General features: G+C 42.6%; 12 protein-coding genes and 6 long non-coding RNA genes across 90 annotated transcripts; 9 read left to right on the forward strand and 9 right to left on the reverse strand.

Moving 5' to 3' along the window:
• Positions 1-769: 769 nt before the first annotated feature.
• LIMS1 (LIM zinc finger domain containing 1) lies at positions 770-67450 on the forward strand. 14 transcript variants are annotated; one of them, XM_040551816.1, is made up of 10 exons: positions 770-889; positions 49945-50104; positions 55442-55508; positions 58168-58288; positions 59136-59285; positions 60364-60514; positions 61261-61353; positions 62787-62835; positions 65048-65123; positions 65952-67450. In XM_040551816.1, the coding sequence occupies exons 1-10, from the start codon at positions 855-857 to the stop codon at positions 66064-66066; spliced, it is 1017 nt and encodes a 338-aa protein (XP_040407750.1). In that variant the 5' UTR covers positions 770-854; the 3' UTR covers positions 66067-67450. The 14 variants fall into 14 exon arrangements, with proteins under 14 accessions (XP_040407750.1, XP_040407839.1, XP_040407998.1 ...); XM_040551905.1 differs by lacking the exon at positions 770-889 and adding an exon at positions 1045-1489; XM_040552064.1 differs by lacking the exon at positions 770-889 and adding an exon at positions 1080-1098.
• Positions 67451-70145: 2695 nt separating this feature from the next.
• Positions 70146-171111, forward strand: LOC121065896 (E3 SUMO-protein ligase RanBP2-like). 30 transcript variants are annotated; one of them, XM_040550551.1, is made up of 50 exons: positions 70148-70477; positions 72677-72744; positions 73255-73366; positions 74343-74495; positions 75376-75606; positions 75981-76126; positions 77440-77632; positions 78176-78266; positions 79130-79339; positions 80644-80822; positions 80922-81097; positions 81381-81504; positions 81852-82013; positions 82409-82546; positions 82643-82789; positions 83238-83420; positions 83507-83590; positions 84100-84238; positions 84400-84497; positions 85043-87509; positions 89004-89597; positions 94053-94220; positions 95074-95178; positions 96092-96156; positions 108419-108536; positions 108770-108841; positions 110068-110252; positions 111209-111367; positions 113590-113709; positions 115040-115117; positions 116451-116570; positions 117903-117980; positions 123796-123906; positions 127669-127788; positions 129120-129197; positions 129277-129387; positions 133154-133273; positions 134605-134682; positions 136022-136141; positions 137474-137551; positions 137631-137741; positions 141503-141622; positions 142954-143031; positions 143111-143221; positions 158436-158591; positions 159400-159516; positions 160457-160649; positions 162624-162806; positions 169503-169641; positions 170854-171104. In XM_040550551.1, the coding sequence occupies exons 1-50, from the start codon at positions 70403-70405 to the stop codon at positions 171020-171022; spliced, it is 9231 nt and encodes a 3076-aa protein (XP_040406485.1). In that variant the 5' UTR covers positions 70148-70402; the 3' UTR covers positions 171023-171104. The 30 variants fall into 30 exon arrangements, 28 of the variants coding, with proteins under 28 accessions (XP_040405008.1, XP_040405079.1, XP_040405207.1 ...); XR_005817449.1 differs by lacking the exon at positions 170854-171104 and adding an exon at positions 166773-167487 and having other exon boundaries at positions 70146-70477; positions 85043-89597; XM_040549074.1 differs by having other exon boundaries at positions 70146-70477; positions 85043-89597; positions 170854-171111.
• Positions 171112-184436: 13325 nt separating this feature from the next.
• EDAR (ectodysplasin A receptor) lies at positions 184437-255695 on the reverse strand. Of its 4 annotated transcripts, XM_040551386.1 has the most exons (13): positions 255383-255695; positions 245883-246052; positions 211543-211611; positions 210655-210777; positions 209276-209457; positions 204202-204287; positions 194081-194167; positions 192814-192942; positions 192652-192726; positions 192342-192414; positions 191443-191602; positions 188389-188449; positions 184437-186985 (listed from the first exon to the last, which is right to left on the reverse strand). In XM_040551386.1, the coding sequence occupies exons 2-13, from the start codon at positions 245913-245915 to the stop codon at positions 186666-186668; spliced, it is 1398 nt and encodes a 465-aa protein (XP_040407320.1). In that variant the 5' UTR covers positions 245916-246052; positions 255383-255695; the 3' UTR covers positions 184437-186665. The 4 variants fall into 4 exon arrangements, with proteins under 4 accessions (XP_040407320.1, XP_040407389.1, XP_040407241.1 ...); XM_040551455.1 differs by lacking the exon at positions 245883-246052; XM_040551307.1 differs by lacking the exons at positions 245883-246052; positions 255383-255695 and adding an exon at positions 216677-217332 and having other exon boundaries at positions 192814-192939.
• Positions 222558-226788, reverse strand: LOC121067823. The gene is made up of 2 exons (XR_005818485.1): positions 224657-226788; positions 222558-223897 (listed from the first exon to the last, which is right to left on the reverse strand). It is a non-coding gene; the product is annotated as an uncharacterized LOC121067823 (long non-coding RNA).
• A 25970-nt stretch (positions 255696-281665) lies between the features above and the next one.
• Positions 281666-290559, forward strand: LOC121067874. Its single transcript, XR_005818502.1, has 6 exons — positions 281666-282748; positions 283740-283810; positions 285208-285380; positions 285784-285869; positions 286720-286839; positions 290199-290559. It is a non-coding gene; the product is annotated as an uncharacterized LOC121067874 (long non-coding RNA).
• A 4129-nt stretch (positions 290560-294688) lies between these two features.
• Positions 294689-535830, forward strand: SH3RF3 (SH3 domain containing ring finger 3). Its single transcript, XM_040567357.1, is given in 11 exon segments — positions 294689-295084; positions 447157-447432; positions 454146-454241; positions 477864-478127; positions 478129-478212; positions 490810-490904; positions 494627-494797; positions 497885-498138; positions 502092-502396; positions 524045-524382; positions 532555-535830. Coding segments are annotated over 11 exon segments (2448 nt in total). The 3' UTR covers positions 532724-535830.
• LOC121067915 lies at positions 512561-515809 on the forward strand. The gene is made up of 2 exons (XR_005818513.1): positions 512561-515658; positions 515746-515809. It is a non-coding gene; the product is annotated as an uncharacterized LOC121067915 (long non-coding RNA).
• Positions 535831-550121: 14291 nt separating the features above from the next.
• Positions 550122-579610, reverse strand: SEPTIN10 (septin 10). 5 transcript variants are annotated; one of them, XM_040553104.1, is made up of 11 exons: positions 579438-579591; positions 572751-572868; positions 571815-572010; positions 570118-570304; positions 566195-566356; positions 564541-564637; positions 563807-563975; positions 558565-558630; positions 555576-555708; positions 552570-552760; positions 550122-550988 (listed from the first exon to the last, which is right to left on the reverse strand). In XM_040553104.1, the coding sequence occupies exons 1-11, from the start codon at positions 579465-579467 to the stop codon at positions 550973-550975; spliced, it is 1365 nt and encodes a 454-aa protein (XP_040409038.1). In that variant the 5' UTR covers positions 579468-579591; the 3' UTR covers positions 550122-550972. The 5 variants fall into 5 exon arrangements, with proteins under 5 accessions (XP_040409038.1, XP_040409120.1, XP_040408905.1 ...); XM_040552971.1 differs by lacking the exon at positions 550122-550988 and adding an exon at positions 551876-552340; XM_040553231.1 differs by lacking the exons at positions 550122-550988; positions 579438-579591 and adding exons at positions 551879-552340; positions 577500-577523.
• Positions 579611-579649: 39 nt separating this feature from the next.
• SOWAHC (sosondowah ankyrin repeat domain family member C) lies at positions 579650-584409 on the forward strand. Its single transcript, XM_040553318.1, has one exon. The coding sequence runs from the start codon at positions 579775-579777 to the stop codon at positions 581131-581133; it is 1359 nt and encodes a 452-aa protein (XP_040409252.1). The 5' UTR covers positions 579650-579774; the 3' UTR covers positions 581134-584409.
• Positions 584410-606120: 21711 nt separating this feature from the next.
• LOC121068288 lies at positions 606121-619265 on the reverse strand. The gene is made up of 3 exons (XR_005818800.1): positions 619205-619265; positions 612498-612620; positions 606121-606819 (listed from the first exon to the last, which is right to left on the reverse strand). It is a non-coding gene; the product is annotated as an uncharacterized LOC121068288 (long non-coding RNA).
• Positions 619266-623346: 4081 nt separating this feature from the next.
• On the reverse strand, positions 623347-639339 carry CHAMP1 (chromosome alignment maintaining phosphoprotein 1). 6 transcript variants are annotated; one of them, XM_040553766.1, is made up of 5 exons: positions 639329-639339; positions 629966-630466; positions 629474-629548; positions 625559-627055; positions 623356-624772 (listed from the first exon to the last, which is right to left on the reverse strand). In XM_040553766.1, the coding sequence occupies exons 4-5, from the start codon at positions 626990-626992 to the stop codon at positions 624128-624130; spliced, it is 2079 nt and encodes a 692-aa protein (XP_040409700.1). In that variant the 5' UTR covers positions 626993-627055; positions 629474-629548; positions 629966-630466; positions 639329-639339; the 3' UTR covers positions 623356-624127. The 6 variants fall into 6 exon arrangements, with proteins under 6 accessions (XP_040409623.1, XP_040409700.1, XP_040409409.1 ...); XM_040553475.1 differs by having other exon boundaries at positions 623356-627055; XM_040553554.1 differs by lacking the exon at positions 639329-639339 and adding an exon at positions 632929-632978 and having other exon boundaries at positions 623356-627055; positions 629966-630149.
• On the forward strand, positions 635178-639624 carry LOC121068614. The gene is made up of 3 exons (XR_005818991.1): positions 635178-637073; positions 638761-638920; positions 639513-639624. It is a non-coding gene; the product is annotated as an uncharacterized LOC121068614 (long non-coding RNA).
• Positions 639625-642928: 3304 nt separating this feature from the next.
• Positions 642929-668168, reverse strand: UPF3A (UPF3A regulator of nonsense mediated mRNA decay). 5 transcript variants are annotated; one of them, XM_040554095.1, is made up of 10 exons: positions 667982-668112; positions 666611-666717; positions 659145-659251; positions 656843-656941; positions 656637-656747; positions 652759-652814; positions 652508-652666; positions 650469-650629; positions 648186-648424; positions 642929-645605 (listed from the first exon to the last, which is right to left on the reverse strand). In XM_040554095.1, exons 1-10 carry the CDS (start codon positions 668102-668104, stop codon positions 645538-645540), a joined length of 1230 nt encoding a protein of 409 aa, XP_040410029.1. In that variant the 5' UTR covers positions 668105-668112; the 3' UTR covers positions 642929-645537. The 5 variants fall into 5 exon arrangements, with proteins under 5 accessions (XP_040410029.1, XP_040409972.1, XP_040410113.1 ...); XM_040554038.1 differs by having other exon boundaries at positions 644141-645605; positions 648130-648424; positions 667982-668168; XM_040554179.1 differs by having other exon boundaries at positions 644141-645605; positions 648350-648424.
• Positions 668169-675206: 7038 nt separating this feature from the next.
• On the reverse strand, positions 675207-694982 carry CDC16 (cell division cycle 16). Of its 3 annotated transcripts, none has more exons than XM_040555277.1 (18): positions 694765-694982; positions 693474-693528; positions 692464-692561; positions 691722-691760; positions 690759-690899; positions 688824-688983; positions 688071-688165; positions 687369-687502; positions 686578-686657; positions 684926-684975; positions 684156-684229; positions 682517-682642; positions 681644-681796; positions 680969-681032; positions 679989-680050; positions 677839-677974; positions 676859-676949; positions 675207-675711 (listed from the first exon to the last, which is right to left on the reverse strand). In XM_040555277.1, exons 1-18 carry the CDS (start codon positions 694810-694812, stop codon positions 675452-675454), a joined length of 1866 nt encoding a protein of 621 aa, XP_040411211.1. In that variant the 5' UTR covers positions 694813-694982; the 3' UTR covers positions 675207-675451. The 3 variants fall into 3 exon arrangements, with proteins under 3 accessions (XP_040411211.1, XP_040411044.1, XP_040411122.1); XM_040555110.1 differs by having other exon boundaries at positions 675207-675717; positions 694765-694981; XM_040555188.1 differs by having other exon boundaries at positions 675207-675717; positions 693474-693525; positions 694765-694966.
• A 1252-nt stretch (positions 694983-696234) lies between these two features.
• Positions 696235-860815, forward strand: RASA3 (RAS p21 protein activator 3). 8 transcript variants are annotated; one of them, XM_040554438.1, is made up of 25 exons: positions 696237-696337; positions 730488-730541; positions 772719-772836; positions 784083-784186; positions 796587-796681; positions 808143-808219; positions 828942-829022; positions 831862-831934; positions 835716-835795; positions 839167-839271; positions 839788-839944; positions 840806-840954; positions 842845-842959; positions 843854-843928; positions 844485-844608; positions 845334-845440; positions 846070-846147; positions 847085-847162; positions 847710-847783; positions 851441-851547; positions 852491-852573; positions 855322-855533; positions 856302-856405; positions 858184-858367; positions 858948-860815. In XM_040554438.1, exons 1-25 carry the CDS (start codon positions 696292-696294, stop codon positions 859021-859023), a joined length of 2556 nt encoding a protein of 851 aa, XP_040410372.1. In that variant the 5' UTR covers positions 696237-696291; the 3' UTR covers positions 859024-860815. The 8 variants fall into 8 exon arrangements, with proteins under 8 accessions (XP_040410512.1, XP_040410372.1, XP_040410754.1 ...); XM_040554578.1 differs by lacking the exon at positions 730488-730541 and having other exon boundaries at positions 696235-696337; XM_040554820.1 differs by lacking the exons at positions 696237-696337; positions 730488-730541 and adding an exon at positions 700644-700779.
• A 38532-nt stretch (positions 860816-899347) lies between these two features.
• Positions 899348-906501, reverse strand: LOC121069565. Of its 2 annotated transcripts, none has more exons than XR_005819507.1 (3): positions 906427-906501; positions 901323-901427; positions 899348-899508 (listed from the first exon to the last, which is right to left on the reverse strand). It is a non-coding gene; the product is annotated as an uncharacterized LOC121069565 (long non-coding RNA). The 2 variants fall into 2 exon arrangements; XR_005819528.1 differs by lacking the exon at positions 906427-906501 and adding an exon at positions 905205-905237.
• On the forward strand, positions 906083-946709 carry GAS6 (growth arrest specific 6). The gene is made up of 15 exons (XM_040555395.1): positions 906083-906349; positions 906474-906640; positions 920677-920701; positions 921486-921548; positions 926514-926636; positions 928141-928260; positions 930251-930376; positions 931468-931589; positions 932254-932372; positions 932769-932958; positions 938103-938267; positions 939441-939609; positions 941294-941466; positions 942273-942501; positions 946135-946709. The coding sequence occupies exons 1-15, from the start codon at positions 906280-906282 to the stop codon at positions 946284-946286; spliced, it is 2013 nt and encodes a 670-aa protein (XP_040411329.1). The 5' UTR covers positions 906083-906279; the 3' UTR covers positions 946287-946709.
• A 3366-nt stretch (positions 946710-950075) lies between these two features.
• On the reverse strand, positions 950076-1022082 carry TMEM255B (transmembrane protein 255B). Of its 5 annotated transcripts, XR_005819436.1 has the most exons (10): positions 1021970-1022082; positions 1013023-1013165; positions 1008812-1008874; positions 991347-991436; positions 968639-968719; positions 964769-964854; positions 961561-961720; positions 955855-955998; positions 951629-953951; positions 950840-951537 (listed from the first exon to the last, which is right to left on the reverse strand). XR_005819436.1 is itself a non-coding variant. In XM_040555518.1 (9 exons), the coding sequence occupies exons 1-9, from the start codon at positions 1022028-1022030 to the stop codon at positions 950623-950625; spliced, it is 996 nt and encodes a 331-aa protein (XP_040411452.1). In that variant the 5' UTR covers positions 1022031-1022082; the 3' UTR covers positions 950076-950622. The 5 variants fall into 5 exon arrangements, 4 of the variants coding, with proteins under 4 accessions (XP_040411452.1, XP_040411528.1, XP_040411724.1 ...); XM_040555518.1 differs by lacking the exons at positions 950840-951537; positions 951629-953951 and adding an exon at positions 950076-950790; XM_040555594.1 differs by lacking the exons at positions 950840-951537; positions 951629-953951; positions 1021970-1022082 and adding exons at positions 950076-950790; positions 1021431-1021534.
• Positions 1022083-1052440: the final 30358 nt, after the last annotated feature.

The raw sequence follows: 1052440 nt of genomic DNA on the forward strand, positions 1-1052440 counted from the left end.
CCAGGTGGCTTTTGAAGGCCTCCAAGGAGGAGACCCCACAGCCTCTCTGGGCAGCCTGTGCCAGGGCTCCTCACCCGCACAGCACAGAAGTGCTCCTGGTGCTCAGAGGGAGCCTCCTGGGGGCCAGTTTGTGCCCAGGGCCTCTGGTCCTGGCCCTGGGCACCTCTGACAAGAGCCTGGCTCCGTCCTCTCTGCACCCTCCCCTCGGGTATTTACAGACATGGATGAGATCCCCCTGAGCCTCCTCTTCTCCAGGTTGGGCAGTCCCAGCTCTCAGCTTCTCCTCACAGGAGAGGTGCTCCAGGCCCTCCATCATCTTGGTGGACTCTATGCAGTATGTCCAGGTCTCCTGTGTACTGGGGGCTCAGAAGTGGGCCCAGTGCTCCAGGTGTGTCCCCACCAGTGCTGAGTACAGGGGAAGGATCCCTTCCCTTTTGCATGTAATTTACTTCACTCTGCGTAAAGAAACATATTCCCTGTGATACTCCAATTTTGCTGTGCTTGTATCCCTAACCTTGGCAAGCAAAACTGAACCATGCCAAGAAGCAAGCAAGCAAACAAAAGCCCGCAGCCTGGTGTGTCTGTGTTTTCGCACTTGCAGCGCTGCCCTGAAGCACGCTGGCAGGGACCTCCGGCACCCCAACACATGGCACCGGGTAGCACCGACCCGGCTTCCCTCCGGCCCCCGGGGCGAGGCGGGCTCTGCCCGCGGGGGGCCGGGGCCGGAGCCGGGAGCGGGGCCGGGGGCGGTGCGGGCCACGGGCGCCCCCCGGCGGCGGCAGCGGCGGCGGCGCGGGGCTGCGGGGGGGCGGCGGGCGCCCAGCGCCATTACAGCGCCGCCCGGCCGCGGCGGGATGCTGGGGGTGGCGGCGGCGGGGATGACCAACAGGTAGGAGATGGCGGCCCGGACCCCGCTCCCCGGGGGACTCCGAGAGCTTAGAGACGGCAGATTCCGCCCCTCTGCCGTGCGGGCTGGAGGCGATGCCGAGGACCCGTGGGTGTCTGGCGTGGTTTGGTGCCTGCCCCGCGCTTACCGGGCGGGGGGACGTCGAGGGAAAGCTTGAGAGTCCTTAAGGAGCCGTACCTGCAGGGAAAAAGGTTACTGGGGATGGGTTAGGGGAAGCAAAGTCTGCTCTGTTAATTGCCCGGCACTTCGGAGCCTCACCCATTGTAAACGTTTCTCGGGAAGAACTAGCCCGAATCAAAGCCCTCGGCAAGGGCTGCACGGACATGGGGAAGGCTGGGGCCGGGGGAAGGGGAAGAAGGAGCCGTTCCGGGACGACCTGAGCCTGCCTCGTCCTTTTGCTGCTCGTTGCCGAGCCCCGTTGCTGCTTGCACTCTTCCTGCGCTCCTCGGGGACGAGCAGCAGCGAGCCCCGGGGTGCATCCGCGGCACCCCGCGTCCCCGCCACGTGGCGTGGGGCTGGGGGCGGCCCCGGGGACAGCGAGCCCCCAAATCTGGCTCTCGCTGCCATGCACGCTTGGAAAAGGTAAGGTGGCTCCGTGCTTACGAAGGTAACTGCTTTTGTTTCAGCCGCTTGCTTTCTTAGGGGGTTACAGGAGCTCCCCAGCTGGGCTTCTTTATGCATTTGGTGTTATTCCCCTGTTCCTGGAAGCAGCCAAGGTGACAGCATTTGTGCTGTGGGTATTCAGCCCCGCGCAGGTGCTTCGCCTCTTCAGGTGAGCGCAGCCATCGCCTGCTTGGCCGCTGCCCCGCTGAAGCTGTCGGTGTCGGGCCAGCGGCACTGCTGCTACACGCTCCCCAGGATGTGAGCTCAGCTACACCCCTGGCACCGCCAGAAATTTTGGGACAACGTCAGGCTGGGGCCTCTGCGTGTAGAAACTTGCCGCGGTGAAGTAGGCAGAGCGTGCCGGCGTGGAGCCCACCTCCCTCTTGGCTGCACAGGGAGGAAGTTTCTGCAGCAGAAAGCAAGTGTGGTTCCTCCTGCGCTTCTCTTCTCGTTATTTTTCGTATTATTTTGGTCATGTTGTCATATGAAGGACCAGGGGGGTGGAAGGAGGTAAAGACTCTGGATGGTAGCAGGGCTGTGCCAGGGCAGAAGGTGCTGGTCCTTGGGGGTGCGAGGCTGGGGAGCTGCCTACGGGTCACTCTGCTGCGCTAGGTTCAATGTAAAACTAAAGCCAAGGTCCGCATAAAATGCATTGTGAATTATGAGAGGAGGGGATTCAAAATCAGTGTGTTTTTTTGTTTTGACTCTTTGGGTGGAAAAAACAGCAAAAATACAAGTGTTCCATTCAAAGCAACCTTTTAACAAAATGTAAGGTGGTCTCAAAAGCTTCTGCATGTTGAAACTACTAAGGGATTCCAGATCTTGACTTTTTGTTCCGATATAGCTAGGTAAAATAATGTATGTTTTGGGGAAGAAAACCAAAAAGGGAAAGAATGACTTGAGGTCTCCCTCCAGACCTATGTACGGAGGTGGAGCAGACATCTGGCCAGTATGTTCTCTGAAATTCTGTTCTTTCTAACTTAATATATTTATCTTTTAAACTTTATGGATGCTTTATGGATGCTTTTTGAGCTCCAGTTGCTGCCACTAGTTTTGTTTTTTCAATGTGAGGAACCTGCAGGCTGTAACCTGAATGCCTGTAACCCCAGGGCACTGCTGTGGGAGCTCAGTGTCAGACAGAGGAAGGTCTTCCACGGGGGAGAGGGGTTTTTTGGGTGGTGTGGGATGTGGAGTTGGAATGATGCTCGGCAGCAGTTTGTCGCTCCGGATTGCTGAGTGTGCATCCTGGTGCCGAGAGCTACTTGCTGTAATGCATGCTTGATTTATAGTTGTCCTCAGGTTATAGATCAATCAAAAATGCACCCAGCATTCAACATCTTAATGTAAGATGTAAGAAGTGTGATGCTTAGATTGAGAGTGCATGAGTTGTTGGGCCTTTTTTTTTGGCGGGGGCACAGGAGGGGGACCACAGGCTGAGTTTTGTGGGCAGCTTTTCCAGCTGGTTGTGTTGAATTCATCTTGATGTGTTATTGTCGGAATAAGTTTCTTACGGGATTCAGAGAAAAATATTAGCTTGCAGCTCAGAGCCTTTATTATCTTAAACATTTGTAGTTTCCTAATGCAAACTTAAGTTTTTCTTTGTAGTAATAAATCAAGGCCAGTGTGCAGTCAAATACTGAACAAAGCAAGCTCCTCTTTAATCGCAGAATACTTGTGTTTGAGAAACTATTGTAGACTCATTGGATTTACAGCTTGTTTGTGTGAAGCTGAAAACTGTGGGCACTTTATAGTGCTACTGGCTTTGGAAGGCATTGATAAGGGAAACGCGAAGCTATAGGTGATCCTGGAGTTAAATCTCAGCGGTAATGCAGCTGTCTTTTTCTTAGAACTGGCTCTGGATGGCTTCCGCAGGGGAACCATTTAATGGCTGATAATGCACGGAGCATCATCACTTGCATAGTTAACAAATTCTTTTTCAAGTTACAATAAAATATTTATTATCAAAGCACTTAAGGCAAGCTATTCCGCTCTTGCAATTGTGGTTTTGTACTGTGTTGGGCTAGACATCCCGATTCATCTGTATTTTGTTCATCCCAAATCCAAGTTTAAAGGTTTTTTGCTGTGTAGTTCGATGCAGTCTCTTACTGCATTCCAGTGTGGGGACACTTTAACTATTATTTGTGCTCAAAGCAGCCTGACAGTTGGTGGGAAAATTACTTACGTAAGGTCTTTCCATGATGGCAGGTGCTGATGAGGAGGAAAATCAAAACGACAGTTGTGTTTTGACAGCTGAAGTTGTACATTGTCTAAGCCATCCACGGCGTGAATCGGGCATATGTATGTGCTCTGTTGTTTTTGTCATTGTGGAGATGTGCTACGGAGCACATCCCCGATACGGCTTGTGCACAGGCTCTGGTGTTGAGGCAGAAGCATGCTTTAAAAGAGTGAAAGAAGGATGGGAATGTCCTAATTCAGCTTGACAATTGGAGAAAGCAGAACAGAAGACTGTGCCCTGGGGGAAATACTTTTCTGCAAATTAGGACACTCCTTTGCAATTACTTCAGCGCTTCCCATTCCTGAAGTGTCAAAATCTTTATGGAAATGCTTACTTAAGTTCTTTTGAGCAGATAAAAGAAAATCAAGATACTGCAATTTGCATGGCTGGTTATCTGTGCCATGGTTATCTATCTCAACAACCTCTTATGTGGGACAGTTTAATTGATTTGTCTCAGTGCGTAGAGACCCTTGGTGAATTCTGCGGGGCAGAAGCTGGTTGTCTGTCTATGGGCAAGCTGTCTACAAGCCACGTGGACCTTGTCTCTACCTGAAACCACCTTCCTCCTGCACTGGGAAGTATGTAAATGGTCTGGAGCACCTCCCCTAGGATGCATGAAGAAGAGTGTCATTACCCAGGATGAGCTTTTATGCTCTGTGTTTGTCAACCCCTGTTTGCATTAAATAGTTTGAAGACCTAAGCATGCACCAGTGGATGGACTTTTGATGGATCAAAACCTAAACTGGTGGGAAGAGTTGAGTTGAAATCTTGGGGAGTATTACTCAGGTCATGGGTGGGGTTAACTGGAGAAACTAAGACTGTAATGACTTGATGCATGGCCTGGCCAGTCAGGGGAGGCGGCTGAGCTTAGAATTAAAAGGGTTTTCCATATTAATGTGGTGTTTTACTGTGGTGGTGGGGCACTGGGAAAGACAGCAGTGAAGCAATAGGGTAACACCAGCAAGTATTTGGGAGGCAGCGACATGGCAGGGTGGCTCCCGTCCAGACCTTGTGCTGGCACGCAGCAGCAGTGGGGTTGGTGTGGGAGGAGAAGACTGCACGCAGAGATGGGTTCAGAGATGGCTCTGAGGAGAAAAGGGGGCTCTGTGAGGGTGCTGGGGAGTGGGTGGGCAGGGAGCACTCCCCTACTGCTCCCTCTCTCCCGTCCCTGGCACGCTCAGCTGCTGGCTCGGGAGGGAGAAACGCGGCTTGGCAGAGCCTGGATGCGGCCCCAGCAGGCTGAGGGCTGAATCAGCAAAGCAGCCTCCACTCACAAAACCCTCCGGCGTCGGGAAGTGCTCCGTCGTGAGGAAACGCTCACGAACTGGAGCGTATTTCGGTTCGCAGATGAAAACCATGCGCTTCCGAACTGCGTCGGTAGCAGGGCAGGCCAGCCTTTTGCGGCGGGGAGGCCGACATGTGTGCTAGATTAAGTCCCTTATTTTAGCCAGGCCCTGCTGGTGAGCGGGGTGAGGCTCTCCTTGTGGTGATCGCTTCCCAGCCCCGGGCCTGGCCGGCTCCCAAAAGCAGGGGGCACCGTCCTGGGCCAGGCTGGGGCCCTGCTCCCTCCGAGGGAGATTTTAATCAAGTCCAGGGAACTGACACGGCTGGAAACTGGGGGCCAGATAGGTGGGCAGGCGTATGGATTGGAAACTAGGTTTGGCTCGATCTGGGTTGATTCCTCTCAATCTTGTGAACAGTGGTGATGTTGGGGTGGAAGGGAGATAGGCGCTTTGTCTGACTGGACCATGTAGCCACAGCTCTGGGGAGCGATGCTAAAGGTGGGGCTCCTGTGGGGAGCGTCTGGGGACTTGCAGAAGGACCGAGCCATGCTCTTTGGGGTCCTGGACCTGCAGTGGATGCAGAGCAGGAAAGGGGGCGCTTCCACACCCTGTTGGACCGACCAGGGTCGGTCAAGGAGGCCTGCCCAAGGGAAACCACTCCTGGAGTGTTGTCACAGCACTAGGGTGCAGAAATTCAGCTTCAGAGGGAGCTTCCCCTCCCTGTGACAAGTAGGTTGTACCTAGGGCATGGAGAACAGCGATGCCTCGACACCAGTTTAAGTCTATGTAACGTTTGTCAGCATGGCTGACTTCAGCAGAATCTGGTTTGAATTCAGGTTTGAATGTGCTGGGGGTGTCTTCACCCACTGCTTTCAGGCCCTGGAGGAACCATTGAACTGTTGAAATAAATGGAGCAGCAGTCTCTGAAGTGGGACATGCCTGCGGCACTTTTACACACCCCAGAAAACAATGGTGTTTTCTTCTCTCCCGTGCTTCCTTTTGTAAGTGTATGCAGTTGCAAGAGAGAGGCAATACTCCGGTTATATTAAGAAGGAATCGAAGTGGATAATTTTAAAGCTGCTGTTACCGAGAAAAAGCTGACTTCCGAAATCTTTGTTCCTTAATTCACATTTTTTCCTTTTTGTTAGCCAGCCTCAGGAAATGAGAACATTCTTTTGGCTTTCCATGCCTGAGTCACATCTTATATATATCTCCATATATATAAAAGAATATGTTAAAACATCTGGAGATGTTTGTTTCGAAGAGGTATTTGTTTTGTATTAGGGTCTCTGAGCTTTAAATGTTTGCACAGAGTTGGATGTTCCCAGAGTTTCCCATACTTCTTTGGTTACAAGGCTATGGATACTGCTGTCAGAAAAGCCTAGGGAAATACACTGGTGACTTAGGGAACATACAAACAAGTAAAACCTTTAAAGAAAGTGAGAATTTTCTATTTTTTCTCAAAAATGTTAACTGTCAAAGAGGTTGTTTAATATCACTTGCATCCAAATCTGTAACTGTTTGATGTCTGCCAAGCGTACTTCAAAAAAAAAATAGGTGTGAGGAGGAATATTCCAGTAGCTATTCTCCTGTTTGTAAAAAATAAATAATCTTTTAATTACTTCCTTCCTTTTTTTTTCCCTCTTTTAAAAAAAGCTACTACACCCATCTCTGCCGTTGGGTGAGCTGACCCTCGCTTGGCCCCTGCAGCGCTGCGAGTGGGCGGCGGGGTCTCGCCGCCTTGCGCCACGCTCTCAGCTCCTGCCTCCCACCGGGGTCAAATGGAGATCGTGAGACTTGGTTTTAAAAAAAAAAAAAAAAGAAGAAGAAAGAAAAATCTGTTAGTCAAAGCCAAGGCCAAATGTTTAACTTTGGGGGGGTGGATAAGGAGAATAAAGAACATTTCCACCCGTAGATGTTTACTGTCACTGCACTCAGGATGGGAGAGCGGTGATGGAGGATGCTGCTGGTGACCCATGTGGCAAGCACTGGTGGAGGGGTAAAACAGGACAAACCACAGCACAACCAAGTTTATGGTTCAGATAAGGAACCTCTCACTGATTAAGTATTTTCATTATACCCTGTGTTTTCCTGTAGGTTTCTTTCATCTTTTATTGTCAATGGATTATAGTGGACTTAAAAAGGACTTGCTTGTTGAAATGGTTGTATAAGTACGATCCTTGGGGTATGTGTTATTTAGAAAAGTACTTATCTTCCTGAAAAAAGAACTACCTCCTTTTGCCCCTTCAAGGAGCTTGTTTGCCATCGTGTATCAAAGCAGTGCGATTTCTGTAACTGTATCAAAGAATAGTGGCTTATTGTTAATTGTTTAAAATAATCTCAGAGCCTGTGGGCTTGTTCTTTTGGCTGATTTCCTGTTCATTGAGAGACTGAAGAACTGTTTCAGGTTCTCATTTAAAAAAGAAAAAGGAGGGAAAAAAAAGAAGGAAAAGAAAATTATAAAAGAACTCCTGGAACCAAGACAATCCCTGGAGTAAACTCACAGATTTGCAGCCCTGTAATGAATCCCCTCTGTTGTCATCTCTAACCAGCTACACAGTTTCTCTTTTTCAAAGAGAAAAGCCCCTCTCTTTTCCCCCTGGCATCCAGCTCCTGTGACATCATCCCCCGTTAAATTATGTCACCTAACGCCATCCGATGCCATGCTGGGAACTTGATGTCTTGGGACGCTGGTGCCGAGCTGCTGGTTTGCCAGGCTGAGGTGAGCTCTGGAGCATGGACATCTGTGGGACAGCTTTGCTGTCAGGGGAAGCAACAGGGGAACGATAAAATATTCCCGGTGGCTCTCTTTCCCAACAGGAAGCCCGGGCTGCATTAAATCTATTGACATTCAAGAAGTTTAAAGCTGCTAATGATGTCTTTTTATAGAAGTTTTAGCACAAATGTATTCTCAAGGTAGGGCAGAACAGTGAAATAAGCATTTTGTGTCATCTGAGGTAAAGTTCATGTAGTTATTTTTACCGGACAGATTTTGGTAATGTATGGCTGAGTAGCTGTTCAGTGGTTTGATTTGCAGAAATGGACTTGCTGCTAAGTCCATGAGTGCACAGGTAAAAAGATGTAGCACTGTGGTTTCCATGCATGTACAAAAATAAGCACTGGACTCTGCAGAAGCAAAATGATGGGGAAGATGCTGGGTTGTAAGCCACAGTGTGGCCAGCAGAGCCGCTGCGGCTGTCGTAGTGATCATTTGGGTGGTGGCAGCATGGTGCTGGGAAATCATAGAATCATCTAGGTTGGAAAAAGCCTTCAAGATCACCAAGTCCAACCATCAACCTGACCTGCTAAGTCCCACCACTAAGCCATGTCCCTTAGTACCGCATCCACGCATCTCTTAAATGCCACCAGGGATGGGGACTCCATTGCCTCCCTGGACAGCCTGCTCCAATGCCTGAAGAAATACTTCTCCATGAAGAAATATTGCCTAATGTCCAATCTAAAGCTCCCTTGGTGCAACTTGAGATTGTTTCTTCACGTCCTATCGCATCCTGCCTGAGAAAAGAAGCTGACACCCAAAATGTGCTCTATCCTCCAAGAGGATGACCCACACCAATTAAAATTGTCTTCTGGTGTCACACCTGGGTAGGCATGAAGGATGCTGATGGTACTCAGGTCAAGCAGAGGATTTTTCTTTTCTGTGTTGAGTAATGCTCCTTGTTTGGTGTTTGCGTTACAGATACTTATCAGTTCTCCCCACCATGGCAGGGGGAGAATAAAATGAAAAATGCCTGAGTCCAGATTTTCTAACACAGCATGAATCCCTTTTAGCATAAGTGTTTGTAAAATGATCGGGGCTGTAGTTCCAGACCACAAGATTTTCCAACAGACTTTGAAATAATACGTTGTACACCCTGTGCACATGCTTTAAATAGTGATGTTCTTGTAGTTGGCCTTGAGGGTAGAGGAGAGACAGAGTCTACCTGAATTAGCTGGAAGGGGATTCATAGTTTGACACACTAAAAATATGTTCTGCATACCACGGAAATGTCTAAAGTTCGTCTAAAGTTCGTGTTGGATCTAAAGTGCAACAAACCAAAAGTATTTGTGCCATTGGTGTCTAACAGTTCGGACTGCAGTGCTGAATGTTTCCCTAGTGCTTGAGTGGTAATGTTGCAAGGATGTTAACATATTGCATCGACCGAAAACCTTTATTTCATTTGCCTTTTTCCTTATAATATTGGTAGAAAACAGGGAAGGCAAGTAGCTCATAATACCCGTCTCAAATATTCTTATCTTAAAGCAAACGTTAAAAAATTACAAAAAGGACATATTTTGGTTTTGGAAATTCATAAACAGAGTATATCTAAGTAAAAATAATTGGATTAATTTATTTTAGTCTGAACACTGTATAGTCCCAGTCATGCAGAGCACTTGAGTTCAATTCCCAAGTTCGCTCAGGTCAAGTTGTGAGTTCAAATTTTCATTTCCTTGGAGTCCAGAGTTCAAGTGCAAGGAGCTGGCACGTCATGCCGCCTGAGGGACAGCACCTACAGTCACTCTTGGTGTCCCTGACTCCAAGAGGAGTATATTAGCTTTCCTATGAGATATATAGATACGCATCTATATATGTACTTATATATATTAGTACACGAAGCATTTAAACCAACCAAACAGGTAAAAGTTGCAGGAAAAAAATGTAGATTTTTTTTTAAGCAATTCTGCTCTAAATTATTGAATAACTTTCCTCATTGTTGTATACAAGCAGCTGTTGCAATAGGATATTGTCTCCAAAATATTCTTAGAAATTGCCTAGTCAGGTATATAAATAAACACAGGATGCCTCTACTGAAGTCTTTCTTCTGAAGCAAAAAATGTGTCAGAAAGAATGATTAGCATTTTAAAACCTGAGTAGATGGTGGTACTGCATCAAAAGCGCTGTGGTAAGCGGTACTTTGCTCCTGCCTCTTGCCGTCACATGTTGCCACTGCTGGCATTTTTCTTTTTTTTCTGTTGGAGCCTTGCAGCTGCCCCTTGGCTGGGCAGTTTGCTTGGACCGTAGCAGAAGCCCGTGGCATTGCTCCCCTGAGCTGGGTTTCTTAGTACGTGACAGCAGTTTCAGCCCTGATCTCCAGAACCTCCCACCAGCCGTATCCCGATGGGCTCGGCACGCTGCGATGCACCATCTGCTCTGTATAAATGACAGAGGAGCAGCGAGAAGCAGTGACAGCTTCTGGGGATGTCCACATGTGAGGCAGCGGTCGGGAGGCTGACAAGGTGACATGGATATGGTTGCTGTCCTGGGAAACTTGCCGGGCGGTGGTACCACATTTGCTGTTTTTTTCAGTAACGCTGCTTTTTTATTTTATTTTTTTTCCTTATATATCACATTATCTTATATTACCTTATCATGGCATGCTAGGATGTTCAATTTTCTAATGGCTCGGGTGTATCCAGTTGCTTTTCTTCTGTAAATATGAATTTACTGTGCTAACAAGTGTGTGTTTTTACAGGGGACACCTTCAATACTTAATCAGTCTGAACCACAACAGCGACTTGTTCTTGCTCTCCAGCTTATGGCCACGCTATTAACCAGTTGCACTAATCGATATGTGTGGGGGCAGAGGAGAGGAAACGGCAGCTGAAGTCAGAAATTGTTAGCTTATTCATTAGCTTTTAAAGAGCCAAGCTGAGGTCATCTCTAGCTAACTGGCTGGCATGCTGCTGCTTGCTTCTCGAGCTCTCCTTTCCGAGTCGCTTTCTGCATCGCCCCTCTGGCTGTATCTTTTGGAAGGTGAGGCCAGGAACCCAGTGACAGTGAAGACTAAATTGACCCACGTTTTTCCAGGAATACAGGGGTGTTTTCTAAGAACACAGAACTGATTTCTGTACTGGAGGAAATGTGTCCACTTTTGAAAATAAAAATTGGAGTATTGTCGTTCAGAAGGCTTTGTCTGCACTTCCATGTGAAGAGGGAAATGAGCTGGACCACCATCTGCATCTAGCATCTCTTTAAATAGAGCAGCTTTTGCAGAGGGATTTTAGAATGTGGGGGTTCCTTATCTTTTGCTGCTTGACAGTGATGTGGAAATACCTGAGGATCAAGTTTTAAGAATATTCTCCCTCCACGCCTCCCTTTTTTTTTTTTGCCCTTTTTAACTCTAAGAATGTCAGTTTTGTTCTCCCTGCCTCCTGTATCTGGAAAATCTGGGCCATGCTTGTTGGGAATGGATATAGGTTTGTCCACCCTAAGGTTTTACTGTGTCATCCCTTTTGCTATTGCTGTTGTCATGTTCACAGCCTTTAAGTAAAGGGAGAGGTTTTTTTAGTCTGGATGCGATCTTTGTAAAAATAACCACCACCACCACCACCCCAAAAAAAAGAAAGTTTTGCTAACAAAAATAGTTGTTCTATCTTTTTTTTGCCAGCTTCTGTGATAAGAGTTGAAATGATTACCCATCAGAAATACAGGTGATTTTTCCCTTCCTCAGAATCAAGTTCCTTTCAAATCCTTGACAGTGGGGTGTGTTGCTTACTTCGGAGAAAATAGATTAGTGGAGCTTTGTGGCAATTCCACAGGACTGCGTGCATACAAATAGAGAAGCCTGCACCAGTTTAAGGTAATATTTGATTATCTTCTGCGTGTTGTTAGGAACACAGAAATACTTCAAGCCATATGTTTGAACACTTGTTGCTTAACCTTTCTGATAACACGTGCAAGTGCTGGAGTGATTAACTGATTCCATGCTGGCGGATGGCAGCAAGTCTTTCCCATTCCCATGGAAGCCAACTGAAATTTTGCTGCAGTCAGTGGTACTTGCTTAGACATAGGGGTCCATAAATGGCCAAATGAGACGAAATACGTACTAATACGTGGAAAATAATTGTCAGTTTTGAAACTGTTTTTCTGTGTGTCAGGTATAGATCGGAAACTATCCCTTTTCTGAGTTAGTTTTGTCAGGATGGTACATTAAGGTCAATCTTTTAACAGTTACAGCTCAAGAAGGTAGTTTCCTAGTCTGTTCTTTCTTGTATTTGAAGAAGAGCAGCTGCTTACTAGATAAGTGGGCGCAGCATGTTTGTCCATTTCTGTGCCCGTAGATAAATGCCTTCAGTTGAGGATGTGTAGGTTGGCGTTTACGCCTGGCAAAGTGCATCTACTGTAGTTTTTGTCTCTATAATTAGTAGGGCTGTTTCAGTTTTTTTCATGCAAAAATCTAAATTTTAATTTAAAAAAATGATTGTTGCATTATGTGACCCTGTAGCTTCACTTATGCCATTTTTAAACAGATCCTGGCAACACCCTCTTGCTACCATAAATGAGTTTGCATAGCTTGGCAAACCGTCATGCAGGTTTACGGGTGAGGAAGAAAGTGAAACCCTGGATCCGCAGGCAGTGAAAAGCGAGCCCGTGCAGGTCTGCTCACTCAGGAGCTCACCACCTGGGTGGCAGCCGGGTTTCAGCCTCACCCGGCGGGGCATGAAAAAGCTGGGGAGGAATTAAGGCAGCATAGCGCTGTTAGCACGCGTGGCGAAAGGCACCGTTGTGTTTGCACCGAGGGGTGGCACAGCCGTGGCTTCTGCTTGCACCCACGTGCAGGGCTCTGCAGCGTCTGTGGCAGGACACTTTGGTGCAGGGAAGAAAGGAAGATAAGACTCAGAGTTTTAATGTCTGTCACTGTGGTTTTTAAGGTGCCTGGCTTATCTGGGCTGCTTGCTCAACATTTCTTGTGTTACTTTGCATTATAACAGTACTTTTCCAATGACATTAAGAGCAGCACATTAGGATTTAATGGTACAAACATGATTCAGTATCTTCTCCCAGTCCATCATTAACCTGATTTGATTCTATACAACTGTAATGATTTATCCATTAAGCTGCTGAAATCATAGTCTGCGCAGGTTGTGTTCTGTTTGTGTCCCTAATTAATTTACATAAGGCTGCTGATTTCTGCTGAACGCTGAGCACCGCCACATCAGGTTACTGTGAGCTACCTGTTGCCTTCTCCTCTGTAACTACCTCTGTGACAGCCAGCTTCTGGAGGGAGAGGTTGGGAGGCAGTGTGAGAACACAAGGGCCTTGGTCCATCCTGGGCTCTGCTCTCAGCTGGGTCCTGCTGCCATCAAGCAGCAGCAGGGGAAGAAGAGGAGACGGTCTTCCAAAATATGTCCAATATATAATTTTTTTTAAAATGGTCTGGATAGGAGAGTTTGTACTGAATGGGTGTTCAGCATCACACTGCTGGAGCAATTTTGGTCCAGCTAGAGAAGCTGTAAAATGGGCTACACATAAACCACAATTTCAAGGACAATGTAGCTTACTGAAGGTCAGAGAGCAGGGCCAGGAATGGTATACAGAATATTTTTTTTTTTTTTCTGTTTGGGAAAGAGAGCTTAAAAGCAAACAAACGCAAGCAGCAAACAAAGGAAGCCTTTGCTTTGCCAAATGTCTTGCTTATAAGAACAAGAGCAATGAGATGCTCTTGAATTGGCGTCCGTCTCCTGCCTGAGGGGGCAAAGAAGAGTCTCAGTTGTTCCTTAGTGGTGTCTCTTTTCAAACCCTTTCGGTTTTTATATCCTGTTATAGGTTGCTTGGACTGGTTGTTCTGTATTTGGGAAGGTGCCTTTGAGCACTCAAAGCATGTATTAGTGTTGGCCGGATTATAAAGCATCCTCTTCCCCTTAAGTAGAGGATGTTGCTCTGAATAAAGAAGTGCAGCGCGTTCCTCTGGCTTTCCGTTCAGAGGGCGAAGGCAGCCTCACGCAGTCCCGGCGGTGATATTCGCGCCTCCCTTTGAGTAGGTATGTGCTTTTTGGCATGGCTGGCCTGTGTGCATTCCCTAAGATTTTATTTAAAATATATATTTCTATTGTACTTTATCCAAGTACAAATAATGTATTAATGAAGGTCTCTGTAACTGAAAGGAATTCAGCTGGAAATCCTGTGGCTTATCTGACCACAAGGAAAGTTTTATTTTCATTTCTTTTTCTTCCCTTTTGCCTCTTGCTTCCAGTATTTAATTGCTGCTCCATTGTTCCTGGCACTGACGGTTAAAGCTGAGGGCTGCTTTCTGTTTGTTATTATTATTATTACTGACATCTTCTTGTATCCATAGGCTGAAAGTTGGGACGCGCAGAGACCAGAATTTAAAGAAACTCTGGGCTACTTTGAGTTCATTCTTCATGGAAATCAGATGTAATTTCAAGTTTCAGGCGCAGGATAGTTTAAGATAATTTAAACCTGGATTTAAAAACTTCTCTTCTATAGTGATCCCAGGAATATAAAGCATGGAGGTCCATTTCTGAACATTGTGCATGTGAAGCTGTTCTCCTTCATCCCAGCAGCAGTTCAGATGTATTTCCCCAACTGGCTTTTTGAAGGTGCTCCCATTGGGTTTGCTTCCATTTCACGTAGTATATTTCACATGACATTGGTGTATATCATCTCCTCTGGCTGTATCTCTGTCTTAAATCCATTTACTGGGATTCCTGTGCTTTCTTTCCAAGCATTCACTGCTAACCACTAGTAAATCTGGAACATATTGGGACTTGGTGGGATGTTGTGTTTTCAAGGATTCATTGTTCCCCTTTATTAGCTGTGGCTGGCTATTGCCTTCCCCATCCTACCTCCCACCCTCAGCTTTCTCAACTCCTTTCTTGCTGCACCAGCTTTTTCTACCCGAACTGTCCCTGTTCATTGTTGTCTTTGTCTCCCCCCTCATGCAAATCCCATTTGAGCCATTTTGTCTGCAGTAACAGCAAGAAGTTTAAGTAATTTGAAATGGCTCAGAAGAGCAGCCAGAGGCCTGGCATGAAGGATAAGATCTGAAATAAATTAGAAGAGATGCGCGACATCGCATCTTCTGCTTAATTCTCTTTTTCACCATTCTTTTTGTTTTGAACATTGAGGATGAGGAAGTGTCTTATGTTTCTGTCACTGCCCAGTGTATTTTGAATCTCTTACATAAAGAAAAACTAATCTGAAATGTCTCTTCAGTCCCTGGTTGTAGCAAAAACAGGCACTGTGGCATTAAGTAGCGGGTTTCGTTGCAGCAGGCTGGCCTCCACTAGCACTTCAAGCTACTGCGGGGCACTTTTCCTTCCCCATTTCTAGGTTCACAGTCAGGTGGGAACGAAAAGTGATGAAGTGCCTCCGCCTCCAGGTCATCGCTGCACCACAGGTTATGAACTGCAGCATGGGGGCTCTCCTGTGGAGCCACCGAGCCAGGCACGACCACTGCTGCTGCCCCTGTGCACATAGGAGCAAGACTGGGGCCCACAGATACTGCTGAGGGGATCCCACAGCTGAGCTTCCTCTGCCCAGTGCTGCATTGGGATTTTTATGCTTTTAAAAATAAATAAATAAAAACTTCCTCTGAGCTTTTTTCCCCCCTAACGTTGAGGCAAGCCAAATTATTTTTCCATGTGTGGTTTCAGATGAAAATACTTTTCTTCCTCTTTTTCTTTCTGTCAAAAGAAATAGTGGAAAAATTGTTGAGTATTATTCAAAAACTTTATTTTTTCTTCCTAGGCTTGCTCTTTACTTTGGACTGATGCTTCGTTTTTCAGTAGCAGATGATAGCTACTGAAATAGGCATCCACAAGAGAAGCAAAGTAACTTTTTAAAAATTAATTTAGTACTCTTTTTATACCTTAACAAAGGAGAAACACCTCATGCATAAATACGGGATCAGTGGTTGCATGTTATTGACATTGTCATGATCTAGAAATGTTAATGAAATAGAGATACTGTGAGCTGGTGCTTTTTTGCTGTCCCAGTGGAATTTTGTTATGCAGTGTGTTCAAAATAACTTGGCATCCTTGCAGCTCTGTATTACTTAGAAAGCAGGAAAATAAATTTCGGAACTCCTTTCTTTCATTGGAATACCCCATACACAAAACTAGTGTTTCCTTTTTGTCACACACAACATCTGGGGATTTTGATGTCTTCTGTTCAAATAAGGTTGGTGATAGCTATTTTGAAAGAAGTACATCAGGGATTTTTTGGATCTGTATGGTTGTGGTATTTTCAAATAACTTCTTTGTAAGTTTTGAGTATTTATGGAAGTCCCAGGTAAAGCACATTTCTTTCTAGGGCATATGCATTTTTCATTTATTCCTGTCATTATTATAAGCATGTAACTTGAATTAAAGGAAAAATAAGCATATCATTCCAGGATGAGTTCTAGTGCTACTCTTCTACATTTTCACAATTTTTCCCACAAATAAAATTGGGCAAATGACCTCACACGATAGCTTAAGTTGTGGGAAAAGAAAAGCTAGTATGTACGTGCTGTTCTGAGCTCCTGACATGCAGCTGAACTTCATGACTGGCTGCTTTTATGGCAATGAAAGTAAATGGAAGTAGAAGCTGGAATGTCCATCGTCAGAGGAAGTTCAAATGATTTACCTAAAACCCACTGTGGATTAGCCCTGAATTTAGACCTTAGTTTCTAACTGCTTGTTAAGGATACACCATGACAATAATTCTTTATCTTCACATGATCATTTATATACATTACACACTTCATAGGGGATTTATTATTAAAACCATATTTAGATTGGTTTTAAGGTCCTTGTGAATACTACTTTCTCACATTCTTTCATGAAGGGTGTGTGTCTGGAGAGGTACTTAAAAGTACTTTTAATGGAAAAAAATCTGAGAAATACCACACCCTGTTACTCCAAAGAGATCTTGTGCTGTTTTTCTTTTGCTTGTATTTCTTTTTATTCTTTTTTTGTTTCCTGAGATACATGCTACCTGAAAGTTGCACTGGAATATTTTATGGTGGTACTGGTATAAGAGCCTGTAATGGTGGGCCAGAGATGGATACCAGAGAGCAGATAAGTATTGATGTATCCATATTCCTTAAATTAGTGTTGAGTTGTGCATGGGATCATCTTTAAACCCAAAAAATCATCTCCCTTAAATCTAAACAAGGATGGCTATCAGAGTGTATGCAAGTCAATTTGAAACGGCTCGTAAACCACTGCAGTCTTCACGTGTGAACAAATAACACTTCCTCTGTTCATCTGGTTGTTCATCTACCCATAATTTTTGCCATTAACTTTCCCCCAGCAGAGCCCACAAGCAACCTTTTGTGCTTGTGGTGGTGCCCTGAGGAGGTAGAACTGCAGAAAGGTGAATCCTTATTTTAGTCCCTACCAAGGAAAACAGGCTGTGGAGGAGCTGCCTTGGGGCAGTGGAAGTGGATTTTGGTAAAGACTGGGAGAAATAGAAGGGGGAATAAGGGACACGTAAGTATATGACCTTCCATTACCCCACTCTAGTTTTCATTTCCTGTCTCTTTCATAATTTGTCTGTAAATCATTTCTGCTGGCCTCAGATTGAAGCGATTGGGTTTCAGCAGTTGTCTGCTCGTTGTCTGTAGGCGTCCTGCTTCTGTCACACAGCAGCCACTGTCCTCATGTTATATCTAGCACAGAGGTCTCCAAAGTGGGATACATGACAATGCATTGAGATATGGGAAAAAAATACCAAAACTTCAGTAGTATATGTACATGATTTATAAATAACCATACATAAATTGGGGGTGTGTGCTCAGTATTTTTATTGATAGGGGTATGTGATCAAAATAGTTTGGAGACCACTGCTGTAGCAGACAGTTAGTTCTTTTTTTTTTTTTTTTTTTCCTTATTTGCCACTTCACGATGTCTCTGCTAAATTCAGCCTTCTGCAAATACAGCCTTGCCCCAGCTTGCAGGCGCTATGTAACAAAACTAATCCCACAAGTAATTCCTCTGAATACCACCCCTTCTCCAACGGAAGACGTGTCCTAAGTGCGCGGGCCGGGCTAAAAGCAAAGCGTGTTTGGAGCCTGCCAACTAATTTCAATGCGTTCGCGTGAGTGTGGTTTGTTTATTAATTTATTTTGAACGGAGGCTGGCGGTTACAGGGTGCCGCGCCGGGCCCAGGGGCGCTGGTGGGAGGGATGGAGGCGGAGGGGCCGCGGCCTAGCGCCAAGGAAAGGACGCGGCGCCCCTGGGGCGGGCGGGAGGGCGGCGGCAGGGGCGCGGGCCCGGCGGGCGGGCTCGGGCGGGACCCGTCAGCCCCTCCCGGCCCGGCCGCGCCTCCGGGCCCGGATTCCTTCGGCTGCTTCTTCGCTCTCTGAAAAACACTTCCCCGCCCTCTCCAAAAAAAAAAAAAAAAAAAAGTGGTGTAAGAAATGAGTGAGCCGCCGGATGTCCCCTGCCCAGCTGTGCCTCCACCCGGTGCTTTGAGAGACGGTTTTTGAATGCCAGCCCTGCTGGCAGCTGAGGTTGGAGCTTACCACTAATGAATGCTTTGCGCAGGAGTTCAAGCCCTGAAACCCTTCCCTCTTGCTTGAGTTAAACTGTTGTGATTTTTTTTTTCCTTTTTAACTCCTGCTGGAGCGTGCTTCCAGGCTCCAGGTGGCCTGAAGTGAGTATGCAAGCTCAGAGCCCTGCACTGCACCCTCTCCTTTTTGACCCATGATAAGTGATGCTGCCTGTCTTAAATTCCCAGGCTGAGCTGCGTAGCATTTCCTAAGTTTGCAGGAGCGCTCGAGGGAAAATAGTTTAAGGACCATGAGATGCTCAAACATAAGAGTCAGGTCTGTACATAGCAGAGGGAAGCAGACAGTGGAGGACTGTAATATGTAAAGACATTAGTCATTTGGAGAATGTGTCTGCTTTGACACCCCCTTCCAACCTAAAATAAGGGGAAAAAAAACTGCCAGAGGAATAAAATTCTAGGGTTACAGTACATTTAAAGTTCCACAGGTGAAAAGAAAAAAAAAAGGGCAGTGTTCTTTGTTACAGCCAGCAGGATGGAGCTCATCCTGTAGCTGTGACTGCTCTGCTTTGCTGTAAGGTGTCCCCATCTTTCAGGGGAAAAAAGAATCAGATGATAGCGGCAGCTTAGAAAGTTTGTGGATAGCTATTGTCACATAAAGCAGAATTAATTGTCAGAGCTTTAAAATATGTGCAGTGTGTTTACTGGCTTTCTGCAAATTGGCACCCTTAGCATTTTCTGGTAGTAATTGCACCAAAGCTTTGTGCTTCTAAAGTCCAACGTAAGACTTTAATGGTGAATGATTACATATTTTTTTGGTTTTGTCTTCTGAAGAATACCCTTTTGCTTCTTACCAGCTTAAACATTCAACACACAATCCTGCCTCTTTGTTATGGTATGTAATCCTGCACCTTCCAACTGTACTGCTATAAAAGCACTGATCCAGAAAATAAGTCCCTGGATAAGCCTCTTGGTGAGGGGAGGAGGGTGATGGGCATGGACTGCAAATCTTCTTGGGTGATGAAGCTGGACGAGGTGCTGGTATGATTTCTGCAGATGTAAGACCCTAGTGCTGCTGGCCTGAAGGGGTGGAGGAGTTCCTGAGCATTAAAGCCCTGACGTGCAACAAAGACATGCGGATTGGAATGGGCTGGCCTGTGAAGAGACAATTTTCAGGCTGCTGTGACTTCAGAAAGCATGTTGTATGTATTTCCAGTTAGTTAGAAAGTCCCTCTGCCTGGAGAAGATGAATCCTTACACATCTTTGCACTTTTCATTTTCTCATCTCCGTAACTAAGATGGGAAAATGGCAAGAGGAGAAAGCAGTGTGGTGGGTAAGGTGGAAGGATAAGCACAGAAATCTTTTGTTACACACATGGTAATGATTTCTGTTGCTAGTATGCAAATATTCTAAACAGCGTGCAACAAAAAGCTTCAAGGAAGTTTGATGTTGACACAGATTTATTCAAAAATCAAAACCTGGCTAATAACGTGAATGATGTTCAGTAGTCATAAGAGTTATTTGTAGGTAGGTCATCTGAATCAGAGAGCCTACAGCCCCTTTCTGAATCTTTAAAGTACTTTACAGTCTTGTCAGAGGTTGTGTTGGGAACGCTTTAAATTTTAAAGAGTGACTCACTGTATTTTCCCCTCCAAACAATTAAGCTGAGTTCATCTTCACTGGTCTGATATGTAATAACTTGTTTTTCCCATTTCTGCTGCCTAAATTTATTCCTCTAGTCTTGTTAAATGTAAATCTTTTTAATGAATTTTAATGGTGCAGTCAATCAGTAACTGAGAAGTTCACATCTGCAAGTAGGATTGCCACAGATATCTGAATTACACCATAATTCTGTGCAGTTTCTTAATCTAGGCATCGAGCAAATCCTTCTTGAAAGAAATCCAGGCTTTGCAGTCAGTAAGTTTTCTGGCTTGTTGCTGTTTTGCCAGGCAGGCGTTCATGCCCTAGCTCTCTTTTCTGTTCTGTAGTGCAGCCCGGGCTGGGTAGTCAGGTCCAGAGAGATGTTGTCTTGACTGATGCTTCAGCAAGAAACCTGTTAGATGCAGTGAGATTCACATAAATGATAAATGTCACCTGGTAGCGTCCATGCTCTGGCTTTCTTCACCAGCCAAGCTGCTGTCCTTTTTGCAAAAGTATAATGGGACAACTCTAGCAGGGCCTGGTGAGAAACTTCCAAGCTCTGGGGCCAGAGAGCTTGGGAGGAAAGTGGTTAACGATAGCGTTAGCCAGGGTATGAGTGCTGGATGCTCTGTAAGAGCCATGGATTCAGCGCTATCTCATTTCCTCTTCCAAGTCTCACTGGGGACAGGGGAGCCCATTAATGACATTTTCCATCATGGGCTTCAGTTTCACAGCATGAGGCTGGTTGTGCAGCCTGCTTCCAGCTTCACACAGCTGGCAGTGAGTGCAGCTAGGATCAGTATGAAATGTGTAAATAAGTTCCTAAAGGGGATTTATCTTCTGCTCTTTCCATACCATTCCACCGACATAGCCTTTCCTTTTGCATTGAATTTTGTTTATTTTCCCCTGGCTGTCACTGTTACCGTTTAATCCTTAAAGATAATAGCAATGTGCAGCAATAATGTTCAGGAAGAATGCTTTTCTCAACATTAATGTCAAACAGTGAGATACAATTTCTGTAATATTTTGGCTTAATCATGTGCCTGTGGTGCCAGCAGTAGTACAGAGACCACTGTAATGCTTGTTAGTGATGCTTTTTGAGAGCCCATATAAAAGGCCCCAGAGGGCTAGCAGAAGAGTGAATGCATGATTTATACTTGAAAAAGGTGGCAAAAATAGACTGCTGGAGGATTTAAGACCAGTAAGCCTAACTTTGATCCCTAGCAATGTATGGCTATGGTTAATGCTCAGTATATAAATACTAAGAGAATAGTACAGTATTTAAAAAGAAGCGTGGATTTCTAAGAACAGATGAATTCAAAGCAGTCAGTATTCCAGCTCTGACAGGTGACCTTGCATAGGGAGTAGAGGGGAGGGAATGAATGAGGTCTGTCAGTGGATGCTGGCTTGCACAAAATTGCACCAGCAGGCAAGAGAGAAGTATTCCAGAGCCGTCGTGGTTAGCTTTGTTGGAGCACAAGCCTTGCAGCTTCTCCTGCTTCTTGTATATACCCATCCTTTCCTGCCACTGCTTTGTCACTGTCCTGTGCCATTTGCCGAAGTTCCACTGCTACCACCTCACCTTCCTTCATCTTCCCCTTCCGAGATGTGTCGGTTTGGACTCCAGGCTGGGCCTCACCGCTGCGGGCTGCATTTTGTAGGGAAGCACTTTTCATTTAGGAAATGATCGTCTAGGTGAAGTTGCCAGAAGGAAGTCGTACATATGCTAGAAAAAAGATAATAGCATTTGATCAGGAATTCTTGTTATGACACAAAGCCACCAGCAGACCCTACCCAACAGGACCTTACAGGAGTTCCTCCTTTCCCACTGGCATTCAATAACTCGATCAGCGACCCGGACACAGCCTGTGAAGTCTGCAGGTGCCCTTGACTTGGAGGGGTAGCAGCAGCCTCGGGGGGCACAGGAGAGGCATTCAGAGTGGTCGTGGCAGGCTGGAGAGAGGTTCACAACGAAGAGGCTGAAGTGTCACAAAGAGAAGTGCTAAGAGAAGCACTCGTGAAGGAGAATTCAAACGGCCGTGGCATGCTGAAAAGGGATCTGGAGGGTGTATTGAAAGGACCTAGCATTATGATGTACTTGCACTGAAAAGCAGATCGTCTTTTGGAAATGTTGTGTGTAAAAAACAAAGGGTGGTCGACCTAGATTTGTTTGAAAGGGCTCTGTATTCATTACTGAGACAGCCTGAGAGCAGTCGTGCCAGAGGAGGACAACAGAGAGGCCTTGTTAAAGCCTAGAAAGCACTCGGGAAAGACCGGAGAGAGCGCAGCACCCGCTAGTTGGTGCACTCTGCTTTACTGAAACCCGGGAATAGGGCTGCTTCCACGGACGGCAGATCTATTTTGGTTATGAGTTAATGTGTCTGCAGTCTCCGTGAGCGAATTAGGAGGAACGTGATAGGCCTACCCGGGAGTTAGAGTCGCTCTTCTCACCGAACAGCGTTGCCTCCTCCTGTGTGCCCGTCCACCAGAAAGGAGATGGTGCGGCCGGGTGGGGAGGTGCAGTCAGAGGAGGCGAAGTGGGACGCTGCCCCGACGTGCCCCTGCTGCGTGCATCGGTGCGGGATGGTAAGTGCCCACGGCCGTGCTGCCTGCATGCGACAGGTACGTGTGCCTCCCCATGTGTCAGGATCACGAGGAACAATCCAGCCATGCCGGGCAGCTATAGCCCCGCTGTTTGTCTTCCCCCATCACATACTGCAGAGGAGGCAGGAGGTAAGAAAAGCAGTGATGATCTCTTCCCTTTCTGGCCCTGAGGATCCTGGCCTTTTAGGGTCTGGTTGATGCAGCCCTGGGCACTGTAAGGGGAATTATAACAGTAAGCAGGACCACGGGCAGATTCAAAGTAGGCAGCTGGATGAACATGCCTTCGGGGATTCAAAACCGGTGAGTAGCATTCATTAGCTTTGGGGCAAATTCTGTGGTTTCACTGCCCTGCTCAACAGGGGAAATGCCGCTTTCACATCTTCCAGGAGTATGCTGGTGGAAAGGTCAAGCTTCTCTCCTGTTATTCCCATTCATGTTAGAGAAGAGGAAGCTTTTGACAGCTCCCAACACCGAATACTTGCTCAGCGTCATGATGTGATGGGAAAGCAGCGGGCAGGGCAGGGCAGGGCAGGACTGAGGAGAAGGGGAGTGCAGCCCGCAGCGGTGCGCAGCTCTCCAGCTCCATCTGCGGGGAGTTCTGCGGGGTGCAGGGATGGGGTCACCCCCCACCTCAGGGGAGATGCCTTAAAGCTGCCGGGCAGGGACCTGGTTGGGACGAAGCCAAAGCTGTCAGGAAGCACAGGGTGGGTTTGGTGCGAAGCACACGAGGGAGGTGACAAGCTGTGGTTCAGCTCTGTGGCAGATCTTGTCATCGCAGTGGGTGCAGGGACAGCTCTGTGACTTCTTGTGAGCCCCGGGTTTCAACTGCCTCGTGTTGGCAGGGGGAGGGGTGCAGCTCACGTTCAGATGACTTCGGAAATGCGTGGAAGACATCTTCTAATGGCAAGGGGAAGCACGTCACTGATTAATGGGGAAGGATGATTGCAAACCTTGAGAGGACTGGGATCAGAAGGTCCTGAAAAGGTGCAAAATACTGTTTTTACAGAGTTGCCCTTGGTTCCAGGATTCCCGTGGCTGTGGCGTACCGTCCGAGGAGGGGTCACCTCCTGCCAGCACCCCAGCTGAGGGAGCTTCTCACTTTAGATGAAATGGAGAGGTGCTTCTTGCCTGCTCCCTCTTCTGTCCCTTTTGCTGAGAGTGGCACATATCCCTCCCTTGCTCTGCACCAGCTGAATTCACTAACCACCTCCCCCCACAACAAAAAGGTCATCTTCTGGTCGGTTGCATCAGCTCGGAGAGAGCTCTGGTGAGAGCAAGAGATGGCCCGAAGGAGGGCACTGCTCCCTGCAGCTGGGGTTGGAGGTGAGGAAGGAGCATTGTGGTTGCGGGAGGAAGAGCGGGGGAACCTAAGAAAAGGAACCAGACTTTGCCCTTTCAGTGGTGAGCTCCTAGATCAGCCCAGTCATCTCATGTCTACACCCTCCGCAGACTGGAACAGCTGAGACGTGAGTAAGTGCTTCCTTCTGCCTTGCTCGGTGAGCGGTGACCCCTCGGGGTGGCAGGCCAGGCAGCTGCAGGGTGCGACTGTCTGCCTTCTCCGCCAGCCCCTGGCAATGCCAGCACCTCCGAGAGCTCCTGGTGGGGAGCTGCCCAAACTGCCCGCAGCAGGGAGGAGGGCACAGACCTGTCCTGGAGCTGCAGGGCATTCCGGAGCAGCCGTGAGGACCTGCTGCTGCTCTGGTTCAAAGAGCAAAGGGAAATCCCATGGGAAACGTGGGACTGAAGCAGTTCCCTCCCATAGGCAACCGTTGCTTTACAACGCCGGCCTAATTCCAGGCCTAGCCCGTGCTCAGCCCATGTCCTCTCCCTTGGGGGCTGCCACCCCATCTTCTGCTGGTGCTGGAAGCTCAGTGCCAGGACCTCACGAGGTTGTCTGGGGTGGTTGGAGTGGCTCCGTGCTGCACTTCCCCATTATGGCTCGTCTGCGCAAGCGGAGACCGCAGAGACAGGGCAGTGCACGTTAGCAAGGGCTGGCCTTGTCCCGCTCTCTGCTGTAACGTCGTTTGCAAGTTTTCTTTCAGCACAGCGTTTTGGCTTGGTTATACAATAGGACCACCTACTCTGAAGTAAACAAAACTGAAAAATCGTGTTTACCCAGGCCTAATTCCTTAATAAATGACTCAGACTCGTTTTTTTTTTTTTTAAAGTGTTAATTTAAAAGTTAACGCGTGTTTTCCTAGTTCCCTTTTAACAGATGCTTATTGGCATTTTCCATGTAGTCACGCAGCTTTTACAGTCACCATGAATCAACCAACTGTCCTTGGCTTCCTTTGAAAGTGGGCCTGCTGGCATACGAGCGATATATGAAATAATACGCACTGGAATAGCAAGTGGCCTCTCTTTCATTCCGCACTGCAGCAGCTTTATTGTGATTTTTTTTTGTATCCTCAGGAACAAACCGCGCTTACCTTGACATTTGCCGTGCTGCTTTTGAGAGACAAAGCTGCGGTGCATTCTTTCTCCTAGTCTGGTAAACTGTCTGGTGATAAATTTAATACAACTTCGCTGCTGTTTCTGTGCTTGCGGGACTTCACAGGAAGAGATAAGAAGTTCAAATGAGGAAGCACTATGCGGCGTTATAGGAAACATCAGCTTGGAAAGATAACTTACATTGTTAATTTGTCCAGAGAAAAGGGTTACTGATAAGGTTAAGTGGCCTAAAGACAGAAATAGCAAGAAGGAGAGTGTAGAGAAACATAGTGGAGAAGAAAAAGCAAATTTAGTATCTGTTGTTATGGAATAGTATTATTTGGTGCATACAATCAAAATAATCGGGAAAGGTTAATGAGATAAATGCATTTTCTGACAAAAAGCTTGCAAGAAGGCCCTAAAAGGCAAGGCATTGTGCAACAGACTTCAGAGATGCATTGAATATTGCAGATAAATACATTACAGATAAATAAACTAAGTACAGTTTTAAATATCCAAATAGATCTGATTTCTGCAGTACCCTTAGTGGCACTGTCAAATCCCAGCACAAATGTTGTGTCTCAGAGCAGCACATCAGTTTCTCCATTAAATGCTGCTGAAAATCAGAAGCTGGCCCTGCTGAGTTTCTCTGCTTTCAAGAATCAAGGGCAAGTATTCATGTTTTCCCATGCTGTATTTGCTTTTAACTTCTGTTTTGTAAAACAAGCACTAATCTGAAAAGGACAGGAATGTTAGAGGTCTTCTCCATAAACACACAAATTGATAAATACCCTTCTGAGCGGTCAAGAAAAGAACAGCAATTTTCTTGAATTCCTTTATAAACTCTACAAGAATATTTTGCAACCCCTATTGTCAGTATGTGGTTGAATAGTGTGAGGAGGGTTAGATACTTGTGGTTAGAAGATATGAAACCTTTAGAAACTGTTTGACTTGCTCTGTCCAATCCACTGTTAAATGGAAGAAAGCTACCTTAAGCAGATTGTATAATATATGAAAACTGCATCTTCATAGTTTGTTCTCTGTAAGCAGGCCACAAGTCACTTCATTAAGAGCATGCAGTGGAAAATGCTGCTCGGTAGATCTCCTCTTGCATATGTCCTGAAGCCATACTGCTGTGTGAGTCAAGCTCGGGGGAAGTTCTGCGCAGATGCATGTCCTGCGTGTCCCCTGTGGAGGCTGTGGCCTCGTGAACCTTCCCCGTACGCAGTTTTTGCCACCTCGCTTCTCCATCCCCATCACTGGCAGCTGCACTTGACAGAGCTCTGGTTGTACAGCAGGTGGCAGGGGAATGTTGTGTGTCTTGGGGGTACTGCTACTTTGACCTGTAAAAGATTGCCTGGGGTCTCTGAAGTGGTGTCAGCAAGATTCAGGTTGCTTTAGGAAAACTGAATTTGGGCTTGTGTCAGCACAACAGAGATGCAGCTCAGCTACTGTTCAGCCATGTAGGTTGATGACAGTAAGCTGCTCTAGGAGGCGGTGGTTGTTTTCCATTCTCGGTTAGTCCTTGCCCGGTGCTGAGGCTGGCAGAGAAGGTGGTCTTCCAAGAGATGGAGAGTGAAGCTGTCTGCCTTCATCTCAGAAAAGAAGAAGGTCAAAGGGTTTTCCCCATTTTGAAGCAGGTGGGAGGGTGGGGAGAGAAGGTCTCTCCTTCCCTTTGACGTTAGTAGAGGTGTTTGTGGTGTAGGGTGCCTCTGTGCTGCTGTTCAGTGCTCACCTGTGACCTCAGGTGTTGCTCTTCCCAACTGGGGACCTGTGGCTCTCTCATATTCCTTGAGATTTCTGGATTTTTGCACAGTGTTGTTGCCTGTTCCTTTGCTTTTTGACTCCTGAGTGAGGAGACCCTTGAAGACAACCATGCAGCAGACGTGGGCCCCTTCTGAAACCCTGTGCTGGAATCAGCCACAGTTCACCCTCTAAGCATGAGCTGATCAACCTGAGGACTGCTGTGAGGGCATAAAAAACCACAAGTTAAGGTAAACCACAGAAGGGACGGAAGTTATCGCATTCATGTTCAGTCCCTGGAGCATCAGGAAACATAGAAGATGAGAACACCTCAATGATCCCAAGAAGTGGACCTACAGCTGTTGGCTGTTCCCTCTCCAGGCTTTAGTACTTTTGTCATTTTAAAAATACAGGTGATAAAATTAAAGCTATACTTTTTCTTTCAGGGAGATGATTTGCTTCCTTCTCTCTCCTTGGTTGTTTTCAGATGGACAATTTGCGCGATGGATTTTGTGGAGCCTAAACTGTGAACTTTGATGTATTTGTTGTCCTCTTCGCTGCATCACATTTTTTTTACAGGGTGAAAGAAGGAAGTGGTTTGCTAAGTCACTTTTTTTTATCACAACTACCAGTAATAACCACAGGGAAAATGTGCAAACAGTGAGTATTCACTGTAAAGCTATATATGGGAAAGGCTGCTTATTGTGAACCTGCTGCCGGCGAGGATACACCCTGTTAGTAAGTGTCCACCTGTACGTACTTGGGTCTGTCTCTGCTTTTTGCTGGAACGCAAGCCACGCTGTTTTTAGAGCCAAAAGTTTGGCTTTTGTTGCTTGTGGGGAAATTCTGAGCAGGAGCCATGTATGGGAACAGTGATAAATGAAATTAGGAAGAGGATAAGTAATAGTTTAGCTTGCTGGGTTGCCCTTCTACTAAAAGCGAGTGGCACTGTTAATAGAGGTTTGGACAGAGTCCTTTGGCGTTCTTGAAATGTAGGGAGGTGTCGTGGTGTCCCCAGTACACTTTTTGCTGTTGCTCATCTGGAAGGTTTTTAGGGAAACCGTTTTGTCCTCATGCAGGCTCGCAGAAAGAGGATTCAGGGTTGGTTTGCAGATATACGCCATCCCTAACCGTGCTGAGCAGTGGGGTGCTTGGTAGTGCCGATCGGGATGGTGGAGGGGACGTGTTTTGGGAAGACAGCACAGACTAGCTGAACCCGAAAGTGTAATTTCAGTGGAAAGAATGGATTTGTCCCACCTGGTACCGAAATTTTTCCCTCTGGTGCAATTTGAGGGAGTTCTTTATGTTCAAAAGTCAGTCACTTTGCCAGTGAAGCAAACCTCAGGTTTGGTGCTTTTTAGGTTTAAGACATTTGCTCTAATATAGAAGTCTTAAGGATGTTTTTCATGTGCTTTAAAATGCTTTGAAAAGTCTGTATGAGGTTATATTTTTATTTTCTCTGCTGAATCTAAAAGTGATTTTCGCAGTATTAAAGGGCAAGTTTTTCATAATTTTCAGGATTAATTAGTTTTGTTTCTTTCACGCTGTGAATTTATTTTTCTGTATGGAATTTTTTGCATGGATACAGGTTACAAGTTTTAATAACCTTGAAACCAAAATGTATATAGTTAAAAATTAAGATTTTCATGAGTGACTGAAAATTGCACCTTACCTATCTATGTTTCTTAAGTCTTTACATACATTCAACTTTATTTTTCTAGACACGAGCTATGTTGTATGTTCCGCCTTAAAGAGTATATTATTTTTTATTTCTGAAATTATTGTACTATTTATCTCTGACCTTTTAAAGGTGACGTGGTTGGTTCATTAGTGCAGTAATAATCTGTAAGGAACCTCTGCTTTCTGCCTTTCTTGGAAATGCCAGAGTAGAAGACTGCTTCCTGGTATGCCTGATCTGCTGTGCTGCCTAGAGGGTTTCTCCGTGCTCCTTGCCTTGTTTTTTGGGAAATAACGCTCTCTCTGTGAAATGGCCTTGTAATATGTTTACAAACATACCACAACGAATATCCTAGCTTCTTCTGAGCTGCTAAATCGACAAGCCCTGCTTTGTACAGCAGTACTGCGTAATTTCACCTTCTCATCCTTCTTCTGACCCCGGTTCCTCCCAGGAGCCCAGGGATGGATTGTCTCTTGAAAACCCCATTGCTCGCGGCCATGACGAAGCTTCAGCTCTCTTTGTTGCTTTGGTGGTCATCATCTGGTCGTGTGCCGTGTGGTGGTAGTGGTGTCTTCAAGCATGTCCGTGTTGTGAGGGCCACCAGGAGCTCTTCTGTCCTTCTCAAAGGGAGCATGCAATCTTCCGCCTTTGCCAGTTTCCTTTCATTTCAGTGTAAAAGTTACGAAATCTTGATGAGAACTTTGTCTTTCTCTGCTTTCAATGCAGCATTAGTCATCTGAAAATAATTTGTTAGACGGAAATCAAAGGGGCGAGGAGAATTCATTACTGGGCAATCAAAAGAGGAAGCAGTTTTTAGGCAGCTGTCTTTTTGTTCACATTTATTTAACCTCGGTTGGTGGTATTTTGGAGAAAAATTAAGAAATCCTAACGCTCCCATTCTTTCAGCGAAGGGGAAAAGTCAGCCTGGGGCCTGCTTTGAGATCTCCCCCTCACTGTCCCACAAAACCAGGTCTTGTTAGATGCCCTCCTGGAGCAGATCAACTGACCCTTCTGTGGCTCTCAAGGGTCTCGCTGGCTTTTGGGGCACAAAACCAGCCATCAGCAAAGTGCTGAAACACGGAGTGCTTCCTTCACTTGCCACCCATTTTATGGTTCTACTTTTGCTGTCTTTTTTTTGTTGTTGTTGAGGCTTTCTTGGCCTTTTGTAGTGTGTACCTGGGGAACCAGCTGGCTCCAGGGGCTTTAAACCCCATTTTCGGGGGTGTTTTATCTCATTACAATTCATGAGACGTTCTGGATAGATCTACAGTAGTAGGGTGCTGGTGGAAGACAACTTGTTTAAAAATATGACTTCTCAGGTTGTCCTCCTGAGAAGGTTTGAAAATCTCTTTTGGGAAGAGGCTTCTAATACTGAGACTGTAAAATATTTCTGAAGGGAAGGTTCTCTTTCTAGAAATGTAGATTCGGAATTGCTTGTGTGCCTTACCTGTGTTTTTCCACATATCTCAGGCTATTAAAATGGATTAAAATCCTGAATTTGCTGGCTTTGTCACCCTCACCTCCCTATCTTTTGGGGTTTTGTCTTTTTTTAAGATGTTTATCCCATGGGGTTCAGGGTCCATGTGAGTATTTATATCCATCTGAACCCTTCAACCGCTTTCCGGTTTGTTTATCACTCTTCTTTGAGAGGCTTATTTACAAACAGCAGGGAAGACTGATTCATGCTGTGTCGCATGTTTTCCGTGCACTGTTACTCATGCATTGATCACCAACTGATTAATAGCATACATTTCTGGTTATAATACTAACCTGCATCTTAAGCTGCTGGTCTGTCATTCCCTTCTGTTCTCAACTTGGCCCCAGTGTGAATTACTAAAGTGAATTTGGGTTAATAAACAGATCCCTCTGGCTGGAGAGAGAAATGCTGGAACTGAGCAAGAAGGCAGCGTTTTCCCAGCAGAGGGAGTTATTGTTAAGCACATCCTCAAGCAGATTTCCACTTGCTGGAGAAAAATAAGTGTTTTGCAGCTGAATGTTATGCATTCTTTGGGCAGAAGGTCAGGGGGTGGCAGAGCTCGGAGGAGGCAGCCGAAAGAACTTGATTCGCATCCAGATGGAGAAAAGGTTTTTCCCACGCTTGCCCTTACACCACGCTTGCACATCACCATGTAGTTCTTTATGTTACTCAGACGTAGAAGAGGTTAAGGTAAGCCAGCAGCTGTTGGCAAATCGTGGCAGTAGCACTTGATCACTGGACATAAATCCATAGCAGTGCTTTGCAGTGTATGTGGTAAAGCACCTCAGCTCCTAGTGCCATCCACAGATTAAATATGGATGCTTTGGGATTGATTGATTGCTAAGTGGAGCAGGGCAAGAGACATCAAAACAGATGTGGGAGTCCCATTAGGCACGAGGAAGGAAACATGTAATTAGTTAATTATTTAGCTCCTTGAATCAACCATTTAGGCTCCTGTGAAGCTTTGAAATTTTCCTTTCAAGGTTCACGTACATAGATCTGTGGCTTGATTTCTCTCTGCTCCTTTCCTTTTATCTTCATCTGCTCCAGCAGTGACCCAAGGCATTCTTTGTCGCCTGAGGCTCACCACCCCGGTGTCATTCAACACCTCACTTGCTGCTGGCGCATCACAAAATTTGCTGCCTCCTACAAACCTACCAGAAGAGTTGTCTCCATCTTCCTTCGCTTGCTGCCAGGATGCTTCCCGCTGACCTGCAAAGTGGGGCCTGATGCTGGCTTTGCCACTGGCACCGTTCTCTCCATGGACAGCAAACCGTGAGCAGAGCCGCCTCTTCTGTCTGTGGGAAGGCTCTCCAAGGAAAAGCATGGGAGGGAGAGTAGTTTTTAATTTATTTTTTTTTAATTTTGGCTTTAAAGAGTGTTTTTCTTCCAGACCTAGTGAGAAATAGTTGAAAGCCAACACTCTGGACATGTTACTTTTGAGAGACTCACCTCAGCGATAAGCTGGGCCAGCAATGGGGATGGAGAAATGATAAGAGGTGGAAAAATGTGCCCTTTCTCCTGTCCCCACTGCTGGCACCTTTTAACTGTGGGTGCTCTACAGGCATCTGTGTGCCCTTCTCCTGATGCTCTTTGGATTTATTTTTTTGACCTTTCGTGCTGCCTTGTAAACAGCTTTTTCTATCACTTCGAAAATCTTCAAACTAAATTTAATTGAAGTCGGGTCGTCTGTTCAGAGTTAAAAAAAAAAAAAAAAAAAACAAGACTGTGCCACTGGAGCGGAAAAAAGAAGATCAATAACGTTAATAAAGGCTTCTCTGTGTGAAATGAGAATGCTAAGACCTTGCCTTTCCTAATCTCTGTAGTTAACGTGTGTTCTCTGCAAATGAGAATTCACGAGGAAATGCACTGAATTAGAAGTACGTTTGAAAAAATTGTTATTATTCCTAAATCCACAATATGGGTTTTACCATCATAGATTGTCCCTATGAACATAGTGAAAAGTGACGAGTCATAGTCTGTCTTAAATGATTTTTAATTTGCAGAATTCTGCTGAATACCCACAGTCCCCAAAGCAATAGCACTTGCTTGGAATTTTGAGCGATGTTTCAAAACACTTGCAAGCAAAAACACTTGCAAAACACTTTTCAGGCATGAGATATCAGTGAAATTCAGGCTTGACATATCAAGATAAATGCCTTGTAGGACTGAAGTGAAAACTCAAGTGTGACCCTTGTAACACATAACAAAAAGTCATTCATAGCTTGGGATGGATGAAGGACTTGCGTATAGTTTCAGTTTAGGTTCTGTCTTTTGGTACTTAGACGCAGATGAATATTTTCCTCTAACAAAACATTGACAGCATTGTGCTTATCAACCAGATTGCAGCAGCGACATAAGCAGAACTTTTTCTTTGGGGGAGGGAGGAAGGCCGGTTGCATGAGTGAAGAGGCATACACTCAGAAATGAAGGATGAATCTTCAAAGTGCAGAACATGAAAGGAGGCTGTGTGTTGCTGGTAACAAGAGGAGCTGTGGCAACTTGGCTGGTCCTCAAAAATTCTCCTGGAATGTGAAAGATCCAAGTAGCCCCATCCTATGCAGGAGGAATGTAAGAATGTAATCTCTTAAAACTGAATTATAAACAGGAGATAGAGGCTAGAAGGTAAGAGAAGGCTGGGGGAGCAGGAGGCACTCGCCTGGGAAATTCTTCCTGCAGAGCTAGCTCCGTCTGAGTCGCTTTCGGGAAACCTTTCAGCAAGTTACTGGAGAAAAGTCATTTGCATTCTCCAGCACCTCTTTGACAACCACCCTTACAACATGTATTTGATATTCAGAACTTAACAGTTGAGTAATTTAAGATCTGAAATCTTGTCTCTCGTGAGAATTGGTGTAGGATCCCATGGGGCAGAAAAGGAATTCTGCTTGGATTTCTTCTTGCAGACAGCTAGTAGCTTATCTTCAAGTCTTCCAAAAAGAAAGTCTTTTCTAAAGCAGCTTAGACCCCTGTCGAGGCTTGCTGAAGAAGCCAGTTAAAAATGCATGCTGTGGAGTTGCCTACCACATCTGTTTTAAAAAATAACAATCTTGCCCTCCTTTAGATTGAGGCGGATTTGATATCAAGCAGCTCTGTAACAAACAATTCAGTTTTGTGCCTGGACTTCTTGTATTCCTTTAATATATATGCTCTCTCTGCTGGTATAGATTTTAAATTTTAATAATATCAGTTTGGTGCAAGTGAGGTTTCAAAGCACATTTTGGTAAAAGCTGATGTCCTGTAGGCTATGCAGCCTCAGTGGCTGTCCACGCAGATAAACACGAATTTTAACACTGCTTCACACTAATGCAACTTGCAGCAAAGCCAGGGAAGATTTTTCTGTTAATTTTTGATGGACTCATATCATGATTAATACGAAAGTACACTGAAGAAACTGCTACTGTAGTCAATAAAATGTTATGAAGAAATTTAGGTAATAGTTGAATTTTATTAGTTTATGAAGAGCTCTTCCATAGCAAAAACCTACTCTGTCTTCACTTTTTAGGTTGTTATTATCTAAAATTGTTTGGACAAAGATCTATCTTTGCTACACTGGTATTTAAAGCACAGTAAAAACTGTTGATAACGTGTAAATGTTGCTGTGCCACGGGCATCTGTCATCCGCCGTCCTGAACATCCGCCTGTAACAGCATTAACTTTTCACTGAGTCACTGACTGACTGCAGGGAACTGTCATTTAATTATGTTTAAGCTCATCCTATTGTGCATTGAGAAGTAATTTTAAGTGCTTTGTTCGAAACTGGAATGCGGCGTGTTTAGGCAAATATTGTGACCGTTCCTTCTCATTTTCTGAGGACAAGAGTATGGATATATAGCTCTTGTTGACACTTCAATGTGTGCAGCCTTCTAACATCATATAAATCACTTGGGATCTCTCTAACTATCATCTATTTGGCATGTTATATGATTCCAGAGTAATTTCTATTATTTTTCCATTGTGTGATGTTTTATATTATATTTTGATGACATTCCAGACTGACATTGAAAATATTATATAAAATTCCTGGGCTGGCGTTCTGTCTGGTAATCTTGACAAAACTGATAACAAGTGACATACTCATTAGTACACACTTTGCACTTCTCCGTTACATGAATTACAGTAATGCTTTCTTGTGTGTATTCCGCTACAAAATAAGCACTTTAACAATAAACTATGAGATTCACACCATATAGATCTTGTTTCCTGTCCTGGTCAAAACACTCATTGCGAATTGTTAGGTTTCTCTGCTTTTATTAAATGGGAGTTGATTTGAAAAACCCAACCCTTCTCCTCCCCCACACTCATCACAGAAGTGAATACGGTGAATTCAGGGTTTATATGTGCCAAGAATAAAGTCAAAGAAGCTTCGATTTTTTTTTTTAAATAGGAGTAAGGTTCTTTGAAACCTCCTTCTCAGTCAAATGAAGACTTTTATTACTAACCGAGATGAGGCACGCAGCTTGCAAATCTCTGCTAGTCACCTTCCTGTCTCACAGGAAACCTTCAACATTTTCATTCCTGCTTTGCAAGCGACACAGGACGCTCCATCACTGCAAAATGTGACAAATAGCTGTCGGTTACGTTCTGGTAGCTAGGAGTAGGGGAGAAAAACGAAAAAAAAAGCTATTGTCTGACAAGCACAGTGTTGCTGTGTTTCCAAAAGAGTATTTTAGTGCTGATTTCTGAAGTTTCCTTGCCGCACAGTTTTTGCTGGATTAATCTCTGTGCTGGGGTTTGCTGGCATGCTTGAGTAGCTCCGCACTTTTATAGCACTAATGAGTTCCTTTGTGTCGTAAATTACAGTGGGGAAGACTTTTTAGCTCATTACAGCCCGGTGGATTTTCTTTTTTGGCTAATTCCAGCCAGGTCTGGAAGGGCTGCGCCGTTCGCACGGCGCACACCGGAGTCGCTCCTGTCCGGGTCGGAGCAAAGCAAAGCCCCTTGGGGCGCCCGGTGAGCTTGTCACGGCCATCCCCGAGGTGTGATAAAGTGATCAAGGAAACGTGGTGCCCTGCAGGAGGGTGTGTACCTATGAGGAACAGGAAGCCGAGCGGCGGCTGCCTGCCTGCGGAGGTTCACGGCTCCGGCGGGCGCAGGTGTGCAGGCGCCGAGCCTCTTCTCTCCGGGCATCTTGGCAGCGACATCTGGAAGGGGGGGAATCCAACCCGAAGCCAACCCCCCACCCTTACCGCCACCACCAAAAGGAAGAAAAAGCAACAAACCTCCAGGTAGAGGAATATGACGGCCTTGCAGCTGAAAGAGCTGTCACAGTCGGGTCTGTACAGGAGGAGACGGGATCGTCCGGATAGCGTGGGGCAGCCCGCCTGGCAGGAGGAGAAGCTGAGGTGAGTGTGGGCCCATGGGCAGAGCCAGCTGGCGACGGCGTCGGGGCTTCCAGAGAGCAAAATGCCAGCGCTGCTCTGCACATGTGCTGAGAAACAGCCCCGAAGCACTCGGGGAAAAGGCACAGGAGGGACGAGAGGGGACACGCAGGGTCCTGGTGATGGAGTGCCTCCTGTCCGGGCACGGGGCGGGCGGCTGCGGGATGGCGTCGGCTGGCAGGAGGGAGCCAGAAGTTGTCACCTCACGGCCTGGCCCGGTGTGGTGTGAAGCCCATTTTGGCACCATGCTGGGGAGAACAGAGGGGTTGGGCAGCTCCCCAGGGCTTGGGGAGGTTGGGGTCCTTGGTTGTGGAGGTGAAGAAGGCGGCCTGGGCCTGACCTCGGGGCAGGAAGGGCAACAGAAAATCGGAAAGCCGCTCGGTCGGTCGTTGGCTGGGCTTATCGCACGGTGCTACCCGCCTCGTGAACCAGCGCGGGGAATTTTCACAAAGCCTCTGCTCGGAGCAGAAAGGGTGAGGGGTTGTATATAACGTGAGCAAGTGAAAATGTGAGGTTGATTTTCTTTTTAATTCCACCCCCCCCCCCCCCCCCCCCGCAAAAGCCGTCTGCTACCACTTCAGGCTCCCCGGAAAAGGATTCTTGTGTAAATGCTAACAAAAGCATCGTTGGAGAGGAAGCACTTCCTATCCCCTAATGCCTTTTCTTTGGGTTTATTTATAGATTATTTTTCGTTGTTGATACTCATGCATCACATTGGAAGGGTTTGTAACTTATATGGGTTTTGGTACTGCACTCTCATTACCCCAATTAGCAGTTCCAGAAGGACAGGTAGTCAGGTTTGGGGGATTTGCTAAGCACCTTCCTTAAAAATTATTGTGGCAAAATATATTATGGTAGCCTATTGAGATTATTTGCCACAATATACCAGAAATATTGAGTCATTTCTAGGAGTGTGGTATCTTGTGGCTGTGATATGTGTACTTGGCATCTATTTAGAATATTAATTCTGAGTTGATTGCTTAGATGGACTTTCACTAGCATTAATAGTATCTTGTTCGTATGATCATAGACTGAACAATACTCATCCGTGCTAAAGAAAGATGCGCAGAGACTCTTGACTATTTGTGCTTAGTTTCCTTTATGCAAAACTAGCTATGAGGAAGACTCTAGTTACGGAAGCGAAAGCTGCTTTTTAAAGCTTACATATGAAAATAAGCCCTGGTGTTTCTCTTGCCTACAGCCGCCTGCTGTGTGCATGGCCAAGGTGGGAATGGGGCCCTTCATGGGCAGGGGGAGGTTGCCTTACACCGGCATAAATCTGGGTGTTTTGATCCTTTCCTGAGCTTCTTCCTGTTTAAGACAAATACGAGACAAGGATCAGTCTTACGAAATAAAATGCAAGCAGAGGAAATGCCAAATCGAGGCCCTTACAACCCAGCTCGGGTGCAGGAGGTGCAGGAGGTGAGCAGAGCGTGGCCGGAGGATGCTGCCAGCGCGGCGGCAGCCGGTGCCGCGGAGGACAGGGCTCCTCTGGTACTGCTGGCAGCTCAGCGGGTACATGGTCAAACTGGACCTTGCTTCTTCCTAGCCCATTTTGTTATATTTCAGCCTGTGTTGCCAGGCAGCCTTGTTTTATGATTTCTGCTGCATTCTCCGCGACAAAAGGATGAGGCATTGTAAATAGAAAATACTGACATAACAACAGGGCAAGGAGCAAACGGAGTGGAGAGGAAAAATCCTTTAATTTTCTAAAACTGGAAACGTCTGGCTTTTTTCATGTGTGCCCCCCCACCCAGTGACACTTAGATGCCTGTCCTTAGCACATACTTTCGGAGTATCTAGAGTCCGCAAGAAAGACAAGAGGTTTCTTTCATGTCTGCTGAATACAGCTTGCCATCCTCCCTGGCTTTGCCTGCCCTCCTGTAGTTTCTCTCCCCAGCTCTTTGTTCTAGCTTCTTTTTTTATGTCCTGGAAGGTGCACATGAATCCAAATGTGCTACGTAACATCAGCCCCCTGAGGAGCAGTTCACCCTAAGCTTCTTTCCCCGGTTAAACTATCCTGTTTTTCTAATATTGGGTCAGAATGTGCTTTAGTTGTGCTCATCTTCTTAGGGCATCCTCTGAGAATTTCTGTATTAAAAAAATAGTAGTTAAAATCACCGTCTGCTGAAGTCATACATGATGTCTGCTGGTTTTCTCTTTACAGCCTTTTACGTCTCAGCCCAGTATGGGATTTCTCCCTCCTTCCTTTTCTGCCTTTTGCATCATCTTCGGTGTCTGTGTTTTGGGAGCTGGGTGCAGGTGAGCAGGAGCAGTGCCAATTGACCCGGTGGGCAGCACTTCGCACCCCTTCGCTCTGGGTGCTGGGTGTCTCGGACAGCCTCTCCATGCTGCAAGTACAGTTGTAATTGCAGCTCTGGATCCTATGCGGTATAAAACTAATGTCTTACGTTGACATAACTTTGTGATAGGTCGTGTGCTGTGGGATTCTGAGCTCCGTAACAGGAAGCCAATCTTCAGCTTCTGCATCTGCGTCCATTCGTGTCGCTTCAGCCAAAGGTTTGACCCCCATCATTGTCTTTCAGGTCTGCTACTCAGTTTATGATGAGTCAGTCTCTAAGCACGTTCCCCTCAGAGTTTTCCAGGAAGGACCATAGCAATACAGTTTGGCTCTTGCCGTTAAGTTTCCTAGTTTGTCAGATTGCAGCTTAGAGTAAAAGCTGATAAACGCATTTTTACACCTCATGGAGTCTCTCCAGCAGAGTCCTGCTTTAGCAAGTAGGTGCCAGATCATCTTGAGAGGAACTCATCTCGCACAGCTCTGGCAACCTACAGGGCCTAATTCGCAAGCAGCAGAGCTCGCTTTAATGCATGGTTTCGCTCCTTCCCACCCAGTCACTGCCCCAGCTGCTTTGACGGCGTGGTGACCCAGCAGCTGAGCTGTCCCACCAGCAGTGGTGAGGACACGAGGGGGCTGGGGAGCACCAGCACATCCGATTGAGGAAACTGAGGTCACCCACAGCCATAAATAGCAAGCCCCCGCACTCATCACCCCTGTTGTAGAAAGCTTGTATGGAGGAATTGCCCTCTGAGGGCATGTCTCCTCCTCGTGGCAGCTTTACCAACTTTATAGGGAGCTGGAGCCTGGCCACCCCATGTCGAAGCTGGTCTGATAGCTCACCTTTTCCTTGAACGTACACAGTGCAAGAAAGTGCTTGGTTTACACCTCCACTAGGGCAGGGATCCTCTATTCCCTGCCTGGTGGAGGCTCAGCAGTGCCCGAACCGTGGCTGTCCAGGATGTTCCCTGGGCACAGAGCTGGAAGCGCACTGAGCGCCATTACTGCCCTGCCTGGAGCACAGGTGGCTCTCATCGAACTGCATGCCAGCTGAGAAATCAGCTGCTTCATTATTGCTATTATTATTATTATTATGTTTTCAGCACAGAGGGAAAGACTTGTTCTTTTCCAGCGATATTGATCTGGTGCAAACATCACTGATAAATCTTGTCTTGCCCTGTCTTTAGAAATGGTGTTTTGGAAGAAAACTAACTCTGTGCTGAGCTACTCTTTTTCACTTTTCTCAGTGAACAGGATGCAAAGGAAATTGTAAGCAAACATTTATGATTAATCATTAGGAGTCACTTAGCAGTGGCAGCATGCTCGCTGATTTTGCACTTTTCCCTTCTCTTCTCATGCACTTTGTAAGAATTATGATAATTCCTCTGAAAAATTGATAATATTGATTTCCAAGCTCAGTACAAGGCATTGGGAAAAGCAGGGGCAATTCTCTTTCTAATAACTACACTTAAAATGGATTTGATCAAAGAGTTGTCCATACCTCTCTTTTCAAGTTCATATACATTCAAATGCAATTTAAAATGTAAATGACTTTTGAAGAGATTGGTCTCTCTCTTACATTTATTTATTTTTTTAACCAAAAAGTAAACTCAGCATTTGCAACAAATGATCACGGGCAAGGTTCATGCGGTGGCTGTCAGTTACCCAGGCAGTTCACTGCTCCGTTCTCCTGTGCAGAAAGCACCGCGGATGTTTTCTACGTTAGCAGAAACCCTTTTGGCCCTTTTGTGCTCTGCTGCCGAAGCTGATGGGTACGTCTGCGTGGGTAGGTGCAGGCAGTCTTCTGCTGGGTCCATTCAGGCTCCCGCCTGCCTGCGCACACCGGCTCCGGGCTGGAAGGCATGTGGATGTGCCCCAAAATTTCAGGCACAAAGACTCCCTCGCAGATGAAACAGGAGACATAAGCACATTCCTACGGCCCACTGAGCCTTGGGGGGATAGGCTCTGCGCAGCAAAGCTCGTAGGTGAGTATAAGAAGAAATACATGAAAAAACAACAACAAAACAACGGCAGTGCGGTAGGGCTGAGCGCCTGCCTTGCCTTTTGAGGTGCCGCGTTTAGGAGCTGTGCAACGCCATGGGTCTCCTCCAGTTTCTGGAGCCAGGAACCCCACTGGGCTTTCGGACCCCTCATGGCACTGGGGAAGGTGGAAAGAAAAGCTCTGTAACTGGAAGCAACCTTAGAGTTGATTTCCACTGGCAGCATTTCTTAATAGCATCACAAACGATAACGTTTACTTAACCTCTTTCTGTAGGTAGATGTTCTGCTTCCTCGTGGTGCCAGTATCAGCAAGTCCAGCAGGAATTTTCAATATATTGGTTAAAAAAAAAAAAAAAAAAAAAGAAACCAATTTATTAAATCAGCAAGAGCTTGAAAATAAATGTTCAGCCACAAAAAAAAAGTACAGTTCATCACTGTTGTGGTTAGAAACTCTGCTGGAGTAATAAAGAGTTGGGACCTCGAAATATTTATTTGAATCAGACGCTTTGTAACTCCCAATTAAAAAACACTTTGGCTCATCTGCTAGGTGCTCTAATTGAAGAGAGGATTTGTCCATGTAAATGTAGCATTCAGTTATTAACATTATTAATTATAGTAACTTCCAGCCAGCAAAAATATGCTTCATGCTTATATTTTAATACTCCGATACTTAGAATTTGTGTTGCACCCTAGTTTGAGATATCCAAATGACTGGAGGCCTCGCCTTTCGTTTGTGCTGTACTTTTCATTGCTTTAGGGGTTAAAATAGCTCACAACGAACACACCTTTTTTTTTTTTCTTGCCTTCTCGCTCACCCCTTGTCTTTGAGATTGCATAATAACTCCAGAGCAATTTGACTTGCTCGCTCTGACTATCGCCTCCTGTGACTCCAAATGACCGGAGGTAACTGCCTGCATGACGGAAAACCGAGCCATTACTGGTGTTCCTCTTACGCTTGCCTCATTGTCATAATCTGTGATTTCAATGAATTGGTTAAGCTTCGATGATTACAGCAATTAGTATTTTTGTTGCTCTGGCAGCATCGGTTGGGTAAATAGAAGTTGTGGATTGATTTTTGCTTTTGATTTCACGTGTTTTGATAACATCTTATCAAAGGTGTTCTTTACAGAAAACGTAATGCGATTGCTCGTTATTCCTCGTTCTAATTAAGTTCTCCTTTGAATGCAGTCTGTCACGCTGGGCTGAATTTACGCATGGAAATATTTCTGCAGAGGAGAGAAAGCTAAATCCCGCGTGAATGCCACCACTTGCTACAAATTGCCAACGTGCAGGCATCGGGGAGAACAAGTTTACAGGGTGCAAGACCAGGTTGCCCTCCTGTTTCTCTCCTCCTGTGGTCTCCCTGCTGCTCCACGAAACGCAACGCTAGCAGGCACGGTGACCTCCGGAGACCCGTGCGCCTTTTGCTCTCTGGGCACGGGAGCAGCTCCAGCTTGCCAAGCATGTTGCCTCTGACAGGGGCAGAAAGAGCAGGCAGGCCTTTTAGAGGGTTTTAGGTAGTTCTTGGTGGCATTCCGAAGTGATGGTTTCATATATAACGCCCCGTGTGCAGTGTTTTTGGATGGCACTGCTCAGGTGTGCCAGAAGATTGTAAGGCATCCTGGGATGCATCTTTATGTATCAACAAGATGAAGCTTCGTGATTAATCTGAGTGGAGCTTTTTTCCAAACAAGAGGGACTTGTTTTATGACTTTCATGGCATTTCCCTGTAGCTTTTCTGCTTTTTCAGTCTGTTCTAACGGCCAGAATAGAGCTAGAAGAAAATTAAGTGAAAGCTATTAGCCATCAGCCTCATCAAAATAAAAAGTAGGTAACATATTGGCACAAAGCCAGTGATACCTGACAGCATTTGTCAGCTGTGCCTTTTTACATGAAAGATCCAAAAGATTCAAGCTCTTCCAGCAGGGAATGAATGGATGAAGGTGAAAACGTCTCTTCCAGCATGTAGAATCCATGCATGCCACGCTCTTCATAGCGCATAAAGTTCTTGATGCCAAGCTCAGTATTCCTGTTGAACTCTGTTCCTATGCAGCTATTAGAAAAATGTTACCCACTCAGAGTTATGACTCAAAACTGCCCTGGCTGGTCTAGTTCTTGTTCCGTATGGAAAGTTTGCATTGCAAGCTCTTCGTCTGGATTGATATTTGGCTTTTCATTACATTGTTTTGTACGTTCCTCCTTGCTGATTTCAAAGACTGAAGCGTACACTGTATTTCTGATATATTTTAAAAGCTGTTCCTTACCTATTTTCTTCTTTTCCCAAAGCACATGCCAGCACTGCAGCCTTGGGATAGCTCCAAGAGCGACCAGGCTGTGGGTAGTGAATTTTGCCCGAAGTGTACAAGCAGTTGCTTACTTCTAAACTACATTCCTTTCTTTAGCTAATCCTCACATTATACCCACACACTCAGTGTCATGTAACAACAGGAGGGAGGTTTGGCAGGGCTCGAGCCCATCTGATCCAAAGCAGAAAGCTCTGCCTTCGCTCACCCTTCCCTTCACTTCCAAATAACCTGGGCGATCCCCAGCTCCGCTCCCTCAGATACTCCCGGCAATATTCTGTTGCAAGTGTGAATTTTTCCATCTTTCCTCACAAGCTTGCTTGTGGCCTCATATGCATGTGTTGGATTCATTCACTCCTGCTTTACTCACTTAGGATTGGACAGCTATTGGGGTGAAAACTGTGGGGGTGAAAACTTTAAAAGAAAAAAAAAAGCTTACCATAGCCTTTGGTATGGAAAATGCTTGCCAAGTAATGCTTTTCAGTAACTGGTACTGGAATTCTTTGTGCTTCCTTCCTTGAAATGGCTGCTACAAGACGAAGATCCTCCCTCTGTATTACCCAAAATTTTATGGCCGTAGTAATGGAGTCTAAAGGTGCTGTTATTCTGCATTAGCTTTATTTGTCAATATATGAGTCACGCTCGACTCTTAGGAGTGAAAATCACTTCTGGTTATTCTCTTTCAGCTGTTGAATATTAGTGGCGGTGTTTAATTTTTGCTGTAATAACTGCAGATGGCTCAGCTGCCTTCCCTTCTGCTGGTTTTAAAGCCAGGTGATGCTGCAGTGAGCATGTGAAGAAAAAAAATGGGAAACCAAACCCCAGAATGACGCACAATTACGGTTTAATTTGTATATGAGAGAATTAAAAGAGCAGCAGCTGAAAAGATGTTTCCTTTACCACATGCTACCTTCTACCCCAAACAAATTGTTTAATTCGGGCCGTGAAAAACGTCATCACTGGAAGCCTGAGTTCTGGAAAAACAAACTTAATGAAGGTGAAAAATGTCCAGAGAGGCTACGCTGCTGAAGGTGCAGGTTGGCAGCAGCATTGAAGAGGACTTGGGAGAGAAGTGAGGGCTGCCCCTCGGCAGCTTGGCTGAAGGTCACTCCTCGGCACGGTGTTTCCAGTGGAGACGCTGCTATAATAAGAGCGTTGTTTAGAGCCAGAAAGCCTGCTGTTGACAGTTATCTCAGCCCTATAAGGAGCTTCGTGGACGTTCTGGACGTCTTTCCTGGTAGCCTGGGTGTTATGTTTAGTCAAGGTATTAATTATAGCTCCTGGGCGAACTGTTCAGGTCAGAGGGCTCGCCTTGTAAAAACGTCGGTTCCAGCTAGGGGAGGCTGACACTTGCCTTTACGTTCAGGAAAGCATTTCTGGTGAATTACAGTGAGAGATGACATGAACTGAGTATTGGAGCTAGCAAACGGGTATTCTGGAGAGACGTACGGCAGTGAAGCATTTTCCTAGGATTTCAAATGTCAGAAGATGCAAAAATCAACCTCATACATTTTTATGTGTTTGGGTTTTAAATTTGTTCCTTAAGCAATGGATGAGGAGCACACATACACTTAGTTGTAATTTGCTTGCAATTGCCTGACCACAATCTATTCTCTTCTTCACTTGACTTTCCAGTGTTTGGATTCCCACAGGTATAAATTTTATTCCTGCCCGAATGCTTTCAAATTTTAGGACTGAATGAAATTGGTGTGGTGAAGTTCACTGTGCTATATCCAAACAGAAAGACGCCTTTGAGCTTCATGGGCCTGATTTTGTCTCATTGTTCTCAAAAAGATTTTTTTTCTAGAGGGAGTCTCTTCGAGACGTTGGATGTGCAGTCCCTAGCACTGAGTAGCTGACCTTTTTTATTGGTCTTAAATTAGGCACGGGAATAGAAATGATGTTATATGAAATGCATTAGTGTAATTACATCTTTAAAGGCTTTAAAATGGATTGAGTTGGAAGAGTTTGAATACAGTACATTTAGCATGGGGAAGTACACATACAGCTAACCACACAGGGAGAGGTTTTTAAAGAATAACTGATGGGATGCCGTATCTCATGTAACGCAGGTATACTAGAGCACTGGTGAGCTTTTCCTGTGTGCCGCTGTGCCTTTCTGTTTTGATTTTCATGTCTGTGTAGGCTGCAAAAATAGTAGTGGGGGAGGAAGAGATGGCCTTTTTAAAGAGGATCAAGTATCTGTACACACAAGAAGTCATCTCTTGTTTGACGCAAAACATGGCTTCATTTGGTAACGTTTGCAATTAGCAGGAAGAAAATACGATATATTTTTTTAATATTGCGTACAACAGAAAAGTCCTAGAGCTAACTATCACACTAGGTTTCTGTGAATCCTGCTAGAGACTGATTTTTCACTGTGCTCCTCTGACCAATGAAAACTGTTGTGTGGGAAGGTGCTGCGTACCTGTTTATTGCAGTCGTATTCATTTCCTTATGAAGTGATGGAATGTGAACCTTCGCTGCTTGCAGAGACCAAAGCATTTTTTGGACATGTTTATACTAGAATACGTTTATATTGAAGTATCTGAAACAGCCAGAGTTGTCTTTTTGTTTGCCCTGCTTAAACTCCCACCGCAGAAGCTTAATCATATTTCTTATGGCTAAAGCTAAAGGTTGAAACTTTTAGGAGCACTCGGAATTCACCTGTTTTTTTTTATTGCAGTGGTTTCGAGATGGTTTTCCATCCTTTTCAGCAGAATCAGGGTAGTGCTGAGCACACATGAAAATCGCACCTACAACGTACATCTTTATTACGGAAAAGATTTATATCTTCCTTCCAGTTGCCTTAAGAGACCAGTTTAACGCAGAAGGTATTTTGTTGCTTAAGAGATGAGTGATCGCAGCAACCAGAACCCAAGAGTGTTTTCAATTTCAGTGAAAAAAAAGACACGAAAAACCAATTAGCACTTCAAAAGGTTGGTGCAGAAATCAGCACAAGGCGCTCCAGGTTCACGCCTATTTCGCAGCAGAGCTCCCACTCTAGTTGTTCCGTGTTTTGCGTGCGAGGATCGCTGCGTGCCATCCCTGTTAAGTACAACGAACATGAAATCATCCCTACCTCTGTGGGAAGGGGAGGGCTGCACCGTGATTGTTCATGAATCCCCCGCACATCCCAGTGGGGTGCGTGGCCTCCGAAACCGGCGGTGATGCAGCAGGTTTGCACTGGGCGGGCAGCGTTATTTCGGGGGCGCGGGGGCAGGCTGCCAAGCGGCAGCTGCCTTTGCCAAGCACCTTGTTTGGAGCTGTGACCGCTCGGCTCATCTATTTGGGGAATGAAGCGAGGCGCTCGGCAGGGCTCGCCAGCCACCGAGCCGTCTCGGTAAGAGTCCCCGTGGGCTGCCACCGGGGTGGGCAGCCAGGCTGGAAGGCTCTCCGGAGAAAGCAGTTCAGTTTTTCCTGGAGGGAGACAGGAGGCAGTTTTCCCTCTGAGACAATAAAGCAGCGCGTTTGTTTTGCTGCTGGTTTTCACGACAGCAGCAGGACGCTTCCCCTCCTCTCCCTGTGCCGTTTCCTTTGTCACCTCCCCAGCAGTCACCTTTGGCTGCTGAGCAGATCCCCGTGTGCCAGGAGGAGCCGCTCTGTCATCTTCCTTCCTGCCTACCTTTTCTCCCCTGCTGCACCCTGGGGAGACTTAAGATCTCCTAGTGAAAATACAAAGTGTTTTTAACAGCCTGGTTCAGATCTTGGCAGCAAGTCCAGCAAAACGACAGAAAGAAGAGAAAGATGGCCAGCTGCTCTGCATTTGTGGATTACCAGACCATCCCCGTAGAAGATGTGTTTTGTTTCAGTAGCAGGAAGGCCCTTTTTAAACTCCTGTCACGCTCCTTTCTTCCCTAATGGGAAATGAGTCGGGAATAACTCTGCTGGCAGCAGTGGCCAGAGGCCTGGAGAACAAGGCTGCTTCTGCTTACTGCATGTATGGAGTCGCCGTGCCTCACGGGGCTGCCCCTTGGAAAAAGCTAGGGCGGTGAAATCAGGCTTTTTGGATGGACATCTTATTGCTCCACCTGGAGCAGACAAAAACAGGGCTTGAGCTCCGGCCAAGCCCTGCAACTGGTGAGGGCGCAGCCTCCTCGGCCTGTTACAGCCTGTGGCTGCCGGTGGCTCTGGTACAAGACGGGCAGTCAGACCCACAGGCAGGTGAATACGCTGGGCCACGCCGTCTCAGCCCCACCTGCCGCCATGTCCTGTGGCACGTGGGGGGCTACCAAGAGGAGTGAAAAGGAAGACACCTGACCAAACCCATTCCCAAAATCTGGCCTGTTTGCTTTTCAGCGGAAGAATTGTGGTGTTGTGTTGGCTAGGTGATGGGAAGATGGCGATGTGTGAGCCCTGAGGGGTCTCGGACTTGTCCTCTGCTGGGTGCTTATCGGCCACCTCAGCCAGTGCTGAGAGGTGTGGTGCAATGTGGTCATAACACAGACCCTCTGCGAGAGGCTCGAGGATGATTTTTATTTAGATGCTGAAGGCATATGAACAAGCAGTAGCCTTGACTGGGATTTCTGTCATGTCCTTTGTCATCTATTTCTCATTTCTCTGCGTGTTCCCTCTGGTCTTCTTCCTGCCCTCCTCCGCTTTCTCTGCTCCCTCTCAGACCGGCAAATTCCTTGGCTGCCAAGATACTGTGTGTCACCAGCACAAAGTGCTTGTGGCTTTGTTGTCTAACAGATTGCTAATGAGGTTGAGTCAGTTCCACGCAAGAGGTAGTTACCCAGGACCGCTTCCCAAAACCCCTTTTCATTTTGGCTTGGCGTTACACGTTCCTGGAAGCTGCCTGCCCCAAGCATTGCGGGAGTGCAGGCCCGTGGCTGCCGGTGCCTCCCCTAGTAAGCGGCACACCATAGGTTTTTGAAGAGAGTGCAACCATAAAATGATTGCCACATTAGTAGGGCATTCTGTGGTTAAGGAATGATGAATTTTTATGATTTCTTCTTTTTTTCCCAGTCTTGCTCTCTCCGTTCCCTAACGACCACTATAAATTACTTTCGGTGTTCAACTCTATGGAGCATTCTTGCATTGGGTAATTGCTCTAAACCCAGCACTGAAAACCAAGCTCCATTTTAACTCCTTCATCAGTTGCCCATTATAATGCACTTGGCAGTTCAGCTAATGGCCTGCGAGGCAAAACAGAAAACAAACTGTCCCCCTGTATCTACGCCTTCGCTGAAGTGCTGACAAGAAGAAAGATGCCTAGAGATATATTCAGCACATACGACTTAGAAGATGGAAGTGGAGCATTAAAGGCCATTTTTGCAGTGTAATTACTATGCCGTGGTATTAAAACAATATTTACCTAATGACAGCAGTCTCCTCCTTGTGCTTTACCTTGCTGTTTTGCCTATGATAAAGTGTTGTTGGAATCCACCCCTCAGCAGACAGGAGCTGCGGACACGTTTGCCGGGGAACATGTTTGCTCACATAGGTTGCTCGTAAAACGGCTCTCCCAGGCCCGAAAAGATTTCTTCTATCATCAGCCAGCAGCGAAGCCCCTTTCCAGCATCCAGGCTGCATGACAGCCTGGCGCTGGAATGTGCTCCTCCGCAGCCCAGCTTTTAACTTGAAGCTCTGGCAGGGCGCTGGGTAGGTCTGGCTCAGTGACACGGAGCTGTGAAAGTCAATCGCTTCGTTTGGGAACAAGGGGAAGCCCAGCATATTCTTTAGCCGCCTTTGCCTCCAGCTCCTTTGCAGTCTAAGCACAGAATATACACGCCCGTGAAAGCAATTAGAGAGACATGGACTTCCAGCGCAGAGCTCACTCCTACGCGATCCCGGAGGACGAAGAGATCGCCCACGAGGTCGCTCGCGATGGCCACAACTCTGCGGGAAACGAAGGCGAGAAACCAGTGTCAAAACTGCAGCGTAGGCACAGTGACATAAAACTCTACAAAGAGTTTTGTGACTTTTATGCAAGATTGTAAGTTGGCTCTGTTCACCTTCGGGGCGTGACCGCGGTGATGCCGTTGGCATACGGTACCCAGGGCTTTTACCGTCTGAGCTCTGGGCAGGCTGCAGGAGCTGTTCTCTAACGCAGCCTCTGCCGCTGCTCTGTGTTTGATACGGTGCCAGTTGTAATCATCGGCGAAAATTTGAGCTGTTGCTGTGAACTTAATCTGTAATTGCGTCAGAAATTTTTATCAGCAGTTGAAACTGGGTTGGCGTTTGCCAAGTAGTCTCAGATTTTAGGCTGTTGCTTGTTTGGGGCAAACGTATAGACCATTTCACTAATGCAGAACTGTTGCGTGCATCGCTGTTTTCACACAACATGTGTTTCAAATCAAAGCATACAAGTGCTTTTGCATATCGAGGAGGAAAACTTTATGCTTTCATTAGCTTTCAAAGTTTGTTTCATGTTTTTGCTTGCATTTTGTCTCTGACAGCACTTAACATCAAGTAACTTCGCAGCATAACGTCCTTAGTACTCAAACTGTTGAGGTGATGACGAAGGATCACAGTTTTTATTATGATTACCGCTCATTTAAATTAATAAAGAGGATGGCTTAAGTGACTTTCTTCCCCCACCAACTTAGTGTGGCTAACTTTATACTTAACCACATTTTGTAGCATAATCACTGCACTTTTTCAGTGTGCTTGTCTCTTGCATATGAAATAGACCATTCCCCGGTCTGACCTCCTCTGTGAAATCTGCCCAGTCATTGTTTCACTGTGAGGACAGCAAATATTTTGATAGCAGTCACTGTTGTCCTCTTCTGCAGACAGCTCCAGCGAGGAAAAAAAAGCCAGCTAATAATAACTGGTCAGATGTGACCTTGCGTAGGGTTCTTCCGTGGCACAGCGTAAGAAATAGATAAAGCACATTTTCCTTTTTGAACCATGTGATAGGTGTAAGCAGTGCTGTGCAAGGAAAGGGTTTGATTCTTGTTGAACCTGGTGGGAGCCAAGAGGTGTTAACCCCTTGGGGGGAAAAGCTTGGCATCTTGCACAGGACTGAGTGCTCCGCGCTTACAGATGCAGCAGATTTCTTTTCTGTATCAAAATGTGTGCCTGTGTGCACGTACATGTAAAATAACGTCTTAATAAGCTTCCACATAGATGTTAGGGTCAGTCTGTTCGTCAGCTGTGTTACGATTGTGTGAAACTAAACCACTGCCGTTTATTTGCTTTCTGCTATCAGATGATATCGGGGCAGAGAGGTGATCCTGAAAGGCGTAGTTCTGGTAGTCCAGGCATAAGTAAGAAAATGCTTGCAAAGGAAAAATTGAACGAGCCTTTTTCTGGTACTAAAGCCTTAATGAATTGTACCGCAGTTGTCCCGGCTGTTGCAGATGTGGACACGATCCCAGTGAAGCTGCTAATTCCTCTGCTATTTTGCAGCTAGCACACTGTCATGTTATGGTCTTTGAGAAGCAGCCAAGGTTGCTATTTGAGTATTTTTTCCCTGGTGTTGACCTATGCCTGAGTCACGGTGGAGCATCCCAGCACTGCGGCCAGAGCAGTTCCACCTTGTCCCTTGTCCCTTTTCCATGGCCTGATGCTGGGGTGCTGTGAGCTGCTCTAACCCAGACGAGCCATAACAAACCAAGCCAAAATCCCTTGACTATAAACTAAATTTCTAAAACGACTTCAAGCAATGTAAAGATGATGTAAGGAAAGACTGTCTGCTCTGGTTTTCAGTAATCTGCCAGACTAAACACATTATAATCTTCCATATTGCTTGCTTAGAGCTTTTGAATCAGTGTTGTTTTATATATTTTAGAACTATGGATTATTTCAGAATTATCGTATTTTCCTATGTGATGCCAGTCTTCAATTGTTGTTAACATTTGCCCGTGCTGTCTGTTATTCTAATGTATTTTACCATTTTTACAATACTTCTTTGAATTACCTGCCTTTTCGTATCATAAAAAGACGGTAAATGTATCTGTGACACTGCATCTATTTGGTTTTTTTAATTAATTGTTATTAGAGTGGGTTGTAGGGTTTTTGTTTCTAAAGAGTTTAGGGACAGGGGGAAGTGGCAGTTTTACTGCTAAGGGAACACCACAAGACATTAAGTCCATGGAAAATCTTACTCTGAGTCACAGTCAGCGGCGTTACCTTTTGGGGCTAATTTTCTTTCCGTTTCCTCTGTTTTTTTATGGCAGCAACATGGCGAATGCGCTCGCGAATGCCATCTGTGAGCGCTGTAGAGGTGGCTTTGCACCAGCAGAGAAAATTGTCAACAGCAACGGTGAGCTGTACCACGAGCAGTGCTTCGTGTGCGCCCAGTGCTTCCAGCAGTTTCCTGAAGGGCTCTTCTACGAGGTAAGCTGGGAGAAGTAACTCCGGGCAGATCAGTAGCTTAGGAAGTGCTGTGGAAGAAATTGGGAGAGAGGGAGAAAAAGTAGAGGGAGAAAAAAGGGGAAATGTTTCTGTGCCCATTTGGAGGACATCTGTTATAAGTTATAACCTTATTTAAATGTGTAGCCTAATGTTATCACAGTTGAGAAAAGAACTACTGGAGATTTCCCTCCCACTGCATTTTTTTTCCTTGAAATCTGTAAGCACTGTGTCAGAAACGTAGGGAAAGCATCCTTCTTGGAGGAGAGCCCTCGTATAGAGGGAACTCCCAGCATTCTGCAGTCCTCAGGAGGTATATTGCTGAGGGAGTGAGGCCTGCACAGCATCTGAATATTGCTGGTAGAGATGACCTGTAAGCCAGCGTACTGAGGTCAAGGTGGGTTGACAGCCCAAATCAGATGTGGCCCAAGTCAGGTCAACCCTAGAATCAGGTAAACCTGGAGTTTAATGTGCTTTCAAGGGAAAAAACCCACTCCCACTCAGTTTTCTTATCCCCAGCTGGATTGCCCTTAAGCTTAAGGTGTGTTTTGGTATCAGAATTGTTTTCTTCTGCCTTCCCTTACTGTGGGGATTCAGAGGTGGCAAGTGCAAAATGGCTTTAGTGAAAGCTGTAGACTAGTTCATAAAACATGAAGCGATCAGTGTAAGGAAGGGTAGATCATTACCTTTTACTCCCATAAGTCAGGGAATTATTACCTGAAGTTTGTGGATGGGGAGCAGAAGCTCAAGCAGATAAGACAGAGTTCTCAAAAGTATCAAATTTCTTCAGTTGCATCTGAAAATCCTATTCTAATCCACTTTCACACAGAGCGTGCCAGCGTGTCAAGAGCACAACAGTTCATCTTCCACAGTAGTATTTTTGTTTCTACAGAGCCATGCTATATGGTGAGGAGGAGGAGGCTGGGGGAGGAGTGTTGATTGGAAAAGAGAATGGCAAAAGGGATTCCTGGGTTTGCTTTCTCTTACCTTGCTTGAGGATCAAAAGATTTTTCAGTGCAGTAGGGATAGTGTTGCACAATTTGTGGCAGATGAGCCACTAGTGGTCCATAAAACATCAAAAGGTGAGCTGCAAAACGGTAGCAATTAAGAAAAGACAATACAAACAAAACACCCCCTAGATGCTTACACATTGCATTATAATTGTTAATATACACTGAGTTACTGCCCACCGGCAGGCATGGTAAAGGGTCTGCCCTAAGTGTTGAGACCCGAGGCAGATGTAAAGTGATACAAATACTTTAGAACTAAAACATTTGTTAATAAAATTGTCTTAAAGGAATAAAATGTATTTTCTCTAAATAACGAGGGCTTTATTCATAAAACCTCTTTCAGAAAATGGAACGGCCCTTTGTTTGAGATAACAGTTTGAGAAATACTGCTCCAGGCAGCCTGTATCTCCTAGAGGATGGAGGAGGACTGCAATGGAAAGAAAGTCCTATGTTTGCACCTAGTTCAGGAATATTACAACCTCCCTGTTGCTCACATGTTGCCGTACCTGAACCTCCTTGGCAGGGGAAAGCATCCTGATGGTGTTTAAATATATTGGATATGAGCATTTTGCCTCCTATTGCTACTTTCTTCTTGAGAAATGTTGCAGAGAAAGTGGAAGGTTTCAGTTAAGAAAAGTTACCTTTTGCCACAGCTACTGTAGGGATAAAGTTATGATTGGGATTAAGAGAATATCCAAAGACTTGTGTGTGCCTTGAACTTCAGGCCATTGTTCTGCCTCTAGTCCTCCTACTGTCTACCACAAGATCTTGCAGTTCCTCTCCATACCAGCAAGCCTGCCTGCTGCTGTTGAAGAGATGATGGTTCAGATGATGGCTCAGAAATCTCACCCAGCCTTCCTCCCCCATCTATATTGGCCTGTACTTGGCATCTTCTGAAGAAAGTGAAGGTCCATATTGTGCCAGCCCTTGTGCCTTTGGGGCTGTTTCAACTTGGAAATCTTCGGCAGGGCCCTCTCCTCTGTCTCTGCACCCTTTAGGGTGTCCACACGTGTCCTGTGCTGCCAGCACAGCTCTCACCTAGCACTTGAGAGGTCAGTGAGATGATGGCAGTGGAAACCCTGCCACGGTTCCTGGTGGTGCTCCTTAGGGAGAAGGAGGGACAAGGGCAGAGCTTGCTCTTCTTTCACATGAGTTGGTGTAGCACTTTGGCATGCAAGTCAGGAATGTAATGGGTGACAGCATTTTGGGGGAGAGGGAGGAACAGGAACAGCCCTAAACAGGTAGGGGGTGGGCTTAGGTTTGCCAGTGCTCGGGAGATGGCTGACAGTGCTCTGAGATGATCTGCGTCACTGTGAGGAAACAGTGACCGGAGAAGAAGGGCAGAAAGGTTATCTTCTTCCGACTGGTTTAATGCACCCTTGAACAAGATGCATGTGGAGGTGCGGCCAGGCAACGTGTTTTTCTGAGCAGGTTCCCTGTGGGTAAACGGAGGCATTGTTGGTAGACCTGCATCACTTTGTGTTTGTTCTGTGTCCCGTTTAGCTAAGCCAGTGTTTCTTGGAAATGATTTCGGGAAGTCAAATATTCTCCCCCTGCCTATCACGAGCGTTGCAGAGTTCCTCCAGTTAGTCATTAAGCTGCTTATCGCATCTGCACTCAAACGCTGCTGTGATAAGCTTTCATGCTGTGTGCTCCACCGTGGTGGGGTGGAACTGGTCGGGCTGCACTGGAAGAAATGCAGGTGTAGGTGGGTCTGCTGCGCTGCAGGACGCGTCTGCAGTCTGCGTTCCCTACAGCTGCTGTCACACAGTTTTGTAACCCAGCAGAGCGTGCAGTCCTGTACTTACAGCAGAACAGCCTGCTTGCATGGGCAGCTTTGGTGGCACCGTGCCCAGAGGGACAGGTTGTCCCTCTTCCCCTTGTAATTACTCAGTGGCTTTTTCTCAAGACCATGTTATTCCTGGGTTCAGCAACTGTCCTTCCCTAGAGGTCTGTCCCACTGGGGACCGCGGGCACTTCACCTTCAGACAGCAGAAGTCAGGAGAGATGAAGCCTACCTGGAGTGCAGCTGTTTGTTTAAAGCCCTTTTGGGGCAGTAAGAGCCCTTTGAGGGCAGTAAGAGCCTCTTTCTATGCCCTTCCAGAAAAAGGCCAGCCTGCTCTGTGCTGAGGGGCAGGGAGATGAAAGGGTTTAGAGAGGTGCATCCCACGGGGGAAGAAATACAGCAAAATCCTTATGAAGGACTCCCAAGAGTACTCCTATAATTGGGGAATCTGTATTGCTTTGTTATTATAATTATCACTGAAATAGAAAGATGCATGACTTTTGCTTTATGAGGCCTAAATGAGAGGAGAGTTCCTTTTAGTTTTTATTTATTTTTTTTAAGTTGTTTCTAACAACCTATAGCGAGATAAAAGGAAAGTGCAGCTGCAGTGAGCTTCTCAGATTTATTTCTATTCCATTTGCACCTGGAGTGTTTTCTTAAATTGGGCTCTACCAAAAACTACCTTAGACGAAGTGTCTTTACAGAAGCAGGTTTTGGGCATGTCTTCCCGTGTCCTAAGTTAGTAAAGATGCGGAGATCAGCTGGAGATAATGTTGTGGTGAAATGTTCTGAAAAGAAATGCAGAGCTATGCAACTAACCCATGGACCTCCACCAGTTCAATGACCTTGCTTTTAAAATACATGCTGTGGGATTTGTTACGGAAGCTTAAGGCTTTCTCTAAGGGGGGAGCTGCTGGGTCATCCACAAATGCAGCACAAATGAGCCAAGAAGGTTGAAAATACAAACAACACGGAATAGTAACCAACCTGCTCGACACAAACCTGTTTGGTCTGCCCAGATCAACATGCGGTGGCTCTGAAATCCAAGCTAACCTGTGCATCTTCCATTGTACCAACTGTTTACACAAAGCTGGAAGCTTTCTGCTTTTCTTCAGTTTAAAAAGGATTATATTTGGCAGGAAGCAAGCACAGTTCTGAACTAACCAATAATTTCCATTAATTTTCATTAGTCAGTCCTCTGTCTCTCAATTTAAAAACAACAACAACAACAACAACAAACTCCAATTAGAAGTTCATCTGTTTTAGAGTATTACATTGAAAAAAGCCTCGATAAATTGCTAGGGTAGACTTCTGGAAGAGTCTGTATATATCTCATATGTCTTTCTGATCCTTGTAGGTGCAGTTCAGGTTGGGCACAGGAATTAAGTTTCTGCTCTCAAGTTTCCAGTGACTTCTAGAGTATTTCATTAAATCACCACCCTGCCAATGGCTCTGTATATTGCACAAGTAATTACTATCTTGTATTTGATCCTTGAAATTTCATAGTGTAAAAGGTTATTGCTGTATTCGCTATCCATGCACCAAAACTTAATTTGTGGGTAGCATTTTATGCTATTTGCTTTGTTTTGTGTTAGACTCAGTACAAAGAAGGAACTGGGGTTTTCCTGCTATCCCTCTTTCCAGTGTTTTAAACTGAGACATTGAAATCCAAACATACCTAATATTGTCTGTCTGGTTTTAACATGCTAGTTGGCATTTGTGTCTACTAATGATGTGCCTGAAGGTATCTAAACATTTCCCTTCACTTCAGGACATACTCGTCTACATGTTTTTACATATTCCTTGGTTAGGTTGCTAATGCAGTGCTGTAGAACTTCTTTTTTCCATAGTTTTTTTCTCTATGAGCTTGAACTACAACTGAACTTCTTTAAGCTTTGAAAAAATTCAGCTCCAAATCCCTTTAGATCAGCTCACAATTTCATTTAGTCAATTTAGAGAGTTTTGTTTCTTAAAATTTCCTCAAACAACCATCGTGAAGGAAAATTTCTCTGTATGTTTGGCTGTACTGCTCCATAAATTGTGAGGATTTCTGTCCCTGGGGGTTCTTCCTCCCCCCAGACTTACTTCCTCCAGGGTGCTGGGCCATTCTTACAGGAAATGCAGAGTGGGGAAGGGATCAAACGGGTTCAGAGAAAATGCTTCCCCCCAGGAAAGGTTTTCGAAAGCTAATTTCCTGCCCAGAATCCTATCGGTTGCATCAGATGGTGGTCAGTCTGTCAAAATTCAGGCATCCGTTGTGAGGTAAAGGGATGACAGAAAAATGCCACATGCTCTAAACAGTATTAAAGGACTAGTGTTCTATTAATGCCGTGTGCTGCCTAGTAGCTGACTTAAGGTGGGTGAATTTGGTGCCTGTTTTTCTAGCAGATGGTCAGGTTTGTTTTTTGTGCAACTCCTCATCTTCTACTACCCAGTTGCATCTGGAAACATCCTGGTATGTTACAGTATTTACGTCAAGGGCATGCTCCTAATCCCTCTAACTCTCGGCTTGTTTTCCATTTGCAGTTTGAAGGGAGGAAGTACTGTGAACATGATTTTCAAATGCTTTTCGCCCCTTGCTGCCATCAGTGTGGTAAGTTTTACGTTGAGGCAAAGTGCTTCACACTGATCACAAATGGGAAGTCAGCGTATTGCTGGGGGAAGATGTGCAACCCTTCTGTATCTCCTCTGGGAGGTGGCCCCACACATCTGAACTTCCAGAATGAGCTAGGCTTCAGAGAACTTGTGGAGCTGCTTTTCCTACAGGTCATCAAACAGTAGGTTTTTTAAAAAAGGTTTGCGTTATTTGAGTGAACAGCTAAGCTGTTGGTCCAGTGACCCAATGAACAGACCATTCATGGTTATCTGTACCTACATGCATGTGCTTATATTCAGCCCTTCTCATGCAGCTGAAACCCTCCAGCGAGTCTGTCATCTCTTTTGACAGTTAAAACCCATCCACGTTGTCCTCCTCCATGGAAGCAGGGATGGTCTTTATCATCTACTCTTACCATCAGCTGATGAGTCAGCTGGTCCCCTTTCATATTTCTGAAACAAATTCCTTCAGCATCTGATGTCTAACCTGTGTAACACTGAGGGCTGCCTTTTGTCAATTTGTCTGATGATGTAAATGCTTGCGTATCTGCTACGCTGTAATCAATTGCCAGGTTTTTTATCCTCTGTGTTCTCTGTGTGTGACACGTTTGCTTGGGCAGGGCTGAGAAGTCATCACTGTACCATTGCTTGAGCTGGTCGGGAAGCTCTTGTTTTTCCGCGGTACCTTGGCAAGCCGCTACAACTTTTGCTTATCTTAGTAAGGCCTTTCCCTTGTGCAGAGGGAGGGGCTGGGTGCTGGGAAAGGGGGAAGCAGATGTTCTGGAGCTTTGAATTTAAAGCTGCAGATTTGAACAAGGAGGGGAAGGGGAAGAGGAAGAAAGGGCTTAATGGTGATATCTGAGCAAACCTGAAGTGTGCGGCAAACCAGAAAGTGTCTCACTTCATTCCGTCTACAGGCAGGCCAGTCACTTCCCAAGCGTGAAGACCTGTTGAATTCCTCCAGTCACTCTGCAGCCCCCTTCCTTTGTCCCCTTCCTGCTCCTCTGTGCCAGGGCTTCCCCTTCTGCATCCCTGCTTCTGGCCTGCAAAGGATTTTTGCAAACCCTCCTCTCTAACCTCTTCAAACAGAAAGTGCTGCTCTTCCTGCACGCCAGCATTGTTCACACACGGCTCCTCTCTGTTAGCACTGTTACTCACCTTTGGTGAGCTGGGCAGAGGAGGCTTTACCTCTTCAGCACCCAGGAGCCTTTTGCAGGATACCAGAAGCTGTTCTGGTCCAGGCAGAGGGGTATGGAGGAGCTACACCATGTATCTCCAGGGTTTCTCCTGCCCAGCTCCACATCTAGAACAGCTTCAACTGCTCCTACCCTGGCTCCTCATAGCACCGGCTCTGTTAAAACCTCATCAGTTTTACGGACTGACTTGTTCTGACAGATGGGTTAAAAGTAAGTGACTTTGCTGGAGGGTGTGACTGGCTGGCTGGGCTGCCTCCCAGGTCACTCTGCTCTTTTACCTACAGCGCCTTATGGGTCCTAACTGAAACTGGGCTTTTCCAGTGTTTGGATTTACTAAGGGTGGCCAAAATCAACAGGGCTGTTGTCAGCAGTGATGCCTCAAGCTTTCCTGACATTTTTAGAGTCCATCAGGTTTTATTCTTGAAAAGCTATGACTTCATGGGAATGCCACAGAGTTGCATGCTAGACTTCCTTTCATTCACATCTGTTATCTGACTGATCGCTCCTCTTTGACAGCTGTTTGATTTGTAGGCTCTTTGGAGCCACGATTCAGCCTTCCTCAGCACCAGGAAGCTGAGCTCCCAGCACGTTTTAGGCAGAGTGTTCTGGGGCACTGCTCAGGGGCCTTGGCTACAACGTCCATGGAGGAAACAACTAAACACGTGTACCGTGTGTGGTGGACATGGCTCCACTGCCTGTGCAGTGGAGTCACACAGTGCATGCACAACAGTAATTTTAACACTTTTTCAATGCCTTGCAGGACAAGACTCCTTGTGGTAGGTTAGAAGTTGTTGTGTGTGTTGGATTTACTGTTTAGTAAGTGCATTCTCTCACTGCATCTTTGCACTTTGACTTCATAGTTGTTGTTTTTTTTTTCTTTTCTGTTTTTTCCAGTAGGTCCAACGCCACCCGAGCTCAGTTCAGTTGTGCTTTGAGTATAGAGCCCCTTCAAGGCTTGATTACAGACCTAGTGAAGTAGAAGCCACTACTGTGTAAATGACAATTTAAAATTGTCCTCTTCTGTAAGAGGAGAAAGGCAAAGATGATAAGGAGACAAGAATGCCATATTATATAAAGAACTCTGTATATTTTGCAAGAGTTTGAGATCAGATGAGAAAAAAACAGATAAGGGACTGAAAAAGGATAATTGCAGAGAGAAGGTGGAGAAAGGCTTATATATAAAGAACAGAAGGTTGTCCACCAGCAAGGACATCTGCTTCTGACCCACAGCACAAAAAAAAAAAAAAAAACACAAAACAACACAAACAAAAACAACCCAAATTCCAGAGTTTAGAACCAGAACTGCAATACTGAAATTATTAATATATCCTACCAGATTTGGGGGGAGGTGGGCAGTATATGAGGAGAAGATGATGATGCAATTGTAGTGATTCATTTGTGGGTTTCTTTTAACTTTGTCTAGCATGGTATTGTAAATTCTTGTCATTGTGTTTCTTACAGGTGAGTTCATTATTGGTCGTGTTATTAAGGCTATGAACAATAGTTGGCATCCAGAATGCTTCTGCTGTGACATCTGCCAACAAGTATTGGCAGATATTGGATTTGTCAAGAATGCTGGGAGGTAGGTCTTCATCCTTCTGTTACTGCTCATGAATAAAATGAAATGAGAGGTGGGACTTAGAAGTTATGGCCCTTAAAACTTTCCAGTTGAGATGGAGTAACTGAAGTGGCTTTTATGAGAAAAAGGTCTAAGGGTGCATCACAAAATTAAGAATGAATAGCTTAAAATATGCACATAAAATCTTAACCATTTATCTACCTCAACACCAGATTACTTGTCAACACCAGGTCTCATCTGTACCCGGTGACATTTCAGGATTGGTAGGGTACATTCTGATCAGAGAGACAACATTCAGATGCAGAAGTATTGTGTTTTTTTAAATCAATTTTTGTTTTTCCAACATTGGTTTCCAATTTGGGTCCAGTTCAGTACCTTATTCATTAATAAATGTTTTCAGTTCATTGGGATCCTTCACTTTTATACCAGCTGTGATCACAAGGATGTTTTGCAAGTGGATTATATGGCCATGGACTTCGTAAGTTTAATATGACATACATAGTTGTTTTTATAGAATCGGGACCTGTGTGGCCATCCAGCTTCCAAGCTAAATTTTTAAGAGTTTGAGAGTAAAATATTCAGCAGTGAGAATCTGTAGTGAACATTGTTTTCTGTGTTTTGACACAGCTTAAATTCAAAGAAGTTGAAGAAATGATAGTTCTGTGGTGATTGGAAATACAGTGACAGCCCTCCTTCTTCTGCACTTGGTTTACCTACCAAAGAAATTGTTTTAAAGATTTTTTCTTCCAAAAAAGGCTGATTGAAATGAAGTTCTAATAGATGTTTGATTTATATTTTTCACTGTACTAACTGGTGCTGGTACTTACCTATGTTTTTTATGTTGTTTCAGACATCTCTGCCGTCCTTGCCATAACAGGGAAAAGGCCAGAGGCTTGGGAAAGTACATTTGCCAGAAGTGTCATGCCATTATTGACGAACAGCCTCTCATATTCAAAAATGATCCTTATCACCCTGATCACTTCAACTGTGCAAACTGCGGGTAACTTGAGTTCTGCAAAGGAAGACAAGAAAATGCTGTTTTTATTTGCTTCTTCCATTTACATTTTAAAGTGAAATCCAGTACTGTTAAACAGTCAAAAGGGAGAGCTTTGGGTTGCATTGTAGCCAGATGTGTGTCTGGTTATCGCTTTTGGGACGGTGGAGTTAGATCTTTAGTTCAAACAACAGCCGATATGTTGGGGAGTAATGAAAGATTGTAATCTGCAGTGATCTGTAAATCTGTAAATCTGTAATTTTCTTAGGAAATATGAAGTCTGGGCACAGGTAAATGGTTCTGTAGCAGCAAAATGATTGATAGCTTCTTTTTCTGCAACAAAGGGTAGAAAAGTGATCCTCTTTAGCTGCTTGAGTTACTATCTTGCCCATGTTACTTCTTTTTAGCTGAGTTGCATGAAAAATTTTGTTCTTTCCTTTTAAAGACATTTTCTTAGAAGCTGTCCCTTACCTCATTTTATCAGCTTCTGCAACTGTAGTCTACATAGCTTCATGTTTCTACATCCTCCCCAGATGCACAGATCACGGGACATTGTAGGATATAGCACACATTATTAGTTGTTTATTTTTGGTACAAAGGAAGCTATCGTTTCAGTGCCGTAGCAAAGGCTGATTTGAAAATCAACCTGTAGTATTGCATCAGTGCCAGTGTCAGCTCATATTTTTCTTTCTCTGATGTTTTATACCACAGGGAAAATGCAAAGAATTGCCTTTTCCTTTCAGTTACATTTATGTAAACCTAAAATAAACAGGTGATAAGAGGACCAGAATAGAAGCCAAGCATGACTACAGCTTTCAAACATGTTTGAAAACAGCTCAGTAGCTATTTTCAGAGAGACTTAATGCATTGTACTTAGTAGGGTTTTCTCAGTTTACTATGGAATCAGTCTTGTTTCAAAAAAAAAATAATGAATTGCCATATTTGATGCTGCTAGATCCATTATTGTAGTATAAATCCAATTTCTAAAACAAATGCTAAAAATTAGATTATCTCCAGAAACTCTCAAGAGTTGAAATCATTCAGTTCCTTTATTCATGCTCTCAATTAATTAACTTTTGAACAGGAAGGAGCTTACTGCTGATGCTCGTGAGTTGAAGGGAGAATTATATTGTTTACCCTGCCATGACAAAATGGGTGTCCCCATCTGTGGAGCATGTAGAAGACCAATTGAAGGACGAGTGGTGAATGCTATGGGCAAACAGTGGCATGTGGAGGTAAACAATAGCTGATATATTGTCTTTCACAAATGTAAATATTAACATACCTGGAATATTGCTGATCAGTCTACATGAAAGGATTAGAAAAGTATGCAGGAATAATGAGTATATGCATTCTCCTAATCCTATTTTCAACCTTCTCGTGTCTGGTCTTTCACTGTGAAATGAGAGTAATTTCCAACCTTGCAGAGACCTTTGACTGTGAAGCTATAAAATCATTAATTAGAGGAAGCACTGCCAGGCCCTTATAGAAGAAAATTTCACAAAGTGAAGAGCAGGATATATGGAAAGGCGGTAAAGTTCTGTGACAACTGTAATATTACTGGGCACCATAATATTCTTAAGTCTTTCACAGTTACCTGCTACAGGTAAAGCACTTCATGGGAGGGTTTCATATTTCAAGGGCATGTACAAGACTTAGTTCCATATCTTCGTTTTAAATTAGGAAGATAAGCGGTCTATTCCTTTTGTTTAGAAAATCTCCTCCAGCAAGAGCTTTCTTCACAATAGTGTAATGATGGTGCTTATTATTTAATCTCTCTTCATTCTATTCGTTGATAACACATCACTTTGCTTCCTTTTTTTGTAACTTTTGGATTGAAATGTTGAAGACAAGTTTTAATTCTCCTTTTCAAGAGAATCAGTGGCTCACTAGACATGACATTCACATTGTTTGATTTGCTTTCCAGAAAAAATACAATTACTTCCAAGTAATCCAAAACTGTATATAATTTTCTTCATAGCATTTTGTTTGTGCGAAATGTGAAAAGCCATTCCTGGGTCATCGTCATTATGAGAGAAAAGGCTTGGCATATTGTGAAACCCACTACAATCAGGTAAGGTGGCATATTTTTAGAAATTGTATTGTTAAACTCATGAATTGATTTTATTAAAGGAGATGGAAGACCATAGACATTCTTCTGTTTTCTCATAATCACCTGTGGTTATAAAGCTAATTAGCAGATGTTCTGTTGCAGTTAATTTATATCGGTTTCTCTAATTATAAATCTGGCATTGAAAAACAAAACTTCAGGGATTTCACAAAGACTAGATGGGCTAATCAGTATCGAGTTGTTCTTCAAGCTTAGTGGCGCTTATGTAGAGCTGTTTCAAGCTTTTGCATATCTGCGAGATGAGAGCAGCTAATAACACCAAATCTTTCCCAAGAAATATAAGAAGATTTGCCATTCAGGAGCTGTGGTTTGACACGAAGCCTTTGTGAGTAGCGTGTTTTTTTTCTGCTACTCTAAGATGATCCTGTTAGGATACACAGCATCACCCAGCTCATTCATTCAGCTGCCTAAGACTACAAAGACTTAATTTGTCAGAGGACACCACCTAGTGACCGCTTGCATTTAAATAAGAGCTATATACAGTTCCCTGCAGACTCCCTTAATTGTGCAGTCCAGCACTGTAAGGTATAAACCATTATTATTTGGAAGCCAACCACAAGGTGTCACGTACACACCTTTGCTTGGCTGAAGTAGGCATTATCTCTGGGAGTTGTAAGGCATCTGCTAATTACAGATGGATTCTTAAATTGTCAGCGATGAAGGGCAGATGATTGAAATGTTCCTGGCACACTTGTAGGCAATAAATGCCGTGACATTAGTAGAAATAGCTGCATCCATGATAGGGCAAGAACGTACACCAGGCAAGAGTTGTATGTTGAAGGAATGTCATTCACTACATCAGCTCCTACAGTTAGAAAAAAAACACATGAAATTTTGGGCATACAAAACCATTCATAGATTGTTACATCGTGGACAGATGTTAAGTATGGAAATGGAATGAAGGATTTCCGGCCTTTTATTTATTGACTGATTGATTGATTGTAAGAAAAATAAATAAACATAGCATTTCCTTACAGCTTTTGCCAGAAAAAGTAGCATGTTGTTCTAGTCATGCTTGTAAGTCCAAATGTTAAATTGGATGATTACTAAAGATCTGTATGTGACTTTGCTGTATTTTAAATGCTCAGGATTAGAGAAATAGTAAAACAAAACAACACAACATTTTTAGAGTGTCAAGCAGATGTAAACAGATGTTTTCATCTTCAACATTACAGAGACTTTTTCTGATAAGATGATGCAAAACTTAATTGGAAAACAAAAGCAGACCTGCTAATTTTCTCTTTTTTTTTTTTTTACTGAAATAAACAGTAAAGCTACTGTGCCCATCAGCCAAAATAGAGCATTTTGTTATTTTGAGAAGCTACTCTTGATAAAATCATTCAATTAAAAATTCATTACTTCTCCTTCCTCTTCAGCTGTTTGGTGATGTTTGTTTCCATTGCAATCGTGTGATTGAAGGAGATGGTAAGCACTTTTCTGACTGTTTTCTTAACGTTATATTTTGATGGAAGTTCTCTCTAACAGTGGAAGTAAGGCCCTTGTTGAATCCCTGGCTGTTCTCATTAAACCAAAACAGGCCATTATCTTGATCAGAAATTAGGATAGATCTGATTAGTCAAGAGGCCAAATAGTAAGAAGACCTTGTAGTGAATGTTTTGTGATAGTGGAAGATCACGCAGTGTCTAAAGAGAGCTGTGGTCAGCTGGAAACCCTTTAGTAACAAGCAAAGACCAGGGATGCTGGGAGATGCACTGGTGGCTTCCTGCCCCACCTACCTTAAAAATGAACACATGCAACTGTGAGAATGACTACATTGGCATCTTCTCAAATGAATTTAGGGATCATGATCTGGATTTGAAAAAGAATTAAGATATTTAAAGATTTAGGTGGGCTTTCTAATGGATTTTTTTAAGTGCCTAACTTTCATCATTTCAATCCACTTCCTGGAGGTATTTGCCTATCTATCTCAGGCACCTGTCTTTTGAAAATCTAGGCTGATGATAATTTCACAAAACCAGGAAGGAATTGTAAAGATCTGTCCTGTGAAGGCATAAGTGGAAATGAGTGTTTCAATTTTGGGGGGCAGGGGGAGGGATTATTTTGGATGCTTTTTGGCATTTTATCATAGCTGGTTGTCCAAAGGCAAATCATTCTACCTGCAATAATGCCACATTACTTTGTTCCTGGTTACACCTGCCTGAAGTAAACACTGTAATACCAATGTTAGCCTCACCTAAACCAAAGCTATTAGCAAAGTGGGCGGAAGCCTCTAGCTTTTAAAAGGAGCCATAAGGTAGTTCATAGTCATGTAAATATAGGGTGAGACCCACATTCCGGGGATGTGCTTTCCCCACATTTTTGGGACTGGACTGTACCTGCAGAACAACAATCCAGAAGGCTTTGGAGGAAGCTGTATCTTCCCCTTCGCTGAAATCCTGAATGAAGAGAACTGGGGCTTGAAGCGAATGAATAACGCAGCCTTGTCTGATCACCACATCTCTGTGTGTTTCTTACATTACACTGTGTAATCTGACTCCCATATTGTATGTGTCAGCCACTGAACTGAACAGATTGTGATGTCGTCATTTCTTTATTTTCATGGTGTGTCTTCAATTATTCTACGTTTCTTCTTTCACTTCTGCACAGAAATTTGACACTGCTGTCACAAATGATGAGTATCCAGTACTTTATTTTCTCTCTCTCTGGTGAAACAGACATCTGTGGCAACAGTTTTTCAAGAGAGTGTCTATGACTGTATTGGAGAGGTTGCTTATAAGCGAAGACTTTCATCTGCTTAGTATTATTTTGGCAAGCAGGTGAATAACTATCTTCTGTGGATGTGCTTGGCCCAATAGTGTAGGAAAAAAAAGTTTTGCATGACAATGTTCTGATTCTGTTTGCTGCTGACAAAATGTTGCATTTTAGGAGAAAAGCATTGCATTGCCCTGGATCCTCTACATTTGGTTAAAAAGAGAAGCAAGTTTTGGCAAGGAACGTTGGGAAGGTATACTGTGAAAGAGAGGAGGAACAGAAAAGAGAGATAAAGAACAAAGAGAAAAAGCTTTCTCTCCAAAACAAAGAATAAAAATATATTCATGTTTATCATGATAAAGTGATTTATCTCGTTAGTCCATAACCTTTTTTCACTTTGGTAGCCCTGATTTACCAGCAGCGTCCTGATTCCTGGCTTCATGTTAGTTTCTTCAACCAGGCAAGTGCTACAGTTGATGGCACTGCGGTCTGAGCAGGGTCTGGGGAATGAAACAGAATAAAAACATAAACACCCTTTTGCTGGATTGCTTTTCAGCTGAAAAAGTCTCCTGGTCATGTTTGAAACATGGCCTCATAAAACAGTTGCCTGAGGTCAGCGTGCTATGAGATGAGGTAGAAGCAAGCAACGTGAGTCAGAAATTTGTTAAAATGGTCTTGCTGGTGACCATAGCATTGTATGTGCCCTCAGAGACAGCTTTATCAACACTTCATGGTCCCACTGTGCAGCATTCACATGTGCCTATATGTCTTCCTAGTCTTGCCATGTTACTGTTATGGTCCTCAATACTTGATATAAGAATCAAATGATTGTGCTTCATGTCTCGTGAACATTACAGCTTTTTCTTTATATATATATTTTTTGTAATGCTAATGATTTCCTTTCTTTTTTTTTCCCTCGCTCTAGTTGTGTCTGCTCTGAATAAGGCATGGTGTGTGAACTGTTTCGCTTGTTCAACCTGCAACACTAAGTTAACACTCAAGTAAGTTTATTGATAGGTGTGATGCCTTCAAAACGGATCGGTGGTTATCTTTACAGTGTAGATGTTGCTGTAGTTTAACTGTTATGGTACAAAAACCATACGATCAGCACTGAGAAAATTGCGCCTGTTTCTTCCTCTTCCTCCATTTACTAATCTACATCTTTTTCAGCTGTCTGTTCAGTTCTTCCTTCAGTTAAGTCTTCTTAACTCTCCTCCTTTTCTGTCCCTTTATTTTTTCTGTTTAACTCTAAAGGGATAAGTTTGTTGAAATTGATCTAAAACCTGTCTGCAAACATTGTTATGAGAAAATGCCAGATGAATTTAAGCGACGCCTTGCCAAACGGGAACGTGAAGCAAAGGATAAAGAGAAGCAGAAAAAGAAAAAGCCAATCTGTCTGTAAACTTTTTTTCCTTCTCACCACCACCTCTGCTCCTTTCTTCTTTGGTTAGTGCTAAGGATGCTTCTATTTAAAATTTTTGCATGCATTCATGGCAATCAAAACCAAAATATTTTTCATACAACTGCAACTCAAAATAATGTTATTTCATTATCTTATGTTTAGTCTGCCTTGCTCTACAATGAGATTTGAAAGGCCTTTTAAGTGACACAGCTACTAAATATGGACACTTGGGAGAAGACTGCATAACTCGCATGCAGTACTGTAATTACTGTCTACAATGTATATAACCTTGTGGCAGTAACTTCATAGATATGTATAAATTGGAGCTGTATTTTTTTGTCTGTGCACATGTGCTATGATACTTTCTTTTTTCAATATCCTTGCATTAAAAATGGGACTTTTTTTTTTCTTTGCCTTGTCACTTTAGGAATAAATTTGTTGAATTTGATATGAAGCCTGTCTGCAAAAAGTGCTATGAGAAGTTTCCTCTAGAGCTGAAGAAAAGACTGAAGAAACTAGCTGAAACTTTGGGAAGGAAGTGAAGACTTATCTGCTCTCCCTGTTCTTTATGAAAATGTTATACATATTGCGTGTTGGGGGGGGGACTTTGAGGCTGCAATCAGACAACAGATTGTGACGCATGCCTTTCAATCAAATCGAGATATTTTGAAATTTTCCATTCTCTATACATGTACATGTATACTGATTTGTTGATAAATAGGCCACACTTACAGACTAAATTAAATATCAACTCACCTGAAAGGTTTCTGACCCTGATAATGCAGTTGAACTGGTACAAGTGCGCCATTGCGCACAGTAATCTCTGTGGAATTTTAGATAGAAAATACGCTTGTGAATACCTGCAAAGACACACTTTGCAAATGTGTCTAACATTACGGACACGTAGTGTCATTTATATTACTGAAAGTATCGATGTGCAAATTAAGCATGAGTATAAAACTTCAAGTGTCTAGGGCAAGAAACCAAACATACCTCACTTTGTGGAAAAAAAAGATGCCTAGATTTCAGGTCAGATAGTCTCATTAAGGAGCCTGGTTTCAGATGGTTTGAAAAGTATCGTATTTCTAAATACAGTCACTGTACAAATGACCTGCTTCTGATAGTTTGTGCTTACATGATGAATCTTTGTACATCAGACTTAGCATGAAATATCTATATGAAGTCTATATTCCTACTGCAAGAAATGAGCATACTCAGAACTACTTGAATTTTGCTATATTCCATTCAGAGTAACACATTAACTTTTATATATGCTTTTGCATTGTATTTACTTTTTGTGCCTTATTCTGCTGGACCATACATAACAGTGTTCCATTAAATATATATATATAGTTTTATTTTTATTTCATATTTTTATGCAGAAACTATATACAAGGTATTTTCAAAAGATAACATACTTTGCCTTAATTATTCAGGATGCAAGAGGAATTTTGTTACAAATGTGAACACCTGAGGTTTAAATTTAGCTTCTTGGCTTCTTTAACTTCTAGAACAGTAATGGAAATGCATATTTCAATTAACTGGCAATATTACTTTTACACTGTGAGTGTAAATATATGTGGTTTGATCCTGCTAGGATCTATTTCTTTAGTCATCCTCAAGAACTGAGCTCACAAGTCATCAGAATTCCTTATAACATACACCTGATTGTTTTATACCATTGACTTCTGTTCTTGCACACCTGTTTTATTTTTCCCTTTTCTATTGAAAATACAGTTACTTAGGAATTCTTGATGGTACTGTGTTATCAAGTACATGTGTTTTTTTTTCTTTTTCATACTAGTGACTTACACGGATTTTGTGTAATTGCATCATAGCAAGCAAAATTTCCTTTTCTGTTTATGGAAAACTAGTTGCTTGAAAACATCTTTCCAGTGTCATCAATAAAGGCTATGTTATTAAAACTCGTATCACGTCTCTTAAATGAGTGTTTGAGATGGGTGGAAAAGCAGCGAGGCAGCCTTTCTTCCCTATGCTTCTACCTGTGACTATGTAAATACTTCCTTATCCTGATTTAAAGGAGACATACGCCTAACCTACGTATGCACTTTAGTTTTTAGGTTTAAGAAAGAAACTGCAGTTTGTTTCATAATGAACAACTTGGTTTTTCTGGCTCTTTTCTGAATTGGCACAGTCACTAGGTTTTCCTAAAGAAAATACCTTGTCCGAGTTTAAAATGTATACCTTCCTACCACATTTTTTCTCTCCTGTTTTCAATGTAATGCGGCTTTCACCTCAAACCTGCAGTTTAGTGCTAGGTAAGGTATTTTTGATTGTTATTATTGTATATATTTATTCAGTGCAGTAACAGTTCAGTAGCTGAATGCAGTCCATACTGTATTCATGACGAGAAGTTCCTCCCCCCCAAAAAAAGTTTAAATAACTAGCCTGATAACACCGTTGTGATTTTGGACTGTGCCATGTATTCAGGAGACCACTCTCAGCAATACGTCCTTTAAATTGTAATTCAGTTCTTCTAGTTTTTTCACGCTTCACTGACAGTATGCACAGCCCTACTGCTCAAAGAGTTGGGTGGAAACAGTCCCTGACCCGGAGAGGCATGGCCTGCCTTGCGTGGGTATATCCACCCAGAACATGGCAGCCTCGTTTGCGCCTCCTGCAGGCTCTGCGGTAACCCTGTGACCTGAAGTCAATGTTTTTTGCTGTTTCCAAGTTCTTGATCATGAAGACTGCACTATGGTGCAGTAGCACCAAGGTCGTGGCCTCTTGTCATTAACACCAGTGTATGTGTTTCAGACCCCACTACGTAGCACTAAGAGCATGCAAGGGTTCAGGGGTTCAAAGCCTGCTGCATCACAGAAATATTTCAGAAGGTTGGGGCTGCTAGAGGCCAGGTAGTCCAAACCTCTGCTCAAAGCAGGTCTAACTTCAAAGCTGCACCAACACCGAAAGTCTTACCCAGCCAAGTTTTGAGTATCTCCAAGGAAGATCTCACAAGCCTCTGTAGGCAGTATGTCACAGTGTTTAATCACCCTCCAGGTGTTGGTGTTTTTTTTCTCTATTCTTATTATTGGAGTCCTCTCTCCAGTGGAGGGTTGCCCAAATTCACACTGCTCCCTCGGGAGCTGTCTTTGGAGTGAACTATCATTGAAATAATACCCATGGATTTTGTCATGAAGAGCATTATTAAAAGCAGTGCAAAACAGGGAGGGAGCTAGCAATTAGACAATTAACCTGGACAATTACAGGTCTAGTGTTGAAGCTTACTTCCTGGTCTGTCAGTATTATAAATATTTCACATAGCTGGACGTGCTTTCTTTAAAGAGGCTGAGTTTATTACTGTTTTTTTGAACCTTGACCCCTACTAGGTCTCTCAAAGGAGGCTGTGGGCCTGGGATTTGGGAACGGACGCCTCAGCTTTGCCCCCTTTTTACTGCATGGGATCAATCATGCATGAGCAAGAGAGATTCCTTTTGAAGCTCCTGCTTAGAATAACAGTAGGGAGCGCTTCAGAAAGCCCAATGGATGTAGCTGTAGGGGGAAGGAGCTGAGCCTAAAGCCTTTCTGCCTCCAGCAGTGGTAAATCCTGAGCTCAGTTCCTACCAAGGTATCAAGATGTGTAGTGAGCCAAGCTGAGTATGGTCTGGTTGCAAGGTTAGCACTAGAGCCGGTCAACTGCTGGCCTGTCTGGTGGGCTACCTTCCTGGTGTTGCAACCACTGGGGACAACGTGGTGCTAATTCCACAGAGATGCTGACCAGCATCAAGGCACTCGACCTTGTCTGTATGAAGGCAATTTCACATGCAATTTCACATTATGAAAAGCAAAAATTTCCTCCAGTGACTCCGAGCCAGCTCTCGGATTCTCCTCTGCACCAGCACTAAGACTTCTAATCCTCAGCCTGGCAGGTGTTGACAAACTGCTTGTAACCCCAGTCATTTAAAAAGCAGAGGGGAAAAAAACGCTCTTTCTTCTTACGGAATTAAAGCCAATGTGTAAAGAAATCACCACTAATAGAGCAAATAATTAAAGATAGGGTTAACTCTGGGTAACCAGGGTTAGGGGGTTAGGTGGCTGCTGCTGATCTCCTTACAGAAACAAGGTGGATACTTTATTTTTCCTGAAAAGATGGTAGGAGTTGTGGAGACGTCGGTAGTGCTTAGGTGTAGCAGGAAACTTGTGTATGTCAATGGGTCGCTAGAGACTGAGAAGGGGATGAATTTTTAATGAAGAGATATTCACAGAGGTATCACACGACTCGGGGACAGCCCAGTGGCCTCATTTTGACCAAAGTGACTGGAACTTGCAGAAAAGCGAGCCGGGCACCTCCAGCAAGCAGGCTCCTGGTGGGAATTAAGCCACAGGGCAACTGTCTTACGGCTTAAAAAAAATAAAAATAAAAATAGTTTAAACCTCCTGTCTCAAGCTTTGCAGCCTGCTCATCTTAAGGGCTGCTCCCAGCTGATTTCTGAAAGGCCATTTGCAAACTCATTTCCTAACGCCCCGTAAGGGAGCCCCAACGGCCGCCCCCAACGGCCGCCCCCAACGGCCGGCCGCCGGCCCCGCGCATGCGTCACGGGCGGGCTGGCCCCACCCAGCGCCCCGCCCCCTCACTGTAGCGACAGCTCCTGCGCATTCACCGGGGGCGAGCGCCGTTGGGCGCGCGGGGGGAGATTTGCGTAACGCGCGGCGGCTCCTGCGCACCCTCCGCAGGGCGGGCGCCGCAGGGGCGCGCGGGAACGTGCGTAGCGTGCGTAGCGTGCGTAGCGTGCGTAGCGTGCGCAGCGTTCCTAAGGTGGGGCGGAGACGCTGCGCGGCTGTTGCCCCGCCAGGAGCGGTGTGGCGCGGCGCGGAGCGGAGCAGAGCCCGGCTGGGCTCGGTGTGGCCGCGATCGCCATGTTGAGGCGCAGCAAGGCCGAGGTGGAGCGCTATGTCGCCGCCGTGCAGGCCGCTGCGCCTTCCCTGAGAGAGGTGAGCGAGGCCTCGCCGTTTCCTTTGGCCCGGGGGGGAGAGGCGGCCGGGGCCCCGGTTGGCTTGGCTGAGGGTTGGGGTTGGGGTGGCCGGCTTCGTGCGGGGGGGGTGGGTTGGGGTTGGGGTGGCCGGCTTCGTGCGGGGGGGGGTTGGGGTTGGGGTTGGGGTTGGGGTAGCCGGCTTCGTGCGGGGGGGGGGGGGGGGGGGGCGTTGGGGTTGGGGCTGCTCCGCGGCGCTTCACGGACGGGAGGGTGTTTTTAGCAGCGTTTTCCTTGAGGCCGGTGCGAGGGAAAAGTAAGGGGTTTCCTCACGGGAAACGCCGCGAGCCTCTCCTCCAGCCGGTGAGCCCTGGGGTTGCTGTAGGAGGGGCCCGCCGGCAGTTACAGAGCTGTTCGGGTTTGTGGGCCCCTGGTTCCTAACTTCCCGGCGTTACTTCCCTTCAGAAACTGAGCTCAAATAGGCAGCACGCCGCCTTAAACTTTCAGTTTCCTTTACGTGCGGTGCGGTGAATATTTCTGGCCGGCCGCTTCGTGAAGCGATAGCGTCGAGGGAGGGAGAGCTGGGAGAAAACGGTTCTGCTCTCTGTCACTAGCCGGGCACAGGGGTGAAAAACTCCAAGCGTTCCTGTTATAGCTGGAAAATGCTACGCAGGTCTCAGCCAACTGATGCAATTCACGGGGCCCTAATCCTGAAAGATGCCGTTCTGCCGCTCTGAATTGGTTTTATTGCAGAGGCAGAATATTTAGCAACCTGAATGTGCCCGAGCTAACCATTATACGTTAGGGACTGCATGCAGGGCCTGTGTACACCATCATTTGTGCCTTTCCCAACAGCAACAAAGTTGTCCTGTGACTTTGTTTATTCGACTTGGGTGCTGTTTAGATTAGACAGTGTCAAGTGCATCCCTGCCAGACTCACAGATACTTTTCCACAGTTTTGATATTCCTGGTGGACTCGACAAAAAACATTTCCTCTCCTTTTCTTGTGCTCAAGGCCACTGGATGCATTTAGTTTTGACTTTTGAGCGATGCTTACAACTGACTGTGTAGCACAGTCCACGGTGGAAATAGTTACTGGTTTCCTTGTGTTGATTTCGGAGGGAAGGGTCTTACAAGGCTGCAAGCGTTTATTTTGAGGTTTCTTTTCATCTCTGTATATAAGGTGTCAAGGTTGACTCCACTCTGGCATGTCAGTGCGTCTTTGTGATACCTGAAAATATGGACTGAAAACTAGGAGGCCTGCTTTCATTCACATTTCACTTTTTAAAGTTTTACGTAGATAACTTGAGGGTGGGAGGGGGTGAAGACTGGCAGTTTGAGTGTATTTAGAATGTAGACAGTTGTCTAACGTTTTGTATCATAGACCTAACTGCCTCCAGTATTTTGGAGTTCACAAACAAAACCTGCTTTTGATCTGATGTTGGGAGCTCAGATTTTAAATACATATTATCTAGCTTCTACCTTGAAGTTTTTGCTTGTGACTTTGTAGTTCCCTAGCTCATTCCTTTGACTCATTTCCTCCTGCCCATGTTTCTGCCATCTTGCCCTCTTGCTTGCTCAGTCTTCTGTTTTGCCTTTTTTTTCACTTTCGTTTCCTTGTTTTATTCCTCCATAAATACCTTCCACGTTTCATCCCCAGAACAAGTGTGTTCAAGTTATCTCAGACTGATAACATCAGAAATAAATTATTGTATCAATGCATTTTGTATATAAACTGAGAGTAGGTGGGATTTCTTAGTTGAGGAGACAGCATTTTCTAGCTATATTTAAACAGTTGTATGTGACATGTACTAGAGCAGGACTAAATAGCAGCTTCTTGTTTAGTCTGTCAGATTTAGGTATTCTTTTTGCAACATTGTTACATTGGGGGAAAAAACACTGTACTTTAAACGTAGCTGACTCCATTCTTCTACACTTTTTAGTCAGAAGTGTTTATGAACTGTTACAAGTATTAAGGCTTGTTGCTTGCTTCACCAGTAACCTCAATTTCACATTAGTAGCCTTTGCCCGTTACTGGAAAAACGTTGTTTTCCAAATCCCACATCTTTCAAAAACAAAGCTTTGGATATGAGGAGCGGACTGGAGCTGATAACTAGTTATCAAATTCAGCCTCTCAAAAGTATTAGAAGGGCCTTCCTATTCAATTACTTTAAAAGTGTTGTACGTCTAAAATGTGCTTGTTGTGTGTTTTCCCCTTCAGAAATCGTTGAAAGGATTCCTTTTTGCTAAGCTGTATTTTGAAGTAAAAGAGTATGAACTTGCTAAAAGGTAACACACGTTGATGTATGTTGTTATTCTGTTCTCTAAAGTATAATAGAAAAGCTAAATGAATATGAAGTAGACTGGAGAAATCAAGATCGCTATCATGCTGCTTTAAGGTAGCAGTAGACGTGGGTATCAGATGCTGTTTAAATCTTTATAAAACAGCAACTTAGATAATTAGTTATGTGATATTGAAAAACTTACCGTTTGAAATGGCTTTTATTCCATTGTATTATGAAGTTATTAAAGTTTCTGTGAAGTTATTAAAGTTAGTTTCTTTTTTTAATAAACACCAATACTTGCTGGCAAATAAGTAGCATCTGTACATGTAAAAAATAATGTTGTTCTGTACTGTAAGGTCCAGACCAGGTATCTAGAACCAACCATGACTGCGTTTCCTGTATCACATGTTAAATTCCTGCTTCAGTTCCATGGAGGCTGGGGGGGAGGACAGAGAGACTCATATTATTGAGGAATATTGGGAATATTGATCCTTTTTTTTTTCCTGTTCCATAGGTACATATGTACATACCTCAGTGTGCAAGAGAGAGATCCGAAAGCACACAGATTTCTTGGACAAATTTATGAAGCTGAGGACAACACAGAAAAAGCTTTTGGATGTTACAAGGTAAGTACTCAGCTGACCTCCGATGTCCTGCTGTAATCCATTGCAAAGGGACTTTTAAAATCATTCAGTTCTGGACACTTCTTAAATGCATAAAAGAAAACATGTTTGTGGAAAAAGTGTAATATGTATGCTTTCCGTTGCCAAATGTGTATGTATATGATGTACTGCAGAGGGGATTCTTCATTTGACGTGATTTGCTTCAGCAGTGTTTTTTTTAAGTTGATTCTTTTGTGACCTAGACTGGGTCTTTGTGCTACCTGCTATTAAATTCTTTCCATATCGTACATTGCCCTTTGGACTAAGGATCTGTGACTGCTGTCGAATTCCCTAGTAGGGGCTCTGATGACAGCAGTAATCTAGTTGCTACTGGAAGACTAGACCTAGGGTGTTTTCTAGTTGTTTGTATTTATTGCTTTTTTTTTGGTTTTGTTTGGGTTTGGGGGGGTGAGATGGGGCAGGGCAAACATAATTTACATTTATATGCTTGCCCAATGAGAAATTCACCATCAGAATGCCTTTGTTCAGGTTTTGGGGAGGGAGAGGATGTGCTCAAAAGTTTTGCTGCCAATACATCCCGGCTTGTCTTAGTGTGTGACTTAATTATATCTTTCTTCAAAAGTGTCCATATGGAGTTAGACTAAAGGTACTTAAGAGTCCAGCTGCCAGCGTATAGCTGGTGGTAGGGGCAGAGTAGCTGGCTTTTGCATTTTTGCTCTTCTAAACTGTTTCTTTTCTGAATTTTTGCTCTTTTGAGTTGCAGCAGATGTATCTGGATGCTGTAAACTAGTGATACGTTTAGAAACTGAGGTCTTTCTTAATGTATTCAGAAAGTATTTACTAATAGATCTGTCTAATTTGAATACCTGTGTCTTTTCAACGAGTGGTGTAATTCTTTCCTGTTCTGTGTGGATTGCAAGATCAAGTTACCTTTTTTTTCCTGACTTTTTTTTCTGTGTGTGTGCATGGGGAAAACTAGCGTTCTGTGGAGTTGAACCCAGCGCAGAAAGATCTAATACTGAAGATAGCTGAGTTACTGTGCAATAATGACGTCACTGATGAAAGAGCAAAATACTGGGTTGAAAAATCTGCTAAGTTGTTTCCTGGAAGCCCTGCTGTTTACAAGTTGAAGGTAAATGCCAATTTCCAACCTCTGTTCTGTGACTTAAAGAAGCTTCTAGTATCTGACTGGGGCACTTTTCCCATGTCATCTCATGTAAAACTTCCTGGCGAAATTATTTTAGAATCTTGAGCATTAAATCTAATGGAATTAATATTCTTTAGATTTAATTATTCTAGAATTTATTCTTCTAGATTTAATATTCTTCTATTTAAAGAAATGTTAATTTCTTTGCTGTTTGACGCTTCTGTCTAGCTTTCAAGAAAACTGCAGCTGCAGACTTTCATACACTTCTCAAGGTTTCAGGGTTGACAGTCTTCAAAAATGCAGGGAAATCATGTTAGTAGTCACATCCAAAAAGTTAAGACTAGGTAGGCAGTTCTCTATTTATTGTGTGACTGGCAGGAAGGTAGCAGGCCTGAGAACTCAGACTTCCTTGCTCTCTATGCTGCTTTTTTTGTTTTTTAAATTTGGATTAAAACAGCATAAAGTAAGGAATGCTCTAATTCTCAATTACTGTGTAAATGCCTTCAGTCACACAATCTCGCTTTTGCACAAGTATTAGTTTTGTGTAGCGCAGCAGCAATGACACTTAAAGTCTTAAGATGCTTGTTTCAGACAGGCTATTCTGCATCAGGGTATGCTGTCTTTGAACCAAATGGTTTCACAAGCTGAACATACCATCCATAAGAGGCAAATTGTTTTGGTTTTTTTTGTATTTTAAATGTTTGAGTATTTCATCAAACTTCGTAATAACTGGAAGCTTTTCAGCTTTAATAGTTTAAGTAATGTAGTCTGTGTGATGGAGGCAAGAGAATTGTCTCTTAATGCAGTTGTTGAAAAGGCCCACATGCAAGATGAAATATTAATGTGTTGCCTTCATGTTCAATAGGAGCAGTTGCTGGATTGTAAAGGTGAAGATGGATGGAATCAACTTTTTGACTTGATTCAAGCAGAGCTCTATGCAAGACCAGATGATATCTACATTAACATCAGACTAGTTGCACTCTACCGGTCAAATAATAGGCTGAGAGATGCTGTTCTCCATTGTCAGGAGGCAAAGAAGAAAATACCTTTGCAGTCAAGCTTGGAATGGTGCTCCTGTGTCATAGAGACATTTGAGGTGTGTAATCGTATTTTGATATTGTGATAATCTTCTGTATCCTTTAAACTAGCTTGTGTCTCTTAGTTCATTACACTGACAGCTATTTCTCAAGTGATTTAACTCCTTCAAATGCAAGTTAGTGAAACCACTCAAATTACAAAGTACTTCTTTGGAGTTTCCTTCCTAGACTTAAATGTTACGGAGTTGTTTAGTTTCTAATTTCAGGGACCAAACTGTTCAGGCAAATAGTTCCCTGGAATTTTGCTGTTGGTAAATGTCTCAGTAGTGGAAATAGATTATGCAGTAAATGATAGTGATTTGTTTTGGAGAAGTAGTGTCTTTGCCTTTATGGAAGGATGACTGTTCCTTATCCTCTGAACCTTCTTCTTTAGGAATACCTGGAATCTGTACAAGACTTGGAGTCTGATAAAAGTAATTGGAGAACTATCAAGAAAGATCAACTGCTGGCCTATTGCAGCTTTCTTAAAGTGACGCTATCTTCTAGAGATGCTCAAGAATGCAGAGGCGCACTCAAAAAGTATTGTTTTACCTTTTCTGTATTTAAAGCAAAACAAAAAACCTCTATGAACTACATGGATTTTTCTAGGTCACAGAACATCTACCAGGCTTCAATTTCACTGTGTAACCAGTTTGTGGATGGGAGACGAGACTCTGTTTTAGAATAAAGAAAGGTTCCTAATAGGCTTGAGCCCCAAGCTATAAGCCTTGTTTGAGTAGTCAGCACATAACCATGGGGAAGACCCAATATTATCTTGGGTCAATTACCTTTTTGCCCTTCAGTAAGAGAATGTTCTGTACTTCAGCAACTATCTCATTAAAATTTCCCAGGTGCTTGTGCATCAGCTTTGTCCTGGTCAAGTTAACACAACACGTGTTGAAATAATTAAGAATTTTAGGCATATAATATAATTGGAAGGGAGGAAGCTGCCTGCAGTAAGAACATTCACCTTCAGAGAAAACTGGATAGTGTTTCAGGGCTAGCTGGTTTCAAGGCGTACCATTTGTGTCACAGCTGAAGTAGTACAAAACAACGTTTGTAGCCAATTTGTTGGTGAAGAGCTATGTTCCCTTAGATCTACCTTCTCTTCTTTCTGTTACCTTCTCTGGAGATATTCAAGACCCATCTGGATGCCTACCTGTGCAATTTGCTCTAGGGAACCTGCTTTGGCAGGGGGGTTGGACCCAATGATCTCTCGAGGTCCCTTCCAACCCCTACAATTCTGTGATTCCCTTTCTCGCTAACTTCTATTGACATAGCTTTGTTTCTCGCTTAAGTGATGATTGTTACCTTTTTTAAAACAATGTTCTTCAGTCTGCTCTTCTTGAATGAGTATATGAAGCAATACAGGCAATGGTTGAGGAATAGGTGATGTCCAAATATGTTTTCTCCCCCCCCCCCCCGAACATTGACCATAACATTGACCATAAACGTGTGGTTGTCCTTCAGGGTACCTAGATCTGAAGCACTTCTAGATCATGGCAATGCTAACAGCTATTATAGTGTTGTCAGGTTACTGAAAGAGTGTGTTGACTGTTTATTGGAAAGCCACTCCTGAGTGGAGACTATTTACTGGCCTGCAGCTATTCAGATTGCTGCGGTATCTCTTATTTGGAAGAACCAGTCTAACTGTATTTTGGTCTGTCCTTTTGGTAAGTGAAGTGAATTTTACTTCAATAAACAAAGTTGAGAGCTTTGGGAGTTTGAGACAGTTATTCTGCCTTCTAGTTGACTCATCAAGTTACTTGATTCACAGTTAAATAACATTGACCCCAAACGTGCTATAGCTTTTACCAGGACTTTGCTCAGAATGAGTCTTTTCTACATTTTAGTCTTGATCGTGTGCTTCACTCAGTGAAAACCTATGTGAGTGGGACTGACGAGTTGTCTCGTACCTTCATCGAAATGAAAGGACAGTTATACATGCATGCTGGAACTTTGCTACTGAAATTGGCTCAGCAGAACGAGGCACAGTGGAAAGAGGCTTGTGAACTGGCAGCATTGTGTTACTTGATAAGTTTCCAGGTAAGTTGTTTTTCAGTGTACGCCTTTAGTTGATGCAGTTCTTGGAATGCTCCGTTAAACACTTGTATTCTGAAAATTAACTAGTGTTTGTAAGACTCCCTCCTCACCAAATCTTATTATTCCACGATTCTTTAAAAGATTTCAAATGGCATCACTAGAATAAAAGTGTATCATCAACTGCTTTTCTTGTCAAAAGTAAATTGACTCTTAAAGGCTAATGAGTGTATTTCCCACAGTCTGTTCTTTTCTGCAATACAGCTGAAAACATAATGAATAGTAAGCTTATTGGTGTAGGGAGGGAAGAGGATGAACTGAGTAACTCCCATATTATTGCGTAGACAGCAGAACTAAAAAAGTGTGCTATTGTGTGCTATTTGCAATAGATACAGTTGCCCACTTCATATTTTTCAAGGGATGTGTTATATAGTACCTTCAGAATTGGTGCTTTTTTCTTAAGTTTTCTTGTGCTTGTTTCCTAATTTTTGAGACTAATTTAAGTGATCTGCTTTGTATACTAAAGAAGCTATAACAATTCTTCACCAGGTTCCTAAACCAAAGTCAAAACTAATAAAAGGGGAGCATACTGGACAAGATACGCTGGAAATGTTGGCCTGTGATCGGAAAAGCCAGTCTGGTAATGAAAAATAATTAAAATCCCTTAGTTCCATTTCAGTCTTATGAATAGCTACTTTAAGAATCAAGTGACTCTTGTTAACGAATACACTTTGTGTCTTGAAATATGCAATAATACTCTCTGGATTCTGACTACATATGAAATGCAAAACAGTAGTTTGATCCTGACATCTAATGTTTTCTTCCTCCTCTTCAGCATGGTGGTAGACTTCATTCTTTCTTTTCAAGTGAGCTTTTTCTTCTTTTTATCTCAAGGACGCTAAGGTAGAATTGAACTTTTTAGCATTTCCTATTCTGAAAATGCTTTCTGCCTGCTGATTCTATTTTACAAGTATTGTTAGCCCAAGCATAAAATACTACTGTTTCTCCATCCTTTCCATCCCCTTATTTGTTCATCAGGTTTGGTGTTTCTGTTGCTAAGCTTAGGCAGGCTTTCAATCTACATGCGCTATAGCCCCTAGATGAAAACAAACAAGAAAAAAAAAAACAGAACAGTAGACATCAGCTTGAAATGTTCCAGAATGGATTTTGATAAGATCAGCTCCTACTTGTATTACAGCTACTTATTTTTGAATACAGTTGCAGTGCCCCTAAAACAATAATTTAAAAAAAAAAAGTCGTCGTAAATCCAGTTCTCCAGGAAAACAAATGCCCTGGGACTGGTGTCACTAAAGGCTTAGAAAGCCTATGTGTTGAAACACTGACCTAATTACAGGGAGAATATAACTTACCAATTTGTGGGTTTCATAAGGGGAAATCTCGATTCTCAGCCTTCCGTAGCAAGAACAGCCTGCTGTATCAAATACTACTTTCCTTGACTAAGTTCACTGTTTATTTATGTGAAGTGATATTTTTGTTTTCTAGGTCATATGCTGCTAAAATTGAGCCATGGCAAGGAAGACTTCCTGAAAGAGGTTGTGGAATCTTTGGCAAACAAAAGCGGTTCATCTACGCTGTTTGGTAGTCTCTTTGAGAATGGAGCTTCCAGAGAGAGGTCTTTCCTTGGTACAGATGATATTGGAAATGTCAGTATGCAAGCACCAGTGCAAGCGGAACTTCATAAATATGATCTTGGTAAGAGGTGTTACGTTCTGAAACTCAGCATAAACATGACTGTCTGTACCAGAGAGTTTTCTAGAAATACTTCATATTGCAGTAAGAGACAGCCATTCTAGCTGTTCAGTGTTGCCCTAATTACTCCAAAAGAGTGATATGTAAGGAGTTTCAATTTATGCTGTAACATGTTGCTGAGAAGCAGTATTATTATGCCTGGTTCTTAAGAATTTGTCACATACTTCCCTACTTCTATCCTTTCTGTGTTTTCTAGTCTGTTCTGATCCATTTTCATTTGCTGCTGCCTGTTTAGCTATTTGTGTTTGTACATCGGTAAGTGTCAATGGGAAGGCAGTTCTCTCTTCCTATGTAACCTATGAATACAGGTTACGAGTACAAAAATCAAGTAACTTTAGGAAGAATTGCAAACTACTAAAAACTTCTCAGTTTTTGAACTTGACTTGATGATGAAGTCTGGCTTTGAATTTTGGTGTAACAAGGTTAGAGTACTAGTAGTTTTTTCACCTAGCTGATAATTTTTAGAAACTTTTAGGCTGTTAAATCTATTCTGTGTACTACCTAACTCTCTGTTAAGTAATTTTAGACAATAAGGCTTACAGTCCTTTATCTTAAATAACTAAAATAAAGCTTATACTACCACAACCTCTCATAAGCAGTTTATTTGTAGTGTTTTTTGTTATGTATTTTAAAACAACGAGGGTCTGTGCATATTGCATGCAGGCTAAAGATTTTCCCTGTTAAAGAAATAAGTGCAAAAACATAATTGCAAAAAAAAGTCTGGCTTTAAGTTAGAAATTAAGCGTTCAAGCTATTTTAACATTTAACATTGCTGAAGATAGAGATTTCACGAGCATTACAGAACTAGAAAAACTGCAATACTTCTGTTTAATACATTAGTTTAACAGTTTAACCTGCTGCCTCAAAATGAAGAGGTTAAAATTTAAAATCCTTATGTACTTCAGTGGAAATGTTATCTCCATTCTTTGCTTTGACAGAAAAGCTAAAGTATTAATACATTTGGCTTGTGCACTCCTGTGAAGTGGATGCTGCTTCTTCAAAAGCTATTTATATTAATATAAATAGATGCCGAAATCACTTCAAGAATGCTACATCTTATTTTTAAAATGCTTATTTCCAGCTTAGATGAAGGCAAAAAGATGAGAAGAGATTGCTAGGAAGCTCCTTCAGTGTGATATATATACTAAAACTCTTCTTTTCATATAACGAAACCCGGCTTTGATCAGATGTTAGTCTTCCTAACTAGGATGCAGATATTAACTTCCTACAACTTTGTTTTTGCATAGGTGCCGTTCGAATGCACAATGGTAGTCTCCAGCACCTCGTGTGGCTTTGTTTGCAGTGGTTCTTGATGTCAGTGTTACCCCCAGTGCACAGATGGCTAAAACAACTTTTTCACTTGCCCCAAGAAACATCAAGACTAGAGACAGATGCTCCTGAATCCATTTGCCTGTTAGACCTTGAAGTAAGTAAATTTTCCAAGTTCTTAAATGTACTGTACAATTTAAGAGTTTTTGGTATCTAATACTTTTTATTTATTTATCTTTTATTTTTACAAAAACAGGTATTTCTGCTTGGAGTGGTATTCACTAGCAACTTACAATTGCAAGAGAAGTTTAACGCTCACTACAGTGCACATCAGCCTCAGTTCTTACCATTGCTAGTGTGCAAACAGCTCTATACTGAAAAGCAAAGAGCCTGGTGGGATGCCGTTCGTACTCTTATGCAGAGAAAAACAATGTAAGGCTTTTTAAGTTCGGAAATATTCGAAACAAGTTTTTAGTAGCTTCTGCAAGGGTGTCATGAATTGATCCCCATAGATTGTGTGTAAAATTCATTTTTCTTGATGTATTTTGGACATTGAAGTCTTACTGCTGGAGGGGCTTGAGACACTTAAGAACTTTCTAAAAATGGGGTTTTCATTTCTAATAATGCATTTTTAAAGTAGATGTAGGTTAGGACTAAAACAGATTTAAAAAAAAAAAAAGAATACTAATTGTGGAATATTTCTTCTGATATGTAGACCAGAAACAGCACTAAAACTGAGGCTTGTAGTACAGCATGGAATAAGTACTCTGCGAGCACTGGAAAAACATGGCCTTCAACCTGCCTTAATTATACACTGGGCAAAAACACTGCAAAAAACCGTAAGCTAAAATTATTTTAAAATATGTATAATCTGATGTGTTTTTTCTCTATTTTGCGAACTAAACAGTAAATAAAATCAGACGAGAGAACTGTGGTTAATTTTGCCAGATAAGTTACTTGCTATAGTCACCCTAGTGAGTTCTCTCTCCCTCACTACTCTCTTAATGCTACTTTTAACTGCAGTGGTATTTTCTACCTGTATGTTACGTAGCTCTGTAGAGAGGTCCCCTGAGGTTTATCACAAGTATTAGAGAAGATACTAATTGCTTTAGAGAACAATATGTATGAATAGCATTGGGTTTGAATTTGTTGAGATGACCTGCTTTTATTCCCTTTTCTTCAACAGGGCATTAGTCTTAACTCCTTTTATGACCAGAAGGAATACGTTGGACGAAGTGTTTACTACTGGAAGAGAGTCTTGATTATGTTGGAAATAGTCAAAAAGAAGAGAAGTATTCCTGAACCTACTGATCCTCTCTTCAAACATTTCCGTAGTGTTGACATCCAGGTACAGATTGATTAATCTAAAATTGAAGTAAGGTGGATTATATCACAAAAATTTATAGTGCGTGTGTATGTTGGTTGGGGTTTTCTTGCATTCTACAGCTCTATGGTGTTATTAATATAATATCATTAACAGTGATATTTGGTAGTAACTGCGTGCCTGATTAAAGGCAGGGGAATCTCTCCTTATAACTTTATTTTTAGTTTTAAAACTCTATTTGATTGGAAGACGCTGAACTCCCTTACTACCAACTTTCTTTAAAAAGTGTTTTCCTTGTATTACAGGAATAAAAAATTAGTAATATCATTAACCTCCGCCTGCCCAATTACTTAGTGGCGTTCACATGCACTTTCTGTTCCAAGTATCGAGTTAAGTGTGACTCGGCTTTTGCTTTGTAGGTCTCGCAGGTTACAGTCTATGAAGAAGAGGCACGTATAGCATTTGCAACGTTGGATGCAGTTGATGGCAGAACTGATGATGCTTTGTTAGCATTTGAAGCTATTAAGAATGTCGTTTCATACTGGAATCTTGCTATAGTAAGTTCATAAATTTCATTACCCGCAAATGCTTTTTCTTCACTTGTTTTCTTCACTTGCATTCTGACTGATTCTAATTAATGTGCATACTGTTAGATCTTCCAAAGAAAGGCAGAGGAGATTGAGAATGATGCCATGTTGCCAGAAGAACAAGAAGAACACAAAGCCTATCTTTTTAAAAGCAAGCATTATCTAATGAAGATCTTAGACGAAAGCTCCTCAGATGTGTCAGTAACTGAGAAAGTAAGTAATTCTTGCTTAAAAGCTTGTTTCAAGAGATGCATTGGTTTATCTTACTATTTTAAAATGAAACCATTTGCATTCAAGTCAGATTTTTTAGACCAGACTTTACTTAAAGGCAAGCTAAACTTATTTTTTCCCACATGACAAATAACCCGCATAACACTAGTGGGCTAGTACATTCTGGGAAACTTCTGTAAGATACCAGATCGTGCAGTGTTCTGACTACTCTGTGGTTGACAGTTTCTTTGCCAACAAATAGCTTTTCCCCATTATTTTCTTACAGAGGTTAACAGTTTCCAAATAAAATTAAAGCTTACGTGAATTGTTCTCCTACATTAACTTTAATAAATTTGGAGCTTTGCTGAAAAAACAGTATTTCTGATCAGAGTGTAGTCTCCTTCTCTGAGGAGGAATGCAATCATGACTTGCATTTCAAATAACTTTCTAGCTGCCGGTATCTGTTGAAACTGTGAGGGAAATGTTGGACACAGTGATTCAGGAACTTGGAGAGAACGATGAAGAGGGAAGTCTCGCCTTCGGAAATGATCTGTCACCAGCTGTGGATTCAGAAGTGAAACATTCCACTCCATTGTCTAATAACTTCTCTGTCTCACCATCTAAGAGCTACAAGGTACATTAGCCAGATATTATTTTAGGGAAGTGTTATGTCTGAATAAAAATTCAATAGGTTAAATGAACTTTTCTTCTGCTCCCCAGTTTTCTCCTAAAAATCCCCCTCAGTGGGCAGAAGATCACAGATCTATACTTCAAATGATCTGTCAGCAAGTGGAAGCTTTAAAGGTAAACAACTTTGTAAAGTTAAACGATTTTGTCACCATGTTCAATGCAGATCAGCTCATCTTTTTGTTATAGTAAGGACTCAGTGATCTTAGCATGAACTAATGTTAGCTTGCTAGGCTACCACATAACTCAGTGAAAATATCTTCTGTAAACATCTACCTAAAATGAGTGCAAGAGTAAAATTTGTTGCCTAAAAACCCTGATTCAGGACTCAGGCAGGGGTATGGAGGCAACCCTTCCAAGGACTGTGTGTGCAGAAAGAGTTCTGCTATCATTAGCTTGGGTATCATCCAGTTGGTTCTGGGATTTTTATTTCTGGCTTTAGAAAACACTCCCAGCATGCTGTATAGCATGAACAGATCTTGGATTATTCCAGCAGCCACCTCTTGATTTTTTTTTTTCAGTTTGAACATGATTGTAATTAGGGTAGGTATTGCTCCTTATGCTTTCTTCTGCAAATACCAGTGTTATACACTTACATTCTCTTAATTGAAACACTGTCTTAATAGAATGAGATGCAAAAAATGAAACACAACAATTCCAACTCGAATGTATCATCTCATCGGTGGCCTGGTGAAAGCTATGGAACAGATACTATGTCAGATACCTATCAGAGAGCACAAAATCTTCATGAAGCTCCATTAACAGGTAAGTCGTTTCTGAAATCTTAATTAAACACCTAGCTAAACTGAGGTAGAGTCGTTAAAATATTGCAGAAATGTTTTAAGGTTCACAACTAAAACTGATCTCGGGAAAATCCATTCAAAACTACAAAAAAGGATATAAACTCTTCTGGTGTTCATTTTCAGTTGCTACTACTGGCCCATCTGTTTACTATAGCCAGTCACCTGCCTATAACTCTCAGTATCTTCTCAGAACTGCTGCGACCAATGTAACACCAACAAAGGTAAGGATGAATGTATCTGTTCGAGCTGTTCCTACTGGTCTATAGAAAAGAGTGATTTTGATTCTTGTCTTGAATGACTGCTTGTAGTTGAATGTTACTGCATTCCACAGATAGCATTTGTTAAAACGGAGGTAGCTGATGATTGATCTTTCTGCTTTTTCTTTGTAATGTGGGGATCAGGCAGAGCGGCCAGCAAAACAGGTCTGTAAATGTGCTAGTACGTGTCCCCTACTGGGTATGTGTGATGGCACTTAATTTTTTTCCCAAAAGTAGTATAGGAAAGGAGAATTTTGCTTATCAAAAAAAAAAAGCCTCAAAAACACCAAAGAGCCCATTCATCTTTTGCTCCTCTTCAGTGCTTGTTTTCAGATGCCATTCAAGATTTAAAATAATCAGTTTAAAGTAAGCTCATAAATTAAAATCTAAACTAATTTTAAAACGCACACTGTTTTTAAGAGTGCATGTCTACGTGGGCTCTAGCGTAGTAATACCTTGTTCTCTGTCACCATAACAAAAAAAGCAATCGTCTTCTGCTATTTCTTTAGGCACCTGTCTATGGCATGAACAGACTTGCACCTCAGCAACATATATATGCTTATCAACAAACAATCCATACACCACCTCTGCAAAACACTTCTGCTTGTGTGTTTCCCCAAGACCTATATGGCACGTCTTTGCGTTTTGATGCTCCTGGGATCATTTCCCCTCGTGGGACTGGTGATTACTACAATTACAGTGTTCCACAGGCAAGCACAAATCCACAGCTACCTGGACCTGGCTATTTCACAAAGCCTTCAGTCACACCAACAACTTTAAAACCTGCAGAATCAAAAATGATAGAATTTCCAAAATCTAAATTTGGACAGCCAGGAACAGTAGAAGGGTCAAAAACACGTCTGCCAATACCAGCACAGTCAAGTCAACCAACAACTTTTAAATTCAACACTAACTTCAAGTCTAATGATGGAGACTTTACCTTTTCTTCTCCTCAAGCTACAACACAGCCTGCTAATGCAGTTTTTAACAGCAGTGAAAGCCTTTTGGGTCTTCTGACATCTGATAAACCTTTACAAGATGACAGATATGCTGAGCAAAAAGCAGTTAACAACCACACAACTGGTCAAAGAAATGTATTCAGTTTTGGTAATAAACATATTTCAGGCATCCCTTTTACCGAAGGCATGGCACAGAATGCACATAAAAACTTGGCTTTTGAGAGGAGTGATATGTTTAGTTTCCAAGAACCAAGCAAGTCTTTATTTATGACTTCAACTTCTGATTTGGCCAATAGAAGTCATGAAACAGAGGGAGGAAGCACCCTTGGAGATGAGAATGATGATGGTCCTCATTTTGATCCTGTGGTGCCCCTCCCTGACAAGATTGAAGTAAAGACAGGTGAGGAAGATGAAGAAGAATTCTTCTGTAACAGAGCCAAACTGTTTCGTTTTGATGCAGAATCTAAGGAATGGAAAGAAAGGGGTATTGGAAATGTGAAAATACTGAAGCATAAAGTATCTGGCAAATTCCGTCTCTTAATGAGACGGGACCAAGTACTGAAAATCTGTGCAAATCACTACATAAATACTGATATGAAATTAACTCCAAATGCTGGATCAGATAGGTCATTTGTATGGCATGCTTTGGATTATGCAGACGAGTTGCCAAAACCAGAACAGCTTGCAATTCGGTTTAAAACACCAGAGGAAGCAATGCTTTTCAAAAGTAAGTTTGAGGAGTCACAGAACATTTTAAAAACCCTAGGATCAAATGTTGACACATCTGTGACTCAGAGTAGTGGGACTGCAAGAGAAATGACAAGTCAGGATATCAAGAAGTCTAATGGATCGACCTCAGGGACCCTGAACTCTGTATTTCAGTTTCCAAAAGATGGAGTGACCAGTGAATCTGGTAACAAAGTCAGTCTTAAATCTGTTCCAAGTGCATCTGCCCTTCCAACTTTCTCATTCAGAAAGGAAGCTCAGGAAACCCTTTCTTCTGGTGGGTTTGGACAGTCACTCTTGAAGAAAGATCAATGGGAATGTAAGGTGTGTTCAGTTCCAAATGAAGCAACTGCAAAGAATTGTGTATCGTGCCAAAGCCCAAATGCAGATACGTGGCAAACATATGGCACCCCATCAACTGAATCCACTCCAAGTTTCAAAGCCACCGGTAACACTGTGCAGGACAAATTTGGATCTGCCTTTGCTAAAAAGGAAGGTCAGTTGGATGGCAGCATCCGTTCTGTGAGAAACGAACCTGTTGCCTCCCAGAATCCAAGCAAAATGAATACAGAAATATCTCCTCAAGTTTCTTTTAAATTTGTATTAGATGCTCCAAAAACCATTCAAAATGACTTGGGAACTCCTTTTTCTAAAAAAGCAGGTCAGTGGGACTGCTCTGTAGGCCTAGCCCAAAATGAAGCCAATGATGAAAACTGTCATTCTTGCCAGAATCCTAAATCACAAAGTCAACCAAATGTGCCTGTGTCTACTGCTCAGGCACTTCCAGCTCCCAGCTTCAGTTCCGTTGCTGACGCAACTGCAACTAAGCCACAGGAGAATACATTTGCGGAGCTTTTTGCTAAAAAGGAAGGTCAGTGGGATTGTAATACTTGTCTTGTAAGGAATGAAGGTTCTTCACCAGCCTGTGTAGCTTGTCAAACACCAAATCCATCTGGTAATTCTGTTAATGATGCTTCATCAACATCTACTTCTGATTTGAAAAGTAAACTATCTGAACCTGCCAAAGGACAACTAGGAACAGGTTTTAAGTGTGATTTCTTAGGAAAGGGCTTTAAGTTAGGTCATGCTGAGCAAGGCAAGACACCAGCATTTACATTTCAAATTCCTGCTGATTCTGAAGTGAAGTCTGCAAAGGAAGGATTTAACTTTTCAATGTCAGTGCCTCCAGGTGGATTTAAATTTAGCATACAGGAACCTAGCAAAAATGCTACTAAGAAAGATGATCCATCCAAAGAGTGTACAGCTGGCAGCTTAAAAAATGTTGATGAAAAAGACAAAAAAGAACTGCCTTCAGATAGTGGAATTTCCCTCCAATCTCAAGAAACTGCAAGCAAGGAGAAGGTTGACTTTGTTTTTGGCCAAAATAGCAGCACTTTTACTTTTGCCGAGCTTGCAAAAAGTACCCCTGGGGAAGGCTTTCAATTTGGCAAAAAGGACCCTGACTTCAAAGGCTTCTCAGGTGCAGGCGAAAAGCTGTTTTCTTCACAGGTTTCTACTAAAACGGATCACAAAGCAAGCACCTCTGCTGACCTTGGTGAGAAGGATGATGATGTGTATAAGACTGAGGATAGCGATGATATCCATTTTGATCCTATAGTTCAGATGCCTGAAAAGGTAGAACCGTTCACTGGAGAGGAAGATGAGAAAGTGCTATACTCACAAAGAGTGAAGTTATTCAGGTTTGATCCAGAAACAAGCCAGTGGAAAGAACGTGGGGTGGGCAACCTGAAGATTCTTAAAAACGAAGTTAATGGCAAAGTAAGAATACTAATGCGACGTGAGCAAGTACTGAAGGTGTGTGCGAATCACTGGATAACGACAACAATGAACTTGAAACAGCTCTCTGGCTCAGACAAAGCGTGGATGTGGATGGCCAGTGACTTCTCTGATGGTGATGCGAAGCTGGAACAGCTGGCAGCAAAATTCAAAACACCAGAGCAAGCTGAGGAATTCAAACAGAAGTTTGAAGAATGTCAGAGGCTACTGCTAGATATACCGTTGCAGACACCTCACAAACTTGTCGATACAGGTAGGACAGCTGAACTTATACAGAAAGCAGAAGAAATGAAGAGTGGCTTAAAAGACCTCAAAACATTTCTGACAGATGACAAAACTAAACTGACAGAAGAGGAAAATGTAAACTCTGCTTCTGCCAGTAGTACTTCTGATTTGGTTGTAAAGCCCCCCGCTGAAAGTACCGGGCCCGCTCTGGAATGGGATAACTGTGATTTGCGTGAGGAAGCTTTGGATGACAGCGTAAGTAGCTCCGTGTACGCATCACCTCTTGCAAGTAGCCCTGTACGGAAAAATCTGTTTAGATTTGGAGAGTCTACTACAGGCTTTAATTTCAGCTTTAAATCTGCCTTGAGCCCATCCAAATCTCCTTCCAAGCAGAACCAGAGTAGAACATCTGTAGGCACAGATGAAGATTCTGATGTTACTCAAGACGAGGAGAGAGATGGGCAGTACTTTGAACCTGTGGTACCTCTGCCTGACCTCGTGGAAGTGACCAGTGGTGAGGAAGACGAGCAAGTTGTCTTCAGTCACAGAGCTAAACTCTACAGATATGACAAAGACACTAATCAGTGGAAAGAGAGAGGTATTGGGGAGATCAAGATACTGCAGAACTATGACAACAAACAAGTGCGTATAGTAATGAGAAGGGACCAGGTACTAAAACTCTGCGCCAATCATAGAATAACACCAGATATGAATATGCAACAAATGAAAGGATCTGATAGAGTGTGGGTATGGACCGCGTGTGACTTTGCAGATGGAGAACGGAAAGTCGAGCTTCTAGCTGTGCGATTCAAACAGCAAGATGTGGCAGACTCATTTAAGCAGATTTTTGATGAAGCAAAGAATGCCCAAGAGAAAGGAACACTGATAACGCCTCTTTATTCTCGTGCCAATACACCAAAAGAATCTCCATGTGGTAAAAATGCTGTAGCTGTACTGGAAGAAACTACTAGAGAAAGAACCGACCTCAGCCAGGGCGATGATACTTCTGAGGTAACTGTAGAGGCCTCAGAGGTGTCGAGCACATCTGAAACGCCAACAAAAACAGTGGTTTCTCCTCCGAAGTTCGTATTCGGATCTGAATCTGTCAAGAGCATTTTCAGTAATGAAAAGTCAAAGACATTCACATTTGGAAATACTTCGGCCACTGGTTCTCTCTTTGGGTTCAGCTTTAATTCTCCAAGAAAAGGCGAAGGCAGTATTCCAGCGTCGGAGAAGGAAGTAGCTGGACCAAGAAGCTCCAGTGCACTGCAGAAGCCTCAAGACAGCAAGGCATGCAACTTGGCTACTTCGACACATGATGGGCCTGCCAACTTCTCATTTAGAATTGTGGAAAAAGGTGAGTGTCTTTTGAACTAATATTTTTTTTCAGGTATGCAACTTATTAAGCAGTCATCTCTTAATGCTACTCACATAACTTTTTTTGTCTCAATAATACATCTCTTTTTCTTTCCAGCATACTTTCTCCCCTCCCCTTCTTTTGAGGAGGGGGGAGTGAGGGAGGGGTTGCGGTGGGTTAGCTGCCCAGCAAGGTAAAACCACCGCACTAGCATTTTAATGGTACGGTACTTCTCTTTGATGATTTCGTGCACTGCTTCCTACCATTGCAAGACTGTTTAACCAGATGATAGTATATAATTTGCATACTAGCCTCAGATTGATGAAGACAAACTGTTTCTTAACTAAAGTATAATAAAGTGTGGTGGCAGAGATGATAGCTGCAGTTTATTCAGGTGGGTAGAGTAAGCTAGTATAGCATTAAACATGAATTTTCCTACTGTGACACGTCACTACAGAATGCTTCCAAAGCATAGATAAGTGTTTTCCCCCCTTTAAAAGTACAGTTAAACACTTATATCCAAACAATTTATTTTTTAGGATTTAATTTTAGCCTTTTTAAGTCTAATCCAATGGCCTTTTGGACAAGCACACCTTCCTTGCAACCTGACAGTAAAGGTATTTACACGCTGCACTGAATGTGTGATAAAAACACTTTAGCAGGCATGGACAGTAACCCAACTGTAGCACAGCAGTTGGCTTAGTAATCTTTACAATTAACATGCATGCTGGAAGAGAGTACTTAAAATTCTGTGTCTGACTACTGTATTTGTCAGGTAAGAGAATGTCTTTGATGTGTGAGCACGATGGATGGTCTTTTTTTATGCTTTTGGCTGTTGTTTGTCTTACTTTTTAAGGGTATTTAGAAACCTGCCTTGCACTTCAGTTTTACTGAACACACACACACTGCATCTATAAAATTCTCTTTTACTAAAGGAATTATATTCTTTTTTTTATTTTTAAAGTGTGACTCTCTTCCTACCTGAGGTCTTCCACTTCAGTGAAATATGCTTGAAGATTTCTAGACATGTTAACTAGTAAAACTTAAATATATTCAAGTTATGTGCTGGAAATGCTTAATTCAGTTTCCTTATTATCAATGTTAACTTCTGCAATTTTAAAAACAAGGTGTAGGCAGAGATGAGAGAGCCAAATTTAGCTACCGTTTACATGTATGTGCTTCATGTATAATACGAAGTCCACCTTAGCTAGCCAAAAAACTTTTGCTGATTTTAACCATCTTGTTTACATCCAGAACCCTTAACCAAAATTACACCTTACAGCTTGATTGTGTCATCATAAGATGTTAAAAACAGTACTTCTTGTAAGTTAGGCTTGCTGGAAGCATACTCAAGCTAATGCAGTTATGCAAGAGCAGTTTAATTTTCAAAAACAAATTTTTATTGTAGCTTGCACAAGATAGTCTTCTAAAGTTAGTGTCTTAGACTGTTAAAAACTGTCAGAAAGTCATTTCAAACACCGTTTTTCCAGCTTAGTATTTCTAGAGAAGCTATTCTTATTCAAACGCTGAACTCCTGTCCACCTTCTGCATATCTCATTGAGAGTCAAATGTTCTGTGTTTTTAGGCATCCACGAGTCTATTAATAATTTGATTTCATTTTCATCATTGAATGTCTATAAAATAAAGTGAATTAGCATTCTGAGCTAATGCATAAATGCAAGAACTCATGCTGCCTTGAATTCATTTTGTTTTTATATTGGGAAGAGGGAAGGTGTTTTAAAGAAATAAAATAAAAAATCATATGCCTTTCTGGTACTTCAGACAGTTCTTCATTTCTGCTTTCCTCATAACTAGGGTATGGTTATATACCTTGCTTTATTTACAGTTAGTGTTACCTTCAGTGTAGGTTTTGGCTTTGTTTTGAGCTCTGACTAGCTTAATAGCAAATGACTTTAAGAAGTCCTGTCCGAATTAGCTTTTCAAGTCGACATAAATATAATTTGAGTTTCTCATGGGGAACATCTTTCAGGGAATGGTTTCTGAGTTTTGCTAGGGCAACATTCAAAAGAAATTTAACCTCATAAGTCATTTTCCATTGAGGTGCAAAACAACTAGTTTTTTCTTAGCTTTTTCTTTGGCTCTTCTCATGAGCTTTTCTCAAGTATTTTAACAATTTTAATTTATAGTTAAGTCAATTGCATGTGTTAAGTTTTAAACTTCAGTGTTTTTATATTTAGCAGATACTTGCTGATATGTATGGGGGGACAAAACAAAATTATTGTGACTAGCTAGATATTTATGTCTACATGATCTTTATATCAAAGCTGAAATAAAAGCAAAAATGTAATACATCAGTGAAACCGCTTCCAACTGTTGTGCGTGGTATTGCTCTTTCTGTTCCTTCCATATACTAACAACTGTGTGGATTTTTTTCCCCGAGTAGAAAGTTGTATCATCCCAAAATCAACAGCCTTTTAAGAATATACTGTATGCGTGCATGGCACTGTTTTCATCGCAGCCTGTGAAAATACATTTAATCTGTTTGCAGCATTTTTAAATAAGCAAAGTTAACTTTCTTGTGGAGAGGCTGAGTAGAAACTGATTTAAGTGATCCCATGAACATCTTGCTCAGTCTTCATATTCTGAGGGCAAATGCACGTTGTAATCCTTTCTATTGCTCAAGTGTTCTGTCACTTCAAGTGGATGTTTGGATTGCTGGGATCGTAATCAGTGTTTGATCAACGTGTGAAGAACTTTACCTGTGTATTGATCTGAACTGACTTCTTGACGTTTGTTTTATTCAGTTTTTATATTTTCTCAACCAAAGTGAGACACTTGCTTAACTAATCTGAATGAATAAAGCATGTGCTAGCAGGCAGCATACCTGCCTACCTTTGTAACACAGTACTGCATTTACTTTATACAGGCTCAGAAGAGCTATTGAGATAAGACTTTATAAGACTGCTGGCTATGGGTTTGAGCTTCTCTCTATGCTATATTAGGAACCTGAAGTGATTGACTCCCTTTGATTAGAAGTTAATCAGCTGGGACAAATGTGGAGCAGGCAACACTGCAAAAGCACTTATAATTGAACTGGGGCTTAGAACTTCAAATGCTGCTTTTATTCTAGTACTACTTAGGTTGCTTTTACTCTGTTGGAAGATACAAATGGGAAAGCTACTTTTAAAAAGCAGCTTTATTTTAATATGTCAGTTGTGCCAGAGTATCGGGGCGTGTCTATGAACACTAAATTTATCTTCTCTCCCTGTCTTTTTTTGCAGAAATGAATGTCAAAATGCTTGAGCAGGAAAATCAGTGTTCCTCAGGAACTGATTAGTTCCTAGCTGAAGCTTTAGGTTCCACCTTGACTACGTTGTGCCACAAAGCTGGCAAATATTTTATTATGAAAAGAACAGTGAGCTTTTGAGAGCCCACTTCAAATTCTGCTATCTTAATGCAGACCTCTACTGCAGTATGTTATTGTGTTATCAAGTGGGCTGACTTATTAAAGCAATCAAATGATTCTTGGAAACAGATGATATATGGATAGTGATGTGCTTAATTCTTATTAATAGTTAAGCAATGTGTTTCTCTTAAGCCTTTACTTTGTAAATTACCCCTCTAAACAAAAACAAGTGAAAGGAACTCCACATGTGACCCTTAAACTGATGCATCCTTCCTCTTTGCTTCCATTCTATTATGCATAAAGATGCGAGATTATTAGCTTTAACCTTCGATTATTAGTGTTTATTCAGTGAAAGTGGAATAGGCAATTTGATGTTGAAGGAATGAGCAGAAGAAATTGTATAATAAAATCAGCAATAGTATTTGTCCTTGCTGGGAAAGCTAGTTAAACTTCAGGCTGATAGCGGTATTTTGTTATTCCAGTAACATGAAGCTATAAGATTACTCTTAAAACACTTAAAAGTTTCAGTAGCAGCTGCTATGGTAATAAGTTGAGATTACTTATGAGAAATTTGAGCTTTTTACTAACTAATTTGAAATAAGTCCTGCTCAGTTGCTATTTAATATTTTCTGGAACTTCAAACACTTGAAGCAATTCACTAGTATATGTTGCTGTAGGTGGCTTTACGTTTTCTTTTTCAGTCCTGCATTTTTCTTCTCCACCTCTGTGGATGACACCTGTATGGCTCTTTTTCCATAATCTTATTTTGTTTGGTGTAAGGACACAAATAATCCTTGTAACAATATAAAAATGCAGGTTTGTTACTGATCTGAGGCTTGAATTTCAAAGGCAATAGAACAGGTTGTAGTTTGGCATGCAGTTCAGAAATTAAGTTCTAGCATGCTTTGTCCTAGCATTCTGTAACTTTAACTGTTTCCTGTGGATGAATAAAATATGTAGGCTCCAAATACATGTTTCTAACCACCTAAGAATTAAGTCAGCTCTGTAATAATGGCAGTGTTGGACTAATGTTGCTGCCTGTTCTAAACTAATTTAGTTTTAATGCTTTGTTCATTTTCTGTACAAAGCTGAGGAGAAGACAGTGCCAGAAGATGATCTTCCAACTGATGAGGTTATAATTGTTTACGAGTTAACACCTACCCCTGAGCAGAGAGCTCTTGCTGGCTTTCTTAAACTACCTTCAACATTCTTCTGCTATAAGAATAAGCCTGGATATGTGAGTGAGGAGGACGATGGTAAGGACTGTCAAAATTGATCTTTGTGTTGCCCTTTTTGTTGGGAAAGGGTATAATACTATTAGAACCAATAGACGCTCTAATACTAGTTTGGACTGATGGGCAGTAATGTGTTTGTTATCTTTGTGCCAAAGATGTACACTTGGGTCTTCAAGACGGAACAAGGGAGGGCCAGGAATGACAAAAAGGAATTTGCATTGGTGCTATATGGGTGCTCAGACTCATTGCTAATGTAGTCAGTTAGGTAAGACTAAATAAATATTCGAGCAAGAGGCGTATCTGTAAGTATTTTGAGAGTCAAGTGTGAGGCAGCCTTTATCAAAAATGAAAATGCTCAGGTTCCATAAATGGTAGACTGGTTTCTCTTTATTCTAAAGCAAATTCTTAACAGAGAAACTGTGAATATTTTACATCAACTCTCGTTGTATACAACTAAATTCCTCTTAACTTGCTCAGTAGCAATTTGTTAAATCGCAGTTCTGAAGCGTTTCACTCAACAGGAAATAGGAGATGATGAGCAGCCTCCTACAAAGATCCAGGCTTGCTTGATTTTATACAAAAGATCTTCCATCTCCCTTCCCAATTCTGTTTAGTGGTACTCTTAATAAAATTAAAAAGAAATAGATTTTCTGAAAGCATGAAACCCATGCCACACATCTAGACTGAAAAAGAATCGAGTGCACCAAAGCGCACACATGCAAAATAGGAAGTGAAGGCTTACTTGCTGGTGAGTAAAACTTAAATGTTAGCAGAAGTTGTGTGTGCTTGCTAGGCTTGTGAGTCTGAAGGGCTTAACAGACTTCTCTGTACTTGGAGGATGCCTGAGAACTTACATTTGTTTCCTATACTTAAGATGAAGACTATGAAACAGCTGTTAAGAACCTTAATGGAAGACTCTATCAAGAAAAGAAAAGGAAATTACAAGGTTCTGCAAAAGATATGCCTGAAAACACAACAGGTAACTTTTTTTATACTGAGATTTAAGCTCTAAATCTGGAGGACACCCAGGCTCTGAGGTTAATTTGATTTTTCCTGAGATAGTTTTAGGAAAACTTGCACTGGAATCAGAAAAGCTGCAGCTTAAAATGCATCTTTAACCTCAGTATGTTGAATTGTTAGCAGTAAGTGGTACCTGAATGAAAAGAAAAAAGTTCATTTTAGAGTGCCTTTAAACAAGAACATCAAACTGTCTTCTTACCTGGAAACTCCTGCCTTTCTTCTGAATACGAAGAGCTGAGCTTTGCAAGATGCCTTTGAAAGACCAAAAGAAAAAAAAAACTTGTCTAGAGCTGTGAATATTTGTTAATTCTGCGGATAGTAGACTTAGATAATAAGCATGTGAGTTAATGCTGTTCAATAAGGAAAAAAGTACTTGGAATCTGTAGTAATAATACAAGTGCAGAAGACAATTTGCTTGCTTTCATGCTAATGGTTATTTTGGAAGTGCCTCTAACTTTAGTGTTGCATAAGTGGGTATCTGGATAGATACTGTAACAAAGGAGGTCTGTTTTTTGAGGATGTGTGTTTCTATGTGCTAGAAAGAGGTGGTAGAAATTGGGCTACCAGAAATATAAGTAAATGTTGAAGGAAGTCAGTAGTAGTGGCAGTTGCAAGATCGAACTTCTCATCGTTGCATGGAAACTCTCTGATAGCAATAGAAAACCAGGTATTGCAAAATGACAATTCTTTAGCCACCCTGAGTGGAATTACCCTTCCACTCTTTCAATAATGATGCTATTTGAAAAGTTCTTGAAGTTGTACTTTATGTTGTCCCGTGTATCACGGTGTTATTTGATAACATAGTTGTCCAAAATTACCTCAGTAGTCAGCTGTCTTACCAGCTCTTTTCTATTAATTTTTATTCTTTGCAGGAGACATCACAGGCAAAACTGACTTGAAAACTGAAGGAGAATGTGTTACTGCTGAAAACACTGAAGTATGAACTAAATCTCTATAAAACTTTTTGTCATTGAATTTGTAGAAGTATTTTCACACTCGTAAGACTTGATACTTTTCACTTTGTGAGGAATAAAACATGTATTAGGGGAAAAGTTATTTGACTCTTCTGACTGTGCCTCAAGTCTTTGACACTGGAACTGAGGTTCAGATCTGAAGTTTCTTGGGGAGAGAAAGGAGGTGCAGCTGTTTACCGAATATAAACAGCTTTGGTTAGTAATATCCCTCTGAACATGTATGCAAGAGTTAATTGATTTCAGAGAGATTTCAAAGAGAAATTGCATCTTTGTGGAAGCATACTGCTTCAGAGGTACTTGGGTCTCTTGTAAAGTTAGTGTCCAATGTGTGGTAAGCGTCAGGAAAGAAATTAAGAAAACTGTCAGAAAGCTTCCAATAACAATATTTTTTTCCCTAGCTGTTTACAACTTTTACTTTTTTTAATGCGAATTGAGGTGGCCATCTTTAATTTCATCTAGTGTGGGCTCCTGGTTTCTAGTTGTTTCCAGATTGAACCCACTTTAATTTCAGTAGAATTTGTTGCCACCTGTGTTGACTCTAGGAGGCATAGTTGCATAGATGCACAGCTTGTTTTTGTCCAGAGTTTCCTGAAAATATCCGTTGAATGGAGTAATGAGCAGTTCTGAAGCATTAGAAGGACTGTAGCGGAGTGGGAGTCAGGGAACTGAATATGGTGCCTATTTCTTGGCATCTTCAGTACTGCTGTTGCAGTTAAAGAAACTGATAGCACAGCGGGGGGGGAAAGTTCTTCGTTATGACTGTCCTTACTGTCCTGACTTAAAGTGGTTTGAATATTAGGCTCCTTCTTGCTTATTTTTTTTATTGCTTTACTCCCTATTAGTCTCAGGAGAATGATGTTACCAGCTCTACTGATATAGTGTCTACAACTAAAGAACTACCAGCTCAATCAGCTGATGAGGCGATAGCACATGTGCAGTCAGCTGAAGAGCCAGATTCCAGCACAGGTAATGTTAATGTATTGCAGGCTTTATCTGTAGGTGATGACAAACCTGTAAACCTGACAACTAAAAAAGAAAGTAATTCAGATTCTTCAGAGTCAACACAAGGTAAAGTCAGGGGTAGGTATATTGTTGGTTTTTTAGGAGCTTAAGTATGCTTTTCTGTAGAACAGTTTATCTAATCTAGCTGTTGCATTGAACAGATGTAGTACCGATATTGCCTTTGAAATGTGAGTACCAATCTAGTGAAAACATGAAGGGGAATGAAAGTACTTCAGTGTTTCAAATTCTGATATGGTCAAATGAGACTGCTCCAGAGCAATGCTGTTGGTTTATTGTTAAATGCCATGTGAGTACTTATTAAAGCTCTGTGGATCTGCACAGAAGTGGCATGCTGAACCGAACTAGGTCTTGAGATCTCTTCTTTTTAAATATAATTGCACATCACTTCTCAGAATGACAGTAAACTTTAAATTTATGGGAAGGGAAGAATATTGTAGAGACTTCTCCAGTTTATTCTTGTTGACTACATGACATTAGAAATGTTTTCCCTAAAGGATTAGAAAAGCATTTGACTTTCCCATCTCGTTTGATAGAAGACAAAATCATCTCATTTGGATTCAGCAATACCTCAGAATTGTCATTTGCAGATCTGGCTTCCAGAAACTCTGGAGACTTTGCTTTTGGGTCAAAAGGTGAGTTAAGCCTCTGAGACAGATACTGAACAGGACTTCTGCTTCATACAAAATACCTTTGTGCACCAAGCTTCCGCATATTGTCAAGTTACGTAAATTTGTGTAACTTTACTTCTCAGCAAAATGTTTAAAATGCAAGTCTCTTAACTGTAGATAAAGATTTCAAATGGGCAAATACTGGAGCAACCGTATTTGGAGCACAGACAACCAGCAAAGCAGATGAAGATGATAGCGGTGATGAAGTCGTACATAATGATGATATCCACTTTGAGCCCATCGTTTCCTTACCAGAGGTAAAGAAACTTCCAGAATATAAAAGAACATTAAGATAAGCATATCTGCTAACAAAGAAAATTTTTATAAATGCTTTCCTTGACTACTTATGCTTTCTGTCTGTTGTGCTTCGGTCCTTTTTTCTTGTGCTGCCTGTGTAGAATCTCCTGCTGTTTGAAATCCTGGTGGTACAACTTCTGGCTGGGGGAAAGTATCTGGTGCATCAGTTAATGATACAAAATTTCAGGTTATTATATCTTGACTCAGTGTAGATCATGAAAATTTGTACAAGTAACTTCTAAAAGGTAAATTTGATTTATTATAGCATATTTGAAAAACAAGGTGTGTTGCGGGGGGCTTGAACAATTGTCACTGCTAATGTAACTCAGGATTTTCTATTGATGACTTGTAGATTCAGTTCTCTGAAAGCTACCCAATTTGAAATTTTTGCGCTAAGCTAGGTGAGAGGCTTCTAGAATCACTGGGCATTAAAGGTCTAGCACAATTAACTTCACAAGGCGAAGGAAACTATTTTTAATTTGAAAAGAAATAGTTTTTCAAGAAGTAAAGGCTTAAACTTCAGTAAAGCTTAACTTAAGGTAGCCTTCTGTAACTTTCTGAGGCTTAATGCAGTTGCTTGTGTCTGGATTTGGTATTTAGCCTTAGTGTGTATAACAAGATGTAAAAAGTTCGAGATGGTTATAGCCTGTCTTTCTATAAATAATAAAATTTAATTCCAGATCGGTGTAATTATTAAAGAAGACTGCCACAGCACAAATAAACAATATGTAGTATCCTATAATTTGAACAGCTAATCTGATGTAGTTTGTAACGTGCCTTCCTTCTTTCTTAAAAAAATTGTGTGCCTTTCCTCATCTGTTTGTCATATTAGGATTCCTGTTGTTTTCTTTCTTGCCTTACTTGATGTTTCATTTCTCCTTCAATGTCACTTCTACCTTCAGAAAAGCTTCTTTGTCGCTTATTTCTCCAGTTCTCTCAGGTCTTCCATATCTTTGGAAGATGTCTTAACTAAAGGATGTTAGAGACCAGTAATATGCATACGTAAAGTGACAAGGAGATACAGCTGTCCGCCCTCAATTTACTATTCACAGTTGATATTTATTCTGTTCAGATGCAAATGTTAAGTTTTTTAACAATCTTGAAAAGGTAACACCTGGAATGCCAATAGCACTATATTCTCACTTCTCAGTGTGCACATCAGTCGGCACATATGAAATTTTCCGGGGGAACATGCCAGAACACTTGGTAGCTTTCTTAAAAAAAGAAGAATGCACACAAAAAGTAAAACCTCATGCAGCACAGGGAAGTAGTGTTGCAGTGCTAGAGTTCATTTCAAACACTGGGGCTCATTGGGCTCCTAAATTCTGAAAAGCTCAGGCATTCTATTTCAGCGCATGATGAAGGTCTGTAGAGCTGTCGGCAGAAAACCATTCAAGAAAGGAAAACATGGAATAATTTCCCATTGTAATATGTCAGAATCATAATAAGTGTGTAATATGTAATCCTGCTGGTGGCAGCAGTTCTGGGAAATCATAGGTACTCTACTGTGCTGTGTTCTAGGTGGAAGTAAAATCAGGAGAAGAAGATGAAGAAATTCTTTTCAAAGAGAGAGCCAAACTTTATAGATGGGATAGAGATGCTACTCAGTGGAAGGAGCGTGGTGTTGGAGAGATAAAGATCCTCTTCCATACACAGAAGAAATGTTACAGAGTCCTAATGAGAAGGGAACAAGTTCTTAAAGTGTGTGCAAACCATGTTATCACCAAAGAAATGAATTTAGTACCTTCAGATACATCAAACAATGCTTTAATTTGGACGGCCACAGATTATGCAGGTGGGTTGTTCGGTGTTTTTCACTTTTTTTAAAGATCTTTGTATGGCTTTTTTCTGAAGAGACTATACCAAACAAAAGCTACTTGTATCTGACTATTCTGAATTAGAGCTAAAGAAACCTGTTCTTGGATTTATTTTCAGATGGAGAAATAAAAGTAGAACAACTTGCAGTGAGGTTTAAAAGTCAAGAAATGGCTGCTACTTTCAAGAAGATATTTGAGGACTGCCAGCAAAGCTTGTCAAAACTGAAGAAGGGACTGCCAGCAGGACTGTCAAAGGACACCAACCCCGTTGTTTATTTTGAAGTTTCTGCTGATGACAAACCTTTAGGACGTGTAACCATGGAGCTGTTTTCAAATATTGTCCCTCAAACAGCTGAAAATTTCAGGGCCCTGTGCACAGGAGAGAAAGGATTTGGATTTAAGAACACCAAATTTCACAGAATAGTTTCTGACTTTGTGTGTCAGGTAAGCATAATGTGAAGACTTCTTGAGGGAACGAAACCCGTCTGGTCTAACAGTGCCACTACAAAAATCACAGGATAGCACATGCTCGGTGGCAGCACAAATGTAGAGTCCAAGATACTCTTACTTCTCCTTTCCCTACAAGGAGATGAGCAATGGTGTAAACAGCATGTACTGCCCTAAGCTGAATGCTCTTTAACTGGGTTTGCCAGCTGCCTGATGCTTTAGTGTTGGTTAGTGCTGCAATTTTAGTGTAGAAGAAATAACGGAGATAGAGATTTCTTCTTCCCACAGACAAGGGGCCTGTTGCTGAACAGAAGCAGCAAGGAAAGTAAGGCTTCCCAAAATGAACATTCAGAGCCGTCTCTTTCCAAAGAGAGGAGCTTCCATATGCTCACCTGTTAAGAACACTTACTTTCCACCTTTTGAAGAACACTTTATATTTCAGATGACCTGCACTGCAAAATCAATATTCCTTATATTTTAGATACTCCAATTTCAGTCTAAAAAGGTCTTCTATTTCTCATATCATGCAGTGGCTTTGTCCTAAACATACTCAGTTTTCATTGAGAGTATCCTCCTGCATTGCTCGTGAATCCCGATGTGAGCAGCATTGCTGTTAAACCTTTGCGTCCATTTAGTAGCACTAGCAAGTTCTCCATAATTTCTGAAGGTTTAGGAGATTGATATCTGCTCAACGTATACCTTCCCTTCATTCCAAAAATTCTTCCGAATATTCAATATGAGGTATAATGGCTTAAAACAGGTAAAATAATCCAAATTCCTTACATGCTACAATAGTGCTTTTGCATAATGCTACATCCTTCAAGACAGGGCACAATCTTTTCCACATTCAGAAATTGATAGTAATGTACGAATGGCTTGTCATCAGAGTAAAAAAACTCTCCAGTCTTGATTGGGTATTAACTGAATCTGAAGTATGACCTTTACTGTTCTTTTCTTTAAACTTTCTGCACAGAATCAGGAAAGTACTGATCAGTGGTAACGTGACCTTTTTTGGGTGGTCAGTTTCGTGCCTGCAGGGACTGAGAATAGAGAGAATTGTGGTTGCCAGTTGTAAAGGCCGAGTGAAGCAGGAAGCAGACAGTGGAAATGACCAGCTTAGAGTAGTTGCCGTGTGGAACAGGAAGATAAAATGCTGTGTTCAGAATAAATGAGAAACATTCCAGTAATGCTGTGTTACCATGAGCAAAGCTGCTGAAGCTGGAAAGCCTTATATCCAAGTAAATATGGTACTTGTGATAACTAAGAATGAGGTTTTACCTGTGTTTTTCGAATGGAAACTCTTCTATTTTGGAAGAGAATGTAACTGTGCTATTGGTTGGTGTTTTGGGATTTGAATAAATGCTGTGCCTTTTTTTTTAAGGGAGGTGATATAACTAACCATGATGGAACAGGTGGACGGTCAATTTATGGAGATGCATTTGAAGATGAGAACTTTGAGGTGAAGCACACTGGTCCTGGATTGCTGTCAATGGCAAATAGGGGTCGGGATACAAATAACTCTCAGTTCTTCATAACTCTCAAAAAAGCAGAACACTTGGACTTTAAACATGTGGTGTTTGGTTTTGTGAAAGATGGAATGGATGTTGTGAAAAAGATCGAATCCTTTGGTTCTCCCAAAGGGTTAGTAAGTGGAAGAGTTGTCATTACAGACTGTGGGCAAATATAGAATTCTGGCTTTTGAGTATACAGATGTTCTAGCAGTATAAATCAGTATTTAGATGTTATTGATTAATTATTTCAACTTCTCTAAAAAGGATACTTCTGATGTATAAATGTAAAATTACAGCTTATGGTTGTTTTTTGTGTTCTAATTGATTTCTTTGCATGTTAAATAAGTTCAGACACTGGCATATTTTGGGTGTATTTGTGTTATCATGACATATTTGTATTGAATGTCAAATTTTAAAAATTAAATCTTAGTCTTGTTAAAATAACTGTATTGTCTTCACTATGGCTTGTTGAAAAGCAATTTGCATAATGTGTTGCATACTTATTTTGAACATGCTAATTGCATGCTAATTGATGTTGATAATCTATCTGTGCTAATTGATGGTCAGTAAACTGAAGGCCTTCGAAACTTTGTGAGCAGTGAGCTCATGAAGCTCACTGCAGCATGTTCATGAAGTATGCTCGTTCTGATGAGCAGTGAGCAAGCTGAGGCAGCTGGTCAGGTGCTGGTCAGGTGGATGCTATTTGTGCTGTCTGCAGGCTCTTTGGCACTTGAGTATTTTGAAAGGTAAAGAGCAGTTCTTATGCGCAGTCTTGGATGCAGGATTTAGTTCATACTCGCTTGGGAAATTACCTTCCAGACTCTCACTTTTTTTTTGTATCTGGTATGTTAAAGTGGCTGGTAACATTTAGTGACAGCTGTCTACTTGAGTGTTATCTGGAAAGCTGTGGTATAGAGGGGTGAATGTGCATGGGTAAGTTAAAAAAATAACTTCCACCTTACATCTCAGCGCCAGGACTATCAGTATTTTTTCAAAATAACCATTTGTATGTAAGTTAGAGATGATAACAGACATTACATATTTCTGTCGTGCTTTTTTTCTGAGGAAAGCGAGAGTAACCCTTCCCTCAGCCTCTCGAGGGAATGCTGCTTATATAAGCATTACACTGTAAGCCCCTAGCGCACAAACTTGACCCGTGTTTCCGTTATATTGAGCTGTAACCCAACAGTAAGCCGCTCCCGTGCTCTGCCGTGTTTCAGCTCCACAAAACGGGAGGAGGAGTCGGCGTTGTTCCCCTTAACCACTCTCCGCCCGCCGCGGCCCCTCAGCCCAGCGGCCCCGGCCCCAACGGGCGCCGCCAGCGCCGCCTCCTGCGCCTGCGCGCAGGGCCGCGGTGGGGGCGGGCGCAGCAATGGCGAGGCCCGGTGCGAGCCGCTCGGGGTGTTCAGGGCGGGCGCTGAGAGGGCCGGGGGAAAAGGCAGCGGGAAGCCGGTCCTCTGCCTGTCCCGAGGGGCTGCGGCCGCCGTGGAGCCGCGTGGTGGAAGGGACGGGTGGGATCCAGAACCTGGGGTCTCATCCTGGTCTGAACTTGTTTTTTCCCCAGCAATCTGCCGTCCCAGGTTGTAAGCATCCCCAAAATGCAGCCTGAGCGGCTTGGTGCTTCGTTTTTGCTTAAAACTCATAAAACTCATCTGCTGGTTGGGTGTAGTAACACTTGGGTGGTCTTAGAAGTTTTAAGTCATGTATGAAGCATATGCGTAACTCATTTCTTTCCTATCTCCTGCTCCTACAGCAATTGCTGCTGTTAAAACGTGCTGGCAGTGTTTGTGAGTTTTCCTGAAGCCTAGTGATCAGGCTTTTTCAAGGAGCAGGAAACTTTCATATCTAGCCAAGCAAAGAATCAAGCCCGTAGTTCGTAAGAGACTGCCACAGGGACCAGACTAACTCACAATGGCTATCATTTCCCTTGTAATGTTACATGTTAATGTAAAGCACCAGAGAATGCAAGGTCCATTGCACCAGTATGAATAAATGAAGTGGATTATGATTCTGCAGTTTCCATTAATACTGACACAAGCATTTATGGCTCTGCATGGTGGATTAGGAAATTGATCTGTCCATAGTCTAGCAACAAAGACCCCTCCCATGTTTGTGTTTCAAAAGCCTTTGACACTCTATAGGAAGACACTTTAATTTTGTCTTTTATCTGAGACAAGTTTTATAGTTCTCTTCTACTGGTGTTCCATGGGTCAAATGCTTGCAGTGTGCTCAGAGGATAGACAGACAGTAAGCATCCAAACTCGTGCTGCGAGGGAAGCTGTATCTTGTAAAAAAACACCCACAAGCAATCAGAGATTGAGAGAGACAGCAAGCTGGATTTGGGCTAGACACATAATTGGGTTGCGGGTTCAGATGTGTCCTGGGAATCATTAAATGAATTCAGATTTTTTTCTGAAAAGTCGAACCTCCTCAGTATCTTGCCATTTTAATGATTGCTGTCTAGGATCGGGAGCCCTCCCAAATGTGAGGTGAAGATTTCTGTTCTTTAGCAGCTAAAATCTGGATGTATCTGGCCTTACTTCCTCCAGAACAACTTGACCTGTTTCCTTTTAATAGAACTCAGGTAGCATTTGATGGTGCTGTTGATGCTGTGTTCTTCCTGAGAAACATTCTCCTTTAAGTTACAGAATTGTCCTTCTGGAACAAGAAGTAATTTTCAAAACTGATCTTTAGAAAGCTATTGCTGAGACTTTAAAGTGTAAGGCTTGCATGAGAGAAAATGCTAGATTGGTTTCTCCAAAGCTTTTTGTTACTTTGTTATAATGCAGTATTTAAGAAAATATTGTAGTTAATTGCTTTTAAAGGATAGCAGAGAGAGGCAGTGAAACACAACTAAGATGATGAAAACTGCTTCAAGTCTGATCTCTTCTAATGTACGCTTAACTGATTTTGCATATAATCTAACCCTTCTGTCATTCTTTTTTTTTCACTATGTGACAACAAGTTAAAAGGAAAAAGAGCTAGAAACATTGATATGAAAAGCCTAGGTGTGAGGATAGATGGAGCTGTTTACGTGATTATCTAATTCTATTTTTATGCCCTTATTTTGTGTCACCCTCATCACTGTATCTGATGGTATCTCAAATATTTTTACATGTAACGCTATCAGTATTGCCTTATCAGTCTGTGAGGAATACGTTTGCTTCTTTAGAAGTTGGACTCGATGATCCTTCTTGGTCCCTACCAACTCGGATATTCTATAATGTTTATATGAATGGTTGTCATTGACATGTATATGCTGCAGAAAAAAAAAAAACACTTCCATTTTCAATGGTACAATTTGTAATAAGAGTTCTGTAACAAGGCATTTTAGCTGCTAAATAAGCAAGTTGTGACATACGTTGTCACTGAAAATCCTGGTTATGCTAAACGTCTTTGTGCTTTCTTGTACGATAACCTTTCAGGACCAACGCAAAAGAAATATCAAGGTGAAGGCTCCAAAATATACGATGGTAATACCAAACAATGGCGCTTGGATGTCTTTTTCGGGATAAATGCGCACTAAAACTGTATTATTCCTAAGTTTATTTTAAGTACTTTTATTTTTTCATTTTGAATAAGTAGACACTCTTGAACGGGGGTTTGTGATATTTGGCAGCCAGCTTGGGAATATTAACTACTGCATGAAGAACACAAAGAATGCTTGAGGAAATGTCTCCTGGCCTTTCTGTGTTTAAGTCTCGCTTGAAGTAGTTGGTAGTAGTCCTTCTCATATTGCATACATTTGACTTTAAATTAAAGATATATATCTAAAATTTAGAATGTCTTTGGGTTTCTTGGGAAATGCGTGTTGCTACTGCATATGGACAGAAGGGAAAAACAATGTATTATTAGACTTCACTTACAGATAAATTAGTATATGAAGGCAAGCTGTGAAACTTCAGAAAGACAGATTTGGTCTGAAAACTAGATAATACTTCATTGGTTCGAGCTATTACAATTCTTTATTCATTTGTCAGATCATTTCAGCATTTTTTGATTCCTGTAATATACGTGACTACGTGACAAGCATTTCTAATAAGTAGTCCTTGATGATTTCTCAATGTCAGCTTCTCAAATGCAAAATATAATTATTGTTATTTTATATATTCTGCAGATGACATAGACAGCTTACTAGAAAAGACAGCTATGTCTTTACCCAAATGTTTTGATTATTCAAAGTCAGAATTTACTGGAGGTGGAAGAGGTCTAGGAATAGAAGACAAGACCATTAATTGTTCTGGAACTGATGCATTTCAAAATACAGGTATGTGTGTGGAAACAGGTAATAAATACTGAGTTTCAAATATTGTGCAAAGTACAACACACAATTTTGTAAGTTTCTATTAAATGTATTTCTGTTCAGTTTAGAAATACAATAATCAGTTAAAATATACTTTTAACATAGAGATTGAACCTTTCCTTTAATATGCTTTGTTCCTTTAGAATGTTTAGGAGGTCCAGACATACTCAATGCAATTACAACAAGTTTTAAAAATAAATATCAAACATTTATGCAATTGATTGCCAGATGATTCTATAATATAAATGAATAAGCTGGTTTGTTTTTTTTAAGTAGCTAGCTGCGTTAACAGGTATTATAAGTCTGTAAATCAGATGTCATTTGTCAGTTTAAGTATTGAAAACTGGCTGCAGGTGGAGAGAAGGGGTGAGCTGTTGTTCAGATAACTCAGGAAAGTCTAAACATCGTGAAGATGACCAGCTACCATTAATTCACTGCAAATGTTTGAAAGTGCTGCCACGACTGGAGCAGACTGTGAATCAGTGTAGCTGTGTCTCTTATGGAAAGTTTTAGCCTTAGAAGAATACTTGCTGAATTCCCTTGAAAGTGGGCATGGAAGTGGAGACAGACAGCCAACTAACCCTAATAATAATAATAATACAAGTGCAGAAGACAATTTGCTTGCTTTCATGCTAATGGTTATTTTGGAAGTGCCTCTAACTTTAGTGTTGCATAAGTGGGTATCTGGATAGATACTGTAACAAAGGAGGTCTGTTTTTTGAGGATGTGTGTTTCTATGTGCTAGAAAGAGGTGGTAGAAATTGGGCTACCAGAAATATAAGTAAATGTTGAAGGAAGTCAGTAGTAGTGGCAGTTGCAAGATCGAACTTCTCATCGTTGCATGGAAACTCTCTGATAGCAATAGAAAACCAGGTATTGCAAAATGACAATTCTTTAGCCACCCTGAGTGGAATTACCCTTCCACTCTTTCAATAATGATGCTATTTGAAAAGTTCTTGAAGTCGTACTTTATGTTGTCCCGTGTATCACGGTGTTATTTGATAACATAGTTGTCCAAAATTACCTCAGTAGTCAGCTGTCTTACCAGCTCTTTTCTATTAATTTTTATTCTTTGCAGGAGACATCACAGGCAAAACTGACTTGAAAACTGAAGGAGAATGTGTTACTGCTCGGGAAAAGAAAACAGCTCCTGAGGAGAAGGCTAAAGGAGAAACTCTGATGGTTCCTTCTCCATCTGTGTCTGGTGTTAGTGGTAATACTAAGGGTGATAATCCAGAAGACTCTCAGACAGAAGTTAAAATTGAAAACACTAAAGTATGAACTAAATCTCTATAAAACTTTTTGTCATTGAATTTGCAGAAGTATTTTCACACTCGTAAGACTTGATACTTTTCACTTTGTGAGGAATAAAACATGTATTAGGGGAAAAGTTATTTGACTCTTCTGACTGTGCCTCAAGTCTTTGACACTGGAACTGAGGTTCAGATCTGAAGTTTCTTGGGGAGAGAAAGGAGGTGCAGCTGTTTACCAAATATAAACAGCTTTGGCTAGTAATATCCCTCTGAACATGTATGCAAGAGTTAATTGATTTCAGAGAGATTTCAAAGAGAAATTGCATCTTTGTGGAAGCATACTGCTTCAGAGGTACTTGGGTCTCTTGTAAAGTTAGTGTCCAATGTGTGGTAAGCGTCAGGAAAGAAATTAAGAAAACTGTCAGAAAGCTTCCAATAACAATTTTTTTTCCCTAGCTGTTTACAACTTTTACTTTTTTTAATGCGAATTGAGGTGGCCATCTTTAATTTCATCTAGTGTGGGCTCCTGGTTTCTAGTTGTTTCCAGATTGAACCCACCTTAATTTCAGTAGAATTTGTTGCCACCTGTGTTGACTCTAGGAGGCATAGTTGCATAGATGCACAGCTTGTTTTTGTCCAGAGTTTCCTGAAAATATCCGTTGAATGGAGTAATGAGCAGTTCTGAAGCATTAGAAGGACTGTAGCGGAGTGGGAGTCAGGGAACTGAATATGGTGCCTATTTCTTGGCATCTTCAGTACTGCTGTTGCAGTTAAAGAGACTGATAGCACTGCGGGGGGGGAAAGTTCTTCATTATGACTGTCCTTACTGTCCTGACTTAAAGTGGTTTGAATATTAGGCTCCTTCTTGCTTATTTTTTTTATTGCTTTACTCCCTATTAGTCTCAGGAGAATGATGTTACCAGCTCTACTGATTTAGTCTCTACAACTAAAGAAGAACCAACTGAATCAGCTGATGAGGCGATAGCACACGTGCAGTCAGCTGAAGAGCCAGATTCCAGCACAGGCAATGTTCATGTATTGCAGGCTTGAGATGTCTTTTTTTCAATATAATTACTGTCATTCTGAGAAGTGATGTGCAAACTTTAAATATGTGGGAAGGGAAGAATATTGTAGAGACTTCGGCAGTTTATTCTTGTTGACTACATGACATTAGAAATGTTTTCCCTAAAGGACTAGAAAACCATTTGACTTTCCCATCCTGTTTGATAGAAAACCAAATCTTTTCACTTTGTTTAGGCAATACTTCAGACATCTCACTTGCGTATCAGGCTTCCAAAAACTCTGGATACCTGGCTTTCAACTCAGTCGGTAAGTTAAGCCTCTGAGACAGATATTGAACAGGACTTCTGCTTCATACAAAATACCTTTGTGCACCAAACTTCTGCATATTGTTTAGATATGTAAATTTGTGCATATTATGTTAATTAGTGTAATTTTTCTTGGGCCATAAACCATAGGACTGCCTCTTGTGGTGGTGTACCACCCCTTAGCCCTGATTACATCACTTCTTATCTGTTAACCTTTTTCCTTTTTCTTGATGCTGCTTCTGGTTGTCTGCCCTTCTTTTCTCTTCCCCAGTTGCCTGCCATCAACAACCTATCCTTAACTACTTTTTCCCCATTGCCCTGAGTTTTCACAGAATCACAGAAAGGTTGAGATTGAAAGGGACCTCAAGAGGTCATCTTGTCCAAACTGCTCAAGCATCCTAGACACAGTTGCCCAGGATCATGTCTGGATGTTTCTGGTTTTTTTTGTACCCAAATTTCTCTTTCTGCTATCATCACCGAAGTAATCTTTGCCTTATGTGGTACCAGCGTGCAGTTGGGCTTGCAACATTTAATTCCCTAGAAGATCCCAATACTTCCCTTCAGTTATCTGACAATTTTGGTTAACTGTTTGTGAAATCTAGGGGAATGGCTTTAAACTGTAAGAGGGTAGGTTTAGATTAGACATACAGAAGAAATTCTTGACTCAGAGGATGGTGAGGCACTGGCATAGGTTGCTCAGAGAAGCTGTGGATGCCCCATCCCTGGAAGTGTTTAAGGCCAGGCTGGGTGGGGCTTTGAGCAACCTGGTCTGGTGGGAGGTGTCCCTGCCCATGGCAGGGGAGTTGGAACTGGGTGGTGGTTAAGGTCCCTTTCAACCCAAACCATTTTGTGATTCTTTGTCTAGCAATCTCTCATGCCACGTCCAGTAGTTTAAGTCCCATTCAGTTAGCTTAAATCAATTGACTGGCCTAATTGGCTTAGGTCAGGGTCTAGTCAGCAGTTAATCACTTTCCTGAAGCCATAACAAAAAGGAAACTTTGGCTACGTCATGTTTCAGTCTCTGCATAGATTGAGTCAAAAAAAGTCATGGAACAAAACTTTGAGCATTTCTCCTTAATTCTTTAGGAGATTACTTTTTCATTTCAATATCTCTTGCTCTATACTGGTCACTGTAAATGCTTAAAATACATGTTCACTGTTTTGGATCAGCAGTCTTTATTTATTTAAGACGATACTTTTAATGTAAAGTGTGTTCTTTCTCTGTAGATAACACCTTACCATCCTGTTTGGCTGAAAGTGCACAAGAAAATGGTGAACAGAATATTACTGGTGGTTTGGTAGGGAAGACTGAGAGTGGAACTGAAGCTCAAGAATTCAATAGGCAAGGCCTAATACTACCTCACATCAGTCAGATTTATAACGAGTTGCATGTCACCTATCAGGAGCTCCAGGTAGGAACTGTAATGGCCTCAGGCATTTTGTAATGTTCAGTAATGTTACAAAGATTCTCACTTTTGACAGAGAATTCAGAAATTACTAGCTATATCACTGTCATCATCCACCTCTTCCCCTAAATTAGTTCACTGATTTGATGATGATGGTCTGACTTGGGCAGTGGTTAGATCAGATGAGATATTTGCTCTGCTTCAGGGAGTTTGAACGCAGTGCTATTACTCCAAGAGTTGTGTTTTGTGATGCAGTGTGGGCATGGAGAGAAACATCTGCAACCACTGCTTCTCCTGACAGCACCTGAAATATTCTCTTCACTCTGGGCTTGCCCTCTTGACCTTCTGTGAAGACCATCCCTTCTGCCTTTCCTTTTCTGCAGCTGATGACTCCCAATAGTTTATCTACCAGCAGGCTTGGGCCACTAACTGAAGAGTTCCCAAGCCTGCATTGGTTTTATTCTGTAACAGCTTCTGTGTTTCTGCTAGATTTCCTGCTGGGACTGTATTTTGTACCATACGAGATCAAAACAATTGTGTGTATCTTTTTTCTCATCGCTTTCCTGGGGGTGCTTCCCACTAACTGAAGAAACAGTATAGTAATCTAGTGTTTAGGGCACTGGACTATTTTTTGTCTTACAGATAATAGCGTTATCCAAAAGTTTTGGAAGCAAAATCCTACTTTTAATTGTCTAAGCTATTATTTGAACAGCCATGCAGAGTTGAATTTTGTATTTTGGAAGGCCAAGCAGTCCTGCCACAAATCAAAGTAGTTTGTGTTAGCGTGTGAGGAAGCTGAATGTAGATGGCCATTAGGATACTTTTAATTAGTCAGCTATTATGTAACACTACAATTAAAAACAAAACCTAAGCATATCTGCGGAGGAAAGAATTCTAGTTCACTATAAATCGATAATTTCATGTGTTTTGAAGCCGTTTCAACATTTTTTTCCTTGGTATAGAGAGAGCGTTCAGCACGGGAACAATATGCACTGGAACTTCAGAGACTAGAATGTTTTCTAGTTCAGCGAGAAACATTGCTTTACAGACGTGAAGCAGCTTTGGCTGAAATGAAACGTGCTGAGGAAGAAGTTCAGGCAAGATTTGGAATTATAAAAAAGGTACAATAAATTATTAAATGATTCTTATTGCTCCCCATACATTTTAACTTGCTTGTAGTTTTCTTAAGTCATCAGATGTTTGCTGGATATAATGCTTATTTCTTTAAAGTGTTAGAAACCCCAAAATGAAAGACTGAGAATAAAAAGTACCAAACTGTTGTTAGGGTGTTTGGTGTGGTATCCAGTTCAAAATGGTGCATTTAATTGTGGGATGTGTAGGTACATATTCCTGTTAAAATCTGGAAATTAAGATAATTTGTTTCTAAATCTACAAAAAATATGACTTTTATTAGAGAAAAAAACTGTGATGAATCTCTAGTTGTATGTAACTTGAATGATTATGTTTGCATCAGCTCTTTCTGAAGTAGATTTTCTTGGGAAGGCTTTAAGAAACATCGAGATTTTATGACATAATAACTTGCGAAGAGTATTTCTGGAAAAAAAAAAAACACTCAAAGTTCAACTGAATGTGGGGGCTGTGGCAAGAAATGAAATGGTATGATTTTGGTGTAAGGAGGTAATTATTGACACTATTCTTGCAGGGACTTGGTATTGAATGTAGCTCTTGTAAAAAGTTTTGGTTATTATCGTGAAGGTTGCCAAGAGAAGTGCTTAAATATATGTACTCTGCGTCTAAACCATAAGATCAGAAAACAAATTTCTTTGAGGTGTGCAGATAAACCTTTCCCACAAGCCATTGAGGGAGTGTGCAGATACAGGAAAAAAAGGGAGGAAGGTGTCAGGGGAGCAGGACCTCAACTTTCAATAGGGAAGGAATGTGTTAAGATAGATGGTTCAAATCCGGAAAAGTGATTTTAAAGATGTGTCTTTAAAAAAAACCACAAAAGTGGCTTTAAAAGTGTCACACAGGTTAGAGAAGTGTTGAAAATCCAGGAGCAATTAGTGGTTATCTGTAAAAACTTGTGGAGGTGGAGTGGAGTCAACTAGAAAAATCTGATGCCATTCTTTTCAAATGGGAAAGAGTTACACAGCCATCAACATAATGTTGGTTCTCAGCAAAATAAATAAATAAATAAATGTCCTGGCAAGCTATGAACAAACCATGCGAAGTGCCATGCCAAAAACACTGCAGTAAATAGCAACGAGCTTGTGTTAATCCTAAATTGTCAAATCAGTCTGATTTCCATTAGGACAAGGTAACAGGCATGGCTAGTAGAGGAGTAGTAGTTATATGTATGTCTAGACTTTGTTGTATTGTTTCTGGTACAGTTTTACATGGCGTTTTCATAATCATATTAGAAAAGTATGACAGCTGAAATAAGGTTGGTGGTAAGGTGTAGTGAGACAGTATTTCACAGTTGAAGGAATGTACATAGTAGATTCTGGAATAGTCTCTTTTGAGTCCAGTATTGGGTGTTTTCAATGAGAAGCGTGATGGTGAGAAAGAGCACACTTGTTAAACTTGAAGCGAATAGCAAGTGAGGGAGAATTTCAAGCATGCTGAAAAAGAAGGTTAGGATTAAAATTGATCTTGACCAATTGAAGAGGTAGTAGGTCTGAGAAAAGTGCAATGCTTCAGAGGCAAGAGTGTGCAGTATTGCATTTGAACAGAAATATCAGCTGTACACGTACAGGGTGATGAACAAACGCAGGGATATGTGAACATGCCAATCTTCGGCTACAGGAAAGGCTGCCACAAAAAGAAAGAAACTAATCTTTTTTTTTTCCACGTCTGTGATAGAAGTAGTAGCAGGGTAAGTATGAGGAAAAACTAGATTAAAAGAAAAGCAGTTAACCACTGGGTCAGAGAGGTCAGTAAGACTGGTGCTTCCAGTATTTGCAGGTCTTCAGAACAGACTAGACAAACATTTGGCAGGAATGAAATGATACAGTTGATTATGATATGGATGGTACCCGATTTGGTAATGGAATTGGATGGTTTAGACATCCTGGCACCACCTACAACAACCCAGTGGCCTGTGAAATTATTGCCAAATCCCTGAAGCACTGTGAAATTATTGTCAAAACCCTGAATATGCAAGCCTTATGGCTCCCCTTTTTCTTTATATTTCTTCTTAATACGTGGTGTGGATGTTGCTTTCTTCACTACTGGTTTTATGTGCAGATTGGACCATGCAGAATTACAAATTTGATCTTTGGAAGTTTGTCCTATTATTTTAACAGTAAAATGGAACTTAGTTGAGAATTATTTCTAAAATGCACTCTTGTTAATCATGCTTTAACGTTTGGTATTTCTATAGCAACATGAGACAGAAGTGAACCGAATGAGGGAAACCTTGAGACGAGTGACTGAGGAAAATAGTAAACTGAAGTCATCATTTAATAGTGTGATGGAAGAGGATGACTCCCTAAGAAAACAGGCAAGATGAATTATTTCCTGTTATTAGTAGCTTTGCAAGTTACAGTCAACAATTTTAAACGTTTGAACAAGTTGTTTGCAAAATTGCTGATTTTGTTTCTGTAAGACAAGAATTGTGTGAATGGTTGTAATTACTTTCTGCTTCATTTTCTAGCACGTGAAATTTAGTCTCTCAGATCTTTTCCAGTATTAAAGAAATTAGAGTTAGTCCTTTGACCCTGTAGCAACAGCTGATTTTAGGAAAGACTAACCATATCCTCTGAAGCAAACTGAGATTGGATAGAGATAAAGTATTTTATAATAGAAGCCACCCTGTGCTGAATTGCTCTGCTGATTCTATTAAATAAAAAGTAGTATGTGTATTTCTAATTCCATGATTACTCAGTATCTTCAGTTATTTTAAAAAGTGTTAATTAAGGAATATTTTCTCTGTTCTTGAAGACACGCTGAGACAGTGCTTCACAATAGTACAGAGTTTAAAGTTTTCTTCTCACTTGACTTAAATCTGACCTAAATGCTGACAAGCAAATTGCTGCGTAAACTCTTTGACCATTGCTCCTTCAGTGAATTGCGGTTCTGATGCTCTTGAGTATGATGAAAGTCATCTGCTCCCTAGTCTCAGTAAAATCTTTGTCTTTCTCTTTTGTGCAAACTGAAGTATTCATAGAGGACTTACGTGATGATCGGGATGTTTGTTGTATCCCTAGAGTACGTTACTTGTATTTAAATGGAGGTTGTAGTTTGCCTCGTATTCTTTTCTCACAGAGCATGGTCAGTAACAGTGTCATTCTTTAGAGAAGAAAACTTTCACCCTCTCTATTTCCAAGGCCATTAGACCATTCTTGAAACATGCACTGCATTTTTTGTGTCACTTCTTTATGAGAAGTAATCAAATACGTAGTGCGTATATACCTAAAGAGGTATTGTGCTTATTCTTCCCCTGTAAGCGGAAAGGTTGGGCCGCAAGTCAACAAAGAGCCACGACTGTTTTATTTATGCAGGCAGAGGTTGCCTGGAGAGGTTGAGGAGTCCCCGTCCTTGAAGATCTTCACAAGCTGCCTGGACGGGGTCCTGGGCAGGCTGCTCTGGGTGGCCCTGTTAAACAAGATGTTTGGACCAGATGGTCTCCAGAGGTCCCTTCCCACCTCGGCCATCCCGTGATTTGTTGAGGAAGTGGACAGTGATTTTGTTTCTATCACTGTCCATGCTGAGAAGAAAAAAAATTGAACTTTTAATCATTTAGCAATCACATCAAATGATTTCAATGTGACGGTTAAGTCAAAAGTGAGTTTTGAATCTACAGCTATTTGAACGTTTTTTGATTCTTTCAGTTAAGTGACGCGAACGAACAGAACAAGATGTTAGAAGATCGAGCAAGAAGCATGCAAGCTCAGTTAGACAATTTACAGGTAAGGTTTCTTCTTACAGGTACCTTCTTCCTTTATAGTTATGCAAAACTTATAAAGCATTGTGTAATGTAGTTTGGAGAAACTGAGAATCTTCATTCAAATTTTTTCTCGCAAAACCTTTCACTTGTAATTCTGCTGTCCCTGACTGTTTTGAAAGTTTATGGTCAGTTTCAAGCCACCTTGCTCCTGCTCCATCCCAAGCTGAGCAAGCTTTTCCTAGGCTTGGTTAACTCTAAAGGTTTGGCCTTTTCAATGGAAGTAGTTGAGCACTCCGCTTGGAGCCTATCTGTAGCATTTTTCTTTGTCGATGAGATCGTTTCTATATTTACCACTGAAGTCCTTTTTGCAGCATGATAACAGTCTGAGAGCGAGGCTTAAGAAAATGTAGTGGATGGTTGAATTCTTAGCGCAAAAGACAGCACTTCTGAACAAAGCGCTATTTTCACGTAGAAGATTCTCACAGTTTCTGAGAAAAGGAACGTTGTTTTCTGAAAACATTTGTTTTATACTCGGCTTGAAAGCCTCAGTGTTGTGTTTTTTTCAGAATGTGCTGGCATATATTTAATTATATTACAAATTTCCAGTGAGGGGGGGAAAAAAGACACATTCCTTGGTTTCTTTTTCAAGACGCACAGGTTTTTGACTGTTACAAGTAATTGTCATTTCAGTTTTCCTTTGTTGCTGTTTTTTGTCTGTTTTTGCTTATAATTTAACGGTATGTACTGGTATTAAGTTATATTATTAAATTATATTATAAAATATTATATTAAAAGATAACTATGTTGAGTTTCACAAGGGTTTTTTTTTCCAATTCAATGAAATGTAACAAGTATTGGATACATTCCTGGACATTGCAGGACAGGTGTTTAAGTACAGGTGAACTAAAGCGTCTTAACTATCAGCAGTGAATGGTTAGAATATTTGAAAGATTCAAGAACGAGAGAATTGGGCATATTTGTGGTTAAAATGGATGCTAAGATAAAAAGCTAAGTGTAAACAAAAGCTTTGACATTTGTTTTCATTCACAGTTCTGTCCCACATGTGACTTAACTGAGGAATGTACAATTGAGAAGATCTAGGTATTTTCTGGAAAAAAATAAGATCCATAGGCTGTACACCATGGCTCCCATTTTCTTTATATTTCTTCTTAATACGTGGTGTGGATGTTGCTTTCTTCACTACTGGTTTTATGTGCAGATTGGACCATGCAGAATTACAAATTTGATCTTTGGAAGTTTGTCCTATTATTTTAACAGTAAAATGGAACTTAGTTGAGAATTATTTCTAAAATGCACTCTTGTTAATCATGCTTTAACATTTGGTATTTCTATAGCAACATGAGGCAGAAATGAACCAAATGAGAGAAACCTTGAGACAAGTGACTGAGGAAAATAGTAAACTGAAGTTATCATTTAACAGTGTGATGGAAGAGGATGACTCCCTAAGAAAACAGGCAAGATGAATTATTTCCTGTTATTAGTAGCTTTGCAAGTTACAGTCAACAATTTTAAACGTTTGAACAAATTGTTTGCAAAATTGCTGATTTTGTTTCTGTAAGACAAGAATTGTGTGAATGGTTGTAATTACTTTCTGCTTCATTTTCTAGCACGTGAAATTTAGTCTCTCAGATCTTTTCCAGTATTAAAGAAATTAGAGTTAGTCCTCTGACCCTGTAGCAACAGCTGATTTTAGGAAAGACTAACCATATCCTCTGAAGCAAACTGAGATTGGATAGAGATAAAGTATTTTATAATAGAAGCCACCCTGTGCTGAATTGCTCTGCTGATTCTATTAAATAAAAAGTAGTATGTGTATTTCTAATTCCATGATTACTCAGTATCTTCAGTTATTTTAAAAAGTGTTAATTAAGGAATATTTTCTCTGTTCTTGAAGACACGCTGAGACAGTGCTTCACAATAATACAGAGTTAAAGTTTTCTTCTCACTTGACTTAAATCTGACCTAAATGCTGACAAGCAAATTGCTGCGTAAACTCTTTTGACCATTGCTCCTTCAGTGAATTGCGGTTCTGATGCTCTTGAGTATGATGAAAGTCATCTGCTTCCTAGTCTCAGTAAAATCTTTGTCTTTCTCTTTTGTGCAAACTGAAGTATTCATAGAGGACTTACATGATGATCGGGATGTTTGTTGTATCCCTAGAGTACATTACTTGTATTTAAATGGAGGTTGTAGTTTGCCTCGTATTCTTTTCTCACAGAGCATGGTCAGTAACAGTGTCATTCTTTAGAGAAGAAAACTTTCACCCTCTCTATTTCCAAGGCCATTAGACCATTCTTGAAACATGCACTGCATTTTTTGTGTCACTTCTTTATGAGAAGTAATCAAATACGTAGTGCGTATATACCTAAAGAGGTATTGTGCTTATTCTTCCCCTGTAAGCGGAAAGGTTGGGCCGCAAGTCAACAAAGAGCCACGACTGTTTTATTTATGCAGGCAGAGGTTGCCTGGAGAGGTTGAGGAGTCCCCGTCCTTGAAGATCTTCACAAGCTGCCTGGACGGGGTCCTGGGCAGGCTGCTCTGGGTGGCCCTGTTTAAACAAGATGTTTGGACCAGATGGTCTCCAGAGGTCCCTTCCCACCTCGGCCATCCCGTGATTTGTTGAGGAAGTGGACAGTGATTTTGTTTCTATCACTGTCCATGCTGAGAAGAAAAAAAATTGAACTTTTAATCATTTAGCAATCACATCAAATGATTTCAATGTGACGGTTAAGTCAAAAAGTGAGTTTTGAATCTACAGCTATTTGAACGTTTTTTGATTCTTTCAGTTAAGTGACGCGAACGAACAGAACAAGATGTTAGAAGATCAAGCAAGAAGCATGCAAGCTCAGTTAGACAATTTACAGGTAAGGTTTCTTCTTACAGGTACCTTCTTCCTTTATAGTTATGCAAAACTTATAAAGCATTGTGTAATGTAGTTTGGAGAAACTGAGAATCTTCATTCAAATTTTTTCTCGCAAAACCTTTCACTTGTAATTCTGCTGTCCCTGACTGTTTTGAAAGTTTATGGTCAGTTTCAAGCCACCTTGCTCCTGCTCCATCCCAAGCTGAGCAAGCTTTTCCTAGGCTTGGTTAACTCTAAAGGTTTGGCCTTTTCAATGGAAGTAGTTGAGCACTCCGCTTGGAGCCTATCTGTAGCATTTTTCTTTGTCGATGAGATCGTTTCTATATTTACCACTGAAGTCCTTTTTGCAGCATGATAACAGTCTGAGAGCGAGGCTTAAGAAAATGTAGTGGATGGTTGAATTCTTAGCGCAAAAGACAGCACTTCTGAACAAAGCTCTATTTTCACGTAGAAGATTCTCACAGTTTCTGAGAAAAGGAACGTTGTTTTCTGAAAACATTTGTTTTATACTCGGCTTGAAAGCCTCAGTGTTGTGTTTTTTTCAGAATGTGCTGGCATATATTTAATTATATTACAAATTTCCAGTGAGGGGGGGAAAAAAGACACATTCCTTGGTTTCTTTTTCAAGACGCACAGGTTTTTGACTGTTACAAGTAATTGTCATTTCAGTTTTCCTTTGTTGCTGTTTTTTGTCTGTTTTTGCTTATAATTTAACGGTATGTACTGGTATTAAGTTATATTATTAAATTATATTATAATATAAAATATTATATTAAAAGATAACTATGTTGAGTTTCACAAGGGTTTTTTTTCCAATTCAATGAAATGTAACAAGTATTGGATACATTCCTGGACATTGCAGGACAGGTGTTTAAGTACAGGTGAACTAAAGCGTCTTAACTATCAGCAGTGAATGGTTAGAATATTTGAAAGATTCAAGAACGAGAGAATTGGGCATATTTGTGGTTAAAATGGATGCTAAGATAAAAAGCTAAGTGTAAACAAAAGCTTTGACATTTGTTTTCATTCACAGTTCTGTCCCACATGTGACTTAACTGAGGAATGTACAATTGAGAAGATCTAGGTATTTTCTGGAAAAAAATAAGATCCATAGGCTGTACACCATGGCTCCCATTTTCTTTATATTTCTTCTTAATACGTGGTGTGGATGTTGCTTTCTTCACTACTGGTTTTATGTGCAGATTGGACCATGCAGAATTACAAATTTGATCTTTGGAAGTTTGTCCTATTATTTTAACAGTAAAATGGAACTTAGTTGAGAATTATTTCTAAAATGCACTCTTGTTAATCATGCTTTAACATTTGGTATTTCTATAGCAACACGAGAAAGAAATGAACCAAATGAGAGAGACCTTGAGACAAGTGGCTGAGGAAAATAGTAAACTGAAGTCATCATTTAATAGTGTGATGGAAGAGGATGACTCCCTAAGAAAACAGGCAAGATGAATTATTTCCTGTTATTAGTAGCTTTACAAGTTACAGTCAACAATTTTAAACGTTTGAACAAATTGTTTGCAAAATTGCTGATTTTGTTTCTGTAAGACAAGAATTGTGTGAATGGTTGTAATTACTTTCTGCTTCATTTTCTAGCACGTGAAATTTAGTCTCTCAGATCTTTTCCAGTATTAAAGAAATTAGAGTTAGTCCTCTGACCCTGTAGCAACAGCTGATTTTAGGAAAGACTAACCATATCCTCTGAAGCAAACTGAGATTGGATAGAGATAAAGTATTTTATAATAGAAGCCACCCTGTGCTGAATTGCTCTGCTGATTCTATTAAATAAAAAGTAGTATGTGTATTTCTAATTCCATGATTACTCAGTATCTTCAGTTATTTGTAAAAGTGTTAATTAAGGAATATTTTCTCTGTTCTTGAAGACACGCTGAGACAGTGCTTCACAATAATACAGAGTTAAAGTTTTCTTCTCACTTGACTTAAATCTGACCTAAATGCTGACAAGCAAATTGCTGCGTAAACTCTTTTGACCATTGCTCCTTCAGTGAATTGCGGTTCTGATGCTCTTGAGTATGATGAAAGTCATCTGCTCCCTAGTCTCAGTAAAATCTTTGTCTTTCTCTTTTGTGCAAACTGAAGTATTCATAGAGGACTTACGTGATGATCGGGATGTTTGTTGTATCCCTAGAGTACGTTACTTGTATTTAAATGGAGGTTGTAGTTTGCCTCGTATTCTTTTCTCACAGAGCATGGTCAGTAACAGTGTCATTCTTTAGAGAAGAAAACTTTCACCCTCTCTATTTCCAAGGCCATTAGACCATTCTTGAAACATGCACTGCATTTTTTGTGTCACTTCTTTATGAGAAGTAATCAAATATGTAGTGCGTATATACCTAAAGAGGTATTGTGCTTATTCTTCCCCTGTAAGCGGAAAGGTTGGGCCGCAAGTCAACAAAGAGCCACGACTGTTTTATTTATGCAGGCAGAGGTTGCCTGGAGAGGTTGAGGAGTCCCCGTCCTTGAAGATCTTCACAAGCTGCCTGGACGGGGTCCTGGGCAGGCTGCTCTGGGTGGCCCTGTTTAAACAAGATGTTTGGACCAGATGGTCTCCAGAGGTCCCTTCCCACCTCGGCCATCCCGTGATTTGTTGAGGAAGTGGACAGTGATTTTGTTTCTATCACTGTCCATGCTGAGAAGAAAAAAAATTGAACTTTTAATCATTTAGCAATCACATCAAATGATTTCAATGTGACGGTTAAGTCAAAAAGTGAGTTTTGAATCTACAGCTATTTGAACGTTTTTTGATTCTTTCAGTTAAGTGACGCGAACGAACAGAACAAGGTGTTAGAAGATCGAGCAAGAAGCATGCAAGCTCAGTTAGACAATTTACAGGTAAGGTTTCTTCTTACAGGTACCTTCTTCCTTTATAGTTATGCAAAACTTATAAAGCATTGTGTAATGTAGTTTGGAGAAACTGAGAATCTTCATTCAAATTTTTTCTCGCAAAACCTTTCACTTGTAATTCTGCTGTCCCTGACTGTTTTGAAAGTTTATGGTCAGTTTCAAGCCACCTTGCTCCTGCTCCATCCCAAGCTGAGCAAGCTTTTCCTAGGCTTGGTTAACTCTAAAGGTTTGGCCTTTTCAATGGAAATAGTTGAGCACTCCGCTTGGAGCCTATCTGTAGCATTTTTCTTTGTCGATGAGATCGTTTCTATATTTACCACTAAAGTCCTTTTTGCAGCATGATAACAGTCTGAGAGCGAGGCTTAAGAAAATGTAGTGGATGGTTGAATTCTTAGCGCAAAAGACAGCACTTCTGAACAAAGCGCTATTTTCACGTAGAAGATTCTCACAGTTTCTGAGAAAAGGAACGTTGTTTTCTGAAAACATTTGTTTTATACTCGGCTTGAAAGCCTCAGTGTTGTGTTTTTTTCAGAATGTGCTGGCATATATTTAATTATATTACAAATTTCCAGTGAGGGGGGGAAAAAAGACACATTCCTTGGTTTCTTTTTCAAGACGCACAGGTTTTTGACTGTTACAAGTAATTGTCATTTCAGTTTTCCTTTGTTGCTGTTTTTTGTCTGTTTTTGCTTATAATTTAACGGTATGTACTGGTATTAAGTTATATTATTAAATTATATTATAATATAAAATATTATATTAAAAGATAACTATGTTGAGTTTCACAAGGGTTTTTTTTTTCCAATTCAATGAAATGTAACAAGTATTGGATACATTCCTGGACATTGCAGGACAGGTGTTTAAGTACAGGTGAACTAAAGCGTCTTAACTATCAGCAGTGAATGGTTAGAATATTTGAAAGATTCAAGAACGAGAGAATTGGGCATATTTGTGGTTAAAATGGATGCTAAGATAAAAAGCTAAGTGTAAACAAAAGCTTTGACATTTGTTTTCATTCACAGTTCTGTCCCACATGTGACTTAACTGAGGAATGTACAATTGAGAAGATCTAGGTATTTTCTGGAAAAAAATAAGATCCATAGGCTGTACACCATGGCTCCCATTTTCTTTATATTTCTTCTTAATACGTGGTGTGGATGTTGCTTTCTTCACTACTGGTTTTATGTGCAGATTGGACCATGCAGAATTACAAATTTGATCTTTGGAAGTTTGTCCTATTATTTTAACAGTAAAATGGAACTTAGTTGAGAATTATTTCTAAAATGCACTCTTGTTAATCATGCTTTAACATTTGGTATTTCTATAGCAACACGAGAAAGAAATGAACCAAATGAGAGAGACCTTGAGACAAGTGGCTGAGGAAAATAGTAAACTGAAGTCATCATTTAACAGTGTGATGGGGGAGAATGACTCCCTAAGAAAACAGGCAAGATGAATTATTTCCTGTTATTAGTAGCTTTACAAGTTACAGTCAACAATTTTAAACGTTTGAACAAGTTGTTTGCAAAATTGCTGATTTTGTTTCTGTAAGACAAGAATTGTGTGAATGGTTGTAATTACTTTCTGCTTCATTTTCTAGCACGTGAAATTTAGTCTCTCAGATCTTTTCCAGTATTAAAGAAATTAGAGTTAGTCCTCTGACCCTGTAGCAACAGCTGATTTTAGGAAAGACTAACCATATCCTCTGAAGCAAACTGAGATTGGATAGAGATAAAGTATTTTATAATAGAAGCCACCCTGTGCTGAATTGCTCTGCTGATTCTATTAAATAAAAAGTAGTATGTGTATTTCTAATTCCATGATTACTCAGTATCTTCAGTTATTTGTAAAAGTGTTAATTAAGGAATATTTTCTCTGTTCTTGAAGACACGCTGAGACAGTGCTTCACAATAATACAGAGTTAAAGTTTTCTTCTCACTTGACTTAAATCTGACCTAAATGCTGACAAGCAAATTGCTGCGTAAACTCTTTTGACCATTGCTCCTTCAGTGAATTGCGGTTCTGATGCTCTTGAGTATGATGAAAATCATCTGCTCCCTAGTCTCAGTAAAATCTTTGTCTTTCTCTTTTGTGCAAACTGAAGTATTCATAGAGGACTTACGTGATGATCGGGATGTTTGTTGTATCCCTAGAGTACGTTACTTGTATTTAAATGGAGGTTGTAGTTTGCCTCGTATTCTTTTCTCACAGAGCATGGTCAGTAACAGTGTCGTTCTTTAGAGAAGAAAACTTTCACCCTCTCTATTTCCAAGGCCATTAGACCATTCTTGAAACATGCACTGCATTTTTTGTGTCACTTCTTTATGAGAAGTAATCAAATACGTAGTGCGTATATACCTAAAGAGGTATTGTGCTTATTCTTCCCCTGTAAGCGGAAAGGTTGGGCCGCAAGTCAACAAAGAGCCACGACTGTTTTATTTATGCAGGCAGAGGTTGCCTGGAGAGGTTGAGGAGTCCCCGTCCTTGAAGATCTTCACAAGCTGCCTGGACGGGGTCCTGGGCAGGCTGCTCTGGGTGGCCCTGTTTAAACAAGATGTTTGGACCAGATGGTCTCCAGAGGTCCCTTCCCACCTCGGCCATCCCGTGATTTGTTGAGGAAGTGGACAGTGATTTTGTTTCTATCGCTGTCCGTGCTGAGAAGAAAAAAAATTGAACTTTTAATCATTTAGCAATCACATCAAATGATTTCAATGTGACGGTTAAGTCAAAAAGTGAGTTTTGAATCTACAGCTATTTGAACGTTTTTTGATTCTTTCAGTTAAGTGACGCGAACGAACAGAACAAGGTGTTAGAAGATCGAGCAAGAAGCATGCAAGCTCAGTTAGACAATTTACAGGTAAGGTTTCTTCTTACAGGTACCTTCTTCCTTTATAGTTAACAAGTGAAATACAATTCATTGTTACATGTTATTGTAGCAGAAGAATGCATCTTTAATGGCACAGAAGTCCAAGGATTCAGGAGAAGTGGTGCGCCCATGTCAACCTGTTAAGGAGGGAAAAGAGACAGGAGCATCAAAAAGTGTTAAGGTAAGGATTGGGCAAGGTGAAAGATCTGTTTGAAAGACTTTAGGCAGTAGAATGTTATGTATCTGCTAGAAATTAGAAAATGCTAGAAATTAGAAAAATAAAATAACTTTTATTGATTTTTTTTAGTGAGTTAATTACAGTAGGAATAGGTAGACACTATATTGGGAGAAACAGATAGTCAACTGAAAGAATAAAGTATGTTGCTAAAATTCAAAAGACATTTTTATATTGTGTATGTATATGTTTTTTACTTACTTAGCTCTGTTTTCTTCTTCCTCTCATGTTATCTCTGAACTATGAATTAAAATTATATTCTGCCTGCACTATAACTGTTTTCTTCTGCTGTGTCAGAGCAAATCTTAAACTTATTCTGGTTACTGCTACAGTACAACACTGTCCTTATGAATAACACCAGCTGAAATGTAGTTAGAGAAGTCAGATAACAAATTTTAATTTTATAAGCCAGAGATGATTGTGCTGCTGTTATGCTTTGGAGGAATGGTCTTTAATGTGGGAAAGAATAAATGCAGTGTTCATATATAGTTCCAAAAGGATCACCTTGTTTTCCTTAAAATACCTTCTTACATCACTTAATGAAATACTTTCTGTCTCCATGTTATTCCAGTCAGTAGCAAGTCCTCTGCTAGTACTCTGCCAACATTTCCCGACTGGTAATGACTTTCTCCCGCTAGAGGCTAAACTGAAATGAGAGAGAGATATTCACGCCATTCTACTTGATCTATATCAGATGCCTTAAAACTGTACTGTCTCTATATAGCCAACATATTTCTCTGTGTACGTAGGTTTTAGTGTACTTTAGTCGCAAGTGATATATGAGCAGTATCAGTAGTTATAATTCTGAGTGAAGAGAAGAACAGTTGTCTGAAGGTAGATACAAGAAAACCTGTGAAGGTTTTAGAGAGCTGTTCGTGCAGCCTGTCTTCAGGAACCTCTGGATACCTTTCACAGAGTTTTTCTGTACGGTTGTAGTAGAGGGACAGAATGACAATTTCATGAAGTCTTTATTCTTCTAACAGTGCTAGTTACACAGTTAAAATTTAGCATAAGCAGATTGTATGAAATAAAGCAAAGGAGTGTATCACATGCATCAAAATGAGGATTTCCACATGCACAGATCATTAAGCCATTGAGGGAGGATGCACAAGCCAGTGAGGGAGTGTGCAGATACAGGAAAAAAAGGGAGGAAGGTGTCAGGGGAGCAGGACCTCAACTTTCAATAGGGAAGGAATGTGTTAAGATAGATGGTTCAAATCCGGAAAAGTGATTTTAAAGATGCGTCTTTAAAAAAAACCACAAAAGTGGCTTTAAAAGTGTCACACAGGTTAGAGAAGTGTTGAAAATCCAGGAGCAATTAGTGGTTATCTGTAAAAACTTGTGGAGGTGGAGTGGAGTCAACTAGAAAAATCTGATGCCATTCTTTTCAAATGGGAAAGAGTTACACAGCCATCAACATAATGTTGGTTCTCAGCAAAATAAATAAATAAATAAATGTCCTGGCAAGCTATGAACAAACCATGCGAAGTGCCATGCCAAAAACACTGCAGTAAATAGCAACGAGCTTGTGTTAATCCTAAATTGTCAAATCAGTCTGATTTCCATTAGGACAAGGTAACAGGCATGGCTAGTAGAGGAGTAGTAGTTATATGTATGTCTAGACTTTGTTGTATTGTTTCTGGTACAGTTTTACATGGCGTTTTCATAATCATATTAGAAAAGTATGACAGCTGAAATAAGGTTGGTGGTAAGGTGTAGTGAGACAGTATTTCACAGTTGAAGGAATGTACATAGTAGATTCTGGAATAGTCTCTTTTGAGTCCAGTATTGGGTGTTTTCAATGAGAAGCGTGATGGTGAGAAAGAGCACACTTGTTAAACTTGAAGCGAATAGCAAGTGAGGGAGAATTTCAAGCATGCTGAAAAAGAAGGTTAGGATTAAAATTGATCTTGACCAATTGAAGAGGTAGTAGGTCTGAGAAAAGTGCAATGCTTCAGAGGCAAGAGTGTGCAGTATTGCATTTGAACAGAAATATCAGCTGTACACGTACAGGGTGATGAACAAACGCAGGGATATGTGAACATGCCAATCTTCGGCTACAGGAAAGGCTGCCACAAAAAGAAAGAAACTAATCTTTTTTTTTTTCCACGTCTGTGATAGAAGTAGTAGCAGGGTAAGTATGAGGAAAAACTAGATTAAAAGAAAAGCAGTTAACCACTGGGTCAGAGAGGTCAGTAAGACTGGTGCTTCCAGTATTTGCAGATCTTCAGAACAGACTAGACAAACATTTGGCAGGAATGAAATGATACAGTTGATTATGATATGGATGGTACCCGATTTGGTAATGGAATTGGATGGTTTAGACATCCTGGCACCACCTACAACAACGCAGTGGCCTGTGAAATTATTGCCAAATCCCTGAAGCACTGTGAAATTATTGTCAAAACCCCGAATATGCAAGCCTTATAAAGCATTGTGTAATGTAGTTTGGAGAAACTGAGAATCTTCATTCAAATTTTTTCTCGCAAAACCTTTCACTTGTAATTCTGCTGTCCCTGACTGTTTTGAAAGTTTATGGTCAGTTTCAAGCCACCTTGCTCCTGCTCCATCCCAAGCTGAGCAAGCTTTTCCTAGGCTTGGTTAACTCTAAAGGTTTGGCCTTTTCAATGGAAGTAGTTGAGCACTCCGCTTGGAGCCTATCTGTAGCATTTTTCTTTGTCGATGAGATCGTTTCTATATTTACCACTAAAGTCCTTTTTGCAGCATGATAACAGTCTGAGAGCGAGGCTCAAGAAAATGTAGTGGATGGTTGAATTCTTAGCGCAAAAGACAGCACTTCTGAACAAAGCGCTATTTTCACGTAGAAGATTCTCACAGTTTCTGAGAAAAGGAACGTTGTTTTCTGAAAACATTTGTTTTATACTCGGCTTGAAAGCCTCAGTGTTGTGTTTTTTTCAGAATGTGCTGGCATATATTTAATTATATTACAAATTTCCAGTGAGGGGGGGAAAAAAGACACATTCCTTGGTTTCTTTTTCAAGACACACAGGTTTTTGACTGTTACAAGTAATTGTCATTTCAGTTTTCCTTTGTTGCTGTTTTTTGTCTGTTTTTGCTTATAATTTAACGGTATGTACTGGTATTAAGTTATATTATTAAATTATAATATAAAATATTATATTAAAAGATAACTATGTTGAGTTTCACAAGGGTTTTTTTTTCCAATTCAATGAAATGTAACAAGTATTGGATACATTCCTGGACATTGCAGGACAGGTGTTTAAGTACAGGTGAACTAAAGCGTCTTAACTATCAGCAGTGAATGGTTAGAATGTTTGAAAGATTCAAGAACGAGAGAATTGGGCATATTTGTGGTTAAAATGGATGCTAAGATAAAAAGCTAAGTGTAAACAAAAGCTTTGGCATTTGTTTTCATTCACAGTTCTGTCCCACATGTGACTTAACTGAGGAATGTACAATTGAGAAGATCTAGGTATTTTCTGGAAAAAAATAAGATCCATAGGCTGTACACCATGGCTCCCATTTTCTTTATATTTCTTCTTAATACGTGGTGTGGATGTTGCTTTCTTCACTACTGGTTGTATGTGCAGATTGGACCATGCAGAATTACAAATTTGATCTTTGGAAGTTTGTCCTATTATTTTAACAGTAAAATGGAACTTAGTTGAGAATTATTTCTAAAATGCACTCTTGTTAATCATGCTTTAACATTTGGTATTTCTATAGCAACATGAGGCAGAAATGAACCAAATGAGAGAAACCTTGAGACAAGTGACTGAGGAAAATAGTAAACTGAAGTTATCATTTAACAGCGTGATGGGGGAGAATGACTCCCTAAGAAAACAGGCAAGATGAATTATTTCCTGTTATTAGTAGCTTTGCAAGTTACAGTCAACAATTTTAAACGTTTGAACAAATTGTTTGCAAAATTGCTGATTTTGTTTCTGTAAGACAAGAATTGTGTGAATGGTTGTAATTACTTTCTGCTTCATTTTCTAGCACGTGAAATTTAGTCTCTCAGATCTTTTCCAGTATTAAAGAAATTAGAGTTAGTCCTCTGACCCTGTAGCAACAGCTGATTTTAGGAAAGACTAACCATATCCTCTGAAGCAAACTGAGATTGGATAGAGATAAAGTATTTTATAATAGAAGCCACCCTGTGCTGAATTGCTCTGCTGATTCTATTAAATAAAAAGTAGTATGTGTATTTCTAATTCCATGATTACTCAGTATCTTCAGTTATTTGTAAAAGTGTTAATTAAGGAATATTTTCTCTGTTCTTGAAGACACGCTGAGACAGTGCTTCACAATAATACAGAGTTAAAGTTTTCTTCTCACTTGACTTAAATCTGACCTAAATGCTGACAAGCAAATTGCTGCGTAAACTCTTTTGACCATTGCTCCTTCAGTGAATTGCGGTTCTGATGCTCTTGAGTATGATGAAAGTCATCTGCTTCCTAGTCTCAGTAAAATCTTTGTCTTTCTCTTTTGTGCAAACTGAAGTATTCATAGAGGACTTACATGATGATCGGGATGTTTGTTGTATCCCTAGAGTACGTTACTTGTATTTAAATGGAGGTTGTAGTTTGCCTCGTATTCTTTTCTCACAGAGCATGGTCAGTAACAGTGTCATTCTTTAGAGAAGAAAACTTTCACCCTCTCTATTTCCAAGGCCATTAGACCATTCTTGAAACATGCACTGCATTTTTTGTGTCACTTCTTTATGAGAAGTAATCAAATACGTAGTGCGTATATACCTAAAGAGGTATTGTGCTTATTCTTCCCCTGTAAGCGGAAAGGTTGGGCCGCAAGTCAACAAAGAGCCACGACTGTTTTATTTATGCAGGCAGAGGTTGCCTGGAGAGGTTGAGGAGTCCCCGTCCTTGAAGATCTTCACAAGCTGCCTGGACGGGGTCCTGGGCAGGCTGCTCTGGGTGGCCCTGTTTAAACAAGATGTTTGGACCAGATGGTCTCCAGAGGTCCCTTCCCACCTCGGCCATCCCGTGATTTGTTGAGGAAGTGGACAGTGATTTTGTTTCTATCACTGTCCATGCTGAGAAGAAAAAAATTGAACTTTTAATCATTTAGCAATCACATCAAATGATTTCAATGTGACGGTTAAGTCAAAAAGTGAGTTTTGAATCTACAGCTATTTGAACGTTTTTTGATTCTTTCAGTTAAGTGACGCGAACGAACAGAACAAGATGTTTGAAGGTCGAGCAAGAAGCATGCAAGCTCAGTTAGACAATTTACAGGTAAGGTTTCTTCTTACAGGTACCTTCTTCCTTTATAGTTAACAAGTGAAATACAATTCATTGTTACATTTTATTGTAGCAGAAGAATGCATCTTTAATGGCACAGATGTCCAAGAATTCAGGAGAAGTGGTGTGCCCACGTAAACGTGTTAAGGTGGATAATGAGACAGGAGCATCAAAAAGTGTTAAGGTAAGGATTGGGCAAGGTGAAAGATCTGTTTGAAAGACTTTAGGCAGTAGAATGTTATGTATCTGCTAGAAATTAGAAAATGCTAGAAATTAGGAAAATAAAATAACTTTTATTGATTTTTTTTAGTGAGTTAATTACAGTAGGAATAGGTAGACACTATATTGGGAGAAACAGATAGTCAACTGAAAGAATAAAGTATGTTGCTAAAATTCAAAAGACATTTTTATATTGTGTATGTATATGTTTTTTACTTACTTAGCTCTGTTTTCTTCTTCCTCTCATGTTATCTCTGAACTATGAATTAAAATTATATTCTGCCTGCACTATAACTGTTTTCTTCTGCTGTGTCAGAGCAAATCTTAAACTTATTCTGGTTACTGCTACAGTACAACACTGTCCTTATGAATAACACCAGCTGAAATGTAGTTAGAGAAGTCAGATAACAAATTTTAATTTTATAAGCCAGAGATGATTGTGCTGCTGTTATACTTTGGAGGAATGGTCTTTAATGTGGGAAAGAATAAATGCAGTGTTCATATATAGTTCCAAAAGGATCACCTTGTTTTCCTTAAAATACCTTCTTACATCACTTAATGAAATACTTTCTGTCTCCATGTTATTCCAGTCAGTAGCAAGTCCTCTGCTAGTACTCTGCCAACATTTCCCGACTGGTAATGACTTTCTCCCGCTAGAGGCTAAACTGAAATGAGAGAGAGATATTCACGCCATTCTACTTGATCTATATCAGATGCCTTAAAACTGTACTGTCTCTATATAGCCAACATATTTCTCTGTGTACGTAGGTTTTAGTGTACTTTAGTCGCAAGTGATATATGAGCAGTATCAGTAGTTATAATTCTGAGTGAAGAGAAGAACAGTTGTCTGAAGGTAGATACAAGAAAACCTGTGAAGGTTTTAGAGAGCTGTTCGTGCAGCCTGTCTTCAGGAACCTCTGGATACCTTTCACAGAGTTTTTCTGTACGGTTGTAGTAGAGGGACAGAATGACAATTTCATGAAGTCTTTATTCTTCTAACAGTGCTAGTTACACAGTTAAAATTTAGCATAAGCAGATTGTATGAAATAAAGCAAAGGAGTGTATCACATGCATCAAAATGAGGATTTCCACATGCACAGATCATTAAGCCATTGAGGGAGGATGCACAAGCCAGTGAGGGAGTGTGCAGATACAGGAAAAAAAGGGAGGAAGGTGTCAGGGGAGCAGGACCTCAACTTTCAATAGGGAAGGAATGTGTTAAGATAGATGGTTCAAATCCGGAAAAGTGATTTTAAAGATGTGTCTTTAAAAAAAAACCACAAAAGTGGCTTTAAAAGTGTCACACAGGTTAGAGAAGTGTTGAAAATCCAGGAGCAATTAGTGGTTATCTGTAAAAACTTGTGGAGGTGGAGTGGAGTCAACTAGAAAAATCTGATGCCATTCTTTTCAAATGGGAAAGAGTTACACAGCCATCAACATAATGTTGGTTCTCAGCAAAATAAATAAATAAATAAATGTCCTGGCAAGCTATGAACAAACCATGCGAAGTGCCATGCCAAAAACACTGCAGTAAATAGCAACGAGCTTGTGTTAATCCTAAATTGTCAAATCAGTCTGATTTCCATTAGGACAAGGTAACAGGCATGGCTAGTAGAGGAGTAGTAGTTATATGTATGTCTAGACTTTGTTGTATTGTTTCTGGTACAGTTTTACATGGCGTTTTCATAATCATATTAGAAAAGTATGACAGCTGAAATAAGGTTGGTGGTAAGGTGTAGTGAGACAGTATTTCACAGTTGAAGGAATGTACATAGTAGATTCTGGAATAGTCTCTTTTGAGTCCAGTATTGGGTGTTTTCAATGAGAAGCGTGATGGTGAGAAAGAGCACACTTGTTAAACTTGAAGCGAATAGCAAGTGAGGGAGAATTTCAAGCATGCTGAAAAAGAAGGTTAGGATTAAAATTGATCTTGACCAATTGAAGAGGTAGTAGGTCTGAGAAAAGTGCAATGCTTCAGAGGCAAGAGTGTGCAGTATTGCATTTGAACAGAAATATCAGCTGTACACGTACAGGGTGATGAACAAATGCAGGGATATGTGAACATGCCAATCTTCGGCTACATGAAAGGCTGCCACAAAAAGAAAGAAACTAATCTTTTTTTTTTCCACGTCTGTGATAGAAGTAGTAGCAGGGTAAGTATGAGGAAAAACTAGATTAAAAGAAAAGCAGTTAACCACTGGGTCAGAGAGGTCAGTAAGACTGGTGCTTCCAGTATTTGCAGATCTTCAGAACAGACTAGACAAACATTTGGCAGGAATGAAATGATACAGTTGATTATGATATGGATGGTACCCGATTTGGTAATGGAATTGGATGGTTTAGACATCCTGGCACCACCTACAACAACTCAGTGGCCTGTGAAATTATTGCCAAATCCCTGAAGCACTGTGAAATTATTGTCAAAACCCCGAATATGCAAGCCTTATAAAGCATTGTGTAATGTAGTTTGGAGAAACTGAGAATCTTCATTCAAATTTTTTCTCGCAAAACCTTTCACTTGTAATTCTGCTGTCCCTGACTGTTTTGAAAGTTTATGGTCAGTTTCAAGCCACCTTGCTCCTGCTCCATCCCAAGCTGAGCAAGCTTTTCCTAGGCTTGGTTAACTCTAAAGGTTTGGCCTTTTCAATGGAAGTAGTTGAGCACTCCGCTTGGAGCCTATCTGTAGCATTTTTCTTTGTCGATGAGATCGTTTCTATATTTACCACTAAAGTCCTTTTTGCAGCATGATAACAGTCTGAGAGCGAGGCTTAAGAAAATGTAGTGGATGGTTGAATTCTTAGCGCAAAAGACAGCACTTCTGAACAAAGCTCTATTTTCACGTAGAAGATTCTCACAGTTTCTGAGAAAAGGAACGTTGTTTTCTGAAACATTTGTTTTATACTCGGCTTGAAAGCCTCAGTGTTGTGTTTTTTTCAGAATGTGCTGGCATATATTTAATTATATTACAAATTTCCTAGTGAGGGGGGGAAAAAAGACACATTCCTTGGTTTCTTTTTCAAGACGCACAGGTTTTTGACTGTTACAAGTAATTGTCATTTCAGTTTTCCTTTGTTGCTGTTTTTTGTCTGTTTTTGCTTATAATTTAACGGTATGTACTGGTATTAAGTTATATTATTAAATTATATTATAATATAAAATATTATATTAAAAGATAACTATGTTGAGTTTCACAAGGGTTTTTTTTCCAATTCAATGAAATGTAACAAGTATTGGATACATTCCTGGACATTGCAGGACAGGTGTTTAAGTACAGGTGAACTAAAGCGTCTTAACTATCAGCAGTGAATGGTTAGAATATTTGAAAGATTCAAGAACGAGAGAATTGGGCATATTTGTGGTTAAAATGGATGCTAAGATAAAAAGCTAAGTGTAAACAAAAGCTTTGACATTTGTTTTCATTCACAGTTCTGTCCCACATGTGACTTAACTGAGGAATGTACAATTGAGAAGATCTAGGTATTTTCTGGAAAAAAATAAGATCCATAGGCTGTACACCATGGCTCCCATTTTCTTTATATTTCTTCTTAATACGTGGTGTGGATGTTGCTTTCTTCACTACTGGTTTTATGTGCAGATTGGACCATGCAGAATTACAAATTTGATCTTTGGAAGTTTGTCCTATTATTTTAACAGTAAAATGGAACTTAGTTGAGAATTATTTCTAAAATGCACTCTTGTTAATCATGCTTTAACATTTGGTATTTCTATAGCAACACGAGAAAGAAATGAACCAAATGAGAGAGACCTTGAGACAAGTGGCTGAGGAAAATAGTAAACTGAAGTCATCATTTAATAGTGTGATGGAAGAGGATGACTCCCTAAGAAAACAGGCAAGATGAATTATTTCCTGTTATTAGTAGCTTTACAAGTTACAGTCAACAATTTTAAACGTTTGAACAAGTTGTTTGCAAAATTGCTGATTTTGTTTCTGTAAGACAAGAATTGTGTGAATGGTTGTAATTACTTTCTGCTTCATTTTCTAGCACGTGAAATTTAGTCTCTCAGATCTTTTCCAGTATTAAAGAAATTAGAGTTAGTCCTCTGACCCTGTAGCAACAGCTGATTTAGGAAAGACTAACCATATCCTCTGAAGCAAACTGAGATTGGATAGAGATAAAGTATTTTATAATAGAAGCCACCCTGTGCTGAATTGCTCTGCTGATTCTATTAAATAAAAAGTAGTATGTGTATTTCTAATTCCATGATTACTCAGTATCTTCAGTTATTTGTAAAAGTGTTAATTAAGGAATATTTTCTCTGTTCTTGAAGACACGCTGAGACAGTGCTTCACAATAATACAGAGTTAAAGTTTTCTTCTCACTTGACTTAAATCTGACCTAAATGCTGACAAGCAAATTGCTGCGTAAACTCTTTTGACCATTGCTCCTTCAGTGAATTGCGGTTCTGATGCTCTTGAGTATGATGAAAGTCATCTGCTCCCTAGTCTCAGTAAAATCTTTGTCTTTCTCTTTTGTGCAAACTGAAGTATTCATAGAGGACTTACGTGATGATCGGGATGTTTGTTGTATCCCTAGAGTACGTTACTTGTATTTAAATGGAGGTTGTAGTTTGCCTCGTATTCTTTTCTCACAGAGCATGGTCAGTAACAGTGTCATTCTTTAGAGAAGAAAACTTTCACCCTCTCTATTTCCAAGGCCATTAGACCATTCTTGAAACATGCACTGCATTTTTTGTGTCACTTCTTTATGAGAAGTAATCAAATATGTAGTGCGTATATACCTAAAGAGGTATTGTGCTTATTCTTCCCCTGTAAGCGGAAAGGTTGGGCCGCAAGTCAACAAAGAGCCACGACTGTTTTATTTATGCAGGCAGAGGTTGCCTGGAGAGGTTGAGGAGTCCCCGTCCTTGAAGATCTTCACAAGCTGCCTGGACGGGGTCCTGGGCAGGCTGCTCTGGGTGGCCCTGTTTAAACAAGATGTTTGGACCAGATGGTCTCCAGAGGTCCCTTCCCACCTCGGCCATCCCGTGATTTGTTGAGGAAGTGGACAGTGATTTTGTTTCTATCACTGTCCATGCTGAGAAGAAAAAAAATTGAACTTTTAATCATTTAGCAATCACATCAAATGATTTCAATGTGACGGTTAAGTCAAAAAGTGAGTTTTGAATCTACAGCTATTTGAACGTTTTTTGATTCTTTCAGTTAAGTGACGCGAACGAACAGAACAAGGTGTTAGAAGATCGAGCAAGAAGCATGCAAGCTCAGTTAGACAATTTACAGGTAAGGTTTCTTCTTACAGGTACCTTCTTCCTTTATAGTTATGCAAAACTTATAAAGCATTGTGTAATGTAGTTTGGAGAAACTGAGAATCTTCATTCAAATTTTTTCTCGCAAAACCTTTCACTTGTAATTCTGCTGTCCCTGACTGTTTTGAAAGTTTATGGTCAGTTTCAAGCCACCTTGCTCCTGCTCCATCCCAAGCTGAGCAAGCTTTTCCTAGGCTTGGTTAACTCTAAAGGTTTGGCCTTTTCAATGGAAGTAGTTGAGCACTCCGCTTGGAGCCTATCTGTAGCATTTTTCTTTGTCGATGAGATCGTTTCTATATTTACCACTAAAGTCCTTTTTGCAGCATGATAACAGTCTGAGAGCGAGGCTTAAGAAAATGTAGTGGATGGTTGAATTCTTAGCGCAAAAGACAGCACTTCTGAACAAAGCGCTATTTTCACGTAGAAGATTCTCACAGTTTCTGAGAAAAGGAACGTTGTTTTCTGAAAACATTTGTTTTATACTCGGCTTGAAAGCCTCAGTGTTGTGTTTTTTTCAGAATGTGCTGGCATATATTTAATTATATTACAAATTTCCAGTGAGGGGGGGAAAAAAGACACATTCCTTGGTTTCTTTTTCAAGACGCACAGGTTTTTGACTGTTACAAGTAATTGTCATTTCAGTTTTCCTTTGTTGCTGTTTTTTGTCTGTTTTTGCTTATAATTTAACGGTATGTACTGGTATTAAGTTATATTATTAAATTATATTATAATATAAAATATTATATTAAAAGATAACTATGTTGAGTTTCACAAGGGTTTTTTTTTTCCAATTCAATGAAATGTAACAAGTATTGGATACATTCCTGGACATTGCAGGACAGGTGTTTAAGTACAGGTGAACTAAAGCGTCTTAACTATCAGCAGTGAATGGTTAGAATATTTGAAAGATTCAAGAACGAGAGAATTGGGCATATTTGTGGTTAAAATGGATGCTAAGATAAAAAGCTAAGTGTAAACAAAAGCTTTGACATTTGTTTTCATTCACAGTTCTGTCCCACATGTGACTTAACTGAGGAATGTACAATTGAGAAGATCTAGGTATTTTCTGGAAAAAAATAAGATCCATAGGCTGTACACCATGGCTCCCATTTTCTTTATATTTCTTCTTAATACGTGGTGTGGATGTTGCTTTCTTCACTACTGGTTTTATGTGCAGATTGGACCATGCAGAATTACAAATTTGATCTTTGGAAGTTTGTCCTATTATTTTAACAGTAAAATGGAACTTAGTTGAGAATTATTTCTAAAATGCACTCTTGTTAATCATGCTTTAACATTTGGTATTTCTATAGCAACATGAGACAGAAATGAACCAAATGAGAGAGACCTTGAGACAAGTGGCTGAGGAAAATAGTAAACTGAAGTCATCATTTAACAGTGTGATGGGGGAGAATGACTCCCTAAGAAAACAGGCAAGATGAATTATTTCCTGTTATTAGTAGCTTTACAAGTTACAGTCAACAATTTTAAACGTTTGAACAAATTGTTTGCAAAATTGCTGATTTTGTTTCTGTAAGACAAGAATTGTGTGAATGGTTGTAATTACTTTCTGCTTCATTTTCTAGCACGTGAAATTTAGTCTCTCAGATCTTTTCCAGTATTAAAGAAATTAGAGTTAGTCCTTTGACCCTGTAGCAACAGCTGATTTTAGGAAAGACTAACCATATCCTCTGAAGCAAACTGAGATTGGATAGAGATAAAGTATTTTATAATAGAAGCCACCCTGTGCTGAATTGCTCTGCTGATTCTATTAAATAAAAAGTAGTATGTGTATTTCTAATTCCATGATTACTCAGTATCTTCAGTTATTTGTAAAAGTGTTAATTAAGGAATATTTTCTCTGTTCTTGAAGACACGCTGAGACAGTGCTTCACAATAATACAGAGTTAAAGTTTTCTTCTCACTTGACTTAAATCTGACCTAAATGCTGACAAGCAAATTGCTGCGTAAACTCTTTTGACCATTGCTCCTTCAGTGAATTGCGGTTCTGATGCTCTTGAGTATGATGAAAATCATCTGCTCCCTAGTCTCAGTAAAATCTTTGTCTTTCTCTTTTGTGCAAACTGAAGTATTCATAGAGGACTTACGTGATGATCGGGATGTTTGTTGTATCCCTAGAGTACGTTACTTGTATTTAAATGGAGGTTGTAGTTTGCCTCGTATTCTTTTCTCACAGAGCATGGTCAGTAACAGTGTCATTCTTTAGAGAAGAAAACTTTCACCCTCTCTATTTCCAAGGCCATTAGACCATTCTTGAAACATGCACTGCATTTTTTGTGTCACTTCTTTATGAGAAGTAATCAAATACGTAGTGCGTATATACCTAAAGAGGTATTGTGCTTATTCTTCCCCTGTAAGCGGAAAGGTTGGGCCGCAAGTCAACAAAGAGCCACGACTGTTTTATTTATGCAGGCAGAGGTTGCCTGGAGAGGTTGAGGAGTCCCCGTCCTTGAAGATCTTCACAAGCTGCCTGGACGGGGTCCTGGGCAGGCTGCTCTGGGTGGCCCTGTTTAAACAAGATGTTTGGACCAGATGGTCTCCAGAGGTCCCTTCCCACCTCGGCCATCCCGTGATTTGTTGAGGAAGTGGACAGTGATTTTGTTTCTATCACTGTCCGTGCTGAGAAGAAAAAAAATTGAACTTTTAATCATTTAGCAATCACATCAAATGATTTCAATGTGACGGTTAAGTCAAAAAGTGAGTTTTGAATCTACAGCTATTTGAACGTTTTTTGATTCTTTCAGTTAAGTGACGCGAACGAACAGAACAAGGTGTTAGAAGATCGAGCAAGAAGCATGCAAGCTCAGTTAGACAATTTACAGGTAAGGTTTCTTCTTACAGGTACCTTCTTCCTTTATAGTTAACAAGTGAAATACAATTCATTGTTACATGTTATTGTAGCAGAAGAATGCATCTTTAATGGCACAGAAGTCCAAGGATTCAGGAGAAGTGGTGCGCCCATGTCAACCTGTTAAGGAGGGAAAAGAGACAGGAGCATCAAAAAGTGTTAAGGTAAGGATTGGGCAAGGTGAAAGATCTGTTTGAAAGACTTTAGGCAGTAGAATGTTATGTATCTGCTAGAAATTAGAAAATGCTAGAAATTAGAAAAATAAAATAACTTTTATTGATTTTTTTAGTGAGTTAATTACAGTAGGAATAGGTAGACACTATATTGGGAGAAACAGATAGTCAACTGAAAGAATAAAGTATGTTGCTAAAATTCAAAAGACATTTTTATATTGTGTATGTATATGTTTTTTACTTACTTAGCTCTGTTTTCTTCTTCCTCTCATGTTATCTCTGAACTATGAATTAAAATTATATTCTGCCTGCACTATAACTGTTTTCTTCTGCTGTGTCAGAGCAAATCTTAAACTTATTCTGGTTACTGCTACAGTACAACACTGTCCTTATGAATAACACCAGCTGAAATGTAGTTAGAGAAGTCAGATAACAAATTTTAATTTTATAAGCCAGAGATGATTGTGCTGCTGTTATGCTTTGGAGGAATGGTCTTTAATGTGGGAAAGAATAAATGCAGTGTTCATATATAGTTCCAAAAGGATCACCTTGTTTTCCTTAAAATACCTTCTTACATCACTTAATGAAATACTTTCTGTCTCCATGTTATTCCAGTCAGTAGCAAGTCCTCTGCTAGTACTCTGCCAACATTTCCCGACTGGTAATGACTTTCTCCCGCTAGAGGCTAAACTGAAATGAGAGAGAGATATTCACGCCATTCTACTTGATCTATATCAGATGCCTTAAAACTGTACTGTCTCTATATAGCCAACATATTTCTCTGTGTACGTAGGTTTTAGTGTACTTTAGTCGCAAGTGATATATGAGCAGTATCAGTAGTTATAATTCTGAGTGAAGAGAAGAACAGTTGTCTGAAGGTAGATACAAGAAAACCTGTGAAGGTTTTAGAGAGCTGTTCGTGCAGCCTGTCTTCAGGAACCTCTGGATACCTTTCACAGAGTTTTTCTGTACGGTTGTAGTAGAGGGACAGAATGACAATTTCATGAAGTCTTTATTCTTCTAACAGTGCTAGTTACACAGTTAAAATTTAGCATAAGCAGATTGTATGAAATAAAGCAAAGGAGTGTATCACATGCATCAAAATGAGGATTTCCACATGCACAGATCATTAAGCCATTGAGGGAGGATGCACAAGCCAGTGAGGGAGTGTGCAGATACAGGAAAAAAAGGGAGGAAGGTGTCAGGGGAGCAGGACCTCAACTTTCAATAGGGAAGGAATGTGTTAAGATAGATGGTTCAAATCCGGAAAAGTGATTTTAAAGATGTGTCTTTAAAAAAAACCACAAAAGTGGCTTTAAAAGTGTCACACAGGTTAGAGAAGTGTTGAAAATCCAGGAGCAATTAGTGGTTATCTGTAAAAACTTGTGGAGGTGGAGTGGAGTCAACTAGAAAAATCTGATGCCATTCTTTTCAAATGGGAAAGAGTTACACAGCCATCAACATAATGTTGGTTCTCAGCAAAATAAATAAATAAATAAATGTCCTGGCAAGCTATGAACAAACCATGCGAAGTGCCATGCCAAAAACACTGCAGTAAATAGCAACGAGCTTGTGTTAATCCTAAATTGTCAAATCAGTCTGATTTCCATTAGGACAAGGTAACAGGCATGGCTAGTAGAGGAGTAGTAGTTATATGTATGTCTAGACTTTGTTGTATTGTTTCTGGTACAGTTTTACATGGCGTTTTCATAATCATATTAGAAAAGTATGACAGCTGAAATAAGGTTGGTGGTAAGGTGTAGTGAGACAGTATTTCACAGTTGAAGGAATGTACATAGTAGATTCTGGAATAGTCTCTTTTGAGTCCAGTATTGGGTGTTTTCAATGAGAAGCGTGATGGTGAGAAAGAGCACACTTGTTAAACTTGAAGCGAATAGCAAGTGAGGGAGAATTTCAAGCATGCTGAAAAAGAAGGTTAGGATTAAAATTGATCTTGACCAATTGAAGAGGTAGTAGGTCTGAGAAAAGTGCAATGCTTCAGAGGCAAGAGTGTGCAGTATTGCATTTGAACAGAAATATCAGCTGTACACGTACAGGGTGATGAACAAATGCAGGGATATGTGAACATGCCAATCTTCGGCTACAGGAAAGGCTGCCACAAAAAGAAAGAAACTAATCTTTTTTTTTTCCACGTCTGTGATAGAAGTAGTAGCAGGGTAAGTATGAGGAAAAACTAGATTAAAAGAAAAGCAGTTAACCACTGGGTCAGAGAGGTCAGTAAGACTGGTGCTTCCAGTATTTGCAGATCTTCAGAACAGACTAGACAAACATTTGGCAGGAATGAAATGATACAGTTGATTATGATATGGATGGTACCCGATTTGGTAATGGAATTGGATGGTTTAGACATCCTGGCACCACCTACAACAACGCAGTGGCCTGTGAAATTATTGCCAAATCCCTGAAGCACTGTGAAATTATTGTCAAAACCCCGAATATGCAAGCCTTATAAAGCATTGTGTAATGTAGTTTGGAGAAACTGAGAATCTTCATTCAAATTTTTTCTCGCAAAACCTTTCACTTGTAATTCTGCTGTCCCTGACTGTTTTGAAAGTTTATGGTCAGTTTCAAGCCACCTTGCTCCTGCTCCATCCCAAGCTGAGCAAGCTTTTCCTAGGCTTGGTTAACTCTAAAGGTTTGGCCTTTTCAATGGAAGTAGTTGAGCACTCCGCTTGGAGCCTATCTGTAGCATTTTTCTTTGTCGATGAGATTGTTTCTATATTTACCACTAAAGTCCTTTTTGCAGCATGATAACAGTCTGAGAGCGAGGCTTAAGAAAATGTAGTGGATGGTTGAATTCTTAGCGCAAAAGACAGCACTTCTGAACAAAGCGCTATTTTCACGTAGAAGATTCTCACAGTTTCTGAGAAAAGGAACGTTGTTTTCTGAAAACATTTGTTTTATACTCGGCTTGAAAGCCTCAGTGTTGTGTTTTTTTCAGAATGTGCTGGCATATATTTAATTATATTACAAATTTCCAGTGAGGGGGGGAAAAAAGACACATTCCTTGGTTTCTTTTTCAAGACACACAGGTTTTTGACTGTTACAAGTAATTGTCATTTCAGTTTTCCTTTGTTGCTGTTTTTTGTCTGTTTTTGCTTATAATTTAACGGTATGTACTGGTATTAAGTTATATTATTAAATTATAATATAAAATATTATATTAAAAGATAACTATGTTGAGTTTCACAAGGGTTTTTTTTTTCCAATTCAATGAAATGTAACAAGTATTGGATACATTCCTGGACATTGCAGGACAGGTGTTTAAGTACAGGTGAACTAAAGCGTCTTAACTATCAGCAGTGAATGGTTAGAATGTTTGAAAGATTCAAGAACGAGAGAATTGGGCATATTTGTGGTTAAAATGGATGCTAAGATAAAAAGCTAAGTGTAAACAAAAGCTTTGGCATTTGTTTTCATTCACAGTTCTGTCCCACATGTGACTTAACTGAGGAATGTACAATTGAGAAGATCTAGGTATTTTCTGGAAAAAAATAAGATCCATAGGCTGTACACCATGGCTCCCATTTTCTTTATATTTCTTCTTAATACGTGGTGTGGATGTTGCTTTCTTCACTACTGGTTGTATGTGCAGATTGGACCATGCAGAATTACAAATTTGATCTTTGGAAGTTTGTCCTATTATTTTAACAGTAAAATGGAACTTAGTTGAGAATTATTTCTAAAATGCACTCTTGTTAATCATGCTTTAACGTTTGGTATTTCTATAGCAACATGAGGCAGAAATGAACCAAATGAGAGAAACCTTGAGACAAGTGACTGAGGAAAATAGTAAACTGAAGTTATCATTTAACAGCGTGATGGGGGAGAATGACTCCCTAAGAAAACAGGCAAGATGAATTATTTCCTGTTATTAGTAGCTTTGCAAGTTACAGTCAACAATTTTAAACGTTTGAACAAATTGTTTGCAAAATTGCTGATTTTGTTTCTGTAAGACAAGAATTGTGTGAATGGTTGTAATTACTTTCTGCTTCATTTTCTAGCACGTGAAATTTAGTCTCTCAGATCTTTTCCAGTATTAAAGAAATTAGAGTTAGTCCTCTGACCCTGTAGCAACAGCTGATTTTAGGAAAGACTAACCATATCCTCTGAAGCAAACTGAGATTGGATAGAGATAAAGTATTTTATAATAGAAGCCACCCTGTGCTGAATTGCTCTGCTGATTCTATTAAATAAAAAGTAGTATGTGTATTTCTAATTCCATGATTACTCAGTATCTTCAGTTATTTGTAAAAGTGTTAATTAAGGAATATTTTCTCTGTTCTTGAAGACACGCTGAGACAGTGCTTCACAATAGTACAGAGTTAAAGTTTTCTTCTCACTTGACTTAAATCTGACCTAAATGCTGACAAGCAAATTGCTGCGTAAACTCTTTTGACCATTGCTCCTTCAGTGAATTGCGGTTCTGATGCTCTTGAGTATGATGAAAGTCATCTGCTTCCTAGTCTCAGTAAAATCTTTGTCTTTCTCTTTTGTGCAAACTGAAGTATTCATAGAGGACTTACATGATGATCGGGATGTTTGTTGTATCCCTAGAGTACGTTACTTGTATTTAAATGGAGGTTGTAGTTTGCCTCGTATTCTTTTCTCACAGAGCATGGTCAGTAACAGTGTCATTCTTTAGAGAAGAAAACTTTCACCCTCTCTATTTCCAAGGCCATTAGACCATTCTTGAAACATGCACTGCATTTTTTGTGTCACTTCTTTATGAGAAGTAATCAAATACGTAGTGCGTATATACCTAAAGAGGTATTGTGCTTATTCTTCCCCTGTAAGCGGAAAGGTTGGGCCGCAAGTCAACAAAGAGCCACGACTGTTTTATTTATGCAGGCAGAGGTTGCCTGGAGAGGTTGAGGAGTCCCCGTCCTTGAAGATCTTCACAAGCTGCCTGGACGGGGTCCTGGGCAGGCTGCTCTGGGTGGCCCTGTTTAAACAAGATGTTTGGACCAGATGGTCTCCAGAGGTCCCTTCCCACCTCGGCCATCCCGTGATTTGTTGAGGAAGTGGACAGTGATTTTGTTTCTATCACTGTCCATGCTGAGAAGAAAAAAATTGAACTTTTAATCATTTAGCAATCACATCAAATGATTTCAATGTGACGGTTAAGTCAAAAAGTGAGTTTTGAATCTACAGCTATTTGAACGTTTTTTGATTCTTTCAGTTAAGTGACGCGAACGAACAGAACAAGATGTTTGAAGGTCGAGCAAGAAGCATGCAAGCTCAGTTAGACAATTTACAGGTAAGGTTTCTTCTTACAGGTACCTTCTTCCTTTATAGTTAACAAGTGAAATACAATTCATTGTTACATTTTATTGTAGCAGAAGAATGCATCTTTAATGGCACAGATGTCCAAGAATTCAGGAGAAGTGGTGTGCCCACGTAAACGTGTTAAGGTGGATAATGAGACAGGAGCATCAAAAAGTGTTAAGGTAAGGATTGGGCAAGGTGAAAGATCTGTTTGAAAGACTTTAGGCAGTAGAATGTTATGTATCTGCTAGAAATTAGAAAATGCTAGAAATTAGGAAAATAAAATAACTTTTATTGATTTTTTTTAGTGAGTTAATTACAGTAGGAATAGGTAGACACTATATTGGGAGAAACAGATAGTCAACTGAAAGAATAAAGTATGTTGCTAAAATTCAAAAGACATTTTTATATTGTGTATGTATATGTTTTTTACTTACTTAGCTCTGTTTTCTTCTTCCTCTCATGTTATCTCTGAACTATGAATTAAAATTATATTCTGCCTGCACTATAACTGTTTTCTTCTGCTGTGTCAGAGCAAATCTTAAACTTATTCTGGTTACTGCTACAGTACAACACTGTCCTTATGAATAACACCAGCTGAAATGTAGTTAGAGAAGTCAGATAACAAATTTTAATTTTATAAGCCAGAGATGATTGTGCTGCTGTTATACTTTGGAGGAATGGTCTTTAATGTGGGAAAGAATAAATGCAGTGTTCATATATAGTTCCAAAAGGATCACCTTGTTTTCCTTAAAATACCTTCTTACATCACTTAATGAAATACTTTCTGTCTCCATGTTATTCCAGTCAGTAGCAAGTCCTCTGCTAGTACTCTGCCAACATTTCCCGACTGGTAATGACTTTCTCCCGCTAGAGGCTAAACTGAAATGAGAGAGAGATATTCACGCCATTCTACTTGATCTATATCAGATGCCTTAAAACTGTACTGTCTCTATATAGCCAACATATTTCTCTGTGTACGTAGGTTTTAGTGTACTTTAGTCGCAAGTGATATATGAGCAGTATCAGTAGTTATAATTCTGAGTGAAGAGAAGAACAGTTGTCTGAAGGTAGATACAAGAAAACCTGTGAAGGTTTTAGAGAGCTGTTCGTGCAGCCTGTCTTCAGGAACCTCTGGATACCTTTCACAGAGTTTTTCTGTACGGTTGTAGTAGAGGGACAGAATGACAATTTCATGAAGTCTTTATTCTTCTAACAGTGCTAGTTACACAGTTAAAATTTAGCATAAGCAGATTGTATGAAATAAAGCAAAGGAGTGTATCACATGCATCAAAATGAGGATTTCCACATGCACAGATCATTAAGCCATTGAGGGAGGATGCACAAGCCAGTGAGGGAGTGTGCAGATACAGGAAAAAAAGGGAGGAAGGTGTCAGGGGAGCAGGACCTCAACTTTCAATAGGGAAGGAATGTGTTAAGATAGATGGTTCAAATCCGGAAAAGTGATTTTAAAGATGTGTCTTTAAAAAAAACCACAAAAGTGGCTTTAAAAGTGTCACACAGGTTAGAGAAGTGTTGAAAATCCAGGAGCAATTAGTGGTTATCTGTAAAAACTTGTGGAGGTGGAGTGGAGTCAACTAGAAAAATCTGATGCCATTCTTTTCAAATGGGAAAGAGTTACACAGCCATCAACATAATGTTGGTTCTCAGCAAAATAAATAAATAAATAAATGTCCTGGCAAGCTATGAACAAACCATGCGAAGTGCCATGCCAAAAACACTGCAGTAAATAGCAACGAGCTTGTGTTAATCCTAAATTGTCAAATCAGTCTGATTTCCATTAGGACAAGGTAACAGGCATGGCTAGTAGAGGAGTAGTAGTTATATGTATGTCTAGACTTTGTTGTATTGTTTCTGGTACAGTTTTACATGGCGTTTTCATAATCATATTAGAAAAGTATGACAGCTGAAATAAGGTTGGTGGTAAGGTGTAGTGAGACAGTATTTCACAGTTGAAGGAATGTACATAGTAGATTCTGGAATAGTCTCTTTTGAGTCCAGTATTGGGTGTTTTCAATGAGAAGCGTGATGGTGAGAAAGAGCACACTTGTTAAACTTGAAGCGAATAGCAAGTGAGGGAGAATTTCAAGCATGCTGAAAAAGAAGGTTAGGATTAAAATTGATCTTGACCAATTGAAGAGGTAGTAGGTCTGAGAAAAGTGCAATGCTTCAGAGGCAAGAGTGTGCAGTATTGCATTTGAACAGAAATATCAGCTGTACACGTACAGGGTGATGAACAAATGCAGGGATATGTGAACATGCCAATCTTCGGCTACATGAAAGGCTGCCACAAAAAGAAAGAAACTAATCTTTTTTTTTCCCACGTCTGTGATAGAAGTAGTAGCAGGGTAAGTATGAGGAAAAACTAGATTAAAAGAAAAGCAGTTAACCACTGGGTCAGAGAGGTCAGTAAGACTGGTGCTTCCAGTATTTGCAGATCTTCAGAACAGACTAGACAAACATTTGGCAGGAATGAAATGATACAGTTGATTATGATATGGATGGTACCCGATTTGGTAATGGAATTGGATGGTTTAGACATCCTGGCACCACCTACAACAACGCAGTGGCCTGTGAAATTATTGCCAAATCCCTGAAGCACTGTGAAATTATTGTCAAAACCCCGAATATGCAAGCCTTATAAAGCATTGTGTAATGTAGTTTGGAGAAACTGAGAATCTTCATTCAAATTTTTTCTCGCAAAACCTTTCACTTGTAATTCTGCTGTCCCTGACTGTTTTGAAAGTTTATGGTCAGTTTCAAGCCACCTTGCTCCTGCTCCATCCCAAGCTGAGCAAGCTTTTCCTAGGCTTGGTTAACTCTAAAGGTTTGGCCTTTTCAATGGAAGTAGTTGAGCACTCCGCTTGGAGCCTATCTGTAGCATTTTTCTTTGTCGATGAGATTGTTTCTATATTTACCACTAAAGTCCTTTTTGCAGCATGATAACAGTCTGAGAGCGAGGCTTAAGAAAATGTAGTGGATGGTTGAATTCTTAGCGCAAAAGACAGCACTTCTGAACAAAGCTCTATTTTCACGTAGAAGATTCTCACAGTTTCTGAGAAAAGGAACGTTGTTTTCTGAAAACATTTGTTTTATACTCGGCTTGAAAGCCTCAGTGTTGTGTTTTTTTCAGAATGTGCTGGCATATATTTAATTATATTACAAATTTCTAGTGAGGGGGGGAAAAAAGACACATTCCTTGGTTTCTTTTTCAAGACGCACAGGTTTTTGACTGTTACAAGTAATTGTCATTTCAGTTTTCCTTTGTTGCTGTTTTTTGTCTGTTTTTGCTTATAATTTAACGGTATGTACTGGTATTAAGTTATATTATTAAATTATATTATAATATAAAATATTATATTAAAAGATAACTGTTGAGTTTCACAAGGGTTTTTTTTTCCAATTCAATGAAATGTAACAAGTATTGGATACATTCCTGGACATTGCAGGACAGGTGTTTAAGTACAGGTGAACTAAAGCGTCTTAACTATCAGCAGTGAATGGTTAGAATGTTTGAAAGATTCAAGAACGAGAGAATTGGGCATATTTGTGGTTAAAATGGATGCTAAGATAAAAAGCTAAGTGTAAACAAAAGCTTTGGCATTTGTTTTCATTCACAGTTCTGTCCCACATGTGACTTAACTGAGGAATGTACAATTGAGAAGATCTAGGTATTTTCTGGAAAAAAATAAGATCCATAGGCTGTACACCATGGCTCCCATTTTCTTTATATTTCTTCTTAATACGTGGTGTGGATGTTGCTTTCTTCACTACTGGTTGTATGTGCAGATTGGACCATGCAGAATTACAAATTTGATCTTTGGAAGTTTGTCCTATTATTTTAACAGTAAAATGGAACTTAGTTGAGAATTATTTCTAAAATGCACTCTTGTTAATCATGCTTTAACGTTTGGTATTTCTATAGCAACATGAGGCAGAAATGAACCAAATGAGAGAAACCTTGAGACAAGTGACTGAGGAAAATAGTAAACTGAAGTTATCATTTAACAGCGTGATGGGGGAGAATGACTCCCTAAGAAAACAGGCAAGATGAATTATTTCCTGTTATTAGTAGCTTTGCAAGTTACAGTCAACAATTTTAAACGTTTGAACAAATTGTTTGCAAAATTGCTGATTTTGTTTCTGTAAGACAAGAATTGTGTGAATGGTTGTAATTACTTTCTGCTTCATTTTCTAGCACGTGAAATTTAGTCTCTCAGATCTTTTCCAGTATTAAAGAAATTAGAGTTAGTCCTCTGACCCTGTAGCAACAGCTGATTTTAGGAAAGACTAACCATATCCTCTGAAGCAAACTGAGATTGGATAGAGATAAAGTATTTTATAATAGAAGCCACCCTGTGCTGAATTGCTCTGCTGATTCTATTAAATAAAAAGTAGTATGTGTATTTCTAATTCCATGATTACTCAGTATCTTCAGTTATTTGTAAAAGTGTTAATTAAGGAATATTTTCTCTGTTCTTGAAGACACGCTGAGACAGTGCTTCACAATAGTACAGAGTTAAAGTTTTCTTCTCACTTGACTTAAATCTGACCTAAATGCTGACAAGCAAATTGCTGCGTAAACTCTTTTGACCATTGCTCCTTCAGTGAATTGCGGTTCTGATGCTCTTGAGTATGATGAAAGTCATCTGCTCCCTAGTCTCAGTAAAATCTTTGTCTTTCTCTTTTGTGCAAACTGAAGTATTCATAGAGGACTTACATGATGATCGGGATGTTTGTTGTATCCCTAGAGTACATTACTTGTATTTAAATGGAGGTTGTAGTTTGCCTCGTATTCTTTTCTCACAGAGCATGGTCAGTAACAGTGTCATTCTTTAGAGAAGAAAACTTTCACCCTCTCTATTTCCAAGGCCATTAGACCATTCTTGAAACATGCACTGCATTTTTTGTGTCACTTCTTTATGAGAAGTAATCAAATACGTAGTGCGTATATACCTAAAGAGGTATTGTGCTTATTCTTCCCCTGTAAGCGGAAAGGTTGGGCCGCAAGTCAACAAAGAGCCACGACTGTTTTATTTATGCAGGCAGAGGTTGCCTGGAGAGGTTGAGGAGTCCCCGTCCTTGAAGATCTTCACAAGCTGCCTGGACGGGGTCCTGGGCAGGCTGCTCTGGGTGGCCCTGTTTAAACAAGATGTTTGGACCAGATGGTCTCCAGAGGTCCCTTCCCACCTCGGCCATCCCATGATTTGTTGAGGAAGTGGACAGTGATTTTGTTTCTATCACTGTCCGTGCTGAGAAGAAAAAAATTGAACTTTTAATCATTTAGCAATCACATCAAATGATTTCAATGTGACGGTTAAGTCAAAAAGTGAGTTTTGAATCTACAGCTATTTGAACGTTTTTTGATTCTTTCAGTTAAGTGGCGCGAACGAACAGAACAAGATGTTTGAAGGTCGAGCAAGAAGCATGCAAGCTCAGTTAGACAATTTACAGGTAAGGTTTCTTCTTACAGGTACCTTCTTCCTTTATAGTTAACAAGTGAAATACAATTCATTGTTACATTTTATTGTAGCAGAAGAATGCATCTTTAATGGCACAGATGCCCAAGGATTCAGGAGAAGTGGTGTGCCCACGTAAACGTGTTAAGGTGTATAATGAGAAAAGAGCATCAAAAAGTGTTAAGGTAAGGATTGGGCAAGGTGAAAGATCTGTTTGAAAGACTTTAGGCAGTAGAATGTTATGTATCTGCTAGAAATTAGAAAATGCTAGAAATTAGAAAAATAAAATAACTTTTATTGATTTTTTTTAGTGAGTTAATTACAGTAGGAATAGGTAGACACTATATTGGGAGAAACAGACAGTCAACTGAAAGAATAAAGTATGTTGCTGAAATTCAAAAGACATTTTTATATTGTGTATGTATATGTTTTTTACTTACTTAGCCAAGTTTTCTTCTTCCTCTCATGTTATCTCTGAACTATGAATTAAAATTATATTCTGCCTGCACTATAACTGTTTTCTTCTGCTGTGTCAGAGCAAATCTTAAACTTATTCTGGTTACTGCTACAGTACAACACTGTCCTTATGAATAACACCAGCTGAAATGTAGTTAGAGAAGTCAGATAACAAATTTTAATTTTATAAGCCAGAGATGATTGTGCTGCTGTTATACTTTGGAGGAATGGTCTTTAATGTGGGAAAGAATAAATGCAGTGTTCATATATAGTTCCAAAAGGATCACCTTGTTTTCCTTAAAATACCTTCTTACATCACTTAATGAAATACTTTCTGTCTCCATGTTATTCCAGTCAGTAGCAAGTCCTCTGCCAGTACTCTGCCAACATTTCCCGACTGGTAATGACTTTCTCCCGCTAGAGGCTAAACTGAAATGAGAGAGAGATATTCACGCCATTCTACTTGATCTATATCAGATGCCTTAAAACTGTACTGTCTCTATATAGCCAACATATTTCTCTGTGTACGTAGGTTTTAGTGTACTTTAGTCGCAAGTGATATATGAGCAGTATCAGTAGTTATAATTCTGAGTGAAGAGAAGAACAGTTGTCTGAAGGTAGATACAAGAAAACCTGTGAAGGTTTTAGAGAGCTGTTCGTGCAGCCTGTCTTCAGGAACCTCTGGATACCTTTCACAGAGTTTTTCTGTACGGTTGTAGTAGAGGGACAGAATGACAATTTCATGAAGTCTTTATTCTTCTAACAGTGCTAGTTACACAGTTAAAATTTAGCATAAGCAGATTGTATGAAATAAAGCAAAGGAGTGTATCACATGCATCAAAATGAGGATTTCCACATGCACAGATCATTAAGCCATTGAGGGAGGATGCACAAGCCAGTGAGGGAGTGTGCAGATACAGGAAAAAAAGGGAGGAAGGTGTCAGGGGAGCAGGACCTCAACTTTCAATAGGGAAGGAATGTGTTAAGATAGATGGTTCAAATCCGGAAAAGTGATTTTAAAGATGTGTCTTTAAAAAAAACCACAAAAGTGGCTTTAAAAGTGTCACACAGGTTAGAGAAGTGTTGAAAATCCAGGAGCAATTAGTGGTTATCTGTAAAAACTTGTGGAGGTGGAGTGGAGTCAACTAGAAAAATCTGATGCCATTCTTTTCAAATGGGAAAGAGTTACACAGCCATCAACATAATGTTGGTTCTCAGCAAAATAAATAAATAAATAAATGTCCTGGCAAGCTATGAACAAACCATGCGAAGTGCCATGCCAAAAACACTGCAGTAAATAGCAACGAGCTTGTGTTAATCCTAAATTGTCAAATCAGTCTGATTTCCATTAGGACAAGGTAACAGGCATGGCTAGTAGAGGAGTAGTAGTTATATGTATGTCTAGACTTTGTTGTATTGTTTCTGGTACAGTTTTACATGGCGTTTTCATAATCATATTAGAAAAGTATGACAGCTGAAATAAGGTTGGTGGTAAGGTGTAGTGAGACAGTATTTCACAGTTGAAGGAATGTACATAGTAGATTCTGGAATAGTCTCTTTTGAGTCCAGTATTGGGTGTTTTCAATGAGAAGCGTGATGGTGAGAAAGAGCACACTTGTTAAACTTGAAGCGAATAGCAAGTGAGGGAGAATTTCAAGCATGCTGAAAAAGAAGGTTAGGATTAAAATTGATCTTGACCAATTGAAGAGGTAGTAGGTCTGAGAAAAGTGCAATGCTTCAGAGGCAAGAGTGTGCAGTATTGCATTTGAACAGAAATATCAGCTGTACACGTACAGGGTGATGAACAAACGCAGGGATATGTGAACATGCCAATCTTCGGCTACAGGAAAGGCTGCCACAAAAAGAAAGAAACTAATCTTTTTTTTTTCCACGTCTGTGATAGAAGTAGTAGCAGGGTAAGTATGAGGAAAAACTAGATTAAAAGAAAAGCAGTTAACCACTGGGTCAGAGAGGTCAGTAAGACTGGTGCTTCCAGTATTTGCAGGTCTTCAGAACAGACTAGACAAACATTTGGCAGGAATGAAATGAAACAGTTGATTATGATATGGATGGTACCCGATTTGGTAATGGAATTGGATGGTTTAGACATCCTGGCACCACCTACAACAACTCAGTGGCCTGTGAAATTATTGCCAAATCCCTGAAGCACTGTGAAATTATTGTCAAAACCCCGAATATGCAAGCCTTATAAAGCATTGTGTAATGTAGTTTGGAGAAACTGAGAATCTTCATTCAAATTTTTTCTCGCAAAACCTTTCACTTGTAATTCTGCTGTCCCTGACTGTTTTGAAAGTTTATGGTCAGTTTCAAGCCACCTTGCTCCTGCTCCATCCCAAGCTGAGCAAGCTTTTCCTAGGCTTGGTTAACTCTAAAGGTTTGGCCTTTTCAATGGAAGTAGTTGAGCACTCCGCTTGGAGCCTATCTGTAGCATTTTTCTATGTCGATGAGATCGTTTCTATATTTACCACTAAAGTCCTTTTTGCAGCATGATAACAGTCTGAGAGCGAGGCTTAAGAAAATGTAGTGGATGGTTGAATTCTTAGCGCAAAAGACAGCACTTCTGAACAAAGCTCTATTTTCACGTAGAAGATTCTCACAGTTTCTGAGAAAAGGAACGTTGTTTTCTGAAAACATTTGTTTTATACTCGGCTTGAAAGCCTCAGTGTTGTGTTTTTTTCAGAATGTGCTGGCATATATTTAATTATATTACAAATTTCCAGTGAGGGGGGGAAAAAAGACACATTCCTTGGTTTCTTTTTCAAGACGCACAGGTTTTTGACTGTTACAAGTAATTGTCATTTCAGTTTTCCTTTGTTGCTGTTTTTTGTCTGTTTTTGCTTATAATTTAACGGTATGTACTGGTATTAAGTTATATTATTAAATTATATTATAATATAAAATATTATATTAAAAGATAACTATGTTGAGTTTCACAAGGGTTTTTTTTTCCAATTCAATGAAATGTAACAAGTATTGGATACATTCCTGGACATTGCAGGACAGGTGTTTAAGTACAGGTGAACTAAAGCGTCTTAACTATCAGCAGTGAATGGTTAGAATATTTGAAAGATTCAAGAACGAGAGAATTGGGCATATTTGTGGTTAAAATGGATGCTAAGATAAAAAGCTAAGTGTAAACAAAAGCTTTGACATTTGTTTTCATTCACAGTTCTGTCCCACATGTGACTTAACTGAGGAATGTACAATTGAGAAGATCTAGGTATTTTCTGGAAAAAAATAAGATCCATAGGCTGTACACCATGGCTCCCATTTTCTTTATATTTCTTCTTAATACGTGGTGTGGATGTTGCTTTCTTCACTACTGGTTGTATGTGCAGATTGGACCATGCAGAATTACAAATTTGATCTTTGGAAGTTTGTCCTATTATTTTAACAGTAAAATGGAACTTAGTTGAGAATTATTTCTAAAATGCACTCTTGTTAATCATGCTTTAACATTTGGTATTTCTATAGCAACATGAGACAGAAATGAACCAAATGAGAGAGACCTTGAGACAAGTGGCTGAGGAAAATAGTAAACTGAAGTCATCATTTAACAGTGTGATGGGGGAGAATGACTCCCTAAGAAAACAGGCAAGATGAATTATTTCCTGTTATTAGTAGCTTTACAAGTTACAGTCAACAATTTTAAACGTTTGAACAAATTGTTTGCAAAATTGCTGATTTTGTTTCTGTAAGACAAGAATTGTGTGAATGGTTGTAATTACTTTCTGCTTCATTTTCTAGCACGTGAAATTTAGTCTCTCAGATCTTTTCCAGTATTAAAGAAATTAGAGTTAGTCCTTTGACCCTGTAGCAACAGCTGATTTTAGGAAAGACTAACCATATCCTCTGAAGCAAACTGAGATTGAATAGAGATAAAGTATTTTATAATAGAAGCCACCCTGTGCTGAATTGCTCTGCTGATTCTATTAAATAAAAAGTAGTATGTGTATTTCTAATTCCATGATTACTCAGTATCTTCAGTTATTTGTAAAAGTGTTAATTAAGGAATATTTTCTCTGTTCTTGAAGACACGCTGAGACAGTGCTTCACAATAGTACAGAGTTAAAGTTTTCTTCTCACTTGACTTAAATCTGACCTAAATGCTGACAAGCAAATTGCTGCGTAAACTCTTTTGACCATTGCTCCTTCAGTGAATTGCGGTTCTGATGCTCTTGAGTATGATGAAAGTCATCTGCTCCCTAGTCTCAGTAAAATCTTTGTCTTTCTCTTTTGTGCAAACTGAAGTATTCATAGAGGACTTACATGATGATCGGGATGTTTGTTGTATCCCTAGAGTACGTTACTTGTATTTAAATGGAGGTTGTAGTTTGCCTCGTATTCTTTTCTCACAGAGCATGGTCAGTAACAGTGTCATTCTTTAGAGAAGAAAACTTTCACCCTCTCTATTTCCAAGGCCATTAGACCATTCTTGAAACATGCACTGCATTTTTTGTGTCACTTCTTTATGAGAAGTAATCAAATACGTAGTGCGTATATACCTAAAGAGGTATTGTGCTTATTCTTCCCCTGTAAGCGGAAAAGTTGGGCCGCAAGTCAACAAAGAGCCACGACTGTTTTATTTATGCAGGCAGAGGTTGCCTGGAGAGGTTGAGGAGTCCCCGTCCTTGAAGATCTTCACAAGCTGCCTGGACGGGGTCCTGGGCAGGCTGCTCTGGGTGGCCCTGTTTAAACAAGATGTTTGGACCAGATGGTCTCCAGAGGTCCCTTCCCACCTCGGCCATCCCGTGATTTGTTGAGGAAGTGGACAGTGATTTTGTTTCTATCACTGTCCATGCTGAGAAGAAAAAAAATTGAACTTTTAATCATTTAGCAATCACATCAAATGATTTCAATGTGACGGTTAAGTCAAAAAGTGAGTTTTGAATCTACAGCTATTTGAATGTTTTTTGATTCTTTCAGTTAAGTGACGCGAACGAACAGAACAAGGTGTTAGAAGATCGAGCAAGAAGCATGCAAGCTCAGTTAGACAATTTACAGGTAAGGTTTCTTCTTACAGGTACCTTCTTCCTTTATAGTTATGCAAAACTTATAAAGCATTGTGTAATGTAGTTTGGAGAAACTGAGAATCTTCATTCAAATTTTTTCTCGCAAAACCTTTCACTTGTAATTCTGCTGTCCCTGACTGTTTTGAAAGTTTATGGTCAGTTTCAAGCCACCTTGCTCCTGCTCCATCCCAAGCTGAGCAAGCTTTTCCTAGGCTTGGTTAACTCTAAAGGTTTGGCCTTTTCAATGGAAATAGTTGAGCACTCCGCTTGGAGCCTATCTGTAGCATTTTTCTTTGTCGATGAGATCGTTTCTATATTTACCACTAAAGTCCTTTTTGCAGCATGATAACAGTCTGAGAGCGAGGCTTAAGAAAATGTAGTGGATGGTTGAATTCTTAGCGCAAAAGACAGCACTTCTGAACAAAGCGCTATTTTCACGTAGAAGATTCTCACAGTTTCTGAGAAAAGGAACGTTGTTTTCTGAAAACATTTGTTTTATACTCAGCTTGAAAGCCTCAGTGTTGTGTTTTTTTTCAGAATGTGCTGGCATATATTTAATTATATTACAAATTTCCAGTGAGGGGGGGGAAAAAAGACACATTCCTTGGTTTCTTTTTCAAGACGCACAGGTTTTTGACTGTTACAAGTAATTGTCATTTCAGTTTTCCTTTGTTGCTGTTTTTTGTCTGTTTTTGCTTATAATTTAACGGTATGTACTGGTATTAAGTTATATTATTAAATTATATTATAATATAAAATATTATATTAAAAGATAACTATGTTGAGTTTCACAAGGGTTTTTTTTTCCAATTCAATGAAATGTAACAAGTATTGGATACATTCCTGGACATTGCAGGACAGGTGTTTAAGTACAGGTGAACTAAAGCGTCTTAACTATCAGCAGTGAATGGTTAGAATATTTGAAAGATTCAAGAACGAGAGAATTGGGCATATTTGTGGTTAAAATGGATGCTAAGATAAAAAGCTAAGTGTAAACAAAAGCTTTGACATTTGTTTTCATTCACAGTTCTGTCCCACATGTGACTTAACTGAGGAATGTACAATTGAGAAGATCTAGGTATTTTCTGGAAAAAAATAAGATCCATAGGCTGTACACCATGGCTCCCATTTTCTTTATATTTCTTCTTAATACGTGGTGTGGATGTTGCTTTCTTCACTACTGGTTGTATGTGCAGATTGGACCATGCAGAATTACAAATTTGATCTTTGGAAGTTTGTCCTATTATTTTAACAGTAAAATGGAACTTAGTTGAGAATTATTTCTAAAATGCACTCTTGTTAATCATGCCTTAACGTTTGGTATTTCTATAGCAACACGAGAAAGAAATGAACCAAATGAGAGAGACCTTGAGACAAGTGGCTGAGGAAAATAGTAAACTGAAGTCATCATTTAACAGTGTGATGGGGGAGAATGACTCCCTAAGAAAACAGGCAAGATGAATTATTTCCTGTTATTAGTAGCTTTGCAAGTTACAGTCAACAATTTTAAACGTTTGAACAAGTTGTTTGCAAAATTGCTGATTTTGTTTCTGTAAGACAAGAATTGTGTGAATGGTTGTAATTACTTTCTGCTTCATTTTCTAGCACGTGAAATTTAGTCTCTCAGATCTTTTCCAGTATTAAAGAAATTAGAGTTAGTCCTCTGACCCTGTAGCAACAGCTGATTTTAGGAAAGACTAACCATATCCTCTGAAGCAAACTGAGATTGGATAGAGATAAAGTATTTTATAATAGAAGCCACCCTGTGCTGAATTGCTCTGCTGATTCTATTAAATAAAAAGTAGTATGTGTATTTCTAATTCCATGATTACTCAGTATCTTCAGTTATTTGTAAAAGTGTTAATTAAGGAATATTTTCTCTGTTCTTGAAGACACGCTGAGACAGTGCTTCACAATAATACAGAGTTAAAGTTTTCTTCTCACTTGACTTAAATCTGACCTAAATGCTGACAAGCAAATTGCTGCGTAAACTCTTTTGACCATTGCTCCTTCAGTGAATTGCGGTTCTGATGCTCTTGAGTATGATGAAAGTCATCTGCTCCCTAGTCTCAGTAAAATCTTTGTCTTTCTCTTTTGTGCAAACTGAAGTATTCATAGAGGACTTACGTGATGATCGGGATGTTTGTTGTATCCCTAGAGTACGTTACTTGTATTTAAATGGAGGTTGTAGTTTGCCTCGTATTCTTTTCTCACAGAGCATGGTCAGTAACAGTGTCATTCTTTAGAGAAGAAAACTTTCACCCTCTCTATTTCCAAGGCCATTAGACCATTCTTGAAACATGCACTGCATTTTTTGTGTCACTTCTTTATGAGAAGTAATCAAATACGTAGTGCGTATATACCTAAAGAGGTATTGTGCTTATTCTTCCCCTGTAAGCGGAAAGGTTGGGCCGCAAGTCAACAAAGAGCCACGACTGTTTTATTTATGCAGGCAGAGGTTGCCTGGAGAGGTTGAGGAGTCCCCGTCCTTGAAGATCTTCACAAGCTGCCTGGACGGGGTCCTGGGCAGGCTGCTCTGGGTGGCCCTGTTTAAACAAGATGTTTGGACCAGATGGTCTCCAGAGGTCCCTTCCCACCTCGGCCATCCCGTGATTTGTTGAGGAAGTGGACAGTGATTTTGTTTCTATCACTGTCCATGCTGAGAAGAAAAAAATTGAACTTTTAATCATTTAGCAATCACATCAAATGATTTCAATGTGACGGTTAAGTCAAAAAGTGAGTTTTGAATCTACAGCTATTTGAACGTTTTTTGATTCTTTCAGTTAAGTGACGCGAACGAACAGAACAAGATGTTTGAAGATCGAGCAAGAAGCATGCAAGCTCAGTTAGACAATTTACAGGTAAGGTTTCTTCTTACAGGTACCTTCTTCCTTTATAGTTAACAAGTGAAATACAATTCATTGTTACATTTTATTGTAGCAGAAGAATGCATCTTTAATGGCACAGATGCCCAAGGATTCAGGAGAAGTGGTGTGCCCACGTAAACCTGTTACGGAGGAAGAAGAGACAGAAGCATCAAAAAGTGTTAAGGTAAGGATTGGGCAAGGTGAAAGATCTGTTTGAAAGACTTTAGGCAGTAGAATGTTATGTATCTGCTAGAAATTAGAAAATGCTAGAAATTAGAAAAATAAAATAACTTTTATTGATTTTTTTTTAGTGAGTTAATTACAGTAGGAATAGGTAGACACTATATTGGGAGAAACAGACAGTCAACTGAAAGAATAAAGTATGTTGCTGAAATTCAAAAGACATTTTTATATTGTGTATGTATATGTTTTTTACTTACTTAGCCAAGTTTTCTTCTTCCTCTCATGTTATCTCTGAACTATGAATTAAAATTATATTCTGCCTGCACTATAACTGTTTTCTTCTGCTGTGTCAGAGCAAATCTTAAACTTATTCTGGTTACTGCTACAGTACAACACTGTCCTTATGAATAACACCAGCTGAAATGTAGTTAGAGAAGTCAGATAACAAATTTTAATTTTATAAGCCAGAGATGATTGTGCTGCTGTTATACTTTGGAGGAATGGTCTTTAATGTGGGAAAGAATAAATGCAGTGTTCATATATAGTTCCAAAAGGATCACCTTGTTTTCCTTAAAATACCTTCTTACATCACTTAATGAAATACTTTCTGTCTCCATGTTATTCCAGTCAGTAGCAAGTCCTCTGCCAGTACTCTGCCAACATTTCCCGACTGGTAATGACTTTCTCCCGCTAGAGGCTAAACTGAAATGAGAGAGAGATATTCACGCCATTCTACTTGATCTATATCAGATGCCTTAAAACTGTACTGTCTCTATATAGCCAACATATTTCTCTGTGTACGTAGGTTTTAGTGTACTTTAGTCGCAAGTGATATATGAGCAGTATCAGTAGTTATAATTCTGAGTGAAGAGAAGAACAGTTGTCTGAAGGTAGATACAAGAAAACCTGTGAAGGTTTTAGAGAGCTGTTCGTGCAGCCTGTCTTCAGGAACCTCTGGATACCTTTCACAGAGTTTTTCTGTACGGTTGTAGTAGAGGGACAGAATGACAATTTCATGAAGTCTTTATTCTTCTAACAGTGCTAGTTACACAGTTAAAATTTAGCATAAGCAGATTGTATGAAATAAAGCAAAGGAGTGTATCACATGCATCAAAATGAGGATTTCCACATGCACAGATCATTAAAGATTTGCTTTTTCCTCTTTAATTCATTTAGTTAGAATTATAAAATAGAGTGATTTTGTATGTGAAAATCTCTTCCCAATTCTTCCCAAGCCTTTCATAAACATTTGTCTAAGCACAAAATAAAGCATTTGCGTATTACTAATATACTCATATATTTCAGTCTATTGGTGTTGTGGTTTAGAAAATCATAAACTTGAAAGCTGAAATAACTGATGATGTGGATGTATTACAGGTACTACTGAATTCAAAAGTTTACGACCTCTTAACTATTCTTATGGACTGGATCTCAAACCAACACCTTAGCAAAATAGAAATACAAGGAGAGAGAGAGGGCAATGATAAACCTCAGTGTGCTAAAGAAAACTACACTCCAGAAAATTGTATGAAGGTAAAGGCATTTGAATTTGTTCAGGCTATAATGTTAAGATTCTTTTTATTATTTTTGAGAGTGTAACAGGTCAGCCTGTTTTATACATGCTTTGAATACATTAATTAAAAGAAAATGACAGTTAATCCATCAGTATTAATTCCAACAGTGAGATATAATAGATAATTTGTCATTCATGAAACATACAGAGCATTTTTAAGGAAATGTGTACTGTTCAGTCTGAACTTGAGATTCCACCTGTCTTTCTCTTTTAAGTCATTTTTATCAGCTGATAATTTGTCTCGTGTTTTATCTGTAATACTGTATGTAATTCCTTTTTTCTAAGGAGATATACACATCTAATTTAAAGTATTTTAGTGCTGATATTAGGTATTAGAAGTTCAATTTATGTCTTATAAAAGATGATACCGTGCTATACTTGCAACGCTGTCTTTCTTGGGATACCAAGGCTTGGAAATCAGTGAGGTGTTCAGGAAATCTGCTTTTACTGTGTTTTTTCATTATATTTAAAATTTGTAGCCATTGGTATTAGACTTCAGAGTTTGAGCTCACACAGTATCTTTCCACTTTTTGTGTAAACCTGTGTAAAATGTAAATTCAGTATATGTATATAATTCTGTTACCTGTACCAGATCTGCCCAGTGAGTATTTGCACATGTAGTAGTAACATGTAGTCTGTTAAACTCTGGTAATAAGTTTATTTTAGTTTAGTTTTGCTTTGTTTTTCTTTGTTTGCTTTTTACTTGTGGTTAGCTTATACTCTAAGTTCGTATACTGCATATAACTTTGCCATTCTGTATTTTTACAGCTTTTGCATATGGTCACTGGACAGCTCCAGTGGATGCCATTTGTGGATCCTAAACTACATATGCCTGTGATTCAATTTATCTACTGGTCTCTAAGGCAGATAAATACTGGTAGTAAGGTAAATTCCCAAGAGTTATTTTGTATTATAAATGAGTATGAAAAGTAGATGTTTTCAGGGAGTATATATAAAAGAAACTTTGCTGTCTTTGCAAAGCATAAGTTCCTACCACAGATACGTAGCAAATGAAAAAATAATTCTCATCAAATTAACTTTCTCACATTCATTGTTATATTTTGCGCCATGTATGTAAACATATTTTTGCATACATATGTGATCTTTGTTGTAGTAGTGTCTAGCATCTCAGGAATGATATTTTACATATGTGCTTACAAAACTTGTGAACTAGGAAAAAGAAATATATTTTTGTTCACTTTATGCATGAGATTTGTTGAAATTGATGGCAATGTGGGGCAAAGTAGCAAAGGAATTTTGATTTCTTTGTTCTCTACTTGGTGTCTAACTGAATAGAACTGTAAGCTGGTGCTTCTAGTGCTAATGAGAAAATATTCTAAATGAGCATGTTATTAAGTTTGATTCCAAAGTAATATTTCTGTACAGTTTGAGAAGTCCAATACATCTTACCTGTACAGTATTCTTAAGGTTCATGTTTAGACCTTAATTCTGTAAATGCTTTTGCAGGATCTAGCTTCAGGCATCTTCAGAAAAGAGCATAGTGTAGTAGGCAGCGTTGATTAAAGCTGAGTTTGAACTGACTTTATTCTGGAACCAGAGGCAAATTAAATAACGTCAGCATATCAGGGGTCCTGACTACCTTGTCTCTTTGTGAAGTGTGTGTTGACAGGGCCCTGTGCTAATGTTGTTCAACTGCTTGTGGAACGCAAAGTAGTATCCAATGTACAGATTATATTGCAATACGTGGTCAAGGCATTTGCTATTTAATATTTAATCCTTAGGGGAACATACATATCTATACATAGTAGACAGGATTTTCTTGTATTTTAATGTTTACGCTAAATGTGCACGTTGTTTGAAACAGCATGCAAGCATGACATCAACAATGGAGAGACTTGGAGAAGTTATTTTCAAAGGCGTAGTACATAAGGGATACCTGCAAAAATGGTCTGAAAAGTCTACACAGAGTAAACCAAAAACTGCACTTTTCTTTAAAAGCTCCTTTATGCCTTTGAGGTTTCTGTCAACTTTAATTTTGCTTGAAACAGCGAAACGAGGTAAGTTCTGGTTTTTATGATGTCTTTTTTTTTATCTTTTTATTTTTATCCTTTTTTTAAAAATCTTATTTCCAGGAATGTGCCTGGATGAAAAACAAATGTACAAAATGCAGCAGTTCAATGATACTGTAGCATCTGTAATGCTTTATTAGTGAAGGATGTTTTATTTGAATTTTACCACCTGATAAAGCATAATATAGGGAAGGAAGTATGAACCTTGCTATTATTCATGTCATAATTTGCGTGGTCATTTTAATATGCATTATTGTTGTCAGTGAGATCAACATTTTTTGTGACGAAGGGGAAAAGAGACGTTGGTAATTCTCTCAAGCAATCACTCTAGCAGTGATTTGTTTGTCAAGATCTTCACTGCATATAATGGTACAGCTAATTGCTCTTCAGTAAACCGAAATCAGTAGCAAATTTCAAAGAGTTCTAGAATTTCATTGCTTTGTCCAAGTTTAATGTAAAGCTCATAGTCTATCTAGCTCTTACCTCTCTGCTGTCTCCCCTCTTCTACCAAGTCTGTCGCTGCAAGTGGCTACCCATAGACATTATCAACATTGAAAAACATTGAAAAATGCTACTATATGCTGATGCAGTATAGTAATGTATTTTGTTAACAGGCAAAGCAAACAAGGTCATACTTATCTGGAGATATCACAGTTCTTAGTGACTTTTGCTTCAGTTCATGACAGTTACTCCACTTGTGCAATCTCCAGGATGCCGTAGCATCTCTTCTCAGCAGGAGTTTCTTTAAAAACAAACAGGGCCTGAAAAGACAAAAAATTTTCTTTGAAGTGATGACAAAAATACTGACCTGTGCAGTATTTATACTGGTAGTGCTTAGAATAAACAGGATTTAAACATTCTGGAAGACCATCCTGACACCATTAATAAACAAGTACAGTATTTCAGCTGTTGGAGGGAAGAATCAGTATATTTTCACTTTCAGTATCATATAGTTTCAGTCAGTATATTTTGGTGAAGCATGATGATTACCCTGAAATTGAAACTCACATTTCTAGAAATGATTGATAAAAATGATGAAAATGAATTACAATACAAAAAAAAAAGTACTTATTGCAGTGATTAACTGTAAGCAGATGAAAGCTGTTGTTCAGAATGAGTCAGTTAGCTTCTCATGGTTGGTTTTTACTGCAAGCTTATAGAACATGGAAAAAAATTATCTGTTAAATGTATGTTGAAACTTACTGTGTATGAATTTTCATCACTGAACACGTCTAATGATCTAGTGATGATAAAGCAGCACGTTCAGTTTAAATATATATCCTGTTTCCTTCAAGATGCTAATATCCAGCAGATGGCACTGTAATTAAACTTTTGCTGTGTGATAAATTTTTGCCTTACTCTTAATTTTCTGTGCTCCGGATGATCAATGCTATTCCAAGATATTGAGGAAGATTTGACATCATGAAATTAAGAAAATTGAATTGATTCACTTAATCTAAATTCTCTGAATAATTTAGTGCTCTCCAAAATGGATGCATATATAACATAGATGCACTGAAACTTAAACTACAGCTTTTTATGGAAAGGAATGTGAATAGTTGCTGTCATGAAAGTAATTGCACTTATTCAGATCAATTAGCCTTTTACTCCTTTATTAGAGGCTTCCCAGATGTTGAAACCAATATAGTCCCAAACTATCCAGCTTGTGATTTCTTTTCTCTCTTAAGGAAGATATTAGAAAGGTTTTATGTTTGTAAATATATTTTGCTCAATTTGTGAGTTGTAGCTTGTCTTTTTTCCACTCACAACAATTTTAAGGAATAAAAATAGGCAGAGGATGCCTTTAAATAAATAAATAAAATTAATATTTTCAGCCATCTAACTTTTTTATTAGTATATACCTGCAACAGTAACTCTTAGGATAAATATTCACATATTTGTGATCATCTAATGGAACTGTGATTATAGAATTTTTATTCCCTGTTTTCTATTATCTTTCAGTGAGTTACCTGACTCGGGCATTTCATTCCCTTTGCGTGGACTTGAAGACAGATGAAGGAAAGATGTTATTTTTGCAATACCAATGTGTGCCTGTCATACTAAGCCACTTAACTATATCAAGAAAATGTCTCCTTTCTGGTGCTCTTGATGCATTAATTGAGATGGCCAGGAGCTCTGATAAAAGTGAGTAATTGAAAAAAAAAAAAAAAAAATGATGATGAAAATAGGTGAGATAAGCATAAATACCAAATAAAAAATAACATGATGCTTGTCTATAAATAACCTAATCTAGCATTAGCTTTTATTTGTGTCATTTAAATTCATTAGAGATATAAAGTATGTTTCTGAATTGTCCGTCTCTTCTCACTGTCATCATCCATGCTTTACATATTGTCCTGGTTGCTTTCTTACTGGTGTGATTTTTTTGTTATTATATTTGGTTTAGCTTTTCTGTTTATTGCACTGGTTTACCTTGCTGATGTTTTGCCAATGAGTATTTTTCTTTTGAAGTAAGACTGTGCCAGGGCAGCCATTTCATGAAATCCTGTTAGCAGGTGGAGATAAAAAAACCAAATAAATAAATAAATAATAAACGTTTCTCCCCCCCCCCAATATGAACAGCTCTCCCCTAGCCATTTTTCACTTTCAAATAATTGGAAATGGCACATCTGTAAGAGATGGTTATGTTTCGCTGAATCGTACTGTGGTGTGGTCCTATAAAAGGGTTAATAATCTCATTATTCACAGTGCTTTTCCAGGTGATACAGGTAAAGAATCAGTTGATAACAGTCTGGATGAACACAAAACTAGTGAGCCATTCCAGTGTCATGTGGAATAATCCTTGTTACTGTTCTTAAAATAAAAATCATTCACTGTTTTTTTAGAACAGAAAAGGCGAGGAGAAGGGACTGCTGCTATTTGTGAAATATATATTGTTGGCTTGGGGTATTTTGTTACCATGTACTATAGTGGTGAAAATAGAAAGCCTGTTTAACTTGGGATGGAAAAACATTGAGTTAGAAGCCATTTTGTAGTGAGATTAGTGGCAGAAAGATTTACCTGATGTTGTTTTCTTCCTTTCAGACCGTGTGGTTAGTTTAGTTTTTTTTACACCAAAGTATTTCTAATCATCGTAATTTTGATTGGTAAAGTAACTGGGAGAGAAAAACCTAAGCAGGGTTGATGGTATCTGACATGACTTTGAAGAAAAATTCCACTAACAGTACATGTTCTGTTACCTAGCAGTAGTCATTTTGATATGCTAGATGCCTAGATTTAGAAGAATAATGGAGATAAATTGTGAGAAGTTCACATTTTGCCATGTTGCTTCTCAGAGAAGATATATATGCAAAACCAGGGAAGGAGGACTAATGCTTAATTGGACTGACATATGATTGAGAATTTATTTTTCAGCAACTGGATATAAAGTCTTATGCAGAGCCTTTCTCTTTGGTATAAGGAATTGCCCATATACATGCTATAGTCAGATTCTGTTCTTTTCCAATATATAGTTAATGTTTTCCAAGAAATTGTTAATGATGACAAGTAGTATTGTTGACTGGAAATCATAATTTCATACCTTTGTATGTTTCTTATGAACAAGTTATTAAAAGCAAACTGGAAACAAGTTATTAAAAGCAAACTGGAAGGTGGCTGTGAATATTCAGAGGTCTCTGTGTTAGACTAAAACAGGACTTTATGCACAATTTTAAAACTGCATTGTTATGCAGCCTTAAATATGAAGTCATAAGTAGCTGATCTTGTACTAAAATATGGAAACGTGTTACCCAACGAAACAGCCTCTGACCAACAGGAGTCAGTCTATATTTTTTTCTCTATGATAAGCAATTCCTAAGCGTTCTTTCGGTTTGCTGGAATAATCTTCTGAGTCTATATGATGATTCCAGTATTTTTGTTTAAAAAATATTACCGTTACAGCTTACATGATTAGAAACTGAGTGAGAAAAAAAAAAGCACTGATTTTTTTCAGATGTTCTTTTTCATAACTTAATTTTTTAATTTTTTGTGAAGTATTTTTATGGATTCAAATTTTAATTGTCCAGGCTGAAAGATGAGTCAGATGTGAAATACCAAATGCTTTGCACTGCCTCTTCCTGTAACTGCATGTACCTGTTGTTACAGTAAGCAATATATGCTAATGGTTCTATACATATCAGACCTATCTGAAGCCCTCTTGTAGGTTTTTTCCTGTAAAAAAAAAAAAAATAAAAATAAAAAAATTCTCATCCTCATATTCCAGACATAAGACCTAGACTCCCTCATATATTGAAGGAAATTACTTAAGCTGCATGAGAAGAAAGCACCTATTGGCCTAAGATGGACATTTCTGTGCTTTGATAGAAATTATAATAAGAGATTCTGCGGTATTGCGTAAGCCCATTGACCGACTTGGTTTCAGTACTCATTTTTTCAGATTTTAGAGCAGTATCATTCCTTTTGGCTTCGTAGTATTTCTGATCCAGTGGGTGTCCAAGTTTCCCTTGCTAGTTCACACATCAACAATGCTAATAAGGCATCCAGTTACTGAAAACATAATGTCAAATGTAACAGTTGAGGTATTGGTATCATCTGTTTCCTATCAATATGCAGTATCTTAATGGCAAATTAGAATTAATAATCTTACTTGCTCTTCATCTTTACTGGCACACAGCTTTTTATGTACCCCATCCCCATTTTCGTTCAGGTGTTTCACATCCAGAATCCTGTCAGGGGAGAGTCCTGACACCACTGTTTCAATTGGAAATGGTGGAGGTCTGAAAGATAACAACATTGTTTGGTACTTTTTCTCTTTCTGTCAGTTTGTTATTGTATGTTCTTTGGTACTTTCCAGCTCAGGTTACGTGTTCATATGCAATATCTTCTACTTTTCTGATTGTTACTTTCTTCTGTTAGTTCTTTTTTACAAGGAAGAGAGGAATCAGCAGGCAGAGGTAGAGGAATAATTAATTCTTGAGTGATCTTTAAACTATGAACCTGCCTGAAGATGGGTGTGATAACAAAACCTTATCTGATAACGTTGTCACAGAAAGTAGATTTAATGCTTTGATAAACTTTGAATGCACCTCAAACACTGTGTTCAGTTGTACAAAACCAAATTTTAATGCACTTTTTTTTTTAATTTGACTTGTAGAACAATTGTACTTATTAGCCAACTTTTCTCTGTAACATTCGAGGAAAATTGAGACCAATGCTATAGCTGAAGTAATTTTATAAAGAAGGTTATTTTCCTTGGGGCTTTTTTTGGAAGTAGGTAGTATAATTTGTGCAGTTTGAATAACACCTGTGTATTGTAAGAGTTCAGACTTTATTTATATGCTTGCTTATGACATGATGTTCCAGAATTACATGAGTTGCATCTCAGGTTAGGTTTAATTATGTTAAGACTTTATTTGAGTTTGTCATCTTGTTTGAAATATTGTGCTTAGTTCTGAGCTGGTTATTGCAGGAGCGGAACAGAGGAAATAAGGCAGGCAAGGACAGAAGAATTGTTGGAACAAAGCTCTTTTAGGTTTCCACCTGGAAGAGAGAGTTGTGATTCCTTTAGTGATTCTAGTAGGTCGTTAGGCTTTTTCTGGTTTCCTGAACAAAGTAACCCCGAATAGTGTATAGCTGCGATTTACAGGCTATCTAGGTTATTTGTGGAATGGTGTTTTTCTCTCTAAGGCCTCATTAGAATCACTCTTCAATGGTCAGACCGTATTGGTTGCTGTTTAAAACTAGACTGTTTAAAACTAGAAGTTCACTTTTCAAAGCCAGATGGTTTGCTTTCTTTTTAGCCAACTCCTTACACACCTTCCAGTTCTTTTTCTAATCCCCATCTTCTCCAATACAATGATATTGCATGTGATGCTGCATAAACCTATAGCACACTTCTGTCGTCTTTAGTTTCTGAAAATGTCTTGGGAGTTTTATTGAAGGGCATGAATATGTTCAGATTGGTTTGGTTTTTTTGTACATGTCCTACATACGTGTATTGCATTGGCTGTTCCCTCTTCACAAAGTGCCACTTCCCAACTTGTTAGCAACAACTGTCTAACTTTCCTTGTCATAAAATCCAGCTAATGTTTCTTTCAGATTCCTGAGGTCTGCTGTGGTGTCCCTGCCTAAAGGGCTCTTTTGGAATTACAGGTTTGGGGGACTTGTCCTTCCTTGTCCTTTCCATCAAGATAGATTTCCTGCAAACCAGCAAACTAGCCAAGGTGTGCACCCAAAAGACTAAAATGCCTTTAGCTTCTGTCGCATCTTTCTTGTGCGGGCCTTACTGGTTATTTTTTGATATTTTTACTTCTGTGGCTGGCAGACCTTCTGCTCTTATGGGGGGGGTGAGGGGTTGTTAGACCTCATTAAAAAAGAACAACTTTTCATACAATCTGTCTTGTTATAATCGTAGTTCCTGGCCTCCAAGGTGTAGGTTTTTGTTCTGGTCTTTTCTGTTCCTTGTAAACTTCTGTTCAGTCCAACTGACTTCTGTGACATAAGGAATCCTGTTCTATTTTTAACCTTTTTTATTGCTTTTTTTTGTGTGTGTGTGTGATTGTCATTTGAGAATGGCGCTGGTCTCCCGTACATCCCGTGTCACAGCTGCGTGAAGGTCTTGCACATCTAGGAAGCTGAAGAGCAATTCATACCATCCTGAGGTCAACACGTATTGGGTGATGGGCTGAAGCTGTCCTTGGGGTCTCTTAACTCGGGGTCACCCACGAAGGCATCCACACTCGAGGGGCCTTGCGCTCACTGTTATCTCGCCTGCCCTCCGTTGTGCTATAACCACTGGCTCTTACCAGGCCCAGCTGTTGATGACAAGAGAATCAGTTAAACTCAGCAAATGGTTCCAATCTTGCAGGTGACTGTGTTAGAGACAACAGCTCATTAGCAAGCTGTTCGGTGTTGTTACTGTTTCTTTCAAGTGTTTTCTGTTTCTGTGGTCCTTATGTAACTTTTCCATGAGCTAACTTTCCATCACTCCGTTGGGTTGGTCCAGTCTCCTGGCAGATCCACATGCAATTAGAAATGAAGCAAAACTGTAATGGTTAATTTGTGAAAACATGAACTTCAAGCTGGTGTTCCTGACAGTCTTCATTTTCTGAGGTGACAGAGCTTTAGCTATAAAACAGAATTTTCTGAATAACTATAGCTGGTGAGATTTGATGCTGTGAGTGACTGATTACTTTGAGGGTAAATTTCAGATGAATTCTGTCAACAGTGATAAATTGCTCATTGTTCATTGCAGTCTACCAATCAAGTTAAGTTAATGTAACTACAAAATGCTGCATTTTTTATGGTTACAATGGGAGGCTTTTGCAGATTATTTAAAATTGTGTCAAATCCTGACAGGATAGATTCCAATTTAGTTTTTCTACAGTAGTTAATAAAAACAAAATCTGTGCAGAGATGAAACAGGAAAATATTTAAAAATATACAGTTTTTATTCTTCCAGTTCATCAGATAGACAGGCATTTAAATTATATGCTTACTTTGTACATTTTTGATTATTTAAAATATATTCTGCAAAAGCTTATTTGAAATGAATATATAAACAATGTATGAAAAATCTCTTTAAATGCATGTCTTTATCAGTTTGCTTTCATGTAATTGAACTTTGTAAGACTTGAGATATTATTTCCACCTTGGCTCTTCTGTTTTATAGCAAAAATCTCTCAGCATATTTTTTATATAGTTTTATAAACCTCACAGTTAAAACATTCTTACAGTGTATATGTGTGTATATATATATTAATAAAGTATTTTTAAGATACCTTAAGACCAGTATTTTTAATAATAAAATAATACAGTATTTTTAAGACCAGTAAGAACAAGCCAGCAAAGAAATGCCCAAGTAAGCTGAATATGGTATTTGTTTACACCTACAAAAAGGAATTTAAGGCATTCTGTGGATATTTAAGGATATTTATAGGAATAAATTGTAGGACCTCCTTCTACAGTAAAAGTAGAATAATATTACAATAACTATTAATTTAATGGCATATTCTAAGTAACTATATCGTGGGGCATACCAAGTGTGTTTATACGCTAAGGGCAGAGTGCAGTGAATAGTGACTTGTTTTGTTGGATTCCTAACAAATTTGTTCAGTTCTGTTACCTATTAAATCATTACTCATGTTCTTTATCGTGTTGCTATAAATCAGTCTGTACTATTAGAATCAAGAGTGAAACAACACAAGGGAACAGATTTTACTTTATTCTAAATTGACTGAGTTTGGGGGAGCAGGATAAATGGAAAAGATTATACAATATGGCCATGTTAAAAAATTATCCAGCATTTTACAGGAATTGTTTTGATATTCAGGAGTTCTTATCCAACTCTGACCTCTCAATTACTATTCTGCCTGTCTTGAAACAGTACAGTGACAGTATTTTGATAATGAAAGGCTGTCTAGTATCACATCAGTGTCTACATGTACTATTTCTGTACATCATTTTGCAGCAGCTTAAAATATTTCCTTTTGAGTCTTTTTAGTACAGCTTAGTGTTCTCCTCACGTAATCATAAGAAAAGGAGCATGATCAACAAGCATTGAATAAACATGTTGAAGATAAGATTTTTTAATTTGAGTTTAAAATTGCTCAGTGTCCTGTTTTCCTCTATTCTTAGGGGAATAGGCCTTGTTTTAATACCACAAGTGCTGGTGACATCAGAACTCTTAGGAACTTGGGTGGTTTTTAGTTCTTAGTTTTACCTGATTTTTGCGTCACATGCCTGGAATATACCCAGTTATTACATTGTTCTCATGGTTGCACAACATGAGGCATATAAAACCCTCAAAAGCTATAAATCAATGATTTATTTTTCCCTGCACCAAGTTCTGTGATGAAACTTTTTAATTATTTTCTTTTACAGGTCACTTACAGCTTTTCCTGGAATACTGCAGTACTGAATCCGTTTTCCGTGCTTGTTCTGCATTGCTTCAGAATCCCAGACTAGACATTTGTTTTTCGAAAAAGATTTGTTCTATGCTACGGAAACTCTCCGAAATAAAGTAATCCTTTATTACCATTTTTCTGTTAATTACCATTAGATCACTGAACTTGGGGACATTTCTCTTTTTTTAAAAAGCTCATCTCTGTTTTGACGTTCATTTGCTCCAATACAAATAATGCTGGACTTTCATTGTTAGCAATTATGTTTAAAATGTTTGTCACAGATATGTAAGATGAGTCTCTCAATTTGCCTATAAATCTGTGTAGTTCAGAATATGAACTAAAAAATAACTAGCCTAAAGAACATATATTCCTTATTTATTTAGATGACAAGAATGCTTTTCTTCCCCCCGACCTTCAATTTTACTGAGTTACTTGGTAAAAATGTCCTCTGAAAATTGTTTTGTATGTGACTTATATTTAAGTTTTCTCAATTTTCATCTCTATCAAAAAAACCCAGAGTTTAAGGTCTTGAGCCATTTAAGACTTTGGGGGAATGTTAACCTTCACAAAATAGGTTTCCGTTGCTTACTGGTTACTAATTTATTGTAACAAAGATCTTCAGCATGTCAGTGGTAGAATGCTGCTGAGTTCCATTGATGTGCATTATTTAATGGGATTGTTTCATTTATAAAAGCAGGTATTTACACTAAACCGTTGCTTACATTAGAGTTAGTTATTTACAAAACTGAGGGGTTTGTTTGATTTTTCTTAGGAACAAAATTGAACTCTGGGGAAAAAAAGTTTTCCTGTAAAATACTCTAATTTAAATCATATTTTTCATTGGAAATAAACTAAAAGTGTACTCAGAAATCCAGATTTTTTAATTTTTTAATTAAAAGACAACCTCACAGGTGGTGCCATGAATCTTAAAAAATGAACTTTGAAATATTCTTTAAAGTAAATTTTTTACCCTTGGTTTTGTAGTAGTTCATTACTATATTTGCCTTGATGTTATTGTGGATTTTCTGTACATGTCCTATTTCTGAAATCTTGCTTCTAATTGGGGAAACCTTTTTACAGGTTTTCCTTGATCTTCCACTGTACTACATGTAAATACCATTTAGTCAAGAGAAAGCATAGCTCTTGATGATTTTTGTCAAGATTTTTCTTACAATGCATTGATAACTTTCTGCTTAGAGACAGAGTTATGTGAAGCTCCCAATATAGTTTTTTTTAACTGAAAGATAATAGATCTGTAAAATCTTTACTGTTAAGTTGAAACTTGTCAATTATCTTATGTCAATTATTCTATGTTAAATCTTTTGCAGAAGCAATAAGAAGATGTTTGAATTGTTTGCACTTCCTAAGGTGATCAAAGAACTGCTCAGGACAACACATCCAGATCACCATCACTTCTGCGTAGACCTCAAAGTAATTCTGTGTAATTTGGGAGTGGCAAAGAGCAACAGTGCTAAACTCCAGTCTAAGGACAAGTGACTAGCACTATCTTTTGATCAAATTGTTGTTCTGTGTAATGTATGCCAACTCTCTATTGTACTTCAAAAAGTATTTATTTATTGTTTTTAGTGTTTTCAATAAAATTGTTCATCAAAACCTCTGTATTCTGTAAGTTACTTCGTATCATGTAGAATCGTAATGATATTTCCCTCATTCATGAATAGGAAAGTGAAAAAATGTAATATGCTAAATTTGTTTCTTTCATACTTTGTGACATAATGCTGCTGTCCTGAGTGACTCATACAGTCTAAGAAATTGGATCCATTCAGCTAAAGTTGCATGTCCTGAGTAAGCAGATCACTAATACCAACCTTTCCATACAGGCAGAAATTTTACTTCCTTTTTACTCTTCAGAGAGTTTTATGAATTCATTGATTAATTCCTATGGTTGATAAGTAACAGGCAAGTATTTTATCAAATTATCTTTCAGATAATTAGAGTTTTTTAGTGATTAAAACCAAATTTTGATTGCAGTAAACTTGAGGTATCAAATGAGAATTTTTTAGTTACTTTAATTTTGTAATTTCTTGGCATTTGCTCTTTACCTGTGTTTTTGTAATATCTAGTATTTTGTCCTGCTTTATGTGAACTTCTCATGTAACTTTGCATTGTAATGTCCCTGAAAACGTAAACTAAAAACATTTCTTAAAATGACTGGCTATAGCAATCCCTGATTATATTTATATATAATCTTATATATAATATATAATTATATATATATATATATATATTTATATATATTTATATATATATTTATATATATATATATATATATAATATCTATATATAATATTATACTTTAATGCTACTAATGTATTTTATATTAATTTCCAATTCAGTTCCAATTTGGTCTCTTAGTACCCATATTTCCTTTCCGAATGTGCTGAATATATTCTTAGTCTGTCACAATTCAGTGTTCGGAATTTTGTATATGTAGGAAACGGGATACTTTCTAAAATTTCAACTTAGTCTTCCATTTCTAATTTCTGATTCATCTTTTGTACTGTAACTACAGAAACTTTAATTGTAAAATTGAAACTGCAATTAAAATGTAAAGATCTGTTGTATGTTAGTCTTTGACTAACACTGGCAGTCAGTATAAAACTTCAAACAGGTTTACTTCTCATTTTCTTACATTTTTTCTTGTTTTTCCTGTGTCTTTTACCAAAAGTCTTTAAGTCTTTGAAAGTGGATTGAAATTGAAAGCAATATTTTTTTTCAAGCAATCTGACTTTCATTTATGATAAACTTTTCTATGAAAAGATTCTACATCAGATTTGGCACCAAGTACCAGACGTAGTACTGTCTCTTCTGTCTGGAAGAGAGAGCGAGCAGCATGAACTCTGTTGGTGGGAAAACAATTTAGGTAAATTTAAATAATACTAATAGTAGATAAAAGCTTTTGCCAACAATGGATTATGTTTTGGAATAAGTATTTCTTTATCAGTAATTTCACATTTGTCAGATTTACCAGCAGTGCAAAAGCATCCATATACTTGCAGCTGGAGACAAAAATCCTCGTATTTAGGAAGTGTATTTCTAGTCCTCATGTGCTGCTTTGCCTGCTTAGTCATTATAATGCTAGAAAATAAACGAGCAAAAAAAACAAAACTATAGAAAATTGTTGGCTTTTCTATATCCACAGGAATGTTCTGTTCTTGGCTTTCAGTCTTCATTACTGTTGTTTGATAACCTACTACTCTTCCTTATGGTGCCAACTTAAGAAACTAAATGTATTTTTTAATAATGGCAAAGATAATGTGGTGAAAAGGCACACAGAGTATGTGCCAAAGACCAATGTCTCTTGTGGTTTATATATAGTAGTGTCCTGGTTTTGGCTAGGATACGGTTAATTTTCTTCATAGTGGCTGTTATTGTTAATGCTGATAACAAACCGATGTTTTAGTTGTTGCGGAGCAGTGCTCACACAGAGCCAAGGACTGTTCAGCTCCTTGTGCTGCCCTGCTGGGAGGGGACACAGCCAGGACAGGTGACATAAGATGGCCAAAGGGATGTCTCACACCATGTGGTGTCATGCTGAGCAATAAACTGGGGGGGCTGGCTGGGGGGCAGGTGCTGCTGCTCGGGGACTGGCTGGGCATCAGTCGGCAGGTGGTGAGCAGTTGTGTTATGCATCACTTGCTTTGTGTATATGTATGTATATATGTATACAATTATTATTTCCTCTTTATTTTTTGTCCTATTAAACTGTCTTAACCTCAACCCATGAGTTTGACTTTTTTTCTGATTCTCTCCCCCCATCCCACAGTGGGGAGTGAGCAAACAGCTGTGTGGTGCTCAGCTGCTTGCTGGGTTAAACCACAACAAGTAGAATCATAGAATCATAGAATATCCCGAGTTGGAAGGGACCCATAAGGATCATCAAGTCCAACTCCTGGCACCACACACAGCATGTGACTAAGTGCACAGTCCAATCGCTTCTTAAATTCAGACAGGCTTGGTGCAGTGACTACTTCACTGGGGAGCCTGTCCCAGTGTGTGACCACCCTCTTGGTGAAGAACCTCTTCCTGATGTCCAGCCTAAACTTCCCCTGCCTCAGCTTAACACCGTTCCCGCGAGTCCTATCACTGGTGATTACAGAGAATAGGTTGGCGCCTGCCCCTCCCCTCCCCCTCACAAGGAATCTGTAGACTGTGATGAGGTCTCCCCTCAGCCTCCTCTTCTCCAGGCTGAACAGGCCCAGTGACCTCAGCTGCTCCTCATGTGTCTTCCCCTCTAGGCCCTTCACCATCTTCGTCGCCCTCCTCTGGACACTCTCCAACAGTTTAATGTCCTTTTTGTACTGTGGTGCCCAGAACTGCACACAGTACTCGAGGTGAGGCCGCACCAGCGCAGAGCAGAGCGGGACAATCACTTCCCTCGACCGACTAGCGATGCCGTGCTTGATGCACAGGGTTGCCCTGTCCCAGGTGCAGGACCCAGCACTTGCTTTTGTTAAACTTCATGTGGTTGGTGATCGCCCAGCTCTCCAATCTGTCCAGATCTCTCTGCAAGGCCTTTCCACTTTCAGCAGAGTCTACAACTCCTCCAATTTTGGTGTCATTGGCAAATTTGCTCAAAACACCTTCTAGTCCTACATCCAAATAATTCATAAAAACACTGAAGAGGACTGGCCCTAAAATGGAGCCTTGAGGGACCCCACTAGTGACCATCCGCCAGCCTGATGTGGCCCCATTTACCACAACCCTTTGAGCCCTGCCTGTCAGCCAATTGCTCACCCATCGTATGATGGTTTTGTTAAGTTGTATGCTGGACATTTTGTCCAGTAGGATCCTATGAGAAACCGTGTCAAAAGTTTTGCTGAAGATCACATCATCTGGTTTCCCTTTGATCGACTAGATGGGTGATCTTATCATAAAAGGAAATCAAATTTATTAGGTAGGACCTACCCCTTGTGAACCCATGTTGGCTGGGACCAATGACTGCATTGTCCCCCAGGTGCGCTTCAATAACTTCAAGGATCATCCTCTCCATAATTTTACCAGGCACTGACGTGAGACTGACAGGCCTGTAATTGCTAGGGTCTTCTTTCTTATCCTTCTTGAAAATTGGCACAACATTTGCTAGCTTCCAGTCTACTGGGACCTCTCCAGATTCCCAAGACCATTGAAAAATAATTGAGAGAGGTCCCACAATGACATCAGCCAGCTCTTTAAGCACCGTGGGATGAATCCCAACCGGACCCATGGACTTGTATGGATCCAGGTGGAGCAGCAAATCCCGCACACGTTCAGGGTCGGTTGGGAGTTTGTCATTCCCACCATCATGGTCCTCCAGCTCAGGGCACCCTGGGTCCCGAAGCCCATCATCAGCGTTGAAGACGGAGGCGAAGAAAGCATTGAACGTCTCTGCTTTGCCTATGTCATTGTCTGTGAGTAGACCTTCCCCATCAAGTAGCGGACCTATGTTTTCTTTGGTCCTCCTTTTTCTGTTCACATATCTAAAAAAAAAACTTTTTGTTGTCTCCCACAGACTTGGCCAGCTTTAACTCTAGTTGGGCTTTGGCTACATGAATTTTCTCCCTACAAACGCAAACAGTGTCCCTGTATTCCTTCCATGTTGTCTGACCCTCCTTCCAGCAACCGTACATTTTCTTTTTTCACCTAGGCTCCAGTAGAAGATCCCTGGTCAGCCAGGCCAGCCTTCTGCCCCGCTTGCCTGACTTCTGATATTTTGGAATCGCCTGATCTTATGCTTTTAGGAGGCAGTGCTTAAAGACTGACCAGCACTGATGGATGCCAATGCCTTCAAAAGCACCTTCCCAGGGGACCTTGCTGACTAGTTCCCTGAGCAGCCTGCAGTCTGCTTTCCCCATATCCAGGGCTGAAGTTTTGGTGGCAGTTTTCCTTCTGTCGCCATAAATTTTAAACTCAACCACTTCATGGTCACTATGGCCGAGAAGGCTGCCAGTTGCCACATCCCCCACAAGACCCTCTCTGTTCTCCAGCAACAGATCTAGGAGGGCACCTTTCCTAGTTGGCTCCCTTAGCACCTGCACCAAGAAGTTATTATCTAGGTGCTTTATGAACCTCCTGGACTTGCTCGTGTCAGCCGTGTGGTGATTCCAGTTGATGTCTAGCAAGTTGAAGTCCCCCATAAGGACAAAGGGAGTTAGCTGGAAGCATCTCTTAGTTCCGCAAAGAATAATTCATCAGTGTTGTCTTCCTGGCTGGGTGGTCTGTAATAGATTCCCACAATGACATCCCCTTTATTTGTTCGTCCCTTAATCCTTACCCAGAGGCTCTCAACTTTGCCATTGCCAACTTGAAGTTCCACACAGTCCAGCCCATGCTTCACATACATCGCCACCCCACCACCTCGCCTACCCTGCCTGTCCCTCCTGAAGAGCCTGTAACCATCTAGTAAGTGTTCACTGTTAGAAGAAGTGAATCACTGTTAATTTTCAATTTTTGTTATATTGAGTGTTTATGTTAAAATTAAATTTAAAAAGTGAACCTGTTAAATATTAATGTAATTAAATTAATGAAGGATTTGACTAAGGATGAGACTGAAGATTTTGATCTTAAGTAAATTTTAACAGAGCTGCAAAGAAAAATAGCAGTGCTCAATTTCCATTCATATTAAAGTAAACCTTAAATGTACTAGAAATCGAGAAATGAATTATACAAATGAATTTGGAGTGTCTTATGAAGAATAGATAGTTCTATAAATATAGCAACTATTGTTAAGTTCCAGAATGCACATGTGATTTTTGACTCAGTGTAACAATTTTTGGGTGTGCAGACAGTTAGTGGTCATTTGATTCTTTTATGTAAAAAAAATGAAAGTCAGACTTCAGTAGAATTATATGGAAGCTAGACTTGTCATTTCAGAACTAATTTTTTAAACCAGTTGTGAGAGACAATTTATACTATTCCTTTATTAAGTGTCATAATAATATTCTGTGAAAATCTTAAAAATGTAAACTGTCATATTTGTTCCTGAATTTATCACTAATCAATTCTGTTAATGCAGGAATATTTGTGAATCCTACTAGATATGGGTAGAAAAAAAAAAAAGATGAATTTTGAATTGTTTTTATTTGCTATCTCTTTTATAGTTTGTGTTGGATTGCACTGGTAAATATGCTTTTATTTATGGGACATGCAGACTATAAAAGCAAATGAGACTCTTAGAACAATGTGATTTCAGGATCAGAGACTTTAAGGAAAATAAAATAGTCTAGGAATAAATGGAACTAGCATGATCAGAAATGAATGGAAATTTTTGAGCTATTCTGGTTCAATTTTTCATTGATAATCTACAGTAACTAAGCTAACTAATAATGGTGTGTAACTTAGAAGCATAGATAACCTCTCTTACCTTTGTCATTAGGAGGCAGAAGTAGATACCAGCAAACTATCATGCCAAAATCACTGTATTTCTATATTTGCATTTCAAAATGTTTGCTACATTGAGTTTTGTACACACCTGCTTGTTGCAGTGTCCTGAATACCAACCTTGTGGGGCAGCCCGGCCCGGCTGTCCATGCCGGTCCGTGTTGAGGCCTTGCTCGAACATCCCCATTTTGCTGTCATTCCCCCAAGGTTCCAGCAATGAGCAGGAGGTTGTGGGGAAGGGGAAGGAGCTTCGGCCTAGGGGCATGTCTCCCTCTCTCCAGTAACATGCCAGAGCAATACGATTGCATGCATGGGATCAACAGGTCTGTAAGAGAAAGTGGATGAGAGAGGAGGTTGGGCTGATGCTGTACATCAATCTCAGGGGGAGGAAGATGAGGAGGTCCCAGAAGTGCTTTCCTCTGCAGCCTCCAACAATGGGCAGTTTGTTCCTAGTTCACCCAGTGAACTCGGAACAGGTTAGGAGCTGGGGCAGGAGGAAACCTAAAGATGGGAGATAGCCCTCAGTGGCAATATCAAGCACTATTGCACCATTTTAAAAGGTTTTGCTTTGCCCGTTTGCCTAACTAAAAATTAAACATAAGGCCCTGTTTCCAGGTTTCTGATGTGTCCCTCTGTGGATCTTTTGTCCTGTGTGATATACTTCTACTGGATAAATGCTGAAGTCAGATGAAGAATAAATTTCTGTCAGATTGGTCATGCTTGGGGGATCTCTTTGTAGTCTTTCCTTTTCAGATGGAACCTAGAACTGCCTGCTTTTTGCTGCTTTTGCAGCATTTGGGTACTGTAATGTGAGCGTGAGTTTCTACTACTTTATCCTTCTGTTGGAAGATTATCTGCAACAAGAGACATTTAACAGAGGTAACCAACTAGCTATTCCCCCTGGTTCCTGATTTCCTAAAGAAACACGGTTTATGGGATCATTGTCCGTCTGCATCTCCCGAAAGTGTCATGCTATTTTGAATATGCAAGCTGCTTCCAGCCAGATTTGGTAGCAGGCAAGAGAATATTAGTTATCAACTAATTGTGAGAAAATTTGTTTGAGAAGAGAGAAACCTTATGAATGCTCTCACTTGAAAGAGAGACGGGGACTCCTACGCTTGCTGGCAGCAGACAGCTGATCAGTCAGAACATGTAGCTTTGAGCCAGCTGCAGTCTGCTCTGTCTTGCTGCATGTAGGTCCCCAGAAGCAATTACCTTCATTTCATGCTGATGATGGTAGCAAGTTTCTGGTAGTCACACCTTGTCACTTTAAAGGGTGATAAAGAACTGACCCCAAATTTTATGTTGCTGCTTTTTAGAACAGCTGTGAGAGCCTTCATTAGGAAAGTTGAAGTGAGTATTGCTTCTGCTCGTATTAGGATAGTTCTCATCCCAGAAAAGTCTTCCAAACAGGGAGAAAAATACCTTTTTTTTTCCCAAACCTATATATTGCGTAATTTGTGTTGTAATCCCCCTTGCTGTTTATTGAAGGCTTCCTGTCAAAACAGTCAAGACAGTCTTTCAGACAAGATTTGCAAAGTCTAAATTGGGCAAATCTGTAAGAAAGACAGCTCCCTGGACAGCAGACAGTGGTATTTACAGAAGCATGGCAGATCTAAATGAACTAGGCTGGCAGTGCCCAGCCTGGGCACTTGTAGTTGTGCTTCCTTCCTTCATATTTGTAACCTTCCACCTGATGAAAGGTCTGTCCTTTAAAGCAGTATTTCGTAGTTCCCTTCCTTGTTCCCCTGAACATGACTGGCTTACATCCTTTTTTTTTTTTTTTTAATTTTATTTTAAATTTTGCATAACTGAATTTAATCTATCTTGGCAAAAAGTATCTTCTAGCAGATAAATGAACCAGAAAGGTGAAAGTATGCTGAAGGCAACATTTTTTTCGAAGAACTTTATTCATGATCAGCATAAATGTCTTAAATATATCATTTTACTTATCAGACCAGATTTAAAAGAGACTGTAAGCAGAGCTCATAATTCAGAGGTATGACAATGGATCCTTTAATTATGTACTGAATTTTTCACCCAAAAGTTAAATGACTTCAGGGATTGATGTCCTGGTAGAAAGCATTTATCTTCATGATAACGTATTTAAATTTAGTCCAGAAAGTGTGAAAATTTGGTCTATGAAATTGGTAAACCTTCACTTTGTAAATGGCTAGAGGAATTACCATGATAAAGTAGTGCCCCTCTGTGCTCCTAGTAATAACATAGCACTCACATTTTTAAAACTCGCAAAAGTTACTCTGAAAGGAATGGTGCTGTGCTGTGGTGTGTTCCTACCTTCCTTCAGCATCCCTGGAAAAATGCTGTGATGGGCAAAGGCATCTTTGTGTTACGCTGACTCTTGTAATGTGCTGTGTCCAAACCACCACTATCCATTGTCAAAACTAGAAACATTTGGGGCTGATGAAAGTCTGTAATGCAGTCTTCTGACCATGGTTCTCCTCAATTAGACTTTCTTTTTTTTTCTTTTTTTTTTTTTTTTTCCATAATTTTGAAAGCATCTTGGATATTTCTGACTACCTAATCACTACTACAAGAGATCATTTTGAACATAGGCACTTACTGTTTGCTAGCTTGTGGCTACTTTCTTTTTCTTTTGTTTCTTTTGGTTTTGAGTGGATGGTCCTGAAAAAAAAAAAAAAAAAAAAAGAAGACGACATAACATAACAAGACATTCTGGTCAATGTCACAGTCAATTACCTGAGAAAAAGAGATCCAAGAAGCCATATATCTCTAATAAATGACATCTCTGATCAGTGCAACTTAATGGAAAGTAACTGCTCTGGTAGATGTGCACAAGCTAGGGCTGTAGGCTTGGTGGCTGGGATACTGCTAACAGTAGCTGTGAAAGCTCAGCACAAGACAACATCCCTACTAATTAGATATCTTTAAGGTCATCTTCAGCTCCATACAATGGCATCCTCGATGTGGTTAATTATGGAGAAAAGAAATAAAAATATGTGATCCAGCTTACAGGAAAAAGGTATCATGTGGTAAAAGTTTCAGAAAGGAGCATAATATTCCACCCACACATCAGCTTTTTGGAAAAGTAATATGCCTTTGAAGAAGGTCAGAAATAATTAATGCTGCCAGACTGGTTTTGTCCTTTGGAAGAAATATTATTCTAGTATGTGGATTCAGGAGCTATTTATATAAGAAATGCAAATAAACAGAACTTTGTCATTCCCTGGTCCTTCCCAAAATGTAACAGCTTGATGTCCTCCTAGTTTCCACTGAAGCACGACTAACTTTTTTCAGAGCAGCCTTGCACACCAAGGCCAAATTTCAGAAACACAGCCTAACTCCACTTCCTTCCCGTTTTCAGTTTCAGCCTTTCTACTTATATGTCCTTAGTGTTACTTGTTCCTGATTTACTTCTATGTGGTGGATTAAGTTGGAAAGTCATTGTGTATTCCTGGGCTGTTTCTCGCAATACTAACCTGAATGCCATTGTAGACTTGTGTTTAGAACAGCCCCTTTTACCAACAAGAAAAATGGATTCTTTATTTTTTTTTTTTCTTTTAAATGTGATGGACAAATGAGATGCCTAGGTATGACCTGTATAACAACTAATCACTGATGTCTTCTGCTGCAGAGCATGCAAAGGCTCCTTATCATTATTCCATAATATAAGTATTCAGACAGTCTAGTTTCACAGAACACTACCAAAAAGGAATCAACATTTTTCTGTCCTTGAAGAATGGTTGATAATGATAAATTAGTGCCTGAGGTAACAGGTGCTATGCTTTATAAATCATATCACAATAAATAATCAGAAGAACTCATTTGGATGCAGGGGAATAGAATATATATGCAACTAGATATAGGCTGATAGAGCCAGTGCATTTTTACCTTGTTTATATGAATATACTTACTGGAATATCCACTAGGAAGCCTATCCAGTACATAACAGGGGCACGAGCTCTCTTTGTTTTTCATTATCACAGAGAAGTATAGACGTTGCTTGCAGTGGAATGACTTCTGCATGCAGGAGGTTCTTGTTTTACCTCCGGGTCATGATTTTCACTTGGAACGCTATTTTTTTTTCTCCCCCACCTCTTCAATATACCTTCCTAATAACAAAGCAAGACTTCTAAACCATGTGAGGTCTTGAGTTCATGATGGAGAGCTTAGCATACAGATGGTAGGCTTCTCCTGTTTAAATCAGTATGCCTTTTTCAGGTCATCCTTCAACCTCTCTCACTGAGCATGTAACCACTTTACCTTTTTGTTCACGAAGAAGGGATTAATGACCCCAAATTACAGAATATGGAGGCAGCCCACTGTTATTGCTTTGTGCTCCAAAACACACCTATCCTTTTTTGTTCACCTTGCTTCTGTTCACACCAGGACCACCAGATAGTAGATGCTATACAGAAGCCAGTTCCCCACTGCAACCTAATATAATAGAGAGTCTGCAAAGCCAAGTGAGTTTCTCTAAGGAAAGAATGAGATGATACCAGGCAGGCTAAGAAAATAGGATTAGGTGGGAAAGGTCTTGCTGGGTGATAATCATTTTTCTTTTCTGGGAGGAACTTTCCACAAAGTCATCCAGAAGGCTGGTGATGGATTTCAAAATACAAGGTCAGTCTGCAGATATGCAGTTAAGTGCCTTTTCTATTGGGCCCTGCTGATATTAAAAAAAAAAAAAAAAAAAAAGAAAAGAAAAAAAAAAAAGCACTATTTTTAGAGTGTTTATGACATGGGCTGTAGAAAGTATTTGTGGCAAAACCTTGAGTTGACTAGGGCTTTATATGAATCTTTTGTGTGTTTTAAATAAACATTTCCAAGGACATAAAGGGTCTTTTCAACCTCAAAGCTGGGTTTTACCACAGAATACAGAAGAACAATTACCTTTTATGAAAAATGCATATGAAAAAGGAAATAAAAGTACTCCTTGATAACCTTCTCCTGACCTCTCATTTCCTTGAGAGGGTGGGTCTTAAATTTTATTCCAACTCTAACAACTATGTTTGCAGCAAACTCTGCGCATCTCCTTTGACTCCCAGAAAAATTCACCTATACATAACTATCTGAGGCCTTGTTGTCTATCTGCCCCTGCCCTTATCAGTTTTCTCCCATTCCCTGCTGTGCAGTAGAGTCCCTGCTTTCTCACTTTTCCTCCCAGCCTTTCCCACCTTGCATTCCTGAAGCCTCTCTTGCTGCTGATATGCTCCTTTGCTCTGAAAGACGACATATTTTTTCCCTCTGTAAATAGGGAGAGCTTGAGACAGTATGTGGCAATCAGGACAAGGTAAAACAGCAGATTTTCCACTGTGTAGTGAAAATGCATCATTTTAAAGGAACATAAGATCATACAGTAACTACGAATTAAATATTGTTCTAGAGTTAACTTAGACTTATTCAAGGGCATTCCTTATGAAGTATTTCTTACAAAGACAAGACCATGCTCAGGTTTCCTGATCATCAGGATTCTGGTAAGAACCACTTTAAATGCTATAATGTAATTAACCAACCTTTTTTCCTTCAGTCTGTTCTTTGAGCATTAGGTTAAAAAGCTCAGGCTAAGATAATGAGTGTTTCATAAAGAAGTGGTGCCAGGAGCTGGGGACAAAAAAATATCCTCCCCCTCTCCCCCAAATTAATAAAAAAAAAATGGCAATTGGCTTCTCTACACCAAAATCAGGATTGATATTTGGCATTGAAGATGGTCTGTACTTGATCAAATACTGCTGGACTGGTAAAGAGCCACTTCTAAGCAAAGGTGGTTATGCTTTCTTTAGGTTTTGGATCATTGAAGTAAGTTCGGTTTCAGATTCTGTCATAAGAAATGTATTTATGTTTGAGGTAAAGTCTACAGTAATAGATTGAAATCTGTAATGTTCTCATGTATAAATTCAGAAACTTCAAACTTCTTCTTGCTTGTTAAGTCTTGTTAATTTTTTATCATATTTAGGATAGCAGAGTCAATCATAGCTTTACTCTAACCTTTTATCAGCCAAATTGTAAATACCAAGAACATTATTACGCAATGCCAGAGAAGCATTCATCTGATTCAATAATTCAAAAACAGAACACTAATTAACATCACTAATAATAGGTTGAGGTTCATCTTCATTCTGTGTTTGCTGGCTGCAGGTATTTCAGAGACATTACTGAGCCAAAATAGTCACAAACCTGAAATACGTTACTTACTTGGTAAGATTCAACTCATCTAACCTTTGACATCCATAGAATAAATGTTTACATCATCTGGCTTGCCACACCAGATTCTCTTTATCGTTGAGAGACACTGTAGCCTATAGTTAGAAGATGCAATTCGTCTTGATTATCTTAGATGTCTGGTTTAGTACAAGATTAATCTCAGTGCAGACACCTGCATTTGCACAGGTATATCCCAGTGAGCTGGAAGTGCCACACAGGAAGGAAAAAATGAAGCAAAATGGAAAAATTGAAACAAAGATGACATCCCACTGGAGCTCTTGTGGTTTGGATTTTGTTTTCCTCTTTTGTTTTATTATTTTGCACAATGGAAGGGCGTGGGTATTTTACTCAGATTTGAGTTTGTGCTCTGTCAAGTTAAACCTAAGAAGCCAAAGTTTTTCCTTTGGATCATTGTCCATAAGCATGTTAAAGCAAAGAGTGGTCGAGCCCTTCAGACAGCGATGTGTTTTGATAGAGCAGCACCTGTTGCAGTGTGCCTTCACGCTACGTTAACTCCTGCTTACATAGTGCAGGGAGTGAAAAGACAGTAAAGTGAAACTCCAAACATCCTATCTTCCCAACCAGCTGGCAAACTCAAAGCCTTTGTTGCACTTTCTGGAGCTTTTCTCTCCTTTAATTGTTGACAGAACAAGAATGTGTTCATCATGCTGAAAACAGAAATGAATCTGAATAAACAATATCCCAAATTGTTTTTTAAGCAGGACAGTGTTTATTCCTTTTAGCAAATGTTTAATCTTTATGAAATACTTCGAAAGCCTTAGCTTAGTCCCCAGCTCTTGGGGGAAATGAAGCTTGGTGCTGTCTTCTGTAGATGTTGCAGTTCTGTTAGCAGTCTGCACAGTGCGGCATAGGCTCGGATGAATATAATTCTTCTATCATGCAGCAAAAGCTTCCAAATAACGTCTTTGATAATGCTGTGTAGTACTGCTCGTTTAGGAACACAAAATGAAAATGCCGGTGAGAGAGTGTTGCTGTTGTGAGATTACTCGCTGGTCTCACAGTCTGTACCACCTCTCAGGACATAGATAATAACTTTCAAACAGTTTCTCTAAGAAGTTGGGCATTTTTATAGTAGCTAGGAGGTGAAATATTGAACCAAAACCGAATTGTGAAAGGAAGAATGGTTTCTGCTTTGAAAGTTTCCGAAGTGCGAGGCAGACAGGCAGTATACTATGGGAGCATAAAGATTCCTTCGTGTATGTTACCTAGCCGCTCCCATACCACAGGAATGTGCCTGCTCGCCCCTGGCTAACTTTTTAATTACACCTTTATAAGACAATATATGAAATAATAATAATAAGAAAGATAGTACAACTGCGTTTGACCTCTTTCTTTTATTAGCATATTTTATGTTCATATTTTACAATATAATAAGTTATATATACAGCATTAAACAAAATTATTAGAAAGTAAGCTTTGGCAAGATCTACAAGATTTTTTTTCATTCCTGTACATCTTTTGTGTAACAATAAAAATACTGGATACTAAATAAAATAATGTTAAATAGTCTGTGTTCACATTGGCACCAATGATTTCAAGACCCTAGATTTTCAAGGCCCAATAAGCATAGAAACACGGATTCCTGTGTCATCTTTTAAGCATACAAATGGTGTGTACTATTAAATGAAACGTGAAGTATAGGAGACAGTCCCTTGACTAACACTGTTGTTACACACTGGCACAAGAGAACCTGAATCTTCCCATTTTCTTTTTTTCCTTTTTTTCTTATTTTAGTAGTAACAGACCTAATCTGCAAACTCAAGGTCTTGAAAATCTTGAAGTTTGCAGAGTTGTCAGCAAATCTACAGATCTTTCTGAAGCCTGTTGATGTCTGTATGAATTTGTCATTGATTTCAAGATAGCAAGAATTAGACCCATAAATTAAACATCAGTTAGCTAGTTAAATATTCAAATAAATGCAGCTTTCTTCTTCCATTAAAATCAAAATTCTCATCAAATTTGGCGTATGCAAATGAAAGAAGAGTGAGTTATGATACCAAAGAGGTGGTGGAAGAATAGTGAGAAGGATAGGTTTTTTGTTGCAGTACGTACTTCCTCTATGATACAGATCAAGTGCTGAAAAGATCGGTAAATATAGATGTCAAAGTGGGATACTAAATGTTCAGCACAATTACCATACTATCATAGATAATATCTAGTTATTAAGTGATGGAATACTGGTTGTTAACTTCAGGGTTATAGTTAATAGTTTTTTATAACATTTTGTTCAGCCAAGCACTTTGGAATTTATATACGATAGCTTTGCAAGTGCCAGTTCTCTTAATTCAGTGGTGACACTTGTTGAAACCTGTCATCGCTCCTTTTAGCTATAAATTAAGTGTGTACATTTGGTAACAGCTCCTGCCGTGTGGTCTGTACAGGTTTTACAGAACTTGTAAACAGCAAAATCAGAGTAGCTAATGGGAAAAAACTAAGGTACGATTCTGTTGTGCACAAACTCATGATAGTGCCTTACCCTCCAGAGGAGTGAGTTTTCACCTGTGGGGCCTGCACTCGTGTTCTGCATTGACTACAGTACAGCATTTCAAAAACACATGTTCCTGTACATTTCAGCTGTCAAAGAAATCTACTCTATTTGCTGTCAGTGTCAAACGTTGTCTGTCCACTGTTGTCTGAAATTCCTCTGCTTGAAACATTATTTGATATATAGATGTCACTACTGGAAAAAAATTGTAGTCGTAGTAGTGGACAAGCTGTTTAGCAGTTTGCTTTGCCTTTTTTTTTTTTTTTTTTAACAGCAAGAAAGAGAAAATCTTGTTGCTCTCCTCTCCACTTGCAAGGGGTGACTGCCAACGTCACTGCCTTCTTGCTAACCAGCTTGCCCTAAGCAGACTTGCAGTTTGAATTTACAATTTTTGAAATGTTAGTATGGACCAAGAGTGCATTTACAAGCATTATATACGGAGTTTTGAAGCACTTCCATCTGTAAATTATGTTGGGGCTTTTTTCGTATAGTATAATTATTTTATCTGGAGACTGTGTATATATACCTATGCACGTACTTCTAGATCCAACAAATCCATAGGAAATACAGAAAATGAAACTGGTTACATATTAAATGCGTTAGAGCTGATAGAAATGTAGGTGCCTAATGTGTATTAATTGATACTGTAGCAGTGGTGCTGTTGACTGCAACAATTAAATGGTTGAACAAAGCCCTAAGAGATAGGAATATCTTCAGATAGCAATTCAGTGGCTTGAAAGCCAGGTGGGAAGGGTACTGACAGGATTATCTGCACATATACTCAAACACAGACTGGAAAATGGATCCTTTTCTGTCCACTTATTACCAGTAACTGATTAACTTAATCATTTTGTTTAATGACGTGTTTTATACCAAGCTTCTTGGGAGATTTCTGCTCTCGTTTTGGTAGATGTGTAACTTCACTTTTTAGAAGTAAAAGAGAAAAGCTTCCCATCGGTATGGGGAGTGATTACACAGAAGAAACGTCAAGGGTCTCTTGTCCAAAGTCTTTGGTGTGCTGCTTGCTGGAATCATTGCTCTCGCAGGTGATGTGGGAGCACAGCCACGTCAGGATGTCACTGCTGGTTCAGGAGCAGGCATTGCTTGTGCCCACTCCAGAATATCTGCACACAAGGACTCGACAGCATCCAGCCGCTCGATTTGCACCAGTTTGGTTAGCAGTTCTGGGATGCTGTAACCCGCTGTGCTGATGCGATCAAACAGCTGCATGCCGTCTGTCATGCCACCTATTTCGTCTCGCTTCAGTCCAAAGCTCTCGGCGAGGTGGCGCCACGTTTTCACTATGGCTTTCTCTGTGTTGTATGTCGAGCTGAGCATGCGGCTTGTCTTCTCCAGGCAGTCAAATGGCAGCTCTGTGGGGCTCAGACCTGCAAAGGGAGGTGTTTATGGTCAGATGTCTCTGCGAGCAAGTCTTGGCTATTCAAGACATTTATTAAAATGCTGCAGTGTATGCTGTTAGCAATAAGCACAGCTAAAAACTTCAAGTGAGAGTCCATGACAGGTATGTCTAGCTTCAAAGTTATTGCCATATTTTACCTAGTAACAGTAGGGTAAAATAGCCATGGAATAATTGAGATAAAAAGTTGGATGGAAAAGAAATACTGGATGGGTTTTATGCATTCCTATGGTACTACCCCTTCCTGCAACGATTTACTTGCTATTAGAAGTGTATTGGAAACATATCCCTAGTGAGCAGCTCCATTAATACACCTCTGCACGTCCAGCATAGTGTTTGAGCTCAAAAGACAGCTCTGACCCTTCCCTGAGTCTGTCAGCAGCAGCTGCTGTAACATCGCTGTAATTGAAAGTTGCCCTTGTAGGAATGTGAGGAGTGAGGTGAAGCAATGATGCTAGATGCTTGCAAGCATAAAAGACCCTGCAAATGTTCAATTGTCATTGCTATCACTGAGTCTCTACAGAGGATTTAACATTCATCCCATGGGGAAAAAGCTATTTTTTTCCTGGACTTTTTTTTTCTATGTACTACTGGTCACAGAATAGAGGAGAGAATCAGCTACTGTGTTTTTTTTCTGAAAACAGTCTTTTGCTTCTGTAGTTACCCTGCTTCATACCCCACAGCAGCAATTTGGTGGGAAATGGAGCTCCCTGAACCATAGAAAACTCACACAGGTATGTGCACACCAAGCGTGCGGGGAAAAAAAAAAAAAAAAAAGGTAAATTCAGTCTTGTCCTTTGTTCTGCAGGAAAATTAATTCATGTCCCTTCTGCCGAAACACTTCAGCTAGTCAAGTGCTGAAGACACTTAAAACACTGACCTACTTGGAAACCCCACTTGTTGTGAGAAGTAGGACACAATTAAAGAAGCAGAGCAGGTCAAGACTTTTGTCTGAAACACAGTTCTGATCCTTCACAAATCACACTTTCGTACCTGGAACTAATTTATACCTGTTATCCACCTCACTAAAGAGACCAAGCAAGCAGGTTTCCTCTAGATGAAGAACGTGAGAGTGCTTCTCCGCCACTTCGATGTCCAAGCATGACCCAGCACTACCCTTGCTGCTCTCCAGAGGAAGGAAGCCCATGCACACATCTGGCGAGAAGCTGTGGTGTGCAAACCCAGCCTGGACATCTCTGAAATCGGGGCACCATGATGCTTCCTAGCAGGTGAGTACAAATCTGCTTCCAGATTTGCACTTCCTTTCCATGAAGCTCTCCTTTCCACAGGAACACAGAGGGATTTCTATTTTACAGCAAACAGCTCTGATCCAGTTTTGTGCTGCTAGTATAGGTGCAAGTTTTGTGCACTCACCTTCTGCAACGTCGCATACGTTAGCATACACATCAAGTATCTTTTTCCTTCGACTTTGAATCTGAAAGAGAAGAGCGTTATTGAATTATTTTTTTTTTCAGTCACATGAGTAAACAATTGGCAGAGAGCAGTACAAAACCTCTGGGAGATCCTAATTTCATGGCTCAAGGGGTTGCCGCATAACATCCTGAAGGGTCTCTTTTGAAGCCTTGTACAGCAGGACACAGCAATTCAGAGAAGAGTAAACATATTTCTGCTTTTGCTTTCCACTGTTAGAGATCTTTTTTTCCATCTTTTTATCTTCTTTTTAGATCATTGACTTTTCTGCTCTAAACATTTTTGTATTTTATTTCTTTTTCAGACTGAAGCGAACTCCTGACAATGACAAAAATCAATACCACACATGCAAGCAATTAATGCAGGGATTCCCAGGTAAACCAGGACAGGACTGGCCATGGGGAATTAAATTCAGACTGGAATTGCCTTCTTCCAATAATGTAAGAGGGCTGTAGAGGAGGGATCTTCTTTTCTGTCACTTGACACAGAGCTGCTTGCTGCATTACAGATTAATTATATATTTTCTTCCATGATGTATTGCCTGGATGAATCCAAAGGATTTTACAGATAGATAAAAAAATCAGTGACACTTTAGACAGGGAAAATCTGAGGTCCAGGGTGCTGCTGTCATTTTTGACGAGAAAGAGGCTCAGACTGAAAACCCTGACATTTTCCAAGCTGAAAATGGACATTTTGATGTGGTTTCACATAGCAAATATATTCTCAAGGTTTGGCCTTGGATTCAATGCGGATTGAAAACAAATGTCAAAATGTCATGAGTTCTCAAGGACTGGAATTGTCATCTCTCTGCCAGCTCTCATTAGGACTGAGCTTTCTGAAAAGCTGTCATTTTGGTAGGACTCTAGTATTATCTCCACAAATTCACCACTTTTCACTGCAAAACAGAATGAAGAAAGCTCACTCTTGGTTTTCATTTTTTTATTATTTTTATTTTTGAATTACTTTCCTAATTTTATTTGGTCTCTAAAGGACAGGGCACATCAATTACTTGGATTAATAGACTTGCAGCTGGAGACAGCAAACTGGCTGCTCCACCCGACGCCTGTCTCACAGCATGCTGTATTGCAGGGAAGTGCAATGCAGACACTGGCTGTTGTTCACATATTCTTGGTATAATTTACATTAATCTTTGGGATGCTACTATACACTTGGATTAGCTGTTTCAGAACCTTACAGATCTTTTTTTTTTCCCATGGGATTTATTAAAATTCCTCTTAAGACAACAATTAGATACCTATTTTCATTCTCCCCTCATTTTTAGGACAAAGAGGGAGGTTAAAGAATTATAAGCCCAAAAAGAATTACACAGAATTACTCATCTTCTGAGCCAGAAGATGGAAATTTGTAAAGCTTATGCTGGAAGAAGCAGGTAAATGTGGGTCTGATGGTTCTCTGTGTGGTAGCTCATTCCATAATGGTTTTTGTTTTAACCAGGAAAGAGCAGCCTTGGAAAAGAACAGGCCTTTAACTTTCTCCACCCCTCTCCAGTAACTCCTTGATACTCTTTCTAGTACTAGAACTGTTATTTAATCTCTAGCCTCAAGCAAAGTACTGTTTTTCTAACTTCTGGCAACTGGCTTAGTTGTGAAATCTTAGGTACAGAGTGGGGGATCTTGATGCAATCTGCACTTTCATTGAAAACTTTGTCTTCAGCCTTGTCAGCAGGCTTCAGTCCATTAGCAGTATGTTAGGACAGCAGGTCTGGGAGAAATAGCTCATGCTTCAGATGTGCTTATGAACTATCTAAACTACTCAGGAGAATGTATCTACTATATATTGTCTTTAGAGACAATTATTTTCTTATTAAAAGTTCTAATTTCATGCTTACCCAACTTGTGTTATCCAATTTCAAGCAAGTGCATGCAGAAGTGTGATAAAGTTGGATATATACAGAGACCTCAGACAACTGAATTTTAAAATATGAACATTGGAGTAGTAAGTTATTTTCAGATAGTCATAACTGGTTACAAGCAGAAAAACATCTTTCTTGGACTGAGACTTTGAGTGTCTTGTCTCAGCTGAAAAACGAGCGATTTTAGAAAGTTTAGGCTGAACCATCCCCGCAAAGTAAAACATGCAAACATGAAAAGCTGCATTTTCAAATCTTTTTTATTCTTAAAAAAAAGAAAAGGATGGTATTAATGATGCATTTTTGTCCTAGCTATTGCCAATTTTAATTATTTTTGAAGTTCTATAACATAAAAAATATCTGAGCAGACACTTTCTTTTTAAGGAAACATTCATTTTAACATACACTAAATAGTTGTGTGGGTGAGGGAGTGCCTTAGCGATGCCTTGAAATAGTCTAAGTGAGATAAAATGCCCTGAGCAATACAGATTCAGCAGGAAGAAATGAAGGCCTTCCACAGCAAAACAGTGCATTTATGTTGTCCGTCAGAGCACAGGAATGACCTTCAAAACACATAGGTATTTTTGAAATGTAAAAAAAACCTGACAACAAGCACAACACTGGATATCGTTGAAAATTCAATGGCATAGAAATACCAATGCTTCTGAGTTAAGACAGGCAGATGTTGTGCTATAGTATGAATCCATCTGTGCTGTTACATTATTTTATTTTCCTGAAGTAAATGTAGCTTTGGGGTTAATTATATTAGCATTAGCTATATTGGTGAGTTGCAGTTTGTTTTTTGTTTCTTCAGACTATAAAACATAATTCTCTAAAAAAGCAAAGCTATTACTCTTGTAGAAATCTGCTTTTCAACACTGGGCAGTATAGACACATGCACAGACACTCTTAAATACTGAAGGAATATTATATGCAAATCATATGCAGATGAGACTGTAATAAAATTAAATGTAGAAACTATCTTGTAACTTGTAAACTAGTCCTGTCTGCATTACAACGCATTTTTGCGGTGATAGTTTGTAAATTGTTTTCTTAAAAAAATCAAACAAAACAATAAAACAATACAGAAAACAACTGTCAATTTTTAAATCTCGAAGTAGCCTTACCCCAGTCGATTTATTGTTTGTAGAAGATTTATCTCTGGCCAAATGCACTAAAGATAACAAGCATCTCTCTGGAGTCCCTTGCTTGTCAACTGCAGCTTCTTCATCACTATCCATGCTACGACTTAAAAGTCGTTCATTCTCAGAAGATGCATCGTTTTCACTGTAAAATGAAGGATAAGGTTATCTTAGTGATGCCTCTTGTGGTTTGACTCCAATTATTTCCTTTTTGCTATCCCAGAGTAATGGAATAAAAATATTTTCAATTTTTTAAAATGCCTTTCCCCTGAAATCCTGTGAATGTAACTACATCCACCTACAGAGGATATATGTTCAATGCTCACCAAGCTGCACAATCACGCTCATCTTGCAAGAATCCCTTCATAGCAGGATTTTCCACTGGGGACAGTGTTTACCTCACTGGAGTTGTGTTATCCAGCCAGGTTTGGCTTCCAGGAAAGGAAAACTATCATGTGGTGCCACCCAGATGATGCTATAGACAAGGGGTTCCCTTAAGGCCTGGAGCAGTTATTTCTGCTCCTCCTGGCTGAAAGTGAGTGGGGACCTTACCAAGGCATGTGTGTGTAAGTGACACTCAAGCCCCCTGAATGGACCTCACAAAAGAGGAGACAGCCCTGAGAACTGATAAACCGGTCACAGGTACTGACGAACGGCTCAAGGTAATGTTTTAACACATGGTGGCTGTGATCACCTCTTCCAGAAACTCTATTACCTGTGGCTGTCCCATTGACACGTTATTCCTTGGTCTACTAGACTTGAAATTTTGGTGCAAATTATTTCTACTTTGTTCTCAATGGATTCCTCTGTACCAGGATGAGTGGTGACTATGTCCCTTCTCCACTTCAGTCAAAGGTATGGAAGTATGTTTATTTTTTGCTTACCTTTTAGCAGCCTTAGCTGGAGTTGCTGTAAGCTTTTCAAACTCTTCTTTCTCAGAGAATATCACAACATTATCTGCAGATAAACAGAAATTTAAATTTGCAATGAGTATCCAAACTGATGTTTTGTCTCTGCTTTAGCTATTGCTATCAGAGGATGAAGTGGCATTCTGGAAGTACAACAGCTATTATACACAATCATTTTGTAAATGGACAAGGAATGGGGGAATTGTAATTAAGAGGAATGTACTAATTGCACTTAAGCTCAACGTTAGAAAAAGGATAGAAAAAGCAAAATTAAAGCAACTTATACCTTGCACTTCTTTCTTCTCTTCTTGTGTATTAGCCTGAGCTTCGACATTTTTTACTGAGTGGCTCTTGCAACAGGCTAGAATGTAAAGATACAACAGTAATTATTCTCAGAAGCTATCTAAAAATAGCATTTGCTGCTAAAATTTGTTATGCTGAAAATTACCTTGAGCAGAAGGTTTTGTTTTCACAATGTAAAACATGATGATGAGGACAATAGCAATAGCCATTATGAATATAGTAGACATTGCAATTATAAGAGCTGTAGCCAGATGTCCTTGTCCTGAAAGGTCTGCTGGAAAAGCAAAGAAATATTTTGTAAAGAAGCAACTCTTCAGATCAGAGAATAGTTAATAGTTTAGTCTGCTCTACACTTATATTTTACATACTCATTTATTTGATCTGAGTCCTGGTTACTTGTTAACCATTGCAAAACTAAGTGCTACTTCTCAAATGCAAACTAATGAATAGGCTTTCAAAATGGTGACATTTATGCTGCAAGAACTAGCTATCAGTATTCATAAAAAATACCTGATTGCATGACCATCCAAAGATGTATGAAATTGTATTATCTGCTAATAATATAAGAAGCTATATGTACGCAGGAGTAGCAGCCTTCAAAAAAGTGAATTCTTGGAAACAGCATCAAAAAGAAAGAAAAACAAACAAATAAACAAAAAATAAATGGGACAAGAACTAAAAGTACTTGATAACTATGGCTGCCTCAAAAGCTTTGCAGTAAGAAGCAGAACACTGCACATGCGGAATAAGTGTTTTTTTTTTTCTAACAGACTTAAAACACAGCATGGATGCCGGGTGAATTTAAAATAAGGTATGTGAAAAGTAGAAGCAGAATTTCGGTGAACAGCTATTAGAATTGAAAAGTCATGAAAGGATGCAGAAAATGACAGATATGTTAAAATGCATGAAAACTAGCTTTTCTGAAAACACAATCCTCAAGATCTTGTTTACAGACAAAATCAGGTCAGTACCTCAGTAACTGTGTCCTTCCTGTTGTGTGTTCTGTTCTCATGTTCAAATATTTTAAAAAACTAATAATTATACTGGAGAACGGTTTATGTTAGCTCAATGAGAGACTGACTACATTTGTGTATTAAATTATTTTCACCAGTCTAAGCTAGGCTTTGCTGAGGCATAATGTGGTATCTGTATGGCTGCACATAATCAGCTAATTCATTGCTGGCATTACCCAGTACAGTCCAAGACTATTTTAAGTCCATCCTTCTGAAACAGGAGTGTTGATTAACCAAGGACTAAAAAATCATTCTGAAATGTTTTTAATAGCAGTTTTAGAAATCCGTAAAAAGAGTGGTAATGAAATTCACGACAGATATTATCAGTTCAGTTGCACTTTCTTGATGGTATTTTTAAGACCACCAGTGGCTACATTAAATTTATGGATGCCTTCTTACCTTTGTGAGCATGCTGGTAAGGTGAAAAAGTACTTGTGCCAGATGTGCTCGGGAAAATGGCCGAAATGCCAGAGGTAGCCCCTGCACCTGCAATATAAACAGAAATGCCCTAAACTTCCACAGTCATTTCATCTCCTCACAGCGGTATCTTGGCCCAGGTAAACAGCCTTGCCTTAGCTTGATTGCATTTCCTGTTCATTAGCAAAGAACCCATGAATTCACTGTGGCTTTTTGAAATGTCACTAATCCCAGTGTGTGTGGCTGGCATGTTGAAAATTGTGTTTAGAATACATTTTTGCATAGCATCTAGAGGGAGGGGAAGAAATCAAAGCTCGTGAACTGTTATGAACTTAGAAGAAACTCATCAAATTAGTGCTTCTGACAGGTATCCTTCACTATAGCAAGGCCACCATGAAAATCTGATGTTAAACAAACCTTCATGACCCCAGAGGAAAACCTAGGAAAGGTGACAAACAAGAATGTTGAATGCCTTTCTGTTTCACGGAGCTGTACCATAGAAGGAAATAATATAATTTCTGCAGTCTAGCTGGATAACATGTTTCTTTTGATTTCTTCTGTCAGTCCAGTCCAAATCTATATCCTGAGTTAGAGGAGGGTATCTACAAAAACAGTGAAAAGAAGAACGTAAAGGACTTCTTCATGCTAACAGAGTGAGATTGTCCAGTAGGGATTTTCCATGTCTAAATTCTACAGCTAAGTTTAAAAGTAGTTTATATTTTTATTAATCTTTCAGGTGGTGTCTTACACCAAATTTTCAAAGCAGTAAACCAAGTCATAAACTAATGTCTTTTCACAGTACTAGACAATACTGAATGTTATTGGAAATAAGGTTGTTGATCTGAGTGCTGTATTAAAATACAGATGGTGCTGAAATAGAGTTCCAAAAGAGGCATAAAAACATTGGGGTTGGAAGAAAACCTTCTCTTGAGTCTCAAGTCATTTTTCACATGTAAGCAGGTTGTGCAAACAGCTACCATTGACAGCAACTGAAAATCATCTTCTAGCTGGGAGGGGGGTAAGAAATCCCTCCTGCTTTACATTAGCTGTGCATGGAAAAAGTCCAGTGATGATAATTAAATTCAGCAGACCCAAGGCCAGAAGACTGTCCCAATCACCTGGTGAGGTACACAGAGCACATGGCTCGACAAGCTGGTGAGGCAACTAGAGCTGGGAACTCACCAAGCCATTATTTTGACCTAGTAAAGAAATTCAACCCACTAGGTAAAGTTGACAGGAAATTAAGTGGCCTGGAATGGTCTGAGAAATGTTCCGTGGTTAAGAACAAAGAAATAGACATGCTCTTCAAATTAAGACAAATGTTTTCTAAAAAAAAAAAAAAAAAAGTATTACCTAACATAAAACATGGCTGCATGTAGTGAATGAGAAATGTACGCTCCTTAAGTGGCCACAAAGTATGAGTTGCAGATGTTTTCAAAAGAGATTTTCTTTAACAATGGTAAAATTTCTTTCAAACTTCATTTCTTGGAAGGAAACGGACTCATTTATTATAATTGCTTTTTTGAAACTGAAGAAGTGTTTTCATGAAATTTTAAATATACTAATTTGTTAATTCAGATGCTTTTAGTATTATTCAAATGACAGGCAGATTATGTAAATCATGACTCTGGGTTCTTCTCTGTGACAGACTTAGTTCTAGGAAGAATTACTCACAAGCTCCAGAACCTGCAATGTAGCAGTGGAGCATCTACGTATCAGTGGGTGAAGAGGTCATCTGCATATAGTGGAGTTAGCAACAGATAATTTTTCAGTAATTCTTCATAAAACTGAAATGAATCACCCTTGGTCTCAACCCATCTATTTACTCATCCCAGCTGGACAATGGAAGAAATCTAGGAAATGGCCAATGTTGTAGCCAGAGACATGTCTGTACTTTCATGTCCCCAGCTACCAGGCTTTTGCCTCTTCTTGCCACCTCCCCCAGCAAACCTAATTACAGACAATTGCAATTCTGTGCAATTCTTGCAAGCTGCAACAAGTCAACAATAGCTTTTCTTCCACTGCCTTTCAATTAACCCAGGCAAACTGCTCTGCTTTGTCTGCTTGCAGTTTATCTAACAAGCTTGAGCTCGTCTCCTTTATAAACTAGTTTTATCGCACTCTCTTTTCCTTCACTTCAAACATGTATTAATTGTATTTCTGTCTAATCAATCCTGTAGTCACTTGGTATTTTTAGCTTATTAGGTATCGTTAGCAATGTTTTTCATCTGTGAAAGGAAGGAGAGCCAAGGCGGGAAGTCATGCAGCAGAACATAACAGGAGAGGTAATGGGGAAGGTCATCTGGTCCTCATTCGGCATCATTGCCACACTTCACCCAGTTCTACCCCACATCAGGATACAGCCTCTTTCCCACCCCAAACACAAGCTGGAGCCTCTCCAGTGCACAAGGGTGAACACCTTCAGCTTCGGAAGAGCTTATGTGCAGAATTTTCCTTCGCTTACATGGGAATGGGACTACGCTGTTAACTCTGTGCTACGTATCATGGCAAGATCTGGGTTGATGCTACAACGCGATGGCCTTTTACATATGCCTATGTGGGAGTTAGTCATTATGCATATTTTAAGCCTATTATCAAATTTAATAATTTGGCTTATTCATTATGAGCCAAGATAGTTCTTTAGATGTGGCTTAGAAGCAAGCGCCAATTAATGCACCTGCACTACAAGGGGAACCATATATGCCAGCTTCTGCAGAATTTCAGTTCATGGCATTTATATAGGCAAAAAGAAGCAAAACTTGTAGTTGTTCCTTTTTCCCGGTCCGGCAGCATACCATGACTCCAATGTCAGTTGTTCCTATGTGTATCCAGTTTTGCATCTAGATCACATTATTAATTCTGGGTCCAATATAGATGACACTTACATAATCTACAAACACTTAGATACAGCTCAGAAAGAGACATCCTAAAGTGCTAGAGTGCAACATATGGAAACAACTCTGTTTTAAGCACAAAAAAAAAAAAAGAAAAAAGACTGATGGCTGTAATATAGCTGTGCAAAAGAGTGGTTTATATTCCTAGACACCTGTAAGTAATATTGTAGGAATGTGATAAAGACATTAAGAAAGATGGTTATCACTGAAGCTTTGTCAGTTTTTGCATTAGAAATATTTTTATTAAAAAAATAAAAAATGGCAGCCGTTTTGTTTTGTTTTTAACTCAAAAGATAGCTTTAACTTAAATTGCCATGCAGCCAGCCTTTTGTCCCCATAGTGAAGAAATGCAGGGCAGTAAAATAACATTTTCATTTTAAAGATCCGTTCTGCTGTGTGTGACAGGACCGTTGCAGTTGTTTGTGTATCTCAAGGCAGATTTACAGTACGAAGTGATGAACGAAACTGCCAGATCTGTGGGAGGAGGAGGGCGCAGGGAGGGGAGGTTTTGCCAACATGCCCTCTCACAAGTGTTTGCGCCTGAATGAAATCCGGTGCAGTAGGAGACCATATGTGCGTCTGACTTACACTGCTGTAGGTGTCAGCTTACTGGTCCCAGCAAAGGAGTGCTGCTCATAGCTAGCAACAGCTTTTTTTTTTTTTTGTGAAGTTTATTTAATACTTAATGACAGATTATAAAAATACACAAAGTGTGTACGCAACAGACTACCAGAGTGATCCCAAAATAAGAAGTGTTTTAAAAATGTCTTTATGCATGTATGTGTTTGCTTCTTGCTACTGAGAGCAGCTGGCTTTCTCCTGATGAATCCCTCTCCTCACAGCCACGGTCCATTTATGAATGGCAATCCATACTCGTTACTGCCAGCCGAGCTGTGCCTGCAGCCACTGTGACCATTTTGAAGGAGTGAAGTAAGATAAAGCACACACTGAAATAAGTAACTAGCAGCCTGAAATATGAGTTGAAAAATATATTATATTTAGTCGAAATTCGATAAAGGTAGAAAGTTTATGCCTGACAAAATAATTGGAAACTAGATTATAACGGAACCTAGTTATAAATAAAGACCTAGATGTTTTGAAAGTGCCGGTCAGAATGTTCAAATTAATGTAAATCTCTATTCAGATATGTACATGAAAGGTTTACTTTCAAACCTAAGCTAACAACACTTCATATTGAAGCCCTATATACTTGGAAAGTCATGGAAGCTGAAGCAGCTGTCAAAATCAAGCTACTTTTTAAGGCATCTACATAAGAATTTAGCAATCAAACATCAGCCAACTCTAAAAATATTGCAAATCACTAATAATGGAGAATATCCCAGACAGTGGAAGACTTTTTGACCGCTTCTGATTTTACTGTCTGTTATTTTCAGGAGACATACAGAACACTATAAGGCAGGTCACTCTAATATTTACTGTAGCTGCAGGTACATATTTCAGCAAGTTTAGGTATTTTTTAAATCAGGAAGAATGAGAAGCAAATCAACTCTCTAGTGTGAGCCCTCTACAAATTTGGATAGCAAAATTCCTCCAGTCCTAAATTTTAGATCTGGTCATTCTCACTGCAAGTAACCACTGCTGCTCAGACACCTGAAAATAAATACTTTATGCTGCCATGCTCTCTGTAATGTCTTTAACTGTTTCATTTCTCTCTCCTTTTATTTTGCTGGGAAGTGGTGTGATTGTAGGCTGTGTGGCCTTAGCCTGACAATTTATTTACATCTATTGCAGTTTTGTTTAGAATTCACTGAGAGCTTTAATTGCATGGTACCGGTATGTCATAAATACATGCAGCACAAATTAAATTGAGCTCTGGGAATTAAGTGTTGCCATCTCCTTCTCTGTGCAACACGAAGGGAATAACAGCAGTATAGACCCTGCTGAAATGTCCCTGAGCAGGGACCCCGAGGAGTTTTTCTCTCATATGCCCCTGTGCATTGGTGGCCAGTTTGTGCGGGCGGTGAAATGCTGTGGCCCAGCAGGTTTGCAGCAGGCTTGTGAGGCAGGACAGAGCAATGCTACAGGCACCTGCAGCTTCCCCCAGGGTTTGTGGTCCTCCAAAGTCCTCAGAGCTTTCAGGTGAGCTGCAGTGTGACCAGTTACCTCCCGCGTGATACGTGGGCCCAGCTTTCCCAGCAGTTCGAGAGAGCAAACCCCGTGCTTGATCCTCAGATCCCTCCCCTTTAAGGTTTATGGCTGAGGCTGGCCAATTTTGTCCTAATATTAGGTTCCTCTCCTAATATAGACAAGCCCTGAGGGGATGAGAATAAGGCCATACCACCAGTGAACAATAAAGCACTGCCTTCAACATTTCTCCCATTCCACATGTGAAGAGGAATGGGGTGTTCAGAGATCAAACAACTCAAAAAAAAAAAAAAAAGTTTGTTAGCTCCAGCTAACAAGCTTATTCATTTGTAAGCATAATTTGAAACAGAAGGAAAATGTCCTGATGTTGATCATATTACAAAAGGACAAAACTGGCAAGGAAAGAAAATTAGTGATATTAAAAAGAATGGGGAGTTAAAATGAAAACCTATGAAATAATTATTTTTCACTAACACAAGTGCTTTTGGCATTAGGCTCATTTGTGTTAAACATTTCAGTTAAGGAGTCTGATCTCTCAGTCTTGAGCACATGGGTATAGCAGTGACCACTGATTAGAGCTTGTCTGAGATGTCAGCCTGTTAGTAAATTGTTCTCTCTCATCTGTTTGGTTGTTTTTGAAGTTCAAATGAGACAACAATAAAAATAATCTTTTATGTTTCCAGATGCCATTCACTCTTTGGTAATTCAAAAATAACTTGACTACCATTGTTTTCCTTTGTTGTTGTTCTTTTTTTTTTTTTAATTTTGACAAGCCATCATTGGCATATATTAGATTTAAAAACTTACACAGGTTAATTATTGCAACCATTTTCACGTCTATAGCCAGGAAAAAAGAAAAGGGGAATTAGCAATATTTTGCATCCATGCACACATAAGAACGCATAGAGGAAGAAAACCCTCAATCCATTGCTGAAATTCCCTAGACTGATAATTTGTGAGTGGAAAAGTATTTGCATATTTGATGTAATTGTGTAAATACAACTTCAAAATACAATGTTCTTCAAGTTTTTGTAATGAGGTTTGATTTTGTTTTCCTCTATCAGTTTTGAGCTGGAATGGCAAATATCAAAGTTTGAGCAGAGGAGCAGAGTTATAAAATGGTTGAGAACTGCAGCTGTGCAAAGATAAAATCTCTTCCTGCAGTGGCTGTACCTGTGTGCCAGATAAATTCCGTGTAGCTTAAATCTTCTGTCTTTTGCATATACTTTTACACTGGATAAAAGAAAACAAAACAAAACAAAGAAACAACCCTACATATTCAGAGGCCTCAACTGACTCCAATGCCAGAGCTGTTGACAGCAAAGCCAGCACCATTAACTGTGGGAAGCCACATCTTAAAGTGGTTCGGTGCTCACTACCTGCAGTGCATCATCCCCCAATTTGCATAGGAAACCTGCATCCAGTAGCTGCCTCCCTTACTCTCTGCAATGCCGCTAGTTGTCACAGAGGTATCATATCCCAGTTTAGCGCTGGCAAGGGTCACTGGTGGCTCATGATCTCCTTCACAGGCAGCTGAAGGTCTCATATCTTTGATGTTTTGGCATTGTGCCCCTCTGGCCTTAGCAAGCCAGGCCTGAGGCTTCTACACATTAGAAATGAGGGTCCCAAAGTCTTACACATAGGCATTTCACAGTGCCCAGGAGATGAATAATCACAATCTTTATGGTGATGTTGACTCCTTTCAAGAGACAAACTCTTTTCCAAGAAAGAAAAAGCTTTCCTCTCAAATAACTAGTGATAGGACTAGAGGGAATGGCCTCAAGTTGCACCAGGGGAGGTTCAGGTTGGAAATGAGGAGACATTTCTTCTCAGAAAAAGCAGTCAGGCACTGGGACGGGTTGCCCAGGGAGGTGGTGGAGTCACCGTCCTTGGGGGTATTTAAAGAAAGGTTGGATGTGGTGCTTAGGGACATGGTTTAGTGGGGGACATTGGTGGTAGGGGGATGGTTGGACCAGATGATCTTGCAGGTCTTTTCCAACCTTAATAATTCTGTGATTCTGTAGCACACATCCTCATGCCTATGTAAGCACACTCCCTGCCCTCTACAAGCACTTTTCCCACAAGCCACCACTGAATACTGACATCTCTCAAAGACCACGGAGAATTATTGCTTTTATCCTTCACTCCGGGGAGAGATTTTCAACACTGCAATCTGGTGACATGTTTATCTCAATTAAATATCTGACCTATACACAAAATCTCCCTCTCCTCCCCCTGTGATCCATGGTACTTGTGCTATTTATATCTATGTCACCTGAGAAAAAACATAAAGGTGACACAGGCTCCTCGGGGAATCTCTTTCTCACTTTCCATACTCTTTACACTACTGTTTCCAGATGCTGGGACACAGGGCGTTCATCTTGTTTCCTCAGCCATTTCAAGGTTTATTGACTGTTTAGGAGATGAAAGTTGCACAGCAGGCTCTTGGAGTTGAAAGTTATTTGTTTACCCTTTGATCAAAACCAAATACTTCTCTGCCAGATAAAATGTACAGTCAGGCAAAGTCTTTGAGTAGGTTTCCCTGCAGCAGCGCACATACCCAGCTTAGTTTGTGCTCTGTGGCCCCGTGTAACACGGAGGCCAGGCGAGGTATGTATACCCCAGCAAGGTATTTTCGCAGCTAAGGAAAACACCACTGTCCTTCAGTCCCGGCTCAAACCTGAAATGAAGGCCTAAAATGGGATTTGTCTGCCCTACTTTTTTTTCTTAATCTAGAAGAGAAGTATTAAAGCCAGAACTTGTCACACCCAGCTTCCTTCTTTGAAGTAATTTGCTACCCTTGTTTCCTTGCCATCTTTTGGGTCAACTCTCTGCAGTTATGTGCCGTACAGAGGAGTATTTGGATAAAAGGCAGCTCTGGGGAGCAGCACCCTGGCAAGATTTTAGACATCATGAACCAAATTATCTGAGATAAGTGATTTGAGGGATTTGGATTTTCAGAACCTTTCTGACCCATTGAACAATTGTAATCAAATGTTTGGTTTCACAGACCTGATTAAAATGGTTATGTTTACTCTTTGTATGGCTAACATTTTCTACATTAATATTCAGTCAGTTTGTAGGTTGCCTAAATTCCTCCCAAAGATAGTATACTTATTCTTGTGTTTATGAAGTTAAAAATGCATGTGGTTAATCCCTTGTGTAATTGACACTTTCCTCGCAAAAGTAAGCACATTATATGTAGTATCTGCCAGATATCCTGCAAAAGACAAAGATTTGTTTTTGGAATTGAGAAGTAGCTGTAACATCTTGCAGTAGTTCCTTGCCAGATGAGTAAGCTACAATATGTTTGATACTACTAAAAATCCATTTCAGCATGTGTTTAAGGCAGACCATTGCAGCTGAAGAAGCTATTCATCTCCTATTAATCCTGCTATCTCATGCCATCTTTTATTTTGGAAATGAGGCATGTTGGGGGTGTTTGTATCTATACTGGCTGGTGGCATCTGAAGGAACTGGTGAGATGAATACCCCGCACCTTGAAGCAAGACATGGCATGCTAACAGGGTAGTTTGTCTGTTTGCCAGGTACGACCGATCAGCCGCTAATCAAGTCAGGCTCTAGGGCCTAGCTGGCTTGGGTGTCCTCAGCAGCAGTGGGCTATTGGCTAGCAGCAGGCATGGCTATATACCCATCAACAGGGCAGCCAGCCTGCACATGCATGCAGGAGAAGGTGTGTCCCACACCGCATGCCCTCATCTCCCACCAAGCCTCCTAACCTCGTGTTTTCACCTACCCCTCCACCTCCTTCCCACATCTCGCAGTGGGGCTCTCCCTCGCACCCTTGCCTCGCCTCCTAGTACAGACCCAACCTCACCAGAATTGTGCTTACCCTGCCCTCACCCACTCCTGCTTTCTGGGGTAGAAGCACACATTTTGGGACCGGCTGGGGTCCTGCAGCCAGGCAGGGTGAGCTGACCAGCCAGGCTGCACACACACGGGTCAGGGGAGTACCTCCGTACGGGCTGTCACCGCTCACCAGGAGCTCTGCAGGGTGGTATTTATCCCTGGCTAAGCAGAGCTCCTCTGCTTTAAGAAAAGTAGTAGCTGTTAATAACCAATCCTCCTCCTTTGAAGTGGCTTGCAGGGTACCAACCACACATGGTTCAGCAGCATCTGAATTAGGTAATTGCTATTTGTATACATAAATAAATGCTCAGGGAGCTTTGTATCAACCACTGCTTTCAAATCAAGCAGGCAAAGTACTCCAATTCTTTTTCATGGTACGGACTTTTAAAAGAGCAGAACATGGAGGGGACTTTGTTTTTACATGCATCAGGTTTCTCTAGGGGACTGGCTGCTTTCGTCTTTTTTTTTTCTTTTTTTTTCTCCTGGTCTGCTCCAGATTCTGAGCGAGCATCCAAGTCATTTGCTCATTCAGAGGGAGCCTCAGTTTTGCTTTTCACTTTCTCACTTTCTTTATGCTTTAAAGGAGAATGCAGTCTTCTTGGGGGGATTACGTCTGCTTTAGGGTGCTACTGCAGGGCTGTCCCTGCTCTCCACAGCCTGAGAGTGACTATTGCACACACGAATGTGTACTGCCAACATGTTGCACACACTTGCATATATTTTTTTTTTCAACCAGCAAACTACAGGCATTCCCCTTTTGTCAATGAAATATACAGTTATACCTCTAATAATTGCTGGCTATCACGCTCCAACATTAACAGCTGTATCACTTTGAAACCAAAGGATGTAAAAAGGTGTGATGTACTTTTACGAGGATCTATAAAGTGTCCCATGTTTTCTTCATAGCTGAACTGAATAAAAAATTATAGAGATTTGTGGTGTCTTGCACCTACTTGGTTAAATAAAGATAACTACTGCATGGGACGTCTTAACAGATGAAAACTGGAGTATAACAGAACAATAGCAGGTCCTAAAATCGAAGGTTCTGATCTCTCCCCAAATGTTCAGCATTTGCTTCCTTTGTTGGCAAGGCTATTTGGAAGCAGAAATTGTTCTACTGGAGACTGACTTATTGTTTGAACATCATAATCATTGCTAAAAAACTTCATATTGAGTTTCCAGATGATCTGAGTCAAAACCAGATGAAATGCACAGAAATTGTTGAGCACTTACATTCTTTGGTGTTAGGAGGCGCCAACAAGCATGAGTAGCAAACCATCCCGTATATGTTTCGAGGTCTGTTTTCCAGCATGTAGTAACTGAAACGAAGGGCAAGATGAGGCAAAACAGTGTAAATTAATATACTGCAACTGAGCATGGTTCAGCAGCAACCAATTACACTGAGATAAAATCATTTAAAAAAAATACACCAACTTTTATAAGCAATTTGATGCAAAGATTATTCTTTTTTTTTTTTTTTTAACTGCCTGAATAGAGACAGTGTTTCTCTTCTTCCTTTTACCCCTAAAAGACAATTAATCAACCATCAAGCCTACATGACAAGAAGTAGTATCATTGCCTAAAACAACATGATTCTCCCTATTGAGTTCAAGCTGCAGTTTACGGCATGCCCTGAAATAAGACCTTTCAAAATAAGAGAGCATTATTTTCTGAAACAGCAGTCTTTCAGGCAAGACCACCAGCTGGATATGGTTGGCTAATTCTCTTCACAAGCACTGTAAGAATAATCTTAGTAACAACAGAGCCAAATCTGAATAACAAATGCAGGAAAACACCACCCTTACAGGGGAAGCCAGATTAGGCTTCACAGTTTTTTTTCTCTAAGTTCATTGCTGTATAGTTTATAAGAAAGCCCTTGATCGTAGAGTTACAGCATGAAGGAAAACTTTCCATAATTTGAACTTCTGGGCTGCCAATAAAGTTAGTCTTGAAATAAGGTAATTGGTTATGCAAGAATAGGATCCACAGACAATATAATGAGTAAATTACATCCAAATCATACACAGTTGATGTTATGGATATGCCTTTACAAATCACTTGCTAAATTTTAATGAAGAAATGAACAGTCCTAATCTATTCTATGTAGATGAGTACTCAACATAATAAACATTTTAAGCAACAATTAATCCATTCTCTGCTCTTACATACCTGTCTATGTATGTGCAGAATATTTTTTTCTGGAAAATGTATACATTAGAAAATTACTGCTGAAACTGTCCGTCAAAATCAGTTGCTCTCTAATGAATGGCCCAGCCTTCAAACAAACTATAAATGTCCAGGAAATGGACACTGAGATGCAAGGTGGAAGGTGGTGCTTGGAGGTACCTCAGAGAGCATGCAAACTGAACATAGTTCCCCTTTTTTTTCTTACTGGTATTAAAAGATTCACCCTCACTCTTCCCTTTGGCTCCTGTGACCCATGCCCCTTCTGACACCCTGCCCTTCTCTCAAGAGCAAGACTTCATCTTTTGTCTCTTGTAGGGGCCTGCAGAATACTAGGTTGCAAAGCAGTTAATAAAAAAGCTAAATGACTGCCAAACCACAAAAAAAAAAAAAAAAAAAAAAGAGAGAGAGAAAGAGAGAGTGGCAGGCCAAAGATACACATAAAACTATGAAGAAAAATACAGGACAGCTAGGATTCACAATGTAATAGCCGCAGTGGTTTAGGGAAGATAAACAGCCCTTCCAACAGACTGTTGGAATTACCAACATGTAATTAATTCACACTGGTGGAATATTTCTTGGTTTTCACCACAATGCAGAATGCTGGAGGATGGGTAAATAAGACTGAAGACGAGACGATGTTCATTGGTAAGCAACTGTTCACCCAGGTGAGTAGGAAGTTCTGCAGTTTCAGACATTGATGGTTCACCCCTATGAAGTACTGGCAACAGACTGATGTTTCTGGCTATTTTGCAATGCACCAAGTATTAAAAGCAATGTTGGAAGTATCTGATATCTTTATATCACTAACTATAGAGAAGAAGTAGCCATTAAAAAAATCATGAATTTTCATGGTTCTACTCTTCCACTTATTATTTCTGTTTCCTTAGCACTCCCAGGCTTTGGATTTTGAAGGAAAAACACAAGAGCGGAGCCTAGACTGAAACGTGGATGTGCTTCCCAAAAGGTTGGACCTGGTGCTTAGGGACCTGGTTTAGTGGGCAACATTGGTGGTAGGGTGATGGTTGGACCAGATGACCTTGGAGGGCTTTTCCAACCTTAATGATTCTATGATTCCTTCTTAACACCATGATGGTTTATCCTGGGCTAACCTTGGTGGTACCATGTCACATTCAGGGACTTGGTCCCAGAAGCAGAATCTGGAGCCCCAGGTTTAGGTCTGCCTCCTACAGGGACCAGGACACCTGGGACCGGGGGAATCTGTGTTTTCAGCAGGTGACAGTCTGCAGAGAGGTAACAGGGAGGTGGTGAGCACAGAAGTGAAAGCATCTGCTGCCTTACCCAGAACTGCAGGGGGGGGCTTTATCTCGTAAAAAACACACTGCTAAACCTTGTCATTCTGAAAACGGAGAAAAAAGCTTGTTTTAAAACACCTCAGAGAGGAGAATTGGACCTGGCGTAACCATGGACAAACACATTAAAAGGGGAAGAGTTGGTAGCTGAGGCATTTCTGACTACATTTTACAGAAATATTATCCCTTTGCATTCTGTCTTGTGAGAAGGCCAGTGCTTCAAGCTGAAAGTAGCTGCTGGGACAGCATTAGGGGAAGATATCATATATGTCTGCCTTGTTCTTAGTCATCTGTAGGTATCCACTCATGGCTGCTGCTGGCCTAAAAAGACCTTTGCTTTGACCCGCTGTGGCTGCTCCTCGTGGGTTATGATCTCCAACATACTCCAAGAACACCTAACGGGTCATCCCATTGAGGGAGGGGACTCTGAGTTGTACCTAATTTCCCCATTATTGACCTATCCTATTCACCATGATGGAAGTGCTTCTGCATAGGAGCAGAGGGTAAAGCCTGCAGCGCCCCAGGCTATTAGGTCTAGGTACCTCCAGAGATCACTGGCAGACTAACTTTGATTTTGAAAACCACAGCTTTCGAGATAAGCCTTTAAATTCTTCCCAGGTCACAGTCTTGCAACATTCTTGTAAGCCTGACCAATAGTGTTATTCTTATCTTACATGAAAGGGAACCTGAACACAGAGAAACAATGGATGCTCTTGTACCAAAGGTCTCCTTCCTTAAAAGAGAACATCAGTAATACTATAAAAAAAATGAAGGAAAAATACCTAATTATCTGCTGTCAACTTTAAAGCAAATGATAGAGGAAGACATTTGCAGCCACTGGTAAAGGTCGCTAGTTCAGTGGTGTTTTGTCTAAAAACTTTTGGTCAGAATGTGCCATTCTCATCTTTTCTTCAGGCTGCTTTGCTGAGCTGGTGGGAAGTATCAAAAAGACGAGATGCCCCCAGACAGAGACTGCAACATGCGGGCTGTTACCTGGGGAAGGTCTGCAACATGTTACTGAAGCACAGTCCTCTGAAAATGTAGACCTTAATTTTTCACTTCCACTCTCAGAGGTTCCTTGAGTTCCCTGGGCAAGGGAGTGCTGTCAGATGCCACTCATACAGGCACCTGGATGTCCCTGTGCCACTGGGGCAATGGCAAAGGGTGTCCAGTCAGCATTGCCCACCAGCTCTCTTGCTCTGATGTAGGGCTTCTGTGTCCCGCCCCCCCCCCCCCAATAGAAGAAACCTCTGGGCTCTCCAAGTTGCATCAAGAGGGCTTCAGAGCTTGTTTCAGCCCAGATGTAATTTATCCCGAGACTTTAATCTCTTCAAGCTCAGAGTAAGTGCATGTTTCTCCTTAGCTGCTGGCCTTGCCAAAGCGACCCAGGAGCTGCACAGAGTCAGCCTACAGCAGGCCAATTTCTGCTGCAGGTTACACCTGTGCAAACAGGATGTTTTCAGATTACTCCCCAAGCACCAGCTGTGCAAGCTGATTATTTTCAGCCAGCACCCCACTCCCACCTGGGTGACCTCATTAGTCCTGACAAAATTGCAAAACGGCGACTGTGGCCACTATTTAACTTTCTTGCTCTTTATGATGTATGAGGGGAAGTCAAGAGGGAGTTCTTTTCAAATCACATCATCAGTTTGCTTGGCTGGCAGTTAGACAAGTCCTCCTTTTTATTTGTAAACTGTGAAAATTTCACACAGACTAGCTGATATAATAAACCTGGAGCCTTGCAGAGTCTCTTTAGCAGTTATAAGCAGAGTTTCCTGCGTTATAAGCTGTGTGGGCTATGCTGCGTCTGCAAATTGCACAAAAGCCAAATGTCGGGAGGAGGTAAACATCTAAACCAACAAGCCACAGTGGCAGAAATTGAAAATGTAGGTAAAGTGCGGTTGTGTTATAGAGTATTTGCTTATGCTACACACACACACCAATAAAAAATAAAATAAAAAAATATGAAAGCAAATGCATGCTTGGATTTTCAGGCTTCCAAAGGTAACTTAGTGAAGAATATATTACTAATATATTCAGCGTAGCAACTGCTTTCTCATCGTTACTATCAGAATTACACTGAGCTTAACAGGCATTAAAAAGATGGACAATAAAACAGCTTATATTTTAGCCCCTTCAACAAGCTCTGGAACTTGTTTTTACTCTGAATGAGAGCACACACACTACATTAGCAGCCCCTTACACCCCTTTCTCTGTTGACTAAACACAAACCATCTCCTAACAGCTCTGTTAGCTAATACTGTCAGCTACTGACAAATTTGCCAGCTGGTCACATTTGGAGAAGAGAGATTATGTGTTCGTGGGCACAGACTTCCAGTGCCAGCACAGACCCTACAGGGAATCCAGGACATCTTCATGAAGCTTATTCATAGGATGCAGGACCTATGAATAAGCTATGAATGAGGACAATGGGGACTTCTGATGTTGTAGCTAGAGGCCAAGATGCATTTCTTAGAGCATCTACATCACTGCACACCTATGCTACATGAACTACTTCCTTTCTGTTTCTATGAACAGGAAAAATTTCAATTTTTCTAGTTTGTTCCCAACAGTTGTTTCTTCAGTCACTGAGATTTCAGTATGATTGATGAGGTCTTCTGATTTACTAAATTCACCAATACTTTTGAAATATTTAAACTTACTGTTTTATCAGGGACTAAAAGGTGTAAGTCACCAATATTGTACTACAACCAGCTAGGACATGAAGAGAAGCTGTCAGAGATTTTGACATTAAAAAAAGTATTCTGCTGTGCCTTGGGTAAAGCAAAGGTCTGTAGTTGAATCCTTACCCTGGGAGACAAGGTCCACACTCTGCATCGTTCTCCTGATCGCCTGGTGTCAGGACTGTGGCTCGAAAAAATCCCTCACAGTCTTTGTGCCGTCTGCATATCTGGTAACCTCCTCTGGAAAACTTCTCTGACGGGCAGGGGATGCAGCCATAGTCTTCGTCTTTGGTGCCATATCCACAGGTCTGCAACAACACAAAGTCGTTGGAAAGCAGGCCTGTGTTGCACACTGGCTTCTAGAAAAAGGGAATGCAATACCTGGCACAGTGTAGTACCAAGTCCCTTAACATCTGTCCTAAAAAGGCCAGGGAAGGACATAAGAACAAAACACACTCTGCCCTGGAGAGGAAAAGGGGAGCTGGGATGTCATACTCCTTGACAGTGACCCTTCAGGGCTATTTAAATCATGTTGCAGCCTTGGAAGTAAATTTCAGCTGCTGCTCAGATAAAAAATGAACTGAAAATTGGAGAATTGAGAAGAAAATTGCAGTGGAAACGGAGTTCCAGCAGGGATATCGGTGATCTTGTTTTCATGACAGGAGAGGCCACAAGGACCATTAGAAAAAGCAAGGTTTGCATGAGGTTTGGCAACCCCTGAACTCACGTGTCGCAGATGAATGTCACGTTTAGATTAAATAAAACTAATATGAAGTGGTTATTATTCAAACATCCTCATTCAGGACTACCAACTGTGTGAAATTCTTGCAATGGGATGTTTATCCCATTAAAACCAAACAGGATTTCAGTAATTTATTTTTTAATATGCAACAATTATCTGCTGTAAATCAAATGGTTACTTAGGAACTGTAATTTAAAATGTGGCAGAAGCTTCCAAGTTCCTTTAGTGCCAAAATATCTTAGCGGGAGAGAGAAATTAAATTCTCTGTGTGGGGGGCCAGCGAGCATGCCAGACTAACCTATTTATCACACAATACTGGAATGGCACTGTCAGGTTTTAAATAGCTGTTGAGACGAGAACGCACTGGCAGAGAATGTGTGTGAAGCTTTTACCTTACAACTTTTGACATACTACTTTTAACAGGCTGCTCCTGGCACGCAGCATATGGGTGTGTGGGTGCATGGTGCCTGCCCCCACAGCACCCTCGTGCATGCGTGCGCTCCCATCCGAGGGATGCGTGGCCTAAAATTGCTCACGCAACCCTTTCTTTCCCTATTTTCTCTCATATCAATGCATTACCACCTTGTAACACAGCATTTGTTTTTAGGCAAGGCATTTTCCATCCTAGAATTGCCCGCCGGCTCACTAGGCATGGGAGAGCCTCGTGTTGCAGACCGAGTGCGGACCCCTTGGCCACCTCTCAGACGTTGTGTCGGGAGCTCAAGACACGTGTCCCCCAGCCAGAGGAGGATGCTGAAGTTACCATGTACGGCTCTTCACCCGGCTCACACTTGGGGCAGTCGTGGCACATGCCGGTGGTTTGGTTGTAGTATTCGTTCTCGCCGCAGTTGGAGTATTCAGCGCTGGCGGAGTACACCAGGGAAACCTGCACCACAGACACCAGAGCATCACTGCCACCGCCTCCCTCCAACACACCTTGTCCCCTCCCCTTGCCCAGCCATTACAGTGGGTCTGACCTTGTGCCATGAGGCATCCCCAAAGCTACCATTCAGGTGCTGAAGAAGTGCCGCTGCATGGGATGGAGGCGGTCATGGATTTCAGCAATTTGGTCCTGTTAAGAGTTTCTCAGAGCACCGACCTTTGTGCTTGTTGTCACGGCTGCTCCCCAAAATATTGAAGGCCGTGGTTCCTGACCTGTTATTTCTCCTTCTCTCTGGTGCAGTAAATGCCCGAGTTTACTCTCTCCCTGCTCCCAACTCTAATGAGCCTTCACAAATGTGACTGTAAGGGACAACTCTAACAACCTGAGATAACGAGTTGCCTCGGGCCTCAACCGTGATACGGCTGAGTTTCATGTGACATCCACGCTAATCAGCTCCTCCAGAGCCTGGTGGGCTGGAGCAGATGTCTTTTCCGCTTCTGCTCCATTTTGGGTCCTTCTCCCCCCTCCTCCTCCCTATTAACTTCTCCCACACACTGCGAAATACAGATTTAAACAGATGTTCCAGTCTAAGTGGCACTGAAGGAGATGCTTAAGTGTTTTATTGAATGGAAAGTGATCCCTGCACCAGTGTCCAGTGCTCAGCTGTCTGTAGGTGTGTCTTAGCAATTCATAGATGTTTGCAAAGACTCGAGCAGAACCCATTGATCTTTGCGTGCTGGAAATGCCTGCATGCATGTAGATACCTACCACCAGAAAAGGGAACACGTGAGTCCATTTACATTCACCCAGGTGAGCCATGTTCTCTTGATATTTTACCTGAAACGATAGAATTGGTGATTGTTTATGAACATCAGTAAATATTTGTGTGTGTTGCCAAAACAAGAACAGAAGGGCTCATCATCAGAACAAAGGTAAACGGGAGTGATGCCTGGAGCTATACAGAGGTCTAAACAAAGAGAGGGGAGATGTGCACGTGCACTCACACTCACACACACTGCTGCACATCTCCTGCCTCTCTGAGAAAGCTCATTGCATGAGGCAGCCTGGCCTTGCAATCTTCATACAAATTTGTCAGAGATGAGGCTACGAACCCTGGCATTTTCTGGCTTATGGAGAAGTCCTCCTATGGAGGTACCGAGAGCTACATCATGATCACTAGATAAAAGAGGGCTGGGGGTCAGTAGCCCAGCCCGGCTTGTGTCCTCGACCCCGCCACATCAGATTTGTCAAGGAAAGATCTAGATGAAGCATCTAAAAGCTGAGCCAGGGAGTGACCTGATAGTGAGTGGCACAGGCAGTCACCTTCCTCGCTGGCTCCCACAGACCTGCTGGGAAAGCCCAGAGCTGCCTTTGCTAACAAGCCTTGGCTTCTTTGCGTAGGCAAAGCTGCAGATTTAAGAGCTTAAACTCAATGAGGAAGCTGAACTTTGTATTTTAAGTGCTATTACAATGGCTGGGGGGAAATAAAGGCTGTGATCTCTGTTGTAAACACACGTGCTAATTTATTTCATTTTTTTTTCAAATTCAGTTCTATGAATAACTTTGAATAAGAGCTAATGTTGCATATTCATGTACTGGATTTCTTTCTAAGGGATAAAAAGAGACAGAGAAAAGCAACACAAATTGTTTCTCTAGCATGATACAATATATTTAATGGTATTGTCACAGCACATAGTATGCCCTAGGGATCTTACAGCTTCAAACTGCAAATGTTTGAGATACATTTGCAACACTTTGGTCCTAGTAGATGTAAACTGCTTTTTAAATTTTCCACATCTCAGATACTGCAAGGTTTTTTGGCTCCCAGAAGAGTACAATTGCTGCTTTGTGCCACTTTCAAGCACAGAATCTACACTAGAGCAGCACTGTAGAATTTGAGATAGCCACTAACATTTACATTTTTAAACACTAAATGGATTAAGCAAAGATTATATCACGTCGGCATCAAGCTAGGAACTTGCTTTATATGTTCCTTCTAGCAACTGGGCTAGCTGAGACAGGTAACTGGGTGGGTGGGTGGGTGGACAAGCTGAATTATAAGTATATTCTTTTCTGCAGGAAATTGCACTTTGAAACCTAGAAACAAAAGAGAATCAGAGATAAATTGTCCTAAAGCTGGAGGTGAGAGATGGAAAATAATCTTGCAATTGCATAAACTGTCAAACATTTAAGTTGGACAAAGGCTTTGGCTATGACAGTATAGTTACTTGGAAAAGTTCCAGGAATATAATCTTCACACATGTCTGTTAAACTGAATCCTAATTATAAGAGAGCTTGTTAGACTTCATAAATGAATATTATCAAGGCTGTTTCCACACCAGTATTGCAAAGTCATCACATTTATTATAAATTGGGTCTGGACACAGAATTTCAGTGGTGAAGTTTGAATCTGTAACTTTACAGTAAAAGCATGTCTTACAGTAAAAACATGCTTCAGTTGCTTTCAAGCCACCCAGATGTTTACTGTTTGAGGTACTTACATGCAGTCATAGCCAGATTTGAAAAATGGAAACAAAGTATAAGCCTATTAATGTATAATACAATCTTCTCTATCCATTTGGTATTTATTTACATAAAATGTTGAAAGTGTCAAGTTATACATACATACATAAAATATTTTTCTATCTCAATATAAATATACATGTGGGGGTATGTTTTGTGTGTAAACATACATTTTTTCCCCCTGCATTCTGTCATTACACATGGCAATATGTCAAGCATATGGCAAATATTAACTGGAAAAAGCCAGTTCAAAGTGCTGAATATGACCAGATTAGAACACTAGGGGAGATTTTTTTTTCCCAGATTGGAAAACCAAAACGTTAAAATTAATTATTCTCCCTCCCTCCCTCCCCCCGCTGCATCCATTCAAGTATGTTGCTATAGACTGACAATGTTATTTTCTGTTTGTGTGTTTTATCTGTTTCTTTTTTTTCCTGTTTTTATTTTTTTGTTTCCTTTAGAGTTAAAAACCAAAATGTTTACTTTATTTTTGTAATGGAGGAGGGGGGAAAGTGATGCAGGAGGTTTCTGGCAGTAGGGCCATAGGTAGCCCCTCAGCTGGGATGATACCTGCTGGTATCTACCAAGATATGCTAGGCTGCTCTTGGGCTTGATGTCAATTTTCAAGCATTTTAATTTACACCCACACCATATCAGCTACCACATATTAATCCCATGTGCACAACAAGGGATTTTCTAGTGCTAAGATCACTTTTGTGCCTAGCTGACATACGTAGAAACACGCAAAGCTTGGACAATCTGCCTGCATCTGCCAAGAAGCAGGAAAAACAACAACAACAACAAAAAAGCACAACCAACAAACCAAACAAAAAAACTCCAGTTATTATGGTCCCTAACCATTAAAAGTAATTAGCTCTGGGGAATTCTTGAACAAATTTACAGGAGGTGCCTCTTTCCTTCTTATTCCCAGGTACACAGTGCTGCTGGGGGCCTCCAGGAGTAAAATGAGGAGCCCCGGACCCTGGGAAGAGGTAGAGGGAAACACTGCTTTACACAAATTTGGCATCCATGCATCCACTCGGGACATGTCTGCTGTCTCACACTGACTGCCATGATGCTGGCATTGGATGCTGCCTCAGTAGTCCCAAAGGGCAGAAATCGAGCTCCAGATTTGAAGCAATCCAGGGGCTGTCCCCTGTGGACGCAGGGCATACTAAGCAACTTCTTAATTCAGGAGATGAGGAGCAGATCATGCATCTGTGTAGAGCTTTGCTGCTCCACTAAAACCCTTTTTTTTATGAATGTTTGGCAGGCAAAGCTGAAGTCTTGGTCTACTGCTGATCTTTTTGATTACTGGTACTAAAGCATGTGTAGGAAATCCAGATTTAAATGTGTACCGGTGCACAGAAACAATTTTGTAAATCCTTCTTTGCGCCTCCACCATACAGGATTTTTGGGAAAGCCTCGCTTTGTGCTGGTTTTGTCCTACAGATTCAGTCCTTCTTCATGTGCATGTAAATATCTGCTGCAGAATATGTCAGCCGATTGCTGTTGAGCTTATGGCACTGAAGATTTGACCAGAGTGGAGTAATGTCAGTCTGCACGTTTCAACTAAAACAAATGACCCTGTCCCATAGGATGGTGGGCAGTGGTCAGCAGGAAGAAGCTGGAAGTACATTTTTGGAGGGTCCACGTAATGGCCCCCATGCAATATGGGATTTCCAGCTGCTCATCTGCAGAGCCCTCCGCACATCCTGACTCAATGCTTCAGCTGAGGACAAGTGGGTGTCAGGAGAGGAGGTGTAAAACAAAGCTTGGGTCTTTGTGGATCAGGTGTGCGACACACAGCAAGTCTCGGCATGACTAGAGGGGGTTGCTAATTACAGCCATATTTGCCTTTCAGGGCATATTCATTAATAACTTAGGAATACACACAGAAGTTGACAGGAAAAGGAAGACTATTTTCCCGGTGGCAACCACAGCAAGAATTGCTAGAGACTCGCTGTCTCAGCTTCTCTCCAGGAGACTGCGAGGCACAGGTTTGGCCCGGGGCAATACGAAAAGAGACGCCTGAGACCCTGTTACTCAAATATTTCTCTTCCCAGATGAAAGGTCCTTCTGTGCAGTCTTTGCGGCATGTTACCATGGCCTGGCAGGTACACACAAATAAATAAATAAATATATACATCCCCAGGCAGAAAATGCTTCGTTTGTGCTGTCTGAAGGATAAAGAGCAGCATTTGCTGTAGTCAGCTTTTGAATTTAATTTACTTAGATAATTAAGTAGTGCTGCCACTAGGTTTACAGTATCCATGAGTAAATGGAATAAATATACAGAATACACAAACACTGAGGTTACCGTAGTTGGTGGTCTAAGCTAAAACTCATAACTTCTGATAGACAGCCTTAACTGTTATTTTAGTTCCGAGTCTTCATTATTAACACAGTGTAAAAGCTAATTTCCTATCATAGATATTTTTTGTCTTTTAAAAAAAGTCTGTAAAAAAAATGAGAAGGAACACAAGGATCAAAGATATCTGTGCTTCTTAATGTTGCAGACAGGATTTTTTTTAGTGTCTCTGCATTTCTTTAGTTTCATCACTGATGTAGATACACTTCAAGGATGCAAATCTTGACTTCGTGAGAGGAAAGGCACAACAGCTGTCTCTGAGAGCTTTGCTATTTTGATATTTCTGTACACACACAGACATATCTGTCTGGGAAGCAGAACGCTAGACAAAAGGACTTGTATAAATAAACGTGGGTAGACCATACGAACTTCACAGGTGCCACCAGCAAATCCAGTGCCTACCCTGAGTTCCCAAGGTTTATGAGAGGAACCTCGTGAACTGCCGTTTCCACAGATTATCACAGTTTCTCACATGCACTTGGTAGATAATCTTTGTATGCTCCCGATGCTGCTAAATCCTTCTTAACGGAGATAAGCATATAATCCTCACTGCAGGGCCTCATAAGTTTCAGAGTTCAGCAGCAGAGTTTAGTTTGGCTCCAGCCTCGCAAAAAAAAGATGCGGTTTGAATTTTCTTTTCAAGAGGAGAGAGGCATCTCTGAGCCCGTCATTGAATGACAATGATGGCAGCACAAGCCTGGCAGGAGAATAAACTTAGAAAACTATAAGCAAATGAAAACATGGAGATTATGAAGAAAACTATTGTGTAGTCTTGGTTACAGTTTGTATTGTTGTGAGCACCAGAATATTGCACAGAACAATATAGCATTTGCAGGACAAGATGAACTACACAGTTTCTCATATCTGCTTTATATCACTTTGACCTTGCAAATACATGTTAAAAACAACCCCAGAGAAAGATGTAAAAAGCGTTACAATGCTACAACTCTATTCTTCCTTTTACCTGAAACATCAAAAGGAAGCTACAAGAGCTCAAGCTACACATACCTCTTTAATTGCCTCTGTGATCTGGCACCTCCACCAGAAAAATAATTCATTGCTCAGGTGTAGGAATGAGATTTTTTTTCCAGTGGTAGTTGTATTGACTAGAGGAGACATAGAAGATTGCTTGATTTGTTAATGGGGGCACCACATGCTGAAGACGTGGGGGCAATGAAGACTAATAAAGAGCTGTGTGTTTCCTCACAGACTGGCTTATCTGGAAACTACATCTGGAAGTCTGTATCGAAAGCTGTTTTCTCATCTTACACAAAGACACATGTTGGTTCTCGTGTAGACAGGCCATCAGCTTTCTGAAAAATGTTTTAAGGGGAAAAAAAAAAAGAAGAAAGAAATGATGTGATGCAGGAAGAAAAGCAAAAGAGAGAGGGAAAGAAAGGCCCTTTTAAGTTTGCTTTGTGCATCCAGCTCACCTGCCTGTGGAAGTGAGGGCAGAAACTGTGTGCGAGTACCCACAGTTCACTTTAGTGGTGTTCCTGCTTGGAAGGAGGGTGTTTTGTGGGGAAGTGATGGAGCAATAAGAAGGTCCTCATGACCTCTGGATGTTCAGGCTGCCGCCATGGCTCTCCTGTCAGTGTTATTTTATGCAAGCAAATGCTCATGAGGGCAAAAAATGTGAGCAGGGGCCTGTACCTTCCTCAAGCCAAAAGGTTGCTCTGACCCCTAGGCTAAGTAATGTGATCTCTTTTGTTTTCTATAATTAAAAAAAATAACAATAATAATCTGGGATTTGTTCTAACACACAATTAAAAAAATAAAATCAGAAACCTCACGTCTGTAATGAGGAAAAAAAATCTTGAGGTTTTTTGGCCAGCCCCCATGAGGATTTTCCTCAGTGGGAGAGGCTCACTTTCAACCTCTCTGAAAGCAAAATTTTTTGAAGATGATTTACATGAAGACATCCCTTTTATTTTGAGCCCCTCCTGCTGGGAAGTGCTATAACATATTCCTCCTGGCTCGCACACTTCTTGTCAGAGGGCCTGGGCTGCTCTTGTAGGAAAGGCCAGCAGCGGGCAGGTGGGAGAGGCTGTGCCATGCACTCCTGGGGGGTTCTGGAGTTTTCCATGGAGAGGGATGCAGGCCAGATCTGACACCACTGGGACAGACTGTAAATGAGCACGTATGCTTCGGGATTGAACAACTCCAGCGCAAGAAGTAATGAGGAACTGCGGTCATATGCTATCTGCTGGGTAATCCCAGGGCCGCGTCAGCACTGTGCTTCTCACAGGGCCTGACGCCTCACCGCCTGCCCCTGCCTGAGGGACAGGACTCTCACTTTTGGCATCGTGCTTTCAGGGGTGAGCTGAAATTGCTGGGATGAAAACAACTCACTTTAGATTCAGAAGCTCTCCCTAATTCCTAAGACATGTATTACTTCCACTTTGGAGCAAAAAATTAAAAGCCTATTAGGAAAATACAAACCACTGATGCAGTGATGATGTTTTCCTAACATCTTTTCCTTTTTACAGGGCTTTATGCTTTCTAGATGACAGATAGCATAATGAGAACAGCCTGAGCCTTGGCTTGCATTACAAAGATCGATAAGGATTTGAGCTCACACTTTGCTTCCGTTCCTCAGGGTCCCATCCTGTGAGCTGCTGAGCACCTCAGAACATGATGATATTTGGGAAGCAGGGGATTTTTAGCACGCTGCAGAGACTGACATCCTTTCTATACTATAATTGTTGATAGACAGGACGGAAGAGAAGAAATTTAGAAATACTTTACTGGAAGAAATTGAGCTGAAGTCCTACGGTGACCATCAACAGAAGTTACAGAAATTGTAAATAGAATAGAAACCCTATGGTGGCCATCAATAAATAATGTCTGTTCTTAGCTCTGCAGCACATCTGCATTCTTAGCTAAAAAACAGAATATTTGTTAGAATGGTCAAAACAGAGTTCTGTTTTTATTTTCCATGGTTTACATGAAAACATGAATTGCTGCATCTCAGGCAGACAATGAGTAGCAGTGGTGGGCTTTTCGTAGGGTGAGCCTTTCAGGAGCAGGTCACCACATGAAGGAGAATGTCACTGGGATGGTCCCAGCCATGAAATTCAAGTACAAGTGCATTAAGCAACATTGGAGCCAATTCACTGTGTTCGGCAAACATAACAAACTCAGTATTAGGTGGTGGTCTTTTATACTTTGGTACTTGATTTCTGAGTCCCAGAAAAGCCTCTTGTTTGTCAACAGGCCTCTGTCTTGCAGACAAAAGGATACATACACTGCCAACAAACATTATTTTTTGTATTATTCTACTTTTTACATAACTATGTTTGAAGGGAATTTATTGCTTTTGCAAACCAAAGGCTGGCTGCATTTAAATTCAGAGCTATATCCCAAGCTGCCCAAGCCACCATTGTCACTGAGGAGAGCAGGGAGAGGGGTGGGGGAGCCCTCGGCCAGGAAAATTGGCCACACAGGCAGCTGGGGCCACAAGGTGCCCGAGGGCGAGGTGGCAGGGGGTTACTGCCCTGGGATAAGCTGGTGGAGCAACCCCCATGAACCTCCTCCATCCACACAGCTCATAGGTGTGGGTCCCACCTGCGGGGACAGTGAGGGGATGGGGCCTAAAGGCCAAAACGCAAGACGAGGCCCAGTGCAAGACAAGGAGGGGGAACATGCTGGAGCAGCCAAATCCTCAGTGTTTGGGGGTAGTTAGGAGCTACAACCTGCTGAGGCATACAGGAGGAGCGAGCACGGCCATGTCTAACAGCAGCCCAAGTCACAGCCCCACTCTACACACATGCCTACATAAACTGCATGTTTACAGGCATGCACGTGTATGCAAATGCTTCTATTTATACTCACATGCCCCCAAAGGTGCTGGCTGCCCCTCAAATCTCTGCTTCAGGCTGGAACCCTCAAATCTCAGATGTCCTGGTGAAGGCAAAATCCCTCTGCTTCAGAGAAGCAGTTAGAAAGTGAAGAAGATTTGGCTTTCTCTTCTGCGATACTTTCTCTTTCGAGTTGATAATCATAAAATCTCTTCAGAATTTCTCTGAGGCCTTTTTTTTTTCTCTTTTTTTTTTTCTAATGAAGGTGTTTACATTCCTAATTAAGGAGCACATTAAGCCTAGTGGTACCTTATCTGATAAACCTGTTACTAGGCTATGTCAAGCTGAAGCTTCCAAGGGAGCAAGCTGGTTTTATAAAGCGGTTATCCTCTGGGCTGGAAATGCGCATCCAAGAGCTTGCAATTAACTTGGGTTAATTACAAAATACCAGAAATGTAATAACATATTTAAAAATATATCACAGGTGCTAATGACCTCTTTTTTTTTTTTTTTTTTTCTCTGCCCCCACCCCACCTCCCTGTTCTTCCCCCCCTCTGCAGGAGCTGACAGGCTGTCACTGCCCTCCCAGTTAGCAACCCCCAACTCCACAGGTGTTAACCATCATTCTCTCTCATGTGGTGGAATTGATTAGCATAATAAGATTGATCTGAGAGTGATTGCTTCTAATTTGCAGCTATCGTGGCTTATACTGCTGGTTTTTGGACCTGCTGAAGGAGCTAGGCCTGAGAGCTGTTTACTTAGTCTAGATATATCAACTGGTCTAACAAAAGGGATCACTTTCTTTGCAAACCTATTCCCCCCACCCCACTGCCCCCATCCCACACAAATCCTGAGAACTTTGTGACAACACCAGCAGCAGTGCTATGCAAAATACACGCTTATTTGAGTAAACGCATAACCTCCTTCCCATGGAGGAGCAACATTGCATCTGTACCCTGTCTGTTTCAGCAGGAAAATTGCCTTATGGCTTGGAATACTAGCAAATTTTTAGTGCAGTTTGCAGCTTCTTACACCCTTATATATTTTGGAGAGTAGGCAGGATCCTTCGGTTCAGTAATTCCTCTCCTGACGTGACCCATCCATAGCTTCCTGCTTGCTTGTTTTTTACCTAGTGGACCTACTCCATGTTCTTTATGTGTAACAGTGTCAAATGCTTTATTGAAGTCCAGACTGCCCATGGCACCTGCCTCCATATAGAAATTAAAGCCACCGTGTCAAGGACTACTTAGGAGACTGCTTTTACCTACTAGGTTATATTGCATTGCACATCTAAAGGATCTTTATTTTTTTATGATTTTACAGAAGACATAGGTGTATTTTTTTTGAAAAGAAAAAAAAAGAAAAGAAAAGAAAAGAAAAGAAAAGAAAAGAAAAGAAAAGAAAAGACAACAAAATACCATCCACTAATAAAACAACCGGAGCTATTAACCCCCAGCACAGATGGGGAGAGAATACCTTCAGAATTAGGGTACCACCATCCAAAACTTTTATAAAAACAACCTCTCTCTGCAAGCCCCACAGCAGACTGCTGAAACCATGCTAGGTAATGAGCAAGGCAGAGCATGGGAGGATGAATGACCGTGTGTCCCACCAGCCCACATCTGCACTGGCTGGAAGAGGTGTCCAGCTGGAGAAGAAGAGCTGAAAAGGGAAAATGTGTGCTGCTAGAGACTGAGTTGGAAGATTTGTGGTGTCACAACTCCACTATGCTGAGAGCAGAAAAAGAGTTTTTTATCATCCATATGCACATTTATTTCCTCATCTCATTCCAGTGATATGAGCACAAGAAAACAAGAAGATGTGGTTTTAAAAGCACTGCATTGTCCTGATGCAGAGGCAGTGTGATGGAAACAGGGCAAAGCATTATGGAGAAAATGAAGAGGGTAATACCCAAAGAAAACTGAAGCAATGGTGAACATCATGGTCTTGTGGTCTTGAGTTCTACAATGTTAACTTTTAGTTGTGCCCATTTTTTAAATTTTTATTCATCTGAAGCTACTCTTTGATAAAAGTGTCTTTAGGCAAGCTAAGATTGTGAATGTAACTTTGAACCAATTGTAGATTTTACAATATGTAGGAAAAATGAAATGAGGACAAGAAGGGGACCTCTGGGAAGCGATGACTGTCCTAAAATGTCTGGAAGAAAAAGAGCCAGTGAGAGAAGAAAAAAAAAAAAGTGGTTTAAAGTTATTCCCAGAAATATTGAATATGCTCAAATAAACATAATCATTTCTGGTACAAACCAGAAGGTGCCACATTTTCATACCAGATGATGAGGGATGTTGTAGTGAATAAATACAGCTCCTTCCAGCTGCCTTAATAGTTACATGTAACATCTGGTCGGTTTTGAAACATTTTGGATTTGGCTATTCTTTAAAAATGAGAACTTCCTATAGTTACCCTCAGAAGCTCTGAAATGTGAAGTGTCATCCACAAGCAGCTGACGACCTTCTGCTCCCTCTGACTGCAGTACTTGCAGAGAAAGGAGGTGCTCTGGGACAGCATTGTTTTGCACTGCACAATTAAAGCCAGATGCAAACTATCCTCTCCATAAAACACGCTTGAACAGATTTAACACTGTCCCTCCGGTGGTTAATTTAATGTTGTGACTTCATATTTGCCATATGAGTGTTTTCTTTAAACATGCTGCAAGTGAAGGTTTGCAGAACTCAACCTCCTAAACCAGATCCCGACTCCACTGGAGGGCAGCACATTAGCACTTATATTAATGCCGCGCTCACTGCTTGCAGAATTGAAGGCAGATTTTTGTAAAGAAATATTCAGCTATCGTGTGAGGTTCTGCTTAATGGAACAAATACACACAGACAGATATATACAGTGAATATCTCTTCTTAGAGGCTCTGTTAGATCACTGAATTGTTAGCTAAATGATCAACACTAACCTGAGAATGAAACCAAGCCTGAAAGTATAGAGGTAGTTTAAAGATAAACTATTTATTGGCACCAAGATCAACAGATTCTAAATTAGCTACAAAGCTGCAGGGAATAATGACATGTGAAGTCAGATTTTTCTTTTATTTTTTTTCTTTTCTTCTTCATTTTTTTAAAAATTCTTAGCCCCTCAGGAGATTTGGGATGGTTTGATGTTCCTCTGGAGACTTGTCAAAATTCTGTAGAAACTTAATAGCCTGCCAACATGGGTGGTTGCTGCTGGAAGGCATTTCAACATGGCAAGGGTCCTGTCTGTGCACTGCAGACCTGCATCACTCACAGGCTACTTGGAATGACATGAAAACAGGAGCTGTGCAGTGTCAGGACCCCGCACGCAGCTTCGCAGGGGTAACGTGCGCGTATCCCTGCTCTCCTGGGGTAGCCAAGGTGTGGGAGGAATCCATTTGGCCTCGAATCATTCTGAGCACCGCCTCAGTGTTAAATCCCACATGGTGCTACCACACCCATATACCAGGGCTTGGGTGGGACAGGGCTCTTACCTCCTGAATAGAGCAGAAATGAAGGCCGGAGGGTGAGATGAAGCTGTGTGGAAGCAGGAATCAGGGCAAAAGTTGAGGCCCAAGGCTGGAGGAGGCATGGAGGGCAGGCATCCAGGCTGGGAGGCTTAGGCCAGAGCAGGACACCAAGGCCGGGGACAGGAGAGGAGAAAATGGAAGGCTGCAGAGCCAAGCACAGGCTGTGGTTGCCCGTTGGTAGAGTCCCACCTGCTGGCCACCCCACAGCCTGCTGTGGAGATTGCTGCCTGGTAGAACTTGGGTTATGTGACCCCACAGAATGGCACAGGGCCTGTGGGGTTGGAGGCAACCTCAGTCTCCTGTGAGCGAACCATGCAGGTCGCCAAGGCTTCAGGAAGCAGAACTGGGGCCATCCTGTGCAGAGAGGTGGGATGGAGAAAAGGATGAGTCTTAAACCATCCTTGTGATGATGTTCAAGTTCCTACTTGAAGGCACGGGAGAAGATTGCTTCATGCAGTGATGTCTGCCCTGTGGCAGCACACAAAGAGCTGCTCACGCTTCCCCCGGCAAAGCTCTGCGGCACTGTGCCAACCTCCTTGGGACGGTGACAAGAATTAAAGCGAAGAATTTACTTGAATTTACCTGGTTGCATGCCATCTCGAAGGGAGAAATACAGATACTCTGGCCTGAAGCGAGAAGCTGTGTAGCTGAGGTATACCAGCACACAGAGCAGGCACCGTAGGTGAAACACAGAAATTGCAGCGGAGCAGAGGAGGGCCTTGGGCACGTTTCATGGCAGTGTGCCTTTCTGAGCAAAGCGCTGAGCTGTACTCAGGGAGAACTGTTTGGCTGAGAGGGGCCTGCTCTGGAATATTGACTGGGGCTGCCCATGGATCTCACTGGGGCCTTCAGAGCATCTTTGCAGTGGCATGGTTGTACCTTCTGAGAGGAGACAGGTGCTTTTGGTTAATTGTTTCAGGCTGTAGAGAAATGTAAAGTACATATCAGACACCTTTGCTGGGACTGTAGCCCTGCCTGATGGCCTGAGCTACTTCTTGTCCCTGCCTGGGTACACTCAAACAGGTTTTGGAAAAGAGCTGAGCAGGAATAGCAGAGCTATTTAGGAACCCTCTAAGCTAGGAAGAGGCAGAACTTGCTGGAAGGTTGTGCTGACTCATCAGTCCTTGGATTGCGGAGCTTGTAGAAGAGGAGGTTCTCATTGTGCTTTGTGGGTTTTTGTTTTGGTTTGGTTTGGTTTTTTCATGGCTGGACATGCAATGGATGGCTTTCTCTGAGAGCCTTGCGGCCAAGAACGGAGATTTACCTCACCACTGGTTGGACGAGCATGTCTGGGCTTTATAAGGAAGAGACTTCCGAAGCAAGAGGAAGCTGGGATGACCCTCAAAGAAATGGCCTAAATAGGTGCCACATAACAGATAAACTCTGTGGCCATGGCAGGCTCTGGGCAGAGGAGACAGGCGGCTGGGAAGCAGTGCAGCAGGTCACAGAGAGGAGAAACAGTGCCTGGTTGGAGGTACGTCACTCCACTCCCCTTGCAGGCAGAAGAGAAGTGCAAGGCAGAAAACAGAGCTGGCTAAAATTAAGATAACTCTAAGAAGATTAAAAATATTTTCTTGTAATTAATGGATAATTCATGGCTATCGGGATTATAAGAAAGAAGAAGAATAGCTTACAGCTGTAAATTCAAGTATTTACTATTTTGGCATTTAAGAACTTACCATAATTGCAGCAATGAGAGGCTGAATGCTCTCCTTGGATTAAACTTGCCTGGATTCAGATGATACTGCAAACACTCCTTCAGTTCGTATGGACCTTTATTGGAAAACTTGGATCATAGACGCTTACTGTTTTGGATGTTGCATCCATATCTTATGCCTTCATACATTTTATTACTAAACATGGAAAAAGCATAATTCTCACTGTATTTCATTTCTATCACATCTGACAGCTGCCTAGTTTGTGTTTATGTGCATGGTATTTGTGGCCAAGTATTTTAACATGGAAATTCCTTTTCAAAGCCAGCATGGATACTTTTCCTCTGCTTCATCCCCTTATTTTTGAAGGAGTGACTGTGATGGTGAGGTAACATTATGATGATGAGTTATGTTAAAATAGCCTAGTTAAAATTATGTCCTTTCATCTTCTCGACAGTAATTTCTTTAAAACTCTATGTATCTCTAAGACACACCTAGTATCAAAAGCACTGCAGTATAAAGCCATTAGATTTTACAAAGAATTAAACTGATGATTCTATGTATCAGTACAGTAAAATGCATCCTGTCAGAAAACAAACAAACAAGCTAATGAAATGGTGATTCTGAGATCTGTGCTTATTACAGACTTGACAGTTATCAAATAATCCAAACATCGAAAGAAAAAAAAAGAAAAGGACCAGATGGGACCTCAAAAAAGTTATCTAATCTACCCTTCTGTTTCATGCTAAGACAAAATCATTCTCTGCCACACCAACAAAGGTGTATCTAACCAGGTCTCAGGAACCTCCAGTGATAGAGATTCCAGTTTGTCCTCAGCCATTTATTCCACTAGTTTCCCATTCTTGGTCTGAGGCAGCTTCTCTTCATCTCTAATCCACATCTCTCTTCTTTCACTTGAAGCTGCTGCTGTTCGTCTTATCCACCACAAAGAACACATTATTTCCTTCTGCTCTGCAGTAGTCCCCGAGGTATTTGAGTCTGGTATCACATATCAGGTTGGTCACATTTTATGGAAAACAGTCCTAAGACTGCATAGTCTTGCATCATTAAGCCAAGATTTCTAGAGTACTGGTTGTTATTGCTTCTACCTAGATTTTATCCATCTTGTCCCCATTTTTCTTGAGATGAATGTCTAAAACCAAACACAGTGTTTAATGAAGGCCTTGGCCATCCTGGATGAAGCATTTCATAGGAGGGTTTATAAGGTCTTATTTACACATCCCAGGACAAGGTTATAATGAGAATAAAGAGCCTGCAGTCAGGTAGGGATCTAGAAACTGTAAATTCTCATCTGTTAAGCTACTAGATCTTTGAGGCTGGTGAGCTCTTTGACTCGTTCTTCTCCCTCCTTCCCTGAAATTGTGTTAGCATTTCTACCAAGATGTGAGAAAATAACTTGCATTTATTTGTAAGAAATACATCAGTTTTGCAGTGCCGCTATTTATGCACCAGCAAATATATTCCTTTTGTGCCTAACAACTGCTCTGGGTTTTTTATCTTCTGGAGTAAACTCTACCAAATTTGTTGTTTGCCAATGATGCCATAGCAACATGTTCCCATTCTCCGCGTGCTCCTTGCTTTGCCAGGTTGGTGAAGGGGATGTTGAGACTGACATGGTAAGAGTGTTTTCATCTGGAGAACAAAAGCAATCTGCACCCTTAGGAAGCTGTCATCGTACCTCCTGCAGACTGCTGAGCCATGCCAGCTCAAAGCTTTTCACTGTGGTGCTGGATGAAAGCAGTGACTCCAACATCATGAGCTGCTATTTTGAGTTGGATGCTCAAGTTGCTAAAAAAGATTTTCTTCTGGCAGAACATCTTTGCAATATTTCCACTACAAAAACCTGCTTTCATCCTCAAATTCTAATGTCTCGTTTTGAGGACTGAATGTATTATGGGCAAACACACTTGCCTGGCCAAGAGAGAATCCAGTTGTGAGGGCTGGCAAAAACAGTTCTGCTTTAAACAGAGCGAAGAAACCACTCTCCTTTATCCACTGGCCTCTCTAAGTACTGTGTATGCCACCTGATGGCCAACCCTGAGCTCAAAGTACTGCAGGAAGCCCTCATATACAACTTCTATTTCAGAAAAGAAAAAGAAAAAAAAAGAAAAGAAAAGAAAAAAGAAGAGAAGAGAAGAGAAGAGAAGAGAAGAGAAGAGAAGAGAAGAGAAGAGAAGAGAAGAGAAGAGAAAAAAGAGAAGAGAAGAGAAGAGAAGAGAAGAGAAGAGAAGAGAAGAGAAGAGAAGAGAAGAGAAGAGAAGAGAAGAAAAGAAAAGAAAAGAAAAGAAAAGAAAAGAAAAGAAAAGAAAAGAAAAGAAAAGAAAAGAAAAAAGAAAAGAAAAAAGAAAAGAAAAAAGAATAGAGTGGAGTGGAGTGGAGTATAGAGTAGAGTAGAGTCGAACAGAACAGAATAGTTCAGTTGGAAGGCACCTTCAAATATCTTCTAGTCCAACTGCCCAACCACTTCAGGGCTAACCAAAAGTTAAAGCATGTTATTTGAGGGCACTGTCTCCCCTGGTGCAGCTTTGTGTTGTTCCCATGCATTCAGTTACAAGTTGCCAGCGATTACTCCTGAAGGAAGGTATGGCTCCTCTGTACTTTGAAGACCAATAACAGAAGAAACATATGCGAAGCTTTAATTTGATACAAATCCTAAAATTTTTCTGTTATCAAAACAGTGTGACCCCTACTCAATGGAAAGGTAAGGCATTCAGAGAGAGAAATCTCTGACTTGCTGCAGATGGTGAAGCTTTAAAGGACCTCATTTTACAGGTTCCAGGGATAACAAGCCCTGAAGAGAAAAGAGGTTGATGATGAAAATACTTGGTTTTAGCTTTTTATGTGCAGTGCATTAAAAATGGATTGGAGTGTCTTTCAGGTGTATTATTGCTTGAGTTCACTCCCAGAGAAAACAATTGCTGGAGTCAAGCATCTGCTTTGAAAGGAGTCTTTACAAACAGGTCAAAGCTTTGCTTACGCCATCACATGAACAAGCCAGAGCTAACTGGATGCTTTTGGAGAAATACAGAGGAAAAAGACTGCCTGCCCAATCTGTCAGCTATTCACAGTCATAGCTGTTGGAATGGGATGACATTGTTTTGAGTTTATCCTAAATAGAAAGCTAGCACATACTGCAAAGCCAGCTTTACTGCGTTGAATTCATCTGAAATGGAGGAAGGCTACACTTCGGCTGGATCAGCTCATATCAAACTACCTTATACTTGTGACACCTCCTTCAGTACCTTCTGGAGGACCTTGAGGTGTTGCTTAGAGTTAGTTATTAGGGTGATCTCCTTTCCTGAACAAGACAGATTGGGAGACCTGTCTCACAAATCAGCCTGATATATTTTACTTAGTTACATTCTAGGTTGAAAGCATGTGTGTGCTGCTTTTGCAGTGCAAGCTGGAAAAAAAATTATGTCCAGCAAAATAATGCCTCCACACCTGGTGTATAACCTACAAAGGGACAAACATTTAGAGCACTGGTGTGGAGAGTGTGGGGAAGCAGAAAGGGAGCACAGATAGGGTACAAAAAGACCAGCAGCCCGAATGGGACATGACACTAACACTGGCAGCTCTGGTGCTCCCAGGCCCTATGAGGCTCAGGAGGAGCTGGCGTTGCTGCAGGCACATAGCTCAGCATCCAGGCACCAGGAGGAGGCTAGAGGCGAGGCACTAGGGCATGCAGTAATCCCACAGCCCTAGAGCCAAGAAAGGTAAATCAAATGGCTTTTTGAAGCACCAAGGGAAAACAAAACAAAATAAACAAATAAAAAACAACAAACCACATTGTTTATTCCTTAAAGCCTAAAATGTTGCACAAATCGGAAACAGGATAGAAAAGATTTTGCAGAATTACACTTTTTTTCACTCTTTTTTCCCCCCCCCCTTCCTTTTCTTTCCAAAACAGCCTTCTCTAGCTATTTATTTTGCTTGCTGTAAAGCTGGGTGGGATATCAGTGGTGACCTTGCTTTAAATTCTTCTTTACCTAAATAAACATGTTTGTAGGATGCAGGACTCAGCTCCCTTTTTATGAAGAGATCCCTTGACCACCCTGAAATCTTCGTTGCTGCTGCTGGATTACCATGTCTTCTCACTTCCTCATACCTTATCTACCCTGCAGACTACAAATCACACAGATTTTTACCAACTGGAAATATTGTTTTGCAGCTCTATAGACATCTAACAGCAAGAGCTATGAGACCTTGCAAACCAGCTCATGGTTATCTGAAGGCCAGAGGCATACAGCATAAAAAAATTTATGGTGCTAGTGAATCTTCCCAACCAAACTTTTGTGGGAGGTATTTATAAGCTAAAAACTTCAGGGGGTTGGTTACTTTTGTTTGGTCACAAACAGAATTTAAAGTAGTCTACCCATCCTCCGGCTTAAAATGTCTGCAGGTATCGATATACCAACACGGAAATAACCCAGACACAGACAGTATTGGATCACACAGGTGACTGTGGTGTTAAGGGCATATAAATTACAAGGGACTACCCCCTCTTGGAGAAGCTGTTTTGGTAAATTCAAGTCTAAGCATGAAACGAGCAAAACATAAATTTTAGGTCTTTCCTGTCAAACATGATGTCTCGTTCCACTGGTTTGGAAAAGATCTTAGCTGTTGTTTCTCTTAGAACAATGTGAAGGCCTTGGGGAAAATTAAACTGGGGAGGGATGCAGCATGTAAAATGTACAGCACTGAATGCAGAAGAAATCTCAGTTTCAGCCTGAAGAATCACTCTCGTCACGAGTTGGCAGAATGTTTATCTCCCATTTACACAGAGTCAGATTTTGGAAATTGATTAGCGTGTCCGTGATTCCTAGGTGAGCCTTTAACTGGCTGTGTGCTTCTGTGCGCACACAAGAAGAAGTGTAGTCCCCAAACCCAGGTGGGACTGCATGGAGAAAATTTCATGCAGGAGGATGTGTGCGCCTCCACGAAGGAAGATGTTGTCAATTAGGCTGTTGCTGGAGAATATCATTCGAAGAATTCTTGGAAGAGGAAATGCCAAGTTTCTAGTTAAACTTGTTGAGTATTCTCTGGCAAATTCGAATAAGAAACTTTCTCTAGAGAGACTATAAAAATAACTGGTTGAGCCAAGTAAACAATGTATTCAATGTGACAACTTTTGTCATCATGTCAGCTCTGATTTTCACAGATTATGATGAAGGCAAGAGCGAGAAGCTAAAATAACACTGAAGGCTTGTAAACACAGGGGTAGCCTGGGAGGGGAGTCGGAGTGGGGCAATGCAGTAAACCCACGAAGTTAAGGCACGTTGAACCTGTAAGGCTTCTCCTGAACACATCTGTTAGAGCACTCTCAAGTCAGCTGATGTAACTTAAATGTCCAGCACTAAAACACCTGAAACGGTCTACGAACTGTGCAGTTACGGACATGGTCTGAGGGAGGAAATGCAACTGTTCTCTCTTGCTTCGCTTATCTGCTACTAACATCTTGTGCTGAAGTCCTCCGTATGAAGCCTCATGCCGAAACAGGAGCTGAAGCACGGCCTGCAGAGATAAGTATTCCAGCAGATGATGTTTGTTGTGCCGTGTCGTAGAAGAAAGATTTAAAGCAAGCGGCTGAAGCATGTAAGAATAGTACCCATGGTAGACTGATGGCTGTAGAGAAGTTTGGAAGCAGCAAATATGGGAAACATTTGCTCTCTTATGTAAACATGCTTATTTTTGTAAAGCCTTGGACAAGCCTCAGAAGGGTGAGCTCATGTGCAGCTGAGTAGACTTCAGTTATCTTACCACGGATCACCCTGACAAGTTGCCATAGATGCTTCAAATAACTTACAAAACCTGTAACCATCCCTATACCCTGCCCATGCTCCTCAGTGGTCCGCCGGAGCCATTAAAGCTGGATACAAGCTAAAGCAGCCCTCAGGCTGCTTGAATATGTGTTGGGGCTGTGCCAGGGCAGGCAAAGCACGAGGCGTACTTCAGCCTCTGTGCCGGGGCCAGCGTTAACACACAAATATATTTCTTCTGCCGTGCTTACTCCACCATGTGCAGGCAGTAGCTGCTATCACACCTTGCACGGTGCTTGGCTGTTGTAAGTAAAACAGTAAAACAGTCACTGTCAGCTCTTTCTTGTTTCCTATGCAGATCTTTTCCACTGTGATTCAGAGATTTTGTATTGTACTAGAGATCTAAAACCGCCGTCATCTCCACAAGTGTTTGCTGGAAGGAGTGGCATGGCCGTGTCTCAGCCCCCAGACCCATGGGTGACAGTCACCTGTGATCCCTGCCTCTGCACTGCAGCCCTGTTCCCCTCAATGCGTCAGACCCTAAGCCATGAGGTGCTGAGGAGCCCGGGTGCTTCAAAGGAAGGAGATGAGACTCGGTAGGAGCGAGGCGGCTCCCTCCCCGAGGTGCGATATCAGGCACAGCTGCGCAGGTGAAACCCCGCTGAAGTCAGCAGTGAAGTTCTCGGCGATCCTGGCGGCATCTGGATACGAGCCACGGCACAGAAAGAGAGCCCTCAATATGGTAGCTGACAATTAATAAAAGAGGATCAAGCACATAAAAACGGTGTGTTCATCCTGCTTAAAGGAAGCAGTCGTATAAGTTGCCTATCAGAACAATACCACTGCAAGCACCACAGACCTACCCTAATGTAAACCTGTGTTTAGCAGACTGATCAGAAACCTTTAAGTTCTCTTTAAAATAGGCGAATCCAAGCTCAGAGCCCGAAATGCAGCCCTCAATATATTCCAAGTAGCGGAACAGTCACTAGCACATTAGCAAGTAAATAATAGTTCACAATTAGTGGAAAGATGAAAACGGCTGTAGCAAGCGTCACAGCACCAAAGAGCTTATTTGTAGTCCGTTGCTTGCATCCGAATAACACGTTACAGAAAGATGAAGGGAACCTGTCACAGCCCATTTGAAAAGTCACTTCTTCTAGACGAGCCTGTCTGCTTTCATCCCTCCTTGCATTATCAGCTGAACCGCTGGCACCAGGTATTCAAGGAATTTCAGAGGGAAGGAGGAGAGCACAATATTTCCCTGTCACCGTGATAGATTTGACAGACCATTTGGGCAATACATCGAGCATCCTGTCACACAAATCGAAATCTTTGGAAAGCCAACAGGCTTTGAGAACAATACTCAGCTACTCCAGGCCTGGGTTATTAGGTTATGACTAGATCCCTCTTTTGCTCATGAATCACTCACTTTCATCCTTTAAATGTGCTCAGAGAACTGGGGGTTGGGACGATTCTGCAACAGCCTACCTGGCTTGTTAATTAAAGAAATTCATTCTTGTTTGTTCCCATAGACTTGCCTCTCAGGGAACGGGTTTTCTCTGCTGAAGATGGAGCGGCTCCCCAAGCTGCCACACATCTCAGAGACAATTATTGCCGCTTTCCAAGGCTATTGTATGTGCGGTGTGCGGTCAGAGGGCACGGCGCTGGGAGAGGTGCCGAGCTGCACCGAGGGGGTAGGCAGGCTTGGCGCTGATGTCTGGAGGCGAGGCGAAGAGAAAGGCTGGCTGCCGTGCCAAATGATGTGGGCACCCTGCCTTCAGGGCGCTGGCACCCAACCAGCGAATTAGCAAGATCTTTGAAGTAGCAAGCTGCTGACGGTGCTGTTTGAGATCGGTAAACAGGCATCCTATTTCAGCCGCGGTTGTGGAAGGATCCTCGGTGCCCAGAAATGGGCTGTTATCAGACTGGAGTCTGGGGAGCGCAGGACTGTGAAGGACCCCCTGCAGAGCAGCCATGTGAAGTCCTACTGATCTTTCGGGATTAAGTGCCTGAACTGCCTCCGTGTTGCACAACCCAGAGCCCATTTTTCTCACTACGTGTCTCCAGCCTGTATTTTCCCATAACACCTGAAACATTACCCGTCCGTTCACATACTCCAAATAGGAATGGAAACTATTGCGGAGGGTAGTGCTGTAACTTCTACCTTGTGCCATGAAGAGAGTGGCATGCTGGTATGAACAAGCCTGTTCTTATGTACAGTTTGTAAATCCTTTTGTAAAATCCTTCCAAGTGCCTTTTTTTTTTTTTTTTGGATTGAAGTTTTCACACAAACAAGACTGAAAATATGATCCTATCTACTGTCTCCCCTCAGTTTTAATGACCTTCCACCATTCAGCCACATGCAGTTTCTCAGTAGTACAGCACAATGCGTTGGACACGTACAAGCTTTGGCACTCTGCACTTCAGTGACACCCCAAGTAAATTCAAAGGATTCTCTAAGCAGTACCCTCACTTTCACAAAACCGCAGCTAGATGCTTCAGTAAACAAGTAAGGGCATGGTCCTCAGGTCTGATGGGTTAATTTTTCATGCCTTCCAAAGTGTATTCCCAAGGCACAGCTTGCAAATGCTCCTAACCCTATCATACTCTGCCCATTTTTATTTTCAGGTGTGAGGAGTGTGCACTCCTCAGGGTGGAATACTTACATGCCATCTTTAAACTTTCAAACATCATCCATCTTTCTGTCACTTTGCCCAAGGAAGTGATACTTTAGAGAGGACAAAATGGCTTCCCATCTACTTGGAAGCCTGAGGGCTCATTTTTTTTCTAATCCTTTCCTCATATGATTTTATTATTTTTTTTTTTTTACGGGGAGAGATAAGTTGTGGAGAACTTTTGGAAATCTTTGTCTTGACCATTATTAGGAAGTGTACAAACAGCTGTATTGCAATATCTTACCTTAAAGTGGCTAGGTGCAGCTAGCTTTGTATATCTAGGCTCTGTTTAGGAACAAAGGAGAGCTCTGAAGTGTTTCAAGAACTTGTTCTCCTATGTGGCATTATTTTCCCTTGGATGGTTTGGAGGAGTACTGGATAGCAAAGGGCTTGTTTGTTTGTTTGTTTGTATACAGGTTCAGGCTTTCTGCTGATTTTAAAGATGCTATCCAAGCTTGCACAATGAAGCTTGCAAGGCTGTACCTGCTCAGGTCCTCCATCATGCACGGTGCAAAGATTCAAACTAGAGACGTTCCTGGCTTTACAAGGAGGAAGCAGAACATGAAGTCTAAGTGACAGAGTCTAAGTGACTTCTTGATAAGAAGATTAGTTTAAAACTGTACACTTTGCTCATTTAACTTTTTTTGGTGAGCCAACATAAAATACCGCTGTAATTTACTTTGGCCTGTGGGAATAATATCCCAGAAATAACATCTCTACTTAAATTCTAGTAGCTTAAGATCTCTGTAGGGCTGCTGCTTTCACTACAAGACCTATAATTAGCCATCCATTATGACATTGAGCAGTAATATTGAGGAAGCCCATATTCCCCCTGGAGCACTGTATCCCAAATGTGCCAGTGAGCACGTAAGGGATGTGCTGAGTTCCCCACTCCTGCTAGACCCAAGCAGTGCAGGAGGTCTGAATTCCTCCCCAGGGCTCCTTGCAGAGATACCCCGTATAACACCTTGCTTTTCTCAGGTGTCTCACATTGCGAGCATTGGGATTGCTGCACTGTACGTCCTAAGGCTGCAGTGGTGTGATCTGGGCTGCTTTCCCCCTTTCTTGAAAGGGATTATTGCTGCCATTGGGGGCTCTGCTGGGCTCTTCTTCCCACCCACCCTGCAGGTGGACACAGCTCCCAAAACCTTCTGTCATTGTCTGTTGAGAAAAGAAAGAAGCTTTGCATTTGGGAAGGATGGAAAGCTGCTAAGCCAAGCACTCCTTTCCTCAGGAAGAGGAAAAACTTCCCCAGCCTTTGGATGGAGCATGGCTGCTACGGGGACTGGAATAGCTCACTGGAGCTGCTCCAGGTCTGGCAGTCACCCCTGGGACAGCTAACGTTTTCCTGACATGAGTGGAGGGAACACTTCCAGCTAGCTGGTTTTCTGGTCCAACCAAAGACTTAGTTCAGATGGAGGGAAACAGCACATACTAAGAATACCTGAATAAAGGGGTGTCCCATGGTTTGGGGAAAGATTTTAACTTCCTTTCTAACAAAAAACAACAACAATTTTCTCATGTAAAATAACATAAACATATCCCCCACTAAGAAAATCCCACATTTGAATGAGGTCGTATCTTCCAAAGCCTCTTCCTATTTTATTTTCGAAAACTATTTTCTGAATTAGAACTGAATTTACAGATGGTTTCAGTTGCTTGGAAACAGCATTGGCAGGGTCTGTCTGTGTGTGTGAACAAATTACCACTGAAAAGACTGCTCCTTTCCATGTGCAACCTTATTATCACCAATACCAACTCCCTTGTGAAAGTGGCATGGTGGCAAATACGGAGCTGATGAGACCAGTCCTCATCTCGACACACTTAGGCACTGAGACTGATGTATAGGTTTTCCTCAAGTGTGTCAGACCTCAGGCCTTTTACAACCTCTTCTGAACGACCAGTCAACCTAAACTTATACTTAAAAAAGGCATTGAAACCTTGATGTTGCAGCTCAGCTCTAACTTCTGATGGCAGTTGTCAAGAACGCCTGCTCTCCAAGGCTCAGTGACATCAGGAATATGATTTCAAGATAGCTCTTGCTTTAGACCCTCTAGCTTCAAGTGCAAGGCACTGTAAGTAAGCAACATTTTTAGCAAACACTTCATTACTACAGATCAGTGCTACCACACACTCAAATTTGCTTTTCCCAGGTTCCGCATAATGGGGACAAAGAACATTTGTATAAAGCACTGGAAAGTTGAGGTCAAGGGCATGAAAGCATGCAGGAGGTGTCATTTACTGCTAGTCTTTTAAATGTCATTATTCCTCACAAGCAATACTGTGGCTTGATCCTAGCCAGTCTACTCCAACTGGAAAAGACACGTCTCTGACCTACCTCAGATACAAACATACTTTAACTTCTCTTTGTCATGCATCTTTATTGAAGAAAATGGCTACAGAGAGAAGAAAATCTTGACTAAAGGAGGAGGCCAAGAAATTCTAAAATTCCCAATGATCTTCTTCTCCATGCTGACACTGAGCTGAAGGTTTGGGCAAAATTTTAGTTTAGACCTCTAATCACTACAATTGGTCAGGTCTGAGGAAAGCATTTTGTATTACCAGTTAGGTGCAAAGTGAAGTAAATCTCACATTACTTGTTCAGTATTGTCACAGGCCTGATCTTTTTCCAGGCTTCTTCAGAAATGCAAGGGTAAGAAGCATAAAGCATGGAAAATGTGTAAGAATAAGAATAAGAACAAGTAATTCTTATTAGAATAAGTAATTCTTATAAGAATAGGTAATATAGGTAATATATAATATAGGTAAAATATAGGTAATATAATAGATAATTTTTACCTATACTTTAAATGAATGTGTAGGGAAGATGTGGTATAATAAATAAAGTGAGGGAAGCCACTCTCGCTTAGAAGTAGACCTGCATTTTAAGAGGAGGGTGAAAAATCTGGGGCCTCACACAGCAGTTCTGTGGGGTATATGGGGACAGGCTGGAGATGCAAAGACGCCTGAAAATGCCTATCTTCCCTCAGCATATGGAGCCTGTTAATTGCCAGCACTGTGACCAGAGCTTCTCAAACCTCTTCCAGTCTTTCTTAAAACTTCCTTATCAAGAGAAAAACTGCCATTGTAAAGGCAACTTAAACTGTGCCCTGAATAGTGGGGTACAGACTGAAATCTTCATGTGGCTACATGTTCTACCATTTCATTTGGAAGTATAGTATCTTCTACTCCCTCCCTTCTTAATAATGCATGTTTTTCCCTCCCTTCTTAATAATTAGAAATTAATGTCCTTGACACCATCTTAGAACACAGTGTTTGGCAACTATTTACAGTGCAGACAAATGTTTCAGCTTGCTGTTAAATATGCTCAACGTTGTACAGTACACAAATAAAGGCTGTCTCTTCCTCAAAGACCTTGGAGTCTGGGAGATAACATGAAAGAGTGCTTAGGAAGATGAGTAACCTGGGGACTGCAGGAGGGGCTCACCTAAGTTACGACATGAAAACTTCTCATCTCCTGGAGCCACTTAAAGAACCTGTACATTTTTGCTGGGTGTGTGTTTTTGGCATTTAACAGTTCTGCAATTATGAAAAAAACAGTGAAGCTGTTGACATTTGTTTGTGCCTAGTTTTGTTAAGACTCAAGTAAGGTGTAGGGGCTAATCCCCTGACACCCCCAAGCCTGCTACAGCCAAATGCTCTCAAACTGCTGGTCCTGCTCTGAGGGATGTGCTTTTCTTCCCACAAACACCTCGGTGGTTTTCTGACCTTGAGAGGGATTCAAGGGAGAGCTGTAGAGACCCAACGTCGCTCGTACGTGACAGAAGACTTTTAATTTAAATGCATGAAATTGTTAGACCTTTTTTTTTCTTTTTCTTTCCTATACTTAGGAAAGATATGAGTCATGAATAAAACAGAAATAAATATGATGTAATCATCATGTGCAGCTTTCTGTGATGCAGTTTTGCAAACATTTCTCCAAAACAAATGTCTCTCTTCAGCCCCCAAGCATGGGTTATGTGCAAGGACCTCATTCATGGGGGTGCCAGGCTGCTCTCTCCCTGGGCAGGCACTGCCGGGGCACAGCAGCCTGTTGCTCAGAGCTGCCCTATATCCCTTGCCCATTTTTGTCTCCAAATTTCTGGAAGCAGAGTTTATTGTTACTGAAGGCACAGGGACTCGGCACAGACATCCCCAGGTTGTAATGCCTTCTTTGTACATCACCTCCCAGATGGTGACACTTGCATCCCACAAAGAAAGGACGAAGATTAATTCTTCTTTCCCTCTTAACATGGACCAGGCCATATCAGAGGGGGTCCTGTTGGTTTTCAGATCACACCAGGATAGCTTGTTCATCAAACAATGCTTGAGATCAGGTTTATCCTAGATCTCACAGATGACACGGTCAATTTTACCTTACCAACACCAGAAGAGTCCTCATACTAAGAGGAATAACATAGCTGCACCTTTTCTTTGCGAAATAGTGTCAAAATACCACATGCATATGAAACGAGTGATCCCCGGTGTGATGAAGTCATGTTCCTGTTACTTGTATGTAAATGCAAAGTGTGCAGTTACTTTGTGCATCTGAGTGACACACTTGGAGCCAAGCATGTTTTGATTTCAGGCCAGTGAAAACCAGATTTTCCTTTTGCTGGAGGAGCTGAAGGGTTGGTGGAGCGGGAGGCAGCTAATGCCAAGGTAAAACTATGCACGTTTCTCGTCATATGTCTTCGAGTGATACATTCCAGAGGTGTTCTTTATTTAATCACGTAGAGATAAATAAGCTACTACTTATTACAAACTAATTGTTTTTAAGCAGCACAGCTCAAAGATAATCTATGCTATAGAGTTCCTGGTGCCAAAGACATCCAGGATTTTTTACATGTAAAATCATGAAACTGCTGTGATGCTTTTGAAGTTTTAACACACACAGACACACACACTTGCCTAAAAACTTCTATGCAAGCAATAAAAAACTCTAGTTTGGGTCCAGTCCTTCAAGGTGCAACATGGGTAGTTCTGTATTCAGCTTCACAGGTTCAGTCCATGCAAGTCTGACCTATCTGATAATAGGTTTTTGAACAATGTATTTATCTCTCACTGCAATAAAAAAGCCTACGTTTCGAGTATTGATTAGTCTCCTCACCAAAAATTATTTTCACGGCTAGAGCAGTAAAGAGTTCTGCGCAGGAAAGAGGCCTAGCAAGCACACTTCGAAGGGAAAAAAAAAAGACACACTGCTTTTTTCTTTGATTTCTCTAATAGCTGCAGATGTTGTGTAGTCGCACCTATGAAAAGTTAAATATTGTGTCTCTGTAACATTTTTGATCTTCATTAATTATAGCTCAGAAAACGTACAAAAAGCAGCCTGCCTCTTTAATACAAATAAGATTAATTGCATGGTTGTTCAGAAAATGAACCACCAGTAGTTAAACAAAAAATGTTTGTCTTTAAGCAGCCCTTGGATGATTTTTTTAAAAACTGTTACAGGAAGTGAAGAGGCTGCCAAATTACCATGCCCGTGAGCCTCACTCTCATTATCAGCCTAAACGAACGCACACACCCCGACACTTTCATCCTCTTCCAGGCCCAAGAAAAAGGAGGCATAAAAAAAAAATAAAAATGAAAAACACAACCACCCTTCCACACAAAGAGGTGTCTCTGAAGTCTGGAATGCACCCTGGCTGTTTGAAGAGGAGATTTATACCTGACACCCTCCTTGAAGCTCATTGTCGAGACTCGCCTGCGTTCAAATCAACCGCAGACTGGCTGCTGCAGGTACTTCATCTTACAACGACCGCATAATCTGAGATAAATGCACCGGGAATTGCTCTCACTTTGAGGTAGAAAAAATATATATATATAAGAAAAGAGTCAAACTCCTAACGCAGGTAGTGGGTGGAGGGAGAAGCAGACGGGCACGGGCGGCAGCGGCCACCCGAAGGGCTGGGCTGGGATGCCCAAGCCGCCATCACTGCCTGGGAAGCGATGGTGAGCCAGCTGCTGAGGCAGGACAGCAAATAAATATGTTTATTGTCCATTTTGCAGTATCACTCAAAGGCCCGATAAAAGTCGGGGCATTAGGGTGCCGCTCGTGGTGCAGAACCGGTTGTGGTGCATTTCCCAGGGTGAAGAATTACCACGTCATTTGGAATAAGGCTGTATTGATTCATGGCACTCAAAAACGTTTATGAGGAGATATTCTAAAATAGCACTGATAAAAGACAAGAATACAGAAAAATGACAGTATAGGAAACATCTTGGTTAATATTAAAACAAAAGTCAGAAAATCTTGTCTTTCTCTAGCATTTCCTAACGTCTTTCTTTGATCCTGGGACCAGAAAGTAATACAGGATGAACAGCAAAACCAAGGACCCTTAAGGGCTGTTCTAGCACCACAGAGTGACCCTGCCTTTGAGGTGGACTCCTCAGTGTCTTCCAGATTTAACTGCTCTAGGTTTGGTTTTCTGATTCTCCTTTTCAAGTAGTTCAGAGCCAGGCCTGTAAGGGGCTTCTTCCAACATTTCCAGGCTCACAGGGATATTTGGGATATGGAGATCTGGGAAGAACGAGCTGTTTTATTCCATTTCAGTTATAGAGCACTTTCTATATTTAGGATTTTAAATTATGGTTTATTAAGGATGCAAATTATGAGCATTCCTAGGACTCCAGCTACTTGCATGCCCCAGCTAGCACATAACCATCATGCTATTACAAATCTGAATAAAGCAGGTTAAATTTGCAGCAGATTTAAAATAGGGCAAAAGGGAGGGCGGGAAGAGAGATTGTACAACACGTTAAACATCTAGCCACTAGGATGGGAGGAGAAACATCTCCTGAACTGAACTGACACAACTGCTTGTGAAGTTGCAGCATCAATCTCACCTTGGCCACAGGTATGCCCTTCTATTTTCGCAGTTGAAAGATTTACCATCTATACATTTTTTTTCTTTCTGATTTTTTTTTCTTTTTTTTTTTTTCCTTGAGGGATAATGTTTTCTATCTGGTGCTAGCAGCAGGAGGTTCTCAAAGAAATCAGTTTCATCAGCCCATGACCAATGTATTGAAAAATGGAGCATGGCTCCATGGCAGCAATCGTGGCAATCCGCTGCGGACACTTAGCCTGGAGCCTTCATAATTTCCGACACAGAGTATCTGAGGAAATAGCATTCAGTATTTCATTCTGACATTTCAGTTCATGACAGCAAGCTAGAGAGTGCTGCTTGAACCCAAAGTCAAACACAATAAAAGGAGCACAGCTTTCCAAAAAGAAAAAAATATTGTGTAAGCAAAGCAGGTTCGGCTTGTGCCGCAAGAGAGGGAAGCAGAAATACGTGGCTCTAGGCAGTCACTCCATTGCTGTGCCTGTTAAAAATAGCTTACTTGCAAATTTCAAGAAACCATATCAAGAGCCTCTTAGCCTAATGAGGGCACCACCAAACCAATTAGGCAGCAAACGCCCTGGATTCCCCAGCTCCAGCCACTGGAGAGACACCACCACTCTTGTGCCTGCTGCTCTTCATAAACCCCAGAGCAGGATCTGGGCATCCTTTCCTCTCTCCCTCCTGTGTGCTGCAATCCTCACCCTCTGCTCTGCCTGCTCCCCTGGTGCAGAGCCCTTCTCTGCAGCCTTCCAGCTTTCTCATAAATTCAAGTTGGCAAAGACATGCTGGGTACATGCTGCCTCTACATCAAAATAATCCCACCTGGAGTGCAGTCTCATACAGCTCACCCTCACCTGCCTGGAGCCCATTGCCACCAGGGCAATGCAGCATCAGCCTCTGCCCACAAAGGGGTGGATAACGGGAAGATCGTCGTGCAAAGTGAAATGTAAGCACTCGTGTTTCTAACTTGTGAATAGCCACGTCCCGCACTGTGCCACATGGGCTCCCCTCCCAGAGCCGAGGACAGGCTGCCCAGTGCAGGCGGTCCCCTGGAGTCATCCAGGCTCCAGTCAGGGCCAGCTCATAGCAGGGGGCTTGGCCTGACTCAGTGCTGTGCCCCCTGTAAGCAGCAGAAAAATCACATGTGTAACTCTAGCAAAACCCTATAATAAAAAGTGATTTAGCACCGTGACTATTTTCTTGAAGTAAATAAAGGGTTATAGAAACAGCATTTGCGGAAGATACACCTAGCAAGTGCACAGCAGCAACCAAGGAACTACATTTCTTTTACAGCTTGTCTGAAATGTCACGCTGTGCAGAGACCTGGGGGCATGTTTTAGTGATGTGCTTTAAATGGTGAAAAGGAAAAACTAATTCTTCACGAAAAAGGATGCAAGTAGGAAAGTTGTTTAAAAGACAAAGCCCTGTATGGATAGCAAGTGCTTGTGTGCTCAGGTCGCTTTCAGAATCAGTTTCTGGCCATCTTGGCTTTGCCCTCTAGGACATCTACACAAACTCATGTATGCTCCTAAGTGCCAAATGTGTATACTGCATCTCAGCTTCGAGAGCAAGTGACAGTTAATTAAAACCATGCAGCACAGAGGGCTTATCCTTTCATGATAAATGATGGCATTGACAGATGCATCATTTTTATGTTATGCTTAATTATGTCAAAGCGAGACCCACCAGTGTGCAAAGGAGAGGGTAGCATTTTTGTTTATTACTAATATGCTCTGTTGGTTACTTTTTTTCTACACTATTGACATGTAATGGAAAGTGACTAAAACCACATAAGTTACATGTCAGTTAAAACCATCTCATTTTTGTTGCCATGTCATGACATACTCTGTATACAAATCTTTAAAAAAACAGCCATAATATCACCCTGTCTCTTGGTGCCTCATGGAGATGTGAGTTTAAGGCTTTAAAGCAACAATGACCAAGTCTCCCTGTTCACCAGTTCTGTCTGTTTTCCTTGCTCAGACTATTACAAATATAAAGCTCTTCACCTGAATCCCTGAGGTCCTGTTTATCTCTTGCTCATTTATTCTCATTGTAGGAAAAAGCAAAAGCTGGATACAGAGCTACAAAATAGCTCTCCCTAATTTATGTGCCTAATAAAACAAACTTCTCCTAAAGGGACTAACATCAGTCTTCAAAACATTAAGACCAGATTTTGCTGCCCCCACTCAGAGAGCTGCATCGGCAGCTGAAATCAGTGGGCCTGCTATGAGGTAAAAGTATAAGCACAGTTAGCAAAGTCTCCCAAATAAAAACCAAACAATCTGCAATGAAAGTGTTTTTTTGAAATCTACCTTCAGTGTTCAGAAAATATTATGATTCATGTAGACTATTTTTACTTCAAAGCCATACAAAAGCCTGGAAATGAAAACCTAAGACTACCACACTCATGCCACCTATTACTCCTTCACTGAAGTTTGCCCCTGTAACATCTTGCTCCTAAATCTCAGCTGTGCTCTCCACTTGCACTCTAAGGAACTGTTCTTGAACAGATTAAAAAGTACTGTGACTTGGTAAGAGCTAAAGTCTTGCATACGGGATATGGTTAGCACATTTCAGAGGCGTATATGGTTTCCACATATCAATTTATTAGTGGAGAAGTAAGACATACTTTGAGTGAAACGGGACAACATCAAATACTCCCTCTGTTTAATTTGGAACAGGGCGCTCCCGTCTCTCAAGAGAGTGCCAAAACCACGGGGTTATTGGATATTTGCAGGAGGGATTTTTTTTTTTCTTCATCTGGGTGTATTTCCCCAGCTCTGACTGGATCCCAAAGCAAACGGGGCTTATGTAGTCATTTTTCTTTCCCCCTGCTTACTTGTGTGCCCCCAGTCCACCTCCCCCACAGTCCTGCCCACCCGGACGATGCAGGGGGAAATGCTTCATGGTGCAGGTGGCATGCCCCAGCTCGGGAGGAGGCTGCCCTGTGAGCCACTGACAACTGCACATGGTAGGAAAATCTTCACAAGTGTCCCAGGGGAGAGAGCTTCAGCCACAGCTGGCAGTCAGCTGCAAGACACTGATCCACCAGAAATCAACTCCCATCCATGCTGGTGCCCCTGGAGCTGCTTGCCTTGTAGCCCTCCCTAATTCAAACTATCCTGGGCTAATCTGTAGCACATTTTCACTAAGAAAGCTCCCTGTTTTGGCAGGGATCAGATCTGGGGACCAGATTTGGGACAGGAGCAGTGCCACGATAGACTTGAGCACCACCTGTTGAAGCCACATGAGGTGGCAGCATCCTTGCTACTGCCAGAGGCTGGGGAGAGCAAGACGCCTCAAAATGGAAGCCCTCAAAAACCAGCACATGTGCTTTGGCCATGACTCCAGCAAGGCTCTTGGGAGCATTCTGCACAAGAGGCTCCCTCTGAGCCCCAGGCAGCCCTTTTGTGCTGTGCGGGTGAGGAGTCCCGGCACAGGCTGCCCAGAGAGGCTGTGGGGTCTCCTCCTTGGAGGCCTTCCAAAGCCACCTGGAGATGGGCCTGGGCAGCCTGCGCTGGGTGGCCCTGCTGGGGCAGGCCTTGGGCCTGGTGGCCTCCAGAGGGCCCTGACAGCCTCAGCCATCCTGTGGTGCTGTGATTCTATGAACTGGCTGGGGGCTCAGCTTTGCAGTCCAGTCCTCCAGGCTCCCCACAAAGCACACACTGTGGATTCCCTCCTGCAGGCCACTTTCCTCCCACAAAACACAGCACTAGTGCTGCTCCATCTCTTTGTACTTAAGACCCCCATTGGCGTGACACAAGGCCAGATACCTCTGTCTGCCTGCAGAAAGCATCCCCCTTTGTTTGAACATCAGTTCGAAACTCTTCTCCCTTGACTGCGGGCAAGCTGGGAAGGCATCACGGAGACTGGGCAGCCCCGAGTCCCCACCTGGCAGCGTGGCCACAAGGGCTGTCCTGCTCCTCCCTCTTGAAGCCTTTCTGCTTTGCATCAGACAGTTTTTTTTTTCTCTTTCTGACTCAGGTGACTCCCAAACCCAGCAACTGGGGCACCACCTGGGACAGGGTTTTGGAAACTAGGGTCCAGTTCTTACTCTAATAAAAATTTAAATATTTTAGATTGAGTGTTCCTCAGAGCCCATATCCCCATACACCCTGGCAAGTACCCTAGCCAACAGGCAACAGCATTACCTCCTTTTTTTTTTTTTTTTTAGCGACTCCAAAGAGTTACTTATGCCTAGAGGGATGGAAAGACACCTGCTCCAGAAAACACAAGACCTGGGAGGGGGGCACTATGGTGAGAGAAACACCTGAAGTCTCCCAGGCAGAGGAGGACACTGAGGCCAAATCTCCCACATCCCACCTGAACTCTCAGAACATGGGCTAAATGTAAAACTGCATCCATTGTCAGTGGCAGGACTCAAGTGTGCTGTGAGGATCTGCTCCTCCAGCACAGCCCAGGCCAGGTATAAAGCATGTCCAGAAGCACAGGTTCAGGCATGCAAGGAACTCGGTGGATGCGAGTGTGGGTGTTAAGGAATGTAGGCACCTCTGGGGTGAAGGGGCAGGTGAGCAAGGTTTCCAGGGATCTAAAATTTAGACCTCAGCATGTGAAGTGATGGGTCTGCGAGGCACCCAAGTTCCTCAGTGGGATTAAGTCTATAAAGATGACCTAAAAGAAAGTATCTGCTTCCCACCCCAGCATGTTCCTGAATCAAAGTTTCAGAGAGTGCCTGTTATTCTATGCACTTTTCACACACCCATCTCTAATTGCTCTTCTGTGATTAAGGAAAAGTGTTTCATCTGTATATATGAAAAAGGGTGAAAACTCTAGATGAAAAACATTGCGAAGTTCAAGACAACTGTTTATGAACTTTCATCTGTTCGGCAAAAGCGGACATGTCTATGCAGCTAAGCAAAGGTCTGAGCACAACACTTGTTAAATTAATGCAGCTAGCATCAGTAACGATAGGGAAAATACCACAGATAGCAGCTTTGCTTTTGTATGTATTTCTGGAGAACAAGGACTTGAGCTGCTAGTACTGCTTTTGCACTTGTCTGTGCAAGGGGAAAAGCAGATGTCCTTCTCTTTCACTCATTTTGATTTAACTAATATGTTTTTTGCAGCCTGTGCTGCAATTTTAACTTTTTAAAAGAATTTTGTCCAACTCAGACATGGACTCAGGCAACAGCAAAGGAAAGCACAACATCAGCAGTCTGCTAAAAGAAATGGCAAAAACATCCATGACATCAAGACTCAGGAAGCATCCCAAGTCTTTGCACTTAAGTCTTTCCACCAAACTTGTTTCAAAAGGGATGAGGAGAAAGTTCTGAAGGAATAAAACAACTCCAAACACCACACTTCCCACTCATTTTCTTTGCTTCTGTTTTAGAATTCCAGAAGGAAAAACCATACATGCTTACAAGAAACTACTTACCTGATGTGGTAAGCACAGATATTATTCTACCACTTTTTTCTTATTGTCTTTTTTTTTTTTTAAGAAAAAACTTTGCCATTACTTATATGCATCTCTGAAATTCTTCAGGGATGCTTGTATAATTAAGAAGAACTTACTGAATTAATAAGGCAGAGTACTTTGTAAAGGTATTAAAATAATTTGAGAGGCACACCCAGGCTACGCTGTGAACAATGTGTGGAATTGAGCTAGGCTGTAACATTTTGCTGAGAGTAAGCGTTCGCTTCCAGAGCAGACAGTAGTTTTTACCAGGTATAAGCCCATCACTTTTCAGTCCCAGCCTCAGACAATGATGCTAAGCCCTTTTAGCCACTACAAACCACAACAAGTTCAAAACCTGACTCATGTCTAGAACTTCGACTGGCTTGCTGTTACCAGCTTAGTCACTGCCAGCAGCCCTACATGAAACTGCTAATCCTGTGGCATCCTCAGCACAGTTCCCTTCTATGGGAAAGCCCTGGTTAGTCAGCCTCGCAGAAAGGTAGGGTATTGTGATATTTCTCTTACCATTGTGCTGCTTTGTTCTTCCTGCATTCCCATCTTAATGACTGCACGAGCTGTTGGCCTTCCACACTTTCTTTGTGTCTATGTAAATTCACGGTTTGATGCTGCAGAGGCGGAGACGATTTCTAAGTCAAGGGGCAGGTGTGAGTGAAGGGAGCAACCCAACAGCCAAACTATTTGAAAAAGAAACCTTTAATGTCTCATCAGCTCAGCACTTGAAAAAAAAAAAGCCTTCATAACTTGCCTTGAAAACTGGAAAAACAGGGTGTCTGGCTATAATTTAAGACATTAATAACAAGACGATATTGCAGTTCCCTGACACATTTTGACTTCAGCACAGCAAAATGCTATCTTAAAACTAGGTCTGGTTATTATTATGTGAAACACTGTCAGTGACAGAGAAATTACAGAAAGTTTGATTTGTTTCTCATTCAGTTCAAATTTTGATGTTTTCATTCACATTCAAAATTTTGAGAAAAGGGCATTGGGTTAAATTTTATGGTGCATCTGAAAAAAAGTTGTTCTTTTGCTTTGTTGAACAGATGTACCGACAAGTATTTTGGCATGACCAGAAATTGGAGAGTACTTACAGTACAGTACTGTGATGACTTACATTTACAGACTGACCACTTACAGATTTACAGACTGACCATGGGCTTCAGAAGTATTCAGTTACTACTGCGAGCACATCTAAAACTGCACCCTCAGGACCTGACACCCTGATTAGCCAACAAAGTTTCAGCAAGAAGTATTTTTCACCTTCAGGCTTGGTGTCTCCTTTCCAGCATATAAAGCATACACAGCGAAGCAAGAACAAATCTGTGCTATGATGGAACACAGGGCAATATGAACTATGTGAATTCCCACAATCTTATTTTTATTTCTATGGTCCAGAATAGACTTTCAACCATTGAGCTAAAGCTTAAGAAGATGAGTACTTGCTTATTTGGCACCACTCATCTATCTGAAGTTACATGGGTGCTTATAAGCTCTGCCATGTAAGTCATGATACATAGAAAACAGTCGTAAAGCCTCTGCACATGCATCTTTACATCCATCACAGAGATCACAACAAGAAACCAGAAGTCAAAATGTATTTCTTATTTCCTATTGGACTCGTTCTTTCTGCTGAAATAATCATCTTTTGAGACTGTTGCCTCATCTAGAACATTTTACGATGCTAGTAGATAGATGGGCAAATGCAGGCATCCTGCTCTTTATGCCTTCAAAGCTATCACGTAAAGACAACAGTGTTTTCTTTTAATCTTTTTTTCATTACTGAATATTATGCTTACAACAATCCTGCTTTGCTACAGATGGTTTCCTGTTGTTTCTGCCAAATGTGAAATAGCTATAAAACTTGAAAAGGTTTTGATGCTGTCACTGCATGAAAAATTGCATCTACGAGGGAAAATTAAATATGAGCCCTAGCCTTTAATTGCTTTAATCTTACTTGGTAAGTGAACTTTTTTACCCCCACCCCCAACTCAAAGCTTCCGATAACATGACCTGAAGGGAAAAATATAGCTATGTATTTTAGTCAGGTAGAAAGCCTTCATTAACAAAAACAAAAAAGAGGAAGGGGAAGTAGATAATTCTCATGTCCAGACCAACCAAACAGCCACCAACACCAGCTAACAAGAGCAATGCCTTTGGCTCTGCGTCATAAAATATGTAAAGTCATTTCTGTTAGAAGACAGCAAAGTTCCTGTTTACAGTGCTATAATAAGGAGATCTATCATCTTAGCAGACAAATTACTAGAAAATGGCTTACATACTCCCAAGGGAACAGAGCCTTTGCTCCTTGCGTGGGCAAATCTCAGTGAACTCAGTGACAGCTTTACTTGAATGCAAAAGGAGTAGTAAGAAGCACTTCAAAGAAAAATTGAATTTTATACATTTCTTATACTATAGGGAAAACTTTTAGTGCTCTTTATAGGCATAGATTCAGTGTTGTATGGGAAAAGGACTAGAGCAAAGTCTTTTATCAGCAAAGGCGTAGGACAGGCACATTACTTGCACGAGTGGAACATCACCAACAAATGGGTGAGCTACATGGGTGCTCTCAAATATCTGCCAATATTTGACTGGCACCCCATCAACACTCTCATGTTCGAGAAAAAAAGAAAAAATAAAGCCAAAACCTGCAAGCATTTAACCACATCCTTCTACCAACAAGGTAAGGCTGTCTTCATTGCCATGGATCTGTCTGTACAAGCACTGAGGGCAGAGGCAAGAAGAGTAAATATAAGAAACTGCTGTCATTTTGAGTGCATTTGTCTGTCTGTTGCTGTGCCTGATATCTTAGGGCTCTGCAGCACAAGAAACAAGTGCTCTGTATTGGAGACTTGGCAGGCACCCATTTCTGCAGGAAGAAAGCATGCAACTGTAGTCTCACCCGACCAAGACACCAGGCTTGAGCTTCACAGCTGCTCAGCCCTCTCCTGTTCCTTCCTGGGGAGGGATCTGATACCTGTTCACCACAAGAATAGTTTCGCTCACAGTGGAAAGGGAAACTGGGGGAACCGTCGTTTCTTTTAACCTGTGTTGACTTTCCCTGCTCTGCAGGCTGGAATTGAAAAGCTGAGACAGAGGTGACACTGTGTGCAGGAGTGAGTGGAAAATGTGTGCAGTCATCAAGCTGCAGCAAAATGTCTCACCTCCACATGGACGTGCCTCACCCACATGCTTTATCCCCAAGGGCACCTCTTCAAAGTGCCCCTGGCATTTCCCCACACGGAGGTACTGGCACCAGAGTTATCTGCCTGGTTGTTTAGTTTGACTTCCACTTACGCTAAATTAAAAGCAACTTTATACAAGCTCTGAGCGACCTGCACCCCACAGCTATGGACAAACCTGCAGCTCAGTCCAGCTGTGGTCACTGAGAGGATCGGTGGGCTGGGGGCTGCCCAGGTGTGGGGGCTGCCAGGATCTGTGTGGCCAACATGCTGGACCTGCTGCCTTCCCTGAGGGATGGAGCCGTCTCTGATGGCTGTGCTTCCTTGGGCCAGGGAAACATCCGTGGGCAAGAGCCTGCTCTTTCTCTTTCGTAGTGTAGCCTGTGTACATCTGGGCCTTGGATGACCATCAGATACGGGCACGTAGATCCCAGCTGAAGGGCTACTGATGCTGTTGGAAAGTCTCCTGTTGGCTTCACTGGGAAGTGGATCAAGCCCCTGCATGTTTGCTTATTTCTTTATTTATTACCAATTTTTGCCATTTGGTCACCAGCTGAATTATTTTCACCTTTCACATTCAATTAAATACCACAAAATGTTAGTGCAGGACTTTTCTCACAACCAGCTAGAAACCATGATAGAAAACACAACCCTGCCACATCAGAGACGTTCTTCATATACCGTACGGTATTTGCATCTAGGTTTCCTTGTTGCTAGCCAATGCCATCTGTTATCTGTTTTGGTCTGCTTATGAGAACTGGTAATTTCTGAAAATTGAGAGCAAGGAAAGAACAATGGCTTTTTCCTTTGTATTTTATGTCCCAAAGAAATGAACTGGATCTACACATGCACACAAAAATATACCCCTCCAATTGGCAATATGCTAGCGTATGCTTTTTCTGTATGGAAAATTTAAAGAGACAAGGCCCATCACGGGGAAATATTTGAGCGTAATGAAATAAATGTGCGCCCCACAATGCTTGGATACTCAGTTCTGCTTTTGTCTCTCTTGGAGGGTGCTGACGCTCAGACTCGCTGATGGATTAGGCAGTGACAGCTGAGATAGTTACTGCCCTCAGCTGCGCGCTCTGCCCCTCGCTTGGAAATTACTGCCCTCCTGCCGCCGGCACAACTGAACGCTTCGTGAATCTGATTTCAGACTGCCAGACTTCACGAGAACCTCGGCTCACGCCAGTTCGCCAGCCCGTAAACTCCTGCGGCTGGGAGGCGAGCTCACGAAGCGTCGAGCCATGCCAGCCACGCAGGTGGAAGACCGAGAAAAGCAAAGGGGGTGCCTGGGCCAGCCAGCGGGCAGCAGCCCATGGAGCATTCCCTCCTATTTTTGGAAACACAAACGTGTCGAGCTCAGGGGACCCATTGTCACATGCCGCCCCCTGAGCAAAGAAATGGCAAAATGTCAAGTGACAAAAACAAGAACGCGGCCCCAGCCTTTTCTCGGGGTTTTTGGTTTTTCGGTTGATTGGTTTTTTCTCTCTTTTGCAACTGCATTTCAGGGACAGTATTAAAATGCGCTCAGCACTGACTAAACTCTGTTCCTTTGAGGTCTATTGCATATTTTTGTTAACTCTAAGAGGAGAAACTTCACTTTAGCATGGTAATTTCACAATCCTTTTGGTTATAGATGGTAACTTTCAGTCCCATGTCTGAGGATGCCGCCTATTTCACAATTCCTAACTATAGCAGCCTATAAACCAGCATCAGATAGTTTAACACAGTCTGACATTTTTAGCCTTTCATCTAGTCTGTTCCTCATATTTTTGCAGTCCCAGTTTTTGTCGTCCACGATGTATGATCTGGATGCAAAGGGTCTTTTTGTCTCCTTCTTTTCAGTGACAGAAGCCAATTCTGTAATACCTCAATTTACCAGCTATTAATATGCAGGCATCCTTCCCTTACAGGTCCTTCTGTCAAGCAGTGGAGTGTGTATACAGTTGTGAAAGAAAGAAGGAATATCTCACAGATATGCGTTCTTCTTTTCTGGACAATTCTAAATATTGAATCCTGAACTATTAAAACTGTTCTTGCTTAAGATTAAAAGAAAAATCCTGGTAGTCAATCTGCAGATAATTGTATGCTGCCTAACTGGCACTTCAGTAGTTTTTCTTTGTGATATATCTGAAGGAAGAGATAGATGCACTGTCAGAATTAAAAGCTCTTTCAGTACTTGGCCATATGTTTCTGCTTTGGTCCCCAGCCCGTTATATTGCTGAACACAGGATAGAGGCTGGTCTAACAGAGCTTCATATTCAACACAACCTCTAGGGGAGGTGGGAAAAAAAAAGTGAATCTTTCCAGGGCTTCTTCTTACCATAGAGCTGGCTTGGACTTGGATTCAGACAAGTTTTGCAGCACCGTGTCCTGGCCATAAAACCTAAAGAACCAGAGGCTCATTAACACAATCTGCAGGGGATGTACATCCAACAGTGTTTGCACAGCAAAGACAAAGGCAGTGAGAAACTGGAGCTCGTATATCTTCACATGCCAGGTTCCAGCAGGGAAGCAAAGCTCTCATTGAAGATTGGTGGGGAAGGGCTGGATGTTGTAGATTTGCAGCTAGGCTGATTTTGGCCTTGAAGATCAAAAGGGTCTCAGGTCTACCAGCATTTCAGGATGCCACAAGTGTAGTCAAGCTAAGCATTATAAACTCTTTTATTTTTCCTCCCCGTCTCTCCAGTGGCCACAAACCATATCCAACTAACATTCCCAAACAACTGTTTATGCCACACGTTTATTATCAGAGCAGCTCTTGAGGACCCTGGATAGTTGTTTCATCAAGAAACCTCCTAACCTTGCGTGCACAGCAAGTCAAGCAAGGCTAAGCACAGACACCACCAACCGCTGGAGAAGTTTTTTGTGGTGCAGGGAACAGGGCAACATCAACCTTCCGAAAAACCCTTTTCACTACAAAACTGACACTGCTCTGACAGTCTCTTCTGCTGTGCAAAATCTTACCAAGCCTCCCCTCCCAAAAAGGAAATGAGCAGAATTTAAGGCAGCAAATCCAAAAAAAAGCTCAGCTCTGCAGAACTGAGACTGAAAAAGAATAAATGCCAGAAACTCTATGAAATCCACCAGGGACTTGGCTATTGGTTTTGCAGTGCAGATGGTCAGACGTTAGGGTAATGTGGTAATGTAAAACCTGTTGCTAGATTCATGGTGGATGATTCAGCTCAAGCATTGTGGATTAACTTCATAGAACACCACTTCTGACAGCTCAAAACCAGCACTTACGGACGTCAGATCAGGAGGATGTGGCCCTGACTCTGTCTCCACAGAGATTTGAAAATCCACTGGCAAAGCTTTAACTTCTTTAAAAGACAATAGCAGATAATGCTTTAAAATACTCTTTGTTTATCTTTTATTCTTTTGTTTCTAATGGACTCCTTCTGAATTTGAGAATAACATCCTCTCTACTTTTGTTCTGATTTCCATGGTGGGAGGAAACAGAAAGATCTGAGCTACATCAAGTCAAAACAAATGTGTGCAATGTCAGCATGGCTCAAGAAGCAGTGTTTGATCACTAAATGCTGCCATGAAGCCAGCAAGAGTTGGGCACACCAGCCTTGTGGGAGCTTTGCCATTGACTGAGTGGGCCCAGAACCTCAGTTTGTTTGTGTTTTATAGAATAGGATAAGTGATAAATCAAACAAAAGAACAACAAGTTCCTTGGCCTCCAAGTAGTACTTGGATGTCCTAGTTTTCTGCTGTGTGAACACAGGTTCTTGGCTTTCTGGAAAAAATATGGCCAAGTACTGTACATACAGTACATATGGTGACCACACAGTCAGGCCAATAACACTTGTAGAGGTGGACAGTCATAAATGTTGCAATTCCATTATTTTTTATCTACTATCTAATCCTTTAAAGGGACTTATCTCATTGGAATGCACATGACAGGAAAGTGTCTCTGTTTTTGCAAATGTCTCACTGCCCTAACAACTCACTGGCCAGAAAAAATTGTGTATTAGGAAGGAATTGTTTTCCTCACCAACAGCTGCTGCTCCAGAAGGTGAAAAGGGACACTCGTCATCTTTTGAAAGCATCATAAAAAAAAAAATACTGGCCTTTGAGGGTCAGGAGGACAGCAGAAGGCAACAAAGCCGTGGTTTGGAGAGCAACACAGAGGAAGAAAATGGATACCTTTAACATGAGCGAACTGAAAGGCTGATATACCCCAGCTCCTCACAAACAACTGATGGGAGGTATGGTCATGCTGGGACCTTGGTTTATTCTGCTATGGGCAGAAGCTCATGTTGCAATTTATCTACCTTTTAGCTGAGAAGAAAAGCGGCATAGATACGATCTGAAACCCAGTTCCATCCTAGCATAGTTAAAGGAAACAACTCTGTTAAGGATATTGGAGGGGAATTCCTCTACTGATGACAAAATAAGAAAAACATTATCTTAATATTCATCTTATCTTCAAAAGCTTATGCTGCTATTTTTTGAAAACTGAGACTTGGACCATTTATCTAGAGTGGCTATATGGGTTCAATTAGAAACTGTAGTCAATGTCGAAATATTCCAGTCCTCCAAGAAATGTCACCCTTACACATAAAGTTGCCATGTTTCATGTGAAGCCATTTTCAGAGGAATTCTAAACACCGTTACGGTACAATCACATTCAGCTCAACATTTTCAGTGAGGTGATTTCCACTGCATATGATTCAGTACGATCCCTTGAAAATGACCATTTCACAGTTTGACATGAAAAATTAAACATCACATGTTTTCCATCTAGGTGTAATAGTGAAAAAAATGCCTATTTGTGGCAGCAGTTTTCTCTAAAAGCCACCTGTAAGAGAAAGAGAAGAAAAAGAAAAAGAGAAAGAGAAAGAGAAAGGAGAAGGAGAAGGAGAAGGAGAAGGAGAAGGAGAAGGAGAAGGAGAAGGAGAAGGAGAAGGAGAAGGAGAAGGAGAAGGAGAAGGAGAAGGAGAAGGAGAAGGAGAAGGAAAAGGAGAAGGAAAAGGAGAAGGAAAAGGAAAAGGAAAAGGAAAAGGAAAAGGAAAAGGAAAAGGAAAAGGAAAAGGAAAAGGAAAAGGAAAAAGAGAAAAAAAAGAAAGAAAGAAAAAAACACGTCTTTTTCTGTGCACATTCTCATTCTCATCTGAGCTCTTTGATGAATTCAGACTACATTTTTATGAACACCAACACAATCGTGTCATACCATGCAAGCCAAAAGTGCTGGGCCAAGTTTTGGTAACAGTTTTTCTTGTCAGTTATCTCCAATGGGATTGGGTTCATGGGGGCTTACCTGAAGGAGAAATTGTTCCCACCAAGTGGTGTGGAGCCAACCTGGCTACTGCTGAAAACAATATATTTCCTTCATTTGTTTGGTTTTGTTTCATTTCATTTCAAAATTGCTTTCTTATTGGTGTTGCTCTTCAGTAGAGCATACTGACACTTTATATTCTTTTCACTTTCCACTTCTTAGACATTTATGACAGAAAAGAAAGAAGGACTGAGTAATCGTGAACACAGTCATAGGTTTTGACACCATTCTGCATAATGACATTGATTGGCTTTTAAAATTCACGATCTCCCATGATTTTTCTCATAGAGATGCCATAGAATTCAAACATTTGCCCAAAATGTTTCGAGATCCATCACACAAAATTGCAGTGTACAACATTGTCTCTCTCCTCTTCTGTAGAGGAGCAGCAGCAGTAGCCGTAGGCCTCACCTATTCCAACAAACAGCAGCCGTGGGTGTGAAAGCTTTCCTTGTAGCTGGAGGCGTATAAAGTGGTTTTGGGTGGCACCCCAAGCAGCCACTGATCACTAAGCTCCTTGATACCATGGCACTAGATGATGAGCTCAGCCTTCATCCCATGGGGAACACACCTGAAGTGCAACCTAATGCCCCTCTGTGTATTGTCTAAAGCATCACAGGTTGTAAAAATGAAAACACACTTTCTCCTGGGCATACAAGCTGCCTTTTTGCTAATCTACTGCATCAATGCTGTAGTCACGGCAGCAGCAGCTGAAAAAAAGCTCGGTACCAGTAGTGGTCGTAGTCACACAAGGCTCAGGCAGGCCGCTTGGCTCTGCTGCTGGGGTAGGTTTTGCAGCCCAGGCTGAGCTCTCTGACCCCGCAGAGGTAGCTGAGATGGGCATTTCAATGCTGCTCGGGTACCACGAGTACAGTGCACAGTGCTCGGAGCACACGGCAATGGCACTGCCACCCAGGCACTCCTGGGAACCCGCTTTCCTCTCCAGACCTCACCTCCACAGCACTCTTACAGCAAGGCCGAGGAAGCAGGGAAAATAAAAATCAGCATGCTACAAACATGTATTCACATGTATATGCAGTCAGCCTCAACGCTGCCAATGCTGTGGTAGCTGGTTGTAATTTCCAACGTGCAGTAACAGTCTGAACTGCACAGGCAAATTAGTTCGTAGTGTTAACAGGAAACCCCAAACAGCAGCCCCCCTATCCTCTGGAGAAATGCATACTTCCACTCAAGTAAAAAGATCTGCTGGACCCACTGGTGTTTGTGAACTGTCAGAATATCAAAACTTCTCACAACAGATAAATCTAAAGCACATTCAAAGTGAGGAAACTTTTAACGAAAGGCACTACCACGACCTCCAGCTATTAACCGAAGATGCTACCAAGACCTCCAGCTACTTTCTGGCACTCACAGAAAAACGCAGCTCTTCAGTTTAATGCTGGGAGCAGAAAAACTCACAGAACAGTAGATCTTGTTCAAACAAAACCTAAACCCAACACGATTTCCAGCAACAGCCCCCAGTGACAGAGCAGCTCCCACCCCAGAGCCAAATGTGCTCGACGCCAGCCTACCTCGCACAGATGGGGTCACCACCGCCGAATCCTGAAGAGGTCCTCCTGCAGGCACAGGGCTTGAGGTGACCACTTGGATGGGCTCTCACAGGTGCCAAGGCTCGGGCACAGCCAGCGCGCACGTCCTCTCCTCGCAGAGCTTGTCATGAATGTCCCCAGCTCGATCCCAGGGATCTCCAAACCACCGAAGCCCTCAGCTCTGTCGGCCCGGCGCTGCCTTCGCAGGCTCGGAGGGCTTCCCAAGAACTTCTCCTTTCCTGCTTGCTCTCTGCTGAGGAAGTTTTGCAAACTGCAAGCAGCGGGAGAGGGCTCCGCTCTCTGAGGAAACTCGCCTACCCCACCTAGAGGTGCAGGACGAGGAGGCGCCCAGCATCCCCTGCCTGCCTGCCTACCCTCTCTGGCTGTATTTATATTTCACTTGTGAGTAGCCAAGAAATAGGATAGGAAAGGAAAGGAAAGGAAAGGAAAGGAAAGGAAAGGAAAGGAAAGGAAAGGAAAGGAAAGGAAAGGAAAGGAAAGGAAAGGAAAGGAAAGGAAAGGAAAGGAAAGGAAAGGAAAGGAAAGGAAAGGAAAGGAAAGGAAAGGAAAGGAAAGGAAAGGAAAGGAAAGGAAAGGAAAAGGAAAGGAAAGGAAAGGAAAGAAAACTTCTGCCAGCCTGGACTTGGAAAAGCGAGTGCAGAGCCTGGGACGTGGAACAGAGGAACATTTCTGGGAAAGTGCAGGGAATGGAACGACGGGGAAATGTGCTGATCGAACTGCTTTCCATCTGCAAATACTGGCCTGGCAAAATCAAACTATTCTGCACAAACACCTTGATTTTGAGGGAATTTGGAGTGACTCCCAGAGGTTTCCCTTCCTCACTTTCCTGCCCCGCAGCAACAGGTTTGGGACCCCCAGACTTCCCACAGGACTCCATCACAGGACAGCCTGGGAGACCCCAGGAATCACTGGGTCCCTCGGAGCTGTGTGCAGCTCACAGCACACACAGCTCCCCGTTGCTTTTATAAACTTCTAAAATAATGACTTTGATTGAAAATGTCACATCTACCTTTCTGGACTACTGATTAATTTCTTCCAAAGAAAACCAGAAATATTCTCACAACGTTGAAATTTTCTGCAGATTGCAAATTCAGGCTGTCAACTATCTGTGTTTAAGGGAATGCCAGTTACTTCTGCAGAGATGGTGTTCCCTACAATTAGAAATTGTGAAATAGCCTAGTTAGATAACATTATTTAACACTGAAGTGAAAATAAGCTTAAAACAACAAGAACCAACCAACCAAAAAACACCTGCAAATGACTTGAGTGCAACTACTGCAGTTAACTCAGAGGTTGTAAAGGAGAAACACATCAATATTGCAACTATTTTTGTGAGCACCCAATACCTACTTTGGAAAGCTGATAGTGTTTGGTAGACCAATGAAAAATATTTCTCAAAGGAAACCTTTCAACAATGTGGGGATACAAGATTCATAAAATCTGGATTATAGTATATGCTGTTCTTATAACTACACAGCTGACCTGACTGCCACCATTCTGGTGGGCATCGAAAATAGGTGCACTTGTTCTTCTCTAACACATACCAAACCCTATGTTATGAATCAATAAGCATTAAATTATAATTGGGCATCTTTTCATTTTATTAATTAATGTTATTAATTATTGCATTCAATTTAATGGTTCCAGTTGTCAAAGAATGACCCCAGAGCTGCATTGCAGGTGGCTTTCTTCTTACCTGCAGGGAATAAAATCTTATGGATGATATCGTGATGACACAGACAGAACATGGCTAAGGCTGGCTGATCTTCCAAGGGGGTTGTTTCTCTGAGCAGCAGGTGAATTGTTCCTGGATTTAGTTCCTTGTTAAGATGAGCTTAGATGAGAGGCAAAGACGAATGCAGGAATACCTGAGCAGGGCAGGTTAACTGGAAATGATGCAAAATTAGGAAAAAGGTTGCCTCCCTACAGTCCGCAGGGTACATCCTTTCCTGAGAAGAAACAAAAATAGCAGGACCATGAAAATCAGAAGAAGATGTGGAGCAAAAAACAGAAGGAACATGATAGGTTTTTAGCCCTGTTTCCTCTGGAAATAAGGTTCATGTTCTCAGCATGTGTGTCCTCCTAAAAACTTTTGAAACTACTGACCAATAAAAATACGTCCTCAGAAGTCTGTAACAATAAGCAGCTGGTTAAAGACAGTTGTCCCCAGTTTGTTGCCCAGACTGGGGGAAAGCAGCATGTGAGCACACCTTATGAGAAAGCAGCAAATCCACGTGGAGCAAGACCTCACATATTCCCCAGCCACCCAAAAAGCATACAACTTAGACCACACAAGCCAGTCAACCCACAGGACACAAATCTGTAGGAAATCAGGATTCATTAGTTACAGTACTTCTGTAGCAATATGTTTTCTGTGGATGGTTCATCACATTGGAGTCTGAGAGGCACTGGAGGATTTTATGTTTTATACTTTTAGCCTAAATTATGTTAATTTTCATTCCTCAGTTTCTCACAGGCTTCTAAGCAGAAGGAAATCAAAAACCACAACCACAATGTGCTCTCAGCTGCTTAACAGCCCTGCTGATCTCAGGGCAAGAAGGGCATGCCCAGGGTAAAATTCCAGTGCAATACAGGTGCCCGAGGTCCTGCCTCTGAGCAGACTCCCTGTGGCTTGGTCTGGAAGTCCACATCCCACCGGGACCCAAAGCCAGCCCAGTGGGCATGCTCAGCAGGGGTGTTGAGTGTGTACCTTTTGCAGTGATGAAGAGCTGTGTGTAAAAAAACCTCATCTTCTGCTGATCCACTCACAACTGAAAAGTATGTATGAAAGAAAAAGAGCTAGCTTTGTTAAAAGGCCTCCAAAATGAGAGCATTTTTTAGAGTTGTCACACTGATGCCTGGCATCAGGCACTGGGTATCAGGCTGAGAGGATTAAATCCCCCTTTCAGCCCCTGTGACATCCACATATATTCTCTTTCTCTGACACATCTGAGATCCTCACCCTGAGCACCCAGCTGGAACAGGGAGGACTTGCAAGCATCAGTGCCAAATAAGTGTATGAGGCCACAAGGAGGGAAGGAAGGGAGGGCTGGGCTGTGATAACCTAAGGGCTCAGCCATCTGGACTGGTGAAGCTTCTTACTGCTTACATTTTCTATCATGCTGAAGGGCTCTGTGGGACACAGGTATCTGTTGTCACATAACTGCCCTTCCACCCTACCCTCAGTCGTGTCAGAGGCAGCACAAGGGAAGAGCATGTCACTATAATATTCCTTAGGTTCATTCAAAGGGCCCATATCTTCCTACAAGTCATAGGAGAGGAAAGGAGGGCATGAAAAGTGCCTGAACTACATGTCTAAAACAGACAATATTATTGCGTTGTGTCTTGGGCTCCCCAGTACAAGAGCGACGTAAAACTTCTAGAAAAGGTCGAGCACAGAGCCATGAAGATGATTAAGGGATTGGAGTATCTGTCTTATGAGGAAAGAAAAAGTGAGCTGGGCCTGTTTAGCCTAGAGAAGAGGAGATTGAGAGGGGATTTTATCAACCTCTGCAAATAACTGAGGGGACAATGTAAAGAGGATGGGGCCAAATTCTTCTCAGTGGTGGCCAGTCAAGGTGTAATGGGTATAAATTGAACCACAGGAGGTTTCATTGCCATATGAGGAAGAAGTTTACAGTTCGGGTGACAGAGCACTGGAAAAGGCTGCCCAGAGAGGTTGTGGAGTCTCCTTCTTTGGAGATATTCAAAACCCACCTGAATGCCATCCTGTGTAACATGCTCTAGGTGACCCTGCTTGAGGAGGGGGGTTGGACTAGATGATCTCTGGAGGTCCCTTTCAACCTCAACCATTCTGTGATTCTGTGTTTTTCCTGCTGTCATCAACTAAGTAAGGCTGATGGGACTCTCCCTTTTTGTTGCTCCCTCTCCTTTTTCTGCAGGGGCTGGAATTCTCCAGCGTCATGGTCCTGGAAGATCCTTCCTCCTTTTGTAGTAGAATAACATAACTAAAGATGAGCAGTCTAAAAACGGTATCTAAGGACACAGAAGTTGTGATGTTCACCTTGAGGCAAAATACTGTAAGAAGGAAAAGTAACATAACTGAAGAGAACATCCTAGGAATGAAAAGGCAACACTTCTAGGGATGTACTCGATAAAAGGCCCCCTTCCCAGAACTTACAGTTATTTCCTCAAAACATACAGTTGCTTGCACACATCCACAAAGGGCTTCCATTTTCCATTAATAGCCCACCTGCTGCAAAAGCCGATCCCACTGTTGTTAAACTGATGACTACATGTGAAACTGCTCAAGCAAAGCTTCTAACCCTCTTTTTTTTTTTTTTTTTCTCCTTCAAAATCCACCTGGTCACCTCAGTCACTCTTGTTGCAATACTCAGCTCCACTCTCAGCCCTTCTCCCCCAAATTTCCTAACTCTGTGTAGTTGGCAAATAGGTTCTGCCCTTCAGCAGTTCTCTTTTCTGTCCACGAACCATGGTATTCCCTTTTAGCTGCTGCATTTTTTTTTAATTAGGTCTGAGAAAATACATGTGGGTTTCAGTTTGTGTAGAGGCTGTCCTGGAAAAGGTTTCTTACAGCCAGACAGGGCTTGGTTTATCCCAAACAACATCTCTCAGACCCTCTTCAAATTTTATGGACTCCTTTTTTCACTTGACTTATTACAAGATCTCAGCCTTACAGGTATCAGGGAACTGGAGCTGATGACTAATAGTCACAAAATTCTAGGAAACATTTGGAGACCTTCTTCCAAATAATTAGGCAGACTCTTCCAGCCTTAAACAAGCTTAACACTTTTGTAACTTTCAGAGTTGCATCATTCTACAAGGAAGGCAACAAGCATCCGAAAATTATGAAGCAATTAGCTTAGCTCCAACACCAACAGTAACTGTGCTGTTGTGTTTGTAATAAATATTTGAAATCATTTACATCATATTTCTATGCCTTCTAGAATGTATATAATTAACAAATGTATTAATCGTGACTACTTTCCTAGAATGAAGACCTCATGGCAACTACTGTAGAAATAGTTAAACAGAAAACAAATACAAAGTGGCCTTTGCACTGTCGCTGAGAGAGAACACTTTATATGCCACAGGAGATTTTCTGCACCTTCTTTCAAAAACTCATATGGCTTTGGAGAAAACAGAAGAATGGGTCCAAGGACAACCCTTTCTCAAATGTAAAAAAAAAGACAAGAGAAGAGAGGGAAGAAGATAGAGAAGAGTCAAGTTGAGAAGTTAGAATCACAGAATCACAGAATTGTAAGGGTTGGAAGGGACCTCAAGAGATCATCAGGTCCAACCCCCCTGCCAAAGCAGGTTCCTTAGAGTAGGCTGCCCAGGTAGGCGTCCAGACGGGCCTTGAATATCTCCAGAGAAGGAGATTCCACAGCCTCCCTGGGCAGTCTGTTCCAGTGCTCCGTCACCCCCACTGTGAAGAAGTTCTTTCCCATGTTGGTGCGGGGCTCAGAGAGAGCCGCTGCCATCTTTGCCCTGGGTGCTGCCGCTGTTGCTGTCACCGCTGCCGCCATGTGCCGGGGCACTGCCACTGGGCTTTACCAGCCGGCACAGGGCCAAGTCAGTAATATGGAAAAAAAAATAATTGGAGCAGAATGTGGCCCTCATAATCCATGAGGAAATGGTTGGCGACTTGCTACAGCACTTAGATATATGCAAGTCGATGGGGCCGGATGGGATCCACCCGAGGGTACTGAAAAAAATGGCGGAAGAGCTGACCAAGCCACTTTCCATCATTTATCAGCAGTCCTGGCTATCAGGGGAGGTCCCAGTCGACTGGTGGCTAGCAAATGTGACGCCCATCTACAAGAAGAGCCGGAAGGTAGACCTGGGAAACTATAGGCCTGTTAGTTAGACCTCAGTTCCAGGGAAGCTCATGGAGCAGATTATCTTGAGTGTCATCATGCGGCACTTCCAGGGCAAGCAGGCGATCGGGCCCAGTCAGCATGGGTTTATGAGAGGCAGGTCCTGCTTGACGAACCTGATCTCCTTCTATGACAAAGTGAAGTGATTAGTGGATGAGGGAAAGGCTGTGGATGTGATCTACCTTGACTTCAGTAAGGCTTTTGACACCGTTTCCCACAGCATTCTCCTGAAGAAACTGGCTGCTCATGGCTTGGACTGGCGTACGCTTTGTTGGGTTAAAAACTGGCTGGGTAGCCAGGCTCAAAGAGTCGTGTTGAATGGAGTTGAATCCAGATGGAGGCTGGTCACTAGTGGTGTCCCCCAGGGCTCAGTATTAGGGCCAGTTCTCTTTAATATCTTTATCGATGATCTGGATGAGGGGATTGAGTGCACTCTCAGTAAATTTGCGGACAACACCAAGTTAGATGCATGTGTTGATCAGCTCGAGGGCAGGAAGGCTCTGCAGGATGATCTGGATAGGCTGGACCAATGGGCTGAGGCCAACTGTCTGAAGTTCAACAAGGCCAAGTGCCGGGTCCTGCACCTGGGGCACAACAACCCCAAGCAGCGCTACAGGCTGGGAGATGAGTGGTTAGAAAGCTGCCTGGCAGAGAAGGACCTGGGAGTACTGGTTGACAGTCGACTGAATATGAGCCAGCAGTGTGCTCAGGTGGCCAAGAAGGCCAACAGCATCCTGGCTTGTATAAGAAGCAGTGTGGCCAGCAGGACTAGGGAAGTGATTGTGCCCCTGTACTCAGCTCTGGTGAGGCTGCACCTCGAGTACTGTGTTCAGTTTTGGGCCCCTCGCTAAAAGAAGGACATTGAGGTGCTCTAATGTGTCCAGAGAAGGGCAATTAAACTGGTGAGGGGTCTGGAGAACGAGTCTTACAAGGAGCAGCTGAAGGAGCTGGGGTTGTTTAGCCTGGAGAAGAGGAGGCTCAGGGGCGACCTTACCGCACTCTATAGATACCTTAAAGGAGGCTGTAGCGAGGTGAGGGTTGGTCTGTTCTCCCATGTGCCCGGTGATAGGATGAGGGGAATGGGCTAAAGTTGCGCCAGGGGAGGTTTAGATCGGATATTAGGAAAAACTTCTTTACCGCAAGGGTTGTTAGGCATTGGAATGGGCTGCCCAGGGAAGTGGTTGAGTCACCATCCCTGGAGGTCTTTAAAAGACGTTTAGATGTAGAGCTTAGTGATGTGGTTTAGTGGAGGACTTGTTAGTGTTAGGTCAGAAGTTGATCTTGGAGGTCTCTTCCAACCTAGATGATTCTGTGATTCTGTTCTGTGATTCTGGAACTTCCTGTGATCTAGTTTGTGGCCATTGCCCCTTGTCCTGTCCCCACAAACCACTGAAAAGAGGTTCGCCAAATTCCTCTGTCTCCCACACTTAAGATATTTGTAAATGTTAATAAGATCCCCTCTCAGTCTTCTTTTCTCAAGGCTGAACAGACCCAGGTCTCTCAGTCTTTCCTCATAGGGAAGATGCTCCAGGCCCCGTATCATCCACTGGACTCTTTCAAGGAGATCCCTGTCTTTTTTGTCTTCAGCTTCAAATGGAGTACAGAACAGCTGAAATATGGTGCTGTAGGAGTTTGTATTAATTAAAAATACACTCAAGAGGCCTCTTACTGCATGACAGATGTCTATTAGAGTTTTGTTATTGATTTAAATAAAAAATTGGACACTAGGATAGTCAGTAGTTATATCTCTTTAAGCTAGGCTTTGGCTATAAAATTTTAAAGTAGGGATCAGTGGATATTTACTGGATTTGTAGATTCATTGTCTATGGCATCTTTTTTTTTCACATGCATTGTTTTGTCTTGCAGTTTTTCACCTCTGCCTATGTATCCTCTCTTTCTACGTATTGACATTGACTATATATTTACTGATGTAAACTTATTTGCTTTACCAATGCCTTTCTATATTGTTTCATTTAGTTTTGTTACTTGATACACATTCTATACATGTGCCAAACCATTGGTTTCTTTTTCTTTTCACATTTATATTTCTAAAACTTTGTTGTGTTCTGTGAGTTTTTATCATTTTGGGAGAAGAGAGAACTATGTGTATTAAATAACATAAATCTCTGATGCTTTTGAATTTGTTATTTGTTGTTCCAAATTTTCAGAGTACTATGAGATTTCTTCCATTTTTATCTTTGACATTCTTGCCTATCTTATTAAATTTCAGATTTTCTCTGCTGAAATTGTCCAACACAGAAGACGCCAATGTCAGACAGTTCCCTTATCACCCTATCCTTTATGAGAGCCTCTGGGATATGTATATACTCTGTGTAAGTTATGCACCCTTACAAACATGCTGACACTCTGTCCAAAATCAATGAGCCAATGTGACCTGACCTTGTACTTTACCTTTTCAAAACTGTCCAATTTTATCAGTATGTCTATCTTCAATATCAAATTGTCAGAGACAATAACAGTCCTGAAAAGTCAAACTGTACTTTCCTTATCTAAATGAGAAGACAGAATAATTTTGCCTGTGCTAGTATTTAGTTAAATCTTTCATAAGGAAACCTTAGCATAACCCAAATTTTGACTTTAGGACTTAAATTTTGGAGGAAAGAAAATTTGTAGTTTGCTTTTTGCTACAGTCCACACCAATCTGAGAGAGCTGAGTCTCTGAAAATTACTGTTTTCATTTACACAATGAAAAGGGAATTATTCAATACTCCAAACAGTGAATGTGCTCCAACACTGGAAATTGGACAAACTTTTTTGCCTATAATTATTTCTTTTAAGTGCTATTGGCACTGTAGTAGCAATCTGAAAGGAAGAGAAATCTTCTTATTATGCTTTTAATGGCCTGTCTCTGGTACATAGAAGGATACAAGAGCTAGGAAGAAACTTGAATGGGAGTGGAGGGAGAAGAGGAAAGAAGGAAAAAAAAAAGAGCAATAATTATGTTGGAGGGAACAAAGAACAGAAGGGAACAATGACATGCTAAAAGAATGGGACCATTCGCACAAAAAGGGGAGAAGGTGATATGAATTAGCAAGAAGAACAAAGTGAGGTAAATATTGCAGAGGGAGAGAAAACTGGGACTGACCAAAGGTTAATAGAATTTCAGATGATGGATGTTTACCTTTTCTTTTTTTTTTTTCTTTTTGATATCTGAAATTAAAAATTGAAAGTTTCTTGGGTCTGTATGTATATCCATGGATGGACACACAGGTACCCAGATACAGGCTTATGAAGGAAAGAAGGGACATACATGCTAAGAGACCAGAATTAAATTTCCAAAGACAGAATTTTAGGAATGCCTACAATGTAGGTTGCCTCTGCAACCTTAATCCCCAGACACTGGATGTGCACCTGCCTCAAGCAGTGCGCATTGAATAGGTAGCTCTTTCAGCAGTCCTTTTTTTCTTCCATATTCAATGTGTAAGCACAAACATTATTAATGACACAACAGCAAGCCCTGCTACACATGTATTAACTTTCTTATGGATGTTGCCAAGATATTATGGATGTCTCTTGTAAAACACTCAGTATGCTACAGCTTTACAAGGAATATTGATTTTATCTTCAGCTGTTGTCTGAAAAGGGTGGTGTTAGCCTGATTTAATAGAAAAGGGAGGGAGACAGAGGAGAAATGATGATCAGATATGCCCAATAATTTCAGATGTCTGATTTCAAATGTCTCAGGCCTGATTTTTCGGGCCACATCACAGTATACAGAACTTGACATATTCCAGTATAGCTTGCACTGGCTTCAGTAGCAGCAAGCACAAACACTAAGTGCTCTGTCAGGCCTATATTGCATATGTCATAGGACGTGGAATAGCAAGGCAGTGAGTCCTAGGACAAGGTTGAACCAGAGTCAGAGAGTCCAGGACAGAGTCCAGCTGCCCGAAGGATGAAAATGTTCCTTATCCCACTGGATCCCTTTGCCTCTGCCACTGACAGTTCTTGTGACTAGGAGTTTCACTCCTCCATACATTTTGGCAGATGAAACAAAGTCTAGTAGAAAACACAGTACATTGCTAAATAATTAAGCAGAATACTGTAGTTGGTACTTGAAAAATAATTTGAGTAACTCTTTAAATTGAGTCCTGGACACCTAATTCCACTTTATCTGCCAGTCAGGCAGACTTAGTCTCCAGGACTGACACACTCCTCTGCTGACTTCCTACACTCAACTCACACATACAAAAGAATCAATAAGAGTCTAACAACCAAGTTATTCAAAAATGCTTTACTCTTTCTGATTATCTCAGCAAGAACAAGTTTTCCTGTACAAACAGGTAACCAAAACCCTGGAGGACATCTGGGAATACTGCAGCTTCACACTTGATTGCTAGAGGAGTACTTACACTGAGCTCTCAACATTGAGCCAGCAACATCCGCTTGCGGCCCAGAAAGCCAACCATATCCTGGGATGCATCAAAAAAGAAGCATGGCCAGCAGTTCGAGGGAGGTGATTCTTCCCCTCTACTTTACTCTCGTGAGACCCCACTTGGAGTGCCACATTCAGCTCTGGTGAACCCAGAACAAGAAGGACTTGGGCCTGTTGTAGTGTGTCTGAGGAGGTCCACGAGGATGATCACAGGGCTGGAGCCCCTCTCCTGTGAAGACAAGCTGAGAGAGTTGGGGTTGTTCAGCCTGGAGAAGAGAAGGCTCCGGGGATATATAGTGGCCTTCCAGTACCTAAAGAGGGCCTACAGGAAAAATGGGAAGGGACTTTTTACAAGGGCGTGTAGTGATAGAACAAGGGGAAATGGCTTTATACTGAAAGGAAGTAGATTTAGATTAGATATGAGGAAGAAATTCTTCACTCAGAAGGTGGTCAGTCCCAAGTGGAACAGGTTGCCCAGAGAAGCTGTGAATGTCCCATCCCTGGAAGTGCTCAAGGCCAGGTTGGATGGGGCTTTGGACAACCTGGTTTAGTGGAAGTGTCCCTGCCTATGGCAGGGGTATAATTAGATGATCTTTAAGGTTCCTTCCAACCCAATCCATTCTATGATTATCTGTTGTTTTTAAGTAGCACAAATAATACATTTATTTTATCGTGATAATTTCCAACATCAAGACACAAAGCCAAGAAGTAGTAAGGACTGGAGATGCCTAAATGATGAAGTGACCTGTCTGGTAGCCTCCACTTTTGATGGATCAGGCTGCAACCCTCAGAAGTTATCTGAAACTTGAATTGACCATAGCAAACCCTGCCACCAGGCAAGAACAGTACTCACCAGTGTAATGAAGAGTGTTTTCCACTGTTATACTTAAGGGGAATTATGTGAAGGGAAGTCATTAGTAAACATTTATCGCTTCAAATAGCTATAGTATACTAAGGTCATTTAGCCACTTAAAAAAGGGAATTAACCTGTGAGATTTACTTGTAGATATTACAAGCATGCACTGAGCCTGTAAACAGCTTGCATTTGGAATAAACCTGGAGGCTCTCAGCTTGGAGTAAGCATTGAATAAAATACTGGAGCAATCTGCCTTTGAGGAATTGCTTAAAGGGGTAACTGTAACCATTTCAAAAACATTTTCTATAATTTGGATGCTCAGAGTTTTTGAATATATAATAAATATATACATGAGTTTTCAAGTATTGAGTTTTCAATCATTACTCGAGTTTTACTTAATAAAATAGTAAAAACAATGCAATGAAGAGCTTTGACCTATTACGTGTCTTTTAAACTGAGGTTTCTAAATTGGTGGTGATTTGAGCCATTGGTTCAAACCCAAAGTCTAATTGAAATTTGGATCATAAAATTATGGGTAAAACTGACCACAATGATATGGCAATTTGTCACTTAAATGGTGGAAAAAAAAAAAAAAAAAAAAAAAACCCACAAAGAGGCTTAGGTCATAAGCCTGGCAAAACAAATGTCTAGGTCTGATAGAAAATCACATTGCATTCAATACCCAGCTAGTGTCCATGCCCTTTCTTCACAGTGATGGAGTTTAAATTCACATCCCTGAAAATCAATTACACCTTCATTACTCTTCATACATGTAATACATCTTTAATCTAGGAAGGTTGTATTAAGAGGAAGTATTCAGGATGCTTTTCCAAATATCAGTATATTTTGGCTTGTAGCACATTTTTCAAAGATATTGCAATGAATTTCCATTTTGTTTATAATTTCTTCCTTGGCAGATTATTTGCCTTCATGTATGTAGACGGATTGCAGATTTGATTAATATTTGAATACGGTGTTATATCACCTGTAATGTATGACTGTGCTATATTACTAACCCTTGAAATGCATAATAAATTCAAACTGTCAGCTCGTTAAAAAGAACAATTCCAGCCTTGTAATAATACTTTTGTATTAGTTCAGATGATTTAAGGCTAGCATGCAGTCAGGAGGCCCAGGTGGTTCCATCATCTGCATGTGAGCAATGTTACTCTCTGGCAGTCTCATCTCCAAATACTCTTCTTGTTTCCATTTTTATGGTGAACTGTAAGGCCATGTACCAGCTCAGAGGCAGATCTCAGTTCTGTTTGTCCTGAAAGAGTTGATTACCTCTCCAGCTTGCTTTTAGGTCTTACAACAAACATATCACCCAAACTGCTTGGGATTCTCTTGCAAAAGGAATCCAAAGCTTTTTCCAAGATTTTTACAATGCTAATTCCTGAGAAAATATCCTCAGGATAGAAGGTGTATGTAGGTGTGTGAGAGTCATGTGTGTTTGTTTCCCTTTCCAGCACATCTAACAACAGTGTTCAAAATACGGTATGTATTAAACTGGGGGCTTACACTGAGAGCTCTTCCAAGCATTTTTACTGCTTGCTGGTTAAAGGCTTTTATCTTTTTTTTTTTTTTTTTTGAACAAAAGGGTGGAGACAGAGAAAACTGGATTGAGGTGTTGGCAGCAGTGAAAGATTTTGTTATAAACTCCTGTATTTTTCTATTCTTGATTGCTTTGGGCAAGTCTGCTCCTTAACATTAGTGAGAATGTAAATGGAATCCATGAACTCAACATACTACTGCTGAAGCAATTATTGTTAAAGGACAGTGGAAAACATCTATGTGCAGGCAGCCTGCACAGATTTCTTAATACCTTGTGCCTAAAGAGAAAGATTTGTGAGCTAGTCTGGACCTTTGTTTCTGTCTTGAACTGACTTGGAAAACACATTGATATACTTGTTAAATGTGGGAAAAGAGAATGAAGAGGTCATGAGGTCATATCTGGTGCATGGTAACATATGCTGGACCTGTAGATCTCACTTGTTCCAGTCACTGTAGCATTCATGCTGGCTGATTTACTTTCACAGAATCACAGAATCCTAAAAACAAAGAATGGTTTGGGTGGAAGGGACCTTAAGCCCATCCAGCTCCACCCCCCTGCCATGGGCAGGGGCACCTCCCACCAGACCAGGCTGCCCAAAGCCCCATCCAGCCTGGCCTTGAACACCTCCAGGGATGGGGCATCCACAGCCTCTCTGGGAAACCCATCCCACTTGTTGCTTTCAAATCCTTCAAAGGTAGAAAGCCGTTCTGTTAATCTTGCTCAGAAATGAAATCCCTTGGCTACAATACGCTCCTTTCTCTCTTTCCTCCCACTCTTTTTAGAATGCTCCTGTGTTCATCAACTTCTTGTTGCAATACCATCCAGCTGTTTTATTCTATTAACCAAAAAAGCCATCAGTACAAACGAATTGTTTGCTGGCCATATATGACGCAGGTGTAGTCTAGAGGTTCAGAATATCTGGATTCTGTTATGGTAGTTGCTGGATGAATAAAAGTGTTTTCCAAATGGCTGTACCTATACTGCCATATTTACTTGAGGATCAAGCTTGTATTTAAGCCCAAACTTCCCCCTTATCATAATGCTTTATATACTGGTCTGTAGCCTGGCTCACATCTGGAACAAGACCTGCTTGCCAGGCAGCCAGGTGCTCAGAAAGACAGGAAGGCAGAGGGCTATCTTAATCATCAACAAATAATGGAGACACAAGAGGCTTAAGCCCTGGCAAAATCACTCCAGCACTTCAGTGCACCTAACTGAGCTGAAGAGGCTATGCAAAGAAGAGGGAGAGCAGCAGGAACAGGGGTGGTGGCCAAGACATACTGCAGAGATGCCTCACACTACACACCCACAGCAATGGTACAGCCTGGTCTGCAAAAAAACGCAATCTTGTCTGTAAAACTATGAATAATTGAAGACTTGGTAACCTTTTTGTTCCTTCCCCCTTGCTAATACCACCTTTGCTTCAAAATACATCCAGATGATCTTAATTTGTAATTTAGCAGAGACTTAATTACTGTAATTGTTAAGAAAAGTTAATTTAAATGCTTAGCAGAGTCAGTGACCTAACATGCTTTATGAACTGCTAAGGCTGGGCACAGAAGAATGCAGTCTTTCTTTCCTTCGGGCAAATACAGGGCCAACTGCTCAAAGCTGCTTCTTAAATTGCACATACAACATCTGAGCAGGCTTCTGCCTACGTGTAAGAAAAGTGATTTGCCTGCACAAATACAACATGTAGTTTAAACATATTCACAAACTATTTTCACACTGAGAGAGCATGAAAAAGGATACCCAGGTAAGCACTGCAGGCAATTTTCTATGCTTCTTTCACATTAGTAAGAACATTAATATTGTGCCATAATTCTTCTGAGCTAGTCCTTCAGAGTACCCCCTGAAATCAGACCTCTGGGTTCAGTACCCAGCTCTGTAGCTTCTCTTCTGTTGGTCTGATGGAGCTTCTGCTTTCCGTGCCATAGCGCTTTAGTTAAGGACTGGCATATTTTGAGATTCTTGATGGAAAGCCATTCTAAGAATATGTCTAATATTACTGTTCTTTTCAATACTTTTAGAAATCTCTCCCAGGCTGTTCATTTTCTAAAAATCTTAGAAACATTCATTGATCTTGGGCTTTGAGTCATCCTGCACGTTTTCCTACTTCTTGCTTTAGACTGAAGTAGCATTTCCAACCCCTCTAGGGCACCGCACTTCAAATTCTCTTCTCCAGGTACAAAATAAGAGTGCTCCAGCTCTGAAGGAGCACACCTGGCAATTTCAACAGCCTTGCTGGTGCTGAGGAAGCCTAGAAAAGGATGACTTGAATCCAGAGTGGGCAAGGAGTAAGTGGTGGGCATGCAAAGCAGATTGGAAGAAAACACTAGTAAAGAGGCAGTGGAGACTGAGGAGGGGAGGAATGGGAAACTTGTACTGGGAGCTGGGCAGCGAAACTGGGAATGGGAGTTAAGATGAGATGGAGACTGGGTGAGACATTAGTGGATGGGACTTGGAGGGCTGGAGGTTCTCACTAGAATGAGAGGTGATGGGGGACTGGAGAGAGTCAGGGAGCAGTGCAAAGGCTCTGCAGAAGTGAGGTGAAGTGTGTCATTAGGATAATGACTGCAGACAGTGTTGGGGAGGGAGAACTGAGGTCACCCTGGGAACCCCAGTGCTGGCCCAGTCTGACTGAGGAGCCTGAGTTCACAGCACAATGGGTTTTTCTGCATAGGTTTTATCCCTGCAGTCCCAGTGGGAAAAGGGGTGTTCTGAGACAAAACAATCAAACAGAAGTCCTAGCTTGTAATGCAAGTGGTTTGAACTGCCCTTAACATTTCTACTTTATCAGAATTGTATTGTAGTACAACAGGCTGAAATGTAAACAGGCTGGGTATAACTAGCAATGACTAATTAGTTGTTTTCTCAGAAACGCCTCATCCAAGCAGCACCAGCTGTACTCCAGTTAAATCCACAAACGAATATACACTTCATCACAAAAGCTGCATTTTCTGAAAGGCTTCTTGAAATCTCCCCAGTGCTCTAAACACCGGCCTCTCCCCTAATGCCACAAATGTAGCATGCACAGCTACTCCGTGCAAATCATGAACTGGCAGAGGGTTGTCTGAGGACTGTCCATTTGCTGAAAGCAAGTCTGATCACGGCTGCAAAGGGCCTGGGCCGGGCTGCATAGTCATACATGGGCTCCCACAACCTGGGGCTGGGCCACAGACCCTACAGCCCAGCAGTAAATATGCTCCTGGGTGGTAAGATCTGGGCGCACACGCATATCCATCTTGAGCAGCATCCTGAACACCCACACAGGAGCCACTGTTGGTCTGTCAAGTACAGTATCCTGCCTGGGAAGTGGTTGACATCTGATGTTTCAGAGTTGGCTTAAAGAACTCAGTATTGCAGCCCGAAATTCTCTAATACAAGGATTTCCCCATTTCGGCCTTTCATTGACATCAACAGGATCCTTATCTTCAAACAGTCATAGAGGATGGCTAGCATAATTCCACATTTCCCTCCAACCACCGATGGGTTGGTCTTGCATGTTCCTCCACGTCCTCATCATCTCTTGGCTGCTACTCCTGTCACATTTATTCAAGGCGAGGTTAACACAGTCAGCACTATTAAATATATTCACTTACCACACAAAAGCTACAGACTGATAAATGGACAGTCCTAGCTTAAACCCCTACCCCACAAAGGCCGATGATTAACATTGTCTCAGGACCTACCCCAGTGACCAAAACACCTGGGTCTTTTGACAGGCAGTAGATCAAATTCTACAGCCAACATGCCCTCAGGAAAAATTAATGTGCTAAAATATAATGACATCTACAGCCACTTCAGATCCCATCATTCCCCTCTCCTCACCCCATTCAGCTGCTATTTCACAAGGGAACAGACCTTTCACAAGCCTCATTCGTACACCCTAGATACCTGGGACGTGTCAGATGGCATCTGGCACCTGTGGTTAGACAATATAACCCCACTAGCCATGTCTTTTTTTTTTCTTTTCTTTTTTTTTTCTTGTGAATGTAGTGTGAAGTTAAATATACATAAATCTTGTACACTTGCAATTCCACAATGAGTGCTGGAGGCAAAATCTGGCCCACACATGCAATATTAAGCCACTATGACCCATCTGTATTTGTAGAGAAGACAAAAACATCAGTCAGCGTGGATAGATTTTGTATCTAGAGGAACAGAGATATTTTATTGGCAAGTGGTTAAAAGTCAAAGTTCTGTAAAACACCCGCAAATCCACAGTTCTTTAAATTGGTCTTTTCATCATATGACATTAACTTCAACCATAAATGTGCTGGTCTGTTGGTAGATATGTTGCCCCTTCTAGCTTAGCACGATTTATTTATTCACTCCCCAGAGTCTAATTATATCTTTGCTATTACATAATAGGTTTGAACTCTTTCCCTGTAGACATAACCTGCAAGATCTGGGGGCATAAAATTTAATCATCTTTGATAATTGTATGATGGCACCCCTGAAAATTAAGTTAGAGCAGCTGCAAAACATGTGAAATAATGAGACTTATCTATATTATAGTCCTGATGAAATCTAGTGGAGACCTTCCAATACACTTTATTGACCTTCTCTGGGGTACTATAATAATACATCCTATGTCAGATCTACATCACTGTAATTGAATTTTAGAGAATTTCTGTGATGGCTCAAAAATTGAATCTGCTCTCTGGTGCCTTCTTCTTTCAATACAGTCTAAATCCTTTTTTCATTTCTCCTTTTAATTATGAAGGTGGGGAGACTAGAGAGAAGCGTTATCAGTCTTCCTTGGCTTAGAGCCCTTTGCTTATGCTAACATTTTCCCAGCATCCATCAGAGACCAGATAGTGGCTATGTTTTGTGCAGGATGGGCTTGGGAAGTCTTCTACTGCCTTACATGTTGTAGGCAAGAGCCTTGTACCACCACAAGCTTCATTTCAGCATTCAGGCTCTGCTGCTCACTGCCCTACAGTATCCTATCACCTGTCCCCAGTTGGACTCCACTCTCCATACCTCTGTTCCATCTATAGCATTCCAGCAGGGGGATGTTGATGGTCATCTTCCCTGTGCAATGGCCAGCTGGGTGGGGTAGGCTCACGGGAAGATGAATCTGATTTCCACAGTGCGGACAACGCTCTCCTGGCATGGCTTACCCAAGGAGGTCCATCTCCATGTATTAACTTTTGGGGTACCTACAACACTTGAACAACTCAAAGGTCTGGGGACAGTCTGTAATATACCTTCAGTTTTGGCCACTACCTAAAGGCATGTCTGTGCCAACTTCGAAAAATTTAGCCATGATGTTTGAATTTGGTGTTGTTCTACAAGTGGTTGTTGTTACAGCTCTCTTGTCCTTCATCCTAGGATATTTAGTCATGTATTTTGTTAATGAGTAGAGACACAAAGAAATCAAGGGGAAGTTATGATACACTTTTTAGAGAGCCTGCTTCAAGAATCCACTAGACTGGAATTACTCTACTGTGAAAGATGCAGCCAAACCACTTTCTCTCTCGGGGTTAATAATGGCTTTCAATAATAGACAGTGAGAGAATGTGCATTAAGTACACAGTGTTTCCCCTGCTGGGACATCAGCTTAGATAGCTTTCTATGGGAAGCTGTGGCAGATCCCATCTTTCCTTCTGTCTCCACCTATGCTGGATTTCCTTACAGCTGTACTTAAAATAAAGAGTCTCAGTGTATTTATAAAATGTCTTTTCTTGATAGGAAGAAATTGTCTCAGCAGGGTGAGGAGAAAATGTATGTTACTCATTATCAGTCACCTGTGTGGTGAAATTTTTCAAAGGCACAACCTCCCCCTATTTTCCTCTGTGTGAAATTTTCCTTAAGGGATATTGCCACCTCCAGGGATGTGGAATTTCCTAGCAGAGTGCAAGCTATTTACTTGCAGGTATCTCTACAAAAATCAATTTACTTCTGGTATCTAACACGACAGACCTATAGAGAGTAAAGTACAAGGAACAGAGTCCCTTAATATAGTAGAGTACTAGGCCTCGATTTACACTGTTGTATCCTGGTGCAGTTGTTCCACGGAGTTTATTTTGTACCTGTCTGTGTCAAATCAATGTCTGACAGCCTCATGAATTCCCGTAAGTGCTCAGGAGCTAACTGGCTGCAAGTGAGTTTGCTCCCTTATCTCTCCTCTCTCAAAACAGTGACAGAACCGTTTAATGAAACCTTTAAGACTGGATCTGCTTAAAATCATTTGCAGCCATACTTAGGTGAACCGAGACAGTTCTCCTCTTGCTGCCTCTCAGAGTTTTTTCCTTTCTTCTGGAACTGTCAAGACTAATAATATTACTAAATTCTCCCACCTTATGCAAAGTTTCTACTTGATATAGAGCTATAATTACGAAGTTGGGGAAAAAAGGATCTCAGTAGAAGAATCCTGTCTTCGCACTTTTGGGCACTTCTGGTCTTCTCCTCTTTAGCCTTCCCCTCCCCTTTTTTTGCTGTTAAAATGCAAAGCATAGATGCATTTGTCACCTTTGTATTTGAGACAATTTCCCTATTAGCCTTCTGAGAACACAAGCTGTTTTTGCGGTGCTCCGAGCGAAGCACGGTTATTCCTAGGCCAGAGCAGAAAGCAGTAGCTAGCAAATAAAATCAGAAAATCCATGGCAGGTTTATAGCAAATGCAGTAAATACAGGTCCCAAATGCACAGGATATGTTGCTATAATGGTAAATATTTTTATAAGAAACCGTATCATCCATTCATTCTCATCTTGAACAGCTTGTGATATACATAAGCATGCTGTGAATGTAGCAACTGTAACTACAACCTTAAACACTATGCCTATCTGTATGGCTTAAATAGATGTTCAGTGCACTTGATGAAATCAAGTACTTAGTGGATCTGCTGGTTTTCCACACTGTGGAGCTCACATTTTTGCCTGCTCCAGAGATGAAGTAAATATCTCATTCCATAAATACTTCAGTGAGTCTCAGACTGACGTTTGCCCACAGGACAACTGGCTTTGCCTCTAGTGCTAAAATGACTGATAAAGACCTTCAAATAAATAATCATTGATGAACGTTGCACAATCAATCTTCAAACTCAAGTGAAATAATTATTTGTAAACCAGTTCTCTCTACTGTCATATCAGTAGAGCGGTAATTATAACTCTGTAGCTTCTTTTCATTTTCTGGGCCCTTTAACCAATACAAATCAAGAGAAGTTGACGTTTTGGAATCCAATGTTGAATAGTCTGGTTTTTTTGGGGGGGGGTTTAATTGGTTGGTTAATATTTTATACAGGCTATGGATTCCGATGGTATAAAATATGCACTTTGTGCACTTTGAATCTGAGTTTTGTTAAGATGTAGACCTGAAAATGTAGTGGATTTAGAAATGAAAAAAAAACACTAAAGAATAATGCATTCATGTGGCATAAAGCATATTAATATGATTAAATAGGACTGCAGTGTGGGGTAATGTGTTGCATTATGTTGAACAGTGACAATTCTGTGACATCTGCACTGGATGACTTCTGGAAGCTCGCTGCTCTTTCATGCCATGCAAAGCATGTGCAAAATGGGCTGAGATGTGGGATCGAGAGCTGCCCCTCTCCCGCATGAAATGAGCTGTTGTGGTGGTTCTACTTGGGTGGGCAGCCGAGCTCCACCACAACTGCTCTCCCACTCCCACTCCTCAAAGAGGAATGGGGAGAAAATATGATGAAAAGGGCTCAAGGGTTGAGATAAGGACGGGGAGATCACTCAACAATTATCGTGATGGGCAAAACAGACTCAGCATAGGGAGATAGTAAGATTTATTGCCTATTACTAACTAGCTAGAGAAGTGAGAAACAAAGGAAAGAAACCAAAAACGCCTTCCCCCCCATCCACCCCCTTCCACCTCCTCCCTCCGAGCAGTGCAGGGGAACTGGGGAATGGTGGTTATGGTCAGTCTATAGCACCTCACCTCTGCCGCTCCTTCACGGTCACTCTCTGCCCCTGCTCCCCGCGGGGTCCCTCCCACGGGATGCCGTCCTTCCCGAACTGAGCCTGCGGGGGCTGCCCACAGGCAGCAGCTCTTCAAGGACTGCTCCCACATGGCTCCGTACCACGGGGTCCATCCCCCAGCAGCAACTGCTCCAGCACGGGTCCCCCACAGGTGGGCGGCAGCTCCCCCCAGCCCCCTGCTCCTGCGTGGGCTCCTCTCCACGGGCTGCAGCTCCGGCCCGGGGCCTGCTCCTGCGGGGGCTCTCCATGGGCCGCAGCCTCCTCCAGGCCACATCCACCTGCTCCACCGGGGGCTCCTCCACGGGCTGCAGCGTGGAGATCTGCTCCATGTGGGACCCATGGGCTGCAGGGGGACAGCCTGCTCCACCAGGGGCCTCTCCACAGGCTGCAGGGGAACTGCTGCTGCGTGCCTGGAGCACCTCCTGCCCTCCTGCTGCACTCACCTTGGCGCCTGCAGGGCTGGTTCTCTCTCTCTCCCAGCTACTGTGTAGTAGCATTTTTTTTTTTCCCTTTCTTAAATCTGCTCTCACAGAGGCGCAAACAACATCTCTTATTGGCTCGGCTCTGGTCAGCAGCAGGGCCCTTACCTAACATGGGGCAGCTTCTAGATTCTTCTCACAGAAGCCACCCCTATGGCCCCCTGCTACCAAAACCTTGCCACGTAAACCCACTACAGCTGCATGTCCCAGACAGTTGTCTAGACACTTCCATGCACAAAAGGTAATACGTGAATATGAATTGTGGCCGGTGTTCAGATGCAGCTTCTTTCCCTACTGTTTAGGACATTTTTAATGTCCCTCCAGCTATTTTCTTCAACCAGACAGCATAAGAAACAAAATAATACCACAGCCTATGTAATGTTGCATCTGAGCTGCAAGAAAGCCAAACCTTGGTCTAGCTCTGAAATTCATCCTTCAGGCCATGACCCTTATTAACCAAAGGAAGGAGAAGGCAGCGTTACCATGCTACTTCCTTCAATAATAAGGTGCAAAGTAGGTTTGTAGCTCTTCCAAACATTTTTCATGGCCCCAAGGAGGGAATACTCGGCTGCCATTGCAACGTTCACCAGTGGCAGCAGGACTGGACCACCTGGGACACATCACAAGTCTGGCCTTGCTGAAATGCAACATTTGGGCGTCAACCACAGGCTTGGCACTTGCTTCTGGTTCCTTCCCAGTATCTCCTTTGAGAGGGAAATGGGCTCATCACCATTTTGTTTTATTTTAGTATGAGAGGTGGGCGTGGAAACACACAAGTCGTGTTTCTTAGTAGCATTTAACTTGTTTTTGTGATGGTTGGCTAAAATACTAGCTAATAACCTATTTCTGTAAATCATTTAGAGCTTGACTTTAGTAGATTCAGTACAGGATGAAAAAAATATCTGTAGGAATATGCCCTGGAAGTAAATTTTTTTCTCCAGGTTAACCTTTTTTTTTTTTTTTTCTTTAATAAATAGCTGTATTACCTACGTTACTGCCGTTCTGCTCCTGCCTGTGTTAAACCAGTTATAATAACGATTTTGCATTTCATAATGATTTTCTCCCTGGTACAGTGTTATTAAAAGGCAGATAAAGTCCATTACAAGTCTCATTACATTTCCTGTAAAGCTAGCATTATATATCAGATACAGAGAGATAGATGGCAATATAATTTGCTAAGGGTAACCTCAGTAAGGATTTGTTAGATCTGGCCCTCTCTCTGGGAAGGTGCTTTGCCTGCACAGCAGTAGCCAGACACTAGGGACCCTTCCATTCAGAAGCAAGCTCCTTGTGTGATTGGATTTTTTCAGCTGCCGATTTCTGCTCTTACAATACTAATTGGAAAAGCATTCATTATGCATAATAAGGTACAATTAGTTCTCTTAAATAAATCTGCGTTGTCTCCCATTGTCTCCCATAAATCCAAGCCTTTTGAAACCATTATTATTTTTTTTTTCAAAAAGAGGTCAATATGTTTATTAATTTGGTCTATGTGAGCATGTGAATGATAAAATAGAAAACCAGATGTACAAATTCTACATTCTTCAGGTGATGTTATGATTCTTCTGTTCTTTATGAATTCTAGGGATTTAGAGTAACAAGTAGGTATGGAAAGGAAAGTGGCAGGTGTTTGAACTAAAAAGTACAGAGATCTCCAGATTCTTATAAACGGCATACCTTTCATCAAGATTTTATGCTTATCAGTAACTTTCAAGAATTAGGCTTTTTATTACCTCATCCAACCATGGAAAGATTTCTTGTTAAATTAAATAATCTCCTTGTGTAGATGTTAATTTACAAAATGAAATACCCAGTTATAGAAAAAAGACAGACCATAATTTGAATAGTTAAAATGTATTAATATTACTAATTCTAGTTCAGGAGATACCAAAGTCATAATGAATTACTGAAAGAAATAACTTTACAAAAAAGAAGACATTCTAATTTAAATTGTGAAATATTCTTAATGTCACTAATTCTCCCTCCATCAGCTTTTGTGTAACAAGCCATTTATCATTAGGATCACTTCAGTCAGTTGTAGTGATAAATGGATGATGATTTAATGAATGGATAAAGCAAATTTTCTCATACTGGAGGTAAGAACAGCACTAAAAACTGTACATATGTGTTCATTTTGAATTTTGGGGGAAAATGTCCTTTTTCTTTCTTAAATGTTAGTTCCTTCAACACTTGTCAATCTGGAGTCTCCTGAGAGACACAGGTCTCACACGCAAACTCAACAACCCTTCATCAGCAGCAAACTTTTCTGTCTGCACTTCTAGATGACATGTAAATTCATTGCTGCATATATATATATATATATACACATCTATCTGTAAATGTTGCAGGAGATGTGTGTATATCTATCTATCTATCTATATATACATATATACATATATTCCTGATATATATCCATATATATATCAGGAATAATTTGAGCACTGACTCCTACTTAAGAGGAGTTGGTAAGGTTCATTATTTTCTATTGTATGTATCATACAAAGTGTGACAGCATTTTTTTTTTTTCATAAAGGCTTGGAGAGGAGAGGGTATCCCCATTTCCATGTTCCAATCTGTTATGGCTGGGTGTGAGTTCCCTCAGCCTAAAGCACATCCCCTTCATGAGGCTGATGTCTCAGTAAGTGACAGGCACTCTGAGAACATCTGAAAGATGCTTGGCCTATTTCTTTTCTCTAAAAATGAAGTGAAGGAGACCTGCACACGCTCATTTTCCTGAAATTCAACGTCTGAAGGAGTCCTCTGAGTCTGGAAGGAAAGGGGCTTGTCAAGGCTCAGCTCTCACGAGCAGTGAGAGCTTTTTTGAACTACTCTGAGCTCTCAGGTTTGTTCTTCATCAAAGAGCTCCACGTCCCTCCTAGCCACTTTTCACAGCAAGAACTGCAAAAAGAAAGGGAGGTTTACTGGAGGCAAAAGAGGTCTCTGATGTGCTGACACCTGCAAGAGGAGCTGATGCTATTCTGCTGCTCCTTCGCACCATGCTTTTATCTAATATTATTCCGTTGTGGGTGTCCACTGATCACCAGTAAGGGACAAAGAGGAAGTCCTTTTTAACACTTTAATGTATAATTTGGCATGAATTTTTATTTCTGAGGGTGGAAAAGAGGGACAAGACCACTGCTCTTGACTGCATGATGCCCCCAGGTAAGCTGCGGGTACATCTACATCAGCATTTTAACCCAGATCAGGAACACTGGTTTGAAGTGACCCTCCTGATAGTCCCTGATCACTGTACACCCCATGGACTGTGTGAATGGGATTCCCTGGAGAAGGCCAAGCATGCAGATGTGCCCCAGATATGCACACCTAACATGCCCCACGTAGGCTTGGGGTCCAGACTAGCAGTAATCAACAACTTTTGCTGTATTGATGACAGTTTCTCCTTTTTTTTTTTTTTTTTTTTTCCTCTGCTACATTGGAGGCAATGTTATTGGTCTTTTCCTACAGGTCTCATGTTTATAGAGGGACATTTGTATGTGGAGGGCATGGGAAATGCCCCTTTGAACAAAGCCTGTGTTACAGTTAATGGATGTAACCCAGAAATTCCCTTCCAGCCCTATGCCCTACTGCCTTCACCTGCATAAATGTGAGAGACAAGTGGATGAAAACATTCTTGGAGTCAGGGGTGTAGATCAAGAACTAATATTAGTATAGGGTGCTGGGCTCCCGATTCATTTGGTTCCCTTTTCCATCAGCTTGTTTGTGTGGTGGTCTTCAGCTACTTTAGAAAGCATGCCCTGCTGACAGGAAACACTGATTTGCTGGCATTGTAAGAAAGTCTGAACTGGTCTTCAGGAATAGGCTGTGTCCATGTCCCAGGTCCTCTGGGCATTGACAGCTTAGGGGTTTGTGATTTCCAGAGCAATTTCCATAAATTTTGTCTGAGAGCCTGTAAAAAATGTCACTCCGACTCAGTGCTGCCAGGTTGCTACCCAAGGGAAAAGGCCTGTGTTCAGCCTCACTGTGTTCACCAGCACCATACCATCTATTAGAGAGAGGCTCTTTTCCCAGAAAAGGTACCTCTGGAATGTAACTCCCCTGACTCAAAATGACGCCCAAAGCAAGTAGCATTTGCTGGGGCTGTGAACTCTTTTTGTCCCCACACTTTTCAAATGTGGAAAAGACAGTCCTGTCTCTATCAACTGGATACCACAAAAGCCATAATTCCCCATCAAAACACAGTTGGGCTTTTACGCAACAGGACAAGAGGCGTTGATGAATCTTAAGTGACAACATGACACGGCTAGAAACTGTCTAAGATGTTCTGTAGTTACTGGACTTTGGAGAAAACACACTTAACTCACAAAAGCGTATTTTTTTCTATCCCTTTGAGCCTCCTCAATGCATTAGAGGTGTTCCTCAAACCACCTCCAGCTGTGAAAGTGCCAAAGAACTGCAGGATGTCCCCATGAGCCCCTGGCAGTACTCGGCCGTGCTCTGAGCAGCCCTGGAGGTGCCTGGTGGCTCAGGAGACACCCAGCTGCTGCCCATGCACAGCCCCACTCAGACTCTGCTTGCTCCAGTGCCATCCGGATTGGGATGTACCCAGCCTGGCAGGCTCAATCCCTCTTCACAAACCCACCTTGCAGCTCAGAAAATCGAGAGGAACAAGTCCAGCCATCGGGCTTCCTGGCAGTGGCTTTGACAGTCCAGGGATATTTTTACAGCTATCAATTCTTCCCACAGCTTCTGGAGTGTGCATGCATTGGTCTAGCCCTAAGATGTGGGTCTTGGAGATGTCTTTGCCAAATTCAGGTGTGCTCTTGTTTTTCATCCAATAGTTGCTTGTTGCACTGCCTGTTCTGCAGGGGGTTACTCTCCAGTTTGGCCACAAACCAATTCCTTTCATTTACTCACATGGAAAACAGGTCTCTTAAATCACAGAATCATAGAATCATTAAGGTTGGAAAAGCCCTGCAAGATCACCTGGTCCAGCCATCCCCCTACCACCAATGTCACCCACTGAACCATGTCCCTAAGCACCAGGTCCAACCTCTCCTTGAACACCCCCAGGGACGGTGACTCCACCACCTCCCTGGGCAACCCGTCCCAATGCCTGACTGCTCTTTCTGAGAAGAAATGGCTCCTCATTTCTGACCTGAGCCTCCCCTGGCGCAACTTGAGGCCATTCCCTCTAGTCCTATCACTGGTTACCTGTGAGAAGAGGCCGACCCCCAGCTCCCCACTCCTTCCTTTCAGGAATGCAGTGCAATGGCAGAACATTGTCCTCTTGTTTCCATTTGCCTTTTTCTCTAACAGTGCAAAACCACCCGTTTCCTTAGTATTTATCTAGGAAATAATTCTTTGTAAAACCTCCATCAACTTCCCTTGTGGTCTCCACAGAGCTGTGGATGCTATAAACTATGTTAACCAAATTCTACTATTTCATTATTTAGCTGTGTATTAACCCAGAAGCCACAGAAAAGAAGGCCAAAGTAGGCCCTGGGGGCTGACCTAGTGCATCTCGAGGTGAGATGACCTGTACTTATGTCACTCCTGGCAGGTATTTCCCCAACCTAGCCTGAAAGGAGACTTTGAGCCCTCGAGTCCTCGCTATATGGGGAGTGCCAGCAGGGAAGGGTTGGGGCTGTCTGTGTAGAGCTCTGTGGTGTGCTGACAAATGCACTCATTTCCCCTTCCTCTGGGCCACCAGCCCCTGCAGCCCAGGTGTAGCTAAGACATGCAATAGCTCAGTCGCCTGATGGTTTTTGCACTGTTTTTTTGCATTGGGCATTGTACTGGGATGTGGTGCCACTGGGCTTATGCTTCCCCACCCACCCCACTTTTTGTATCGAGGCTTACAAATGAAAAACTGCTTTTGACAAAGCGTTGTCTCTAACTATGTCCCTGCCTTTTTCATTTGGGCTGTGGAAAGAGATCCCACCTGGGCTGGGCTGGGCTCATCTCCTCCCCGGCAGATGCTCCTCTCCTGTTGTCTGCCATTTAAAAATCTTGGCAAGCGTTTCTTTGAGGAGTCAAATAATAAAGCTGCTTCGGTCTCTCCCTGTGATAGCAGTTCCTTTTTATGCAAAGTTTTCAAAAGGTTCACTTCTCTTTTTCTACAGTGTGGTTTACCCTAAAACCTGGTTGATCTCCGAGAGCTCCTTTCAGCAAGCCACAGACAGCTCTTGCAAGCCTGCAAAAGCCTCCTACTTGTTTTCTGAGGCACAATGCAACTCATTCTGTTAAAAGAAAAAAAGAGGGTGAGTATATAATGTCTTTTTTCAGAAGGTCTATTACATTGTTATCTTTATGTGCCGCTTCATTAGATATTATGAAAACACAGAGAAAAGCACTGATAAAGTGCTTTTCTGCCAGCCATTGGTACTCAAATCTCTTCACGTGGCTCTGTAGACCTACCTAGGTGGAGAGACCTCTGTACTGACAGTTTCTCCTTGCAGATGGTTTCTCCAGAGCAGCCTGTGGGTCAGTGTGTGTGGAGAAGATGAAGCCATAGGACTGCTATGGTCATTTGTTCTGGAGCATGCCCTTGGGGTCTTCCCCTGGAGGGTGATGGCAGAGGAGGACACACAGCTAGTGTGAAGGGTTGGGGGTGCTTAGGAGGGTGATGGCGAATGAGCTGACAGCAGGCACAAACGTGTGTGTGTGTTGTGGGGGAGGCCTGTCTGGGAGCCAGGCAGCTGCTTCTGCCAGCACCAGGCAGGGTACCAGCTGCTCAGAGACACCACGCACACCGAGCTGTGGGCCCTCTCCTCCATAGCTGGGCATTTATTCAAGTTGCTGAGCACATGTTGCAAAATATCCCTCTCTTCCTTTATTATGGGAACTGGTTGCACTACCATAGGTGTCCACGGCATCTTTGGCAGGGATATGCCTCGGAAAGAGTGTTAGGCAGTGATGCTTAAGCTGTTCATTTAGCCAAAGCGGATTGACTCACCACTGGCCTCAGCTCTCTTTACTTTTTCTTGGCATCCATTCTTCTTAGAACTTTTTCTCTGTTGCATTTTTACCACACGAGGTAGTTTAAAAGCAAAAGTACTACTTTATGTTCTTGTGGAAGCAGAGATGCTTCCTTCATCAATCTGTAATAAAAAAATAGAAAAAGCCAAACTGAGCCCCACTTCTCATATAATGTGCCTGGAGGTGCTAGACCTCGTTTTTCCTTTGCCAGGAAAGAGTTCAACTCTTCATATATATATATATATATATATTATTTTTTCTTTTTACCCCAAGATACGTGGAGGCTGCTTTGCCAGAGTCCACCAAAAGGGACCTGACCCCACGGACAGGAGCTGACAGCACAGGTTTGTATCTCAGGCACTTTCAAGGTACTGATGCATCAGCACATGCTGCTATTCAGTGCTTTTCCACAGCTGGGAAAATGCCTTGCTGGTGTGCCCAGCCAACACTTTACAGATGTATAGTGATCTCTGTGTGAGCCCAAACAAGGCTGGAATAGCTGAGTGCTTGAAACGTCTCCTTTTTGTCAGTGCTTCAAAAGCCAGCAGCTCCTGAGATCTGTTTTGCCCACTGCCTCCAGCGTCCTGCCTCTGCAGTGACGAAGGATGTGGTTGCCCCTTCTGCATCTTCCCTCATACACCTGGAGATCATCAGCATCTTAATATACATGTATCTGGGCAGCACATCTTGAAGAGTCGCAGTCTTTGATGGGAAACTGTCCTCCTGTCTGTTACGAAGCTGGGGGAACACCTTTATACCCCAAGTGCTGCATTTTAGCATATTATTAGTATTTGTGAACACACTGAAGTTGAAGTAAAAGCAGGAAGCAGTAAAGCTTTATCACTTTTCCCAGCTCATTTTGTCAGAAATATTTTTAGCAGTTTGGCACACGATGTTAATATCACAGGACTTGGCTGATCCATTTGCATAAACAGGCAGCTTGACTCATTATAAATCAATTAAGCCAGTACAGACCCACTGCCACAGAGGTCCACATTGCATTGCCTTTGCACATTTTTGTTGTGTGACTTGGTAAAAAAACACGGGATGGTGTGGTTCCTGAATAGCAACCTGACTTCTGACCAAAACGTATCATTTTTTAGTCATATTTATAATTGCTGCTACTTGCATACTTATTGTAAATCACTGTTAGGCTATAAATACCCCTATCACATTCTACATTCATTCAGTAGAGGTGAGTTCCCAGCTTGAATTTTGGAGCACAGTTTATGATATGCTTTTGTTGAGGGAAAGAAGATCCTCTCTCACATTTATTTTCTTACACCAGCATTTCCTGCTTGTGCAGGTTTTTACAACACACAGTAGCACCAACAACATGCAAATGTGGTCTGCGATGTTACAGAGTCCGTAATTTTATTGATTATGTTCAGTTTTAAATTATGGGGTGGAAAACCTAATCCGCAGCACTCAGGACAGTATAATATATGGTCTGCAAATGAGGTATAAATGCTGCTCTGCTGCTCCCCATTAATGTTTTTTGCACAAGGGTGAATTATTACAGAAGGGGTAAGGCAATGTGAACTGGCCTTCCAGTTATAAACTATTATAATCTGGCTTCTCAGTGGGAAATAAAAATAGGAAAAATTAACGTGGTTGAAAGAAACACTTTTTTTTTTCTTTTTTTCTGGTAAATAGCTGTGTGCATAGCGAATATTTCTGCAAATCAAAGAAAATGCGCTTTGATTGCATTCAAGACCTTTTTGTGTTTTCTTTCTGTAAGTGAACTAGCAAATAAGTGCTCTGATTGTAATGCTCATGAGGAAGGTAAATCCCAGAGAAGCGTATGAGGAGTGAATGCTGATTTGTGAAGGGGATACGCACACAGAAAACCCAGGGCCAGTGATCACTCTGCTCTACCCAGAAATTGTGAATGCCTCCATGTAAACATCATAGGTAAGAAAATCACCTCGAATGGTGGGCACAGAACACTTGACTTCTTACTGTGTTACAGACAATACATTTTATACATAATTTCTGCTTTAAATATTTCTGATAAAACAGAAACAGAATTTTAAAGGTTTTGCTGTTAATGTTTTCATCAACATAATGCAAGAAATTTTAACACTTTAACTTGGGGAGTCACTTGAAGGTTAACAGTGATATCTAAATGCGTATTAAAACATATAACTTTATAAAAATAAGCACAAGGACACTTGAACAGCAGTGGCAGATTTCATCAGATTTTTGCTGAATCCCACAGCTCTCAGGATCTGGCAGGTGTGTTTCCTGTAGAAGCCAAAGCTAACGCTACCAGATCTGAAGTACTTCCTAATGGGATTTCTCTCCACACCGACAGATGCACAGCACTCCTATTTACTGAGGAGGGAGAAGGTTTGGAGCTGCCACCATCAAGCACCTCCTCTTCTGATATCTCGTCATGAGGTAAGAAGCGGGGGCTGCTCAGAAACTTCCCTTCAGCGTTGTCTTTGGCTTCTTGCCCTCTGCAAAATGCGTAGGCAGCATCTCGCTATGGCTGAGGGTGATTTTCTATTCAGGGCTTAAGTGCAGAATAGGGGGTAACTATTGATCCACGGGGACTTGCATTGCAACGGTGTCTGCTAGGGAAAAACCTTCTTCTTTCATGTTATTAAGATGGTATATACAGGCAGCTGAATTAACTATTTCCGAGAGAGAAACTGTGGCTTTTCACCATGTGATTCATTTCCTTTGCTATTTTGATGGGGCTTGTTGACGTGTATAACCTCGTTCACAAAGGCAGGCAGCAGCCATCAGTTTTAGTTGACCTCAGCAAAAGCTACAAAGTGTTCAGCTCTTCTAAAAAATAAGGTAATTAGAGCACAGTATGAGGAACGTTTATGCCTTGCCACTAGCTTTTTGCCTGAAAAGGGAGGTGTCGAGCTGGGTTATCATATTATGCTGAGTTATCATACTGATTATTTCTGAATAGATTGTTTGCTTCTTTCCTTTAAAGAGCCAATCAGCCCGTTAATTTTATATGAATCCAGAGAAGCTGATAATTAGTGAAATATAAGTAAATAAGTCATTTTCTGCCAGGACTGCATTTGGAAAAGGTATTTCTTCAGAAAACTTGGCAAACTAAAGAGGATCTTCCTTTTCTTTTCTTCTTCCCTCTTCTCCTAGTTCCACCTGGTGTTTCTGCATGGTACTGTTTTCTTCAGCTATCTTCAATGTTACATAACTCAGAAGTTACGTCAAGGGTGCTAGATACTTATGTGCCTCCCCACAAATCAGTTTTCTTTGAATATTTCAGACTGCTTTTTCAGCTCACATTGCTGGGAAACACCAGTTCGTCTGTTAAGTGCCTAACACAGGAAAAATGAAGTATAAAATCATCACAGAGAGGACTGGGAGCAGAAGGTTCCTTGGTAAGGTAAGTTGTAGTGTGAACTGGAGGTACTGTGGTCTCAGGTATTCCCAAGCTGTTGGAAGATGTGGCACCATATATCCCATTTCATTTTCTCTCTTGTGCTGCATTAAATAAAAAGGCAGCACATTTTTGTATAGTAAATGTTGTCATTTCCACCCTTCTAACACTTGTCTACTGAAAATGCAGCGTTCGTGCTCTGGAGCTGTTATTACCAGGCACTTAGAGAACACGAGTACTGCAGAGTTTTTCTAGAGATGAGCAACTTCTGAATTTTAAAGACAAACGTATACAGGAGAAGGATAAAAAGAGAGGAAGAAGATAAATACCACATCTCTCCCACTCCTCTTTGTAGGCATTGTGTAAGTAATTATGCCAAATGACCGAGGGAAAGAGCCATAGCTGTGGTGAGTGAAATTTTGCAAGTTACTCTGTAGGGCATGTTTCTCTAGGTGCCTTTGGGGACCTGTCTGGCTCCTCCTCTTCCTTGGCTTGACATTAAAGTCAAGAAAACACAAAACTGTTTTTGATCACATCAAGTCAGTCAATTGGGGGGCTCAGAAAATACTGAGCCGAGCCTACTATTCCTCCAAGAAATAAGTACTGTACAAATCCTTCTAGCCCTGGATTGGAGGCTGGCAGATACTCATTCTAGAAATTAAGTCCTTGCAAGATGCCCAAAAGCTGCCCATGAATCAAACATCAAAAGATCTCTTCCTATGTAACAGGCCACACTGTAATCCTGGCAAGTGTGCCCTTATCAGAACAGAACTTGTCCCTTTATTTATTGTTCATGAAAATATTACAGTGTCTTCAAAAACATATTCTGCAGCAGGTAATCTAGCATAGGAAAACAAAAATGCATATGTCTAATTATAAGAGACACTGTAAAGCTGCTGTAGTGGCACACCTCTTTAGCAATGGCAAAGTACTGCATTATAGATTAAAACAACACAAACATTACAGTTTGTATAGTGTTTCACTTTTATTGGATGTATGTTGCTAAGAAACAAAATTGAAATATCTCTTTTGAACCTGAAGCCTCTTAGGAGCGTGGTATTGCATACGTAGTAAATGTTTTTCACTTTAGGAAGGATTAAATGGTGGGCCAGGAGAAGCAGGAGGGTTCATTAGTATTGCATGTTTTCCAATCTACTGCCAGTGAACCCAACTATTACGGTAGTAAAAGCTATGTAAGGAGCTTCAGCTTGTTCTGGGATGAAGTGTTGACAGCTGCTTGTTTGAATATTAATACAGTCTATTGAGTTATTCTCTGCCTGTATTGTCTGTAGCTCGAAAGAGCGAAGACTTCTCTGTGTATTGCGTCTTTATGTTTCTAAGTACATGCCTATCTGCAGAGATGGTACCCGTTTTGTTCCTAGAGATGGTATGCCTCATTATAGAGAAAATTACAGCCTTGTGCTCCATTAAACATTTATTTTGGCAGCATTGTTGGTTGCTGTTTTCCCTCTTTGATTTAAATAAGTCAATGCTGATTGAAAGAGCACGTGTTTTCTCTTATGCATGGTAATTAATCATTATTCTTCCCAACTTTTACAAATAGAAGTCAAAGTTATTCCTGAACCACATGAAAGAAAATAAAAGTTAATTCTCCTTTCAAAAAAAACACATTTGTTAGGTCAAAAGCATGATACAGAAATGAAAGATTTTGTAGTCCGTAGTATTCTTCCAATTCATAATTTAGCTGCAGATGGCTTGTTAATTTGATGATGCATTGATTAATTTTCAGTGAAGTAGCAGTTTCTGTGGGCTGATTGTGCTGGTTGAAGTTTGAGGAAAGCTCTGATAGTTTAACCATTCAGAACAGCAGCACCCAGCCCTTCTGGTGATGGGCAGTCTGGAGTTTTTGTCTTGCCACACGTGGGAACCACCACCGGGGCACCTGCACTGCTTCGTGAACACGAGCAGAGCTGCTGTGCTCTACAGCGTTGGCCAGGTACATGCAGAAGGGGCCTCCAGGAAAAACAGGGCTCCTTGGCTGGCTGCTGCATGCTGAGTAGCTGAGAAACCCTGATGGAAACTGGAAATATTAATCATCCCCAAGTGAAATGTGAGGGCCTGCAAATCTGAGAAATCAGGATGTTGAGTTTAAGTTACTAGCGACTTTAATCTGGGCCTTTAAAAACAACTGCAGCGCAAGAAGATTAAACAACTAATTCTAAACTCTAAAAAAACACAAATAATTGGGAATATATAGATTAACCATAGCAATCTCTTCCTATTCCCTGCTGTGGAATTCTGTAGAGCATCTGGCCTGGCACTTCGTTAGTGGTAGGACAGTGATGGAGTAATCTACCTTCTCCCAGTTGTGACAAGAAAAATCATAACAGAGGAATAACTTTGATGCCATACCTGGCCTCTGCTGTCTAGGTGGTCTTGCTGTGACGGCACGACATCCAGCTTTGCCAGCTGAGATGCCTTCACCCTGCTGCTGCAGTATATTGGTAGTCTCGCTAAGTATCCCAGGAAGGCACTTTGTCAGATATCCTCCAAGATCCTGTTAATTTTACATGTGAGTTGGTGGGAAGTATTAGTGTAAAGGAATAACACAAAGAAACCAATGAGCTGGAAAAATATCTTGATGAATGGGCTAAATGAATTCATCACTGACAGAAGTATCTTTCCATTTTTAAGAAAAATACGAGTGTCTAAGTGAAGGGAATTTAATGAAATTTATGATCCATGAAGAAGAGAGAAGAAATAGAATGTATTTTTTATCAGTTTACAGATCTGTAACTGGTTCCTAGACAGGGCAAAGGCCTAACAGGTGTCACTGTCCTTGTGACCTGAAAAAGTTATTCGGGTCTAGAATAATATTCCTCTTCAGCCTTTGATACCATCAGGCTGATTTCTACTTGCATAATTTATGCATAAGTTACTGCACAGAATTTAATCTCATAAATGTTTGAAGCTTTTTTTTCAGCTTAAAAAAAAAGTTATAGTTAGAAGCTGAAGTTTTAATTTTATAAAAGTCCAAAACGCACCTTGAAACCCATGTAAAACAAATGGGTGTTGTATAACCACATTGGAGATGTGGTGCTTTATCAGGAGGGCTGGACATGCAGGGAAAACTGCACAAAAGATGACATCTGGCCTGCCAGCATCCACATCTTTAAAATACCCAGTCTACACAGAATGTGATAAAAATTGCATCAAAACCACGGTGGTTTGATAGGCTGAGGTACCAAAGCTGGCAGTGGGCACAGTATATTTTTTGGTGGAAGAACCATTTTAATTCCCAAGTTTATTGAATCAAAACCACAATATCATGCAGAATGTATGGAGTTTTAACATTGATCTGTCATTTTTATGGTCAAAATTCTTTGGATTTTTTTTCATTTCAGAGTTGTTTTTTCATGAAGATATGTTGAATGCGTTGGCGAGGTGCAACGGAAGGGGCAGGACATCCAGCCAGGGCTGTTGGGGAGGATGAGGCAGGGCTGATGTAGGGCTACCTAAACATCTGCTGCCATTCAACTGTGCCATTAGGCACACATTTTTCTGACCTGAGGCCAACATGATGAACATACCTGTAAGGACACTGTGGAGGTATATGGATGTCCTTCTTTCCTTCCTCATTTCAGTGTTGTTAAACACAAAGCAAGCACAGATTTGTTTTCAGTGTTAAGATAGTGTCAAGAGAAATGTAAAGAACATGCCCTCCTCCAGTGGTCATTTAAGTTGGCACTGAAAAAACATCCGGAGTCCGCCTAAATTGATTTTCTATGACTGTTTTATATGAAGGAAGTCAAATACGTGCTCCAGAATGATGCTGGGTAGGCTGTCAGGACTACACCCATGTGTTGCCAGGACGGGTATAATCACAGCCTATGTACTTTGCGGGCAGTGGTCCTGCTATAGTTTCAATATGGATTTTCAGCCACTGATTCTGTATAATCTCTCTTTTGACAGACAACAGAGAACTTACTCTTCCCATGTACAGAGCTATTGCAAGGCTTCTACGGTGGAAGAGAACATACATGTAGATAGATAGATCTAAATCAAAAATCTCATCTCTAGCCAAAGGAACAGACAGAAGATCCCATCATCAAACTTGTCCATTTTGCAGAAATGTTACCGTGGCCTGAAATCAGTTTGGTAACTACGTTATTTAAATCCAAATCCAATCCACCACTTTATTTAAATCCAAAACCAGGAAAAAAAGGACAGAATTGACAGCTCCCAGCCTTCCCTCCACTGAGTGTTAATATTATTCAGTTCAAATATCCAAGAACACCTTTTTTTTTGACTCTAAATGTAAATCGCTCAAATAATGTAAGCATAACCGAACGATCATTTAGACATCGAGAGAAAATGTAATAGTGAAAGTGGACTGCTGTGCCTTCTGCCACGAGTTTAATTACATCGACTCATTCTGAAATAATAACAGTGCCTAGCATTCCTATAATGCCTTACAGGTTTTTGAAGAATCATACAAACAAGAGCTACCCATTGCTTGTTATTTAGTAGGCAAGTGTTCCCAAGCTGTGTAAACTGAATAGTTTTTGTGCTGTACAGCCTTACAAACAGATCAAGAATACAAACAAGAAATGAGAATAATTTCTGTATAATCAAATCACATTTAGTGGAAGACTGGTAAAAAGTTAGCCGTTTTCAATACTAGCATGTAAATGCATGAAGGCAAAGCTGAAGGTGTAACATCCACACACTGTCACCAGAAAATGCCTTTGAAATCAACTTAGATACAGCCACAGACAGCAAAATCTCTCAGTAAATTGTAAAATTATTATAATTAAGGACAACAAATCAATACTTTGGAATGCTTTGATAGCCTTTGCTCTCCTGTAAGAGCATTTTACCTCTTTGAGTCTCTTCTTGTCTGCAGGTTCTCTTCAAAATTAATGCATCAAGAAGGATTTTTTTTTTTGTCCACCATGGGAGTGAGGTCTCTTCCAAAGCCTGAAACAGGAACTGTTTTCCAGCTGTCTCCTCAAATACTCAAACCAAGGAATGCATGGCAAAATGGGCCACTCCATCACTGTGTGTAAAGCAGCACCTCTGCTTAAGAACCGTGCTAATCACATTACTTAATGAGTTCACAAATAGTCACTTTACAGTTATAATCTGAAGCTAGATGTTTTGGCAGCCGAGACAGGAAATTAATAAAACCTACATTTCTTTAAAGTAAACCAAAACTTGTTACATCTTCTGTATCTCTTACCATTCCTTTTTATGTGTTTTATCCCAGGCTTCTGAAGGTTTCATCTTTTTTTCTGTTTCCAAAATTCTTAACAATCAGAGTATTTCGTTACATAATATTTAATGTAATATTTCCCATGGTCTCTTTGGCAAACAGATGAAGTGTGTGTGATAATTCTTTTCCTTTCATTTCCATCAGGCCTTGCCTAACTCTCATTTAGGCTGAGGCAGAGAGCGTATAAACATGTGCTAAATTTTTAAGTGTGAAAATGCTTCTCTTGATATCAGAGGCGATGCAAACACTCAGGAGGTGTTTTTTCTAGTTGGAGCCCAACTGGTAAGTCCCTCCCTCCTCTCCACAGAAGTGCACTTTTACGCATCTCTAGTCCCTCATGTAATTTCGTGACAAATCTTTCCTTCTTTTAATCCTTTCCTCCCTTCCTTTTCCCTCTTTTTCACTCACCTCCTTTTCTCCCCATCCCTCATGGGCTCCCCATGTCCTCCATCCTCCCCTGTGTCCCGCGGTGAGGCAGCCCTCCAGGAGGGAGCTCCCTCACCTCCTTCCCCTCGCAGTGGCTCTCCATAACATTGCCTCAGGTTTAGCTTCTGCTTCTCCACGATGGCAACCCTCTCCTGTTCCAGGTGGATTGCAGCAGAGGCTCGTCGTAAGTGTGTCAGTGCTTTCTTCTATTGAATAATAAATGTTTTGCACATCTGCACCTTTTTAAAGCTGCACCGGTGTCAAGGGAGCCTCTCGTCATCCTTGGGTGCTCGTTCTCCCAGGTATTTTCCCTGGTTTGGGGATATGTAACTGGGAAACTCTGGGAGGCTTGGTGACAGGTCGGTTTGGCTGCAAGCCCTGCGTGACCAGAAGCAAGGATTGATGGGCTGCGCCTGTCTAGTCACGGCGGGTCCTCTGGGTTTACACTGATGTGAAGAGAGCGCTTTCTGCTTACAAGTTTTGACAGTGATAAGGCAAACTCTTCACTTCTGAAAGGAGGAACCTGAGATGCCGAAATGCTTCTCATTACAGATTTACCAGCACTTCCCTCTCCTTGATGAAGCCTTTTATCCTTAAGGTTCTCTGTTACCTCGTTCCTTAAATTAACAGTACTACTCTGGAGAAAGCCCAAGACCTTGATACTGTATTTCACATGCCTCTAAGCATCAGTATTATTTAGAGTTTAAAACTGGTGAGTTCGGATTTTCTCTCCACAAGGACATGGGTTAGATTACTGGACGTTGCTCAATAATGACCTGACCGTATCAAGAGCTTGCCTTCAGCTTTACACTTGCTCCTTCTATCCTTCAGCAAGACAAGAGATCCAAGGCTTTTCTCATACTGAAATTTAGTGATTTTTGCTGTACGGTGGCTAGATTAACCTTACCACAACAGGGCCCTCATCTTGCTGTGTATGTCAGGAGTTATTTGTAGGGTCGTAAAGCCGACAGCAGGATCGCGTGCAGCCCTCCTGACACAACTCACAGAAATTCAATTCTGAAGGTGTCACCTGAGAGAGGAATAGGAGGGCTTTGGTAAGCCCAGGAATAGAGGTTGTGAAAAGCAAACGTGCTGTGTTACACCATGGGCACAGGAAAGCTGGGATCTGGTGGTGGACCACAAATGCAAATTCTCTTTGGTAAGACTCCCATTTACTTCAACAGTAGCTTCTGGCTTGAGCAGGGCCGTTTCATCGCACATTAGTTAAATGTTAATTAAATAGGGATCTTTCCAAAGAAATACTTTGAAGAAGCGAAGCTGAAGAGTGGGGCTTCTCCCGCAGCTTCTGAGCAGGAGATCTGTTCATACCCCGCACATCCAAGCGGCAGTACCTTATTTTGTAACACTTTCGTGTTGTTACTACACGACGGGGGGCACAAACTCCAAAACCCAGGGTCCGAGAGGACGCCGGCTCACGATCGCTTTCACCCCTTTGGGACGGGGAGGGGGAGCGGGGCGGGCGACAAGCGACACCCCGTCGCCCTGGCAGCCCCCTGCGGGGCTCGGTGCGGGGATGCGGGGCACAATTCCAGCGGGATGCGCTGAAGCACCGGGGCTTGCGCCGGGCACCGGGGCTCCCCCGGCCCCACCAGGGGGCGCCGCGCCGCCAGGGATGGCGGGGTCCGCCCGCGGCCCCGGCCCCGGCCCCCGAGCTGGGGTGGCCCGACCCGCACAGCCGTGCCCCGCCGACCCCCGCCCCGAGGACCCCGTCGGGGCTCCCGGGCCGGCCTTCGGGGACCCCCCCCCTGCCCCCAGCTTTCCCCCGAGGGGACCGAGCCCCGGCAGGGGGGCGGGGGGGGGGGAGGCGGCCAGGCGGGCGCCCCCCTCCCGCTCCGCTCCGCCGGCATCGCCGCGGCTCCGCACGGCGCTGGGTGCCGCCACCGGGGCCGCCCCCCCCGGGGTCTCCGCCGCTGCTGGGGGCAGCCCCGCCGCCGTCTCGCCGCGCCCCCCCCCCCCCCCCGGCGCCCCGATGGCCCTCGCAGCGCCTCCGCCGGGGCCCCCCCGGCGGCGGTGGCGGTGCTGGCGGCCCTAGGGGCGTCGGGGCCCGGCGCTGCCCCGCGGAGGGGAGGCGGAGGCGGCGGCGGGGCGGGGGCGGAGGCGGAGGCGAGGGGGCGGCGGAGCGGCGGCGGAGCGGGAGCCGGCGGCGGCGGCGGCGGCGGCGGGGAGGAGGCGATGGACGAGTCGTCGCTGCTGGACCTGCTGGAGTGCTCCGTGTGCCTGGAGCGGCTGGACACCACGGCCAAGGTGCTGCCGTGCCAGCACACCTTCTGCCGCCGCTGCCTGGAGAGCATCGTCAGCTCCCGGCACGAGCTGCGCTGCCCCGAGTGCCGCATCCTGGTGGGCTGCGGCGTGGACGAGCTGCCCGCCAACATCCTCCTCGTCCGCCTCCTGGACGGCATCCGACAGCGGCCCCGCGCCGCCGGGGGCGCCAGCGGCAGCCCCAACGCCGCGGCCCCCGCGTACCCCCAGCCCGCCGCCGCCCCCAGCGCCGTCGCCGCCGCCGCCGCCTCGGCCGCCGCCAGCCTGCGGGAGCTGGCGGCCGCCAGCCGCAGCGCCCTGCTGGGAAAGGTGGGTGCCGGGGACGGGGAGGGGGCAGAGGGACCCCCGGTGCCCGCCCGGGCTCGGGCCGTCCCGTCGGGGATGGCCCCGGGGGCGGCCGCCGCGCACCGCGGGCATCGGTCCCCCGGCGGCCGGGAGCCCCCGGAGGGATGGGGGGGACCGGGGCGGCTCCGCGGAGCCGGTCCGGGTGTTGCGGGGTCCCGCCGGTGCTGTCCGGCCCCGCTAGGTGCAGCGGGACGCGGCCGTCGGGGGGCGGCTTTGCCCTGCCCGGGGGGCTCGGTGCGGTGCCGGTGTGCGGTGCGGGAACGGGCAGAGCGTTGCGGGGCGTGCGGTTGTGTCCTTCAGACCTGCCCGCAAAAACCCAGCTGCTTTTAAAATCGATGCCCAGGGTCGCATTGACACGGCGGGGCCGGGATCAGTGCCTCCTCGTGAACCGTGTTGTGTCGGCCCGTAGGGTGACGTTGGCCACCAGACCCCTTTGGGAGACTTGGGCAGGGAGACTCTGAGCACTGTCAACTTTATCTGCTCCCTGATGCCATATATATATAGCAGATACATTGAATTATCTTTGATATCTTCCGTGGGATCTGCTTGAGCCGTACTTTAGCGTACAGGCTTTTGACTTGGAAAGGTCAACGCAGAGATTCCTCCCGAAGTTATATCACTACGGTGGATGTTTCAATTAATTAATTTCCTTTTATTTTTTTCCTGAGAGAAATGACTAGACCTGTGCTGGTGTTTTGAAGTTTCGCCTACAGGAAATGATGGCAAATGCCATACATTGTTCCGTAAAATTCAATTTTGGAGGCTGAAGTGAAATATGCTCGGTAATATTTCTGGAAGGGTAGATCCTTTATTAGGTTGCTTGGAGTGCAGTGATGTTCAGGTATTTCATAATGATTTGTCAAGTTTAGAGAAGAAGCAAGGCGGTGGGACACCACCCTCTGCTTTTTTACCCGTTTGTTTTTAGGGACACGCGTTGCAACTCGACTTAGGCTCGCTGCTTTGTCATAGCAGACAGCTCTTGTCATCTTGAGTTTTGTCCGGTTTGATTTCCAGGTAGTCCTCTCGGTGGGAAGTAGGGTCTGCGTGGGGACTTACTGCACCTGCACGATTCCTGTTGCAGAGGCAGGTTTTCTTGGCACCCTGACCAAGCTTTTGTGAACATCCCACAAGACAGCCTCTGGTTTTTATGCCTTCAAGACCTCGTTACCACAGGGGGTGCACCTATAAGGAAATGCTTTGGGGGAGAACTTGAGAGTAATTTTATACTGTTGTGCAATTTGTCACAGAAGTTGAGTTGTTATTATTTTACCATAAACAGGGAAGGCTTTGAGAAGTCGCTTCCCTAACCACTGCTGCAGATATCCTACAGCAAATAAAACCCCATCAATGTTCTATCGCTTTCTGACTTTGATTGAGTGGCACTTCACTTCTGTCGCGTGTTCCCGTGTGGGTTGCCATCCATCTGAATTTGATAGAAAGCAAAGCTACACGTGACCTTAGAATCACATTTTGGCTTTTATGGTTAACAACTGCTGCCTTCGCTTGCTGGGGCTAATGGGTGATTGTGGGGCAGTGGGTCTGCTGGGGCAGGGTGGCTCTGAGGCACCGTTTGCTTAGCCTTTTGACTGACCGCGCAATTTTATCCCGGAAATCAATGCAACGTGCTTGATCCTTACAAGGTTCATTACAGTGAAAGAAAGTCTGAACTAATCTGCTTTTAAAAAAAGCAGCAGGGGAGAATAATCCTCCTTGGAGCTGCTGATACAGCTGATTGCTGAGCTATGCTGGAGGCAGAGTACAGCACCTCTCTTTACCGAGCAATAGATGGTACAAACCTGCCCAGAATTTGGCTTTTTGGGGCTGGTACTGAAAGGCAGGACTGTATCCCTTTCAATCTTATATTGGTCTTTGACAGCTTAGGTTTCTCAAAGAGAGCTGAAGTGATTCTTTCTGTGTGTTTTTTTTTTTCTTCTTTTTTTTTTATTAATTTCAAAAATTGCCGTAGATTTGCTGCCTGGGGCTTAAATGCAAATCACAACTATTTTACTAATTAATACCTTTCATTGTAGGTTGCTCAGTGTATAAAATGGGACATGCCATCATGGGCTTTTTGGTTAGGAAGGAAACTGCTAGTCGTGAAAGGCAGTGGCACGGAGCCAAGGTCACTTCTATCAGACTTCAGTCTTGCACAGATCCTCAGACCGATATGTTACAATCACACCAGGGATATGTTTCAATGAGAATTTTAATTAACCTTAGAAGACAGAGCAGAGCCAGCTTGTGCATTGCTATTATGTCTGTGTTTTGCCACTGCACATCTTACACTTCAGGGAAGTCTTCTTTGCATAGATGGCATTTTCTAAAATCAATGAACGTTGTTTAACACGTTCATTTGGCAAAACTCTGGGGGGGTTGTATTTCTTTCTCTGGACTTGGGTGGTTCTTTACTGGTAGTTTAACATGGACTCAGTCTCTCCAGAGTGCTGAAACGTGGCGTGAGAGGGATCGGGGATGAACTGCAACTGGGGCTGTTTGGATAGTTGACTGAGACCATTCTTCAGCAATACTTCAGAAGTACTGCAGGTGCTTTAAGATATGTGGTATGCATCTCCAGCATGAGAGGCCTGGAAATGTTGTTTCCCTACAAATGCAGGCTTCAAAGATATTTGTGATTCTGCCGACATGCAGCAATGTGTGCCCTTGATAAGCCAGCTAGTCTCTTAATTTCAGCCTGCAAAAACAATTGCTTCTCCACTGTATAAAGCATTTTGGGGAGTTCACCTTAAAGACTCTGTGTAAATGCAGAGTATGATTATAGACTTTATAAAAGGGTCTGAAAGCTGAAAGAACACACTAGAAGAACGAGAGTAAGGAAATCCAGAAGCTGAGTGACCACCCCAGGGGATAAAACGGGAGGCTAAGAGTGGTTTATAATGGTAGTCGCATTACACACAAGGTTATAATTTATTGGCTCCTCTGTTTCCATTACCACTGTAGAACTGCTGGGGGAATTCAGGTTCTGTCAAAGTAAATGGCTCCCTTAGACTGGTGAGGCATTATGGTAAATCTGGGTTCTTTGCTGAACAAGGGTTGGTTGTTTTTTTTTATTTTTTTTAATTTTTTTTTAAGAATTGTTGGAATTTACCACTTAGAATCTTCTCAGGAGTTCTCAAGATCTGATAGACAGCTAAATGAATGCAAGTCTTTGGCAATTTCCTCCCAAACCAGTCCTCTTCCACTCCAGGTGCAAAGCTTATTGCCTGCTTACTCTAAATACAAACTGAGAGCAACATCTGTATAAAAACAAAGCAACCTATAAAAGATGTCTCTCGGTTTTCCCAGAAGAGAGAGCATGGCCACAGTGACAGATACACATGTGGTGCATTACCAGAAGGTGGGATAGGTAACAGCAGGCTAAGATGTGCACATAAGGAAAATGATATGTCAGCGTGCTTCAGCCAAGTGACGGATGGGCTGCGCTCCCCTGCCATTCACAGGGTGCTTCTCCCACGTACGACATCCGCAGAGCTATTTCACGGGTCCGGGCAGAAGACTGACTGCAATTTGCTAACCCAGGAGGGAAGTCACTAACCTTTGGCTTCACAAGCAGAGCGAGCAGCGGTGGTTTGTTACCTGCTCTTTTCAGTTGCTCCATTTGCAGAAATTGTCTAAAAGAGAGATTGAGTCATTACTTTTTATGAGAGCTCTGTCTCATCCTACACCATCTGTATGTTTTTGAGGTTATAGTGGATCAACTGTGGAGTAGAAGTTGTAGTTTTCCACTGCTGTGTTTCCTTATTGTATACACCTTCTGATATATGTATATCCCACACTGTTAGGCAAGAGAAAGCAGATAAGTCCTGCTTTTATATGCATCTATATCCATTGTAAGCACCAGTGGGTTGAGTAGGACACATTGTCTTGGGCAGAAGAGAATCTTGGACTCAATCTGCAGGACTGTTTCTTCTTAACAGTGCACAGTATACATGGTCCAATAGACTTACCTTTATTTTGTTCTTTTTCTCAGATTTATTTTCTTCTGGTACTACAGTTTCACTGGCCAATGATTGAGCTTTCTCATCAAGTCATCCAAATAGGACTCATACTCGTGGTATCAAGGACTCTGATCTTGGTGTTTTTTGGTTTTTGTTTTTTTTTTTGTGTGTTGTCTTGCAGATGGTTAAAAAATGTGTTTCAGTGCAGGAGATTAGTAAGGCCTCTAAAGGGTGTTGTAATGAATATAACCAAGAGTTTTACAATCCCAGCAATTCAGGCAGTCATCACAGAAGTGAGTGAGCAGAGGAGAGGGGACTGCTGAGAAGCTAAATCAGATACATTCATCATGATTCACTGAGCTCTTACGTTTTTCAGAAATACTGCCATTTGCAAGCATCACCTTTATGCCCACAGTATTTTTACACAAATGGAAACATTCAACCAGATGCTGGACATTGTTGTTAACTTCTTGCAAGCTAGAAAAATGCGTGGTGGACCTGATGTGACCAAAAGGGTGACAGCGTCACCAGTGGGCTTTTCCTTCTTCTTTTGGGTGGCCAGCAGCAACTCAGTCACATCTGGAAGAGTCAGGGGGTTGTGGGGGGGACTTTGTGCCACTAGCCTGAGGCCCTCCCTATTAATCCATGTCATTGTGGCATGCCTTTGGATGCCTCCCCTTGCCATCAAACGTGGATGCTAAGTTTAATCCCTGCACGTCACCCCTTTGAATGATTCATGGATGGTGGTAATGCATAGCGTGTGACAGCATTCGGAGTTCAGCAGCTGGTTGCTCCGAGAGAAAATGTACAGACTGGCAAGTCTGAGATCCTGTGCACATTTTAATTCTGGCAGTTTTTGCCCAGCTCCCCTAACCTCCTGCTGTTTGCTCTCTGGGGAGACGTGTTTTTAAGGCTGAGGCTTGAGCAGGAGGAGGGAGTGTGGTTCTGGGCCTGGCCCTCAAGCAAGGCCGCGTGAGATGCCGAGCTTCAGAGGTCCCAGCTGAAAACCTGCAGCAGCAGCGCTCACCTACCTGCGTGTGCTTTCTGATCCTCGTATGCAAGCTGCTGTACAAAGGCAGAGTTATTCCCGAAGGGGCTGGGATTGTAAGAAACTAAAAAGCACTGACTGCGTACACCGAAGCTCTTAGGGCTCTTCTCTGCCGCTGAATGGAGGTTGGCAGAGATGGTGAGCTCGGTGCACGTGCTGTAAGAGTGCGGGGTGTTCCTCGCTTCTCATCTGATGGGTTCGGGATCAGGAGGGCTCCTCTTGTTGGCCAGGTGCCCAGCAGGTCCACCTGGCTGAAGCTGCTGGCTGCTAACGCAGTCGTGCCTGCACTCATGGGCCGGGGTGAAGCTGTGTGTGTGAGATGCAGACCTTGCTAGGCGATGCTGTGTCCCTGTAGGCCATAAAATCCTACAGCAATACGCTATTTATGCTGGGGAGGATTTTATGGGCTAGGGAGGTCTCTAGGAGTTATTTTAGCTTGCTGTCTCAAAACTTTAGGTTAATAATCTGACTACTGTTTTAACAGTGGGTCTGGGTACTTCATGGGTTTTACACTGCTGTATTTAGAATTTCCTCTCTACTTTCACTATTTTTTCCAACATTTCATGCTCTTTTAAATCTCTGTCTCTGTCATTGCTTAAGTTTCAGATAAACCCGTAATTCCCTCTTGCACTCCAGCAACCCACCTGTAATATCCATGGTGATGGGAAGCTGCTTCCTTTTGAACTCATAGATCGCTCTTCCTTAGAAGCCTCTCCTTAAGCTGTGAAAGGCTGGTTATAACTAATATTTCACTCTGATTAATATCTCTAAGCATTGCAATTGCTGACCTCTACTCCACTGAATTCATTCTGTTTTCAGGGGCTTGGTGACTTCTGTGGACCAAAGCTCTTTGGGATGCTCCCAGTTTCAGCTTTCCAGCGGTCACTCATCACATACCGAGCTGAATTTTAGCTAGTGTTTGCTATTCAGTCCTGTTAAAATCTGATATTTTACAACAGGTTTTCCCAGTCTGGGGCAAGCTGTCATGGGAAGAACCCGAGATTAGTCCTAATAGGACATGAGAGCCTGGATGAAGATAAACTAGGGGATTTGAGAAAGCTGCATGACCTTGGACTTGCCCCAGCTCCCACAGCAGCTGTGCTTCTGCAGCTGGGGGAGAGAGGAATGGGAAGAGCTGTGCTGACTGTGAGCCCCTGGTTTGTCCTCAGCCTCACACAGCAGCAGCCTCTTGCCTGGAACAGTCGTGGCCTTCAGCTGCAAGCTTCCTGACTGGACCTCTTAGCAAAAGGGAAAGTAAAAATCAAAAAAAAAATAAAGGGGAGTGGAAAGCAATTAGAAAAATGTCTTACTAGTGCATCGCAGATCTGCGCCTGGGAATTGTTCCTTCCCATTTACCAGCCCTGGATCCTCTTTCTTCTGCCGGTTCAGATTTGGTTCTTACAGCCCCAGCCTTATGCTGATGGCTCGGGGCAGCGAGGAGGGTGCTGCTGTGCTCGCTGTACTTGTTTGTCTCTGCTACTGTGCGCTTTCAGCAGCAATGTTAAACTCGTCCCCTCCTCTTTGTGGGAAGTATTGCTTCTGCTGATAGAGAATTGATGACAAAGCTTCGAAATTGTTTGAATAGCTTTAAGAAAAACACAACCACAGTGTATGCCCAATGCTTTAATTTAATTGTCTTTGCATGTAATTTGATCGTTTTTATTCTGTTGTAAAACAAGCAAACATTAATTTAAAGATACATGTACACAGGATGCCTCTCAGTCCAGAGGAAAGAAAGAAGGAGGGGATATTACTTTTGGTCTTAAGAAGACATTCTGTTTTTAAAAGTCAAGGGAAAAATGCGAAACATCTGGAATGAAGAACACTTTCTGCCTAGTTTTTTGAGTATAATTGGGACAGGCTCTGCAGCACATGGTGATGCACAGCCATGGGGAGCTGCCCACAACAGCCACTGCCTATTTCCCTGTGCCCAACCCTGGCTATGTTTTCTCCTTGTGCATTGCACCCTGTGTATAGATGACACAAGTGTTTGCACAGCCAGGCACTGAAAAATCACCCGGGGGGGACAATATCTGCCAAAAGTGGGGCTGTGCCTGTGCTCCTCCGCTCCTCTGCCGGGGGTCACTGTCTCAGTGTGCGGGATGCTTGGTGTCAGGCCGCAGGCCCACCTCGTCACATCTGTAGGCCAGCTGCATATGGGTTAAGTAGCTAAAGCCGTAGTCAGTTGGCCTCATCACTGGTTTCTGGCACTTTCAAAGCGTGGGTTGGCCCCTTCTGAAGGCTGGCCTCTTGTTCTGTCCAAGCGGTTTGGGTTTTTGGTGTGATTGCATTGGTTTCAGTTGGTCTTTAGGAGTTTCTGAAGAGCACGTGCCCCCGCGAAAGCTGTGAAGTTGTTTTTGCCGTGTCCTGTCTTGTCCTGTCTTAGAAAATGGAAGATGTAGCAGTCTCCCTCGCTGGATTCCGGGTAGGGGGAGGCTGTAGGATGCACTGGTAAAAAGAGAGTTGGATGGGACTGTTTGCTTTCACTGTGGCAGTAGCCTAACACAGCGTGACACAGAGGTGCGCAGGGACATTCAGCTGCACGCTGAGACAACGGGACGAAGGTCCAAAGCTTGGTCCCGTGGTCTGGAGTACCTTAAGGATTTGTGTCAGCGAAGACTTTGTCCCTCGTGTTGGCTGTCATTTGGAATATAATTTATCAGACAAGTGACTCTAATGCTGTATATGGTGAATGAGTGCCTTTCTGTGTACAAAAGTGGTAATTATGGCAAGAGGTTGCTTCTGCCTCGATGCTTGTAGTGCCTCTCCACTGCTACAGCAACAGGCAGGAGAGTCTGATTATTCAGTCAAGTTATCATTAATTTTTTTCCCAAGATTTTTTTTTTTAAATCAGATCCAAGCCAATGTGAATTTGCCATTGCTAATTTTAGAATGGTCTGCTTGCACAAGATAACAAATCTCAGCTTCGGTATAAAGAAAAAATATTTTAACAGGAGGCTGGCTAGATTGTTATCAAAATGCTAATGATCATTTCTCCTACAGTCTCAGTTATTTTCAGAGGGAGGACTAGAATAGACACATCATCTGAATAAGATTGATTTTAATATGTATTACTATCTCATTAAGCTGTTAAAGTCTTTCCCCTTCTGGACAGAAGTTCATTAATTGCTGCAGCTGATGTATCATTAACGTGGGCTTAGGTGCAGGATGGGCAGGGGGGAAGAGAGATCTGAAGTTTTCAGTATGCAGTTGTGGATGTACTGTGGGTTAAGATACCACAAAGAAAGGGACACTGCTGTGTCTGGTGTACTGCCTCCTTATTGCCTTCTGTCTGACAGCCAAAAAGTCAGCCATACCCAGGCCCTATTGTATTTACTTTACTAAATGATGCATTCGGTAAATGTTGTTGAACATGTTTACTTGTGGATTAATTTCAGACTAATCCAAATCAAAAGCTCCTCAGTGAGTTACTGTAAAAAGATACGGTTTTATGAATTTACTTTTTAATTTCTAATTTCATTTTGAAATAGCTTTTAGCAGGCTGCCTGCTTTATGGGCTCCCTTCTTACATGCCTTGAAATGCTTTCCTTGCAACTTGTTTCAAGTTCACTGTATTGTCATCTCTATAAGTAAATCAATATGTTTTCATTTCCGATGATAGTAGTAATTTATGAATTTTTAATTATTTTAACCCAGTAAAGTGGAGGGAAGCAGAAGGTTGACTTAGCTGACATTTATTTATCTGTAAATAAGACACACACACACACAAAAATGTAAATATGCATGTGTGTGTGTAGTATATATATGTATCTTCTGGTATTTGTAGCTGTTGGACAGAAAAGCCTCTTGCATTCTTTTTGCATCCAGCTACAGCTGAGTAAGTCGGGCAGTGTTGTCCCCACGTGATGGGCATGGGCGTGTGTTGTGTCATGGCATGGTGGCTGCTGGCTGCTCCTGATACATCTCTGGCCATGTGCCCACTGTGCCCCGTGAAGGATCGTGCCTGCTGGAGGGATGCTGGGTGTTCATGTAGGCAGCCTCCTCCCGCACACCATAAATACAGATCTGTGCTTGTCGTGAGACTGGGAACCTGTCCCTCCTGGGATGCTAAGCTGTCCAAATCCATGGACATGCATGTGCATGGATGGCTCCTGCTGCTGTTGCACCCCTCTTTCAGGGATGGGGTCCCACTTGTACGGGAAAAAAAATGAGAATCAGAGGCTGAAGCCCCCAGTAGCACTGGGGGTGGGCACTGGTCTATCTGCTGTCCCTTGCAGAGACCTTCGTGTTCAGTGGAGACTATCCCACTGTTCATTCAACAGCTTTCCTGTGAAGAGTCCCCCTTCTTTTGCACGCTTCCCTTCTAACACAAATAATAGCAAGGCCCTTGGAGAATACAGTCATACGTATGCGTCATAAAACACAGTAAAATAATAGGTGACAACCATGAGAAGGATTTTTTTCTTGCTTATTGTCTTCTGCTGGGTAGGTAATTGTGCCGTTAGATCACAGTGGAATTACATTGTTTACATTTCACAGTCATGCATTGACGTACAGTCGGAGCCAATCATACCTTTTTAATAATGAAAAATCGGTACATTATTTTCTAAAATGAAAGTTTGATACTTTCGGGCTATGCTGCAGAGGAGAAACTATTTTTTTGCAAGCTTGAATTTTATCTGTTCTGATAAACACAGGACTTCCTCCTGTATGTGGTCAGTCTTGCTTTTATCTGAGTATATATTTTAGTGGCGAGGCTGTCACTGTAGTCATTGCTATTAACATAATTTAGCACACCTGACTGAAGGGGCTAAGCTGGCTTCAGCATCTGTAATAATTGTACAGTCAGGGAGAGGTCATTTTGTGCTTATTAACAAACAACTCAGCAGACAGAGCTGAACGGACATCTCCCACTCATCACAAGCCTTGAAAACCAGGAAATCAGTAGTTAAAGGGGAAGGTTTGTGTCTTCCTCCCTTTGTCTCCCCAGCAGCACACTGAGATGCAGAGGTACAGAGAGCCACAAGTCCTTTTCTTTCCAGTTTCTCTGCTTCTAATGTTTTTTTTGTATGGATTTTGTACTGCCTGAGTCTCTGTTGCTAAGCATTGTTTTGGCCTATACCATTTTTTTAAAAACTACAAAAGATTGCATCAAATTTGCTGCCTTCTGCTGCATGTAGGGCTGAGAAGAGGCCTGTGGCTGAATGAGAGCAGGAAATGGGCTGGGTGCACCGGCTCACAGCGCTCCTCCGGGGAGCTCGGGCCTTGTGATGCTCATTGATGGCTATCCTCTCCAAAATGTTTTGTCCTCTTTTAAGAAGTTACTAAAAACAGGAGCCGCAGAAGCAACCTGCAGAGTCAGTGGTGCAGACAGGAGATCCCATAAGGGATCTGTGTCATCGTCCCCTTCCTGCAGCACTCTGTCACTTGTTGAAGACATCCACAGGGCTGCCTGTCCCCCTTTCCTCTCAGCATGCATCCTTAAAAATGGAGGCATGGGCAGGGGATGTTGTGGCGTTGTTAATCTCCAAACCAGAGTCATAAAACCATAGAGATGTCTGTGTTGGAAAAGAGCACCAAGTCCGACCATCAACCTGTTGGTAGGTCAGGTTGTCCCACCACTAAACCAGGCCCCTTACTGCCATGTCCACACATCTGAATCCTTCAAACACATTTCTAGCCTGTAGCGCAGAGCCCAGCTTTCAGGCAGGCATCGTCACGCTTCCCCGTGCAGTGGGCTCACCGTGGGACGGAGAAGAGACGCTTCTTGCATGTGGGTGATGAAATGCTGCCCGTGCTGTTGGTGGTCGAGGACTGCCGGGGTGGGCTATGCTGGGCAGTGGCTGTTGACGATGTGACTGTATGGCGCTTAGTCACGCCGAGAGGCAGCACGAGGCCGGGCAAGAGACGAGGGAGGAGTGTTCTGGATGCTTGGCTTCCCGTGGGAGTAGGTCTCGTGTGATTGCTTCATCTTGAAGGCATGAGGGGAGCTGTTTGCGGAGGAGTTACCCTGGCAGCGCTGCAGGTTGGAGCTGGTGAGTGTAGTCAGTAGGATTTGGGGAGTGCCTTGGACGCCGGTTTGGGGTGGTGTTGCCCCTCTGCGAGCTGGGCAAGCCCTGTGTGCTTGTGCTGGGGTCTGTCTGTCGTTGAATTAAAACTCCCCATGCTGTGAGCACTCTTCACACAGGCCACCACCTGCAGGGTGCCAGAAGGTGACAAGGAAGGGACAGGGCAGGAGGGGGGAAGGTTCCCAAGGGGAAATGCTTTCCAACTGCTCTTTGTGTTTCATCAAACCGGGATTAAAAATTCCAGGAGTCACTCCAGTTTTTCAAGCCTTTTTGATGTGGCTTGGCTTTTTTGTTCATTTAGTTAGATTTTTACAAAGCAGAAATTTAAATTCCCTCAGCAGTGGCACTCGTGTAGTGCTGGGACACTGCCCTGTCAGAGGGGTCCTTTCCTGTACAATTTGGTCACTTGAGAATAAATTGCTCTGATTATGAAAACTGTGATGTGAGTTGTTTTTTTTTTTTTTTTTTAGTATCAGTCTTGGTTGTCTTTGATGTAGGAAAGCTGATTTCATTTAGTCCTAGCTATCAGAGGAAAACTTTTTGTTACTTCAGGGCTGGGGTGAGAAGAGTCAGAGCTCACCTGCAAAATCAGAGATTGTGGGGAACCAGATGGAGTTTGGGTTCCTCAGCTGCTCAGGTGGTTTCGGTGAACACTTGCTTCCTTTGCATGTCAACTCATGACTGAAAAGGAAACAGTTTCAAGCAGCAATGCCAGCTCATTGAATCAGCCGCTCCTTCCTAATGCTGGTAGAATATACAGAAGGCAAATGCACAGCAAAGGCTGTGGCCAGCCTGAAATTGCCTCGTTAGTCTGGGAACCCAGAGTGACTGGTGGTGAGTAGGCAGAGACCAGTGAATCTCAGTCAAGATGGTGAAGGTTACTTCTTCTTCTTCTTCTTCTTCTTCTTCTTCTTAATAATAATAATAATAATGATAATAATAATTTTTTCCAGAAGAGCGTCCTTGGCTGATGAAGAGCCTTGGAAGATGTTTCTATTAACAATATTTCACTTTTTAAAGTTGTATGATTGCAGACCCAAGAAAGCAATCATATGGGGATATGTTGACCTTTGTAATGTTCGGTGTCCTAGCTGTTCAGTAGCTTTGCCTGAATGAACTTCAGATAAACACCGTTTTGTTTTTCAGTACTTTTTTTTTTTTTTCCAGTGATTAGTGAAGAAAAGTGAGTAATCTGCTACTTGGCAGTGCTGCCAGGCACATAGTAAGAGAGCAAAAGCCTCTCTCTGTAGTAGGAAGGATGAATTGATTTCATTTTTTTAACTTTATTTTATTTCCACCTCTTCTTCCCCTTCAGTCCCTGCAGCCCAAGGGACTGCAGATTTTGAAGATCAGCGTGAAGGAGCTGCGATGCCAAAGCTGTTCACAGGGTCACAGGAGAGCCTCGGGGGCCAGGTACTCCTGAGGACTGTGACTGGGTTGCTGTGGGAGGTGTGAGAAATCACTGCTGCAGCAAGCAGCGATATCGTGCCACCTCCACAGACCCATTTTGCTGGAGAAGAAGAGTCTCCTTCCTAGTGAGACAGACTGGAGGAACAGCATTTAGATAGCTTTGCTTCATTGCCCTGGCACAAATATTATTCAGGATAATGGTTTGCGCTGATGGAGTTACTCTCTTGCTTCGCTGTGGCTCTGCCAGGTGTACCTGGTTTTGGCTCTGCATGCAATGAGCAGGTTTGCCTTTTCTCTCTTGTTTATTGCCAACCTGCTCTCTCCATGCCCTCATGAGCCCCCAGTGGCCACTCAGCATTGTCCCTCTGCCTGTCCCCAGCCCCCTGGGTGCCAAGAGCCCCGTGCAGGGCTGTGCCGCAGGGCTGCTCCTCAGCCATCCCAGCCCCTTCCTGCCCGTTTTGCACCTGAGCAGTGTTTCAGGGCAGAGACAGACCAGAGAAATGGGCACAGGAAACAGAACCTGGCAGGCACAGCGACAGACAGGGAACGGGGAAAAGTAAATCTTGCAAAACACACAAATGTGTGTTTTGGGAGGCTACAGTAGCTGATGAGGAGCTCTGCTGTTGATTCCTCAGCTGTGATGCAGTGAGGATGCTGTAAGGAAAATTGCATTTTTGTGTTGGAGGGTTTCCTTGGTTATACTGCTTCCAGATTGAATATGGAATTGAATAAATATGGAGTCATTCTTGTGTCTTTATTTCATCACAGCCTTGCTGGAGGAATTCCTTTGATTTGCAGAAAGGTTTAGAGTGGAAAAATTGTTCAACAGCCAAAGCCAGTGTAGTTTCATACTTAATGGATTGTTTAAATTTCCCAACAGGGATATTCAGTTTCTGAACAGTGATAGTAAAATCTTGACCTTATGTTACAGCTTCAGTTCTTTAATAAGTAGAGGTATCTTTATTTAATGTCTCTTAACACCACAGAAAGCTTTATAGAAAATAGTGAATATTAGTGCCGCCTCTTTAGATGAGAAACACAGAGCGGCCTCCTAGCAGTAGGGTAGAGCTGGACAGAGGCTTGAGGGCTCTTCTGCTGTGGCCCTTGATGTTCTCAATCTCTTGTCATCATACGTGTGTTTGGAAAGAGCGTAACAGACATTTCACAACAGGTTTTGCTCTGGTTGAAAGTGCTGTGACGAGCTTCACCTACTTCACTGTGTATGTACTACAGCTTCATTTGGCCTATATCCAAGTTTAGTTACTTCAGTTACTGAAGTTGTTTCCCTCTTCTATTTCCTACTACTAAATTGCTGTAAAATTAACTGGAAAACTACTATTGTGTACCCAGTTTCTTTCTTTTGTCTTCATATTCTGGGTCTTTTTTGTTCGCATGTGTTTATTTTTCCTTTACTTATTTTCTCTTTTATTGCATCTCTGAAGCTTTTGTTCTCAATTTTCATGTCACTTGATATATCAGAGAAGCCAAATAAAATATTTCGCATTGCTGTTTCAAGTTAAAAACCAGTTTTTATGCTGAACAATAATTGTATTACAAGGAAGCCTGATGTGCCCTCAATGCCATTACAATATGTTGAATAAAAGGTAATTTAATGGAAACAGTGGAGTATTTGAAAGTTCACTGCATGAAAATTGGATTTTTGCCTTTTGTTATTTACATTGCACCTTATTCATATTTAAGGCCACAGGGATTATCATCCTCCTTAATGGCTTTATTTAATAAAGACTTTAGGATCTAGCATAGGCTTCAATCTGTTATCAGGATTTCAATTAACTAGCTTTGCCTTCGGTAGCCTTACAAATCCTATAAATATATCTAAATAATTAATTTGCTTTCCCTGGATGGTAGTGGCTACTCTTAAATACAGCAACTGCATACATAGCTGCCTAATGGTAACAACTGTGCTCATAGCTTGCTTTTATTACTGTTTTGCCAGAAGATGACTTTTGGCTATTAAGGTGACTGGCTGGATCAGGACGAGTGTCCCAAGATAAAAGACCTTGTGGGGAAGCTTGAGTTATGGCTGAGGACCACTGGAGCTGGGATGCAGCTGCACCTTGAGTTCTGGGAGGAGAGGATGGGGGCAGGTGGATGCCACACATCAACGTACTGCTGTCAGTGGGCAGATGGACTTCAGGTCCTTGGGTTGTTCCTGGGTGTGATGGTGCAAATTCACCTGTGCAAAATCACACACTTGCAGCAGCTTCGTAGTCAAGGCTGTTCCCAGCTTTTCTTTTGAGGTGATGTTTCAATCGCTTTGCAAACTGTGACAAACGGTGAGGCAAACAACTTTTGCTGCACCCTTTTGGGTACTGAGAGAGCCTGAGGTTTGATTCAAAGCGAGCCCAATTCACAGTCAGACTTGAAAGGGGATGCCTCAAAAATACAGGGGCAGGGCCTGCTACTTTCTGTATTTTCACTTGCAAATTTTCCTCCCCCATGCTCACCAAAATATCAGCTCTGAAATATCAGCCATGCACTGAACTGTGGGGTCACAGCAAATAATGAACTGATGCTGATTCAGTGAGAATCATGTAGTGTGTTCCCTAAGCCGGCCCAGACACTCAGGAAAAATGCCTCCCACGCCCCAAAACAGAACACAAACGAGTACCAGAGAGCCTGGATGAAGGCTGGGTTACAGCCCAGGTGGCACAGGTGAGCCCGGACTTCACCCATTTGCAGCAGGCTGCGTCCCCTCCCCAGTGTGTCTGTCCCCATGCCATGGGGCACACGACTCTGCAAAATAGTCAGTGGTTGCCCTAAAAGATGCAGAGCAGGATAGAAGTTGGCAGCTGTGTAAAAGCACTGTTGATCCGAGATCTCTTCCAAGTGACTCCTGCTGGCTCGCATCCCGAGGAAGGAACATTTCAGACCTTCACAGAGATCACAGCGCCAGTCAGATTGAAAACTGTTGGGATCTTTAAAGCTTTAAAAATATTTTTCACCTATCACTGCGTGATTAACTAAGTGTATGAATTCGAAGGAAAACATAATATTTATTAAACATTGTTCACTTAGTCATTTTGGCACTTACTAGGCAAAGACTATGCATTTTTCCCAGGAGTTATGTTAATAATTTCAGCATGATAACTTTAATTTTAAAAAGGTCTTCTCTTTGTTTAGGGAGGGTTATTTGTGCCCATGTACAAGTAAAGCTTTAATTAAAACTTCTGTTCTCCAGTATTACAGAAGTTTAAAATGCACTTTCTCCCCCATGAGACAAAAAGACGAGTTATATTTACAGGGCTAAAAGGGTTAATGTGTGAAAATGAAGACATTCAAGGCTGTGTTACTGACAGCTCCATTGTCTTGGCAAAGGAAAAAGATGAAGCACAGCTTCAATTTACTTTTCTTGCTAAACAGTGCTTTGTTTTATAATGTTATGAGAAATCATTCCATATCTGGAGAAGATGGAGAACATGGAAATCATGATACTGCGTCCGTTGAGTACACATTTGGGTGATCCTTGAGGAGTTTTGAATGCTGTTCATTGCCTTTTGGGAGGCTTCCAGTACAGGATGCTGCTCTTCGGTTTTACCATTTCTTCCTTAGCCCTCATGGAAGGCTTGAAAGAGAAAATATCTCTTTTCTTCCGAGGAAGGTCTGAGGACTTAAAATGGAATCCTTGTTTTTGGTGCCTACTGCAGCAGATAAAAATATGGGGGAATTTCCCATACATTTGTCCAATTTGGGAAATGGATGCTCTTAGATACATCTGCCATGGGAAAACAGGATGTGTTTAGTGAGTTCACAAAATATTAACTATTTAGTACCTTTTGTTTATCCATGGTAGCAGAGGTTATTGCCAATGCCAGAGAACTGATGAGTAAAGTAAAAAAAAGGCCCAGGTAAGAATTCACATCAAAACTCTATTTCCCAGACTCCTGCAGTTTTCCCTAAAACCTTTTTTTTTCTGCAAATATGAGTGGGAAAAGAAAAACACTAAAAAAAAAAAAAAGAGATAAATATGTTTCTTTCCTCTAACAGATGTCAGTGTTTACAGTAAAAGTATAACTTTGGTGTAAATCAGTACTTGCCCGGAGTAAACTCCACCCATGGAGTACACAGTCCTTCAGAAAAGCCAGAAGAAGGGGCACCAAGGTAGTGTCTCTTGCTGAAACCTATGTTTAAGGATACTATAATTATTTCTTGGGAGATGTTCATTTGTGCCTGCACCGCCCTCTCCTGTTGAAATCCTCCCAGAAAAGGAGGGAATAAAACTATTCTGCTGCTTTCTCAGGTTTCCTATGGTAGTGCTCCTGATGAGATTGCCACCTATCCCTCTAAAAGGGCTAGGATTTGCCACCCAGAAGTACCATGCTGAACCAGTAGCCTTTAAATACCATGTCCGTCAGTAGTGCTGGTCCAAAGGAGCCACATCATCATCTGCGAGCCACCAGACAGCAAAGTGGCTCCCACAACAAGAGGGAGAGCAAACAAGGAAGAATATAAATGTTTTGATGCAAGACCTGTATTTTTCTTTGAAAATTGGTAGCAAGTGGTCAGTCTATAAAGAAAGAAATGTCGCTGTTGCCTGAACTCATTTTTAAGTTTCTGTGGATGGGAATTTTGAAATGTTCATGACAAGTTCATTGCTAGAGGAATGCTGCCTCAGAGTGAAGCTTTCCTTTTGTTTTTGTATTTATTTCAATTTAAAACAATTTATTTCAATATAACGCATTGTTATTTTACCCTTACAAAACAACCCATGTCACTGATAGGGAATTGTTTGTCTGTTAAGATAAACAAATTCCTCTGTAGCTCATGTGAACGGTCTATTGCTTCTTCTTTACAAGGCATGCAAATCTCTCTCTTGTCTGTTTGTGATCAATCTGTTTTTCTCATCTTTGCCCATGGAAAGGCCCTGGCTCGTGTTCTTGTTCTGAATCATATTTTGATTGTCTCATTTCCTACTGAAGTGATTAAAGCTGAGCTGGGCATACACAGATTGTAACTTTTATACATAACTATGCTAAGCTGCAATGTATATTATTAAAATTTCTAAAATTATCTTCTACTGACTGCTTATTTAAAGCACCAAAGCCTGCTGGATGGGTTATGAACAAATGATACCACTACCACATTCAATACCTCTTATCGGGTTCATTTTTACGAAGGATCAGGAGGAGGAGGTGATGTGCCCTGGGTTTTCAGCCCAGCCAGGTTGTACCTGGGGGACCAGGATTCCTGGATGCAATGAGGAACAAGCACACTTTGTAGTATGTGAACAGCCAGAGATACTGAACAGCACGTCAGTGCAACATTGGCTGTGCCTGGTCATGGCAGTGAAGCCATGGAATCACATTCCTGGCCATGGAATAACTTTAGAAGAAAGCAGTCCTTAAAACTATAGACCCATTGCTCTTTCATAATTGGGAATTGCATCCCTCTGCTAAACTTTAAAGGATGTTATCAGGTAGTTTCTTGGTTGGGTGTGCTTTTTAATGTTCACATCTGTGCTTTCTGTGACTGAAAGCAGAGCTGGAAAGTGCAGCCATCCCTCCCGTCATTTAGCTGAGAGACTCTTTCTTCAGACTCGGGAAATTGTCACCTGTCCTGAAAATTTATAGCTCGTCTTTGCTTTGGGGCTACTGCGAGTTAATCTGAAGTATTTATAGCTATTATAGTTGTTTGACAAACAGGTTCAGCCAAATAAGAGACCTCAGTAGAGCTGATGAATAGCAGGGAGTCCTTTATTTAACTTGGCAAGGCTCATCACAAACCACTGAAGAAAGCAGTCACTGTCAGTAGTATTGAATGGTGGAGTATGATAAACAGAGAGGTCACAAAGCCCAGTTTTCCTCAGAAACAGAAACACAAAGGGCTTGCCAAACAGCTTTAGACTCAAATATAGGTGTTTTATGTATTCAAAGCATATGGGGTTCATAACTATTGTTCCCATAGGTATTTATGAGCTTTCTCAAAATGTAAGCAGGAAACAGATCTTGAAGGAACACAGAAGTGACACTCAGCCAATCCATTTTGCTGAAGTGCTTCCCTAAATTAAATCCATTGCTTCCAAAGTGAAGTTGATAATAGGATGTTGGAAACAGAGTATTTCAGGAGCGGTTTGGAAAGCAGCTACCACCAGCCCATTGCAAGCACAGGTACTCTGACAAGAATTCCCCGTTCCCAAATGTGGTGCTCACCTAGGGCCTCAACTCAGCAGAGGCTTTAAATGCCTGCTCGTGTTAAACTCTGTTAAAGCATTTTTGCCTGTGGTTAACTATCACAGCATGTTCTCAGCTAAGCATGTGTCTGATGTGTCCTCTGCAGAAAGAAACAGCTGACTTGAGGTTAATTTTCTCTGTGCAGCTACTGGACTCTCTTCTGGCTGTACCTGTCTGCATCTATTTAGAAGAAGGCAACAAGTGCTGCAGCGGCCTGGGTCCTCATGTCAGGAACTGTTTAAGAACATGGCTGAAGTCCTTCACTAATTCATAGGAGAGCAGCTGAAGGGGCTGGAAAGAAGCGGGTTGATAAAATGTAATTTCAGGGTTACTGCTTTTTGTCAGCTGTTGCAGGGAGGATGAGCATTGCAAGTGTCACAGGTGTCTTTAATTTTATATGGTCTACTTACTGAAGTATTCATAAGGAAGGGATATATAATGTGAAAGCTCTGGTTGGAAGGAATAAAGGTTATTCTTAAATATCGGCACAGTGATTCCTGCACCAAGTTCTTCAATTGGCAAAATGATTGGATCGCTGTGTTTACGGAAAAAAATAATCGAAGCTACCTCTCACTGATGTGCCTTCTCTTTTTTTTTTTTCTTTTTGTAACCCATCCCACAATAACATTTGCTGTAGATGTGTCTTAAAGTCGTAAGTGCTGCAAGTGTGAAAAAATCCTGGCTTTCGATGAGCAGCTGGGGAGCCGAGGCTGTGATTTATAGGAAAACATAAGTGTTGCAGAATTCAAAAGCAAGTATTCTCTTCAGTTTTAGGTTTGATGAGTCCTGTGAGCCCTCCAGGACTGGTAAGTCCCATAAAGCATATGGTTAGCAAATTGTGTGAATTCCAGTCTGAAACAAATGTAAAAATAGAGGAACTGGTTTTAGCACTGTGTTTTTTACTGTCTGCTCTTACGTTACAATTGTGTTAGAAATAGGAACACTAAACTTTTACAGCTGGCAACAGGTGGAGGGCGATGAACAGAGGGATTGTTCTGGATGTGCCGGGGAAAGGCAAGATGCAAACAGCGTGACTTGGAGGGTCTGATGTTTTAATAACCTAGCTCATTTAGGTGCAGCCCAGCAGCAGCCCCCTGAGGCCAGTCATCATTCATTTCTGTACACTTGAGGCTGTTGTCAGCTCAGCATGTGTCCTGGTGCCAGCCCCGTGCCGTGGTGCTGTCACACCAGGGTGCTGGAAGGGGAGGAAGGGCGGCACTATCTTGATGAACCACGCATCTGCAGCATCATCCCTAGTCCCCTCCTCTCTGTGTGGTGCCTGAATTTCAGTTTTTGCCTCCTGTGCAAGCAGGGAACAGCCCCTCCATGACACTATCCTGCGCCAGACACCAGCCTTTGGAGAGTGCCAGCATTTGCTTGACCGCTGCTGCCATCTTCCTTGCCCCGTTCTCAGGACGCTGATGAGTGTCCCCCCGAGGCTGGCTGGGTGATGAGTGACCAGCCGTGCTGCCTCCTCCTCCCTCCACCCAGCTGTGGTGCTCATGGCAGGTCCTTTCTTGTGCCTCCTGCAGATTCACATGTCCCTCTTCTTGCTCTTGAAAGTTGGGTAAGTCAGTGGAGTGCTCTTGGCCTCTGGTGCCCAACCGAAGACCCCCACGTGTGCCATGGTTAAGGCCAGGAGCCAGTTGCCTCCATGCACCCCAATTCAGCAGAGGCTGCAAGCTACTCACCAGCATTTCTTTATCAATATAGGGCCTAAACTCAAAGGTTACAGAGCAGGAAGGGCTCTGCTAGCGTTTATAGGTCCCTAGAACAGCATGGAAAGCTGTCATTAAAATTTCCAGGATACCTTAGGAAACACATCATACCCAGACACACAGGAGAGCATCTCTCCCAGCTGGGAATCTGACGTGAATGTGGGAACAGAGGATGACAGTCCGACACACCATGGGGTTTAGCACGGGTGTGTGCAGGCTGCATCCTGACCAGCTTCAGCGGTGGGAAGCTGGACACTGCCAAACCCGTATTTTAAAACTGCCACAGAACTGGCATTTTATGAGCTGCCTCCTCCCACGACCTTGCAGCAAGCCTCAGCATGTGACCAGGCAAATTGCTGCTTTCTTATCCTCTTGCAGCCCATGGAGGTGCATTTGAGGGCTAATTGCTTAACCAGCCCCTACCCCTTTCAGGTAGGTCTTGCTGGCACGAGAAGCTCCAGAAGTTGCCTCAGGAGATGAGCTGTCCTGAACACAGATTCAGCCAGTCTGTGCTGGCTGCATGTGGTGTAAATATGTGGTTGAAGCTCTTAAAAAAACCCTGCACGGTGATGGGTCATGAAGGGGTTTTACCAGGCCCTTCGGGACTTTTTTTTTTTTTTTAATAAGGACAATGGGAAATAATTGCCAGTAGTCTGCAACAACAAGGTCTGGAGTTGATAGGGAGAGGCTGTTAGGTATATAGCTTGTCCTTGATCACAGCAGTGCTCCAGGTGCCTGATAACGAAGGAGTCAACATATTAGGTAGTGTTTGACCAGCAAAAATTGCAAGAATGCTGGCAGCTCATCCCAAATATCATTCCTCTGCTTCTCTGTGGGGCAGTAAGTATATATACATATGGAGCCAGTGTGGTTAAAGATTTGCAAAATGTGTGAACTCTCCCTCTGCCTTCTCATGGAAAGTGCCACCTGAAGTCTGGCCCTCTCAGTCATGCAGATCTATGTAGGACAAAGGAGGCTGACTTTACTTTCAAGTACCGGGACTGTTCTTCTACTGCCAGCACAATGTAATTTGATAAGGGATAGGCAAATTTGGGTTTGTGACCATAGTTATTCTTCAGAGAGCAGTTGGGATGAGTTGTGGAGCCAGAAAAGGTTTTCATCCTTTTACGTGCTGGTTCCGTGACGCGTGTGTAACATTTATGTTGGTAAATAAATCTCTCTTATGAAGAGGAGGCTTTAAAGGATAAAGAAAGTCTTTCTGTTCATAGCCCCAGATCCTGCAGCACTTTGGTTTTCAGCATTATTTATAAGCAGGCATCCTTATCTGTAAGAAATCCTGGTTTATGTCTCTGTTTCACACTTGGCGAAGCATTGCTCCGTCAGGAGTCTGTAGGATATGTGTGTTTTATACACATCGCAAGGTATATTTAGATATACCAACCTAAGGCAAAACACTAAAAAGAAGGAAGGAAGAAGAAATTACCCCAGAGCTGAATAATTTTTATTTTTGATTGTTTTACAGTAAAATGTAGTAAAGCAAGTATGTGTAATTTACCTCTTCTTGTTGACTGCCTTTGCAGAACTATATCTGAATCATTTCCTGTTAGTGAATAAAATCAAGAGGTTTTCAGGGTTGTTTAGTCTGGGCAACTGGGAGTTGGTGTAGCTAATGTGTTCCAGGAGGTTAACCACTGCGAACTCTCTTGTCTGAGCCATTTCCCTTTTTCAGAGGCTTTGCAGCCCGTACGGTTGCCTTTCAGGTAGCAAGTGATCAGCTGTCTCACACGTAATGTGAAAGAGATCAATCTGTGGCAACTTGAAATCTCAACAACAGGCAGTGCCTGTCTCTGCTGTGGCCTGGGAGGGGGTAAAGGAGAGTGACTCTTCCACAGCAACAATTTCCTCTTCCCAGAATAAAGACATTCATATTTTATGTGCAGTAGTTCTTGAAAACCTTCTTTTGCATTCACAGAAAATCACGTTAATAGGCAGGGTATTTATCTGTAATTCACATCTTCAACGAGGGGAATGGTGCTTCCTCCAAGGCATTTTAATGGAAATTTTTATTTACCGATAGAATCCAAAAACCATTAGCAATTTTAGGTGATGCTGACAAAGGGGAGTAATGAATGCAGGCTCCTTCTGACCGGCGTGGTGCCATTGCTCTGGAAAAGCTGGGAGCAGGCAGTGGAGCTTTGTGCTACAGAGCCATCTGGAACGGGCGATTACACGGTTTGCAATTAGCTCCTGGTGTCAAGATGCTCAGGTCACAGGGTTTCTTCATCATAGCGGTTTCTGTGGCACTAAGTCACTAATCACGCCTGGGATGCCTGCGGGCGATTGCTGCTGGCAGTGCTTTCTTCAGCATTTAACCTGCGCATTTTTGAACAGCAGTCCTTCTTGTACTTTTTTTTATTAACGTCATTTTGGAGCTTTTCATTGATTTTTTTTCCCCCGTTCTTTTTTTTTTCTTTTCTTTTAACAGTGGCTGATGTATTTGTAATTAATTATTTAGTGAGCATGGTACGACATAAAAGGGAATATTTTACAAACGATTATATTTTTCTCCTTTGCGTGGCTTTTTGCCCTGCTCTCCTGTGATCTCCTGACAGCTGATCTCATGGATGATGAAAGTAACCACTAATGGGCTTCTATTTCTGCATGGTTATAGGTGTGCTGCATTTCAGCCCCTGCGTGGAGGATAAATTCTCAGGTTCCTTAATGGAAATTTGAAGAGTATTTTTCACATGCAACACAAGCATGCTAATGGATGGCTAAAGCCAATTCCATTCTTGGGTTTCAAATTCATTTTTATAAAAGCTCTGCGCTTAATTCAGTTCAGAATGTGCTCTTAATTCAGCAAAAGAGGAATGGTGATTACGGTGAATACTGGAAATCTGATGGCCATTGTGTTAATTTTTAGAAAAGAAATGCATTCTTATTTGTCATGCTGTTCACATTAACAAGAGGGCTACAAACTACGGAAGCCCATTGTAATTGATACTCTACAAACAATTTCCGTACATATTTCTGTTTGATTCACAACAGTAGTCAACATTCAAGAAGCAATTTGAGAGGCTACAAAAAAGCAATATTTTTGTGGTATTTTTGAGCAATATTAGGTTTATAGTAGACCCTGGATATAGAGAATTAAGTGAAGGTAAATGTCTGTTAACAGTATTTTTATATGTATATTTAACTAATATTCTACTGAGTTTTTCTAGCATGAAAGTCCAAAAGAAGCACTGACTGAATGATTTTGTTTGTAAATACACACACCTTGACAATTGTCAGTTTTTAAAAAGAGAGTCTTGCTCTTCCTGTACATGGTTATAAAGTAAGAGTGCTCGAGGTAGTTCAACAAAAGTTAATCAAGATATGCTGACGCCGATCTATTTGCGGTGTTTACAGGATACATTCAGCTAGCCTCCGTCCTAAATTTCGCCCTATAACGGCAGAGAAGTTATTGCACTCTAAAAACACATGGTTCTTAAGGTTTTTACTCTTTTCTAACGTCATGAACCATTGCTTCATAGGTGCAGAGAGGTTTCATATGCATGGGACAGGCAGGAGAAGGCCCAGGAAGTCGGGTGGCCTAGCGGCTGCTTCTCAGCACACAGTCTTGGTGGGTGGTTCCCTGCTGCTTATGTTTAGCTTGGGAAAAAGAGGTCAATAGTGTTGCTTCTGCTTTGAGTATCCTACCTAACAGGTTCCTATAATACTGTCTGTTTGCTCCAGCAGGCCCTCGGACAACAGCAAGGGAGATGCATCTTCACTAGAAGTTGTGTTGATTTCTGTGCAGTTTTTCCAGCAATTGGGTTTAGCCACCTGGCTTGGGCTCTCTCAATAAAAGACCAAATAAAGAGTGTGTCAGCTGTGTGAAATCCATTTCTGAGAAAAGCTTAAAACTCACCCATTTGAAAGAGTAAGGAAGGCATCCAGTGATGGTTCTCCAGAGCCCTCACACGGTGTGTCTTCAACTCGCTGTACTGCTGCCTCTGCTCACCTGCTTTCTAGCATTCACAGCATACGTACCTGTTATCACTGCTATTTTTGTCGTGTAACTTAGACCATAAACACCTGAAAGCCAGGGTCCTCGTTTTATCTGCAAAGTCCCATGTGAGTAGGATATTCTGTAAAGGAATATTAATAGTAACAATGACCAGATGTAGTGCAGTAGCGAAGTCGAGCAAATTCCCAGCTGTGCCACGCCAGTGGGCTTCTCTTTATCTCAATTCCTCTGACTGTGAAGTTATTTTGCTTTCTTCTCAAGAGGAGATTCTGTGAAGATTCCTTCAGGTTTGGAACTTTCAGCCTAATGCTCTTCTATGGATTTGCTGGTCGTGCATCAGACTATTGAAAAGTGAAGTACAGGGAAAACTGAAAAAAAAAGTAGTCATTCTGCTCAAAATTAGCTTTCTCTGCACTAGTCTTTTTTCTTTTTTTTTTTTTTCTTTTTTTTTTTTCTTTTTCCCTCTAAGTAAATTTGCCTTTCAGAAATAGGTTCAAAAAGCAAGGAAACATGATGGGTATGCTTTTTCTCCTTGTTTATGCAACCACTGCTTTCCTACGATCTGCCACAGGACATTTTTAGGAAGCAGTGAGGACTTCAGATCATCACCTCTGCTGCCATGCATCTTGTCTAAGGGTTGCACAGGGCTCCGTGGGCTCAGCTACAAATTCAGGTGCAAAGTGAGATATATAGCTGGCAATACGTGCATTCCCTGGGGAGTAGGCCTGCCTGATCTGTTTGCAGTGCACAGCCTGAATTTTGCAGCAAATTGATGACACTTTGGTTAAGGCTAATGGGATTGTCACTGTGTGAAACACAGCAAGTGCTGCAGGCACACAGGGGGGTCGCGGAATAAGGTGTTTTGCAAGGGTACATCAACAGGATTATGCTGGCAAACAGAGAACATGAAGGAGGACTTTTCAAATGCTAATTCTTAGGTTTGTAAGGTGAGAGTTTACTCTTGCAGCTGTGACATATTCTGTGAATTCCTGCAGTCCTACAAAGGGTTTGAGAAGTAGAGCTGTACTGAATGGTACAAATCCTATGCTTGTTTTTGGCAGCTTGTTCTCTAGTCCTTGTCTCTTGCTCTGATACTCTAATAAAGCCTTTAATTTCTGCTACCCATGGATCTGAGAGCTGGTGGAGCTTGAATCAGGGCTTGAAAGGAGAACAACAGCAGTATTTTGCTGTTTACTGTAAGCTGCTTCCACTGCAGTTAGTGAGAAGTTCACTGCAATATAAAAGACAAGGACGGGAGAGTGGGAATTGAGAAATGATGAAACCCTTTGCTTATATTGGTATTTATTTCTGCTGAAAAGCAAAAGACAGGGCAATTTTCTGTTATTTAAATTCACTAAAATAATTGGCACTGTGGCAGGTGACTGCTAGGGCATTGCCTTCAGCCTTTCACGTGAGTTACACAAGCTCATTCAGTCTATTTGTAGGGCATGGCACCAGATTTTCCCAATTTAGTGATGGGAATGGTTCCCCTCCAGGACTTGTGCGTGTGCTGCAGTTACCTTATTTGACGTAAATCCTCTTGTCGTCCTCCTCTAGGGAAAGCACTTAATGTAGATAAATCTCAAGGAGCCTGGCATGCTTACATTAGCCGTGCAGGGGAGCTCAGTGCTCAGCGTGCTAACAGGCTGGGATCAGAAACTACAGGTTGCTGCTGTCTCTATATCACTGGCTTCTGCTCTGGCCCCACATTCCCCACCTTTTAGCATGCTTTGGCAACTTCACAAGCTTCTGTAAACAAGATTAGTGACAAGGTTCTTTTAACACATTAGAAGTAACTGGAAGGTAATTTTTGCTGCTGGAGGAAAGAGCATCTTCCTTTTGCAAGGACAACTAAGCCCCCATACTTTTTCCATGGGTCTGCCATTGACACTCCTTCTGTTGTTCTCAGCATGAAATGGAAACAGGCACTGATGTTGCTGGGCCTAAATTTGTGTACATTTTTATAGCTCTAACAACAAAAAAGTATGTATAAGATGTCATTGGTTTCAGTCGGTGTTTTAAAAATGGAGGTGTATTGGCAGAGAGATATCTGACCAGTCTTTTTTTCTGATCGGGGTTAATGAAGCCATGATTTTAATGCCAAGTCAAAGGTGTAGGATTTTTTTTTTTTTTTAATGTCGTCAGTGGAGATTTGCAGCTACCTTAGTACCATATGTGAAAGGAACTCTCTCCTGGTGGCAGGTTGCATTTTATTTTTTTTACCATCTGGTCTGCTGCTGCTGTGGACCTGTAAAGCTTTGCAAAGGTTTAATTTGGTGTACATTGAAGTATCCTCCATTTCAAACTGTATTTTTGAAACTTGAAAGAGTAAGATAATTGAATGCTTAATGAAAGGTACACTCAAACCCTTTCAGCAGTTGCATATTGAGAGTGGAGTGGTTGAGGGGCTGCCATGTCAGCAGGAGCAAACACGGACAAGATGTTATTCTGGTTCTGGAAACTTGCATTGCTGGGTTTTGTGCACTGCAGACTGGGTTAAATTGTAGAAGTTTACTCAAAGAGCCAGATGGGAAAAATCCTGGTAATGTTACATGACTGTGGAAAGTCATTTGAGGGTTAGATGGAATTGTCCTATGGTCTTGCAGGCTGCAAGAAGTATGGAAAAATGAAGTAAAGAAAATGAAATCTGATACAATTTTTGTGCATTTAATGTAGAAGTGATTTTTAGTGCAAGGTGAAGTATCTTAGCATTTGTCTTTTCAAGGGTAAAATAAAACTTTTGCTGGGGCAAAAAACAGAGAAGATAATGTTAATGCCAACATCGCGTACATCTGCAAAAGTCCGTACAATGGTGCTCATTAAAGGCGCCCGAGGAACAGTGTGAATGCTTCTATTCAGAAGTGGATTGCATTTTTCCCTCAACTGTTTTGTTTTCTCTGGAACCCACAGTTGGGCTGAGTAGCGTAATGTGGTTATCAGTATCACTGTGCTGCCAGTACAAGAAATTAGCCTTGTGGTGTGCTTTAAATAGGACTTAATTCAAGTTGGAGGCAAGCTGTTTGTCTGTGTTTGCTTATGGTGTGAAAGTTAAGGATGTCGCATGTTTTTGTTTTTAAATAAATCAAAGCAAATAAAAGGAAGAATTATGTAAACAATTTATATATCTTTGTGTTCATAGTCGGTATTACAAAGACTACTGTGATTTGAGAATAAAGCCAAATAGAAAGCAAATGTATGATCAACTTTAGTTAAACTTATTTATGTTTTCCAAGTAGAGTAGGCAATATAATAGAAGGAGTACTTATCATGAAATTTGTGATACATTCAAGGTTCATTGAAATGCTTTTTCTTTGGAAAGAATTTTAAAAAACAACAATGGAAGAGCACAGTCTAAATACACCTTATCTGCAACCCGCTCCCATAGGCTGGCTGTTAGAAGTCTGTGCTTTTAATGGCAATAGTTCTTATAAATAGCTTGGTCTACTTTGTCCCATTGAAAAAGCCTCAGTTTTTGGTACACAGTCTTTATTTCTTATCTCCCTTACTATGGGATGTGTTTCTTCTGTTTGCTGCCCTTGACTCATGTGCTCAGGGTTCCTCTCCCCCAGCCTGAGTATTCACACGTCTGGAAGAAGTTTCCATCTGCAAACTCCCACCTGTTTCACACAGAAGCTGCCTTGAGAAGACGGTTTATTTATCAACAGGGCATGTGGAACAGCTTGAAGTCAGCGGTTGTGTCTACGCCACTGGGCGTGAGCGGCCGTGAGGGCGCTGGTGGGAGTGTTACAGGTGACATGGACATAGCGTGGTGCTCCCTGCCCAGCCTAGCTGCCTCCTCGTCTCTCACCCACCTCGTATCAGCACCGCCAGACCAAGTTTTAGGAGACAGAACAGCGCGGGATGCTCCCCAGGAGGGCCCTCGTCTGGCAAAGACAGATGGGAGTTGTGATTGTCCTGAACAAAAGCTAAATTGTGTTCGTATTGTCAAGGCAGAGCAACGTGAACCTGTGGCACCGTTGGGTTTAGATGCTGTCATTGAGACTGATGAAATGGCACAGCTCCGCGCTGTATTAAACAAAACTGTCTTGAGATACTCACCAGAACCACTGATGTGGAAATAGAGAGTTAAGAGAGATGCGCCTCGGAGGCTTGTGTACTTCCAAGGGAAGGCAGGCAGCGTGCAGCTTTGGAGAAATGCAATTGCCAGCCCCATTGCTGCTCTCCATGCTTTCTGACTGGTATGGCAGTGTGCCATGCTGGCACCTCCACATCTGGGTGCAGCATGAGCAGCAGCACTGCCAAAATAAGTGGTAGGACTGAAGTCCCACCACGTAAGGCAACAGCATGACAGAAATCAAGTTGTAAGCCATTGCTGTCCAGAGCAGAAATATGTACGGCCACCGTTAAGAGAGTGCATTATAGTGTTTTATCAATGGAAGTTCACAGTACAGGATGATTTGTAAATGTTGGATTGAGTCCTGCTTGTGTAGCAATGGGCTTAGAGACACTTCTGCATCTACTCTGACTGTTCTGTAGGTAGGACACTGCCATGAAACTTTCCAGAGAAGCAGCCTCTACCATTGTATTTTGAGGCTCACGGTTTTCCCTCAGTACTGCAGGTCCTTGTGTTTTAACAATAATACACTTCAAAAATAAACTTCAAATTTAATGGAGTTTTTTTCTTGCCTAAAAGAACACAGGGCTTTTGGTGCTAATTTCAGGTTGTGATCATGTAGTGGCTGCTTAAACTTCTGTCCACATGTAGATGATGCTCTCTACCACGTTAATTATGCTGATCTCCCTGTCAGTTTACCATGCTGTGATTTACCACGAATCTGGGAGAGGGTGCATGTAAAAACAATTCCAAAGGAAATTTCCAAAGGACATTTGGCTCCTGGCTGTTAGTCCTTAAACACCACCCTTTGAGAGCCACCCATACGCTGTCTGAATGGCCAGGTTAGATTTAACGAAGTTGAAATGTTGCTGAAGTGGGTATCTATGTAATGAAGCTAAGTGTGTCCCTTGCTTATTGATACGTCTTATTGGGGTAAAGAGCAAGACAATATGTGGGTTTATCCTTTCATTGTTTGGTCCGTTTCATAGATTAAAATCAAAAATAATTCAGAAGCCTTATTTTGAGTAAATTCTCTCCAGAATAAATAGCGGTTCCTTGTACTTCAAAAGCCTCTTCTCGCAAAACCTTGGAATTCATGTAAAGACCATCTTTCTGTGTGCAGGACTTCCTACACTGGAACTGTGTCCCTTTTACAGGTAGTACAAGTCTTCAGCTTTTACGTGTACCACCTGTGAAGGGGAAAAGATCAAACAGTTGTGATGCCTTCAACCACAGAACTATGAAAGAAGCACTGCTATGATAACAAGCCTGACGTTGTTCAGTTAAAGAGGCCACAGCACTTCTCTGTTGTCCATTACACCTGTTTTTCCACTTCTCTGTAGGAATGTCATCATATGTGAAAGGTGTAAAGAGACCAGCTTTGGGCTCTCAGGTTAGGTCTCATCATTATTCTTTTGCTGTGCTACGTATTTCATTTGTAAAGGGATCAAAAGTTTTCTTTCTTTTTTTATCCGCTGGCATTTTAGAGACATTTGACAGGAATATTTGTGAGATAAATGTTCCTCCTGCAGATAGGGATAAATGTAGGTGTGCTTTGGAAATAACTAATAGTGAACATTGTAAAACAGCAGGGAAGGAGTGAGGACAGATGGGTTTGTTTTTCCTTAGGGAATCTAAAATAAACTTGATTTGTCTTCTTTAAATCCTTACACTCAGTAGACGAAAAATATAGGAAGTGATGTTTACTCATGTAATAGAAATATCTTAAAAAACAGTTTACATCAGCTAAGGAAATTTGGCAGGTCAGGGATTTATTTATGTATGTATGTATGCATCTGGGTTTATGGGAGGGTTGATGCTTCACCGTACTCTCTCTGATAGTAACATAATCTGTTTTGTTTTCATGGATGAATCCAAAATCTGTGTTTGGCATTCTGTATGTTATGTAAAAAACATTCCTTTCTCAGTTTAGGTCAGAGATTTTCAAAGGCACACACAGCATCTAGGCACTTAATTTTCACTCATGCTAATAGAGTTTGACCAGCCACCTCTTTCTTGCTTTTTGACATCTTTCATTTCACTGTTTTTGTTTCAGCTATGCATGTCTAATGCAAAGATGTAGGCAAAACAGGCACCTGTATGTCAGCTCTACTACTTCTTGTATTCTTGGTGGACTATTGCATTACCTGTTAATTACTGCTGTGGGTTTTTATTTGGTTATTTGTCACATTTCTGTATGCCCAGCAAGCAGGGTGAGCAGTAGCTCAGACTGGACTGCTGGAAGTCCAGAATCCTGGAACAAATAGCTCCTAAGCTCTGTGCCAGACTGACGTGCTCAAGTCACACCAGAGGCACTAGGTCTGCAGAGTCAATTGATCCTGACCTGTGTGCTAAATGCAACATGTGCCATGCATGACAGAATTGCTGTCTACAGGTGGATCGAGTGTGCAGAATCCCCAAGATATAGCTATGGGTTTAAATTTATGGTTGAGCATAGAACAACTATCATCAGAATCTTCCTTGCTCTCTGTGGTACATTTGTTGTACACATGTGAGTATTAATATGTAAAATTACCATAAAAGTCTGTGCTCTGGCTAAATCTTTCTATCTGCCGTTTTAATAAAGTGTGCAACCTGCAGAGCTACCAAATTGCTCACAGTCTTTTTTTTTTTTTTTTTTCCTATTTTAGTTCAAAAAATAATTTTGGTAGCTGTGATGCCCAGATTTTGCTTAGCCATCACATCTCCTGGTAGTCTGTTACGGTGATCAGCATTATGCCTGGCTTGAGGGAGCATTCGTTTGGAAATGGACCTTCTTCAGCTGTGAAGCATGCTGAGGCAGGATGCAAGTGCCTAGCCCTAAGGCCACAGCAGATGTCTCAATTTCTTTTCAGACTCTTTGTCTGAAATGGGTTCGTTTTTCCGGTGCCCTATTTAAACTGTTTAAAAATGAGCAGCAAAAGAGTAAATTGCTTGAAACTCCATCAGAGAGGGTACGTGAAGTTTTGCAAACGTTTGTGTTAGTAATACTGTTTAATAATTAATAATTTTGAGGAAGTAGACATTGTGTGTCTGTAATTAATTGTAAGAATTATTGCTAATAATTAATTGCTGTAATTGATTAAACGCTTGTCAGCTGAGGTGGTCAAGGGATGTGTCCTTCACATCACTGTGCTCCTCTGACTGCCTCACCTCCCTAACGGTTCCTGAGAACTACTGCACGTCAAAGGCTTGGACTTAATTGCTATTTGCAGATGTAGCAGGTACTTGCTTTACTAAATACTCACACTTCTTTTATATGACCAAATAGCCTGTGTCATTGTTATTAGGATGCTAATCATATATTAGCCTACATAATAATATACAGTATTTTCAGGCAGAACCAGAGCTTTCTATCTAGCCGGATGCTGTATCTATATATTTACGGTATAGTTTTTCAGTAGTTCTTATGTATCAGGAATGTAAGAAGCTCTCAAGCCAAACTGGTAAACTAGTTTGCTGCAAATACATCTGTAGCGTCTTAAGAAATAATATGAGCAAAGGCAAGCTAAGAAGTCCACAGGAACTGCCGTTTGCCCTTAAACGTTTTCAGAAAACAAGGGGATAGGCACATTTTAAAGACTGATAAAAGTTGCATGAAATATATGCAGATACTTACTGCAGTTAACATAGTGTCTTGCTGCACTCCTAGCCACAAGAAGCCAAAGGAGCTGCACGGCTGTGTCTCGCTCCCAAATGAGCGAGCTTGTTGACTGCAGACACAGTGTAATGCATGCTGCTGAGCTGGTTGGTTTCTGGCAGTGCCTGAAAGGCTGAATGCCACCTGACAGTTCACAAAGTATTTGGGAGGAAATTCCTATTCCTACGTACTGAAACTAGCTGACCATCTGTTAGCCTTTCTGCGAGGCTGATACAGCGGCAATGTGACGCACTGATTTTCTGTATGAGCGCTTTGCAGGACTCTTTCCCAGGGCTGGAACGCCTTTCGTTCCTACTTCCTTTCTGGTATAATCACACACACACACACACACACACACACACAAAATCCCAGAAATGCTAGCTCATGTTTTGGCTCAGTTCATGGAAACCTACAATAAGTTCCTGGTGTTTGCCATATGAGCGTTTTGAACTCATCTTCTCCACGAATTAATCTGAGCATTCATTAGAAATAAAGCAGCACTGCTTTATTTAAAGTCTGAGGCACTTTGTTGATTAGATCAACACCCACAAATTTATTTCAAACGGTGATGCTGCACTCAGGTCACATGGAAGCTTCCCCCAAAACCCAGTTGGCTGGTGGTCGCCCCTCGATGCCACCACCTTGCATGGCACCAGCCTGCTCCATTTACATGGATGATGTGAGCCTGGAGAACATCAAACTGGGACATTAGTGCTGGGCGTTGTTTATTTTTGTGTCAGCAAAACCCAGCTGGGCACCCCAACACCCATTAACCACCAAGGGAGAGGACATGCTGTGTTGTTTCTAGGTGGCCAAAGCCCACCGCCTGATTTTTACAATTAATGCCATATAGCAGCTGTGATGCACAGTCATGCCTATTATAGTGAGATTTTTGTAAACTTGATCTTAAGTTAATGATTTAAAATAGTTTTGGTGCTTGAACAAAGAAGTAGGAATGAGAAAGCCTCTCAAGCCTCATTGATAGCTGTAGATTTTAATTAACAGAAATAAACAAACACCAAAGCAGAAGCAAACAGCTCTCGTGTTAGCAGGAATAGATTAAAAACCTGAAAGAAATGTGATGGCAAAGTTTGCTGTGAGGCTGTGCTGATACACTGTGAGGTGTGAACCATGTTGTCTACCCCCACGTGCACGGGGACACAGGCAATGACTCTTCTGATGGGAACACAGTTCGGGACGAGGTTTTGTTGGCTCATTGTGGGGTGCAGTTGATTTCCTTTTCCTGAGGTGGGGCCTCGCTTTCAAAAGCTGGCAAAACATTGTTTGTAAGATGGATAGAAACCCTCTCCAAATGGTTGTTGGCCATTTCCCGTTATCATGGCCATCGCTATGCAGAGGAAGGCAGAGCAGCTCCTCTCTGCACCCGATGTTTGCTGGAAACTGTCCCTCGTTGCCAGAACTGCTGTTACCCTCCTGAAAACTGCAATTCCCTTAATTTTGGCTGGTCCCAGAAAGTTTGGAAGTTTGGCTGGAACAATTTCCAGCACATGCTTATTATTTTTCTATGAACTTTTTATAAGGTCACCCTCCTTCTTTGAGTTATTAAAATGTACAGTCTGCAATTGAAATAAAATGATACAAAAATAGCCCTCTCATATTCTAGTGTTGTATTTCTGCTTCAAATTAAGCACAATATTAGGATTTACAATGCAAAGGGACATGGTTGCCTATTAAAATATAGCTAACAAACAAAGCAGTAAACTACATTTGCTTACAATATTGTTTAATATACAAAGGTTCAATTTTCTGTGTCCTTACTCTAAAACCCAATAATAGGCTAAATCTTATTTGAACTGAACATGTTGTCTCCAGTTTATTTGTACATTAAGGTTTACTGATAAATTGATGTTTCTGTAACAGTTTTAATGTAAGGAGTACTCCATAAATCATTGTTTTAATAGAAACAAATACAATATTGAAACTAACTTTTTAATAGCAAAACAACAGAACCAAATTATCATGATTTATTAATAAACCCAAATAAACCAGGATCTTCTATACCATCCAATAAATTGCCTATTTTTTGTTTAGTTGGAGGTAGTAAATATTGTTTCATCATTATTTTATAATGAGGTTTTGCATTTCTGAAATAACTTTCACCTTTGATATATTAATGAAACTATCCATTTTAAGGATTGACTCTTAATGCGGCATGTTTCATTTTTGTGTTTACTGTCCCCATGTATAGAAAATTACATTACTTTCTGTAAACTTCATTTGTGCCAGATGTAGTAATGTGGTTTACCTGGAGCAGTCTGTGCTTGGCATGTGAGGGAGCCCTCCCCTGCCCATCACCTGGAGAGGTCCCTCTCCATGCTCCCTCAGAGGTCAGGGTTGCTTCCCACCCCAAGTGAGCCTGGAGGAATAAGAAGGAGCAAGATGACCTAAATGTGTGGCCGCACAGGGCCTCATTCCTCTTCCTCACCTGGAGGCTGGAAGACACCTCTGGAGGCCACATGGTCCAGCCTCTGCTCAAGCTGGGCCACCCCAATCCACTTGCCCAGGACCATCTCCAGGAGGCTTTCAAATATCTCCAAGGAGGGAAGGAGACTCCACAAACTCCCTGGGCAATGGAATCATTGTCACCGTGTTTCTCAAACACGCGTGAATCTCAGATATATGATATGCATAATAGCTGAGTCCTAATAAAAGACCACATTCAGTCAATCAATTTTGTTTTATTTCTGTCATACCAATATTTATTCTTTGGTTTCCAGCTCTGCTGTTCTGTTTGACAGATGCTCTGTATGTAACACCCCACTCTCTTTAAATATCAGGAATTTTCTTGTGATTTGTCATGCTACCCAAAGGGTCCAAAAATGGCCTGCCCTCTCTCAGAAATAGGTGAAAGTATAAAAATCATATGTGCCTCCCTATAAGGAATGTAGGAGCCCTTTCATAATTATTTTAAGTTGCTGTTTTCTGAAATAGCCCCTTTATGTTCACATGTAAAAAGCTTCTAATACATTTTCTAAGAAGTCTGCATAAGGGAAAAATGTTTAATAATTTCCACCTTAACACAATAACAGTTCAATAAAACTATGTTCAACCTTTATGGAAGTTACTTAGGATTTTTATTTTGGTAAGTGCGATTCAAAAATCCCATTTGTCTTGACCGCATAGCCAGAAACGTTATACTTTCACCAGCCTAGACCAGTGTGTTGTGAAATATGTGAATGATGAAAGACGTGTTTTATGCTCACTGACACACAAAAACATGTACAGAATTCAGAAACTAACATTACACGTCCTGTTTCTTCTGTACTTAAGCACATAGCATCCCCTGTTAATTGAAATTACTGTTTTGTTGTTCACACGTGTTTCCTGGAACACTTCAGAGTGAGCATGGCTTTCAGCCTAACATTTACAGATGTGCTGCATGTGGAGGGAAAGAGATACATGCTTAACACTATTAAACCTTAACAAAAGCTGCTAATGCCTAAAAGGAGAGATTCAGCGAAGACCGTGGATGGGCAGCAGGATCCTAAAAGTTCTCACCGTAGCCATAAATGAGCAAAAAGATGGGTCTTAAAGGTCATGAAAGCAGATAGTAAAATGTCCAGAGAAAGTAACCGGTGCAATTAAAGATGCCTGGGGCTGATGGCCTTCCCTCCAGCAGCTGTCTCAAATGGCTGGCGATGCTGCCAGGGATGCTGAAGTCAGGGTGACAGAGGGGTGACTGATCCCTCATGGTGGCATAACCTGTGCTCCACATCATCCCAGCACAGCGTCATCCCAGGTGGCAGAGGGATTTGCAAGCTTAAGTTTCTAGGCTGCTGAAGTGCCAGGGAAAACCCATAAGACCATAGGTACGGTTCCAATACATGCATGTAGCAAATATGTAATTGCATTTCTGTCACTGTAGGTTCCTTACAAATATTTTGTAAAAGTAAATTATGGAAGATCTCACTTTTTTCAAATCACTACAGAAGGAAGACCCTTAGTAACATTTACAGGCTTATTCACAGCTTTTTTTTTAAGGAAACAGGACAACAAAATTATTATTTTTATTAAAGAGTTTTGCTTTGATAAAAACAAAAACAAAAACATGAAGACCAAAACTATTTGCCAAATTGAACACAAACTCTTCTTGCTGAAAATTTAGCCTCGTATACTGTAGTAACTTTAAAGACCATTTATGAATTATTGCTCGTTACTTTAGATGAATATAGTTTGCCAGAGTGAGAAGTCTTTTTCCTTTGTTGATGTGCTGTGTTATTCCTCTTGAAGTTAGCGTACATCTTGCATCCTCATGATTTCTACAGGAAGTCTGGAGTGCTGCCTATAGTACTACTCATGCTCTTTTTTTCTTTAGTTTAGTGCATCAGGATGCTGGTGATTACTTCTGCTTTTTGTATGAAGGTGTGCTATGGCAAGGACTTAGTCACCCAGCTTAACACAGCCAACACAGCCAAGTTTCAGTGTGATGCAGATACTTAGCTGTTTTTAAACAATATAATTTCATTGTAATAATTGTTGACAGGGAAAGGAAATCTGTGTCTTTGATATTTGGGTGCTTGTGGGTTTTAATGCTGTGAAGCAGAACAAATGGTTTGTATTCTTCTGGCATTCTGGAAGTGAGTTTGAAGATTTGGACACCAGGGAAGGGCATATCCTTGCCTTTTTACCTCCATAGTAGGAGTGAAGTTTTTAATTTTTTTATTAGTGTAGGACTTCTAATTTCCAAACTCAGCAGCTCTTTAACAGTGTTCAGTTACCCTATGAGAGCCACATTTCTGATTTACAGCTTTTTTCAGTGGCATTAATACATCAACAGGGCCTAGCAAAGCTATCTAGCGAGGGTGAGACACTATCTTTGTACCTGCTACTCTCATAGTACAAATAGTTTATGATGTCTGTTGTAGGTCACCTGAAAATGAAAAGCTTTTGAGAAATGTTGAGATGTCTGTTCCCTTCTATTTTGCCCTGCACACAAATCACCTACCGTAAGATAAAACTGGAGTCTGAGGAATCATAATTTAATCCTCTCTCAAGCTGGCAATCTGCTACAGCAGTTCTTTGTATGGCTCTTGAAGGAGCCTACTGACCTTTTCCCAATGACACAAGAAAACAAAAAGCAGCCAGCCACGATGCCTTTGGAGCTGCTTCAGCTCTGAGGTCAATTAATTGTCACTTAGGATGATACATCTGAGCTCCCCATTAGTTTCTCATTCTGCAGAGGACTCAAGGCTAACACTGAAGCAAAGATGGAGGGCAGTACCATGCAATCAGCTTCACAAGCAGAGTTTCCTATTGATTTCATGTACCTCTGTGCTTCTACCTTGATGGTGAAAAACCTTTGCAAGAGCCTGGGCATGGAGCCATTTGGACAAGTGGCCACCTGCTGTCCAGAGCTGCCAGCCAGGTGCCAGGCTGCCAGTTGTTAATTCAGGATCCTGCTGAAGACCAGGCATTTACCTGCTTCTTTTCTTAGCAAGGGTTGAAAAACTCAGAACACAACTATCCAGCCCAAGCTAGGTGGTTCTCAGGGATTTCTTGATGCAGGCGAATGCCTGAAGGTAGTAGAAAAGCTCCTATTGAAGACACTATGTCATAGTAAGTAGATTTTTTAACTGTTTATTTTCCACGAGAGGAAAAGCATTTATTAGCTCTGTAGAGCAAATGGGTGAACCTGCTCTGTTCAATAGTTAATCTCCCTGGTTTGCCCCTAGGTCCTGTCCCTGGACAGACAGTGGCTGCTGCATATGTACTGTTCTCCTTCCAAACCTCCTTTTTGAGTGCCCCAGCCGAGCAAAAAGACAAGTGTGGCTGAGGGACAGTCAGCCCCAGAGGCGGTTGCCCATGGGCAGCTGTACGGTGGGCTCCCTCCCACCTGCATGGTGCCATGAGGTCTCCTTCCCTGCAGCTCCAGGTTGCATATTTCTGTCTTTCCTGATCAATGCTGCGGGGGAAAACATGCATTACTGCCATTTCAAAGCCTCCATCCATGCAGTTTCATTAGGGAAGATTGAATTTGGAAAGATGGGATGCAGCATCCAGACAGCTGTGTCTCCTGAAGGTTTAGCCTCCTCAGTTCCTACTCTGCAGAAGGGCCCCCAGAGAAGTTTTAATCTGGCTTTGCTGTTCAATTTCTGGGCAATGCTGTGCCATTGACACCTGAGTAACAGCCCTGACATAGTTTCAATGCCAAATGTTAACTTTATTTCTGAGGCTATATTGAATCCTAGCAGCTTTCTAACCACTGTAATTTCAAGTATTTCTAATGTCTTCATATCACAGCATATATATGTTGAAGAGATAAGCCTCAGTTTTACGAGATACAGAAAAACAGAGAAGGATTTAGTAGCCATCTGCCTGCCTGAAGTAAATCAGTTATTTTTAACATTGTTTTGGAGTAGATGCTGAATATGTAATACAGAAGAGTAGTGCCATGGTGATTCACTGGAGTGTGACTTACAAAAGACATCGCGGAGGAATTTACAGCTTGTCCTCTACAGCTCTGCTGCAGTGGGTACTTCAGCCTGGGGAGGCTGCCAGAGATCAGCAGCAGCAGCAGCAGATCAGCCATCCTTTGGACTTCCCTCTCCCTTTTTCTCCTCCCCAGAGGCAGGCAGCTCAGCCAGCTCTCCCTGCCACGGAAATGTTTCCAGGCTTTGCTTCAACGCAGTTGTCTCCTTCCTCGGTTGGGCCCTGGGAACGTGTTTGGTTTCTGGGCAGGAGAGGCAGCGGGTGGATGGGGAAGGAGAAAGGAGCATTTGCAGCTGCTCCTACAGGCCTCAAGGGTGGGCTAGCCTGGGAAGAGCCAGAAGGAAAATGAGAGTATTTGTCTTCTGCTTCACTAGCTAGTGAGTGGCTCACTGAGGAGCTCTGCCAGATGCATCTATTTTTCCTTCTGCTTCCAGAGGTGCTGGGGCCACTCAATTATTTGCCTTGAGAAGGGAGAGAAAAAACAATCCCTTGTCACCACAGGCAAGGCCGCACCTCCAGGGACGCCACCCATTAGGCAGGAGGTGGTGCTTGCATCCTGTCAGCCAACACTAGAAAACCATCTCTGGCTGTGAGACTTGTTCAGGTCTCACATGGACACCACTGGTCCAAGTGGCAATGCCAGTGATGGAAAATGATCTTTTGAGACCTTTGACCAGAGCTAAGCTTCATTCCTGAAAAGTCTGTCAAAATGAAAGATGAGAAATATTTTATTTAAAAAGAAATTAAAAGTGGAGAAAGAGAGCGCTTGGAGGTCTCTGAAATACTTAGCTATTTAATACATATCAAATATTTATCAGATTATTTTCTAAATTCAAGTGAAGGTTGTGAATCCTGCTAATGATTCTGAAACTGCATTGTTTGACAAATAAACACTTCATCCAAAAACTTGGTTTGGCCATATTGTTATCACTGCACTCCATTTGCACTGCTAACAAAAGCATACCATTCACTAATCCTGATGCTTGCACGCTGCCATTTCACAGGGTGGCAGCTCAGCTTAAGAGGGTAGCATAAGTGCAGATAATTCAAGTTAAGTCTGCAGCAAAGACAGAGCTGCAGGAAGCCAGATCCAGGCCAGAGCTGTGCAAAAATTGCTGTCCTACTGGCTTGTTATTCTCCAGAAATACACTTTTAGGGCATCTGAATCTGCTTGCTGAATCATTCTGGCTAAGCGTAAAACAAAAGTAATAATTTGGGATAGTTATAAACATTTCCTTTTGTCATTTTCAACACAAAGTGCATGTAAATGTCATTCCAAGCTTCCACTTGATTCAGTATGAGAAGGAGCAGAAGATGTTTTAAACTGAAGAAAAGGTTTTCATCTAACCTCCAAATAAATAAGCGTATCTGGAAGTCACCCATGCTTGGTCCCTGGTTGGGTCCTTCTGAAGGATGACCCCTCCATGCCACAGAGCCTGCTGCTCCACTGGGAGGGCTTGTGGCTCCTCTGTGTCATTATTGTCACCATGGGCCCTCTGAAGATAGTGTGACACTGGGGAGGCTGCAACCACCGTGCCTTTATTGGGGTGAGCATGTCCAAAATAGACGTGTGGAGGAGATATCGCTTGTGGGCCCTAGGGGAAGGATGAAAGAAAACATAAACCACCAACTGAAACAAAGTCTGTTTTCAACTACCACATTATGCAAAGGGAGCTTTCAGGTTCTTCTGGAGGCACAAGTCTTGAGAATGCCCGTAAGACCAGGGCAGAGCTCTGTGTGTGTGGATGAGACCCATGTGCCCCAGCAGAGGTGGTTTGCAAGGGTTCCACCATGAAAGTTGTCATATAATATCCTTAGTAGGGAGAGATCCATGAAGATCATCAAGTCCAACTCCTGAAGGAATCCTCAGGAGAAACCCCAACTTAGAAACCCTCTCCTCTCTCCACAGCAAGGTCTGGCAGCCAGGATATCATCCAGCATCTTATCTTTTTTCGAAGTGAGAAACAAAGGGGCACTGCTGCCTGTCAGCCACCCACGGACTTTCCTGTCCGTCACATGGAGCAGTGCAGGTGCTCTCCCTGACTGTGACCGTGGCCATGAATCACATTTTTATAAGCCATGTTCCTTCACTAATCACAGAATCACAGAATCGTCTAGGTTGGAAGAGACCTCCAAGATCATCTATTCCAACCTCTGTCCTAACACTAACAAGACCTCCACTAAACCATATCACTAAGGACTACATCTAAATGTCTTTTAAAGACCTCCAGGGATGGCAACTCAACCACTTCCCTGGTCAGCCCATTCCAATGCCTAACAACCCTTTCAGTAAAGAAGTTCTTCCTAATATCCAACCTAAACCTCCCCTGGCGCAACTTTAGCCCATTCCTCCTCGTCCTGCCACCAGGCACGTGGGAGAATAGACCAACCCCCACCTCTCTACAGCCTCCTTTAAGGTGCCTATAGAGAGCGATGAGGTCTCTCTCCCCTGAGCCTCCTCTTCTCCAGGCTAAACAACCCCAGCTCCCTCAGCTGCTCCTCGTAAGACTTGTTCTCCAGACCCCACACCAGCCTCGTCACCCTTCTCTGGACTCTCTCGAGCACCTCCATGTCCTTCTTGTAGCGAGGGGCCCAAAACTGAACACAGTACTCAAGGTGTGGCCTCACCAGAGCCGAGTACAGGGGGACAATCACTTCCCTAGACCTGCTGGCCACACTGCTTCTTATACAGGCCAGGATGCTGTTGGCCTTCTTGGCCACCTGAGCACACTGCTGGCTCATATTCAGCTGCCTATCAACCAGTACTCCCAGGTCCTTCTCTGCCAGGCAGCTTTCCAGCCACTCATCTCCCAGCCTGTAGCGCTGCTTGGGGTTGTTGCGCCCCAGGTGCAGGACCCGGCACTTGGCCTTCTTGAACTTCATACAGTTGACCTCAGCCCATCGCTCCAGCCTATCCAGATCCTCCTGCAGAGCCTTCCTGCCCTCGAGCAGATCGACACACGCACTTAGCTTGGTGTCATCTGCAAACTTACTGAGAGTGCACTGGACGCCCTCATCCAGATCATCGATAAAGATATTAAAGAGGACCGGCCCCAGTACCAAGCCCTGAGGGACACCACTAGTGACCAGCCTCCAACCAGATTTGACTCCATTCACCACAACTCTCTGGGCCCGGCTATCCAGCCAGTTTCTCACCCAGCGAAGCGTACGCCAGTCCAAGCCCCGAGCAGCCAGTTTCTTGAGGAGAATGTTGTGGGAAACGGTGTCAAAAGCCTTACTGAAGTCAAGGTAGATCACATCCACAGCCTTTCCCTCATCCACCAGGCGCGTCACTTGGTCATAGAAGGAGATCAGGTTCGTCAAGCATGACCTGCCTTTCATAAACCCATGCTGACTGGGCCTGATCGCCTGGTTGCCCTTCAAGTGCCACGTGACGACATTCAAGATAATCTGCGCCATGAGCTTCCCTGGCACTGAGGTCAAACTAACAGGCCTATAGTTCCCTGGGTCTACCCTCTGGCCCTTCTTGTAGATGGGCGTCACGTTTGCTAGCCGCCAGTCGACTGGGACCTCTCCTGATCGCTAGGACTGCCAATAAATGATGGAAAGCGGCTTGGCCAGCTCCTCCGCCAGTTCGCTCAGTACCCTCGGGTGGATCCCATCTGGCCCCATCGACTTGCGTACATCCAAGTGCTGTAGCAGGTTGCCAACCATTTCCTCGTGGATAGTGAGGGCCACATCCTGCTCCCCATCCCCTTCCACCAGCTCAGGGTACCGGGTATCCAGAGAACAACTGGTCTTGCCACTAAAGACTGAGGCAAAGAAGGCATTGAGTACCTCAGCCTTTTCCTCATCTTTTGTACCTAAGTTTCCCCCCACATCCAGTAAAGGATGGAGATTCTCCTTAGTCCTCCTTTTTGTGTTGATGTATTTGTAAAAACTTTTTTTGTTATCTTTAACGGCATTCTTCTTGCAGATGCTACTCCATGTTTTCCTCTATATGGTTCAGCCAGGCATTAGCACAGAGAAGAGTCAGAAAATGTGGCTGTTCTTGCTCAAAAATGTCCATTTTTGAGTAATAGCGCAACTGATCAACTTTGGAGAGAAATGGCACATTTAAAATTCAAATGAGAATGGAGATGACGGGGGCTTACTTTTTTGGTGCCACACCACAATGAAATTTTGGTGGTGTTTGTCCAAATGTGGCCATAATTCAAGGAAACAGATGGGAACTGCAGTTATTGAAGGAGTGTCTCCAGCTGGAGAAACTGCTACTGATGACTGACTGGTCTCCACGTGCGCTCAAGCTGCAAGCAGGTAGAAGTCTTTACCTGCAGACCTTTTTCTTGGGAGTAAGGAAAATTTCTAGGGAGCTTAACAATTTTCCCCCAGTGTCTATGTTAGGCATAATGGGAATGCCATGGTAACAGGTTTCCCTTGCAAGTAGTAAGTATTATTGTGATCGTGGCTCCTATACGGGATTGAAATAAAGCTGATCCAAATGCTGTGATTTTGAAATTAATTTACTAAATTAAAGATAAATATTCTCTGGAATATATCTTATAGTTATCTCTCCTCGGGCTATTGTGTCCTTCTACAGATTTTTATAAAAGTAATTTAAAAAACAGAGGACATGGGACAAATAACTCTAAACAGAAAAAAGAATGATAAACATAACTGTTGATAGTTTGCCATCTACAGAAGGACAAGATTTAAGAATTCTGGAAAAGATACCAGAGGTTGGTACAAGAAAATGAAGAACCACCCAACCTTGCTCTAATCCTTAGCTATGGTAGATCTCTTTCAATTTGAGAAAATAGACAATAAAGGCTCTTCACAGATAAGAAAAGATTATTTGAAAACAGAGAAAAAAAAACAAAACTACAAAACATACAAATCCTGGACATTGAAGAATTTTAATTATTCTGATAATGATTGAAAAAATAACTGACAAAAAATAAAAGGAGATTTATTTTGTGTAGAAATAATGCAGAACTGCTTTCTTACATAATTTGAATAAAAATCCCGCAGAGGCTAGTTGAGACATCATTCTTAAACATAACATTACTGCAGTTGTTAATGATTCTTTGCAGTTCTGGCACAAAATTCTCACTTTCATTCAGGGCTATCGAGCTGTTTTACCCACCTTAATTCTTCCCACGGAGTTGTGCATATAGGCTTGTCCATTTTGTAGTTGGAGCAGAGACACGATGACACTGGATTATACAGTGACAGCACTGGGAACTTGAAGCCAGGCTTGGAAATTTGTGTTGTGTTTCAATATGAGCAGCAAATGGGTTCTCCTTGTAAGATATGAAACTGGACAAGATACAGATGTTTTTATCCTCGAAATCTTTGTAAGGAAGTATTATTAACACAATAGCTGTGTGTTTGTTTTTTTATGGATTTTTCCACATAAGGAACTGAGGCCCAGACAGGCTTTTGCACAGCCTGAAAGTTGGCTTGCTGTGCTAACCAATACGTCCTCCCTGGAGGAAAGGATTTTACAGCTGCTTTGTAGAATTTGGTATTGTTAAAGTTTCAATGTTAGCGACAAAGGAGTACTAGAAGAGGTCAAGTAAGAAAGGCAATTCAGCCCTGAGTTGCTGAGGGGTTCCCGATAAGCACTGAGGAGCAATGCTTACTTAACATGAATCAGTAAGTATGGTTGGAACTACTAGCTGGGAAATATACTTCGAATTACTGAATGTCTTTCTCATTGGCAGACTAAACAAAGGAGTCTTTTAATTCCTGGACCCACTGGAATAAAATAAAAGCAAGCCAGGACAAACGCTGGGCCCTGAGGCCAGGTGCCATGGTTTGCATCTGCCATGGTTTTCATCTGCATCGCCTTGGACTAGCTCCCTCTGGAGCAGGCTAGGCACATCCACCTTACGCACTTAACTCTCAGTCTCCTCTGGGCCCTATAGGATGCTCCAGTAGCCTTAAGGTATAATTATTAATTTTGTGTGCTTTTTGTTTGCTATTCAGAGTTTGTCGCCATCATTAGATGGGTGCTTTAACTCCATGAGGCTGAAGATGCATGTTACATGCCCGTACCACCGACACGTACCTTAGCTACCCTCTCTCACCGTTGGTCTGCATTTCATTGTGATTTGAGAAAGGAAACGTCTGGAAGGCTGCCATGTGCCACACAGGATCATCCTGGTGGGCTGTTTCTAGGTGGCATGGAAGGCAATGTAAGGTCTGACCTCTCTGCCCTCCTGCTTCCACACATCACCCAAGTTAGTCTTCAAGGTCAGAGAGGTTGCAGGATGCTAGAAATAAAATTTCTGATGGAATGTGAGTTATTTGTGCATTTTTATACAGCTCTTAAATTTATACTTGCTCTGTTTTGGCCTGGGATGCAATGCAATGGGAAGGGATAATGTCCAGTAAGGGATAATGTCCAATAATGACTTTTGTGATATTCTCTTCACGTACCAAAAGACCAGAAGTAAAGCAAAAATACTACTTTAAGAATTAGAAAAAAAAATATATGTTGGTTTGTAGGGATTAATAAATGATGGTAAACGTTCTTAAGGCAGATTTGTAGTAGGCAGATGGTAAGAGAGTTTTTGTCACTCAGAATGATAGTGGTTAATTGAACACAAAAGATAAGGAAATAACAGATGTATTCATCAGTTAATTTGCTTTTCTATTCAAAGGCAAGAAAAATGATAGTGACTTTAAGTAGGAGTTGTGTCCCTAGTATAATAGGAAAGCACTTATTCTGAAGACAGCAAGGATACAGGGAGGTACTGAAGACATCCCTATGAGGATGACAGAAAGCAGTAAGACATTTGTCTATTGAAGTTTTCCATGTTAGTTTTTCTATTATGGAGAGTCAGATCTCTGTTGATGTAAGTATGAAATGTGTTTTTTAATTATGTTTGAATAAAATAACAAACTGTGATCTCAAAGCCATCTGTAAATGAAAAACCTGGTGGCTGAGCAGCAGAATGAGGATTGTGAATAGAGTATCATAAAAATTTGGTGTGTAAGAACCACTTGCAAATCTAGTCTCTGAAAAAATGCAGTAACCACTTTCTATATTACTAGGCCTTACCTTGAGCACAGTATCACTGAGGATCCTCATTTGCTTCTTTGTCCGTATGTTTACTGAGAAAAATAATTTTTTTTGCAGGATCTGTCATGAGTGAATTCTCCCAGAAGGGAGCTCTCTTCAGTATAGTCAGGTGTGTTATTACCCTGATGCGATATCTCATGCTTCATTGAACATGTCCCTTGAGCTCCCTTTGTTTAACATTCCTGTCATTCCCTCTCCTGCCTTCCTTGGCTCTGCTGTGATGCAGTTAGTCACATATGCACAAGTGTGGAAGGAGATGAGACTTTCACACAATCAATTGTGAGGCTAATGAAAAAGGATGTATCGTATTTGATTAGCTTCTTCCTCTGACCTAGATTTTATACTCTAACACCCTTCCACCCCCCCCACCAGTTTTGGTTTGTTGCACTTATTCCTGGAAATATGCTGTGATGATCTGTGTTATGAGGGAGTGCTCGTCCTTCCAAATTTTAAGTCAGAGTTTGGTTTCTGCACTGAGCCTGATTTCTCAGTCTCTACCCTTCTCTCCACTTAAATGCACCAAAATTAAGTAATTAACATGAGATTTCACACACCATAACTTTTCATAATACAGAATTGTTTTTTCTGGAACAAGTGGGTGAATCGTGTAGACTGTTAAGAGGTACTTAGAAAAGTTCAAAAGATTTTGTTTTTCAGAAAAATTTGTGCATTTTTTTTTTCTTACAGATGCGAAGTAGAGATTTATGTATAAAATACAAAAGTCTTACTTCCAGATACTCTTAGCAGGCAGAAGTCCTCTCCGTAAGCTTGGAGAGCATACACACAGTTGATATGTAGGTCTTCAAATATGCAAGGTATAAGAATGCATCCAAGGCCTGTGTGCACGTTCCCTTTGTGAATATAGAATCATACAATGGCTTGGGTTGGAAAGGACCTTTTAAGACCATCTAGTTCCAACCCCACTGCCATGGCCAGGGATGCCACCCACTCGATCAGGTTGCCCAGGGCCTCATCCAGCCTGATCTTTCAACAACTTATCTGGGCAACCTGTCCCAGTGCCTCACCACCCTCATAGTAAAGAATTACCTCCTAACCTCTAATCTAATTCTCTGCTCTTTTAGTTTAAAACCATTCCCCCCTGTCCTATCATCATCTGCCTGAGCAGAAAGTTGTACTCCTTTTTTATAAGCCCCCTTTAAGTATTGAAATAAGGTCTCCCTGGAGCCTTCTCTTCTTTAGGCTGAACATCCCCATCTCTCTTAGCCTTTCATATAGGAGAATGATGTGCATAGCTGTTAAAGACAGTACCTTCGTTAAGTGAAGGATGTTATTGCAGACCTTTCCTCATTTAGGCTTGTAACTTTAACTGCAAAAGAGCTGAAAACAACTCATATCACACTGCAAGTTCCTTAGAGTAGAATAACATAGAATTCTGCGTCTTTTAACATAATTTCTTGCTTCCAAACAAAATACGTTCATTTGCAGCATTTCAACACATGCTTTGGAAAATATACATGTTTCACGAATGCTGAGAGGCAATGATATCCAGGCATAACTTGCAAAAGTCTTGCTCTATGTGTTGCAAGCATCTGCAAAGCTTTATGTTATTGCATCCCCTCCCTGAAATGAGCATTGAAGACTGTATATATTCATGGTTAATGTTAAATAAACTGTGCTGGAAAGCAGCTTTTAGAGTCAGCGCTGGAGTTTGATATAGAGCTGCTGTAGCTCTGCTGGTAGCTCCAGGTTGTTTCTAATACAGCATTCACTATACTCTTAACCACAGTAGGAGCTGGTAACACAGGACACTGAATAGCTTTAAGTCTGCACCAAAAGCAACCAGAAAATTGGAGCTAATTACATCATCATGTGAAAGGGTTACTGGAAAAGTGTTAAGGTTTTTTGATAGAGTAAATTCTGCAACTTTGAAGGAATTTAATTTTAGCTTCATTTGGGGAATTCTAGGCTTTCCAACATTTGTCATATTTTCTTGGTGTTATATAAGGTGTTTTTCCCTTCTGAAATGTAAGATTGAATTATCAATGAGAATTTCAGTTTAATTAAGCTTTTCCCTGCAACTTTTTCTTTGATGTGTGTAAATATATTCTGTATAGTGCCAGCTTTTTTTTTTTCCATACAGATTTTGAAATACTTTAAAAGCAAGATGGGGATGCTTCTAATTGAAACATTAGCTCTGTATCTCCAAAGTATGGTGCTTCCTAATTATTTATTACTTCACCCTTGAGAACTATCAAAGTGGCACTGAAATTTCAGCATGTATCTGGATTTTGCAAAATGTTGGGAAGCTATTTGCAAGATTTGTTCAGCAATCAGAGCCCTTTAGAATGACTGCTGAATTTGCCTTTACAGTATATGACGTGCACAATGATGTTAAATTGTCATTATTAAAAAATAGCAAGTAAAAATGTGGCAGAAGCAGCTATGTACAGTGTTTCATCTCTGCAGACTCAGAATCTGAAATGCATCTCACATCTGCAGCTCATTATGACCTGAAATGGGACAGAGCCTGGTGCCTCTGTGAAAACAATGTCTGGTGACTGCTGTGGCAAGTGGACGTGGCTGGTACCCAGTGCCAGTAAGCCTTTATGCTCCATTTTTACGTTCCACACCGCCTCCTGACAGCTGGCATGAGAGGTCATCATCATCTTTTCAGCACTTTTGTCTTCATTTGTGCTGAAAGCAGTGAGCAGCCTCATTTGTCTGGAAGAGAGGGTTTCCAGGGGTGGACGGTTGTGTCACCCACGCTTCCCCTGGGGCACGAGGACCTTGCTGGCGGCTTCACAGCATCTGCAACGTGGAGTTGTGGGCATGTAGCTGCGGGGCTGGTGGTCCAGGATCCCTCTCACGGGGCTTCCCACCGGTGTTGTGGCCAGGGCTGCCATGAAGATGGGTGTCAGGCTGTGGAAAATCCCTTTGCAACACGTGAGGATGGAGGGGCTCAATGGTGGGATTATAGTTCTCAAACTCAGATGAAAGTTCATAGGGATGGAAAGAAGTACATTTTTCTTGTACAAATGTATGTGCGGTCACAAAACCCAGATCTCTCTTCTCTTTAGCATGCCACACGTCAAAGGACTGCCTATAGGACACAGGTTTTTGCTTCAACCTGTTGCTGCCAGAATTATTTAGGAGTCGGCAGTACAGGTAGAGTCAAACTGAGCTCACCTCTGTTTATGCGTGCATCAGGGAGCATGAAATATTTAACCAGGAAAGTAATGGCTAAACAGAAGAACAACAAAAAAAACAACAAATTGGCTTGGACGACTTTGACTCGGCTTGCAGAGAGAGGTGGGGGTAAAGGAGAGGAGGTTTGGGTTGTTTTGCAGGGATGCTGCCAGGCAGGGAGCAGGTGGCTGTGCTTGCAGCAGCTCACTTTCGGTGAGCACAACGCATGCAATTACAAAAGTAAAGAGGTGTCGGTGAACGAATGCGTTTGGCAAACTGTTTGCGCTTAATCTGTGCCGATTTGAGGAGTCTCCAGTGGTTTTCTTTGTCCCTTGGGAAAAAGCAGGGAGCGGGGCAGAAAAAGTGTCGGGTTGCTATGACGACAACACGGGGCTGGAGATAGAAGAGGCTTATCCTATTTTCATTTTTGAAAATCTGTATGAAATGACGCAGGTAATTACACGTGTAGCGATGTGCCGTGCAGCACAGCGGCTCCTTTTCGGGATGTGTGTGTCACAGAACATTATGCCGAGTCCCTTTTAGAGCAGGCACACAAACGTACTGACATCTCGGTGCGAAGACTGCCGGGGGAATTGCACCAGCAGGAATGAAAGAGGGCGTGACAGCAGCACTGCTTGCCTTTAAGGAACAGAATAAGATTCAATTAGCAAGTTGCCAGTGGAAACCTATGTATAATTATAGCTCTATTATGCTGTCCATGTTGTTTTCCCATAGAAAATACAGTTTTTAATTAACTTGTGGATTTGGCTCCGACACCTACGCATACCCTGTCAGGAACAAGCTTGGTGTTTTCCCAGTCACGGCTGGCACTTTATAAAAAATAAAGGTGCTGCTAGCACCCTGCAGACCTGCCCTCGAGCAGGATGCTCTGGGCAAGGCTCATCCCAGGCCAGGGGGAAGCAGGTGTAGCTCTTCCCCTGTGTGTTGTGTTTTGCAGAAAAGAAATCAAAACTAGAAGCGCTTCCATCAGGGGAATGTTATCCTTCCCGGAACAGGAAGGTCAGCAGAGGCAGTGGGGGGGAAGGTTGGGTGGGACAGCCTGTGCTTCTGGGCAAGGAGTGGGGTTGAGGAGACTCTCTTGTGCTCAGAGGCACCATGTCCTCCATGTGGTCCATGGGATGCTTGGTACATCCATCAGGAGAAGGAGGAGTACAAAGTCCAGCCAATTTCCTGAACAGGATGGGAAGGCACAGATTCTGCATCTTTAGGAGGGGTAGGGAGGAAGGCTCTTTGCAGAGATGCCCACTTATTAAATCTTTTGGTTTTTCTCCTCCCACCTGTTTGCCTGCCGTATTTCTCAAAGGCAATCTGGAATTACTCGAGGGAAGTAAGAATATTTAAGATGTAAACATGCTGCCTTTAAAATGCAGATGTCTTGTAGATGCATATACCAAGCACCAGTGTTGCTTTTCTTCTGGTGTCATTTTCTTGAGAGTAGTTCAGATGTTGAGTGTAATACAAAAACGGGAGTTTTCCCACAGAAATACACTTCTCTGGGTAGCTTGTTTCTACTGCAGATCTGTACAGCTGCTTAGGGAGCAGGTCTACAACGAGGGACCTTCTGAAAGCAATCCTTCCCAGCATCATGTTCTACTAGCTCCTCCAGACAGCAGTTTGGGAGTTTCCCAAGCTGGGTGCTGTGTCTAGGTCACTGGTTTGGTGGTCAGTAATGGATTTATCTCTGAGAAGTTTTTTGCAATCTCTTTTTGATCCCTTACATTTTTGGCCAGTACCACATCCTGCAGCATCCAGATTCACAATTATACTTACATTTAACGTGAAAAGATAATCCTTTCATTTATTTCAGGCCTGTTGACTGAAAGTTTTTCACCAAATGTACCCTAGTTCTTGTGCAATAAGCAACTGTGAGTAGTCATTAGGTAACCAATTTCTCCTTACAATACATGATGTTACCCAGTTCTTTAGTCAACTCTATTCTGTATGCTGCCCAGTCTGAGTCTGTTCTATTTTCTCACATTGAGAACTCTCCAAACCCTTGCCTGTCCTTGTCCTCAGCTCTTGTCTTGTCCTACTGTGTCCTGTGATTACTTAGCAGCTCCGTAAACTCCTAGTCGCTACCTAGAAATCAATGGCTCCATGGAGTGATTTGAATTGTGCAACCCTTAGACTGCATTTAAAGTCAAGTCAGAGGAAGCATATTTATTTATGTATATGCACTTTGAAACTGTGAGTTGAGAGTTAACAGACAGATAATAAATAATACTCTAAAAATAGTTGCTAAAACATTTCCTCAACTTTCTTTGTGTGGCCATTACACTATAGAAGTGTGACAACCATAGCAACCTGTGGGTATAAAAAGCTGATGGATAATTTATCTGTGTTGAATATTTCTCCACCTGGAATGCATTGTTTGCGTCATTTAAGATGTTCTCACCATGTGTCTTTGAGTTGTTGGTGTTATTATGTCATCATCTCTCTGTGAAAGAGATTAGGCAACTCATAAACAATAACACAAAAGCCAAACTGTGACCACACAGACGGCCAGGAGGACATCTCTGTCTCCATGCAGGCTTACAAATGCTTCATTTATTTATTTTTTTCAGTAAGAACCGTAGTAATAGAAAAGAAAATAAGAATTGGAGGACCTTCCCTATGAGAAAAGACTGAAGGAGTGAGATCTTTTTGATGTGGAGAAGAGAAGGCTCTGGGGGGACCTCATCACAATATTCCAGTACTTAAAGGGCATCTACAATGAGGACAGAAGCTCTCTTCACGAGGAGCCACATGGAGAAGACAAGAGAAAATGGGTATAAGCTGCACCAGGAGAGGTTTCCCCTTGATACACAAAATAATTTTTTTACAAGGAGAACAATCAATCACTGGAACCTCCCCAGGGATGTGGTAGAATCCCCATCCCTGGAGGTTTTCGAGATACAATTGGACAGGGTGCTCCATGATCTCATCTAGGCTCCCTTTTCCCATGAAAGGTTGGATTTGACGATCTTTTGAAGTCCCTTCCAACCTAGGCTGTTCTGTGATTCTGTGATTTTATGAAAATGTGAAATATACACCATTCTAGGCAGCCAGAAGTTATACTGTGGTTACTGGATTCCCCTAAAGACTCACAAGCTTGAACCTTGAATGAGCAGCCAGGATGGTTTCATGATGGAAATGGACACATATGCTGGTATAACAGATCTGTAACCTACTGATCTTGGAGCTGCTAGGCAACCAGACCAGCTCACGAATAAAATAGTGCAGATTTATTTTCCCTTCTTCGGAACCTGGAAGAACTTCACAGGGCGATGTCCTGCTGTTCTGGACCACCGTGTTTGGCACTGGCAAAGCTTTGAGACCGGCTGTTCAGGCTGTGCTCTTGGTGGCTGGCAGATCAGACTGGGAAGGCGCTTGCTGTCAAGTGTTTTTACGGGGACTCCATGTGCGAACACGGGACTTAGCTAGGGGTGCGAAGTGGCAATTTCAGGTGTTAGTTCTTCCCATTTCATGTTGATAGTGGGGCTGCCTTGAGGGATGCCTTGCTTACACAGGAAAGTACTCCTGGAAAAAAAAAATATATATATATATTTTTTTTCATCTTAATATCTGGAAATAAAGAGGAAAACCATCTCTTTACAGGCAGCCAGCAGCCCATGCATCGTGTTTTGAGAACCACCTGGCGTGCAGGATTTATGCTAGCTTTAGCTGCGATAATTTTTGCTTTTGCAGAAGGCGAAGGTGCTGGCAGGGCCCCGAGGTAATTTATAAGCAGCACGGCCCAGGCTGCCTGGCCTCGGCGCTTCCCCAGGGCTGTCGACAGCGGGCAGGCCGCGGGGCGAGGCTGGCGCGGCTCCTCGGGGTGACCTCAGTGCTGTTTGCTCAAGGCATGCCATAGGCCTGATGCTGTGCTGGTGGGAGCGGAGGGCCGTGGTGAGGGAAACGTCTGTGTGGCCAGGAGGAATGGCATGGGTTTTTTATTCGAGGCATGCACAGAAGTTAAAGGAAAAAAAAAAATATTTTTTTAATCCTTCATTCTGTTCACTGCGTTCAGGCTAACATAGCGCAACAAAACGAAATGCAGAGGTTTTTCAGAAACTGTTTTCCACCTGATGGAAACCTGGAAATGGATATTTTAAGGCAAGGAAATCCTGTGTTTCATCAGCAGCTGTTGCAGCAAAGATGATGGGTTATTTTGCATTTGTATATTTATATCACTGGAGGTTCTTTTTCATTTTCATTTTATGGCCCTTTACAAACAAGAGATCTTCATCTGGTTAAGTGGCTGGACATTTGATGCCGTGTTTCATAAAATCTCACATGAAATGATATTTGCATGAGATGGACGTGACCGTTGTTACATGTCTAGGACACTTACTGAAATGGTGAATAGAAATGGCAATGTGTAGGCTGTAAGAGAGATGACTGAAATTATAGCAAGGTTTGATATTGGGCATGTTTTGTTGTAAGACACATAGAGAATATGAAAGTAAACCACATATCCTGACTCTTAAAGAAGGTGGTAAATGGGGCTGTCACAAATACACCAACAATGGCAGAAAACTGTAAAAAGAACACTAGAAGAATCAGTATTTTGTTCAGAATATAGAAAAGGCATGAGGCCTGGAAAAGGGGCAATTCTTATAATGGAAATAATACAAAGAGAAAAAAAAAGTGAAGAAAGATAAGAGGAAAGAGAATGAGGGCTGGATAAAGTTGTGATTATGAGATAGCCTTCTGATTTTGCATTTAAGTTGCAAATTCCTTACTTTATCTTGTATCTCATGGATCCAGACCTGTCCTTGTCATTTGACATGAGAGGCACAACACTGGTGTGATCCCGCCCAATGAGTAAATGTGCTGTGTCAAGTATCAGTGAATAAAATAGTAGTTTGGTATGGAGGAATGGACCTTGTCAGTTGTGCAGAGCTTCTCTTTAACCAGAATGTCACTGGTAGGTCACCAAAATGTCACCGGTAGAGTTTGTACACAGTTTTGGCATTAAACAGGGCCATTATTTTTGAGCTTCCAGCTGGGACCCTTTGTTGAAATCCAGATGCTGGGTGCTCAGTCCTTGCAGCCAGCATGTTGTTGCACAGTTATGAACCAACCATGTGCTTTGTTCTGTTCCTCTGAAGGGGTTGTCTCGCTGTTCTCCGTGACCTATCTTGCTCGAGTGATTTCTGCCTTCCCCGTAGACCCTTTCTCAGGGGCTTTGGAGACTTAGCAGCTGGCTTGCCACCTTTGTAATTCCACTTTTGGAACAAAAGAGGATCCAGTTGTAAAGTAAGCACTAATTACCTGAATAGCTAATGTGATTCATGATAGGTCCTCATATAACAGAACTAATTTTCCTTTTTCGTTTATTTATTTATATATTTTTATTATGGTGAACTGTGAACTATAAAAGATCAAGTTTTCTTGGTGTTCCTTGCACGAGGTTTCTAGTTCTTGGTTTTCAGTAGTCAGTGCCAGGTGTTACTGATAAGGATAAGGATTAGGGAAGTTATTTAATTACTGCTGTTTAATTTAAAGTTGTTGAATAGCTTTTTTTTGCTATTCATTCACTGGTTGGTATACTTTAACGCATCTCAATTATATGATAAATGCCTTTTGGGTCATCATGACACAAGGTATATGAACCCTCTATGCAGTTAGGTATGGCATAATTAATTCGCAGTCATGTTATGAGATGGATTTTGTACCTTCAATTAGGATGTACAAGACGTTGGATTACATCTGAGAATGGATTGACTTAGAGTGCCTGAGGCTGGGAACCTCAGCAATAACCTTACGGGGAGCAGAGGGCTAGCAAAACAGGGCATGTCAGCAAACAGGGGAGGTGAATCCAAGAAGGAGGTCAGCTAGCCTTTCTGTTTTGGATGATTTTTCAAATGTGATAAAATGTCTAGTTTGCAATGACAGTCCAGCTCTTTAGACATAGAACTGAGTAAAATATTGTGGTCCATATTTTATGTACCAAAAACTACAGCTCAAGGTAAAACAGAGTTACTGATGAATTGGCTCAGTGTTTTCAAAGCTTTTTATGTTGATATAAACTACTTAATAGAAAAGGTAAAAGAAAAAAGTAGAGTAAGTTGATTCAGTTCTTTATTCAAATGAAGTACTTTGCTTGGCATGGAGTTGAAACTTTTATTTTATTTTATTTTATTTTATTTATTTTATTTTATTTTATTTTATTTTATTTTTATTTTATTTTATTTTATTTTGTTATGTTATGTTATGTTATGCTATGTTATGTTATTTTATGCTATGTTATGTTTTGTTTTTGTAGGCCAAAAGAACATTTAGAAGAAATTAGTGAAGCTCTGTTTAGCTCTTTTTGATTTTTTTTGCCCAATGTATTGAATTTCAGGAGAAGTCTGGGAAATACATACACCTGCACACATATATACATGTATACAAATACCTCATACTTAAATAAGTCAGCCTAATTCCAGCCTTGCAGTTCAGTGTTTTTAAGGAAGGATCATCATGATCTCATTCTTTCTGCCTGTCTTCCAACTTCTCTCTCTTGGTTAAAATAGTATTTCTCAAATCATGCTAATGTCAAAATTGAGACGTTCTGTTGCTCAGGCATAGTACTGTCAGCTGATCAACATAAAATGCTCTCATGTAAATCTAGGTTTAAGTAAATGTATATGAATTCCTGGAAAACACTGCACTGTAAAAGTGAAGTGCCATAAAAATCCGTCAGGGCTGTGCAAACCAGAGCAGGGACATCACGTTGGACTCTCAGGGCACAGCTGTCTGCACAGTGTGCTATTAGAAAAAAAATTGTTATCAGATAGCTACCCTCACAGACTGAGATATGGTAGTTTGCTGTGCAGAGAAGTACTTTATATGCATTCTTCTCAAAAATCTGGCTCACTGTCAACATAACTCCCTGCTTTTTGTAATAGGAGCTGAAACAGGTGTAGCCTAAGTCTATGACAATCTCTCTGGGGCTTTCTTCTAGGAAAGGTTTTGCTTCCCAAAGATTAACAGTTACACTGGTGCAGCTTTGGAGATTCTTTTAATTCCTTATTTTGCTCAAGTGATGCTCATCTTCAGGAGTCCAGCAACCTCTGATGTGGTCCTGATTCTGGAAAACAATGGGCTGTGCTGCGGAGAGCCAGTTTTAAATATATCATGTAGGCAATCAGCTGCTGAAAAACATGCTGCTATTTTCCATATCCCAAAATGAAAGAGAAGTTGGTTTTCTGTCCTCGTTTTTGTTTTCCTTTCCACGGCTGTGGATTTGTGTTTTGTCCACGGGCCAAGTCTGTGTGGTTCTTGGCAAACTCTTCGTATTCTGTTTCTGCTGAGGTTTTATCAGAGCATCTCAGTCTGGGTTATACGTGAAATAATTCAGAAAGGCTCAATAAAGAGGAACCTGTACTACAGCCTTGCAGTTGTTAATTAATGCCGTGTGCGCATGCGTGTGAGCAAGAGGTGATAGGCAAGCTGCAGATGCAGCGATTCATTTTGATGCTGCATTGCTTTTTGCTCTGCGGTGACGTTAATAAATTGATGCAGGCAAGCATTTTAGATTTCATTACCGCATGAAACGCCTTTAGTTTTTGGCTTGCCCCAACTCATTTACGAGGCATCATCATGCTCAAATTAGAGAGAGACTAAGCTGTATGTGGCTGCTGAGAATTATTGGATTATTCAATTACAGTGAACGGAGCTTGAGGAATATAAAATATTCAGGAAATATTAAAGGCAGAATCCCTAGATAAACTAGGTTATCCATTCAGTGGTGGATACAGTCCAAATTTAGGAGGGGAATGGTGACCACAGGGCTGTGGGTGTATGGTGTTGTGGCTGGTGCTACTTGGAGTGATTAATGCTCCCCTGGCTCCTCTGGCAACCTGTCAGCATGATTTAATTGGGGATGGGAAAGCAGTCCGTGAGGCTTCCCAAGCTGAGATCCCCTCGGCTTGCAAGGGGTTGCCGTGGGTGCTCCTGGATGAAGGTAGACTAGGAGCTAAGAAAAATCTCTGCAGGCTATCTTGCTGTTTTAATCAGCTGCCGGCTCTGGAAAGTGGAAAGCAAATGGCCTATGGCTGAATCTGATACCTTCAGTGCCCCTTCTCTCCAAAAGATTAATCTTTCTTTTTTTTAGCTGAATGACTTCAGTCACGTCTTCCATGTGAAGGCTGAACTGGATTACCTGAAGCTGAGTGTTGAAATTGTTTAAATTATCTGGTCTGCATTGGCATCAAGCATAGGATTAGCCCATTTTGTTCTTGTGACAGTTAGAGCCAATAGTCTGAACCGAACATGGCCACTGATTGTAACTGTTTGCACTTTAAATTTTGGCCATCCTTTTCTAAGGAAACTTTTGTTTATTTTATTTTAGCCATAGCTCCTTCATGTTAATCAACAGTCTTACTTTGTGAACAACTTTACACAACAGAGTATACTCTGGTTGGTATATATAACAGTATACTCACTGGCCGTTGTCTGCTAGACTGTACACAAGTAGGAAGTCAATCTACAGCAAAGTAACTATTACAGCAAAATAAAGCATAAATTCATTAATTTTAACGATAATGTTGCTATTTTGCTCCAAGCTTAAAGTGAATGTAAATGTAAGTTATTGAAGAGTCTCCGGCAAAAACCATCTGTGCAGTTTTTTTCCAGTCGCAGGTGTCCCTGAACTAGCTGTGCATTTTAAGAAGAAGAAACAGCCGAACTACAGCTGGCTCACAGCAGCATCTCCTCTTCCACCTTCTTCAGCAGCAGCAAAGAGCATCCTGCAGCTCTGCAGTGGTTGCTGGGACAACAACACATAAATTGTTTTACTTTTACCACTAACATGGCTTTTCATGGGGGGTGACTTAGCAGGATAGTTAGGATTTGGTGCTTTGAGCATATAAATTGTAAGTGAAAAGAGTTAATGCTTTATCAGGTTAGTTATTGGGTCTCTTTTATTTGCAGTACTGTGGTTAATGCAACAACAGTACTCAGTCCGAAAAGTTGAAAGAAGGAAACAGACAAAAAGGATTGTCTCCATATGATGACTGTAAACGGGGCTGAGAGGTTCCATATGATGTAAATCATTATCTTGATGCTTTTCCTACACCTCAAACCTTTCTCCTAAAATAAAGTCGACAAGTACTTCTGCTCTGTAAATTAGGTTCACAACTCAGTGATGTTTTTTGTTCACTGAGGGGTGCAGAAGGTTCTTGTTACGGTCACTGATTTTCCAAGAAACTTTAATAATTTGCAGACATCCAGCTGCATTTAGATGCACAGAAGGAAGAAACAGATTTCGTCTTGCTTCTTCATTTGTAATGAAGTTATGTTTTTGTTTAAAAATAAATGCACCCAGGGAACAGATCCTTAGGGAAATCACCAGAAACACTTGTATGTAGAATGCAGTCAAATATGTAGATCCAAACATGTTATCCTTGGCCCAGTTTAAAATGCTCCACTGGGATGTGTACACGAATATCTCCAAAGATAATCACAGTGGTGAAGTTAAAGTCATATGGAAAACTGGTCAGTGCCATTATTCATTAAAACTTGTTAAAGCCATCCCAAGTCATTTTAGGGTCCGCAAGACAAAGCTGGAGATACTGTACTTTTGAGAGGCACTGTCTAAGTGGTGTTTATTTGACTGTGAATAATGTAAATCAAAGCTGGAGTCAGCATCTTCTAACAGATCTTGAAGAGAAAGTATTCATATTTATTGTTATACTTTATAAACTTGACCCAGACAGGCAGAGATCATTAAACATGTTTCTGATGTCGCCCCCACTCCACAGGTGCTTCAAAGCCAAGGTCAGAGGCCAGTCAGATAGCTGATTATTTCATCTGCCCTGCTACTGTACAGCACGGTGTATTAGAGCAGCACTAATGTTTGTGCTAAGATTAGTAGCAAAGCCATTTTTAATCTTTACTTGCGGTTGGACATGTCTGACTTATAAAGGGTAGGTGATGAGAAGTGATGTTAGATTTAGTGGCTTCCCTCTGCAAGAGTGGAGATTGTCAATTTTCTGGCATTTCAAAACTATTTCTTCTCTACTGGGAGTGATTACTGAAGGCAGCAACTGCCATCTACGAAAATGCAAACTGACCTGCAAAGACTTGTCAACAGTCAGGCAGTTCCCAGACTCAGAAGTGAGCACATTAAAGGAGAAGGCATTCCCCTTTATCCAGGACAAGGACAAGGCTGTCCCTGCTTGTGAAGATCAAGTCCATTGGGGTCTTTAAATTCTAATGTCAAATGTGATTTTTAAACCATGACTTATGTAGTCTTCATGTCTGTGAAAAAAAAATTTGAAAAACGAGGTGTTTTTTTTCTAGTTTTCTTTCATACCACTACTGGTTGACACAAAATGGCATGTTTGAATCACACAGAATCACAGAATCACAGTGTAGGGGTTGGAAGGGACCTCAAGAGCTCATCGGGTCCAACCCCCCTGCTAAAGCAGGTTCCCTAGAGCAGGTTGCCCAGGTGGGCGTCCAGACAGGCCTTGAATATCTCCAGAGAAGGAGATATACAAGTTACAATTATTTGAGTAACTTATCTGCCAATGAGATCTTCTGAGGAACACCTTTTTTCTTTTGTCTTCTGTGTGGCTGTAAGTCCTGAGCTCCTGGCTTCTGCATCAAGCAAAAGTGCAGAAGGTGTGTTTTGACATAACTGGCGAACAGAAGTTCTGCCTGTCCAAAGGAACTAACAATTATATTGCATTATACATTTTTGTGTTCATTTTGCAAAACGTTGCTATATAATCTCATTATCTTGATTTTTTTCCAAAAAATGTCAACATGGAATGCATGATAGAATTTCATGCTGTTACTTACTTAATGGCATTACTTGAGAATATGGGAATGTTTCTTAGTGTGCTGCGAGAACTTATCTCAGTAGTTTGTCAACAACATAGCAGCTCTTTAGCTTGTTCCCGCAGTAATCTCGACCTTGTAACATTCTGATTTTGGGGAAGTTTCAAAATTCACAACCCAAGTCTTTCTGTACTATGCTATGTGTGCAAGTAAACCTTCCATAAGTGTTTGCAAGTCTGCAAGTGTCATAAAGTGTTTTCTACAGCAAGTCTGTTTAACTATCAGAAGTTCACATAGTGATGTCTACTTAAACATGTTTTTATATTAAATACCTATTTCATGTTTAAAGCCTGAGTATTTATTAAGATCCTTGACACAGCTAATATCTGATAGTGGTTCTCACGTGAACACACTGACTGCAGGCAATCCTGACCCGGATAAGAAACTCTAGAGCACGCTGTGCAGGAAAGGTCAAACTCATTTGCAAGGAGTTGTGTTTAACTGTGCAAAACAGAAGCAAGCTTCATTACTTGTAATTAATCCTCAAGGTTCCTGGATGTCAGTTTACAGAGGCAGCTGTGAAGGTAGTTCGTGGAAGATAATTAATATTTGTTATTACTGACTTTGAAAAGACTCTGAATTGCAATGTTTATAAGCCTGCTGGTCCTTTTTACAGCGAGTGCCTGTAAGGAAATTCCCTGATTAAATGGTCAGTACTGTGACAGTTGTTGTCTGTGTCTTAAACCGCTGTTTTATTATAATTGCTGCTCTTTTACAACAGAAGGGCATAGGCTGTCATTGCGGATGCATGCTAACATACCAACATGTTGGCAACTTTTCACAGTTTCAAAGAAAAAGTCCTTCAGGGAAAGGTTAATGCAGTTATTGGGCAGGTTAACACTCTGTCATTCCTTGATGGCTTTTCATTGATATGTTGTTTTTTTTTTTTCCTCTGTAGTTTTTTTTCTTTTTAATCTCAAAATTATTAGTCTGCTCAAAGAGAATGAAGGAAATCTAAAAATGCATGCATTTTATTAACAGCACAAATATCTCCTGGAAAATGTAGGCCAAATTCTCCACAGTCATTGTGAAGATGTCATAAATGTGGAACAGCTAATTGTAGCTGAAAGCAGAAGATATTCTCAATTCTCTGAGTTTTACCTTGGGTTCAGATTAGTTCTTCACTCCCTATTTGCATGTGGGCCTCTGCATGCAATCTCTTCATTCTTTGTATTATTTTTTTTAGACTGGACTGAAAGCAGGTTAAAGAAGAGTGATTTTCTTTGCTTTTTAGCTCAGATGTCAAACTGAAGACATAACCTTATTCTGTGTTATGATGTTGATGTGAAACTTTTTCAATTACTTTATGTAAAAACAGCAGCTTAAAAATGTTTGTGAAAACTAGTTTTTGCACAATTTTAAGGTCTTCAAACTGAGAGACTGTTTAGTACCTCATACAAAATTTGACCCTCCAGAGTCCTGCTTTTCCATTCCTCCCTTTCTGCTGTCTCCTCTAGGAGAAACAAATAAACAAAAGGCTTCTTTGCATGCTAGAGACATTAGAAAATGTTTCTGGATTCATGTAGATACTCACTGGTTTGTAGCCAGTTCTTAAGATGAAGATTTTTCTGGGTTTGAATCACAACTTTCTCTCATTAGATTGACTCTAAATTACTGGGAAAAAGGGAACAAGGAGTAAGTGAGTTTGGGGAAAACACATTTCCTTCTGAAGGGGCTTCATGAATACAAAGTAGCGTACTTGATATAATGCTGCAATTTTATATTTTATTGTTTTATGAACTAGAGTTAATCTTAGTGGCTGTGAATTAGGAGTGTAACTGTGCAGATTTTAGTATGGTCTTTCTGGCAAGTGTTCAGTGATCCAGTGAAAAAATTTAATCTTTTTTCTCCTTCACTGGTTTGGCCATCAAAAGCAATGTTATTAATTATAAACCCTAAAGTAGCAGCTCTCCAAGTTTTGCGACCTAGCACTCATATTGTTTAAAGTGCTGCATTTGCCACAACCATAGTATTAATTAGCATGTTGATAATGAGCCTCCACTCCAGTACTGTAACCCTCATCAGTGCATACACCTGACAGCAGCTGAGTATTTCAATGGCAAACATGAAGCCAGAGATCTGTGTTCTCTGCTGTATGGAAATTGGTTAAGACAATCCACTCCTGCCTAACTCTATGGGTTATACCCAAATGCTACTGTGGACTTCAGCATATGTATTCCTAAAGGCTACTGAATGGTCTCCAGTTATTTTAAAAAGTAGCATAACTGGAAGGATCCAGTTTTAAAGACAATGTAAAGTTGGCTTTCAGAGTCATACCTCAGACACAGGTGGCCAAAGGCATGGAGTTGTAATTTCTGCAGAGAAGTCACGCTTGCCAGCTTGCACAAGTGTCTCCTTTGCCAATGTCAATATATGCTGACACGTAAAAGCTGACAAACCAAAACGTTGTGCTGGTACGCAAGGGAGATGGTTGGAGAAGATGTGGGGTAGAAAGTGACTGGGAAGCAAAAGAAAGAGAAAAAAACACTTGGCATGCAATGTGCTGGCATACTTCTGTCCAGTGGAGTATCTGTTACCTTTTTTCCATTTCCTAGCATGAAAAATGCCATGCGTGTTTCAGTCTGTAATGTAATTATTGGGGTGATAACAATACCATTCTGGTGGGTTGAGAAGATGAAGCTGGGATGAAGAATCACCGCATGTCTTGGATGTATGTGTCTAGGTGGATGAAAGGACCAGGGCACGCTCCTGGCTGTCACACCAAACATTGCTGGAGATTGCCTCCACATCAGCCTCCACAGCCTTGCTTTTGAATTATTTCACAGCAAGAGTAACGGCAGATAAACTTTTAAGGATTAAAAAAAAAAAAGAAAAAAAAAAGAGAGAGACAAGAAAAAAAGAACACAGAACTACTCCACTTGGGATAAAGTTCTTTGAATAAAGTCCTGTCACTTTTCAAATTCTTTTTAGAATTCTCCAAATTTCTAATAAAAAGAAAATCTGTGATTTCCCCTAATAATAACTTCTATATATATTTAGTACTAGGTTATTATTCATGCTTTTATGTTCTTCTACTGTGCAAATTGTGTTTTACTATGTGTCACCTTTTATAAGAAATTCTACATTTTTTAACTTTTTTTTTTTTTAAATAATGCACAATACTTCTTGAGTTTTATAGTTCCCTGGGTACTTTTTGCGTATGTAAAAGATGAGCTTGCTGTCAACCTCCATACCTCTGCCTTTTTATTTGAAGGAAGTATTGGCATCTTAATGTGCAACCTCAGGTATGGGAATGTATTCATATGAATTTAATATGAAGCTGTTGCTAATGTATATTGGTTATATAACAGCAATAACATTTTTCTAGGGAAATAATAAGTAAATGGTGTCACTTGGAAAGCACAGACTTTTGGAGAGTTTCTTAAGAAACAATTATAATACTGAGTTCTTAGGGTATGGTTATTATTCTCATTCCTGGCAAAGAGGTGACAATGATGCTATGCGTTGTACCTAAAGCAAGCAGTATGTCTTCACCCATATCCCTTAAGTTGTGGGGTCCTCTCCTGAAGCACTCACTGGTTCCAGCTGGGTGCCAGCACCCAGCACTGGTGCATGAGCTCCCTGGGCATGTTGGGGACCAGCTGCGCTCAGATGGCAGCAAGGGACTGTGTCTCTGGAGGTTGAGCAATCCCACTCCCTTTGAGACAGGGGTAGTTTTACCTGGTCAGTTGATGGGGTAGTGAGCTGGCATGAGCATGTGGAGAAACCTGGTGGAAGGGGCCAAAGGGGAAGGGGGACCTGGGAGAGTCCCGTTGCTTCAAGTGGACGCTGCCTGCTTGCAAATCCTCCTGTATGATACCTTCTCATGGTTTTGCATGTATGTATATCTTAAAGCCAGATGAGGTTCACGGAAACTCTCCAACTTACTATTTCCTTGGGTGCTACATTAATACAAAATGCATGCATGGAGGCACCCAGACCTGCCTGGTGCTTGGTAGCTCAGCAAGCATGAAGTCATTAATACAGGCCTGTGTTTGTTTTCACTCTTGGTACGAATGAAGACTCTTGTGGTGACCGTAATGTAAAGAGGCTGTTGGCATGGAAGTGCTCTTTGGTTTGGCATGTTTGGATGTTTGGTGTGCCCTGTGCAAGCGTGGCTGGTCCCTCAGAACAGGGCAGTCGATATTGCAGGCCGCAGAAGTGCCCTGCTCTCCCTGAGCAGCTTTCATGGAGAATCTCCTGTTCACCTGCATCCGCACCGACAGTTGTTTGCCAGCTCTTTATGGTGATCTGTTTCAGATGTATTCTGCTCTTTTTCATAGATGAGTTTGAAGCTGACCTTTTGCTGTGAACCCACTTTTTTATGTACTCAGAAATAATATCACCAAAACGAAAAGTCTTCCTGAAGTGTTGTGTCGGAGCTTGATCTAGGATCAGTCTTGGTCACCCTGGGAATTCTGTCATCCAAAGCGTTCTGCAAAGGTCTGAAGAATGAAAAGTACTTAGTGAATGTTTTCCTCATTAAAAAAAAAAAAAAAAAATTGGCTCGTCATAGCTTTGTGACTTGGCCTGGAAGCCCCAAATTTATTTGGCTCTGTTGGTCTTGGCTGTGGTGCGCGTCTTCTGCTAATCCTGGGGAGTTAATGAATTAAGTGCAGTCCCTTCACAGAGCAGCTCAAGCGTGAGCATGGCCGAGACCTTGTAGCCACAGGGCGGTGAGGCAGCAGCAGACCAGTCCTCACATGTGCCTCGTCTAGCTCTGCTGCCTCCCTTCGAGGCCTTATTACATGGTGCTTGCTTTCCTCAGGAAATCAGTCTTTGAGTGTGGTGGATCAGTCGGTGTTGCCTCTTCAGCAGAGCCTTGAGGAAGTTTGTATGCCTGTAAAATGGAAAGTTTTTTTAATATTATTATTTTAAAGCAGGTTGCTTTTGTTTCTGAGAGATACCTGCCCCACCACAGCAGTGCAGCCCCTCGTTTTTGCTCAAAAGAACAAAGCAGATGAGAAACTCTATTACCTGGGGAGGAGTCTTGGGATGTTAAATGCTGCTTGTTAGTGCTGAATTCTGCTTTTTATTCTGAATTTAAACTTGCCTTTAGATACTTTTATGTCTTTTCCCAGTAGGTTAAAACATAAGTTATTGCTGGAAACCTCTTTCCTCTTTAACTACATGAATGCTGCTAATGAGTCACCTCTGAGCTGTCTCTTGGGCAAATAAGAAAGTCTTTTGGTATTGTTTTATTTCCTCAGTCTCAGATAATTTCTGTAGCATTTTCTTGAGCCTGATCCAGTCTGTCAGTCTTGTCCCCAAAGGACAGGTATCCTGATCCTCCCCTAATGACTTCCCTCTGCCATAAAGGCAGCTTTCCTGCTCCCTTCTTGTGCTTGGCGCATCCATAGTGGTATTTATTCCCCCTGCACTCCAATTTTTGCCCTTCTCCAACTGTTCCCAAACATTGATTTGTGTTTCCTTTCAGATCATTGATAAAGATATGGAGCAGTATTGTGTCAGAAACCAGATCCCTGAAGGACTCCAATTTTTGCCCTTCTCCAACTGTTCCCAAACATTGATTTGTGTTTCCTTTCAGATCATTGATAAAGATATGGAGCAGTATTGTGTCAGAAACCAGATCCCTGAAGGCTCCATTAAAAATGCTGCTGTTGGATGATGAATCCTGCTGCAGTTAGACGGTTTTTATTCACAAGTGTGAACTCACTGTCAGCTCCTTTTTTAATCAATTTAGCATTCGCTCCACCATTGATTTTGTGAAAGAGCTTTCTAAAAGTCACAATTTCTCGCTGTGCAAAAGTTTCCATGCCTGGTGGAAGTCCATCATGGGACAGTACATGTCTTCTGGTGGTCAAGTCCAAGAAAACAGTAACAACCTTGCTGAACAAGTCTTATTTACTGCAAAACCATGTGAAATAGAATTAATTATGCTAGAAATAGAATTAATTATGCTATCATCTTTTCATTAAGAGTTTAACTTCAACCACTAGATTTAGAAATTAAGGGGAATCTATTCCATTTTTTTTTGCATAATACTTAGGAGGACTTCAGACTGCGGTTTATGATACATAGGTTTTATTTGTTTCCCTCAAGCTTTCGTCCATAAATTTGGGAGTGTGTGGAATGGTGATGCGCAGTTTATTGGCAGAGCCATTCCTGAGTGTCTGTCTCTTCTTTGTTTCTGAATTCATGTCCTCAAAAAAATGACATGACGTATTATGGGTTTTTAAAGAGTGTTTGTGTGTGTTCTTTTCCCTGAGTTCTTTCTTCTGTCTTCTCACTGCTAGAGAGCTTGACAGACTGTTTTAGCATTACTGATTGCAGTAACACACCAACCAAAATTCATCCGTGAAGCACAACCATAGCGCTGATTTCAAAAGCTTTAACAAAAGGCATCCCATCTGGAGCATCTAAAGCTCTAGTATGGTTTGTTTTAGAGTGTGAAAATTGAAACACTCCAGTCAGAGAACCTAGAAGTAAAATTGGTTTTGATGGATAATGTACTTAATGCTTGTTTTCAAAAATGCTTGGTTTTGTGTGTTTTTGTTTGTTTGTTTGTTTTCTTTTCCAGTCAGCATTATAATTCATAAACAATTGAGGATGCTGTTCCATTCCTTAATATCTTCTATTTTCTACCTTTCCTTATGCTGTGTTAAACTTTCTGGAATGAAAACAAAATTTACAGTGGTGATGATAAGCAGCTCTGGCTTTGATACTGCTCCAGACTATTTCATTTTATTTTATTGTATTGATTGAGACATTTATTATTTCCATTTCTTTGTCTAATTATATGGTTTCCAATGACATTTTCTGGTTAACAGACTAATAAAGTGCATTTCTGTGGCACTTTCCATCTATTGATGTGAAACTACTTGCCTGACATCCCCTGCGGACGGATGAGGCATTGTTATCCTGATCCTAGCAAAGGCGAAAATTAGTCACAGAGAGGATAGATATGTGACTTACTCAACAGCAGAGGAAAGTGGTTCATTACCTTTGCTTTTCCATTGCTATCCAAGCCTGTGACCTAGCCAAAGCACTACAGAAAGTCTTTGATTCATGTGCATAGGATGAGAGCCAAAGAAATGATACCAATGCCAAAACAGCTCAGCTAGCAGGTTTGGGGTTTCCAAGGGCTTTAGTCTCATCAGGAAGCTGTCACGCATGCTCCAGTGGTCTCACTGGGAGTTTTGTGTACTAAAAAGTTGCAAAATCCAGCTGGTTAGATCTGCAGCCCCTCGTTGCTCATGGACGGTGCCTCACCATTCTCACATCAAGCAATCCATAGACATTGCTTCCAACATCTGCCTGAGATTAGAGGAAAAGGAAGGAGGACATTTGGATAAGAAAGGGACTTCTGTGTCATTAGACACCTTGAATCGCTCTCATGTCAGCTAATAATTTTTTATTTTTTATTTTTTGGCATGGCAAATATTTAAATGATCAAAATTTCTTTGGCTTTACTAAGTCCACTGCCATGCACTTCAACCTGAAGAAGTAATTCCCTGAGCTAAAATGAATCCAGGAGATTGCTCCAGACCAAAATGGTGCTTCAGTTGTTGTGTGGTATGTTTCTGTGAGTCAAGTTGACAGTAGCATGTGGTAATATATATATATATATATATGTTTGCAGTGTTCCAAATTTGTATGCATGGAGTTTGAAAAGCAGAGGATTTGGCAAACAAAGCTAAAGACACATTCAGGTGGCTGCTGCCTCATGTCCCCAAGTTTATGTGGGGTTTGCAAGGGGCTGCTCAGCCCTGAGCATGCTGTGAGGGGTGACCAGTGACATTTGGAGGAGGAGACTCTGACAGCTCAAGTTCAGGTGACAGCAAAGATTTTGCATAATGGAGCGATTAGAATTGCACGTTTTTGTTGAACTTGGGGCAGATGAAGCTGGGAGCCATTCAGTGCTTTGTGCCTGGGATGAAGGGTGGCATCCCTGCCTACAGCAGGGGGGTGGGCGTTAGATGATCTTTAAGGTCCCTTCCAACCCCAGCCATTCTATGATTCTATGATTTCTGGAAGGTCATTTGGCAGTGCAAAATAACCTTAAAGCCAAAATTTTGGGTGCATATAGTACCCAGACAGAGCAATGAGCAAGTTTGCTTCAAAGCTTCTGGCTCAAGTTGTGGGGTGGCTGAAGTTCGGGGAAGATATATTGGGGCAGCGTGGTTTATGCTTGAACCGATGAGAGTGAGTTAGTGGCAGCAAGGCACTGGCATTTTCCTACAGCCAGAGCTGCTGAGGTTCTGTCTTCATGCAAAATTCTTGTGTCTCTCTTATTTCTTAATGTGACCCAGAAGCAGATGCAAGAGAGCCATGGCAAGAGAAATGCAGCTCTGGTATTAGCAGGAGCAGTGCTCATTTCAGCCGTATGGAGGTATTTTCACCAGCTCTACACCTTTAACTGTTGACTTGGATGGTTTGGTTTTGCTAGGCAGGTGGCTGCATGCCTCGCTGCAAAGCCGTGCCTTCTTCAGGAGCATCCTCCCTGGGGATGCTGGCTGCAAGTGTTTTGAGGCACCTAGGGGACACCCTTGGTTTTGAATATGGTGGTAATGCACGGATACCACAGGAAGGTGGAACGGATTTTATCTGAGCATGCGGTGCTGACTAGCTAACTTGCCCAGATTCTTCTTTGCTACTTCAAAAGAGGGAAAACAGCAAGTGTGGTGACAGTGGTTCCATGCAAGTTGTTTTCTCTCATTCTAAAACACAGAGAACATGAGGTAGATTTGTGTCAACAGAAAACCTGCCTGAGCAGACCTCCTTTTTAAAGCACTAAGAACACTTGAAAAATATGATTTCCCTTTAAAATCAAGTATCTGCTCCTCCCAGGCAGAATTTCAAGGTATTTCATCTTGGACAATACTGATGGAGGTGTACTCAAGGAAGAAATGACTTGCAGTGTCATCTGCATGGCTGTTTGTCGTAGTGGACCCTCTGAAAAGAAGATCATTTGTGTTAATGATGGTTGTTCTCACTCACATGGCATTTTTCTTAGTAATTTCAGTGTTTTTCATTTTTTTTTTCTGCGAATATGGCCATCCTGTTAATACCAGCCTTGAAGAAGGAAGGGGCTGATATTACACATTGATGCTGGGACGATTCTCCTCTTCCCCTCCCCTTCATCAGAGGAAGAAGAGTATAAGGTACCACCTGGAAGACTTTTAAATGCATACTTTCATGTGGTTTTGAAAGGTGGGAGCTTTCAAACTGATATCTTTTCATCTGTGGATATCAATGAATGGATAGCGCTGCGTATTTTTTCCTATCAGCTGGCATAGGAAAGAAATTGAGAGGAAGGAAGGTCAGTGATTAGAAAGGAATGTCTTGACCTGTGTTCAAAACTTAAGTGAAAAAGCATGAGAAGTACTCCCTAGACTGCCAAAACCACCTGTGGATAAGTGGTGGCAGTGGTAGTTAAGCTGTCATTCATGAAAACTGAGGAAAGGCAGAGGGATGGCTGTTTACTTTAAACATCTTGGGGGAAGAGAGGATTTCCATGACAACACAGAGTTCAATGCTAGCAGTGTATGATAACGAAAAAAAAAAGTCTGTTTCAAGATATCTTGCTGAGTCTCCTGACTGTGCTCCTCTGTCATCTAAACATTTTAGTTCAGGATGTTGAGCAGGGCATGTATGGAAAGAGTTAGGAGGAAATGTCTGAATCCGTGGAAATGAACTACAGCACCGGTACCTTGTCTTTCTGGTTAACTGCTAGTATGTAGGATCAAGAATTTTTGTCAGTGATTTACAATCTGATGTGGGCATGTCTATTCCAAAATCTATCCCACATTTAATACAGAAGGCATTAAATGCTTGCTTTACAGAGATGTTGTGATGTTTGTGTCCCACTCTCAGATTATAGACACTGCAAAATGAGCACTGTTTTGAAAAGTTAACAATCCACAGCCACAGTTTCATGGTTGTTCTGAAGATATTACAGTTGCTTATTATGAGAAATAATGCTGAAATACCAAGGAGTCCACACTGTCATAATCCACATGGTGCAAAGTACTCTGGTGCACATTGTCCATCCTGCGTTATCTCAGCGATCTGCTGTGTGGGACCAGCTCTTCTATAGGAACAGTGACAACTAGTCTGACCTGTGAAGTACAATTTCATTATTCTCGAGGAGAGTTAATTAAAAGGCTGGGAAGTCTGGGGCATCTACGTGTTTTGGAGCACAGATAAGAACAAGCCGAGATATGGATACTGCTAGTCAAGGACAGAGAGTTTTCAGGCCAATGTTTGTGCACGCTGTTGTTTTCAGCCCCAGAAGTGAAGAAGTTTGGGGGAGAGAGCTATTTTAGACAGGGACAAACATCTCATATTCCCACGTTGATAACGGGAGATGTAGTGAGAATTGGAGAGTTCAGACACTGAAATGACTAATACATGTGTGGGCAGACTTGCTGTATGTGCAGGATTCCTCACACCTTCCAGGCTATCTGCAACTCTGTCTATACAAATCTTTTCCCCGCAGTTGCTGTCCCAATTTTACCCCTCTTTCACCTTCACATCAGTGCTAACAACATGCACAATGTTAATCTGGGTTGAATACACAGAAGAGCTGCTCATCTGTAACGCTTGAGCCATCATCAAACCATCTCCATGGTTGGACAACTGAATAGTAAAATGTTGTCAGGTTTTTGTTCACCATTTGTTTTATTCCCCTTTTTCTCAGATAGAGACTTACTGGAGGGTGAAGGGTGAAAGTACTTTCGTGCCCATGGCCAGCACTTGCAGAGCTGTGCAGCCGCCCTCCTCTTTTCTGCCTGTCAGGTGGCTGCTGCCTCCGACCCTGGTCTCCACTCTCTCCTCCCCCTTTTCTTCTCCTCGTTCCTATCTGCTACTTTATTTTAATAGTCTGGTGTAACTAGCCAAGACCGGCAACGTGACTGTAATACAAAGACAAATTATAAGCAGTGCTTTCAGCTTTCCGCTTGTGAAGTTTGCCAGGTCTCACTGAGACACATAAGGCTGTATTAACTGGTTTTAATGACATTTCTCACGTGCTGCCTTGCAAGACAGAGAGATGCCCATGGAGAAGCAGAAATTTCTTCCTTAGTGATTCTTTTGCTTTCATGCTCTAATTTAAAAGAATTTCTAAAACAACTTAAGATCATCTGCAATTCTTTATTTGTTCCCCCAAATAAATTTAATGGCCTCAAATACCACTTGTACTGTGATATATGGATGTATAGATACATGAATATATAGTTTCTCCTTTAAAAAAGTGACAGTGAAAAAAAAATTAATTTGCCTTTAATAGACTTCAGTTATTATATATGACTTTTCTTTGTAAATGTATTAAAAGCTTTGTGTATATGAGCATTGCTTGTTTTGTAGAAAAAAAAAAAGGAGAGTTTGATACAAAATTCCAAACTGCAATCAATAGGGCACTTACTCATTCTCTAGCTCTCTGACTAAGAGCAAGCAACTGGAATAAAAAAAAAATGGTTTAAATCAACCCAAAGCAATTCTTTCTTTCTGAAAAAGAAAGAAAGAAAGAAAAAAAAAGTCATGTTTCTTGTTCCAGTGTTTTCCCTTTCTCTGTGTCACATTTCATCTTCAAGCCTTGCAATAAAAGCAAATGAGATAAAAGCCCAGGTTAGAATACCAGGGAGGAAGGGTGAACCCATTGCCTTTTTACACAGTTGCAGATAATTATACCACTAACCCAAGATGCAAGAGACTCAATTCCCTTTACTGCCTGGAGGCACTTGAACCCATTTCCAGGAACAGTTCCTATAAATGTGAATGGAAGCGGCTCATCCCAGAACACTCTTTTTGCTTTGCCAACGCTGTTCCCACTTTGCACAGCTTACTTAAATATTCATTAAGTGAGGAGAAAGCAAGCTCTCTGCAATGGAGCCGGATGTAGAGCAGCGTCCAGGGAGCTGTGGTCCTGAGCTCATCAGCCTGCTGCTAAATAGTCAGGACTATTGCACGGGGGCTGCAGAATCACACAGACCCCGGGTTGTTTGGGGACCGGAGGTAATGAACCTCCCCATGCCCGCAGGCTTCTCAGCTGCCTCCAAGCTGGCTTGGGATCCGTAATGTGCGACCACATTACTGTGCAAAGATGCTGTAAGAGCGATGGCTTTTCCTGTTGAGAGGGGCAGTATGCCATGGGGTCTGCAGCCAGGAGATGGAGATTCCCCGTCCCCACTCTTGGGCATGACATTGGATGTCACAACTGAGAGACCCAACTCAGAAAGTGCATTTCCTTCTCCTGCTTAACCCCACTTTAGGAAACTATCCCTTTGCTTTCTTCATTTTTATTAGATTTAGCAGGACATCAAAGCATTCTGAAAATAGTGCTATGGAAAACCTCTTTTTTTGTCTTTTTCCTTTAAGGCACCTTGAAACTTCATTTCCTGGTAAATTACTACTTGTGTCCCAACTCTAATTAACTGGTTAGCACTGCAACAGTGATCAAGGGCTTTGAAACACTCTGGGTAGGAGACATCTCCCCCAGCTTTATCAGCCCGTTATATCATTCAAGTATAACCTTATCTTTGCTCTGCCCTTAATAACTGCTTATCTGCTTTCCCCATAAATACCTAACCCCTTCCACCCATGCAGTTGCATTTACTGGGGAAAAAAACCTGAAAAATACCATCTTGTTATCTTGTAAGTCCTTTATGGATGTGAGCTGTGTGCATTATTACTACTGGCTACTCCTGTTAGGCAGGTGGTCGCTTCTGGCTACTGGGTCTAGAACCCCATATGCACACCCCATCCACACACCTCTTTTGACCATAGCTTGATCCCCATCTTTCTCCATTTGCCTCCTGCTTTTCCTGATGTATTTGAATGTTGCTTCATTCCCTTATTCTTTAGCTAAAAGGAACCTGATCCCTCCTGTGGAGTTCCAGATGCTATGCCAGTAAAAATATTTTGTAATATGTTTCTTTTTACGTGTACTTAACACAGCGAATTATTTCTTTGATTTGTGTTTATATACAATTTGTAATTCCTCTGGAAAAAAAACCAATGGTTGTCAGTCTCATTTATAGATAGCGTGAAGGTGTAGGCAAAGCTGATAGGCATTTTAGCTGGTATAAATAAGCCAAAATAGGAGATTTACATGTCAATATTATGAGGAATTTTCTGTTTCTTATAATAGTATCAGTTTTATCTGTACTTACATGTGTTTTGTTCTCTGATTTGTCATCACTATCTTGGTTATGTTAAAAAAATAGCTATTACAAAGTAATTTTAGGAAAAATAGTGTTATTTAAATATGGAACTTCTTTCTGTTCCTTTGAAACTCACTGAAACAAAGGCTCACTGCAAAAGCAAAAGTTTAATTTGTTGCGATCCATATACAAATACAGTGATGTCTTTTTTTTAAAAGCTGTTTTATTCAATTTAATGTTTGATAAAGGACTTAAGTCAAATGAATGAAAACTAAATGCACAAGCTCATAACGTTATTGTCAGTTCTGTTATGTAAACAAAAACATTTTAGTTAAACAGAGTGAGTCTACTCTCAGCCAACTCTATTTAAAGTAAAATATATCAAAATCAGACTTAAGATGATCAGAATCTTCAAGTAGATTTGTTCAAGTCAATGGAGCCATCTACAGATTTGACCCTGAATATCTAATAAGATATACTGCCCAAATTTCCAAAAGCATGCGTGTTAGACATATGTGAGTAGTGCAAGTCACATTTTGTACCCAAAGTTTAATTTCTGGAGGACTGGATTTTTAGAAATGCATCTTTTAAAGAGACAATACCTACTCCCATGCTTCAGCACCAAATTTTCAGATACACAGAATCCCATGTCCTGTAGATTCATAACAGTGTGACGTGAAGGTATGCACACATGCAAAGCACCTGTGAGGGTCTTTAAAAGCATTAGGTGCTTCTCCACAGTGCTGTTCACTGCTCAAAGCCTGGCCCTAACACTGCACAAGATGTTTATTCCTTGTATTTGGTTTGGCAGTGGAGGGTGGCGCTGAGACAAACCTGGAGGTGTCGTACCCCAGGGGATTTGCTCACTGAGAAATGAGACAAGCCCTATTGCTTTCCCCATGACTTGACTGCAGGTGGGACAGTCTTAAAAAAAACAACACCAATGTTTTGACAGTTTTATGGTCGTTTCCCCCCCCAGTTTGCTAGCCCATGTTGCGTTGGACCCATTTCAGAGGAGGATGTTGATCCCCCTCCCCGTGCGCTTCGGTAACAAGCTGTTTTCTGAATTGAGCTGTTGGGTGAGGCCTTCTGCTTGGAGCCTGGGTGCCAAGGAGCACTTGTGTCCCTGCTCGCAGCAGATGGGAGAGAGTGGTTTTCTGGCCCGCCTAATCAAGAGGACCCTATGCCAAGGTGTAATTGTGCTGATTTGTGCACGGATCCCAGCCCCATGGATACCAGGCCCATGTGTTGTGTCAAGGCAGCATCTACAAAGGGGTTCAGGGCTGTGGTGCGGCCTGCTAGCTGGGGAAGGTTGGTAGTTAGCAAACACAAATATCCTCTGGAGAGCTGGTGTCCACAGGAGATGGCACAGGCACTCCTTGGGCCCCTGTGCTCCCTCCTCTTTGTGGTACTGTGCTTTTTTACCACCACAGGAGAACATCCTCCTTGAAAATGGAGAAGCTCTGTGTAGAGTGACCAGGATGGGAAGGGAGATGTTCCTCATCCGCACAGCCCTGTGGGGCTCATTGCAGCTGTCAGAGATGGGATGGCATCTTTAATGACGCTTAAATTACTTATCCTCGTGTCTCTCTCTCAAATTGAAACAGGATTTAAGACTGAGAGGAGTTAGCTCTGAGAGAGAAGAGGAACGTCTGAAAAGTCTGTAGTAAAGCTATGTGTAGCCATGTCATTGCAACTTTCCTGCAGTCTGCCGGTGGATGGAAAGGGAAGTGTTACAGCTCGGCTGGGTTCCTGGCATCCAGCCACTTTATGCGAAAGGGCCTCGGTGGATGCGTTACTTCTTGGTGTGTTGCCAAGGGTTTAGCACTGGTCAGCCGAAAACAGAGCATCTGCAAGGGAAGGTGTTCCCCTGGCAGCTTAGCTTGCCCTCACTTTTCCAATCAGGTATCTGACCTTGGTATATTTTTTTCTTCTCAGAGAAGAATTACAAAGGAAAAGATTTTATAGCTGTTTTACCCCAGAAACCTCATTGTTTATTCATACATACTCAATTTTTGCCCATCTAAAATCCAAACATACTTTCCACAATTAAAAAATAATAATCTCTCTATATATATTACTCAAAACAGACAGTCCTCATAATAGTCTTCAACGTGCCCATCCTCCAGCTTTCACCCAAAGCTGCAGGAAAAGCTTGGGAGAACTGGTAAGTTTAAAGTACAACACAAAGCTCTCTTACCACCTCTCTGGGGGAAGCCAAGCTGCTGGAGAGCTGCATTAGTCCATGCCTGGACAATACCATACTGTGTTTGTCAACCAGATCTAGTGCTCAGGATGGTCACTTCAGTTGCAGAGTTGCAACGGGGCAAAACCAAAGAAGAAGCATCTGCATGGGGTGGAAATGAGGAGGGCATAGACCTGATATTGTCCCCGGTACTATTCAGATTGTGAGTGAGCATTGCACTGCATGGTGGTTGCTGTGATAATTCTCTCTGAGGTTGCAGAGCTGGGGATAGCTGTGGAGAGGTGCATGTAAATGAAAGAAGCCATAGATGCTTTTTGCAAATACAGGTGTTAACAAACATTCTCTGAGGGGTTTGCTGCTAATTTTCAGACCATGAGAAGTCTAGAGATCTGTGGAGACTCCTGCTTACCAACAGATTAAATTAGAGATAAACCTACCTACCGGTCAAACCAGGCTGATCCCTTTTTCCTAAACTCTTCAGACTGGCTCCTCTGCCCTGCACTAGAGGCAATCTGAGCACATCGGCACTTTGATGGGTCCTAAATATATAGTCAATATACTAACTGTGCTCAGCAACCTGCAGTATGTTTATGTTAGAAAGATTATTCTTATTCTGTCAGAGGCATGGTGCTTTGACAGTACATCACCTAAGAGATTTCTCATTTTTACAAGTAAAGCATGAAGGCTGTGTTCTTAATTTCTTGCCACTTTGTATAAATACTACCAGTTGGAAAAAAAATAAAATAAAATGCTAACATCTTGATTTGTTAGCATTTTTCATTTGCCTCCAGTTGTGTAAACAGAGGAGCTGAGCAGTGGAGAGCAGGGCTCGGTGTGCCAAGCTCCTGGAGTACCTCATGTCCATTGTGTTTGAGTTCCTTCAGCAAAGCCCAAACAGGCTTTCACTCTTTAGTATAGCTTAGGCTTCTGTCCAATCCGTCCAGATTGGCAAATTTCAGTCCAGATGGTTATGATAGATATGGTACCCTCTCTCTTAATCTTGACTAAAGAAGTTTTGACAAAGGCCTGTGAATTAAGTGGGCTAGGAGCATCAATGACTGCATGAATTTCACATTTTTGTCTAGTCCATCTGCCAGACTGAGAAGAGAGAAGGCAGGAAAACCATTTCAGTATAAATTAGGGTGTCTGAATTGCACAAATCCAATTAGTTAACAGGCAGGACATTTCTCTGCTATTACTACTACTTAAAAAAATTCTCTTTGGCAATGCACGTTGAGCAGTAAATCTTTCCTTTTCAGGCTTGCCATCCATTTGGAACCTTTGTCCCACATTTACATGGAAATTTTACTCCCCTTGCACACAAAGCTTTCGTCTTTCAGTCTGCAGGCCGCATTAATTGTCAGTAACGTGAACAGAAATATATTCTAAGGCATTAAATCATCAAAACTGAACATGATTAATAGCCTGTCCTCTTGTTATAAGAAGTTTGGCACTGTGTGTTTTATCTGTCAGCAAGATGACTATTTATATTGTTTTGGGGTAACTAGCACAATAGCCTTAAGTATAATTACTTATTTGAATGCACACAATTAAATCTGTTTTCTGGGAGGACTTTGTGCTTGAAACAAACTTTGGTGAATGCTTTCTTTGCCTGGATGGAAAGGACAGTGTGCTTCACATGATGCTGTAGTGCAGCTCCATTTGCTGAATGTGACCTTTTTTTCAGCAGCAACTGCATTTCAGAATAGCAGGTTATGCTTTATGGTAAGCAGAGATAACACTATCTTGCCAGTCCTTCCCACTTACTCATAAGGAGTGGGCTTACAGCAGCTTTGATTCATGCCATAGAAGTCCAGGTTGTTCCTCTCTTGCTGACATCTCTCTCGCAAAAACCTCTGTGACTTCTGGTCTCGTCCCCAAGCAGGTTTTGGCTCTTGGTTCCCATCAGGATTGCTGTTGACCTCCGCTTTTCTTATTCTTCTCATGCCATTTTATTCAGCTTCTTTCATCGAGGTGTCAATGCTAATCACAGGCAAGAGCCCCCAGGAGTAGTTTTCACTGTCTTCCATGCAGGTGTCTCCTTGAGGCATGGTCTGTGTGTGCATCCTCCTCCAGGAAGGCATTTTGAATAGGAGTTTCAGCAGATGACTTCAACCTGCCCCTTCATAAAGGAAAAAAAAAGAAAGAAAAAAAGAAAAAAAAACATTCTGATATTTATGCATAGTTAAAAACATTAATTCAAATGAGTATTAATAATAAGGTAGAAGTACTTAAGCTGCACACTTATCATTAGGAGAATGAAAGTGTGAAAGCAATTTACATTCTTTATCCAGTAGTAGCATTTCAGAAAGGCTGAAATGCCAAATAGAATTCATGTTTCAGGTCCATTTTCACACCATCTGAAAACTGAGGTCACACTAATAAAACATTAAGTTGGATGTGCTGTAAATATGATAAGGCTTCTGCAAGTCTTCAAAAAGTGGCATGCATTCCATTGTTCAGGCTTAAGCTTATCTGCCATAGTTGGGCTTTTCAAATATAGTTTAACTTGATTGCTTAAAGTTTCCGAATCCCCTCCTATCAAATGCTTTAAGAAAGTAAAAATGTAAAAATGTCTGCATCCAGAAGACTGTATTTTGACAGCCATTTATTTGAATCCCCTAATTTGACAAAATGTAAGCATTATCTAATAGGCGATCTTTTTAGTTTTGAAGATATTGAGCCCTTTATGACTTTCTCACTCCTCAGTCATGCATGGAAAAATAGAGAAATAAAGGTATTAAGTAATCTTTTAAACCATCACCCATTAATGTATACCTTTCTAAAATTGGAGATCAATAAGAAACTTAATTTTAAGGACATTTCTTGACTGTCAATCTGTTCGAGCTAGTTCATATCTTAATGGACATTAATGGAGACATTTTTAAAAAAGCAAAAATAACTTGCGGTAGTAGTTGGTTATTTTTAACACACATGCACTGGTTGCACTTGTTTTTTATTGCTATGGGAATAGCAGACAGTAGTAACAAGAACAAAATATTAAAATTCAACATGATTGTTAAGAAAGAAGGTTGTTTTGAAAATAATAATAGGAGATTGCAGGCTCTAACTATACATTTCCTGTAGAGCAGTTCTTCTGAAGTTACTTAACACAATCTGGTTTCTCAGAATGTCCTTTGTATATGATTATATTATTTTTATTGAACACACATGGGGAAAAAACAACCAACCAAACAAAAAACAAACAAAAAAACCCACCAACAAACCACACGCACAATTATTTGTCCCTGATACGGCATACTGCCTTTCACACACAATTTCTAATAATAAAGTAGTCTTTAACACATTTAAAAATCTGTGCTTAGAAGAGGAAGCATGGGTATGAACCAGACAGAGCAAGCAGTGGGCGCACAAGAAGGGAGGGTTGAGCCATTAGGAGCTGGGACTCAGCATCACACTCTGACTCTCTTCCACGTAATGGGATATTCAAGCAGCACTGAGTCAAAGCAAAACATGCGTACAGGCAATCTGCTCGCTGACAAGGGAGCAGAGGGGGTGGACAATGAGCCGAGGAAGTTTGACATCTATACGTCAGATAGTGGAAAGGTTGTAGCAAATGCGTACCCGATCAAATTAATTTAGGTTTCTTTTATCCACATGCCTGGTCAAAATTGCTGAGCTCGCTAAGTTATTTCTTTTGCTTTTATCTCTGGTCAAAATGAAACATCTCTAATCTAAGGAAGCACATGGTTGACAGTTGGGCATTGCTTTACAGTCTTGTGTTGCGAGTTGTATGTATGTGCTTAATGAAACAGTCTGAAAATTTTCTTTCAAAGCGATTTTTATGAAAGCATTGGGATTTTGGCCAAATCATTTATGTCAAAAGCATCTGCTTTCTCAAGAAAATGATGACTTAAAAAAAAAAGGAAAGAAAGAAAAAGAAGAGAAATACCTGACAGAGGGAGCCTGTCAGTCCAAAGCAGTCCCATGGTGCTGCAGAGCAGGGGCTGTTTGGGTGCTCTGGGTGCCCCAACCCACACAGCTGTGTGCTGTCTGCCCAGCGGGGCTGCATTTCCCAAAATGTAGCCCAACTCTTTACCGGGATGTGTGGGATTACGTTGTTTGTAAGGCTAAGATAACTTTCAGCATTGGGTTATATTGATAGTGTGAGGTGTATTTTGGTGATTTAAGTCCACAAGGTCTAGCCAGCTCATGGGTTTCTACAAATTTAGTCACCCAAGTTGTATAAGCTGACACCAAACTCTCTAATGAGGCTTGGCCCCAGTCTACCCATGACTTCTCACTGGTGTCACTCCTCAATATGATCAGGTTTGATTTACGGCTGGCATGGCTCTGCCAGCCAAACCTCCCAGCGTGGGCACCATCGCACTGCCAAAACCCGCTCCTGGCGCGAAGGCAGCTTGGCCCCGGTGCTGGCTGCGTCTGGGGGAGAAGCTCCTCGTTGGCTTGGTAGAGCCACACGGACAGACCCACCATGCACAGGCACAGCTTTACCAATGCCTCCTGCATCCCACAGCCTCCCGAGGGAGCGGCACTTGACACCACAGTGCAAGACCCAAAGAATAGTTGAGGTGGATGCAGGAACCTTAAAACCAACAACTGGGTTGCTCCGATCTGCAGTCTGATCACGCTTCGTTCGCTCAGCAGTATCCCTGACAGGTCCCATACACTGCGTACAGCTGGCTGTGCTGGTTCTGTGCCAAATGAGAATTTCCTGGTGTGAAAAGAATCCTCAGTTGTCTATTTTGCGTCCTTTCTGGGCTTCCAGAATAGTACAAATCATGTTTAACTGGGCTATAGAGCTAGCACTGAATACCTTCAAGCAAGCCCATAAATCAGAGAGTGAAAGCTGGGTGTTATTGCTCACAAAATGCAAAATGGGATGTCTGATGTTGCCCAAATTACTCTTTTATTGAGCCGTATTGAAATGATGAAGACTATTTCTGAACTGGGTGCTAACAAGCATTTTTTCCTCCAGCACCTAATGGTCACATTAAAACTGCTGGTCATGCAGCCCTATGTAATTCCCTCAGTGGAAGGGCAGAAGCAGTCTGGCTTCTCTTCTCCTGCATCACTGTAAATCTGGGCAAATTTCATTGTCTAAAGCAGAATTAATTAACTCTGCACTTATGCTGGTTCAACTCTAGTAATGATCTGGCCTCTCATCCATAATAAAGGCTACTGTTTAATAGCCTTTGGAGAAATAGAGCAGGGGAGCACAGAACCTGTATCCTAATAGTAGGGATTCTGCTTGATGGCAGAAAAAAATAGAATCAGAAAAACATAAGACTGGCCAAAGGTTTTGCTCATTTCTTTCAAAAACCTTCCTGGCACCAGTGCTGGGCAAAAAAAAGGGAAACTGATTTGCAGGCACAAGTTTTCAAATGACACAAGAAGTCTTGAGGCATTTGAACACTGCATTGCACTTTTCTGTCGTATTCTGGTAACATCTCAGAGCAAAGGTGTCTGTTTCCTAAACAGATAAAGCTGCACTGCCAGCTACAGTCTGCAGCTTGGCAAGTCACATCCTGGCTGCCAGCCTGGCAGCTGCCCTAATGAAATTAATTGGAGGTTCATCTGCAAAGTGGAGAGCCCTGTGATCAGAGATTTTGCTTTTGAATGTTGGCTTTAAAGTGGCAAACTGCAGCACGCTGGTTTTAGATTGCTCTTTGGCTTTATTAAGTGCCTTTTGGTTGACTTTACTGTGTGATCATTCCCGTCCTGTGCTTACTGCGTGGTGCCATGTATGCCACGCTGACATTGGCAAGCCCCTACTTTACAGAAAAAGGATGTGCCACCAGCCAGCCTTGCCAGCGTGACCCCTCTGCTGTTCAGGCTGTGCCCTGTGCGAGTCCCTGACACACCTGCTGATGGATCATAAAACAAAACAGTGGCAAGCCTGGACATCGCCGAATTTAAATATTTTGAATGCAAAATCAAAGAGGCATTTACTGGTTGCTTAATGTTCCAGACGTGAGTGTCAGCCCAGGTGCACCACAGCCCTGCTCCTTGTTAATGCTTCACAATATGCTTGACAACCTATATCAGAGTGTCCAGACCCATGCCATCAGCACCCCATGCTTTCTGGGATATTCAGTAATCCATACAACAGTCCCAACAAACTGTGGAAAACACCGAAGCCTCTAATTTTGCTTTAGAGCAGGATGGAGGGAAAGATCTGACTGTCTTCGTCAAGAGAAAGAGTTTTCCCAACAGCACTGCACTGATCCTACTGCAAGTGAGGGCAGGAACAATTTTTTTCTAGTTGGCTCCAGCACTCAGATTCCTGTAGATTTTAAACATCCCTAACTATGTCTAAACACAATTTGCCTAAACATAATCCCTCCTTTGTCATTCTGACTTCATCTACACATGCAGCTTTAGCAGTGTGACTTTTGTCTTGATTGTGTCAGCCAAAATGTTACCTGTGTACTTGGACTGAGAAATGTTTTGAAACATGTTGATCAACAGAGTAGTTGAGGCATCTGCAGGTTTTTTGATTTTTTTTTTGTATTTTTTTCCACTGGTGAATATGTATATGTGCAGCACATTAGAGATCCTGAAAATAAACCAAATGAGAAATAGAGGTATCAAGCACTGGGAGACCACGTACATGAGCTGCAATGCTTCTCACACCAGTCTAGTGACATGAATTTCCTTGCTGCACTCCTTTCTCCCAATACATTTTCTATTCTGAGTGGATAATGTTTCCAGCTGGTGACAGGAGGGCATTTTTTTCATCATAAACCAATATGCATTTAGTTTCAGACCACCTTATGTTTTTACAAGATACAGTTTTTTCTTTTCAGAAGACTATTTGAGAGTGAAATTGAATAAGGGAGTTTTAATAGTACATGAAGTATGTGGGTGGCTTTGCTTGCTGTGTTTTAGGAGATGCTGCACCTTCAATTTAACAGACAATGCTACGCTTCAGTAGACCATTATATTACTCCACTATTCCTAACATAGCAGTCATATCGAAATTGTATTGCTACATTATACAAGTATGCTTAATTAAACCCAGATATCAGCCCAAGCTCATACAATAGCTGTGTGTGGGTAAAGCAGAAGCAATGAGTTAGAGGAAAAAAAAAGAAAAAAAGGATTATTCTAGAGAAGAAACAGAGAAGGAGGGAAAAGGGACAGTTAGAGTCAGAGCACCAAAGGTAGGAGAGCAATTGAATGGCGACTGCTGGTGCTGCAGACTGACCTGTGATGTGTGCCCTGCAACCGTGCTGAGTAATTAGGGTTTACACTAATTTTTTGTAACATTATTATAGGAAAAGACATACTTTACTACATGGAACTAAAGAGGGATAGAAGAAATGAAGCATAACTGACAGTTTCTAAGATAGATGTTCAACAAAGGTTTACTTAATGTCTCTGAAGTGCTAGGCATAATAGAGCTGTAGGTTTAACATGTCTGGAGTAAAAAATATGTATATCCTCTGCACTATCCTCCCTTCCTGTGCCAGTTGGCTTTTAATGCATTGTTGAAAACACTGAAGTACAAATAGTGTGCTTGAAAGAAAAGTTGATGCTCATACTGCGATTGTGTGGGACTAGAAGAATTATTTGTTGGGTCCTTGATCATGTTCCAGGGAAGCAAAATAAACCACAGCAAAAGTACCTCTGGCTGTTGAGCAATGCACCCTCAAACATGTGAAGGGGAAAGCAATGTGGGAGACCTCTGCAGACCTTTGCAGAAGGTCAGAGTCCCAGTGTGTTTCTTGGTATGGAGATGCCTGCTGTAAATCTCCAAACTGTTATCATCTGAGTTTTCTTTATGTTTGACTCATTTAAGTCCAGTACCTGAGCACCAGGGAAAAGATGGCTCTTTTAAGTGTCATTTAAAAACAAACAAACAAAAACTTTTCTTTGTACTCTATTTATTGGTGTCTCTTGACCATAAATCTACAAGGGAGAGTTCACTCTGTCACTGGTCTGTCCTTTAATACCCCGTTCATAGCATGGCTTATGTTTATTGAAAACCCATCCAAAGAAACCCCAAAGGCTCCAATTATTTTTGGGAAAAGGTGCATTTGTACACTGAACTGCTTGATGAAAGGACTAACATTGGCTAAATTATCAAACTGAGCAAGCGTAGCTGTGATGCTAGCAGTTAGCATTAAAGTGCATTTATTTATGGCGAGCACTGCCAAACTAAACCTAGCTGTAGGTTGTTGGGCTTTCATTTAGCACTGCAAAAGGCTTGCTGTTGTTTACATAAATATGGCATTAAACCTTGAACTTCTTGGGTGTATTAGTTTAATATATGTTAAGCCCATATACCAAAGAGATGAGCAGAAGAATAAACATGTTGCTGCACAAGATGTGGTTTGCTCCAAGGTGGGTGTTGGGCCTGGGCTGGGATCAGGTGTGGCTCTGGAAGGAGGAGGTTGCAGAGCTGGGGACCGTTGTGCGTTGCATGGCCATGGCTGCTCCCCGTCCTTACCCCAACAGTCTGGGCTGTGCCTGTGGTGGGCTGAGGTTCCTCTTGGTCGGTCGATGCTGCCCGGGTGTGGCAAAATGGGAAGAAAGTTATTTTTAGGTAGGGGTACTGTATTCTGGAAGCTGGTTGCAGACCGTAAGGTGGGGAAATTTAATGCCTGCCTATGCTTTTTAGATGGTATGGCAAAAATGGGCAGTTAACGAGCACCTTAGTCAGAGTGGTCAAAACTTGTGCAAGAAGTTCTGGAATTCTCATGAAATCATTCTCATGGAATCATTTCCATGATTCCCATGGAATGGGAATTTCCTTGAAATTCCATGATTCTCATGGAATCATTTCTCCTTTTATCAAAGGGCATTGTTTACTGCTGTTAACTTTTTTTTTTTCTTTATTCATTAATTACCTTTGAGAGGAGAACACATTAGCATACTTTTCCACACTGGTTTCTTTCGTTTCCTTCTTTTTCAGTTTTTGGGGTTAATTTAAACAACTGGAGTAGATGTGATTTTAAAATGTGAACACGGAACTACCTTCTTTTTCTTGTTCATGAAGTGCTCCCTACCAAATTTTTGGTGTCTTTAATCCTTAGCAGATTAAATCAATCTCTTTTGCTTGCTAGTAAATGAAAATATTTTTCCTAGACAGAGTTTCAGAAATTCTCTAGCAACTTTGCTTGTTGCAAAGGCAAATTTAGAGACAAAGGATAAATTTAGAGACTTTACACACACATGATGCTCCACACATAAACAAAACAATGTTCTTCCACGGTAATGTCATCAGCCTTTGCTAAACAGAAATGCCAACATTTACATTTACCAAATCCTTGGTTGTTCAATACATATCTGTATTTGTCAAAGCAGATACAATTTAGATTTATGTTTAGTGATAAATCCTTTCTGGTTTTCTTAGTTCTATCCAGACTATGATAATCTCACATTTAAGGATCCTGAATTCTTGCATAAGCTCCTTAAAGATAGAGCCTGTAGTTACACGTCTCAAATCTCAACCTATCTGACAGTGGCAGTGTTCAAGATCGTATCTGAATTTATTTATTCATTGTTTAGGATACTACAAAATTGCTCTTTACATTATTTATGTTGCATTAATGTTTTTTCATACTCTTCAGTTTCATTTTTTCCCCTTATTTCTTTTACTTTTCTTTTTCTTCAGGATCAAAAATATAAAACTATAGTTGGTTGGTTGTAGTTCATTTCTTTACATACCTGTCCAGTGTGCTTTTAGACCAGGCTATACCAATGGGTGAACTACTTGAAATGAAGCAGTCAGCAGTTCTGCCTTGCTCCCCACAAGTCCTGAAGTTTTTTTTCCCTCTGTGAAAATGGCTATGTCAGCACAGAGTACAAAAGGAATCAAATTATACTTCATTTTATTACAAAACCACCTGGAACTCAGTGGAAACATCCCACTCCTCTTTGCCTTCCAAGGCTTTGATCCACTTGAAAAGCCTCATCCACTGTCATGAGGGCTTACCTCCCTGCTAACTCAGCATTACAAGAAAGTAGATTTAAACTGAAGGTTAGTGTAGAGGATGCCCAACAGATGGTTTTCCCTGTGTTTCATCTTCTTCCCAACACTCGATTTGGGTCATCTAGGCAGAACCCCAGTACTGCCAACTCCAAGTATCAAAAATCCAAGAGCCAGACTCTTTTTCGTTCCCTTCTCTCTAGGAAAAACAAGGGTTAGTTTAAAACTGCAAAACTTACTTTAATCACAGGGGCCAGCAAAGAACTTCTTTTGAAGGGGAAAGCTGAGATTTTCATGTTATTCCATGACTGGGTCTCAAAAGGTCCCCAGTACAGTGAGAACTGATACTTTTGTTGTCTTAGGGACTTGTTACTGGTGGTCCATCACTGGCAGCCCATTAACTTCATTGGCAGAGGGGCTGCAAAGAGCACCTGACCCAAAATTTTCCAATTTCTTCCCATATGGCCTCTATGAGATGCCCGCATCTTGGAGGCAACATAGTGCAAAACAGAGGGTGGATATTTACCACTTAACTCACTGGTTGGCCTTCAGAATCCATTCAAGTATGAAGGCTCTCTTGTTCACATACACGTGAGTACACACACGCACACACACATCAAGGATGCCGCACTGTGCCTGTGCAACAGCTCTTGCTGATGAGCTCTTGATCATCTCTTTAATATTTGATAGCTGTTTGGCAGTCAGCAGAGAGTAGCTGAGCTTTTTGTTATGTAACTCCTATTAGAACTAGGGGTTTGATAAAGCTTCCTCATCATGAGAATTACAGCCTATTTCTCACTTCTTTGCATCCAAATATTAGCCTTTGATGTCTGCACTTGGCTCTCGCTGCAGCTTAAAATCTCTTGCGGTACGTACTGCATAGCCGTGTAGAGTAACAGCGTGTTCTTCCTGACAATTAAGGAGATGCCAGATGATGTCAAGTTAAGGTTGAAAATGGTTTTCTTCTCCACAACCAGATAGCTCTGCATTGTAAGCTTATCAATACCTGTTCGGGATCTCCAAACCCAGTTGCAAGGAGATTATGCCAGTCCCATTTCTTCTCTGCCTTCCTCCTAAACTTACACCTTCATGCTTGCTTGCTCTTACTGCAGTGCAATAGAGGGATTAAACAGAGTTCATCTTTCCATTTTGCCTTGATGCTTTAAAGCATTTCAAAATAAAATATGACTGCGATACAGTGTGCTCAGAAGAAAACAGAAGCTTAGAAGGAGGTTTTAAGTTTCAGGGGAAAAAAAAAAGTGTCCAAAGCAGCCAGCAAATGGAAGATAATTTGAAAGCTTATAATTTCCTCCACTTCTGTGAGCCTGAGATTCTCTCCTGGGTCTATCCCTCTCTCTCGTCTATGGTCTTGAAGAAAATCTCTTGACAACTATTATTCTCTGTGTTACTACAACACTATATTCAGTATTTTAAGCTTTACAGGGTGGGAGAAATCCCTAGCATGACCTTCAGTCTTGGGTATCCTTCTGTCTTTATCTTTTGGAAATATGACCACAAATAGACTTACTTTCAGCTTTTTATTTCATGTGGTGTTGAAGCCAGTCCTGTGATGTCGTGTATTTTTAAGTTGGTAGATTAAACTGCAGGTGATAAAGGCTCTACTTTATCCTGCAAAATAAACTGCCTTTATTAATCTCTTGGGTTTATCATGAGGCTGCAAACTTTTTTTTCTTCCTCCCTCCAAAAAAGTGAGCTCCGTGTCTGAGCAGAGTAGCTAGTTGACAGTGCTAGGAACTGCGGATGTCTGTCCTTCTGCTTGATGGGTCCAGCACCTGCTTCCCTCCAGAATCTGGGCTGTGCTCAGGAGGAGGGAGCAACCCTGCGTCCCACTGCCCATTTGATATTGGGCAGAAACCTGTCCAGTGTGAGCTGAAATGGGGCCATCAGCTCCTTGCCCATCGTCCCAGAGCAGCCATTAGGTGAGCTAATGGCAGTCAGTCACTGCTGATGTGGGCTGAGGTTGAACCCTACTGCCTGAAAGGCAGTATAGTTTTTGGGTGAGACTGAAAACTTTCAAGTATCAGATGTACTTTGTTCATAAGGAAAACACTTGCACAGTTTCTGTTTTCAGGTGCCAAATTCCAGGCATCTCTAGTGGTTTGATTTGTAGAGGTTTCTTACTACCTAGCCTTTGAAACTCAGCCTTGAGATATTCTAAATAGGAGGGTTTTAAAACTAGCCTTCACATATACAATAATGTGTTTAAAAAAATAAAGTTATCTTTTGAGAGGATAGGAGCTAACTTCTCCTTCCTCCCATTCTTTTGCAAAACGGACCTGCATGTGAGATAATTTATTTCTAGTCTCTACAACTAAGAAAGTTTGTCACATCAGAAGGCCCCTTTTTTTTTTTTTTTTCTCAAGAATATATCCCAATATTGTGCTTTTTACATATAGAAGAGTCTATTTTAATGAGGTCTTGGTGTGCCACCAAGATTAAACCCATGAAATTTGCCATGGGATGTGGTTGAAGCCTTGTATTTAGCAACATTAAAAGAGAGGTTGGAAGTTTATGAGGAAGCTTGCAAGAACGATCCAGAATTTTTGTGGTGTCTGGCAAAACAGAATATTTTCAGGGGATTCCACTTTTCTGCTGAACTATAAGCTGCCTAAAACTTCAAGTAATAGACCAAACTAATTATTCCAAGAACTGAAGTTTTCCAAATTGTAGTAATGTATTTTGCATGTTTTGCAGAACATACAAGTATCAGGCTGGAAAAAAAAAAAAAAAGGTTGAAATTCTTGTGCAAGGTCTAATACATTGGGTAGAATGTGCTTTGTCAGTTACTTTAAGTATCTCCAGCATCAGGAAGATAAAGCTTAAACTGAAGGATGGAAGTGGCCTGTGGGTGTGTTTTCTGAGCTGTTCTTGTGAGAAAAGGTGAGCCACCAAGCCAGGCACAGCAAACTCCTCTGTCTCTTGCTACTAAAGATTTCAGGAGGCAAGAGTAGATGTTTTAAGGGTGGTTTTGGGTGTACGAACTGACAAGTATATGCAACTGCCAAATGCACATTTAAGTCAAGTAGGCAGTAACACAAAATCTACGGTGACCACATTTTGTAATCTCTCAGAGTATGTGATGTTTGGCATAGAAACCTGGAAGGAAATCTACCTGGGATCCCTTCCACCTTTGAACAGGCAACATTGAATCTAAATATTCATAAGATACATATAATGTGCAGTGGGCTATAAAAAAAACAAACAAACAGATGAATGTCAGAAGACTGAAATTCCAGAGGAAGTAGGAAAAAATGCAGATGTGGCAAAGACTTTTTAGAGAAAAAGTGAGTGAATGCTCATACACAGGACCATGAAGACACTGCAGTGTTCAGGTCTTCATGATGCTGAGTCTCTGAAGGGGTAAGAAAGGAAAAACTGAAAATGTTGTCCCTTCTTTTCAATTATATCTGGAGGTCTAATGAAAGATATTATCTCTCCATACAACCCTTGTCTTTCATGGAAAGATTTACATACCTATGTGACATGAAAACCATTAAGCAGATCTAATTAGACAACCATGCCAGAACGTCCCCCAAATTAATGAAATACATTCCAGTCAAAAGCAAATCTCAAAGGAGCACCTAAATGGGAACAAAGCCCGGTAAGTTATCTTTGGTTTCCTCCTTTCTGTCTTGTAATGAGAATGTTCAGGCAGCCAGAATTAATAACGCTGTGAATAGCAAATAAAGGATCCCAGACTGCTGGAAGTCAAAAGAAAGTTGGACTTGTGGCCCTTTGACAAAGCAACTGAAAGAGCCAAACTGAACATCTCAGCCAAAATGATTGAAGTCTAATTCCACCTGGTACATAAATATCGTCCTTCCTATTTGCATATATCTTTCTTAATTAATTTTTTTCCAGTTTCCTAGTATTCAAGGTTAGAACTTGTCAAACATAACTGATGTGGCAATTTAATCGGGAGTTGCATCGTGTCTCATTTAAGAGTTATTTCTCCATCTATTAGATACGTATATATTTATGTATAGCTTTTTTTACGTCATCCTCCTACACCTTATAGGAAATGAATGTCAAAGCAGACAATAAAACCAGACAGCACTTCCTGTTGAAATCCTGAAAGGAGGGACACGCAGGGGGCAAATTATGCAGCATCAACAAGTAGAGAACAGCTCGAAACACCCTCCAAAAACAGCATCATGAGGAGTCGAAAAGCCACGAGCCGGCCTCTCCTCCCTTTCATGCCCACATAAGCCCCTCCACATGGGGGTCCCCGGAGCCAGGGCCTCCCCTTGCCCCCTCAACGGGTGCCCCCATGGGATGGGGATGGGGATGGGGATGGGGATGGGGCTGCTCTCTGCCCCCAGACAGACCTGCCTGCCACCCCTTGTATCGCTGGCACTGGTTGCTCGGAGGATTGATGAGGTGCCGTCTCCTTCCCTCGAGGAAACGCTGCTTTATGGATTCTCGTTCTGAACGGTAATTAAAAACAACAATGGAGGAAACGAAAGCTGTTCTTTTTATGTCTACCGTGTTTGTTTTGGTGCTTTATTCCACTGCAGTGGGCTGCTCCAAACGTGGTTTCAGCTGAGCAAGTCATCAGAAACCCAAAGGGAGGAATCACTGCTGGCCTGATGGACCCGGTGCCGTGTGTGACAGCATCTGTGCAGACACGTGGATGGTTTGCCAGGCTGGCCTCTAAGTTAGGAGTATCCACAGCTTTGCATCATCACCCTGCTCGCTCAGACTCCCATATGCTGCTAGCACCATGCTGTGTAGGCTTGCGGGCACTTATTTGACATCTCCTATTTTGGGTTTAACTTTCCTGCCCTTGGCGAGAGCTAAGTTTCTGCCAGATATTGTAACAAGACAGGAAAAGGAATCTGTTGCCATGATTAGTTTTTAATTTCTGTCAGAAGAAGCCTCATCCGCTCTAGCATCAGCAAATAAGCGGCATATTTTAATAGCTTTATTCTCTTGTTTTATTTGTCCTAGATAAGGTCTGGTTGCTAATTATTTTGGCCCTGGTACGTCTTTCCTCATTCATGTTGTAACATACCACATAAGCTAGCTGTACGCAACACACAGAGAAGAAGCAGAGTCAGACCTTCCAGCTATTGCATTACTGTTGACTGACAGCTTAAATTAAAATCTTGTACCTAGCTGACTTTCATTGAAAAGAAAGACCAGTGTTTGGGTGGAAGGGAGGAGGAGAAAACACATCTCCAAACATGAAGTTTCCAACACTTTGAGCAAGAAGTTGTGACATACACAGTGTAATTAGCAGCATTGCCCCTTCTCCAAATCTGTAGCTGATGTAGCAGAGATTAGAGCACAGAGAAAACTACACCGCAGCACGCCAGCTGCCCCTTCTTTCCTGGTTCACACTGCCTCTGGCAATGAGTAGTGAGATGAGTAGTGAGATGTATTTCGGATAAGCAGAATAACTAAGCCTGGGGAATGCTAATCTGCAGGGACTCGTGCCATTTAATTTTACTTTCCTATGGAAAGGAGTAGACAGGGAAAAACATGCTTTGCAGTTTTCTATGTAACTGTGCTTGTGTGTGTGCACGTGTGTGCACAAGCATGCATGTGTGCATGCTTTTTCTGCACAACTCTCAACTATGTATGGTGCTGGCTTTCCCTGACCCCTCTGAAGCCCTCAGAAGCAGATAGATATAAGATCTGGCAGCAGGAACTGTCCCTAGCCGAGGTCTTTTCTTTGAGAAAATTAATTTCTCAATTAATTTCTCAATTAATTTCTCAATTTTCTGCAGGGCAACCAGGCGATCAGGCCCAGTCAGCATGGGTTTATGAGAGGCAGGTCCTGCTTGACGAACCTGATCTCCTTCTATGACAAAGTGACGCGCTTGGTGGATGAGGGAAAGGCTGTGGATGTGGTTTACCTTGATCTCAGTAAGGCTTTTGACACCGTTCCCCACAACATTCTCCTCAAGAAACTGGCTGCTCGGGGCTTGGACTGGCATACGTTTCGCTGGGTGAGAAACTGGCTGGATAGCCGGGCCCAGAGAGTTGTGGTGAATGGAGTCAAATCTGGTTGGAGGCTGGTCACTAGTGGTGTCCCCCAGGGCTCGGTACTGGGGCCGGTCCTTTTTAATATCTTTATCGATGATCTGGATGAGGGCGTCCAGTGCACCCTCAGTAAGTTTGCAGATGACACCAAGCTAAGTGCGTGTGTCGATCTGCTCGAGGGCAGGAAGGCTCTGCAGGAGGATCTGGATAGGCTGGAGCGATGGGCTGAGGTCAACTGTATGAAGTTCAAGAAGGCCAAGTGCCGGGTCCTGCACCTGGGGCGCAACAACCCCAAGCAGAGCTACAGGCTGGGGGATGAGTGGCTGGAAAGCTGCCTGGCCGAGAAGGACCTGGGAGTTTTGGTTGATAGTCGGCTGAATATGAGCCAGCAGTGTGCTCAGGTGGCCAAGAAGGCCAACAGCATCCTGGCCTGTATAAGAAGCAGTGTGGCCAGCAGGTCTAGGGAAGTGATTGTGCCCCTGTACTCGGCTCTGGTGAGGCCGCACCTTGAGTACTGTGTTCAGTTTTGGGCCCCTCGCTACAGGAAGGACATGGACGTGCTCGAGCGAGTGCAGAGAAGGGCGACCAAGCTGGTGAGGGGTCTGGAGAACAAGTCTTACGAGGAGCGGCTGAGGGAGCTGGGCTTGTTCAGCCTGGAGAAGAGGAGGCTCAGGGGTGACCTTATCGCTCTCTACAGTTACCTTAAAGGAGGCTGTAGAGAGGTGGGGGTTGGTCTGTTCTCCCACGTGCCTGGTGACAGGACGAGGGGGAATGGGCGAAAGTTGCGACAGGGGAGTTTTAGGTTGGATGTTAGGAAGTACTTCTTTACCGAAAGGGTTATTAAGCATTGGAACGGGCTGCCCAGGGAGGTGGTGGAGTCACCATCCCTGGAGGTCTTTAAAAGACGTTTAGATGTAGAGCTTAGCGATATGGTTTAGTGGAGTACTTAGTGTTAGGTCGGAGGTTGGACTCAATGATCTTGAGGTCTCTTCCAACCTAGAAATCTGTGTCTGTGTGTCTGTGTCTAATTTTCTGCCTAAAATATTCAAAAGGGGGAAAATGGCTTTGTACTTTCAAAAACAATCTGTAAAGCAAAATGCTTAGCGTGCACTATTGGTTGCAATGTACAGGGCTACATATACATTTCTATTGTTAAACCAGTGGATTAATTTAGGCTTGGCACGTAATGAATCAAGGAGATTTCTAAATAATTGCTTCGGAGATAAGTCACAGAAAATCTTACATCTGCTTCTTTGTTAGTACTTCTGTAGCGCAGTCATTTCAGGAAAGACCGAAAGTAGCTGCTGGAGACTTTTCCTCTCTCTTAAAACAATTTTGTGCCAGCCGTGCGGCTGTTGGCTGGCTGCGGAGCAGTGCATGCATCATGGTGCGGAGGCACTCCTGCTGCCCGGGGGACATCCAGCCCCCACGAGACACAGCAGGCGATTTCACTCAGCACACTCACTACAAATCATCACTGATATGTCCGATATATTTTGCAAATGTAATTGGGAGGATTGCAGGCTAATAAGGGCAGGGTGGCCCTTGCTGGAGAGAAGAGAACGAAAGCAGAGCAAAACCCAGGCGGGAGGGTGGAGAAGCAAGAGCAAATGCCCGAAATTCTTTGTTCCCCCATTGGGTGTTTTTCTGACCTCTCTGCAGGGAGACTCTCATAAATACCCAGCAGCAGCCTTAGAGCCCAGCTGACGCAAAGCCTTCCTAGACCTGCCCTTCGCAGCTGTAGGAAGGACAGCAGTGAAAGGGGCAGGATAACAGAGCTACCAGGCATCGCTAGGGCTTCTTCGGCATAACTTCTGTTTCCAGATGAGCTGGAGCTGTTCTCCTGTCTATTTTTATTTAATTATTTCTCCTTGTTCCTCGGTCTTTCCAGAGATTACTTTCTCCTTTTTTCTTAAGCCGTCAGTTCACGCTGTGATCCGAGACACTGAGGGAACAGAGGCTCTGACGCCAGAATGCTAACAGATTTAAGGTATCAAGAGGCAAGGCTCAGGAAATAACTCATTTGTTCAGGCATTCAGAGCAAATATTTATAAATTTCTTCAGAAATAATTCCCACTGCACAAAGCCAAAAAAGCAAAAGGCAGCTTTTCTGGATGCGTTGAGACTCGTATGGGCAGCTGAGAGTAGGCCTGGGAACAGGGGAGAAAGAAGTGATCTGCTTTGGATTCTTACAAGTTCTACCTTATACACCAAGTGAAGTAGGATGCAGTATGTCCAGGAAAAAGGACCTGGATTATGAGCACTCTGGAAAAAAAAAAAAAAAAAAAAAAAAAAGAGGGCCTTTCCTGACTGGCTGAGCTTACCCTAAAGTGAATGAAATGTCTGCCTCAGGAAATGGAAAGCTGAATACTTTGGAATAGTCTTCACCATAGATCCCTTAGGAAAGACTGGTCATTGGGCCTCATCAAAAAATATTAGCTCTGCTGGAAGGAGGTGATGAAAAAGAGAAAACTAGAAGTCAACATACTCTTTTGTTAATAAGAAGTTGATTTTTTTTTTGTTGAGATTAAGCTTAATTGCATAAACTGTGTTCTATCAAAATAATTTGAAATAAAGGGTTCAAACTTTAGTTTTCATCAAGGCAATTACATTGGCTTAATGAAGCTACCCCTGATTTACACAGATGCAAGTGAGAACAGAATCACTCATTCTGTCTTCTTAAACACACTCCGCCAGCGCTGGGAAGGATAAACAGTATCTGTGTTAAGCAGTATACAAATGGGGCTAAACTTCAGGCACTCTTAGACAAAAATAACAAAAAAGCAAACCTAATTTGCAAAATCTGTTTATGGGCATTCTCAGTTTGGAATACAAGTGTGTGGAGTTGAGGAAAGCTCAGTGAATTTATACTAAATTCAGCACACAGCCTGTGAATTCTTTGTGAATGGGCTACGAGAATCAGAAGCCACAGAATACAGACATTAGCTCACATGTTAGAAGCTCCCGTGGTGTCCAGATACAGATGAAAGGTTTGATCTGTGATGGGCTGGTGAGGTACCCCTTGCTCAGAGGATGAGGGCAGAAGGGGGCCCACTGATGCAGGGCACCCGTCACTGGTGCACCCCAGCTCACGGGACCAGATACCCAGTAGATAATCTCACATACTGGACACACAGGGACATGCTAGTATGTAGGACTTCACACCAAGAGTGAAGGAAGCTGAGAGATCTGCACATCAGTGTAAGACACTGATTTATGTAGAGCATCACAAGTCCAATTGTTAACATTCATATTTTTAGTTAGTTTAGTTTGTCTGGATTCTGAAAAAAAAAAAAGCCCACAATCACAAAGCAAGCACTCTCCGTTATGACCCCGCACCAGAATAATCTGCTTTGAAATTGCATTAAATTTATCCTGAAAGTAACTTGGAATAAACACAGTTAAATCAATGCAAGTATCGATGAAGCATTATTCTCTTATTGTTGCCAGGGTGGGGGCCAATTATTCATGAATTTCCAGCTTGTCTTGCCTTAGACGGTCTGGATTAGCACAGGGATGCTCTCTGCCAGATGCAAAACAGGTAGATCCCACTTCAGCGCCTGACGGGCATTAACTTTTCAGATCCGCCTCTGCCTTGTCTTTTGGTGCAGCTGCCACTCCTCTGCTGAGGCACTTTAAATTTACCCCGCTGCAGATTAGGATAAAGCCTTAATATGATTTTGAGTATTGCTGGAATGCAGTCACTTTTGGCAGGGATTGTGGTAGTTATTTCAGCAGTGCGGAGGGATATAAAATGATAGTTTAGGGCAGAAAATAATAAGGTTATAATACGCACTTGAAACTGCTGGAGAGATAGAAGTAGGCAGGGTATGGCTGTTTAAAGTCAAATCTGTCCAGGCAGCCCAAGCAAACACTACCACTCATGCAAGAATCTTCTTTTTTGAGCAGATGTGAATCTAGACATGCAGTTTGCTTCTCCTGGAAGGGCTGCACCCCCAGCTTGGGCTACGGGGTGGATTTACTGCTGGCCCAGAGGCTGAGGTGCCGGGTCTGGAGTTGCCAGCAATGCTTTAGATTTCATTTAAACATTTCCCCTTCAAAGACCGCACCGGCTCAATGTACTTATGTTCTTAGCTGTGATACATTCACAGTGCAATGTAGTATGGCTTCAGGCAGCGAAAACTGTAACTGCTTTTCCTGTGAAGTGGAAAGTATGTATAATGCACGTGGTATCAGTGACTAGTGTTTTATTCATTAAAAGCATCCTAGTTTTGTACCATTATGTCCTCAGCAGACCAGGCAGAACATATGCTTTGAATTGCAATCCGGAGGTTTAGTATACATTTCAGAAGGTCTGATGTCATCTTCGACTGCACGGGGCATTAAAATATTTTACAATTGATGCACAGCACGAACACCGATGCATTTGAAAATAATTCAGACCCTACTTTAGGGCCACTTGAACTGTAATTAAGGGTAGAGTATGGGACACACCACGTGTAAGAGGTCATGAACTGGCAGAGATTTTGCTTGTCAAGTCACTGGTCCTGGAAAACCTTTCCGGTGTTTCCCATTGTCTTCGCTACTGGTTCTGCTGTCAGTAGCACTGAGTGGACAGCCATAAATGTAACGTTACAAAATCAGTCATCTAGATCAAACCATTCATATATAGACATTACGGACTAAAATACCAACTTGGGTCTCACTATCCTTGCCTTTCTGCAAATCGGAGTCTGCAGTGTAAGCAGATAAAACAGAGATGGAAACCTGGAAACGACGCAGAACACAAGGGAAATGGCCCTGCTTGCCAAAAATTCTGTTTGCTCTCTCTTACTCTTGCTAGCAGTTCTATTTTGCCTGTGATGACTGTAAAAACAAACAAATTGAACTGTTTGTGCTTTTCCTGTAAAGTTTGGTATAAGTTTCTTCATGGTTGCCTTCTGTGTGCCAACCATAGCTGATACCTTGAAGCACAGACTTCTTATTTAACCCTTTTCACTTTGTCCTCAAGCTTTACTGACTAGCATGTCACTAGACACACGTGCAATTGTATTTTATATGATTCTTGAATACCTGTGTATTCGAGAAGGCACGACAGCCTTCCGTGTCCCACCCATGAAGCTCCCTTGTGCATTTTGGTGGGGCAAGCCACCAAAGTTGCATACGTGTGATCCAGAGCTTGCAATTCGCCTTGTCACACCCTCACCGGGTCCCATGTAAGCCTGAGCAAGGAAGATAGGTCCAGCCTGTGACCCATCCCTGCTGAGGTTTCATTTTAGTGCCTTACTTTTTTTCTGGTTCCTCAGCTTCTGCTAGCTGCCTGACTCTATCTCCTGGCAAGGAGTTGGGTCTTCTTGAGGGTTCCCCTAGGAGAACCCGTGGCATGTTTCCTCTGTGCATGCAGGCAGGAAATGTCTGTGAACTGTTTCTACAGGTGCTGTTGTTACCAGTTTGGGGAGAAAACAGCTTGAAGCAGGAATTTAGTGTATCCACGTGGTTCCTCTTTGTACCGGCCAAAGCTGTCCCTTCCTGCAAATCACCAATCTTAAACTTTGTTCCCAGCATCTGGGCATTTGAAGAAAAGCTTTTCCTGACAGATCAGAAAGGTTAAAAAAAAAAAAAAAAAAGTAGTTTACTTTCAGTATGTCTTTAAGACAGAGTAGCTCAAGTATAGCAGGCTGTGGGAAATCTCTTTCATTGGTTTTAATTAACATTAGTTTGCTTGGTTTAAAATGCTGAGCACTTTGTTCAGCCTAAACTGAACATTCTGAATGTTCTGAATGAAGTATTCTGAAACCAAAATACACATTTCCAAACCAGAATTTGCAGGGTCTTTAAGCAGAGTTATGAAACTAAGTATTAAATTTAAATATTACAGCTTGATCACGTAACAAATGTTTGATGTTGTCAGCTTTGCAGATGAGGGACTTGCTTGTCTTTTGGAATATCATTATTTCTCCTGGTTGTTTTTACAACGTCTCTGCTTCTCTTCTCCCCTCCTCTCGCCTGCCAGTGCTCTTCTGGACGCTCTGCTGATGCTAATGGACTTTTCTCTCCCCACCCATTTATTCCAGTCCCCATTCCAGCTCTCAGTGGCTGAACAATGGGTCTTGGACATCATCTTTGCATCACCTCCTTAGAGGACAAAGTATAATTTTTCCTTTTACGATCCTAAAAAAAAAGTATAGAGCGATTTATGTGATGAACTTCTGCCAAACAATTGCTTTCAGAGCACCATTAGTGAGGGCCCCTGCTTTCAGCTTTTTAACATATGACCTCAGCACATCGAAATGGCCTTTTCAGACACTGGAAAACTCAACAAGATGTGAAAAGAAGTCAAAGTGAAAGCCCAGGAGTGTGTCATAACAACACTTAACAACTGGTCCTTCTGCGGGGCTCCTCAGGAAAAGCACAATAAGGCTGGAACACCACGCATCCTCCACATTTTACATTCTTAGGTTACCTTAGCACCAAGGTGTTATTAACGCACCAAATCACTGGTTGCGTCTGAGCAGAATCACAAGAGCTGCCTGTTAGAAAAATGCACAACTGAAATAGCTCTCCAGGAGGGAGCTGACCAAGCTCAAACAAGGCAAACCCTTACTAAGTACTTTCACTGGTATTTGCTAGCTGCTAACCTTTGTGAGGGACCAGCCCACCTAATTCATGTCAGCGAGGCCCCCTCTGTATAGTCAGGGGAGAGGAATAAGCACTTTACAGAGGACAGTTTGATTTCAGTATATCATTCTTCTTCAGTTAAATATGGAGGCAAGGGTGGCTGTGCTTCTAATTTTGGGGCCTCAGGTAGGTTTCTGAAGTCAGGAGTGATGAATCTAAGCCTGTATGTATAGCCATACCATGACCCCAGTGACTTTTTCCCTTTTGACTGCTGAAGTTGTATGCATCCAGACGTATATTACAATGACATATCCGTGCTAATCTGTATAAATCTTCAGATAATAACCTACTGAAATGTCATGTATTCTCCAGAATTTCTAAGTGAACCAGTCATAGTGTCTCAGGGTGATACAGCTAATAAAAGGAGAATAGTTAAACACTCCCTAGGGCAGACAGAGCTGCTGCACTGGCTGTCCTACCTAGAGCCCATCAGGGCAGGGCAGGAGTTCCAGGCTGCTTTCTGGGTGAAGAGGCAGAAAGGCTGTCTGGTGTTTCACCGAAGTACTCTGTTTGTGCCTTTTTTCTTATTTCTTGTTCAGTCGACTGTGAGGCTTGGATCCCACCACTGTGCAGCACTTAAGAGAAAGACTTGGCCAACCAGGTACTATGAGATCATATGAGGAAGAATGCATGATAAGGAAAAATTAGAAATTAAAGAAACTTTTATGTGAAGGGCACAAACCAGAAGACATGCATTCTAGCTAGATATATCAACCCTTATTTGATATCTGTGTAAAAAATTATGGGATAAATTTCTCCTTGCAGATCAGAAAAGAGAGCTACTGGAGAGTTACTTGAAGGGGTACAGCTTGTGGAGCGAGGAATCTACTGCTGTGAGGTTCTTCAGCCATCCTAAAATGCAACTAGATGTCACTGGCAGTGCTATGTTTAGGAGAATGAATAGTGAATTCAGCAAGAAATCTGTCAGCTGTCTCCCTAGTATAAAAATATGAATCAAAACTGTAAGGCTGGCAAGTTTCCAACAGTGGTTACCAAAAATAGAAGAAATTATTTGGGCAAATGTAGAATTATGCAGCTAAAAGAAGACTTCAGGCAAGGACGTGTAGAAAAGCCAGCATCATTTTCTTAGCTATTTCATGCAAATAAGTGAAAAAATACAGAATGTAGGAGACTTGGGATTTGAACAGTTGGCTGTGTTTCTGAGGTGAAACTAGAAGTTTAGGTTCTCAGGAAGATGCTGAGCCACTTCCCACCAAGATTACAGAGTCCTGTATGTACAAAGTGGGAGGAAGAAGAGTTGATTTTCTTTCTTGGAAACTAGGCAAAGCATAGAATCATAGAACCACAGAATCACAGAATAGTTTGAGTTGGAAGGGACCTTAAAGATCACCCAGTTCCAACCCCCTGCCATGGGCAGGGACACCTCCCACCAGACCAGGCTGCCCAAAGCCCCATCCAGCCTGGCCTTGAACACTGACAGGGATGGGGAACACTTCCTGGGATGGAGCATCATGGAAGATATAAAAGCAAGAACAAAAGAAGGAACAGTAAAGAGTTCAGACTTACATTTTTGCAAACAAATTGTATCAAAGTGATAAAGGACATTAGATAAACCAATAATCTTAGTGCTTGGAAACTGTGTTAATAGTTAAGACAAGCCATAGTAATTATCCCTGATGGAAAGATACAACGGTGGTATAAATGTTATTTCTAAAAACTGATAGGATGGTTCCTAATAGTGAAATATTAAAATCATGGATTTATCTTGCTTACAAAAGACAGAGAGGGCAAGAAGGGTGGGAAGGGAATGGGGAGAGTCTACACAGTCTGCATGAAGGCAGTACTGCATATTGTATGAATATGAATAGCTCAGAACTTTGAGATTTTGAAGGTACGTGGATAAACATTAATCAGAAGAGCCTAGGTAAAGATTGTGGTGGTGGTCCTGAGGCTGCTCATTATCTTAAAACTGAGAGCAAAATCTGTTATGTGCTGCTTATGGGTGGAAGGAAGAATGGCACTGATACAGGGGATGTTGCCACAAAGAGACAATGCTAACACATTATTAAAGTTTGAATACAAAGCAGATGAGAAGGAAGTAACAGCCTTCTAAAATCTTCTTGTAATGGGTAAGGATGTTCTGCCCTAGTGGCTGGTGAGGAACCTGTGCTCACAGTCTGATTACATTCAATGTAGGCATATAGATGTATGGCATAAATGAAAGAGTAATGTATATATATTTATGCTTTGTTCTTCAGCAGAGTCTATACCCAAAGCTAGAGAAAACTGGGAGTAAAATTAACTGTAAGAAAATATTTTGCTATAAAAATGCAAAGAGTTTTTAAAAGGGGTTTTATGGGATGAGCAGATATAGATTCTCTCATAGATTGGGACACTATCATCTAGAAGTCCATCCTGTTTCACGATTATGAGGAAGGTAGTAATCAGAAATGAAGAAGCAATATTATAGCAAAATGAAAAAAAAAAAGAGTAAAGATGGTAATCAATAAAAGTTAGAAGTTATGAAGTGTAGAAAACTGATGAGGAGAGCTAAAGACATCAGGGAAAAATCAATGGTTAGCAGAGCTGGGGATGGTAAAGATTATTTAAGTACGTTAGAAAGAAAAGATATCCTAGCAGTACAGTATAAGGCATTACTTGATGGAGGTGGCAAAGTTGTTAATGATGCAGAAACAAGAAAACATCAATAAACATTTCTGTTGTGTATTTGGAGAAGAAAAAAAAAAAGCAAGATTACATGTATGAATCAGGTGATGATGGTAAAGTACTTTCCAGCTCAGCGGTAACAAAAGACAACATCGTGTGTCTACCAGGTTAGGGCAGACTTACAGAGCAATTTACAAAGAAATGCAAAACTGTGAATGAAGGCAGTGAGCAGAGGACACATCTTCATATGTGGACAGGGTCCAGGATGTTATGATATTTTATAGGATCTCGGAGGTCATAGTTACTAAACTGCAAGAGATTCGGGAAAGTAGTGAGAAGAAACCTAGAAAAATGATGAAATAGAAGGGAGGTTTTACATCCTAAAATGGTATCGATTAGATTGGTCTTAGAACAACTAACACGCAGCTCTGGGCTATTGAAAAAATGAGGATGTTTGAAGAGACACACACAATAATTTACAGGTTTGAAGCAAATGCCTTATGCTGCCAAACTAAATGAGCTTAGTCTGCTTAAATTCTCCAGAAGAATATGGAGAGGTATCTTTATTGCAGTATGTAAAAAGTTCTGGGTTAACAGGCTCCTTAATGCAGCAGAGAGAAGGCTCGTAAGGATCAATAATTGTAAGTCTCACCACATCAAGTGAAATCACATTCACTGCAGTGAACACAACTGAACCACGGACTCAACTGCTTTGGGAAGCCTCTGTTTTTTCCTTCTCTGCTCACCTAGGACCAATGCTTGATGACTGTATGGAAGATGTTCTTTAACCTGAGATGAAGTAGAATTCAAACAAATGCAAATTTTGGGGTTCAGTTCAGAAATGATTGGCAATATTTAATGGTCCAAAGAATTGAGTCTAGGTGGTGGCTGTTTAGTTCCTTTATAACTTACACCCCCTGTATTTTTGAATCCTCTACTTTTTCTTCTTAAATTACTGTGATTTTACCTTGACTCTGTAAATGCCTTATTCTACAAGGACTGACTTACAGACTCAATCTGCAATTTGTATGCTTACGTTTGTATCTTCTTGCAGGTCCTTTTGCATTGCAAGAGCAGTGGGAAAGGGCTTTACTGTAAGTGAAGATCAGGCTTGAGAAGAGCAGTCACTGACAACCTTTCCTTGGGCTAAGTCATGCAGGGGGAGCTGGAAATGGACTTTACTCTGGGTATGGGGAAGGTATGCGTGGCCACATTGGTACAGTTAAGGGTCCAGATTATATACTGAGATGTTACATGAAGAATAAGACAGCATAAAGCATAAACATTTTCAGAAGCACCATTTGGTTTTCATAGGAGTAGCCATTTCAACACTGAATATAAAACTTTCAGTAATCCTTCCAGAAACCAAAGCTCTTGTGCTGAAAACACTTATGGAGGTGAAACAGTGGTAACAGAGATCAAAACTATTGGCAATAATCAATCCCTTTTCAGTGGTATATCCCTCCAACTTTTTTGCTAATCATCTATACTTCACCACAAAGCTACTGACATCATTGTATAGAAGCAAATTATCTCCCCTGCATATGAAGGTGGCACAAAAAAGTTCAGGAGCATTTGTTGTATTTAGTATTAAATAATGTCAGGACAAAAATAAAAACCTGTTAACGGCTGAGGTAATTTAACAGCTAGGAATATTTATAGTTTATGACCCTCCTGGGCTTCCCTGTTAGAATTATTTTGTTAGAAGAAAATTGGTCATTATCTGGGTCTCTTCATAGCCTGCAGCAAATCACAGGGGGCCAGCATTAGCACTTCTACTCCTCCTTCTCTCTGATGTGGCTTTGCAGCCACCAGGACCTTGTGGCTTTCTCTTCTGAATCTGTCTGTTCCCCACAGTGCGTGATTTCAGAAGGATGTTGTATGTTACACATCTGCCTCTCGAGGTCTGCACTGCTGCTAACCCCACACTTTTGAACTGAAGTTGACTTTTGAACGCTTAAGTCAAGACACCGTCATGGTAACATTTGTTTTAAAGTCTTGCAATTTTATTTTTAATTCATTGTCTTCTGGTTTGGAGGCATTAGGGTACAATTACATCATGTTTTGAAGCTCTGTTATTCAGTGACAGCTTCTAGAAATTAATTTATATCAGTCTTTACCCGTAATTAGTGCTTATTACATTTAAAGTAGGCATTTAAAGTAAAGTCATTACTTCAGGTTGTTCTCATTAACCTAAAACCACACATTATAAATACGTCTTGCTTGAATTCTTTTTTTTTCTTAACTTGCCTTCTTCTTTTGCTGTTGTGCCTCCCTTTGTAAACATTTCTGTCATAAATCCATCTTCTGCCAATACACAGAAGGATTTTTTGAGCAAGATTCAATTGTAATGCTATTTACATGTGTATTGCTAAAGTAATTATCAAAAGAATTGCTTTCTTTTACATCTTCATAATCGAGCCTGTCTTACCAGTGAAAGAGTAACTTTCAAATTGCACTAATGAGCAAGCTGGAAGAGTATTTCAAATATTGATGTGTCATTTTAGCAATTCCCTTCAATATGTGATTTCTCTTTATGTATTTTCAAAGCATTTTATTTTCCTTCAAAGTGGGTATTGTCTTGATGAGTCTCAAGGTCTCATAAATTGATAGGGTTTCATGTGGCGCTCTCTCATTTGTGCTTCATGCAGTGACAGTAATGAGGGCAGTTGTGAAATGTCAGTGTGACAGCTGTGGGTGACTCCTAGGGGACATGTGTCCTTCCCTTGCACTATCTATCAGTGCAAACGTACTGTACCTGCAGGGAAAATGGACATAGAGATGATACCTATGATCTGGAATACAACAAGCATTACCTGACAATTTACAAGTCAGAATGACTCTACTTGTGCTCCTGCTAATTTCATGCCCATGTAGTTGCAATTAGACACGAATTATAAATCTTTTGGGGTGTTTTTCCTTTCTTTCGTATTATATTGTGAACTCCACTAAAAGGTGATTTTATGGCTGGAATACGAACATGTGGAAAATTAACTGAGCTTGAGAAAGGCACTGAAGCTCTGCCAGTGCATTAATTATCCAGAAAGTGTATTCTAAAACTGGTAAATCATCCATATCACCGGAAGAGACAGAACAGGGATTCAGACTAAATTAGGAACTAACATTTTAGATTTGATTCTTACTTAGACACATGAGTAAAGATAATAGCTTCTGTAATAATCATCGGAATTCTTATACCTTCCAATTTGTCCTGAAAGAGATAATTCTATTTCTGTAGCTCATCCTCTTTGACACACTACCCATAATGTATGTAAAGTGCAGAACAGCAGAACACGAAATGATTTGATTTATCACAGCAAATTATACATCTGTTTAATAAAAGACCAAAAAAAAAAAAAAAAAAAGCATTTTAGTCTATCTTCTTAAAAGGAAACTTGAGCATCATAAAAAACTTTTAGAATATGTTATGCATGTTTACTAGTAGAAGATTGCACTTAGATAACATCTTCCCCCATGCCTACATTTCAGTTATTTTTCTTTCTTCATCTTGCAGTAAAGTCATTTTACTGGGTGTGTGACAGCACAATTTCATTGCAGAGTACATGATTTGATGTAATACAAGTGCAGAATTTTTAGCATGTAACAACACAGAAAAATAAATAACAATTAAACATAAATAATCTGTGGCAACACTACTGAAAATAAAGAAAACAATAACATGTATTTTATTGCATAGTAATGGTCTTTTTATTTGAGTTTTCCACAAACTGAAAGTTCTCTCTAAGTGATATATTAGAAAGATTCTTATTTACAGAAGAACAGATTTGTTGCTCATCTTTGGCTTTAGAATAACCATTTTCTCTATTTTTCTTTTAGTTAATGGAAAAGTGCCCAGACGTGTTCTCAGTGAGTAAGTACTGAGGATAATAAGTGCATTTTTACGAATAACATGTACTTCAGTTGAGCTGGGTGATACTATTCCACCTTGCTTTGCTCCAAGGTTTAAATCACAGGAAACTCTTCAGGAAGCCAAACAAACAAACAAACAACAACAACAACAACAACAAAATAGCAATAATCATAACTGTCCATGGAGCAGTAATGGAGAAAATGCTGATATTCAGGAATGTGGCACCTCCTTGCCTGCTGCTGGTAGGCCTGATGACTTTTCCTCTCCCTTTTTGGAAGAGGAACTGGAAAAGATGCTGTCCATCATCAGACACTTAAAATGGCCAGGGAGCAGGGGAGGGGATGCTGCAGTGCAGACACAGGGTGCTTGGGAGGACTGCCAGGTGTGGGGATGAGTCATTTGCTGAGTGTTGGTGTTATGGTGATGCTGGTGACAGAGACGGCCAGCACCCTTGGGACAATGTGTGGCTATGAGCAAGCACAAGCATCACCTCTCTTGTTGCTTCTGCTCTGCCTCCTTGTGAAGACACCAGTTTTGAGGAAGTTTGTAGAGATTTCTTGCTCAGGTTTTGGGAGGGGAGGAAAGCTGGCTGGTCAGCAGACATGTTGGGAATGTGGAGTGTGCAAGGCAAGCAAAGCGTCATTTAAGGACTCACAGAGTTCACTGAGCAGCTTTGAAGCACTCTGTGGAAGGTGACAAAGAAAAACAAGTTGGAAACAGGAGGTGAAACATCCAGTGCTTGTCTGCAGCCAACTCTGCTCCTTGTGCTGATCTTCGAGAGGGAGCCGCTACTGGCTTCTAGGCATTTAGCCTCAGATACGCTGAAATAAATAAAGTTTTGCTTTTCTGCATGCCTCTGGTGTTTATAACAGAGCCAACAGCCCTTAGTTACACCTGCAAGAGATCAGCATTTCCTTGGTGGTGCTCACTGGACCATGAAATGGGAACTGCCTCTCTGTGAGGGTCTGAGGACGGGCATGCAGCTGGCAAAGTACAAAGCAGATACAGATGATGCTTCCCAGTTAAGGGTTTTGAGACGTTTGGGTTTGCGCTGGGCCAGATTCATTTGAAAATTGGGCATCTACCCCGAGATATAGTGGGCAAACCTCCCTATAGTCTTGGGATAGTGGTAGATACTGCCAAAGGGAAGTTCTTCTTGTTTGAGATACTTCTCCCAGAATAAAATTACTTTGTTCAACTGCCTGTTTCTCTCCATCACCTAGAGAGGCAGACCCTACGTTGCCGTAAAAGCCAGATGCCTACTTTTTAGGGCTGGGTGAGATGTGTCTGGTTTTCAGCATCTGAATGATGCAGAAAGGTCACCTTCTACGATACTCCCACAGCTGTTACTACTGAGAAATTTGGTGATTGTAAGGGCTTTTTGAATCCCGATGTCACACAAAATAATACTATAAGACTGAGTTTCTAGTCATTAGAGTAGGGGGTTCTAAGGAAGCTGTTATAAGAAAACATATTTAGCCAACTTCTATGTGTTTCTGTCTCTATTACACTTGCTTCTTTTACTTTTCGGTGTGAAGTATTTAAACTTAAGAGAAGACCTTCCCTATATTAAAACCATTTCACGGAATATCAGATGCTGAATATGAAAAATGCCCACTGAGCAGAGGATGGAGAACAGCAGACACTTGTGTTTACCAGTGTCTCTGAGGGGAAAAAAAAAAAAAAAGAAAAAAAAAGATGATTTCTTGTCAGACTGAGTGAATTAGATGAAATTTTCAGTGAATTGAGGGGTAATGCCCACCATACCCCACAGCTTCAAAAATGCTTTGGGTTGAGTGAAACATTTTGTTTGACGTGAAATGAAAGGTTTTCTTTTGGTTTCAAACAAATTCAAATATTCTAAGAAATAAGGGAAATTTGTATACGGAAGTAACTTCAAATGAGAAAATCAAAACCTTTCATTTTCAAAATGTCAAAATGAAGCCTTTCCATTTTTCACTGATTTCTTTTGTCTGAACCTAACAATTCAGCAAATTTGATACACATTCATGAAACATTTATATGGTGCTGAGTCTTCATTTTATTCCAACAAATAGCTTACAGTTGAAAACTGTGCCCAGCTTCAGCATTGTATCATGTTGTCCAGCCAGCCCTTTAACACCACTGTGTTCTTCTCTCTTATATATTCTCAACTCTGAATAGAATCTGTGACAGACACTAATAAAAATGACAAATGTGTATCTTTCTTCATAAAAAATATAGGGTTGCTGTTAAAATGTAGAGTAAGATTTCTTAACTCCTTGTAAAGAAGACTTAAATTACAGAAATGGGTGATATAAATAGTTTAAATGATGGGAGGCATGGCATAAAACTTAATCCATTTACTGATAACTGAGTATTTTTAAAATGTGCTTCTGAGAATATTTTTTCACAGCATTTTCTGCTCTCAAGAAGTGTTTCACTGTGGACATCCTTGGATTTTATTCTTTTTTTGTTTTTGCTAGCGTTCTTCCATGGTTTCACCAAAGATGTTGGGTTAACCCTGAGCACATAAATTACAAATATATATGCATGAGTTGCTGTTGATTTGCATGGTTATTGCGGAGAGGACCAGCCTGGCATAAGGCAAGACAACAAGCTATTGATAAGGCCAGTTGAGGCAGGCTTGGGATGGTTTGGGCTTTCTGGACAGTGTCCTGATTTATGCTATAAATAATCAGGGTAGGGTTTTATGTTGGAGCCTTTGTGTGGGAGTTAAATGGGATGACCTAACCTTTGAACCGATCTTTGTGCTCCAGCTCAGACTGATGGCACTGTGTTCAATGTCCCAGCAGACATTACAGGGGCTATGAGTAATAGTAAGGGCTATGCAGGACGCTGCTGCTGCTGTCAGTGCTGCACTGGGAAAGCTTCTCACGTCCCTTTTGCTGATGTGTCAGCTTTTTTAACCAAAATGTACAAACAACAGAGAATATTTTCAGGAGGGGGAAGAAGAGGCACTGGTAACATAATATGTACTAGTTGGGTTCATACACGTGCGCTCCCATACAGAACGAAGAAAGGTTATTTGTTGATAGTGTCAGTGAAGTTCTTACTTCAGTGGAAATTTTAGGTGATGGCTGGGAGACAGATTTTGTGTAATTAATGTAATTAAAGGAGCAGAATATCTACAGAAAGTCCAAAGAGAGCATTAAAGTAATTGGAGCACCTTTTTGCTTTGCTGAAATGATTGCATGAGAAGGGGGTCTGTGCCAAATCCGCTCTGTTCTTCATGAGTGCGATCCAGCTTGCTCTTTGGGACTGTTTGAGCGGGTCCCTTTGTACACATCCGCCAGACCATTTCTGTGTAGCGAGGAGTAAATCTCAGCATCAGGCATGTGCTTTTGTGTTTTCTGTTAAATTGCACTGCAGCCGTGGCTTTGTGTTTTTTTGTTTTAAATTCAGGCTGCTTTGACACTCTGGGAATTCTGGCTTCACAATATTAAAAATGAGTGCGATGTAGGAAACAGCTGCAAGTCTCAATGCATATTGTTCTCGGACTTCACAACAGGTGGCATCAAAATGCAGTCAGATTTCCCTCATCCTGTGATCACAGCTAGATAAAGGCAGGGCACAGAAGCAGCTCCTCGTCGCTCTGGGTGGGGGGAAGGATGCAAAACCCATGGAGCAAAGCTCTCCGGCCCCAGTATGCTTTTCAGTCCAGCCTTTCCTCCTTCACACCTTGCTACAGAGCACAAATCGAGGCTTCTGTGAGGGGGGCTAAAATAAACTAATAGCCATTTTAAACAGCCTTTGGAATCAGCATTCTGCCTCTCTAAGACAGGCATACAAATGCTGTCCTCGTAACTGGAATTAAAGCATGCAGCTGGCTGTCTTCAAAGTTTCATTTTGGTGGCTTGCTTTTTCTTTTTATTTTTTTTCCCCCGGAAATGTAAAGCTATCATCAGCTGGGGTAGCAGGTCATAGGTTTTCATTTTAGTGGGGGAGGAGGCTGATAAAGACATGTTTTATTCACAGTCAGAGAATGTTTTCGTGCACTGTGAATGGGATGAGAGCTCATTTAGCCTTTCTCTGGTAGCCTCAAAGAGCTGTGCTTTACAGAAGAACACGTTACAATTTATGAAAGTTTCATTACTAGATTTGTCAGGCAACATCTGTCTGTTGCAAAGACGACAAACCCTTTTAAATTCTGGAGATTAAAAGGCATGTCTTCTTACTCTTTGGTGTCAGACCTTTGTGTCTGCTGCCTGCCAGAGGCAGCAAACTGGGGTCTTGCCTCTGCTGAAATGAGGTGTGGATTTTCCACTGGCTCTGGAGAAACCGGGGAGAGGTCTCCTGCATAAAGCTATACCGCCCGAAGCAAGTTCCCTATACGGAGCCCTCCACCGTGTGAAAGCAGAACCATGACATTTGGCATTTCTCACTTTTTTTTTTTTCCTCTGTGAGAGATGCTACCTGCTGGGATAGTATAGAAACTGCAGCAGGTGGAGGTCCCACCCCTGTGGCTTCTTTGGCTTTGGGGACACCTCGCTAAGAGATCCCAGAGTATCAGTTCTCAGGTGCCAGTGGGTTGAGAAAGCTTGGGTGCCACTCAGAGGGGCTGGAGCAGCACATGGACCCAAGAGTTAGCCCCAGTGCTCACACCTTGGCTCTCAAACAAAAAGGCAAATTGTACCAAGCTGTCAGAGGGGTCATTAGGATGCCCCAGAGAGCTGGAGGAACTCCCACAGCTGATGAGATAGTTCTTGGTAAAGGAAAATCTGAACAAGTTTTACTTTGCTTAGAAAACAGTGCATGTCAAAACTGGGATAAAATCATGCATTTGCTCAGTGGCTGACATTTTGCAATGAGGTCTTTAATTCTCTTGGGAGAAAGAGAAAAGTTTGCAAGAAGGCTTATATTGGGATCTGCCTCTAAGCAAGGACTCTGGCAGAGTGGTGCAGTGGCTGGAGCTCCTGAAGAAATTTAGGAGGCCACGCTCAACACCGAGGTTATGAACACCACTTCCAGTGATTTGGCACTTGCTGTGTCCTCTCTAGAAGCAAGGTTGCATGAGGGGGCCAAAAGGCTGAGGAACATGATGAAGGCACAAGTTCCCACCAGTTTCCCGCATGTGTAGTTCCAGAGGATTAAAAATTTCTGTCACAATTCCCATATCCTTACACCTCTTCCCTCTGTGAGATGTACAGTGTAGGATCCACAGAGCGTTTTGAGACATCCCTCCTAAGACCTCTCCAGGGACGAGCAGCATTAGGCCTGCGTTAGATTTCATCATGATTTAGGAGATGGTATTTGATCTAAGTGCTGCCTTTAGTCTCGTGGAGGCTTGTCAGGGTGTGCTTGCCCTGCAGTGCAATGCTCTCCTTGGCCACTGTGCTCCAGCAGCCGCTGAGCCCACCACAACACGGGCTCTGAGGAGGCCTGAGCACGGGGAAATCCTGCTCCTTTCCTCCCAACATGAGTCCTGGATCACATGCTTGATCCATCCGTTCAATTAGCATGTGCAAACCAGGAAATATCCAGGAATGTAGGACACAAGTGAGGGCAGGCTTCATTTAAAAACTTTAGGTTGTCTGTGGCTAGACCACTGGGGAAGCCTGTGGCTTGTCCACACTTATGTCAAGTCAGGCTTAAAATCCCATTAGTTAAAACAAGTTAGCTGACACATTTGCAGATGGAAACACTTTTGCTATTTTTGATGTGGGTAGAGGAAGCAGTTTCACGTTTGTGGTAGCGAGTAATGCCTTGTATTTATCTGCTCACACTGCTTGTTCTTGGGATAAGAACAGGCTCCTGGTAGGTGGGCTGCCACATCCCCATGAGGCACCAGCACTAGCAGCAGGACTCCCTGTCATGGGAATGCAGCTGAAAACCCGTGCTACCAAGCAAAACCAAAAGGAGAAACAGGGTTTTGTTTGCCATCCAACTAAATCCTCAGTTGGGCTGATAAACTGTAGAGGCACTAGAGAAGTTATATTGTCTAAGTCAAGGAACTATTGGGTTTTCCGATCAATTAAGCAAAGGATGTGTTAAATGACCTGTCGGGGGGATGGCATTGCCTTTTTCAGCCTATCTTTTTTAAAGGAGTTGATGTATCTCTGGCACAAGAAAGAAAGGACCTGGCAATATAATCTTTAGAAAAAACTTATTGGGAAGATAGAATCCAATAAGCATATGTAAGAATCCTCACTAGTTTTAATTATCTCCGTGCAATACTGATGAGAAATTTAACAGAAAGCATTGGGCAAAGCTTTCAAATTTTATGAGGTTGCACCGATCTCTAATGCATTGACTATCCAGACACAGAGGCACCATGTTCTTAAGTCTGTTTTACACAGACAGTATTTTATATCAATATCTTCATGTGAGGTAATTCCTTGGTACGCAGAAAATCTTACTTCTCAAAGTGTAGTGAGAACTTTTCTTGCTATGTCATTTATGCCATTGCTTGTTTGCTTTCTGTGCTCGTTAATGTATTTCATAAGTTTTTTATTTCTCTTTCTTCCTTTCCCAACTGTTTGATCTGTGTTGGTAGCAAATGATTCTTATTTTCAGGGTCTTGAAATCTAAATATATCATTTGCACAGTTTGTGTGTGGGGAAACTGCTTCAAGAGGCTAAGATAGTGTTAAAAAACAAGTACTGAAAATAAAAATGCATTTCATAGCTATTCATGCATACAGCATTCATACCATGAAAACTATACTGGTAAATGCACAGAGGCAACATTTAGGTAAGCTGCTTCCAGGCTGATGTGCACAGGAGCAAAACCAGCTTGTAGGTGAGACTTTGGCTACACATGTCTCCTTGGGGTTTCTGCCCCCTCCAGCTAGAGCTTAGTATTTAACTCAGAGACTCATGAGACTCAGAAATCCCCAAACCCATGGGGACAGATAAGACTGGAAGGAGGTGATGGCAGTGCTGGGCTCCTGTGCTGCAAGGTCCAGTGAGTACTTTTACAAGCAGCACTGCTTGGGGCTCAGCAAGGCACTGACAACCAGCTCTGCTGTTATATTTAAGTAGAAGTTAAACTGAGCTGTCTCTGAAGTTACCATCTTCATTACAAGCATAGATTATATGGCTGGAAGATGCTGATGCGACTGTTTCTCCATTTACATGAAACCTTCTTTATAAACCATTCGTATATATTTTAAAAAAATGTTAAAAATAGTTTGCAGCATCTCCATAGCTCAGGGCAGTTGTGTGCCCATCTGTTCTCCCTGCTGTAAGCCGTTAGTTCTGGATTTGGCACTGTGGAAGAAAATTGGCATAAGACAAAGAGGAAGCAGGACCTAGGTTGATTGACAGAACATTTTCTCAGTGGGAAAGTGCAGTGAACTCAGGCATAAAAAGGGATAATCCATAAGATATTTATCACCAGGGATCTAAATTGTATTAGTAAGTATACAAACAAAGATCTGGTTTCTCTCTAGATGCCATGGGGTCTACACATTTTTGTACTTTCCTTTAAGATAGATAGTTGCTAAAGAAGTGAATAAGAGAAAAAGTCTTTGTCGATAAAATCCCTGGGAATCCACTATAATGCTGTTTTGAGCCTTTGCGTGTGTTCCCAGAAGCATCACATGTCACATTACCCTTATGTGTAGTTGTGAAAATGCGGAATTTACTGACAGTTTTTCCAACATGACTTTCATAGACTGTTGTAACTGTACCCATGAACCTGAATGTGTTGAAAGATGCGTGGCCCTTACTCAGGAGGATTTTTTTTTTCTATTCTCATCCTCAGTTAGGGAAAAAAATGTAAAAGGTGGGGAGGGAAACCTTTGGGATGAAGAAGCAGATGGTCTAGAGCTACAAGGAAGTTTAATGGCTTAGCATTTTAGTGGGCTTCTGGAAATTGTAATGCCTGTATGTGGAAAAACAGATGGTAGTACTGTAAAAGTGACTGGTACTTGTGCATACAAAGCTTGGGATATGGCATTTTTGTCTCTAAGTGTATCTTTGAATACATTGATGAACTTACTGTGGACTTACCAAGGGCATAAAGAAAATTATTCTGATTGGCAAATGGCAGTGTTATTGCTTGTGTTGATCTTGCTGTGGCTCATGGAAAGCTCACTGGATTGCCATTAAATTGTACTGCAGCAAAATAACTTTCATCAGACTGCAGGGGATCTTCTGAGCCATCACCAAAAAAAAAAAGGAAATGTGTAAACTAAAAATATCGCATCCATTTAATATCATTGAGAGGTCATACACAGCGAGTGCACTCTGAGCCGACACAGATGGCACATCGCTCTCCTCTTGTTTCTGTAGCCTGAGAAAAGAACCTTTTTCAAACACCCATTGTTTCTTTTTTTTCCCCCCTACTCTTAATTTGTGCTGGAGTGTTTCATCACCATCACTGTGAGTACACTGGGAGATCAGCATTACCATTCCAGCTTCAAACAGAATCAAAAATAGCCTGTGAGTGGTTTGGGTGGTGAAGACAATCAGCCTCTGTCCTGCGTGATAAACAAAAGGGACCCGTCAGGGAGGATGAGTAGGAGGCAATGATGCCCAGACTGCTCATAGTCGTACTCTTTTTTGTGGTTATCTACTTCTGGTTTTGTTTTTGGACCAAGACCCTGTAATTTTATCCTATGTTTTAGTTGACTGACCTTTACTCGCCACTCCTGGACTCATTTTTTATCACACTGAATGCTCATTGTTTGCCCTGTAGCATATAGCCGTCTGCTCAGGCATGTTGTCCATTCAGGCAGTTTTCCCCATGGGAGCAAGGCGCTGAATTTGGTGTTCGTCTTCCGGCATGTCACCCTTCTTCTGAATCACCTCTGAGCACTTCTTGTTCAGCATCTTCTAGTGATGGGGAGCCGAGGCAGGTCACAGGGTTTGGTAGCACCACTGGCATGAAGCACAATCGCTGAGAGACCATCATCCAGCAGAGCCTTTGGCCATGCCAGGGTGACTTTGCCCCCCAGTTTCGGGGAGCACTTACATGACACAGATGAGCCAGCACAATGGTATGGAAAACTCATGCAAAGCAAGGCAAATAGTTGTCCACTGGCTTGTATCAGTTCAGCACTAAGAGGGGTACAGAGGGAGCCAAGGTCAAAGAAGAGGTAGAGCAGAGGAGAAGGAAGGTGACTGCCTGTCTGCATCCAGGTGACATTAGGTCACCTTAGCTGCACCCAGACAGTCAGGAAGGTGGGTGAGTTTTGCACTTAAGCAGCTCTTTGTTTGTTTGGTTTTGGCATTGGGCTGGCCACAAATGTATTGGGTTTGGATTTGTGAGCCATGAAAATGAATGCCCTTGCTGATTATTTTCACTTGATCAGCAAACATGAACATCACACACTACTGCGTTACTGTTACGCATGGATGAACTTGTGCTTCTACTGACACCTTTCAGAGGACCTCAGAGCATGATGCATTATGTGTCCTTTCCCCTGTTTTCGTCAGTGGCAAGTAGCAGGTACTTCATAGGTGAATTACAGACATCTGTACCTTGAAGGATGTACAGCCAAGAGCACAAATATACCAGTAGTGAAACATTGGTGACAATGTTGGTTTCTGTCTGCTGCAGTATGAGGGACAAGTCCTGAAGCACGTGGACCTGTCGATGCATGAGGGCTGTTGCTAATCCTGTGGCACTGCTACCTGCTCAGAGCATCCAAAGAGTAAGCTACAGTTCCCAAATCCGATGGTCTGTAGTGTACACTATTTCAAGAGGAATCGGAGCATTTGTCCAAACAAATTTTTGTTGTTTTCTTCCTTTCTGGGATAGAGTTTTGATCCTTCGTTTCTTAATCTTGGCCCTGTGGCAGACAGGAAGGCGAACTCCTTCCTGAAGCTGCTTGGATTTGCAGTGGGTGTACGCTCTTGACAGACACAGTTGTGGTAGCACTTCTAAATATTTTATCTGATACATGCATTACTTAGACAACTGTTCGTGCATGAAGCCTTAACTGGCAGGATATGAACCAGGGAAAAGTTTTATCTGTTTGGCTGAGAAATGGTTATGCAGATTTGTAGTTTTAATGAAAGATGCTGCTTGATGAAAGGCAGAGTGTTTCTTCTGTCTTCAAAAGATCACCCCAGAGTTGATATTATCTTAATTTATGAAGGAGTCCTGTAATAGTAAGCCTTTTCACTCTATCAGCAATAAAATTTGAAAAAAATATTTATGACTTCCAAATTATTGAAAGATCATCATTCAGGCAATCGAAGTGAAAGCGGGAGGAGGTCTGGGTGTGGGTCTTTTGGCTCCAAAGAATTTTTCTTGGTAGCAAAAAACATTTGAGCAAGGTATGTATGGTGGAGGACGAGAAACCTGATGCAATACCAGTGTATTGGTACACAGGAGAAGACAAGGCACTTGCCGAATTAGAATGCTGATGTGCATTAATGATCTACAGTCCTTACTGGATTAGTGGGCAGAGAAAGTGGGGACAAACAGCAATCCTGTGTACTTGCTGGCTCCTCTCCAGCCTCCAGAGCTCATAGTTTCATCCCAGCCCTTTTCTGACATTCCTGCAGCCTCTCAGACTGCACCCCGTAGCCCAGCATGTCTTGCTGGCCAGGTGAACTTTCCTCAAGAGCCTCTTCAGCTTCAAGAAGCAGGGACTGCCCAACAGGCATATGAGCAGCCTGCTAAAAGGCAGACTTTCCCAGTCTTGCAGCACCAATCCCAATTTGTGGCGATCCCAGTTTGGGGGGATTGTATTATTTTTTTTCTAAAGGTCCAGGAGTTAAGTTCAGGGAGTGGAAATATTCATATGTGTAAATAAAGAACTCGCCTGAATTTGTGCCCAACCTTAATCAGAACCAAAAACGTATTTCTAAAATGAAATGCCTTTTCAGCAGAGGAGGAAATACCATAACGTCCCAGTATTCACTTACTCATGACATTCTAGCTCGGCTTTGTATACTGAAAAAATTCTAAGTGTTTGACATAGACTTAAATAAACATTTACCCTCTTGGTGCTCTATCCAAGTAGGGCCCAGCACAGTCCTAGGGACTCACCCATTCATAACTAGAAGAATGCGAGACCTTCCCTCCCAGCTGCTCCAGCCTAATCAGCTCAACCAGCCCCACTCTCCTGGCATCCGTACATTTGTAGTGTTGGCAAGAAAAAAGGGACTTTTTTTTTTTTTAGTTTCCTTCCCCCTTTTTTTCACCTGAAACATTTTTGCCATTTTGGCACTGTTTTATTTTTATTATTTTTTTTTTATTATTATTTCATTTTCAGGGGGTTTAGGTTTAGCAATGTGAAAACCAAACTAAAACCAAGCTACAGTCTAAGGCAGTGATGGGCTTGTGCACTAGCTTCTCTGTCCCAGCTCAAAGCACAGCTTGATTATGCAGATTGCAAATTCCTGAAGTATGAGGATTTTAGCTTGAGTTACATGCGTGTGTATGCACAAGTCATATTTTGCCAAGAGGAAGGGAAATTTCCCTCAACACAGTATAGCTGAGGTTCTCAGGCTAAACCTCTGTAATTTATAAATTAGAAACCTTGGAGAGCTGGAGAAGTAGAGAGTGTTAGGCGTACATTGTGCTCCAGGGAAAACAACATTGCTTTATCATGAGCTTTCACTGTGCTGTTAGAGAACAAAGCTGGGGAAAGAGGCTTGTTTATGATTGCAGGGAGTAACAAAATTATCAAGGAATTTTGTATTACCTACACAGGAAATACTGCTGTGAATATTTGGGCTCCCTTGGAACATTTGTTGATGCTTTCAGACTTCAATGCAGTTGTGATTCATTTCTGGAGACGGATCCTCCGTGTTTCTCACAGTCAGGCCAGTATCTTTATCTAACATTTGAAGTAAGCTCCCCCATTTGTTGTGAGGGCAGCTTTAACCTCATTAAAATACAGACTTGGATGGATGCTTGTGCAGAGAGTGCTTCACCTAATTTTACTCTGAAAGGATCGGATCCCCATTCCTTGCAAATTTTCAAAGGTCTTTCTTTGTTTCTGCTGAGGAGTTTGAAAGTATAAAGGATCGGAGTCAACTTCATTAGCAGACATAAATAAGAGCATGTTCTGTCTGTGAACCTTAGAGCAGACAATGGTTGGAGAAAATGAGCTGGTGAAGTACAGACTCCCCTTGGATAGAAAAATGTTTTAAGCATAAAACATGACACTAACATCTTAGTGAGCAACTAAATGCAGTTCACTTCACGTAAGTCATACAATATACAAATAAATTGCCTGTGCAACAGTATTAGAAGAAAAACAGAAAAGGTTTTATTTTTATTTCAAAAATACTAATGAGACCTTTAACATTGTATTATAGAGCATTGGCAGATAAAAATCTGAAACAAACATTTAGAAATGTAATTAAGCTTGAAGTAGTGCTTGTTTCAGAAATCAGATTCCATTTTGATTCCTTCAGAATGAGCAAAATACATTTTTAACTTGAAATGGGAGGTGCAGAGGCCTTACATCTACTTTTACTGATAGAGTAAATGAGGTGAGTTCAGTTTTCAGCTTTGTGAAATCAACTGTTTGCACTACTCTTGTTTCACTTTTAATTGTGGAAAAGACAGGCTAAATTTCTTGTCTTCTGCTCACTGTATTTGCTTCTCAGGTTGTTCTTTGCTATTAAACCTGGGTGCCCTCGTCCTCTTTTCCATTGTGGATTATTTCTTCCAGCAGCATGTTCCGGATAGAGATGCTGTCTCAGCTAATAAGCAAATAGCTCCATGAGCAGCAAAACTAATGATGCCTGCTTTCCAAAGAATTCATGTCTCTTGGTTGATTGACTTTTAACTGGATTATGCCACAGCTGCAATGTACATTCGCCCCTTAGTAGGCACCAGAGAATCCACTCCTCAGCCAGAGTTGTGCTCCCACGAGGATGCCCTGTTGTTTAGCAACACACGGTTGGGCTGGAGCTCTTCATGAGTCCAAGAACTCAAAAGGGTCTCACTCTCTTTACATTCTTCTTCCCATCTTGCCTCAGTGCTGTGGTTTCACCACCATCCCCTCTGCATGATCATCACCATTCCTTTGAGTTCAATGCCTGCTGTCACATCTGGCTGAAAGTGCCCAGCAGGCTAAAAGTCACTAAGGCAGCTAGGCACACTGTAGCAGCACACAATCCGTAGAAAACCAGGCTAAAAAGTGAAGAAAACAGTTTAGAAATACTGGGGATGGTTCATGTTTGGATTTTTCTTCCTGAGATTGGATGCTTAAGGGGACTCAAGCACCAGCAGAGCAGCCCGTGACAGGGAAAAGGAGCAGGCCCATGTCCCCATCCTGCCTGATGCAAGGCAGATGCTTACCCCTGCAGCTCCCATCTCTTGCGGGCTGTTCCTTAAGCAGTGGCATAGCTGCTTTCAGCCATTAGCCCTGAAGGTGTTTTGTTAGGAAGTGCTAAATATACTCACTAGAGCAGAAAAAGAGTAAGTCTTCATCCTGCCTGTGGCAGAGATGGGAAGAGAGCTTCATGGATTCCTGCTCCAGTGAGCACGTGCTTTATAGAAGGTGGAACCGTTCCAATAAATAAGCAAATAAATAAATAGCATCAGTCCTCAGTTTGCTACCTGGCTATCCAGAGACAGAATAGATTTGAACTTTGGTTATTTGCTCCTCAAATACATGTTCTACTCTGGAGATACCTAACTCTGGCTCTTTTCATTCTGCAAGTGATGCCTGATTCCCTTCTAAACATGCTTAAGAATGTCCCAAATAAAATTAAACTACGTATTTAATCCTAAAATGATGCAAATACTTGCTGGAAATCCTGCACAGCCTCACTTTTAGTGAAGAACATATATTTTGTATAAGTACTAGTGGACAAAGCAAAAGGTATTAGTTTCTTGATCGTGGTGGAGTTTCTTCTTTTTAAAGTCCTTTTGCATCAAGTTCTCGCACAGGTGTTTCATAACATTTGAGGACACATTTTGTCCCTGCTTTTTTCAGGAGAAAGAAATCTTTTAATTTTAGCATTAATGTTTTTCTAGTTTTATAGTGGTGTATGGTTTACGCAGTGGTGGATCTGCCGTGGATTTCAGAGGTGGAATTTTGTGTAGAACTGGAGAATAAGAGATACAGGCAATTCCCGTAGGGAAAAAAAAAAAAAAAGTATTATTGCAACGAATATGTAATTTCTGGGCATGTATGTTATCAACTACAGGCCCCACTTATTTGTGATGGTTTCTAGCAGTACAGCTGATTTTCAGTTAGCCTATTTGAACCAGTGCTGCATTCAGAAATGAATTTTTTACAAGTGTGCATTGCTCAGGCAGAACTGCTTCTAACTTGCAAAGTGGAATAACACCTCTGAGATCAGCAAGCTGCTTTGGACTTACAGTCAGGTAACTGAGATAAAAGCCTGGCCCAAAATTTCACTCTCCAGGGCTTCTATAGCAGGCAGTAACTGTGTCCTGAACACAGCTCCTTTAGGAGGTGTGAAGCCATTGAATGTAGTTCAGTTTTTGAACTAAGGAGTGTATGAGCACTGTATATCTTCTTTTAGGGCTCCTTTCCCTTTTTTGGTCTGCTGTCATTCCACTTACTGCTATTGCTTGCTTGGATATTAATGAATGACACTGCGAGTGCAATTGTTTGAGCCTTGGCTTGCTTGCCAAAGTCTGTGGGACAAAATGACACTTTAGGAATGCCAATAAATTCAGAATTTTGTTAGACTGCCATGATGAAATTGCAGTTAGAAGAGTTGCTGGCTCTTTTAATTATATATTTAAAAGAAAGCGTTTTAAATGACCAGTACCTCATAATTTCTCCCTCTAGTGTGTAATTTAAATAATATAAAGGAATTAAATTCCTCTGAGGTTACAGACAGACAAGGACTTGACATATTGCCTGGAGATAGGTTGGGCTTTCCTGTTAATGGAACTCATTTTCATGCAGGGAATTGCCACATTCAGACAGACACCCTTTCACTCTAATATTCCTTTTTGTTCCTCAGCCTCTGAGTGACAACATCCTAAAAGAGCAGTGCGTGGCAGATGATTAAAAAGGACAAATTTTCCAGGCGGCATCCTGAATTACCTCCTGAGCAGCACTGATGATTGCTTGAGCTCTGTCTAGGGCTGCAAAGATGATTCAATAAGCCCTAATTGAAACAAATATGTGAGAAAGGGAAGTACACTTTGTTGATTATCTGTAATCGGAGCTGTATCCAAAACCTGGTTTCCTCCAGGTGTTTCAGTATGTATGTGCTCAGCTGACGGTGACTTAGTAAAGGCATTTCCTCATACTGTTAGGAATCAGCAGGCACCAGCAGACAGAGCAAGTGGCTGGCAGCAGAAGGTATGCATCAAGACACATTCATCTGACGTGTTTCATTATCTAGATCACATTTTGAATGCCCATTACAAAGTAATTCTGTATCGCCTGTGCATTATGTATAACAAAGAGTGGTTACTAATGGAATTCATTAAACAGCGACTAAATTTTGTCCTTTGTGAAAGCAGTTGGGAACACTTTATGGGAAAACATTTCCCCTAAAATCTTGGAAGAAATCTGAAGGGATGAGAAAGAAGATCTGTATAAGAAGAGACTGCATTGCTTTCACCCATTGCGTGCTTGTTTTTGTCTTGCTATTTCCTTGCTTGAAAAATGATAGTTCACTTTTGCAGTGAGCCCATGAATTTCAGAGGGATCACTCCTGGAGCAAGGTGTTAGGACGAACAGCAGCCTGCAGTTGAAAACAGGAATTCAGGACTTACAGCACAAGGCTTTGTCAGGTCTGTCCCATCCAAGCTCCATCCTGTTTTCCTACCATGGAGCGCACCAGGAAGCTGACCTACAGCTCTGCTATCTATGTGGGGGCAAGTTTGCCTATTTGACTGCTGGGAAAAGAAACAAAAGAAACAAAAAGCAAAAATTAAAAAAAAAAAGTTTTGAAAGTTTTGAAAAAAAAAGTTTTGAAAGCAAAACTCACAGCAGACAGGAGCAGTCATTCTTCAGATGGTGCAAGTCCTGTGCATCACACAGCTGATTCACGAAAGCTGATGTGGGCTCCTATATCCCACCAGCTTATGCAGCAATCTGCACGACATACCTATGTGGACTATTAGCTCTGCAAGATGCTAATTGTGTTACGTGATAAGGTGATAAGTGTGTTTTGGGGGTAACTCAAAGTCAACCTTGATATTTTGAGTCACCATCCCTGGAGGTCTTTAAAAGACATTTAGATTTAGAGCTTAATGATATGGTTTAGTGGAGGACTTGTTAGTGTTAGGTCAGAGGTTGGACTAGGTACTCTTGTAGGTCTCTTCCAACCTAGATGATTCTGTGATTCTGTGATTTTTGCTCATTTCTCTATATTGCACACGTATTCTGTCCCTTGGGTTGGGATTTCCCAAGTGACTGTTGGCAGGCCAGGGGTATGCAGATGCACATTCAGGTCGTACAGCATGAGCTGGTAGGGATGCTTCACTTTTTGTCCTGCAGGACGACAACCACATTTGAGTGGTGCCATATGAGGCTTTATAGGCTTTTACCCTGTCTTTGATGGGGAAATGCTCTAACACGCGGACATAACAGTAGTTTTATCTAGGCACTTAGATTAAAAAGGCACATGTACCCTGGAGTCTTTTGCAAATATTTGAGGCACCTTGAATATAATTTGAAAATTCCCCCATCAAAAGTGGCAGTCAAGATAATTGAAGTGCAAGAGTGACCTTTGTAATAACTCAACAAACTAGACAAATAGAAAGATAAAACTCTCCTGTATTGCCAGCAACTTACCTTTCTCTCCACAAATAAGCTACTCATAAAATGCTACAGGGAGGGCAAATCGTGTGGTACATAATTCATTTCCTCTGTCTTCAGTATATCTTACCAGACACCCTGTAGCTTCAAATAGATGCATTTTTTTCAGATTAAGCACTTCCTAAAAGTAATGGTCCTCGATAGCAAAACTGGAGAATGATTTGCTGCTTGATTAGAGACCAAGTCCATGAAAATAACCCTTTTGATTGATGTACTGTATTACAGTGAGTGATCCTTCGCTGCCAGTTCTTTGCATGACTTGATTTGGTAAATACTACTAACTGTGGATGGGCTATGACAGTCCAATGGATGACACATAGAGTAGAATAAATCATAGCCCAAACTCATGAGTTCAGCTAAAACACCTAGTTGACTAGCTTTCCTATTTCTTATCTTTCTTATATATCCTTTGCTTTCATTATCTTCCCTGCAAACTCCTTTTATTTTACAATGAGTGACTAAGTAAGAGATGTTGATGTAGTAGTTATTGGGTTATATATGCCCTCACTTTCAGCTTTGAGAGAACTCTGGTATGTTTAAGGCTTGAGAATGGCCTATCACAGTTCAATGGTTCCAGTCAAATTAAATGTGGCATTTGGCCCTTGAGAATTCAAAACACAGGCAATTTAAGTAAATCACTTTATTAAACTCTGACTCACTTTGAACTTCACATGTGTACACTTCAAAGGGTCAGGTTGGATGTACATCTAGTAGTTCAGCAGCCTACGCAATATTCTTGAAGCTGCCAAAGTCAGCTGGAAATATTGTGAGACCAAGCTTTCTTTTATGCGATTTCCATAATTTCCCATTTTTACCTTTCAGGAAGCTAAAACAATGTATGCACTGGGGAAAAGGGGAAGGAAATCTTTCTTCCAGTATTTCTGAAACTCAGCATGAGGTCAGGTCTACCTTGATTCTAGAAGTGGCTGGAGAACTCCTTATTTTCCTTAGCTTTTTTTAAGAGCGGTTATGTAGACCTTTCTGGTTTCTGGCTCTCAGTAAATCCTAGTGAACTTGCTGAAAGCCAGGGAGCCTGCAGGACTTGCAAACACCAGTCCAAGCCAAGGTTCCCGGCAATTCCAGCCATCTTCCAGGAGAGCCAGGTCTCGGCAGCAGCCAGTTGCTTGATGCTGATTGAAACAGATAAGTCTCAGTGAAGAAAAGAAAAAAAAAAAAGGAATTAACTCTGTATCAGTTGGTAAATGCTGAGGTGGCGGAACATTTCCCTTTTGGGGATGAGAAGGATTTCATCTTTCATGGCCTGGAACAACTTGACACAAATCCATTCCATGTTTCCCATAAACCAAATGTACTCTCCTTGCTCCCCACTCCAACCAACCAGCTTTACTCAGCTCCGTTAAACAGTTTTGTATAAATTGCCATATTCACTTGATTCTCATTTATCTCAGCTGGACTTATTAATCAGGCCGTATTTTTGGAGGGGCACAGGGTTTTTCAAAAGCACTGGTCACCTGGATTGAGTGATTCCCTGGCCACTGTCTGGTAAGCAGGATTGTGAATTAATTTTTATGCTGTCGGCACACAGTGTGTTTGATAACCTAACCTGTGACAATTTCAGAGGCCTAATAAATGGTGCTTCAGGTTTATTTACTGATATTTCACTCAAATATGAATAGAATCTGACCATGGAAATATTAAATTAGCTCTATCATGCCCTTCTCTGTCAGAAGGAGGTGAATTATGAACAATAAATAAGTGCTGAATGAAAGACTCTCAGAGCACTTTGCACTGTGTCTGGGTTATTAGAAATGAAGCAATTCCACTTCATCTGCCCTGTCCAGGTTCTCCAGGTTCCTAAGACCCTATTAAGGGAAAATTGGTCTTCGGCATGTTGGAAAGAATGACAACAAAATGGGCAGTTTTTCCAAAAATAGGGTCTGAATTTTTAAAGCTCAAGTGTCCTTTTCCAGTGCTGGGGGACACAAGAGGCAGATAAACATAAGTTATATTAAAGACATAGCTAGAACTAAAATACAATACTGACAGAACTGGGAGACATGGGAACTAAATGAAGTGAAACAGCCTTGTTGGTGAAGAAACCAGACAGGATTGGGAAGGACTGATAACAAAAGCACTGCTTTATGCCAACTGGAGTTAAAGAGAGTATGTGATGCTCTCAAGCAGCTTCAGGACAAGCAAGGTAGAGGGCTGTGCATTTGTTCAGGAGAGGTCTTCAGGATGGACACTACTATGCAGGAAGCAATAGGATGCACAAGGGAGCAGGAAGGGAAGTCTGGCCTCAGCAGACTTTATTATAGGATTTCTCCTATTGCTTGGTGGGGGGTGCCGCAGGAACAGCTGTCCTTCCCCACTTTGCAATAGCTCTGCCTCCCACTGCAGGAAAAATCAGCTTGGCTTGGGCCTTCCCCTGAAGTGACCATGGATCTCAAAAAAAGACATGGCCTCCTCATTTCCATTTGTAGAAGGCAGTCGGATGAGTGCTTGCTTGATCTGATCTGGTTCTGCCACTCCCACCCATTTTTCCACCATATGTCACCCGTGCAATTATACCTTTTCTTAGCAGGGTAGCATAAAACAGTGAGGAAAGAGTGCCAAGCTGATGTGCATGTTACGTGGGGTGTCAGTGGCAGAATCAGTGCCACCAGGGAAAGCACTGGAAGTGACCCCAGCTGGTCATCCTCTCTTGTCAATGCAGCACTGCTGCTTCTGGGGCTGGAGGCTCACCTGCACCTCTTTCATATTGGTCTAAGAGACTTTAAAGAATATGAGTTTTGCCTGATGCATGCTACCAAATAATGGACCTGTGTTTGCGAGCTTAAAAAAAACACACATCAGATCAGATCCTCTTCTGGTGGACTCCTGCTTTCATCAGCATTGTCTGTATTTGATGGAAAAGAGCCAGCAGTCGCCCACAAGTGCGAAGAAGGGTTTTCATGAGAAAGAGCAGAATAAGGACTGACTTGCTGAGTGATGTGTGCTTGCCGGGCGGTGAGCCTAGGCACAGCACACACGTGTCTGAGGAGCAGCACACAGGAAGGAGGCCAGCTTTGGCATGAGCTGGTGGGAGCGGGGAGTTACACCACTGAGAGCTGGTGCAAGCACAGCAGCATGAATCTTGGGGAGGGAAGAGTTGTGGCAGCCTGCTTCAGCTGCACACTGAGGGTTGGAGTCATGCTAGGGCTGGGCAGAGGTGGCATTTTCTATGCTCCATCAAGTTTCCTGAGGCACAAGTAAATGCTGTGCACCAGTCTGGTCTCTGTGCATTTGTTTGCTTTGGTGTTATCACTGGGAGCAGGAGTGGGTTTGAAGCATGCCACCCGAGCATCACTTACTCTACTTCAGCTCCAACATGAGGTGTCTTGGAGCACACAAATTCCATTTGTTTCGGAGGGAACTAAACAGGAAGATGCAGCCCAGCACACCTCATGTGCTTCATCTGGTAACAGGCATTTAGTTCACAGCGTAGACTAGATCCTCGTCCGAGGTAAAGCTTACAAAACATGTACAGCGTGGTCCTTAGGTCCTCAGCACCAACTCTTCCCTTCTGCCAGTCCTCTTTTATTGCTCCACACCACACTGACATAGGCAGAGCCCTTCTCTTCTGAAGCGTCCTGGTGAACTTTGGGAGTACGCTGTAAAGTTGCCCAAGTCTTGCTTTCCTACATGAGAAAGTTTGTTCCTTCCAGCTTTTCAGAATATAAGGGGGTGATAAGCCTAGGAATAGGAGAGTTAGTGTACATTTTTTAAAACCCTTTGGTTTTTATTGATTTTTTATCTCCCAAATATATGCACGTAGCATCTGAGACTACAAAGTAAAAGTGATGGGTACATAGCCTCTGCCTGTTCCTTTTCAAAAGTCTGACTTACTTAATTCTTCTTAAAATAAAAATAGAAATGGTAAATTTTACACGGACTGAGATTTTTTTTTTTCCGTCCAAGTCAAGTCAAGAACATAAATGTTAATCGCATTCATATATATTTCCCTGCTATGGCATTAAGTGAGGATGGAATAAGAAGGACTTCTCCTGCATAAAGAGAATTTTCAGTCTGTGATTAACATAAATCAGGAATTCAAATCTGGGTGGCTCCCAAGTGAACCAATTAAAACACTGCACAGCCCAGGCCTGCTGAAAGTGTTTCAGAAGTTGGAGGGAAGCTCTCCTGACTTCCAAGTGGAAACGCTAAAATACGTGATGGGGGTTAAGGCACAGCTTTGAGCAGGGGACTGAGCAAGAAAGATTAGCTTTTTTGGCCAGCTGATGAGCTAATGCCTGTCATCCATACACTGAGCTGTACCTCACTGGCTCAGTAAAGCTCCCTTAAAATGCCTTGGCCTACTTCTGTGAATGAGGACAGCAGATTTGGCCCTGCTGTGACTAGCGTGTTGCCAGCTCATTCTCTTCGCAGGGGTGCCCAGCAATCTGGAGGTGTATTTATCGTTTTGATCTTGCCCACCTCTCTAACTTCTGTGATACAATTCAAAACTCACATCAGAAGCTCAGCCCTGGCAAAACCCTGGCTTTCGAGGCCAAGCCTGGTAAAACAGGAAGGTTGAGCAGTGTGTACTCTCAAATAACTCTATCAGCTGTGATGGAAATGGATCAGGACAAAGGTCATCACCTCAAGGAGATTTTTATTAGGTTAAACCTCAAACTGGTTGAAAATACGTAGTAAAAGTTTCCTTCAAGCAGAAGGATTGCAGCCTGAATGAAAATAACATTTAAAATCCTTGAGTTGGATTTCAAAATTAGGACAAATTTAAGTGTTTGCTGAATCCCAAAATCAATGCTGCGTGGAAGTAAGAAATAACTTTGAAACTGAAACTGAGCCAAGGCTGGCTTGGGAGTACTTTTGTCCCAGAGCTAGCTACGTACCTCCCAGTTATTAAAAACCAAATGTGACATGTTTGCCCCCTGTTACATGATGGGGCAGATGACCACCAGCAGGAACCCAGGAAATATTTCCCAAGCTGGAAGCGCTGAATGATGTGGAAATAATTACTCAAGTAAAAAGGCTTGGATTGCTTTCAAAATATTAACACAATCTTTCTCAAAACCACAGCGACAACCAAAAAAACCAGGAACAAGGAAAACTTGGATCCTTCATATCAACAGACAGCCAAAACCCTCAAAGCACATTGGCTACACTGAAAGCATATTTATTCAGCTTTCAGCAGACAATTAGCAGGAATCAGACTTAATAGGGCAGAGGTGATCCTCCAAGCAGGAGCTGCCAAGAGAGGTTGGAATTTGATACTAAATCGGAATAAAAAGAAGTGTGTTTGGTTTAGCATGCTATGTGTTTTTGAACTGTTCAGAGGTTCCTATTTTTAGACATCTTCAAATATTTCAGATTTTGAATCCTAAAACATTCTCTATTCTTTTAATATGACTCATGAGAACAAGTTAGAGGGATAAAGAGGAGAGGTTGATTTCATTCAAGTGTATTGGTTTTATGTGTATACAGTAGATTGAATTTTGAAGTGGATGTGATGACTCCATACCTTTTTCTTCTAGACTTGTAAAATTGTTTTCAGGAAAACAAGATAATTTTATTCCCTGGGAAAAAGGCTCTTCTTTACTATCATCTTCTACCAGTACAATCAACGTTCACAGGAAGGGAGCAAGAACCTCCAGTTTTCCCTTTGAAAGTATTGTTTGATGTAGTCATATTACCTGTTTTCAGACAGCCATATGTAATATGGGGTTACATCCCTTCATGCGGACTCTTCCCCCTTGCAAGGGACATTCCCGACCAGAAGGTCACAGTGTATGTCCATAGTACATCCCTGAAGGTGTTTTGACCATGTTCATGGGCGAGCCATTCAAAGGACATTTACAGCCAAGAAGTCCCAGCACACGTCCATGGTACTTCCCAGAAGGTGGCTCATGGATGAGCCTTGAAACTCGCATTTCTTGCACACAAGCTGCTTTCCTCTCAGAGCAAGGATGTATGGCTCTGAAATTGTCTGTCGCAGTTTTGTCATCTCAACGGAGCTGGCTGCCTAACAGATGTGAGTAATGTGAGGCAGAAACCAAAAGACCAAGGTACACAAATGTAAAGGAGCAAAGAAATGTGTTTGCTATCTAAAAATGAAGAGAGTGCGATGGATAATACATCTAGGGAAGTCTGTGACAAGATTCATACTCCCTGGGCATATTTCATTCATGTGAATGGTGCTTACACAGCAGATAATATGAGCTGTTTCTACCTTTGCAGCTAGTGCCAGAGAAGTATTTTCATCTCCTAAAATGGGTCTTAAACAATAGCCCGATCATATTGCACGCTCGGGGTGCTCCGCTCCAGTGTCTGCAGCATTTCTTGAGTTTCTTGCTTGCATGCATATTTGTTGTCACAGCAGAAGACAGAGCCTGTAATGTAATAGGTACATGGCCCTATTCCATGTACAGACAGATTTTCTGTATTTGGACGTTTTTCCATTTCACCTTCCTGGTGGTAAAACAAGCGCAGATAAACAGTAAAACAGGGCACTTAGTACTTGGAAGCAGAAGCCGGATAACATTTCTTCGCTCGGTAGGAAAACTCCTTCTGCTCTCAGGGAAACCCAGAGTCAAACTTGACAATTTTAGGTCATTTTTATAGCATGAGGAGGCTAGTGGTGCTTGCCCAGAAAGCACCGCTGATAGGAGGTGCTGATCTGTAAACTACAAACCTTGCCCAAAATGTTGCCTCAATGAAGCCCCGCAAATTCTGTATCAAGTAGTCCTGTATCCACCAGAAATTAAAGGCATTTTTTGCTCCCGGCTGTTGTACTATATGTGTTTCTTTTAAAAAGCACAGAAAAGCTAGATCAAAGGCTATGTCTAAAATTTAAATTCATGTTACTTCAAAAACAGATTACAGAAGTGCCCCAGTTATGATTATCTTTTGTCTTGTAGTGTGCTTTCTGTTTGGATCTATCCAAAATCTCTCTTCCCACATACGGCCTCTCTTCCCCCTCCTTCTTTTGCCAGTTAATTTAATAAATTGTTGGAGGAAATGTGCCATGTAAATTGATTTCTGCTCATGCAGGAGTGTCATATATGGTGAGAAGTGATGGGAATTAACACGTGAGAGGGAAATTCCTGAACTAAATACTTGCCTCCCTAATTCAGGCCATTTTTGGTGTGTTTTGAAAATCAAATGATGCTTTTCCTTTCATTAAAGAGAATCTTTTGGATTGGAAATGAAAAATTGTTTACTACATAGGATGAGGCTTATTAGCAGTTATAAATAGTAAACAGCAATATTTATCTCCCAAGCGATTGTAATTTCTTGATTAAGGCATCAGATGAATAGCTGTGTGGTTTTTTTTAAGTATTTTTGTAAAATGAATAAATTTGTACAATGAATGCATGTACTGTGACATAATTTATTTCTTCAGCAAAATATGGCCTCTTTTTTTTCACACAGGAAAATTATCTGATGGTGTTTCACCACTAGTTTTAGGTGGACAAGCTTTACGGACTCACATTTCAGAAGGTTATGAGATAAAACCTTCCTGATTCATAAAAATGCATTGTTATTTTAAAAATATCTTTGCAACAGCAGATCTGATCAAAGGGGAATTCGCCAACAGCTTCTATGTGTACCTGTCAGGAAGGAGCAGCTAATAGACGGGGCTGCATCAAGGCCACCCATCAATTTTCCTTTCCATTGGTCTTAGACGCTTCTCTGTCCTCCAGGAGCTGGGGCTTTTGGAGAACCTGGAAACCTGGAAAGTCCTGATGGATTTATGAGACTTGGCACTGGCAGGGCTGGAGGGGCAGTGTTCCTGTGAGTAACAGTTTCCACTGTCAGTCTCCTCATTTATTAATCTTTTCAGATGTTTCAGAGCAAAATCCACGTTGTGCAGATCTGTTCCTAGGTGGATAAGGAGGAGCAAACTGTCCTCAGCAGTCACCAAGGGGACCCGGCAGCTATGAATGTTGAAGCAAGTCTTTACGTGGGACAGCGATCTGGGGAAATGATTGGTGTCTCAAAAGGAGTCATCCTATGTGCACACTTCCTTTTAAATAAAACCTGTGCTCAAAAGCACATCTGCCATTCATAAACGAAAGCTAGTGGAGAGGATTTGTGGTCGAATTTTAAAAAAACATTGTTTAAAAAATTATTGTTACGTATTGTATACACAAATCTCTGAAACAGAAATCTATTTTTATTAAAGTTTGGAATTTGAGAGAGGAAGATACTGCCAACATTTTTTTTTTTTTTAGAAAACTGACTTATAAACGAAGTGCTAATGAATAATTTCACAAATGGTGCTTCAAATAGTAAAGCACAGAGGCAGATTTTCACTGCTGCTGGTACAAGAATAAATCTGAGCGAGTAAATCTGCCGTGTGTTGCCAATTTTTATCATTCTTGGATGTGGAAATAGAATCTTGTGCAATATTTAAAGAATGCAAAAGCTCCACACAAGGGGACTAGTGCCTCCCTGGCAGAAAAAGACGTTACTGGCACAGACTAGAGGGAGTGTGTTTGGGGCTCGGTGCTTTCCCAGTTGGAGGAGCATCCTGAGGAGTACCAGTCCTGTAGTCTACAGTGGTCTACACTGAGCTACTGGAGAGCCAGCCACCCCAGCACCCAGGATTAGCAGGTAAAACTGCCTATTCCCTGACCTCTTCAGAGCCTGTAGAGGAGCTGCTGTTTGCACAAGCGTGGGTCCCTCCAGAGATGGAGGTTTGCACCTTTCTGACACACCAAGGGGCTGGCGGGTATTTCCTATTAATGTCAATTAGAGCCGCACGGTGTTTGTTGAGCGAGTGGTTTATTTCCGTGGGCTAGGTTGTTAGCTTAATGAGATTAGACAAGATCTAATGAAAGAAGACAAGTACATAACATGTTTGTAGTAGTTAAACTGCTCTGCACTGGGATTTTCTGGGGCTGTGCCATGGCACGCTCTAATAGCCTGTTCACAGCCACACTGTCCAGGTCCCACAGGTGCCTTGCCGGAGAGCTGTCATATTGTCAGCACCAACATTTCCCCTTGCATTGAGGGTTGTCAGTCTGATTAAACCGGCTGTCCTACATGTACATGATCAAGTGATGGCTCCCTTTTAATAAAGGGGGAAGGGTGGTGGAGTGCGGGCTGTGATTGATTCCTGACAAACAGGACAGCGCTGCCCCGCTACCAAACCGGCATCGGGAAGGACTGCCAGCTCTGGAGCTGCTCAGGAGAAGGGCTAGCAGCAAACTGACAGCTGCCCATCGAGCAGATAATGACGTGAAAAAGTCAATGACAACCTGCATGGCTAATGATGGCAGAAATGCTAGCTACGCTGGACAGCTGTGGGCAAAGATTTCCTGGATAACTGAATGTTGCTGGCCGTGTTGTTGAGAATGAGAGTGAAAAACTGTCTACAGTATCTCCTGCACACTTTTCAGGTAGTCTTCAAGGCTTAGTTTCTTTGGACACTTGGAAAAAAAGAGGGAAAGGGAAGCTGTAATTGCAGAGGCTGGGAATAATTTGATAGCCATCATAAATCTCGTACAGGTTACCTTGGGCGACAGCATTTTTGGGGGGCACCTCTAAGGTTTGGAGTCAAACGGCCTTATAGCATGTGACTAGATGTTATTAGAATGCATAAGAAATGAAAACTAAATGCATTAAAGGAGTTTTAATATTATTATATATTTATTTTTCAGGAGTGAAAATCATTATTGTGTTGGGCCAACCAAAGAATTATGCTCCTTTTGGACCTTTATATAAAGAGATTGGGGAGCTTGTAGGTCCCCAATGTCCTTATAGTCCCCTCAGGGAGCTGCATTAAAATAGAGAGAAGATACTGCAGGAAGGTAGAGTCTTTTCTGCCCTGCTAAGGGGTCAGTACAGGTTAATTAACTCAAGTTTCTCATTTCTCAAACCAAGGAGTATCCAGCTGTCTAACGCCCTCCCCGCTGCAGATGTCTTATGTGTCATGTACACAGAATTTATGTCAACATTTGCCATCCCGTTGAGTGTCCTCATCCTTTCTCTGGTTGATAGGCAGTTGTTATTTGCTGCCTCGCTTTATCCCGTCATTCCCATCAACACTAATAACGTGGGGGCGGGGGAGCTTTCAGTTTTGCATAAACCTTGTGCTGACCTTCCTCAGCGAATTGCACCATCCAGGAGAGGCTCATTGCAGGAGATGTCATCCCACCATAAAGATGTATGTTGAGGAAGGGGGAACAGGATGTGAATCATTTTGGAATTCGCACTGTACAAAATCTTTTTTTTCTTCTCATTTTTAAGTGAACTTTTTTTTTTTTTCCAATGGTATTTTGCTGGAATACTTTTTGCAGAGCAGAAGACTGGAACTCTTCAAAGCCGCAGTGCCAAGCATCTCCTCTCCCTCCTATTTCAAAATAAATCATTCTCCTGGTGGTAATGAGTAATACAGAAAAATGCAGGCAGCGAGGATTTTGCCAGGGAGAGAGAGATTTGCAGTGCTGTGCTTTGGCTTCTATGCAAACTTCTATTTAATGACACTGCCACAGAAGGAGTATTATATTATCTGTCCCACTGCTCAAGCCTTCAGTCTCGGCATTGTATAAGCACACTACTTTTTTTTACATTTACACACAGCAAGCGATTCCAGAAAAATTCCTGTTCCAACTACAAAACTCAGCAGACCCCAACTGTGTCGTTACCTCACTGCATTGGGGCAAACCCTGCTTCTGCAGCTGCGAAGGACCTCCGCCAGCTGCCCTGCTAGGGTCCAGCTGCCCCCGGGAATGTACAGCCCCAGCCCTATATCCTGCCACTGTGCTCCCTCTCGTGCCAAAATCAGGGTCATGGGGGTGGCAGCGGGGCTGTGGCCACTCTTTGGCATCTCTGAAAGCCCCAGAGGGAAGAGGAGCCCATGTGCCATGGGGGCATGGCTGGTCCTCTCCTCCCAGAGGGAACCAAATGCAGTGGTGCAACCCAGACGGATCCTACCCAAAGCAGTCTGCTGATCTCTAATGCTTTTTTTTTTTTTTCCTGGTAATTTTTTCCTGTTTTCAGAGGGAAAGTTAGGAGATTCCTTTTTTCTGTTCAGTTAGCCAGGATGTTTTTGACATTCAAAGACAGCATAAAGGGTTTTTTGCCTTTGAACTCTGTAGTCTGGCAGAAGTAGCTGCTTCAACGAAATAAATCTTACTTTGCTGCCTGAATGAAAAGTTTCTGAAGATTTCTCTGCCTTCCAGGAGCTGCTTGAAAATGCCAGCCTTCATCTGGATAAAATACTTTGAGCTAGTAATCTCCATAATTAATCCTGGGTAGAGGGACCCTGTGCATTTCCTTGCCTGTCCCACCAGGATGCCATGACCTGAGGGCCAGAAGAGAGAGTTTAACTGCATTCCCAGTTTCTTACCAGCATAATAACCAAGATTTACTTTTAGGATGCAGAAGCTGGAAGCAGGAGATGCTGTCAGCTAGGGTCACCCTCTTGGCACGCTGTGAATGGCCACGTAACAGCCATTCATCCACAAAGGTCAGCACAAACCTGGGCTGAGTTCTGGCCAGGAGCGGGGACGGAATTGCTCGTCTCCTCTTACCGGCCGCCTGAGCTGCCTAATCCCTTCAGCTGAAAGCTGACCTGCAACAGATGCCGTTTTAGCAGTTTCCAAGAGCCAAAGACGTCCAGACGTGGTATATTTGACATATAGGGCCGTTTTCTCAGCTGGTGTAAGTTGCCACAACTCTGTTGACATCATCAGCATTACACCGATTAGTGCCATAAATAGGATCTGGCCATAATTTCTTAATTTGCTATGGCTCGCGTTTCACATGACACGGAGGCAGAATTTTGAGTCAAGAGGCCTTTTGTTAGCATGTTCCCGAATATCTTAGCATCTGATGTGCCAAAAGCAAAATGTCTCTTGGTTCTCATTTCCTTTGGGCTGCCTTTTCACCAGGGGCTTAGGTTTGATTTATGCCGCTGTCAGTGGATAATGAGGCCTGACTGCCTGGGGATTTGAGGGCATCGTTACCTTTGGAGACAGTTGCCACCCATTTGTTGGTCAGGCATCTATCTGTTAGCTGCTGGACCAACTGGCATCTCTGTAGGATGCTTTCGGGGGGCACCTTAGCGTGAGTGACCAAGTCAAGGCACTGGCCTGAGTGGCCTCTCCAGCCCACTCTGTCTCGTGTGTATTCATATTTCTCCTGTCATTGTGTTTTTAGGCTTTCTAGTAGGAGGTGAGTGCACCTTAATGCTCTAATATATGAAGATACGGTCATTCGAAGAGAATCTGGCAGAAGGAAATGCAGCTTCATGCATGAAGAAAGTGCTGTTTGTATTAATGGTCTTCCAATTTAGCAAAAAACTATCACAGTTTTGCTCAGTTTTTTTTAAAAGACTTAGTTTGGGGTTTGGGGCTCATCCTGCCTGTAGGAGAGCTGGAAAACACGTCTTGCTTTTGCTTTTTGGCATTTCAGCAGCATTTTCTGGCATGTCTAGGATTTATGATTGGTTTGATGAAGTTAAAGCTGGCATAGCTTTTCTGTTGGCAGAGCATTTGAGCACACAGGTTTATACAGCTCTGAAGAACGACATCAGACTGAAGCAGGGCTTGATTTAAAGATAATCTGGGGAAGGTGGAGAGCTGTGAGAGAAGAGAGAAAAATACATATAAAATAAATACAAGTGCTAGGTTAGTTGCCTTCTTTGCTTTGCTCCTTTTTCACACTCCTGAGTCTCTGGCATCCCCTCAATAGAAGGCAGGAACTCTACATCAAAGCAAATGTTTTCTCTATCATTTCTGACACTATTGGAGGTTTCCGCAGACAGGCTGCCAAATCAGGTAGGCTGTACCATCCCTTCTCCCCCCCACTGCTGACTTTGGAGTCGCTGCTAGCACAGTGGCCGCCTGGGCTTTAGAGGCAATGCATGGCTGAAACGTGAGGGCAGAGTGGGAGGGAGCAGGGCTGCCACGCAGGAATTTGCACATCAGGCTCACATTTACCTCCCCCTGATGCCACTGTCCAGACCTTCAGTGGAAACTGGAACAATGCCACAGCATTATTTCCAGTGTAAACGGGAGCTCGTTAATTGTTAGCCGTGTCCCTCAGCTCGTGGTGAACATAAGCTTACTGGCTTTTTTTATGTGTGAGTAACATCACGCTCGACCATGGCTTCTCCTCAGTGAAGTTTTATTCATGCACTTTCTTGGTCACTGCAGGGAGAGTTTTCTGGTTTTCTGTGATTCACAGCAAGTGAACTTTATCTTTTTATTCATAAAATTCCCAACTGATCAGACATTAATGCCTCATTCCTGCCACTAGCCTCCCCAGGAGGCTCGTGTGCCAAAAAAAGACTTGGAGCTGGCTGACAAGTCATTTCCTCATTTGCAGTCACTCCAGATTTACTCAGCTACCAGCCACCCCCACAATGAGCATTGTTCCCGTTGGAATGGGAGCAGGATTATCTGTTTTTTTTTCTCTTCTGTGTTATGGGTTTAAGCCTGCCAGGTGTTGAACCTTAATTTCTGCAGAAGCTGTCAATGAATTCTGACTTTTGTTGTGTGACTGCACGATGTTGTGACACAGGGATCTCCTACATGCTGGAAGCGTTAACCCCTTTTGAACCTTAATCTGCAGCAGATGGCCGTGGCCCACGACTAAGGTTTATTACTACTCCAGCATATCAAGGAAAGGATGCAGAACGCATTAGGTAAGACCTAATGTAGACACTAGAGTCCCAGATAGTGATCAAGAACGCTTTGCTCCTTAGGTATCTAAATCTCCCTACACACTTCAGCGTTTGGCCTCAGGATTCCCAAGGTCCACAGGTGCAGGAACATGCAGAGAGGCGTGCCACCAATACCAGATACGTAGCACCAACAGATGTGCCACTCTGGTGCAGGACGAGGCAAAGTCAGCCCTTCTCTTCCCAAGTCTTGGGAGGGATCTGCTCCTTAGATGTGCTCAGAGCTCACAGATCTGAAAGGGAGCCACCCTCTCTGTTATATAGAGGCCCAGGGAAAGGAGGATGCCAGAATTCTTAAAAGTAGCATGGCAATTATATACCCATAGGTATTAAACTTGAAAGACCCCATCTGCTCTCCTGGTGGTTAGAAGACATCTATAAAAGCTTGCACATGCCTCCTGTTGAAGCTGGGACACAGTCAGCTAGACTGCAAGGTTATTAGGGTCAATGAAGATCTGGAGGCAGCCTTAGGATAAGTGACTTCTTTTGCCACATAGGTCGCAGAAGCAATATGCCCATTTTAAGGATACTCAAGCCTGAAATGCATAGCCAACATGACATAACAGTGCTACTGGTACTTACCATTGCCATCACAGTGTTTTATGGAGTTTTGTGATCATGCGTTTTGTTTAAATGAAATTTTCTAAGCATTGTGTCTGCGGATAAAAGCCTTAAGATGCAAACCCTAAAGAGATGATTGCCAAAAGGCAAACAAAAATAACTTGTGTAATTATTTTTTAAATCTCGAGATTTTTTTTTTCAGCCTGCATCATGTTTTTTTAATTGCTTGGGGTTTGCGATGCTGCAAGTGCTGGAAAAAAAAAAAAAAAAAGTTGCAGAGCTGATTAAAGTAACCTTGAGTTATGCACTCAGTTTGGTAGTAGGGACATAGACCCTGCATCTTTATGCATCTGAAGGTCCAGCTCCTTCCTACCCGCTGCGTTGTACGCTGGTCTGTTTCAGTACAGCCTATAACACAGACGTGCGGGAAAAAACCTGCACAGTTCTCCCGATCTCTGGCAGAATTACCCAAAGGAAGAGCTTGGTGTAGTGATCTGAGCGAGGCTGCATAGTGTCAGTCATTTGAGCAATTGGCCCCTGGTCTTATCCTTAGCACATACTTAACACATCTTGCCAAATTATGCGGTTGCTTAGTAATGTGAACAAACATCCCCTGGAGATTCAATAACCAAACTCATTATCACTTGTCATGTAGGCCAGGAACTGAATCCAGATCTCCAGGAGTGAATGACTGGTGTGTTAACCTAGTCTCCTACTGCTAAAATAGCAGAGGGAATATGTGCAAAGTCAGCCCCACACAGTGGGTAAAAATATGCCCTCAGTAAAAACACAGAGAAGCGCTATTAAAAATGATTCTCACTACATAGATTCTATTATCCAAGATAAGAAGGGGGGAATTTAGCATTTGTTAATGTTTCAGTTAAAGACATAAACAAAGACTTATTTTTTAATTATTATTTATTTTTGATCTTGCAAACAAAGCAATGTAGCTGCTCTGGTTTAAGTGTTACAGAGGAAGAGGCTGTTGAGTGTGTCATCTTAGGAGGTCACTGCATCACTTTGAAAACAGGGTCTCATTCCAGTGAGCCTATAGCACTCACCACAACTTTGGGCAGAGGCACCTAAGCTTGCTCCAGGCAAGCTAATTTGCAGCACGATAACCACACCAGCAGGGCTCATCACAACTGTGGGGACATCTCCCTAGGATCCAAGCTCGTATCCTGGTCAGAAACACACCGTTTTGTGGGGACGTACCAGCTCCTCTGTGACTAGCGAGATGCACACCGTAAAGATGTGATCTGAAATTTTTGCAAAGTACTCTGTCTCCTGCTCATCAGCAGGTTCCTTCTGGTTCATCAGGAAAATGCAGAGAGTCAGCCAGTTTGCTTAACAATGATTTTGGCAGTGAATTCAATATTTGTAGATCTGCATACTGAATACATATGCTGTTGGCTATAAAGATACCACATTTTTCACTCATAAGCAATCCCAGCTGCATATATGGTTTGGAGACTTTTTTTTTTTTTAAATTTTTATTCTAGAGTAAATTTCAGACCAGCTGCTCAGCGTACAAATGCAAGTTGTTTTAATTCTTGTAGATAATGTATGCATATCAGGCCCTGCATGTGTGTGTGCACTCATAATGATGGGAGTTCACAGGAGTTGCAGAGATTGATAATTTGGTCTGATCAAGGTCAATACTGGCAAACATGGAAGGTAACATCTTAAGCTGCTCTTGCCCTTTCACGTAATATCTGTCCAAGGGTAAAATGGGCTTGATTTCCTATAAGCAGCATTTCCTGTCACTTCCTCTGGACATCATTAACACAGATTAATTGTTTTCTAGATTTCAGTCCACAGGACCTTTCCACTGTCATCAGCACTTTTCAACTTCTAGTGGAATTACTTTGTCCAAAAGCAAGTTTTCCAAGTTTCTTAACACTTTTCATATTAAAATATCCAACAACTGCTTTAATGGAGATGCCGTCTTCTCAGTATGATGTTTTGGAATTGAGTTTTATTCTTCCCTCTTTTTGTTCTGTTGAGAAATGTGAAATTTTCATCTATTTAACACATCATTTCCCCTTTTTGACCTGTGTGAGGAGACTGATCTGGTAGCTACAGGGTCTCACTAGCTGAACAGTCTTCCTACCTATCTGGGGATTTTTACAATTATCAGGTTCTTGCAGGGGTAATGGCATGTTCAGCGCTGTAGAAGTATGCATCATTATGTATTTGCTGCACTGGGTTGACCAAAGGGATTTTAAAGATACTGCCACACTGCGTTACGATTACCTTGTCTTGATCTCATGCTGCAGGACTTTTGCAGGTTGCAGGAAAAAGCTTCTGGGGTGTGCCGGCATTCTTGCAGAGAATGGGCGTTGGCCAAATCTAGAGCCAAGACACAGGTCAGGGTGCACTGAGGCTCACGATCATACCAAGTGACTGCTTGGTGTGTCTTCCCCTTGTGCTCCAGGTAACAGCACTCCTTAGATTTGCGGTCAGAAAGAAACTTTCTCCCTCACTCAGGTTGCAGAGTACTTAGCTGATGTGTTTTCTAGCCTTTCTTGGTAGCAGAGCATGGTCCTCTTACCTTTCTCATGTTGTAAGCAAGCCCTCTTACCAAGCTTTGATGAACTCCTGTCCTTCATCAGGAGCAAAGATGTTGGCAATGCTTTTGCTCTCTCCTGGTCCTTTCATTTACTGCATGACAGTTACAGCTTCTGGTCATTCTTGGATTTAAGCTCTTGAGAGGGTTTTGGGAAGTGCTTTGTTGCCTGTGGTGAATTAGAGCATGTGGAAAAAATGTCTGAGAACCTGAGGACTACGTATCTATTGCAATGTTTCTTTTTGATTGCAGATGGCTAGACTCAGTGGTCCAGTGATCTCAAAAGGGTCTCTGTCCATCATTTCTTGATTTTTCTCAGACTTGCCCCGATTCTGGATTTGCTTATACTTGGTTTATTCCAGCCTGTACTGTTAGGCAATTACAGTTGAGTTATTGTTGTGCTGTAATGGACTGATGCATAATTTCTGAGCACAGGCATAATCTTTCAAATTCTGACTCCATTCAAACCAGGATATGGACAATTCTGTCGTTGAGGTTTTGGCAGGCAGAGGGACAAGGTGGTGAAAAGAAAGCAGTGGCATAGTACGGAAATTAAACTCCCTTTCTTTGAAGTTCAGCAGAGAAATTCCCATCTGCTCAAGTGAGGGACCCAGTGCTCATTCTTTGACTTGGAGCTATCTAACACTTACTGTCATACTGAAGCTCTGGTTTTAGGGTAGGGCTGTGCCTATATAGCCCCTCCAAGGGATGCTGATGAAAAAGGAGGTGAGACACCTGCAAACAGTTGTGACAACTTTGAGCTTCCAGAGGTTACGTATGGAGTTAAGTATTTCTCTGCAAAAATATAAATGCACTCTGAAAAAGACTGCATCCTGCATTACCATTCCAGAATACACTTTCCTGAAATGGTCACCAATGCTGACCACACAGAGAAAATAGGGCAGGCTGGGATCCTGAAGGGTCAGCCTGGTGAAGGAGGTGAGAGGTGAAGGAGGTGTGCTGAATTAGCTGCTAGGCGAGTGGTGAGGACAGGAGTATGTCTTTCTTCTGCCCCTCTCAGAGGCCAAAGCGTCTTCTTCCTAATCCTTTCCCGAAGTTAGGTGTCTAATATCTCTCTTTGAAAGTCAAAATGCTCTTCAGTCTGATGATATGGCTAGAAGAGAAACCGATGCTCCTGTTTTATACAATATCCCAGCAATTATAGCATTAGCCTGAGGTAGAGGCACAGGAGTTCAATTCTATTCTGACGGGATTCGAAAATATACAGAAGATGAATAAGGAATAAAAATGTATATACACCAGCACTATTTTTGCTTTGTTGTTAAGTCTTTTTTATTTGCTAATATGCAGTGTATCTAATTGGAAGCCATTTCTTTATCAGCTGTGAAAACTATTCCAGTAAAAACTGTTCACTCCACCAAGTTAGACAGTCATCTTCTTAAACCTGGAAAATAAATGCCCAGACATCCCATTATTATTGCTTTGAATTGTTTATAGCATGTAGCATTTTACAAGTCATTCTAAAGGCAAATGCATCCCATATTTTAGATGTTACTAGGTGGTAAAAGGTGCACGCAATGCAGTATAGGATCACTGTCACGGAACTGCCCCTGGTGTCACTTGCCATGGAAGGTGACGGTGCCATCACAGCAGCGACAATCACGAGTACCATCATTACGGTCAGTGGGGGAGCTCTTGATTTATTTACATTCATGTAAGCAAAGTCAGAAGCAGGCCTTGGAAAACATAAAGGTCATTGCATCTAGTCATGAGTAGCTGCAGTTTTCAAAATTAGTGTACGGCTTTGCGATATGAGATTTATAAGCTGGCTTTATATTAATAGCAAATAAATGTGAAGTATTTTCCCCTTTGAGGTTTTCAGCCCTATCTTTTCTTAGAGGAAGACAGGGGCATTGACCTTGTCGTGCAGCTTTGTTGGTGTTGGGTGCAGGTGCTGATGATACAGAAGTGTAACTGGGGCAAGAGTTCAGCGCTGGCTGCACCTGGACAGCAAGGGGAAGCAAGCCAAGCTGCTGCCATGTGTGTGACCCATGCAGAGGGGTTAGTGAGCAGCGCACTGTATCCTACAGCACAGAGCTTGTGGGATTGTGGCTTCCGAAATCTTTGGAGTTGAGCATGTCTGCAGGTTTGACCATGCTCTGTGGAAACACATCCTTAGATGATAGAGGAATATGTCAAATAATGTCAATAACATGCTAAGATGGATTGCAAAACGCAGACATATGATTGAGAGCGTAACAAGTCCTCTGATTCACTTTACCTTGGAGAAGAGGCAATCCTAAAAACAAATGTTCAGGCTGTAGTGGCAGAGACCTTAACACTCAGACAGCAGTGCTGCTGCCTAATCACTTGTTTGCATCCTTGCAGATTATGGGGATTTTGTTCTAGCTGATTGTTTTTTTTGTTTTTTGTTTGTTTGTTTGTTTGTTTGTTTTTAACCTCATTAGCACCAGTGCTTAACATTGGGCAGTATACCCTCCAGGTTAGCCAGAAATTCAAACACTTCAGTCATTAATATCTGTGTACTGTGTCAGAGGGCTAGTGGCATCATGAGCCTTTATTTTTTTTCCTTTCCTAAAGACATTCTTCACCCAAATCAATGACTGGTGATTATCCAGTCTAGATCAGGATTCTATTATGAGAGGCAGAGGACATTCTTTTGACTTCTGATGAAATGTATGTAGCAATAATAGCCATACAGAGGAGGGAAACGTAGCACGAGCATCCTGTGTGCATCACTTTAATTAGAAACCACGCAGAGTTCAAAATCCGCCGTGCTTCCAAACATGTGTAGCCTTCACTTTAATCATGCCTCAGAGTGCAGAAGGAAGTATCAATTACATTCAGTGTGACAGAAACTTCTGGGAAGTAGGTGCAGGAAATTAATTTTTTTGGCGGTGTTATTATTATTATTATGCACAGGGACAGCACTTTGAAAGCATTAACCTGAAAAGGCACCAAGGAGCCCCGTAGTATGTCAGCAGCAGTCAAAGCTCCAAAAGATCCTTGAGGCATAACTGTGACCCATATTCTGCAGATAATCAATTTTCCTCCCCCCAAGGGGATTCAGAAGGATGACATAAAAGTGTGATTTGCATTCTGAAGCCTTGTATCTTCCTTGATGTTTTCCTTGTCTGCTCCGACTACTGTTACTCCATAACATCAAAACACGCAGGGGTTTGTTGGAGGAGCTCAGCTGCTCCTAATGGGAGCCTTGCACGATGGGGGACCCTTCCTGCTGCAGAGGAGACAACACCTGGAGGTGCTGGGGTGCGAGATGCTTTCTGGCCTCCTCTGCACAGTGAGGCCACGGTCCCACCGCCCAGTGCTGATCAAAGCAGGAGCTGATTAAAGTCCTTTCGGCTGTAAGCTGGCTCGTGTGCGTGTGCGGGAAGGTGCCTGTCTGTGCTGTCAGCATGATTTGGGCTTGAAAGTGATTCCTAATCGTCTTTGTGAAGGGAGCGCGTGTCGGTGGATTGCAGCTAGTGAATCATTACAGGGCAAGGGACCTGGATGGGAGGACAAAGCTGTCAGGTGCTGCAGGGGCAGGGTGCAGGGGGGCAGGGAGCGGGCAGGTATCTCCCCAGAAAAGGTCCTTTTCAAGGGAAATAATAATAACCACAGTGTCCCTTTCAATAAACAAAGCTGCAACTCTGTGATTTAAAAAGCAAGGGGTTTTCATACTTAATGGATACCAGATATTTTAATATTACTAACAGCAGCAAGCGGGGGGGAAATAATCTCCCTTAAATTCCTGGCAAGGGGGTTGGCGCGTTCGTTCCTTGGGACGACCTGAGCATGGTGGGACCCGATGTGCTCTTGCTTGAGAAGGTTCCTCACAGCGGAGGGACGAGGAGGCTGCTCACACAGATGTGGATGAGCTAACTCCTCTCCCGCTGACACCGAGCCAAGAATGTTTCAGCGTTAGCATCTCCTGATGCAGTTTCTTCTCACAAAGCCTGCCTCGGTGCAAAAGAAACCTCCGCGATTTTAATGTAACCGTGAAAAAAAGAGCCGTAGCGGGTTTTGTGTAACAGGATTTGTGTGGGCTGTTGGTAAGGGTACGCTATTGATAAATAAGATTCAGTTGTAAATATTCTCTGGTGACATGGGAATTTATCCACCTATTGAAGTGTACAACTGAGCTACCAAGGAAACATATTCTTTAGCTCCACTGTGTATGCAGCCAGTGGCGCATTCATCAAATGCCCTGTCAAGCCAGTGAAGGCCCTGTTCAGGTAATACAGTATTTATGAAACTGTTAATACCACTTCAGAAAGTCCTCACAGAGCATGTATTTTAAAGCTGCCTTACAAAAACTTGGGGTAAGAGGAAAGTAGAGGATGTATTTTTGGCTTTGTAGTGCAGGACTCCTCTCTGTGGTCACATGCAATGAGGAAAATACAGCAGAAAGAGTCAGGTCCTGGGCACCACACCTGTTTATCATAAAGCAGCACCGGGCTTTCAATAGGAATTTCTGTTCCTTCCCTTCATCTGAAGTAAGAGTTAAAGCTGCTTTCCCATTTTTTCATCTCATTGCCATATTGTCATATTAGAGGGTTTTTGTGGCCATTTGTCTTCCCCAGCCTTTCCCTTATGTAAGCCCTGGTAGCCCTGCAGTGGCCCTACTTGCTGCCCTGTAAACCCATCCTAGGTCCACCCTTCAGACCTTGTAATACTGACACCCTCAGAAACTTCTCAGACCCTACCGTGGCTCCTGATCAACTCTGTTTTACCTCAGAAGGATTTTTTAAAATCATTTGTTTTTAAGTTTTTAGGGTTTGTTTTGCATTCTGCTGCCAGCAGACTCCCCTTAGCTGTCACACAGGCTGTTTGGGTGCTGGAGCCTGTGAGCTGAGGCTGATGAAGTGGCTTGCGTCATTTCAGCCGCTGATTTTCTTGATTTTTGGTGATTGAAATGATAGCAGAAGCTTTTGCGCAACCCTCAAGTTAACGCGAAGCGGGGGAGGCAGAGAAGAGAAAGATTTTCCTGGTGTGCAGCATGTATTTATGTTAAAAAACCTGAGGCCCGTTCCCGACCCGCAGCAGGCCCGGTGAGATTCGCCGGACTGGGGCTCCCTCTGTTGAGCTCTGGGAGCTTCGCCAGACGGAAAATGCCTTCCTCTGCACCACAGCTGCCTGCTCCTGTCTGGGGCAGCTCCATCTCCAGGCCTTTCCCTACCCCTCTCCCCTTCCAGTGGTCCTGGCAAAGCGGGGTGTGCGAGCGGTGTGTCCCAGCCCGGTGTCTGTCAGGAGGGAACCCAGCTCCGAGGAGCTGCAGCAGAGCTGGACCATGAAGTCCTCTCTGGGGCGGAGGTGGGAGAGGGTTGCTGCCGAGGAAACGGTTGAGTCACAAGGCAGGGAGCCAAGAAGAAAGACGTGGAAAGGCTGGAAAGCAAACCGAAGGTATCGGGCTGGGTGGCAAAGTTACAAAGGCACCACTGGAAAATGTAAGCTGTCCCGTGCTTTGTCAGCTTCCACCAGGAAAGATCAAATAAAGCAGTTGCAGCTGAGTTGCGTGCTATGGGCTTTCAGGCAACACTTTTAGAGTTTTCTCCACAATGTTGGTTTTTTTTCCTTGCAGTGACCTACGGCATAAAGAATTGTGTAAAATTCCAAGGCAGTAAATGCTGCCGTTGTGGAGGTGAAGGAGCCTGAAAAAACATACGACTCTCGAAACTGCACGGCAGCCTGACTTTTAACTCCTTTCATTTACCAAAAGAAACCGGCCAGGGCCAGGCTCTGGCAGGCAGCTGGGAAAACCAGCTTGTGGTCCTGCCTGAAGCAGTGTCATCTGGGGAGCGATCAGCGTGAGATTTCGTGTTTGTTTAAAGGATTTAAGGCACACCTTGAGCGGAGAACACAAGCAGCCTTAAATATGGAGCTGCCGTAGTGCCTTGAATAGACGGTTTTGGTTTGTGTTTTGCTGTAGCCTCAGGGGAGCTTCGCTTTGTTTTATAGCATCTCTGCTCTCCGGCAGGCTATACATATCCAACTTCGGTGTCTTTTCTCTTTGACCTGCCCAAGCACCACACTGCAGTGAAGTTGCCTGTTAAGTCACAGCAGCAGATTTCTTTCTGGTGTTTGCTTCCTCCTGCATTAACCCACCGCCAGTTGCTGCGTTCCTCCCCAAGGACGCGTGGTGGCCAGTGCCCGGGGGAGGCAGTCAGCCCCAGCGCTGCTGGTCTCGTGGTCACGCTTTGTGCTTGTTCTGAGTGTCCTCCCAGCTGTCATCCAGGCTTGCTCAGACCAGCTTCTGCTCTGAACTGCCAGCATGTAGCACTCCTTCCTTACACCAGGACTTGGGTGCAGGTTGATAGGGTAAGATATAGGATTCGGTGACGGTTTTCTGCCTGAAAGGTAAAAGCAGTGTCACAAACTGTACCTAGGCTTTGCAAAGGCTATCACCAGCATGTGAAAAATCACAAAATATTTTCCTTGGTAGAGGCTGCCAGCCATTCAGCTTTGTTTCAGAGGAGATTACACGTAAGATAAAGCTCTATACTGCATTGGAATTTTCTATACATCCATGCTGCTTCATCAAGATTAACTGGATTAAAGTGATTTAACTGAAAACAGAATCGGACCTACAATGCCAGCACTGTGTTGACAGTACAACTTCTTAAGGAACACAGAATCTGGAAAGTTTCAGGTTTTGCAGAGCATGAGAGACTTTGTTCTGACATGGTTAAACAGCTGGCTGATGTTACCCACAGATCCTCTGAGCAGCAATAGCTGCGAGTGCACTGCTAGAAATCTAACCTGACCCTCGTAATCACATGGTGTTTAACAGAAGTGCACGTAGTTTGAAAAGACTTCACTTTAAACAATGTGTTACTAGGCAAAAGAGATCTTTGGATGTGTAAATATTGATAGATACTGAGTGATTGGCCGAAATAGCGTGAGATGTGCAGGACGTGTGAAGTTATTCTAGCTGTGCTTATGAAATTAGATGAGCTCAGCACAGGACACTCTTGCAGGCAAGTTTTTTAACTTCCTAAGAGAGATGGTGCTGCATCATAAAAACTGAGCTCTTATTTTGGTAAAGCAGAGGATCCTAAACGTACCTATTCGACAAGCTGTGCAACGGAAAGCCTGCTGTTTCTTTCCCAGTTGTGCTGCAGGCATTGACTGTGTTTGCCAAGGAAAAGTCTGAAAGATTGTTGACTCTTGGTGTATACCAAGGTGGACCTTATAAGGTAAAATGCAAGTTGGGCCGGCTTGCTGTATAAACTACAAAACAACCATGAAGATGCTGTTCTCTTTAAAAAGCAGAGTTTGTTCTGTTAACACATTGCTAAAGAAGACTAAAACCATCCTTTGCTCTTCTGGTGCAGTGATCATTGCTTTCCCGTTCTTTGGTTTAGCTGATGGGCTAGGGTGGTGCTCTACTGGCTCACATTCATTTTGTCTCAATCTGCTGAGCGTTTCCCATGGTATCTTCATGCTAACTGCAAAAAACACTCCTCGAAATGAGAGAGAGGCTCCTAAACTGTCTGAGCACTTCTCTGAGTATGAAGACAACCCCCGAAGTGTTCCCAAGACCTCCCAGCACCTTTGAATAGTTTCAGAGAAGCATTTCACCTCCTGCTGTAGGTAGGAGTACCTAGTGCCCAAGTGTGTGTTGTCTGCGTGTGTCCTCAGATGTCACAGGGACTGCAGTGCTCTGCAGCATCATCAGCCAGGGTCAGGGCCTAAAGGTTTATGACTAAGTCCTTGGTTAAAGGAAACAGTAGGGCTTTAATTAAGAAGTTTTATTTGTATCGTGATTTATTAATAATAATCACAGTAAATATGCATGATGCTGCACAGGGTATATAAAGGATTTCACTCAGCTTTCATTCTTCATGGTGCTGCTTTTATCGTCAGCTTAACTGCTTTTCTTCACAAAGATGATTTTTTAAGGGTTGTACCTTCAAATTGTGGTTTTCAGGCTCTTACCAATGGTTCACACTGAGCTGACATTGCTGGTTTTCCTCTTTGCTACTTTGTGCAAAATTAGATTCTCTTTGATTAATTTTCCTATTACTAACGTTGTGTGAAAGTAAGTGAGGCAGTGTCATGGGCATGATCTGTCAAGTCAGGTGACCTGGGGGTAATAGTCATATGTAAGACAAACCATCTTATTCAAAACATTTTAAGAGTCTTTGCTGTGAGACATAGTGATGGTTTGTGATCAGTTATCCTGAAAGCTCCTCCAGAAGCCACTTAAAACTCTGTGGGTCACAGATCTTATGGTGGTAACATTGGTTATACCTGCACTAGCTGAAGTCTGCTCTAGCCCCCTTGGTTTTTTCAGTTCATTGCATTCTCATTGCTTTCTGCCCTGTTTACAGCACCACAGGATGGCTGAGGCTGTCAGGGCCCTCTGGAGGCCACCAGGCCCAAGCCCTGCCCCAGCAGGGCCACCCAGCGCAGGCTGCCCAGGCCCATCTCCAGGCGGCTTTGGAAGGCCTCCAAGGAGGAGACCCCACAGCCTCTCTGGGCAGCCTGTGCCGGGGCTCCTCACCCGCACAGCACAGAAGTGCTCCTGGGGCTCAGAGGGAGCCTCCTGGGGGCCAGTTTGTGCCCAGGGCCTCTGGTCCTGGCCCTGGGCACCTCTGACAAGAGCCTGGCTCTGTCCTCTCCGCAGCCTCCCCTCAGGTATTTATAGACATTGATATCTAAAATCTGTGAAGCAGGGGCAGAGGTGCATGTGCTACAAATTGTCATGTTGTCCATGGAACAGCTGCAGAGGTTGCAAGTGAGCTTGGACAAGCCGGTTAATACTTCCCATGCCTTTCACTCCCCCTGCTTCTCCTCCCATGTCTTTCCTGCCTCATTTTCTGTATCCAAAAAGCAGATAACAGTTCTTGTCATGTTCTGTTGCTCCCCATTTGCAGAAGCAGCAGGAGGGATCATTGCTTTGTCCAGCCTGAGTGCGACCTTTGCCTGAATGGTACGTGGTTTCTGTGGTTAAGGGCAATGGTCAGGGATTTAGGAGATTTAGTTCAATTCTGGACTCGGCCACAAAGTCTCCATGTGTCTGTAGGCTACAAAGCGAGATGTGTCACTCTTGAAAGATGCTAAACCAACAGTGACTGTAGGTGGCACAGAGAGGACGGGTCTGTGGGGTTGATGGCAAGGAGCAAGGGGACAGTGCCTGGTCCCTGCTGCCCCACTGCCTTGTCCCATGCCCAGCCTGGCAGGGAAAGCTGCCACCACCATTGCGACTGATCTGTTTGTTGTACTTAGTGCTGGCTGCTCTGAACTCTCCACCACAGTCCCAATCCTCTCCACCAGAGCTGAGGTGATTTTCTCTGCACGGCAGGAGACCACGTGCTTATGTGTCACCCAACCTGCTCATGGGGAGCTTCCAACTCATCGGAAGGCAGAAACAGTCCCATGTGTCACCACCGAACCTCTGTGTCGACTCAGATTTGTGAGATGCTTCAGAGTAAATGAGGCAAAAAATTAACAATATGTATTTTAATTATTATTTATGTCTTATACTAGTGGTTTGTGTTTAATTATAGATTACCACTCAGATGTGCATGCTTTTCATGACTTTTTTCCTTTCTGTCTCTTTTCTTCTGCATGGGCCTTTGATTTGTTTTGAAGTTTACACTTGGTGATAATTCCTGAAAGTGACAAATGCACATTCATTCACTTGGAGGAACGGATTTCGTAAATGTATTTGGAGGGCAGGGGATATGGAGATGTCGGAGAAATTTGAAGAACACCAAGTAACATACCAGTGTATTTTGCTAAAATGGCTATGAAGTTCAGTCTAAAAAAAAAAATTCTGCCCCAGTAGTGCTGCTACCAGGCTGTTACAGTAGCATGCTCTGGGGCTGTTTGGTTTCACCCATTCGTGCTTTACCACTAGCTTTGGCTATGAATGAGACCCACAGAGAGGCAGCAGAAGGGCTGAGGTTTCCCTTCCTTGCACTGCTCAAGACACGCAAGGGAAGCTACCCTGCAACATCAATGTGGCTTTCACATGGCAGAAAAACATTCTTCTGCTCAACTTTTAGGGGTTTCAGGAACCTGAACACCGACTCGGTCTGAGCAGAGACTGAGAGCTGCAAGGCACTCTCGTTTCCACATGCTGGGTCGTAGCATTTCTGTCCAGGCTTGGTAGCCCGAGGCCTTGCCCCTTCGTATTTTGTTTTTGAATGCTTACATAATACAATGTACTGTGTCCGAGGGTTGGTTTATTTCTCAAAGAGCGTGAAGTAGGAAAAGCACATTTTCTAGGCACCTGCACTAATCTTGGGCAAGTGTCCCTTATTCTAAATAGTGGCCACCTTTATCAGGTATCAGGTGCAGAAGCTGGCAGGCTTGGAGCTCATGTTGTTTTCAAGCATGTTAAGAAAACCTCTCTTTTCTGTAACTTCTGAAAACTGAAGACCTTCTCTACCTGTGCAGCTCACACTCTACAAAGCTTTCTGCTGGGAGAATTTATTGGAAACAAGTGTGTTTGTGGGTTTTTTTCTCCCTTCCTTTTGTTCTTCGGGATATGTAATGAAAAATTCTCCAGCGTTGCCACTTAATTGCTTCATGGCTGTTGTTTGTCAATTTGCCAGCAGGTTTCTGCTTAACTGCTGCCATTTGACATTGCTGAAACACAAATGCGGAATGATTGAGTTGCCAACATATCATTAAGTCTTCTGCGAGGGGGGTTTTCAGCATATTAACGCTTCAGGCTTTTACATCAGTATTGATTGCTGAAAGAGAAAAGAAACCTTTGGCAGAATTCAGCACTGTGCCAACGAGCATTTTCTGGCAGGGAAATAGAAACTGGCCCTTGCCATTGACTGTGACTTCATCCCTTCCTTCCTTCCTTTCTTTCTTGCGTTCTTCATTTCCATACACGCCCACAAAGAGTATTGAAATTTAATGGGCATCCTAGCTGAATTCCAGTGAACCTAACCATAAACCAAGGGGGCAAATCAATTTCTTGGCATGCGGTCAGAGATGGGGGCCATTTAATTTGGGAGCCACCGGCTTCCAAACAATCATAGGATCACGCAAAGATTTCTAGGAATGACCCAGCACTTGACGGGGAGTGATGTTACAACTACTGAAGAGCAGCAGCAGTCATTTTTCTTCTGTTTCTGAAATGTGCTTAATGATCCCTCCTTTCAGGTGAGGAGGCGCTTTCTGAATCCAGTCTGCCAGGCACATATGGATTAACCAAAAGCAGGAATGATAATAGCAAAACACCTCAAAAGTGCTGCTAAGGGATCAGAATTCATTGAAACAAAATAAAATATTCATTGACTGAAAGTCCACTGAAATCTGGACCTTTTGGCCAGAAAAATATCACTGAGAAAGCTTCAAGGGTTTATTTTGTTTTTCTTCAGTAATTGCGATGTTGAATTCCTTTCCAAGATTGATTGGTGCGTGCACTTAGAGCTTTAGAAAGGGAAAAGCAGCTTTATTTGAAAACATTTAGAGGACTGTTATTTGCACCTCTGCCTGGGCAGAGGTAAACACAAGCTTTCCCCGGGGTGTGTAAATCAAAATGAGTACTTCTGGCCTTACAGAAAGACTGGGAAAGGTCTCAATTATAGCTATTTTTCAATGGGAGGGTATCTTTTTCACTAACCAACATTTTTATTTAAAAAAAAAAAACTTCACAGATTATTTTTTTTCATTTTTTAAAAGCTGTGGCTCAGAATTAGAAAAGCTTTAGCTGATAATGGAAACATTTCATTTCGCAAGTACCTTCTCACTGGTAGTTGTAGTTTCAGTATCTTATGTTCAGACCTTGTCTGTGCAGGACAGTCCCCAGCCAGATGACGTGGTCCGTAACTAAAACCATAGAAAAAAAAAAAAAGGAACACAAGCACCTAAACTGCAAATTCCCTGGGATGCCCCGTTAGGTTTTCAAAAAAAAAAAAGAAATAAATAAAAAATGCCAGATTTCAGATCAAAATTGTTGTGCTGCAGTTAGTTTGCTTTCCTTAAAAGCCTTCTTTTTTTTTTTTTTTCCATCAGATTAAGGAATAAAAAAGCACCTGAATAATTTTCCAGCCAGCTCAATTAATTAGATAAAAAGCCCAGCACGTGTTGCGTGAGGATTTCATTGGTGACATGCGAGACCAAATAAAATCTGGTTTCTTTCTCTGTGCCTCTGGGGGCTGTGCATTTTTAACACAGCAGAAATGAGGCTTGGGAAGAGAAAGGGGTTAAAAAGTAAAGAAAGCGATTTGACCTTGGCTTGCTACAGAGATCTCCGTAAAGGAAGGCCCCGTCTTGGGCAGGTGATCCGGAGCGTGCTTGCCAGGCTCGCGCCTGGATCAGCAGTGGTTCAGTGCACACCTGGCAGAAGTCTTGCTCCGTGCTTGATAAATTGTCTTCTCCCAGCATGAGTTAAGGTAATGAATCTTTTATTTCTAAATTACTACAAAGCTCCATAGTCTTTCTTTCAGCTTAATATTTTTTTCTGGTTTCAAATAGGTAATGCAGTCCATGCCTTGGCCTAAGCAGCTTGGTGGTATCGTATGCGTAATTTTAAAATGCTGAGAAGAGAAGCAAAGCTTTGGTGTCAAGGGAAATAACCATCCTAGCAGAGAGAAAAAATATCAGTAGGATGCTGCCACTGATTTGGCAGAGACTGCTTGATGCATGTTTTTTTAGCTGGCTGTTGATTTTTTCTGTGTTTTTTTTTTTTTCTTTTTTCTTTTTGTTATGTTTGAACGTGCTTCCAAAATATTGGTCTTTAAGGGGGTACCTTCATTCGTACACAGCAAAAGCAACAAGAATACAGAGGGAAACAAGAGGAACAATAAACCAGAGACAGCTGGGGACACATCTGAATGAAATCAAACCCTCATGCAGGCAGCACAGGTAGCGCTCCGTATGGCTGCGCCTGCCTGACTGGCTCGGTCGCTACATGGCTGACGCAGGCGAGAAGACCTGTTGCGCACCCGTTCCAAAACCTGTACGACTACTCGATCCCTGTCTAATAAAAAGAGTGATTTAATGCCTGTGGGTGAAGATAACTTCCTTTTTGGTCAGTGTGGTGTCTGCCCTGCAGCGACCACCTGGCACTGCGGATGGTGGGCTGCTGCTTCTGCTCCTCTGGTGGGACAGTGAGGATGCAGAGCACAAAAACTGCCCCAGATCTGTTTAATTCTCCCACCGGGGCCCAATAATCCCTCTGCTTGCTGCTTTAAAAAAGCTCTAAAAAATTCCTAGCATCACATTTTCTGTTTGGGATGGAGAAATGGAGTGTTTCTGCCAGGCCGTTGCACCTTCTCCCTCATGAAGGCATCATGTTGCTCTTCCTATGCATATGAGCATCATCCAGAAGTACAGGCGTAAGAAACACCCTGGGAAATACCAGCGTATTTTATTGAACATACCTTTTAGTTTTTCGTGTAGGACACCCTATTCACAGCCAGTGACCAGAGCAGGGAAGAGAGTACTCTAGGGCAGAAAAGCATGTCATTTTTGGAATCACATCTCAGAATGAAAGACACTTGAGAGAGGCTGACTTTACAAAACCCCTTTGACGTTCCCTGCCGTACGTGCTGCTACACGTTTGTGCTGAGTCTGGCAAGCTGACTCTCAGATCAAGCTAAATAAAATAAGAGATGTCACAGGGTAATGCAGCTATGCACTTTTCCCCCGCCAGCATGGGTCACTCTGCCAATTGCAGAGCTACCTGTCGCCACAGCTCCTCCCTGCACCGTGCCCTTCAGCGGGAAGGGCAGCAAGTCCCCAGGGAGGGCGAGGCAAGGGCTGGCAGTCCCCCCAAAACAGCGTCCGTGCGGTTGCAGCCAAGGTGAGACAATCTTGCACCAGGCCAAAGCGAACCCCGGCGTGAACTCTTCACAATGGGGTAGTTTCTGTCGGAATAGGTTTCTGTTTTCTGTCGCACCAAAGTATTTAATTTTTAGGCTTGTGCTGTCATTTTTTTTAAAGTTTCTTTCTTTCTTTTAATGAGAGCGAAAGCCTCAGAGCTGTTTTTAGCTCTAAAAGAAAGATTCGATGCATTCTGCCTATTCCACTTCTCCCCGGGGACATTAATTCATAAGCAACAATGACTATTGTAACTGTTTACAGTAGCCCTCAGTGAACAGCAGGAGACTTGGGGATTTTGCAAGAAGTGAGGGTATTTGGTTACAGAATCAGAAGCTAAAGTAAAAGCTTCAAACTCCAAAGTGTTTGGAATCGCTCAAACAAACGCCGCGAACAATTTTCGACTTGCCAGCTTCCAAAACCGTGCGAGTCTTCAAGCTGGGTTGGTTTAGTTTATCTTGCTGTGCCGCAGAAACCAAAGCAACCCTGAAGGTCGAAACGTCTGATATGTTACCTCTAGGCATGCCAAGCTCTGCTTGTTCAATCACAAAATCCCGCTGCCAGAGCACGCTGTGCAAACGGACAGGAGGTGCTCGATCGTGTGAGAGGTGCTGTGGGTTTGAGCTGAGCTCGAGGAGAACTGCGGAGCCTCTCCACCGCCGCATTGCTGGCTCTGGTGTCTCACCTTCTCCGTCCTGCTACCACACACATCCTAGTTTTTCTGTAGTATCTGGGGTCTGGTGCTGCGTAGCAGTCAGCTGCAGCCGTCAGGGTAGTTTGGTCGCAGTTGGGTTGTGTCTGGCTCCAAGTGACTTCTAAAAGGAAACCGTCTCTGGCTGGAGTTTTCTTAAAGCTGTCGTGTATTTTGTTTTTTCCAGAGTGCTTCTCAGCTTCCCTACGGCAAAGCTCTCTATACGTATGAGGGAAAAGAGCCCGGCGACCTCAAGTTTAACAAAGGGGACATCATCATCCTGCGGCGGAAGGTGGATGAGAACTGGTACCACGGGGAGCTCAATGGCAACCACGGCTTCTTCCCCGCCAGCTACATCCAGTGCATCAAGCCCCTCCCGCAAGCTCCACCTCAGGGCAAAGCACTTTACGACTTTGAAATAAAGGATAAAGACCAAGACAAGGATTGCCTGACCTTCACCAAGGTAGGGAAATGGGGTTATTTTTTTAACAAGGTCTATTACTGCAGGGACTGAAGGAGCACGTGTGGTGCTAGCAGCTGTGCCCGAAGCAAGGTGATGCTGGGAGCTGGCGGGGTGGATTTCCTTTGCCAAGCGGGATGCCCCCTCATGCCACGTGCAGAAGGACATCGACATCTCCAGACCTGCAAATCCTCCTCCCCACAGGGGCAGAACCCACTCACTAGCCCCTGCGGTGCCCCCAGCAAGCCCTGTGGTAGCATCCTTGTGAAATTGCTCCCATTTTGTCTGAAGGACGCGCCACTGAGATAGCTTGGGCCAGGTACCACACAGTTAACACAAAACACAACAGGTAGAACATAATACCCACTTCCTGAGAACATTTTTTCTGTCTAAAAGGCATATATTTCACCTGCATTAAAGTGTTACGCAGGAACTACCCAATTTCAGAAAAAAAATCAAATGGAAATGTGTCCTTTAGTGTTCCTTATTGAAGCAGATGCTTCAGTATTTTGTTTTAAAATGGCACTCAGCTTCAAAATGTACGTTGCATCATACCATAAAGCAATTAGCAATTGAAATGCACTATCATCATGTATCACAGCATTTTCTATTTCAAGAACACAAACATATTAAAAAGCAGACATTCAAGAAATAGTCTTTGTTTTTTTAAAAAAGCTGATATGTTTAATAAATTCCACTTGGAATGAGGGAAAACTGAGATATTGTCATTTCCTTTGGATTTAAAATGTCATGTTTCCCCTTTCTCCCCCACCTCCCTTCCTGCCTCCCCCTCCCTCCCTAGCAATTTGTGATGACCTCAGAGGGGCTTCATGGATACCAAAAAACCCATAGTAAAATAAAGCATATCCCCTAATGTTAATTTATGGCACTGAATGCCATGGAGAACCTGCTTATTGTCATTTTCTGTTTTATTTCAGCTGTCTGTGGTTGTTATAGTATCACATAAAGTAATAACAGTTATGCTGGAAATGAATATGAAATAGATGATAAAAATATCCTTCACCGGGGTTTTACTGACCTCCTCTTTTGAGGCTACTTATTATAGCTGAATGAATTATTTGCAGCATATAATTTTCTCACCAAATGGAACATCTTTTTCACTCATGCAACATTTCTCAGCAGAATGCGATTTCCTAGAATGTATACTTTCTCATATTTATTTAACAGAAGATTTGTAAGCACTTTTGCTCTATAGCGAGCAAAGTGTTTGCTTGTAAACGCTGCAGACCCTGCCACTACCCAGACTCATTTCAGCTGTGAAACTCTGAGAAAATGGGCTGCTGTGTGGGAAGCAGTAGCTCTGCACTAACAGAAAGCCAGGAGTTTCCTCTGAGATACTACTAGTAAGTATATTTGCTGGCGTGTTGTTCCCCTTGCCCAGAGGTACAGAGGTGGTTTATCTGAGAAGCACTCTTCCTTGTCTGCCCGAGGTATTCATCGCTTGCTTGATCCAAGCAACTCTGTCGGGATGGCAGAGAGTTGCAGTCTCTTTTGTTCGAGCGGGTCCTTTCTTAGCCACTTTGGTATCTGGTATGTTTGATGCCATATATAAGTATCCTCCCTTTACAGTACCTGCCTTTTCATACTGATAGTTCTCATTTTCTTGGCTGTCCAACGCCATTCCTATAGGCAGCGATTCTTTCTGTTGTGTAGCTTTAGTCTCAATCCCTCAATTTTCCTTTTTTTCGCCCCTCTTGTTACTCTCCGCATCCTTTTATCCCCGGTGTCTGTGTTTTCCCCAAGGGGGGTTGGTTTCAGTTCTGCTGCTGCTTTCTTCCTTCCACTACGTGCACTGTCACCTTGTAACTGTTTTTATGTCTTGCCTATTGTTCTCTCTGACAGTGAATAATCTATTTTTCATCTCAGGACTTTACCGTCATGTTTTCATTGGTTTTCTCAATGCTAATTTTAGCTGTCACCTGTGCTGGTGAAGGTTCCTGTTTAGCCCAGATTTCAGATCATCTGCTGATGTAGTCAGTTCCTCTGCACAGAGTCACGAGCACTGCCTTGCGGGAGATGCGATTTGTCACTCAGAGTAATAGACATTTGAATGTCTCCGTTTGCGTCTGAAGACGCTGGACCCGATCTCAATTTCATTTACTCTATTTTCTCTTTTCTCAGGTAGGAGGAGTTGCATCAGGACACCATTCATATAAACTAGCATAAACTATTTGTGTCCCAAATCTCATTTAATGCTGCCAGACATTTATAAGTGGATTTTATATATAAACGTACAATAAAGAAGAATTTTATTCTGAAGAGAAACTGCAAGAAGAAATCAAACATAGGCATATTCTGTATCATTATGTTTCGTTACTCGTTTGCTAGACTATGCTTTTTCTCATCCTCTTTGTTACTGTGCAGACAGAATATCTGTCAGTGCAGTAAAAGAAAACAAAGGAAGGATATTTGGGTTTTCCTCTTAGTACTTTTTTCAATATTTAGATGTCCTGTTGTCCCAGAGGTGGACTACAAGGAAATGAAATCTGCTGCACGCTGATCCTCTGCAGAGGGCCTCTACCATTTACCCATTCTCGTCTCCTGTAGGCAGAGCACTCTACAGAGAAAAGGCCAAAGATAAATCAGTGACAATACTTTTGTATGTGTGGTTGTAGGTTTAAAAACGGGAGAGAAAGAGCAACCAGCACCCTGAGCATTCAGGGCAACAAACAAAACTCAAACTTGCTGTTTTCTTACACCATGTGGACTACTCCCTTAGTTCCCTCTCCCAAATTAGCTGTAGGTGAAGGCAGAGGGTCCTGCCTCTGTTTCCTCCTCTTCAGTGTCTACAAGAAAATGAGATCTGTAGCTTAATGTGTTTTTCCTCAGTGATTAGCAGGGATCAGCCAAACCAAGCACTGAGCAGCTATGTTGCTCTCTGTAATGACTGCCTCCAGCCCTGGGTCCATTTAAATCTGGCAGCTCCTTATTCTCACTAGTGTTTGCTGTCACCACAGGGCATCTCTCTGTACATCTTTGGGATATGCTCACTGAACACAGCTTTCTAATGTCTCCTTAGGTAACACTGCTGTGTGAACCTGGGCTCCTGCTGTCTCTGTTTTAAAACATGACCCATCCTTCCTTGGGCTGGGATTTCTGGTACAAAAAGGATTTCAGCTATAGCAATGCAAATCTGGAGTAATCCCATTGCTGTCTGTCTATGTAGTTACTCCAGCCTTAGACGGAGTCCAGATTCAGCCCGATTTTGTTTTGGTGTTTGACCACATTTGTGTGGAGGAGTTCAGGTGGCACTTTGGAGGCTGAGTCCCAGTGGCAGACGAGTTTCAAACCTGTCAAGGTAGCACGAACTGTTTCCCATGCCTTATTGCTCATCACGTTTCTAATCCATCAGCCACTTCCTTCACTTCCCATCATTTTTGCTCCCAGCCCATAGTGCTGGTTAACAAGGGACGTGACTCTTGCAGCTCTCATGTCCTGTCCTGGTGCCCGGCTGCAGAGCAGCATCCCAGCCCCTTGGCACGCAGCGCCAGCAGCCTTTGCTTTTCAGAGGGACCGTCGTGCTGGTAGATGGCAATGGGGACACTCACGCCAGCTGGCAAGAGTGGTCGGCAGGAGCACAGAGCACTGCACGATGCCACCCTGCCAGCACCGGGATCTCCCTGCCGCTCGAGATGGGGTTGTCGTCACGCAGAGCAGCAGACGCATCTGCTTGGTATCGCTTCGTTAATGGCTGTTAATGACGGGAGTAAAAATCAGGCTGTGAATCATGGCTGTTGTTGGACACAACTTTGTGCCGTCTTCTCAGCAAAAGGGTTCATTTCGCTGTCAGTCAGATTGCTTTCTGAGTGATTTATCTTTGCCTCCCTTTCGGATAATGTTATAAGCTGGAAGCGCAGGTCCTACGCGCCTGGAGCAGGGCTGCCCCACGCTGGTGAATAAGGAGAGACTTCAGCAGGTAAAAGGGAGCAAAAATTAGAGACTTTAGGAACGGGCATAAAAAGAGCACGAGCTATCTTTGTCAACCTACAGTGGATACCATTGGCTTTTGAAATGAGACTTGAGGCTTGGATTCACTTACGCTGCCTGGGAATCAATTTAGTATATGTGAAATAGTGAAGTTCAGAAAGTTTAAGTGGTATGCCAAGAGATCTGTGGCTCTTTACTATTCATGATCCTTTAGGGAACCTTTCTAGGAATTTATAGGTAGCACAGCTATCCAACTAATTTAAGGCATTAAAACAGTTCATGCTGGAGCTTTTGCCAGCCCAGTGTGTAGAATGATGTCGTGGGCTGTGAATTCAAAGAAACTTTCTATTAATAAAGAATGTCAAGAGATGTTTCAGGCTTTGCTGTAATTCTTACAGACTTTCAACACCCTTCTGAAAATGAATTCTGTAATGGAAAGCATTCTCAAGGATTTGCACTTTGCTCTCCCACAAAGATGCACATTTTGAATGTCGGTATATCTCATTATGTGCGACGATCTGATTTTCTCATATATGGCCACATTCAACAGCCAGACTTGGCAGAGCCAAACTAAAATCAGTGTGTGGAAATGCTTCCAGGTTTTATAAGTCTGTAGAAAGTAAAGCTGGAAGGGACCGTCAAAGGTCACCTCTTCCCTGCCCCATCCTTGTGCAGGATCAGCAGGATCCACCTCTTCTGCCATGTGCCTGTCCAGCGTGCCCCATGGGCAGAGATTGCACAGGTCCTTTAACATGAAGGCTAGTTGAGGGCTTCAGGGTTTTTACAGTTAAAAAGTTTTTTCTCAATTTCTTATCTTACATGTGCGTGTGCATATATACCCATACACACGTACACATAGGATATATATGTATATATGCACGTATAGTGAAAGCGTAGGCTCATCACGCTTTCAGTTTTATAAAAAGTATGTTAAGAAAATAGCTGAACAAATATAGGAAGTGGGAACTCTCGTAGCAGGTTCTTGAAGCAGTGAAGTCTTTTATTTTCTTTATTTACCCTCTTTACCTAGATTCTAAATTTATGATAATCAGTCTTTTGTAAGAGCATGTGGAAACTTTGCAGAGACATATAACTGTCAGTTCTTTACACGGATCAAAAATGGTCCGTGCAGACACAGCTTTGGAGGGGAATGCTATTCTTTTCTTCAGGAAATTAAATGCACAAATTCTTTTTGCATCCTTCCAGCTGTAATAAATAGCTGAAGGTTCAGTCTGTGGCTGTTTCTCTTAGCTTTCCCCAAATGGATCATTCAGATGAATAATTCAAAGGAAACATTTAAACTATTTGAAAGCATACATGTTCAAAATGCACACGTTCTCAAAACAGCAAAGTGCGTCACCTCACTGTTCTGAGCATTTTCTATCAATTTAAGTCCGTGGTCTGAACAGCTTGGATCAGAAGTTAGTTTTTTTGTGTTTTTTTTTTTCCTGCTTGAGAGTTATCTGCAAAAAAATAAATCTCCCCTCACCTGAGCTGTTAACATGGATAACTTGTTATACAGAGGACTGTATGCCATATATATGTGTGTGCTTTTATTTTCCTAGGTTGAGTGGTGAAAATAAAGTGAGAAAGGCGGGGAACTCTGTCTCAGCTTTCTGGAGGAAAATGATTTTTTCTATCTTACAAATTTCTGCACAGAAACGGAGGAGGCTTGGATGCCGTGAGAGAATGAGTGGCATATCAGCAAACTTGACTTCACAGCTTCTCTCAGCCCACTCCTTTCCTGCGGTTACAGGAAAGTCTCAGTGGGACCTGGCCATGCAGGTGATGCCCCACAGAGAGGGTTGCCTTCAGCAGCAGCTGTAAAAAGTGGTGCTAGGTCAAGGCCTTGCTTGGTGTGGCAAACTGAGCACACAGATGTGACAGCACAGGTCTATTGATGAGTTAAACCACCCAAACTGGAAACACTCGGTTTGTTTCTAGTCATGTGGGCTTTTGTAATGACTGGTATGTTTTGGGTTTTAGTATATCAAAAGAAACTTTGTACAGTATGAGTCTTCTTTACCAACACTTTTCTTAATCTGCTTTATAATCAAAGTTTATCTTCTGCTATGATTTTTTGCAATATATCTTGAATTAACTATAGTATTATAATGCCATTGGCTTTACAAAACTAACTTGTATCTAAACTGAAGCTGATCCAACAGTTGAATGCAGCTCATTTTTTATACTGTTGTACTTGCCTTTTTACCTGCTCTGCATTTTCACCTTCTGATTTTTTTTATTTTTTTTTTAATGAAAGCTGACATTCAGTGCTCCAGCAATGAAGGGTAGCTGCTGGGCACCTTGCACTGTACTACGTGTTTCTTGCTGAAAAGGTTTCCAGGTCTACCTGTGCTCTGCTGGGATTTCCCATTGAATTTCCTTCTGCAGCAGCCAAGTGTCATGGTAGGCACTGGGATGCACAGCTTTATGCTGGAGTGTTTTCTCCTTTGGGTTAGAAACAACTTCATGAATCAAATATTCTCCCAGTCCCTGCAGTGAAGACAGGAGTTACCTGTTCCTACTGCTGTGCATATGCACTTGGAGCTGTTGGCAGCTGGCATGAGCTGCAGGGCACTTTAGTGCTCTGTGATTGGGATGCATGGGGTAGGATGCTGGGTCCAGGACTCAAGGAACATTTCTATGTGGCTTAAGGCCTTTTTTCATATGCTCTTTCCCTAGGTTGTCATGTAGGTAACTATAAAACGTGGAATTTATCCAGTGGAAAAAATCTAATGATATATTGTGTATATTTTTGATTTTAGGATGAAATCTTGACGGTCATCAGGAGGGTAGATGACAACTGGGCAGAAGGAATGCTGGGCGACAAGATTGGCATTTTCCCTATCCTCTATGTTGAGGTAAGCTCATGACAGGTGGAGGTGTGGGCTTCTGTGAACATCCTCCATTTATATTTGCACCCACAAGGGAAGGATAACCTTGGAAATCCTTGAATGAGAAGGACAAAATACACCAGAATAACTGAAAAGGGAATTTTTTGGTGCTCTGCCCTAAGGCACTGAGAATACGTCTGCTTCAGTCAATTCAATTTGAAGCAGCCAGAAAAATGTACAGCAGGAACGGCTGAAGGCTTTCCACCCAGCATTTCTGGTGTAATCTCCTCAATGTGTATGGAAAATGGGAGAGGATGACCACAGCCAGGCATCTTGCACACACCCAAAGAGAGGCAGGGGCTGCCAGTGGCTCGGAAGCACCTCCATGGACTCAACTGTGCCCCAGAAGAAGAGCACTTTGGAGAGCCTGGGAGTGCCACATGAGTGGTTTTATTTTGTTTGTTTGTTTGTTTGTTTGTTTGTTTTGTAGGGTTATTTTAGTGGGATGTCTTAGAATCATAGAATATCCTGATTTGAAAAGGATCCCCAAGGACCATCAAGTCCAACTCCTGGCTCCACACAGGACTACCCAAAAATCAGGCCATATGTCTGAGAGAGGTGTCTAAATGCTCCTTGAACTCCACCAGGCTCGGTGCTGTGACCACTGCCCTGGGGAGCCTGTCCCAATGCCCAACCACCCTCTGGGTGCAGAACCTTTCCCTAACACCCAGCCTGAGCCTCCCCTGTCCCAGCTCCATGCCGTTCCCTCGGGTCCTGTCGCTGTCCCCAGAGAGCAGAGCTCAGCGCCTGCCCCTCCGCTCCCCTCGTGAGGGAGCTGCAGGCCGCCATGAGGCCTCCCCTCAGCCTGCTCTGCTCGGGGCTGAACAAACCAAATTAACCTGATCCACTCCTCACACATGTTCCCCTCCAGACCCTACACTATCTTCATAGCCCTCCTGTGGACACTCTCTAATAGTTTTATGTCCTTACATTGTGGCGCCCAAAACTGCACACAGCACTCAAGGTGAGGCCGCTCCAGCACAGAGCAGAGCGGGACAATCCTTTCCCTTGACCAGCTAGCGTTGCCATGCCTGATGCACCCCAGGGTATGGTTGGCCCTTTGGAGTGCCAGGGCACACTGCTGTCTCATGTTCAACTTGCCATCGACCAGAACAGACAAGAGGCTGCTCTCCAGCCTCTTGTCCCACAGTCTATATGTATATTCAGGGTTGCCCCATCCCAGGTGCAGAATCTGGCACTTGCTCTTGTTACATTTCATGTGGTTGGTGATTGCCCAGTCTTCTAATTTGTCAAGATCTCTCTGTAAAGCTTCTCTACCCACAAGGGAGTGAACAGTTCCTCCAAATTTAGTATCATCTGCAAACTTACTTAGTATGCATTCAAGTCCTGTGTCCAGATCATTTATGAAAACATTGAAGAGAACTGGCCCTAACATGGAACCCAGGGGAACCCCACGAGTGACTGGTCACCAGCCTGTCTTTCATGGTTCAGTTGTGTTCAAAGTCTCTGAGAGAGAGAATTCTTTGTCCTGAGCACTTTCCATAAGTCATTTCCACGTGAGACTTCTTGCAGAGTAAACACTTGGACCTCGTGTCCTCTGAGCAGACTTGTCCTGACACTTCTTCCCACTGCTGCGTGTCCTCCTGATGGTTCTCATCCAGCCAGAGGGTCAGAGGAAGAGGTCAGGGTGCCATCACAGTGGCCCTGTTGGAGCTGCTCTGCTCTTTGAGTACTTTCAGAGAACTTTCCTCCTTCACAGATAAACCAGGTGTTTAAAGAGCTGATTGGCACCACATGTGTTCCTATTTTTTTGAGGAACTCTGCACTGGAGGCTTGGCAATCCCAGAGCCACCCAGCAGCATCAGTGTAGGCTGGTGCTGCTCTCTGGGGTGAAGCACCTCTTGTGTGGGCACAGCAGAGCCCACCCCAGCCCTACTACATGCAGCTCTGATGCCTGCCTCCAAAATTGCTTCTCCAGATTTCTTAGTTAATAACTTGAGACAAAACAGAGATAATTAGTGCCTGACTACCTAATTATTAACTCTGACAATGACCAATTTGGAATAAACCATCATTAATACACATTGCGTTCCCACAGTTGACAAGAACAATGATATTAAAACCAGAATGTGTAGGAGCCGTTATTGGGAAACCAGCTGCCGCCCATAAGTTAATGACTAGTTTTCTTCTACTCTGAGCATGTAAAGACCTTTTCAGTTTGTTGTGATTAAATCAGAGAACCAGGATTTCTCCCAGATTCCATCCTTTTTCCCTTTTCTTTCAAGTACCTGGGGTGACAACGTGACTGTCCTGAACTTTGCTACAGAAAGAGCGAATAGGGGACCTCTGCCAGCCAGCCACTGTTGCACACCACCACCTTTCTCCAGCTCTAGTCTCACATGCGGGCTGCAAGTGCTTGCACTGCCTACACACCATACAGCATCCTGATCCCTCTCCCACCCTTAGGTATCTGTTCTCTTTAATTACTGCTCCTGTAGGATGAAGGTCTGGGAGACTCAGAGGAGTAGCACGCTGGGAAGAAGTGCAGCGTTGTCTCACTGAAGTTCTCAGTGCGCTAGCTTGTCCCAGGCGGCCGCAGAGGAATAAGAGGAAAGGCTGTATAGAGTCAGAAGATCAATACTGGATGTTTCTAAAGAGATACCAACAGCAAGGCACCCAGCACCATGGGAGAAGAATGCACTTAGGAATATATGTATGCATATACATTCATATACAGACACACATGTATATAAAATAAGTACAGCCATGTACCTTTATGCATATATTTGCGTAATATGCACACACATATTTCATCTGCATAAATTTGAAATTGGGAAGATTGAAGTTTTCAAATGAGACGCTTGGACGACATGGACATAATACTTGTGCCGTGATTTGTAAAACCAAAGGGAAATGGTCCTCCAGACGTAACTATCAGCCACCTATTCCATCCACATCCTGTTGGATGGAGGCCTTGTTCTGAGTATGAAATGGGCTTGTGTAGCTATTGGAGTTTTACGGTTATTTCACTGTTGCCAGGTTCAGATGTTACTTTACATTAAAAATTAAGGGGTATCAGCAGGCCAAATCCCAAAGAAGTTTTGAAAATCTCAATGCCAATGTTTATGAAATAAATCCACTAAACAAGTAGTACTTCCATCTAAAAACACTCCCCGAGTCTGTCCAAGTCCATTAAGTGGTTTTCAAAATCTTGGCAAAATGTGCAGAATAAGCAAAGCTTAACTCACACAGTAGCCTTTTACTTGTGCAAGTTTATCAGCCAAAGCGTGTGGGATTTCGCCTGGCATCCAAAGCTGTGCACTCCGCAGGGAGCCCAACCAAGGGCACTTGCCCTTGCCACAGCAGCCAAAGCGCCAAAAACCAGTCTGGTTGCTCACAGATGCTGCATTTCTGTGCCTGGGGAGACAATTTCCAGAGCGAGACTGTGGTGTCACAGAGCAGTGGCACAAAACACTAGATACCAGAATATATCTGCTCCCAGCAGTGTTTTAGAAAATCCATATCTCAGCGTTATGTGTGGTTGTCCAAGCAGCCAGGAAATGTACAGTGTAACGTGGCATATTCTTTATGCTTTGCTCCTCGGAAGTGTCCAGCAAGGGTGCTTGCATGCCTGCTGTGCCTGAGAGCTCCCTGCAGAGAGGCTTTTTCCTGTCTCTGTAGTGTCATCTCTGTCCCACAGTCAGAGAAGCTACAACAGCATGAGCAATAAATATTTGCAGCTCACTATGGCGACTTTTACAGAGTGAGTCACACACAAGACGTGGTCAGGGAGAGTTTACACCGTCTTTTTTTCTTATTTCGTTGCCATCCTTCATCTCCAGTAGAAGTCATTTGGGCAGATAATTTATGTTTTAATTTGGCTACAGAAAAAAACACAGCATAATCAAAATGATTCTCAAGGTGCCTTCTGCCTGGAAATAAGCATCTTATTAATAATTTCCATAGTCTGAAGTCATATTCTTGCTGGGAAGTGTGTAGGACCTGTAAAGAGTTCAAAGTCCTAACAAGATTTCGTTTATTGTACTGTCTTCAAGCTAGCTCCTTCATTCTTAATAACTGCTATTATCTCTGTTTGGAAGTTTTATAGTGTAGTGCTGTTATGTCTAAAATTGGGAATAATGAAGAATACAGAGTGTCCTAATAGATTTAAGTGTGTGGGAATGAAATTTGAGGGAACGCCTAGTATTTGAAAGGCCAAATCCTGCTCGGATGGATGGTCGATAACCGTAACTTCAGAAAGCAGAGCTGTTAGACCCGAAACTCTGCCTGCAGCCCCCAGTGCAGAGAGGCATTGCTTGAGATCGAGAAACCTTAAGAGTCCGTGGTAGAGCAGGGCAATTACGTGGAGCACGGCTGTGACTGTAATATCAGCATATTACAATTGATGAAGTGCCAGCCCATTGTTATAATGTTTTATGACAGCAGGGGCACTGAAAGCTGTGATTAAGTAATATTAGGAGTTTTTAAAGGCTTTTTACAGAGCAGTGAAGCAGCATAGTGGAGATCTTCTCCTGTTCTTCACAGTCAGAAAGAGGAAAAGGTGGAAAGGAGGTCTAGGAGAAGGAGGGAGGAGGAGAACAGACAAGCCCGATGGTCTCAGTGCCCTGCAGCGTGGATACAGAAGACTTCCGTGAGACCCAGGGGAAAAAAAAAAAAATCTTGTCAGTCAGTGTTTAGAAGGAGTTCAGCGAAAAGGAAAAAAATAATCCCAAACCAAATGCATTTCTTAAAGAAAACAATGATTTTTTTCATTCCAAAATTAGCTTTGCCAAGTGCAAAGCACCACTCTTAACAGCTTTGTACTGTACCACTGGCTCTACTGACCACCTTCAAACAGCTTACCCCATACAAGGGTACCCAAGCACGTTTGCCAGGATCCCAGCTGTGGTCATTGCATAGTGTCACAGAGACCCATCTTCCCAGCAGAATTTGTCCTCAATTGTGTAACTATATCTTTTGCCGAAGGTAACCTTTAGTCAGCCAACAGATGAATGCAAACAGTTAAGAGGTTAGCGTGTATGTGTCAAGTTAATCTGAAGACCAAGTGTTCCAGGAGGAGATGCAGAGAGCCAGTCTGAAGGCAGTGAAGCCTTTCCCACAGCCCAGCCTACAGCCCTGCTTCACTTTGAAGTGTTCAGCATTTTCCTGGTGCTGTGGCTCACAGGCTGACATTCAGTCTCCATGGCAGATTTGGGATTTTTTTTGTCTGTCTGCAGATTCACAGCTTAGTTCCAAATATCCAAATATCATTGTATTCGTGAAAACTGCGTATTTCATGTCTACATTTTCTTTGTTCTCAACCTTTTTTGGTTCCTCCCTGCAGCTGCAGGACAGATGGATCGCTATGGGACTCCCATAATGAATTCAGCCTCAAAGCCTGACCCATCACTTAGAGATGTGTGGCCTCTGTGGGAGCATACTCTACACCTTTCAGAGGCTCACTTATGACATCCTTTTAAAGAAGGGAGCATTAGTCATTAAATAGTAAGGTTTGTTTGGTGCTCTATCAAAAAAAAAAGTCTCTGTTTTTAGGGACCATCAAAATGGTTCCAAAATGGTTCATTTTAGCCTTGCTAGTATCATTTAATGCTAATAAAACTGGAGGATTTTGAGAGGTGGATAGAATGGAACTGCAGATGATTTTAGAAAAGGTGACTTACTAAATCTCAGAGGAGCAAATTCATCCCTTTAGTAAGTAGGTGTAACGCTAATGAGTAGAGAATTATACCCATTAACATCACAATCGATTTTTTCTGTTCTCTTTCCTTTTGTGTGTCAGATAAAAATGGTATAAGAACCTTGTAAATCTGGCAATAATGTAAGCTGTAAGAGGTGTTCAGCTAATTTCTGTTGAAAAGCTTTATTGATACGCATTTTCAAATTTTGTAATTACGTTGTTGTAAGACTCTCATTCCTGCATCTTCATAAATTTTTCTAAAAAGCTCCTAAAAAGTTGGTGCAACCTGATTTCCTCCTGCATAGAAGATGGTAGAATATTCCAGGATACTTTCTGGTATCAGATTTCTGCGTGGAAGGAGTATAAAACACAGTTCCCCTGTTTCACATTCAAACTGAAACATGTAGAAGTTGTGTTACAGGCTGCAAGAGGGACCTCAGTAAGAACCTGTACACTTACTACTACTTTCACGTCAATCCGTGGATAAAACTTATTGATTTAAAGTGTTGTCACATACATACAAAGTAAAATAATTTAAATAACTTCAAATAACTATGATGCCAGTCAGCAAAGCTAAGAGCATTAGCAGTCAGAAGGGAGAATAAGATTAAACATTCAAATGTGCTGCTGTTCATTAGGGGAAGCTTTGGGTAAGTGTCTGTTGCACATTTCTGGAACACATCCATCTTCTCAGTGCGCTGTTTTCACTGCTTTTGCCACTTGTAATGTCTCTAGCTTATATAAATATATAGAACATGTACCATCCTTCCCATTCTGTCCTAGAAGTGTTGCTGACAAGCGACTTCTATGCTTTCCAGATGAGACAAGTATAGCCCAAATGAAAGCTACAGTGACAGGTCTGGGATTTCTGTGTAATCAGTTCTCAGTGCAGGTCGTTGCTCTTAAACACGTACTTCTCTCTACTAGTAAGGACATAGGACAGTCATTCTTCTTAATCAGGTTCCAGTTATTGTGAAGCACCAGGTAATATACCATCCCTTTCAGAAACCAGTCAAGAATTATCTTCACAATTGCCCGTGTATTTGCATCTACTTGAAACTTTCTCCTGGACCATGAATATCACTAGTGTGGGAGTCATATATGTATTATTTTTAATCTCTGTCCCACCCTTTCTGCATAACAATGTCTTATTTTCCCTTTTGTTTATATAAGTAAAGAACCTTTTGCTGTTTGTTTTAATGTAATGTAAATTAGCAGGACTCTGGGCATTTTTTTCCCATTTTTCTTAACCTTTAAGTCATTTCTCTGAAGTTCTCCGTTAGTTTCTAGCATCCTTCATGAGGTGATTATTCATGCATATTCTATAAGATTTTCCTCTGTCTTCAGGATACAAAATTGAGCTAGCATTATCACCTCTGGACTTAAATGCCCTGTTTCCCCTACACTGGACTAGCTGAGCTCCTCAGCTCCATAGACCTGTTTTAAACACTCATTCCCCTTAGGCTATGTCTGGACAAGTCGATGCAGGATTGCTTTCTGGTTTCACACTGGGGAACACGTTTCTCCTACATCAACAGTTCATCTTGAGTGGGTGCCACAAAGAGGAAGCCTGCGTACAGGGGTGGGTGGGAGCGCTGTCACCTTTGAGTCATCCTCCAGCCCAGACAGTCACGAGACCTGCGGGGAGCTGTGAGAAGAGACGGCACCTAAATTTAGACATAGCTGTAGGTTATGAAAAAATGCCATTTGGAAAGTGACAGTTTTAGTTACAGGTCTTCTGTTGCTTCTCCTCCTGCCTACTTTCACACAAATGAACTCATAATTAAGTTATTCAGATTAACATGCTATGACCAATCTTTCTGTTAATCAAAACCATATCTAAACTATTATCAACTCTCATTGTTTCAGGGACTGTTGAATCAGAAACTGGCCAGCTGTCGCATTCAGGAATATCTTCCCCACCCACCCCCCATTATTAGTAACATCTGAATTTCCTAAATTTTATTTTGCAGAAATAACTCTTCAGGGTTATTTATAGGCAGCTTCCAGTCCAGCCAATGTAAACACACAACTTTGGCAAGTAAGATAATTTCCTGACTCTTTTTAGAAGCATATATGTCATTTTGATATCTGTATGGGTCATGTTTTAAGTGCTGCCTACTAGGAACTGAAAATTGAAGTGCTAATTATGTACCTAAGTAAGATGGACTGACTTTTGCTCATGGTCTGATAGCAAGACTTCTAGCCATCATCCGTTCATGGACTTAGAATCATAGAATCGTAGAATCATTAAGGTTGGAAAAAAACTTCAAGATCATCTTGTCCAATCGTCCCCCTACCACCAATGTCACCCACTAAACCATGTCCCTGATCACCACGTCCAACCTTTCCTTGAACACCCCCAGGGATGGTGACGCCACCACCTCCCTGGGCAACCCGTCCCAGTGCCTGACTGCTCTTTCTGAGAAGAAATGTCTCCTCATTTCTAACTTCCAGAATTTCCCCTGCAAAATCCTGTTTGTCATCCTTCCCCAATGTAAAAAGACTGTGGACTTGCTTGCTGTGTTTTGCACATGCTTTCAGCAGGCAGCCCTACTCACTTGCCCTTCCCTTTACCTCTAACTCTCCTGAACTGTACTTGTGCTTGAATATGTGTTTTCCAGTCCTGGATGCTGTTCTGTTTCTGCTATTTCTACGCTGAGCTTTGGTTTCTGCCTCAAAGTTGATGTTATTATGCTGCCAGAGTTGCTTGTGTTACGAAAGCGGCACTGTAGATGGACCCCCATGTTCCCTGGACAGAGAATGATATCACAAACTGTTTTGTCTTCCTAATATTTTCATCCATTTTAGTGTTTCCTTTCTCCTACAGTCCTTTTGTCCTTTTTTCCTCCCTGTTTTAAAGTTCTAAATTTTCAGTTACAAGTGAAGAGACATCTGCTGAAGCCCAGTCATACCACACAGCAGCAGCAGGAACAGGACAGCAGTTCTGCCTCTGGTACCACTTGTGAACTGGGAAATACTGCTCCAGATCATGTGGGAGACCTTGTAGGTCTCTAGGTACAGTTCATCTGTCCAAGGCAGATAGTCCTCTACAGGTGAGCTAATTGTCCAGATTGCCCCTTACCACTGAGTGAGACAAGCAGGTTCTCATAGTCGAAGAAACAGAAATTGCCAATTAATGGAGACATCTGAAATATGTCAGCTTCCTTGTAGAAGAGCCTGTTTCTCTGCATTGACTAGGAGGAGAAGGCAAGGGTGACAGCTCTGGCCTAAGGCAATGATGGGGGCATATTCCTGGACCCCACTCTGCGGTGGCTCAGGCTGAGTCTGTGCTCTGCCTGCTGTGCAAGGGAAAGGCCCACCACAGGTGTTGCACGCACTGCCTGCACATTTCATCAGCAAAGAGTATCTACGTTCAGGTCAGTTCTTTTGTGTTACAGACAATATTTATCAATTTCCCAAAGTACCTATCTGTCAAATAGCTATCGATGTTTGTTCTGATATTGTTAAGAAACGTTAAAGCTGCTGTGTCTTTCAGAATGAAACAAGATGTCCTTTCACATCTCTTACAGGGTTTTCGTTGCTGTTATTGTTGTTTGTTTGCTTGTAACTATCTCTGATAACTGAATGAATGAGCTTCTGACAATGCTTAGACATATGTACAGCAAATCTTGGGGAAGCCCAGGCGTACCCTTTACTACCCACGACTTCCTTATTCTGCTCCTGGGGTAGCTGAATCTCTTAAACACGCACACAAAATAATAAATAATTAATTAAATAAAAATAAGAAGTAGATGTTCACTTGGAAGTAGATGTTTCTAGTGGAAAAATACCTCAGGCAAAGGATCCATCCATCCCTTTGGCCCGGTCCCTGCTCAGAAGGACCAGTTAAGTGGGTAGCATATTAGGGTTGGCTTTTGCCTGTGCATTTGCCGTTAGCCATTCTGAACTTCCCCACGGTGCTCAGCCTCCTCATAGCACCCAGCCGTTGGAGTGAAACGTTTTAGCAATGGCAGAGGTTTCCATGGGCCTCTGTGCCATCCCCCATGGAGCGTACCCTCTGTCCCAGGCCCTGAGGCGGCTCTAGAGCACATCAGCAACCTGCTCTCTCTAGGGGAGGCACGGGAATGGGCTTTTGTCTTTTCCAGCCATTGATCACCTCTGACAGCTTCTAAAGAGCGCTTCAGCGGTGCTGAATTCTTGGCATCTTTTTTCCTTTTGAAAAAGAAAATGTCTTTCAGTCTCGCTTACCTAGAGCTAATGCATGAATGTATATTAAGAAGCTATATGTCAACAGATACACGATTTGTCTAGCAGTTAATGAAAAATAAAATCCTCAAGGACTTCATTATGTCTCACACATTCTTCACTTCATTTCCTACTGTTGCTATTACTGTGCGTTGCACGTCTTAATTAGCTTCCTTCCTGGGGAGCTTTCCTGGTGCTGCAGAGCTCTTCCAGTGGAGATCAGCAATCCAGATGTAGCCACAGAGTGAGAACAGAGGATTTGAGGACAACCGTGGCCAACTGCCTGTCTCCTCTGCCGCTTGCTGGTGGCAACAACCTGATGAGCAGAGGACAAAACGTGTCCACCCATCAGCTGTGGCACTGGTCAAAGGAAAGTGGGTCCAGTATTAAAATACCAGCCTGTGAAAGGGCCTGGAGGATTTGGAGGCCCATGTTGTCCTTTGCTATGCCTGTGATGGGTGTGATGACCTCCATCAGAAGGACAGGATGGACAGCTGGTGCTGGTGACACCATAAATGATATGCTGGGAGGTACCTGCTAGAGCCCCCTCATCTCCACTTTCAGCAGATAGCATCTTTTATAAATAACGTTCTCCCACGCTGAAGAGTCACAAAATTTGGTTAAGCTTGACCCTTTAAGCTTTCAAAAAGGAGTTATTTCAAGAACATATGATATGATGAAGTTGTGAATTGGTTTTACCTCTTTCCTTGTTTCTTATTGTGGCAATGGTCAAACTCCCTTCATACTACACACACAAGAGACATTGGAGTGCATATGTGTGCTGAATGCTTACTTCAAACAGCAAAAATACCATGTGAAGTTGATTTTTAGTCTGAAAAAAAATGTCATTAGCTATACCAAAACCAGATGTTAAGTCTTAAGTCCCCTAACATTTTGTTAGGTGTTAGTGCTGAATATTGAGAATACCAAGTTCACAGGACTAGAGGAGGAATCAGTACAGGCAAATTAAAACCAAAAATCAGAAACAAGGGAAGAGAGTTGGAATAAATTTGGGGATCTCCACCTTTTCAACATTTTCTCTAGAGCACAGGATTCTCGAGGGCTCATTCCTTGGTATTTAGCGTATACTGTAGAAGAATTTGCACGCAAGTCCTTCATCTTGGTTATTTCTTTCCTTTACAAAATAGATCTGCCATTGTTTATTTTATGTTCTGCTGCACCATTTTGGGATTGGGTGATCCTGTCATTATTTTAATCTGACAAAAGCAAGGGCTGCTGCCAAAAGTATTGTCCTGCTTTTGCCTCAGCCATGGCAAAACTTTCATGTCACTTCCCTTGTTCCAGGCCTAACAGACCTCTGGCTGTGCACTGAGATGGATCAGGGAACTCGCCCCTATTGAAAGCTACTCACTTAAGCTGTCATCAGTTTTTTAGTTTCCAGTCATATCTGTTCCCTCATCCCTTTTACTGTGTAGCCACATGAGCATCCACGTGGATACAGGGCAGAAAGTGTGCAGATGGGAAAGGAAGGCACGTGGCATCTCGCACTTACCTCAGGAAATCATGGCCAGGGCACTAACCCTTGCCCACAGATTTTCTGCACGTGATGGTGCTGTTGAAACCCACCAAATCAAAATGTTGAGGTGAGGAACATGGGTCTTTGTGCAAGCAAGCGCCTCTTCCTCCTGGTCATCCCTCAATTTATCCGATTATTTTATTAAGTTGTAATTTTATGACAAAGGAGCACTGGATACTCCGTAAACAACGCTAATAATATTACCCTTGGTTTAAGTAAGGCTGGAGGGAGTGTCCTGCTCTAAATCTGACTTTGAAGTCTTCCGATCTGCTTAGACACAATTAAATCAAATTGACAGGAAATTTCATGAGAGAGGTTTCCATAATAGAATTTTTCTATAACAGATTTTTTCTGGAAGCTTTGGGACAAAGCAGGAGAGGCACCAGAGCATTCAGGCAGTGGTGGACTCATGCTGGAGGTACTCCCTTGTCCAGGTTCTCAGGGGAGGGCACTGAGGGAAGAGGCAACTCCGCTTTGTTTTACTGTTTCTTGAGAAGAAAGCAACGTTCAGTAACAAGGAGAGCACTCCTGGTTCAAGCCCTGCCTGCTTTGATGTTGGTGAGGAAAGTAAAGCAGTTCCCTGAGCCATGACATGGTCTGGGAGCTCTTGGTGCACCCATTGGGCTTCTCTGCCCCACAGAAGCTGGGTAGCTTCTTTTCAGCAGCTGCTCAGGGCCATGCTCTGCTTCAAGCACTACCTCTAGATTTTGGCATATGAGGGTCCCTGATGGCACAAGAGTGCTCCTGAGAGCTGAGTTTAAGTTCATAGCAAAGGACACATCTGTCTGCTTTTGCACCGAGCAACTTTCTCTCAACACACACCTGAGGTTTCAATGCAGTACACTGTCAGAGTTAAATGTGTTATTTTTCCTATTTGGTCCTTGGTTAAAGAGGGATCAATGTGCTTTCATGGCAAATGATAAAGACATTGCCAATGGGAATCACATCCTCACACCTGGCTCCATTCATCCGTGTATCTGGCAATGCTGCATAGTCGTAGGACAACCTGACTGCTGAGCATTCACAAACTCCGATCATCTTGTATCCTGATTATGGCTACATCCTTTCTGCATCCATAACAAATGCAGACCTGCCTCATTCGTGACCTCATAAAAGTGCACATCTGCTGCCACTTCTTTCCCTCTCATGGCTTTTGCTTTCCTGTTGAGTACATACAACTTGCCCATACTTGCAAACCTTTGATTATTCATTTCTCTCACGACCTATTGTTTTTTATTTACTACTGAAAGATCAACTCCTGCCTTTGATCAGCCAGTGATGCCAGTTGCTTTGTCTTTTTTTTTTTCCAAATTTTCATTTACTTCTGTAGTGCTCTGTTCTTCACTGTTGAGAAGAATGCTTCAAAAACATCTGGACAGCTGCATCAGCATTGGTCCTCCAGACCCCTCTCTGAAATTGTTCTTGGCTGTGATACCTACAGAAGATTTCTGATGTGCAAAATCTTTTGTCCCTCTTGCTGATAAGGCTGTCTCTTTGTATACTTTGTCTATATATGGTCCTCATCTTAATTAGTGTTTTCTTTGGGCCAAGAGCTGTCTTTTTGTTCTATCTTTATGTAATATTTCTCACAATGGAACTGTGATCCGTAGTGGGAATTCTTCAGCTTTTAATGGCAAATATAATAAGCATTATTAACAAATGTGTCTGTGTGTCTTCATCACATAGTGTGGTCGCAGACTGCAAAAATTGAGTTCCCTCAGGACAACTTGTCTCCCTGCCTAAAGATTGTAGGTGCAACCCAGGGCATTCCATTTTCAGGAAGCAATGGGTTAGGAAAATATTTGGACTTGAGTAATGTTGGGGGTGTTGGGGGGGGGACAGTGTTCTGCCCTTTCAGAGAGATTTCCTACTGTGCAGACTTTTTGTTAGCCCATTAATTTTGCCATCTCAGAACTCAAACAACGTGACCCAGAGCAGTGGTTTCCCAAATTCCTTCCAGTTGCAGCACACTAACATAAACAGCATTTGCATATGGATGTCATAAAAATGACTAATGCCGGCAATCATCATACTTCGCTGCAGTAACGTGACACATGTGCCCAAGCATCCTCGGGGATCTGCTCCGAGCTCCCTGGCACTGGGGCAGTGGCACACCTCTTATCTAGCGGTGGCACCCGCGGCAGAGCGGGCTTGGACAGACAGCAGAGTGTGAATCCAGCTTCCCGTGTGCTCGCGGGAGCTGTTTCGCTGCCTGACTCAACAGCACCGCCTACGTGTCCTCTGCCCCGAGCCAGAAATCAAATGCAGGGAGTTGAACAAATAGCATTTTCTCGTTTGGTAGCCAGAAAGTTCAGTGAACTCCTTGACTGCAGCCATTGGCAAGTCTGTCGAGAGACATCAGCCCCTGACCTCGGCCATGTACCCAATCATATTTTAACATCTACGATTCTCCAAAGAAGGCTGCAGACAGTTCGAGGGACAGTCAGCCACACCACGAGTGCAAGGCTGAATGCTGCCATTTTCAGTCAAGAATTTGCGGAGTCGAGGGAATTCGTCGCAGTTCAGCCCTGACAGATTTCTCTTCCAGCAGATGAGGGGGGGAGGGTTGTGAACCCAATTACATCATCATATAGCACAGAAAACACGCTTTCGTGTCTTGGAAAGCAGGATGGCTTTCAGAGCCTTCAGCTACTGCTCAGTCTCCCTACACAGGGAGATGCACGTGATTATGCCCCATGCAATAGCCACTGCTTCCAAATGCCCTCCCAACCCGTTTGTTACCCACCTTTTACCAAATATGACAGAAGTATAAAGGTCTCCAAGGTAAGACACCCTTGTGTGAAGTTGTTTTAAAATGATTGGTCACTGCACAGAATGAAGGAGGGTGTAAAGTCATGCTCCCACTGAAGGAACAGAGGAGAGCTGTGGTGTTTTACCAGGCCAGCCAGCTCTGGCAGGAGCTCCACACACACAATATCTAACTATACGGTCCCATGGGACATCATGCTGTTGCAAATAGCCTGTACCACATCCAGCAGTCCTTCTCTGCCTTGTATGTGGGAAGTAGAATCTGGAAGAGTACATAGTCAAAAATGTCTCTTTCCTATGTATAGTACACGTGGGGCAAAGGCTGTTTATCACAACCCGTTAATGCTGATGTCTGCCTGAAGTGAGTACACCTTGGTTCCTTTTGCAATCAATTGAACCAAAACATTTTCTTGGCATTTGCTTTCATTCTTCATTTCACTGCTTTATCAGAGATAGAGACAGCAGTACATTTATTTGTGTGCAATTCCCCACAGATAATCTTCAGTTGCAGCACATAAAACTTAATTTTCCCCAATTGCATGAGATTTCTTATTCTACACAAAGTTGTAAATCACCTCAACAAAGACTCCTTGTCTGCTCAGTGCAGGCAAAGCCTTGCAGTGCTTGAAAAATGACTTCTGTTTTCCCACATGCTCCTTGTACTGTTATTCCAAGGGCTTCTTAGATTTATCCAACTTCATGCTTCGTGCGGATAACAAAGCATGATGTGGGGTGCATTTAGGCCTTTTTCTCAGCATCCACCAGAACACTTTTGTAATCAGATTCAGAAAGGACTTCAGCATCTATATTTATTTTAATGTTTCTTTCATCCTTTTCCTTTATCACATTAAGTTGGAAGGAAGTTCCTTCCTTAAATAAGACATTATAATATCGGTGCTTCCTTCACAACAACTTTGAACATTACAAATACAGTACTTTCAAGCACAATATTTCCAAGAATGAATCTCAGAGAATGAGCCAAAGGGCACGATGTAGTGTCTAGAAGATGTGGGTCCATGCCACAATGCACGCAACAAAGGTCCAAGCAGCAATGTGAGCACAGTGTTGCCTGGTTCACAGTCCCATTTATAATTACTTGGGGTCACACACCATTGTTGGGAAGTCATTTACCTTGAGACTCACAGCCTTGATGTGTGCATTTACTCTGAAGTGATCCTCAGCCTTAACTGCTGGTACCATCAGTTTTCAGCTAATTCAAAATTTTTTAGGTGTTGTTGTGCATCCAAGAAAACAGTAGTACCAGGAGCCTTGTGGGACATGAGGGAAGGAGGTAGAAAGTTGCCAGAAAATGTTGGAAATGTGAGGCTTGTCTCTCTCTAAAGCAGGTAGGCTCTGCAGGTATTGCTCAGAGATCACTTGCAATCCACACAGCTCTTCTCCAGGTACTGCAGTATTTTTCCTAGCCCGTCCCGAGGTTTTGACATCCAGCTGGCTCAATGTTTCTGCAAGTGAAGAGGTTTCTAGATTTCAGCACAAAGATGCTTCAGAGGGCTTCCCTTCCTCGCAGTAACTGGCAGCAACTGTAAAGGGCTCGTACAGCTGCCAGGCATCAGTGAGGTGTGAGGATTACATCTGAGAAGCTTCTGGGAGTGCTCCTGAGTCCGTCTTAGCCTCTTGCCCTGGCTGCTACCCAGCACGAGGCTGCTCACACTTCTCCTGCCAGCACCAGTATCTTCTGTCTCTGTGCACATGGGCAGCTGTACTCACAGAGGCACAAAGGTTTTCCAATTAGCAAGAGCAAGAGCAAGGGAGACTGAGCGTGGCCAAAAACCCAGTGGCTTCCTCCCAGGAAAATGTAAGTGTCCTTTCAGATCTCCAGTGGCTGTTCCTCAGCTCAGGGACCATGAGCCTCGAGCCCAGGCACCTGGGTGAACTCGCAAACCACTGTAGACTTGGTTATTTCCATGATTTTTAGCTGAGAAATATCATCTAGGAAACAATCTCGTGATGGGCATCTTGTCAAAACTAGGATGATCCAGGGAAGTACTTCAGTCCTGATGAATTTCATCTTTTTTGATGATAAACCAGTTTGTCAGTAAACTCCTGGCAATCTCCAACAGGGACTCTTCTGGTGCTGAAATTGGTGCCAGATGGGCACCAGTCCTTCCACCACTGAAGACAGCTGGAGTTTTGCCACTGACTTCAAACGAATTAGGATCAAGCCCATGAATTCACGACTGCACTTTTTATTTAGCTTTCTGAATAATTTATAAGTAAAAATAGGCTGGATTCTCCCACTCTTTCTGATGTTGAGTAAAGCTGTATTTGGTTATTTTTCTTGGTTTCAAAGGAGCTTTGGTGCCATCCTGAGCATCTCATTATGAAAAAGGGTGCCCACAGAGGACAGACAGGAAGAAAAGAGAAGGAAATCCTCAGGCACGTTGAAGACACACAGCAGATCTGAGATTCAGAGATGACAGATCAGAGTAAGGTAGTCCTCATACTTGGAGCTGAAGGCTAGATAGCTAGAATTGTTTCAGGGAATGGGGAGGGATGAAGAAAGCACACTTCTTTTTGGTGAGTTCATCTATTTTTAATGCCATTGCGGTTAGTTTTATTTTCTCTCTTCTCAGCTGTTTGGACATTAGCTTCCATAAGGTTATTAGCTGTGCTTTGCTCCTGAGAAGACTTTGCAGCAGACTGAACATTTTTCTGAGATTCACCAAGCCATGTGTTTGCTCTCTATCACTGCAAACCATTTTCCATCTTAAAACTGTTTGGAAAAAAGGGAAAGAAAAAAAAAGAATCCCAGTTCACCACCCAAGGCTTAGTGTTTACTTCTGCTGCACGCATCATTTATTTTCATTCTGCAAGATCATGATGACACGCTCGTCCAAGCACATGCTGTTCTAATATGCTACATTCCTTCGGCCTCTCAATGCGTTAGAAGTGACATTGCTGCTAAATGAGAAAGGTCTTGTAAGAAAGGGAAATAGACTGCTAAGTACCACTCCACTGCCTCTCAAGGAACCATGTTGAGGATAAAAATGATTGGCTTGTGTTTTTCCAGACTGCACAAGAACATGTACATGGATGACCCTGACTAGGAAGGCTATCTGCTAGGTGGTCATATGTTTTGGGACTTCTTTCCCTGAGAACTTGCTGACACATTTAGCAGGCTTTTGGAAAAGGGAACAAGGCTTACACCTCAGCCTGTGAGCAGAGGAATGGGACGCTTGCAGTTTGAGATGCGTCCTAGCAAAATATTTCTGCAGCTCTCATTCCGTGTGAAGATGTTCAAGCAAACGCCTGTATAGCTCTTCTTGTATGTTCTGGGTGCGTGGAGTGACTGTGCTCCCAATCACAGTGTGGGGTTTCAGAAATCTGTCCTACATGATGGATAAACCACTTGCAGCAAATCTGTTTCGCATTTGCTTGTCCTTCCCTGACAGTAAATTAGAAAAGGCAATACTGGATTGTTGCAGAGATTAACATAAAACCATGAAATAATGCTTTGTTTTAGCTACAATATTTTCTCTTAAACCATGCCACGCTAATGATTCCTCATTAGAAGATGGTGCATAAATGAATAATTGAGATACGGTTTTGTGGCTTCTGCCCTATGAATTTAAATTGTCCATGGAGAACTTGGGAGGCTTTCCCTAAACATTTTTAAATCTGAATATGAATCATATAAAAGATTAAAAGTATAGATGCATTCAATATGACTTGTTTGAAGAGCCTTTGGCACAGCTTTGGCTGCTAATATCCCATTAGTAAGCCTTTGGAAGTGCTGCGCAATGTCTGTGCTAACTAACCCAATGAACATTTAAAGTATTAGGTGAAGTGTTGTGTACCTTCTCCTAACACCCATTGGAGTCACAGGGCGGTTTTGCTGCTTGGCTACAGTAGAAGAAAGGCTGTACCCTGCGTTTGCCGGTAGGGATAACAATGTGGAAAAGCTGCTTGAACTTTCTGAAATGCTGCTTTTTGGAGATGAAAACACTTCCATAGGTGCAGTCCTCTGAGGAAACTCACAGGGACAGAGATTCTTTCATAGCTATGTCCTTACTTATTTAATAACCTCACTGTGCTTCAGAGCATAAATCATAATACTAGCGAAAACTAATTTAATGAGGGCATAAGAACTTAATATTTCCTGAAAGTAACTACTCCAAACTGAAAGCACAGTAATAAATTCAGACTGTTTATTTTAATCACAGAATCAGCTATGGAACTCCAAGTTGCCAAAGTTTCTGCAAGGCATAAAATAGGGATGTGCGTGATCTGCTCAATATTTATGAACTGCGAAGTATAAGAATTAGCAGTCCCTAGGTGGAAATATTTTCGGTCTTTCGGAGGGACATTGTGGAGAACTTTTATTAATAGTCTTAATTTTCCTTTCTGCTCTGCTAAGTGCTTCCTCTCTAAAACCTTGAACATGACATTTTTTCTGACCAGTTTATTCTTTTCATCAAGTATGGATTTATTTGAGGGGTTTTGAAACCTTTTTTATTTAAAAATGGTCTGAAGTAAAATATTTCTGGTCTTATACCTGTATTTGAAGAGCACCACCCTTCAGCTAATTCTTTCTATACAGACAGAAAAGGCTTACAAAATAAACGAACTGTTGTTTTCCTGAAAGCCTTAATAAACTGCACTTTCTGGTTCACGTGTGCGTTCACGCACGTGCGTAACACTGAGGATGTAAGAAATCCTTCCTTATTCAGAGAAGAGCAGCGTTTTAGTCCAATCTGTGGCACTTTGGTCTGTGCCCAACATTAGGTACGCACCGAAGTATGTTGATAAACCAGACACAGAGCGAGGCCAGCTCTTTGACAGGTCTGGTATCAGTCCCAAGCAAATCCTGTACCCACACCTCAGTGCCTTGAAAGCTAAGAGCATTCAGTAGCAGAGGGAGACCTTCTGCCTGTCCCCTCTCTTGGAGAAGACAGAGCTGCTGTGGTGGCCGCTGTGTGTCACGGCGTCCCTTGGAGGTCTGAACTATGCTGCAGGAGTTTTGCCAGTCCCATGGATTAGCAAACATGATGGTGTATTTGTCAGGAGATATGGGTTCTATTAGTCGAGCAGTGGTTTTGGCCTTACATTTGTTTATTGATCACCCAAAGAAATTATGGTGGCATTGTCCTTTTTTTTTTTGCTGGTGCAGTACTGTTGTGACAACAACAAAACTGAAATGCTGCTGTTGCAGACTAGAGCAGCAAAGGTTAATTGTTTAAATTTGACCTAATCTCCTGTGCTTCTACCTTATTCCATGATAGTAATAAGTTCCACAGTAATAGTTTGTTTTTCCAACTAAAGCTAGGGCTAATTATGGCCCTACTGAGTGCACACTGGCCAAAAAGAAGCTTTTTCCTCACTCTTCTTCCCAGCTTCAGCATATATGTAGATGCATAGTGCTACCCGCTGAAACTTTAGTGCATTGCCTCACATTAGGGTATACAGGGCAGATTTAGTCCCACCTGGGGATAGCCAGTGCAGGTGACAATTGTGTGTGCATGTGTGTGAGCGTGTGTAAACATGTGCAACAGAAAGAGAGAGAGAGAAAGTCACCATAATACATTCTGCAGAAAAATTAGGTTTATCTAGAGACTAATGAAACAGTAATTTTGGCTGGGAGAGCTCCTGAGGTAGCTTAATGTTGGTACCTTTGCTGCCCATATGGTAAAGTCACAAGTAGAATATCTAAAATAGTCCTATCTAAAAGCCAGAAGAAGGAGAGGATGAGAAGAAGAGGAAGAGGAGGAAGGAGAAGAAGAAAGAAGAAGAAGAGGAGAAGGGGAAGAAGAAGAAGAAGAGGCGAAGGAAGAAGGAGAAGAGAAGGAAGAGGAGAAGGGGAGGAAGAAGAGGAGGAGAAGGAGAGGAGAGGAGAAGGAGAGGAGAAGGAGAAGGAGAAGGAGAGAAGGGAAGGAGAAGGAGAAGGAGAAGGGGAAGGAGAAGGAGAAGGAGAAGGAAGAAGAGAAGGAGAAGGAGAAGGAGAAGGAGAAGAAGAAGAGAAGGAGAAAGGAGAAGAAGAAGTAGAAGAAGGAGAAGAATAAGGAGAAGGAAGAAGAAGAAGAAGAAGAGAAGAAGAGAAGAGAAGAAGAAGAAGAGAAGGAAGAAGAAGAAGAAGAAGAAGAAGAAGAAGAAGAAGAAGAAGAAGAAGAAGAAGAAGAAGAAGAAGAAGAAGAAGAAGAAGAAAAAGAAAAAAACACTCTCCCTCAGTTCATATTGCAGGGACTGGCTGGCTTGAGGCCAAAGCTCTGACAGCTCCTATTATTGTGGCTGGGAGAGCAGCGTGGCTCCCTCATCAAGGTCAGCAGATTTTTAATGAATGCACTCGATTACTGCTCCCTTTGTGGGAAGAGGTTGTTTGGAGGTGAGCGCAGCTCCTTTCCTTCACCCTGGGGATGGAGTGAGGATGGGGCTTTCTCCAGCATGGATCCTTGCAGCAGGGAATTCCTTCCTGAGAAACAGGCAGGAATTCCTCTGTGAGCTGAGGCTGGTGCATCCTTATCTCAGCATGCAGCACCACAGGTAGCAGTCACCGAGACCCTGCAAACAGTTTCACGGCAGCGTTTCACTGCATCTCGTACCCAGCAGTGTCCCTCGGCTGTCGCACAGTGTGGCTGCACAAGGATTTGCATTCCCAGGGAATGCAGGGCTGCTGGGAATGTTTGGCTGGCTCGGCGTTCAAACCCAAGCCTTATCCCTCTATAGCATGTACTGAGTTTTCTAGGACATCCTGTTACTACAGAATAGATTTGGGGTAAAACCAGTCCCGCGGCAGTCTTAAGGGCATTTTACAATTTGGGATTAGCAGGGCCAGAATTTCAATCACGCACTCTTTTTAGAGGAGGGATCAGAAACAAGCAAGAAAGCTGTGTTCTGGTATTAGGGGTTGTTGTAAGAGTTACAGTCTTCCACAAATGTCAAATTCCTGAGACTGACTGTGGGTCAGAACTTTCCATTAGGCTTCTCCTCTGGAAGCAGATCTGCCTGAAGATCTGATGACAGACACCAGAAAGCCATGCTTGTTTACATACCCCAAGTTTAAAATAAGAAATTTGCAGTCATGTTTATGTTTAAAAAAGGGTTTCTAAAAGTTCTTTGCAAAGAGACAGCATCACTTGGTCCTACAAAGCAGTAAGCAGAACCTTTCCTCTGGTGCTCCGAGCCTATTTGGGAAGTACTTTCCAGCATCCACAGGCAAAGCTGTTTAAAAACAAAGTTCTCTATGAAAATAAAGTGGTAAAGCCATAAAGCATTTGTTATATTGGCACGCCAAAATGATTTTTTCACAGTATTTCAGGAAGACTTTCACATACCCAAAAGTTCATTAGCTTGACTGTTTTGGGAAGGGGGGCTCTTTTTGCCTTTAATCTTCTACCAATAATGGGAATGACTTTGTTTATATCTATATGAGGCTATTTTTTATCACTCTACATTTAGATGCTAGCTCTATTACTGACCTTTTAAACCAGATTTTGCTTTGAACAAAAAAAAGTAATGGGTTTTGTTGTTTTAAAAAGAACAGTTTCAGTGTTAAATTGGATTCCAGCCAGGGGGATTTATAATCTGATTCCTACAAGACGAATCAGAGTTTTGATATTGAGAGCTGGAGCACTGCGTTGACCGTATGGAGCACTGCTGTAAAGTCAGGAAGTTCAAAGTTTTTATTTTTAATTCTTTATATTTTCTTATGTCAGAGAATTAAAGTATATTCTTATCCTGCTTGATTGACTTGCTGTAAAATCAGGAAGTTCTAAAGGTTTTTTTTGTTATGATTTTTAACTCTATATTTTCTTATGTCAAAGAATTGAAATATATTCCTATCCTGCTTCATTTACTAGCAAAGAACTTCCTGACCCTCTGATGTAGAAAAGTATTGTGCATATTTCATGTCTTTCTCCTTTCCTCCTCATTATTTCAAATAATTCAGCTAGACTGTCTCTATCAGTTGGGTAAGCAGAGCTGTAACACCTACTTAAGGGAGGGGAACCATCTGGTTTGCTTGCAACTTGCAGCCTGCTGGCAAATATTAGGTTCTACCAATTTACAGCATGATGAAGTGGGAAATAATGGACGTTCTTGGAGAATCTGAGATGGGATCAGCTGTTATTGGCAAAAATTGGCAGGTGCAGCGCACTGTGCCGTAAGCACGGTCTCGTGTCGGAGAGCGCAGCTGGGAAAATGGCCTGCTAATTGAATGGTAGCAGGACTCCCAGCAGCTCTGACAATGGTGGAGCATCATTAACTGGGGGCTCTTGGTTGACTTGGTGGCGGCTGTCGCTGAATCAAGGATCCTGCCGGTTGATGCTTTTCTAGGTGCTGGAGCGTGTAGTGCCTCTTCCGTGCAAGTGAGTCCTCGTGGAATCAGAAGTGCTTTCAGACTTGGGAGGGCTGGCATAAGGCTGGTGATGATATCTATTTCTCGTTTGTATTTGCAGTATGGTGATGGAGATTTGGAGCCATAAAAGCTACTCAGTTACACATTTGCTTAACTGCACACTTCTACTGTTATTTTTCCCATACTTCTATTTTTCCTTCTTATATTCAGTTGTAATAGGTTTCCAAATTAGCTTATCATCAAGCAGCAACTATTCTTTTTTTTTTTCCTTTTTTCTTTTTTTTTTTTTTTGGGGGGGGGGGCTCGGGGGAGGAAGCCCAAGGGGGCCTTGTCCTTGACTGAAGTTCTTGGATAATGTCATATTTCATACAGTGGTTATGGAAACCAACATAGCCCATTTTCAGACAAAATAGCCTGTTACATGTACCTCTGGTGTTGTTTGCCTGCTCCTGGATGTGTCCACAGCAGAGTAAATGTTGCTCAGGCCTCAGCACCTGAGACCCACCTCTGTCCGGGGGTGGCATTTTGGTGCTCAGCATCATCCCCTTGCTGGGACCAGGGCGGGTATAGGCTGAGCATCCCTGCTGCCTCCATGCTGTGGGGTAAGTGGGTGGCCCAGGTGAGTCCAGCAGGTGCCATCAGCAAGCATTAACATCCCCCTTTTTTCTGTTTTTTTTTTTTTCCTTTCTTTTCTTTTTTTTTTTATTTTCCTAACCCTTCTTTTTTCCTTTTTTTTCCTTTCTCTGTCTTTTCTGCCCCTTCTTTTTCCTTTTCCTTTTTTCTACTCTCTTCTTTTTCTTTCTTTCTTCTATCCTTTTCTGTCCCTTCTTTTCCTTTCCTTTCTTTTCTGCCCCTTCTTTTTCCTTTTCCTTTCTTTTCCTCCCCTTTCTTTCTCTTCCTTTTTAATTTTTCTCCCCCTTTTTTTCTTTTCCTTATATTTCTTTCTCTGTCCCTTTTTGTCCTTCTCTTTTTCCCTTCCCCTTCCCCTTCCCCTTCCCCTTCCCCTTCCCCTTCCCCTTCCCCTTCCCCTTCTCCTTTCTCCCTTCTCTTCCTCTTCTTCCTCTTCTTCCTCCTCCTCCTCTGTCCCTTTTCCCCTGCACTCAGCTCAATGACTCCGCCAAGCAGCTCATCGAGATGGACAAGACGTGCTCAGCAGCCGCTGCCGGCTGCGAGGCGCCACCAGATCCAGCCGCAGCAGTGGGTCTGGGGCCGTGTCCCGCCCCGAGCGGCGCGGGGGCGGTGGTGGCAGCCCCGCGGCAGGTGGAGGGCAAGAAGAACGCCAAGAAGCGGCACTCCTTCACCGCCCTCAGCATGACCCACAAGTCCTCCCAGGCCGCCAGCAACCGGCACTCCATGGAGATCAGCGCCCCCCGTCCTCATCAGCTCCAGCGACCCACGGGCGGCCGCCAGGATCGGGGACCTGGCCCACCTCTCCTCCAGCGCGCCCGCCCAGGTAAGGCTGGAGGCATGGCCTCTTCCAAGCGGACCTGCGCTTGAGCAAAGCTGCTGTCATTTTCACTTGGCAGGGCTTTGCATCGGTCTTTCCCAACCACGTGTTTATGAGTGGACAGGTGTGATGAGCTGGAGAACAAAGCCAAATCATTTTAGGTTTGATTTAGAACAGAACAGAACAGTTCAGTTGGAAGGGACCTTCAAAGATTGTCGAGTCCAACCATTTCAGGGCTAACCAAAAGTTAAAGCATATTAATGAGGGCATTGTCCAAATGCCTGTTGAACACTGTCAGGCACGGGGAATCAACCACCTCTCCAGGAAGCCTATTTCAGTTTTTGACCACCCTCACAGTGAACAATTTTTTCCTAATGCCCAGTCTGAACCTGCCCTGGCACAGCTTTGAGCCATTTCCACACGCCCTGACGTTGGTGACCAGGGAACAAAGACCAACACCTCACTCCGTGCTTCCCCACCTCAGGACTTGCAGAGAGCAATGGGGTCGCCTCTCAACCTCCTCTTCTCCAGACTGAACAGCCCAGGTGTCCTCAGCCCCTCCTCACAGGACATGCTCTCCAGCCCCTTTACCAGCTTTGTTCCTCTCCTCTGGAACCCAATCATTGACTTACAACAATGCAATACATTTTTTTTAAGTGATCATACAGTTCGTTTGAACTGTAAAGTGTTGCAGCTTATATTCCTCACTTTCTGTTATAGAAAGAGATAATCTTGAGTGATCTCATTATCCTTACTCCAGACTGTATTTGCTCCCCCTTAGGGTAACACTACCGGTATGAACTTCACACACTTGTTACACCTCAGGGACAAAAAACGATTGTAGAGTAATTATTTCCCTATAGATCACTGGAAGACAAACAAATGTGTTGTAGTTTGGCAAGTAGCTGGTACCTGGCTAGTAGCTGCTGTTCAGAAACACTCGTCAAGGTTTCAGACAGGCACGTGTGCTGATTGTGCAGGCTATTCCGTCCTTCCCCCCTCGAGAATACCAGCAGATCTGACAAGGGGTTTCTGGACCACCACCACCAAGGGACTAGCAAAAGCAGGAGACAAACCCACCAGGGACATGCTGAAATCCCATGCAAACACCTGCTGTTTCTGCAGACAACAAAATGCAAGTGGTAATTTGCAGTTAGAAAGTGTAGAAGAAAGAGAAGAATAATATCAATCCCAAACCTCTTCTGCCTTGGCCTTCCTGCAGAGTCTTCTATGCATGGTGTGTGCAGATTAGCTCCTCCTAAAACATGAACAGCTGAAAAAACACAGGGTTCAGTTGCACTATCAGGACCAGGCGTGCACGTCTGAAGCGAAGCACCCAGCTGTGCTTTGCGGTGCACTGAGAGCAAACCTGAAGTGAAAAGCCCTGAAACGCATTTCCTGGGGGCGTCAGGTCCTCAGTTCCCTCAGTTTCCCTCTACAGAACAGCCCCTCTTGTTCTGCACTGCTTGCTAATGCACAGACAACCCAAATATAACAGGGTCTGCCCACAGGGCAGCCAAAACGATGTGCCAAGGGGCCGCTCTGGAGGTCTTCGCCTCCTCTCAGCCCTCAGCAGAAGTGTGAAGGTGAGGATATGGCCCCGCACAAAGCAGCACATGTGCCAAGATGTACCGGGACATCTGCGATGCAGCGCGAGCTCTAGATGTGAGCGAGAGTCCCAGGCTCGTCAAGTAAATGACACCCACGTTTTTGGCACTTGAAGTGACACATTTGGACTTTGCAGAGATGTGACAGCCTGTGGCTTTTCTGTTTTTGTACTAGCCGAGGAGAGAAGCGTGCACATCCTTTGCCAGAGTCATGTGAAGACTCGGTCTAAGCTAGAATGCCACAAAAATTAGATGGGAAAGCAGAAAGTGCCTTAATTACTCTCCCCTGCTTTGGCAGAACAACTGTTGTGAAAAAAAAAAAAAAAAAACCACATTCATTTCACAGGTCACTGTAGTGTTTGGGCACAAGTGATAGGGGACAAGAAGGGGCCCGTGTTCCTCATTAGAAGTTTTGAAACCCAACCCAAAGGAAGGTTGGTTGTGTCCTTCACCGCAGATGGGAGGGCATGCCATCTTTGTTGCACAGCTAGGGCTGGGGGACAACGAAGCCCCTCCAGTGGTGACAGACAGACACAGGGACAGTGCTGCAGCACCGGTTTGGGGATCTTCTGCCCCAGGCTTGCAGGCAAGGCAGCTGGGGAGGTGCCTCGATCACTGCTGGCCAAAACAATCACAGCCAGAATCCAGGCAGGGGAAGAAGAGCCTTGGTGAGAGGGATCAGCCTCAGCGAAGAGGTTTCCCTCTGTCAAAATGCATTATCACAGCCCAGAGAAACCAGCCACTGCAAGCGTGGCATTTGCATGTATGAATACATATGTCTGCTTTTAGGGGTCTTACTATTTTCCATCTGGTCTGAGGGATTTAAAAATTTACATTTTCAAACTTTGCTATGAATGTAGATGTATTGGGGGAAAAAAAGGAAAAAAAAAATGGAGCTGACATTCTCATTATATTCTCCTGACCATAGGAGCAGCCTTCAGAAAAATGCCTCGCTGCTGTAAGACTTGCAGTAAAATCACACGAGCTACCAACATGAATTCACCTGCTTTCAGCCCTCTTCGATAGGTCTGCAGAGAGTCCAGAATTTGCCTCTCACAAAATGAGCACTGAAATTGTGCTTATATATATTTATGTGTCTATTAAACCTGTAATTGTCTATACATTTTAAATCAAAATGTCAGAAATTCAGCTCCTTCTCTGCCATCTGCTGAGACCTGACAGGGCTCTGAAACAATTAATGCTGCTATAGCCTCAGACAGAAGATCAACTCAGCATTTTTTGTTTGATTTAAGTGTGGCTGAATGCCAGCCAAAATAGCACAACCAGGGGACCCCTGAGGTGTTACACTGAGGTGTTCAGGGCAGCGAGAGTCTTGTCTTCGGGTTGTTTTTGTTCTCAAATGCGTTTGGCAAATGCGTTTTAGCTGCCAAACTGACCCGTGAGCTCGGCCACAAGAAGATGTCTCACCTTCTCTTTCCTCCCTTGTCTGCCCAGCAAATCGTCCTCACAGCCCTCGAGTGGTCCTCTCTGTAACCATCTCAGGCCCCTGCTAGTTTGCAGCAGCAAATTCAGCCAAAGTGTATTTTTATAGGGGGAAACAACAAATTTATAGTTTCAGTGCTGACTGTCTAGCAAATTTATGCCTTTCCTTTCACCATTAGAATCTAAATTTGTGTTACTGTGTCTTTATATCATATCCTTGAAATTTCCAGGCACTTTATCACTGCTTATTCAAAAGGATCTCCTCGTAAAAAGAAATAAAGGAATTTTGTTCAGTTTAGTAGCTATGAGCATCTTTGGTTCAAGCCAGGATCAGTGCTGAGCTGAAACCCAGGAGGTTTCTACCTTTTTTTAAAGTTCAACACACTTTTTTTTTTTTTCTATAGCCTATTCTTTAAACAAGGAGAATTCAATCACAGAAGTTCCTCAACAGAATCCACTGCCCTACCTCAGGCAACTGACCGGTGCCTGGTGAAACCGTGTTCCTAATACCAGCATCCATTTCCCCTGCAGACCTCCACCTGGAGCACCTGCTTTCTCCCTGCTGTCTTGAGAGGAAACAGAGACTTTGAAGGCTGTAGGAACTTAAAATCTAGGTGTAAATTTTAGATGTTTCGGTAAATGTGGAATATATTCCAACCCTTAAAAGCGAGTTCATGTGTAGTACTATATTCCTGTGGCTTTTGTCAGCATTTGTGAATTGAAACCAGACTTTCATGCAGAGCTGACACGTTTTTTGTTTTTATGAGTTGTTAGACTATAATAAGCCTCCTGCTTCTCCAGGAGGGCACAGATTTATGCATCTCGAGCACTGACATGCAGACCAGAGTGCAAACTCCCATGCTTTGAAAGTACTTCTGCATATCATTAATTCAATAATTGTGGACTGCTTGCCTTTGATAACATGTTCATTGTTCTGTAAGCAGGACCAACCCAGCTGGTTCCAAAAAGCCAAGATGCTATTTTGAGAGTCTAAAAAAATACCTTAATTGACTGACAACCTAGGGATGCTCAAGGGTAGAAGGATCAACTTCAAACCACCTCAGCTGGATAAAATAGTGACTGGAGGACCACAATAGTCAGGATACGAAGCACTTATTGACAAAAGAGCAATGCTGGGGTCTTCATTCTGCTTGCAGCCAGATTTGCTGTTTGTATGCTTTTTGTTGCATGCCGAGTATCACTCAGTGAATGTAAGACCTCCATCTAAAAGGTGATAGTGTCTGCCCGTCATGCAGAATGCCCCATCATGCTGGCAAAACAGATTTTTCTTGAAGATGTAAGTAGTGCTGCGGGCCTGTGATGGAGCAGAAGCTGAATTAGGCTGCGGGTGCAGAGGAGCCACTTGTAACTGAGATCCCCAGGAGAGGAGGGAAATTCCCCCCGGACGGTAATCGTGCCTAGGCCTCAGGTGGCTGGTCCTGCTTCCATTTTCACCCCTTATGAATTATTCGTCCCTGCTATTTGGAAAGGTCAGAGGTCGGTAGTGCTCCAAATCCCCTGGTTTTGGGGAGAAAATGCGTCTCATGAATAATGAAGCGTGGCTTTGTGCGCACCAGGACAACAGCTGAGAGAGGAAGAAAGAAAGGATCCTCCTGGCAGGAGGAACTTGTGGTGTGAGTATTTTGAACAACTCGTCACCACGCACAGGAAATCCGCTTGTATCTGCGGGTGTCAGTACAGGCTCCTAACCGGAGGCCACATGTTCAGGAAAAGCTGAGAACAATGTCTTGCACGCTCCCAGTCCCGAGCAGTGACAGCATGTGAAATGAAAAACCTTCCTTGAAGTGCCTCCCCGTATAAATCATTTGGAAGTGTGACTCCTTATCAGTTATTTAGGAGCGCTGGATTTTAGCTGAGAAAATGTAATAGCAGAACTCTGGTTCAGCCCTGGCTGATAGCCTAAATGTGCTGACCATGAGAAGCATACAGATTGCATTTAAAATCCAAAGACTAACTATCAACCTGGAATTTTCAAGCGCACAACAGGCTCTGAGAAAAGAAGAGAAATTCAGGTGTTTTTCAGCTCTGGTCTGGATTCCAAATTGTATCCAGCCTGCTCTGCTGTCAGCTGCAAATGACAATGGGCTGTACATCCAGTAATGAGATTTGGACAGCTGAAACAAATGGCAGCTATCTCAGGGGGCTGAACTGGTCAAAAAAGGCAAGAGAAGTAATATTAGTCGATCCCACCTGTGTTTCTGTCATTTAGAGCCAAATATATCATAGAAGCTTTGCTGAAGTCTAACCAAATCTGCTCCCTGGTCTCTGGTCCCAGCTCCACTCTAAATTATTTAGACCCGGAGCTAAACATTGCCTATTTGTCGCACATCAATTTTAAATAACTTTACAGTTATTAAGTAACTCTTGTTGGAGTTAGGAGATGTGAAGGAATTGAGGTTTTTTAAGGAGAGCGTTTTGGGCAGGCATGCAAGCTTCAATTTTTTATAGCTACCAGTAGGTCTTTAAATATGCTCTGTGTGTATTAGGATATATAACATTATTTTTCAAAACTGCCGCAAATGAAACCCATGAGCTGACTAAATCTATTGACTGATTACATGAGCTTCTGAGAATCCAGGTCAAAGCAGAATCGCCTTTCAGAAACTACCAGTGTAGAGACAATGGGTTCTCTTTATCCTATAATTTGTCTCATCGCAAATACATTTTGAAAGAGTTTTCAAGAACCACAAAATCTAATTTTTGACTGGATCGAGGCAGAGAAGGCTATGCTTTAGAAGGGTGTTTATTCAACTGTGCATGAAATCCTCTTGCCTGTAAAACAAAAACAACGCTTTTTTTTTTTCCAGATGCTCCTCAGGGTAGTAACCCAAAAACATTTTACCACTGAAATAATTTTTGCACAGGGCGAATCCCCAGGCTTCACGCTACCTGCCAGTCAGCTACTGATTTGGAAGACTCAAGAGCAAGCAAGGCAGCCTCTTGCTATTTACGCTGCACCACAAAATGCTGTCCATCTGACACACTCCGTGTGTACATGCATGACATTTTAGCAGAAGTGACCGCAGTGTGTATTTTCCCTTTTTTTCTGTGTGGGGTTTTTGTTTATTTGTTTACTGCTACCATCTCCCTGGAGGGGAACTTCCTACAGGAGCCATTGCACAGGATCCTGATGAGTTTGTTGTTCAATTATCAAGAGGGTAATTATGAACTCGGGATTAAATTAACATGTTTTAGAGGTCAAGCCTCCACTTTAAGCCTTCCTGTTTCTCTGCCTTTGATTTTTTATGTTGTTTGATCCCCAAATTGCAAGAATCTATTTACTATAAAACCATTTAAACGCCCATAGGGGAGAGCTAGACACCAGTGCTTAGTGCTGAAGGGGTTATTCTGATTGAGAAACAACGCTGGATAAAATATAATTCTCATGATGCTCATCCACATAATGCTTAATTAAGCCTCATTTGGGGAAACTGAGAAGCTGCAAACCAGAATAATCAGCGCTCTTATGGATGGTAATGTCAAATGAACATTTGGAAGAAGACGACAAAAAATATTTGGGCTTCTCTCTCCAATTTACAACCATCCTTAGACTGCAGGATAGTGGCTCTCTGTAACTCCGTGATCTATTCACAGAAGACATGGTCTAGAATTTTTGACCTATTATGAACCAAAAAATAATCGGGGCCAATGTGGTGCCAGAACAGGCTGGCATAATATCCTGCCTCACTGCCATCCCCAGACATAGTCACTTACAGGCTGTAAGAACCTCTCAGAAAATACTAAATTAGAGAAATTTAGCTCCAGTTTTTGCAGGAAGGAATTTACGCAGCTGCAGCTGCCATCGTGCACATTTGTTTGTTTTTACACACATACCATTAAGGCAGAAAAAGTCTTACTTTAGAATTGGAAAGTCCATTTCTGCTCCCACTTTGGTAATTAGCATTTGATGAGGCTATTTGATCTTGTGTGTAACACTTTTCATCAATACTTGGTGGCACCACCATGCATTAAGTGCTTATACATTATTTCTGGGAACATTAGGCCTGGAGTGATTGCCAGAGTCATTGTTTTATGGAGTCAGTGAATTAGAGAAACAAGTCACAGGAATCTTAAAGACCATTAGGCTATTTTTTGTGGTATTTTCAGAGGACGGTATATCTGCCTATGTGAGTGGAATGTTTGAGTGTTTTTCTCTTATTATAAAGTAATACTAAAGAGAAATTTAAAGTAAGCTGTAAATATGCATTCATGACATTAAAAGAATTTTTTCTGTGAATTAATGAATGCGATAAGTGCCCTGTGGTGAGACAGTGCTGGATTCGCTTTGAAGTCAAAATAGAGATTTCTGCTTGGTGATTTTCTCAATGATAAGAACATTCGTCTGATAGCAGCAGCAATTATTTTTCTGTGAAGGCTGCTGCAACCTGCAATATCACCGTACCCTGTTCCTACTTTTATCACTGTCTTCATGACTTCTATTCCCCTCCAAGTCTGAGTCCCATGCTTTCGCAAGACACTTCCCTAATCCCCGTAGGCACCATGTCTTTTCAAATTAAACCACAAATATGGCCTTAAAGTACCAGCGAAAATCTAAAGCGAATCTATAAGGTAGAGAAGAAGATAGTTTATGCTGGAAATCCAGAGCACTGATCTTCGTGCTTTTGTAGAAGTATGGATGGGAAGAGAGAAAGGCAATGAATTTGAAATGAACTTTCAGCCCAGATGAGTGGTTATTACCTTTAATTTCCTGGTCTCTGTGGGCTTGTCAGTAATGTTTTGCCAGGCTGGTTGTTTTTAAATAGATGTCAGGGCTGACACAAGAGGCAGCAACTTCTCAGCAGCGTATTATTTACTCAGGAGTATATGCTATAAACTGTAATAGAAATATATCATTACATATACATTAAAGTGTGATTTGTTTTGATGCTCCTGTAGTTCTCTTGTAAATAATACTTACCAGCTGGAGGAGGAATGAGACCCGTCTGAGCTTAGACACATCTCGGTGACTCCTGAGGAAGTCGCGCTATTCATTCTCACCAGGAAATGTCGACCCTCAGGCTGCACAGTCGCCTGGAAAGTTCAGTCTTGTCAGCTAGCTGTGGGTCTCTTCCTTTCAGATGCAACCCAAACAATGGCTGATGCCATTACTTATTTAAGTATCCAAAAGTTTTATTGGGGTCACCTGGGGGTTTTACTCAGGATTTAGCCTTCCACGGTACAGAGACATAACTCTGCTGCGCCTCACAGAATCACCAAGGCTGGAAAAGACCTTCAAGATCACCAAGTCCAACCATCACCCTGACTAAGCAAGTGCCACCACTAAGCCATGTCCCTTAGTGCCACGTCCCCATGTCTCTCAAATACCTCAAGGGATGGCAACTCCACCACTTCTTGGGCAGCCTGCTCCAATGCTTGACCACCCTCTCCATGAAGAAATTCTTCCCTATATCTGATCTAAACCTCCCCTGGAACAACTCGAGACTGTTTTCTTGTGTCCTGTCACTTGCCACCTGAGAAAAGTCTGACACTGTCCTCTCTGCAGCTTCCTTTCAGACACAGACACAGACACAGACACAGATTTTCTAGGTTGGAAGAGACCTCAAGATCATCGAGTCCAACCTCCGACCTAACACTAAGCACTCCACTAAACCATATCGCTAAGCTCTACATCTAAACGTCTTTTAAAGACCTCCAGGGATGGTGACTCCACCACCTCCCTGGGCAGCCCGTTCCAATGCTTAATAACCCTTTCGGTAAAGAAGTACTTCCTAACATCCAACCTAAAACTCCCCTGTCGCAACTTTCGCCCATTCCCCCTCGTCCTGTCACCAGGCACGTGGGAGAACAGACCAACCCCCACCTCTCTACAGCCTCCTTTAAGGTAACTGTAGAGAGCGATAAGGTCGCCCCTGAGCCTCCTCTTCTCCAGGCTGAACAAGCCCAGCTCCCTCAGCCGCTCCTCGTAAGACTTGTTCTCCAGACCCCTCACCAGCTTGGTCGCCCTTCTCTGGACTCGCTCGAGCACGTCCATGTCCTTCCTGTAGCGAGGGGCCCAAAACTGAACACAGTACTCGAGGTGCGGCCTCACCAGAGCCGAGTACAGGGGGACAATCACTTCCCTAGACCTGCTGGCCACACTGCTTCTTATACAGGCCAGGATGCTGTTGGCCTTCTTGGCCACCTGAGCACACTGCTGGCTCATATTCAGCCGACTATCAACCAATACTCCCAGGTCCTTCTCGGCCAGGCAGCTTTCCAACCAAAGCTACCTTTCAGGTAGCTGTAGAGAGCGATGAGATCTCCCCTCATCCTCTTCTTCTCCAGACTAAACAGTCCCAGTTCCCTCAGCCGTTCTTGTTAAGTCTTGTTTTCCAGTCCCTTCACTGGGTGTGAAGAAACAGGACTTGGTGCAGAGGTACCCAGAGGTGTCCTCAGCGTGCCTTTGGGCAGGCACTGGGGCAGGCTGCCCTGGGGAAGAGGAGAGCTGTTGTTGAGCTGAGAGCATCAGGCTTTGTGAGTGGTACTCGGAGGATGCCAGATAGAAGTGGGAGCGTGCAAAGAAGTCAGACTGGGCTGTTTAGTGACCTAAGTACCTGGGATAAGAGTTGGCAGTGTCTAGTTCAGAAAGCTGCACACCAACGTTAGGGTAAATGTCCTCCTAACCAGGAGGTGAAAGGATGGATGTAGCACACAAACCTCCCAAAAGGTATCCAACAGAGAACAAAGTATCAGAGCACTGCCTCCGATTTCCATTCCCCATAGCAGATGAAGAAGAAAGAAGGGCACGTTTAGTACATTGTTCCTTAGATCACAATAGCAAAACTACAACCTGGCTCCAGGGCTAAATAAAGGAGGAAAACAAACTAAGCCCTGCTGCTTGCAGTGATGGAGGAAGGCCTGCTGTGTGCTCCAGGAGGGCTGTTAGTGTTACCAGTAGCTGCAGGGACCCACGTAAACTGTGCAAAGGGGAAGTGGAAAGGTAAGCTTCCACAAAAGTAATCAAAAGTATGAAAAAATAACAGCCACATCTCTCACAGAAGTCAGTCTGTGGATACAGTGCCCTGGAAGGCCAGTGGGTCCCGTGGAGTGAAACCTGATGATGAAAATCGGGGGATGGAGGCAGACTGGCAAGTAACCCATCATGCCAAAGGCTGCAGGGGGGAGCAGCTAAAGAAAAACTGAAGCATGGTCAGGAAGCAGGCACCGATTTAGAGTTTGTATGCATATGCTACTAGGCTGAGCAAAGTGGCAAAAATGAACAGTTTGTAGGGTCCAGGGTAGCGCCAGATGCAGCAATATTACAGCAACAGACTGCAGGCAAGACACTGACTGTCAAGTGGGTAGAGAACATAGAGGACTACAGAGATTTCTCTGGGATTAGTCAAGGGAAGAAAGTAACACTGTCATCAAGCAACGCTAACTGACAATTATATGATGTCTTAATCCCTAGGCCTGTATGTTAGTACAAGCATAACAGCAAATAAAAAGCATTTGGGCTCGTGCTTCTAGCAATATAGGTGATGCACAGGCCACCAGTGTCAGTGCAAACAAGTGGCTAGCTGGTGCTAACACAGCAATGCTGCTCTCTGGGCTTGAGAGGACCGTATGAGCTCAGGAAAGGATAGCATGTGTCCTACACTGCTGAGATATTGTCTGCATATACAGTTCGCCCTGAGGTTGTTCCCTCAGCTCAAGTTTTTCACGTGAGGTAAAAACAAAGTGTTTTGTTGTAGCGGAAGAGATCGGGTTCCGATCTGTTTTCTGCTGTTTTGGAGGCAGCTTCTCCAGCTTCGAGCGGATGTGTGGTTGGCACAACACGAAGAAGTTTGCACCAGCTGGTTTCTCACTTGCCTCTTGGGTGAGGCATTTGCCATGCCTCTCTGCTCAGCATCTTCCTCGATCCCTAACCCCATTAACAAGCTCAAAATAATGAGTGAGGAATCATGTTCCAGCTATCCCTAACATTTTTGGGTGGGTTGATATTATCTCACTGACATGACAGGCAGGATTAATAGAGCCTTAGTCACAGGACTGGAAAGAATACTTACTTTTACACATAGGACGAAGAGCTGCCTGGAACCTTCCTTGATCGAGCAAGCAGCCAGAAAGTGAGGGGAAATAATGAGAAAAAAGAGATGTACTTGTCACTACAACTTCATGATGGAGCATAGATATTGGTGAGAGAGGAGACAGCTTGCTGCTTGTTACCAAAAGCTGTGGAATCACAGAGCAGTCTTCATAGTTTGCTGCCTGATTCCTTAATGATACTGTGTTAATATTCAGCAGAGCAATATAAATTAACAGTGCAATACCGAGACATGACACTGTAATAATTATGTGGGCTTCTCTGGAATGAGATGACCTTGAAATCCATTAATTAAGTAGCAATGTGTGTCTTGGCTTAATTCGGTGTCATTTGTAAGTGCAAAAAATGTCCCTATGTTTCTGTTCCCAAAGTAGATCAATATTTACTGTTTGTTAGATAGCGTTTGGAAACAGAAAAGCTGCACTGGAGGTCTGTGAACCGCTCAGAATATTTGCTGTATGGAAGAGGCTCTGTCTGAACCTGCAGTTGCTACATAAACTTCGGATACTTCTTTGTGGATCCATTCTACGTATGGACGTCCATCCAGCATTTGGCTGGACTTCCTATAAAAACCTTTTGCTCAAGTAAACCATTGCAAGTCCCATCAGCCCAACTCTGTCCTGTATTTGCAGCAAAGACCTGTTGCTACTGCTCTTGTCATTACTTCAGAGGAGGTTTCCAGACAAAATTCATCTTCTACGTAGACAAGTGGGAACTTTGATGAGACAACTCAAAAGAGTTTGCCCTGCATACTTTGGCTCAGCATTAACTTTGAAAAAGGAATGATTACATTTAGATTTGTCTTTCAACATTACTAGCTGGAAAACATATCTGCCCGGTTCCCTATATGAGAGAGGTGATGTATTTGATGTGGTAAAAGAGTAGCAGACTCCTAGTTTCTCCATTCAGAGATACTCCTGATACTACTTTTGGCTTGTGCTGTCACCTGTCACTTTTTCTTAAGGAGAGTTTGTCTCTTTTTCTCAAGGAGAGTATTTCTAAGGTCAAAAACCATATACAGAGATGAGTCTGCATTTTGGAAGTTGAATAGTATCTTCTTCTCCATAGATCCACAAGTCATTAATGAAAGGAGAAAAAATGGAAAAAACAAGCTACTGAGGGAAAAGGTTACCTTTATCAAAGAAGGTACTACTGCAGAGATGTACATGTTGAGCTGGTTTTACAAAGCAGTTCAAGTAGTTTTGCTTTCTAGAACTTTTAGGATTTGCATGCAAGGGATAACTGAATTTCTCTGACAGGTACATGGAAATGCAGTTAATAAGCTAATATCCCTTGTGTCAGAAATGTATTTCTGGAATGTGTAAGGCTAAAAGATATCTTTTTTAATGCAATATTATGAAGGTATAAAGTCTGACAACTGATAAAGGATGTGGGTTTTTTTTCCTCTGTGCCTTCACCCTATACCACTTCAGGAAACACTGGGCTTCACCTTAATCCTTGTATGTGCTTTCTTGAATTTTTCAGGATTCCTCTTCGATTGGAACAGTGGCTGGTCCCAGGACAAGTGCAATAATTGGAGATCAGGGAATACCACCGAAGGTCCAGCTACCCCTCAATATGTAAGCAGACAGCTCATTTCACTCACTGCTTACTCTTTGCTTCCAATCGTGTGCGTGTGTGCATGTGTGTGAAATCTGCAAGCCTGAATCTCAGCTCAGGAGCACTCTGAGAAGAGAGACACCACAATTTCTTACATGACTCCATTGAGTTTGAAAAAACAATTTTGAAAAACAAGATTCCCCTTTCTCTATGAGCCCTTTTAGACTCCTGGTATATTTATTACAGCTGCATGAATCACTGTGAAGCAAACAGAATGCCTCTCAGCTAGGGAAAATCTTCTTCCTTCAGCTAAAGCTCTTGTAAAGGTGTAGTCCCAGGCAATCAAACACCTGATATGTTCATCATTAACTAGAAAAAATGACCCAATTACATTTTTTTTTCAGTTCCATAAACACAGGCATCAAGTGAACGTTTAAAGTGCAAGAGTATCATGGGGATAGGAGCTTGTTAAACTGTATGTGGAAGAACAGAAGGTTGACTAGGTACAGAACAAAAATGATAGACTTCATTATAATAAATCTCTCTGAGTCCAGTTGGCTTATTTGGTACCTGTCTAGTCAAGCTACTCAACCCTTTCCTTTGATCACATATGCTTTATATAAGCAGCAGAACTATATAAACACACATATGCGTGAGTACCACTGTTATGATATGGGTAAAATGATACCTGAATTCAGAAACAAAATCCTAAAGTAACAGGAAAACTGCTTTAAGGAGAATAGGGGAGTTGGAACAGAGCCAAGGTAAAAAATTTTTGCGGTACCAACATGAGGTCTGCACACCTGAGAGCACCCGACATCGCCGGCTGCCCCACGGAGAGCTCACATCATCACCCTGTAGCCACCCTGTGGGGCCTGTGTGACATGGAGTGGGGCAAAAAATTATTTCAAACGGTGCTATAATCAGCAGTATTTCTGGTATTTAGATGCTGAATCAGGCCAATTGCCAGCTGGCTGGCAATACCCCTGCCTCTGTGCCTCAGCAAGCCTCCCTGCTCCCTCCCACGCCTCTCCTGTCCTCTCCCCTGAGAAGCATCCTTGTAATCCAGTCTGACATTTTGCATTTGCAAGCCAAACTCCAGCCAAAGAGGAAGCGTTCTCTGAAGGCTGTACCAGACCCAGAGAAGCACAGTCCTAGACAGAGCCATGGGGGTTTTGCATTATAACTGGAGTCATGGGCAGCTCCCCAAAGCCAAGAGTGGGAGATACTTTCTTGCATAGGCATTTTTTAGGGAACTTTATGAAGATTTGGCTTCCTCTAGCTCATGCTCCCTGTTAGCCTCACTGTTTCACATCGCTCAGAATAATTTCGTCTTCCAGGATTTCAGATTGTTGTTCCATCACTTTCATCTTGGCTGTGGAGAGTTGGCTGGTGACTTTTTTCACACAGTCCATTGAAAAAGCACTGATCACCTCCGTTGTTGTCCCAGGGTCCCGCTGTGGGTTATCACACACAGCTTTCATCAGTTTAGCCATACGGAGACGGGCTGGCTCTGGCATGGAGTCCAGGCTGGGCTGTTGTACATCTTCCTTCAGTCTCAGCAAGTATTTTGGTACTCTGTCCAGAGTATGTGCTTATTTGGTTATTCAGACTGGAGGCTGAGTTGGGGGAATTTGCAGGGAGGAGCAGAAAGAAACTCACAGGAGAGCTGGAGACAGCTGCAAGGCAAAGCAGCCTACAATCCACCTGTCTTAGGGTAATTTTCCTTACACCTTCTTCCAGCATCTCAACCTGTAAATAGCATTATTACATATAGCCCCTTGGGAAAAGGCCCAAGTGAGTGTAACAGTCTATAATGCTCTCTCCTTGACTCCTGCTTTACCCAGAGCTCCTGAATATGAGCCATATTTAAGCATCAATTTAAAAAGGCATAGCCAAAGCCACTCTTTTTGCTCCCTCAAGTGAGCACAGTTCCTAGCACTTTCTGTTATGTCCTAGCAGAGCACTGTGCTGAAGGATTAGCACTGAAGCATGTAACCTTATTTCATGTCAGGGAGATGCATTTTAATGTTCTGCAGTTCGTATGTAGCCTCGTGTTTTCCATCAGGTGAACAACAGACCTGCTCAGGACCACCTGATGATATAGATAATATAGGCTAAACAAAAGATGTGCGGAATGGTTTCTCCCATCTGTTGACTAATGAAATACAATTTCTGATCGGGTCTTTGTACCCCATGCACATGGTAAATACGGTCAGGCACATCAGCCTAAGGATGCCCCGAGGAGCTGTTACCAAATATTTCATATTCTGCTCATTACTGCTGTTTATTTACTGCCTTCAGAATAAAAATAAGGAAATCTACTGGCACCATAAAGAAGTAGAATTAGGAAAACTAACAGGATTTATTCCTCAATCATATTTCCTAGGAGGTAGAAGTAAAAAGCCATGTATCATTTTTATTGGCTGCAAGACTAAAATCACAATGGTTATAGTTTTCATTATTTCTCTGTTTTGTAACTATGAAGTTGCAACTATAAGGTGGGCAGCAAGACTCTACTCAACCACCCCTGAGCCTAAATGCATTCTGATGCACTTTGTAGTGTAAATGCACCTTCCACAACTGTTTCCCCATTTGTCCCAAACTCTCTGCACTGCCTGTCAGATGCAGAGCCAAAAAAAAAAAAAAAAAAAAAAGCAACAAACAAACAAGAACTCAAGGCACAACCCTGATCAAGAATTACCAGAAATCCCTTCTGCATTTGTAGAAAGGTGACAGTACCAAAAAAAAGAATGGTATTTACAAAGGAAATGTTGTTCCGCATGCGATTCTTGCTATCCTATCCAGACTTTCCATTATTCCACAAAGTGTAAGCAATCATTCTTAATTTCCAACAGGGCTCTCTCTAAACAGAAAGAATACCTTTAGGGACATTAAGTTGTAGTCATTTTCACAACAGACACATCCCTGAAGTAGCAGCAGAAGAACAAAAGAAAGATAAAAAGAAAGATTCTAAACAAAGGGAATGAATAAAAGCTATAATTAAATAAATAAAAAGTTCTACGTATTGGGAACTGCATTACATATTTATGAGTGTGCTTGCATATAAAACACCCAAAGCCAAATCCTACCACTTAGCTTATGTAAGCAAAAATCCTGCTGTAAAATTCATCCTCCGTCACTTGTTGTTTTGCCCACATAATACAAGTGTTACCATAAGGGATTAGAACAGTTCAGTGTGTTGCTTCTAAAACTAGCCAGCACAAATAGCATAGAGGAAGTTGCAAGAAAAGCTGCCTAAAACATTTGTAAATAGCCTACCCATTAGAAAAGTTTCTTCTGAAAATCCACAGTGGAGGTGGCTCACGCCCTGAAGGATATGAACGTATGCTTCGTCCAGATGTTAGGCCCTGACAAACCTTCCTGTTGGGGTCCTGGTTACTCTGACTGGAACTGCCTTCTTCTGAAATTGCTAAGTTCTCGAGTGATGTTTTGTGGCAGTGTTTGGCTTCAATTGCACCCTGGGTGAGAAGTGTGTCTTGCTAATCTCTAAATTACCCCTTCCCTTTAATCTCATTAGCTATTCCCATACTGTCTTGGCACCCAGTTGATCTGTCTCTGCCATTCCTTGTTCCTTGTGCTGTAATGATGTCCCTTTTCCACCGCTCTTTCTGAGCAGTGTTTCTGCTCACTTTCTGCTCCGTGGGGCTGGAGTCGAGGTGGGACAGGCGGTGGCTGACGTCAGCTGTGTGCTTTCTTCGTGTGCGACCTCTCCCCGCAGCTACCTGGCCCTGTACGCCTACAAGCCTCAGAAGAACGACGAGCTGGAGCTCCGCAAAGGCGAGATGTACCGGGTCATTGAGAAGTGCCAGGACGGCTGGTTCAAGGGCACGTCCCTGAGGAGCGGCATGTCCGGGGTCTTCCCGGGGAACTACGTGACACCTGTTTCCAGGTGAGGACTGCCGGCCAGGGTGGAGGTGCCTGAGATGGGGTGGAAGGCATTCTGTGGCTGGAGGATGCTGAAAACAAAGTGGCTCCGCTTTTAAATCACATTTCCCCTACAGAAGTTTTCCAGTAGCAGCGTTGTTCATTGCAGACTTGGGAAATGCGATTTGTGGGTTGCAGCATCAGAGTCATCCACACTCTCAGACTTGGCTAGTTTTGTTAGAAGATGGCATTTACATCCCCCAGCTTTACAAAGTCTGATGTGCCCAGCTTTCATTATCGCACAGGATCTGTTTGCTAATGTTTTTGTGTTGTTATGAAACCACTGGACATATACCAGTATTAAACAAAGTAAGCAATGCTTGTGGATTGCTTTGCAGTAGCTCCTCATCTAAATTTTGTTTTTCTGAAATCCAAGTAGACCATTCTGAAATAATCTGCAAGCTGAGGAGAAAGTTCATGAGTGTGTCCCCAACTATTTTACCCCACTGCTCCTTGCAGGCAAACATTGCCATGTGTATGCCCATCTCTCCTTTAGAGCCACTCTGGGTTTGCAAACGGAGCTCATCCCTTCCCACCAGCTGTCAGTGCCTCCTCCCACATGCACAGTCTCCGCCATCTCTTGCTCCTTTCCAGAGAAAGGCACCCCACCACTCAGAGAGTGTTGATCTTGAAAAATCGATCCAGGTTTGTTCCACCTTCAGTTTATAAGAAGTTTGTAAGATGTGGACTGGGCAAGATCTAAAATTAAGAGCAGATGAGAAGATGATGACTAAGCCTGCTGACAGTCCTAAAAAAAAAAAAAAAAAAAAAAAAAAAGAGCATTAATTCATGGGGTCTTCACTGTTCATCAACCTAAATGTATTTACCTGATTTTATAGAGCCCCTTGGCTGCCTTCACTCTGTGCCTCTTCAGCTCTTAATTAGTAAAGAGGTTCGTGCTGAAGTGTTGTTGATCTGAATCAGCAAGACTTTATTAAATGCAGTATGTCACAGCTAGAACAAGACACAGAGAAGTGCTAAAGGGCAAAAGTCCTTTCCACAAAACCCAAAAGCAGCTTTATGGTTATATTTATGATCCTGTGAGCTAATTACGTTCCTGTTTAAATCACCCTCAGTGAGAACAGCAAGAAAAATCTGATAGCAACAAAATCTCCTATTTGCTGCACTTTCAGCTTACTTTGTTCCCCTTCATTTTGACAGCAAAGCGGAGGATTAGATTCATACATGTTTTTTTGGCACTCCCTACAGAACCCAAGATAAAGAAGTTGACCAGTGAACTAGATGTATAAGCTGCATAATGAAAACACAGTGGGAAAGGGGCAAGACCATCTAGATGGACAGAAAGGCACAGGGCAGCAAAGAAAATTTGCCACATCCAACATCTATCCAGCCCTACTGGAGTCACAGATACAGTTTCTGTACCTGTCGGTGTGCATGCTTGCCTGAAGGCAGCCCTCAGCGGACTGCTAGGCGTGCTTTTCTGGCAAACCCAGTCTAGCACAGATGGCCAAGATAGCCCCAGCCGAACCTTATTCCCACCCTGCCAGCTCTTCATGGCAGATGACAGACAGTTGAGATTTCCATCTGGTGGGATTCCTAGCCTTTCCCCACTTGAAGGCTGATGAAAAAGAGTTTGAAGGAAAAAAATAATCAGACCTTTAAAAAATAATAATCTAGGCAAACCCTCTCTGGATTTTATGACACTACAGTGTTGGTTTTCCTCCTATAATTTTCTTTTTGGGGAGAGGGGGCAGAGGGTACTGCCATCTTCTGCACTTGTTATTTCTTTCACTTTTCTGTGCATATCTTCCAGCCTGTCTTTTGGCCTCTTTCTGTCAGAATTTCACTCATTTGTTTCTTCCCCTTTCCATTCTTTTCTTGGAATTGCTCCCCCAGTCTTTCTTGCTCTCTGAATTGCACCAGATTGTTCAGCATACTCCCTCTTTCTGCTCTTCTCCTCTCTCTGTTCTCACACAACAGTTTGGGGCCACACTAGTTCTCCCAATCCCACTCTCATATGTTGGTCTTGCCCCTTTTCTGTTATCCCCTCTTCCCTTGCTCACCCCCTACACTGCCTCATTTCCATTTCCTACAGATTTTGTTCTGCATCTTGTCCACTTTGCTGCCCTCTCCTCAAAGAGGACCTTGGCACACGGAGCAGCCAAGGAGAGGAGGACAGCACAAAATGATCCCTCTGTTTCATAGCATCTCCTACTGGGAAATTACTCAGAAACCTGAGTAAGAAACTCAGCAAAAGCTGCTGAGCAGCAGGCAGTTTTGTCCATTGCTGTCCTCCTGCCCTGGTCAGAGAGGCTCTAGCTCAGTGGTAAGAGGAATGAGACATGCTTTAGGCTGAACTCATTGCATGGCCTCATTCCTCCCCGCTGAGGTCTCTCCCCAGTCACTCAGATGAGGCAAGAACTACACATGCAGTTAAAGTGAGCAGCAGAAGAGGGGTCGATTATTGTTTGGATTTCCTTTTCAGCAAGGTCAGCTGCATTCCCTTCCCTTCTGTATTTCCCCAGCAAGGCTACGCTAGGGATGGTTGTGCAGGTAGGGTAAGAGCTCAGTCAAGCCAACCCCTGCCAAGTCTGCTGCTTTTCGGTCCCCTTCAAAAGCCACACACAAATTTGCTGCCATCCATCTTTTTTCCCCCTGTGGGGTGGTATGCAGATTCGGTCCTAAGAAAAGATCCCCATGTCTGTTTTAATTATTAGTCCATTACTTTCTGTAAAATAGCCTCTGGCACACAACATGACATTTGGGCGATGCCTATTTCTTCTGAATTTAGATTTGTGATTTCACTAGAAACTATTCAGATGGAAGAGGAGCTTAAGGAAATATATATATATATATATATATATATATATGGGAAAAATTTTCTGTTTTCAGCCTGCACTTCTTCCCATAGGATGAAGGGGTGAAAATGTCCACCAGCATGCTTACTGTGTCCTGTAAGGGTACAAATACTGCGTGTAGCTCTGTTTAATACCCGAGGGGTGTCATGTTGAGTAACTGGGGGTGCGCATCACCCTGGTGGCTGGGTGTTGGGGTCTCCACAGTGTGCTGACGCCACTCCATCTCCACACAGGGTGCCGGTGGGAGCTGGGCAGTCCAGGGCTGGCGGAGCTGGGGGAGCTCAGGCAGCAAAAGGAGCTCCCGGAGCCATGCACCCCGGTGGGGCCACTCATACTGCCGCCGCCGCCACGGCTGTCAGGCCGGTCGTTCCCATCACGGCGCCTCAGACGCATCCCCAGCTCCAGGCGGCCTCTCCGCAGCTGAACAACTGCTTGAGGTATTCAGCCCAGCAGCCGGCCGGCCAGGCCCGCAACGCCATGCAGTTGGGTATGTACGGCAGCCTCCCCGAGCTGCCCGGCCCCGTAGCTTGCCTTCGCCGGGCTCTCGGTTCAGTCACAGGTCGGTCAATGTGGAATAGGGTACGTTTTATTTGCTCATAATATTTATGGGCTTCTATTGATCTCTGGGAACCACGTTGTATTTCTCAGATTGTTCTGTTGCTACAGCTGGAATAGATTATAGTGTTTACAAATATTTATACAATTTATCTGAGCAAAAGCAAGCACCCTGCATACTAAGGAGATTAACAGTTCTGAGTCCGGTTGGCATGCTGAAGAAAAAAATACTGCCCTTATCACAGAGCAAGTAACGTGCGACTTAAAATTAAGAAGCATTTCATTGGGCTTCAGGGATGAAAGGTATTTATTAGGCAGAACGGGACCCGGTGTTAGTGATAAAGCAAGAGATCTGAAAAATACTGCCATCTTTTTTGAAACGGGAATAAGAGCTTCTCACACCAGGGGGGCTCTGTTCTTTCTGGGTTTCCTTTTTGATGTACGGCACAATTTTCTGGAGCACAATTTATTCCCCCTTTCCCTGATGTTAAACAGCTCTGATGTTGAATAAAGTAAAAGCAAATCCTGTGGTGGAACTTCATAGTAAAATTTAAAACATTTTGTTTCTGATATTTTATAGGGACTTGAGCCATGGTGTTTACAAAGGCAGATCAGTAAGGACTGTGACTGCTGAAAACTGAGGTCTCAGACACAAAACAGAGCAGGCCCAGATGAGAAATATACAGCGTTGTAAGTCACGGATTCGTACCTTTTGAAGCCAGAAGGGACCATTATGACCGTCTAATCTCACCTCCTACACAGTCCAGGCCAAAGGCGAAAAATGTAATCAAACACATGTGAATCTGAGTCTCAAACAGGGCAAACTCCTCTGCTCAGCAAACACTGGCAGGACTTTACATGCTGTCCATGCCACGCTGGGGAATAATCTGTTTATCCTCTTTTCGTTTGCTTTAGTGGGCTACTGTTTTCCCCTAAAGCCACACAGGCAAAAGCCCTTCTGCTACTGCGGTGCAAAGGCAGAAATGTCCCCCCTTGGGCAAGATGTGCAGGGTGCTAATGGAGAGTGCTTGCTGGGAAGTGGTGTAGGATGTGCCTCTGTGCTGTGTCAGCACGCAAACCTCCGTCAGCCCAGTATTTAGGAGCTCCTGGTGTGTCCTGTGCCCATGCCAGCAGGCAGATGGGGTGCCTGGAAACCAAGGTGATGGATTGTTTCACCCCACGCCTTCCATCCACGGTGCTGCTGTGCCATACCTCCAGCAGCTTCCCAGATTTAAGGCTGCTCTTCCAGGTCACTCTGATGTCTCAGAATGCCAAGGAGCCAGCAGGCAGCGTAATCCACAGGCCACGTGACAGCTCTGAAGTCTCCTACGTGGGACTTCTCCAGCCCTTCCAGAAGGGCTTTACAGTCCTGCAGGACAGGGCAATGCACATTCACTTTCTGAAAAGCCTTCCGAGAGAAGGAAGCTGGCACGGTATTCAAATCACGTTTTCTGTTGGCTTGCAATATGCATGAGTAACAAATCAATTTTGCACAAGGCCACTAATGTAGGAATACACCCAAAATGAAATATGAGTGGTGTAGAACAAAAATAGCCTTCAGTGAACATTGCTAATTAATAGCATGTTTGATGCAGCACAGTCCAGATCCAGAGATCCCAGAGCAAAGACATACATTATAACAGTAAGCAGATGAAATTACAGAATAAAATGTGAGAGTCCTGCTCACAGTTGATTTTTCTCAGGACATTTATTTTGCTGTTTTCCCTGCTTTTTGTTTCCTTTGTGTCTGGAAACATGGAGGACTATATGAACGTAATATACACAATATAATTATCAAATCAGTCTTCAGCATCCAGGTACATGTAGTGAAATTCCATTACAGTGCTGTTCCTCCAGAATTAGGAAAGACATTCCTCCCTACAACCAGAGGTACAAAACCTTGACCCTACAAGCTTAACTATCCCAGAAAAATTAGATTTCTGGCAGCAGAGGTTGTGCATTACACAGGCTCCAAACAGAAAAATTAGTAGAGAATTGCTTCAAGATAACCAGTGGTGCCCTCTCTGGCTCTCTGGAAATGAATTACACTTCCCAATATATGTTCTTGGTAATCCAGGGAAGAGGAGAAAAGGTAACTACTAGTAAGAATAGTCTTAAAGGGGTCTATAATAACAACTTTTAGGCCTTTCTTTCATGCTACCCGGTAAAATCACTGCAAGACCAATTAATGATAGTTTGGTTTCTTTTCTATGAGAAAAAGTAAAAACAAAGAGAGATGTTGTATAGTAAGAGAGTTACTGTGAGAGAGAATCATGTAAACTTTGGAGGTGCTAATCTGATGATCTCTTGCCCATCAAGTTCAGTATCATATGGCATAAGGCTGGGGGATTAAATTCCTTCCTGACTGCAGGAGTGCACAGCTGGTGTAGTAAGTGTGACAAATGGCACGCCTTGTCATTTTAATCCCTGGTAATGGGTGCCATTACTAACCATAGAAACAAATGAAGAAAAAGAAAAAAAAGTGGTTTGAGTTGTTCTGGCATTATTGTTTAGTTATATATTGAGTGAACTCCAGCAATTGCTTTTGGTCCTGTGTAAAAATGTATCCTTCAGATGAATTTTAAGAAAACCACAGATCAGAGTGGGTCAGAAATTTTCCAGAAAAATGCTTCTTGGTCAAAGAAAAGCTGACTTGTCAGAATTAAAGCTTTTTGTCAGGAATGGATGTCGTTCAACCAGACTTCATCCACAAAGCTGTCCTGGCTCAGGCTGCAATGAGAAGGAGAGGGAGAAAGAAAGAGGATAGTCAGCTGCCTAGATCTGTTCTCTGCGTAGAACAGGCAGTGCACTAAGACTGGATGCTGTGCTTTCATGTTCCAGGTAGATGCCCTCACCAGCAGAGGAGGCCATTGAAGAGTGGGTGAATAGGTTATGCTCAGAAAAATGTTCTAAAGTTCAGATGTTGCACTGGGGCTGAGATGAACCTGATTATGAAACTTTGAAATTATTTGTGAAATTGGTATTTTCCAGCCAGTCGCACTATTTAATCATTTAAGTCAGGGAATGAGTGTGGACTCAGTTTCTGCTCTGTACATGAAATGGAGTTGTATGTAGCAACCTAAGCAATCGACCAACCTGGAAGTCGAAAGAAACATCATTGTGGGAGTGGACCTAGAGCTTTGTCACACTTTTTGAAACATGAAGCATGCAACAGGCCCCCAAATCCCAGGGGAGGTGACCTCGGCAGTGAGTCGTGGCCACCATTAAACAGCTGAGCACCAGTTCCTGGTTCCTAGTGGTTATAAGCAGGGCGTGCTCATCAGGGCAAGCAAGGCTGAAAGGCACTTCATAGTCCCCCAGGGACCTCACTAGCAGAGATGAGGCTGATCTCAGAAATTCTCCAGTGGATTCCAGCTTAATTTATCTTGCACAGCACAGTGATGTGCTGTTGATCATTTTGTTAAGGCTGAAACAAGAGACCTCCCTTTGTAATTGCCTTCTGCGAGGTCATCTGGGCTAACCCTTTAGGTCCCACGCTACGTTGCCCCAGAAGATTTCAGGGAATTAACAACAACATTAGAAGGGGGTCTTGGCGGTTTGGAAAACAGCCCAGCTGGAATAAGACTAGGTACTTAAAAAATGGGGTAGGGTTTTTATTTATTTCTGACCGTGAAGGTAGGTAGCAAGACTGTACCCCTATGGCACCATCAGGGAGGAACAGCCATTTTGGTGTCCGCAGACAGGCCTGTCACAGCCAGGAGGGGGATTTCTAGGATTTTGCCCAAGGCACTTTCAGGCTGAGATATCCTCAGTGAAAGGTAAGCACTGCAGCTCTCCGGCAGCCTCATGGCAGCGACTGCAAGCAAAGGGCTGGGTCTGGCAGCATGGCGGGGAACCAGGTCTCACTTTGCCTTCCCTCCGCAGCTCACCCACCGGCACCAGCCCCGGAGCGTCCCACCGCCACGGTCTCGCCACTACGGACACCCAGCTCGCCCTCCCGCCTGCCGGCCGCCACCATCCGGCCTCACCCTACTGTCTCCCCACAGCACGGCCACCAGCCGCCCGCCCCGGGGGCCCGGCCCCTCATCCCCCTCACCTCCGCCGCCGCCGCCATCACACCGCCCAATGTCAGCGCAGCCCACCTCAATGGCGAGGTGGGTGGTGGGCCCTTGGGTGGCCCTGCCAGCCCCAGCCCTGCCGGCAAGGCTGAAGAGAGGAAGAACGAGAAGGTAAGGGCCACCATGGAGGGCAAAAGAGGGTTTTCATCACCTGCCATGCCTCAGGTTTTTTGCACGCTTCATCCTTTCCCCACCACTCTGTTCTCGTTTTGCCCACTGGGATGCAAAGCATGGGGAGCTTCTCTCCTCTTGAATTTCGCTGTTCCTTCCAATGACTGGGGTCCAGATCTCACAGATTTGCAGAAAGACATTATAGCAGGGTCTTGGACCTCAAAGCCAGATGGCCAAGTCAAAAGCAGTCTGCCAAATAACATGGCAAAAGTTACGGCAGGGCGGGTGACACAGACACACTAACATTGCAATGCATGAGCGGTCAGAGCAGTTTTACCACTCTGCAAATATCTGGGTTTCTTGCAAAATACGTTGCCATGGGACAGTGAAGCAGGGAAAAGGGCCTCAAAAGCAGCTCACGGCAGGGTCAGCCCTTCAGGAGCCAGCCCTGGCAGCCACATTTCCATCCCTCGTGCACCTGGCTGAGGAAAGCCAGCGTGGAGAGCTGCTCTCCACGCTCCGCCTTTTAGGTTTTGCTTTTACCAAATGTTTACATTGGGTTAACAGCTTCCATTTATCAGCGCTGAGGGTTATCTCCGTGCTGCCTAGCAGAGCCCACTGATTAAATGGCTTGCTGGAAGCAAACTCCTGGTTTGTATATGAGTATGAAGAAGAGATGTGGGGGCTTGCTTTTCCTTTGGATCTGCAAATATTCCTTCCCGTATGTTCACCGGGCTTTTCCATGGTGACAGGCACATGTAGGGTAAACATTTACTCTGGACGTGGTAACACTGAGGTTACAGATCTCACAAATGATCAGGGTCACAGGCAGCCTCTAGTTTCACAAGATGATGAATATGAGTTTTTAAAGCCCTTATGTAATCCTATCTTGAATTTTCTGGTTGTCCTTTAGTGAAAGAGGAAAGGCGTAAACTGTTGCCACAGATGTGAAATTTAGGTTTTTGCTTATGAAGAATGACTTCCAAATGTTCATCGAGGGCTTCTGCTACTTCTGCAAGTCAAAGGAAGTGTATAGCGTTCAGCCATGGTGGTAGATCTGCATATTACCTCAGAGCTTTGTGTAGTGGCACACTTAATACTTCCTAAAACTAGCATGCTATTCTGTACGTCCATATATTTTAATTCATGTGGGACTACACACCAAAACTTCCTAGGCAAACTTATGTCAAATTCCTACCTAAGATATTGGTTAACCCTTCCCAAACTATTACAGCTTTAAGTTACTGAATTTGGATGCACGGAAGTAAATTTATGATTTTTTGAGCTACATGGATAAAGGGGAGACACAAATATTGTACTACATCAATGCAATGAGCATTGCCACAGATTAGTACAATACCTGGGAAGTACCAGACAGAAGCGATGCTAAATATTGTCATCTCTGACTGCAGAGTGGTATAAAACTATGCTCAGCTGTGTTGAGCAATATGTTCCTGAATCTCCTCCATGTCGTATTTCACTTTCATTTTAGGAAGATCTGAGTGAATGATGCTTCCTTTCCTTTTAGAAATAGTGACTGCTGTTTGGCCAATTAAGTTTTGCTCCTGCTCTCTGCATAATTCAAATCAAACCCAAATATCTCTTTGAAGCTGTTGAGAGGTTGAATAGTGCCAGACTAAAATCTGTGTCACTAATCATAAAGGAAGTGTGAGTCAGAACTGGAGCCCTATCTAGAACCAAACTTGGTATTTCCAAAGTGAAGGCTGGTTGGGCAGGTTTTTGGATGAACAGGGAACAGCCATAACACTCAGAAGGAATATCTGTGGAGAGAAGCAATGTCTGTTATTGCTAAATATTGTTAGAAAAATACAGACAGGTTTGAGGGGCAAAAAACAGAAGCATGGACATAACTAGAAAACTGCCAGATGAGCAAAGATTGGAAGCAGTTTGTCTAAGTTCAGTTTCATTATTATTATCAGTCATGTACTTTGAGATTAAAGGAATAGAGAGGATGTTAGTAAGAGGAGTGGTAATAAGGTCTTCAGCTCTACAGAACACAGGGTGGAAGAAATGCACAGATAATCATCTCCTGAGAAAATGAGATTAGCAAGCAGTATCAGAGGTAAATTGTAACATGCCATAAAATTAACACTGTTGTTGGATTCAATGGGTTTTGGTCATATTATGAATTTTAATCCCATCTTTGTGTTTCCAGTTTCTTTTGTAGGATTCCTTTGTGGATGAGGGCTGAGCAATCAGGCTCAGAACAGCTGTTTTGAGAAACATTCTCTTGTTAACAGTGTTTCTTTCACATGCTGATTGTTAGTGTGAGTTCACTGTGGTACAGAGGGAGTTCACATGGTACATAGGAAGAAGTGGTTTACATTCTGGGATGGCCATGCTGAGGATCCACTGGGTTTCATGGTTCTGTTGTAGAGAATATTTCCTGTGAAAGGCTATGGAGACAAACTGCAATTTTTTTTTGCATTTGTCACTTTGGCATAGTCAGATATATTGGTCCTTGGAAATTTTCTCCAGACAGTAAGTTTAGAAAGGTTGGTTGGTTCCTTGAAGGCCAGGATGAGAGATAGTGGGAAAATGTATTTTAAGATATGATCCTCTACCAATTTGTGCTTTATGAGTTCCTGCCTAGATTCCACTCAAGGGTACCAAATGTGGCATCAAGGGGCAGTTGTCGTAATGAGTCTGTAAAATACTTGGGTAGCTTTTTCCAAGACAGGATTGTTTTTACATTGGGAACATCCTTGTTGAGTGCACTGGTGAGGCAGTCACTGCTAATGCTTTTCCCTGCACAAATATTTAATATGCCAATGACATTTCAGACGTTTCTCTTGGTGTGCAGCAGTCAGATACAGGCACGTTTCAGGATTTCTCTAAAATCAATGGAGTCTGATTCCAATTTTTACTTTTGTAAATAATTCTTGTAAGTAATTTTTGCTCCATGCCGATTTGCACTTGTCAGTGTGCAATTATCCCAGAAGGATCCCGGGACCAGCCTCCTGCCCAGTTAGGGAACAGTTTCAAAGCTGCCATCCTTTGCTGACTGCTGGTGCCAGCTGAGGTAAAACAGAGCAATAGATAGTGCTTAAGTCCACTCTGCAACTGTGCTTGGAAAGTGCTCAGGCAGCTGAGCAAGCTTAGAAGTAGAGCGCTTGAAAATCAAAGCTGTTGCAGTACTGCATGAAGTCGGTACAGAGCAGCAGGAAAGGCAGCTCACACAGAGGTAGAGCAGACGCCGCAGGAATAACAAGCTGGGCACTGAATACAGACACGGGAGCATGGCAGAAGTCAAAGAGGGAACATGCTCAGGGCAGCGCAGGAGAGAGAAGGGCTTTAGCAGCTGCGGGGAGAAGTAGTAGGGGCAAAGGAGAAGGGATACCAGTGGGGAGGGCAAGGGTGAGGGTGCTGTGTGAAGCCAAGGAGAGGGAACCTGCAATAGGAAAGCTGGAGCATAGGGGCTGGTGTTTAGCTAAATAAGGTGGATGAAGGTATAAAGAAGAATTTTCTTTCCGTTTCTTAAATGTTTCCTGCTTGAAGCCAGTTCTTATTCTTTTCCAAGAAGGAGTTTTCCTTCCCCAGAAGGGAAATAATTCCCCTCAAAGTCAGTCTCTTGACTTTTCAAGGTTAGGTACAGGAGTGTCCCCAGAACATTACAAGGGCAAGAAGGAGGTAGAACAGACAGCGAATGGGGAACACCCTATTTGCTTTAGGGGTGTGCAGGGGTGTTGGAGGTCCTTTGAGCTCTAGTTTCATCATTTGCTAATGATATCTACATGTGCAACCATCTGAAACTTGGAGAACACAATCCCAGTTCCCAAATCTTCTGAACATTCAAAAGCAAGGGATGGAGATCTCAGCTGCGAAATGGAAGTGTAACCCTGTGTTTTGGGGGCTTTTTCAAATTGGGAACCCTGCTTTTTCAGTCATGACGAGCACTGTCCAAGTTCAAATGGTAGATTACAGCCGAGAGCTTGTAATTACGGCATGACTACTGCCTTGACCTCGGTCAATTTTTGCTATAATAGTTTCTGCTGTACATAATCTGGGCTGATGCTTAATACCTCAGATAAAACCACTTGTTTGAATGAATTAATGCATTTCTCATTAAATGTGCTCCTCATTACGTTAATCAAATCAAGCAAATCATGCTGTGTGGTTTGACCACTGTAATTAAACTTTCTTTAAAATCCACTCATTTGGCTTTTGATGAGGATTTTGATTAAACTCTTCCAAAATGTCTAGCCCAGTATCTGCTAAAGAGGAAAATAAGAGCTTGCTCTAGTGAACAACCCATTAATTCATCGTGGAGTTACACCAACTCCTTACTGTTTTACCTAGCCAGAGTGCATAGAAATATTTGAAAATTGGCAATGTAAAATTAAATGTTTCTTATAACTGTGTTGAGAGAAAAAAAATCCATTTGCAGTTTTAAAATTAGTAACTGTATTCCTGGAATATAGAGAGGAGCTGGATTAGCAAGTCACAGAGAATGGGAAAGTATAGTGGGTTTCTGTTTGCTGATGTTAAGATAGCAAGAGACACATCTTCAGAAAATGACTTTGAACATGCACCAACAGTTTTGCATGTGAACATTGAATCAGTAAACATCTGTCTGTTATTTTTTCTCACTGGTGTCACTCACTTTCTCAAATATCAGCTGTGCTCAAAATAGCTGCATTCCTCAAATGATACAGTCTGTTTGGCTTGATCCTGGTGTAAGGACTCAATTACAAGGTAGAACAAGCCAAGGCCTGTTTTCTGGCCGCGCAAGTGTCCCAGCATGACTTGCATCCACATTTCTAAGCTTTCTTCTCCACCCAAAACAGGGTGACTGCATCCAGGCTGCTTATCGAGAACAGTCCTGGTACGTGGTGTGGCCCATACGCTGCCCTGGGAGAGAGCCAAACCCACAGTGATTAATGGTTGCAGACTGGGGTTTGATCCTCATTCCTGGCCTTGTTTTACGTGCAGTGTAGATGTGACCAGAGAGAATTCCCTCTCCAATGCTCCTCCTTTCTGCCAGTGCCTTCCTCTGCCTGCACCAAAGTTGCAACCCACAGCCCCGTCCCACCAGGCAATGCCCACCCTGGCTCTGCGTAGAGCTGGGGACTAGATCAAAGGCCCTTTGAAAAAATTTGGCTTTGTAAACTCTGAGATGCTCTTTGGCCTTATTTCATGTCAAAGCCGTGTGTTTAAGCTGTCATCTGGAAAAACTAAAACCGCCTAAAGGATGTGATTCTACATGGTAGTTCACCTTCAGTTTTCATTTATTGTGAGCCTCCGTGTTGCGACTTCTTCTCATATTAACTTGTCCCTGAGTGGAAAGGGTTTGTTATCACTTCATATCTACTAAAGAAATTGAATTCCTTATCCAGAAAATGGAAGATCAGTCTCAAAAGTGAAGTGCTGAGCATTTGCAGGGACTGTGTAGATATAAAATGACATAACAAAAATAGTGGTCACCCTGGGATGAATAAAAGCAGCTTAGGATAGAGTTGATGAAAGTAGATTTTTCAGATACAAAGTCAAAATGACCGGCCCTGAAGTTTTGGAAGAGGAATTCAGTCTTCCTAGTAGATATGCAATGATTTAATATTTTTCACTTTGTAGCCAGTTAACCTAGGAGAGCCCCCTGAGTTGTACAGGTATGAAACGGAACGACGACAGCCAAGTGACAACGTGAAAGCAGAGTGAGACACAGAAATGAACAAATCGCTCAAGAGCAGAGGAGTCTGGTTCAAATTCTTAGAATAAGTATACGGAAATGTAGGAAGCATCAGGAAGAAGCAACCTTAAAATAATAATGTAAAAATTTGCGTGAAAATGATAATAAGTTCTGTGGAGCTAATTTGTTTGGGTAATCTGTAAGATGTCTGAGTTGATCCCAGAGCCACCACCAGCAACATTTCACCGATCATTTTCAGAGTCCGATTTTTCTGTTGCACGTGTTCCCGTTTGCTCTTCAGGAAGAATTCTTTAATCTGGAATATTTTAGTTCAGTTCTCTAAAGACTTGTGCACAGAATACACACTGTTAATCCATTTCCTTTCAGCAAAGGAGGGGGGGGCTGCATTCATCACAAACGCACCACTGCTTCCCATGCTCCAGAAGAACAGATCTTGGCTCTGTGACCAGCAAGTGATTCACCAGAAACTTGGCCAGGGAGTGGAAACCTCTTTTTCTGGTTATGTGAATTCAGGCCACAAAGTTCTGCTTTAGGGCAGAGAGCTCATGCTTCAAATCTCTCCAGCACCTTCTCCTTCATCATTAAGAGTTCAATTTGAAAGGACAAAAGCCTGGCAACTCGCTGATGAGTATTTGAGCGCTGGCAAATAACCCAGCCAAAAGCATCAGCCCCAGCTGTCAAAACATAGAAAACTTCAGCCTTACTATAAAACAGATTTCTGTTATTTCTGACTGGCTAGGATTCTTTTGCTTAGATCAAGGGCAATAAGCCATTGATCAAAATTTCTTTTTCTTCTTCGCATTTTTGATGTTAGGAAATGCTTTCAAACTCCCCACAGATATTTCCAGTGTTGACTTTGCTGCCAAGCAGCCTCTGAGAGCTCTTCCTCTTCCCTCTCCTCTCCCCCTTCCTCTGCTTATCTGCCTCGTAGCACTGTCACAGGATTTCTGAAGTGGCCGCGGTGGATTTCTCTAGCGCCGTTTCGAGTGGTTCTGTGCTGTGTTCTGTGGCCGTAAGGGGAAGCAGATCCAGGGGAGGCCAGGATGGAGAGTGCTTTAGCTTCAAGAGGAAATTCACTTCATCTACTTGCTGGACGCGAAGCTGCTTGGGTGCCAAGATGAAGCATTCTGCTGGCACCTGCAGGGACCTAATTTTATAATGCATAGGACCTGTGGGTTTTTGCTAAATACACAGCACTGTTTGGGGAAAAGAAGCAACACTGGCAATGGAAAGAGCACGCAAGGGAGCACCGGAGACAGAAGGCTGGAGGCATCTGCGTGTGCGTGTCTGCGTACGAGCATCGCGGCACCGGCATCCCCGTGGCAGGGAACCGTGCAGGCTCGGATGGCCAGGCGTGGGAGTGGGTGGCAGGCGCCTCCTTGGCTTAGTCAGGTGAAATGTGGGCGCTCTTGTGGTATCGATGGGGGATGTTGACACATCCTGGCTGTTAAGGCGTTGTAGGGGCCGTCTGATGCGAGGGTAGAGGCAGTAGTGTGAAATGAAATAACCTTCCTGTCCCAACTGAAAAGACACCTCTTACTGAGCAGCTGTGGCACTACTGCGTCTTGCACTCAGCTACAAAGTCCTGCTTCCTTGCCTCCTGTTTGCCCTCTGTTAAACTCCAGTTTCCTCGTCCTTACCCCAGGCCACACGACGCTGCAGCTGAGCAGCCCGCTGCAAGTCATGCCTTCTCCCTGCCCCGTTCCTGAGGAACGTGCTTTGGTCCCTCGTAATGGTGAGCTCCCAGTTCCCATGCGCAGGTTGAAAAACAGAGTGAGAGTAACATGGCTGTCACTGCCCCATCATTCCCTGAAGGGACACGCAGGGTGAAATCATTCCAGCAGAAAAATAAATAAATAAATAAAAAATAAACAGAACAAAACTGTCTGCCTTGAAAGCAGTGCAACTCTGCAAACAGTTTGCAGGGCATCAGAGTCAGCGGCATCTTGGCCTCCCATGTGTCCAGGACTCATTTGCTTTCTTCAGTGGTTATCCAACCATGTGCTTACAAGCCAGCAAATCTTAAACAGCCAAGAGGCAACAGGGATTATTCACCGGGATACAAATATCTCAAGTGCTAATACAGTTGTTTTATGGAGACAAAGTTTGAACTTTGATGTGAAAATCGATGGTAATCAATTTCTCAGTGTCCACATTTCTCTTTTTCAGTCACATAGGTACTGGTATTTTTCCTTGCCTTGCTCTGTGGTTACTCGTAATAGGTGGGTTAAAATATCTGGGGTCAACACAGAAATACTTCAATAAGCTCTGTTTGAAGAATTACATAAACTGAATGAAATTGCAGTTTCTGTCAAACATCAGTACTGTAGAAACAGTACTTCGTAACAGACAACAAATATCTACAGCAGGCTTCTGTTTTCATCATGTAACTTGAGGGCATAACCAAGTTATAGCAGAGGGATATTTATCTTATTTTGTACATTTTTGTTTATTTTTCATTTTGCAGTAGCAGCAGAAATATTCACGGGCCCTCAGCTTTTATTGTGCCAAATGGTAAAGCCACTTTAAAGTCAATTTGCTGGGGAGTTTTGTTGGTGGTGGTATTATTTTTTTTTCCGTCTGAATGTCTCAAGCATCAAGTAATTCCCTTCAGACCAAGTCAGGACATGGAGCCAGTGGTTGTCCCTGTTGGTCTAAAGAAAAATGCTCTTATTATTGCCCTCTAGAGAAAAGATCATCCCAAGGAATTCAGGAAGTACACCATACAGAAGTTGTTTTTCAGACACTATGACTGCGGGATGTTTGGAATCAATTAATTTGGGGTGTCAATCCGTCATCCTTTTATAAAAACGATTAATTATAAAGGCAGAACTCAACACATTGCTTTGCTTTTTTGCATATATTTTGTTTGGTTCGCATTGACTGATATGTTTCTTTAAGCTAAGACTATAGAAGGTAAAATATTCGTTCACATCAGACTGTATTCAGCAGTCTAGCAGCAGACTGGAGTTGGGCTTCATCACCAGATGCCCCAGGGAGAGAAGTAATTTAATGTGAGGCCATGGCCAACTTAATTTACAGTAAAGTAAATTTGCTGTTCTGTGTTTTTTAGTCCCCATTCATGAACAGTTCAGAACTGGCATATTTAAAAATGGAACTAGCTGGCTGTTTTGATGACTTCAGAGATCTCAATTCCCTCCTGTACCACATCCTGTTACTCTTTGTGTCTTCAGTTTTGAGACAGGAGAGGGGGTAGGTCGGGCAGGCAGAGCCTATCTACACAGTGGTGTCTGCTGTGGCAAGGGAAACGCGTAACCTAGGCTTTGATCAGGACATAAAAGAGAAAACTGGTTTTCCAACTTTTAAATGTTTTTCTGGATAGGTTTTATATCTAAGCCAGATACTTTTGGTTGGCAGGCTTAGACACAACCTGGCCGAGAGATACTGCTGACCAGCAGAGAAAGTGGCACGGGGAAGGTAGGAAGGATCTTGGCCCTGCAGGCATGGGATGGGCATCTGTTCACCAGCCATGAGAAAGTCAAACCATGGATGCCTAACTTGTCTTAAAATTGTTCAATTAAGATCGCTCTACAACTTCCTTGAGCAATCTGTTCCAGTCCTTCCATATCTCTATTGATAGAAAAATTCTTATTATCCCTCCTAAATCTTCCGTGGTTACAGATGCTTCTTTATGTCCTGTTCTGGAGAAGCAGCTGATAAGCTTTCTCTTCCAATAGTTTCAGTATTAGAGAACTAGTAGCATGTTCTGCTCTCACAATTTCTCTGCTTCCAGCCTAACTGAGCCCGGTTCCTAGCCTTTCTTCACAGGTACAGTTTTCTGGTCTCTGGTAATACTTTCAGCTCTCCTTTGGACAGTCTTCAGCTTGCTGGGGTCTTAAGGAGTAGTGCCCCAGAATGGAACTCAGCTGAGACCTTGTTAGGGTCAAGTAAGTACTTTCCATGGCTTACATAAAAGATGCTTGTTAATGTGTTTCCAGGTGAATTTTGCCTTTTCCGCAGCAGCATCTCGACTCACTCCGTTTGTTATCTACTGTAACTCCCGTGTCCCTTTCTGCAGAGCTGCTGGCTTGCCAATCACTCCTCATTTTACATGTGTGCATTTGATTTATCCTTCCAAGCAGTTGCACGTCATGCTTGTCTTTCTCAATTTCACCGTGTTGATTTGGGACCATTTCTCCATTTTAGGAAAATTGTTTTGAATTGTTACCCTGTTTGTTCTCTCAGCTGCTGGCAGACACACTCAGCACAGTGCCCACTGCAGGTTTTAGAGCTCTAGCTCAACTACCAAGTAATTAATGAAAAGATTGAATAGCACTAAGCCTAAGACAAGCCCTGTTGGTACCTACTTGAAATGCTCTTCTATTTGACAGAAAATCATTACCTGGAACACATTGCAAAGCAACTGGTAACATCTGGTTATCTGTCTTCAGTCTGACTTCTTGGATGTATGCTGCTGAGTTAAAACAGAGAGAGAGCAAGTCTGGAAGGGACCCCTCAAACACACTCATTGCCGTCCTAGCAAGAAGAACTTGAAAGGACAAGCTACTACAAGATACTCATCATATTGTCTGCTCTACTGTGGGAGGACTGTCAGATGAAGCAATAGTAATCATAGTACAAGAACTTGATTAGAAGTCATGAGTGCTTAACTACCGGGCTACCAATTCTGTTATCTTCCTAGGCAGAGACATTCCAATTAGCCATGGTCAAACTGAAGATGAGATGATTCAAAGCCAGTGTTTGCCCACAATGGTTTGCTAAAGTGAAAATAAGAAAGGCTGTCAGTCTTTTGGTACACAGCGCCATTTGATCAACCACTGAGGTCAAGGGGAAATCTTCATGCACTTTTATCCGACTTGTGTAAAGGGGTTTTCAACTTCATCTGTGGTAGGCAGGCTTGGAGACAGGCTGTTATGACAAAGCTGTCATTTCTGCTCCAGTGCAGTAGTGATTTTATCTTTATATAGTTTCTATCATTTTCAGATATGAGATCTATGCAAGCAATGTTTTCACAGAGGCTTTTTGAGCTTCTGTGTTGTAATCGACCATTTTGTGCTATTAGTTGGCAGGATCCACCTTTGATTCCAGGTCACGCTGGCCTCTTCTGTACCAGTCAACTAGCTGGTAGAGCAAAGAGGAATATGCTGCGTATCTGTCATTGTTGCTGGATATTTGTGCAGTAGCCACCTGTGAGAACATGACCGAGTGTCACAGCCTCATTGTGTAGCACACTCCAGAGGAGCAGCAAATGAGCCATTTGTGTCCAGAGAGTTCATGAGGCTACCGACGTGAGTATGCCTGCAACCCGTGTGAGGTGGCACTTGCTGGCTGCACCAGTGAAGTTTTCCTACTGCCAGCTTTGACATAAAACGTTTCCTCAGACCTTTTGGTTTACCCAAATCAGCTGACGCCTGACATTTGAGCTGATGTGTTTTGTCTCACAGTTGGAGTGGGCTGAGGAAATGGGGAACGTTGGTTGGTTTAGGTGGGAAACGTGACAGGTACTAATTAGTTAAATCACTGTACCTCAATTGCATTTAATTATATGATCATACCTGTAGGCCATGTGTCAAGGAAGAAAAAGTGGATAGAACAGACAAAAGAAAGGAAGATAGGGTGGGAGGATAAGATTTCACTGTGTAATGAACCAGGCTTAGGGCAAAAGGAAACAAAGCCACAACGCTATGGACTCCCCTCACATAGTTGTTCTGTTTGGCTTAGCAGCATTATGGGGCTTTTCACTGATGATCCTTCTTGCTCAGCTCTTTAATTTAAGAAAGGAGAATATTATTCCTCTAAAGACCTGACTTTGGCATTAGGGTGTTGCTTTTATTAGCAAATTGTCTTTGCTGGTTCCATTTTTATTTTTTAAGTAACAAAAAGGACAAAACAAGGAAAAAAAGGTGAAACCCAATTTTTGCAGAAGAGAGGATGCTCCTATAATAAATTCTGCCAGAGCTTCAGCAGCTTCTAGCAAGCCTTTAGCCACCGCAGAGCTTTATTAGTAACTACAACCCAAGTGTTGTGGCATTTGGAAAGCCGCAGAGCCTTGGTTACATCAAAGAAATTGTCATTTACATGCCTGGGCACTCCTCTGACATTGACAGCCGGTTACTTTGCAATCCTTTAAAATGATTCTGGGATTCCCTGTTCCTTTTGTAAAGAGCATACGTGGTAAATTGGTTTCTGTAGGGGAAAAGGGCTTCGGCCACCTCGGTGTGTCCCAGGAGCGGTTCACAGGGCATTGCTTGAAAACGCAGAGCAGGACCCAAACTGAGTGCAAAGCTTAGGCACTCATAATAATTGTCGTAATTGGCACCTCAAGTGTGACGGCGACCAGCTCTGTCCCCACGCCGCGCTGCCGAGTGCCACAAGGGCAGCGATGTCCGTGGATGTAGGCCTCACGGGATTCCTGCTCATCCCACAGCCCCTGAGGGGCTGAGCTCACCAAAAAGATGCTGGCAGTTTGAGTCAGTGTGTCTCTTCTGTGTCTCTTCTCGATGCTATTGATGCACTTCGCGTCTTGGCTCTTGTCTTGGCAGAGAACTCAGGAGGGCCGGAGGGGCAGGGGCAGGGCCTGTTTTTGTTTTACATATGAAAGGCACTAGGAATGGGGTTTTTGGATGCTCAGATATGATACTTTGGGAGCTGCTGAAACTGGAGGGCAAACTTCACAGAAAGTGAACTGTTTGTGCTCGTGATTTTGATCAAGCCCAGGACCTGCTTCTACAACACGAGATTGCCTGGGAACCACCAGGCCCCTCTTGTTCCTGCCCCTCGCCTGAGCCAGGCTGTCCCAGCAGCGGTGTGAAGCCCAGCAAATAGTCAGAAATACGTTGCCTGCTCAATAGGAGCTTCTGCTTTCATAGCCTCTGGCCCACAGTCCATGTGGGTGTGATAAGCTCTGTCAGTCTCGGCTGGTTTCTCGGTCTCTAGTTAAATGCATTTTTATGAACTGGTGAATTGTTTGTAGGAATTATTTCACTGTAATGTGTTTCAGTGTCTGGCGCACACAAATCCTGCCAATTTTTCATTGTCCACAGGCAGCCCTTTTTCCCTTCTGTGGGGAATTGATTTTGAGAGAAGAATATACCTGCTGTGATGCCTGAATTCTCCACAAGCAATCTTGCCTCTGAGTGCCAGCCACCCCAATGCTATTTAGCTCGCTGGAAGTGCTGAAATTACAGCCCGAGGTGGCATGGCTGCTGCAGTAGTATCAACCAAGTGGGAATAAAATCGTCAGTGACAAGGGACGAGATGACCTCCACTAATCCAAACCTTTTACCCACATGTTTCTGCTTTCCATAAAAGTACAAATCTCACTTGTCTGTCATTTAATAAGATTACAAGGCAAGACCATGCAATTCTAACTGTTTGCTTCTGAAATGAAATCCATCCCTTGTGAATGGGGAGAGCCAGAGCTAGCTATGTGTAAGATCAGAGTATGTCAAAGCACATCCTGAATTCTGTCTTGGGTTTTCTTTCATTCAAGTGTTCAACGAGTGAGCTTGTTCTGGCTTTCTGCAAAAAGCGAGTGTTGCTCCCGGTGCTCCCCAAGACCGATAAATCTTTCTCATTTCCCTACAAAAGACAAGGAGCAGCAAGCTAACCAGTCAGTCTAAATCATCATATTTAAAAAACACTAATTCTAAGCAGTTTGTCTAAAATTTAATGTTTCTACATCTTTTTCTCGTTTCAGAATCCTGTGCTGTCAGTGAAGCTGTGATAGATTTTCTCTAGCTTCAATAAATGAACCTAACTTTTCAGAAAGATGCTTGTAATCCATCCATCTGTTTTGCTTAAATTCCTTGGAAACTACAGTTAGTCTACCAAAATTGTCTAAGTCATTTATTCATACTTGATTTATATATATATTTTTAAAGGTTTAAAATTTCTGGCCTTCAGTTTAGGGTGGGTCCTCAAGACTTGATAGCATCACGGAGACCCCCATGCTATCTCCAAGGAAGCCCTTGGCCTGTACAAAGGCAGTGCAATGCCAGGTTAGGAAGCAAGCTGGAAGCAGTAGGGCCCCATCAGCCCCATCACCAGTACTTTTGTGGCTCCTTGCTGCGGGGCAAACTCTGCAGCCCTTGGTCTGTGCTGTTTTGCACAGCAGAGATGGAGCCAAGGAATCCAAATAGCAGTTGCAGGGCTGTGAAAGTGCTCTGGGGTTGCAGTTCCCAACCTTCTGTGTCTCTTCCTCGGCTGACAGCGCATCCTGACGGCTGCTTTTTGCCCTCTCTCAGACCCCTGCAGCTGAGGAAGTCTCTGAACAGCTGATTTCCCAAAGCTGATATGACACGGGGGAAGGTTCAGCCCTGGCTTTGTCCTATGTTCTTGCCCAAATAGCTATATTTATATATTTTTTCATAACAATCATTGTCACTGATTTTACGACTACCTCTACTTGCTACCTCTTTGCAGCAAGGTGGAGGCACCCTGTGTATGCTCCAAGTGCTGATTCATTTACCTCTTGGGGCTTCCTGAAGCAGCGGTTGGATCCATACCATCATTTTAACAGCCTTTGCTAGATGGGTTCTCCATTAATTTCTCTAATCCCTTTTGAACCTCTTTGTACTTTTGGCTTCCACAATCCCATGCGCAGTGAGTCCGTATTTAATTATGTGTTGGGTAAAGAAGTGCTTCCTACTTTTCAGTTTCAACCATTTGCCTGATAATCTCATTATGCTTCCCCTAATTCCTGCATTGTGAGAAATAAGCGATCTGTTCCCACGTTACCTTCTCTATGCAGTAGTGGATTTTGTAGGCCACTGTCTATTTCCTATCAGTTGTCTGCTTTCCAAGCTGGCATCTCCACTGTGCAGGAGTTGTTCCACACCTCTCATTATCCTCGTTGCCATTCTCTGCACTGTTTGTAGTTCTCTAATTTTAGTCCACAGCCTTTTCCAGCTGCGGTGGCCAGAACAGGACATGGTGTTCAAGAAGGCATGGCGGGGCTTTCCACAATGTTGTTTCCTATAGGAGATCTTCGCCAAGTTCTCCAGCCCTTTCCTAGCAATTCCCAATATGATCTTTTGCCTTTTGATACTGCTGAGCATCAGGTTTTAGGAATGACTCCCTTTCTGTATGAGAATAGCCAATTTAGAGTCAATAGCATCACGTGTATACTTGGGGTTATTGATTTCTATTTCCAGAGTGCACACTGCATTGACTTGTCAGCCAGTTTCACAATAAGCATTAACTTTTGCTGAGTGCTGAAGTTCATTACCCTAAGGCTCTTGCTTCGTAGTGGAATTCACAATTCCCAGTTAACCTGGGGGTAGAACGAAGTGCCTAGGAAATGGGGTTCACAAAATCTGCCAGGCAGAGCAGGTATTTAAGTTAGCTGCCAGGAGATACTGGTAGGGGAAGGGTAACTTCGATCTTCTTTTCAACCTGAGGAAGCTCCTTGTTTCTACTTGGGATTCACAGCATGTCCCCAGCTCTGCAGAGTGCCAGGTTTTCCTTCTAGAAACACAGGATGAGGATTCCTTGTACGACTGGTCATGTTTGGGCATCTCACACTTGTAGCACTTGCCTGAAACTCCTCTGTTCAGTTTTCTCCTGAAGTGAGATGGGAGACCACGCTTACCATGTGAAATATGTATGTTTTGTGCCTCTGCTTGTAGGCTGAGGGGCGTAGGGACAGGAGAATGGAGCAGAGGAGAACTCAGTGCTTTGTGCTTTGAGCATTGTTGAGTGAGGAAGGGAGCTCAATGCCAAATGTGTGCAAGGATATCATGTCTACTCCCTTGTTTTGAGCTCCCAGAGAGGTTGCTCACACTTCAAAGGAAGAGATGGACTAAACTCAGGATTAAAACACATCCATCTGAGCTTGAGGTTACTTCCAGAGATACTGGCTGCTTGTAAATAAGTGGAAATGCTGCCATGGACTTGGCTAAGACCATGGTTTCATCACCTCCTTTGGTGTTATTGTACTTCACTTTTTCAGCACACAGTTTTGAATAACTTCATCGAGGTATTGAGTAGTTTTCAGTTCCCTGGTGCTCTGTTTCAGCTTTTCCCTCTAAAAAATATCACTGAAAACTGTTATATCAGGGCACGGAGTAAGTTGCATATCTTAAAACTTTCCATACTTTTCATAACCATCACCTATTCCCTGCATACCAGACCAGGAAAAGCAATGAAATACAAAACTATCCATCAGTTTCTGCCTCCATCAAACTCAGAAAAAAGACAATATCAGGGTAGCACATCATCTGTCTCTCATTCACTGTAAATAGTTTTAGAGTACCAGTAATTTTTCTTTCTACCTTCTGGCTGTTACGAATGCAGCAGACTCCAGGAAGCCCAGTGGTGGCTGAGACTCTGCTTCCACTTCAGCTTTTTTTTTTTTTTTTTTCACTGCAAATTAGTCTTTAACTTTGTTCCAGTATTTGAAAGATCTAATATTCCATCTAAATTGAATATTCAAATATATTTTTAGGTTCCTTCTGCATCTCTTTTAGTAGTCTCTAGAGCCTTGCATCCCCCCCAGTTCACCAAAAGCACATGATTAAGTGCCTGTGTGCTTTGCAGTTCTGGGGCCTGAACTCTAATTTCTTTTCTCAGTTTTGTTTTCAAACATTTGAAAGGCCTGGTGAGATCTAACTGCAAGACATTTATGGCTTTCATACCAGTTATTATAAAAGTTAGTGACCATAAGTCTAATATATTTGTGCATGTATGTATATATGCATGTTACTACCGCTGGAATTTAAGAGCTAATGAAGTTATGAACCTAAAATTCTGTTTGTTCCTTAGCATACTTGTATACTGAGATTATAATAATAGACGTCTGGTCAGAAGCAGTTGTCTCCATTAAAAACTAAATCTTTGGCAAGTATTTCCACATAACATGAGATATACAACTGTTCTTTTCCTAAAATCAGAAAAACTTGTGTAGCAATTATGGGAAAGTAATTGCTGTTGTCTTGTGAATCGTATCTATCACCTATGCCTCATCAGAAAACTGTCAAACTGCAAGTGATAAATGCATATCCAAAAACTTCTCAGATGAGAAGTTTTCCTTTGAGGTGATGCTGGTTTGTGTTTTGCACTTTTTAAATAATTATCAAAATCTCAAGTCCTTTTACAAAGTCATTTTACAGAATTTGAAAACCTGAATAGCTTTTTCCCTAAAAGACAACCCAAAAGACCACCTACTCTTTCAATGCAAGCATCGATCACTGACAACCAAGTTGGAATCAGAATAAAAATGCATTACTCTCCAGACACTAACTTAAATTTACTGGAAAAAGTACTGGCCAAGTTAAACAAGCAATAAAAGTGGTGTTTTGGGGGTACTGACTGATAGATGAGTTCCTCGTTTGTTCTTTAGGGCTCAGGGCAGCATTTAAGCAGTTTTGTTTCTCTTTTCTTCATTTTTAAATGATTTTTTTTTCTCCCTCTGGCTCTCTTATCTATTGATGTAACTGGTGTTGCATGAGAAATTACCTCATTTCAATGGCTGGAGCCAGTTCCTCTATCAGCTGCAGCAAGGTCTCCTCATTTATTTAATGAGTCTGGATAGGTAGGAAATGAAATATCAGGAGCTGCAGATGAAGAAATTAAAGCCGAATTTTCTGTTTATTAGGGTGGTTTGGAAGAAAAAAAAAAAAAAGGAAAGAAAGAAAGAAAATGAAGACTTATATTAATAAAGCCAGGATATATAATTGGTATTTGGATTATGGCATGATTATTACTTTGCAGACACGGGACTCCATTATCACTCAGTCATCAGCGAAGGAGCCGCGTTCTGTGCTCATCTCATCTCTGAAGCTGAAAGAAGAGCTGGTTATTATCTTCAAGTGGGGTTATTAATGAGGGGAAAAATCATCCCCAATTACTGTGAAGCAAAATATTTCAACATTTACATATCTGAGACTTCAATTTTGATCTAGTCTTTCATGAGTTCTTAAGCTCAGACTGTACTCACTTTTCAAAATGCTCCCACAGTGACATATCAAGGGGAAGTTGTACCTATCCAAGTGTTGGCTTCCCAAGGCTTCAGGGTCTCAGAAACGTTGCCCATCCCATCCATGTATTGCCAGCAACTGATTTCCACTGAGAAGGAAGGAAGTAAGAAATTCTGGCCTGGAGATACTGTGTTCACAGTCCATTTTTTATTAACTGGGATTTATCTGAAAGCTCTTTTCACTCTTTCTCTCTCTCTTTTTTTTTTTTTCTTTTTTTTTTTTAAAAGAAGGTATTGATCCTTATGAAATTAATGGTTTGGAAATTTTTGACTGCGAACCTCCTCGAATAAAACCTGAGCAACACAAAGGTGATGATTTAAATTCAGTTAGACGTGTGGGCAGTAGCCAGGAGATGGGAGAAGGGCTGTCAGGACTGTGAATCCATCCATCAGCACAGATGCAAAGGTCTGACCTTGGTGGGTTTAGGAGGCAGGGACGTCAAACACAGTTTGCAGTCAATTAGAAATGCAGCTAGCAGACAAAGAAAACTCAATAATTACACAGCTGTTTCAGTAGATTACAGATTTCCTAGAAAGCGATATAACAGCAGTCTGTGAATGGAAAAAGGAAACCATCTTTTTTTTTTTTTCTTTCAAAAACGTAATTCCTGAAAGTCATCAGATATGTCCTCTGTAAACTTCTCTCTTTTCAAAACCCACAAAATCTGCTGAAGATTTCTGTACAGCACTTATGCCCGCTAATGTTTAGTTGATTTACAGTGAAAACTGCTGCAGAAAGGTCTGTCTTGGACAGCCGTATAAATATTAAATTAATTTCTTATGAAGGATGGTTGCTATTACGCTAAATATTAAATGAATTCATAATACTTGGACACTCGCAATAAATCGTTTCTGGGATTGTGTTCTAACATTCCATTCCCAAATCCTTTCTTTTTTTTTTTTTTTTTTTTTTTTGGTATTGAAGCCATGGAAAAGGACCAGTTGCTCTTAAAGAAACGTGTGGCTTCGTAACATTAATGAATTCCCACGGCAGAAGGGGTTTTAACTTACTCCCGTTTTACAGATGGGAGGAGGAGGCATGAAGGGGTTTAAGTTGAACTGCTGATCACAGCAGGTTCAAACCCAATCTGTTTCTCATGAGAGACATCACGATAAATTATCAGCTCCTGACAGTCCTCGTTTTGCTTGAAGTGCTCTGAGCAGAGGATCTGGCAGTGTGAGACCAGAAGAGGCTGAGAGCACTTGGCAGAGCCAGAGAGAGGGATGTAATGTCTACACTCCAGGCACTCAAGGTGTTTTGTATGTGTTCACCTCCAAATATCTTGCCCACGGGCACAGAGGGAAGGATGGGACTCTTCTGGTTTTGACTAGCAGGTCTGTGTTTAGTAAATTAAGTGCTTCATCTTAGCTCTTTAAAGACCACAGATCTTAGCCTCAAAAGTTTAGTCAAATGCTCAGTTGAATACGAAGAGGCTAAAAAATCAATTCTTTATTTTGCCTTTTGTTAAAGCAGAACGACGGGTACATCAGTGAGTTCATTATAGCTCTCTGCTGTCTGAGGGATGGGAGCTTCAGTGTAGAAATTGATGCCAGAGCTAACCTTGTAGGGTGGAAGCTGTTCCTGTAAACAAAACCGAATGTTTTTTAATGTACAGACGGGTGTGAATGTATGCATTTCCTTCCTTCCAAAGATTTTGGCTGCTATGCCTTTCATGGTCTTAGACGCACAAGGTATTTCTAATGAAAATTTGCCAAGGTATTTAAATTAGAAGCAGAAATGAGAAAAGCTGCTGCCACATAGGAATATTAATTGTTCATTATACGGGGCTTTAGTTCGTGTAGTTACTTTGCATGTGCAAAGCTGCCAATTAAAGAGGCTCAAAGTGCTCACTGCCGCACAATAACCATTTCTCCAGAGCCCCACAATGGCTATTGCTTTCTGTCACTGACCTTTAGACACCTTCAAATGCATATTGACACAGTATGCTGGGATCATTAGAGCTATTGTTTCAATGAGCTACAGGGAAAGGAGAGGTTTGCAATTTTTGAAGAGCTTTAAAATTTGATGTAATGATGACAGCAGCGGTATTTCTTAATTAGAGAGTGAGAGAAACACTCTCTAACACACGTGAAGTATTTTTTGGCACCTCAGGTGAGTTCCAGTGTGCACAGCTACCACAGCTCCTGCAAGGCTGCCTTCTGCTCAGGGAGGGGAGATGCTTCTCAGGGGCCTTTGGCTTGCTTTTCTGGTGCATCCAGGGGAATTAAGGTAGTGGTTTAGACCTGATGGTGCCATATGGCCAGCCTCCCTTAGCTTCCACAGGTTCTGCCTGCATGAACATCTTGGCAGGAGGGATCCTTTAATCCACAGAGTAACCTGTAAGTGACAAATGCCCTTAATAGTCGGAGCTGGTGGTATGCAGGAGACCACCATACCGCCAGCTGGAAGCGTACTTCAGACTGTTCTTCAGAAATCACTGGACATTGTCTCTGAAATAACAACTGTACTTTGCTTTTGTTCTTCAATATTTTAACATTTATGGTATTTCTGCTTTCTGATCAGTCCATGACAGCTGAAAAGTGCAAACGAGAACTCTGGGAGCCGAGACATCAGATACTCCAAGTACATTTACAAGTAGATTTACTACTCTGAGCATCTTCTAAAAGCTTATATTTATTTTAGTGTAGCCCTCCTATTCTTTAAAGCTGCTTTGAAAAATTACTTCAGCAGTCAGCACATAAATGAGCATCATTTTAAACCTTGCATGAGACATTTTGTCTACAGAGAATAAATAAATTGCTGGCTTGTATTTCCAAACAGTGTTCCGGCTCAAAGATAGAGAAATCCTTTTCCATAAGTATTGTGGTTGCTGGGTTCGTTTTTTTCCCCCCCAGGAACCTATTATAGAACAAATTATCAAATATAGCCAAACTTCTCAGCCCTGAGTCTCTGAAGATGGTCTTGGATAATGCCTTGCACGTCTGATGGAGGAGAAAGAAATCTAACAGACCTTTTACAAAACTTCTTGTGTGGTTAAAAAAAAATGGAAAAATTATTGCAGAGCATTGCTGGTTGCAACTCTAGCCTAGCGCTACAGTGCACCCAAAAAAACTTTCTAGCTGAAGGAAAGAATATTCTCTATTTGTATGTGCTTGAGGTAGACATGTAGCAGGATTTCTCATTGTTGTAAAGCATGCAAGGTCTGATGCATCTCTTCAGTAACAAAGGCTGAACTTTTTTTTTTCCATGTTAATTGAAAGAGTGCTGTTATCTTGTTGTCATTACTCTGTACCAGAAACCCCTGTAGAAATGTCAAAATTCACATGCACTGACAGTGTAATTGCCAGTTGTGGTCTATCTCCAAACATAAATGCCTTTACATTAACACTGGAGGAGAAGTGGCCCACCTCTGGCAGGGAGATGCGGGTTGGTACAGCGGTGTAATGCAGGATGTGGAGGATCCTCTGCAAACGAGGATTAAAGTCTGTCTCGTGCCTCCCTTCTCCCTACCGTAAATCTACATCCAGTAGTAAATGGTGAGCAGTGAATCAGGCAGCAGTGATGAGCGGTTCTCTGGCAATGGTCCGAGATCTAAAATCTTTCTGCAGACACTCGTGCTTTCCCAGCGGGGGTTTTTCAACATAGGGCCTGCTCTGTCACCTTTTGGGAGTTTCTCTACTGGGGGACAGGATTCCTCTGGAAGGGAGAGGGCAGCAGTTCGGTTGCCACCTTCTCTGCACGGGAGGTTTGTACCTTTGCTGTCCCACTAACTGCACTGTTTCTTTCAAGAGGCATATATGGTCACTGCCTGGGTGGACTTGAAAGTAGAGATCATCTTTGCAATATGCTATGTCCTTCTGCTGAACAAGTACATCACTGTTGGATGGGGAGGGATTTTCAAAAGATCTTTGTTAGCAAAGGCTCAGGTTCTGCCTGGATCCACTCCTAGTCAAGGCAGTGAAGGGAAGTTTCCTGCCACACACTGAGATTTTCCAAAAGAAAAACAGAGGGATTAGGGATGTCTGCTCACTGCCCTAATTTCCTTTGGTTCCTTTGCAGAAGGAGAAGAAGAGCGGGCTGCTGAAGCTGCTAGCAGGAGCATCAACGAAAAAGAAGTCACGCTCCCCACCATCCGTGTCCCCCACGCATGACCCCCAGGCGGCCATCGAAGGGGTCCTACAAGGGGCAGTGGGACCCGAGCTCTCCTCCCTCTCCAGCCACGGCAGGGCCGGCTCGTGCCCTATCGAGAGCGAAATGCAGGGAGCCATGGGGCTGGAGCCTCTGCACAGAAAAACAGGCTCCTTGGATTTGAATTTTTCCATCCCTTCTCCTGCCAGGCAGCCCCTCTCTTCCATGGCAGCTATTCGGCCAGAGCCCAAGCCTTTGCCTCGGGAAAGGTAAGCTGGGTATCCCCAGAGGTCACCTGGAGCATGCGTCCATCCTCAGGGAGGGTTTGGAGGGGGACTGCAAGTTTAACTTTCTCAGGGGTTGTTGGGTTTTTCAGCTCTGGAGATTGACTGTAGGCGGCTAAATGGAGAGGACAGCAGTGCTTTCTCAGCCCAAAGGGTGTAGGTTCTGTGGCAAATACCACTTTATAAAGGGGATCCCAATATTTTAATAAACTCATGAGGCTCTCATGTAACAATTCTGGAACAATAGTAAAGCTGCAAAAATTTGAAAGAAATCATTTTTTGCCGTAGAGTATGAATGAGGCTAAATGAAATGCGTTGGACAGGTCAGTCTGACCCTGAATCTAGTCAGGTTTTTAGAGCAGCTGATGCAGGGCATAATAAGGGATGCTACAGGACAGTCCACACCTTACACGGTGTTTACTGAAGGCAGGTTGCAGTTTGGCTGGGATGGTAACAATGACCCTGTAACATATTTAAACTTCTCTAAGGCATCTGGCCTGTTACCACAAAGTGTCCTGCTGAGCAAGCTGTACACAACTGACCGGCGGGTATTAAGTAGATTGCAGACTCTTTGGCATTGGATGTCCCTCTAGATCAGGAATCCGTAGAAAAGGAGTTGGGTCTTGGACCCACACTGTCCAACATAAAGTCTTTGCTGCTGCAGGATGTATGAATGAAGTGGGAGGAAGGTGATGAAGAGGGTAGACACGATGGTACAGAGATAATTCAACTCTTTGGTGAAGAGAACACCGAGTAACAGCATATTTCAGAAGAGCCAAATTTGAGGCAAAATGGAGTGGGCTCAGAGAAATATCGTAAGAACAATAGATGATTTAAAACAATATGCTGTTAGGAAGTGATACACAGATCTTTGTTACATCTGTTAAATAGCAGGCTTAGGAACAGCTTGGTACCAGGCTGTAGGAGACTGAATAAGGGAACAGACATGGAAATATTTTTATTCCGGGTTGAGCATTTTGTCTGAAAGAAATGCTGTGGTTCAAGCACAGCTATTAGGCTTGAAGCAGAAATAAATACAGGCAAGTCCTTCAGCGCTGTAATGAAGGCAGCAAGAGCACACTATCAGAGTAGTCTCTTGTCCTTAAAATCCATGAAAAACCAATTTAGTGAAAAGAGTGAAAAACCAATCCCTATTTAGGCACACTTAATTTGGTCTACATCAGTTTAGATTAATGCTATAAGAAAAGCTAAATCAATATAAACCAGATTTAGCACCAGCGTAACTACATCAGAGGAATGCTGCACCTTTAGTTAAACGTAGCCATGAAAAGAAACCGGGAGGAGCATTCCCTGGCGCCTCTGGAGCTGGCTGTTGAGGTGCTGCTTTCAAGGCTTTGATGTAGAGAAGTCTGGACGCCTTGTTTAATAGGCCAGGGCCAGTCCCGTATCCTACAAATTTCTCATTTCACCTCTGGAGGGTCCTGACAGTGAAATGTTCAACTAATGACAATTATAAGCAGCTGGAGTGAAGTAGAATGGAGCCAGAGGGACACGAGTTAGCTGCGTCTGCTCAGCCTTGCTGGAATGAGGAGCAAATAGATTTAGACTGCTACAACTGTGCAAAGACTTCCAATTGCAGTATATGGTGGGAAGGAACTTCCTCTGATTTTAAGCGTTTTGATTCCTGAGTCTTAAATCTGAAAATAAGCTATAATTGAAGTAACCCTAATTATACACAGCAGGCAAGATGCTTTAATTGATTTATGAATTAACTTCCATATCATTGGTGTATCTGCATTCCTTAACTGATCGTATGGGTTTTTTCATGCCCATAATGGGAAATATTAATTACCTTCATGCACTAGGAAGGATAATGCTTAGTCCTGGAATAATCTGAGCAGATACATTAAACACTTGCCTCTTAGAAATTCATCCCACATCCATCTGTGCTCATTAAATCATCAAATTGCTCAGAAGTACCAAATTATATTTTTTTTAAAACAAATTACAGTTTTCAAACCACTTGTTCTCTTCACATCTGGCAGCGGAGGAACTTGCATTGAACATCACTCAGCTCCATATTTTGCTTGTTTGCATTTTGGTGCATTTCATCTGCACAGTAGGAGCAATTCTCTGAGAAAGAAAAGGGAAGGGAGGAAAAGTAAAAAAAAAAAAAAAAAAGGTTAGATAAACAGATTCAGATGCTGGATGAAATTTTAAAAAGCTGCAGAGCATTTCAGTGCACTTAGCTGTACTTGGCTTTCTGTCTCCCAACGCCCATCTGCGCGCACAGAAACAGAGCACTGGAAGGTTGGAAGGAGTAGCACATTCCTTAATATTTACGGCATTCGAACGGGGCTCACACAGGCAGCAGAGCACCGCTACTTCTCCCGTGGAGGCTGCCCTGCGTCTCTGGCACTTGCCACAGCCAGGCTACTGGTCAAGGCCAAGCAGCCGTGCCACTAGCCATGTCGGAGGTGCATTACGCGGCCCTCATTGCAGCTTGGCCCTCACACTTTGACAGTAGAGGTGCCCGTCCTGCTACCTGGCAGCACGGCCCTTGGTGGGAGCTGCAGCCTGTCAGAAAGGAAGGTGTGCTGAGCTGCTGCTAATTTCTGTCATTTTTTGTGCAAGGAAAACAAGTATTTTATCTTACCCCACTTGACGTTTCCAAAACCTGGCCCTGGCTGGCTGGGTTGGAAAGGAAGTTGGTCATTTAGCCGTGAGGTTTAACTGGGATGCTTCGTGCCCAGTCCTGCCTTCTGGGTGTAGGCTCCCACTATCCTTTTATAAAACCACCTTCCTCCTGCTGCTCTCTGCAGTCTGAGCAGCGGAGCGGAGACATTTCCCAGGTGGTGGCCTTGTCACTTCATGTCGCAGCGATTGACAGAAGAGCGAATTCCCCATCAGGCTCCATGTGCCCCACACACTCCTCTCCAGCTACTTCTACATCCAGTTGCTGCTGGTCCAAGAAACAAGACCAGCACGGCCTGTCCCATACAGGGATGCTCTGAGATCAGGCAGCCGCAGAGGTGCCCGCACCCCATGCAGGCTGTTGGTTCACGTGGAAGAGGGGCACGCCATCTGCCCAGCAGCACCGAAGGAAAACGCTTTCCTTGCCACCCCCTTCAAGAAAATGTGACTGTGCGGCGGAGAGGAACGGGAGAGCCGAGCGGGTGCGTGCGTGAGTCATGTTCCCCCGGCTGGCTGGCACCGTTCCTGGATGCAAACCTGAGTAAAACATGTCACGCGTTGTTGACTCTTTTCTAGTAACTGGCACTAATTCTGCCGGGCTGTGTTCTGATGAAGCGGTTATAGCCGGCCTTGCTGTCACGACCGGCGTATCCGTGCGGTGTTCGCGTGGTTTTTGGGGAGCCTTCGAGCACGTTGTAACCACAGCAGCACTGCGGAATGAAATAGGAGCAGTGAGTTTAACCTTCAAAATAGCCCCCTCTGTGTTTCCATGTGTCCTCCCTACAAATCACTGCCACGTTAGAAATCGAGCTCTCAGTTCAAGGAAGCATTCAAGCATGTGCTCAACGCCCATTGACTTCAATTTCGTCGTGCACGTATGTCTTCTTTGCCAGAAGGGAAAGCAAAGGAAAGGCGTGCTTCTTTCCTGGAAAGCAATACCAGAGAAGTGACCCCGGGAGTGTGTTCTAACCGAACGGGGACATGTGTGCACATGGTTAAGTGCTTCTCTGACTAGGGTCACCTGCCTCAGGACTGGGAAACTGGAATTAGCCACCTCGGGAGTTGAATCCTGCAATATTTCCAGATTGGAGGTTAGCCCTGCAGTCCTAATTTGCCTGATTGTGCCTGTTCTGTGAGCCCCTGTACCTCCATCATCGTACTGGATGCACGTATTTACTCAGTGAGCAGATACTTGGTATTTTGTTTTTTTCCCCCTCAAGTGTTCAGGCCTGAGCTCGGCCCTTAATTACTGATCAGTTCTGATCAATGCTGTTCAATGCCTGTCTGCGCGCAATGGCAGAAGAGCCTGCGTGAGTAATTCAGACCAGACAACTGCCTCCCACGCTGCTAAAATGCAAGAGATGAGTCTCACTCTGTGGAAAGTGTGGCACGAGGCTCTGCAGCTGGAGGAGTCGGAGAATCCACTCGCCTCGCACCTGCACTACTCAGTGAATTTCTCTGGGGTCACTCTCTTGGCATCTTCCAGCCTCCGCAGAGGATGAGGTGGCTTCAGCAGCCACACGTCTCTTCTCTTATGTGTCTACATACCTGGCACCTTTAGCCGTTTTTGTTTTTTTTTTTTTTAAAACAAAACCAGAACTTCCATTACGTAACACCTATCTGAGGTCAGCAATCTTAGCTGCACCTTGCAGATGTCAGCAGTAAGAGTGAAAGGAGAGCTGGATGGGAGAGGCATTTCTTCTGCCTGTGGGGATGAGCACTGAAAGGACACAGGACATGGGTTTCACAGCTCTCTTTTGACAGCAGAGGAGCGGTGATGACAGACCCATTCCTGGCTCTCCGTGGGCGAATGCTGCCAGAGTTCCTGTCCCATCGTCAGCCCTGGTGCCAGCCTCAGCCCGTGCACCCTCCTGCCCTGCGGGGTGTCACATCCAAGCCCCGGGCTCCCTCCACTGAGGCTCTCTGCTCTGCCAGCCTCAGCTCAGCACAGCTTCCCTCTCAGCACGCATGTCCACACCTCGTGCCTGGGCTTCCAGTTTTCATCACGTTTCTTCCTCAGCTCCTCAAGTACAGGGAGGTGACAGCAGTTTGGGAAAGCCCACACCTGGGTCCTGAGGGCACTGCAAAAACTCCCTGACGTTCTCCCTCAAAGTGATGGGACCATCCAGGCTGCACGTGGGACCCTCAGCCTGACATAGTCAAGTGCTGTGGAGAGTCTGGGACAAAATGGTCAGCATTTGGCAGAATTATGACTGTCTGAAGGTACCACTTGCAACAGAAAATACCAAACTTGGTTAATAATAGGCAGAGATGCTTGCCACACTTGTAAACATGGTTGTTGCCCAGCTATTTAGCATTTTTAAAAGTTGGCGATTGAGGTATAATGTGACCTCAACAAAAATGAGTTGTTTCTGAGATCCATCTGAAATGCCAGGAGGCAGTATGAAAACCTGCAATTTTATTGTAGCTTCTCAAAGACAAGGGGACAAAAAGGGAAATGAAAAGTGGAGATATAAATAGAAGCATAGAGGACTGCCTTTTTGGGAGCGAGGGAGAACGTCTTGGGGGGGAAGAGAAAAGGTCTTTTCTGCCAGAAAATACGGCTAATCTATGTATTTGCATATATGTATGGCTAATACATGTGTTAAGTTCTAGAGAAAAAAAAAAAAAAAACTAGGCTGAAATGCCACCTGGAGGTTTCAGAGTGGCAGCACATGCTCTGACAGGAGCGATTTATGGTGCCTGCGAGCCCCTTGCCGGCAGCCCTGCCGTGTGATCATTTTTTTCTGCATACTGCAACCTTGATTGCTCTGGCTCTCCCCGGCACTGCTTCAAAAGCCTCTCAAGGGAAAAAAAAAATGCAAGCATCTTTTTTTTTTTTTTTTTTTTTGTCTCCCACGGAGGACTTCTTAACCGATTTGCAAGGGCTTTTGTATCTAAGATTTCCCTATTCTATCAAAAACACTTTGGTGTTATCCTAGGAGGTACCGTAGGTAATTAAATTTAAACCGTAGCGTTTGGGGTTTCCTTAAATGGGAAGGAGTGCTTCATTTTGTAATGCAGTGACTGGGATTTATTTTTTTTAACTCTCCAAGGAAATGCTCTGAGAATCCCTTTTATGAAGATGGGCACATTCTTACTGAGCGTGGTCACCTCCCTTCAAATGTGAACCATTTAGGGACTGCCAAATCATCACTCTTAAGGCCCAGCCTGCCTTTAAAAGGTTGGCTGTGCACTTGAGGTATGACCTGAGGTGTTGGCAGTCCCAGAGTTCTTGGGGGACCCTGCACCAGACACAACCTTCTGCTGTTCCAACCCTCCTCTTCCTCAAAGCCTTTCGAGATCCCAGAACTCCTCTCCGGTGTGCTGTGGTTGTACGTGGAGTTGTGAGATCTGAAACCTGGCGTCATCTTAGCAAAAATTGTTCCACTCTGATAATTTAATTAATCAACACTGCAGCGGAGTGCTTGAAATAATGTGTGCATTCATTTGCATAATGGCTGTAATTGGCAAAGCCTCATAATGTAAGCGTAGCAGTTCCACAGATGATAGCGTGATAGACCATTTTCCTGCAGCCAGCCAGCAGCACACTTTTCAACCTCTGTTATTTGCTTTTCCACAGAGAAAGGAAGTAACAGTGAGATTTATTGACCAAGGGATGGAGATGACCAACAGATTTTTGGTGGCACTCGAACACACCTATTTTCCATATGACAGTGTTGCCATGTCAAGTTAATGAGGCTGTAATCAGGTTTTAGAGCAGAACCGACACTCCAAATGGAGTTGAATGTGTTTCCAAGTAACAGGATGTTTGGCCGTGGAGGTGTCCAAACGTGTAGCCAGATCTGGTAATTTCACTGTCGTGTCAAAATGGGGTCCCTAGCTTCAGCACAGCGGTCACTAGGTACTTCAGAAATGTCTGCAAAGAAAATCAGCAGCTGCCACTCAGCAACCCCTTGCCTTGGTACCACCTCACAGGGAATGGCTGCAGGGAGTGCTCCAGATCCTTCAGTGCCTGTCGAATTCGGTCCTAAAAGACATGATATTATTTTAAATAAATGCTTGCCTGGTGAAAGCATGACTGGGGCATCAGCGGCCGTTCAGTGGTTGTGGAAATATTAATCCTCGGGAGATGGGCTTTAGATAATCAATTGGCAACTATCGTACCATATTCATTACGTTGCAATTAGCAAGACAGGTATTGATTGTTAACCAAATGCCAGAGGACCGTGAAAGTACACGCGCTGAGGAGGAAGAAGAGTGAGGCAGAAAGATGTTCCCAGCTCCACTCACAAGTGTGCTGGTGTTAAAGGGCCTGGGCTATGTTCTCAGGAGGACGTCTGCTGATGAGCCTGAGTGCAGAATAGCCCTGTCAGGATCAGAGCTGTCACTGCTTCATTAAAATTAAGTGACTCTTGAAAGCCCCGTTCCCAGGGAGCCCTGTGAACAGTTCAGGGTGGGGCTCCCTCTTGGTTTGGAGAGGCTTCGAAAGCGATTTCACATCTTTCCAGTTTAGTTTCCCTCCCAGGTCTGAGGGACCCAAAGCACATTCACAAGACGCATAGCAAGAAGACAAACGTGAAGTGCTTTGGCTGCTCTGCTGATACCGAAGGCAGTCTGCCAGAGCCCTGCCAATTCCAGTTCTGGATGGAGGGATGTGGCAGTGAGCAAGGCTGTCACTCCGGGCATGTGGCGGCACCGTCCTGCTGTCACCATCCGGCTTCAGAGCACGTCCCAGCGAAGCCTCTGGTCGAGCTGGCCAGCGATCTTCCCCTGATACTGAGTTTTAGTAGGAAACGTAGCTGCCTCAGACACAACTGTTTGGAGAAAAACTGACTTACTGATGTTTCCAAACGTATTTTTCCTCAAGGTTTCTGGTTCACAGGAAGCGGGGGAGGGAGAGGCGAGGTGATGTTTCTGCCTCAAAACTCAGCCAGCTTTTTTCCCAATTACAAATCTTCCCATGTCCCAGAGCTCTTCCTGGCCGAGCTAGCAGCAGCCCCTGGGGCCGCTGGGCTGAGGAATGGGGCCGAGCAGAGGCACTGGGTGCAGGAGGGGAGGAGGAGGAAGCCAGCCTCCTTTCTCTGTCCCGGAGCAGGCCGGCCTGACATGGGGTTTCAGGCAGCTGCTGGCGCTGACACTTCATTAGCAGCAAAAGGAGCATGAAAGCCAGGCTGCCTTTTCAGTCTTGCTTTACAGGTCAGCACCAGAAAGAGGCAAAAGGTTCCCAGCAGCCAAGCGATGGCTGGCACGCATCCATCTCCCTAGGGTTGCATCCCTCCCAAGCATCTCCCTGGGCCCTCAGAGGGTCCTGGGGGGGGGGGGGGGTTCTCCCTTTTCCAACAGCCACCCTGTCTGCTCACACAGCCCCTCGTGTCCAGCCCAGGAGGTGGGGGCTCAGGACGGTGCAAAACAAGCTGAGGGGGGGACGAGTGCCGGCCTGGCCACGTCCACCCATGTCTTGTGGTGTGGCTGCTCCATGCCACATATCAGAGTCAGATGGATGTGTCTGACGCCGTCTTTGCCTTTTTGTTTCCGAAGGTACCGCGTTGTGGTTCCCTACCCGCCGCAGAGCGAGGCGGAGATCGAACTGAAGGAAGGAGACATTGTGTTTGTGCACAAGAAGCGGGAGGACGGCTGGTACAAAGGGACGCTACAGAGGAATGGCAGGACGGGCCTCTTCCCCGGGAGCTTCGTAGAGAGCTTCTGAGGACGGAGCACCGCTCTCTGGACTGGAGGAGCTTTCAGGGGAAACTGCATAGCACAAGAAGAGACAGCAAAGGGAAACTGGACTGATAACCACTGCCATTTTTATTTCCAAAGACTCCCCCAGGCCCTTCAGTCTACAGCTCTGGAGACGCAGCGCCCCGCTGTGCTTCTGAACCTGCGCGCGGTGCATACAGTGGTATGTTGAAGTAGTGCCTTCCACCTGGAATCACAGACTGAAAGGACGCCCATTCGGACTGTACGTAACCTGAACTCCGGCTGTTATCCCTTTGTGTAAATTATAGAGAAAATATCTTTAAAAAAAAAAAAAAAAAAAGAAGTTAAGAGGAAAGTTGTTATATTGCTGTAACTTATTTGTCAGAGCTGCAGTGTTCTTATTACTGGCCTATGCAAGATGGATTTGAGAGTTCACGGAGGTGTGCTAGGAAGCTCCTAAACTGGGATTTTGTTTTTCCTGATGGAAGAAGAGGGAGGGGAGGGTGGAGAAAAAAGAAAAAAAAAACACGACTAAAGATTTGCGCGTCGTCATGCAAGAAAGAAGGAGGAGTCCAAAACGTTAACGTCATGCTTTCTATATACCTCAAAGATATGCTGCGTGAGTTTGTCAGTAAGTGTGTCAGTGCTCAGAGTCCCGTATCATCCGATGTGTCCCAGCCTTCGTGCCGGGGAAATCCTGGAGGAAGTTCGGCTCCACCATTAAACTGTGGTTATTCAAGCAGAATCCCTTTTGCCTGTCTTCTGCCCTTATTATATGCAGCATGGAGTTTTGTCCTTCCGTATCACTTTCCATTGCTTTTTTGTATGACGTACCTTTTTACTGTAAGAATTGTTATACTTTATATATATTCCTACTAGATCAGACATTTCCTCTTTTTCATACATCTGGTGCTATTTTTTTTAATTGTTAAAGATTCGGTTTGGTTAAACAGAGAGGCTGCAACAAAGTTTGCATTCAACATACAAAATCAGAAGTGTACCTGAAGATTGAGATCAGACTATTTGTTCATGCTTCATAGAGGAAAAGAGAAAAAGCTGCTTGGTCACTGATAAATATACCTGAGGAGCGTGCCTGTGCAATACGCACACGCTCACTCTCTCTTGCATATTTATAGTGTCTGAAGACCCACGCTGAAGCACAGCATCCTGTCTGGAGAGTGATAATTACTCCAGAATTGGAAGCAATTCCCGGAGGAGTCATTTTAATTGACTTTTTCATGGCAATAAGAAGAACACTGCAGGTTCTAGCATGCGCAGGGACCTTGGAGTTTTCCTCTGTTGTTGCATCATGGAGATGAGAGCTGATCTGCGACGGCTGTAATTAGCATTACTGAAACACGATTTCTTACTGTAGAAATGTACAGTTTTTGGAGACTGTTCAATTTCTTAACACAGTCAAGCTACAATACAAAACATATCAGGCAATATGAGCTTCCATCTACCAGGGACTTAAAGGTGCAATAAATGTAAAGCGAGTTTAGTCAGTTATTCCTATGAAGCGGAATGAGAAAAATTCAATAATGTAATTGTGAGAGTATTTAAAAAGAAATCAGCTCTTGGTGAATGAAATGTGATGAAAGAATTTTCTTAGCTGTATCTGTACCTTGCCTTTCCCGGCGGCTGGCTCTTCGCCAAAGCCAACATGTGGTGGTCATTTAAAAGCATGTTGGAGGCACTGTAACCTGGAGATGATCTTATTAAAAGGAAGAGGCCCAGTGGGTGATCATCATTACTACGTTGCCAGTATTTCATATGTGAAGGTGTAAGTTTTTTTTCATTCAAGCCGTGTATACTAGTACATATCAAAAACGTGTAAGTGAACGTTCCTATTTAAGTTCAGCTCTGTGACTTTGTTCTCTGTAAAATAAGTTTCTTCTTGCTGTCACACGTTAACAAACAGATTCCAGAAACACAGTCCATGGCCAAGTATAGCACCTTCGAACAGGGAGGCATTATTTTCAGGATGTTTCTTTTTATATTCAACGTTGCCGCATTTGTTCGTATTCCAGATTGTAATGAGTCAGCCACTAAAAGTTTAGTTACTGTTGAGAGGAAATTGCCTTTTCATAACCAATAAGAGATTGAAGAAATGTCTTCTGGAAAGACTTGTTTGAGAATAGAGCCATATCAGTCCATTTATTTGGTCCAAATCAGAATTGGTATCGCTGCACCTCAAACAGGAAACTGCACAGTTAGCAAGTTGGAAATGCCAAAATGCGTGTTATCGATTCCAATAAAAATTCTGGGTTAGCTCTGTCAGAGACGAGGAGATTTTTCTGACAACTTACAGTGGTTAAAGTTCTTTTAAAATTCTGTTCCATGGGTGTATTTACTACACGCAGAAAAACAGAACAGGATGACGGCTTGGTTGCTGCCTATTGTGTTTAGCCAGATCTAAAATGGTTCCAGATTTCCACCTTTTAACGCTTAACTCTAACAGGACAAAAGTTGGTATGTGAAAAGATAAAGGGAAACACGCAGATGTTGTGTCATGAAACCAGTGCTTTAATATATATTCTGCAGGGAGGATGGTGTTTCTTTTAATGGACAACAACCCTTCCAGTCATACCTCCTGCAAGGAAAGATAGTTGGGGAGGGGGGATCTGTTTTGATCACAGCTGTTTTCTGGCCCCTGTTTACTGCTTAGCATCACACTTCGGGTTATTGAGTAATCTTCTTGGACAAATCACCTCCATGCAGGGAGCACAAGTGCAGAACAAAATACAGATCAGTGATACGGAAACGTGACCCAGTGCCATTTGGAAAGTCCTGGGCTGGGAGAGGTTTGACTTGTACTGTGGTCTAATTTCTACCTGTCTTACAAGGGAAAGGGGAAGGAGATTTGTGTCTCCTACAACAGGGAGAGAAAGGAGAAGAATCCTTATGGTGGCCTCAGTTTGTAAAATGCCAGGTTTGCTGTTCTAGAAGTGGGTTCAAGTAATTGAACAAATTGTTTGGACTTTGCACAGCTCAGAAAATGCTTTGTTATACATGAACGTTAATGTGGTTTAGGAAATGTTGGCGAATATGAGTACAAATGAACTACAATGACTGTGTTTCTGATTCTTTAAATAAAATAAACATTAAGGCAACTCGATTGAGGTTTCTCTCTTCATTAGATAGCAAAGTGAACAAACAACGTTAGCAGCTCTGAGACTTGCAAGGAAAAAGTAGTAATCCCAACATAAGTAAAGGCCAAGTAAAGGTAAGATCTGCCCAACCAGAAGACAGAATGTCCTTCTGGTTCTTCTTTTGGCAGATCTGTGCTTTTTCAAAATCTTGAGAAATTAACACTGGGGTGACACATGGAGAAAAGCAGGGCAGGTCCAGAGGAAGAGAGCAGGGACTTAAAGAAAATAAGGCTCTGGGGTGACCTTATTGCAACTTTTCAGTACTTAAAGGGGGCTTATAAAAAAGATGGAGAGCAACTTTTTGCTCAGGCAGATAATGACAGGACAAGGGGGAATGTTTTTAAACTAAAAGAAGAGGTTTAGATTAGACATTAAGAAGAATTTCTTCCCTCAGAGGGTGGTGAAGCCCTGGCACAGGCTGCCCAGAGAAGCTGTGGATGCCCCATCCCTGGAGGTGTTCAAGGCCAGGCTGGATGGGGCTTTGGGCAGCCTGGGCTGGTGGGAGGTGTCCCTGCCCATGGCAGGGGGTTGGAACTGGGTGGGCTTTAAGGTCCCTTCCAACTCAAAGCATTCTGTGATGCTATGATTCTATGACTAGCTGGAAGAGGGACCACGGTAGCAGGGAGGGCTGTAAGGAGATGTGGCAGCATAAGCATTTTCAAGGACTTCAGCAGCCTTCAACTCTGTGGGCAGGCTGCAGGCATGCTCTGACATCCCTCAGGCTGAGCAGGCTGGTGGGCAGATGAAGACCCCTGCATGGGCACAGGCAAGGTGCTGTCAGCGTGCCCCATGCATCCCCTGGGCTGCATACAGCCGGGGAACCTGCAGACCTGGCTCCTGAGTCAAAAATTTTAAAACGTGGGAAACGCAGGAATTAAAACATGGAGAGGCAGCAGCTTTCCCTCCTGTTTAGCCTCACCAGCTGCCCGGTTTGATCAACAGGACGGTACAAAATGCCATCGGGAGGAGCACACCAGCTACTTTCTCAGGCCACGTACCTCGCTGAGCTCCAGCCCCGCACCTCGCACGTTGCTCCAGCGCGCGATGTGATTCCAGTCGGGTTTCAAAAGAAAAATAATCATCGTAAAATTGTAACGCGGCTTGGCTGGTCCTAAACTGCTTGCGGAGAGCAGAACCACCTGGACAACATCTGCGGGGCTTTCCTGCGTCCAAAAGCTCTTCCTGACATCAGCAGCTCCTTACAACATGGTGAACCTGGCAGACCCGCAGCTCGGCGCGCCGCTGCCAAGCCAAATAAATGAGCTGTCCTAGCAAGAGAGCCAAGAGGTGATACAGTCTGGAGAAGGCCCTGTCCTCACATCCCAGCCTTTCATGTAGCAAAAATAACTTTCCAAGCGGCCACAGATGGATTTCCAATTACTGGAGTGTGGGTGTCTCCCCCACCCACAGAAAACCACTTGTTTTTTCTCAGCCACATGAGCCAGGCCACCAGGCAGGGGCTGGCACTGGGCTCCTCTATCCCCCCATAGTTATAGGGGCAGCTCAGCTGCAGGTGAGCCCACCCCCACATACGCTTATCACTCAGCTTTCTTCTTTATCTCCACCCTGCTGAGACCTCCGCTGCCCATAAAAAGAAAGCAGCATCCCATGGGCTCAGCAAGGAAGTCACAGAAAGGCATTTTCAACACTTTTTCGAGTCTCTCCCAGCTGGTGATACTGCAGAGGGACTCAAAGCATCCACAAGCTGCCCCCCACACCTTCCTTCCCCAACAGCAGTAGCAGAAGAGCATTAACTTGCTCCTCTTCACGGGTGCATCCAATTTGCCCTGCAGCTGCCCGCTTGGCAATAAACTGAGCAGGCATGGGGGTGGGAGGCAATTTGTTAGGATCTCCCCCCTCCCCTCCCCATATAATTGCCTGGGATCCGCATTAATGGGAACGTAAATTGGCTGCCGCTGTGCTAAATGACAACCGGGTTTCGTCTGACGGAGCCGGGAAGTGTCTTACTCTGAACGTTGGCACCGAACAATCTAAATGCAAATTGCAAAATGTTTGGGGGTAAGGAGGCTGTTCGTCTTCTGATGAGGTTACGCGATAGCGCAGCCAGGGGAAAGAATTGCCTTTCAGCTCATAGAGGCTATCAACGTACGTGGCAGCTAAACCGTGGGGCCACTGTTTACATATTTTAATGGACCAGAATCAGTCATTCGGTGTGTGGGTTTTTTTTAACAAATTGGGGATTTTTGAAACAAGATGTAGCACAGCAGTGTTCCAGCCATATTCCAGCAGCTCGCGTACCCCCGAGCTGGCGTGGAGCATGACAGAGCAGCCACCATCGCAGCCCTGCCACGTCCAGGGCTCCTGTCTTGTTCTCCCTGATGAAACACACGGAGAGGCTGGAGCGCAGACAGAAAACCATTTGCCATGCTCCTGGCCTGTTTCTCCTGTTAGATGAGGGGGTTTGTATACGGCAGCGCTGCCAAGGTGTCTGGCGAGCACACGGTGCACCAGGAGCCCCGTGCACTGGGACACGTAACACGTCCATCCCCATCCCCTTCCCTGCACCGCTGCACCAGCAGCTCCCAGGCTCTGCTTTGGTGGGATATTTATGCCCTTCCCAGTGCAGGAATAATTACAGAACACATCTGAAAAATGCAATACGATGAAGACTGACGGCTTCCCAAGAGACCACCACCACGTGCTCGGCGGTGTCTCCCCAGCTGGTTGCCCAAGGCTGGATGTGCAGCAGCTTCTGTTCTGGTTTGTTGAATGAAAAAAAAAAAAAAAAGAAAGAAAAAAAGTTAGTGCAAAATTCAGACTTCAAACCTGCCTGACATAGCATTCCTACTTCTTGCTCCTGCATCCTGCTCCAGTACCCAGTTTTGGGGTGACTGCTATCGGCTGCCGCTTGTGCTGCGGGTACTGGGGCAGCACTCCACGCAGGCAGCCTGCCTGAGGCTAGCCATGAGAGCTGTGATGGCATTTAGATGGTGTGGCATTTTCCAAAGGGAAAACGATAATCCTCTTTACCCTTATCCTGGAGCGAAGAGGTGTTTGCGGCAGTTCAGAGGGAGTCAAGAACTCGACGCTGCTCTCCCTGAAATTTTTCCACAGAAAATTTGTGATATAATCGTCTCTGAGCTTGATTTAGGCTTCTGCATTTCTCCATAAATTAAGGAACAGTTTTGAGTTTACTCCAACAGTTTTGCTCGTCTGGGATGCAGAGGAAGGAAAAGATTAATGTGTTATTTTTATTTTCAGTTTTAAATATGTCTCATGCAGAAAAATGCACGCGGCTCTCTACGAGGCAGGAAAAAAGCAATAGATCTGCAAAAGCAACACAAGTTGTGTGTATATAAATGGTTGGGCTCACAGACCGTTTCATACAAGGCAGCCAAACAACTCACCACATTGAAAGGGCCGTTTGAAAGCAAGCGAATGTGCTGGGGGGGCTGTGGTAGTCTGTGCTTTTAGAAGGGCAATCAAGGAGTGGGGACTGCAGCCCACCTGGGAGGGCTGTGCCCTGTGTTTGGGGGATGCCAGGGTTTTGGTTTCATCCCCTGGCTCTGCTGCTGTGAGCGAGACCTTCAGCAACCCTTTACAAGGGATGCTTCACACCATGAGAGAAGAAAGACGAAGGACAGCTTGGCAAATCCAAATGCATAAATATGCATTTAAGAAATGATCCCGTGCCTAAGCTTTCTATTGATGTCAGGGGGCTCTGAAAAGGCACTTTAAAGGGAAAACAAAGCAAAAAGGAAAAAGTGAAGTCATCCTTCCTTTGACCCTCCAGTCCTCACAGAAGACTTCTTCATTAAATAGAGCATCATTTATTCAGATTTGAAGGCAGAGAAATGTATTCTTGAGCATTTTCCATGGCTTTATACAAAAAGCTGCTGCTGCAATATTGCACCTCCGTCCATTTACCACGAGTACAGGACAGTAAAGTGCTCTGGAAACACGCACCCAATTAAAGGTAAATTTTGCCCAAGACAATTTGTAAAAAGCACTGCTACACTTTGTCTGAATAAACATTCATTAGGTGAGAGAGAGAGAGAGAGAGAGAGAGAGGGAGAGAAAGCAAGAGCGCACGACTGGTGCGGGGAGGATCAGGTTGCCAGTGCCTGCTCCAATGGGCATTAAATTATTCATAGACAAGAAGCGGAGGGAGACTGTGAGTGTCCAAGGCACATATCAGCCCCCATACCCTGTGGGATGGGATGGGATGGGATGGGATGGGATGGGATGGGATGGGTGAGCAGTTAGGGAGGGTGTGCCAAGGATGTGGAGAGCCTCAGCATCACCTCCTTATTGGTCGTGCCTAATGCTATGCATCCTTGGGCACTGCCAGATGCTCCAGAAGCTGTTGGAGCAACATCTCCTCTCGCTCCTCCAATGCTGCCCGAGCTAAGGGCTCAAAGAGCTGTGAGCAGTTTCAGAGCAGGCACGGCTGCACCCCAGCCCTGTCCAGGCAGGCAGTGAGCAGCTGGCCCTGCCACGACCACTGCGGGGACAGTGCACCCACCCAGGAGCTCATCAGTCATAAAGCACTTGCAAAATGGTCACAGAGTGATTTATTTTGTCATTAGCCTTATCTCGCTTTCTAAAACTGACTTAGTTTCTAAACTACATTAGGTTTTGCACTTTCATTAATCTCCCCAGTTTGAGAGACTAGATTAACCTTTCTGAGGACAAAAGAATCTCCTTTCTTTCATTTTTTTTTTTCATGATCAAGCAACTTGAGGGGCTTTTTTTGAGCACATTTTCTTTTACTAAAGCACATTTACGTTTGCAAGTATAAGTTGGTGGGTGTTCATCCCCGTAACCCACTCATCGGGGAATTTTTCTCCCTGCTCTCTCTGCTAATTTTTGTATGGAAGCCTTCCTGCCACATCCCAGACGTTAATAAAATTGGAAATGAGCTGCACTGAGGATGTACGCATGAGACAGAGAAACCCAATGAGGAACTGTCCCTCATATCAATAAAATCTGCCGCATTTCTCCAGGCAATATGTGAAATATAGTGGGCACATAATACATCCAGCAATAAAAGGCTGCCATGTGACTCCCCAGCACCCAGGGAGCTATCATTTTCAATTAGGAAAAAGGCCTCTGGCATGCGATGAAGACGGCAGAAGAGCCACACACGGTTAAGGTGAAATTTAGTTTCATTACGGCTCGATGCAGATTAGTTCGCCTTTGTCTTCGCACCGCGTCCCTCTGCCGTGCAGGAGGGGGCTTGGTGGTGTCAGCTGAGCTAATGGCCCGGGTGCAGTTGTGACTGAAGAGAGGATACCCGAAAATAACGCTTTTAGGAGGTATGCAGCACGAAATGACCTTTGTAGAAAGTCAAAAATTACCATCCTCACTGAGCAGAAGCTGTAATTTAGACATAAATGTGTTTTTAGGGTGTTGAATAGCAAGGCCGGTAATCATTTCTGGAGGTGAACCCAGCCCATTTTCTGTTTAGAAGGGTTTCAGGCTTGATTTTAGCCCCTCTAAGGCGTCAGCTTTCCTTGGTGCAAGCTGGGATAGGATGAATTTAAAGATCCACCCGTGGGGCCTGCCCCTTTCCCACTGCTGGGGCCATCAACCACGCCTATGATGCACTTGTGAGGGGCAGGCAGGCACACTGCCAAATCCAACTCTGACTTAATAAAATTACACCAAATCCAATATATTACTCCAAACACATCTCTTTAATGTCACACTTAAATCTCCATCGTATCCTAATAAGTTTAACTTGGTTTTTACCTCAGGTTTCCAGGCGGAGCAGGCCTGAAGCAAAGCAGGCCGCCCGGGCTCTTGGCGCCCACCCCACGCTTGCACAAGCCTTAAGGGAGGCCTCATCCTGGCTGGCATTTAGCAGAAGTGCAATTTTCCAAAGAGAAGTCGATGAACTTCCCATCCTGGTGGGGAAACAGACAAAAGGGTATCACAGTCCTACAGAGATTTAAGGATGCTCTCAGCTTTACACACCAACTGTGAAGTTATTGCAGCACCTCCATGGGAGAAGCTTGTACATACAGGTCAGGGTTTTCCCTAAAAGAAAAACGTAAGGCAAGCCTTTGATTTTTAATTCTCTAAATGATAAGGTAAATACTCTCTTGGATTTCAGCAGCTAGTAGAGTAAAAATCTGTCCTCGCTTTCTCACCCACTGGAATCACTAAGATTAGCCAAAAAAACACAAAACTATTAAATGTCTATTGTCAACACTAGTCATTTCTGAGATCATTGCAACCCCTTCTCAGGCTTGTTGAAGTGGGGTCTGAGATGCACGTGCTCCTCCTGGGTCCATAGAGGCTAATCATGTGAAGAAGTGCTGGCTTTCGACACCAGTGGTGACACACCAGGGAGCAAAGGGCACTGTTTTAATGGCAGGCCCACCACAGTGCCTGGCTCTCTTGCAGGACCCAGCCTAAATGACCCAGAGCTGCGTGCAGCTGAGCTGGTCGCTCATCAACATGAGCACGAGACATGACCTCATGGCCTTGGACGCGAGGCAAGACACCCCACCGATTTGTCACTGCTTCGTTTCGTTAGGGTGGGTAACGAGAGAACAGCCTCGTCGGGAGCACATGTCCTGGCAGACAGCTGAGTAGTTGTCAAGCTGATGTCTTATTATTCTTTACAGAAAATAGCAAGCTGCATTTGGGGCCAATATGGAACTGGGAGGTGTCGGAATCAAAAGTGAGGACAGGGAAGTATTACAGCAGGACCTGGAAAGTGTGCAAAGCCTGCGTGGACAAAGAAAAGCCATGAAGTTCAAGCTGGGGAAGGAGCAATCCAACATACCTGGGGAAAATAATCACAGGCATGCCATGAAGGAGGTACTCAGAAAGGACCTGTCCCCTCTGCCTGTCCCTTGGGACGGTGCCCCAGCCATCCTCCTGCCACAGTCCCCTGCTGCCCCTGGGACTGCTGTTATTTGGACATTGCTGGTCCCAGAGCGTCAGGAGGCCGCCGGTGTCAGAGCAAGAGCGCGCCGACCTACTCGAGCCCCAGCACAAAGCATTTCGTCACACCCAGAGGAACAACTGTGCAGAATGAAATAGAATTCACTGTTTTATTTCATTGGGGTTTGTTCAGAAAGGAGAAGAAAACACCTTCACATTGCTAAGAATCGTTTTGTGCTTTATTTGACTGAAATACCAAGCTCTTTCCCATCAGGAAACTGTAGGAAATTGCCAGCAGGTAGTTTGTTCCTCTCCAGGTAAATTAGATGTCAGTGGGGAAATCTCTCCTCCTGCAACAGCTGGCGAGGAGTTATTTCTTCCACTGTCCCTACCATTTGCTTTAGAGGGACTGCTCCCATCCTATGCCCACCCTAAAGAGGACCAGACATCACTCCTCCGGCCCTACAAGAAGTCGTCACATCAGAAATCCCAGGGACTTCTTTCTCCTAAGGAGGGAGTCTTCTGATGTGTGTGTTGTCTTACTTGGTTATATCTGCACCTTTAACCTCTACCTTTCACACCTGGCCTGAGAAAACATTACAGAATATCGCAGGAGGAAGCAGTGAGCATCTGCACAGTGCCTGGCAGAGCCAGTGCATCCTCCTGCTTTGGCGTTGACAGTAAGTGCAAGAGGACAGAGCCATCAGCTGTGGAGTTTTTACTTCGAAGAATGTTTTATGATGTAAACCACTGAATATATTACTAAAGAACATTCCTTCACACTTAGGTAAGGCACATTTTTAGATTTTGAGGCTGAGAATCATCACAAGGAGATTTACTGAGCAAGTAGTTAACTTGGAAGAGGAAGGATGTGCTGTTACACCTGGTATTAAAATAAAACGTGCACAATATGAAAATACACTGGTCTAAATAAAAACAACAACAGCAACAAACCTCTCATATTTGACAGCTAAGACAGAAAAATCTCAAAAGTCTTCCCTCTTGAAGATCTAGGTTTTAAAACACACTGTATGAAACTCGTCACATTTGGAAGGTCGAGATCCTGCCGTGCCATGCCTTCCCCAAAGGCCCTCATCTTCACCTTTTCTGGCTGCTCTGTGCCCTTTGGGTTTCTCAAACCAAAGACCTCATGATGTGGCCTTTCACATTATGTGTTGCTGAATTCTTTGTGCAATTATGATCTTACATGGACTTCAGATTCCGCAGGGATTTTCCATCCCACTTGCTTCTGGGAAATAAAATCCTGACAGTCCTTTTTTTTTTTTTTTTTTCCTTTCTGTATAAAGTGAGATTCACACAGCTCTTCTTTGCCTGTGGGTTTGGTTTTTACACTTAAACATCATTTTTAGCTTACAGCAGGACAGAGCTCCAGAAGCTGGCAGTCTTTAAAGCATGGTTATTTAGCACCCCTCTCTGGCAACTTTTATAAAATAGACTAAAATGGGCTTTAAAATACAGAGAGAAGAAATAAATTTAAAAATGTATTAAATACACGATTGAGAACAACCACAATATATCTTTCCTTTTTAATTTCCCAGAAAATTGTAGTATTCTTTAAAAATAGTCTTTCATGCAAAGAGTTGTGGTGTTTCCAAAAACACCATCTCTAGTCTCTCTCTCTCTCCCCCCCCCCTTTTTTTTTTTTTTTTTTTTTTTTTCTGAGCAGCTACCTCAAAATGTTTTATTTGAAAAATGTTTTGGTAATGTTTCAGGTCACTACCAAGTCAAACTCACCCATCCATCCACAGTCTCCCAGGCTGCACAAGGCAGTTTCTAAAAACTGAAACTAACACTTCTGCATGGAGGTCCTCTCTGTCAGGGAGCAGTGAATGTACTGCTTCAGGTGTGATGTCCTCAGAAACGACTTTTATTCTAGTGCATTTTATAATTTTTCACAGCTGCAAATCTTTTTTAAAGAAGAACACAGGATTCTATGTTGTTTTTTTAAAACACCCAGTCAAGGCAAATTTTAAAATGTGGCTTTTATCAATGGGCATACTGGGCTGTAATTCTTTTACTGGCATGCTTATACTGACAGCAACCTGAGCCAACTGTTTGCAGCCACTGCTCATTCACAGCTTGCAACGCAGTACCTTTATTTATTGATACAATAAGCTCTGTCAACATGCAAGCTCCATTATATCATCCACTAAAACTCTTGAGGATCGCCCCTGACCTCAAAGGCAAAGTGCCACGTATTCAAAACATATTACTGGCATGAAAGGCCTTATTGGGGAAATCTACTGTTTCATCTACCACAGTTACATCTCACTTACAGGAACATTAGCGGCAGTGCCCACAGGTTATTATGCTTTGTAGTTTCTGTGATCGTATTTCCAGCAACTGGATTCATAAACTGAGCTGTTTCCAGCCCCACCAGAGTATTAGGATAATATTTCCTTGTATGCCAGGATTAATAACAGAGCATCGATTTTGCTGATAATCTTTAAAATTTGGCTTGCTGAATTGTAGCATCCCAAAGAGTCTTGGTACGTCTCACATTTTCCCTAAGGTTGTTTTCAGGTAATGAACCCAGACTTATGAGGGAGCTGCACGCCTTTTGAACCGCTCCTCCTCCTCTGCCAGCGGTGCCCCTGGGTCACAGGATGCCATTGGAGGTTTAGATTGGATACTGGGAAGAATTTCTTCATGGAGAGAGTGGTCAAGCATTAGAACAGGCTGCCCGGGGAGGTGATGGAGTCCCCATTCCTGGAGGTATTTAAGAGACGTGGGGACATGGCAGTAAGGGACATGGTTAAGTGGTGGGACTTGGTAGGTCACGTTGATTATTGGACTTGGTGATCTTGAAGGTCTTTTCCAACCTCGGTGATTCTACAATTCTGTGATGTGCAGCCTTCCCAGCAGGGGGAATTTGGGGTGCAGTTTGTTCACAGGACATATTTTTGTCCTGGTGACTCCCAAGCCTCACAGCAGTCACAAGAACACGTGTCCTCCCAAACAGCACCTTCAATCAGCAACCTAAGAAAACCCTGCTTTGTGAGGAACTAGAGGAAACACACTGACAAAAAAATTCAGTGTGAAGAATTTTAAAACCAGCTCTTTGCACTGCCTAACTTGGAGCAAGGATTTAAAATTTCTCACCTTTCAGACAAGGAACTTGTCCACCAGGCCAGGAAACACTGAGGTATGTCTTTCTCATCTCCTGCTGAAATAGTTGCATTTGGTATGAACAATTGCATCCGTACTGTAGCATGAGCAAAATGTGACGTTAACTTAAACTTGGTCATTTTTTTCTTTCAGGATCAATGCATACTTAATTACCTAAATAAAGCTGGAAAATGGCAGCAAGATGGACCAACAATTCAGGATAAATTACATACGTGTCAGTGGCAGTCTTCTCCAGTGAGGATAGACACGGATGCTTCAGGCCCACACCATGGACCACGATGCTCCAGGAGTTCCAGTACAGTTTTGGAGACGTTAAACTTGTACTTTAAGACCTCTCAAACCTAAGTGACTGGGAAATCTAGAAGCAACAGCATAAAAACAGCATAAAAACTATGATGGATTTATTTCTGTGGCTTATTTACATTGACGGTGTGCAAATGTAGTAATAATAATTAAAAAAAAAAAACTAATTATGCTTAAAAATCTAAGCCCTATCCACTGTGGGTTTCATCTTCTATCTGTAAATGTAAGTAGTACCTTCCCACTTTTGAATATATTTTGTGCAAATAAATGTATCAAAGATTGAGAAGCACTCAGAAATACTCTGACTTGCCCATGATTTTTTTTTTCCTCTGAGAAGCTAATATTAGCAAAAAAGCTTCTGTAACTTCAGAAGCAAAACGAACACTCCAATCTCAAACTCCATCCAGTGAAGTTATTTCTCACATATATACATTTGCATTGTGCGTTTGTACATTTTAAATTATTAGGGGTATAGAATGATTTGACCTCGGGGCAAAGCTTGGATGTCATTCATCGCCTGCGAACATGGCCATAAAACAGCATCTGTGTTTCGTATTCCTCAGTACAGTTCATCAGTCTCGCCTGCCGCGTTTCTAGATGGCAGCTAGTAAGAATCCCTCGCTGGAGTCTGTAAGCCAGACGAGTGTTTAACAGAATGACGGGGGCGCTAACACACACTGGAGAGGAGGTCGTGATATAGTTCGGCATTTCTCACCTCTCCAGCTGTTCGCACACCTCATCAGGACAGCTCAGCTGGTTCTCCCAAACTGCACCGGGACCGTCACATTTCCCCAGAAAAGCAAGAACCTCTACGCTGCCAAGTCCCAAAGACTGCAGATCCAATTCCTCAAGAGCACAGAACTGCCGTAATAACACTGATTCTTTGGGGAAGGCATCCCTGCCCATGGCAGGGGGTTGGAACTGGGTGATCTTTAAGGTCCCTCCCAACCCAAACCTTTCTGTGGTTCTATGACTGTTTCAAAATGCATACCTACCTGTTCCTGAGCTATGTGGATAGCCTTCTGACAGCCTGCCAAAGTTTTAGCTGATAAACAGGAGATTTATGATTCCCTCTCACAACACCACCAGAAGCTGAAAGTCTCGGAGCCGCAGAAGTGCAGAACTTCAAGTTCTCAAAAATCACGAGAAACACTATGTGCCCAGGAACCCCCTCAGTCTCTTCTTGATGGAAAGCATCAGCCCCTCCGAAAGCATGCAGACTGACGGGGGTATAAGGCTTTCCTATTGCCAACACAAGGGAACGCAGAAGTTGCCAGCAGGCATCGAGACCAAGCATTACATACTACAGTGGTCTCTTCATATTGATCAGGGATCTCAAATCCTGGGGACCACTCTTTTCAATCCACTTTAATACGTACTTCATCAGGTTACCTACAAGGATGTTATGGGAGACAGCACTGAAAGGCTTGCTGAAGCTGAAATAAATAACACTCACAGCTCTTACTTCACCCACTGATTTTGTTGTAGAAGGCTGTCAGGCCAGTCAAGCATGATTTCCCCTTTGTGAATCCATGCTGACTAGCCCTAGTCCCAATCACCCTTAAATACCTTGTGTGACAGCAATGGGACACAGCTTGGGCTTTTCTAGCTGTGCAGATGACGTAGGGGATGACAGTCTGAGCAATTAAAACAACCGGGATCTTCAGCAATTTGTAAATGCTTTGGTACAACAGAAAGCTTTCAAATCAGGAACATGCGAAAAATAAGCCCCCACAAAAAAAAAAAATATATATATACATATATATATATATAAACACACACACATCTGAAGGCTGAGATGTGACTGAGGTGAATTAAAATACCTTTGACACTTGAGGGAAATCTCGAAGATCCAGGAGTAGAACTCAGCATTCCCGGACCTTAGTTCAATGCTTGCTTTTTCTCTAGCTACACAAAATAGAGGCCATAGTAAATGTATCAAAATGAAGTTACAAGACTATAAAACACACTAGAAAATGATTATTTTCAGTACTTTAATCCTCTCCGGTTAAGTACATGCTTAATTTGCTAGTCATAGCTGACAAAAATGGAAGCCACATCCTTCGAGCGCACCCTAGTGAAAATAGTGCTGAATCCCTTTTTCTGGTTTAAAATCCTGAAAGCATCTCTACTTTGCAGCACTTTGCTGCTTTGATAGAAGGGTCTGGGTTAAAAAATATATACAGGAAAATAAGCAGAGACAGATGCCTCAGTACCTTATAAAAATCCTAATGGGTAATTTGCCTGGCTGAACTACACTAAATTATTTTCTGCAGTGATTGACTGAATGTGAACTGTGCAAGTCTTCCACAATGGTCTTGAAAAGCAGTCATTTTTCTTTTATTGTCCTTTCTATACAGAAATGATGTTGCTACTATTATGGAAAAGGTTCATGTTTCCATAATTTAGAATGATCCAGTAAAGCCCACAGCATGCTTAATTTTGGAAGAGCTGTATATTTCTATTTCCACAGCATGACTCGAAATGTTTCTGTCATCAAATATGTTGGCAATGCTACCCTGTTAGCAGAAGATTAAGATAAAAACATTAATGCGTCCTGGCTGTCTTTTCATAGTAGTCATTTAAAGATATAGTTAAGAACAAATACACCATAGATATATGGAAAGGATCAAGAAAGGAAAAGGTTTTGCAAGGGAACAGATGTCAGAGTAGCCACTACAGAATCCGTAACAACAGAGACCTTTTATTAAGGTCTTGAAAGCATTGCATCTGCAAGATGAACATCTCAGAAGTGTTCAATTAAAAAGCACATAGTTAACACAAGCTATAGTGAAACATTTTTTTATTATTTACTACCTCTATTACTTCTCCTTTTTCAGGAGATACTGCTAGCTGTTCCTTTTTAATTCCTTGAACTCCATTTGACCGTCAGGTTGTGATGTGCACTTGCGTGCTTATCTGGCATCTAATCTTTAGGGTAACTTACATAAAATGATTATGGAATTTCCTGCACCTACAAATGACTCTCCACAGCTTCAATGGATCTCAGGAAAAAAAAAAAATAATCCATTATCTCTCAGATCATCCTGTGCTACAAGTGAACTAACAAACTCCCTTCAACTATCTCCTGTTGCAGAGCCCCATGCAGGTGCCTGCACCAGTTCTGTTTTGCTGCCGAGTCCTGCAGGGTCCACGTGGACCCCCCAAGCTAACACGTGCACGCCAGCATAAACCAATCCTGACCACGATGTGGTATCATACAGCACCATTCAGAGTTCCCAGCCGTCACAGCACAGCATATCCTCCAGTACTGGCCAAGCGCAGAGCTAGTGAGGGCAAACTGCTTAACCATCTCCAGCTTCGTCCCCAGCTAAGGGGCCCCATTACAGCCACCTAAGTCCACATTTCGATGCAGTTTTGCAATGCTCACGAAGAGACGTGCTTCTAATCAGACAGACGCAAGCGGCCAAGTCAGTGGCACAAAACCAAACAAAAAGTACAATCTGTCATCATGCTAAATTTGCTCAGGAAGGAGCGATCAGGCAACAAACACAGGGCCAGTTTTCTTCTCACAAAAGAAGTGTCAGATGCTGGCTTAGTTCCTCTTAACCTTTCCCTCCTATGTTACAGGCTGCTTTGGCTGTGGAACTGACTGAATTAGCTGTTTGAGCCTTTCCTGGCCAATTAAGGGTTTACATACCATATATTCCCTCCCATTGCTATGGAACTGAAGAAAAACCATCTTATGGGCAACACTCTGTGAATAAAATAGACAAATCCTGGTCTTAAGTACAGTGGTATATGGCAAGTCATATTGCCTTTCCAACACAGCATTCACACTCACCTAGTTTTTCCAATCGATAAATGACTTAAGATATTTTAAACAGATGCAATACATTTATGCTTTTCCAGATGAATGTGGAATCCAACTCCTTGGTTTTAATAACAAGGGAGGGAGAGGAAGATAAACAACACAAGCGCTTAAGCAAAGTATTTTATTTCTATCAACTTAGCACTTCACTTTTTAGAAGTCATACAAAACACCTTCAGAGAATGTCACCTCTTAGAGAACGTTTCCGATGAGTTGCAACTACTGAAAATACAAAAACATTTGAAACTTGTTTTAACCTGAAGCTCTTGAAGTTGTTTTTGTAAAGTTTCATCTCTGCTGTAACTGAGCACCAGTCACAAGCAACAAGAAGTTGTAGGTACTTTCCAAATTGTTAGTAATGTCAGATAAAATATCATGCAACAGTGCAGCACTGCAAAAATATCTCAGTAAGTTTTGATTACAAAGGTTGTATCGGAAAAATAGGACAGTGCTTGTACATAAAAGCCTATAAATAAACCAGTCAGCAAAATCAGTAAATGGTTGCGCTATGTCAGCAGTTGTATTAAATAATATTTAGTAGACTGATCTACCAAACCATATGAAATAATAATTCTTTAGAAAATAATTCTTTAGAAAGGTTATAGTAGATATATTCACTGAATACTTTTGTACTACAGCATTCATATTATGAATGGAACTCTTCATGGCATGCGCATTTTCTTTGGTACAATGCACTTAAAATGAATGCAGGTTGGCCACATACGTAAAGTAAGTGCACATCAAGGCAGACACATCCTATAAAGTCCACAGTGACATTGACAGTAATTGCCACACCGGATGCGTGTGGATCATGTTTAAAAATTCTTCTCTTGTAGCCTGTGGCAACGAGATTCTCCAATTCCTTTAGTAAGAAACCGCAACTCCTCCACCTTCAAAAGCACACTGTGAATCATAGCTTCCTCAAGAGAAATTATCGGTATTGCTTCTTCTATCAGCAGCATTACATAAAGCCGGAACTGAAAAACAAAACCAAGCATATGAACTGTGCCATCCTCTGAAGAAATAAAGCTAAAACAGAGAAAACAAATCTGGGAATCTTCTCAACTTGAGAGTTAATCGCAGCAGTACACATATTGACCTATGTTACCAATGATTCCACTTTCATATATAACTCCATTTTCTCCTATGAAGACATGCTGAGAGAGCTGGGGGTGTTCAGCCTGAAGACGAGAAGGCTCCAGGGAGACCTCATTGCACCTTTTCATTACTTCAATGGGGCTTATAAAAAAGATGAAGAGCATCTTTTCGCTCAGGCACATAATGACAGGATAAGGGGGAATGGTTTTAAACTAAAAGAGGGGAGATTCAGATTAGATGTTAGGAGAAAATTCCTCACTCAGAGGGTGGTGAGGCCCTGGCACAGGCTGCCCAGAGAAGCTGTAGATGCCCCATCCCTGGAGGTGCTCAAGGCCAGGCTGGATGGGGCTTTGGGCAGCCTGGGCTGGTGGGAGGTGTCCCTGCCCATGGCAGGGGGTTGGAACAAGGTTATCTTTATGATCCTTTCCAACCCACCCAAGCCCTTCTATGATTCTACGAAAAAGGAGTCTAGGAAAAGGAACTTAGTAACAACTTAGTAATATTACTCAAAATTAGAAAAAAGGGGGGGGGGCAAAACCAAAAGCAGGCTGCTAGCATACATCCCAAAAATGTCAAAGCTGTCCTGTTGATATTTGTGGCAGTAGGTGCATCTATGTAGCTTCTGAAGTTTTTCATAATCTAGCAGCTATGCATGACTTGTGTACAACAAAATCTGCTTTCAATTGCAACAAGACATTAACCAATCCAATTTTATCTGCAGTAAAGTTGTAACCTATCAGGATCAAAAAATAATAAATTAACTGACAACATCTCTTGTTTTTGTTACTTTATTTAATGTCTATTTATGAAGATGAGCATGTTGTTCTGGAGACTACCTTCAAATGTCTTTCTAAAATTTCACAATTTGTTCAAGCTTTTATTTTTTGGTGGAGAGGGAAGAAACATCAATATGCTCTGAAAGTGAGATGTGCATCAGGTCATACTCCGCACTTGGTGTAATTTTACAGCCAATTTTATCAAGCTCTCCTCTCAAAAGTCTGCAATAGGAAGACACATCTAGCGTTATGGGACAACAGCAGTTGGACAGCTTCATAAAACTAACATATGCTACATTCAAAACCTGAGCGCTGCAATCAAATACTATTTCTGGAATTCCCTGGGTGAATTTCTCTCCCTCTCTAACTTCTCCCTCTCGCTCTGTTCGTGAACATTCACAGTTTCTTCATTTCCGATATCAAAGCACAGGAGTTCAAGTCGAAAACCTTGTTCCCTTAATGGGGGGAAAGAAAAAAAAAAAAGAAAACTCATAGAATATACAGCAATTACTCTAAATGTTAATCTTAGAGCCAGAGATCCAAGCATGATAGTATTTTACACACTTCTATCTTCTTAGCACATAACACTTGTATCTTTTCTAAAAGATTACTAAAAGTTGTGTTATAAAAGTGAAACGTAAAGCATTTTTATTGCCATTTCTGATGACTAGCATCAGCACTTACTTTTTGCGGTCCTTGTCTCTCTTCAGACTAACAACAGGAGTAGAGACAAATGCTTGTGTTTGGAGTAATTCAGCATTAGCTTTCTTCTTATTAAACATAGCCATGTCATCTTCTAGAGCTCTTTTCTTTTTCTCTAATTTCAGTTTCTCTTCTTGATGCATTAGCATAAGATGATCAAATTTAGTCTGTATCTATTTAAAGAAAGCACAAAAAGTGCATTTCGAATTCGTAGCACAAGGTGGGGCTATCACAAAACAAATACACAGCAATTAAACAATAAAAGCTACCTCAGCTTGCACTGAAAATCACACAAAATTGCAGTTCTTTCCCAAAACTGAGAAGACTAAAAATCAACAATCCAGAAGAATAATATTTATATCAGATTGTTCTCCTGGATGCCAAGTGACTGCATACAAAGTAAGGGGTGAAAACCACGGAATGCACTAAGTGTTAGATTTACTGTGGGATATACCTTAATTACATCAAAAATAAGGAGTTCTTTAGATAGGAAACAATCATCAACAAAATTATTAAATGAGGATGGGTCAGGCAAAATCTGCTTCCCTATAACCAGATGGACAAGAAACCATACATACTTTAGTTACGTAGGTATGTATTTTAAAATGTTTATTAATTACATGTATATATTAACGTGTACACACCCGATAAGTCTAGTTGGAAGAGTTACTTGTGAGCTGTCAGCAGTTAACCGCTTTTCTGCAGCAATAAGTCTTTGTTCTTTTAATGTGTTAATGGATCCTACTCTTGGGATGTACTGGATAAGCTTAAATATACTGTGTAGCTGTGCACGATAACCAAAGGGTTATGCCTCACTTCTTCACCCCCCATCTACCCCCCACACTCACCTAAAATCCTTCTTTGGTATCCTTGTGACCAGCTGGATCAAGATGCTGATCTGGCTGAAAACTGTAACCCTACCAAAATACCCCTGGATTTCAATTGTGTCATATCTCCGATCCAGCTGAATAGATTGGACATTTACAATCTACATGCACAGCTGCAGACTCAAGTGAACTATAGTGCTTGCCGAAGTACAATGTTTGTGCCCCTAAATTACGTAAATATAGAAGTGGTGTAACTCAACCTGAGCTAAGCTATTCTGGTACAAAAAGCAGTGAGATTTCCATCTTGAGCAAAGGAACTAAAAGATAACTATAACTAATACTATAAATGTATCAGTTTGCCTATCCTATATAGCAGAGCTGTTAGATTTTATAAACGTGTGTATGTATCCTTTCGTTATTTATTTAATTACAACAGTTAATCAGATGCATTGCTGTACCGGGTCTGGCTGGGATGGAGTTAGCTTTCCCTGCAGCAAACATAAGATCCTAAGCAGTCCTAAGCTTAGTTCTACAACTCAGGAGCAGTAATGCTGCACATTGTCACTACAAGTTTCTTCTAAATGAAGGACATGAAAGCAATCTCAGGTACAACAGAAACTCCTGTTTTCACTTCCATACACACATACATGCTTCTGGGAGAGCAAGCAGCGAGAGTATACGACAAATGTTCTTTAGAAGTGACTGCATTGTCACTTTCTCGCATCAGGAACTGGGAAAACTAATATCCATAATTCAATGGCACTACGCAGAGCTCGCAGAAACTGCGTGGTAGAAAGCATAGAAGGGAAAATATCAAAGGCTATCACGGACAATGTGCAAGACCTAGCTGTGCCTACTTGGAACACAGCCAAATATTATTCCAACTGGATAGCCTCGTACTCAGAAGGATTGAGCCTTATTTTCTTCCTCGACCCGGAGCACAGGGGATTTAACAGGTTTATAAAACAGAATGCTCCTCGTATTTAAAATGTGCATCTGAACATCTTGCAAAGAAGTGCTGCATCTTTGCTGGGAGACTGAGGTACGGAAAAGAACATTAATAAACAAACAGATTTCCAATTTCAATTAAACCACTGTTTGAATATAAATACATATGACCATGACAGAGTCTGGCAGAAAGTAGATCAGAAGATCCTGTTTTGCTGGTGCAGTTTGACAGAACTATATCTTCAATAACATATTCAAGAAATGTTCCACATTCACAAATTCCAGGTATTTGACATTAGACAGGGATCTAGAAGTTGTAATATATTGATTTTTTCATTACCTGCTAAAACTCTTAAGGTAATTGGAAGCAGATTTAAAAACAAAACAAACAAACAAACGCTTTCAAACCTCTCAACGTGCAGGTTGAGAATATATTAAGTAACTGAACCTGGAGGTCATGCAAACATACATGCCCTACTACTTGAGATGAAAAACAACCCATGTGATTTTTTTCCTGAGATCTTGGTTTTACAGTGAAATAATTCTACAAAGCATACATTTAGATTACCAACACAATGACCTTACACCCAAAGTAAGGTACATAAATTGATTAGTATCTTCCAAAGCACTAAATAAGACACTTTCCCCTATTTTCAAAACATTCCAAAATTTACCACAATTTATCAATTTGCTATTGTATTTTAACACTCAGACGACAGCTGTTAATGATACTCTTTTCTGCTTAAAACCTCACTACGAAACTCATTTCTACCACAATGTACAAAAAAATTGCAATTGCATGGTACAATAGTGACTAGGCCACGATTAACCACTGTGAATTGCCAAAATGTGATTTTTAGAGGCCCCAGTACGCAGCCTATTCTTCCAGCACCTATGCCTGCAAACCACCTACTGTACTGATACACATAACCATTACATTCATCACTCTTTTACGTCACCGTATTTCTTCCTACTCTACTGACTTGGTCCCAGCTATCCACCAAAACTTACAGATCGTAAGTTCTCTCACCCCAAAAAAGACCGATTAGACTAGCAAATAAGTGGCAATCTGCTAATCTAATCTGTGTAACCAATCTACTTTTGATTTTAAGTATTACTGCCACCTAAATATGAGAAAATTATAAAGATCAACTAGTGATTTTGCTAAGAACAAATCACAGCAAACAAACTTGAGGCAGATAGGCATGCTTACTTGTTGCTCTGCTTCTTTCAATATTGTCTCTTTCTCCTTCACTCTCTGCACAAAGTGTTGTCTCATCTCCTCCTCCTTTCTTTGCAGCTCAAGGTAGAACTCATGTCTCTTTGCCTCATAGGCTTCCTGCAGACTGAAGTCCAAAAATGTTAGCAAGTCTCTAGCATGCTTCTTTATTTGATCTGGAAAACTAACAACTGGGAACATTATTTAAACAATTCATATCCATAATGAAATAATAACTATCACAGTTCTTCACATAAAAATTCATAAACAAACTTCAGTAGAAAGTTTCTTTCAGTAGAAATCTTCTAAATTTTGATGTAAGTAAACATCCCTACATAAAATTATTTAAGCTAACAGATCCAGGGCACTTTATACTACAAAGGAAATAAAGCAAGTTAGGAAACTCATGTTCTAAAAGACTGGAGTGTTATAACTTTCTGCCTCCAACATGAATAATCTTTTTCTTGAAGTTACTTATCAATAAAGGCACTAAAATTGCCAGAAAAATCCCCCCAAACTTCTGCAAAATTAAAACTTCAGTCTTAACATAGGATGTTACAAAAACAACGCATCTGGAGCATTAACACAACAAACCCGTTATTCACCCATCATATTATGTACTTGTCTAGCCGTATGCTGGGCATTTTGTCCAGAAGGATGCTGTCAGGAACTGTACCAAAAGCTTTGCTGAATTCCAAAAAGATTACATCAACTGGCTTCCCTTGGTCAACTAGATGTTGCTCAACCTTGTCATAAAAGAAAATTAGGTTCGTTACACAGGACTTTCCCCTCGTGAACCTGTGCTGGCTGTGACCAAAGACTGCATTGTCTTTCAAGCGTTTTTCAGTAACTCCCAGAATAATCTTCTCCATAATTTTAACAGGCACTGAAGTGAGACTGACAGGCTTGTGATTACCAGGATCTTCTTTCCCGCCCTTCTTGAAAACTGGGACAACATCTGCCAGCTTCCAGTCAACTGGGACGTCTCCAGATTCCCAAGACCATTGAAAAATAATTGAGAGGTCTCACAATGACATCAGTGGGTATTTTCAGTATCTCATGCCTTTCTTTCCATTTTTTCTAAACTTATTCTAGTAGACATCAACATGCAAGACCATTTTCTTTCCTTTGAAAAACAGGTACTTGAAATTGAGAAACTTATTTTCTATCAAAGCACATCATAGCACACTAAAAGGTGCTGATAATTTATACAAATACTACCATAGATTTAGTATTTTTGAGGTACATACCACAACTTTCTGTCAGCACTGTGGAGACAGGAAAGTTGTTCTTCTCAGGGAAAAAAGAATACAGCCTGTATACAGATGTAATTCATACCCCAAAGAGCAGGCTATATTTGAAAAGCATACCTATTTAGTGACGCAAGTCTTCCAACAAAAAATTTACCACACAACTTCTTTAAATCACGATTCCACAAAAGCTGGAACTGGTGGATCAGAGTTGTGATTGTTGTTATCACAAAACCAAAAGGATCTCCCCAGTGTCTCGTAGGGCTTATAAAAGCATCAAAACTTTGATAATATTCTCTCTTTATTCTGGGGCTACTCTTGTACACCATTCAACACTTCCTGAAAGCTGACTAGTCAGCCTTTCTCAGTTATCATGAGTTGCTATTCCTTTGCCAGGAATCTCATGTCTTTCATTCTGATGTAAATATATAATATATATATATACATAGTATATACTTATATATTTTATATATACAAATAAAAAATACTTAAAACAGCTTTATATTATTAATATATTAATTTGAATTTAAATGCATTATACACACACTTTTGAGCCCATTTTTAAGTCTCATTCTTAATTTTTTACTATTTTTATTGAAAGGGTTCTTAAATGGAAGGACTTATGAAACAGGACATCTAAAAACTTAATAATTTGGAGCAACAGTAAGATGAAATATCTCTTATTTATTTAAACTTAGGATGACTGGGCAATTTCCCAATCCCGAAGTTACATAGTTTTATTAAAAATATAAACAAAGAGAGAAATCATCTTGAAATAGCACATGCAGACTTAATGTTTTCTACGATTACAAAGTCAAAGCGCTTTTGCTATCCTACATTATTTGAGCCACACGTTGCAACTAAACAAGTTCCGAAGAACAACTTTCTGTTTTGTTTTTAAATCAGCTGTGAACTAATTTAGGTCATCCTGAAATTGTATCTGCCGCTTGAAACAAGGGCATGGTTTTCACACAGGTATATTAATTCACACTATCTTTGAGTTTAGACAGCATATGCACTAACAATAAAGCCACTGAACACTGGATATTCAAATGCTAAGTCTCACTATGTGCCAGTTCTGCTAGCAAACAGACTGCCTTCAGGTGCAATAAAGAAAAAAAGAAAAAGGAAAAAAAACTAAAGCAAAAGCTAGACTAAAGTAACATGCTGCAATTGCACCTTTATTTCAGTATGTGCACATTTTTAGACTCAGTCTAAGCTAGCTTATCAGGTAAAATCAGCAAAGGAGCTGCCACGATATTAGTAACATATTAATACTGCAGACTCTGGATTTACTAAATAATCAAATTACACATTTAAAGAATATGAGAAACAAAAACGTACTTTTAAATCCCCCTCCCCCTCAACTGACTTGTTTTGGAAATCACAAAGAAAATAAAAGCACTTTCTGTGTTTGGCATGTCAGCAACATAAAGATCTAAAGAGTCTTTGGTTTTAGCAGCAGGGATGGGAGGTGGAAGTAGTTCACCAGACTGTAAGCCAACAGGATCTTTTCAACGTTACCGCATACACTACCTGCAGTAAAACGCTTTTCAGTTTACCTGAAGATTGTTCTCACTGTTTCTCACATAGCACATTACAGGAAACAAATTCATGTATTCTCTCACTCTGCTTGGTTGGACCCCTATAATTTTATACCCCATTCCCTGTTTGCGAAGAAAGTGTATGCCTTACTAATCCATTACATAGCTCGTAACAGCACTATCACCTACCTTTCTACAGAAGCAAAGCTGTGACATACAGTTTTCCTATCTGTGTAAGACTTAGAACATGGAAGCCTAAAAATAAAGATGCAAATCAGACATGTTCTGTTCATAAATAAAGACTCCAACCGAAGTGAATTCAGCTCTTGGTGGAACACAACTGTTGTGTGCTTTGTGAACTTTGGGTAACAGAAATACTCAAGTAATGTTTTACACAGTTTGTTCATTTAAATTTAAAATAATTGTCAGTTTTGAAAAATACACTTGGAACTTTTTGTGTAGCATTCCAGTATCAGTTAAAGTATACCAGAAAAAAAAATTAAAGTTAACTAGTGGCAGGTACTGTTAGCAGTCCCTTGACTCAGTAGATGACTTATGTTGATACAAAACAACACTTAGGACGTGGTAGATCTAAATATTACTGTTTTCCCAATAGGGGCTTGAAAAGCATGTATTTTAGATGGGGTTCAGTCTTGCCATAAGGAAGATAAAATATTTAGCTCAAATGCAAAGATCAACAGTTGGTCAGATGAACTCCATTCCCAAACTTCTTGAGGAAGAAGTCTAATGGCCTTTCAGATATAGTGGTTTCAATTTTTAGAATCACAGAAGCATTAAGGTTGGAAAAGACCTCCAAGATAATCTGGTCCAAGCATCCCCCTACCACCAGTATCACCCACTAAACCATGTCCCTAAGTACCACCTAGAAAATACAGCTAGAGTCATATTAACCCTCCTCTGCACATGAACTCCCTCATGTTATTGAATCCTTCCTGTTCTTCTCTCATCATCCTCAAAATAGACTGAAAATCAACATGTTTTTGCTGGGGAACTGGAAGGTCCAAATATTCCAGTTTTAGGGAGGAGTAAAGCACAGAATAGATGGTTGCTCACATACTGAGAAACTGAGACATTTAAAATGGACAAATTGTACTTCTGAACACAGAAAAACAACTAAAACAGAAAATAATTAATATCAGAGAATCCAAACACACAAGCATACAGTCTGAATATCAATCATGGGCTTTTTTCTATAGACCCATGCCTATCATTTTTCTTCTTTAAAAACCAGCACGTCCCTTAGGCAACAACACAGCTTAGATTAAAAACTGGATTTACAAAATGTCCAAATTCAAAACAGTAATAAGCCTCTCCTCCCTTGCAAACATCTAAACTCACTAGGCACGTATATATTCACACACAAACGTCTTTCTTTATATTCCAACATGATCAAAGAAACACAAATCTTCTTAAATATTAAAAGATGATAATAGAAGAAATTCCTAGATTTTACATCCATCAAGTAATGCACAAAATGCTTAAATCGTCCCCCAAATATTCTACTATCCATTAACTTCATTACATAAATTTAGCAGTAACGTGCTTTCCAAGCTCCTTGCTGACTGTCTGCTTTTCATGGATCAGAAACCAAATTATATCTACATGACTATGTTTAGTCTTAGATGGGATGCACCATATGATGGATTGTTAATTTTTAAAATGGTTTACCATATATTGTAATTTAATCTGATATGGTAAATACGTGACTGTAATTCTTATGACCTTTTGGAATAATACCCACTAAATGACTGAACTCTTCATTAAAAAAAAAGAAGTTTTGCATATTGTTTTCGCAAGGTGTATGAATTAGATTCATTAAGCTCCCAAGTACCCATTACTTTCAGTTATGCTAGTTATTGTTATCCAATTTGAATATATAATGGTTTGAAAAAATCCCAGTATAAGCAAGGTGTTCTGAAAACCGCAAAATTAATAGCTTACATTCTGGTGGATGATATCTTATATTCTACTATTACCTCAATTATTCTAAAGACTGAAGTCCTACCTACGTCTTTATACCTTTTTAACTATACAATTAGAATCCCTTCAGACTTCCTAAGTATTGTTTACTTATTGGGAGTACCCTCACAGATCTTTTACGTGCAGTATCCTCAGGTACTTCCAAATCACCCATAACCCTCTCATAGAATTACAATACGGCCAAGTTCCCAAGAATTACAGAAGACAGTACTCGATTCATTCAGATGTAAGAATTCACTGGTAACTAATGCACACTGGCTGGCCAACATCGGTAAGAGCCGAGGTCTTCTGTTTTTCCTGCAGTGAGAGTATCAATTGGATAATTCCCTGGAAGCATCCAGCACTAGCAACCAACTGAAGTTGGAAAATGGACAGCGGGTTCAGAAGTTGTTAGGGAGAGACTGACAAATTCATAGGGCAAACTTTAATTTCCCTGGAATCTGGTTAACAAATAAGTTAATTTTTAGAATGCGGTTGCAAATAAACAAAAAGTTAGTATGACACAAATTCACAAAAAAAAAATAGAATTATGGAATTGTTATTTTTAAGAGTGTACACAAGACAGTCATTTCAGACTGCTCCTGACTTTATTTTCCCTCCTCCCACCTAAAAATAAAGGTGCAGATATATTTTCAGTTGCATCCTGAAAACATCTTTTTCCACATCTTCCATGAAAATATGATATACATCTGGACATAAAAGACTTCAAGCTTCTCATAAAAAGTAAAGCTTGGCAACTTTTTTTTTTTCCACATGTAAGAGCTAAAACCTTTACAGATGTCTGTCTGTAACTTATCTCATAAGGTACCTGAAAATCCAGGAATTACTGGTTTTGCTTTGCACTGGCATACAGTTTTGGATGAATAAATTACTATTTTACTTTTAAATCCAAAAGAGTTGTACAGAAACTCCACAAGTAGTTTTTTCACAATGTGCAAAAAGGTAGGGCATGTTAGCTACTCAAATGCTACAAACACCAGTGCTGCCAAAACAGCCAATTACTCAAGTCTAGCAGAAATTTTCTGAATTTACGTAAAACAACCCAATCAGATGACCAAATTTAGCATGTAAGCAGCTACATCGCAGGCATAAAATACAACTTTTTAACATGCATTTAGACCATTATTTATGCAAGAGACGTGGAATTCTAAAAATCAGTTATGTACTGCTATGTGTATTAACTAGACTTTAAAGCTCTTAGAATCCATGCATGTACATTATAAATATATTTGAGGACAAATAAGATGAATAGAATTCAAAAGTACGTATTTGCTTACAAGAACGTTATAGTCCCTATTCAGAAAGACATTTAAATTCACAGGTCAGCAAAATGGGAACCTCCTCTATGGAAAGAGACATTTTCTATCACAGCACTGAGGATACCACATTTGAAGGTTTCATTGGTAGCTCCATAAAGCACCTTACGGATAAGGCTACGTTAGTCTGCTAATTACACCACATACAGATCCTCTGCATTCTCTTCCCTTTCTTGGTATCATAAAGCTTCTCTCCCAGAAGACCAAATGCCTTCTCTTTCAGACCTCAATGCCATTCACTATGCCACACATCCTAGATCCAGTCCCACTTGTTTCTTCCTGTCTCAGTAAGTTTGGGAAAAAGTTAATTTTTCTAGATTCTTATGCAATATTTATTCTCATCCTTCCAAAACGATGAAATTATCAACAGGCATGATTTACCAAAACTAATTTCTTAAGAGCACTGTTTTGCCCCATCATTCTCAATAAACTGATGTATAGCGAGCCCTATGTAAAAAACAACACACGAGAGGGAACACAGCTTTTCTCTAACTCCATGAAGGAATTTATTTCTAAACCAACTTCTGATGTGTAAAATACTATGACATTCTGATACAAACCTGCCACTTCATACTGTAAGCAAAGTGCCAACTGTTTAGGGGTGTCGCAAAGACAATTTTTGAATTTGTGGCATAAAATATACTTTAATGTACATGTTAATTTTTATAATTTAAGAATGCTTATCTTGAAATGGCTGTACACTGTGAAATTCAAGTTCAGAAAAGCAAAAGGTACCGCAGTCAATACTGCTATAAACACATCTATATAAAGGCTTTCCCTGGATAAAGCAAGTAAGGTATCAGCTGTTAGTGTACATTCTTAAACCCAAAGAAATGTCTGTGGTCAATTTCAGTGGGCTTTAAATCTCAGTCACCTTTGGTCCTCTATTCACGAAAAGGATTTGTTCCCTTCTTAAGTCCAATGTCTTCCTTGACCACATTACTCTTATTTGTTATTCTTTGACCAATGTATAAATTAGATCTAGTCAAAGCGGAAGAAATGCTGCAACACACTATGAGTTATAGTAATTGCAACTGCTTTACAACTTCTGCATGAAGTACAGGTGAAAGCAAAGAATTTAAGCCACTAAAAACAGTGATTTGGAGGGAAGCTATCTATTTTTACCAGAACAGAATGGGTAAAGACAGTCTGGATCACTAAGTAAAACAAGTAAAAAAACCCGTTCGTTCAAAGCACTAGAAACTGTTTTTAATGCAAATCCATATTTTGTTTTCATGTCTTGTTTAAGTGGGTATTTTCCAAAATAACTATGCAGTAATACCACTTTGCTAAATCATGAACACTTTGAAGACTTCTGAAGCATCAGTTTTTCCCTATAAGCATGTTAACAACTGGCAACTTGCAAAATACAGTCCTACATATAAAATGACCAAAGGAAGTTGGAAAAGGAAAAGGGAAATGACAGAAATTGAAATAATGATTAAACAAGCTGGATATAGAAATTGTAAATACTTCCTACAGAAAAAAAGCTTTACTACATGAAACAACCAAGTGTCTCTAACCCCTAATCCTCTAATAACGTCCTATAGGCTAGCAAGAGATTTCTTGACCTGAAAAGGCTAGACACTTGTTATTACAGCACATAATGTGGGAAGTCAACGGTGTAACCAATGATTTTGCAAACGTTTTTGGTTCACTTCCTGTTGAGTCCAACCAAACCATTGTTCAGAATCAGACATTGTTAAGAGAAAAAGTAAAACAGCATTCTAATGTATAATGAAAATATTTTAAAAGGCATAAGGTGTACGTACCTGAGGAAAATGAACATCCTCCATGCTGAAAATTAAAATCCTCACGTTTTTTATAACAGACATATTTCAGAAGTACAACTAGCTCATACGTCTGTAAAAGCAATGCTCATATAATCCCATATCCTGCTCCATGAAGATAACTGAATGAACATGTATGTACTTACTCCGATTAAAAAATAAATAAATACATAAAAATTCTCTTTCTCAGAAGAACTGTATGAACCTTGTGTGTATGAACCTCTTAGAAGAACAAGTATGAACCTTGTTCTGTATTGCATTGATACAGTCAAATGCGAAGTGAATGAAAGCTGAAAGCCAGTGCTGTACATGAAAATCCTTTACCTTACTGGTTTGTTCTCAGGGCCAATGTCTCTGAAGCCCATCTCTTCCAGTCTGCAGCGCCTGTACAGCTCATAATGGCGTGCATGAGTCTGCTCTCTTAAGTCTTCCATATTTGTGCAAATAAGCATCTCACGAAGCTTCACAAAGTCACAGTGGTTCTCATTTTCCACTAATCAGTTGCAAGAGGGAAATTTAATTATTACACACAAGTACATAAATTATCAATATATATTTTAAATAGTATTGAGATCCTTTTATTTTGTTTACTAGCTATACTTCCAGGAAAAGGTATCTGTATTTGTTGTACCTCTTAGACTTCCCTGTAATTTCTAATATAGACATTGAAGCACTACCTGTAAGTACCAGTAAACATGTTCTAACATGTCCTGATTTCCCATTTGAATTGAACAAAAATCAATTTCTTTCTTTTTTGCTCTTCTGTTCTGACAATCATGAAACTTTAAAATTTGGTAGCGCTGGAGGCACTGCCACAATACTAACCTACATAAATATTACATATACCACCTCACAGCTTGATTCCAGGGATGCATCAGTGTTGAAACTACCAGTTACTGCAAACCTCAAATATTAATTACTAAATTCCCTGAACTGTTTACCCAAAATACAATCTATATGACATGAGTGGCTAATAACAGCCACTTTAAAATTAGTGAATTCTATAATTTAAAAATAAAAAAATAAAAACATAAAAATACCTTTGAGAATTCAGTTACCTTGTACGATGCCCCAAGGGTATTGACGAGCTTTCACCATTTTGTTTCCAATTTTCACCTCTTCCGTACTTCCTACTACAGCAAATGGCAAGTGACCCTGTAAAAGTCACACCAACACGGCCTTATCTCTCCGCGTTCTTACATAAGAACTGAAAAGCAAACACTTCAAAAATAAACTGGGGGGGAGGGAGGGGGGGACACGGATGACGGGACACACCACCATTTCAGAAAAAGGCAGTTTCGAGCCAAACCCTACTTTGAAGGGATCTTCTTTGCTAGGCAAACCACTCATTCAAAAGTCAAGTTACACTGACAAAGCCAGGAGGAGCGACTGGTAGACCAGACGGCTGTGCTGCCATGCAGAGGAACCTGTCAGGCTGGAGAAATGGGCTGACAGGAACCTGGTGCAGTTCAACCAAAGGAAATGCCAAGGAGGAACAACCCCATGCTCCAGCAGATGCTGAGAGCTGACTGACTGGAAAGCCTCTTGACAGAAATAGACATGGGGATCCTGGTGGACAACAGGTGGAACCTGATCCGGCATGTTTGCCCTCACAGCAAAGTAGGCCAACATCCTGGGCTGAATCAGGAAGAGCATCACCGGTACATAAATGTCTCTGCCACTCTTATTTGTACACAACCAGAGCTTGAATCAGCAGTATCAGCTTGGAGACAATCACAGGTCTGGACCTGAGATGTTGTTACCGCTATGGGCTCTGCCAAGTGACCAGAAATACAGGACTGGGTGCTGCCTGTCTGGGTGCTGACCCACTACAACTGACCAAATAAAGATTTATCACTAACTGGGAACAAATCTTTAGAAAAGCATGACATTGCTTAAGTAACAGAAAACAACCTCTGCCCACAGAAGACTCTGTTTCTGAATGATGTTCAGAGTCTCTGGCACAAAGGATGGAGGCTGGGGCTGCAGAGCCAAATACTTCCACATATCAGTTCCTCCTCCATGATTTCAAAATCAAGTACACGCTGGGATAAGATACAAACATATGCAGATGAACAGCAGATACAGATGGAGTGCTTAAAATACTCAAGTCTAGCTTTACAAGCTTAGTTTAACCTGGCAGGTACCACTGGGACAATCTGAAAGCACAGCAGTAAAAAAGACAGAAGTATATCTGACTTAGTAATTCCCAAAGAAAATTTGTCCTTATCTGGAAGGACAGCAACAGATAAAAGTAAAAAGCAAATGGAAAAAAAAAATGCAATCATAAAGACCAGAGAAAACTGGAGAAGTGAGGCACTTTAATATCTTCCATAACAGATGTGAGATAACGTTTGCTATGGAAAAGAGCAAATCCAATCTGTCCACTTATGTTAGTGATTATGTTTTAATTATCCAGAAACTAGGAAAAGTATTTCTGAGGGAGATCCTCTTTTCTGTTGCTGAGCCAGGAAAGAAAAAGCCTTCTAAAACAAGCAGCATCAACAGCAGAGGGACAAGAAGACTTGGGGGAGGGAGGGCAGGGGAAGCCCAAAAACACAGAAGCTTTTTAAGGAGAGAGAAGATAAAAATCCAACTTGCTGCAAATACAAACCCATAAGCCTCAGAATAATTGTGGAAGAATGGGCATGAATCAGCACTAGAGAGTGATGCTTTAATACTGAAATATTAATGTCATTGCCATTTACTTACATTCATGATGGTATTAACTTGAGAAACGGTTTCATCATCAGTTGGAAACTGGTATATCTGGACATCGTTGCTAACTAATTCACTCATGAGTTTGTTTTTGAACATCTGCAGTTCTGTTTTTGAAATGCTGTCTGCTTTGCTTATAATTGGTATAATGTTCACCTGTTAATGACACAAATTATATGGAATGTGTAAGACTTCAATTTTGAGATGATAACTTTTATGAATGTAACTGTTCGGTGATAAGCTCTTCAAAACTTTCCTCTCAGTCTAAACTTTCCCATCAATATCTGATGAGTTTCAACAATAACAAAGAAAGCTTCACAAACCATTAAAAAAAGTATTCATTGGCATCATCTTAACAAAATAATAACATATTATTTAATGTATTTCCTTGTAAGTGACTCTGAGAAAAGAAGAAGGAAGGAGAACTCATACAGTGGAGTACTCAAAGATAAGATCAGCAATGTCTACCTACTACCGAAATGATATTATTTATATCTCTGTTAAAAAAAGATATTTTTTTTAGTTCATAGCACTGGGGGACGTAGATTGGGTGTAATATGAAAGCTGACAGTTTAAAAGCACACAGAAAAGGAAGCTGAGCGCCAAGCTCTGCCAACCCCTCAGCCTCTTCCCTGGGCTCATTCATTTCAGGTTCAACACCCTGTTCATCTCGCCCCTGTCACCCATAGCTCTTACCTTAGTCCCTAATACAGCAGTGAGTTTCACAAGCATCTGCTGAGGGCAGGAATGACTGAGATGGAATGACTGAGTCTTGCCTACAAGTTTTTACAGTAATTATTCAGAATTCAGCATGCAATCCTACTGCTGTAAATTGCCCTATTTGCTAAAACAGTTATGACAGTAACTCAGTATTTTTAAGAATAATTTGGCATCTATTATCTTCCTATCGTCACTTCCAAAACAGGCACTTTTCCTAACAAGATACAAAGAATTAAAGTCAACGTTCAAAATTCCGGTGGAACAATACAAACAATCCTTCCAGATTTCAGAAGATTTGAGAGCTTTGCATAGTTCCTTGATTATAGATTTAAAAAAAAAAAAAAAAAAAAAAAAAAAAAAGGAAGAAACTCCCCCCAGCATACATGAACACATTCTTTTCATTGTTCTGACTATTCTGTCTATTCCGTCTAAATGGAAATTCCTAAGCATAGAATTTCAAGTCCCAATTCAGTATTTTTTTCTGAGACTGTAAGGCAGAAAGACTTTAAAAAAAGACTGAACCGTGTCGAGAGGAGAGGGAAAAAGTAACAAATACTAAATCAAACAACCCTCCCAGAAACATAGCCGATTATGCTAAGAAGTGCTTGCAGAGCAGATGTGTGTAAGGCCTAGCATGTCAATATTTCAGGAATATTTCAGGAAAACAAATCTTGTGCTCTCCCCCTAACTCTGCACAAAACAAATGGTATTTCAATTTCAGAAAAAAATCTCTCAAAATCAGTATCAATAAAACTAACATTGTTTTTCTTAAACTAGAAGTTTCTCATCCTCACTCATTTCATCTTCCTGCCCCTAGGGCTCTTCCCTTCCCAGTTTCTTCTAGTGCAAATACCTTATTTACAATTAAAAAGCTCAATCCAGGTGAGCCAATTCTGAGATTCAGTGTTTTTGAAATAAGTCATCTCAATGTCTTAAGCAAAATGTCAGAAAGAAGAAAGCATACCGACAAAGTATGACTTCTAAGACTACCTGATGATAGTCCTTAATTGCACAGCATATGCAGCCTAAGCACATATGCTGTAAAACATCCAAAATCAAAATGCTTTATTTTTTATTTTTGATGACTGAAATAACTTAAGGTTGTATAAACGACCTAATACACCTAAGAGAAACTTAGAGCTCCAACTAAATTAGTCGAGGTACATCGATTTAGGTTTTCCAGTGCGTAGCTTTAAAAATGGATGGGAGAGAATCCTTGAACTCAAATTAACCTTGACTCTGTCTTCTCAGCACAAACCACTCACAACTAGGACAGACTGGCTGGACAAAGTAAAGCAGAGGAAGACTGCTGTGGAGGCAAGTAACTAAAGAAAGCAGGATCACTGCAAACTGATTCCAGCTATCAATATTGATGTTAAATCACACCTGTCATTAAAATTTAAAAGCAGTACTACTCTGACTTTAGATAAGCAACAGAAATGGTTATTTTTTCTTAATCTGATAAGAAAGATTTATTTCTGCTTGTAGCACTTAAGGTTTTCTTGATTACTAGTATCTCAGTACTTTCATCCAAGAACAACATTAATTGAAAGCACACACCTGTACTAACAGGAGGCTTAAAGGGTTTTGATTTGGACCACATCCAGATGTGTCCCAAGTGCCAGCGCTCCCTTCTACGCCTGCTGCTCACTTGGACACCAACTGACTCCTTCCAGCTTTCTCCACCGTTACAACTCCCACTACTAACAAAACTGAATTTTGCTAGAAAGTTATAAACCATTAATATAAAAATCACTTTAACCTACATTAAAAAAAAAAAAAGTCTACATCTGCAACTAAAGCAGCAGTCCTGATCTTCCCCATGCCTGCAGCTGCTCCCTTCCAGGCAGAACTAAAATTAGTGCAGCTGTCCAAGGAGCCAGATACTTTTCAGCTTGATCAGTTCCCTAACCAAGCAAGAATCTTTAGCTTTCAGTTTAAATCAGTTCCTTCATCCAGGGAACTGGCTGCTGAAAGCACTTAAGCATGCACACCGTGAAGAAGTAACTGATACTACTTCATTCAATAGCAATGCAGACCCCTGTTTAACTAAAATGACCATACAAAGTCACCAGGATAAAGGTTAAATTTTACCCATGCACTTAACTTCCCTGTTTGCTAGAACCAAATTTAGCCTTTTTTGACCACCATGCTGTCTGAAATATAAAGCATCACTTTTTTTTCCCCGTATCAAGAAAATATACTATTATTCTAAATTAGGATTTTGCATAACACCTTACATGAATGTTAAGGCATCTATTGTCCCTTTATGCTACAGAGAATGAATAAAATACTTATACTTGAAATTAGTATTGGTTGGTACCTTGCAGATTCATTTAAGTATATTGGTAGGTGTCTTCAGGTTAAGAGGTACACTTAAGGCTCACATACACAAACAGTAAAAATGGAGTAAAATTACAGCACAAACAAAAAGGCAATAGGAACAGAAAAAACACTGAAGTTTTCAAATTTCATAACATTTCAACAGTTAATAGGTAATTTCTGTCTTCTTCTACCAAATGACTTAATACTTCTTAAGATGGCTTAAATATTTAGTTTCATCCAATTCATACAAGCAGGAAGAATTATAAGAATTTTGAAAGCACAAGTAAACACACTAGAAAATACTATTTTAAAGTTTTCCAAATAAATCAAGATGTAAGTTTAAAACATTAATGCAGTGTATTGTAGAAAAAAATCAGGGTGGCAAGGTGCTCTGCTCACGGCACTTGCCTATTCAGTTATATTTAATAAAGCTCCTCACAGTGCTGTAAAGCTTTTTATATGCCAAATTTTCAGCAGCCCCAAAATTCAACAGTGTACTAAAACCAAACTTTATTAGAAAGATTACAGCAGTCATGGATGGTACCCTATCCAATCACTGTAAGATGTTAACAGTTTGGTAAAAGAACAATTAACAAATTTATTTTCTTTTTTCAACCATGCTGTTTCTTTTTTTTCCAAACTTGTCCTGAAGAGGATGTCTCTCTCTGTCTTTTTGATTTGTAAATAACTAGGTGATGATCCTCAAACTGTCTGCTGAACTAATTGGTTCAGAACTTAAGGTACACCAGTACCAAAAAAACACCCTAAAACCAAACATGCAGATATACAACTAAGATGTGGTAACACATCTACAAGCTGCAAGATGATTCAAAAAATATGACAAATCCTTACAACTGCTTCAGAAGTCTTACCTTGCTGTCTAGACTTTTCATGGTTAACAAATCTAGAGTTTTTAAGGAATGGCCTGTAGGTGAGATGAAATAGAGGCAGGCATGGATGCGAGTATCATGGTAGCTAAATAAAGAACGTTTAATTTTCAGTTCTTCCTGGAGATAGGCTTCAAATTGGGCATCTATATAATCCACTATTGGCTGGTAGCTGCAAGAAATAAAATAAAATTTAGCAATCAGATATTACTTACTCCTAAACTGAGCAAGGCTAAGAAAGGAATTCATCTTGTATTCTTTTGTGGATTTTCACTTTACAATTCAACAGCATGCCTACATATCTACATAATATATCAGAAAATTAAATGTACCGAGTGATCCTAATTTCTGAGAGACTACTCAAAAATTAATTGTGTGCCTAATATAGATAATATATTCTCTAGCTACTACTAGTGAAAAAAAAAGCTATGTAAAGTTACTTTTGCTTATTATCAGTCTTACCAAGTGATGTATTATAAACTTCATCAATCAAGCTGTGCAACTGCAGAACTCTTAGGTACAGGAAAGGTACAAGAAACTCTTTAGACACAATACAAGAAAAGAAAGAACATGCAATTACCAGTACCAAGAAATAGGACTTCCAGTATCTTCTGAAGATGAAGTACTGTACATGAGAGAGCTCTTAATAAACAAAAATTGAAAGGAGGAATGTGAGAGAAGAATGAAAATCTGATTTGCAATATAAGTACAGTTTAAGTAAACTTTATCCTATTTAAAACATGATTGTGATCTGCTTTCAAAAAGAAAGCGTTGCTGGACATACAAGCAGCATGCCCTCACTTCTGCTGCTACCAAAAGTTTGTAAACCAGAACAAATGTGATCAAAATTCAAAAGTAGTTGTGGTATCCAAAATTAATAAAGAAGGGTTAAAAGGCAGCTTCCTGCAATATAACACACATCAACACCAGTATCTATACTAATATCTATTTACATCACATTCATCCAAGTCTCTAGCAGTAGCTATTTTCCTTACCATATCATAGGATAGAGATCTCATGACAATCATAACATGGCTCTCTAACTTTCACTTATAATAATCACTGTTCAGGCACTCATATAGCACAAAGGACTGCTAGAATTCATTACAAATAAGGTGAAAGAAACAAAATTTGCTGAGGTGCAGTTCAATATTTTAAAATCTTCAATTCATAAAAGCAGAGACACAAAAACAAGTTCTGAAAAAAAAATAGCATTGTACCTCCACATTTTTTAGTTAAGCTGTCCAACATAAAAACAAACACCTTCAGGAATCCATGTAACGTTCCTTACAGTCTGACATCTTTAATATGCTCCAATAATTTTAAAAAAACACTATATTCTGTACAATGTGCTGTACCTCATAGCCTATTTGGTTGTTTAAATAGTACCCCTGTAGGCCTTCTCCCTTCCACCCCAAAAGAAACTCTAGTCATTATTGCACATTTTATTTACACGTATTTATAAAATATTATATCATAAAGAGGGGGCAGAGTTCAGCTGATTTCTCAAACTGTTTCCTAGACAAGAAGAAAAACATGCCTGCTTTGGTGCACAGAGAAAACAGTTAACCAAGTATTTGGAATGTACGTAAGAAAAATATTTACTACAAAGCAAGAAGAAAACTCACACTGGAATTGAAGACCAAGACTTCTGCTCACCATGGAAACAAGACAACACTTACCTATCTTCTTTGTTTATCTGGTCACCAAAGCCCACGGTATTTACAACGGTTAGTTTCAAACGAACATTGCTTTCCTGGAGTTCGTATGTCTGGGCTCTAAGTCTTACATTTGGCTGAAAATGAGTTGACACAGGGTCATCAAAACTGGTGTTAAACAGACTGTCTATTAAGGTCGATTTCCCAGTTCCAGTTTCTCCTAAAGTTAAACAGAAGGGGTGGGGTAGAAATTTTGCACATCAAATGCCTGCTAAGTATATAAAGTGTTATTGCAACAACAATTTGACAAATTTATCAAAAAATTAACAACTAATTTCTCTGAACAGAACAGTTGCCCGCATTCCCTCATTTACAATGAGCACTAAGTATCTTTTGTTAAATTTTTATCCTACAGGCAGGGGATAGGTACTACTTACCTACTGATGAGGAATAAGCAGAATGACCCCGACACTTTAGTTTTTTTTAAAGTGCAAACAAATATCCATCTGAATTCGAAACACTAAGCAGCTGTGAAACCACAGGGTTCAACACCCAGTTTTTATGAAGACAGGTGAAATACCAGAACAAGCACTTGGTTAAGTACAGAAACATGTCAGTATCACCACCTTGGATTTTAGGACTTCCTGATCTAAAACTCTGTTATGGTAAAAACTGAGTGTAGCCCAGTTTACTCAAAAGAATCCAAGAAGCTGCCCATAAATCAATAAGTGGATGGTTTCTATTTTTAACATTCTGGGTCTTCACATTGTTTATGAAAATGCTAACTATAAAAACAAAGGATTGATACAAATGAGCAAAGTTGGGGCAAGGGTGGAATTATAGTTCATGTTTAATACTAAAGAAAAAGCTGAACATTGCAAATGAATTTAAATTTCAGTCACTTCCTTAGGAGAGAGATAGTTTACAACCAAAACCTTAAAAACTCCATATATTACTTACCGATACAAAGAATGTTGAAGCAGAAGCCCTGCTTGATGGATTTGTTAACCAGCTGATCAGGTAAACTATCAAAACCAACATGACCAGACAAGGATAAGGACCGATAGCCATCATTTTGCTATTAAATAAAATAAAATATTGAAAAATGTATTAGCAAAGTGAGCTGCAAAGCAATTAGTAAGGGCAACAAAAGAACTCTGACAGTAAGCTAGAACTCATTCCTTATAATTTACAAGGAAACAAGAAAAGCAAAAGTCCAGGAAAAAAAAAAAAAAGAAGAAGTAAAATCAACTTTATCCTGTGACTTGAGAAAATACTCCAACTTACTTCACATGGTGGCTATTTGCAGTGTAAAAATGAAGACGATGTTATAGAAAAAAACAAACAAACAAACAAACAAACATGAATGAAATAAAAAGCAGACAAGCCCAGCTAAAAATGTAAATTGAAAGCCATAAACAGAATAGTAGGTCATAGGTGATTTGCTCTTAGAAATGAAGAAAAAAGCATTTTAAAACGACTTAATAGGCAGATTTCAAAAAAGGGACCATAACCACAGGAAGGCATATGTTAACTACATTCTGCATAGCTGGAACGGCAATTATTATTTATATAAAATAATACCTTACCTACACACCAGAACTCTAATATATATTATCAGAAATGTCTAGAGGAGCACAGTTTAAAATGTTAGGAATCCTGCATCACAACGCCAAGGCACTGCCCATACAAAAAGCATGTAAGATTAAAAGGAAGTATCTTGGTTCATACACATGAACTGTGTTTTTAAAGAAACATTCCATATCAAATCTGTAAAAAGCGACAGGTCCATGCTATTCTGTCTCTTCTGTTTCCAATCCACATGCCATTAGTGGTTCCTGGGAACACGTACATAGCCAACAGCAGAAACATTTTCATTTAATACTTACAAGCCCCCCAAAAGTGCCACCTTTTATAATAGGTATCCATCAAAAGTTTCAAACTTCTTGTTCCTAAAGGACGTGGACATCACAGCAAATAGTTACCCTCTTGTTTTGCACAGGACTTCTCGCCTGGGACAACTGACTGCACTAGCTCTGATTTCAGACCGATATGGCCAGATAACTCCATTTAGACTAATACAATGATGAAAAATATGGGTAAGCAAAGTGTGAGATTTAAAGAGAAAAAAAATAAACATTCATTCAAAGCATGTCTGAACATGAAATTCCACAACGTATTCTACTATAATGAAATTACTATTAAAAGGGGGAAATGTTGATGACTGCAGCATCTTAATCATTTAAAGACAAGTGTCCAAGACAAGCCAAGAACATACAGTGTGACAGACAGGAAGCAACTACACTTACACAGTCTAACACTCAAATAACCTCTGTCACCACCAAAATAAGCTCTCCTAAAGCACACCATTAGGTCTCCACACCCAAAGAAAGTACAAGAGGCTCAGCATAACTGTAGAAGGGAGGCCTTTCATCTGCAGTCACTAGCCCAAATCCAAAATCCGCTGGGCTACCCTCAAAATCACTGCCTAATCATGTTACTCTCAAAAAAAAAAAAAAAAAAAAAAAAAAGGCAGGAAAAATTGACTTTCATTCAAGTCCATTTGAATTTCCATGGGCAAACCAACAAAATCCACAACCTTACTGACCATTTCCGAAGGTCATTAGAAATACTGCATCACACACAATACATGAGGACAGGATTAAAAACTGTGTAGACTGAGAAAACCAGTATTACAGCTGTGTCTGCTGTACTGGCTAGGTGGGAAAACAGATGGCAGGAGTCCTCATAGCCATTGCCTCCATAAATTTCATTTTCAAAAGGAAGAAAGAGATTAATTGCAATCTAGCAATTCAGCACAAATGTATCATTTTCTGGGAATGAAACTAAAAAATAATTAGTTATTCCACTATTATATTGGTTGTTTATCACAAAATTTGAAAAACATTTCTGCGAAACAGAGGACAAAGGGAAATAATAAAGATGCAAAACAAGGTGCCTTCTCTGTGCTGAGCTTAGAAAACTATGGCTGTGTTTATAACAACAATATGGCTGTATCACTATTTAAAAAATCATATCGGAAGTCTAAGATGGTTAATTTATTTGTATTTCCGAGTTCCTCCCAAAGATAATTCTTATGGATATGTATTTCAGTCAGGAAAGTGAGTAACAATTTTTGCAATAGGTAGTGATGCATTTGTCAAGATATTCTGAGACATCTCAAATTCAGTATTTTAAAAATACCATTTTTTCACCTTTCTTCACTACACGTAAGTTAATTTAATGACACCACACAGGAGTGAAAATGAAAACTGTTTTGCTGGAAATGTAAATATACAGAAATATATTGCAAGTACTGTGCCGTTTCAGACGAAACCTTGACACCAGACAGAAAAGCCCTGGTAAGCTGTAAAAGCGGATTACAGCACCCGGAGCTTAGAAGAACTTCCCCGACACAACAGCAGAGTTTATACACGGCTGTCTCCAGCCCTGGCCTAGGGGATGGAGGCAAGTCAGCCATGTCATCTTCACTCTGTACATGAGGCAAAACTGTTAGCTGAGATGATAAAGTAAGGCCGCAAGAACATGAAGCTCATTCACCCCACTTGCAGCACCTTAATGACGAGATCACTCTTCCCAGTTCTTTCTGCCAGAGGTAATGACTTGGTAAACCAACAAACCACCGCCAACACCTCCACCCCAAACCTCACACATCCCCAACTCTGTATGGCCTGACAGCGAGAACGTCAGCACGAGAACGTATATAACCACCAGCTACGTAACTGCAGGAATTTCAAGCAGGGGAGAGTATTACTTATATCCGTCATGAGAACGTGCTTAAATGTCTTGCTCTAGTGTTCGCATTTTAAAGAGAAGATTGACAAGCTGAAGGAGGATCAGAAAAGGAAAAGTCATGGTCTATGAAAATCACTTTTGCAGACAGGCAGTAAGAAGCATAGCCTATTTAAGTCGTTCCAAAAAAGTGGGCAGAGTTGACTTGATTGTAATGCCTACAATGAGGAGATTTCTGGCAGGATGCACACAAAAAAAAAAAAACACTATATTAATAGTAAAATTTGAAGAAAAGCTAGAAACAAAGATTCAGATTCTATTTCTATTTTAAAATGTTTACTTTTTTAGGGATTTTAACCGCTCCTAAAGTGTTCACATAGCTGTCCTAAGACAGTTGATTTTACAGGAACCAGTTTCACCAAATATGTCCCAGTAAAAGCTTTTAATTTAGACTGTTAAACTTCCAAGAAATACTGTGTAGTTCAATTAAGCCAAAGCCTCAGCCACACCGATATAGAAGACTGTATCCTTGCACGCTTATACATCCCTTCTCCACGTGGCAAACATGACAGCATTGAGGCCTACAGTCCTGATTTGCAGACCTGCCTCCCCCCAAGCTCTTATTAAAAACATAAATAAATAAAACCTGGGTCTCGGACTATATTCAAGTCTCCTATATAAGCCTCCTGCAGAACCAGACTCACAACCCAAGCAAATAATCATCAGCAAAGACCACTGAAAAGCACCCTCTGAAGCTTGAGGGAAAATAGAAGTAGACGCCGGCCAGCCGGGCCCGTAACACCACGCGGGCGGACGGCACGTGGAGGCAGAAGACAACATCAGCGTGCCCACAGGCACCCCAGACACAGCTCTTTCAGTGCCCTGTGTTCCCCACTACAACAAACAGCTGTGGGCATTCATTAAACCAGGGAATCACACTACTCCAGTATAATCAACTATTTCCCTAATATCATTATGTTTAACCCAACAAATATTAATGTCACTACTGCCTCGAAATGGAGGGTTTTTTTCCTACTCAAAATTATTTTCCATTTTTGGGTGGTCAAAACCTAAAATGTAGATGCATGGTGCATGCATGCATACCGATGATATCTCGCTATTCAGATACATGCATGAAGAAGAGAACTGATGGGATCAGTAGAGGGAACAGAAAGGAAACCTTGGCAAAATAACACAGAAGGAAGGGAACCAAAAACATATGGGAGGTAGAAAAATACAGAAGGAAAAGTCTATGAAGATGCAGAATAAGAAAGGAAATACATTAAAATCACATAGAATTCATACATTGGCCTATTCTGTAAAACAAAAAGCAACACACAGGAGTCAAGTATGAAACAACACGTTCCAAAAACATTCCATAGGAAATAAAGAAGTAATGGCCAAAAGATGCTTCAATGAAAACTCATTTGACAGATTTAACTCACAGTTATCAAGTAATTTATTCAATATGACAGAAACTGTAGCCAGTTTTTAGGGATCCGTCCAAAACACCATGAGCTCAGAATTCTTCCAGCGGCTCTTGCAAATGACTTTTACATGATATTCTGGTGTACCTACAATTTTCTTTTTCTAACCCACTTCAACACACAAGACAGCTTACGTTGCCTTAAATCATAGGTTGCCACAGTATTTCCTTGATGCACACATATATAATATGTCTGATTCTATATATATGTATGTATATATGGAAATATCTTAGAAGGAACCTTAAAGAAAAAAAAAAGTGACATTTTTGCCCTAAGCTTCCGTCTGAAAAGACTTGAGGCAGTGCAGAATCTCCACAAATGCCCTGAAATCCCCCAGGCCAGGTAGAGGAAAAAGTTGTAGCCCCCTCAGCAGAGAACAGGAGGCACAGCATGCAGGCTGTTACTGAAGAGAACTGCTGGACTGTATTTCAAGGTATTTAGGAACAAACAAGCAAAAATGCAGAAATACCTTGCTCATTTTTCAGTTACGAGGAGGTGATTTCACAGACAGCAACGTATGCATTTGCAAACACCACAAAGGCCTCTCTTCACCAGCACATGATTGAGTAACCTGAAAATCCAGCACATGCCGTACCTGTTCCTCCTTTGTTGGAGGTAAGGAGAAAAACAAAGAAAGGGACCGAAATCTGCCGATGCCCTCTGAGATGACCGCGATAAGGCAAAATACTTAGCACTGACACCGTGACTGCTGTCACTTCTGAAGATTTATGCCGGTCTGGCTGTGCTGGCTCAACTGGGCGTGCTGCAGCTGTAGCACTGGGTTTCTCTCCTGGAGAGCAGCAATTCAGTCTCTGCACAAGAGCCAGAGCCCTCGACTGCAGCCACCCTGATGCAGACCTTCCTTGTCCGCATGTGAAAGAAATGCTGGTCCTGGATGTGAGAATGGCAGCTGCTATCTGCAGGCATCTGACTGCATCGAGGCCTTTTTTTTCGCCTCCTTTTTAATTAGTCAATGGCAAGCATTGTGTGCTGTTGTACGGCAGCAATAGCTGCCAGAACTTTCCCAGAAGTCAAAACTTCAAGAATTGGAAGTACTGAATGCTTGCATCTCAGACTTTGTGTAGCCTGATTGTAAATAGATTTACAGTGTAAGGTCATGCTGCATTCTGCAAGTGATTTTGCATTTCTTTTGTGAAAGGACTGAAAACAAAATCCTTCCCACAATACAGTAAGAAATGCTTTAACAATTACACAGTGTGTGTTAAACTAGAAAATCTTAATTTGATGTCACTCTCCGTTACTTATAAAGCTAGGACTAAATCACTTGCCTCCATTACAGACCTATCTTACACCTCTGGTTTTAGTTTTCTCTTCTGTGAAGTCTTCCATCTCCATGCATCCCTCAGCAGATCTAGTGGACCCTCAAGCCCCACCCTCACTCACTTTAGCTGGTTTACCGCCTCTCTCCGCACTCTTCATGCAAACATTAATCAACAAAAACATTTTGTAATGTTTCTTAAACTTTGGCTCTTAGGCTTTTCTTCTTTCCGGTCTCCTGCAAGAGCCAGCCTGTGAAGCAGTGACTCTCAATGTCACTATATACATGTATGCATGGAAAGAGAAAACTACCATAAAGTTAATGCATCGCACTACATCGTACCACCACTCCTGAGGATTTATCCATGCCTTAAAGACAGTATCTGTGAAACGCACCTCTCCAAGCAAGAGCTCTGATGTAAAACAATCTATACTCAACAGCCAAGTCCTGGGCAAGCGGGGGAACATGAACGAAGAAGCCCTTTCATTCCCCTGCTGAAGATTAGCTGGAGCTCGGTGGATGGCTCTGACAATAGCAGGACAAATAATTCTTTCAGCACCAGGCACAAGGGTAGACCTGGTCCTCGTCCGGCCCCCGCTCCCATGTCGCCCCGCAGGTTGTGTCGCGGAGAGCCAGGGCGAGAAACCAGCCTGGATGAGAGCTGCTCCAAGGAATGAAAACTTCCAAGGAGCGGTGCCCGTTCTCCATTTCTCCAGCTCCCACACAAGCTGTGCCGCGTACCCGAGGTGTAGCAGCACAGCACCGGGACGAAGCCAAGTACCACCCGAGACAGGTACTTCACCTGCCCACCACCAGAAAACGCAAGACCCGCTGGAAACCACTCTTCTTTCCCTAAACAACCCAAGTGCCCCTGCCCTTAGCGATACCTAGAACCGTTCTGTGCTGTCACCAGGCGGGAAGCACGGCAGCAGGCTCCACGCACAAATAAACCCCTGCGTCTCGCCCAAAATGGGGACCGATGTTGCAGCCCTTGGAAGCCCCGGGGCCGCCAGCTGTGCCACCACCGAGGTCCTTCAGCCCGCTTCCAGCCCTCTCACCCCGGCAAATTCCGGCTGCGAAGCGGCGTGCCAGGGCTGCTCCCCCCCGGGCACCGCGGCGGGGACTTACCGGCTGCCGGCCGGCACGGGGGGCGGCCATGGCCACCGGGGGGGGGACGGAGGGAAGGGCGGCGAGGCGAGAGGGAGTGAAGGAGAGAGGCAGGGAAGGAGGGTAACCCCCTGCCGGGGCCGGGGCCGGGGCCGAGAGCGGGCGGCGCCCAACGGGCGGAGCGGCGGCCGGGGGGCGGAGGGGGAGAGCGGGCGGCTCCGTGAGGGAGCCCGCCCCGGTCCCTCCCGGCCGGAGGAGGGGCTCGGGCCGCCGGGGCTCCGCCGCGCCCTCAGCAGCAGCAGCAGCAGCAGCAGGAGAAGGAGAAACAGGAGAAGGATGGCGCTGGGGCGGCGGTGAGATGGCGGAGCCCGGCGAGCTGCGCCAGGAGGCGGTGGTGCGGTTCCTGCGGGAGCGGGGCGGGCGGGCGCGCAACGCGGAGCTGCTGGAGCATTTCGGCGGCTGGCTCAGCCCCGCCGAGCCCGGCCGCCGCGCCGCCGCCCGGCAGCGCTTCAAGGAGCTGGTCAACGCCGTGGCCACCGTCCGCCCGGAGCCCGGCACCGGCGCCAAGTACGTGCACCTCCGCCGCCGCTTCTGCGAGCCGCAGCCCCCCGAGGGCGGCGCCGGGCGGCAGAGCCCGCCGCCCTCCCCGCGGGCAGGCGCCGGGCAGCCGCCGCCGCCTCCTCCTCCTCCTCCTCCTCCTCCTCCTCCCGCTGCTGCTCCTGCACCGGCGAGGGGGGATGAGGGGGAGGAGGAGGAGGCTGCGGGGGGCTCCCCCGGGGCGGCGGGGGGCTCCCCGGGGGGCCGCAGGAGCCTGCGGGAGGCGCCGCGGGGCGGCTCGCCCCAGCTGAAGCGCGGCGCCCTGCCCGCCGCAGCCCGCGGCCGCGACTCGGACAGCGGCTCGGTGGCCTCGTCGTCGGCCGAGGAGGAGGGGAGCGCGGCGGGGTCCGTGGCGCTGGACCCGCTGGAGCACGCGTGGATGCTGTCGGCCTCGGACGGGCGGTGGGAGAGCCTGGAGGGGCTGCTGAGCTGCGAGCCGGCGCTGTGCTGCAAGAGGGACTTCATCACCGGCTTCACGGCGCTGCACTGGGCGGCCAAGCACGGGCGGCAGGAGCTGCTGGCCACCCTGGTCAACTTCGCCCAGAGGCACCGGCTGCCCGTGGACATCAACGCCCGCACCAGCGGCGGGCACACGGCGCTGCACATCGCCGCCATGCACGGCCACACAGAGGTGGTGAAGCTCCTGGTGGGCGCCTACGACGCCGACGTGGACATCCGCGACTACAGCGGGCGCAAGGCCGCGCAGTACCTGCAGCAGGGCACCTCCGGGGACATGCGGAGCCTCGTGGGGGCACTGGACGAGGAGGAGGAAGAGGAGGAGGAAGGGGCTGCCGGCAACGGGAGCGGGCGCTGGAGGCTCTCCAAGGTGTTGCCCTCCAACCTCATGAGCTACCGGCTCTCCCACCACCACCATCACCACAGCGCCGGGGAGGAAGCCGAGGGCACCGACGGGGCAGCGGTGCCAGGCAAGGGCAAGGAGATGACCAGGAAAGCCTCCGGCAGCGGGCGGATGAAGCCCCGGCTTAATAAGATCCGCTTCAGGACTCAGATCATCCACAACACGCCCTCCTTCCGCGGTGACACCGAGGAGGAAGAGCACGAGGAGAAGTCCCTGAAAGCATCGTTCAAGCTCAGGCCGAAGTCCAACGTCTTTGGATAGGGCCGGGGAGCAGGAGGTCGGGGAGGTGGGCGCACGGACCAGCGCGCCCCGGGGTGTAGCGTGGAAGGGGAGGCAGCTGCAGGCGAGGGCTCCTCTGGACTCGTGTGCTCTGGGGAGATGGGTCCTGAGCATCTTGCTTTAACCCTCAGTGCGGCGGGCTGGCAGGGCTCGGGTGGCTGCCAAGGAGGCAGCTGTCTCGACTGGGCCCTCGGCGCTGAAACGAGGGGCAGTCGGGTGCGTTGAGAAACGCTGGGGTGTCTGAAAGCTGTGCTCCTTTCTCTCTAAAGGCAGACTTCTGGATCAGAAACCTGTGTCTGTAAATCTAGGATTAGCGAGTTGACTGGGGGAAAGAAAAACGCAAATGCTCTACTCTTATCAGCTGGTACTATAAACTCCTTACAACTTGCTGTGTAAGAACACCACCTCAGTAATACGCAAGTATATTTTAAGTTTCTTCTTAACAGCAATACCACCTGGCACAGCACAGACTTGGATACCTGAAGTGAGACCGTAGATAAGTTTCCTGTCAGAATCCAAGTTTCAGTCCAGCAAAGACCTGAGCCTGTGTTAACTTTGTGTGCTGAGAATTGCCTGATTTAACATTGGGAATATCAAAGGAAGAAAAAAATGACACTGCAAGCAATGAACGAAGTTAACCATGTGCTGAGGTCTCTGCTGCCTGAGATACTACTGAACTTGCTCATCACTGTTGTAATACTGATAGAAAATAACATGAGTGAAGAGTCTTTTATATAGTTGGTATCTCATGTTTTGTCTTAGGCAAAGCAGTTTTGTTTTAATCACTGTGAATTCTCAAGTGCCAGACCTAGCGCAGTTCCGTTTATTCAGTCTGGTCAAGTCTTGTTAATGTGTAACTGACTGCATTTAAAATCAGAAAATTGTGTTGTATGTGTTACATGTGAAAGTCATTCTCTTTTAGAAAAGAGCACAGACACCATTGCATGCAATCTTACTGAAGCTGATGTGGTCCCGTAATGTAATAGGTACAGGTCTGTGTTTGCTAGAAACTTAGGTGCCAATCCCTTCAACTTACTTTGTGGAAAAATAGAAGGTAGGGAGAAAAAGGGGGAGAGGGGGTATAAGGTGAATAGCCAGAACTCTGAAGCTTTATCCCCACTTATAATGCTCATTAAAAGCCAAATAATGACATATTTTAGTTAAGTGGCAGCAATGGTGTTTGAGTTCTTTTAAACTTGTATTTCTAGAGAAGTAATAACTAAGGCTTTGAACATCGTGCTAAAAAGCTAAAGCTTTCCGAAACCTTGAATTTTGTTTCTCTGCTTTAAAGGTAGCAATTCCAGTGAAATCTAGGAGGCGCTCCTTAAGAATGAGGTATTGAGCTGACCCTGAATCCTGAATGCTGATCAAGGTAGAAGTCACCTGTGCTTAGATGTTAAGGTACTGCCAATTTCAAGGCAACGCTTGTCAGAGCATGTTTCAGGTTGGCTTCCTCAGAATGTTTGTGCGTGTCTGTCAGGTAACAAATGGAAAGTAGGTAGACTTTGACTTGTTACAGTCGAAATCTGAGACACTGATTAAGTGCGTGCCACAAGCTCTAGAACACTTCACAGGGAAACTGCTGCTGGGAGTTGTGCACTTTCAAGGTAACAGCTGTCTGTAGCTGTTGCTGGTGGTTTACTTTATTTTAGAGACAGAGGAAGGGAGTGGTAGCAATTCATCAGTTTCAGGCTTCCCATGTACATGGATTACCAGTATCTGCACTTTGTGTCAAAACCTAATAAATGACAGTATTTGATAGGCATGCAAGCAACACTTAACTGTTTCTGGGAAAAGTTACATGGAACAAAAACTGAATCTGGAGAGGTGCTGGTCATTACTTTCATGCAAAAAGACTAAAAATTATACAGAGGTTCAGCTTTAGTTTATAAATTATAGCTATAATATAGATTTCATGTGCCTTCATTTTGGGTTGGTTGCTACAAATGTGATGGATATAGTCAGTTTTGCAAAGCACTTGGTCTTTATATCCGTGAGACAGGACCAAAAATTTTTCCGCAGCCCTTCCTGTTTAAGCTGTCAACTCATACAACAATTGGGTGTCTGAAAGGGGAAAAAAAAATCATAGGTATTATTCTTCAGAGCTAATTCTTCTGTAACAGAGAGGAGAGTTAAACACTTAAATTTTAAACTTCTTTCACTACAGAAGATAAATAGCTTTTTAGGCTTCTGCAAAAAGGTTTTCAATTGGACATGAGTCCTCTTCAGTGTGGTGTTTCTGAATTGAGCGCATTCCATTCAACTACTTCCAAATCTTATTAAGGTAACTTTCTGCTTTTAGAGTTTATAATTTTTCATGTGAACTGTTGGGTCAAGTGTTTATCTCTTCATATGCAAATAGCAAAGAATTGCACAGAATTACTGAGACTTAGATAGCTGTTGGGGTTTGGGGAAATGAGTCGAGGACTTCCACGCCTTGGGATTTGGAATATAAAACCCTTTGGATTTTAAAAGACTAACTGGAACGTAGTTTTATCTTGCGTAATGCAGTAGAACTTGGTAATTACTAAGAGAATTTGGCAAATGGTAGAAAGACATATCATTGTAACTCATTGTTTGAACTGTCAAAGTGAAACTGTTGGTCCACTCATATGGTCTCATCAATTAGTGAGACTTCACTTTAATGGTCCAAAGGTCTTCGCAAGGTGGGGTGCGATGACACCAAGTCCAAACCCTAAAAAAAATGGTACTGTTGGTGTTAGAGATATTTTTGACAAATGGCTGTATAACCACTAGTGTATATTTGCGCTATGGGACTAAAGCACTTTGATTTCACATTATGACTTGTCACATTCCACACAGTTACTTTTTATAACATGAGCTAAAACTGAAGTTTTCGTTTGGAGATAGGAAAGACTTGATGCCCCGTTTAAGAATATTTACAGTCTAAAGGTACTCTTTAGTCAAATATTTTTGGATACACTGCCTAGAAAGATGTGAATTTGAAATAAAGTTGTATGGTACAGAAAACTGGAGCACTTACTGGTGTCTTTTTAATAGTACACTTGAAGTTCCTGAATGTGTTTGTTTACTTTCTGTGATAGTGTGTAAGGCAGCAAGACTGTAATGTAAACAGTTGATATCTTTTATTGTATCTTACGCTTGAAATATTTTAGAGGCCTGGAAGCCCGTCAGTTTTTATTAATACAGCTTTTTATGGGTGTCTTTCTCAATGGTTATGAGTTAAGAATCTGTAAATTTTAGTTTTACTGAAATAAAAAGAGCCCATGAATTGTTCATGCTTGGATCTGCTTTTGTATGCTACGTACTTAGGGGCTGCTTGCGTGTTGGCTGGTAAAGATATGCATTGTTTTGGATTTTCTTCTATCATGAAGATGTCTGATATTGGCTAACACTACAGAAAGAAGAAGACGGGAAAAAGATAGTGGAGTTGCTTGAAAGGCAGTAACGTTTCTCCTTAGCAGTTGCTCTCCGATAACTCATGTCAAAGTAAATGAAGACACAACAGGGTTTCTGTAGAGAAGTATGTCTAAATAAGGGCCTGGGAGAGTGGCGTTGCTTGACTTAAAATAGCGCCCTGACCTTATTTCTGTGCAATTAAAAATCTCTGACTCTGAGAAGACTTAATACTAGTTTTTGCCACTATGTAAAGGTCAATACCTGATTAAAAAAGGTTTAGGATTAAGGCTTTTTGTAATGTCTGAACTACAACAAGCAGCTTCTCTGTAGGGAAGTATCACTGCAGTACCGTACGGATTTTGGTATACCTAAATATCCTTTGAACTTGCTGCCTTACTAAAACGTATTTTAAGACTGGTGGACCTCATGCTGCCAGTAAATCCTTTGAGAGCCGTCCAAATTTATGGTCAGACTGAAAAAAGGCTCTGCTATTGCTGAGGATTATAGGTTGATAAGGATGCGAGCAGCTCCAAGCCAGGCAACCCCAGATCAGTGGTTTGGAGACAAGAGTGAGACGAGGACGGAGGGGAAGTGTTCTCGGGAGCTCAGGGGAGAACGGGGGCATGCGGATAGCAGCTGAGGTGGGGACAGAGCGAGGACGTGAGCTTTGCTGGTCGTGCAATGGCTTGACTAGTTGGTCAGAAAGCTCTCTAATAAACATATATCCCTTCTGTTACAGAGTAATGCTGGGAGAGACGACTTGCTGAGAGCTCAAATGTAAATTAATGTCTCATGTTAAGTATTTTTGTTGGTCCTCTTACTGTTATTTCCTAGTGTAGCTAGTACTGTTTGCAAGAAGTACAAACAACTCTTCTGTCGAGCGTAGCTACAGCTGTTGAGTCTCTGTACATCAGATTGGTCCCACTTTAGATTTCTCACTGGGAGAGAAGCCCTTCAGTATTGCGTTGTTATCTTCCTTTTCCATTGACTAGAAAGGAAGAGTAAGGGGCCTGCAGTCCTGACTTACTGTGCCTCGAGCGGCCCAAGCTATATGGAATGCATGAGCCTGAAGACATTAGAACAAACTTTGGAGACTTCATCCAGAAAAAAAACAAGTTTGGTTATGCATTTTGGTGCTTGCTTGGTTGGTTGTTTTTTGCCTCAAGTTGAGGGGGGAAAAAAGTATATATTGCTATTTTTTTTGTGTCCCTGAGTGTTAAGTGGGGGAGGAAGAAGTCATAGATTAATATTAGGGTTTGGGAGAGCTGCTAGCTGTTCAATTTGGGTTAAATTATTATCAGTTTGGGGAGGAAACTGGAACATGACTTTGCACTTTCAGAGTTGTTACAGTGAAACATCTTATCTTCATGTTTTTCAGCTGTTCCAGAATTTATCTTGTATCACTCTTCGGTTTAGCCAAAATCAGTGCTGATGTGTCCTAATTATGCACATTACTGGAAAAACTGAGCCAAGCTACCAGGTTTTGTTTGTTTTTAATACAACTTTTGTCCATTTTAACAAAACTTTGTTATATTAAAAGGCATTTTATGAACCTATAGTAGCAATGTCAAGCAGCAGCAGCGCTAGTCAACAAAGCTGGGTCTCTGCATGTATCTGCGTCAATGCCGGTAAATCATTGAGGCTGTTGCTGTCAGTCCAAAGCAGACAGCCTGTAGCATGCACACGTATCAAGTCTAGTCCATGAAAAGTAAGTTTGGAAACTTTAATGTCTCTAACAACCATAATAATTCAGTTGGCTGGGTTGTTTCTAGACCTGGTCTTACATGTAGATGAAACACTGGGAATTTCCTCAGTAGTTTTCCCCTGGAGCTAGAGGCCTTTCACTTTTGCTAGGTGTCTCTTGAGCTCTACTGATTACTTCACTCTGTAGTTCCCCAAAGCACCTGAGAAATTGGTGGTAGAGTGGGCAGGAGCAGTCGACTCTTCTTCTTGAAGCTGGACAGGTGGGTGTTCTTGGGTGGAAGTTTTTTGGGATGTGGGTTTTGTTTTGGTTTGGTTTGTGGCTTTTATTTGTTTTCTTTTAGGAAAGAGATAAAGGATATCAGCAGTATTTGTTGGGGCACAGAGATCCCGTGAGACAGTTCATATTAAGGAGGTGCCGTCCATGTTGTTACTTTGATTGCAGAACAACAAAATGAATGATGTAGGTTAAAAAGATGTCTTCTGTTCACTGAACATGAATTTGTTTGAAATAATAAAACCTCAAAATTCCAGAAAATATGTTTGTAACACTTGAATAAATAACAGCATTTATATTTTCTATTTATTTGCCTTTTTACCTATCACATACCATGTTACCACAGGTACGTCTTACAGAAGTAACTCTGTGTTAACTTGGGAGCTTATAATTAAAGGGTTGCAGCTAAGTCCTGCTGGTTCAGCTGCCTCCTACAACAGGACCGTTAGCTACCATTCTCACACTTCTGCCTCTTGAAGTTTCCCTTTCCATCGCAGATGGGCTGGGTGGAACAGACTGCAGGCATCGCAGCTGCACGACGTGGGTTGTGGCAGTGGCGAATTTCAAGGTTTCTGAAGCTGCTAGAAGTACTTCCCTTGATGGGGATGGAAGCAGAGATGCTACATCACGTCATCTGCCTCTGACATTTACACAGGTATTACACTTGCACGTGAACAAATGGCTGGAAATGGATGTATTAGGCTTTTCTTTTTTAACCTGGAATTTTCTCACCTTCTAAAGGCTGCTCCAAGTTCCCGCAGCCATCTCACAGGATATCCACTGACAATACAATTAGCCGTGTTAAAACTAGTACTTTTTATGATGGGCCCTAAAATGGGAGTTCTGCTTAGCATGAGTGCCCACCCCATTCTCCTGTGCAGACAAGATACCTTTTGATAGCTGTCTAGATGAATTCAAATTTTGGAAAGCTTTGCCTCAACTCCTGTTAAAAATAGAAGACTGTGACTTTAAAGATGACTAATCATTTTGAAAGTTCACTTCCCTACACACCCTTCAAACCGAACGCCTGAGGTAAAGAAGAAGGGGAAAAAAAAAGTAACGCGTTTCAAGCATGCCAGCACACACAGTGACTAAGCAGTACAGGGCAACAGCTTCTTTTTTAATCCCTGAATGATCTTAGTGTTCCCCTTTCCACAACAGCATTCTTCAGGGGTCCTTTTCCTGTGCCAGGTTTAAATGCCACTGACCTCTATAGGAAGCACCCCTGGCTTTCATGGGTCAGTAACGATGAATTACCTACTCAGAAAATAGGGCTGTTATGTTTTTTAAAGTATATCACCTGCCCTTGGCTGAAACAAGTGGCAGGAAGACTTTGGAGATGGGATTTGATTTCTTTTTTTCCCCAGTGATCTTTTTAAAAAGGAATTGATACCATAAGGTATGGAGTTGTTAATGTCACCATGACTTTTTATGGTCCTTTATGGCCTTGTGAACATCTCACCTACTCTCTTGATTTGAGGTGGAGTGAAAAGACAAGGAAGTGATGCTAAGGGAGTGGAATCTGACTGGGAGCGGAGGAAATGTATTAGGCTGTCAAAACTTCTGTTGATAACATTGCTACTACTGGTTCTAGAGTGGTATTGCCAAATCACAACTGGTATCTCACAATATCAGGTACTGTCCAAACACAAGAGAAGATAGGGCCCCTGACCCTAGAATCTCTGTAGCCTACTCAAACAGGGATCATATATGCAAAATAGATCAAATATCTATACGTACATACAAAAAAAGAAAAGCCATACCACTTTTGGCTAGATGTTTTGCTGCTTTTCCCCTCACGCCTTACTATGACTCTCCTGGGAGCCAGTCAGTCAACCCTTTAACAAATCTTCTAGCACATTTGGAATTAATGAAATTTCAAATAGCATGAGGGGGATGTCATTAGCCTAAATCTCCAAACTAACATTCTTAAAACCTTATTTAAACAACACAGTTGAATTCAGCCTAAACTGGTTTAATATTTGAAGGAAGGAACTTAAGCCCAGTTTGGTCAAAGAATATATGTGAAAATCAACAATGCATTTTCAGAGTATGACTGCAAGACTGATGACAAGTCCTTCACTGACAACTTGCACTTAGATCCCAGGCTTGACACTTAGCTGCCCCAGTAATGAGTGCTATGGAAAAGTCTATTTTGTGTGTTCCTACACTAGCATTTACAAAACAATTCAGGAAAAAAAAAATATAGGTGTTGAAAACTTGACATCATGTTTCTTCTAGAAAGGATGAGGAAAATAAAGGAGATGCTGTTTGAATTTGCTCCTGTTTCCAAAATGGGAAAAGTAGGAACGGTAAATGATCTGTCAGTCCCCATTTTTCCCTTTTACAATGAGCTTCTAGAAAGCACACCCTGAAAGTTCCTCATTAACTTTGTTGTTATCATTAATAGCGTGTATGTTCACATCTGATGGGGCTTTTATAACAACTCACCATAATTGTTTGGGTCACCTGTCAGTTTTGCTTGCGCTTGGATACATTTACATATCATTTTCATTTTTAGTTTTTCTGTTGGAGCTGTACCTCATTGCCAGCGTGGAACTAGGATGGCATTAAAAGTGCTTCAAAATTACAGTGAAGAAAGGGGGTACTGACAATTTTGAGAAAGGGGGGAATGAATACCTGCGTTTCAGGCTAGTTGGGAGGTCTCAGGAGGCACAGAAAAGTTTCCACCCAATGGTCTACCTGTACAAACAGAAATGAGGACACTGAGATCAGCTCATTGTTTCACACCCTCCTAGTATTTTTGATTTCATGAAGATCCCGTAGTTGCTGTGAGATCGTCACAAGGATCCCTTGACAAGCCACAAGGGAAAAGGAAGAGATACTGAGATGGAGCAGCACTGCAGTAAGAAAGGCTCAGGCACCTGTGTTCTGCCACCAACACTGCCACTGCAAGTGATGCAGGACAGAAGAAGCTTCTGGCCTAGTCTGGTGATAGCTCATTATGTTTTTCCTCATCTGTTTTCTGGGTGTTATAGAACAGTAGTCATGGACACAGGGTAGGGATGTTGGATGTTTTGATTTTTGCTTTACTTACACTCACTCACTATTGAAATTTAGTCCAATTTTGTAGCATAATTTCAACCACATATCACCCAAGGATCTCATTAGCCTTGCTGCTTTTTGATTTGGGTAGTGTGAGAAGAAAAGCGCCAACTGCTCTGGTATCCTTGGGTTCCTATGTTTCATCATAACGTCGGTGTTACCCTACCGATACCCAGCATCTCCAGATTCTCCACAGGCACTACTGAATTGCTTTCAGTTCACACTTAAGAATGTGAAATACTGCAGTAAAATATATCCCACCGAATGTTATAAGCCTGAGGAAATGAGAGGCACACAAACGTGCAGGTTGTCTCAGTTAACACAGGAAGGGTGTGAACAACTAGGAAATGTAACTTGTACTGTACTTAGAAAAGAAGTAAGCTGTTGAATCAAATTCTCATTAGATATTCAGTCCTAGAATCTTAAATATGGAATTCACATGGGATTCAAATGTTTGCTAATTTTAGCATTTTTGAGTAACATCTTTAAATAGTCTCGGTTTCTTCACTCCCGTGAATCACTTTGCATTTGCTACAGTCGTCTCCTGCCTTCCCCCCCTCCACCCTGTGGCTTATGATGACAATGTGGCAATTCATGAATGAGTGGGTGACATTAAATGTCGCTGTTCATCCTAGCCAGTATTGATGTAAAAGGTCTATTTGTGTTTGCTGGCTAAATCCTGCCTCTAACAGAAGGGATTTATTAGTTCTGTTGTTAGAATAATTGTTTCTTTAATGACACAGTGATGATATATCTGATTGTGCACAGAAGCAGAAAAGACAGCTGATGGAATTACAGTGCAAATTACAAATTGCATTTTCACAGGGAGATAATAGTAAATTTTAGTTTTTTTCTGGCTGAGAATTGCCCTGTATTACTCTAATTTATATATTTTGCTTCTAGTTCACATCCAGAGCTATGATTAATTAGAACTTCCTTATGATTAACCTTAGCCACACTTTCTTTGTGTCAAGTGCAGGAATACATTTGCTGTTGGCACGCATTTGCTAACTCATATTTTATTAGCAGCAGCATTACCAGCTTGATTGGGCAGGATCTACACGACTAGTACAGTTATCAAGAAGTTAAATGCCTCTATCAGATACTCTTTTTAATCATTTTATAGTCAAAGGAGGAAATAGGGACTTTTGATGATAACTTATTTTTACCTAACATAAATTTTTAAGGTAATTACTCTGTAGAGCACCAGAGTTCTCCATCACTTGCATCGTTTACACACCACAAACTATGTTGCTTCAGATCATGACATAGCAGATCAGTTCCTAGTCCACAAATTAAAGAATAGCTTCAAGAAAGCACTCAGTAATCAATCCATTTCTTGCATTATGTTCTGATAGCTGCAAATTGAGCCAGACGTAACTTCAGAAGAGCCATATAAATTTATGAGCACCGTACCCCTGTGCGAGTAACCAGCTGCTTCCCCACACGCTGCTGCAGAGCACCCCATGCCTCCAGGCTTAAGAACCGCTATCAAAGAATTGAAAGTACCTTACTTGATTTGGAAACGTGAAAATACTCATGAAGAAAGCTTGATGTTCCAGGATCCCAGCCATCAGAAAAGCTCTAAAGGAGAAAACAGCACCTGTGGGTGGTTTTATGTGAAATTTTTGGCTGATGCTGTGGTTCGATGCACCTGTGTAGGCCCATTTGGGCCTACACAGGAAAGACACCGATTGCACTTGTCCCATCCCTGCCCTATTCCCAAATGCATGCTCACACAGCCTCTGATACAGGATCATCTGCTTGTGCAGGGTGAGGCCCTTTAGCCTGCCAACCCCACTGGAAGCCAAGCCTCCACTGCAAATAAAAAATAATTTGAAATAAATTCGGGTCAGAACAAGGACTTCGGTGCTTGGGCAGTTTAGTTCCACCTCAGGGCCTAGAGCAGCCAGGCAGGGATGTTATCAAAGCACCTTTTGACTTGGATAGTGGGAAATGAATAGATACCAAAAGACACAAAGGGCATAGGTTTCTTACTTGTTCTCTCCAAAATGTATTGTGAAGACCACGTGTGAAGATATGGAGTCTTTTATTTTGGGGGGAACAGGGCAGTGGGTTCTATATGGCTAGACAGAAGTCATTCTCTATTTCTGCGGTCATTCTCATCAGATCTCTTTTCAAATCTGCTCATCTTTCCTCTTCTCCTAGGAACTCTACAGATTTGTTCCTTCACCTCATTTTGGGGTGTAATTTGGTCAGTGGGAAACGATAGCGAGAAAGGAACACTGACCGAAAAACAGAAAAGATGACTGAGCAGAAATCAGACTCCTCCACAGTTTTTAGTCCAAGTGTTACGTCATGCTTCAGTTCTCCCAAGAGGGATTGTCAAAGAATGGGAACCTGAGGCTCTGAATTCATGGAGCTAACCTCCACACGTGAGATTTAAAAGAAACAATGGGCAGAAAGAAAGCAGTGAAAATGTGAGTTGAGCTAACCACGTCTTCCTTAGCAAATGTTTGTGGTTTCGACAGGAAAAAAAATATGAAACCAGAAGTGGTCTGAAGTGTAAGAGAGCAATAAAAGAACTAAGTACAGGTATTCAAAAAGCTCCCTTTTAAATTGTTTGGAAAGACTCTTGCACAACTGGCTCCTGCTTTACCAGAATATGAATAGCAACAGTAATCAGTCAGAGCTCCTTATCCTGCCAAGGTTTCTCCATTGTCATATCCCCTAAATGCTGGTTTGAATTTAAGAATTTGATTATTATTTTTTTTAATCACCATGGAAAGCATTCAATTCTTGAGCAATTTTATATGTGTAACAGTTTATCTGTAGTTCTTTTCCTTCATTCTTTTCTAACTAATTTGGTATTTAAAAAGGATCAGAGCTACAGTGCTGCTCAACAAGACTGTTGTCTAAAATTAAATAGTTTATATTAAAATTTTCCAAGGAAAACATGGGGATTTCCTCATACTATTTAATGAAAGGTATGCAGCTAAATCTCCTTTACTGTTCTAGAAGTCCCAAATTTGTCATTTCTACAGAATCTAGATTTCCTATATACATTTGCAGTTTTAGGCTGTTCTCTGTGCAAGTTTTGCTTAAACTCCAGAAAGTCCCTTCCCATGCAAAGACCTCAGAGCCTCAGTTACACCACGGCTCAGCGGCAGCAAGCGTTCAGCTGGCACAGCAGCACAAAAGGCAGGAAATGCAACAGGCATTTGTAGTGTCCCAAGATACAACCTGTGTTACTTCAAAAAAAAACAACACTTTTTTTTTTTTTTCAGAAAAAAAATGCAATGTGCCAGCAGCAACCTGTACTGACATGGTGGCCTCTGAATGAGATTTGCAACTGTTTTCATGTTATTTATCTTTTTGAGCTTCTGTGGAAGAGACAAAAGTTTGTATTTGAGGCTGGTTTGGTGACACGATGAGAAACAATGACAGTGTAGATTCACAGGAACTGGGAGGGGAGAAAAAGGCAAACCATTTGTGAGTAATTCTCGGTCCAAGGTGTAGCTTTTTCTAATGCTGTTTACAGTATGCCTGCCCACTGCTCAACACCTACACTTCTAAGTTAAAGGGGTACGTACTCAGTGCCCCCCAATGAACCATTTTTCCCTCGAAACTCAGAAGCTCTACGTGGAGAAAAAGACGATGAAGGATTGGGAATCCTGCAGAAAAATTATGGACCCTTATTATAATCAGGGAATGGACCCCTTTGAGTTACAGGACTAAGCAGGATCCTGCAGGTCCCACCTGCAGCCATATGACAAACCTACGTGCTCCTGGCCACTATGTGAGGAGGTGCCAGCCTCCACCAGCCCTCACGCCCGGTGGAAGCCCTCCAGCTCTTCCAAGCACTGGCTCTGGTGCTCATTGGGTGGAAAGAAGAGCCAGCTGAAATTGCTGTGCTGGTCGAAATGTAACCCTGCCAAAAAAATAAAAAATAAAAATGTAAGCGGCTTCTTCCACGTGAGAACTGGCTCATCAATTCTAGTCTGAGAGCTGGAGATGGTTCAAGGGCAGGGACAAAGCCACGTGGCTGCAAGCAGGGCTGGCACGGTAAGGTTTGGATTGACGGAGAACATCTGGACCGCCCCTTCTGGCAGCAGCAAACCACTGATGCTCTTCAGATGTACCGTGTAGCTGTGCAAACTCTTATGTTTGCAATTGTTCTTGGTACATCCAAAGCACCAGGTGGTATAGTTATTTTAAACCTCTTTTACTGCTCTGCCCAGCTAAAGGCAGTTATCTCCTTTGTGGCTTCCAGAGTTTCCTCAATGCCAGAATTCACACAGGCATATTTTGCAAGTACAATTTCTGTGCCTAATATTTGCATCTGATTTATGCTGATGCAGTTTCCATCTAGCCCAGACTTTTCTGCCCGTGAGGACTCCTCTCTCCTGCTGCCCAACTCACACATTGCCTCTCCTGAGGCCACCAAGTGCTTCCAGTGCAGCACTCAGCGAACTGCAGCTCCCGGAAGAGTGACCTGATGAAAATACGATTGTGTTTCTGAACATGGAAACGAACAGGTTGGTCCCTTAAGTGTGCTCAGAGAGCAGTAAGAACAAGGAGGTCCGCCAAATCACAGCAAAGTGGAAGGAAGACATCCTAACCCCTTAAATATGCCTGCTTTTAAATGACAATGGAGCCTTGCTAGCCCGAACCTGCTGTGCCAGCAGACCAGTTTTGCTGAATACTAGCCTCCTACTGCTTGGTGTGATTGCCACCAGAAAGATCGCTGTGCTTAATAGCCTTGCTCTAAAGTTATTGTTTATTTGCTTTGTCTGATGCCAAAATACTTTTTTTTTTTGAATCCACAGAGGACATAGTATATCTGGAGAGCAAGTAAACACCACACTGCAGTCATATGCCCTTCCAAATAATGACGCACTGCCAAAACACTCAGGTTGGAAAGTTTCTACTGAATTACGTATGGGGCTGAGGCTTTATTCTTACTGGTTCATTTATTCCACACACACCTTCATGGTCACACCTTCCTTAATTGTAGTATCCTGCTACAAGGCAGTAGAGTTCATGTGCGGATAAGGTTTTAGAGCTGAGATATCCTGCCCTTAAGAGTAGGAATCTCACTCATATTTTTGGCAGAAATTTCTTGTCCCTCCTCTATATTAGCAGAAGCAAAGAGCTGTTTGACAGCAGCCTTGCAAAGCCAGCAAATTCAACTTTCAGGAAGATCAGTTACCTGCAAAGCAGAAGCAAGCTGAAGGATGGATTGAAAATCAAACACAAAGTGGTTCTGAAATTTGGGATGAGGCTGAAGGGTGAGCATCAGAGCTGCACCCAGGCTGCAATACCATCACGGTGACGTGGCATCCTACCAGAAGCGTCCAGAGCACTGGCTCGAGACCCCCCAGTCCCTCTGCTGCTGGTGCAGTGGCTGGTGCTCCACATGATGGCCCAGAGGGATGCGGTGCACAGGATGGGGCTCCTGCTCTCTGGAGTTTGCCCTGAATCAAGGCTGCGTCAGGAGCCACTGACAGACAGAAAGAGGATCCTCCAAAAAGCGTGCTCTAATGGCTGTTCCTTAAATCCGTAGATATGGGAACGCTAAATGGGTTATAATGTCATTAAGGATTTCTCCTCACTTTAACACCCATATGGAGGTCACTTCCTCAGCAGATTGAAGTCGTTTCAGAACAAAAGGTTTTGATATTTTTCCACTGGCTCAGGACGCCTCCATCTGTGCACGGTGTAGGCTGGGAGCCCCAGGCAGATTCATTTGCTCTGAAAGTCCTGCCAGCAAACCAGGGCTGGGGCCCCTCAGGACCTTCACTGGAGGAGATGGTCAGAAGGACCTGCAAGCACTGTCTCCTTATGGCTATTTGCATCCTCCCCGTCCTTTCTCTTCTTGTTCCTGCGTGGAAAGCAACTTACATGTGCAGATGAGGGAATTATTTCTCAGAGAGAATTCTTTTACTAGCGCAAGAAGCTTCAGTAATGCCACAACGTTTTGTAACTTGAGACTGGGTTTTAATTGTCTGGTCAAAAAAAAAAAAATCTTTTTGAAAGAAATTACTTGTGTCAGTTCCACTTTTTTCAAAACGAAATGCATTTCTTTTCAGCTTTCTGTTTCAATGTTTCCTCGAAGTAACTTAAATGTGAATAAAAGTGCTCAAAGTAGAAAAATGATGCATTTGAGATCAAACCAAGTATTTAATTTATCCTCAAATTATTTTACTCAAACCTTTTGATTTCACAGATTTCAATGGTTTCTGTTTCAATGCAAATCAAAATCTTTTTTTTTTTCTTTCATCCTTTTCTGAACTATCTACAATTCAAGATATCTATTATCTTTGCTGTCCTACTTCCAGGTAACTTGAACAACCAATGCCTGGTTTCAGAGAAGACTTTTCATTACTGGTAATTTAATACAGAGATTCTTAACTTTCGGATTAAAGAAATGGAAATATTTGTGATCCTTCATCTCAATCATGAGCTGAATGCCAGCAGGCAGAAGATACTGCTTATGGTGAGTTGTAAAGAAAGGATGGTTCCAGCATGTTCTATAAAGCTGAGCCAGAAAATAAAAGGACATGAGTGGAGATGAAGCCTCTTTAGAAATGCATTCATTTCAGAGCTGTCTTCAAAGCATTTTCTCTGTCAGTTGAGGAGTGCTGAGAATTTGTTGTCCAGAAATCCACAGGAGCCAAACTTCAGACATTCAGAGCCGTGGCATTCCATGTGGATTTAGTGTTTTGCTTATATAAATTTTTCCATGAACTCAGTTGTTGTCACCGTTAAAGTCTGACTCTCTAGGGCAAATCCCTGTAGCTGTTCAAAAAAAAATCTGGTCACTGGGGACAGCACCGATATCTTCCTCATGTGGGTCCCTTCTCTTTTCACGTTCATCCCCATAGACTCCAGGACACCACCCCAGGAGCTGGTTCTGTCCTCTGCTGTTTTAAGGGGCCATTATTTGTGCACATGGGACATCAGTGTGTGTGCTGTAGGCACTGTGGCTCCGTACACGTGAGGACTGGCCTAGCACAGTTAAAAATAATTATAAAAAAAAAGATGATGGGAAATGTAATGGTAAAAAAAAATCACTTTTCCAATACCCTGTACACCTAAATATCTAACATGAAAAAGTAAAAGGGATTGTTATCTGAAAGAATTTTACATCTGGAAGTGATTTTGGAAGCCAGCACATATGCCACAGATTTAAAAAGAAGCTAAACAAAGTAGACAGATGGTCAGTCACCAAATTAGTTGCAATCAGAATATGGAAAGATAATTTCTCACATTCCCTCTCCCCAGCTTCTCATATAGATACTGGACTTGGCAAGCTGTCACCCTCTCCTGTGAGCGCTTACAGTAGAGCTGGGAGCTCTGGCTGCTGCCAGGCCCAGCAGCAATTGCGATTTTCCACAGGCCAAGTCCCTCAGAGACATTTTCTGAGGAGCTGAGTGCTCCGGCCCCGCGTGGCTGCTTACATTCCCTTCCTGTGCCCGCGCTTTCATGGTGCAGTAAATACAGCGTCAGGGCTCACCGATCAAAGATCTCGCGGCTACACAATGCGAAGTGCTGACTTAGGCTTTGACACCCAGTCCAGTTCTCACAGCTAATTTGTTGCATCGACAGGTTTCTTTTTATAGTTTTATTTTCCAGTGGGACCGGGATCGTGTGCCCTGGGCTGATCCCCGTGACCTCTGGCCTGGGATCTGGCGTGCACAAAGCCGGATTATGGCACCACGTTTTCCCCTGCACGTGTATATGTTAAGGCTGAGTGCCTTTGAGTAACAGACGCGCTGTTCTTGTTTGTCATTTGGCTTCCCCGGAAGGTTTTGGAGCACACAAGCTAATCCCAGCAGCACGGAGAAGGTTATGTAGTACCTGAGGCAGGACATAAAAGCCTCCCCCTGCATTTCCCCTCTCCTTTTTCTCATTTTCATTTCTCCCTGCTGTCCTAGATGACTGCCTAACTTCACCCAAGCCAGGGGCTTAGCAGACCCCATGCTGGTGCTCTGCAATCTTAACGAAGGTGGATCAGGGAAAAACAGAGTCAGGTCAAGCACGTTGGCAACAGCAAAGGGAAAGAAGAGAGCAGGTGCTTTTGACAACTCCCCTAAACAGATTGCGCCTGTGCTGTCTAACCACACCTTTTGCTATGCCTCCACCACCCACGTTAGCTTCTAAGATCACTATGTAAGAAATAGCAGAGGCTTTCCCAATACTATGAGGCTCTGAGAAACCTTAAGGCAGCACTTAATGCTGGTCCTGTGAAAGGTGAAACACAAGTTGGTGATCATTTGTCTGCGCTCGTCCCTCAGCTGGGACCCATGCCACTAGTGAAGGAACCGCGTTAATGTGTAACCAGCATGTTTTCCCATGGGGCAGGACACAAAACTTCAATGCAGTGTAGCTGCTGAGGATACCGCTTCCCCCTGCCAGCGTGTCCCTCAGACACGAGCCCAACACCGCCCCTGCTGCTGTGGTTAACTCAGGTCAGAAGCAGTCTGTCTCAAAGGGAAAGATTTTGTCCTGCTGTGTTTTGACACTTCACTATTTCATTTCCTTCTGGGTGACATTTAAGCTGGCGGGGATTTCTTCATTTCCACGGCAAGACGAGGGCCCATGCTGTAGATCTACAACCACATGCTACAAGACAGCATCTTGAGAGATTATTTGTGGCCCATTTCCACAAGTTCTCCACAAATGAGCTGTAGGATCTGGCAGCAACTTTCCCCAAAGTTTTCCATTAAGGGTTAGTTAATATTTTGCTCCTGTTTTTGTGATCTTTTCACAGATCCCTGTCTTCTCCCCTGCAAAACTGCCCTGAGAGTCTCAGGTGTTTTCCTCTTTGGTTACAGCAGTGCCAGTCCCCTAAAGTATGTGGTGCCAGGTGAACGTAACACCTCACAGCCACGAAATGACAAAAGCAATGAGCACAGATGTTAAAAAGACAAGTACTCCTCCTCGAGATGATGTTAGAGGGTGCCTGCCCCAGTGCAGAGTAACCTCCACCAAAACAGATCAAAACAGACCCTTGCAACCAGACAGGACTTTGGGCTGCTCATAGCTCCTTCCATCTACCAGAAATGATGAGATGGAGCCCTTGGTAGACAGCAGGAGCTATCAAATTGTTAAATTGTCAAATTGTTTTTTGAAGCTACCAAAACAGCATTAGGAAAGCTTATCAAAACCGCTTCCTACTTGGAACATGGCACATGGTTTGATTTACTTGAGTATTGTCCTCCCCAAGATACTGAACACTCTGTGAAACCTCCTCCAGATAAAAATAGATTGAAAAGATAGGAAATGTTTGTAGTGGTCCTAGTCATCGGGACGAAAGCCAGGAAAAAACAGATTGTCCCCTGTCTACTATTAACATAATTAAGGAGAAGTTTGACTCCGATCAGCTTGGGTTATCTCCCAGTCTAGCAGACTTCGTAGCTAGATTTCCTTTTCTTCGGGGATCTCATTGCAGGTTGGCTGGGACATTTCAATCCTGTGCCAAGAACACAACTACTGGCACCAGCACTTCTGTTAGAGTAGCAGCCATAGATTTATGGATCTTAACTGTGCTATCCAACCAGTTTGAGCAGTGAAGACCTAAGTCTTAGAGGTAGGCTTGATGCCACTGCCACATTTCCTTGTCCTGCTAGCAAGCGTTGGTGATGTGTAGGTCTCAGCTTTAGCTTTTCCCCCATCCTATACTGACTGCAAAATTCAATGATAAAAGTCAGATATTTAGTTGCCCTATCTAAGGACTTGATGTCAGCCATCTAGCCAAATCAATCTCTTTTTTTTTTGTCAAAACAGAAATGAAGAAAAAAAAAAAAGGGGGTGGGGTGGGGGGGAAGGGGAGAAGTAACAGCTGCCAACAGGTACCAAACACCTTTGCTAAATCTCCTCAGATTTGCACAAGAGGATTACTGTATTCTGAGCTGCATAAAGAACATCACTGCACGGGCATAAACCAGTCCCCACAGGCCTGCTTGCCACTCTTTTACTCATCCACTCCCAGCGCTTTATGTAGGCAAATCCTGGTGCTCACGAAAGCGGCTGTCTTGGCCAACTCCGTGTTTGCAAAACATGCTGGCTTCATCACAAGAAGGGCACCTGGGAAGGGCTACCACCAGATTTGCCAGCTTTGTGTCAACACAGGAAGGCCACAGAAAAGGCTTTTACTACATACCTTGCACAGGCAAGTTCACACAGCAAACATGACAGGGAAGATTGATCACCCCTTTAAACAATTCCCCTTGCTAAAGCGTTACGGCCAGTACACAGGCAGCGTCAAGGGGCCTTGCCACCTGAGCTTCACATTCACAAATACTTTAACTTAGGACTGGGGCCAGCCCTTTACTCCTACAGCTGGGGTGAGATGAGGAAAACATGACAGAAAGTTGCAGGCTTTTTAAAGCAAGAAGCTCAAAGTCTGTTGCATGGGGACGCTTTTTAAATAGTTTGATTAAATAATTTGATTTGGTCTGGCTTCAGCTGCCACTTTTCCTCCTCGACCCTTCTCTATTTCAAGTCATCTGAGCAGGCCGTATCTGGGCCAGCAGAGCTGGGCAGGGGGAAGGACACAGTGTGGCTCCATGCAAGGAGCTGAGTGAAGCCTTTCCTCTCCCCAAAGAGGGTCTGAGATCTCCCCTAGGGAGAAAAAAAAAGGGAATTTCAGCTGAAACAGCTACCAAAGGATGGTGACAGGGCACCTTTCACCTATTTGGCTGCCTGGCTCCTAGTGACGGGTCCATGGCGCAAACCCAGAACTGACTCAGAGCTTCTCCAAGGAGCTTGTTGGTTGGTGAAAAGACGAGAGAGGCTGGAAGCTGGGAGGTTTGCAGATAGGTTGCTGGCCTCAAAAACAGGTATGGGAACCACTCACCTTGCTATCAAACAGGAGGGAGAAAATGCTTACCTTCATCCTTCCCCTTTGGCACACGGTAAAGTGATAAACCACCCAAGCAGCTGCAGAAGTTTTAGTAAAAAGATACGCAAAAGCTTGCTGCTTTCTGCGGAGAAGACTCTGCTGGGACTCCGGCTGCCTGACTCCAAGGAAAAGGTGTGTGGTTACTGCTGACACTGATTGCTCAGCTGTTTACCGCAGAGAAGAGGCGGTTGCCATCCCACAAAGGGAAAGCTGAAATCTTAATGCTGTCAGTAAGAAATTAGAGGAATGAATTGTTTTACCACACAAGTCGGGTGGTAAAACGGGAAGGAAATTACCGACTTCAGCACTGAAGCTGAATCCCAGCTTTATTGCTAAAACTAAGCAGAGCGGCATGCAGGTGTTTCTAGCCAGTGACTGAGTCACTTCAGGAGTCACGGTTTTGCTGGTACATGCCCGTAGCAAACATCCAAGGTCTGATGGTGACTGCCAGCCCACGTATCAAATGGTAGAGGAGGACTTGATCCAGTTGTGTTATACTGAGAGTGCTAGCTAATTAAAAATGGAAACTTACGCCCAGATCTGTGGTGATAACATCAGACGAGGGGATTGTTGGCATTAGATTGTTTCTTTTTCAGCATCCCATCCCTTCCAGATGGGAATTATTTGTACTTGGATATGTGCTAAGTCTTTAATTAGAGTGCTCAGAGATTTATAGTTGAAAAGATCTACACAAGGCAAAAATAGTAACAATTATTATTCCTATGGTGATCTTTTCCATTACCAGCTGTTTAAAAATATGTATAATATGCTAAGTATGAGGCCTTATTGCTTCCTTTGTTTAACTCTGTATTACTTAATTTTTTTTGGCAGTATATATATTTTTATTTCTTTTGCTTTAGCTCCTTGACTGCCTCATCATGAGCTAGACCCTATTAGACTAAGTGATACACAGAAAAGGAGGAGATGGGCATTGCCCCAGTTCTTTACAGTTTGATGGCAGCATAAAAGACAAGAGAGAGTGATTAAAGGGCTGAGACAAAGCTGGGCAGTGCAATTGGCAGCAGTGTCATTAGCCTACTGTGACTGCTGCTGGTGGCATGGCAAAGAGGGATTTTAAGGAAGAAGAGCTGTGAGGAGGATCAGGAGGGTGCTTTGATGAAGCCTGTGGGGAGCGGCTTTCTAAGAGAATGGGGAAAAGTCTCAGTCCTTCTCTTCAAGGTGCTTCGTGGCACAGCCCAGGACCACTCAGGCAGGGGCTACAGCCTTGTTAGTCACATTTGTTCCTGCTGCAGAGGGTCACATTTGCAGTGCAGAAGAGACACGGCTTGTGAAATGCTGTTTAGTTGCCCTTCACACAGAATGAAATCATACAAACTGAGAGGTATCTTGAAAAGCCTTTTGTTTCCACTGCTCCTCAACCTTTTTTTGTCAAAGGAAGCTTGTTTGTATAGCAATTCCACAAAGATTTGCATTTATAATGATAAAGAAAGGGCCAAAACCTGAAGGATTGTCTCTTATTGTTACTTTTTTGTTAGTGTTGTTGTTAGTTCATATGTGCAAGTAGCTGCATTGTCCAGTTTTTAAGGATATTACTCTGCAGTCATTCCCTGGATCACTTTCTCATGCTTCATGGAGCAAATCACAGGCTGGGGAGCACTGATGTTACCTATCCCCATGCCTGGAAATGGGGTCATCTGTACTTAAAATAGTTTGAGAGGTTACCCATCTGAGGGCCTGCTCCCACCTACAGTGACAGAGCGAGAAGATGGCATGGAGTGGGACGACGATGAGCTCAGGCGAGCTCTGCTCAGCCGAACCACAGCTGATGGCTAACCACCTCCAGAAGCAAGCAGCATGGCAACAGACCAGGACGGAAGCATTTGCAGAAGAGACAGGCCTTTCACACATGAAAGTGTTTGTGCACTGATCGTTCAAACAATTTCCCTCTCACGGTAGTTTTCTGTTCCATGCAATTGTGCAGCAGGGAAAGACATATGAGGTTATTTGCTGTTTTTTATTAGGAAGAATGGGATTCAGGTTACAAAAGTCGAGAGGTACTACATTCAAACTCAGTCACAACCAATGCAAAAGGAAATGTAATGAAACATGTCAGAGACTTCATGTGTTTTCTTAGAAGACTGAAGCATTTCTGGCCATATTTTCTGTGAGACAAATATGGTGAGTTATTGCCACCTCTTCATTTTGAGAATTTTTACATTGCCTATGTCCTAAATCGTACACACTAATTCCTTCTAAAGAACATTATATTCTTTCCATAATGCATCCTGTGACTCAGACGCAGAAAATCTGTCGCTAAAGCCTGTTGTCTATATAACCTGCCAGTATACTGGAAATTAGTACCACCGAGAAGTAGAACAAACAACCTTAAAGGGGAAGAATATCCCTCCTTTCTTAAGAATGGAAAGCTTGATAATGAGCAAATATTGTTTAACAGGCTTTGCTTATTCATAAGAAAAGACAAAGAGGACATCCAGGAGAGCTGCAACCAGCACAAAGGATTCCAGCTTCTTGAAGGTCAGACTGACATACTGGCTTGCTTAGGCACAAGACAAAGGCTTGTGAAGTGGATCTATTGTCAGGAACTCCCACAACATATCAAATACCACTCGTTCATTAGTGTTACTAAACAGACACAATGAGAAAATATTATTTCTCCCTTTTAAAGACACTTGTACCTTTTAGAGATTCCAGCACAGACAAAATCCACCATTCTCAGTGAAGGTGAAGACTTCTGAAGAGAAGTTAGAGATCTCTTCCCCTTTACTGGAGAGCACAGGTGACGGTTATCTAAGGGCACGTACAGTTACGATGCCATTATCAAGGACATTTTAATCTCTGGCTTTTAATTCCTTTTAAATAACTGTGTTTGTTTTAGTGTGACACCATCCTGCAAACAGCAATTAGGCTGAGTGCCTCTTTTGTCTGCCTGTCCCACCCTGCGCAGTCCATGCGGTGCCTTAGAGTCCCTCTTGCTTGTATCCTGTCAGCTCAGCACCTCTCAGTTTCTTTCTCATCCTTGTCTGTGTCCCCAGCAGAGTCTAAATGGATGTAATGAATGCTGTGGGAAAACAGGACATGTCGCATGGTCATTACTGGTGGAAGAACAACTCGGGAATGTTTTGGTGAGACGAGAATTTTAACCAAACCTTCATTATATACATGGTAAATATCAAAGGACTTAGAATAACATACTAAACATTTTGTTTGCTTGGGTATAACATGTCACCTTCAGGCATGTTTCTGGAGCAGATTGGGCCGCAATGCCGATGCATGAGAAAAGGCTTCGGAGGGAAAGAGAGCCTTTCAACAAACTGAATAAAGACAAAGGAGGATTGAAAATTCACACGCACAGCTAATCAGCCTGCTCAGTGGTACATAAAGAGGCTGGGGGGGCAAGGAGCTTGGCAGGAGCCTGGGCTAACCAGAAGTGAAGATCAAAGTGTAGTGTTCCCCGCGATGCAGGTCAGCATGAGGCCTTGCCACGAGGCCTTGCCATAAGGCCTTGCCATCTGGCCCTGAAATACTGACAAATGGCTGGGTCATGTTTTCATATGGATTTAACTGACATGCCGCTACCAGGGCTAAACCATAAAAACTGTATTTCTTGCTGGAAGGAATGTTAACCCTCACTGGCTGAAAAAAAAAAACCATACTTTTTGGTTCTTGAGGGAAACTCCCAGGTCTAATCCTTAAGGTCTGCCTAACTCCTGGGACAGTAGTTGTCAAATACGTGGTGCATTTGAGAAGTACTTCACCTCGTCAGGGAATGTGCTAGCAGAGAAAGACAACCTCAGTGAAACCACATAGAAGAGGTTACTCTCTGGAGGAAAAGCTGATGATGTATTACAGCGGCAAGGAACAGTGTTGTAGACGTGATATAAAATATGGTGCGTCCTACAAAAGCAACTCTGAGTCCCTGGAATAACTCAAAGCACCTAGCTCTACTGCTGATAACTCATGTACCCATCGCATTTGTTAACAGGCAGATGACAGGCCATAAAACTACACACATAGTCTTGCATCAATCATGGTGTGATAAGCATGGACAAGTTACATATGGGTGACAGAGAATGATGCTGGGGCTGGGAAAAAAATCAAACAAAAATGCAGAGAGAGTTCACAACATGAATCTCTTCTTATGCCACCAGAGGAATACAAGAAACACTGGATTTCCTGAGCCGTTTTAAAAGATACTGCTAACTTCTGTCTCCCTTCTATTTATTCATGTCAATGGAGATGATATAATAAGGATAATGCCTCTGCAGTCATAATCAATGCTGAACAAACTTCCTCTTGGAAGCAGCAAAGCTGTATACTTTCCAGATTTATTTCTGAATGTAGAGGGGTGGATGGATGCGTCTTGCTCAAGCACAGTTTCATAGGAGCTCAATGAACTGATCCAAAAACAGTTGCTTAGGCTTCCTGTAAGGAGGTGGATGTCTGAAGCAAGAGGGATGACACATCTTCTGGAGATGCCCACATACGGCTGTTGTTCCCTGGCTGCGGGGGGAGCCCAGGCCCTGCTGTGGGATGGTGCAGCCAGCACACAGATGGCCGTGGTGGGAAGGGAGATCCCACGGGGGGCAGCTGATCTCTGTGGGGTGTGCGGTGCCCCCAGTGCTTTGAGCAGCCCGCCCAAGTGCCAACACCTCCAATTCTGGGAGTTAAATGGAGGGCAGACTGCTCGGGGCAGCAACAGGCAAACCTTCAGCTGTGGAAAAAAAAAAAAAAAAATGGGAGAGACACCATACAAAACCCACTTGTGTTGGGATGGTGCTCATCTTCACATCCCTGCTCTCAGCCCAGGCTTTGCTGCTGCCCCGGTGCCAGTCAGTGGGGAATGAATCACCACAGCAGCATGATGAATCGGCAAACAGTGAACACGTTTCCTCGTGTTATCTAATGGTGATGCACTGAGGATGTGGTTGATTAGAGAGTCATCCTCTCCCTGGCAGACTTTCTCAGATGGTTTGCTAACCGGTAGGGTGAAGCTGATGACCTGACAGCCAGAAACGTACGCACTCCCCTGCAGGTTACCTGTTATGCAGCAATAGCCACAAATATGTGAAAAATGTAAAAAATGCAAAAGATTAAAAAAGAATCCCACTCTTTTTTTTTTTTCTTTTCCCTTTGTGAAGGTTTGGAGACTGTGCTGTTAACTCCTCTGAGACCATGGTGAGGCTACAGATACTCATGTCAAAGAGCTGTGGGTGGGGGATGAAAGCAATCTGCTGCCAAGAGTGGCAGCAAACCCACATGCCATCTGAGTGCAAGCCATTTTTGTAAACATATGCAGCCACACAGGCTTGAGTCTTAGCTGTGAACAGTATCCTTGTTTTGACTCTGCAACAGTACTTTCTTGATGTTCGTCTCTACAGGAAGGGAGTTTTTTTGTTCCTTTGCTTTTCTTTTTCCAGTGTAGAGCTCTAAATCACAAATATATTTTGTATGGGGGAAGAAGGGAACACAATTTAAGGAAACGTAACTAAGCCCGATTATTATAGACATGGTTGATAGGTCTGGCCAGAAAAATACCTTGGTTTCAATTGTTTATAACTTTAAACAGATGGTCTGAAATTTTCCATTCTCTGACTTCAGTTTGATTTAATCAGAGGCTTCAGAGGGGGGTGAGCTTGTATCTTTTCATGTCAGCTGTGGGTCAGGCACTACAAAATAGCACTAAGGGACACTGTTGTTTTTTCGCGTTAAAAAATATGTAAAGGTTGCAATGTCACCATCCTCAGGAGGAAGGAATGACAGCTTGGCAGGAAATGTACTTTTGCCTGTTTCCAGGTTACAACTGTCCGAAAAAAATATGTGCTGCATATGTAAAGACCTGCTAGGGACTTTTATCTTCATTTTCTGGAAGCAAAGTCCAGCTTAGAGCTGAGTAGGCCCTTCTCTATAACTTCAGTTCCCTCAGTCTCTTGGCCATCCTGGGTACGGGCGAGGAACTGAGACCTGGAAGTCTTTCTCTGCTGTGTTTTGAGTCCCAGAAAGAAGCTGAGAAAAAGCCTTTCCCACAAGGCTTACCTTGGGTTACCTGGCTTTGATTAGAGAAAGTGCCAAATAATGTCAGCTGCTCCAAAAGCTGGGTCCTCAGCATCTCAAGCTGTCCATCCAAAATGGTTAGCGCACACAACATGGACACTTCTGACACGGGTCTCAGTTCCTGTGTGTAATCTGGAGATGATGCCACCCTCATGGTTTGCATATAAGTCACGTAGAAAGTCTTCTGAGAAAATAATTGTCTCCTTAAAACAAGACGCGTGGGATGTTCAACAAATAGGGCTTGAGAACCTGCAAGGGAAAAAAAAATGCCTACCTGACAGTGAGTGCTATCCATGCAGGGACTGCCTGCTGTCCATTTGCAGTGAAAGGAAAAAGAGTCCTGTAAAAAAGAAAAAAAAATAAAAATGCTATATGTAAGACATTTGACATCCAGCTCTGGTTATATTTTCCTCCTCCACCAAACTACCCTGGTCAGAAGTTTGAACCCCAGCACGTTACCCTGCACGGACAGACGGGCAGGTTTCCCACTCAGAAAGAAAAAAAATAAAATAAAAAATCCAGGGGAACTCAGGTGGGTTTTGGCCCAGTATCCACGATGTTTGACTGGGAAAACTTTCAAAGTGCCAAAGTACCATTGGCTTTGGTAGTTTGGGGTTATTGCCTTAGGGAGTGTTGACTCCGTTTACAAAGGCACTCTGGTGTGATCCCGGGACTGTTTCTGTCCCAAGCCTTCTCTGCAGCCAGAGCAGACACAACTATCCCCTTTGTGACCCTTGGGAGTGCTGGTGAAAAGGGAGCCAGGCACCTTGCACGGAGGAAACTCATCCTCTGGCATATCCCTGTCTAACAGCAGTGGTGGCTCCCCACTGATTCCAGCTGGTGCCAGTGCAGCAGGTAAGGAGCCTGAATTTGGGAGCGAGGAGACACAACACTCGAAGCAGCAGCACTAGCTGTTCAGTGATAACCGCGTCACATGCACAAAAAGCGGTGGCTGGGATGCAACGTAAAGAGCAGTCTGAAATCTGCCAGGCGGCTGCATTGTAAGAGAAAGGGCTGGATCTGAAGCTCAGGAAAATCAGCAACACTTTACCACTGCTTCCAGCAGTGCCTGTGCAGAAAAAAAAAAAAATGCCAGAAAATGAGCTACAGCTTCTTACATCTCTGGAGTAACGATAGGCTGTTTGCTTTCCTTTTGTAAACTATTATGAAAACCGAAGCATATTTAACATGTCTTGACTTTTTTTTTTTTTTAATCTGCCAGTGGTGCTTGTGGCAGCAGACTGGAGTGCTTGCAGTGATGAGCAGAGGAACCAGCTCCCTGGCTGCCGGCCAGCCAGCCTGCGTCCTCTCCAGTAACCAGCTTATAAACGACAGGGAAATGATGTAGTTCCGAAGAACTGCTGAGGTCAACTGCTGAAATCTGTTGTTTGATGGGTTTTTAAATATTTTCCTCCAGGCCACGGACCAAAGCTGCCAAGATAGATGGAAGCACTTTTTAAGAAGATGGCAGGCGGCGTGTTAAGGTGCTAGATGCCCAGCTCCCTGTGGTGTGGCAGCCAGGGGACAGCAGGAAGGGATGGGGACACTGGGCCAGGTTGTGCAGCTGAGGCAGGAGCCATTCAGTATCAAAGCCAAATAAAGAAAGAAGGACCAGTTTCCCAATTTCTTCTGATTCATAGGCAAAATCCCTCTGGAACATCTGCTCCTTCCAGATCTCATCCTCAGACCTATGAAATATCACGATTGCTGCTGATTGCATGGGATTCCTGGCAGTGACAGGGAAAATGACACCAAAAAGTTTTTTTGTAAAGTCTGAGGCAGAAAAGTAATTCAAATGCAAGCACTGTCTCCTTAGCTAATCCTACTCAAAAATTGTTTCCTACTATGAGATAAAAATGCGTGTTAAATCCTCTCCTGTTTAGAAGAAAGTCATTTTAGAAGCTGTCATTGGGTAGACTACCTCCAAACAGCATTTAAAGTATGGCAGAAGCTTTGTTACATATCTGTTAGCTTCATTTACCACCAAAGTGAAAAGATGTTCGAGCATCACAGAGCAGCCAGCGTAGCTTCTAGTCACGGGAAGAAGTTTTCTCATCTGCAGGAACCCGAAGCTCTTGCTCCTCTTTTCTTGAGCAAGATTATCTGTGGGCAAGCCAGGACCGGAGAGTCACTGCTAGGTCACTGGGAGGCAGATCACACTTCGATGCCTCACTTCTCTTGCCCATAACACGCTAGGGTGGTAGGACAAAAACCATGTGGGTTCATCGATTATCAGCCAGGAAAGTGTTTGTGATCACTTAGTGTAAGCTCCTCACAGCAAAGTCTCTAGCATTCCCTGCAAGAGTTTTTGATTTGAGCCACAGTTGCTCCTTCAAACAAGAATTTATGCAGAGTTTGTTGGCTTAATGCTGAGTATGTTTGGAAAGAGGTGGGGGTTTTAACCATAACAGCTTGCTATGAGATAAAAAAGAAAAAACAGCAAAACAGGTTGAAGGCAGACTTGGTTTAAAATATGTTAGTGGCAATAAAAACATTCACATTTGCTCCAGTAAATTTAGCATCCAAAATGAAGCTTTAATGCTACCTCTATTTTGTTGTTGTTGTTCATGTTGAACTTGCATATTTTGAATGACAAATGTGAAGAAAATACTTTGAGAAATCAACTTTCAATGTTAATACGCTTTAATTGTTAACAGTGACCTATCCTACCCCATCCCGTCCTGTCCTACCCTATCCCAGGTATGTTTTTACCCTGCTCATCAGAGAGGAATGCGAATGCCTCCTAACCATGCATTAAATGATGCCTCTAGCAGCTGTCATACCTGGTTTGCTCTCTTCCCTTATCATCTCCCCAGGGCAAGATGTGTATCTGAAATGTTTTGGTAGAGGTGTTTTTTTAGATGTGCATGCTGTTTCTATTAGATTAGACAGATTGAAGAGGTACACTTGATGCTCGCAGTGAATGACAACACGCTTTTGCAATTCCAAATGTCATCTTAGTTGTTTGCTGCATTTATTTCAACATTTGTTTTTCATGTTTTTTGTTTGTTTGTTTTTGTGGCTTTACCCCCACCCCCCACCCCGTCCCTAACACAAGCTGCTTCATGCTTCTTTCCCAGAGTTCTCTAAAAACTATTTTTGTGACGATATATTAAAAAATTGCTAGCCCTCTACAAGTCATCCCTATCCCAATCCCAAGCCAGTGTCCCCCTCATGACTTTCTGTCGAAAGTTCCTTTTTAATACAGGTTATTTCTCTGACCTGGCTGATGCTGCCACTGTGCAAACAAGCTGCTTCAGCAAAGGGAAAGGGTGAGCAGCTGGGCTGGGGGATGAAGTGGGAAATTCTTCAGCCGTTTTCGTTGCCAAACCTAACACATTGTGTACCTACACCATCCTCACATGGTCCCCAGGCTCTAAAAAAAAAATAAAAATAAAAAAGAATAACAAAAAAGGGAACAAACAAACAAAACCCCCATCGTACAGCAGCCATGTCATATGCCCTCGAGCATGTGGGAGAGGAGGACAGCTGCCCTGAGCCTGGTCCTGTGACGAGGATTCTGCACGATAAGCCTTTACATGAGCTCCTGTGACAGCAGTACATCTGCTGTGCTGGGATGTGTGACCGAGAGCGTGTTTCCTGCACTGAGTTATTTGGTGTGAGGTTACCAGAAAAGGGGAAGTTCCCTGTGTTGCGCTGTTCCCTATAGCCAAATGTAGGATCAGAATCCAGGCCCCTAATTCCCAGAACTGAAAAGAGACAGAGGGAAAAACTCACGACCTTGCTGAAAGACATGAGGCTCAATTTCTTGTCCCACGCACTCTTTCTAAAATCTGGATCAAAGACTGATGAAAAAGCTGTCCTGGCAGCACAGAGGTAGAAATTGCGGGGCTGTCTTGGACCAGGACAGCTGGTCCATGCACCCCAGTGCAGCAATGCCAGCGTGGACTGCCTGCTACGCTGGATTCAGTCAGATGAGCCGTGCTGGTATAAGCATTCAGTACCCACGCTCGGGGGCTGCACTGCTTCCACTTCAACTTGTCTGATTGCACCGGTGCGAAAGCTACAGACGAGCCTCAGCAGCCTCAAATCCCAGGGAATCGTTTTTTGACTCGGGGCCATGCCGAGAAAAGGCAAGACGGCGCTTGTTCAGTCAGCAGACGAAAGTTGTCATACTAGAAATACCATTACGGCAAGATTAGCGGCGTACGGGACTTGTAATGATCAGTTACCCTACCAGCACGTAAATAAAAGGACAAGCTGCTGACAAAAAGCCTTCATATATTCGTCGTAAATAAAAGTAAAGATGATGGCTGTTTTCCAAACCAGGAGGAGGAATGTCAGTTTTTGTTTGACCTCTGGCACATCCCTTGGGATCGACTTTTTTTTTTTCCTCGGGAGGATTAGGGTAAAATTCCCATGGTGGCTCGCTACGGCTCTTTTATCAACATTTAGCCAAACATCTGCAGGATATCAGGCTTCAATATATACAGATTAAATCAGCTCTGGAAAAAGTATCAGTGCTCTCCTGCAAAGCATTAAAGGGGAGGCGTTCTTTATGGGCTTGGCAGAAGAGCACGAAGCACTGAATAAACTCTCGTAATTTAGGAAAGGGGAATCTGTGTGTTATTTGTGTTTAAAATTTAAAAATAAAAATAAAATAAATTTGAAAGTTGAATCTGAAGAGCAGCAAACTCTCGGTGCTGCCTGGGGGGGTTCTCAGATTGGACGGGCCCTTCGCCACAACCGGTGCCCAACGCATTGCATCGGCTCACGGCAGCTCTGATGTGCGTGGATAACCCCTGCAGCCCGAAGGCTGCAGTCACACTCAGGCTTTCAGCAAACCTGAGTATGACTTTCCAAACACCACACCCCAGAAAGACCATCTGCCCTATCTCTGCAAGGTGTTCTCCACACAACCATAGTCTTCAATGCTGGAGTCCCTGCATTCCTGAAGGTACACAGCGGTGTGGATACAACCATAAGCACAAATTGTATGTTAATTTTTTAAGCTCTTTTAAAACTAAACAGACTCTCCAGAATTGCTTTCAATGAAACTATGTGTTTGAGGAGTTAGAGCACCATGTGATTAATGCAGATGGCACAAATTTTGTTTAGTGAAGATCCTGTGCTTTTTAGGGGGTTGCCACTAGCTGGCCTGGCTACTATGATTTAGCTTTAGGGGCTTTAGGAGCTAAATCATAGTAGAGTTATAGAAGGGAATGAAAACGGGAAGGGTAATGATGGCAAGGCAAGGTGGAGCTCAGCTAACACCCTACCTGAAAGGTGCTGGCCTGCCAAAGAAGCAACACCCATACTAAGGGGACCTCTCCGAGGTCAAGAAGGAGGGCAACTGAACCAGAAGTATCTTGCCAAAGCTTAACAGAGGAGACTAATTTTAAAGGGGAAATTTGTGCACGGGCTTCACTCCATCCAGCTCCAATTCTGCACTCCATGTGCCCTGAATAAACAGCGCTCCGTTTGGATGCGTCTGTGTTTGGATCACTGCAGCTGGGATTCGCTCCTCTTCCCTTCAGCCGCTTACACATTTGGGTCGGGTCTTGGCTAGAGGCTTAAAACCTCGGCCGGTTTTAAGACAAATAAATGACAGTTTGGAGATAAACATTATACCATAAAAAATGTAAACATTTATACCATAAAAAACACCGTAAATACGGTGTTTTTTCCCCTTCTAGAGTATTTTTCTGTGGTTTTGCACAAACAGATACGTGCTACCTGAGCCCTGTGTAACTTTGGTGTTGCCTGCAGTGAAGTTGTTAAATACACACTCGTCATCATTGTTTAAGTGGCTATGCCACCACAATTAAATGTGTAAAATGATTCATGCTCAGATTGGTTTATTAAGAAAGCACAACAGTTTCCAAGCACAGGTTAGAGAGGCAGACGCATTTAAAATAAAAGTATAGTGCAATGTGCGGTGGGGAGAGCATACAGTGGAATTAAAATATAAATATATATATATAAAGAAGTGCAAGGTTCATTATTCTTAAGAAAGTCTCAAGGTTGTTTCTTGACTGGCTAACGATGAGGACCCACCAATGTGCCAGATGCTGCCCAAGCCCACATTGCTCACGCCGTCCGTTCGTGCCACGTATGCCACCGGTGACCCAGGGCAGGGACAAGAGAGTCAACCTGAAGGGCTAGAGCCAGAAATCCCACCTGGAAAAAAAAAAGGACTGATGAACTCAGCGTGCCTGCTGGGTTTCGAACTCTTCATGCATCACCTAATACAGCCTAACTGAACTGCTGAAGTGCAGCAACAGTGACATTTCAGACCCGCCAAGCGCAGCAATAAACGCCTTTGGACACCAGCGATTTGACTCCGTGCTCCACCCAAGAAATGGGAACGGCGCCGTTTGTAGTCATGATTATCCTTAGCTAAGTTGCCATGGAACAAAGCCTGGCTAATCCTAGTGGACTGATTTGGGAACAATCTCTAATCTTATTGCCTAATTCTTTATCACTCCCATTAGGTCAGTTTTTTATCCAAGCCGTAAGAGCGGCGAGGTTTCCAAGCTGTCATCGCGCTGTGCTGACTGGTGGCAGCACAGCCCTCTAGCTAAGAGGAATAAAGGATGTTGTTTCTCTTTGAATCAGGGTGAGGACTTTTTCCTTCCCATAGTAGATGAAATCTCCCTTGAGTTTTCCTTGAATTCATAGAATTCAGTACACATGAATTCATTTGTTCCTCCGAGCCTGGAAATTGCAAACATTGTCAGAGAGACCTCCTCGTTTGCCAGCTAAATGAATGTTTCGGGGGATGTGCATGCAAGAAGACAGATGGGCTTTTGAAAGAGTTTGCTGGGTTTTGTTTTCCTGTTGCCAGCTTCACAGCCACCTTGCATCTATCACCAGTCTGACCTCATTTATTTTTCCAATAGCAATACACAACGTTAATTCCAAATACTTCGCCACCCTCCTGGAAACGAGGCGATTCGTGCTAGCATCCCCTGGTGACTGCAGCACAGAAGGAGCCTGAGATAAATGGCCCCACGGTTCAAATAAATTCATGGGGTAAGAGATTGTGCTGTGTCCTCTAGGATGGGTCCACAAGTGTACTGGGAGGCTCTCAAGGTGCCTCCTATCTCATATATGGTGACACAGCTCTTAAGAACAAGGTGTGTGCACACACGTGTGTGGGTGTTAAGCACCGTGGTGTTATGAGAATTATTATTATCACAGGAATAAACTCGTGGCCAGGTAGTGGAAAGGAAAGGCTGGGAAAATGAATGTTGTTCCTGTTTGCAATTTGCTCCTTACAGCAACGCGCACGCAAAGACCTCCTTGAATGAGTCCCTGGAAAAGATCATGCGAGCTTCCTGCACGGAGCTAAGATTGCCCTGATCAAAGCCCTCGTGATATTCCCTTTAAAATAAATAGCAACAGAAGGTCACCACGCCACTCTGTTGTCTGCTAGAGATTATGGGGAAGAAAGTCCTTTCATTTCAACCCTCCCCACTGAAATAAATTTCAGAAGGATATTAAAAACAGCACTGACAATAGAGGTATTTAAAGAGAAAGAGTTTTTTGATGAGACAGATGGCAACTGTAATTAACTTCAGCATTTTCTCCTATAAACCACATAGTTTAAACTCAATTAGCTGGCTCTTTTTTTTTTTTTTTTTTTTTTTTTTAATTAAATAACCCCATTTGCACCTAATCAGCAGCCAGTTCATATCCAGACAGTTCCACAGCCAGCCCTGGGAGGGGATGCTGCCCAGGCCAGAAGCCACCAGCAGCTCGGGCACCCACTATCTGCTTACCAGCGACCAAACCCCTGGGGCAGGCGCCGGAGCTCCCGTTCCTCCACTGGAGCAAGGAGGACAGAAATTTTGCCTCGAGTGTGACAGTGCACGTTGTCTTTCCAGCCTGCTCGGTCCTTGAGCCCTGTTGTGGAGGAGGTGCCCAGATCTGGGTGATGCCTGCAGCATCCTAGGGCAACACAGGCACAGGGAGGTGTCCCCTGTCATGCTCCGAAGGGGAGATGACAACCTTGAGGAGCCCAAGGAATGGAGCTGGGGTGGCTGGCCCCCCCAGCAGAGCCATGCTCAGTGCCTGCACTACGTCTGCCTGTTGGAAAAGACCTCCAAGATCACCTGGTCCAATCACCCCCCTACCACCAATGTCACCCACTAAACCATGTCCCTGAGCACCACGTCCAACCTCTCCTTGAACACCCCCAGGGACGGTGACGCCACCGCTATGGGTGAGCCAGCGATTTAATTTTCTGTGTTATTTATCAGCAAAACTGGTCTTCACTTCAGCTGTTTAGACACAAACCTACTGACATAATGCAGAGTAGATAAATCATTCCAGTTCTGCTGCAAACCCAGAGGTATGCAAGCCCTTCCTTGCTGCTTCGAGGCTGCAGCGAGGGCTACTCCAGCGGTCCCGCCTAAGGTCATTTGTCATGGACGTCTTGTCAGCTTGTCTTGCTGCAGGAGATTATTACTAAAAATTAGCATTTGCTTCCAAGTTATGTGACCTTCTATTATATCTTCTTGTTTTGAATGTTAAAATTATATATTTTTTTTAATGTAAAAACAAGTCTCCTTCCTTTGAGGCCTTCCAAAGCCGCCTGGAGATGGGCCTGGGCAGCCTGCGCTGGGTGGCCCTGCTGGGGCAGGCCTTGGGCCTGGTGGCCTCCAGAGGGCCCTGACAGCCTCAGCCACCCTGTGCACTGAAGCGGCCTTACAGCTTCACCTGGGCCTCCTTACTGGGAAGTTTGAAGGGATTTCTTATTGGCAGCTTTGGAAGATGGAATTATTTAAGTCTTCTAACTCTCCTTCCTGATGCTTTGTGCAATACCTTATCGCAGAATAATATCTAGAGAAGTCTGAAAGCAAGGGAATTACAGATTTTTCATTTTGTTTCCCTATAAATAAGCAGGAAGGTTTCAGATTCCCATGGCCAAGGCAGTATATTTGGGTTTCCCCCTACTTTCAACTACATTACAGCTGTGTCAAGGCCAAGCCGATCATTTGACTTGTCCGGTTTCATCACTGTCTGCAGCAATGAGTGCAACAAGAAAAAATGCTGGAGCAGGCCCAGACCCCAGCTAGTTGATGTAAAATAACGAAGTTTTGGGGTTTGTTAGCATTTTATAGCTGTAAACAGCTTTTGTCTCAGGAAGTTGAATGGTGCACAGCCTCGTCCTGGAGTAATCCATGAGGATTTCAAAGGTCCCCTGCCCAGCAGGCTGACGTCTGGTAGCTTCCACTGCACTCGGTGCTGTTGCAGGTTACTTTTTGGAGATTGCATCAATCTTTTAAATACTGTTGTTAAAAACACGCATGCTGTGGGAACGAGATAACTGCACGGCAGGGAGGGGCGTCAAAGAAAATAAACAAGGGCTTTAAACCCAAGGACTCTGGATACGGCGGTGAGGAAATCAGCCTCAGCAGGGCCAAAACTAATTCACCACAATATGGAGAAAAGCCCAGAGTCCCTTTCTGAACCTATTGTTGATGTATTATTATTCCATATGTGTACTTAATAGATCTAAAAACTACGCCCTGGAGCCGATCTGCTGATAAATTGCTCTGTGGCTCCCTCTAATGGATAATTTGACCAGAAGCGGGTTCAGGGTAGCAGCAAGAGACAAGATAAAACAGCACTTGCTCTAGCACAGCATCGAGATCTTTGTGGCAGGATCATTGCCTGGTGCACCAAAACGCAACGCTGTTATCGTTCCCCATCCATCTGTTGCTTTACTTTTATCTCAGCTGCTGTTGCAGCTCTTCTCAGAAGGGTTTGACGGAGCAGGCACAGCTGAACGAGGAGGCGATGGGCCCCAGCAGTAGGGTGGGAGAGGTGGGAACACCGGGGTGGCTGTTGAAGGCCGGATGGCACCCAGGGGTGCTGCAGGGGACAAGAGGGCAGAGCAGCCCTAACCTCTCCTAGCACATTGCACTCCTGCAGTTGCAGCGACCACCACAGAGGTTAGCACAGTCCAAAGGGGCTAAAAAGTCTGTTCGGTGTCCAGTTCTGAAAATTATTTTGTCTCTGAGATCTGCAGGAAGTCAGATGTGAGAGAAAGCTTTAACAGAACAATCTCTCCCGTCTGAACAAGTGACATTAGTAAAAGCCGTGTTTCATTTGTGTGCACATGGGTATTTATATCCAACACATTTCTACCTCGGATGCTCATGGATACCAGGAGCTTTTAGTCTCCTTAAGGGATTGTCTGTGTCAACCCCAACCTGAAGATAGCCATGATTTTATTTATTTATTTAGAAGAAGGTAATATTCCATATTGTCCATTATTTCTAGTCCTGACTTTAAAACCAAGGTGCTGTTGTAGAAGTGGAGGACGAAGAACAGTGGACAGCACACTACAGTACATTGCAGAGCAGAGTCTGGAAACAAGAGGAAAACTGTATTTGACAAAGTTTTCTTTCGGTGCAAAGTTTTCTTTTGTACCACTGGAGGAAGCCATCAGGAATCAATGCCTCTTTTTTCCACTGAGTTTCATTTAAACTCTAGAATTTGAGGTTTGGGGTTTCAGAGGGTTGTGCACCTTGAAAAGTCAATACTAACATAAGCACCTGAGACACGTAATCAAACAGCTTCTGATACTGACACAAGCCTCAGTTGCAGTCAGGGATTTTCTAGGTGCAACTGAAATACACCTCAGCTTCAATAGAACAGGTCTGGCTCACCACAAGGATATATGATTGCAAAGCAATAAGAGGAAAGGTGGTATGTACTGCAAGGGCAAGGGAGAGACCAGGACTGCCCTTTCCAGAGAAATCCTGCAGTTATATTGACCTGGGCTGGTCATGAAATGTGACAAGGCCAGCTTTTTATGAGGTGGAGATGGCAACACTTCTCCGGTGATTAAAAAAAACAAACAAACAAACAAACAACAAAAAAACAACAACAAGAAACAACAACAACAAAACACAAGAGACAGAGGAAAAAAAGATAGACCTAACGTGGTGATTGTACAGTTCAGAGGAAAGAAAGTACTCTGTCAAGTATGTGAGGCAATAAAAATAAGAAAAAATTACTTTGATTTGGCTTCTACTAAAGGGACTAAAAATAAATGCTCCTTCTAGAGGCCCCTTTGCAGAACAGGGAATTAAGAAGTACACATACTTATTTTAAAACATTAATATTGAATCATAAATGTTCTCCAATTTCTGAAAAACATTTTTTTTCCACAATAAATTTGCTCATTAATACAAGAATAACCAGTACCATTAATATTATATAAATGTTCCTGTTCCAGTGGTTGCATTCCAGATGATACTTTTGATCTAAATCTTAAACAACATCCTGATATACCAAGACAGATATGTAGATACTTGTGGGTATGCTGAAGGACATTAAAATGTTTATTGCTAAAAATAAAAATTCTTGCAAGGATGTCATCACAAACATCAAAGGAAAGGAAGCTGTGATCTGTAACAGAAATGGCCTTTGCTGAAAAATGCCTGAGTTTTCTACAGAAGGCTACTTTCAATTTGACTGATTGAAGGCTTGTGAAAATGCACTTTTAAAACATGACTGGACATTCAGTGCAATTATTAACCCTTTTTTTTCTGATAAGAATGAAGATGAGTTTTTATTGCACACATGGCCACAGCTAATTTAGCTTGAAAAAAAAAATCCTCTGAAGTTTCTTTATTCTTATTTTCCATTTTGTACTTTCCATCAAGTGTTCTGCACAAAAAGGACTCATATCTGTGTTCTTACAAGCATACATGAGAGAGATTCCCCTTTTAGGACTGGAATTGTATAAAAGGAATCTCTGTTCTCATTAACGTCTTGCCTAAAATTACATATAAAAGCATTTTCTCAATAATACATATAATCTATAAAAAAATTCTTTAAAAGTTCAGAGAATCTTAAAGTTGGTTGCTATCAGTGTTACACCCAAGTATATATTGAGCATACATTCCAAAGTCAGGAAAGGATTGTGCTGTGCGTACTTACATTAACATGCATTATTTATTATTGCAAGGAAAAACTAATACTTGGGAAACAGGAAAAACAAATCTTCACAGACTTCTGTGCTGTCATGAATAAATTACTTTGTTTTGTTTGTTGACATTCAGTTAACTCGATTCTTTCTACTCTGAAATGCAGTCCACAGGACATATAAAGCAGTAAGCCACAGAATGCATTCAAATCACTTACATACAAATAGTATGCAGTTAGACCACTCTTAGAAGTTTTACAAAATAACACTGAAAACTCACAGATATTTTATATACAATTTTTCAATGTTAAGTATGCATAGGATGCCTATGTTTGTGATGTTTAGAGATAACTGATCAATGCCCATGTGGCAATCCAGGCTGCTTGTGCTATTAGTTAAAAAGCAAATATTTGACTTCTCATTTGACCAAGAAATCACTTATAAACTGGTTTGTTTGATTGTTTGTTTAGTACATGTTAAACTAAGTCATGCCAACCTACAGGAAAGAAAACACAAGGTGTTGTAATGTGAAATGTTGACACGTATTACATATTTTTAAAATATATATAATCATAGTTTTGAAGACTATTACAAATCATAAACAGAAAGGTTAGAATTAAGCTGCAACCCTACACATTCATCATTGTGCCTCTTAGTTTCTCATAAATCTTGCATTCTCAAAATTTTAAATTGATTTATCCAGCTCTGATATTTTCTTAATTGACCTTTCTCATTCCCGACATGCAAGCTAAGCCAAAAAAACTTTCTAGCATGCCTGTACTTCAGAAACACAGTTATTTGACCGCAACTTACTTACATGGAAGTTTCTTTGAAACAGGTCATAACAGCAGCATGGCAGCAAACAGTTCAACTTCTTCCCCTCTCTTCTCCTTTTAAAAATACATAAATAGGAGCTCAGCAATGGCTGTGGTGACCTCAGTGCATTCATGTCAGTAACATATGCTCTACATCACAACACAGTCAGGATGTGATGAAAAAAAAACCTCCAAAGTACAAAACTGTAAGTCCAGAGGCAGCAAACCTTCAGTAATTATATTTTCTGCAAGATTTCTTACATCTAAAATGTCATGAGATTAAACAAGAATTATATTAATATACAAATAGAGGGGAAAAAATTAAATACATACAACCAGCTATATTCAATCCCAAAATTATTATTATGCATGGAAAAAAAAAAAAAAAAAAAAAAAGAAAAGCCAAGCTTATTTTTTTTTTCATCTCTGTTGCTTAAATGAGACCCCTTTCCAGCCCCACTCCAAAAGGAGCTGTACACTTCGCTACACCCTAAAATTGTGGTTCCAAACAGGCTTCTCTTTCTCTCTTTCTTTCTTTTCTTTCTTTCTTTCTTTCTCTCTCTCTCTCTCTCTCTCTCTCTCTCTCTCTTCTTTCTTTCTTTTTTCCTACTAAGGTAATCACTTCATATCTGTATGTATCACCTGTGGAGCCACTGCATACACTATAAAGACTGTGATACTGTATCTGGAAATACCGTTGCCTACTGCATTTCTCAGCATAGGCTATAAATAGCCTTTTGGTGATGGGGGAACACCAGAGAGATGTCTTCATACATTTAAGGTATGTAATTACATTTTTGTCAGGCAGCAGCAGCCCACAGGATTCAGAGAGGAAAGGAATTGCAGTGTCTGTAATAATTGTACTGTAAATAAACTTTTTTTTTTTTTGGGGGGGGGGGGTTGCCCCAGTTACTGTCTCCTGACCTGATCATGTTTCTACACCAAACTCCACCTCCAAAGGAAAACTGAAGTTAAAACTACACAATACTGAGCCCAAAGGGTCCCTCTGCTAAAGAACAGGAATGAATAAAACAGTAGTGCACAATACCGAGCTCTTCTTCAAGAGGTTAGGTGGGGAAAAAAAAGTGTATGGTCGCTGGAAGCAAGATTGGGTGACGTGGGAGGACTGCAGGGATGCTACTCACCTTTGTAGAAAGAGAATTCACATGGAAAAGGCTCAATTAGAATTGAAGCTAGCCAGCAGTGTGGAGGACAATAAAAAAGGTTTTTTAAAGTATGTTAACAGGAAAAGGAAGACCAGAGCAAACGTTGATCCAATAGTTGATGAGGACAGCCACCTCACAAACAGGAACATAGACCAAGCAGAGATGTTTAATGCATTTTTTGCTTCTGTTTTCAACAGATGGGCTCTGGGACCCCAGCTGCCCTGAGTTGGAGGGTTGTGACTGCAGAAATGATAAACTTCCAGTCAACCCCAAATTTGTGCGGGATCTGCTGCTCCACCTGGATGGATATAAGTCCATGGGGCCTGGTGGGATGCATCGCAGGGTACTCAGAGAGCTGGCTGATATCACTGCGGGACATCTCTCAGTTATTATTCAACTGTCTTGGGAATCTGGAGAGTTAACTGGAAGCTGCCAAATGTGGTCCCAGTTTTCAAGAAGGGCAAGAAAGAAGATCCTGGCAATCACAAGCCTGTCAGTCTCTCTTCTGTGCCTGTTAAAATTATGGAGAAGATTATTCCGGGAGTTACTGAAAAACACCTGAAGGACAACGCAGCCACTGGTCAGAGCCAACATGGGTTCACTAGCGGAAGGTCATGTCTAACAAACTTGATTTCATTCTATGACAAGATCACCCAGCTAGTTGATCAAAGGAAGCCAGTCAATGTAACCTTTCTGGATTTCAGTAAATCTTTCAATACTATCTCTCACAGTATCCTGGACAAATGACCAGAATACAGTTAGATAAAAGCATAATAAGGTGGGTGAACAATTGGCTGACAGGCCAGGCCCAAAGGTTTCTTGTAAATGGGGTTACATCAGGATGGCAACCTGTCACTTAGCGGGGTTGCCCAGGGATCCATTTTAGGATCAGTCCTCTTCGGTGTTCGTAAACAATTTGAATGTAGGAGTTGAAGGTTTTTTGACAAATTCGTGGACAATACCAAATTGGGTGGTGATGTTGACTCCGTCGAGGGTGGTAAGGCCTTGCAGAGAGATCTGGACAAATTAGAGAGCTGGGTGATCACCAACAATATGAATTTTAACAAGAGCAAGTGCCAGACTCTGCACCTGGGAAGGGGCACCCCTGGCTATACATACAGACTGGGGGACGAGATGCTGGAGAGCAGCACTGCAGAAAGGGAGCTGGGGATTTTGGTCAAAAGTAAGCTGAACATGAGCCAGCAGCATGCCTTGGCAGCCAGGAGGGCCAACTGTACCCTGAGTGTATCAGGCACAGTACTGTTAGCCCGGTCAAGGGAAGGGATGGTCCTGTTCTGCTCTGTGCTGGTGGGGCCTCACCTCAAATACTGGGTGCAGTTTTGGGGCACCACAGTATAAGAAAGAAATGAAGCTGTTAGAGAGTGCCCAAAGGAGGGTTATGAAGATGGTGAAGGGTATGGAGGGGAAGACGTATGAGTAGCGGTTCTGGCCCCCGGTTTTGCTCAGCGCAGAGCAGAGCAGGCTGAGGGGAGGCCTCATGGCGGCCTGCAGCTCCCTCACGAGGGGAGCGGAGGGGCAGGCGCTGAGCTCTGCTCTCTGGGGACAGCGACAGGACCCGAGGGAAGGGCATGGAGCTGGGACAGGGGAGGGTCAGGCTGGGTGTTAGGGAAAGGTTCTGCACCCAGAGGGTGGTTGGGCACTGGGACAGGCTCCCCAGGGCAGTGCTCACTGCACCAACCATGTCAGAGATCAAGGAGAATTTGGACAACGCTCTCAGACGTAGGGTTTGGTTTTTGGGTGGTCCTGTGTGGAGCCAGGACTCGGACTTGATGATCCTTGTGAGTCCCTTCCAACTTGGGATATCCTATGATTCTATGAGCTTAAATTACACTGGCAGGCTAATGAGAGTTAATTCTATGCTTTGTACTCTAACATATGAAAAAAAATTAGCAACAATTTCAACTTTATTTCAGAGAGTATCCAACGTCTCAAGTATAGCAATGGGCATAACTGAAACAAACTATTTCATTGGTAATGCTTGGAAGTGCTTCACTTGTATTTCATTCTTAAGTCAAAAAAAAAAAAAAAGTATCACTGTTTATACTCAGAATATTCACCCATCTCCTCAGCATCTACAACAGGTCATTTGAGGGAGAAACAGTAAGTCCCCAACCTGATCTTTTTATTGGTGTCCTATAGCTCGTTAGAGTAATTAGGTAAGTCAGTTCAGATTCCAACAGATCTTACTACACATCTTAAGGACCTCAAACTTAGTATCGTGTAAAGGAATGGTGAAACAAAATTTTCTACTGGAGAAACTGGAGAGTGGCTATCATATATAGATTCAAAGAGATTCAGAACCCTGTAAATCAAGGTAGAAAAAAATCAATGCAGTCAGTTGGTTTAAAAAAAATGAAAAAAAAAAAAAAAAGTGGAAGGAAAAGCATTGAGCCTTGATGATGGATTCCCTGAGATCAGAGTACGTAATCATGGTAGAGAAACAAGCAGCTGTCAGCAGCGATGCATCAAACTGTAAAGGTCACACACCACTTTCAAGTCAAACAAGACCTTCCTTGATTTTTTTAACTAACAACAAAAAAACAACCTACCACCATTGTGTTGTAAGCCAATATTTACCACTGCTCAAGTCTAGGCAAAACTTAGCCTGAGGAAAATGAAACTTTCCTTGAACTACCTCCACTTATAATTCATGCTCCATGCAATTATACTTATTTTTTTTTTGAAGAGTTAATATGCAAATAGCACAAAAGCAAGTGTGCAAAATAACAGTGTACACATTCCAGTTTTCCCTCATTTAAATCTAAAAAAAAAAAAAAAACTGAAGCAGACCAGGAATTTAGGCAAACCCTGCTTTCCTAGGCTGAACACTGGAAGGTTGAAGTATTCAGAGCAGAACTCCGGGGTAATTTTGCATCTTCTGTTGCCAAAGGAGCTTAAAATACATTGGACATGAAACATTTTGCTCACGATTTGGAGTAAAAAAAACGGCCAGTGCCAGGTTCAGTGTTTTGTTTTTTTATTATGAAAAGATTAAAGCATTACATTTCACCAGATACAAGAATTTTATTTCTTCTGACGTTACAAACATCTGAATTATCAAGAGAAAATGTTGAGCTATACAGTCTGACGTTAATTCATCAATTTAATGTATATTAGTACATGCTTAAAACATGGTCAAAATACAGAATCACAATCAGTACCATGATGCTTTTAAATCTGAGAAAAGACAAAGAATTGAGTGCAAGAAATTTCCCACAAATGACTATACACTCAATTACAACCTCAGAGGAGAATCATTCCAGAACAGTTGGTAATTACTCATGCCTGGCTCATTCACATTTAATTTGGTAAGAACTTTCACTTTAAGAATTTGATAAAAACATTTTAAAAAATAAAACATTTAACAAATGTGAAAAAACATGTTCATTCTTCATGGGAATATAAGGGTTGCTCGCCGCTCCAGTCCTGAATTGCCTGTATGTTTTACAAATCTTTACAAAACTAATTGTATCCATTTTGGTTTCAAAAACATAGTACATCCAAAAAAATAAAATGACTCTACTGATGGGTAATAAAAAGACATGAACATGTATTTAAAATGACTTTTGTCATTTGTAAATCATTTCAGTAAAACAGCTATAAGACAAGTTAAACATAGTACAATAAACCATGCATCTTCTGACTTGTCAGATCAGCTAAACTACTCGGTTAACATACAGCAACACTTTTCGAACACTTTTGTAAATTCCGCTTTTCTAGCACAAGGGAAAAAACACCTTAAATTTGTTCTTCAAGTGGTTCAAGGCTGTCCAAATGTTTTTTAGGTGCATCATCACTGTGACGGCTTTGGCAATGGGTTAAATGTTTCTTAAAGCCTCGGGGAAAATTTGATTCAAAATTACACCGTGGACACTTCAACAAACTTTGACCATGAGCAGCAACGTGGTTTTTAAGAAGAGACTCCAAGAGAAAAGCCTTGCCACATATTTTGCATTTGTATGGGCTTTGAACATTATGCTTGTTGACTAAGTGATGCAAGACAGCACCTTTTTTCATTGCACGACAGCAACAAATTTTGCAGTAATACTTTCCCTTGCCACGCTTCATGTATTTTGCTATTTCTTCCTCAGAAATGAAAGCCTCTTTCTCCTCGGTAAACTGCAGCACGCACTGCGGCTGAATGGGAGTAGACGCATCCATTTTGCTCTCTTTGCTGTAATCAGACGATTCCATATCATACTGCTCTTGGTCACTGTTGGATTCTTGCTCCTTCATCTCCATCGAGTCCATCTCCGTTTTTCCACACTCGCTGCTGTTTAGTTCCGAATCCGAGTTCTCCTGGTTTTCCTTCCTGGGCTTCTTTTTCGGACACGAGTATAACATGTCTTCTGGTGATTCTTTGGCTAATATGGATTGTTCGTCCTGTGAAAACAAGTCATCCAGTGGTTTCTGATCATCTAAACTTTGAGACAGAAAGTCACTCTCACCAGACTCACTAGGTGTCTGGGGCTCAGAGCAAAAACCTGCAACAGACTTATGAGACTCGGAAAACAGCATGTTTTTCTGGATTTCAGAAGGTACAGTAGTTTCAGTGTGTCTCTGGACATCAGAAGACAAAGAAGCAGCAGGTTTCTGCATCTCAGAAAATACAGCTTGCTTTTGAATATCAGGGGATACAGCAGATTTATGGGAGTCAGTAAAAATACCTTGTTTGGGGGTTTCTGAAGAAACACAAAGAGACTGTTTCTGGGCCTCAGAGAAGAGGCCATGTTTGTGAATTTCAGGAGAAGCTGATTTCTGAGACTCTGGAAAAGAAGCATGCTCCTGAATTTCAGGGGAAATGGGAACAAGTTTCTGGGCTTCAGAAAATAGGGCATGCTTCTGGACCTCAGGAGAAACAAGAGCTGACTTCTGGGCTTCAGAACATGAGGCATGTTTATGGCCTTCAGCAGAAGCAACAGATGTAGACACCTGATTCTGAGGTTCAGAAAAGACAGCACGTTTCTGGACATCGGCAGAAACAGCAGGATTAGATTTACGTGACTCTGGGAACAGAGCTCTTTTCCGATGTTCAGAGAAATGGCCCCGTTTCTGAACCTCAGAGGAAGCAGCAGAGGTGGACTTCTGAGATTCAGAAAAAAACATAGATTTCCGTGACTCAGAGAGTTTCCAAGATTCAGAAGACACCGAAGCAGAAGGCTTACGAACCTCAGGAAAGAAAGAAGGCTTCCAAGAGTCAGACGAAACAGCATGACTAGACTTCCGAAGCTCAGGAGAAACAGAGGGAGAATGCTTCCACGTGTCCGGGGACAGAACAGGTTTCCAGCCTTCAGGGTAAACAGATGAGATGGGTTTCCACGGCTCAGAAGAAACAAGAGTAGACTTCTGGGATTCAGAAAAGGACGTAGACTTCCACGAGTCAGAAACAAGCCTCCTAGGCTCTGGCGATGCAACAGGGCCAGACCTTCGGGACTCGGGGACAGACCTCCGGGACTCCACGGACATGGAGGGCTTTGAAGCCCAGGGAGAAACAGTAGAAGACTTCTGCATCTCATGAGGCGTGGATCTCCAGTGTTCGGGGGAAGCAGTGGGACCAGGCCTCCATGACTCCGGCGAAACCGCGGGAGCAGGCCTCCGGCTTTCAGGAGAGGAAGCCGAAGCAGGCCTGCGCGTTTGAGCAGGGTGCCGCCGGGGCTCTGGAGACACAGCCGGGGCGTACCTTCGTGGTTCGGGGGACACGGCCGGAGGAGGTTTCTTTGGCTCTGGGGACACACCTGGGGAGTACCTGCGGGGCTCCGGAGACACGGCGGGAGAATGGCGGCGGGGCTCGGGTGACACAGCAGGGGAATGGCGGCGGGGCTCGGGTGACATTGCTGGGGAGTGGCGGCGGGGCTCGGGTGACACCGCTGGGGAGTGGCGGCGGGGCTCGGGTGACACTGCCGGGGCTGGTTTCTGGGGGTCTGGGGAAACAGCAGAGGCTGGCTTCTGCGGGTCTGGGGAAACACCAGTGGCTGGCTTCTGCGGGTCTGGGGACACAGCAGGGGACGGCTTCTCTGAGTCAGGGGACACAGCTGAGGCTAACTTCTCTGGATCTGGAGATGCAGCCTGGGATGACTTTTCTGGATCTGGGGACGGGGCCTGGGCTGACTTCTCCAGGTCTGAGAAAGTACCCTGAGCTGACTTCTGGGACTCCGGAGACCCTGATGATTTCTGAAGCTTGGGGGAAACGACAGGTTCAGACTTGGGGAGTTCAGGAGAAAGGGCAGCTTTGCGGGACTCGGGGGAAAGGGTAGGTTTCTGTGGCTCCGACGTGCCACTCTTTTTGGAGGAATCGGAATCTCCTTCTACCTGTTCTTTCCTCTCCTCATTCCATTTCGCAGGCGCCGCATGTTGTGCTGTGATGTGGTAATACACATTGCAATACATCTTGCTGGTAAAAAAACACTTGTGGCAGTGAAACAGTTTTGCGCTTTTTTGATAAAATATAAGTTTACCCAAGCCAGCAGCATCCATCTCATCACAGTACTCTGGGTGTATGGTGCCCATGTGAATTTGTATGTTTTCATAGTCCGTTCCTCTGAAGCTGCAGTGATCGCACTCTAAGCGCTCTGTGGTTTTACGCAGTATCTGCAACATGTCCATTTTTCTACAGCCAGTAACAGTGTTCACAGCACTTCCCCTTTTAAAGCGCAAGCTTCAGCGTTCCTGCAATAAAGGGAAAAAATCTGCATAGTTAGCTCTCAATGCCAATCTCAACTATTTGTCATTCTTAAATACCTGAATGTGCTTCCCTCCCCCCGTTTTAGAAAGCATTACTCTTGCAGGAGCACTAACTACTCCATAAGGAAATCCAAATACAGGCTTCTCCACCTTTTCCAAGTCATCATACCTCAGCAGAAAACAAAGCCTGTGTTTAACAGCAGGCCTTCCTATCGATGTGAAAACTCCGCAAGTAAACCATAAGAACCCAGGTAATGAAGAGCTAAGCTTAGATTCCGCTTGATAAACGTGACTCGCTTTCTCAGCTGTTCTTTCTTCCCAGATTGGAAGTGTTTTTGTTTACGTTATGCGTGTAAACTGAAATCAGAACGTACTTTGAGACAGTGCCACTGAAATAAAACCATTTCAAAACTGCATCTTCACCATAAAATTTCAAAACAACTCAGCTGGTTTTGATAAAGCCAGAAAAAGAGAATTTCAAGGAGAAAGCAGTAGCATAAAGCATAGGCTCTTCTTTCCTGTTAAGCACTATTTGCATTTCACTATACATGAAAAATAAAAGTTGCTGCTCATAAAAACTTCATCCATTATGAGAACAATTTTTTTCCACTCCATTTTTCCATCCTGCTGCCCTAACACCACCAAAAAAATACCGTTTCTACAAAAAAAAAAAAAAAGAAAAAAAGCAGTGACTTTTCTCCCATTTGTGCAGTTGACAGCCCTCTGTATGCAAAACATGTTTGTTTGGGGATGGGATGGAAAATTCTCAAAATTACTGTTTTTATTAGACCTCAAAAAAAAAAAAAGGAAAGAAATGCAGCATCTGAAATGCAAATGTTAATGATTTGGCTAGATTCCATTACCTACAACAAGAAGTTACCCAGATTAGCTACAGCAATAAACAGAAAACAAAGACTAACCATGTTGTGTAAGTCATTTTCACCTAAAACATGAGAGTTATCGCTATGCTAAAAAAGCCTATTTGGACATTTCTCAGTATTCATGTGAATTGAACTTATTTTTGGTTTTGTTTTTTCTCATAGGTTCAAATTAAACAGGTATTACACGCTAACATGCCAACCCAATTTGGGGTTTTTATAAGACATGCTGTTTCAAAACACGAAGTTTGTGTGTCAATTTAACACTATCTTTCCTGCCTAAACACATATATGAGACTAATAACAAATCTAAAAATGTGCATCTAATGCAGGTTTTCTCAAATTATTCCTAAAGCATTTTTAACCCCGGTTTCTTATGAAATGAGACATACGCAGACACGCTGCCCTTCAGTGGATGCCAACCAAACTGGAATACAAAGCAATACAGTCTCAGGTTGTACAACTTTCGTGAGACTCAGTAAAAGAGCAGAAAAGCTAAAGAAATGTCTCCACTGAGGTGGTAAAGGATGAAGATTTCACTTAACAGTTACCGGCTCTGTTTAGCCTGTAATCAGTACATGAATGGTCAGTACGCAAATAGTCGGCAAGCCTGCAGAACAAGCAGTGGCTGGCTCGGGTTATAATTAGGGAAAAAGAGAAGGAATTTAAAATACTGCAGAGGTGAGCTGGTTTGGAGCAGGGACAGAATGAAAACAGAGTAGCGGTACTGCTAAAGCAGGACACGGACACAGCAAAAAATAGGAAAGGGGAACTGGCTGAGGAGCAGGGGGCACGAATCCACAAGAAATAAAGGTTCACCAGTTCGGTTGCTCAAGGAACGACTTCTTAGCATGCGCTACATAAAAGCAGTTTACACTAAATCACAGGAAGAGGCAGCTTTTCAAAGAAATGAGACTGTATTCCAATCAGGAATCGTGGTGGGCCCATGGGTAGAGCCTGAAGAGGAATCTTGCTTTATGTATATGAGAGAAATGAACAGCATCTGCCTGGGTGCCATCTACACACGGTGAGAAGTCACTGCGCTGCTCTAGCGTCTGAACTGGAAGGGCCCTTTGGGTATAAACTGCTGATTTCCAGAACTATCAGCAGCCATACAGAAGACTTTTAGTTGCAAGACCCACCAAAATGTAGTCCGTACCACAGTCATTGTTGACCACAAGGCACTTCACAACATCTTACGACAAATTTTGTATCACAGTAAAAGACCAAAACACAACAGGAAGCCAACAGTGCTCAATGGCCTGTTTCTCTGCAACAGCAAACAACTTGTTGGAAAAACCCACAGCAAGCCATGTCCTAACACTCCAAAAGTCCTAAAAGTCCTCAGGAATTAGTGTGTGTGTGTTGTTGTTTTTTTGTTGTTTTGTTTTTTCAGTTGGGGGATTTGGAGCAATGACAGGGGAGATTTCAATTCGAAAGCCAAAACCACTGATCATATGAGCTATAGAACAAGAATGTTTTAACCAAATCTCAGCAGAACATAATTAGGACAACAACAACATACCGCACTAATCACATCTTCAGAACTGGAAGAGAATTTGAAATCGGTGGTAAATCTGAATTCTCTGTTTTCTTTCCTCTAGAGAGCAAAATAAAAAATGTCTCTCCGAACTGTGTTTATCACAACATATAACGAAGTTTTCCAAGCAGTCTCTTCCACTCTTTTCATAGAACCACAGAGAGGTTTGGCTTGGAAGGGACCTTAAAGCCCACCCAGCTCCACCCCCCTGCCATGGGCAGGGACACCTCCCACCAGACCAGGCTGCCCAAAGCCCCATCCAGCCTGGCCTTGAACACCTCCAGGGATGGGGCAGCCACAGCTTCTCTGGGCAGCCTGTGCCAGGGCCTTACCAATCTCTGAGGGAAGAATTTCTTCCCAATATCTAACCTAAATCTAGATTTTAGTTTAATGTCATTACTCCTTGTCCTGCTGCTACACTCCCTGACAAAGAGTCCCTCCCCAGCCTCGCACCCTATCCTTTTATTTAGCCCTTACTTTACAATGGATGCTTCCATTTTCTTTCCAAGTGTACCAGTGAGAAAAGGTCCCTGGCTCCTTTCCCCAAGCTGCCCAAATTGCTGCTAAACTTTTGTGACCAGGAGGTAATTCTGGCACTGGAGAAGTTTCGGGCACTTCCTCGGTTGCTCCTCCAGATGTTCAAATGTTGACGTTCAAGCCCCTGGCGTACAAAGCAGTGTTAAAGAGGTTGGGGTGCTTTCTCCTACACCGCCACCACGCACCACATTTGGCTTTGTAACTCCAGCACGCTGCAGCTGGCAGTCGCTGTAGAAAGCGCCTCTCCGGCTGACGTCCCTACGTAATACTGAGCGCGACATCTTTGGTACTGCAGCATCTTAGTCCACAACACTATGGACTAGTAAATCTAGTTTTAGAGATTTTTGCCTTCAGCTCCTGCACCGGCACTTGTTTTGCGCTGGATCATGCCTCAGATGCTGCCTTGCCTCGTTGGGCAAACGTCTGAGGAAGAGCACGTCACTGTCACCACAGAGAGGTCAAAGACCCTTACTAATTCCTGTCCCTGCACCGCAGCTCTGGCCCCAACCTCCTCTGCCACAAAAGAACAACAACTCCTCAGCATGCGAAAAGGATTGGTAATGAGGGTCCAAATCTTCCTGAGAAAAGAACAACAATCGCTACTTTTCTTGCTTGGTTCTCAACATGAGACTGAGGCCATGACCTGGTAGAAAGTATCAGTACCCGAGAAGTCAGGGGCAACAAGAGAACCGCGAACTCGGACTGTGTCCATTACAGGGCAGCCACAGAGCAGCAGCAACCTCTGCTGTGCTCACTGAGCGACAGCCCAAGCAGACAGACCTCCTTGTTTCTGCCCAGGCAGTGCTTACGGCCACTTCGGTCGGTTCCTGGACTCAGCACCCCATCACCCATGAGGGCCCCACTATGGAACTAGCTGCGCTTCCCAACACCTCTCAAAAACCTCCCAGTGGTACAAAAGAAATCTGCAGGAGACACCGTGCACCAGCGAGCATCCAGCCAGTGGGTGGCACAACACAATGACTCTGGCAGCTAACAAAATGTCTCCGCTGCTCAACCTCATTCCAGTTCCATAGCTACACATCCACTAATCATTTCAGATTATTGTTATTTTAATAAACATTTTACACTCGGTACTGCAACATTTAACATATCCTTGCATCTCTCCCGTACAGAGGATAAGCTGTGATTGTCATGAGGCAGTGCCAGAGGGAAGCAACGAAGGCCTCGAAGCTAAAGATCTACGCTGCCTGCGAGTACAGAAAATTACAGGTTGTTCTTAACGTGACATGCAGAATTTTAGAACGCTGCAACAAGTAGTCTGCCTGCCACATCATTCTTCAAGATCAGACCATCCTGGCTCTCGCTGACAGAAGGAGCTGTGCCTCTTTTCCTCTTGATAAAGAATCAACCCTAGCGAGCCGCAAGCGGAGAATGAGGACGTGCAACACACATCGGTGATGCAGTGCAGCCAGGAAAGCCCACAGAAGGTCCTACATTTTATATGATTCCCTCTGCCCACAGTGGATTCTCCACACCCAGTGTGACTTAAAAATGGTGCTGCCATCCACACAACCTCGAAACGACAGGCAACACACCAGCAAGAAGCGGAGGTTTCCAGCAACCTCCTACTGATGTGCACAACGCCATTCCAGCGGTTATTAGGTTCATGAAACAAAGGATGAAGTAAGGCCATACTCCTAGGAATGCTCCTCCTGTGATAATTCTCCTCCCTTTACAGAGGGACACCTTCGCAATTCTACCCTGATGGGCACCGTCACTGCACAGAGAAGATGGGTATTTGTTTTCGTCTGCAAACCTTGGAAGTTTTTCCATAGGCAAACAGTTCAGCCACATCTTTTGTCAGTGAAGATTGTAAAGCTTGTTCCCAGCACACGACGTCTGGACACAGCCGCATCGTTGTCGCTATGAGCAGGAGCGGATCCAGACTACTGTTGTGCTTAAGCAAAAGGGAAAGTGACACGCTGCTGCGGTGCCAAGAAGTAGTCGGCAGCCCGGTGGCAACGTGACGCTTCTCCTGAAGCTACATCCCTGTGTTGTGGCTGACAGAACACAAGTTTAGCTCCCAAAGGGAGCGGCACATAACCATCCCTGTGGTGTGGCAGAGCGGGAGGTGAGAGGGTCAGCAGGAGGTGAGAGGGTCAGCCCCAATGCCCTGGGAGCAAGAGAGGCAGCACTACGCTCTTGCTAACCCACGGGGTCCACCTGTGTGCTCACAACCCACCTGCCAGCCACCAGACAACCCATACGTGCAACGTTCCACCAGCAACCATCGCTGGACCTGGCTGGACATCACTGGACACGAAACATAGGTGCCCACACCCTGACCTAACCGGGCAGCGCCACCGAGAGAGGTGCCGGGAGAGCGTCAGACACCGGACCCAGGCAGGGCGCTGCTGTGTGATGCGGTGCCGTGGGTTCGAGTCCGAGACCGCTTCAGGGGGACATCAAGACCTGAGGCACGTGCGGATGGCTTCGGAGACGTGAAGGAGGCAGCGCTCCCGCTGCCCTGCGGGACCTCAGCCTGCGCTGGGAGAAGAACAAGCCCACGGGGCGACACCAGCGTTAACACAGGCGCCGGGAGCAGCCTCACGTACAAAGTATCAGCCACAAGCCCCAGGGCGGGCGGCTCGAACCCCTGACGGGGCTGACCCCAGGCTCACCACGGGGCACGGCCAGCCTCCGGCAGCCGGCCCCGCAGCCCCGTGCCTCCAGCACGGAGCCACCCCGCTGCCCGCCGCCGGACACAGCCCGGCCACGGCCTGCGAGTCCCCGCCGTGCCCCAGCCCCGAGGCCCGCCGGTTCCCCCCTCACAGCGGCCGGGCCCCGCCGCCCCCCGCTCCCCCCGCCCTAACGGCCGCCGGCCATTTTCCCGCCCCCCCCCGACGGCCGTTACCCGCTCCCCCCCCCCCCCCCCCGCTCACCGCCGAGGCGCCGCCGGGCCGCCGGGCCGGGGAGGGGCGGGGCTCACGGGGGCGCCGGGAGGGGGGGAGGAGGAGCCCGCCCGCCGGCCAATGGGAAGGCGCCGACGGAGGGCGAGGCCCCGCCCACTCGCCGCCGCTCCCCGCCCCCTGCTCCCCGGGCCCGGCTGGGTCACGTGGCGCTGCCCCGGAGGGGCGGGGGAGGCGGCTCGCGCGGCGGCCGTTGGGGCGGTTGGCGGCCGTTGGGGGGGCGGCGGGCGGAGGGCTGCCAGTGGGGGGGGGGCGGGGCGGCGGCAGCGCCCTCATGGCGGGGGGCTGCCTCAGGCTGGGGTCCTCCCTCACACAGCCTAACGGGCAAACTGGTCTACACAGCGCGAAACGGCTTGGCGCTCTTTCCTTTTTTCTCTCTTTTCCCAGAATTAAATCGCCCACATGAGTTTCCCTTAAAACGCTAGCATCCCTCATGGGCTTTCTCTGCTCCAACATCTTCCAACAGCTCCCTTGCTGGCTGATACTCAGTTATAAATCTAAATCATATCAAATTCGGAATCTGTTCCTAGATTCTAAATGAATTTTTCATCAGTCCCCATTAGACATTTTCAGCAACACCTGAAAAGACTGTGTTTAATTCACGAAAGTCAGGAATCCTTTGTCAATCCAATACAGTACACTTTTACAATACAATACAATGCACTTTCCCAATACAATACAATACATACAATACAACACACTTTCAAACCGTCGTGTAAATGCCGTTCATCACCAGAGCTGCGCCATGCAGAACTATGCTTGGCTGGATTCATTGCACTTGTTCAACCTTTCTATTTTCGTTGGCCCCAATGTGATGCTAGGAAGGGTCCTTCCATATCAAACTTCCATTTATCATGGAATTACTTAAATCAGCATGGGATGAAGCTCCCTATTTGGCCAAGACGAGATGATTTTCCCCTTTACATTACTTGTGTGGTTGTGTTTAGTTCTGCCTGTTCCAAGACCCTTGCGTTATTTATTTTGGCTGACATTTTAATATCAATATTTAGTTCGGGCAGCCACAAATAAAACTCTTGTTGGATGGTCTTACAGTGCTCCAGTGACTCCCAGCAGCATGTTTAGTACATTGCTGCTGAGGATTCAACTCGTGGCCGATGCTGCTGTTGTTAGATTTGCATATTGTTAAAAATTGCACTTCTCCAGCCTACGCAAGTGACCATACCATAGGTGCAGATACCAGGTTGGGTGAGAGGTCCTGTCCAGAAAATCAAACTTATCTCCCATTCTCAATAGGATTCTCTAAGGCCATATCCATTCTTGTGCCTGTGTTTGTTATTTTTTTTATCTCCTGACTATTGGACGTTTGTTTAGCGCTTCTGAATAAATAGTTGGTCTTTTGCTAAATATTTTTGGCCACCGTGTCTTGGATGCAGATTTCATCAGCAAAGCTCAGCTCTCCAGGATTAAAAGATTCCAGGATTTGGTCCTTCGGAAAGTTTACAAAACCTAGGGCAGGATAGCGCTGCCTTTCATTGATTCATGCAACACTCTTGCATACTACAAAAACATTAACATTTCAAAAGACTCTCCGCAGAACAGTAGTTGTTACTGTCACAACCATTTTCCCTTTAATATTTTTGATGACTCCTTTCCCCCATTATTCTAAGGTTTTCTCTCTGTTGAAACCTGTCCTAAGAAAAGTGCAACAGTAGCAAACAGTGAATGGTTATAGGAAACTAATTTAACAGATTAAGAGTATCATGATACAAAATGCTCCCCTGCCCTCTGTTAATTTGTGGCACAGAGTCAAAAATACTGTCTTTGCAAGAAATTTCAGTGGTGTTTTCTAGTTCTTACAATAAATCCAGTTAAGCTGAGCAGACTTTGCCTTGGCTCTTGTACGTGCAGTTGTAATATTTGGATGATACTAACATCTGTTCATGAGTAACATATATGGATAATTTAAGCAGCATTCAATATATCAACTATTTCTATAATAATAATATATCAACTATGTTTACTTACATTAAATGACACAAATTTATTTTTGATGTAAAGATTCAACAACAAAATATATATATAAGATATAAAAACTAATAGAAAATCATTTTACAAAATCATCAGTAGCAGAAAGCCTGCCAGAGAGTATGGTCAGTAAATCATTTAGAAGGAAGCAGAGGAAGTAAGGCCTGGGATTTTTTTATTTTATGTTTATTTTTATATTATTAATAGTAATAATTTTATCTGTATTCTTACTAGGAGCTTAAGGAAGCCTCTTTGAAGGACCTCTTTTGAAAGACTGAGATGGCTGAAACATAAACCGATCTTTCACTTAAAATTGAACCTGCAATCAAGAAAATGCCAGGGTGATAGTCTGACACCAATTCTTAAAAATAATTTCTCTGGGGTTTTATAAGTTTTCAGACCAGTAGATCTGATGTGGACACCTACCAGGAAGATTTGTATTAAAAACAAACAAACAAAAACCAAACCCCACTGTAACAGAATAAAAATACTGTGTGTGATGTCAGGAAGGGGGCAATGTGCCTTTTGTAAGAGGAAGATCCGTAGACATCTCTTAGGGATACAGAAAGAGAGCGGACAAGAGGGATTCAGTTTGTCCTCTTAGATTTACGACTGAGAGTCAACAAGGTGTCTCACCAAAGGCTTGTAAAGAAACTAATCAGTATGAGATAAAGCAGAAAGGCTCACAAAGGTACCAAAAATGCATTAAAGAGGAGTAAATGCCCAGTTCTCTGAGATGGAGGGGCATCTGCACTTATTCCTGAGTAATGAGGTGACAAAGTCAGTTGGAATTAACATTAATTCAGTGTCCATCTAATAAAATGTAATTCAGGAATAATTCAGTGGGCTTGAGCTCCTCTGCTGGGAAAGGAGTTGACTGCAACACGGAGCAACTGGTGTGGGAGGTCATGGTAGCTACGTCCACTGAAAGAACAAGGGGGTGTGAAACGAAACTGGCAGGAGGCAAGTTTCGTGTAAAGGGTGGCTCTTTATGCACTGTGTTACAACACTACGGGACCTTTTGCCACTGGATATTTCAGTTGCTGAAATTCCTTTGGATACCAGAAGTGATTATGCCAATTCGTGCAAGAATTTGACTTGGGAGGGAGCGAGGAAAGGGGAACTTAAGCCTTCGCTTGCCCACGTTATGTTCTCCAGCAAGGAGCAAGTGGGGCGATTTGGTAGGAACTGAGGAGTCTTTATATACCTCTGTATGGCGGAGGCACCGATGTTTTCCAGCAGGTGGGGGTCCCCAGAGAAAATCTGTAGCATTTTATTTTAGAAAATGGTGTCCTCTGTGTGTGTACGCATCCATGCACATGTGCAACCGTATAATGCAGTGGAGGTCTAAAAGAACAAGGTGCCGTGTGCCTGTCTCCATGGGCCTGGGGTTGGCCAGCGAGAGCAACTGCACAGGTGCACAGATGCAGAAAAAGAGTGAAAAAAAAAATCAAACTTCTGTTCAACTTCTTAAATCCTTTGCTAGGTGGTCCACAAAAGCACCTGATTTCAACCTGCAGGCTGATTTCTGTTTTGAAGATCTTCAGTTTTCTCCTCAGCTCTGTGCCTGCTGGACTAAAACCACCAAACCCAGGTGCTGGCTGGCCACTGCTCCTCGTGTTCAGATGGTGTCTTTTCTGTTGTAGGAAGAGATCGGTGGGCTAATGAATGCCTGGTGGAGCCGAGATCTGCACGGTGCCATGGAAATGAGCACTGTGGAACTCATCGTTTCATATTAATCTCTTAAAAACGTATTTAAATAATGTTTTCTAATGGTAAAACTCAGAGAAGTCGTTTGTCACATGGAGCTTCTTACTGTGTCTTCAGTCAAGAAAATGATGTGAAAATACTTTCAGCCATCCCCATGAACATTTGTCTCAGATTAACTTTCCATAATTACCAAACATAATTTGAATAATTGTGTTTTTGTTTTTTTTCCACACTTATGACTACATTACAGGAAGCACTCCTTTTGACTACGTCACAGAAAGCACACCAGGACTGGAAGGTCTGCAGGGAAGCGGTGCCATGGTCGGGAGCTCAGTCATCCTCCAGCATCAAGGTTTCACACCCAGGCACTAAATGCCTGTTTTTGGCAGTAAACCACCCAGTCATAAACCACCAGTGCCGAGGTGAGGAGGCAGGATAAGTCGGGATGCAGGTGCACACTCGAGTATTCACTGATGCTGATGCTAACAAGTGAAAAAAAAAAAGTTTATTGCGCTGTTACACTTCTGGAAATGAAAGTCTCTGTTGGTGCTAAAACTGCTCAGCACCCTGGGATGCTGTCAAACAGCTCTGACTTTATAGTAATGGCAAAAGATATTTTGAAAAGTGACATAATTTTAATCCTATAATTTAAATTGAACGCTCTTTCCTGCCTGCTGAGCAAGATTCTGACGGTAAATGTTTCTCCAGAGAAAGCACAAATTTACATTTCTTTTACAAGCATGAAGTTCCACGATGCTTCCATTCTTCTGGTGCTTGAAAGTCCTTTGTGGTTTTGTTTGAACAACAGTACCTCATAGAACAATGCACATACAGAAAAACCTCAATAGCACCAAGTGAAACATCCATAATCAAGAATTGAAGTAGCTGAGAGTTTGCTGACAGCAGTAATTTGCTTTCTTTTTTGGGTCTTTTGGCACAAGAATATTTTTAAAAGCAACTCAGACATAAGAGTTTAATTTCTGTCCTTAAAAGGAGCTAAATCAGTTTGAGGAGGAATTTATCCACCTTAAAATATCACTCCATGTTTAAAAGTGTTTGATACAGTAGTTGTCAGCGTTTGCCACACGAGGATCCCAGGCTTACAGTGCGTGGAAAACCAGAAGTCCCTCCAAAGAGCTTTTGCTTTCACTTTCAAACAGAAACTGCTTAGAAACCTCAGCAACACCGAAACCTTAGCCAAAGCCTCTAGTGTTTTCAGAAAAGCTGGCGTCTGTCTCCCTGACCAGCTGTAACATCAGGTGGCATTTAGCAGTGATCTGTCACACCTCGCAGGCCACCTTTATAGAAGCAGCATTTTTTTTCAGCAGTTGTGGCTAAGTATCTTTAACATGGTGTCTCTCTAGAGGAGGGGAAACCAGCGCTGTAGACCATGGAGGGGTTCCTACATCTTTGTTGGTGTTGTGATGTCTCAGATTCATTTCGTTTCGAATACAGGACGTGAATGTAGGAGTGGCCACTTGTCATCAGATCTTGTTTAGTCTTCCCTCCTTCTTTATCCTGAGCTGCTACCGTCTTCCAGCTTGAAAACATCTTTCTTGAACTTGGATAAGCAGCTTTTTGGGTGGCCCAGGGGAGGTCTCAGGAGAAAGTGCTGTGACGCTGCAGGTTTACAGAGCCATGTCCTAGTGTGGATTGTGGTGTATTTTTGCTTGTTTGTTTGTTTTTCATGACTGACCGAAAAAACAGCCAGCCATTTCCATACGAGTCTTCATTTAAGAGTACTTTTGCAGGTAGCTGCATTTTGCACTACCACATTTTGTACAGTTTTTATTTCTCAAAAAAACCACTAGCTGACTCCTGCCTCATTCATGAAAATATCGTGTACAGTCAACCCAAAGCCAGCTAATAACCTGGCTCCACTGCGGTTCCCATTTCATCTTGAGGTTTTCTCTGCTTTGCCGGTTGTTTCACCTACTTCACAGTTCTTCTACCAATTTCCAGCTTCTATAGTTCATCTAGTAATTTCCATTTAGCATAGAATCAAATAATTAAATTCGAAATAAATCAGGTAGGGCCACATTTATTACATTTGTTCTTGGCCAAACTGTTTCTCTTTACGTTCTTTATTCTTGCTTCTGATTTCTGCAGGTGATCTGGACTACCTGGAAGATTTCCTTGCAACAAGAGCAAGAGAAGTTTTTGCCAAAAGAGATGAAGAAACTCCATAAATAATTTTTGCAGTTATAGAGCAAGCAAGTATAGCACTAGCAAACACAGAATAAGTAATGTGTTAGAGGTCATAGCCCTAGTGAGTAAATCCTAATTTGTATTCTACGGTTACACTTCTTTTTCCTAACTTGTTAAGAATTTTTTTCTCTACATCTGTGGACTTCATTTGGTTTAAGAAATCATGTTAAATCCTCATGAGTATCCCCCCTTTCAGTTAATATTATTGCACATATTTTGCATATACTTTGCAATTCCAGATTATATTTTTGCATAATCAAAAATGTAAAAAGTTTTCGTATCCAACTGTGAATTTTCTCTCTTGATGAAAACATTAGCAATTGAAGGCATGGAGTATAACCATGCAAGACAGCCATTTTATTTCATTCTTTTAGGCCTCTAAATTACTTTCTGTTAGGCCTCCAGATTTCTGGAATTGCCTTTTTGTTCTCACTACATGGCAACAACGGTAATGAATAGAGCAGTAAACCTGTTACCTAACACTGTAGCTATAGAGAAATCGTAACTGATGGAATGTATGTCTTAAATACTCATTAAATATGTTTGTGCCCTACATAATGCATTTCAAAGTACGTTTTTCTTAGGTATTCAATCTTTAAATAAAGAACTTAAAATTTTTCAATACAGAATTATCTTTAATGTTTGTATTATAGGGTAGCGTTGTAAATTATGAAAACACCTGTGAAACTGCTTCCAGTTTCATAAGGCATTTACTGTGTTCAGTAGAACACTGAAAGGACAATGAAGCTACATTTGAGGCTCTGTGAATGAACTAATATGGGGTAGCATGTGCAAATCTTGATCCTGCAGAAACTCCGGAGCCTGAACTAGGATTGGGGATCGCCCAGGTACAGTGTGCCTGCAGCCCATGGACATGCAGCACCTAGCACATCCTTGCTTGTTCTCTTCTGTTCTCTTCTCTTCCATGAAGGAGAAGTCCTCTGAACGACAATTCCCTCCTTTCCCTTCACACCACTGGAAAATGACTGTGGGTGTTGCCAACCCTCTTTCCTACCTGAAGGCTGTGTAGGTGTATGCAGTGAGTATGGGAGCCAGGACCCAGCAGGACCAGTCAGGGGGCTGCTCCCTATCCAGCTTCTGTGTCCACGCTTCGTACAAGTTTTCAGTCACAACCATCCACGGCCTTTCCACAGTTCCATGTACAGCCAGAATCTAGCCCGCCATCAGCTCACGCTTCTGCTTTCTCATCAACATATACGTAAATGGCCCGGTCTATTGCGTCCTGCACCCGGGAAGGAACAACCGCACGTATCAGTACAGGCTGGGGGACGACCTGCTGGAGAGGAGCTCTGAGGAGAAGGACCTGGGGGTCCTGGTGGACGACAGGTTGACCATGAGCCAGCAGTGTGCCCTCGTGGCCAAGAGGGCCAGTGGGATCCTGGCGTGCATTAAAAGGAGCATGGCCAGCAGGTCAAGAGAGGTGATCCTCCCCCTCTACTCTGCCCTGGTCAGGCCTCACCTGGAGTCCTGTGTCCAGTTCTGGGCTCCCCGCTACAAAAAAGACAGGGATCTCCTGGAAAGAGCCCAGCAGAGGGCCACAAAGATGATACGGGGCCTGGAGCATCTTCCCTATGAAGAAAGGCTGAGAGACCTGGGTCTGTTCAGCCTGGAGAAAAGAAGACTGAGAGGGGATCTCACCAATGTGTATAAATACCTGAGGTGTGGGAGACAGAGGGATTTGGCCAACCTCTTTTCAGTGGTTTGTGGGGACAGGACAAGGGGCAATGGCCACAAGATGAAGCACAGGAAGTTCGGCACCAACACACGAAAGAAATTCTTCACGGTGAGGGTGACGGAGCACGGAAACAGGCTGCCCAGGGAGGTTGTGGAGTCTCCTTCTCTGGAGATATTCAAGGCCCGTCCGGACGCCTACCTGGGCAGCCTGCTCTAAGGAACCTGCTGTGGCATGGGGGTTGGACCCGATGATCTTTCGAGGTCCCTTCCAACCTCTACAATTCTGTGATTCTGTGATTGTCTCCTCTGCAGTCCCTCTCCCAACCTCTTTCCTCCTAACACTGATGTATTCACATATTCCTAACCCAGCCTTATTGCACTCATGATCATGTTTACAAATAATCAGGTTATGTGAAGATCATTTTCTATTTGTTCTTCTCTGTCTTGTTCTTTTCTTTGCAGCAAAGCCAATGAGGAATGTCTTTGGCAACGGCACGCTGGAGTACGCAGTTAGTTCATGTCAGAGGCATCATGATTTCCTAGTCCAAATGCCCTAGAACGTGGTTGTTCACATACTTCTAGATACTGGTGGTTTTCGACAGATGTCAAAAACGCGCAAAAAGCTCCAGCAGGTAATGTCATAAGTACTGCTCAGATTTCAGTGCTCATACTCCAGTTCGCTGTTAAAAAATGATGTGAGGTGGAATTTCAAATCAGGTACATTTAGTAGAACTGCCTCTTTTGCTGTGGTAAACAGAGATAGAAAGCGGTACAGAACAGAGGCCTGGACGCAGGTCAGCAGTAACAGACCAGGTGCCTCATGCTGTGGATAATCAGAACCCTCTGTTTCACCAGCTGAATCTTTCTAACGTTACTTTTCTCTCCGTCTTCACAAGAGCTGGCGACTGAGATCCTGGTTAAAAAAAAAAAATCCTACAGATTTTATTCAAATATTCATGTTTGGCTTCAGAATATGTAAATATTTATGAAGAGGAAACAACAACAACAAAAAAGAGCTTCTCATTTCTGCATCTTTTTTATCTCCTCCCCACACATACTGGAGGCAGATACAGCTCCTGCCTGGACCTTAAGTCAGTACGCCATTTTCATAGCAGCTTTTAAAACCCCTCTCGGAGTAGTCCTCGGCCTTTCAGAGGGCATTTCATTTTTCTCATCAAAGCTGCTCCCTGGAAGCCTGCTGGAATTAGGCAGAGATCCCTGCCTTGGTGATTGTGTTCTGTCTTCTGTGAGTGTGTCAGTTCAGATCAAAAGACTGCGATGTTTATATATGCAGCAGCGGCGGCCTTCCGATAGTATTTATTGACATCATTGTAAATGAGATGTGCAAGTGGCACACGTTCAGTGAGATCAGGGTGTGGCCTAATGAAGTGTAAGTCATGAAATATAGCTGGAAAAAAATATATCTATATTTAGCTATGCAGCAGGAAAGAGGTTTGGGAGTGAGTTAAACTGTTAAAAGATGAACAAGCTCTCGGTAAGAAGCTGGTATTTGCGGTCTTCAAGGAGCTAATGAACTTGGCAAACCCCAAGTGGTTGCAGAGAAGATAGAGTGCATTCTATTAAGTCACTTGGAAATTATCAGGTAAGGCTCAAAAGGTTTCCCGTTTGTTTCACATATTCTCTCTTTCAAAGGAAACAGAGTTACAAGTAAATAATGGTCACTCAAGAATTTTAAGTTTCTCCTCTCATCGTTTAAGACTCAAACCACCAACCTGCAAGGCACGTTCCCAGCTGATTTTTAGCGTTCTGTGTTGCATGAGGTTGGGGCAGAGGGGTTGCTCAATGAGTTGTCTTTTTGTTTGTCTGTTTGTTTTTCCCTCTTAAAGTGTTATTTTTGGGGTGGTGGTTTGTTTTTATTTGGTGGTGGTGGTGAGTTGTGGGGTTTTTTTTGGTATTCACCATAAATTTGCACACGGTGAGTGGTTTTTGTCATGTGTACAACACACACCTTTGCTTGGGCAATTCATTAAAAAGCCAGCAGAGAAACTGCGCGTGGTTCGAAGAGGAATGTTGGCTTTGAGCACCTAGTGTGGTAAGCCACAGACCTCCAAAGACTGGAAACAACTCACAGCCATTTGTTTTTAAATACAAATAAGCAGCAGAATGTGTTTAAAAAATTGAACGTGAAGTTGTCAGAATGATGTTTTGGAATCGAATCAGCTTCTCTTTAAAACTGCTACAGGCGCGAATGCAGATTTTTTACTGAATATTTACATCCCGCATCAGCTTCCCTTAACACAATAGTTCGTGGCAGAACGGAGCCTAACTCCCGTTTGACAGGCAAGGTGATTTCCATACCACAAAATGTCGATGACCTGGGAACCCGATAAGAAACAGGACAGCGACTCAGCGAGACTGTCAAGCTGGTGGAGATTTTTATTAAATAGAGCACATTATACTTTAAAAGCAAGAAAGCAGATGGCACCAAAGTCAGCTGTGATGTACCCAGACGCAATTCCCATTTCTCAGGGAAGCTGGATCCACTTTCAGCGAAAGCTGAATTTGGAAAACAAAGTCGCTATTGTGGAAATAAAGCTCTCACGCCACGCTGACTCTGCACAAAGCCAGGCTGCAAGCCTGCATTTATTTTGTGTCATCAGGGGGGGCGTAGGAAAATGAGCAAGCACCGAGCAGGTGGCAGCTCCTCCCGCCTGGCCTCCCCAGGGAATATGGATGTTCCGGATGCTCTCTCCATGTGGAGAAGTAAACCAAAGGCCGGTCTCCCTGCACCCGCCTTTTCAAGGTGCTATATTGACCAGAAAGCACAAGTAATTCAATAAATCAGGATGCAGGTGTCCTGGTTAGCGAGGGATCCACAGCTCTGCTTGAAAGATGCGGATATTTAAACCCTGACAGTTTTTGCTGAGTCAGGGCTTGAAATCCAATCTTTGGTAACTAAAAGAGATGGCAAATAAGAAGTCCCAAGAGGAAAATTACTGCTAAATAAACTGTATTTAGTTAAATGCCTATACTGCTACCAAGAGATACTTACTCAAGGCACTCACGGAAAGGTGAGAGAGTAGCCTGAAAGCCACTGTTGGCCAAAAATAGCAAGTTCAAGTTTCTGAGGATGTAAAAAATCTCTTCTTTTCTTTGTCTTACATGTTCCTCTCAGAAGTGAGATCCCTCCTCGAGCCTGTAGGGCTCTGCCCTCTTCCCCTGGGTATCCTGTTGGGCTGGAAATGGTTGCTTTTATGCAGACCCTCATCTGGTGTAGATTTCAGCCCAGTCCGACTCCACGGCAGGAGAACTGTCCTGATTAAGGCTCTTTCTTCTCAGCCAGGAAGCCAAACCAAAATCCAAACCAGATTCTCTGCAGCCAGGATAAACTTGGTAAACAAGATAAACTTTAGATGGAGATAAAACCAGATGATTCTCCAACAGATATTTTACTTCAGCTTTGAAGTAATTTTAGCTGGCACCTCACTTATGTAGTTTGATATTTAAATTCTTCTCAACTGTATTTTTATCTACTTCTGAAGAATACCAAGCAGCATAGCATCCTACTTAATTTTTTTTTAGAATACCAGATAAAAAAGTTGCGGAAGGTCAGTTCCCAAAATCACAGTCAAAATCTTGTTGTTTTTATTCTATTTAATGCTTAATATCTGGGAAAATACAATAAATAATTCTTCAGTTTAGAACAACTAGATGATATGTTTAACAACAAAATGTTCAAAGAGGATGTAAAAACAAATTAATATCTTCCTATTTAACTTAATTGACAAAGCAGGTCTCAGTTTAAGACAACTGAGAAATTTTCAGCCTTAAAAGACAAATGAATGTGTTTTGCCCTTCCCTAAACATGTGGCTATCATTGAAACCAATGGAAGCACTATGTGTGTGTATATATATATATTTTTTTATATATATATATATGCACACACAAATATATATATACATATATATGCCTGCATTGGGGGCAGAATTTGACCATTCTTACAAAATGGCAGTTTGCAGTTGTCACTCGGGTGTTTATTAATAAATAGGACTTCAGAGCTTTCACATATCCTGCATTTTCCAAATCCTGCAACCGCAACTTATATGAAACGTTAGCATATAAAAAGTCATCATTGTACAACCACTTTTTTTTCAAAAGTCAGTGTCAAAAACATGAAAAACATCTAATTTAATAAAACCAGGCATTTGTTTAAGTGCTGAGGTTTGTGTTAGCTTTTTTTCTGCTTTAAGCACTGTTAAAACACAAAAGGCAGAAGTGGCTCAGAAAATGACAAACGCTCCAACAACGTACTTGCAGCTTTAACAACACTTATCTGACGCTACGGTTAATTGAAAAACAACGTAAACACAATGAGGTACAGATACCAAGGGACATTCCTCACAACTGTGCAAACCGTGGGCCTCATCCTGCAAACACCACCAGCTCCAGAGCTTCGGTTCCCTGCAGCCGCCACTGCCGTCTGCAGGAGGGGGCCCGGTGCCCGCCGTGCCATGCACCGAACACGTTGGAAGTGCCTCGGATTTCAAACTGACACAAATCCACGTTTCATTTCTTCAGACTGTAAACGGTGAGATAGCTTCTGAAAAGTTTCATATAAATGCTCCTTTAAAACTCTCAGAGGTTTTATATTTCAAGGTAAATCGAATATAACATCAAACTGCTTTTAAATTAGGCAAATGGTGCTTGCTCTGCTTTTTGTAAAAAAGCAACCATATTCCTTTGCTGTAAGATTCTTTATACACCTCCAGTCACTCTTTCCTTTATTTCTCAGGAAGTACGAGAGAGCTATGATAATTTTATTGGTGTTGGAGATCTGGAACAGCCCTATGGATTTTTGTGGTGACATTAAATCTTTAAGTTCATCCTTTTTCACAAGTCTTTCCTCCGGTTTGTTTTATTCTGCTTCCTCGCTCTTCTCAGAACCACCTCCAGCTGAATTATCTGCCTCATACTTTTTGTCAAGAGCATCTTCAAAAGATTTCCCACTGCAGTCATAGGTCTTACTTGTCGATCCCGTATGTGTTCGAATGCGAGCTCCTGGCTGGTAGAGCTGCATGGCTGGACGATCCTAGAAGGAAGCAGATATGGTTAACTTTCTGAAAAACTACGTGGGATACATAAGTGGGATTTTTAAGTGATTAATATTTGCGAAGAAAGTAGATTTTGTGTTAAATTACTTTACATATCATAAGACCTGGGAAAAAATGAAGTGTAATAAAAATGAACTGCGTCTTTAACATCTGTCTTGCTTACAACACTATTCTTGGAAGCCAGGCATTTTGAATAAAAGAGAAAAGCTCTAAAAATTAAAGATCTTGTGGTACAACTGATGTAAACACGGAGAAATACTGCAGACAATTATCAGACACAACGTTATACATTTGCACCGTTATCGCTCTGCTTCATCATGCCTCCCATACTGAGTATGAGAGCAGGGAAATTCACCCACTGATACTAATAAACAAAGTATGATTTTAAAACACACAGGCTTTGTGAGTGACTCGATTGTGCACATGCTGATTTGATCATTGTAAAATGGAAGGAGACAGTTAACAAGGAAAAGACACCTTGAACTTTCAAATGTTCCACAGCTCTTGGGAGCACTTTCTTGTTTGGGAAATTTTAATAATAAAATGTATTATTGAAACTCAGCTTAAGAAGTCTTTTCCTAGGAACAGTGTTTTACTCTCACAAATACCAGTTGTTAATGTTACAGGGCAACCCATTCACCAAAACCAGAGCTTTTTGATCAAATTCTCATGTTAAGTTTAGCAAACAAAATTAAACTGCCTATTTTAAGACAGTTGCAGAGTGCTGAAATTGTTCTACATCAAACTGTATCAATTTCCATCTCTCTTTATAACTTGAAGCCATTCAGATCTTTTATTCTTCCATTCTGTTTTTTTTTTTCTTATTACCAATATGTATTTTCCCTTTTTGCTTTACCTTTGTGTGTCTTTTTCACTCCACTTTATTCTCCATCTCTTTAGACCAGATATCAAGATTCACGATCAGGCCATACAACTAAACCATTCGAGCTAGCGCTTTGTCGTGTCATAGGAAACGCGTAACATGCATCCTTCTGCATCACAAACAGCTCTTCAACTTCCCATTTTCTCATTCTTACAAACTCCAGAAAGATGCTTGGTTTGCGTAAAACTTGTGCTGACTATACTAATTCTGCAGGTAAGCTGGAAAACTCAGCTTCTGTTGTGATAAATACTCTAAGGAAAAAAAGTAACAGAACTGCAAAAAACTTTACCATTACTGCTTATTTTGGATAGGGAACAAGCCTAGAACTTGAAGTGTGGGGTAATCCAGAGACTCAGCAAGTTACCAGAAGTGTGATGAGGAGGCTTCTTAAGGCTTGACAAAAGGCCCCCAGCACCCACCATCTACTTCCAAGGCTGCAGATATTTCACCGGACTCCAAGTTTAGCACGGCAAACATGAGGAAAACCGCTTTTCCCATATTCCTGTTTCTGAACCAGCCAGCTTTCTGACCGCTCTAAGCTTGAGCTATCGGTGTACGTGGGAAGTGGCTATTGTGCACATGGAGATAAACCTCGTACACGCTGCCCAGCTGAGCTCTGCATAAGCAAAGATCTGGGCTCACCGGGCTCCTTGGGTTTGCACCAAGTGACCTACATGGCACGCACAGCGAGGCCACCTGGCCTGGCTCCGGGTACCTTCCGTATGGACTCACTCCACACGCGACCAATTTACCCTTTGCCAGCTCTAGCCTCCGCCACCGATCAGGAATTTGGTTTGAAAGGTTTCACACGCTGAATAAATTTCTACACAAAATAGTGTTTCAGTCATCTTTTGGAGGAAATCTAGGATCAGAACAGAGAAAGAATGAGGCTGACAGGGATAGCCACCTCCTGAAAAGACTTTGGCCCATCCACGAAATCAGAGAGTCTGAGAAAAATGGTGTCCATGTTTCTGGGAGGCAAGAAGGGAGGGATCTAATGTACACCCTGCTACGGGCACCATTTTTGCACCTGTTCTTTCCCTGGCATTGACCGCGAGTATCATTTGTGGTAAGCAAACAACAGCCTTTTCTAACTGGCAGATATACAAAGTACTGAAGGGTTCACACATTCACACCTTCTAAATACAGGGGCTTCTGAATTAGCCATTTATTAAAGTCCGTACAGTTCCCGTATTAGGCATGTCCTGGCCAACCCATAATTTAATTACTTTATGGGCTGGGTAATGGCAACATATTTTTAAAAGGTTAGCATGCCACAGTTTTTGAATTTCATTGCAGACCAGATGTATCGCATTTTTTAATACGCTCATAAAATATGAGGCTTCCAAGAATAGTGTTCCAAAAATGCCAAGGTTGAAAGGAAGACAGATTATGCTATATATTGTACATACAAATGAGCAGAGACCAGTGACCTTAACTTATTTTAGCTGCTGTTGTCCTCTGACAGTAATAAAAAGAAGTCAGGGTTTTACTGAAAATTAAATAAGGAACTGCTTTTTCTCAAGAAAAGCATCTTTATGCTGAGTTTGCCAAAGTAAAGTCTGTGATCTTGAAGCATATTTAACTAATGAAAGATTATCCTAAATGAATAAAAGAACCTTATTTCTTATGCGCTCCTTTTTGGATGCCATGTCATCACACTTGTCCTCTTTACCCAGTTTGTCTACTGCCTCCACAGTGAAGCTGTAGTTGTGGTTCCCTTTCTTTCCTCTGTCTTGGCTGTATCCTTTCCCCCATTTCAGTTCTTCTTCATTCCTTCTCACAAACTTGTCAAACTCATAGTGAGCTCTATGCTTTCTGCCATCATCCAATCGATACCTTTGTCTTTCAGGTTCTTTTTCTCGAAATCTTCTCTCCAAATCTCTTTGCTCTTTGTCACTATCATTTTGTGACCTACGAATATGTATAAAAAGAAAGAAAATCCAAGCAATTAACAGAAACAAACAGCTGTTGAAGGACATGATACAAAGTTTTCCTTTTATTTCAACCTTCTTTAGGTGAGTTGTATGGTAAGGCTGTTATTTTTTTTTAATAAAAAGGGATTATGTGCAATTATGCTGAATGTCTCATTCATGTATGTCCAGCTCTTGACTATGTATTCAGTTCAAAATGTTAAATATAAAGCTTTCCAAGCAAAATCTGGCTCTTGTGTAACTGTTGTGGGAGGATTCTTCTTCAACCTTTATCCCTCTTTGCAGTCCCCTGAGTAGCTCCCCAATGGTTCTCACATAATCACATGCTGCGTGCTCAGGACTTGTGGGCTGCTCTTGAGAAGACTCACATTGTGAACACTTGTGTTCTAGGCTTTTGTTTACTGTGTCTACAAATAATTTAGTCTATCTTTCAATATTTTAATTAGGTCAAAAACCACTACCTTATCACAATATAATATTTAATTTATGCTATGGGTTTATATTATAAAGACTGTTAGTTTGCAACATTTTGCTGCCTGATACAATCCACAGCTCTTTTTTTTACTTCATTGTTCCTGTTCAGCAAGCATGTGCTTCTCTCATAAGGCAAAACTACAAATAATGAAGAAAGATTACAGAATAGATTAAATTTTAAAAGCAGCAAATACAGGTAGTTTATTTTTATGTATTACATACATATGCTACTTAAAATTGAAAGAGGAAAGTTGATTTTGATAGTCTGCTCACATTCTGTGAATTACCAGAGAGAATTAGAGAGGCTGGAGATTTTCCAATGATGTAGTGATCAAGCAGTGAGACGTGTTTCTCATTCAGATTGGTTTAATATGAATAAACATTTATCTTTTTAGACCACTTTTTTCTTTCAGATAATGTAACTATGAAAATTATCGTGAGCTTGGGGTCTGGTGGGGCTGAGAAGACAGGGGCCCCATCTCAGGAAAAGCTGGAGATCTGCAACAAAACCTCAATGACAGGGAATTTGATCTTCATTTTGAAAGACTGGGCCTGCATGAGCACAGCACACAGCCCAAGTGGAAGCCAATTTCCAGCTGTCAGACACCTGAATCACTCACCATTACAGAGGCGCTGTATCTGTGGCATAGGTACATACACAGAAAATACTACTACCTCTCAAGGGGTATGTATGTGTCCGTAAGTTATTTGTTTCACAATTAAATGCTACTCTAGATGCTACCTTCAAGGCCTAGCAAGGCTCTGGGGAACGACCTTCCCAAAAGGCAGGAAGACATCCAGCCTCACTCCTGTGGCACTGCCTGCTACCTGTCTATCTCCTCCGTGACTGGGGGTGATGAGGAACACACGTGCCCGGTGGTTGATAGGTGAGAGGGAAACAAACCCCAGCTCCAGAGGGGTTGAAGTAGCTTTCTAGAATTCAGCCATGGGGAACAGGCAGGCAAGAGTGGGAATGGTGGGCTATGGGAACGAGGCTACAGCAGTGAGAGAACTACGCTACGCCTCTTGTTCTTACTACTGCATGTGTAACACAAAAGGCAGTGAGAGACAGACAGCCTTCTGCACATATCTGTCATAAGGCTGTCATTCACACCTTAACTATGCTGCCGTTGTCCCATTTATCAAACACAACTATCTGCTTATTGCAGCGGAAACGAAGCCAGTGTGATGAATGGTAAGGCACCGTAGGCAATTTAGTCGTCGACATCTGTAATTGAAATTGGGCCTTACCTGAGCTCTTGGTGGGGAAACAGATGAAATAACAATGAAACTCTCAACAATTTTTCACGCAGAAATCTTTCCAACCTGGGATTTCAATGCACTTCACAAACAATAAATTGCATCCACTAATACTGCCATCAGGTCAGTAAGTTGTTACCAAACACCCCTTATAAAAAGGACAGTTCACATGTAAAATGAAATCAGCTCCTTGCTGACAAACACCCAGCCAAACACTTGCATCATGTTTAAGCCTTCATATCAAAGCATTTAGGATACAACTTGGACACCAAAATGTAAATATTACTTACTTTTCCTTAAGTTCTTTTAGTGAGCCCTCTGATGATTTAGATTTTATACTCCCAGACCCAGGGGACTTTTCCCATTTGTTTTCTTCAACGTCAGCTTCTTCATCTTTTTCTTTGTGCTTTTCACTGGCCTGCTCATCTCCTTTTTCAGGCTTCTTAAGAAGCTAAGAAATATTTGTTTATATTATGATGTAAACTCCTCTGTCGTAATGGACATTTTAACAATGTATTAAATATATCAAGGACCTATTAAGACTGAAGATATTTAAATCTTATTTAATGATGTTATGAATACATTTTGCAAAGTATAAAACTTAAAATGTCATTTTAAGAGGGCAGTTTACTTTTGCTAAGGGATGGCAGTCATTAACACGCACTCAACAGCATGCTTTTAAATATGCCAAGAGTACTGGAGAAAGCACTTACCTGCTCTTCTTTCTTTAGCTTTATATATAGTCTACGATTTCTTAGAAATCAAGTAACAACAGAGCTCAACGTTATTGCCAATAAAATAAAAAGCAGAATCTCTACAATACCACAAAAAGAGCAGGATTAATAGTTCACTCCTTGAAGTATTACATATAAAACGTGAAACACATGAACTACTTGGGACAGGCTGGCATACAGAAATAAGTGCGTCGTATAAATACACCTTGACAGAAATAGAGACTGAGGAAAAAATTATGATGTTAGCAGGAAATATCATATTACGTTTTAATTTTGGAGATCAAGATTTCCAAGAATTCTGTTACTTTCACAAGAAATAATCCACACAGGGCTTGAGCAGTGTCTGGCATTACAGGAGTAATCTTTATAGAAGGACCAACTGTCTCAAACTATTCTTCTAACGCTTCAGGAATAAGTAGAACACCTCACCATTCTTTTTTTTTCCCACCAGTTTTTCTTAAATAAGCATGTGTTATTCTTCTCTGATACTTAAAACTTCTACAATGTTTCTCTCAGGTAGTATTTTCTTTTTCTTTCAGGGAAAGAACCAGCTTTCAAGGTCACGTTGCCACAGATATGTCATGGTGAGTTTTTCTGGACAACCAATTTTGGCTTTAACCATTTTAAAGATTAAGTCAATTTTCTTCTGAAGTTCTAGAATTGCTTTCTTTATGCCCAAATATAAAAAATGTGTAATTGCTTCAGAACTTACTATTTTTATACATCCAGGTGAAGGCAACTGTCGCCTGGGAAGAAAAGGAAGAGGAAAGAGCTACACAGCTCAGTGGCTCCTCTCCATTACAAGATCTGGAGTGAGTCTGTGTACTCTTGCATTACGCTACAGACCCTTACACCAAAAGAGCCTAAACACCTTTCCAATAACACATAATTTAATTGAGATGAATAGTTTTTATCTATGTTGTCTTATTCAAATAAGGTTTTAAATGTTGAGATTTAAATGCACAAAACACACCTGTCTAAGTAAAGTCATTAAAAGTAAATCCGTTCAGATTGTTACAAGGCAGCGCAGCCTAAAATTATATATAACAATATTAATATAAGCAATCAGTATATATAATTATATATTATAGTATTTATACATCATGTAAGTGTACTGTATAACACTATTAAAATATATAATTATATATAAACTATAACAAAACATTTAATAATTTGGTTAAAGCATATTATTACAATAAATCAGTTCTGAGCATAAACACAAAACACCCTCAGCATACGTGGCTAGAAGAAGATTTACATGATGAAGTGTTAGAAGCCATATTTGCAATAATCTTCCCAGGTGATAGCACAGGACAATTTGGTTCTGTCAGGTTACGTCAGCACAGAATTTGGCAGTGTTATAAAACGGCATCTGAGATACCTGTCATTGCAACTGCACTAGCACATCACGGTACCTAAGGTAATTAGTCAGACTTTTCAGCAACAGCACCTAGTCTAAACCTTACTTTAATTCTCCTTCCAGTAAAAACTGTATCACGTCAATGTACTGCAGCACACTGTATAAACAGTATTAGTGTGAAACCAAAGTATCTTCTAAATAACTTCAACAGAGGAATATTTTTTCATTAAGATACCTTGATCCTTATTTCTTTTTCGGAAATTTTCTTTTGCTTCTCTGCTTCTTTCCTTTTACGTCTTTCCTCTTCTCTGCGCTTCCTTTTCTCTTCCTCCCGCAGACGTTTCTTCTCCAATTCTCTCCGCCTTCGTTCCTCTCGTTTCTCTTCTCGAATTCTCTGAAGAGTTCAAAATGCTTAATTGTAAATTGTCCAAAGGAAAACCATGTGAAACATAAAATGTTGAACTTCAGGCAAAAGTCTGAACGTACCTGCTTTTCTAATTTTCTATTTTTAATATATTCCAAAAGGGGTGTTGTTCTTCTAGCTAAAACACAAAAAATTTGTGATATAGTGTTCAACTCCTAAAATATGTACTCATTTCTTTACTTCAGTACTAACCCCTTTTTTTTTTTCTAGCTTTATCTGCAAGGGAGCCAAATAATTCATAAACCTATTTATTTTATATATTTTGGACAGCATTCCCGTCATTCCGTTTTTGAAACACTGCTTTTTTTTGTTGTTAGGGTTAGAAGCACCACAGATATACTGCATAATTTTTTAACATTTAATTAAAAATCATGTATTTTTGGTTCAGAGAATGGCATTTTTTCTCTTGCTCATCAAAAAGGAAAGAAATGTGCTCAGTATCTACTCCTACTATATTCCTACCATACATCTATTCCTCTTTTAATCTTTTTTTTTTGACATCAAAACCCACCTAGATTGCTGCTCATGTACAGCCCACATTATTGTAATCTCACATGTCACTCTTCAATCCCAAATTTCAAATTACATTATGAAGGAAACATCGTCATTCTCATAACATTTATGTTTAACTCCCATTTGGCATTCACCATTCCATGGGAAAACAGGATAAATAAAAGATAAGTGGTTTGTCCCAGGGTACATAGCAAGGTATCAACAGATTCAATAAAAGTCTGTTTTCCTAAATAACATGTCTGGGTTCATCTACTGGATCACACAGCCATTCTTATGTTAAAGAGCTGTCTCCACACTCAGAAATCTAGCCTGAACCACCCCCAAATTCTACAAAAGCTTGGAGACATCATCAGTTTCTGTATCATGTATGGCATCTACGACTGACAGCACTGAATTCAAATTTGAACCGTGTGCCTATAGCTGCAAGCCGTTACAAAGAATTTTGTCAGTCTTAAGATATCCCAAGATAGAATTACAGAAAATATTTAGTACTAAAAAATGCTCTACAACTATTTGTAGGACTCTTCCTGAAACTAGAGGAAAAATTCAAATGCACGATATGATGTGGAAGAAAGAATAGAAGGTGGAAAGAAAAAATGAAGAAAAATTCTTAATCAAATTTAAAATAGCCAAAATCTAGACACAACTCATATCCCAAAAAGATCTGAATGTTTCTGTTTTGAATGTCTAACTAACCTACTAGCAACCCACTCAATAATGAAAAAAACCTTGTCATGCAGTTATTAATGGGAAGGTTTGATTTGATTCAGTATTTATTTTTAGCAAATATCAATGGTCAAAAGCAACAACAAATGTGAGATACTCCTCCCTCTATCCCTAGACTTCAGTGCTGTCCCCCTCCTTCTCTCCCACCTGCTTGTAATTTTTGACAAATGTTAGGTCCTCCCTTCCAGTCCCTCAGATCTGCAGCTCTGCCTCCCTCTACCTGCTCCCACAAGTTCCCCTGTCTGCGAAGCGTTCACCTCTTGTCATTGGGACACGTGGAAGTGACCTCAAGGGGCTGGGGAAAGGACACACCACGCTACCCTAGTCCTGACTAAGGCTGTGGTGCAAGAGGTGGATCAGAAATGGTAAATATGGAAGTGCACAGAGGAGAGGCCATGTGATGAGTGCTATCAAAACAGGAGGCCAAAAAAGGATGTTTACCAATGAAATCTGAATCTCACCCACCTTGTTTATGAGCCTTACTCTAAATGAAAATCTAAGAGGTTTTTCTGAAAATGTTTAAGAAATGTTGAAAGAAAATAAATTACAAAGTGAAGAACTCCATCAGCAATAACTTTTATGTTTAATCTTGCTTTCTAGAAACAAGCCAGAAGAATGAGCTTACCTTCATCCTGCTACAGAGAAATTCTGTTCTATATCTCTCTGTCACACTGAAACTGATGAGCTAACGAATCTGACGTGATGCATAAAGCATGCTGGTTTGCGGTAACACTACCTGGAGAAACGCTGAGAATGTGAGGCCCAATTCTGCTAACAGAGCACTGGGTGTGTCTTTCATTGACTTCAGTACCTGTTAACACCTTTGGAACTGGAATACAGTAAAACCCTGACGTACTTTTGCTATAAACATACTTCCCACTGAAGTAATCTTTGGTTTTGTACTGATAAGACAACCAAATAATTTGATTTTCCGTGATCAACCAGAAACAAAACATTAAAATTCCTAATGGAAAGCTGCCTTCAGGCAACATTGTTATTCTGAAACCCGCAACTCTCAAGACCAATCATTTTCATTGAGGAGTCAGAATATTTTTTAAGTTAATAAATCTTTCCTGAAATTGTAAAGTTTCTTAGAAAATTTTGACAGCTTTTACTCTGCTTTCAAATACTAGGATGATTTGGAGTAAATAAAAATTGTTGGGGAACTTTGTATCTAGAAGAGCAACTATTTCACTGGTAACAGAATTAGCTAAATGTCCATAATTCTGTCACTTCCATTTCCTCTATTTTTTTTAATTTCCAAACCTTCCTAAGCCACTATTATTTTATGTATATGAAGAACTAATGACACTCTGTATAAACTCTTGTCACAGGCAGGGACAAATTAACAGCATTAATCAGGCTACTTGTACACTGTAAAGAAATAATATCAAAGGTTGAATTTATTTTTTTTCTAGCCAATTGTCACACCAGGGGAAAGAGTAAGTGCTCTGGATGTTGTCACTTGGCGATCCAGCACATCAATAATCCTTGTTGCCCTGAAAGCTGCATTCTGGCAGCTGCCAAGCCCCAGCATTTTGGAAAGAATAACCTGTGTTTCTCAGTGCGACATGGCACTGTTATTTAGATGTTCCGAGAAAATATATATCATATCACATTTGGAATGAAAAATAGATCTTTCCTATCCCAGGAAAATTTTCTCAGTACAGAAGGAGTCCTGGAAAGAGCTCAGACACTGTACTGAGCACAGGACTCCTCCCGTCCAGGACTGGACATGGTTGCTTGCCCTCAGCCTGTCAATCCAGAGGCCTCATCTCCTGTGACCATCCCGGGCAATGCTTGCTGCTCCTCAACGTTCATGTCTGTGCTGCTCCTTTACATTCTGTAAACAGCTTTATTTTTCTCTTCAACGTTCAGTTTTCTAACAGTCCTAGCAATTAAGATATTCTAACCTCAGGCACTGCTATGCTGATCACTGCATTTTATTCCAGCTGTTTTTCCCACATCTTTCAGTGCCTGTCTTGTGCATTTTCTAGTAACAGTCTTCTCCTACGCGTTTGCTGATGGTCAAATAATTATCTAATGTGTGGCACTACTGTGGAGTGGCATAGTCACTACAGTCTGTCCAATAATGGTACTCTTTCAAAGACTGAATTGAAAAGAAGAAAAAACATGGTTCTGTTATATAGTACAATATGGATCACAGCACATAAAGAACTGGCTTTTCGTTGATACTCATGATTTGTATAAACGTAACTAGCAATATTCACATTGCTGAAGCCTGCAATTGAAATTTGATGCGATTTATTCTGGAAGATTTCAATGTTATCTCATTAAAGATTCCCCCTAAGACTGTGAAAGTCACGCCACATGCATACAGAGAACAAGGTGTTGCCTTACTTTCAAAGCTTTTAAGTATTCTTAAGTATTCATCTATCTTATCTTTTAAAAATATATCTTCCACCTTTTTGTAACACATCTGTACGTATTTAGAACTACTAAGGACCTAACTTTGAAGCCACTGTGCATGCAAAACTTCTTTAAGTTGAGTGATTGCATGCACAGAGACTCAAAAGCACAGGTGAGGTGCTTCCTGTCACTACTTGGCTGGGGGATAAAAATTTTAACTGTGATAACCTCAGTCTGTGTCAGACTGAACAGGCCATATCTTGCAGGTAATATGATAAAGATATAAAAATATTTCATATTCTCAATAATAAGAAAAGTCAAGAAAACAGACCAATGAGTTCCCTTGTTTTGGCCTCAATCTCTCCCAAAAGAGTCTCAGGATTGGCACAGATTTTCTCTTCATCAGCACAGTAACTCTCTAAAAATTTCCTATATTCTGGATCTGCGAAGATAAATTTTTGAATTATGTTAATACTCTGCAATCCAAGGCAGAAATGGAATCTGTTTTCCACTGTGACGTCAAGAAAATATGCTTACCATCTTCAATGCTCCCGGCTTTGGCATCTTTCTTTTTTAACTTCTTTTTTGAAATCTTCTGGAATGGAGCAAATTCAACCACAGCAGGATACTCCAAACCTTAAAAGAGATCAATTCTTAATTTTTATTCTGGGAAGCATTCTTTATATCCAAGTAAGATTTTCCAGACTCTTCAAACTTGTGTTGGGCAGCCTTACAAAGGTGAAATCAAAGGTGTCTCTAAAATCCCATCCTAAATTTCTAATGATAAATTGCATGTAGCAGTATTTTGGATTCAAAACAAAATACATTTATATCTGAATTATATACTTAAACATTATTATTAAAATATTATTTTGACATGCTAACAAAGGCTGTCAAAATGAAGAGTACTGTTGCACAATAAAAGTCTTGCATTATCATTTATAATTCCCTTTTAATTCTTCAAAAATTGTCATTGAGTAGAAAAATTGACATAAAATCTCATGCTGACAAATGAATGAGCACTACTGGGAAATGAATCGTAAATAATCCCGCTGCTTCCGTGAAGTGTGTGGAACTCCTTTTTTTTCTATTTATAGTGGACAACACAACTACTCTCTTGTGTTTACTGGCACCAGTTCTTTGAGGACTGCCTTGTATATTGGATTCTTCTTCAAACTGCTGCCAGAACCACGTACAGCTTTTGAATTTTGCCTGGTTTCTGCTTAACTCAGGTTCAAGGCCATACTTTGCTGAAGTCCACTGAAAACTCGGTTAAATCCACAAATGTACTTTGTGTACATGGTAATCCTCGTTTTAATTTTTGCCTCATAAATGCAATGCTGCCATAAGCCTCGCCAGAGAGCTCTTGTGACCAAAACCTGTGCTCGTTATTTGCCCAACCAACCATGCCAAACCAACCTGCCACCTCCAAACTCAGTTCTGTAACGTACATGATATTCTGCCTTCAATCCAGTGTAATACTGAAGAACATGCCTAATTTAGCCAAACTGAAGTCTTGGCAGAATCATAAAATAGTTTATTTCTAGTTCTTCAGCTAAAACCACCCAACTCTTTCACAAAAGAAGGCAAGAAATATTATGCGTATTAGAAAAATTCTGGCATCTGCTGGCAAGGAGCTACCCTGCTTCCTACTTTACAACAGAACTTGAAATCTTGGAATCACACACTGAGAGGAATGTGCTGTTCTCCATCTTTGGGGAAATCTATCCAAATCCAGGTTTGAAACCTATCACAGAATCACGGAATGCTTTGGATTGGAAGGAACCTTAAAGCCCACCCATTTCCACCCCCCTGCCATGGGCAGGGACACCTCCCACCAGACCAGGTTGCCCAAAGCCACATCCAGCCTGGCCTTGAACACCTCCAGGGATGGGGCATATGAAGTATCTGAGATAGGAAATGCTACAGAGAAATTCATTAGCTTGACAGAAAGCTTCTTTGGAGAGTAACTCTCCAGTAAGACTGGACAAGACTGTTTCACGGGACCCCTGCAACATTCAGTGTTCAGGATAGACAATGGTCAAAGAAACCCACAAATCAAAGTCTCTTTTATACTGCCCATGCAATCTTTTTAGAGAAGGTGTGAGGGAGCGAGGCAAGGAACAGCTACAGACAAAGCACAATTTCTTGGCTAGAGCTATTTAATGCTACTATAGAACAGGATTTACCCACACCTACATTACAGTGGTTTTCTTTACTGTTGGACAAACCTCTGTAGACCGAACATTTTAAAGATGGCAACTAACCTTGCAACTCCTGTTCATGGAACTCAAGATGTCTGCGCTCCTATCAACAAATGCCTGAAAGCCCTCGCAGCTGTGGACATCAGACTAGATCTAAAGTTCTACCTAACATAAATGCTCTGAAAAGTCATGGCATACGTATCTCAAAGTGGGCAACTAAAATGGTGAAGACAACTGGTTTGGTTTTGCTTTCTCAAAATGGGAATACATAGCACCGCTTAATCTCACAGAAACACACTGAAGACCCAGCCACTCATGTTTTTAATGTATCAAGTTATCATTGTGATGAACTGTGAAGCTCACATAGGATAATTAATAGGATCCCGATAGTGGACTGCATAAAGTACAAGAATGCAGATAAAGCGTTCACACCACGCAGACAAGTAAGACTGCATGGACAAAAACATTTTGTACTTCATTATCTTCTAGCAGCTAGATTCTGGTTCAGTGTATTTTTATGTAATTAATTGTGTATTGAGCAGAAAAAAGCATCATTAGAAAAAATGAAATGAATTCATGTTCTAAAATGATATATATGTATATAGACACATGTAATATCTTACAAATAGTCCAACCTTTATTATCAATGAAGACATAGCCATCAAAGCGATCTCTAAAAAGAAGGATGTCCTCAGGATTTCTAAAGTTAATGTATGCTCTCGAGTAAAGATGAGGATAAAGGCTGCAACAAGAAACAATTTTATTTTCTGTTATTTACTAGTCTGTTCAGGACGGGAAAAAGTTAAAACTAGTAAAATCACACTGCAGTTCTCGTCCTCTTTGGGAAATGGCTAACTTAAGCATGCATATTGAAGTCCTTATGTATTCATATGCATATATAAAAAAATATATATATGACAAAAAGCAAATGACTGAATTTCTGTATGCAACTGTGAAATTTATTCTGAACTGAGACAAATATTTCTATTCTGTTTCGCCTCCCTACATTGCAGAGCATACGTTTTCATTTTGCAGGATCAAAGCTTTATGTATAATTGTTTATGATTTGAGAGGTGAATAACAGCAGTGGTTTGGGGGAAATTCTTGGGCATGTTAAAAGTTTTCTGTTGCTGAAATAGTAGAAGGTAAAGTAAAAGTTCCCAGCGAAGTGGCAGTTGCCAAGCTGTCACTGTATTTAAAGAGATTCCCACCTTTAGGAAAGATTAAATAACTTAGTAATTGGCAGGATAATATGCTGAATCACCTACTGATAAACGCCATTTGACGTACATGTGTATGAATATACGTGCAACATCTTGTTGTGAAGAACAGTTACTGTGAAAGTCCAAAACATTTTTAGCAAAAGAAAGAACAGGTACTTACCGAAAGTAATTCTGATCCTCCTAGAATTTGTTGGCATAGGTCCCACTCTAGGTGTGTAAATGTTAACGTGCTTGATGAAAACCTCAGAGCTGGCACGTCACCAACCACAATGGAATCGGGGTAATTCAATGCATTACCACCCATCAGCCAAGTGTCAGGTACATGCTTTAACTCTCCCTCCCACCTAATTAGGATGTATAAAAGCTTGGTTTAAACAGCCTTTAGCAACGGCTATGTATTAAACCATTTTTTTTTGGAAAACATATTTGAACATAAGCCTGTAATTTTAGAATACCTATGTTCGTAATGTTGTTGCTGCAAGTCCCATCTTCAGACAAACTCACCGGCAGCAGTAGGAGACAATCATCACACACAGTTGCAACCAGATTTCAATTTTGTAGCTATTTCAGAATCAGATTTCGCAGCCAGCAAGAAAGAGCAAAGATACGGGTTGGATCACACGCTCCACACATGGCATCCTGAAGAACCACGGTCACTACAAACCAAGCGATCATTTTTTCTTTTTCATATATGCATCCATTTTGGGCGTTGGAAGGTGACCATGATGAGCGCTGCTGTCAATAACTGGCCTTTTTGTAGAACAAAGTTGTGTTTGACATCATAGCCAAGAGAAATGTTTAACAAAGAGCTAGAGGGCTCTTCTTGCTCAGATGTTTTGCAAACGCCTGTTTACAGGATGCCTCTACAGCATGCAGAGGATGCACCTTATCATTCTAAGGAATAGCTATTTCATCTATATTTACTCACTATTTTGGTGTTTTAGGAAGGGAATAGCATTGAGAGAAGTGTCAGCAACTATCACAGACTCACAGAATGGGGAAGGGACCTCTGGAGGTCCTCCGGTGTAACCTCTGCTCCGTCTGGAGCAGGTTGCCCAGGACCACGTCCAGATGGCTTTTGAAGACCTCCAAGGAGGGAGGTAACCACCAAAATGCCTGCTGGGCCACAGCTAGGGCTATGCTGGTGACACAAAGCAGCGCTGAGAGACACTACAGGCACTGCATGCTCCCTCATCCACCACAGCCCACACAGATGCTGCGTAGCACTGTGCAGACGGCGTGCAAGCAATCTCCGGACAGCTCAACCAAATGGGCATGGTGGCACCTTTGGATGTGCTTTGTCACGGGGTTCCTCACCCCCTGCAGACTTCTCTGTGAGCAGATTTGCAAGCCTCGTCTGCACATGCAACGCAAGGCACCTCCAGGGGGCTGCAGAGTCACCAGCAAGATGCAAGGCGGATGAAACAAGCCAGCTTCCACCTCAGTGATTTCAAAGCAAGAAAAAAAAAAAAAAGATGAAATGCAACATTTTTCATAATTACACACAGTTTAAAAAAAAAAATTAGAAAACATAAAGGTATTTGAGATTAAAAAGCCCTGAGTTTCTTTTCCTAATCTAACAAGTATTGCAGTGTTTTACCATCTTCAGCTTTTGTAAAATACAACAAAAATGCCACTTCTTCTCAGTGCACAGAACAGCTCGGTGATGTAGATGAATTTTTTTCTTCTGCAGTAACTTAGACCCTGTGGTTGGGCACATAACCATCGCGAAAAAGAAATGAAAATACGAAGACTTGTTCCTTCCTTGTTTCCTTTAGCTTGCACATCAACACCATCTGTTTCCTGTCTGCTCTGGCAACACAATCTTTTCCTGGTACGTAACATAGTATTTTCCTAACATTTTTTCGCTTAGATTTATCAGAGTATCTTTCAGAGGAATATTTGATGTGGTTATTAAGCATTTACTAGTCAGAGAAAACAGAGCGTTTGTAAAGTGTAAACAGGACTCTGGAAAGCAGAGATTTACAATTTATCTTGCAAATAAGGGATCCAACGTTGTTGCTACACATTATTAGGTCTTCAAGAACTTCATCATCTCTGCAGAAACATGCAAAATTATAGAGGCATGTTTGTTTGCAGTAAGATACTGATGTGCGCAGTAGCACAGTAAAATAGGATTGTCTCTCTGCTACTGGTGCTAGGTATCAGGGTAGAAGGTTGTAGAAGTACAGCTGTGACAATACTTAGCAGTTACAGGCTCTTTCTGTGATGCAGCCACTCCTACACAAAGTCACATCTCGTACGCACACAAGTTAGATGTCAGAGTGCTTCACGTCTAGGAGCCTGATCTCAAAGTGTTTCAGACCCTTTCAGGCTTCTTATCCAATCAAGTGTTCAGTATACCTAAAAAACCACGTAAAATCCACTCTCTAAGTAGGAAGCTAACTAAAACTAGCAAACTGGAGGTGCTTAGCACTGGTCTGTGTATGAAATACTGTCTCTTCCTCCAGGTTTCAGAAGCTGAACTTCCAAGTGCAACTGCCTGCTCCAGATCCCCTCGTCACCTCTCTTCTACCAACTCACCAGTGCTGCCACGGAGCAGGGAACGCATGTTTTGCAGGGCCAGGACTGCAGCCACCAACCTCTCCTAGGAAGAAACACTCCTGCTCCGCTGTTGCACTTCATATTCAGCAGAGAAAACACAGCTTCTGCTCTTCAGGACTTTGCCTTCCAGCTGAGTCCCCAGGCAGCGCACTACAAAAGGGCCATCGGACCCTGTGTGCCTCCAGCATTTTTCAAGTATCCACCGGCAGAGATTTCTCTTGGGATTTCAAATTCAGTTTTGAGGTTGCATGACTAGGTTTAGAAGCAGACAGCTGGCTCTATTTTGCCATATGCTTGCTGCCTATAATGCTATTTTCCATCCATATCATGTTTTGGACAGATGCACCGTACATGATGTTGGCATCTCTGGGATATCAATTAGAAGGACCTCTGTAGAAATAACCCAGATGAGTCTGTACACATTTCTTCAGTTCAACACACAGTTTCTTTGTTTGCTGTTGTGCATTGAAGGGTACTCAGTCTTCTAGGTAATCTGCATTTCTCTACGCTAAATTAAACATCCCTTTAAACCCTGACTTTTATGGCAAGTTTAGTAACAGAAGCATTCTCATAGTTTACTTTTTGTAGAAAGTATTGTTAGCACAATTGTGAGGAAAGCAAATTCAAATAGTTATCTAAAAGATAAACACTAACACGTAAACTCTAAAAACAGCCATTGCATCTCAGTGAAAATACTTACCAAGGTAGTGAGTCGTGGTGTATGTGTATATAGGTATGTATAAACATATAGACTGACATGCATATACACTTAAATCTCAATGCTTAAATTTGGGAGTGATTTCTGATCAAATTGATAACTCTTTTGTCTAGATTGTCACGGCAAGCTAAAATCCACTGGTCTCCATCCTCTTGTCTCTCACCTGCTGTTGTCATTCATACAATGAATGGGGATGGCAGCGGCATCCTTCTAAATGAACTGAGCCTTTCCTTTTTTGATATGAGCACTGTTTGCCCGGCAGGGGAGCAGAAACACTCTGCAGTTGTGATGACCAACTGGTTCTCATCCCATCCATCATCACAGCACTGGTGATCCTTTCGAAGCTCTAAAGGTGCTGTCCGTTTAGAGCTGCAGCTCCCATGTGCGTACTGCCATCCTCCAGCACGAGTGCCATTTGCCTACAATCATCCTGAGCAAAATGTTGTGAAGCAGCTTCGAGGGGCAGAAGAGACCTGCTGCGTGCAAGAAGCTTAACCGCTGCCTTGAACATACGGCATGGCATCAACTACTTGACTGGCTTTCACAAAAGCAAAGCTCCTATTCAGATCTCTTTACTCTCGCAACTTCACAACGCTGTGAAGGAGTTCTGGCTCTCAGTGCCAGTCTGAGGGACAACCCAAACCTTGCAGACTAGAGCTCAACCACTGGACTAGAGTTTTAGAAGACTCAGAAACATTTCCATGCAAATTTAAAAGAGTATCTGGAAGAAGCAGTTGTTATTTAGAGCTTGAGAACAAGAGAGACCATCAGGTAGGCAGTCTTCACTAGTAGCTACAGGTAGCATGGCTACCAAACGTCCCTCAAGGCCACGGAGTCAGTCACAAAAACAATGTTTTGCTTGTATTTTGATCCCAGTGTACAAGAGAGAAAAATAAATGTAATGCAGTGAATCAAATGAATCAGGAAAAATGAATGAAATACAACACAACAGTCATACTTTGTGAAATGATTTTACTGAAATGGATGCAACTGTTATACATTAATGACATTTTAATAAAAATGAAAGTTTTACAGTTTGCGTATAAAAACAAGACATTGTAAACTTACAAATAACCTTTGGAGTGCAAGAAAGTAAAATTGGATAAACGCATGCGTATCTTGCAAAAGCATATAGGCAGGACTGCAAATGTTTGGTTTCTTAAAAAGGAGAAACTACGAACTACCTACTACACCCTACCACCAATGTCACCCACTGAACCATGTCCCTAAGCACCAGGCCCAACCTCTCCTTGAACACCCCCAGGGACGGTGACTCCACCACCTCCCTGGGCAACCCGTCCCAGTGCCTGACTGCTCTTTCTGAGGAGAAATGGCTCCTCATTTCCAACCTTAACAATTTCTGAAAGTTTACTGTATGTTCTAATGCGTGTGAACACATCATGATTTAAATCATAAACACATTTACACGGGTATGTGTCAGCACTGGAACAAAGTGGTCAAAAGGGGCAAGATTATGCTGGACCAGTAAAAGAGCAAATAATCAGTTCAATTTTTTGCAGAACTGCAGCTAAAAGACCATTTAAACAGTATAGTTTGCTGGAAGGGATTGTAGCCATATACCTTATAAAGATAAACCCATTCTGAAAAAAATGCATCTTCTGTATTAAAACATAATTTTTAAGCAACAAGACATAGCAAGAAAAAGTGAATATGAAATGCTTCCCTAAGAAAAATCCAAATTTATAATGAAAACTTTTTTTTTCTCCCTAGCAAGAGTACAGATTTCTAAGGGCAGAAGAGAATAGGAATCAGAAAGTCAGGAAGGAGAGAACTTTTTCTCCCAAATCATTATTTTATTACAAGATTCATATAAATGATTCAAGGCAACTGATAATCCAAGCAGCAAGAGGTTTCATTGTTCAAAAAAAAAAAAAAAGGTTAAAAATTTGCATTTGTTGCTTGCTACATCCTAAAGTCTAGTAGCAAAACAATACAAAAAAAATAAAGACTTTATTTTCTTCTTTTTTTTGTTACTTTTAATCACCAAGATCCATTCTTCAAGGCAAACGAACGTTTAGTGTTCTAAGCACGCCCTCGACCCCCTAACAAAATAAGCTATTGTGTCACGTATGCCATTTAACAAACTTCTTCACATACACGTATGTACAGTCACTAGCTATATGAAAGTCCATGAGGAATAGCACAGCATGGGAAAGAAGCTGCAAAATCTTTTATCAGTTATCTGACATGGATGCAATGGGTAAGTGGACAGGAAGACTTCTGAGTGCTCCAAATTTTATCACATAGAGAGAAAAATTAAACTTTATATTTACAGCTGTTGCCAGCTGCTTATCTCTTCTGCAACTGCTGGCTCCTCAGATTCTTATGTCAATGACTGCTCTGGAAAATTAAAATTGTAATTTTTGAACTGGTTCCTAGCATTTGTGCAGCTAGACACACTGAGGACAAAGATACTCTTAGGAGAATTTTTGGTTTGTCTCTGATATTTTCCCCTTATCAATAAACAGCTGGGACCGAAGCCTTCAGGAAAACCATTTACAAATACGGATGACTAGGTTCGGGAGAAAAGTGCAGGCAGATATCAAGACTTTCAATCAGACTAAATGTGGTTCCACCGCACAAGCTGAAGCACCTACTATTTTGATGCACCAAACAGCCATGAGGCTTCGCTAATAGAGACATTTCTTCCTTTCTGCTTGTGGAATCGACTCTGAGAGAACCTATATAATCAGATTTACCCTTCTAAAACACAGTGGCAGTATCCTTTCAATTAAAATCAGCCCAGGAAATAGATTGTTCCAAGCGCAATTGGCTACAGACAACTCCCTAAAGGAAGGCTATCTGCTCCGGGGGGGGTCACCCAGCCCTAACTTTAAAAGTTGATCTGCAATCAAGATCCAGGATCTGTCTGTAGTCAATGAAAATAATCTGATGCCTGTGGAGGATGATTCACTGCACACTAAGATAGGCCAAGCTGCGCAAAATGAATCACGTCCGTTAGTTTGTCTGAACACACGTAGATGCAGCATATAGGATGTTTGGTTTATTTTAATGGTTAAGTTTCTTCTCTTCTAGAAATTGTTTTGTTCAATAGGGGTTGATATTTGGCCACTGTGATACTGAGTATATTAAATAAATATACCAGCGATTCTAACTTATTGTTATCTACATTACTTAGTTCTGAATGACACAAAAATGAATAGAAGTGGATTACTTGAAAAAAAATGTATGAAATAAATACAGAGACACGTAAGCACACAATTAAGTCAAGCTTAAATGGCACACATGAAAAATTTCCTGGAATATTTACCCTAGGTTGTCTTTCTCACAGCTGACAAACAGCCTGCTGCATTTTACCAATGAAGGTTAAAACCTTAAAAAGGGTTTCCAACAAAGCTATGCCCTATTTGCACATAAAAACGTTCTGTTTTAAAATCACCAGTTTAAAAGGAAGGGGCAGGAATGCACTTTATCCTGCTTTTCAGAAACATTTTAAGTAACTGACAGAACTAACGAAAAGGGCTCCATGGACAAAATACGTAATTTGGTACATCCAAAACACCTTAATTAGGTTTTAAACACCTGAAAACCTCTATGAACAGCTCATCCTCACCTGGGATCAGCAGTGCAAAACTCAAAATAATCATGGGCAGGTAGAGGATGTAACTGTTCCTCCAGTTGCTCCTTAGTTAGACAAGGAGGAAGGCGTCGAATAACTACCTGCATATATAAAAGAAAATGGAGATTTATCCTTGATCTAAATACCATGGAAAAAGACTAAACAAATCATATTGCTTCTCTTTTGAAAGCTCTTCCTTAAATTGGGAGTTTGAGTTGGAGTGTTAGCCTCACAGTGAGTTACCTACTTGGATTTGCTGACAGATGGAAAGATTGTCCTATCTCAGATTCTGCTAACATTGCAAAACTGTCAGGTAACTGAAATAATCTAATGAAAAGCTTCAGAACCACTGCAATCTGGCCGAAAAGGTATTAAAAAAATCATCAAAAATGGATGCTGACTACACAAAATGTTTACAATATTTCTGTTTTAAATGGTTTAAACTAACTTTCAAGTCTCATTTTATAACATCATCTTAATGCACTGTATCTAGATGTAAAGGTTTTGGTAGCAGGGGGCTGCAGGGGCGGCCTCTGTGAGCAGAGCCCAGCAGCTGCCCCATGTTAGATCAGAGCCAGCTCCAGCCGGCTCCAAAACGGACCCGCTGCTGGCCAGAGCTGAGCCAGGGAGCAACGCTGTTTCTACCTCTGTGAGAGCAGATTGAAGGAAGGAAAAAAAACTGCTGCACAACAGCAGCTGGGAGAGAGAAGTGAGAAGCAGCCCTGCAGGCGCCAAGGTGAGTGCAGCAGGAGGGCAGGAGGTGCTCCAGGCACGCAGCAGCAGTTCCCCTGCGGCCTGTGGAGAGGCCCCTGGTGGAGCAGGCTGTCCCCCTGCAGCCCATGGGTCCCACATGGAGCAGATCTCCACGCTGCAGCCCGTGGAGGAGCCCCCGGTGGAGCAGGTGGATGTGGCCTGGAGGAGGCTGCAGCCCATGGAGAGCCCCCGCAGGAGCAGGCCCCGGGCCGGAGCTGCAGCCCGTGGAGAGGAGCCCACGCAGGAGCAGGGGGTCTGGGGGGAGCTGCCGCCCGTGAGGGACCCGTGCTGGAGCAGTTTGCTCCTGGGGGATGGATGGGCCCCGTGGTACGGAGCCGTGTGGGAGCAGTTCTTGAAGAGCTGCTGCCTGTGGGCAGCCCCCGCAGGCTCAGTTCCGGAAGGACTGCATCCCGTGGGAGGGACCCCGCGGGGAGCAGGGGCTGGGCGACCTCCCGGCCGTTACCCCACAGATTTATTTACCCCCACCCGTCCCCTCCCCGCCTCAGGGCGTCCCCGAGGCCACCTCACGCCGTCCCCGCGGGGCGCCCCGTCACCGCCCGGGCCCGCTTGGAGCCGAGCCGCCCCCCGCCGCGCCGCCGCCGCGCCCCTCACTTTGCTCAGCGCCGTTTTTTTCTCCTCTCGCTGTTTACCGGGCGCCGGGGGAAGCGGCGGCGGCGGCAGCGGGGAGGGCGGCTGCGGGGACGCGTCCGGCTCCCGGCGCGGCGTCGCCGCCATGGCGCAGCGCTCCGCCACCCCTCGCACCGCGCGGGGCCGCCGCGGGCAGCAGGCCTCGCGAGAACCGGCCGCCGGACAGGCGGAATCTCGCGAGAGGTCGCTGAGGGGGGAGCGGGGCTTTCCCGCCCACGGTGGCAGAGGTGGGGGCGGGGGTGGAAGTCCTCATCCATCCCCATCCCCATCCTCCCCGCCGGGTTTAGGAACCCCTGTGTCCATGGGGAGGATCACAGAATCATTAGGGTTGGAAGAGCCCTCCAAGATCACCTGGTCCAACCATCCCCCTACCACCAATGTCACCCACTGAACCACGTCCCTAAGCACCAGGCCCAACCTTTCCTTGAACACCCCCAGGGACGGTGACTCCACCACCTCCCTGGGCAACCCGTCCCAGTGCCTGACTGCTCTTTCTGAGGAGAAATGGCTCCTCAGTTCCAACCTGAACCTCCCCAGTGCAACTTGAGGCCATTCCCTCTAGTCCTATCGCTAGTTACCTGTTGAGAAGAGGCTGACTCCCAGCTCCCCACACCTTCCTTTCAGATAGTTGTAGAGAACAATAAGGTCTCCCCTGAGCCTCCTCTTCTCCAGACTAAACAACCCCAGTTCCCTCAGCCGCTCCTCACAGGACTTGTGTTCAAGACCCTTCACCACCTTCGTAGCCCTTCTCTGGACACACTCCAGGGGCTCGATGTCCTTCTTGTAGTGAGAGGCCCAAAGCTGAACACAGCACTCGAGGTGCGGCCTCACCAGAGCTGAGTACAGGGGGACGATCACCTCCCTGCTCCTGCTGGCTGCACTATTCCTGACACAAGTCAGGATGCTGTCGGCCTTCTTGGCCACCTGAGCACGCTGCTGGCTCACGTTCAGGCCAGCATCAGTCAGCACCCCCAGATCCTTTTCCTCTGCACAGGTTTCCAGCCACTCTGCCCCAAGCCTTTAGGATGGAGACCTTTGTCCTTGCTGTTTGCGCGTGGTAACTGGTCAGAAGCACACGCCATTCTCTCCCTGGTAGAATATGAGAACCAAATCTGAAATGTTTTATGAGCAGGCAGGCCAAACCTTTACCATGTTTAGTTAGAAGGAAGTCTAGAAACTCTGTATCTCTGCTGTTACCTTACTCACTAATTAGTCAGCCTTATCTGTAAGGCCATGCAGAATTGTATCCCAGGACAGGGGAAGGGGGCAGAATAACCCAGGCCTGGAGGATGTGCCTGAAAAGAATAGGTGAAGAACTCATGGTATACATAGGGCCTTGGATATGTAAATGACTTAGGTTAGTATACTGACAACTACTAGAGACCCCCAAAAGACCACCAGTGGAAACAAATGTGCATGCGTCAAGGACATTTACATATTTTAATGAGCTATAGGCAGTAGTATGAATATGTTAACTATTTCTTGGAAATCTGATGAACATATATGTTTTGATTGTATATAACCCCTGTAGCTTGAACAATTTGGCACATACACTAGGTGGAGCGATGCGTCAGGTGCCGCAATTAGAGAATGCCTGCTTTCTAAAACTCCAGACTGAGTCTTAGAGAACTCAGTTGGAGTTCCTAGGTTTTTTGGGGTGTCTGGGACTGCTTCTAGGAACAGTGACAGATGCACAGCAAACTCTGAAGTAAGTGTCCAGGCCGCAGGCATGCTGATGGACTCCTCTGGAGCTACTGAAATGATGCAGAGTGGGCAAAAATGCCTGCAATTCAAGCAGAATACACAGGGTCATTGCCAATCTTCAGATGCCGCTGCATTGCCAGTCCTCAAACAGCCATCCACAGCACAAAGGATATAGGTGTTTTGATGTGGAATAGTAAAAGAAGGTGGCATTGACCAAGGAAACTCTGAAATGTGTTATTCCTCTCCAAATCTTTCAGGCAACAGTAGTTGGGAAGAGCATAGGAAGCAGTTGGAACTATCTGCAGAAACACCTTGTGACTTTTTAAACCTATTCTGAAAACCTTTGAGGCAGCAGTCAGGTCCCCCCACAATGGGACAAGGTTGATCCTTGTAAGTGAGAGAGCAGGCTATGTGTAAGATATCACTTTTGCAGACATGTGAATAAGATAGCCTGATCAAGACCTGGTCCCTTGTACCTGTGGCCAAAGCCAGCTGAGGCAATGACCAGAAGCAAGGGTCAAGAATCTGAGGTCAAGTCTGGCCAAAATTAATAACCAAAGACCTCATGAGGACAAGAACAATGCTCAGTTTAACCGGAGCCAAACTGAAAATCAGAATGCCAGAATAACCCAGAAAGGCACCAAGCACTGTCGAGGAAGCAGAGTCCAGGCAAGAGCAGGACTGGAGCAGGACAGGTGCTGGGAGGTGCAGAAGATGAGGGCACAGCAGGAGCTGCAGGTACAAAGATGTGGATTTGGACAGAACAATAGCAGATCAAAACACTGAACAACAGAAGAGAGATGAAGAAACTTTTTCTGAAGTCCTGTCTGAGAGACACACGTCATCAGATTACAAACTCTAACCTAATTGTGTCTGCCTAAAGGGCTGGGAACCCAGCCAAGCCTTATCAAGAATTCCTCTGTTATTGTCCAGGAAAAATCATTCACAGTCTAGGACACTTTGCATATGTTTCCTTCTAGGTAACATTTGATGCCAATAAATGATGGCTAGCAACAGCCAGCCAAAAAAAACAAAACAAAACAAAACAAAACAAAACAAAACAAACTTCAGCAGATATCTGTAGAGGCACAATGTCATGGTATGTTGCCTATATAGCAACACCAGTTTTCTGCATCCCATCCTTTTCTTCCCGCTCCTACCTCTCTGCCCCACTGATGACACCAACACGGTGCTTTGCTGTCTTTGAACCTGAGAAATGACCAGATAGAGAAAAGATTTTAAAATGCTAGCCCAGCTCCCTGATCTCATTCACAACACGAGCACACAAAAATTTGTATTACCACAACTGCGGAAGTGGCACAGGGGCAAGTAGATTCCCGTGGGCAGGGCAGAAATACTACAAAGCAGCATGGCCATCAGAGCCAACATGCCGTCAGATCATAACTGGAGAGGACAGGAAAGCATATCAAATTTTATCAATCTTAAACTATTTTGTCAGTGAAAACATAGGAAAATGGAAACAACCCGAGGCATATGTCCATGGCTGACATTAGACAAAAGGCCTGACTTGCTAGAATAATATTTGGCCAACGTGTATGTAGAAATTGTTTGCCATGATGTCTTACTAGAAAATTAGATTAACCTGCTCTAGTTTATGTATATATGTATATATGTTATAGATGAGAAAGGGTTCAGCTCTCTGAGAGTCTGTTTGTAATAGCCTTCAGGCTGCTCTGGGTACTGCAACGAGCCTTTCTTTTTATTAATGAGATGGTCTCCTCGGTTACAATCATTCAGGATGCATAAAACAGATGTAAAAAAAAAAAAAAAAAAAAAAAGAGAAATCCTTTAAAGGATGAAACTTACGTAATACAATAGCTGTTGAGACATGCTCCTCAGAGAATCTTAACAGTAGTGTGCCCAGGAAAGATCTCCAGTGTACCTCAAACACTAGAAGTCATCTGAACGTGCACAAACTGCCAGATACCAAAACAAAAGAAAACTCTCTTTATGAAGTTTTTACCCAGACAGACTAAAGGAAAGAGATCAGATGATGGCCACAAGATGTGTATGCTTCCTGAGTTATTTGTTTTCCCTATATCCCACTTGGATAAAGACCTTTTTCAGCCAGACTCATGGCCTGTCCTTTTTTTTTTTTTTTTTTTTCTTTCCAGAACTTGAAACTTTGGGTGAGGTGCTTTAGAGCTAGGAAATAAACTTTTTAATACACTTTTCTTTCTAAGTCCAAGAAAATATGGGATTGGTGTTGACACGTACTTCAGTCCACATGTTTTAACACATGGGATAGTAACTTTGGCCCTAGCAGTTCCCTCTGTGGAGCCCTAGAACAACTCACGCTGTCTCTGGGCCACAGCCAGACCTCTCTATAATCCCGTGTTGGCAGCCACAGGTGCTGGGAGTGGTTACAGAGGCAGCCCAGCGATAATTAGGAAAGCTGGGATATAAAATACTAATCACAAATGGGAGAAATGTCTGCCGGACTGAAAACAGCCAGGGAACCAGGCTGAGAATCAGGCCTTCAGCCAGGGAGCGTAGCCTGGGGACCAAGGACGTCCTTGAGGAGTGGCAGAGTACCCAGCACGGGAGGCATCCTGAATAATATCAATAAAATCCTAATATTAATAAAAATGAAACAAGAGGCTGATGAACACCTGAGAAAGCGGGAATTGACATGGGAAATGAAATTATTACTTAAAGAAAATGAAGGAAGACAAACATTTCTGTCTGTCTGGCAAAGACCAAAATTGCAAAGACCTATATCGGTTACCTCAGCAGAAACATCGACTCCTCAGCCCTATGATGCTCCACACCGCACGACACCATGGCGTTTTGCTCTGAATTGAGACACTGCCCCGTGCTGCGTTCCCCTTGTCGGACTGTTCCTTGGGGTGTTTGGTCTCATCTGAGATAATTTTTGACCCTTTGTGGTCAGTCTCTTTGGAGATTGTTTTGACCCTTGGCGGTCGGTCTCTGCAGAGATTGCTTTTAGGCAGCACCGCCCTCCCCTTTCTTGGATCTGTTTGATGCATTTGATGGCATTTAATTTTATGAATATGTATATATCAGTACTATACTTATGACAGACTATGTATAAAAGTATAATCTATCAAATCTATTTGCTTCTATAACATTGGTAAGTTTGTTATCTGTATTCTCACTGTATTCTCAGGGAACTCATTAGTAAGTTTGCTGAACCTATAATTAACCTCAAAACATTTCTACTGCAAGATTACTGACTTCTCCCAACTCAAATCACCTTTCTACTACCATCAACTTCTGTTATTAATTGGCACTATATCCTTAGTATCTGACATACATACACGCACACTTATTTCCTAGGAACATCTAATAGCTTTTATCCACATACACATCTGCCTTATTAATCACAAGCACTGTTGCTAGTGGTGATTTGTAATGGATAGAAATCTTACTTAAAAAAAACTCCACGTCTTTGCGTATCACAGAATCCTACGAATTTTTTGTTTCAATCTCTGTATACCCACAGGCCTACCCCTTTTGGATCACCAGAACAGGAAAGCAAGGGAAGATCCTGGACCCATCATCTTTTAACAGATTGCTCTTCCCCTGTCTGTTCTTCACTCAATACCCTTAAACTTTAAAGTGCAGGTCTGCATAGAATTTGCATTCAGGTTCAGTAAGGCCTAGATATTGAGGAAAAAAAGCCAATGCCCTGGGTTTAATCTACATATGCAGCCTGTATAATGAAGTCTCCCTGTTCCAGCTGGGGATTTGTGAGAGCTGAAGAACGGAGACACTCAGTCACATCCTTCTGAGCAGCACAGCAAGCAGGTGAGCAAAGAATAGGGGAAAAAAGGGAAATTATCATTCCAATTCACTAGCCAGGTATCTCAGATGAAGGAGTGACAGCCTTCCCACCTGGTAATTTCTCCAAGTGATGGTCTCCAACAGCTTTAGTCCTTTGGATTCAGAACCTGGCCACTGAAAACTCAGTGAGCTCTGAGGCAGATGTAATGGGATGAGTACTAGTTTCTATCTCAGTTTATGCAAATTCTTCATACACACACCCACAATAAAACAACCCAAACCACCTGCTATTATTACAGGAACAGCCCATTCTTTGATATCCATTCTTCAGCAAAGTTAGAACTAAACTTATTATCTGTCTTAGTTAATAGGATCATTAATGAAGACAGACTGCTAAAGAGCAAAAAACAATGGGAAGATTTCCATATAGTTACTTTTGTAACTTATTTCCCTTGTCTCCTCATATTTATGTAAAGCATCAAAAAAGTATAGGAAATATTCCCTGAATTACACAAGCATATCAGTTTGTGTTTTTTTTTTTTTAACATCTTGCCCCCACTAAAGTAGATGAAAGTTGTATCAAGATAACCAAACATACACATTTTGTGCTAAAAGTATAATTGAAAATGTGTGAATATTAACAAAAGTGTACTGAAATACAGTGCAGAAATAACATTTTAGACTGACCATTGTAGTTTGCTAAAACACAGGTTAGCCGTTTTTTTATTTCATCAAAAAAAATATCTACAGGAAAATTGCTAGTTCTTGAGCTCTGAAGTACTTCCAACTGAAGTCTGGACCGCTAAACCTCAGAAAACCTCTTCATTCATTAAATGTCAAAACTTGGCTGTAAGTCACAGAAGAAAACATTATGACAGCTTGTAGCATTAAGTTTTTAATTTTAAGCCCCTCACAGTGACATATGTGGAACAGGCAAGAAGGGAAGGGAAAAATTTACACAAAATATGTTCAACGTTCATGCTAAGAAGGCAAACATCCTATTCTGTTTAGTGGCTGGACAAGTCACTGCTTCTGTTTCAGAGACATATGCTTTACTTCATCATTTTTCAGTGAACCGATGACATTTAAAAATACCACTTTAGAGACTTGTAAAAGCTGTATACGTGTATTATTCCATTAATCCTTTGCCTTGACAGAACAACTGTGTGTAAAAAGAGTGACTACAGTCCCTTCAAGAAGTAGTACACCGTGGCTTACAACTTGATTGTTACACTACTGAAAAATGTCACAGATGTCAGCAACTGCAGGAAACACTGATTCATCTTAGCATTTTTGCCGTTCATGGTTGTTGTCTAGTCACCTTACCAGAAACAGTTCTTAAATGATCTTTCAGTAGCACAATACAGAAGAATGATAAAGAACTGAAGTCAGCAATAGTTAGGAGAAAGTATAACAACCTAACATGCTTTGTCACCAATTTAACGTATGCCCAGTTAGAGTCAGGTGATGGAAAACCACTGAAATCACTCTGTAAAGGGATACACATTTATGAAGTATTAAGTATAAAACCTCATGAATTTTTTGGTCACTTACTACGAACGCATTCTTCACGGACAGGATGAAAACTCAGAAGCCACAATTACTATATTAGACTGGCTATTCCATTCAGCACATTGTAAACAGTTCCATTTTTAAGTATTATTTTTAAACCTTCAGTCCTACTGATGGCAGACACAAGGATGAGTAAACAGTTTTAAAAACATAATGTGAATTTATTTTTTTACTTCATCACGTATGATTAATTTTGTAGAAATAATAAAATCGGAAATAGTCCATCATGTATATTTTAATCATCCTTAAGGCAAGCATTATTTTTCCGGTGTTAGGTACAGTGTAGCAGTTTGAATTCATATAAAAATAGCAAATTCCTGAAAGTGTAACACCGTAACAAAAATGCTAAAACAAACACTGACAAAATGAGCCCTCTACCAGAATTTACAGTCATGTACTATGGTCTGACATGGATGTTTCTAGCATCATATCGCTTTCATTCATTTCAATTTCAAATGTTTCTTCCAATGGACGACTGGTATCCGTACTTTTCCTCTGATGTGATGTTTCTAATGTTACTATACCACTCTCATCCAGAGTCTGTCTCTCTATGTCGAATTCTCTGAAATCCCAGGGAGGTGAAATTATATTCTTTAATGTCTTCATTGTGTGTACATCAAAGTCATAACATCTTAATTTGTCTTTGATTTCTGTTCCTAGGAAAACAGTCAAACCGTTAGTTTATTCCATGTGAACACGCCCAAACATGCATCTTAAAAAGCTATCATCAACTACTAAAACTATTATAGTTCTTCGTATTCAGAACAGCAAACTGTTGTTGCTGCTTAATGACTGAAGTCTGTAATAGAGTTGGTCTGACAGAATCCGGACTCCTTATTTAAAAAAGAAGCACAACATACTAAGTAAGATTCAGATTTGAAGTCTCATTAAAAGTAATTGCCAATTCCCTTCCCTGTGAGGGTTTTCTTGTTGTTTAAAGTTACATGCATCATGGTTTGCATCAATGTATAGCACACAGCCGCATGGTGGTTCTGTATGCGTTAACTGACTATATATGGAGCAAGACAGTATTGAGAAGAAACGTTTGCTTCAACTGCGTGAAAAATATGCTGGAGAAACAAAGAACACATGAATAAATGGCTTCAGCTTATTATCATGCAGATTGGACATCAACTTTCTTCATTATTGATAAATTAAGTTTAAAGAAGCAGAATTATGTTGCTATAAAGTTGTTTTTTTTGGGGGGGTCGGGGGGAAAACTTCCACGCAATATCTCAGGCTACAGCAATATAATGTATTACTGTTATGAAGAACTTTTTTTTTTTAAACCATGTGTAAAGATCTGTTTTTGAAGGCAGAAGGATTCCTCCTGTCTTCACAGACCACAGTTTCTATATTGTGAAAATACCTCGCCCATATCACTCCACGGTAGTATTAGCTGAGATCAAGATCTCTGATTTTTTAATCCGTATTTCTATTTTATTCCCACCCCCTCCACTCTCACTGGTTTCTAAGCTTTCTAAGCAATCAATACTTTTTATAAAAGAAATCATCATTGGTGCCTCCAATGGCAAAGTACTTGCTTTCTCTACTCCAGTAAGAATTACCTACTTCCATGATGCTTACAAAAAACAATGGTCATCTGCAAACACCGATCAGTTCTGATTTAGGTTTTCTGTTGTTTTTTTAATATATATATATATTCTATTTTCAGTTAATTTATGTAAACAGATCACACCACAGCCTTAATGGTAGACAGACTTTTCTCGATGTAAGAGTAAGACTTCTCTCAAAGGGTTCAATGACTTTAGCAGTCAGTGTAAGTGACGGACTTACCAATGTAAGCTTCAGAATCACCAATATACATTTCTATGCAATGGCCAAGCATCGTGACTGAAAAAGTGTCATCCCTCCTAAGACCAAGGGCCTGTTAAAAAAAAAAAAAACACACAAGTAAAAATTATTCAGCTGTAAATAAAACCATTTACGTCTTAAGTCCACTATTCTGTTTGTTGCTTTGATGTTCGACAATGCAATCAATGCAGTTTTTACCGTAAATGCAAAACATTGTGCAAACAAAATATTGCCGTATGAAATGGCTGAAGAAAGCAAAACACAAAAATAAAACCAGAAATGGACACGTGTCCAGACAGAATAATTCACAAATCATGATGTAAAATATACTAGAATAACAATTCTAAAACCTGTGAGGAAATTAATTATATACATATAGCTAAACTACAATCGATAATCAAAGACTGAGACACGCTTAAGTAATTACGACTAAATTTACGTACTACAGGCTTCTAGGTAAATAGAACTACAGCTAAATTCTCAAGCCAATCAACCCGAACGTTGAAAATTTAGACTCAGAAAAATTCACTGTTACTCCATGAAAACATGAAATCACCAAAACTGTCCTGGAAATAGTAAAACACAATTACTACATAATAAAGACAAATCCAAGGCAACAGAAAGCGGCACATTTTTAAAAGCTGCACTTACTGTAGAATTTCTACTTTGAGGCTTAGGTTGGAAGTATTTCAAATCACTTTGTGAGAATGAAAAGTTTACGTACATACAACTCAATTAAGTGTTTACAAGAAAGAAGGAGCCAACTACAATGTTCCAAAAAGTAGCTTTCTTTTTAAACCTAATCAGTAGAAAACTTAGGAAGACTTCTTTTTTTAAACTAAGATTAGAAAATCAAAATTAATTTAGGGGTTGAATAAATGTTGGTTCTCTGTTTCAAAACAGGAACAGAATGAAACAGTAAATACAGAATCTGTTACCAGCGCCTTAAGCCTGTTACATACCGTATGAAAATAGTCGATTGCACTTTCAAAATTGCCCATCAGACTATGTATGTAGCCAATGGCAGAATAAGTAGAAGCGTTTTGAGGAATTAGTACTAGTGCCTGGCGATGGTATTCCAGTGCTTCTTCGTATTTCCTGTTAGGGTTAAAACCAGAATATCTATTATTTCAGGGTGAAAGAGGTTTTTATTGCACTATGTTGATCATTTCCTTAACTCAGTGGCAGGCAATCCTGTCAAGAACCTTAAAATTATTGCTTCATACTCTTAACATAAAAGAATGCACGGGAGTCACGGATATTGATAATTTTCTTCCTCAACATAATTGAGAAATCATTGTTCCCCTTATGTAGCACAACAGCTGTCTGCAGCTAGGCCCCATTTGGAGAGGATCTTAGCAATTTGATACGGTAAATTGCTTTAGATGTTGAATGTTGCTCCTTGAAATATTAGGTTTCTTTCTGTAGCTCTCATTTTTCTCCCCAGGGGAGCAAAGGAGCAATATAAGACTAAATCACTCATTGTTCAAAATGAGAAAAGCTCCCCAGGCAGATACTTCACAACCCTTAAGTGCTGCATACACTGGTACTTCCAACACTTCCATTTTGCTGCTGCCTCTATCAGGAAAAAAAAAAAACAAAAAAAAAAACAGATTTACACATATCCAGAATTTCTTTCAAATACTAGCCACACTTTCTTTGAAAATTCTCTTAGCTAGACTGCTTATTGCACCTGTTATTTTAAAAACCAAGGATTAAATGTGCCGTACGACGCTACTCTGGTAACTTAAACTGCCACATTTAACACCCTAGCGCAAGCTATTAAAAATAAGGATAGCGATTGTCTATTCAGAAGAAATTTTAATGTCTCTAATTGTAATGACATTATAACAACTTCATTTGTTGATGCTTGCAAAGGGCATTAGGTAACAAGGCATAAAAATTTGCGGCTGTTTGCCTGCTGCACAAAACTTTCGGTCTGAATTTTATTTTCACTCATACTATTTAGCTGTCCAATTAACTACCAGCGTACTTTAACGTGCTGCTTTCAAATTTCAACTACATAGTGCTAGTGAGCAGACATATGGCTAGTAAGTTTTTCATAAAAGCAATAATGTGCATTATGAACACTACTAAAATCCATTATTACGGACATTTTATTTTCTTGAAGAATACGTACAGCTGCCTAAAGTTCACATCTTGATTTTCCTGAAAGATAGCTTATAAGGATGTAGAAACGCATTAGGCTGGCTTTCTGAACCTGAATAACAAAATGCACGTTGTCCTAACTGTGATGTAAGCAGTTACTAAATTACTGCAAGAAATTAAAAGATTTAAGAAATTATAACTGAAGTATGCATTTGGGAAAAAAAAAAAAAGCTCCACACCCTGCAATGATAATCATAAATAAATTACAAAACCAGTGCCTTTTGTTTGGTTTTGGAAGAACAGGTAACTATTATATACTGGTATTTCCCAATGAAAATGAAGAATTCAAGCAACTCAAGCACAGAGCAGTTCCTTCCAAAGTCAAAGCAGAAGCACGACTTATATGTACCACAATCACTTTCATTAGCAACTCAGAAACAAAAGTTAGAGCATATACCAACTGGACAATTAAAACCATGACAAAAAAAACATACGGTAGTGGTTAATGCAAGAGACAACACCAGTTAAAATCAGATTAAAGTAATTAAGGAGAGAACATTTCTCCACGTTAAAACTGTTAAAGCTTTCATATGCTCTTTGCACTTCCTTTTTCTCATCCTAGAATAGAAATATGAACTAGTTCTTATCTTAAAAAACAAAGTAACATTTTATTGTTGTGTTAAGGTCACTGAACACTGCACTTAAATAAACGCCTAAGCACTGATCCAAGCAATCAGCACAAAACCACCTGTAAGCCAATTAAATCACTGGACATAGTCAAGTATGTCAGGACTGGGACAGCAGCCAGTTAAATTCAGTTTAAACCCATCTGAGAATCTGAAAGCCTATGATCGAATTTCTATCAAATAAGAATCAACAGGTAAAAGGTGCTTCTACATTGCTCTCACATGTTACGTAATCTTGATGGAAATAAGAAGGAAGCCTATCAAAAACACATTTGTGTAGTATTCCAGATAAAGGTAGCTCCTGTGCTGTCACTTACTTGAGTTTTCTGCAGACATGTCCTAAGTTGTTCAATAAAGGCTCCCACTTATCAACTGTTACCTGAAAAATAATGCAACAATTCAAGCAGAATCACAAAATGTTTGTGTTGGAAGGGACCTTAAAGCCCACCCAGTTCCACCCCTCTGCCATGGGCAGGGACACCTCCCACCAGACCAGGCTGCCCAAAGCCCCATCCAGCCTGGCCTTGAGCACCTCCAGGGATGGGGCATCCACAGCTTCTCTGGGCAGCCTGTGCCAGCGCCTCACTGCCCTCTGAGTGAAGAAATTCTTCCCATTACCTAATCCAAATCTAGACTTTAGTTTAAAGCCATTCCCCCTTGTCCTGTCACTGCACTCCCTGACAAGGAGTCCCTCCCCAGCTTTTCCGTAGGCCCCCTTTAGGTACTGGAAGGCCACTGTAAGGTCTCCCCAAGGCCTTCTCTTCTCCAGCCTGAAGAAGCCCAACTCCCTCAGCCTCTCTTCATAGTAGAGGTGCTCCAGCCCTTTGATCATTCTTGTGGCCCTCTTCTCGACTTGTTCTAACAGGTCCAAGTCCTTCTTGTGCTGGGGGCCCCAGAGCTGAATGCAGGACTCCAGGTAGGGTCTTATGAAAGCAGAGACTGGGGGGAGAATCACCTCCCTTGCCCTGCTTGCCATGCTTCTTTGGATGCAGCCCAGGATGCAGCTGGCTTTCTGGGCTGCAAGCACACATTGCCGGCTCACGTTGAGCTTCTCATCAACCAACACCCCCACGTCCTTCTCCTCAGAGCTGCTTTCAACCCATTCTCCACCCAGCCTGTATCTGTGCTTGGGATTGCCCCAGCCCAGATGCAGGACCTGGCACTGGACTTATTGCAGCTATCTTAAAACAAGCATAATGTTCTGTCACAAAACACAGAACTTGCTGGAGTTTTATGAATTTATGATCATGCTGGAGTTTTATGAATTTATGATCATGTGTATTGTTAGGAAACACACCTCATTTCCAATAGCTTTGATTTTTTCCAGTGCATCAAGAAACCATTTTTCTGCAGTTTTCCAGCTAAATATTGGGGGTGGGGAGGAAAGAAAAGTAAATTAGCAAAGAGTTCTCATCAGCAGTATGAAGAAATTGTATTACAACCAACACTTCTTTGACATTACTTGTTGCATGAATTAAATTATCTGTAAAAAAAAATAGTAATTTATGTTCAGCTGTATTTTGCTCACTTTGTCGTGTGATCTTAACAGCTGACGAGACAAAGTTAAAAAAAACAGAAGCAAACCAAGAACGTTCACTAAACAGTTTTTATATCCATTATATTTTTTTGAAATATATTTGGAATCTTCTGACTTGATTAGATGCATTGCTGTACAAAATTTTATAGCATTTGTACACTTGTGGGTGCAGAGAGACACCTTTTCAGGGCATGCAACTACCCAACAACAGGCATACACAAGATAATCTCTCATTCCTCTAACAGGAAATTCTCCCCTTGTTCAATGTTAAACACGGAAGAACAGAATAGATAGCAAGGGTTTAGGTTAAACACTACCTAAACTAAAACCAAATGAAACTTGGTATTCTACAGCTCAATAGAAGTACATTAATAAATACATTGGCACACTGCATTTCAAAATAATCCATAATTAAGACTATTTTTGCAAGCTTACTCTCCGTTTTGAAACGCGACCACTCCGACTTCATGCATAACAAAAGGATCTTCAGGTGCAATGCTTAGAGCTTGGCTGAAAAACCTTTCAGCTAACTTGGAGTTGTTGGTCAAACCATATTCCAGTCCAATGTAGAGCATCGGCAAATGACACCTAGGAAGAAAATTCATGAACTTCATCAGGAACGGTGTCACAAACTAAAAAGGAACACCACGTGTTCTCATACGTACATCTAAGCGAAAAGACTGCTAACCTAAGGGGCAGTTAAAGAGACTTTCTACCTGTTAGCTATTGACAAAAATTTGAACTCCAACATGAATTGTAACTTAACCTGGAATTACATGCATGTGTTTTCTCAGTGCTTTAGTTCTGAGGGTTTTTCCCCCCAGTTTCCTCCCTACATTTCATTCGCAAACGGAATATGGAAGAAGCAATAATAATGGGATTACATTTACAAATAACTACATCCAAATACAATAGTTTTATATGCAATATGACGTGGTTAGTCCGTTACTCATTTTACAACCTTCTCCGCAACCTGAAACAGCTGTTCAAAATACTGTTATACAGCACTTTATGATCTGGTAAGACGAACACACGATTCACACGTTTTAGAGAACTCTCAGTTAGAATAGAGATTACCTTAATAAAAACTTGGACTTTAGACTTCCAAAACTACAACAGTAATCAAGTACAAATAATGCAGTCAAATACAGATGAAGTTATTCCCCCCACCCCTTTTTATTCTCTACCAGAGAGTTGTTGCATATAAATACCTACTGTTTATATACTGTTTATTACTGTGATATAGTTAATTTTTCTATACTATTTATGGATTAACTTTAGTTTTTCTGAATGATATTTTTGACATACCCTTTCATGAGCTGTGCAGCTGTGAAATACGCAGCCATTGCTTGGTCATGCTCACTCTCAACTGCAAATGAATGTCCATATGCTATCCATGCTGGTCCATAGGTTCTCTCAAGTGTAGTAGCTTTGCTAAAAAACAGAGCAGATCACAAGCAAACGTTTGAAATTAAATTCCATCTGCTTCAGATGACTACTTATGTTACAATACTGTGTGACAGAGATATCTATTATGACAATCTTCTGTAATGACCGCTGGTAAGTGGAGTTCGTTTTAAAAGTCTGAACAGCTCATTTGCTGCCTTCTCTTGAATTCAATTCAAATGCCTCACATGCATCTTGAGTTCTCTACACATGTTGATTTGTCAACAGTTACACATTACGAGACAGCTTTGTAAAGGCCTTTATAAGAGAAGGATCACGTTCTGTCAATAAACTTGTTTTCCTAATTGGTGCTAAGCTGAGGTAAGCCCTTTTGCAAGATCTGAAGGAAGAGATCAGCATGCAGATGCCTCTTCCTGGAGCAACCAGAATGATACTTTCTTTACACGCTACTGGGCACTGCCCAGACGTACCATCTACCGCGTTCAGCATGATGTCCTACTGACTCCCAAACAGGGATATGGGAGCTGGTGTTTTTATCCACGGTATCTCCAGATGCTTTCCTAACAAACTACTGCCTAGTCCAGTTATCATTAACTTTGTAGCTGTACGCCATCATTCTTCCCCAAGAAATTCAGGCATCTCATTACCATTCTACTCTCGCTAGACCTTTTTTCCCCTCTTTGCCAAGATTACCCTGACTTTTGTGGGGTTTTCTTCCCCCAACACATATATAGGACCTTCCTGGCTAAGGATGTTTTCATATTTAATAACGATGTTCTTTATTTCACCCCTCAAACTACTTAAGGCACTCAGGACAACTTCTTGAAGAATTTCACGGAGCACATTGATAATTGCCAGGAATTTAAACAGACTACTCAGAATAACCAGGCATTCAAATAGTCTAAGTTAGTGACTCATCTTTACATACATTGCCAGTCTTTAAAGGGCTCCAGAAGAAAAATGGAAGCCTTACAGATTGGTTTAAGGCTTTTCAGTTAGGCTTACAGTACCAAAACAAATGCTGTCACTTCACAGCGAGGTTCTGCACTCCCATGCTGACAATCAATACACATACAGAAAACAGACTGACTGACCACCTGAGAAGTCCAAGGCTGCTTGTGCAAAGACAGAAAATCCTGCCATTTGGCTGTCTACTTCTATCTAACTCTTCCCTTTTAGATATGCAACCTGAACCGGGGAGAATGCTTGAGTATCCTCACACTAAAAATATGAGGCTTGATTACCTAGTTGTAATTAGCTTGGCATCGTAAGTGAGTGCAGGGATGACACCTGACAATAACAGGAAAGTAAGCGGCGAGAAATTCCAGGTAAGCCTCTAAATTATTTTTAAAGTATCTGGAAGGTTGAGGTCTAAGTTGCCATACCAGAAACAGGTTATAAACAAAAGGAATATTTTAGCAGTAACCAGCGTACCAAGGTGTCTGCTTACTGTATGAGCTTATCAACAAATGTGGATGTTAAATATCTACTTAGCAAATGAACAACATTCACTAAAGAAAACTAGAAAAACAAGTTTTACCTGAGATATCTTCTAGCATGTTCATTTTTGTGGCCAACCATGAGATAGTAGCATCCTACTGCAAACCATGACACCTACACATTAAAAATAGAGTATTATGAGATATATCACACTGATTTTAGTAAAGCATCATCATAGGTGATAAGTAACAAGGGAACACAATTATAAAAGCTATGAATGTTTTCAAAGAAATCACAGTCAGCTTTTGAATTTATTTTACACCACAGACAAGCTAGAACTGCTGGCAGCTGTATGTCACTACCTGGGTTTGTTCAGCCCCAAAAAGAGGGCTAAGTGGAAAGCTTATTGCTGTCGTCAATTTTATCTAATCGTAGGGAATACAGGAGACAGAGCAACTCTTCTCACGAGGTGCACAGTGACAGGATGGGAGGCAGTGGGTACAAGTTGCAACATAGAAAATTTGATTGAATAAAAGGATTCAATTTTCACAATGAAGGTGATCAAACATTGCAATAGGTTGCCCAGAAAGGCATATCCATTTATTATTGTAGCACTGTCTAAATGATTATTGCAAAGTGAATTTCTCATGTTGAATGTTTTACAGGTACTTTAAGAACAAAATCCACCTTAATATAATTACAACATACAGAAAAAAAGAATGAACAATTTTCACCAGCTCCAGTCAGAAAAAGATTTTTTAATTTATTTATTTTTAATATTCTATTGCTCAAACTGACTATTATGTTAGAACTTTTATTTGCTTTCACCTAAAGAAAACTACTTGGTAATGAAGGCTTAGAACAACTTACAGGATTATTTGGGTACAAGTCGACCAGTTTATGAGAAAGATAGAAAAGTTCTGCACAAGGGAAGAAAAAAAGACAAGAATATTAAAATATGCTAAAACATTAAGATGTTTCAAGTCCTCCTTGAGCTTCCTATAAAAACAGGAAGCATGTCTAGTGTTATTAATACACAATAAACAAAACTGTTTTAGTGGTAATGCTTCAGACTACCTCAAAATAGATATACTTTTGCAGTTAGTCAAAAAACAAACGTAAGTCTTCACAGCACACAAACAAGCAGCTATACATTCTACTCCTTAAGAGTTCTGCAACAACTTAGGTCGCTAAATTACATTAAAGTAAATATCTGTAGTATATTACACTTAAATATATAATGTAAAGCTGAACACAGTTCAGCTTTCTATATCTAAAAAATGTAACATACCGGCTAGCTCAATTTCAAAATTAGAGTCCCACGCATTAATATCATGAAAATAGGACAAAAGCAAATAATTTTTTCCATTATTTGGAGTAATTTTATGTGATTACTTCTTAAGAGGAACTAGAACTATTTTTGTTAGAAAACTTACTACAGATTTTCTAATAAAAATGGAAGTAATCAGATACAGGATAACAATTTTAATGCCTACACAATTTCAAAGGAAACTGCATTACAATACATAAAACAACCATTTCTTCAGAGCATGGTGCTCTTGTATTAATGAGTTCAGTTCTGAAGTGCTTGGCATCAACTCTTTGCTTCAGAAAAAACAAATATGAAAAGTTGCTTGCAAAATACCGGCTTATTTACGAAAAGCTTCAAGGCAGACTTAAACTAAAGATCAGAGTACTGGCCACATTTTCAGATGTAGCTAACTGTAAAGTAACTGGAAAAGTACATTAACTGAACATTGAGAAGTAGCAGTGCACCTAATGACCTCTATGTGTACATACAATGCACCATCCTCTGAGAGACTGCAAATCATATGAGCTCCTTATTCTATCTTCCAATTGGTTTTAAAGACATTCAAGCTCTTCACTTGATTTAGATGTTTATACGCAGTCTGAAATGAGAAAAAGCCATCCCAGCTGCGAGTAAGCTATTCTTGTAATTCCAGCAAAGGTGGTGTCTGATTATAAACTTACTTGAACTATAAAGAGACCTTCACGATAGCAAAGACAAGGAGAGAGCATAGAAAGTCTTCTAACACGGAAAAAGCATAACCACCTAAGCATACACACCGTTGCAGAGTTGATCCTAATACATTTTATTTTGTTAAGGGGGAAAATTACATCTAGATACTCTAGGAAGACCACATCAACGCATAAATCAAAGAACTGAAATGGAGCACTGTATCTCTCAAACTTTCTGGCTACATAGGCCAGTGGTTAAAAGACAGTGACGCTCACGATCACGAGCAAAGATTCTTTGCACAACTACTTTCCCTCCCCTCACCATCAGCTCTGAAACTTCCTTCTCTACGACTTACCATTGTTTTCTTGAAACTGCAAGTTGGAGGAAAAATAAATGCAGTTTTTCATATCAAATGTTAATTATTTTTTTAAAGTGGTCTACGGTTTCTAAACTATGGTCTGGTTTCTTGGCATCTTTAATTCCTTTTTAAAATTGAAACATGACAGTGCTCTTTTGACTCATTAAATGTTGTGTTTCTTACCATTTGCTTTATTAAGCTCCACAAGCGTCCCTATATGTACAGGTAAACAGTTTGCATGGAATGGATCCTTTTCCATCACTCTAAAAAAATAAAATTAGAAAAAAAATCTGTGATACGCATTTCAAAAACATGTGTTTGAAACAGGCTGCTTTTATACCGTGTAATGTTCCAGTTAATTACCACTTCTGGCATAAGACAGACGTTTGTGACTAGAATGTAACTGCTGTAATACTGCAATGTAATTACTGGCACAATAAAGGTTTAATACCGGAAAAATAACCATTGATTTAGCTTAACAGGGCTAACACAAAATTTCAGTAAGCTGAATATAAAGTTAAAAGAAAAACTGAATACAGTATACTACTTGTTTGCAGGCCACTTCAAATTTAACTACCAGACAACAGGGTTCATCCAACCTCTAAGTTACATAGGCTGGACAGCAACTTTTCAGCAAGGTCTGTATTAAGGAAACAGACTCTACAACATTAAGCAGTATGCCAAAGGAAACATTTAGTTTCAGGAAAAAAAAAGTGTAAAATTTTAATGACTTCATTGGAGTTATTTACTTCAACAGGATCATGATTTTACTCAGCTGTTCAAATTCACACAATCAGCATTCTCTGTAACTTTCCCCAGAGTCTTGCCCCTACTGTGTTCCAAGGGATTCAATGTATCTTCCTGGGCACAAACCACATATTTGTACAATTGTACAATACCAGTCACAATAAGTCCAGTCATAATTATTCTACATCCTACCAGAAAAAAAACTCAAAGTTGCCTTGTATACTTACACAGAAGTAAGCTTGTAACACATTTTGAAATCACAGTTATAATAATGTCTTTCAGCTAAAGACACTACCACGTCCAGGTTTTCCTGAAGGCCGTCTACTGATTCAGGAATCAACGTTTCACTGGGTTTATTATACTGAAAAACAAAAGAAACACAACGCGCAAATCCAATCTAAAAATCAGATGCTATAAATATTGATATTTTTAGTTCAAAAATAATATACCTACATTGAGTTTATGAATTTTAAGAAACTTAAAGTCCGTAGGACCTGTATTTTGTCAAGTGGTTCTTTACAGTATGCTTAAAAGCTCATTTGGAACATCAAAGATGCTTGCCAATGCACGAAGTGTAGGCTGTAGAAATGAATATTGAGTTATATATAGTTGGCTTGCAGTGCTCTCATATTCTCTTCAGAAAAAAATATTTTGGAAGAATATTGTTATAATGTAGTATTTTCAGGAAATTGATATTTTGCCTACATAATTAATGTATTTTCTCAAGAAATAAAGCTAAACAAGATGAGTTTTGTGTAAAGTTTAAGTATCATTTTATGAACGCTAGTAATCATAAATTTAAAAAATAACCAGGGCTACAGAGCCCTTGCTTTTCCAAAGTTCAGAATAAAGAGAATCAAAGAAAATTTACATCTGAAGAAAAGAATTTCATGCAACGCATCAACTTTTTATTCAGTTTATGGTTTTACCTTCTTCAATTTATTCTCAAATAAAAAGTGCAGCAATTCTTGTTCTTCTTCCGTACATTGTTTACTAAGAGGTAGAGATTCAAGAAGTTCTTTTTCTAAGTAAATTAAAAAAAAATAATTTGAAAAGGTCGCGTTAAAGAAAAATGGAAAGGTCAAACATTAGAACTTAGAGATGCAAAGTAACAGTACAGATGCACTAAAACATAGTAATACTAATTACGGAAATTAATGATTGAATTCTTATTTCGTTTTTCCTTGTAGACTTTTTAAATGAAACAATGACATAGCACCATTATTTTTATTTATGCTACGCATCCAAGTTAACCACTCAGAATGCTCTGCTATACAGTGCCTACTATAGTGTAGCAAAAACCAACAGGGTTTTGTGAATCCAAAGGCTGTGAAGTTGGTAACACAAGGAAAAACACTGTTTTGGGCTAGGCAAAGAGCATGGGAGCTTCTGGAGCTAACACATGAGACTCCTGGGTTACTTTGTTCCTTTTAATTCTTAACACAGCAAGACTAACATCTGAAGTCCAAACATAAATTTGAACAGTTACAATTTCCCAGCAATTCAAAGTTTTCTTTTACTTTTTAACATAACCATCATCTAGTATTTTCCTAGCCCCTGAGGGCAATGTATACTTTATATTTTATACCCTCTTTCTTGTAATACTGCTTCATTATCCAGGAAAAAGCGTATTAGAGAACAGCTAAATTGTACTTGTATTAGAGAAATACTGCTATCCAGACCTTCTTGCGCTGTCAGCATATGGTGCGATGTTAAAAGATCAAACGCTTCGAAGCAGTAAACATCAAGCTTCAAGGCCTCTTTGTAGCTGTATGTTGCTAGGGTTCTATTATCCAAAGCATCATAGATCTTCCCTCGCAAAAGGCATATAGAGCTCTTGATCTGGTGGAAAAGCAGGGCTGGAGGTCAAAGACTGAATCAATGTTTGCAATTTGGTTTTGAGCACAAATCAAATGGGCTCCCTGAAAAGTAAAAAGCATTTCATGTATGATGGAACCTGGTTTTCTAGTGCTGTTTTTAAATATAATATTGTTTCTATGAGCTTAAAAATCAAACGGGCACTTCCAAGGCAATTCATCTCTCTTTACTTTTAAACCACACATTTCACAAAAGACAAGAATTTCAGTCGAGGTGAAAAAGGCCAAATCAATGGACTCAACTGCTTTGAGAAAAAAATAAATTCTTCCTTTCAACACAAACCAGACTGTTTCAGAAACTAAAAGCAGTGAAAGGTAATTATTACCAAATTAAAGTTGTGCTAGGATGTCTAATAATGAACACGTTCTTTCACAGACGAAACTCCCAAGGATGGGTGTTTTATTCAGTCAGAAGGCCACAGAATTAGCATCATGTTACTTGGAGAATATTTACACATTATCTATCTATATTGTCACACTAACGAGACAGAAGTCCATATAATAGAAAAAGTAGAGCTGTTTTAACAGCCAATACAGCCTAGGGGGCTGCCAAAGAGATAATAAATACTGTTGCCAGTTCACAGGCCAGTGACTCTTACTCCAGAAGAAGTGTCTGTGCAAACCAAGCAAATAAATTAAGATTGAAAAAGTGACATTCCTGAAGAAGAGTTTGGTTTAAGGTTACTTGTAGCGGTACCAACTTCACTAGTTCCCTCCTTTGGCAGACCAAATCCACCCTCTTTGCATTCTTGAACTACATCAACTGCATTTGTAAAGATAAGGGCTGATGAAGTTGAGTTTTTTGACTGGGTTATTTCTCAGACTAAATAGTCGTTCAACAATCGGCCACCCGGACACCTGGGTCAGAGTACCATGAAACACAGAAAATGGTGAAGGAGAACGAACACACAGCCAAAGCTGAGGACCACCTGTGCTAGCAGAGCTACCTTAGGTGTATCCATTAGGGTGCAACACTCAGTCTAATCCTGTTCTTTCTTAAATCCTTTCATATGAAATCTGCATAATGCAGCAATAGAAAAATCAGTTCACATTGATGATTTGCCCATTTTGCTCCTCCAATTTTACAGGGAAAATCCTGTTTGCCAGTCACCCTCACTGTAGTTTCAGCTAATGAACTTTAATTCACAACTGGGCAAGCAAACTCTTCATAGCCTCTTCAGCCTACACACACAAACAACCCCTTCTGGGTGCCTACACAGATTTTTTTCCCCGAGCTTCAGAAAACTTCACCTTAACGCCACACAATTCTCACGTGTGACAAGCAACGTCCCACTGAGAACACCATCTGAATGATTAAGGAAATCTCTTATTAAAAATACCTGAGGGAGAGGAAAATGTGCTTTACTATCTCAGAACCTGCAGCCCAATTGAAATAAACGTTAGTCTATATTACAAAGACTGAAATAGCAGTATAGAGCTAGAAGACACTAAAAACCAATGCTAGATCAAGAACTTCCCGCAAAGTGCCTGCAAAAACTTACAGAAAGTTGTTGCAAAGCACTTTTCATTTTTGCAAACCAAGTTACTTTCATACAAGCAAGCTGACGCCCGACTTCTGACTGAAAAGAGAATGATTCAGCATTTCTGAAAGTTATGTTATCCAGAAAGGAAAGCTTAAACACCTCGTGCTTCAAATTCATATAGTTGCTAAATAACTTTTTGACTTCACACGTTCTTTTCCTCAGTTATAAAAACACTTGTTTAAAAATTGTCACTTACAGAGGATTGCGACATCTCCCAGTCTGTGGTCGAGTCTTTCAATCCACTTTCATCCTTCAAGTACTTTTCAAAAAGTCTTTTGTTGATTGGCTCTTCCATATCAAGGATATCCAGGGCCTGTTGATGTTCTTTCGCAGCATACTAGCCACAAACACATGCATGTAAAAAACAAGGTTGGGATTTGAAACATCTATACATAAAGCACCAATAAACCCAGCGTCACATTTCAAAGGCACAGATTATAACTGGTACTTACCAGCAGTTTTTTTTTAAGGCATGCAGGGTCTTATTTGGACACATGCCATTTCATAATCATAATCAACTATTTTACCAGTCACCTATAATATACAACTTACGTTAACAGGATTAACACCTACAGAAAAGCTTATTATTTGGCATTACGCAATCACAGAAGTAGATGTTCCTCTAAAAATGGAGAATGCAGGATTTAATAAAATACAGTTGACTTATTCAGTAATAAGCACAATATTTTATTTCAAATTTTTGTATTTAATTTATGAGTTGATTCTGTTTTGCTGTGAAAGCACTGCATTTTACCATTTATGTATCGCTTTTTATATGGAAGGATAAAGCTGCTAACTGTATTTACACAAACATAAAGAACATCTCTGGATGGACTACTACCAATTAAAAACAAACATGCAGATATGAGAGAAAAATCACTCACATTCGTATATTAAAGGAGCATTTTCTTTCCTGGACAAAAGGTCAACTGGATTGCTATGGAGCAGAGTACCATAATGGTACTCCACCATGTTGGATACTCCAGCAACCATAGCGAAAGTCAAAGGATGAAATCAACTGCCACAACATTTAAGCCTGTTATTCCAATGAATGTCAATCCTCGCACAGCTACGCTGTGTCTCGGGTACCTGATCTTTCCAAGATGCACCTTTTATTTAGTTTGGTACGTTTCTAATACTGATTAAAATGTGTACTCACATGACATCTAGCTGCAAGGTAGCGACATGCTTCATATAACTGGAAGAAAAATTTCATTTGTGTTAGTAAGAGAGAGCACATTTACTTACGCTGCTAGACTCCCTCTTTTGCTGTTTTTGGTTGTAGTTTCTTCAACCCGTTCACGTAAGGAAAACTTTGCTGACCAAAATGACTAAGTCTGTAACACTTTCTCTCCTATTAAACTCCCATAGTCAAAGGACACAATATTCACCCTTGCCACACTTATTAGCGGAGCAGAAGGACAATTGAAGTAATTACACTTTAAGTGACACCCCAGCTTCCCATACCTACTGCTGTCCCATCCTTGGACTCCTCCTCTTCTCTCTCACCCCACCTTGGGCCAACACATAAAATAGTTCAGTTGGACGGGACCTACGAAGGTCACTTAGTCCAACTGATGGACCACTTCAGGACTAACCGAACGTTAAAGCCTGTTAGTGAGGGCATTGCTCAAACGCCCCATGAGCGCTGAAAGGCATCAACTGGGGGGGCAGCAACCACCCCTCTAGGAAGCATCTTCCAGGGCTTGACCACCCTCACAGTGAAGACCGCGATATTGTCTGAAACACATGGCTATATTTGGTTGAGATAAAGTGCAGTATTCAGGTTTTATTATCAGCCTTCCTGCAGACTTTAACCTCTGATGGTGAAGAAGCCACTGTGGTTAGCAGAGGTTCATAAGTGGAACGACAGTACCACGCCTTTGTCCAAAACGACTTACCTTATCCAATTTACGTGATCGAAGGGCATGCGCTGCCCTATGATACTGAGCTGTCAGGTAAAGACACTGGGCCAACCAGTAGATATCTTGAGGTTCCTCTTAAAAATAAAGAAGAAATTATAAGACATTAATTTATAGTATATCTTTAAACACTTGCGTACAGAACATTCACTTTTGCTTCCCTGGAAGAGCATTGGTTTTCCACTGTTCCAGCATCCTATTAAGTTCCAGTGTTATATATATATATTAAAAATCAACTTATCTGTCTGTTAAAATGAAAAACGATATGTTTTAAGATTATAGACATCATATAGTGTTCTGGACAGTGAATACAATGAATCTGGTACTAGCAGCGCATCACGAGAAGGAGACAACAGTGATAAAGATTTAAAACAAGCTGTCTGCAGGAGCTGTAGGTTACCTTGCCCTTGGACACTGTCAGGGCAGAGAAAAACAACCCAGAATCGTCTCTTCCGAAGAAGATCAGTAGGAACCTAACTACACCGACAGCTTATTAGACTTCTGCACCTTGAAGTTAAGCTCTCCTTCTGCCACCTTAAGAGCGTCTTAACTTATTAGCAACCTATTTTTTGGGGGGAGGGAATCAAGCCCCTAGAATAATTTTAAGAAATTCAAGCAGACAATGGTTGTAGGAAGAAAGAGACCGCGAGCATCAATACGCTCTGCAAACCCGGGTTCTGCTTGTCCTGAGCACCCACAGCAACAGCATGTCCTGCAGGGAACTACCACTCTCTTCTGTAGGTTTCTCCCCCCCAACCCCTTCCCTTGTGGGTTTGGCCAAACATTAATTTTAACACAAAGTTCAAAAGGGAAGCAGGGTTGGCCCTGCTCTGTTTGGAAAAAAACAGCCCTGCAAAGATCACAGAAAGCCACATGCACCAAGCCCAAGTTTCAACATTTAGCCAAGAAGCTTAAAACAAACAAAAGAAAACAGAGCAAGGGTACCAGAAAGATGTTACTGAAGAACAATGTAACAAGCACTTACTTACCATGAGACAGTGAAGCTACTTTGTCTGCCCAAAACAGGGCACTTTGATATTGCTGCTGTAAAAATATAACACGAATAATTATTATTTATTGGAGAGTAGTGTCCTGGGCTTATCTTGAAATATATTATGCATAATTTCCATTTAATGTCTTATTACGTGTGTATTCTCTAATGAATGGTGATTCGCTTTTGACTTCTTTCTAAGTTCAAAAATCAGTTTGGAAGGGCCAGCCCTACTACTTTTTGATGTCTCTCAAATGTTATTTGAGATGGGCTTGTTCATTTATTTTCGATTAAACGCAGGTATGTTTGACCAAAAGGCACGTACTAAATAATACGTTAATATTAATTAATTAATAAAAAGTGATTAGTTAATTTGCTGTCACTGAAAAAGTAGCATGAAACCTACCCACGCTACCCATTAAAATAACTGTTTTATTTTGGAAGAAAGAGTTCTACACAAAAGAAACAGCACATACATCACTTCAAGAAAATTTTGCAGCAGCATGCTTGATTAAGAAATGCTCATTCTCCACTCAGGATGCTTTAATTTCACACAAACCGTAGTCTCTGTGGGGAGCAGGAAGGAAATTCCCCACGTGCTTGCATGGATAGCTTGACTTATAAGCCCACAATTCAGGAAAAGGGGGTGAAATAGAGAAAAACATTAGCAAGGAGAGAATGGAGCAGGGGTTGCAGGTACTTCCTAGTAACTAAGCTACGCTTACCATCAGATTTGAGGTACTAGGAAAAAAACTCAGAAAACTGGTTGGAATTATTGTCTGAAAAGATTAGCAGGGACTACTGTTTTTTTTTTTATTTTTATCCTTGTCCAAGCTATGAGGGATAACATGCTTCCCAGGACCTCCTGCACACTTAACAGACGTCCTGGGGCAGTGACAGGACTTGCAACACTTGAAAAGCCGTGATCATTCCTTCACCTTCCCGCAGGATTACAGCTGCGGGGCTTGCTTACAGCCTTACGGGCAGCTTTATGCCTTTGGAGCAGAGGTTTGGCAGGCTTTTGCGAAGCAGACACTGACGATATGTGTTTCCCAGCCATCACACAGCACTACCTAAGGGGTAGTGCCCCTAAAAGGCGCGCAACCCAGGCCCGTGGCTCACCCTACAGCACTGTAAGCCGACTGTCCTTCACCAGAAGCACTCCCCACCAGAAGGGCCCCCCGAGGGCACACCGGGGGCCCCGCCGCCGCCGCCTCACGCCCCCTTACACCTCACCCCCGGCCCCCCCCCCAGGCCGCAGCCCCAACGGCCGCCGCCCCGCGCCCCACCTGGTCGATGTACTGCCGCACCCGCTTCCGCAGCCGCTCTAAGTTCATCCTCCCGGCGGCCCGGGGGGATTTAGGGGGGGGATTTTGAGGGGATTTAGGGGGGTCCCGGCGGGGTGGCGGCCCGCAGCCGGGCCCGCAGCTCTCGCCCCTCCGCCTGCCCGGCCAGGCCTGGCGGTGCAGCGCCCAAAGCCGCCCCCCTTCCGGCCCTCACTTCCGGCCCGCGCGGTCCCCGCCTCCCCCCTGGAAACAGCGCCCCCGAGCGCGGCGTTCCGGCAGCGCCGCGGGCCGCGTGTTTTTTTTTTTTTTTTTTTTTTTTTTTTTTTGGGGGGGGGGTGTGCGGGTGTCGAGGGATTGCCTGCTACGAATACATTCACCTAGTTTTTAAACTCAATGCTTGCTGCAAGTGCCACAGAGGCGCACAGGCTACTGAAAAGCAGGCGCACGGGTTGCTAAAACACAATCAGTTGCATTTTGTTTGGCATTTTCGGCAAAGTTCAGCGTGCGGAAGGTCTCGGAGGTGGCCATAAAGGTGGTCACAGGCAAAAATGTGAAAAGTACGATCTGTGTGCCCCCTCTTGATCCGTTCACACTTGTTCCCCTTTGCTGTAAAACTGTTTGATTTCAGTGGTCTCCTCCTGTTGTTAACCAGGTTAGATTTTCACCTCACAAGTCGCTCCTTTGGGGCTATTTTTCCCTTAGCATTGCTGACAGCGTTTGCTGCAGACGGCAGAAACACATTTTACAACTGCAGTAAAACTTACTGTGCTTTGTTTTACTCAGCAGCTTTTTTTACATCTGCTATTTTTCCCGTTTCAGTAGCTGAGACTTTGAGGAAAGCAAACTCTTGCTCACCTTCCCATTAGCTTGTGCAATAAGCAGACTGATCATTTCATTAGCGGTATCTTTAGACCCACCATTGCCATCTGATGAGCATTGCCATCGTGTTTGGCTTCCACGAAGACCTCTTTAGCTGCCCAAAAAGCTCTGTGGCCTTCTTACCCTACTTCAGCAGAAGACCCGATGTAATCAAGCATTGTACCTCCGGCTCTGTGAAACCTGTGGCTTCTTATGATTGCACTTGTTGGCTTGAGAGCTCTTTGAAATTAGTATGGTCAACAGTATGTGCATTTGTTAAGTTTGTGGATCTTTTTATGTACAATAAAAGAAGTTTGACTGAGATTTTGATACCATTTAGAAGCTACTGAGTGGTGGAGCTCACAGTTTGCTCATAGGTGGCACGTTCCCTCCAAGACCAGGTATAGGGGTAACTTCCCAGAGCTCAGTGGTTTCCTTCAAGAGTCAGACACCAAGGCAGCAGCTGCAGAAACTCAGGAAAGAGCAAGGTGGACTCAAATATCTCAACAGGACAAAAAACGTTAGGAGCTGGTGCTAATCTCTAAGACAAAAACTTTTGGTTGGGCAAGAAAAAACAGATACACAGGAAGTGTGGGGGTTGGAAGAGAAGAGACTGCTCTTGGGGTGGTGAGGGTGAAGAGCAGCCACAGCCATGGGGAGCTGGTCTGATGCATGCGGAGGATCTGTCACCTGCAGCATCCTGGGGAGGCTCAAGGAGGTGAGGAAGCTGAGGCACAGAAATGCATGCAGAACATGTTATTACTTTATATCTGTAGCTCTCAACGTTGTCTAATCAGAGTACGGCATCTCAGGTTGCTCTGCAATGCCCATGTGTTATGTGCTGCTTTCTCGTGTCCTCCTGAAAGCTTGGCTTCTCCAAGCGAGGTACTTCTGGAGTGGGAGCTCTGTGAAATCGCTGCCCGAGCTGCACAGGGAGGCTCGTGCAGTGCTGCTCCAGGGGGCTCTGGGCAGGTGGGATCCAGACCTACTTCTGCAAAGGGGAGCTCTCACCATGAAGATCATTAAGTAGCTTGTTGTTCAAAGAGTGTCTGTACACTGGGAGTGGTGGAGGTGTGTGGGCAAACAGGGCTGACACAGCGCTGTGAACAGCAAGGTCTTCGTGAACCAGTGGCTGAAGCTTAAAAATTATACGAGGTGTAAACTGGAGGGAAATTGAATTTTAAGTAGTTGCAGAAATATGTAAGTTTCTCTTTCAAATTCAAAAGTAGTGATGTTCTAAACTCTTCTAATGGTTAAGTGCTGTTGATATACCAACTGCTTTGCTAATAGTACTTGTAGGTGTGAAGGTATGGAGAGTCCGTTAAAAACTGCTTTACAAATTTGCACTGTAATCTCTTAAATCTTGAGAGGAAGGGGAGAGCTCCACAGTCATATTAAAACTTTCTCACATTGTCAAACTTTCTATATTTTGCTGCGTTGAGAACCTTTTTTTTTTTTTTCTTCTCCCTTTGCTCTAAAAATATCTATAGGTATGGTATTCTTGTACTAGCACGCAGCTTTCTGCTGCTTTTATTTATTTATTTTCCTGAATCAACTTGATGTTTGTGCATGTAAACTGGTGTGTATGTTCACTTTGTGTTTTTATGTGAAAATGTTTTCTTGTATGTTCTAAAAGTTTCTTTTTCTTTTTTTTTTTTTTTTTTCTTTCTGGCTTGAGCACTGAAGTGAGGTGGTTCGTTAGGGCTTTGGAATAGAGGACTGTGTTGTGGTGAGAGAGGTTGCCTGAAACTCCCCAGCAGCAGGTGTTTGGTTTTCTGGGACAGTTTCAGAAACAGCCCCTGACTTTGTCCAGATAAGAGGCTCCCTCTGAGCCCCAGGCAGCCCTTCTGTGCTGTGCGGGTGAGGAGCCCCGGCACAGGCTGCCCAGAGAGGCTGTGGGGTCTCCTCATTGGAGGCCTTCAAAAGCCGCCTGGAGATGGGCCTGGGCAGCCTGCGCTGGGTGGCCCTGCTGGGGCAGGCCTTGGGCCTGGTGGCCTCCAGAGGGCCCTGACAGCCTCAACAGTTTTGCGTGACCCTGGTTTGTGACAGCAACCTTTTTGCTGCTCTAGTTTTGAAGCTTTTCCTCTCATGATCGCTGCAACCCCAAACCCATCTGAGCTTCTCTCTGCAACCCCACGTGTAACTGCCACAGGCCCACCAGGGTGCGACCCTTTGCAGGCCCCACTTCATAACTGAGCATCTGAGCTGTGCCCCTGGTGCAGCTCCTCTCTGCTGTATGGAGAGTGGCTAAGCTTTGGGGTAGGAAAACAATGTTTTGGGGATGGAAAACAATGTTATTTTGATTTTGAATTAGTCTAAAAAAAGGGAATTCAAAAGTGGGATGAACTTGATCAAACTGGGAGCATCTGTGGCATGCACAGAGATGGAGAAGGATTGGAAAGTGAAACCATTGACTTTGTCATGTATCCCAACAGCTTTCTTCAACTAGCTTCCAGAATTCTTGCCTTTCCATATAGAAAAAGTACCATCTCTTTTACTTTTAGCCTCAATAGCATGACGTTACTTTCTGTTATGTAGATGTTGTATTATTTGTTGGCCACCATCAACTGCACAAGCTGTCAAGAAAGCAATCTATAATTACACCAAATGTCTTTAATTTTTCACTCTCTTAACTTCTACTTACACAACTGCACTGTATATTAGTCCTGCTTCTTCCACAGCATCTTTCTTCATGTTAACCCTTGTCCAGCAAGTCTGACAAAGAAATAGAGGTCTCCAATAGCAAAGATACTTCCAGCAAGTTTTGTGAAAGTCAGTGGGTAGCTTAGGCAAGTGCCCCTTTCCCCCAGGGGGAGGCTGCAGCCTGAACTAAGTAGTTATCTGCTCTGTTTGGCCTGCCAGCAGTCCAGTGGGCATACACATGGCTCAGGATCACGGCCAGAGGGTGTGAAAACAGTCTTGAAGGAGGTGGGAGATGGGGACTGATGGTGTTGTGGAGGAAGGGAAGCTGGGGCTTGGCGAGTAGCTCATGGGGATGCATGACTTAGTCCATAGGAAATTAGGCCTTGTAGGGTCTGCTGCTCACAGGATACTTCACTGCCTGTGGTTATCCAGATGATGCAGACCCATTGCTGATTTTTTTTCCTAAAATAAAGAATCTTGGTATTTAGATTTGTCCTCTGCAGCAGGTTTTGATTTGGTGTGGTAGTGGTGAGTGCAGAGTGAGGGCACTCATTCCAGTGAGTCCTATTGCTCTTGTCAGAATAACCAAAATCACATTTGCCTTCAGTTTTTCCAAGAGTTTCATTTTAGAAGAGGCTTTCAAGCTGATTTCTCTCTTTCACGTGTGCAGTATTAGTCCAGTATGGTTACCAGAGGTGCCAACAATGAGCATAAGGATGTTTAATCTTTCTTGCTCAAAAGTAAACAGAGAAATCTGTTTTAAGGCTATAAAGAAAATACAATTTTATTTTGCTTCTTCCTGCTGCTCACAATAAAATGTAAAACCGTTGGGGTAAGTTTTAACCTGCAAAATAAATATTTGCACTGTAAAAAGCAACTTTTTTTACAAAACTATACTGCTGGCTACAATAGGTTCCTCTATACGAAAGTTTAAAGAAATTGTAATGTAGAAGTAAGACTTAGTCCTAAGAGTTAGTTTCTGCTTCATTGAGATTTTCTTTTAAATCCTATATCCCTTAGATATCTTCTGAGACGTGTCTGAATTGGTTATGTTGGCCAGTATGCAAAGTAATATGGCTACATAAAGCCCCAAGAGGGGAGGCATCATGCAAAAATAGTAAAGGTGATGAGCTAAGCTGGATGTACAGGGAGTCAATGAAATACTCCTGGCTTGCTTTACCACCAGTCTGGATTTTGCCATTTTCCTGGAGGTTTCCATTTTCAGAGGAGCACAGACAATAATTCAGCTGACCACGTGTAGGTGTCTTCATTAGGGGAAACTGTCTTGCTCTCTGGAGTCCATTAACATATTAATTAGATTTCTACTGACTAGAACGAGAGCTTAAACACCTACCTCATAGTTACCCAAATGTATGTGTTTTAATATTGAATGGAGTCTAACTCTAGGGTCTTGATTCAGTTCTCTAAATGTAGGATTGTGATTATATTTGAGTCGTGTCTGAGTTGCTGCAGAGGATCAGAGCAACACCTACACTGACCCTTGCTGTCTGTGGTTAAGCAGTTGAATCCTGACGTGTATCTACATGTGGCCTAGGTATCTAGCTTCCCATAAGAGTCTGCAGAGTCCTCCCTGTAGTGGGACTTGGCAGCCTGACCTTTTAAAAATATATTCCTCCTCTACTCCTCCATTATCCAGAACTGAAGGATATAGAGGGGCGGATTATGTGTGCATGTTTTCGTGCTCGGAGCTGCAGCAGGGCAATCTGGAACAACAACAACAACAAAAAATTGCGTGCCATAATGGTAGCTCCTGCTGTTCAATACAGAACAGGTACAGGAAAAGTCAGATAACTGGATGCAGAGAGAAGGGAGGAAGCAGACCATGCTTGTGAACTACAAGTAATGTAACATACACGTGCTCCGATATTTTAAGAGCTTTGGAGCCCGGGGCATAGTTCTTACTGGAGATGTTTCTGTGGTAGTTTTCAGCCTAACCTTTAATTTTAAGTCCAAAAAAAATGTTTACTTTGGAGTGTGCATATAATTGTGTATTACAGAACTGTGTCTGCTTCTTTAATTTAGAAAATTTGCTGTTTAGGTTTTAGGATGGTGAAATACTGAGTAATACGGAAACTTTCTCTCTTGACTATGTGACCTAGCACGTATTGCAGGGACCATAGCTGGAGCAGGTGCACAGCTTGGTGCTGATCTCCCTTAGCTGTGGGCGAGGACTGCTCACCGCTGCAGTTAACCACCAGCACGGACAAGTAAATCCAGGACACACTTTCTGGTTGGTTAACTAACATGACATCCAGTTTGTTGGCATTTCCAAAGAAATACGGATTTTGATTATTCTGTTACTAAGATGCAATGTTTGAAGCAATTGTATGCAGAAAACAACTTTTACTTTTCTCAGGTCGCTGCCCCAGGCAGATTCAACCTTCTTACACCAAGACGTTACACCATGGTGGATGCATCCTTTGGTTCCGCAGAGAAATGGAATCAGTGGTTGACCGAGGTGCAATGCATGCAAACCAGAAAACATCTGCAAGGAATGTAAGTATATGTACCTCAACTTTTAGCTTCCTTGAAAAGCAATTTTGTAATATCTTTGGAATGAGAATGTTTTGTTTTGTTTTGTTTTTTTCCATATTTATTGCTGTCTTTATCATTACCCTCTGAATTTTCTTTTAACTAATTTTCTTGCAGTCACTGTGCAGCTTATAGGTTTCCAAATACATGATGATAATAGCATATGCAGTTTGCATTTTCCTATACAATTCTGTCGTTCTGCTGAAATGGACGAGAGTTGCGTTTCAGGAGATGAAAACAGTATTTTTCACTAATCATCAACTCTTCTGACATGCTAAACTTCATTTCTTGAATCTCTTGCAAGAACTTCTATTATTTTTTCTTTTTTTTTTTTTTCCAAACCAAAGAGCTGCTTTAATCACTTTGTGGTCCTCATCTGAGCCTTGTACCCATTAGCAAGTATGTCAGAGTAGCGCTTCACTACTCGAATTTCGAAGAATTTTTTTAGCAAAAAAAAAAAAAGTTCCCATGAAAAGGAGATTAAAAACTCACGTGCTACCTAAGTATTAGATACATCACAGCAACTGGTCTTGCAGGTGCATTGGGTAGTTTGCATAATCATATTTGCATTTTGACAGATTTGTGCTCATAGTGTGAATCCCCTCTTCTTTTGGCGTCCCTAGACACTTGTGTAAGGGTGAGAACCAAGCGTGCTTTTTCTCCTGACTGACTGTTGACTCTGTGATTCATCCAGTGGGAGCCCTGTCGACTCCTGTGTTAAGATAGTGCTGACTACTGCAGTTGCTAACCTAAAGTTCCAAACTGTTTTTTGTTTCTTTGCTTTAGTGCCAATTTGCAGATTTAAAAAATGCTCTGATGTGACAAATAGTTATGCATGTCTCTGCATCTTATAAATAAGTAAATACTACTTTGTTCTGTCAAAGATGCAAATTCTCACTGAGGCTGAGTAATATCACATCTTCGTTGTACAAGTCAGAGATGCTTTTGGGCCAAGAGAGGCTGTTAGTCTTGACTATCCGTATCAAAGAAATTAGTTGTGAGAGGAGAACCTGGTGGTTCTCTGCATGAGCATGGAAGGAAGCCCACTGAATCTGAAGAAGTCTTTACAATTGGCTACGATACATTGAACAATATATAAAAGTCCTTTTTGCGGGAGGAGAAGGCTAACTAAACGTGAACTAAGTCTGCCAGTACAGATTGCATAAGTTAAATGGCTTCATTGCAAGTTAATTTCTTCAGCTCCAGTTGGTGCTGCTTTCCTTGTGCTGGTATATGGGAATAAAAATCATGATACTTTTACCGCATGTAAGTAGTCCATAAGAATGGAAATATCTTATTTCCATTTTGTCACCTGACCAAAGAGGAGTTCTTGTGCTAGCCAAGTGAAGATTGATAGTCGGAACTGCAAGACTTGGATTTAAAAGATGCTCTCCTGCCCTCTAGTGTTAAAGTAACTCATGGGTACTGTACAGCTTTTGTCTCGAATCACCTGATTGATTTTTGTGTGTGTGTGTGTGAATTTCTGCTGTCTCTTGAAAAATGGAAAACTTACAAATTGATCCTTTCTATAAGTGGAAAATGACACTGGGAGATGAAGAGATGTTTTGAGCTGTCGGTAGCTGTCTGCAGAGTTAAAACACTTTTCTTTGTTGTAACTTTGTTATTGCATTCTCTTTCTCTCTCTCTCTCATTTGTAGTTTATTTTACGAAGTAGGTCTAATGCATGTGTGAAGATATGCATTAGGTGGTGATTCAAAAAAATAATTCATATCCAACTTTTCGATGGATCCGAATTTCTATGTAAGTGTCAAACATGAAATACAGATTAAGTCTATTTTAAAACTTTTATATGAAAGAAAAAGAATGAATTTTGGTATTCTGGTCCCGAAATAACTGTTATTTATCCATGTTGACTAAGCTTGGCATTGGAACATAGAGGAAAACTTGGGAACCTGATTGATGGCAACATCAGCAATGAGAAAAATTATACAGCGCTTCTGAGGGAAGAACAGTAAATGAAAATAAAGAAAAAAATCCTTGTTATAGCTGAGACTATCTATTGAGAAAGCAAGAACCACTAATGAAATTCTGTTCTTACTGAAGCTAAGGGGCCAAGATTGCACGTCAGTGCTCTAGGGATAAAATTACTTCTCTTTCCCTGGCAAGCTAGCTCCAGCTTGGTTTGTTGGTTTGTCCATTGTTTTGCACTTTTTTAAACAGCATTTTTAGAAGTTTTACCCTCTGTTTTCAAGAACTGACTTAGCTCTTAACATAGTGATGATCTCATGTACTTTTCTTCAAACGACCAATCAGTAAGGTTGGGAACTGCATACTTTTGATGCGTGAAATAGCAAAATGGGTACTGAAGCTCAGCACCGCGAGCTCGAGCTGAGCAATGAATGCAGATTCAAGCATTCGTGTCTGTGAAGCATGGTCCCATCTACTTGCCCCGGAGTCAGTACTGACGATGATGCTCCACCCTTTACAAGTTCAGGCTCTTAATTAGCTGCTTGTTTTGCTGTGTTTTCATTTGCTCATTCTTTATTTATTTGTGGTTTGCTAATGGAAGTCCTGGTTAAGTTCACGTCAAACCAGACACTTTACGTGAGGTTATGGCTACACATGGTTTAATCTGGGTTTGCAAAGATAATTGTAGTGAATGGAGAGTTGTACCCATTGTCTTCAATGTTTCTCTTTATGAAAAAACGTCATAAAGTTGATGGTCTTCTCAAGCCTCATTTTGCTATGCAAGTATGTTTATTAATGCAGCCATTATGCCTAGAATCTGGAGTTTCTTTTCTACTTAATTTCCAGATTCCTCTCTCCTTGCCTTTTACTTTGCTGCTTCACTCTTTGGATACGGCTCAGACTCTCCTTTTTGGTAGCCCTAAATGGATCTCAGCAGAAATAGCTAGCCAGCACTTAATATCCTTTGAAATCCCCAAATACACACCCCAGCTATTGCCAAAATAAATATTGTGCCATGACATGTTGTGCTATTTAACATCAAGCCGTGACATTTTGCCTATTGTAAATAATGTATACATATGAATAATAAGATCAAATATTAATCACATTTGTAGCAATAGGTCCGACTGAAAAATAAAACAACAAAAAAAGAGAATTGTATGGTGAGACATTGTTGAAATAAAATGTCATCAACAAATCCGCCATTTACATCTCATCTAGATATCCATAATATATGCCAGTAGAAGTTTTTGCAGGTGGGTTATCTTTTTATCGTTATTTTTATTTTTGATAAACAAGTAATCCTCCAACAGAAAGCCGTGGTGCTGCCGACCAACACTAGGGGTCACTGTTAGACCCTATTTAACGAGCCTTGGGGCGGTTGATCTGCAAACAGAACCTGTGTGCCTCGCATCCATGTGTTGGCTCTTTCAAGAGTTGGACGTATTTTATTTCTGTCTTTTTTTATTTCATCTGAAGGAAGATAAACAAATAGAAACCAAGATTCAACTAGGGAAAGGGAAAAGATCTATCTTCTGATTTGTGAGCCGTCTTTACAAAGGCATAACCCGTGTTTGCGGCCTGCCGCGCTCGTTTGTCACTGCGTTCAATGATCTTACAAACAGTTCCAGTCTTTTTGTGACGAGCAAACTGAGAGAAACAGCCGGTCTCCATCTGCGTCCATGGGACCAAGCACCCTGCTCCACAGGACCTGGAGCGTCACCGAGCCACATCAGTCAGCAGGGGCTGAGGGTGTCCTGCAGGACTGGTACCGTCAGCTCCTGGCAGGCGCAGCCCTGCTCCTTGGCTATTTTACTTTCTATCAGTGATTAATGAATTCTTCACAAGTATTTTAGGTTTGGAAATAATCTCCTCTGGTTTTTAGCCTAACGAGAGAAGGGAGTTGCATCAGCTTCAAGTCTTTCTCCAGAGCTGCATGGGAAATTAGAAAGCTTTCTATAGCCTTTATTATTTTCATCTTGTTCAAGTGTGGGAAGCTGCAGGCACTGGCTTGCACCGCGAGGGCACGCCTCTTTGGGTCGTATGTCTTTCCTCAGTAATATCATGCTATATGATCAAGATGTGCTGCAGGGGAGGGCTGCAACCCTAGAAAGCATCTCTGCCGTCGTGGGTCCTTTCTGCTCGTGTGTTGGAGGGAGGGAGGGGAGAGACCTGGTGGGAGGCACGGCCTTGGCTGCTTCGTGGTGTAACCGCCTCTCTTCTGCTCCAGGACCGCTGGTCTGGAGGCGGAGAGCTGCAGAGATGAATTGAGATGGAGGTCAGATGGCTGCTTTTCACTCGTGAGACTTGACAAGGTCTGCTTGCAAAGCACAAGAGCATGTGCTTGCTGCACGTCGGACAAGTGGCTCCTAACTAATGTTTTCCTCGTGTCTCTCCTGTTCCTGTTCAGCACCGAGGAGGGTGAAAGAATAGCACTGGGTGTAAATGCTGGGGTGGGAAGCTTCGGGTGGTCCTGGCGTTTTGCGACTGTCAGCAGATGAACAGCTGACTAGCTTTTCTGATTTTAGAGATTTTTGAACCGAAAGTGACATGAGCAGGAAAAAAAAATGGAGCCCGGCCCCAAAGTATCTGCAACCTGTGGTTTTTGTTGCTGCGAGGAGCGCTGAACTTGTGGCATGCCGTTTACAGCAAGGCTTTGCTCTGATGCCTCTATTTTGTTTGCTGGTCAAGGTTGTGAGGCCTCACAGCTAATATTATCTGTCTGCCAGCTTGGATATGTTAGTTTTTAAAAGCTATGTCCAATCAATGCAAATATTTCAGGGAATGTTTTAGGCATCAGCGGGCACAACTGTAATGGTTTGGGCATTAGAGACTGGAAACGAGAGGCAATCGCTGCTTCAAGCACTTCCGCAGATGTCTATAGAACAAAAAAAATGGTTTTGATGGACAGCTTGTAGGATCCTTAACTCATCCACCCTCAAAATTGTACATGGTAACCCTGTGACTAACTTATTTTCAGACAGGAAAGAAACAATACTGTTGAAGGAAATAAATATGACGAGGAGGGAGAAGTATATTGAACCCTCAACATAGACAGAAAGGAGATGGAAGAGCTGCCCAGGGACCTTCTAGAGAGAACGGGGCCATGTGTAATGAATCCTAAAAATGCTGGTAGTCTGTAATCCCTTAGCAATTTAATTCACGGTGCCCTGAGAACCTGAGGATATTTTTTCACTGCTTTTAGAAAACAGAGAAGTAACATTACTGTAGCTATGATGACCAACTGCCTTTATTGTAGGAGCGATTTAAGTTGTTTTATCTGATTCTGTCTATGAGCTGGTGAAGAGAATGCTAGCATACTTCACTCTTCATATTGATAACAAAACAGCTTGTACCACAATGACATTTTACCTGGGCTAAGAGTGAGTACCATGTTTTATACAATACAGCCTTTCAAAGCAAGCCTCACAAGCCTTATGTTAATATGCACTTGAAATTACTTCATTTCATTTCAATTTATCCTGGCTCCCAGTGCTTGCAAGGAGGTGTGCATGTGAGCATTTGTACTTGCTCATCCCTTTCTACCAAAATAAATTCAGGGAAGTCAGAGAGACTCTGAGATGTGTTTCTCAGTGTGTTAATCTCGACCACTTTACCTGTCCTTTAAAGGCCAGAGGTGTAATTCCCCTCCTATCTTTTGCCTTGCACTGTGCTACAGTTAGATACATTTTACAAAAAAAGCAACAAATTTCACAGAATAATCTGCCTTCCTAAAACACGCCTCACCAAAAAATATGGCAGGAACTGGAATGCTGCTCATCAAGTTCAGACTCAATATCTCATTTGTTCCTATTTGGTTCCTTAGTAGATTCTGCACTGGCCTCGGGCAATAGCAACGTGTTCCTTCGTGATGAAATGTGATCGGTTATTTGGATGCTAGCAGTAAGAATGTAAGTGGCATTTCTGTTGGTTTGGCACGAGTCTCCAGAGGTACTTTTTTTTCTAACTGCTGGCTTGGTCGTTCTAGCCTCTAGGTTCACGCGCTCCTGTGGAAGCACGGCAGACTTCGTTGCACGTTCCTGTTGCATGCTTTGTGATCTTTGCCAGCTGACTCACCTTCGGTATGCGTTCTGCCACCCGTTGGGTCTGGCAAAGCCAGCACCTGTTGACTTCTTGATCAGACTTCGTTCAGCTATCTCGTGGCGCATGCAAATTTCCATTTCTATCTGGACCTTGATCAAAACCTGCGTGGAGATCTTACAGATCCGGCAGGGTATGGCTGGGGGCCGGGCCTGTGCAGCTGAGGAGCAGCTTGCAGAGAGGTCCCAGGTGCTGTCTCTATCACCAGCTTTCCCTCGTTCATCAGATTTCATTTTGCAGTTGGTGCAGGGGACTGGATTGTGCTTGCAAATGGCCAGTAAGGAATTCCCCTGGAGGAGGAAAACTCCAGTTGCCATAGAGCCAGTTTCTGCACGCTCTTCTTCCGTTCCCACTCCTCCTGCCTGGCAGCTGATGATAGGAAATGACCGAGGCTGAAAACAAGGGATCTCACTGAGCTTTACGTGGCTCATCGAACCAAATTATAGATTCCTCTTTCCTGCATTGGGGTTATCACAATCTGACCGAAGATCTTGGAGGCAGGACCTACTGCTCAGAAGTGCCTCATTTTCTTGTGCTCATTGTTTAAAGGAGAACCTGACCCACAGCACCTCTGGCAGCATTTCCCTCAAGTGGCTTAAATGAGGTCTTGTGTGTTCAGGGCACTCCGGGATTACTGCTCAAGGACATGTATTTGTTCAGAGTAAGCACGGCAATCCCAAGCACCCAAGATGTGCTGGAGTTGCCACACGAGAGCAGAGTCTGATGTGCCTGGGGTCGTGGTTTCTTTGTGTGCATAGAGGGGGGTTGCTCTGTGCAAAACCACAGATATTGGTCGCTGCATGTGTGCAGTTACAGTAGTTTAACCGTAACGACAGCGGGGTAGTAGATAAAAGGAATAGAATTTGTAGGCTTGTCTAAACATAAAACCACGTGTAGGGGACATCTTTACCTGCTCCTTCGTCTCTAGAATTGAAGCAGCCCCATAGCACCTTCTGAATGAGCTCAGCGTGGCATCCGGGCTTTCTGTCCTCATGGACTCAGCTAAATTGAATTGTTTAGCTTTGTTTGCAGAAGCTGAGGATTTGAAAACCACTTCCTAGAGCCTCACACTTTTGCCACAATGAAATTAACAGGGTCATTCTATACAAGTGAGTCACAAGTAGCAGGGCTGTAAAAGAGGTATGCATTTCACTTCCACGGGGTAAAAGCTTCTCATCTGGAGCCTGGAAAGAACAGGCTTCTGTTGCGTAAAGAGAAAATTTCTGATTTATGAGATTTGCTCAATACGTGTTTCAAGAGATACACGAAGTTCTACAGTGATCTCAGTCCTTCTGGAGACCAGATGACTATACTAAGTAACTTCCCAGTCTTTCTAGGGACATTAAAATATGTTTTCTGACTTGTGAACTGTTTATGGCTTTCCTCTGTACAAATAAATTTATTTTTCCAGTTGCATAATTGAGTCAAATTATATTTCAAGTTAAACAGAATGCTTATTTGAGGGGGGGTGGGCTGGCTTTCAAATTGAAGTAAACTAGAAAGACCCAAAGGGTTTTACTGGTTATTGAAAGAGCTTTTGTAGTTGGAGGTATATTAGGTATATATTTGTTTTGACAAGACCATGCATGGTATAAGGGAAAAAACTTTGTCTTAATAGTTTAACCCAAAATATTCTCTGGAGCAATGATTTGAATGAAGCCTTCTCCAGACACTAAGGTTGAAGAATAAATATTAGGGCTGAAAGGTGGAACAGAACATGCACTCAGCGGTGCAGACTCCCCAGGAACTTTTGGTAGATAAATTGAAATGCAGTACTTCCCCCCCCATTTGATTGTTAGTCACACCTGTCCCCATATGTTTGCTCAAGTTTATTTTGTGCAGCTGCTGCGAGTCCGTGCCAGATGGCAACCTAGCTCCTGGAGCATGAAGAAAAGAAGTGAAAGAACTGTGAAGGTCCCGGATCCCCCTGCAACTGCCTCTTCCCCTTCAAGGTCCTGGTCCTGCAGTCCGGGGGAGTACATTTTGTATAGGAAGGGCATGTAAAGTCAAGTCCCTTGCATGCTTTAACCTAGTGCAATCTGTCTCCTCTCTTTTAGTGACTTGAGCTTCTTGTTGTTACAAGTGTGGTCAGGTGAACGACATTTTTAAAATGGAGGCAAAGATCTTAATTTGAGTTTGATTATCTAATGAAGATGCAGAACTGTATTTATTTAGCTAGCTAACAAAAGAATGTTCGGTTTTGTTTTGCTTTCAGCCTGACAGCACAGGATGCTTTGAGAACAGTACATTTTATTTGGGCACCTGATTTTTAAATTTCCAGATTCTTTTTTTCCCTTAGCTTCCACGTGGGCTTGGCACGTAGGCTGGGTATATTGTAGTGAGAGCGTTCGTTGCACAGAACATGCAGACCAAACGTGTCTAACGTCTGCTTCTAATATTGGAGGAAACAGCATGCAGATTAAAACTTCTTATAAGAAGACCCGGTTACAAGCAGGATTTTTTAAGAAGTGTGTGTATTTCTAAACACAATAGGAGGTGTTTGTCATTCTGAGAGATGATGAGCATCAAACTAAAATTGTGTTTACAATGTAATAATGAGTTGCATCAGGATAATATGTTACATGATGGAAAAAATGTGCAAGTGTGCATCCATGCCAACCTTGTTCCTTTCCTCAGAAAGGTCAGAGGATAAAAGTATTATGCCCTGTCAGGCAGCCAGCACCATTTTACAGCTGTTGTTAGTTGCACTCGGCATAGAGGAAATGGGCTCTTGCCTTCAGCTCACAAAAGCAGAGCCTGAAATGAGTTGTGCAAAGCATTCAGCTTGGATCTGTAACGTACTTGAAATCAATCCTGGTTCAAGTCTGGGCTGGCTCTATGCACTTGCACCCATTTGCTGGAATTTTGTTTGTGTGAAGTTAGCAAAGGTGGGTATGAACCTTTTTATTTTTTTAAACCCATACCGGAAAATTTACAAACTTCCACAGGTTTTCATGATTAGCATTATAATGCAGTCTATGTTTTATACTTTTTTTTTTTAGCTGACATCTTCAAGGGCTTGTAAATACTGCTTTGTTTTTTTTCACAGCTGAGGTAAGGCTTGCTTTGGCTGATGTTCCAGCATAATCAGACGGACAGGGAGCTGAACCCACGTGTATCTGCAGTGACAATGAGTTTGAACGTTACATGGTCTGGATGGTTATTGTCTGCCAACCTGTGCATCTTCTCACCTTGTTAGATTAATCTGTCAGCCACGCTTTGTCTAGCTTAGGATGTAGCTGTGATAATGAGATTCTCTAGCTAATGGCTGCTTGTATCTTCCAGGAGTGCAATACAGGATGTAACAACACTGCAAAACACCATAAGAAATCTGAGCTTTACCTTAAATCAGTAAGCCAAAGTTAACTAGCTCAGGTTAAAACAGCAGCAAAGATGAAATAATTTGAAGTTTAACTTGATGCAGGAAGCTTGCTTTCAAGGCTGTATGAACACGCTTAGCAAAAAGGAGTTTGAACTGTTGCTAAAGCCATAAATTAGCAAAGCTGCAGGGACTCTGACTAGTGGGTAACCAGTATTTCCTGAGGGTTATACCCACTTTGCTTGCCTTTCATAGTGGGTTTTCATAGGTGTTTATGTAAGGGTGTCCAAGCTACAGCTGCTTGCAGTTTGCTCTGCAGATGTTCCCAGCAGCTGCCCCCAAACTCAGTTTCCATCGTTTGTGGGAATGGAGCCATGCCTGGTTGACACCCCGCTTTTTTGCACCATAACCAGCTCATATATATTCTGTTTTTTTGATAAGCTTCAAGTTAAGGAGTCCAGAAGTGATAGGAAGCTTGTGCTGTGCAGACTGTTAAAAGAGCTCAGCCAACACTGCTTTGCCTGCTTCCGTGGCACAAGAAGCCTGGCAGAGATGGGGAGACGAAATTAAAGTAATTACCAGTAACGCGCCGTTCAGCAAATCCCAGTTTCTGTTTCTGACGGTGTTAGCAGAGTGGTGGGATCAAATCAAAGGCCGCAGCCCCCGCAACAAAGCCCTGGCAGAGCACAAAGGATGCAGCAAGCAGAGCCAGGAAGGACAGCCAGCTCCAGGGGAGGGGGGGGTGGAGGCCAGGAGTGATTGTCTGTCTCCCGATAATGGGACCAATTTTCAGTGCAGCTATGCCAGCTGAGCTCCAGAAAGGCACCAGGGAATCCAGCTCAATGGGCTTTAATTTGTGCGTATGTGTATAGATTGTATATGACAGGCACGGTTCCAAATGCCTGCCAAATCACGCCGCTGTGCTTAAACCCTAATACATAGATAATGCAGCTGTGGGATAATCAAAGCAATCTTTGTCGTATGGAAAACTGAAACTCTTGGGGGCACAGTTTAATCAATGTATTATTGGAACTAAAATTCCAGCCTGGCTGCGGTGATTGTGTTAGTAGGTGCCATATTTAATTCATGAAGAAAACCAAGTTTTTAAAATTGAAATGCGACTCAAAATCTGCTGGTCGGTGCAGAATGCAAGATTAATTTTATGCTGCTTGTAGGCGTCAGAGACAGAGATAAGAAAGAGCAAAAAACTTTCTCCTTTGTTTTTGGGTTCTTTTTATCAGATTCCTAAAGGGCTCAAAAGTTACAAGAAAACACTGCAGAAAGGTAGCTGTGATTTACTTCACAGCTTCCATCTCTGTTTTTACTGAAGGAGGTTTTTCTTTCTTTATTAATATATATATATCTCAGACTTCTCAGGTTGAAAAAATGTCATCATCATTTAAATATATATATATTTGTAATCAAATGGCTACTTGCTTATGGTTTTTAGTAATATTCTCCCTGTTTTCAGGTAGGTAATATAACACATCACCTCCACATACATATATAGTGGCAGTAACCTTTGCTCTTGAGCTTCTGTGTTTTCCTACAGATTTGGCCTGATTTTGCTTTAATTAAAAAATAAAGAATCTGCTGATTCAAAGGAAAATACCGCAGTGAACCAAATCTGGGTTATATTTGGCTGGTGAGGAAACAGAGGATGACGCCGGATGTGGAGGTGACCAGGACGTTCCATCCCAGCTTTCCTTCCTCATTTAACTTTTCTTTGGCTGCTCTAGCTAGAAATGATGCACGAGGGCTGGAACAACAGTAGGTAGGGAGGTTTTTCCTTGCCAGCCCCTCTGACACAGTAGCAGAGCGATTACAATTCCTCCATCTTCCTTCCTGCAGGCTCCTTCCTTCCCATCCCGGGGACGTTCTTTCTCCTGATGCCCACTCTCTTCCCCCATTAGCCAGTTTCCTACCTCTTAACCCCGCAGGGCAGGGCAGGCGGAAGTCTTGCACGGGCACCACGTGCTGCATCATCTGCTCCTGAGACACCCCTGGTCCTGCCTATTTGTGCACACAGCTGTGTGCACAAATGTGTGCCACCCCATTCACCTGGCCCAGCCGTCTCTGCCTGTGGGAAAGAAGATGCTGCACTGGCAATAAAATCAGGATGGTTTTTATAGGTGCTGTTTGCAAAGTCCCCGTAGAAGTTAGCTTGTAAATTGGAGAGCTGTAACAATACTTCAGGGTGACAAATTCTGTAGTGTCTTCCTGCAGCCCAGCAAACCCGAGTGCTTCCCTGCAGCGTGGTTCATATGTTTGTTCAGACACGGGCTTTTCATCTGTAGAAAAGCAAAAGAATAATTGGACCTCTTGCTGGCAAGGATGTGGCATCCACAAATGGGATTTTGAGCACCAGACTCACTGACTTGAGAACCTCGGCCTTGAACTCCATGGTTGTCTGTCTGCAGACTTCAGTAAATGTGCCTGAATTTGCAGAATCAAGTGGCTGGGCCCAGCTGAATTTCTTTTACATTTAAGAGCAGAGTTTGAATTCTTCTACCAGAGCTCCTTGCTTGGCAAACTAGCAGGCTTGTACTGAAATGCAAACGGACCTTCAAGAAGCGTGTGTGAATGGAGAGCGTGGAGTCGGGTGCAACGGTGACCCTCAGCCGAATGCGACAGCAGCCCTTCAGCTGGATTTCCTTGGGTCGGTGGTGGAGAGTTTGAAACGTAGTGCAATTAAGCTGACTTCAGTGAGGTTAGCAGTAAGAGTCAAACCTGAGTGTTAGGGAGGAACAAAGATCCTCATTGTTACGGCTTTATTACAACATTTGTGGTGTTTCCTTCCTTCTTCCTTTCTTCCTTTCTTCCTTTCTTCCTTTCCTTCCTTTCCTTTCTTCCTTTCTTCCTTTCTTCCTTTCTTCCTTTCTTCCTTTCTTCCTTTCTTTCTTTCTTTTCCTTCAAGTTCCTGCCGGGCCATCAAGTGAAAACCCTTCGAGAGGGGATTTCTTAGCTTCATTAAGAGCAAACTGGAAAACGTGAGCGCTACATGTTCTGTAACTACAAAGCTAAAAAAAAGGTTAACAATTCAGTTTTCAGTGTAACAGATTTTAATTCAATATTACAATCACAACACTTTTGGAAAGCCTGATTAATTGTTTTAAACTACCAGCAATATGGATGCAGCTTGTTATTCCTGCTTACATCCAGGGCCTGGAAATCCGGATGAATACTTTTCTCCTGAAATCATAAAAACTCTGTTTTTCAAAAAAACCAAACTGACAGAAAATAATAATTTGGGAATATTTAAGTAATGTTCCGTTTCTGTATTGTGATAAATTTAAAGAAATAATGATGAATACCCTCAAATTTGGTGTTTGTCCAGTTAAAAGGGGGGTGGGGTGGTGAATACCAGATTACTCATTTCTCACTTGGACAAGCCCTGCTTGTGTCTATAGTCGTAACTTTGCCATGGAAACCAGCACGGATTATTGAGTGGTGACGGTTCTTGCCGTGCTCCATGTGTTTCTGCTGACCCTTAGGAGAGCTGTTTTGGTGTCAAATACTGCCAGGGGGTGAGTAACCATTTCCCACTTTACCGAAGGAGTTTGTGGCTTTACTTCTTCCTTGCATCAGCTGGGGCCTTAAACGTAAATTCATCTTCAGTGACCTGCTTCAGCTCATTAACCCAGTGGAAAACTATTCCCCTCTCCTTTTTAAAAACAAAACAAAACCCACAATCTTTTCTTTTGTCATGGTTTCTTCATATAAGGTTTTTGTATCCAAACCAATTGCAATCAAGGCTGTTGGCCTGGATTTGCAGTAGTTGAGAACAGAAGCAGAATTTGGCCCTGAGATTAGCATTTCTGGTAACTCAACACATATTTTTTTTTCATAATAGTACTTTAATTCTGTTTTGTTTCAAGTGTTTGGCTTACAATCATACCGGTGTTTCAGTAGCAAAGTGTTTCAACTTTGGAGCCAGGGATTTGAAGACAGTAACATACCTGTTTAATTATAAGGCGGTAGCATTCAGTCAAACATTTTAGGTTATTATCATCCAACACGAAGCTTTTAAAGAAGAAAAGGACACAGGAATTCAGGACACAGTTCTCTTTCAATCCATATAACTTGTTAAGGACAGCTTGTCCCTTGCAGAATGCCCTGAAATCCAACCTGGAACCATGCAAAGCGGGACACTTTGTGAGTGTTTGATTTCAGCCATAAGGGCACAGGACATTTTCATTTAAAAAAAATAAAAATAGAATTGTTATGAAAGGTGAGCTGGCCTCTTCCTTCTGCTATTGAAGGGAGCTTTGATTCACTAAATTACTGTCTTTTTGGCTCATGTTTAAAGGGTGCGTTACCTTCTTTTAGAAACAAACCTCCGTGGGATGGAGCTGCTGACTTGTGCTTGCCTGGTGTGACCGCTGCAACAGGCACGAAGGACCAGCTTGCCTGTCCTGGCACTCTCCCGTCATGGCTGGTGGCAAGAGATGAGCTCCAGCCAGTGGGTGCTCGCCCCGTCTGCGCCAGATCTGGGTGTACTTGACATGTCTGGGGCATGTATCGCCACAGCTACTGTGGGGCAAACAAGGATCCTCTCTCACCTTTGGCACAGGTACTCGGGTGAAATGAAGCTTTTCTCTGTAGTGTGATGGCATTTGGGGTCCTGCCATGGGAAGCTGTGAATTTTCTGAAGTGTGGAGACCCCAGTTCTATGGCACATTCACTGGCTGCAGTAGCTGTAATTCCTTCCATCGGTTCAGTACGATAAAGGTACAGTTTTATATTTCAGAATTTCACAAAAGAAGTTGCCATCACCAGTGCTTCAGACGTTATTCGCTGAACTGGATTGCAGATGAGAAAGGAGAAAACATCACAGAAAGCATTCCCAAGTTCCAGGAGGTAAACAGTTATCGCTGGGATGCCTGTTTAGAAAGTTGGCAGCCTCCAGGATGATTACAGCCGAAATCCTACTTCAAATAAAGCAAGAGCTGATATTTATTCCTTCCTGCTTGGTTTCATTTGATACATCTCCTGAGAGAACTGGTGCCACCTTGCACGTCTATGCTGAGCTCAGTTTGTGATTTTAATACATATTTTCTTTTGAAGAATTAAAGAAATAACAATAATAATACAGAATTTATGTTCCAGAACACAAGTTTCTGTCCCCTGACCAGTGAATCATTGATGGTCTAAGAGGGGTAGCTTGTAGCACGCAGAGAGCCGATGGGTCACGCGGTGCTGTTTCTCCTTTCAAGCTGCTAAATCCCATTAAAAGGGAAGCTAGAAACAAATCTTGTGTATTTTTAGTATTTTCTCTCTGGGAATGTAATTACTGTGACTGACACAAAAATTGCATGAAATCATGACGAAGGAAGGAAGTGGCTGTGCTGGGAGGGTGCTGCTCCACCAAGTCTTCTCCCTCATAGGAAGAGGCTCAGGGGCTTCAGGGAGCCTCTGAAGACATTTCAAAGCCCTCACTCTGAAGTATTTGTTGTCATCCAGCTGGTTCTTCACTGGGAAGTCTTCGGGTACTAAGATGAAAGTCATCACGTGGCGAAACAAAAGCCCTAATCTTACGCAGATTAATTTATTAGTTACGCTACAGTTCCTCGGTGATGGTCCTCTTCCCAGTAAGGCTCCTCTCTTGTCAGCTTTTCTAAATGCAAAGTAGTTTTTTGGTAATTATAAGAGGAAATGGCTTTAACCCCTATTTGCTTTATGCTTTTTTTCCACTCTACTGAAAACACAGCGTGTTTAATAGCTACACTCTTACTTAAAACCACAGTATCGTAAGATGGATGGCTCCTCCACCTGCTTTGCCCAGGCACCCCAGCTGGTGCTGGATTTCTGCTCACAATTTCTGCTGTGGTAGCTGCATAGTTGAAAAGTTACCGACCTCACAAGTGCTGTCTTCTCTGTTGGTAGAAGTTATCACCCGCGTAGGAGCAGTATTTTTACTTGAACCACAGAACTCAAAGTGTGCGGACGCGAAGGGTTGCGGTCCCCAAAAGGACTCGCAGTCCCCTGTTGTGCTGGTCCACCATGCCAGAAAAGGAAGGACTTCCAGAACAAGGGCAAAGCAGAAGGCTGAGGACAGTAGCATTTCCAAATGCCATAGTAAGCCAAGAGGGAGTATGAGTAAGAGCCCTTTTCTGCTTCCTAAATTGCTTTCACAGGAGACTACTGGAATAATGCTATTTCTGGAGCAGCGTCCTGTTCTCATTGATCTTTTCCCTTTCCATGGTGGACGTGATGTCTTTCTTTTTCCCTCATCTTACTTTTCACACCTTCTTCTTTCAGCTGCTTTTCTCTTTTTCTGTCTTGTTCAGGTGTTTTCTTCTTAAATGGCTCTTTCTGCCAGGAAAGAGAAAAATCAGGAATAAGGAACCTGACAGTGCTTTGACATGATACCCTCCATGATTTATTTTCAGGATTATTCCCTTGGCAGCAGAGCTCAGTTAGCAATTACAGGTGACAAGCGTTTGTTGGTGATGTTGCTCTTCTCCTTTTCGAGAGCAAAGGAAGGGAATTCTTCCTTTCTCGTGCTCCTTAGAGCTGCCTGAGCTACCAGAATCGGAGCAATTTCCATTGGGCAGGCCAGTGGGCAAGCTGGTTCGGTTAACATATTTATTCAGTAAAGAACGTCACTTTACTTTTTTTTTTTCTTTATCTCCTGCTATTATAGCATATCTACAACCAGGAAAAAAATTTCAATTGCAACAGAGGGAGAGAAGAATGGTTGATGAGAAGAAGCAGGACTTGTCATTGTCATTTATTAAAGATTGACCCCGGACTGGTGAACTATAAAAGCGTAGAGAGATCACAATTTTAAATTAACACAATTTTAAATTAACACAATTTATTGCAGATCTTGCCAAATACTTCCAGTGATCCTATTTTGGCTACAACTTTACTGTATTTCGTCTGTTCAGCTGAAGAACTCTGTGGAAGGTATCTCCATCAGGCTTGCTTATTTATCTTTTACATGTCGTTCAAAATGGCTCAACCATTTCTGAAGTGGGGACTTGGAAAAAGGGTTTTCTAGGGACTACTTCTTACGGATGCTTCTATTACCTATTAATTATGGAGCACAGACGTAACAGATAATATGGGGAAGGTTGCAGGATGTGTTTACTTCTCTATGAGATTTTGTTTATGCATTTATGAAAATGTGCCAAACTCAAAATCCGGCCAAAATAGAAATCCCTGAAAAAAAATCTTAAAACCATAATTCTTATACTTTCTAACTATGGAACACCTGGCATTACCACGTTACTATTTTTAATGTAATTCTTTGGTTTGTAATGATACCTCCGTAGTAATTATCTCTGCCGAATATTTTCTATTATAGAAGTCTCTTTTAGTTGCTTATTTCTTTGTTGTGACTTAACTGTTTGGGTTGACACTTCCTATACTTGCTTTCTGCCTCAGACTGAATAGTTTGGGGAAGCTTTAGTATAAGTGATGTAGCTGCATTCAAGAATGGTCTCAGGACAGAAGATGGTGAGAGGTTCTGTTTCTTGTTTACAATGCTAAACATTTTTTTTTGCGTTTTCCTTCAACTGTCTTGCCTCTCCTGAGCAAATAAATCCTCTGGAATTAGAATTAGGACCAAATCCTATGGCAAAAGGATAGTCCTGGGATGGAAGAAATACCACTTACTGTCCTCAGGAAGCCTCAGAGAGATGTGGGTGAGCTACATCTTTGAAAATCTTTTTACATATGTTCAGAAAGTACAGGCCTCAAAAAGATTTAATTCAGTGGCCCCAGGCTAGCGGTAAAGGGCCGGGCAGTGGATGAGGGGGCTGAGCCCATGTGGGGTCATCCTCAGTATGGCAGAGGCCATACCTCCCAAATCACCGCGTACCGCCTGGAGGCCCAGCAGCCCAAGGTGATGCAGAGGATGGGTAAAGACAGAGCTGATGCCATCTCCCTGCCTGGCGGGCAGTGCTGCAGCTTCCCTCTGGTTTTTGAGGAAAGCTGGGAGTCTGTGAGTTGGCAGGCTCAAAGCCAGGGAGTTTGGACATGGAAAGTTAAAAAGACGATAGGTTTGATCAATTTTCTTTTTCTGGGAAAGCTTGCTAATGCCACATAAAACTGTTTTTATTTATTTATTTATTATTATTATTTTTAAAATTTATTTATTACCATAAATGTTGCTGCAGTGTTTTGCTTTTTCTCTCGGGGAGCTGTTAAGTCACTGCTTTAATGAATGAATGAGTTAATTCATTGATTTCTATTTCTGAGAGCTGTCTTTCTGCGGTGGAGGGTCTGACTGTAGAAACTGCAGCACTTAAGATCACCTAATAAAGTCTGAAAACCACTCTGGGATTCGCCTGATAAAGGGGGCCATGTAAATTAGAGGCTGCTGATGGTGCAGCAGCAACTCTCTCGCGCAAAAGCACAGCAAGACGCGCCCTACGGACACTTCCCATCCAGAAATAACCAGGAAGGAAAGAAGAGGAGCTGGGGGCTACCTTTCAGCTCTGCGATTTACACTGCCCACAGGGATGTCTCGCCATGTTGGCTATGTATTTTTCAGCTCATTGCCAGTCCTCGTGCCACCTCCAAACTCGATAGCGAGGCTCAGACTTTGTAACCCTACCCGGAATGGCACTGTTCTCTTGGGTCACTCTCCGCTTCTCCTGCTTTCGTTTTTCTCTGTTTAAACTAGCAGGGGAAAAACACATAAACAGAATCAAACTTCTCATCAGTTGCTCACGTTCCCACGCCTGGGAAGCCAGAATATGAAACATCTGTCCATCTTGTGTCAGAGGAACACTTGCCTAAGCTGTTAGACCTCTCCTACAGGGACTTTCTCCTCCGTGATCTGCATTAACCAACCCTTACAACCCAATCCTTTTGTCCTCTGTAAGAGGACAGGTTTTTGGTCTTCCAAATGGAGCCCTGCCTATACGGAGCTCTGGTACATTTTACAGGAGGAAAAATGCTAGTTTTAATCTTGTACCTTGAATTAATGCCAGCCCTCCCGTTTTGGAATTGCTTTAGTGTAGGGGAGGGCATGGCTGGTGTCCGAGATGCTTAATGATCTGTTTCAGTTGCTTTGGTTTATGCCTTTGATTTGTTTACAAACCTGATGAAGCAACTTGGGAAATACAAAGATAACCAAGATAAGCATGCTGTCTCAAAACTCCTTGGAAGCCTTCTGTGGTTTCTTAGACTGTAATTTCCCAGGCAGCTAAGCTGATCTCATAGCAGCTTCCTGCCACCAGAAAAGGAACGGCTTGCTCTTTCCCCTTCTCTCCCTGCTCATCTCCCCGCTGCTGCCAGCTGTGTGGTCTTCTCTCTCCCTTGCGGCAGCCCTGGAATTCATCATTTGTCTCTGCAGAAAGTGGCAGAAAAGCTATCCAGGTTTGTTTGCTTTTGTTGGGTTAGTTTTCTGCTGCTTTCTCAAGTTTAATTAGTGGTGGAGAGGTCTGATGAAAACCAGAGTTGATCCAAAGAAAACAACGCGAGTCTGCCACTTGAATCAGGAAGGGAGAGAAGGATTGAAAAGGGGGAGGATGCTCTTCCCCTTCCATATCTTAGGGGATCGTACCTCCGGCAGTATAGTTATCTGATGCTTGTCGATGCCTGCACTGATCTGGATATTAGTCACTAGGGACAAGTGCGTGATGTGCAAGACGTGATGTGGATTTGCAGGATATGGCCATGACAAACTCTATTTCAGATCGTTTCTGCCTTTCCAAGGAACTGTGCAAACGTCAGGATATTCGTGACCATGAGGCGCAGCGAGTTCGACCTAGGTCACTGGCACACGAGCTGCGTTTTGCCATCTGGAGGCACTTTAGGACCTGATGAGCAGCCAGTATGTCATGAAGTAGTCTGTAAATGAATCACAAGAGGTAACAACCACCACCTAAGCCGTATAAACCATTCTCTGTTGTACCATCTGGATTTTTCCTTCGCTTCAGGAGCCTGTCCCTGCTGTTGACTAGTTTACTGTACCCCTTTAGGGGTGTGAATTGCCTTGTGAATCCAAAACATGTAAGCTGGTTCTCCCTAGTGATAAGTCTTCAAGGTGTCTTTTGCTTAGTCTCCTCTGAACGGTAAATTATATCTTGATTTCTCTGCTTCCTGCTCCAACTTTTTTTTTTTTAATTTTAATTCTATTTTTTGCTCTGTTTTTATTTCATCTCTGAGCTTTGGATCTCCCTCTTTCCAGTGGTGTCTGTAGGAACAACTGGCAAAGTCAGCAGCAATGACTCACTTAGCAGTAACAACAGCTTTGCTGAGACATAATAGGTTTGCTTCATTTATTTCCCTTAAAGTAGGGCAACGTTCTCTCCCTCTTCCTTTTTTTTTTTTTCTTTGCATTCCCTCAGTTGTTAAACTGAAAAACTAATTTAAAGGCATCTTCTCCTCAACAGAGGGTAGGAGGAAAATGACCTGGCATTGGATTTAGTGCGGCAGGGCAAGCAAGTGGCATGCTGAAGTGCTGATTATACCTAAGGCTGCCTTTTAAAATACACGTCCTCACAGAGCAGTTTGTCCTTAGCTATGCTCGTCCCTGGGAAGGTAACTTGATAGCTAAATAGAGATAGCGCTGCTGATGTTACCTTTCGGCCTCGTAATCATTTTTGCTGTCGATTTGTCCTTTGGTTCTCATGATGCAGGACACCTTCTCCAGCAGCAAACGGTTGTCTCTCCTGATGACCGAAAGCCGATCTTCCTCCAACTTTGCGTACAGAAGGAATGAAGAAATGCTTCTGTTTGTACAAGGCCATAGCAAACAGCAGGGATGTATTGTGTGTGCCTGATTTGTGCTAGCATTGAGAGAACCTCTCTTTCACCATTGTACTGGTGACCCAATGAGAAAAGACCCATTGCAATACTGTGGATTTGACCCTAAAACACTTCCCTCCGATCACATCAAATGCATTTCATCAGTGTAAGCACGATTTCTAAAATTATTTGCCAGTGTATACTGGTCATTGTTACCATTTGTGTCTACAGCAGTGTTCACAGGCTCTCACCAGGATCTAGGATTGTGATGGACACTGTACAGGAACATAATGGGACTCATCAGACTCCTCTGAAGTCAACGGGAGTCTTTTTGTTACCTTCAGTGGGCCTTTGGAGCATACTAATTCACTCTTCTGTTTTCCCTTTTTTTATCCGATTGGATTCTGGGCACTGCAAAGATGTAGCGTGTCCTGTATAAACTGACTCATCCTGCTCTGATAGTTCTGAATGGCTGATCTTAGAGTTGTAAGTTACTGTAAGTTACTACTACTAGATGTAGTGCATCTGCCTCATGCACTAGGGTTTGTACTCAAAGCAGGCCAGGTACTGTAGTACACTGCCATGCTGTAGTATAAACGTCCCTAAAAGTGGTGCATTAAGTAATCCCATCAGGCTCTGAGTTACCCTGGGGAGAACGATTGTAAGGAAGACAACTGGTTACTGGCAGGTTGCAGCCCTAGAAGATTTTTTTTTTTCTTTATAGAGCACATTGGGAAGAAGCAGGATGAGAAAGAGATCAGGTCTCACTTCCAGGTAGCAGGACCTGTAGTTCAGTGGAACACGCCTAAGAGTAGAGGGTTCCTATTTTTCTGTTTTGCCTTTTTTTTTTTTTTTTAATTATTAACATGGGGACTGCCGTTGTTGGTGGTGATTATGTACACATGCAATTTTCCATTTTCAGAGGAACTTTGTCAGTGTTATTTTTGCAGTTATAGGAAAAATATAACGACAGCAATTGAATCCACACCCTAATATAGCATATGATTTTATGCACAGGGAAGAAGCGAATTGTTTTGATAGTGAAATGATTTTAAGGTGCCTGGGGATTATTATGTCACACAGTGAGACGATAAACTATTTTAAGGAAACTAATTCTGAAGTCCTTACGTGGGCTCTGCTCCCGCTGCCTGCGGGGCACTGTGCCGTAAATTAAGCCTGTGACTGGGTTTAGCTGCACGTATTTTTCGCCGTGCTTGTTTTTTTTTTAATTATTATTTTTTAATTGTTGTTATTTCCTTAGTTAATTAGGTAACAAATTTATTTTCCACTCTCATCTTTTAATAAAAATTTGCCTCTTGGGAGCAGTAAGCTTGTGAAGGATAACTGCCAGTCAAGGCTACCCATTGTTATTTCTTGTGCTTTGAATATGTTAACATCCTATTAATCAGTTCATTGCTCTGCGTGCATCATGATGATTGGGTTATTCCTGTTACATGAAAATAAAAATTGTGATTTTTTTCGTGGTTGTGCAAAGTTATCTTTAAAAAGGATACTCGAATACTTTACTACTTGTCAGTCTGAAGCAGTTTGCTGAAATCAATAATCAAAAAGATAAAATAATGTGTATTACGTGTACTTAATACAGCATGCTACCCATGGATCCTGATAGTCCTGTTGCAGCAGTCACTGCAAGGAGAAAAAAAATGGCTCTGAAATTTAGCCCATCTGGTGGTCTCTTTGTTTGCATTGAGAGGAGACTCGAAGGTAAGCCTGCTGGTGCTCAGGGAAATATCCGATACAAACCTTCAGCTTCCATAACTTCAGATGGAGGTGGCTGCATGTTGCAGGGGCACTCGTATCCACTAAGGGTTTTGCCGCTTGGATCTGCAACAGAACAGGAATGTTTATCCATTTTTTGTTGGAAATACCCTCGCATATCATTACAGGAAATCTTTTAATTGCCTTGTTCTGTTTTGCTAGCCAGCAGTAACACTACTAAACATATGATTCATTATATCAGCAAAGCCAGACTTGCCCAGAAGGAGAGTAGTGGGAAATTAAAATGGTAAAGGCAGCTGTTGGAAAGCCTGCGGGAGATGCAGAATGCTCTTTGTGTTGGAGAAACGTAAAAAGACATGCAGTCAGGTTACACTGGTGGTGATGTTACGATAAAGACTGTCTAGGAGAAGGCAGACAGTTTTTGTTAGGCATCCAGCAGAAAAAAATAAATAAAGTTAATAGTAAAAAGCCCCAGGTTTGCTGAGCTGTGCGGAGTCTTCCAAGGGGATGCGAATTCAGGATGCTGACAGCAAGAAGTGAGCAATATTGGAAAAGGACTTCTTGTGTTGAAAGTGTTGGTGGATACTTGATGGAGTTGGGAGTTCAGTGGCACAATAATAATATTAATCTCCAGCCTGACCCAAGCAGCCACACAGCACCTGGGGAGGAGGAATAATCTGTGAGTGCTCTTGGGCTGAAGAAACCACATGGAAGAAGTGATGGTGATGGGGAGTGGAGAGAGACAAGGTTTATGGGAGAGACCGCTCTGGCTGGGGTCCTGCAGGGAGCCAGACTGAAAGGATGCTGTGACTTTGCTGCTGCTACCTCTTCTGCTTCTTCGGGCACTCTGAGTAACTGCTCTATCAAATTACATTAAAATAAAAGTAATTTTAAGGGGACGTGCAATTTGTTAATGTATCAGTCAGTGGAAAACAGCAGTGTGAAGAGGAGCACGTGATAACTATGCGAGCTGTGATTTTAATGTACAGATATGCAATTTGTTTCAAACTTGGAACAGCAAAAGGTGCTTTTAGAAAAAAAATTCACTCTGTGGAGTTCATATCAGTGTAATTTCACTTTCTGGGAAGTGATATGATTAACTTCTCTCCTGTCCTTATAGGCACAAGTGTAAAAAGTAAAAGCAGGTATTTTTTAAGCCCGCCCTAATCTGTGTTGAGGCACTTCCATGGTGTTTTGGGGCTATTTTATATTAAATTCTATGCAGGATGTTGCAGAGAGGAGACAAAGCTCTGGTTTTTCCCCCAACCTTCTCTTCCGTTAAGAAAATAAAATGATTCCGGCTGAAATTATTTGCTCTTGTGCACATGAAAAACACGCTGGTGCTTCCTGCTGGCTTCAGATACCCTGGCACAAAGGTACCGGTGCTCCAGCACCTGGCATTCACCAGGGCAAGCTTGAATTTGTGCCAGCCGTCGGCTCGGTGAAACTCCGGGCAGCGGGTGCGGGAGCTGAGGAGCCCGCTCCTCGGCCGCTGCTCGACTCGGGCACGGTTCCCAAAACCTGGGAAATCGAGTAGCTGTGCTTGGGGACCAGCAAGCCTCTCGAGGCTAACTCGCGCAGAAGGAAGTGGAATTATTTATTTCAATATGGTCAATTTGGTTAGAAAAAATATCTTGAGTTCAGTTCCCTGCCTCGTCTCTAACTTTTTTCCACCTGCGAGTCAAATTAGGGGAACAATGGAGGGAAGGAAGGAAGGAAGATATTTTTATCCAGTTAATGAAACAGACACGGTCTGGAAATAATGAAGCACTATTTCTTCGTATTAAAGCTAATTACATTGCGATACAATCTTCCTAAGGTAGCAATTCAGTTGAATCATCACTGATGGCACTCACTACTTAGGGATTTTCGAAAGGGAGCAGTCCTGCGTTACGGGGCAGAGGACTGCCCAAATCTTTTTTACTTCTGAATTTGGTGAACATCATTCGGATAATTTTAGATGGACACAAAAAAGCGCAACTATATTTGCAGGATATTCTCAGAACGTGTCTCTTGTAACTTGCAGCTGATCACCAGCTTCCATAACAGTACTAAGAAGGAATCGGGATGAGCTGGAGCTTTTTGGGACAAACTTATTCTTTCAGGAAAGTCTCCTCTGTGTATCAAACAGTCGTACCTACCCTTTTCTTGTGCTCTTCGTACTTTGCTGTGTCCCATTTTAGCTGAAGATATTTGCTGCCACATGGTAAAATCGGCTGGTAGGCTCGATGCATCTCGTACAACATAAAGTATCACCGAATCTGGGCTTTGCGGAAAAAAAAATAAATAAAAAAGCGTGAGTAATATCAGGCCAAGCCTTCCTAAAGCAAAGCCCTGGAGACTTGTGGTATGTTTGTAGCCGGTCATGTGGTGGTTGTCATGGCATTTCTGCTAAGAAAAAGAATGAATAGCTGGTGGTAGCTTTTCAAACAATACATTTAACGAATAGCAAACAGGAGCTGAACATTACAGCAGAGCACTCCGAAGAGTATTCTATTGGTGCATAGAATAGATGACCGAGCACACCTCGCTCACCAGCCCTGCCTCCCGTTGTTTAGGGAAAGACGACGGTGCGAGCTGTTCATAATGCTTCATACAGCACTGTACATGTGCGAAGGGCTGTGTAATAGGCCGTATTTCCCCAGCTTTTAATTGAAAGGCATGCCTCAGTAACGCGCTGAGCACACCCACGGCACGAGGTGTCATCCCTCGTGCCTCAATAACTTGTGTAAAACATTCTTTTTTTCACCGATAAATATGCACTGTGCAAAAGCCAAAGCAAATGTGTTTATAGCAAAATGTTTCTGGTTTTTAATGGCCTTTTCTCCTTTATCCATGTGCTGTCTGACTGCTAACGAGTTATGGAAGGCTCAAACCAACTTGCCGAGGCCAGTTATTTACAGAGGTGACCACTGGCTCTCATGAGGGGCTGTCTTGAATTTCCGTCTTCGTTGGTTGTGTTCGGCAGGGAGCCAAGGGGGCAAAGATGTTTCCTCAGGCCCACACAAACCTGGAAAAGTTTCTTCTGCTCCTTCCAGCTCAGCTTGGCCTCCTCCAAAGCTGGGCCTGAGCTGACATGATGTACTTGAGGTTTGGCTGGCAGAACCAAAACTCACACTGGTCTGCACCGGGACAGACCACGGGCAGCCCATTTTAGCACAAGGCTCTTCGTGTCGGGTGCTCTTACACGTATCATTTCGTGTGGGTGCAAGAGAAGAGCAACCCTTCTATCTCCTCACTAGCCAAGGTAACTATCGCTGCAGTCAGGGCCAGTGCTCTCTCGAATCCTTATCTTGATTAAATGTGGTGTTTTGGTAACAAAGCTAGGTTGGATACGAGGGGCTGTGCTTTTCTTAAAGTTGCTGTGAATTGGTGCTTAAACAACAGGAGCAGACATGACGTTAAAGCCTTGATGCATACTAATTTTGATCTGTAAAGCCAACACTTAATTTTCAGATGAACGATGGAAGGAGTTGAAGAGTGTTTTCTTCCATCTGCTGGGGTTTTTGTTATTTTCCCGTTGAAGTAGCAGGAAGACGTGAAGAATATCAGTAAAATAATAGACTGTCGAGAGTTGAAATGCATCTCCTCAAATATGTCCAAAATCTAACCGTACACAGTAATACAACATTGTATTTCACCCTTGAACAAGTAGAAATACTTAGGCCCTCGTTTGTTTGGCAGGGTCTCAGCCTCTGTCTTTTAAAAATGGTACGTGTCTAATGACCTACTATGGAGAGATCCAAAGGGTAGCGCCATCAAAGGATTCTTTTGATTGATTTTGATGAATCCCTTAAAAAAATAGGGAAAACTTAGCTCCTTATGTTGATGGCAGCATGGCCCATCAAGGAATTGAAATCACTGGAAATAGTTTCTCTGCTGTTTATGAATTAAAGTTTGTGACAGCAGGGAAGTGGCTTTAAACTTCCTTGGTGGTTGCCTGTTGTCTCTCTGCCCTCAAGAGCTGCGGACCGTGTATGTGTTCATTCAAACTTGGTTTTGGGTGGGGTTTTGTCGGTGGTTGTTTTTGTTGATGGTGGTTTTTGTTTTGTTTGGGGCTAAGGAAAGCAAAATACGACATTTTCAAAACTGGCTGTTTTCCTGTCCAGCTACCCAAGGTCCAGGAGGTCTTTTCTGTCAGGGGATGATGCTGGAAGACAGGATCAGCCGTGCAGTACCTCAATTTCTAATTATGGTCTAAACATAGCTTCAGCCAACCTGAGGGGATTCTTCAGCATTTCACTGCTTACTGAAAGCAGACTCATGAAGTATCCTTAACAAACCAGAGGACTGGACCTACGATCTCTACCAGATGAAGCAGATATTTATGAAACATTTGCTCTGTAAATTCTACAATTGTATCAAGTAATGGCCATGGGAATTTCCATGTTCTGTGCAAGACTTGCATATGGTTTCTTGATAGCAAAGGTACTTGCTGAAGAACAGATGAGAAATAAATAGATAATGAACATAAGATTTTTGCAAAAAATGCATTTTCCAGTGTATTGAGACACGTATACGTGCAGCTTTCACACCTAGCATAGAGAATTGTGTATCTGCATTATAAAATCAAGGTGGTCAATAGCAGTCTGCCTCTTGAACATGGCCGTCTTGGGGTGTGCTGAGCTCCTTTCCTGAGATCTCAGCACCCTACGGCTCTCATAGGTTTCTGGTTTCTTTTTTAATCTCCTTTTTTTTTTGTTTTTGTCTGATTTTTGAGCAAACCTCTTCATGTAATATGTAAGGCTGTAAGCTCTGCAGGGTGATATCGATGCTAGGATTTTGAATATTGACCTAGGTCTCTTTGGACTCTCTTGCAAGGTTAGTGAGGTGCTGCCCCTTCCCCTCCCGCTGCCGTTGCAGAAGAAGCGATGGGCTGGCTCAGGAGCTGCAGCAGCTGCTTACGCTTATGGCCAGATACAGAAAAAGCTAAAGATGATGTTCGTCTCCCACTGCTCCCCCAGCATGCACCGTGCCTTTGGAGATACTATTGTTAACTGTGAGCAGAAGTGCCTTTTCTGTTGTTTGCTTTGACCTTTGTATATATAGTAAGAAAATGTAAGAGTTTGAGCATACATTTTCTGAAATGTAAAGGTTTTCTGTACATATAAAGAGGAATATATATATATATTATTGACAGCTTTCCTGTTTGTTTTAAAGTCATGACAATTCCTCGCTTTACTTTATGTCTTAATGTGACCAACTTTGGCCACGTGCACGGACTGATCTACGTGATTGAAGTCACTCATGGGTGTGCTTGAGGGCCCAGTCTCCATTCATTCACTGCCTTTCCCTCGACGGGCATTTGGAGATGCTGAGAGAAGCCAAAACATTCTCCTGCCAGTTCAGCGTGTTACCTGATAGGATCCAAAGCGGTGACTTTGACCCTGCAAACACACACCCTTATCATATAACCCATAAGCAAACCACCCGACCGAGCGGCTGAGGAGTCCGTCTGTAGTCAGGGGGATAAAAAAAGCAACTGCAAAAAGCTGCTGGGGGAGAGGGACCCGCTCTGTCCCTGGGTGCCACGTACCTGGGCGCCTCCATCTCGTGTCCTCGTGCACGCGTGTGCAGCAGAGCGAGCCCCCTGCGGGGTGGCACCAGCGCTCGCTGTGCGAAGGGAGGGCTCGGGAGGGCCGCTGCGATACAAAAGCCGATTTGCCAGATGCTTCCTTTATGTTTGACCCTTTATGGAAGCTTTGAGCAGGAATTAATTTGGGGCTGGGGAGAAAAAAAAAAAGTTTGTTTCCCACTTACTGTCCGAGAAATTGAGAGGAGGGAAAGGGGGGTGGGAAGAGAGGAAGAGGAATGGAAAAACATTGCTGTAATTAAAATGAGTTTTATTTATATATTTATAGGACGTTGGTAGACACATACCTGGCTTTCAATCTTTTGGACAATGTTTGCTAAGATCCAGCACACTTTTCTGTGCATCTGTAGGTGGGGGCACAGCGGAAGGCACGTGTTGTGGGAGTGGGCTGTGGTTTGTGCTCGCTGCTGGGAAGCAACCCGCTGCAAGAAGACCTCAGGCAGGTCCGTCTGTCCGTCCATCCCGTGGGAGGCTGGCGGAGGCAGATGTCAGTGTTAATCCTTGCTGATGTGTTGCTCCGTATTTTAGATTTTGCTAAATACTGTTAGATACTGCTTATACTCCGCCTTCCTGCTCCGAACATCTGACTGCTTTATGGAGGTTAAAACAAGTCAGTGGAGAAAATTAGGAATTAATTATAATTTTATTAGGTGCTTGGACGTGAGTATTATTTGGGAGAGTGCTTCTCTTCTTCTCTTTCATTCTCCACTCCATCCCACAGACCTGGATAGCCTTCAGAAATCACTTGTATCCCAGTCTTCATTTTTGATTCTCCTTCTTTGGCCCTGGAAATAACTGAAAGATACCCAGGGAAAGGCACCGTGTTTCCCTGAATGCAAGCACTATCTAAACACGAACCCTTGGCCGTTCTCCTAGACCCGCTAGGCACAAGGAAGTCATCTGCTTAAGGGCCTGGGTATGATTTTTTTGGGGAAAAAAAAAGTCTGCAACTCTAACCCAGCTGTAGCTGCCTCCCTCTCCCTGCTGGCGTGGGGAGACCTGCCAAGCGCAAGTCACACCAGTGCCTTCAGTCCCCTCCTCGGCCGGTCGGGTGCAATAACCCAGCTCACCGACGGGAACTGCTGGTCTTACCTGCGTGTCCTGCCCCAGCCAGCCCGCTCCACATGAGCCAGAGAGGCAGGCGAGTCCTGCAGCACTGCCTTTGGGTTTGCCCTCTGGCTTACTTGGACTCCTTGCTCTGGTTTTACTGGCATGGAGGCAGCAAGCTGCAAGGTTCTGGCGCTCGGAGAAATACCTCATCCAGATCCAAACCCTCTCTCTCTCTTTTTTTTTTTTTTTTAATTTATTTATTTTTTTGAGTGAGAGCAGATGTCTTGGACAGGCAGGTTTTGTTCCCCTTTAGGGTGCTGTGGGCCAGCCACACAGCCAGAAGGCCCTGCCTCTTCAGACGGAGCTCAAAGCCAGTGCTAGATCATCCTGGGTAGGGGAAGAAACCCTTTGGGAGCGTGGTGCAAGAGGACCGACCACTGTGCCACTGAGAACGCGGTGGCAAGAGCCCTACGGCAGTTTGAGATCCTAGTAGCCAGCTGCTTCAATTTCGGCTTGTACATCTTTCTTTCTGGTCAGACACAGAAGATAACATTATTCTCTGCAGATTCAATATCTGTTTGTTTAAACAGTGTCAAGTTATGGCTTCTACGTGAATGCACACAAAGCCTCCCGTACAACTTAACCTTTCCCACTGGGTGCAAGAGGAACCTGCTCCTGGGTGTAAGGAGGATATTTTGCTCTCTGACATCTGTGCGTGCTTGATGAGTGACCAGACCTTGCGTCTGTGGGCCTAAGCCGAGATATCACAGCTATTTCCAGCAGGTGGCAGATGATAATCATGCTAGTAACCGAATCTGGGTACAAATGATGTGTTTTCCAGACTGTTTACTCAGATATTGACTTAAATATACACATTATATAGTGGCTACAAATGTGTTTCCAACATCAATAAAATCAGATTGCATAATTGGAGTGGATTGGTAGTTACCCGTGATAATATGTAATTAAATACTTGGGAATCAAGCGTGGTATGATTTTTTTTAAAAAAATTCAGCTTTGATTTTTTTTTATCTCCCAGATCAGAGAAATTGCTTCTATTCCAAAAACCTCCAAATAACCATCTGGCTAATTGTGTTCCGTGGTGTAAGATTATCTTTGCTCATGCACTGTGATGGGAGAGAGCTCCTCTGCGCAGTCATGCCTGGATAATTAGCTCGAAAGAATCACATGCTAGAAACGAGGTGCCAAATTGTGCTGTGTTGTCTTTCTTAGGTAGCACCTCACCGACAGCGTTCCCTGCTCGGGCGGCCCTACCGACAGAGCGAGGTATGTTTCAGCTTAGCAGCCCCTAATGAGGACCGGATTTCGCTCCTCTTGCCCTTGTTGGAAGTTACTCACGCACATGAGTAATCCCAGGGAGCTGAATGGGAGCTATTCACCGAGGAGAGCCAGCCCGGCGTTCACACGCTGACCCGCCAGCGTTGACTTCAATGGGATTTTTGACCAAATGGAAGACAACAGGATCTGACCCACGGTAGATGTGTGACTACATGGAAAAGGCTATTAAAAGCTCAGAGCTGCGTGTGGGGTGGCTGCGTTACTCACGGCGCTGGCTGTGCGTAAATTAGGCAGGGCTTCTCCCAGTCCATATAAACTTCACAGCATCTGTCGTGTATCTTACTTGTACCACAAAACTGGGGCATATCTGGGCAGAGGAGTGTTTGTTTTATGGGTGTTTCCAGGTAGATGCTGGCAGTATAATCCCAGCAGCTTCCCTCTGGGTGCTGTAAACCCCCCTGGGGTCCATAGGAGGGAGAAGCTGGGCTAAGAGCTCTCCTTACAGCCCCCTTGGAAGAGATACTACTGGTGCCGCTAAATTAAGGGAGCTTGAAGCTTTGCCTGGGAGTTGGAGAATGAGGATAAAGTCCTGTGTTGTCAAACTAATCCTCATAAAGAACAGAGAAGACTGCAGATGAGTTGATGACAAGTAAACAGAGGAGATATGGAAGTGATGGTTACGGCTGACAATATGCAGCGACTTGTGAAATATGAGCATTTATGTCCCTGTTTGCATAACCACATATTTATAGTAAACAGCAGCACCCACTATTAAAAAAAAAAAGGCAGGAAGTCCCGTTGCTGCTCAGTTTTCTTTTTCTCAAGATTATTTGCTGCTTTCACTTAGAGCAGTTTGACAAGGAGCTAATGTGGCAGATGAGAATGGATGCCTACTTACTCAACTGCAGTAAAATTCACATTTCATTTTTGTGCAGAATCACTGTTTTTTTTTTTATTTTGTTATTTTTTATTTTTTTTCCTGTAAGGTTTTAATGCAATTTTATTACATTATCATCTTTTATAGAAAAAGAAAGGGATTTGTTCCTTAATAGGAAAGCAAAGTTTATGGGCTCAAATAAAGCAGATAGGAGCCAGAACACAATGCCTCTACCAGTTGAACTCGGAGGTATTTCGTGTTGGTAAACCTCATCAGGATCCTGAACGTTCTGTGCTGGCCGGCTGCAATGACTTGGATTTTTACAAGGTTATATTTTTTAGAAGGACACCGGGCTGACAGATTTTTAGAAGTGATGAACAAGAATTAGAAGAGCAAAGTGTTCTTTTTTTTTTTTTTTAAAAGTGATTAAAAACCATACATCATGAAAATGAGTTGTATTGTCTCAGCTATTGTAACAAACAGTTCTCACTGGTCCCTTTTTCCTGTAACTAAAGCCATTTTCTTTCCCCTTTCTGGCCTCTTCCTGGCCCAGTGTTCCAGCAACAACCAGCAAAAATGTGAGACTTTTTGTAAAGGCAAGTAGTAGGAAGAACAGGTAGACCTGCTTTTCCTTCAGCACCCATTTTCAGGGACCATCGTGGAGATCTTTGCTTTCTTTACATGTAGTAACTGCAGTGCAAAGCCCAATTTTTCTGCTTCTGATGCACAGGTCTATTTTTATCCCATATATGCCCATATATGTCCCATATGTGTGTATGGCACGCACAGAGCTCGGTAACAGCCGGTAGTTTCCCCATTTCCCATCTTTCTCCTTCAATTAAACTTTGTCACTTCCGTACGTTTGTGAAATCCGTGTTTTCTCGTGTCAGTGTTGCTGACTCCCTTGCTAATTAAAACCCTGTCATCATCCTCTTCCTTTCCTTCTTTCATTTAGCGTAATGGCCAAAGCATTTCTCTTTGCCAGACTGATCATACAGGCTATTTCTTTCCTCTTTCTTCATTCCTCCATCGTTAAGTCAGATGCAAACTCCTAATCTGTAGAAACACCCATAATCACAGGCTGATTCTTAATTTCCTACTTTCATGGGTTCATTATATTTCTTCCACACTTCTCTGTGCCTGAAGCCTGGGGGAAGGACTGCAGCACTTTCCGGACCAGTCGGTTCTAGGACTTCTGGAGCAGATTTTTTATTATTATTATTTATTTTTTTTTACTTTTCTTCTGGAGCCAGGCAGCTGTAGGTCAAATATTATATACCCCTATGTTCCATATATCCACACTTCTCTCAAGACCAATATCTTGGTAGTATATTATTATTAAGAGATCTTGACAAAAAGACTAAAAAATCAGTTTAGATGCATTATTATCAGATTACTCTGATTTGATATTGTCACCGCTTAACATAATCAAGTTTATAACCATAAACAGTGAATATCCGCTGTAAAAGACAACTTCTTTGCCACTGCCATTTATTTATTGTTTACCCCCCTGCTATTTTCTGTTTGTTTGTTTATCTTTGTTTTTCTTTTCTGATAGCGTTCTGGAGATGTAGGACTTCACTATAATAGTATGGCAACAAAAGCATGTTCTTTGGAAAAAAGTCAGTATGATGTTCAGTGTCACTGATGCGGTCAGTAGGATGTTAGGAATTACTAGAAAAGGCAAAAAGACCAAAGAAATGAAGAATCATCATGCCATTCCATCCACTGGTGGCATCCCCCTATCTGAATGCTACTTATGTTTCTTGTTCTCTGCACCTTAAATAATGATAACTGTAGTGACAAAGATAGAAGATGATCAGAGTCTTCTGTAAAGGAAAAATAACGAGGCTTTCAGGTCAGAGAAGATGTGTTTGGGAATGAAAAGTAAGTATAGAAATGGCCTACAAGTTCATGACTGGAGCAGGCGAATATAAATGACTTGGTTATTGGCCAACAAACACGTAAAGACACAGAGAAGAAGCATCTTTTCGTACAGTTCACAGTTAAATTGGGGAGCTTGTTCTGGGAAGGCAAAAACTGTAAATAAATTCAAAAAGTGATCGCATACACTCACAAGAAAAGCTCTCTCACGAGCTGCTAAGGTAAATATGCAAAAACAACCTTAGATGAAGAAATGGTTAATCTATAGGTTACTGAAAGCTAGGTGGCAGGCTGGCCATCTATTGGGAAGCACCTGACAAAATGGAGCCCTGTGGGCTGTGCTGCTCAAAAGGGCCATGGTTTCCCCAGCTAAAAGTGCTCGTCGTGTTGACAATGTGTTAGCCTTTGAGACTTTCTTTTTTTTTTTTTTCCCCAGATTAAAATGATTTGTAGTTCTATAGCATAATGCAGATGTACAGCATAAAACACTTCACATAAACAAGGGAGTTGCCACTGTTGCCACTTCATTTATGGGAAAATGAACTGCACATAAATTTCCCTAAAATTGTTTAGCAACTCAGGGGCATAATTGAGAGTAGATTCATGAGGTTTCCATTAGCCTCTCTATTAATTGTGCGCTTTATTTTCTCTCTATCTCCAGAGCACTTTATCTTTTCCTTTAAATGAAAACATCCCTGATGTGGTTTTGGGTTTTTGTTTGTTTTAATGCCCCATTCCTTTTTTTGGTTTTGTCTTGTTTTGAATGAAAGTTTGGTAATGCAGGTGCTATGGGCTGATCTGGTATGAGCCTTTTGCTTTCGAGCGTTCATAATAAGAAGAACCTACAGAAATGTTAAGAAGCCGTAATACCACATAAATATAGGTAGCAACTTCGTGGTACCCAGAGGGATAATAGGTTCATATTTTGTTAGTTTCTTGCGTAATGCAAAAGGAGATTAGCAAGCTTCTTATATTCTGTTTCCTCCCGAGAGAAAGCTATCATGAAGATCAAGAGAGGAAATGATTTCCTTGCCTGGCACAAATGAGTCACAGAAAATGACCTTCTTTGTAGTCTAATTTAGACCCAAGAATCCTCTGAAGAGCTGATAATATAAACCCACATGGCTTGGATGAAGAAAAGTTGGAAGAGATATAGTCATTAACAGACTCATCCACATCTTAAAAAGCAGCATTTCGCTTTGCCTGGATTTTTTGATCAGACTGCTAGCAGCTGCAAACCTCATGTTGCACGCACATGTTATCTGTAATACGCAGATACACATGTGATATGCTGGTGTTGAGGTTTTATTTCAACAATGGAGATATTGACAAAGGAATGCACATTCCTTGGCTGCTTCTTTCATGCATTTAGTGTCTTTAAAAATACATATTCATGCAGTTTTGAAACATTGATTTCATTTATGTTGTTGGACTACACCGCGTGTAGGTTTGGAGGCAGATGTTTGTTACAGCGGAAGCAAAAAGCTTTTTAGCCTTCTGTCAAGAAAACAGGGAGAACAGAAAATAAACTAACACCCTGATACACAGAAGCACTGTCAAAGAGCTTCAGGAAAAAAAAGGGCTGGTAGGAAACCAGAAGAGGAGCTGGACAGCGCAGTGAGCTGTAAGTTGCAACAATTTGTAGGTTCTCGTGTGGAGAAGCTGAATTATTCCGTAGTGAAGAGTGTAAGAAGGTGCCAGCCTTTTTTTTTTATATACTTTCTCTCTCTATTTTTTTTTTAATTACCAGGTTGGGTTTTTCTGTAGGCATTTTGATAGTTTCTTTTATGCTAAAGTGCAGAAGTTGGTGGCACTTGACTGTTTTAGAGAAAAAGCTGTCTCTTGTTTAATTTTGCCACAGCCTCCCTGGACATATCCACGCTCTTGGTAAAGCAAGGCCATCCTGAAAAACAGCCTTTGCACTACCCCTTAAGTGAGCCTGGAAGCGTAGCCTCGGGTAAGCACACAGCCCTAAAGCTGCCCAACGTGCCCCTGTGACCCAGATGCACCTTTGGATTGGGATGCTTTCCTTTCAGGCTGCTTATGATCATGAGCAAGGCATTTCAAAGTGTCATAGCTGAAGGGCCTCTTGCTTTTCATAATAAACAAATGGGAGTCGTGACAGGTTTTGTTTCTCTTTTTTACCAATGACTGTGGTACACCACACACCCTCATAAGCACCACTGCTAGCAAAGAGAGTTGCAAGCAACACCTAAGGTCGGGGTGTGAAGGGGGCAACCATTACTCTAGGCAACAGTGTGAATTTGTCCTGGGTCAAAATTTACGAGTTCTGACTGCAAATTTGGGTGCACAAGAAGGGGTGGGAAGTTTATGTATTGTCTGGTTTTGTGAAGATAGAATAAATGGGTTATAGGTAGATAGATCATTTCTTTGCTGGACATAAAGGAGATAGGAGTGCCATGGCTATCTGAGAAGAGCACAACTGCAAATTGGGAAGGATAGTCCATCTGCTGAGAGTAACTCTTACAGCAGCAAATGCTGGGAACAGAATTGATTTTTTGTAATGACTATTTTGGGGTCAACTTTCTGCAGATGAAAAAAGCTTTGACTGGAAAATGAGGTCAATTGAAGTCTTTATGTACCAAAGGCAAGCACAGCAATCAAAGAGAAGTAAAATATTTTATCTGGGATGTCTATAATATTTAGAGCAAGGAAACAGGTTTCTCCCCGATCTTGTTCGGGAAGACTTATCAGTTCCCAGTATCAGCATGTAGAAGAAGGGTTTTTTTTTTTGATTACTGAATTATCACAGGTACAAAGATAACTTTTTTTTTCTTTTTTTTTTTTTTTAAGAGGTCTGTGAGCTCCATTTGTGAGCTTGATTGGAGTCAGGTTATAGAGATCCTGACAATAGGGAAAGCAAATCCACTTGCTTATAGCCAAAATGTTTATTTCTGCCTGTGTACAGCATTGTGCATAAGAGTTGTTTGTTCTTCTTCAGTGAGGTGACTCTGGGCCCACATTTGTTTTGTGCAAACATGTTCAAGATGTGTGCATGTGTGGTGAAGGAGCAAAATCAGCAACTGCTGTGTATCCCCTTTTATTTGTGAGCATGTACTGAGTGTTAAAGCAGGCCTGTAGAACATGCATTTTCTAAAACTGTTTGCTTGCTGCATCCAGCATCTAAGAGGCAAGAACAGGATGGCCAGTGAGTGTCCTTGTTAAAATGTGAGCTATTTTATCAGTGTACTTGCAGCTCCTGTTCAGGCTGGAAGGTGAGACAAAAATAGGGGAGGTAGAAGGATCGTGACAGGTGGAATTGGGATTAAAACGGGAAAATGCTAGAGAGAGATGAGGGTATCACAGGGGGATACAAAGGACCAGCAGGCAGAGGAGCTCAGGCATTGCAGTGAGCTGGAAGCATTAGGGGGAAGATGATATATGTGGTAGGTCCGACTGGGATAATGTAAAGGAGGGTACAGCAGACATTGGGCATATTGCAGCTGGGAGGAGGGAATTATGGCAGGGATGTTGGCAAGTGGAAAGCCTGTGCTTTATTACATCCCTTCAGAGCCTCGTGCTATAAAAATATTTTTGCCAAATGATCGACATTGCTTGGCTATGCAGCCAGCAAGCGCACAGTAAGGCAGGCAGCTCCTGGAGATAACTCATGGCTCCCCTTGCTAGCTGTGAGCTGCAAAACCCACACGCCTCAGGCTTTCCTATAAGCTGACCTCCACGGCCGCTGTAGCTCCTTCTTGAGTTGTCATTTGCTCTTCTAGCTCGCCTGGACAACTTCTCCCCTACAGACTGCCTAAGAATTTACTTGGGATCTCCCCCACAGACTGTATACCTTGTGGGATTTACTTGGGATCTGCCTTCTGATTTCTTGCTGTGCTTTGACAGTTTGCTTCCACTTAGTATATATGTATATATTCTTAATATACAAGGTGTATATTCTTAATATATGTGAAGTTGTCCTTAGCCTGCTTGCCTTTCTCTCCTGAAATTCACAGCTAGGGCGGGAAGGCACTTAGTGGTGGGTTTGTTTGCTTGTGCTTGGCTTTTATTTCCACTTTTTTCTTCCCTGCGGGCTGGAGAAGCAGCCTTTGGCTGTGCTTCTCCGCTGAGCTGGAGGGCAAGGTGAGGGGGCCGGTGAGGGGGAGAGGGCTGAGGTGGACGTGGATGAGGTGGACGTGGCTGAGGGGGACAGGGCTGAGGAGACTCAGGGCTGAGGAGACTCAGGGCTGAGGTGGACAGGGCTGAGGGGGACAGGGCTGAGGGGACTCAGGGCTGAGGGGGCACAGGGCTGAGGGGGAGCCCGCGGCCCCCTGGTGGCGGCGGCGGGCTGAGCGGCAGGCAGCGGCCCAATGAGCGGCGCCGCCGGCCGCCCGCTGGCCAATGAGGCGGCGGCGGCGGGGCGGGGGGCGGGCGCTGGCGGCGGGCGCCGCGCCGCGCTGCGCTCGGCTCGGTTGGGCTCCGCTCGGCTCCGCTGCCGGCCCCGCGCTGCCCGCCGCTGCCCCCCGGGGAGCAGGAGCAGGAGCAGGAGGAGGAGGAGGAGGAGGAGGAGGAAGAGCGCTGCGGCGGCACCATGGCGGTGGAGGAAGAGGGGCTGCGGGTCTTCCAGAGCGTCAGGATTAAAATCGGTGAGGTGCCCGCGGGGGCAGTGCGGTGCCTCGCTGCGGGGCACGGTTTCGGGGCAGGCAGCACGGGCGCGTCCCAAAGGCGGCGGCGGCGGGCGGGGGGGCGGGGGGGGAGTTCGGGGTGGGAATTTTTTTCGGGAAAAAATTGGCTAATGGGGTTTGTGGGCGGGAGGGGGGATCGGGGGGGCGAGCAGCGGGCAGCGGCTCGGGGCTGAGCTCGTGGAGGCGCTGCCGAGAGTTAACGCGGGTGCGGGGTAGCAAGGACGGGGCTAAGGACGGGTTTTAGCGGGGGGTGCGAGGAGGAGAAGCCCCTCTCCCGGCTCCTCGGGGGCGGCGAGGCGAGGCTGCGGTGGCGGGATGCCGGCTGCGGCCGGCCGTGCCGCTGGGCTGCGGCAGGGGGCGGTAAGCGGTGCGGGCACGGCGCCCCGCCGCTGCCTGCCGCCTGCCGGGGGGCTCCTCGGCACCCCCGGCCGGGCTGAGGGGGCGGGTGCCCCGAAGTCGCGCGGTGTCCCGCAGCTGGGTGCCTTCTGTGGTGTTTTCCTCCTCGGTCCGCTTGGGTTTGGCGTGCCCTCCGAGCGGTCGGGCTCACCAGTCACTTCTGTCCTTCCGAAGAGCGTTTTGCGGCCGGGTTCTGACTGATCTCCGGCTTTCAGATAGATCCTTTCCTTGCCTGCGTGCAGCCTCTCTGCTGCGGCTCGTGAATGGGGGCTGCAGCACGTAAGTACGCTCGGTGTCAGCCCGAAGCAGTGCAGGACTGATGCCCTGAAGGATCAGTGCCAACGCGCCGCGAGATCGGGGTGGAGCACCCGCGGCGGCACCCCGTTCTTTACGGGGAGGCTGAGGCAGCCCGGAGGATCCAGGCTGTCCGCAAGGTTGGTAGCCCAGAAGCGCTTGGATGCCCTGGTATCATATTATTGCAGTGGCTGGATCCTGCGCTTCCAAGAAGCTGCAGGTAAATGCAGGTGTTTTATGCCACCGGTGTTACTTGCTCTTCTAGGACTGATGGGCTGCATTTTTAGGTAGATGGGGAATAATATCCCAGATTTTCCCAATGCTTCCCCGTTCTGAATAGTGCTGGTTTTAGCCTTGCTTGGATTTGGCTCGAGCCATCTGTTTCATCTGCTGAAAACGTGAACCCTGAGCTGCTTAGGAGCCCGCCTTTCCCTCGTCTGTTTCCCACTGCCACCGGTGGGCTGTTTCCAAACAAATGCCCCGTTGAGACACTGAGGTCGCGGAGCAGCAGTACGAACTCTGCCGCGGCAGCGTTAGGAGGGTTTGTTCCTGCGCCGCCTCTTGTCCAATTTCTGGTTTCTTCTGTGGTTTGTTGAATTGAAAGAACTCGGTGCCTGGCTACTTCTGCTCACGTCTGTTGCGAGGAAGTGACATACTGTGAAAAGCAAAAAGTAATGCCTGCGCTAAGGACCGCGCTCTTCAGATGTCTATTCGAAATTGATTTATTTTGGCTTCCCTTCGCTGAAACCGTTGTCCTCTTGTCTTTTTCTCCTTAATTGAAAATTATTTTTGCCGGAATTCCTTATGCGTAAACAAAACAATGTGTCATGTAAGACTAAACAAACACTTCCTATAAGATTGCCACTTTGAGGAAGTGTGCAGTGCTGATATTTCCATGAGTCAGTGTTTCAAAACCTGCAAGGAAACAACATAGGACTCTACGCCTGATGATTGGCTGGAAAAACTACAAAGAGAGTGCTTCTGCTTGACAACATGACTGGGGTTGTGCTGTTAATAGTATTTAGTAAACATACTGTACTTAATTGCTCCTTTTTTCTCCTTAAATGGCATCAGCTAGTAAGCTTTCAGTTGAAAAAATTAAGGCTCACGTTCAGCGTTTCTGCTTCGGAAGGCTAGCGGGGAACTTTCTGGCTTTTCGTGCATTGATTTGTACTTGGACATCTGAAGAAACTGCTCACTTGTGAATTCTTGCAGTAAAGTAATGGGCTTTCTGTGTCCTCAGAAATCTTGAATTCTTGTCTCTAGGGGTAGGAGGCTCTGCCCTAAAACTGTTTCTAGCTGTGGCTAGGCTTGTCATATAGGTTTAACTCTCCCATAGCTTTACAAGAATCTATGGGACAGGAGGAAGCTGCTCTTGACAAGGCTGATGGAGCCCCCCGTCTACTGAATGGGACCCGTTTGCTCATCGTTTGGTTCATCTCGGAGGGCACAGTGGTCCCCCTGATACAGCACAAGTGCTCACAGCAGTTTAAGATGCTCACCAGCTTGTAAAGCTCCTTGGAAAGAGCCACGAATGGACCTTGGTGGTTGCAGGTGTTGAGGTCACAGTCTAAAATGTGGGGCTTCTGGCAGCCTAGTCTCTCCGTAGTGCTACGTGTGATCAGAGACATGAAGCTGTAAATTTTTTGTGATAAACGGTGCCTACTACCATGTATAGGCTGGTGCTGCATTCGCAACTTATCCCTTTTCAAAGGATAAAACCAAAAATCTCATTTACGTTGTGCCGGTCCTGGTGACTAGATGAGGATTGTTTGTCTGTAGACTGTGCTGCCTCTTTGGCTCTTAGTTTTGCTGTGCCTTCTTTGCTAATTCATAGAGAGCTGTGTGGTTTAAGACGTTGTGAAAGGAATTAAGCTTTTCTGTGGGAAGCCGAGAGTCTTAGGTGAAATCAGGCAATGAGTATTTGCTTAAGTGCTAGTGTACTAGTCCTTAAGCAGATTGATTGCCAAGAGAGAAAGTAGTTACTGCCCTTCCACCATTAAGCTTGGTACAGAATAAATGTTTGGGAGGATTGCCTCTCTGCATTTCTGTGAGGGTAAGGAGGGGCTATCTTGTCTCTGAAAAACTTCAGGCCTCCCTCAGTCTGATAATTCTAAGGCTGATCAGGGAAATCCATTTTGCCTTGAGAAGATGTCCTTCTTAATGTTGTCTGTTGGGATTTAGTGCCTTGTCTTCAGTGGTTACTCATGGAAGTAAGTAAGTGCAACTAAACGTGCTCACCGCATAATGCTGTAAAAGGATTTATCCCCACTTAAATGGGGCATAAGGTTGTTGCACAGATATTTTTAGAATAAGTGAGTTTTCCCACTTACGTCTTTCTATATATAGACAAATATCGTAGTAAACAATTATTTAGGAATTGAAAGATCTTTCTTATTAAGATGTCAGTGATCTTTTAGTGTTTCAAAGTTAGTGGACCAGCAAGTAAAGAAAGGAAGAAAAGTTATTTGCATCTCACCCTGAATATATTCGCGACTTCTCAAGATTGTTTCTGCACCTTAAGAAGTTAACAAGTACAGTTTAAACTGATGCTGTGTAGGTAAAATAAAGTGGCAAATTGCACTATTATTAATTGTAATGCTAAAGTCTATTTAAGGCTCGAGCCTGACAGACTCTAGAGGGTGCAGAATAGATTATGCAGATTTTTCACCACTGCTTTAATATTTCAACTCAGCAGGGGTTGGTAGCTGTTGTGTTGGGTGTGCTGAGGGGAAAAGACCTGGGACCAGTGCTGTCCCTCGAGAAGGGAGTGCTGCCATCACTCTTCATGTGTCAGGAACAGCCGTTCTTGGAGCGAGTGTGGAGACCAAAGCAGAGTTTCTCCAAGTCAGAGAAAGAAACCAAGGTAGCAGTGGAAAATACTTCAGTGAACTTGGTTTTTGAAGAAATGGAAGATGCTTGAATTTGGGGTTGCCAGCCTGACATGACATTATCCATGAATTAATCATTTTTTACTTAAAAGAAAGTTTATATATGGAATCACAGAATCATTAGGGTTGGAAGAGCCCTCCAAGATCACCTGGTCCAACCCTCCCTCTACCACCAATGTCACCCACTGAACCATGTCCCTAAGCGCCACGTCCAACCTCTCCTTGAACACCCCCAGGGACGGTGACTCCACCACCTCCCTGGGCAACCCGTCCCAGTGCCTGACTGCTCTTTCTGAGAAGAAATGGCTCCTCATTTCCAGCCTAAAGACAGTGACTTGGCTTTTAGAGTGTGTGGAGATAAATACTCATGAGTGAAACCATTAAACATATGCTCAGAGCCTCTGATACCAGGAAGCAATTTTTTTTCCCCCCTCTTTTGGAATTAATACATTAGAAAAAAAAAAAGCGTTCTCTAATCTCTGCCACGAGAGCTAATAGTGTTTTCTTGCCTTCTCATGGAGGTGATTATCTGCTGGTCAGAGTACCAAATGCTCTTACATCAGGACGTTATGTAAGTGCTGGATGCCTTAGCTTTACGGTTTCCCAGCAAACGCTCTTGAAAACTTTTAACTTCGTTGAAACACTCTCCATTCTCTTAAAAAAAAATGGCTGAAAATGCATTCTCTATTCCTTAAATTTGCTAAATCACTGGGTCCTGTGTTTGTGGGTCTCTGTTCGTCCTGATGCTGACCTCCCTGGGTCCTGTGCACGGCCCTGGGGCTGTCTTGGCACGGGTGGGTGCCCCAGGCTCAGCTCCTGGACACCTTCACCCAGGTTGGTTTGTGGCTCCTGGTGAAGGAAGGCTTTCCATGCAAACACTGAAAGGGGTTTTCAGCCTACAGCAAGACTAGAAAATACAATCTTAAAACAAAAAACTTCTAAAATACCATTGGTTTTGTACATCAGGTTGAAATTCTTAAAGCAGATGGGCACAGTGGACTGCGAATGGACCTTCAGGTATTCCCTCTGTCCTTTCTCCATCCGTGACCGATGAGGGACCTACGGATGTCCATTGTAGAAGTACAAATTCTGTTTGAATTCTGTTTGAAGTTCTGTTGAAGGCAGCACTTACACTTCAGTGAGAGCCGAATTAAATCTCTGAGTAGCTCACGTAGCAATTCCTCTCTTGGGGAGGAGCGGAAGGATGAGGCAAAATCCACTTAGGGTTGTTAAAGGGTACTTAATACCTTTAATTTTGTGACAATTCACTTGTGGGTAAATCCTCTGCAAACTGTTTGGAGAATAAATCTTACACTTTCCTGTGCGTGAGAGGAAGAGGCCTGGAATAAAGACAGAGGACTGTAGCCTTTGCTGAATATGGGAAAAGATGTAAAAAGATGTAAAAATCACACGGTTAGGTTACTCGTAATCATTTCAACCCAGCAAGTGTTTAGCCATGTATGTCGAGGAAAAATGAATGTTTGTGTGCCGGTGGACTGGTAACGCATCTGGGGAGCAAGTCAGCCAAATCAGCCAAGGCATATATTAATTTTAATTAAAACATGCACTAAGACTGCTTTATGTCTTAAGGTTGGGTTTTTGAACCTTCTAGTACCGGGGGTTTATCTGTCTTGGGGTAGAATCAAGGAGAAGGTTGAGAGGTGGTGGAGGTAGTAACAGGTTATGTTTTATTAAACCTAAAAGCTGGTTGCACGTTCTGGATGGCTATCTTAGCTTCTCATTTTAACAACATTTACTAAAATTTACAAAGTGTCTTTGGCTTCTTCAGCCTAGTGGACTGGTGACCGTATTTAGGATCCCACTAAAAGCTTTGTTTCGGAATAAAACCAAAACAAATCCAGCTTCCTTCCTCCCCCTTCCTAACCTCTACCAAGGGAAAGCAACTTCCCTGAAACTTCAGATGTTGTTTTCCTCCTATAGAAGAACTTTTCTGGGTGAAAGTTTTGCAAAACAAAATGTGAATCTTTAAAATTACGAAGAGCTGGATTTTTTTCCCCCCCCATTTTCATTTCTCGAATTTCTCATGGATCATTGCCAAGTGTTAAATACTTTACAGATTTAGTGGAAAGTGTGAGGGCTTTGGGTTTTCCTTTTATTTTTCTCCCTTTTTCTGTCTGAAAGGGAAAAAAGGTGTAGCATATCTGTATTTTTGAGGTCTTCCAAGGAAAGAACGAAAATATAGAAGACCTTATAGGCTGGTGTGACTTGCTCTCTTTCTGAGTTTGGTCGGGAGTGCCGCTCTTCAGATTTACCTTCTGGACCTCAGATATCTTCTTTAACCTTTTTCGTTCTGGCTAGAGACTCAGCATTTGCTGGTTGTTCCCTCTCCCCTGAGGAGCACTGGGACAAAATGCAGATCCCTTCAGTAGCCCAGCGACTGTGCCTTGCTGTTCCCTACTTGCTGGGGTGTGTAACCGTGTGGCTGCATCACCAGTATCCAAAAAGGATTCATAGGATGTGATGGGGAATTGCGGCAGTGCCAAAGGGGAGGAAGGTTCGTGTCTGTGTGAACGGCTGGTGGGTTTCAGCAGGTAGCGCCCATTGCAATGTTCAGTGTGTGCCAGTGTTAGTGGACAAACATTAGATGAAACTTCTCATTTTAGCCACGTGCAACATATTTCTAAAAATCCTTGAAGTTCAGTTGGGAAGACCAAGTATTTTTGCAATAACGGGAGGAGGGGGACTCTGCTAATAATGTAGGTCTACGTCCCGTAAGATGTGACCTTGAACTTTCTTTTTTTTTTTTTTTTTTTTTCACAATGACTTTAGGAGGAAATGCACGTTTGTCATCGTACTTGTTACTCAAAGGCATTTCAAAATCCATTTAAAAGAAATCTGCCTTGCAAGGCCCGAGCTGGTGTTTCAAAAAAGGAACTTCAGGCTTCGGAGACCTTGGGTTACATAAAGAGCAGAAGCGTTTGAACTCGTGAAGGATTTTCGTTTCCCAGGGTCTTACCACTCTTTATTTTCTAATTTGGAACTGGAGGAATGAAGTTTGAGTGACTGCTAACTGATTTGCCTTGCGTTTAAGTTTCACAGGGCTCTAACAGTCCGAGTGTTGAACGACTGAGAACTTGAAGCACTCAGTTTACAGTCGTGCTTCTGTTACGGCTGCCTCTGCGGAGTTCTTGTGTTTAAAAAAGCAGCTCCAACAAGCCAGATGCTCTGACACTGGGGTTTTAAACTCCTTAAAAATAAGAGAGAGGCGACGAAGTTTGTTTTTCCTACCGTTTCCAATTTCTTCTAAAAATATTTCTGTTTACAAATTGTTTACAGCTACTTACTTTTGTTCGAGAACTCCAGAAGAAAACAGTTAGCGGGAGCCTTTTACAAGGCCTTAGCTGACTGTTGCTTGTATTTCCCAGCTGGTGTTGGAGTACATCTGGAATCTATGAAATTCCTTTCTTTGTTCCTCATTTCCTGTCTCATTCAGGACTACGCTGCAGCTCTCTGAAAGCTATGGCTCTTAGGATCTTCTCCCGAGCTGTGTGTTTTAAAGCATTTCCCAAGTTCCTGAAGGTGGCTGTAAGTTCCTTGTGTCTTAACAGCATAATTGAACCGTGTCCTGAAACTCCTAAGACGGGCAGTTTCAGTGTTTGGACGACAAATAGTTTCACTGGTTTTTCTGGCAGTCGTTCAGCTCGGAGAATTGTAGGAAGGAGGGTGGTAGGAAGAGCAGAAAAATCTGCTAGATGGTATAAAAGCTCCCTTTCTTCGCCGCTCTCTCTTCACCCCCGGAACAATCACCGGCTTGTGATACAAAACGAGATCTATTTTGCAGGAGACACGGGGTGTGACATTTTACAGTTGCTTGCAGAGTCTGGCTGGAGGAGCTGGTGGCTGCTGCCGAGCACAGGGACACAGCCTCGGAAAATCGAGCTCGGGGAGCGTGACAAAATGTGAGAGCCATGTGTGCCTGAAACAAAAACAAGCCGTTCCCCAGCCCGGCAGTGTTTAAATTAAAGACTCACTGGCGTGAATTGCATTGTTGCAATTCGCCTAGCAGCGGCCGAGCGAGAGGGAACGCGGCCGTCTAACAGAATTGCGCTTATTTTTGGCAAGACCGCTTGTTGTTTTTTTTTCTAACCAACAAAGCATCTGACAAAAAATGCGTTTTTACGAATGCTCACATCCTGAAGCTATCGGAGCGGCTGGCCAAGTTCTCCAGAGCAAGAGGAAGCCCTCTGTCATCCAGTGGTTGCTGCCACCTGCCAGCTGTGACATCTCCGAGGTAGAGACGAGCTGCTGCCTGCTAGCTGCACCCACGTCGGATCTGTTGTGGTAGGATGCCTGTTCAAAGCCTTCTTCGTGAGACACCTGCTGCTGGATGCAGCTTGCATTGCGAGCCTTGCTCCTCCTCTTTATACACGCACCGGCTGTTTTCCCTTCCATTTTTGAGTGGTAGAGGATCTCTGAAATGGCAGCAGTTGCCCTCACGGAGAACTTTAATTTTGAGCTGCCTCTTTTATGCAATTTAGCAGATAGAAACAAGTACCACTGTACCACTGTGAGACCTGTCAGGTCTCTAGAGATTGGATTTTCAGATTTGCCAACGCCAGTTTCTTTTTTATCTTCTGATTTTTTTTTTTAAATGTCACTAACAGAAAGTATATCATTGATTACATTAAAAGCCTTGTAAATACGTGTAGTTTCACATTATATTTATTCCATGTTCTTCTAAGTAAACCCCAGGAATTGCTGCTTGTCTTCCCCAAGGTTTGCAAAAGTAGTGGAAGAACTGTGAATCCAGCAGTTGGCTGAAATACATCTTTCAGCAGAGCGTGTGGGTGCGGTGTAAGGTGGCACATCTCCTTTTTTAAGGTTCTCAGGTCTTCTGCAGCTGTATAAAAGTGTATAAAAGTGACAGTACTGCTCAGTGTGGCTGTGAACGGGGTAAAACTGAAGTTATTTTGCTCTGTAGGTGATTATCGTTTCTAACAGGCTGTGTTGTGCTCTGTTTTAGGGAGGCAGAAAGCTTGCACCTGCCCTGTTCAAGTCATAGAGGAGTAGTGCTCCTGTAAGATTTATGCCCTGCACTGACCAGCATTAAGGTCCTTCTCGTGGTCTGGGCAGATTCTCAGTAGCCTAGACCCAGCCTGGTCATAGAGACCTCCTTCAGGCCATGTTTCCCTGCTGCACTGAGACCTTGACTCTACTCTTGCCTGCTTCCAGAGATCAGGAGGAGTTGGGTTTTGCCTCCATAAACACGGTGGTGAAGTTTGGACCTCCCTTTCCCTTTCCCTTTCCCTTTCCCTTTCCCTTTCCCTTTCCCTTTCCCTTTCCCTTTCCCTTTCCCTTTCCCTTTCCCTTTCCCTTTCCCTTTCCCTTTCCCTTTCCCTTTCCCTTTCCCTTTCCCTTTCCCTTTCCCTTTCCCTTTCCCTTTCCCTTTCCCTTTCCCTTTCCCTTTCCCTTTCCCTTTCCCTTTCCCTAAAATTGCTTGAGAGGAGGGGGAAGGAAAGCCAAGAAACAACTGATTTTTATTCAGACCCATACTCCTTGCTGTCTGTCTTTGAGCCGTGAGGCAGGAGCTTTTGACAGGGAATAAAAAGTGCCTGGGGGAATTTGGGATGTTGGGATAGAGCAAAGTAAGTTCAGTGCAAATGAAGCTCTAGCAGGCTGATAATCAGTTTGCTTTGACACCTGCTTTTGTGACAGCGTTCCAGAAAGATGTGGGTTTGAAAGTAAAAAATAAAAAATTAACTGAACGACTGTTTTAAGTCAACTTCAGGACTGAATGTAACTAATCTCTGTAACAGTCTAGGTGGAAATGTTATTGCTAGATTAGAGTTTTGTGGTAACACCAACGAATTTTTGGTATGCTGTTGCCCTGCGTCTGGTAACGGGAGTAGGTAATGTGGTCCTTCAGGTAACAGAAAGTTGGTATTTCATTCTCTTGAATGTAGGCTTTTCTTTCTTGTACAAAGCAAATCTCTGGAATTGGGAGAGTATTTTTCTCCTAGTTCCGCGACATCTTACTTAGGTATAATTGAACCATGTCAAAATTGCGTTTTTATTTTATTTTATTTTTATTGTTTGTGTCTCTTTGTGCCAGTTGCTTTAAGGTGGGGTCCCTAATTCAGCACTACCTTGCAGACTGCATTGGGAGCGCTGCGGGAGCACACGGTCTGCTTAACAGACCACGCACAGTGCCAAAACGAAATATCTTCTCCAAAAAGGGCTTAGATCTGAACGCGAGCTTAAATGTCTGTGAGTTAGTGCCAGGCTGCAGGGATGCCAAAAATCCTCTTGTAGTGCAGGGGCTTAACTAGGTGCTTCAGAATACGATCCAAAAAAGCCTCTACCCGTGGGGGTGACGTGCCTGGAGGAAATACTGAACGCAGGGCTCAGCCTGAGCTCCTGCTGCTCTCCAGAGCTCCAGCGTGCGAGTGGGAGAGCGCTGCCACCCGCCCCCGAGAGCACTACGGCGGGACCCCGGAGCTGTGCTTTGAAGGTGGGATTTGGTTCCCTTCACGCTTCTGGAGGAGGCGGTGGTGGTGATTTATTGCTGCCTTTGTTGTTCCCTAGGCCAAGTATGTGATGGTCTTGGGTGTCATGCCCAAAACGCTGATGTATTTTGCAGCGTGTGCGTCCCGTAGGGTGTCAGGCTGGGCTATTTGCGGTGGGGCAGCTGGGGCTCGGACAGAAGGAAAGCACGATGGAGCGTTCTGCTCATAAATTTGGATTCAATATTTTGTATTTTTGTCATTGTTTTGGACATGGATGCGCGTTTCTAAGTGCCTGGTGGTGGCTTTTTGTCTGTCTTGCCCTCTCAATTCTCCCCCAAAGTTAAAATTTACACAGTGAATGAGGCAGAGCATGCCTCAGAGTGTCTTGTGCTGTGCATCTAGAAAATCCTGGGAGGAGCATGCTCTTCACCTGCTGCAGGCATCCTCTGAAGAGAGGAGAAGAAGCCTGTTTGTGTTGGTCAGCAGCCCCGATAAGGTTTCCTGCTTCTCTGCCCTAAGTTGGTGCACTTGAAAGTGCCTGTGCCGGCGTGCTGAGCACTCAGAGCTGCCTGGGGAGCAGGCTGTGGGAAGGATGAGCCGCAGCCCACCCACCGTGTGCTAGATTGCTGGCTTTGTGGTGCTTCGGATGTTGGATGATAGCTTTCTGTGGAGAACATGAGATTAACGCTAAAATAGGCCAGCATGGGATGAGGGTGACGACAGCAGAAAGCTGCGAAACATCGTTTTGAGCCAGTGGGTTGGCTTCATTTTAATCGGGATTTTATTTATTTATTTATTTAAACAGATATTAAAGTTCCTGGAACAGAATAGCATCTTATCAAGAACATGCTTAAAGTGTTTCTTGGAGGAGTGGAGCATTTACTTGGCTGTTGATGGAGGGGAATGTGGATTTTTTTGCAAGGCCGTGGACTGAGAGCTTCTGGGGGAGAGAGGGAAGGATGTTGAGGCTTTTCTAAACTAAAACACAAGAAGGTGCTGCTGCAAGTCTTCCGTGGTATTGTTGGTGTCTCTGAAAGGCCTTTAGTTCACCCAGACTTCAGGATCACGTCAGCATTTTATAGGCTTAGCCATGCTCAGTGTACTCATGCTGCTGTTGGCTTGCACTCTCTGAATAATCCAGACTAGATGATTCAGCCCCAAGCCTTCAAGACATGAGACAGTAAGCTTGACCTGGCCCACTTAGTTCATTTTACAGTCTTCTCAGGTCTCTATGTTTTTTTCCTCAGTTCATTAATTCCATAATTAACCTTAATGAGTTTTTATACTAATTATTTGAAAGGCAGCCTGATTTGGGAAAGTCACTGAAGCACTTAGCTGCTGATCTGCCTGTAAGGCTGCCCAGGCAGTCATCTGAGATGATGTGATGCTCTCAGACGCGTATCGTCATTCCCATCTATGAGCAACTCTGGGGCCACGAGGGGTTTGCGTTGCCTACCCCCTGTGCTGAGCATCCAGGAGCTTCCAAAATCGAACACGTGAAACTGAGGGCTACCACCGTGACGTCTACAAACACACGGGACTGGGTACCCCTGTTTCACTGTGGCAGTCCTTTCTGCCTACCTCGTCTGCTGTGCAGCTTCCCCCTGCTGAGAGGTGAGGGGCAGGTGCCCCACGGACAGGTCTCCCAGCTGGAATGGACCTGCCTTGGTCAAGCCCAGGGTGGTGAGAGAGCCCTGCTGCCATGGGGAGGGACAGCAGAGGGCAAGGAGGATCCTGTTTCTCTGCCTGGCCGAGTCTTGCTTCCTTCCTTTCGAGATCCTGTTCTTGTCAATCTGCACTTTGAGTCAAATGCCTCACGGGAGGGCTCTCGCAGTGGAAGCCCTGCCAGGCATGTTCAGTACCACGGAAATGAGATGCAGTGCCAGAGCAAGGAGCTCTCACAAGAATCAGAAAGGCCCCCGATTTCTGTTTTTTTTTTGGATTTTTGTTTTGTTTTTATGAAATCCCTGTTCTAAGGGCTGCCTAATCCTCCTTTACACCTTTGACACCTGCAGGACCAGCAGACTTCTCCTGGGTCCATGGAGCTGCTTCAGCCGAAGCACTTGAGGAGAGTAGGAAGAGTTTAGGAGAAAACAATCTTAGTGACCGTTTGGGTCTGAAGAATAGAAACTAAGGAGGAAGCTATTATTAAGAAACCAGTACTAAATTGGTTGCTTTCCCTTTTCTTCCCCAGTGTGCCTCCCTCCCCTGGCGGGCCTCAGTCAGGCCCTTCCCGCTCTTCTGCGGGGTTTAACACCCGCTATCGCCCTTCTGTGGGCTGGCAGCAATGCGATTTATGGCTTTGTGCTGCCACACAAAGATCCCCATGCAGGCGTAGAGCATGGGTTTGTGTGAGTTTAGAACACCTACTGCAGCTTCTCTTCGACTTGCTTGGAGCCTGAACAATGCAGAGGAGTCTGCTGTAGCCTTAAGAATAAATCTGTCTTTGTACTCAAGCTGCTTCCCCGTCTGAGGAGCTGCTGGTCACTTCTGTTTTGAATACAACCTTTTGCTTAGCCCCGACAATGTAGCCCCGTCCTGGATAGCAGTGATTAAATACTGGAGCAGTTCTTGTGCCCTTAGTACCTGCACTCCCAGTGCCCCGCTGAAGTCAAGTTGCAGGTCAGGACCAGTGAGGTAAAAGGCTGCAACACGTGAGAGGAAGGAGTGGGGAGCTGGGGGTCGGCCTCTTCTCACAGGTAACCAGTGATAGGATTAGAGGGAATGGCCTCAAGTTGTGCCAGGGGAGGTTCAGGTTGGAAATGAGGAGCCATTTCTTCTCAGAAAGAGCAGTCAGGCACTGGGACGGGTTGCCCAGGGAGGTGGTGGAGTCACCGTCCCCGGGGGTGTTCAAGGAAAGGTTGGGCCTGGTGCTTAGGGACATGGTTCAGTGGGTGACATTGGTGGTAGGGGGATGGTTGGACCAGGTGATCTTGGAGGGCTCTTCCAACCCTAACGATTCTGTGCGGGGCCCAAAGGTGAGAGCCTGAGCTGACACACAGCTCCCAGGTGGAGAAAGGGGCCTAGTGAAGCTTCGTCCTCCGGGGCTTCTCTCACAGCTCCGGTCCCACCAGATCAGTGCTGATGGAGCTTCACCATCACAGCTGGCCTCCAGCTGAGGCCCTCAGCCCCCTGAGGGGTCAGGGAGAACTGGCCTTCAGGTCCTGGCCCCTCTCTGGTGGCAGCCAGCTCTTTGTTTAGCCCCTCACCCATCAAATCTTGCCACTCCTGGTGCGGGGGTAGCTGTGGTGGGAATCCCGAGGGGTGGAAAGGGGAAGTGCAGCTGCAATAACAGAAAACGGGGCCGCAGTTTTGTAAGGCTAACTGTGGCAATAAAACGCATCCTGTGTGCCGGGGCAGGCAGCCTCCAACTGTGATTCTCGAGGTCGCTGTGACTGGCTTTGTGAGGAGAGCATTGCCAGGGCCCTCTGTGGGTAAGGGGGGGTGTGGGAGGCAGGAGGTATTAGGTAGCTATTGCGACAATATGTAACTGATTGCTAAGTGCACTGCTGGGATGGCAGGAAGACAAATTCTCGTGAAGACTGGCTAACCTTTTGCAGCTGCGTTTTGTCCGTACATTCATCCATGTATTTTGGCTCCTGTCTAGCTCTCGCTCTGTGACATTTTTAGTGATTTATTCTTCTTCCCTTTTTCTGTGGTTTGAAAGCCATGTCCGATTTTGTGAAGTTTCTGGTGCGTGTTCCTACTTCTCTCCAGGCTGTGGCAAGTCTGCTCTTACATCATGTCAGCACCACGCTGGCGATTAGCAGAAGGGAACTATTAGCGTAATGGCCCTTTTGTTTCTCCTCTCTTCTCTCCTCCCCTACCCCAGACAGAGAGTAGCAAGGCTTTTTTTAGGCGTTTCTGCAGTGTTTCAGTGGGAGCTGTGCTGAGGGAGTTCTCACAACAGGCAATGCATGCAAAATGCTGTAGTCTGAATGCGTAGCGTGGAAGATTCACTTCAGAAATTATCAGATGCTATTAAATATATTTGACCTTTGGTCTGTATCGATAAATTGCTCTGATGTTTATCCTCACTTAAGATGCATGGTAAGTCTGTGCTGTGTGAGTTTAGTAATCTCTTGCTGCAGACCTTAATGTCTTGCTGTATACTTAGGGTTATCTTGTTTGTGTAAGAGCAGGGCAATGACAGAGTCAAGCAAAGAAGTAAGGAGACAGCACTTGGATAGGAAAAAGCTTTTCACTATCGCCACATAAAGAATGTGGCAGAGGATCTCCCTAAACCAAGAAGCAGGAAGAGAGAATTAGAAGCGTACAAGCAGTTATTGACCATTCCTTCCCAGAGTGGCCTTCCCAGCAGTACTGGGGCTTTTTGTGAGCTCTTTCCCTGAAGTGCAGTTCTGTTTCTGGCACTGTCTGGGTTCGTTTAGGTGCTCCTTCCAGCTGAAGGGCACAGCCAGGAGGTGGAAGTGGAGAGAGCCGAAAGGACAAGCTTATCTGGTTAAGTGGCTTTTTCCTCCCTGCTGGGAAGACCGCAGAGCTGTGCTATCTCTTCATTAGATGTCTTCCGTTGGGTGTGAGCTATTTGTAATTTGCACTTCTTAATGATAACAAGCGAGAGAACTTTATTTGAGATAGCCCACATGATATAGGCAATTGTCATCAAGCATTTCTAATGGGGATCTGTCAGGGGAGGGAAGGAATGAGGAAATAAGCTTGTTGTTAACTGGGTGTCCTTTTTCCTGTAAGCACTGTAACTGGTTAAAGCTCCTTTATGCAACTGGAGTCCTTGGCAGATGGTTCGAGGTGGTTATTTTGCAGGTCTCAGCTGTACGCGTGCCCTGTCTCTTTCCTTTTGAATATAGGCTTGACTGGCAGCATACCTCTGCTTCTGGAAGAAAAGAAGGTAGGTAGGGTCTGTGCTTAAAATTAGAAAGCTTCTAATCTACGAGACAGGCTTTGGATAAAGTTGTTTACATCTTCCATGCCTTTACAAAAAGAAACAAGCTGAAGGAGGAGGAGGTACCATGTAATCTGGTCTGGAAGTGGGACTGATAGTGGGGAATGGAAGTCTCAACACCACTTGAGTTCCACAGTTGGCAGGAGCATAAGGATTTGTGGGGTTTTAGCTCTGCAATGTGGACATGCGTCAAGTTGGGTTAGCCATGCCAGCGGGAGTTACACAACTCAGTTGGAATGGCAGACTGTTGGACAGAGGATATCCCGTGAATTTGAGAATGAAGCTTGCGGATGATAAATGCCAAGGCAAGAGTTAATTTAATACCCGCTTTCCATAAATAGAGGGAGTTGATTCATACAGTCATGGTTAGAGAATACATGAGCATGTCTGAGGCTTCACTGTCCTCTTGCTTGAGATCCCAAATGCGCTATATCAAGCGCTGATCAGGCTGCAGAATTTGATCATCTTCTACCCCTAGAATGGAGGTCACAAGGACGAAATGGTGCAGGAGGAAGTGTCTTTGTCTCTGTAATTCTTCTCTTCACAGCTTGGATTTTAGTACTTCAGAAAATTTCACTGTTCTGGACACTTCACATTTACTTATGATCCAGTACAAAAATTAAAGATTAGCAGCATGTGATATTTCATAATGCTTATAGAAGGAAAAAAACCCTCTCTGTTCTGTAACTCAGACAAAGCTGTATGCAAAAGCAGCAGAATAAGTATTGGCGGAAACGAAATCAAAGTTAAAACGTTAGCTGAACAAAGCTTCTGATTTTAAAGTTGCTTGAAAGTTGTGTTTTTAAGGGTTTTTATACATCTCTATATAATGTATGGGCATACTATATATCTGCATCATATTATAATTACATAATAGTAATGTATAATCAGATAATTTATATATGTAGTACATATTATAAGTACATATTATATGTTATTTATAATAAAGTATATATGCAGATTTATGTATATATATATTTACCACAAGCTCTGCAGTTTTGAGGCATATTTGCTACAGATTACTACAGTGAAACAGTATATGTGGAAGACCAGAGCCTGAGTTACAGCAGCAATGATATGGTTGAGTTTATCCAGAGAAGAGTTTACGACTATCTTCATCTTTGTTTTTAAATGTGCTAGCTGTTTGGCATGCCTTGGCTCTTTTTGTCTTCTTAGGGATGAACAGGTGGGTACGTGAACACCAAGGCTAAGTTTTCTTTTGGATGAATTTTGCTGTCTGACAGTTCTGGTTATTTACACCCTGGTTGTCTAGAAATGGTGTTAGGATGGGCAGCGGAGACTCACCTGCTGTGTTTGTGGAGTAGGAGAACAGAAATGGAGGCAGCTCTGCAGATCTTCAGTGGGGTTTGGAGAGGTGCTGGGACTGGCAGATACTACTTTGTTCAAAAAACGAATTCCTCTGCATTGCTTAAAAAAAAAAGACACAGTCTAAAGTTCTTTAGTGCGTACCAAACCAAGTAGTTACTTCCAGGACACAGTCTGCCCACAAAAATGGTGAAGTGTAGCTTTTTTTCCTGTACTCCTCAAAACGTGAGTCCAGTATGTTGGTAGGACTTGCAGCTTGGGCTTTTCTGAAAAGAAAAAAGAAACCCTTCACTCTACCCTAAACTTTGTTTCCTTAAAGCGTGTGGTGAGAAGCATAGCTTGCGTTCCTGTCCGAAATTTTTCATCCTGCTCTTCAGAGGTCCTGTTGAAGGAGCAACCAGTTGAGTACTCGCTGTTGCCTGTCAAGAAATGCTGCTGTTTTGGTAGGAATTTTTAGAAACTTTCAAACAGTTGTTTCGACATGTGGTGGCTCAACAATATAGTCTCCCTCAGCCTGTGTTTAAAATGTAATAGCGATGTATTTGTAGTTTCTTCGGTTCTGCTCATAAGGAATGTGCATGAAGTGCAGTTGTTGGGCTGCCAGCCCGACAAATAAGATCCCCTGGTTAGGTTCACAAGGATAATTCGTATGGGTTTAAATGTTTTCCATGCTATTTTCCATCCTTATGAATCTTGAACATGAATACTGAAAAGAATACGCCCATCTTTTGCACACCCCTAATTGCCCTGTCTTAGGGCTGGCAGACTTCACGGGTGGTTGGGAGAGGTGATAAACCGTGTCCTGGGTGTCCTGGTGGGGAATCTAGAGCAGCAGCCGTGTCATCTAGGGTGCTGTGCAACCTGCAATTTCTCTGTGCAGTTTGATGCATTCTTTGTTCCGCCCTGTGTTAATTATGCTATCAAGCTGTTGTATATTCTGCTAGCAAAATAACATTTGGCAGCGATTTTTTTATTTTTATTTTTTAACTATCCCATTTGGAAATGCATGAGTGGAAGAAATCCTGTACGAGTGCCATGTTTTGGAGTTAATTTTTAAAAATTATCGAGCTCTTGTTATGTTGCCATCTGTTTTCCCCTAGCCTGAAGAGGAAACAGCTGTTGTGAATAATCTCAAGACCGTATTTTTAATAAAGTCTAATAGGTCTGCTTACCTTCGGCTTGCATGTGCGCACCAGAGTGAATAAAGGCTTCCATTTAGGAAGAAAACGTGGTTTTCTGGTAGGAACCCTGATGAGTTTTGGTTTGGCAGCACAGTGATGCTTCTGGGGGCTCTCCATCCTAGCAGGGCGCCCTAACTGGTGGTGGCTGCTCCCTGCTGCCTCTGTCCTCCCGATGTGGTGGCTGGGGGCAACTGGCTGGGCTTGTCTGTGGCTAGCAAAAGCTGCCTGATGGCTCTGCTCTTGCCTTCAGTGCTCTGGTCAAGCGGAGGTGACAGCTAGCTGCCTCTGACCTAAGGAACGCGCTGGCCTCCTTGGCTGGCACAGCATGGGCACCAAGAAACTGGGAGAAAACCACTCGATTCTCACATGGAGAGGTGAGTAGGGTATGGGCACGCTTGATGTGGCCGGCAGATGATTCCCTTGTGGGTTTCCTGGTGGTATTCTAGATTTCACGTTGGTGGGGAGTGAGGGACCTCATGAAAGAGATGCTGCAGTCAGAGTGGTGGCTGCGATTCAGCGGAATTAAAGGGAAGGGTAAATGAAAGTAGACGAGTTGACTGTCAGAGAAACCCTCGTGAAAACATGTTTTAATTGCTCTGTTTGAGCTTAAACAGTGCAGCGTGGACAAGACTTAGCACTGTTTTGCACAGAGAGGTGGCCTTCAGTCATTCCTAGCTGAGTATCTTATTAGGTCTGGAAATACACGGTGGATAAATAGTTATTTGGAGGTATTTGAGAGGGCTCAACAGTAAAGCGAGTGGAGGAGAGTAACTGGCAAAGAGCATAATGTGGTGCCGGGGTGGTGTAAAGCTGAAGCAAGCCATGGGCTTTCCTTGGGAGCCTCTTCCTTGCTAGAGCTGCCGGGTGCGGAGCTCTGCTCCGGCTGAGTCTGCTCTGCAAAACGGGTTCGTGGAGCACACGTGAGGCTACGTGGTGGCAGTGTGGGGGAATTTGGGCAGCGAGCAGCCAGCTGGCTTATGGTGGCTTGAAAGTGAGTGGCTGTGAAACTACAGGGTTATGGAAACGGCTGAGGAAATGTCTCCTGCCTGCTGCAACCCCCCGTCTAACCTTTTTGGGGCCCGAAGGAGCGTGCTGGAGTTCAAGCGAGTCGGAGGCACTGACTTGCAATTCAGTTAATGTTAAAAATGAGGTATAATGCTTGCCTTTGAGCTTCCTTGCCAATTTTATGTGATTAGTGTTTGCTGTCTTCCTCTAGAGGAATATCCTATATGTGCCAAGAACAGAGTATTACACAAACCTGTTCTATTTGGCTTTCAAAGGAGAGAAGTTCAGATTAATGCCTGCAAAAACTCTCAAGGAAACATGCAAATAACAGTGACCCAGGATGCTGTCACCCAAGTGGATGTGTCTTTTAAACAGAGTTCTTTTGGCTTATCTTTGTGGGCAATTCCTTTGGTTGAAAAGCAAACTTGGATTTGTTCTCCTGCTTGCAGGTGTATCCTCTGCTTCGCTTCGGAGCTTGCAGTGGGAGTGCTTCAGTTTCAGAGCAAGTTAGACCTGGAGCCAAGAAACGAGTGATTTCTCTTGTAGAAGCAGCCACTCATCAAGTGACGTGCAAAAGTCAAAAAAAACAAACAAACACGTTTTCCTGTGCTGAAGGCTTTAACGTTCATATTCAGTTTGCCTTCCGGGAAGGTGGCGTCTTGCTTCAGACCTGGTGAATCTCTTGCTGGTGGTGGCTAGAGCGTGGCTGTTTGGGATGCGAAGGAGTACGTAGGGGTGATCTTACACCTTGCTGGGAACCCGTGCTTCTGATCTGTGCGCCTTTGCCTCTTCGCTTGGAGTTTCTCTGCCCCAGCATTTTGGTACAGCGTGCCTCGGGCAGCTTCCCGTGCAGGGCAAGACACATCCGAGTGATTTCTGTCGTGAAGCCTTCTTTGCCAATTTGTTTTCTGACTGCTCCGGTACCTTTTCCATGCCCGAATCATTGTTCTTTGTCCAGTAAAGCCTTTGGGAGCTATTTCCCCTCTCTTTATGCATGTGGCAGTGCTGCTGGGAGCATATACTGCCAGCAATAAGATACTTCCTCTCTTGGTTACTGGGAGCTATTCGACTGCCTTACCTTTTGTTAAACGGGCCAGATGCTTTCCCTCTCCTGCTCTGTGTTGGTATGCCCTGATTTGTGCCTGGTTTTTCTCCCCGTGTGCTGTCACAGAAGTAGGTGAGAGGCTTCTGAGATGCGGCGAGTGTTGATCTTCGCTCGCTGCACGAGTGCCCGTTGGTGTAAGGCGTGTTAAGGGTTAGCTTCCCTGGCCTCCCTGTAGCTCGCCCCCAAATGCAGCTCCTGCAACGTGTCAGGCGGTTGCACTAGCAAATCCTGAAATGCGGTAACTCCAGTGCAGTCCCTCAGCTGAGGAGCCGAAGCAGTGTTTCGAATACAAAGTGCTGCCGATGGGAGGGAGGTGGCGCGAGCGCAGGAGTGAGCTGGCTGGCTTGTTATGCACGAGCACAGATGGAGTCTGCAGCAGGGCTGGGATGGAGCCCAGATCTTGAGCTGAAGGAGCGAACTTCTTGCATGGCAACACAAACTTCTTGCACAGAAGAGCTCCGCAGTTTTCTGTTGCTTTGTGAAAACAAGCAGGACCGTTTTTGAAACTACATGGGCATGAGTCAAGGGGTAACTGAAGCTAAAGGGCTTTTCATCCTTGGTGATTTTCCTAAAGAAGCTTTGGGCTCTGCAGCTAGCCAAGTGTCTGGTGTGGGCATCCCCGTCCCCCAGCATTAAAAGCACTGACCACAGCACGCACACGGATTTGTGTCTCTGTGGCCTGTAACTTCTCTTCTACCCTACAAGGTAAAAGTGGCACCTTTTTACCCAGCAAATAGCCTTCGGACATGCATGCCTATTTACACCCTTCAAGTTTTACAGCTGCTTATTGTAAACGTCAGGGAGAAACTTTCCCGCTGTCAGTGGAAGTGCGTGATGTAAGCCAGAAATCAACCTCGGCTTACGCACGAGTATCAGAAGCGTTCCCTGACTCCTGTCTGCCGTTCTGCTGTAAGCCACGAATTCACACAGGGGGTTGGGGACATTATTTAATGACAAGTGGATGTGGCACAGGTAGAATTTGGCCAGTGGAGTCTTATTGACACTGCATGTGACACCATAGCTTCACCTGACCCTGTGAATAAATGCGATGGACTTGTTGCTTTGTACTTTAAAACGAGTGTTAAAACTACTGTGTGCTATATCTGCAAGGAGAACGTGGTGTGTATTATATCACGTCTGTTGAGCTCTGGAAAGGAGAATGTTGACTTAATGCGTGGGGGCAGCTTTTATCCCTGTTTGCCCTCTTGATGTGTTCTGTAAACTGCTGAGGACAGGGCTGATCTAGGTTTTGTATCTAGCTTTTGGTGACATGCAGCTGTGGGCTTAAAGCTCTGAGTTTTTAGGATGGATTGTGTTGTCCTTGCTAGTCACTGGGTTGAGGAATAAACTTGACTGCAGTGGTGACTCCACCTGTGTGTCTCTAAAGCAAACCATTGCTCCTAACTAGCTGTATAGCCTTAAGACTGAAGTTGGACCTTGGTTTGATCTGGAAAAGCTTTCAGGGTAAGACTTAAAATGAGCATCAGCAGTTCCATGCATACTTTGTATTGCGTCATCTTTGGGTGCGCTGTGCATTTATACCTCCATCCTATGAAATATCCTTCACCGGTCCTTCCCTTTTTGAAGCTGGAGCTTGCCTTTTCAGTTACAAACCCTTGAGCAGACTCAAGCATTTCAAGAAAGAGGACATCATCTCCACTTGCGCAGATCTCCCTGCATTCAGACCTTTGCTATTGAAGATGTCAAAGCAGGTTTGTGCTGTCATGGACAGATTTATGGGGCTGGTTGCGCTCCTAAAAATGCGAGTTTGTGTGTGTATTTCAGAACGGCTGCCAGTTGTCCCTCCTGTACATGGTTTTTGAGTTCCCTCACTTCTGTATAGGTAATTGAGTTGTGCTTTGTCACTGGTTGTAAGTATGCAAAATACTTGACGTTTCCAGAGTGCTTTACAGACAGTAAGCCTTGCTCACCCCTTCTTCTGCAGCTGATGTGACTAACTCGTAAACTGAAACTGGAAGAATAAAAGAAAACTGACGTTGATTGAGTTTCATTACATTAGCACTTCACATAGCTTAGAAAAAGCAGGTCACTTTCCCTTTTTAATACCCCGCTTTATACTTTGCATAAAAAACCAACAGCTGGATTGTAGACATTTCGTGGAAAGTTAAAATCTGTATTTACAGGGAAATTTATAATCATGCGAGGGTTTTAAGACATTACAAGGGAAAATTGTATTCATGGCTTAGACGTTTTGTGAAAATCTCAACTGCATATACTAGTAACATGCTTTGGGTGCACATCTACGCTAACTTCTGAACCCCGTGGTTTTGGTCACTATTTTAAAAATAAATGACTGGGCTCAGCTCAGCTTTGTTTTTCTGCGCTATTGTGCCTGCGTAATCTACACTCGGTGCTGAGGAGTGAAGAAGTAAACATTTTTTTCCTCTTCCCGCAGCTATTGAGGTTGGATAATCCAGCATTTGGTTCTCATCACGTTGCCTGCGCGATGAGTCATTCGCTCTTGGTTGGGTTTGTTCCTCAGACCAAGATTCATGTGATGTTCCCGCTCTCAGGGAGATCAGATTAGTCACTGCTTGAAACCTCGTTTAAGAAATAAATTGTACCGCAGGTCCATGCCTTGCTTACCAGTTACATGTTGTGTTTGTTTTTTTCTTTTTCTGTCCCGTTTGCCTCCTCTTGCTGTTTGAGTTTAGCAGCATCGTTATATTGAGAAATGGTTTTTAGTCACGGTGATTGATACGTTATTGGAGTCCCACTGAAATGAGCATGTTAAATTCAGGACTCTTTTGGTACTAGCATGGAATCAACTATAAGGCAGGTGAATTTGTAGTAGCTCGGTGTGCTAAGATAAATCAAGCTTACAATTGGACTCCCTTCATTTTACTGGTAAGGACAACAAAAAATGCATTGCAGTCGGAGCGGTGGCATGAACTTTGTGATATAAATTTTAAAAAAGTGGTAATAACAAGAGCGTTTAATCCTCCCTACATTCTTACAGTGATACTTGAATCAAACAAGAAGTATTTGGGACAAAAACTCTCCCTGCAGAAATCTTGGTGCCTGGAAATGTTTGACGGAGCTGAGATCCAATGGAGGATGCGGGCGATGTTAGGGCAGTGGCAGAGTTTCCAGTCCCTGTTGTAAGACGTGTTGTTATGAAGGCTCTCAAACTCCTTTGTTTTGGTACTGTAAGATTTTAGGGCTGGTGGTTCCTTGTGGGAAGTAGCAGCCTGAAAGACTAGCTCTGCCGAAAACGTGATGCGACTAGATGGCGAGTAGGAAGAGAGAGGACAACATGTGCTGTGGGGTTGGTTGTAAACACTCAACGTGGGCTCTGACGGCAGCTGGCTGGGCTCCCTGGCTAGTCAACGGGCAGCAAGAGGAACTCCTCCAAAGAGTAATTCAGAAAAACAAAGTTGTGTTCGTGCTCCGAATCCTTTCGTGGGAAGATGTGAACAGTTGAATGGTGCGAACGTGGCCGGGAGCAACATCAGTTTTGTGCCTGTAAAAGCAGTAAGGGCTGCGATAGGGTGGAGGATTGGAAGTTGCTGAAATAATGGTTATTAATAATGGTTAAACACTGTCACGGTTCATAGATGAAAGCCTGAGAAGAAGGAAAGATGAGTTAATGTTCCACATTAAGCTTGGATTCTGGCTCTTGAACAGCATCATTTTCCATCTTCCAGGTTGCTGACAGTGTTTTGATAAGAAAAATCCATGAATTAGGCAAAAGTGCAGACCACTGGGGTAGAAAATGAGATTATGAGTTCAAACAGGGGTTATTTTCTGTAGCTTTTGGTGAGTCCTTGTTGTGCCTCCAGTTCTCAGTTGATTTTTGCAGATATCAGACACTCACAACCGTTACAAGTTTTAATTCAGATTACCAGCTTTCCTCTCATTCGTTGTGAAACAGATGCATGTAGTGTCTGAGCAGAGATATTACAAAATTCAACTTTGGATGAACTTCGTGGGTGTGGATGAGCGACTTGTAGGGAATGCCCGGCTTCCAAAAGTCATCGGCAGTTTTGAAAAATGCTCAGCCTCTGGGTGAGTACGTACACACACTGCTTCTGCAGGCTTTCTCTTTGAGCCCTGCTCCCCTTTCTACAAGAATAACCACTGCAACGGAACAAGCCTGTGTTTCTTCGAAATTCATTTGCCTTTACTTCATTGGCTTCTTCTGGAAGACGATCAGACCGTGTGTTTTGGCAGGTGCTCTTCTGGTGCCGAGATGAGTGTGCTGGGCCAAAGCTTCAGCTGAAGTGAGTCAGGTTGTGTGCTGTGAGATGGGGCTCTGGCCCTGTGACTTCAGGTCAGGCAAAAGAAACCAAACGCTTCGGCACCCTGTTGTGCACCTTAACTTAATCTGCAGGAAAGATTCTCCCCCCAGCCACCACCACGCAGCAGGCTGGGAGCTTGCAGCATGCTTTTTAGTTTGTTTTTCCCCAGTTTTGCTTGCCCAGTCAGTCCCGTACACTGCACAAGATTTGTGGGTGGAACTTTATAGCTCATAATTAAAAGTTAGCAGGTACATGATAAGCTCACAGCTCTGACATTTTCAGAGACTTAAGCTTAAGGCTGTTCATGCGCACATATTTTAGACTTGCGTGGGCTTTAGCACTGTGAAGAGTGGACGCTGTTGGGAAAGGAGGAGCAAACTGCTCCATTACACTAACTCACAAGCAAAAGGGCTTAGTAATACTTTCCAATTTGTATAAAACTGAAAGAATTTAAATACTTTTGATGTATTTTTTTCTCCTTCCAGAATGGAGTAGCCTGTTTGGATCTAAAGTTGTTTACAGTACTTTTTTGCTTTCCCTGTGACATACAGTAGATAACTGCTCCTTTGTTACTCCAGCATCCACATGTCTGAAAGTATTTTAGGATGTTCTTAAAACTTCTCTTGCTAAACACCGCTTCCGGCCATCAGTGTGTTCCTTTAACATCGTCGTCTCGTTTTTCTCCCGCTGAGGAAATCTGCAGTTGCCTTTTGTCTCAAAGGTGCTTTGGCAGGGTGGAAATAGGGCTTGCCCTCTATAGCTCAGCTTGCTAGTTAAACAGTCTGGCTGCTGTTAACCCTGTTAAAGGAGCACCAGATGGAAGATGTTGAGTGAGCGCTAATGGGGGAATAATATTCCGTGCAAGAAGCCAGGGAGAACACCGATTGTTTTTTCTTAAAAGTGAAAATAATAAATAGTCATGTATATATAATAATGTCAAACTGGAAATTGAAAATACTCTAAGAGATGAGCTGAACATCGTATGTGGTGCTCTTGTAGGGAGAGATGGCATAGCTCATTTTGAGAGAGGGCTTTTAGCTTCTTCTGATTTGTGAAGAAAAGGTACTTTAATAAAGTCATGCCGAAATACCGCCATTTTTCTTCAAGTACGCTTCGTACGTGAACTGGCAAAGCATTTCTGTCCTCTGGAAGGAAGAAACAATTAAGAATTTGAGCAGACAGAATCACACAGAAGTGCTTGCACTTTGGAGCTAAGCTCCTGCCTGAAGTTACCGCAGCGTGCTTGATCCTCGTGCAGCCCTGGCAGGGGAGCTCCCGTTGGGCTTCTCGGGGGAATTGTGCTGGTGGGCTTGTGGGGTGGCAAAGCAATAGGACAGCTCAGCATAGCAGAGCTTTTGGAGGGCACCCGCAAAGAGCAAGCACAGAAGACATCCTTTCCTTCCCATGCGTAGGTCAGTCCGTCTCCCTTCAACTGCATTTTCCAACCCCAAATTCAATTTCAGCAACAAGTCGGGAATCTTACGCTGATGGGTTGTTTTAAAAATAAATCTCTGCCGAGTCCGCTGACACGGCAGATTGAATGTTTAGGATCTCGGATGGCAGCAGTCCAGTTCTATCAGCGTGTGGCTCTTCTGGAGCTGGTTGTTTTTAGAAATGTGTGTGGCAAACTGCATGGTGGCAGTAGTTAAGGCAGCCTGGGCTTCGGAGTGGGGACACGTTGTCCTTTTTCTCCCCACAGTGAAATCAACGGGTCTGCAGGTCAGTTGCAGTGGGTCCCTGCTAATTTGCAGTCTCAGAGTTTAATTGCACAGCATTGCAAACGGACAAGTGATCAATTTGTTAGTCAAGCTCAAGCACTTCTAACCAGCTTGAAATGTAGAAAGGAGAGGTGAGACTGCAAGCTAGCAAGAAGAAATTAGCATCTACCTAAAATCTTGTGTGTTGTCTGCATGCTTCTGTGCAATGCAGATATTTGACAGTGGAAATAAATCTTCCATTTACTGGAAGAAGTGCTTTGTAGATGAAGATGCAGTAACTAAAGCAAAACAAATATTGTGAATGATTTATGTAATGCCTTAATCAGAGCACGGCGTTCAGTACCAAGGTGTCTCTGCGATACAGCATTTGTCAGCCAAGATGACAACTAGAAATTTTAGACTCTTCTTGAATTAATATTTTCATTCAACCCCCCAAATAAGCATATAATCCGAGAGCTGCTTATGTCCTCGCTTTTTTTAAAAAAGAAAGGATTTCTTCTTTTTTTTTTTTTTCCTTACACACAATGCTCTTTGTGCATGAAGGAATGCCTGGGGCGTAGGTGGACTAACAGTACCAAGACCATGTCAAGCTGTAATTAGGTGTAGTCTTGCCTGTTACTGGGCTTACAGGAAGCTGCTAATTACTGCAGGAGGATGTTTCTGGGTTTGGGTCTTTACATGGAAAAATGAATTTGACCTCTGTATAGCAAAGTACCTGTTTTCACTGGTTTTGAGGAAAGGCTGAAGTTAAGCAAGCTGGGGGGGAGATTTCAAAAACTTTCTCTTTCCCTCCTGATGGTAAATATTGTAATGGGAAGTGTTGTGTGTATGAAGGAAGATGCTCTTTGCTCGGTTAATTCCTGAATTTTTGGGACTTTTTAAGATTGCCTTGAACTGCTGCGCTCTGAGCCACTCCGTTTCTCAATAGCAAGATTTTCTTTTGTTTTTGAACACTGTAAGGTCAAATGGCCAAAACGATCTCCATCTAAAGTTGATGCTGTGAAACTTCCAGTTAGTGAAGGCGTTTCTAACCGAGCAGTTGTAAAGCAAGAGCAATTGTGGACAACAGAGCCATTCATTAGAGGAAACAGTTAGGGTTTCTTAACATCGCCGCTAAAGCTCCAACTCCCCAGCAATTACTCCTTTTTGTTATTAGCTTTTAATCTAAGCAAGACAGAGCCATTGACAGATTCATCTTTTTCATGTTACTGTAAAAGCTTTTAGCCGCTTGCTGTTGGTGATAGAAGTGATTAATGGCCGGGAAGAGAGGGCATTATGCCTTTTTCATTGCTTGCTTTTTTTTTCCCACACAGCTGTGGCTTTCTGATGTACACCAAAAGTTAAAAAAAAAAAAAAAAAAAAAAAAAGGAATACACAGATGTATTAAACTGTCCTTTTTTGGTCATCTGGATTTTGGTTTTGTGTGCAAATCAAGTAAATGAAGAAGGGTAAGGGCAGACACTTACTTTGACAAACTTTTGCTCATGCTGATGTATTTGAGACCATTTCTTTTTTTTTCTTAGTGATGAGCAGGCTCCTCACTCAAAAGCGACCACCCCAAGATAGTTACACCAGAATGCAGAATCGCTGAAAAGGGAGCGGTTGAACCGATGTTGGATTTCGGTCACGTTTTGTTTGATGTTGTAAATCATTTGCTTACATTTCCTGTCTCATACTGTTCTTCTAAAAATAGCTGGAAGTGCTAGCTGCTCGCCCAGCACCGCTCCGGGATGGAGCAGCCTGTGCAAAGCTTCTTCTCTCCGCGGCTCTGCCCCTCCTGCAGCCTCCGTTCTCCCCCATGGCCTCCCACAACAGATGTTCAGTGACTTCAGCTTTGCTGAGAGAAGGTCTTTAATAACTTTAGGAAGCTGATTTCTTTTTGGTAAGAAATAGTAACAAAAAATAACAGCACGAGCCACCAGTGCAAGTGAAGGTCGTGATTCAGAGGCGCAGAACAACCTGTAGCCAACCCCTATGTTACTGAAACTGGTAGGAAAAAACCTCAAGAGCCTCCAGTGAACGCAGCTGGGAAGTCACATGTTTTGATCCAAAATATCATCTTCAAAATACAAGCTGGGTTGAAAAGTAGTAGATGGAGAACTGACTCTAAGATTGTATCAACAGCGGTAAAGGGGCCACTTGGTTCCTGCATCTGTTTTTCTGCAGAAATACAAGAAAGGCTCCTCAAAGAAACTTGGAGTGCTTACCTCAGCAAGCAACAGGAAAACTGTGAATTTGGATGAAAACTCCTTGATCACCTCTTTCCTGGCAGTATCCCACTTTAAAACGATCTCTTCAAGTGTCCTTTTACACAAAATAGCTTCCATTTTGTTAGAAAGCAGCTGGACTCATACATTTTTTTTGTTTTGTGGGATTAAGTTACCATCCCAAGGGAATCTTCAGAGAAACTCGATTCCCCATGTTTAACATATATTGGCAAGTAGCATGCGACCCGTTACGTTAATGAGATGAGGAGTTTTTCTTCTCCTCTTGTACAAAATCAAATCAGCTTGCAGTTCCTCATTTTGAGAGCAGCTCTTGTGGAACTTTTCTCCCCGGCTCTGGGATTTGGTTAACAGCCCTTGTGCTGCGGGCACTTCAGTGTTTGATATCGTTACAGGATCTTTTGAGCCCCCTCAGTGTTCACTGCCTTGTACAAGAAAAGTCAGTATGTCAGCCTGGAGCTTCTCATTGCTCTCCAACGAGAATACCCTCAGCTGCTTCTGTTATGCCCAGGACTGCAAAAACAAGGTATTTGGAGGGTTTGTTGGACCTTCAGGGCTGCGGAAGGCCTGGAAATTGGTGGTGTAGAACTGAGATGTTTACACACAAACAGGAAAGAGGGAATTTGGATATCTGCTCATTCTGAGCCATAGGTCTGAAACTATCCCCTGTGGGGGCTTGTTACAGGTTATAGAAATCCCTGTAATTTTCTGCCTTGAAACAGGTTTCAGATCAGAGGAAGATCTCGGTGAAGGCTTCTAACCGGTATAGAGTAAGTTTAGGGAAACGAGTGCACGGCACTGGTGGCACCACACCTTGAATATTGTGTTCAGTTTTGGGCCTGTCACTAGAAGAAGGCCATTGAGATGTTTAAGCATGGGCAGAGACGAGCGGTGAAGCTGGTGAAGGGACTAGAAAGCAAGGCACGTGAGGAGGAGCTGAGGGACCTGGGCCTGTTTAGTCTGGAGAAAAGGAGGCTGAGGGGAGACCTCATTGCTCTTGGCAACTACCTGAAAGGAGGCTGCAGCAGCAGGGACGGTGTTGGTCTCTTTTCTTAAGTGGTAGGTGATAGGATGTGAGGCAAAGGCCTCAAGTTGCTCCAGGGGAGGTTTAGATGGGATGTCAGGAAGAATTTCTTCACGGAGAGGGTGGATAGGCCATCCTGTGGTGGAGCGGATTCACCGTCTCTGGAGGTATTTGAGACATGTAGACGTAGCACCAAGGGTTGAGGTTTAGTGGTGGGACTCGCTGGGACAGGTTGATGGTTGGACTTGGTGGTCTTGAAGGCCTTTTCTAGCCTCGAACATTCGTGATCCACAACAACTCCACTGTAAGTACTAGGTCTAAGTAAGTGTAAGTAGTCTTTGGCAATGAGATATCATCTTGTATCAGCACAGGTCTTTGATTTAGTGCCAAAGGGTTTGGGGTTTCCTCATGATGCCCTCATCTATAAGGTTGTAATTAATACAGCGTGCTTTGTTTCCTTGCTGAAGCAGTGGTGTGCTATCGCCTTGTTCTGGGGTTGTTGCACGGGCCCAGCTCATCAATATTGTTTTGTGGAGGAAGGGCTTGCCCTGAGTTTTCTAACATAAGCATCATTTCTCACTGAAAGAGGCTGGCAGGCAAGGGCTTACATTAAGAACAGGTCGTCTAAAAATCTCATTTTCCAGGTCACCAAAATCCGTTCACAGATGGCTATTTTTGACCTGGTTTAGAAATCTAATGCAATCTGTCTCTTCGTCAGAGCAAAGCATGCGTGTACACCTGCATAAATGTCTACGGTTTAAGCAAAGAGAGATTCTTGGGCAGATAGAGTATTTCTAGTCACATCTGTTTTAAAACAAATCTAATTTTATTAATATATGAGTATCTGATGAGGCAAATTGATGAATTCGGTGGTTTTATTTTATTTTCAGGCTGAGTGACCTATATAGATACACGTGAAGGGAGAGAACATCTTTTGACACTTGGCATATGTTGCCCAAAAAGCATACATTGATTTTAGCTTATTAAAAAAGTGCACTAGAGTACACTTACGTAACTCTGTAGTCGTACACTGTGTGTATCTGTCTGTGGGACTTCACATGTGATTTTCATTGCCTTTTCCTACCTGGAAAGGCAAAAATAAACATTTTCCCTTTGTGATGTGTACACGGTATATCTACATGTAAGAATTATGTGCAAATATAATTGTATACTCTGCTTTCAAACATCGTTAACTTTAGATTAGTTCAGTAGAAAGAATGGTTTCCTATGTAAACAGAAGCTTTCCAACCCTTTTAATATTAAAAGGGCTTATTTTTTCAGTGTATCCCTGTTGTGGTGTTGTAGTCACCTCTCCCTTTTACTTCCACCTCGCCCCCCAGAATCACACCTTGTACTAAAATGATGAACTGCTTGCTGTCATTGAGTAGTATTATATTTTTAATTAAACTTACAGTAAATATTAATTATAAATTTGCTGACATCCTAATGTTTTACGTATATGCTGGGATTATTCTGATAGAGAATGAGATTTGTGTGTGTGTACGCGTTTTCCTTTTTCTGTTTTTGCTTGCTTAGTGGATGTTGAAGGAATGATGCTTTTTTTCAGAAGAAAGAAAACTTGAAGAGTGCTTGAGATAGTGTGTTTTTGTTCCTCACCCCATTAACCAGCATCTTTATCACTATAGAGAGCTTAGGGTAAAATGGGAGCAGTTTTTCGTTCTTGGCATACGCTGTTGCTCTGTTTTTGTTCTTGACATGCTTGCCCAAGAGCTTGTTTGGAGAGTGGTTCCTGAACATGGCAGGAACAAAATGAATTGTTGTTGCCGGTTTAGATATGTTGCCCTTTTCAGATTTTTCTTTTATTTTTCCTGTACTGAAGTCTCTGTGTTTTCCCTGAAGTCAAATGCTGCAGTACGGAAAGCTCAGCTGCTTTTACCGAGTTTATTTTTTGGATGTGGGTTTTTTGTTTGACTTTTTAAGTACTTTTTTCTTTGAAGTGATTCTGCTATGACATTTTGAAAAAAATCAAATATGTTGCAGCTGGAAGACAGTAAGGTAAATTTGTTGACACAAGGTTTTTACTAACGTGCTCAGATTGGCAGCTGTGTGCAGGTGACCCAATGCCAATACTTAGAAGCGTAGGACCAGCAAATTTTGTTTCAAAAGGGAGAAATAATGTCTGTCTGTCATGCGTTTTCTTCTCTTCAGAAAGTTACACCTAGGGAAATACTCCAAAGCAAAAGTGACACATTGCCAAGCATTTAAATTCAGTGAAAAATACCAGGTGCTTCAGGGAGTTTAAGATGTCAAAATTGTAAGGAAATGTATTCATACATGTACGTATATGTTTGTTTCTTCGTAGAAACATCTTCAAACCTTTTCTTGTTTTCACCAGTTATGCTCCCAAGCATCTAAGCAGTGCCCTTCTCTATTGTATTTGCAGGAGAGCCCCTTTTTCTTGCTTCCTTTTATTGCTGGTGTCTTAGTAGGGCAGGAACATACAACGTTGGAAGAAACAAGGAAGATGAATACAGATCTAAGTCTTTTCCTTCTTCTTGTTCCAGCCTTTCGAGTACCCTGCGCCTTGCTGTGCCACAGCAGTCCATTTTGAGCCTGTAGTAATCCATTCATGAGGAGAAAATAGCACGTCAGTGAGGTATTCAGAATGGAGCAGTCTATCCCTTAAAGACTTGTCCAAAATACCCCATGGTAACTATTAGCAAAGCTAAGTTTAGCTACGCAAAGTTCAAATACTTGGTGCTAAGCTGAGCACAGTTCAGTTAGGACCATCTATATTAGAAGTGTACAGTACCAGGGATAGAGGGAAAACTCTTGCAAATTTAAATTGGTTATTTTATTTCTAGGCCTTCCGAATGGAAGCCTTATGCCCCGAAACAAAGTGCATGTATTTTAGATTGTCAAGGTCTTAGACATCTTAAGAAATATTTTGTTTCTTGTTAGCAGAAGACAGGAGGTCTTAAAGATGGGTGTTTTGACCTTTTGTCTGCAAACCCTCCCTCCAGTCTCTATCGTGCTGGTGCCTCACAAAGAGGAAGACAGAATGGAGCTGCCTCTTGAAAATACAGTTGGTGAAGATGCCTACTCTACACAGATAGGTTAAACGAGGGAATTCTTGCCCAAATTAATTGATCTCATTAGATTTCGTAGTTGAAAATATGGAAATGGTGCATGACTATATCAAGTGTTTTGGCCTTTCTTTTTTTTTCTTTTTTTTCTTAATTTCAATAGCAGCAGGACCAAGAAATACTGACCAAATTGTTCAGCTTTGTTGCGGATAGCAAAGCCGTGCCATAGAGGGAACGTTTTTGTCTTGGCGGAATCTGAGGAGCAACTGAAGCTCTTAACAGAGCGCGTTTGTTGACATAAAATGTCTGGCTAGAGAGTTAGTCTTTAGCTGTGCTTGAAAGCTTGACAAGTTTTTCTTTCTCAACTGCTCAGTGCTGGAGGAATCTAAACAGCCATTGGTTGCTGTCAGTGTTGGGAAGAAACCACATTTTTATGCAAGCTCCTTCTCAAGTCAGTAACGTGATTAATACATTGGGTTGGTCAATTAATCCCTTGTTCTGGCCTCCGTGGCATTTCAGGGCCTTTTACAGTCATTTCTTTCTTCCAACTGGAAAAAATGTCTTCTCCCTCTGTCTTTCTCCCTGTGTGTCCCATTTTCTAATTGTGGTGGTGATCTTTCATTTGCTTTACAGACTGCATAGGCAGTTGTTTGCTGGTGACACTGGTATCCTCCTTTGCACTGCATTTGTTTTAATATTGCGGGGTTTCCTTCTGCAAGTCTGCTAACACAGAGAAGGATTGAGCTTTAAAATAGGGTTCTTACAGAGCACTCTTGAGGCGATGAAGTATTGGCTTTGAGCACTGAAATGCCTATCGTGTGGCATCAGAGAGCATCAAGAACGTGGAATCCAGGAGTAGTTTTGTGTGCACATTGGCGGTTGAAGTAGGAAGTGGGAAAAGTGCAGAAAAAGGGAAAGTGTGTTATTTTTCCTTAATTTTGCCCTTGAAAAGTTTTGACCAGCTGTCTTGGAAGAGCTGGGAGAGTAGCACGGCAGCCCCAGGTGAAGACTTCCTGACCACTCCTCGATTGAAACTCTTCCTGTCGACAGGGATCCTCACCCAGTCATCCAGAAAAGAGGCTGATTTCATGTGATTTTAGTGTGAAAACACAGCATTTTGGATGTTCAGGGCCTGGGGAGAAAAGACAGATGCTCAGAGCTCAGCCTGTTTGATATGCAGTTTGCTCAAATGCAGATAACGAGTAAAAGCTGGAGGTTTACCACAGCAGACTAGACTCTGGTGCAGGTTGTACAAAAGCCATCAGTAATACTTGATATATTTTTGGCCAGAGCTGCTGCAGTTGAACTGTTGATTACACTTCAGCTGAATTTAAAGCCACGCCGGGCACGCTAAGAGATGTTCCAGTCACACCTTTGAATTACGTGGAGCCAGCTTTTTAAACACCGTGTCTCGCAGCTCTGAAGGAAGTGGGAAGAAAGCTTTCAAGTTGCATCAGCTGAGTTGGGAGTGGACTTACGCAGAAGTGCTCCGAAGTGAGCATTGATACATGAAGTATTGTTTTCGTGCACTTACCAATGCCTCTTTGTATGTTCTGTGGTTAGCTTTAGAAAGCGTGTGCGATCACCCATACCTGGACAGTCTGTGAGAAGTGTGGATGCGTGGATTTTCTAAGGGCATGCCATGACAGAAGTGTGTGCAAGAGGTCGTGTACGGAAGACGTGAAGTCCTGTGTCATTTCATGCTCGTCCTTGAAAGCTGAGGATGCTGGTGGGCTTGATATTTCTTTGCTGCAGCCCTTCAGTGTTGACATGCACATTGCATCAGATTCGCCGTTAAACAAAGCTGCAGAAGGGAAAAAGTACATTTTGAGTGAGGACAGATTTGTAACATGCGAGATGGTTCTGTTAATAGTAAAGCTGTTTGGGAGCTGGAGACTGGGAAAGGCATGTGCCTAGTGAGATGCGCTTAGGCTGAGCCGCAGACATCTGATAAAAAGTTATATTTGTTACTGTCAAGTTATATTTGTTACTGTCATTTGGAGTTCCTTTCCCTATTGGCAAACAAACTTTTGTTCTCTTGGTGTGTGCTTCTTTCGTTTTATTTATTTATTTTTTTATTTTTACTCCATGTATTATTACCAGGAGAGAACAGTGTAGTTCCCATGGCGTCTGCTAATAGTCTCTGGCCAGGGAAAAAGTGAAGGTGAATAAGACCACACGCATTGTGGCCTTAGCGTGCTATCAGAGTACTAGGTTTCCTCCCTAGAATGAAAAACACTCATCCAGGTAATGCTAAGGTGCTTCAGCAAAGCCGTGGGGAGCCATACCCAGTTTTAAAACATTTATTTTGAAGGGTATTCAACTTTCATGGTACCTTTGTGTGAGGACCTTAGGCTGCTTCATCAGTGCTAGGTGCCTCATCCAAGTGCTCGGATGTCCAATGTGCGGTGTATGGCTGCTCGTGCCAACTGCAGTGACTATTTTCCATCTCAACATCCGGGCGAGCAAAGGAGCTAGGGATCAGCCCTCATTTGCTGTCTTCTGATAACGTCTTTAGGATAAAATCAATGGGCTGTATCTGGAAGCTTTAATACCATGTTATTGTGCTCTGGGTATCTTACTGGTGGACTGATTAAAAGCAAGAATTCGGAAGGAAGCAATACCCACCCAAACACATGCAAATAGAGCGGGGGCAACAAACTGTTGAATTGTTGCAGATCTTGGTTCCTGCTGAGCTCTGAACTCCGTGGCTGTCGGGAGCTGCTGCCTTGGAAACAGAATGCACTGCTCGGTTTAATAGAGACTGATCGCTTGGGAAAAAAAATATAGCATTTTGCTTTAGCCGTGTTGCTGATGCTGCATTAGTTGATAGCTGACGTATATGTTTAACTTCTTAATATGTAATCTTGTTTTGTTTTTCCTTTCTTGTCTTTAGGCGAAGCCAAAAATCTTCCTACGTATCCGGGGCCAAACAAGATGAGGGATTGCTACTGTACTGTAAACCTGGACCAGGAGGAGGTTTTCAGGACCAAAATAGTGGAGAAGTCATTATGGTAATAAATACATGCATACACGTGTTCTGTTAACTCTTCTCAGTACTCTAGACTATTTTTCTGCTTCCTGTGTTTGTGTAATGTGCCATAGATACTTTTTAGGGGAGTTCAGGGGGTGCATGATCATTTTTCCACTTTTAAGAACTCTCTGTTGGTAAAAGTGTTAGTGTCATGATTCCGATCTGTGTATATGGGAAAACGTCTTCACCGAGGCAAGCCATATAAACTGTTCTCCAAAGAATGTACAGCTGGTGCTCCTTTCTTTCTGCAGTATTTGTTTTGAGCTTCCCTAAGCTCTTTAGTTCTGAACTCTGTTTTGCAGCTGTGTGTAAAGTTTTGCATTGGTCTCGCTACCCTAATGGCTGAAGTTAGGGATTTTTTTTTGTCATGCAGCTGCAACTAATGCAAACAGGTATCTGTTGTTCCAGCCTCTCCTTATCTTGGATGCTTCCTGTGAGATTATAGTAGCTAAATGTAGAAAGAAACAGAACAAGAAGAGTGTAGCAAAAGTTAGAACACTTTCTCCTGGAAATCCCCCTAGATGAAAAATCTAAAGGGAACAAGGCTGGGCATATACAATATGTGTATGCTCTGACAAATGAAATTCTTGATAATGCTTTTTTGTTGCGGGTAAAGTAGCAGCAGGGAAAAGTCACTTTTATCTTACGAGATAAAGTGGGAAAAGAGTGAGAGTTGAGTAGTATAGTTAGGAATCTGTTATTTGTCTTGTTATTGCAAAGAATTTACTCTGGGAAATAGAGTAAATAATTCCCCCCCAGTCTCCAAGTACCTAACACACTTAAGAATGTTAGTCTGAGTAGCTTGAAGTGGAATTTATTCCCTTAAGTCACTTTTTCTCTCGCATATATTTTTCCCCCTTAAGTCTTTATTCCTTAGCTTATTTTCTGATGTGGTGTACTGGTGTCCATAATTGCGACTTCTGATTCTTGAGGTATTTAGATTGGCTAAAGATAATTATAGGAAGTGTTTTTCTATGATGATGCTAACACTTCCCTGTTTGTAGTGTACCTAATTAACAAAAAAAAAGAAAAGTGAAAAGCCATTGACTCTTTATGCTTTTTACAATAACTGACGTGCAATGTCCCTGAACCAGTTGTTCCTCCAGAACTGACTTCATAACTCATTTAAATTCAGTCCTGATTCAAGTGACTGTAGCCCCACTGCTCACAACCAGGAGCCGCACAGTGGGTGTTTTTGCTTGCTGATCATTAAAGTCCTTCACAGGGAGGACGAAGGTGGGGGGGAGAGGGCTGTACGATACTAATTGATGTCATTTCCTTGAACTAACCCAATTATTTTTCTATTGAGAAAATAACTTTCAGTAGTAGGCGTAAGCAACAAGTGTAATTCTTGTAGTGGGAAAAATTCCATCTGCCTTTAGATATCATTAAAAAGCTTGAGGAGGTGTGCTGAGGCTGTGCAGAAACTGGAAGGTTTCTGGTTTCCTGTGGAGCTGAGTTCTTTTCATCATTTGAGGTGAATTCAGTGCAGAGCAACACAACGGTCAGAGGTCAGGAGAACATAACTGATGAGGAAAGGTTAAAAGATAGGAGCTGTTTAATCTGGAGAAGAGGGCTGAGAGTTGGTATAAACATGTAAATAAAAAAAAAATGAGAGGGGGAATTGCTCTGTATGTCCAGTATGGATATTGCAAGTAATAATGGACTTAGATTGCAGTGGGGAAGGAAGTTTAGGTTAGTTTTGTTGTGCAGAAAAGCTTCCTATTAAAGATTCTGAAGCACTGGGGTAGATTCCTGTGTTTATGGCTGAAGTCTTTAAACAGGTCATATGTAACCGATCCTGACCGAAATATTGGGATCTTCCTGCCTTGGAACAGTGGTGCTCCAGATGACTTCTCAAAATCCTTTACAGTCCTATTCTCCTTGACTAAAGGGTTGGCTAACGATGATCTTCATGGTCACTTTTTCTTCTGCCAGTGAATTCCTCTCTTCAGTGGTTGTCTGTGAGCTTCTATTTGCAAGTACTCTTTCTGAAATACATGCTTCTTCAGTCTTGAATATCCACACCTGAATTCTGCATGTATCCAAATATTTTTTTTCATCAAAAAATAACAAACCGACAGACAGAAATCCCGGATACATCAATGACTAAATTGAGATATATTTCCAATCTGTTGATAGGGATTGCTCTCATTTAGTGAGGCACATGTAAAAAGCTGCATAATACTTTATATGATTATGTTTAAATGTATTTAAACTTCCAGAGGAAGGCATTTTTCAAACGATTTCAGACCGTGCTATGGGTAACCTGTTGTTTTTTGTAAGACTCTCGGATGAGCGCACAGCTGAGAAGCCAGTAACGCTGTTACGTTCTTTAATACTTGTTTGTAAATGGATTCAGCCCATTGAGTACCGGTGAATTACTGGCCCAGGCAAGGTTTATGTGCCCGAAGGCCCGTGTAATTTGTGTGCAGCAGAGAAATACCTGCTGCTGTCATGTACAGTGCTCGCGAGGCACTCGCACATGCATTAAGTGAAGCCTGTGCTGGGTGCCTCTTCCTGCGGTGTCGCTGCTGTGATACACGAGGTTAGCTGGGAGCAGGGATATGAATCTGGTCCAAAGCATGGCTAAAATAGCCGAGTCCTGCCTGGCCACCTGTGTGGCTGGCACACAAGGCCATGCTGTCCGTGCCCATCTTCTGTTCCCGTCACTTCGTGGCTGACATGGGGTTGGCTTGCTCTGGTCACAGGCCGCCAAAGTAAGCTTTAAGTGTTTGCGTTTTCACTCATAGTGGTAACTCCCCTGTCTTTTATTTAGCTCAAAAATTGATTTTCATATAGTCTGGAAAGTAGAATCTTTTGTGTGAATGTCTAAATCGAAAGGTGCTTCGTGTGCAGCTCTAGTGTTTCTGAAATAGCATCTTCTCATACAGATTTATTTGTCCTGGGGAAGCCAGTCTTTTCCAGCATGTCTGCATAAAATGAGTTTTTTTTTTTTTATCTGCACGAGAAGACTTGTAATTAAAGTCCCATTAAAACACTGTCTTCCGTACTTAGGGATTCGATGAGTACATGCTTTTTTTTTTTTTCTTTCCCCTTCTCATTAAGCTTCTGTTAAGCACTGCAGAAATCTATGTTTCTCCAGGCAGCCCTTCACCTGATGTGAAGTTTAAATACGTTTCTTAAATGTGAGGGAGAACACAGGTCCTTCTCCTTCCCAGAAGGACTTGGATGAATGACCAATTCTGGCTTGCATGGGATACCCGTGGCAGAGCCTTCAGCCTCTGACTCACGATCTCCTGCGTTTTACGCTGGGACAGTGTAAGAAGTTACCTCCCTGAGCTCTGTCCTAATCTTCTGCAACATGTTTTTATTTTATCGGGCTGTGGCAGAGGCATGGGAAGACAGCTGAGAGCAGTAACCTCTTAAATCAACAAAACATAAATCATGCAGAGCTTTAAGAACTGAACCAGCACATCCTGTTGCCCAGTCCAGTGCCCTTACCAGCGCTTTCCGTGAGCCTGGTGCCCTTTATCTAAGTTTGTATCTTAAAAACTGACAGCAGCCAGCATGGTGAACCTTAACTTCTCTGTTCAGCAGTCAGGTGGGACTCATAAATTACAATCAGGAACTTAAGTCATTCCTGCCATCTAGCCTCTCTTGGCTCCAGTTAAGCTGGTGGTGGCACTGGTGCCTTGAGGGCTGCTGTGAGGATTGCTTGGTAGCATCTGACTGAAGGAAATCGGGGTTATGACATGGGCTGGTCTTTCTATGAAATCACAGAGCAATGTGAAAGTCCTCTTTATGTTCAGAGTCATCCGACTTCCCTGGGGATCTTTGGACAAGCACGATTAGCACGTGGGTCGGTCAGAGCAAGCTCTCCAGGTTCCCAGGAAGAGAATCTCGAACTCTTCAAGCAGCACTGTTTTCATAAACTACTTGGCACGAGCCTTTAGGAAATTCTGAGAAGGTCACATGCAAGTCATAAGATATGAGGGAGAGGGCAGTTAGAGCTGGGATTTAATGCAATTTTCTGTTTTGTATGGTCAATATTTATATTGCTATCATAAATAAAGGCGCTGAATATAATTGGATCCATTCCACTGAACCTAGCAGAGATGTATGTGAAGTCAATCACAGGTTTTATGTCCTAAGGAATGTGTGAGATTTTTCTTTTTTAAAAAATGCATAGATCTACAACTTTTCTTTAGGTCTGAGCTGCAAGTAAACAGCCTGACAGGAATTCTGCCTGTTAATCTCCTTTGCTGAAACAACTACTTACCTTTCCCAGAGAGCAGCCCCAGACTTGAGGCTCCACCATCCAGGGCTTGTTCTAACTGCAGGTCGTCCCTGAGGATAAATTTTCTTGGCCTGCTGGCATTAAGACTGACTTTGCCTTTGCTGTTTGCATCCGATGTTTCCATTCACTTAAAGGGCAGTGTCAGCTGCAACAGGAAATCAAGGCAGCTTCTCAAATCATAGGTGAAGAATGGAAGGAATGTGACATCTCTAAATTTGTTTCAAGGATATGAATAAAGGCAAAAACCGTCGCACGTTAAGAATCAAATGGCAGACGCTGTGTGCTTTAAAGAGATGAGCCAAGCATCTTGAGTCTGTCATTATTTAGTTCTCGGCTATTTCACCAAGGAATTTTTCACCTGCTAAACATAGTGATCAAAGCCTGAATGAAACAGAAAATGAAGCCAGAGGCACTTTCTCCACCCGCAGTCTTTTTTTTTTTCTTTTACCGCCCTATAGTCACCAGTGAAGGAAAGTGTGCTTGTGAGCGTACAGTGAACAGTGCTGTAAATTCATAGCCAAGGCTGTTCTCTTCAACAGGAGGATGTTGTGTCTTTGTCTCAGTCTCAGATCTGGTAACAAATTCAGTCAGTAACTCTCAGAACTTTCTCTAAGCGATTCTGCTGCCATATTTAATGTTTTTTAATTCCAGGCTTGCTCGAACACTGTATTTTCCTATCTTTGGAGTCCGTGGCTGCATAGCTAAACTTCTCTTGTGTTCTGATAACATCTTGGCTGCAGGCCAGTTCTCAAATTTTAAACACATAGCTGTTTCCCTTAGTTGGAGCGTGGCCAAGATTAGCCGTCCTGTCTGAGTTAGCTCCATTAGCTGCTTCCATCTCCTGAAGTTGCGAGCTCGCCTCCTTGAAATAACAGCTTTCCCCAGCCCAGAGGTGATGCACCGGGTGCTGCAGCACATCTTCTGCTCTCCACATGCTCTGTAGCTCCTCTCCCACACTCCTGGCTCGCTCCTCAGTGTGCTGTCAGCCTCTGGGGTCTGCCATCATCTGTGCTCAATTGCATCTGACTGTGGCTTCAAATGCCTAGTATCAATGGATTTCAGTTCTGAAGCATCCCAAGGCTTTAAGGGAACGGGGTAGGATGGGTATGGATGCAACTTCAGCCCAGTTGGGGATATTATTGAAGGCGAGGACTGCACGGCTGTGTAGGGAAGTAAGACAGCTGGGAAGAGCGCCAGGAAGGGAAGCAAGACTTAATGGACAGAGGAGAGTGAAGTGAGCCTTGAGACCCAAGGCAGGGTTTATGAATGAGAGCGTTTATTCACATGAAAAGCCACCCATGTGAGTAACAATTGTTGGTGTTGTAGGCTGCTTCGAGTGATTTAAAAAAAAAATAATAATGCAGCTGTAATGTGACTTCTGTTGTTTGTGTGTCGTCTTACAGAATATTTTGGGAGGTGACTAGGGGCCAAGCGGCTGCTGCTTAAAGTTATCATAATCCCTGTAAGCCTCGTTGAGCCAAACCAGCAACTGTCAAGTGCGGATGATAACTATAGCTAGTGTGTTTGTGTCTCTGCTCTGATATTAGGGTAGAGAAAACGCATACCACTTTACTTGTTTCTCTGTGTAGCAGGGGTGTTTGTGGCTATAGCACAGCACTGTCCATCTCTGCACAAGGACACGAGGAACAATTTGCTTGGGCTCAGCAGATGTCTGGAAGACTGCAGCCTGCGCTCTCACAATGGCCGTGGGGGATATGTTTGGATTTAGGTGTTGCCTTGTGTGCCATATACTTCCTGCTGCAAGTAGCCTGCCAAATCTCTGCTGCAAATACACAACTTCTTAAAAATACCTCGTGCTGTAAGGAAGCTACTGTGACATCTGCCAACTTTGGCTCTTAAAGAGCCTGTCTTACTTGCCTGCCTTCTCGTAGCTCCCTGTCTAGTAGGAGACTGAAGTGTATTCAGGTTTTATTTGGCTTGCTGTATCTGCTCTGAATAAACCTTCTCTTCTCCTTCCCCCCACCCCATCCCCTTGCATAGGCTGCAAAGCATAGCATAAGATGTATTAGCCAAGCAGCAGAAAAACCTTAGCAGAAGAAACAAACAAACGTACTCCTTTGTGCAGACTGATTTTGCTTCCAGCTCACACTGAGATGTGAACTCTGGTCTTCAGTTCACGCAACAGAATGAATCCAGTATTTCTAAACCATTTAAAACAGTCAGAGGATGTGGAGTTGTCTGTGGCATGTTAATAGTCCTTACTTACAAGCACAAAAGCAGTTTAGAAAAAAAAAAATTGATATACAAAGAATTTTGGTTTGAAGGGTTTCATTATTATTCATCATGCAACCCTTTCACTTCATCCACTGAAGTACCAGTGCCAAACAAAAACAAAACTACTTCAGTGAATCCTCAAATATTGAGAAACAAGCACGAGGTTTTGCAACGCAGCCTAAAACTAAAGAAATGCTTCTACTTTGAGATTTACTTTGTGAAGTTAACCTCCCAGTTAATACTATTTGCAGTGATTTCGGTAGATACGTGAGGGTATGGAATTAAAGTTGCAACTTTGCCTCTGGAGGTTAGTAAAACAGCTAAAAGTGAACAAAATTAGATTTTTATTTTTTTTTTCAGAAAAAGTCCCCATTCATCGTGTTTGAAATTAGAATTCTCTTCCGTATTTGCTTTCATTCTACTTGGTTTACACAGTAATTTCTGTTCTCCTTCCCAGTCTCCTCCTTGAAAATATCCATTGCCAAAATATACATCGGAGGACATTCAGAAATAGATACCTTAGAATGGGAAGGGCTTGAAGTTAGATAGGTTTATGAGGGAAACAGGACTTGGAGGGAACTTTCTGTTTTTGATTTCCTGGTATTCCTGCTCCCTGGAGCATTCAGAACAAGTAAGTGCTTGGTGAGCGGAGAACATGCTTGAAGGTCCAAATCCATTTGGCTATTCTTGATGGTTTTCTTTTCCTTTTTTTTTTTTTTTTTCCACAACAAAGCTTTACATCTCTTCTGTCTCAGCAGATGTGGAAGCTCCTAGGGAAAGTGCCCTGAGGAGGGATCAGGTAGTGTATGTGTCTGTGGAAGGTGCTGTATGAAAGATGTAAACTGTTCTAAATTCAGCGCTCCTCACTGAAGAAGCTAGGTTTGAAAATGCTTCTATATTCAGCTTGGAAGAAGGCTGATTTGCCCTTACAGTGGACGTCAACTGCTTCTGTCCTTGCAAAATCCTAACCTCAGCAGCTCTTTCACCACTTGATTGAAGTCTTAGAAGAACCTGAAATAACGGCAACACTGGTGTTGGCCACGACCTGTTGATGTGCGGCCTACCTGATGTGCAACCTGCGCTGTAAGGCTGAGGGAGGGCCCCCTCATTATTCATCCTTCTCCTTGAATGAATAACGTTTCTCCTGAGAATAGGGTTAATCTCCAGTGAAAGCTTAACTCAGGACAGAATCACAGAATCATCTAGGTTGGAAGAGACCTCCACGATCACCGAGTCCAACCTCTGACCTAACACCAACAAGTCCTCCACTAAACCATATCACTAAGCTCTACATCTATACGTCTTTTAAAGACCTGAACTCCTTTGGTTCAGAAAGGTTCTTGAGTTTTCAGCAGGGCTTTTGTAGTATTTTTTGTAGTATTTGTTTTGGAGGGTCTTGTCAGAAGATGGAGGGCTGTGTGGGCAGAGGCTGCTGCTTTTCGTTAATTGCCATGTCAAAGTAAAAGCACTCACTGGAGCTGTTGGGGCAGAGGGGTCAGGGAGGGAGGCATTTACATGTTCTTTCAGAAGAAAAAATTCAGGAGCCCTGGGGCTCATGCTTACAATAAGTTGGCTTGGGAAATAAATCATGGGGTTTGACTGCTGCAACCTCTTGCTCGTCATGTGGGTGGGAGACAAGGCCAGTACTGTTCTGAAGAGATACATGGGAGATGAGCACACATTTAACTGGAAGCTCAAAGTGTTCATGTGGTGACTTTTGATTCCTTCAAGAAGAAGATTCTGTTTCTGCATAGCTCCACAAGGTTGGGGCAGAAGAGGATCAGATTTATCTCCCTGTTCCCTTACAGTTTTAACTTCTTTGGGGAGTTACCCAGTGGAAAGTGAGTGTATTTGGGTTGGAGATCTGCTTGCTTTCATTAGAATCACAGAATCATTAGGGTTGGAAGAGCCCTCCAAGATCACCTGGTCCAACCATCCCCCTACCACCAATGTCACCCACTGAACCATGTCCCTAAGCACCACGTCCAACCTCTCCTTGAACACCCCCAGGGACGGTGACTCCACCACCTCCCTGGGCAACCCGTCCCAGTGCCTGACTGCTCTTTCTGAGAAGAAATGGCTCCTCATTTCCGACCTGAGCCTCCCCTGGTGCAACTTGAGGCCATTCCTGCAATGCAGCGTGACTCGGGGGTGTTACCTGAGTGATGGAAGGCTGCAAATCTACAAGGGCTACAAGGTCTTGGAGGGTTAAAACCGAGCACAGAACAAAGCTTCTCTTCTGTGGGCAGCAGCTGTGAGTAGCACATTGCATGAGAAGTACCAGCCCGCGGGCGCTGCTCGGACTAAATAGCCTTGTGCCCAACTGTAGTAACAAGATGTGGTCTTGCCATGGCTAAGGCAGACTTGATAACATTTCTTTTGTTAATTAGTCTCTTTCGGATAGCACGCATTGGACCAGACACTTCCTGTTGTCCAGTCTGCTTTTCCAAATGTCATGGGTGTTTTGCTGGGGTGTGGTCTTAGATATCTTCTGCCCCTGGCCAGCGCTTGTGACAATGATTAGCAGGGGACTTGCCAAAGGACCCAGCTGATGTCTCTTTCCTGCTCCTTCTGCCAGGATCAGTTGAGCTGAATTAAAGCAAGCTTTATAGTATTTACGTGTGTGTTTTTTCCAGCATACTGAAGCTTCACTAATATGGTTGATAGAGAAACGTGTATATATAATCCACAGTTCATTAAGTATCATCTCATACAAAGGTCATTAGTGAGTAAATTCATCTGTCGTGTTCTTCCAGCAGAAAGGGCAATGTTATGGCTGAACAGACTATTAGGGCTTGGAACAATGCAAGTGTTTTGCATGTATAGAGCACTGAATATATGGGCAGTGTTTAAGCATTTGTCTAGCCCCACTGGGTTAAGCCTGTGCTTGAAAACGTGTGCCGTGTGCACAGAGCGAGGCATTTGGGGCTGCCAGCAGAAGCGTGGCTGCTGGGACAGTCGGGCAGCCCTCGGTTTAGTAGAAGCTGCTGAGTTCTTGATTCCAAATAAAATCTCTCGGAGGAGAATATGACCTAACACAGAGTGCTGACTTGGTAGCTGGGATGAATATAACAGTCAAACCAGCTGCCATTTCCAGCCGTTAGATATTTCTCCCATCCTCACATAGATTCTTCTCCCATCCTCACAGTGGGGATAACTTCGTGGGTCTCAGTGCCTTGGCTTACGCCTGGATGCATTTATTTCAAGGAATGGGAGACTATTTCAGTGGGGAAACATGACCCATGGGTGCATCTTGGGCTTCAATGTTCATCCAGCATGTGTTCTTCCATGTGGCTGGGGGAGTAGTGGCTCCACCATAACGTTCTGTGTCTTGAGTGATGTCTCTGGACTTCATGTGGCAAGTATCTCTTCAAACACAGTGGTTAGCTGATTTGCGGTGCCCGCGTGCTTTGAGATTTGCCATCTAGCTCGTGAGGCAATTTGGGGGCAGTGTATTTTTACTGTAGGCAGAAATACAAGCAAAAGTGTACGGGTGATGTAAAATTCCTTTTGCTGCGGTTTCCCAAAAGACACCAAGGAAATGACCTCTGCTGACAAGAGGCTGAAAAATCAAAAGTTAATGCAGGGACACTTAAACTTCTGGCTATGTAATTTTCTAACACCAAAAGCCTTCAGTAATGATCTCCCATGGCTGTGCTTAGCCGAGACAATAAGGAGGTCTGTATTTAAAGGGGGAAGAAAAACCTGCTGGCTTTGAGCTTGTTAAAATGAGAGATTTATTTTTAAGTCTACCTCTGCCATGCTTGCTGTATTTGTCTGTATGACTCAAATGGCATCCACCGATTTAGATCTACATAATCATGAGTGACTTGGAATTAGAAATCTGTGGTAAAATGGTAGGCCTGTTGATGAATAAATAGTGTTGATGTATGCTTATAGTTCTTAGAAATAATTTCTTAACCATGTAATTGGACAGAGAGAAACTGAAAGGGTTGCTATTAGGAGTCAGGGACTTTATTTTCTGGTCAAATTGGTAGGATCCAAAGAAAGCCCCCTAAATCTCTAAAGAGCTTTTCATGCTGAGATAATGTGTTTTTGTTTTTTTTTTTTAAACCTTGTCTTACTGTAAAAAAAACAACAGAAACAACCCATATTCTATAGAATTCCAGGAGGCAAGAATAGAAACACATATGCAGGGCTCCCAGGTCACAAGTGTCATGTCAACTCCAAGGCTTAGTTACTATCACTTGACTGCATCTGGCTTTAAATTTAATACTTCGGAGGGGATGAGAAAAGAGGTAATGGTTGCAGGTATTAAAATAAACAAAATCCTTTTAAAATATGTATATATTACTTGATCTGTGCTATATTTTGCTCATCCTGATCATCTGTATGCTTTTGTGACCTCTGTTGTACATTAAGCACTGTGTGGCAGCAGGGACCTCTTTCCATTTTTGAGGCAGGGTGTATTAACAAATAATGGTGTCTCTGCCCTCTTTCTTTAGGGCTTTCTGTTTCTCCAAATAAAAATAAGTACCTGCTCCTTTTCGTACAGTAGGAAATCTTGTTCTGTGGGCAGTTAAGGTGGGAAGAGCAGGAGGTGTGCTTGAAGGTGCACCTGCATGGGAGGGAGTGAGCATCGCAGTCCAGAGAGACGTTCTGGGTGTGAAATGTAAGCACGCTGGCTCCTCCGGGATACCAACACTAATTTCTTTCTTTTTGTGTGTGTGTGTGTATGTGTGTGTTTATGTGTGTGTTTTTTTACCCAGCCCCTTCTATGGAGAAGACTTTTACTGTGAAATTCCTCGGACCTTTCGCCATCTGTCATTTTATATTTTTGACAGAGATGTTTTTCGAAGGGATTCCATCATAGGTATGTGTTCATAAATTACTATTTTCCTTATAGCTTACTTCTCTTGGACTTGTAACTGTTGGATCATAAATAGTCATAAGAGTTTGGGTCTTGATATGGCTGAAAGTGACAATGGTAAGTAATGCTCTGTATTTTTCTTCCTGTCAAACAACAAAAGTACCTTCAGTATTACATACTGTAAAGAAGGCTGGCAGATAAGTGCTGTTATGACAGCAAATACAGGTAGCAGTTTAATTGAAATAGACAATGAAGCTCCATTTAAACGTTGGCAACATCATTTGTTACTGTATATTTTTTAATATGCAAGGCTTTCAGTCATGCTGTACTCTAGGGCTCACTATATTCACCTGCATGAAATACTGTTAAATGATGACTACAGTAATCACATGCAGAGTAATAGATACTGTTCATAGGTACAGCACAATGACAGATGAATTTTATAAACGTATTAGAGCAAGCTGTTGCTTACTCTGGGCAGACCTTTGCCAGATATTATTTGCCTTGCATTTCACTTGTGGCAAACTCCATAACACTCAGTTCATCTCTTTAGGGATAAAAGTCTTGTTAAAAACAAAACAAAACAAAACAAAAGTTGGGAAGTTTAATAATTATTTTTGAGCGGAACAGTTTCCATTTTAAGTCACTTTAATGGTTTGGGGTTTTTCTGTTGTTTTTTGTTTGTTTTGGTTTTTGTTTTGTTGTGGGGCTTTTTTTTCAGTTTCTCATCTTTTAATTTTGAGGTTGTGTTTGACTCATTTTTCTAAAAAATTCCAATATAACGTGACTACAGCTATCATTATGTGTTTATGCTTTGTCAGAACTTGTATTGAGGAAATTATCTAATGTTGAGCGATAGTTTATGTAATACTGTAAAATGCATTATCTTAACGGGCATAAAATGGTGGTGCTGATCTCTTCGTATGTACCTTTACATTACACTAGTATGTCATACAGTTGCTATTTTTTTCCTTTCTTTAATTTTTGTTTTATGTTTTGTATTTATTTTTTGTTTTATTTTTGTTACACGTGAGTTAGGAAATTCTGTGTCCCTAAAGGAGCACATCTGTGTATAGAATCTAGCAAACTTTTTTTTTTTTTTTTTTTTTTAATAAAAAGACCTACTTGGTCAAGGACATGGTTTTTGAGAACCTGGTAAGAGCCTTAGCTTTGAATTTTTCTTTTTTTTTGGATTTTGCATTTAACGTTACAGCGAGAATTTGACTTGTGGTTTTATTCACTGTCCTGTGTCAGGTGTTGTATAGCCCGATTCAAAGTTTCCAGCAACTTTGCTGCGTTTTGAATTAACCTTCATTAAACGAATTTTTAAACAAGAAATTGTTCTGTTTTATTTAATGCCTTAGTCTGCTGTCAGGTATTCCATTCTTTTCAGATACAGCAACTTACTTTAAGCTGAGGTTTCCTCTTAGTTGTGTATCTTAATGTGTATTTATTTAAAACAAGTAAATATATATTTCCTTCAGTCACTAACAAATGGTAATTACCATGATTTTTAAGGACTTCCTTGTTTCCTGATCTATTTAGATTCTGCTGAATTTCCAAAGTAAAACTGACAGTTGAACCAAACTTCCCAGTTGGTAGGTTGAATTACTTAAGCATTAGGTTACTTTTTGCTTTAAACTGGAAAATTAAGAATGCTTATTAAGTTTCTTTCGAGCTTGTAACTTTTTTTTTTTTTTTCTTGAGGCAGGGAGTTACACTTACTCTTTTGGTGTGTTAAGCCAATCTGGAATTACCTAAATGGGTTTCTTAACACTTGTAAAATTTGTGTTTCTTTCTGAGAAAAAGAGCACAAGATACACAGTGAAAGATCGTAAAGGCAGAACTACAGGTAAATACAGCGCAGTAACAGACAAAGCTGTGGGGCCAAAGCACTTTCCTTAGGAAGCAAGAATTTCATCTTCCAGGTATCATGAAATAATTCAGCTTTACTCTGCAGAACTATGTGGCAGCAACTTAAACTACCTATTCCTGAGAAAACGCTGTTACACTGCCAGAATCCACAGCTGTGTCCAGATACACGTGTACTCTGCAGGAGAAGCGTTAGGTAAAGCATTAGGGTGGAGGTGAGATCATTGAGAACTGATGTTTAGCTCTGGCATATGCGTGCTGGGGAGGAAGGGGGTCAGGTTCTGATTTTTTTGAGGGAGCTTTTGGAAAGCTTTTTGGTCTCGCTGATCTCCAGTTTCCTGTAATATGAAAGCAATACCTCCTTTCTTTCAGCTGCTCAGCTTTTTGTTGTTGAATTTGCCTTGTCTCCCGTGTGTGACTAGTTTTCTGTAGCTGCAATGTCCTACAAACTGGCAGGCTGTGGACTGGGATTTTTCTTGGTAAGGGTTTTACTCTCTCTCTCCGAACAGGGGTCTTTGAACACTTGACACAAGCCAGACCCATGAAATTGTTGGTAGAGAAGTGCAAATTGTTTCCTTTTCACCATGTTCTCTAAGTTCCTGTTTTAATAATCAAGCTCTGACACTGGAGGGGAATTCTTCAGGAGCTGCTGGAGTAATCTTATCCTAAAGCTTCTGGGAGTAGTTCATGGAAGGAAAGACTTGCAGAAGATACAGAAGGGCCTTTGTTTGGATTTTTGAATGATTGATCTGGTGTTTTTTTCCACTACCTCTTCAGGAAAAAGAGGTAGTGTTCTTGCAACGTGTGATTTTTTTTTTTCAAGTTTTTTAAATTTATTTTTGTATGCATTGAAGAATCCGTATGTAGGCGGACTGATTTGTTACTCCCCTGATGTAGCACTAAAAGGCAAAACTCCAGCGTTACCAATCTACATTGACATTTTACAGTGCATATAGCTATTGTAGTCCGAGTCTTCCCTATTCTTCCCCCACTTTTCTCCTCTCTCCTTATCACAGGTGTATTTTGAAGAGCATTTCAAAGATGTGGAAGTGTTATCAAAAGCCAAAAGGCAATGGAGAGAAGAACAAATTCTCGAGTTACTGTCACCTTGTGATATTAATTCTATAACTTTTGCTTGTAATTGGAAATGCTCTGGAAAGAGAGCATTGCTCTGGAGTAACTGCAAGTGGTTATTTTCAGTAATTCATAATGAGCAGGAATCATCAGCAGCAAAGCTAAGCCGTGGAGTTTTTGTGATGACAGCAACTCTTACATAGGAACAAAGTGCATAACGTTTAAAAGGAATAGCTGCTCTACATGTATCATTTCAACTTAGTCTTAAGAGACCTTTTCTTGAAGAGGCTTGAGCAAGGGAGGTTAGGAAGAGGTCCCTACTGAAACAGTTTGGTTAGCGTAGTGCTAGAATGAGCTCGTTTCCACTGAACTGCTCAGTTCTCCAAAGAGGGGCCCTTTGTTTGCATTACAGAGATTTCTTGTTATATTATGTCATCATGAGACACTTCTGCTGAAAAAAATGTGGTTATCCATGCTCATCCAGCAGTGAACTTTCTCAGAGAAGGGAATTGGGGGCCGTGTCTTCCTTCCAGGGAGAATAATTTTAAGTTCAGATGTTACTGAGCTCGTGAATTTGCCTGTGTTTCCTGTGTGATATGGTACATTTAAGACATCTGTTTGCATTGTTTGTTTGGCTGGTTTTGAGGGGGGTTTCGAGAGAGAAAGAGAGAGAACACAGTGTGCATGTGTGATAAAATGGTGAGAATTTGACAAGTAGCTATTTTTTTTGAAGATGGCTGGCTAGCAAAGTTCATTTTGAGTCACTATTTAGTATTGCCAAAACTTTCTCTTGGTGTTGTAATACTGATTTCCAGGTTGACTGGAGCTCAGAGCAGGCACAATCTTATTTATTCAAATGTGAAGTACAAGTTTGTGATGGTAAAAACATCCGAAATGCAACTCAAATGTGTGACAGATGAGAATGCTCAAGCCACCAAAAACGGAAAGAGTGGGGGCGAGAAAATGAAAAACAAGAACCCCCGAAACCTCTGACAGAAACTTCCGAGGAGAACCAAACAAATTCAGAAACTGGAACCCGTGTAGCAGATATGTTTTTGGAACAGACTGTAGTGTTGTGGCATACAGGATGGGAGGGTTGTTCAGATAAAGATATCTTTGAGTTTGCATGTTTGTTTATTACATTTGCATTTTCCTAGTGACAATTTGCTAAGTCATGTAGGATTTTGGTTAGCTAAACGTACAGCTCTGGAACAACCGTGTCTTGGAAGAACCTTGGATGCCAGTCGAGGTGTAAACTTAATGAAGAAATGCACATCTCAGTGGATCTGAAATATAATTAATCTTTTTTAGCTAAAACATGAAGTATACAGTCACTGTGGAAAGAAATCAGTCTTAAGTTTACCGTTGATAATGTGTGCCTTGACTGTTACTGCCTGGAGTTTAATATAGTGATTTATATAGTGTGTGGAGATGCTTTGAGTAGGAAATGTACTCCTGAAAGTAATGGAAATCCCATTTAAATTTACATATTCTTTCTACTTCCAAATTATCAAGTAGGAATTGTAGGCCAATTTAATTGAACATGTGTCTGTATAATAAATGGCATAGCTATTTCCATCAAGTCGTTACAAGGAAAAAAACATTGAGGAGATGGCATTAACTTGAAAAACTGGCGATTGGTGTCTTCACCAGTGACGGGGAAGACAAGATATCACTATATGGAAGCAGCAGAAGGAATATTAGGACAGTAATGCTGTTAAATACAGCAAATGTAAAAATGTGTTCTGTAACAATTATATTTTAATATTTAGTTTGGGGCTTTTTAGAGGTGTTAAATGAGACTAAAATGTGGCAAGCTGTTCCAATGCATTGGGACAGAAGGCTTTTCTTACCCTTTAATGATTGAGCTAGATTTACCGAAGAAAACCATCTCCACGATATGCCCTCAGCTGCTATTCTCCTAGGTGTGTAATGAACACTTCAGAGGCGCGAGACTGTGACCTTGAGTATGTAGATCAGTTAAAAACAGGAAATGTGCCACACCAAGTTGTTTAACACTGCATTGAAAACATAGTTAATATCATCTGACCTTCAGGTGATAAGTATACAATTATTTATCCTCAACTTAAATCCCAAATCACGTGCCCATCACACTTCGTAAGTGTGGGTTACTCCTGACAGAGGGGTTTGCAGTCCTGGTGGGGGGGGGAATGGCACTGAAAAAGACACGGGTGCCACATGCCCGAGCTCTTCAGTGAAGGGGCAGACGGCCAGTGAGGGGCAAACTAATAAGTCATTTTGTTAATTACATTTCCTATAACTCACTGCTCTAAGTCATCTTTATAGGGGTTATTAGGTGTGCTGTACAACAAATTGAAACTCTTGAGGCCACTGTGTCCTGTCAGGTTATAACTGTTTTCCTGCTTAATGCTAGATGAGCCGAAGCAAATAAGGCAATAGAACAAATTTGCCTGCAGAGGTAATTAAACTTAGCTGCTCTGGACTAAATTAGATGAAACCAAATCGTAGCTCACAGACATTCTTACAGAATGAAAACAGCCTGGAATTGAAAATTGTTTGAGGTGACTGTACCTTTGTTAATGAGTGCTACCAAAGCTGAGGAAGTGTATTCGTGGAGTTGCCATCGTTTATTACCCAAGGCCCAAACAAAGCATCTATTGTTATTAGGTAATTGTTGCCAAATATAGATGAAACATCACCATTTGATTATTTTATTGGATTTAAAGGAAAAGTGAAAAAGGTTTCTCTGCTAAACTATGCTTCTTGCTAGGTAAGTAGAGGAAAGATCTTCAAATACAACACAAAACAGAGATCAATACTGTAATAAAAAACTGTGTTCCTCTAATTCTTTCACCCCTAACTATGGCTTAGGCAGAAGTCAAAACTTGGTTTACTGTTTCCATGCCATACTGTTGGATGACATGGAAAAGATATCTACTCAGTATGGTATAAATATAGCTACTAATGAAATAAAGGAAACAGATGACCGTGTCCCACAATGACAAGTCTCGAGAAGCTATAAACTAGAATTATACAGAGAAGATTCTCTACGGTTGCATAGAGAGCCTAAAATAAATACTTTCTGCACAGAATAATTTGTTGGGCTGCACTCACAATATGTTTTAACATAATGGATGATGACAAAAGCAGGAAAACAAAGTCGAGCTTTCAAAAAATACATATTTTCCTTTTTCCTGCTACAAGTACTCATATTATAAACAAAATTACTGAGCATAATGTGCTAGAACCTTGACTGTTCTTTTACACAGCCTCCATCCTTATCAAATGACAGTGTTAATAGTGTCTGTATTTGGGATATAATCAGATTTATCCTCCCATCACAAGCTTACTTCTGGCTGCTATAGTTTGAGCTGGGCTTGCTGTGTTTTCTTCAGTACTTGACTCATCTCCAGACCAGAAGCTATTAAACAGTGTCTGTTGGGTTTATGTCTTGCTTGAGCTAAGTACAGACAGGGCCTGTGAAGTTAATGCAATAGCAGTGGCTGCCGGTTGCAGTACCTGGAAGGGTCTGATGATGGAGGAAATGGTTGTCCAGTGCAGGCAGCGTGCTCAGGGGTTTGAGTGCCTGTGCTAAGGCAGACGACAGTGACTGCTGTCCCACTGGGATGAGCCATGGGCTAGCTATACCTCTTTTCTCAAACGTAGGTACATTTAAAGGGCCAGATAGCAGCTGGCAGAGAGCTGATAGCAAAGCTGTGGTTATGTAGGTCTTCGTTTTTAATGGGGAGGGAGAGGAGAAATTGTGATATAAGCCAGGAGAGATCTTTAGGATTGTGGCCAGCAAAACTAATGTTAGAGGGTAGTCATAATCTATGCAATGTATTACCTTGTTGCTTAAGGTTAGAAGCTATGTTTTAATCACAAGCCTACTTTTCTTTGCCTTACTGTTCAAGATAAATCCCAAGGAGGGGAAAATGGGTGGTGGAAGTGATGTATTCTTCCATTTGCACGAGTTATTCAAAAAACAGATGAAACTGGGGTTATGAATATAGTACACCTCAGTCCTGTGTGTAGGATGCACCGCTGCTGTGTTGGAAGTGTTCTGCCATTGTCACCACTAATTCTTACAATGGCAGCAGGTGGTCTGGTAGTGCTTGTGCTTCATGGGGCACTGCACCCAAGCTAGGAAGGAGCCATTTTGGTGCTTTTGAGCCTCTGAGACCTTCTCATGCCCCTAAGTCCCATCGTTACCTTTCTGATCCTCAACTAGGCAGTTTTTTTTTTTTCAGTCTTTTTCCATGTTGTGGGAGGGCTAAGCAGATTTGTGTTGTTCTTGAACAAGGCAGGCATGTGCCCCTTTTTGTCTTAGAAAGTTTCTGTTGTTTTATTTGGTGACAAATAATATTTCACATGCACAGTGACAAAATTCCGCAGTCCGTAGTGGAATAGTAGTACTTGGTTGGAGATTTCAAGGTGATGGAAGTCTTGTAAGCCTTTCACAGGCTAAAATGTTGATTGAAATCAATTCTTATTTGTCCTTAGTCTTCCCAGCTACTGAAAGTGATTCTCCTTGTGCACCTTCATACCAGTTATTTTAAATGAATTCAGTGATATGCTGGGTCTGTGCACTTACTATGCTAGCACAATGCAACTTCTGATCTGGCTTCCATGACCTCTTACTGCCTGATATTGCAGCACATAGGAGGCAAAGTAATCTCTGCTTGGACCTGAGAGATGACTGAATTAATTAGGCATTTGGGACCTTGTAACATGTGACTCGGACCTAACCCTTTGCTAGAGATCGTATATGTGATAACAATACTGCAGCTAGTGTTAATGGAGGATGGTGTATTAAAAACTATTGCATTTTATTGCTTCAGCTCACTTGGCAGTTGTATCCAAAGTTTCATGGTTTTCAATGTTTAAGTGTCCCAAGATAAATTAAAGATAAGATTCTGGAGCTCCTGAAATGCTATCTTTACAGGGTTCTGTGAAATAAATGTCAGGTGGTTTTTCAAGTAGAGCCTTGTGCCCTTTTAAAATGACAAACTCCAGTCTTAGTGCTGTCTGACTTCTTTTTCTGCAAAGGAATGTATCTTTTATTAGTCTAGGAGCTGACATAAATTTTCAGATCCCTCAGCTGTGAAGCAAACACTCTACAAACCAGGAAACAAGTATTAAAAGGTGAGGTATAATCCTCAAGTTGGTGCCTAGTCCTTTCATTGCCAGCAGGTAGCCCAGAAAGGAGGTAGCTGTGACTGGATGGAGAGTGCCAGAGGCAAGTTATAACTCCGTGCTAGTCTTTGTATGGAAATGTTAAGCCCTGAATTAAGCTAATGTGTCCCAGGGCAAGCTACTGGCCTGCATTGGTTCACCTGGGAGGAGCATTTGAAAGTCCATCGAGGGAAGGGACAGGCATAAAGCATGCAGCATTCTCACGACACCTTCTCAAGTGGTGAGGCCAGAAATCGGCACCTGTCTCTGCTGCATATTTCTGCCTGCGTGCCCAAATTACTGACCTCCTGCCATCCCCTGCCTTCCCGCTGTGTCAACGTGACTGAGCGGGGAAGCTGTCAGACAGGTCAGTTGAAATGATCTGTGTGTTAAAAATGAAAACAACACCCACGCATGACCCCAGAAACTTACTTGCTCCTGCCTTCTCCTCCTCCAGAATGTTTATTTACATTTTTTGGTGTTCTTAAACTTGACTCCATTTCCTCAACGGTTTCGGGGCACAGGGACAGAGGTGTACAGGTGGGGAAAGCAGGAGGCTTTGCACCCTTGGGACCATAAAGGGCCCTTTTGTAGTAACTTCATTCACCCGTGCCCTGGCCCTGTGTTTGGCAGAACAGCTTGCTGGTGGTTTGGTTTCTTCTGAAGGAGAGAGGGGGGTTGGGTTTGGCATTCACATATTTGCTTTGAACACAGGGTTTAGGATTTAAATATGCCACTGCAGGTCTGTTCAGTGTGAATTTGGGGGATATAGGGAAAACACTGCCAAGTGGGTGACAGAAGTGTGGAAGTGTGTGTGTGGATTGCCTCACATTGCCCCAGCCTGAGGACTCGATGAGTGTCAGACCTGGAAAATGGATTAGTTCAGATGAGAAGAATGCTTTTACCTAATCTTTGCTGGTATTATTGCTGAGCAGATTACTTGCTTTAAAAATCACGCAACTTAACTACGTTTTGAAGTAACACCGTATATCACTCAGCATGCTCTTCTGTTTCCTGCCTGCTCCCAGACGCTGTCTAAAAGCTTTAAGGAACAGAGCCGGGCTTTCCGCAGCCCTGGGTGGCTCTGAGGAAACCGGCATTAGTGGCTGCTTGCCTCAGAGATGAGCTCTGGAGTCTAGCACTGCCGCGTGGCAGCAGCCCAAGTTTTGCGAAGGAGCACTGTGCTATGGGGTTGAGCTGGGGAGCGAGCCGAAGAGCCTCTGAGAGGAAAAGTCCTCTAGATGAGAGGCGGTAAACCTTGCCGACCTCTGGCGTCAGGTTTATCTTCAAGGAGAGCTGTGGGCCTTTACCGGGCGGTGTCGGTTCAAATGACAGGTGCCAACAGCTTGTGCTTTTTGGCCTAGAGTTAACCTAATTCTTCCAAGTCTTGAAGTTGTCTGAGGCTGAGTGGCTGTGGTGAAGAGGGCAGGGCCCGGTGGCACTCAGTGATGCCAGAGCCTGGTGTGGCTGAGCGTATGGACGTGGCCTCTGCAGGCCAAGAGTTACAAATCCTGCAGGCCACTACCTTATGTAGACAATCATTTAACAGGACAGATAAAACAGTTTGCCCTATCAGTAATATGCTCTTACACGTGTTTAGACTAGCCAAAGTGTTGGCCATTTCTTTACCCCCGCCAACACACACACGCGCACTTTATCCCACTGGATTTTTCTTCTCTGCGGATCGCTTGGTCTACAGCGAAAAACCCTGGATCCCAGCCAGCCCGGTCAATAAGTTTCACTCATTAGTAAGAATTGCTTGTGTGCAGAGCAAACAGTGCTGTTCAAACAGTTTCCTAATCAAAACAGTTGTGCCACCAGGTTAACCCTCTTGGAGCTAGAGGCGTGCGTTGCTGTCTCCAAAGCTGCGGTTACCTCCTGATCATACAGTCATACCCGGCTGGGTTGGTTTTGCAGTCCTGGGTTTAGAGAGCAGTGGGACCTCCTGCTGAAAGAGGGGTCACTGGTAACACCTTTTCTGCTGTGTAAAGGTGCTGATGTCACTGAAATTGTCCTTTGGCTTTCCACAAGGAATGTGCCTGCAAGAGAGGTGACTGAATAAAAGTGATGGAAAGATGCAGGTGGCACAGTCTGTGGTGTGCGTTACCTTGCGGTCGGGTGGAGGATTTCTGCGAGAGACTGAAGGGTACAGCAAGCAGTGAAAGTAAACAATTTCAGATAAGGTCCACAGCAATTATTGGAAGGTCATGGATTTAAGCATAGCCCTCTGAAAAATGTTTTAGAGAACCTACAGCAGGAAAACAACAACAACAACAAAAAACAACAGAGAAACTGCCCACATACTGCTGTGGTTGGAGAATAAAAGCAAAGCTGTGAAAATACCCAGCCATCAGTACGGAGGTTCTTAGCAGAGTAACTTCACATCTTCTGTTCAGCACAGTTAAAATGTCTTATGGTTTATTTACCCTTTCTGCCATATTACATTGTAGGTTTGTGTAATTTAGTTACTCTTTTTCTAAGAAGTTTCAATCACTAGCTCTGCACATCCAGTGAAGAGCCTGGCAATGAATCTGCTCTGTGTTAATCTCTAGTTTAATGCTTGCAAGGAGATGGATCTGGTAATCTCCAAAGGACAAGAAGGGGGAGGAGAGCGCCGAGGGCAGAGGGAGCAAGACTTGGCAGCGGTGGCTCAGAAGCTCTGCAGAAGCCAGAGCAGAAACCCTGGCAGATGCTGCAGAGGGCAGCTATGGAAGGATGGCAGAGCTGTTCAGAAACCGGGCCTGCAAGTCTGGAAAGTGTCACTAGAAGCAGCCTGAGGGTGAGAGGAGAACGCAATGCAGCAGCAGCTACCACAGAGAGCATGGGAGCAGCCCAGCAGGCAGGAGGGCTGGGGGAGCCCTCCAAGCACAGCTAAAGGCAAAGGCCAAAATTTCAGGGGACAGAGTTGTGTAATGCTAAACTTACAGTTGGGACTCCAAGAAGGTCTCGATTTCAGAAGGGAGAATGCTTTGTGTTTGTGATTTTCGTAGTTCATCATGTGGATGATGTAAACGTGTTCTAGTAACATTTGCTGAGGTGATGTGTTATGATCCCTGGCCAAACTGCATGGATTTGGGGAGCCTTCAAAACCCATGTTCTACTAAGACTGTGTCAGTCATATTTTGTCCAGCAGGATTTGGTTAAAGAAAGTCCGTGTTTCTGTAGCAATGCAGTGGTTGTGAACTGTATGTGAGCAACTCTCTTAAGCAGAGAGGTCTGCTACCAAACCACGTTGCTGAAAAGTGGCTTTCTCGAGCCTCACAAACATCTCTGGCTGTCCTGGATTCTTTCATTTTGAACATGCTGCTTTCCTCGGTGCCTGGGGAACCACCCAGCCCAAAGCTGCTTTCGGAGGAGCACGTGATCCTCAGGCATGCCATGCTCTGCTTTGTATATACAAAGAAAGAAGCTTGGAAAAAGTTTCGTTACCTCTCAGAGAGTGCTTTACATAATGCCCGAGAGGCTGGCAAGATGAAAGTTTTAGCTTTATGTACAAGTTAGCCCGTAGCATGCATATACATTAGTTCATGGCATGAAACTGGCTGCTGTTGCTATAACTACCAAAAAAGCTAATTGGGTAGAGGTAAGGGGGTTTGAAAAAGGTCAGGGGAAAAGCTCTGCTGTGTTTTCTGTCTGAACAGAGGTGGTACGTGAATGGTATCACTCGGATGGTTCTGGGCTGTGGGATACGAGCTCTGCGAGGCTTTGAGTGAGCACAGTCAGTAGATCTCCTACCACTTAGAGTGGCGAAGTGACCGGACCTCAAAATGCAGGTCTGGGAATCAGCTGTGTCTTGATCTCTAGTTGCTGCACTTCTACAAAAATATAATAAAGAGCCTCATCCTGAAATGTTGTTTACAATAACCCCATGCTCGGAAGTTTCTTCTGGGATTGTTACAGGCATCTACCTCAAACATCTGAAACAAACAGTTTTCAAACTTTTCCCACCACAAGTTTAACTGTAATGTTATATCAAAAAAAGTAATAGTGGTATTTTTACTATAAGCATACTTGCAAACTCATCCACACAGTGCTCAGTGCTTCAGTCTGTTAAGTGAGTATGATGTTAGGAATTTCAGTCTTTCACAATATGAAGTGGAAAAAACTGTTCATCTGAAAGAATTATGTATTGTGTTTAAAAAAAAAAAGTATGCCCTGAAGAAATCTTTCCTTTATCTGAAGCCTTTCTTGAATAGGATAGTCCTTTAATCATTGTTTTAAAACCTGTTTTTGATTGAAATGTATTTTTGGGGAGCTATAGCATGTCTTAAACTGTGCTTCTGATTTGTTTTATTTCCAGGAAAGGTAGCTATACAGAAGGAAGATCTGCAGAAGTATCATAACAGAGACACCTGGTTTCAACTCCAGCACGTTGATGCTGATTCAGAAGTACAGGTGAGATTACCTTGGCAAAGGAGCATTTGTAACAGTGCCATGGTAGCTTCGTGGGTTCCATGGCTCGAGGTGTGTTGTGTCCCTGCCGAAGGGAAGTATTGCTCATTAGTGTGGTTTAGGTTTCATTGGTATTTGCAATTTCTGAGGGTATTTGTGTGTAGGGTGAATTACGAGTGTGCTTAAGTCAACAAGGGCTGGGATTCTGCCTGCAGAAATAATTAAAACTATGTGAACTACCAGAGCCACTGATACAAAGAGGGGTGTGGTTGTCTGCTAGGTATCAAATAACTTCAAAACTATAAATAACTGTTGATTCCACATGGAGCTGAACCACCTTGAAAATAGTATCTGTGCAGTACTGTCTTTAATTATGTAGGCAGGTTGTCACAGGAATGGCAACAAGTACATCTCAGACAAAAAAACCGCAACAGAACAACAAAAAACTTGCCAGATTTCTAGGCCCTGCTCCAAACCATGGGAATGCTAATGATAGTATCACTTTAGCTCAATGTAGGGTTTGGTACTTTGCAGATTTTGGTACACAGTGTGACTCCTTTTTTTTTCTACTTAGCCTCTTTTGAAGCAGGCTCTAATTTCTATTACAGTGTCAGGTCTTGTGAAAACAGTCATTATAACAAAACAAGAAATTAAAATGACGTAGCTGGATATCAAGTGAATACAAATCAGATACTTAACTGTTTTATTTTCTATTAAAAAAAAAACCAACAAAACACACACACAAAAACCCACAACACTTTTGAAACACAGTATTTGCTTAGGAGCTTGGATACTGTCTGACCTGTTCAACAATCTCCAATAAATGCAGGGGGAAATGCTGCTTAGGTAACTGAGGTAGGGTTAGAAATAATGTGCTGGCTTTTCAGTCTGCAAGCAAGTTTGTCCGTACTAGGTCAGAAAATGACACATGCATTGCACATCCATTCCAATATGTAGTGCGGTTACGTATAGTGAAGCATTTGTGAAAATATATTCAGGACTAGTTTTTTCATTTATTTGGAGTGAGAAATAACATACTGTTGTGCATGTGATCCAAAGAAGGCTTCCTGACAGCCTGTTCAGTCTGTAACATTCTCTTGTAAAACATTGATCCTCTTTAATGCCACATTTTGATGCCAGTGGTGATGGAAAGGCTTTTAATAGCCTTTTAACATTGAAGTCTGTTCTGTTTACCCTTGTCTCCCTTTCTTCTTATCCCAAAGCCTCTTATGACAGTGACTTTAAAACAGTAGATGTAGTGTTTATTTCCTGCAGGATATGAAAACTTTCCCTTTATAATTTATCAGTTGAAGAAGGTCAATATTTGGATAAGCTTCTGCATAGTTTATTTTGGTATAATATTTACACAGAGTGAGCTTGTGGAAGCTTTTTAGACCCAGGGTACTTTCTAGGACAGCATTGGTAATTTAGGCTGTGAACTGAAAGGTTTGCAAACAGTTCTACCTTTTTGGAGAGATGACGAGCACGATGTTTGCTCGAAAAGCATGTTCTCTGTTTGTAATTGCACAGTTCATCACTTCCACAGTTCATCACTTCCACTGTTTGTATCTTTACAAGAGCACAACGTTAAAAGCTCCTTCTGGGCTACATGATAAACATTTATTACAACTAGTATAAATACGAATAGCCCTCTGATTTTATCCATTTACTTAAATGTTCCACAGTCTTTATGTTAAGTAGTCTGTACAAGGGCTTTATGTTTTCCATAATAGTGCGAGCAGATTGGTAAATATTTTGTGGGAATTCTTATACATGGGAAGATAGACGAATGAAAGTGTATTTTTGTTTGTCTTTTATACTTGTGGTATCTCAGTTGTATCTTGTTTTTCTAAACATTTACTTTTTCATTCGTAAGAGCAAAAAGAATATTTGTAGTAAGTATGGATTGTTACTCAGTTTTTCTCCAAATTTAAGGAAATCATTTGAGACATTTTAAGAGTTTAACATTTGCAATGAATCGTGCAAAGACTAATAACCAAAAAACAAATTTCTTGTGCCAACTATCCGTCTATCATTCTAGCAATTATCCTAATTGGCCACATATCTAGTGGATTAAGCACTGAGCCATGTGCCAGGGAATGCCTGCATCTTACTTCTGTTTTTGCTAGTCAGTGGCCTTAATGCTATTTTCCATGTCATAAATACAGTTTTCCATGTCATAGAGCACTTTGTGGCTATTCAGTTATGCATCACAGCACTGCATTGAGGCAAGTGACTGTCCCTACTGTCAATTCAATACTTTGAACAGAATGAGAAATAAGTATCAAAAAGAACGTGACTTGCTTGAGGTCAGAGTGGGTAATTAATAAATAAACGGACAAACAAAAACAAGCAAACAAAGAACAGACAAACCAGATTGGCTTCTGATTCTTTCTAATCATTAGGCCGTGATATGAAAGAAACTGAGCGACAGTGTTAAGCCCATAGAGAACTGTTCTTTACCATATGCAAAGCCTGAAAATGTCCAGGTTTTAAGCAAGACCAACCAGCCCAGTCGGAAATTGCGAATCAGCTTACAATCAGTGGATTATGGAAATATTAATGAAACATTAATGATCTTGGGTGCCTTGGTTCCCAGATGCCCAGTTCTGGGATACATTTGGCCGTATTTTTGAGAACAGAAGGACTGACTTGAAATTATGGAAAATAGCATTTCTGATGTAAGAACTGGTATTTTTAGCTGGCTGTCTGCAGTTTAATGTGTGTAATTAAAATTTCGGTACTGACATGGTTTGGACCTCACTTAGGAGGTTCAGAAATGGTACAAATTTTTCAGATGGAAATACTGTTTTCATATATATAGAGGGGCTAGTATGTGAAGATTACTCTCTTTTTTTTGCAAATGCAGAACAGTAAAAATTAGTGTTAATAGAAGTTGAGTGCATTTATTTATATTTTTGTGCTATTTTCTCAAATTTTATTCAGAAGCTACAACTAAGTATTCTGATGCTGTAATCAAAATTATGTGGTAATGTGAAACACCATTGGACATAGTTACTGAGATGCTTAGCTTGAGGCTTTGCATTCAGTCTTATGGCTTTCCAACACTGCTAATTCTTACTGACTTGTAAAGATGTTTTGTATTGTCAGGAGTGCGAGCTGAGACTGTGACTTGATAAACCTTATTGTAGATGAAAATATTACTGACAGCAGGACTACGTGAATCAACAACTTGCACAGTTTTGTTGTTGGATGCCTTAATGCCACATCCATTTATTGCTTGACAGCAAGACATAACCAAGTCCTGCATGACTTCTTATCTTGAAGGAAAAAGAGGGCATTGTCCTTCTAGGCAAAGAGTGGCCAAGAAGCCTGGCATCTCACCCCTGCCCCTGTTCAACGTGGTGCACAGTCCCGCACCGAGTGGTAGAGATGTTGTCCAGCTCCCCAGTCCACAGGTGCAGATTGAGCATTACCTACTCACACGTCCTTTGTGGCTTTGGTTCAGCCTCTGGTTCAACGTTCACCATCTGTTCTAGCAAACTAGCTCGTTGAGATCAGCGTGATCGGAGGCACCTGAATTTCCCTTCATTTGGGTAGGTGTGTAACAACAGCCACCAGAACACAGCGGTGTGTAGTTCAGCAGTGGACAGTAGTCACCCCTTGGGGTCACGAGGATTTTATTCTCTTAGTAAATCAGTGCCCCTGCAGCTCACTGGCTGTTTTTGCTCTGGATAGTTTTATAAACCTGTATTGCATCTTCTGCTACGGTCCTGTCAGTGCATGTTCCACATGCAATTTAGGTATAACCTGGGTGATCAGACTGTTTTACTCCAAGTGGTTTACGTTCAAGCTGCTCTGTGGAGCATGAACTATTAAAGTTCAGCAAAATGACATTTGTTTGGCATATGAATGTGAAATTATATGATTTCTGAACATTCATTTTTTTAAATATACTAAAACATATTAAATGCTGTCTGGAAGATTTATTATACAGAGTGTGGAATGAAACTCGACAGGAGCTGTTAAATGCATAATTCATGGCTTACTTTTCCACACTGGAAAACTTGTTCTGAAAGAATGAAGCTGTAACCAGGTGGGTTTGTGTGCATTTAGTTACAGGAGTTTTAAGTTCCCATCTTGTGCTGGAGCCTGCCGGCTCCTCAATGGGATGCTGCCATGCCCAGGACTAAATACGCAGTCTCTGACAGCACAAATGCTCAAGCGTTTCTGTGGAAAGTAAAGCCATTGAACCATTACTGAAAATGTTCATAATCTATCTCAATGCAAAAATTAAGGGCAGAGGGATTTGCAACAGAAGACAGAACTTGCTCAGCTGTTTAAGCTCAGTAAGAGCGTGATCTTGCATGCTTTCCATGGGATGTGTCTCTTTTCCACTAGTCATGTGTCTTTCAGGATTTGCTGTTTCCTCATTCTCCTGCTTTTTGAGAACTGGAAGCAAAACTTGCCATGCTGCCGTGTGTACATCTCTCTCGAATGACTGCCTTTCCTTCACATGCAGGGCTTTATTTGACAATAACTGATTCAGGTGTTTGCCTGGGGCAGTAGATGACAGGTGCTCCCTATGTCCGTATGTTCTCAGTGGAGCCTAAGCCCCAGTGCACATCCAGCCTTCAAAAGGCCTTTTCTGCTTTTGAGCAGGTTTGTTTGTTTATTTTTTTTCCACAGCAACTTCAGCCCTCCACAGTTAACTTTGTTTGGTGGAATTCGAGCTTTGCAACCCAAATACCTTTTGTGTACATGTAATCAGCGAGTGGTTAAAGATCCAGAAACATTCTGATTAATATCAAAACGCACGAGCATATTCCAAACCATGTAGTCTGTGTATGCCAAACAGGGGGAGAAATAAAAGGAGAGTCAGTTATATTCTGACGTGTTTTCCTGTGCAGGCTCTTGCTTTCAAATGTTCCTGTTTTCAAGTGTCCTTTGAGTTGCTTCCTCCACAGCAATGACAAATGTAAAATGGTCACATTCGCTCGCAACTGAGTTCTCAGTATTAACTTTGAGAGTATTTAACCTGAGTTCTCAGTATGAACCATGAGAGCTTTTCCAAAGCTAGTCTTAGGTAAAATACGTTGTTGGGGGAGTGGAGCAAAAAAAAACCTGACATAAAAGCTTGAAAATTGCTCATTTCCCCTTCTTCCTCGTAAGAGCTTTGATATGTCTGAAACATACCTATTTAGCTATCAACTTAAACAAAAAATACAAACTTGCATGTAAAGGGCAGATAACCAGCACCGAGGAAGCAGATTGTCTCAATTTTAACCTTCTGTACTCAAAGTTCTTTGTGAAAAAATTACCAATGTTAAGAAATGCTTTCTTCAGACACCAGAATCCCTTCCTTCTTCTTCTGCTCCGCTGGCATTTTGCTTACACAGGCCTTTGATTATTGTTGAAGTGTGCCTGTTCTTGGGTGTGAAGCCATACATCCGTTGGTGGACCTTACAGCGTTAGTGGAAAACATTGCTTGCAGGTATGTTTAGAGAGTGCCCCTACAATCAATCCTTTTGTCTTGCTGGAAGTCACTGCTGGCTCTGAAATGCTTTCTGTATTTTAGCTAGAAGGATATATTCGAGGCGTTCTGTGCTGCTCAGAAAAACTCTACTCCTTTGTCAGCACCTTCCCACTGAATGCAGGATCTGTATTCCCCGTGTCAGGCTTCGTGAATGAAACCCTGCCCTTGCCAGGGTGGGAGGTTTGCCACGACTTCAGCAGAGCCAGGATTTCACCACAAGCTTTTGAATTAGCTCTCCTAAATTCAGTCCTGTTTGACGGTTAGAGAAGTTTATCCCAGATCTCCAGAGGAAGCTAGAAATTGGTTGCTCTGTTATTTTCTTTTGCCCTCCCTTCATAATATTGTGGAAGTTGCCATGGTCTTTCCCATATCTGTCTGCTTCCCGTTCTATAAAAAGCATTGATTTGTATATGTGTAGAGCAAACTGTACTGAACTTGAACGGCTCTGATGTTCATTGTTATTTTCTGAAATACACGGGTTCGAAAATAAACTAGGTTGAACAAATTGTCTTCAGGAGCAACTGTACAGGGTGATACCCCTCCGGTGACTGACAGAAATATCTGCTCTGTTAAACAGTTAAGAGCACTGCATGCCCACTGTCCAACACTGCATTAGCTGTGTTCCTGTAGGTATTTAAATGCTTCTAGCATGAAGATGAGTCACTGACACATTTTGTGTAACCCACTGTAAGCACAGCTATATGCAAATTTGAAAAAGAAGAAGCTGCTTCCAGGTTTGGTATCAGCTTTCTACCACATACAGGAAATAAATGGGTGTTACCCTCTTTTTTTTTTGTGAACAGTGGCTTTTAGGTTTCCCTCTTTCAGTTGTTTTGAAATGATATGAAATCTCTGTTTTGATAGAGTGAGAAGATTCTCAAGGCTACGTGCCTACTGATAAAATTATTTCGGAGAACTGACGCGTGTGTCAACACTGGCGAATGTTTCATAATGTTTGTGATAATCAAAAAGACTGCTTATTGACCAGATCCTGCTTTGTGGCAAGGCTTCCTCCTCCCCACACGAATGTAAGGGTGTTCAGTGCTCAGAGGGGTAAGACAGTCTATCCCAGTTTGGTTTGTTGCTTCTAAAAAGCTAGCCTGAAATAATAGAGTGAAATAAAGAGCACCTACTGCTGAATACTAAATTCACGTTGTTTCAGAGTTCTTTGTGCATTTACTAGAGCTTGGGATACAGCCCAGGGGTTCCTAGTGTTTGTTAGTGTTTTTTTTTTTTTAACTTTTTCCCTGAAAAATCGGATCACATCTGCCTTGAGTTAGATCAGATGTCGCATCCGAAGTGGCATTCAGTCGCTGGGCCACGTGATGTGTGTTAGGTTCCAGCCCAAAACGTGTGCATGTAACCGCACCAAGAAATGTCTCCTAGGGGTGTCCTGGTGACTTGAGGAACGCTGCCTGTAAGGCCCACCACTTGTTAAAAATGCTCAAAGTGGCTCATGCCAGCACGGCAGAACTCTGTCAAAGCAATAACCTCAGGATAATCTGCTATCGTGTGTTTTCTTTCCTACTTCCACATGCTGTGTTTAAATGAAACCACAAATTTGCAACTGCTGGAAACGTGAGACAAGTAAGTAGTGTGTGTATGCTTGCTGTACAACTGCCTTCTGGTGTTTCAGTCTGCAGTAGCTTATAGTTTCCAAGGAAAATGAAATTGTGTAGACAAACTTTTCCTGTACCTATCAAAACAGAACTTTGATTGTGATTTTTTTTCTTTTTTCCTTTGCACGCTTACAATTAGCCTCCCTTTTATTTTTGAGACAGCGGTGTGGAGTAGTTCTTCCTGATACCTGTTAGTATTACGAGTATCTTAACAAGACTGGAACATGATTCTATTATTTTTTTTTTTAGTAAAGGCAATATTTAACAAGCAGTTATTTTTTTTTCTTAATAAGGCCTTTTAAAAGTTTTGTTTGTTACTGACTTCCTTTGGAGTACTTGCTCCTTGCCTACATGAAATTGAATCTGCTGATGACTTCTTTGATCAAGAATGGAAAAGTAGAACCTGTCTGTTCCCATGATGGTGTTTTGGATGTAATTAGGAAGGACATCTGACCTATGAACCCACCCATACATATTGCTCCGTGTGTATGAAAAAGGAAGTGTTATTCAGCAATTGGGTTGGCACTCCTTCAGCAGCTTGTTCCTTGAAAAAATCCTACTCTTCCAAATGTGAAGGGTACGCTAATGAACATCTCTGCTTCTAGGAATATTCTGATTTATTTTTATGTAAATGCTTTAGTCATTAATGCATTCTGCTTCAAAACTGTCAAACATCCAGCTGCTTCTCTGAGTTTGCTTGCTGTGCTAAAGGGGAAAGTAAAACTTTGTGGTTAGGACACAGGCCTGCGACTCATCCCAGATTCAGTCCCTGGCTCCACAACAGGGATTCTCTCTGAACAGAACCAAGCCACAGTGTTTCAGCTGAAAATGGAGGCACCGTGCTTTTTATCCTGCCCCGTTATCTGATATTTCCTGCTTGTAAATGCTGTCATCAAATGTGGGTGCCTAATACAATTGGAGGCTCTAGGTAATATCACACTAGTTCTTTTAATAATTAAAATATTGTTGTTGTTTAGTTGTGTAGTCTGGGGAAGAGGAGGCTCAGGGGAGACCTCATTGCTCTCTACAGCTACCTGAAAGGAAGGTGTGGGGAGCTGGGGGTCCGCCTCTTCTCACAGGTAACCAGTGATAGGACAAGAGGGAATGGCCTCAAGCTGCGCCTGGGGAGGTTCAGGTTGGAAATGAGGAGCCATTTCTTCTCAGAAAGAGCAGTCAGGCACTGGGACGGGTTGCCCAGGGAGGTGGTGGAGTCACCGTCCCTGGGGGTGTTCAAGGAAAGGTTGGGCCTGGTGCTTAGGGACATGGTTCAGTGGGTGACATTGGTGGTAGGGGGGTGGTTGGACCAGGTGATCTTGGAGGGCTCTTCCAACCCTAATGATTCTATATGAATGTCTTTGGTGTTGTAAGCAAATTGTTAAATTGTTAAATTTTGTTAAATTGTAAGTAAATATTTTAGCAGCTTCTTGCTTCTTTGGTGCATTTAGTCTAGTATAGATGATCAGTTGACCTTCCGTTGGTTAGATGAGGTCTTGATTTTATAATCCTGATTTATTGCACAGTTTTCTGTCTTCTCTTTGAGAAGTGCATTACCCAGTATATCATAAACCAGTGAATGACACTGTGAAGGAATGCTCTCAGACACAGGGTTTGATTTTTGGGTGGTCCTGTGTGGAGCCAGGAGCTGGACTCGATGATCTGTGTGGGTCCCTTCCAACTCTTCCATGATTCCAAGGAGAAAATTTGTTCAGATGAATCCATATGTACTGCCTAATGGTATAGTTGACTTGGGAAAAAGCGTTCAGTTTACGTAAGAGTTACATTTTCTGTGAATTAAACCTGCGAGTATGCTGCTGTAGCCTTATTTTAATGTATTTGTGTAACTGAGCTTTTAACTGGAAGTGATGAGGTATTCTGGGAATAGTCAGCGGGGCTGCCAGTCCAAGTGATCCCGTGACCTTTGTTTTGCTGTCTGAAGCTTTGAGTCACTTTTTGAGCAGCTGGCCGCTCGCTAAGTCTTCAGAAGAGAAAAATGAGAGCTACAAGAAGAATTGGCTTTCAGCCCAAAGGAGGCTGCACTATATTTTGTTCTTAATGTAGCTGGGAAAATGTGCGAGGTACTGCTGACTTGAGAGCATTTTTGGAGCTTAATTTATAAAGTAGGGAGCTTTCATCTTAATTACTCAGTTTGAGTGAGATCTATCAAACTGGCACTGTAAATTAAGTTTACATTCAGGCTCACCTAAGTGTATTGAAGCATTCTTTCTTTCCTGAGAGAGACCAGTCTTGCCTTTGTTTAAGATCAGTGGAAGCATTTCTCTAAAAACATCTTTACCTTCTTGGTGTTTTTCTACAAGGGTATATTTTCTGTAAAGTTCCTAAATCTCATTTCATGTTTCTTAACTCCTTCAAAACTCATACCAGTGTTGATTTCTCTAATAAAGGAAATATGTAGGATATCAACAAGGATGCCAGCAGTGGTTTTACAGGTTGATGATCTAAATTTATTCTCCAGAGGTCCATTGTTTAGCTCCTGCATTAAAATATGTGGAAGAGAGAATATGGAAATTAAAGGGGAACGCCGTAAAATAAAGCCATAAAACTACCCTTTGTAACTTGATTTCTCAGCTGATGGTGTGCTTAGCCTCTCTTACGGCCTGTACAATGGTCACTGGAGCAAGACTGAGTTTGAAAGAGGTGGGTTTAGAAGTGGCTTTATGCATTTGTGCAGGGAAATGCTTCCCTCACCCATAAGGATAGGCTTAGGGTTGGGAGGAAATGACAGATGTTGAGATTTGGGTACACTGATGGGGTAAAGGAGGGGATTCGTTTCTCAGCGAAACAGACATGAAGAGTCAGCAGTCAGAGCCAAATTCAATATGGGATTTCATTTTATATAACTCAGAGGAATCTTTTTTCTTGTTTTCTGGATGAACACCAGTGCCATCTGCCAAGTGGACTGGAAGGGCCCGTGTTCCAGCCCCTGGACGGAAAAAAAAAAGGCTATGGACTCAGTACTGAATGTGCAAGTGGCTGACAGAGGTTTGAAGGATGAAAGTGCAGTCAGAATGGTCCCTAGGAGGGGGTTTGCAAGGAAGGGGAGAGGGAATGGCTGTCGCAGTAAGAAACTTTATCATTCATTGATTTCTTCATGACAAGCATTCCGGCACTGGCTTCAGAGTTTGTTTGTACTGCTAAGTGTAGGAGTGTCGGGGAATGAGCTTGAACCCAACTTCTGAGCATTCATGCTGTTATTGCACTCCCTGCTCTGCTTTGGACTGCTTTCACCAGCTTTTGTCCAGACAAAAGTGTGGAGGAAGTTGAACGTAATGGCATAGAGCAACTTGGTTTGATCTTCACTCCCTTCTGTTAGGCGGGATGGACATCCTTTGGCAAGAGTTCTGGTGATGTGGAGAAAGAGGAAAGGTCAAATCTGGAAGATATTATGAAAGGACTTTTGCATGAGTCGAGACAAACTGAGTCAATAATGACACCCACATTAGAGCTCTGACTAACTAGTGGGGTGGGTTTTAGGGTCCTTTGGTAAAAAAAAAAAAAAAGGTGGAGAGGAGGTAGTTATGAAGGTAAATGACTCAATTTTGGCCAACGTGATTTACAAATTACTGTTCGGCAGCATTGAAATGTTAGAATACATCAATAACAAAATGTATTTTACTACAGATGTTGTAAGAGTTTTTGCCAGTGCTTTTGTTTTGGAACATAATAGAGTTAATGAGAGTAATGCAGTTTGTATTCATGATCACCTTTATTTTCCTGGCATATCTGAGCATAGATTTTTGACCCAAGTCACAATAAAGTCAATGTGATGGTGAGGAGTTGAAGACTGCATAACAGTAGATGCTATGAATGCTGGTGATATGTTGGACATTTATTTTTCTTTAGTTGCCCAGTGTAGTTTTACTGATACTGGTCTCAAAGTTTATCGTCATAACTTTATAGCTATTAGCCCCTTCAGTTTTCCAGACTTCAAAGCATAGAGGTATTTCTTTATAACGCACCGATGTGATACATTTTCAGTGGTTGTGTTGGATATCTTAGCTTGGTGTTTCAAATGCTAAATATAAATAAAGCGACAAGAAAAATATTTTTGTTCCAGACCACAGAAACTCCATATCAGTCAACTAGTAAAACACGCAGAGAGAGATAAGATAATGGGGGAGTAATTATGCACTGCAACTGAGTGAAATGTCTACTTATCTGGATTCTTTAGCAAGTGAAATAGCTCACCTGTACAACTGTTAACTAGTCTTTAAACTCCTCCTGTAATTGCTCGTGTTAACTGACTTGCTTTGTTTTAAGCTGGAATGGGGTGGCTGGCTTTGCATAACACCGATTTTTCATGAGTTTTTTTTTTGTTTGTTTGTTTCAGGGAAAGGTCCACCTTGAGCTGAGACTGAGTGAAGTCATAACAGACACTGGTGTCGTCTGCCATAAACTCGCAACACGGTAGGATTTAAAATGTAACTGCAGAGTGATGAGAAACACAATAGTTAAATATAGTGTGCAGTGCCTCATTTAAAAATAGTTGGAGGGATCAAAACATTGACTGGAAATTAAATGTTCTTATGCTCTGAACTTATTTACTAATTGTCCTTAATCAGTGGTATCCTTAGAAATTTATAGGATGAGATGTTTTTTCATTCTCCTTTTCTCCCTATAATCTACCTAATTTTCTTCCTAATACTTTTAGATGAAACAATTTGGCAATTGTTTCAATAGAAAAATGCTCTCCTAGTGAAGTTCTGACCAGCCCTGTTTTCAGACCAGTACGTGACATTGCTTCGTTATTGCCTTTGCCGAAGCTTTGTCAATAAGCTGTCGTGGTAGTCTTTACAGCTGGGACCTGTTAACAAGTGCACGAGAGCCACGTGGTTGATCTCCATCCTTCTAGGCTCGCTAGAGGCTCACTAGGTTGGTGAGGAGGTGCTGGAGTATGCAATCTTTGCATGCCTGTGCATATATCCTCTAGCCATCCAGTCCCACCAGAGCTCTGTGAGTAGGTGTCTTTGAAATATTTCTCCCGGCAGTCTGATGATTTTAAAAAACTGTGGTGAGGCATAGTGAATGGCAGGCATGGTCTGGTGAAAGTTGCTGTGTAGGCTCTGATCTCCAGTGAATTTATTAACCAGGGCACAGAGCCGCTTGAACAGAGCTGTACCTCCTTCAGGTCAGAAGTTATGTCAGAATGGCTCTGCAGCACTTGAAGGGCCCAGCCTTCATTTAACTGCTACGCAAGGACACTTTTTGTCATTTTTTTGGCAAATTGCCATTGTGCAATTTGCATATGACCAAGTGATGATGATCAAATGCATTCTAAGAAACCAGGTTCAAACCTGCAACTACCAAGTCCTAGGCCGGCATCTTTTGTTGGAGTGTCATTTCTGTAGCCATAGGTCCTCAGGCTTTGCAGAAGAGGGGAAAATACGAAGTGGAAAAAGATGGTTTACTGTCTTTCTACCCTGCTCTGTGTCTGCTGTGTGAGAGAATAGATGTGTATGGGACATACAGGACATTGGGCTTATCATTAGGCTTTAGCCTTTCTGAAGGTGTGCAATGCACTCCTTAGCGATATAATACAGCAGCAAAGGCCTCTGCCTATATCTTCTGAACTCCAACTGTGAGGTAAAAGCCTGTGATGTCTGGTTCTCTGCCAACACTTCAACAGGAACATCCTTCCACTCTCCCCACGGTCTGTTTTGAATAGTTAGGTGATGCACTGAAGGACCTTCAGAAGTGTTTGCCTCGCTTCGTTTTGTTCTGAGGGAGTATGCCATACTACAGCCAGCTTTCTTTTAAAGGTTTTGTCTTCAGTCAAATAAGATCTGGTGGCATTGTAATCCCAGTGCTTTTTTTTTCAGTGAAATTCTTGAAATGCTACAAATAGGTGTCAGAAAAGGTCCTTCTTAACATGTTACACATACAGCTTCTTGCTTCATGAAAAGCAATAAGGTAATGTCGACCTTTACACTATGGCAGTGTGCAGTGTTTTTCTCTATCTTTCTATTCATTTGACCAGACAGGTTTTAAATCTTTATTCATATTCTTGCTGCTGTGGCCTTGATTTGAAGATTATTCCTTTCACTCTGTACAATACAAAGGAAATACCTAGATTGGCTTGTGAAGCATTCTGCAACTTTGATGTGGGAGGTATTGTTCAGTAAATACAATGTGTTAGTTCAAATGTGTAGACAATTTTTGAGGTTTTAAGCACTGAGTTGTAATGCTCAGAGTTTTTCTTGATTTAAAGCTAGCTCTTGGCTCTTAGAAACAACCTGAAAATCAGAGCCCAAGCAATCTTTTGTCTGCTGAAGTCAACTTTTCCGCTGTCTTCTGCTTTCTGCAGCCTACCTGAGCACTGTGTTTGGCTCCGGCCAATTTCCACAGCTATTTGTTGTTTGGGTGATAGATACAGAAGCTGTAGATAAGGGAAATCAGAAGTAGAAATATTTCTAGAATATGTAGTTCCATTGGTGCAGGTTTTTATGGCAATGGGTCTTAGAAGTGAGAAAGCAAAAGGGAAGAAGAAAGAAAAGGAATGGGGAATGATAACAGGAAAAAAACCCGCTACATTTAAATGTAGTCTGGCAATTTCTTCATCCTGCACCTTTTGTTTAGGAAGGTACACAGCAAACTGCATCTCTGTAACATTTTTCTACACTATCTGAAATCTCATTCAGGTTTGTTCATAGGCAGTTTGGCTCTAGTGTGTAGGCATGTAAGAAAAGACAGCAGTAATTAAGCAATGCTTGACTGAATGTCTGTGGAGCCAGAAGTTGCCAGTGAGAAGAATGGCACAGGTGGGTGAGGCAGAACCTTTGTTTCAGGTAGTTCATGAATGAAAAGTAGAGGCTGGGTGAATTAGAGGAGGGCAGCTACCAACTGAACTTTGTGAAAATAACTGATTCTTTTTTTTGTGGACAGCTTCTGAGTTTATTGCAGTGAGCAAGTAAGACAAAACTGTAAAAGCATGAGCAAGAACTTGTGAATTGTCATCCTGTGGACTCCCTTGATTTCCTTTTTTTTTCCCTTAAATTAATTTGGAGACTCTTCGCTGCAGAAAGATGAATGCTATCCTGCAAATTGGCACATAGATATAACCAATTAAACAATTTGGGTCTGCAAGGAGAACAGAAACTACTTCCAGTGGGCAGCTTTCAGTTTAAAAGCACGTATGTGGGCTGAATGGAAACTAGGACTAATTGGAAGCTTTTTTTTTTTTTTTTTTTTTTTTTTTTGCCTATCCAGAAAATAAATAAAGATGGGGTTTCTTACCAGCCAGTGCACAGCTCAGGTCTTCGGTACTGTGCCCTCTGTGCCTGCAGGCATTGCCACCACCTCTGTATTCCAGAAAGGCTCAGCAGCAGCTGAAGCCTTGCTCAGCCAGTCTGCAGCCCTGTGGAGCACTGGGAACAGTCAGCTGGATGGGAAAATTCATCTGAATGGGAAGGCAAATTAAAATTGCAAAGTGCTGAGCTCTTGAACGTTAAGTAGTAGATTATTTAAAATGCTAAAGGTATGTGATCTTCCTTAGCCTCTGCAGAGGAAGCGAAAAAAAAAAAGAGTTTAACAACTGTTACCTAATAGCTTCTCCCTAGGAAGCATTCAGTACTTCCATTTAGCCCTAAACCAGTAAACTGCTGTGCTTCATCAGAGCCCTTCAGAGGCCCTAGATCTCTGCCAGCTGCTACAGCACCATCTCCCAGACTGAATCTCTGCAAAAGAGCTAATGATGAGAAGCATTAGTGAATTTAAAAGTTAGGCTGACAATACAGATGCAGGCACCGCATTCCGACTTGTGTCCCCAGGCGGCTCCTGCTGTCATCCCCTGTAAAAACCAGAACTCTCCCTTTTTGCATCCTTCATCTGGGAGCGCTTTGCTACGTGTGGTTTCCCTCTGTGGAATTGCTGCAAAACCTGGTGGTTCGAGTGAGTGAGCGGGACAGTGTCAGCTGGGTCTCTGGGAGTCTCTCGTGTCCCTGTTACAGGACTTGGGGTGCAGAGTTTTGATAGAATAGTTCTGGAAGGGACCTTCAGGGATCATCTAGTCCAAATGATGTACGTTCGTGTCGTATAGAGAGAGGATGCCTACAGCTTAGCAAGCACAGCCCTTTGCCAAAGTGCTTATCAGATAAAAGAAAACGTGGACTTTGCAGCCTGGTACCTTCATGTAACTATTTACACTACGGCTGTGCCATAAAGTGAGTCATCATGAGTACACAGGGTGCTAGGGAAAAGTCTTACTCCTTAGGGTTTGTTTTCCTCCTCTGTAGGGTCTGGTTCTCCATGCTCTGTCCTTCACTCTCAGAAGATCTCAAGTTGTCTTCCTCCACGCTATTTACAGCTACAGCCTTCCCGGCCCTCTGCACGGTCAGCTGGGATCAGGGAAAGGTGCTCCTTCTGCAGCCATGCCAGGCTGAAGAGTTTGAGCTAAGTCTTGAACAGTGTGTACACAGATAGCCTTCTTGCTTCACAACAGTAAGTGCTCAGAAGGAAGCCCTGGATCTTCTGGAAAGCTTTCCCCACCATCTTCAGAGCAGATTCTGTGCAGCACACTTGGCTTTAACACAGAAGGGTGGTCCCCCAGAGGCTTTAAGAACTCTGAGCTCATTGAGACACGGTTCTGTCACCTCACAGAGCAACAAACGCTAGGATCAGTGGATATGTACACATTTTTATCTAATTAATAAAAAGGAGGGATCCATATATACTGTTTAATATAAAGAGAGGGGCTCCTGCAGATAACTTTGTAGAAATCTGTAGGCTTCACATGGGTTATGCTAGCAGGGGAAACATTTGGAAGCGGCGTTCTGTATTTAGCACGATGACATCTGACTGCCAGAATGCCGAAAGGAGCGGGCCGCTGAGCTGCTGGTGAAAGTCAGCGTGAGCTGGGAGTCTGGCTCCCCGATCTTCCTCTGTGAATTCCAGCATGGGTGTGTAATTAGTCACATTTAAATGTCTGCGTTTATTCAGTGTCCCCAGCTGCTCCTTCAAGTGTTGTCTTATGTCTTGTCTCCGAGGTTTAAAAAAGCTCAGAAACATCTGCTCTGGAGAGCTTTCCCCCCGCTCTGCTCCTCCTTTTGTTCTTTCTCCCCCATGGTAAAACTCTACAGCTGCAGCAGCCACCACTGTCTTTCATATGTAGTTTATGTACAGTTTTCCAGATGCATGAGTCTGCAAACACATTAGCAATGCCAAAGTTTTATTTGATAAATGAAGCATTCGTGGCCCTGGTGCGGAGGCAGGGCTGCTCGGCATTAATTTATGAATTAAATGTAAACGCTGTGCAACTCTCTTGAGAGCTCTGTGAGATGCCTTCTGACCATGCGGAACAGAGTTAAACGGGCTGTTTGCAAGGGCAAGCAGGAAAGGAAACAATAAGCAGATACTACATCTCTAAGATAAACACTTCAAGGGTCATTAAGAGAGCGGCGACTGAGCTGTGGGTATTGAAGAGCTTTGAAAGCCCTTCTGGAGAGGAAGGTAAGGAGGAAGGAGTCATTTGTCAAGCATGGTTAAAGCAGAAGGTCTCTGCTTAGGGTTGGGCGTGCCGGGACGTGGTGGTGGCTCCCCAGCCTTGTCCACCGTGCGAGTAGAGCACACACCATGCGGTGGGCAGCACCTGACTTGGCTTTCTAACTGCTCACGTGAGCGTTGCTGGGAAGTGGTGTGGGCAGCCCATTGCTCACAGGTGGGCAACCAATGCCCTAAAACCAGCCTGACTTGAAACTGTTTAAACTAAACTGCTTAAAATTCTCTTGCACGAAGTGACATTCCTCATGTTAACGTAAATGGTGCTCTGTTCTGAAAATTCGAGTCTCCGTGTTTTGCTAGTCACAGTTCCTGAAGGGCAAAGCCACGTGTGTCGTGTCTAGTTGGAGGCGCTGAGATAAAGGCTATTCCTGTTTGTGGATTAGCAGTCTGAATCCTAATTTAAGAGTTAGAGGAAAACATGATCCCATCTTGACCAGCGAAGGTTTGCTGTTGTCACCAGTGATTGCATTTGCAGACACCTTGAAAAACTACAGGAGTACAGCTAGTCCTTCAGACCTTTGTATAAAATTAAAACAGACAGGCATCATCTTTGAGTCATCCGAGAATTTTTCTTTACTAATTAGGTTGCTTCCTGCTTTTCTTGTTTATGTTGGAGCTGGTTTACTTTCCTTCAGATAACTATCTTCATCAGTTCCCGGGAAGAAGTAAAGAAAGTATCAAAAGGCTTGGATCCCTGAGGGACTCTGAAATGCACAGCTATAATGTATCTATGACACGGAAGACGGGTGCTGCGCCGTCCAGTATTTTTCTTTTCCAAATTAGAAGAATTCATTAGAATTCTGTTCAAAGTCAGTCCGTGAGCCACCTTGCCACATGGGTTTGATGATTCTGGGTTTAGAGAACATATGCTTGTGTGCTGCTTTAGATGCATTTCTACTCCTTTGCAGAGAAATACAGCCTGCAGCCAGCTTTGAACTCGCTTCAGGGTCAAATGAAGCTTATTTTCCTGCTTGAATTATGAGCTGAATCAGCTAGGAGAAAATGGTATTGCTGACTACAAGCAAGATAGTTTAATGTATGTGTTGATCAGTGCACCCCACAGGATTTTGAAGAAAATCAACTTTTGTTTGCTGCTGGTAAGGAATACTAATGAGGGTGTAAAGTAGTTTCAAGGCTTAATTTTCAATAAATGCATGCATCCATTAAAATGCATCACCGTCTCCTTTCTCTAGAGAGCATACCCTGCATCAAGCTATGCCTTTTCCTGCAGGATGGCATCTTGGTCGTGCTTTTAATCCTGTATGCGTTTCATAACAAACTCATGGGGGAAAATTGCTCACAGATGAAACCGTATCGTTTCTGGTATTTTATCACGTAGTGCTGCAATGCTGTGGGTTTGGGGGAGTAGGGAGGGAAGAGAGAAGGAATTCATATGTATCGTTAGCACAATACATGGATTTTCCTTTCTCCCAGCTCTTGTGGTGTTGAGGTTAAACTGCCTGCCATCCAAGTAGTTCTCTCCCCTTTGCTCCTCTATCCCCACCAGAACTTGTCTCGACTGTTTTGTAGCCTAAACCATATTAAAATTGTTCACTCTCCATCAAACCACCCCACATCTATAAATATCACCTCTTACTGCTGCCGAATTTCCCACTAAATGAAATTTCTGCTTCACCCTTCTTTCTTTTTTTTTTCTTTATTGAGTACTTCTTCGGTGCTTCTCCTCTGTTGCTGAAATTCTTTCAGTTTACTCAAGAGCAGGTATCTTCATCTGCAACCCTAATTAAGAGCAACATCTTTGATTAAGGCTCTTGGCAGTAGTCCACCTCAGGCAGAGCATGTTTTAAGACGCTCCCCATTTTGAGATCGAATTGTCGCGTGACTCCGCGGGATACGTCTAGGACCGATTTTGTAATGCAAGACTGGAATGTGACTATTCCAAGTCAGTCTATTTCAGCAGTAAGTGCCACTTTTTAAATAACACGAGGGGACTTCCCGTTTTAGCTAGAGTAAACATAGCCAGGGATTATACATTGAGGCAGATTGTTCAAGCATAAATCCTGCTAATAAGTGATTTTTAACTTTGAACTGAACTCGAGATCACAGTGTTAGGGTGGACTGGGGGTGATGTTCTAGGGTAAAATAGTGAGCTGTCTTGCAACATGACCTATATCAAAAGTTTCTTTGACGTACACAGTATTTAGCGTAATACGAAGGTAAATTTATGTGCTGCTTCATTCCGAATGATTGTTGGAATTCTGTGGCAGGTACCATCCAAAACCAATGCTAGCAAAGCTTCTAGAGGAGTCACAGAATGGCCGAGGTTGGAAGGACCTCTGAAAATCACCCAGCCCAACCCCTCTGCTGAGCAGGATCACCTAGAGCACGTTGCGCAGGATGGCATCCAGGCAGGGTTTGAATATCTCCAGAGAAGGAGACCCCACAGCCTCTCTGGGCAACCTGTCCCAGTGCTCTGTCACCCTCACAGTAAAGAAGTGCCCCTTCATATTGAGCAGGAACCTCCTGCGCTTCAGTTTGTGCCCGTTGCCTCTCGTCCTTTCATTGGACACAACTAGAAAGAGCCTGGAAGGAGCAATGTGGCAGGATATGATGAAACGTAGAAATCACACTTTTCTCTGAAAGTGTTTTGTCTGTTGCTGCAAGAGCAGCACTTGCAAGGTAGCAGCACAGGGAGCTGAGGGCATCAAAGTAAGATCAATAATAGGGGAAGCTGCAGGGTGAAGGGGAAGTCACAGGTGTTGAAGTTGTTTTTTTTGTTTTGTTTTGTTTTTTAGTAAGTATAAAGAGAGTTAAGACAGTACACAATACATAGGAAACACCCTTCATTAGCTCTATTCTTCACGGAACTATTTGTTGAGAGGAAACCATTGCAAGAAATCTGCCTGTGTATGTGACAATAATGAGAAAATACCTCCATCGCCGTGAGCTAGAAATGGTGTTCATGTTGCTGGGTACACTGTTGCACTGGGAGCTTAGCTGGTTATGTACTGTGACCCAGAGCTGGTATCACCAGCTGTCTCCTGCATTGTTTTGTTGGTTTTGGTCTTCTTGGTGTAGACCTTTGTCATGGATGCCATTTTCTGGCATTGTCAGAGTTTGATTATGAAATACTTTAGCTATGTTGATAATTACATATTTGTAATGTGCCAAGCACTTGTAAGCTGGAGAGATTGTCTTTTAGTGTGTTTTTTTTTTAATATAATAACACTTTTAGATCAGTTGCTTTTGCTGTCCCACTCTTCTCACTGTGCGCGGTAGTTTGCTGGTTCCTCCTCGTTTTGCTCCCTGAAATAAAACGAGAAAAGGGAAATGCTTTGAAAGAAAATGCAAGGCACCCTTTGAAGAAGAACAGAAATTGGCAAGGGGGCTGTGCTCTTGGAGGCGGCAGCGCCTGCAATTAATTTTAACTCATTCTGCGGTTGACTCGCTTCCAAGCTGATGGTTTTGTAGTAATTTTGAATGAGCTTCAAACAGAAGCAATAAATCGGTTTAGGCTCTGCACAACTGCAGATGTCCCAGCTGCGCTTGGCGTTGCCCTTGTCGTTTGACAGTCTCTGCTGGATGGCCCAGTTTCCTGCCCTGCTAGCCTAACCACACTGGTGAGAGGCGTGATGGCAGGATCTCGCCGTGTGGGCACCGGTGGGTGAGCCAAAGGCTCCAGAGATTCACTGAACCTCTGTCATCTGCAGCCCTTTCCTCCCTGGGGATCTCTCCTGGGGATCTCTTCTTTACCCAGCCAGAGGATTTATCAAAATGCATAAAACCAGGGTATCTCATGACATCTCTGCCACTCTTTCATGTTTTGTGGGAATCACCAGCTGATTCCCAAAAAATCACTGTGGGGGGTTTGGCTAAATATAGACAAATACGCTTTTCTCAGAGCCTGTATCTTTAGGATGCCCTGCTAAAAAGGATCCTGTTAACTTGAAAGAGTCTCTGGAAGAGCTACAAGAAGACCTGAAGACCTGGTAAATGTGCCTTACAGTGACAGTGTTTGATTTGTGCAAGAAAAACCTCTAAGTGATGAAACCCTGGCATGTACTGTATTCAGAGGAGGGCCCTTCTGATTGTATGATATACTTATTCTTACCAGAGTGATACTCAATGGTTGGGAGCTAAAGGCTAATCTAGTGGGAAACAAGTATTAAAGCACTTTTTTTTTTTTATTTCATTATCATTAATCAGCGAACAATTTCCTGTAGAACATTGTGAGGATGTTTTAATCATTGCAAGTCCTTTGAGTTTGGTCTGGATTTCTATCAAGTAGGTGCTCTGGGGATGCTGTAGACATCATGAGCTCAGCACACAACTTCAGTTGAGAGATTTCATCGCTGTAATGAAGGAGGTCAGACTATGTGATTCAGATGTTTCCTTTTGGTCCCAGAATACAAGGAGAAGCTTAATGCAAGTATGAACCGTTTGTGTAATAACTGGGCTTATAAAGCTGGTGCGGGCTACTAATTACAGCTGGTTCTACCAGAGTGCCTACCTGACCATGCCCTCATTTGCATCTTGTTTTGCCTTGAGAAGATGTAAAGTGACAAGACACTGTAAACTTCTTTTAAAGAGAGCCTGCTTTGCATTGTGTCTCATCACCGCGGATCCCAGCGCTGCACAAACAACCATATAACCACATTTTGGGAAGCAGAGCCGCCTTTGGGATGGACTGTCACAGGTTTTAGCTGAGCTTAGGATATGACTGCCCTTTCAGGGTAGAAAGAACGGTGTGCCAGCAGAAACTGTCCATGATACATGTAATGCATTGCTCCTCCTAAAATAACCAAGTTTACTGGTATTTTAGGAGGTTTCACTGCTAATGGGATAGGGGATAGGCTGTAGGAGGAACACAGGGTACCAACAATCATACCAGTATATACCAGTACCGATCAGAAGAAGGGACAGCAGTTGATCTGTGAAAGTGTTAGGCTAGCTCTGAAAAGCTGCACGTGTTTCGCCTTGTGTGAGATGTTTCAGTGCATCTGAATTTTATTAATTTTAGCATAATCAAGTGTCACAATGAAGTAAGTGGCCTTGAAGGACCAGGGGAACAATTTAAATTAAGTCAACGTTTTGTGACAGCTGTTTTTTACATGAATGGTTTATGAACCTCTATGTGATCTCACTTCTTGCCAAATCAGAGACATTAAGGATTTTTTTTTTAAAGTTAATTTCATGGGAAAGTTTATTCCAAACTGTGTCTTCCGATGCCTGTGATGCTTGTGCTTCTTGGAACGAGTAGCTCCATCTGCCTTACTGTAAAAATGGAGACAAATGGAACTTAGCAAGCCTGATCTGGGGGTTGCTGTTTGGATAACTAGAGAAGACTCCGCAGTTCTGCTTGAACATATTTAATGTGCTTTATTTTTTAATAAAAAAGTGGTTCTTGAGGATACAATTTTACTGTTAAATACCCAATACTCTATGACTTGCTTTTTCTTTTTTTTTTCTCTCCCCTGCTTGGTTACTGCATAGTCTGTAACCACAGTGGGATATGTTAAGGTCTTTTTAGTTTCCTAAACCTGGACAGCATCAAGGTATCAATATTATTTCTCGAATTCTACTTAGAAGAGAGCACTGTGCCGTAAGTTAACGTAACCTTAGTCCAGTTCTCTTATCAAAATGAATTTGGTGCCTCAGCATTGCTTTGGGACCTGGTTGGCAACTTAACTGTCCTCAGGTTTCAGCAGTGGTGATGAATCAGCCTAATTTGAATTCCTTGATGCAAGTACTGCATCTGCAGGGAAGATCAAAACCCTTTAATTATAGGTACTGTTAATCAAGATCACAGATTTATCTGATTATTCATATAAATGAATGCCAAAAGTTGTTCTGAGCTGTTTAAAATTATGTTTTTAAAGTATTAAAAGTTAACACCTCCCTGAGGTGAGCCAAGGCATGTCCAGTGCAGAAGGTTGTAGCCTCCATGCAGTTCGAAGGCACTTTTGTTTGCTTTTCAGATCCACGAATAACTACTAATTTTGTTTTTAACTCTGAGCTATTCGATCTTTTCATTTAGAAAGATATATTTGCTGCTATCATACATCTAATTAGAAATAAAAATGGTGTGGGAATCTGTGTAAAAGAGTCATCAGGGCTTTATTTAGTAGAGAAAACATTATCCTTGGACTAGGTAGTGATGAGAAGAAGCTTGCTGGGCTTTCACTCTGTCACTGCTTTTGTTTAAACCCTCTCATTCCCTTGCCTTTCCTTCCTGTGCTCTCCCTTGTGCCCTGCTGCCACCCCAAGAACTGCTGAGATTGGATCCAGCGGGGTTATTGTGCCCCGTGGTTGAAGTGTGTTGGTGGCACGACGTTTAGATGCTTCCCTCCAATCTGCTGTACTTCGTGCTCGACCAGTTATTGCAGATGAAGGTCTATTAAGGTTGCTTACCAGCATGTCAAAAATGTTATGTACGACATTACCGCCTATGGCCGACCTGGGATAGCTGCTTGGCTTGCCTGTCCTCAGCCCTTAGGAGGAAATCCTTACTCACCGGTTAGAGAGGGAAGGGAGCCTTTGGGTAAGTTAAGGGTATGCTGCTCCTGTTGTGCTCTTTTTTTGTTGTTTCTTATAGCTGAAAATTTCCGTCCCTGTCTCCCACAAGGTGCCTCATTTTCTTCTGTCTTGAATTCTGTAAAGCTTCTGGTTTTAGTCTCTTCCCTCTTTCTTACCTTTACTTACCACATAGTCAGGTCCCTGCCAGTAGGCTCAAAAGCTTTTTATTTGGGAGCTTCCTAAATTGCCTTTTTGGTAATGTTTGCCTTGCCACATATCACACTTAATCTCCGAAATAATTCCAGTCATCCCCAAACTAGCTTCTTCATTTTGTCATCCTTCATTTCATAACGTTATCAGTCTGTCCAGTGGTGGGAGATGTTTGTGGCCGTGGTTCGATGGCGGAGGGGAAAATGGGCATGTTCATGCAGCTCGTTTTGTTTGCTGATGTGCTCATGCATGTACACAGTGACACGCCTGCATGTCCTGAACTGCGATTGTGCCAAGTGCACGCAGTTCCTTCCTGGCAGCAGATTAAACTTGAGCAGAGCTCTACTCGGAGGTCATTGGGTTTGCTTTCCATAAACCCTGCAAGCAGCACACAGGGCATCATCCTGAGACCAGCCTGTGTTTCCAAGCAAAGGAAAAGAGCATGGGAGACTTTGGTGTCACCGTCCAGCTTCGTTATACAGGCCGTAACAGCCTTCGTGGGTCTCAGACTTGCACGCTGTGTTTTGGTCTTTGATCTTCTTTCTTCCCTTACGTGTCTGTACAGACAGTATCTCACTTCTTCCATCTGATACTGCCTTGGGCCACAGTCAGCTGAGCTATAGCTGCTGACTAGGCTTTAATCATTTGCTGCATATCCTAATAGTTGTCGCTTTGTGCTGTCCTCCTCTTGCAGCCCTCACCATGCTGCCTTAACACAAATGCTTCTGCAGCTCCCTTGACGTGTTGACCCGCTCCTTGGCTTCCTGCCATGCTGTATCAAATCGAAATTTCTTCCCTTTCCTTAAAAGAACCAATATAGTGCTGTCCTTAAAGCAAATTCATCCTTTCCTGATAGCATTTACTGTTCTGTGTTGCCGTTCCCTTACAATTTTTACATCCTTCTTGCTTTGCTGCAACTTGTGTTTGGGTCTTCTATCTCCTCTGAAAATCATAACGTTGATAGCAATAACTCCTATATAGAGTTGCTCCTATACTATAGTTGCTAGAAATAACTCCTTCCCCTTACTTACCATTTTCCTTTGCTCTCCCATAGCTCAGCGCTTGCTCCCTGTTAATAATTAAGGCTGCAAGTCAGAGACCAAGGCAGGAGGAAATGATGATGTGAGTGCCAGTAAGAGTCACTAAATCAGTGCAATTCATAATTTCAGCAAGCTTGTGTCTTTGTTGAAGCCCTCAGGGTCCTGTCACCGAAGATAATTTAACCCTTTTTTTTTTTTTTAATTTAACTAAGAATTTTTCTGAAGTGGCTTTTACGAAACTTAGAGCTCTTGTGTGATTGACTCATAAACAGGATGAGCTGCTCATGAATTAACTCCTTGTCCTTTGAGAGTGGCAGGGCTAACACCCTCTTTTTCTTCGGTTTTCTTTATTTGGTAGAGAGTACAGATGGTACTCTGTAAATGTGTGTTTTCACAAGTCCTTCTACAACTCTTATTGGGAAGCGATTTCGATGGTTTGAACTGCAGGACAGCTCCCCATATTAATAGCAGAGGAAAATCCATGTGATTTTAAATTATTGAGAAATATTTAGACTTCTACTGACATGGTAATTTTTTTGCAGCTTGTTTGAAGTGATAGTGGTTTGAGGGATATGTATGTATTGACAGGATTTCTTTATAATTAATGAGACGGTTTTTGCACTGCCTGCAGTTTTCCCATAATATCTCTAATATTATTCACTTGGGGAAGTGGGGGCTGCACTCATTAGCTTTCATTTGCTTTCTAGTTATTATCGGTTGGCTTTGTACAAACATTTGTTCCTGTTTTGCTGTAAGATGTCCTCAGCAAATATCTGGGAAAGAAATTGTTGCTCGAGCCCAAACAATCAATTCCCCTTCCTCTGCCGTGCCTGAAGGAAATCACCGCTAGCAGTCGTGTGCTGAGAAGAGGCGTGCGTGCGTGCGTGCCACGAGTGCTACACCCACCGAGCTTCCCAGTTAAGGCCAAAAGCTGTTCGGGTGCTGTGAGAGGCTGCAAAAGCTGTGTGGGCCAGCTCAGGAAGGAACCTGGGGTAATGCAAGTTAAGAATCTGTTTAAATGCTTTTTCTGGATTATAACTGTTACAAACTTATCTGGGAGTAGGCAAGAAAAGGCAGTCCTAGTGTGGGGTTGCAGCTGTAATCTCAGAATTTCAGGGTTTCTGTTGTGCTTTTGGTGTGGAGGCCTCAGAGAGCATTTCAGAGAGGAAAACCAAAATAGTTGCCTGCACAGCCTGTTCCTGTGACTTGGATAAGCTCTATCGAGATTTCAAAAGCTGCAATGGGGGTGGTTTTGAGCGTTTAATGTATGCTGTGTAGAAGTGTTTCAGAGCCCATGTATCAAATGCAGTACAACCTTTATTTTAAGTGAATACACGTGGGTTGAAGTGCTTGTCCTAGGTACAGTTTTGCCATTTATTTGGAAAGAACAAGATTTCATTTAGTGCCACAGATCTGTGTGGCAAAGTGAGTTGTCACATGAATGGCAAAAAAGTAGCTCCAGCTAAGCTTTAATCCTCTCAGAGGTTAAGGGGATGGCATGGGTTTTACTGTTTGTAAGCCAGAACGTGTTTGTTCATCAAAAACTCAACAGAACTCCCTATGGGAGAGTGCTTTCCTGGAGGCAAGTAAAAGAGATGGAAGGGCAGACTGGAGAGAAGTTGTGTGGCTGAGGATTCGTTCTGTTAAAGATTAGAGAGAGAGAGAGAAATAAATGCACGGGGGAAATGGCTTGAAAAATTACAATAATAAAGCAAATACTGATGTACTTTGTTCAATATTGCTCTATATGCTGAGACTTTGTCCCGTCCTTTCCCCAGTTCATTCTTCCAGGCACAACCAGTGGTCACCAGACACTACGTGGTGCTGTAACATAATTGTGTCTGAGCAGGACGTACGACGAAGGTGAACCAGGGCACATCTCTGTGGGACGTAAATAATTATTTCCAATATATTAGAACCGCTTCCAGAGGCAGCTGGTCCCTTCCCAGCGCAAAAAGCACGCTGGTGAAAAGAATACTAAGAAACTGTGTGTGAAATGAGCTTTGGTGCAAGCAGATCACTTCCAAAAGTCGAGCGATAGGTACTTTTGAATCATTTATTCCTACTGTTAACTTACCAGGAGTGGACACAATCTTGTGGCTTCAAGTGTTCATCCAGAGGACAAAGGCTGGGCTCTTACGTCGATGCAGTACTGTCAGCATCCTTATTTCCTGAGGACAGCGTCAAAGCAGAGCCCATGTATGGGTTGGTAGAGAAATTTTCACGAGGTTGGGACATTATCGTAGTGTTTTTGACGATGGAGGCAGAGTGTAATTTATCACCAGGATTGAGTAAATTGTGAAAATGTATGCCTTACTCCAGAGGATCTAGGCCACTCGGTCAGCACAGTGGCAAAAAAGGTAGTGCATTTGTTCTGTCCTGAATGAAGACCCAGTAGATTACTGTTGGGAAGCGAGCAGTTGCAACATTTGGTCAGACCAAAGCCCAGGAAGCTGTGAGTATGTCTGATGAGGAATTACAAGAACAGTCATGCGGTGATACACTCTGCTGGCCTCTAGAAATTTATGGTTCGGGGACTTCCCAAGCTAGATGTAGCGCCTTTGTGCCTGGTAGTGGTGGATGCAGACACATCCCCTTTGAAACACAAAATATGATCGGCTTAGCAAGGTCCTGGTCCCAGGCAGATCAAGGAGGAGGCCGTGGAGCAGTTCCTGCTGGCAGTGGCAGAAAGAAGGTGGTTCACAGGTCTGAGAGCAGCAGCCGTGTGCTGGCACAGATATGAGGTTGGCCAAGGTACTTTTGGGAGTCTGGCATGCAGCATTACCTCAATATTACCCTTAGAGCACTGGTAAGGAGTGAGGGGCTCAGGTCGTGATGCAAGTCTGCACCGAAAGAAAAGGACATTCAAGAGTGAACTGAATGCGAGGTGTTTGGTTACCCCAGAAAGACCAAGTACTCAGAATAGTACGTACGTTACAAGATGACCCTACAGTCAGTAGGAAAAAAAAAAGAGATGCAGCAAGACCTAAGCAAATAAGTCACGTAGCCAGAACTGGGGAAGGTGCCGTACCAAACAAGTACCCAGCACAGAGATTTATCTCAGGAACCTTGTGTCTCAGGAACAATTTGGGAAGAAGGAATGGGAAGGCTGTAGTGTTCCTTAGGTTGAGCTGAGCATGGCTAGGTACGCTGGAAGTACCTTGGGGTACCGTTTCTTGAGGAAGTGGTTTAGTTTGGAAAGTCTCAAGTACAGCTACGTCCCTTCTGACTTCTTTTCTCTGTGCCTGGCCTTGCACTGGTTGCGCGTTCTGGCTCACGAGGATGCCGATGACACACATGCATCCTCGACTGATCAGAAAGCCTGTAATTTTCAAGTAATTTTTGTGATTCCAAGGAAGGGGTGGGGAACTCCCACAGGCTTGGATCCCCCCGATGTTGCTTGCCTGCGTTACGCCTGTTCCTGAAGTACGGTTGTGCAGGGGCCGTCTCGGAGCCTACAGCCTACAGCTCTTGGTTGGCAGCCCAGAGGCCGGAGGAGTGCCTGAGCAGCTGTGAGCACCTTAGTCTTTGGTGAAAAACCTTCTTTTTCCTTCAAACTGTCTACCCCTGCCTCCCTCTCAGCTTCTGTAATCATGTAATTTAAAGGCGAGGGGACGTGCTCGTGGCGTGTTCGGGTCTGAGGTTTTCTTCTGCCCTCTGGGAATTTTCCGTAGCGTATGTGCTCTTGTGAAGGCTTGGTTGTGAACCACGCTGAAAACTGAAATCTCTTGTTCCTTGAAACCTGTTAATTTTATCAACCACAAGCAAAATATAGCCAGGCAGCTGCATTAAGAGCTGTCCCATACGAACCACCACCAGCCTTATACCCAGCCACGCTGGCCGTGAGGGATAGCTAGCTCTGTCCCAGCTGGGCTCTAAGCAGAGGATGATCAGAAACTACCGGTTGGGCACAAAAGGCTCTAGCAGCCGCCAGACATTTTCGCTCTGGGGGCTGATGAGTCAACGTGTAATTCTTGAATCAGCTTGATTGCCTAGGCTTTTTTTTTTTTTTTTTTATTATCCAAGTACACGTATATTAAATTAATTCTGCAGATGATTAGAGCAAGAGCTCTAATCATTTTTACTGGCTTTTTTCCACCGCTTCATAGTCTGTACACCCCTTTTGTAGAGAAAGTATTATATGCTGCTTTTCATTTTTTCCCATATAATCCAGATCTGGACTATCAGTATTAACAGTGATACCCACATGGGAGAACTGGAGCTCCATTTTATTCTGTCTCTCAGTAGCTGTAGCTTTGTTCTAGCTCTTTTCCTGCTTGCAAATGAAAGCAAATATTTTGGTACCAGGTTGGGAGGGGAGAGGTGTTAATCTACCCAACGGCTCTCCTGTGACTGAAGAAAATGACCGTAACGAAAGCAGGTCTGGAATTAAAACTGCTAGGTTCCTGCAGCTAACAAGACTGTGTTAACATGAGTACATCAGGCTTGGGTTTTGCTGAATTTTATCTCCCCACAATACTTAGTAAGATACAAGAACCAGAATGGAGCTCTCTCCAGACATGGCCTTCCTTCCTCAAAGCCCTGAGTCATCAGTCTTTGCCTGCTTTCTCCAACACCCGCACACAATAACTCTTTTTAAATTACCTGAAGGGCTTTGGATACAGTTTGTGTCAGCGTCTGTTTCCTGTTTTTTCCACGTTTTGTTTCTTTCAAGGTTGCTTTTGCTTTTCTTGTTCCCACTGCACACAAAGAAACGTCTTATTCTAAGTCGTCCTGACTACAAGAGAACACCTGTATTCTGTTTTTGTTGTTTTGCTTTTTTGGTTGGTTTGGTTCTCATTTTTGTTTCCCAGAGAACGTAAAAAACTACCCTACTGTTTTAAACACAGCTCTGGTCTAGCCTACTGCTCTTCCTGATATTTGCTGGTGAGTGATGCTTCAAATCGTTGTGTTTTAATAGCTCCCCCCAAACCTCCCCTGCGTTATTTGTGTATATTCTTCTGGCCTCCATGACATCTGGTGGCAAGAAGTTTCACAATCTCATTATGCATTGTGTGGAAAAAGTACTTCCTTTTGTTTATTTTAAACCTGCTGCCTGGTAATTTCATTGCGTGCCCCCTAATGCTTGTTTCGCGAGGAAACGTCCTGCCCATCATTCATGATTTGATAAGCTGTTCATGAATGGATAACTTCTGTCTTCTGCGTTAGATAGCACAAACGCGAGAGCGCGAGATGAGGAGCCATGCTGTTGTATTTCTCCGTAAGAGCACACCCAACTCGAGAGGCAAGTGCCCAGGGATTCGTGTGGCTGTGTTCTCCCTGACCAGCTAATGACACTGCTTGGCATTTTAAGCATCGGGGACGGCTGAAGTGGTAGCAGCAGAGCTCTGCCCACAAAAACACAAAGATTTCTTCAACATGGCAGTATTAGAACAGACCCTGTCACTGTCGATGTGTATAGTTCTGGTACCCTTTTGTGTGCCTGTGGATAACTTCACACTTTCCAGCATTCAGATTCACCCGTGATTTTATTGTGCAGTGATTTTTGTCGTCTACATGTCCTCAACTTCGGATCACGCTGCCTGGCAGCGCTTTCTATTGTCTGCATGTTCTGGGAGGGCTGCTTTTATTAAAACAGGAATAATACTCTCTCTGAACATGCTTTCACTGTGTTTAACTTTCAAATGGTTCTTCCTGTATGGATAAGAGCTGGCTTGGAAGCCATTCATGAACAGTAGAAAGTTGGCTGCCTGCTCTGAAGCCACTGAGTGAGGATTTCATTTCAAGGAACTGACAGGCTGCCCTGAGGAAGCAGTGGAAGGGGTGTGGGGTTTGGTGCTGACACGTGGTGCACAATTCTTCCCTTCACATGTGAATGTGTTTAAGCCATGTTTGCTATCTAGAAGAACGACCAGCAGTCGTGCCGGATCTCACTGACCAAGTGTTTCTGCTGCAAACATAGCCCTGTTGGGTCGAAGAGAAGCCATCTCTCCTGTACTCACAAGAAAATCAAGCTGGAACTGACTCTTCTTAAAGGCTTTCTGCTGCTCCTTGTGGGTTTTCCTCCTGCACTTCTAGCTACTCCACCAGAAGGGTTTCTGGAGCTTGCAGATTTCATTTCTGGCTGGTGCAGGGATGGAATTTGTGGCCTGAATTGTGCTGTTTGCACGGCAGCACCCTGCAATGTCACATACCTGCTAAGCCAGGCATATACGAAAGAGGCTTCTAACTTCTGTCTGTGCGGAAGGTAACCTTGTAATGGACTAATACAATCCAGAAATAAAAGCTGCAGAGTGCCTGCGTAATCCAAGGTTTTCATAACTTTCTCTGTGGTTTCGATCTGTGATTTCACGGGAGTATCCACAATAAGGAACACATTTCTCGTGTGCGCTGGTATTAGTGAATCAGCAATGAGAAGAAGGGCCATCTAGGTCAACAACTGAGTTATTATATTCTCTGCATATCGGGGCTGTGCAAATGGGAAGCTTGTGAGCGAGTGCATTAGTGGGAACCCTTCATTCAGCCAGGTATTTAGCCTTCATTCTGTGAACAGGTCTGGGAATCCAATGTAAATGAAACGTACCACTTCAGCTGCCTGCGTGTGCCACCTTAGTGGGATCTTCAGGCTTTGTGTACTTTCTAGGGCTGTGTGAACCTATCTAGATTAGTTTAGGGCAGAACCTCCTCTGGCACAAACCAGATTGCTATATTGGTGCAGAACGTGAAATTTTTCATCCCCTTATGCAGAGTAAGTAAAAACCCTGTGGTTAAGCCCTGTTTGAAGTCCATGCCGTGTGTTACAAAATATTTTCTTTGTGAATAAAATTGTGGAGCACTATCTGTTACTGAATTTTTGTCTTTTTTTTTTTTTGTATCAAAGTTGCTGTCATTGAAAGCAGTAAAACAAATCTTTTCTTGCTGGTTTATTTTATTGTATAAAATAAGAAAATCTTATTTTCTTGCACACCGAGAAGTGCGCAAGGTATTTCACCCTACAAGTATAGTGCTGATCTCCTGTGCAAAGAGCTTCAGAGTTTGTCTTCATCAAAATTTTCCAGTTTTAATCATTTAAATACATCAGACCACCAGGCTTACCTGGTTGAAGCAGAACTTGTTTCAGGAGGGAGAGCCCTGGCAACTGGTCTCTCTGCTTTTATTTCCAGTCGGTGGTGCTGCATTCCTCAGGAGGTTTTAGCTTATGAAACATTTTTTCAATGGTTTGTTGTTGTTGTTTTCTGCCAAAGAGATTTTGAAATGAGAGCGCTGAAGTGCAAATTTCTCACCTTGGCTTGCAACAGAAACTAATTTGTTCCATTTTGTCCCTCCAGTGTGTTCTCTTGACTCCTTCAGTGCAGAGCTGCTGAATGTATTTCTGCTTTCAATTTTGTTATTTAAAAGTTGTATGGAGAAAGTTGGATATGTCATGCTGACTCTTGGTCCATAGTTAACCCACCTTAACAAATAAGCCCGTGCCAAATCTTGTCAAAAACACAGAGGCCTTCATAGACGTGATTCTGATGAATTATTTGACTACTGCAGGGGTCTATGTCTGTGATTTTCTTCTTAATCCTTTGTTACAGAAGCAAGTTCTGGCTATTACCATTTTTGGTGAATAAATTGTTACAGAAATTTCAAGTGGTGACAGTTCCCATCTTGACAGCATACTCTTTTCATGAAACTTAAGCTGTCGTACTTGCATAATAAGAGTCCTTCAAGTTAAGGTTCCTCTGTAATTTTACAGTATTTTTGACCCTGTTAAAGTTAGTATTTGAGACGCAGTTTCAAATTTAGGTATAAATTAAAGACTTGTTCTTAGTGGCATTGCAATTCTGTAGTAATAACTGTTGTGAAAATGGAACAGGCTAAAGATGCATTGCTTTTTATTTTCTCTCCCATCTCTTCCTATTTTATTGATTTGTTTGTCTGCATTTGTTTTTGTTTTCTAGAGTTCTCGAATGCCAAGGCCTGCCCATCGTGAATGGGCAATGTGATCCCTATGCCACCGTTACCTTAGCCGGACCTTCCAGGCAAGTATTGCACGTGCAACAGCTCCCATTTCATAAGGATGGTTTCTCTTTCCTTGTCTAGAAATGGCCATTCTCAGATGGACGGAATATTTAGGCACCACTGAAATATATTAATTATTTGTGTGTACATGTATGAACCACTGAAGTATACTAGAGTAAGTAATTTGAGGCTTACTTCAGTTTTCATTTATGTGTTGGTCTGAATAATTAGAATATCCTGGAGTATGTAATTTGTGGTTAGGTTTAATTTGTGCATCTTCTCACCTCACAGTTGGAGGCCAGTTTTTGAGCAAATTTATTGCCTAATTTTGGGCAGGGGAGAGAAGAAAAAGCTGAATACATCAACGTCTTGCAGAATTTGCACATTAGTTTGTGAATATTTAGGGTCTTGTCACTTTCAATTTGTGGCAAATTAATGGGAGTGTAGGAAACTCTAGGTGGTTCAGTTCTGTAATTCACTATACGTGGACATAATAGTGTGAATAAAATTTGGAATGTGGTTTTAGTAATTAGATTCTGCGTAACAATCTTCAGTTTAAATACTGGATTAGATTTTCCGGTCCTGTTACAAAATTTCCCATGCTGTTGGATGCCACAGTTTTGTTTCTAGTTATGTAGAGTGTCATCTTTTTTGTCTGTGCCATGTTAGAAAAAGGAAAGCTCTCTTGTGACCTCAAAAAGTCAGATTTTGTAGCATAGGCTACAAAAACTATAATATTTTACAATAGCTTCTTAAAAATGCCATAAATAAGACGCGTTCTTGACAAATACCTTGCACACAGAGGAGTCTTTGAGACTGGTCTGGATTCCTCATCTTTTCCTGGGTGTGTTATGTCTTACGTCCCGTAATGAGCTGTGTGTTTGGATTGTATGCTTTGACATTTTAAGCATGTAACTTGTTTCAGATGGTGCTTGCTGTTTATAACTGGAACTGTTACGGAGATTTTGTGACTAATGCTGGTATCCTTGAATGTCCAAACTTCCCTCTCTTCGCTCCCCCTCCCATGCCCAGTCTGGGTAACGTAGGACAACTGATAATGTGTTCCCCTTTAAAATGAGGCTCTATCCCATTCCTATCTGGTTTTGTTGGGTTTTTTTTTGTTTGTTTGTTTTGGCTGGGAGAGATACCTCCTATCTTCTGCAGGCAGCGCGCAGCATATGCCCATCCAGTGCATTAATTGCCCAATAACCGTGTTTGCCTTAATCATCTGCTCTACATCCCGCTTCCCAGTCCCCTCCCCGATGGGCTTATCCGTAAATGGCTTGATTGGCAAGTGTGACTGACGAGATGGGATAGGCAGGCTGCCCCACGTCCTGCAGGCAATTAGCATCTCTCTTCTCTCTCATCTCCTCCTAGGAATAGTGAGGCCGTTTTAATCTGTGCATTGGTCTGCTCTCTGGATTTTACAATGCCTCTCCTTTGGGGAGTGGGAAAGCTGCTTTCTGCTGCTGGATTTTATGCGATGCCGAGCATAAAAACGTCAAACAAATGTGCTGCTGTTTGTTCTGTAGTGTGTACTTACCGAGCCAACAGATTTCTCAACTGGAGCTGTTTCTGTGGCTGTATTATAGGTGGGGAAGCAGTGTGTGCTGGTGGGCTGGTCCATTCAAGTCACACAGGAAATATGTAGCAGCACTGGGAATTTAACACAGTTTTGCTTGCCCATTGTATAAGAATACCTATTGTTGTCCAGTCGATAAAAACAGTTACAAGCTATCTAAGCAGGTTTCCTGCATGAGAAATAGGGAGTAGATTTTGGGATGAGACGATTAATAGGTCAGTTTTCCACATGGTTGATGCAGCTCTCCATCTGTGGCTGTTTTATCTGTGCCTTCTTATTACCAGAGAGCTTTAGGGGAAGACGTGACACAGGATCATCCAGTCCTTCTCACAGAGCTTTTCACTTGTAGGTATCTAGAACAAATCAAGGATAGGTTCATAGCGTTTGGAAATCATCAAAGAGCTGTTGGCTGGCCGATGTGAAGCACATTGGCTGCCCTTAGCCCTATACCAAGCAGTTAGATTTCTGTATTCTAAACTGCAGACACAGGTGGATGCTGCTGCCCAGAGAGGAATGGACGGGCAGTGCTAAATGTTGTCAGGCCTCTTCCGCAGTGAGTGGTTTGAGGGAGGTCTGCCATGTGTCGTTCCTGCAGAACAATAGGAATTAGAGGCTTCTGCTCAGCACTGATGTTTACACTGATAATGTTTACTAGGAGGTGGTGGGTCTGCAGGGAATGAGTGATATATAGCAATTAAAATACGGCTTCTTAAGCTTACAGAAAGTAAAGCTAAAAAAAAAAAAAAGGCTTGAAGTACTTGTATGCTGAACTGTTCCTTTGAAAAACTTCATTTTTTGCTGAGAAAATCAATTTTTTTTTCCTGATTGGTTTAACACCACTGAAAAGCATGCATTGATTCCTCAGGCCAAGATTATAAAATAGACAATACAGAAATATCTCCATCAGTCCTTATGTCTCCTGTGGTTTTAGGGTATGAGAAATTCTTGTGTTCACTGTCCCCCCCCAGATATTGCTGGTCAAAGCCCCATTCCTGCAAGTCACTTTGTACAGTTGTAAGATGCTGCTGGATCAAGAAAGTGATAAAATCAGGGTTCAAGGACCTAGTTTAAGAAAGGATAGCAAACTGTGATTACTGCCACTTGAGAGAAATAGGCATGCAGTGAATCTCTCCCTTAAATGTGTGCGAGTGTGTGTGCCTTGCTGTGCTGGAGGCACATGGCATTCTGGCTTTATCAAATGTGTTCCTCGGTGGCTCTGTTCTGGGATCACACTTCTGCTAATGTTTTCTCACACTCTTTTTCTTTCCTTTATTCAGATCGGAAGCCAAAAAGACTAAAGTTAAAAAGAAGACCAACAATCCCCATTTTGATGAAGTGTTTTATTTTGAGGTTGGTATTTCAAAGGAACGGGTGATAAGCTGAAATACTACACTGTAGATAGTTGGCACGGCATCCTGTTCCATGGTGTGCCAGCTGTCTTCTTTGAAGGCTGTTTGAAAGCACAGCGCAGGGGAAAGAAGTATCCAGGATCAGACTGGCTGCCTGCTGAGGCAGCACGGTGTTGCTTCAGCCCAGGTGCTCCGAAGGAGAAGCTTGAAGGTGGGCACTTCTCCTGAGCAGCAGGCTTCGCACTTGATCAAAACTCAGCCCAGATGAGTTTTGAAAAAGGACAGTTAAGAATGGGATTTTAAAAAGACGTGTGTATATATGTACGCTTTTTTAGCCTGTGGTTTTGTAGCTGTTCCACCCTTCTTCCCCAAACAATGGGAGGAAGGTTATCTCATGGGAATGCAGTAGAGGAAAAATGTATTTAAAACTGGATGTTTCAGCTGTCTACCAGTCTGCTGCAATACCAGTGGGTGAAACCTCTAAGCTTTATTTAACACAGAATATTTTCAACGAGTCCAGTTAAGACAAAGTATAACTCATAAAAGTGCTCATTTTGGTTCTTTTGGCAAAAGTAGCAGTAATTGTGGTGTGTCCGTATGTATATGTGCATGTGTTTATAATTTGCAATTTTTCATTCTGTCTGCAAAGTATGTGTATCTTTCTCTTTTCCTCTTGGACATTTTAGTCTTGGTCTATGCTGAACTGTTCTATTTTGATAGATACCTCAAAAACATATCTGGCATAACTGAGTGAAAAGCCAGAACAGGACAATGCAGCTGGCGTATCACTGGAAAGCCCTTTTCGTTCGTGTGTCTTGCATCATCCATGTTACATCCTCATCAGAAGTTGTTGCTGGCATAGGAAGGACACCTAGGGATGTGATTTCTAGAGCCACTTCGGGGACACAGGCACCCGTGTCAGAAAGGAGATGTGAGGAGAGCGTGCTGCTGCGTCATGCAGATCTGAAGTACAGGCATCCTTCTTGCAGTGCCAGTCAGGGGTCTTACTGCTGTCATCCTCCTTGCTCTGCAGACTACTGTGACAGTTGTACCAACCGATCTGAAGTCTGCCATACCAGCAGCAGTGTGCTCTTGTTGCTGTGACATTTAGATTTGAGGAACAGATACTCAAGTTCTTTGTTGGCAGGAGCGCTTTCTCACCGCCCATCTGGGTGGAAGCCCTGAAGGTTGGCCAGGGAAGCTATCTCAGGTAATCTTTCCTCTGGTAATCCATCAAATCTCTTCCTAGGGTGTAAGTTCACTGCAGCCTTACCTTTGGCTAGCGGTGAGCCTTCATGCCTGACTGCGTGCAGCTACGGAGGTGCTGCACCGGCGTGGGTGGGGTGGGAGAGATCCCATGGCACTGAGTACTGAAACCCACTGTGCTGGCTGTGCTCAGGATTTCAGTCTGTCACCTTGCCCAGAGCTGCAGCCTTTGGCAGTGACACGGGAGGGATGCTCTATGTAGATAAACCAGAAGGGGCTTCCTCATTCTTAATGTAGGCGGTTGTGGAGGTGTCTGACAGCGAGAGCTTTTTAATGAGCCTAATTGAGGAATTCAGCCTGTCTACCACAAAGCTTCACCTGTCTGATTCCTCTGCCTTCTGTGCGCTGCAGGAGCAGTGAACATTTGGTGTTTAAACACTGAACTTGGCAGGTGGTGCCAGACAGGGAGAGGAAGGAGAGAAACAGAAAGCACCTTCCAAGCGGAGTTGTGGAAGGGGGCGGGTGGCTTGCTTAGCTTGACTTTATCCTAAAAGCCAGGTTGCACGCAAGTATTGTTCTTCTAAGTTGGAGTAAAAGGGTTTCTGTATGGGTAAGAACAGAGCTTGGGCAGTATCCGAATCAGCCAGAATAATCCTACCCCCAGTGCAGACAGAGCCATCATAAATTTATGTCATTTTGAGTAGTTAGTACATACCAGGCTCAATGTCTCCAAGGGACAAGGGTCAGCAGCACTGCTACAACTGGGAAATGCATTCACTAACGAGATGTGGGCAGGCCTGTAGCTAACCCGATTCCTGTGGAGCTGCACAGATTCGGGCTGTTGACAGACATGTCATTTACTGCTTCCAAACAGTTTCATCAGCTTTCCTGCAGTCTGCTAGCGCAGCAATTGGCCAGGACTCCAAGGAAGAAGAGAAATCTGTAAAAGTCAGTGAAGAGATGCTTTCCTTTCTACAACAAAGTCATGTAGGTTTAAGGTGCTAAATGGAAAATAGCTTATGATCGGTTTGAGAAATCTAAGGGCTTATTTAAAGGGTGCTACGAGCGAAACTTGCACCTGATGGTTTGGAGCCGTTTTCACCACCACTCCAGCTGCAGCACGGTGAAGGGGCTCGGAGCTACAGGAAAATCTCCCTCTTACGGGAACTGAATAAGGTAGTGCTGGGGACCTGTCTGCAAACCTGCATGTGCTGGAAAAAAAAAAAAGGGCAACTGATAAAGAGCTTGTCAGCTTTGCCATGTCAGTCCCTGTCTTTAGGCAGAGTTTTACACCCTTTCTTGTAAAGTGGTACAGGGCAGCTTGCTGGGCACTGTGGGCTGACAGTTCCCTAATACCTAATTCCATCCTTGGAACTGATGGACCTCATAGAGCTATCTTTCCAGCATTTAGTTTAATCTGCACACTAAGCAGTCACACAAGCGAACAGACAGACCTTGTGCATACAGGCTCCAGCAAAACTTCTCAGAAAAGTGTTTCACTTATGGCACGGCCCTTTTGAGTACACTTATGCTGTGACTTTTTATAACAACTCATGTCTTACAGGTAATAAAAACTGAAGTTTACTTCTCTATTCAGAACTACACCATCAGCTTCACAATGGTAAAAGAAAAGTAAATCATTTTCAATTAAGTAGGATGATTTCTTGAAGCCACAGTGAAGATGGTTGCAATAGCAGGGTGAGAAAATTTGTGCTGAGCTGCTGAAGTTGTATGATTTATTTAAATTAACCTGATGTTAGCCTCACAGGTGCATTTGATTCAATTATAGGCTAGAGCATTTGGTCTCCAATGCTGCTAATCACCTGGAAAATGGAGCCAGTGGTCACACACACAAGACTGTTACATGTCACATGCTGAAGATTCTTTGGTTTCTCTCTTTCTGTGCACCTACGTCTTTGCCTCCCTTGTTTGTACCATCCTCATCTGATGTACAGTACAAAACCAAGTAGTCAAATTTACGATAAAAGCCAGTTTTTGTGAGTGGGAAGCATTAAGCCACAAGAGTATTTAAACCTACAATAAGGTTGAGCTTCTGTGTGCAACCAGGAGCTGAACCCACACATCATACGCACTTGCGTTTGATCAGTTCCTGCTGTGGTTTCAGCTGGGTGGGGTGGCCTTGTTCTCAAGTTTCTGACACGCTCTGAAAAAATACAAATATAAAAGTCTTTTTTTTTTTAAATCTTGCTAGAAAAGAAATTTTAAGAAATGTTTGTACAAAAGCTTTCTTTTGCTAATGCTCTACACTTGCAGCTGTCTTCCCATTATTTTCTACCTATGCTAAACTCAGAGTACTGTAGTAATATTAAAGAAATCCTTTCTCTGATAAATGAAGTGTGGTGTATGTAGTTATTCTTGAATACGGTTGTTACTGCTTCTGTATAGTGAGGAGTCTGTTCAGTCAACAGGTTTGTTGCCATGCATGAATGTTTTCAGAACCAGGACTGAAGACACTGTTGATAGTAGATGACAGCAGTCTTCCAGAGCTTTGTATAAGTAACTCAGAAATGCTTTTGTATCAGTTCAATTCGTTAAAGATTCCTCTTTTTTATTAGGTTACAAGACCCAGTAGCTACAACAAGAAATCCCATTTTGATATTGAAGATGTTGATGAAGTTGACAAAATGGAGATTAGGTGAGAACATTTTCCACTAACGAATTTGTCTTCCAAAGCTGTGCACCTTTGTAGTAGACTCTTCTTTCAAAATGATGAGCATGGTTTCAATGTTGATAACTCAAGAGGAATCTTCCATGACTGTGTCTGTTCATTTACCTGCATGGTCCTGTAGATCATATCTGAATTTGTGACAGTTCTGCTGTGGGAGAGATGGTCATTACTTTCCTTGGTATCCTGTGTGCATGTATGCTAATGTGCATTTGCCGTTAGGCTCAGATTTTTCTGTCTGGGTTCCCCTTCCCTCCCTCCCTCAGTTTCCCAAGAGAGCTCAGGAGCTCTGTGATGCTCTCAGTTGAAGGATCTGGTTTTTTTTTTCATCGCTTAATTTTGGTAACCCAGATAAGGTCCTCCTTCCCTGAAAGGAAACTCTTGAGTTCAGAGTTTCTCTGGGGTGAGGCAGTTTCCCTTCTCTTTTCCCCACCAGACAGGCAGGGGAAGGCAGAATGGCAGCGTTCTTGTGAGGCTGGGTATGACCCATTGCACAGGAAAGAAGCAGCTCTGATTTCAAAACCAAAACAACCCCTTGACTTACTACTGTCTTAAAACTTGCTGAGGCCTGTCAACAATGTCTGTGGGAATGGGTGAATAGAAAGAGTGGGGAGGAATCAATAGGGGGTGCAAAGCTTTGAGATACCACGTGTGGGGTACCATCACAGACTTGAAACTTAGAGATTTAGGCCGTCTGGTGATGGGGATGCACAGTAGGTGAAAACTGCTGTATCCACATCAAGTGACGTGGTATTTCCCCTCTCCTGTACTCTCTAGGATTTGGAGGAAGAAGGGTTGAGGAAGAATGGTGGCCTCCCTTCCGCCCCTTTCTCCCCAGGTGTCCCTGCTGGAGAAGCAGGGAGGGCTTCTCTCTCTAAATAGTCCCTAGGGCCTTCACAAACAGGGCTGGCAGTAAGCAAAAGAGGGGAGACAAGGCAGGAAGAACAATACTTACTCCAAACAGGGAAGATGCATTTACGGTAATGATGGAGGAGGGCTGCCATACTTACCCTCTGCTTTGACACTCAGCTGCTGGTTCATGTAGCCTGTTACTGTGGTACCACAGCACTGTGTGAGGCTTGTAAATTAGTAGTTGGGAAAAGATTAAGCACGTAAATAATAAATGAAAATAGATAAAGAGTTAGTTTTCGTCAGGCAAACTCTTTGCTCAGAGGGTTTGTCCCATACAGGACAGAGTGTTTTTGTTTCCATCTCGGGCCCCCCTCCCACCCCCCCCTCTCTTCCTTCGGCCTGTTCAGTCAGAGTTGGATTGCCCCCGTGCCCTCTAGCTGGATCGCACAATTAATGGGTTCGGGGGTTTGTTTTCTTTTTCCCTCCTGAGAAAATACCATTCCACAGGGTACAGAGGAGGCTCAGTCTCTCGTGGTTTTTCTCTACAGCTATGAAAGTTGCTCTTTTCTGAGTGGGTGTAGGAAGTTGAGGCAGGGCATATCAACACTAAAGGACCAGATGTTCTGGTGAAATTCATTGTTTCTCCTCCCCCTCTCTGTTGTTCTTTTTTTCTTTCTGTGACTAGAGCCTGACCATTTCAGAATAACACTTGCCATGCTTTTGCCTTTTAAAAAGCTTGGGAAACAGTAATCTGTTAGACACTGGGGTTGGTGTATAATATTTTTTTTAATGCTGCTTATTCTTTTTGCTCCAAGCACCCAAAACAATAATGTCAGAATTTGCATGCCTGCTTTGCTTATTGTGTAGTGTGAGATCTACCTTGAGTTCTTAGTTCCTCTCCTGCAGAGCCTTTATACTGTGGGTTTGGTTTTTTTAGGTTGTTGTGGTGTCTCTTTTTGTTTGTTTGTTTGTTTTCTGTAACTGAAGTTGCTGTACTGGTACAGCCTTTGGAAGTGTGTGAGGCTGTGTGTGTTTGAAAGTGTTATTGGTAGTGTGCGTCTTGAAAAAATTTGGATAAACTAGAAACCAGGAGCCTGTAAATACTTGGTAAATGCTAAGTTTGACTCTGTGTAAATAAGCTTCTAAAGATTCCATCTCCCCCTGAATCTGCATCTGAGCCATTTGAATTAGTTAGTGAGATAGTAATGAACCTGATATGGAGAAAGAGGAGAGAAGGTAGAGTTCTCAGAGATTTTTCCTTGTGGGGAATTGTTGCCCTGCAGAAATACTCTCAAAATATCAGAGTTTGAAGACCTTAAACCAGTAGACCTGCAGTGTGAGCTGTTGGTATGTCTAGCATATGAAACTTGATGCATGAGACTCTGTTGAGAGATACAGGGCTCAGGGGATTTGGAAGTGACGTCCTCTGCACTTGCATAAGGTAAGGTAAACCTTTAGCAGGACTATCAAGCCTCATTCCTTGACAAGCCTACTGTGACTTGCTGGAGACTAGGAAGGTGGTGTAAATATGTCCATAATTAGATGACTTTGCACCTTACCCAAATTACAGTTACAGTTCTCCTAAAAGTCTCAGTTATTCAAAAACCTGCATATTTTCTGCATATAGCTTTTTTTCCCCAAGCTTAAGGCCCATTTTTAGTTGAGCTTGTTTTAAAATGAAAGTGCCTCTCAAAGGAAACCTTAAAATATGTACAAAAACATCTGTCCTAGAGTTTGAAATCCTTACTCTGAGGTGGGTATTGCAGCATTTATCCACAAAGGCCAAGTTAGATGCCAGTACTTCTACTCCAAATCTCAGTGCAGTTGTTTTACATCCTAGTGTTAAAGAGCACATGAAAGGGAAGGAAGTGTCATCTAGTCAGCCATACCAGAACTTCCATGTGTGAGGGACAGAGTGCTGGAAATTGCGTAGGTTTCAGACAATGCACACGTTATAGGGTGGTAAAGTTTCTGAGTATCTGTACAGAACTACCTTAGGTGCAACAGATTTGTAAGCTTGACAAGTGATTCTTCCCAGAAGCTAGAGGAGGGGAAGGACTGTGAGGAAGTTCAGCCTCAGTCTGTAATGCTGCTGCTTATGCTGCTGATAAATCCAGACAAGGCTGAGACTAGAAGTGTGGAGTCCTTAAATGTCTGTGCAGTTTTTTCCTCTGGTCTTCATTTTATCTGTATTTTTCATTATCTGGGATATCCAGAGAGCCCCTGGATCTTTATCAGTATCGGTATTTGGAAACAATACAAATGAGGAAAAGGTAGTCTAGGTGATTTTTGGTGCTGTTTAATGGAGGTGAATTGCAAGACTCCAGAGATCCAACGTTGTCTCTTGACTGCTGGGAAACCCATATAGTACAGTTTTGGAACTTTATAACTCATGGGCTTGAGGGGGGGGGGGCGGAATTGAAAACAAATTTCTATCTATCTATGTGTTTATTTATGAGGAATTTCCTAAAATTATGTTTTTATTACAGAGTTGATCTTTGGAATGCCAGTAACTTGAAGTTTGGAGACGAGTTTCTAGGAGAACTGAGGCTTCCTTTGAAATTTCTCCGACAGTCTAGCTCTTATGAAGCATGGTACTTGACATTTTTCTTTTGGAGTGTATAAGTAGAAACATATGTCTTCTGTGAAGTCTTTGAATAATTACTGCTATGTGATAAAGTTTAAATGGATTTAATTTGTATCTAATTTTTTTTTTGTAAGCAAGCCAGAATAATCCTAGCAAATGTAAGAACAAGAAGTTGTGATGATATGATTAGAGATTTCAGTCTGCCTCTCTGTTGTGTGTGGGAGTTCTAATACTTTGACTCTATGATATTATTTACTGCAGTTCAGGAGCAATGGTATAATTTTATGAATATGTGATTTTTTTATATATCATACATAAATCTTAATGATCAGAACTTTCCATGTTGCAGTTGGTGCAAAATAGACTGGCAAACATGATTAAAAAAATCTGAGTCAGAACTCTCAAGAAATGTGATAGGTATATAGAGGTTGTGTGTATCTTTAGCTTTTCTATATGTTCATGTATAGCCTGAGATAATTTTGTGTTTCAGCACAAACTTTGTATTTTTTTCTTTGCATATCAGGTATTTCCTGCAGCCCAGAGATAATGGAAACAAGTCTTTGAAACCTGATGACCTTGGTTCCTTAAGGTTAAATGTGGTTTACACTGAGGACCATGTTTTTTCCTCAGACTATTACAGTCCACTTAGAGATCTCCTGCTAAAATCTGCAGATGTTGAGGTAATTTGCTTGCACTGCTGGTTGTTTACCTATGGATCATCCTCACAGGGGTCTCCCTGAACGTTGGTTACAATCTTGTTGGCACCATAGGTGTGTAACTACCAGAATATTCATCATCTTCCTTCTTCCATGCGAGGGTCTTGTTAAGCTCTGCATATCCTTCATACTTGTTTTCTGTCCTTGCAGAAAAGATCTTTATCTGCCTACAGTATGGTGGGTGAAGGCACACCCAGGAACACCAGTGGTTTTAAAAAGCAGCATATTCTCTGTGGCTTTCTAATTTTACATAGGAAAATGCAAAGTAAACTAAAGTTTGATCAATTGGTTTTCCTTTACTAGAGAGGAACAGGTTTACTTGTACAATTTAAAAACAAAACAAAATGACAAAAACAAAACAACCCCAAACCAAGAACTAACTCTGAAATGTGAGAGGGATGGACCACATCTGCCATTGTGTATAGTTTTAGCAGTTGGTTTGGATTTTGGGTTGTTTGTTTGTTTGTTTCACTACAAGAACTGGGTTCTGTTCTTACTGGGACTTGAAAATGAGAAGGTTTAGAGTTCTTCCTCTTCGGTTGCTTCCCAGGCAACAGTCACATTCAGTGAAAAGTTGGCTATTAAAAATGAGGGAAAAATACCGTAGCGCAATAGTTTTTAAATTGCTGCCCTCTTGTGATCAAAACTTAAAGCCAACAAAAACCAGGATGTGAGGCCCAACCGTGTTATGTACAGGCATGTTTAAGTAACTGGCTGCTGCAACTGTTTTGTGGGGTTATGTACCAAGGAGCTAAGGGGAAGAGAAGGGAATTATGCTTGTGCTATAATGATCTCTCAAAGGTTTTATTTCTTTCCGCTGTTCAGCCTGTTTCAGCATCAGCTGCACACATTTTGGGTGAAGTTTGCAGAGAAAAACAGGAAGCAGCCATACCTCTTGTCAGGCTTTTCTTACACTATGGCAGAATTGTGCCTTTCATAAGTGCCATTGCGAACGCTGAAGTGAAGAGAACTCAGTAAGTACCACTGAACCACTTGCTATTAACATACCTACTCTGTGTTGGCTAGTGTTAGGATCTTCCACTCAGTTTCTGGAACTGTATGCAATTTCAAAAGAAACTGCTGGAGTTGCTCCTGTTCTTCCCAGCTGGTGTCAGAGTTTTTTACAGAAGCTCTGAAAATCTGTTGAGCTTGGTTTGAGGAGGAACTCCCATCGTGTTTTGCAAGGTCTACTTGCAAAACTGTTTTAAGGTCTGAGAGCAGGGATTTTGTGTGTTCTCTGTCTTGATTGTTTGATAATAACTTTAAAATCCTATGTTATCTTCAACTGTTCATATGAAATCATCTCAGCTTTATAGTGTGCTAATAAGCCATCTAGTGCTGAGTAGAAGTGTTTGCTGAATTTGTTCAAAACAAAAGGCAAGTTTCTTCCTAGACATGAATATTTAAGGCAAGCTGTGTGACTGATCTTTCCAATTAGAGGTCTGAGGAACGAAGATGGGATTGGATCTGGCAGTGGATGGCAGAAAACAGAATCTTTTATCACTTTTTATAAGTCCCTTGTTTGACTTACTGGTGTGCTGACAGTTTAGCAATGTAAGATATAGTATTTCCACCAAGCAGGTCCTAAAGAACATACGTTGCAACAAGCCTTGTGCCTACTTAACCATGCTCTTGACTGACAATAGCAGAGATGATTGGGAACCAAGGGGAATGGCAGATATTAACTCTAAAGTAACAGTTCCTCGGTACCAAATAAAGTCTTTGTATGGGTTGGCTTTTTTCAGTGTCTTAGAGTGTTTTTCCTCATGTAGGCAGGTATATTTTTCTATGCTGAAGGTTGGCAGAAACAGTTTGGTTGATACAGTATGAGGAAATTTGCTGCTCTGTAGTCAGTCACATTCCTGTGATAAGACAGCAAATATGTGTTTTCAAGACTTTCAGGTATTTGTAACAGGCAGGGAGCTTACTTCTTTATTTAAAAAATAAATAAAATCCAGCAAAGTAATTCATCCTGTAACGTATGAGTTCATATTCAAGTTTGATCTGCTGTCCGTAGGCACAGTTTTTGATCATACAGGTGTAGATGGTAGTGTTGATTACATACATGTCTGCATAACTGAAATTGGTATGCAAGGAATTGCATGTGCAAAATTAATTGAATATGTAATTTTCAATTGCATTCTCAAAATGCAAGTAATACTTTAAAAAAAGTGCATGTGACAGTGCAAATAGGTAGTCTTAACGAATTGCAGTAGCCATGTCTGGTACAAGAAGAATTCTGTGGAGGCGGGTCGTTCAGGAAGATACGAAAGTCTGCAGAGCATCAGCTATCCATGCAGTTCTTTGTGCAGAATTGGGATCTGAACTATGTTTAACGGTATTATCACAGAACAGTGCTGGAAGCCAGAAAGGATGGCTGTGTCATTGGAGCTGGTGTTTTCATCTCTCTTCCAGTTTAAACGTACATATTTTGTAGGAGGTCACTTGTAATGTCCAGTGTTGTTGCAAGACTCGAGTCACCCCCTCCTTCCCTTACTGAAATTAATGCTGTTCAGTAGCGTGTGAAAGCAGGTGCAGCTTCCCTCACTGGTATTGCAAACCCTTTTGATTTGAGCCTGCATTGTTGCCATGTGTTCGGATGGTGCACTGAGGCTTCTACACACTATTCTAATACAAAAAAGATGATCTTTAGTCCCTCAGGACTTAATATGACTGCTGCTTTTCTGTTACAACCTGGGAGTGCACTAAATGCTACATGACTGCATTTGCTGACAGGCTGGTGTTGAAAGGAATTTTTGTTTGTGTGTTGAAAACATATTTCCATCACCTTTCACTGCTTCTATTTCTGCATGTTAGCAGTTTATTACAAAGAGACTAAATTACAGAAAATTGTTCACTTCCAGAGATCCAAACACCATTTTCAGAGGAAACTCATTAACTTCCAAGTGCATTGATGAGACAATGAAACTGGCAGGGATGCATTATCTGCAAGTTACACTAAAGCCAATTATAGATGAGGTAAGAGCAGTTTAGACTGTTTATTTGACTTGAAATGTCACTGCAAAAGGCCTTCAGGGAGCAAGTACTGTTTATTCCTTCTCGTTTTAAGGTGACTTGTAGGAATAACACTTACAGGCCTGTTTCTACATTAAAATCTTGTGTTAGTTTAGCCAAAGCTGAGTCACCCAGTTCAGCAACAGTTGCATTGTATTAAAGTTAATGAATTTAGACAAATGGAAACTTTCAAATTATTCCATTTCATAAAATCTATTGTGTATTGTTTCTGAGAAGTTAATAAACTAATAACTTAGATGAACAAATAATATTTCTATAGCAGAAAGCTGCTGGGAAGCTCTAAGTAATACATTTCATCTAGTGGCTTTAAATGAATAAAATTATTCTTAGATAATTGTGTATGTGATGTATGTGTTGTGGAAATGGTTTATTATCTGTCCGGTCCAGAACGGTGGGTGTGGGGTTCTTCGTGCAGTAATTGAGCAATGCTTTCAGACCACAGACTTCCTTTAAATGATTTGACAATTTCTTCAGCTGTCGTTTTACTGTTTCATTAAAAAAAGCAAAACAAAACAAAAAAAAAGTTTTTGAAGAATATAGATATACTTTCAAAGTTGGCTCTTTTGGCAAAATAGGACTTTTCTTGAACAGTCTTGCCTGAGAGTGTCTGATCAATTCTTCATCTTAGTTGAAAGAAAAGGTAGAATAAATTAGTGATACCTTTTGGAAAAAAAAAAATGAAGATCACTTGTAATTTACCTTTGATGCTTTGTCAAGAAAAAAGTACAAATTATACTGTTGGCTTTTTATCCGAAAATCAGATGAGGCATTTTACAAAACTTTTCCAGCTTGAAGGTAAACTAATATATTAATTGCTCAATATATTTTTTTTTCTAGATCTGCCAGGTACATAAACCTTGTGAAATTGATCCCGTGAAATTAAAAGATGGTGAAAACTTGGAAAATAACAGGGTATGCATTAGATTTTGAAGATAGGATCTCTGTTTACACTGTCTTGTGTAGCTTAGGTCTTCAGACATTTAATGTTGCAAATAAATCTGTCATTTATTAGAATACATTGGAAGCTTTCTTAACATCAAAAATTGTGTGTAATTATTTTATGTCAGTTCTGCATTACGCTGTAAATACAGTATCTGTCAAATGTTACATTCCCTGCCTTCCTGAAAGATTAAGGCTTGATGACAAATGGCCGAATATTCAGTGTTAACGTTGGGAGCAAGGATAACTTAGCCTGTGGCTTCAGTGATGTCATAGAAAACAGGGCTGTGAAAAGAAATAATATATCATGCAACCACATCACTCGATGTTTTTGATAGGGATAACATTTTTACTCTTAAATATGTGCATTTATTGAAGAGAGTATCAGTGAGCGTGAGATTGTTTTGCGAGTATATGATGTTGGAAGTGAGAATCTCTTAATGATGCCGTTATGAATAAAACCAGGAATAATACTGCTTTCCACAACAGAAAATGGTACCAATTTTGTCATAATCATTGTATTTTTCAGGAAAATCTGAGGCAGTATGTTGATCGCATTTTTACTGTAATTACTAAGTCTGGTGTAAGCTGTCCTACAGTGATGTGTGATATTTTCTTTTCACTGAGAGAATCAGCTGCCAAACGTTTTCAAGGTGAGTTTTTCTGTATTGCTTCATTTTGTATCTCTGATAGCTTTTAAACGTAGGTGTAATCTAGAAGTCTGCATGGTCCGTGATAGATTTAGTCATTGAACATGATATTATCCCAAATACAGTTTGGGGTGTGGTTTTTTTCCTGATTATAAATGCTGTTTTTTCCTTGATTATTCATTCCATGAAAAACAGTACTTCTGATGATTATGAGTTTTTCTTAAATATTCAAAGGAAAACAATATTTTAAAAGAGTTTATGTTGGTGTATATTTATGGTTTCAGTATTTACGAAGTATGCTGTTTTTAAATGTTCCATTTTTCATAATGGCTCATTCTGCAGGCTCCATGCAACTGAATTATTTTCTTCTCATACATCAACTTGTAATAAAGGCCAATTTATTGGAGTCATTGCAAGCTCATAGTCCTGGGAGACCCATGTGCTGCAAAGTTTTTTTTGGCTGTCAAGAGAGCTCTTTCCACTGCCTCCTAGTTGTTTCAGCTCTGTGAGAATGGGTGGGCAATATCAAAGTAGGATCAAGCAAAACAACTAACCTATGTACTTTCATGGAAGGAAGCAGATTAGAATAATGATTTAACTTGTAGATAGGTACATTTCCAGCACACGTTTGAGTTAGCTTTGTGAAGGCATTCTGGCAATTGCAGAAGGCTTTAAAGGAGGGATTATTGAAATACTCAGTAGAAATATATATTATTTTTTTTCAATAGGTGACCTGGATGTGAGGTATACAGCTGTCAGCAGCTTTATTTTCCTGAGATTCTTTGCTCCTGCCATTCTTTCTCCAAACCTCTTTCAGCTTACACCACACCATCCTGTAAGTATTGTATCAATTTTTTCGAGCTATGTATATGGTTCTGTCACCGCAGTCAGTCTAGCAAGATTCTTTCTTCAATTCTTTTAATAGCCTCTAGGAGAAATAGCTTTGTTAGTTCAAAGATCTGCTATGTCTGTCTTGCATATGGAGAATGACTGTATGTGAAGAATTTGGGAGGTATGGGAGGAACAGTGGACTTTAAGGTCAAACAAGGTAGATGGTCTCATTTTTACTGCCTTACATTAATGCTAGGGTGATTGTCAGCAACAATTGGAGATGTTTTGGATGTTAAGCAACTTATCCAAAACTTTCAGTAGTTGTTTTTACTGGGAGTGGAGAGGACCTGAACAGAAAGTCTTTAAGATAGACTTTAGTTTTGCAAGTGATTAGTTTTCGGAAAACCAAGGCAATGGGGTAGCTTAATCTCTTTAGCTTTGGGAATGATTGGTCTTCAGAGAACCAAAAGCAATGAGGTGGCTAAAGAGTTGAAAACCTTTAAAAGAAGCATTGCTTTTCCTATAGTGTTTTATTGGGCCTTTTCTAGTTTTATGTTAATTTTCTACAAGGAGAATAAGAAACAGGATGTTTTATATATCCAATCCATATTATACTGTTGTTCTCTTTGCTAGGACCCTCAGACTTCTCGAACTCTGACACTTATCTCTAAGACCATTCAAACACTGGGCAGCCTATCAAAATCTAAATCTGTAAGTATGTCTTTTTCATTTAAAGGTTTAATTCAGGAAAGTGATTTCTTTTTCAAAGCTTTTATCACTCATTTTAATTAAGCCTTTAAAATTCTTGAGTAGCACTAGTTTTAGGCAAAACTACTTTCATCTGCTTTGATTATAAGCCTCACATGCTCACAGGAAAAATAAGCCTGTTTTAATCTGAACTACATTTTAGTAAAGCAAAATTGTGTGCCCAGTCTAGAAGACTGTTCCAGGGCTTTTCATTCCTTCCTTCTGGAAGAACAGATAGTGATCAGGAAAACCTGTGAAATTCTCTATTCGCATCTGATACATGATAGCAGCTCTACAGGGTTTTTCAGATTGTCTCCGCATTTTAAAGCCTTAATTGATAAGAATATCCCAGTAAAGGGAAAGGCAGTGCTTTTCCTTTCATACCGGTTCTGTTTATTGCCAGTCAGTGGTGAAATGAGATCTGGATGCCTGTGCTCTGTACTTCTAAATGAAGTAAAACTTGTTTAAATAAGGTACCAAACTGCTATATCTGGTGATAATTTGGAGTTGCTGGTGGTCTAGTTACGATTAACACAGGCAATTGTAGATGAATTTGTACCTCAATTAAGAGTCCTTTGAGGCAATAGAATTCATACACTTCTTGTCAGCTGTTAGGACCAGGATTAAAAGCCAAAGCAGAAGCTTGAAGCTTTTGAATAATGCATTATTAACTGTATTAATTGAGCATCTGGGATGTGTTCTATTACCATTTGAAATAAGAATTTGGTACTCCTGAGTGTATGCTGTACAATGGGAAAATAGCTTTTTGTTTATTTTACCTCTGGCCAGAAAGACAAAACTCCTACCTGAGGTGGTTTGTCTCATTGTCTGCTACTGTTAACAACAATATTTTAGGTATAAACTGTATTACGATATGCATGGTTTTGGTTTTGTATTTCAGGCTAATTTCAAGGAATCCTACATGGCTACTTTTTATGACTATTTCAATGAGCAGAAATACGCAGATGCAGTAAAAAATGTACGTAATGTAAATGTTCTGAATCATCCTTGCGTGTTGTTGGAGCTGATGCTCAAACCTAGAATGTACTGTTTGTGAACTAGGGTGTGTGTACTGGAAAAGGCAGGCTCCCAGTTATTGTAATTTCGAGAATGCATTAAATTATGTCCGTGCCAATATTATAATCTCTTTGGGTCTGCTTCTATTTAATAATTAGGTTGGATCAATAAGCTGCTGCTTATTGCTCGAGTCATGGGCATGCTTCATAGGACGCTGCAGGTCTGTCTGAAAATTGCTTAATCCAAAAGAAATTGAAAGATACGTGTAACAAAGGAGAAACAGGAAAAGAAGGGCTGGTCATCTGCAGCTTTTCTGCTTAGGAGCATTTGTGCTATTTTTAGTTTACAGCCCAGGAAACCTCCCGGATTCCTCAAGTATCTGCCAGTACCCTTCTGTTTAACTACTTTTACAGTATGTCCTTGTAGCACCATGTTGGACTAACGTTAAAGATTTTAATTTGGGTAGTGCTGTACTGTCATTTTATTTATGCTTTTTGTTCACCTTTTAGTTTCTAGATTTAATTTCATCTTCAGGAAGGAGAGATCACAAGAGCATAGAGCAACCTATATTGCTTAAAGAAGGGTAAGCATGCATGTGAAACAAAACCCTCTGAATGTGTGCTTGCTGCAATTCTAAGGCAGCTATCTTTTACCCCACCCCTATTCCATCTGTGTGTTCAGAAAAGAACGTAGGGCAATGATTGTATTGCTGTTTCTACTCTCTGTGGCTGCTGTAGTTGATTTTAACATCCTTTTGTTTGTTTTAAACACCTTATATTAAGTGTGTTTTGAAATATATGGAGGAAAAAGAAGCCTGTAGACCTTAATTAGCACAGTTAATGCAAAATAAATTTAAATCAGCCCTGTGTTAAGATCAAGTTTTATTTTTCTTTTTTTTAAACCACAGTGAACAAAAGCTGTAAAATTTCACTGTGAATGCTGATACTGAATATCTTAGTGAGGGCAAAGCCTGCAAATGGGATATGCTTTTGCTGCCCTTTAAAACACATATGCTAATCAGGGCCACTTTGAGGAAAATTTGTGTTACATTTGGAACAGTTTCTGGTTTTAGTACCTTTCTGGTTTACAGAACCATGTTCTATATGCCATACTAGTTTTAGAGACTAAACGTTGGCATTTTTTGTGTTAAAAAATGAGTTAAGATCATCTAAGTGCACTTGTTCTTTGGGCTGGGAGGAGGAAAGTAAAAATCCAAATTCCTCCAGTCAGAACTTAGTAAGCTGAACTCTTGCTGAAAGTAAGCTTTCATTGTAGCTCTAAGTCACGTAAAAATTAGATTTTCAGTAAAAACATGACTGCCACTTCCAGTTAGCCTCAGCAGTTCAGTTCTCTGATGAGGGTCTGTCCCTAGAAGCAAGTTTGTCTGTTTTAATTCTGTACATTTATCATTCTTTAGTTTCTGAAAAGAATTGTATCATTTGTAACATTTTCCCTCTAACTCTAAAACATTATTTTTTTTTCTGCCTCTGTCTTTCTTTTGCTCCTGTCTGATTTTTTTCTGTCTTTTCTTGCTCGGCCTGTGGCTGCTGTTGTAAGGACTCTTAAACTAACAGTAAAGAAAGTTGATGGTAATAGTTCGTGCAGGTAAGATGGTAGGGGCAGTTGGTGCTTTGCTGTAGCTACCGGCTGACAGCATGTCCTTCCTTCACAGCAGTAGACTTGTCTGACTTAACTTCGGGAAGGAAGTAGTCTGTTTAACAATCCTGAAATGCCTGTATAAAACCAGCAGAAAACATTTAAACATTTTGTTATTTATTTCTTACATGTTGACCGAGTCCTTTTTTTTTTTTTTTCCTCCTTAAAACAAAAACCTGCTGAAAGTAGAGAATTAGGGACTTTTATCTGTAGGCAGAGGCTCCGAGAAGCACTGAAATTTGCATAATATTCAGTGTATATATCCTGAAGAATTCACTGTAGTTAAGTAGAAATCACAAGTAGTTAAGAAGTTGCACTTCAAGTAGCATTCATGTAACTCGTTCTCAAGGCTGCAGAGTAGGCTTCCGCTACTTCAGTCTTTCGGGATGTTTGCATTATTGCCATGCTGTGTCATGGAGAGTGGGTGGGAATTTTCACAGCCTTTTGTTTGATTATTCTCCAGATTCATTGGCTGGTTAGTGGGGTGTCTCCTTGTCTTTGCAATGCTTTTATTTGATTTCCTTTTCTTTTTTCTTTTTTTTTAATCTATCCTTCTATTAAGAGTTTCTAGATGGAAAGCTATAGCGTATGTACTTTTCAATGGATGCGTAGTACCAAAGATTTTAGTCACTGGCACTTGGGTTTGCTGGCATTGGTCATGCCATCACTGCTTGGTAGCTGTCTGCCTGGTTCTTTGCAAAAGGAGGAGAACTCCAAGGAGAACCAGTCCTGCCATTCTTGTGGGTGAAAGCTGCATGCTGGTGCTTCCAAGCAAAGCTAAGGCAGATCCAAAGTCAGGTCCACCATAACCACAAGAAGAAAAAGTTTCTCTGGCCATCCAGCCCTGGAATGGGGTTCATCTTCAACTGTTTGTTTTTTTCCTTCATGCTTCTGACTGTTTGCTCTGACTTCTCACACATTCTGCTAATATTAGAAACATTTTTTTTAAATTGGCCTTGAAACTTCAGTGGTTTTGAACACTTGACACCTATCTGTGGGAAGTCAAAGCACATTCTTCCCTCAGCTAAGTCAGCTCTGAAAAATGTAATTAGAAATTAAATAATACTGCTCTTAGCTCTGCAGTATGGAGTTTGCATTTCTCAGATAGGGAAGCTTAGTAGGAGTCTTCACTTCTAAGTCACCTTTTAAGTGTTGGCATGAAAAAAAAAAAAGAGAAACCAACTTGCAGAGCATATTGTCCAGCCCAAGGATATCTGCTCTTCCCTTGAAATTTGTTTTAACCTTGAAATATACAAAGACTGCCACCCCACCAGTGGGGCCTGGTAATGATCTGAATAATATGGTTGTATTAAATCTTTCTCATGCAATCCAAGAACAAGGACTGAGACAGCAAATGACCATTTTAAAAATGGGATGAGTGTGTAACTATAACTGATCAACAAAATATATCTTTTGCTCTATACAGTGCTTGTCAGCTTTTGCCCATGCTACTTGGAATGGGCAGCAGGCACCAGCCCAGCTGGTCACAAAATAGTTAAAGTCTGAAGGAACTTGGTTTTCTGTTTGAGCTTTGAACAGCCCTGCTGTTCAGTTGGATGCAATGCAATTGTTTCTGACTGAAGATACCCAAAGCAAGAAATAGGATTGGCTGTTCGAAGCATTTTAGCTCTGCTATTGAAAATCTTCAACCAAATCACTCGCTGTTCAATCTGTATGCTCTTTGTGCTGCATAGTGCTTTCCTACCTGATAAAAACTACTCTGTAGTAAGTAGTTTTTACTGCCTCCATTGTACAATTCTGTATTTCGCACAATAGTTAATGTGTAGAGTAGCTGTTATCAAATCCCTACTGCATATGCATACACATTTTACACCAAAAGTGAGGCTGAGCAGTATGAAGTCACCAGGCTTTCCAAAGTCACCTTGAAACTTTTGGATTGATTTAGTGGTTAGGAAGGCGGCGGATGCATCACAGTTCCTTGTAAGCTAATTCAAGTTTGCAATTAATTAAAACTGACAACTCACTAAACGAATGCCTCTCCTCTGCCAAAAAAAGGGGGTTGTCCTAGCTTTCAATCATCAAATTGCTTTGAATTGCTTATTGAAAACCCATTTCTAACTGCAGCATCAATGTGCAATTGCAAATGGCGTTGTGGAGCATCCTGATTTTTTCTGAAGCATGAGAGTGACTAAAGCATGGCAAGACACAATCCCTGTGCTCCAGAAGCCTTACACTTACCTTTAATAATTAAACATACTCTAAACATTTTGAGCTTAAAAAAAAAGAAAACTGGTAGAGTTGTGTCAGGCTTAACAGAACCTTTTTCTGCTGTAGTAGGAAATCCTTTAGCTGGATTTGGAACAGAGGAAAGAGCACATGCTGCAGTTCAGCTAATTAACTAGAGTCCCTGTATCCACTACAAATCAAGCTACTTGTCTTGCCCCATATCTAGATCTGGAAAAAGGAGAGGCTTAACTAACAGATGCACTAAACCTATCCAAATGTGACTTTCCTTTCCTTGTCAAGACAAGGCCTCAATAATGAGAAAACATGTATGCATATATATATATGCATGTGAGTGTAAATTCTGGTCTATTGTAACAACCATTGTCCTGTTTACTAGGTTCATGATCAAGAGAGCACAAGGAAGAAAACGATTTGGTATGAAAAACTTCAAGAAGAGATGGTTTCGCCTGACAAATCATGAGTTCACCTATCAGAAAAGTAAAGGTAACAAAGGTTTGCCAGGCTTTTATTTTTAAACCATACTTTAAAGTGAAGATTAAATACGAAGATAATGTAAGAACTGAACACTGATACCTAATCCGTAACTGTAGAAGGCACGGCGCAGAGAAGTTTGTCAGCCTTTATTTTCTTCCCCTTTTTTTAGTATATCTGTACTGACTGCTAGAGTAGGCTCTTGGATAGCCCAAGATGATATAAATTAGCAGAATATTTGATAGTTTTTGTTTAGTATTAATTATTAGCATTATCTGTAGGTTTCACAGTTACCTAGGAAATTGTCTTAGGAAACAAAACTCAGGGGCTCAAATGTTTTACCCTGGGATTTGGATTTGGATTGAATATTGTCAGGTGCATTTCTGCTAGTTCTTATAAATTCTGCAGCATTAGCACAACTGACTGCAGTCAGGGATTTGCAGCTTTGAACCTGCAAATATTTGTTCACTTAATGCTGCCTAATATCAAGAATTTTGCTTTTCACAAATCATTTCTGTTGGTTCAGTAGTAGGCACCAAGTATGACTCCCTTCTATCAAATAAATAAATTTGGGGTGAGAAAAATGAGGAAAGATGCTCAGATCATACTGGTCATCGTTTCACACTCAGCTTTGGAATATAACGTCACCACCATCAAAATACTTCAGCTCGGCTGATAAGAATGATTTCTTTCACCTCCTCAGTAAATATTCTGTGTCCTGCTGCAGCAGTCAGTTTCTCAGAGATTTGCTAGCATAACGTAGTGCTGCTGAAAACAGAAATGAAATTAAGGTAATGCTTCAGGACCATGCTGGTAAATCCCTGCTGAGGGAAAGATTTTTTTTCTATGCAGTCAACATGATCTTCAAAGGAACTGAATCAGCCCTAAGAATAAGGGCAGAGGGTGAAGTTGAATTTTGAATAAGTTGCTCAGCGTCTATGTATTCATTCTGCAGGTGATCACCCTCTGTGTAGCATTCCAATTGAAAACATTCTGGCAGTGGAAAGACTGGAGGAGGAATCCTTTAAAATGAAAAATGTAAGTAGGTCATCTTCATTAACGTACTTGTTAGGCTGGTCTGGATCCATCAGCCTAATCGCCTTTTTCCCTTTTGTAACGTGGATTGGGTTTCTATTGAAAGATGTACAACCACAGCTGCTTGTTCTGTATATAGTAGCAGGAGTTTCCAAAAGTACAGCCCATTCAGATTCTTATCAGTCCAGTCAGCAGTCCTTGGGTTTCGTGATCCGCAGCACACTCAGTACTGACCACTGCTGATCAGCTGTCTGGGCTCCACAGTGTTGGGCACAGGTAAGGTAATCGAGTCCCTGCCCTGTCTGTCAGACCTCTCTGCTGGGAAGGAACTGACTGCTTGTGCTTGTGAACGATTACAGGCATACACTTGAGATAAAACTTACTGTGTATGGAGAGGAGCTGAGCTCTAATTCTGATTAACTCTTCAGTGAAAACATTCCTTAACTTACGCTGAGTCTGCTGGGCTAAAATGCATTCAGAATCTCTCCTTATTTAAAAGACTTATTATAGGGAAAATATCCCATTATTGTTAACAATAGAAGATAGTATTGTGAGCATGAACAGAAACTGTGCCGTTTTTTGGCTGCTTGAAGTCAGTATTACCTAGGAAATGAAGGTGACTACGTCCATTCCAGAAAGTAAGGTTCAGAGTCTTTCCATAAGCAGTAGAAAATACCATTGTCACCTTCTCCTGGTGACGTTTATGTTCGCATTTATCTTGCCATACATAAATAGAAAGCTGCAGCAAGAACAGAATTCTCAAGACACCACAGCAGATGTATTTGCGATGGATATTCCATCGTGGGTACTAAGTGTGATTAAAGATACATGTTTTCTATAAATATTCTCTGTGTATCTGTGCTCTGAATTGTACCAAATCTATTTTTATTACTCTGATAAAGCTGCGTGTCTGGCAGTAAGGCTAGTAAGGCTGTGCATCGCCTTTCAAGCGGCCTTCATCTTCCTTAAGCACACTTTGGCCTAGAGAGTGCCTCTGAGTATTTCTCAGGTCTTCTGTGTTGTATGAGAAGCAACTGGTGGTTTTGATAGTGTAAAGGTCTTGCAACCACTCGAAATTCTTGGCTTAGTTGTTGCCATATGCTAGTTCACTTAGCTTGGTGTCCCCTTACACAAAGCCATACCCCTTAAGTCTGTCCCTTTGTTGTAATGCAGCAGGCTCCATTTACCCCTTCAGGACATTGAAATTCTCTTCCCTGTAGCTGTGTGTTAACAGAGAGTTGAGCTGCACACTGCCATCTTCCTCTTTCCTTCCTTCCCCATTCCCCAAACTCAGATTGCCAGTCATGTCCTGAAAAGTCTTATTAAAAGGCCTCTTTGTGCATTTTGGCAGTGCTGGACTGACACTAGCAGCTCATCCACGGCTGTTACGTGGAGGCCTTTGTGCCTTTCTAATTACTGTCTAGTGTCTGTGGGGATACTAAATCCAGGGAAATGACTGTTGGAGCTTCTGTTTCCTGCTGTAAGTGATGTTGTAATTACAAGACAGCTGTTCATTCGCAAATTAGCAAGTATATTTGCAAGCAATTTTGAAGGATGTGCACCTGAAAGTGTACCAAGGGAAGGAGAGATGGTGCCTGGTGCCAGCCTGCAACATTCTCCTGACCTGCCAGGTGCAGAATTCAGGCCAATATTTCAGCTCTTTGTAATACACCAAGGTGAATCTCAGTTTTTTTAGAATATCCTGAGTTGGAAGAGACCCATGGCGATCATAGAATCCAAGTCCTGGCTCTACACAGGACCAACCCACACCCCCAAAATTGATGTTTTATGCCTTTTTGTTTTTCTTTCTGAAGTAGAAGAGAAGAACCAGCTGTTTGGAAAATAATATTGCAAATTATGTGGGCAGTGCAATGACTAATGGCTTGAATAATCAAATGGGAAAGTAGAATGGGAAAAGGATAATTCAAGAATATCTGACAGAGGAAAAACCATTAAAATTAAGTATTTGCAGAAGGTAAAGGAAATGATAAGTGTTCATCATCAGCGTAATCAAGCAGTAAGGCTGGACATCAGAAACTTGCCTCTTCAAGGGGAAGAAAATGAAGGCAATTATGCCATCTTGGAGAAGAAGCTGTTTTGGACAGGCAGGGGAAACTTTATTTTAGATTTTGAGTGCCCGAGCCATAAGGCAGAATTAACATGTAGCAATTCGAACCACCCCCAGGCAATTAAAGAGAAACAGAGAAAATGCATTGCTGTGATTTGCTAATAGCAGCTGTGGTTGGATGCAGAAGTGTGGAAGTTACTAAAACGAAAGAATCGTGCTGAAGTAAGTGTTAAAAAGACTACAGATAAAGCAAAGTTAAAGTTACAGTTAAAGCAAAGCCGTCCCAAAGATCGGATCCAGATTCTCATTTTTAGTCTTTCCTGCCTCCTTCTGACTAGCATTTCCTTTCAGCCCTGCATTGCTTCCTTCTGCCAGCCATCCAAAACTTAGAGCTGCGACATTATTAAAATTGTGTCCCCGAGGCTTGCGGAGGCCCAACCAGCAAGTTGATATTAGCTGCTTGTAAATCATCACCTCAAGGAACAATATCTTATTCCTTGTACCAGGTGAAAAGTCTTGTTGTTTTAAGGGCACATTCGCTTTCTTGATTTTGTGTTGAACTGTATTTATTGGCGCGTTCTGCACGCTGTTTTTACTTCAGTAAATCCATCGGTCTGAGCCCAGTCCTAGGTTCGCCAACTCAATCGGGTGGTTTATTCTGTGGTTGACTTCTCTGTTTGCAGATGTTCCAGGTGATCCAGCCTGAAAGAAGAGTCCTGTATATCCAAGCAAATAACTGTGTGGAGGCCAAGGACTGGATCGATATACTCACCAAAGTCAGCCAGTGCAACAAGAAACGCCTCACGGTCTACCACCCCTCCGCCTACCTTAACGGCCACTGGCTTTGCTGTAAAGCTACTGCAGATAACACTCCTGGCTGCACACCCTGCACAGGGTAAGGATCGGTACCGTGCCGCTGCTCTGGATACTGCCAGGGCCACATGTGTCAGTGCACCAGACGTGCAGGCAGTGTCGTGTTTTCAAAGGCCCTCTTTGGTGTCGCTTCTGATGCTGTCAGTATCTGCAAACCTCGGTCAAAATGTTGAAATTTTTAGAGTTCAAAACATTGATAAGAGTTGACCGTGGGATAAAATATTTTCATTCTGATCGCCTACCATTAGTAAATATGCCAGACATCCCTTCAATGTTTTGTTTGTAAATTTCTGAAACAAAGATCTGCTTCTGGATTTAATTCTAAACTGATCTTTTCTGAGGAGGCTACTCAGGGTCTCTGTTAAATGAAGAGGTACAGTCTGCTTCCCAGGAAACTATTTTCGTCTAAACTGAGAGAAGCAACAAGTCTGCAGTGGTAGTTAGTCTCAGAATAGAAGACCTGTATAGCTGGGAATTCAGTGCTTTGGCTCCTCCATCTGGTTATAATAGATTAATTCACCAAAATGTTTGGCTACAGGTACAGTCTTCTCTTTCAAGTCAGAGCAAAAGCATGCTGGATAAATCCAGGCATAAAGAAGTTTGAACTTGGCTACCTTTTCTCTTGGGAACAGTAGGAAGTTTTGTGCTCCGTTCCATATATTTTGTTGGCTTTCATGAGTACTTGCTTTTCAACATGGAAGTCACATATTTTCATCCTTGTTAAGTGTTTTTTTGTGCCATAATACACCGTTTAACATCTAACTTCTGCCTCTCTTCCTGACCCTTACAGAGGCCTGCCAGCAAATATACAACTGGATATAGATGGAGATAGAGAAACTGAGCGCATCTACTCTCTTTTCAACTTGTATATGCCAAAATTGGAGAAAATGCAAGGTAAGGGGGAAAGATCTTTGCACCTCTGACACCTAGCAAGGCAAAAATACCTTTGAAAAATTGGATGTTTCAATTAGACCAACCTTGCGGATCAAATCCTGATTAACCGTTACTTAACGTTTCCCCTTCTGCTGCCTTGAGGCAGTTTTATGGATTATTTTTGTAGCAGCGTGCAGTCTCATAGTCTGTACAAAGTTCTTTGCATAATAAACAGTTGTTTGAAATACAGTCTTAACCGCAGCATCCTAAAATAGCATGGTCGGAGAGCATAACTTGGATGCTCTGAATTGACAAATCGGAGCGTGGACTAAACCAGAAGTTTACTGAACCCGAAAAGAAGCACAAGCAAAGTTGAGGTGTCAGTGGAACATGGGTTTATATTACCAGAAGCCACGTGCACATTCCCTGATTCAGATCCCCAGAACAGGCTGGATCCAAACGGATTCCCTCGACAGGCTCTTCCGGGATTATCAACAAAAGATGACCTTTGGGTGTCCGGAGTGATGAGGAGTGAAGTTTGGGCTGAGAAACCCTTAAGAGCTAGGGGGAACGAAGATGTGATATAAAGGATAAAAGAAAGAAGAGACAGCAGAGGAAGTTAATACTGGTAGGCATGCCAAGGAAAGTATCTGGTGTACGCGGTGCCAGACGTGAAATCCCAGTTTAGCACAGGGAGTGGCAGGGAAGCCTTCGCTGTGGCACTGATCTTTAAATAGCACTGTTTTATAATACGAGATAAGTTGGCGGTGTCAAACGCGGATTGGAAAGCACTTTAATCCAGTCCTGGCCACCAGGCAATTGCAAACTGAAGATCCTCCACCACTTCCGAGCTGTCTGAACCAGTGCCCAGCCTGCCCCTGTTCCGAATCCTCCCTGCCAGAGCCAGCGTCCAGTTTCAGCGTCAGGGGAAAGGATGCGGGCCTGGCGCAGGCAGTGCAGCAAGGGGAAGGTAACTCGACAGCTGAGACTGGAAGAGCAGCACAGCTAGAAAGCTAAGGCGAAAGAGTAAAATTCTCTCTTCCTAACGTGCTCACCTACAATGCCAAAGCAGATCACATAATGAATGTGTTGCAATTGTCCTTGTAAGCAGCGTCCTGATGTCTTAGCCAGGAAGGCTCCCTGGTAGGGTAAGAAGGTAATGTTACGACTTGCCCTTCTTAGAATATTTCCTTAAGCAGGCAGCAATCATGGCATATTGTCCTTGTGCTTGTTGTGCGAATCTTTTGGGGGTAAAGTTGTCAAAACATCGTCCGTGACTACTTCAGACTGAAAGTGTTTTGAATTTGGTCTGCTGCGAAGTGCCATACGTGCTGCTCAGCTGCTGCGCGTGAATGTAACCTGTCCTTCTGACACAAAAACGCTAGATGTCATACAGCCCAGTCCTGCAGCGAAGGGGCAGAGTTAGGCCTGGCTCAGAGTTGCCCAGATGTTTGCGTGGTACTGCTAGTGGTAATTTGGGTAGAAGCGCTGCCTGTGCAGCAGAGGACAGCTTTGCACAAAGGCAGGCCTGCTCCCCTTTCCTTGTGAGACTAGGAGGCAGGAATGGGCATGAGCCAGCCTCTGTGCCTGCAAACAGCCCAGCAAAAGGACAGGGACCTGCTCCTTCTGCTCTTGCTGTCAGCGTTGGCCTCGGTTCTGTGGTAGTTCTACTGAATCAAACCGAGGAGAATTGCTGGCCTGCATGGACCCCAGACTGAGTATTTTTAGTCTGCTTGTCCCACTTTTCCTTTTCTCCTACCTGCCTGATACCTATTCCTGTACTTTTTATTTTTCCCCAGAGGCCTGCGGCAGCAAATCTGTGTATGATGGACCTGAAGAGGAAGAATATTCTACATTCATCATTGATGACCCTAAAGAGACATATAAAACACTAAAGCTGATTATTGAAGGTGTTGGAACTTTAGAGCAGGAGCACGCTCAGTATAAGAGGGATAAATTTAAGAAGACAAAGTATGGAAGCCAGTAAGTATGGGTTGTCACAACAGGTTAACAGTCCCAGGAAATGATATTTCCCTTGCTTGTGTTCTGGCCTTCATATTCATGTTCAGAAAAGATCCTGAAAATACCTACAAAGTAAGATTTTGACTTTGGATATCACAATATTTTAAATATTTAAAGCAGAAGGAATTTTTAAATGCTTATTTTTCAGTTCATAAAAGAAACTCATAAAAATAAGTGTGATTATTTTTTATTTTGAGCCCATGCTCATGAAACGTGCAGTAAATACCAGAAGGGACGTGTATTTATGGGTTTGTTTTTGAGTGTTGGTTTAAAGGTGCGAAGAATGTACAGCCACATGACCTTAGTTTGTGTCCACATAAATAAAGGAGTGCTCTTCGCATCTCTGACAAAATAGATAAATAAATAAAAGCAGGGAACAATTCAGCAATCAGTCAGTTCTTCCAGTTCAAGGAAGGTGCAGTATATAATTACAACTTTGATAATCAAACTTAAGGTTTTGTCTGTTTCTTTCTGTTCTGACATTCTGGTTCCTTGGTAGAAAATTCTCTATATAATCTGTCGTTGTTGTTGTTAACTCTAGAGAACATCCCATTGGTGACAAGAGCTTCCAGACTTACATCAGGCAGCAGTCAGAGATCTCAGCGCATTCCATATGAAGTGCAAAGGACGCCACAGACAGTGCTGAAGGGTTGATCGGTGAAGCTGAACAGCAAAACAAAAGGGAAGCCACACATGTAGCAAAACGTATGGATAAGTGTCAAGCTTACAAACTTGGAGACTTGCTAAACATACTGTCTTTTCAAGAAACTGTTCTAATAGTTGCTATGCACTTTATTCATCTGGTTATTGACAGATGATGAAACTCTGCCTTCTAGGCAGTTGTTGTCATGTGTATTTTTAAATTTGCTTTGGTTTCTTGGAATCTAGTGATCAGTTCAATGATCAAGGTGTGTGGACTTCATCTTGACAACTCCCATGCAACTCCTTACGTTTCAGAAACCAAGCGTGCTGCTAATATGCAGCATTTTCTAGAATTGTTGTTTGTTACTGTTTTTGTTCCTGATTAATGTATATTATGCCACACCCCGCGTGCTCTCTTAGGAACAGCTTAGTAACACTTGGCTTTTAATGCCTGCATTTAGAACAGAAGCAGAGGGAAAAAAACCTCTGGTGTAATCTCTTTCATTGTAGCTTGTATTATGAGCAGGCCAAGGAGCAGACCTTTTGTTTTTACAGCAGCATAATTTTTTGCTAAATGTGCACAGTTTTTAATAGAAATTCAGATCTGAATGGTACTCTTGATATTTTTGAGATACAAAGTCATTTCTCCAGACACAGTCGGCAGACTTTGGTTCTGAAGATGAAATCTCAGTGGTGTAATAGAACTGACTCTCATAAATGTGAGCAAGAAAGAAACGAACTAATGTCAGAGCTACTTGTCTCTTTTTATACAGTCCAACAGTGGCAATGTTTGAAAGTCTGCCAGCCGAAAGGTGAAGTGAGCTGATTTTGATGACCTTTTTACTGTCGCAGCACGAAGGCTGAATGGAACATGGGTCTGGCAGCTGAGACACGCTGAGTCCCAGGCACAAAAGCTGTCAAGATGGCTTTTATGTGAAAGGATGTTTAAGCACTGGAGTCCACGTTATCCTAGTACCACTTGCTTTTCTGGAAAATAGATTTCTAGCTTTCCCAAACTGTTTTTAAATACTTTTTTTTTTTTTGAGAGAGAGAGAGAGACCTGTTAAAGGATACTTAGTGTATTAACACATGTAAAGGTAACTTGTTATTGTTCTGAGTGTATTAAAAACAGAATGAGCTGTGTATCTCACTAATACCAACACAAGTCGTTAGGGAGGGGAATAAAGATCTGCTAAATATAAGATATATATTTATGTAAGCCGTTTAGTTGTACTCAGTAACTTTCCTCTGTATAAGGGTCTGATTTACAAAACGTCTAGCTTTGATGTCGCGGAAGCCTGCATGATGGACTTGAAGCTTCTGTGGGCTGGAGGCTAGTTCTGGTTTGAAGCTGAATTGGGACAGAAAGCGTTCAACTGTCAGTTTAATGTGAAGGTATCTGTATCTTTGCTTAAGGTCTTACGGAGTAACTCTCAACTGTGTCCTTGCACCCGATGTGATTTGAGATGGCTGAATTACCTTGAATGCCTCTGTTTCTTAGTGATGCTCTTAGGAATGAGGTTTTCTTTTTGTTTGAGTATATAGTAGACCACCTCCTAGCAGACAATAAACGATCTTTTATTCGTCTTCGCCCAGCAGACTGGGGAAAGGGAAATAACGCGTCGCAGAGGTGCATTTTGGACTCTGAGCTTTTCGCTGCCATGAACTGCAATTTTTAACCTGTATTTGTAACTTAATATTGTTTATAAAATACTAATGACCTGTTATGTGTGTTCTACTTGCCAATTAAAAGAAATGTTTTATTTCTGAAGGCTGCGTGTGCATTTGGAGTCTGTTCAGGTTCGTAATGGTCACCGGGGGTGCTGTTGGCTGGCACAGCGTCAGCTGTTTGGAGTTGGGCTGTGGATGGAGATCCTTGTGAGTGCACACCAAGGTCTGCCGGGCTGCTGAGTCCCATCTTCACTTCTTCCCATCTCCACCCCTTCCTTTGCGTCAGCATGGCATCGCAGTGAACCAGATTGGGTACCTGAGCCCACCATAAACTGATCTGGCAATGAAAACAGTTTTTGCCCAGCTACAGATCGGCCTTTTCAACTGGTTCCTTGTGTTATCACATAGTTGCTGGTGCTGGTGCATGGAGCATGCCATTGTGTTTGCAGTAGTTTTCTTTAGTGTCTGCTGAAAGTTTCCGGAGTTTATCAGTCCTCCCTGGAGACTCACGTGAATGAAGCTTTGGCTCTGAAATGTTCTCTGACAAGCTGCACTTCACCGTCACCCAAACAGACACGTGCATTTCTGAGAAACGTCTGGAGAAAGCCTTCTGCAGACACACACCAGCTGAGCGACAGTAGTGGTTTAGCAGGTAGACCACAGCTGAAAAAGAAAACCAAGCTGACGGTGGACAGCACGACACCGGCCTCTTTATGAAGGTGAACTTGACCACAATATGCAAGTGTGTGTTTCTGCCGAGGAATTTTCAACCATTCTATAAAAACGAGGTTTTTAGTAAATCTGGTAGTAAACTGACACAGGATTTGTAAGAAATCAGAAGATCTATAAATGCGGAATTACTGTAACACTGTTCTCAGGTCTGTCTGCTTTCCACTCAATCTCATTCAGTGTATACAAAGATTTCCTGCTAACCTGTCTTGGCTTGCTGCTGCTTATTCCTTGCAGTGATGTTTCCGTCTATCGTATAGGCTCTGATTTTCCCACTCCAGTTTGGGTCCCCCCCATCTGTTGGACACGAAGAGGCGAGGACGTGATGGCTCTCTATTGCAGAGCTGGCCCACGCTGTCATCCATCCCTTTTTCCTACAGCACATCTGCAGCCTGCAGCAAGGTTAGTGATCACAAAGCTTTAGATCCAGGGAGGCACAGCTGGCGCCCAGGAGAGTCAGAAACTTTAACCAGTGGAATCGTGGAGACCGAGAGAGCTTAAAATGAGCATCTTGATTTCCAGGTACTGCATTAGGGCACAGTGCAGCCCCCTTGCTGTCTGGTTTCTGTGTTTGAGTTTCCTAAGGTGATTTTCAGCACTCAGATTCTTAGCCTTGGCAAACATCTGGAAATCTTTTTCTAAAGAGCACAAATTGCTTGGTGTCATTCAGCAGAGACCAGCCATAGTTCATTCTTGTGGAGGTTCTCCTGGTGTCACACAGCCACGCCAGTGTTTAAGTCAACGGGAAATCTTTGGAAGATGCTTTTCTATGGCATGACACAGTTGGTTGATGAGAGGGTTGTGTTAAAAACAGGTTTTTCCCCAGAAGTACACAGCAAATCCTGCCGCTGAGATGGATGATTTGATAGGGACAACCGAGACAGCATCCCTTATATGTGGGAATAAAGGGGAGGAAAAAAGGAAAGAAAAAGGAAAGCATTTCTTGTCAGGTCAGTTTTCTTTTCTCCTCTCTTGTCCTATATCCCAGCTTGAAAGGCAAAAATGATTCTTGATAGAAAAAAGAAACCAGGCTGTTCTCTGCGGGGACTCCTGATGCCAGGGAAGAATTTCATGCCTGTTTTCTCCACAGCTGGCACCAGAGCAGGGCTTGCGTGCTGACAGGATTCAAGAGGCCCTGGTCGGTCCCCATTCCTGCTCAGAGGAGGCGATGTATCTGGCCAGGCAGATCTCTGCGTGCATTTCAGAAATAAAGAATTCTGAATGGGACATTCGGTGACGCTGCACACCTGAGGAATGAATATTCCTGTTAGGTTTTCCAAAGGCAATGGACAGGAGCTCAGCTGGCAGATAACTCGCATGTCTGTGTGAGATGCTGATTTGGGGCTGAGAGGGCTGGCTCTGCGACGTAGCTCTCAGACACCTGTTTTGACACGATTCCCAGATCCAGCCCTTCTCTGCAACACTCTGCACTGTCACAAGGAGGTAATCTCAATTTGTAATCCTGTATGGCTGTATAAGAAGCTGCCCTGGGTACCAGCAGCAGTGCGAACCCTGCCAGGCCCTGTTATGAGCTTCGGGAAGCGACTGCAGCGGGAGGCGTAGGGCGACGTGCTGCCAGGGGCTGGGGTGCTGGGTACTGCCTGGAGATAAAGGGCAGCAGCTTTTCCTGAGCCACCGCCTGTATTTGCTGCTGCTGGAGGCGAAGACTAGCAAGCTGACAGGAGATTTGCTTCTGGCTCTGTCCAGAAGACCAGAAGAAGCCATCGTGGAGCAAACAATCGTTTTGGGTTCCTAAAATAACCGAAGATAAAGCAGGTTCCTGAGATTCATCCTGAGGCTAGAAACCGGCTTCTTACCTGAAGACAATAAAGTCTTGCCAGAGGTGGGAATGGTGCAGGGTGGCCATCAGGTACCAGAGTTTTGGATAAATCACAAGGGCAGTTTGGATAGGTGGAAGGGTCTGTTTCTCTGGGGATGGAAACTAAAGCTGTAGTAGCCGTGGTTGTGTGGAGAAATCTGAACAGAATGAAGGAAGAGCATTTCACGAATTACAGGGGAAAAGAAGGGGAGACGTTCACTCGATGAAAACAGCAGCTGTGCTCAAAAAAAAAAAAGAAGAAAATGAGACCACGAAACGCTTTGTGTTTTGCTTTCTTTAGCAAGGTTTTCTGTGCTGTAGCTCGGCTGTAATTCCTGCTTCTCTGCAGAAGCCCCGCTCTCGGCAGCTGTGACATCCTATGCCTGTGATGGAAACGACTGGAGAGGCTCGCAGCTGAGGAAAGCAACTTTAAAAATAGCCGGGCTCACCCGTGATGTCCGGAGATGCACGTGCTCCTTCTCCTGCTGCGGCGCGGTGCGATGAGGGCAGCGCCGTGGTCTTCGTTAGTCAGAAGCGGCCTTTCCTTCGCAGGGGACGGGGAAGGCTGCTCCTGCGAGCGCGGTTGTGCGTAACTGACAGCGCCCCGCTACCGAACCAGTCAGTCCCTGACGTGCTCAGTGGCACCCGCAGGAAACAAGCTCTGTGCCCCAAGTCAACTCGGAGACAACCCCGAGACGAAGGAGACGGGATCCGTCCCTCCCAAGGTGCCTCCTGCCTGTGGTGCCACGGGGACTCCTCGGGCCGCTAGGTGGGGGTGCTCTCACGCAGGATCCGTCCCGCAGCCCCACGGCACTGCTCAGCACCGCTCTCCTTTGCCGTGCTCCCAACCTGGAGAAGCTGGTGAGAGCCCTTCTGTGAGCGTCAGCACTGGCCCTGCGCCCTTCTGCCTCACCTGGCGTGACGCGGTGGGCCCAGGTGGGGTGCGAGCGCTCGCTGCCTTCCTCCTGCACTCACCTCAACACGCTCTGTGGGCTCGTACTGGCTCCTTGTGTTCGTGCTGCTGCAGCAGGTGGACAAAACCTGGTCGGGTACAATCTCTGCTCCCTCAAGGGGCTTATTCTGCCCTCTTTTCCAACACGGGAAGGGAAACCTGCCCGGCTGGGTGAGCTGCACATCCTTATCATTAAATTGTGCTGGAGAACAGCTGCCTGCTGACCCCGTCAGTGCCACCGGTGATTCCCGTGGCTGCTCGGTGCGGATCAGATATCTTTTTGTTTGCACCGTGCGCTTTTCCCTGGGGGCCACCTTGGGGCAGGGCTGGCTGGAGGTGTGCTGGCCGAGCTGCCTGCTCGTGGCACGGGACGCTTGCCCTGGCTGGCTGCTGGTGCTGCAGCACCCGACCCTTGGCCACGAGGGCCGACGAGGACCAGCTGAGAAGCAGATGCTAATTAAAACTGGAAAGCAGAGCTTCAGCCTGGTTTGCTCATACATCGCTTCACCCAGAGGACAAACACCTGTTACATGACACAGTGGTCAGTGAGGATGGAGGGGCTACGTCTCAGCCCAAACCGCTACTTGGGTTCCTGCTGCTGGTCTGTCTCACGCTTGTTTTCTGTAGGCTAAATGTCCCCGTGCTCTTTCACCAGGGGATTTTTATAACAGAAAGCGACAGTTTCGGTGGGAAGTGCTGGGGAAATGCAGGAAGAAAGTTCGTCTTGCAGCAGAGAAGTGAGTGTGTGCCCAGGCTGCTCTTCTCAGCATGCAAAAGCCTGTGAGAGGGAGAAGAGGCCAGCGTTAAACACGCTATCCCTTCTTCTGCCATTTGCTTTGGTTTTCCTATGATAGGCAGAGGTGCGATTGCACCAGAAGATTTCCGCTCAGCAGCAAGTAAAGAGGCCATGGCCCACTAACAACAGCTCTCCGCGTACCTCACATGTTTCCAAAGGCTGTGGAAGCTCTCCTGGGCTAAAACACGGCAGAAAGCTTTTCCCCGAATGCAAAGCTCTCCAGGTTTAGCAACTGAAAAGGACGAGAGAAATTTTATTTCCAGGAAACCTGCTGGAGCATAAATCTTTGCCCCTGATGCCCTCAGTACCTCGCTGCTTTCATGGGCGAGTGAGAGCAGAGCTGTGTGCTCTACGAGCAGGCTGGGTTTTGCTTTAAACACTCAGCATGACGCACTGGATAAATCTTTCCCTTGGGCAGTGAGAGCCCCACAGCCAACGCTCACCATCCTGATGTACTTCAGGCTGCTCCGTGGGATCCAGAATGTCCTGGTAGTCATCCATACTGAAGAGAGATGTGTGATTTGGGAAGAGGACTAAGGTCTTCCCAAGCTGGGCAGGTACATGGGAAGCAGCGCTGAATGACTGCCTTCTGAAGGACCCAGCAGTGGAGAGCTTCTGGGGCTTCCTTCAGCTCGCTCAGGAAAAAGGATCAGGATGGTGGCCCTGAGAGACTTTTTTAGTACAGCGAGTGAATACAAGATGTACATCAGCCCAAGAGGCACACATATTTTTCTTTTGGTAAATGGGTTTAAAGAAACATTATCCCCAGGGTTTTGAGCTCTCGGCAAACAAAGGGAGAGTTAAATTCAGTGATGGGGTGGTTGTTGCTTTGCCCCCAAGCAATCCCCCAGCACCCTGTCTCCTCCTCTCCTCTATCCTACTCTCCTGCCTGAGGTCTTTGAGAGATGCATGGGGAGCACGTCCACCCTCTCCACCAGATACAAAGGAAGGACCAAGCCAGCCACAGACTCCTTCCTGAGCTGCACTGTTGCCACTGTGAGCCCAAATTCAGTAGAGCCGGATGTAGGAAAATAGCCTGATAGGGGACATTTATGCCCCCTCAACATAGACATGCATTCAGTGATGCCACTCACTGCCTCTGCTGCCCACACCAGCCACCTATCAGCTGCATCAGGGGAAGCTGCTGCAGTGTTTCAGCTGGAGGGTTGTTTTTCCCCGAGGTGTTTGGAGGGCTGGAAGGAATCAGTGCGGGATTTTCACTTGGCTCTTTGCTGAGAGTGATCTGAAGACGCTCTCTCTGTCGAGGGTAGAAATTGTGAAAGAAATGACAGCGCTGCCTTCCTCCACAGCCTCCCGCCGAACCCTCTCACAGACCGGCTGCCAGAGGGCTGAGGGGCCTGAGCAGCAGTGCTGACCCCGAGGGCTGCCCCTTAGTCTGCTGCGATGGAGGTCTGTCTGCGGCACAGCTGCTCCAGCTCAGGCTGAGACACCCAAAAAGTATTCCAAGGTCACCATAGCTTTCCTACCCATCAGCCTTGCTTCCACGTCAGCAGCCCTATGGTGCTTGCTGGAGTTCATTTTCCATCTTAAAAAGTGTAAGGCTAAGTATTTGAGGGGCTGGCTAAAACCCCCCGTCTCCACCGTGGTTCTGTGGTTGCATTTCCCCCTCCCTGCCCTGCCCCTACCAATGGGACTGAAAAGTTTTCTTCCAGGTTATTTGGGTGCAGCTTCTCACACTCATGGGAAACCTTGATATATTCCTCAAAAGCACATTGCTATCTCTTGCTGCAACCAAAGCAGTCCATGCTGATGTCAAACCAACTGTATATCAGCCACACCATTAACATAGACTGAGTAGTGCTGCTCGGGGACGTACATCTCACCAGACCCCAGTGCAGCCTGCACCCCTAGAAACTCTTCCTTCTCCTGATGCAAACGTCTTCCAGGACTGGAGAATTTCACCCCACGTTCATGCAGCCTTCTTGAAATGCGAGGGGCAGCGCTGCTCTTACCGCCCCTGAATAGCTCTAATCAGCCTTGCAGCTGCCGATGGAAAGAGCTTTTCACAAGGCAGCCTTTCTTTTTCTATTCTTCTCCCTGAGATCATTTTTCCCGGAGGAAACGTGTCATTCACAGCGCTGGGCTTGCAGGGGGCCGGCCAGGCGTCTCTGCAGGCTGGATTTCCTCACCCTATTCTGAGCGACCGATCTGCTTGGCAACTGCCTGCAAAAAAACAAGGCTGAGAGGCTGCCATGGAGGAAAGTGGACGTCCTGTAGGCCATTATCTGATGTTTTCCAGACGACGTCGCTGTCTGGCAGCAAGCTGCACTCCTCTCCGATCCTTCAGCATCTTCAAAAGGCGGATAAAGTAATTGGGCCCACTTCTCCAGGGGCAGGTTTGCCAATTCTTCTGTTTCCAACTATTTCATCACGGGCCTAACTAGCAACCACGTTAACCCCTTGGGCTACGGCCTGGAGCTAGGAGCTCCCGGCCTGCTGCCCATTCGAGCTTGTAAATTTTATTTCAAGCCCTTGCTTTCCACTTCCCTGCCCTCTGAGCCTGTCCAGCTTTGTGTGTTCGTCCCCCTGCCATGGGGAGCTGTGCAGACAGGATCAGCTCAGGGCCAGCAGCTCGCCAGCACTGGGGCACCCTGCTGAAAGGCACGATGTGAGCATCCTCAGTCAAACGCTGGATGTCATGTAGGAGCCTAGAGGGGGAAAGAAAAGACCAAGAAACACAGGCATGGCCTGACTCATCAGCACAACTTAATCAGCGCAGTGGTTAACCCGATCTCTTGTTCTCCTCAATGAAAAATGAAGGCTTGTGCCTCTGGAAGCACCGCTTGTGAGATTGAGGCAGATTAGCTTTGGGTTGTGCTGTGAGTAGCTCAACGGTGCTACCTCATGGCCAGAGGGAAAACTACTTTGGCCTCCTGGTCTCACTTTTTAAATTTTGTTATTTCTCTTGCAAGTGGCCGCCAGGGATTCGCTGACCTCTGGAGTGAGAGGCTTACTCTGAAAGGTCTTGTGCTGCTGGACGCATACTCCGGGCACACCCACTGTAACAACCAGCATACACTGGGATATTTGGGGGGGGAGGAGGGAGACTTAAAAGTTGCTTGAGCAAGTTCACCAAGGACTTTTGTCAAATATGAAGTCTCTGCTTGTCCCTCTTCCACTATCTGGAGCGGTGCCGTGTGCGTGATATGCACCCACCCCAGACGGGGAGCACAGGGACCGCTTCTTCACTCTGTGGCCCAGATACTGCTAAAGGAAAGCTGACCAGCGACCCATCCTGAGGCCAGAGCCCTGTGTCAGGCGGGTTCAGCCCACAGGGGTTGCTTTCACACTGTATCGCACCTGGCCGGGGTCTCCTCTGAACCACAGGTGGTGCCTCTTTGGCCCAAAGACACTTTTTTGTGTTGCTGTCTCCTTTCAGCACACGGGGCCAGAAACAACATGAGGCCCTGTGGTGCTGTACAGCCAGAAAACAAAGGTACGAGTGTGGTCCCCCCCTTTCGATGCTTTTATGAGCTAGTTGTGGTTGCTGCAGAGGCACAGCCTGTGGCAACCAGAGAGCTGAAACCTGTGGAGAGAAGCCTGGTGTGGCTCCCCACCAACCGAGACTGGCTGCTGCTGTTCCGGGGACAGCCATCACCTCTCCTTCATCCAGTTACCTGTTGTGAGACCCCTGTCAGGAGATCTTCTCCCAAGGGCAGCAGACAGGGCAATCATTGCTCACCTTGCGCACAAGGGATCACCTCTGGTGGCTGGAAGCCTCCTTGGGGGGGGGTCCTGTGAAAGAGCAGAGCAGCATCTTGCCAAACCAGTGCAATACACACAGCATTGGGTCTGATATGAGGCAAGATTTTGGGATCCTGGTGACAGAGACATGCCAGGTATGTAGGAGGAGAAAACAGTCACTGTTTAGGGGATGGCTGTGTTGAGACGAGCCTTCTCCAACTGGTGTCCCGCAGCTGCTTTCGTTCTGGGATGTGGCACACACGGTTTGTCAGCTGAGCTGGGCTAGAGAACGATCCCACCGAGGTCCACAGCTGAGTATCTGTAACAAACTGTTGAAACTCTTAATTTACCATATGCTTTTGTTTTCCAGCACGTAGGAGCTAGATGGGGTAGACGACTGTGTGTCAATATCACCATTTTCCTTGGAGCTGGTTTGGAGAACACTTCCTCCTGTGAGGGGTTCCGATTTTTCTATCAGTCTTTCCATCGATGTCAAAAATACGAGGTGGCTGGGCCCAGAGCAATCTGAATTCGTGAGCAACCCTCCGAGCAGGCACACACAGCAGGAGCTGTTATGAGCAGGAACAGGTCTGAGGACAAAGCACCAGCTGCTTTGGCACTCATCGCTTTGGCAGGAGGTAAGCAAGCACTCCTGTTTATCAGGCACCTCGTGGTATATCACAGAAGTAGCAGACAGCCCCAAGCCCTGGAGATGCTCGCCCCGATCCAGAGGCTGCTGGAGCATCAGCACCAGAAGTCAGGACCCATAGAGGGCAGGGAAAGGTGCCCATGCAGCTAAACACGAATGGAGGCTTATTCCGCCCAGGGAGGCTCCTCCCCTCCCTGCTTTTGGGACCTCGAAGGAGCTTTCAGTGACCTACAGGAGAATTTACACGATCTCCCAGCGCTGTTTACTTCCTGCCCGTGGCTTCACATGGTTTCCAAGAATCCCACAAGCACGCGTGACATGTGCCGAGCTGCCACCGGGCAGGAGAGGTGCTGGCTCTTCAAGCCTGCGCAGGCAGTGAGAGAGAGGAGCCTGGCCAAATTACTTTCTTGGCAAGGTTTTCTTTCAAAAAAAAATATTCAGAAATATAAATTTTAAACTGAGACGTTTAAGTCATTAGAAAGCCCCATGGAAGAGCATCGGTATTGCTCAGGGGGCAACACGAGGCTGGTATTTGGAGCAGAAAACTTCAGTCTTCTGAGAGGACTATTATACTGTTCGCTTGACTTCTTTTTTTTTTTGTGGCGTTGATGTGTGCTAATTGTGCTGTGCTTTCACAAGTGCAAAATTCTGACAGCCCCAGCTTAAGAAAATGCAACACTAAACCTTAGATTTCAAAATCTGATCCAGCTGCTCTTGGCATAAAAAAAAATGCTCAGGATGTTAAAGCTGAGAAAGGGTCTCTCCTGTTTTCTCTGTTTGTGTGTTTTTATGTGTTCACAGCTACTGAAACACAACTGCGTGTTCCATGACTGTGTGTGCACGCAAGCTGTCTGGGTGTGCAGATGCATCTTTGTTTCCCACCCACCGTCTGCCAGCAGGGCCTATTGCATACCCTCAGCCGAGCGATTGTCAAAACAAACCAGGTGTGGTATTGCATGTAAAAATAAAAATAAAAAAATAAAATAAAATAAAGCCCACAGGATAAACCACACTGCACAAGCAGCCAGAAATACAAACCGTGTGTTCTTCAGCACTGCTTGCCAATGTCTCACACGTCTCTGACTCCTAATGCATGGGTTCCCTGTAGTTACTTCCACTGACAATAGCTCTTCTTTTCTTAGCTGCCTTTCCTGGATCTTTTAAAGGTGATCATCCTCTGAAAGCCATCACCCTCTGGAAGAGACCTATTTAGATGAGATGCTGCTTGACCCAGGCGTACTAGCTGCAATGCTGCAGAATAAAGGTCTCACCCGTGGGAGCTGGAAATCCCATTTTTCAAGACTGTTCCAGCTGTTACCTACACCAGCAACTTCCAGAGAAGGAAGAAAATAGTTTTAAAATATTTTTTCTGATTTCTTTTGTGAAGCAGAAAAAGCATCCAGGGGAAGTGTCCTATGCTAGAGGGCATGAAGCTAGCACAGCCAGGCTCTATCGGTGAGTCTCCAGCAATTAAAAAGACTTTTCTTGTTATATTCCCTGTCTGTGCTGTGACGAATTCATGTGTGGTGCTGCCCAAGGACAGCTTTGGCCACTTCTTCAAGCACACAGAGCCGTCACACTTTCTCGCAGCCCAGCAACGTTGGGCTGCATTGTGATGGACCAGTGGGAGCAAGCCTTTGGAAGCTTTTTGGTATTTTGGCTGAGGAACAGCGGGTGACTGTCCTTTCTCATTTTGGTTTTTACATCAGCAAAACTCCCTTTTCAAACTGCTGCTGCCCCTGCAATGCTCAATGAGGAAAACCCCTCTCAGAGCCTCCAGCTTTCTCTCCCGGCCCCAATTCTTGCGATTTGGTACGCAGTGTTTTCAGCAAACCATCAGCTAGGGTTGAGGCATATTCCTGTTAGCATGAGAGCTGACATCTTGCTCACCTTCTTCCCCTGGACACTACACTTACGTGCGTGATGATCACTTTGAGATGTCATCCCAGCTCATGGCTTGTGTTCCAAGTTCATTGTAGATACTCAAAATCAGATCAGGTATTCAAAATCAGCAGATTTTACAGCCTAAATCTCCAAAAAGCTGCCATCCCTTCAGGTATTGTTCTGACATCAACTCCCTCATAATCTCCTTTGAATCTTTTTGAATCTCTCTCTGGGAAGCTCGCAGAGAGGATGCCAAAAACAAACGTGGTGGGATATATGAACTCAAACCAAAGCATAAACAGAGGAGGAGTGGCAGAAAAAGCCTAGAAAATACAACAAAGATTGAGAGACCTACATACTGATGAAAAATTGAACATCCAAAACTCTTTCAGCCACAAAAAACTACACAGTGAGAGGGACTGGCAGATCAAGTAACGTAAAGAATATAAGGAAAACCCATCAGTTAGCCTTCATCCAAAGTACATTGCAGTACCCGAGACAGATGAAGAGCACTGTATTTTTAGGAGCATAAAGTGTGAAATCTCTTGACGCAACAGTCCCTACCAGTGGCAGCTGTGCCAGACACACCGCCAAGCCTCTCTTTCTACTGTACATCCATTTATCATCCACTACTGCTTTACATTTTTATCCTTTTACCAGATGTTCTTTGCATACCTTACAGACACTCACAGTACTGTCAACCCCCCCTCGCGAATCTCCATCCTGCCTGTGCATCCCATTTGGTTTCAGAAACGAGTTGGGGAAAACTGTGGGGAAAGAAAAAGCATGCCATGGGCAAGCAAAAATGCATGAACAGAGAGACCTCCTGCTCAGAAAATGCTTTGTCTGCCAGTTGATGGGGGAGTGCTGCAGGGACGTATGCTCACCTGTTCCTACACGCTTTCCCTGCATCTTCTAGCGGCCGTGCCAGCAATGGTATTGGGCTGGATGGACATTGATTTGACATGTTTCAACCATTCTGACGTGCCCAAGAATAGCGTGGATATCCAGCCCCCTCTTGTCCATGTTATTTCCAGTAGGTCTTTCCCAGAGCCCCAGTACGAGACCCTCTCCCCTGGTTCAGAAGTCCTTTCAGCCTCCCTTCCCTTGCGAGAGGGCATTTCTTTGCCAGGGGCTCTTGCCAGCTTTCCCAAGTGGGAGAGTTCTTGAGCCTGCCGATCACTTCAAAGCTTCAAACCACTTTTCTGGGTATTTTTCATATGATTATTTTCAAATTACTGCCCCGTATGAAAGCTATTGCTCCACTCATTCTTTGAAACACTGTGACAGTTCCAGGAATATGGGTGATGCAAAGGAGTTTCTGAACCAGAGGCACATCAGTCATAGACAAAGCTCACCAAAGCTTTAGGTCCGAGGGGGAAAAATGCTCCTTGAAAACCTCTCCCCTTCCTCCCTGTGCCAGGATCATCGCTGCTGTGAGGGGTTGTCTGATGCCCATCCTGGGCACACTGCTGCTGTCTAATATCCACCCTGGGCACATCAGGATCTGCTCTTCCTACTCAGTACCCTGGTTCCTGGTGCATACTAGATTTCTTCACAGGCTTGAGAAGGTCTGGCTTTGGGAATATTTCTGGTCTCTTTTCTTTCCTCTGCCAGAGTACCTCCAGGCCACCTTTGGACACCCGAAATACAGGTCCTGTGAGAGCAGCCAGGAAAATGGATGCCCTACACTGCAGACAGGCAACTGCTCTAGGCTCGTTGCTGGTGGTCACTGAAGTTTAAGCCACTTGACCAAAGTTGAGAGCACTTTTTTTCTGCTTTTCAAATTCTTTGTTCTACTGCAGGACAGAAGTGAGGCTTCCCAAAGTTTTCCGTGAGATCTCCTTGTTCCCAGCAGAGATAATACCTCTACGGAAAACACAGATTCAAACCAGTTCAAAGATGTTAATCATTTCCGTGTAGACGAATTCCCCTCTGGATGAGAAATGCAATGGCTACAGGAGTAAGGACTCCGTGCTGCCTGCACCCCCTTGACTGGCTCAGGTGGTTTCCTTCAGGTCACGGCAGGAAACTGCAACCCTGCAAGAGGGCACAGTGCTGGGCTCTTACCTGTGCGAGATCCTGGAGGTTGGTCAGGAGAGAGTCCTCAGGCTGCCTTCATATGTACACCAAGTATAAAAGAAACATGGAAAATAAGGACATGCTTGACTGCAGCATGTAAATGCATTTGTATCTTCAGCAATTGTATTGAGGAAGGTCATTAATCTTCGGCAGATTTTATTAGGACTAAGCTGTCTTCTGTGAAAAATTGTTTGTCTTTCCCTTGTTCAGTTACCAGATGCAATACTTAGCAAAATTCCCTCCATACCTGTGGGTTGGCAGCTGCAGTGGACTGTGTTCCCCTCCATCTGCATGACTTTTGGGTCATTTGGCAGGTTTCAAGTCTGAGCCCTTTTTTTGAAGATGTGCAACACAGCTGATTCCCTCCGGGCTAAGAAGTGTCTAAAAAAAACATCCTTCCAAATTTGTACTTAGTATTACTGTTGCCGTCAGCTTTATTTCCATGTTTAGTTTCATTTATACTCACTAAAGTGACCTTTCCCCTTATCACATTCAAGTGAAACAGGCAGCAGTCCAGGTTATGACAAGGTGTTAACTGCCCAGCATTTCCTCAGCACCAGACAGTCACCGCTCACCTGCCTTAAAACATGTAGCTAATTCTCAGATAAAGCCCAAGCGAGCAGCCTGCAAGGGTCATCTGTGGAAGGTGCCTTCATGACCGTGTCACGCATGCAGCACCATCACAGGTGCCTTGCAGAGCCGTGCGGATGAATACTGGAACCGAGACCTCTCGGTGAGTCCAAGTGAAGTGGTGCCACGTGGATGTAAAAACAGGAAAGAGAAGTTTTAGCCAATGTACGTGTTCTCCCTGCCCCATTGTGAAAACTGGATCTGGTGCATCTTCTGTCTTGGACTGGAGAAAGCCCAAAGGTGATGGGAGCATCTCAGTCTCGCTGGTCCCATTCCACACACCAACATCTCACTCCTCTGCTCCCTGAGGAGGTAAAGGACTGGCTGGTTTGAGTTTAAGCTTAACTTAGCAAAAAATGGCCTTTTGTCATGAAAGACCATTCTGTTCATCTCACTGTTGCAAGATCAGCTCTGCTTGGGCCAAAAGGCAGCGTCCCACCGAATGACACCATTTAAAACTGTAGGAAAACCAAGCTCATGATGTACCTTAAGCTCTGTTTGTGAGCTGATTATTTTTGCAAAACACAATATTATTTCCTACTAAAGACAGAATCTGCTTTTTTTGTTTGTTTTTTGTTTTGTTTTGTCTCTTGTACTAATTGTGCTTTGTTTTGCTGCATGCTTGTGGCTCTTTGTCCTGTGCTCTTATTTTCATATTGCCCCTCTTGGCAAAGGCACTGGGTCTGTGGTGCCGAGTATTTATCTTCAGCCCCCTGATAGCTGTGGTTTTCTAGTATCTGTTATGGTCCTGAGAGGAGAGAAAACGCTAATACCTACGGGGTGAAGTCACAGCTCTGTGGACAGCGATGGCAGCATTCCCACTGGCTTCACCCCGGCCGCGCGTGGGGGGCAGCTTATCTTCATGGCCTCCTGCCTCACGGCCGGGTGAGGAGCCACAGAAATGTCCCTTTGGTTCTGCCTCGACTCGGCCCCAAAAGAAAGGGGAAAGAGGTCTGGCGGCTGCTCCTGGGCAGGGCTACTCCCCTCTTTAAACCCTCAGCAATGGCTTTTGTTTCTTTTTGTCCCCTGATTAGCTATACCAATGGTGATAGCGAGGCTTGGCTCCCTCTCCTTGGGCTGGGAGGAGGCTGCCTGTAAGTGCCTGGATGGTGGCGAAGGGCCTCTGAGTCTGAGACCTTCCCCCTTGGCCAAGCTCTTCTCATCGTGTGGAAGAAGCAGTCAGCAAAGAAGAACAGGACTGGAAGGAAAAAATGAAGCTTTTCTGTCTGGGATTTTTTTTTTTCTTCATTTCTGAGGTCTTCTCTGCATGCAGCCAGCAATTAAACTGTGCAGGAGACAGGAAAGACCCTGTTGCAGAAAAATTTTCAGTGATGTCTGTACCTAAATATGATTTTTTCCAAATGGGATAGAAATGTGACTTCCAAAATAACTGTCTCCACCCTTCATTCCCTGTAGTCCATGCCCCCATATCCAGTGTGGTATGTGATATCTCAGTCTTCAGCATCCCAGTCCTTCACCCAGGACAGTTTGTGTGAACGTAAATCAAACAACGGTTTTAGAGAGCTGATATCTTCTCTAGTCAGCTATTTTGGTACTTTTGGTAAGATTATAGCCATTCACCAGTTTGTAGGATACAGTTTCATGATCAGCTCAAGCAAGTTTTCATGGCTGCTGAAGACATAAATTATTAAATTGCTGGGACTCCATTCGCCACATCCATAAAAAGTTTATTGCCCCAGCCTTGAATGATCAGCATTTTCTCCTGTTTATCCCTGTGTCGTGCAGCTCTAGGCATCCCATCTGTTGCGGAGTTGTTTGCCCTCCACTGCAAGAGTCGGGATTTCACCTTTACTTTTCGCATGGACAAGCAGAAGGACTGATCACAACCTGCAGTTCAGGCTGTATTTCTGCAATGCCACTGAAGGGTCAGTCCCTCCAAAGCGGGTATTCCTCTTCTGGGCCTGGGGCTTGTGAGGTTGAACATCAAAATCAGACAGAGTGAAAAAAGATTATTTAGGAATGGGAGCATCCAGGACCAGGTGATGCCCAGCCATCACCTCTACTGGGGGTTAGGGCCTACACCCTCAGCTCGACATTGTAGACCTGTGCATCTGGGCAGACAGGGCGTCTGTGTGGACACACCTGAAAAGCCACCTTTAACCTCACAGGGCATTTTGGCACTTACTGCTGGAGAACGGGTCTTTTTGGCACCTAAAACGCACGTGCGAGCGTGCTACCTAAATTAGGCAAACTGGATCCCACCCCTTCCTCCTGTGCTTTCTTCAGCAGATGTTTTCAGTGAGACAGTGAGGTAGGAGGCGGCTTGCACGGCTCTCTTTGCTGGAAACCATAAGGTTAAATACCGTAAACTGTTGGCCAAAGCAGGCCAGAGCCTCCTATGGGACCAATCCTGCCCTCGCTGAAGTCAGTGGGAACTTTGTCTGATTTTGCTGGCTGTTGTGAATTATTGTTTAAGTTATTGCATCATTTGGGGATTGAATTTACCACATCCATAAAGAGTTTATTATCCTGTGCTGGAATGACAGCAATCATATTTTCTATTCTGTTTATCATTGCACTGCTAGGCTTTTAAAATTACAACCTGTCATCTCTTGTGTACAGGGACTTCTTGCCATTTATTACCATAAAGTCAGGATTTCAGCCATATTTTAGCACTGAGGGTTGGAAGGACTGATCTCAAATTGCAGTTCATGTTTTACCGCTTAAGACTCTACGGCTTGGACCTTGTCTACCCACTCGGAAAAGATGAGATTTGCGCACAACCAGCTCACCCGGGTGGCTGATACTGAAGTGGGAAAGATGCTACTTGTGGGAAAGGTACCTGTTTGACCTGACTCTGTGACTGGTGTGCCTCGCATCTTCACTGTTTTCCAGAAATGAAGCATAGTGACTTGGGAGGGTTCGTGCCCTGGACGATATATATCTGCATATATATAAATGTAATGGAAAAATGAGATACAGGCACTTGTTCCTCTCCTGTGCTTTTGTTGAAAATTATCTCATCCTTTAATCACTGACATTGAAGGGCCTGATCCAAAAACCTCACTGGGACAAAGTGGAATTTTACTAGGCTTTGAAAAAGGCTTCTAGTAAGTATGAAACCTTGGAGAGACTGGGTAATAATCCAGCATTTTATCCAAAGGAGGGTTATCCCACTGGGCGCCCTGGGCTAGCAGCCCCTGCTGGGCAGGACCTGAAGCCAGAGCACCTCCTGAGGGTGTGATTCTCCTATACAGTACCTCTGCCTTGTGGGTGTTTAATTTTTGTGTTATTTGCTCATATTTTGGCATTGCTGCAAAAACTTTCCTGGCCTTTGAAACGTGAAGATGTGTACCACACAAAGAATAAATCAATAATCTGGGTCGAGACTCGTCATGAGCTGGGCTTGTCTGGAGTTGCCTCCTGGCAACCATTTAAATTAACTTCTTTTAACACATCTGTCATTGCACTTCATAGAGCCCAGAAAAACGTTTGCAAACACAAGGAGGTGCAGCTTTGCACCTGATGTGTCCTCTGCGTGTCAAGAAAGCTTGTCACGAAAAGGCAAGTGCTGGCAGCAGACACTTGCTTCCCTTGTGTTCAGCACTGCTTGAAAGCATTTTGTGGCTTCAGAGCAAAGGCCTGGAAGGTTATCAGGAGAAAAAAATAACCCTCTGGATGGGTTAGTTATGGCACTCCTACTTCAGGGGCAGGGCACACAGGAACACTGGTTGAAGTGACTGAGCCAAGGGCATGAGGCTGTTTTTTCCCTGACTGAACTCCAGCTCTTCTGCCTCTGGCCCCCAAGAGTCCTTTCTGAAGGTCCTTTCAGCGACGCGTTGGCAGTGAGATATGTGTGTGTGCTTGTGTGTGCTTGTGTCCTTCCAACTTCAGCAAGACTCTCAGGCAGCAACTCTGAGAAGCAGCAGGCATCAAGGGGAGTGGGTGATGTTAAGAACCTTGTAGGCATCAAGCCCTAACCAAGGTGGACATCACCAGGCACTTGCTGGTTACCTCTTCCCTTGGGGACCAGCACTCACAGTTTCACGAATGGCACAGCTGGGAAGGAGCAAACACCCAGGCCTAGCAAAAGAGGACATTTCCTGACGGTATTAAAGCTTAAGCCCAGAAAGTGTATTCAGATTTTTAGTTTCTATGGTTACAGGCAAAGTTTCTTCACATGATCACAGCAGCTCAAACATGCAAGTCCTTCCAGAGACAGTTTCATGCTGAAATTTTTGGCTCCATCAAAGAGAAAACTGGTTGGGTTCAAGCCCCCCCCAAGGCAAAAAGGGTTTTGTATATAGAACATTGAATCAAAATCATTGCTTTTCACACCTCTTTGCAATTAATTCTGGCAGAGATCTACCAGATCTTCAGCCTCCTGAGCCTTGTTTCTTTAAAAATCAAGCATGCCATGGTCAAGCCGCACTTCAAACTGCACTTTGACGAGTTTCAAAACGAGTGAAGCTGTGGTAGGAAAACCTCGAGAACAAATAGCACTTGAGTACAAGATAGTTTCCAAGAGTCCCCTACAACTGCTGTGCCTCTGGAGACTGTCTGCTACAGCAGGATGTGCCAAACAGGAAAATGGGGATGTAGGTTTCTACTGACCCCCATCCAAGCTCAGCACTCTTTGGGCCACAGTTTTTTATCTGGCTCATCCTTGCCTATTACTCTTGAAAAATACAATGAAACCTTCTAAGATAGTCTTAAAATAGCTCAAGTGTGACTCAAGCTCAGCAAAATCTTGTCATTTTAAGCTTAAAGAAAACGCTTTATCCTTAATTTGCTCTGTAACGTTCAAATCCACAAGATGAGGTGCTATTTGCACCACCAGCCCCGCGTGACTCTTCTGGGCCGGGGCCAGGAGCAGATCCAGGTTTCCATGGGTGGAGGCAGGGACCAGCATTTCATTTATTCAGCATTTGCTCCACAGCCAAGTCAAAGAGTGGAGGAAGCAACGTGCGGCTGGGCGAGGCGTGCAGCCCTGTCACCACGTTTCGCCAATTTGCTGAAATTTTCAGCCATGCCCCTGAGTGCCCATGAGAGCCAAAGGGCGTACCATACCCAAAGCAATCAACTTTACCAGGGCTTGGTGGCAACCACGGGCAGCTTAGCCAGACCTCCTGCTTCATACACTTCATTTTCTGGTCACTGAAGAAAAGACAAAATCACAAATGCCTCCTGAACAGGCATCAGCATTCAGAATAGCTGAGAGAGGTGAGCTGTAAACATCCCCCAAGCAGACAGGCACAAGCTGGGCATGGGGACATAGAGGCAATCGCTGTGACGCTGCTCAGCAAACGTGGCTAATCACTCTCGCATGTTTCCTCTAGGCAGCCTGGAGATTTCCATGAAGAGTCTGCTTTACAGTCTCCCTGAAGGGTAATTAGCAGCAATAAAAATGTTTTTGGAATTGCTGGCTGGTTTATAGCATGTGCAACATAGGAGAGCTTCGAATCCCAGCATCAGCTATGATGAGGCTTCACGCCTCCAAACCCACGAGCAGTCCAAATCAAAAGCCTGTGTTTGGCCTTTCCATCATGCAGCAGCAGCAGCCTGGGACATGCTGGGGAGGCGTTGCTGCAGGCAGGACAAATACAGAAAACCCAGACATTGTCTTTAACCACCGTCCAAATAAAAGAAGCAGAAATCTCCCTTGTGGAAACTGAATTCGGAGCTGTGCTCCTACGCGGAGACGGCTGGAGCCAGCAGGAGACAGTCATTTTGCATCTTTACTTATTTGAGGAAATTTTCAAGGGGAAGAAGCTCGCTGTGATGGTGTTTCACTGATCAGGCTTGTGTCCTCTGCTGAACCCCTCAGCTGCCTCTTAACGTTCAGATTTCAAAATGTTCCCCATCTGCTCAGAGGTCCCTTCGATGAGCCAGGAGGGAAGAGCTTGAAAGGAGTGTGAGCTGCAGGACATGCGAGGGGCTCTCTGCTGAGTCCTACAGGCTTGCAGAGCTCCCAGCCAAGCTGCTTGTGCTGCTGGGGACTCGCCACCTTCACCTCTTGGGGACAGCGTGTTTTTCTTTCCAAGCAGATCAAAAGAAAGGGCTAAGGGAAATCCCATTAACTGTACTGTAACTGAAGATCTGGGGTTGTTGGTAATGAACATGCAAGAGTCGATGGCAATTGGTGATCCTGACTGAGCTCCACGTGTGCTCTTTTCCTTGCTCCCTCCAGTGGATTTTGGGACTTGCATGTGCCAAACCCCAACACAGGCAGCTTTGAACCTGCGTCCTACATGTTACGGTCAGCACGTTACCACTGCCACCTTGACAGTGAAGGTAAATGTTATATGCAAGAGAGCTGTGACTAACAGTGAAACAGACTGTTTTTAAAGGTTTGCATGGAGATCTTTTCCCTTTAAAGCATTTTTAAACTGCACAATGTTTGGCGGTAGGTATATGAACAGTCAGCCATGACCACTACATTAGTATCGATTAGCTGGGAGTTGGTAGCTTGCTCAGTCATACGTTATCAGGAATCAAAGTCTGTGTGAGAAATCACTAGAGTGGTACAGTAAAAGTCTGATCCTACAAATTCATTGGGGCATTATAAAATGTTGTGTTTAAAGACCTTTTGCTCTCAATCATTCTCTACTGCATTGTTATTCATATCTGTTAATGTCATATATATACATGGAAAAGAGAGGTTTCAATTCACAATTCAGAAATCAGTTGCAATTTTTCATTGATTGGAAAATATTTACCCATTAAAATCATCACTGAAATTATCCTCCTTTCACTAACTAATACCTCATTGTAAAACTGACTACTGGTTTGGCTTAGATGGATATTGTGAATCTCCTAATAAAATGATATGCATATACAAAGAGTTATGAGTTCCTGCATGTATCCTGAATGAATAAGGCTTCGTTTATATTCCTTCCATTGGTGGCAAGGGCTAGTTTTAAAAAAAAAAAGGAGTTTTATTTTAAACCTGGTATATTAACAGTATTCAATATTAAATTACGCCCAAAGACTGCAAAATTATAGAGGAGACATTTTTCAGAAGAGATACAATGCCTGAATAATGTTCACAAGAGTGCTCTGAATGGAAATAAATTTCTGCAAGGAAAATATTTAGACAAAGGAATTGGTCCGTGTTTCTTGGCTTAAATTCCCAAATAATATTCTTACTCAAGTACTTTAAGAGCTTCAATGGGCCTCTGGTTGGCATTAAATGCTAAACATCAAGTGGGTTGTGCTTGAAACTGCATCAAATAGGTTTTGATCATTTACTGCAAGGCTGCTGCCTCTCTTTAGCTCATTATTGACAAAATTTACTTCTACAGGGATGGCTTTGGCAGCAGGTCACCTTCTGCTTTGCTGAGTTGATGCTTTGTCATCTAGCTATAACAAACGTTTTACAGACTTTAGGTTTGAATTGTTTCTAGCTCTACCCTGTGCCGGAGCTGACACTGGAGAGCAGGCCCTTCCCTCAGCACCACCCAGAGCATGTCCACCACCGTCCTTCACGTAGCACGTGGCCTCAGAACCTGCAAGGATACTGGGGATTTAGGGACCCTGAGGAGTCCTGAGCAGCCAGGCAACTCTGGACAGTCAACGGGACATGCTCGGAGCTCCCCCCTCCCTCCTGTTCAGGGAGAAGAGGATGGGCAGGCATCATCACCCAGCCCAGTCCAAACTCCAGTCTCATATTTCTGCCTGGGACTAGGCTGGAAAAGGGGCTCACTCACACACATACAGAAATGGAGTCTGATTGCTTTTGGTCACTGAAGCCATGGACAGCGTGATGATGTGGCATGTACATCCCTGGCTAGCCCTTGCCCCCCGTACTGGGGCATTGTGCAGAGCTGCTCTTCCCTCCTGGAGGGAGGAGGCTGCATTCCCAGCACGTAATTGGGGGCCTCACCTCACCACCTCCACACCTGGTCCTCTCCTTGTGAGAAGAGAAACGAATCCTGAGGATGAGGACGAACAGATCTCTTTACTTTCACACAGCCTTGGGCTGATCAACCCAAGTCCTTCCAGGGAGAGCATGGCAGTGACAACCAGTGTGACCTTCAAAACAAACCTCTCCAGCACACCTCAGCGTTTCCCAGGACACACCTCTGCTGCTCTCCAGCCAAGCGTCCATGCACAGGGCTAACACAGTGTGCAAGAACAGCCGGGGAAATCACACCTTGCCGGTTTGATGAGGGATCAAAATGTAATGAGCGGAAGTAGGTCAAGAAGCGTTGCCAGAGAGACCCAAGAGCGCACTGTTATTAAATACAAACCACCACCAAAGCTCTACAATGTTTGGTATGCACAGATGATGAGAAAGTAGTTGCTACTTGGCAATACCAGAGCTTGGAAGCTATCAGATGACGGCCTGTTTTTCCAAAGGCATTTCTCATTGAGGGATGCAAGCCATTCTCATAAAGTTAATATCTGCAGGCCAGCTCAGCCTGGGCTGAGCCAGATATGGGAGCCAGATCCCACTCATTTTCCTCGTGATTATAACATGAAAGAACAAAGGGCTATATCCTGCCATTGATACTTTTTCAGAATGCTCAATGGCATAGCTTGGAGCCCCAGATATAGATCAGTGGCAGGATGCAGTCATAATGCCCCAAGCTGAGCTACAAGAATGGTGTCTTCCTATTTCAGCTTAATATGAGATAGAACTTGCACATAATGAAGGCCAGATTTTACATTTGAACAAGTTGTCAAAGTATCTATTGCATCCTGATGAAGGAATTCTTGAATAGCAAATCCCAAACCCGGCACTGCAATAAATCTAGCAAATTTGTTATACTACACCATGCTGAGAAGTCTTTTCAAATCCTTTCAGCTCGGTCTTTGCAGGTATAAAATTTTGATTGAGACTGCAGATGGAGTTGTTACCAATAAAATGAGCCACCTTAAAAAATGATAGATGATGCTTCTCCATAGCACTCAGTAGGAGCTTTGCCATGTCTTTCAGTTTATGCAGGTCAAAAGCTCTGCAATGAAATTGTATTTTAGAGCTTGCTAGCTACCTATCAAATCAGTGAATGTCTATCTAGCCTTTCTTTATAGTATGTACATTACTGTGTGGATCAGTAAAAAAGTCAGCCACAGAGGTCTCAGATGAACAATATTTTTAGAAGCTAGCTTATTCTTCTACCAGCAGTTATTAGTCCAAACAACTCATGACAGCTCAATTTCTCTTCAAGCTTTTTCTGCCTCGCAGTTGGAGGTAGCGTTTCAAAATATCTGGAAGGGTGCTATTTGTTTTTCTTCCCAAATTCTCCGCAGTGATGTTGTGGATAACCACAAAAGTATCATCCACATTCCTTTATGGTAGTACATGGGGATATGATTTATTCAAAACCAGAGTGTACTTTAAACACGCGCCAAGTCAAAGCGCGCCGAGTCCCAGAACGGAGCCCTGGAGAATCCACCTCGGCTGTTGACAAACCTGGCTCCGAAAAGCAACGTCTCGGCCGTCCAAGATTAACAGGGTATGTGACAGCGCTGCGAAAAGCCTAGGAGGCTAGGGCAAACCAACCGGGCCATCTGGGACCGTTTAGCTGTTCTTACTGTGTGATACCATAACCTGGCGTGAAGGGCTGGAGCCTCCAGCAAAATCAGACATGACAAAATCTTCTGAGCTTAGTCAGAAACAATAATTATTCTTTTCTCTGCAAAGAAGCAGAAACCACTGACTTTTGCATATCTGAGAGCAGTTTGACAGACAGGAGCGGCTGGACAGCAATGTCTTTTTCTTACTGATCACCTTGAAATGCTGGGGAAAGAAGGGCTTTTTAGGCTTTATTGCAGAGTAAATATTTACAGCCACAGCACTGGTTCTTGTTCCTGTAAATGAGGTCACATCTACGTTGAAAATGAGGGCCAACTACTGAAGCAGCTGGGATCAGGCCCTCCCCTCCTGTGCAGTTTGGCCTGTCTTCGGGCGTGCAGTGTCCGGCTCACACAGGTCCCAGAAGAAGCTGTCAAAGATTAGGTGGCCTTGAGATGAAACACATAATATTGTAATAATCTCTCTTTTCCCTTTATGGAGGCAAACTGTGAACCGGGGAGTCTTTTGGTTAAAATCTCAGAGGGATATAACTGTTCCTCCTGCCTGCTGGGATGAGACAAACTCGCCCTGGTGCTACTACTCGTGACAGGGGCACATGGGGAATGGGAGCCCAGCTGCCATAGCTACAGATCACCACACAGGCAGAAATATCGGTGGCGTTAGCAGGGCAGGAACCATGGGGACCAGATGCCCAGCATGATGCCCAGCATGATGCTCCAGCGCATGAGACGACAGCTCCTGTAAACTGGATCTGCTGCGATTGTCTGTGCCTGAGGGAATAGATGTTTGAAATTACACAATGAGGTAGCCTGAGGTAATGCTGGACTTACTTTTTTGCTGGGTCGCTGAAGGATAAGGGTTTGGGGACCCCAGGAGAAAGCTGAGTAACTCCTGCAAGTTCAGCTGAGCATACCTGGCACCTGCCAGATGAGAGGAACAAGTCTGATACCATCATACGGGATATCCCTGAGAGTAAACTTCCCTTGAACTTATAGCCATGTCCACCTCACTGTGGGTCCGCTGGGCAAACCTAAATCTTCTTTTACATGTTGCTTCTTTAAGACTTCTGTGAGCATCCCCTGTAAACACCGCCCCATAAATGCTGTCATTCAGGGTTAATTTTTGCTGTAGGTTTAAGAGAAGGTAATCTCAGGACTGCCTGTGGAACAACAGATGAAAGTGCTCCTCAGAAAAGGTGTAGGTCCTCCCCCAGGCTGTCAACTTCCCTGTCACCTGGTGGGTAGGGTTGGGGTTCTGGTTTGGTAACATTTTTTCCCTCCCTCTATGGGGTGCACATGACTACCCACAATGCAAGATAATGATGCCTCGAGCAGCCTTTTTTAAATTTTATTTTCCACTGACACTCTCATGTAAAAGATAGCCTCCGGCTTGCATATGCTGAATGGTGCAAAAATTCAAGCAATGCCCTAAACTTTGTGACTTAGGACTGCTGAAAAGTAATAGGAGGGGAAAAGATCCCAGAAAGAACCCAGCTGGTCCTGGTGTCAGGAGAACCAATGAAGTCTGGTTTCTGCATCCTATGAGAATAACCCCAACAACTGCCTCTGCATTCTCTGTTCTTTTTTATTATTATTTTATTTTAATGACTATGCTTACTGTCTATCCCATATACAATTGAATTCATAAGTTAGTTCATTTATTCATTAATTCATTAGTTTCAAAAAAGAAAAAACAGAAAGCCTAAGAGGGAAGAGACCTACAACTCTGAAATAAAAAAGGGGAAAGGAATATCTTCGTGTCTTTCCCAAGACTCCCAGCCTTTCCCCACAATATCTCCATTTCCTTCCCATGTCACCTATACCGGCCTGTGTCACCTCACCAGCTCTGCTGCCTGGTGCCATGCACATGCTGGCTGTTGCAACACAGAGCTGGTAATGATGGAGATTTCCCTCTTTTTCCTTTCATGATGTCTTTTATTTGAATTTTTCTCCTCTACATGGCTGCTGATCTTGTAAGCATGTGGTACCTATGAAATTGCTACCTGCAGCCACGTCTAACCAAAACTGGCAAGGGTTTGTGTGTGCCAGAATTGGTTTGAAAGGAGGTTAAAGATAGAAAGGCACTATGGCTGCGCAGGTCACACTGCATTTAGAAATCAGGCTAATACATACTTTAATATTTTTGTGTGTAAGAGCTTTTGTCTTTAAATAACTGCTGTTCCAGAATTCTGTTTTCTTTGGCTGCTTTAATTATAGTATTGCAGATTTTTCTTCCCCTCATTTGACTCTTTTGCTTACTGTACTTTGCTGGATTCCCTCATGCATGTGGGAGAATGTGTTAGCTGCTAAAAGACTGTCCTTTGGATGAGCAGTGATCCTTAATTTGTAAGCTTGTCTAGTCACTAAGGACTGACCTGTAGGATTTATGCAGAGCTGGACTGCTGGCAGAACAGCTCTCCACTTTACAGCCATGAAATCTGCAAAACAAATTGTGAGATCAAAACCTGCATTCAGCCTTAAAAGCCAAAGTTAACACAAGGTGAAATCCCAGAGGCATGAACTCAGAAAAAAAAAAAAAAGATTTGGAAAGCAGCAAAGCCTAGGGGCATCTGAACACAGCACAGAGATGAGTGACTCAGATACAGGCTTTTAAAGTGTTGTAGTAGCAGAAACATGAGCCAGATGGTAGTGTCCCTTGATTATGCATGTCTGAGATTTGGGACATAGCTCCCCTCCCCTGTGTATGCTTCTGGGGAAACCACTCTGCAGATGGGATGGGTGAAACTCCTCCTGGTGCAGTCCCTCAGGTGGTGGGATATTGTCCCAATAATCCTCCTGCTGAAGAAATGGAAAGCTTTCAAAACCCACTGCAGAGCATTATCCTGTTTTGGCCAGGATGATGGGCAGAAGGAGAGCCTGACTGGTCTTTATGGTCTGTAACTATTGTCCTGACATTACGTGGGAGAACAGTCCCACAGCAGGAATTTTATGGTGCTAGTTTCAGCCAAAATGTGTGTTGTAGGTCTCGCTTGGTCTGGTGACATAAAACAACTTCTGTTTATAAATTCCTCTGCGATTGCAGCATCACTGCCAGGACTGAAGGTGATTTCGGACCCAGTCAAATCATCCTAGACTATACTAATACTGCTGTATTTCTGGGATCAGTAGTCTACCTTTTTCTCCTCTGGCTTGGAACATGTGTGCTCCTCTTCCTGTGTCTTGTACAATCATGAAATTAGCCACCCAGCCCTTCAGATACATGCATGGCACACAGATATCACAAGCAAAACACTGTCTTGACAAATGCATCACTGAGTAGTGAACTAGCTTGGATTCCCTAAGTTCAAGTACTGAAGAGCCATATGTTTCATCAGGGCACTGACCTGCAGTATGAAAAAAAACATGGCCATTAACCCAATATCCTCCATGCCCATATCAGAGCTCACTGCATTCAAAGGAAATTAAGAATTTTTTGAATTCTTGGAAAAATTTGGAATTTTTGGAATTTTTAAGAATTTCCCTAACTGCCATGAATATGCCATGAATATTGCTGTGGAGACTGTGGATGTTCAGCTTTTCCAGAGAAACAGAACTTGCCAGATAGCTCTTCACAGCTAAACTAAAGAGGGCCATGCCCCAACCACAAGAAGCACTGAAGAGCTATAGGTGTTGATGCTTATAGCTTTTAACAGTACAGGAGCCTTTCCACCTGACAGCAGAGGTTTAACTAAGCAGTACATGCCCCTGAAGCCTATAAACTGGCCACGTGTTTCATTTGTGGCTATGCCTTTTTGTTCAAATTGAATTTGGACAGAATTTTGCACTGAGTGATTTCCAGAAAATCTTGTTCTTTATCCTGCTGGAATTTTTAAGGAGATATTTGCCCGGCTGTCCACATGAGTGTCTCTTGTAATGTTTGATCCCTTGGAGAACAATCATGGATGAAATCGCACAAAATATTGTGCAATTCTGTTTTTCTCAATTAGGAGCTTGGAAATAACAAATATACTGGCATGTGATTTCAGCCCATTCCCTTCTTTCTTTGACTTCCTATGAAGAAGAAATAATATATTCATTTTCTGGAATATAGGAGCTGTGTCAGCCAGTATATTGACACATCTGTGAAACATACAGGCTCACTTCAAAACAATGTTTTCTCTCAGAAAGGAAATTGAACTAAATTTCTTCTGAAGTCATTGGCCAACCATGCAATGACAGGGTGGGAATTTATCCTGTTTTTCACCAGATCTCTGCAGTCCTCAGATGACTGGAGCCCTTCGATGGCTCTGTGGGTACCCGGCACCTGATCGGCAGCATTGGGTTGCAGCTCCTCACCTCTGAGTTTGCCAAGAGCGGAGGGGAAGAGGCAGAGAGGAGGGCCAGGAAAAGGGGGTAGAACCAAAGAGTCTCCCCACAGCTGCCTGCACCTTCTCCTAGGAGGTATTTTGCAATTCCCACATGAGGAGACATCCCTCCTCCATTGGTGGGCACCGCTTGAAGCAATGACAGGTCCCTTCTTGGGTGGCTCAGCAAGCTCACCATCCTCAGAGGCACCCCACGCCATGGCCATGCAGACACCAGCCCCCTTAGATTTGCCCAAAATACCTCCAACCCTGCATTCATCTATTCCCACCGGCAGCACTTGTTTCAGTTCTCCTCACTTTCCTCTGGTCGCTGTGGAAACTTGTTACCTGAGTCAAATGGCGTGAAGAAATAAATGGCCAGGGTGTCTGGGCTGCCGCATGGAGATAACCTTGCTCGCCTGCGAGGACGCACAGGCAGTCACTGCCGAGGCATTTCAGGAATGGAGAGAGATGAGGACTGAGAAGGAGGTGGGAGGATTATGTCTAGACAAGCAATTGATGATGGCGTTTGGCTTGCTGATTTTGCAGTTGTCTTCCTAATGGACTGGCAGGACTCTGTAGTGGGGCTTTTAAAAGCTCACAGAGGCCATATTTAGTCTATGGCTATTTTTTTTCATCCCAATGCTCAGTTTGCTTATAAAACATCACCAAATAACAAATCATTTAATCTTTTGTGAAGTCTACTCGTCCTCCCATTTAAGAAACATTCTTCGAGCATCACAGTCTGATTATTAATGATCAAACTGGGAAAATGTTTGTGTTGCTAATATCGTACTTTGTTGAATAATGGAATAGAAATTGTGCTTGCATAAGGTAAGTATTCAAAATAAATCTGATTAGACAAGCCACACACATAGCCCACATGTTCATAGACTCCTGGATTGCTAGGAAAGGGGATTTCATCACCAGCCTGATTTCTGAACCAGCAAAACTCTGCCTACAGTTCATTACAAGGCTATTTTGAAAGCACTGACTTCTGCCTGAAAAGCCTGAGTGTTAGCAGAAGAAAATGGAGCTGAAATAACCCAGAGAAGAACCACAACCGCCTATTTACACAGTTCATCCACCCTAATTAGCCTCTCAATCTGACCAGCATATAGGAGCTGATGTAACAGTCCTGAAATCCACCACGGACGTAATTGAAACCTGCTGCAAAACTCGGCTTTTCTTACAGAGTGCTTGGGGAGTGTAACTGCGAAGTTTCAAAATTTTACAAGTATGTTCTATTGCTTGTCCTGTATAGTAAATAAAATGTTGAAAAACTGGCTTTCTCCTCAGGTTTGTTGGTTTTGTAATGATTCCAGTAACTACTACATCACTGAATATCTTTTAATACACTTGCACAGACATAAGAATTTATGATAAACAGATGGATTTGGAGAAAAAGTACAACTGCAGTAACTCACAGCCTTGTCTTTCCATGTTCAGCTGCATACTTCTTTATTATTATTCTTTGTATGCTTTTTTCCAACTGCCTGGATATGTGCTCCTAAAGAAACACACATTTTTTTCAACTTGGAACCATGCAAGTGTAGCAAGTAACCTAATAGGAATATATAGGTCACAATATTACAAAACTCACTAAACTCCAATTCAGTGATTTATGCTTTTACGGTTACTTCATCACCACTAGCTGCTGTTGAAGGAGCCAAAAATGAATACAAATGATTATGGTTTGAAATAACAAAAAGGAAAGGTATTTTTCATGACTTAAACATCTATTCTAGATTAATTTTCTAAGACGCTATTCCCATTTATTTCCAGAAGGAAAATATTATGTTTATTTTATTTCTGTTAAATCAAATAAATGAGCTATGCTCACTCGCTACCAAGGGGAGTATTTAGTACTATGATTAGTTCTCTTCAAGTCAGAAATACGCTTGCAGTGACCTGCAGAAGGGAGCACTTTGCTGTATAACAAAAATGCAAAAATTCTGCTGGCTCTGATGCACGTAAGCAAGCTATGTCCCTCTTCAGGTGTACAAAATACAGATTACACTGTCTGTGACCTGCCACAGTACCCCTGTGTAATGTGTGTTGTGGTATCAGCTTTGTCAGGTCTGGTTTGGAGGGGACAGCAAATCATCAAGATGTCATTGGCAGGGATGGTTTGACAACAAGCGGCCATGCCTTTTTGCATTTTCAGTCCATCTACTCTAAAAATTAACCTTGACTAGGGATGAAAGACCTAATCCAATGATGAGACATTATTTAATGTATATACTTCTTATTTGTATTTAATGTATATATTTTTCAGTGAGTTAATTGAGTGGATCAAATACAAAATGGCATTCAAACACACTCAGAGGACACCCAACTTGGCTTTCACCAAAGTCAGCAATTTTACCAGAGCAGAGGGATGGGAAGCCTGCAGGGCTTTGAAATCCTTCCCATGCAGTGCATCTTCAAACCATGGGCTTCAATTTGAAAGCCAAAAACATCAAATAACATCAAGCCATGAGGAATTTTTGTCTTTCGGTAAATACTAAATTATCATGTGCAGTCTGCTTTAACAAATATTTAAGCCCTGAGGAGGTACAGATGAAGGGATGACTTTTGGCATCAGCACTTGCTCTGCTTCCTCATCCCCAAATCGTGCATTATAGGAAGAATCTCAGGAGAAAATGACCTGTGCGAGAGCAAGAGGATCCCTAGAGACACCTTGTCCAGTGAAGGAGCAACACACCAGGTGGTATAACCTGGATTCCCTTCCATTCCTAGACACTTCTTTAGATCTACTCATAGTAACTTCACTAATGACCGAAGGACCTTGTTCTCTGTGTTGAGAGATACTTTAAAATAAGCAAGGTCTGCTTTAAAGCAGCTCGTCTCCCATTCTTACATTTCACCCCTTCATCCAGCTTTTTAATATGGCCATCAGCGACTTGAGGTTGCTCAAAATGGAAACATGCATGATCCAAATATATATTATATATATAATATATATATCACTCAGTCCATCCCTTCTCTATTGTGTCATCCAGAAAGGACAAAGTCACCATGTGGAGGTCAAATGTGATGCCTGCCTATTGCCTATTGGAAAGTGCATTGAGACCATCTTGCTTATTTTGCATAATTTGCTCAATTCACATATCGTTAAACTTTCCATTAATTTCTGAATGGCTTTGAATTGGCAATTTCATTTCCTTATGGAAGGCTTTACAGGCAGATACAAAACAGCCATTTTTAAGTCTCAGAAAACAACAACAGCAAAACAAAACCAAGAAAACAAGGACAAAAGTATTAATTAGCACAGATTTCCCAAGGACAGGTTATGCCAAAATAAGGCAACGTCCTTCCAAGAGAAGGAAAGAGATTTATTTAATTTTTTTCCAACAGATTTGTAGATAGAGGAGGAGCAATATCTCTTCAATTTGGCAAGATATTGCAACCAGTTCACATGACGTCCTCATCTAGGTTACATAGAACATATCATAGAATAGTTTGGGTTGGAAGGGACCTTAAAGATCATCTAATTCCAAAACCCCTGCCAGGGGAAGGTACACCTCCCACCAGACCAGGTTGCTCAAAAATAATCAAGGGAAGTAAAAAAGTGGTTGGAGAACAGTATTCAGAATGTTATCAGTAATTCATGATCAGAATAGAAGGATGTGTGACATGGACATTTCCAAGGGCTGGAGTCTTTTACTATTCAATACTTTCAAGAATAACTTGAATAATGCATTGAAGAGTATGCTTAGTACTTACTACTTTCAATTTTGTAGACCAGGCAGGAGAGCAAGCACTTTGGTGAACAGGATTGAAATTCAAAAAGATCTTGATAAATGAACATTACAATTTGAAAAAATAATTCAGTAAGGGGAATGTGAAGTTTCACAGTTAGGTTTGCAACTTCTAGTGGCTTGTAAGATGCAATGATTCAATATTGTCAAGCTGTTATGAAAAATAGTAGAATATGCTGGCCTGTACATGTCTCTTCTGCAGAACACATGACACACTCCTCATTTTCTCCTGAGTCACGCACTGTGAGAGAAAAGAAAGTAAAATAGAGGCAGAAGGGGAAAGGGAAGTACATTTTGCATATTGCAGATGGATAAGAGGAAGAGGGGAGACAGCACAGTAAAACGAGTTTCAAAAGAGAATTAAGTAAGGATGAAAATAATGTTCCCTGTAAAGAAGGCAGAAGCTGAAAGCTTTGTGTTAAGGTACATTTTTTTTCAACAAAGGGTTGAAATATATTTCAATTTCAGATCTTTGCTTGCATTGTGAGAATGTCAGAAAGACCTTGATTTGTGTGTTCTGAGCCTGATTATTTCTATTGGCTTTGATGGAATAACAGTGGAAAGGCTGTCAGACAGAGGAGAACCCAACAATGAAGAAATTACCTCAATTTTGCTGGCATAACTAATTGTCATAGGTTTAGTAGAAACACATTTATCTCTTTTAGATGTTCTTTACTACTGGAGAATTTTTTTTTTTTATAATGGGAGAAGTACATGTTTCTGTCACTTCATTTTTTTTGGATAGCAAGTCAACTTTAAAAACAAGAAGTCAAAAGAAAAATTAGCTGTTCAAAATGAAAAGATAGATCTGAACTTCATGACTACTCAGAGGTCCCTGATCTCTGTCATAGAGGCAACTGAAAAGAGATGCTTGCTATATGCTGTCTGAAAAATAAAATGGCTTCAAAACCTTGCTATTTGACCATGACACTGACACGCAACTTCCATACCAATGTAAAGCCTTGTAGGAAAGGTTTTTGTGTCTGTGATGGAAGGAAGAGTTGGGAAATCAGTCGTTGCATACAGATGTTCAGGAGACTATGAAGACACAAACACATTTTAGCAATGCCCCAAACTCTACTGTTTCCCTCAACAACAACAAAAATTGCCTAAACAGTAGAGAGTTTCCTGGAGGACTTGAGGATTTCCCCTCCATAAAAAACAGATATAAATTTATCATTCTTTGTTTGTAGGAAAGAGAGTGCTTAGAGTAATCCTAGGCGGTCACTGTTGTCTTCTGTAGATATAACTGACATTTCAGGTTATTTTGTTTTGTTTTTCAAATACTCTGCAGTCACAAAGACAAAACAAAAAGGACCCACAAAAACAAAAGAAGCAATTTTCAACCAGACAGGAATGTGTAAATATAAACAGGGTTTGCTGAAAACTTCAGTCGGTCCCATCTGCAGTTGCAGGGAGCCATAAGGTCTTTTGAGTCAAGACACACTGCATAGGTCTTGAGCCTACAAATAACAACAACCCCGAGCACACTATTATTGCTGTTTGTAAGAATATCTTGATTTGATACTGGAATCTGATTCAGCATGTATGTTTCTATGCGCGTCCCAGCCTTTCCGCTTTAAGATGTGTCTGTGCCACACTATTCTCAAAGTCCCAGATAATGAGGAAAAAGGAAAAAGGAGTGGATGTAAACACAGCTGAAGTCTTTCAAACTGGTCAGCTTCCCCTGGGCTTTTTTTTAATTATTATTTTTAATTATTTTCCTCACTGCAAACCCTTTGATTCCAGTTGTAGATTTCCCACAGATGAAGAAACAAAAGCATTTAGGTTTCCTACTGCTCTCACCCCTGTCACCATTATGCCAATGGGTGAGAGCAGATGTGATGCTGGGCACAGCAGCGCTGGCCTGCTGGTGTTATAACTGCATCCATGAAACACTTTACTAAGGTTGACTGTGTCAAAATCAAAAGATGTCTGAAGAGGTGTATTCTCCATGCCCACCTCCTACCTCCGTGTCAGCTCTGAACTGCAGGAGTCAGCAGACTTGCTTGTGCTCGATGCTCCACTGCAGATGCCGCTGCCGCTGCTGCCTGACACACGCCTCCATTCCTGCTCTTTCCACAGCGTCTTTCTGGATGCTATATCTAGCAGGTGGAGCCTGGCAAGCTGGGATGAGCTGTTTCAGTGTGGGTTCAATTGCCATGTCCCCACTGAAACAGCGAGCAACTTCTGTGCAATGCAATCTGCCTGTTGGTTTGTTTGGTTTAATTTTATTTCGGTTCTGCTCACAGAACTGCTGGTGTTCACAAGACTCCGTTTTAGATGTGACATGGACATGCCAACAAGCACACTAGGAAAATGATTGTGCAGCTGGATATCCACATACTGTTTATCCTACCTTGTCCTACTGAGATGAGTCCCATCACAGCCTACTGCACACTAACAAATTTCTGAGACTTGGAGCCTTTTACCAGAGGTAAAGAGCTTTTTCCAACCAAAATTCTGTATGTTAACTAAAGAAATCCCCTGAAAGAGAAGTAGAGATTGCTTAGACTAAGCTTTTATATTCAGAGTCATAGATTCACAGAATAGTTTGGTTTGGAAGGGACTTTAAAGATTGGCTAGTTCCACCCCCCTGCCATGGGCAGGGACACCTCCCACCAGACCAAAGCCCCATCCAGCCTGGCCTTATATTGCTGAGTTCGTTTCTGAATGAATTTTAAGATTCTTAGTAACATAGGCACTTTCTGCAGATTTCACCATACTTTCCATTCTTGATAAAAGAAGAGTGTTTGGTTTAGACTGTAAGCTCATTAGACAGCATTTAGATTCACAGGGTTTTTTTTTGGTTACTTTCTTTTTTAATTTTAGGTTTTGAGGGTTGTTTACAAGAAAATATCCAGGAGTCAACCAAGAGCTTTAATGCCAGAAAGGCATTGAAATTCCATGTTCTTATTTAGGATCTGGATCCGGGAATCTAGACTTACGGCTCCACGCCATGAAAGACCATAAGCAGCTTGGCTAAATTCATAAAGGACTTTTGGCATGCCTAAAGTAATACACACTTGTGTGTGCTTTTCTGGACTGGGCCTAGTTCAGAAAGCCCAATAAAATATAACTTCATACCACTGTGGGACAACGTAATGAAATGCAAAGCACTGCTTCCTACCAGAGACTCATCGGTGATTGATCTCATTCAGAATCAACGCCTCTTGACTTTCAAGATCATGAATTTAAACTGTGACTCTTATATGTATGCTGGTAAACATATAAATGCTTATATATATATATAGTTATATAAAGTATAGTATATAGGTATATAGTTATATATAGTATAATGTTCCTTTAGACTTATATGTAGGCTACCAAGATATAGTCTTCTGTACGTTGCTTTTCAGGTTCCACACACATGGATATCTGCAAGTGCTTCTTCTGCTAATTCTCATTTCCAACTGAACTGGACTTGAGGATCCACAGGTGATTTTGGGTGATGTCCAGGGACTGCTGGCAGTGAATGAGATGACTCTACCACCCTCTGTTCAGCCTTGAGGTCCCTTGGAACCTTCTGCAGAACACTGTATCGCCATCAGCACATTTGATGTGCGTAAGGGTTAGCAAACACATCTTTTTCCTGCCATGCCAATGAACGTGATAGCTTGTGAATCAGTATATGCTATTGGAAGGGGCTGTGTCTCACCTTACCCACCATCACTGAAATGGGTAGGCAGGAGCTGGGACTTCACATGCCAAAGCACATTTTTATGTGCAAACAAGGCCCCTTAGGGATAATCTGTGATGAAGTGACACCTCGGGTCACAGCTCAGTCTCTGGGCAGGAAGATGGGCGGCAGGGTTCTGCCACAGCCTTACCAGAGACAGCCCTGAAGGCAGCTGAGCCTTCATTACTCTTTCACATTTCACAACCCATGCCCTGTTCTGGATATTCAGCCAAAGCTTTTCTTTCATAATCCAACATAATGCACCATCCTCACCTGTTAAGGGCGCTTGGATCTCCTCCTCACGGAGATAATGGGGCGTTACAGCACAAAAACTGTCTCGGCCACCCAGAGCTATTTCACCTCTTCGTCTTGGCAAACCCCTTTGGCTCTTTGAATACTATCTTTGCAGCAATAAAATTTTATGCTCCTAACAAACCGAGCCAAAGCAAAGCTGTTATGCTGAAGACTGGATTATGGTGGTACTTCTGCTTTAAAGGTTATATATAATGGTCACTGCACTACTCGTACGTTTGGTTACTGCACCGTATCCCTTCTCTTCTAAGTATTTCTGTAGGTGCTGTTTTGCTCCTGGCCTGGTGTGCACCAGAATTATCTAGATACCTCAACTATCCATTTTTAGGATTCAAGGATGGAAGGATAACTGTGAAACTGCAGCAGGTATCTGGGGAGATAATCCTTGCCACTCCTCATGGCACAGTACAGCTTTACGCTTTTGCTTTGAGGACTTTATTTGTAGGAAGGAAGTCTTCTGGTTTCCACCCCTCCCTTTGCCACTCTGGTGGACAAAGCCTTACAGCTCCCAGTGGCCAAAGATGACGGCTGATGGGAACTGCCACGAGGAGTCCTTGTGCCGACCTGAGGGCTCCTCTGATGAAATACTGATGTGTGCAACACAGACATCCACCTTGGAGTAATCTCTTCGTAGCTGATGATTGTGTATTCAGGGCATGAATCATTTCATCCCACAGCAGACATCTGAAACACCTCAGGCACACTGCACCCCTGAAGGTGTCTACATCCCTCTGCTTGCCATAAAGCCAGGGGTGAGTGGATCAGACGTAAACGTCTGCTCCAGACATGTCTGAAGACAGGTGAGATGATTGCTTCCTCGCACATGCATTTCCCAGGCCAGGAGCTGGAGACGTGTCTCCCTGAGCCACCAGCCCAGCCCCGTGCCCATGTTTTGCAACAAACCTGGCTTCCACGAGAGCCTTTGGCTGCCAGGCAGCCACTCGCTCTGCGCCTTGTGCCTTCTTCTCTGCTTTAGGAAATTCCAGCACAGAAAGCATTAGTTGGGCTTTCTGAGGAAGGCTTAATTTTATCTCCTCCTCCCGCCCCCGCTCCCCACCACGGTAAGCAAAAATAGTTAAATGTTTGGGGTTTGGTTGCATGCATTGTTTATCCATACTTGCTCCTGCTTCTATGTTTAACAGAGGAAATAACTCGCTACGATAAAGTATCACTACACGCTGGTAACATCAGATAAGCAAAGCTGGACAAAAATGTTTGCTTTGGCACTTCTCCATTTTCTTTAATTTGGCCGGAGAACCCACTTTACTTCTGGAAATGTGAAGGCCCTGGTTACGTTTCACAGTAACACAAAGAGTTTCACAGTTTTTCTGGTTAAAGTCTATCTAAGACAAGGAGAAAAATCCCATCATTTCTTCCCCTCATGCACAATTGGCCTGGTAAGCATCAAGCTGCACATATCAAAAAATCACAGTGAATGGCATTCACGTTACTTTTTTACCTTTCCAGAAAAAAAGAGCCTTTGCAATCTGCTTATCTGTCACAATCAGAAGGTGCACAACACCGATGCGATAAACACTTCAGGTTCAACACAGCGGAGAAAGAAGGGAGCACACCTAGAGGGAGGACATCTGCTCACCACGCTGCAAAGATCATCCTTACATCTTATGTACAAACTGGAAGTCTTAAATAGGCTGGATTTATTTCTTGGTTTCTTTTCCCACCCATCTCTCCATTCTCTTCCTCCCTATATAAAAACATTTATGCAATAAAAATATTTCTAGGGCACAATGTTAAAAAATACACACCTAATGATAATAAAAACTTTTAACTGGAAAACTTTAGTAAGAAAAGGTAAAGCTAATTTTCTAACCAGATAATGATGGAAGGATTTTTTTTTTTCAGATATTGGGGTGTTTTCACTTGTAACAGACTGACATAGTCAGCAGATTTCTGTTTAACACTGGCTCCTTAATGGGATACTTGAAAATTTTTTTCTTAGCTATAACCAGTGTGTAATTTCTGGGACTTAGAATTTGAATTTCTGGTTAAACAATGTAGAAGCCAGCTACAATTTCATGCAAGTCATGCCTTTTTGCGGTGCAGCGGGTGCCAAACCACGGCTGAAAGCAAAGCGATGACAGACAAAGGGAACCCACTGGCTAACTGGGTGGCTGCGTTTCGCTTGGGGAGAGTCCATACAAGCCATTTATCAGGAAATCGAGGGCAGAATCTGCAGCAAAGTCCAGTACCCGGTCCTATACACGATGTACAGGGAACGTGTTCATATTGCACAGTGAGCGGATAAAATGCTGAACAAAATCTAACACACCAGGTTCCCTGTTCCCTGCTGGGTGCCCTGCCCACGCGCTGCAGCCTCAGTCCCTTTCCCTTGCAGACCCAGCTGGAGTCGGTGGTATCAAAACCACATCGCTTTCTGAACAATCACACCTCCACTTTTAACTTAAATTGGGTTGATACAGTCTAACATAAGGAAAATCTCTCGAAAGAAAAGAATAATTCTCTCTTTTTGTTTGTATGCTATCCTACCTATTCTTCTTCTCTCTTTGCCACAGAAATTTGGAGATGAAGTCCAACACTGGAAAGAAAAGATGGTATTGTAAACCTTGCTCTTAAGAAAATAAAGCCAAATCCAGCTCTTCCGGGGTTTTACGTCTGAACTTCCTCACCTCCAGGCTTCAGCTTTCTGGTGTGTAAACAGGAATAATGCTTTCCTGTCTCAGAGCAGTATTGTAAGAAGCTTAAGTGATTCATGTTTGTTGGATGCTGGGACATGGCAATGTGTTTGAGGATATGGACATACGTACACATGCATGTTCCTGCATAGTTATGGATGGAGACGTGGACTTTTTTCTATTATTTTTGTGTATGCCTGCTGTTTTCTCTCTTTACCATATCACTATCTTCCTAGAACACAAAGCTTTGTTATAGGCAAGACTGGCGCAATATGTTTAAGTGAAGACCAGCTTGCACAGTGATGAAATGCTGCACTTTCTTGATGTATATTTCAGGCTTATTTCAAGTGCCAATGCTAGAAAGTTTTGGTATGTGACAACAGTAGCAGAACACAGGCTCAAAACAAGCTTTCCTTTGCAGTGTACTCTCACATTACCATATCTTCTGGAGCAATCTATAACTGAGAAGCGAAGCAACACTTCACCTACGTCTCTTCCTCTGTAATTTTCTGCTTTAAATAACATGTTACTGAACAATGACATTTTGAACTTAAGCAAAAAAAGATCATCTTTCCTTTCTGTTGCCAGCACCCTCAGACACAGTTCACACAAGCTCCATGAGAAGCTCTTTGTCAGCCTGACTCCCACACCACAGCCCACATCAATACCACCTTTTGTTCCAGGGCCGTGTAAGCCCTTCTGTATACCTCAGACCTTCTTTTTAGTGTTGTTTTTTTTTTTTAATTTTTTTTTTAAAGTGTTCCCCTTTCATCCAGTTTTGGGAGATGGGAACTTCACGGCAGTCAGGCTGACCAACAACATGACATCTGGAAAACACTTTCCCCATTGATGGCAGGCTTGCAGCATGATAACTCTGGCCCAACTTCCACTTCCATGTTGCTGTTAGAAGGCCTGATTCACTTCTTACTTCCTCCCAACCTGGACAGCTAGAATTTCCCTTCCAGAAACAAAACAAAACAAAACAGAACAGAACAAAACAAAACGCCACCTATTTCAGAATTAAGCTCAGAACTCTAGCTTTACTTACCCTGTAGAAATCCTCATTTTGTTGTTATTAAAAAAACAGAAGTCAGCACATTGGATACTCTATCCTCCATTCAAATTTAATTTTTTAAATTATTTTCAAGTATTTATTTCTCTATTTATAAATGTATTTTTATACATATCTTTGCATGTACTTTCAGAAAACGACTTCTCAGTTTCTCAGACACATCTATGGCTTGTCCTGCTCTGGTCCCCTCCCCTCCACCGCTACCTTTTCCCCATCCTTCACACTTGCCAAAGGTTGCAGCATCACACCGACAAACCCTGTTGGAACAAGCAGCTAATCGATAAAAGGTTACAGAAAGCCCTGTTGTATTTTGCAATGTGAACCTGCTGCAACTCTGCTGCAAATACCTGTGTCTTTTGAACACAAAATAATAAAGATTTAGTCCAGAGGGCAAAATGCCTTCTTCATCATATTTAGTAAATATATTTTTAGCCACTGAATCCATACAAACAGGATGGCAGGGGTGTGTGGGTACGTAATATGGCAACTAGCAACTTACTTCTGTTGAAGACTCTACATTTATGGAATTTCATTTATGTTACCCCTTTTGTTTGCCTTTTCATTAGGGACAAATCAAGAATGGACACACTTGGCTTCAACAAGGGGATAGGTATTTCCTGCTGCTAATAGGAAAAAGGTGAGTGACAAAAACAAAGCACTACAGCACGGATCAGCACTGGAGTGCACCAATGACTTACCAGCTTTTTAACCTGCTTAAAATAAAACCCATCCGCAGGAGAAATGTTGATTGTGGCAAAAGGTGGAACCGTTTCTCCTCACTTTGCCAGTGATGAACTGTTACCCTGGTAAACAATGTGAGAGGGCTCCGAGCATTTGCCAGAGCCACATCTCGCGAAAACCAACCACGGCTTCCTCGCTCACCATCCCTTTGCATCGTGTTACAGCTGGGAGTTTAGCCAGTGACTTCCAATAAGCCAACTTTTTTCCATCAACAAGCAGTTTCTAAGTTGCATCCTCATTGCTCCGCGTTAACGAGCACGATAAAGAATACATCGTGCTCTTCTGATAAGAAGCCCATTTCGAAGGCAGTAATGGAAATATCAGTACACTCCCTGCTGCTTCAGGGACAGCTCACGCTCACATTATCTCTCCACACATCCATTCACCAGCTAGTGCTCCTCTTATCCCTGCTGGTATTTTGTAGGGCATAACACGTTGTACGGGCTTATATTTGTTCTTACTATTTGGCCACAATATTCTTTGACTCCTTATGTCACCACTGTATTTATATTTATTTCAGGCTTTATTCAATCAATTAAAATTCCCTAGAAAACAAGCTCAAGTGGAATGCATAAGAATAGAAACCATGAAGAAAACCCCCTAAGGGCCATAATACCTTAATATACAGCTGGCCTAACGAAAGACAAAAAGAAGAAAAGACTCACACTGTTGATGAAATACCTTGTGCCACTCAAAAGTTCCTTCATGTTCAGAGAGTGCGCTTTGGGATTCTGGCTTGTTGGACTCTTGTCTTCACCGTTAAGTCAGAAATGAGCTCCATATGTCTACACTGGGATGCCCCAAGCTGTTAACCCAGCACACGGTTATCCTATCCACAGGGATGAGAATCAGAATAATTAAGGTTGGAAACGAGCTCCAAGATCACCTGGTCCAACCATCCCCCTACCACCAATGTCACCCACTAAACCATGTCCCTAAGCATCACCTCCAACCTTTCCTTGCACACCCGCAGGGACGGTGATGCCAGGGAAGAGAGAAAACATCTCCTTTTGCCTTGGTGCAATGCTTCAATCCGAGATTCAGTTATCTCAGCTGCAGAGGAGCACTCAGCAGGCAAAGCGGTGGCCCTGAGGAGAAGCTGATCCCTTGCAAGACTTACTCTTGTGGTCATTCAGTCCAACATATATGTGGATGTCTGGGCATGACAAGGGCCGGCAGGAGGAGCCTTTCTCTTCTCCTCCCCAGACCCTCCAGCACAATGCCCCACTCTCAGAAAACGTGTCTTGGACCCCTTTTTGAAGAGAGATGCCAGCTACGGGGTCTGTTACGAAGTTCAGTTTGAGTAAATTACGTGTGAAAGATAACTAACCTTTCTCCCATATCTTCCTCTGTGCACCCAGCTCCATTTCTTTATCCAAGTGCTTTTCGTTCTCTTTAGCCTATATTTGCTTAGTCTTTTCATCCATTCCTTCCTCTAGCAAAATTAAGTATATTTTGAAAATTAACACACACTATTTGCTCAGAAGAGTTAAATGGTATAAAGGGACTTTTCCTGCGTTTGTTTTTTATTAGGAAATGTTTAATTCGAACACGCTGGATAAGAGGTATTTATGCCATTAGCATTATTAGAGATCTCTTCGTGAAATTTCACATCCTGCCTCAAAAACATTGGCCTAATCTAAACAAACGTACATGGCTGTGTGGTTCCAGCAAGGATTTATATTTGGAAGAGGGGAGAAGGGAGCAATTTTTCATATTTATCCAGGGATCTGAGAAAAGCCTGAATGAAACCATGGGTTCTTCTAATAGCTTTCAGTTCAAGTTTCTCAGCTTTCTGACAGATCTTTTTTCATCCCTGTCCTCATTCTACACCAAACTGTATCTGTGAATAAGGTTTCACACACGCATTAGTACAACCTTTCAGTGGAGCTGCACGACCACCCGTTGTTATGCTGAGAGCCTTGAAATCTTCTTAGAAGGCTCGCATCCTATTTTTTTTTAACTCTTTCAGCCTGCTCTTCTTGACAGTACAAACACTTCACACTTTTGGTTTGCTTTGATTCATTTCCCACCCAGACATTAAGTGCAGCTGACACGTTTCAAGCTCTATTTTTAAAAAGGAAATCAAGGGCTGTGCTAAAAGCCCAGCTCTTCTGCATCAGTAGTTGTCTCAGGATCCTCTGGGGCTGTCCTTAACTGGGTAATGCATGTGCAAAGGCAGGTGTGTGGTAAAGGAACTGGGCTTCCTCGTCAAAGCAGCTAACTCCCCAGTCCAATGGCTGGATCCCGGGGGTCCAAGAGAGATTTTCCCGAAACGGAGGAAAGCAAAGCCATTCTTTTTAGAGAAGTGAAAAGCAGACTGAGTTACGCAAGGACCTCCTGCCGTTCCTCCTCCTTATCTGCAACCTCTTCTTCAGCTTGGGGCAGGAGATTCGCTGCTTTTGCTTGGTGCCATTTAGTCCGAGGGATGGCCAGTGCACGACGGTGGTGCATCGTGCCTGGGAGTTTGCACAGCTCCTCGCTTGCAGTAGAGGGAGTGCCACTGCCTAGGTTAGCACGTGCGTTTGCTGGTGCCTTAAGCCATTTTCGGTCACAATTCTGACCTCTAATGAAAGAAAATCCCACTGAGCTGGAACCAAGGCAGACACGGAGGAGATGGCAGTTCAGAGCTTCCCATCCTTGAAAACTCCATTAAATTTCCTGGCGTCAGGCTTGCTAGGCAGCAGCTCCCCAGATCTTCATGTGCTGAGCGCACTGGCATGTGCCCAGCCTGCAGGGCAGTCGGGGGAAGGATCCTGGAAACAGCTTTCCTACCCTCACAGGGGTTAAGCATGTTGTCTTCCACAGCCATCTATGCTATAAAATATTCTGATGTAATCAGGATCAATCAAAATATTCTCATGTAATCTCACATCCTTTTACTCCTCCTACTTGCAGAAGGAGGGAAGGAGGGAAGGAAGGAGGGAAGGAACAAGGAAGGAAGGAAGGAAGCTGCAGGAACTTTTCTTGTTTATAACTAATTTTGCTGCACTCCATAGCAATGACTTCTCTCTAACCTCTTCTCTCTAACACCTTCTTGCGGTATTTTTATCACTTTTCTCAAGTGATATATTAAGTCTGTGATATTTGGAGCATATTTCTTATTAGTAGTGCCAGTAATCAATAGAATCTAACCCTACAAGTTCAGATTTACATCTGGAAATCTCTGTGCCAAGATAACACTACTTGAAAGTTAAGAGGGGGTCGAAAATGATCATGTGCTGAGAGTACAAGCAGTTCCTGTAATGTTCTTTAAGTATTTTCTGCAGTATTTTTCTATCCTGACTTACATTCCCTGAGACCTTGCGGCAGTAGCTGAGATCAGATGGCATTAACCTGTGAATCCTGAAGAAAACGAAGCTTTGCTTTGTGTAACTCACTGCTTAAATCTGCCTTAAATCCCACGGCGCCAGAAGAATGGAAGGTGGAAAATGTGACTGTTAGAAGGACCTCAGGGCACGTCCAAGTCAGTTTTTGAGGTCTGTGCCAAGCAACTTACTGGAAACTATAATAAAGAGTAGGATTGATAGCCTCAATGACATGTTGGAGAAGAATCAGCATTACACGTCAAGGAGGAAATCATGTTTTTCAAATCCATTAGAGGTTCAAGGATTGACTTCTTTATGTGGAGAAGGATGATTCTGATAATATTATATACCTGAATTTTCAAAAAGCTTTTGACCTGGTCTTTCGCCATAGTGTCCTTATGAATAAAAGGATAAAAAACTGACTAAAAGAAAGGAAAGTCACCATTAGATTACACAATATAAAGCAGTTTCCAGAACCCACAAAAATCTCTGCTGCTTAACATATTCAGAAACTTTAGGGAGAAGTTCAACGCCATGATGACAGTTTGCAGATCACACAAAATTCCTCTGAACAGTTGAGCTTAAGCTGGCAATCAAGAATTGTGAAAGACTCTTAGAAAAAGGAAGACTTTTCTGCTGGCTTAGTGAGCTGAATTGGTTTGCTGAGAGGAGGTCAGATCGGTGACAAAACCTTACAAAGGGTGGGCAGAAAATTGTGCATCCAGGGATGGGGGAGAAGTGTAGAGGGAAGGAAGAGTGGGATGACCTGTTTTGGTAGCAAGTAGCTGTTAGATTAGCTTGGCACTATCGCTTGATAGCACTTTTAAAGTGGCAGGGTGATAAAAGACAAATGAAAAGTAATATATGTACATGCAAAGTGATGCTCCCACAGAAGGCAACCCTCACCGTATGTATCCATGGCAAAACAGCATCTCCACTCAGGAAAGAGGTCTCAGACCTTTTGTTCATAGCTCTTTGAAAATAACAGGTCTGGAGGTAAAAAGGAACCCACTGAAATAGTAAGGAAAAAAACCAAAGAGACAAAAGCAGCACAGTGACATTGCTTAAATACAGTAAATCTTGAATGTAGTTTTGCATCTTGCATGTAGTTTTGTCCACTTCAACTGAAGAGAAATATAAGTGGAAAAGAGAAGAAGAAAGATGAAAACAAAGATGGGGAATGCTGACTCAGTATGAGAAGTACAGGCTGCAGTCCTACAGCAACCTATGTACTTACTGCTGCAGTGGCACTCTTCATCATTCATTTCTTTGCCCTTTCCCTGAGATGATTCAGCACAGTAACCTGGCAGAAAATATACACATACTAAAAAGGGTGGAGAGCTCCTGCCATGTGAGTGAAATGAAGAGGCACAGCCCCATGGCTGGACATGGACAGGGGGACACACAATCGAGGGAGGTGGAGGGCAGGACTGTGGCAGCTGATCAGAATTAGAATTAAATATTGTTGCTGGGTTGCTCTGATCAGGTTTGCTGCATGCCAGCACAAGAAGCAGATGTGGCAAGAGGACAGGAACACGCAGCTGGTGGGACTGCTGCTTTCAGCAATGCCATTGTTTTGGGAACTATGTCCCAAACAGACCAAAGCTCTACTGCTTAGGAAAGGAGATGGTTCAGAGAGCATACGACAGAAGTCTATCAGGTGACACAGTGAAGACAAAAAGGACATGATAATTCACTCTTAGAAGACAGAACTTCAAGGTACCTTATGGAATTATTAGGCACTGGATTTAAAATTGTTGGGAAAAAGCTCCTGTCTAGACTTTGCGTACATCTGGGACCTTGCTGCCACTCCTAGAGGCCAGAAGTACAAATGGATCCAAAAGCTATTTGACAAATTGATGGAGAAGTACATTTGTCAGCATGACAGTGACCACAAGTTTTACCCAAGGGAGCTCCTCCTCTGCCCTTCAGATGCTGAAAACAGAAAGAAAAGAGCACTCAGTGCTGGTTTATATTTTGTATCTCTCATGTGTCAGCACTTGGCCATTGCCAGGCAGAGGACACCAGCCTAGGGGTGCTTCCTTTGAGCTAGTAGGCTGTCGCTTGTGTTTCTATTTAATTTACTTCAACTATATGTAATGTAAATATATTGTTTATGTTAGTTATATTCTATATGCCACAAATTGTTGTGGAGACACAAAGTGTCTATTAGATATATCAAAATACTAAAATTACGTTGGAAAAATCCATGGAATCATAGAATCATAAAATCATAGAATGGCTTGGGTTGGAAAGGACCCTAAAGCCCATCCAGTTCCACCCCCCTGCCATGGGCAGGGACACCTCCCACCAGACCAGGTTGCCCAAAGCCCCATCCAGCCTGGCCTTGGGCACCTCCAGGGATGGGGCATCCACAGCTTCTCTGGGCAGCCTGTGCCAGCGCCTCACCACCCTCTAGAATTTCTTCCTTATATCTAATCTAAACCGAATATTTTAGACTAAAACCATTACCACTGCAGCTCTGGGGGTCTCCAGGTGCAGCCCCGAGCTCTGACCCTACAAGCCCCCGTCACAGGGAGTGCGGGGTGTGGAGAAGGGCTGGCAGAGCGGCATGTGGCGCGGTCGTGCAGCGCCTCCCCACCCCTCACCTCACGCGCCTATCCTAAAACCCTACTGTAAACCCCATATTTAACCGTGAAGAAAATACACCGGGAAGGCTGGGGGGGGACACGTTTCTCATCTCAGGCAGAGCCGATCCGACCCTGGCGCTGCCTTCCACCTTTGTGGAGGGGAGGAGAGAGGAGGGGAGGAGGGAGGGAGGGAGGGTTGGAGGGAGGGGACGGGGGTGTCCCGCGGCTCGGCGGCTCGGGGAGCGATTGGGTAGGATGGGCGAGCGGCTCCCTGCTGGGCTCGGCAGGCTCCGCGATCCCACAGCAGCGCCCGCCCCGAGCCGCTCCGAGCCGCTCCGCTCCGCCACCGGCCCCGGCCCCGGCCCCGGCCCCGGCCCCGGCCGCCGCCATGGCGCAGCCCGCGGCGCCCTTGGGTGCCGCCCTGCTGCTCGTCCTGCTGGCGGCGGACTCCTCGCAGAGTGAGTACCCCCCCAGGGGGGTTGGGGACGCGGGGACACGGGGGACAACCCCCTCCCGGTGCCGCAAGGCTGCTCACCGCTGCCTCCCTTCTTCCTCCTCCTCGTCCTCCTGCCGCCGGCTCAGCCGTGCTGCTGCGCGCCCCCGAGGCTGCCCAGTTCCTGCGGCAGAGGCAGCGGCGAGCCTACCAGATCTTCGAGGAGACCAAGCAAGGGCACCTGGAGAGGGAGTGCGTGGAGGAGCACTGCAGCAAGGAGGAGGCCCGGGAGGTCTTCGAGAACGACCCCGAGACGGTAAGGTGGGGACACGCGGGGCATTAGACCCCGCAAGAGACCCCTGGTAGAAAGCAGCCAGGTGAGACCGCTGCAGCCCCCAGGCCTGGGCGCCTCGCCACCCTGCTTTCCTCCCCCTGCCATCCCAGGCGGGTCGGAAGCCCAGCTGATGCCTTCACGAGGCAGTATGCCTGAGCAGAGGTGTCTCGGAGGAGGTATGGCAGCCCCTCGGGTCACGTTCAGCTTGGTTAGCGGGTTTTCAGAGCGGTGGGTTCAGGAGCTGTCACCACGAAAGCAGGGGAGCACGTGTACGGGGATGCGGTGCTGCTGTGCACCCCAGGCTGGGGATGCTGGCTGTAGACCCGCAGTTACACCTGCACCAAGAGCCAGCTTCTTTGCTCTTCCTGCAGCTGACCGCCACTTTGGATGGTGCATGGATGCCGCCGAGTTGCTTTACGAAGCTCAGCTCGCTCACCCAGTTACCCTTCACCCCCTCTCAGCCCTGCCTCGAGTCTCATATTCTCCTTGCAGAGGTGACCCAGCACGGATTTAGCAGGGACAAGTGGTTTTCCATGGGGCTCAGATGGAAGCCCGATGCTGTGCAGAGCTTTCCTGCTAATGGTGCGGAGCCTCCGGGAGATGACAGGACGGAGGGAGCGCGTGTGCGCGTGTTTGTACACAGGGCACACGCACCGGAGGCGAGGGAGGGACTGTGGAGCAGATGTGTTATGTTTCGGTCGGACAAGTCTTGACATGTGTGCTTCGTTAGGCAGCTCCGTGCCGGGTACGCGGTGCAGCAGGTCCGTGTTACAAGGCGGTAAGGACGGCAAAGAGCTTTTCCTCCTGACAGTCCTTATGTCACGGAGCTGACAGTGTAAATATCCACTACACAGGACAAGTGTGGGAAAAGCCTCCCAAATGGGATTTTGTGGCGTTCAGGAAAAAAGGTGATGTGAGGTCACCAGCTTTGCAAACTGGCTTCTGACCAAGGAAGCTGCCAGAGGTGGGTGACGTGGGGTGCACTGATAGATCAGTTTAGAGGATGGCGGACTGTAAATGTGTCAGGAGTTTTTAGCTATACTTGGTACTTATTTTGTATATTAGAAAAAAAGCATACAGTTCTCCTACTGTAATGAAAAGAATTAAGTCATTTGGGTTTGATGTCTAACAGAAATTCTCTAAGATCCAGACATGCCATCTGAGCATGTTCTGCTGGACGAATAAAACTTCCTGTCATTGCAAAGGATTTTAATTTTTGTGCATTCCCTTCATTACTGTTGCTAAGTGTCTAGTTCTGGAAACCTCTGAAGAAATACCACTGAAGCTGGATGAGCTTCTAGCGTCTGTGCCCTCTTGCTTATTTTACATGCACTGTTACACCAAAATACTGTATTTTGTAGTGGTACAACTCCCACCTTCTCTTCTGAGACACAGAGCTCCCAAGAGCTTGCTACAGGCAGTACATCTGCAGAGCTTGCTACAGGCAGCTCCTTGGTGTCACACTGCTTGAATTTCCCTGGGAAGCAGCTGTGGCACCTCCTGCCAGGGGGGCTGACGGCCCTTCCTATCTGTTCTCATGGCTGTTCATTAGCAGTTTTCTAATAAGTAGTGGCAGAGGCCATGTGCACGAGATATTGTTATTGTTATAAACACTGGAAGCCTTCAGGGCTTTGTAAGGCATAGATGACTGCTCTTCTGGCACTATCTGTGGCGTTGATGGACAGAGTATTTTCCTCACTGACTTCATCTTTTCACATCTCCTTGCCATGCATCTGAGGTAACGGAGGTCTCCCTTAAATGCTGGGGAGTTAACACGTTGCCATCTCCCTGATGCTGCATTTACACCCAGTCCTGTCGACTGATAGAAGAAGGAAGCGAGCTGAGAGAGAGCTGACTGAGGAATGATGAAAACCGTTGAAAAACCAAGGCCTAGCAGTTTGAGGAGTTACGGTATCTGCCTTCACGCTTCAGCGTATCGTCGGGTTGCAGCTGGACCATGTTGGTTAAGCGAGGACTTTTTATTGACTGGGGAAATGCACAGATTACTGTTGACAGCTGTTGATTTCTTGTGTGTAGGAGGGCTGAAATTTTCGTCTCTGCTGGCTTAATGTGGTCGCAGAGGTTGACTGCTGAGGTCATATCAGAAAGAAAGAGCTGCAACACTTCTTGTCTTGCATTGAGCCCTGTGGATAACCTCGTGGTGGGCCAGCCATGGGGAAAACATCTGCATGTTGCTCATCTTATTGTCAGGTCTGCTCACATCTCCTGATTTTTAGGCTGTAAAGCTCCAGATGAGCATGAATGTAGCCACTTGGGTATTTGCTGTGCTATGGGACTGCTTCTCCATTTGACCTGAAGAAGGGCTCATGGTGCGAGCACAGCAGCTTTGTCTCTCATCCCTGGTTGCCCATCAGATGGTCTAACAAAACGTATGGGTCTTCCTTACAAACCAGGCTGTTCTTACTTCTCCTACAGTTGCGTGAAGGGAATTTTGAGGCCTAATTTCAAGACTGTGCTGGGTCTGGCTGGGATGGAGTTCATTTTCTTCATAGCAGCTCGTATGGTGCCATGTTGTAGATCTGTGACCAGAACAACGCTGGTAGCACCCCGCTGTTTCAGCTGTTGATGAACAGGGCTGGCACAGCGTCAAGGCCTTCTCTTCATGGCTTTCAGCCCCTCTGTGAACAGGCTGGGGGTGTGCAAGAGGCTGGCAGGGGGCACAGCCAGGCAGGTAACCCAGACTGGCCAAAGAGCTATTCCATGCCAAGTAGCATCATGATCAGCACTACGATGGGAGAGGAATTGGGGTCAGGGAGGCTGGCCCTCTTTTGCTTAGCATCTGGCTAGGTGTCAGTCTATCTGGCGGTGGTGGGTCACTTGTTCTATTTTCTTTCTCTCTTCTCCCACTTACTTCTCTTTCACTTACTAAGCAGTTTTTATCTTGACCCCCAAGTTTTCTTGCTTTTGCTCTTCTTTTCCTCTTCCCCTGCCCTGTTGCAGGGAGGGAACTGGGTGAGCAGCCGTGTGGTCCTTGGCTGCCTGCCAGGGTTAACTCACCTCAAAGACCTATGACTTCAGGTTGTGATGTGAAATTACATTAACTGGTTCAGTCAGGCAGCTCCAGAAGTTTAGGTAAGATGAAGCAAAGCTGCAGGACAGCTTGCGTGATGCATCTCAGGTAAAACCAGGGCTTGATCCAGCCAGTGGTAACACCTTGCCAAGAACAGCATGGCAAGGCACGTCCTTACTGGACGGGCCAGCATATAGGAATGAAATGGCACGTGCCTGTACCAGAGCACCCTTCTTCTGTGTCAGGCTTTCACTGATCCAGCGACCAGCTTTTTGAAGGGACATCTGCAGAAGAAGGGCATTTTCTTAAACCTGCCACATGTACAATTACTTGCATCAGCTGCTAATAATAGCGTGTTAGGTGGGGCTAAATGGCCATTCATTTGCAGGCCAACGCAGCTTTTGTCTTTTATGTTACGGAAAATATAAATATCAGCTCACCCAGACTGGAGGAAGGAAGATCAATTGAAACATTTTTAGATTGTGGGTTTTTTTTTTAGGAGGCAGAACAAAACTCAGTCTGTGCTAGTTGTATGACTATACATGGTAAAAACAAGTGTGAGCCTAGGCTAATGAGTCTTGCAGCCTATCTTTTCCATGGAGCTGATTATAACATCCTTAGGTATTACTGCAGGATTCTGGGAAGGTTCCTGTGTTTTAATGTCTTTTAGGCTAGGGGTACCAAGCCAAGGTATCCCTTGTCTTTTAGGGCCAAGCAGGAAAATGAAAAGACACTATGTTGGGAAAAAATAAGGGTGGAAAGCATGTTCATGGGAGGTATGAACCTATTATGTTTCTAAATGCAGCCTATTAAAAAGATATTCTAGGCGTGATGGACGGGTGAAGTTACAAAATATCTTGGATGTGGAGATAAGGATGTTATCTCTTCTCAAATGTTGATGAGGCCTTATAAAAAGCAGTGCTGCAGAAATATTTGACCTTGGTATGCAGTCAAGGTATTACAGCTTGTTAACTGACTGATAAACTGCTCTGGAATTTGGTTGACCTGTTCTAAAAATGCGGCTATCCGAGCATGTAAAACAAAGGGCAGAAGGGAACGTGGCTGCTGGTGTTCTTGGAAAACGCTGGATTTCACTACAGAGTAAATACAGCAAAACAGGGACCTTGTGCAAGGATTTTCTCTGTTTTGAAAGGCTCAGCATAGTGAAGATGTTTGAGTGCAGCCTCATCATTACGGACCACGGTTTATCAGTACAGCATCTGTTTGCCACCGCTTGTCGTGTTTGCTGCTGTTAGTGTTGAAGAGCTGTTGGTCTGTCTGCAGCCTGCCATTGAAATTGCCACGGTGAACGCTTTGAAAGCAGTCAGGCCCACCAAGAAATGCTGATGCAGGACAGCCTGGCCACCTGTGTGTGCTGTTTATGGATTTGCCCCACAACAGGGCATCACGGAAATGTTTTCCAGATGTTTTTCGTATATGTGCAAAATGAACGTCTGATTCAAAGGCATGCATGTGAAAAGTTCTGTTGCTTTCTGAGGGACTTGCATCCAAACTGATGTTAAAATCCGTGTTTTATCAGGTGTAGAAAGCACTGGCATAGAACTGCAGAATAACTTAGGCTGAAAGGGATGCAGGAGGTCTCTTGTCCGGTCCCCCACTCTCAGCAGGGTCAGCAGTGAGACCTGACCAGGCTACTTGGGGCGTTTTGCAGTCATGGCTTGAAAATTGCTGATCCTAACAAAACATCCAGCAATGCCAGCAATCTTTCTTCTGGGCTGGGTTTATCAAGAATCTGAAATGCAGATGAAGCAATGTGTAGAGTATAACAGTCAGTTTGGGTTGGTTTTCACGATGCTACCAGGTCATTGTTTTTATTTCTTGTTCTGTTACATGGCATGGTCATGGTAGCACAGATGGGCTGCATACATTGACTAGAGTAGTCCCGACTTTACTCTGATCTTGTAGGAAGAATGCACGGCAAGCAATATTTAGGTCTTATTTCTCAGAATGCCAAGATAGATGCACATTTGTAAATACTAATAACAAAAGTATGAAGGCATGTAGGAGGAGAGTTAAGTGGGAAAGTTAAGCAGTGTAAAATTTCTTTGAGTAATTTAGTGAATGTTGTGTTGTCTAGACATGAATAACACTGATATCATCTCTAAATAGAGATGTCATCATCCCTGCATAGAATATTTCTTTCTATATCCAGGCAAAAATCTGGGTTTATTTACAGCAAAAATTCTTGCCAATGTATATCGATTTGTTACGGCATTTTGGCAGAGTGTGGAGGAAGAGCTGGATTTCTAACTGGTATAGATTTTTGTATCTCTTCTTCTTCTTGCAGAATTCATCTGAGAGAGGGAAAGAGTTACCAGAGAGCTCTGTGCTTGATGATTTAACCTGCTTGGATTCAGTGTATGGAAGAATGGATTCCTAGGCACAGTGCTACCTCTTTGATAGATTTTGAGAAAGAACACATGAGGACGTTTAGACTTTTGTCCAGGAATGACTTGAAGGAGAGAAGAAGGAAGTAGAAAAGTTTGAGTGTCCAGCTTTATGCCACAGTGGCATAGCAGCTCTCTGCTGGGATGAGATCTGGGGATGCACCAGGTTCTCCCTTCCCTCTCTTCCTTCTCCCTGTAGTTTTTTATACAGGAAACACAGGATAGAAGAGATACCAAGCTTTAGTGGGCCTAACTGATCTGGAAGACAGACTGGGACAGTGGAGCAAGATGCATCTGTGTTTGTGACGGTGTGGCCACAGCGTTTGCTTAAGGTAGTGGAGTTTGGTAGCAGGAGGGTGACAAAAGTACTCTGGCCTGCCTTAGGAGGCAGTCGTTAGCTAAAGGCTGCGTTATCAAAGGTTATTGAGAAGGGCGAGCGAAGTTTGCTGCTGGCGGAAGCAGACAAAGCTCCATCAACTCTGCTGGACTTGTGCCCACTTGATCTTAATCTGTTTCCACTTGTATGAATTGAGCCCAGGAGTTCAGAATAGGACTGGAAATACTGAAACACCCCATCATGGAAGTACTCCACACTACAGTGCCCATGGAGCAGGAGGGGAGGAGCAAGCGAAAACAATAGTGGCTGATACTACACCAAGGGGCTGTTTGAAGCTAGCATGGAAAAAGATGCTAAGAATGGTAAAATGGAGCAGGGAGATTGTACAGGTTTGGGGCAAGGAGCAGGATAATGGAAAAAGCAGATAAGGTTTGGGTAAGTCAGAGTTTTTTAGCAGAATACAATAGGCTTTAATAAACGTGTGAGAGAGGAAGAAAGCCGATTAAATAAATTAAGAGAACAGTCTTGTGGTTATGGGCTTTCTTTGTTTTCTTTTTAAATTAAAAAATGAGGAACAGCCTACCAGGAATTAAGAGACTATGTTAGTACAGCTGCTTGAGAATCAGGTAAGGGAAACATTGAAACTGTACAAACTGGCAGTTGCGGTTCATGTGCGCTCCAAACTCTAAATGAACTTAATGAATTATGAGCAATTACTTTCCAATAGGCATGAAGAACAAGGACGGAGCCAGCATCAGAGGTTCAGAAGAAACTGAGAAGGGACATGGCAAGGGCGGTGCACGCTGCACGACTGCTCTGGAGGCTGCAGGACGAAGAGCATGGGTATGAAGAGGGGAAAGTGTCAGGGCAGGACAGCTAAAAAAGCAGCAGCAGAAACAGTCGTTTTCTCATAGTTCAGTCTACGATGAAGTAATTCAGCAAGCGCTAAGTGACCAAAACCGTGGCAATTTGAAAACAGAACCTGTCGAAAGAGTGGGAAGGGATTCTTCCTGTTCACTTCTCCTCCATTCACACTGCTTTTCAGTAACTTTAGTCTCTCATTTGTTAGCTCAGCTGATCTAGTTGTTTTAAGCAACCCCCTTGCCTCCTTGTTCATCCTCTTTGCACAGCAACTAGTGCAACTGCATGGACTGATCTCCAGAACTGATTTTAGGGAAAGCAGTCTGGAGAGAAAAACGATCATTTTGCAGCTGGATGAGTTCCCCAGCCCAGCTCACTGTGCAGCTTCACAAAGGATTGCACTGACATGGTGGGAGAAGCAAAAAGGGTTGTCACAGCTCATGCTGTTGAAGAAATGAATGAAGAACCAAGCTCTGGAGAATCTGACTGAAGTTTTTCAGCAGGTCTGCCTTCTGTATCTGTACCTCTATCACTGTTTCGTTTTAACTTGCTGTTCTAGAGGCTCTTTACACATGCAGAATGCCTGTTGGGAAGTTCACTTATTTATTGTTTGGGGTTTTCTTCCTGTTCCTTTGAGCAACAGCAGCGGGACCCACAGGAGGAGTGAAGTTGGAAAGTGAGGTGGAAACCCAGGAAGAGGGGCAAGTGTTGGTGTTGTCTTCATTCTGCATCATGTTACACTACCAGTCAGGACATTGGGGTGCACAAATGAAGAGATAAAAGGAGAACGGATCATGGTTGCACTGTACAAAATCACGTGCATCCGGAGAGCTACCACATTTGGCTGACCACTGGAACAACGAGGCCCAGTTCAGTTCCAAGAAAACGTGTGGGACAGGAACAGAAAAGCAAAAGTTATTTAGTTATTAAAATAATGAACGGGGAAGTGTAAGATTGGATTCTGTCACAAGGGCCTAATGTTGTCTCAGATGTCACTTCCCCATTCCTGCTTGCCTATCCACACTAAGGGAAAATCCGGCGGTGCCTTAGAGTGCCTGAATGTTGTTGCTGTGAGTTGCAACAGCTGCATTTATGCAAAATCCTAATAAACAATTTACAATACCATTAGGATACAGGAAGGGTGGAAAAATACACTGTTTTCTCACTTCACTGGGTGAAATGTTACAGAAGCTATAAGAGAGATCACAAACGTTTAAATCACATTGGATGGGATGTATAATCTGTTTTATTTTAAATACAGCAAATAATTGCAAAGTAATGACACAATATAGTGTCATGGAGAGAGTCATGGAGTGTCACATAGTGTCAAGGAGTATGTTAGGGTTTTTTTCAGATTCACTTTTGTTTAATTTGCCTGAAGTTCATAAGCGAGCGTTAGTTGAACCACACTTAGAAGTATTATAACTATTGCAATGAGGATTCAAACGAGCAACATTGAGGGGTGATCTGTTCTCAGATTGGGATCCTCTTTTCAAATTGCACATTAATACAGCTGGAGGGAAAGTAGCCTTTAAATCTTGAAGCAATGGAGAAAACCTCAAGGCATTTGTGATTGGAGGGCATTCAGAATAATTTTAAAGCATGCAACCCACTCATTGGAAACACTATTCCAGTGATTTTTCTTGGAATATTAGGTCCTCAGCACTGGTTACATTGATTTCACGTTGTTATTGTCCAATCAAGCCCTGCCTCAGGCTGCATATAGAAATAATCTCCCTGTGTGCCCTACAAATGTCAAGTATCTGTGTTTTGCTTGGCTGAACATACATGAACATTTTTTTCCCTTCTTTTCTTTCCTTTCATTACTTTTTTTTCCTGTGATTGTTCATTCTAATCATTGCTGGGTTTTTCCTCATCGCAGTGCAACATCTTTTGCTGAGGTGGGAAAAACAGTCCTGCTTCTCAGAGGGTGAGGAAAGCTGTGGTAATAGATCATTTTTATTTCCAGTCTTCAAGATTGTACAGGGGTGCCTCATCTCTATGAAACAGGGGTACTACTAGTGATGCTAGAGAGGGTGGTTGTGTTTGGAAGGATCAGCAACTCAAGGGAAGGGGCACTCAGAGCCTTCGTGCATCAGAGTAGCTGGGCTGTGTGAAAGGGATGCTGTGCATCCAGACCCAAAGTCTCAAAGCTGCCCTAACCAACTTAGCTGTGGTCGTGTTTGAGGCTGCTGTTGGACCGTAACATGACCTACTTGGTTCTCTAGGCCCTCGCTTGCTGGATTGTGGGGAGAAGCTCTCATTGTTCTTTGCATGTAGAATGCATATTGCTCCAAAGCAAAACAGGAGGCAAACTGACCTGGTTGAGTGTAGAACTCCTCACATGGAGAGGGAACACTTGCGCAAGCCACATGGCATTGACAGGAACTTAATTTCTATACCTAGTGTTTCTATAGAGTTAAAGTTGTGAATTGTAGGACTGGTTCATTACATTGTTTGGGAGGTAGGCCTAATCATTCAGCATGAGATTTGCTATGCAGCTAAAGACTATTGCCCAATTTAAAAAACAATGCAGAGTGCTCTTGAGCATTAATGAGAGTTGCATTCCCAAGTTATAGCAGTTAAGCAATGGTTGGTATAAATGCACACCCAAGTTAAACAATAACTTATAGACAATTATGTTTGGCCATTTCTTTGCAGGCCTGCAGCGCGGAAACACAAAGTGTATTTATAAACAAAGAGGTCATGCCATGCCCATGTCAAACATCCAGTACTGAAAGGAGAAAAAGGGAGAGTCGCTATATGGAAATGAGAACAGGGCATGATGCGGGAGCTGTCACTGCAGCCTAAGAGCTGACATGACATGCACGTCAGCTACGAGTTACTCAGCAAATGCTCTACAAAAGCCGCAGTTGTGCTGAAGACAAATTTTGTGCTGGTAGGCAAAGCCATGTGCTCTGACACAGGCTTTGTTTTTCTGCATTTTATTTCTGGAGGCAAATTTTCTTTGAAAAGCAGAGCTGCGAAGGCAAAATTAGTTGGACTTGTGCCTTTCCATGCTTCTCTAGTGTCTGAAGGAGGCCTGAATTTGGTGTGGCTTTTGTTAGCTCTGCTTTCCATAATATCAGCAACTTGGGAGTTGCCAGAGACTGAGCAGCCTGTCTGCACTAAGCAAATGCTTTTTAGAAATTACCATTGCTAATGCAAGTCGATGAGATCCGGCAGCGCCGCAGTCCTTGTGTAGATGGTTATCTGCTGCTGCTGCAGCTCAGACAAGGCTTTGATTAGGTTCAGCCCCGATCGGGATTACCTGACCTGGTACTCAAACAAAACAAACAGAAGCAGTTGGCAGGCCCTTCTGGCTGAGGTTCCCAGCCTTGCCAATTGCTTTAAGCAATAGTGAGAACATTTTGCTGGTGTAGACAGGGTCATTGTTATGGTTTCAGAAGGGCTATTTATATACCGTGACTCATGTAAGGGCTGTTTGATTGCGTGTTCTTCCATCTTCTCTAAAAATGCAGCAGGACGAGCGCATACCCTGTATAATTTCACTGAGTTTTGGATTTTAGCACTAAGAGAAAGTTTGGCCGTTGAGCTGAAAAGAGATCGTGAGCTTAGGGTAGGTTTCCTTTGGCAGGCAAACTGACACTGGTACTTCTGCCCCGTCAGCTCCACAGCCCTGTGACAAATCCGTACCTTCAGGTTACTGCTCTTGAAATTACACTTGAAATAACACAACATCACATAAAACAAAATTAAATTCAATCAAATTAAAGAAAGCAAACTGAACAACCTGGAGTTCTGTGGTTTGCTGGCGGTGGCTTGCCTTGCTTTGTTCTCTTTGCAGACATTATAGACTTACGCTCTCTTTTCATTTTAGATACCCACACTAAGTGTGGTAGCGACTGCGTTATAAGGCTAGCTGTGGATGTAGGTGGGAGAGGAACTTCTTAGCCCCCTGAAAAACTGTTTGGTGTCGCTCTACCGTGAAACAAAATAGTGCACGCCTAGGTCTTGCACTACTGTTGAATGCTGGAAGCCAGCATCGTGTTTAATACATCAAAAGGTGTGTCTTTACTTCTGTAGCATGCACTTGTGTTTGTGTGGCAAGGGTGGGGACTGTAGTGCTTAAATCTGTTAAATCTCACAGCTCTGCCTCCTGGACAGGAAAGAAAAGATCTCTTGAAGTGAGCTGCAATCAGCAGGCACGAACCTGTCTGGAGGGACAGGCCCCGTGCCATATTTTCTACTTGGCTGTGAGGCTGGAGCCTTGCAGATGTGAGGCAATTCCTGGTCTGCTGTTTCTCCCTCTCGACCTGAGGCCTCAGCCGAGCTGTGCTGCTGGTGGCAGACAGCTCGTCACCTGGAACCCTCGCTCCATGTGGGCCTGCACGCTGCAGGTCTTCAGGGGCCAGGCCCTTGAAAACTGAAGCATCTGAGATCCCAGTCCTGTGGCAGTGAGGGTGCGTAGGGCCACCAGAAGCAGGGGTGGAAGTCCATGGAGGTGTTCCTGCTTGGGGCAGGCACAGAGGGAGGCTGGAGCTGTCGAAAATGCCTCTCTCGAGGGCTGCCCTCTTACAGAGGTTGGCGCTCCTGTGAGGCACTGACGGGGAGCACCTTTTTGTCTTCCTCTTGTCTGCACTGAGGTGTTACTGCTGGATGGTGTGCTTGGAGAGCTTGGTGAGATCAGCACAGGAGGGAAAGGCAAATGTTTTTCCCTGTCTCACAATTTCTCCTGCATTTTGATCCTGTGAATCCTGAGTGCCTTTCTGGATGTTGAGATGCTTGGTGAGCCTGAAATGTAAGGTGACTAGCTGCAAAATTGGCCAAATAGCTACAAGGAATCTTCTTGTTAGCAGGCTTCTCATTAGCAAGCCTCAGAGCATTTTTCCTGGCATTTTTCTTGGATCCTGAAAATAGAAACGAAGACTTCTGGTGGAGGAAAGATGACTTTTACTAGGGACCTGATCTATGGAAGGCTGAGGGATTTCATCTTCCCCAACATCTGTGGGCCATTAAGACTTAATACAGCACAGAAGTCTGAAAAGGCATTGTAGAGTGAGTGCTCACACTGGAAATAATGCAAGTCTGGCTGTCTTTCTGTGCAAGTTAGGCACAAGCTGAATTTTTAACCGGGCAATCTTCTGATCAGTGCTGTTTGCTTGTTCGCTTGTTTTAAAGAGGCTTCTACGTAGAATTTAAGCAAGTTCCTTTTCCCAAGGTGGAAGATTATTCATCCTTCATTTTTGATTAATCTTTTTGGCTGAATGGAAATACGTTGTCATATTTCCAGAAGCCTGTTGTAATGAAAATTGATTGGGGAGAAAAGTGAAAAGTTAATCACACAGGAACGAGGAATGTTAGAACCTGTGATCACTTTGCTTTGTTTCAGAGTAGTATTATTTATATATTATTAGGTCCTGTAGATCTGGAGAAGTGTTACTGATCAGAAAGTAGCTTTGTGTAATTATAAGGGAATGAGGAAGATAGGGAAAGAGAGGCTAAGTTTCTGTTAATAGCCTCCCATTGAAGTTGCTTACCTCTGCTACCTGCCTAATGAAATGCAGCTCGTGGTGGCACGGCGTCTTGGGGTTTCACTCTGCTGCTGTTTGAGCAGATGGGGAGCAATGGCAGAGGCTCTGGGTATTCTGTTTGCTAACACGGCAAACTGGCATCAATCAATGTCCTCTGAGTTTGCCTTTGGAAGGTTATTTGTGTGATGAAAATAGGTAGCTACCTTGGTCTTTCCTATAAGAATACAGTCTATACAACTTTTCCAGCACTCAGCTCATTCATCACAGATAAAAGAGAAAATTGAGTTTTTTGCCTTCGACATCACTGACTTCGAGGAGGTAGGCTGGCAGCCATGCATACGAAGGCTCCTACTTCTAAATACATCTGCACATTTTTGTGATGTATATTGAATAAAGGAGAAATAATGAAAAAAATATTAGGAATGTAGTGAGTTCTGAGCTCCTCACTCAGTTTGTTAACCCAAACAGATATTACAAAGCTCAGCCTCAAAGGATGCTAAGCCTATTACCCTCTTGTTGGAATTGAAAATTAAGTTAAGCGTGGGCTACTGCTTCTTTATAGAGGTTTTCATGATTTAAGCTGAATATTTGCATGGTGCATTTCAGTAACTGGAGCGTATTTGCCAGAAGTGATTGATTTTTCTGGAGGATGACAGTAAGGCAAAACTTTTAGTTTATATGACCTTGTCAACCGATTGATTTCATTAGACTGTCCAGGTCAAATAGAATTGCAGTGTGTGTCTGTCGCTGTGGCGTGTACATGTCTGTATATGCGCATGAGCTTATCCAAACATCTGTAGTAAGAGGAGAAAATAAAATACTTTCTAATCTTGCACTTGTATGGCCAAAATTAATTTTGTAGAATACAGGATATTTACTGTCCCAGTCTCACTGCAGATACGGTGTTTTGTAGAAATTGCTTATCTTGTGTGAAAGAGAATGACAATATGTATACAGTTTAATAATTAGCTGAGAAATGGCTTAATTTAACCAAAAAAGTTAAGCACTGATGCAGCCCATGAATTTTCCCTCATTGCGTGCCTCAATTACAACTTGAACAGCCCTTGAACTAGTGCCTTATACATCATGAAATCCAATCTGAAGTGAAGTCGGAAAGTAACCTTTTTCAAGGTGATGAGTTTTCACATTTTCTAAGAACGTGGTTTAATGATCAGCTCATGCCAACCTCCCACCCTTCCACGCAGCACAGCTGCATTTTCCTATTCTTGCCCTGTGCTGGTGCAAGCAATCCCATGGCTGGCAAGGTCTCAACGGGATGAATACTTTCATGGTACTTTGATCTCTGCCTTCCCCCTGCTTGCAACTGCTCCGCACTCCCTTCTCTGGGCGGCCAGCTTCCATGAAGAGATGTAGTGGGGAGCATGGCAGTGGGTGCTGTTAGTAGGGTGCTCGCTGTTGTAAAAGCAAGGCATACCCTTTTATTTTAGTGGTTATGGTGTCATGGTGCTGCCTGTGCTCTGCAGCAGCAGAGGGACCCCAAGGAGGCAGGGGGTGACTAAACCATTCTGTACCTTCCCTCTGGTTTTTGTCCCTAGATCCCTCTTCCTCCCTGTACCTCACGGTGAGCACCTTTGCCTCTGGGACAGTGGGTAAGTGGCTTCGTGCTAGCGACAGGTCAGCCATCTGGCCATGCACTGAGGCTGGAGCTAATAATGCTTCTCGCCTTTCCCATGGGACAAACCGTGTCTGTAACACTGTGTTTCTTCTGGCTCTGAATAAAAGAAATGAGGATGTTTGTGTTTGGATCTTGTTAAACAACTGCCACGCAAGACCACCAAACTAACAGCAGCTGTTAAATATTAGTAGGATGACAATAGAAACAAATATTATTCAATAAATCTTTGCTTTTTTTTTCCCTCCTACAGGAATATTTTTACCCGAAATACTTGGGTGAGTTGCAGCTTTTACTTTTACTTTGTGGCAGCGTTGGTATGTGGTGCCTAACACTGGAGTGTGTCGCAGCTGAAGCTTCTGCTGAGGAAAGTGGTGGATGTGGGACTGCAATAAGCATGCACTTCTAACTTTTAAGACAGACTCCACATTCCTGATGTCATTTTGAGGGCTGTTTTTCACTTACGTATAGATTTGCATACAGAGATTCTGCATGTTAAAATGTTGATCTTGCATTTATTGTCTGTAGCTTGCAGCATTAGTAAATAATTTAGTCTTTTATCTTCTCCCCTTCTTAGTTAGCTTAGCTATTAACTAATCTCCTTATTTTAAAAAGTGCCTTTACTGATAGATCCCCTGGCTTTTTCTACTGGCTACATCATAGTCATGCCACCATACTGTTTTCTATCTGTGTTTAATACATAGCTCTTCAAATCAGTAATGCCAACAATTTTACAAAGCTCCATGTGCTTTTTAGATTCAAAAGAGATTTAATAGGTCAAATCTGAGTAGCTACTAATATGCTTTTAGAATCATCATAGCTCTGGCAAAATGATTATTCCCTTCAAATAGCTTATAATTCTACCGTACATCAGAGCTAAAATATTTTTATGAACTTAAGAAGTTTAAGGCATTTCGGAGATTATAACATTGCGTAGATTTTGCATTCACCTTCCAAAACCTTGCTTAATGAAACATCAGCAGGCTAGCTATCATTTTGCATGCTTTGAACAGCTGCCATGTGGTCATTATAATAACGACTATTTCATTTTCTGTTCTTCAGCTTGTATTCAAAAATATGGGTCGCCGTATACAAGAAGTCCAGATTTCCTTACGTGCGTTCACAGTAAGCACTTTTGTTTCATATATTGTAGTTAAATGTTCTCTCATTATACCTGAAGTAGTGGAACCAGCTCGGTTACCTACATTTTGGATAGTATTTTAGTAATGTTCTTCCTATTCTCTATGCCTGACACTCCATACTGATTGTTCTTTGTGAGCAACAAAACAAGGCTTTTCTGCTTGTAGAAGCTATTGCCTTCACTCACTCATCATTCAGTTGTTTGGTGTTTTGTGATGCAAGACATTTCTTTCTCACCAGTTTCTCAAGGTCTGAATAAACTGAGAAGCAAGAGTGACAAGGAATAGGATTTACCATAAGGTTGTACTGTGTGCTTGGCCTTTCATCTTCTTTTTTCTTGAATGCTAACTTTGGCTCACCCCTGTTAAGTAATCTTAAATAAAGCTTACAGTCAAGCCCAAGTTTGTGTCAGGCTTTTGACAACTTTAAGTAAGGAGGTCATTTTCACTCATTGTGTGGTTGTGGTTTAAGTATTACAACATTTAAAAATCCAGATCAATCCAGAAGTCAATCTGATATCTGTGTAGAAGGGAGAGAGGTATTTGTTCATCACTGACACCAGAGATTGGATTTTCAGTAACTCTGCTAAGACCTTTCCAGTTCCTTCTTAGAGCTTAGCAGTGCTAAAGATACAAACCACATAAATATTCTGTTGTTAGAGATTCTAAATACGCTCTGGAAGCAGATCAGCTAAGATGGGGAGAAAACCATGTGCATGCGTATTTATTTTCATGTTTACCCCTGTGGTGCAGTCTTTTACTACGATCAAGTTTCATCAGTCTCATGTTCATACCAGCTCTACCAAACTCTACCAAAGCAGGATCAGGATTTAGTCAAGATGTTTAGACAGATGTTAGAGTCCTCTGAACTGGGAACTCTTAGACCTGAAGTACCATCGTGGTGTGCAAGCTAGCTCAAAGTGGGACGTGGGGCTGGATGCTTCCTTTTGCTTCTGCGTGTGGCACGGCATAAAGGTGGGAGCTGCTGCTGAAAATGGTGGTATCAACTGGGAACACTCTGAACAGCTGATTAGTGTTTCAGAAACAAAAGTCTAAAGGGCAATGATGTTTTCTGTGCATTGAAAAAAATGAAAGCTGAATAATTGTTTTTAGGGATGCAGTCCATTGGAAATGCAGCGGTTTGGCAATAAAATTATAATATTTTCCCCCATTAAAATACTAAAATATTTTTAAGTGGCTGAGTTTTGGCTAGCCATTGTTAATTCACAGGAGAAGGAGCCTGAAATGCGCTTGGAAGAATTACAGACTTTGTGCTTAGCTGATTCCAGCATGTCTCTTATTTTTCACAGATGCTGCCAAAAAGGCTATGTAGCTCTTTGGGCTTGTGCCTGTGAGACACATTTAAGTGTTGTGTTTCTTAACATTCATCTTCTATTCTCAAAACAAGGTAGTAGAAGGCTCTTTTAATCTGGCATTACAAAGACATTGCACAACCCAAGGGCTGGAGGGTGATAGTAGACTAGTTTATGCTGGAAATAAGGTACAAATTTTAACAGTGGTAGTCATTAGGCAGCTTAGTGGGGCATTTGAGGATTCTCTGTCTCACAAGATCTTTAGGTCGGGGCTACAGGTAAGGTTCAGCTGCAGATTCGGACAGGTAGATGCAGGTGTTCCCAGCATAGGTGCCTACATGAGATGTAGGTCCCGTTGTAGTCAGTAGAGAGTTCATCTGTAGTTGGCAGCTCTAGGGTGATGTCACTGACAAAGCTGTGGCTGCTCTAGGGAGAGCTGAATCACTTTATGGACTGTTTATGGTACCAACTAGATCTCCACTGACTGCATTCACAATTTAGACACTTGCTACACACCTAGATACTTGCTTAACACATAGATACCTATATTTTGGTCTGCAGAACTGGATCTTTTTCTAAAAGAGGTGTTGTGGGTCAGCTAGGAATTAGGGATTTGGTTCTGCAAGAGTTTGGAAAATGCTACGGTATTTTTTGGAAATGAGTTTACATCTGACCTTAAAAATACAGTAAGATTTTTGTTATGTTGTGAGTGTCTGCTTTTTAATAGTGAGTGTCATAGTTTTCACGACCTAGCATTTTCCAAATGAAGTTCTAATTTGCACCATTTATGAATACCAAAATACAAGTTCAGAATACAGAATAATGAACTGGAAGCAGCAGTCCGTGTACTTAGGTGAAGTCTTGTTTCCATATGGACTTAAAGAAATGGAACTTATGTTTCTATTCTCTGTCTTAATTTATGAGCTGTACACCCCCAGTGGTGTGTCAGCTGGGCAGTGGTGTACCTGGGGCTATTCTGGCAGGTGCTGTTGCAGGCAGCCCACGTGGCTGTGGCGTCTTTTGTGTGGCCTGAAGTCTGCCTTGTCTGTGGCTTTGGCCGAGCTCTGCACAGCTAGAGTGGTGAGGAAGAAAGGTAATTAGGCTTTGGTTGCGGTGAGTGGATGATTATTTCTGTGAGGCTCTTAGACTTGTGTATGCATGCTTTTCCTAAAGAGTTTTCTCAGGCACTAGGGTCTAGATGAAATACTGAGAATGTGTGTTCCTTTGGCAGGATTGTGGTCATATTCCATCCCAGATCAGCCCTCTGGTTCTCTCCTCCTTGTCCACCATAAAGCATTTTTCTGAGTCTCAGGATGAATTCTTACCTGTTCAATGGCATTCAATGGTTCAACCCCCTTAACTAGGCGCTGAAGCTGCACTAGTTACAGAGGAGGAAAGCCTGAATTGATGGAATGTCTGGAGCCATGCTATATTTTGGATGAAATCACATACAGAAATGTATATTCTTTCAGTTGTGGATATTTGTGATTTTTTTATATGACCTTTTCTAGAGCTTCTTTCTTCTCTTCCTCTATTTTGTCTTGCTTGATTCAGCCTACTCTATTAACCATTGCCAATCAATACCCTACAGAGAAAGGAATGGCAAAAACTTTTATATTGTACATTGTGATAAATGGAAAGCAAGAAATTAGTGTTCCATGGTCACCTGGATAATCTGCAGCACTAATGTGCTGCTAACTTTTGCTTTCAGATAATTCAGTGAGAGTGCAAGGTTTAGAAACAGTGTATGTTCATGTAGTGTAGAGAAGGCTGTCCTTTGGGGTTGTATTAATGAGATGTGCAGTGCAGCCCATGGTAAGAGTCTGTCTATTTTTTCCTGACATTTGTAACATAAATGTTATCCAACCCTAGAGTATATTCTCTTGTCTTATTTTTCTGTCCAACATAGCACCAGTCTTAACAGCTGCCCAAAACACAACCCAGAAGTCCAAAAGGCCCTGGGCACAAACTGGTCCCCAGGAGGCTCCCTCTGAGCACCAGGAGCACTTCTGTGCTGTGCGGGTGAGGAGCCCCGGCACAGGCTGCCCAGAGAGGCTGTGGGGTCTCCTGCTTGGAGGCCTTCAAAAGCCGCCTGGAGATGGGCCTGGGCAGCCTGCGCTGGGTGGCCCTGCTGGGGCAGGCTGCTAGGCCTGATGGCCTCCAGAGGGCCCTGACAGCCTCAATCAATCTCTGTGACTGAAATCTGAGGCAGACAGTGCAATGATTTGTCATTTAAGCTGATATATTTTGGCTGATCAGTGGACATAGTTCTTGGCCCTATGCAGAGGGCTGCTGTTAATTAGGTGCTCTAAATTCACCTGTCGGCTCCGCTTTTTGTAAAGTCTTCCTTTTGTCTGGGCTGAACTGGGTTTCTGCTGAGTTGTAAGGATGTGTTGCCAAGACTGTAGGATTGTAGAAGGCTTTGCTAATGACAGTAATTCTTCTTCTAAAGGCTGCTGCTGCTGCAGCTGTGACAACTCCAATGTCTCATGCACCAAAAGGACTGGTAGAAGCATTGCTTTATAGCTATGCCAGCCCCACTCCGGCAGAGTTGGTCAGGCACGAGAAACATCCACATCTTTTCATCAGAAGAAAAGCCTGGACATCACATGTTCATGTCTTAGGACTTTCTTATCCAATGCATCTCATGTGCTAGTGTGCACGGAGAGCAAGTGACTTGGAACTGCTGCAGTGTGAGAGGTCAGCCCCAGCGTGAATATGCATTCATTCAGGTTTGCTGAGGCTCTCATTAGGTTCAAATGCTCTCTGTAGAAGCTGGCATTCATGACAGACTGGACTGTGACTGAAGTTGGCCTGAGTATAGAAGGTCTGCAGAAGTGCCTCATCTCTCCTGAACCCCATTTCTTGGAGGGTGTATGTAAAAGACCCTCTGACTAGGTGAGCTTTGCAATCTGCAGAAGGAGCTTCTGCGCTGCTCCTTCTGGTTAAGGTTGTGGAAACAGTTAATATGCTTATAGTTTTTGAACATCACTGATCTAGACCACCCATATAACAGATACTACACGAGAGCTGCCAACTCATTTTTTTATGGGGACAAGGGAATCCTCTGTTCCTTCCTTCATTTAGCTATTGAATTAGTGTTTAGCAATTCTTATACTGTTAAGACATTGATGTTTCTTTTTTGTTCTCATTCAGTGTAATAGAAAAGCCTGAACTGGATAGCTCAGATACAAACCTTTCCTAACAACAAATCTACCAGCGTTGGTGAGATCCTCAGTTAAGTTACCAAAAGTAAACAAAAAGAGAACCCATCCTTCTTTGAGTGCTTAGCTGCTGCCTGCTTTCTATTTTCACCAGAAGTAAGAAGAGTAGAATTAACTTGATTTTAAAAGAGCTACTTCGAATTTTTCTTTCAGGATGTGCCCTTCAAGTATGGGGGTAGAAGCTCACTACCTTTTGCAATGAAATGAATTCCACTGCATGCTCCTGGCATAGCTCATTTGGCATGTTAGCAATAAGCATTAGCTTCCAGGTTTCCCAGGTGTATTTCTGATAGTGATTTCCCATTAGTGTTTAAGGGTCTTGGTTTTTAATAAGGTTGAAACACCTTTTCATTATTGACCTCTATGCACTGTTGTTTGTTTTGTTTGTTTGTTTTTATTCCTTCTGTAAATCAGATTTGCCAAACCAGTGTTCTCCCGATCCTTGTTACAAAGAGGGAACTGTCAAATGTGAAGATCTCAAGGGGGACTTCTATTGTGAATGCAAACGTGGCTGGCAGGGAGAAATATGTGACAAAGGTAATATACATTTTGTTATCTTTCAGATCTGTAACAGCGATATGTTGGGTTTTGCTGTATTTTCAAATGATCACTGATACTGTGCTGCCCAACTCAAAAGTCATGGTATTGAACTTGCATTATACACAACTCATATTTTTGTGCTTTTGGGAATCATATAATTATGCCTGAATACGTTTTCCAGATTAATGGATTTCGGCATGGTCTTGACAAAGAAATCAGAGAGGTTATGCCCCATCTTTCTGCCCCACCCCTGTGAAGGGGTCAGCAGAAATTAAGCTGTAGTGGCACCTCAACTGGTGCCGTTAACCCCAATGTAACAGATGACAAATTGCAGAGCCTGAGGAGCTGGCCTGTATTCCCATTCCTCTCCAACGGGAGCAGAGACTTTCAGCACACAGTTGGAGTCTTCTGCTGCTGATGCACAAACTGGTGAAATTAGTCTGTTAAAGACTCCTCAGTAGTGGGATCTTATTCCAAGTCCACTTGCGTCCCACTGTGTATTCCCATCAACTCCAAAGAGAATATTCAGGCAGAATATTTGTGCAGGACATTCCTTCCCTCCTCTTGTTATCTTCTTTCTGTTTTTTTCTGCCTGCAAGTCTTCTTGTCAGGGCCACTGCTTTTGTGCCTGCCAAAATTAAGTAGTTGCCAGGAATCGCATTCAGACAGTCCAGACTTGTGGCCACCAGGAGAGCAGGAGATCCACACACTGTATTTCTGATGTGAATATTGTGGAGAAGTTACAGGATCACTCACAAGCAGCTTATTTAAGCAGCTGAGGCAGTCTGTACACTGGTAACTTTGTATACTGATCCATCAGTATGCAAACAGGCTTGAGAGCTCAGCAGTCAGTCAGTCTGAAGCGTACCCCCTCTTTTTCTTGCAAAGTGCCATGAAATTTTCTGTCCTACCAATCAGCTGACTCTGGAGTTCCATGTACAAACAGGACATCAGAAGCAGGTAGGGCACATAGAGGGTGAGATCCATGCTCTCAATTTAACAGGCTTTTGCTTCAGTGGAGCACAGTGTAGCTCACAGCACTCAACAGCTGTGAACTTGGAATTTTGTGTGTTCTTTCATTCTCAGTAGTAGTGAGGATATCTTTCTTGTATTTAAGGCTTTCACCCCAAAGTTACATGCCATTGTATCATCTTAAAAGTTAGTTGCAATATAAAATATGCTAGTTATAAGTAGTTTGCTTCTGTAAACAAACTCTTCTTCTTCACCTCCACAGTGGCTAAAGATACTCTGTGCATTTTCCAAACTGAGAGGGAGGTACTCAGTTAGTTTGTTCTCTGCCTTTTCTATTATCAAATGAAAAACTTGAGCTGATGCACTTGAAATGTTTGAATGAAATCTCTGTACATTTTGTAATCATCAGGTTGCAGATGTGATAGTGTTTCTTGTTTGCTCTTTCTCCTTCCCAGCTCCTACCCCACTCTCACTCCCCAGGTCAGATGCAGGGGTGAGAAGCTGACTGCAATACTTTCTTTTGCTGCAGATATTGATGAATGCAAAGTGCAGCACGGTGGCTGTAACCAGATCTGTCTCAACAAGCTCGGCAGCTACCGTTGCTCATGCTACAGTGGTTATGCCCTTAAAGACAGCAAAACATGTGAAGGTAAGCTTTCCTGGCCCTCTCAGTGTGCTTCAGCTGGTGCTTGGTGACTTGGGACTGTACGTTGGAGAGCTGGGCTGTGCTGAGCAGTCCTCCCCTGCTTCCCAGCCCCAGCTGGGAAGCTGCTGGGGCTGGGATAGTACTGGGTGCTCACGCCAGTACTAAGTGCCTGGGTTCCTCAGTGGTCCCACCACGCTGCTCTCCAGTGTCTCAACACAGCCCTGATTCACCAGGGTTTGTGGCTGGTGTTGTGCTAAACTGGTGTAGCTGATTGGTCCTTGTATCCCAACACTGAGAGGAGGAAGGGCTGCCCGGATGCATCATTGTGCATCTTTCCAGTCTCATGGTGTTGTAGTATATGAGATATTTGTTTTTATTTTATGCACTTCTTGTTTTATTTTTCTGTATCTGAATATGTGCAGCTGCAGGTAATGAATTGGGGTAGATAAAGACAGATAAATTCCCTGCCACTAAATATTAATAGCTGCAGAAAGGCCCTAATGAAGGCAGGCAACTATTTTTACATAGCATCTGGGAATGGAGAATGAGGATCTGAAATAACTGCCTGAAATGGTGGAATGAATTTACATATCCAGAGCTTAAGCAACTGACATTTAAAAGTGTTGAGAAACTGTGTGCTGAGACATAGACTCATTAATGATCACTTTTTTTTATCTCGTGACAAACGTGCAAGTCTGTGTATATAACTCTTACGGATACGATAACACAGTTCTGAGCGATTTGTATACCTGACCTGAACAACCTGTTAATGCTATCAGAAAAAAAAAGAGCAGGATTTTACTTCTGTGCCACTTCCACTGTTTAAAGTGATGATTGTACAGATTACATGGTATCCGCTTCTAATGCGCACAGCCGCTCAGATGAGCCAACATCACCTTTGAATTGCCCCCTCGTGCCAGCTGGCATGAACAGGTGGACAGCAAGTGGGCTTGCAATTATAGTTGCTATTGCGTGTATGTGTGTTAGTATAGTACTGTTTATAAGAACACTGTGAACATAGCATACATGATTTGTATCCGATGTGTGGCCATCAGGTTGCTGATGTTAGTATCAGATATGACTAATGCTAGCTGTGATGTGTCAGTGCATTTTAATGCTTTTGTACATTTTGACAGTTTCTTCCTGCTTTTTCCTATCATTAGGTGTGCACACTAAAACATTATGTTTGCCAGTTGATTTGTAGACTAGGTTACACAGCATATGAGGTAGATTACTTCTCTCACACATGGGAAAATCACCAAGTGTAACTGTAGTCTGAACATGTAATAGAAAGCAAAAGTAAATATGAAACTCTCAATACACTGCGAATGTTTTGATAACACTAGGATTTTGCTGGGTATTAATTAACATGTTAGGAAAATATTTGTTTTATGGGCCTCCAGTTCCAGTCCATTGCCTGCCTTTGTAGTGAAACCCCACAACACCTCTTAAACAAGACTTGTTCTCTGTGACAATCTGGACTGCCTCAATTCCCCTTTACCACTACAGATCAGCAGATTTGGATGTCAGTTTTGTGAACGTGTGAAAAAACAGAGTTGTTTGCTTGTTTGCAGAAATCTTGGCTTTTCCACAGACTGAGTGCTGCTTCTGTGTTTTATTAAAAAACATACTGCTTTTCCTAATTTCCTGATGGCTGCTTTTTATCCCACAGTTTCAGCCCCCTGAACTGAGTGGGTTTTTTGGTTTTTCATGGGCTTGCTTTGTTTTGTTTTATGGTTTTCCTCTAGTCTTGCTTTGCATTGTTTTTTCCAATAGTGGTTGATGGCTTAGAGAAAGAAAGAACAGCTGGTTTTGAAAGCCTGAAGTCGTCCCTTATAGCTAGCTGAGCGATAAAGGTAGATTCTTAAAGACACTCTTTTTTCATTTACCAAAATTGTAGAGGGATCACTTGACTCTGAGCCCACTCCCGGGTGCAAACATTGAAGTGATTATACTCATCTGAAGTAGTGTTGTTTAATTGCTTGTTTTGCAGACATAGATGAGTGTGCGGCATCAGCAGACATCTGTGGAGAAGCTCGCTGTAAAAATCTGATAAGCTCATATGAGTGTCTTTGTGATGCAGGCTACAAGTACAGTGAGTTGAGAAAGACTTGTGATGGTAAGCTCATGAAATAACAGCATATTAACGTTTCTTACGTGGTCTAAAGCTATTAAAAAAATTACCAGAAATTTAACTTTAGGCTTCAGTAAAATCCATTTTCTTAATCTTACTTATTGCCTTTCACTAGTTGTGAGCAACACACTGAGTTTGCAGTGATTTTTGATGACTTCAATCGACTATATGACTGAGATTTCTTGGATTTACGAGAAGTACAAGATTTGGTGGAAGCATCTGTATATATTGCTGTCTTTCTTTGTAGGACAAGAAGAGTTACAGGGCAGTAGCTGTTGTTCTGTCAAAACCTGTCTTGTGGTATTACTCAGAACTAGGAGTTTAATATGCATTGGAACCATGTACAGCTCTGCTGCCTGCACTGCCTGCAAGCTTTCTCAACTGAGTACGTTTTGAAAGCATTCCAAAACTAGCATTATGCCTTGTCATTTGTCTAAGTTAATGCACTGACTAGAATCACACACTCACCAGCCCTACTGGGCCCTACGTGTTTATCTGTGCCTGAAAAGATCTCTGTGGGCCATCACAGTTTGTTTCCCTGCATTTGCTGGTGAAGCGGATAAAAACATGCTGAAGGATTAAGAAAATACCGAGTGACAAAATCAGTTTTCACTTGTCTGTTAAGGATCCATCTGGTGAGTAGCAGTGAAGCAAGCAGCCCCTGCTAACCTGAGCTACAGGAGCAGGAGACAGCACAGGAGTAGCAGAAGGGGCCTTCAGGGGCACAGGAGTAACAGAAGGGGCCTTCAGAGAGGAAATCTTGTCTGGAAGGTAAAGCCCAGGGCTCTGAACCAGCAGATAAGGAGTTGAGTTCTGCATCCAGCCCTCCTCCTCACTTGCTGAGTGCGTTTGGGCAGCAGGAATCTGTGTGTGAAAATAGGTTTGCGCAGATGCTAGTGCTAACTCTTCTCTCCTGTAAAGATGTGGTATAGGGTAGGTACTGGCTATGGAACACTTGAGCACACTCAAGTGAAGAGTGCTACAAAACAGCACTAATAACTCTTTTTTTCCACAGACAATTAATGTTCAAACAAACCCAACGGCTGTTTTCTCCTTTCTTTGCTGGTTTTGTGTAGATATAAATGAATGCGAACAACAGCTCTGTGAACAGACCTGTGTCAACTCACCAGGGAGTTACACCTGTCACTGTGATGGCAGAGGGGGAGTAAAACTTTCCCAGGACATGAATACATGTGAGGTACGTTAGTCTTCCTTCGTTGCTGTAACTGCAGAACAGACCTTCAGTTTACGCTGCGTCTGAGAATAACCGATGAAACTCTGGACCAAAGCCATTTGAGCTGAGACCAGCAGGAGGGAGTCAGAGGGCCAAGGCCATGTGTGCTGGGGACAGTAGCTCTCCCGGAAAGATAGAAGGGTCTTGTTGGCCCATTATGGGTGTATGTTTTTTCGTAGTCTCTCTTCTCATGCTCCTCCTGTCCCCATTCCAAAAAGAGCAAGTTAAGAAGCAGCACTTGCACTTTACACTTCCATGGTCCAGGCTTTTGAGGTGGATGGGCTTCAGTGGCAAAGGCTGCTTCTGCATAAGCCAACCAAGAGCAAGTTCTTAGCATATCTCGTGTTGCAGGCACTAAGATGCAGTAGAAAAGCTTATGCTGTGTCTTGTGAGCGTGATCTCATTTTGCAGCAGGAAAGCATTCTGCCAAGGTGAATAGGAGGGAAGGAAAAAGGAAATGTTCTCAGGACCAAAGCAGCAGTATTTTGAGAGTATAACCATTAAAGTGCCCTAGCCTACTATATGTAGAGCAATTATATGTTTGAGAAAAGACAAGAAAGCATATTGCTAGATTCTCATTCAGTTGTGTGAGGAGAATAAGCATTCAAAAAATGTGTTTTGGTTATAGAACATAATACCATGTGTGCCTTTTGCTGTTGCAAAAAGCGTTAAGTCCTTATACCTGGGGAGGATGTTCAGTGGGACTCCTGTCATCAGACTGCGCTTTAAAAGGAAACAACCAACAAGGTGAGGACAATTTTGAAGGACAGTCCAATGTGCTGGCCAGCTTTGATGCATGCAATGGAGTTAAGTCATTAAAATAACGAGTATTGCTGTGATCATGTTTAGTTGTTCGGGTTATGGAGTACTTTACGGGAAACATTATCCAAACCAGTAACTGGGAAAGGCAGCCTTGACCACAGAGCTCATAAGATAATTACTGAAGCACAATAATGTATTTTTTACTATTGATGCCATTTTAAGGTCCATCCTCACAGCTTAAGCTTTTGAAAGTGCATTAAAAGCTAGTGTGTTCTAACAGAGCTGTATAGCTTCTAGAGTTGATGCTATCTGTATGGAAAGTACTCTGTGGTTTTTGAACTCTGCATAACTTAATTTATTTCTTGACACCTGTGCGGTCAGACTTGTGGCTGAGTTCGACTTTAGAACCTTTGATCCTGAAGGTATCCTTTTCTTTGCTGGAGGCCATCAAGACAGCACATGGGTAGTCTTGGCTTTGCGCAAGGGACGGTTAGAGCTGCAGCTGAAATACAACGGAATAGGCCGCGTGACCAGCAGCGGACCACTTATCAACCATGGCATGTGGCAGACGGTGAGTATGGACCACTTCCGAGAGCTTACCTTTCCTTTCTTGTTCCTGCTGAACCCTGTTAAGCATAGTTAGACTTCGTGTGTCTTCATATTTTTGAGAAGATGCTTTTCCAACCTATTCATTCAATAGTCAGAGCATCTGCATGCACACCGGTACATTATCCGTGCTAAGGTGAGAACAGGATGTTTTTCCTAAGAAGCTGAATTACACTTTATGTCCAGCAAAACTAAGCAACATCACTGGATTGCATGATGCTACCATAAACAGACACAGCGCCTCCAAGATGCAGCAGCGCTGAGCTGACTTTACGTTAGTATGAGAAGATGTCCTCAGGGCAGCGTTAGCAGGCAGCAAGCAGAAGATCTTTTAAGGAAGTCTCCAAGGGTGGTTTGTTTTGTGTATGGTGTGCATATTTGGTTTTATTTGTTTAGTAGCAGAGCTCAGCTCTGAACCTTTACAAATTTATTATGCTACAGTATATATTTTTATATTCTTCAGGTTTGTTTATAAATAAAATACTCTATTTCCCTTGTAAAGATATTGGGGTCTATTAGAAACTGTGTAGATCTCTGCTTGCTAACAAAATAATCCCAGCAGTCTCATGAGAAGACGCACTGCACCTTGGAGCTTGTAAGGGTTCATGTTCTTGGCTCTCTCTCAGAATGTCTCTGGTGTTTCTGGGGCGTTACCTTTTGTGACAGGATCATAAAAACTATCTTACAGTATGATCTACAACAGATCAGCATTATATATGCATCTTCTCACTTGTGCCTTCCCCCCCAGCTTCTTCTTGTCTTATTTAATTAGATCTGTGGCCTTTAAGTTGATGTGTCTGTTGGGCAGTGGGTGGGAATTTCTCGGTTAACTTACACAGGAGACAAATGCAGATGCTGGTAACTGTGAGTCATTTTCTGTTTAAATTTTTTTAGCATTAAAAATCAGAATTATACATTAAAGAAAAAAAGCACAGTGGGAAAAATTTTGTTTCTAATGTATAAATAAGGAAGTTCTTGAGTGCATACATTGTCAGCTACTGACATTTGGTAATATTTCCAGCAGATGAGGTGATGTTTAATTCAGTTCCTCTACTGTCACTGAAACAACTTTAGATTCCACATGGAGAGCTGTAGAGATTCAGCAAAGCTGTAGATAAAATGTGTGACATGCTGTATCTTGGCAGGTAGGAATAGCCTTGAGGCAATTCTTACTAAATTAAAGATTTGTCCTGCTAATTTGAAATATGGTGACTGTAATTGCCTGCACAGGGAGGATGGTAATAGAAGATGAGTCACAAAAAGCTGTTATTACCAAGCCAAACCATTTAACATAGGAGTGTAAACTTGTTAAGTGCTGGACCTCATTATGAAGTAATTACAAACTTTCCCATACTGGTTGTGGGAGAGATACCAGAAACATATTTTCTTTCTTCAAGTAATAATACAAAAATGCTCAAACGCTTGGGAGTTACAGGGTAAACAGTGCAAAGGCTGTGTTTGCTTCCTGCAGGGAGAGAAGGCAGTATGATAAAAGCAATTATCATTTTTAGGCGGTGAGTACAATTGCTGGTCTCCTGCCAGCCATCAGTTCCAGGGCTCTTATCCCCACGTACCGTCATACCTAAGAAGTTGCCTGGCTGACTTGCTGCAGCAACGCACTCGGTGTGTGTTTTGGTAGAGATTGTGTATGTCCCCTGGAAACTCTACCCCAGGGTTTCTCCCGTGAAGGAGAAAGCTCCGAGGGAGCTGGGGTTGTTCAGCCTGGAGAAGAGAAGGCTCCAGGGAGACCTTACAGCGGCCTTCCAGTACCTGAAGGGAGCTACAGGAAAGCTGAAGAGGGACTCTTGGTCAGGGAGTGGAGTGATAGGACAAGGGGGAATGGCTTTAAACTAAAAAATGGTTGGTGGAGTGCTTGCTTGGAGCAGGTCTGCTCTGATGGACATCCCCCAAAGCTAAACTTGTGATGTTGTGCCTGATACTGGTTGAAGGCAGAAGGAACTAAAGGAGCCTTTAGTCTCCTTGCTCCATGGTTGACTCCCCTCAGAGGCTTGGGTTGCTGCTTGCATTGCTGGGGTGCTGCTGGGTGCTCCTTTCTCTGCTCTGGTGTCTTATCCCTTGCCTCCACCTTGCAGGTAGTTTGTCCTCTTCTGCTTAACATCCAGTGTCAGCCCTGTCTCTAAATACCATTTAATCAATAAGTCTGAGCCATACAACTTTGAACCTCAAGTGTGGACTTCTGTGTACTTTTCAACCTCGCCTTCTGTGAAACATAACCCAAACCTTCAGAGGTCACAGTCCAGACTCAAGTGCAATTTGCGAGCTTTACTCTGGGTGTCCGTGTACACAGGATCAAGCCCTTAGTTTTTGTTAGACCTAGATACTGATGGTAACTTTGTAGGTGTTGGGAGAAAACAGTAATTTTACAATTTAACTTTCAGGAGATGGGAAAAAAAGGCTATTTAAAAGGAAATTACAATAAAAAGCGCAAGTTTTTGGTCTCTTCAACAACAGTTGCATCATTTTGTGAAAATGTGAAGGCATTTTCAAAAGTTCAGGCCAGCATTTCTACCTGGGTATATTCTGGTGTTGATCTTGCCTAATCTATTTTTAGGTGATCATTCCCAGCAGTGAAAGCACAAACAAGCAAGCCTCAGGAAAAGCTTTTAATACAGCGTTGTAAATATAATCCAGCCGAAAGAAGTGTCACATATGAACTGGTGAAAGTAGAGAATGCACTTGCTTCCTGTTTGTTTTGCATTTCCCCCCCCCACCAAATTACCATTTTGTCTTCTTTTCAGTGTTTAATTTAGCGCTAGACTGAAGACAGTACGTTTAGCACAGATAATAACCTCCGTGCACTGTTAAATGTCCAAGCTTGAGGTTAAGCAATCGCAAGCAGATCTGTAACTTGGCTTTCACCCTGCGGCTGCCTGTAGCCCAGTCCCGTTGCCGTGCTGCCCGCTTGCTTCTCAGCCGAAAGCAGACAGGGCTGTGCACTGTGAGCTAGCCAGGGCAGGAGTCCAACACACAAAACTGCCTGCCTTTATGATTACACTGTATGGGAGCACTGAGCTACGAGACCTGCCCGCCTGGGAGTCTCCACGCAGACTGCGGCAGGCAGCGGCTGGTTGCTCCTCGCAGCAGGAGGAGGGAACTGCAGCAGTCAGCTCACTGCCGAAAGGCTTCCCCGTTTGGTCTGTGGGCGCTCGTGGCGCACCAGCCAGTGAGCTTCGGGTGTAAGGAGCCACAGCTGAAACTGCCAGAGGGCAGCTTGAAGTAGGCAGAATGTAATTGCCTCAACTGGCATTTGTTAAGGGGCGTTAACCCCTTCTCCTGTGGAAGTTTCCACTGATTAGTGGTGTGGTTCTTTTGTATATTAACGATCAGAAGCAGTTAAGAACAGAAGCTATTTGTTTAAACATATAATCAAAATGCATGCCAATGCTTTAAATACAATCTAGTAAAATTGTAGAAGCCCTGGTGGCCCTGCAGGTTGAAGGTGCCCTTCACAGGGCAAGCACCGCAGGCTTTGCTGCAGCCAGCTCTCCCCGTTCCCCGTTCCTGCTTGTTCTGTGTCTGCCCACGGTCTGTGCTAGGAGCCTCAGGATACAGGCACCCGAATGGGTTTTTAGTCAGATAGCCAGTGTACCTAGTGCAGTTTGGCTGTAGCTGCTGGGCTGCTAATGTTCCCCGCCCTCTGAGTGGACTTTGCGGCCTGCCTTTTCCCAAAAAAAGTCTGTTTGAGACTGCGTTGTGTGTCTCTATTGAACACAGAGCAGTGGTGTAGATGCTGCTTCAAATGAGCACACTTAGGGCAAGTAAATTCATGTCATAGAGGATACAGCACGGAGCAACGCATCAGATGCAAGCAGTGTTTTAACAGCATAAACCAGGCTGCACTGGAACCCACAGGAGAAGGAAGAAGGTTGATATTCTGTGAATAATCTCTTCAACTCTCAAATTTCCTTTGTCTTCATCACCACAGACTGCAATCCAAAGGGAGTGTCCAGGTATAAACCTGCTCAACCCTGCTGTCCTTTATGTTACAGCCACAGAGAGAGAGCCCAGCACGGATGATGGAAACAGTTTGGGGGTGGTCACTCTCGAAATGCACACGGAAATTGTGGGAAGAACAAGTGTAAAGTGCCACTGAAATAGGTACTCGGTTCTGCTCAGTGGCGCTCTGACAGAGGGTTTCAAACCCAGTTTCTGGGTTTACACCCAGGGAACAGAGCTGCATAGATGATGAGTGGGTAGGTGGGATATCTGCCATGTAGTGGGAAGAAGGAGGGCTGTGTTGAAGGTTGTGGACTGGCGGATGTGTGCTCCTTTCTTCCCTACAAGATGAAAGAAGTTGACTTCCTCTGCGGCCACAAGACGTCCTGTTGGCAGCAGAAGCCAGGTCCCACGGCAGCAGAGTCCAGTTGGCTGCTTCGTAGTGTTTGTGCAGCCTGGCCTCTTGCTTTCTAGCGAGGCACCTCGTCGTAGATCATTGTTCCCACGTGACACCACAAGTACAGCGATGCCATTAAAAATTACAACTAATTTTTTACATTTTAGTGGGGATATAATCTTCCTAACAGTAGTTCTTGGGAGACATGGAGGTAAAATTTGCAGGGACCTTCTGAGAGAAAAAAATATTGCCTATTGGACATTTTTATTACCCTCTCAAATGTAACAACATCTTCTGTTGTTCTTTTTTCAGAGGTCAGTACTCAAAGACTAGACTTGTTGTGGCTGGAAGGCTTCTGTGTTATCCTTCGCTGAGCCAACAAAAGACATCCTCTTATCTGTCCTTCCGGCTTTTCCTTTCACATGCTGTCGCAATAGGAAGTTTCTCATTAATAACTTGTTACTGCATTTAGATTTTGCTTAGAGCAAGCTGCATATGTCACGTAGTTCATTCATTCATTCATCTGTGCTTCTGTTTTGAGGTAGCTGGGCTGTCTTTGCCACTAGGGCAACTCCAGGTTGCTTTCTAAAGACTAGAATATCGAGGTGGAATGTAGCTTAAAAGGTAAACAAAAGAGGCTTGGGGACAGAAAATATTTCTGCATGGTAGGGATTTTGCTAGTAGTGTCTGTCCTGTACTTGAGGCTGTGTGTCTTTTTATACTAAAATTATCTATTTACAATTTTACTTCTTCAGATCTCTGTTGAAGAACTCGAGAGAAGCTTGGTTATAAAGGTCAACAGGGATGCAGTTATGAAAATAGCTGTCTCAGGTGATCTGTTTACTCTAGACAAAGGACTGTATCAGCTGAATCTGACAGTAGGAGGCATTCCTTTCAAAACAAAGGACCTTGTTCTACCAGTAAGTATAGCATCAGCACTTACATTGTTTTGCATGCCTGAAGGGCTTGATTTCATCTTGTCTTGGGGTGATGTGGGTCCCTCCTGAGAGCAGTTCAGCCTGCCCTGACACAGGTGGCATTATCACCTCCTGGATATAGATTTCTCTCCACTGACTATAGAGGGAGCCTAAGCCAGTAGCAAAGGTGAGACTCCTGATTTTTTGATTGATAAGGTTGGGTGAGATGTATCCCACCCTTGGCCTGCAGAATTAGGACACAGCAAAGCTGGAGAGTGTGGCAGAGCCCTAGGAAATAATGGTGATCATGGTGGCTTAGAGATCTGGAGTGGCCCTGGCGTGTCAGTGGACACGCTGCTGAGTGAGCTTTGTGGGTATTGTATCACAGCTTTGTGCTCCTGGCTTTTACTCTTTTGGTTTTGTAAGACCCAAGGGAAAACAGGAGGCTGTTTTTCTTCACTTCTTCCTAATTCAAGCAGATAGAGCACACAAATGGAAGTTAAAGCGTCCTTTGGATGGGACTGGATGATTGCTGTGTTTCTGAAATAGCTGCTGCTCGGGCTATTTTGAACGTCCACCACACACGGAGTTGGCACCTTGAAACCAAAACTGGCATCCCCTTATTTTTAAACGAGGTGACGAGTTTGTGGCTCCATGACTGGGAGTGCAGCAGCTGAGGAAGGCTTCTGTTCCTCTCAGGAAGTCATTCAGGGCCAATGCTTGTCTGAAATGCTAAGCTAGGGGTGTGGTCTCCATATACGATTAAGGGCCAAAAACTCCTGAGGTTTTTATCCTGGCTCAGACACTTAATTCTGTCTGCTTCAGTTAATTTGGGATAATGGTTCTGATTTAGGTGCTTTTTCAAGGAGCCTTCTCTTTACATGCTGCCTCACATTGTAATGCTGGTGCAGGATAACAGCACAAGAAGCTGGAACAAACAGGGTGTGCACAGAGCAGGGTGCCCATCTCACGGCTCAGGCACCCCTCACTTAAACCAGAACACAACACCACCTACCATGAATCAGGTCCAACCTGTTGTGTGTCACAAAGGCTATTTGCAACGACACAAAGGATTTTGTTTTCCACGTTTGATATCATAATATCCCCTGCACCTGAAATCACTCATTCTTCACTGAATTGCAATTTAAGGTGTGAGATACTGCTTTGTCTTCCTAGATAAACCCTCGACTGGATGGTTGCATGCGAGCATGGAACTGGCTGAATGGGGAGGACAGCACTATCCAAGAGACCATAAGGATGAATGAAAGGATGCAGTGCTTTTCTGTAGCAGGACGAGGATCTTTCTATCCTGGTCGAGGTTTTGCTGTATTTAATTTTACTTACAGTAAGTACTTCATATTTTTATTTCTGTTGTCCTGCCATTAACTGTAATTGTTTAATGAACAGTTTGAAACTTGTATGCATGCCCAACTCAGTGTTGATTGATGCAGAAGCGACTGGCAGCTGTGGATGAGGAGGTATCAGCTGAACTTGTGGTTCATAGCAAAGGAGGGCCTGTGTATGATGGCTAGAGCCAATATGGACCTGGCCAGCACAGACGAGGTTCTCTCTGTGTGGTTCCACCAATGCATTTCACACCTGGGCTGGCTCCAGCTCATCTTTAGCCTTAAGGGCTTCCCTGTTCCTCTGTCAAGAGCGTAGCTGATTCCAGCCCTGACCACTGTCTTCTCCTGAACAAGGAGAGCTGAGAGCCGTAGTGCAGTATCTTGAGTTTATAATGGACAGAATATCTACATTGCCTGTGGCAAAATGTCCAAGATCAGATTCACTTTTAATTGTTGGGTGGTATTCATAACACCTGGGACAAACACACTCAGCATATCACTGATAGAAGTTGAATGAAATTATCCTAGATAGAGTAATAATTAGTTTCAAACCACACTTGGCCATACTAATATAGCACTTAGAGAGACACGTTCTCTGAGTTCTGACTTATTCTGTTTGTTTATATGTGTGATCAACTGTCAATATTTTTAAACCTATACAATTGTCAACCATCTATTTGAGTTTTGTGTGCAAGTTCTCCTCTCCAGAAGCCTTCTTATGCAGCATTATGTGGATTTTTCTGCTGTGCCATTATAAATGAGGGAGTATCAGATGTCTGTCATCATTTACCACACAGATTCAAAAGCTGCAATGTACAGACAATGCAGTATCTGAAGTGCAGATGAGAGCACTCCACAGAGATGAGTCCTCAGAACCTGCATTTTTATATCCGTTTTTCCTACAACAAATAATCCACCTTTGTGTTTGTTTTGTTTCGTTCTTTTTTGTTTGTTTTGTTTTGTTGTTGTTTTTGTTTGTTTGTTTTGTCTTTGTAATGGTAGCTTTATAAAGAACTTATTTATAGTATTCCAAAATGCAGTGAACCAGCATAGCTAATACTGCCATGCAGGGAGGCTGCAGAAGCAATGGTTTTTCTAGCTGGCATCAGATTTTGAATTACATGAATTACATACATCAGTAAGCAAGATGCCAGCAAGTTTAATTCCAAGTTCAACAGATGAGATGCAACATCCCATGCTTGTGATAGGGTGGTGATCAGGAAGTGATTAGTCAGTGATCAATGTAGTATACTTATATGCTTTTTCAGTTTAATACAGGCTTTTATAGAAGTGTATGTCAGATTTGGACTTAGATTTCTCATGGCCTTTTGGCAGTCAAGTACCATGTAAAAATTGGGTGCCCTATGTTGCAGCAGTTCTTCGAATGTGATGGATTGACAGCCATGGGAATTTGAATCTCGTTGTGATAAAAAGCTTAACCTTGTGTTTTGACTTCTGAAAGGCAACAGAATGCAGAAGGTAAAAAAGAGGGAACTGATGCCATTTTCTTCTGTGATTATATGTTCAGGTGCTTTAGCATTTTTTTGAGCAAAAGGAATGTGGCAGTCTCTCCACATGTTCATCCATCTATCCTCTTCTCCGGCCAGAAATTGCACATTCTACCATTTAACCTGATATTCTTACATTTGTCTTGCTACTTTTTTTTGTTTTTTTTCCCTGTAGTGCAACCTTCTTCAGGAAATGAAACCAAGACAAGTTGGAAAATAGAACTAAACGCTGCAATTCAACCAGCAACAGACACTGGTGTGCTCTTTGCTCTGGTTACGGAAGAAGCATCTGTCCCTTTATCACTATCCCTGATTGACTATCACTCCACAAAGAAACTGAAACAACAGGTATAGATTAAGCATTTTTCTAGAGAAAGCTCCTTGCTGTTTCCTGGAACCTGAGAGTCATTATCAAGAAAGAGCTGTCAGGTTCCCTGCCTGCCTACTTATTTGGGCCCACCAGTTCAGAACGTGGTCTGAGACTGGGCTGCTTGGCCAACACTGAAGTTCTGCCCCTGAGGGGGGTATGTGTTAGATGCTACTTGTGAGCTCTTTGCAAATGTGGCCTAGGTAAAAGATGGAACTGGTTTCTTGAATGCCAGCATATTTTGTTAGATTTTTCTGGCCTAGGAGCTGTTTAATGTCATAAGTTGAGAATTTCCATTCTCTGGAGGTCTTCAGAAATAATCCCAAGGCAGACAAGAGACAAGTTACAGTGTCACTCCAGATGCTGTGAAAGGTCAGTTATGATGGAGGGCTGAAGACACTAATCTAATTACATTCAGAATGAAGGGCTAAATTCTGGCATTACATGAGTATAAATAAGGAATAATTTCACTAAAACTCATCAGCCAACTTTTCATGTACAATAAACAGCAGCTATGGTGTACTTATGTCCACCAAAACCTACTAAGAATTCTCTCATAGGAGAAAATGGTTACAAAAAACAGTTAGTTCCCCTCATTCATAGTTTTTTCAATGCAAGTGAGTTCAGAATATGATCAGCAGTAATAATAATAATGCTAATTTTCTCGTGGCTCTGCAAAATCTTCATAAACAAGGCCACAGTGGGGTCATCCTAGCCCTGGATAAGTGTGGAGAGGTATATTTCAGCTCACTGCCTCTTTTTTTTTCTTCTTTCCCCTGCTGTCCAGTTCGTCATCTTGGCCTTGGAGCACACAGTTGTGTCCAGACTGGCAATAAATCTCTGCGATAAGAAGGAACACTCTGTGGACATCCTTGTCAAGAAGGACCAGTTATCCCTGAGGGTAGATGGGATGGCAGGAGAGAGTGAATTAAGCGCTTCTGAGTTAGAGGACAGCCTGTCCATCTTGGAGAGCTCTTTGCAATCAACAGTGAAGACGTATGTGGGAGGATTGCCAGGTGAGCATCTAGTTTCGTAGCATGAAATACAGAACCCCACCTCACTGAGCCGGCGGTCAGGAAAACCGTTCCCATTCGTTAAACCTAGGAGCTTCATTCTCTGTTTCTGCTTGAGCAGGCTTTGTCTGCAATGCAGACATGTGTGATCTCAACAGAAGTGAGGGTGTGCTTGATGTTTGTTTGTTTTGTTTTGTTTTTCATCAATGATTGTGTCCTGAGGACAGGTGGAGGCAAAATTAGAAAGAGGAGGTTTTGCTTAGTCAGCAATAGGAATGATTTTTCTGAAGGGTAGCCGCAATGCCTTAACCATGGTAAGACCCATAGGACCTGTACCACAAGATCCTGCAGTTTTTACACAACTACACATTCATTAAGTTAGAACATGCAAGCTTTATGTTGTTACTTAAGCACTCCTTGTGAGGAGATCTCATCTGTTCTCCTCCATGGACTTTGTATATCCCATCACCTTTGATAGGAAGTTTCAGAATTGGTCCAAGAACCCACTGTGAGGGCTAAACATTTCATGCCATAGCACACAGCACCTAGCTTCCCAACCTGCCAAAAATATATGCACAGGTTTTCTGCCCTTTTGTCTCTAAAATCTAATCTCTGTCTGACTCCTGTCATAGACTCCTGAGTCACATTGCTTTGACTGAAGCTTGGAAAGCCCAACGTGCTGATTCTCCCTGGCTGATGTTCTCTTTGAGCTGAACACAGCAGTCCACAATTAATTTATTTCCTCCCAGCTGAAGATACTTAGAGCACAACCAGAGGCCTACCACAGTTTATAGCTTTGGTGGCTTTTCAGCTTCTTGAAAGAGATCAGTTTGCTCCTCTGTTGTGAGCCTGGAAGGTCAAGCTTTCATCTGACTCATGAATTTTGGCCAAACTTTGGGGGTTTGTCTCTTGTTCTGGCTAAACTGGTTTATCAGTCCCTAGTGCTGAGGAATGCAATTAAGGAAACACTTGTGTTTGTGACACATAGCAGTCCACCCTATTTTGTTGCCAGCAGCTAAGCAAAATCTTGCCCTTACTCGCCCAAGCGAGGGAAAGGGAGCAGTGTTGGCCTCTCGGTAGGTTTTGAAGCAGTCAAGCTGGAACAGAGTGACTGAGACACAGTGTACGCTAGGGCACGTGGCATGACTGTTGCCGCCATGCATGCAAGCTTACAGAATATTTATGCCAGTGATGTAAATAGTTCGTAGTCACACCTAAAAGGGGGAGGAGGGACGCTTTGGGGAGTTCACACGCTGGCAGGAACAAACAATGCTGAGTCCACAAATGTAGCCTTTTGCACTGTTTGACAGTGCCACTGTACAAGCAAGGGAAGTAACCTGCTTTCTTTCAAGTCGCTCTCGAATGCACAACTCAAAACCAACTCCATTCTGTAGCTGTCCTGAGTTGTCTGTGGTTGGCTCAGACTAACTGTACTGGGTGAAAGACGGTTTTTAATTACCTAGGACTAGGTGGGAAGTATCGTAACTATTGCTCTCAGACCCAGCTGGCTTCTGTAGATTTAGCTGCTTTCACCCTTTGATCTGTTGTACTCATCAGCAGGACTTGCTGCCTCTGGTCTGCTTTTACCATCGAGTGGAACCCAGCGCTTGCGCTGAGAAGTGCTGTTCCTTGCCAGACGAATAAACATTTCAGCACTTTGGTTGGATTCATAACTCTGGGTTAAATAACTGTATCAAATGGTCAGATCTAAGGGAGTTTGGCTCATTCAGATTTTAGTAACGTTATTTTGTTTTTGTTTTTTTTCCCCTGCTTCTTTACCCTGTGGAAAAGAACCAATCACATTTAATCTCGTTATTCCATTTGCAATAAATAAATAAAGAATCCTGGGTCAAAATATGCATTATGTCCCATACTAAGTACGGGTAAGATTGCAGGTGTAGAAGTATTGTTTAGAGTTTGAGAGGCAAGAGGGAACTTATAGGCATTTACTAGCTTTTTATGGTATTTTCAATTTGGATAAATCCTGAACTATATAATTTATATGATGCATAGACATTTTTCCAGGCAATGTGTATACCAAGCTGGTAAATGAGCCTTTAAACAAGCCTTCTCAGTCTTTACAGGACCCCAGACAGATCCATTTCTAGTCACAACCGAAAAGTATGTATTTGACCCAATTTGCAATTGTAACATACAAAAAAAATCCTTTTTATATTTATTTTTGACAGTATCTTATAAATCCATCTCATCCAGCCCCTGTTGTCCTTCCTTAAGCCGTGTGGCACATGTAACAGCAATCTGCATGATTCCTTAGATGAGTTCAAGCCATGAGGCCAACATTGTCAACTTCTTCTGAGTCAAAATTTAGTTTAAATTCATGTGAGGTACCATAACACAGAGGCCCACTTCTTTGTAAGAGTCCAGTTATCTTAAGCAGACTCCAGAGATAAAATTTGGTAAACAGGGAGGAACAGGAAATAGCTGAAATCATTTGTTTAAGCAAGCTCCAAGCGATGGTGTTTTTCAGCCAGAAAGCTGAAAAATTTATAGTATCTATTTGTGGCTTACAAATCCCACACAAATACTCTTTCTCTCACTCAGTCCTGGAGTCCGCCTCAGTGTGAGCTGTGTTTGATTACATCAGTGTTGAATTTGGCCTGGCAGAACCCTTTAAATGGCATATAATCTCAGACCAACAGGACAACCTATTGTTCACGTCGTCCTTGCTTCAGTGTAGAGATAAGGGGCTTGCTTTGCTACCTGCCTCACTGGGAGGCTGCCTAATCTTTGAGACATTCCTTGCTTTCCATTGCACAACCAGCACAGCTGGGTCAGCTTTGGGTTGTAAGTAAGCTAATAACCTTCGGGGAAGGGTAGAGGACACGGTTCATGTTAATTTTTGTTTGTTTATTTAAGGTCAGTGTGTAAGCGATGTTGCAGAAGTTAGTAATAGCCTCGACTAATTTCTCCTAGTCTGTTGGATTGTACTTAGTTTCTTCTTCCTTGCTAGTTGTTTTCTGCCTCTCGTAAACTGATTTAAAGGATGTCACCAGTGGATCTCCATAGAAAAAAATGTGGCGTTAGTCTTACCAACTCTGTATTGCAGCATCTTTCTGGTGAATGCCAGCAGCCTCCTCGTGCTGGTGATACTCAGCATAACCACAGAATGGGAAAGGTGGCTGCAGCAAGTGGTAGATGCTGGGTATAGGAGGAGCCTTCCTGTTGTGTTCATCCTATAATATCTTGGCAAATATTTTGGAGAGAGGAATGACATTACAGGAGGCTGTAACAACTCTTCCGAAGACCATATAGAGGGAGAGAAAGACCAACATAGTGGGAGAGAAACCATCGAGATGGAAAGCAGCGTGAACACAGTGTTTCTGGCGTGAGTGGAGTGAAGCCTCGCTGCTGGGCAGCAGCATGGTCTCGTCAGTGCTGGAAGCCTTGCACACAGGCAGAGCAGCTGGGGAAGGGTGCAGTGCACAAGAGCAGAGGGCATTCTGCCTACGTTTGGGATCGTGCTCTTGTGTTCTGGTGAGAGGGGCAGGGGGAAGGCAGAAAGCCTGGCGCAGAGAAGGGGTCAGTTTGAATTTACTGATGATCATCGGAGCGTAGGTAGGACATGTGTTCGTGCAAAACAGGCCTCCAGAGATGCTTGTCTCCCCTTTGGCACAGATGTTCCTGTCACCTCTACTCCGGTCACGGCGTTCTACCACGGCTGCATGACTGTGAAGCTGAACAGCAAGGCACTGGACTTGGACGAGGCACTGTACAAGCACAGCGACATCACGTCACACTCTTGTCCTCCAGTTGAGGCGGGTCCGTAGGTACCACTGCAATGCGAAAGTTTTATACTAGGAAACTTTCAATGCTTTTCTTTTTTTTTTAAAGATATAAATTATTCAGACCTACCGCACTGCGTGTATAGTTTCTCTTAAACACTGAAGTTATGTAGGAGCTACTGATCCTTATGTCAGATTGATTATTGAAATACTCCTTTGCTTTGAGGTTTAAAGGTTGTAATATATTTGTAAATAGTTCAGAAGACTAATATTAAATAAGCCAAAAGTACAGAATATACCTAAATGAACGTCATGTTTAAAGTGTAAGAGACAGTTCTATCCGGAATGTGGAAAACCTGGTAATATATGAGTGTGGACTGGAAGAAAAATAATAATTCTGTATTATTTTTATTACCAACACTGCTTTCTGATTTGCAAAGTATGAGAGAATAAAATATTTACATACAAGTTTTTAATTTACCTGTACTCAAATTATTCTGTACTCCGCTATTTGGAGATGATGACTCAGGCTATGCCTGATGTGGAGATTACACTAGTGGTTGTTTTTTTTTGTTTGTTTCAATTTGTTTGGAGGCGGGGGGTTATGTGTTTGTGTCAGTATTAGATATCCTTGGGCTGGAAAGCGAACGGTTGCTGCTATTATTATTGCTACAGTTTTTCTTTCTGGTACCACAGATAGAAGACGCAGTTGTGACCTTTAGAAAAACTCTTGGTCAACAGAGAATGGAAAAAAAACTGGGTCAGCAGGAAACAATTAGAAGAAAAGACTCATAAGCTGAAAGCCATATGGCTTTTGTGTCAATAACCACTGAAGCAAATGATGAGGTGTTGAGAATTGGGAATATTAAGTGGTGATGACATTTTTTTGCTGCTTAATTTTTAGGTTGGCTCATTCACCATGAGCCTAACGGGAGCACAGAGGCTTGTGATTCTGAGAGTTAGCCAGGCTGAATTGCAGTGCGGTGAGAATATGCTTGTGGGTTTACTTGGGAGAGGTTGTAGAGCCATAAAGTGAACTTAACTTTCAAACTATCCTGGTGCTGCTGGGGCAGGCTTTGCCTAGCCTGCTTTGAGGCAGTTGAATCTTGCTTTATTTTTCCTTGCCTTCCAGTGGGTTAAAGAAACGAGAACGAGAGGTATGCCGTGGTGGATATCTGAACCCTGGGTGGCTAAGGTCACTATGCTTCACAGGGTTAATATGGAAAAGGTCTAATAGTACAGGGTTTTTTATAAACTGTTCCCAGCCATTCTACACCGTGTTTTGCCTAGTCAAATGCGGAGATGATGGATTAACCTAATAAACCACACGCGACAAGGTAAGTGACCAAGGTGTGGAGATGTAACTGTCCCAGAGGAAAGAACAGAGGCAGGGCAAGACTATCCCAACTGTATCCCAGCTGACAAAAGTTTTTTACACTCAGGAATGACCAGATGCCAGTTTGGAAGGATAATTGCTAACTAGACAGTAATAACAGGGACAGACTCACTGGTGGACTGTGCATGGATAGGAAAACCCAGAAGTAGTTCTATGGGTTCACTTTTTGTTATTGAGCAAGGGATACTAAGTTATGTGCAGGAGTGCTTTCTGTTATAGTCAATGATTCTGGATCAACTTGGGATGTGATGGAGAACCTAAGAAACATCAGCTTATTATTCCAGTGAGAGCAGGGAATCCTGAGGGTATTGTGGTGAATAGCACTTCTTCTGTGTGGTGGTTTGTTTTCTGTTTGTTTTTCCTGGTTATTTTAGTACTTCACCAAAATACGTCTCCCATTCTTTTAACTTGGAGGAGCTCTAATGAAAACAGTACAAACTTGGATGGCACCTACTATTTCTTAAACCAAGTAGATGAAACAAACCCCGTTTTACTTTGTTCTTTTCAAAGGAAGCATGTTAGCAAAGCAGTCTTATGTCTAGCATTTTTTGTATAGTTTCTGTGGTAGATCCCAAAAAAATAACGTGGCATAAATGAATCACAAATATGTCTGACCTTTGTGTTAATGTAAGTGGTACTGTTTATGAAGCCAGATACTGGAAACGCGAATCTTGTGGTACATTGTGGTAGTCTGCAGTTTCAGGCTTAGTATTATGTGAAAAAGACTATAATTCATTTTTTTTTAATAACAATCTAATTCAGAGCTAAAAATATCGCCAGGATTGTGCATATCTGTGCATATATGAGAAGATATTTTGCATAGACTACAACAAACTCCAACCAAAATGTGATTTAGAAGAAAAAGCCAGAGTTTGCAAGTCTGGAGAATTACAGAAAGGGAAGCAGGAGGGGAGGGCTTTTGTGTCAAGCTTGATTGATTTTAATACCCTAACACTGGAGGAAGAGGCAGCTACTTCTATATATCATTGAGAAGAGGAAATAAAACGATAAGCATTCCTTCATTCCTCCTCAATCACTGTGTTTCAACCCAAGAGAAACACTGATTTCATTTTCGTTCTGTTTGCAGTCTAGGTGCTCAACTCAAAGGGACCAAGTCTGGGGTGTTTTTTTTTGACTCCAAAAGTGCCCAGAAATGAACCCAGGTGGTTCCCCAGGGAGTATTCATAGTAACTGAAAATAAGTCCATATGCAGTTCCACTCCTGTTCCACTCAGCGCATGATTAGGGTGATCGTGCTCTTCAAGCATGCATTTACACAAGAACTAAGTATTTTGGATGTGTTGAATTCATGAGTAGAAGTAAACAGCAGTCTCCCCTCTGACTTTGTTTCTCTTAACCTAGTTCATATCACTGACCCCGTCAACAGTACAAGTAAGGCACCTTGTCACCAACGTTAACATCACTGGCCTAAAACTTTGCATATCAGAAAAAGAAGATGGAATACAGTATGTTTTTTATGGTCCATATAAATTAACCTCTGACTTTATTTGTATTAGTTCTGAATCTGTTTTTTATACATAGAGGTACAGCACATGAATTAACAGAAATTCTTGAAAGGTGGAAAGTATTATGTAAAAGGATGATCATTCTTTGGTCTATTTTCAGCTGGTCTGATGGTGTCACTTCCTTTTAAAGGAAACTGTCAAGTAGGCTGGTTTTGTTTATATAGTGTTTCTTTATATTTCCATAATATGAAGCAGCTGCTTAAAAAGCTAATGAGAAATACCTTCCTTTCCTTGCTTTGCTCTTTGGCCTTTCAGAAAATATCTATAGCTTCGTTGCTGTCTAGACTGTAAGATCTACAGAGCAAGCAGCAGCACCACCCCTCTTCCAGGAGCAAAATGCAGTGGCGTGGTGCCGTAATCTGATGGGTTTTCGTGCCTGTGTAGCCACTCCTGCCACTAAATATGAAAGCCATGCTCTAAGAGGGATCTCAGCCAATATGATGTACAGAAAGGGGACAGAGTGCACACAACTTTGTTCCTGTCAAAGGCACTGTTACAAGTATTGCCACTTAGCCTTGTCGAAGTATTTCCAATTCTGTAAAATGGGAAAAATTATGAAGGAATTCTGACCCTTCATCAGCTCTCTTTCAGTGGTTGCAGAATTACTGGACAAGACCTTGTTAAACTTAAATAACGGGTTCACAGGGAGTGGTTTTGGTTGTGATCCTCTTTTGACTAGAAAGGAATTAATTCCAACACGAAAGTGCAGATTAAACATCTGTCTGGAAATTGCACCTTTAGTGCGCTGTCATGACATTTTACTATGCAGACTAGACTGGCATGAAGTGCAAACTTAAAAAAAAAATCCAGTAAAATTAACCTTTCGGTTTGAAACTTGAGGGAAGTATTTGGTAGGGTAGTTTTCCCTCTGTTTTTTTGGTTTTTCTGTTCTCATAAATATAACAGCCTTAGGTACAGTATAAATATACACAGTCAATTTTATTGCAAAATAATTGCCACACATTTTTTATTGGTACAACTCTTTCACCAAAAAAGGGTTCTTAAATAAATACTACAAGCAAACAAACACCGAGGCTCTTCCTACCCAAAGTGATTTACTCAGAGAGCTCCAGACTACCCACTCAGACAACACAGACTAAAACCCCTTTATACTGGTCTATGAAAGCAGAACACATATCCAGAGCGTTTTCTTCATTTCTCCTCTTGAAGAAAAATCACTCTGCAACATATGGAGAAGGAAAAACTCACGGTAACCAGAAAGCAATACTGCATTTGACTGCAGGCAAACTAGGTGGTTACCTGTCACACTGCTGGTGATGTGCCTGCCCTGACATCTCCAGGTTTCTGCTCTGCTTGGTGAGATGTGGCTAAAAGCAGAGTGGCTGTGACACGCTCTGTGGTGGGTTCCTTGTTAAGTCTAGTGCCTGCGCAGCGCAGGGTTTCCAAAGGTTTCTTAAAAACAAAGAAGCCTACCAGCTACCTAAAATATATTTTTTGTCCTACGGTGCGTACGGTGGAGGCTTTTCTCCAGGCAAAAAGTAAGTCGGTGCATAGAGGGGTGGAGCATTGGGGGGAAGGCCGTAGTTGGAGCTGGACTGAGAAGGAGGCTGAGTTTCTTCTGATAAAGAAATGTCAGTAGATGATGTTCCTGGAAAATTGCTGGTAGGCTGTATATAGACAAAGAAAAACATTTCAATAAATGATTATGATCCTGTTTGTGGCTCTGATTTAAATGTTTACCATGTCAGTATTATGTCCCATGGTTAAATTTCTCATGCATTGCAGCACAACACTCACTTCAGTATTAGAGAATCTTTTTAAGGATAGCAATTACAGCGTATGGTGAAAGAAGACAGATTCCACCTGTAATCCAAGTCATTTTTAATAGATACTGTGCATACAGCTAGACAACAGAACAGGAATTTCTGCAGAAGATGCTTTGGTTTCCCGGGTAAGGCATGGCACCCAACTGGCTGATTAAGTTACATATAGCTGCAAGTTTCTAGGCATCGCTCTGAAATCTCAGAGTTGTAATACTTGCATAAAGGCAGGGTCTTATTGCTGTGCCAAATGCAGACTCCTTATAAGAGAAAATTTACAGGTAGGCATTCTTTAAAAGACCTCCCTGTAGGTCTTTCACCTCGGCTGTCTCAGTTACAAGGAGGATTTGGCTGAAAGAGGCATGAAAAATAAGCAGCCCATGCTGAGTAACAACTAGGATTTATTAAAACAAAAGGATGCATCTAGGGACTATTGTTCTGGATAAAATCCTACCACTACTTTAAATCAAGTTTTGCCATTGATTTCAAGAGGGTCAGGATTTCACTCCTCCCCTCACATGCCAACACATGCCAGTCCATGGGCTCCACCAGAAGAGTTGGGCTCAGCTCCCTTCAAGTTCAGGCCTAAAATGCCTGGAATTTAAAAAAAAAATAGTAAACATGGATCTATTTCAAGGGAAATGTAAAATCCAGGCAAGCAAACAATGCTGTCTTGGGTACTTACCATGCTAAAAAAATGAGTAGTCATCATTTACAAAGCCAGTACCAGGGCTGATACTTGGCTGGTGGCATCTCAGAGCTGCCCAGGGCTGCCAGGCCCCTTGCCACGGGGGGAACTTTGAAGAAAGGGAACTTTGTGACAGGAAGGTCGTTTATGCACCATAACTATGCAGGAGGCAGTGCAAGTATACCTATAGACCTGCTGGCTAGATCAGCTCCAAATGTAGTTATTGCTTTTTACAGTTCATTTTTTGTTTTGTTTTGTTTTGTTTTCACAACCCCAGCAGCCCCTGCACAGCTCATCATTTACCTGACCAGTTGGCAGGCCTCCTACCAAGACTGGCTGTGACTGACCTGTACCAGTAAGGGATGAGTGATTTTGTTACCACATGCCATGGTAAACAAATGAAATGCTGGTTACAACTTCGTCAAAATGCATTCCTGGTGTCACCTCTGTTTTTGTATTTGGCTGATTTCTGCTTGCGGACAAACTGTGAGGTAAACTAAGCTGGTTTGGCACCAGCTCAAGGTGTGATTTTATTTTTTTTAAGACTTTGTTTGCCTGTCCAGCAAGCAGTTATTCAGTGAGATACTGAATTCAGCAGAAGACTAAGAACAAACCTTAGTCTTAGTTGAGCTGAGCCACCACGTGTGACCCTGACTGGGGCAGGTGCAGGTCAGTGTGAAATGCAGGTGCTTAGGAATGATGTTTAGCCAAAGCAGGGAGCCAAAGGGAATGCTGAAAAGAGAGGTGTGTCATGGAGCCCGCCTCGCTGTACAGTTAGCAAGGTCACTGGAAAAGGAATGAGGCCTGAGGGTGAGATGCTGGCCTCCAGCTGGGCTTCACACGTGGACAGGATGCAGGGATGAGCTCCTGCTGGGGCTGGCCATCAGCACACTCAGTGTCACCTCAAACTGTGTGGGGCCTGCATAGGAGAGCTGCCCTGAGAGTGCCCCTGTGAGCTCTGTCACCCTCTGGGTACCCAGCCAGGCTTCTGATCCACCTGGAATCAAAAACGTTATGCTTTGAGATGCCCATGGGCACCCTATCAGACCTCTGGGTGCTGTTCCAGAAGTACATGCGAGTCTCACATAGACCTTTGGCCAACAGCCAGCCTTTCATGGATGTCTTGCAAATATTAGGTCATCTCAGATGCTGTATCTTTAGACAATTGAGGGCTCAATGACATAGACATCTAAGTGCACAGCATAGAAACTGATTCCCACCCCTGGTCAGTGGAAAGGACTTTAGGGTGCATTCATACCATTCACTTCATGTATCTTTCACCTGTGATAATCCACATATGAGAAGTGCCTTGCCCTCTCTGTGGACTCTGAAGGATCGACCCACTCGGGTGAAGTCTTTTACACTGTAGACATCTAGATCTTAATTCAGCTGTCCACATATGAGTGTCTAGCCCTTTTGGGATGTCATGGGGCATGCCAGATGTCTACACAGAGGTGGTACAGCGACTACAGGACCTGGACCCTCCTACAGCAGCATCAGGGGCCAGGTGGCTACTTGATTTCATTATCACACAGCACTAGATCCCTACATGTCAACAGCCCTGTGTTTAGCCAGCTGAATCCCAGCCACAAAGCCTGTAGTTGCCTTAAGGACCAGAACCAGCTGAGCAGGGCTTGTGAAAGCTTGAATTCAGCAGCTAGGCACCAGGCCACTAGCTGCTTGGAGCACTTAGATGGGTTATGAAGGCCTCCAGCCCTATGGGTTCAGCCTACAGCTCTCAATGGATGTGCATGTTATTTGAGCATCTGGCTGTTCCAAATCAGGCCTGCTTCTCACATTCACCCTTTTGTAACTTTGAGTAAGTTTATTACGATTTTTAACTCATAACTGTTCCATTATGCTGAATGCTGATGCAGAAATTGATTCTCTCTAAACTACAATGTAATCAGCTCATACATGTAGTAAAGCTGCTTGACTTTTTTTTTTTCTTTTCCAAGAAAAGGATTAAGTGCTTTCCCTTTTGGAGCCCAGTGCTTCTTGCTAACCTCTCCTGGCTTGAGGACAGCTGGTGATGTCTGCCCCTGAGTGTTATGAAGGGGAGAGAAGACAAAGGAACGCGCTTCTTAGAAAAAGTAGAAATCTAGGGGGAAAAAAAGTGTTTATTTTGGAATGCAGTTAAGAATTTAGGGGTAAATATTTCTCTTTCTCAGTGGACACAGGACTGAACAATTACAATTGATCCTCAAGACTACTTACATGCATCTTTTCAGCCTCATTGCTTTCGTTCGTCTCTGTTTATCCCCTTCTCTATTCTTGGCTACATGCTAACTGAACTCTGCAGAACAGCACAGCTTTTCAGCTAAAAGCAAACAAAAAAAGACCTCCGTGTGTACTTTTTTTTCCTCTCAATCAGTGGTCTCCAAAAGTGCCTGGCCCCATTATCTTATTTATTAAAATGTGCCAAGGACTGTTCTTTGGCTGTGAAGCCAACTGGCACAGCACATATTACATCCATACAGCTGAACTCTTACCACCAAACCAGTGTGTGTCTCTCTGTATGCACACCACCTACCAGGAATGGTCCACTGCTCCTGCTGGCTCCTGACCCCTTCCTAGGTGTTGATGGGAGACTATTAGATGGTCTGGGCCAAACCCATGCCAGGAGGATGCTAACAATTCACTGGTGTGCGTGGTCATTGGCCCTGATGAGATGTGGCCTGGGAGGTCCACAGCCAGCTCGTGGTAAACATGCAGTGTTTTCTATTAAGAATTACAAATCGGTCTAACAGTAGACAGCCAAAGTATAACAAGGCATTGGACTGAACAAACCGGCTTTATTGTGATTTAAAAACCTAAAAAATGCCAGCAATCTCTCTAGTGTCTCTACAGCTATTTACCAATTTTATTATTTATATATTATTTTTATAGTATAACCCTAATGTTCTTCATCTCACTTTGCCTGATCTGTGCTGCACTGTCCGAGCCCAGACATGACGGTGACTGGTGCCTGTCGTGCCAGGCCCAAGGCCCCGCCATGGCTAGGAGCACTGCTGGCCTTCCAGCTCTGTGAGGGAGGGACAAGGGAGAGTTACAGCAACGAGCGTGGGCTTGCAGAGCACGTGTACTCTGAGTACAGACACCTAGATGTTGTTCAGGGGGAGAGACAAGTGTCCTAAAAGAGAAATTTTGAGTAACACCCATGTTAAGTAGGGAGCCACTGTGGCTGGCCAAGTATGCATGAGCATTTACCGTCCACAACAGTCCTCTCAGGACACAAGGCACCTAGCTCATGGGGCATGCTGCCAGGGACCTTCTGTGGAGGGAATTAGTCTTGCCTGTGCTCCACAGAGGGTCCCTGGCAGTGTGACTGAAGGTGCCTTCTCCACTGAAGCTATTTGATAGCCAGCTGGAATAGGAGCAGGTGATCAAGGTTCAAACCCTTCACATAAAGGAGGGTCAAGAACTGTCTTGTCACAAGGCTACTTAGGCCAAAAGAAAATCAACCACCACCCTCAGCATCACTCACCGCTTTTTCCAGGCCAGCTCTGGGCTGGACTCACTGTGTTTAAAAGCAGCTGATGGACTGTGCCCCTAACCCCTCATTTATACTCTCCTACAACATCCCGTGGCATTTGAATCTTCTTTGGTGTGTAAAAACAATTCCTCCTTCTGTCTTGTCTTGCCACCAAAAAGCTCTATCGGTACAACCAAAACTTAGTTATCACTAATATCCAGCCACAGTCCTTTCCATATCACTCAGTTTTACAGACCTCTTATTTCCTCCCCTTTCGTGTTTCCTTTCCGCCTGATGAGTCCTCATCTACTGATTCCCATATTTTGAGTAACATGGACAAAGGCACGTAAACCTTTCTGACAAATCCTGTATAACTGATACTTCTTTGGCTTCCCCATATGCCTCTGCTCCTGCTTTACCTGGCCCTACATAAGGGCTGCTTTCACCTTTGTGACTGCCACAACACAGCTCTAATCCCACATAGGGATTCCTGGCCAACAGATTGAGTCCAAAGGACGACCAGAGAAAACTTGAGATCCAGGAACAGACCTACAAACTAGTCCCAGGCTAAATCATCCCAGAGGCAAGTCTGGGCATTGAAATCCAACTTCCTGACCTTGTTGCAGACCCTTGTTGCAGACCCTGTTGCAGACCCTGTGGCAGAGCCAAGACCTACCACTGCAGAGTTTGTACTGAGAAGCAGCTCAAGGTTTTCTGATGGAGTAAATGGCACCATTTTGTACTATACCTGAAGAGGCAACGGATAGGATGGATACGTAGAAATAGTTGCAGCAGAAGGACAAAACCCAGCATACGTCAGGATCTGCTGGGCAGGATTGTACAGGATCTGAGGAGGAGGTGCAGCACTGAAAGCAATTTGGGACATAGGTACCTGTTGAGCAAAGAAAACAACAATTTATCAGCACAGCGCAGAGGGGTCTGGTGCAGGAACTGGTCCCAACAGAAGTTACAAATAACTAACAACTTCCTATTTTCCAGCATAACGCCAGTACTACAAAAAAAAAAAAAGTGACAGATATAATTAGAAGAGTGCGTATCTGGAGTGAATTTTCTGGCCAGAATTACACAGCTATTTTAATCTTCTTCCCTTGGAAAAAAAGACTGCTGGTGCTTCCCTAGCACCAGTTACAGAAGCACTGGCAGGGCTCCAGACCAGAGACACCCTGAAAAGCACAGCAAACAGCTCTAACCGCCTCGTCTTATCCACTCCAGCAACCCTTCCTTCACACTTTGCTGCAGACTCTTTCCAATAGCAACTACCTGTCCAGACCACTTGTTTGTCTTTCACAGCTTCCTCTCACTTGTGGAGTTTTCTGCTGGCTTTCCAATACCACTCCCTACATGCATATCTCATCTCTACTGCACAAAATCAGGATTCTCATCTGTATCAGAGTTGAATTGACTCCTTGATCATATTCCATGGCTCTACTGGCATGTCCCTTAACCACTATGTGAGATAAAATTTGCAGGAGGAAGTAATAGCTCATTTTAAACCAACCAATAAAATTAGGAAAAAACAACAACAAAACAACAACAACAAAAAAGCGCAAACAACATAGAAGGTTGAATGTGACACGGGACTTGTGTTCCTAAAACCCCGTGCTACATAAGAAGGACAACAGAGCTCTGTGAACGATTTTCATGACCCTCTGCTCTGCAAATTAAGGCCAGCTCAGTGGTTTCTCTCCACTCTGTTGGTTTTTATTAGCAGATTCCTTCACATGAGAGCATGGAATTTTCTTTTTATTGAAATAATAAAAGATGGTGGTTGCAAGACACATACTGAAAGCAGCTGCCAGGATTTTTTTGGCATTTCCTTTCGGACTTATCTGTGAGAGACATGAACCACTGCATCCTTCAGAGATAGCATACATGTTGTGATTCAGGCAAGGGTGCATTAATTGTGTTTTTACATGGAAAATGTCGTCTAGGTCACTGATGTAGCACATGAGGTTAAAGCAGAAGGCCTAGTTCATGTGAGAAGGCAAGTCTCTCATTTCAAGGTACTCTCCTCAAAACACTTCCTTTCTACCTGCCCTGAAGGGTGAATATGGTGAGAAGAAAGAGAGAAGCTGCCTTTCAGACAGCAGTAGCAAGAAGCAGCTCATGAGATTGCCTAAGATCCAAAAGCTTCAGGCCAGCAACATGTCTCACCCTGGCTGGAGCAGGACCAGCAACCAGAACGTGTCCTTCCTTGGAGGAGGGAGGCTCTGGAGCAGCCATATCCCTCTGGCTACGGACATAAGGCAAGAAACACTTGTTTTGCACAACATGAAATACAGATTTCTGGTCTGAATCTGCTACCAACTTTCTGCTCTGGGACCTGTAAGGTATCTCTGTCCTTCCAGGAGTGCCTCTAAATCCTTTCATGTTCTCTCCACCAATAGCAGGAACATTCTCCCATTGCTAAAGACAAACATCACAACAGTCCTAGAAGACAGATTTGGGGAGTCAACCACTCCAAACCCACTCATCGAGCATCTTATTATCAGATTATCTGGTCTCAGCCTGGAGCCAGTAATGACTTGCAGGTATTCATACAATCACAGAACCATTAAGGCTGGAAGAGCCCTCCAAGATCACCTGGTCCAGCCATCCCCCTACCACCAATGTCACCCACTGAACCATGTCCCTAAGCACCACGTCCAACCTCTCCTTGAACACCCCCAGGGACGGTGACTCCGCCACCTCCCTGGGCAACCCGTCCCAGTGCCTGACTGCTCTTTCTGAGAAGAAATGGCTCCTCATTTCTGACCTGAGCCTCCCCTAGCGCAACTTGAGGCCATTCCTTGTAGTCCTATATCAGGTATTCTAGTAGTGGTACTACATTTAATTAGTCATCTAAAACACAAGGGTAGGTGGAGATGTTTTATACCAAAACATGCACCCAAGTCAAAGAGATAAGAAGCTGTTAACTGACTTGGGAGCGCTGTCAGTGTAAGCATCTCCAGCCGGGGAGCAGCTCCACACAACGAATTTAACAGCAAATTGCAACTTCAGTTGCAGGAGTGCTAAGATATGAACATGTGGAAAGCAGCTCAGTAGAGGTTTACTTCAGCTTCCTTTTTTTTTGAGCAGGGTGAGGGAAGAGATAGGAATGATATTTCATCTGTCCAGATTCCCATGAGGACTCTGAGGAGGAAACTAATCAAATAAATAATAATAATAAAAAAAAAAAGCCAGCACACTCCCCCAGGACCAGAGGTTGTTCTGATTACTGCAACCCTAAACAGGGCAGGCAGATTCCTTGGCAAGGTGTGTCAGGAAAACATCCCCAAGTCATCAGCTGAATACCAGGGCAGGGAAGAGAGGTTTTAGATTAACTCTTTGTACTACAAGTGAATTTTTTCATGCATTTCTTTACCTCTCACGTAAGAAAAGATCAGGGCATTTTGCCGTTTTGGACACTTTTATTTCCATTACATCTTAACCTGCTTTTTGTTAAAGGTGGCTTTAAGATAATTGCCCAGCCAGCATCCTATATCCAGGCTCACAGCAGATCTGAAAAGGAAGGTACTGTCACAAAGGCTGCAGCTCCCCCAGCGGATCACAGGGGACAGCCCCACAGGTGACCCAGGGGCCACCAAGAGCTGATACCCTGGGGTCAGGGAAGGATGAAGGGTTTCCCACTAAGCCAGCACAACTCTCTGGCACACAGCAAAGCCACGGCAAGCATGCCAAGGTCTGCACTGAATTTGTCACAAGAAAGAAACACGCAACAACCAAAACAACACTTTTTTTTTTTCTTTTTTTTTTTTTTCTGTCCAGGAAACGTGATGGATTTAGAAGCAACTGCACTGTTTTGCAAACTCTCTTCTTCGCAGCATGTTTCGGCTGCCAGCATTCCCAGAGATAAACATGCTGTTTTTTTGTTTGACTAGTCAGCCAGCCAGTTGTGTTTTCTGGAAGTCAACCTCAGAGCAATGCCCTGAGGCATTTCAGTGGGCTTTAAAGCTCCCCCTGGAAAATGCCAGTGAGCATATCTGTGGGAAGGTGACATCCTGAAAGAAAGTGAATTGTTCTCCCACACATTTCAAAGCTTTTTCTTATTTCAGTCCCATGCCCCCTTCTCTCTCCCTTCTGTTTGATGTTTTCTTGCCCTCCCCTTCTCTCCCCCACACTTTTCCCAAGAATTACTCCATTAATAATGAAAGCAAGCAGCAGATCAACAAAACAGTTATGGTACATACCTCAAAAGGACCCTGAAAAAGCAAAGGAGCAAGAAATGGTCATTTCATTTTGGATTGCTTTTAGTAACACTTTCACAAACATAGCATGGTTCCTGTGCTAAGCTAATTGACACAAATTCATCCTTCCCCTTAGGCTAGTGAGTTTTTTTTCTTTTTTCTTTTTTTTTTCCTTTTTTTCCTTTTTTTTTTCCCAATCCTGCTGCAGAGGTCTTATTAAACAGTTTATTCAGATCAGGTTTTAGGTTGGAGCCTCAGCAGACTCACGCCAGCCAAGTCCAGGGGGAAGCTGCTGCAAATTGCTTGCATGGCTTTTTGCCACCTGGTTGGAAGACCCAGAGCTTGACCTGGGACTCTGCTTCCCAGCACGGGGAATGCACCAGGTCACAGAGACTCCACCAGGTCATAGAGACTCCAGTTCTCCCAGGAACATCTCCTCGGCTTGGCATCCCTTGGGAGCAGTGCAGTGATATCCTCACAGCACTGAGATCAGCTGGGTTTGAGCTCACCCTGCTACAAAGCTTCAGTCCAAATCCTGTTTAAGCCTGGACTGACGTGAGCCATTACATGGGTGCAGCCTGGCTCTCCACAGCCTTCCATATCTCAGGGAAGCACTAGCAGCTCTGGCTCAAAAGCTCTTGGCTTCTTCCCAAAAGAAGAAGCACTGAAAAGCTTCTTTTTACTTGGCTGTGCAAGCCCCCAGAGGCTGGAGATGGTAATCCCAGGGCAGGACGCAGCTCTAAAACAAAATTTTACTTTCATCTTTTCATATGTAATTAAAGCTTGGCTCCTAGGGGCCCAAAAATTTTGTGTTCAGGGATGCAGACTAAATGACATTTTAGTCACCTTACAGCTGAAGAACAAGAAAGAAGGGAAGAAGAGGAAAGAACTTAGCAGCACTGGAAAGCTGCACTGCTCTATCAAGACTCATTTTAGATAGCACCTGCCTTCCCCTCCTCTTGTGGCTGCTCTTCCCTTCATTTCCCACCAGGGCTGCTTCTGTTTCCCTTCTGCCACTCCTCCTCTCCCAGGGAGGTGATGAATTAAGCTGGGAAAGCTGCTTCCCCTCTCAAGCAGCCGCAGCTCTTCATGCCTAGCTGGCTGCAGTTTGCTCTCAGCTCCTTGCAAGAGTCCCCTTGCACAAAGCACGGGTCAGCTGCGCATTGCTTACATGCAAAGGCTCAGGAGGCTTGTTTGCCTTAGGCTAGAGAAAGGAGCAGTCCCAGCAAATGTTTGCAACTTAACAAAGGTGAATTTCAAGTAAAGGCCGTGGAGACTGCTCTGTGTGGAGGAGAAGGAGCACCACAGAGATGCTGGGTGGTTGGAGCAAGCCCTGGACGCCCTCCAGTCTGACCGAGTCCTTGGCTCACTGGCTGCCAGCTCGGAGCAGTCCCTCTCCTCCAGTCTGTCCCCCTGGTGCACATCACCCTCAGTTCTCCTACTTTCTCTTCCCTGCTCCATCCCTATCTTCTTTCCTTTGACCTTTCTTTCTATTTAATTCTATCCCCTCTCAACAGTCACCTGAAATACCATGGAATTAAGAAGACATTCGTTGCTACTACGCCTCCCTTCTGCTCCTGCATTTCAGCCCCATCCCCACACCTCTGTCTGTTTAGTTTGGAAGCTCTTTGGGGGAATAAATACCATCTACTCTTCTGAGTGCTAGTAAACTGGGAGCCTTTTGGCTGCTCTACCCCTCCTGGCACAGCCTCTTCTGAGTGCAGCAGCTTATATCTGTGTGGCACAGGGAGCAGTTAGAGAGTGGCGTTCCTTAGTGCAACAACAGAGGATTAATGTGACCCGAATACAACTGTTTAAATAAAAACTTGACAGCTCCTTCAGAGTTAATCCCCATTCTTGGAAAAAGAGCTGCACAAATAGTCACACCTGGGAACTGCGCTTTACGTTACCTACAAACTAGCATGCTTTAAGCCTGTGCTGGCCCCCAGGTCCAGTGCTGAATTAGAAGAAAAAAAAAGATGTCAGTAAGTGAAGCGCCAGCATCTGTTCATGCAGATGCTTGTTTTTTTCCCCTCCACTCATGTATTGGCCAGACCTGACCTACTTAGCTGTGAGCAGCTGGCAACTGCTTAGCCTAAATATGTGACTCCAGACTCCCAGACCACACAGGAAACATGTTTAAAGTGCCATGTTTTGTACACTCATGCTTCCTTGTTTTCTAACTTGCTTGATAACGTCAACAAGCACAGAAGTCACTACAGCAGGCAGAAGATCGTGAGCCTTACCATGTCTTTAAAGGCCCCGAGAATGGCTGCCGTGATGATCCCCAGGAACAACCCGATGATGTTCAGGACTGTGGAGGACCACAGCAGCCTGTACAGGTGAACCACGTCCTGGCAGCTGCTCACACCGAGAAATTCGTAGTAGCTGGAGGACTGCTCTGAGCTGAAAGGGAACGCAGATGGGGTCACGACGGTGCGTTGCACGAAATAAAGAGCACCAGAGGATCTGAGTCCCTCCTGCTTAGTTTTCTCTTTGGCAAAGTACTTAATCCATACTCCCTCCTATGGGTGTGAACACTGCTCAGATGAACTGGAGAAAGCTCTGCTCAGGTAACATTAAACATGCAGACCTACTAATACCAACCCTAGTAGAGCTGGGACTCCTTTTTTGCCAAGGGTCTCTGAACACAGAGATAGTCCTGGTATACGGGTGCTGCCCTGGCCATTTAGCTACCAGCTAAAACATTTAACGTGGCTTTCTTTCCCACTTCACCTGGAAATCTGCTGGCATCTCCGACAGTGGGAAAGGCAAGTTGCTTAAGCATTAATTCAACCACAGGAAGGGAGGTTTTGCCAGCTGGCTACATTTGGTTATGGTGTCTGCAGTTCCAAATTAACAGATGCAACATAGTACAGTGTAAAGATGTGCCTTTAAACTATGGATTGTACTATCCAGAAAATTTTATTTCTTTATATTTCTACACTGCAATGGTTACTGTAAATCAGGCATGTCGTGAAGTCAATCCTCATTACCTCTCTGAAAGTGAGAAATATTCTACTGCAAAATTTGAAAACAATTTCCTGCAGTTCTTCCCAGTACCTGTCTTAATGCTGGCCCACTAACGAGCTCCTAGAGCAGCTGGAAAAGAGTTGGAAAGATTTTTTAAATGCCAAGTCTGGTTTTGCACTGTTAGGAAAGTGCCATCAGATTATGGTGGAAAGCAGAAGCGAGCAGTTTGTGAAATATTTTTCTGTTCCCCCTCCCCAGCACGTGGGGCAGGTGTGGGGACTGTGGTTAGGGAAAGCTCTGCAGAGGAAGGTAGCAGCATGGAGAAACCCACAACACTTCTGGGTAGGTCCAAGCCAAGCATGGTAATTTCTGGAAATGTCAAATCATTTGTTGTGGGGCATGGTTCTGGCACTGTGGATTTGCTATTGTCAAGTTCACTTGGGCCCTACTATACGAGCCCAGATGTCACTTAACTAAATAAAGCCACAGCTCCAGCTGCTATCAGGCTGAGGTTGTCTGACTTGCAATCCTGCCTGTGTACTGGTCTGTTGCACGGCTGACACCAAGTCACTTACTGGGACCATGACATCCTCCAGCTTCTCTTTGTCCATCCTATGTGCCGAGTCTGTAAAGCAGTGAGACTGCTTCTCTACTCTTCCCATAAGGTCTTGCTTTCCACTGAGGATTGCTTACACTGGCAGAACACACGTTTAATTATATCATTAAACACTGTCACAGCAATGATGAGTTTCTGATGTTTCCAACAAACCCCATGTATTAGAAAATTGGCACTGAGGAGATGGAGGAGAAGTTTTGATGTCGAACATCGAATTGTTCTGGTTGGAAAAGACCTCTAAGATCATCTAGTCCAACCTTTAACCCAGGACTAAAGTCCACCACTAAACCATGCTACTAAGTTCTATATCTGCACGTTTCTTGAAGAGGTCCACAAGTGGTGACTCAACCACTTACCTGGGCAGCCTGTTTCAATGCTGTACAACTCTTTCAGTAAAGAAATTTCTCCCAATATCCAACCTAAACCTCCCCTGGTGCAACTTGAGGCCATTTCCCCCCATCTTGTCACTTGGTGCTTGGGAGAAGAGCCCAATCCCCACCTTGCTGGGGATTCCTGTTCTCTCCTTGTTGCTACATTGCGCTTCAAGCAAAAGAGTTTCAGTCAATCTATTTGGTAATTCTGAATGCTTTCACCCCTTTAAGACTCCTGTTCTTTTCTGTGTTGGGTTGGGTTGTTTTAATCCATTCCATAGAGCTGCACTCACCTCGTGTCTGTGTGCCTGAGCAATATGCACAGAAGACTTCCCTCTAGTCCCAAATTTAAATTTACTTCTCTAATTTAGTTAGGTTCTGGGCAAAAACTACTCTTTCAAGCGGAAACCCTGTGTTTTACCTCATAGTGCCAGCCTCATTCTCATACACCAAAAACGTTCATGTCTCGTAGCATGCTAGCCAAAGTTTACAGAGGACTGAGGTTATTCAGAACTGGTGGCATGTGAAAAGGAGGAAGAAAAAAAAAAACATCAGGAGACATAGGAAGGAAGAAAGATGGGAAATACACAGAGGAAAAGGAAGAAGAGGGACTGTGGGTCAACTAGAGGTTTACAAAGGTTGCATGAGAGTGCATGATAGATGATACTGAGCTGTACAGAGTGAGTCAGGCATAAGCTCAACCCTGGGAAATTCTCTCCAGCTTCTTGTTTATGGCAAGACACGATGCTGTTTGCAGTTGAAATCTCTGTGTGCCAGGTGGCCAGTCAGCTGTGTGAGTTCATTTCATCCATCTTCCACATTACAAACCCGTGGGCTTGGCTGTGATGTAGTTTTCCTAACCACCCTTGTACTCCTGATAAATCACCGCATGGCAACCCTGTGCTACCTTCTGCTGATCTCTGTAAGCATACCCAGACATTTCCTCACTTCTTATCTTCTGGCTTCCCATGCTTTAGTAATGATGAAGTCAAACGGACAGCTTCAGGAAACACAAGACCGTCTGTATCTATACTGGCAACTTAGTAAAAACCCATGCATATAGAGGCTATTGCTAACAAAAGAGCTCTGTGTTTGACCACCACATGATCTCTCTGTATGGACACTATGTTCCTATTTATTTTGTCTTTGGTAAAGTTTGGTAGAAAAAAATGATTAATTAAATCTAATGAGAAAACTGCATTGCAAGATCACAAGTAAATCTTGACAGGGCTACGCCTGAGTGGTTGACTTTGATAACACACCAAAAAGCTTATCAATATATTTTAAGAAAAAGATACTGAAATAATGGCAGCACTAACACATAGCCCCTGAGCTCTTCTCCACTGGCTTCAGTGACAGAGGAGCTGGATTGCTCAGCATACAAGTCCTCTATGCTGCTTCTCCAGGCCTAAGGGCAAAACTCCCCGTCTCTTAGGAGGAAGGACTACCAACCAAGGACTTCTCAGAGGCCGCTGACTGCACACAGGTACTTACTTCTCACAGTTGTAGAGGTCACAGCAATAGCATGTGTTACTCTTTACTTTCAGCTGGCACTTGTTGTTTAAGGTATAACACGTCACCTGCCAAAAAGAAGAAATTGACTTTTAATCTCAGTGTTTCAGTGCAGCATACTGACCCCAAGAAGCAGCTACTGCAGCGTCAGGTTTTATATGCTGTTGTGCTGTTGTGTTGGCTGGATGGTGTGCCAGGACTGCTGGAGTTTTCAGCAGCTTTGCTGCACTGCTCCATGCTATTTTGAAGACCCAGAGTCCACAGCAGATCCCTACAGCTGTGACACGGGGACCACGGGTCTTGAGGGATACACTACAGCAAGCCACTGCAGTGGATAAGAATACCACTCCATTATAGTGGGGAAATGGGCAAAAACGCCAATTTCTCTGAACAGCTTCTGGTAAATGGGAGCTCTTTCCTTTCAGTAACATCCTCCTGAAGAAGGAAGTAATTAAGAATAACAACAGCACCAATCTCCAAACCCACAAACAAAACCACTCAGAAAAGATCCAAGCACTCCAGCAAATAATTACCATTTACAGAGGCTCTTGGATATAAAACTTAAAAGATTTATTTGTGTGAGCAGGAATTACAGGCTCTAGATAAGTGTTGGAGCAATAAAGGTAGACACACGTAAGCCACTCTCCACGCAGACGAGAAATCATTTTAATGACTCCTTAGATGTGGTAAGGATATAGCACTTCTATGTGGCACTGTAGACCAACTGAAATACTTTATATACAAGGTTGGTGGGGTTTTTTTGTTTGTTTTTATTTATTTATTTATTTATTCCTGAGATTTTTAGTTTACTGAGTTTGAAATCCTGGAGAACTGTCACATTTTAAAAGCTAGCAGGACAGAAAATACATTCTTGCTATAGTTTTTATTTTGATAGAAAGAATGTGCTGTAACAACTGAGAGGTGTTTCGTTTGCACATAATTGAACAGAAAATTCCTCACAATGAAAGAGTAGAAGTAGCTGCTCAAGAATACATGCCTGCTTTTGAAAAGCATCTGTCAGCCATTCTCACTCCTGCTCTGCCATGAATGCATTCCTCTGTGAGACAGTATCCAAAGATGTTACACCACGTTTCTCAGCTCCCAACTTTTGGATCTGCGCATCCTTTTTAGTGTGAAAACAGCCACTGTCATGTGTCTATACTTCTCACGTGTTTGTTCCCGGCAGAAAGAAAAGTCTTACACACAGCACCTGAGAAATTTCATCTTGCTGCTGGTCTCAGACTTGCTACAGTTGTTGTCCTTAGCATGATTTGTTTGAGCAGTGGAAATTAGAGGGTGATAAAGCTAAAAAGAAGTTGAAATGATGATGCCTGAGGATTGCTTTGCTGCCCAGGACAAGGCTATACACATGGTTAGTTAGTCTCTACTGCAAATCAGCTGTTCTAACCCAAAGTGGAAGTTAGGTTATGAAAGGACGGTTCCAATATGAGTTGCAATCCAGAAATGGAGTTCACAGCCTGATACATGTCCCACTTGTCACAAGAGTATCTCAACCTGAGACATGACCTAATTTCATCAACCTCCTCCTCTTGTGTTTGAACGTACTGGAATTTCACACAAGGGCTTTGCTGACCTGAAGGCATAATCAGCTGTAGCCTTCCTCAGCCCGAGCTGCAATTTACTGCAGGAGAAGAGGGCACCAATGTCAACGACTATGTCAGATTAATCAGATCCAGCTCAGAAGCGACTGAAATATCACACGTGGCTATTTCTTAAAGAATTTTGAAAACTGACCCTGGAGCAGACCATGCCAATGTACTTGCTGCCAAAGATATTTTGTTGTGATGCTCTAGTCCTTTTGCACTGAGTGGAACATAAGACCTTGGTTTTGACCCTCTGTATGTGGTCAAAATGGCCTAGGACCCACATAGACAAAAGTACCCTTTTCCATTATACATGGATGATAGGGATCTGAGTACTTTGTTACACGTAGTGGGTTGCTAAGAAGGTGGTTCTTTCTGATGCACTGCTTTGGGGATCACTTCTGATAGGAAATAAAAGCAGTTTTCCCCTCTCCAAGCATCATAAGGCCAGTTTGCCCCTTCTGGCTGCAGAAGGCTAGAAGGACCAAAGAGGGAGATTGGCAAGATTTTAGACATGTTTTTAGCTGCTTCTAGGCTGCAAGATATCCTGAATTTTTGGCCAAGGGAGTTACTGTAGTTGTCTATTTTTATCACTGCATTTTTAAAACATGCAAAGAGCAAGACACTCCTTTTTAGGAGATCAGTGGATAAACCAAAATAAACAAATTGCTGTGTGGTGTGAGCAAGGGTGGTGGAAACAGGCCATTTGTGGGTATCCTGCATGTCAAGACCTATTTTTTTCATTTCAGTGACCACACATTTAGCTTTTTCAGGTTCTGGCTGTTTGTGCCTTGTCTATTCCCTCAGCACAATTGAAGAGATGTTCTCACCTCATAGTAATTGCAATAAAATCAAACTGTTTCTGTTATGAGCAAAGAAAAGAACTGAAAACAACAGACTCCATGAGCGATGGTGATCAAAAGGAAACTCACATTCAGTAAACAATCTGCCTTCCTGCTTAGGTGTTTGCCTGGACTGCAGAGCACGTCCCCTGCTCACCAGCTGGCTAACTTCAGGAAAGCCAAAGCCAAGTTCAAATGCCATGGATCATTAACTCTGAATTAGCACATGCTGACTCTAGATCAGCGGACAAGCAGACAGGAATGTTATTACAAACTAACTACACCTTAAAAAAGATAGGTTTGTAGGGGACTTTTTGCCCAGAATAGAGACGGGAGTTCAGGGTGGCCCATCTTGAGACATTGCCTGTATCTGCAGAGCTGGGGGAAGCTGTCTGGCCAGGAGCCCAAGGCTGGGGTCACCTGCAGGGAGATGTGCTCAGTGTGACCCCAGCTATGTGCTTTAATTAGAGGAATCAGAAGCATTCCTTGGGCCACGTCTCTGTCTGAGTGCACATGAACAATATAGACGAGGATAGAGTAAAACTTACAGGAAAGCGTGTTGTCACTGACCCTGGCTTGGTTTGGGCAGGTCTTTAAAGCAAGGAGGTCATTGAAACATTTTTGTCATGCATTTTCTGGAACCAACGACAGGGTGCCCTAGCAGCAAGATTTAAGCAGTATTAGCTGCTTAGCCTGGTGATAGACTTGCTAACCTGTCTAGAATTATTAACAGTAACATTCCCCACACACTTTTTCATAGCAACGGGAGGAATGGTGATGAAGGACATCTGGCTTCTTATAAGTTATAGGAGTGTTTGTTTTCCATCCCGCTCTGCCACCAATTTACCATAATAGCAAAGTGAAAAATAGGAGAGAAAACTAAATCTGGACTTCTCAGGAGGCTAGCCATTTGGGTATGGGCACTTTTCCTACCATGTTAATGTCCTTGCGATAATAAAAAACTGCATGCAAACCACTGACATTCTTGGCCTGTGCTGGATAAATACAGAGAATATTTGAAGTCTTCTGGGCAATGCAAATGGACTCTTTTAGATATTTCCTATACCACTTGAAGTCAACAAAATCCTCCATAGAGAAAGATGCCAATGTGATAAATACATTCCAGACAGCTATTAAACAGTATGGATGGACTAGGAATTGTTCCAGTCCCAGAGTAGTGTGCTGGATACAAACACTGATGACGACTCAAAACCTCACTGGTTGTAATGATTTGCAATCATCGGAGGCTTGGACAGACGGGGAATCACTTGTGGGAGGAAAAAAACAGTTGGGTTTCCATCAACCCATGACCTACATGCACAGAGACACTCTCGAATAGCTGCCTCCCTCCTCACCAGCCCCTCAATATACTACAGAAATGAACGTGTGCTGAGGTGACTGCTTACCTCTGTCTGGTAGGCATCATACAGGAATCCTACTCCGCTTGAATAAAACTGGCACCTTCTGTTATACAAAGGTCTGGGTTCCTGTAAAGACAAAAACAGCCAGAAAAGTACTTGGTCTGGAGGAAGTTTGAAGGCATCATGTCTCATGTCCCCATGCCAGATGTTTACAGCTCTGCAGAGCTGGAGCCAAAGCGGACAGTCGGGTAAGCAGCTCGCACACTCCAGCGCTGGCTTCTTTCCAGAACAGATCTCCTCAGGGTTACATTTCCTTCCTCACTCTGCCACTAAGCTATGCAAGAATCATTTAATTTTCTCTGTCCCAGTCACCCTTTTTGAGAGGCCATCACCCCCCTAATTAAATACTTCCTTCCCCAATGTCAAATAGTGTTGCTCTGTGAGAATGGTCCAGTCAAGCTTTTTCCTGGTACAGTTTCTTACCCAGCACAAAGAATTACTTTGATGGGACCTTCTTTTAAAGGATTTCAGCAACGTCCACAGTGACAACAGGGCAAAATACCTAATACTTTAAGCATTCTGCTTACTACATACACTTCAAAACAAAGAATAGTGAAGAAATGAAGGCATTCGGGGAAGTAATTTGCAATAAATTTGCTTTTGCCTACTTTTCCATTTATGATTATTGCAAAAGATGCATTCATTGCTCACAATTTATATTTTGGGTTGGGACAGTTTCCAAAAACTGATATAAAGGAAGGACACAATGAAATAGCCTTGGCTAGATGGAAGATGTGGGTTCCTGAACTTGGGGAATGGCCACTTGAAGGCTAGAGGGTGCACGCCTCAGCCAATTTCAGGACCCCACCATATTTGCCTAGGGAACATTTGATGGTTGAAGAGTTCTCTGTGATCAGCTGTATCTCCCAAAGCAAAGTGTGGGAGTAACTTCTGTTGTTGAAGAAGTCTTTTTCAAGCTTTTGTCACTTATACAGTCCTCGGTCATGATCTATGACTTCAAAGCACTCAAATGCCACTGCCAATAGTCAGTGCCAAGAGAGAAGATGGAAATCCACTATCTGCTGTTTCCTCTTTCTACACTGATTTTCAAGCAAAGGAATACTTCAGTTTTTAGCAGAAATCTGTGTTGATTAACTTTCACTGCATCAGCATGGGCTTTGAAAATTTTTGACCCATCCAGGACTAACCCAGTAACTGCAGAAAGAGCTGCACTACTTAAGATCACTTCTCAGTATTCAATCTTTGTTAGATAATGAAGTGTGAACTGCACAAATCTGCTGACCCAAAATACATAATCAGTAAAAAACCAGAGCTAGGCAGGAATGCAGGCAGTTCAATGAATAAAGGTCATCCATCAACTTGTTTGCCTTTCTGATTACTCTGGCAAACCTAAGAAAGTTTGGACACCAACTATGAAGGGTTAGGGAAAGGTTAGCTTCCTGCATCCAAAATATTTATTCGCATCACAAAAGTGTAAGAAAAAAATGCATTAGTAACTCTTTTTTTCTCTAGAGAAAAAGTAAGTATCACACAAACAGCATGTCATGTCTTGAACTAGGACAACATTTTTCTACAGGCCTGGGAAAGCATTAGGCTTTAGCCATGACTTCTAGGGACAGATCTGGTTGGAAGGTCTAACAAGATGCAGTTTCTCAGTCAGCACAGCAAGCATGGGATCAGCCAAAGGCTGTGCTGTCTTTTTTTTTTTTTTCAGAGTATCATCCATCCTCCAGCACTGATTCACCTATTGCATGGGGATGAAACAGGGATGAAATGAGAGAAGAGTGAGCAGTAGAAATGTCTTTTTCTACTGTAAGAAGCAAATTCATGAAAAACTGCTGTCCGTCATATTCACAACAACAACAAGCTTCAGTTTTATCCTGGAAAATCCTAGAAGGGGGAAATGGTCAAGGGCATGGGGGCCCAGGTGGTCCTGCTGATGAGGAGAATGGCTTGAGGAGAACTGGATGGATCTAGTGGGTCAACAACTGCTTGTGCATCTGGAGTTGGCAACAGGAATTTCACTTTTATGGCCATGGAACCATCTTCAACAACCAAGGGTTGCTTGGAAGAATCAGGATCTATGTGACTGACCAGGGCAACAACATTTTTACCTGCAGTCTAGTCAGCTGGTGAGGAGAGCTTTAAACTGAGAACAAAAGGGGAGGGAGATGAGAACCAGCAGTCGAGGAAGCAGTTTTCACACAGCTTTCCCACACCTCACACTTCCTTCCTCTTAAAAAAGAAATTGGTCCTTTTATTGGTTTGGTCTTTGAGGGAGAAGGCAAACGCAGTTTTCTTCTGGGTGTGCTTGTGGCTGGAAGCAGCACCGTCTCCAGGAGAGAGAGGTGATTGATTAAGTCATACCAGGTATTATTGCTTCATAGTGCTGTGCAGCAAAGGGATCAGAGCTGTTGACATGGCAGTAACCACTGTGAATGCAGTTAATACATCTGTATGCAGACATAGCAGACGTGTACATTCCTTCATCCACCTGAATGTGAAAAGCAAGCCTGCTGTGCTGCTATAGCCAGCTTTCTACATCCATCCTGTTCTTCTAAATGCATCCATATGTGAAGTCAGCCTGGTGATCCCAAATCAAAATAAATGAATGATGAGTGTGTAAAAATAACAAAGGTTAAATAACATCGACTTTATTCAGACACCCGCAGAACTCAACACCTAAAGCATGTAGCTTTTAAACACAGGCGCACTGGGGATACTGAAAGGCTGAATTGTTAAAAGCTTCAATTTGATTTCCATGTCTCAGATGTGCTACAGTTTGTCTGACTACTAAAGCACTTACATGAATAAGACACCACACAGACATTAAAAAGTGTTTAAAAATTATCCAACGGCATGTCATGCTGCATTAGCACCCAGTGGATTTTATTGGCCTCTTTAAAAACAGAGCCAAATGAGACATGTTTCAAAGCTATGAAAGTATTCTTGATGGGACTGCTCATATGGACTGCTCATAAAATACTTTGTACTTTTATATTGCTCACTACAGGCGGTGTATGAAAATAGGATAGCCACCAGTACTTGATTCTACTGCTTAGAGCAACACTGGTAGAGGCAGAGCTACTTTTCTATGCTATACATATATATAAGTGCATATATAGGTATATCTGCTTTTCACAGTGGCTTTAAAGTATACAGCAACAATATTTTCTAATATCCCTACTTATTATTATATATAAATAAATAAATGTAAATTAAACAACATATTCTAAAATATTCTAAACTTAAACTGATGGCAGTTTGACCATACCTGCCTGTTATATATAGATATACACACTCATACAAAAAGATGGCATTAGCATATAAAAAGACCTGAATATGCAAACAGAGCAGAAAAGATGACTACCACTCGTATAAACATCAATGAACAAACCCTACATTTCTACATTTAGCTACATTTCTACATTAGCTACATTTCTGTACAGATTTCTTCCTCTTTGGCCAGCCTACTGGTGATTGGCTTCTATGTACTCCAGCAGAGTTTTAACTAGCAGATCTTTCCAGCCTGCCCATTTATAGTTAAAAGGAGTTACTCAAAGAAGCAGAGAAGCGGAATGTGTTATTAATTATGCATTAATAAATTAATATTAGTGGGAAGTATTGCACAGCTCTAGCTCAAAACAGTGTTTAAGGAAGTTCCTGGTAAAATATGGTCATGTAATAGACTGTGCTGGGAAATAATTTTGAACTTGTGGCACTCTGTGAAAACTTGATGCACTGAAATAAAAAGAAGGCTTGCTGCTGAAATCAGCAGAAACAGGATTTGGCTTCAGCGCTGTATTAAAATCAGGCTACTGAAGAACACCCACACGCCTCTGGAATTTGACTGTCATGGCTCCTATGAGGCCTACAGCTGCTATTTTCAGAGTTATCAAAAGAAATCTGGACACCCAGTAATTCCCTTTAATTACAGGCAAATCAGAATTGCTCAGTCTTGAACCCTATGGAGGAAACTGTAGCTCTCCCTGATATTTTTGCATGTTTTTTATTTCCATTCTTGCTTGCATGTACAGTACAACCTGGGAGTGATAAACAGATAAGAAGGAAGGCTTTAGGCCAAGAAAGAGAAGATTAAGTCCAAATATAGAGGGGTTTGTCTGCGTTGGTTGCCTTCTTTTAAGAGCATACAATAAATAAAAAAAATTCTGATGGTGGGAGCATTGCAATACATTATATGTGTAAGGAAAGTACTCTATGAACAGCATCTTTGGTGGACTGGATACAACGTCTTTGGGGGAGAGGTTGTGTGGCTTTTAACTGAGGTATGGAAAGTAGATTTTTCTATTCCAGTTTTTGTTTCCTTAGAGAACACACATATTTTGGATAACATAAGGAAAATTCCACCTCCCTTATGCTTAAAACCGCTTTCTGAAAAGGGAGATATGGGATAAATTGAATCGACTGAAATTTATGCCACACTTTACATACACAAAATATAATCTTGTTAAGAATTCGCTGAAATAATGACATAGTGAGGTCTGTTTTTTTCCAATTACGGTATTTATTTAGTCTTAGCTTCCATGACTACATTGATAGGAGAGTAGATTAATCATTGCCAGGGGCTGTTCCCAGGCCTGAAACTTGATCATGTAGCCCAAAAACTTGCTAGAATTGGGCCTGTGATAGCTTTGGCCTAGGCAAGCTATCACTCTTCCAAAACAATTTTCTGGGCCTGGTTTGGTGGGCCAAGAACCATTCCCAATACGCAATTTGGACATTCCCATGCTGTTTGTGACTCTAAGAGACTTTAACAGTAAGGACGTGGGCTTTACCACACCAGTTGGCTTGGGGACCACAAAATGCTCCCAGGCACATTTGAAAGACTAATATAAAGAAAACTGATGAGTCCAAAATCAGACTGAGGCTTTTAGTGGTTCATTAACTTGAAGTTTCTTATTTTCTATTTGTTCCTAATACATTTTTTGCAGGTCCTTTTCATCTACAGCATGGCTAGCAGCGAACAGGAGAGGGAGCTGCCAAGATTTTTCAAGTTTTATCCTAAAAGCAAACCAAAATGCAGTTCTTCAGTGCCAGCTCAGCCCTGTGCCAGCAGCTGGGTGTTCTGGAGATTATTACTCCCTTCATGATCAGGCTCTCTGCGAGCTTTATGGAAGCAGACATGCAAATATGAACAAACAGATGTTACTAGCAACCAGCCCTTATGCTTTTCTGGAGAGCAAGATGCAGCATAAGTATCTATCCACCTCACAGTGACTGTCTGTACAATTATTTCTCAGTCTTTGAACAACATTCCCAATGAGATGGGTGTCTTTTGAGAAGGACCATGGCTAGGATATACCAAGGATTCCCATGAATGATCAGGATAAGTACCTTCATGCTTTCATTCATGAACAAAAGAGGTTTTTTTGCATATTTTTTAAACATTATGAATAGCTTTCACACAGGTTGTGACAAGGTGGACATTAAGGAACATCTGAGTATAAGGCACAGGTCAGTATCCTCAATACGACAGCAAGAGGGTATCATCCACAAAAAAAAAAAAAAACATCATATATGTGCTCCTGAGCCTTGCAACTCCCACACGACACACACAATTATACCTCCTGAAATAAGAAGCAAGTTTTTTTTTTTCACTGTTCTTTTCAGCTTTTACTCATTGGCAGCTAAGTATGCAATTCATTTTTCAGTTTGCAGTTTCTGAAGCAGAAGAGGCTTTCAGAAAACCATTTATCTTGCATAATTTCACAATTTTAAGAAAAGGGCAGAAATAATAACCCTCTCCCCACCAGACTCTCCAATTCCAAACATTGAATCCACATCAGCTGGTGGAAAACTAACTAATTACAATAACCATTTTAAACCGGTTAGCTTCTTATATACCTGTATCCTCTCTTCTGCCTGGTAAAGTATCTCTAACCTCCTGGAAGACCAACAAAATGTCTTACCCATAATTCACGAGAAGTTAAACTTCTGTACACGTAGTTTACAGATAATTATTAAAAGAGTACTCCTCACATGCTGCACTGAAATCTATTTGTGTAAGTAACAGCATTACTTTCATAACCTTTTCACTTCAGAGAGCAGTTGGGAAAAGAAGGGAGCCCAACTGCAGAAGCCACTGTGCAGGATGGAAAATGTGCCCCCTTGGAAGGGCTGCCCATCATCACCACGGGGCTTTGTGGGCCTCTCTTCTCACCCTACAGTGTCGGGGAATGCTCTTATAGGAGTGCCAGGCTGTGGCTTCAGGTCTTTGCTGCAATGGGATAAAAAAGCATGCTCGTCAGTGCTGGGGATGCTAAGGGGGCTGGTACTTGAATCAGCCACAGCATCTCCATCTCTCTTGCATTCACTAAAAAAATCAAAACCCTTAATAAATTGGCTGTAAGCAGGTGGCTGACAGCAATTTGGAATGCCATGACTGTACAACCCCCCAGGTTTTTAAAAACTAGAACCCTGAAAGGAAATTCACATGCCATAAAACAAAGCTTTGAACACTATGGAGAGATCTCTCAAAGACAGCAACTGTAAAAAAAAAAAAAAAAAACTTGTTTGTTTGTTTTTGGTTTGGGTTTTGGGGAAGTACAACCAGTTATGGGAAAAAATTGAATTCTATATTTCCTACCTGCTTCGTATTTTGACTATGTGTTGTGAGTCTCTCCTAGAGTTATTAGCAGTTTTTGTTTTTCACTGCCACCAAGCTCATCATCAGCTTTTGAATCCAAATGTCAGTGTAATTTTACTTCATCAAGTGGGACTCCAAATCTTGCCGTTTCTGCATTTCAGCAGTTTTCCTCCCCTGTGATATCAGTGTTTGCTTCCTACTTTTTCTTCTCTGTTTTGTCCTCTTGGGAGCATCGCCTTAACTAACAACATAGAAAGTCCCAGGCTGTCAAGGAGTATCCAGTGCATACTGGCTGGGATTTGGAAGGGTGAGCACAGAGACACAGAGCCAACTGTTTCTGGACTCCCACAGACCGACTTCTGTGCACCAGCCTAGCCCTGAGGTTATGCTACTGCCCAAGGGCTGCAATGGATGGGAGCACCAGGAGCACAAGTTTTTCCTTCTGTCTAGACTGCACCACTACTGTAACAAGACATTTGTGATCTCCTGGTGCAAACAATACATTCCCAGTTTTGTTTAAAGGCTTTGGAGGCAGTCAGGTCAGTATTTGTTTAAATACTTCAGGTGATGTCACGCCACGATGGCAATGCTGTGAGCTTCACTGTAGACTGCACTCACCTCTGCACTGACCTCTGCAGTCACCAGACTGCACTTACTTTGTCTTGTGCTTCTCTGTCTGCCTTGCATGAACTTAACTTAGGAGCAAAACTTCTTCCAGAAATGCTGGGCTCCAGTCTAGGGTCCTTGCCTGTCTCGTCTGCTATTCAGAAATAATCCAACTCCAGTGCTGAAAATAGGAAAAGCAGCTGGCATGGCTTAAACACTTCTTTACTCTCAGAAACCAGATTTATTTTATGCTGTGCTTTCCAGGGGCTCTTTTTAGGATTTCTATATAATTTGAAAGACTATATGCTACAGAATTCTCTTAATGCCGAGGAGCACTAGATATTCGCATGCATCTCTTTCAAGCCAGCGAGCATTCAGAATACCTATATACCATCATAGTTGAAAAATACACATACATGGTTGAAAACTCATACGTGGATCTATCTCACTTTGTATTTCCTCAGTGATTTTTGTTCCACTTTAAATGTTTTGTACTGGTAGCCTCAGTTGCACTGTCCTTTATTTGGGAAAGTTTCTGGGCTGGTAGTACTGCTGCAGTTGAATAAATAGTCTTCAGATGCTGGAGCTGATCCACTGCTACATGATGTGCACAGACAGGTCTGTTCCATATGGATACAGTTCTGTTAGAAGGGGTTAAATCCTCTCCAAATAGGTTTTTGTTTTTGTTGTTTCAATGACTTTTGCCTATACTCTGCCTCGCATGAATGCAGGAGGAGAGGCCCATTGGTCTTCACAAGCATTCACAAGACAAGTAAAAGAAGCAAGAGCTGACGTCCCTGCACATCACCTCAGAGGTTCAGCAGCTCGGGTGCTGATGCACGTCCGTGGCAGCAGGCAGAAAAGAGGTGTGTGCAGAGCTGCTGAGTGATGCCTTGCCTATTCACCTGAGCTCTGCTGTGTTGCAAACCCATATGTCATCACAGGTGGTTCCTCTGGCTGTGCTGGAGAGCTGGGGCCACACAAGACTCCAAGGAGGAAGACAACTTCTACCTTACTACATCAGATCTGTGATAAATCCAAGCCTGACACTAGAATACGGCTGTTTTTCTTTAGTTGTGTTTTACTATCTAGTGTGTCTCAGGATGAGGCTGTAGACCTTCCAATGATACCTGCAAGAGCTACTTTGCACAGTTAAAAACTTAGATTTACCAATGGCTTTCACACAAGTTTCTAATGATGCAATTACCTGATATTATTCAAAGCTGTAATTTTAGTTATTGCTTGATGCGGTTAGATATTTAATTACTTGTTATAGCTGATTACTTACATTGATTACATTACCTCAATTATAGGGTTTGTAATGTTAACTGATTGTTCTGTCTTGATTAAAATGATGTTGTGCCATATAAGTAATTAACTTTTCCACAAGAATGCAAGGGCTGTTTATTCTGCTTCTGGTAACGTAACTCAGATATATGAAATACAACTCATCTCCTCCACTTTGCTTTAAAGCTTTTAGAATATATAACAAATATATGAATCTTTAGGTATACTACTGCAGGAAATAGCATTTTGCAAGACACTAACCTTTGCACAAATACTGACTATTTTGCTGACTGAAATGTAGTTTTTTTTTACATTTATAATACTCTTTTGGATTTATTTTACTTTAAAGAGAAGGAAAAGAAGCTGCATTAAATGCCCTAGTTAGGCAGTGTATATATTGAATATATACATATTCCAAGAAAATGTTTGAGGCTTTATCAACGTTGCATAGGAACACTGTTGCTTTCAATTTTCAGGGCATGGCACACTACTGATAGGGACCTCTAAATAACCCCATTATAATCTAAGCAATGTAATAACAAATTTGAGTCTGATTTTTTTTCTCTGCTAGGTACTGAGCAGAAAACACAAGCACAGTAGGTGTTTATGCCCAGCAATCTGCCATCAAAGCTCCCTCTCATCTCTGTAAAAGGAAGTCCCCCTGCTGGCACTCATCACAGCACACAAGGGGCCAGACTGAAAGGGTCCATCCAAATGGATGGGACTGCAGGACCAGGCCCCAAAATATAAGAGAGTAAAAAGTCCATGCAAGAAGCCCCAGGAGGAATGGAAAGACAGAAGTTACAAAATCAAGATGGTCTAAACAATTAGTGTGAAATGATTCATGCATACCCTGACTGTTCAGGCACGATGAGCCTGTCTCCATGGGCTTGTCATTTTGAAGCTTGCATGCACTTCAGAAGATCTGAGATGTTCAAATATATGGTGCTCGGTGCTCCAGAGGCAAAAAAAAAACCTACTGGCTATACTGGTAAATGAGAGCATGGAGAGAACTGCACGGGGGCATACACACAAGGAGATTTGAGGCAGGTTCTGTAAAATTTTTTTAGAACTATGATAGTTTTAAAGCATCATACACATATAGATAAGCATATTTTTTCAAACTTGAATTTCTCATCAAAGACTAAATAAATGTATTAGAAGTGTGAACTTTCATAACTCGCAACCTTGGTGTGACAGAGCAAAACTACAGAATACCTGGAAACCTAGTTATCGACACTATTTGCAGCTGGACAATCATCCACCCACAGAGAACAATTTCTGCTGCATGATATTATTATTCATACTAATCATGGTTTCTTCTTAAAAATGAAACAAATGAAACCTCTGGCCTTTTGAAACCTTTTGCAAGGGCAAAATGCAGCATACACTTAAATACCCTAAATTTTTACTCTGGTAGAATTTAAGGACTTCTACATGCTTTGCTTTGCTAATTCAGATCAATGTGAATAAACAGCACATTTTACCTTATTCACTCCACTAGTTTTTGCACAGAGCAACTCAAAGCACTGGTCTTCTTTTGATAAATGACTGGAAAAAAATGCCAAGTATGCCAATTTCCAGTCTGAACTCTGCAGGTGGTTACTACCTCTCCCCTCTATGTGTCTTTGTAGCAGCTCTACTTTTTTTTTTTCTTTTCTCTAGAATAGAAACATCTGCTGATAGTCTAGAGACATTTTTGAGAATAGGAAACAATGAAGGGAATTCTCTTCTGCTGGCAGCCCATAAGAGGGAAGTAGATGATGCTTTTCAGAGCAGACTGCAAGCCCTTTGCCCCAGGCACCACCTTTGGTAGGACTGAATTGTAATTAACCCGCTTTGTATGCTTTGCATAAATTCCAGCATGGCTACTGTTTTATAAGGAAGGTTAAAGATGGAAGTAGACAGTAAATCTCCCTTGATTCAAGCTGTTGATTCTACACTACTAAACAAATTCCACACAGAATTGAATTTTGGATGTCTAGGAGACAAAGAGCACTTTACAGATGCAGAAGAATATGATCTATGGAAACAAGAATACAAGGCTCATTTTAAACGTGGATCAAATCCAGCTCACTTCCCCCTACACTTACTGTATAATTATTTGCGTAAGAATCTCCCTCCATATCTTTAGAGTTGATTTAAAATACAATCAGTGGAGTTCGCATCTAACTACACTGAAAAAAATTTTTTTTTTAAATAAAAAAATGATTTAATTTCCAAACCAAAGAAATGAAAAGTGACAGATTTGCTCTTGTCCCAGCTCACTGAAAATTCTGCCCTGTTGTGCACTGACATTGTGCTCACTTTGAGACAGGATCACGTAATTAAATGGAACTGACACTTAACCATTTGTTTTCACATACTCAAAATGTGTGTGTCATTTCATTAATATTTTCCCAGAGTACAAACTCCAGAAAAAGAGCAGTCTTTCTCCCTCACTATTGCAACTGTATAAGATGTTCTTTACTGTACCTTCAAGGAATTTTTACCGCAAAGCTGGTTTACTGCAGCTGGAATGACCAAACTAATGACATTAATGGGGAATCTCAATGTGGGCTGTTAGATCTCAAGAAGGGGAAGCAGTGGAGCAAGGTCTGTGTCCCCTGTGGGCTAGAAGAAGCTGGACTAGTCCTTGTTTTCCTCAATAGTGAAGGCTTTTGTCCTGTACTGTGGTGCAGATGAAGAGCTGGGAGGCCTGAGGCAGCTTGCTCTCTGGTCCTGTCCTGGGGCTGCAGAAAAGAAGGAGACCACACTGTAGATCTATAGAGATGCTGTTAGGAAAGGAACCAGGAATCTCTCTTTTTCCATCCCATTGACAGGAGAATTGCTCTTTGGCATCCAAACACAATGTATGTGCTGGCTAATGGTTCAGACATTTGTATGTGGTTGACACAATGCCAACTGTTCTCCCTCAGGAAAACAAGTCACAGCAGGGAAGAAAATGTGATTCTTAAGAATTTGCAACTCAGCTAAACTTGAAAGGAATTTCAGGGAAAAAAGAAAAAAGAGCTGTATAACCAGAGGGCTTTGTCCCTGCCAATATGAGAGGCTCTGCAAACTAGAGGGAGTTCTCCAAAGAAAGGGTTGCAATTATATTTCTTACTGAAAAATATCTGGCAACCAAATTAAAGTACCATACCAGCTCCTCTGTAATATCAATATATTCAGGCTGTATGCATAGTATGCATGGCAAAAAACGGAGGAACATCAGACTGCAGATTCTTGAGAAAAATACCCTGAAGCCTTCCCCTGTCCCTTATACAGTGTAAGCTCTCTGTGTTCTAGCCTAGAAAACATTAGCTGGATGACAGTTTGGCTGACAAGCCCTTGTATGCATCCAATATACTCCTCACTGGGTTGTCTTGTGTGTTATCTGACACCTGAGGAATGGTGATTTTAGTAGAGATATTAGTTCAGTTATGGTCATGTCATAGATTATGTTTCCTTTGCAGATTTGAAATCCAGAAAACCTGAATCAGAAATTTTGACCAGTGTTTTCAACTGTTTTTAATCTGTGAACCCTGAAATATCTTCCATCAAGGAACAGGTCCTGGCAACAAGAGAGTTTTTACCTGACCATAAAAATACTCCACAGGACCCTTCTTTTAAGACCCTGCTCTAGAATGACATTCTGAAAGAGTAATTTTGCCCCAAGATATCTGCATCAAGTTCATAACTTCTGGATAAATTTTACGAGATCATGTAGAAAGAAACTTGAGATTTAAGGATGTCATTGATGGAGAAATATTCATACCCTTGACAAAGCTGTTTCCATAGTTTACTACCATCAAACCAGTGTCTACTTCATGGTTTCGATCTGTTTAACACTGACTTCAACTCAATGCACTTAACTGTGCTTTTGTGCGAGACTAAAGAGCCCTCTGTTATCAGATAACCTTTGATTATATAGATACTATATAGAGGCCAAGATCAATCTGAACTCCTTCCAAGTTGATAATGCTTTTTGTGACACACAGAGAAACACAAGAGCTGAAGTCAGTAATCTAGCAATACTCCCACAGGCTATACTTATATTGCCAAATAAAATCCAGGGACTGATTTTAAGTCCTGAGTTCAAATAGCCCCATCCACACTGCTCACACCCATGCAGCTTAGCGTTACCTCTCTAGAGCAGATTTGTTTTCAAGAGAGCTTGTGGGGGTGGTCTGAAACAGAACTGCAGTGGCAGCGAGCCATTAGACAGGGTTTTGGTGCTTCGATTTATTCCACAGACATGGCCACTAATACCTTACAAAATACCTGTCTTTACAGGTAACTCAGCTTCCTCTTGCTAGTGGGCATTAGTGTCCACTAACTCATGGGTTATGTTAGATCAGTTAGGTACAACACCTCCCTGGGAGATGACTTTCCATTTAGATTCTTTACCAAATTGATGTTTAATCCTTCCTTAGACCTACTGCTTTCCACTTTTCCTGTGGCTGCATACAAGGGCTAGATGTTCTTTTTCTTTACTTTGATCATTGTGTGTTGACTGAAAATATTTGCTAAGCAAAAAGGCATCCCAAAAGCCCTCCTTTCCCAGGAAAGTTCTTCTGACACACTAACCTACAAGAGCACCAATGTAACTGTGGTTGCTGTGGGGGAGATCTTTACCTGAAAGGAACTGATTTTGCTTGTTGAGTGTTTGCCTGAGCAGATGGCAATGAGAGATTCCAGGCTGTGATACGGCTGGAAGTACCTGACAACTGTAGATATCTGTAACTCATGCCAGGGCTCTTCAAATTATGCTGGAGACCTATCCAGCATGAGGAGCGCCACCATCTGAATTGTGAAGAGTGTTTGTCCTATGATTTAAAGTACATTCAATCGCATTTGGATGCATGAACATAACTGTTATGTCAATGTGGTCATCTTGCAGTACAAAAGGGAAGTCTTGGAAGAATGGCTCAAGCTGGGTGCAAGAGTCCTCCTTTGCTCCAATCTTTAACTTAAGTCCATAAAAAAGAATAAATTTTCCTTTATAATTAATTGGTACTACAGGAACACAGTCAGTGCTTCCCATCTCAATGTCAGATGCAAGGTCTAATACTAGTAGTTAATACTGTGCAGTAGTTGACCATTGTCTTCAAAATGCACAGAATACAAACTTAAGCACTTTGTATTTAAGAAGTTAATCAATAAAATATTTTTTATCTTGGTGAACCACCAATGTAAACATCAGTACCGAACTAGTGCTGGTTTCCAGTTAGAAATTATTAGAGCTCACTCCACTATAAAAAAACCCACACCTTTATGGTATATGCTATGCCATGCTATTATATTAATGAGTCATACAGGATGGAAATGGAATTAAAAGTAATTAGCTGTAATTTTGCCTCATGTAGCAGCATGGAGAAAGTAAAATGCATTTAGTGTTCTTCTCCAGAGAAGCTAGCTAACTTAATTGCGATAAGAAATTACTTATTCTTTGAGTTGAGCTTTCTACCGCCAGTTGTCAAGGTAACAACTTCATTAGACATGAAATACAGCTATTTGTTTTTTCTTTAAATGAAAGGTCAACGGAGTTGTTCAGAACATTTTTAGATGGCTTTTTAAGAGATCTGCAGAGCCTGGCTTGAAGTGTGCAAGGCATTGGGGTAGGCATGAAGGTAAGACGTGTTGCAAGCCAACTGAGTTTCTGTAATCTGCACAAGAAACTTCAAAGATGGGGAAAAGACTGACATTCTTGGCCATTGTATGTACAACCACCAGATGGTGCCATCAATTCTTGAGTGCACACATGCAGCATCAGCCTCTTCTGTCGGGAAGTGGTAAGGAACCAGTAGCTTAGTGCTGCGTGGGCATCCCTGCCTGGGCTTCTGATTCAGAATCATGGAATCTCATGAGCTGGAAGGGATCCACAAGGACCATTGAGTCCAGCTCCTGGCTCCACACAGGACCACCCAAAAATCAAACCATATTTCTGAGAGTGCTGTCCAAACGCTTCTTGAACTCAAAAAAGCAGAAATCATCAGATCTTTACGTAATTTCAGGCTGTACTTCTTTGACTAACTAATGTCCCGAGCAGAGACCTCACAATGTTTGATTTTCAGTCACCACTGGATTCATTGCTTCCAACTTGGTTCTACACCGGATTTAAGCTGAACCAAATGAACACTACAGCCAGAAGACCTGGTCCTGTCCTCCCTCCATTCTCAGCTACGCCTTCCAACCCTTGCCTTGGGTTGACACTGATTTCAGTGGGTTTGCCTGATAAACTGGATGGAGGGCCCATCCAAATGAGCCAACCTAGCAGGACAAACACACATCATGAGTCTTCCCATCAGGAAGGCTCGTAAGTTTTAGTACATGAGGGGAGGCGGAAACATGAAAGCAGGGGGAGGTGGGTGCATCTTTTTGATAGCCAGCTTACTTAAAATCTCACATTTTTTTTGACCTCAGACAGCTAACCTGAGCTACAGTACTCGGTAATCCATAAAACACTAAATATGCTGATGTTGCAGCCAGGCAATCTAGTCTCACTGCCACCCATTGTCCTCCATGGCCATGGTGATTCAGTCTAAAGCCATAAAATACCATGTAACAGTATTTTACACATGCTTTCCGTGAGAAAATAGCAATGCCCATCTCCCTGATATGGGTACGTGGCTGTAGTGCAGGAAGCAGAGAGAACATATTGGCCAGCAGCAACGTGTATGTGTCCAGACCCCACAGCTGGAGCTCAACCATCCCAGACAGCTCATGTTCTGAACCACATGGGTGTGTGTAGACATCAGGACCGTCACACTGAGACTGCCAACAAATTCAAAGCAGAGGGATGGAGGCTGCCTGGCTCCAGAAGGGCAGCCAGTGCCCCCAGGGGAAAAAGGGTTGTACTTGCAGTGTTTCAGCCAGAACTGGGAGTTATAGTGCAAAATAGCCCTGATCTAAATCCTTTGGACAAGCTGAAGGAAGTGAAATCCACATTAGTCAAACACTACATTTTGCTGGGGCTGGCTGGGCCTGCAGTTTTATAACATAGTTATTTATTCATTGGTTGGGGGCTGCCATATTGCTATTACTTAGTATGGCAGCTTTTGAGCTCTGCCAACAAGAGGTCAATTCACGTTAGCATCACCCAGATGAAAGACTCCATTTTCCCTTTCTCAGGTGTCTAAGCTTCCTAGAAAGTGAGTTTACATAAAGCCAGTTTTACTAAATATCAATCTGAGTTAACATGCATAAGGATAAGACAAATATCTCAAGTTTAGTTTCTAAACCCCCAAATCTGTATGTAATTACTCAGCTGATATGCTTCAGCAGTCCACTGATTCAAGCTACACTTAAATCATTTGGGTAAAGATCCCACATGAGGACTATGTATTTTAGCCTCCTCTGGTTCAGCTGCAGGCCCGAGGCTTAGTTATCTTGGTATGTTCCATTTTAACTAATTCCTTAAACCACCCCTATTAAGAGGAAGAAGCCAGATCAGCCAAAAATGAAATGAAAAAATGAGACAACTGAAGTGGTTTTGCAGAAGGGGAGAGGAATCTAAGGGATAGTTTAGCACTGCGTGGTTTGATGTACATTTTAGATCTCATGACAGACAAGCAATTCTGCCTTTTCACAGCACCCTCAACCTTCCTTATACATGTATCCCTTGAATATCTCCATGAGTTTTGTTAACTTCAGTGGAAGAGAATGACCCCTATGATAAAAGTACAGCTGGCACATAAAGTCAGAAAGAGTGCAAGAAGTGAGCCCAGGACTGGAGCCTACCTCTTTTTCTGTTCCAATTCTTGCACATTTCAAGTGTTGAGAACAGCTTGTGAGAATCTGCTATTGTAAATCAAAATACAATGTCTTGTCTCTGCTTCTAGGCAAGACTGGAATTTGAACCTTTGCTTGAAATGCGTGATGTCATTCCTGAGGCACCTAGCAGCCTCTCCTCTGTATACGTGCAGTCACATCAAAATGCTTCAGCTAGACAAGATTACTTATCATGTGTATTTACAGTATACAATTTCAAAGCCACTGCAACACACTTTTTTATCCTAGAGGCTCTAAAATTGAGGCCTTGCCTCCTTTGGAATAGCTACTGTTAACAGAATTCCTTATCCTACATCATCAAAAACCTGCAGGTGGTCTCATTTCTCCATTTCCAGACAAGTCTGAAGCAAGAATGAAAAACTCCCCAGATCTCCAAAAACAAACCAATCATTTGTGTGTTTTTGTTTGTTTGTTTGTTTCCAGTGAAGATCAGCAAATCCCCACTGATCTTGAGCAGGATAATTCTATGGATAAAGATTTTCCATTTTATCCTTTCTCTGCACCAGTTTTCCCAACTTTTCACTTTCCATCAGTTTCCCAGTTTCTTATTTGTGGAGACTTAAGAAAATTCTTGAATGGATTAGGGTCTATCTATGTGAAAATAAAGTTCTGAAATCACAAAACAACAAAGCAAGATGTTCTTCTCTTCAGGCTCTTACAACATGATTTCCCTCCAGACAGCCCACTTCAGGCTTCACTCCTGATATGGTGCCTTATTGTAGTTTCCTCAACTTTCTGGTAATAATGCAATGAAGCAAGTTATACTATGTTGTCAGCTGCCTATAAAAACTGACCTGAAGTGCATCTGATTATGCTACCAATTTGTCACATTCACAACCAGAAGCTGTAAGCGGATTATAATCTTTCAAAGAGTCACCATCCATAACTCTATTTAAACATGCATTCAAAGATGTGTCCATCCAACCCACCCGGATAAGAAATACGGAGGCTGATGTTAGAAGGCCCCTGAAATAATGACTATTCCAGAGGAACACCTTGGAAGCACTACTAAGACATTTAACAATACAGTCGTTGGCCGAGGCTTTTACTGGACCTTACAGCTTTCTGTGGCAGAGAAGCCCAGCTCCAATAACAAAGGCACAGGACAGTGCACATGTGCAGCAGCTCTGAGCTGTAGATTTTTGCTATTCCTTCATTGCACCACATAAAACCAGACTCTTAAAAATCACACTCTTTTAAAAATCACTTTCTTTTAAAGCAGTTCATGCCTGACTATAAACCACATTAAAACAGAACTTCAGCTAAGAGGATGTAGCAGTAGTTAATGACAAGGTACATAAGGGTCATTATCAAAGACTTAAGCTTTATAAACAGAGAAAAATAAGCCCAGCTGATGATTAAAAGAAAGCCAAAAATGGTAATGAAATGCCGATTAATATAGCATCCAAATCTCTTTACTCCTTTCTGCTGGTGAAAAACTGAGAAATCTAATGCACCTTTAAAAATAGCTGAACCAGAACCTAAAATCCCTCGCTATATTCTTTCAGTTTTTGTACACTGTCAACGTAAAATCCTGCATCTGAGCTGGAATAACTCCAGGCAACAGCTCAGGCTGGCTAGGTAGCAGCTCAGCAAAACAAGATCTGAGGATCCTATGGAGAAGTTGAACAAATGCTGGCAAGGGCAACCCTGCAAGCAGTTATGGCCAACTTTATAGTGTGCTGCATTAGCAAAAGCATCACCTGTAGGCTGGATGAAGCAATTACTCCTTTCTGATGGAAAGTCATAGGGCCACATCTGAGTAGGGTGTCCAGTTTTAATCCCTCTCCCATATAAGAAAGACAGGCACCAGTTGCAGCTCAGACCAATGGAGCGTCAGTAGATGATGAATGGACTGGAGAACAGGATATACCAGGACAGTATGAAGGCTTGTTCAGAGAAAAGAAAGAAAGGCTTAGGGGGATATTTGTTGCTGTACTGAACTACCTGAAGAATTGTCGCACAAAAGACAGAACCAAAGAAGTGTGTAGAGAAAGGATAATGGCAGCAATCCTAAGCTGCAACATCACTGGTACATTTTCTGGTGTTCTCACTGGTGCTATCCTAAGGTATCCTTCATCTAAGGTATCCTTCATCTCTGCTGTTTTGTTTTGTTTTTTTAAGTAAATCTCCTCGAATACACCTGCCCCGATGTTGTCTGTGAAGTCCATTGAACAAGATCAAAAAGCAGTTCTTATAGTCAAGAAGAGAGGAACTTCCCCTGTCTGAGTCCCTGGTTTCACCTAGAGCTTTCGGGCACATCAGAGTCCCTTTTTATCTCATGCTTCAGGAAAATGTGACTGGCCACGTGTCAGTATTGACATTCCTTGATTCCCAGCTTGGTGCCTAAAAAGATGATACAAAGTATTTGTCTCCACAGCTTAAAATGTCTGCTTACAGTTTTGGTTTCCATCATCTTCCCCATATCCTCAGGAAGCTCTTGCAGGCAATTTCCTCACTTCATAACCGGATTTGTTGCTGATGGCTATTTTAGGACCTGTCTGAGGGATAACTGCAAAGTTAAGGATCGTGTGGCAATGGTCAAGTCTTGCAGTCATGGGTAGGAAGGCAGCAGATACTGCAGGGAATGTGCATGTGAGGTGGGACAGGGGGTGTCCCTGTGTGGTGACAGGAGGTTGCTGAGTCACCTCCATTAGCTGTTGCACAGCCAAGTTACTCATCTGCTAAATAACAAAATGCCTCAAGCAAACACTAATGCAGATAATGGGTTACTGTGATCACCATATTTTTCAGAAATAGCAACAGTGCACATTAGTTCTAACTTTGATTTGTTTCATTTGATTCTGGCCTTTTTTTTTTTTTTTTTTTTTGAAAAGTGCAGCTGTAGGGACCAAGGGTGAGATTAACTTCACACAATAAATTACATCTGCATTATTTTTTAAATTAGCTACTACTATTTTAAATCAAGCTACTTTTCTTTCAGTGTTTTTAATTTTATAAGTGCTGTGCTCCAGAGCTTTCTATTCAGCAAAGTGGTTTTAAATGAGTCTTAAATAATTTAAATATTTATTTTCTGAAATACGTTCCTTTCCGGGAAGATTTTTTGTCAATTTTATTCCTTATTGAGAAGAAAATAAAACAGAGAAAGTATTTTCTTATTCCATCCACAGTGTTATAAGAGCAGGAGAAAATGTGCAACAGTAATAGTCTCCCATTTGACCACAGGCACACACTGAGAAAAATCTGTAACATCATGATTTGTCTTCTTAGCATCCCTCCTAGATCAAATGAAGTTAAAAATAAAGTGAAAAATGGGAGACATTTCTTATTCCAAATTGATGTGAAGGAGGATGTTGTATTTGTTGGACATCTGAAAACCAGCAATTCAGCTAGCATGTCCCCATCCAGGAGGAAAGGGACCTGGTTCATTGGTGTCAGTACAACAATACTGGAGACAGAAAAGTGAATGCTACCCAACTCCTTCTCATGACAACATTTTGGCTTTAATGTAGGCCCAAGCACATGCCAGCAGCATGGGGCAGCAGTCTGTCCTTTCCTTGAATGGAGGACACAGTTTAGTCCCATTCTCCAGCAGCTTCTACCCCCAAAGGCAGTGGCCAAAGTAGCAACAGAGAGATGTATTAAAAAAGACTCAGACCAAATATAAACAGATGGAAGTGGATTTCTATGAAGCATGTCATGTCATGACTGCACCATCTCCGTGTCATTGGATTGTACATCTCCAGCACACTAAGGAGTGCCTAGGCAGTGACCAGCCCCTTCCAGTCTCCAGCTCCACACAAGCGACCCAGTCATGCCCACTCACTGACTTAACTGGATACAGAACTGCACCCAGGACTGCAAGATGACTTCTTGTTGCACCATCGCAATGACTTTGTGCCTTGTTCCTCCGCGATGACTCTCTGGCCCATATTCTCCCTGGACAGCACTGCAATGAACTGAATCGCTTTTAGTCCGTAATGCCACATCAAGGGCATGTCATGACAGACAAATAGGCCATGCAGCTATTTATGTTCCATAAGAGGATGCAAATATAAACTCTAGGTATTCTGTACGAGATTCTGTTTATTCAGATAGAAGGATATGATAATATTCAAATATAATATTGCTGTTTGATTCAGATAGGAAGGAATGCTTAAGTAACATATGTGAAAGGAAGTTAAAGCCAAAAGAGTGAAAACTGACACAGGAAATACCTGGGAAGACAAAAGGACTGATGTCTGTCTCTGTGTTTGAGATTCAGCACACATACTGACAAAAGAGCTCGCCTCCCAGAAGGTGATGGCACATCTAACCTCAGCAGTGTGGGGTTGTGGCTGCATAATTGCATCACAGTGATAAGGGCAGAGCGGCCACGGTGCCAGCGAGATGGCAGCACACCACAGGGAGGTCACGGGGCTCCCTGCACCACCCCAGCTATCAGGCTGATGGCAAGCAGAGCTGTTAACATAACCTCCTCCCTGCTCTTAGTGTAGATCGTGTGCTATACTATACACAAGGATGAGTACAAATCACATTATGCTTATATTCAGAATGGCATTGATCTTCTGAAAGCCCTGCAAAGGAATCAAGGGAGATTAAGAAGATACTACACAATAAAACTTGGTAGAAATACAAGTAAAAGCACTAAAAGTGTCAAAGTGGTGCTGAATAGTAGCTTATCTTATCATGTTAACGAGTCTGAGGTAAACTATAGCATTATGAGCCAACGGTGATTGAAAGAGAATAACCTGTCCCCTCAGGAAGCATGAGATTCAGAGATCTTTTCCAGAAAACCCAAGTTGTTAACATTTCTCTTCCTCTTCTAAAGTATGAACACTTTCTAATGATCACATCAAAGCAGGACAAAAATAAGCGTGATTCCTGGAAAATTAGGAGATGGACCCAATATTTGAAAAAAATGGCAATGGTTTCCTGGGCCACAACAACTTAATTTTTGGCAGCAGGATATCTGAATACGAATCTGCTCCTTTCCTCTTTTAAGTACCTCCCATGGAAAGGTTCCCTGGGTTTATACTTCCATCCTAATCAGAGACAAAGTTATACCAGGTGTCATCCAATGCAACAGCAGTGCAAACCCAAGTAAAAGCAGGCCACATCAGCATCTGACAGTGTCTGTTTAGTACAAAACATGATTACAGTGTTTATTCAAGCTCATATTGCACAACCCACTTGTTTATACCAATAGATGTCTCCTTCCTTATGCAATGCACATGGGGTTTTCAAGCCCACATTTTGTTTAAAGTCTTCTTCAGTAACAGGAAAATAAAAACTGGTTTATAGCTTTATTCTCCAAGTGATCCTGAGCCTAATTATTCTGATGCGTTTGAAAATTATGTATAGTTCTACTGATGCCAGTGGTGTTATGCTACTCCTTCGAGAACATAAGCAGAAAGATGATCAGGACCATGGTATTTTATGTCAGTGAGGGGATCACGTACCATATTTGCTGTGCTAAGCAGCATACTGCATCTAAGTCCTAGTGCCTATTGAAACATACAGCTAATTATTTCCTGAGCTTTTCTGAAACCAAAGCTCTGCTGAAAGGTTGGTTTTAGACTGATTTTAGGTGTTCTATTGCAAAAGACAGAAGAGCAAAAAATAAAATAAAAAAAGTCTAATGTGTAAACTGGCATGTTCAAATGACCCCTCATTCCAGTCTGTCTTGTCCCTAGATTGATCCTTTTTGTTTAATATTTTAACTTGACCTCTGTGAGCAGAAAAAAAAATATATATATTTGTTCTAAGTTTGTGTAGCACTTACACAAGAAGGTCAGGAGAAAGACGCCTAGACTCACAGAAAGTAAAGAACTACTAGTAACACTACTGCTACTGCAGTACTGCAAATGTCTATAAATGTCCTTCTGAGGCAAAGATGGCAATAGATTTGGAGAAAGACACACTGGAAATACTCATCACTCTAGTTAAATGACCCATCCTTTGATGTCAGGCAGATGGTGAAGTCTGAGTCGTTTGTAACTCAGTAGTTACCCCTTCATGCTACTTCTAACCAAAGCCTGTCACTTCCTCTGCTGCCTGTGCTCCAACAAAATGTTCCCTTTGTGCTGTCGCAATCCACTTCTCTGCTAAAGATCCCAAGGGAACTTCTGGTGCTCATCACTGCTCGACGCATTCCAAATTCTGACCGTGCTCACAAATCCTATGTGCAAAAGGAAATAAAAGCTGGTGGTGACTGAAGTGTCTTCCCTTTATGCATTTTAGCAGACCTGTCATTACATCATTTTACATCACATCAGTATTTGGAGCTCCCTGAGAGATGAACAAGCAGTTGGCACCATCTCTGGGCACTCACATGATGGGCTTTCCTGTTGATCTTTTGCCAAAAGACATTTCTCCAACAAAGAAAACTATCAAGAAGCAATATGCTACTAGACATAAAACAGAAGAAAATGCTTTCCTGTCAGAAATGACATAAGTAATCAAAAATGAAAGATGACAGAAAATCACTGTACTTACTATGTGTCGTGCTGCAAACACTCCATCAACTATTGCACAACAGAATGCTGCTACCACGCCAAAGCTGATAAATACGATGGAGGCTACCAGCTGAGAAGAGAAAATCAGAGTGAGTAATGTTTTCAATATAATTCTTTAAGTAAAACAATCATACTATTTTTTCTAGTATTTTTAAATGACATTTTCCCTTACTGTAATGCATGTCAAATCAGTGTGGCAGGCTGCCAGATACACAGGAGAAAGAAAAAAAAAAAACAGAAATTCTTGAAACTGAGTTGACATAAAATCAAGTCTACTAGAAAAGCTTAAATCTTTCTTAAGAAAATTAGGTCAGTTGTAAGAGTTATTAAATTCAGTGGTGATTTCTTCTAAATCACTTTATTTAATAAAACAGCAGTGGTGTCCACAGGGAGCATGGCAAAAAGCCATGTTCCTGTTGGCTCACATCAGTCTCTACACTGGTAGGAATTCACGCATACTGATAAAGGCATTGTAATAAGTTAATACCTAGCCTGTGCACTCTCAGAAAACTTTTCTCATCCCACATAGTTTATGACACCTTGAGCTGCAGCAAAGGTAGCTTAAAGCAGAGACTCATGGAAGTGGTACCCCTGGAAGGGCTGGGGCTCTCAGCCTGCCCCTCGGTGGCAAGGTGGGTAATGCAAAGGCCAGCAGAGCTCAGCCCATGTCACAGCTACAGCACAAACACCACGCTGTCTTTGTTAGCCTGCCAGCCCGCTTTGCTCAATAAATGTTATTAATTCTATATCAACAGCACTTTGGAAGGCAAAACACTTGGCCTCTCCCTTACCAACAGTCAATAGCTTTGTGGCTTGCCAGTGCTTCAACGGGTGTTCCTTCAGAGACTAATCAGAGTGCTGTTAGCACACATTTTTGATGGCACTGGCTCCTTTTGAGGGCATGTTTGAAGGATACAATGCTGTGAATGAAGTAAGAGGAGGTCCTGAAAGAGAAATGCCTGACAGGGCACTCTCCCCTGGTACTCATTTCCCCAGTGCTATCAGATCAGAGGGATTGCTTCATTCCTTCTTCCCTCTGATTAGAGGGTTAGTGACTCTGAGGACTCTGGACCTTGGGTTTGGACCATTGACACCTGCAGGATGTATGGGGAACCTAACATGCACTCTCTGGCTATATTTTTAATATAACTCAATATTTCTCTCTCCTATTCCTGGCATTGCTGTCGCAAAGTCACAAGAAGAACCCGCAGAAGCATCCTATATGGTATCTCAAGTCTAATTTACCACAGTATTAAGTTATAGTTAATAATTGCAATAGATTAAAAAATTCCTTTGAAAATTTACAGAACAGTGACCTTAATTGATAGATAATTGATAGAAGAGCACACTTGACAAGGGTTTCAGCTTAGAATTTGTTACTTACCACTCATTAACTGCTCCTTCACAACATTTATTCCAGAAGTGCCCAGGTACAGATTACCAAAATCACAGCCATATAGTCCACATATCCCCTCTGCATGTACAAAACCCATATCTGCATTACCTAAGTAATGTTTTTACATGCCTAAAACATGTAAGATATCAGAAAATGATGTAAAAAAAAATGGACTCTTTTGCTAATATTATACTAAGAATAGTATAAAGTCAACAATGTCAATAGGGGACAGGGCACTCATGACTCTCAGGAGAATGTATATTAGGCAAATAAGAAATTAGAATCATCAAATCCTAGAATCACTTAGGTTGGAAAAGACCTCTAGGATCATCAAGTCCAACCTTTAAACTAGCATTGCCATGCCTACCACTAAACCATGTCCCTAAGCACCGCATCTATATGTCTTTTAAATACTTTCAGAGATGCTGAATCAACCACTTCCCTGGGCAGCCTGTTCCAATGCCTAACAACCCTTTCAGTGGAGAAATTCTTCCTAATATCCAACCTAAATCTCCCCTGGCGCATCTTGAGGCCATTTCCTCTTGTCCTGTCACTTGCTGCTTGGGAGAAGAGACTCACCCCCACCTCGCTACAGCCTCCTTTGAGGTACCTGTAGAGAGCAATAAGGCCTCCCCTGAGCCTCCTTTTCTCCAGGCTTAACAACCCCAGCTCCCTCAGCTGCTCCTTGTAAGACTTGTTCTCTAGACAAATTCTCTAGACTTCTTCGTAGCCGTTCTCTAGATGTGATCCAGCACCTCAATGTCCTTCTTGTAGTGAAGGTCCCAAAGCTGAACACAGTACCTGAAGTGTGGCCTCACCAGTGCCAAGTACAGAGGAGCAACCAGTTCCCCAATCCTGCTGGCCGCGCTGTTCCTGATACAAGACAGGATGCTCTTGGCTTACTTGGCCACCTGAGCACACTGCTGCCTCACATTCAACCAGCTATTGACCAATACCCCCAGGTCCCTTTCCACTGGGCAGCTTTCCAGCCACTCTTCCCCGAGCCTGTAGCATTGCATGGGGTTGTTGTGCCCCAAGTGCAGGACCTGGCACTTAGCCTTGTTGAACTGCATACAGTTGGCTAAATTACAACCTCAGAAGCCCATAGCATTGGACATATGGTTCAAAGCAATATCAAACATTTGGAAATACGATCTTTCAGTGAATCAGCAAAAAGTACAACTTAAAAGCAGAAGGCCAAACTAGAATCACATCTTTCAAATGCTGTCTGATATACTCTTAATCTCTCACTAGTTTGTGGCTCACAGATTGCAACTTGTAATCACAGGTAGGCCCGCACTGACACAGGGACTGATGAGTGATCTGAATCCCCTGTGTGGGGAGGAGACGGGAAAGCAGAAGTGGCTGAGGCTGATGGTACTGGCTGATCTTGGGAACCTGCTGCACATCCCCTGCAACCAGCTCCCTTCTGCAGTAGTAAAGCTGAAGCCCTGAGAAACCACTGTTGGTTGCACCACCCTTCAACCTCTACTATCCCTTGTCTCTTCAGTATCACAGGTCATGTCTTGTGAACCTGGCTGTCTAAAAATCTTGGCATGAAATTCTTAAGATCAATAAGGCTGTGGGCTCCTTGCAGGGAGTTATTACCAATGCAGACTAGTGGACTGTGCTGCCCTGTGGCAGGTACATTTGTTACAGTACCTGATCTCTTTATTTGAAAAAGCAGCAGTGTTTAAAAGTCCAGATTAAGTCATTATTGTCTGATACCCTTATCTTGTTTTTCAAGTCATAGCAGTCAATCACATAATTAGTGGGCTTAGCCAGGTGTTTCCAAATTGAGTGAGCTCAGGATCAATTTACTGGAAATTGACCTCAAGGTGGCTTTTCATTTCACACATGAGCGATTTATTGATGATTTACAATCCCTAAACCAACATTTTCCACTCATGGGGAGAGCTTAAATCACCTAATAAGAGCATGCTGGCCTTTCAGTTTCACCATATAGCTCTAAGAGACCCATACAAAGGTGCACAGTAAATTGCAGGATGGACAGGAGCTATGGAGTTGACTTTGCTCTCCTCGGTCATGTTGGTGAGCTTCTATCCATTCAAGGAGCTATGCAGAAGTCAGAGGTTGTCAGCCAGATTTTTATCCATGCCTATCAGCAACTACTTCAGTGAGCGGCCCCTCTGGAATTAAGAGGACCAGTTCTTGATGGAAGTAATATTTGTTGCAATGCAGAAGCTGCAGAATGTGCCGTTAGCTCAGCTGGGGTCCTTCTGACTTAAATTGGCTTACATATGTTTCAGAAAGATAAAAGAAGTAATAATACAATTATAACGCAAATAATTCCTTAAAATAAAATTAGATTTGTATTCTCCCTCAAGCCTTCCATTGCTTTTTGAGACTATGAGAAACATATAAACAAAGAATAAAATAAATTACGTCTAAAAACTGCAGCCAAGACAGCAAAATGAAGAGCTGTTGTAAATGCAAAAGATAACTTTCCTGAGTGGTGGATGATTGCTGGAGCTGTGAGTTTACTGAGCCCAGTCGCATCAAGGAAGAAAAGCAGTGCAGTTCATTTATATAGAGATAATTTTTGCTGATAGATAAAATAGCACGCTTAAAAAATAAATACTGATCCATCACATCATCCCATCTCCATTTTTAATAGCAGTGTGCTTTGTCAGGAAAACTATTCATTATTCATAACAATACATTTTTAACAGTTACTCAAGAAACACTTTTGCTCTTGCCGTTACACTGCTACACGGCCAGGCTTCTCTACCCCATGCGACGCGACGAGACACGCAGCCATCGTTGGTCCAGCAGACACAGAAAATCACACCAGTCCCCAGCACAAGCTAGAGGCTAGTACCCCAGTAGCTGTTTTAGATACCCCTGTGAAGTATCTCTGTGAGGCTCGCCAGGTCACGCTTCTGGCAGACACCTGGTTTCTTCACGGCTCTGGATTAGCCCCTACCTGCTTTCGGTCAAAATGCACAACTGTTCAGATAATGACCATCACTTCAGCACCAGATGCTTTCTGAGGTGCCTCATCCTCTGAATTTAGACTAAGTAGATCTGAAACTTTAGAAAAATCTATGGATTTTTGTTTTCTAAATCACCTTGATATCAAATGTAAGTTACATTATATCTAACAGACTCTCCTTTTTCATCCTAAATGGCTTTTTGCATTGCACAGCCTTCAATGCTTCCAAGTACTGTGCTCTTCACCAAGTCTCTCTGGGATTTCTTTCCGGACAGAGGAAGAATTACAATTATCCTCATCAATGTAAATTGAGAAACACTGTCAGCCAGTGCCTTTTGCTCTGAGAAGTGAAAGCTTTGCAACAGGCTATGTAAATGTTATGCCACAGGTTTATAAAGCCCTTTTTATCCCTATGCAGATTCAAGCAAACGTATCTGGAAAAGAAATGGACCGGGCAGTTTGTTGTAGGCTATCCCTACCATTACATTCCCCAAAATAGAGTTTAGTTCCGTGGAGCTTTTGACTGGTTCAACTTCCCCACATCTCCAAGCTCAGAACTTAGTATAGGCTTAAATAAATTCACGGTTCTTTGCCTGTATGCTGAGGATGAAGAGGAGAAGTTTACGAAAACTGTTACCGATGCTAAACAGACACCGACTTTTCACACCTGGCACAAGCTCAGCCCCGAACCGCATCTGGTACTATGGCAATGAAACAGGGCTGTAGATTAATAGCCTGCAAAGCTAAGATGAGAGAACTCATTGCACTGCATCTGAGATGCTGCTGTAAACCAAACGCTGCCTATGTTGTGAGGTGGGAGGGCATAAAAGTACATGTAATTGTGAGTTAATGCCTGCCCACCCGTTCTTTCCAAAGGCTGGTTCTCCAGTGGTAGCACCTCTGTAGCTGAGGCTCTGCTAGAGGGTTGTCACACCACAGGAGACAGGATTATGTCATGTTCGCTACTCATTAATGCCAATCCCAGTCATAGCACTAATTACAATGACACAAATTCCTAATGATGCAGACTTCTGTGATTGCCCAACCAATGGCCGAAGAACTACTTCCTAGACTGACATCCAGATGAAGGAGGGGAGAGAAAGAAAACATTAAATGCCTGTTTTAAGACCACCAGTGCTGGTACAGCTCATGAAGACAAGGGCTGGGATCCCATCCATAAACACATAACTTGCTTCTGAATGTGAGACACCGAATAACGTAGCCTAGAGCAGACACCTTTATTACCAGGAAGGTGAGGCAGACGTCCTTGAAGGCCTTCAGATAGTGACACTACACACAAGATGTAGTCAGGCCTTTATATCCAGTCTTGTGTTTAGATCAAGTGGCCAAGTTAGAAATCTACAGCCTTTCCCCACTATCATCACTATTGAATTCATTAAGTCCAGTAATACATTGTTGATTATTATCAGCAACACCACAAGTGTTTGTTTCAGACTTTCTTCTCTCTTGCTCTTGTTAATAGCATCTCAGAGCTGTGCCTGTGTGACTGAAATGGTGTCTTGCTCTCTTGTCCTTAATTTGGTCCCGTTTTCCAGCCCTGTCTCCTGCTGCCTGTCCCAAAGGGGTGCATCCTTGCACACCAGCTCCGGTGCTTTCCTGAATACACAGCCAGCCAGTGTAATTCACTCATGAGGCAGAAAATTTGTTTGTTTCCCCAAGTGAGTAAATCCAGGTTGCTAAAAGGGGAGATGAGCACTAGACCTAGTGCAAATGGGAGGATGGGACCGTGTGACCAAGAGAGAAGGGAAGAAAGTAGAAGTCCTGCCAGCAACTATTAGGTTTTCTCACCTCTTTCGTGTAATTTGCCCTCCTAGGGATTATTGAAGTAAAAGGTAGGTTTTAGCTGTAATGAATAAATAAGGACTGGATTGGTTGTGCTGTTTGTGGTCAAGAAGACTTTTGTTTTCCTGCCTGTGAAGAAGTTTGCTGTTTGCCAGTATTGTGTCAGGGTTAATTAGGAAGAACAACAATGTGAAAAGGCGAGTTGGTGGAACGTGGGGAGGGGAAAGGTCTCATGAGGAATTTAAGCAAACTCGCATGCATAAAAGGGCAGAAGTAATTAGATAAACAAATGTTGGTAAAGAATACAGAAACCACATGAGAGGTATCGATTATTATGCCAAGGAGAAAAAAACAAGATCAAAGTCCACTTTGAAAATAAAGGCAGCGTTTCCATTCAGAAAATTTTTCTTCTTGCCCCACATCCAGAATGGTAAAAGGCAGAATTCACAACATCTTTTGTTATTCTTTAGATTGGCACAGTTAATTCATGTCATACGTAGGCATAGTTAATGAATATTGCTTTCTCTTTTTCTCCTCCAGTGGTCTTTTTGCTCGACTTGTGGAGATAATTCATTAATTTTGCAAGTCACAATGACAAGGGACTACAGAAGTGCCCACGGTCAGGAAATGTGCAACAGGGTAACTTAACAGCCCCAGCTCTCCTCCAGCCCAAGAGAGCTTGTGTAGCACATTTGAGTCTGCTCTTTCCAGCTCCTCCAGGCATACAAAGAGATCTGGAGGAAAGGGACAGTTTCCTGGTCAGGTAAGCAAACTTCTTGAGTTACTGGGGACTTTACCTGTGACAATTGCTGCGACAGTTACGGAGATGGGAGGAATTAGCATCTGATCACATTGACAACATGCCCATGGATGTGCAATGGGTGTGCTGGGTCCAATGGCAGTAGGTGGTCCTGCTGTATAGCACCCACACAGCGACCTCCCTAAGTACATAATGTCACATAACTGTCTGAACACGTTGACGAAGAGTAAAGACTTACATTAGTCACCAGGCAACATTACTGCTCTCCTTTACCTCTCTTTCTACTACTAGTACTGGATTCTCTGCTGCAGACGCCCTGTTATGGATACCTCTGCACATGCTCAGTGATTTCTTCCCAGCAAATTTCCCTGCACACTTTGACTAACCAGGTGTTTAAATGGCTTTGGCTCAGTTTCCTTCAGCTACGCGTTTTCAAAACTAATATTTTATTTAGGAGATGCACAGGCAAACCCCCCTCAACTTCTTCTTCCACCACTTTTGGCTTTCTTAATAGTATTCACAATCTAGCATGGGGGCACCCTGTTTCAGGAGCACCCATTTATTATTACTTCTGCATCCATCAGCACATTCATTACTGTTTCCCCACTTCCATTAGTCCTAAATTCTTGGTTTCATTTCAAAATCGTGGAGCCCTCCTTTACAACATCTTCACACTGCCTTGTCGAACAGGAATAAAATGACATCACCATGAGTGTATCAGCCATTCCCAAGCAGCCCTCTTGTCATTTCTCTTCAGGACGTGAGAGCCCGTGGTTCAAAACTGCCCCTTAATACTCTTGTTGTTAAGCTTCCTCACCAGGGTTTCGCAGCCAACCACACACACGGCACCTCTCCCATTCTCCCTCCTCCCTCCCTGTCAGTCAGCAGCAGCTGAGCCACTCTCATTCTTTTTGAGAACAGCAACTTAACTCTTCTGCAACTCCGGTCACCTACAGAAGTGTAATGGAAGCATTTTGCATTAACATTGCATTGTCCAAACAAAAACCTTGTATGCTAACTCAGTTCCCTAGTCTAGATCTCTCAAATGGTTTCACCCTCTAGAAATGCTTCCTTGAACTAAACCATAATTTACACCAATCCGCTTTCCATTAATTTTTCTGTAACGTATCTTGTCTTTTCTTCTAACCTGCTTAAAACATCTGAAGATACCGTTTCTGTGAAAGATGCTATATGAAATAAAGATTATTTTTCCCATATTTTCATCTTCAAGCAATGAAAGAACGGGAGGAATTCAATCACTAGCCCTTATGAAACATGAGCCAAAGATATTGAGAAGAGCTCCCTGATTAATTCCTTCTCTCATAACCTATTATCAGTTACAAATCTAGATCTAAAACAGCCAGAAAATTATTTCAAATTGTTTTATGAGCAAATACTTACTAGAATGACCAACCAAATGAATGAAATCAACCTGCATCGAGCGGTTTACAGGCTCTTAGACTTTAAAACTGGAGCCACTGTTACACTGCAGCCAGAGAATGAATTTGATGTATGTGTAAATAAGAAGAACACATCAAATTCAAGATAATTCATTCACTGATGAGTAAATGCTTGTCTTGAATCAATTAAAATTATCACCACTGCTGCTGCGCTGTCTCTCATCTCTGCTGAAACACTCTAATTCTTGGGAGAGTACCAGCTACTGGAGGCCAGCAGATGTTATTAAACCGGTGTTAGATGAAAGACTGAACTGTACTTGCTTCACATATTCCAAGACAAGAAGCAGAAGGAAGCCTAAAGTTTTTTTTAATCTCCTGGCGTGGGGCTAGTTTTATTATCTGTGCTATTTTAAGCCCCCATAGCATCTGAGGCCCCCTGTTCACATCCCAGTAACCTTATCACACAGCTACTGATTCAAACAGCACTGATGTATTTTCTCCCCGGTCTGCGCTGATACAGCCACCCTAATGACTGATCCCCTCTCCTTCCAGCAGGTGCAATACAAATGCTCTCCTCCACCCATGTTTCAGCTGTTTTTAAAGAGAGTTGTTGTTTAAATAGCTGCTCTGTTCTTCTTTCAGCCAAAACAGAATGGGCATCAACTATACGATCAAAATCCTTCCCCCTCTTTCAGCTTCTTACTGCTAGGTAGAAGAGCACTGAGGCTTCCTGGGGCAGTTCTGGATGTAGCGTGCTTTTACAAGAGACCATGCTGTCCAGTCATCTCATCCTGTTTTTCCAAGTCCTTGCCTTCCTAATCTAACATTTCTAAATAGAAGCACAACTGCAAATTACTACTTTGTTTCAAGAGCTGTCATTTGGCAATGGACTTATTCATATTTTTTTTACATCTCTACAGTTGAGTATTTCAGCTGGTCATCTCTGCTCCTCTTTAGTCAATGGAGAGTGAGGCACTTCCGGATACCTTCTACACCTATTACAGGATGGGATTAATTACTTTCTGAAGCTATCTTTTTTCCACTGGCTATAGAGGGACTCTAGATATCGAAGTACCTGTGCTGAGAAATCAACCTGCTGTCAATACTTCTTTCATTCACTCGACGTTGGCTGCTTAGATTTGTGTTTTCTCTTCCCTTTTCACTTTCCCCCAGTCATTTTGCCTGGGACTTGCAGGGGAGCAAGAGAAGTAATCTGGAAGGAGAAGAGGATGCCTTGGATTTGATGAGGACAGAGCAATATAAAACAGAAGGGAAAAAAAAAAATAAATAAAAAATAAACAAGAATAGCTGGATTTCACAGCTGGAGAAATGCTAATGGCTTTGGAACAAACCTAAGCAAACCTTAGTCCACCAGAAACTTCAAACTGGTAAGAATTCCCATTGCAAACATCAGCAAAAGTACTAATTTAACAGTGGTTTAAGACGGTTGCAGACTTAGGGATATCAAATATACAGACAAGAAGCAAAAAATAAATGCAGTATTAAGTGGAATGGGCACAAAAGCGAAACATAAATTTAGATTCACTGATCAGCAGTGCTGACATTATAGGAATCCAGCACATTTTTCCTTTCATGGATGCTCTTTTATTGATGCAAGTGGAACAAGCTCATTTCATCACTTAAACAGAGGCAGCTGTTCAGAGCAGTATGAGAACAATAAAACAGAAATAAATAGTGCGTTGTGTGTCACAGAAGTTTGTGCTTCCTGGTGAAAAATGGTGGAACTGACATAGATCAAGATGACTACAGCTGACACTGTTTAGCAGCAGGTACTTTTTTAACACTAAAGTCTGTTACTGTCTTTACAAATCCTCTTTCACATTACAGTGACTGCACTGTTTTCTAGTACACGTATGCTCTTTATCAGAAATGCATTACAATCAAATTACAAGCTTTCCTGTAGTGAAATTCTACCTGCTGAGTCTGGAAGATTTTATCTGGCCAACTGGGATACTCATCTCTTTAATTTGATCTCATTCTTCAAACAGAGGATCAGAAACTGCCTGTCTTCTCTGGGCACATCCTGCCTCACCTTCTCACCCCTGTACACATGAGAATTTGTCCAGGATTCCTTACCAACACTTTTTATCCCCTGCCTCCTGCTTGCTACGGAGAATAATTGATTTCTCTATTGTTCCACAAACACATTTCATGGGTCATAAAGTTTACTTTTGTTCTCAGCTGTGTGACAGTAATGCTTTCATTACGTAAACACCACAAGAAAGCAAACTGGCAGAAAAAAAAAATGTCCTGTTATGCACTTAATTCTGTGTGCTGTTTCCAAGCACAGATCTTAAAGGAACTACATCCCTAACTACATTCCTAAAGACTTCCATTTAATAAGATGGAGGATTTAAACTGAATCGGTGGTTTGAGCCTCTGACTCAAAAAAGCAGTGCCAAACTTTAAACATCACAGTGTTGAAAATAAACTGTGCTGGTGCATGTGTAATAAATGCACAATAATAAACTGTGCTGTGCATGTATACATACACTCACACACATATATATACACATGTATGTATCTCCCTTCTATTTAATTTAAGCTTCCAGAAGCAAACTGAAGCCATGATGGTTGCCAAGACAGCTCTCCAAATGGAAGTCAAAATCTCTTTCCTACATTTTCCCCCTTTGCATTTCCCCCCATTGCACAAATTTTGAAATTCTTTCTGCCAATGATAACAGTGAAAATATGGTAGTTTATTCTCTGAGACTGTTCTAGCACCATGTTGGGTCACAAGCTGAGGAACCAGGGGTGGGTATGACCTGAGCTGCAGAACATCTTCATGAAGCCCTGGGTGAGGGCCCAGGGTGCACCCTCAGCAGGTTCACTGAAGACACCATGGCATGAGGCAGCAGTCAGCCACATCTTTGCAGATATTTAGAGGCTACATGTAACCCTGCACAACCTGATCTAACTTTGAATTTGCCCCTGCTTTAAGCAACTAGTTGAACAAAAGGCCCTTCCCAACTTAAACCATTCTCTGATTCTGTCAAAACACTCAAAATGGGGGGAAAAATAGCAGAAAATACCACCCCATATTCAGCATTTGAAACTAGCAAGAACATTTAATAATACCGAGTCATTCAAACCTTACAGAAGACAAGAGGTGCCATGAAGTATGACTTTGATGTCTATAGTTGTTGCATATTTATTATGTAGTGGAAATCCTCATTTTTAACATACAAGGTCAAAAATCTGTATTAGAAAACATAAAATATTTTACTTGGTCCTTCATTCATGAAATACTTAATCCTAATAAATAAAGTCTCTTGTAACATGCTAACTGAAATAAAATATAAACAACTTTCAACTATTTACATTTTTATTGTCTATATAATTTTATTTTCTGAATTTCACTTGCCTTCACTTTGGAAGGTGCTTTCATACCCACAGATATACACCTGTCGTCTTCTTCTTCAGCTGAAATAACTGAACTTCAGAACACCTCCAGTTTTTTGCTTTGCTTGTGCACATGACTTTACTGAATATTCTCTTTCATGACAAGGAATAACATAGACTTCCCAGACCTACTGTGGATAGACAACATGCAAAATCCTTCCCCAAAAGGATTAGAAAGGGGTTACAAAGCAGCTTCCTGCCAAATAAAGCAGATAATATCCAAAAGGGCACCATGTTTATAGTCTAAAAGGAGACTGGACAGTCTAGACACAGGCTGCACCACTCTAAAACTGGGCAGAGTTACGGTACGGTATCTTCTGTGATCTCCTCAGCATTAGAGAAGACAAATATAACTGTCACTTAATATTGGATTGTTCTTACCACTCTTCAGACATGTAAAACTCAATAGTCCAACCCAAATCACCCTTCAAGGCTCCTTCTAGAATCTCAGGAGAAAAAGAGATGCCTCTAAATGGCACCTCATTGCAGCAGTCTAGGAACTAGACATAAGAGACTGGGAAATGTTCTCAAAGAATAAACTGCTTGACATTTATCACCTAATAAGATGCTGTTATATTTTGAAAGAAATGCAGATATGTAAAGAAGAGACATGCTTGAGCTCACACAAGCGTCAGTGTCAACGTGAAATGTTTAGCTGTATACAAATCTCTGTGCCTGCTTCTAAAACATGCAGTTAAATCACACCACAAAATCTAGTGCACTTTTATGACTGAAAAGATGGTAATAGGTCTTTTCAGTTGTAATCATTTTAAAGGTGCTAAACAAGACAAGGATGATTGCTAATTTATTCCACTATTATCATTTTTACATCAACAACAATTGTTTTACCCTGAATGCCGTCAAATATAAGTACACAAGAAAGTAATCACTAAAAAAGAGAAGTACTATTGACTTTCTCAGCAGCTTGAGTTCCAGTGAGAAATAATACCTCGGTAATGACAATGATTACCTTTACATGATCTGCATGTCCCCCGGTACTACAGTAAAGACTTTTTTCCATTTATTTCTGCAGGAACAGCAAAGACAGTCTCAGGAGATCTACAGAATTGTAACTGTATTTCTCTTAATGTAAACAAGCTGCTTTAATTAGCTTAATATGTTACATGGAATCTATCAGCAATTAGCATCTTTGATGAAAATCTGTATGAAAGCCAGTTGCTTTCAGGATGTTCAATTGTCGTGAAAAAGAAAACAAAGCACAATTTGTTTGAACAGTGTAGGGTAGGTATCTGCATCAATATCTTTTCTTTGTATACGTATTACTAACCACAACCTTTACACAAAATACCCGGGGGGGATTTTCTGATGGACAAAATCTATTTTTAAAATATAATTGGTTTTGAGTAGCAAAAGAGGTTTGGCTCTTACACTTCTGAAAACTGGCTCACACACATAACCTCTCTGAAAAAGCTTTTCTTCTGCAAAAGATACAAAGTCTAGTGGCAAGAAAATAATCACAAGTAGTAATGAAATATTACCTCACATACATCTCAACACAGGATAGGAATGCCTGCATTGTCAGAGAAGTCCGAACTACTAAGAAGAGAAAATTATTGCTTTGTTTCTCTAACTTCTGCTGTAGTCTTTTTACAGAACTTAATTTGAAATCTAATTATTGTTGACAGACATCGGGAAGCAAGTATATTAAGCCACCTAAACTTAGCACCCCTTAAGAAGTCTGAAGAAATAGCCTTGCCTTTTCTGTTTGTGTGCAGAGCTCCATGTTTTAGCCTCCCTCATGTTTTCTGCTTTTGTCAGAAACAATGTCTCGTAAAAATCATTGCAACTCAAGGACCATATTTAGTCAGCTGAGCATTAGCTTTATACCTGAGTGTGTCTTAGACATGTCAGCTAGAAAATTAACTGTGTGTTACTGTGAGGAAAAAACAACAACAACAAAAAGCAAAATTCAGCAATAGATAAATACAGGTGTCAGACCTGCTGCAGACAACTGTAGCACTGAAGTCTGCGCTAACTCACACCTCCTGTGGGGTCACTCCTTCTCTGTCCACTCCTCTTTCTCTCTCTGTCCTTTACGTTCCTGTATCTTCTCCCCACACTCTGCTCCTTCCTTTGCTGCTGGCTTTGCTGTAGCTCTGCTGCTGTCAGGGGTGACTCCCACTCCCCCACTTACAGCTCTTCCAGGCAGCACCGTAATACTGCAGATGTTCCAAACCCGACAGTTATCATGGTGCCCTGGTATCTCCTGGTCACTCTTGGAGGCACCACATATTCAGCACGCTCATTTTCAGCCTTGTGAACAGAATGGCTTGATGCGACTGGCGTTGGAGAGATGTATGAGTGGAAAGTGTGAGACAGTGCTTGTTTTTTTTCCACAGGGTTAGCCAAAACAATATGCATTGTGTCTTACTAACACTGCACATTTAAAGAGTGACGAGTCTCTTGGTGCTAGCTCATGCTACCTCCATGCTTATCTGAAGAGAAACCTTTTGCAGCACTTCCAACCGTCCTTTTGGAAACACCAGGGACTCTGCTGAAAGAGGTGTCTACCTCCCTGCTCAGCACTGCTTAGAGCTCTCAGCTCAGCCCTACAGCCACAGACCCCCAGCGCACTCCAGCCTTCCCTACCTCTGTATGTAATTTCAGCATCTCATTTTCTAATCGGAAATATGTCGTACTGTAACATGAGGAGATGGCAAGCAAGCAAACGAGCGAGGAGACTTCGTGTCTTGCAATCAAATCCATTTGATTTGAGCAGTATATTATCTTCCACGCATCCGGCTGGACTAAGTGCGCCTTTGTAATGTCACGACTTACAGCTATGCTCTTCTTCAATCCATGACCTGCCTTGTGGGTTACAAGGGAGGAAAAAAGGGACAGCAAAACATTATGCTTTAATTTCTGCTGTTTGCTAGTTATAAACATCCCAAATCAGTGTAAAGGCGTCTTATCCTCAGTCAAAAGGAGATTTTGTTCTGCTGGTGCCAAGCTCTGCATAACAGAGGCGAGCATGAATGCTGAGAGCTCAACTGAAATCATGCTAGTCAATGAGGCAGAGCCTGATTCTGCAAGCAGCAGTTTCTTTGAATTAAGGGTTATACCTTGGTCAGCACATTGAGCTCCCACTGTGGACTCTGGGATGCCAAGAAGAAGGTCAAGGAAGTGTAACATCATTAATGTCACGTTTTAAGAACAAACTATTGTCCATTTGGCCTAACTGTGCCTTCATTCCTTCTCAAACCCTGTGTTTGCATTTACTGAATGCTGGGTTTTTGCTGGACTAGCTCTGCTAACCATTACATATTTCATATTGCACTTAGCATTTCATAAACCATGAATAAATCCGGACTTACAGAGGATACGTCACAAATAAATACAACTTCAAGACAAAGAGAGAAATAGATTTATGGAGGAAAGGTCGATTAAAATGGATTTTTCTCTAGTGTAATTGAACCTACATTCACTTTCAATTTTAAAAACCGAAAATGAAGTTTTGAGTCATTACAGGGCCAAAAAATTGTCAGAGCTACACTGGGTTAAACTCAAATTATACAGATGTAACTGTTCAAAGGAAGTCCGGTTAAAATAGAAGTAACTGAGTAAATAATTCCTTTTCTTCCCCTCACACTTTTGTTATGATGCAATGAACAGAATTTTTAGTCACCAGAAAATGGTATTTCTGTTACATTTCTATGCTTATCTAAGTCTTTGCAGTCTTATTGATGGCTGCAAGTTTGTTTAAGCTGCCCTCAATCTTTTCAATTAAATATACTCAGTTACACTCCAGGAAATAATTACTGTCCTCAGTTGTGGTATGATGTAAACCCTTTCCAACTCATTTCCGAGACGTTTGAAAACAAGCAGCTCAGCCTTAGACAGTGTTCCAGGCTTAGCGCACTGTGGGTGATACTCAAGACGAGACGCATAATTAAACTTTCTAGTTACCTTCTTGGTCTGTTCCCCAACAAAACAATCTTTCAACAGCCAGATCATAACTGTCATGAACAGAAAGTAGTTTTCATTGCTCCAGTCTGGTAAATGCAAACAAACACTAAGACCATACACACTGGATACTTATTTCTTCACTGTCCTTGTGCAAATGATACAAGGCATTGAATCTTACAAGCTTTGGTAGCATCTCACCCACCTTCTTTCTTTTGGTCAATCATTGTATTTTCTGCTGAAGACAGAAGCAACAGAGAGGCTAAACTGCCTCTTAGGAAAACTGAACAATAAAACAGTAAAGGAACGTGAATGCTGTGGAAGACAAAGCTATTGTCATCTACCCACCCTTTAGCCTGTAACTTGGAACCAGCTATCCATCCTGGTCTCCAGTGTAGAAACGAGGGACAATAGTTCTTAAAAACAAATAATTTGTTTTGTTACCAGAAATACTAATGAGGCCTGGCTTGCTGCAGATTTGTGTCTCACAGGTCATGTTCCATCTGGACTCCCTAGTTGTTCAGGGTGATGAGCTGACACTGCAGCCTTTACCACCATGGGGGACTTACACTTCTTTTCTGAACCCATATGTGAATTTCCATGAAACCCGAAGGAGCTGCGCATCTCTGAATTCTCTACCTTCCTGCCAAATTTGCCTGAAATTGGCCAATGCATTTAAAATGGAATAGGGAACAGAAAACAACACAGACAAACATCATGGCTTTATCAGTCTCACCTCTTTGAGAAACACAGATAGAAACAAAAGTTGAAAGTAGGGGAATACTTGAAATACACCACTGAAACTTTCAGACAATGAAAAAAAAAAAACACATTATGATAGAATTTTGACTATAAATAATCAAATCAAGACTGGAATTACTAAGAAGAAAACAGGAAATCACAGCAGACTACTTCTATATTGTTAGCAAAACACAAGGTAAATCAATCATTTCCTCCTCTGAGCTCAACAGCGCTCTTTTGATTTATACCTGTGAAGGTTCTGCATTATGAAATGAATTGTATTTCATAATGCTTAGCTATAATCAGTCTACTGTACAGTGTACGTTGGACATGCTTCTGGTCAACCAAGACACTGCTATTTTTTGCTGAGAGCAAGGAAAGTGTAAGACTGCAGAAATCCAGTCCCATATACTTTCCTTTGCCCAGATGGACCCAAGGACTTTAAATGACTTCCTTACATAAATAAAAGCAAGCAGTTTGCAGAGCCAAGCTAAATCTAAAAACAAACCACAAAGTATCATCAGATCCTGTCTGACCTAGCCTTGATAGCAAGAGCTCTGAGGTTCGTTTTCTTTTAACGTGCATATTTTCAGGAAAGTGTTGCTGACAAACTTCTCGTGCAGGATGAGATCGTCTGTTATGGTAGAGCTGATAACATGGCTCCTTGCTGCTCAAACTGGCACATCCCATGCATTTGGCCTCTCTCCTCATCCTTTTCTCTGCTACACGCTCCTGGCCAAATTCTGGCACTCATCTGAACCTGCCCTGAGTCAGTCCAACTCACTAAACTAACAGGGAATTAATTTGGTTTAAAAAAAAAAATAGTGATCCAGAAGTGATAACCCCTTAAATCATTCCTTGCCCCATACAGAGAGAGTCACTGGCCACTTCATACTTCTCAGAAACTTTTCAGAAAGGTGAAAAAATGAAAAAAACATTTTGGAGCAGATGCAGCAGTTTTAAGTCAGCTGGAAATCTCTGCTTTTCATGTTCTTAAGACATTAAGGTACAAAAAAAGAAAACAAAAAGGGCAGTTGCTTACCATTTGTCTTCTGTTCTCTACCAGGTGGATGCCAACAATCCCTAGGAAAGATCCAAAGCCAAGCTAAGGCAAAGAACAAAACCAACAGAAACACATGAGGTCAGCATATCTGGTCAACATACCAAACCGTCACAGTGATATCTGAGCAGGTGTATCATACAGATGGGATAATTGGGGTGTGTCAGGAGAAAGAGTGAATGTTATCATGGAATTATAGAACAGCTTGGGTTGGAAGGGGCCTTAAAGATCAGTTAATTCCAACCACCCTGCCATGGGCAGGGACACCTCCCACCAGCCCAGGTTGCCCAAAGCCCCATCCAGCCTGGCCTTGAACACCTCCAGGGATGGGGCATCCACAGCTTCTCTGGGCAACCTGTGCCAGGGCCTCGCCATCCTCTGAGTGAAGAATTTCCTCCTAACGTCTAATATAAATCTTCCCTTTTAGTTTAAAACCATTCCCCCTTGTCCTGTCATTGTCTGCCTGAGCAATAAGATGCTCTCCACCTTTTTTATAAGCTCCCTTTAAGTACTGAAAAGCTGCAATGAGGTCACCCCAGAGCTTTCTCTTCTTCAGGCTGAACATCCCCAGCTCCCTCAGCCTTACTTCATAGGAGAAGTGCTCCAGCCCTCATCTGACCTTCCTGGCACCAGGATTCTCACCAGGCTCATGTGGGCTTGGAGACAAGGAGGTTCCTCAGTGACAACCCCGTAAGACTTAGCTGGCCACAGATTCAGAAACAGCCACGGCAGGAGTGCCAGTATCACCAGCAGGTCTGTTTCGACAGCGTTCCCTCCCTGCCTTGCTGGCTGTATGCTTCTCTGCAGGCACTCAGTGCGGCTGGCACTCCTCCCTGCTCAGTGAAACCCCGCTCACCCCCTTAGCTCCCACCCAACGCACCCCATGGACGAGGCATGAATTTTCTGTTAAGGTGTCTAAACCCCTTCCTGGAACTAGGTCTCCGAATCTGGTTCAAAGCCTCTTTTCCAAGCCCAATTAGGTTTTTAAGGACTAAGTGTCCCAGCCAAGGGCGTGAGCGAGGCCTGTGAATTCCCTGCTCTTATGCACAACCACTCGCAGCAGAAAGCAAATCTCCTGTAAGCACTTTAATCGCTCAGCGTAACAACGGGAATCCATGATTCCCCCTCAAGAAGACAAATGTAGGGAAAGGGGATTAGCTACTGAGTGCTTTGGGAAGATTTATGTGAAAGAGAGGCACAAGTACTGAAAGTAGAGATTTTGAAAAAGAAAGAGTGTGCAAGCACGTCTGTGCTGACTGCTGAGTAGGGGAGAGACTTGGAACCCTGAGCAAGGACACTGTGTTCAGGGGACAGCAACTTTGTAAATTAATATAGCTACATCAAAATGACAGCTGGTTCCAACCCCAATTTTTCATCCTAAAAGGAGCAATCCATGCAGTCCCATTTAAGGCTTACAAATGAGGGCACAGAGCAGAGCATTATTATCCACATACAGGAAAAAAAATGAAAAATAAAAAAATAATAATAAAAAGAACCAGATAGAGATCATGCTGCAAGCCACGACATTGCTGAGATTGGTTTAGGGTTATATGTGCTGCTTTTCTTGTATGGTGACTGGGACATTTGGACTCTGTGGTCTCCTGGTTGAAAGATTATAAAAATAGCTAATTAAAATAATACAAGCAGTAGTCACAGAGAAGTGATATGAAATACTTAAGTATAAACAGTATTTATAAGGAAATAAGGTTGAAGAAGTTCCAAGCCAGCTTTGCAACCGGTTCCACAAAGACAACCCTAAACCCAAACAGATGATCAAGCAGTGATCTACTAAATGCAGGCATCTTCCAAAGTGGAACATTATACTAACTCACCTACACACAGAAATATTGTATGTTAAATTACTTTGGATGTGTAAATGTAGATAATACCTACTGCTATAAAGATGCTTTTATAAAAAAAACTTTTCCCAAAACAAATGACAAATCACCAAACATAAAGAGAAATTAAGGCACCTAACTCTTCTTGAAGACAACAGGAACTAAGCAGATGCCCAACTTTTATTGTGAATCTGGCCCTAAAGCCCTGATCTGCAAATGCTTCTAGATGCAAGTAAGTCTATGGAAGTGAATAGTCTTGTTCACATTTGCAGGTGTTTGCAAGGTAAGGGTCTAATTCTGCATGTTTTTTGAGTCCAAAGTCCCTTACCTAAGACCGATGGAGATTTAGGTCTCATCAACCAGCCTCAAGGTTATTATTTTATTGTTAAATTCTGTGAGAACTAGACTTCATTTTTAATTGTAATTAACTTTGTCTAACCTCATAAATTTCTTTCAGCCCAAGAGTTAAATATGTAATGTCAAATTCACTTACCGAGCTCTAGCTATCTACAAGTTCACGATCAGTGCTCTGACAATTTTCTAAGCTCCCTCTACTGCCAGTGGAGAAGAGGAGCACCTCTGGAGCATTATTCAGCTCTGCGAGGCCCTCCCATAGTCCATCTGTCAATGCTACACATGAGCCAGCAACCTCCAGCAGCAGGGCAGGAACACAGCTGTGCCCCTCTAACTAGGCTTTTGGCAAGTTATCACAAAGGGTTTGTGCAGCATCTTTAGCTCTTCCTAAACATTTACATTGATAAATAACCATCTCTTTTCCCGTCACTTCAATAATACACCACGTGTGCATGAAAAGAATTCTGAATTTCATGAAAACTATTTAGCTCCAACAATCTTTTGACAGGGAAAATTATTACTAAAGGTTTTGCTTTCAAGGCATTCTGATATATTCTAGTTATTCTAACTAATGATTAATATTTAAAAAAACATTTTATTATTTTTTTTCTGAGTGAATAGACATTGTTTTCTTCCTAAAAGAAACTAAATGCTGAAATAAACTGGTTTGTGCACACGGGTTTATTACTTATCATACCGAATCAAGACTGCTTTAAAAATGAAACTCCTTTCAAGGGAATGAATGCAGATAATGTGGCCTTCTAAAATACTTTAATTCAAATTACAGAAGAAGACTTTTTATCAGTATTAATCTATCTATTTCAGTTTAAAGAAAGGAAAACCCATTCTTTTAAGGTTTTATTCTTGTAACTACTTTTTGTTCTATTTTTAGAACACCACTCCTTATAGATCATTATCCCAAAATTATCTTTCCGAAAGACCTGTTCTCAGCACGACACCAAGATGAAACTGAACAGTTCAATTATTAATGGCAATGCAAAATGTATGCACTGTATTAGAAGATACAGATCCCTCTTCTCTGGGCATTTCATTCTACAGAGAACAAGAACTAAGGGTACCTTGCAGCACATGTTGGCACTGGCGGAGCCACATACCTAAGCAGGAGCCTACCTCTTTTCTTTCTTCACCTTGCACCCTCTGCCTCCTCTTGCTGGCCAGGGGAGACTAAGCAAGTCAGAGACACTATTTGGGGCACTTTTTCTTCTTTATTTTCTAAAATTCAGCCCATTCATCTCAAAAAACTTTTTTTCCTCCAGCGGTTTCCACTCTTTTGGGTATGACTGATTGCTAAGAGTGGAAAGAGCCATGGGTGCAAGGCCTGGAAGGGCTACACTTGCCCAGAAGCCACCAAGGCACTACGGTGTTAAAGAGATGCAACGCGAGCCTTGTGCCCAGTGCAGGTACATGTTCTGGGGTACATGTTCCCAAGGTAAAAGCAAGACTAAGGACTTTGGAAGGGGAACTTGTACAGCAGGACAGACACCAAGGCTGTATAAGAGGATGCAGAAGTTGGGCAGACTCCAGGGAGAAGCTTCCATATGCCCATCAGCAGCATTTTCCCTGCACTGGATCCAGCAGAATTCCTGGCACATGGACACAAGAGCAGAGTGACTCTACCATAGAAGCAGTGAATTTCTAAAAGGCCATTTAAATCTATCCCACGCCTGTTTTGCAGTCACTTGTCAAGCACATCCTCCACCATAGTACTGTGAGATCAGCACACAGATGTGCAGTGTAAACTTGACCCCCCTGTGCCACCTAAAACCTCCCCATTAGGGCAATTCAGAAAAACAGAGTTTACCTCCCTATTTAATCCCACTCTAGAACCAGATCAAAACAAATGAGCTTCTCCCTCCTGTGAAATTCAAGAAAACTGAATTTTCTTTGTTTTCCTTTGTAATCAATAAGAGCTTCCTGTATCCAACTGATAATAATTTATTTAGTTGTACCCAATATCCTAGAGTAGGATCCTTTACTCACAATGATGCCTGGGTAGTAGCCTCCCACGGTAACATTTTCTGTTCTCGTTGTAGCTGCCAGCCCTATGGTCAGTATGAAAATAGACACCACCAGCAGAGAGACTGTGAACCAAAGTGAAGTCTTCTTCCTTTTTGCAAACTGCCCTGCAGAAAGTGGGGAAAAAGGAGCTTTTAATTGCAAACATGACAGAGCGAATAATGGACCTTTTGTTGACTTCTTCTGTTGTTAACCCACTGTTGTTCTCCTGCTAAGGAAAACTGCTGGCAGGCAACAGGCAGACCGAAGAAACATAAGGAGTTAGCTGGAGCTCTACATAGCTTAATGCACACGCATCAGGTACACGTACGAGATGAGTTTTTATTTAGCTGAACCGAATGTCAGTGACAATGGTAATTATGCCTTATCTGCAGTAACATTTATAATTAAGTCGTTGCTCACATCCGTAAGTCAAATCCTGCAGGCCTTGAACAATGCTTACCTTTGTGAAGTTCCAGTTTAACTCTATGTGGACAGAACATATGAATTTATATTTTAAACAAGATTAGTATAAGCTCTGCGTGCTATCATGAAAATGAATGTGCTGTTCACATTTACTAGGGTAAGCAAACCAATCTATATCTCTGAAACAAAGCTGTAATATCAGGTAATGACATAAGGGCCTGCCTTTTTACATAATAGCTGCTCGATGAAATACATTCAGTGTCACTGGGGGTTGGATTCAGGTGCCCAGAAGTGAAAAACAGCAGGCTCATTTACTGCTTTCAGCCTCCTTCAAGCCACTTAACCTTGCTATCGTGGTGGTATATCTGAGCTGCAACCAGAGTGCTAACATCAGAGCACCTGCCCACAGCACAGACTTAGTAAGACTTATTTAAAACCAGCAATCAGTACGTGACCCTAACTAACAAAAGGCACCCAAATGAATCAGAGAGCCCACGGTCCCCCTTTCAGGCCCTTCCGCAGCACCAAACCGATTTCTCTCCCCTCTGCAGCCTCTCGACGCAGCCTGCACACTCGGGATGCGTCTCGGGGTGAGGTGGAGGCTGCGGCGTTGCGCTGAATGTTGGAGGCAACAGCACTAGCCAGGGAGGGGCAGGTGTGAGAGAGGAGGCGTTCTTGTTTGTATTGGACTCCAGGGGTGAGACTCGATGGATCTGCTGTAGGCAAAAGCAGGGCAAACGAAGGAAGTCCAACGGCAAACAGAGGCCATTTGCAATGAGTCATTTTAGTTACGTGGCCAATTTACAGGCAGGTAACTCAGTTAAGTGCTGACAGTTCAAAAGCCAGGCTAGATTAGGGATGCTGGCAAACCAAGTCAAATAATTTCAATGAATAAATAAATGCCTCTATAATCAAAATCTGTATGTTTGCTGGCATCTCTCCAGTGGCGCTAACAGACAAAATGAGTCCAGCTTTTTAGTATGAAATGCAGGCAACTTTACTGAAGTCTATTGCGCTTACATACATCTCTTTCACTGCATGTACGAAGCCTTCCTGCTGAAGATCAAGAAATAATTCATAGGACTCTCCAATAACTCTCTGCACTCTCCCCTCCAGTCTGTGCCCCAGCTGTTTGCCTCTGGTGATTCCTCATTAATCCACGGAGGGTCAGAGAGGACATGGAAACGGAGAGGCTCTTCATTATCAATCGGCTCTTCACCACGTGCATGGGGTTAAATGAAGCCAGCTCAGTTTCAGTGCCGCCAGTTCAGGAGAGGAAAGCAGACTTACAACTTCACAAGTCAGTTACCATTCCCGCAAAGATATATCTATTGGATTTTTTAAAAATATTTGAAGTGATCATGTTCTTACATGCCTTCTAGTCTTTGAGCTCTTACAGCTGAGACTTTTAAGATTTTCTGACATTACTGAGACAGCAAACTGCTCTCTGATCCACCTCAAAGATGCAGCTCTCAGGCATCCAGCTCCAGGAGCTAGGTGTTACAAAATGCATGGAAATGCAGCACACTGCACACCAAATAGAAGAATACCAGTAACCCCCCAAGTCTCAGGAAAAAAATAAAAAAAATAAAAAGAAATGCAGTCCTTCAATCAGCATATGGATTAAGCTACTTAATTTCAGATTCCCAGACAATAACCAAACTAGTTGCTTGTTTTATCTCATAGTTACACTGCTGTTGTAGTCATTTGCCCAGCCTACTCTGTAACCTGACAGCCTACTATAAGAGACACATGAAATATAGTGTGGCCCTACAGATTTAGGAAACTGATGCTTGGCTATGCTCACCATATTTATGAAATACACGAAAAGTCACTGATGTTGAAAAAAGAAATAGGGAGAAGTAAACAAAGAAGTATCTTTATTCTGAATATGTCTGGAGGTTGCTGTGTCTCTGTGAAGCCTTGTCCAAGCATGCACTGGTTTTATATGATGGAGCCATACGACCCACGGCAGCTACCGCTTTAGTAGCAGCAGCTGTTGCATAAACCAGCCAAGCCTTCCCATAGCAGGGAAATTTCTGTTGACCACTCCATTTACATTGCAGAAATGTTTTTCAGTGCAAAACCAAAAGGAGCATGACTGAGGGCAAGACCAAAATTCACAATTGGGAATCTTTATCCCAGCCCAACCCTCCACAGCCACGAAAATCAGGCCGGGAGAACTGGTGAAGCTTCATAACCATGCTGCCTTTTCAGAATTACTGGATACTTGAAAGAGCTGCTGCGGAAAAAAGGATGTTCAAAATGTACCTTTGTGTGCTGTTTACAGGCAGTGCAGCTCGCAGACCATATGCCAGCTCAAAACCATGTAAGTGGATGAAAATGAAGGGAGGGCCTGACGGTCAGTAAAAAAGTGTAAAGACCACATGTAGTTTCAGCATGAGAAATTCATTTACCTGTGGTTGCACTTGTGAGAATTGCACTCAGAAATTTAAGTCTCCCCAAAAGGAATCCCCATTGCATTGTCATATTAAAACAAGTGCCAGGTGTCCTCAGGTCTCAGAGACACAAGAAATTTAGGTTTGCTCAGTGTTTCACAGAATACCAATTGTTCTCCACATTTCCAGTACTCTGATGGCTATGAAGTCCAGCTTGCTTTGTTACAGGGCATGAAAACATCAACACTCAGCCAAAGGAAAGCTTTGCAGTATCCCCAGTGGTTTTACTAGTGCGATATCCCCAGAAGCTACCGAGGAGATGGCTCTCAAGATATTGGCTTCACAGTTTAGGTCAGCTTAAGTGTCCATCTTTGGTCATCTTGTCTCCTCCTAGCAGTACTGAGCCTGACAACTGATTTGTAAAAGGCTATTTTAAGCCCTAATAACTGAATTACTCCAGTTTACAGCTCAGATCTATCAACACTGATGCAACAGGGAGGAGAGTGAACCCTGTCCTATAAATAGAGCATTTCTGTAAACAAGTGCTTGAAAAGCAAAGGAAAGATGGGAGAACTAGTCAGGACCAGGGTCACCAACACGACGTGCAGGTGAAGGGCATTATCTGCTGCAGTAAAGAAAGCAGAGAGCAGCACAGACAGAGCTGAGCCAGCTTTAATCCATACAGTCCGAGTAGAAAACCTACAGCTATAAAATATTATTAGAAACCTAAATCTTTACTCAAGTGGTGAGCCACTCTGTTATTTCCACTTGCCATGTCCTTACAGAGACTGAAAGAAAACAAACGTGGGCCAACCCTGAGCGGATGAACTAGTGGCAGCAGCCACAAATCAAGCTGACGTACTCAGCGCCTTCTTTGCCTGTGCTCACCAGCAAGGTCTCCCTCTGAGAGACGATTCAAGGAGGAGAATGACCAGCAGTGGATAAGGATTGAATTAGGGATTCCTTGAGAAAGCTCAGTTCATTCACGTCCACCTGACTGACTGCATCCGTGGATGCCACCAGAACTGGCTGATGCCCTTGCTGCTCCCTATCGTCTTTGAAAAGCCATGGAGATCAGGGAATCCCCAGTAGGTAAAGAAAGGCAAACGCTCTGCCTATCTCCAGAAAGAATCAAAAAATGATTCAGGGAATTACAGGCCAATCAGTCTCACTTGGCTTCCTGGAGACTGGAATGAAAGCAGATCCTCTTGGAAGGCATTTCTGGGCACGTAAGCAAAAGGAGATTGGCAACAGTCAACAAGGATTTACCAAAAGTGATTATGCCTGACCAACCTGACTGCTTCCTATGACAAAATGTCTGTACTTGCGGAGTAGTGGATATCATCTACGTCACATTTGGCACAGATTTTAACATTGCATCCTACACTATTCTCAAAACCAAGTTGGGATGTCATGGTCTGGATGGGTAGACAAGCAAATGTTTAAAAAATCGGCTGGATGGTTGGGTTCAGAGGGAGTGGTTAATGTATTGTGTTCTACCTGGAGCCGGTAACAGGTGGAGTACCACAGGGGTCTGTCTTGGGACCTGTCCCTTTTACTGTATTCTTTAATGACCTGGAGAAAGTGATAAGAGTGCATGCTCTTCAAGCTGGCAGTCAACAACAAACTTGGTGACCAGTCAGTACTCCTGGAGGGCAGGGCTGCCATTCAGAGGGATCTACAGCGGCTGGAAAAATGGGCCAGCAAAAACCTTGCAGAATCCAACAGACAGATGCAAAGTCCTGAGCAAAACAACAACCATTGCCTTGCACCAATACTGGCTGGGGACTGCTGGGCTGGGGAGCAGCTCTGCTGAAAAAGCACCTGGGTGTGCTGGTAGACAACGAGCTGAACATGAGCCAGCGGTGTGCCCTGGAAACAAAGGTTAACAGAAGACTGCATTAACAGGAGCATCACCAGGAGATCAGAGAGGTATCTATGACCCTTTATTCAGCACTTGCTAGATCACATGTAACATCACGGCCAGTTTGGGGCCCTCAGTAGAGGAAAAACATCAGTTAACTGCAGCAAGTCCAACAGAAGACCCCAAAGAAAGTCACGGGGCTGGAGAACTCACTGTGTAAGAACCTGACAGAACAGGTCTTGTTCAGCCTGGAGAAGAGAGGTCTTTTGGCAGGGCTAGTAGCAATCCTTCAGTGCCTACAAGGTGGTCATCAAGAGGACAGATTCAAGCTTTTCCTAGTGGCTTACTGCAGCAAGACAAAAGACAGTGGACACAAACTGAAACATAAGAAGTGTTTCAGATTGGATATAAGGCAAAAAATAATTAACATTAGGACAGTCAAGCATTGGAAGAGCTTGCCCAAAAAGATTGTGCTGTCTCCATCATTGGAAGTTTTCTAGATCCAACCAGAAAAATCCCTGAGCAACCTGGTCTGACCTCACAGTTGACCCTGCTTTCAGCAGGAGGTTGGATTAGCAACTTCCCGAGGTAGCTTCCCACCTGAGTTATTCTATCATTCTGTGATTTTACAATAGTCAAGAGAGATCAATTATAACACCTACACTGTTACAGAACCGCAGCTGTAATGCAGACGTACAGTAAAGGGATGCAGGAATACAAACCTTCTGAAAGTCAGTGGGACAGACGCTCCTCAGCCAAGCATTTTTGAAACCACTGAATATAGGCTTTTACGAGAAATGCCTGAGGAGCAAAGCCTCTGCATTTTCAAAGTAACACCTGTACTGGCAAAGGCTAATCAGATTGAATGGAGATAAAGCATACGTCCAAGCTGCCTTCCAAAGTTTTGATTATCAATGATACGCAAAAAAGAAACACATGAGTTTGATTCCAGATTGGGTTTGCTGGAAAATGTCTTAGGAAGAGGCACACTCTCATTTGTAATTGGAGTAAATCGGATACGGACTTACTGAGATAAAACAGAAAAGGATGCCCTTATTTATAAGGTCATTTTTTTTGGACTGAACTACATTTTAACTTTGAAATGTACAGCTCTTAGAAAGCACGATCGATTTATGGATGTGATACCCTTCAATCCTCACATTCTTTGATCTTTTACCAGCTGCATCTCACACTGGACGCAAATATCCAATCATACCTTCCATTTTATATTCCACTTTGGAAGCTCTCATAACTACCTGCAGGTAGCCACAAACTCCACGCTTAGCAGAGATGGCTTACCGGGGTAGAGGAAGCCCCCTTCTGCAGCAGAGACTTGCACATGCAAGTCCCTGTTTTCAAGGACTGCCACATGCTAAGAGTAGATGGGTAGAAACTGGGTTCTAAACTGGTTTCCACTCCGCCTGTCAGGGTTTCCTTAGTCCCATCAACAGAAATTGTTGGTGTCCTTATCAAAATGCGTACAATTATATGTATATAAGTCACAAGCTTATTGTGAAGCCAAAGTAATTTTTGTAAAGCAGCACAGTATCTTCAGATGAAAAGGGCTACAGCTGCCAATGGTTCCTACTATTATCACCCTTCTGCTATTTCGGTCATGTTGGCTCCCAAGATTTTTCGAATCTTTGTTTACTGCTGTTTGTAGCAGTTGCCAAGCAGTTTTTTGGATCTGCTTTTACTGTACCTACCCATGGGTCTGTGCAGCCAAAAAGCAATGCTAGACTGTTTCCCCAGGAACACTGTCCATAGCACAGAGGGTCTGATTCAGCCCTCTTCCCCGACAATCTCTGTGCCAGGTATTGGAACAAAGGCCAACCATATAAAAGGAAAGTCATTTAGGAGCAGAGGAAATGTTGCTATCAGTAATTCTAGGTTGATTTTTCCTCCCGTGCTGATGTTTCTGTAGTGCAGGAAACAGTTACCGAAGGCTAGTGACCTTCCAAGTTTTTAATAATGAAGTGACTCTCAGAATAAATTTGACATTTATCCCCTCTAACTTCTTTAACAATGATTCAGTGTGAGCATATGCTCTTAGTCTGAACCTCACTCCAATTTATTAATGCTTCAAATTCATAATTCAGCTTACCAAAAATCAAGCGTGTGGAAAGAAATCTCATCATATCCGCATTAACATCAGCTTGTGGCCAGGGTCAACAGAGGGCGTGAACATGTTATTATTACCTCTTCCTCCAGAGCAAAAAGAAAAAGTGCCCGCTGAAGATCAAGCTCCACTGGCCACACAGTAGCAAAAGACTCAGCAGAACTTCTCCGTTCATCAGTTGCAGAAAATAAAATTGTATTTACAATACCCTGCTCACAATGGCCAGAGAGGTAAATTCAGTTTGCAGGAAGACTGTGGAAAATGGATGATTTTGTGGGGAGGGCATAGATCAGATTTCTGGTAGAATGCAAAGTGGTAGATCCTTTGATAAACAGTAGGCTCTGGATCTGAATGAAGAAAAGGATGAGTTTAAAAGGAGAACAAATGAATTTACAATGAGATGTGTCCATAGCATGGAATGTGGGCAGTGGTCAAGGGAGAGAAAAATAGAGTGAAACGGCATATCTAGACTCTGGAAAACTTGCATATGATCTGGAATTTAACTGTAAAAAGGCTTAGTTAAAACTAAAGTGACTATATTTTGCTAACTTCACAACTTGCTTTAAAAATCCGTCTCCAGACACCATAAAATCTATAAAAATGTGTGGAATGATTTTTGGCAAGGAAGGAAAGACTGCAGGATGCAGCAATTTGCTGGGACCACAATCACATTGGCTGGATATTAGCGCCACACAATTTCATACCTTCCTCTTTGATCCAGTTAAGGTGATCTAAATTCACTTCACTTATTTGAAATAATGCTCCAGCCAAATGTGTATTAGCATCCTAATACGAGAAAAGATAAGGGAGGAAAGTTTTGCGGCAGGAAAAAAGGTATATTTTCATTACCTAATGAAAGAATTGTGATAGTCTGTTTCAGACAGAGTGGCACTAACCATACATAACAAGATAATTTAAGCAGAAAGTCACCAAAGACAGAGGAGTACAGTATCAAAGCAGCAATGCCAATTCTGTATCTGGTGCTTTGATACTGTCAAGCAAATATTTAAGGGAAGGTCTTTGGAGCTAAATTAATAATTTTTAATTACTGCAGCGTTCATTTCAGCACCATCTCTCTTCCCGGCTATGCTTTTCATTGTGTATTTTCAAAAATGATTTGTGCCAGTGAATTAATCCTACATTGCTTCCCAAAACTAAATGCGATGGACTGAGATGCTTCAAAGGGATATTCACACCCGCTGTTGGCAATCGCTTTCCCTTTTCTGATTAAATGCTTGACTTGTCCAGAGTGCTGAACTAATTAAACCCGATGCAACAGCATTCATTCTGAGCCACGAGACAGCAGCTCGCATCAGGTCTGTCTCTTATCTTTATTATGAATTTGTGAGGAAGAACCTGTCAGTGCATTGTATATTCAAAAATCCTTGAGAAACACTGCTGTGCTCTTTTACAATTGTATTATGAAGAGAGAAAAAAAACCACTATACTGTGCTTTGACACTATGTAGTATGGCTACAGTAAGTGATACCGTGCAGTATCGATATGACTTCACTGCTTTGGCAGCAACTGTTTCGCTTACAAATAATTTAATGGGCAGCTAATCGCTGGTTTAAAGAGAGCTTACGGATTTCCGCTGTCTGCCCAAAGACATTTTTCAAGTTACGGCACATCTTCCACTGTCACCTTTTCAACGCCGACACCATTGTTTTAAGGTAAACCTGAGGTCTGATACACTTTTTAGCTGGCTGTTAGGTGGGGCTGCGCTAGCGACACCCCGACACCAACCGCTGTGCCCTCCGCCAGGGCCGTGCCCCTCGCTCATCCCCACCTGCTCCAGCACGGCACCCCGGCGCTTCCACCCGAGACCGAAGGACGGGGGGCTTCCTACCAACCTGGCACACAGCGGTAACGTATCAGTGACTTACTACGGGCAGCGGGAAGCTGAAAAGGAAAAATCAACACTCGTGAATAACGCCTCGGTGGGCGCCAGCCGCGCGGCACGAAGCCGGCTGGGGTCCTGCCTCCTGCCCGCCCCCCCCTCACAGAGCCCAAATCCCCTCGGGGCTCGGCCCCTTCTCCACGCAGGGAGGCTCCCGGGCTGCCCACCGCCCCCCGGGGGCCGCCTTCGCCCCCGCCTCAGCCCGTGTCCCGCGGGGGGCTCACCTGTGGGGTCCAGCAGGGCCAGAGGGCCCGGCACGGCCGGGGCGCCCGGCGGCGCCATCATCCAGCCCCGGCGGGCGCCGCCGCTCCGCTCCCGCCGCCGCTGCCCGCGGAGGGGTGCGGGAGGGACCGGGACCGGGACCGCCCCGGGGGGGAGCCCGGCGGGGGGCGAGGGCGGGGCGAGCGGCGCCGCCAGCGGTCGCTTCGCCAAGGGGGGCCCTGAGGGGGGGACGGGGCCGCCCGCCGGCCTCCGGTGCTTCGGGGGGTGCTCGGAGGGGCCCCGTGGACGGGGTGGCTGCGTGGGGCGGCTGGGGCAGCAGTCCCTCAGCTGCTGCACCTCGTCTGCGTCGAATCCATTTAGGTTTAGCTCTCTTAAGATCATCTGGTCCGACCTAGCACTGCCAAGACCGCCACTAAACCATATCACTAAGCACCACATCTAGACGTCTTTTAAATACCTCCAGGGATAGTGATTTAACCACTTGCCTGGGCAGCCTGTTCCAATACTTCACAACCCTTTCAGTGAAGAGATTTTTCCTTATATCTAGCATAAACCTCCCCTGGCGCTACTTAAGGACATTCCCTCTTGTCTTATCAGTTGGTGCTTGGGAGAAGAGACCAATCCCCACCTCACTGTAACCCCTTTTGAGGTAATTGTAATCACAGAATCACTGAATCATCTAGTTTGGAAGAGACCTCCAAGATCACCTAGTCCAACCTCTGACCTAACACCAAGTCCTCCACTAAACCATATCACTAAGCTCAACATCTAAACGTCTTTTAAAGACCTCCAGGGATGGTGACTCAACCACTTCCCTGGGCAGCCCATTCCAGTGCCTAACAACCCTTTCAGTAAAGAAGTTCTTCCTCATATCCAACCTAAATTCCCTCAGCCCATCTCCCTGGCCACCCTGGTCTGGAAAAAGGGGTAGCCATAAGCTGAGAACTTGCACAAACTTTTTCAGGTCTGCTCCAAGTGCAAGTCCACTTCCTGCAGTCCACCTGCCTGCACCCTTAAGAGATGCAGCTCTTCTTGTCTTTCAGCCAGGCACCTTTTTCCCCAAAACTACCTATGCACGCTCTGAGCAGTTCATTTTCAGGCTGACCTTTGAGTATTTTGGGGGGATGGAGGGGCAGACACTAGATTTTTATTTGTGCAGTAGTCAATAACTTCATTCATTATATGTTCTAACTGTGTCTCAGGCTTGGCTTCACTTCTTCATTTGTTCTTGGCCTATGGCAGGGCACCAGTTTGTCACCTGGTGGAGATTAGAATTATAAAGCTTTCCTTTCAGCTTTCCTCTTCCCCTTAAAAAGAAAAAAAAAATCAATATCAATCAGAAAAAAAAATCACAGCAACCATAAATATTAATAAAATGAATAACAAAAATAGGAATCTCTGAGGTATAGGTTAAGGTAGGCATAAGCTAAGACAGGCAATGTCGATAGTCAAGACATATCGCAAGGCTGTTCCTTTTCTTAAATGGTATCTATCAATTTCTCAGCCTCACTGCCTCTCTCCTTACATCTTATTTCTCATTCCTGCAATAGATCCTGCTGCTTGTCCTGCTGCTACACAGGAACTGCTAGCTGCTGCTCGTAGTGTTACCGACTGCAGGGAGGTGTGACTACTGTCAGAGTCTAGGAATAACTGAAAAGAAACAGACAAGAACCACCGCATTGTCTAGATGCCTGCTGTTCCTTTTGCAGGACTTCTCCCTACTTCTTCAGTCTTTCCCAGATTTCCCCAGGAAATGTTAACATGAAAGGAGACAACTTTCTCAGATAGCACCCCTAGTCTATGAAGTCAAGTAAGCCAGGAATTAAGGCCAACCACAAATTATGTCCACTCTGAGTCAAAGTCACATTTTTCTCTTTGTGTCGTCTAACCTGGAGGGCTTGAAGGCTTTAGTCTGTGTAGAAAAGAGAAAAATGAGGATAAAGGTAGTATTTGTTCTACGTATTGATTACTAATTATTAACTGAAAGTAATGAAGGCACAAAGACAGAAAAGGTGATGGTACAAATGAAACATTTCTCCTAGTGAAAATGAGATGCATAAGAGTAATAACAAAGCCTCAAAAGCTAGCATAGCCCCTCAGTTTCAGGGGTGGTTATGGACAGAGATTTCCAACAACACTAAATAACAGGAAGGACTGTGGAAAATTTCCATTCCCCAGCCAGAGTTTGGAAAACAAATACCTGAATGCAGAATGTATTCTTGGGTGTGATGAGCAATAATCTTTTTCTATCAGCAGCCACCAAACAGACACAACAGCCCAAAGGGAAGCTGTTTTCAACTTCTTTTCAGTAAACAGAAATGATCTTATAAAACCTTTTAAAAATAAGTTGATTTTGGAAAATAACCTTTGATCAATGACTCATGTGTTTCACTGTAAATTTCAGGAGAGTCAAAAATAGATCTGGTCCTAAAGTCCTGGATATCAGAGGGCAAACAATAGTTAAGAAACTATGGAAAAATGATTGGTGAGTCTGCCTGGACCTAAATACTCAAGCATTTGAATGTGGAAGAATCATGGAATTAATTTAAATCCAATGTAAAAAAAATAACATATAGCACTTTCATCCCCTAAAAAAAGGTAGAACAGCTTCAGAACAGCTATAGACATACTGGATAAGTAACTACCTGAAAGAGGATATTAAAGTAGTGAGTGAACCTATAGGAAAGAAAATAGGTGAGCTACATCTTGCAAGGTAGGAACTGCAGAACTAGGGAGAAAGAATGGATGTAAATCTAGCTGAGCCTGATGTTGCAAAGAAAAGGACAACAGATAATAAAGATTTCTTCAATTATATAAGTAAAAGTGATTCAAAGAAGGGAGATGTATGACCGCTAGATGCTGAGGATAGGATGAAGAACGAGACTGCTTCAAATCTTGAATGAACACATTGGCTCAGTTTTCAGTCTACAATTTATCTCTATGAGGGTAATGGTAGAGAACCTAAAGTAATCAAGAATAATGTAAATGACATTAGCAGAAGTGAAGTGGAAGCATAACTTGGGCTGTTTCTTGTGACAGGCCCAGGAAAATTGCGCCCCAAAAGTTGCAAGAATTGGTAGCTATCTTCTCAAGTCCTAAGCAATGTTTTCAGTGAATCAGATAAGCTGGAAGTGAAGCTCTATCACGGGAGAACAGGAAACCTCTCTTACAAGAAGGCAGAGGGAGTGAGAACAGCAACTCCATGCCCCATCGATTTGACTAGGAAAAGTCTTACAGGCAAGTGAAAAATGTGTTCAAATACAGTATCTTTCATCAAAACTAGACTCTGTCAAACTGACAAAATCTTTGATAAGGTAAGTAATTCCTGAGGCAAAAGGAAAGCAGTGAAGCAAATCTGTCTGGATTATGCTAAGCATTTAATAAAGTCCTTCAGAGAAAATGGCTTAACTTGGAGCAGCCAGGTACAAGTACAGTTCACTCATCAGGTGTGGAGATTGCTAAAGGGGAGCCAAGATAGTGAAAGAGGCAGGCTGCCTGGGGTACACCTCAGAGACCAATCTGAAGGCAAGATCTCTGGTGCTGGGTTTAAGGTATATATGTGTTTATCATCATAGAATCAGAGCGTCATAGAATCAGAGCATCACAGAATGTTTTGGGTTGGAAGAGACCTTTAAAGATCATCTGGTTCACCCCCCCCTGCTATGGGCAACAACACCTTCCACTACATCAAATTTCCCAAAGCCCTATCCAACCTGGCCTTGAACAATTCTAGGGATGGGGCATCTGCAACTTCTCTGGGCAACCTGTTCAGGTGCCTCACCACCCTCATAGTGAAGAATTTCTTCCTAATGTTTAATCTAAATCTAACCGCTTTCAGATAAAACTATTACTCCTTGTCCTATTGTATTGGGTTTTTGTGGCAAAAGGGACCCCACAGTGGAGCAGGGGCAGAAAGTGACCATGAAGGAGCAGTGGAGACGAAGCATCATGGACTGACCGCAGCCCCCATTCCCCGTTCCCCTGTGCCACGTGGGGGAAGGAGGTGGGAGAGAATAGATGGGGGCAAGGTGTTTTTAAGTTTGTTTGTTTGTTTGTTTGTTTGCTCTAGCTTGTTAGCAATAGGTAATAAATTTCATTAATCTCCATATCCTGAGTCTGTTTTGCCTATGACGATAATTGTTATCTCCCTGTCCTTATCTCAACCCTTGAGCCATTTTTATTGTATTTTCTTCTTCTTTCCCTTTTAGGAGGGGGAGTGGGAGAGCACAGCTGTGGTGGAGCTCAGCTGCCCAGCTGAGTAAAACCAACACACCTATACCCACACTCCCTGATAAAGAATCTCTTCCCATCTTTCTTGTAGGCCCCCTTTAGGTATTGGAAGGTTGCTATAAAGTCTATCTAGAGCCTTCTCTTCTCCAAGCTGAACAACCCAAACTCTTCATAAGAGAGGTGCTCCAGCCTCGTGGACCTCCTCTGGACTTGCTCCAACAGGTCCATGTCCTATTTGTGCTGGGGGCCCCAGAGCTGAACGCAGGGCTCCAGGTGGGGTCTCACAAGAGCAGAGCAGAGGGAGAGAATCACCTCTCTCCACCTGCTGCCCACACTTCTTTGGATGCAGCCCAGGATGCAGCTGGCTTTCTGGGCTGCAAACGCACATTGCCGGCTCATGTTGAGCCTCTCATCAACCAACACCCCCACGTCCTTCTCCTCAGGACTGCTCTCAATCCATTTTCCACCCAGCCTGTATGTGTGCTTGGGATTGGCCCAGCCCACATGCAAGATCTTGCACTTGGCCTTCTTGAACTTCATGAGGTTCACACAGGTCCACCTCTCAAACCTGTCAGGATCCCTCTGGATGGCATCCTTTCCCTCCAGTGTGTCAACCACAGCACACAGCTTGGTGTTAGCAAATTTGCTGAGGGTGCAATATCTACCAGGTTTGTGAAGATCACACGTTTCATAAGGGTCAACAGTTGTAAGCTGAAAGAGGGTAGATTTGGATTTGATATAAAAAATATTTCACGATAAGAGTGGTGAGGCACTGGAACAGATTGCCTGGAGAAACCGTGGCTGCCCCATCCCTGAAGGTTGGATGGGGCTTTGGGCAACCTGGTCTGGTGGGAGGTGTCCCTGCCCATGGCAGGAGGGTTGGAACTTGGTGGGCTTTAAGGTCCGTGCCAACCCAAGCCATTCTGTGATTCTATGATTACTGAGGACTATGGGCGTGGGAGCATATTAGCATATTAAAAATGTGATGAGGTGGAGTTTACACACTTAGAAACCAACTTTTATTGCAACTTTGGAGTCTCACCAGTTCAGTGAAACCGAGGAGGTATCTGTGAATCACTGACAGCGCTTCCAGTACTTGCAAGACTCCAGTGCAAAGACTGCTAAACAGATGTGTTCTGTGATGTTATTTAATAACTGCTAATTAGTTCAATGCACTGTAAGTCTGGTCGAACTTCATTTATATTTATGTTTCTGGTTGTCTTTAAAGCCAAAAGGTTTTTGTTTGTTTGTTTGTGGGTGTCTTGGTTTTTTTTTCCCCATAATTTTGTGTGTAACTTGGACCTGACTTTTTTAATTAATATTTTTCAGATTTTTTTTTCTTAGGTGTCTGGCTTATGTACCTTGCTTACATGTCAAAATTAAATCACTTGCTAGATCTGCGCCCAGAAGTCCCCATGCTTCAAGGGCAGGCTGGTGAGGGTGTTAAGAGTTTTTCTAGAGTGTGTGTCTCATGAACCATAGGTAATTGTCAGGTTTTTGCATTCTCACCTAAAACGTACCCTGTCGGTAGAGGGCCTGAAGGCCTCCACGATGACCTTGATTTCTCCTACTCCTTTCCTGTGGCACACTGCAGCTTTGAAGGTTTTTGTTTTCCATCCTACAGATCATCTTTATACCAGCAAAAGTTTTGGAGATGATGTTGGTGAAGTGAAGTTTGTATCCCATGTGTTCCTGAAGTATCTTCTATATTTTAAACAAACACAGCCTATTTGGTCTTTCCTCACAGGTCATGTTTTCTAGGCTAGTGGACCTTCCCATTGCTTTCCCCTAGTCTCTGTGTCATCACAGTCTGTGTAGGCCATTTCTTAAAGGATGATGCCCAAAGGCTGGGCAATATTCAAGATCATTTTGAACTCACAGCCTGCCTACCAGCATGCTTCCTCCAACATACTCAATGGTTTCTCTCAGCTTTATATCCTCCACAAATTTAATACACCCTGTGTCCCATCAAGGCCATCAGTGATAATACAGTGGTATCATACAGTGGAAGCACCTGAGCACTTTCTATCTTCCAGGACCATTACTGGGCATGACACTCCAGCTACTTTTTTCATCCCTTCTGTACTATTGTAATTTAAACTATTTCTCTGTAGAAAGGTCTGATCTGGTACTAAGTGCTATTATCTCAGCTTCTTCCTCTTGCGAGGGTTGTTTTCTCAGTAACCCCTTTTGGAAATCCATTGTGGGCTTTTGTTGGTGGCGGCAGTGTCTTTGAGGGAAGGTTGTTTATTTGTTTTTAATAAAGTTCAAAGCACAAACCCCAGCTTTTTTTCCATGACTTCTGCTCTCAGCAGGAGTTTGTTTCCTAAATGATCCTGATGCTCTTAATTTTTCACCCTAATAGTCAGAGTGCTTTTGTATTCCTCGAAAAGTTTAGTGCTTGTCTCTACCTCCCATTATTTGAACCCCTAATGGAAAACCAGTAAACCAGTCATTGCTGAGGCTAAATTCAGGGCTCTTAATAAGCCAGCTCGCCCACTGACATGGGATTATGACAGTGAGGTGAGAAGAATTCCTTTGTTCGTAATTTATAAATAGTATTTATTGGCACGGTTACTGGCACGATCCCTCTATGAGTACATTGCTTTAATTCAGCTGGGCATTCTAAGGAAATCATGCAGGAAGCGAAAAAAGGTCCAGGATAAGTAACCATGAGGTAAATAGTCATTGGCTATTAAAAGACAATTGCAGGAGAATTCACTTCAAAAAATCTGCTTCCTGGCTCCAGCCAGTTTCCAAGGTGTATTTTGTTTTGTTGTGTTGTGTTTTGTTTTTACTAGCAGAAGATTTAAAAGACTGTCAGCCTAAAAAGGGACTCAAAAAGGTATAGCTGTATATAACAATGTTTAGAGGTATCCAAGATAAACGAATGACACACAGGTACATGTGTGTCATAAGCAGGTTTAATTGCCTTCAATGGGATTTTCATCCATCAATTTATGCAGTCAGTTTTCTAACTCTATAAGCTTTTAGGATTCACAGTATTTTCTGACAAGGGGTTCCACGGACATCTGTATGCCACGTGAAGAAGCAGGATGTCCCAATGGGAAAGAGAAGCAAACTGAAAAGAGCTAGAAAAAAGTCAAATGTCAGGTGTATTTAGAGCCATAGGAGAATGTACCTGAGGGCAACCTGTACATTGCCCTTACAAAGAAAAACAATTGCTACACAATACCAAAAGTCATTAAGTCATTGGATGTGTATCTCTGCAAGATGATTAGTAGAAGTGTGTTCACAATGCAGCAATAATAGCACATCAGAAGTGGAACCAAGCAAAAAAATGAAATCACTTAATTTGTGTTGTGAACTGTTACATTAATTTGTGCATGGGTAAAAGTGTATACATATGGCTGTATCTCTAGCAGTCCAATCAGAAACAGATCATCAATTTTTGGAATGCGTGTTACAGGAACTCCTCTGGAAAATGTGGGTTAAATTTCAAAAATTAATTATTCCATTGCTGAAAGAATAAATCAATCTGAAATGCAGATGTGGTACTGATATTGTTTTAAAAGGCATAATTTCAATTACATTTCTAAGTAGTAAACATAAAGTTTGATTAATTATTTTGCCTGTCTCAAAACATCTTAAAAAATTCCTTTAACAGCACAGTGAATTGTACTATCAGTTGATATATTTTTTTTTTTAAGTCCAAAAATAAGTGAGGCATCCTGCACCTTTCCTCTATCAGCTGGTGCCTCATTTAGTCAAGGTGCCCTTCTTGTCTGCTGGAGCAGATACTGTTAAAGTCACGGACAATGCATAATGCAGTCCCGGTGATGGAAAAGAACTCCTTGCTCCTCTCTCTGCCCGTGCAAAGTTGTTTCCTCTAGTATGTGCTCGATGGCTTTGTTCAGTTCAGATTTAAATTCTCATTTACAAGGTTCTCCTCAATTCGTTTTACAGTTTAACTGCAGCTGAGGAGAGCCAAGAGGCAAGTTCCACACCAAGAACCCCCATAAGAATTGTAATCTACTCCAACATGTGTCAAGCTGATCTCATAATTGCTCTGAAGATGTACTCCTCAAACTCAGGTAACTCACAGTACTCTTCAGAAACTCTGGACAATGACACATGACATACAAATAACATTGTGGCATGCTCTGTGGTTTCCACTGTGTCAAAAGTTTCTTGGTAAGGAGAACGGCAACGTTTGGAGGTTGTGATGGTTTGGTCAATTGTGATAGTTTGGTCAGTTGCGAATATATTGGCACAAACAAAACCGAGGAGCTTGAGCTTTAATTTTAAAAGGAAAGATGATGCTCCATTCTCTGTTGATACCTCTGCGGGAAAGAAAGTCTTCAATTAAAAGTTAAAATGCCATTACTTCATCTTCCAAATTCCTAGCTTGGTTCATGATGGCAACACAAAGGAAGGGCAACAGCCTGGTTTATTTCTTCTGCTTGATTTGAAACTACCAGAATTAATGGTGCTTGTGATGACATGGGCTGCCTGTGGAGATATGGAGAGATGGAGGGTTGAAATAAAAAAAGGTGACGGGTTTTAAAATGCATTCTCTACTTTCAGGGCCAAGACACTTTCAGCAGCATTTAAGAGTTCTCCAGTCACTTTGTTTTGTAAAATAGTAAATTATCAGTAACAGAGAGTTAAAAGTAGCTGGTGGACCATGACTTGCTGCCGGGCAGGTTTAACCATCCAGGAGATGGACTGTGGCTTAGCAATCCAGGTAGAGGACAAAAGATGCAGAGCCACTGCAGCCCAAAATATTTCACAAAGGAAAAAATGTGCAGAAGCAAACTACATTTGGAAAATTTTTAAAGTGTTTTCCTTCCCCCCTTCTCCTTTTTTTACAACTTTAAGGCTCTCATATCTCATATCTTAGAGGTCTTTTCCAACCTAAATGATTTTATGATATTTAGAGTAGTTAAGGGGAACACTTTACACACGTATGTCTTCCTCTTTCCCTCTGACCTGAGTTGTCAGAGGGAGAGAGATTCTGTGAAGGTGTCTTCTTCTGATGCTAACAATAGTAATAGACTTGGTCTAGGAAGCATGCATCAGTTTTAGGTTACTTCTGTCCCCCATTTTTGTCTCCTTCTATTGTCAGTCATAGATGTTTCTCTCATACATAGATGTACCCCCCCCAACAAAGCTGCATCTTCCCTTTCTGTGGAATCCCCTTGGACGCTGGATGCAAAATTCTGGGCAGAGGTGAAGAGGATGTTCCTGACGGACCCTACCCATCCCGCAGAATTGAAGTGGCAGGAGGAGGACAAAATCAAAGCCCTTCTGTCTCGCTTGCTGTCTTTCATGCAGAACTGCCTGCTATCCAGGAAGAAAGGCCTGTCGATATTGGCAGTGATGCAGGGGAGCTGAAGGGTGACAGTCCACTGAGGCAGCTCAAAAGGTGACAAAGTGACTAGAGCTGCAGCTGCTCCAGAGGAGTTTCAAAGTCGCTGGGAGTGCAGCCACAGAATACAGCCACTTTTTAATTAGCTGCTTTATTTCTCCTCAGCAAAAAAGCTACAGCATTAGATAGGGAAAAAAAAAAAAAAAGAAAGAAAAAAAAATATTTTTTTTTGCCTATGCATGCTTGAAAACAGATAAGAAAAAAAGACTGAGAGCAGGAAATCAGCCTCCCTGTCATGCACTTTTTCAGTGACAGCAACAAAAGTGGTTAAAAGTAGACTGAGAAGAAAAAATCTATCAGCTTCTATGGGCTATAAGCACTGACACGCTTGGGGAGGTACATGTGCATCATTCTTGATTTCACGGACTTTTAAAGAGACAAAATAGGTTATATGTGGAGATGAGCTGACTGTTCGTAGTAAACAGATACCTTGGTAAATGAGGAACTCACAGACTGAGAATGACCATTTATATCTGATATTGCATTAACTTTGTCCACTCGCAAGACGGCTCATTTCAACAAGTTTAAACTTAAGGTATTAAGTAGCTGTGATGGGTTTGTACACAAGGTCTCTTACAGTTCTTGATTTTGATCAAGACATCATTTTTCAGGTTGCTCCCCTTAGCCACAGCATTTGCTTGGTTCCAGCATAAATGCAACAGAGGATTCATGAATTTCTGGCCCTTGTTCCTGAAGTTCTGTAAGACTGTGATCAGTTATCTACAAAGCAAACTTTTGTTTATGTTGATGAGATAAATGAAGCTGTAAGAAACCTAATTTTTTAATAAATAACATCCAAGAAAACGCTATTGAATATTTATTGATGAACATTTATTATTCATTTATTATTTGTTATTTATGGATGTTTATTATTATTTATGAATATTTATTTATGTATCTTTCCCTTACCAAGAACAGCCTGAAGACTCTTGGTTTGTCCGATTTGGAGAAAAGGAATCTAAGAGCAGGCCTCACTGCTCCCTACAACTTCCTGAGGAGGGGAAATGGAGAAGGAGGAGCTGGTCTCTTCTCCTTCCTGTCTAGATAAATATTCTATTCTATTCTATTCTGTTCTGTTCTGTTCTGTTCTGTTCTATTCTGTTCTGTTCTGTTCAGTTCTTATTCTCCATTTCCACTTGCATAGAGCCTTCAATGCTGGCCTTGTTGCATGTTGAGGTTTCAGGTCTTAAATCTGACTGTTTCAGGGAAGAATATATTTCCTCACCTCTAGGGTCATGGGGAGGGATGGTGAAGGGCATGAGGACAGGAGGAAAAGCACTGTGGAGATAGTACAGGTGAAAGATCCATCTTCAGAAAGAGAATGCTTGCTGAGAACCAGTGCTGTCAGGAGTGCATCACTTGTTCATCCTCCGTGGCAGCAGCAGCCTGAAAGCACCAGGGTTTTATAATACAAAAAATAAGCCCAAAGGATACAGATCAGTGGAACAGGGTGCAGGTTAGATGTTAAAAAACACCTGGTGAATGAAATGCAATTGCACATAGGTAAAGCCGCCACACTAGCATTACTCCCTTCTATGGGCATATCTATTTCTATTTAAATATTTATACAGACAGGCTCATGCGTCCTATTAGAACATGCTGTTGGATTCTTAAACACATGAGCTGTATCATACATCCTTAGTGGGGCTCAGCACCAGTAAGATATTTTACTGTAGCTACTTGTAAATTTTTGAATTTATATTGACCCTTTGCTTGTGAATTGATCCTAAGGTCTATGCATATATGTGTTACCATAATTAATCCTAAAGACACAATTTACTAAGAGAAATAAGCCATTCATTTGATCTCTTCACCATCTCCTTATTTTTTGGTGTGTGGTCAGGCACCTCTCTTCAATGGTTTCCAATGTTTGTGGCATGGGATCATTGCCCCAGAACAAAGGAATGAAGGATTTCCCCTTGGATTACTGCCTCAGTGTTGTTGTACATCCTCAGCCTCGTGTTATGCCCACCGAGGGATAAGGAGACAAGAGACTTCCCAGGATGGCACTGAAGTCCCTTGCCATGATGGTGGGCAGCTGATGGCTCCCGAACTGAAGGCTTCAGCCCCCATTGCACAAACATACCTGCTCCTGCCCATGTGCCCCTGCACCTTGCCTAGGAAGATAAACCTTTTAAGATAATTGTGAATAACAATTTGACATAGCTGTTATAATTCTTGCTCATCAGTGTATGGGTTTATACAGAGATAAGCTGTTTCTTGAACATCTATGCAAACAAAATTTCACCTACGCAAAGGTTATGAACAACCTATAATAAAAGTAACATAATTAGCATAGCCTAGACATTCTGTTATAAAGAATAAATGTTTGTGAGTCTGGTTTACTATTGGTCTCATTCTAGTAAAATCAAACCAACAAACCTTGAAACGGGAACTTTGCATTAAATCTGAATTGCATCAGCATTCATAAAAGTGGATGCTGGCTTTGGGGAGGGACTTCTGGGGAGGAACTCACTTTTGTGGCTCCCTGTATCTGCTGGGCTGCACAAGGCAAAAAGGAGACAGGGGACCTGGTTAAAAATAGCTGCTTGCTGCATTTGAGTTAAACAGCTCTCCACGTGCCATGTATGTTTCATTTTAAATAATAGTTACCCCAAGGTCCAAATGAGCCAGTAGATGTGATCACACCCACTAGTACACAGCGGCTCATTGCAAGCGCTATAGGTGGTTACTGCTTTCTCCTGTAATAATACTTTCAAAAGGGCTTTCATTTGGCTGTTAAGTTTTAGTTCATGTTCTTTTAAGTAAAGGCATTTTTCTCTCAACATAACTCCCTTAGTAATAACTAAGTTTACTGATCCACTTTATAATCCCTGGAGGGCTTTCTGAGCAGAGATTACAGATGTACATTTCCAGAGTTACGTTTTAGTCACTTGGGAGCACTTATGTCCTAAACCAAGTCTGCTTGTATGGACCTTGACTTTACATTTCCTTTGCATCCAAATTCCTGCTGAGCATAATGCCAGCCTGGCATGCACAAGGGACATGGCATAAGACCCAAGGGCTCTCCATCCTGACAGTACACTTAGGATAATTTAAGATATTGAGTCTGGCCCTTCTTACATCTGTAGGAAGCTTTTATGCATGATGTCAGAATCTGGCACAGTTTAGGTTAGCAAAGTCAAATGAGCTAAGCCTGAAGTCACAATCTTTGGAAAACACAAATTCACGCAGTTCAGGAAAAAAAAAAAGAAAAAAAAAAAAAGGAAATATTCAGGGCATGCAGAGTACAAGTTAAACACAAGTTTCCTGAACACACTAGCTAAGCTGGAACCCCAACAGAATTCATTTGTAAGCTACAACACGATTATGAGAGTTATTAAATATCAACATATAAGAAATAGTGTGATGCTTAAAGACCTGGGTTTGGAAAAATTCCATTCCCAGTCATTGTTTCATAGCTATATGTTAAATCTCTTCGCAGATTCCTGGCAGTTCTTCCTTCAAATCCTGTACTAATCTTTTCAGAGGCAGATAGCCGAGTGCCACAGGGCTACTGTCAACACCATTAATGGTGGGTACACCATTAATCCATGTTCTCTGTGGCCCTTGACTGCAGTGGGGTACACAAATACAGAGCTTCTCTCTCCTGAGTGCCTTTGGAACACGTCTCAGGTGGCAAGACCCTGGGCCGAAACTCAGACCTGCTTTGGTTCATTTGTAGTACAGGAGAGGAGAAACATCACTGGGGTTGTTACGTGGCATATCTGAGAAGCTGACTGCCAAACCTAATCTACACACCTATATTCTTCCTGTGCCTTAAAAAGGAGACTAAACGGACAGAGGCATCTGCCTGCAGCCATTTAGGATGTATCTAAATCTTGGAGAATGGCATTGCTATAGACCACTCTTCGTGATGCTTCCTCAAACTCCATACACACTGCGTAATAGTCCCTGGGCTGCCTCTGTTTCCAAGCTCTGAATTCAACTTGGGCAGAACTTGTATGATCATCAGCTTATGGACAAACACCTATAATAACATGGGTTGAACCAGTGTGTAAATGTTACCTATATCAGCTTTCTGCCAGGCTCATGTGCATGGTGTTTGTCCATGATGAACACAAGGCCACTTTCCATTGCACTGGGAAAAAGGATAATAAATTTTTAAAATGATAATAAAGCAATATAAGCCATGGAAATACAGCAAGAACTGAAACCAACACTCCTGCTATAATGAAAGCAATTTTTGAAAGTGGTCAAATAAAAAATGCACATCATTCTAATTCTTGATGTATTTAGGTTGTTCTTTCTGTACACAAGTATTTAACAATTTTAATTACTACAGAATCCTCATAAATCTAGAGGACTTCCACACAGTTCAACAAAACCATCTTAATCAGTCTGGAAGATTATGGCCACCTGATGACAACAAACCTTAATCTTACCCAGCTTTTAGAGACTTTTAATTATCAGCAAACAATTCCCATGAGTGCAGGTGGGTGTTCAATTCTGCTTTGGACATAAATGCCCACCATTTCTTTTGCCCTTTTAACTACAGTGCACCATAAATAAACACTACGCATTCCCTTCCTAGAGCACTTTGTTCCATTTTTTACTTCTTACTTAGATTATTTTTTTTTAAATGAGAAGCTACTTGCTGATTTATGAGCTGCTATTTTCTTACTGTGTATAAAATTTCCTGCTATAAAACATCCAATGTTTCCCTACCAAACAAAAGACATCAGGTCTTTAATCTTAATATTATCTCCTCGTGTATTTATATATGACAGTTGTTCGTGGGAACCTCTATCCTCTCCATTTTAATGAATGACACCTTTAGGAAAATGTGCACAGTGAGTCTGAAGTGTTATGTGCTGTTCATGCAGCACCCAGCATCTCCTGGCTTCTCATATGAGGGAGGATAAAAGAAGGGCCAGTACCTGCTTTCGAGGGTCTAAGTCTTAAAAGAAAGGAGAAACACAAACGGAAAGCAAAGAAATGGGACACAAACACCCCAGTGGGGTTGGAGGGTGGCCGTGTCCGGCCTACTCAAGAGACTTTTGTTATGCTTTTCTCCTGTCTTGCTCTGGAAACGTACCTGAAGCAGTCATGCTGCCTACAAGTATTTTGGGGGTTGCCCCTGGGAAGGGTCCTATGGGAGCAAGAGGCCGAGACAAAGCTGAGGCAGAGAAGGGAGAAAGCGAGAGGGAGGATTTAGGGAGAGCAGGGAGATCGGCAACAAACGAAGCGGCTTTTTAGCTCCTCGGATAGCGACCGTGCTTTCAGAAAGACATAAATTGACCCTAACCTTGTGGTGACTTTACAAATAAAAGATAATTTTTTAATTAATTGCACAGTGAACAAGAGAGAAATGAACGCTTCTTTTCTGTAATGATGATTTGCGTTTGGTGGTGCTCTCCTGCTGCCTAAATAAATGGCAGGCCGAGTGTTGTGGTGCTCTGGCAGGGCTTCTGCAATCAGATTACCTCCCCTCCTCCACTGGGTATTGCAGAGCAGTCGCTCCTAATTGTGATCCGATCTGATTACTGACCATTGCTTCTGATCATGCTCCATCTCTTCCCTCATCTGCTTTTCATCTTTTGCATCGCCTCCCTGTAATTGTGACAGAACTGCCTCAAGGCCCCAGGTTATTTCCTATCGGCTTTGGGTGCAAGAGCTTGGGGGATTTTGACAGCTCTGCTTGTTCTGGTGCCGTCCATCTCTCTCCTGAAGCCCAGGCTTGTTGAGACGTGACACTAGCCAAGAACAGGAGCAATTTCTCCAGGTGCTGGTGGCCCAAGCTCTGCCTCCAGGGATGAGGGCCCTGAACCAGCATGGCCTGCATGTGAGGACGCTCTTCGCACGGCTCGGCAGGACCTAGCGTGCAGGTACCATACTCTGCTTTCTAAAAATGCTCATGCCAGCCATCCAAGCAGCCAGACACGAACCGCTTCGGAGTCCCTGAAGTAAATGCATTTCTTGTTTAACATCTGAGGAGTCAGCCAGCCCTGCTTGCCAGGAGGATGATTAGGGCATCATCTGGGGGCTGGAGCAGAAGAAAGGAATAAATGAAAGAGATGATAAATCCATCTATTCATATTACAGGTCATGAAAGGGAAAGAACTGGCAAGCACCTGGCATGTAAAAGGCTGGTCTGCAAGTTGGGAGACAAGAAAGAACAGAGCTTGGCTGGAGCCGGACTTCTCTGGTGGAGCAAAGAGACCCCATAACCTGAAGCACCACAAGTATCCTACCCAGTTATACAGCAAATACTGAATAAAAATAAAATTCACTATGGCTTTGTTACAAGTTCGGCTGCATACCCTGTAGCAGCCAGCCCTGAGCTGTGGTGCCGCATACAGCAACACCACTGGAAATTTCGGAAAAGGAAACAGAACACCGAGTCTGTATTACTGCTATTGATTACTTTGCTTTCATTTATAAATAATGCCTGAGTGCTTACGTTGCCAGTTAGGATCTCTAAGACTATACGGGGTGATATCTCGTTTCTTTAGAAAGACTTGGTTTAATACAGTATACTCTCTAAGCAGTGTCACTGCAGAAAGAGGCAATACGGCCAGAGAGCCAGCATCACTCACATGGAAAAAAAATAATTTCTTATTCCATATCAGGAGGAACCTGAGATCTTCTCTCCTTTTTCCCAGGTGAAAACAGAGATACCTACTTCCAAAACAGTCAGTCGCCAAGAGGCTGAAAGAGGTTACTTAGGGAAATGCTGAAGTTTTGCACTCTGGTCCCAGAGTCATATTGACCAAACTGAGAAAGCAAGTCCATGCATCCTGACGAGGTCTGATACAGGAACTAGTGCGTGGCACAAGTACCTATCTGATGTGGGAATACACAGGACATCTGCTTCTTCATGGGCACACCCAAACATACATGCAACATTCAAGGACCAGCGAACTTGGTTTATATGAAGGGAATTCAGTACGGGCGTTTGCCGTGCTGCTACAGAAGAAAATCCTCCAAGCAGCTGACTTGCCTGTCGAAATCCAGATAGTATTGGCACCTTTGAAATGGAGGCTCCCTAAAGTGAGATTTCTAATGTTCTCTCACAATCTAAAATAGACACCAAACTCCTGTTTCTACAGTCTCTTTGTTACGAATAACTGTAAGGTTCGTTTCTTTTGCAGGTTATTGCTAGCCAATATGCAGATAATGTATCTGTCCATACAACATCAAACAGAGCCTGTAGGTTCAGCCTCGTGTGGTAACTGCGCCTGTGGTGTTCTTCCACCGGTTTGTGAGGAAGAGCATTGCCTGGGAAAGCCCTGCTTAACCCACATTTTGGTCAATGGATGAATGGAGGTTTCTGAGATCAAGTTATTTCTCTCCTTTCTTTCTCTCCAGGGGATTTTTATCCTTGTTTTATCCAAGCTGAGAGTTGTACAGTTGTGCTGCCTACCAATCCCCTCTAATAACATTTTAACCCACCCCAAATTAATCACACCTGGCAGAGGGATAGACTTCTAAAGATAACCCAGCTCGGGAAAGAGGCAACCAAATAATGAAGGGAGCAGGAGCAAGTTGGTGCCCTCACTGCAGAGGGGTTTCAAGGAGAGACCAACCACATCAGGGGGGACCCAGGGAATTTACACAGGGGAGGGGAACACAGGGTACAGCCTCTGCCAACTCTGCTCATCGTGGAGCAGCTTGTCTTATGCTAGCTTCAAAAACACAGGTGGGCTGTTCGCACTGACATCAAGCACTCATCTGCATGTAGGTGAATTGCCTCCCTGCCTTTCAGCCTCCCAGTAAATTCACAGACATATGAGGTGTGCTGGGCTACTTCAGTCCAGCTCAGTTTTGTTATATCTGTCGGATTGGATTTGTTCTTTTGCTAATAGACAGGAGGTGTCCCTGGCACCCTTCCCTTCAAGAATCAATTGCTGAGTGCTTACGGAGAGCCACTTATGGAGAAGGATATCTAGTAAAGAGCAAAAAAAGTAAGTCAGCTTTCTTTCTCTCTTGCCATGGATTTGCTAATCTAATAGTCTATATACATCATCATACAGAGGAGGACAGCATTTCTCCTCCACACAGTCCTTGCCCCATAGTCACATTAAATAGAAGTGATGGTGTACTGGCTAGTTTCCGAACCTCAAAGCCTATATGCTGATTTGTATCACAATATCTCATCATTGTCCTGGAAAAACTGTGAAGTCCACTGAAGGAAATTATGATGGACTGCAGTCACAGGAGGGAGAAGCCAAGTTTTCTGCCACAACCCATCCAAGTGGCATGCAGCAGCCAGTAATACCTCTCCAGGTACTGTGCTGCTTGCAGGGGGGGCTTCTCCCAGCAGGAAACAAGGCTTTACACTTCCTTATTATGAAAGGACATCTGATAGCCCAGATCGTCCTACCAGACAATCCATCATTTATTTATTGGGCTCTAATGGAATTGTATAGCTGTCTACCCCTCCTGGATGCATCCTGCTTTCTGCTGTGCAAGTGACTGATAGGCATCCTTAGGATTGTGGTGCAAGATGTTTGTACAAATAAATTAAGGCAATTTGAATGCAAAGTGTGTGCTGGGAAGAGCATCCCCTTATCCAGCCCCCGAGCCCTTCTGCTGGGGCCTTATGCACGCATGGTTGCCTTCAGCTCATTTGCCACTCCACACGTGCCCTGGGGAAACCTTGTATGCTCTCCTCGTGTTGCTCCTCAAGCAGTCAGATTTACATTATTGAAGGATTTAATCGGTTTTGTGCAGTATTAGGCCAAGCCTGAGAGCCAAAAGGGAGGGATGCAGCAGAGGCAGCACTGAAAGGCATCCTGCTGGAGGCGACAGCACCAGCCACCCGGAGTTTCTGGATGTCTGCTCTAAGAGCCATCAGCTGTGCCACCGGTGCTGGGAGAAAAGAATAATGCATTGTAGTACAGCAAATGGGCTACCCTAATCGATAGCCTCAACGCCGCGTGTTGTCTGCATGACTGGTATTCTTTATTTTCCTAGGTTTCGGCCAGTAAAGTCCTCGAAGTATCAGTAAAAACAGCTTCAATAGAAAATGAGCTTTACATTTGGATATAGAAGTTTTTCTATCAGGTCCTTTCTGCTCAATATTGTGTTGTCAAACACAACCGTACCAAAAAGCTCTGCTGTTCTGCTTCCTGCTGTGTGTTGAGGACACCCGTACAGGTGTGTTCCTGCCTAAGGTGTGGGTCTCGTTTTGCTGGAGGGCCCTTGGGTGGCAGCTCTGTTCAGTTGTGATCAACTAATGACCTGACAGATTTCTCTGTCTGCTGCTGCTCTTCACGCTGAATCTTAGCACCCGTGATGCTGTTCTGGAAATACAGCACCAGACAATGCATCTGGCCAGCAGATTACAATCTGACACTTCATCCGTTCCCACTTCGTAGGAGGAAGGCAAGTATTCTCCTCCTTGCAGGGCTTATGGGGTGAGCGAAACATATGTGGGCAGCACAGGCAGTGCTCAAAAGCTTTTCTTTCTCTCCCAAAGTTCAGCTGCTTCATCCAGGGCTCAGTGGCAGAGCTCTGGCCCCCGCAAAGGATGTGGTGATGGGATGTGTTGGCACCAGAAATCACCCACATTTCCCCAGCCTTTCGGCCATGTGGGCGTAGGCGCTGGTTGTAAGCAGGGCAGCTCTTGTTGCAAGGATCCTGGGGAAGCGTGGCTGCAGCTCCGTGCAGCACCTGATGGACGAGGTGAGAGGGGGGGATGTGAGCAGACGTCGGCGCAGCCACGGCAGGCTGCTGCCCCATTGGGAGCACCACCTCCACCTACTCCGCGGTGGTTAGGAGCTGTCCCCCTCCCCACCTGCCAGCAGAAAAACATCTGTGGAAAAGATGGAAGGTTAGAAAAACCTTAGACATAAGGGCATTGAGGTAAACTGAGTCACTGGGCCGTAACAGGGCTTGGAAATGGTCTCACATGGAGTTGCACCAGCCGACCAGATTTGGGGAGCAAAACCCTGGGGAACTTGGGAGCCCAGCTGAGCACAGCGTGTCTGGCCCCAGCCGTGGTTCCCAGGCGTAGCCAACAGCCCTTGTGCCCACCCGTGCCACCACTCTTGTCACATAGCCACTCAGTTTCCACGCCAGCAGGGACGTAGCATGAACGCCTCCATGTGCCATCAGCATTTCATCCACTTTCGGCAAGGCATGGGCTCCATTTGGAGGTCTGTTGATCCACTGCAGGAGCAAGTGGATGCCAGGGGCATAACACAAGTAACTGAGATGAGAAAGGACTTCTGCTCCTTACCAGCCTGACGTCCCCCATGAGCAATCCTCCACCAGTCTGCAGTGGGGCGCTTGAACAATTTTTTCAGTCCTCTCTGCTGTCCTACACCAGGCTTATAAAAAAAAAACACCTCACCCTTGTGTCGATATTAAGATCTGTCTGCGCTTTAGTGATTGAAGTAAAGAGATTTTTGATTGAACTTCTGTGTATATATGGTTACACGCAGGACAAGCCTTAATGTCTTTTCTAAATTGACAGGAACTCTTCAGACAATTCTCTGGCTTTCTAATTGGAAAGTATCTTGTTGCCTGTCATAGATATTTGTCATTACATCCTCTCTTACCGTGCTTGTTTCCCTCTGGTTCTGTCGTGCATCATCCCGCTAATTCTTTTTGCAGATAAGCACTATTACATGAGACGCTTTCCAAACGATATATTATTACCAAGCTGCATTTCAAGTGTGAAGTCAGACTTTGCTTGAAATAATTTCACAGCGGTGGATTGCAAAGAGATGTGCAAAGGGCAGGAGGAGAAACATGAATTGTTAAACTCAAAGGGAAAGAAAAAAAAAAAAGCACAACCTGCGTATATGCAAGTGATTTTGAGCAGTCGGACCAAAGCCCCTTGTGCTGTTGAAATCTGGACGATATTTCCTACTCACTTTCCTTCATACAGAAATAGCATTCAGTACAGGCTGTGAGAGGTTATCACCCCGGCTTTAACATCCGATTCACTACCACGTTACAGCCTGACGCCTTCATCACAGACTTGTATCTGCAGGATATTTTTGTTCATCCTGGGTATGTCCTGGAATATAAAGCACAACTACCCGTGTAAACAGAAAAACCTGTAAAAGTATTGTGACTATTTGCTCAGTCTCACTCACTGAGCAAATAAATAAGCTCTTACAATTTCACTGAAAGCACTGAAACTATCGTTCTGAATGTGATAGATAAATTTGATTCGTTTTTGTGGCCAGTTGAAAATCTGTCCAGGGAGGAAAATAAAAATACAAGATAAAATCTATTTGTGGACACATTTTAGGGCTGGGAAAAGCCTGTCTGGAATTATCAGACACGGTCAAGTCCAAAATATGTTTTTGGCAAGTCCTGAGAATGCCCTCTGCCTCCACGTCTCCATCTGTAAACACATCACCAGGGTCTGGCCCTCCTGTAGGGAATATTTTGGGGTCCTGTGTAAGTGGATCTCTGCTGCAGTGTGACTATGAAGGAGGGCTGTTGCTCATAGAGATGTTACACGACCCTGCTATGGACGAGGTCATCATGTGTCTGTGGTTGATACCTAATTTGTATAATCTATTTAAAATTTATCACCTTTATTTAAAATATGCCAATGAACGACTCTGTGATCTCTTACTGTCCCTCCTGATACCTTTCTATTATAATTTTCCCCCAATAGCAGCAGTTCTTGGAGGACTATCATTATTCAGGCGTCTCTCAATGATTAATGGAGAGGTGAGAACCCTTCTCGAATACTGCCCTAATCATCTGGCAGTGCACAGACTCCTAAATACCAAACCACACACCAGCCTCTGAAGGGGCTTGCTGAACCTACTGCATATTTCTTAGGAATAACATAAAAACACATAAAATAGCATCGAAAACTCTTTACTTATTCAAAGGGTGCTTTGATTTGTTGCTCCTTCGGTATGAGAAACTCACTGAAATGTGACTGGCAGCTGAGAAGCGGGATGTGCCACAGGCTTGCCCTGGCTCCCTTTGTTCAAGACCCTCTGCAGGGAGAGCCCTACACAGCAGGGGGAACATTTTTATTGAGATCTGTACCACGAGTCTCACACGGGGTCCTTCGAGTCATTGGGGTAACCCGAGGGCTCAGTCAGATCTGTTGTTTTCTCTCTCTTCGCTCGATGGTCCAGGCATACAACTCGACTTCCTGCTGATGCTGTGTAAGTCAGATGAAAACCATCTTTGCCATTGATCACGCTAAGTCTGCTGATCTTAACTCTTATTTCTAGGAAGGACCAAATCTATTAACAGAGGAGAGAACTGATAAATGAAATTGGGATACATTTCAAGACCCAGGCCGGGTATTCACAAGCATCTCCACAACGTCCACATATAGCAGTAATCAATTCTGAACATCGGGACTTCATAATGCTCCCTCGGGATCTGAAGCTTCATTATTGATTACTGATGCTGATCCCAGGTAGTCAAATCGATACCAAGACGCGCTGTTACTCACATTCTGAAGCACAGCAATAACCCGAGATGTTCCCGTCTCACAGTAGGATGACAGCTAAACATAAAAGCGCCATAAATGCTCCTAGCCCATTTTGATGAAGCACTCAGTTTTAGAATGATTTTTTCTGCCTGTCTTCCCTTGAAATGTTGATTCAGCCAGTGTTTGTATTAATGGTATCCCCATTAAAACTGTTTAGCTTGTCTCTCAGAAAGCACCATTTTCTGTCTTGTAGACAAGCAGCCCAAAGCAGAATGGTTTCCTCTGCAGCCATGTATCTTTTTAATGCTAAATAAAAGATCGTACCAGAAGACAGTGTAGCTCTGACCAATGGTTTAATAGGTCCACAATTAGGCACACAGATCATTTGATGAAAAAAACTGCTTGTGCTCAGCCCTTGTCCTCAGATTTCTCTCCCCTCTTCTTTTCTTGAGGATCTCTACTTAGCACTTACAGTCACACTATCAGGAAAAGTCTCTTACCAGCATTTCCTGGATCAAGAAGAATATTTCTGCCTCTGCAAAAAGACTGACTGTGCTGTTTTTGCCATTTCCTCAATGATTTATGTACTTTTTTAAAATGCCTTAACCTCTCAGCATGCACTGTTCGGGAGATGTGCAAAGGGAGACCTGTGGTGGCTTCTAGAGCCATGCCACTGTGTGCTGCTAAGCCCAGAGAACCCTGGGGACCATTTCCCCTTCACTTCATCCTCTTGGGTCAGCCCCACAGGGATGCTGCAGGGCGTGCCTGTGCCAGCACCTTGCTGCTGTTGTGGGTATGGGTGAAGGACGACAGCCAGACAGCCCCTCCAGCATCCCTACTGCAGCAAGGGGCAGTGAGAGCTGAGTCTTCAGAAACAACCTGGCCTGAGTTTAGGGGTCCCTTACAGCACAGCATTCTTTTCAATAGCTCAGAAGACTTCGTTTAACACAGTCAAGTATCTCTTTATGCAGTGACTGACCGGAGCCGCCTCAATTAAAAGAGCGTCAGTCTGCTATAACAAGGCCAGGGGGACAGCTGAGCAGCTCCAGAGGGACAGGCAGCAAAGAAGGATGTCTGTACACTAAAGTGAGCTCATTAGCCACTGAACAGACACTCTGGTTATACTGGAAGATAATTCCACATCTTTCTACCTGGCTTCATTTCCCTGTTTTAGCCTGGAAAAAGGAAAAGAAAAAAAAAAAGCAGAAAAAAAACCAAGCCTTTTTAATATAAAGGAAAATATACATGCATACAATTGTGTAAATATATTATATAAATAATATTATATAAATATATATACACACACCTATATGTATCATTCTCTCTATATAAATTATAATAATATATATAACATTGGACCAGTAGAGGAAGTAAGGCCTCTAGGGATTAAGCTGTTAACAAATACAGTATTACAAAGAATGACAGCAAAAGAGTAATCAGCCACTGATTTATTTATTTTTGTTATTATTTTTTTTGGTCACAATGAGCCAAAGAAATCCCTGATAAACTTGCTGAGGACCAGCCTCCTTCCCAGGGGCCCAAAGAAAGGTAAATACACCACCTTGGTTTAAAAACAAAAAAAATGGAAGGAGCTATGGAAATAAGTCGATGCCACTTCAGTGCAGAAGAAGGGGCTACAAAGAGGATTACACAGTCAGTTTATAAATACCTACAACTTATTAGGGCAATTTAAGTCATGCTGAAAATGCCACACCAGTCTCATTTCTTGCTCTGTCTAGGAGGGCTGGTGGTGAACTTGGCATATCTTGGTTTAGGTAAGATTTTTAACTGTTTCACATGGTATTCTCCTAAGAAAACTTGTATAAGCAAATTTCAATAATAATATTTAAGTGAAATAATCATTACGTGGGTTCACAAACATTTGAAAGCCTGTTCACAAAAAGCAGTTGCAACAGTTGTCTGTGTTTACCCATGCTTTGCTGTAAACTGGGAGAGTATTCTTGATCCAAGGAATCTCCTCCTCTTAATACACTGTACATTTAGTAAGGAACTGGTACCTCAATACCTTCAAAACTTCACTGGCAATGTGCTACTTGTGTCAGAGATAGATTCATCAAATAGCAAAAAATAATATGGATTTCATTGTGGCAAAGTACGAGATACTAAGCCATGTGGCAAATACATGAATGGCTAAAATTCAGTGCGAGGAAGGACTCTGAGAAGCAGCAGCAGTATGGAGAACTTGCTGAACAGTAAGTACACGTGAATTTGCAGTTTGATAGAGCTGTAAAAAACCATGCCCTAAGTCATTTTGAGTGGCTTGTGCTAAGACATCACATTACCAAGCATGTTCCTCTCTTTGGGCCAGATCCCAAAACAAATTTAAGCCAGTGAGGACACTGTCATTGATTTTAGTGGGTTTGTGGTTGCTGATGCCACATCTTGAACGGCATTCAATTTTGGGCACCTGATTGCCCTCAAGACTCTGACAAGCTGACAGGAGTTCAAAGGAAAATGGCAATAACAGAGGGCAGGAGGCTTAGGAAGTAAGATAGACGAGTTATTAAATTATTAATATAATTATAAATAATATTATTATTTATATAAATATAAATAATTTATAATAATACATAATTTATAATAATATATAATCTATAATAATATATAATTTATATATTATATAAATTAATAATTATAAATATTATTAATATAAATTATTAAATTATTAATCGCTGAACAATATCTCTACAGTCTTTGAAGCAGGAAAAGATGAAGGAAGAAGACAGAAGTGAGGGGAAGCAACGTTCCCAGCAGGAGATTTGTTTCAGACAAACAGTCCAGAATGTCCGCATGAAGCTGAAGTGGGAAGAGGTGGTGCACATGGGGCCAGGAGGCCCTGCTCCAACATGGAGACCAAGGCTCTGGGACACAGGGAGCAGATTCTCGCTGGAGGGAGCAGCCTGCGGGCAGCCGAGGCTGCCATTACTGGAGGGTGAAATGTAAGGAATAGAAAATATGGTTAAACTGGGGTGGGGATAGGGCTGGAGAGCAGGATTTGGGAAGGTGGGAGAGTGGGATGCAGGCATGCAGGAGAGGGCAAAGGATTGCTGTTCTGGACCTGCTGCACACATATGCACCTGGGGTAGAGACAAACTTTATTTCTTTAGGTTTTAAGACTACTTGATAGAAAAACACTGAAGTGAACTACCAAACTGGATTATTTTGCAGTAGCCCATCAAAATACAAATTGATTTTCCTGTAGCTCCAGAACTTTTTTTTGTACACACTCCTCAGACCTAAAAATAAGAGAAGTTAAAAGCAGAAGCATTAAAAACAACAACAAAAAAAATCCAGCCTGCAGCCTCCTGTGGATGTAGGAGGATGTGCCCAACTTTGAACCCTGCACCTTGCAGTGGTGGCCATAGAGAGACTGGGGTGGGAAGGGACCAGGCCACAGGGGTCTATGATACAGAGGTGAAAGGAGAAAGATTACCAGCTGTTCATGTCTATTAACAAACTGCTAGTAATGAACAATCCCTGCTAGGAATAAGCTTCACTAAGTGCTACCCAAAATGTGTAATGACAGGGAGCCCACATGCTTTTAAACTTGGGTTTTTACAGAAGTGTCCACACAAAGAACCAGGCTGTGACCTCCCGGGCGGCCTGCGAGACCACATGACTCCTTCACACCTCACAAATAATAATAATTAAAAAAATGTGAAGAGAGATAGAAAAATAAAAATGTAAATGGTTTATTTCAACACGTGCAAACGGAAAATAAACGTTTGACTCTCTTTTTTCGCTGCCGCCGAGGCCGCCGTCCGCTGCGCGGTGCTGCCGCCCGCCGTGCGGCCGGGGCCCTGCAGCCGGCCCGGAGCAGGCCGCGACCGCGCCTTGTGGGGACTCCAGGCCAGCCCGGGGCACCCGGCCCTGGCTTCGTGTGGAAAAAATAAATAAATAAAATAAAATAAAATAAAATAAAATAAAATAAAATAAAATAAAATAAAATAAAATAAAATAAAATAAAATAAAATAAAATAAAGTCAATGTAAAGTCAATGTTTCCCTCGGGAAAACATCCTCCTGCTGCCAGCCCGGCAGCAGCCCCTCAGAGGGGGGCCACGCAGAGCGAATTGGGACGCAGCCAGATGCTGCAGGCCAGTGAAGAGCAAGGTGCCTCTGCGTGCTCACAAATGTGCAAATCCACAGGGATCACTTTGAGGCCAAGTGTCAGCACATAAATCACATAGCTCCGGGTGCTAGCAGCTCACCGTAACCACCACCAGACCCACCATAAGCCGCCACAAACCTTAAGGCCCCAAGGAGCAAGGGAAAGGGAGCACAATGTTGGGAAAAGCCTAAAAAGTGCGTGTGTGGTTTTAACAGCACTGTAGTTCTTTTCTGTAACAGATTTGAAACAATAGTGATTATACTCTGAAGATACCAATTAGACTAACAGTAAGTTATTGGCTTTGTTTGTGGTGTATCATCTTCTTCACCCATGAATAACACTTTTGATGTAACAGAGGCAGGCCATTTGGCTGGGCATGTGGCTTATTCCCTTGCAACACCACGTGGGTCTCCATGGGCTGTGATTGTCTATGCAGACAGAGAAATCCTTTCAGCAAAAATCAAAGAGGCCAGAACTGCTGGAGATGTTTCATGGGATGCTTAATGTTTCCAAGAACCTCATTACCCTCCATCATTCACAAAACACCACAAGCAGTTGTATGTTGCCTCCACAACACCAGGCTTTAGCACTCATTCACTGTTGGTCTGAAAGGAACATCACTGGGTTTTGACAGATTTATTTTTGCACTCAGTTTAGCAAGGTTTCACGGCAGTAATTTCCTTTAGTTTCTCAGGAGGTGGGGTGGGAGTGGAGGGAGCAGGCTGGGCTAATAGTGGGGTCAGGTCAGCAGCCCTTGGACAAACAGGAGCAGAGCAGAAAAGCAGAGGCCAGCCAAGGTCCTTCTGGAATACCACAGTGAGCAGTAGGTCAGCCCTGAAGAGAAGCTGCTTTGCTTCTCTTTTTTGCTTTTTTTTCCACAGCTTTGGTCATGCTGCTATCGTAAGACCAGCATTGTACTTCCCCCTAAACTCCCTTGCTCTTATCACTCGCCCCAAAGCTAGAAACAGTAGGAACATTACAACTCAAAGATATTTTCGCTGGTTTCTTCCCCTGAATTCCTCAGGCTGCAACTTTGATGTCTTTAGTTTCAAATGCAGAACGACTGTTCTCCCCAAATCTTAAAAATGCCAACAAGTTTTCTCTTGTCAAGCTGCAAAACACAAGAAAGGAGCAAATAGAAGGGATAGTTAGTGATACACACAATGCAGCAAAAAAGAAAAAGAAGAAGGAAAAGGAAAAAGAAAAAGAAAAAAAGAAAAAGAAAAAAAGAAAAAGAAAAAGAAAAAGAAAAAGAAAAAGAAAAAGAAAAAGAAAAAGAAAAAGAAAAAGAAAAAGACTAAAATTAAATACAGTCCTGGACATGAAAAGCATCCCCTCACCATGCTCCACCATCTGAGGCACTGACAACAATTTCTGCTGCATTCTTTTGCATTCTGAATTTTGGATTTCAGAAACTTTCAAAACATTTTGTTTACTGCCTCCCCCAGAAAGGCACAGCAAGCCTAACACATCTGATCAACTTCTGACCTTTTAATACAGAAAACAGTCACGGGACAAACAGAAAGAAAACTCATTTCTCCCTTAGGAGATGAGCCTCTATCTCCACATGCAGAGGGAAGGGAGCCCAGCAGATGCCTTCCTCCAGGCCCTGCTGAACCAGGACGGATTTCCCTTTTGGCATGCTGTTATCGTGACTGAGTGATGTTAATGTTTTACCAACATTGACACTGAGCTCTCGTTCGGTGCCATGCAGACCTACAGCAGTGCAAGCAGGCATGGCTTGCAATGAGCTCTGCATACAGCAGGCTCAGCCACTACTGTATGAGGCATGCCATCATCCATTTCTGCTGAGAACATCTCAGAGGGATAGCATCTCAGGCTGGATCTAACCTTTAAGGCATGGTGCTCCAGAAAGAGAGGTTCAGGCTTATTACTCAAGCTTAATGACTGTACAAACCCTCTTTGTATGTACAAATTGAGCTACCACTGATCACAGCAGCACTGTTCTCCTGAGCATGTTCTCCATTACTCTTTTGGAAAGTCTGGGCCTCCCCGATACCAGATTTTGCTTTGCTCACACTGAGGTCAGCAGGAGAAGGGAAATGCACTCAACGTCCCCACCACCACCTGGGCTGGGCAGGAGAGCCTGAAGCAACCCTCAAAACTGGTGCGAGTGCTGCCACCCACCCAGGAGTGGGAAATGGGGCCGTGGTCTCACCTCCAGTCCTGTGCCACACTCTTGTGCGACCTTCCCCCTGCCACTTGGCTGTCCTTCAGCCCAGCGGCCAGCCCAAGGTCGGAGATGCAGACATTAAATACCAGCTGGGGAAGGCAAACATCAGTCCCCGCTAAGCAGCTCCAAGTACATTAAACACCTCGCTGCTCTCTGGACGGAGTGCGCACGCATGCCCACCCCCTGGCCACGGCTCTGCAACCAAAGGACGAAAGGCTGTAGGATTTTGGCAGAGCAAACAGAGCAGAGCTGGCTGAAAGACCAGGGCATCTGGGCAGTGCACTCAACGCTGATGGGTAGCTCTGCGTGTTCGGGTGAGGAAAATGGGCACAGATTGAATCCTGATGGGCTACAGCAAGGAGGTGCTTAGACCAGGAACCTTCCCATGGAGACATGGAGAGCTGTCCACTGGTCAGTGACCAGTGTCCTCCCAAATTATTGCAGTGGCTGGGAGCCCTTCAGCCCTTGGAATAGCCGTAGCTGCATCCTACCTTAATAAACCTCTTTAGACAGGCAGCGCTCGTTCCCGTTCACATGCACAAAATTTCCATGAAAGTCCCCTGTTTGCCACAGCTGCACATTGGCTGTGCCCATGGCTCAGCTGTGCCATGTGGGTGGCACGTCACGAGAGCTGTGAATTCACCTCTGTGTGCACCCATGTTTCCTGACCCTGATCTCCAGTAAATTGCTTACCCCGGGTTTCTTTTACCTCCACCCACAGGCATCAGTGCCCTCGGCTCACAGCCTTCCTTCTCCAGTTTTACATCCACTAAGCACGGCAGGAGATGAGAAGAGGCAGGTTCCCGTGGCCTCCTTTGCAATTTGGTGGGTAAATTAAGGTGCTAATTAATTAATTAATTAAGGTAAGACCCAGTGTCATCTCCCTGCAGTCACAGCTCAGAAAAACCCTCGGAGGAAAGTCTGTTGTTAGAAATCTTTTCATTCCAAGCTCTTCCTCCAGCCTTGCAGAGGAAACACCCAAGTTCTAAGTCTGCAGAGCGCTGGGAAGTCCCCAGGTTCCCCCCAGCACATTTCTAAACCCACTCAAGCGAGAAGGTGTGACCCTGGCTGAGCCTCCCCTTGTCACCTCTCTGCTGGGGCTTAGCAGAAGGAGGATGGTGGGACAAGACTGCGAAGGTGACAGCACAGCAGGCACCCCATCGGGGGGGACTTTTTGTGGCACAACGTGGAGGGGACTCGCTGCTTTCCCCAAGCGCTACCTTTCAGAAGAATGCTTCAGAACACTTAAATCCGTGCAAAACACTTAAATCCATGCAAAGACTAGCTTCTGCAGTCACATCTCACGGGGGCTTCAGCCCGAGCGCCTTTTCTGCCCTGTTTGGTCTCTCACTGAGGGGCAGAGCGAGGGACATGGGGTGGGGGAATGCTGCTGCTGCTGCTGCTGCTGCTGCTGGGGGTCTCACGGGGCAAGCGGAGAGGGTGGATGGGTCTAACCTCAACCAAAAGCAAGCGGTTTGTCCTGATTAGTTATCAAACTGGGGAAAAAAATAATAATAGTCGTCTGATTTGGGTGAAGCAGCTTGGAATAAGGGGGTCTGGAGGGCTCAGGGGGGTCTGGAGGGCACCTGGTGACCTCTCTCCGAGTGGCAGCCCTGCTCTCCAGCATGCCCACCGCTGCCCCACGCCGTGGTGTCCCCAGTGAGCCTGCTGAGGTGCACCCGGGGCTCAGTGAAGGTGTTCAGCAGCCCTGGCACCAGCAGGGACACCCTGAGGGACGCGGCTCCTGGCTGGGCGCCCACCACTGCTCTGTGGCCCCAGCTGCCCGGCCACTTCCCATCCCGTGGGGACACCGCACCAGGAGCTCTGCTGCCATCACATTCATGGTGTCCTCGGCTCTGCCTTTGCCCACCAGGCTGGTCGTACCACAAGGTCGTCTCACTTAGTCAGGCCCTGTCACCTCCTTGCCTTCCGCGTGCTTGCAAATGGTGTCCAGGAGGATGTCTGTACTTAGTAAGTACTGATTTATTTTCTAGCCACTTCTTTCTTTAATTGTGTTTAGAAATCAGGCGAGATTGCACCAGCAAGTCTTTCCATTAAGAAACTCCTAGCGATTTCTTCAATAAAATGCAAGTTTCTCCGCTCTTATCTACTGCTGCATCCCTCTCCAAATGTTGGCA

Source organism: Cygnus olor, chromosome 1, assembly GCF_009769625.2.
Source record: "Cygnus olor isolate bCygOlo1 chromosome 1, bCygOlo1.pri.v2, whole genome shotgun sequence".
NCBI lineage: Eukaryota > Metazoa > Chordata > Aves > Anseriformes > Anatidae > Cygnus > Cygnus olor.

Bases quoted from the DNA above. Each gene is read 5' to 3' on its own strand.
- LIMS1 (XM_040552620.1), top strand. From the start codon at position 47,575: ATGGACTTCCAGCGCAGAGCTCACTCCTACGCGATCCCGGAGGACGAA. The intron at 59,286-60,363 runs GTAACTTGAGTT...ACTTTTGAACAG, and splicing joins TTCAACTGTGCAAACTGCGG to GAAGGAGCTTACTGCTGATG. The intron at 62,836-65,047 runs GTAAGCACTTTT...CCCTCGCTCTAG, and splicing joins TCGTGTGATTGAAGGAGATG to TTGTGTCTGCTCTGAATAAG.
- LOC121065896 (XM_040549074.1), top strand. From the start codon at position 70,403: ATGTTGAGGCGCAGCAAGGCCGAGGTGGAGCGCTATGTCGCCGCCGTG. The intron at 127,789-129,119 runs GCAAGATGAATT...TGATTCTTTCAG, and splicing joins ATGACTCCCTAAGAAAACAG to TTAAGTGACGCGAACGAACA. The intron at 169,642-170,853 runs GTAATCCTTTAT...AATCTTTTGCAG, and splicing joins CGGAAACTCTCCGAAATAAA to AAGCAATAAGAAGATGTTTG.
- EDAR (XM_040551233.1), bottom strand. From the start codon at position 216,787: ATGTCTCCTCTAGTCAATACAACTACCACTGGAAAAAAAATCTCATTC. The intron at 192,415-192,651 runs GTATAAGTTGCT...GTTTATCTGCAG, and splicing joins AGAGAAGAAAGAAGTGCAAG to ATAATGTTGTGATATTCTCT. The intron at 188,450-191,442 runs GTAAGGCTACTT...CTTCTCTTTCAG, and splicing joins CAAACAATAAATCGACTGGG to ATTCAAAGTCGAAGGAAAAA.
- SEPTIN10 (XM_040552971.1), bottom strand. From the start codon at position 579,467: ATGGCCGCCCCCCGTGCCGGCCGGCAGCCG. The intron at 572,011-572,750 runs GTAAGTAATATA...GTTTAACTTTAG, and splicing joins CTTCAACATTCTTTGTATCG to GAGAAACTGGAACTGGGAAA. The intron at 563,976-564,540 runs GTAACTGAATTC...GCAACTGATTAG, and splicing joins CCCTTGGGGCATCGTACAAG to TGGAAAATGAGAACCACTGT.
- SOWAHC (XM_040553318.1), top strand. From the start codon at position 579,775: ATGGCGGAGCCCGGCGAGCTGCGCCAGGAGGCGGTGGTGCGGTTCCTG.
- CHAMP1 (XM_040553689.1), bottom strand. From the start codon at position 626,992: ATGGACATGTTGCAGATACTGCGTAAAACCACAGAGCGCTTAGAGTGC.
- UPF3A (XM_040554038.1), bottom strand. From the start codon at position 668,104: ATGGCGGCGACGCCGCGCCGGGAGCCGGACGCGTCCCCGCAGCCGCCC. The intron at 650,630-652,507 runs GTATCTTAATGA...AATATTTCTTAG, and splicing joins AAAAAGAAATAAGGATCAAG to CTTCTTAAGAAGCCTGAAAA. The intron at 645,606-648,129 runs GTTCTTTTATTC...GCTTCCTTCTAG, and splicing joins AGGAGCGCATAAGAAATAAG to GATCGTCCAGCCATGCAGCT.
- CDC16 (XM_040555110.1), bottom strand. From the start codon at position 694,812: ATGAACTTAGAGCGGCTGCGGAAGCGGGTGCGGCAGTACATCGACCAG. The intron at 692,562-693,473 runs GTAAGTAAGTGC...TTTATTTTTAAG, and splicing joins AGTAGCTTCACTGTCTCATG to AGGAACCTCAAGATATCTAC. The intron at 686,658-687,368 runs GTAAGTATACAA...TTATTTTTTTAG, and splicing joins TGTTACAAGCTTACTTCTGT to AGTGATGGAAAAGGATCCAT.
- RASA3 (XM_040554438.1), top strand. From the start codon at position 696,292: ATGCGGAGGATCTGTCACCTGCAGCATCCTGGGGAGGCTCAAGGAG. The intron at 796,682-808,142 runs GTGAGATTACCT...TGTTTGTTTCAG, and splicing joins ATGCTGATTCAGAAGTACAG to GGAAAGGTCCACCTTGAGCT. The intron at 808,220-828,941 runs GTAGGATTTAAA...TTTGTTTTCTAG, and splicing joins TGCCATAAACTCGCAACACG to AGTTCTCGAATGCCAAGGCC.
- GAS6 (XM_040555395.1), top strand. From the start codon at position 906,280: ATGGCGCAGCCCGCGGCGCCCTTGGGTGCCGCCCTGCTGCTCGTCCTG. The intron at 906,350-906,473 runs GTGAGTACCCCC...CCGCCGGCTCAG, and splicing joins GGCGGCGGACTCCTCGCAGA to CCGTGCTGCTGCGCGCCCCC. The intron at 942,502-946,134 runs GTGAGCATCTAG...CCTTTGGCACAG, and splicing joins GTATGTGGGAGGATTGCCAG to ATGTTCCTGTCACCTCTACT.
- TMEM255B (XM_040555518.1), bottom strand. From the start codon at position 1,022,030: ATGATGGCGCCGCCGGGCGCCCCGGCCGTGCCGGGCCCTCTGGCCCTG. The intron at 991,437-1,008,811 runs GTAAGCAACTGC...TTCTCTTCTCAG, and splicing joins TAGAGAACAGAAGACAAATG to CTGGTAGCCTCCATCGTATT. The intron at 968,720-991,346 runs GTAAGTACAGTG...TTGTCTTTACAG, and splicing joins TGTTTGCAGCACGACACATA to GAACCCAGACCTTTGTATAA.